General features: G+C 46.2%; 30 protein-coding genes, 10 long non-coding RNA genes and 2 pseudogenes across 118 annotated transcripts in view; 27 read left to right on the top strand and 15 right to left on the bottom strand.

Moving 5' to 3' along the window:
* The window catches only part of IL17RE (interleukin 17 receptor E), a 61,464-nt gene extending 61,086 nt beyond the window's left edge, over positions 1–378 (top strand). For all 5 annotated transcript variants that reach the window (XR_014154057.1, XM_081852697.1, XM_081852696.1 and 2 more), the window contains one exon: positions 1–378. This exon is cut by the window's left edge. The gene's annotated coding sequence lies outside the window, so the exon portion shown is untranslated.
* Positions 379–11,274: 10,896 nt separating this feature from the next.
* Positions 11,275–50,141, top strand: IL17RC (interleukin 17 receptor C). 2 transcript variants are annotated; one of them, XM_081852625.1, is made up of 19 exons: positions 11,275–11,679; positions 14,819–14,840; positions 15,650–15,808; positions 17,247–17,330; positions 18,286–18,398; positions 21,996–22,113; positions 22,215–22,259; positions 26,320–26,465; positions 29,695–29,754; positions 32,427–32,490; positions 32,986–33,173; positions 34,651–34,701; positions 35,737–35,782; positions 36,602–36,723; positions 36,847–36,906; positions 44,256–44,313; positions 45,714–45,809; positions 47,161–47,199; positions 47,881–50,141. In XM_081852625.1, exons 1-19 carry the CDS (start codon positions 11,557–11,559, stop codon positions 48,552–48,554), a joined length of 2,268 nt encoding a protein of 755 aa, XP_081708751.1. In that variant the 5' UTR covers positions 11,275–11,556; the 3' UTR covers positions 48,555–50,141. The 2 variants fall into 2 exon arrangements, with proteins under 2 accessions (XP_081708751.1, XP_081708750.1); XM_081852624.1 differs by having other exon boundaries at positions 36,593–36,723.
* Positions 50,142–51,492: 1,351 nt separating this feature from the next.
* Positions 51,493–66,950, top strand: CRELD1 (cysteine rich with EGF like domains 1). 4 transcript variants are annotated; one of them, XM_081853093.1, is made up of 11 exons: positions 51,493–52,009; positions 55,774–55,930; positions 56,288–56,370; positions 57,014–57,124; positions 57,505–57,596; positions 60,490–60,666; positions 62,378–62,473; positions 63,025–63,108; positions 63,411–63,506; positions 64,643–64,789; positions 65,535–66,950. In XM_081853093.1, exons 1-11 carry the CDS (start codon positions 51,504–51,506, stop codon positions 65,753–65,755), a joined length of 1,770 nt encoding a protein of 589 aa, XP_081709219.1. In that variant the 5' UTR covers positions 51,493–51,503; the 3' UTR covers positions 65,756–66,950. The 4 variants fall into 4 exon arrangements, with proteins under 4 accessions (XP_081709219.1, XP_081709222.1, XP_081709221.1 ...); XM_081853096.1 differs by having other exon boundaries at positions 51,872–52,005; positions 55,737–55,930; XM_081853095.1 differs by having other exon boundaries at positions 51,875–52,005.
* A 9,056-nt stretch (positions 66,951–76,006) lies between these two features.
* On the bottom strand, positions 76,007–93,582 carry PRRT3 (proline rich transmembrane protein 3). Of its 3 annotated transcripts, none has more exons than XM_081852394.1 (4): positions 92,911–93,582; positions 89,133–90,464; positions 86,516–86,656; positions 76,007–79,395 (listed from the first exon to the last, which is right to left on the bottom strand). In XM_081852394.1, exons 2-4 carry the CDS (start codon positions 90,370–90,372, stop codon positions 77,444–77,446), a joined length of 3,333 nt encoding a protein of 1,110 aa, XP_081708520.1. In that variant the 5' UTR covers positions 90,373–90,464; positions 92,911–93,582; the 3' UTR covers positions 76,007–77,443. The 3 variants fall into 3 exon arrangements, with proteins under 3 accessions (XP_081708520.1, XP_081708519.1, XP_081708521.1); XM_081852393.1 differs by having other exon boundaries at positions 89,133–90,428; XM_081852395.1 differs by lacking the exon at positions 92,911–93,582 and adding an exon at positions 92,538–92,859 and having other exon boundaries at positions 89,133–90,428.
* Positions 93,583–118,448: 24,866 nt separating this feature from the next.
* IHO1 (interactor of HORMAD1 1) lies at positions 118,449–164,704 on the bottom strand. Of its 14 annotated transcripts, none has more exons than XM_081853263.1 (10): positions 164,656–164,704; positions 161,415–161,468; positions 159,474–159,565; positions 157,913–157,981; positions 151,310–151,463; positions 148,270–148,427; positions 140,728–140,776; positions 140,422–140,497; positions 127,621–127,727; positions 118,449–120,196 (listed from the first exon to the last, which is right to left on the bottom strand). In XM_081853263.1, exons 4-10 carry the CDS (start codon positions 157,966–157,968, stop codon positions 119,195–119,197), a joined length of 1,602 nt encoding a protein of 533 aa, XP_081709389.1. In that variant the 5' UTR covers positions 157,969–157,981; positions 159,474–159,565; positions 161,415–161,468; positions 164,656–164,704; the 3' UTR covers positions 118,449–119,194. The 14 variants fall into 14 exon arrangements, with proteins under 14 accessions (XP_081709389.1, XP_081709392.1, XP_081709388.1 ...); XM_081853266.1 differs by lacking the exon at positions 164,656–164,704 and adding an exon at positions 162,825–162,841; XM_081853262.1 differs by lacking the exon at positions 164,656–164,704 and adding an exon at positions 162,318–162,691.
* On the top strand, positions 160,845–163,876 carry LOC309337413. Its single transcript, XR_014154272.1, has 3 exons — positions 160,845–161,277; positions 162,687–162,770; positions 163,590–163,876. It is a non-coding gene; the product is annotated as an uncharacterized lncRNA (long non-coding RNA).
* Positions 164,705–167,479: 2,775 nt separating the features above from the next.
* CIMIP7 (ciliary microtubule inner protein 7) lies at positions 167,480–187,954 on the top strand. Its single transcript, XM_081853961.1, has 4 exons — positions 167,480–167,639; positions 176,577–176,690; positions 185,113–185,190; positions 187,354–187,954. The coding sequence occupies exons 1-4, from the start codon at positions 167,613–167,615 to the stop codon at positions 187,840–187,842; spliced, it is 708 nt and encodes a 235-aa protein (XP_081710087.1). The 5' UTR covers positions 167,480–167,612; the 3' UTR covers positions 187,843–187,954.
* Positions 187,955–189,262: 1,308 nt separating this feature from the next.
* Positions 189,263–241,314, bottom strand: KLHDC8B (kelch domain containing 8B). 9 transcript variants are annotated; one of them, XM_081853755.1, is made up of 7 exons: positions 241,177–241,314; positions 221,802–221,887; positions 213,871–214,698; positions 196,158–196,322; positions 194,995–195,219; positions 193,887–193,988; positions 189,263–190,534 (listed from the first exon to the last, which is right to left on the bottom strand). In XM_081853755.1, the coding sequence occupies exons 3-7, from the start codon at positions 214,244–214,246 to the stop codon at positions 190,338–190,340; spliced, it is 1,065 nt and encodes a 354-aa protein (XP_081709881.1). In that variant the 5' UTR covers positions 214,247–214,698; positions 221,802–221,887; positions 241,177–241,314; the 3' UTR covers positions 189,263–190,337. The 9 variants fall into 9 exon arrangements, with proteins under 9 accessions (XP_081709881.1, XP_081709879.1, XP_081709877.1 ...); XM_081853753.1 differs by lacking the exon at positions 241,177–241,314 and adding an exon at positions 230,520–230,780 and having other exon boundaries at positions 213,871–214,707; XM_081853751.1 differs by lacking the exon at positions 241,177–241,314 and adding an exon at positions 230,520–230,780.
* On the top strand, positions 195,226–218,381 carry LOC309337500. 2 transcript variants are annotated; one of them, XR_014154364.1, is made up of 2 exons: positions 195,226–195,389; positions 218,035–218,381. It is a non-coding gene; the product is annotated as an uncharacterized lncRNA (long non-coding RNA). The 2 variants fall into 2 exon arrangements; XR_014154365.1 differs by lacking the exon at positions 195,226–195,389 and adding an exon at positions 217,871–217,947.
* A 266-nt stretch (positions 241,315–241,580) lies between the features above and the next one.
* Positions 241,581–257,624, bottom strand: LOC309336908 (uncharacterized protein). Its single transcript, XM_081853407.1, has 6 exons — positions 257,425–257,624; positions 253,909–254,461; positions 250,566–250,951; positions 247,104–247,264; positions 244,870–245,002; positions 241,581–242,181 (listed from the first exon to the last, which is right to left on the bottom strand). Exons 1-6 carry the CDS (start codon positions 257,482–257,484, stop codon positions 241,993–241,995), a joined length of 1,482 nt encoding a protein of 493 aa, XP_081709533.1. The 5' UTR covers positions 257,485–257,624; the 3' UTR covers positions 241,581–241,992.
* Positions 257,625–264,649: 7,025 nt separating this feature from the next.
* Positions 264,650–287,636, top strand: LOC309337115 (uncharacterized protein). 13 transcript variants are annotated; one of them, XM_081853814.1, is made up of 5 exons: positions 264,657–265,451; positions 276,163–276,312; positions 279,148–279,251; positions 284,274–284,469; positions 285,500–287,636. In XM_081853814.1, exons 3-5 carry the CDS (start codon positions 279,180–279,182, stop codon positions 286,087–286,089), a joined length of 858 nt encoding a protein of 285 aa, XP_081709940.1. In that variant the 5' UTR covers positions 264,657–265,451; positions 276,163–276,312; positions 279,148–279,179; the 3' UTR covers positions 286,090–287,636. The 13 variants fall into 13 exon arrangements, with proteins under 13 accessions (XP_081709931.1, XP_081709936.1, XP_081709940.1 ...); XM_081853815.1 differs by lacking the exons at positions 264,657–265,451; positions 276,163–276,312 and adding exons at positions 273,702–274,457; positions 278,606–278,708; XM_081853812.1 differs by lacking the exons at positions 264,657–265,451; positions 276,163–276,312 and adding exons at positions 273,702–274,606; positions 278,606–278,708.
* Positions 287,637–307,384: 19,748 nt separating this feature from the next.
* CCDC71 (coiled-coil domain containing 71) lies at positions 307,385–323,959 on the top strand. Of its 5 annotated transcripts, none has more exons than XM_081853685.1 (2): positions 307,385–307,436; positions 316,121–323,959. In XM_081853685.1, exon 2 carries the CDS (start codon positions 316,182–316,184, stop codon positions 317,376–317,378), a length of 1,197 nt encoding a protein of 398 aa, XP_081709811.1. In that variant the 5' UTR covers positions 307,385–307,436; positions 316,121–316,181; the 3' UTR covers positions 317,379–323,959. The 5 variants fall into 5 exon arrangements, with proteins under 5 accessions (XP_081709811.1, XP_081709809.1, XP_081709808.1 ...); XM_081853683.1 differs by having other exon boundaries at positions 307,385–307,472; XM_081853682.1 differs by having other exon boundaries at positions 307,385–307,496.
* An 8,820-nt stretch (positions 323,960–332,779) lies between these two features.
* LOC309337227 (uncharacterized protein) lies at positions 332,780–345,806 on the top strand. Of its 2 annotated transcripts, none has more exons than XM_081853979.1 (6): positions 332,780–333,333; positions 337,559–337,658; positions 337,822–337,988; positions 341,794–341,891; positions 343,474–343,571; positions 345,144–345,806. In XM_081853979.1, the coding sequence occupies exons 2-6, from the start codon at positions 337,614–337,616 to the stop codon at positions 345,372–345,374; spliced, it is 639 nt and encodes a 212-aa protein (XP_081710105.1). In that variant the 5' UTR covers positions 332,780–333,333; positions 337,559–337,613; the 3' UTR covers positions 345,375–345,806. The 2 variants fall into 2 exon arrangements, with proteins under 2 accessions (XP_081710105.1, XP_081710104.1); XM_081853978.1 differs by lacking the exon at positions 332,780–333,333 and adding an exon at positions 335,311–336,640.
* Positions 345,807–352,796: 6,990 nt separating this feature from the next.
* LOC309337313 (laminin subunit beta-1-like) lies at positions 352,797–423,018 on the top strand. Its single transcript, XM_081854093.1, has 35 exons — positions 352,797–352,948; positions 360,407–360,459; positions 367,484–367,662; positions 369,113–369,236; positions 371,325–371,398; positions 372,798–372,986; positions 373,569–373,632; positions 375,356–375,558; positions 378,011–378,131; positions 378,787–378,975; positions 380,177–380,356; positions 381,720–381,832; positions 382,309–382,388; positions 384,272–384,428; positions 385,184–385,336; positions 386,318–386,476; positions 388,526–388,647; positions 394,394–394,514; positions 394,801–394,993; positions 398,337–398,480; positions 400,439–400,670; positions 401,524–401,687; positions 403,328–403,552; positions 404,772–404,986; positions 405,096–405,192; positions 407,469–407,847; positions 410,562–410,746; positions 410,841–411,082; positions 412,060–412,263; positions 414,982–415,126; positions 416,095–416,302; positions 416,993–417,134; positions 417,711–417,887; positions 419,244–419,391; positions 421,267–423,018. Exons 1-35 carry the CDS (start codon positions 352,941–352,943, stop codon positions 421,398–421,400), a joined length of 5,523 nt encoding a protein of 1,840 aa, XP_081710219.1. The 5' UTR covers positions 352,797–352,940; the 3' UTR covers positions 421,401–423,018.
* Positions 406,018–710,007, bottom strand: LOC309337428. Its single transcript, XR_014154287.1, has 2 exons — positions 709,687–710,007; positions 406,018–406,049 (listed from the first exon to the last, which is right to left on the bottom strand). It is a non-coding gene; the product is annotated as an uncharacterized lncRNA (long non-coding RNA).
* Positions 430,515–495,269, top strand: LAMB2 (laminin subunit beta 2). Its single transcript, XM_081852278.1, has 33 exons — positions 430,515–430,902; positions 438,219–438,388; positions 439,936–440,071; positions 447,643–447,716; positions 451,992–452,180; positions 453,083–453,146; positions 455,862–456,064; positions 457,315–457,435; positions 458,297–458,485; positions 461,936–462,115; positions 464,138–464,250; positions 464,346–464,425; positions 465,826–465,961; positions 466,530–466,688; positions 467,697–467,824; positions 468,575–468,695; positions 468,797–468,989; positions 470,142–470,285; positions 471,544–471,775; positions 471,975–472,138; positions 472,390–472,614; positions 473,517–473,734; positions 476,129–476,225; positions 478,607–478,979; positions 480,307–480,491; positions 481,300–481,541; positions 483,161–483,364; positions 483,607–483,751; positions 484,391–484,598; positions 486,351–486,492; positions 489,161–489,337; positions 491,409–491,568; positions 494,677–495,269. The coding sequence occupies exons 1-33, from the start codon at positions 430,875–430,877 to the stop codon at positions 494,811–494,813; spliced, it is 5,337 nt and encodes a 1,778-aa protein (XP_081708404.1). The 5' UTR covers positions 430,515–430,874; the 3' UTR covers positions 494,814–495,269.
* Positions 474,800–475,613, top strand: LOC309337194 (ubiquitin-conjugating enzyme E2 Q2 pseudogene; annotated as a pseudogene). The gene has a single exon. The product of its transcript is annotated as a ubiquitin-conjugating enzyme E2 Q2 pseudogene (transcript).
* Positions 496,620–498,636, top strand: LOC309335261. The gene is made up of 3 exons (XR_014153431.1): positions 496,620–497,815; positions 497,973–498,237; positions 498,412–498,636. It is a non-coding gene; the product is annotated as an uncharacterized lncRNA (long non-coding RNA).
* Positions 501,555–544,444, top strand: USP19 (ubiquitin specific peptidase 19). Of its 10 annotated transcripts, none has more exons than XM_081852311.1 (27): positions 501,555–501,576; positions 507,106–507,382; positions 512,903–512,959; positions 514,409–514,537; positions 516,323–516,456; positions 518,094–518,462; positions 521,180–521,432; positions 522,393–522,549; positions 522,685–522,756; positions 523,518–523,651; positions 524,069–524,283; positions 525,633–525,831; positions 525,948–526,081; positions 527,148–527,306; positions 527,449–527,559; positions 527,925–528,035; positions 528,450–528,551; positions 530,283–530,423; positions 530,595–530,713; positions 530,845–530,982; positions 531,662–532,068; positions 532,641–532,751; positions 534,019–534,235; positions 534,847–534,999; positions 536,049–536,212; positions 537,754–537,938; positions 539,779–540,463. In XM_081852311.1, the coding sequence occupies exons 2-27, from the start codon at positions 507,241–507,243 to the stop codon at positions 539,995–539,997; spliced, it is 4,332 nt and encodes a 1,443-aa protein (XP_081708437.1). In that variant the 5' UTR covers positions 501,555–501,576; positions 507,106–507,240; the 3' UTR covers positions 539,998–540,463. The 10 variants fall into 10 exon arrangements, with proteins under 10 accessions (XP_081708437.1, XP_081708434.1, XP_081708440.1 ...); XM_081852308.1 differs by lacking the exons at positions 501,555–501,576; positions 539,779–540,463 and adding exons at positions 501,738–501,822; positions 543,355–544,444; XM_081852314.1 differs by lacking the exon at positions 501,555–501,576 and adding an exon at positions 501,738–501,822 and having other exon boundaries at positions 523,518–523,633; positions 524,075–524,283.
* Positions 543,467–545,962, bottom strand: LOC309337437. Its single transcript, XR_014154297.1, has 2 exons — positions 545,559–545,962; positions 543,467–544,518 (listed from the first exon to the last, which is right to left on the bottom strand). It is a non-coding gene; the product is annotated as an uncharacterized lncRNA (long non-coding RNA).
* On the top strand, positions 549,586–579,115 carry LOC309336700 (sodium- and chloride-dependent creatine transporter 1-like). 4 transcript variants are annotated; one of them, XM_081852888.1, is made up of 14 exons: positions 549,586–549,915; positions 554,417–554,665; positions 558,950–559,081; positions 562,344–562,608; positions 563,504–563,636; positions 567,130–567,264; positions 567,491–567,594; positions 569,692–569,816; positions 570,536–570,648; positions 571,396–571,533; positions 572,381–572,483; positions 572,694–572,794; positions 574,636–574,806; positions 577,273–579,115. In XM_081852888.1, the coding sequence occupies exons 1-14, from the start codon at positions 549,885–549,887 to the stop codon at positions 577,417–577,419; spliced, it is 1,947 nt and encodes a 648-aa protein (XP_081709014.1). In that variant the 5' UTR covers positions 549,586–549,884; the 3' UTR covers positions 577,420–579,115. The 4 variants fall into 4 exon arrangements, with proteins under 4 accessions (XP_081709014.1, XP_081709015.1, XP_081709016.1 ...); XM_081852889.1 differs by lacking the exon at positions 549,586–549,915 and adding an exon at positions 552,016–552,040; XM_081852890.1 differs by lacking the exon at positions 549,586–549,915 and adding an exon at positions 552,660–552,678.
* LOC309337001 (G-protein coupled receptor 22-like) lies at positions 590,110–632,027 on the top strand. 3 transcript variants are annotated; one of them, XR_014154090.1, is made up of 3 exons: positions 590,110–590,211; positions 627,650–629,627; positions 629,660–632,027. XR_014154090.1 is itself a non-coding variant. In XM_081853600.1 (2 exons), exon 2 carries the CDS (start codon positions 627,723–627,725, stop codon positions 629,013–629,015), a length of 1,293 nt encoding a protein of 430 aa, XP_081709726.1. In that variant the 5' UTR covers positions 590,238–590,560; positions 627,650–627,722; the 3' UTR covers positions 629,016–632,027. The 3 variants fall into 3 exon arrangements, 1 of the variants encoding a protein (XP_081709726.1); XR_014154091.1 differs by lacking the exon at positions 590,110–590,211 and adding an exon at positions 590,238–590,560; XM_081853600.1 differs by lacking the exon at positions 590,110–590,211 and adding an exon at positions 590,238–590,560 and having other exon boundaries at positions 627,650–632,027.
* LOC309337129 (serine/threonine-protein kinase pim-3-like) lies at positions 683,318–701,826 on the top strand. 2 transcript variants are annotated; one of them, XM_081853837.1, is made up of 6 exons: positions 683,318–683,518; positions 689,337–689,437; positions 693,163–693,213; positions 693,340–693,706; positions 696,054–696,230; positions 698,776–701,826. In XM_081853837.1, exons 1-6 carry the CDS (start codon positions 683,428–683,430, stop codon positions 698,931–698,933), a joined length of 945 nt encoding a protein of 314 aa, XP_081709963.1. In that variant the 5' UTR covers positions 683,318–683,427; the 3' UTR covers positions 698,934–701,826. The 2 variants fall into 2 exon arrangements, with proteins under 2 accessions (XP_081709963.1, XP_081709964.1); XM_081853838.1 differs by lacking the exon at positions 683,318–683,518 and adding an exon at positions 688,703–689,164.
* Positions 702,935–712,798, top strand: LOC309337057 (epidermal differentiation-specific protein pseudogene; annotated as a pseudogene). Of its 2 annotated transcripts, none has more exons than XR_014161654.1 (2): positions 702,935–703,201; positions 711,217–712,798. The product of XR_014161654.1 is annotated as an epidermal differentiation-specific protein pseudogene (transcript). The 2 variants fall into 2 exon arrangements; XR_014161655.1 differs by having other exon boundaries at positions 702,936–703,201; positions 711,214–712,798.
* An 11,601-nt stretch (positions 712,799–724,399) lies between these two features.
* Positions 724,400–754,635, top strand: QARS1 (glutaminyl-tRNA synthetase 1). Its single transcript, XM_081852591.1, has 24 exons — positions 724,400–724,556; positions 728,106–728,253; positions 730,283–730,392; positions 731,347–731,422; positions 732,243–732,307; positions 733,466–733,519; positions 734,381–734,441; positions 735,746–735,817; positions 737,305–737,390; positions 738,516–738,602; positions 739,645–739,744; positions 740,387–740,465; positions 740,566–740,674; positions 741,389–741,519; positions 742,354–742,446; positions 743,460–743,597; positions 744,686–744,773; positions 745,902–746,048; positions 746,175–746,279; positions 748,702–748,794; positions 750,143–750,270; positions 751,902–751,968; positions 753,302–753,427; positions 754,420–754,635. Exons 1-24 carry the CDS (start codon positions 724,434–724,436, stop codon positions 754,468–754,470), a joined length of 2,337 nt encoding a protein of 778 aa, XP_081708717.1. The 5' UTR covers positions 724,400–724,433; the 3' UTR covers positions 754,471–754,635.
* A 7,383-nt stretch (positions 754,636–762,018) lies between these two features.
* Positions 762,019–790,894, top strand: QRICH1 (glutamine rich 1). Of its 3 annotated transcripts, XM_081852597.1 has the most exons (11): positions 762,038–762,143; positions 764,451–764,513; positions 770,113–770,445; positions 777,297–778,319; positions 783,314–783,491; positions 784,282–784,436; positions 785,047–785,161; positions 786,255–786,363; positions 787,163–787,314; positions 788,919–789,009; positions 789,910–790,894. In XM_081852597.1, the coding sequence occupies exons 3-11, from the start codon at positions 770,134–770,136 to the stop codon at positions 790,100–790,102; spliced, it is 2,328 nt and encodes a 775-aa protein (XP_081708723.1). In that variant the 5' UTR covers positions 762,038–762,143; positions 764,451–764,513; positions 770,113–770,133; the 3' UTR covers positions 790,103–790,894. The 3 variants fall into 3 exon arrangements, with proteins under 3 accessions (XP_081708722.1, XP_081708724.1, XP_081708723.1); XM_081852596.1 differs by lacking the exon at positions 764,451–764,513 and having other exon boundaries at positions 762,019–762,143; XM_081852598.1 differs by lacking the exon at positions 764,451–764,513 and having other exon boundaries at positions 762,037–762,059.
* A 4,383-nt stretch (positions 790,895–795,277) lies between these two features.
* IMPDH2 (inosine monophosphate dehydrogenase 2) lies at positions 795,278–814,212 on the top strand. Of its 4 annotated transcripts, XM_081853177.1 has the most exons (16): positions 795,278–795,508; positions 796,663–796,716; positions 799,723–799,771; positions 800,025–800,126; positions 801,076–801,150; positions 801,814–802,020; positions 803,279–803,366; positions 804,001–804,200; positions 804,641–804,731; positions 805,487–805,582; positions 806,027–806,098; positions 810,223–810,366; positions 811,540–811,684; positions 812,043–812,186; positions 812,440–812,523; positions 813,895–814,212. In XM_081853177.1, the coding sequence occupies exons 1-16, from the start codon at positions 795,411–795,413 to the stop codon at positions 813,914–813,916; spliced, it is 1,671 nt and encodes a 556-aa protein (XP_081709303.1). In that variant the 5' UTR covers positions 795,278–795,410; the 3' UTR covers positions 813,917–814,212. The 4 variants fall into 4 exon arrangements, with proteins under 4 accessions (XP_081709303.1, XP_081709304.1, XP_081709305.1 ...); XM_081853178.1 differs by lacking the exon at positions 796,663–796,716; XM_081853179.1 differs by lacking the exon at positions 806,027–806,098.
* Positions 814,213–816,678: 2,466 nt separating this feature from the next.
* On the bottom strand, positions 816,679–825,086 carry NDUFAF3 (NADH:ubiquinone oxidoreductase complex assembly factor 3). The gene is made up of 5 exons (XM_081854092.1): positions 824,903–825,086; positions 822,795–822,987; positions 822,223–822,289; positions 820,688–820,788; positions 816,679–818,168 (listed from the first exon to the last, which is right to left on the bottom strand). Exons 1-5 carry the CDS (start codon positions 824,977–824,979, stop codon positions 818,076–818,078), a joined length of 531 nt encoding a protein of 176 aa, XP_081710218.1. The 5' UTR covers positions 824,980–825,086; the 3' UTR covers positions 816,679–818,075.
* Positions 825,087–836,387: 11,301 nt separating this feature from the next.
* LOC309337513 lies at positions 836,388–845,025 on the top strand. The gene is made up of 2 exons (XR_014154378.1): positions 836,388–836,623; positions 843,877–845,025. It is a non-coding gene; the product is annotated as an uncharacterized lncRNA (long non-coding RNA).
* A 1,922-nt stretch (positions 845,026–846,947) lies between these two features.
* LOC309337411 lies at positions 846,948–853,936 on the top strand. 2 transcript variants are annotated; one of them, XR_014154269.1, is made up of 3 exons: positions 846,948–847,814; positions 848,893–849,000; positions 853,487–853,936. It is a non-coding gene; the product is annotated as an uncharacterized lncRNA (long non-coding RNA). The 2 variants fall into 2 exon arrangements; XR_014154270.1 differs by lacking the exon at positions 853,487–853,936 and having other exon boundaries at positions 848,893–850,257.
* A 2,883-nt stretch (positions 853,937–856,819) lies between these two features.
* DALRD3 (DALR anticodon binding domain containing 3) lies at positions 856,820–869,922 on the top strand. The gene is made up of 14 exons (XM_081852928.1): positions 856,820–857,216; positions 858,190–858,488; positions 859,724–859,992; positions 861,323–861,381; positions 861,922–862,044; positions 862,338–862,408; positions 863,659–863,717; positions 864,290–864,372; positions 865,180–865,303; positions 866,299–866,357; positions 867,357–867,470; positions 867,593–867,661; positions 868,847–869,319; positions 869,796–869,922. The coding sequence occupies exons 1-13, from the start codon at positions 856,938–856,940 to the stop codon at positions 868,964–868,966; spliced, it is 1,728 nt and encodes a 575-aa protein (XP_081709054.1). The 5' UTR covers positions 856,820–856,937; the 3' UTR covers positions 868,967–869,319; positions 869,796–869,922.
* On the bottom strand, positions 869,923–871,557 carry LOC309337256 (uncharacterized protein). The gene is made up of 2 exons (XM_081854021.1): positions 871,453–871,557; positions 869,923–870,998 (listed from the first exon to the last, which is right to left on the bottom strand). Exons 1-2 carry the CDS (start codon positions 871,490–871,492, stop codon positions 870,508–870,510), a joined length of 531 nt encoding a protein of 176 aa, XP_081710147.1. The 5' UTR covers positions 871,493–871,557; the 3' UTR covers positions 869,923–870,507.
* WDR6 (WD repeat domain 6) lies at positions 869,923–885,697 on the bottom strand. 2 transcript variants are annotated; one of them, XM_081852392.1, is made up of 9 exons: positions 885,642–885,697; positions 884,212–884,338; positions 879,628–882,037; positions 878,565–878,660; positions 877,884–878,000; positions 877,644–877,762; positions 875,788–876,249; positions 873,028–873,794; positions 869,923–871,561 (listed from the first exon to the last, which is right to left on the bottom strand). In XM_081852392.1, exons 2-8 carry the CDS (start codon positions 884,336–884,338, stop codon positions 873,715–873,717), a joined length of 3,411 nt encoding a protein of 1,136 aa, XP_081708518.1. In that variant the 5' UTR covers positions 885,642–885,697; the 3' UTR covers positions 869,923–871,561; positions 873,028–873,714. The 2 variants fall into 2 exon arrangements, with proteins under 2 accessions (XP_081708518.1, XP_081708517.1); XM_081852391.1 differs by lacking the exon at positions 885,642–885,697 and having other exon boundaries at positions 884,212–885,629.
* Positions 885,698–888,596: 2,899 nt separating this feature from the next.
* Positions 888,597–890,334, bottom strand: LOC309337387. The gene is made up of 2 exons (XR_014154242.1): positions 890,057–890,334; positions 888,597–889,723 (listed from the first exon to the last, which is right to left on the bottom strand). It is a non-coding gene; the product is annotated as an uncharacterized lncRNA (long non-coding RNA).
* Positions 890,335–892,855: 2,521 nt separating this feature from the next.
* Positions 892,856–923,289, bottom strand: P4HTM (prolyl 4-hydroxylase, transmembrane). Its single transcript, XM_081853422.1, has 9 exons — positions 922,544–923,289; positions 920,590–920,671; positions 907,098–907,288; positions 906,439–906,535; positions 897,534–897,696; positions 895,884–896,069; positions 895,090–895,180; positions 893,692–893,815; positions 892,856–893,275 (listed from the first exon to the last, which is right to left on the bottom strand). Exons 1-9 carry the CDS (start codon positions 922,862–922,864, stop codon positions 893,058–893,060), a joined length of 1,473 nt encoding a protein of 490 aa, XP_081709548.1. The 5' UTR covers positions 922,865–923,289; the 3' UTR covers positions 892,856–893,057.
* LOC309337327 (secreted frizzled-related protein 5-like) lies at positions 911,669–918,757 on the top strand (the record flags this gene model as incomplete). The annotated part of the gene is made up of 4 exons (XM_081854104.1): positions 911,669–912,012; positions 915,298–915,467; positions 916,249–916,338; positions 918,158–918,757. 4 exons carry the CDS (start codon positions 911,669–911,671, stop codon positions 918,472–918,474), a joined length of 921 nt encoding a protein of 306 aa, XP_081710230.1. The 3' UTR covers positions 918,475–918,757.
* Positions 923,290–924,337: 1,048 nt separating the features above from the next.
* On the bottom strand, positions 924,338–956,558 carry ARIH2 (ariadne RBR E3 ubiquitin protein ligase 2). 3 transcript variants are annotated; one of them, XM_081853419.1, is made up of 15 exons: positions 956,468–956,558; positions 950,463–950,809; positions 943,528–943,595; positions 941,963–942,026; positions 939,564–939,711; positions 938,609–938,730; positions 937,490–937,599; positions 935,427–935,544; positions 934,233–934,283; positions 934,097–934,118; positions 933,741–933,892; positions 932,742–932,885; positions 931,395–931,463; positions 929,690–929,773; positions 924,338–928,536 (listed from the first exon to the last, which is right to left on the bottom strand). In XM_081853419.1, the coding sequence occupies exons 2-15, from the start codon at positions 950,709–950,711 to the stop codon at positions 928,465–928,467; spliced, it is 1,473 nt and encodes a 490-aa protein (XP_081709545.1). In that variant the 5' UTR covers positions 950,712–950,809; positions 956,468–956,558; the 3' UTR covers positions 924,338–928,464. The 3 variants fall into 3 exon arrangements, with proteins under 3 accessions (XP_081709545.1, XP_081709546.1, XP_081709547.1); XM_081853420.1 differs by lacking the exon at positions 956,468–956,558 and adding an exon at positions 956,314–956,457; XM_081853421.1 differs by lacking the exon at positions 956,468–956,558 and adding an exon at positions 951,465–951,487.
* A 10,562-nt stretch (positions 956,559–967,120) lies between these two features.
* SLC25A20 (solute carrier family 25 member 20) lies at positions 967,121–986,504 on the top strand. Its single transcript, XM_081853855.1, has 9 exons — positions 967,121–967,347; positions 973,380–973,472; positions 975,356–975,483; positions 978,620–978,710; positions 981,014–981,131; positions 981,750–981,822; positions 982,795–982,904; positions 984,413–984,537; positions 984,635–986,504. The coding sequence occupies exons 1-9, from the start codon at positions 967,231–967,233 to the stop codon at positions 984,695–984,697; spliced, it is 918 nt and encodes a 305-aa protein (XP_081709981.1). The 5' UTR covers positions 967,121–967,230; the 3' UTR covers positions 984,698–986,504.
* Positions 984,586–1,012,614, bottom strand: LOC309337341. 3 transcript variants are annotated; one of them, XR_014154174.1, is made up of 7 exons: positions 1,012,538–1,012,614; positions 1,009,943–1,010,055; positions 1,008,483–1,009,021; positions 1,007,028–1,007,066; positions 1,006,538–1,006,697; positions 1,003,655–1,003,771; positions 984,586–984,726 (listed from the first exon to the last, which is right to left on the bottom strand). It is a non-coding gene; the product is annotated as an uncharacterized lncRNA (long non-coding RNA). The 3 variants fall into 3 exon arrangements; XR_014154175.1 differs by lacking the exons at positions 984,586–984,726; positions 1,003,655–1,003,771; positions 1,006,538–1,006,697; positions 1,007,028–1,007,066 and adding exons at positions 1,007,465–1,007,726; positions 1,008,101–1,008,147 and having other exon boundaries at positions 1,008,864–1,009,021; XR_014154176.1 differs by lacking the exons at positions 984,586–984,726; positions 1,003,655–1,003,771; positions 1,006,538–1,006,697; positions 1,007,028–1,007,066 and adding exons at positions 1,007,465–1,007,701; positions 1,008,105–1,008,147 and having other exon boundaries at positions 1,008,864–1,009,021.
* Positions 1,012,615–1,012,650: 36 nt separating this feature from the next.
* On the top strand, positions 1,012,651–1,094,041 carry PRKAR2A (protein kinase cAMP-dependent type II regulatory subunit alpha). The gene is made up of 11 exons (XM_081853670.1): positions 1,012,651–1,013,474; positions 1,039,400–1,039,435; positions 1,065,904–1,065,956; positions 1,067,093–1,067,176; positions 1,074,794–1,074,900; positions 1,078,635–1,078,788; positions 1,081,549–1,081,650; positions 1,082,474–1,082,548; positions 1,084,030–1,084,095; positions 1,086,979–1,087,117; positions 1,089,848–1,094,041. Exons 1-11 carry the CDS (start codon positions 1,013,210–1,013,212, stop codon positions 1,089,979–1,089,981), a joined length of 1,215 nt encoding a protein of 404 aa, XP_081709796.1. The 5' UTR covers positions 1,012,651–1,013,209; the 3' UTR covers positions 1,089,982–1,094,041.
* A 1,493-nt stretch (positions 1,094,042–1,095,534) lies between these two features.
* On the bottom strand, positions 1,095,535–1,100,931 carry LOC309337467. Its single transcript, XR_014154330.1, has 4 exons — positions 1,100,906–1,100,931; positions 1,099,459–1,099,476; positions 1,097,165–1,097,230; positions 1,095,535–1,096,731 (listed from the first exon to the last, which is right to left on the bottom strand). It is a non-coding gene; the product is annotated as an uncharacterized lncRNA (long non-coding RNA).
* A 4,776-nt stretch (positions 1,100,932–1,105,707) lies between these two features.
* On the bottom strand, positions 1,105,708–1,122,906 carry LOC309337108 (monoacylglycerol lipase ABHD6-like). The gene is made up of 9 exons (XM_081853792.1): positions 1,122,488–1,122,906; positions 1,116,782–1,116,920; positions 1,113,841–1,113,997; positions 1,111,897–1,112,010; positions 1,111,382–1,111,514; positions 1,110,875–1,111,032; positions 1,109,273–1,109,327; positions 1,107,845–1,107,945; positions 1,105,708–1,106,707 (listed from the first exon to the last, which is right to left on the bottom strand). Exons 2-9 carry the CDS (start codon positions 1,116,889–1,116,891, stop codon positions 1,106,531–1,106,533), a joined length of 1,005 nt encoding a protein of 334 aa, XP_081709918.1. The 5' UTR covers positions 1,116,892–1,116,920; positions 1,122,488–1,122,906; the 3' UTR covers positions 1,105,708–1,106,530.
* Between the last annotated feature and the right edge of the window lie 16,287 nt (positions 1,122,907–1,139,193).

The raw sequence follows: 1,139,193 nt of genomic DNA, 5'->3' as shown, positions 1-1,139,193 counted from the left end.
GGGCTGCAGTCGCAGGATTAACCCACCCACCTCCACTCTCTGCATTTTCTGCTTTCATTTTAAAAGCGGGTTTCTCTAGCAATTTAACTTGTGAATATGAGGGGAAGTATGGAGGCAGCATTCTGCCCAATGGTAAGCTATTAAGGAATAAACCATTAAATAACTACAAATCTACCAAGCTACCTATTCTGGTCACCAGCCTGCCTCTTGTTCAAATAAATACAAAGCAAGCATGTCACTTAAGGATTACATTGAGGGAACGCTTTTTTGTTTTGTCATGTGTTTGTCGAATGCGTTGGGGGGGTGTCTTTTATATGAGTCCTTATGTTCTTGTTTTTTTCTGTTTGGAATACGATAATAAAAATTACTTTAAAAACGCGCACGCATCTTTGATATATAGATCACTTCTGTGCTTGGTGTGTACATACAGTACCATTCCACCTTGAAAAGGCAGGTCGAGACTTGCCCTGTTGCAATGCACACATAACTTATGTATTACAGAACTTGAGGTGCTTCTAAGACGTGAGCTTATTAAGCTTGCAGACGTGTCACCGAGGTATTGCAAACAAGTCTTCACAACGAACATTAAATTATAGCTTTTGATGGTGATACCAGCCACGGCCATGGGGTGGGGCAGGGTGTTAGCACCTGTTTTCAATTGATAGTAAAATGTATGTGCTTGCTTTCTGAATTATTGGCTTCTCCTCTAAGCCCTTGTAGATGTAGATTGCAGATGTAAACAGAATAAGATATATGGTTGCTATGTGACACACACTTGGCAGTGCTGCCCGTAGCTCAAAGGACCTTTGTTTGCCGCTGGTGACTGAGGGTGTGGTGGCACCAGGCGCCAGCCTGTCCTGATTGCCTCTCTTGGTTTTGGCCAAACAGAAGCACGCAGGTGGGAAAGAATAAACTTTTAAACCAAGCGCTCTCCCCTCTAGTACAGAGGTTGGGAAATGGGGGCCCTCCAGATGTTTGCTGAACTACAACTCCCATCAGCCTCGGGCAGAATGGGATGATGGGAGTTGTAGTCCATTGGCCTCTGGAGAGCCAGAAGTTTTCCATCCCTTCTGTAGTATAAATGTGAACCGTGAACCCAGGGTATCAGTGGGCCCCTTGATTTCTTCCTCAAGCCACATTCACCCCTCACTCTTTTGAAGTACAGTGGTACCTTGGTTTACAACCATAATCCGTTCCAGAGGTCCGGTTGTAAACCAAAACAGGTTGTAATCCAAGGCGTGCTTTCGCCAATGGGGCCTCCCTCCCAAAAATGGGTTGTAATAATAAAAAATGGGTTGTAATCCCAAAAAGGGACACACACTTCCGGGTTTGATGTGGTTTTAATCCAAAATGGTTGCAAACCAAGGTACCACTGTAAAATGGATCTCAAGTCATCTTGCCAAAAAGAAAACAATGTGAAATGTTGAACTTTCAAAATGATACTTGTCATTTCCTCATTATTCAGTAGATACTCCACTCCCATGCATCTAAAAATAACCCTTGTGTCTCTCTGCTGTTCTGTCACTTTACGCTTCCTTCTTTGGAGAGAACATTTTTGTGCAGGCAAAGTATGAAAATAAAAGTTTGTTTCTTTGTTTAGGAGTATTTATACTCCTATCCTGGTGAACCACCCAGTGATCTTTGGGTGAAGGGCAGTATAAAACAATTAATTAAGCAATAAATAAATTATACCCTGCCTACTGACCAAAGTCCTCAAGGCAGTTTAGAATATAGTACGCATCTTGCACACATTTAACTTGTGTGCATTCAGCTTTACGTTTGTGGCAAAAAAGAGAGATGGAAAACTACATTCCCACCCACGATAGATAGATAGATAGATAGATAGATAGATAGATAGATAGGAAGGATATGTGATTTTGGCTTTAGGCGCGATCCCTGGAACATAACCCCTGCATAAATTACAGGTGTGAAAAAAGGAAAAGGTAAAGGACCCCTAGACAGTTAAGTCCAGTCAAAGGCAACTATGGGGTGCAGCGCTCATCTTGCTCTTCAGGCCGAAGGAGCCGGTGTTTGTCCACAAACAGCTTTTCAGGTCATGTGGCCACTGGCAGAGGAAGAGGGGGGGTGTGGGGAGCGCACCACCCCAGCAGCGCGATCCCAGTGGGGTTCCATCACGGCTGCCGTCCCACTCATGCTGGGCGCCCTGCCCCTGCAGGCAGTGTGCCCTGCCCCTGCGGGCAGAGCGCCACGCCCCCAAGACGCACACCACCCCGGTGCTGGAGCATGAAGCTCTGCCACTGCATGCAGCCAGCATGACTAAACCACTTACGGTGCAATGGAACACTATGATGGAAGCCAGAGCACACGGAAACGCCGTTTACCTTCCCGTCACAGCAGTACCTATTTATCTATTTGCACTAGTGTGCTTTCTTTTTTTTTAAAAAAATGATATTTTATTAAATTTTTAACAAGAAGAAAGTTACAAAACGATAAACAAAAAACACATCAATCTGGTGTTCTAATATCTGAGGCTCTCAGGTCCCTTCTATGCCCCCTCTGCAGGTTTTCTTGTTCCTGTTTGTACTTGCACACATCCTTATCCCTTGTTGGGTTCTTATGTAGTTTCTTCCCTTTCTCCTTGGGGAGTGAGTCTCCGGGGAATTCCATACAGTAGTATTCTCCATTTTCTTTCATCAGGTTGTCCCATTCCCCGCTAATCCACTCCCCTATGTTTAATTTATAATCCAAAAGGTGTTTGTTCCAGAAATAATCATCAACTTGTTTCACAGTCCCACCAGAGCTAAGAACTTCCTTAACTCCAGAGTCTTGCAAATATTCTCCAAGTTCAATCTTCCAATGTTGCAACTTTTGGTCGTGTGGTGCACTGGTGTGCTTTCAAACTGCTAGGTTGGCAGGAGCTGGGGCAGAGCAACGGGAGCTCACCCCATCATGGGGATTAGAACCACTAACCTTCCGATCGGCAAGTCCAAGAGGCTCAGTGATTTAGACCGCAGTGCCACCCGCATCCCTTGTATTACAGGTGTACTGTACATATAAAATCCAATAAAGTAGATACAGAAGTCGCTACAGCAGGACAAAAGTATATATGAGAACCCCCTCTCCTTGTTCTCCAATGTTCCAACAAATGACATTCTCATGGATATTGAAGCAGCCACATGTTGGGCCCCCACAGACCAGGATGTCCTCCCTGGGTGGCTGCTGCTGGTTTCTCCCACAGCCGGTGTGGCAGATATTTGAAAAAACAACATCCATAACATAAAAAGACCTATCTACTGCCACATCCTGTTTCCAAGGGGGGCCAATCGCATGATCTAACAGGAAACTTAGTGGGACGCGGGTGATGCTGTGGTTTAAACCACAGAGCCTAGGACTTGCCGATCAGAAGGTCGGCGGTTTGAATCCCCACGATGGGGTGAGCTCCCGTTGCTCTGTCCCAGCTCCTGCCCACCTAGCAGTTCGAAAACACGTCAAAGTGCAAGTAGATAAATAGGCACCGCTCCAGCGGGAAGGTAAACGGCATTAAAGAAAGCGAGATGAGCACGCAACCCCAGAGTCATCTGCGACTGGACCTAACGGTCAGGGGTCCCTTTACCTTTTATGCTGTTAACAGCCCCAATGTTGCTGCTGCTACCTAGAAGCTGACAATCTGAGAACATGCCACTGGAGGTTGCAATAACATACCCCTCAGTAACTATATTCTGCAATGTAACTTTGTTGTAGCCTAGCATGTATTTGTTTATATTACAACCAGAGCATTTCATGTTTGAAAAGATTGGGGTTGGGGGAAAGATCCACAGCAAGTTCACACGTCCCAATACACAGTATATTTTCTTTCATCTACAATGTTCTTCGTGCTAAGGAGGCATTTATGCAGTATATTTATATATTATTATATTATATTATATTATATTATATTATATTATATTATATTAGTATATTTATACATATACTTTACAGAAATAGCTATAATGCAAGGCTTGCTTTGCAACATTCTCCCCCCACCCACCCCCCGTTTAAGCTGAAATCCTCATCCCAGTTACCTGGGATCAGTGCCACTGAATTCACCATGACTTGCTTGTGAGAAAACGTGGTTAGGATTGCACTTTTATGCATCTTCCTTCGTGGAAAAACCAATTGGTTTTGCATATGCCTTCATTCACATAGCAGGCAGGTGGAGCATGAATAATTCTAGATATAAAATTGTAGTCTCTTAAGAACCTGTGCTGTATTCGGCTCATATGTGTGTACGTTTCATATATGCATTTGTGGTTTGAAATGATATAGGATCCTGTTTTGTTAAAGAAATAAGGCTTTCAGAAGCTACAAGCCAGAATGGCTATGCTCCACCATTGGAAGGAAAATGCCTCTGTTTATCACCAGTGGGAATCACCAGGCAAAGAGCACAGTTGCACTTGGTGCCTTCGTGCAAGTTTCCTGTTAGGTAAAGGGACCCCTGACCATTAGGTCTAGTCGTGACTGACTCTGGGGTTGGGGCGCTCATCTCGCTTTATTGGCCGAGGGAGCCAGCGTACAGCTTCTGGGTCATGTGGCCAGCATGACTAAGCCGCTTCTGGCGAACCAGAGCAGCGCGCAGAAACGCCATTTACCTTCCCGCCAGAGTGGTACCTATTTATCAACTTGCACTTTGACATGCTTTTGAACTGCTAGGTGGGCGGCAGCTGGGACAGAGCAACAGGAGCTCACCCTGTCATGTGGATTTGAACCGCTGACCTTCCAATCGGCAAGCCCTAGGCTCTGTGGTTTAGACCACAGCGTCACTTGCGCCCCACTGTTAACAGCATAGAGACCCCTAAAACACGGGGTCCAGGCTGTCACACTGATTGGCAAACCCTTGAAAGATCTACTGGTGAGGTTGTGCTGGAGCCAGGATGGGGCCTATTTGAACTCCTGGGCCCTCAGCCAGTGCCCCACTTGGCCCACTGCTGGACCCAGCCCTGGAAACTGGTTTTAAATTAAACTCCTTAATGAGTGTGGCTTAATCAATAGTCTGATGTGGATGATGCCCAGAGTAGATGGCTCATAGGGCCATCATACAGGCCGACTCTTTCTTCCTCGTCCAGCATGTTGTGGTCACATCCAATGTTTGGATTTATGCTGTCTATTTATTGCTGCTGTTTAATTAGGGCGAATAGCACACTGCATGCTAAGAACAGCTTTATTGTTTGAAAAACGGACGAATGTTTATCTTGAACCTCCTAGTGACCTTGTGCGATAAGTCATAACGAATCCAATTTTACGAATGATTAACCCGGACTAAAATAAGCAAGCTAGCCAGCATTGCTGAGTGACTCTGTAGACTGCTGATATGAAGCCATATGTCTTGCAATCAAATCCACTCATAGCTATCAACGTTTCCCTTTTTTTTAAAGGGAAATTCCCTTATTCCGAATAGGATTCCTCGCAAGAAAAGGGAAAAGCTGACAGCTATGAGTCCACTGTCCACTGAACTAAACTAGTTCTTAGAGCCATTGGGATCAATGGTTCTGGACCGAGCAATACAAACTACAGGATGCTGTGAGGGGGCATGGCTGCCAATGATCCACAAGTGCAAAGTGCAGCCCAGGAGAGGCTGCATGGGGCTTAAGAATCCATAGCCCCGTGCAGCCTCTCCCTGCCGGAATGCAGAAGCCTGCATTCGCTCCATAGGACGCACACACATTTCCCCTCAATTTTTGGAGGGGAAAAACTGCGTCCAATAGAGCAAAAAATATGGTAACTGTTATGTACTGAAGTTCTCACCCTGGGCCAGCAGGGGGATACTGTAGATAGTTATGCAAATGAAGGATCAAAAGTGACGTTCAGTGATTGGATAGTTTGTATGCAAATGAAGGATCGAAAGTGACGTTCAGTGACTGGCTAGTTACAGAAAATGGTTACTGTTGCATTCTAGTGGAGCTCTATATAAGCAGGCTGACAGTTCTGTTCCAGCTTACAAATAAAGAGCTGCTTTGGAAGAATCGCTGTGTCGTCTGATATGTTCGCCCACAACTTAACAGTAACTAAAGTTCTGGATTGGAGCTGGAGCCAAGAAAAGGAACACTAACATCAAGATGGCCAAGAAAAGGAACAAGAGTTCCCTGGATCATCTTGTTATAAGAATCCTAAGGTCTCAAATATAAATTAAATTAAGGTTACCAGATTTTTTTCAATGAATCTGTGGACACTTTTCAACTTCGATTGATTTTGTATGGGGACTGATTTGTAAATCCGGGGACTGTACCCGGGAAAAGGGGACGTCTGGTAACCTTAAGTTAAATGTTCATAAATGTACAAGGCAAACACATACATAAGTACATAAACCACATGTATGAAATAGTACAGGAGAGCCATTTTGACTCTTCCGATGACCTCAGATATTCCTCTGCAGTAAGAGAGGCAAATGGGGAAAGCCTTCCTATTGTCTTTTTGCTTGCAAATCCTGCCTTAAGGCAATATTTGTGTATGAATAGGGTGACCTGGATTCAGGAACTAAAGTATGAACATCACGAATAGCCAGGCTGCCCAGGTAATGCAAACAGCGACCATCATCAGGTATCCTGGCAGGCAAGATTTCTGCTGAAGACCACCTCCTTCTGTGATGTATGACTTTTTAGGGGGTGGTCTTGGGCGGTGGTGGGCACTTTCAAAAGTCTATACAGTGGTACCTCGGGTTACATACGCTTCAGGTTACAGACTCTGCTAACCCAGAAATAGTGCTTCAGGTTAAGAACTTTGCTTCAGTATGAGAACAGAAATCGTGCTCCGGCGGCGCAGCAGCAGCAGGAGGCCCCATTAGCTAAAGTGGTGCTTCAGGTTAAGAACAGTTTCAGGTTAAGTACGGACCTTCGGAATGAATTAAGTACTTAACCCGAGGTACCACTGTATAAGGGCTTGCACATCATTGTTCTGGGTTCCTCTCCTCCCTCCCTGCGTGGGCGGAGTGGGGAACCCTGTTGCAACAGGTAATAAAGATCAGGCTTACTAGCCGCTTTGCTTCTCAATATTCTCTGGTTGGCCTCTGTCATTTTCTCCTACCGATAGGGAACCCGCTTAAGGACTCTATACGGGCTCTTGGATACCCCATAAGGGAAAAGGAGCAGATTTTTTTTTCTTATAACAATCTGTTGGTGTATGAGTATGAGTATGAGTGAAGTGAAACATGGGTTGTAGCTGAAGAGCGAAAGGATTTCAGTGCTTGTATACACACTGGAAGTGGACACCTATTCTGACAGGGAACATGTCAAGACATGTGTGTGTCTCCAAACCGTAAACAGGTCAAAGTGTGTTCATGTCTGTGTGTAAGTCTTGTTCTATCGTTGTTGCATTTTTTGGGAAACTTTAATGGGCTCATTAAGGCACCAACATCCAGCCTGATGCTGCTTGAAAGAGAGGAAATTGGGGTATGTTAGATATCTTTGTTTCCCTAGGAGTGAGTAAGTTTTGTACTTAAGGTTTAAAAATGTTAATAAAATGAATAAAACGTTTCTCCCCCGTGTTTAAATTGGTCTTAAAGGGAACATTTGGCGGCTGTGTATCCTAAATGTGTAGTTTAAATACAAGCTTGCTTCAAAATCTTTGTGTGAGGGAGACATGCTGGGCCTGATCCACCCAAAAACATGGCAGATATTGAGAAAAGCGGGAGAGGTGAGGTGAGGTGAGGTGTGCTGATGTTTGTTGTTTGAAAGAGGCTGTAATAAGGACAGTCTTTCTCCAAACAGTAACATGAAAATGTGTGTGTATACTTGCTCTTGTACCTTGGGAAAGAGAGTGGGCTCCCCTTTCTCTACAGTAAAAGGGGGCAGGGGGAGGGAAAAAGGAGATTTGCAACTTTGAAAATGTTTTGCTTGAAACTTGGAGTTTGTAAACTCCATCAAAAGGGAGACACTACTTAATCTCAGTCTCTTTTACTCTGAAGTTAGCCTCTTGGTATACTTAATTTTTCCTTCTGCAAATAGCCTAGTTTGAGCCCAAAATCCTCTTACAAGCCAAGATGCGGCGTCGGCTTTCATTTAGCCGAGCGCCTGGCATGCTCTGGTCCATGGGGTCACGAAGAGTCAGACATGCTTTGTCAACAACAACAATAGGTCTCCTCAGAGAGTAAAAGGTATTTTGAGGAATCCTAGTAAATATTATGACTGTATAACTATGGGGAAAATTAGTTTCCCTTCTAGAAAAGAAAAGAAAAATGTTAAAAGGTAGAGCTTCCATGTGCAGTAATTGTCTATCTGAGTTTGGGCTTTGATGTGGATTTGTTTGGCTAAATAGGTCATTGGAAGACTGATGTCTCCATGGGATGTCTCACAGGGAACCAGGCAGAGGGCCTTCTCGGTAGTGGCACCCGCCTTGTGGAACGCCCTCCCATCAGATGTCAAAGCGATAAATAACTACCTGACATTCAGAAGACATCTTAAGGCAGCCCTGTTCAGGGAAGTTTTTAATCTGTGATATTTTAGTGTATTTCTGGTTTTTATGGAAGCCGCCCAGAGTGGCTGGGGAAACCCAGCCAAATGGGCGGGGTACAAATAATAAATTATTATTATTATTATTATTATTATTAATCCAGACCCTCAGGCTTCTCTTTTAAAATGTGTTTGTTTGTTTTTTGTCTCTGGATTTTTCTTCCCCCCATCTTCTTACTTCTGTAACTCCCGAGTAAGCTTCCTTTAATGAGGAAACTGCAAGGTGGGAAGCCACTTTCCTGTGTGTTGTTATTTTAACTCCCATTCTTTATACTAGGCTTTCTCTTCCTATGTAAGTTCAGGAAATTGTTCACTTTTATCTTCCTTTTAAATCGCTTCTCTAGAAAACTTTCCCAACCTGGGTATTTTATGTGCTTTAGTTTCAGGAAGTAAATGATAACTGTAGTTGATTTCACTGGTTCATGCATTTATTTACAGTGGTGCCTCGCAAGACGAAAAGAATCCGTTCCGCGATTCTCTTCGTCTAGCGGTTTTTTCGTCTTGCGAAGCAAGCCCATTGACAGCTTAGCGGATTAGCGCTATTAGCGGTCTAGCGGCTTTTAGCGATCAGCTGTTAAGCGGCTTATCAGCGGAACAGCTGATAAGCGGCTTAGCGGCTTAGGAAAGGGGGGGGCGGAAAAAACCCGCGGGAACTCGCAAGATTTTTTCATCTTGCCAAGCAACCCCATAGAGAAATTCGTTTAGCGAAGCGCCTCCAAAACGGAAAACTCTTTCGTCTAGCGGGTTTTCCGTCTTGCGAGGCGTTCGTCTTGCGGGGCACCACTGTATTTTTCTAACTGGAGTTAATTTTCTAACCCAAACGGGAGGCTGAAATATGGATTAAAATGTCAGCAGCAGAAATCTTGGATTCCAGTATGGCAGCTACACATGTACTTCTTGGCAGATTGGCAACACAACTTTTGCGGCATGGGTTGACAACCAATTTCTGCTTGTGGCAATGAGTTTTTCCCCACCCTGCTACAAGCAGATCCCATCTTGCATGGTGGTGGGGTCTTGGGTCTTAAAAGGCCAAAGGCTGTTGACTTAAGTTGTTGGCATCCATCTGCCTCAACAGACAATGGAAGAAGAAGAAGAGTTTGGATTTGATATCCCGCTTTATCACTACCCTAAGGAGTCTCAAAGCGGCTAACATTCTCCTTTCCCTTCCTCCCCCACAACAAACACTCTGTGAGGTGAGTGAGGCTGAGAGACTTCAGAGAAGTGTGACTGGCCCAAGGTCACCCAGCAGCTGCATGTGGAGGAGCGGGGAATCGAACCTGGTTCACCAGATTACGAGTCTACCGCTCTTAACCACTACACCACACTGGCTCTGAAACCTGCAAAGACAGGTTGTAGCAGATTGAGCAGACAAGGCCAAGCCTGGTTCCAATGGTCAAGAAGGCAGATTCTGCACTTGCTGTAGAGGGACGTGAGGGGCAGATGGAGCTTGTCAACCTGAGAAGGTAGCCCATCTAAGAGAAGGAAAACTCTGGTCCTAAACCTCTGCTGCCTTGTGGGATATCTTTGGGTGAAGGAAAAGCTAAGGAGCCAAATGTATTGCTCTGCTTTCCTTTGGACCACATCAGCGAGGCCAAGAGTGGGGTCTTGTTGTCTGGGCAGCCCAGGAAAACACAGCCAAAACTTGCTCCCTAGAGAGGTCACTTCAGTGCTGATAATGTACTGTATTTTTTGCTCTGTAAGACGCACTTTTCCCCTCCCAAAAAGTAAGGGGAAATGTGTGTGCGTCTTATGGAGCGAATGCAGAGTGTGCAGCTTTCGCTGAAGCCAGGAGAGCAAGAGGGATCGCTGCGCAACAATCCCTCTTGCTCTCCTGGCTTCGCTTCGCTGGAGAGGTGCTGCACAGCTTTCCCTCTCTGCACAGCGCCCCTTCAGCTAAGTGGGAGGAGAAATGGAGCCCCTTCCATTTCCCTTCCCGCTTTGCTGGAGAGGCGCTGAGTAGAGAAGGAGAGGATATTTTTTTTCTTGTTCTCCTCCTCTAAAACTAGGTGTGTCTTATGGTCGGGTGCGTCTTATAGAGCGAAAAATACGGTAACAAAAAATATTCTGGAGGCAGCAGTTACAAGTTACTGGTCTCTACAGCCACAGCAGGTGCAGCGATTCTCCAGTGTTTGACTTCACCCCCGCAGGAGCTCTCCATTGGAGCCAGTGTGGTGTAGTGGTTCAGAGCGGTGGATTCGTAATCTGGTGAACCGGGTTCGCTTCCCCACTCTTCTTCTTCCTCTTCTTTGCATGCAGAGGAAGCCCCTAACTCACTGAGGGTTCGAGATCCATAGCATACATAGTACTCTGGCAAAATGCAAGCCAGCAAAATGACATGCCCTTCTAAAAAATAAAAAAAAAAATGAGGTATCTGAAGAAGTGCGCATGCACACGAAAGCTTACACCCAGAACAAACTTAGTTGGTCTCTAAGGTGCTACTGGACAATTTTTTAATTTTTAAAATTTATTCCGTCTGCGTCAGACCAACACGGATACCTACCTGATTCTAAAAATTAAGTTAGACCCAACAAGTTCCTTTGCCAGCTTTGATGGAAAACCTCTGCTAAAAAAAATAAACAAATCAGGTTTGCTGTGCTGCCATTCAGGAAATCTGACAGCTCTGAACTTGGCTGTGAATGCTTCTTCCTGCATTTAATCCTTGTACCCTTTGGGGCTTCTCTTAAACTAGGTTGCTGGCGCTGTGCCCAGGCTATCCTGTCCTTCGCCCTCAGTTTCTGCAACGCCCTCTCCACCTTTACTCCCCTTTGACGCAATTTCTCTAGCAGTAGCAAAAAGGGAGTGAGATTGACTAACCTGGGCCCTGTCAAACAAGTTGCGGAGTGTCGGTTCCTTGGATCCCCAAGTCTTCTTTCGGATAGGAAACGTTTCCCGATCTTTCAGCTTGGATCTTTTGCCCTGGCGTAGGACCTGTTTGCCAGCACCTGCACCAGCTCCTTAGACATAAAACGCTGGAAAGAAACCAGCTCCCAGGAGGTGGAAACGAGGAAATATTTATCAAGCTGCGTGCCAACTGTGCTATTCAGGCACGGTCTAATTTGTCCTGTGCAAAGGCAGATTCTGCGATGAAAGGAGCAGCGCCGTCGTCATCCCCACAATGACTTGTGGGGTACGACGGATGGCGGAGATGTGGCTTTGGGTCCTGCCACTCGTCCTAGTGTGCCTGCCTTCTGCCTGCCTTCAGCCTGCAAATATTCTGGAGTCTGTCCACTGCTCTCAGGTAGGTACAAGCCTTCTGAAGAATTGGGGTCGGGGAGGGTCAGCGAACGGAGTATCCAGAAGAAGGGCACGGCTGGCCGGCCAGCTCGCATCATTGACAGGGCCATGCCTCACACCACACGATGTGCTTGGAAGTTCAACTTACTCTAAATGAGCTATCGTGGTTGTTCAAATGGGGGAAGTGGTTTCGTTTGTGGCATAGGCTGTATTCCCAGAGAAGGCATGCGTGTCCAGACCTCTTCGAAGAAAGGGTCTTGAGTAAGACTACACTCACAGGCGGTTTACTTCCACCTCTCTCATACCGCTCAACCGTCCTGATCTAAGCGGGACATCCTGGAATTCTAGAAGCCATTCCCTGCTTCTGACTGGATCCTGGAACATCCCAATTTTTTTGGTCCCAGCGCTCTGGCTTTTGGCTCTCGTGCGCTGGCACAAATCAGCTGGTTCCCTCGAAAGCAAAATAACGAGAGTCCCAATTTGGAGTGTTTTTCATAGCTGTCAACTTCCCCCCTTTTTTAAGGGAAATTCCCTTATTCCGAATAGGATTCCTCACTAGAAAAGGGAAAAGTTGACAGCTATGGCATTTTTCCGCCTCAGGTCCCAAGCCAAGCTGCCATGATTCCCACCGCCACCATCCTCTATAGTTCTCTCAGCTGTAACAAAATCCCACAACCTTTTTTAAATGGGGGGGGGGGTTCTTAAAAAAAAACATGCCTGGTTTCAAATTTAAGTTGGGGTTGTGTACACACCATACATTTATAGCACACACCACAAGAATCCTGGGAACTGTAGTTTGTTAAGGATGCCTGGAATTCTGAGCAGTCAGCTACAGCTCCCAGGATTCTGTGTATGCAGTCCCTGTTAATATTGAGCTCTTTGCACCCTGAACATCCTGGGTGGGCCTTGGGGAGAGGGACAAGTCTCTCCATCTCCCCTGCACTGCCTTTGACCCTTTCAGCCCTGAGGCTTCCTCTCCCCTGCCCATCATGGCCTCTCTACCTAATTTTGGCGACTGCTATGTAGAAGGGAAGGAGCGCTGTGGTTGCTAGGAGAGACTGAGGAAGAACTACCTGCTCTACCTGGTACTGTGACAAGGCCTCTTAGGTTGCTGTTTACTCAGCAAATGCCACAGCCCAGCGGCTGAGGCTTCCTCAAGCTTGTGGCCATGGAGACAGCACAGCAGGAACAAAAGGTTTCGGCACCTGTGTACCGAGGCTATGGCACTGCAGTGCTTCCCCCTCCTTTCCTGGCTCTGCTTCTGTGCCCTTTAACAGCAAGCCTGGCATCGCAAGAACTAAGCAGGCCGCTCTTTTGTTGCCACCTGTACACCTGCCATGAGAAGAGTCACCTGGTCTGGTGAATGCAGTTGTCAAGGCTCAGGAAACAAGGCCGCAAGCCTTTGTACCAAGCCAAGATAGCGACGTCCCTCGCCAGGACATTGCAAAAGTTGAAAAGTCCACCACACAGATACTGCCACTTAGTAGTAGTAGTACTGCTGCTACTCTCCCTGAGTGATAGACAGGGGAAAGTGTTTGCAACCACTTTGGGTGCTTTCTGGCTGAGGTGGTTCGATCTGCCTTTTTTTGTCTGTGTTCTGCCACTGTGAGTCGAGCGGGGTTAATTGCACGTTCTTTTGTAATTCAAGAAAATCTTTAGTACTGTACTGTTATTTAGATGACTCAGGTGGGGGTTTGTTCCTTCCTTCTCCTTCCTCTGTTGCCATTGCCACTATCAAAAGTTAGATTGTATGTTTCATGGCGGCAGCAACCTGTTATGTTTTTTCCATTGGAATCATACATGTATATAGATATTGTTGGGTGCAGCCCATTTTCTTATTGATGAAGTTCTTTAGGGACACCTACCAGAGTTGTTTTTTTGGAATGAAGGTCAGTGGAGACTCTGGTGTCTTTACGAAACGTGGTTTTCTTTACACACATACACAACCTGAACATAGCGCGGAGAGGCTCGTAGCATTAACATTTCAGCAGACCTTGCCTCCTCATTAGGTTCCCAGGGAGATCTCCGAACCATAGCTTTGGGTTCAGCACAGAGCAAGACAGGTCTCCCTGCCTCCTGCTTCTAGCATCAGCCAAAACTCACACACCAAAACTAGGTGTGTGGTGATGTTGCAGGTAGCCTGGTGACGCTGGTAGGGAACGGCCTGTATCCTTTCCTGGAAGTAACTTCAGTTGTCACTATGGCAACGTATTTATTCTTAGCTAACCCTTTAAGATGCTGGTGAGTCTGGCCAAAGTCATTACCCTAACAAAGGAGCTGATTGGACCAGATTACCAGTTCTCCTTTTGTAGATTCTAACCTCACAGATACAGAATCACAGGTTTGGAAGAGATCCACAGATATCATCACCCAGATTGATTTCCCTGCAAACCTATAATAATATAGTCGTAAACCAGATGTGAAGGGACGAGGGTGGCGCTGTGGGTTAAACCACAAAGCCTAGGTCTTGCTGATCAGAAGGTTGGTGGTTCAAATCCCCACAAGAGGGTAAGCTCCCGTTGCTTGGTCCCTGCTCCTGCCCACCTAGCAGTTCGAAAGCACGTCAAAGTGCAAGTAGATAAATAGGTACCGCTCTGCCAGGAAGGTAAACGGTGTTTCCGTGCACTGCTCTGGTTCGTCAGAAGTGGCTTAGTCATGCTGGCCACATGACCAGGAAGCTGTACACCGGCTCCCTTGGCCAATAAAGCGAGATGAGTGCCGTAACCCCAGAGTCGGCCACGACTGGTCAGGGGTCCCTTTACCTTTAAACCAGATGTGCAGGTGGAAAGGAGGTTCCTGGTTGACTTCTCGGAGCAAAAGATATAGCAGAATACCCGGAGTAGCTTACAGTAAGGGAAAAGCAGAACAATGCTCTTTAAAACAGTCAGTACAAACAGGTGAGTTGTAGTCCAACAATTCCTGGAGGGCTACAGGTTCCCCACTTTATTAAGCCAATATGTCCTGCATTGGGAACAGCTTTCGTAGACCCAAGAAATTGGTCCTCACAATGAAATAACAGTTGGAAGGCATGTTGTTTTAGACTCAGCCTGGCAGGGTGTGTTGTAGGGTGGGAGAAAAGGAGCTCAACTTTCGATAGTCTCTTTACTAGCTCTTGAAACTGTCCCTTTTGTGTCCTTCTATAGGGTCTTGGCTGCCAGCTATTGGGTAAGTGTTTGTACCAAAAAAATTAATAATTCTCATCCCTGTTCTTTATCTTGATAAATCTATGGGCTTATCAACACCTACTTTTTGCCCAGACACAGATCCACATGTGAGGGCTCTGTGTCAGAGCAATTTTTTAATCTTTAGTGCTAAATCGTTTAGAGAACTTAGGTTTTCTGAGGATTGCCGTATGCTCCGATTGTGCTTTAAAGAGCGGGTTTTCGTGGGGAAATCTCCAGAGGGGAAAAAAAAGTGTGCTCAGACATGTAGCTTTAAAGCATGGATGATCTTGCCTGGAAAGAGTGGAGGAAAGGTAAGCATGACTAAATCCAAGTGTGAAGACTGCCATTGACTTGACTTGTCCTAAAGCCCGATGCATGGGATTCTTTTGTTACAGGGTTTGTTTGTTTAAAAGCATTCTTGTCATCATTTGGCCACAATTCACATTGCACGACCCAAAACGTGCCAAATATTTCTACTGCAGTGTTCCTGGGAAAGAGGGGAGAGTTTCGGGTGGGAATGGACGTCACCCAAGAAAACCAACTTTAGGCGGCCTTAGTCTTGTGGCCCCTGGATTCAACACAAGCTTCTTCTCATCCACAAAAGCTTCAGACTCTGTTCTAGGGATGGAAGGCTCTGTGAATTTTGGTTCAGGGCTCTTTTGACGGTAGTGAGTGTTCCTTCGAAATGCTGTGTTTGTGGGTGCTGGTACACATTCTGCTGAATGGCGACCTTCTTTCACAAGGTAATGCTTTCTTTCTTTCTTTCTTTCTTTCTTTCTTTCTTTCTTTCTTTCTTTCGCCTACTTTCAGAAAAAGGTGTGTTGTGCATCCCTGGGGATGCCCTGCCAGCCCCAGGGCAAGACCCAGTCCTGGTGCTGACCCAGATGGAGACGAAGAACGGACTTCGGTGTCGGAAGCAGCGAGACTGCATCCCCTGTGTGCAGGTGATCCTACGCCTTGGCCTGCTGGGTGAGAAAGGTGGCTCAGGGCTCTGTACCTGAACGTTGACCCTGGCCTGCTGCTGTTGCTGCAGTCAGCCTTGTACCTTGGCTTTCAGTCCTAGCTGGACCATGCCCCCCTCTGCCACTTCAGGGCAGGCTTGTTTGTCTAGGGCTAGCAGGACGTGATTCTCACGTTGGGTTTGAGAGGTTGTAGAGTTCAGTTCCTAGACATGCCCCACGAGGGACCAAACCATACAGAAGGGAGAAAGGCCAGAATTCAACAGGAGGACATGTACTCTGAAAGTCCCAGGCTCTGTCATAAGAACATAAAAAAGAGCCTGCTGGATCAGGCCCAAGGCCCATCTAGACCAGCGTCCTGTTCTCACAGTGGCCAGCCAGATGCCTGCTGGGAAAGCAGCAAGCAGGATTTGAACACGAGACCTCTCTCCTCTCCTGTGGCTTTTTTTTTTTTTTTAATTATTATTATTATTATTATTATTATTATTATTATTATTATTTGTACCCTGCCCATCTGGCTGGGTTTCCCTAGCCACTCTGGGTGGCTTCCAACAAAGATTTAAAATATATTAAAATGTCACACAACAAAGATTTAAAATATATTAAAATGTCACACATTAAAAGCTTCCCTAAACAGGGCTGCCTTCAGATGTCTTCTAAATGTCTGGTAGTTGTTTTTCTCTTTGACATCTGAAGGAAGGGTGTTCCACAGGGTGGGCGCCACTGCTGAGAAGGCCCTCTGCCTGGTTCCCTGTAACTTTGCTTCTCACAATGAGGGAACCACCAGAAGGCCCTCAGCGCTGGATCTCAGCGTCCAGGCAGAATGATGGGCGTGGAGACACTCCTTCAGGTATACTGGGCCGAGGCCGTTCAGCGCTTTAAAGGTCAACACCAACACTTTGAATTGTGCTCGGAAACATATTCAGAAGCGTTGTTGTCTCCATCTGTGGATGTAGATAGAGCCCAGCCATCAAATTTCCTCCGTGAATTTATCCAATCCTCTCATTAAAAAAAAAAAAAAGTTTTCAATTAAATATTTTTTCTTGTGTTACAAAACAGGCAAATAAGTGGAGAAAAGTACATTTGGTGGACAATTGCTGCACTGTGCTGAACTGCATTATTATTATTATTATTATTATTATTATTATTATTATTATTACAGATAGGTAGCCGTGTTGGTCTGCCATAGTCAAAACAAAATAAAAATATTCCTTCCAGTAGCACCTTAAAGACCAACTAAGTTAGTTCTAGGTATGAGCTTTCGTGTGCATGCACACTTCTTCAGATACACTGAAACAGAAGTCACCAGACCCTAGGGTTTGTTTTTATTATTATTGTTATTGTTGTTGTTGTTGTTGTTGTTGTTGTTGTTGTTGTTGTTGTTGTTGTTGTTGTTGTTGTTGTTATTGTTATTATTTGGGGTACACAGTCATTTTATTTCATTGTAGAATCACCTGCCTTGGGTTCAAAACAAGACGAGGGAGCTGACAGGACCAGCCCAGAGCGCAGAAGACATCATGGCAACACTGAAGGTGAGCCAGAAAGGAGACTTTGTCTACAGCAGTCTCTGTTGTTGTTGTTGTTGTTGTTGTTGTTGTTGTTGTTGTTGTTGTTTTGAAATATTGCGCAGTTATACAGAAGTCAAAGAGGAGGAACAGGAAAGTTGGTATCGATGTTAACAATAGCAATTGCTGCACAGAGAATAACCACCTTGGATAGTTCAGTTGGCTAGAGCGTGGTGCTGATAATGCCAAGGTCGCAGGTTCAAGCCCCATAAACAGTGCCTTTTTTCCCCTTAAAAAAATGTTTAGGGGTATTCGCCTTTTCCTACTCATATTGAAATACAGTGGTGCCTCGCAAGACGAAATTAATCCGTTCCGTGAGGCTCTTCGTCTAGCGGTTTTTTCGTCTTGCGAAGCAAGCCCATTGACAGCTTAGCGGATTAGCGCTATTAGCGGTTTAGCGGCTTTTAGCGGATCAGCTGATAAGCGGCTTAGCGGCTTAGGAAAAGGGGGGGAAACCCGCAGGAACTCGCAAGACATTTCGTCGTGCGAAGCAAGCCCATAGGGAAATTCGTTTTGCGAAGCGCCTCCAAAACGGAAAACCCTTTCGTCTAGCGGGTTTTCCGTCTTGCGAGGCGTTCGTCTTGTGGGGCACCACTGTACTGCCCCTCAGTGAGGCCAAGTTTAGATTCACAAAACGTTTAGGGGTCTGCGTACTCCTGCATCCCCCCAGAAAAAAGACGGCTGCATATTCCTGCATTGCAGGGGGTTGGGCTAGATGATCCCCAGGGTCCCTTCCAGCTTTTGTGAGTCTATGAGCCTAATTAATTCTCGATGGCATATTATAGGAATGTGAGGAATGACTCAAACAGCCTCGTGAAGTATATTGATGGCCGCACCAGTCCTCCAGTTCAAGAGTCCATATCTGCATTTATTTCCATTCCTCTTCTGACACCCTGCACTCCCTCCCTTCCTCTTTCCCCAGAATTCCTGCAGGCACATGTGCTGCTCTCAGCTGAGACATACGCTTCCTCCCACTGCGCCAATATGAAGGTTTCGCTCCCCCTTGGTGGTGACTGGCACAACAGAAGTGATTTGGTAAGTGATTTGGGCCCATTGAATGTCCATTGGTGAAATCCAAAATTTGTAAGCATGGAGAACAAGTGGGTGGATCCACACCGTATGTGTCAAAGCACTCAAAATCCTGGGAACTGTAGTTTGTGAAGGGTGTTGGGAGTTGTAGCTCTGTGAGGGGAAAACTACCATTACCAGTAAAAAATTTTTTTGGGGGGTGGGGAGGGAATCAAGCTCCTTAAAATGTGTGTTGGATGTGCTTTAAAAGTATGGTTTACATTGGAGTTTACTGTGTATGTGAATGGGCCTCCTTTTTTGAGGCGCTGTCCGTCTGACGGAGCCTTCAATCAGTGCCCATCTCATTTCTTTTTAGCAGTGAATTCAGATTTCCTGTATCCTGGGATAATCTGAAAATTAGAATTAACCCTACTCCAAACTGCTGTTAATCTGTTACTGGATCCATTGCTGCCGTTCTTTTCCTTGGGGGCATGTCTGAATGTTCTCTTCTCCCACTCAGTTTTGCATGCTCCCAGCATCCATTGTCGCTTCTCATTTCTTTTCTGGTACCCATACTTCTATGGGACGTGGGTGGCACTGTGGGTTAAACCACAGAGCCTAGGACTTGCCGATCAGAAGGTCGGCGGTTTCAATCCCCGCGATGGGGTGAGCTCCCGTTGTTCGGTCCCTGCTCCTGCCAACCTAGCAGTTCGAAAGCATGTCAAGTGCAAGTAGATAAATAGGTACCGCTCTGGTGGGAAGGTAAACGGCATTTCTGTGCGCTACTCTGGTTCGCCAGAAGAGGCTTAGTCATGCTGGCCACATGACCCGGAAGCTGTATGCTGGCTCCCTCGGCCAGTAAAGCGAGATGAGCGCTGCAACCCCAGAGTCGGCCATGAGTGGACGTAATGGTCAGGGGTCCCTTTACCTTTACCTTTACCTACCCATACTTCTGGCATGTGGTGAAAACATAAACACCGTTTGAAACTTTATTCTTGTACCCTCTGGTTTGCGCACACACAGAATTTCATACGACTGAGTTTCAAGCAAGTGTCTGGGAAGGTGACTTAAAAATAAATAAATCATAGGACTGTGGAGTTGGAAGGGACCCTGAAAGTCATCTAATCCGAACCCTGCAATGCAGGGATCCTTGCTAAACAATCTTACTCACCCTCCTTCATTTTTTAAGCCTCAGATGTGTGCAGTGAAGGTCAACTAAGCAAGCAAACGACATGAGATGTAGACTCAAGCTGACCTATAATCAGATCTCTGCTTCAGTGCTTATCTGAAGGAGGAAATTTAAAACAAGACCCATGCACATAAATAAATAGGTACCTGCACATACTCACTGGGGGGGTTGGTCAGTGAAACAGAAGAATCTTTTATTTTAAAAAAGGAAGAAAATGTGCCGGTAAACAGAAAGCTGTGTGTGTGCCCCTTTTGTACTGCCATGGTTCGGCGAGTGGAATGAACAAAACAAAATAAAAAAATTCCTTCCAGTAGCACCTTAAAGACCAACTGAGTTAGTTCTAGGTATGAGCTTTCGTGTGCATGCACACTTCTTCAGATACCTTTCGTGTGCATGCACACGAAAGCTCATACCTAGAACTAACTCAGTTGGTCTTTAAGGTGCTACTGGAAGGAATTTTTTTATTTTGTTTTGACCATGGCAGACCAACACGGCTACCTATCTGTAACTGGAATGAACAAGTTAGTGAGTGTGAAAAACAGACACAGGGTTAAAAAAAACACCTACTTGTATGCCAGGACAAGAAACAATGGATTGGGTCAAATCCAAATATGCACATGTGGAAACTACTGGGATTGCTTTCGAACCGCAGGAATCTGGATTAGCAGTGAGGTAGGGCTCCGTGATGAACCAGCCCATAAAGAAACTGGTGTTTGTCTAGTGAAATAGATGAGAAGGAGGGAGGGATTGAGGGAGGAATGCAGGCTCTGTTTTGCTCCCTGGCACTACACTTGCAGAGCCGGTTTTGGCTGCAGACAGGCAGAGAACCCTAATCTACCACTAAATCAGTCTGACCACAAGTTCAGTTCCTCCACTTTGCCCTACCCATATGCAGAGATGGGTATTCCATAAAGTGTATAAATGGAAATCCTTGCCCCTCCCCTCCACCTTTCATAATAGGTTCTGCATTATTACTGCATTTTCATCCCTCCTTTCCTTCAAGGAGGCCTATGTGGTTCTCTTCTTTTTATCCTAATACGAACCCCAGGAGAAAAAAGTGGAAAGAGTCTAACAGATCGAAGGTCAGCCTGTGAGCTTCATGGTGCCGTGGAAATTTGAACCCGGATCTCATTGGCCTTAGTTTGAAACCCTAACCATTATTCCATGCTAACTCCATCTGCTAGTTTTCAGTAGCTATGCAGAGCACTGGGGCAGCTCACGCATGGCAAACCTGCTGCGAATCATCCTCACACACCATACATTTAAAGAATGTGACAGCCCCCGGAGAATCCTGGGAAATATAGTTTGCTAAGGGTGCTGGGAATTGTGGTTCTGTGAAGGGCAAACTGCAATTCCTCTGTTTCTTTTTTTTTTTTCTTCAGGAGGGGGGATGCTCTTTCAATGTGGAATTGCCCACACTCCAGAAAGCAGCTTATCTTTGACGGCTAAACGCTTGCCTTTTGATAAAGGACAACTGGGTTCCTTGACAATGCTAAATTCTGCAGAGTGTGGTTGCAAAAATGGCAAGATATATTAAGCCCCACTGATATACAAACGTATTTTAGATGGCGTTTTAGCTGACCTTAATTGGTGGGCCATAGAGCTGCAATTTCTGCCAATAATAATAATAATAATAATAATAATAATAATAATAATAATAAATTAATTTATACCCCGCCCATCCAGCTGGGTTTCCCCAGCCACTCTGGGTGGCTCCCAACAGATTAAAAACAGAATAAAACATCAAACATTAAAAACTTCCCTAAACAGGGCTGCCTTCAGATGTCTTCTAAAAGTCAGATAGTTGTTTATTTCCTTGACATCTGACGGAAAGGCGTTCCACAGGACGGGCGCCACCACCGAGAAGGCCCTCTGCCTGGTTCCCTGTAACCTCACATCTCGCAGTGAGGGAACCTCCAGAAGCCCCTTGGAGCCTTCTGTGGCTAACTGGCAGCCTGCATGCCCACCAAACGATTTCAAGAGCCCCTCCACGTCAAAAGATCATTGCCAATATGGTGTCTGGAGCAGCAGCGTACACCAAACGTTTAATGATCCACAGCCACAGAGCTTCTCTCCCTCTGAGCTCTGCGCTAAGCTGCTCTATCCAGCCTCTCTTGCACTGTCAGGGCGCTAAGCAACCAGTGTTTGGGGAGACCATTGAAGCAGTAGCCCCAGATAAGCAGCAGGACTGCAGGCAGGTCCAACCTCCCACCCTAGTGGTGATGGTGGGAGGTAACACTTTGAGGAGGACGTGGTGGTTCCCAAAGACATCCCTCACCTTTCCCAATGGGAAAGGTGAAGTGCGACAGATGGCAGCCCCATTGGGTCCCTCTGTGTGTGTGTTCCTGTCTGTAGGCATGATAGCGTGTGAGAGAGAAAGAGAGGGGTGTGTGTGCTCCTTTCACCTTTGACACTCCTGCCCCCTTCCTTCCTAGGGCTCTCTCCAGTTCGACTGCTTCCCGGTGGCTCTCAGCGGGGAGTTGCATATCACGGCATTCACCCATCCCCACTATCAGTTTGCACAACCCTTGCGGAAGACCCACTCTGGGCCAGGTGAGTGCCTTTCAGGCCTGCTCCGGAAGCGAGCAGCTGAGGAAATGGAGCAGAGCAACCAACCAACCTCCAGGCCTTCCTTCTGTGTTTTCTTCCCACAGACTGCACCTGGCACAGAGCAAAAGATGCCATCCGCCTCTGCCAAGGTATGTAGCAATGCCACCGACTTCTTATCAGTGCCGCTACCCTGACGCAGGTACCAGCTAGAGCCAGCCAAACCCCCTGCGGCTCGTTTGATAGGGATCTGAGCTTCGTTGAAAACATTCCCACAGCGGCAACCTTTCCTAAGGCTAAAACTGCCTCTTTTCTGGGTCGAAACCAAAGGTCCAACAAGGACAGGGGTGAGGAACATTCCAGCCCCCAGGACAAATTTGGCCCAACCTGAGTCACAGTTAGGCCCGGAGTCCACTTCCTGCAAACAGTGCCAGTCTGCTCCAAATCTGACATCCTTTGTCACATCGGGAGCAGGTCGGCTACACAACCAGGTTCCCTGTGCAGTCGATCTCTGCATATAGCAGGTGTATACCTGAAGGAGCGTCTCCACCCTCATTGTTCAGCCCGGACACTGAAATCCAGCGCCGAGGGCCTTCTGGCGGTTCCCTCATTGCAAGAAGGGAGGTTACCTGGAACCAGGCAGAGGGCCTTCTCTGTAGTGGCACCCGCCCTATGGATGTGAAGGAAATAAGCAGCTATCTTATCTTTAAAAGACATCTGAAGGCAGCCCTGTTTAGGGAAGTTTTTAATATTTAATGCTGTATTGTTTTAATACTCGGTTGGGAGCCGCCCAGAGTGGCTGGGGAAACTCATAATAAATTATTGTTGTTGTTGTTGTTATTTTAAAGCCAGGTGAGTTCAAGCTTATCAACTGCGCAAATGAGTTTCCCGTGGGGAACTTGACCACACTTCCAATCCCTGTAAGAACCAGGTTTACCAGTCCAATGCTGGCAAAGCCCCTGGTTGGTTCCTAGGCAACCAACAACCAGCTTGGGAGGCACTTTGCCAGGGACGTTGGCAGGCGATTGGGATAACTCACCTGTCCATCGTCTGATGTCATAGGGGCATCAGGTGGTGGACAAGAGGGTTGTCCCAGCCACCTGTTGTATCCAAGTAAATTCTACTCGCAGTTGGCCCAAATGGAGCTAACCTAGTCACATCCATTAATTTCATTGCTTCTACTCTGAGTAAAAGTGGAACAACACCTTGGATGAGGTCCAAAGTTTGTGGAGTCCAACTTTCTGTTTTTCCGCATATTAAGGACTCATGTCCTAACCCTGATACGTTAACCTTCATACAGGCAAAGCAGTACCACGTAATTCAAATTTTATTAGGCAGGGGAAAGATGACTGTGCAAGAGTGGAATTTGGTGCGTATCCAGTGCGGGCTCTGGCATCCTGCTTTCTGAGAACCCCAGCTTTTTATTCTTAAATAGCACATTCATATTACTCACAATTGCAGACTCTGTGACATAAGAGTCCACACAGAGAGAAGTTTGAAAATGCCATGTCTGTGCTTGATGAATACTTGGAAACGAATGTCCGTTTTGTAAAATGTGTCCTGTTTGCGTAATTTGGGAGTAACCTGCATGGAGCAGGTGAACTCTGTGAACTGGGACAGAGGTGCTTACAGGCACAATTCCAGTGACTAAAGAAAGAAACTGATATCTGTAAAATTTGTAACAGGGGAAGGCGCTGATCCAGTTTGCGGCAGCTGTGAAAAAGGCAAATCATTCTTATTATTGTTTATTGAATTTATATACTGCCCTATACCTGGAGGTTTCAGGGTTGTTCACAGAATAAAATCAAAATATAAAACCACAAAATACATAATCAAAATAAAAACAACAACCCATTACCCCCCCAAAAAATACTCCCACCACATTTAAAAAGGGCCTAGAATGTCAATCAAATCAACTGCAGGCCTGGTTTAAAAGGAACATTTTTGCCTGGCGCCTAAAGGTGTATAATGAAGGCGCCAGGGAACTTCCCTGGGGAGAGCATTCCACAGACGGGGAGCCACTGCAGAGAAGGCCCTGTTCTCGTGTTGCCACCCTCCAGACCTTTTGAGGAGGAGGCACATGAAGAAGGGTCTCGGAAGATGATCTCAGGGTCCGGATAGGTTCATATAGAAAGAGGCGGTCCTTGAGGTACAGTGGTACCTCGGGTTACAAACACCTCAGGTTACAAACACTTCAGGTTACAGACTTCGCTAAGCCGGAAGTAGTACCTTGGGTTAAGAACTTTACCTCAGGATGAGAACAGAAATTTCACACCGGCGGCATGGTGGCAGCGGGAGGCCCCATTAGCTAAAGTGGCACCTCAGGTTAAGAACGGTTTCAGGTTAAGAGTGGACCTCTGGAAGGAATTAAGTTCGTAACCAGAGGTACCACTGTATTGTGGTCCTGAGGCGTTTGAGGCTTTATAGGTCAAAACCAGCACTTTGAATTGGGCCCAGAAACTAATTGGTAGCCAGTGCAGTTGGACCAGAATCGGTGTAATATGCTCAAACCGTCTTGCTCCTGGTGAGCAACTTGCCATTGAATTCTGCACTAGTTGAAGTTTCCGAACCATCTTCGGAGGCAGCCCTACGTATAACGCATTGCAGTTATCTAACGTTGGGGTTATCAGAGCATAGACAACGGTAGTTAGGCTATCCCTGTCATGAAGCTCCACCGCTGGGCGTAGCTGGGCCACCAGCCGAAGCGGATGGAAGGCACTCCATTGACACATTAAATAAAACAACCCAGAATAAAACATTACTGAATGAATTTAATATATATATATTCAAAGCAACATAATTAAACTAAAATATTATCTTAAAGATTTCAAAATAAAATGTTACGAAGGAGTTCAAGTAGAGAATGCACATTTAACACGGAAATGTTAATGAAAAGAAATCTTAAACATTTCCAAATAAAACATGACTAAAGGAAGTCAAGTATAACATGTGCATTTAAAACAGCGCAATTAACAAGAGAACAAGATATTATCACAAGCATATCAGCTGCCAGTCCTCGTTATTAAATACTGTATACCAAGAAAAAAGCACACCAAGAACTCAGGCCAATGTAAGTTTCAATAGTGGGAGTGGTCCCTACTCACAATTCAATAGTCAATAATAACAAAAACTAATCCATTCAAAAGTATGTATTCTAATGAAGATTACAAACTCAAATAGAGATTACAAACTCAAACTCAAAGAGATATGTATAACACAATAATTCGTTACAAAGATTTTCTCTTTTTCACTCGACAGTAATGTTGATCCTTATAATTTATCAGCTTACAGATGAAGACTCAGTTTCAATCATAGAGCAGAAGTCAAATTATGGATCGGAAACCAGGACAGGGCCCTGTTTCGATGTATTCACTTCATCAGCTACTGTAGATTCCGGCATATAAGGCGACTTTTTAACCCCGGAAAAGAGGTTAAAAAGTTGGGGGTCGTCTTATACGCTGGGTATGGGTGGCGCAGAGCAGAGCCCGCCCCCGGTAACTGGGCTTATAAAACAAACCCCCAAATTGCAGCTGCTAATTTGGGGGGGGGTGTCCAATACGCCCAGTCGCCTAATACGCCGGACTCTACGGTAATTTTGAAGTTTGAAATTTGTAAGTTTGAAGACTTTCGGATAAATATATGCACAGAAAAGCTCAAGATACACGTTGATCTACCCACACGTAGTTGTTATCCTTGAGAAACGTAGAAAATGGATAACAACTACGTGTAATCTCTGTTAGAGTTTGTAATCTCTATTTGATCTTGTAATCTTTATTAGAATACATACTTCTGAATGGATTACTTTTTGTTACTATTGACTATTGAATTGGCCTAAGTGCTTGGTGTGCTTTTTTCTTGGTTGCTGCCAATCCTGCCAATGGTGGTTTATGGCAGGTGGCAGCCGTGGACTCTCAGATTCGATCTCCTGGGTCCACACTAAGAGCCAACCAAGATGAAGGAGATGAAGCGACTCCTCTGGGGGGAAAGGTTACAGAATTTGGGACTTCTTAGTTTAGAGAAAACTAAACTTCACTGGATGTCCACAATTTCTAGTGTTCTGCGAGAGGGATTAAGAAACAAATAAACCTCTATCTGCTTTCTCCATGCCATGAATAATTTTATAAATTTGCATCATGTCGCCACTTAACTTGCTGTTTTCTCTAAAGTGTGAATTCATGTAGCGTATTCATGGCCGCCTCATCTCTCCTGCAGTGCCCAGACTGGAGGTCTCCATGAAGTTAGACAAGGCAGTGCTGCATATTTTGGACATCCCTGAGGGACAGCACTTTTCCATGTGGCTGTATCTGAATCAGACAAATGCATTCAAAGAGCTGGGCGAGGACGCACCTAAATTGCTGGTGAGCAGAAGAAGACTCCGCCGAGAAGCTGAGCTGAATGTTCTTCCTTCTCCTCCTCCTTCTCCTCCTTCTTCCTCCTCCTCAGGAGAATCCCCAGAAAAGCAGGAGAAGAGATAGGGGGTGGGATTCTGTCTGGGAAGCCTAAATACCTACCTTGAGGGAACAATTGCCTTGGCCTGATGTTGAATTCCTTCCCACTGTTTCAAACCCAAAAAGAAATTTGCGTGGTGATTCCCGCCCCCTCGCACAGATGGAATAAATAAAGACACAGGACACCAGAATTTAGGTTAATGGGCAAAAAATGGCCACAACTTTATTGATTACAGGTAAGAGCTTTAGGCATTGGCCCTATCAGACTAACCAGCATAGAACCGGGAAGGGTTAAGCACCAACAGGGGGAGCCCCCGAGATGCACATCCCTAGGCGCTCCCCGGGGGGTTACCGTTCGGGAACGCGCTTTAGGCCCTAGCCTCCATAGGTTTCGGACAAGGCGACGCCCCCCGGAGTCCTTTAACGAACTACCCTTCAAGATTTGGGGGAGGTGATGGCGTTCCTCCCCCCCATCTCATTTGCATAATAATACCCCTGCCAATGCCTAACCGCCAAAACCAAAGGTGTTGTGACGTTTTGCTACGAGGTAGGCAAAAAAACCAAGTGGCTTCCAAAATATAGCCAATTAGCCAAATGGAAAAACTCCTACCAGGCCCCTTGCGGCGACCAGCCAAAGCCCATAGCAAAGTCCAGATGAGAACCTAAAGGGCGGGAGGGTGGGAAACCGCAGCTGCTGAAAGAAAAGAAAGGGGCGAGCATGGGCTGCCCCGACCTTAAAAGTCCCTTACAAGTACCGCCCCCGCTGCCAGCCGATTGGCTGGCGCGGTGAATGATGAATCTTAATGACCCCGGGATTCCCCAAGTCCCGCAGGGCTGCAGCCAGCCCGCGAGGGTGTGAATGGGGCGTGAGCCCGCAACCCCCCCCCTCCGTATGTCGGGAGTGGCTTTGTAGTCAGCCATACATTTCACTAATTTTCTTATCCTAATGATAATAATAATAACAAGGCCAGTGGAAGTGATGGTATTCCAGCTGAACTATTTAAAATTTTAAAAGATGATGCTGTTAAGATGCTACACTCAATATGCCAGCAAATTTGGAAAACTCAGCAGTGGCCAGAGGATTGGAGAAGATCAGTCTACATCCCAATCCCAAAGAAGGGCAGTGCTAAAGAATGCTCCAACTACCGCACAATTGCACTCATTTCACACGCTAGCAAGGTTATGCTTAAAATTCTACAAGGCAGGCTTAAGCAGTATGTGGACCGAGAACTCCCAGAAGTGCAAGCTGGATTTCGAAGGGGCAGAGGAACCAGAGACCAAATTTCAAACATGCGCTGGATTATGGAGAAAGCTAGAGAGCTCCAGAAAGAAATCTACTTCTGCTTCATTGACTATGCAAAAGCATTTGACTGTGTTGACCACAGCAAACTATGGCAAGTTCTTAAAGAAATGGGAGTGCCTGATCACCTCATCTGTCTCCTGAGAAATCTCTATGTGGGACAAGAAGCTACAGTTAGAACTGGATATGGAACAACTGATTGGTTCAAAATTGGAAAAGGAGCACGGCAAGGCTGTATATTGTCTCCCTGCTTATTTAACTTATATGCAGAATTCATCATGCGAAAGGCTGGGCTGGATGAATCCCAAGCCGGAATTAAGATTGCTGGAAGAAATATCAACAACCTCAGATATGCAGATGACACAACCTTGATGGCAGAAAGTGAGGAGGAATTAAAGAACCTTTTAATGAGGGTGAAAGAGGTGAGCGCAAAATATGGTCTGAAGCTCAACATCAAAAAAACGAAGATCATGGCCACTGGGCCCATCACCTCCTGGCAAATAGAAGGGGAAGAAATGGAGGCAGTGAGAGATTTTACTTTCTTGGGCTCCATGATCACTGCAGATGGTGACAGCAGTCACGAAATTAAAAGACGCCTGCTCCTTGGGAGAAAGGCGATGGCAAACCTAGACAGCATCTTAAAAAGCAGAGACATCACCTTACCAACAAAGGTCTGTATAGTTAAAGCCATGGTTTTCCCAGTACTGATGTATGGAAGTGAGAGCTGGACCATAAAGAAGGCTGATCGCCGAAAAATTGATGCTTTTGAATTATGGTGCTGGAGGAGACTCTTGAGAGTCCCATGGACTGCAAGAAGATCAAACCGATCCATTCTCAAGGAAATCAGCCCTGAGAGCTCACTGGAAGGACAGATCGTGAAACTGAGGCTCCAATACTTTGGCCACCTCATGAGAAGAGAAGACTCCCTGGAAAAGACCCTGATGTTGGGAAAGATTGACGGCACAAGAAGAAGGGGACGACAGAGGACAAGATGGTTGGACAGCGTTCTCGAAGCTACAAACATGAGTCTGACCAAACTGCGGGAGGCAGTGGAAGACAGGAGTGCCTGGCGTGCTCTGGTCCAGGGGGTCACGAAGAGTCGGACACGACTAAACGACTAAACAACAACAAAAATAATGTTGTTATAAGAAAAAACTGCTCCTTTCCCCTTATGGGGTATCTTAGAGTCCTTAAGTGAGTTACTGGTAGGAGAAAATAACAGAGGCCAACCAGAGAAAATTGAGGCGCAAAGCAGTTAGTAAGCCTGTCTCCACTCACCACACGCAGGACAGAAGAGAGAACCCTGAACGATGGTGCACAAGCCCTTATATAGACTTTTGAAATTGCCCACCCTGTAGCCCAAGACCACCCCCGCAAAACATCATACATACATCACAGAAGGAGGCGGTCCGTTGCAGAAATCCTGTCTGCTGATTTCATTACTTGGGCAGTCTGGCCATTCTTTGTGATGGTTAATACTTTAATTCCTGAATCCAGGTCACAGGCTCACCCTATTCATACACAAACACGCCCTTAAGACAGGTAGCAAAAGGCAATGGAGAAGCTTTCCCGTTTCCTTCTTCCTTGCAGAGAAATATTTGAGGTCAAAATGGTTTGGGAGAGTCAAAATGGCTTCGGGATTGCTCTTCTGTACTATTTCAGACACGTGGTTTATATACCTATGTGTGTGTTTGCCTTGTACATTTATGAACGTTTATTTTATATTTGGGACCTTAGAATTCTTATAACAGTGTCTAGGGGCAGGAAGAATTTGAGACCAGGCAAGCTTTTTCTTGCTAAGCTGCTCTCACTCATGTCACTTCCCTGTTTTGTATTTAGACCGGAAACGAGAATGTGAGCTTGCCTATCGACCAGGTGTTACCTTGTCTCTGCGTGGAGGTAAGGATTTTTACACACACCACAAAATTTCCTCCCTCGCCATACACCTGATGCACGTTTAACTTTAAATAAGTGTATGCCTTCCCCCAGAAAATCCTGGGAACAGTAGTTTACCCTAGCAGAGCCACAACACCCAGCATTCCTAGCTTAACTACAGTTCCCAGGATTCTTTGCAGGAAGCCGGTCGCTTTCAGCATGCATTAAATGTGCGATGCAGTTGCGATGTTCTAAGCCATACCCATCCTCACATTATTACCATGGTGGGAAACTTGTGGTCCTCCAGGTATTGTTGAACTACAGCTCCCATCACCCCTGATCCTTGACCATGCTTTCTGGGGCTGATGGGAAAGCCACCAGCTTGTCACCTGCGACAAGTTTGATTTGACTATGGCCCAGCTGCTAATGTCCTAAAATAGTGGGTTAAGGTTTAAGTCTGACTAGAACCCTGATTTTTTAAACAGAATTTTAATCCCAGTTTTCATACATGAATCATTTCACATAGCAATTTATCGGAGTAAGTCCTGGGTCTTACTGGGTCCCCGGACGTTTGACGGTCTACTGATCCCTGTGCCACCACTGTGGTTGCTTCCCAACCCATTCCTCTCAGGCACACACAGAGTCCAGACAGTTGTTAACATTAAACCAAATAAACAAGTTTATTTTATAAGCATTAACAAGTTTATGGTTCCAGATAATTTTTCTTGTCAGTTTCTTTATCTTAGTTTCATTACCGGCCTATATCTTCCTAATTCCTAACAGATTTTTATTTTTTTTTAAGTTTGTGTGCATACGTAAATTTGTGTGTGTGACTTCTTTATTTTTTTTTAAAAAAAGAATATTTATTCGTATTTCAAAAATAGTACAAAAACAAAAAAGAACAAAAAAGTACAAAAATACAAAACTAAAAACAATTAAAAACAGATAAAATTTCAATTACTTATTTTCTTTTATCTTATTTCCCAGACCTCCTCACACCTCCCCTTTTTGTATTCCAATTCAAATTATTAGCTCAGCAAATCCTTATTATAACTTATTATAACTTATTATAACTTATTTCTCAACCTTTACATTACAGCTGGGAACCACTTAATTTCTGTCCAACATCATTCTAACATTCATTAATTTTATAATGTTTCTGAAGATAGTCTTTGAATTTGTTCCAGTCTTCTTCCGCTGACTCTTTTCCCTGGTCTCGGATTCTGCCGGTCATTTCTGCTAGTCCCATATAGTCTATCACCTTCATCTGCCATTCTTCCAGAGTGGGTAGATCTTGTGTCTTCCCCTAATTCCTAACAGATTATCCCATTTGTCTATCTGACTCCTCTTAACAGATTTTCTCACTCTCTCACATCAAACTATCCCAACCCACAGACTTATCCTCCCTCTCTCTTCTGTAACACCCGACTGACTCCTTAACAACACTAACTCTAACTCTAACTCTAACTCTAACTCTAACTCTAACTCTAACAACTCTAACTCTAACTCTAACTCTAACTCTAACTCTAACTCTAACTCTAACTCTAACTCTAACTCTAACTCTAACAACTCTAACTCTAACTCTAACTCTAACAACTCTAACTCTAACTCTAACTCTAACTCTAACTCTAACTCTAACAACTCTAACTCTAACACTAACTCTAACTAACTCTAACTCTAACTCTAACAACTCTAACTCTAACTCTAACAACTCTAACTCTAACTCTAACTCTAACTCTAACTACAGATAGGTAGCCGTGTTGGTCTGCCATGGTCAAAACAAAATAAAAAAATTCCTTCCAGTAGCACCTTAAAGACCAACTGAGTTAGTTCTAGGTATTAGCTTTCGTGTGCATGCACACTTCTTCAGATACACTGAAACAGAAGTCACCAGACCTTTCTATATAGTGAGAAGGTGGGGAGGGGTATTACTCAGAAGGGTGAGTAATAACTCTAACTCTAACTCTAACTCTAACTAACTCTAACTCCTCCCCTTGGGTTCCCACTTGCCAATCACTTGCCAATCACTTGGGTTCCCACTTGCCAATCACTTCACACTCACTTAACCCTTTCCTTATGACCCAGCATGATGTCACCTAGGAGGGCAAGCACCACAGTCCTTATACTTTTTTTTTTTTTGCAATTTCTTCATGAGTAAGAGCATTTTTGGAATACCTCAAACCTGGTGATGCAAGTCGCTAAATGGTGCTCTGGTTTGAGCCGTGGTTATTTCCAGGACTTAAGGGCTGGTTTACAAGTTACAATCTTACCTTGGTTGGCAAATGGAATCTGTTCCAGAAGTCCGTTTGACTTCCCAAAAACGTTCGAAAACCAAGGCGCGGCTTCCGATTGGCTGCAGGACCTTCCTGCACTCAATCGGAAGCTGCGGAAGTCGCGTCGAACGTTCGGCTTCCAAAAAAAGTTCTCAAACCGGAACACTCGCTTCCAGGTTTGCGGCATTCGGGAGCCAAAATGTTTGAGTCACAAGGCATTCAAAAACCAAGGTACGACTGTACTTTCACCCAGATGGCCTTGAGAATGGCCATACAAGTGTAATGGCTGAGGACACCATGTGGTAAGTTGCATGTGCACAGCCCATTCACCAAGTGATTTCTCTCTCCCCACCCCCATTACACACACGACTGCACATCTTCCTCGCATTTGGCCTCTTATTCTATTGGGTATTGTGTTCATAGGTCTGGCCCAACGTCGGAAGCCAAGAAGATTCGCCCCGAACTCACCTGTGCCCCTTTTCAAGCGGTATGCGTTTTTTTAAAAAAATCCAGTCCACATCGGACCCAGAATTTCAAAAAGCGAAAATGTTAGCATTAACTTGGGGTGTGTTCTTCTGGGCCAGTCATACCATTAGGCAGAAGGGAACATCTATCTCAGGTGGCAGGAAGCCACTGAAGTGCAGGGAGTCTCAAGGTGGTGTTGAAGGTCTCGTGTGTGTGTGTTTCTCAGGTAGACTTCTTTCTGTTGCCTGCCCTAGGCCAACCTGTTACTATCAGGTGTGGTGAGGGATGCTGGCCAGAGCAGGATTTAGCAGGCATCTTTTTGTATCAAGTGTGGGGAGAAGGGGGTGGGTTTGACATCTTGTTCTTCACCTCAGGCAGCAAACTGTCCTAGGCCAGCCCTGAACATGTTGACAGAGGAGGACTTGCCATGGTTATGTGTACTTTGGGAGGGAGAGCGGACGGTGTGTATGAAGGACATTCTCGCCTGTTATTACAAAGACTTGACTTCCTGTTCCAGATGCTGAGGCCTTGTCCAGGGCCTGGGAACAGAGCCATCTGAAAATTAAAGCCTTTGAGGGGACGCTGACCTGCTCTCTCTCTGCACCGTGCGACCTCCCAGGGGAGCTGGTTCCCTGCTGGAGGGGGGCACCCCATGCCTCTTGCCACCCACTGCACCCCCAGCTGCACCTGGCCCTCACCCCACAAGTGAGTAGAGCAAGGAGCAAGTGGGGCGGGGAAAGGAGATGTGGGCCAGATGGCAAGTGTGGATTGCGTGGAGTCCAGTAAGTCTCCAGACCCTCCAACATTCTTCCAATGAAAATAGGGACATCCTATTCAATAATAATAATAATAATAATAATAATAATAATAATAATAATACTCCACCAATCTGACTGCGTTGCCCCAGCCACTCTGGGCAGCTTCCAACATATGTAAAAACACAATAAAACATAAAACATTTCTTTAAAAAACTTCCCTATACAGGACTGCTTGCAGATGTATTCTAAAGGCTGGATAGTTACTTATCTGGCTGGCTCACAGGGGCCATACACTCCGATGGAAATTCAGTGGTACCTCGGGTTAAGAACTTAATTCGTTCTGGAGGTCCGTTCTTAACCTGAAACTGTTCTTAACCTGAGGTACCACTTTAAGCTAATGGGGCCTCCCGCTGCTGCTGTGCCGCCGCCGTGCTATTTCTGTTCTCATCCTGAAGCAAAGTTATTAACCCAAGGTACTATTTCTGGGTTAGCGGAGTCTGTAACCTGAAGCGTCTGTAACTTGAGGTACCACTGTAGGGACATCCAAGATGAGCGCCACAACCCCAGAGTCATCCATGACTGGACCTAACGGTCAGGGGTCCCTTTACCTTTACCCTTTTAACGCCTTTACCTTTACCTTTAAGGCAAAGCAGGACATTCTGGGATCAAATCAGAAACCGGGATGGCTTCTGTAAAACCCTGGAAAATAAGGGGACACTTGGAGGGTCTAAGGATTCAGGCTGCTTATGTGATGTAGACACAATCAGTTAAATATCCGGCAAATGGCCCCTTTCAGTGAAAAGGTGGTGGTGATCCAGGAGGCCAGTTTTTGGAGAATTAACTCAGAGGTATGGCCTGGATGGGAAGGTTGGAGTTACTCCTTTGTACAGGCTCCCGGGCCTCAGAAAGAAAGAAGAGTGTTTGATTGCCATTAACTTGGCTTGCAGTGAGCTCCTAGTGAGAAGTCTTGTCACTTGCAGAGGGCTTTCGAGGTCAGGCTGAGGACCACATCAGCTCCAGAGCAGCAGATCGCCCACCTGCATTCTGTGGAAATGGGGACATTATGGGACAGCGACGTGTTACAGCTGGGATGGGAGAGCCTGGCGCCCTCCAGTTGTCCTGGGACAACCCTCCCCCCCCCCGACTATTGGCCCTGTCGGTTGGGGCTGATGGGAGCTGGAGTCCAGCAATATTTATAGGGCCCCTGGTTCCTCATTCCTGTGTGTGTGCTGGGATAAGAAGCAGCCCTTCAAACCAAGAGCATCTGACAGCAGGCCTAAAGCGTGAGGGGTCTGAGGCATTTGCACCAAGAGTTCCCTTCCGATGGGTAGTGGCTGGGTTGGTGGTGAAGACATGGGCACGGATGGATGTGCGAGTGAGCTGTGAGTTTTGTGACTGTAACAAACTCTTCCCAAACCTCTTAGGTGCCGCAGGAGTTCCCAGGACTGACACCACACCCCAACCTCTGTGTGCAGGTAGGACCCACGTAATTAACAATCCACGTAATTACAATCCATTCAAGAACAATGGCTAAGCCTCTATTGTCCAGCTTCCTGTGGTCCTGCATAATGTTGGCCTGCTGTCTTAAGGCATTTTGAAAGTCAGAATTGGGCTCCTCTTTCACTGTTCTTATCTGGAGCTCATTCTTTTTAATGACCCGTAGAGAAAGAGACCAAAGAGAATTTCCTTACTAGAGTGATTCCTTCATGTGGCAAAGGTGTAGTGGTGGTTGGTCAGCCATGGGGACTGGTAGGGGACAGAAGGCAGGGAGGCCAATAGGAGGTGATGCCAAAGAGCCAATGACAGGCAGAGTCACCTGCTTCTAGTTTTGCCCCCAATCTCCTCCCTGCTTGGGTCTACAAGGACAGAACTGAACCGAGGTGGAGGAGGAGGAGGAGGAGAAGGAGGAGGAGGAAGCTGCCAGCCCCTGGACTATTTCTAAGCAGGCAGGTCTGCAGATCAGGAGGCTGACTGGGGCAGACTGAGTTTGATGGGGCAGTGTCCTGTTCATTCTGATTGCCAACCTCTGCTGTAAAGGTGGCCTGATCTCTCCACCTCCTGTCTTCAATTTCCTTATCACAAAATGTCCAGTCAGGGTATGGGAGGGGGGGCGGGAAGGGTTTGCAGCGCTGCTCCCCGACCTGGATGCACAGAACACACAGAACGCACCTTGTTTTAGAGGGGGAGAACAAGAAAAAAAAATTCTCCCCCTCTTTGCGCAGCGCCCCTTCAGCGAAGCGGCAGGAGAAATGGAAGGGGCTCCGTTTCTGCTGCCGCTTCGCTGAAGGGGCGCTGAGCAGAGAGGGGGAGAATTTTTTTTCTTGTTCTCCCCCTCTAAAACAAGGTGCGCCCTATGGTCCGGTGCGTCCTATAGAGCGAAAAATATGGTAAGCCGATGTGCCAATGTCTTTCAAATCTGCCTTAGCCTTCCATTTCTGGCTAGGTGCCTCCAGGAAAAACTCAAGGGCATGACAGGACTTTCTACTGACACATGCTTTCCCTTTGTGCAGGTCAGGAGCAACGGAAACACCTACCTCCAAAGCTGCCTGCAGGAAGGTGAGTGCCACAGTGGTCTCTGAGCGCCAGACTAGACTAGACTAGAGATATTTAACATACCTCTGAATGGCAGTGGCTGGAAATGGCAGCCTTCTTGTGCTCATCTCCAGTTTGCAGGCTTCTCACAAGCATCTAGTCGGCCACACAATACCGGACTAGATGGGCCTTGGGCCTGATCCAGCAGGTTCTTCTTATATTCTCTCTCTCTCCCCCCTCCCATAATTTTTATTGATTTTCATACAATTTAACAAAATTCAGTTCTATTTCAATACAATATTCCCTTAACGTTTTGACTTCGCGTCCTTACTTCCATGACGTTTCTGTTCAAATCCTTTATCAGCTGCCTTAAGTGTTCTACTTATTTCTGTAACCTATATCCTACATTAACATTCCTTTTATCATTCTCATTCCTCTGCTTATACAGTGGACACTCGGGTTGCGAACGTGATCCGTGCGGGAAGCACCTTCGCAACCTGCAGCGTTCGCAACCCGCAGCGCTGCATCTGCGCATGCGCGGGTTGCGATTCAGCGCTTCTGCGCATGCACAAAGCGCGATTTAGCGCTTCCGCGCATGCGCCGAAACCCAGAAGTAACCTGTTCCGGTACTTCCGGGTTCGGCGCAGTGCAGAACCCGAAATCGCACAATCTGAAGCGTCTGTATCCCAAGGTATGACTGTATTTCAAGTCCTGCCTGCAATTTCCATTTGACTATCAGAGCTCTTCTCATATATTCCCAAGAATGGAGATGAGATCCGTGGACTGATCCTGCAGCCAAGCTTTTCATTGAAGCTTTCTTTTCTCTTCCCCTAGATACCGCAGAAAGCCCTTGGCAAACCAAGCAACGTTTGCTGCTTCGAAAGACTGAGCATTCCCAAGGGAGCTCTTCTACACATGTCTTTGAGGAGGGTACCTGGGTACCCATCGCTCAAGCTGCCAGCACAGTAAGTCCTGGACTGCCACTCTTTTTCCCCTCCTGCTATGGTTCAGATGCTGTTCTATAGGGTGGAGGTGGGGGGTGTAGCTGTGCAGCACTCACTGCATTTTCTTTTCCCTGTTCTCCACAGGGAAATGGGAATCTGGAGGTTGCCCTGCAGAGGGACTTGCAGTCAGGAGAGTGCACGAAGGTGAGAGCGGGGACGAGTGTCAGGAAGAGGGAGGGCATGCCTTTAGGAATTGCCACATGTTGTATGGTGTTGAGCTCGTTAGAGAAGAAAATTGCAAAACTAATTACAAAGAGCCTCCAGAATCTCAGCATTCTGTGAGAGGGCTTCAAGCACACGCTGGGAAATTTCAGTTTGCACAATTAAATGTGGATTAAAGCACTCTGCCTCTCTTGTGCTGCAAATCCACTTAAAAAACAAACAGGTTTTCTGTGGTTTGAAAAGTGATGGGGAGATGCACTGAAAAGTGGGGGGTGAACGAATGACTTGTGGGAAGACGTGTCAATCCGAACGAATGCTCGCTGTCATAAGACCGCCCCAAGACAATTATGAACAAATGCTTAATCAAGACCAGACAGAGGATCCCTCCAGGCACCCTGATTATTATGCATTCATGGTGGTTTATGTGCAATCCTGCTTTCAACACTCTTTTTAGCCTGCAGAAGTTTCAGGGCAGGCATACGGTTTCCAATCAGTGCACATCCCGTAATTTTCTACTGTAACTTTTTATACCAGAAATGTCTGACACGGGCGTGTCCCATTTTTGTTACACTCTAGTTCAAGAGTTACACAGTGACACGGGTGGCACTGTGGTCTAAGCCACAGAGCCTAGGGCTTGCCGATCAGAAGGTCGGCGGTTCAAATCCCCGCGATGGGGTGAGCTCCCATTCGGTCCCAGCTCCTGCCCACATAGCAGTTTGAAAGCACGTCAAGTTGCAAGTAGATAAATAGGTACTGCTCCGGTGGGAAGGTAAATGGTGTTTCTGTGTGCTGCTCTGGTTCGCCAGAAGCGGCTTAGTCATGCTGGCCACATAACCTGGAAGCTGTCTGCGGACAAACGCCGGCTCCCTCGGCCTATAGAGCGAGATGAGCACCAAATCCCCAGAGTTGTCCGCGACTGGACTAATGGTCAGGGGTACTTTTACCTTTACCTAGTGCAAGAGCAACCCTCCTGGCGGCAGTACAGTGGTACCTCAGGTTAAGTACTGAATTCGTTCCGGAGGTCCGTACTTAACCTGAAACTGTTCTTAACCTGAAGCACCACTTTAGCTAATGGGGCCTCCTCTGCTGCCACGACGCCGGGGCACGATTTCTGTTCTCATCCTGAAGCAAAGTTCTTAACCTGAAGCACTATTTCTGGGTTAGGGGAGTCTGTAACCTGAAGCGTATGTAACCCGAGGTACCACTGTAATGTGATAACACTGGGAAAGAAGCACCAGCCAATGTGGAAGGTGCACTATAAATCCATCAATAATGCACTAGGATGGAGTCCATGACATGTTGCAGAACATACTCACAAAAAGAACCACTGGTCCAAAGGGTCATAGAATCATAGAACTGTACAGTTGGAAAGGAGCCCAAGGGTGATCTAGTCCAACCCCTGCCACACACGAATCTCAGCTAAAGCATCCAGGACAGTCTCTGTGCAAGCAAATCATGATGTGTGCTCATTCAATAGGTCTTCTGGAGGAGTCAGCTCTGTCAGGAGCTCGTCCTACACTTGAGTAGGACCCCGGCAGAGACACATGCCCAACTGGCATGTTCCCTCCCTCCTGGTCGATCGTTCGGGAGCTTCAAAAGCTCTCTTCAGCCCAAACATCACAGCGACCGATGCCAACAGACACTGGCACACTTAGGGATCCGCAGAGTCATAGAATCATAGAGTTGGAAGAGACCACAAGGGCCATCGGGTCCAACCCCCTTCGCAGCTTGCGTGACAGACCTCAGCAACTCAGCATTTTGGCTAATCTACTTTATTTACATATATACACACACGGAGCACTGCAACATGGCTCCCTCTCTCTCTAGCATCAGACAGCAAAGAGAAAAAAACCAAACGACAACAGTCCCACTTCACGGAACACAGTAACACAAACATCTTGTCTCCGTCACTTCCCACTCTGTGGAGTCAAAACATATACCGTCATGACAACAATCCCATGACTGCAATCATGGAGCAAGAATTCTAACAGGGCTAGCCTAACCTCTGCCTTCCAATGCTCTCCTTTCTCAGCAAGGCTGCACAGCTCTGGACAGCCCTTCTGCTTGGAAGCTCTTGAAGGTATGGATTGAGTTGACCGCCAGCCAGCTTGTTCCATGCCTTCAGAGTTCCCCTTTCTTAGCAAGAGGCTGCTCAAGGCAAGGCTGCCTCTCTGCTAAGAGCACACCTCTATGGTGGGGTGGTGGTTTTTGGAGCAGTGCAATTCCCCACTGTTGTACTGAACAAAGTGGGCATAGGATTCGGCGGCTACTGCACCAGTATAAAGCCAGGGAATCTCTGTCCCTGATGTAGATAAGATGGTAAACAGGTTTCTGCACACCTACAGCCATGTCCCAAGCTGTGTACACGTCCCAAAGCCTTCGTCATATGATCAACCATTAAACCATTAAACCAATGTGTGTTTAAGATAACCTCACAAACCAAACGTTTCTAAAGAGCGCCAAAGTATGCATTAAAATACCTAAAAGGAACAAGGTGTTTATATAAAGAATGATACAGCTGGAGCAATTAGCCAATAGCCAATGACTAACAAGAGTAGCAAAAGGATACCCTCAGCAGGAAGCAGCATAAGAGGGCTTCCTGTTCCAGATAAGCCTTCCTTGACCAACTGGATCTTCTGGCGTGTTCCTGTATCCCTTTAGTCCTGACTTCTGGCTTGCATCTTGATCCTGCTAGTCCTTCAGTTGTGACTTCCTTGCACAGCTCCTGGCTCACCTCAGATTGTGTCCCATGGCTGAGTCCCGTTACTTCAACCACCAGCCAGCAGCATGTGGTCAGTGGAGTAGGGGGACCAGGCTAGTCCCCTAAAGGCTCCGAGAGCCCTTCCACCACTTCCCCAAAGCTCTCCCATCTTTGGAAGGATGCAGCAGGGCTCCAGTATCCTGTGCCTCCATCCCAAAGTCCAGTGAGCTTCCGCCTGGCTTAGGGAGGGAAGTGTGACACTCACAATCACCCTTGCAAGCTGGTGCCTCTGGCCTCGTTCTGCTAAGAAAAATGTGACTGCGTGCGTGCCACTGCCACCAGCAGCCATGAATAGATAGCAAGAAATATTTCTGCTTCCTCTTTCTTCATGTGTATGTTTAGGAGATACAGCCTCCACAAGGGATGTATTGGAATAGATGATATACGGTAAGTTGGGACCAGGAGAAGAAACATTGTTCTGCTACTCTTGTTAGTCATTGGCTAATGGCTAATTGCTCCAGCTGTATCATTCTTTATAAAAACACCTTGTTCCTTCTAGGTATTTTAATGCATACTTTGGCACTCTTTAGAAATGCTTGGTTCGTGAGGTTATCTTAAACACACACTGGTTTAATGGTTGATCATATGACAAAGGCTTTGGGACGTGTACACAGCTTGGGACATGGCTGTAGGTGTGCAGAAACCTGTTTACCATCTTATCAGGGACAGAGATTCCCTGGCCTTAAACTGGTGCAGTAGTCACCGAATCCTATGCCCACTTTGTTCAGTACAACAGTGGGGAATTGCACTGCTCCAAAAACCACCACCCCACCATATTGTCCTTTGTTATTTTTCTCTTTGCTGTCTGATGCTAGAGAGAGAGGGAGCCATGTTGCAGTGCTCCGTGTGTGTTTATATGTAAATAAAGTAGATTAGCCAAAATGCTGAGGTCTGTCACGCAAGCAGCGAAGACTCTGCGGATACTTGAGTGTGCTGATGTCTGTTGGCAACCGTCACTGTGATGTTCGGGCTGAAGAAAGCTTTTGAAGCTCCCGAACAATTGACCAGGAGGGAGGGAACATGCCAGTCGGGCATGTGTCTCTACCAGGGTCCTACTTGAGTGTAGGACGAGCTCCTGACAAGCCCAGGCATAGGCAAACTCGGCCCTCCAGATGTTTTGGGACTACAACTCCCATGATCCCTAGCTAACAGGACCAGTCGTCAAGGATGATGGGAACTGTAGTCCCAAAACATCTGGAGAGCCGAGTTTGCCTATGCCTGGGCTAGCTCCTGCCAACCGACCCAGTTTGTGTCTTTAAAATCCTCAGTTGGGGAGGCTTTTACACTCTGGGCATCTTCCCAGCCCGAGAAGAGGGAGGTTTGAAGGCCACACACCCCACTCCCACAAGCCAAAGTTTATTTGCCGGTCCCAACTTACCGTATATCATCTATTCCAATACATCCCTTGTGGAGGCTGTATCTCCTAAACATACACATGAAGAAAGAGGAAGCAGAAATATTTCTTGCTATCTATTCATGGCTGCTGGTGGCAGTGGCACGCACGCAGTCACATTTTTCTTAGCAGAACGAGGCCAGAGGCACCAGCTTGCAAGGGTGATTGTGAGTGTCACACTTCCCTCCCTAAGCCAGGCGGAAGCTCACTGGACTTTGGGATGGAGGCACAGGATACTGGAGCCCTGCTGCATCCTTCCAAAGATGGGAGAGCTTTGGGGAAGTGGTGGAAGGGCTCTCGGAGCCTTTAGGGGACTAGCCTGGTCCCCCTACTCCACTGACCACATGCTGCTGGCTGGTGGTTGAAGTAACGGGACTCAGCCATGGGACACAATCTGAGGTGAGCCAGGAGCTGTGCAAGGAAGTCACAACTGAAGGACTAGCAGGATCAAGATGCAAGCCAGAAGTCAGGACTAAAGGGATACAGGAACACGCCAGAAGATCCAGTTGGTCAAGGAAGGCTTATCTGGAACAGGAAGCCCTCTTATGCTGCTTCCTGCTGAGGGTATCCAATCGTAATCCTGGGTGTGGTCAAGCCTGGGCTTGAGATAATAAGCTGCCCACTCAGAGGCTGTGATGTGTAGTTTGCTGGTTCATCATAATAATAATAATATATTTTTATTTATACCCCGCACTCCCCAGCCAAGGCCGGGCTCAGAGCGGCTTACAAGCAATAATAAAAACAAGTTGAATGATTACAACTTAAAAACAAAATTAAAATACAACATTAAAATATTTAAACATTAAAATATTAAAGTATAGCCTCATCGTAGGAGGAGAAGGAAAGGAAAAAAGAAAAAGAGGGAGGGAATCAAACTGGCTCCAAGCCAAAGGCCAGGCAGAACAACTCCGTCTTACAGGCCCTGCGGAAAAAAATCAGATCCTGCAGGGCCCTGGTCTCATGAGGCAGAGAGTTCCACCAGGCCAGAGCCAGAGTTGAAAAGGCCCTGGCTCTGGTTGAAGCCAATCTAACTTCCTTAGGGCCCAGGACCACTAGGGTGTTGCTATTTATGGACCTTGAGGCTCTCCGTGGGGCATACCAGGAGAGGCGGTCTCATAGGTACGAGGGTCCTAGGCCGTGAAGGGCTTTAAAGGTCAAAACCAGCACCTTAAATCTGACCCTGTACTCCACCGGGAGCCAGTGCAGCTTGAAAAGCACTGGGTGAATATGCTCCCATGGCAGAGACCCCGTGAGGAGCCTCGCTGCAGCATTCTGCACCCGCTGGAGTTTCTGGGACAGCTTCAAGGGCAGCCCCGCGTAGAGCGAATTACAGTAGTCAAGCCTGGAGGTGACCGTCGCATGGATCACTGTGGCCAGGTCGGGGCGGGAAAGGTAAGGGACCAACTGCTTGATGCGGCGAAGGTGGAAAAATGTCGCCTTGGCTGTTGCTGTAACTTGCGCCTCCATGGAAAGGGAGGCGTCAAGGATTACACCCAAACTCTTAACGGAAGGCAATGGCACTAATTGGGCCCCCGCAAGAGAAGGGAGTTGGTCCCTCATCCCCATGCCATCCCGTCCCAGCCATAGGACCTCTGTCTTTGAAGGATTTAGTTTCAATCGGCTCCCACGAAACCATCCAGCCACAGCTTCCAAGCATCTGGTCAGTGTGTTTGGGGCCGAGTCGGTGTGGCCATCCATCAGCAGGTAGAGCTGAGTGTCATCAGCATATTGGTGACAGCCCAGCCCAAAGCTCCGGATAATCTGGGCAAGGGGGCGCATAAAGATGTTAAAAAGCATCAGGGAGAGAATTGCGCCCTGCGGCACTCCACTCCACACATCAGCAGTCCTGACCCGCCTCGATCTAGTTGTCTACGGAGATCATCTGTTAGGGCAACCAGAGCCGTCTCCGTCCCAAAACCAGGACGGAAACCGGACTGAAATGGATCTAATGCCGATGTTTCCTCCAGAAACCTACCAAGCTGCTCAGCAACCGCTCTCTCAATTACCTTACCCAGATATGGAAGATTTGAAACTGGGTGGTAATTGGATAGGTCTAAGGGATCTAATGAAGATTTCTTTAAGAGTGGACACACTACTGCTTCCTTCAGTTCCCCTGGGAATGTCCCCATGTCAAGGGACAAATTGATACAGGTATCTTTGTACTCCAAAGCTCCCAGTTCAAGGGCATCCTAAGAATTATGATGAATGGCTGTCCTAGGCATCTTGGTGAATTGCATTTGATGTACAGTCGTACCTTGGAAGTCAAACGGAATCCATTCCGGAAGTCCATTCGACTTCCAAAATGTTCAGAAACCAAAGTGCGGCTTCTGATTGGCTGCAGGAAGCTTCTGCAGCCAATTGGATGCCACGGAAGCTCCATTGGACATTCGGCTTCCGGGTTTCGATTGTTCAGCAGCCAAGTTGTTTGAGACCCAAGGTATGGCTGTATTTAATTTATAACCAGTGCTGGAACAATCTCCTTAGAGATGTAACCTCCTCCTTTGAGCATTGTTCAGTAAAAGGTTGGGAGCTCCTGTAGTGTGGTAGCCAATAGATTTCCTCGCCTATTAACAGGCTCAGTAAGTGGCCTTGAGGTAGCCACAACTTGTTTGCAGCATGTTGCAATTATAATGCAGTGCCTTGCAGAGGTTGCTGTAAGCATTGCTGATGTGTGAAGTGCTATAATAATAATAATAATAATAATAATAATAATAATAATTTATTTATATCCCACCCTCCTCAGCCGAAGCCGGGCTCAGTGCGGCTAACAACAATAATGCTCCAGACCTGGGGTGGCTAACCTGTGGCCCTCCGGCTGGACTACAACTCCTATCAACCCCAGCCAACATGGTCCAGGATGATGGGAGTTGTAGTTCAGCAACATCTGGAAGGCCACGTGCATAACTTCCACACAAACCAATGAGGACACACTCTCAATAAACAGAGCTTGTTATATGTTACCTCCCCGCAAACAAGACAGAGCTTCCGCTCAATAAAGAGCGGATGTTGTATATTACCTCCAAGACTTTGTGCAAACAAATTGGGATGAATGCTTAATAAACATTCATTTCCAGAAGTGGAAGTGGCCTAAGATAGTTGCCAGGCGCTAGCTGTGTGACTCTGTGTTCCCAGGCAAACAAGACCATGAGCCAGCTGTTCTTTTATCATTATTTACAGGTATGGCGTTCAGAGGATGGTGAGAACCACGAGCTCTGGGCCTGTTCACTGGAGAAGTGTGAGTGCACCTGTGTCTGGGGCAACAGGGATGCCTCCTTGGAGGAGAGGTGGCCTTGAATTCCTCCAAGGGCAACTGGGGAATAGAGGTTGCACAGGGGTTTATTTATTTATTTAGACCATTTCTATACCACTTCGCATCTAAAAATCAGTTTTAGTGGGGTACAGAAAGCTAATGGTAGTAATAATAATAATAATAATAATAATAATAATAATAATAATAATAATAATAAATTTATTATTTATACCCCACCCATCTGGCTGAGTTTCCCCAGCCGCTCTGGGCGATTTACAGCATATCTAAAAACATAATAAAAACATCAAGCATTAAAAACCTCCCGATACAGGGCTGTCTTCAGATGTCTTCTAAAAGCTGTGTAATTCTTTATCTCCTTGACATCTGAAGGGAGTGCGTTCCGCGGGGAGGGTGCCAATACCTAGAAGGCCCTCCTCTGCTTCATTGCTAAAGCAACAGCTGTCACAAAAACACACGGCAAAACCATTAACACAAATTACTAACAGATGTAAACAGAGAGCAATCCCTTCTCCTTCTGACACACCTTCCTACTCAATTCCTTTCTGCTTTCTGGCTCTCGCCCAGAGCTCCACCTGGGCTGTTGCCCTGGGCTCAAACAAACTCCCCCCCCCCCCAATGTCACAACAAGAGGATTCCTGGAACCTGCTGGCAACATCCAGGCTCACTTTTACAGGCAGGCATGAATCAGGATGCACCATACAGAACCAGTTCCAGGCCATATTAGCTGTGGCTGGATGACTTTCCCAGGAGCTTCCAAAGGATGACAACTGGGACACCTCTCCACTCAGAGTTCTTTCTCTGCCCTCTGCCACCCCCCACCCTGCTCCTCTTCCAGCTGCTTGCATAGCCTGAAGAACACAAACCCCAGTTTGTGGGAGGTGGAGGAGGATGTAGCCATTGGAGATTCACTAAACAAACCACACGACTAAGGGCTCATCCACACTTGTACTGTGCCTTGAAAGCATGTGTCCAAATGGTTTCCGCTCCTTGAAAAAAAACCTGCTCTTTAGTGCTAAATTGGAGCAAACGTCCATCCAGAGAAAACCCGGATCGCTGTTTGCTCCGACTGAGCACTGAAGAGCAGCTTTCCCCAGGAGAAAGCAGCAGGGCAAGGAGAAGTGTGGATAAGCTCTCTCTCTCTTCAAGCCTGATAGGGTTGTTGACTTGGTCCCCAATTCCAGCGAGACAAGCACAGTACTTAAAGACTACATCTGGACTGGGAGGCTGCATTCTTCAGTCTTAAAACCATTGGTTGCGGGGGAAATTGCCAGCCACTGAGCAGAGGGTGAAAGGGCCACGCGTTGCAGGAATGGGAACCAAAGATCACCCAATGATTCCTTCTCCCCTCCATGCTTTTCATGCAGATTTCCGAAGACGCTGGGCCCTGGCCTGGATGATGGCTCTCCTAGGCAGCTGCTCTATCCTGCTTGTGCTGCTGCTCAAGAAAGAAGCGCTGAAAGGTATGAGGCAGACTTTCTGTGGCTCCCAATGTGCTACCCACAATGGTTGCTTATCCCTTTCGATCTATCTCCTGTCTTCCCCCCAGTCATCCCAGCTTCTGCTTCACCCGCTGTGATATTATGAGCCTGCCTTAGCTCTCCAACAGGGATGGATGAATCTTTTATCAGTTCCTCTCCAGCTCCTTGTTTTTCTAGTATTAATTCCCATGCACCATATTTCCACATCACAGAAATTCAACAGCATTTCCGTGTGCATTTCTCTTACTGCACACATATTTGTATGCAGTTTGGCCTAAAATATGTATGATTGCAAGCCCTACTTGCCAGTGTGGTGTAGTGGTTGAGAGTGGCAGACTCGTAATCTGGTGAACCGGGTTCGATTCCCCGCTCCTCCACATGCAGCTGCTGGGTGACCTTGGGCCAGTCACACTTCTCTGAAGTCTCTCAGCCCCACTCACCTCACAGAGTGTTTGTTGTGAGGGAGGAAGGGAAAGGAGAATGTTAGCCGCTTTCAGACTCCTTAAAGGTAAAGGGACCCCTGACCATTAGGTCAAGTCGTGGCCGACTCTGGGGTTGCGGCGCTCATCTTGCTTTACTGGCCAAGGGAGCCGGCGTACAGCTTCCAGGTCATGTGGCCAGCATGACTAAGCCGCTTCTGGCGAATCAGAGCAGCGCATGGAAATGCTGTTTACCTTCCCGCCAGAGCGGTACCTATTTATCTACTTGCACTTTGACGTGCTTTCAAACTGCTAGGTTGGCAGGAGCAGGGACCGAGCAATGGGAGCTCACCCCGTCACGGGGATTCGAACCGTCGACATTCTGATCAGCAAGCCCTAGGCTCTGTGGTTTAACCCACAGTGCCACCCACGCTGTGATAAAGGGTAGTGATAAAGCGGGATATCAAATCCAAACTCCTCTTCTTCTCTACTAGAATGCACCACAAAATTCAGAGAAGTGTGAGTATAGAAGGATAGTGATGTTTTGGTTCTCATGCGAATGGAGCCAAATTTCTCCCCCACCCCGATTTCTCCAACCTTCTAAGGCTGTGCTTTCTTCAGCACTTCCCTGCTGCCTTGCGATCAGCTGTGGGGAGAGCGCCCTCTTCTGACCCCTCCTGTAGCATAGCAGTGTCATTTATGGAAGAAAGCATTCAAAAGCTAAGACAACCTAAGGGTGGTTTTACGCATTCTTACAGATTAAAATGCTACCAGTTTATGTCGCCCCTTCGCTCTGTTCCTTTGTGTGGCATGTCATGACTCAGAGTTGCCTTCCAGCAGGGTGTTTTCTTTTCATGCCTGTCTGTCCTCTTGATTGAAGAGCTCTCTCTGACATCCCTCCCCCCCCCCCACAGGATGGCTCAGGATCCTGAAAGAAGATTACAGTTCTGGAGGTAAGACAACAAAGGGTTTCGTAGCATGTAAAGACTAGCAAATACAGTTCGGGGTCAGCTTTCATGGATTAGAGTCCACTTTGTCAGATGCACAAAGTGTTATTCTCAGCTGGTGTTATCACACATGGGTAGAGAAAGAAAGAAACAATAGTTCAAAGTTTTGTTGAACGGCAATTAAATGCGAAAGGTGCAGCCTGCAACAATTCACCTAGAGCTGTTATGTTTGCAGAGTCAGCCCAGTGACCCTTCACAAGAGCAGTGATAAGTGGTTGTGCAATTTACTAAGTACAGTGGTATCTCGGGTTAAGTACTTAATTCGTTCCCGAGGTCCGAATTTCTGGGTTAGCGGAGTCTGTAACCTGAAGCATATGTAACCTGAAGAGTATGTAACCCGATGCACCACTGTTAATTAATATTTGTAGTGGGAACACCCAATAGAATTCCAGGAAGGCTTATGGTAGGGCCAGAGAGAGGAGAGTCCCGAGGGCCATAGATAAGAGTTCTGGAGGGCCGCATTCTCCAATAGAAAAAGAGAGCGTTTGACGATTGCTTGAGAGTTAGGATGAGAAGTTTGGCCTTGGACATACTGAACTTTGGAATGGCAAGGTGCACGAGTGGCTGATCATTATCTACGGAACACCAAGCCATGGACAAACGCCCTCTCTCTTTCTTCTCTGCCAGGAGCGCTTCGGGGACAGCACATCCTCATTCTCTACTCTCCCGACCACGCTAGCTTTGAGCGCCTGGTGGGCACCCTGGCTGGCGCACTGGCCCGGCTGCAGCTGACTGTATCCCTGGAGCTGTGGAGCCGTGGGGAGCTGAGATCCCTGGGGCCCATGCAGTGGCTCCATGCTCAGCGGCACTGGGTCCTGCAAGAAGGCGGAGCCGTTGTGCTGCTTTTTTCCCGCGGCGCCAGAGCTGCTTGCTCGGAGTGGCTGGGTTGGGAGCATCAAGACAGGCTGCTGGCCGCTAAGCCTGACAGCACTTTCTTGGCCTCTCTGAACTGCATCCTGCCAGACTTCCTGGCTGGGAAATCCAGGGACCGGTATATGGTTGCCTGCTTTGAGGAGCTCTTCCCTGCAGACCAGATCCCCGTGCTTTTCCGTTCGGCGCCTGTCTACTCTCTGCCGTCGCAGCTCTTCAGCTTCCTGCTAGCGCTGGCTGGCCCCAGTGTGGGCCAGGAGAAGAGGAACAGCCTCAGGAGACACGCGGTGTGGATCAGCAAGAGTCTGGAGGGTGCGGTGCGGGACTGCCGGGAAAAGGAGCCAAGCTGGCGTTATCCACCACTGCTGCCTCCCCAGTCTGACGACACACAGCTGACGGGGGCCAGCATTCACCCTTCCGTAGAGTCCTGAGAGGAAAAGCTTTCAGAAGTTGGCTGCGTTGGGGGCCCTGTGTGGTTCCAGGAAGTTAAGCGGAATGCATGGACATGAAGGCTCCATGTTGATCCATCACTGGCCAGCCTGCTCCCAGTAGCCGTGATGGCACAGGATAGCTGGACCATGTGAACGGATGCATTTGGGCACAGCAGTGAAGTGGATAGGTGTATCCCTGTGGAGTGCAAGATGTGTGTGTATTAGCTTGTTTGGAAAGATCCTGACATTTTGCTACCAAGTGTGCAACTACTGAATATTTACCATGCTTGCAAGAACAGAGGAATCCCATTTACACGGGCAGGGAGCAGTATACCATCAAGTACCGTATACGAAGGGCAACCAACATGGGTGCCTGTTGCTTTCATGCTCTGGTTAGGAACCCATAGAGTAGGGGGAGCTGGGAGCCTCCAGGTGTTGTTAGCCTCCCATCTTCTCTGACCATTGGCCAATCTGGCTGGGGCTGATGGAAGTCAAAGTCTAACATTCCCCATTCTTGCTTGAGAGGCATCTGATTGGCTGGTTGCTTCTGGAAACAGAAGATTTTTATATTTATTACTTATTAGATTTGTGCCTCACCCTTCACCCCAGGGCGGTTCACAACAGAGAAATGCAAAATGAGAAAACAAAACACATATTTGGCCCCTAGCCCAATTCAGCATGACTTGTCCTTATGATTCCTAACTGGACTTAATGGTGAGATAGCTGCTGAGCTTCACTCAATACGATGAGAAGGATGATTTTTTTTAAAGTGGGAGGGTCTTTTTTAGGGAACAGCATCTAGAAAAACCCTAAGCTTTTCTCTAATCCCTACCAGTATGCGTTTTATCTGAGCCAAGGAGTGGAACGTAAACACGTTAAGGCAAGACTTTCCACTGTAGGTTCTCAGTTGTAGGATATCTATTTAAGCAATATTATCTTCTTTTTTGGGGGGGAAGTATATTTCATTCTCTAGGGTAGCTTTCCTCAACCTGCTACCCTCCACATGTTGGAATCCAACTCCCATAATCCCTGACCACTGGCCATGCTGGCTGGAGCTGATAGGAGTTGTAGTCCATATAAAATTACATTTGCAATTATTTTTGAAAGGCAATTGCATCAAAATACTGGACCACCTCTCTCCATATGAACCAATCCAGCCCCGGCGATTATAATCTGAGGCCCTTCTTTGGTCTGGAAGGTGGCAACACGAGAAGAGGCCTTTTCCGTGATGGCTCCTCGTTTGTGGAATGCTCTCCCCAGGAAGGTTCGCCTGGAGCCTTCACTACATATCTTTAGGCACCAGGCGAGAACATTTCTCCATAACCAGGCCTTGGGCTGATGAACAATCTATGACTTTTTAAATGTCTTGGTGAGAAGGTTTGCTTTTGTTTTAGTATGTATTTTGTGTTCTCATTTGTATTTTTCTGTTGTGATCTTTGGATGAAAGGTGGAATACAAATTCAAATTCAAATAATAATAGCCCCCAAATATATATCAGGCACCAAGCTGGGGCTTTGTCCTTCAAGAAACAGACCATGCTTGAACTGTGGGATTGTTTTGTGGTTGCTGTTTTTTGTTGTTGTTGTTGTTGTTGTTGTTGTTGTTGTTTTTAAAAAAAGCCACCTTGATCTTCTGAAAAATAGGTTGGATATCACTTTTTAACCTAAATAAATAAATGCCCTATAATCCGTGTCTTCTTCCTCTTCTGTTCCTCTATCTATTTCTTTTGAGCAGCTGCTGGCACAGTGAGCAAATTAATCACAAAGAAACATGCTATATGTTGTAGTCATAATTGCATGCAAATATCTTTTTGACCTGCTTCCAAACTAGAGTGGAAGTAGCAGGCAGCTTCCGGGCTCAGGTTACTGGAAGGGCTACAGCATGCAAACTGGATCTTGCCAGTTCTTTTGGGGGGTAGCCGGTGCTATGGGACTCTTCTGGGCTCCCCCACTTGTTGAGTCGATAAACTGGTGATTTAATAATGCAGCTTCAGAGTTCTATGTTCCCCAGAGCCCTGTCTAGCATCCCATCTGAACCTTGTCCAATTTGCATTGTTTCACACCCTGGTTAGGCCTTGCCTTGCTGCCCTGCAGAACACAACACCTGCTTGACAAGACAACAGGTCCACCTGGTTTAGTGTCCTCTTCCCCACAGCGGCTGACCGGGGGGTGCTTTCAGGTTGCATAATTATAGTTTACTGGGTGACACAACAAACTCACTTCCCTAAAATATCCATCACACTGTAACAAAGTGTTTTCCAGCACTGAAACTTATTCTGATTTCACAAGGAAACTCATCTCCCCTCCATCCTGACCTGACCTGTCTGTTTGCACAGTTGCAAGATTTGGCAATATCACAAAGCACTGTGAAATCCTTATTGGCTGTACAGTGGTACCTCGGGTTAAGTACTTAATTCTTTCCAGAGGTCCGTTCTTAACCTGAAACTGTTCTTAACCTGAAGCATCGCTTTAGCTAATGGGGCCTCCCGCTGCTGCCGGAGCGCGATTTCTGTTCTCAACCTGAAGCAAAGTTCTTAACCTGAAGCACTATTTCTGAGTTAGCGGAGTTTGTAACCTGAAGCATATGTAACCTGAAGTGTATGTAACCCGAGGTACCACTGTATATAAAATATTATAGAAACACCTGTCATTAAGCACAGCAAATGTCTATTAGAGAATGTGTTTAGGGGAATTCCCCAGTATTCTTTGGGGGTCAAAATACTAAGGCTGCATACACTGTGTGTGCGCCCCCCAAAACCCAGGAACCTTAGTATACCCCTCATGGTGCTACAATTCCCAGCACCTTTAAGCTACACTTCCCAGGATTCTCTGGGGTGGGGGAATATGCTTTCAATGTATGGCGTGCACGAAGTGACGGGTTTTGTCAGAAAACTCGTTTCCCCGCGTACAAACCCCGCCACGGAAATCCCGTCCGTTTGTCAGACATTTTATGCCTGAGGTTAGACGGAGGATGGGATCTGGTCTCATCCAGGATCTGCTTTGGAGAAACAACAACTGGGCCACGCTGCGCCGCAGCAGCACCTTCCCTTGCTTGTTGTTTGCTGCTGCCTCTATTCTGCTGCAGAGGCGCAGCGCTCAGCCGTTTGCAGCCCAGCCTCTCGCCTCTCCCCGGAGCCGCATCCTGGGGCCGAGCTGCGCCTTTACGCGCCCTGACAGGTGCTGCTCGGCGGGGCGACGGGGACGGAGCTCGCCGATTGGCAACTCGCGAGGAGATCGGGATGATGTAACCGCACATGTCCCGATGCCATTGGCGGAGAGGCGGTCCCGGCCAGCTGACCGAGGTCCATTGGGCCGGCGGAGGGGTACATCCCCGCTCCTAGCCTCGGTTGCTGCAAGCAGCCCCGTGCGCAAAAGTGGGCGCTGCTCCCCGCCGGCCTCGCCCCTGCCGGCCCGTGCAGGCTCCCCGGAAGGGCGAGCGGGGGCGAGGGAAGGTAGGTGCCCCGGACGCGGGTGGAAGAGATCGGAACAAACAGGTCCTTTCCCCCCTGCCGCGGGGAGTGGAAAATGGGTGGGCATCGCAAGCTTCCCCCACCCTCCGGTCCGTCTGCAGCCTCTCCTCTCCGCCATAGGGCGCACCGTCGCCTGCAGGAGAGGTCAGAGCCATCGTCTCTCTCTCCAGGGCCTTCGTGGGTGGGTCCGGCCCACAGGCCTAGTCAGGGTCCCATGCTGCTCCCTCCATAAATTGCGATCCCCGGTTAGGTGCGGCCGGTGCTTGTTTTTTGCAAATAAATCCCATTTATTGCGGACTTGCTCCCCAGCAAGCGCGTGACGGATTGCCCTGCATGCAGAAGTGCCGCACGCGATGAATGGCAGGATTTTGCCAAATTCAAACCAGGCGTTGGGCAGTCAGTCAGGATGGCGGAAATCGGGTGCCAACTTGGAAAAATAAATAAATTGTGGGGGGCCAAGTAAGCCCCGACCACCATAATCGATCACATGACACAGACAGACACCCACCCATCATTTGAATGGGAATGCCCACCAACTTTGTGGGGGCCCCGGCCCCTAGGAGTTGGCTCCTACGTCGGGTGAATGGCTGTTCTAACTCGCTTCAATAAACTGCGAAGCCTAGCGGGTTATGGTTTTCATTCTGCATAAATTAATCCCTAAGAATGGTTGTGCAGTGTGAGGATTAGCAGGCTGCGAGATGGAGTTCACTCTTAATAGGTTGCTCCACCCAGGATCTATGGGTCGCCAGACTGGGGCTGGTTTCTCCATCAAATGTGTTCTGGGCACTCCTGGGTTTTCCCTTCTGTTCTATAGCAATGTGATGCCCTCCAGTTGCGGCTAGACTACAGCTCCCATCATCCTTCACCATTAGCCATGCTGGCCTATTTGTTGTATACCCCAGGAGGTAGGTTAGGTTGAGAGTGAGTGACTGGCCCAAGGTCACCCAGTGAGCTTCATGGCCAAGTGGAGATTTGAATCCTGGTCTCCCAGGTCCTAGTCTTAACCACGACGCCTCTCTGACTCATGGGAACTGTAGTCCCAACAGCATCCAGAGGGCACCACGTTGATTACCCCTGCTCTATAGATAGGAAGTTGATGGGCAGAGGCTTGAAGGCTTCTGTGCGTGGGTGTGTTTTAAAATGCTATGTGAATTGGTTCTTTTATTTCAGGCTTCCTCAAACTCCGCCCTCCAGATGTTTTGAGACTACAATTCCCATCATCCCTGACCACTGGTCCTGCTAGGGATCATGAGAGTTGTAGGCCAAAAATATCTGGAGGGCTGAGTTTTGTATGCTAATAACTGTATAGTTATGCAGAACTACCTGCCCTGGACCTTAGGGTGGGTAATAATAGTAATAGTAATAGTAATAGTAATAGTAATAGTAATAGTAATATATTTCTGTTCCCTGAGGGCTTGAAATGATGCACATGTAGCAAGGGATAACAAAACTCCTGATCTAGCTCCCGCTGCAGGAATGCTCGGATTCCCAAAAAACAGGGTTGAAGCACAATCCACAGATTTGTTCCTTGTTATTCGCCTGGAATTAAAATGATGCTTGGGGAGATGCAGTTCACAGTGGTCTGTTGCCCAGGATTTATTTCATTTAGAAAATCTTTACCATTGATCATCACTTGAGGCACTTTTTCATGTGCCCCCCTCCTTGGGACGCCTGGAGAACGGGCCTTTTCAGTGGTGGCTCCCTGTTTGCAGAATGCTCTCCCCAGGGTGGCTCATCTGGCACCCTCATTACATAGTGCCAGCTGCCATGTAAAAAAATCATTTTTTGCCAGGCTCTTAATCTTATCTGTGGCCACCTTTGAGTTGGTGGAATGTTTTAATCCTGCCTTTTATAAAATAGGATTGTCTTTTTAATTTTTCTCCCATTTCCCCTTTTATGCCAGTTTCAATGTATGTAATTGTTTGATTGTTTATTGTGAGTCGCTTTGAGTTACCTTGGTTTTTAAAAAAGTGAGCAATAAATTTAATAAATAAAAATAAATGTAGAGCGGACCATTTGTTCCTCTAAGAGCATCAGGTTCTGTACCCTGAAACTCCCTGAGGTAAAAATGTTCAGGCCCCTGGCCAGAGTAAGGCTCTTGAAAGCAGGTAAAATGTCATTTCAAGATTTCAAGCCTACATATGTTTTGGATTCCAACTTCCATCAGTCCAGGCTGCATGGCCAGCTGTCAGGGTAGATGAGATTTGGAGTCCAAGCACACGTGGAGAGCATCATATTGGGAAAGGCCTAACCCTGATTCTTCTCTCCTGCCTAGAGCAATTTAACAATGAAGGACCATTGTCCTCCATACGTGCTGCACCCTGGGCCCACTATTTTGCATCTCGTTCCAATTCATAGAAATCATAGAATTGTAGAGTTGGGACCCTAAGCACCATCTAGTCCAACCCCTTGCAATGCAGGGAAATGCTGTCCTATTCAAACCTGCAACCTTGGCATTATTAGCACCACGCTTTAACCAACTGTTGACATCGTAAGGGCTGTAATGAATGAACCTAAGTTCGCTGTGCCCATTAACTTCAGTGGCTGTATTCCGAGTTGGCATAGCATTGAATCCCATAATTCCAGGGGGCAGAGAGTAGATCCCACAAGCCTGTAGCTTGCCATTTTTCGTATCCTGAGCTCTAGGCTGGGATCTACCAGTGCTGCAGGGGGGGAATAATCGCACCCTCCTCCTCCTGGCTTTATTTAGCAGTGAGAGCAGCTACGAGGATCCATTTCAGGCCTTTATTTTTAGGCAGAGATTCCTTCACTCGCATCCTGGAAACAGCTTCGGAAGCTGGCGTCAGTCCCTGGGATCTGAATTTGCAATATCCGGTGCTGGCTGGGGGCCTGCTCTCCTCTGCAACAACTAGCCTGAAGAGGCGCTTTTTCCTCACTACACAACATGCCTGCTCAGCTTGCGAGACGGCAAGATGGCTGCCACGTACAGTGGTCTTCCTGGTGCTTGACAGCCCCTCTCCTCCCCTCCCAGCCCCCAATTGTGAAGGCCTCTCAGACAGGTGGCAAAGACAGGTTTCTGCAACTAGCGGACTGCGCTGGCTGCTACAGAGAAAGGCCTAGCCAGGCAGCCCAGATGCATTGTGGGTCATTCGGCAAGGTTACTGAGTCGTAACGCAGTTTCTGGGTAGGCCTCAACCCATAAAATCCTAAGAGTTGGAGGGGATCTTGTTGCTTGCCTTGTCCTGGCCCCAATGAAGGGGATCCAAAGCTAGGGCACTCCAAAGTCTAGCTGAAGGCTTCCAGGAACCAAGAGCCAGCAAGCAACCCATCTAATGGCATGCACGCCATTCATTTAAAGCAGATGACTTCATGAGCGTAGCCAGGATTAATGGTGGGAGGGCAGGCTTTATGTTGGGCGAGGTAGAACCTCAGTTAGTTAAGTATTTGTATGCATGACTTTCCCCTTAGAGCCCTGGGAACTGTAGTTTACCCCCCTCATGGCACTATGGTTCCCAGCCCCCTTAAACTATTCCCAGGATTCTTGGGAGAGTTTAAATGTATGGTGCTTTTGCAGCCCGACTCCATTGCTGAAGAAAAAGCAATGAGTGTTCAGTGTTAGTAATTCACTGCAGCGGATAAATATTGAAAAAGAAATGAAAAATCAGAATAATCAGCTTCTATCACAGGAGGGTGTGTGTGTGGAGATTTCACATCCTAGCATTGCCAGTGAGATTTGCAAGCTTTTCCAACAGGACCACCCACTTGAAGGCTCCTCCTCCTTTCTTCCAGCCTGGTCCCTGCCCTCCTGAAGATGGCTTTGCCCTGGAAGAAGATGGCGTCTGCTTGGCTCCCGCTTCTCTTGCTGCTCCTCAGGGTTCGAAGCGGGAGCCCTTCTCAGCAAGAGCCCTGCCAGACGTGCCGCGACCTGGCCAGCAACTTCAATAAGGTGGGAGGCTTGAAAGAGCATTTCGGCTTGGGCTGAGGTGTGTGATGGCTCTTGCACAAAGTAGGGACTTGGCAAGCATTTTGAGATGGGATGCTACACGGTCTCTAGCCTAGCCCCTGAGCTCCTGTCTCCTAGGAGGGCTAGGACTGGAGCAAGAAAAAAGACAGACAGACAGAGATAGGGGGTGGGGGTTCAAGCAGAGGGACTTGGTGAGCCTCTGTTTTAAAAATCGAGGGTGTGTGGGTTGCTGCATGCAGGTCGTGGGGTGAAAGGGTTGCTGCGCTCAGGGTTGCTGGGGGAAGGGGAGACAAGAAAATTAGTTTTGGGATTGCTGTGAGCCTTCTCCTGCTTTCCCAGGGTCTGGAGCGGACACAGCGAGAGAACTTCGGGGGCGGGAACACAGCCTGGGAAGAAGAGAAGCTTGCAAAATATGCAAACAGGTGACCTGAGGTCTGGGCTGGGCCAGGCCGTTGGTGAGATGCTGCTGCCTTGATGGGAGGGGTGGGGTGGGGATGGCAAACCTACACTAATAATCCTGATCATGAAAGAGCTCAGAAAAATCAGCATGGCCAAGATGGCGCCATTAAATGTAGTCTGCGACCTCTGCTGCAGAATTAAGCGGAGTACGGAAAACTCCGGCTGAAACTGATGTTCTTGATTGTTAAAAGCAAGTTACTAGCCCTCAGGATTATACGGATTAGAGAAGGAAATGTTGTCAGCCCTGACAAACATCTTGCCTGTTTATTCCATGATAGCGCAGCTGTCGCCCACGAGCTCCCCAGGGTGGCTTGTCAGCCATATTGCCACCTCCTGACTTTACTCAGGGGGGCAAAAGGGAACTCCTTAGGGACTGGCTGCTTGAGCAGAGTAAACGCAAGCTCTCCTGGTGGAGTTTTGAGAAGAAGATAGGGCCAGCCAGACTTTGCTGGTCAAAAGAGGGACAGAGGTTTACAAATGGTTGATTGGGCAGTAGACTGGTTAGCAGGGGAAGCAGAGAGGGCAGACTTTGTAACGCTGGTGGAGGGACTGCTTTGCTTTTCCCAGCTGCCTTGATGTTCACCCGGCCTCTTTCCCTCCTTTCAGTGAGACCCGCCTGCTGGAAGTCTTGGAGGGTGTGTGCGCCACATCAGACTTTGCATGCCACCAGCTGTTGGAGCAGGGAGAAGACCATGTGGAGCATTGGTGGTTCCATGAGTGAGTGGGAAAGAGCAAGAGTTTCCATCATGGAATGTTTCCTTACGCATCCCAGGACCTGCTTCTGGTTCCGTGCTCAGTATGTTTGTAGCTATAGGCCAGGGATGGGGAATGTGTGCCCCCCCCCCAGGTGTGGTTGAACTACAGCTCCCATCATCCCTCCCTGTTGACTGGGCCTGATGGGAGTTGGAGTCCAGCAACAACAGGAAGGCCACAGGTGTCTCTATCCTTGCCTGATAGAACATCTCTTCCGAGGGGGTCTTTCCTGCCTATTTCTGGCTGCTCCATTCTCGAGCGCAGTGGAAGAACTGTGCGGGGCCTGTGGTATAAATAAGTCCCAGCATGGGACCAGGGCGTAACAGAGGCTCTCTTTTCCCCAGGCAGCGACAGCACCCTGACTTTTTCCAGTGGCTCTGCATGGATGCGCTGAAACTGTGCTGCCCTCCCGGCACTTACGGCCCTGACTGCCACAGTAAGTGGTGCTGTGTGGCTTCCTGTGTTGTTGCGATGATGAGTGATCAGTGCCATGTACCTCAAACTCACTTTGATACCACTTTTGCAGTCATTTGCAATCAGTCCTTTTACGCGGTTGGCGCTGTGGGTAAAACCTCAGCGCCTAGGACTTGCCGATCATATGGTCGGCGGTTCGAATCCCCGCGGCGGGGTGAGCTCCCGTCGTTTGGTCCCAGCTCCTGCCCACCTAGCAGTTCGAAAGCACCCCTAAGTGCAAGTAGATAAATAGGTACCGCTTTATAGCGGGAAGGTAAACGGCGTTTCTGTGTGCTGCGCTGGTGCAGGCTCGCCAGAGCAGCTTTGTCATGCTAGCCGGAAGTGTCTTCGGACAGCGCTAGCTCCCGGCCTCTTAAGCGAGATGGGTGCGCAACTCCAGAGTTGGTCATGACTGGCCTGTACGGGCAGGGGTACCTTTACCTTTACCTTACAATTAGTCTTTTTACAGCCCTGGGAACTGTAGTTTGGTCCAGGTGCTGATATCACAGAGCTACGACTCCCAGCACCCTTAACAAACTACAGTTCCCAGGATTCTCCATCAAGTGGTGCAATAGCACTTTCAATGTATGGAGTAGGTGTGACCTCTGAGTTTATATGCTGGATGCCTCAGTTCCCTATTGGGGGTCACTCAAAGACACTCGTTTGCGCTGTGGGATATTTCTTTGGCTGGTTTGCTGGGAGTGGCTTCTATCCAAATCAGCCCTCCATAGCCAAAGAGGACTTGTCCCGAGGTACTTAATTGTGAAAGACTGATGGATGGGAAAGTGGGGAGGGAGAGTCTTGTTTTTCCTAAAAAGCTAGGTCAGTGGTGGCGAACCTGTGTCACGCATGCCAGAGAAGGCACTCAGTGTTAGGAGCTCATCCTACACTCGAGTAGGACCCTGGTAGAGACACATGCCTGACAGGCATGTTCTCTCCCTCCTGGTCGTTCGTTAGGGAGTTTCAAAAGCTTTCTTCAGCCCAAACATCACAGCGACCGATGCCAACAGACATCAGCACACTTAGGGATCCGCAGAGTCTTCGCAGCTTGCGTGACAGACCTCAGCATTTTGGCTAATCTACTTTATTTACATATAAACACACACTGCAACATGGCTCCCCCTCTCTCTAGCATCAGACAGCAAATTGAAAAGAACAAAGGACAGCAGTCCCACTTCACGGAACACAGTAACACAAACATCCTGTCTTCATCACTTCCCACTTTGTGGAGTCAAAACATATACCGTAATGTGATAGACAACAATCCCATGACTGCAATCATGGAGCAGGAATTCTAACACTCAGAACCCTCTCTGTGGGCACATGCCGTCGCCCCAGCAGAGCCATAGCTTCTGTGCTGGGGGTGGGAGAGGAGGAGGAGGAAGGCTCACGCACACCCAAAGCCTGCAGCCCTGGTACCGTAGCGAGCAGGCAAGGGATGTCACTGCCTCCCCCCCCCCCCCAGCCTGCTCCACTTCTGAGAGATCCCCGCCTCCACTCCTGCTTGCAGGCAAGTAGGAGTAGGATCGGGTTGCTCAGCTGGGGAGGTGCAGGCTCCGTCACACTTTCCGTTGAGGGGTTCGTGGCTGCAGTCCCCTCAAGGGAGAAGTTTAAAGGGGCCCCCAGCTCTGCATCAGATCCCCTGCAAGCCCATGAAGGCAGCCAGGCTGAATAGTTGCTGGGGTTGGGGAAGGTGGAGGCAGCCCGGAAGCTGCATCTGAGAGCCCCTGCACCACCTGAAGGCAGCCAAGCGCTCCAGGGGCTCTCAGATGCACACAAGCAGGAGCGGGAGCGGGCAGCTCAGCTGAGTTATGCCATAAAATTATATATCAATGGAAATAGAATTTAATGAAGAATATAGTGCAGTAACTTTATGAAGAATTATTTATTACAACAGCAGTCATGAAGAAGAAACGTGAAACACACAGAAGAAATGAAATATACAGGTTAAATTGCCATGTTGGCACTCTGCGATAAATAAGTGGGTTTTGGGTTGCAGTTTGGGCACTCTGTCTCTAAAAGGTTCGCCATCACTGAACTAATAATAATAATAATAATAATTTTTAATTATACCCCGCCCTCCCCAGCCAAGGCCGGGCTCAGGGCGGCTAACAAGCAATAATAAAAATAAGTTGAATGAATACAACTTAAAAACAAAATTAAAATACAGCATTAAAATATTGAAACATTAAAATATTAAAATGTAGCCTCATCTCAGGAGGAGAAAGGAAAAGAAAAAAGAAAGAGGGGGAGGGAATCAAATTGGAAAAGCACTGGGTGAATATGCTCCCATGGCAGAGACCCCGTGAGGAGCCTCGCTGCAGCATTCTACACCCGCTGGAGTTTCTGGGACAGCTTCAAGGGCAGCCCCACGTAGAGCGAATTACAGTAGTCAAGCCTGGAGGTGACCGTCGCTTGGATCACTGTGGCCAGGTCGGGGTGGGAAAGGTGCATTTAGGATTATCAGCCCCCCAGAAAGTGTGGCTGGTTGATGGAATCCAGCGATTGTTAATCATGTTGTCCACTTCTTGGGACTGAGGGATAGCTCAGTTGGTAGAGCACGAGACTCTTAATCTCAGGGCTGTGGGTTCAAGTCCCCCATTGGGCAAAAGATTCCTTCACTGTAGGGGATTGTACTAGGTGACCCTCAAGGTCCCTTCCGACTACAGTCTATGATTCTAAGGGAAGCTGGCCAAATTGAAGTGGTGGAGTATGCGGGCAGCTGGGGCCCTTGAACAGAGACAGATACAGAATTGTTACCGTTCCAGAGTAAATGCGTATTGAATGGGGTCGTGTCCTGAATCGGGCGCTCTGCGTGTTGCCATTTAAGGTCAAGCGACTGCTGAACCCCAGCATTTACTCACATCTTTCCACAGCCTGCCCTGGGGGTGCCCAGAAGCCTTGCAGCGGGTATGGGCAGTGCGACGGTGATGGCACACGCAGGGGCACCGGCCTATGCATGTGCCAGACGGGTTACGGTGGCCCCTTCTGTTCCGAATGTGGAGATGGCTACTACGAAGCTTCTCGCAACGACAGCCACCTGGTATGTGCGGGTATGTAGAGTGCCCATGCTTTGCTAGACTGGGGGCAGGGTCTGGAGATGTAAGCTCTGCTGCCCGTGCTGGTTAGTGACTTCCCTTCCTGCCATCCCCTTCCTTTCTTGTTTCCCTTGAATACTCACAACCACACTGTTCGTGAGCTTCCCCCTGTCTGTGGTGCAATGGGGTTCCGGAAATCTCCACAATATTCCATCAAATGAAACGTATAAACCTCATTGTATCCATCTATCAGGGACGCGGGTGGCGCTGTGGGTTAAACTGCAGAGCCTAGGACTTGCCAATCAGAAGGTCGGCGGTTCAAATCCCCGTGACGGGGTGAGCTCCCGTTGCTCAGTCCCTGCTCCTGCTTACCTAGCAGTTCAAAAGCATGTCTAAGTGCAAGTAGATAAATAGGTACCGCTCCGGCGGGAAGGTAAACGCCGTTTCCGTGCGCTGCTCTGGTTCGCCAGAAGTGGCTTAGTCATGCTGGCCACATGACCTGGAAGCTGTACGCCGGTTCCCTCGGCCAATAAAGCGAGAGGAGCGCCGCAACCCCAGAGTCGGTCACTACTGGACCTAATGGTCAGGGGTCCCTTTACCATTTTTATCCATCTATCTCTTATATAAGCTGGTGTACACATTCCCCTGGCATCCCTAGGCATGCACACATACTCTAAATAAGGCAATCTAATAATATGTTGCACTATATTATTATTTATTAAATAAATATGTATGACACCCTACATCCGTAGATCTCAGGGCTGTTCACAGCATACAGTGTAATAATAGTTAATATTTATTGCTTAGCGTCACTGTTAGCACGTATTGCTAAAAGAATATTTAGGAACACAGGAGTCCGCTTCATTCCAGGTCAGACTGTCTGTTTATCTAGCCCAGGGATAGCCAACGTGGCATCCTCTAGATGTTGCTGAACTACAACTCCCATCAGCCTCAGCCAGCAACAGTAGTCAATAATGGTGGAAGTTGTAGTCCAACATCTGGAGTCCTGTCTAATCTGTCTGGCAGTGACTCCAGAGCTTGAGTCAGAGAGGGATCTTTCCCCCATTTGATCTTTTTAGGTGAATGAGCCAGATGTTAAACCTGAGCCCTTGAGGCTGGGGCTGAATCCTTGTTACCACCGTACCACCTGGCCTCCTTGAGCCCTGTTTCCTAAAACTGGTTTTAATTGGCTAAACACTGGCCTTGTCTGTAGGTACTGTCGCCACAGCTGATCACTCTTATATTTTCAACCTGGGCTGAATTAAGCGAAACACGTAGCGAGCTGCCTTTATACAAAGTCAGACCCATGGACCATGTACCTCAGTATTGTCTACACTGGCTGGCAGCAGCTCCCTGAGGTTGCAGGTAGAGAACCATGCCTGGGATGGAGCCTGGGGCCTTCTGCATCGCAGGCAGATGGTTTTACCACTGAGCTACTGCCCTTCCTCAAAAGCGGAAGTGTCACAGACATGATTTTACGTTCCTCACCACTGTATTGGGTTGAGTGGTGCCTGCGTTTCCTGTTTACCTCCTCCTCTTCCTCCTTCCCTTATCACCTTAGGCCTGAGGGTGTTAAAGTGCTATGTAGGCCCCTTCCTTACGTATCCCTCCCTCCCTTCCGTAGTTCGTATCAGTCCTTCGTGAGCTATTACTCTAGCCTGGGCTTGAGAAGATGGGGAGCTTTTTGCTCTTCCCCCCTACACACTAGGCTCTCTTCCCCTCTCAGAGTGCTACCGGGCCTGCGGACGCTGTTCAGGCCCCGAAGATTCAAGCTGCCTGCGCTGCAAGAGGGGCTGGATGCTTCATGACCGAAGGTGCATTGGTGAGTTTGTGGGACTAGGCCGGAAAGAATCCATGGTTGCTTAGCAACCAGTGAAAAAGGATTTGAGGTACTGTGTATTTTGGATATAGGTCCCTTGCAGGGACACGGGTGGCGCTGTGGGTTAAACCACAGTGCCTAGGACTCGCCGATCGGAAGGTTGGCGGTTCGAATCCCTGCGACAGGGTGAGCTCCCGTTGCTCAGTCCCTGCTCCTGCCCACCTAGCAGTTCGAAAGCACGTCAAAGTGCAAGTAGATAAATAGGTACCGCTCCGGCGGGAAGGTAAACGGCGTTTCTGTACGCTGCTCTGGTTCGCCACATGACCCAGAGGCTGTACGCCTGCTCCCTCGGCCAATAAAGCAAGATGAGCGCCGCAACCCCAGAATCGTCCGCAACTGGACCTAACGGTCAGGGGTCCCTTTACCTTTACCTTGCAGGGTGGTGCTGATTATTGGGGGGGGGGGGGCAAAGGAAGATGATTCCCACATGGGGAGAGAACAGGAACTGCTCTGCGTGAGCCCTGGGTTGACAGATCTCTCTTTGTCCCACACAGACATAGATGAATGTGGCACAGACATGGCGCACTGCCGGGCCAACCAGTTTTGCGTCAACACCGAGGGGTCCTATGAGTGCCGAGGTAAGAGCCCCCGAGCCTTAAAAGTGTGCTGCCCTTAGACAAGTGACTTGGCTCTGCAGAATAATTTATAGCACTGTACCCTGTTCCTCCACCACAACCCCCTTCCTGGACAAAATAAAAATATTTATTCCAGGTTGGACCGATCACTCTTTTGCTGGGGTGGAAGAGGAGGAGAAATATAAGCAGCAAGGGCTTGAGAACAAAGCCCATTTGGAAACCTTCACCAACAGAACTTTAGCGTTCCTTGTCCGCATCCAGTTTCCAGACCTGCCTCTTAATCCTGCCTTTCCCTTTCTGTTCAGATTGTGCCAAGGCCTGCATTGGCTGCATGGGTGCCGGCCCTTCCCGCTGCAAGAAATGCAACAAGGGTTATCGGCGCGATGGTGTCAAGTGCCTTGGTAAGCCCTCTCAAGCAGTTATCTCACAGCTAACCCTTCCCTGCGTGACAAAGCTAGTAGACAAAGCTCTGCCTTTTGTTTGGCCTATCAATGAAGCATCATTTAAGGCTGCTGTTCTATTCCTGCCAGTCATCTGACTGTCCGTTGTCGCTGTAACTTCTCTGTGCCTCCCCCCCCCCCAATTTTCTGTTTCCTTTCTGGAATCCTGGGTCCCTTTTATTGCTGTGCATCTTTCAGCAATCAGTTTCTTCGTACACTTAGGAACTCACTGGCTAGTGATGCCAGGCAGGCACCCACTTAAAACATTTCTGTTCAGGGAAGTGGATCTAGACACATGGATGTGAATGTGCTGTAATTTTATTATTTATTTATTTATTTATTTATTTATACTGTTATTAAATTTGTATACTCGTAGATGTCAGGGTGGTTCACCACATAAAATTACAATATAAAAAACACAAAATACAGTGGTACCTCAGGTTACATATGCTTCAAGTTACATACGCTTCAGGTTACAGACTCCGCTAACCCAGAAATAGTGCTTCAGGTTAAGAACTTTGCTTCAGGATGGGAACAGAAATCGTGCTCCGGCGGCATGGCAGCAGCAGGAGGCCCCATTAGCTAAAGTGGTGCTTCAGGTTAAGAACAGTTTCAGGTTAAGTACTGACCTCCGGAACGAATTAAGTACCACTGTACATAATAAAGGTACCACTGTACATAATAAAAATAAAAGCAAAGATGACCCAATAATCCCCCCCCTCCACATTTAAAAGGGCATTGAATGTCAGTCAGCGAAAAACCTGGTTGTTTTTGCCTGGTTGTCTAAATTAATGATGGCGCCAGCCGAATCTCCCTGGGGAGAGCATTCCACACATGGGGAGCCTGCAGAAAAGGCCCATTTACTCTTAATTTTCTTTTACTCCTTTAATTTTCATTATTTTCAATGTATTTATTTTTAATTGATGATTTTTATTGTTTCTTGGGAAATCACCGGAAGGTTTTACTACAGTCAAGCGATAGAATGCTCTCTGTCTGTATATAAGGTGGGAGGGTTGGGGCCTAGAAAGGTTATTCCACCCTCTGTGGGGAAATGGTTCCTAACCACCTAGTGTGACTCCCATGCCCCCTTCTGCCAGATGTGGATGAATGTGCTGGGGACATGGAAGAACCCGTATGCACAGGCGCCAACGAGGCCTGTGAGAACACGGACGGCAGCTACCGGTGTGTCTGCGCAGAGGGACATGTTCGCAAGGAGGGGATCTGTGTGGAAGACAAACCCCCAGGTAAACCTCTGCAGCAGCATCGCTCTTTACAGCACATGTTCTCTAGCTGGGGAATTGGAGGAGGCAATGGTGCCCTGTGGGGGTCAGTCTCTAGGGCTTGCCTTCTACCCCGGAAGCAGTTTCGTCGGCCATTTTGTAGGTTGCTGTGTAGGTTTGTTCAGAAGATGACTTTGGCCTAACAAACCAAGTCTCTCATAAGTGGTGTGGCTCCACAGAAAAGTTAACGCTACCTGTCAGACAAGGCTTCCTTCTTATGGAGACGGGCACTCAAGATACAGCATTACATGCAAATAAAAACACTTTAATACAAGTTTTCAGAACGATGGCGAGAGTTTGCTTCACAAGTGAGGAGGGCCAGCTGGTGCCATCAGCTCCTGAAGTTTGCCTGAGGATATTTTTGTCGCATTGCTTATTCTAATATTTTAAATCGCACGCTGTCTTTACAGAAAGGCGGCACATAATGAATGCAATTAGTAATAAATAAACCGCCTGTTGTAGCAAAACCATCGAAGAGGCCAGCACATTTATTATGCCATGAGTCATAGGGCTGTGGCCCCAAAGACTTGCGACATGATAAATTTGTCCGTCCTTTCAGTCTCTCTCGTTTCTATTTAATGCTAAGTGTGGAGGTAAAATGCAAAATCAGACCAAAGTTTTTATTAAAACTTGGTGCAGCCACTAGGAGGCTCTAGATGACAAAAGCTGTCAGTTTCCCTTTTCTTACGACTTGTTCCTTCTCCCACAGATGCTCCAGAGAAAGGATTCTTTGACGACATCACGGACGACGAGGTGGTTGTGCTGCAGCAGATGTTCTTCGGTGCCATTATCTGCGCGCTGGCCACCCTAGCTGCAAAAGGAGACATGGTCTTCACCGCCATTTTCATTGGTGCCGTGGCCGCTATGGCCGGCTACTGGCTGTCTGAGCGCAGTGACCGCGTTCTGGACGGCTTTATCAAAGGCAGATAGTGCACGGGCCAAGTGAACGTCCCCTTCTGCATCCTGCCTCAGAGAGCCAGCTGGTGGGCAGGAATCCCTTGACCTCACCCCTTTAAAAATCCAGATTCAAGAGGCAGAAAGACCAGGCCATATCCCACTCTGGGCTGTTGGTAGCCTTGGCCTAGCATGCTATGAAGGTAGAAAGGGGACGCAAGAGGAAATGAGCTCTGCAGTTTGGCTTGAGAGGAGGGCTGTTGGCGTGGCTTCACATGGAGGTGGAAGTACCCCTTAATGGTGCAAGAGGACTGATCTGGGTCACCATCAGTGGGGCCTGAAAAAACCAGGTCCCCGTTACTCTCTGACTGGCCTGGCCCTCACTGCATGTGGGATGATCTCAAGTGTGTTCCTACCTGTGAATTCCAGTCTCCCCCACACTGGTCAACTCAGATGGACCAGGAAAAGGGTTGTCTCACTGTGGAAAGAAACACAGGGTGGGTGAGCTTGGAATTGCTCCCTGCTGGCTCTTGGAGGGGCTGCCTCTATGGTTGGGAGCTGATCTACACGTTATGCTGGAGGAAATGGCAAAAACTGAGGCAGTACCATTCTGGATGGTTAGCACTTTGAATGCTTCTCCCACCTAAAAAAATATATCCCTGCATTCAGTGAGCCAGCACCATTGTTGAGAATCATAACTGTCAACTTTCCCCTTTTTAAAAGGGAAATTCCCTTATACCGAATAGGAAGACAAGGGGAAAGTTGACAGCTATGGTGAGAATGGTTTAAGGCATGGCTAGGGAACCTGAAGTCTCCTAGTTATTGGTGAACCCCCATCATTCCTGATCACACTGTACTGGCTGGGGTTGATGGGTGTCCCACAATATCTGGAGGACCACATGTTCCCTATCTCTGATTTAGGACATAACCTTCTCCCTGATAGGCTAGCTTACTTAATGCAGGGAGTTTTATTGGGAGGGAGCATTCAAAGGTAAGGTCCCACTCACCCCTGCCGTCTGAAGTGGTACAGTCCAGAATTCTGTTTTCCCCGCCAGTCTCTCCTTGCCTCCTTCTGCATAATGTGTGAAACAGCTCCGGTGCTGCCAAGGGGCAGTGCGTGAGGCAGAGGAAAGCTTGATTGGCACGCATGCCTATCCTTGCCCCTTTACATCTGCCCACTCAACCATTTGTCCGTCCATCTCTCAGGAAATTAAAGGTCTCTCTGTCCACATCCCACGTGGTTCTGGCTCTCTCTCTCCTGCGCTAATTTCCAATTCTAGTGCAGGGTGTGTGTCAAAGCTTGGGACGAGGCCTGCTATCTCAGCCACTCTTAGATTTAAGGCATTTGTTCTAAAAATAAACACTGAAAAATCTCGCTGGTTACTTCGCACACACGTGACACACAAACAACTGCATACTCTCGGAAGCGGCTCTCGGAATATCCTCTTCTTCCTCCCTTCGCTACCCTTCCCCCCGCAAACTCCTTGTGGGTGTTCTCTCATGTTGTGCAGATAAACTCCTGGCATTTCCAGCAGGGGCAAAACAGGGTGACAAGGGACTATTTCCCTCCGCAGGCCTTTGGAGAGCTCAACACTTACTGTGCTTGTCAGAGGAGGCCCTTCTCTGTGTTCCACATTTTGGAGAAGTACGTAGGGTTGCCATACTCCCAAAAGTGAAAATCCGTAAAAAGTTGTTTGATAGTGGGATTTTTTGGTCCATGTTGTTGTCCCTCCCAAAAATACGTTTTTTGACAATTTAACATCCATATTACTTACTTATTCATCCCTTCTAGATTTCCCCCCACCCCACCCCTAGTTTCCAATTTCTCCCCTTTATTACCTTACACATCTTTAGTTTCCTATTCAGTTGCAAGTCCGTTGATAATCCTAATTTACATGACTTCATAGATGCTATGTCAATCCTGCTAATGTTTTCAAGTCTTTACAGTAGAGCTTAAGATAGTGTATATATTTAGTCCAGTCTTGTATAAACTTTTTTTTCAACTTGGTCCTGGATTTTCACGGCCCTCTTTACCATTTCGGCATAGTCTGTCGTCTTAGTTATCCATTCCTCCTTCGTTGGTACTTCCTCTTCTTTCCATTTCTGGGCAAGTAGCATCCTTGCGGCTATATTAAAAGCATTTAAAAAATAAAATTACCCCTACTTGCCATACGTCCAGGTTTCCCCGGACATTTTGCCAATTCAGCAAAAATCTGCTCAGACGCCATTTTGCAGCCCAATTCCTGGACGTATGACAGCCCTATGTGCAAAAGAGAGGGACTTTGCTCTGGAGGTGTCATCCTGACTATGGAATGAACGCTCCCTGCTCCCTGTGGGAGATATGTCTGGCAACCACCAGTGCATTCATTTCGACACCAAGTTAAAGCCTTTTTATTTCACCAGGCGTCTTGCACCACAATTATTCTTTTTTTAGCTAGCTGGATTGTGTTATTTCTCTTTAAGTCTGCTTCATTGTTTGTCAGCCTAAAAAGCTGCCTTTAGACTGAGCCAGACTCTAGATCAGTATTTCCTACACGGAATGGCAGCAGCTCTTTGGGGCCTGGCGTTCGAACAGGACTCTCTTCCACTGCTACCTGGACACTGAATGTGAGGCCTACTGTGTGTGAGGTAGACTGCCATTCAGCTAGGACCCTTCCCATTCTTTATTTTTGCAATTTCAGATTTCTTTGTATGCTGGTGGGAAATCCCTTTGATGAAGGCGAACTTTCGCCCTTTTATAAAAACAAAACACAAGTAAGATAAGCATTTGGGAAATGGTCCCTGAAGTGAAGCCTCCTGCTCCCTCCCCCCACTTTACAATATCATTATTTATTAAATTTATATCCCACCCTTCCTCCCAAAGGAGTCCAGGGTGGCAAGGATGTAGTGTGCCTTCTGGAAGGGGAAGGGCGAGTAAATGAGATTTTCCTGCAGTTTAAGGGGTGGCAGATGATACCCAGCTGTTTTGAAGCAAGTAGATGACCGAACCTTCTCGGTTCCCACCCCACAAACCTTTGCTCCCTTATCCCTCTTTTCCCACAGTTATTCCAGTTGCTCAAAACAGCGCAGTCAGAGATTTAGCCCCCGACTTTCGACCAGATTAGTCTGGGTAGCTGCTGCCTCTCTCTCCCTTTATCAGTCCATTCATAGCTGTTGAGCTCTTCAGAGGTTCGGCCCTCCATCACACCTTTGGTGTCAGTTTCCAATAGCTCTGCAATGTTTCAAAGGACGCGTCACCCACCCATGGTTCCAAGGGAAGGCCGGTTGATCTCTGTAATCTTTGCTGCCCCGGGTTACAGCAGCCATTCCCAGAATTCATTGCTTCTGAGGCTAAGTGCCTGAAAGCATAAATAACATTTTTTGCCCCTAACTAATCAAGCCAATGAGCCTCTGAACAAGTTTGTGAGTTAAATGCCTTTGCACACGAGAGAGAACCTCTTGTAGCTTCTACTAAAGACATGAGAGGTTTTTTGTCACCCGCCCACCCAAATGTGAATATGATAATCTCCTGAACCACCCCCACGGTACTCTCTTAGTCAGATTTAGTTGTCTCACGGCATGCAGTCGCCAGTCTCAGTTATTAGAACCCTGCTTTCATCCATAAACAGTGAAATGGTATGAAAATTCATTCTGATCGTATTCCTGCAAGGCTGCGGGGGAGAATGACTAAGAAATGGAAGCACTTTTGTCAAGCTGAAAATGCTTTGCGTGACTGTAAACGCCTTCATAATAAATGGCTTCTCTTCATAATAACAGCTTGGTTTTCTGAAAAGGGTGACAGCAATATCTTCCAAAGGAACAAGGCAAGCTGGCAGGTGATGTAGCTTCATGCCTGATAAACTGGCCTTTGAATTGCAAATCGGGAGCAAGCCTGGCGGGTTGCTGGCAGGGAGTGCATAGCTCATCTCAAACTGCAGCTGCGCAGGTGCGCCACTGCAGCTGGAAGTTGGGCCTTGAGACGATACACCCCACATTTCTGCCTTTACTGTTAGCCTATGCAGTCAGTACAGTATGTATTGCCTTTCATGCAGGCCTCTGTGGTGCTCCGATCTTCAGAAATAAGCAAGGAAATAAAAGATTCTGCCCTGACAAGCTGGATTCTGTGGTCTTTAAATCGTACCAGTCTGCATTACAGTGGTACGATTACCTCAGGTTACAGACACTTCAGGTTACAGATGCTTCAGGTTACAGACTCCGCTAACCCAGAAACAGTACCTCAGGTTCAGAACTTTACTTCAGGATGAGAACAGAAATTGTGCGGCGGCAGCGGGAGGCCCCATTAGCTAAAGAGGTACCTCAGGTTAAGAACAGTTTCAGGTAAGAACGGATCTCCAGAACGAATTAAGTTCTTAACCTGAGGTACCACTGTATATGGCTTTCCTCTGCATACTTTTATTATTCTGCATTTTTGCTAGTCATAGTGGGGAGCTGCGCTGGACACCGAAATCTTACGCCGACCACCCCTCTCTCTTTCCAAAAAGTGTTACTGGGATCTTTTAAAGAAAAAGGGAAATTACGCCGGGTCTCACATGCAGACAGCCAGTCAATTCCAACAAAAGTTGTGTACACGTTACCAATTTAAATCGCAGCTAGGATTTTCTTTTTTCCTAATTCAGATCAAAAAAGGTTTTGAGGGGGAAACACATTTAAATGCAGAATTTTATAAGGAACGACAGGACAGATATGGATCAGGGCTAACATTGCTTCCCAAACACATGGTGTAAGCTCACTGCATGCAGATGATGATGATGATTAATTTGTACCCTGCTTTTCTCCCTGACGAGACTCAAGGCAGCTTTAAGATAAAAATAAAAGCTGCAATTCTGTATGTATACTCAAAAATGACCCCCCATGGAGTTCAATCAGACTTAATCAGATTGCAGTCTCAGTTGGTCTTAAAGGCCCATATATTTTAAAACCTGTCTTCATGAGGGTTAGAAACTTGCTTTAAAAAACAAACACATACACACAGGCTGATATTTCAATTTCCACTAGTCTAAAAGTCTACAGTTACACGCAAGTTGCAAGGCTTTCATGCCTGAATGATTGCAGGATGCCTTGTAAGGACACCCAGCTACCAAATTGTAGGGTGGTGGGGAGAGAGAAAGGTTAGCCATAGACCACATATGTTATATGCAGAAGATCCTGGGTTCATGGCGTAGCCAAGGTCTGCTCATTGCAAGAGGAGTAGAAAGTGGTTGGTTACTGTGTGCAGCTAGCTGAACGGGATAAAAAGGTTTAACAAGCTATATTCGTAACACTATACTGCTGCTTCATTTGTGAATTTAATATCTGCTGCTGGGGATCTCTCCCAGCAGGAGAGTATGCAAAGCTCCACATTTTGAATCCAGGTACCCAGCCATTTTCTTTTGTCGTTCACAGGGATTCATAATATTTCCCTCCCGGCAAGAGGCTGCAGATGTTGGCTCTTTGCTGAAATGCTGGGAGATGCTTCTACGATAGGGCTGCCACACGTCCTGGAATTGGGCTGGAAAATGGCGTCCGGGAGGATTTTCGGCAAAATGTCTAGGGAAAACTGGACATACAGCAAGTTGGGCTCAACAACTTCCAACACCCCCCCTCAACAAAACCCCAAACCTCTGCCTGGATTTTCACTTTTGGGAATATGGGAACCCTAGCTAAAGGCCTGTGTGGCTAAGTCTGCACCACAGCCAAAGTTGTCCTTCGTGTGAGGGTGCCGTTCCAGTTCAAAGAATTGTAACAGAGCAGCTCCTGTTCCCGCAAGCCTCCCAGGCCTCCCATAGCCTCTCATCCTGCCACTGCAATTCAATCAGCTGGGGAAGGGAAGGCAGGCAAACGTGTCTGCGGGAAGCTGGAGTGCTATTTTGGATTTCAGCTGGGAGCATAATTCATCACGTTTCAAAGATATTCGTTGCCACCGCTTTTTTATTTATTTTTGCTCATAACTGTAGCCGTAGGAACAGCTTAGGCCACATGTGCAGAGACACGCACGCCAATTTCTGCTTTTTGAAATCAAGGGGTTTTGTGCTATTGAATAGCTGGCATGTATAACCCGTGGTTACACAAGCCTGCTTATGTGCATTAACAGATGGAGGTGGCGAAGTTCTGAGGTGACAGAATGGACCGAAGGCAGGACGTCACATTTCTTAAATATTTTCTCACATGAAAATATTCCTCCCTGCGTGTAGTGAGCCAGCACGTTATGGATTATGGGCCATGCAAAAGCAGAAGCAGGCTTGAAAGAACATACTTGGTAACTCACTTGGTGTGATGGTCCTTCAAATACAAAGGCCATCTTCAAATATCTGAAAGGCTGTGTCACACAGATGATGGAGCAAACTGGTTTTGTGTTGCTCCACACAGACGGCAAGACCTAGAATCATAGAATCATAGAGTTGGAAGAGACCACAAGGGCCATTGAGTCCAACCCCCTGCCAAGCAGGAAACACCATCAGAGCACTCCTGACATATGGTCGTCAAGCCTTTGCTTAAAGACCTCCAAAGAAGGAGACTCCACCACACTCCTTGGCAGCAAATTCCACTGCCGAACAGCTCTTACTGTCAGGAAGTTCTTCCTAATGTTTAGGTGGAATCTTCTTTCTTGTCGTTTGGATCCATTGCTCCGTGTCCACTTCTCTGGAGCAGCAGAAAACAACCTTTCTCCCTCCTCTATGTGACATCCTTTTATATATTTGACCTGAGCCAACAGATTCGAACTCCAAGAAAGGAGATATCGACTAAACACTAGGAAGAATTTCCTGATGGCACAAGCAGCTTAACAGTAGAATAGAGAGTGTTGGAAAATGGTACATACAATCGTAGAGTTGGAAGACACCATGCCGATCTAGTCCACCCCGCTGCAATATCTCAGTGTTAGATGGAGGATTCTGGCCCCATCTGCACTATATCTTTAAAGCAGGCTGATACCACTTTAAACAGTCACGGCTTCCCCCCAAAGAATCCTGTGAACTGTAGTTTGTTAAGGGTGTTTAGAGTTGTTAGGAGGTCCATAGCCCTCTCAGAGTTACGTTTTCAGAGTGGCTCGACAGCCAGTCCCTCTTCCCAGAGAACTCTGGAAACTGAGGCTCTGTGAGGGGGATAGACATCTCCTAACAACTGTCAGCACCCTTCTGAAACTACAATTCCCAGGATTGGGGTGTGTGTGAACTATTTAAAGTGGTATGAGCCTGCTTTGAATGTATACTGCAGATGAGGCCTAAATGACCTTGTGCCCAACCACAACCAACAGAATTTTGCAGTGTATTTCAGTTTGCATAATTTTGACAGGCTGAAGCTGAATCCAGCTTCTCTTGGTTCAGAGTCTGGGCTGCTTTTGCAAGGAATTTAGATATTATTTCACACAGTCCTGACCACCACAGCCCTCCCTGCCCGCCCCCTTCCCAGCAGCTCTCTGTTGTTTCACAGACACTCACACAAACGCACCATCGCTAGACGGCAGTCCTTAGCAGGTGCCCATCTTGACCTCTGGTATTACTACTAGCCATGGCGCCATTTGCACTGTGTCTGCCCTCTTCCCGCATTGGCTGTTTGCAGTGGCATAACATTGTTTTATACTCTGTGTAAGCAGCAAGAGATGGCAGACATGCAGCAGCCCCCCCCCCCATCTCTCTCCAGTTCTGCCTTAAGTGGCTTGGCCTATTTATAGCTTGGGCTGTGCTAACCTTATCCACAAAGAAGAGAACCAATGCAGGAGCTACGACCAGGAGGGAGGCCAAATTGGGGCTGACTTCTGGATCTCATCTGGGGAGGAATGGGGTGGGGTTTCTTGAAGCCCAATCTTAAAAAGAAACAGGATTCGGAGCAGCTGGTCTGCAAGATCACATAAGTAACGGACATGAAATAAATCTTTTGTCAAGACCCTTAAAATCTTCCTCTTTCCCCCTGCCTCTTTCTTGTAGTTTTTCTCAGCTGGGAGTGGGGGTTCAAACACACACAGGTGTACATAAAACAAATAAAATCAAATTTAAAAAATCCTTCCAGTAGTACCTTAGAGACCAACTAAGTTAGTTATTGGTATGAGCTTTCATGTGCATGCACACTTCTTCAGATATCACACGAAAGTTCATACCAATAACTAGCTTACTTGGTCTCTAAGGTGCTACTGGAAGGATTTTCCAAATTTTATTTTATTTTGTTTCGACTACAGCAGACCAACACGGCTACCTACCTGTAACTAGGTGTATATAAGTATTTGAGCAGTGGTGTTGAGGAGTGGTTACGCGGGACCAGAAACTAGGGAGACCTGGGTTCAACTCCATGCCACTCAGCCATGAAGCTCACTGGATGACTTTGAGCCAGTCATTATTGCTCAGCATGACTTACCTCTCAGGGTTGTTCAGAGGCTCCAATGCATGCAGGGAGAGACATGACTGCTGCCCTCGGCTCCTTTGTGGCAAGGGATTAAATATATTTAAGGTAGATAGGTGGCTGTCAACTTAAAGTTTCACCCAAGAGTGCACTCACTGCAATCAATGAACTTAACCAAGTTAGGCGGGCTCTGAATAAAACTCAGTTGAATACCACCCTCCGTGTTTAATAAACGGACTGTGCACCAGGGATCTGATTTAGGGGACGATTGCCCTCATGTCCTGCATGGGGGGGACGCAGGTGGCACTGTGGTCTAAACCACTGAGCCTCTTGGGCTTGCTGATCAGAAGGTCGGCAGTTCGAATCCCCGCAACGGGGTGAGCTCCCATTGCTCGATCTCTGCTCCTGCCAACCTAGCAGTCCGGAAGCACGTCAAAGTGCAAGTAGATAAATAGGCGGGAAGGTAAATGGCATTTCCATGCGCTGCTCTGGTTCGCCAGAAGCGGCTTAGTCATGCTGGCCACATGATCCGGAAGCTGTACGCCGGCTCCCTCAGCCAATAAAGCGAGAGGAGCGCCGCAACCCCAGAGTCGGACACGACTGGACCTAATGGTTAGGGGTCCCTTTACCTTTACCTGCATGTGGGCTTCCTGAAGGCATCTGGATGAGGCCACTATGAGAACAGGATGTTGGTCTAGATGGGCCTTTGGCCTGATCCACCAGGGCTCTTCTAATATTCCCATGTGTGGCTTTCAAATTCAAAGACTATGATAGGGCTCTTATGGCTGGAGCCCATTGGGGTTGTTGGGGCAGAAGGTAGGAAGGCCCAACATTTGGTAGCACCAGAGATGTAATTCTGAGATACCTTAACTTGGAGGAAATATTGTTTTAACAGAAAGTGGAGTAGATAGACGTTCGCATCAACTGAAAGTTTTAAATACAGTGGTACCTCGGGTTACAGACACTTCAGGTTACAGACTCTGCTAACCCAGAAATAGTACCTCAGGTTAAGAACTTTGCTTCAGGATCAGAACGGAAATCGCACGATGGCGGTGCAGCGGCAACCGGTCAAGTGGTACCTCAGGTTAAGAATGGTTTCAGGTTAAGAATGGACTTCCAGAACGAATTAACCCGAGGTACCACTGTAAATATATATATATATATATATTTATGTAACCGCCAGATGTGAAAACGGAAGTTCATCCTCTGTAATTTTTGCTAATGTTTATTTTCTTATGCCTTCTTTATTTTTCTCTTTTTCTCTCACTTCTATCTCAGTTGTCCCTTTCTTTCCTTTTTCTTCTCTGTTTTGTATCTTTCGTAACTGCAGCTTTGTTGTTTTATGGAAAATATTAATTAAAAAACATTTTTTAAAAAAATAGGTGGCGCCAGAACCAATGGCGGGCTGAGTTCTACAACGGGAACACTGAGGCTAAGGAGGAAGACGCTGACAGACAACTCCACCTCATGAAGGAGACACACAGGTTGTTAAGGAGACACACTGGAGCGGTTCCTCGCCCTAGTGGACCAGCTTCCACTGTCTGCATGCGCTTTCCCTCAGAGCCTCACCCTCACAGCCCTTCTTCGCTCTTCCGTCACTAATGAAGTGTTTTGTAACCCCTCCGAGTCCCACAGAACTGAGCAAGAAACTATATCCGAAGCCAGGGTTAACATTCTCTGACAGCTTTATTTCATTTTTTTTCTTTTTGGCACAAACAGACCACATGGACATTCGAAAGTACCCCTGTCCAACCGCAGATCCGGACAGTTCCATCCTTTCATTCCCCTGTCGGGGGGAGAGGTAAGTTGCCAGGGAAGTTGCAAAATTGTGCTATTTGCTCCAATCTGACAAAGCAGCATTCCTGTGTGAATTTCAAGCTCGTCCTGCAACATCTTTCCACCCCCCACACAACTCCAGGCCAAGTTCTGAGTTTCAGTCAAACTCTGGCAAATTTTGATTATTATTATTTTTTATAAAAAAAAAGACACAAGGGATGGAGAGGACGGGCGCATGTAGACTACATCAGAGACGGGCAGAGGGTCATGGAGGAAGATGGGGGGGCTCAAAAAAGCTAAGAAATAAAAGCCCCCCCCCCCAGTCTAGCATATTGAAGCATAACCCAGCCATGTGCCTGGTGGGAGAGAGATGGGAGATGTTGTTCTCTGGTTTTGCTAACGGGAAAGAAACCAGCTGCACGGTTCTCCACCTTTTCCACAGCAGCCATGAGACCTAGAAACAAGTTTTGTTTCTTTCAGAAAAGCTAGTTTAAGGCTGCAATCCTATGCACACTTACCTGGGAGCAATTCTAACGAGACTCAGTAGGTGGGTGATTACTTCTGAGTAGACCTGCACAGGATTGCACTGTACGTTCCCAACATCTAAGAATCGGTCACTGTGGCTTGGGCTATGGATGTTGAGCCAGAAAAAATCAGCTCATGGAATGATTTATAGCATAAGCCGCTGCCGTGCAGATATACAGACTCAGAATATTGCTGTACTGAGCTCATTCGTATCTGCTACAACTGGCAGGCCCCCGGCAGAAATCCTTTCCCAGCTCTTTTTAGTGCAAGAGACCTAGCAACTGAATTTGGGACCATTTGCATGCAAAAGGTAGACCGAGCACCCCCAAGCTGTTTTGTGACTACAACTCCCATCATCCCTAGCTACCAGGACCAGTGGCCAGGGATGATGGGAATTGTAGTCCCCAAATAGCTGGAGGGCCGAGTTTGGGGGAGCCTGGGGTGGACTCTACCACTGAGCTCCGGTCTGCAGCACTGCCTTGCTCCGAGATTGCTGCAAATACTTGGGGGCCCATCACGACGGCGGCAGGCCCTCATCCTGTCGCTCCTCAGCCTCGCCTCCAAGGGTTATTTCTATGGCACAATGTGGGCACTGCCACAAACAGTAACGGCAAGCTGAGCCTTTTCGGATTGGGGGCTGGATTGGAGAGAGTGCCGTCTGTCAGGCTGTCAGTGCCCTCCCGCCCTGCTCTCTCCCCACACGGTATCCTTCTTGCAGCCGGAAGAGTTCCTGGTGCCCGCCTGCCTCCCATTCCCATATGCTACACGTGGAAAACAGAGGTGGCTACAGAAAATGGCGAGCGGGCGCTTGGGTGTTCCTGGCACTACAGAACATGGGAACGGATGACTGGCTTGTGCTACGTTTGTGGTTTTCACAGAGTGGATGGCTGGCTGGCGGTACTATTTATCATGTGGCTGACACTAGAGGAGCCCAGCTACGGATTGGGGGCCACTAAGTGAGTGGCACATACTAGGCCGAGTCGGGGCAAAAGGCGCCCCATGGCTTTTTTGAAAGGAAAATGGGAGTCTTCCTGGGGAGAGCCGCCTTCTCCCACCTCCTCCGCTAAGAACCAGGCTGGTGCGCCTCAGGCAGGGTGGGATCCCGAGCCGTTTTCACAGTTCAATGGTGTCGCTCGAGAGGCTGCGAGAATCCACCTGCTTGCTGAGGGCCAGGAAGCTCTTCCGGGCCTCACGCTCTGAGTTTGGGGCGCTGCTGGAAGGGGCGGGGGGCAGTTCGTCTGGCAGCAGCTGGGCCTGGTTGGGCAGCTCCTCAGGGGGCAGGCTTTCTGGCGAGGACAGGCCGTGGCGCCAGGGGTTCCAGCTGAACTTGAGGGAGGCCCGGGAGAAGGAGGTGCGGGAGAAGCTGTCGAAGGAGGTGTCTGTCGGGGGTTCGCTGGCCAGGCCGCGGCTCTGAGTGGTGAGCTCGCCCATGGAGCTGGCCCGGGCCAAGCTGTAGAGGCAGTCAGGATCGCTGCTGCGGCGTGGACGCGACAGCAGGGGCTGGGCGGTGTGGGAGAGCGTGGAGCAGTCGCCGCGCAGGGAAGAGCAGGAGTCCTGGCGGGCCAGGCGCGAAGGGAAGTGGAGGCTGGAGCGAAGGAAGATGGAGTCGCGCACCAGGTGCTCACGGAAAAGGGCCTCGTCGATGCTGCGGCTCAGGTTGATGGGCGACGGGGGCCGGAACTCCAGCTCCGCCAGGGAGAGGACCGAATCCCGCTCAAAGCAGATGCTGGTGTAGGAGCGGCCCATGATGGCCGCGGCGGCGTTGGGGCACTTGGGGCTGTAGACGGGGCGTGCAGGTGACGGACTGGAGCCCTGGACGCCCGCTGCCCGCAGCTCATTGCTGTCCTTGAGTGCCCAGAGGCGCCCGCTGCCACCCCCGGGAGGGTTCCGGATCAGGTTCTTGCTGATGTCGTTGTTGGGGACCTTTTCCAGGATGCCTCCGGCCCAGTCGTAGCAGTTGTTGGGGTACTCGGGCACCTCGGCCTTGCGGTAAGCGCAGAAGTAGCGTAGGAGCTTGGCCCAGCAGGAGTGCTCGGCCGAGCCGTAGCGCCAGCAGAGGGCCTGCCAGGCGAGCGCGACAAGGGTGAAGGAGAGCACCAGCTCCACGATCCGGAACCAGAACTGCACGAACCACCAGCCCCAGCTGAATAGGTCCACCTGGCCCAGGAGGCCCGAGAACCACAGCACCCCGTAGAACTGCAGCCCGCAGCACGGCAGGGCCAGCCCGCTGCTTGCCAGTAGCAGCCACGCCCCACTCCAGACGCCCGGCTCTGGGGTGCCCTCGGCCGTCTCGGCCACACTGCGCCGCAGCAGCCAGTAAACGAAGGCCGTGAAAGGCAGGAGGCAGATGCCAAGGGCGCAGGACAGGGTGTGCAGCCCCACCGGCACGGCCGGGTGCAACGGAGGAGAGAACAAGTCAGCGGCCAGCAGGGCGGCACTCTGCACGGACCCCAGCGCAGCCCAGAGCGGCAGGCTCTGCCACTTGGCCGGCAGGACTTCCAGGCGGGCCTGGCGGAAGAGGCGTAGGAGGAGCACGGCAAAGGTGGTGAGCAGCATGGGGAAGGGCGCTGTGTAGAGGACCCTCACCGCAGCGGCCGGGAGGCAGCCCCTCGCGCCATACGGGTCGGCCAGGAAGAAGGTGGTGCGCAGCAGCCCGAAGACCAGCAGCAAGGCGCTGGCAGATGCGACGTGCGGGAAGTGAGCCACCCGCAAGGCGAGGGAGCCCCCCAGGCAGGCCAGACTCAGCAGGCTCAGCAGCAGGAAGAGCACGCCGGAGCCGTAGACGTGCAGCGCCCAGGCAAAGCTCAGGGTGCGCTCGAGGTCCCCCCAGCGGATCAAGGTCTGGTTAGGCAGCAGCTGGCTGCAGGCGCTGCCAGGGCTAGGGCAAGGAGGGCTGGAGGCAGTGAGGACAGTGGGCAGGCTGGGCTGGGGGCGGGCCAGCTGGCGGTGCAGCACGACTCTCTGGGTGGTGACCCGGATCAGGCCACGGCGGGGGGTGTCCAGAAGGCGGGCAGACGTGGTAGTGGTGGTGCTGCTCCGCTTAGCGGGACGGGTCCCAGAAGCATCTGTAAATGATAATGAAGAAAAGCATGATGGGGTTCAGGGTCAGGAAGGAAGTCCCCGAAAGACCATTTTTGCAGTGGGAAACCTGCATTTTTGTTCTTTTGTAAAATCATGATTATGACACCCATACATCCGGCTCTGTGCAGAACCGACATTTTCATCAAGGAGAGAGAAGAAGGAGTAGCAAGTATGAGGTTCCCTCTTCCCAATACAGTTGAAAGCATGTGGGCAAAGGATGAATTGTTAAATCTAATAAGCTGAAGGGGAGGATCAAATAAGATTTCAAGTCTTGGAAAGGCTCTGATGCCGCGCATAGTTCCGCGCCTGTCTCTCTGCAGGACTAATAAAAGCAGATTATAGGATGTAAAAATAGCCAAAGATTGCAACTCTGCTTCATTTGCATGCTGTGCGCATAATGTGCGGAACGTGGCTGCTGATTTTGACGTAGTTCTTGGGTTTTTTTAAAGCACAGATTACACAGGAGCACATACTGAGTCGGACGTCTGGTCCATCTAGTTCAGTATTGTTTGCACTGACCGGCAGCAGCTCTCCAGGATTTCGGGCAGGAGTCTCTCCAAACCCTGCTGGAGATGCCAGGATTATTCACTACTCTTGCTACTCCAGACCCCTTCCCTACTCAATGACACACACACACCCCGCCGGTTGCAATGCTATTAAATCCCACTTTGTGCCCCAGGAGCATTTAATTGATTGGTTTACTGTAGCAAAATGAGCAGTTCTCTCAAACGACACACAGTTTTGGACTGACTGGCCTTGCTATCCCCACTGACTGCTCTCCCCCAGGTCTCAGTCCGAGAGAGATATCTTTCCCAAAATGCTTTAACTACTAGACATGCCAGGGATTGCAAGCTTTGCCCTTCGGCATGCCCGGCATGCGCTCTGCTACTGAGTCATCTATGCTGGAGGGGGAACAAGAGATGACTATTTATTCCTCTCCCGAACTGGAGGCGACAGCAGCCAAATTAAGGAGCAGCTTCCTCTGCCATCTGCTCCAGGGGGCCTTCCCGACAGCAGGTGGGCGGCCCCGGCCCATTCATTACCCTCCTCCCGCCGCCTCACCATCCTGCCACCTGGCAAGATTCAGCTGGGTGAGCGAGAGACGAGCAACACTGGCATGCAGGAAGCAGGGCAACCATAACTGGCAATCATTTATGCTCATGGCCGGCCGACACAGCTCTCCAAGCGCGGGTCCTTTTGTAGCCAAAATGACACACCGTCCACACACAATGGGGAGATGTCAAGCCTGACTGGGGGGACCCTGAGGTTTGCAAATGCGCACAAAAAGGTACAGTGGTACTCGGGTTACATACGCTTCAGGTTACATACGCTTCAGGTTACAGACTCCGCTAACCCATAAATAGTGCTTCAGGTTAAGAACTTTGCTTCAGGATAAGAACAGAAATCGGGCTCCAGCAGCATGGTAGCAGCAGGAGGCCCCATTAGCTAAAGTGGTGCTTCATGTTAAGAACAGTTTCAGGTTAAGAAGTGGTCTTCATGTTAAGAACAGTTTCAGGTTAAGAACGGACCTTCGGAACGAATTAAGTACTTAACCCGAGGTACCACTGTATTTAGGAGAAATAACCCTAAGCAGTGGTGATTGGTGGTAAACTCCAAAACCGGCCCAATGGGTACCGAACACACTCAGTGATTGAAAATGCTAACTGTTGGGAGTGAGGAACTGAAAACTGGAATGGAGTACAGTCATGCCTCAGGTTATGAACGCTGCAGGTTGCGCGTTTTCAGGTTGCGGACCACGCTGAACCCGGAAGTACCGGAATGGGTTAATTCCAGGTTTCGGTGCTCATGCATGCGCAGAAGGGCAAAATGACATCACACGCATGCGTAGAAGTGCCAAATCGCATCACATGCATGCGCAGACGCAGCACTTCAGCTGCGGGTTGCGCACATGCCTCCCGCATGGATCACGTTCGCAACCTGAGGTATGACTGTATCCTAGAAAATAGCTCGGCCGGGGCTGGCATACCACACACTGCAGCTCTCCCGATTGTAATAACTGGTAATTTTTCAGCCTGAAGATGAGCCCCGGGGAGGGGAGGGGAGGGGAGGGGAGGGGGTGATGAAAGAAGACTCAGTAGATTGTTCAGAACTGGTAAGGCAAGCTAAGAGGCCACCGCTGAGATAAGCCTGGAGGATATGCACTAGGGATCCAGGAATGACAGTGGAGGGACTTTGTTTTTCGAGCTACACAGGAGGAAAGTGAAGAAGCTTCAGGCCAGGCCACATGCAGAGAAGCCTATAGTTATAAACAACTGACAAGCTATATGGGCTAAGTGGAGAAAGGCTCAGCAGCAGAGCATTCTCTCATCTTGCCAAACACTCCCAGATTCAATCCCTGGCGTCCCCAGGAAGGGCTGAGAATATCCCCTGCCTGAAACCCAGTCGCCGTAGAAAATGCTGAGCTAGATGGAGCAAACGGTCTGTCTCAGTAGGCAGCTTCCTCCGTCCCTAAGGTGCATCTGTTTTACAGGGATTATGCTGAGCATGGTGGAAATTCTGAAGCGAGAAGCACTAAGGCCAACTTAGTATGGAGGGAACAAGCAAAGGATCCAGAAATTGCAAATGCAACACTTCCCCACTGATGATGATGACGATGATGATAATTTGTTATTTGTACCCCGCCCATCTGGCCACTCGGGGCGGCTTCCAACAAAGATGAAAAATACAGTAAAATATCACACATTAAAAACCTCCCTGAACAGGGCTGCCTTCAGATGTCTTCTAAATGTCAGGTAGTTGTTTATTTCCTTGACATCTGATGGAAGGACGTTCCACAGGGCGGGTGCCACTACCAAGAAGGCCCTCTGCATGGTTCCCTGTAGCTTTGCTTCTCGCAGTGAGGGAACTGCCAGAAGGATGACGTAGGTTTTTTTTAAAAAAATTTTATTTTATTTTTTTATTGCATTTATATGCCCACAGGTCTCAGTTCCACCCTATTTCTGAAGTCAATGAGTCTGAATGTGAACCACCTAATGGCAGATTTTTTCAAGGGGGTGGAATCTGCTGGGTTGCAATCTGGAGAACATCCATGCACCTTTAAATCTTCCACTGCAAATGAGAGACAAGGCAGCCAGAGCTTCTTCGCTGTCTTTTGCCTGCCATCCACTCCCCAATTTGCTGGAACTGATCCAGGCGTGAGTGGATCTGCAAAGCAGAGGAGAACTGGGGAGTGGGGGGGGGGTGAGATCAGGGGATAGGGAGGCAAAAACCATGCCAAAGACAGAAACTGCCCGGCGGGGGGGGGGAAGGGTGTCTGTGTGGGAAGGTGTCAAATCACCATTTGTCACAAAAAATGATGGAGGCAGTGGTGCTGGATCGCTTTGGCTTCAGGAGAAAAGTGTGGCCTACTATTGCACTCTTCTGCTGAGCCCAAGGCAAGAGAAGGAAGGAAAGTGGGTGAGCAAGGGGGAGGTGGGAACTTCCTGAGTCAGGCCCTTCTACATCAGTAAGGACACGGGTGGGACTGTGGTCTAAACCACTGAGCCTCTTGGGCTTGCCAATCGGAAGGTTGGCGATTCGAATCCCCGTGATGGGGTGAGCTCCCGTTGCTCTGTCCCAGCTCCTGCCAACCAGCATTTTGAAAGCACACCAGTGCAAGTAGATAAACAGGTACCACTGCGGCAGGAAGGTAAATGGCGTTTCTGTGCGCTCTGGCTCTCATCACGGTGTCCCGTTGCACCAGAAGCAGTTTAGTCCTGCTGGCCACATGACCCAGAAAGCTGTGGACAAACACCGGCTCCCTCGGCCTGAAAGCGAGATGAGCACCGCAACCCCATAATCGCCTTTCACTAGACTTAACCATCCAGGGATCCTTTACCTTTTTTTTTTCTTCCCTCTACATCAGTATTGTCTACACTGACTGGCAGTGGCTACCCAGAGTTTCTCCCAGCTTTGCTGGGGATCGAATCTGGGGCCAAGTTATGGTCCTGCCTTAGGGGAAAGCGGCAACTTTTAACTTGCACAATAAAGTGTTGTGGGCTCAGGGATCCAAGGCCTAGTGGAGGGAACGAAATAGCTCAGGGGCAAGAGGTCCTCTCTGGACCGGCACCCATCCTGCCTCGTCTTCGCAGAGATATGCCCTGGGAAGGAGCAGCTAGCGAGGAGGACAGACAAGCTTGCGTAGTTAGCGCTAATCGGGTCCGGAGATTATCCTGATTAGAAATGGCACCGTGCTCAGATATAACCAGCACCCCCCGCTGCCTATGGAACAATCCATTTAGGGCAGAACTAGGTCCCTCACACGGCAGCCTTGCTTCTTCCTGGTCCTCCCAAATCCTTCCTGGGCATCTGGGGAAGAATTCCAAATAGAGGCTCTAAACGGGTATCAGCCTTTGTCCCTGGGTATGGAGGGGATTCCAAGTATCTGCCCAGAACGGGGGAGGGGGGGGATGTGTGCCTTGCTACTCTGCCTGTATGTCTGGATAGGTTCCAGCATCCTGCACTCCTAAGCACCCTGTACTTTTCTGAGCATAGTTCAACGTGTTGATGCTGACCTTTAAAGCACTAAACGGCCTCGGTCCAGTATACCTGAAGGAGCGTCTCCACCTCCATCGTTCTGCCCGGACACTGAGGTCCAGCTCCGAGGTCCTTCTGGCGGTTCCCTCCCTGCGAGAAGCCAAGTTACAGGGAACCAGGCAGAGGGCCTTCTCGGTAGTGGCGCCCGCCCTGTGGAACGCCCTCCCACCAGATGTCAAAGAGAAAAATAACTACCAAATTTTTAGAAGACATCTAAAGGCAGCCCTGTTTAGGGAAGCTTTTAATGTTTAATAGGTTATTGTATTTTAGTGTTTTGTTGGAAGCCGCCCAGAGTGGCTGGGGATACCCAGCAAGATGGGCGGGGTATAAATATTAAATAATCATCATCATCATCATCATCATCATCATCATCATCATCATCTCTTCCAAGCACCTTCGTTCTGGAGGGACTGGTGACCATGAACACGAACCCACATCTGTCTAAGTATGGTGCTGAAAGGTCACGTGGGCCAATTTTACTGCCCAAAGCGAAGACCATTCCCATTCCACAGGGGAGAGACTGCTGGAAATAATTGAGATATATATAATAATTGTCTCGCGCTCCCCGCCTCCCCACCCAGGCTGGGACCCTTAATAAGGCGGAGCTGCTGGTTAAGTATTTGCTTCTGTCCTTACACGCCACTGCGTGCCATTATCGGAAGACAAATGCACTTACACACAAAAAGGAGTTTGCGAAGCAAATCGTCTGAGATGGCTCGAGCGAGCAAGCCAAGTTACACAGGGTAAGCAGGGTTGTGGGTTTGATTGTCACCGTTTTGCCGAGCTCGTGAAAGGCTGCGGAAGGGGGCACCGGCTGCAGAATCTCCCCCCTTTTTTAAAGTTTTTGGCTGCAAATATATTGCTAGGAGTGTGTTTGGGCAGTGCCAAGCGAGAGCTCAAATAAATGCCAGAGAATTTGCTGAATGGGCAGAAAGCAGAACATAGAATGGAGAAGGAATGCAGCTTCAGACATTCAAAGCTACCTTATACTGAGATAGGCCTACTTGGGCCAATACTGTCCACTTTGAGGATGAAGAACCTGTGGACCTCCAGGTTTTGCTGAACTACACATCTCTGACCATTAACTGTGCCAGCTGGGTTGTGTTTAGAGCTGGACAGCCACCTTAGCCTAAACCCAAAGCCTTGAGTCTTAAGGCTGCTCGGCCATCCAGACACTCGCTGAGTGCCCTGTATAACTCACTGTCCCTCCCCCCCCCCCCCCCCGCCCACAGTCTAGGAGAAGCAGAACGAATTATGCAACGCAATAATAAATTTAATGCTAGTCAATTCAGCATATTTGCAACAGTGGTGGATTTAAAATCTGAAACGAAAGCCCAGCAGTAAGGCAATCCACCTCCTTCAATAACACATCCAATCTATTACTGCAATGTATTATGTATGGAGCACCGGCAAGGTGCACAGCACTTTGCGGAGCGAGATAAGCAAAAATGAGAGGGCAGGGCAGGTCTTTACGCCAACAAGATTAAACTGAGACGGTGCAACCCTATGCATGTCTGCTTAAAGCAAATCTCACCGAGATCAACAGAGCATACTCCCAAGTAAGTTTGCAGCCTAAGTGTGGCATCCGAGCCATACTCAGATTGGACCTGTTGAAATCAGTTAACCAGAACTAACTTGTGGGTTCTGTTCCGAGTGTGACTTTGTCAGCTACGAACCCCAAAAGTGGAGGGAGATTATGGAGAGAGGGGGAGAAAGGAAGGGAAGAGCAAAAGGGCTAGGGGGACAAATAGGTGAGTAAATGAAGTTATATGTAAAGGTAAAGGTAAAGGGACCCCTGACCATTAGGTCCAGTCACGGATGACTCTGGGGTTGGTGTGCTCATCTCGCTTTATTGGCCGAGGGAGCCGGCGTACAGCTTCCGGGTCATGTGGCCAGCATGACTAAGCCGCTTCTGGCGAACCAGAGCAGCGCACGGAAACGCTGTTTACCTTCCTGCTGGAGCGGTACCTATTTATCTACTTGCATTTTGATGTGCTTTTGAACTGCTAGGTTGGCAGGAGCTGGGACCGAGCAACGGGAGCACACCCCGTCGCAGGGATTCGAACCGCCGACCTTCTGATCGGCAAGTCCTAGGCTCTGTGGTTTAACCCACAGCGCCCCCCGCGCCCCCCCAAAGTTATATGTACTTAGGGCCAAACTGTGTATTATGTTGTTCGTGCTTTTTTCTTTTTAAGAAAAGCAAATAGCAGCTGCAGGAGGGATATTCTGAAGGATTCCAGGGACACCCGGGCATCTCCATACCTGAATTCAGAGCCACGGGATATGCCGATCATGGAGGGATGATTTGTGGAGCCCTATTAGCAAACTCTATGTTCAGAAGCAGCGTAACTCAAAACCAGAAGCCTTGCCAGGGAATCATAGTGCCTTCAAGCCCTGTTTGTGGCTTCTTGTTGGACCATGTTGGCTGGGACTGATGAGAGTTGGAGTCCATATATGGAGTCTTGGCTATGCAGGCATAGCCCACTGGATCGCGGCCTAGATGGTCTGATCTAACAGGCCTCTTCTCACGTTCTTAGTAAACATCCTCGCTGTCCTGTTCTCACTCACCTGGGTGCTTGGTTTCCGGGCTGGTCCTCACCACAGAGGTGTCCTGTCCAGGAGTAGAGGACCCAACGTACGTGACAGGGACCTTGGGCATCACAGCTCCCCGGACTCGTTGGGGGTTAATATCAATCGCTCCCAAAATCCCTGGGGAGAAAAAGAGAGGAATAGGCTTTGGGTGGATCCAGCAACTACACAGGTAGCTCTAGCTCAGGCGAAAGGAAAGCCCCACCATGTCAAACTGCTGCCTTGTTTTCTCCCAGAAGCATTGCTTTTATTATTACTGTATACCTGAAGGAGCATCTCCACCCCCATCGTTCTGCCCAGACACTCGGGTCCAGCACCGAGGGCCTTCTGGCGGTTCCCTCATTGAGAGAAGCCCTGTTTCAGGGAACCAGACAGAGGGCCTTCTCGGTAGTGGCACCCGCCCTGTGGAATGCCCTCCCTTCAGATGTGAAGGAAATAAGCAGCTATCTTATCTTTAAAAGACATCTGAAGGCAGCCCTGTTTAGGGAAGTTTTTAATATTTAATGCTGTATTGTTTTAACACTCGATTGGGAGCCACCCAGAATGGCTGGGGAAACCCAGCCAGATGGGGTATAAATAAATTATTATTATTATTATTATCATCATCATCATCATCATTCATATCCTGCCATTCCTCTCAAAGGAGCTCAGGGCAGCAAACACAAAATAGTCAAAACCATTTGATTAAAAAAATGTTCAAAGTCTAAAAACAATCACAGGCCCTCATAGTGAATAATTTCAAGGTTGTCATCTAATGTCTGGGTAACCTTTAAAAATTAAATCCCTCCTCGATGTTAATAATGTTCCCTTTGTAGCTAAAGAGATTATGAGGTGAGGAAAGTTATCCAACCCGAAGAGGACTGATTCCAATAGGGGTTTCAGGTAGCAGAAGAACCAGGAGACGCCTTACTGAGTAGCTAAGGGTTCTTAGCCATACCCAAGAGTAGACCCACTGAAATTGATGGGCATGGCTAAGTTGGGTCCATTAATTCCAGTGGGTCTGCTCTGAGTACACCATTGCTGGCTACAACCATTTTGTTACTTTTCTGCTTGCGGTGAGCATCCGAAGTGGCTTACAATAACAATATTTTTTTTATTTATGTTACCTATTTAACAACAAAATGTATAGACCACTTAGTAAAGTACCGTATTTTTCACTCTATAAGACGCACCAGACCACAAGATGCACCTAGTTTTTGGAGTAGGAAAACAAGAAAAAAAATATTCTGAATCTCAGAAGCCAGAACAGCAAGAGGGATCGCTGCGCAATGAAAGCAGCAATCCCTCTTGCTGTTCTGGCTTCTGGGATAGCTGCGCAGCCTGCATTCGCTCCATAAGACACACACAAATTTCCCCTTACTTTTTAGGAGGGAAAAAGTAAGTCTTATAGAGCAAAAAATACGGTAAATAAACCTCTCAATGGTTCACATAACGATATATACCCAGTGCTCAAATAAAAATCATATTAAACTATGTTAGGTTACTTTCAGCCACTGTTGCTGCTTCACAAAACACCCTAGAGCGTTAAACCCCATCCCAACCGTAGCAAAGCTGCAATATCCCGGCCACCTCCTCCCTGTCGCTGCCAGCCTCTTTGCTACTTCATATATCCTCCCTCACAACTAAATGTCTTCCCCCATCGCTGCACTAATAAAACTCGATTCCACCCATAATATGCCAGCCACTGTACAGAGTCCAGCTGACTTCTGCCACATTACATCCCCGCCCCCACTGTAGTTATCATAGGCATAACCCTCCCCAGTATGATAATTCCTTTTCACTCTCATGGGGACACCCTAAAGCAAGTGGCAAACGATAGCAAGTTTCAGGAAAAACCCGGATGTATGGCAATGAATGGGAAAAGTTGTTGTTTTTTTGGTGGGGAAGGTTTCTCCCAAAAAGCTCAACAATTTGGATTTATTCCAAAAACAAAACAAAACAACAACAAAAACCCTCAACAACTTTGCATGTGTCAAGAAGTTAACTTTTTGAAATATGGCAACCCTACCTTTAAGCAGTCATCGCTTCCCCCAAAGACTTCTGGGAACTGTAGTCAGTTCAGGGTGCTGAGAGTTGTCAGGAGACACCCCGATGCCAAGGCCGCCTATTCTCCTCTCAGAGCTACAATTCCCAGCGTTCCCTGGGAAGAGGGACTGACTGCTAAACTGCTCTGCAATTGCAACTATAGGGTCCCCTAACAACTCTCAGCGCCCTGAATAGACTACAGGTCCCAGAATTCTTTGGGACTGTTTAAAGTGGTACCATACTGCTCTAAGCATATGTTGTGAATGTAGCCTTAAGAGAGAGCAAATGGGCCTATTTACCAACGGTTCCCAATTAGGTACAAACTAGGGAATTCCCGTTTTTCAAAAGCCAAGCCATGGACCCCCTACTTTTGAAAATTTTGATATCGCTATGTTAATCTTTGTTATGTGAATGGTGTGATGAACCCCCTGGCTGTGTTACACGGACCCCACTCCCCACAGACCACCAATTGAGAACCGCTTGGCTATTAGGTTGACCAGAATTGGGGGCAGGGAGGGGCGTTTATTGCTAGTAAGACCGTAACCCAAAGTAGAAACAACCTAAAACCTACCTGGGGTCGCTGACCCGCCAAGAGAATGAGTCTTTTCCGTTCCGGCCACTTCCCAAAGTCCTGGCTGCTGCGTTGTGTGGACAATCAGGCTCCAAAGGGTGCTTCCTTGGTGCGTAACTGGTCCCTGGGGGGTCCCTGCCATGTCCCCTGCCGGTGAAGAGGTGGAAGGGCTCGGGAAGACCTCTGAGGCTGGCTGAGGGGGGCTTGCGGAGGCCAGGGTCCCATCCAGTGGGATGGCTGTACCAGCCCCGGAGACAGAAGCAACAACCACAGTGTCCCTCCCTGGCCCAAGCGGCCTCTGGGTGTATCCAGCCGCCTGTCTGGGTCTAAAAGGAGTGGTGGAGAGCTCCTCCCGTCCCTGTGGGCCCCCATAAGTCTGTGTGCTCCTGTAGGAAGCCATATATTTGACGGTGGTCTGGTTTGGGCCCACCAGCTCCTGCTGCGGACCCCCGCTTCCCAGCTGCCCCATGGCACCATCGCCCCTTGGGCCGGTGTGTTCGGTCGCCATCCACTTTACGTGGGACCCGTCAGCAGGTAACATCAGCAAGGGGATGGTGGACACAGTAGGCTTGGGGCCTAGTGTGGTTGCCATGGAGATATCTTTGAGCACCGCCTGGTGGCGGCTGTGTGTGGTCTCATCCTGGGAGGCAGGTAAATCCGAGGCCTCGACTCCGGACGAGGTTGGCAGGGAGGCCATACCAGGAGTGGCCACGCTTGCAGCACCAGGGACTGAGAGAGAAGTCCCATTATTTCCCTGCTCTGGGCTTATTTCCACAGGTGCATGGCCAGTGGTCGCCTCAGGCTCTGTTTGAACGCTAGAAAGCCCCACTGTTGACAGAGTGAAGCCCCCCGTCTGAGGAAGACCCTGAACAGTGAGGTGGGGAGCCGAGCTTACTTCAGAAGCCCTGGAGGGTGTCCCCAAACCAGGATGGGTCACCAGAGGGAGGTCAATGGGCACCCGGGGTATTGGAGTCCCGGGATGGCTTGTGGGATTTGCCCCGTCCCAAATCTCACTGCCTGGCTCCCCATCGCCACTGGAGATCTCGGGGGCAAAGGGGTCTGAACGGGTTGGAGTTATGCTTGGGAGACGCTCTTGGGAGGGTCCATTCAGCGGAGGCAGCCGTGGGGCAGAGCTCAAGGGAGGGTCCCAGGTGGGGTTGTTTGGGGTGGGGAGGCGGGATGCCTGTTGCACGGCCGGCAGCAGCAGGCTCCAGGCCAGGAAGAGTCCCACAGAGGCCATTGCTGCGACGTGAGGGGGCCCGCATCCAGCGTCGTCACAGCTTCTCAGGCTTCACCCTGCGGGACAGGGACACGGGTAAGGAAGGCGGCTGGCTGTCGCAAGCGGCGAACGGGAGCAAAAAATGACAGCAAGGGAAGCAAGCGGGTGAGTTTGGTGACAAACGGCTGTGATGGGTAAAGCGGGGTTAAGCCAGGAGACTGCCTCCAGAAGAAACAAAAGCAGCAACATGAGCGGAACGCCAAGCTGGGTGGACGGAGAGCTGCAGGCGAGCATAAGTGAGCAGCTGTGCATGGCACATGGATGCAAACATGAAGCTGAAGTCACATGTATAGGCAACTTGTCTCTCCCTTCTCCAGAATACAGCTGCAGTGTGTATCGCTTTCTCCCCTCCCACTGCCAGTTTTGGAGGGACCTCAGATGGCAGCAGGCAACCCCCCCCCCGGGCTTTGCCACTGCATCTTGAGCCAGAGGAGGCATGGCAAGGCAGCTGCCCCATCTGAAAAGACATTGATGGTGGTATCATTCTGAAGCTGGTGGGGTTCTAAGGCGAGGGCCACACTGGGTGGCTCTTATGCCCTTATAGGATTACGGCCATCTTCTATCTCTCTTGTTGCCATTTGGGCACCATAGCAAAACCTTAGGGAGTAAGAGGGCTTATGTAAGCAGCTGCCTGGTCCATGCAACCCAATACTGCGCACCCCAGCGGGCAGCAGCTCCCCAGGGCTACCGAGGCCTTTCCTGCTCTCATTAAGATCCTTTAGCTGGAAATGTCAGGAACTGAACCTGGGACCATCTGCAAGGCATACCTCTCGGAAAATGCAGATGATCAGCTGGCCTACAAAAAGCAAACCACATCCCAGGAGCTGTGTGACTCAATACCTAAGCCCTGCAGAGCACCTACTCCCTGCAGCTCATGCAAGTTCACCTTGGGCGCCTGGCTCCCGGTCTATTGCAGCTTGAGGATGGGGATGCTCAGACCAAGCTAGCAGATCCCTGCACCCCTGATTGGAGCCAGGAATCCTGCAGCACTTTAACCCTTTCCAGGCCTGGCAGCAAAGAGCTGCATGATTTGGAATGCCTTGCATTCATGTCCCACCTGAGGCAAGCCAAACCACCATACCTTGGGTAAAAGGCACTTGACTATCCCCAAACAGTTTTTCACCACACTGCAGCACCCTATCTACTAGCTATCACAAGCCATTGATATATAACAGAGGCAGCATGGCCCAATGGGCAGAGAAAGGAACCTGACTTCCAAATTCCCACTTTTAAATCAAAGGCTCACTGCACATAACCTGAGCAAGTTTCTGCCTCTCTGCCTCAGTTACTCCGCGCTGTAAAATGGGAGCAATAAATGCCCACCGCATTGATTTGCTGCAAGGCAAGTGCTATAACCACGATGCTGATAAAACACCAGGCTGCACATCTCCAACAATTCACCTGCTTCCCTGTTATGTGCTTCATGCTGCCATCCCATTAACATCCTACCAAGCAGCGGAGGGATCCAGCCTCTCAGAATAGGCATTTCCCCCCTCCCCATGAGCTCAAGAACACAGGAATGCTGCACAAGGGAACACAAGACACACACTTCAGCCTGGGGTTCTTCATGCAAATCTGCCCCCAGTCTGGGTGCCAGTGGCGTAGCGTGGGATGTCAGCACCGGGGGCAAGGCAAGTAATTTGCACCCCCTAACCCGTGGATTTGCGCCCCCTAACCTGTGGATTTGCGCCCCCTAACCCTAACCCCCAGATGTTGCGCCCGGTGCGGCCGGCCCCCCCTGCACCCCCCACGCTACGCCACTGCTGGGTGCTGTTGGGGAAGGGCCCAGGCTCAGTGGTGGAGCATTTGCTTTGCATGCCAAAGTTTCCAGCTTTAATCCTCCAGGTAAAGGCTGCAAAGGGGTGCCTGCAAAGTGGCTGCCAGCCAGTGTGGACAATACTGAGCTAGATGCAACACCGGATCCAGAATTGGCCTCCACAGTCACTTACGGACTCATTGTTAAAACAATGTGTTTATGGAAGACAATCTTACTCGGCTACGAGTGATCGCCAAAGAAGAAGAAGAAGATGCAACGCCGGTCTGATTCAGTATAAGGCAGCTTCCCAGGTCCCATTGCTGAGATCCTCAATGGCCACCGATTCTTCTGGCAGGGCAGTCACACTTACCATAAGCCTGGAGGTGGGTGCGTGGTCTTTGCAAAAGGTCCGGGGGGGGGGGGGGCAAAGCACCGGGCAGTGGAAAGGCTTCTTGCTCACACAGCATCCAAGCCGGGGTGTTGCCAGGCTGTCTCGGCGTCCAAGGTCAGTAATGCGCAGGGTGTGCCAGGCGTCCAAACTTAATGATCCTCCATTAAACGCCTTGCCAGGTGCCAGGAAGAGTGCCCTCCCGGGTGTCTGTGGGTGTCTATTGAGGAGGACGCCTCTTTCCCTCCAACCCCCCCCCCCCGCCTTCCACCAAGCCTGGATGGAAATGCACAAAACACAACACGCAGAGAGAGAGACACGGACATTCGTGCACAAACGCGCGCAGGTTTCTCACCTCGGGCTCCTCCTGGCGCCGCTGCCCCGCGCTGCCCCGCATCGCTTGGGCAGGAGCCGAGGGTGGGGTGTCCTAGATGCGCCCAAAGCTCCTCCTCTTCCTCGTCTCTTCTCCTCTGCTCAGGTGGCCCCCGCGGCCAGCTCCGCTCTTGCCGGCATCGTCGCGGGGAGCAGCGAAACCACCCTGCAAAAAAAGCCCAGCAAGCAACGAGGCGCGCTCCAGCAGCGTCCCCGCGCGGGGGGCAGCAGAGCCTCTTTCCTCCCCTTACCCCGCAAGCCCCCAATAGCCACAGCATCGAGCTCGGCCAGCATGCATTAGGAAGGGGGCGCAGCAGGAGGAGGAGGAACCGCCGCTGCCCCGTCCTTCGCCCTCCCTCCCCGCTCCTTGTGGCAGGATTCGCACTCGGTGCACCCGGGATGGAGAAGGCCGGCGGGTTGGCTCGTGTCCCGAGCTGCTTGCCTGCTTCTTCCACTTTGCCCAGCCAAAGGTGCTGCAGGCGCTGAGCAGGGCGCCCCCCAAAAGGCCAAGGTGCTGCGGCGAACAGTCACGTGCAGCGGCAGCAGCAAACCCGGGACGCAGCCAGCGCAGCTTCTGCCGGCCCGGGCAAGCGTCGCTCAGCTAATGGGGGTCGAGGGTCGCGGAGCGGGAGCAGGGAGAGAGAGGCCCGCTCCGCCCCCCTCTCCCCCACCCTCCAAACTCTTCCCGCCCCACTGCGCCCTTGCCCCCCACCACGTGGTTGCGCCCTCCTTGCAGACCCCCGCCGTGATGATCCATATTGTTAGTTCCTAAAATGTGATAGGTTCCGAGGAAGATCACCTCCCTCTCTCCCTCCCTCCCAGGTGAGTCATTCTGCACTCTGCACATGCACTGGCACACTGCCCCGCGTTTCCTTTCCCGGAGGATCTGGCTCCAACGAAGCCCCGGAAAGTCTGCCGGCCAGAATAGGCTGACTGGGAGGTCTGTGCAAAGGAAACCAGTGGCAGAGGAGGAGAGAAGTTTTGCATATGGGACAAGAAGACTAATTTATTACAGTGGTACCTCGGGTTACAGACGCTTCAGGTTACAGACTCCACTAACCCAGAAATATTACCTCGGGTTAAGAACTTTGCTTCAGGATGAGAACAGAAAGCGTGCTCCGGCGGTGCAGCGGCGGCAGGAGGCCCCATCAGCTAAAGTGGTGCTTCAGATTAAGAACAGTTTCAGGTTAAGAACGGACCTCCAGAACGAATTATTAAGAACGAGTTCTTAACCTGAGGTTATAATAAAATTATAATAAAAACACTATAGATAAGCATTGCGCCTCAGGGAACTTTCCTGTTAAGGGTTCAACGAGTGTTTGTGTGTTGCAAACTGCCCTGTGATCCTCGGATGAAGGGTTGTATTATATAAATTTAATAAATAGAATAAGTAAGTAAATAAACAACAGAAAGGGCCTTTTTGGAAGCCTGGGTCCCGGTGGCTACATGGGCAAGGTCACTTTGAACATGTTCCGAAGTCCTCATCTCCACATTTTGACAATGCTTTGTCAGGTCAGGGCAGCCAAAGCCCCATCCATCAGCAGTGAGCCTGATGCCCTCTAGAAGCTCACATGCTCATTTCCTCCCCAAGTGGTGTGTTAATCAAGACACATCAACTCCTGCAGCCAAGCTGGTGCCAAACATATTGCTCTGCTTTCCTTTGGGCCACAACAGTGAGGCCAAGGGTGGGGTGGGTAGCCCAGGATGACCATACACACTGCCCAGGCTTGTGCCCCTGGGAAGTCACTTCGGTGCTGCTAATGTAGTTAAAACAGTGCAGGAGGCTGGATTCTCCAGTGGTTTGACCGCATTTAGTCAGGTATACGCTTTCTAAACATGGAAGTTCCATTTTGCCATCATGCCTAGTACCGTATTTTCTGCTCCATAAGACGCACTTTCCCCTCTTAAAAAGTAAGGGGAAATGTGTGTGCGTCTTACGGAGTGAATGCAGGCTGCGCCGCTATCGCTGAAGCCAGAAGAGCAAGAGGGATCACTGTGCACCGATCCCTCTTGCTCTCCTGGCTTCAGGGATAGCCAAGCAAAGCCTCGAGCGCAGCCTGCGTTGCTTTCTTGTTTTTTGTTTTCCTCCTCTAAAAACTAGGTGCGTCTTATGGTCGGGTGCATCTTATGGAGTGAAAAATACGGTAAGCCGTCGACAGTCCTGCACTCCACAAATCCAATAATTTGACTGTTTCTTTTAAGCCATCTAACTCCACAACTGGTTTCTGTATTTCTCATATATATACAGTGGTACCTCGGGTTACATACGCTTCAGGTTACATACGCTTCAGGTTACAGACTCTGCCAACCCAGAAATATTACCTCGGGTTAAGAACTTTGCTTCAGGACGAGAACAGAAATCGTGCAGCGGCATTGGGAGGCCCCATTAGCTAAAGTGGTACTTCAGGTTAAGAACAGTTTCAGGTTAAGAACAGACCTCCAGAACGAATTAAGTTGTTAACCTGAGGTACCACTGTGTGTGTGTGTGTGTGTGTGTGTGTGTGTGTGTGTGTATGTATGTATATGTGTGTGTGTGTGTGTATATATTAATATTATAGAAAACCTTTCAAAGCAGTTTACAAAAGAGAGAGCGAGAGTAGGAATATTCCCCACAATGGAAACCAGTACCTGCAATGACTGAAAGACCATGTAGGTGCAGTTTCAAGGTCAGCGGTGGGTATCCTGTGGGTGTGAAGAAGTAAAAGGTAGAGTGTCATCGTCCACACAAACTTCCTGGTTCAGTCCTGAGAGTGTGCAGGAAGGAATGGGGGGAGACATCTGCCTGAAACTCTGTAGAGCTGCTGCTGCTGCCAGCCAGTGTTGACAATACTGAGCTAGATGGACTTCCTGTGTTCCCAAGAGTGGCTTTGCCCTGATACTTAATAATTATATATTCCATATTCCAGGGCTGCCTGTTCTCTATAGAATAAACACATTCCCCTTTCCTCCCTGCTGCAACTCAGTTTTCATGTGCCCCCCCAATCAATATCACCCATTTATTTATTAAAAGTATTTATTTCAAAGCCAGCTTTCATCTCCACAGATACCCAGACCTGCACACAGAAAGCATGGCTTAGATCAGTAATGTTAAAAAAAAGAAGAAGGAGTGAACACTGACAATCAGACAAAAACAAAAAAACACAGACGCCATCATAAACAAATAGGAACACATTTTCTAGTTGCTACAACCTGCCTAAGGAGGCATTGCTCTCCCCAAAAAGATGCACCGGCAAAAGAGATTCTTATTTACACTTCACTCATTATTCATGTTCATCTTTTAGCTGGGTGGGGTAGGGTGTGTTCCTTTTACATTATTGCAAGATGAGCAATTCTAGTTAACCTATTTTTAAATCTTTGTATTCTTATTTAAAAATAATATGCTTTTTCTCTTTTTAAAAAAAACAGGAGGCAACTTTTGAGGCAATTTTTTAAAGCGACAAATAAGGATTGATAATAATAGCTAAGTTGACTAACTCCTGTAATTTCAACAACAGTGCACTGAACTGACTGCCTCCACTTTTAAAAATGTCACCCTTGAAGTAAACATGCCCATTGCCTGATATCCCTCTCACACTAACACTTACACTCTCTCTCTCTCTCTCTCTCTCTCTCTCTCTCTCTCACACACACACACACACACACACAGAGAGAGAGAGAGAGAGAGAGAGACATATGTGGCCTGCTATTTCCACTTGGAAAAGATTTGTATTAGTTTCACTGCGTCACATCCACACCGTCCCTAAAAAACACATTTTCCCCACATTAATAGTCATTGCTTCCCCCCCAAAGATTCCTGGGAACTGTGGTCCATGCCTCACAGAGCTAACCTTTAACTTACTGTTAAAAGTGCTTTCAAGGTAAAGGGACCCCTGACCATTAGGTCCCGTCGTGGCTGACTCTGGGGTTGCGGTGCTCATCTCGCTTTATTAGCCAAGGGAGCCGGCGTACAGCTTCCGGGTCATGTGGCTAGCATGGCTAAGCCACTTCTGGCGAACCAGAGCAGTGCATGGAAACACCGTTTATCTTCCCACTGGAGCGGTACCTGTTTATCTACCTGCACTACGTGTTTTCGAACTACTTGGTTGGCAGGAGCAGGGACCGAGCAACGGGAGCTCACCCCGTCACGGGGATTCAAACCACCAACCTTCTGATCGGCAAGCCCTAGGCTCTGTGGTTTAGACCACAGCGCCACCCGCTTTAGTATGTTTTAAATGTATGGGGGGTGTGTGTGTGTGGTTTGGCCAGCTAAAGGGAATAGTACAGAGGGCCGGTGTTTCAGCAAGAGAACCAGTGCAGTGTAGGAGTTATAGTGTCTGACTAGGACCTGGGAGACCAGGGTTCAAATCCCTACTCAGCTAGGGAAACACTGGTGGCTCCGTAGTCATCATTCTGGTGCAAAGTGGAGGAGAGCAGTAGGGGGCGATGCTTCTCCATAAACACAGCTTCCTCGTAAGTGGCTCTGCAAGCAGGAAGTGGTGTGCCCTGGATCGAAGCAGGACTGCTGTAGCCTCACTGAGACCTGGGCTAAGTCAGAATAGTGCCGGCCCTATCATTAGGCAACGTCGGGCAACCACCTTAGGCAGGTGCTGTGGGGGTGTATGGAGGGAGGGCAGCAGCACCATAGGACTGTTCTTTGCGAGCACATTCCCCTCCGTTGGACAACAGAGGAACGCATGCCCTGCACCCTTTGAACCAGCCTGCTACCCAAAGATGTGATGGAGGGTGTTGTTCTGCTGCCTCCAGCGTTGAAGTGAGTTTCAGCCAGAACGTAAAAAGCTGCCTAAAACCGAGGCAAGCCCCTCGATCCGTCTAGTGCAGCACTGCCTGCACTGAGGCCTCATCCAGGCTTGTGCTTGTCCTGTCCACGGGTCTGAGACGTTCCCCCCCCCCCGAAAGCCCATTCTTTAGCGCTAAATCGAAACAAGAGTCAATCCGGAGAAAATGTGATTGACATTTGCACCAATTCAGCGGTAAAGATCAGTTTTGTGGGATGTGATTCATGAGAAGCAGTCAAGTACAATATTCCCTGGAATGCTAGAGAAGACAAGTGAGGAAATGTTTGGTCTGGTCAGTCGAAACTTCCTGTTCTGCCTGGCTGGAGCATCCTTCCTTTTGCATCTGATAGAAGGTGGGCGTGACCTAACCTGTCCAGGTAATAAAAAGACGAGTCATACATCACCCTTTCCTTCTTTTTGATTTCCTTCTTCGTTTGACCAGCTTTTAGCTAGGCCTGCTCTGCTAGCTCTCAGCCAACAGAAGCACTGGGATTATTTCCCCATGTGGGGTAGCTCCACACGTACATATTAGAAACTAAGTCTGCCTTTAGGAATCCAACTGTGAACTGATGTGAGTAAACTTCTTTTATTGACTTTGAATAAGATTGTGGCGTATTTATTCTTTTAAGAGGGATTCAAGGGAACTTACCAGGAACGTACAATTCAGTCTGAGACAGATTGAATTTTATAATAGTGAGAGGCTCACACGAGCCTGCAACCAGCTATCTGCTGTGCATGTAAAAGAGGAATGTAACTCTGCTACATAAAGGAACTTGCTAGCTCAAGTTAGGAAGGATATTAATAAACAATCCTCTCCTGCCACCCCGAACATTCCCACAAGGTTTACTTGCAAGGGCAAGTTCGGATGAGCCGAGACTCTCTGCATTTGAGGCAGATGCTGTATGGCTAAGCTACAGCTCTCTCCCCAAGCGGCAGCTCATCCCATACATTGGCTTACGTGGGCTTTTACTTAAATTGGTCTGTAAGTAATGGAAAGGCGAAGCCTGCAGCAGGGTGAACGCTCGCTTGTCGGATTGCAGCTCTGCAGTCCGTCCTGGGCCTCGTTCACACAAACAGCCTGATAAAATTGCTCCTGGACCAGACACCCCCTCGGACTGCAGGTGGGGGAAATTGCATTACAGTGGTACCTTGGGTTACAGACGCTTCAGGTTACAGACACTTCAGGTTACAGACTCCGCTAACCCAGAAATAGTACCTCGGGTTAAGAACTTTGCTTCAGGATGAGAACAGAAATGGTGCTCTGGTGGTACGGCAGCAGCAGGAGGCCCCATTAGCTAAAGTGGTGCTTCAGGTTAAGAACAGTTTCAGGTTAAGAACGGACCTCCGGAATGAATTAAGTACTTAACCTGAGGTACCGCTGTACAGTGGTACCTTGGGTTACAGACGCTTCTGGTTACAGACTCCGCTAACCTAGAAATAGCACCTTGGGTTAAGAACTTTACCTCAGGATGAGAACAGAAATTGTGCGGTGGTGGCATGGCAGCAGTGGGAGGCCCCATTAGCTAAAAGTGGTACCTCAGGTTAAGAACCATTTCAGGTTAAGAACGGACCTCCAGAATGAATTAAGTTCTTAACCTGAGGTACCACTGTATTGTGAACACTCCTACATGTTTAAAGCACATAACAAAACTGCCGGATTTGGGAGAAGGCCGCTTAGCGGTGCCCGGGAACAGTTTCAGTAGGTCATCTATTATTTGTCACACGGTCTAAGCCCCAGAGGTGCTTGGTCAGGGGAAAAGCCAGCGATGCCGCCGAGACAGGACTTTGGGGCAGAAATCCGGGGCCACAAACAGCACAATGAACAGGAGAAAGGCCTCCATCAATGCAGCAGGGCTTTCTTTGACCACATATTGAAGCAAATGACATAATACACATCGCTATGTAAAAGCGGAGGGATGCCAGACCATTGAAATTAAGAGCCTAGAGTTACTGAAATGCACCCAAAAACCTACAGAAAAACCATTTGGCGTATTAAAGCCGCAATCTTGGGGAGGAGAAGGATTTGACCTCTTGTCCTCCGTAATCCATCTACTCCTGTTTCTGCTGTCTAGGACCACTGTTAAGAATTCTCTCAAAATGTCCGCCCAACCCTTTTGCAGGGGACGGGGGTCCGTTCTGCAACTAGATCTGAACAGGCACTGGATCCCAAATTCCCCATTCTGGAGTGCCTCCAGATAACTTGTTTGCTGAGCATTTGTCCTGATTTGTTTGAAGGGCAATTAGGTGAAAGGTTGGCTATTTAATAAGCATTCGTTCTGATTTGTTTGCAAGGACGGCATTGCATTGAAAGCAAGTGTTGTTGTCCCCCATGCTTTCTCCCATGGTCTGGTGTGGGCCTTATTGCTTGGACGGGAAGAGACAGGATCCTTCAAGGAACGTTAAGGCCCATTTTGCCAATGGATGCCTCTTGCTTCCATTGTTTCATGACACAGCAGTTTCCTCCAGCTCTTCCTGATCCTTTCCCCAGTGCGGCTTCTCCTCCTCCTCCTCCAATTTTATTCATGCGCCGCTGATTAAAACAGCAGCGGCTAAATATAACCCGTTCCCAGGCTATGGGTACTTAATCCAGGAGGATTAGAGGGGGAAGGGAGCTGGCTGCCAATAGGAGGTCAGGTTGTGTGTGAATGGGCTGAAGAAAATCAAAACAGCAGTTTGAAACTGGTGTGTGGGATGATGGAAGAGAAGCAGAAAAACTCCCAACGCAATCTCCTTGCAAACGCTGTGAACATATAATGATTAAAAAAAGTGGATTGCATTGCAAACATCGCTTGCTTGCTTGCAGGAGGTCTTTGGAAAGAAGGGAGGTCACATCATACTTCAGTAGCATACTTATATCTCTAAGAGCCATGGCTTCCCCCCAAAGAACCCTGGGAAATGGAGTTTGTTAAGGGATCTGAGAGTTGTTCGGAAACCCCCGTCACAGAGCTAGACCCTTAACAAACTACAGCTTAGGTACTTTGCACCTGGACTTGTGGTGGGTGGCAGGGGGTGAAGAGCATCATTTGTTGTGCCTCAGGCAGCAAAATGGAAGCAGACACCTAAAATGGTGGAAGCAACAAGCTCCATTTGTGGGGGGGGGTGGGGGGGTAGTAGAGAGGCAGCCGTCTCTGGCCACATCCTGAGGGCTGCCGTCCCTTTCATTTTGAAGCAGGCAGAAACTGGCAGCTGTAAAAGCTTTAAAGAAAGACATCCAGCCTGGTATAGTGGTTAGAGTGTCGGACTAGGACCTGGGAGGCAAGGGTGCAAATTTCCACTCAGCCTCACCAGTGGACCTGGGTTAGTCACTTCCTCTCAGCCTAACCTGGTTTGGAACCTTATTTCATCTTTATTTTACTGCCAACAGATGGGTGTAACTTCTGGAAACCCTGCGAATAAAATCTTCACTTATTTGCAAAGCTGTGATTTATTCTAGCCTAAGTAGTTTTGCTGGGTCACTGGGTGACCTCAGGCCAGTCACTGCCTTTCAGCCTAACCTACCTCACAGGGTTGTTGTGGGGATTAAATGAGAATGACGTAGGCTAGCTTGAGCCCCTTGGAATAAAAAGCTGGGGTATAAATGCAAAATAATAACATTAATCTTATTAGTCGCTTGTCACTTCACAGTTCTCCAAGTGACTTGCAATGAAGTGCATATACATAACATAGAAAAGAAAATCGTAGAAAACATTAAGAGACTTTCTCCAGTGGCACAATGGATCTGTGTGTCTGGCTGTTAACCAGAAGGTTGGTGGTTTGAGCCCTCCTAGAGACAGCTGTGGGCAGAATTCCTGCATTGCAGGGGGTTGGACTAGATGACCCTTGGGGTACCTTCCAACTGTACAATTCTATGATTCCATATAGAATTCCATATAGAACGCACCCTCTGCATATCAGCCATAACAGCATTAGCAGCGCAATGCATGTCTAAAACCCAAAGCCATCGTGATATAAACAGAGTACATTAAGGAACGTTATTTTTTAATGGAAAAACGACTGTGTTTATTACACTGGGCAAAGCTTTGCTTACTTCATTTCAAGCAGCCATCACAAACAGGAGTAGCTCTGCATGTTGCAAACTTATCATTAGAGGAGAGAAGGCTTTCTCAAGGTCACTGCCATGCATAATCTGAGCAAGAATTCTGGTAAACAAACTTCCCTGAAAGAGATGCATGAAATGGACAGCAGAAGCACACACACGGACCCTCCCTCTGCCGATAGATACATTTGCACCTGCGGGGTCAACTGCCAACTGGTATTTCCCTTTGCAGGCAAGCAGTTGGCATAACTCGGAAGCCAAGAATCCTCTACGCCTTTTTCTGAGCGCTGAATGTTGCAATACAAACAGAAATAATTCACATAGCAATATCCCACCTTTCTTCTGCCATGGGGCAAACATGCCTTCCAGCTCTGTTTGCGGCTGCTTGGAGGCATCTGGTAGCTAACATGGTGAACTCTCAAGTTTTGCTAACCTATAACTCCCACCATCCCTAACCACTGGCCATGCTGGCTGGGGTGGAGGGGAACTGGATCCCCAAACTTTGGGAGGGCGCCTTGTTGGCTGCCCTGGGGATCAGAGATGGTCAGAGGGGGGGCTATGCTAGCAAGGGAGCCTCCAGGCTGCTTTCCACTCAACCGCTGAAACTTAATAGTTCAAACAGCTCCTCTTTACTCGCAAAGCCAGCCTCAGTGACCCACGGGGGGCCAGTGTCGTGTTACAATTCCGATTTTCTAAAATGGTTTATTGGCAGGAGGGTTTCTAGTGTCAACAAACAGGGCGTGTGGTTGAGAGTGATGCTGTCAGCATCCATGCATGTCGATTTATCATTTCATACGCATGCCAAATGCGCATCAAAATTGTGATGTGAAATGTGTGTGTGTGTTTTCAAAAGTTTAATAATAATAATAATAATAATAATAATAATAATAATAATTTATTTATACCCTGCTCATCTGGCAGGGTTTCCCCAGCCACTCTGGGCAGCTTCCAACAAAATATTAAAATACAATAGCCCTTCAGATATTAAAAGCTTCCCTAAACAGGCTTTCAGATGTCTTCTAAAAGTCTGGTAGTTGTTTTTTCCTTTGACAACTGCTGGGAGGGCGTTCCACAGGGCGGGCGCCACTACCGAGAAGGCCCTCTGCTTGGTTCCCTATAATTTCACTTTTTGCAATGGGGGACCTGCCAGAAGGCTCTTGGAGCTGGACCTCAGTGTCCGGGCTGAATGATGGGGGTGGAGACGCACCTTCAAGTATGCTGGGCCGAGGCCGTTTAGGGCATTAAAGATCAGCACCAACACTTTGAATTGTGCTTGGAAACGTACTGGGAGAAGTGAGGACTGCTAGGGGTGTCTTGGTAGCAGAGGTGCAACTGAATGTAGACCAGGAAAGTTCACCTGAACGAGCTGCTTCTTTCACAACAGCACCCATGGCCCACTTCTGGTCCCTATTGAGCTTCAATCTGCATCCCTGTTTCTCTTGCGCAGACAGGATACGGCCTCTGTTGCCTAATGAAGAGATTGAGCCCATAGAGCCCCAGTAGATCTAATGTCTCATTGTTAGAGGGATCTGCACTGCAGTTCAATGGGTCTGGGGCAGCAGCCTTTAAACCCACAGAATTCGGGGAATGCAGGCAGGGCGATTTGGGCATGAAAGCACTGTCGGGTTTGCAGGGCGTAGGGTGGCTAATTGTGGATTTGTGCAGGGGAGGCTGGGAGGCCAGAGAGATATACACAGAGACACAGCTTCAGGTACAGATAAATCAGCAAAACAGCAAGATAAGAGAGTTTTATTCTCGGAGACCATACAGAGTGTGAAGACTGGTTTTTATTCCGTATAAGGCAGCTTTCTATACTCTTCCCCGCCCTTGACTACTGTCGTGACTCAGGAAATCAGAATTGGGACAAGCACCCTCTCTTTAAACTAGGGTTGCCCATGGACTAGGTAAACATCAACGACTTCCTGACCTGCTGTTGTGGAAATCAGAACAGAAATGAGCTGATCAAGTTTTCCAGTGCCTGGAGATGAGCACTATCACCTGCAAATGCCCGCAGATCAAGCTATTGCGAAAGGCACAGGAACATGGGCTGTCAAAGGTGTTTGTGACTCTATCCAGACTTTTGCCCTGCTGTCAACTTTGGCAGGGTCATTGAAAGTCTTTTGGGGTACATCCACACTTCTGCTTGTGCCATGCATAGAAAGCAGGGGTCCGAGCTGTTTCCCCTTTGCCCCATTCCTTTCTAAGGGGAAAACCCGCTCTTTAGTGATAGATCGGAACAAATGGCAATCCGGAGAAAACTCGAATTGCTGTTTGCTCCAATTGAGCACTGAAGAGCAGGGGGGCATGCAGCAGGAATAGAGTAAGGACTTATCCATACTTAACTTTTGCCTGCTCTTTCCAGGAATAGTCTGCAATTTAAAGCTCTTTGTCCAAGCACCCTATTTTTTTCTTTTTCATTTTTGCTCTGGAGCTTTCCCTGCGGAAACCCACTCCAACCAGAGCAAGCATCAATCTGTGGAAAAACCAAACTGACATTTGCTCCAATTCTGCTTTAAAGAGCAGGTTTTTGTGGGAAAAATTTGGGGCAAGAAAACCAAACAACCAGGCTCAGACACAGAGCAATAAAGCATAGACCTCTGCCTGGAAGGAGCAGGGCAAAAGGTAACAACAACAATAATTTCGTTATTTATACCCCACCCATCTGGCTGGGTTGTCCAGCCTACTCCGGGTGCTTTCCAACACATATAAAAACATAATAAAACACCAAGCGTTAAAATCTTCCCAATACAAGGCTGCCTTCAGATGTCTTCTAAAAGTTGCGTAGTTCTTTATCTCTTTGAGATCTGATGGGAAGGAGGGAGCCACTGCTAAGAAGGCTCTCTGCCTGTTAAGTGCAGATACACCTGAAGTGTGGCTAAGTCTTCTATAGAGGGGAAAGAATGGGGTCAAGGTAGAGCCTCTCTTAGCACTCGTTGGCCCTAGGCTGCTGCTGCTGCTGCTGCTGCTGGGGGCAGAAGTTTTTTCTTCCTGCCAGAATGTAGCCTTAAAAACTCAAGACAGTCAAAAGCACTGATTTCCTGAGTCACGACAGCAGTCAAAGGCAGGGAAGAGTATAGGAAGCTGCCTTATACAGAATAAAAACCACTCTTCCCTCTCTGTATGGTCTCCGAGAATAATAATAATAAGAAGAAGAGTTTGGATTTGATATCCCGCTTTATCAATACCCGAAGGAGTCTCAAAGCGGCTAACAATCTCCTTTCCCTTCCTCCCCCACAACAAACACTCTGTGAGGTGAGTGGGGCTGAGAGACTTCAGAGAAGTGTGATTAGCCCAAGGTCACCCAGTAGCTGCATGTGGAGGAGAGGGGAAGCGAACCCGGTTCACCAGAGTCCACCACTCTTAACCACTACATCACACTGGCTCTCATAAATAAAACTGTCTGTCACAAGCTGTCTGTTGCAGTGGCATAGCAGGGGTTGCCAGTGCCCAGGCTGCACCGAGGTGGGTGGGAGGGAAACAGACGGAATACGTATGCACGTTCAACTGCTTAACGGCGCCTGTGTGACATAGGACTTTGCAGCCACACGAGCACGAGCAGCGCCCATACTGACTGCGCGTGCCCTTGGCTGCTCTACAGCTGGGGGGAAGCAGGGGCCATCTTGTCACCCCTCCAGAGTGGCACCCGGGTTGACCCGCCCCCTCCACCCCCCACTTCGTACGCCCCTGCTTGGTGTCAGCAGATCTCTGGTCCTCCACCTTGGCTCAGCTCTGGATACACCGGCATAACTTGCTCAGCCAGGGTTGGTTTAAGTCCCCAGAATGGGGTGTTCCAGGGTGTGGTCAGGGTGGGACCAGACAAGGGGGTCTTAGACTGGATCCTAAGCCCATCCAGTTCTGTCACTTGAGCTGGCAACCTGACTCTAAATCATAGAATATTAGAGTTGGAAGGGGAATCTAATCCAACGTCTTGCAATGCAGGAATCCCAGCTAAAGTGCTGTTTTAAAGGCTTGTTTTCTCTCTGCCAGGCTTAGGCATAGTATATAAAGGAACCAAGAACTGACTTAGTTGGTCTTTAAGGTGCTACTGGAAGGAATTTGTTTTGTTTTATATAAAAGAAGTTAGGCCTCTCAAGTAGGAGAGCAGTAATTACCTGTCTGTTTCACAGTCTCTGTGCACCACCTAGAGGCAAAAGCCCTGCCAGGCAACTTCCTGAGCTAAATTTCCACTAATCAGTTCATTATCCACCTCAACTGTCAAGAAGGCGGTTTCTGTTGTAGAGGGAAATGAGGGGCAGATGGGGCTCGTCAACCTGGGACGGTAGCCCTTGAAGAAGGACCACTGGTCAGGAATGATGGGAGTTGTAGTCCAACCACAGTTTGAGATGCACCGAGTTACGTAATTTCACCACAGCAGGCAGTGAGACAAATGATGTAGTTTTTGGCACAAAACGAACTGCAGCGGAACGGAAAAGGAGCTGCACGGAAAGGCTGACACGGAAAGCGATGTCTCCTTCCATCCCTGTGGCCCCCAGCACCTGCCGCCTGAGGCAGTCACCTCGCCTTGCCTCTTGATAGGGCCGGTCCTCACACAGCAACTGATTCCCTCAGGCCTTCGCTCCTGAGTGGTTTATTTAGGGAATCCAAGCCAGCTGAGGGGAAACAGGGAAGAGAGTAGGTGGGACTACTGGCCAAGGGGAAGAGTTGTGGAGGAGACCGAGCAAGAGGGGGATGTGTTAAGTGCTATTTCCTGTTTCCTGCCCCTGTGTTTTTGAGTCTATGGGTGTCTGATGCTGCCCACAGTGACTCAACAAAGAGTGCTTTCCCCGTTTCTGCCTCACGTATGTCTGAAGCCTCTGGATGTTCTCTGTTTGGTTCACCTAGCTTCACCTTCCGATTCTCAGCTGAAATGTGCCATTTGGAATGTGACAGCTGCCCCCATTGCAGCCGGCATCACAACCATGTGCTCACTGCATACATTTTGCGCTGCGGGAAGGTGTTCAAAGGGGAGGGGGGCAAGGCAGATGGTTATTGGTGCATTCGCTGCACAACAGTCCGGTGAAGTGGAACTGGACAGAAATCGCTGCGAGCCACAGGAGCACGCTAAAAATATCCACTGCCCGCAAAGCACAGCACAGCCATCGTGGGCTGTAGCCTGTGTTTGAGAGCCAGTGTGGCGTAGTGGTTAAGAGCAGGGGACTCGTAATCTGGTGAAGCGGGTTCGCGTCTCCGCTCCTCCACATGCAGCTGCTGGGTGACCTTGGGCTAGTCACACTTCTTTGAAGTCTCTCAGCCCCACTCACCTCACAGAGTGTTTGTTGTGGGGGAGGAAGGGAAAGGAGAATGTTAGCCGCTTGGAGACTCCTTAAAGGGAGTGAAAGGCAGGATATCAAATCCAAACTCTTCTTCTTCTTGATGTCTTGGTACTATGTCTGCTCTGCGTCCATTGAGAGAATGGCTTGTGGAACAAGTGAAAACAGCCTGACTCTGGTAAATGATCTGGGGGTATTTTCTGGGGGTACTAAAGGATATGCAGTACCGGCACCTTAAACAAAAAAGTTAAAATTGTGGCACTTGCTGTAACAACCTTATAGTGAGTACCGGCACTTTTTTCCCCTAGAAAGAAAGAAAGAAAGAAAGAAAGAAAGAAAGAAAGAAAGAAAGAAAGAAAGAAAGAGCATGGGTAAATCCAAAAGCTTTTTCTAAGGAAAGGCCACCAACTTAGTTTTGGATGGGCAACATAAATCATTTGTACTTCCATATAGGAAGTAGCACACATTCCAAAACCCTTTTTGCCTTATTGTTGTTTAGTTGTTTTGTCGTGTCCGACTCTTCGTGACCACATGGACCAGAGCATGCCAGGCACTCCTGTCTTCCACTGCCTCCTGCAGTTTGGTCAAACTCATGCTGGTAGCTTTGAGAACACTGTCCAACCATCTCGTCCTCTGTCGTCCCCTTCTCCTTGTGCCCTCCATCTTTCCCAACATCAGGGTCTTTTCCAGGAAGTCTTCTCTTCTCATGAGGTGGCCAAAGTATTGGAGCCTTCATCTTCATGATCTGTCCTTCCAGTGAGCACTCAGGGCTGATTTCCTTGAGAATGGATAGGTTTGATCTTCTTGCATTCCATGGGACTCTCAAGAGCACCATGGGACTCTCCAGCACCATAATTCAAAAGCATCTATTATTTGGCGATCAGCCTTCTTTATGGTCCAGCTCTCACTTCCATACATCACTACTGGGAAAACCATAGCTTTAACTATACGGACCTTTGCTGGCAAGGTGATGTCTCTGCTTTGCCTTAAAATCACAGAATCACAGAGTTGGAAGAGTCTTTGAACACAATCCAGTCCCAAGCCCTGCAGGGAATCTTCCACTGCAGCATCCTTGATGGCTCACTATTCAGCCTTTGCCTTGAAAAATACATCTAATAAGGCTGAACCCACCATTTCCCAGAGGTCACATCCAAATCACACTTTTAAAGGACACAGCTTCTCTCCGCACCCCACACCCCGCCAAGGATCCTGGAAACTGCAGGTTGTTGTGAGTGCTCTGTGACAGGTGAACTGCAGTTCTTGCGATTCTTTGGGGAAGCCTTTTTGGCTGAAGAGTGGAGTAAATTTTTTTTTAAAAAAAAAAAACACCACCCCCTATCCATGCAACCAACTGGTTGTACTCAACTCATAGAGAGCTAAGAGTATTGGGTGGGAGATAGGAACCTGGTTGAGTGCCAGGTTGCTGTCTAGGATATAAGAACATCTGTGTGATGGATGGGTGCCAATTTGTTTTGATATTTTATATGATTCTCTCTGTGAATGGTTTCGTTGTCTCCTGGTAATTTTGAAGTGCATTTTTAGTAGAACCGTAGGAGTGATTGACAATAATGGTTTAGTAACTGAGTAGGAGATCACTTGAGTGATTGAATGGATGATGTGCCTATTGGATGAATTGTGGGTGCCGCATGATTCGTGTTGATGCAAGACAGAATTTGGGAATGGTGCATATGCGTTATTGGGGTGGACGTTGCAAAAGGTGAGTCAAGGTGCGTCTTGCTAAGAGGGAGGGTAAAAAGGGAGAGGACCATTGACTGGAGTATCAGGTCAGGTTTATGGTGCTGGTTTTGACCTTTAAAGCCCTTTGTGGCTTAGGGCCCTCATATTTACGGGACTGCCTCTCTTGATATGCCTAGCAGAGGACCTTAAGGTCCATGAATAATCATAGTTTAGAGGTCCCGGGCCCTAAGGAAGTCAGATTATCCTCCACCAGGGCCAGGGCCTTCTCAGTGATGGCTTCGACCTGGTGGAATGCTCTGTCCCATGAGATCAGGGCCCTGCAGGATTTAACTTTTCCGCAGGGCCTATAGGACAGAGCTATTCCAGCTGGCTTTCAATTTGAACTTAGCCTGATCTTTTATTCCCCTTCCTTCCCTTCCCTCCCCCTCCCCTTCTTATGAAGATTACCCGCTCTGGGATACCACAGCTAATTCTCCCCTGGTCTCCTCGCTGGCCCAAATAGGACTAATTTAGCCAGCTAGCCCTGGTGATCATCTAATGTTTATTGGATGGATTTCCCCCCTAAACTGATTTTTGAATTCTGAATTTATTGTTATTCACATTTTATACTGTATTTTATGCTGTTTTTTATTGCATCAATTAAGTGTTTTAAATTTGTTGTTAGCCACCCTGAACCTGGTCTTCTGAACCGGGAAGTACGGGGTATAAATAAATTATTATTATTATTATTAAAGGGGCTTCCAGGCTGTGGCTATTTTGGGGCGGGATTTAATCTCATGATGGCAAATTCAGGCCATGCAATTAAGAGTTGACTGGGAGGGTCTTGCCCAAGAAACCTGCTTCCCCAAATGATGGGGAAAGTGCACCAGAAAGTATGGGATAGCACTTGCTTTTCCACAGCGTCTAATCTCCCAGAAAACAATTCAGAAGGAACGCAAATTGAAACAGCCAGCTTCCTGTGTTGCTTTTTAGTTAAAATCTCTCTTTTTTGAAACAAAACCCATCAAGTGGCTATTAATGTTATCTCCAGTGTATTGTCTAGTTTGGTACTAGTACTCTATGAATAAGACACTTTGTAAGATTTATAAACCTTTGTCCTTTGGCTTGTACAATTAGGCACAGTCCATTAGATGGGTGAAATCCACATGCAGATCTTTTAGTCAGCGTGGCAGCTGTAAAGAGGAAGATTGGGGTAAATTATAGCCTTGGGTTCTTAAAATGAGAAAATTGATCATTGTCTCTGTAGCATCTGGTGGTTGGGAGACGGGAGAGCCAAAATGTTGTTTTCTCGCTAATTGAAATGTTCTTTGCTTGCTTCTCTTTCAACCACAAGACTAAATTAACATATCTTACATAAAGAAGGAACTGGAACATCGCACATCTGAATTCGAGAGAAACTTGAAAACTGTCTTTGTTGTAGAATTGTCAACAGCTCCCGCTTTCTTAAAGTAATAATAACAATTAAAATGGCTACTCCAATACATAAAAGAAAAGAAATTAGGCAAAAGAATTAAGTAAGAACAAGCTACACGGAACAGGTGAGCTGCCGTAGCAATATCATAATCACTATTTATCTGTTTATGCACCTGCCTGAGGTCACAAAGTAAAGTATAGTGGTACCTCGGGTTAAGTACTTAATTTGTTCTGGAGGTCTGTTCTTAACCTGAAACTGTTCTTAACCTGAAGCACCACTTTAGCTAATGGGGCCTCCTGCTGCTGCCGCCGTGCCACCGCTCCACGATTTCTGTTCTTATCCTGAAGCAAAGTTCTTAACCCGAGGTACTATTTCTGGGTTAGTGGAGTCTGTAATCTGGAGCATATGTAACCTGAAGCGTATGTAACCTGAGGTACCACTGTAAAGAAAATAAATGATGGAGCTTGGCTTAAGTTCCGAGGGTTGATTCTGAGGAACCCGCCATTGTGAGACTGCCATTTTAAATTCCACATGGCAACCAAGGGTTGTAGACAGTGCTAGTCCTACTAGTCTGTTCCAGCTGGACTATCATTAAATGGGGTGTTAATTCTAGTTTACTTCCCCGAAACCACACTCTCTCTCTAGTCTAGTTGAATCTTAGTTGAGCAGATACCTGCAAGATCCTCTAGGTGGCAGCATGGCACAGCTGCAGAGACAGTGAAGATTCTGCAATTGTCACACTTTGAAAGCTGCTACTGCTTTCTGGACACTTCCTGCAGACCTTCCAAGTGTCTCTATTTTCCACCGGCATCCCTGATTTAGAGAAGCTGTTCCGGTTTCTGATTTGATCCCGGAGTGTCCCACTTAGGTGTCCCTATTTTCATTGGAGAAATGTTGGAGGGCATGGAGTTATCAGCCCCTCAAGCTGTCTGAAGGCAATTCTGTATAGAAGAAGAGGAGTTTGGATTTGATATCCCGCTTTATCACTACCCGAAGGAGTCTCCAAGCGGCTCACATTCTCCTTTCCCTTCCTCCCCCACAACAAACACTCTGGGAGGTGAGTTGGGCTGAGAGACTTCAGAGAAGTGTGACTGGCCCAAGGTCACCCAGCAGCTGCATGGGGAGGAGCGGAGACGCGAACCCGGTTCCCCAGATTATGAGACTACCGCTCTTAACCACTACACCACACTGGCTCTCTGGGAAGTTTTTTTTTAATGTTTAATATTTTTAATGTTTTTATATGTGTTGGAAGCTGCCCTGAGTGGCTGGGGCAACTCAGTAAGATGTGTGGGGTATTTGTTGTTTAGTCGTTCAGTTGTGTCCGACTCTTCATGACCCCATAGACCAGAGCACGCCAGGCATTCCTGTCTTCCACTGCCTCCCGCAGTTTGGTCAAACTCATGCTGGTAACTTCGAGAACACTGTCCAACCATCTCGTCGTCTGTCGTCCCCTTCTCCTTGTGCCTTCAGTCTTTCCCAACATCAGGGTCTTTTCCAGGGAGTCTTCTCTTCTCATGAGGTGGCCAAAGTATTGGAGCCTCAGCTTCAGGATCTGTCCTTCCAGTGAGCACTCAGGGCTGATTTCCTTCAGAATGGATAGGTTTGATCTTCTTGCATTCCATGGGACTCTCAAGAGTCTCCTCCAGCACCATAATTCAAAAGCATCTATTATTTGGCGATCAGCCTTCTTTATGGTCCAGCTCTCACTTCCATACATCACTACTGGGAAACCCAAAGCTTTAACTATACGGACCTTTGTTGGCAAGGTGATGTCTCTGCTTTTTAAGATGCTGTGTGTGGGGTATTATTATTATTAATAATAATAATAATAATAATACCCTTCCCATCTAGCTGGTTTTCCCCAGCCACTCTGGGCAACTCACAGCACATATCAGAACATACTAAAACATCAAATGTGGAATGGGACGTCCCTGTTTTCATTGGAGAAATATTGGAAGGTATGTTCCTGTGCACCTCAGGAAAGGGTGCAGCAGGTCCAAGCTAGGTTGTCACACTGGCATGCAGTTCCGTGTCCCGAACTTCGCAGGATGTGCTTGACGGGAAGTGACCTGGCATGCTACGGAAGTTGCTTGTAAGGAAAGGGTTAAGTGCTACTATCATTGGTGAGTCACCAGAAGAGGAGAGGGAGAGACCAGAGGCAACCATACTTTACCTGCCGAAGGTTCCAAGGTCAAACCTTGGTGTCTCAAGGCAAAGGATCTATTAAACGGTGGTAGGAAAAGGCCCGAGATCCTGAGAGAGGCTGCCAGCCAAAGTTGACAACACTGGGGTAGACGGACAAAGAGTCTGAAATGGAAAAGACAGTTTCCTATGTTCCTATGGTAACAGAGATAGCCGTTTTAAATTTCAAGGGCTGATTAGATAGGCAGCTGCTTTATTCCAGCAATAGGGGTAGCCAAGCCCTGATTTCTTCCCCACTGGTGCGGGTAGAAGAGGAGGAAATGATCGCCAAGAGAGATCTCCAGTTGCCACCATCTGCTTCGATCAGTGGCAAGAAAATTCACATCGATTTCCAGAGATGTATTTACAGGAGGACAAACTAGGCAGTTTCCCAAGTTGACAAATCTGAGGCGGTGGAGACCAGCACTCTTGGCATTGCAGGGAATAGGAACTTCCATTTGGATGGTGCAAGAAGACTTTTTTGTGGGCACAGAAAAGGGAAGGAATCTGTAATAGGAAAAGGAAGTAGTTGTGGTGGTAAAGGGAATCCCTGCCCCATTTTGGCTGGCAGGAAGGACTTTTCTGGCCAATGAGCATGCAGCAGAGGCCCAGGACATTTATCTTCCTTTGCTTACAGGAAGGTTAGATGGCATGGCATTAAGCAGGCTTTATCCCACGTTTTCCAGTGGGATTTCCCCACCCCCTTCCTTATCTCAACAAGTGCAATATTTTGGGGAAGCGGGTCTGTTTCAAAAGACCGCCCAATCTATAATTTCACCACCTGTTTACGCCATGATGGCTGTGCCCTGTCTACACAATTGGAGGCAGCAACACATCCAAATATTAGTTGCTGGAAAGCAGATGAGAGTGCTGTGTTCGAATCCTGCTTGCAAGTTTCCCACAGGCTACTGTGGGGACAGGATGCTGGATTAGATGGGTCAGTAGGGGTCTTATGTTCTTAATCTGAATTTGCTGAGGTGTGATTGAATCCCACCTGAAGACTGCAACCGTCTGGTGAAAAACTTCTGGGAAAAGATATATAATGAATTGGAAAAAAATGTTGAAATATACATTTATTAAGAAACCAGAAGCCTTTCTACTTGGAATAATAGGAATGGAACTGCCCAAAAAAGCTGTTAGATTGTTTTTGCATGCCACAACTGAATCAAGAATTTTGTTAGCCAAAAATTGGAAACTACAAGAAATACCAACAGTGGAGGAATGGCAGATGAAGATGATGGACTTTTTGGAGTTGGCCAACCTGACTGGAAGAATCCGCGATCAGAAAGAGGAGGAACATCAAGAAGATTGGAGGAAATTTAAGGAATATTTAGCTAGATATTCTAAAATAACATAAGTAGAATGACTTGTAAGCACCAAACTGGCCTAGCAGTAAAATATGTGGAATTGTATAATATTATGGATTGAAAACATTATGAAAATATATTAAAATGGTAATTTGAATAAGTTAAATTTATTTGAAAGTGGATATTGGAAAACTGCTACAATGAGATCTATGGAAACTCAGTTTGGGGGGAATCTGAGGAAGTCACCTAAGAATGATAACTAAATTGGGACTTTAACAGTTAGGATACATGTTTGTTTGTCTTTTTAATAGTGTAATGTTTTCTTTTATGTTTGTAAAAAATTTGGAAAACCAATAAAAAAATTGGGGGGGGGGGGAGACTGCAACCGTCTGAAAGCACCCCTGATGGGCCACTGAGGGATGGAAGATCTTAGAAGCTTAGAACTGTAGAGTTGGGAGGGACCATGACAGTCATCTAAACCAGGCACCCTCCAGCTTGGCCCTCCAGCTGTTTCAGGACTACATCTCCCATCATCCCTAGCTAACAGGGCCAGTGGTCAGGGATGATGGGAACTGTAGTCCCGAAATAGCTGGAGGGCCGAGTTTGGGGGATGCCTGATCTAGACCAACCTCTTGCAATGCAGGAATCTTTTGCCCAACGTGGTTACTAAGCGAAACCTGTGGTCTGATCCAGGTGTGGGGCCCTGCCATGGCGAGTCCCAGCCTTGGTGCAAATCAAGGCAAGAAGGGGTGCGGGGAAGGAACTCCAGGGGAACACAGAACTCAGAGGTTACTCTAGCAAGAAACAAGCTGAAACGGAGCCCTTAGATAGGTGCAGCCTAGCCTTTAGCAGCACCTGCACTGCTAGATGCTGTTCTGCTATAATAATAATAATAATAATAATAATAATAATAATAATAATAATTTTATTTATATCCCTCCCTCCCCAGCCGAAGCCGGGCTCAGTGCGGCTAACAACAGTAAAATAATACAGCATTCTAAAATCAATTCAGTATACAATCAGTTCAAATCAAATTGATGGCAACCATTGGGCTAGAGTTCTGTGAAGAATTACCACAGTAGGGAGTCAGGCTGTGCCTTGGCCAAAGACCTGGTGGAACAGCTCTGTCTTGCAGGCCCTGTGGAAAGATGTCAAGTCCCGCAGGGCCCTAGTCTCTTGTGACAGAGCGTTCCAGCAGATCGGAGCCATAGCCGAAAAAGCCCTGGCTCTGGTTGAGGCCAACCTAACCTCTCTGTGGCCTGGGACCTCCAAGATGTTTTTGTTTGAAGACCGTAAGGTCCTCCGTGGTACATACCAGGAGAGGCGGTCCCGTAGATACGAGGGTCCTAGGCCGTATGGGGCTTTAAAGGTTAAAACCAGCACTTAAACCTGATCCTGTACTCCACCGGGAGCCAGTGCAGCTGGTACAGCACCGGGTGAATGTGATCCCATGGCGAGGACCCCGTAAGGAGCCTCGCCGCGGCATTCTGCACCCGCTGGAGTTTCTGGGTCAATCTCAAGGGCAGCCCTTGCGATGGAGCCTCATGTCTTCTGCAATGGAGTCTTCTGTGGTAGAGAATTGGCAGTGCTGCGTTTTTGGGCAGGGAGAGAGGAGAACGCTTCTGGAGCTAGCACCACATGCCCATCCCTTTAGCATCATGGCCCTTATTTCCGTGCTGTTGAGGGATCTGGACCCCAGGGTAATGAATGACACCAGCTCCCTTCTCAAGTTCTGTTTGAGTAATGATGGCATAAGGGAAGGCAGGCTGGCGGAGGGGCGAGTAGAGACACACACACACACACACACACACACGACGGCTATCGCACCAGCATTACCCATCGCTCTCAGGACCCTGCAGACTTCCTTAGTCATTTGTGTCGCTGTCACTTTCCAAGGAGCCGTTTGGCTTCCCCGGGGGAATGTTGACGCACTGATGGAAAATGTCAGCTTGTCATGTTTGCCCAACGAGGCATGAACATCGCAGAATTACAGAAAGGAAAGGCAATGATGGGATCCTGCGCCTATGAAAACCAGAGGCAGGACATGCAGTGATAATTTTTTCACAGCTTCGTCTTCCAGGGGATTGAGATAAATTAAGTTAAGCAGCAGCTGGAGCAGCATGCATGGATCATGTCTCACGCAGACAGGCCTGGCAACTATTCTACACCACGCAGGAAATGCGTAAGAAAAGAGCATTGTCTGCCCAATGTTGGGGATTTGAGATTGCAGGCCTTGTGACATGCCATAGAAAGAGGTGGCCCAATTCTGTACCAGTTAGGGTATCATTTTTGTAATTCTCTCTCATCGAAAAAAGTTCCTGCAAGTTAATAATATTAATAACACCTGCAAACAGGGATAGGGGGAACTGTCAAGTTCAGGTCTCTCATTTTCCCCATTTTGGCAGCAACTGATTTTTTTAAAAAGATCCTCATGAAAATTCACCAGCATTTTGGCATAAATTTACCCTAATAAACACAGTTTTGACTAACACACACATTTCTGCAACCGATTTTCCCGAACAGACTGCATTTTTGTTTTTTTCACTTTTTTTTTAATGCACACTTTTACCTAATATGTGCATTTTTGGGAAATCTGGCTTTCAGACTGTATTGCAAAATTGGGGTATGTGAGAATTTTGAAGGATGGCTGTTTTTCAGTCCTCACATTGTTTCAACAAGTGGGGATTTGAGGGGTTTATCTTTAAAAACAAAAAACAAATCCTTCCCCATCTCTACCCACAAACTGCCACAGGGAGAAAAGTGCTATTGCAGCCTGTTTTCCGCTATGTTCATTTCCTACCTAGGTTTCCCCTCTTCCCAGGGGATAATTCACGTATATCTCTCCACCCGCTCTCTAAAGTGGTGCAGTCCATTTTACCACCTCAGCAAGGCTCTACCACCTCATTTCCACCCTTCGCTACATATCTAAACTCCTGATTTCATACTCCTGATTAGAGTGTTACTGCTAATGCAGTCCTAGCACAAGCATTCTGCCCTCTCTTCCCACTTTCCCAAATTCCTCCTAGTTTTAAGGGCTGGTTTGGCTGGTATCATCAGTAAACGAGCCCTTAAAATGGTAAGAGGCCTGGGAAGACATGTGAAGAGTACTGCATGCCACACTGCCACAAATTTCCAGGGACCAACAAAAACCCAAAATATGCTTTGAATACTAGACAGCCTTCCTAACCCTCCTCCCCCAATCCCATGAAAAAATACAAATGGTTTTAAAAAATGGGCGCAGAAAGATACTGACACACTTGTGTCTTCCATTACTTCCTCTTAACAAATATTAATAAATAAAAAAAACCAAGCTGCTCAAACTGGCAACCAAACCATTCTCCTGGGAAACTCCAAATCATGTGTTTTGAGGTGTGGCTTTTGAGGGAACAGTTCTGAGCAGCCCTACTAGGCTTCATAGCAGGAGGAAGGCCGGACTACCACAAAGGGGCTTAAAAGCAGGCAGCCCTAGTGCTCAATTTCCACATATTTTTTCTGCCCAGAGACACACTGGAGGGACCCTTTTGCCTTAGCTATAATTTTGGGATTAGGATTGTCTTAGCACTACAGAGACCTGGTTGGCCAGAGAGCAGTAGACTGGCAGAAACATCTGCAGAGCTTCTCCGAGTTCAAATAGAAGTATAAAATGTGTGTGGGGCGAGAAAAGAATATGCAGCTTTGAGATTTCTTGGGAATTTTGCTTTCCATCACTTGACATTCTCCTTGGGAGGGCTGCGTCCCAGTAGCGCTTGTAGACCAGCCTCCACTGCATTTCCTTCTGCCCCCCCTTGCTTTTGTGCAGTCACAATTGCCTCTCTACAGGCCGTACTATCTAGGGCTATCCTTTTGTGATGCAAAGGGCATTCCTGGATATAATTTTGATATGCTGGATATCTGAAAATCCCAAACTGATCTCCAGGTTGCCTTCATCGCAGGCTGAAGCATCACATAAAATGGGACTCTCATACCCTTGAAAATATGGATTTCGGTTCATTACCAACATCCCTTTTCGTCTGAGATATCTACCGCTGGTTTGGGGACTTTGAGAGCTGCTTGGCAAGAGTAAAATTAACTAAACAATTAACCTCAGCTTGCCTTGATGATTTGCCTGTTTCTTTGAAGTATTTATTCTTGTATAGATTAATTGGGGGGGTCCTGTTTCTTCACTATCTGCATATTAATTGATTTTAGCTTCAATGGAAATTACTTCTGCACAGCTGGCGAGGGGGGGTGTCGTTAGAATTAGCTGATCCTAAATTAGCATACAACACTGAGCCCAAAATCGAGCGAGTGCTTCAAGCCCAAACTTCTCTTTTAGCATCTGCTTTGAAAAAAAGGCTTTTGCCCCTGTGGAGAGGGGCGGATCTGTCTCATCTTGGCGACCATGAAATGCTTTTTGCCTCTGATCTAAGTAAAAGTTTCCGTGCAGGATTGGCTTGCAACTAGCAACCCTGCAAAGTAAGGCGAATGTTTTGGGGAACATTTTTTTTAAATGCATGGTACAGTATTTCCCTTTTTGAAATGGCCTGCTTGTTCGGTCTTTCCTCCTTCTGGGTGGGTTACATCAAGAAAGATGCTTTTCCCCACTGAAGAGCGCTCGACTGGTGTAATACCTAAGTTCAAAATGTGCCTCAATTTGCAGGGAGCGAGAAGCCGCTGGAAGCATACCAGGAGGGTGAAAGCAATATGGAAAAGAAAGTGTTCTCCATCTCAACACACTCATGCATGCTTTCTCCAGCAAATACCACTCCACAAAGGACTCTTTATCACACATACACCAACAAACCACATGGTGCTGCTTTCCCACACGTCTGTGGGATGTGTGTTACGGCCGCAGGGCCAATTACATGAATGTTTCCAACTTTATTGGCACAACACCGGTAACGATCTACTGGACTTTTATTATGCACACTTAACTAAAACCTTTCAAACGGTCACATCAGAAATAAAAGCAATTACATCTTTTACTCTGTTCCCCTGCCCAAACCTACTGTACCAGCACTGCCCGAAGTAAACAATAACTGCTTTATTGGATACAACACACCTAACAGGTTTTTGTTGTTTTTAGATGACACACTTTTGGGGGAGAAGAAGGATATCAAAGGGTCTGTTGAGATGTCTCAGCCCTTTAAGTGTCTCAGGCACATGTACAATCTCCTCCCATCTCTTTGACATGGGAAGAAAATGAAGGCAGATCTATGCTGTATTTTGTTTAAACATAGTATATCTCCCAAATGACACTGCAGAGATCAGTTATTCTTTCTGGAGATGGATTCTGCGGGGGGAGGCAGGTTCAACGGAGTTCCTGCTTTTATTAGACTATGGTACAGCCTAAGATCAGATTGCAAAGGATGAGGAAGTCTGAGACTTACCCCAGGTTTTCTATCTGGTTAAGGAACTTCTTAATAGGCCCAATACATTTTTTTTTAAAAGGAAGCCAGGTATAGATAATTTTTCTCAAGGTTATAGTGATGCATTTGGGGAGTTTTGCAGAAAGGAGCATATTACTGCTTGAGATGCACAAAAGTTTTTCATAACAATCTATTACTAAGATGATTACATACAAGAAGCGTCTTTTAGAGAACACTCTTAATCAGAAAAATCACTGTCAAAAAATAACGGGCAATATGTTCTTGTCTTCTGCTGGGCTGGTTTACCACAAGCAGATGAGTAATCATCAGAGAGATTGAGCCATCTCACTTGGTTTTCGGAAAAAGAGCTTTCTGGAGAGGAGCCTGCCCAGAAACTATTGTTTTTTGAACAAGAAAGATCCACTTTCTTTTTAACTCCAGACATTACTGGCATATTTGGTATATTCTGTGAATTTTCATGGAATTGGAGCAGAAGGTGTGGAGACTTGATGGACTTAGAAAACCCTTGTCTGGCATTAGTAGTAACCTTTGAACGATTTCCTCCTTTCCTGGAGGAATAAACTATTTTCCTCTCGCTATATTTTGGGGGTTCTCTTTTCATCCTGCTTCCTCCACCTTTAATTTGTATCATGCTCTCTTTGGCCAGCTTCTCATTTTTGTGGCTGTCCTCACTGTTGATGTGAGTCCAGTTCAGCTGTGGCTGTTTTGGAGTGTTAAGTCCCTTTGCCCGACTGCCTTTCTTGATCACTTTCCTCAGTGGTGTGGATAGACTTGGTCCTTGAGTATAAAGCAAGCATTCCTCGTGGCTGCCTGTAGCAGTGTCTGCAATGGAGCAGCAGGTGCAATGAGGACGGTCAGCATCACGGCTCCCAGCCCCAGAACAGCTGCTCTGCTGAATGTCAGCATTTTCTTTGCCCTGTGAGGCTGTGGCAGTAGAAATGACCCGGCTGCCTGCAGGAGCATCACTTGAGTGGGAATTGTTAGGTACCTGTCTGGACATCATGTCTGGGGAAGTCTGGGAAACACTGTCCTTTATATGAATTGGTACTCTGGGTGCAGAAATGAATGTTTGCAAATCAGCCAGAAGACTAGGGAGCTGCAGGTGTTCCAACCGCTCACAGAGCTTCAAGTGTTGCTCTTTCTGCTGAGCTGTGAGTTGCTCCAAACTCTCCGTCAGCGATTTCAGGCTGGATTTCAGATCTGAGATCTCTGTATCTTTCTGTGGAAAGTGATGAGGGGAGTAGAATCATTAGACGGTATGAATTCACAATCTAGAACAGAAATGCTTTCAATTCTAAAAAAAAAAACCCCAAAACAAAAAAGTGAAGTGAACATGGATCAACCAATGTTCTAATTAGCCCAGCATCCTGTTCTCACAGTGGCCAACCAGATCCCTGTATAAAGCCCACAAGCAGGACCCAGGAACAAGAAAACCTTCCTCTCCTGTGGTTTCCAGCAACTGCTTTTCAGAAGCATTATTACTTCCAAGTATGGAGTCAGAACATAGCCATCATGATACCTCTCACTTTCATGAATGGGGACGAATGCTGATAATTTACTCAGCCAATAATTTATTGACCTGAATGACATTTCACATGCATATTTTACCTGTTGGAGTAGAAATTGGGGTAGAAATTTCAGTTATTAAAAGGAAGTAGATATTAGTCAAAATCATTCTCTGTGAGGAGAATCAGAACTTACAGGGTTAAACAGTTCTGTGTGACGTCTCACATTCTGAGGTGTGGTTATGTTCACATACAGGAATCTTTCTTTGTGTGTGAGTTTCCTTTCGTTTTTGGCTGAGAAACGAAAGGATGTCCGCTCTCTCGCCGGGCTGATTTATGATGTTTTTCTTCTCATTAAAGGCTGTTGGAGATTAGCAAGAAGCCTGCATTCAGTCTGATTTATTATCCACGCACAAGGCAACACTTTCTACCGCTGCAGAACTCTGCTAAGGACTCTGCTAAGAGAGCTCAAGTTTTTCTATCGGCACAGGCGTCCATCGGCGCAGTGGAAGTGTGCTGTGCGCCATCTTATCTCAGCAGGTTATGGAAGCTAGCCAAGCTTTGGAAGCTGTTGCCACGTCGTGCCTGTCTGTGGGGGAGAAGCCAGCTGGAGCTGCCTAACGTTTGAGGCAGTGAAGCTTGCTGGGGAGGATCTCATCTTCAGGACCGGGTGCTAAGAGGAGCTGCTGTTACGTGAGTAGGCTCAGCCCCGGGGGAGAAGATGGCAGATGGACAGGAGTCATTCTCAGTCCCCTTTGAAAAATTAAATGGGAGCAACTGGGAGGAGCGGTCAAGGAAGCTGAAGGCCTGGCTGGTAGCCAAGGGTCTGTGGGAGGCGATCCAAGGGCCCCCACAGCAAGCTGCAGCCGGAGATGCAGCAGCGGTTGCTGCAGCTGCCCAAGCCTCTCAGAGGAAAGACCAGAAAGCCCTAGGAGCTATAGTGCTCAGTTTGGAGGACTCACAGTTACCTTTGGTGGAGGGTCTTGAGACTGCTCATGAGGCCTACCGGGCACTAGAGAGAGTGCACCACAGGACCACAGCTGGGGCAAAGATCCACACCACCAGAAGCTTGTTTGAGCTGAAGCTGCGTCCTGGTGATAGCATCAGACAGCATGTGACTAAGATGCTCTCTGTTTTCAACAAGCTGAGACTGTTGCAAGTCAACTTTACTGAGGAACTGAAAGTTTATATTTTGCTCAGCTCTTTGGACAAAAGTTATGACAATTTGTGTCTAACTTTGGAATCGATGAATCCAGCGGATCTTACGCTGCAGTATGTGACTGGTCGTTTGTGTGACGAGGAGGAACGCTGTCTCAGAGAGGGCCGAGCTGGCTCAGGGTGCCCTACCGGTAGCAGAGGGTGGGCCAAGCCAGAAGGCACAGTTCAGGCTTTTCCCACTCATTGTTGTTTTGTCTGCAGGTCTGTTGACCACCTGCGTCGGTCCTGTCCGAGGAGAGCCAGAGAGGCCGGGCAGGATGTCTCCAAGGTCGCTTCCCATGGCAGTCAGCCAAGTCCTTGTGGCAGCCAGCCAGGTTTCCATGGCAGCCAGTCTAGGAGAGGAGGCCAGCGTGGGAATGCGAAGGGAGGACGTGACAGAGGAAGTGAGAAGGACGGTTCTTCTTATCACCTTGCTGCTGCCTCCATGGCAATGCTAAAGAACAACTCCAGTGAGGGTAGCATGCTGCGTTGGGTCATCGACTCAGGAGCCAGCCATCACCTGATGCCATCGCCATCTAGTGGTGAAATGTGGAACTGTAGGGCTGTTTCAACTGGGAAAACAGTCACTCTTGCTGATGGCTCACAGAGACAATTAACCACTGTTGGCAATGTGTTTGTTTCTTTTTTACAGGCAGAGCTGGAAGTCTACGTTGTGCCAGGAATGAAGTGTTGTCTTTTATCTGTATCTGCTCTTGTAAAGGAGGGTTATAAGGTTTGCTTTGAAAATGATGTCTGTTCTATTTCCAGGGGTGGGAAACAACTAGTTAGTGTTGCATGTCAGAACAACCTCTTTGTTCTGGAGACACCTCTGGAGGGTAAGGGGGACGCTGAGACAGCACAGGCGCAGTGTGCTAACATTCCCACACATGATTCATGTGCTCATTTGTGGCACAGGAGAATGTCGCATAGCTGTTGGAAATATATCCAGAAGTTGCCAGAATGCACTGAGGGTTGTAAGATGAAAGCATGTGACAAATTATTGGATTGTAGGGCATGCACAAGAGCAAAGATAAAAAGGTGCAGTTATCCCAGATCGGAGAGGGTAACCACAAGGCCTTTTGAGTTTGTGCATACAGACCTTTGTGGACCCATGCCAGTGCCGAGTCTGGGCGGGGCCAGGTATGCGCTCACGCTGACAGATGATTTTTCGAGGAACGGCTGGGTCTTCTCGCTGAAACGGAAAAGCGAGGCAGCGCAACTGATCAAAGACTGGGTTGCGGCGGTGGAACTACAGTTTTCCACCAAGATGCAGAGCTTTCAGAGTGACCGAGGTGGAGAGTTCACCGAGTCTGCTCTGCAGAGTTTCTTCCGCCAGAAGGGGATAAGTCACAGGTTGACGGTTGCTTTTTCTCCTCAGGAGAATGGCGTAGCGGAACGCAGGAACAGAACGCTAGCTGAGGCAGCTGACGCTCTACTGTTTGACTCTGGTTTGCCTCAGAGCTTTTGGGCCGAAGCTTGGAAAGCTGCCAGCTTCACTTTGAACAGGTCCTATCTCTGTTGTAGGAGACACACCCTATTTTCTGCTGCACTGGAAGAAGCCCAAGGCGCATTTCTTCCGTGTGTTTGGTTGTGAAACTTGGGTGCTTGTGCCAAAGGCTCAACGCAAGAAAGGTGACCCGAGGTCCCGGAAAATGATCTTTTGTGGGTACGAGCCTGCGACAAAAGGGTGGAGGTTTGCCTATCCAGAAGACGATCAGTCCAGGATTCTAGTCAGCAGAAGTGCTGAGTTCTGTGAGCAGAGTGGTTGGTCAAGGATCCATGCGAATTCTGACGTTCTCTCAGAGTGTCTGTCTGATTCTGCTGAGGAGGGAGAGTTAGAAGCTAAACCTGTTGATGAGGACCAGGTCTCTGACCAGGGTCAAGAACAGGGAGGGGCATCTCCACAGGTTGTTAAAAGAGAGCCCAAAAGTGAGCCTTCGTCTCCCGTTAGTCAAGTGCAGAAGGCCAGAAGACGCAGTAAGTCAGAGGGGGAGTCTTCTGATAACAAGGACACACTTGCTGGCCCCAGTGGGTCAGAGGGAGCACCAGAGACGGTGCTCAGACGTTCCACACGCACTACAAAGGGGGTACCACCTGAGAGGTTTGAGGTCACCAGCGTGTGGGTTGGTTTAGCACAGTGCGAACCTGAGAGTTTTGAGGAGTTCAACAGTTGCCTGAAGCGGAAGCCAGGAAGTGGCAAGAGGCAATGGGAAAGGAGTTGAAGTCAATGAGATCCTTAGGTGTGTTCTCCACCACGAAGCTGCCAGAGGGCAAGCAGGCCGTGAGCTGTCGTTGGGTTTACAGGACTAAGCCCACAGCGTCTAGAGAACCACAGTACAAGGCAAGGCTTGTAGCCAGAGGGTTCACGCAGAGAAGGGGGCTGCATTACACCGAAGTGTATGCTACTATTTCCCGGAGTGAGACTCTGCACGTGCTTTTAGCAGTAGCTGCTCAAAGAGGGCACCAAGTGCACCACTTTGATGTGGATGTGGCTTATTTGAACTTGGATCTGAAGGAGGATCTGTACATGTTACCTCCTCCAGGGTTTGAGGGCAATGAGCCAGGTGTTGTGTGGAAGCTGCACAAGTCAATTTATGGTTTGAAACAGCCAGAAATTGGAACATGTGCCTGAATGACGCTCTGGAAAGTTTGGGTTTCCAGAAGAGTCTTGCAGACAGTTGCCTGTACCTGAGGGGGTCAGGAGGGACACAGGAAGCGATTCTGGTGTTTGTAGATGATATTCTGTATGTGGCACAGACAGGTAGACAGGTGCAAGGTTTTGCCAAAGAGCTTGGTAAGAAGTTTAAGCTCAAAAACCTTGGTCCCGTTCAAGTTTATCTAGGCGTTAGGATAGACAGGTCTGAGAACGGGAGTTTCTTGCTCAGTCAGAAAGGCAAGATTGAGCAGTTGCTTGAGAAGTTCCGGATGTCTGACTGTGCAGGGGTCAGAACGCCCATGGAGACTAACTTCGTGAAGGACAGTCAGCTTGGGGAGCGTTCTGAGTTCCAAAACCCTGAGGTGTTTCAGTCAGCGCTAGGGAGTCTGTTGTATCTCTCTCAGTGGAGCAGACCAGACATAGTGTTTGCTGTGAATCTGCTCAGCAGGGAGGCTACAAAGCCCAGTGTGAATGCCTGGCAAGGCATCAAGAGAGTGTTGAGGTATTTGCAGGATACCAAAGAGTTTTGCCTCACGTTGTCAGCTGAAGGTGACGCACGGCTTATGTGCTGAAGTGACAGCGATTGGGCATCTCTTGGGGACAGGAAGTCTGTGTCTGGGCTGGTGGTAAAGTTTGGGGAATCCCTGGTTGGGTGGAAGTCCTGGAAGCAAAGTCTTATTGTACTTTCTTCCACTGAGGCTGAGTTCAGTGCGTTGTCGGATTTGTGCAGGGAGTTGGACTTCTATCGGTGCTTAATCCAAGAGATCTGTGGGGATTGTTACTTGCCCATAACTGTTTGGGGAGACAATCAACCTTGTCTTAGGTTGGCAGAATCTGGACAGTTCAAGTCCAGAACCAAGCATTTGGACATACGTTTCCAGAATGTATGTCAGAGTGTCCAGGCAGGTTGGATACGGCTCAAGTATTGTTCGAGCCGGGAGAACCTAGCTGATGGGTTTACCAAACCCTTGACCTTCCAGCGACATGGGGAGTTCTGTGAAGGGTTGTGTTTGGGGTGAGTTATACTCACAGTTTCCCTCAGGATGCGAGACAAGAGGGGGTGACGAGAGGCACAGGCGTCCATCGGCGCAGCGGAAGTGTGCCGGGTGCCATCTTATCTCAGCATTCTCTCCCCCTCCCCTTTTTTTGAATCCCTATTCTTCCTTGGTTTCTTTTAGATTCATTCTATTCCAGTCATGGCTTTTTCTCTTGATTGTTCATGAAACAGTGTTCCCAATTTACCTAATTTCATTTTATGACATTCCTAACTTCTCTTTTTTGACTGAAGAAGTTTCCTTATTTTCATAGGAGTTCCAGGTTCTGAAAGCTACATTTTCAATATATTTGATTCCTGCATAGTACAGTTTTGAAAGCTGACATCTTAAACAGAGACAGCTCTTTGTGACCCTGGTTGATTAATTCCATCCTTGAGACCCTTATTAACCCGTATCCCTTGTTAGGCTGACTTCAGAGGTGTTGCATTGGCATTCTAGGGCAAGATAATTTATTCTGCAAATCAAAGGCAAAAGGGTGATCGCACGAGTATAGCAGAACTGCTCTGAATGTGCCTGATGCCTCTTTTTCATACAGAGCAATTTTCCTCATAGGCTTGAAAGCACCCACTCACCTGCAACAGTTAATAATTACATGGGGGCCATCTTACCAAAGGCAGCTAATTATTTTTGGCCATGAGTACACTACAAACAACTAAAGGTACCTCCAGGGTTTCAGTATTTGCACAAGTAAAGTAGATTAAAGCACCCTGTCACCCTAGTGCAACAAATCCACTTTTTAAAAGACTTTTAGCAGTTGGGAAAGTGACAGGGAAAAGCATTGTAAAGTATGGAAAAACGCATGATTAATAGAAGGATGTTCCACTCCACAAGCAAATCAGGACACACGCCTATTGTCATATAGCCTCCTTGCAAAAAAATCAGAACAAATGTGCAATAAAGACCAAATTTAATCTAAATTCCATGTAAGCTTTGTGCAAGCAAATTAGGATGAATACTTAATAAATAGGTCATCTTGAGGAGCCCTAACATAGATGTGAGTGGACTGCTCTGGTAGCTTATGTTTTCTCAGCAAACATGCTTAGAAGAGAACTTGTATCTTTATTACTAAGGGGAAAACGATAATGAAGGTGATGAGTTTCTAGTTTCTTAATAAAACTGAATACCATTGTTTTTGTTAAATCCACTCAATCCCAAGAAAAATATGTCAATTCCAGACCCACCCTGTTTTCCAGGGACAGTCCCGGATTTACAGAAGCTGTCCCAGTTTCTGATTTGATCCCAAAATGTCCCGCTTTCCCCTATTTTCATAGAATAAATTTTGGATGGTATGAAACAGGACACCCCTATTTTCTCCAGAAAAAAATGTTACAAGGATACCCAGTTCCCCTGTGAAAAGTCCCCACCGCCTGAAAGAAGAGACTACACATACCGTACTTTTCGCTCTATAAGACGCACTTTTCCCCTCCTAAAAAGTAAGGGAAAATGTGTGTGCGTCTTATGGAGCGAATGCAGGCAGGAGACTCTCCTCAGCGCTCCCTTTAAAGAGCCCCGTGGAGTGTGTGTGCGGTTCTTGGGGGCTTTTCCCCAAGAGCTGCACACATGCTCCACGCGCTCTTTAAAGGGAGCGCGGTTCTTGGGGGAGCCTTCATCCCCCTGCCCGGGAGAGGCTGCATGCAGCTAAACCAGAAGCCAGGACATCAAGAGGGATCGCTGCGCAGCAATCCCTCTTGCTGTCCTGGCTTCTGGCTTAGCCATGCGCAGCCTCTCCCGGGCAGGGGAAGCCTTCATCCCGCTGCCTGGGAGAGGCTTTGCACGGCTATCCCAGAAGCCAGAACAGCAAGAGGCTATCCCAGAAGCCAGATTCCTCTTGCTGTTCTGGCTTCTGGGATTCAGAATATTTTTGTTCTGTTTTGTTTTCCTCCTCCAAAAACTAGGTGCGTCTTATGGTCTGGTGCATCTTATAGGGCGAAAAATATGGCAAGTGATACTTTGAAAAATATAATAATGGTGGAGGGACCAATTTATTCTGCCGGTTGTGAACCTGAGTGTTGGGAGGTTTTTTGGCATTTTGGAGTCTTGTTTGTGGCAAACTACAGTCCCTGACAACAATGCACTACAGCTAAAAAGCTGGTTATTATTTCGTTACAGGAAATGTACAGATGTGTCTCTGAAGGCACCATCCGATAATTAGTCTGCATTTTCTGAAGAGAGAAAAGAAGAAGTAGGGGCAGAGTTCAGCTAAATAAAGTAGAACAATCTCCACACTTACGTTTTCCAGCCTTTTCTTCTCCACTCCTAGTAATGCTTGTTCCATTTCATTTTTGTCTCTCAGAGCATTCAGCACCAATTCATAATAGGATTGAGACGTTTCTTGCACTAGACGCAGAAATCAATACAAACCACATTTATCCTGTCACATTTACTCTGTCAAAGATAAAATGCCACTCAGTGTTTCTCAGCGAGGTTGGAATGAAATTGTATACTGTGGGTTATGAAGTGGGCGCAACATTTCACAAAGAGAACTAGAAAATGTCCCCACCACCACCACAGTGTTATTTAAAACTGACACAATGGTGCTTCCAAGTGGGCATGTGCAAGGAAGGAAGATTCATTTTATAAATGTTATAAAGCCCACGTGCTGCTTCTTTTATACATACAGATCCCTAGCCCAATCTCTTCCATATAATTCCAAGTAATTCAAGGTATTTTCACAGCACATCCCAACCCAATACACGTCATCATGCCACAGTTCTACCAATGACTAAGATGAGACATCTGTGGAAGGTTCTTGGAAATGCCACTTGCTTTTTTAAAATAAGTGGCACTCAAAAGGCAAAACTTTTGTACAGTTTGTATAGCGCATGCTTGTTAATCAGAACAACAACCCCACACTATGAATAACAGAGCTGGAAAGAACTTTTGAGGCCCATCTGGTCCACCCCATACCACATTCCACCCCTCCCACAAAACCCAGAGCCCCGTTTGCTGCAAGCAGGAAGTAAGTGTACAGTGCCAATGATATATCCACAAAGGAATTAGCTACAAGAGAAGTCAGGGAAGGGGGAGGTGGGGTTATGGGTTGTTTTGTTTTTATTACGTATTTTGTGTTTTTATCTTGTATTTTTATGCTGCAAACCGCCCTGGGATCTACAGATGAAGGGCGATATACAAATATTATTATTATTATTATTATCACCATCATCATCATCATCAAGGTTATTATTTGCTTGATTTTTTGGTACATAACACATAGATCATGCATCAGCCAATGCAAGGTCTAGCTATCACTGAAAGCCCATGAAGAGCCTCTGCCAAGAACTTCAAATTGGCTACTGCTATTTGCAATAATTTCGATCGTAGTTAACAGGCCTCAGTATACATATTTTGGGTTCTGTGTATTCTGCATTTTTACTCAGGCATGGAAAAAGTGCCAAAAAAAGTGCCAAACTTTGTACAGTAGTTAATTTCCTGAGAATTTTTAGTATTGACTAATTATATAGTGCTATGTACTCTACGTATAGTAAGAAGAAGAAGAAGAGTTTGGATCTGATATCCCACTTTATCACTACCCTAAGGAGTCAGAAAGCGGCTAACAATAGAAGTGTGACTAGCCCAAGGTCACCCAGCAGCTGCATGTGGAGGAGCGGGGAAGCGAACCCTGTTCACCAGATTACGAGTCTGCCGCTCTTAACAACTACACCACACTCCCTGCCAAAGAAGCCTACAATCTAAAAGGCTACACAGGATAGTCAACACAGGACAGACAACAGAGGAAAAGGTGATGGAGCGGTAAATGAGGAAATCAATTTATCAATTTATTTCAGTCACACACACACACACACACACACACTTAGCATGGGAAATAAAAGATTGTGCCAACTATTGGAATTTTATGTTGCTGTGCTTGTTTTTGTTCTATGATGAAACCTTATGTAGACCACTTTTGTTGTGGTTTCAGGCCTAATTTGGGGATATGGGTGGCTTTGGCCACCCTGGTTAACACTGGAGAGGGGGACTCGTCAAAATGGGCTTCAGAAGGAGAGAAGGGATTCTAACAGAATGATCGCCTTAGTAGAACATTGAATTCCTCCTGATGTGTATAGCTAATAACCAATGCCAATGAGACAGGAAGTGCTACATCTATTCTGTTGGCCAAAGTATTGGGAAATATTAGAAAAAGATGGAGATAATTGGAAATTGCAGAGTCAGGAGAAAATGAAAGATAAAGTGCAAGATTGGTTACACTACGCTCAGATTAAGGAAGTTTTCAAACTTGACAAAAAGTTAGGATTCCAGGTGGAAAAATCGAAGCTGGAAACGGAATTGTTAGAGCCTAAGACTAAGGTACTTTCAAGAATGTATAACTTGCTGTTAAAATGGAACACACAAGATGAAACGGTAAAATCGGCTATGATAAAGTGGGCACAGGACATTGGGTATAATATCATGTTTGAGGACTGGGAAAGGTTGTGGACCACTGGGCTGAACTTCACTGCATGTAATGCTTTGAAAGAAAATGTTATGAAAATGATATATAGAGGGTACATGACCCCAGTCAAACTTGCAAAAATATACCATTTGTCCGATAACAAATGCTGGAAATGTAAAGTAAGCGAAGGAACGTTCTTTCACCTCTGGTGGACCTGCCCTAGAGTGAAGGCTTTCTGGGAAATGATATATAATGAGCTGAAAAAGGTATTTAAGTATACCTTCCCTAAGAAACCAGAGGCCTTCCTTCTGGGTATTGTCGGCCAGAGGGTGTTAAAGAAGGACCGAACATTTTTTATGTATGCAACAACGGCAGTAAGGATACTCGTCGCCAAGCACTGGAAAACCCAAGATTTACCCACACTGGAAGAATGGCAGATGCAACTGATAGACTATATGGAACTGGCCGAGATGACCGGCAGAATCCGAGACCTGGGAGAGGAGACCGTAGAAGAAGACTGGAAGAATTTTAAGATTTATTTGCAAAAATATTGTAAACTGTATGAAGGTTAAGAAGGATGCTAGATTATAAATAACTTGGCACCATTAAAATAGACGAAATGAATTATGAAGATAAGTTAAATTTAGGAAAAGACAAATTTTGGATAACTATTAGGCTAAGCTTAATTTTTTAAGGTATGAAATAAACGTATCTAAAATTTGAGATACAACATTGGAAAATTAGATAATAAGGATGGAAACAAGGTGATAAATTGCTGGTTTAAGTTTTATAATTTGGAACGCTGGAGCGGGAGATGTGAGGAAGTCCAAAGAAGATAAGAAAATATGTTATGATATGTACTATTGTGTTTATTTATTTGTATTGTAATCAAAAAACCTTTAATAAATATATATATAAAAAAGGAAGTGCTACATCTATTCTGACCTTTGTTTTCATATATGATACCCATTTTACATTTTTAATATATTCCACACTTTTCCTAAGCATTCACATTTTGTCAGGAAAGTTGATGCTTTTCAATATTTCACTGAAGTCAGTAAAGTCAATCTTGCAGTTTATCAAATTCAAGATTATCTCCTGTTTACACACTGCTTCTTCCATATAATCCATCTGGCAAACTAGTGGATCTCAGGGTATTTTACAATTCATCATTTCCTCAACTGAATCGAATTTACCACCGTTTTCAAAAAGGTCATCACTCTTGTACAGTATCAACACATATGATTAAATAAGAAACTCCTTTTGTGTTATTACAGTACCATCATTTCTCATTATTATTATTTTTTATAAATGTTCTATAGCTGTTTTCACGGCAGAAGCACATTTAGATCCATCACTGATGCCAAAGTCGCAGCCAAGCATATTACTTGACCCCAGTCAACCTTGCTCAAAAACTAGACAAAAAGCAAAAGCCTCATTAAAAGTCTGGCTGCTACATCTAAGACAGGTTTCCTGAAATAATAAAGGCTCTTTCCCTCTATGGCGGTTATCCTTATTAATGGCTAATACATTACCGCACAAGGCTATAGACTGAAAGCAGAATGCAGATGATGGGTTATCTTTCTTTTCCTTTTCAAAGAAAAAATAATACTGCTAAGTGACAGTTTCTCCACTAATAGCCAACACAATCGCTTTTGGGCTTATTAGTTTTAAGCAGCCCTATGAAGTCTTGGTGCCCTGGGCATGGCTTCTAAATTTATTTGCTCAAAAACCCATCCATTTCCGTAAATTACTGGATTTGAATGCCGAGCCTCATGTATTATTTGGGTTAGAGTCCTAATGGGAATCTTGAACTTTTACAGTAATTCTCAGCAATTCTCCTGGTGACACCATCCAGTGGAGACGGTGTCAGTTTCTCAAAGGGTGCTTTCAGATGACTTGAGAAAAGGCACAGCAGTCTGGAAGTCATCTTTAGAACTGTATAGTTCGGGAGAGCTGTTTAATCAAATCTCCACACAGGTGTTTCACTGATGGACAGCAACCCATCCAGCCACCTGCTGTTTGTTCTTTATGAAGTTGGACACCGGCAGTATAAGGGTTCCCTTTTAAAAATCTGTGAACACAGTGCAGCACCTAAGAAATTACAACCCTGTTTGATTTAGCAAGGATGTTCATCCAGTTTAGGACCAACAAGTGCCTATACAGTGGTTGTTGTTGTTTAGTCGTTTAGTCGTGTCCGACTCTTTGTGACCCCATGGACCAGAGCACGCCAGGCACTCCTGTCTTCCATTGCCTCCCGCAGTTTGGTCAGACTCATGTTTGTAGCTTCGAGAACACTGTCCAACCATCTCGTCCTCTGTCGTCCCCTTCTCCTTGTGCCCTCCATCTTTCCCAACATCAGGGTCTTTTCCAGGGAGTCTTCTCTTCTCATGAGGTGGCCAAAGTCTTGGAGCCTCAGCTTCACGATCTGTCCTTCCAGTGAGCACTCAGGGCTGATTTCCTTAAGAATGGATAGGTTTGATCTTCTTGCAGTCCATGGGACTCTCAAGAGTCTCCTCCAGTACCATAATTCAAAAGCATCAATTCTTTGGCGATCAGCCTTCTTTATGGTCCAGCTCACACTTCCATACATCACTACTGGGAAAACCAAAGCTTTAACTATACGGACCTTTGCTGGCAAGGTGATGTCTCTGCTTTTTAAGATGCTGTCTAGGTTTGCCATTGCTTTTCTCCCAAGAAGCAGGCGTCTTTTAATTTCGTGACTGCTGTCACCATCTGCAGTGGTCATGGAGCCCAAGAAGGTAAAATCTCTCACTGCCTCCATTTCTTCCCCTTCTATTTGCCAGGAGGTGATGGGCCCAGTGGCCATGATCTTCGTTTTTTTGATGCTGAGCTTCAGACCATATTTTGCGCTCACCCTCATTAAAAGGTTCTTTAATTCCTCCTCACTTTCTGTCATCAAGGGTGTGTCATCTGCACATCTGACGTTGTTGATACTTCTTCCGGCAATCTTAATTCCAGCTTGGGATTCATCCAGCCCAGCCTTTCGCATGATGAATTCTGCATATAAGTTAAATAAGCAGGGAGACAATATACAGCCTTGTCGTACTCCTTTCCCAATTTTGAACCAATCAGTTGTTCCATATCCAGTTCCAACTGTACTTCTTGTCCCACATAGAGATTTCTCAGGAGACAGATGAGGTGATCAGGCACTCCCATTTCTTTAAGAACTTGCCATAGTTTGCTGTGGTCGACACAGTCAAAGGCTTTTGCATAGACAATGAAGCAGAAGTCTCCACTATGTCAATGAAGTCTCCACATAGTCAGTGAAGCAGAACTCTCCACTATGACCTGTCCATCTTGGGTGGCCCTGCACGGCATAGCTCATAGCTTCTCTGAGTTATTCAAGCCCCTTCGCCACGGCAAGGCAGTGATCCATGAAGGGGTATACAGTGGTACCTCAGGTTAAGTACTTAATTTGTTCCGGAGGTCCGTTCTTAACCTGAAACTGTTTCTGGGTTAGCGGAGTCTGTAACCTGAAGCGTATGTAACCTGAAGCGTATGTAACCCGAGGTACCACTGTATTCAGAAATATGGTTCTTTGGCACCATGACACCAGTATATAGATATCAAAGCTGGTGTTTTCTCTTTAATGAAATGGCTACAGCTCATTTTTGCATGTGGAAGGTCCCAGGTTTAATCTCTGGCATCTGCATGTAGAACTAAGAAAGGAACTCTTGTTGTTAGAATCCAATACTAAAAATTTATCAAAAATGTATAACTTGCTGTTGAAATGGAATACGCAGGATGAAACAGTTAAATCAGCTATGATTAAGTGGGCGCAAGATATTGGTCATAACATTATGTTTGCTGACTGGGAAAGGTTGTGGACCACCAGCATGAAATTTACGGCGTGTAACGCCTTGAGAGAAAACATTATGAAAATGATCTATAGGTGGTACATGACCCCAGTCAAGCTTGCAAAAATTTACCACTTGTCAGATAACAAATGTTGGAAGTGTAAAGAAAATGAAGGCTCATTCTTTCACCTCTGGTGGACATGCCCAAGGATTAAGGCTTTCTGGGAAATGATATATAATGAAATGAAAAAGATGTTTAAATACACTTTCCTGAAGAAACCAGAGGCCTTTCTCCTGGGTATGGTAAGCCATGTAGTGTTAAAGAAGGACAGAACTTTGTTTTTGTATGCCACAACAGCAGCAAGGATCCTTACTGCAAAGTATTGGAAGACATCAGATCTACCCACTCTGGAAGAATGGCAGATGAAGATGACAGACTACATGGGACTCGCAGAGATGACGGGCAGAATCCGAGACCAGGAGAAAGAGACAGTGGAAGAAGATTGGAAGAAATTTAAGGACTATCTTAATAAATATTACAAGATTAAAGAATGTTAGATTGACATGGACTTAAAAATATTGGTTTTCAGAGACATTAGAGTAAGAAAAGGAATGGAATTAGTAAAAAACTTTTGGGAAATAAGGGAATGGAGTTGCTGATGGGATAATGAAACTAGAATACAAAACGGTGAGGTATGAGGAAGTCGGGGAAATAAGGTTGAGAAAATAAGTTTTGAAATTATACTTGTTGTTTTTTGTTTGTGTTTGTTTTCATTGTAGTTGTTTTGTATTTGTATGTTCTTATTGGAAAATTTAATAAATATTATTAAAAAAGAAAGAAAGAAAGGAACTCTTGTCTGAAAGCCTGAAGAACTACTGCCAGTCACCATAGCCCAGCAGCAGGCAGCATTCAGGCTTGTTGAATCTACCTTTGTTACTTACTAGAAAGGTTTCCTGTGTTTATGAATTACACCAAGGAATACCTCCATGTGCTCCTGTCTGCAGACCTGTTGCCCATTGCAATTATGTAGATGTTGCATTAGTTAATTCTAAATATTTTAATGGGTTACTCCGAGTTCTCACATCAGCTGCAGTAGTCACAATCACGGAGGAAGCGTTTCTTGCTAATGTAGCTTGTACATGCAACAATTTTTCAGACATGCTACATTAGCAAGGATAATGACACCTTCGATCGTATTGTTGTTGTTTGCCACAGCACCCCATTACTGTGATGGGTAGATAATCGAGAGACAAATAATGTCCAATCTCTGACTCCATTCATACACAATAATTTCAGTGACAATTATTTTGCTTTGTGCTCATTCAGATACTACATTATTCAGATATGTTGCTGAAGTCTGTAATTTCAGGCATGGATTTGAATTTGTCTAGTTTGTAATGTTCAGGTGCGCTGTTTAGAGTGCCATTTACCCCAAAAATAATTTCTTTTGCTTGGAATGCAAATATGAGAAATGTAGAATTAGCAGTCAGGCTGACCTGGCTGCTTTGTACATATATATGCAAAAGTTCTAGAAGGAAGCCCTTTACTTTCAATGAAGCTCTCATTGATGGCTGTTACGCTGTGTTAAATGCAAAGCTGACTACTTTGTAAGTGCATGCACAGATGTTCTTAACCGTTGGCCTCTTACTTTCAATCAGACTCTCAAAGATCGCCGCACAACCGTACTACTTTTTGTTTGGTAAATATATGCTCTAGATTTGGCTTAATTCTCTTGATTGTTTCTTGCAGACATGTTGTAGGTTAGCCATTCCCCCATCTACACTTGTTCTCAGGTGTATCCGTATTGGCAGAAGCATAGCTGTCAACTTACAGATTTGAAAATAAGGGACCAGCAGCCTCAAAAATAAGGGATCAGCAGCCAGAATAAGGGATTTTCAAAGCACAGGTATGTTCAACTTCTGAGCCCCTCCAAGCCACAGGCAGAAAGCCCAGCCAGCAGCCAAACGAAGCCTCAAGCGGTGGTTCCCACAGCGCTGCAACCCGGCAAAGGGGATGCAGCAAGGAAAACCACCGTCACCTCTCCGCTGGGAAGCGCTGAGCAAAGGCGAGTCCCCAGGCAACGCTCCGATTTGATCGGCACAAGGCATGCAAGCTCCACCCCCCAGTCGTTCTTAGACTCCTTATTGGGTGAGCAACGCCGCCAAGCAACACAGTTGGAGCCTCCCTCCTCCCAGGCTGGCAGGGAGGGAGGGAGAGGAGCTGCTTCCTTTGAAACCCAGGAAATTTAAGGGACATCATCAATAAGGGACAGCAGCGGGACACAGCGCTGGGATAAGAGACCTTCCCGCAAAATAAGGGACAGTTGACAGCTATGGGCAGAAGGGAGGAAGCAGACAGATTTCCAAGCTGCTCTGTGGCATGGTTGGGGCACAATTCTCTAGGGTGCATATGCACTTTGGCACTATCCATGCACACATGCCAGTGTTACAAGCTGGGAGAAAACAATTGGGGGAATATGCGAGTTTCTTTCTAATTGCTCGCTAAGAAAGCTAGTAAATAATAAACCAGTTCTAAATTGCACATCAGACGTTCTCCACATTGTGTTAGCTTACCATATATTTAGAAACTGCACACTCGAAACAAATCAGTATAACTCAAAATCTTCAGAGAATAAATTATTTGGTGGTAAACCCAGCAATCTGATGTTAAAGATGGTACCAATGCAGAGCCCATTCAGTAACAATGAGTGGGAATTCCAACCATCAGAAATATGGTCCTTCAACACCATGACACCAGTTTAGCTGTCCTAGATCTGTAGGCAATATTCTGTTCTCACAGCAGCCAAACAAATGCCTATGAGAAGCCTGCAAGCACAACCTGAAGGCAACAACCGCCTCCCCACTTTTGAGTCCCAGCAACTGGCATTCAGACGCATACTGCCTCCAAACAGTGGAGGCAGAAAGAGACTGAAAGGCTCTGGTAGCTTTTGCATTTTATGTTATACTGTATAAAACTAAAAGGGAAGGCAGACTCTGTTATGCAAAACAAATGTTTAGAATGTCAACGGTTTTAATGTTTTGTTTGTTTTACTGGTTAGAATAATTTGCACCATTTGTTCATAATACAAATGCGAAAAGCTGCCTTGAGTTTGGAAACATGAGATATGGATGTTTTAACTGTGCTCACTTGCCTAGGGGCTTCGGACAGCAACTCCCCCGACTCTTCATGGGAGCAATTTTTCCAACTCTTTTGAAACTGAGTGGGCGAGGGGGTTTAAGGAAAAACAGGGTGCACCAAACAAACATTAGCTCAATGAAATAAATTTGCTAGTAGTCTGTTTTAAGTGGACAGCTGACCTGAAGCCTGCAAGGAAATGTAAAACAGACAGCTTGGTTGGTGCTTGATTTGCTGTTATGTATGTCAAGTCAAAAGCATTGCGCAAAGGAGAATCTGGGCTTGCTCTGCTGAGTCCCTTTTGAAAGGTACATCTGACCTTTAGGTCAGCACTTCTGTGAAGCAGCAGATGGGAGATGGTTTCCTTTCATAGCAGAATTTCAGCATATATGCTTGAATTGCTCACTATTAGGGGATATTTGGAAGCAAAGGTGAATATGAATTTATATATATATATCCTAGGTCTTTTAATCTTAGTTTTATCTCTGGTCCATTATGCTACCTTTATCTGCTGTTTTAAAAATAATATTGTTGTTTCACAATGTATTTTACTTAGCCACTCATTGTTGTATTTGTAAGTTGCCCTGAAAATATGTGTTTTTCCCCTGCTGAAGGGCTACACATGAATTCTTAAATAAAGATGCAATGGTGGGGAGGGTGCTGCTGTGCAGCCAAGTATGGGGGCACCAACAAGCTATGCAAATAGAAGGTGATATTAAGTCTGCCCCGCTTCTCAGTATTGCAGGAGGGCACCTGGGACTTCCCAGTGACCTGGCTGTGGGAGGGATGCCACCCACGTCATAGGGACTCCTGGCCTCGTGACGCCCCCCCCCCCCGGCTGACCAATCAGGATAGCTAGGGGCATGGCCATTAGCAGTTTAAACAGCAGCATGGCCAGGGGGTGACCTCCTTTCACCTCCTCATGTTTATGTTGCTTGACAGCAGCCTTGCTATGGACTAAGGTCGGCTGCCATATTGTTGGGGCCAGGTAGGAATTTTTCCGCTTGGCAAATTGGCACCAGCCATTTGGTTTTCGCCTACCTTGTAGCAACTGTCACAACTTTGTAAGGTTAGGGATTGGGTAAGCCTTGTTTATGGGAAGGGAGGTGGTGGCCTCCACCTGTCCCTCCAAATTAAGGGTACCCGTTAAAGGGATCTGGGGGCATGGTTCCTGTCTGAAGCTTGGCTGTGGGCTAGGGCCATGGCACTGGGGCCATGTCCACTGGGACTGCCCCAATTTGATGTATATAATAGGGCTCCCCATACCTCTGGTTTACCCTTATGAGACTCCCTGCAGATGGGCAGGAGTCAGGATATAGTCTGGTTTTACCCAATGCCTAAGCCAAACCACTCACATCTGTAACCAATAAAGTTGTGGCCTATTTTATCCCATTAACCTAAACATTCGTGTCTGTGTGTTTGTTAGCTAAGGGAACTGCGGGGCCCAGGGCCTCGCTATGCAAGTTCCCATTGGGATGAGCCACTTAGCTGTGAAGTTCCCAAAGTTGACCTTAGGTGACATTCCCTTAGCTGAGTTTGTGTGCAGTTTTAATGCCTCATCTAGAACACCTAAAGCTGTCTGGGGCAATGGCCAGGAGGAACCACATGGCAGGACAATGGATGGTGATGGAATGAACTGCCCATGTGGAAGGTTTCGTTCTAACGTCTGCTAGTGAAAAAACTGCCAAGCAGCAGGAAAGCTGAGATTTCTCCTGAAGTCATTATTACATTAAACGTTTTTGGATCCCACTGTGCTAAATCAATGGCATACATGTCTATGAAAATTCCCCGCCCTCCCCAGGTGATGAACTGCACAGCCAGGCACAGAGGCAAAAAAGGAAAAGGAGTAACAGCTTAGTTATGAGCAGCACAACTCTAAATAATGAGCTTAAAATGAGCTAAGCCATTGCCTTCTTCACATGAGGCCACATTCTCAAAACAAATTCCCTATATTCACAGCAGTTAGAGACTAGGGCATTGCCCATTTGATACACTGGGAAGTCTAATACATCGACCCAATTCCTGCTGCTTTCCCTATCTACCAATAACATATAATATATACAATATTCTCCCAGAGGCACACACTGACAGCTGCAGTCTGCAAAATGCCTGTCACTTGGAGGAAAACTTTCTCATCTTTTTGCACCAGATGCAGGAGGTGAGAGATTTGGGTTTCAAAAGGAACACATTTAACTGATATCCTTCCAAGACTTCACTGCAGTTACTTAATGGTAGGAAGATAATTAACCATCACTGTGATCCCAATTGAACAGCAGTGTTTATTGGCAACCAGATATGTACAGATGAACCAGTGTAAATGGAAGAAGCAATATGCTGAACATGGCTGATGCAACATTCTGCTGAAATGTGGCTTGTTAATACGGCAGATGCCAAGTGTTCTGCTATATGAAAACTTACATTTCACAATGCCTTATAGGAACATAACTAAGTTTTCAAGCAATACTAACATATTTTGCTTTTAAATGATTGGCAGGTAGTTTTTTACACACACACACACACACACACACACACACACACAGGCACCTGTCCAAAGCAATTTTCCCAATATAGTAGCCAGTGTTTCAATTATACTTCAATATGAGTTTAATATTTAAATACCAGCCTGCCAATAGACTTCCTGGACTACCTTATGTAAATCCTTAGCTCATGGCTGCCCTTTTTCCTTCAGTAAAAAAGGAAATTAGTTCCATGTTATTCAAACCAAATTTTCTAGTCATTCCATACTAGAATTCATACTCCTATTCTGTGTCTGAATTTGCCACTGTTGGTGCCTCTAGGCTGTCACTATTTTGCAGGAGGGATTCAAGAGCATACCATATATTTAGGTTTGGGCAATTAAAGTGGACTAATAATAGTATTAGCCACCTCAGGCGCCACTCCCATAGTCACCTAAGTGAAAAGGGATTTGGGGTAGCATTTGTGTGGGAAAATGAGCAGGCTTCATAGGGAAAGAGCCTTCATTTTCAGAAGTGAGTGCTCTAACCATGGAAAGGATAGGTGCACAATTTCTGGGGAGACAGATGGGGGGAAAGTAATCTGACTGAAAATAACACAGCTAAGCAGAGGGGTAGATTTGCCAACATGCCTCAAGTGCAACAAACAATGCCCCACCCCCCTCCAAGACACTAACAAAACTATCCCCACAATGTGACCCCCAAACAGTCACGCTTTTATGGGGCAAAAGTCATTTACTAGAGACGTGGATAACTAGTGTGTCATTCACAACAAGTGGAGAGCCAGGATCACACCATGGTTAGAGCACCACAGGAGAGCCTGTGTTCAAATTCCTGCTCAGCCTTGAGGCTTACTGGGTGACCTTTGGCCAAGTCCCTATCTGATATGGTTCTTTTGAGGATAGAAGTGTGTTCCTTGGAGGAAGAATGGGATTAAGATGAAATTAATTGTCTCCGGACAGCGCTGGCCCCCGGCCTCTTGAGTGAGATGGGCGCACCAACCCCAGAGTCTGCCAAGACTGGCCCGTACGGGCAGGGGTACCTTTACAGTAAATCACTGCATTTCCTATGGTGATAGTGGCTGGTTCATGATCACCCAGGTGAAACCATAGCACCTGGAAAGGTCCCCCGTAGCTATGAACAGATGCAGATGCAATGATCAGTCTGACCCCCACACTCTGATGGGAATAGAAATATCCCAAGTACTTACTCGACTTAGAGAAGCTTCCGAAGCCATCCAAAATAGATTTCAGAGTTTCTTCAAACTTATCTAAGGAAAAGTGCAGCTGCAAAATAAATAGTTTTGTGAAAGACTTAATATTTATTCATTCCCCTTATGGTGTTTTCAGTATAGTCAGTGTTTCCAGCTGAATCGAAAAGCATTCAAACCAAAGGTTCAATTATATTTTATCATAGGGCATGACAAAAAGGCAAATGCTCTATTAATTAGAAAATAGGAGAAATGCATGAAACATTTCCCACCCCTGCTTCCAGCTTATAATTTGGATTCACTTACCCTTTGAAGACTCTCTTTAGTGTTCAAAATAAAGGTGTTTAAAAGCTCGCTGAATGGGAGATACACAAAAAAAACACAAAATTTGTATGCAAATTAGTCAAAGGCAAATACAGGGAAAAGCCAAGATTAATCTCACGAGACAGCATGCACCACATAGCAAAATGTAGATTTAACACATTTTAATTCCTCAGTTAAGTATTTATCTCCGTGGAACTTTCACCTCTATAGTCAAGTAAATTCCATTAGCAAGAATCCCCAGTGAACTTGTTTTTCTGAAATGCTGACAGATGGCAAGTGCTAAATCAGGGGTTCTAGGAATTGTAGGAGTAATTGTTTCAGCAAGTCAGTTTTACCTGCTAAGAGCTGATGATGGAAAAAAAGAAAATGGGGGGAAGGACAGGACATGGTAGGTTTGTGGAAGAGGAAACATTTGAAAACGGTGCCACCAACCCGAGAAAATGAAGGAATAACAAATGAAAAATGAACAGGAGAATGTGTCTGGGAGGTATTCTTTCTAGGAAGGTGACAAATGCAGAGGAAAAGATTGAGATTGTGGCTTGGGAGCCCTTACCTGGGTGAATGAAGGACACGCATACAGTGGTACCTCTGGTTATGTTCATAATTTGTTCCGGAGGTCCATTCTTAACCTGAAACTGTTCTTAACCTGAAGCACCACTTTAGCTAAGGAGGGGAACTGTGATACTGAACAGACAGGCAATGCCTTATTGGTATGGCATGAAAAGTGAAACTAGAGCCAAGACTAAAGGACTTACAAGGTACACGAAAGGTCTGCATTCATGAGTTTGTTAGGTCTGCTGTATAGTCACTTTTAGACAATAAAAGAGTTAGTGTTAATCCACCGCAGTCTCTGGCATTCATTAAACAAGGAGAGGGAGATCTTGCTAGTGGCAGCAATGCTGTCATACTTTTCATTGTCCTTTTTAAAATAAAGCTTAAAGGTATGTTCTCTTTCAAGAACTTTACAGAAGGAGAAGAGGCAGAAGCATAGGTGAGAATTAAAACATTTACAACACTTAGAATATGCATGAAATGGCATGAGCACTAGAATACAGTGGTACCTCTGGTTAAGAACTTAATTCGTTCTGGAGGTCCGTTCTTAACCTGAAACTGTTCTTAACCTGAGGTACCACTTTAGCTAATGAGGCCTCCCGCTGCCGCCATGCAATTTCTGTTCTCATCCCGAAGCAAAGTTCTTAACTTGAAGCACTATTTCTGGGTTAGCGGAGTCTGTAACCTGAAGCGTCTGTAGCCCGAGGTACCACTGTATATGAAATGAAGCTATGTTTGTCACAGAGAAAACATCACAAAGGAAAAACAGTGGCCTGTTTAGCATTGTGGTGAACCCAGTCTTAGAATGTCTCAAAACAAAGGAAATGTCTGATCACCTATGATTGCGTGGGCACACAGAAATTACAGAGGAGAAAGTCCTGCTTAATATTTCAACTGACAGGAATACAATGCAACAAAATTACTACTGTATATTGACCTTTTACAAGAAGGTTGCAATTATTACTATGGGAAATGAGCTTTCTCAATGCATTATATCCAACTCCTATTCACCTGTGGAAGTCTTCCATGTGGGGTGGGGTGGAGTGGGAAACAACATGTCATCAAGAGGTTCAACAAGAAGTCACGTTACTGACACCATGGATAGGTGTCATGTAAACATATCAATTTAGATTAGAGCTAACTTGGCAGGCTCTGCATTGTTTTGCCTTGCAGTTCTCTCTCTAGCAGAAAGTAACCTACACAAGGGAAGCAGAGTTGCAAAGCTGGCCTAATGGGCCTTCACTCTGAGGTCTCAGGGCAGGTTACAGTATTAAAGCACAATATTAAAAGCAATTTATAACCATAAAAATAAGGGGGCCTTAATAACATACACCTCAAATGTCAAAAGCCTGGGTAAAGAGGTGTATAATCAGCATCATCTGAAAGTCATATAATGAAGGTGCCCAGAGTATAGGAACCAACTCCTAGAAGAAGAAGAGTTTGGATTTGATATCCCGCTTTATCACTACCCGAAGGAGTCTCAAAGTGGCTAACGTTCTCCTTTCCCTTCCTCCCCTACAACAAACACTCTGGGAGGTGAGTGGGGCTGAGAGACTTCAAAGAAGTGTGACTGGCCCAAGGTCACCCAGCAGCTGCATGTGGAGGAGCGGAGACACGAACCCGGTTCCCCAGATTACAAGACTACCACTCTTAACCACTACACCACACTGGCTCACCACACTAGGGGCTTCGGGGGCTTCGGCTCTCCCAATAAAATGTTTGAGGGGACTGCTCCTTCCCCCAGTTTATGGACAGTGCCATTCAAAAGGTGTGCGTGCACCACATCATACCCCCAATATTTTATTCAAGAATATAGTTCTTAACCTGCGGTCTGAGGACCAGCAATGGTCCTTGATGTAGTTTCATACAGTCCTCAAGACTTCAGTGAAAATAACAGAGGAAGAAGGTTGGAGGTTTTTTAAAGTAAGTTCCAGATGCAGGAACTTACTTTGTAAACTATAAACTGAAAAGCTGCCTGCCTTTTCAGTACCTCAAAGTGCTGCAGTGGAAAATTTCTCCTCCAAGCCCACAGAAAGCTTTTTTGGACTGTGTTCCTAGAGGACAAGCACGCCAATTAATTTTAATTTAGAAGCACTTTTTGGCAACTTCCCATGAGTGGCCGTAAGGAACAAAGTTGTGGTGATTTGTGAAGAGCAAGCAAAACAGAACCATGATACTCAACACAACCAAGTTTCTTCCATTTTAACTGAACTCTAGATAAACTCATACCACATAGTGAACTTGTCAATAAACTAAGATGAAAATTAAATTTGGAAATTAGAAGGCAAAAGGTTTGAAAACCCAAGATAAAAACAATATTGTAAAGAAAATAATTCCATTTTACACAAAACCATCAAAACAAAGTTGCAGATCTATAATAATTTTATGCCGGATATTATTTTTGTGTAGGGGCTGTATCCATTCGAATAGAGAATTCTTGTAGAGGAGAGAGGTGTCCACAAACATTTTATAAACTTTATTATTTACAAGATGAGGAGCCTCTGTTATAGAAAGCCATAGCTTACCTGTTGCTTAATCATTCTGCTACCCAGAGGGGCCTTCCAGTCTCACATGATGCACTTAGGCACAACCCAGTTAAAGGGACAGTGTTCCCACAAGGGGAGTCCACTGGCTTTCAACTGGGGTGCTGGGACCCAGTACTTACTGGGTGTGGGTCACAACAGCAGCACTGCCACCACACAAATATATTATTAAAAAGAAAGGCCTGGGTTCCCAAATCCTTGTTTGGGTTAAAAGAGGGTCTTCGGTCAGGAAAGGTTGAAGACTACTGACTTAAATTAAATGTCCTCCTTTGTGTTGCTCAGTGCCAGAGCAGAAGGCCAGCATCTCTCTCTCTCTCTCTCTCTCTCTCTCTCTCTCTCATCCATCCAACCAACCAACCAAACAAACAAACAACCACCCTTCATCCAAAGAGCTCAGGCTGCTTCACAGCATAAAAACACAAAATGAAGAAAGACAAAATACATAACAAAAACAAGAACAAAGGGGGGGGACCTCCACAACCCCCCCTCCCACAAACACATTTAAAATGACATATAATCTTAATCAGCTTTTTCCTTTGGGGGGAGGGCAGGAGAGGAAGCATTTGGGGGATAAGGCTGCAGTGTGCATTAGAAGGTTAACCTTTTCCTCTCCAGCTCCATTTCCCCCCTCTACAAACTTCACCCCCATCTACACAGTTGTTAGGCTTGGGGGAGGAGAGAAGCTTTAATCGGGCGCAACTGGCATTGAGGCTGTGAGTAGGATCCAAAGACGCCACAGGCCACGTCTGGTCCATGGGCTGCCAGTTCCCTGTCCCTGATTAAGAAAGAACAACATCTTCAACAGGAGCAATTGAGAGGTGCCAAATACAGTTCCAGACTTGTATTTGTTACACCATGGCAAAGGGCTAGCACTCAAGTTAACCTTTGCAATGCTGCTCTGTGCGGCATGTGCCATAAAAGAGGCGTGGCTTCTGGTTGCTGACAAAGCAATAGAGAGGTATATAGGCACAAGCTCTGCAAGCAGCAAGATCAGTAGCTGAAGTGGGGGGAAACCTGAAAGGTAGGAGGTGGGGTGATAATGAACAAGACACGTAACTTCAGATAGCAGGAATGGTAGATGAGAATTGCCCGCGTGAAATCCAATCGAAAGTGGTCAAGCATATGTTAGAACTTGCCACATGTAGGGGGAAAATAATGGCTCTTGCATTATATGTGGGCTCAGAGAAACAAAAAGGGAACCCTACATTGAGAGGACAAAGCTCAAAGGCAACAATTCTCTGCAGATGTAGATGATAATGATAAGGGATGATGCTTTGGGTAAGGGGATTATGACAGAACAAGAAGAAATTGCGTAAGGTTGTTTTTTGAAACAATAAATCTGCATTTAGAATTTTCTCTAAATGTTTATAAAATCAGATGGTTGTGAATCTTGCTTTTAATTTGCTTGTGGATAATGTTTCCCAATAGATTTTCAATGGTTGTCTTATCAGAAGCTTTTCAATGTATTTTGTCAGAGGAGAGATAATCATTTGAGCAACTACAATTGCCTGAAGTCTTTCCATCAAAATACAGCTTTCCTACAAGAACACACAAACACTTTTTTCATATTTTTCTCGCATCTTTTTTTCTGAACATAATATGTACCAAATTGGAATTATTCATCACTCCACAGGGGGGGAAATCATTAAAATCCCTCACACTTGGTTCTGAAGTTATTACATAGCTTGCTGAAGGGAGGAAAAACTTCTGTGGTTTTTCTTGGGGTCCATCCTAATCCTCTCTTACTAACAAAGCATGTATTAAAGAATGCCATAGGGAGGCTGCAATATCAGTAGAACACACAGCTCTAAAATGCTTGTTTATATGATAAAGCTATACATTTTAAAAACACATTCATTCCCTCAAAACATACCAATCATTCTAATCATGGCCTACTTTTAATCAAAACGTAAAGACTAGTGTAGCAGTGCTTTTGTTCAGCCATAAGGCATTTCTCTGCATTTTTTTGTGAGAAAATTCCTCCCTGCCCCCGAAATTCACTCGAATGGAACTTGACAAGACAGACTCCTATCCTCCTGACAAAGAGCAGATGGAAAGTTAATGCCTATTAGGCTAAGGCAAACATTGTACACTCTCATTTTTCCCATGAGAGGATCTGCTATATAGCCAATTCCCTGTTCAGACTAATATACATTTGTGTTTGGGTGGTGCTGTGCAGGACATATTATCATTGAACTGTAGAGTTGAAAGGGACCACAAGGGTCATCTAGTCCAACTCCCTGCAATGCACAAATCTTTTGCCTAATGTGGGGCTCAAACCCATGACCCTGAGTTTAAGATCACTATACAGTCATACCTTGGAAGTGGAATGGAATCCGTTCCAGAAGTCTGCTTGACTTCCAAAATGTTTGAAAACCAAACCAAAGCTCCTGCAGCCAATCAGAAGCCATGGAAGCCGCGTCGGACCCTCGGGTTCCAAAAGAACATTTGCAAACCGGAACAATCATTTGTGGGTTTGCAGCATTCAGGAGCCAAAACGTCTAAGTTCCAGAGCGTTCAGGATCCAAGGTACGACTGTACTCTGGAAATGATAGTCCTTAGCACCCTTCCACCTCCAGTTTGAATGTGTTTCCCTCTGAATGCCAGTTGCTTAGAATCTTATGGGCTTCCCATAGACATCTGGTTGGCCACTGTGAGAACAAGATGCTAGACCAGATGGGTCACATGCCTGATCCAGGAGGCTCTTCTTCTTATGTTCTCATTGTTTTAGGGCATGTCCACAATATATATATTTTTCCAGAGGGACTGGATGTACTGAATGGCTCCATTTAATCCTCAAAAGTCACATGGCAACTTAAGGCAGATCCCTACTAGCCCATGTAGCAAATGCGGACACTAATGGCTATCAAAGTACACACACACACATTTATAGGGCTCATTGTAGCCAGGGGATCAAATCCTCCAGCAGCACAAACACAGAAAACAGTAGCCTACACAGCAAAATCTTTATGCTTTATGTACGGAGGGAAAGCCAAACCCATATTGAAAAAGGAGTGCTTTTCCACTGAGAATGCTTTCAGACAACCTGCTTATTCAGTACTCATCCTGATTTGGGTAGACTTGATGACACTGGTTATTTAGGAAGCATTCACCTTGATTTGTTTGTGGGGGAGGTTAGATGATGTTGTATTGAGCAAGTGATACCTCACAATTTCCAGTGCATTTTCCCATCACTTGCTGCAAAAAGTCCAATCTTTCAGGGAAGTGGGTTTGCTGAGCAAGACCTCTCAATCAAATGTAACTGTGCCACCTGAATTTGCCAGTATGTGATTGGATCCCATCCAAAAATAGTAGTAATTTGGAAGCACCAGTTCAGGCAACAGGAAAGAGAAGAGAGCTGCTATAGCCAGGGGTGACACCCTTTAAAGGCCTTCTGCTGGTCCTGCCCCTGGGCATCCACCAGATGCTGTGACTGGCTCTTGAGCCACATCAGTCCATAACCACTCCTGGCTTTCTGTCTGCACCATGCTGGGTGCACAATGTGATCTGCTGCAGAGAGGGTGGTGAAGTTGCATTAACAGTAGAACCTTTTAATGAGGGTGAAAGAGTAGAGCACAAAATATGGTTTGAAGCTCAACATCCAAAAAACGAAGACAGTGGCCACTGGTCCCATCACCTCCTGGCAAATAGAAGGGGAAGAAATGGAGGCAGTGAGAGATTTTACTTTCTTGGGCTCCATGATCACTGCAGATGGTCTCAGCAGTCACGAAATTAAAAGACGCCTGCTTCTTGGGAGAAAAGCAATGACAAACCTAGACAGCATCTTAAAAGCAGACATTACCTTGCCAACAAAGGTCCGTATACCGGTAGTTAAAGCTATGGTTTTCCCAGTACTGTTGTATGGAAGTGAGAGCTGGACCATAAAGAAGGGTGATTGCCGAAGAATAGATGCTTTTGAATTCTGGTGCTGGAGGAGACTCTTGAGAGTCCCATGGAATGCAAGAAGATCAAACCTATTCATTCTGAAGGAAATCAGCCCTGAGTGCTCACTGGAAGGACAGATCCTGAAGCTGAGACTCCAATACTTTGGCCACCTCATGAGAAGAGAAGACTCCCTGGAAAAGACCCTGATGTTGGGAAAGATGGAGGGCACAAGGAGAAGGGGACGGCAGAGGACGAGATGGTTGGATAGTGTTCTTGAAGCTACCAGCATGAGTTTGACCAAACTGCGGGAGGCAGCGGAAGACAGGAGTGCCTGGCATGCTCTGGCCCATGGGGTCACGAAGAGTCGGACACGACTAAACGACTAAACAACAACAGCTGTCAGTGTGGGAGTGAGACCTCTCTACTAAACAGTTTCTTAGCCAAGCTGCAATGATATTTATGGGGGGTGGAAATCTTGTAGGACTTATACACAATTGTATTCAACAGAAGGAAGAGTCAACTGATTTCACAGCTGTTTGCTTACTTATCGTGTTTTTCCTTGATCTTTTTCTTATTCTCTTCAAATTGCTCCAAGACACCTTTGAATCTTCCAGCTGGAAAATTAAATGGTCCTTTTTCCTTTCCATCCCCTGCAAAGAGCTGTGGTTTAGACTGGTATTTGGCAAAAATACTGGGCTCATTCTGTTTTTGAGAGAAAGAGAGACAGCATGTGCTAATATTTAACATGCATTAACAGAAAGACAGATAAAGCATCACCCAGGCTATAGCAACTACACTTTCACTAGGAAACAGAGCCTCTTTTTCAGAGAAGTATATTTGTTTCAAAAAGATTTACTCCACTGTTCAGTCAGAAAGATTTCATAGCAGCTAACACATGGTATGTTAAAATACAATTCAGTAAAAATGAAAAGGAAAGCAAGGGCTATAGCTTTGTGATGCAAAACATCTTCAACTCAATCCCTTGGAATCTCCAGGCAGAACTACTTTGAGTAAAGCATCTTTCTTTCTTTCTTTCCTTCCTTCCTTCCTTCCTTCCTTCCTTCCTTCCTTCCTTCCTTCCTTTTTCTAAACCACCAATTCATTTTTAAAAAGCATTTACATGAGAGGAGAGCGCTGTTGCTCTCAGCTTGTGGGCTTGCCATATGCATCCGGCTGGCCACTGTGAGAACGGGATAATGAACTAGATGAGCCATTGGGCTGATCTTGCAGGCTCTTCTTATGTTCTTATGAGTTGTTGGCATTTCAGGAAGAAAAGGCCTGCTTTTAATCCACCAAACCGCTGTAGAAGAAAATGGAAACCTCACTCCCTTGATCTTCAATTTAAGCAGAAAGCCTATCCTGCTGGATTACTCTCTTTCATCTTCAAAAATGTAGGAAAATCCATTTACAAAGTGCAGACGGGGCAAAAAGTATCAGGACAACAGAAAGGACCACATTGTACTTTTGAATCTCGAACATTAGGGGCTCGTCCATACTTCTGCTTATCTTGTACCTAGAAAGCACAGCTCTGAGCAGTTTTCCGCTTGCCCCACTGTTGTCCCAGAGAAAACGTGTTATTTAGCACTTAATTGGACCAAACGTCAGTCTGCAGAAACCTCACTGATGTTTACTCCAATTCAGCATTAAAGAGCAGCTTTTCCCCCAGGGAAAGAGTTGAGAAAGTTTGGATGAGCTCTAGATTTCTTTTCAGTGAAAAATGACGAATGAGTTGTAAATGGCACACTATTCAGAACAGCACAAAAATGGCTACACACACTTCCAACTAGTGGGTTTAGCTGGAGACGCCTGGCCTTCCTCCCAATGAAGCTCATATTTGCATGTGATTCCCCATCAACTTAAAGGTATGGTTACAGAAGTCTACTTCTTTGTGTAGAAGTAGCCTCTAGCCGTATCAGAGAAGCAACTATTTTGTAGCATTGCACACCACCCCAGTCTCTGAGCTGTGTGAATTTCCAGGGATTCCAGACACTCACCTAGGGTTTAGGAATGAGGCACAGCTGAGACTGTGGTGTCTTTATGATATATGGTTTATTTACACATATTTACAACCTGAGCATATGATGGAGGGGTTCACAGCATTACCACCCTAAAATTGTCTTGTTTCTCTCATAGCTATAGCCTTGGATTCAAACAGAAATCGAACATTGTTCTGCCTCTCTCCAGCTTGCTTCTTTTTCATCTAGTTCATATCACTGTAATAACTCTGCCTTTTCCTTCTAACTAACTACAAGTTGAGGGAGGAGCCCCACCCATTTGCTAACTCACACAGAGCCCTTTCCCTTTGTTCTCTTAATGGCCCATCACCCAGGTGATCACCTGCCTTATATTTCAACACTTTCTGGATCCAGGGATTAGAAGGGTCTCTACGTACAGCCTATTTCCCCAAGCTCTTAACTATCTGCACATACCCCACACCCCACAAGACATCTGTTCCAAGATATACAAGCAAACAGCAAAATACAAGTTCCCTGTGGAAAAGTAACAAACAAGTTAGCAAAGGCATTAGAAGACACATAATCAAAAACCGATAAAAAAACACAATTACGCTTTTAACCCAACACCAGTATAGTAACACCTTATTCCTTTCAAGCAAATTTCCAGTCCATCGGGATCTCTTCAGGCCTTCCTCTTTCTTCTTGGTCCGCACTCCCTAGCCACAGTTCTGCACCCCAAAGCAGCTTACTCAGTCTCCCACATTTGAAACCCCTCCTCTTGATTCGGTTATTCCATGTCTTTTTCTCCCTGCATGTGTCCCAGGTAATGAAGAAGGAAGTAGTGATTGTGATATTGGTATACAGTCATCCTTCTTCTTCTTCTTCTTTGGCGATCACTCGTAGCCGAGTAAGATTGTCTTCCATAAACACGGTTTTAACAATGAGTCCGTAAGTGACTGTGGAGGCCAATTCTGGATTCACATGTCCTTCCACAGTGGGGACATTGTTTACAAAGCAATTGTACTACCAACCTTACTATATGCTTGTGAAACACGGACCACTTATAAACGCCATCTCCAACTCCTCGAAAGATTCCATCAACGGTGTCTCCAAAAAATTTTACACATCACTTGGGAGGACAGGCGAACTAATATCAGTGTACTAGAAGAAGCAAAGATCACCAGTGTTGAAGCAATGATTCTTCAACATCAACTTCGTTGGACTGGTCATGTTGTGCGGATGCCTGATGATCGCCTTCCAAAGCAACTACTCTATTCTGAACTTAAAAATGCACCCTTTTTCTGGGATGGATGTATTGTGGGGTAAAGCAAAATCAATTTGCAATGAGCTTTTATTTTCAGAATGAAAATAGTTTCTCAAGAGATGTCTTTCAGGGGGTAAAAAATATGCAATGGATCTAGATTGCATGTGGACTACATAGATTCAGGCTCCATTGGTTCTTGAAATAAATTTTCATGGGTTACACAGCCACATTTGTTGTGAAGTTAATATGCCGCATACAGCTTCTGCAGGAAGCAATGTAATAACAAACTCGATATAATGTTCAATTTTTACTAATTCCCCAAAGGCAGAAAATTACCAGCATAGAAAATTACACATCAGACTCACATCCTGAGAATTTTGCTGTGAACTCTTTTCTTGTCTCAATTCAAGTGGGGTCAATGCTGACTGTGAATTCTCCGGGCAGAACTGGGAACCAAAAAGGAACTGAGAGTCACTCATACTGCTGTAATCACTGGTCCAGTTCAATGGTTTGTTAGGCCTGAAACAGGAAAACAGAGAAAGCAAGTGTAAAAAATAGTAATGACAATATATGAAAAACATACAGCACAGCCAAAATATATTTGGTTCTTTATCATGCCCAAAACTGCCTAAACTCCATAACAAAACAGTATTAAATGCTTGGCAATCCTGATGAATGTTCATTTGGAGGCAGAGGAACTTCCACTATTCATCAGAAAGAAATAAGCTACAAAACATGGAATCCTAGTATGACTGATTTAAGGCCTGTATCATTCTTCTCATGGCATTCAGAAATAACGTTTTTCTGATGCTAGTAATACAATTGATCATTCCCCTCTTCCAACAAATTTAAATGTCTGAGGTTTTGGTTGAAATTACATGAGGAGAATGAACAGAAGTGGAAAATATGTCAAGAGTTCTCAGCAGCAGCTGCAAATTTGATGTAACTGATTGTTTTGTTATTACTTATGCCTTGGGTCACTTGTATTTTACAATTCTATATAAGGACAGAACTTTGGAAACAGGCAGTGAATCCTGCATCATCCTGAAAATCTTATTTATTTTTTAAATGAGCTTACAGTTGTGTAGAAAGGTTATAGGTGAAATGTCAGAAAACTGGGGGATGCTGAAATCCCCAGAATTCCCTGGGAAGAGGCAATGACTGTCAAACCGCTCTGGGAATTGTGACTTACTGAGAATAGGGGTCTTCTAACAACTACTGGCACCCTTAACTAACTACAGTTTCCGATTCTTTGGGGGAAGATGTGACTGGTTAAAGTGATATGATATAGCTTTAAATGGATAGGGCAGATGGGGTCTATGCTGCTACTCTGTCAATCATCCTAGACAGGGCTAGTCCTAGTCCTGGACTGGGCTAACATCAGCAGCAGTATTATTCTTCCCCACCAGAGTAAGAATGAGTAAAGCTGTATCTCTGCATCCTCTGAACCCCAGTATCAGGTAGCTCATACAAAACTGTTTTCTCTCTGCAACTTCTTCAAAGTCATCAGAATTCTTTGAAGACCCATGGTATGAGCTTTTGGTGTGTTTAGAACCCTAACATACTGCATGTAACAAAGCCATTCATTTAAATCTACATGTTTAAAAAGTAAGTTTCTTCTTTTACTTCTGTGTCCTTAGCTATCCCCTAGTTTAGAGAACATTTTGAGGACTGATTTCCACTAGGCTTGCCAGATCATTCCCTTTTCATCCTTTCAGATCGTGCTTTTCTGTTGCAGCTCAAACACTGACATGCTTATTTGATGTCAGAGGCCCTATTCCAACAAAACAGCACTTTTGCTTTTAATCTTTGCTATTTATAGGATGCCAGCCATGTTGGAACAGGAGTACTGACACATCAGAAAAATGACTGGGAAGCATATGACTGCAGAAATGCAATAAATATGCAAATGTTGTTTTAAATATAATAACATCAGACTATGAACTCAGCTGTGTACCAGATGCAGACAAAGCTCTATGCTGTGCACAAATTACATCTAAAAAGGGATTGAATACCACCTACAACTGTGCACTTTTCCTCCACCCTACATTAGCAATGGAAATTGATATTTGATAAAAGTCACAATGGATTCACATAAAAATTCTTCCCAAGTCATTTAATCAGCGTGGTTTTAACATACAGTATGGGTCAGCCTTTTTCAATGCAGTACGCCAGAACTAAATATTCTCTTCCAACAAAGAGGCTATCACCTGCCTATGAGATTCTGGAGGCACCTGGTTGCTGTTAGTGACAGACTGCTAGAATAAACTGACACTTGGTTTTAAAGTAGCCTGACCTTTTACTTGCCGCTCCAGATTTCTTTTTCCTTAGGTCACCCTGAGGGCTAGTGAAGGAAGCAGGACAGTTTTTATATGCAAAGGTTGGAGGCTGTATGCTTCTGAATACCAGTTGCAGAAAACCACACGAGGGAGGAATGTGTTGTTGTGCTCAGGTCCTGATTGCAGGCTTCCCACAGGCATCTGGTTGGCCACTGTGAGAACAGAATGCTGGACTAGATGGGCTACTGGCCTGATCCAGCAAGCTCCTATGTACAGTGCTATCCCACTTCCATCCCTGATGAAGCAGCAACTCTTGTTGGTGAGGGATGTTCTACTGCGGCTTCAGGAATTGGGATTTGGTGAGAGAAAGAGCCTTTTGTTGTTGTTTAGTCATTTAGTCGTGTCCGACCCTTCGTGACCCCATGGACCAGAGCACCCAGGCACTCCTGTCTTCCACTGCCCCGCCCCCCCAGTTTGGTCAAACTCATGTTTATAGCTTCGAGAACACTGTCCAACCATCTCGTCCTCTGTCGCCCCCTGCTCCTTGTGCCCTCCATCTTTCCCAACATCAGGGTCTTTTCCAGGGAGTCTTCTCTTCTCATGAGGTGGCCAAAGTCTTGGAGCCTCAGCTTCACGATCTGTCCTTCCAGTGAGCACTCAGGGCTGATTTCCTTCAGAATGGATAGGTTTGATCTTCTTGCAGTCCATGGGACTCTCAAGAGTCTCCTCCAGCACCATAATTCAAAAGTATCAATTCTTCGGCAATCAGCCTTCTTTATGGTCCAGCTCTCACTTCCATACATCACTACTGGGAAAACCATGGCTTTAACTATACGGACCTTTGTTGGCAAGGTGATGTCTCTGCTTAGAGCCTTAGATTTGTACATTCAGTGCTATATTAGTGCAGTTAACTTTGCTAATTCTGCTGAGTGGAACCCTGGACAGTTGCCTCGAAGTCCTAAACTGACATCACCACTAGCCCCCCCCCCCCAAAAAAAACCCACGGGTTTTTAGGGCTATTATTATCCCATATGGAACACACCTATCTAAATTTATTTATTTCTTGTATATCACACTTCTTTCTCCAAAGAGCTCAAGGTGGCATACATTGCTCTCCCTGCCCTCTTTTAATCCCCACAACAACCCTTTGAGGTAGGTTAGACTGAGAGGCAGAGACTGGTGCAAGGTCACCCAGCAAGCTTCAAGTCTTAACCCAACTCTCCAACCACGACACCACACAGGGTCTCACTTTGTGAAAAGTATCTTCCTTTGTAGTAAGCACAAAAGTCTAGCAATAGGGGACAGTGGAGAAGGCAATCTATTTGCCTGGGGGAGATCTGGCCTCTTCTGATACCATCTGTGGTTCAGGCACTAGCATCCCTGCTAGCACTTTTCATGTTTCCATCCTCTGTCATTGAGACCCTTTTCTAGCCCTGGAATGGTGTTTCTGCAATCACTGCCTACATGATAAAAAAAAAAAAAACAGGCAGTGCTCTCACCAAGTTGTATCACAGGACTGGACCTGACCTGAAGTTTAACTCTCTGCCCTAATCACCACACATTACTCCACATCCATCCCGCATGTCACCCTCTGATTGACTCCCATGATGATCATAGTGTGAACAAGCTGCCTTATGTCATATGTGTTTGCCTGATTCAAATAACTATTTATTTTTAAAAGTGGTGAGGAAAGATAGGGAGGTAGCAGATTCTTCCTGAGGGCATCATATATTGCTTCTGGCTGTAGCAGAAGGTTTGAACATTTGGATTACAGTGGTACCTCGGGTTACAGATGCTTCAGGTTACAGACTCTGCTAACCGAGAAATAGTACCTCGGGTTGAGAACTTTGCTTCAGGATGAGAACAGAAATCGTGCCTTGGCAGTGGGAGGCCCCATTAGTTAAAGTGGTACCTCAGGTTAAGAACAGTTTCAGGTTAAGAACGGACCTCCAGAACAAATTAAGTTCTTAACCCAAGTTACCACTGTATTTAAAGCAGGGGTGAGGAACCTGTGGCCCTCCCGATATTGCTGGACTACGACTCCCATCATCCCTGACTACTGGCTATATTAGCTGTGGCTTATGGGAGTTGGAGTCCAGCAACATCTGGAGGGCCACAGGTTCTGATGCCCCTTTATGAGTCTTCCTATATAAATGTGCTATCCTTACACTGGGAGAAAACATTAAAATTGATTTAGATATGAATCTAGTAAACCTTGTTTAAAAAAAACAGACTTTGGAAACTACTAGATGGTAACACAATTAAGCAGCATGTGTTTAAATAAATGGTAAATCATGCCAGAGAAAATTAATCACACTGTTCTCCATGTTGGCTTTGTTGACTCCTTCTGCCTTACAAAATTCTGTTAACTAGCCTGCCTGACGTGAGTACATTTCCCTTAATTGGCAAATAAATTATTAATTTATTTTCTTGTTTTAATCCTCCTCCTCATCCGCCATCATAGCAAAGCACAACAGCAGAGGATTTAGTGTGTACACTGGTAAATTTTTGTGACAGTTTTAGAAGGTTAATTTAGAGAGCATATGCTCAGTGGGCCAAATTGGTCACGTGGCTGTGCTGGTGTTACACAGGGGATTAATCTGTTTGTGAAATGGGTCTACTTTGCTCCCCTCACTTTTATAAATTGCCCTGCCGCTGCTTTCTCTCAATGTCTACAACAGGAAAAACACTGGGTATTTTACTACATCCTAGGTGCAGAACCTATTCTTCTGTTACTTCTTAAATGAAAAACTTATAAGCAAGCTCATAAATGCAGTAGAATAAGCTCCACAGTTGTATAATGAGTAAATTGTATTCTGAGCATCATGATTCATTTCAGCACTGTCTTCATCATGACTAGAGAGGCCCTTTTCACATTATAAGCTTTGTACTGTAAACAGCACAAGGGAAATTACAGAGATAAAATGCTCGCAAAGCCTAGAATAATTTAATCTGGCGGTAAAACAGTATCTTCCGCACATTTTAATATTCCCCCTCAAGTAAAATTAAAATATATTACTATGTCTGTGTTCTTGTAGCATGATATAAGATCAGACATTTTCAGAAAAAGTAACAAATTATACATCACCTTCCATTTGATGGATGTATTTGCATGTCACCTTAAATACTACTCATATCAACCATATAAATGCAGTCTGCCCTACTTCTAGAGATGCCTTTTTTAAAAATCACAAGGCTTCAGATTGCATAATCATGCATTGCATTGTAAATTCTAATTTAGACTAATTAAATGCTTTTCGAGCCAATTCACAGAGGCAGCAATTCCTTATTTCTCTAAAAGCAAGGACACTGGGCTGTCCAGATCACTAAGAGCTAATCTGCACATTATGAAATAGCTCTGATACGCACAAATAAGTGCTCTGAGCAGTGTAATGTTCAAAAACCATACTTGAAGACCCAGCAGGAGCTCTTCTATGTGGAGATTTCTTTAACTCGTTTTCTCCTGCTCTAGAGAGTAGGACTCGACCCAATGGCTTCAAGTTACAAGAAAGGAGATTCTGACTAAACATCAGGAAGAATTCAGTCAGGCGGCATATAAATAATAAAATTATTATTAGCAGTAGTAGTATTACTATTATAGCTGTTCGAAAGTGGGACAGACTCCATTGGGAAGTTGTGGACTCTCATTCATTTGAAGGTTTTCAAGCAGACGTTAGATGGCCATCTGTCACAGATGCTTTAGTTGAGATTCCTGCATTGTAGAGGATTGGACTAGATGACTCTGGGGTCCCTTCCAACTCTATGATCCCCAGCATGCCATTGACTTCTTCTTCTTCTTCTTCTTCTTCTTATTATTATTATTATTATTACAGTGGTGCCCCGCAAGACGAACGCCTCGCAAGACGGAAAACCCGCTAGACGAAAGGGTTTTCCGTTTTGGAGGCGCTTCGCAAAACGAATTTCCCTATGGGCTTGCTTCGCAAGACAAAATGTCTTGCGAGTTCCTGCAGGTTTCCCCCCCCCTTTTCCCCCCCTTTTCCTAAGCCGCTAAGCCGCTTATCAGCGGATCCGTTAAAAGCCGCTAAACCGCTAATAGTGCTAATCCGCTGAGCTGTCAATGGGCTTGCTTCGCAAGACGAAAAAACCGCTATACGAAGAGCCTCACGGAACGGATTAATTTCGTCTTGCGAGGCACCACTGTATTACAATTTGTATATCGCCCTTCATCTGCAGATCTCAGGGCATAAAAATACAATATAAAAGCACAACATACCTGATAAAAACAACAATAACAAACCATAACAAACCAATACCCCCCAAAAACACTTTTAATAGGGGTATAACATGTTAATCAACCAAAGGCCTGGTTGATGAGGAAGGCACATAATGAAGGCGTCAGACTTCCCTGGGGAGAGCATTCCACAAATGAGGAGCCACTGCAAAAAGGCCTGTTCTTGTGTTGCCACCCTTCAGACCTCTCATGGGAGGAGACACATGAAGAAGGGGGCCTCAGATTATTATCTCAGGGTCCAGGTAGGTTCGTATGGAGAGAGGAGCTCCTTGGTGTGTTGCAGTCCTGAGCCGTTTAAGGCTTTATAGGCCCAAACTACAGTTAGGGTTAGTTATAGCGTCCAAACCAGAATCGGAACCCATGGTTGGAATTTATGCACTGTCAATGATAATGACACAAGAATACTACTATAACAATGCCAGCAATAACCTGCTTACCCCATCTTTATAGGAGTGCTAAACATCTCTTTGACATTCCAGAGATTTGGATTCATTTCCCAGGCTTGCCTGTTAAAACATAAAGAGAAATATATGAATGTTGCAGTGTGGTGCATTATTCTTCTCATACACTGTTTCAGCAAGACAACAATTTTAGCAGCTGTTTTCCCCACGACTGCCATGAAAGCTAGGCAGTGGAAGAAACTACCCTAAAACAAGACACAATCTCCAAGTAAATTGCTGACCATCTTGCTTCAAGAATGGACACTACCCAGGCAAATATATTGCTTTGGTTTTGTTGTTATTGTCAAGATTCTAGTGCCACTCAGCTTTAAAAATCAACAGGAGTGAAACACAGGGTGCTTCAAGATGAAGTCACCTTCATCAGAATGCCAGCCCATAGATGTTTGTTTACATGTAAACTAGATTTTTCACTTCCCACAGAAAATCCAATATGTAAAAATAGCCCATTATACATTGGCAATGGGGAAGGCCATTGTGGTTTTTCTTTTGGGTTTTTTTTTGGAGGGCAGTTTGTCACATGTACGGTGTGACATTTTGATGAGTGGTCTCTGTCACCATATCTGATCCTCTTTGTTCTTCAGCTGAGCACAACCTACAAGCCATTTTATTTCTGGAGGTCCCCAAAACCAAATGAAAGACATCTATTTCCACCGATTTCTACATGCTGAAGGCACCCTCAATTTGGAAGAGCAATTCTCTCATGATCACCACACAATAAATGTGTGGGGTTACCAAGGAAACTGTAATCACAATCCATATATCAGGATTTCTGCTGCTGTTGTTTTAAAAAATAATAAAAGAGCTCTTGTGGAAGGCCTCTTAATTACTCTTGCACAAGCCTTATGCAAGTCAAATACTATTCTTGTGAGACCTCAGTATCAACTTTTTCTAACAAATAGAAATTGATAGTGCTGTTACTCATTTCCTGGCTTCTTCTTTTTAAGATGTTGTTGTTGTTGTTGTTGTTGTTGTTGTTGTTGTTGTTGTTACATTTATACCCTGCCCATCTGGCTGAGTTTCCCCAGCCGCTCTGGGTGGCTTACAACGTATCTAAAACATAACAAAAACATTAATCCTTTAAAAACTTCCCTAAACATGGCTGCCTTCAGATGTCTTCTAAAGGTCAGATAGTTTTTTTATTTCCTTGACATCTGAAGGGAAGGCATTCCAGAGGGAGGGCGCCACTACCAAGAAGGGTATTGGAGGGTGGAAAACCTCTGGTTGCGAATGGGATCCGTTCCAGAGGCCCGTTTGCAACATGAATGGAACGCAACCCGCAGCGGCGCGTCTGTGCACGCACGGGTTGCGATTCGCTGCTTCTGCGCATGCGCGCAACATCATTTTGCACGTCTGTGCATGCGCATGCGCGAGCGGCGAAACCCGGAAGTAACCCTTTCCAGTACTTCCAGGTCGCTGTGGGACGCAACCTGAAAAAACATATCATGAAGCAAACATAACATGAGGCATGACTGTATACACGATACATATGAAATACTGTACTACAGTTTACCCCTCACAGAGCTACAGTTCCAAGCACCTTAAACTCCTGTTCCCAGGATTCTTGGGGGTGGGAATGTGCTTTAAATATATGGTGTGTCAAGTTCCTCCAACTGGGGTAGATGAAAAGCCCTGGAATAGAAACGTCTATTTGAAAAAGAAAAAAGAAATTTGGATTTGAAAAACATGCCTCTTGAAAAAATGTGTGGAAGCTAACATGCTTAGCATGCACACAGAAAAATCAGGGCTCAGTTATGACCCATGTTACTATTACAATAGCAAATTGTGTCCCTGGCAAAACAGTGCTGACAAAAGGAGAGGAAAGAGGGAGCTTGATAGCAGCATGCTTGGGGGGGAAGACAACATCAGAACATGGGCATAGCCGGGGGGGGGGGGCAGGGGGCAGTTGCCCCACCTAAATCAATACAAATCAATAAAATGACATAGCTAACTGAGGTTCTGCACCTCCCTTAACAAAAGGCCTGCCCTCCCAAACAAAAATCCTGGCTATGCCCATGTATCAGCATCTTTGGAAAATACCCCCACAAGGAAAAACTAAGGGGCAAAACACCCCTCGCAAAAAATAAAATAAAATGATACTATTAATTATTATTATTTATTATTTATACCCCGCCCATCTGGCTGGGCTTCCCCAGCCACTCTGGGCGGCTTCCAACAAAATATTAAAATACAGTAATGCATCGATGCTTAGATGGCCACAGGACGCTGCTGTCGGTTGGGCTGGTGGTCAGAAAACACCATTTTGTGGCAGGTCCCATTGGCGTCGCCTTGACGTTTTTATTTTTATTTTTGACGCCCTGAACGGTTCATACCCCACACACTCCGTCTACTGTTACAAAGTCACTCGTGCCTGGAAGGCGCTTAAGATATTGGAAAGAACCATTGCTGCCTCTGCATGATTTGCAACCTGCCGCATCCCTTCCGCCCCCAAGTGCCAATGTAAAACCAAGAGGGACTTGAGGCGAGACCAGTTCTCCCCTCTTGGGGTTGGGCTGCTGATGCAGCTCCTCCTCCCCTTTGAGAAATGTCCCTGGGTGTGCAGAGCTGACATGCAGGCATTTGTTTAAACTGTAAACCTTGCGTGCCTCCTGCTCCTTTCTTTCAGCAGACCTTTCTTTCTTCCGCCTTCCCTGGCTTAGTGGGCGCGAAGCGCGCGAGAGGCGCCTGACGCTCTTCCTCAGGCGAAGCGCCTCCAGAGGCTCCCTCACGGTTCTCCCTCACGCAGCGAGGGATCCTCGCTATATATATATATTTATAAAGTTTTAAGGGTGGTCCACGCGCAAAGCATGTCGCACAAGGCCCGCACAAGTCTCTTCGCCACCACCTCCCCCCCCCCCCGAGAGAGGCAGCGCCTCAAAAATAAGTATTTTAGTTCCTTGACCGAATTAACGTTATCGCTTCCCTCACAAGAAACGTCCTCATCTCGTTTCCACAGCCGGAACTCCCCATTTGGGAGCGGGCAATCTTGTTTTTCCTAATCTCACCCGTCTTTTCAGAGCCTCAGGAATATTGAAGCACCACAGACTTGGGTTATGTGTACCGACATTTCTTCTTCTTCATCATCATCATTATTATTATTACTTTGAACTGCTTTGTTTAAAAAATAAATAAATCAGATTCCTCCTCAAGAGAAATTCCACTCAGGAAGATCTTAACCCCTCACAACATTCAGTTGCTGTTTCAAGAGATCTCAGGACTCTTCATCCCCTGAAAAAGCAATCTGGAAACCCCATTACTCCGAATATTAAGACCTCAGCAATCCATTTTTTCTGTGTAAAGAAATGGTAGCCAAGTCATGAGCGAACCAAAATCACAATTGTTAAGTCAGTGCATATAAATGTGAATCAAAAGTTACATTTGCCCGTTGCCTAGCTCTGAACAGTCTCTTAAAAGTTCATGTGAAGAATAATAATGATGATAACGATAATAACAATAATAATGTCCGTGTGGTCAAAAGTACCTTTGAGTCCAATGGGGTATTTGAGTCTCAGGTTGGGGTATATAAGCTTACAGCCTGAAAGTCAGAGAGAAAGGGGTGAAACCTGTTAGGTTGCTTCAAAGCTGGTTTAGTACTCATTCTCTCTACTTACAATCCTTGGAACTGAGGGAGAGGCTAGGAAATTTCTAATAGGCTTTTCAACACTTCACCAAATTCCAAGATTTTATTTGGGGGGGGGGGGGAGCCATGTCAGTTAAACTGCTAGAACACAAATGAAAGTCTGTAGTTTAACTAAGCGGTCCACATAATTTTTATGCAAAGTCACCCCAAAAAGCTGACACTTGTGTGGTCATTAAAGAAATGAGGGCAGAGCAAAGTGCTCCTCTCAAAGGGCAGAAACATCTGATTCAGGAGACAAAAAGTGGCTAAACCAAAGAGATAGAGACATGATATTATTCAAACTGGGTGTGAGCAGATCTGACCCAAGCATAGGATCCTGATTCCTGCTCTTCCATCAACTTGCCCTTCATTCGCCCCATATCCCCCCTGGCACTGTCAGTCCCGCAGACAGAAGAGTTGTTGCAAAAAGTGTCCTTTTTGATTGCCAGTGTGAATGGGGATTTGGGAGCAATCCTACTTTACCCAGCAAGCATAAATTGGGGATAGGATGACATTGTTAGGTTCCTAATGAGCCATTCCATTAATCCTAGCCCCTGTGATTCAGGATTCCCATTCTTTTTTTCCTTTGTTACACAAAGCGCTTTGCAGTAAGCCCCGACAAAGGTCAGAACAAAGGTGTGCGAAATAAAGTGAGTTTTGGCAGGCAGCCCCTGATATTCCAAAAATTAAGACGTAGCTTTGAGCTTGCTTCTCACTGGGTGAAAGTGGGGGGAAGGTATGCTTGCAATCTCCCCATTTACTAACCTCTGCTTATCCCATAAAGAACAAAATCGAGGTAGGAAATCTCATTCCAACAGTTCAAATGATAGAAGTCTGAAACATTCCCTCAAAACAGGTTGTGCAAACTGGCTTCCTTTAAAAGATATAATGGCAGAAGAAGCTATAGCATATTTTTCCACGCCATATTGGAGAGGGGCAAAGTTCAGTCTAGTTAAATTGCCCCATGGACCTTCACTCAATCCATATCCAGCATTCTTGCGCTCCATTGATTTGCCTGTAGGCAAATGGCATTTTTGCTCCTAGTGAAGTGTAAAATACAAATTCCAAATCAATCTTGAAGTGATGCAGTGTGGTGTCTTAAGTTTTGATAAGTTTTTGTTCTTATACATACAGTCTGATCTGCGCTGGCCCAAGACCTTTTGGCGCTTGAGGCAAACCACAACATGATGCTCACATCCACTGGCCAGGGAAGAGGGGGTGAGTGAAGATCTACACCAGGAACAAGGTGGAGGGGAATCAAAGCAACCTTACCCAACAGCTGAAATGGGAATCAAAGGTCATTGAAGTGGGGGGGAGGGCAGTAGCAGCAGGCAATGCATATATTGGAGGTCAGATCTTCTGTCCCCATGGATCCGGCCACCTGAGGCAGTTGCCTCAGCTTGCCTCATGGGTGAGCCGGGCCCGAGTCTGATCTTGTTCAAGTTTTCCCTAGAACTCCGCTCCCACTGATTTCAGTAGCACTTAGTTACCTGTATTTTGGATTGCAGCCTGAAGAACTTTGGTCACTATCTCTACTGTATTGGGCACAAGAATTGTAGGATTCATACTGACTTTACAGAGAGTAAAGTGAAAGCTTTACCCATTGTAGGCTTGTAATTTATGCAATCAATGATTTACTTTAGCCTTGGGGTGGTAAGACTTTCCGGTTTTTTCCTGCTGTCAGAAGGGCATGCAAATATGCAAGCAAAACCAATGTTTGTAATATATAAACACCATGGGAATTTCACTTACTGAGGAAATTAGAGGGAGCTAAATTTTCCCATCACAACAACTGGGTAAATAATCCATGAGCTACATATTCTCCAAGGGAAAGTTTATCAGCTTTGGTTATGCAGATGTAATGACTTATTAACTATTCATTGTTTCAATATCCTGCTAAAGAGTTGAAAAGGGAGTAATAATATTTATCTGTTTTTTTTTCCCCTTTGTAATGATCCCACCCCCCTAAAAAATAAAAAGTTGGTGTTACTATTACTAGATACAGTAATTTATTTTCCTTTCCTTTTTTCAATACAGTTATTTCTTGAGTATGATGGTATATAGCCAGTACACCATAATGCCAACCTGTGCAAACTGAAGAGATGGTATGCTCTGTTTCAGCTTTTACATGTGAATGCCACTATTGTTAAAGTAGAAGGCTACAACATGAAAGAGAAAGTACATTCCCGCCACAGGGTTGTTTTTTTTAACATCCCAATTATATTTTGAGCTGAGCTGAGTTAAGACACTCAGGTGAAAAAAGATCAGTTTTATGTTCAACTCTGGGCTCTTCCTGCTGGCTGCTGCCCCCGGGTTTGGTAGGCTCAAAAGTATCTCTCAGAAGAGATACTAAATAATATAGGAAATTGATGCTACCATTGCTCACTTTAGACCACAGTTGCTATGCCGTGCATACTGATCCTGTGAGTCCATTTGACTGCCTTACCTTCAAGAATACATTTCCACCATATCCAGAAAAAAACTTACTTTAATATTTATCTACCATAAGGCTGAATATCGTTTTTAGTATGCCAAAGCTTCTTAAATCCACTTTAAAACACACACACACAATATATATTGGATTTTTGAAACTGAGAATTAATAAAAATTATTTAACAAAAACAAATGTGTGTGTGTGAAATATTCTGTTAATCATCTGTTAAATATATTTCAGGACAGGTGCAAATTATGTACATGCCAGCAAATAACACACATACTGAAAGAAACAGAGTTTGAGAGTATATTGAGACACAGGCTAACCAGTTGGAATAGGGCCTAAAAATCATGGTGAAAGATCCAAATCCATGCATAACACCAGCATGTCCCCTTACCAAGTATAATTGTCCTTGGAGAGCCCCCCCTCTGGCTTCTGACTTGCAAATAATTAAGCCTTCCTTTGCCACTGTGAAATATGAAAATGTATTTTTATAACTGCATTTTTAAAATGACTTCAAAAGTAGATTCTCAACAAGTCAAAATCTATGCCGGATAATGGATTTCATGCTTTTATCAGTGCATACCCTCCAAGGCACATTCCTCCATAGTCTCCCGATACAGACGGATGCCAGCCAACCAACCAGTGTAGGCACTAAATGCTGCATACCTGCTTCGTTGTTCTCTTGCCCTTTCTTTGTGGGATTCTTCCCTTTGGCCATCCGCGCAACAAAAAATTCTATTAAATTATTCTATTAAATTATTTTATCACCATCCCACAGACTATGACAAAAATCCATGCTATTCTTACAAGGCTTCATTGGCTCCTATTGAAGACATTTCCATACACGTTAAGAAATAATGAGTTGCTTTGGCACTGTACAATTTCAGTGAGATTTGGCACCAGTTTGTTGTGTTATTTTCTGCTATTACACAGAATGTTCCCTGCTTCAGAAGTGGCTGTGGAGATTCAGTTTTGTGCTGATTGCTGGCTGGATCTCTGGGGCTCAGAAAATGAGATTTGATATTTTCCGTGGGCTTCTGTGCAAAAAGGTAACATTTCATTAAAGAAGGACATTTTCCTTCATAGCCATCTATGACAGCTAACCTCGTTGTTACACTCTCTAGTTTCTCTCCTTCACAGCACAGAGCTTAGGGCTATTGTCAAGCACTGTCTTCAAGTCTATATCTGAAGGAAGTCTATATCTGAAGGAAGAAGCCTTTAATCTATTAACAAGCAATGAAGGTGCCTGAAAGCAACTGGTCTCCTATTTAGTGGATGTTCTTAAGCACCTTCCAGCACCTTTTTTACAAAAACTTCTACAAAAACACATAGTTTTTTCTGGGCACTTAGAGAGGTTGATGTTCAACCTGGCATAAAAGCCATAACTTTAATATTTAAAGTTAAGGTAAAGGTAAAGGGACCCCTGACCATTAGGTCCAGTCGTGACCGACTCTGGGGTTGTGGCGCTCATCTCGCTTTATTGGCCAAAGGAGCTGGCATACAGCTTCCGGGTCATGTGGCCAGCATGACTAAGCCGCTTCTGGCAAACCAGAGCAGCGCACGGAAATGCCAATATTTAAAGTTACTATTTCATAAATCCATTCATCTTCTCTCCTACAATGGCTATGGTGGGTAAGGATCTTGACCAGGCTTCCTCAACCTCGGCCCTCCAGATGTTCTGAGACTAGGATTCCCATCATCCCTGACCACTGGTCCTGCTAGCTAGGGATCATGGGTGTTGGTAGGCCAAAAACATCTGGAGGGCTGAGGTTGAGGAAGCCTGATCTTGACCATATCAAATGCTTATTTGGTCCTAAATTCACACTCTTAAGGTAGATCCAATGAGTATAGCTGTGTGACAAGATGCCGTTCTACGGCTACGGTTCTGCAGACATTCATGAGGATGTATTTTAGTGGCACACGTAACTGTATCGTAATCCTAGTCCATCTCAAAGAACATATGTTCCACTATGGCACACAGCAGTATGGAGAGAGAGAGATAGACAGACAGACAGACTGACAGATAGATAGATAAGATAGATCAGAACCTAGCAAATGTTTTATCCCTCATGATTATAGAAATAAGTTTGAAAACAAGTTGTCATACGACAATGTCTGCTGAAGATCAAATCTCAGTGCCAAGCCAAAGTGCCATTTTAAAGTTGTGACTATTTATTTAAGTGATTGGTTAACACACTTCACCTATTGGTATTTGATTTCTATTAAGTAAACCCCTTTCAAAGGTACTGGAATGTTGCGTTCTCAAAGTAAAGGAAGGATTGAACTCTGATTAATAAGAATACACACAGAGACCTGAACCAGCAAGACTCTGGGAAGGGTGCGTATAATCGTGTCTCTCTGTGCCTGTCCGTGTGCAGCCCCTGGCCCAGGTAGTTTTATTCACAAAATAACTTTTTTACAGAGTGTTCGTAAGAACCAATCAGATTTCTTCTGAGCATTTCCACAAACCCCCGTGGGGTAAAAGTTAAACTATAAACACTAGTTAGGCATACATACTCTGGAGTAAATGAATGAAAACAACAAAGGAGCGAATACAGCAACCCTGGAGGTCATAAACAAGCAATACATATGATAAGAAGGATGGCCAGGAGGACAGCGGATCATTATCACCTTCATGTGAGATCTGTTTCCTGGCCCTAAGATTAACATCCTAAGATTAATATATTGGAAGGCTACTTCAAAGAAGATTGCCCACTAACTTTATGGCCCAAGATGCCTGCCTGGCTAAGCAACTGGGCTGTGTATGTGACATGTGAAGAGGAGAGGAATGGAACAGGGATGCAGGGGTGTAGATTGATCAAGAATCATATCAAACGCAATGCTTTCATTGCTGACACAGATGGCTTACTCTATATTTGTTATAATTCCTCATAGCAATCCCATCTGATCACTACATCTCTGGATACAGTGGTGCCTCGCAAGACGAAAAGAATCCGTTCCGCGAGTCTCTTCATCTAGCGGTTTTTTCGTCTTGCGAAGCAAGCCCATTGACGGCTTAGCGGATTAGCGCTATTAGCGGTTTACCGGCTTTTAGCGGATAAGCGGATAAGCGGCTTAGCGGCTTAGAAAAAGGGGGGAGGGGAAAAAACCCACAGGAACTCGCAAGACGTTTTCGTCTTGCGAAGCAAGCCCATAAGAAATTCGTTTTGCGAAGCACCTCCAAAACGGAAAACTCTTTCGTCTAGCGAGTTTTCCGTCTTGCGAGGCATTTGTCTTGCGGGGCACCACCGTATTTGCACTCCTACACTGGAACAAGCCAGGCAAGGGTCTTTATTTATTTATTTTGTCTCGAGAGCAGTTGGCAACCCTATCTACCTGCCCTCCTGACTACCCCAAACACTGTCTGAGTACTAATCACCACATTTTAATAACACAGGTTCCCTCTCAAGAGCAGAGAATGGGCTGAAATGTCACACTGAGCATCAGGCAGACTTCTTGTCCCTGATCTAACAATCCATGCTTTCCGCATATAATAGTTGCTTGGCAACCATGTAAACATGGGTGGCAAGCCCTATGCCCAGGTACCAGCTAGCTTCAGGTGGCAGCTCAAATAACTGAGGGGACAGGCCACTTTTACGTGGCTCCCCTCAGATCCTGAGGGGATGCCTAGCCCGATCGTAGGGACATGGGTGAGTTCAATGTTTGTGATAAATGCTGTCCGTGGCTGTTTGCAAGGCTTCACAAGCACTTTATATTCTAGAAAAAGATGACTAGGTGTGTCTAGAAATGCTACCCTCTAATCTGGAAGTATTCCTGTCTAATCTATGGGATCTGGGATGCTTTGTATTCACTTGGGCTATATACACACTCTACCTCTGAAGCATATCTGATGCTCATTCTTTCCTGTAAAGAATCTTGGGCACTGTGGTAAAATTCTCAGCAACTTTTAACAAATCACAGTGCTCAGAATTAATTGAGGGAGATAATGGGCTTCGGAGGTATAGTCGATGCAAAGCTTTCCAAACTTTGTCTTATGACACATTATGTGTGTCGGCTGCAGTGTGTAGGTGTGTCGCACAAATGCTCTTATAAGGGGTTAGTTTAACCTCCAGCTTGCTAGTAAAACTGAATTACTGTGCTGCGAAATGATGCATGTCTAAAAAGTGTGTCACCGTCATGGAAAGTTTGGAAAGCTCTGGTATAGTGTGTACCGAGCCTTGGTGAAAAGATAAATGCACACTGTCCTGGCTCAAGTCTTCCCTCATTTTTGTCCTTACTTCACATGTTCCAGGCCTGAGCCTTGGCAAGCCTTGGTGCAACTTAAGCCATGCACATGAATTGAAGCTTATTAAATAAGGGGTTGAACCATAAAGAAGTCTATGGGATGAAATTAAGGGGGTTGGCTGAGGTCAGGTTAACCCTGCAAAAAATCAATTCCGATCTGTATGGGAGGGATGGTTTCTACTCAATGTCCCCATTTCCTCAGAAATGACACTCTAATGATGGGAAATTCTGTACAGCAGGATGGGTGCATGGTATGTTTAGACTCTATAATAGGACAGAAATGCTTGGCTCAGATCCTGCCAGTTGTTTCTGAAAAGGGCCAGCAGGAAGCAGTGAGGTACTCTGGATAACTCCAACTCCCTCCCTTCTCCTTACTTACTCCCCACTGGTCCACTACTTTTGCCACAAGAAAAGGGTTAGGGAGCAAGGCCTATGGTTGCCTGGCAACCATAGCATCCCAGGCAGGAAACAGGAGTGGCCTTAGGCATATTGTTGCTAGGCCAAATATAAAAATGGAAATTTCGCTCCTCCGTTAGATACATCCTGTAATCTTGAGTGTTGTCTTTTGAGCTGCAAAATTCTGCATGGATTTTTCCATTGTTTTAGCAGCAATGGCAGCTTTTCCCTTGCTGGGAACTTAGGCTGTGTATGCACTACACCTTTAAATCACAATCAAAGCACATCCCCCCCCCCAAGAATTCTGGGCATTGTAGTTTGTGTTAAAGGTTGATGGAAATTGTAACTCAGTGAGGGGTAAACTACTGTGAGGAGTATGCTCTACTCTCCATCAGCTTTTGGAGACAGTCTTTGGCCTCCTAGAGAGTCTTTATGTATGAGTGTCAAGCAGTTAAAAATTCACCCACAACTCCAATCTTTACCTCTTGCATCCTCACTTCTTACTCTTCCTTTTGCATCTGATCTCCTATTCTTCACTCTCTACCAGTCCGGAGCAGCAGAAATACACATACCAAATGCACACACCAAACGACAGGCATAGCCATCTGCTGCCAGTGTATTTTTTTCTAATGCTGATTTAAACTCACCTACTTAAACCCACATTTCATTGCCCTTTTCTTGATAGATAAGATGAACAAACATTCTCCCTTTTCGTTTAGCAGCATTCTAATGTATGAAAACCTTCCAAATGTTTCCTCCCCCAATTCTTTCTTTAACATTTAAGCGTTTTACATCAGTGATCTAAAGTACTTGACATTTTAAACAATGTACAACATTAGTATAATAATAATAATGGAAATGGTTAAAAATAAAACAGCGAGAGAGAGAAAAGAGGGGTAAGCCTGGGTAGTAAATCTCCCTTGATGCATTAATCTCATTAAGGTTCAGTAAATTTAATTTGATATATAGTCTCAAAGCACTCCCAGCAATGCATGTGGATTTATATTTTCCTGTACCTTATTTCCCCAATATACAATAAAAATGATAACATTGTCCACAAAAGGATCATAATCTTGTCTTTCCCCTCTCAGTCAGATCATATTAGTCCATTTAACCATGCAGGCTACAATTCATACTTTGTTTAGCCAAACATGCAATCAGGCATTCTTCCGATTATAGGGAATAAAAAAAAAAAGAATAGTGATCTGTCTGAGTGGCATCACATTCTTAAGCGAGTTAACATACCGTATTTTTCGCTCCATAAGACACACTTTTTTTCTCCTAAAAAGTAAGGGAAAATGTCTGTGCGTCTTATGGAGTGAATGTGTGGTCAGTCGCTGGCTCCCTTTCCGTCCCAGCCCCCTTGTCCAGGCCTCCATTGTTGAATGTTCTGCAGAAGGAGGCTGTTTGTTTCCCTAAAGACATGTGACTGGCTGATTAGCTTATCTGGTAGAAACTAAGGAAGCTGCAGAACTGTGAGTTGAGCCCCATAAAACAGGATTTTTTCCCCCTTTGCAAAGTAAGCTCAACAACTTTGAGCTGATCCTCAAAAAACAGGGCTTTTCCCCTCTGCAAAAGAAGCTGTACAACTGTTAGCTGATCCCCCCAAAAATAAGGCTTTCCCCCTTTGCAAAAGAAGCTGCACAACTTTGAGCTGATCCCCCCCCCCAAAAAATTAGGTTTTTCTCCTTTGCAAAAGAAGCTGCACAACTGTGAGCTGATCGCCCAAAAAACAGGGCTTTCCCCCTTTCCTCCTCTAAAAACTAGGTGCGTCTTATGGTCAGGTGTGTCTTATGGAGCGAAAAATATGGTAACTGCTTCATAATATTTTGTAAATGATGGAACAGCTAACCCTCTGTTTTTATTTCTCCTAGTAAAGTCTTTAAGGCTACCCTGAATCTTTTCTTTTCTGAATAAACTCCATAAATATATTTTGCCAAGTATCTACAATTTAGGGAAGTACTCTAATTGGAAAATTCAAAAACAAATATAAATTTTTGGGTAAAATTTTAGAAATGTTAATTCCCCTAAACAATATGTTTTCAACAGCAACCAGTTTTCAGTATACCTTTGACTTTAAACACCAGCTTTTCATGATTGTATTCAAATACTGTACATTATTTAGGTCTTATGATAGATGCCATAATATTTAACTGGAGAATCTTACCCAGCCACTCAGATTTAGTGCAGTTTATTTTATATGCTGAAACTTTGCTAAACTTGTCCTTTACATCAAGTAGCAGACTAATTATATTTTCCAGACCTTTAACATATAAGACCACATCACCTGCGTACTAGCTAATTTCAAAATCTTCCTAGGCAGCTTTAACACCTGTTATCATCTGGTTAGAGCTAATAATTTCTGCTAGAGGTTCAACAGATAATGCAAACAAAAGCACGGATAGAGGGCAACCCTGCCTTGCTTGTCTCTTTAAACAAAACCTTCAAAATGTTTTCTCCGCCCTGTTTTCTTTCTTTCATTCTGCAAGGTAATATATACCTTTCCTACAGTTTTTCCCATAGCAGCACTGTCTGTGGGTAGCACAGCTAGTAATCTATCGCATGAGCCACATTGCTGAGATATAGGCATCAAAGCCTACCAACCAAGGTGGATAAAAAGATGGAATTGTACTTTTATTTTATAGCGGTGAGAAACTGTGACCTCAAAAATACTGCAGAGGCCTGACAATGTGCACAGAAAAGTGGTCTTTATTTGTCTACTGCTGTTGCAACACAACACAACACAAATTTAGAACAGCTCCTCTACCTTTTGCCGTAACCAGGGCAGTTAGCTCTACAATCTCAGGCTACAACACAAAATATTGAGACTCTTAAAAAAATATTGTCAGTTTACAGGGTCACAAAGACAGGTTTGGATACGTGCAGGGAATTCCCGATGAAAACTCAATAGTGGGGCTAAACATTATTTCTCGCTGTCGGGGTCTGAAGCTTCCAGTGGTGCTGTCAGCGTAGGACTTTGGGTGGGGCAGATGTCCAGAGTCCCCATTTTATATCCTGAAACTTTGCTAAACTTGTCCTTTACATCAAGTAGCAGATTAATTATGTTTTCCTCAAAGGCCCTCAAATGCAGCTGGCTCACCACAGTTGGAAGTTAGTGAAGTAATTTAGGTAAATTAAGGTAAAGGACCCCTGGATGGTTAAGTCCAGTCAAAGGCTACTATGGGGTTGCGGCGCTCATCTCGCTTTCAGGCCGAGGGAGCCAGCGTTTGTCCACAGACAGCTTTCCGGGTCATGTGGCCAGCAGGACTAAATCGCTTCTGGCACAACGGGACACCGTGACGGAAACCGGAGCGCATGGAAATGCCATTTACCTTCCCGCCAGAGCAGTACATATATATCTACTTGCACTGGTGTGCTTTCAAACTGCTAGGTTGGCAGGAGCTGGGACAGAGCAATGGGAGCTCACCCCGTCGCAGGGATTCGAACCACCAACCTTCCGATTGGCAAGCCCAAGAGGCTCAGTGGTTTAGACCACAGCGCCACCCATGTCCCTAGTGAAGTAACATACATTATCTCTAAACAGGGAGAGATCCTGCGAGGTCCAGATGTCTGGAGACAACAGTTACCTAAAGATACCACTAGAAGCCTTAGTACGCTCTCACCTCTTCACCCTTCAACATACCTACAGATATTCTGATTGTCTCTCTTTATTAGGGAAAGCACCTTTTCCTGATCCCTCTCTCTGCTAAACCACCACCCTTATTTTTGTATTTGGGGGATGGCCTTGTTTGAATTTAAATATGGGATTTAAATATGGGGTTCAGCTCCCTCCATGGGCAAGTTAAAAGTTTTAAATGGGCAGATGCAACTTGCGTCCAAGGGACATAGACATGCATTTCACACCCTGTACATGCTGAGATTTACAGTACAGTCGTACCTTTGGTTACGTACTTAATTCATTCCGGAGGTCCGTTCTTAACCTGAAACTGTTCTTAACCTGAAGCACCGCTTTAGCTAATGGGGCCTCCCGCTGCCGCTGCGCCACCAGAGCACAATTTCTGTTCTCATCCTGAGGTAAAGTTCTTACCCTGAGGTACTATTTCTGGGTTAGTGGAGTCTGTAAGCTGAAGCGTCTGTAACCCGAGGTACCACTGTATTTTGAACAGTTGGTAAACAAATTTGTAGGACAATTATATTTTGCAGACGTCTCTTTAACCAGAAGAATCATTGCCCTCTTGGCTTTTAAATCATTGTGGGGCAGGCTAATGCAGAGTAAATTAATATAGTGCAGAGTAAATTAATATAGTGCATGGGCAATGAAAAGACTTTAATTATACGTAATACTCATTAAGTGATCCTTGGTTTGAAAATGGGAGTGTTCTGGTAAGAACACCATTATGACTGTCAGCGCTGGAAGCTACAGCGGTAAAGAAAAATAATAGGATAGAAGGGTGGACAACTTATAGAAGCTTATTAAAACAAGAGGGAGGAGAGTATAAATTTAAAGAATTTAAGGAATTATCAGGGAAATGAACTACATGATTAAAATATCATTTGAATGATATTTTAAGAAAGATAGGATACGAGGGTTTGGGGAACAAATGTCACAACTGGAGAGAGACCTGTTGGGATGTAATGTAAAAAAAGTGTTGTCTTGAGGAATGATGAGATAGAATCCATTTGCCCTCAGCAGCCCCTGCCCCGATGGTGATCAGAAAATGTCTGCCTGAGCGAATAGTGCAGAAATCAGCTCAGCAGTTAGAAAATAGAATCTACTTGCCTCAGCAGTCCAACACACAAAAGGTACCCTATGAGCAGAAAATGTCTCCAGAACTGTCCCCCCCCCAGAACCCCCACTTTCGAGTTTGCCACAAAATGCTGTGTAAACTGGCTGGTCAAGAAAGTCAGTCACAAGGAGATGAGCTAACTGTCTGTGTTATGTACTGAAGTTCTCACCCTGGGCCAGGAGGGGGATACTGTAGATAGTTTTCACTCAGGTCCACATATGCAAATAGGGGATTGAAAGTGACGTTCAGTGATTGGATAGTTACAGAAAGTGGTTACTGTTGCGTTGTAGTGGAGCTCTATATAAGCAGGCTGGCTGAACCTTCTGTTCTGGCCTGTGAATAAACAAGAGCTGTTTGAAGAATTGCTGTGTCGTCTGATATGTTCACCCACAACTTAACAGTCTGGTGTCTGTTTTTAAACTTGCGTAGGTCAGCTGAATATGGGCAAAAAACCAGCACAGACTGGCAGTTGCAGACAGGACTGGAGGGGAGTGGGGAAGAGGCTAGAAAAGTTCTGTTTTTGCCTGCTATTGTAATGTCTCCCAAAAATAGAAATTGTTGAGACAGACTCCCAGAAAGAGGAACTGCTTAGGAAAGGACTCTTGTGTGGCTTGTTTGCAAAATGATGTAATCTCGCTCTGCATATGCTCTTGTACCCGTGTCTGGAAGTTGTTTGTGACACACTATAAAAGTGAGCCCCAAATAGCAATCGGGGCTCAGCCTTTGAGAATGATCTCGCTGATGCCAGCTGCAGCTTAATAAACCAGACCTTCCTCGAAGAACCCGGTGCCTGTCGTTATGGATTAGGACAAATTCTGCAACAGTCTAAAATGTACAGTGGTACCTCAGGTTAAGTACTTAATTCGTTCCGGAGGTCCGTTCTTAATCTGAAACTGTTCTTAACCTGAAGCACCACTTTAGCTAATGGGGCCTCCTGCTGCCGCCGGGCCACTGGAGCACAATTTCTGTTCTCATCCTGAAGCAAAGTTCTTAGCCCGAGGTACTATTTCTGGGTTAGTGGAGTCTGTAACCTGAAGCGTATGTAACCTGAAGCGTATGTAACCCAAGGTACCACTGTATAAACTATTATTGGAATGGGAGACAAAGAATGAGCAAGTAAAATCCTCAGTGATACTCTGGGCAATAGATATCGGTCATAATATAGACATGGCAGCATGGGAACAATTGTGGAACGTGGGTATAAAATTTACAGTATGTTATGGTTTAAGAGAAAATTATATGAAAATGATGTATTGTTGGTATCTAACACCGAGTAAACTGGCAAAAATGTACAAATCTAAATCAAACAAGTGTTGGAAATGTAAAGAGAAATAAGGTTATTTTATCATATGTGGTGGTCTTGTAGTAATGATATATAATGAATTGAAAAGGTTGTTTAAAATAACTTTTGTAAAAAACAACAACCAGAAGCTTTTCTTTTGGGCATTATAGGGACAGAACTACCTAAATTGTATAGAAATTTATTTATGTATGCTACTACAGCGGCAAGAATGCTACTTGCCCAAAAATGGAAAGAAGCAGAAGTCCCAGCAAAGGAAGAATGGATACAAAAACTTATGGAATATGCACAAATGGCGAAACTTACCAGAAGAATAAGAAATCAAGATAACAAACTGGTTTTTTTAAATAAAGAATGGAAATGGTTCATTGAATATTTACAGAAAAATGGCAAACAGATAAAAACATTGGCAGGATTATTGTAATAACTTGCAGTTTCATAAGAGTATATATTTAAAGTAGATAATTAAATGAGCAAATCAAATGAATTTGGATCTGCAGAAGATATTAAAAAATAAATTTAAGGAACCGCAGAAAGAGGGGGAAGGAAGTCAAGCTTTGAAATGTTAAAATGATTGTAAAATTAATGAAATGTATTAACCTGGAAAGTTTAAATAAAATAATAAAATAAAATAAAATGGGAGTGTTATATCCCTCGTTTCGATGGTAAAATGTTGGCGGGTACATAGATAGCAGCAGTGGCGGCTAGTCCTAACTCCTCCAATATCTGCTATAGTGACTATGCTGGACAACAGACAACAATGGTTATAGATTCCAGCTTCTTGGCACAGAATGGTTACTTTAGTGCAGTGTTTTGATTGATTGGTTTTTAATGCAGAGTACAGTGGTACCTTGGTTCTCAAACGCCTTCGTACTCAAGCAACTTGGAACCCAAACACTGCAAACCCAGAAGTAAGCGTTCCAGTTTGCGAACTCTTTTCGGAAGCCGAACGTGCTCCGTTTTGAGTGCCACGCTTCTGTTTTGAGCGTTACACTGAGGTCTTTGCTATTTATTTTGCGTTTTTGTTTTTGCGGCTTTTTCGTTTTGTTCTTGTGACTATGTGGAACCCAGTTCAGCTACTGACTGATTGACTGTGTGACTGCAGTACATTGTTTATTGCTTTCATTTGATGGATCAACAGTCTCGTCAGATGGTAAAATTCATGTTAAGTTGGTGTTTCAGGGGTTGTTTTCAAAAGTCTGGAACGGATGAATCCATTTTGCATTACTTTTCATGGAAAAGCGCACCTTGGTTTTGGAACGCTTTGGTTTTGGAACGGACTTCCGGAATGGATTAAGTTTGAGAACCAAGGTACCACTGTATGCTCAGTGTCCCAGATAACTCTTTTGTTGTAAAGGCTGGTCTAGATTATAGCTTTCCAGTCCCACGTTAATGGCTGGATGATGTTGCACACAACCAAAAATACCTTTTCAGACAGAATGCTGTTTTGGTGAGGGCAAGAGGGCAGCCTGGAATCGGGGCACAGCTGGGCATTCTCTACCAGCCACATAGGCTGGCGCAGATCAGCTCAGACTGAAGCTCCCCTTATGTCTGGTCCGTGGCGATCAAGACTGTCGAAACATGACTCTCAGCCCTCGCAAACGAAGCTCTCTTGACAAGTCCTTGGCTGGCGTAACGTGACCAAGAGATCCCCCGTGGGAAGCTGGCCTGCATCATCGGAGACTCGCCTGTCTGCTTCTTGCCCTCGCCTGAAGAGCCTCTTTTCTTGTCGGTAATAAGAATAATGACAAACCCGTAAGAAATCCTTTCGTAGTTGTCAGAGGCAAAGTGTGACCTTCCACTGGCCCCTATCAAGCTCGCCAGCGAGTTTGGAGAGGCGACTGGATTATGTTGCTCAATTGCTAATTAGGGGCTCCTTGTTGCCTCTCTTGCTCCAGCACGCCAACGGTTTCTATGGCAACTACAGAAGCAGATGCAGGACCGACTTCACCCAGGAGTATCGCAAAGCAGCCCAGCCGCAACCTCCTGAACTCTTCCTGAAGAGAATGAAGGTGAGTGACGGGTCAGCTCCTTCGACAGGCTCCCACTGGGAAGAAGGCAAATGAAAGCCTTCATCCTTACCAGACCTCCTATCTGATTGTTAATATGGACAAATGGAATGAAATAGCCGTATGGGCGTGCTGTGACTAATCTCATTTTGCACAGAGGAAGGCGTGAAATGTACTGGAAGTAGGCCTCAGTGCATTGCCATGATTAAGAGAAAGTTCTCATCTCAAGTTCAGGTATTTAACTCTTTGACCACAGCCTTTTCATACCTGAGACCCACCTTCAACCTGTGGCTACCCCTTTAAAAATAATAATAAATAAAAACGTATTTATTTTCCAACTGTACACAGCATTCCAAATGTGGTCACGCCATGTAGCAGCATTACAATATTGGCAGTTTTATTTTCTCAACAGCCCATCTGGCTGTTAACCAGAAAGCTGGTGGTTCAAGCCCACCCAGGGATGGCTGTGGGCAGGATCCGTGCATTGCAGGGGGTTGGACTAAATGACCCCCAGGGTCCCTTCTGTTGTAAACAAAATCTGCCCTTTTTCCCTTATGGGGTATCCAAGAGCCCGTATAGAGTGCTTAAGTGGGTTTCCTATCGGTAGGAGAAAATAACAGACCAACCAGAGAATATTGAGAAGCAAAGCAGCTAGTAAGCCTGGTCTTTATTAAAGCTGTTGCAACAGGGTGCTCCCCTCACGCACAGGAGGACGGAGGAGGACCCAGAAAAAAGGGGTGCCTGCCCTTATATAGACATTTTAAATTCCCTGCCCTGGAGCTCAAGACCACCCCTCCAAACATCATACCTACATCACAGAAAAGGCGGTCTGCAGCAGAAATTTGAATGTTGTTGTTTTTCCTGTCTGTCAGGTTATCTGATAATGCCTTATCGGATTGCCTTTCCCGGTAGTCTGGCCATTCCTTTGAGATGGTGATTACCCAATTCCTGAGACAATGGGAAGGTTCCCTCCCCCCCCCCTTGCAGAGAAAACATTTGGTCAGTTTGGGAATCAAAATGGTTTCAGGGCGGTCTTCCTGTGCTGCTCCAGACATGTGGTCCACATATCTATGTACGTGCTTGGCTGGCACATTTATGAACATTCATTATATATATAAGACCTTAAATTTTTATTTACACTTCCAAATCTACGATTCTATGAGTTCCCTTCCTAGTGATCGCTGCCATGGAATGTGCCTTTTCCTCTACACACTGGGTCAAGATCTTCCTGCACCACAACCCCGAAGTCTCATTTCTGATCAGTCAACTCATGAGCGTATACTGTATAGGAACATGCTTCACTTTTACACTCGTTTACACTGGATTGCATTTGCCATTTTACCACCCAGTTTAGAAAGGAGCTTTTGCAGCGTGGCCCTGGGTCGTATCCAGAGTACTCAAGAGACATACTGTGATAGATATGGGATGGCAACTGATGGATCCCATCACGAAGGTTGGTGGTAGTGGTGATGGCTGTAGCTGACTCTTTCACTTGCATTTGTGAGGCCTGGGATTAAAATCCTAATTCAACCTGCATAAAATTGCTTGTCCCAAACTGCTGATTTTATGCCATTTGACCCTTTGCCGATGTGGAATTAATTTGAGCTAGAGCAGCAGGCAGGCTCCTGAATCCCTAGTGCTTGACTTTTCTGCATAGTGTTGCAAGAATATGTCTTCCTGTAAAGCATAATATGTCATGCTGTAAAGTAAAATGCTTTTCTGATCGGAAAAATCTATTTAGGAAGATGTGGTTATGTTTTTCTGCTTCTGTTACGACCAGTTATAGGAGGTTGTGAATATTGCACTGTTAGGACTTATACTAGATGCTGCTTAAAGCTTTAATAACTAAAATGTAGCTAATTGTTTGTTAATTATCTTCTTGCTGTTTTTAATAGCTGCCTTGAGCGCTTTTATAGTGAAAGATGGATATAAATTTCTCAAATGAAACAAAAATGAAAGGTAAAGCAAATTCCATGCACCCAAGGTTACATTAGTGGAAATGCTTCTCTATCCTCTGTTTACTGAGTAAAGGTAAAGGCAAAGGAACCCCTGACCATTAGGTCCAGTCGCGGACGACTTTGGGCTTGTGGCGCTCATCTTCCAGGCCATGTGGCCAGCATGACTAAGCTGCTTCTGGTGAACCAGAGCAGTGCACGGAAACGCCGTTTACCTTCCCGCTGGAGTGGTACCTATTTATCTACTTGCACTTTGATGTGCTTTCGAACTGCTAAGTTGGCAGGAGCTGGGACCAAACAATGGGAGCTCACCCCATCATGGGAATTCGAAGCACCGACCTTCTGATCAGCAAGCCCTAGGTTCTGTGGTTTAACCCACAGCGCCACCCACTGTGTACTCATCCTAATATGCTTGCGAGGAGGTTAAGATGGCATTGGCTCAAGCAACCTTCCAGTCCATTTCCAGTCCAATATTTTGGGGAAACAGGTTTGTAGCGCAAAACCTCCCAGTCAGCTAGAATTGTGGAACCTGAATTTGCAGGTATGTGATTGAATCCCACCTGAGAACAGCTGCAGTCTGGAAGATCGCTCTTGTCACCTGCTCATGAGAGGGATCCATTGTCGGTAGTTTCTTTCCTGCCAGGTTGTCCTTTGTTATTGTGGTATGGAAGTGCTAGCCCTCCTCTTTATTAAATCTATCTGCTGGGATTTCGGGTAGCAGCTAAGCTCTATTTAATTGCTTTGCAATATCTTGAGCGGCATGTTGTGGATTAGGCTCCTCCTGCCCCCACATCCTGGCACTGACAGTAGGAGACTTGGCATCTGTCCCCATTAAGCAATGAAGACAGCTGCTTCTTAATTCTCTTTCGGGAACCCACAGCAGTTTTGACAACAGGTAAAGCCACGGCTGCTTCTCATCCTCTGTGCCGCTGTGCCTGGAGCCCTGTCACCTCGCAGCACTGCAGAGGCAGGAAACGGAGCATCGTGTTGTGACAAGGGGCTTAGCTCATGTGACTCTGCATCTGTGCTGCTTGGATAATCTCTTTCTCTGATCCTTTCGGTTTGCAAGGGAGAACTCCCACTGCTGATTCCCAAGCCCAAGCGCTCGTCCTCAGCTTATTTCATGGAGGGGAGAAATGATATAGCTCAGTATTTTATCTGTGGGAGATCTAATCAGGGTGATCGGATGCAAAGGCAGGGGCTTGCGTTCGCTTAATAGTTCTGCCTGTTTGAGCAGGCACTTGTTTTCTGACCCTGCAGCATTTTGGGATTACAAACTGTACCTGTTGAAAATCCCTCACCGGCAATATTTTATTACAGTTACAAAATCCCTGACAGTTTGTGGGCTGGATATAACCCCCCAAAGCACTTTATCTGGTCTCTAGTTACCCCGTACTACATGTTAATTATGTTGTGGCAAAGTGTTTGCTAGCAGTTTCACTGGTACGGAAAATATTGTTTTCAAAAGCTGTAAGAAACCAGAGGCGGAGTCTCTCTCTCTCTCTCTGGGTTTCAAAGCCCATGCTGATCGAGAGGGTCAACTTTATTTATAAAGCCTCAGCAACAATGAAGACTTGGCAAAATGCCTCTCCTACCCAACCTTGAAATTACAGGGTGGCTTTAGAGAATATAGAAGCAAAGGGTCATAATTCAGTGGCACAGGTACATGCTTTGCATGCAGATAATCCCAGGCTCCATCTCCTCCAAATAAAAAGGTAGCAGGTTTAGAAACAACTTCTATACGAGGACCAAACTAGATGTGATATTTATCAAAGGGTTGCCCTGGTGCCCTTGATCTTTAAAAAAATAAATAAATCGCTGGTACAGCCCATCCCCGCAAGCCGGATCAGGACTATACTGTGTGTGGAGGGGGCCTTAAACCTTTTTCCTCTGCCTTGTTCCCAATGAGAATCCACACAACCCCATGAGCCCAGGGAGGGGAAGGGGGCAAGGCCAGGGAGAGTTTCACAGGAAAGGATGAGAAGTTGTTTGTGGATCCAGGGGAGAACAGAAAGATAGTATTGGGGGGATACAGGCAAGGGCATCACAATGTCAGAGCGACGAAAACAGGGATTCGTTTTAGCAGCGGTCCTGGGTAGATTGAGCTGGCAAAGGTGAGCTATCGGAAGGCCAGAGAAAATATTATTGCAGACTGCAATTGTTATGTACTGAAGTTCTCACCCTGGGCCAGCAGGGGGATACTGTAGATAGTTTTCACGCAGGTCCACATATGCAAATAAGGGATTGAAAGTGACGTTCAGTGATTGGATAGTTACAGAAAGTGGTTACTGTTGCGTTGTAGTGGAGCTCTATATAAGCAGGCTGGTTGAACCCTTAAGTTCAGTTCTGTTCTGGCCTGTGAATAAACAAGAGCTGTTTGAAGAATCACTGTGTTGTCTGATATGTTCACCCGCAACTTAACAGTAATCACTGGGGGAGATTAACAGGAGCACGTACCAGATGTTGCATCTTCAGTCGTGCAGAACAGGCCATGCTGGCCCAAAATATGATAGGGCCAACAAGTGTAATAGCCCTTGGGGTGTGGTTAGTATGGGTGTGAGTTCACCTGCTAGGTTTGCCATCTGCGCCTTGTCTCTGCTTTCTAGGCAGCAATATACAAGACACCCAGGTACTAGGATTAGTGATATCGCCCAAAACCGGTTTGAAGTCCATATCATGATATCTGTTCCATAGGTTTTTACCTGACAATATATTGCGAATCATGATGTGTATTAAAGCTGGGCAATATATTGTCCCAAACCAGTTTGAAGTTCATATCGTGATATTGGTTTCATAATTTTTGACCCGGCAATACATTGCAGATGATTACGTGTGTGTGTGCTGTGCAAAAAATCACAATGGGGGGGGGACCGTGAAGCCGGCCAATGCCTGTACACAGCTCCATCCTTATTTCAGACATTGTGATATATTGGTGTATCACGATGTTTAGCTGGTGATATATCGTGATGTTGAAAAACCAGATCCCGCCCAGCCCTACCAGGTACCTCACAAGAGGGTTATTTATTGCTGCCATTCATGAGAAGACATTTGCTTCTGAAGAGCCACATGGCGCAGCCTCCACTCCAAGGCATGCACTAGGAGAGAGACCCTTCCTCCAAAAAGAAACTAAAATTTGCAGCCTGTATAATGTACAGGCACCTATACACACTGTACTTCACAGTGAGGGGCTAGCTACTACCTTATACACTAGCTTTCAGCATGATTTGGATAGACATGGAAAATCAGTGAGGTATAGGCAGTGCATTACAAAACGCAGGAGAGCAATTCCGGCTTCAGCTTGTAAAATGGAGAAATTCCCTCTAGCCGGACTGACTGAGATTAGTTGTGAGGGAGAAGTTGCTCTAAAAGAGCCAGCACCTCACAAACACTTTTAGGCAGCCTATAAATGTCGGCTTATAACAATCAGAGACCTGTAGCAAAATATGTGTTTGGCTACTTCAATAGGATAAATACAACCTGTGCATCTTCAGCTCCTTGGCTTGACCGCCCTGTTGGCTCCTAGGGATGCGCAGGGATGCCAGCTAAGGCAACAGAATAAGCTCCTGGAGGATGCAGAACTGATCTCCAGCTGCCAGCTTGCAAGAGCTTTTCAGACATCAGTGAATGGCACAATTGACTCCCTTAGAATGATTCCTCCTGATGAAATTCATCTGCTAACCAAGCATCCCTTGAAGCTGACATCTGCACAGAGAACACAAGAGCATCTCCAATTTTGTCATATGCTGGGGAGCTCTGGATTCAAGAGAGGAAAGGGTTACTTAGCCCAGCGCTTTGCAGGATAAGGCCCCGCAGGTGTACACTCTGATAATGTGGGTGGGCAAGAGCACTCCTCATGAGACACAGAGCAGGTACAGAGTGACAAACACACCACAGCACCTGAAGCCCTGCCATCGGTCAGCAGGGGTGGAAAAAGGGAGCAATTTTGTTTATCCTCTTGCTGTGCCAGCCTGAGAGGCCCTTGGGTGCAGTGGCGTAGCGTGGGTTGTCAGCACCCGGGGCAAGGCAAGTAATTTGCGCCCCCTAACCCGTGGATTTGCGCCCCCTAACCCGTGGATTTGCCCTAACCTCAGATGTTGCGCCCGGTGCGGCCGGCCCCCCCTGCACCCCCCACGCTACGCCACTGCTTGGGTGGCCTGTTCAGCTCTGCTTCCCACAAAGACCAAGGGGTCTGGTACTCCCATCTCGAGATGCCCCAGTTACAGGTTTCCTGCTGCCTGCCACCAGAGAGAGGATCGCCAGTGATAGTTTACTCCTCACTTGAGTAAAGGTTGGACCTTCTGCGAGGGCCGCGAGCCTAAGACTAGGCCTCGTATGCCTAGGAATAGAACGGTGTATTTTCTTTTGTTTTGCATTACATTTTATTTTGAAATCACTAATTAAGAGAAAAGGGGGGAATCAAACTCACTAATTACCGTTTTTTTGTATATCAGCATGGGTGGGCTTATGAGATAGAGTGAAAACAAAAAGGCTGTGTAGAGACTCAGTGGTTATCACTGACAGTTGTGAGTATTTGGATAAGTTATGTATCTATGAGTCATTTCTTGTTTCTTGATGGAAGCTGTGGAACAGGCAACTGACGCTTTTATTCTTCATTCTCTACCAGTCCTGAGCAGCTGAAATATACATACCAAATGCAGCACACCAAGCAAAAGGCATAGCCATTAGCTGCTACTAGGGTGGAAGTTGTGGAACAATCAATTGACCCTTTTTAGATCCAACGGGCTTGGCCTTATAGAAATAATCCTAGAGGCTTCAACGTAGGATAGACTGAAACCCAAATTCCCGTTTCCTTGGCCAAGACATTGCTGTTTACCTGATTGCATACCAGAAAGTACTCTGTACAATAAAAAAACACACACCTGCAATATTTATTCTATTTTACCACCTTTGTATCAAACCCTTCCATAAAGGATTTCAGGGATTTTCTTTTGTGCAGGGATTTACCCAATTTTCTCCTCACAACAATTCTGTGAGGTACAAAATGGTAAGAAAGCGTGACTGGCTAAAGGTAGTTCAGCAAGCTTCATGAATTGTGACTGAGTGGGGATTTCATTCCAAGTCTTCCCCAGTCTGCCCAGTATGGTATATACTGGATAGGGATAGCTTGACCACACTTGCCCATGCATTAGTAACATCATGGTTGGATTACTGCAATGTGGGGCTACCCTTGAGGTTGGTCCAGAGGCTGCAGCTACTGCAGGTAAAGGATCCCTGAATGGTTAAGTCCAGTGACTAGGCTGCTTGTGGAGCAAACTACTGCCAGTATATAATACAGTGGTACATTGGGTTAAGAACTTAATTCATTCTGGAGGTCTGTTCTTAACCTGAAACTGTTCTTAACCTGAGGTACCACTTTAGCTAATGGGGCCTCCCGCTGCCGCTGCACCGCTACCATGTGATTTCTGTTCTCATCCTGAAGCAAAGTTCTTAACCTGAGGTACTATTTCTGGGTTAGCAGAGTCTGTAACCTGAAGCGTATGTAACCTGAAGCATCTGTAACCCGAGGTACCACTGTACGTTGTTTGTTGGATTTTCACCAGCTGCGAGTCTGCCACCTATAAGGCCCTATATTATCACAGGACCAGGTTATGGCGAAGCGAGGATGTTCAGGAGAGCCTTTCACACTCGCTTGCCCAACTGCAACTCAACAGCTCTGCAGGGTTGCCAGTTGAGTCTTAATCTAAGGTAGTTGCTGCCATTATCCTCCCACTTCCTTCTTGCAGCCAAGGTGCACCTGGGGCGCAACAAAATTTTGTTGTTTTTCTTAAGGCTTCAAGCCAGTACAGCTGCACTCATTGGCTCAACCTATACACAAACTTGCTGGGGAAAGCAAGGCTAGCTTCTAGCTGCCTTCGCCCACCCCAGTATCAAAGCAGCTTGCTCATTACCCTGGTAGTTCCCCTCCCTAACTTCCCAAAGCCCAGGAACTCTGAGATCAACTCACCCTGTGTTTCACAAGCAGTTCCCTTATATGTTACACAGTGTGGAAAGGCAGCCCACATTTCGCAAGTCTTTCCCAGATCTCAGAAAAAAATGGGTTGGTCTCTTACAACTCTGATCTAAACGGTAGCCTGGATTCCAGAATCCCGAGGCTTGCAATTGCAGAGTTTTATGGCCCAGTTGTCAAACTTTACTAGAAATAAAAGGTAGGGGGGAAGCAGGCAGAGGGTGAAAACAGAATACAAAGTAAACCAGAACACTGTGGCTCTAAAACTGGGCTAATCCTACCCTACCGACTACAGCAGCTTTTCTCAGCCTTGGGTCCCCAATCGTCTTGGACTACAGCACCCGAAATCCATAGCTTCCCAGTACGAATCCCTCTCCTTTGGGCCAAATTTGCCCTCACCTGGTGTTTGAAAGCAGATCCCATCTTTACCCCACTGGTACAACTGCAGGGTGTGGCGTTTGGCAGGGAGCCGGGGGCTAATCTTGCTTGTGCTCTTTTCCAGGAAACCCCTTCAAAGCACATATTCTCTAAGCACGACAACAGGCACGCCTTCCCAGGATCAGCTACATATTTTGAGAACGTGAGTGTGATTGGTTTCGGGGGTGCGGGAGCGTGGGGGCGGGGAAGGTTTTTTTGTCCTTTTCCTCTTATGCAGCAATAGAGGCGGTAGAGAAGTTAATCAGAGGAGTGCTTGATTAGAGACACCGGTTTCATTCCTAATGTGATTAGCTCTCCCTTGGCAGGCTCCAGGGCTCCCTCAGGAACTGATGACACCAACTGGCTGCCTCTGCAAAAGCACTAGTTAAGTGCACGAAGTAGCCTGAGGCTTTGCCTTACACGTCTAGTGGGTACCTGATACACTCGAGCATTCAGGGTCAGGTGCCATAGGGACAGGACAGAGCTGGGCAAGCTGGAGTGCTCCATACCACATCAGGTCCCTTACCTTTCCCGCCCCGACCTGGCCACAGTGATCCATGCGACGGTCACCTCCAGGCTTGACTACAGTAATTCGCTCTACGCAGGGCTGCCCTTGAAGCTGTCCCAGAAACTCCAGCGGGTGCAGAATGCTGCAGCGAGGCTCCTCACGGGGTCTCTGCCATGGGAGCAAATTCACCCAGTGCTTTTCCAGCTGCACTGACTCCCGGTGGAGTATAGGGTCAGATTTAAGGTGCTGGTTTTGACCTTTAAAGCCCTTCGCGGCCTAGGACCCTTGTACCTAAAGGACCATCTCTCCCGGTATGCCCCTCGGAGGACTTTAAGGTTCATAAATAGCAACACCCTAGAGGTCCCAGGTCCTCAGGAAGTTAGATTAGCCTCAACCAGAGCCAGGGCCTTCTCAACACTGGCTCCAGCCTGGCGGAACGCTCTGTCTCATGAGACCAGGGCCCTGCGGGATCTGATTTCTTTCCGCAGGGCCTGTAAGACATAGTTGTTCCACCTGGCCTTTGGCTTAGAATCAGTTTGATTCCCTCCCCCTCTTTTTCCTTTCTCCTCCTGTGAAGAGGCCGCATCCTAATGTTTTAATGTTGTATTTTAATCTTGTTTTTTTTAATTGTATTTTAATCAACTTGTTTTTATTGTTGGTTGTTAGCCGCCCTGAGCCCGGTCTTGGCTGGGGAGGGCGGGGTATAAATAAAATTTTTTATTATCATTATTATTATTACCATCCTTTGTTAAGGCAGGTGTGCTCCGTAAGATTCCTCCCTGGCGCTGGGAGGGAAAGTCACCTAAGCTTGAACTCAAAGGATAATCTAGCGAAACCACGCTTTCTGAAACAATATGAGAACCAAAGCACAGCCATTCTTTGAAATTTGCACCTCTGAATTTTGCAGCGCAGTTCTCCAGCCAAGTAATGTGTAGGGGGGAATTGCATATATTCGTGAGAATAGCATACAAAATGGGTTAGGATAAACTGGTTGCAAAAATGTGTATATTAGTAAAAGGAAAACCCTGCACGGAATGTGTTTATCAGGAGAAATATGCCAAATAATTGCAATTTGTGGCATACTGGCTAACTTGTGGGTTATTATATGCAGGATCAAGTACTGAGGGCAGGAGTTTCTGCTTGGTGTGAAGACAGATTGATTTTTTTAAAAGCAATCGCAGAGTTGTGAACCCTTCTACAAAACTTTTGTGAGAGACATCAAGCACTTGATCCGTTGCAAATTTTTTCCCTCGATTCCAAGGTAGTTCACCCGTCACTAAGGTACCCCTGCCCGTACAGGCCAGTCGTGTCCGACTCTAGGGTTGTGCGCCCATCTCACTTAAGAGGCCGGGGGCCAGCGCTGTCCGGAGACACTTCCGGGTCACGTGGCCAGCGTGACGAAGCTGCTCTGGCGAGCCGGCACCAGCGCAGCACACGGAAACGCCGTTTACCTTCCCGCTAGAAAGCGGTACCTATTTATCTACTTGCACTTAGGGGTGCTTTCGAACTGCTAGGTGGGCAGGAGCTGGGACCGAAAGACGGGAGCTCACCCTGCCGTGGGGATTCGAACCGCTGACCATGCGATCGGCAAGCCCTAGGCGCTGAGGTTTTACCCACAGCGCCACCCGCGTCCCACCATCACTAGTTCACCCGTCACTAGTTTTGATTAAATGTGGCAAGGGTTTCCTCCAGTGCCCTTCCCTGCTCTCAGAATATTGGTAACCTCCTGGCTTCTTCTTGTTCTGCATTTAAAATGGTGTGCTAGGTGGCTCCTTTCACAGTGCAGGTGTGAACAGTCTGGTCATTGTTTCCCGGCAGGGCTTAGGAAGGAGGAGAATAGAGGGAAGCCTTCCCAACACCAAGAACTTAATTGACTGGGTTCCCTTGAAGGAGGAGTTAAGACGTGAGAGACCCCTCATCTCAAGCTACCAGTATGACTTCCACTCCAGAGAAAAGGTCCCCCAGGTGTTAGTTCATCACTCCCAAAGCCAAGGGCAGCCCCTGCAACGCACACCCAGCACCACCTACCAGCACACTTACCGGAGCTACTCTTTGTATGAACCCATCCTCAGGACATTCAAGCGTGAGGTGGTGAAAGATGCTGAGCCCACCAAGCCTGTCTCCAGTGAGCCCACCGCCCCTGTCTCCAGTGAGCCCGCCACCGTTCCAGGCTCGTGTGAGCCCACCGCAACAGATACCAGCAAGACCCCAGAAGCCTTTGCTCCAGGACCCATTTATGTGCGCCCTGGCACCCACAGGCCAACCCGGTGGACTGTCTCAGACTGTTTGCACTGGCACAATTGCTGATCACACGTGGGAGTTTCTCCGTTATCTGCAAGAACAGTTAAATGCTCCTTTGTACAAGGTGAAATATGGGAAAAAATAAAATAAAATCTTGCTGGACTGTGACACAAACGGATGCTACGGGTTTTGCATGCCCTTTATTCCCCCTCTGCCAGGTAACCTTTTGCCACAAAACTCTTGATTTTGGCCACGGAGTTGTTTTGCCGGTCAGAAAAGTTGTGCGGAGGTATGCTTGTTTAATTCTACTGTTTTGTTTTCAAGACTAAGCACAAAGGGTTGTTTTGTAGGGACGAATAGGCACCAAACAGGGAAGCCCCGGAGGAGGAAGGCTCAGAACCCAGGATTGGTGGGGGGACACTGAAGAGAGATCAGAGGCAGAACGTGTGGGCGGGCGGGGAGAATGGTTGGATGCTGAAGAAGTAACAGGCTTTAGTGAGCAAGGAGAGCCTGTGACAGGGAGCAGCTTAGACTCAGAGGCTGAAGCAGAGGCGGGGAGGGCAAGAGGCTGCAGGAGAATCCCAGGAGTGTGACAAGCTCCCCTTCCTGCTTGTCTCCAAGGTCACACAGGGCAATGCACAGGGCTGAACAGAAATTGCAGGTGGGCCGCTACAGTTTGAGGCTGCTTGGACAATGTCCGGTTAGAGAAGGAGACTGGCTGGATGTCGAGAAGCGGCAGGAGGCACCAGCAGGTGAACCCCCTAGGGAAGCCTCAGAGGAGGAAGGTTCAGGGCACCGGGAATGGTGGTGGGACACTGAGGACAGGTCAGAAAATGAAGGAATGGTTGGCTGCTTTTTAAAAAAAGCAAGAGGCATGAGCGAGAGGGAAGAGCCAAGGACAGAAAGCAGTTCAGACTCAGCACATGAAGCTTCTCAGGAGCTTGCTAATTCGACTCTTCCCCCCCCCCTTTCTCCAAGAATATGCATGTGGCTGAACAATGAGCAAGAGTTTGCTCTTACCTTAGTGTACGCCAATGTGGGCAACCTCCGGAAGAGGAGGGGATCTTAGGGGGAAGTGGGAGACAGGAACTGTCAGTCCTGGCAACTCTGCTATGGAAGCTGGCCCTGCCTTGAGGCTTCTCTGCATTGTTTGCCGTTTTCTTGAATAAAGAATTAAACTTCCTGCTCCTCTCTGCGTTTGAGTGCTGAGCTGCATCTGACAGATTGTGAGGACTGGGGAGAAGTAAAGCTGCTGTTGGGCCTTAACAACTTTGTCCAATGTGAGCTTTAAATCTGCCTTTCGGCACTCTTTCTCCCTCTCACCTATGTCGATGCTTGACGACCTGCTAGCAATTGATCTTACAATGACTGCTTACCACCAGCAGCAACAGCAGCAGCAGCTAAGAGTTAAGTGCAGACAGCAGCTTAGGCAAATGGAGCACATCTCGGAACAAGACCCATTTTTAGGAGACAGAAAACCAGGAGAGAGAGAAAAAAATCCACTGGTTTTATTGGCATGAGGTGCTACACCACCTCCTAGGCACTGGGCTAGAGGGCACCTTATGTGCTACATGAGACACAGACCAAGTTAGGAACACACAAGAGGGTGTCGTGGCTGCACCCAGCCTTCCTGGAGTCAACTCAGCTGTGCAGCGTAAAAGACATCAGCGCAAGGATAGCAATGGCAACTCAAAAGCAGAAACACTGGAGTGCCTGCTCCGCTTAGTGCCTGCAACTTCCACCGCTCCTCCCCAGAGCCTGCTGAGGAAACCTTGCTGTCCTTCGGAGTTAAGGGCCAGACCCACGCAGCCCAATGAGCATGGCAAGAATGCAGGTGGAGCTGTGTCTTGGGCTGTATGGCGGCTTCACTGCTGCGTTCGTCTCCCAGGCTCAACTCTGCGTGTCATAGCTCGCCCTTTTACCGGCAGCCTTAATAGCGGTGCAGTAGAACGTGAGCTGTCAATATAGCACTACCGATATCCGTTATACATGGCGAGTTTACGGAGTAGCATAAGCAAAGAGGGAGGAAAGGGGAGGGGAGGCCTGTGCCCCAGAGAGCTTACAATCTAAAGTTCAACAGCGGGACAGACAATGAAAGGGGAGGGTGCTGAATGGAGCGTTCCGGTTGGCCATCGCTCCGCCGCTTCAACCTGAGCACGGCGCAGCCCATATTCTCTCCATGTTCCTTTGGAGTCGGAAGGCTACGCGCAATGAAGAAGCCATGGCTGGGAAGCAGGAGACCTTCTGCGCCTGCTGTGGCACTGAGAAAGTAGTAGATCTTGCTTCGGCTGGCTGGGTGCGCTGCTAAGGCGCTTCGCCTGTGCCCTGCTGACAGTGCAGGGCTGCCCCAGTCTCTGAGTCTCTATGCTTTGCAAAGATGAAATGAGCTACTTGGAGAACAGCAAAGGGAAAGGTCACTGCTGCAGGGCGCCGTGCCAGCAACGGAGCACATGCTCTCCTCCCTGCTCCCTTGTACGCACGTCCCGTCACTGTCGTCGTCAGGCACTTTAGTCCTCTCGGCTTGTATTGGCAGAAGAAATCTCTCTACCGGCAAGCATCGCTCAGACGCCTTCCTGAAGGCACAGGGCCTCCACGGCGCTGCTGGGACCCTGGGCCACCCCTCCAATCACAAAGAGCAGGTTGGCAGCCTCCAAGCTGGAACAGGAGCAGCGGCCGGTGGGCATGGGCGGCAAGGGCTCCCATTTCTTCCTCGCCAAGTTAAATCCTTCCACGGATCCAAGAGCACTTGACTGGTTCCCTGCAAAGGGGGTGGGGGGAGAGGCGGATCCATGAGCCAAGCGGTAGTTGGTGTCAGCAATTGCAAAAAATAAAAAATCTGGCATATCTACTGATTTCACTAGTACAAGACTACACTAAGGCTGAGCCAAGCTCCAAGGCAAACATCTCCCATGAACAACAATGGCACATCCTGCTGCAGCAGGAACGAAAGGTTTCGTTTACAGGCCTAGGGGATTTTTATGAAAGGCAGGGATTTGGAACTCAAACTGACGCCCGAAACAGTGCAAGTGGATCCTGGCATGCTTTCTCACAGCAGGCCTCTTTGCCAGCATCCCAGGACTGCCAGCTACACCGAGAGGGTGTGAATGAAAGCCAGAGACCCAATGCTGAAAGCATTCAGATGACACATTTTCAGGTAATTGCTCCCTCTAACTCTCATTCATTTCAAAGACAACCTTGTTGGAGTTTTGCAGTTTACCTTTAATGCCTTCTTTATTATTGTGTTTTGTGAGGACATCTAGGGTAGTCTTTAAGAAAGGCAAGAAAGTTGACAGAAAGAGGAGGTTTCTGCAGAAAACAGAGGTCGCTAAAGGCACTCTCTCCCCATGCTCAGTCTCAGTGACATGTAGCAAAGCATTTAGCCCAGAGATGGGGAATCTTTGGCCCTCCCAATGGTGTCCAACTTCATTGGCCCCAGCCAGCATGGCCCATTGTCAAGGGATGATGGGATTTGTAGTCCAACAACATCTGGAAGGCAATATTTCCCATCCTTGAAATGGACCCTAAGGCATCGTGCAGCATGTATTTCCACTGAGAAAATGGCATGCAAAACTTACCGTATTTTTCGCTCTATAACACGCACCTGACCATAACACGCACATAGTTTTTAGAGGAGGAAAACAAGAAAAAAATATTCTAAACGAAACAGTGGATATATGATTTTTGTGGTTCATGCTGTGGCCACAGACATGTGATCTGACGGTGAGTTTGGGGTAGCCCAATGCAAAAATCCTGAGGATCCATGTGGATCCATGCTTTGTAACCACGTTTTTGCGCCATTGCGACCCCATGAAACAGTGGGTGCGTGTGTTTTTTGGTGCAGGCTGTAGCCATGGATATGCTATGTGATCTGATGGTGAATTTGGGGTGACCTAGTGCAAAAATCCTGAGGATCCATGTGGATCCGTGCTTTGTAACCACGTTTTAAGTGGGGAGGGAAGGAAAAGAACTCAAGGGACAAGGAGCTCCCGTGGGGGGTGTGGAGAAGGATGCTGCTGATAATGCAGGAGAGGCTCCTCTCCGGCTTTGCTCCTTTAGAACAAGCAGGCTCTGCGTCTCTCCCTCCTCCCCGGCAAGGAAACCATGATAGTAACCACTCTGAGACAAATCAAGAAAAATTGCGACCAACACTCTCCCCCAACGCAGTGAGGTCAAAACACACACACGCAGAGAGGGAACTGGCCCTAAAGTCGCAGGGCGCTGGGGGAGTGAACGGGAAGCAAGAGAAGGAGAAGGAGCCCTCACACACAGAGAGACACACAGAGTGTCAATTCTAAAGTCGGAGGGACAGCGCAGGGAGAGTGACGGGAAGCAGGAGGAGGAGAAGGAGAAGGAGCCCTCTCTCTCACACACACAGACACAGAGTGTCAATTCTAAAGTCGGAGGGACAGCGCAGGGGCGCAGGGAGAGCGAAGGGGAAGCAGGAGGAGGAGAACGATAGCTCAAGCACACACACACACAGCCCCTACAGTGGCTAATCCAAAATCGGACAGCAAAAAACTGCAGGCAGGGACAGAGAGTACGGGGTTGTTTTAAAGCAGCCAACCCCGCTCTGCTTCTCTCCCTCCTCCCAGCTAGGCTGGCTGAAAAGCTTCGCTGCTACTTAGCAGATCAGTGGGGAGGAGAGAGGAACATAGAGGACGGGTTTTTTTTAAAGCAGCCAAGCCCGCTCTGCTTCTCTCCCTCCTCCCCAGCTCGGCTCGCTGACAGGAGCCGCTTACACCTGCTTTGCTGTTTCAAAGCAAGCCACAGACTGCTCACAACTGCAGCAGATTCCCCCGCCATCTGTAGGCATTCGCTCCATAACACGCACAGACATTTCCCCTTACTTTCTAGGAGGAAAAATCTGCGTGTTATGGAGCGAAATTTACGGTACCTGTATCTAAGAAGATGAGTGAATCAGTGGCTGCCCTGATAGTTTGTGCAAGAGGTGGAGGATGAGCAAACTGCAACAATGCAGAGGAAAGACCTACAAGATTCAGTGCAGAAGGAAGGGAAGGCTCAACCCCCTGTATTTTCTCCTGCTGTAATGCCTGTCCCACTCATTCATGTTAGGTAGCAACATGGCCCCCCAACACATCCTTCCAAAGGCGTTTGGTTCTAGATATGTGTTCCTGACACAAATTGCAAAAATGGAAAACTGCCACCTTCTCCCTCACTTTGATTCTATCTACCAAAAGGCAGTTATCCTGTGTTTAGGGACAACTCAATTCCTGTTCATGTAATGGGCTAGTTCGCACATCACAGTAAGCCAAACTGAACTGCTCACGTTGCTCCCATTTTGCCCTGCCCGGCCTGGAACAAAGAGCAACCAACCACAAGCCTTGGCTTAGTGTGACATGTGAACCAGCGCTCATGCGGTGTGCTCTATCACTTGTGCGCTGTTTGTGCCCGGTGAGCTCTTTGCTTATGGCTGACCATGGTATGTGAAATGGGTTGGGCCAACTGCTGCCAAAATGGTAGCTTGCAGGGGAGGGAATACCTGAAAACGCTGTGCACACTGATGTAGTTGTACGAGAACTGCATTAGCCTTCATGTTCAGAAACAGAGTCAATACCCTGGTTTCCACATGCAGGGGAAGCCATTTCTATAGCTTCCCTGGTTGGTGGAAGCAGTAAACCTCTGAATGCTATTTGATGGGAATTATAAGCCTTGCACTCAAGCCCTGCTTCTGAGTGACTGATTCCAAAATGCTTGGATTGGTCACTGTGAGAACAGGAAGTTGTATTAGATAGGACACTGGCCTGCTCCATCAGGCTGTTCTTATCTTCTCATAGTGCATAGAATAAGGGACTGTTGCAGGCTAATCCAGAACAGGAATGCAGAGAGCGCGAGCTGAACAACGAGGCAGAAAGGAGCAACTTCACAAATCAGATCCACGTCTCTCGGCAGGTAAGGGAAGATGACACACTTGAAAGAGATGGTGTAGGTCTACTTGTTTTAAGGAGTTGCATTCCATCCGACAAGCCCTCAAGCCCAGGGGCTTGATCTCACATGCAATCCAACATATCCCCAGCTTGGGACAAATTCTTGTGCATCTCCATCTTCCGCACACCTCAAGAGCACAGAAGTGGCCCATCTGCCACACTTACCAAGGCCCCCTGCTGCTACCACGCGGCCACCCAAGCGTCCAGCCACGAAGTCAGCCCTCTTGTCCCTCATGCGGATGGCGCGGCTCAGTCGATTCCAGGACCCTGGATGGGAGATGGTGGAGAGGAAGAACTCAGCTCACTGTGGAGGGAGAGGAACTAAGACTAAAGGGGAGGACAACTCAGTTGGCCAAGAACCTATGAATGCCAAGATAGATCTTGACTAAAGGGCTCTAATTTGGGTATTTACATCTCTTGACATGGACAAGAGACGACTCACAATCCTTATCCACCCATCTTAAAGTAAAGGTAAAGGGACCCCTGACCATTAGGTCCAGTCGTGGCCGACTCTGGGGTTGCGGCGCTCATCTCGCTTTATTGGCCGAGGGACCCGGCATACAGCTTCCGGGTCATGTGGCCAGCATGACTAAGCCGCTTCTGGCAAACCAGAGCAGTGCATGGAAATGCTGTTTACCTTCCCACCGGAGTGGTACCTATTTATCTACTTGCACTGTGACATGCTTTCAAACTGCTAGATTGGCAGGAGCAGGGACTGAGCAACAGAAGGGCACATCGTTGCGGGGATTCGAACCGCCGACCTTCTGATTGACAAGTCCTAGGCTCTGTGGTTTAACCCACAGCGCCACCTGTGTCCCATCCACCCATCTTAAGCAGGGGCAGTTAATCTCAGGGAGCTCAGTTCCCTGTCTTCACTCACTCTGTGGTGAAATGTGATGCTAGATGATAGCCAGGGAAGGCCTTATGTCAGAGCTCATCAGCCTTTGGTGCTCAGATGTTATTGACCTGCAGTTCCCATCATCTTCAGCCATCTTAGCCTTCATACAAAGGGAAGTCTATTGCAAAGATGTTTTCAGCCAGGGGTGATGGGAGCTGCAGACCAACAACATGGAGAGGACCAGAGTTCAAGAAGGCTGTCTTATATGGTATTGCCTGGGAAGTGAAAGTGTGACTAGGGCTGAAGCACAAGGAGTTGCTGAGTTGCTTAAGGCTTGTGTGCCATCACTTTCAGGCAAGAGTCGCTGTCAATCCACCGCAGTCTCTGCGTTAAACCCACTTTCCGTCAAACAGGCACAACATGACGCCAGCTCACCCTCCTCCAAGTCAAACATCTCCACAGTGTTGACAAAGTGGGGCCGGGAGTAGAAGTTGTGGGGTCCCGGCTGCTGCAGCCCTCCCAGGCTGAAAAAGCAGCTGTCCAACATGGCACAGCTGGCAAAGGCACGCCGGCTGGGCACACTCGGGTAGCGGGTCCAGCTCCTCACTTCCAGATCCAGGGCTTCAAAGGCCGTTACGGGCAGCTTGCCTTGCCTTCCTCCTGTGGGAAAAGGAAACGCCAAAATACTAGTTCGGCCACCCGTATTGGTTCCAAAGGGCAGTGGCTGAGGATTCTGGTGCAGAGAGAAAGGTCTGGGGACTAACAGAGCAACCCACAACACATCTACTCGGATGTCAGTTCTGTCGGATTCAAGAGGGGTTACTTTTCAGGTAAGCGGGGTGTTACTCAGCCTCTCCACCTAACAGCTGATGTGCTTTCCTGCTTTCCTGTGTATCCTCCAAACTCCTGCTGGCCTCAGAACTTCAATTCTAGTTGTGGATATTTTTGGATAGAGTATTTTTGGTATGGATTGAAGAGAGAGCAGCAGAGAGGGAGTTTAGAGGGTGCTCTCCACTTTACGCAACTCTGTTTATGTGTGCAGGGGCCTGGAACATTACCTTGTAAGTAGGAGAGTCACCTGTACAGTGGTACCTCGGGTTAAGTACTTAATTCGTTCCGGAGGTCCGTTCTTAACCTGAAACTGTTCTTAACCTGAGGCACCACTTTAATTAATGCGGCCTCCTGCTGCCGCCGCACTGCCGGAGCAGGATTTCTGTTCTCATCCTGAAGCAAAGTTCTTAACCCGAGGTACTATTTCTGGGTTAGCGGAGTCTGTAACCTGAAGCGTATGTAACCTGAAGCATATGTAACCCGAGGTACCACTGTATAACAACTTGAGCCTACATTGGTGGGGTTCACAGCCTCAATACCCCAAAAGGCTATTGCTTCTCCCATAGCCACAGCTCTGGATTTCAGTAAAGATCCAGTAGGTCTCTCTCTCTCTCTCTCTTTCTTTCTCTCTCTCTCTCTGCTTGCTGCATCCCTCCCACTCTCAACTCCAGCTTTTGTCCTTCTCAGGATCTGTGAGCCGATTATAATGGTTTTAGTTCGCCCATCTAGCCGATTAGTCAACTAAGCATTGCTTTCTTACTTCTTACCCATCACGTAGATCTTGCTCCCGTGCAAGAAAGTGGAGGCCCCATAGCAGGGGGTGGGCATAGAAGGCAGGGGCTGCCAGTGATCCTTTGCCAGGTCATACATTCGCACCAGAGCTTGTGGAGAGGTGTCTGCACCCATCCCACCTAGAGCATAGACGACGCCATCTGGAAATGAAGAGGGCAGAGGCAGGTGAAGAGTTTGGATTTGATATCCCGCTTTATCACTACCCGAAGGAGTCTCAAAGCGGCTCACATTCTCCTTTCCCTTCCTCCCCCACAACAAACACTCTGGGAGGTGAGTGGGGCTGAGAGACTTCAGAGAAGTGTGACTGGCCCAAGGTCACCCAGCAGCTGCAGGTGGAGGAGCGGAGACGCGAACCCGGTTCCCCAGATTACGAATCTACCGCTCTTAACCACTACACCACGCTGGCTCTGTGGTGACGGAGGCTGGCAGACGATGTTAAAAAAAAGCAGTGAGTGTACGTCAGGCACAGACAACATAACAAGGTCATAAAAATAGTCACTGCCGTGTGTAATCACTGTCTAGCTTCCGACAGTAACCAACCCAGAACACGAGAGTGAGAAGTGTAGAATAAATTACAAGGCACAGGAACAGTATCTTTGGCTCCCCAGGTATTGGCCGTGCTTGCTGGGGCTGATGGGCAGTGTCCCCACACCTGCACTAAAATAAGGACTCTGTGAAATTCAAAACGTGACTAGCAGAGGCTGAAGGATATCCGAATCTTAAAGCAAAGGTGTCACACAAGGTCCAGGGGGCCAGTCAGGTCTTTTGAGTGCTGTGTAAGACTGTCTTAAAGGTCAGGGACATGGATGCCTTTAACAGGCAGTAGGACAAATTCACCAAGGCTGCCGTTGCATGCCACAGCCATGCGCTATATATGTTTTACCATAATATATTTTAATTATAACCATGTTATGAATATTCAAGAACAGAGAATGCATCAGAACAAGCTGGAACTACTTCTACTTTTCCGAACGTTAGCATCTTAAGGGAGTTTTGAAGTAAAAAATTGTTGCAATATACAGCTACCTACTCACACTTGCGTGCATGAAAGGGCTAACCTGAGTATACTGTTTTATTTTATGTTGCACCTTGCTCTGGGATTTGTTCAAAAAGAGGGTTATAAATATATGCAAATATTTTAAATTCTGTGTGTGTTGGCAATGTTACGATATGGATGCAATGCAGCTGCAAAGTGCTAGCTTGAAAAGTAAACATGATGGGAATGTTGGGACTGCCCGTGGGAAACAGAGGGACAGTCAATTCACAGTGCGAAGCACCAGAATTAGCTCAGAGTGTAATATGAGCTCTTCCGTTTGTTCCTGTCCAGGAAGTGTTTGTCTCTAGACTGCTGGAGTTTGAAGAGAGCAGTCATGTTTTTTGTAACGCTGCAAAGACAGAAATAAAGGCATGTAAATACGTTTCTGTCTATCTCTTTCCCCTGCCAGGGGGCAGGAAAGAGGGGTGTGTTCTTCTCACGCTGAGAAGGATCGCCTATTGCGACCTAGCCTGGATCTTGCTGGGGAATGCAGCCAGGGAGGTCAACAGGGAATCATGCCGGGTGCCTGGGAAAGTTGCCAGTTTCTCCTGATAAAGGCTTGATTTCCGACAGACAACCCATGCCACAGGTCAAGAGTGGGGAACCTACACCCCTTCTCCAAAATCTCATTAGTCTAATAATAATAATAATATAATTTATTATTATACCCCGCCCAACTGGCTGGGTTTTCCCAGCCACTCTGGGCAGCTCCCAACATAATATTAAACAAAATAAAACATCAAACATTAAAAACTTCCCTAAACAGGTCTGCCTTCAGATGTCTTCTAAAAGTCAGATAGTTGTTTATTTCCTTGACATCTGATGGGAGGGCGTTCTACAGGGCAAGTGCCACTACCAAGAAGGCCCTCTGCCTGGTTGCCTGTAACTTCTCGCAGTGAGGGAACCGCCAGAAGGCCCTCAGAGCTGGACCTCAGGGTCCGGGCTGAACGAGGGGGGTGGAGATGCTCATGGCAGTGGTTGGGATGAGGGAGCTGTAGTTCAGCAGTATCTGGAGGGCCAATATGGGAGCAGCAAGAGGGGGCAGCTCGCCCCCCCCCCCGATCAAGTAGGGCAATACAAATACTTAATTAATTGACCAATCACTTTGGTTCTGTCCCCCCAACAAAAGTCCTGCCCCCCACAAAGTCCTGCCACCCCCCAACAAAAATCCAGGCTCCACTCATGGCCGCATCCCTGCTATAGGATAATAATAATAATAATAATAATAATAATAATAATAATAATAATAATAATTTATTATTTATACCCTGTCCATTGGGCTGGGTTTCCTCAGCTACTCTGGGCAGCTTCCAACGGAGTATTAAAATACAGTGGTCTGTTAAACATTAAAAGCTTCCCTAAGCAGGGCTGTCTTCAGATGTCTTCTAAAAGTCAGGTAGTTGTTCTTCTCTTTGACATCTGGTGGGAGGGCGTTCCACAGGGCGGGTGCCACTACCGAGAAGGCCCTCTGTCTGGTTCCCATCGTTCTCCCCCTCTAAGGCGATCAGATGGAATGGAGGAAGAAGACTGCTGCAGAAGCAGGAATTCTGACACACAGAACTTTTCTCCCACCTCTGCGCAATAAGCTGCAACTCTCCAATCCCATCTGATACAGAGCTGTCAAAGATAATGAAGTTCTGTCTCCGGCATCTGCCCTCTTCTTTTTCTCTTGCAAAACCAAGCGCTGTTGCATTCATGTCCTGCTTGCGGGTTTCTAATAGGCATCTAGTCAGTCACTGTGAGACGGGCCTGATCCAGCAGTATTCATATTATGTTAATATAGTGTTTTTTTCTTTGATTGCACTGTTAAGTCCTTCATTCCTGTCGAATCATCATCATACATCTATCCTTTTGGTGAAATAAACCAGCACCTTTTAATGGGCTCCCCTCACCGCACATTTAACACCTTTGACCTTTCAGCTAAGTTACTTTTTAAAAAGAAAAAAAGTATTTAATAGCCCAACCAGAGGATTTGGTGAGCTCCATAGCCCAGGTAAATCGGTAAACAAAAGTAGCGGCTTCTCCTCGTCACTTATTACAGGTCCCTGCTTCAAAATGATCCTGGAGTTTGTGGCAAACCTACCAGTTTACCCCGAGGTTTTGAGCAGATAAAGCAATAAAGCTGGGGGAACTCGACCCCCGTCTAATCTGGTGTAGTGAATCACATTCTGGAGTGTAACTGGATTGGGAACAAAGGGGAAGCTGGAAGCAGCCCTTAGGATTTGTCAGTAAAAGCTGACAATCGGGGGGGGGGGGGGAGATAGATGTGAGCCAAGGTTAGGAAAAAGGCCTACAAGATGAGAAGTTTCTGGGTGAAAATAATTAAAATAAGGGGTGTGGGAATAAGTTGACACTGCTGCACTCACTATCAAGCTTAGCTCGATATTTATTTTTCCTCCCTCCCTAAGCGCTCAGGTTGATTCTAATCCGTCTCCCATGGCATTCACCTTTTAAGGCTTCCACTGCCCATTCGGAAGGTGGGGAAGTACAGTGGTACCTCGGGTTAAGTACTTAATTCGTTCTGGAGGTCCGTACTTAACCTGAAACTGTTCTTAACCTGAAGCACCACTTTAGCTACTGGGGCCTCCTGCTGCCGCCACGCCTCCAGAGCACGATTTCTGTTCTCAACCTGAAGCAAAGTTCTTAACCTGAAGCACTATTTCTGGGTTAGCGGAGTATGTAACCTGAAGCGTATGTAACCTGAAGTGTATGTAACCTGAGGTACCACTGTATTCATGGGGAAATCAAGACACTAGCTTCCCAAGTGACCCCCTGGGGGAAGAGGCTCCCTAACCCTCTGACTCCATTCCCCACACTGAGCAAGAAGAGTCCTTTATCTCGTACTTCCATCGTCCCACCTCCACCAAGCATAGCTGTCAACTTTTCCCTTTTCTCGCGAGGAATCCTATTCGGAATAAGGGAATTTCCCTTTAAAAAAGGGGGAAAGTTGACAGCTATGCCACCAAGACACTGTCCTCTGGCAGGCCCCCCAGGACCTGCCCTTCCCCCAAACAAGGCCCCCACCTGCTTCCCAACGTGATCAGCAACGAACATCTCAGGGATACCAGGCAATCACATTGAATTATACTCGCCGCGTTGTATCCCTGGAGACGCCATGGCAACCCAGCCATGCTGCCAAGTTCTGCTTCCCGTGTAGCCTGCCCACCGCTCTGCAGACAGCAGACTCAGAGACACGCCCATCTCCAAATCTGAGATTGGGGGGGACTGCAGCAGAATCAGTTATGTAGGGACCGTCATATTTCTTGCAGATATGCACTCGTTCTCTTTCTCTTCCTGCGTTCCTCCCCAACCCCCAGTGCGCAGGGCTGGGGGGTGCAGCTGGGAGAGGTGATGGTGACCAAAAGGGAACAATCTTCTTGTCCCAGATCCCAGTAGAGGCCTGGGAACAGTAGGTTTCCGAGCACAATTCAAAGTGTTGGTGCTGACCTTTAAAGCCCTAAGTAAACAGCCTTGGCCCAGTACAGTGGGACCTCTGGTAACAAACTTAATTTGTTCCGGAGGTCCATTCTTAACCTGAAACTGTTCTTAACCTGAAGCACCACTTTAGCTAATGGGGCCTCCTGCTGCCGCCGCGCCGCCGGAGCATGATTTCTGTTCTCATTCTGAAGCAAAGTTCTTAACCCGAGGTACTATTTCTGGGTTAGCAGAGTCTGTAACCTGAAGCGTCTGTAACCTGAAGCATATGTAACCTGAAGTGTATGTAACCTGAGGTACTGCTGTATACCTGAAGGAGCGTCTCCACCCCCATTGTTCAGCCCAGACACTGAGGTCCAGCGCCAAGGGCCTTATGGCGGTTCCCTCACTGCGAAAAGTGAGGTTACAGGGAACCAGGCAGAGGGCCTTCTCAGTGGTGGCGCCCGCCCTGTGGAACACCCTCCCATCAGATGTCAAGGAAATAGCCAACTATCTGACTTTTAGAAGACATCTGAGGCAGTCCTGGTTAGGGAGGTTTTTAAACGTTTGGTGTTTTATCACATTTTTAATATTCAGCTGGGAGCTGCCCAGAGTGGCTGGTGAAACCCAGCCAGGTGGGTGGGGTATAAATAATAAATTATTATTGTTATTAGACTGGATGAGGAAACTTTAGGTCTGGGGTCTGGGTGCAATCCTCTAGGCCCTCTCCACAAACCTCACCTGCTCCCTAGGCTTCAGCACCTCTCATGTGTCCTTCCCTGCACCTTCCTCAAATGTCTTTGCCTGGCTGGAATATGTCATCAAATGGCAACGATGCTGCTTGCTTGCTTGCTTGAGAGTGTATGTGTGGAAAGAAACCTCTGGCTTTTGCGTGGCTGGAACATAGCTTACTGCTCAAAGGTAAAATCTGTGGAACTCCTTCAACACAGAGTTGCCCCCAGCAGCTTCAACTACGTATACAGTTTTCAGCCAATGCTAAAAACAACCTGCTTTAACCGGGCCTTTAACCCTTGATATGTTTCTAGGACCCATCTTGTTCCTTGGACTGTGATTCACTTTAACTGATTCAATATTGTTGTTATCCTCACAGTAATTTACTAATAAAGGTAAAGGGACCCCTGACCATTAGGTCCAGTCGTGACCGACTCTGGGGTTGCGGCACTCATCTGGCTTTATTGGCCAAGGCAGCCGGCGCACATCTTCTGGGTCATGTGGCCAGCATGACTAAGCCTCTTCTGGCAAACCAGAGCAGCGCACGGAAATGCTGTTTACCTTCCCGCTGGAGCGGTACCTATTTATCTACTTGCACTTTGACGTGCTTTCGAACTGCTAGGTTGGCAGGAGCTGGGACTGAGCAACGGGAGCTCACCCCATTGCGGGGATTCGAACCGCCGACCTTCTGATCAGCAAGTCCTAGGCTCTGTGGTTTAACCCACAGCGCCACCTGCGTCCCCACCAATTTACTAATAACTTGCTGCTATTAGTAAATTTATTGCCCACCCTTTCGCCAAGCAGGTCCCAGGGCGAGTTGCCAGAATTTAAAATTCAGGATTAAAAACAGTTAAAACAGATGGCAGTCACAGAATACTGAGTTTTAAATTGTTGTAACCTGTTCTGTGACCTGCTGGTCAAGGAAAATAGAACCCAAATATGAAAAAAAGATTAAAAGGCATGTCCAGAGCAATTAAATTCTAGACAATTAAGGATATAGCATTCAGGCCATTAGAGTTTTTGAATTGTTAACTCTGTGAAGTTGAGATCGATAGACATGTACTGTCTGGCTGTAATGTAAAAATTATTAAATGGACTGAATAAAATCAATGCGCCGACCCATGTTGGAGAGCCACAGATCAATGGAAGAGTACCTGCTTTGCATATATAAAGGTCCCAAGTTTAATAGTTCGCATCTCGACTTAAAATGTTGGTTGGGTTGGTGAATCGTTTGTCTGAGCACCTTAGGGCTGATATGACCAGTTGTATTCATGTTTTTTTAAAATTGGGTTTATGATTATTTCACCTTCGCATCGAAAGCTGTGGCTTTCTCATTTCTGCTGTTAAGAGTTGCGGTGACTTCTCCAGCTGCTAGGTGCCGTGTGCACATCAACAGCAGGGATGTGGCAAAGTGTGCAATGGCTGTTTTGCAACAGCAAACTACTGGATATAGTTGAATAAGCTTGCTTGGAGCAGTGTGCTAAAAATCAGTGCACCTTTGCTTTCGTTTTTCAAGGAGCCAGTATATTGCTTTTGAAAAAGACTTCGATAATATTACCTCTTTACATTTTACATTGCATTTTAATGTCACCTTCAATTTTTTTCCTTCCCCCCGTCTTTATTTGCACAACAACCCTGCGAGGTGGAGCTGGCTGACAGTGACTAGCTCAGGATCTCCCAGTGAGCTTCATGGCTCTAGCCTGAGACTCTAGACACTACCTCACACTGACTCTCTTTTGCCTATGTATATATTGGGGGGGCGGCAAAGTAATGGAGAAATCTTAAAAGCCAACAGGGAGGGGGCAGGCCAGAAGAAGATTTTTCCAGAGGTCAAAGACCAGGACTTTTGCGCCCTGCAAAGTTCCTTGCCTTCCCTTCTTGAGCAACAAAAGCAAATTTATGCTTCATAGGTAAAGGGACCCCTGACCATTAGGTCCAGTCGTGACTGACTCTGGGGTTGCAGCGCTCATCTCGCTTTATTGGCCGAGGGAGCCGGCGTACAGCTTCCAGGTCATGTGGCCAGCATGACTAAGCCGCTTCTGGCGAACCAGAGCAGTGCACGGAAACGCCGTTTACCTTCCCGCTGGAGCGGTGCCTATTTATCTACTTGCACTTTGACATGCTTTCAAACTGCTAGGTTGGCAGGAGCAGGGACCAAGCAATGGGAGCTCACCCCACTGCAGGGATTCGAACCGCCGACCTTCTGATTGGCAAGTCCTAGGCTCTGTGGTTTAACCCACAGCGCCACCCGCTGACCATAGCACCATGCTAAAACACATGCCCTGAATGCAGAATGGCGCAGCCTCAATCCCTGGCATCTCCAGTTTAAAGAATTTGGTAGTAGGTGACGGGAAAAGCTTGTGCCCAAGGCCCTGGAAAGCCACTGCCTGAGAAAGAGAGACAAAGTGCCTGAAATAATAATAATAATAATAATAATAATAATAATAATAATAATAATTTATTTATTTATTTATACCCCGCCCATCTGGCTGGGTTTCCCCAGCCACTTAAGGAAAATTCCTGGCAGATTAAGCAAATTTGCATGGTGGTTGCAGAATGCAGTTGTTTGTGATAAAAAGTGCACTGCACACAGCACAGAGTAGACCTCTCCCTTCCTCTCTGTCGCCTCCAGTATTACCCAGCACCCAGCCGTTCAGAATCCTCTTTAAGTGAATGTATGAATGAGTTCAGCTTTCTGCAGAATGTTATAAGAGTTCCTCAACCATTCAAAATCTGGGGAAACCCATCACCCATTTTTGTATATGGAGCCAATGGCCTACAGTATGTTTTCCTATGCAGTGAAGCTGAAACAGAGCAATGCTTGCTACCTTGGGAGCAAACGTAGCTCTTTGCAGAAATCAATGCTGGTTCAGAAAGCGGGGCTGGGGTGGGGTGCAGTTCAACCACCTTAGGGCCTAAGTAGCCTAAGTAGTATCTTTATCCTGTATTCTCTAAGACACACTAAAAACAAACAGAGGAAACTATGATGCTCTCTTAGAAAAGTTCTCAAATCGCAGTCTGGCAAATAGGGCACACCAACGAGTTGCAGAATAAAGCTTTTACTCGCCATTTTCCGACATGTATGTTTATTCTAATAAAAAGGTCCTGCCTCGCAGTGGATCTTGACATTTAGCCTGTGTTTTCATTTCCAGAAGACCCGCCACCGATTTAACCCTCTCAGGTGCTTTGTTATAAGATGAGCACATACATATACTTTTACTATTATTATTATTATTATTATTATTATTATTATTAATTGTTGTTGTTGTTGTTGTGGCTTTTTTGTTTGTTTTATTGGTTTTTTCTGACAGGGTTTGATTTGGGGTTTGTTTTATATTTTGAATTATTTTTTTCATATTGCGGCTTGTTAGCCACTTTGGATTTAGTGAAAAGTAGGCAGGATATTGTTTTAAATGTGTGTATGTATCTGTGGGAACTGCCGGAAAGTAGATTTTAGCTAAACATTAGGAGAAACTCCTAACCAGTAATAGCTGTTAAGTCAGTGAAACAGACTGCTTTGGGAGGTGTTGGGCCATTTAATGTGTAATGTTTCATTATGTTTTTATATATGTTGGAAAACGCCCAGAGTGGCTGGGGCAGCCCAGTCAGATGGGCGGAGTACAAATAATACAGTGGTACCTCGGGTTAACTGCAAGAAGATAAAAACTATCCCTTCTTAAGGAAATTAGCCCTGAGTGCTCACTGGAAGGACAGATCCTGAAGCTGAGGCTCCAATACTTTGGCCACCTCATGAGAAGAGAAGACTCCCTGGAAAAGACCCTGATGCTGGGAAAGATGGAGGGCACAAGGAGAAGGGGACGACAGAGGACGAGATGGTTGGACAGTGTTCTCAAAGCTACCAGCATAAGTTTGACCAAGCTGTGGAAGGCAGTGGAAGACAGGAGTGCCTGACGTGCTCTGGTCCAGGGGGTCACGAAGAGTCGGGCACAACTAAACAACTAAACAACACCAACAACAAACCTCGGGTTAAGAACTTAATTCATTCTGGAGGTCCGTTCTTAACCTGAAACTGTTCTTAACTTGAAGCACCACTTTAGCTAATGGGACCTCCTGCTGCCGCCGCGCTGCTGGAGCACGATTTCTGTTCTCATCCTGAAGCAAAGTTCTTAACCTGAAGCACTATTTCTGGGTTAGCGGAGTCTGTAACCTGAAGCGTCTGTAACCCGAGGTACCACTGTAAAATGATGGTGATGATGTCAAGGAGTGCATCACTGGTCCATCTACCTCAGTACAGTGGACGCTCGGGTTGCACACGTGATCCGTGCGGGATGCATGTTCGCAACCCGCAGCATTCGCAACCCACGCCTGCGCATGTTGCAATTCAGCTCTTCTGCACATGTGCAAAATGTGATTTTAGCACTTCTGCGCATGCGTGACTGCCGAAACCCGGAAGTAACCCATTCTGGTACTTCCGGGTTTCGGCGGTCTGTAACCTGAAAAAATGCAACTGGAAGCGTCCATAACTCGAGGTATGACTGTACTGTACTGTCTATGCTGAGTGGCAGCAGCTCTGTGGGATCTCCAGCCTTACCAGGAGACACCAGGGATTGAACTTGGGACCATCTGCATGCAAGGCAGATGCTTTTCCACTGAGCCATCATGACCCTTCCTGGCAATGACCTCCAGAGATGATCTCCAAGGTCCCTTTCAACTTCTTCGTAACGCTAGGGTTCTCTGAGCAGTGTCAGCAGTAGGAAGAAGCTCTCCTCCTCTCCTCCCGTACCAAGCAGCTCTGAGAAAGGGGTTGATCTTGCTCAGAGAGGGTTCTGCTAACCAAAAAAGTTTGTTTTACACTCGCCGCGAAGGAAAGTGACAAGTTTAGGAATCCCCCGCTCTTCAGAGTCTCAAAAATGTGGCTATTCAACTCATGCATTTGACGAAAGTGTTAGCCCTGACTTGGCTGGGGTACTTAGTATACTGTCTGCTTTTACTTTGACATTTGCATTTAAATGAAATATTGCCCTTTGTGTTTTAATGCTGCTCCTCGCTCTGTTCACACAACGAAGAGTGGGTTAGAAATGAACAAATTGGAAGGATTCAACCTAGCGCTAAGGGGGACCATTCCATCAGCTCAAACATTTCAACCTGCCAGAGGCAATGATGTGCCCTCTCCTCCCCCAGCGTGCTAATCTGGTGGGTTCCCCTGGACCCCCTTTTTCTCCAAGCCAATTTGGGGTGGGGTCGGTGGGGGAGAAAAGCCTTGTTGTGCTAGCAGAGGTCCTTGTACTGGCTTCCGCTAGCAGGGCTCATTAGTTGAATCTGGCCCATTGAGATTACAGGTATCCCCCCTCCCCAACTGATTTGTACCACTGTATTCCTCTTTAGAATCATAGAATCATAGAGTTGGAAGAAACCACAAGGGCCATCGAGTCCAACCCCCTGCCAAGCAGGAAACACCATCAGAGCACTCCTGACATATGGTTGTCAAGCCTCTGCTTAAAGACCTCCAAAGAAGGAGACTCCACCACACTCCTTGGCAGCAAATTCCACTGTCAAACAGCTCTTACTGTCAGGAAGTTCTTCCTAATCTTTAGGTGGAATCTTCTTTCTTGTAGTTTGGAACCATTGCTCCGTGTCCGCTTCTCTGGAGCAGCAGAAAACAACCTTTCTCCCTCCTCTATGTGACATCCTTTTCTATATTTGAACATGGCTATCATATCACCCCTTAACCTCCTCTTCTCCAGGCTAAACATGCCCAGCTCCCTTAGCCATTCCTCATAAGGCATCGTTTCCAGGCCTTTGACCATTTTGGTTGCCCTCCTCTTTAGCTATATGCTCTGCAAAGAAAAGCTTTTTTGAATATTTTAACAAGTGTTTGGACATGGTTTTAATTTCAAGGGTAGGAGTCAGTGTTGCACATGATATTGGCTTCCCAGCTGCAACTGTAATCAACTGAAAATCGCTACGGATTTAAAACAGCAGTGAAATCTATTTTAATGTTTTGCAATACGGTAGCGCGGGGAGGGGAGAAGAGTTCTTGAACATAACAACCACAAAAACCACCCAAATATGGGCAAGAATAGTTTTTAAGGCCATGGTGGTCATAAATTTCCCTGGACACACATTCTTCTCCTTCCTAGTTTATCCTCGCAACAACGCGGTGAGGTTGAGAAGCAACGATGGGCTCAGGATCACTCAGTGAGCTTAGCGGCTGACCAGATCCACTCCCTCCTTCCCTTCTGGATCACATCAGGTACCTGCATAATGGAAATGCAGCCCGGCTGAAGTTGCCCCAGATTCCGATTGACACTTAAGCTATTGGGTGCCTCTTTGAACTCCTGCGATACGCAATGAACAAAAGCCAGCGGACAGAGCTGCGTGTTTTGATCTCGCCTGGAAATTGCACCCAAACCAAGCAGTGATGAAAGGCATCAGCGCTTTATGCTTTTCTGTGCCGCTTGTGTAATACATTTCACCGAGCAAGAATTTTATCTTAAAGGGTATCAAGTTTGCGCTCACATTTTGAAGCAAGAGACAGCCCGGACAACATATTTACAAACTTCCTTTTTTAAAATGGGCCTTACAGCCCCAAATATTTGGCCACAGTAGCTCAGTGTGTGGAGCAGGTACAAAAGTTCCCACATTCCCAAACAGTGGTGGTGTCGTGGTTAAGAGTGTTGGACCAGGTCCTGGGTTCAAATCTTCACTTGGCCACTGTAGAGTCTGAAGGGGCTACGAGGATCATAGAGTCCAACTCCCTGCAGAGCAGGAATCTTTTGCCCAATGTGGGGCTCGAAGCCACAACCCTAAGATTGAGAGTCTCATGCTATACCAGTGAAGCTCTCAAGGTGACCTTGCGCCAGTCGCTAACTCTCAGCTTTACCTATGTCACAGGGTTGTGGTGGGGATTAAATGGGGAGCAGGGTGGGGGTACCATGTAAGAAACCTTGAGCTCCTTTAAGCACTTAGGGAGCTAATTGGCTGGCCTTTGTGGCAATCAATACCACATAACACTGGTTCTGAGAGATCTGCATTGGCTCCCAGTACGTTTCTGAGCACAATTCAAAGTGTTGGTGCTGACCTTTAAAGCCCTAAACGGCCTCGGTCCTGTATACCTGAAGGAGCGTCTCCACCCCCATCATTCAGCCCGGACACTGAGGTCCAGCGCTGAGGGCCTTTTGGTGGTTCCCTCATTGCGAGAAGTAAGGTTACAGGGAACCAGACAGAGGGCCTTCTCGGTAGTGGCGCCCGTCCTGTGGAACGCCCTCCCACCAGATGTCAAAGAGAAAAGCAACTACCAAACTTTTAGAAGACATCTGAAGGCAGCCCTGTTCAGGGAAGTTTTTAATATTTAACACTGTACTTTTTTTAACACTTGATTGGGAGCCGCCCAGAGTGGCTGGGGAGACTCAGCCAGATGGGCGGGGTATAAATAAATTAATAATAATAATAATAATAATAATAATAATAATAATAATTATGCCACTTCCCCTTCCTAGCTTGAAGCTATGTTTCGAGCAGAAAATAAATAAATCGGGAAGCTACCTCGTAAAGAGTCAAACTTCCAGTCCAACTATCTCTGCATTCGGTATGGTGAATGGCAGCAGCTCTCCTGGGTTTCAAGAAAGAGACATCTCTAGCCTTACCTCACCTAGAGACACTGGGGAATTTATTTATTCAATTTATTGCGTGTGGAGGGGGTGGAATACATAATGAATTATTATTATTGTTTAGGGAAGTTTTTAATGTCTGAGGCTGTATTGTTTTTAATATAAGGTTGGAAGCCGTCCAGAGTGGCTGGGGGAACCCAGCCAGATAGGCAGGGGATTAAATAATAAATTATTATTATTATAAATCACCCATGTGGTGGAAGCGATGCTTTGTCCAAACCTGGAGTAAAGGTTTGTCTCCCCCCCCCCCCCAAGAACAAACCTTGGTTACTGGCTCATGATTTCTTTGGAAGGGAGACAAACCATAAGCCCAGGTTGAGACAGAACGCTAAGACAAACCATGGCTTAGCTTCCTGGTATTGCAGCAGCAGAAAGGGCTAAAGCAGGCGCAGTTTATACTCCATGCATCAGCACACTGTGAATTCACCTTTAAACCACATTTAGGCTTGACTGTGGTTTAAAGCAAGGTCGGGCATAAATGAATTAACTGAGTTCAGGTTCTCGTGGAAAACAACTAAGTGCCAAATGTTTTTTAAAGAGAAAAACTTTCTGCGATTGCATGAAATATCAGCGGCTATGTTTGCTAGCGTCAGATGAGTTAAAAAAAACAAACAAAAAAAAAAAACAGCCCAGAAAAGTAACACGTACACTTAAAATTCTTAGTGATGAAACTATTGTCTTCATGCCTATCAGACAAGGCTTCTGAATCTATTCCTGATTGTATGAAACACTGAAGTTTTAGGGTGGTTTAAAAAGAAAGAAAGAAAAGAAAACAAGGAAAGGGAAGAGGAAAGAACTAAAAGGACTGCAACCAGCTCCAAAGACAACAGAGAGAAAATTGACACGCACACTAAAAAAGACTCCGAAAATGGAGAACAGATACCCTAAAAAATTCTAAGCGTGTCAAGCTTTTAATAAGCAATGTCTTCAGCTGCAGAAACTGCTAACTGCATATTACAAGGGAGGTTGTGAGTGCCAAGCTACACATTACGTGGGCAATTGATGAGCAGATCTTCTGTTTCAGGGTGGGGTGGGGGATTTAACTTTACAGCAGCTGTGGAAGGCTCCCAAATCTTATCAGAGCAGCAGTACTGGGTGAGGGAGTATTATACCCTTCTACACTTGTTCCATCTATTTTTCCGATCTAAATTACCTCTCCTGAAGCTGTTGTTAAGTCCTGTAGGAGAGGAGAAACAGCCCAAGCCCCCTGCAGGGCTAACAAGATCTTAAGGGCGTACAATTTTGGCGGAGGAAGTGCGGGGGGGGGGGGTGAGAGGTTTAGACACCCTCTTTCCCAGCACCCAGTCTCCAATCAAACTGGCAGGATCCTTCAGCAGCATTGCATCAAAACCAGCAATGTTCGTTTTATTTATTTAAAAGCATTCTTATCGCTCTCTTCAGCAGAAAAGACTCTTAAGAGCTGCTTACGGAGAAATAAGAAATAACAATAAAGCCCCTGTCCTCGGGCTTATGAGCTGAAAGACATGGCACAGAAAGAAAGGGTGATGGGGAGGGAAGAGGAAAGCAATGGAGGTCAGGCATCAATTCTCAAAGTTCTTGTCGTCATCAGCTGGGAATGGAAACAGTTCAGGGAGGTGGAGTTTGGAGTCAAAAGGAGCTAATCTCTCAGCAGAGCCAATGGAGCGGCCCTGCTTCTCATTTCTGCCTGTGTCACAGCCTAGTGGTACTGCAAATTTCACAAGATAATATCACAATATGATAAAAGCAGGGGTATATCTGTTGCCATCTGCATGTTTCCATCGGGAGGAGCATAGAAAGAGGACAATGTCCTTCAGTTTGTTAAACCTGCTTTAAGTCGTTTACACTCAACTCTTCTCTTGTATATTATTTACTACAAAGTTCAATGACTAAGCTCTTTAGCGACGAAATGTCTGAACGATCTGGTATATCACAAATGGAATCATTATTAACGTGTTGTTCAAGATAAAATCTATTTTGGAAAGAGAAGAAATGAGCGCAGAACCACTGATGTATCACATGCGAACTGTTTATTTACTGTGTTCGCAATTGTTTAAGATAAAACCTATTTGGGAAAGAATTACTTTTGCCATTTTTATGGATGTTTATTGTTTGTTTACAGGTAGTAGCCTTGGTGATAATTATCTTCTGTCAATCGCAGCATATCACCACTCTGTTCATTGTTTTATTGCAGCCTAATGTTAACAGCAGCTACAAGGTGATGGTTGAGAAAGAGGCTGAATAATGGGTGTCACGTGTAAATGTATAGTTTGGCCATAAGAAACAAAACAAACAAGAACGGTATTTGTAAGGCTTTCCTGTTGTAATAAAAAAAATTAAAGTCTTATATATATACTAAATGTTCATAAATGTACCAACCAAGCACATAGATATGTGGACCACATGTCTGGAGCAGCACAGGAAGACCGCCCTGAAACCATTTTGACTCCCAAACTGACCAAATGTTTTCTCTGCAAGGGAACCTTCCCATTGTCTCAGGAATTGGGTAATCACCATCTCAAAGGAATGGCCTGACTACAGGGAAAGGCAATCAGATAAGGCATTATCAGATAGCCTGGCAGACAGGAAAAACAACAACATTCAAATTTCTGTTGTAGACCGCCTTTTCTGTGATGTAGATACGATGTTTGTGAGGGGTGGTCTTGGGTTACACCCTTTCTGTGATGTATGTATGATGTATGGAGGGGTGGTCTTGAGCTCCAGGGCAGGGAGTTTAAAATGTCTATATAAGGGCAGGCACACCTGGGTCCTCCTCCGTCCTCCTGTGCGTGCGGGGAGCACCCTGTTGCAATAGCTTTAATATAGATCAGGCTTACTAGCTGCTTTGCTTCTCAATATTCTCTGGTTGGCCTCTGTTATTTTCTCCTACGGATCGGGAACCCACTTAAGGACTCTATATGGGCTCTTGGATACCCCATAAGGGAAGAAGGGCAGATTTTGTTTACACTGTCTGGAGAAAAATCCTTCTTGCCCAAGCTGACCAAATGTGAATCTTGGGCCTGATTTGAACGTGATGCTGGATCAGCAAGAAAAACTTACCTATGTGACACTGTATATGCCCAGCATCTTATTAAAATCGTGTTGCCTTCCCTACAGAAATGGGGGTCAGCACACATTTCAGGGATTCATAGCCCAAGAAGGCTCTAAGCTTATGCGCCAACACTGCACATAGATCAGCTAAGGACCCAGCATAGCTTGGATCCCCACCTTTTAGCAAAGGCATTTCCGAGGCAGGTTGCAAAGTGACAAAATTAAACATGGGAAAACATTGCAACGGAGAAGCCATCAGGCTTTCTTTTAAAAGCAGCGGAGTAAGCGGCTTTTGAAATGGAGCACCAGGTGTGTGCAATTGCACTTAAGTTATTCCTCCGAAACTCCATTCATCATGCAACGAGTGCTTAATTAAAGAAGCAGCTAATATACCAACAGCAACTCATTTGCCGAGTGCGGGTCCTTGTGCAGTCAAAAGGACACAATCTGTACATAAGAAACAGGCTTCGAGAAACCCTAAGGTTTGTAGAGGAACAAAAAAATGAGGGGGCTGAAATAGACCAATGAGAACTGAACAAGCTCCGTGGAACAGAACGCTGATGAGAGAATCAATAAAACTGGGGTATGGCAGAATGGAGCGTCCTGATGAGGGTGTGGCTGGTTGGTGGCCTGACCAGGAGAACCATGCTGCAAAAATTTGTTGCAGATCCCTAAGGCTCAGAACAAAAACACACTGTGAGATTCTTGTTCCACATCATGCTACCCTGCTTAGCTACATGAGAGTGAATCTGCACCTACCTTTCTCTTTTTTAAAGTATTTTTTACTGAAAATTTTCGTCATAAAATACAGTAAGAATCAAACCAGTCTACAGAACAATGTTATTTTAAAGAGGATATAAAAGCAAAAGAAAAGAGAGAGAGAGAAACGTATAAGGCCCTTTATCATATTTATATCTTATATAGTCATACCTTGGAAGTTGAACGCCTTGCGAGACTAACATTTTGGCTCCCGAACGTTGCAACCCAGAAGTGAATGTTCCGGTTTGCAAACGTTCTTTGGAACCCGAACGTCCATCACAGCTTCCGACTGGCTGCACGAGCTTCCTGCAGCCAATCGGAAGCAGTGCCTTGGTTCCCGAATGTTCCTGGAACAGATTCCGTTCAACTTCCGAGGTACGATTGTATATCCTGTCATTCATTCACATACAAAGAGACAGACCCTCCTGTCTCCCACCTTGTAGCTACTTCTTCCGGGACTCAACTATGCAGCTGCAAACAGAACGTTTTAAGTGTGTTCTAAGTGCATTATACAAATGTGATGCTAGATGGTGCTGGTATGCTAATGGAAAATGCCATATATGCTTTTTTAAAAAAGAATTAAAGCATTTTCACAGCATCTTTTAAAGCCCTAAATGGCCTTGGTCCAGTATACCTGAAGGAGCGTCTCCACCCACATCGTTCTGCCCAGACACTGAGCTCTAGCACCAAGGGCCTTTTGGTGGTTCCTTCACTGCAAAATGCCAAGTTACAGGGAACCAGGCAGAGGGCCTTCTCGGTAGTGGCACCCGCCCTGTGGAACGCCATGTCAAAGAGAAGAACTACCAGATTCTTTGACGCCATGTCAAAGAGAAGAACTACCAAAGAGAAGAACTACCAGATGTCAAAGAGAAGAACTACCAGATTTTTAGAAGACACCTGAAGGCAGCCCTGTTTAGGGAAGCTTTTAATGTTTAAGAGACTACTGTATTTTAATACTTTGTTGGAAGCCGCCCAGAGTGGCTGGGGAAATATAATAAATATAATAATAATAATAATAATAATAATAATAATAATAATAATAATAATAAATGTGTAGATTCAGCCCCAGTCTCTCGCTGCACCTACCTTTCTCGACCGCAGAGATGCCCATGGAAGCCTGGGCAAGGTCTGCCTTCTTCTCCCACCTGCCCTCATCCGTGTGGTAGACTTCGACCGAGGCCAGTGGGCTCTGCGTGGCGTCCACCCCTCCGATCACCAGCACGTCCTTGCCCAGCATCACCGCCGCAGCCCCTGCCCGCGGGGTGGCCATTGGAGGCAGCGCCGTCCACTTGCGCGAAACAATATCCAACATCTCCACCGTGTCCAGGGGCTGGCCCTGCTGGCTGCAGCCCCCCACCACAAACAGGTGCCCATCTTGGAAGGTTGGGCTGCAGTAGACCCGGCAAGTTGGCATGGGCGGGAAAGCCTCCCAGAAGAAGGATTTGGCACTGGCGGCTTCCATGTCGCCCAACAGCCTGGCATCTCAGGAGGCAGACATGGCGACGGACCCTGCGCTGGCTCGGTGTCTCCGTGGGGCAGCCCCCCAGAGACCTATAGGGATTGGCCTGAGGCGGTTGGTAGGCCTTCCTTCCTGCGCCGCTGAAACTCCGCATCCACAAGGCATTAGTAGACTGGGAGGCAAATATGGCCGCAAGGAGAGGCCAAGGACTCCTGAGGGAGAAGGCAAGGAACGCCGTGTTGCCCAAGGGATGCTGTCTCCGGTGGGGAGGGAACCATTCCTAACCGGAACTGCGAGGGTTTTTCTGCAAGAGATGCCTCACGTTCAGGCCTGAAATGCTGGAGGTAGCCACCAAATGTCTAAAATACACAAGCCAGTCTTTGGAAATACAGCTCTCTCGGCAAGTTGTCTTCTGGATCTGTTTGTCTTGTCAGGTCTTGTGCAGATCATGAGTCCTAATACGGCTTCCAAGGGGCAGAGAGGGAGAGAGAAAGAGAGCATTAAGGAAGGAGAGGTACAAGATTACCGGTGACTACCATGGGAGCCATTGTGAGGAATCTATCTACAGACAAAACAGGCCACGGTGAAATCTTCCAAAGGGTTGCCCGCAAGGCTTCAAGTTGCCTTTCACATCTGGGCAGAAATCCCAAATCTGGCAGCTGCTAAAATCTCCAGCTTCCCTGGGCCTTCGGATTACAGTAATTTACACATTCCCCAGAACCAGCTCAGCCCATCCCGTATAAACTGAGGAACAGTTTGCAAGCTCCATCTGCCATGTGAAGACCTTCTGGCCACACAGCCACCTCACTGCTGCGTTTTCACAAGAAGCAGGGCCGACCCAAAAAACCTGAGGCGGAGCAAGGCATGGCAAGGCCTCCCACCTCACAAATCAAAATAACCAGGGTACCCAAGGCCAGTGAAGTGATTTTGGAACCTGAGGCAAAACAAATCCCATTCAGTGTTTCCTCCTCCCCTCTGCCAATAAAAACTCAAAAATGAATAAAACAAAAAATGAAGGATTTATTGTTGTTTTTAGAACACGCACAGCTCTGAGACGGCTGCCTCACTCCACCAAAGGCTAAGGCTGATCCCTTTCTCCCCCATTTTGTACACACTACCAAAAGCAGTTAATGGGGGAATGATTCTCCCCATCCCTAAAAACACCTGAGGTGTGAGCATGCCAACCTACGTTTTATAAGGGCAGAATGAAGAGTTACTGTTTATTTGCTTATTTATTCCTTTACGAGTCGCTTCCTTTGAATCACCTAAAAGTGATTTCACAATACCAGAGAGAGAGAGAGAGAGAGAGAGAGAGAGAGAGAGAAGTTCCTTTTATATTTGTTAATGAGTTACATACTTTATGTGTAATTGTGTGATATATGCAATATTACGTGTGCCTCCTTTTTGCCTCTTCAGCCCCAGGATCACATAGGGCAGGCATGTCTGAAGTCTGTTTCAGGGGCCTAATTTGGCCCACCGTGGCAGTATATCTCCTGGGGTAAAATCCTAAAAGAAGCTCAACAACTTTAGGGTTAACTTCAATCCTAAAAAAGCTCAACAACTTTGGTAGGCCCTCAACGCATGTTCACTTCATCAAATCTGGCCCTCTTTGGGCAGCCCTGAATAGGGCAACAGAAACCGAAAAACAACATTTGCCGCTTACACAGCATACGTTTAAAGCACATGGCTTCCCCCCCAGAAAATGTGCTCTAACTGCATAGTGTATACACAGCCAAAGTTGGGCCTGGGATAGGGAAGCCCGCTTATTCCTATTCTGCAAAGTCCCCCTGCGACCGTAGCGACAGCGGCCGAATTAGTTCGGCCTACTGCCCTCCGAGAACAAGAGCAACTTTCGGTGCCCTGGGGTCAAGACCACCTGGCGTCAGGATGGCTGTGGTCAAACAAATCGCAGGCGCCCCACTAAGACGCAACAGGGGCCTGTCAGGTACATTCACACTCTGGTGCAAAGACAGCCCACACCAGAGAGAGGCAGACTTAAGTGAATGTGAAAGGTCCCTGCTGGGATGGAGACAGCTTCAAAACACATTTAACTACAAAAAAAGAAAGGAAAGGGGGGGAAACGACAACAGCGAGGAGGGTCACCAGAGGATAGGAGAAGCTGGGTGTGGCAAAGGCAACTGTGGGAGGTGGAAGGACCGTCCCGGCAACAGCCTCCATCCCCTTCCCAGAATCACATCCACTCCAGCTGCCATAGCCTGGGAAAGCGAAATACAGTGGTACCTCGGATTAAGAACTTAATTCGTTCTGGAGGTCCGTTCTTAACCTGAAACTGTTCTTAACCTGAGGTACCACTTTAGCTAATGGGGCCTCCCGCTGCCGCCGCTCCACCGCCGCATGATTTCTGTTCTCATCCTGATGAAAAGTTCTTAACCCGAGGTACTATTTCTGGGTTAGTGGAGTCTGAAACCTGAAGCGTCTGTAACCCAAGGTACCACGGTAACAGCAACCTGGTAATTAACAGTTTACTAATAAAGAGCTCCCTCTGTAGGTTACCACCGTGTACGACCACAGCTTCAGCCACAGTCCTCACCTGGAGCTCCTCCAGGCTGTTTGTTTTCGGGGGTTTTCGGTAAGTGTATCCTGCAACGTTATCATTGACGCTATAATAGTGGTGGATTTAATAGTGGTGGACCATCTGCTTTTCCGAGATGCTTCCCCAATGCTGCTGCCTTATTGTCAAGGCGCTGTGCGGCCATGGATGTCCAGGGCGAGGAATTACACTAGTGGCCCAAATTGTGGAAACCTTTTGGGGAAAGTGTATTTCGAGGTTTGATGGCTCATAACACCTCATAAACACTCATGTTCGTTGGCTACATTCAAATGAAGGAAAGCTACTGTCAACCTAAGCAAGTTGTGCTTCTTTTTTCTGGTTATTGGCCTATATCTTTTGATAGAATACAGATAATTGAACCAACATTGTCGCATTACATTCTTCATTAAATTATCATTCCACTGATCTATAATTTTATGGTATTACTCCAAAAGAAAGTGGTGTTACGAGCCATCAAACCTCAGAAATACACTTTTCCCAAAAAGGTTTCCACAACTTGGGCCACTATAGTGTAACTCGTTATTGTCCAAGGTCCTAACTTACAAGTTAGGAAAAAGCACCCATCAGCCCTACATATCTCAGCTTGTCCTAGGCGTGAGCCCCAGGAGGCAGCTGCCGCAACAGAGAGACCCCTCCCCTGACCTCAGCTTACGTATCTCCCCCCCACCCAAGCTGCACGCAAGCAGGCAAAGACTGTGTCCGTGTGCAGCCTGCTTCTGCTCCTCCCTCTTCGGTCCTCGCCTGGTCCTGGGAGACGGTGGAGCAGGAGAGGTGGGGGCAGGAGGAGGTGGTGTGGCAGCGCTTCACACCAGGCTGACCTCTCCCTCCCTCCCTCCCTCCCTCCCTCATCGCCATCTGCAGAGGCGCTCTTTTGCTGCATTACAACAAAAGCAGGGCAAGCACACCCACTGAGCATTTCTGGTATTAAAAAAAAATGCAGGATTTCAGTTACGGGACATGCACTGATTTGGAAAGGAAGCAGTGCAATGAGCACAAATCGTCATGGATGGACAAAGGAAAGGATGCCCAAAGGGCCTCCCCCCGAAAATCTACTTTATCTAGCCATCCCGACAACCAGAAAATGTGGCAGGTGCTTCTCAACAATCAGAGAGTAAAGGACCAATGGCCATAGGTAAGTGATGAAGGGCCCTTCCATTGTTCGTCCGCATTCCCTTTTAAACTCCGCCAGCTAAATTCCTTTCCTTTCCTTTCTTTATAGGTCTGGGGGGAAAGCCTTAATAGTCCCTGAAGAAGAAGAAGAGGCAGAGAGAATGAAAGAGAGGGGTGCTTTCCCAGGCTGCACAGTGGCAAGCAAATGTCCTGCATTGGAACCGGACTGGAAGGAGCGGAGGCAACGGATTTCCCCCACCCCACTAGGAGGGCAATTCTCGTAAACCTGAATATTCCTGCCCCGTGGACTGAAGTGAGAGGGACAACCCGCTGCTACAGGAAAATTAAGGAAACACAATAGGGCTGTCTCCTAGGAACAACAATAACATTCCCACAAGGTGCACCATTGCATCTCAATTAGCTCATGCATTCTGAATGAAGCTGTGCAGAATGAGAGGGAACGGGTTTATGGGATGCATTTTAGGCGCTGCAAGTGGCAGCTTAATAGTTACTACTCTCGCACCTGGTGGTGCAGAATGGGTGCACACAGGGACAAAAACCGAGCAAAGCCCATGCATAAAGTATTTCCCTATGTACCTGTCCACACTTTAAAATTTCCAGTGGGGAAGGGCTCCCTCCTGGTGTCCTGGTCAACCTAAGCCAGGTCAAGTGGCTACAGGAAAGAGGGCCTTCTTGGTGGAGGTGCCCCAGTTATGCTCTTCCCCACATGGTGTCTACGGTATTTTCCTTCCCAGAACTATGCAAAGACCTCTTTCTTGCCCCCCCCCACTTGTGCTTTTTAGGGACCATTTTAAACCTCCTAACTGCTTCATGCCACTTTTATGATTTTGTGGCTTTGCATATTGTACAGTGGTACCTCGGGTTAAGTACTTAATTCGTTCCGGAGGTCCGTACTTAACCCGAAACTGTTCTTAACCCAAAGCACCACTTTAGCTAATGGGGCCTCCTGCTGCCACCGCGCTGCCGGAGCACAATTTCTGTTCTCATCCTGAAGCAAAGTTCTTAACCTGAAGCACTATTTCTGGGTTAGCGGAGTCTGTAACCTGAAGCGTATGTAACCACTGTACCACTGTACACATTTTTTCATTTTTGCATGTTGATTTTGATCTATGCTTTTTTGCAAACCACCTGGGAATATAGCTGAAGGACAACATAAAAATGCATATATTAAATAGAAGTGTAGAATCTTAAAGAGTTGGAAGGGACCCAAGGGTCATCTAGTCCAACCCCCTGCAATGGCAGGAATCTCACCTAAAGCATCCAGGACAGATAAATAACAATACAACAAACAATAGGCTCTCTCTGTCCTGCTCTGTGGCCAGGTGGGGGAGAAAGAGGAAAGCAGGGCTTCTTCCTGCACACGGTTCCCATATTTTACAGGCAGCGGCTGCCCTTGCCCGTTCCGCAGCAGTTGGATCTGCAGACGTCAGCAAGTGATTCTGCGAAAGCTTCGCTTGCTTATTTCTGCAGATTGACGCACCGCTAAGGCCACAGGCCACAGGCCAGGTCAGCCAGCAATCTTATTTGCACAGCTGCGGGGGTCAACCAACTTGGGTGCCTCCTCTGTCATGAGCTCCTCAGCTGAAGCCATCAAGGAGACCCGAGCGAAGCTGGCTTTGAAGGCAATTTGTCAGATCATTGTGAGATGAAGAAAGAGAGCAGAGAGGTAGCAGCAGCTGCCTTTGAGACTCTGGGAATCTCAGGCCTGGTTCCCCATGCCACCACAGAGACCCCACCGCGCTCGGTGCCCCCACCTGGAGCTTTTAATTTGAGCGATAAATCTCCCCCTTTTAAATCTTGTCAACCACCAGGACTCTACAGCTCATTTATCTTCCTCCCCGCAAAAATTAGGAGCTCTAGTAGCTTAATAGCCAAGAGCTGCATAATTCAGCAACCCAGGCATGAAATATTGATAGCCAGTCCCCAGATCAGGAATAGCTTTTGCCTCTGGGGGGTCTTCCAGGGCTCTTAAGGAGACGGAAGGAAAGGCACTTATTTTGCCATCTTCAGCACCCAAGGGAACCGGGCACATGCCGGCTCTTGAGAACTGTTGAGAAAGGGGGGAGTTTAATCAGCAGGGCAACGCCATAATCGCATTGAACAAGAACTAGGTGCCCCCCAACATTGCCTGGCATTTGTTCCCAGGTGTACTGAAGCTGCAGCATCTCATTTGCGAGAAGCCACAGCTCAGCGGGCTAGAGAGTTATGCGGCAAAAGGGCCTGGAGTCAGATGTTAGAAAACTAGTTAAAGAAGCTTCTGCAAGCGCCCGTAAAAGATGAGGAAAGGAAAGCAATGCAGCAGCATATGTAACCACCCATAGAGCTAAACTGGGATTTAAACCTAGGATAGCAGGCTATTTCAATGGTGCATATTTATTTATAAAACTTTCTTATACCACCTCATATACTGCAGTTATGTTAAGGAGTGGTCATTAGGAGGTTTGGGGCTGGTAAGCGAGGGGTTAAATCCTGCTCAGTATGGCTCTACATGCTCTCCGGCTCGGAGCAAGCGCACATAGCCAAAGCTCAGTGCAAAAAAACGGTTTGAAAGCCCTTTTGCAAACAGCTCTGAGCTTCTCTTTAAAGCCCTTTTGGAAACAGCTCTTGCGCTGCTCTTGAAACCTTTGGGTTTCGGAGGTTCAAAGAACAGCGCAGGGCTATTTGAAAGCCCTTTTGCAAACAGTCCAATGATGCTTTCTAAGCCCCTGAAATCTGCAGGTTGAAATCGCAGCACCAAAGACTTGCAAAAAGGGCTTTCAAGCAGCCTGTGATGTGCTTTGTAGTGCGGACAGTATGGTGTCAGGTGATCGACAGATGGGCAGCCTCACCCGCTTGTCAAATTTGACCATCCGGGGGGTGGGACGATAAGGATCTGGGCCACTGGCCAGAAAAGGTTCCTTAATACTGCATAGTATGGGCCCAAAGTCTGACTTGGTGTAAGACTTTATCTATCAAGGGCTACCAGTCAAACACACCCTCCAAATTCAGAAGCAATGTACCTCTGAATCATAGCTGTCAACCGTCCCTTATTTGGCGGGAAAGTCCTTTATCCCAGCACTGTGTCCCGCTGCTGTCCCTTATTGATGATGTCCCTTAAATTTCCCGGGTTTCAAAGGAAGCAGCTCCTCTCCCTCCCTGCCTGCCGGCCAGGGAGGAGAGAGGCTCCAACTGTGTTGTTTGGCTGCGTTGCTCACCCAATAAGGAGTCGAAGAACGACTGGGGGGTGGAGCTTGCATGCCTTGTGCCGATCAAATTGGCCACGTTGCCTGGGGACTCGCCTTTGCTCAGCGCTTCCCAGCGGAGAGGTGACAGTGGTTTTCCTTGCTGCATCCCCTTTGCCGGGTTGCTGCGCTGTGGGAACCACCGCTTGAGGCTTTATTTGGCTGCTGGCTGGGCTTTCTGCCTTTGGCTCGGAGGGGCTCAGAAGTTGAACATACCTGTGCTCCGAAAATCCCTTATTTTGGCTGCTGATCCCTTATTTCCGAGGCTGCTGGTCCCTTATTTTCAAATCTGTAAGTTGACAGCTATGCTCTGAACTGCAGTCACTGGGGAACAAAATTATCTTACAAATAATTAAAACTACATTGCTGTCATGGGGGCTTTAGTTGCATTCCAGCATTGCAGAGGGCTGGACTAGATCAGTGTTTCCCAGCCTTGGGTCTCCTGCTGTTTTCGGACGACAATTCCCATCATCCCTGACCACTGGTCTTGCTAGCTAGGGATAATGGGAGTTGTGAACCAAAAACAGCTGGAGACTCAAAGTTGGGAAACACTGGACTAGATGACCCTCAGGGTCCCTTCCAACTCTACAATTATTTGTAGGTGGTGAGAAACTTCTAAAGGATAAGTACTTACCTGGACAACGAATCTACCCTGGCTGTAAATGGTGTATACTTTGGACATCCCTGAGAAAGGCTGCTGCATGTAGAAACTATGTTACCCTGTTAAGAAAAGAAATATATAGCATTATTAAAGGTAAAGGGACCCCTGACCATTAGGTCCAGTCGTGGCCGACTCTGGGGTTGCGGCGCTCATCTCGCTTTATTGGACAAGGGAGCTGGCGTACAGCTTCCGGGTCATGTGGCCAGCATGACTAAGCCGCTTCTGGTGAACCAGAGCAGTGCACGGAAACTCTGTTTACCTTCCTGCTGGAGTGGTACCTATTTATCTACTTGCACTTTGATGTGCTAGGTTGGCAGGAGCAGGGGCCAAGCACCGGGAGCTCACCCCGTTGCAGGGATTCGAACCGCCAACCTTCTGATCGGCAAGTCCTAGGCTCTGTGGTTTAACCCACAGTGCCACCCGCGTCCCTTAAACATCATTTGGAAATGGATGTGCGGAAAGGCAGCCCTTGGGGGAAAGGGGGAAGCGACAACCCCTGATTTGCACAGACAAGCTCCCATTTCATCCATCCATCCTTTAGGAAGGGAGCTGGCTCAGCTACTTCTGACGTGAACTGAGGCACTCCAATATTCTAGTGGGCACTGAGGCCACAATAAATCAATCAATGCGTGGCTGTTTCCTTACAGCAACGGTTCTCAAACTTTCTTTTCCCTGGGCCACACTTTCAGAATAAAAAATTGGCTCACGTCGCACCCAATGTTTTTATTAGTAAGAAATGCATCAGGAGAAAACGATTGCTAGCAGGGACTGGTTCTTAACACAGAACACGACAACTTTGTGAGACACCCAGAAAGTATAAAAAACAATGAGAACATGGATCCTTTCCAAAATTCTGCAAGTGAAAAAATTAATTTTGATACTACGCTACGCTGAAAGGTGTGCCCGTTCCTCTGGTTGCCCTTGAATTTATCCTGCCACACTTGCCACCCTCTCCCGCCACACCCCTTGAGAACCCCTGCGTTGCACGCTTGAATATTTATCATCATGTACGCAGGCACTCTCGCTTCAGATCTGAGACTGCCTACCTTGCTGAAACACAGGGCAATACCGGCTTTGAGCACCATACTTCAAGAGCAGTCTCCGATCCCACCATCCAGACCTTTAGCTCATGCTGCTCCCTTTGCTGGACAACAACAGCCCACTCGCACGGACCCTGCACACCCTACGCAGCTGTAGAGCAAGATTGCGGGGTTGGCGATGGAGCTGAACAGGGTGCAGCCGTCTGAAGAAGGTGTCCGGCCACACTTTGCCTTGCTCTGATGCAGAGGCTTTCGACTGCATTGTTAGCACTGCTGACTCAGCAATTCCCAGCTCTGGCTACCCCTGCAGTTCAGTGCAAGCAGCCAAGAGTTTGAAATCTGTATCTTTAAAAAAAAAAAAGGAAGGAAGCTAAACCCCAGTGGCGCTCTCTCTCTCTCTCTCTCTCTCACAAGACAGGACGTGCAGGCTAGCCGCGATAATTCTGCCGCTGGCACCTTAACCATCTCATCCCACAAAGGGAGACCAGAGGATTCAGCCTTAAGCCGGCAGAAAATTCCTTTTTTATTAACTTGAGCCAGATTAAGCCTCAGTTGATTTGAAGGATCAGGCTCACTACAGGTAAAGGAAGGTGAGGGAGCCAAGCGTCAACATAACGCGAAAGGGAGAAGGAGGCCTCTTTTCCCTATCCGCAGAAATTCCTACCCCCCTATGCAAACCAAGTCAGTGATAAGTGTATGATTTGCATATTAATGTCCGCTTCCGAGATATGGATTAGCGGATGATTTGGAATTGTAAAACAAGAGCTGGAAAAGCAAAAGTCGATAACAGAATATGAGGGGGAGCAGGAGAAGGGCACAGAGGAAGAGGTATAGGTGCAGATTAGCAGAACTGGGAGATAAAGGCATGGAATATTCACAGAGTTGTAGAGTTGGGAGGGACCTTGAGGGTCATCTGGTCCAACCCCCTGCAATGCAGGAATCCTGCCCAAAGTTGTCCGTGCGTGGGCTTGAACCACGAGTAGACCTAGAGGAACCAAAGAGAACGCCAAAGGGGACTGAAGCCCCTGACCGCTTTCAAAACCACTTTCTGCCTACCCCCCTTTGAGCCCATGCCAAATACTTATCCGAGTTACGTATCTCCCACAAACATGAGGACTAGATGCTTGAGAGCAAAGATGCTCAAGACGCCATGTTAAGCAAACAGGGGAGTCCGAGGGCACAGATTAACAGGGCACACATAATCCTAGCTGAGAGGGGAACAGACATTTCAGCACCAGATCCGACAAGAACACCGTTCTGCAACATTCCTCCATGCAGAGCCGCTGAGTTGCCAAGCAAGGCAAGTGCTGTGCAGCGGCTGGCCAGTTCAAAGGTTGAGGGCACAGCAGTGCATTGCTGTGGTTTTCTGACAACAGGACTTGGTCGCTGCTAGTGAGAGCGGCATCCACCCTGCTACTCAACTCAGTAGCCAGGGCAAGGAAGACGGTGTCTTTGTACCTCATAATGCTAAATGGATTTATAATAACCCACCCTTTTAACAGTATCCCATGGCATCTAAAGATGGCCTAGCTAGGGGACATGTACAGGCCAACTTTAAGGGCATCCGCCTCCCTTAAAACACAGAAAAGAGAGAGACACCTATGACGGAAAGAAGAGAAGCAGAAGCAGCAGCAAAACACCAGCTACATGCTCCCGACGAAACAGATCGAACTCACCCGAGCAAAGGCAGGCACTGTAGCAAAGGCACTGGATTTTTAAGCCAACGAAGAGTTAACAAAAGGGCACAGCCATCTGCCCTACAGTTCAAAAGAGGCCTCCCCCCTGGGCAGCTTGCATGATGGAGACTCTGGTGGCAAGGGAAAACTATGCCGTTCTCCCAGGCTTTTGGAGTAAATTTGCAAGCATCCTTTGGTTCCCTTGTTCCCCTGCTCTTGTCTTCTTGCTTGTTTGTATTAGCCGAGTCGTTTCTAACGTATGTAATATTGTACTTTGTGCATTGTTGGAAACCGCTCTGGGATTATGCTGGGAGAAGTAAACAAACAATAGAAGGAGGAAAATGCATTTGGGGGGGGGGGCGGGAACGGGAGAAGGGATTCACCATGATCAGGTATGTTAGGAACTAAGGATGCAAACAGGAACAGGAATTCATTCGAACCCATGAATTAAAAGGGGGCAGGAGAAGAGTATCTGGTTAATTAGTGAGGTTTGAGGGACAGGATCAAGGGAGGGGGAGGAGGAGGAGGAGGAGAGCCTCTTCCTGAACAGGAATGTGACCCCTCAGTGTGCACATGTGCAATGGTTTTAACCTTTAAAGCCCTATATGGCCTACGACTTACGGTCTTCAAATAAAAACATCTTGAAGGTCCCAGGCCACAGGGAGGTTAGACTGGCCTCAACCAGAGCCAGGGCTTTTCTGGCTGTGGCTCCAATCTGGTGGAAGGCTCTGTCACAAGAGACTAGGGCCCTGCGGGACTTGACATCTTTCCGCAGGGCCTACAAGACAGAGCTGTTCCACCAGGCCTTTGGCCAGGGCGCAGGCTGACTCCCTCCTTCGGCAATCTCCGCAGAGCTTTGGCCCAATGGTTGCCATTGGTTTGATTTGAATTAATTTTATAATGAATGATTTTAGAGTGTTGTGTTGTGTTGTACTGTTGTACTGTTTTATTGTTGTTAGCCGCCCTGAGCCCAGCTTCGGCTGGGGAGGGCGGGATATAAATAAAAATTATTATTATTATTATTATTATTATTATTATTATTATTATTAAGGTGGGACTTGGGAGCAGATGTCCAGAGCCCCCCTCAGCCAGGGATGAGCCAATCTGTCCATTTTGGATGCTCTCGGTTTCTTTCCCTCCTCCCCGATCTTGAGTTCATTTTGTCATTTCAAAAAATAACAACGATTCTTGTGAAAATTCACCTGCCTTTTACTGCAAATTCCTCATAATATTACAAAGGTTGGTATGCCATCTTGTCCAATACACACATATTTTTAAAATTTTTTTGCAAAGCAATCCCCCCCCCCACTCTGACTGATTTTTGCTTTCACTAATATTTGCACAGTTACGGACACCTTTCTTTCGTCTACAGATTTCACTGCGCACCCACTGATTGCAGAACAGTGTTGCGAAATTCAGAGAAGGCCCGCAAATTGTTTTGGAAAGGGTGGAAGGCAAATTTGGAATTTGGAAGGCAAATTTCGAAGGTCCGCAAATTGTTTTGGAAAGGGTGAAATTAGGTAGACAGAATCATTGAGTTGGAAGGGACCACGAGGGTCTAGTCCAATCTCCTGTGATGCGGGAATCTTTTGCCCAACACGGGGCTCGAACCCACAACCCTGAGATCAAGCGCCTCGTGCTCTACCAACTGAGCTATCCCAGCTTTGCGTTTTAAGGGTGGACTGAATCAAATCCCCTACAATAGCAGAATAAGCAGCAGGGCCCCCCGAATGCAGAAGAGCTGGCTTTCCTATGTTTTGAAGTAATGCACATTTGCCATCTAAGCAGAAAGGATATGACCATTCAGTCCAGACTCTAAAAGTACCTTGCTCTGCGCACTGTATCCATGTGGGGATGGCGCGGCCACATGCTTCCTAATCTCCAGCTCTGCTTACTGTTTTGCGGTTCAGAGGCTCATTCACGAAAAGCACAGCACTCTAATCTTAAACCCCTTCCCTGGGAAATACGTTCCACGGTGGAACATGTGGCAGTGAAATAACAGGTTTTGCTTAGAATCTGGGTATAGGAAGCCACTTTGAACAGGCGTGTTTCCAAAGAGCTGGGGATTGCTCTCTCCAATCACCACCCCCTCTTCCATTTTCGGGTAAGATGCCAACAGGCTTGCAATTAAGACCTCAGCCAACTTGACAGCGACTGCAGGCAGCCGATAGGTCAGCCATCTGATCGACCAGCACTTAATTTGTAACAAGAAGCGCTGGGTTTCAACCCCTGCGGGGAACACTGTATATATCCTTTCTCCTTGAAGCCTTTCCCTCAATCCTCAGATGCACGGCAGAGAGATATTGCGCACGTGATCAAAGCAGGCGCTCCTTTCCTTGCAATGCATGTTCCAAGGCGGGGATGGCTCAGTTGGTGAAAGAATGGTGCTGGTAACGCGAATGTTGCAGGTTCGATCCCCACACGGGAAAGCTGCATATCCCTGCATTGAAGAAGGTTGTATTTCTTCAGGGCGCTTTCCAGCTCTGCGATTCTAAGACTCTTAAGGCCAAACTCTGGCTCTGAAAACACACCCAAGGGCCAAACTAATCTCTGGGTCCAGGGCTGAGATGAAACCAGCCAGACCCGCCTTTGCTTCTTTCTATGTTCCCTTGTGGTGGTCCTTCTCCGAGAGCATTTCCAGGCCACCTGCTGTTTATTTATCTTGATTGGTTTCCAGGGAGGTTAGACGATGCTGTGTCAAAACAAGGAACATCCTGCACTTTCCTTGTGCTTTTGTTAACACACAAAAAAAGCCCGATCTTTTAGGGAAACACGTTTGTTCCACAAGATTCTCCCCATCAAACTGAAATTGCACAACCACAATTTGCCGGTATGTGATGGAATCCCGCTGGAAAATGGTGACAGTCTGTGAGTCAGCAAAAACAATACTAGAAAAAATCTTCTTCCGGCAACACGGCTGTGCCACACTGCTCCTTAATTCTCAACATATACTCTGTGACTCTCAAGCAGATAATAACACATGTCAGTGCTTGATGGTTTGTAATAGAGATGTCAGAAAATTCTGACGGAAACGGGAGTAGAAATTGCCAGTGTCTGCTTATTTGCCCTGTGTCCGGAACGGAAACCGATCCAGCAAACGCAGTTGCTATTTGACGTTGTTGATGTTTTCGGTCTGCCAACGATACCTAATTAATCATCCCCATTTCCGCTGCGCTTCTGTTGCTCCGAAATTAATGGAACTGGCCCTGTTACAGGAGCCACGTAATACTCGTTCCGCATTTGCAAGTAATCCATCATGGCATTACCTACACTTTGGAACTCCCCGCCTCTTGACCCCAGAAAGGCTTTGCTTAAAGCTTAAAACATTTCTGTTTAGGCAAGCATATCCAGACACACAGATGCTGCCAAATTTTAATCTCTTTTGCTGTTGATTTAAATTCTTTATTAATATTTTAAGCTGGGTTTTTTATTGATAATTTTAATATTTCTTGTAAACCACTTGGAGGTTTTGCTGCAATCAAGGGGTATATACATTGTGTTAAATAAACGTAATGATAACGTAAGTAATTACATAAAATTCTGCCGCAATGGACAGCAAGACGACTATCGTAATTTTTCTCGGAAGCCGAAATGCAGTGGAATGGAAGCAGCACAGCATGCAACAAATACAAGCTAGAATGGACATCCATGCCTTTTAAAATCCCTATTTTTCCCAAAGGGGTGGGCTTCAAACAGTGCAACGACTAGCTATTTATATACTGCCTGGAGCCCCACTTCTTGCCCCAAGGACCAGAGCTGAGGCTGTGTAAATTCCAAGACTTCATCGTCGTATGGATTCAGAAGGCTGAACTGATGCATGCTGTCCACACTGCTTCTGATCACACTTCCCCAACCAAGATCACTGAATGGCTTAATGCACTGTGCTGTGTGAGGCTGTAGGCTGAGGCCAATGAGAAGCTGCAACCATCTCGCCCAGCCTGATGCATTCATTAATAATAATAATAATAATAATAATAATGTTTATATGCCGGCCATCTGACTTGCTTGCCCCAGCCAGGGTGGGCACCTCACAAGAAAAAAAGAATAAAAACACAACCCAATTGAGTAACCCAATTAGGTTACTCACTTCCAGAGTGCTGCTATTTTGGGGGCAGGATTCAAACACACACCAGGAAATTCAGGTTGTACGACAACTACAGCTGATCAGGAGGTCTGGTTCAACAAACCCGCTTCTCCAGAAAGATAATACTTTTTTGTCATAGTGAAGGGGAAATGCATGGAAAAGTGTGAGATGACATCTGCTTCAATGGTGGAAACAAATCAAGACGAACGCTCACATCAACAGGTGTCTTGAGTGACCCTCGATGGGATCCACTCACTTCTTTCTCTTGCAGTCCTCATCGAGAAGAGTCTCCTCATCCATTCAAACAAAGCATTGCGGAAGAACTGGGCTCAGCCAACGACGCTTTAGGGCAGACATAAAGAAGTACTTGTCCACATGGCACACAGTTAAAGCTACAGAACATGTTGTCTCCAATTCTGTGACAGCCAGTCACTTAGACAGCTTTAGAGAGATCAGACGATATCATGGAGAAGAAAGTCACGATGGCAATATACGCTCTCTCCGGGATCAGAGTCCGTTTGTGTCTGGGTGCCCCTTGCTAGGGGGTGCACAAGGAAGGGAGGGGGCTTTGTACCGTGCTTGGTGGGCCAGTCGCCGAGGCGTCTGACTGGCGAGTGTAGGGATCCGGGTGCCAGACTGGGCAGCCGTTGCTCTGACGCAACAGGGCGCTTCGTAAGGGCGAGTGAGAGCAAGCTGTTAGGCTAATGGAAGAGAAGCTCTTCTCCCCGGGAGTTTGAGGGAAAACAAAAGTCTGAAGGGGATGCACTATAAAAGGGATGGGCATTAAAAATAAAGCATTGGAGGGGTTAAATAAGACAGAAGACTCCTAATATTTGGTGCACCACTATTAAGCCAGTGTAAGAAAAACACCAACCAGTCCAGTATCCTGGTTGGCCAGCCACCATGAGAAAAGGATGCTGGGCCATTGGCCTGATCCTGCAAGCTCTTTTTATGTGCTGTTTGCACTGCAGCCAGCCAGATGCCTGTGGGAAGCCAGCAAGCAAGACTTGAGGGCTGCTCACCTGCCATGTCCAGCAATTCAGAGGCAACCTGCAAGAGGGGAGGTAGAGCATGACCATCAGGACTAGTGGTCACAGAATTGCAGTCTGGGTTGGCAAAGAGTTTAGCAAGACGAAAGGGCTGCAGGTGGGCAACAACATTTTAGCTTGGTTAAGAAGGCAAACAGGAGTTTCCTCCTGAGCTTTCATTTATTGTTCATATCATTTCTCACCTTCCAATCTTTTCCCTTCCAATCCCGTCTTCCCAGTCCCCGGTGTATCAACCTACCTGGCTGCAGTAGATCTTCCTTCCTTGCCAAAATATAGAGGCTCAAGCTACCTAACAGCCCGGAAGAATTGGCGACAGAGCACTCTGCACGTGCTCAGGGACACGGCCGGCGCGGCGCTGAATACAGGCCTCCTAAGCCCATCTCAGTTCTCAGCGCTACCCACACATCTCCCCAGGGGGCAGGACAGAAGGAAAAGTAGACTAGGGGGCGCCACACCGGGGAAGAACTGCGCCGCGTCGGTTGTTGGCAGGCGGCGGCAGATCTCCGGCTCGCCTCGCAGCTTTACTCGACGGCGCGGAGACTTCGCAGCCCCGGACGGCTGAAGGAAGGGCTGGGCCGGCTCCAGGGCGTGCGCCGCCGCCGCCGCCAGCCTCCAGCTCGAGGGAGTCGCGGGGGCTCCCCCAAACACACCCAATGGCCGCGGAAGGAGGCGCGCCGCGCCCAGCTCCGGCTCCTGCGCCCCGTCGCCTCTCTCCGGGCGCGCTTGGGGACGCGCAGCCTTCCCGGGCTCCCTGCGGCCTCTCTCGGCTCGCCCCGGAAAAACTTTGCAGAGCGGCGAGGCTGAGGAGGAGAAGTCGTCCCCTTCCCCACTCACTCACTCACCCGGCCACCGCAGGGCTCCTGGACGCCACAGCCCGGCGATCGGAGTTCTCCACCCGACGGCCCCGAGCAGCGCCGCGCTCACCTCCCCGGACTGCGCGCTCCAAACTCTGCAGGCGCGCCGGGCTGGCTGGGGTGTTGTTGGAAGGGAGGGGATCGCGCCTTCCTCGCGCCGCCTTCTCCCCGCGCGCGGCTCCCCTGGTCCGATCCTGCTTCTCCTCTCTCGGCGAGCTCCTCTACACCGCGCAGGGGGAGGAAGGAAGGAAGGAAGGAAGGGGGAGAGGTGGGCGGCGGGCAGGAGGGTGGGACGCGGCCGCCGCCACCGCCACACACGCCGCGCGCTCTCTGCCTTAACTCTTCCTCCGCCGGGCGCAGCAGCGCGCTCGGGACAGGCGCTGGGCAGCGGAGCCCCGGGAAGGCGGAGAGCGCGCGGCGCCGAGCTGGCCGAAAGCCCCTCCGCCTCGAGATGCGACGGCCTCTCCTCTCCCGGATCCTCTCCTTCCTTCCTTCCTTCCCTCCTTCCTTCCTTCCTTCCCTACCCCGCACCCACCCATCATCCCGTTCTGTTTAGTGGGAATTTTAACATTTCCATTTTCTGAACGGTTAAAAAACATCCTATATGGAACAATTACATAAACGGAGCGGGGTGGTGTGTTTTGGTGTGGTGTGTTTTTTTCTGAGAAGCGGAGAAAACCTAAGGAAAGACGCTGCTGGAACAAAACAACAGCATCTCTTTCCTGAAGGCGGGTGCAATCCCTCACCCACCCCAAAGACCCAGAGATGGCGGAGCCCATGAAGAAACATACCTCTTCACCCCCCCCTTTTTTTTTTAAACATAGGAAGCTGGCTTTGTCCACCGAACTCCATACTGTCTGCACTGACCGGCAGCAGCTCTCCAGGGGTTCTGGCAGGGGGCATTCCCAGCCCTGCTGGAGATGCCAGGGGTTCAGCCTGCAACCTCCTGCCTGGAAAGCAGATGCTCTACTGCTGTGCTCACTCATCAGCCAGAACTGAAGGAACAGGAGGGCTGCTGGCCTTTGCTTTTTATAACCTCTGTTTCAGACCCTTGTGGCATAGCAGGGCTGGACTGGGACGTGGATGCAGGAACTGCACTGCAGGGCGTTGGACTTAGATGAAGCTCCGGATGCCTTCCAGCTCTACAGTTCTATGATCCTGCGCCGCTAGGTCCAGATCTTCATTCATAAAAGCTAAAAGCAGCAAATGCCATCTAAAGAGTCTGTGAGACTCTCCTTTCACACACAGTGGAGGGACGATGCCACATCTGCAACACAGGCAGCCTTGCATTTAGGCACTTGCCTGGTAGCTCAAGGTGTCAAGGCATGCTAGCGAGATGCTCCTTTCCTCCTCTGCCTTTTAGCATAGAAATCAAGCTGGCTACTAAAAGGAAAGCCGCCTGCTTTTCACCCAGCAGAGAAATGCTCACCACCGTCTGACAGCCCCTAGCAGGCTAGATCATTTTTAAAAATTCTTGCATGCAAGAGGCTGCTATAATGCTTGCATGCTTGTACAATGCAAACGTGGATCTTCCCCCACCCTGTTTTCTGTAACCTGTGTTTAATTTGTGCTGGCTCAATGTCCGGCATGTGAAGATCGCTTTGGCGAGAAATGCTCTTGCCCACCAACCCAGAGCTCTGGTCTCACACAACCCCCTTGTGCTCCTTTATTGCTCCTTCCTGGATCTCGGACGATTCGCCTCTTGCTTAGCTAGCACCCGTTTCCTTTCGCAGCGATCCACCATCCCCACCCAGCTCATGGGCTTCCCAGCTGTACAAACTCAGCAGCATTCCATGATGGAGCAAAGGCAGGCTAGGAAACTAATGAAAATATCCTAGGAAACTTTTGGACACCATTGGCCCCATTGGCTCGGTTTGGGCTAGTTGTAATCAGAGCCCAGTAACTTTCGAGAACCAGAGGTTTCTAACACAATTCTCCCCCCCCCCCAGCCTGCCAGCAGATGCCTGCGGTCGATCCTGGAACCATCTGCATACCAAGCATGGGGTCTGCCACACAACTGCAGCTCCTTCCCTTTAAGAACAAAACGAAACACAGTAATACTTCAAGGAGAAGCTGCTTTTCTGGACTGCTCCCTTTCCAGCCGGCCGCTGGCATGCAGTATGTTGTTGTTGTTGTTTAGTCGTTTAGTCGTGTCCGACTCTTCGTGACCCCATGGACCAGAGCACGCCAGGCACTTCTGTCTTCCACTGCCTCCCGAAGTTTGGTCAGACTCATGTTTGTAGCTTCGAAGACACTATCCAACCATCTTGTCCTCTGTCGTCCCCTTCTCCTTGTGCCCTCCATCTTTCCCAACATCAGGGTCTTTTCCAGGGAGTCTTCTCTTCTGGCATGCAGTATACTTCACCTTAAAAGGGTAGGCAGTGTCATGTACAGACAGTATTTGTTTGAGTGGTACAACATGGAGAAAGCTGCCCCCGGAGTGCAACCATCGTCATGGGATGGGCCAGGGGCCTGAGGCTGCTCTTTTATGCTGGGTCCCGACTCTCCTGGCTTTCCCTCCTTTTCTAAAACTGTTTTACTTTGCTTACAGGGTTTCTGCGCATCCAGGCCCCATCAGGGACACACACGCTGCCATCCATTTCCTGATTTCCTCAGATTTAAAGGCGCACATATGTATATTAGCATATAAAAGGTAAAGGGACCCCTGACCATTAGGTCCAGTCGTGGCCGACTCTGGGGTTGCGGCGCTCATCTCGCTTTATTGGCCGAGGGAGACGGCATACAGCTTCTGGGTCAAGTGGCAAACCAGAGCAGCACATGGAAATGCCGGTTCCCTTCCCGCTGGAGAGGAACCTATTTATCTACTTGCACTTTGACGTGCTTTTGAACTGCTAGGTTGGCAGAAGCAGGGACCAAGCAACGGGAGCTCACCCTGTCGCAAGGATGCGAACCGCCAATCTTCTGATCGGCAAGTCCTAGGCTCTGTGGTTTAACCCACAGCGCCACCCACATCCCTATATCAGCACATACCCCGAGTCTTTTAAGTACCTACATCACACATAACGTTCAGTGCAGCCTAGTGGTTAGTGTGTCAGGCTAGTACCCAGGAGAACAGGGTTCAGACCGCCACTCTGCCAGAAAATTCACAGGGTGACCTTGGGCCAGTCAATGCCTCTCAGCCTAACCTACCTCGCTGAGTCATTGTGGGGTTTAAATGGACAGGGAGAACCACGTTCCCTTGGAGAAGGTGGCATATAAATCCAATCCATCAAAGTTTACTTCCATGAAGAAATGTATATATGAAATATACATAAAATATATGAAACGTCCAGTTGGTTTCTGGCTTTCCAGTTCTCTGGCAGCTGCCTGCATCCATCTGTCATATGTTGACGGTTTGCCAGAGGTGAGCAACTGGCTCAGGACTGAGTGCCTCACTCGAAATGCATAATTAGTGAGAAGGCTGCAGCTAATTTGTTCATTTAGGGGACAGGCAATGAACCTACCTTGTGCACCGTTTGCATGAATGTGATGTACAATAAGCCAGAGATGTTGGACATATTGGATTTATTATGCAATATTAGTCTGGAATCATAAGCCACATTGTATGTAAGAACACAAGATTTTGTCCACCTGCTTCCAGCCAGCCTGGGACTTCACAAGCAGTGCATTAAGCTTGTATGCATCTCCTGTTGCTTGTTGTTGTTGTTTAGTCGTTTAGTCGTGTCCGACTCTTCATGACCCTATGGACCAGAGCACACCAGGCACTCCTGTCTTCCACTGCCTCCCGCAGTTTGGTCAGACTCCTGTTGCTAGTCCCTAGCATGTGGGTAATCACAGATATACTGCTCGTATACATGGAAGTGTTTTTGTTTTTTTTACTTGTCGTGGTTAGTAGCCTTGGTAGTCCTTTCCTCCATGAAGTTGTCTTAATTTTTTTTTTTTTTTAAGTCTTATAAACTGGTGGCCACCTTCACATCTTGGAGGAAAAGATTTCGTGCATGAATTAAAGTATAAAAAGCACCACTCGAGTCTTTAAAAAAACCCCAGAACTCCAAACCAATTAGAATTGACATTTTAATAACTTAATAGATCTGTGCTTTTAAAGCATTTGTGTATACTTTGTCACCATCTTTCAAACCTTATTTCCATAAACATGACAAGTAGATTTACACTTGATGAAGTAAGTTACAGCTTTCAAAAGTCACGGCAGCTTCCGTGGCAGTCATTAAACTGGTGCAAGATGCTTTCCTCTTGTGTTTGCAACAGATGAACAGTTGTAGAATGTTCTGACAAGGATAACACCGAAGATTAGATGTCATGTGCAAAAGGTAGTTCTGTTCAAACTGGACCCAACTTTTTTTTTTAAAGGCTCCTGGGCTTTCAAAATGCAAAAATATCACAGGTGAAACCTTTTGTCTCCATGCACAACTGCCTGCTAGGAAACTAATTTGGCAACACTATATATGAAAGGGTCAGAACTCCTATGTCTTGAGTGGCAACTCATATCCTACAGTCATCTTCAGAACGAAACAGGGCACCCTGGCCTTTAGCGAGATAATTGGAGGCTTTGGGGGTGGGGGAGAAAAGCAACTATTCCCACCATTGCAAGATCATGACTGGAAAATCTGTGCCTATTAAAACTCCCTCCTCTTGTATATACTATTTAAAGACACAGTAGTCCTGCAGAGAAGTTAGCAAGTCTTATGATTGTACACAGTATACTGCAAGGGAAGTTTGCAGAAAATTGACATAAACATTATTGATTTGCAAGGTTCATTTGGCTCCCCAACATATAATCTGCATGATTTCACCCTGAACACCAATTACCTTGTCCAAAATGAGTTTGGGCAGCAAGGGCAAATAGCTTTGGCAAGCAAATGAGATGCAATCTGTGCAACAGAAGCTGCTTATTGCACTGCGTGGAGGAGCGAAGTCCTGGACTGATGCTCAGACACAAAGGGCAAAAATGGAGGATTAACTCCCAAGATGAGAGATGGGTAAGGAGAAAGGGACAGGGCCCATACTTATTGGATCTAAAAGGGCATACAGAGATGGGGGTACACATACCAGCGTCACTTCCCCCCCCCCAGAAGATTGCCCCCGTTTTCTTTTTTGACAGAAACCTGACACAGCGAATGCCGCGAGGAACAAACTTCCAATGTAAACGTTTATAAAAGGGCCACTATAAATGCTTAAGCCAGGCATGGCCAAACTTGGCCCTCCAGATGTTTTGGGACTACAACTCCCATCATCCCTTGCTAACAGGACAGGTGGTCAGGGATGATGGGAACTGTAGCCCCAAAACATTTGGAGGGCCGAGTTTGGCCATGCCTGGTTAAGCTCAACATAAATATCTCAGATCAATAGAGTGCTTGAATAAGCCTGCCTTCAAAAACAAGGCTATGGCTCCTGCTGGCCTTCCTGGGAATCAGAGAACTGCAGAGTTGGAAGGGATGAAGAGGGTCATCTGGTCGAAGCCCCCCTGCAAATGCACGAATCTCTTGCCCAAAGTGGGGCTCAAACTCATAACCCTGAGAATAAGAGTCTTGTGCTCTACTGACTGAGTTATCCCAGATGTAAGAAAGTGCTACAATTTACAATGCCCCAGGGTTAATCCATGACACATTCATAATTCAAAAAAAATGGAATGATCCTGCCCTGCTCTGTACACGAAAAAAACCTTTAGATGCACGTTTATGCCTGGACAGGAGTGTGCACGTCCCTCTTCTTGTTTCATCCGGAGTAAATGGGATGATGCGAGGTGACATCTGGCATAACGACGGCACCCAAGTCTTCATTCAAAACTGATAGCGGTACAATCCTATCCGTGCCGACTCAAAAGTAAGTTCCGTTGAGCTGAGGGAGACTTACTCCCAGGGGTGTATTGGACTGCAGCCTAAAAGCATTTAGAATTCCCATTACCAAGGTAACATTGAAAGGAGGGGGGGGGGCAAATGGACTCTCGCTATGTGGGTTACGAATATAAAAGGGTGGGTTAAAAGCAAGAGCTCGGGTTTTGAGCAAGCATTCAAAAGGTGTTTTGTGCGTATTAAAAGAAAAGGGGATGCTGGAGAGAGAGATAAGGGGGTGGAAAATGTTTGTGAGACAGAGAAAAGGGGGTACAAGAGAGAGAAAAGGGGCACCCTCTTTGGGTTCTGTATGCTCTCACTGACAGCTTTGGTTTCACCCCCCAACAGTATTCAAACACCCAGCAACCCTGGGCATAGAAACAAATGGTCGCTAGCCCTGTCTTAAAAGTGCCTTGTGTGTGCAGCAGCTGAGATTGTGGAGCCAGGAGAGCGGTACTTGTTTGGGATTAATCGGCCTTGAAATAAAAGAAATATCCGATCTGGGCACGGGCGCTGCTAGGAGATGAGTGGGTCTGTTTGCCAAGGGGCCACTTCAGAAATGGCAGCCCAGCAGAATCGCGGCATTCTCCTCCTTGCCCGAGAGCCGCAGGGCTGCCAGCTCTGTACAGGTGCCTCCTTGCACGGCAGGCTGCGAAAGCGAAGCCTCCAGCTGCCTTAATCCCTCAGTCTCGATGGCAACTGAATTCATAATTGATGAGGAGAGGCTTTGGGGAGAGAGCTGTCAGTCACTTGTCAGGCAGAGAAACAGGTGGAGGGACAGGACCACATGCTTCCTGAAGGAGCAGCGCTCTGCTTGGAGGGGCTTTGCATCTGGCACACAAGCCCCTTCTTTCAAAGACAGCCCCCCAGCCAAAGGGGGGCAAGTGGAACTGCGCAGTTCCCCCCGCACTCCAGCACATCCCTTGTGCAATATTAAGCCACTGGATCTTCCCATTCAGACCGGTTTCGAAACAGATGATAAAGCAGCCAACGTAGCGAGCCGCTTCTGGGTATCTTTGGGGGCAAAAAGAGCGAGGCAAACACCTTGAATCAGTCACACCGAGAGGACAGTTTGCATAACACTTTTTAAAGGCGCAAACTGCCCTGCAAAAGCCTCAAGCATTTCCAGAATACTCCTGTGAGACAGGAGATTACTAATTTCCATTTGCAGCTGATGCCCTGCCCACAACAGCAGGAGCCTGCCTAGGTTTCAGCTGGTGGGGAGGCCCTTGCTGTGGGTCACCTCACGCCCAGCTGCCACTCACCGCGCTGCTGCAGAAGGGATCTGGAGGTGATGCAGCAAGCACTGGTCCACCTATAAGCTGGAAGAAGAATCAAAACACGCATTGCGCTTTGCATAGATCCACCAACCCATATTTCCAGCCTCGGTGTGGATGGGCCCAAATCGGACCGAGGTGGAAATCTGAGCTGTTTCTGCAGCTATCTTCCTAGGATCACGCTGGTTCTCCAAGCTTTCCAATCTACATAGACACCATTAGGAGGGAGCGTATTGGTTATGTCTGTTGCCTGCTTGACGAACCTCTTCTGCCAGCAAGACCTTGAATCCTATGCACTAAATAAGTCACCTCCTCCCCCCTGCTTCCTTGGCAACCCCTTGACTGCATTCTCCTCCAGGCATTATGAACAGGAATGACACCCAGAAAAGTACACTTGTTGGCTTCTTCCCAGGCTCTGGCCCACCCTTCTTCCAAAGGGCCAAGGAACAAGCTGGACCAAAGCGAGGATCCATCAAAACCAGCATCCCCTCCTGGCAGATACCGCTGAGATATGCACGAGCGAAGCATGGAAGCAACAGCACTTCTGCAGGGCCCGATATCCGGGGGTACATCATCTCTGAATATGGATGTTTTTTTACCTAATACAGTGGTACCTCAGGTTACAGGCGCTTCAGGTTACAGGCGCTTACAGACTCCGCTAACCCAGAAATAGTACCTCAGGTTAAGAACTTTGCTTCAGGATGAGAACAGAAAACGCACGGTGGCAGCAGGAGGCCCCATTCGCTAAAGTGGTACCTCAGGTTAAGAACAGTTTCAGGTTAAGAACGGACCTCCGGAACGAATCAAGTTCTTAACCCGAGGAACCACTGTATGGCTAATCATCATGGATAAGTGTATCCTCCTCAAATCCATCCAGTGAGTTTTTAAAGGTAAAACAAAACAGAACAGAACAACCACCTCCAAGAGGCAAATGCAAGAAAGCACTTAGTGCCCATGCAGTTTCTTTAGTTGCATATTTAACATATATTTTGAGATGCTTCTCTTTCTAAAAGTCTGTGGCAGTCAAAAAGGGATACACTAGATAGTAGCAGGACCTAATAAAAAGGAATGAGCTAGTTTGGTCTGTGAAAAATCCACGGGGTTTCTGTTCCAACTTTGAAACTGCCTGCTGGAAGCTCTTCTGTGGCATATGCAGGCGACAGGGAAGAAGAGATTCCGACTCAGCATCAGGAAGACCTTTCTGCTGGTAAGAGCTGTTTGACAGTGGAACAGACTCCCTGGGAAGGTTGTGGACTCCCCTTCCTTGGAGGTTTTTAAGCAGAGGCTGGGTGGCCATCTGCCACGGATGCTTCAGCTGAGATTCCTGCATTGCAGAGGGTTGGACTAGATGCCCCTTGGGGTCCCTTCCAACTCTAGAATAATTATTATTATTATTATTATTATTATTATTATTATTAATAATAATAATACCCTGCCCATCTGGTTTCCCCAGCCACTCTGGGCGGCTTCCAACAGAATATGAAAATACAATAGTATATTAAACATTAAAAGCTTCCCTAAACAGGGCTGCCTTCAGATGTCTTCTAAAAGTCTGGTAGTTATTTTTCCCTTTGACATCTGGTGGGAGGGTGTTCCACAGGGCGGGCGCCACTACCTAGAAGGCCCTCTGCCTGGTTCCCTGTAACTTCGCTTCTCGCAGGGAGGGAACCGCCAGAAGGCCCTCAGAGCTGGACCTCAGTGTCCGGGCAGAACGATGGGGGTGGAGACGCTCCTTCAGGTATACTGGACAGAGGCCGTTTAGAGCTTTAAAGGTCAGCACCAACACTTTGAACTGTGCTCGGAAACATACTGGGAGCCAGTGTAGGTCTTTCAAGATTCTACGATCTTGCCTTCAGGACAATCTTCAGCTGAGCAACATTCCTGCTTTCTCAAGGCTCTTTCGCACTTTATGTTACATTTGCTCAGCAGCTCAGCAAAGGGCGGGGGGGTTGAATACAACCTGAAAAGACTTGAAGCCAACTAGGAACAATAGCTTCCCCAAGCTGGTCCTCCGCCAGCTTTCTTGCCAATGCCTGGCAAAGGAGTTGGGCTCAGTGTCCTGCTGCTGGGGAGGTAAAGCTATTCTGTCAAACTCCTCTTTCAAGCAGCAAAGGCGGCAGCAGGAACAATAGGCACAGCCAGCCTCTATGCGGGGGGTGGGGGGCGGGAATCCTGCTAGCACAAGAGCTCGCCACAATGAGCTACAGCAGCCAGAAGGGTGCTCTCGCTGTTCTATAAAGATTTGGGTGCGGGTTATTTTTTGCTTGCTTGAATGTTAAGAAAAACCCTCCTCCCATACAACAGGAAGAGCAGGCAAGCAGAACTGAGGCAAAGATGGGAAAGATGTGGCCCTCCACTGCCCTTAGAGCACATCTATCACCCCGGCCATTGGCCAGGCTCACTGGGGCTGATGGGAAACCAGGAAGCTGCCTTATGAGGTAAGGTGAGAGAGGGAGAGAGAGAATCGCTGTTGGCCACCAGGCAATGGCTTTTTCCACCTGACCTGCCCCACTGTCCAGCTCTAGGAGCATTCGCAAGGGAACTACTTCCGGAGGAGAGAGACTCTGTTTGCCAACAAAGATGGCTGGTTTCACCTGGGCTGCCCCACCTCCAGCCCAAGGAGCTTTCAGAAGGGAGTTGCTGCCACAGGAGTCATGTGGATATGGGTTTTAATGAGCTGAACAGTGGTAGATATGAGTCATTGGGGTGTGCAGGGGGTGTGCATGAACTTAGTGCTTAGTTTGTGTTTTTGGCTGCTGTTTTATTCATGTTGTTAACAGGGCCGTCTTAAGTATATCCATGGTGCAAAGATCCCTCTGATGCCCCCCCTCTCCTTCCTTGCTGGCAGTTTTGCGGGGTTGGAGGAGGCGGGCAGCAGCTGGAGGGCGGCTCCTCTGGCAGGGAACAGGTGCAGGCTCTGGGTGCAGCACTGCTTCAGCGAGGTGGGCGAGGGCAGCAAGCTGATGCCAGGAGGCGGTGCGTCCAGCCTCCGCTTCTTCCCTGGCACCCTCCAGAACCTGGCGCCCCGGCGCCCCGCGCCACTTGCCTCTATCGGCAAGATGCTCCTCGTTGTTAATATTGTTTTATAGCTCATAAGGGCTGTATTGCTTGTTCATCACATGGTGCAACTTTTGCTTTAATTGTGATGTTTAGCTTATTTTTCAGTTGCTGCTCTGTTAGCGGTGTTGCCTCACTGGCGATCTGTTAATTATCCCGTATGTTTTATGCTGTATTTTTGATGGGCTATTACATTCTATCATGTTATTATTATATATATAATATTATATAATATTATTATTTATTTATTTATTTATTTATTTATTATTTTATTCTGTGAACCGCCCCAAGATCTCTTGATGAAGATCGGTTAAATAAATAAAATAATGAATGAATGAATATTGTGTGTAAACTGCTTTGGGATTCATTTGAATGAAAAGCGACGAAGAAACAAAACAAATCAAAAATGCCAAATCGGACTGTCCATCATCCAGCTCAGTCTACCCACACTGGTTGGCAGAAGCTCTCCAGGATTTCAGAAAGGGGTCTCTAGAGGCCTACCTGGAGATGTCGATGATTGAACCTGGGACCTTCTGAATGCAAAGCAGATTCTCTACCGCTGAGCCACGGAACCTTCCCTGGACCACAGGTTCCACATCCCTGACTTAGGACGTCCCCCCAGCATCACGAGGACCAGCTTCTTTCAAGCGAAGCCCTTGTTTCTGAAGGCAAAAGGCTCTGGAGTGTGGCTGCTGGATGATCTCGCAGCTGTCCTGTTCATGAACGGGGAAGAGATGAACAATTCTCTAAACGGGCGAAATTCACAAGCTGCCGAACCTCATTTAAGCTCACCTGTGCCAGGGGGAAAAAGCCTTAACCCGTGAACCTCTCCCACGGGAACCCACTTAGCACCAGGTTTTATGCGTTGGGGTTAGCCGCTGCCGCAGGCAAAAAACAAACAAAAGCAGCTGGAGTGGAGTTTAATGCTTAGAAAGATGGGCTGCGTTAACAGGCCAGCGGTTTCTCTCCACACCATGACTGAGACCAGCGAGGTAGGGCCCACGGGCCAGCTGCAAGCGCTTTGAGACAGAGGTTCGCCCAGGTCAGCCATCTCTCCATGAGCTCCTCCTCCTACGTCTGAATAAATATTAACAGGAAGAAAGCCTCTGTTCAGGTGATCAGGTTCAGACAGCACCAGAAAACCTGCTTTCTGGGCTTGCAGAATTTCCCCCGCAGGGCTCTGAGCCGGAAGCGAAAGTAAGGATAGCGACTCTGGTGGGAACTCCAACACCCAGAGAGAGGCGCCAAATAGAAGATTCTCCTCTTGCGAACTCCACACGGTATACGAGGGGAGACTCTCCCGCAGGTCAGCCCCACTTAGGTGCAACAATTCCCCCCAGCACTGGCCAGGTAGCTCTCATAGTTCTCCTCGCAGCGTTGGATGCAGCGGCAGAAATAGCTAGGGTCAGCAATGGCCTCCAGGAGGTCTGTTTGAACCAGGCAGATGTTGTACAGCTCGGAGGTAGGGGCCGTGCGGAGACAGCTGCTTCCTCGCCCTGTGAACACCTGCCGGGTAAAAGAAGAGAAAGCCAAAATTTTGAGGCCGTGGATGCGACAGAGGAGCCCATAGAAGGTGGCAACAGAAGAACAAGCTGCTAGCCAGCCCACCCCTCTCCTCTTTTACTCTGGGCGGCAACATGTCTCCTTGGGTGAGACAGAGAGGTGTTGGACCTCAAGGGTAGCCCAGAAGCCCCTTCTCTTCAGAAGCCAGACAGTCTGGATGCCACAAAATTGGAGACGGTCCAGCCCAAGGAACGGGAAACAGATTAAGCCTTTTAGAACACAAGTAGCAATGGCAGAGGATGCCACTGAGCGTGAGCAGAGTGGCACCCCCTCAATACAAAGAAGTAAGAGCCTACCTGCCTATGATCAGGGGTTCGGAGGAAGGAATTCCAGAACAGAGCCTGTGACTTCCAGAATGAGAAAGTGAGGCTGGCTAGGACAACAGCAGGGAAAGGGAACTTTCGGGCTCTCGGACACTATTTCCTGCAGCAAGCATTCAGTCAAGAGAGTGTCAAACATCCCCACAAATACATCACAAGCAGCTCAAGTCCCGGGGTCTCAAGAGTGGCCTTTGGGGACTGAATGCTGCAAGCTATGGCTCAAACTCGTATGGGAGGGCAGGGAGGGATGACGACTTTGTAGTAACTTGCTTTGGGTTCCTTCTCACTGGAAAGAGCAATACAAGCCACTCTTCCTGAAAGCACTCCTTGTGGAAGATGCAGAATGGTGAAGCCCTTCAAATGCATTGGCTCTCAGCTTGCGTGGCAGCAGTGTCCTCTCCTGCCCTGATCTGCATATAGACTACTCCTAAGGAAAGGACACAGGTGGCGCTGTGGGTTAAACCACAGAGCCTAGGATTTGCCGATCAGAAGGTCGGTGGTTCGAATCCCCGCAATGGGGTGAGCTCCAGTTGCTTGGTCCCTAGCCAACCTAGCAGTTCGAAAGCACGTCAAAGTGCAAGTGGATAAATAGGTACCGCTCCGGCAGGAAGAAAAACAGCGTTTCCGTGCGCTGTTCTGGTTCGCCAGAAGTGGCTTAGTCATGCTGGCCACATGACCCGGAAGCTGTACGCCAGCTCCCTCGGCCAGTAAAGCAAGATGAGCCCTACAACCCCAGTCGGTCATAACTGGACCTAATGGTCAGGGCTCCCTTTACCTTTACCTTTAAGGAAAACACAGAACGTTGTTCCCTGTATAATCTTCAATCTTGGTTCATGGCCTTACTGAACAGCACCTAAAGTGGCCCGATCTATAGGAGCTTCAGGTTGCGGAAGGGGAAATTGGACCGACATCCCCTCTCCTGCCGGAGCCCTTGACTGAAAACATGCACAGGCCCCCAGTCCTCCCTTCTGCACTGCTATGAAATGCGTCGCAGCCCTCTCTTGCCCTGAATCTAGCAGGCAACCTCCAGGAAGCAAAGAACAGACAAAAAAACTATAGCCAGAGGAGAGCAAGCTGGAGCACGTTGTGTTATTACAGTCATTATTATCAGCCGCATTTTTACACTAAGGTGTCTCAAAGCAACTTGCACAATAAAAACAGAAATAGCCCAGACGATAAAACCAGCGATAAAAATAGCAACGGCCAGAAATAAAGGAATGTGATCCATGCACTGAAGAGGAAAAAGCGGGATCGGGATTGAGGCTGACCTGCAACTGGCCTCTGAAGCCAACAGATTTGATCAGGAGTTTGCAGAAGCGCCAAAGGTCACCTCCACAGCGTTCTCTCTAAATATAATTTGGCCCAGGGTCATGCGGCCAGGGGTGGATGAGGAACTGCTGCCCTGCTCAGCAAAACAGGGGCTCAAACGTTCTGCAGATAGGGCAGAGGCGGTGCTGGGAGCTCCTCGCCTCTAGTGCAAAGAGCTCTTTGCGTTAACTGATCGGCTATTAAGTACTGAATGCAAAGGAAGGAAACTTCCTTTATTTCCAAAACGGAGGGGCAGATAGCATCCCTTCCCATGCGCAGCAGAGAACCCCAGGAGGCCATTGTCATGACTGGACTCCAGCAGGAACCAATTAACCTTTCCTGCCCAGCCATTCCTCATTCTGCCAGCCCAGCCGGTGCCAGTGCATTCCCTCCCATGCCCTCTCCTCCTCTTGGGAGGGCACACTCTCAGTCATGCACAAAGAGAGCTGCCACAATGGCCAGATCCTTCCCACTCCTCTCCCCAGAATCTCACTTCTGAGCATGCTCCTCTGGGGAAGCTGCCCTTTAAGCACCGAGGGCTGTGAATGAGCTTCAGACCGCTCAGAGGCAGGATGCTGGGCTACAGCAGGCAGTGGGGATGACTCACACCAGCAAGAGCAGGCAGCACGCACCTGCCGTTCTGTGCCAGCAAAGTCTCCTCTACTCACCTGTGGTTTAAACAGGCAGCTGGCTTATCCCTTCCACCCTGTTCTGCATCTCCTCTGGGGCTGCCCAAGGGTTTCCCCTGACCAAGCTAGGCGTTTGGAAGGCAGCTCTGCCATCTAAGGGCAGCACAGGGTTTCAGAGGTGGCTGTCAGACGAGCATGTCTTCGCTCTGTCTCAAAGCTCTGGCCACAATCCTTCACCGGCCCAGTCTAGCCCACCTCCCAGGGTTGTCGTGAGGATAAGAGAATTATAAAGAGGATATGATCTGATAAGCGGGGTGGTTTTTGTTTGTTTCTACACTGGAATATTTTAGAGCAACGATCCATGGCAACGATACCCGAGGGTGGATGATGGTGTCGGCATCGTTCAGGCGAATGTTGTCATCGATACAGATATGGTGGGTGCTTGTGTCGTGAGGGTCAATCCAAAGGGGCTTCCCTCCTCGGCTGGAGAACTGGTTCCTGGCCCACCTGGAACACACACACACACACACACACACAGAGAGAGAGAGAGAGAGAGAGAGAGAGAGAGAGAGAGGGGATCAGAACTTCTATGGGGATTTTTCCTAGGTTGCTGAAGCGAGAGTCTGTAATGAATCTTAGCAAAGACCCCACCAGCCCACCTTGTCCCCTCCAATGCAACGAATGGAAACGAGAAGGCAAGAAATGTATTGCATGCAGTGATCATAAGGGTCAAGCTGGCCTATTCTTTCTGCATACAAATGCCAACTCAATTAATACATCTATTCTTATCCTACACAATTTATTCTGCTTTCACGGTTCAGCATTTGAGAAGATTTAGATTACTTTTGACAAGGAATGAGATGATAAAAAAAGAAAAGGTTCAGGTCGATGGCGGACAGGGACTAAGAGCCAAAAAAGATGGATAGAAGTTGCGTTGGCTGTTCACGATCCAGCTCTTCACCACGGGAACCTCCCTCTCATTTCAGAGCTCTCTTGTGAGAATACAAAAACATTTCCAATCTCCTGTGCAAAATAAACCTGCTTCTTCAAAATCATATTTGAAAAGCTTCTTAGGCTACCACCACAGGACCCTGCATGGGAGGGGAAACTGCAAATAGGTATGCATAATTCTCAGTGCAGGACTTCCCATGCAATAGCAGCTGTTTGTGCTCCATGTACCACAGAACAGAACCCAGAAAAGGCTGCAGGAAGGGCTTAGGCAGGCAAGCCTTCCAGTACTCAAAACAAATAGATGCTCAAGTATTACAACTGGGTTGTGCTCAAGTATTACAACTGGGTTGTGGCTGGCTACATTTCCAGATGGCCCAAGAGTCCATCTTTTCTAGATCACAAAACTAACAGGTTTGCTCAAAGCTTCCGGTGGCTCAGGCTGCATGTCAAAACAAGAGTGTTACTCCCAATAGAACTACCTGGATTTAGCACAGTCCATTCCCTGCCTCTCCCTTTTTTATTTTTTTTACTGGTACAGGACAAGATGAGCCCTCAGTCCTAATCTCAGCAGCAGAACACAGCAGAGCCAGGTGGATCTTAAAGAACCAATGGCGACTTTGCATTTTAAACAATTGCTCTTGGGTATCTTGGCAGATGTGAGCTCAGTAAGGGAGAGGTGGCAAACCTATGGACCTCCAGACGTCGTTGGACTACAGTTTCCATCAGGCCCACTTAACATGGCCTTTGATCAGGGATCATGGGAGTTGGAGTCCAAAAGCATCAGATTCTCTATCCTGGCGGTAAAGGAAAGGAAGAGGCAAGCAAACATGTCTCAGCCCTGCAGGAATGTCAGGCTGGAGACAGGGGAAAAGGGAGGAATCACTTTCTTTCTTCTTCTTCTTCTTCTTCTTAATAATAATAATCCTATCATCATCATCATCATCATCATTATCATTATTATTAGGATTTATACCCACCATCTTTCTCCAAAGGAGCCCAGAGTGGCAAATGTATTGGGTAAAATTCAACTAAGCGCTAAGTGTGTGCATGCAACAAAAGTCTCCTTGTGCACTGAGACTTCCCCCCAACCCTACTTCTCTATGCTCCTTAAACCTGCTCTGGGTTTTCCTCCAACCTGCCAGAGCAGATTTAGGGGCACAGGTGGGGGGGGGGAGTCCCATTGCACAAGGGGACCTTGATCCATGCATGCAGCAACTTAGCTGAAACCCGCCCTACAATACTAATGCAATTAAAACTTCTAAAAACATTGGACGCTCAAACATACCCTAATTTATACCAGCAGTCCCCTACCTGATGCTCTACAACTGTTCCGGATGACAACCCCCACAGTCCCAGCCAGGATTATCAGAGATAATGGGAGTTATAGTTCAACAGCATTGGGAGACGGGGCGCCACATTGGGAAGGCTGTTTTAGACCACAGTCATTTGCCTGGCTCAGAAGCAACTGTCACATGAGGCCAGGACACAATAAATTTGTGTGCTGGTGTGGCAATTAAAAAAGTCTGGCCAATTAAAAAAGTCTGGCCAAGCTGGGGTTTTTTTGAAAGCCACTATAAACGAAGCACCGACATCACCCTAAGTAAAAGCACATCAGTCGCCACAGGCTAAGAAGCAAGCCGCCATTCTTATTCCTCACCAGTCAAAGTGATCCTGGAAGCCACAAAGGCCTTCCCTGGAGCTGAAGTAGAGGTACAGTTTCCTGTTGCCATCTTCACTGGAGAGCCGCCCTGCTCCCTGCGTCAACACCACTTTTCGATTGCTGCAACGTATCGTTCCAGGACTGACGTCCACCGGCAGCTGCCATAGCGTAGCGGGGAGGCAGAGGAGGGGTGAAAAAAGCAAATGAAACACAGATCACTCTCCTGTCAAGCTCTCAGCAGCAAACTTGAGGTCATCAAAGCAGAGCATTGTGTGCACTGAGAAGAGGAATCACCCTGAACTGGACCTGAGGATCAAGGGCGTTGCACTGGCGGAGGAAGGCGGGTGTGGGGGGTGCAGTGCGCACCGGGTGCCAGCCGTGAGGGCGGGTGACATTGCAGCACCACCCACCCCCGCTCGCTGTGCAGGCGGCGGGCTGCTAGGGACGACGCTGCTGAGGGCGGCTAATGGCACCGCCACCCCAACGCTTGCTGTGCAGGCGGCTAGCCCTAGCCCCGCCCCTGCCCCAGGTGCCAGGGCAGGTAGCTCCGCCCCTGGGGCATCGCCCCACCTGGATGCAGAAGGGGGCTGTCCCACCAAATGGATTAAAGCCTCCTTCAGCCTTCCCCAACCTAGTGCTCTGCCCCTGTTTTGGACTACAACTCCCATCAGCCCCCACCAATTTGCCCAAGAGTTTGGATTTGATATCCCACTTTATCACTACCCAAAGGAGTCTCAAAGCGGCAAACATTCTCCTTTCCCTTCCTCCCCCACAACAAACACTCTGGGAGGTGAGTGAGGCTGAGAGACTTCAGAGAAGTGTGACTGGCCCAAGGTCACCCAGCAGCTGCATGTGGAGGAGCAGGGAAGCGAACCCGGTTCACCAGATTACGAGACTACCACTCTTAACCACTACACCACACTGGCTCTCAGGATGCCACGAGTTGGCGTTCAACAACACTGGGCACTCGGCTGGGCTACTTCCATGTGACCAGCAGAAACTTTCTCGACTTGCGTATGAATGTTCTGCTCACATCAAGCAGTGTTGCATGTTAAACCTGGAGCTGAAATGGATGTAAGGGCCAAGCGGTCTTTAGAATTCCCTTTTCCATAGCCAGATGCCTCTGGGAAGTAGGGAATAAGAACAACAGCCTGTTGTGTGCTACCAATATCTGATCCTGACAGAAATACTGTTCCTGGGTATGGATCTCAACTGCAACAGCTGGAGAACCCACGCAGTATAATGGACAGCAAACTCTATTGCAGAGATCTGGGTGGAAATGTCCACTCAGTCATGAAATTTACACAGGGCAGCTTTGGGCCGGTCCCTCACCATTAGCCGAACCTACCTCACAAGTATGAAAATGGGATCGCCCCCTGAGCGCAATGGAGGAATGGTGAGATAGAAATGTAATACATTAAGTAATAAATACAATTGCATTACCATCAAACATCCCCTAACAGATCACAAAGGTTGCCATAGCTGAATTCTCTTGGCAGCTGGCAGTGCACCAGAACTGATGAATGTGGCAAAAGTTCAGTCCTTAACAACACTGAAATTTACTCACATTTAATTCCAATTATAAAGGAAGGCTTTAGCGGTGTCAAAATATTTATTTGGTCCTCTCAAATGCCACTAAGCATCAACGGATGGCAGAATTTGTCTCTTTTCATGCATCAAATGCCTTCTGTCTAAGCAGAGAGCCAGCACGGTCCAATCTTGTGGACAGTGTTTTGGACTTCAATCAAATGCCGCCTTAGTCACAATCTTGGCAAGCTCATTGTTGTTTGCTTCAGTTTCTCATCTGTAAAATGGGAACATTAAGTGCCCCAAGCAGCACAAGGAGTACAAGCTAAAGTCTGCAGTGCTCTACCCCTCATAATTCTTAACGGCCCCATGCTCACAAACCTAGCTAAATGAAATAGGGCCTAGGATTCAGAGAAATGTGGCAAATGGAGGATGCACAGGTGCTTAAGAATGGAAAGGTAGGTACAGGGGCCCATAGCAAGGGCACAGGAAGCTCTGCAATCTATAAACAGACCACCTCAAGATCATTTAAGTCATAACCAGGCTTTCCCCCATTCCTGAATATTTAGCCCATTATTCAGAAGCTTCACTTTGGAAGTACAGAGACCAAAAACCTGCTATTTTCAATGAAAGCTGAATTCCTCCAGGATTCCAGCAAAGCCACCAGGATTCTTCACTTTCAAACAAGATATTGCAATGTACAATGTTGGCAGCCTTGGTCCCCAAAGCGCAAAGGAGAGTCCCTATCAAATCCAAAGCTCCACACCTCCAGTATTATATTCATTTCTTATCAGGCAGCCTAATTAAATAATGCCGGATTTAATTTTGGCTGCCTACCCTTCAGAGAGAGGAAGCAATCAGCTGTGAGCTTGGCAGGATTTCCTAGAGGAGGGAAGAAGAAGAAGAAGAAGAAGAAGAAGAAGAAGAAGAAGAAGAAGAAGAAGAAGAGTAGTAGTAGTAGTAGTAGTAGTAGTAGTTTGGACTTGATATCCTGCCTTTCACTCCCCTTAAGGGGTGTAGAATCAGGTAGTCTCAACCTGCATCTCATAGGATGCCAACAGAGGCTGCATGGAAGGCTGGGACCTGGGAGACCAGGGTTCAAATCCCCACTCAGCCATGAAGCTCACTGGGTGGCCTTGGGCCACTCACTGCCTCTGAGGCTAACCTACCTCACAGGGTTGTTGTAGGGATAAAGGAGGATGGGGAGAACCAAGTATGCCACCTTGAGCTCCTTGGTGGGATACAAAGGCAATAAATAAAAAAGTGTCTTCAGCGGAAGGGCATCTAGAAAACTGAACAAACCAGAAAAGCAGAAGGCACTGGGATCAAAGAGCCTCAGCCAAGCTTGCTGGGCTTGTGGAAAAGGCAAGTTGTGACTAAAGCAGCAAAAGCAATGGAGGAACCCATAGAATCATAGAACTGTTGAGTTATAAAGGACCCCAAGCATCACCTAGTCCAACCCCCTGCAATGCAGAATCTAAAATGTCCATAAAGGACCCTTGACCATTAGGTCCAATCGTGGCTGACTCTGGGGTTGCGGTGCTCATCTCGCTTTATTGGCCGAGGGAGCCGGCAAACAGCTTCCGGGTCATGTGGTCAGCATGACTAAGCCGCTTCTGGTGAACCAGTGCAGCGCACGGAAACGCCGTTTACCTTCCCGCCGGAGTGGTACCTATTTATCTACTTGCACTTGACATGCTTTCGAACTGCTAGGTGGGCAGGAGCAGGGACCGAGCAACGGGAGCTCACCCCATCGCGGGGATTCGAACTGCCGACCTTCTGATCAGCAAGTCCTAGGCTCTGTGGTTTAACCCACAGCACCACCCGCGTCCCTAAAATGTCCATAGCAGATGCTTAAAAACCTCCAAGGAAGGAGCGTCCACAGCCTCCCAAGGGAGACTGTCCCAGGGCGCTCGTTTTCTGCCCACTCACCGAGACGTCCCGCAGCGCAGGGAAGTGGGGGTGCTCCCCCTCCAGGGCGCAGCGCACCGCCTTCAGGACACGAGCCAAGTCCGTGCCAAAGGTGCGGAAGACGACGGCAAAGTGCCTCCCTTCTCGGCGGAGGCTCTCCAAGAGGCGGAAGAAGGAAGGCAGCACCAAGTGGTAGCGCTTGCCCCGCTGGCCGGGGATGGAGAGCAGCGGGTGAGGCTGCCCCTGCCACTGCAGAAGCTGCAGGTGGCGCTTGTGGAGATCGCAGAACTTCCACCCGGGGGGCGTGTCCGTGAATCGGGTGTTGCGGCCGTACTGGGAGTAAAAACTCACGGCACCCGGGCAGGGAGGGAGCAACGAGGGGGACTCGCTCAGCCACTGCCACTTGCCTGGAAGGAAAGAGGAAGGAGGTGAGTTGAGGGCAGGGGTCAGCAAACTTTTTCAGCAGGGGGCCAGTCCACTGTCCCTCAGACCTTGTGGGGGGCCGGACTATATTTTGAAGAAAAAATGAACAAATTCCTATGCCCCACAAATAACCCAGAGATGCATTTTAAATAAAAGCATACATTCTACTCATGTAAAAACAAGCTGATTCCTGGGCCAGATTTAGAAGGCGATTGGGCTGGATCCGGCCCCCAGGCCTTAGTTTGCCTACCCATGGTTTAGGGTCTAAAGGAAGGAGGAACTATCTCTCTCTCTTCCATTGATGGGCTCACACTCTGTCCTGGGCCGTAAGTCCCAGCACAAGTTCACTTTCACCTTCAAAGCCAACTCGAAGCCTGGGAAGGGAACAGAGCTTGCCAACAAAACAACAAAACACCTGCTTTGAATGCAGAAGGCACCAGCATCTCACAGGAAATTAAGAGCCTACTGGATCAGGCCAATGGCCCCCTTGGTCCAGCATCCTGTTCTCACAGTGGCCAACCAGGTGCAGGATTCGAGTACAAGAGCACTCTCCCCTCCCGCAGAATCTCAGAGTTTGACTGGGAAAGACTCTCTGCACGAAAACCTGGAATGCCACTGCCAGTGTCTAGAATGCACAGAGCTCAGCGTGTAGAGTGCCCTAAATAAGGACCTCCTTTACAGCAACCTGTGCCAGCCTGGTGCCCTCCAGATGTTTTAGTCTACGATGCTCATCGACCCAAGCTAGCACATCCTACCTAATGGGAATTGGGAGTCCAAACATCTGGAGGGCACCAGGTTGACAAAGGCTGCTTCCATGGTTCCGCAACAGCCTTTTATTGAATACCTTTTTTTAAAAAAAGTGGGGGGCTGGTGGAAGGAAGAGAACAATGCGCAGTGAAGTAGAATACAAATCTCTCATGCAAGTGGCAACAGTTCAGACAGAGGGCACCTGAAGTCAAACAGCTTAGCCAAGTACATGTTAATTTTAACTTCTCGGTGCTCCCGCATGTGTGCGAGAGAGAGTTGGCAGGCGGCTTTAACCTAATTCTGAAGAGACCAACAATATGTAAATGTGCCTGGGAGAGATACAGGATGCAACAGCTCCTTTGATAAGGTTCCCTTTGCGCAGAACAAAAGAGCCTGATCTATAAGGAGATTTGGCTCGTGGGCGGCATAATAGCACACGGTGCTGTCTTGCAGCAGAGCACCAGGCTAGTAGTCTCTTGGTCCAGATCCAAAAAGCCGAGGATGTAGGCAAGTTAGCCTTGAGCCTGGGATGAGATACAATGGGCAGGACTGCCCTGTTTGCTTTCCAATGCTAATGCTGAGAGGGAGGGCAAGTGGAGGTGTCATGAGAGGGTGGGTGGCTACTTCCAGTCCATTTTTAACCCATCTTCCCACCTCCCTGTCCAACCCCTTTTTCCTCTGTGGTATGCAGAGTACAGGTTGGGAGCTTGCCAGAAAGAGGGCAGTACCAACTCAAGGTGGGGGGAAACCAAGGCAATCATAAAAAGAAGCCGAAGAAAACTTTTTTTATTTACAAAAACACTCAATTTTCTATTATTATGTATAATGCGTCTGGAAGGCTCTCTTAAAAGACAAAAGAAACCCAACAAGCGACACTACCTGCCTCTGACGAACAGGACATCATACTTGAAAATGCGTTAGGCAGAATAATAGAAAATTGGGAGTGCATTTGTAAATAAAATTAATACTATTTTCTTCAACAGCTGATGAGGGTTGTCATTTTTTGTTTTTGGTGGTTTGCTTGTGAACTTTTTGAATATCTAAAAAACAGGGTGTGTGTGTAAATTTTTATTCTGAAAGTATGGCCCAGAGAGAAAGTTTGAGAATCACTGCACTATAGTAATAATAATAATTTATTATTTGTACCCCGCCCATCTGCCTGGGTTTCCCCAGCCACTCTGGGCGGCTTCCAACAAAGATTAAAAATACATTAAAATGTCACACATTAAAAACTTCCCTGAACAGGGCTGCCTTCAGATGTCTAGATGTGCATTAGCACAACGGGGGCTTCCTCCTGCCCCACCTTCTCCCCACAGAACAGCACATGGGGGTAGGAGAGGGGAGACTGCTCCATCAGACAAGGAGAGATGCTTGTGCTAACAGAGCAATCTCCTTAGCCCTACATTAAATTATCCCCCAGGCTTCTGCCTCCTTCTCTACACACCCCTTGGCCCAGTGGCGTAGCATGGGGGGTGCAGGGGGGGCTGGCCGCACCGGGCGCAACATCTGGGGGGGGGGCGCGCTCGCCGCCTCCAGAGTCGCCGAAGAGCCTCGGGCGCAGGCTGTAGCAGAGCCCCATGTCTCGCAGAACCGACGAGCTGTGCGCACGTCCGGGCTGAAGGCGTCCGGCAGGCAGCGGCTCTCAGCGCTCGCCGCGGTCCCCGCGCGGCAGGCAGCCCCTCCTCACAGCCCCGCCGCTGCTGCTGCTGCAGCAGCTGGGCCATGTTGCATTTTCCTCGCCTCTCTGCCCTCCTCCTCCTCCGGGAAGTGGCGTTGTTTGGGCGGCAGCGCCAGCGGCAACTCGCCTCAGATCACCTGACACGGACCCGCCGCCGCCGCCGTGGCTACCTTACCGTAAATACCCCAGCCCAGGCAGCAGCAAGAAGAAGCTGGCAGCGACGGCAGATTAGGGGTTAGGGGCGCAAATTACTTGCCTTGCCCCGGGTTAGGGGGCGCAAATTACTTGCCTTGCCCCGGGTTAGGGGGCGCAAATTACTTGCCTTGCCCCGGGTGCTGACAACCCACGCTACGCCACTGCCTTGGCCATACTGTTTCTCTCTGCATCACCTATCCTGAAAATCAGAAATGATTAAAACAAAACCAAGCAATTATTATTTCTTGCAGTTTCATCCAGCCATTGAACTTAAGTTTTATGTCACAGGAACTGAGATTTCAGCTGCTCACATGGTCTTACCTGTTGGGTCGATTTTCCCCCAGGTGACAGTACTCAGGAAATAGTTGAGAGCAGCTCTGGGGTCCTGACCAGTGACAGCATCAGACACTACGATAGTGTTGTTTAAGTCTATGTGTAGAACCAGCTTCCGTTTCTTAGGGCTTAAGATCACCCCGGAAAGAGGGACTAAGCTGGTGGTAGTTCTTGGCTGCTGGCAGTCCATTTCTTCATCTTCTTCTCTTTGGGCAGACTGGCCACGTTGCCCTTCTGCACTGCTAAGATTGGCGACCTGGTCCTCCTCTCCAGAATTTCTCACACCATTCCCAAGACCATCAGTCTCAGAACAAGATTTTCTTTTCATCAAGCTGGAACTACTGGAGACGGACTGTGTGCCAACTATTCCAGGAGCCATCTCTGTACATATGGTCATCAGCTTGGGTTTCAAATCGCTCGGATCCGTGTTGGAAATATCATCTCCTGCAGTGCAGCTGCCAGAGAGATCTCTCTCCCTTGAAGCTGCTGGGTCACTCATGGGCTGGGATGAATTAGGAGGGAGATGCCGCCTCAGGCTCAACTGTATGGAGAAGAAGAGTAAATAGTCACTATTTCCCCCTATGTCATTCAATGTGAAGCAGAAGCTTATACAGTGGTACCTCGGGTTACATACACTTCAGGTTACATACGCTTCAGGGTACAGACTCCGCTAACCCAGAAATAGTACCTCGGGTTAAAAACTTTGCTTCAGGATGAGAACAGAAATCATGCAGTGGTGGCGTGGCGGCAGCAGGAGGCCCCATTAGCTAAAGTGGTGCTTCAGGTTAAGAACAGTTTCAGGTTAAGAACAGACCTCCAGAACGAATTAAGTTCTTAACCTGAGGTACCACTGTATAATTAGATGCAGGTTCACTCAGCTATAAAGCCCACCTACATGGACATTCTACTGCTCAGCATGGTGAATTGTTGAGACTAAGGCACTGTGGGAATAAAACAGTGTGCTCTTCATAATCTACTTCATAATCTGCACCCTCAATATCTTCTGAGCTAATTTGTGCCATTTCTTTTTATAGATGGGTGACTGAAACAGAAAAAAAGTTTACTTTCTCCAGACCACCCCAGCGAAAGCCAATCCACCAATTTAGCAAAGCTATCATAGTGTGGAGAAAGTGTATTGACTTCCTAAGGTTTGCATGAGTGAGAAGAAAACGGGAAGAAGGTGCATTGATAGATTTGCATTTATAGAAACCTGCCTCTAACTGATCAATAACTGAGCTGGTTCTGAACTCTAGTTTTAGGAAAGAACATAGGAAGCTGCCTTATACCCAAGTCAGACAATTTCTCCTTCTAGCTTGAGATGATCAACAATGACTGGTGGTGGCTTCCCAAGGTTTTCAGACAGAAGCAATTCCCAGCTCACCCTGGAGATGCTGGGGACTGAATCTGGAAACTTCTGCACTCAAAACACATGCTCTGCCATTGAGAAATGGCCGTCCTCTCACATGGTTTTTTAGATCACACATGCAACCTACTCCCTTATCTATTCACTAAAATAAATAGGGTTTCTCGTCTGTCAAGCTGAATCCAACGCTTTACCCACCAGATGCTGTCAATTCTGGAACTAGAACACCGCAGAGACTCCAGCACAGGCCTGACCAGGATACACCCAGCACCTTAGATTCACCTGATCTTTCTCCTACGGTTCTTTATGTCCCTCTTTCAAACTGCCCAACCACTAATTCCCACCATACCTTGCTCATCTGTTTCCTCTCCTACCTGATGTGTTGGTCTGTCCCACATAAGCAGACAACCATAAGCAACAGCTTGCAGACATTCCATAGCCACCTGCTCACAAACAAAAGGAAGAACTTTGCATAACTGAACTTAGACAAATCATTGTCACAAGATGTGTGGAAAACAATTAGCAGAGAGAGAGGTTCTTAAAAAAAGGGATTAGCTGCTGCCAAACATATGAAGGTAGAGTCTACCACTCAGAGTCTACTACTCGCCACAATTTAACATGGAACCTCAGCATTCAGGGCACATTTGTATGCAAGAATGTTCAGAGATCTTCTCTGTGTGTATTTCTGATCACCATGTGCAGGAGACAATGGGGAGTCTACTTCCCATTCTTCCTGCTTCTCAGTTTTCCAAAAGCAAAACAAGATAGCCAGTTGGAAAGGACTTGATCTTTGGTCTGATCCAAAAAAGGCAATGCAACTCTGTATTTCCACCTCTGGCAAATACATTTCATACAATATGTAAGGAGGACTGTTATTCCACATCAAAGGCAAAACAGAACCACCAAATATTTTCTTGCAAGAATCAGAAGCTAAATATTCTACTCTGTTCTTTACTCCTACACAAACCCGCCTTAGCTTAAAAACCAAGCAAATTAACCAGACTTGCGCAAGGCTGGCCAGCAGTTCCGCTGTGGTTAACGGCACTTGTTGCTTTCAAGCCAGCTCCTGAACCCTAAGGCTGCCTTCTTTCATGTACACACCCTAACGTGGGAATAAAGCTCACCGAACACAGCTGAGCGGATCTGGAGCAGGGTAAACCCGTACTGCAAGGCTGGCGATTACCAGTTTGGGGAGTCCCGCCGGTCAGCCCACACAAGTCACAGAATCATAGATTTGCAGAGCTGGAAGGGACCACAAGGGTCATCTAGCCCAACCACCTACAATGCAGGAACCTTGTTGTCCAACATGTGGCTCGAACCCCCAACCCTGAGATTAAGAATCTCATGCTCTTAATAACACTATACAAATTTATACAATACAGTGGTACCTCGGGTTAAGTACTTAATTCATTCCGGAGGTCCATTCTTAACCTGAAACTGTTCTTAACCTGAAGCACCACTTTAGCTAATGGGGCCTCCTGCTGCTGCCACGACGCCGGGGCATCCTGTTCTCATCCTGAAGCAAAGTTCTTAACCCGCGGTACTATTTCTGGGTTAGCGGAGTCTGTAACCTGAAGCGTATGTAACCCGAGGTACCACTGTAATGTATGGGAATATCGTATATTGCCATTTGTGTGTGCGCATATTTTCGCTTTTATATGTATCTTGTTGTTTTTCTCCCTCTCACTTTTCCTTCTTTTCTCCTGTATCACTTGATTTCTTTTAACTGAAATCACCTTAATTACATAGAGAGTGAGTGAGTGTGTCTCATGCCCTGCCAGCTGAGCTACCCCTCAGGCATGGCAGCAGTTTTCTTAAGCTTCTCATTTCCTCCAGCCTGACCTTAACTGCCTCTAACCCTCTCATGGCATCCCCCTCTTAGCCACCATCACAGGATCCCTCGCCCCAGGGACCCTCTCTCCACACCCAGCCCCGGACCCCCAAGTGGGTCCATGAGGCTCGTCCTCTCCCATGGGACCTCTGGTGAGAGGGCGAGGGGCGGGCGAGGGGCGCCCTTCCCCCTCCTCCTTCCCAGCCCTGATCCAGCCACGTGACCCAGTCCCGACAGGCACCGCCAACAACCGCCATCCCCACCAGCAGCGCTCCCCCTCCCCCACCCGCCCCTTCTTCTCCACCGTTACCAAGATACCGCCGCTGCCCGGCGTCCCACTTCCGCTCCGCCGCCTCCGGCATGTAACCATAGAGGTTTTTTTTCGCTCGGCGCCTAGAGACGCCTCTTCCTCCCCTTTTGCGTTTCCTCGTTGCGCTTACGGAGGCTGCGGCGCCCCCTGGCGACCGGACTCCGTTTTCCGCTCAAGTTTGCCGACTGCTGTTCATTGTGGCTGGTTGGTTTTTGCCATTCGAGTGGCTGCTGCGTTGGCTTTGGCACGGGCACGTTGCGAGTCTTGTAAGAAAGAAACGACGCTTGGTTTTACACGTGTGCAGCGGATTGAGGAAACCTAGCCAGATGGGCGGGGGTATAAATAATAAATTATTATTATTATTATTATTATTAATACCGCTCCACTTAAACGAAATAATAAAAAGACTTAAGAAAAAGGGGAAAGACACCGCTCCACTTTGGTAGGGAGATGTGCGTTTTTAATCACCACTCGCATATTTGTTTGTGAACCCCCTGCAAACAGAAAGCTAGCCCATCACGCACAAACATTTCTGGTTTTAAATTGCTTCTTGCTGTGGTGCTAGCTTTCTATTTGCAGGGAGGTGTTTGAACAAAAGGGAACGTTCAAAAACAGCATGCCTCACCACCAGAAGAGCCCCTATTCATCGGGAGCATCTGTGGGTTCCAAGATGTTGTTGGACTACAACTCCCATCATCCCTAAGCTCTGGCCTTGCTAGCTAGGGGTGATGGGAGTCGTAGTTCAACAACATCTGGGGACCTACCGGTTGAGAAAGGCTAGTTTAGACAAATATTTTTAAATGGATTGATCCAACAAACCAATTGTTAAACATGACAACACTACTAAATGCAAGATCTCCGGAAGGAAATCAGTTGGAATGAACTGACTTGAGGAGCTGGATCAGGCCAATGGCCCAACTATTGCAGCGTCCCGTTCTCCACGTGGCCACCCAGATCCCTGTCGGAAAGCCTTAAGCATGACCTGAAGGCATGAGCACTCCACCTGCCCCGCCCCCCACCATAGTTTCCAGCCATTGGTACTCAGAAGCATTACAGTACTGCCCCTTAGTGCGGAGGCAGAGAATAGTCATGATGGCTAATAGCCATGGATATTCGTCTCCATGAATTTGTGTACTCTCTTAAAGCCATTTAAGTGAGTGACCGTCGCTGCCTCCTATGGGAACGAGTTTAACTAATCTGATGAACTACAGTTGATTCCATCATTTCAGAACTTTCCTGCCTGAAATACAATTAGAAGCCAAGGACTCACAAGATAATGTCTCACAAGATAATACACAATCGCTTTGAGGTCCTCTCCCCTAGCATGGAAGACAAAGAGCAGACTCCATTTGAGGATCTCTCCCTCATTACAGTCGATCAGGTATATGAAGACGAGCAGCAAAGTCAGTCCTCAGGGAATGTGCAGGCAACCTTGGAACAGACAGCTCACGGAAGGACCAGACCTAAGAGGAGGCGTGTAGTGGTGATAGGGGATTCCCTACTGAGGGGAACAGAAACAGTGATCTGTGGGCCTGACAAGATGTCTCGGGAAGTGTGCTGTCTCCCCGGGGCTAAGATCCAAGATGTAACTGAACGACTGCAAGGAATCATAAAACCCACTAACAAATACCCCTTCCTCTTGGTTCATGTGGGAACCAATGACACTGCAAGCAATAGCCTCCAGAAGATCAAAAGAGACTACGAGGCTCTGGGCAGGAAATTGAAGCAATTAAATGCACAAATTGTCATCTCATCTGTCCTCCCAGTTGAACAACGTGGCCCAGAGAGAGAGGGAAAAATAGTGGAAGTGAACAGCTGGCTTCGCAAATGGTGTAAACAGGAACAGTTTGGATTCTTAGATCACGGACTGCAGTTTCTTGAAGATGGACTTCTGGCAAGTGATGGGCTGCACCTCACAACGGTTGGGAGGAATGTTTTTGCCAAAAATCTCAGAAACCTCATCAGGAGGGCTTTAAACTGACTAATGTGGGGGAGGGAGACAGTGCTCCTGAAGGTAGAAGTCTATCAATTGATGAAGATGATCATCCAAATGTCATAGACCAAATGGAGCAAACAGCACGCAGACCTAGTGGTGGGAGAAAAAAATCCTTAAATAAGAGACACGGGGGAATGATTAATGGACTTCAATGTCTGTACACTAATGTGCAAAGCATGGGAAATAAACAAGATGAGCTTGAGCTCTTGGTACAGCAAACTAAATATGACATAATAGGCATCACTGAAACCTGATGGGATAAGTCCCACGATTGGAATGTAATAATGGAGGGATACAATCTATTTCAGAGAAACAGACCAGACAAGAAAGGAGGAGGAGTGGCGTTATATGTTAGGGATGTGTATACCTGTGAAGAGATCCAAGATTTAGAACCTCAAAGCCAAAGTGAGAGCATTTGGGTTAAAATTAAGGGAGAGAAGAATAACAGGGACCTCATTGTGGGAGTTTACTATAGATCCCCAAGCCAAACGGAGGACATAGATGATGCCTTCCTGGAACAGATGGCCAAGCATGCAAAAGGAAGGGAGATAGTAGTAATGGGGGACTTCAATTACCCGGATATTTGCTGGATGTCAAACTCAGCCAAGAGCATAAGGTCAAACAGATTCCTCACTGGCCTTGCAGAAAACTTCGTTGTCCAGAAAGTGGGAGAAGCAACAAGAGGAACAGCCATTTTAGATCTGGTCCTAACCAATGTTGATGACCTGGTTAGTGGGGTAGAAGTGGAAGGATCATTAGGAGCGAGTGATCATGCTCTTCTGAAGTTTACTATACAGCGGAAAGGAGCAGCCAAGCATACTAGGACTCAATTTCTTGACTTTAAGAAAGCCGACTTCATAAAACTTAGGGAAGTGCTGGGTGAGATCCCATGGACAGTAATACTAAAAGGAAAGGGAGTTCATCATGGCTGGGAGTTTGTTAAGAGGGAGATAGTAAAAGCACAACTTCAGGCAATACCAATGAGACGGAAACATGGAAGGTGCCTAAAGAAGCCAGGGTGGCTATCTAAAGAACTTTTAACTGAGTTAAGATTAAAAAAGGATGTGTACAAAAAATGGAAAAGGGGGGAAACCACCAAAGAGGAATTCAAACAAATAGCCAGCACGTGTAGACACAAAGTCAGAAAAGCTAAAGCACAGAATGAACTCAGGCTTGCTAGAGAGGTTAAAAGCAACAAAAAAGGCTTTTATGGGTATGTTCGTAGCAAAAGGAAGAACAAAGAAACAGTGGCGTCACTCAGAGGAGAAGATGGTGAAATGCAAACAGGGGACACAGAAAGGGCTGAACTCCTCAATGCCTTCTTTGCCTCAGTCTTCTCCAATAAAGAAAACAATGCCCGACCTGAAGAATTTGGAGCAAATGATTCAGCAGAGGAAACACAGCCCAGAATAACTAAGGAGATAGTACAAGAATATTTGGCTAGTTTAGATGTATTCAAGTCTCCAGGGCCAGATGAACTGCATCCAAGAGTATTAAAAGAACTGGCAGATGTGATCTCAGAACCACTGGCAGTCATCTTTGAGAATTCCTGGAGAACAGGCGAAGTCCCGGCAGACTGGAGGAGGGCAAATGTTGTCCCTATTTTCAAAAAGGGGAAAAGAGAGGACCCAAATAACTACCGCCCAGTCAGTCTGACATCAATACCAGGGAAGATTCTGGAGCAGATCATTAAGCAAACAGTCTGTGAGCACCTAGAAAGGAATGCTGTGATCACCAATAGTCAGCATGGATTTCTGAAAAATAAGTCATGTCAGACTAACCTGATCTCGTTTTTTGACAGAATTATAAGCCTGGTAGATGAAGGGAACGCAGTGGATGTAGCCTACCTTGATTTCAGCAAGGCATTTGACAAGGTGTCCCATGATATTCTTGTAAAGAAGCTGGTAAAATGCGGTCTTGACTATGCTACCACTCAGTGGATTTGTAACTGGCTGACTGACCGAACCCAAAGGGTGCTCATCAATGGTTCCTCTTCATCCTGGAGAAGAGTGACTAGTGGGGTGCCACAGGGTTCTGTCTTGGGCCCGGTCTTATTCAACATCTTTATCAACGACTTGGATGATGGACTCAAGGGCATCCTGATCAAATTTGCAGATGAACCAAACTGGGAGGGGTGGCTAACACCCCAGAGGACAGGATCACACTTCAAAACGACCTTGACAGATTAGAGAACTGGGCCAAAACAAACAAGATGAATTTTAACAGGGAGAAATGTAAAGTATTCCACTTGGGCAAAAAAAATGAGAGGCACAAATACAAGATGGGTGACACCTGGCTTGAGAGCAGTACATGTGAAAAGGATCTAGGAGTCTTGGTTGACCACAAACTTGACATGAGCCAACAGTGTGACGTGGCAGCTAAAAAAGCCAATGCAATTCTGGGCTGCATCAATAGGAGTATATCATCTAGATCAAGGGAAGTAATAGTGCTACTGTATTCTGCTCTGGTCAGACCTCACCTGGAGTACTGTGTCCAGTTCTGGGCACCACAGTTCAAGAAGGACACTGACAAACTGGAACGTGTCCAGAGGAGGGCAACCAAAATGGTCAAAGGCCTGGAAACGATGCCTTATGAGGAGCGGCTAAGGGAGCTGGGCATGTTTAGCCTGGAGAAGAGGAGGTTAAGGGGTGATATGATAGCCATGTTCAAAGATATAAAAGGATGTCACATAGAGGAGGGAGAAAGGTTGTTTTCTGCTGCTTCAGAGAAGCGGACACAGAGCAATGGATCCAAATTACAAGAAAGAAGATTCCACCTAAACATTAGGAAGAACTTCCTGACAGTAAGAGCTGTTTGACAGTGGAATTTGCTGCCAAGGAGTGTGGTGGAGTCTCCTTCTTTGGAGGTCTTTAAGCAGAGGCTTGACAACCATATGTCAGGAGTGCTCTGATGGTGTTTCCTGCTTGGCAGGGGGTTGGACTCGATGGCCCTTGTGGTCTTTTCCAACTCTATGATTCTATGAGATAAACTCTCCCTATGCCCAATAGCAGGGATGGGGGTGGCGCTGTGGGTTAAACCACAGAGCCTAGGACTTGCCGATCAGAAAGTCAGAGGTTCGAATCCCCGCGATGGGGTGAGCTCCCGTTGCTCGGTCCCAGCTCCTGCCAAGCTAGCAGTTCAAAAGCACGTCAACGTGCAAGTAGATAAATAGGTACCACTCTGGCGGGAAGGTAAACAGTGTTTCTGTGTGCTGCTCTGGTTCGCCAGAAGTGGCTTAGTCGTGCTGGCCACATGACCCAGAAGCTGTACACCGGCTCCCTCAACCAATAAAGCGAGATGACCGTTGCAACCCCAACGACTGGACCTAATGGTCAGGGGTCCCTTTACCTTTACCTATGCCCAATAACAGGTGGGATGAAAACATCACAGGCAGAGTGTGAAGTTGCAGTTATCACAACCTCCCAATAACAACAACAAAAAGGGGAAAGAGGAAAGGAAAAAAAAATCTCTGCAATGTAGTTTGCATAACAGGCAAATCAAAGATAATCATGCAAATTAAGTGTGCTTTTGGAGCAGCATACTTCATTTGCCTAATTTCTGGAAAATACTTCATCCCTTCTCCTACCAACCAACAATCTGAAACAGTGACAAGAGAAGCAAAAAGTGTTTGCCTGTTTGCATTGTTCAGGAAGCAAGGTTTTCTCAGAGAGCATTTATTTTAAGTATATATGCTGCCCATCAATAAATATTAGTTTTGGGGTGGTCCTTCTGTCCACTGCTCCTCTTTGCTCATCCCTAGAGGATCCCTATTACAACTATGGATGTATTTACTTTAGCAATGTGCTGGGCATTTCATGGAACACAGGAATAAAACCATCCCTACAGAATATCAGCTTGCCCTTTGTTTTTGTTGGCATCCTTCTGTCTCGAGAGGCAATAGCATGCACCGCTGGGGGTGAAGTCAAATCACTGCAAGTACCAAATTGGCCTCCCTGGGGCGCAAGCCTGGGCAGTGTATAAGGAGGTCCTGGGATTCCCAGATTGTTAAATTGTGGGTGAACATATCAGACAACACAGCAATTCTTCAAACAGCTCTTGTTTATTCACAGGCCGGAACAGAACTGAGCTGAAGGGTTCAGCCAGCCTGCTTATATAGAGCTCCACTACAACACAACAGTAACCACTTTCTGTAACTATCCAATCACTGAACGTCACTTTCAATCCCTTATTTGCATATGTGGACCTGAGTGAAAACTATCTACAGTATCCCCCTGCTGGCCCAGGGTGAGAACTTCAGTACATAACACAGACGACAATACCAGCCTCACTTATGATGATGATGATGATGATGATGATGATGATGATAATATTTTATTTATATCCCGCCCTCCCCAGCCAAAGCCGGGCTCAGAGCGGCTAACAACAGTAAAAATAGCACAATTTACATAAAACCACAGTCAATTAATTGAAATACATTCTAAAATCAGTTCAGAATCAAATTAATGGCAACCATTGCACTAGAGTTCTATGAAGATTACAGAAGGAGAGAGGGGGGTCAGACTGTGCCTTGGCAGATCAGGGCCACGGCCGAAAAAGCCCTGGCTCTGGTTGAGGCCAGCCTAACCTCCCTGTCACCCAGGATCTCCAAGATGTTTTTATTTGAAGACCATAAGGTCCTCCATGGGACATACCAGGAGAGGCGGTCCCGTAGGTATGAGGGTCCTAGGCCGTATAGGGCTTTAAAGGTTAAAACCAGCACCTTAAACCTGTGGTCCAAAGGAAAGCAGAGCAATACCTTTGGCACCAGCTTGGAAGGAGGTGTACAAGGCGCCATCCAACAGTTTTAGGGAGTCCACCATGAATTGGGTTTACTCCTTAGCTTTTTCTTCTCCCAAAGATATCCTGAAAGGCCAGCAGCAGTTTAGGACCAGAGTTTTCCTTCTCATAGATGGGCTACCTTCTCAGGTTGACAAGCTTCATCTGCCCCTCACTTCCCTCTACAGCAAGTGCAGAATCTGCCTTCTTGACCATTGGACCCTGGCTTGGCCTCATCCACTCAATCTGCTACAGCTCGTCTTTGCGTTCAGGGGAAGTCCCTAACTCTCCGAGGGTTTGAGACCCATGCTTTAAACGTTATCTTGCATACGCACTCGCAGACTCCTCTCTGTCCTCCATGCAAACAAGCAAGTTCAAGGGCATGTTCTAGCGAGTAAAAACAATCAAGGTGGGTGCTATGTAGTCTGGGTGGGGATGAGTGTGGCTGATGTGTAGCTTGGGGAGGGGCTCAAGGGCCAGATACAGGCGCCAGTGGCCCTCAGCTCCCTCATCCCTGTGCTCAAGGCACAAAACCAGGCTACGCGTACAAAAAAGGCGGCTGCTCAGCTTGCAGAAGATGAGCCTGAGCTTCGACATGGATAATTCTGGATGGGATCCAAAGCAATTAAGTTTATTAATGGCTCAGGCTGTCTAGCTGCTTTTGATGGGCCTAGAGTGCATCCTTCACTCATGAAAGGCATATTGAGGTGGGAGAGACTCCCCGCTTGCCGCTGCCTTCAAGGCCCCCTAAGTTGTGAAATGTCAGAGTGCGCCTTTTATATGATATTTGAATTGACTTAAGCCGAGGTGGTAGTTCCACAGTGGCGTGAAGGAGCTTGCTGTTCCCAAGGTAACAAAGAATTTCTCCTGTCCCTGGGCGGTCTGGTAGCTAAGATACCTGCAACCGCTAGGCTCTCCCCTCCTTTTCATCCCTTCCACCCTAGGTTGGCTGAAGTGTTTGCGCAAGAGGGGAGGCCATTGCTTTCTAAAGGGAACGGGCCTGGGTGAAGGGCAAGGCAACACTTGTGCTGTTGACACAGCTTTTGGATGCTCCAATAAGGAAATAACTCTTATTTGCATGCCACCGAGAGTCCAAACAAACAGTACAAAGCTCTCCATCCATCCAGGACCAATCACAGGCAGGGTCGCCCATTTCCATGGGGAACGAAAAGAGGGACCACAAACTGCTGGCCACAGCTCCTTTGGTCTCCCAACACCTGAGTTCCAACAAACAGAGGAGGCTAAGGACAGGCTGGTAAGCAGAAAGACCGTCTCAGAGTTCCCTTTCTATTATATTTCAATTTCAGTTCAAGCAAAGGGGGCTGTTGGAGGTGGGACATGGGCATAGCCAGGATTTATTTTAGGCTTTATGTTGGGGGGGGGGGCAAAACCGAGTTAACTGCGATGCAGTTGGTCAGTTGGTTAAGTATTTTTATTTATTTACTTGATTTAGAGAGGCAGCTGCAACCCCCCCCCCCCGGCTACGTCCATAGCTGGGGAGAAGGATAAAAACCTTGAGGTTGTGATACAAAGGCGACATTCCTGTGCCATCCAGGAGTAGCAAAACTTTCCTTGCATTGCACCTCTGAAAGTGTGTTCAAGGACCATCGGAGGAGAAAACAGAGCACCAAGTGCTGTTTGATTGGCTATCCAAACAATTGGGTGGAACTTTTGAATGCTGTTAAGCTTTTAAAAAAAGAAATTGGGCTGCCTTTTAACTGGATCGAACACATTTCAGGATTTTTAAGGACTGGGTAAATCAGGGGTCAGCAAACTTTTTCAGCAGGGGGCCAGTCCACTGTCCCTCAGACCTTGTCGGGGGCCGGACTATATTTTGAAAATATAATAAAATGAACGAATTCCTATTCCCACAAATAACCCAGAGATGCATTTTAAATAAAAGCACACATTCTACTCATGTAGAAACACCAGGCAGGCCCCACAAATAACTGAGAGATGCATTTTAAATAAAAGCACACATTCTACTCATGTAAAAACACTCTGATTCCTGGACCGTCCACGGGCCAGATTTAGAAGGCGATTAAGCCGGATGCAGCCCCTGGGCCTTAATTTACCATGGGGTAAATTAATTGAGGATAAGGTTATCTGCGGCTGCTAGGCCTGATGGCTATGCTCTGCCTCCACACTGAGAGGCAGTAATAATGCTCCTGACAGGCGGAGAGGGTGCAATTGTGCTTAGGTCTTGCTAGAGGGGTTCCCACAAGCATCCGGATGGCCCCTGTGAGAACAGGGGGCTAGAGCGGCGGTGTAGCACCCTGCTTGTGGTTAACGCTTAGCTGGAATGAAATATTCAACGCAGCAATAGAGAAATTAAAATAGTAATTTATTTGTCAGACAAATAAATAAGAGGCTCAGTGGTACGTGGTTACCAAGCTCTGGCCTGCCTCCTGCCATTCTGGCCAGCACTTATATTCCCTTAATCCAGCCCCCTTTGCTCCTCCTGTGGCTGCCTCTGTCCAATCAGCCTGGTTGAAATTCCTATTGGCTGTTTGCTAGAACCAATCACAAAAGATACACCCACAAAAGATACACCCATTTCCTTGCCCTTATATGGGAGACAAAGAGCTATATATAAATGACAAATAAGTAATAATATATCTTACATGGAATCTTAATTACCAGCTCACCTCTTGCCCTTCTTGCCCTATTGCCTTCTAAAACAAATGGTTTAATCTTACATTTTATGTTCAACAGATGTCAAGGATCTTGAGTTTCACATCAACATTGAAAGATTTCCTTCATTTAATGTTTCTAAACAAATGCCTGACAACCATATATCAAGACTGCCCGGATGGCGTCTTCTGTCTGGCAAGGGGGGGGCTGGTGGCTGACTTAATTTCAGGATAAATACAACTCTTACAACCATATGAAATAAGAATCTAGCATTCCTTAAATCCTTTGCATAATTACATTTAAGCCAATATATTTAAGCTAATATATTTCATACATTTATCATAGGTAGCCTCTTAAAAGAATAAAGCTTTTCAAAGTAAAAAGGAAGGAACTCAATAAAACACAGCTTTTAAAAGAAGCCTCTTCAGTTTGCACCTCCCCCTTTCCCCCTCCTCTCCAGCCTCAAAATAAAATAGGAAGAAGCTGCTTCTTCTGCCAAGCCAGTTGCCTTTCCAACATTTAACACATTTTAACCTTTTAACTCTCTCAGTTTAAGAAACAGCTTTAGAAAAAGACTTCCCCCAAAAATGTTCTCTTTCCAGCTAAATGTTTCTCCTTCCATTTGCTCCTGGCCTTTCAACCTTAGAAAGAAGATCTGGCTCATTTTACTGGGAGGCACATTGGTATTATCTTCCCCATTCCTAATGGTGTTTTCTCAGCCTTGGGGCAGCATATGTAATTCTCCCTTTTTATGACTTTGAGAATTGTTTTTCTACTATAAATCAATGGGGCCCTTCTTGTCTTAGGAGGAAAAACATCTTGCCAAGGTTCTTTTAGGCAGCTGGTCTTTTGCCTGGCATGAAACATTTGAAAATCCTTTTTTTTAAGCTCATTTTTAAATACAAGCCTTGATTGAAATATATAGAAGCTTTGATAAAAATGCAGGCTTATGATTAGATGCCTCATTCCCCCCTTTCAAGCTCAAGGACCTTCATCCCAAGTGTCCTTGATAGCTTGACCTTCATCATATTCCTGAGGTAAAGCTCTGTATAGGGCCATGATATGAGGTAGAGTTTCATTTGAAACCATCTTGCTAATTGTACTTCTAAAACATGAAATGATACATGGCATCATACATAAAACCAATACTACTACTGTCAAGAAAAACAAGCAAGACAATAGTATCCCTTTGAGTCCTGTGACATTAGGTAACCAATTGGTGAGCCATCCCATATCCCATCCTTCCCATGTTTGTACTGGGACATGTGCTATATTCTCCATCTTTGTGGCCAACACACGGATTGCCTCACCATTATCAGAAATGTTAAAGCAACAGGCATTCCCTGTCAAGTTCAAGACTCCACATAGGCCTCCCTGCCTGGCAAGTACATAATCCATTCCCATTTTCAGCTGCAAAATGGCGGCTCTACTTTCATCCAACTGTTGTGCAATAAGTCTCAAACTCTGGGCCGTTGCATTGGTTACAAGTTCCACTACTGCTTGCAATCGAATTATTCTGTTTAGATTATAAATAGGATCCCGTGCCCCTTGTATGAGCTCACCAGGATTCCAGGAGGCAGGATCATAATAGGCTATAATGCGCTCTGGTGGCCAATCATCAGTACCGCTCCAACTTTGGGTACTTCCTCCTGCTATATGAGAAATATCAGCATTCCTTCGTGTTCGCCTGGCCGAACTAGTGGGCATAATCCACATTGGTGGTAATACCCAACCCAAGAAACAAGTCCCACTCCATTTGGAAGGGAGTTTCTTGTATGCCCATTCTCCACATATCCACCACAACCATCGGGTCTGAGGTTTTTGGTACGGGGAATACAGAAGGCGAAATACCAAAAGGGGTAGAGAGTTTACAGTGCAGTATGTTAGATTGCCTTTTTCTGTCACAGTTATGTTCCACACCACTTTCCATGCATGAATAAAAGGAGGTGCACAGGGCAAGGCATTCCGAGTTCGATAGGTAGTACCGTGTGCCCAGGTATGACTATTCTTCTTATAATCCCAAGTATAGTGACAATGAGAAGAGCCTATCATGGGAGAATCAGCTGCATCTGATGATTTATGTACACAGAATTCCCCTTGTACAGGTATAACTCGTAATGGTTTAGTTGAGTTCCATCCGGGGAAATTCTGTATTTCAGTTTGGTGTGGCATTTCGCTTACCATACCAATGGCATCTAATGGTATCGGTAATAAGGGCATACCTCCCTCTGAATCATCTGGCCCAAGAGAGCAAACAAGGCAATTGGTCCTATTTGCAACATTAGCTACCATTTCAGCTAAACCTACCCACATATTGTGGTCATGGCTGAATCCATATTTAGCCAATTTGGTCAGATTCAAGGACCCTTCCCCTTCCCAAGGGATCAGGATTAATAAAATCATGTTGATGTCTAGTATATGCATTCCTTCCACAAAAGATTACCTTATTGTGATAGCAAATAATTATTAGCCCCAATATAATTCCCCCAGTGACAGAAATGGGGAACCACCAAGACCAAAACATATATCCCGAGGATCCCCAATGAGTAATATCTCTGATAATTGTTCCACAAGGGGGGGGGCAGTCAATCAATTGTATTAGAGAATCTTTCCGTTCACAGTCGCTGGTTCAGACGCTCCTCAAGCTTCAGGCGTGCGCAGGTCAGCCAGCTTCCAGGTTGTGGCTGCAGCAGGCCGGTCGTCAAATGTTGCCCGTGACCTAGCCCGTTCCCGGTAGGGCTAGATACAGGGGTTTTTGGAGAGAGTTAGTTTTAAAGGATTAGAGGGGTCACCTTTGCACGTCCAACTGCCTTCAGACTTCTTCAAACGAGAGTGATGAATCCAGGGGGTCACCTCAGCTACCTTCACCGCTGTTGGAGTAGAGAGCAAGACGGTGTAAGGTCCACGCCACTTAGGTGCAAGTGGATCGCGTTTCCACTCTTTCACCCATACGCTATCGCCAGCCTGGAACTGATGAATCGGCTCGGCAATGCTGCACGGCGTGCGCTCGAGGGCCCACCTGTTAAGAGAAACAAAAACACGGGAGAGAGATTGCACTTGTTCCTGTGTCACATGGTCTCCTATTTGTTTAAGGTCAGCTGGAATATCCTGAACAAAGGAGGGCGGTCTCCCATACAGGAGCTCAAAAGGTGACAACTTAAGTCTTTTTGTGGGTGCACACCGAACACGAAACAGTGTTATGGGTAACACATCTACCCATCTGAGACTTTAGACATATTAGTGGGCTTCTGGCATGCCCTGCGGATACCTTGCACAAGTGTCTGGCGGTAGGTGGTAAGTCTGGCCAGGTGAATTGCATTGTTTGGATCCCAATTAGGATCTTCCAAGGGAAAGTTATCTTGGAGATGACGGTCAATATTATAAATATTTCCCGCTCTGGCCTGCTCACGCAAATATATCTGTGCCTTTTCAATTATGTCTCTCCTTTCCTCAGTGGTGAACAGAGTATTTAGGAGCTGGCGACAATCTGTCCAAGTAGGGCTATGAGTATTTACTATTGAAGTCACCAAGTCCATCATAGCCTGAGGTTTTTCTGCAAAAGATGGGGTGTGTGTTTTCCAATTCATCAGATCTGTAGTTGTGAATGGAATATATTGCAGGGTCGAAGTTCGAGGTGGCCGTGGTCCGGGTTGCCCATTAACCAGCGCAGGCTCCTCAAGTGCATCAAATACTCTTCTAAGAGGGGCTACTACGTGATCTTTCTCTTCACTTTGCTCTAGGGGCCTCAAATCATAGGGGATGGTATCTGTCGCAAGGCGTTCTTTTAGCAGCTTTATACGCCTGGCTGTATTGCTTGCTGACCGAGCAAGGTCTCCCTGTAACTTCTGTAACATTTCTCTGGGACTTGGATGTACAGGGGTTTGGGGTGGGCAATCAGTTGTTCCACTAAAGGAGACTGTAGATGGAGGTCTATTAGGAGTCACAGGTGGAATAACCACTTCTGCTTGGGCTTTATTATAGGACTCCAATGCCTCCTGAAGATATTTATCATAATCTATCAAGGAATCAAGCTCTGTGACTCCACTCCCATTATTCATTCCAGTTTCTTGCCTTGGGGTTACAACTGGTGGAGTGTTTGGATTAAGCTCCCTTCGATGTGGAGCATAGGGTGGAGGTGGAAGCACCTCTTCCTCTGGCCCCTCAAAAATGGGTTTGAGTTTATTTGGCAAGATTCCTTTCCTAGCTTCGGCTTTTACAGCCAATAATTTGCATCGTTTGACTTTGCATTCCCTTATCCATGGAGGATTTTTATTTAATGTGCTCAGCCAGGAATCTATATATGGAAATTGTTCTGGGCACCCTCCAGTTTCTTTGGCGATATCAGTCCAAAGTTTGCTTACTAAATTTATATCAAAGGTTCCCTGAGATGGCCATCCAGTAATTTGTTTTGGCCATTCTATTTCACATAACGTTCTCAAGCGCTCTGGCGTCATTTTGACTCCATATGCCCCTGAGAAGGCTTTCTTAAAATTATTTAACATACACTCAAGAGGTGTATTTTCCCCCTTTGAACCCCCAACTCCCATTGTATGGCCCTGTGAAGTATCCACTCAGTCACTCACAGACGCGCTTCGTGGGTTTCCTTGCCTAGTGAAGTCGCCTTACTAGGAACCGAAGTACTGCCCACTCCACACTCGGGTCAGCTACAGATTGCTCTGTACTTTCTCACACATACAATGCGCTGGATACTTCACCACACTCTACCTCCCAATTTTTCCCTTTCCCTACACCAGATCACCATCTGATGTACCCAACCACCTAGCGTACTCAGTTTCCCCTTACTGAGACGCAGAAGTTTGATCAAGACTTCTCTTCCTCCCAATTAATTGGAGGGCCAAAAATCCCTTTGTGCACTTACCCTTGGTTGGTTCCCTGTTTCCCCCGGTCCGTCGCCGCCAGTGAGCAGGGTATCAGACAGACGAGTCTTCTGCGTTCCCCCTGGAAAAAATTACCAGTGCGCGCTTTGGGTAAGCAGTTGTCCTCTCTCTTGTACCCTGCCCAGTAGGGCGAAGGGGCTGCGTTCCAGCAGACCACTTATCCGAGTCACAGGGCACCATAAAATGTAGCACCCTGCTTGTGGTTAACGCTTAGCTGGAATGAAATATTCAACGCAGCAATAGAGAAATTAAAATAGTAATTTATTTGTCAGACAAATAAATAAGAGGCTCAGTGGTACGTGGTTACCAAGCTCTGGCCTGCCTCCTGCCATTCTGGCCAGCACTTATATTCCCTTAATCCAGCCCCCTTTGCTCCTCCTGTGGCTGCCTCTGTCCAATCAGCCTGGTTGAAATTCCTATTGGCTGTTTGCTAGAACCAATCACAAAAGATACACCCACAAAAGATACACCCATTTCCTTGCCCTTATATGGGAGACAAAGAGCTATATATAAATGACAAATAAGTAATAATATATCTTACATGGAATCTTAATTACCAGCTCACCTCTTGCCCTTCTTGCCCTATTGCCTTCTAAAACAAATGGTTTAATCTTACATTTTATGTTCAACAGATGTCAAGGATCTTGAGTTTCACATCAACATTGAAAGATTTCCTTCATTTAATGTTTCTAAACAAATGCCTGACAACCATATATCAAGACTGCCCGGATGGCGTCTTCTGTCTGGCAAGGGGGGGGCTGGTGGCTGACTTAATTTCAGGATAAATACAACTCTTACAACCATATGAAATAAGAATCTAGCATTCCTTAAATCCTTTGCATAATTACATTTAAGCCAATATATTTAAGCTAATATATTTCATACATTTATCATAGGTAGCCTCTTAAAAGAATAAAGCTTTTCAAAGTAAAAAGGAAGGAACTCAATAAAACACAGCTTTTAAAAGAAGCCTCTTCAGTTTGCACCTCCCCCTTTCCCCCTCCTCTCCAGCCTCAAAATAAAATAGGAAGAAGCTGCTTCTTCTGCCAAGCCAGTTGCCTTTCCAACATTTAACACATTTTAACCTTTTAACTCTCTCAGTTTAAGAAACAGCTTTAGAAAAAGACTTCCCCCAAAAATGTTCTCTTTCCAGCTAAATGTTTCTCCTTCCATTTGCTCCTGGCCTTTCAACCTTAGAAAGAAGATCTGGCTCATTTTACTGGGAGGCACATTGGTATTATCTTCCCCATTCCTAATGGTGTTTTCTCAGCCTTGGGGCAGCATATGTAATTCTCCCTTTTTATGACTTTGAGAATTGTTTTTCTACTATAAATCAATGGGGCCCTTCTTGTCTTAGGAGGAAAAACATCTTGCCAAGGTTCTTTTAGGCAGCTGGTCTTTTGCCTGGCATGAAACATTTGAAAATCCTTTTTTTTAAGCTCATTTTTAAATACAAGCCTTGATTGAAATATATAGAAGCTTTGATAAAAATGCAGGCTTATGATTAGATGCCTCAGCGGGGCCCCTCCTAGGTTCTCAACCGTTGGGACGAAGCCTCGTGGAGATCTTGCATTTAGTAGGGCTGCAGTGTTGAATCATTGGTTGGTTAGATTAATCAGGTTTAAAGCATTTACTTGACTGTAAATATGCCCTTGATTAATCGGGGGGCGGGCTCATCTTACGTTCTTAGATTGCAAGTGAACAGGGGTGCCAACTTGAATAAAATATCACCACCACCCCTGCTTAATCAATTGCAAGACACGGAACACACAGATGATTTGAACAGCAATGCACATCAAGTTGGGGGGGGTGTCCTCGCTTACTCAAATATTTTATTGGGGAGGGTCAAAGGGACTTTGGCCCCTAGGAGTTGGCTCCTATGCAAGTGAAGTGGGCAGCAGATTTTAAATCTATCTATCTAGCTATTAGAATTTATAAAATCAGCAGTTGGCAAGCACCGCCTTAAAAGACACTTTCCGTTTTCTTTCTCTGTTTGTTGCACTGCTATGTTCTAGAATGTTCTATCAGGGTATCTCTTATGCCACCCACGAGTCTCACATTCTGCTAGTGTAGCAGAGTTTCTACCATATCCTATAGCCCAGGGGTGGGAAATCTCTCTCCCCCCCCCCCCAGCACTTGTGGACAGCCTTCTGGTGGGGGGCACATGTCAATAGTGGTGATTATTAGAGAGAGAGAAACTGGGTAGCCCAATTAATGTGGCCCAAACAAAGAATTGCTCTATAAAAGCCATATGACCAATATATTCATTTCTATTCATTATAAGCGCTTTTTTGGGGGGGGAACCCCAATGATTTATATATGTGCCTGTTTCACATAATCCTAGCTTATAGGTGCTTTGAGTCATTTTTTAATTTTTGCTTGCCCTTTGTATCTAGGATGCGCTTGGTTAGAAATTCACAGTCACTGCGATAAATACTGGTGCCATTCACGGAACAATGGCAACGGTGGCACCTGATCAGCACAGATATTCTTCAAAGCAGCACCCACCAGCTACACCAGCTTTGGGAATATTGTGGCTGCTTTGGAACGCTGGAAAAAGATAACGGGTGTCTCTGTTGTGAGAAGGAAACAAATTACTGTATGCTTATCGGTGGATGTCACCTGCTGGCAGGAACGAGATAGGCAGATCAAAAAAAAGAAAAGAAAAGAAAAAAGGAGAAGTTCACTGGGCTCTGAGATGGCAGGCAAGGTTGGCAGCTATCAGGAAAGTAAGAAAGTTTCAAGGTTCTGGGACACAGGTCCAATGTTCCTGGGTGTCACTGGTTTCCAGGCACCACTCACCTGTGGCTCCTAGAAGCTATCGGCATGTGGCAGCAGCCACACCTCAGGAATGGCTTTGACTGGCCCGCTAAACCAGGTGAGCGTAGCTGATGAGTCTCAAACCCTCGGTGAGTTTCGGACTTCCGCTGCATGTGGAGACAGGCTCTGGCAGATTGAGCAGACAAGACCAATAAGTGGATCCAATGGTCAAGAAGGCAGTTTCTGCACATGCTGTAGCATAGCTGCCAACTTTTCCCTTTTCTTCCGAGAAATCCTATTCAGAATAAGGGAATTTCCCTTTAAAAAAGGGAAAACGTTGACAGCTATGTGCTGTACAGGGAAGTGAGGGGCAGACAGGGCTCATCAACCTAGGAAGAAGGTAGCCCACCTAGGAGAAGGAAAACTCTGATCCTAAACCTCCGCTGCCTTGTGGGACATCTTCAGAAGAAGAAAAGGCTAAGGAGTAAGTCCCTAAGACATGGGGAGGCAAACTAAGGCCTGGGGGCTGGATCTGGCCCAATTGCCTTCTAAATCCAGCCCGTGGACAGTCCAGGAATCAGTGTTTTTACATGAGTAGAATGTGTGCTTTTATTTAAACTGCATCTCTGGGTTATTTGTGGGGCATAGGAATCCGTTCATTTCTCTCTCCCCCCCCCCCAAATATAGTCTGCCCCCCCAAGGTCTGAGGGACAGTGGATCGGCCCCCTGCTGAAAAAGTTTGCTGACCCCTGCCCTAAGATGTTTAGATGGCGCCTTGTGCTCTTCCTTCTGGAAACTACTGCAGCCAAGCTGGTGAAAAATGTATTGCTTTCCTTTCCTTTGGACCACATCAGTGAGGCCAAGAAGGGGGGCAGATCTTGTCATCTGAGCAGCCGAGGACCTGCATACACATTGCCTCCCAGGCTTGCACTCTGGGGAGATCACTTCAGTGCTGCTAATGCAGCTGTTTGACTTCACCCCCGGAGGCGCACTCTATTCTCTCTTGAGGCAGACGGGTGCCAACAATTTTGATGCACAGACTCCGCACCAACTCACCACAGTAGATGAGAGATTCAGAACAGCTTTAATAATAATAATAATAATAGTAATAATAATTTTTATTTATACCCCACCCTCCCCAGCCAAGGCCGGGCTCACGGCAGCTAACAAGCAATAATAAAAACAAATTGAATGAATACAACTTAAAAACAAGATTAAAATACATCATTAAAATATTGAAACATTAAAATATTAAAATGCAGCCTCATCTCAGGAGAAGGAAAAAGAAAGAGGGGGAGGGAATCAAACTGGCTCCAAGCCAAAGGCCAGGCAGAACAACTCTGTCTTTCAGGCCCTGCGGAAAGAAATCAGATCCTGCAGGGCCCTGGTCTCATGAGACAGAGCGTTCCACCAGGCCGGAGCCAGTATTGAAAAGGCCCTGGCTCTGGTTGAAGCCAATCTAACTTCCTTAGGGCCCGGGACCACTAGGGTGTTGCTATTTATGGACCTTGAGGCTCTCCGTGGGGCATACCGGGAGAGGCGGTCCCGTAGGTACGAGGGTCCTAGGCCGTGAAGGGCTTTAAAGGTCAAAAGCAGCACCTTCAATCTGACCCTGTACTCCACCGGGAGCCAGTGCAGCTGGAAAAGCACTGGGTGAATATGCTCCCATGGCAGAGACCCTGTGAAGAGCATCGCTGCAGCATTCTGCACCCGCTGGAGTTTCTGGGACAGCTTCAAGGGCAGCCCCACGTAGAGCGAATTACAGTAGTCAAGCCTGGAGGTGACCGTCGCATGGATCACTGTGGCCAGGTCAGGGTGGGAAAGGTAAGGGACCAACTGCTTGATGCGGCGAAGGTGGAAAGTTTTGCAGAACCGGCTCATTTTCAGGTTGAGAAAGAATCACTGCAGGCCTCAGGGATTCCAGCAAGCTCCATGCCCACTTGCTGCTTCTGCCCAGCCTCTGTGGAAAACTAAGACAGGGGGCGGTGGGTATGGAGGACTCCCTGGTCCTGAATGGGGTAACTGTGCCCCTGAAGGACCAGGTGTGCAGCCTGGGAGTCATTTTGGACTCACAGCTGTCCATGGAGGCACAGGTTACCGTATTTTTCGCCCTATAGGACGCACTTTCCCCCCTCCAAAAATGAAGGGGAAATGTGTGTGCGTCCTATGGGGCGAATGCAGGCTTTCGCTGAAGCCTGGAGAGCGAGAGGGGTCGGTGCGCACCGACCCCTCTTGCTCTCCAGGCTTCAGGAAGCTATCCCCCCAGCCCCGCAAGCTCCGGGAGCGATGGCGAAGCTGCGCGCAACTTCGTCATCGCTCTCAGACCCATTCTGGGGGCTGGGGTCGGGGGAAGCTCGGGCTTCCCCCGCCCCCAGCCCCGCAACCTCGGGGAGCGATGGCAAGGTTGCGCAACCTCGCCTTCGCTCCCGGACCCCCAGCCCCGAGGCTAAAAACGAAGCCAGGACAGCGAACAGGATCCATCCCGCTCGCTGTCATGGCTTCTTTGCTCTTTGGGGCTGCGGGGGGGGGGATAATTCCCCCCCTTTATTCCCCCCCCCAAATAAGTGTGTCTTATGGGCCGGTGCGCCCTATAGGGCAAAAAATACAATAATTCTGTGTCCAGGGCGGCTGTCTATCGGCTCCATCTGGTACGCAGGCTGAGACCCTACCTGCCCACGGACTGTCTTGCCAGTGGTGCATGCTCTAGTTATCTCCCGCTTGGACTACTGCAATGCGCTCTATGTGGGGCTACCTTTGAAGGTGACCCAGAAACTGCAATTAATCCAGAATGCGGCAGCTAAACTGGTGACTGGGAGTGGCCGCCAGGACCATATAACACCAGTCCGGAGAGATCTGCATTGGATCCCAGTACATTTCCGAGCACAATTCACAGTGTTGGTGCTGACCTTTAAAGCCCTAAACGGCCTCAGTCCTGTATACCTGAAGGAGAGTATCCACCCCCATTGTTCTGCCCGGACGCTGAGGTCCAGCTCTGAGGGCCTTCTAGCGGTTCCCTCGCTGCGAGAAGCCAAGTTACAGGGAACCAGGCAGAGGGCCTTCTCGGTAGTGGCGCCCGGCCTGTGGAATGCCCTCCCACCAGATGTCAAAGAGAAAAACAACTACCCGACTTTTAGAAGACATCTGAAGGCAGCCCTGTTTAGGGAAGTTTTTAATATTTAATGCTGCATTGTTTTTAATACTTGATTTGGAGCTGCCCAGAGTGGCTGGGGAAGCTCAGTCAGATGGGCGGGGTATAAATAATAAATTTATTATTATTCATTATTATTAAGGGTGGAATCCTGCACTGCAGATATGCCAACTGAGGGGCTATAGCAGGAATGTGGGACCCAGAATTGGCTGGGGCTGCTGGAAGTTGTAGTCTAAAACATTAGGAAGGGTCCAGGTTGATGCAGGCTAGCCTGTAGATTATGGTGGAAGAGCTGTTAATACTACTACTACTAATAATTTACTTACTCTGGGCAGCTTCCAACAGAATATTAAAAACACGATAAAATATCAAACATTAAAAACTTCCCTAAACAGGGCTGCCTTCTGATGTTTCCTAAAAGTCAGACAGTTGTTTATTTCTTTGACATCTGATGGGAGGGCGTTCCACAGGTTGGGCACCACTACCAAGAAGGCCCTCTGCTTGGTTCCCTGTAACCTCACTACTTGCAGTGAGGGAGCCGCCAGAAGGCTCTTGGTGCCGGACCTCATTGTTCGGGCTGAACAATGTGGGTGGAGATGCTCCTTCAGGTATTCTGGGCCGAGGCCAGCAGTGCTGTTTTAGAAGATTTACACCCCACTTTTCAGCTAGAATCCTTAAAGAAGCTAGCAAGATCAATAAAACACAACAGAGATTCCCCAAGAACCACATGTTCTCTTACATACAAACTAAAACAACCAGCCCTGCAGAACCAGCAGTGCCACAACAATTCTACAGCCCCACACTCTTTCCAGAAATACATATGCATATTTGCATAAGCAGCATTAATCTGCCTGATTTCTTTGAGTCGTGGGATCTGTGAAACAATTGAGAGTTCTTTGTTTTGGAAACTGGATATTTTTAGACCTTCCTTTTAATCTCTGTCTTCCCACACACTTGGTTTCCCTCCAGTTATCCGAGTGCACACACTCCTGGCCTTGAAAGGACGATGACTAACTGCACATCACTGCCTCCCCTTTTCTTTTCTGTGGATCCCTCTATAAAAATAAAAAAGGTAAACATAAATACTGGGGATTGCATCCGACATTAGACCCACTGAATATAATAGACACAATCAACTTAGGTTAATTAATTTCATCAGGTCTGCTTCAACGTCACGCTCATGCCATGCAGTTAAAGGGCTTTCATACCACTTTAAACAGTCTGGGAACTGTAGTTTGTTAGGGGTGTTGAGAATTGTTAGAAGCTTCCTGTTCCCCTTTCAGAGATCCAATTGTCAGAGCTGCCTGGGAAGAAGGATTGATTGGTTAAACCACTTCTGGGTGGGGAACAGGAGTCTCCTCTGAGCACCCTTAAACTACAACTCCCAGAATTCTTTGCAGGAAGCCACAACTGTTTAAAGCAGTATCATAGTTGTGAATGTGGACCATGAGTCCCCTTGGTACAGTTTCAGCTCAATGGCCGCCTTCCCTTTCTTTTCCTATAACATGTAGATTTGATGAAGCAGCTTCTGCGGTGACAGGAAATGGACACTGACAATTTAGCTGTAAGCCTCCAGCTCACCACCGAGCAAAAGAATCAGGAAGCACTGCCTGAGGTATGAGCAAAACCCACACATTTGCTTGCCAAACCCTTGTTTCATCAATGCTCCATGTGGACTGACTATTATTAATCACCACCTGCTTTTCAGAGGGCAAAGTGCCTGTTTCAAAACATCCTGAGGAAAAACTTGCGGAAGTGGTGTCTCTCATTTTGCAGATAAAGGAGCTGGAGTTTACACACAAGAGACCTAGAGCAGGAATTGGGCCTTGCATCTCTCAGTCACAAAAACCGAGGTCCACTCTTAGTTTGCACCTGCTGAGTGCAAAGAGGGATTTACACCACAGCTGGGGTCCCAAGCAAACAACTGCATTGGATGACATAGCACCCACTAACTTGGGCAAAATGACCCCTTATACTTGAAACCTGACGCAGGTGGCGCTGTGGGTTAGGACTTGCCGATCAGAAGGTCGGCGGTTCGAATCCCCGTGACGGGGTGAGCTCCCGTTGCTCCGTCCCTGCTCCTGCCCACCTAGCAGTTCGAAAGCATGTCAAGTGCAAGTAGATAAATAGGTACCACTCCGGCGGGAAGGTAAATGGTGTTTCCGTGCGCTGCACTGGTTCACCAGAAGCGGCTTAGTCATGCTGGCCACATGACCCGGAAGCTGTACGCCGGCTCCCTTGGCCAATAAAGCGAGATGAGCGCCGCAACCCCAGAGTCGGCCACAACTGGACCTAATAGTCAGCGGTCCCCTTTACCTTTTACTTGAAACCTTACATAAGCACTAGCTAGGTTAGCAAGGAAATTCATCCAGGTACGGAGTCTCAAAGTGTCTAAATGGGAAGGAGAAGCAGGCTAGGAGTGGAGTGCAGTAGTCTTGTTCGTGGTCTGTATTTTTTAAGCTCAGTGGCCAAGAGCCTATCTTAGAGAGCTTCTGCCATTCAGAGTTTGCCGTACTGGGTTGGTTGAACCAACGGTTTGACAGCGCAAGGCAGATTCATATGATATGAGCCAGTTGCACACAGACACACAACCCTCCAAGTGTACAAGGAGCAAGGGTGTTGTCTGTGGGCTGCAAAGGAGAGCTATATGCATGGGACGCTTTCTCCAGGTGTCAACTCTGACATCATTCCCAGCCAGGTAGGGGGTTTGCTGTTTGGTTTTATGAAGCGTTATCAAGCCATGTTGGAGTGGATTGTCTTACGGGGAAGGAAAATATACAGTAAATGTGAAAGCATATGTGGTTTTGTATTTTGTGTATATCAGCTGTACATTGTGCATTGCCTTGAGATTATTAACGGAAGGCGATGAATTAATCGCAATTAATTGTTATTATCGTCAATAATGCCGCATGTAAACGTTTGGTAAACCAAGCTGGAAGTGTGACTGGGTCCAGGCTGGTAAGCAAATTCTCTTGGCAGCCATTGTTAGTCCAAATGCACTCCAGAAGCAGGCCTGAGAAAGGAGATGCAGCTGAATAGGACAGGCTATCCAAATACAGTGGTACCTTGGGTTACATACGCTTCAGGTTACAGACTCCGCTAACCCAGAAATAGTACCTTGGGTTAAGAACTTTGCTTCAGGATGAGAACAGAAATCGTGCTCCGGCGGCAGCAGGAGGCCCCATTAGCTAAAGTGGTGCTTCAGGTTAAGAACAGTTTCAGGTTAAGAACGGACCGGAACAAATTAAGTACTTAACCTGAGGTACCACTGTAATAAAATTGCTCTTGACAAATAGGTGACGAGGTTGAATGATAGAATTATAGAATTAAAATAACTATATGTACACAATGAAGTGGAGAAGACAAACCAAAGCGACGGCTTTTTATAAAACCTGACACCAGTTCACCACAGTGCTGCTCCTGGGAATGACATATTGACTCAAATAATGTTTGCCACACAGGTTTCCTCCTAGCTAATGGAGCTATTGCTAAATAGCTGTATTTTCTTCCGGTTGCCTAATTATTATAATTACCACAGCGTTATAATTGTTCTGATTATGATCATTACAAGCGCGTGTCAGGGTTCAGGGTGTCCTATGATTCTTGTCTTGTGTTCTCTGATGCGCAGGACATTGTTGGGTGTTGGGTGTGTGCTACAGATGTTCAGCTGAGCTGTCAGGCTCACCGCAGGAAACAATTGTGTTGCAGAGGTAGCTTTTGCTTAGCATACACAAGCACACACACAATATATGCACACTATTTACAGTTGCTACAAGAAGTTCCTCTCTTTGAGCCTTTAGAGGATGCCAGCTTATGAAGTCCATGCTGAGACACAGTCGGCATAGCAAGTGCAAAATGCTAACAAAGTCCTGCAACTGCCAAGAGTTCTCTGAGTCCAAGAAGCCTTGCAAGTCGTCCATTTTCTCTCAGACAAGCTCTTCTCAAAGCCCTACACATTTTCACAGGTTATTTCCAAGAGTTTCCAGTCTCCCAACAGATTATCCTGTACTCCACAACAATGAATGCTGTAATTTGAGTCCTTATCTACCCAGTGCTATGTGCTATTTTTTCCAGCGACTCAGATAAGACAGTCACAAGATGCCTGCAGCTGTACTGTGGGAGGGGGGAAACACCATTTCTGCAGACTGGTGGAGAATTAACCATTTTTTCACTTTCCTTAACAGTCATGAGCATGTACAGTCATACCTCAGGTTGCGAATACTGCAGGTTGCATGTTTTCGGGTTGCGGACATGCCAGACCTGGAAGTACTAGAATGGGTTACTTCTGGGTTTCGGCGCTCGCGCATGCGCAGAAGCTGTAAATCAAGCTTTGCACATGCGCAGAAGCGCCGAATCGTGTCATGCACATGCACAGATGCAGCGCTGCGGGTTGCAAACGTGCCTCCTGCATGGATCACATTCTCAACCCAAGGTTCCACTTAATATCCCTTGTACAGGCCTCTTCTTCTTCTCCTCCTCCTCCTCCTCCTCTTCTTCTTCTTCTTCTTCTGTGATCACTCGTTGCCGAGTAAGATTGTCTTCCATAAACACGGTTTTAACAATGAGTCCGTAAGTGACTGTGGAGGCCAATTCTGGATCCACACGTCCTTGCACAGTGGGGACATTGGTTTCCGGGCGGGAGTTGATAATCCAGTCAGGGAAAAAGGGAGACAGACTATGTTTAGGGCACCTTTTCTAGTCCCTCCCCCTTTTCGGGGTGAGCTGAGTGGATCCTAAAAAGGGCTGCTCAGTCATGGATACAGCTGCTCAGCTGCTCAACTGCCTCGTTCCTTGAGTCAGAACGACTGAATCTGTATCCACCGCCCATGTGTCGGTCCATGACTAGGGTCTTCCAGATTTCACGATCCTGCCCCTGTTACCATTTGTCTATCGCCATGGGCCTTTTGGGGTTTGGGTTGGGTTTTTGGAAGACGCCTGTGCGTGAATTTGTTTTATGTGTGTAGATCAGTGAACGCTGACCAACGCACAGTCTTCGCAGTAGGGCTCTGTTCCGATGGCATGAAGTAGTCACGACAAACCGATAGATTCCTATCTGCTGCAGCCTTCATCTGCCTTCACAGCCATTGTAACATACTGCTTGTTATCATCCGCCCGTTCTGCCGTTGAGGACTTCTTGGATCATTCTTTGTCTAGCTCCTTCCCTTTGACCTTACCGCCTTGGGTGACCCTGCTGGGAGTACGAGATTCCCGATGGCTTCGCTCACAAGGGTCATAGGAACATGCAAGCCCACTCAACACGACAAGGTGATGATCCAGTGAGTGGGGGTATTCACTGTGTCACCCTTGTACTGGTGCCTTATGCTGGGAGTTGTGTTGCCCTGGCATAAGACAGGGTTGTCATACGTCTGGACATAGCTGGGATTCACCCGTCGAAAATGGCATCTGGGTGAAATTTTCAAAAATCAGTTAAAATGTCCGGGCAAAACCCAGGCAATATGGCAGCTCATATCGGAAGTGTTCGGATTTTCACTTCTTGAAATATGGCAGTCCTAGCGTAAGATACTTAAGTTGTGCATCTACAGTGGTACAATTATACGAGACCAAAAATGGTGTGACCAGATGACTTGACATCCTGCTCATCATTCCAGGATCGTGGCTATTCCTGAAACACAACAACAGCCATCTTGATGAGACCATAGGATCAGGATGCAAAGGTGCAATTGCACTCCTATTACAGTTGCACCTTGGATATCGAATGCCCTGGAATTCAGACATTTTGTCTCCCAAACGCCACAGACCCAGAAGTGACTGTTCCGGTTTGCAAACGCTCTTTTGGAACCCTAATCTTCGACGGGGCTTTTGCGGCTTCTGATTGGCTGCAGGAGCTTCCTGCAGGCAACCAGAAGCCGTGATTTGGTTTTCAAATGTTTTGGAAGTCGAACAAACTTCTGGAACTGATTCCATTCGACTTCCAAGGTACGGCTGTACATTGAAAGTCTCAGTGGAATCAGTAGATGAGTTTAGGTTTAGAGCAGAGAGTTGAATAGAGACAAATGTACACCATGATCAATAGCTCACACCCAGTACTGATTCAGGACTTTGAGCTAACAATCATTTCTTGTTCAGTGTTACTAATTCCCAGATACCCCTCTCCCCAAATGATTTCCCTTGTAAGCTACCTCCCATATTCCTCAGCCTTGTAGCAGATCCCCCCCCCCAAAAAAAATCATGGGAACTGTAGTTTCCCCCAAGAGCTACAATTCCCAGCACCCGAAACAAATTACAGCTCCCAAGATTCTTGGAGAAGTCAGGTGCTTTAAATGTGTGTTGGACGTGCTTTAAATGTATGGCATGGATTTGCCATTGGTTAATTGGAAAATTAGCTGTTTACAGTGGTACCTCAGGTTACATACGCTTCAGGTTACAGACTCCGTTAACCCAGAAATAGCGCTTCAGGTTAAGAACTTTGCTTCAGGATGAGAACAGAAATCGTGCTCCGGCATCGTGGCAGCAGCAGGAGGCCCCATTAGCTAAAGTGGTGCTTCAGGTTAAGAACAGTTTCAGGTTAAGAAGGGACCGGAACAAATTAAGTACTTAACCCGAGGTACCACTGTATTTGTTGGCTTTGAGAAGCTATGTTTCCCCTCCTCTTCCTGGCTTCTTATTTTGCCTTTAGTTGAACCCTGTACCTCATTCTGAAGGCACCTCAAAATACGATGAAGATTTTTTCTCTGGGCTAAGCCCAGAAGAGAAGGAATGTCTAGAGAACTTGCGGCAGACAATTGACTCCTTGGATGAGGACCTTTTAGATGATGATGATGAAGAAGAAGAAGAAGAAGAACGGAGTCATCAGGAACTGGCAGAACCACTAGGTGAGATGAAATCAAACCCGTTAACATAGATTTGTGGATGACTTCTAGAAATGTAGAACTACAACTCCCATCAACCCTAGCAAACATAGCCAATGGCCAGGAATTATGGGAGCTGTAGTTCAGCAACATCTGGAGGACCAAAGGCTCCCCAGCCCTGATCTACAGCATGTAGGCCAGCTGGCTGGTGTAGTGAGGTCCATTCTCATGTGGCTTCCTGCAGCTGTGACTTGGCTGGTGATTTTCATTTAACACATTAAAATCAACATCTTCTTACTTCTCTGCCCCCACATCCCATGCTCTCTGATGCCTACAGTCCTTTCTGTCGCTTGACTGTGTGAGGGGGTATATTTCTGCTCCTCTACTGCCTCCTAGGCCCCCAGTAGCACACTGCCTTCCAGTCAAACTAGTGGGAATGATGTTTTTGGCATTCCATGCCTAATCTTTAATCCTTAGCACTTAGAATGGTAACTGCCAATAGGCAACTGCCAACTTCAGCCCACATACACAGTAGATGGCTGCATCTCTGTCGCACACACATGGCCCCAAACATGGATCTTTCCCCATTAAATCAGTTTTCCCTAGCCTGCTGTCCTCCACATGTTTTGAACTACAACTCCCGTCATCCCCAGCAAGTCAAGTGGCAATGGGCAGTGATGATGGGAATTGTATTCCCAAACTTTTGGAGGGTACCAGTTTTGGGAATCCTGCTTTAGATCTGAAATCCAGTCATCATTGGCCCTCTGCTTTCTGCCTTCATGCTTGATGTGCTTACTGCGGGAACCATTGGTGTGGCATTCACATAGCTGCAGCAAATGCATTTGCCACAACCGTTTCGTTGAGGTGGACCATATCTGGCTGGGCTGGAAGGGAGAGAGTTCTTAAGGAAACCTCCAACCTCTTTCCTTAGAATCATAGAATTGTGGAGTTGGAAGGAATCCACAAGGTTGATCTAGCAGTGCAGGAATCTCAGCTGAAGCATTTGTGACTTTCTGCAGTCAACTTTCCTCACTCACGTTGGTTGTGTGTGCAGGTGCTGAGGACCAATGCAAGGACAGTGTTGACTCCAGGATGCTTCAAAGTACGTCTGTGGAGGCAGCCTCAGCCAAGTCCAGTTCTCCTCGCCCTGCCCTTTCCAAGATTAAAATGACCAAGTCCCTTTCGGAGGAATCAGCTGACATCACTCCGAGGAGGAGCAGGCCCAATCCTCCTTCTCCCAAATCCAGAGGGCCTCATAGATTGGCGGAATCTCACCCTGCTTACTTCAGGAAGTTTGACACAATAATGAGGTCAGGAGTCAATGTCCAAGAGCTTCGTTCTCGCTTCCTCCACCACCTTGACATCTCCGCTGCTGTCAGAGGGCCAACAGAGGATGCTGTGGGAACAGATAAACATCCGTTGCCATTGCCTGGAGGCCAGAGGTCCCCTAGGGATGAAGCCCTGCAGAAGTTGGGCCTCTTCCAGAGAATTTCTAGCGTTCCGAATATGAAAAGTCCTCTGGCGCCCATGGTGGGCCAGCAGGGCCAGGATTCACCGGCCAAAAGTCTGAACCACGATGGGATGGCAGGCTCCATCAACACCATGGAAAAGCCTGTGAAATATTGCACACACCCCAATCTCTGAGAGGTGAGAGACTCCAGGCGTTCCAGCCCTGACCCAGGTTTTGGTTTCCTTGGAATGAAGGCCAGTGGAGACTGATGTCTTTAGGATGTGTGGTTTTATTTGCACATATATACAGCCTAAGCATAGGATGGAGGGACTCACAGCATGAACAGTCCAACAGATCTTGCTTCCCCCTTAGGTTTCCAGAGAGGACCCAAAGTGACCGGTTTGGGCCCCACGCACAGAGCAAGACGTATCTCTGTCTCTCCAGCTTCCAGCCTCAGATAAAACTCACCCACCAGAACCAACTCCCCTGGCTTATCACTCCCCTTCCTAGGATGACATGGCAGCCAGCCAGGTGAGGTGGAAAATGGCCCACCCATTTGTATCTATGGCAGTCTCTTAGGACATGTAAATGACGGTGCTTCAGGGCCGGATTAGGACCTTTAGAGGCCCTGGACACTTAAAAGGTTTTGGTGCCCCCTTATATATCTAATTCAAAACATAAACAATGATAAAACCATAAAATTAAGTTTTATTTTTTGAAATGAAATGAAGCCTACAGTAATATGGAAAACAATGTTTATTTTTGTATACTTCCACTTTATTTATATTTGGAAAATTTTTCTCCTGTGTTTTCTAATGCAAAGTCTTTGATCAGATCTTCATTCAATAATCATTAATCTCTATTTTTACTATGTTGTTATTATTTTTTTATTATTGTATATACATAGATATGTATTTTTTTCAATTATTTTGGAGGCTTTTTTTGTGGAACCTGGTTCAGCTGACCATTTGGTCCATGGTAAATCCGGCAATGGGGAATTTCCATGGTGCCCCTTTTCCCTTGATGCCCTAAACACATGTGTATTTTGCTTAATGGTTAATCCAGCCCTGCGGGTGCTTAACAGTCCAGCCAAGGCCATTATGTTGTCAGACCACTTCAGCAGCCTCTTCTACTAGATTCTAAACCTCCCTAGTGACAGGATCGCTGGTTCAGAAGAGAATCTCGACCATCCCCAAGACCCCCTACAAACCTACAGCAATAACAATGGCTACTGTTCAAGTACAGGTACTTTCTTAGGTGTGGTTGGGCCAAAAGGGGGGTTGCAGAAAGAAAACGGACCTGCAGAGTCCCAAGAGTCTCTTTGCAAACCCCGTCCATTAGCTGAGAAAACAAGTGGCGTGGGCTCCTCTAGTGTCAAAGAGAAATTTCCAAGTTGCATCTGCATACCCTGAACTGCCTCCTTCTGCAAGAGAGCCTGTAATTAGTGCAGAGAGGCAACTCAGTAAGCAAGACACAATATATGATAACACATTTGATATTTTTAGCCTTTCTCATCCTTAAGGAGCTACTCCCTGATAGTCCGTCGAGGTGGGCTGTGTGAAAGTGTTGGATTTCATTGCTAGACTTCACGATGCCTGACATGTTTAGTGTTGATTTTTGTTCTGTTTTCATTTTGCATGTGCTCTTACCCATCTGCCGTTGGTTAGCCTTCCAGTGCAGAGATTTGTGTGCAACTTGGTTTCCTTCTTCTTGTGGAATAATAAAATCTGCAATCATTGTGGCCAAATATTTATCTTCTGATTTGTTCTTCTGTGGAGAATGTATTTGGCGCAAGGGATTCTATAGCATTAATTGGTACATGTGGGTGGCAGAAATCAGAAGTAAAGGAAAATGTCTTTAGTCCAGTTGTTTTATTTATAATTAAACACACAAGAGACAGATATTAACCTAATATGAAGAAGCTCAGGTTTTTCTTTACTTCTGCTTTTTGTCTTATGAGGACCCACATATTGTAATTAGTGCTAGAGATAAAGGTAAAGGGACCCCTGACCATTAGGTCCAGTTGTGGTCGACTCTGGGGTTGCGGCGCTCATCTCGCTTTACTGGCCGAGGTAGCCAGCGTACAGCTTCCGGGTCATGTGGCCAGCATGACTAAGCCGCTTCTGGTGAACCAGAGCAGCACACGGAAACGCTGTTTACCTTCCCACAGGAATGGTACCTATTTATCTACTTGCACTTTGACGTGCTTTCGAACTGCTAAGTTGGCAGGAGCAGGGACCGAGCAACGGGAGCTCACCCCGTCGCAGGGATTCAAACTGCCGACCTTCTGAGCGGCAAGTCCTAGGCTCTGTGGTTTAACCCACAGCGCCACCCGCGTCCCTAGTGCTAGAGATACATCCATGTAATTGATAATTTTACATGTTCAAAAGGAATTATGGAATCATAGAGTTGGAAGAGACCTTGAGGGTCACACAGTCCAACCACCTGCATTGCAGGAATCTCAGCTAAAGCATCCATGACAGATAGCCATCAAACCTCTGCTTAAAAACCTCCAAGAAAGAAGAGTCCAACATATTTCAGGGATATCCGTTCCACTGTCAAACACCTCTTACCACCAGAACGTTTTTTCTGATGTTTAGTTGGAATCTCCTTTTTTTGTAATTTGAATCCCTTGGTTTGGGTTCTACCTTCCAGAGCAGGAGACAAGAAGCTTGCTCCATCGTCCACGTGACAAACCTTTAGATAATTGAAGATGGAGAGCACAATATTTATATAATCAATACATTCCTACTCCAAGCAATCTTCGGTGCAATTTGATTATCTTTTTGCACCTAGCAAGTCTAACCCAATTAGCTTCCCAATTTGTTCGTTTCATTTATTTTATTTTTATTTATTTATTTATAATATTTTTTATGAAAGTTTTCTTGGTTTACAAAGGTATGCGCAATGTCTCATTTTTCAAGTTGCATTTTCCATAGGTCAGTTTCATTTGCCCTTCATTCAAAAAGCTCAGGGGTGGAATAAATTGTCCTCCCCGGCCCCCCCCGCCCCCCGTTTTACCCTCACAACAACTCTGTGAGATGAGATAAGCTGAATGATGTGCATGTTCACTTACTGCAGCCTTTGTCTGCGTGAAACCTTCGCCATTTTATCTTAATAGTGTAATCCTGTGCATGTTTGCTCAAAGGTAATTCCCACCGTGTTTAGGACTGCAGCCTGAGAGTACAAACAGCAGACACTTTTCCTCTCCTCCACACTTTTATTTAATGTGCAGCAGCAAAAGAACTCTGGTGAACCCAAACACTTTCTCACTTCAGTGGTCTAATTTTTGCATATCAGTGGTACCTTGGTTTGCAAACATTTTGAATTACAACCATGGCAAACATGGAAGTGTGTGTCCCTTTTTTGGATTTCAACTCTTTTTTTTTTTTTTTTTGGGATTACAACACATTTTTTTGTCGGGGGGAGGCCCCATTGGTGAAAATATGCCTTGGGTTACAACCTGTTTTGGTTTACAACCGGACCTCCGGAACGGATTGTGGTTGTAAACCAAGGTACCGCTGTAACTTAAAACCATAGTTCAAAATAAACTATAGGTACTTACTGACTTGTGGGATGTGGGTGGCGCTGTGGGTTAAACCACAGAACCTAGGATTTGCCGATCAGAAGGTTGGCGGTTCAAATCCCCACGACGGGGTGAGCTCCCGTTGCTCGGGCCCAGCTCCTGCCCACCTGTCAACGTTCACTCACTTTATACAGGGTAAGGAGTGGCAATTCTACAGTAAAGTCAGTAAGTAAAAAAGGTAAAGGGACCCCTGACCATTAGGTCCAGTCGCGGACGACTCTGGGGTTGTGGTGCTCATCTCGCTTTATTGACCAAGGGAGCTGGTGCACAGCTTCTGGGTCATGCGGCCAGCATGACTAAGCCGCTTCTGGCAAACCAGAGCAGCGCATGGAAACACCGTTTACCTTCCTGCCGGAGCGGTACCTATTTATCTACTTGCACTTCGTGCTTTCGAACTGCTAGGTTGGCAGGAACAGGGACCAAGCAACGGGAGCTCACCCTGTTGCGGGGATTCAAACCGCCGACCTTCTGATCGGCAAGCCCTAAGTTAAATTCCACTGCATTGTTGCATCTAACATGTTGCTTAGGCTGTACAACTGATGTGACTTCAAAGCTGGAAATTATCCCATGCAAACAAAAAGGGCAAACAGAACAAAAAGGTCTCATGTCACCGTAAAGGCCAGATTGTTTATAATGATGTAAGCTTTTGTGAACTAGAGTTCACATTATCAAATGCATGATGTCCTAAATTGCTCACATATATACATATTAGTGGAGGAATTGTAAATAGTGAAGTCAGGGAAATTATTTTTTTGCAGCAAAAGCAACAAAGATCCTTGTGGCAGCTTAGGTAAAGGTAAAGGGACCCCTGACCCTTAGGTCCAGTTGTGGAGTCTCTGGGGTTGCACGCTCATCTCGCTCTATAGACCGAGGGAGCCGGCGTACAGTTTCCGGGTCATGTGGCCAGCATGATGACTAAGCCGCTTCTGGCGAACCAGAGCAGCGCACAGTAATGCCGTTTACCTTCCCGCCGGGGTGGTACCTATTTATCTACTTGCATTTTTACATGCTTGTGAACTGCCTAAAGACTAACAAATATATTATGGCAAAATTCTGTAGGCTAGAGTTAGAAATTCATTAGCTGAATGAATTTTTATATTCTGGGCTATAAGTTCATATAGACATGGTTGTTGGGTGTGGGTGTGGATGTATGTGTATGTGTATGTGTGTGAAAAAAGGAAGTTCAGAGGGACTAAACTGAGAGATTATTAGCTCATGCCTGTGCCTTGTGAATCATCACTGTTAAGTACACTATTATCACTGTGCGTCGGTTTTGCGCATTTCATTTCCCTCCTGCTTCACCTTTAACAATCCCTCCCTTTCGCAAGCCACGCTCCTCTGAATTTTACAGTGCATTTCTCCAGCCAAGTAATGGGCACAACAAATATGCATACACCAGATAAAGTGTGCATAAAAACGCACATCTTCATAAAAAGTAATATTAAAAAATGTATTATATTAGGGAAAGTTGCTTTGCAAAAATGTGTTTATTAAGCAAGATTGCATAAGGTAAATGTGTGCATTAGGAAATATTTGCACTAAAATGGTGGTGAGTTTTCCTAAGGACTACACACAGAGAGAGATACAGAAATGTGGAGAGCTGAAAACTGGAAAAACGTGAAACAGATAATCCAAAGTTGACAGTTTTGCCCACCCCTAAGTGGCTGACCTTACTAGATCTTGAAATAGTATTACCTTAGTAGATATCGATACATGCTTTGCACACAGAAACATGCTTTCCATACAGATTATCTCAAAATTCAATCCCTGATATATTGGGTCAAAAATGGGAAGGACCTCTGTCTGTATCTCTGGAAAGCCACTGACAGAGAGTAGATTTTTGTGTGAAAGGGCTGTGATGTCTGTTCTGGTACTGTACCTTTAAGTGTTAACTGAATCTAATTTCTCCCCCACCGCTAGATAAAAGTGAGTCTAGTATCCTCTAATAATCTCATACATGTGGAAACTGCTGGATGAACAAAACTGACTCTTGTATTGAAATAAAAATTATCCAGTCCAAAAGTACGGTTCAAAAAGCTTTACTCACAGAACTTAATTTTAAACAATTTTAAACAAATAAAATTACATTCACTTAGTTGCTTATTCCTTACACAACTCACAGCACAAGGCATAAAAACATAGATTACAAATAACTTGCATTCTGAGCTAAAATCAGAGCTCCATCTATTATCCGTTGCAGTCTCTTTCAGCCTCAGGCTGTTTTGCTGGAGATAGAGAAAATCACATCCATTCTCTTCAGCAGCTTAGAACAAAGAGACACAGCACCCAACATGGATGCCTATGAGTTAGCATATGCATAGACCTGAAATACAATCCTTTTCATGTGACTGCAAGCTGATGACCCTGTGACTAAGCCACAGAGATACATCCCCACTAATGATTAACCAGGTAGGCTCTTCTCTAAATTCATGGAAATTTCCAACCATACTTCACAATATACTATACAGACGCATTATATATCTCCAATTTCAATGTGCATTAAACAGTCATACTTAACACTCTCATCTAGACAGAGGCTAGTTACTCAGGTTTGAACATGTAAAGTCACAGAACAGCCACTTGGCGCCCTCCAGATGTTTTAGACTACAACTCCCATGATGGCTGATGGGAGTTGTAGTTCAAAACATCTGGAAGGTGAAGGGAAGGAGGTTGGCAAAGGCTGACATACATGATATCTTGACATGTTCACAGGGAGCAAGAGGCAAGATTGTAGGTATGAAGTGTCATCTACCTGCCAGACAGAATAATTTCCTGGTTGTGGGTGGCATGAGGGATGCTCTGTATGTGAGATAGGAACAAGGACATGTACAGCTGAACCATTTAGACGGGCAAACTGGAATCATAAATGGAAAAGCTACTGAGCTATTTTTATCTCTTCCTGTATGATTCTTCAGATCATGTTTTTGCCATACTTGAAATAAATAGGTTCCAATTTCTCTGCAGCTGAAGTTGGGGGAGAGCATTAAGGGCTTAATTTGTTCTGATACTCAGCCTCACAATCTGTTTTCCATGCCAGAGCTGGACCCTATCACATCATGACCTCGGAAGAGTTGGAAGTGATCCTGAGCAGATGTGAAGTGCACTTTTCTCGCCACTGACTAAATTAGAGAGTTGCCACACAGCAGAGATTAGGGGGCAGAAGGCATCCAAATCAGAGAGGTGCTGCTTGCAGTCAGACATAAAACCCACCTTCCATTTTTCTAGAAATTAGGCACTGGATAGCTACCGTGCAAAGTGTGAGGAGCTTCTGAGATAACTGAGCAGATGTAGCCTTCCTAGACCATCAAGATCTTCTCCCTGCTCTGATTCCATTCAGTAGCCTGTGGAACATTCCAGAAAACAAGGCTGATATCAACACATCACATCTTTGTGCAGCTGCCAGGGACCCACCACTAGCAGGGTCCATTGCTGTTTAAATACCCAACCAGGGGCTGGGTGGCCAAGTCTGGTTGCTGCTCAATTTCCCAGAATGCCCCTGACTCCAGGGCACATCAGGGCATTGTGGTGGATTGAAGCTTAACACTCACTGCACTAGACGCTATTGCTAGGAAAGCCTGTCAGGCTGGTAGCAAGTTCCCTAGCCACAATCTGTGTACGAACAAACCTCAAGAATTGTAGGCCTGGCCCTTGGGAGAGCGGGAGAGCCGAGTAGTTTTTAATAATTTAGGGAGGCTTTCAGGAATCACATCCTTTTAAAAATAATATTTGTTTCATTGGTTTTCAAAAGTAGGTAGCAATCAGAGTACAATAATGTGTTAAACAACGATCACCCCTCATTCCTCAACCCTCCTTCACCCAGAATGCATGTAGGACCAGAACATTAACCGAATGTGTGTTCTCCTGCCACATCCTTCACTCTGTCTCCTCGAATGTTGTGTGGCCAACTCGCCAAGTAGTAATTATTTGACAGGCTTCCTTGCCTGAAAATTCCACCTAGGGCAGTTTAAAAATAATAAAATAAGACAAGCTGTGAATTCCCTGGTGCTGAATCACACTGAGTGGGATGTAAAATCTGTATTGACTAAGTAGCGCTTTCCGCCAGTTTCGTTTTAGAAGATGCCTTTAACCCACAGCTCCCAAAGCTTTGTCATCATCAAAAGTCTCCTGTAATATAAAACAAAATAATCTGAACTTCCCCAAGACAAAACAAAGGTGACTCAGATGGTGGGGTTAAAAGTTCTCGCAAGTCAAGAGCTAAAGGTGTAAATATAAAAGAGAAAGAGGATGATATATGCTAATGCCCCAGGATTGCCTGGTGCCCATTGGAACTGGTGGAGAAGAAGACATGGAGGCCAACCATGAGGGGAGCCAGAGCCAGTGACAGACAGCCAACAAGTCTATGCTTGTTCTTGTCCTCTTTTCTACAACACCACCTGATGTCCAGTTCCCGTCAGCCCCCACTATGGTCAGGGATGATGGGAGTTCATCAAAATCTGGAGGACATCATGTTGGTTGCCTCAGGGGATAGCTGTTGCCCTCAGACTCTTCTATGGGCTTTTGAGATTCATCTGACTGACCTCTTTTTGAAACAGGATGGTGGACTAGATTGATCTTTGGCCTGATCCAGCAGGGCTCTCTTTTTATCCTACTGAGGCGAAAGGAAAGGAGAAAAACTTGAGTCTGGATAGGGAGACAAACCACCCCTTTTGTAAGCTGCCACCCATGGGAATATGGCTGCAGGGAGCGATAAACGTACGATGAATAAATAAATGTGGGAAGTTCGACATGCTCGTCTTTCCACATTTGACCTTAGCTGTTCATATCCCACAGTTTTGTTCCTGCTGCTGTTTTTCTGGTGGGAGGGAGGAGCAAACATTGCCAGTTGACACGCTGGAAAGATCTTGGCAGTTAGGAGTTGCCTCAGGCAAGCAGACTGCCATTTTGAGGGTCTTGAAATATTCATTGCTTCACAATTATCCTGGCTTTCCTATTAGCAGTCGGCCTAACTGGAGAAGACAGGGAGAGATGAGTCATGTTCTAAGAAGAACTTAGCATTCCCTGGCAGCTCAAAATTAATTTAGGTGGAGGTTTCAGTGTCACACACCCTGCAACATTTCACAGCTGGAAACAAGGACACAGTTAATGCCTCTTTTCTCAATCCCAAGGCGGACCACCTGCCCCAAGACAAGCTCCCCGCAGCACTTCATCAATTACAAATTACTGCAGCCTCTTCTCTGATTTACGCCACGTGAGTGTGTTTGTTCCTTGGATTAATGGTATTATTTTGATTAAAGGACATCTGAATAGCTCAACAACATTATCAACCCCCCCAAATGTATGAACCATTTCAGTGTGTGCATTGGCAGGCTGCACAGTGCCTTATTGTTCATATGTGTCCAGGGATGCAGGTGTTCTAAACCACTTGTGCTTGCTGATCAGAAGGTCGGTGGTTCGAATCCTTGCGACAGTCCGAGTGCCTGATGCTTCGTCCCAGCTCCTGCCAACCCAGCAGTTTGAAAGCATGCCAGTGCAAGTAGATAAATAGGTACCGCTGTGGTGGAAAGGTAAACAGAGTTTCCGTGTGCTCTGGTTTCCGTCACGGTGTCCCGTTGTGCCAGAAGCCGTTTAGTCATGCTGGCCACATGACCCGGAAAGCTGTCTGTGGACAAATGCCAGCTCCCTTGGCTTGAAAGCGGAGATGAGCGCCGCATCCCATAATCACCTTCTACTGGACAGAGGTCCTTTACCTTTTACTATACGTGTCCACTCACTGACACCCATGCACATTAAGGTCGTTCAGTTCAACCTACAACCGCATATGGACTCAACCATGGGTTCAATAATAACACAAAGTTGTAATCTTATAATATACCTTGGCCAGAAGATTTCTAAGAAGATTTGACATATTGGCCAATAATTATGAGGGGAAGAATGGAGATTGGTTGGGAAGTCGCTCAGTGAATTGATTCCCTGGGTCCCCTGTCTGTCCAGTGGTATTAGTAAAGTTATTCCTGAGTCATTCTAGTCAGCCAAAGCTTTAATGAACTTCCTGAAATTACAGTCTGCCTTGTCCTCTATAAGAACACATCCTGCTCCCTATATGTTTATTCTTAACAGATCATTATTCATGCTTGTTATGTTCAAAGTACAGGTCCTCTCGTCCTGGGTTATAATTAAATCCATTTCCTCATTTGAGTGATCATAAATCAGTTTTCCTATTACCAGTAATTTGTAACTTTTCCATTTCTGTAAACTATCGTTTTGTTATCTTTTATTATAGGAACAACACACCATTCATCATAAGTGTGATCTTGTGACTTGGTAGTGTTTTCCCCCCTTCAAGTTATCTGTACAGTTTGAATGCTTCCAGAGGGAAGTTTATTGCGAAATTCGTGTCGCTCATGTCCACAAACGTTTTGCAGAATCCGCACGATGTTATGTGTCATCAAAATACCAACCTGTGCTTTAAAAATAAAGAAATTAATAAAAATTCTCCTTGCTGCAAAAAATCCAATAAGTAAAAATAGTACATTTTGGGGAGTGGGTGGTTTGTAATGTGAGGCAACGTTTCAAATTATCTCTCCACACCCAACTTCTGTTTGCTCATCACCTGAGAATAACCTTTGTTTTCACTGGCTTCCAACACCAAAGGAAAGAAACCCACTTCTACTGATTGACACATACCCAGTTCACAGGAGATATTATTTAAGATATCTGCACAGTAAAACTGGAGGACTACCTGGGCAGTGCCTAAAATTGATTTTTTAAAATAAATAAAAACGTGTGTTTTAAATACACTTTATCACATTTGCACTCTTGCACAAGACTTCAGTATCACATAAAAAAACAACAACCAAAAACCACACATATTGGAATAGCTATTGCGTCCCCCACAAAAAAAGCACAAGCTTCTATTTTGCCTCTTGTGAAAGAGCAACTGCCTAGATAAGGCTGGTAACGTTTGCTGCAATTTTATTTATTTTTTTACAAAAACAAAGGTTTGTGTACACAGAGATACAGAAATACCTGTACATATGCTCAGAATGGAAAATGATAGCCGAGACAGGGAAGGAGTGATTGGCGAAACTGAAAAACACAACTCGTATACATTCCGTCAAGCTTTGCCCATTGGTATGGTTGGCGCGTGACTAAAAAGCAATAAGTGGCCATCTGAAAAAACAAAAATGCGTGGAAACTGATTGGCCAAGCACTTACATGGAAAGATCAGATCTGAACGACCTGCTTTGTGATATAAGATCCCCATCAGGAAACACTGTCTGTTAAAAGTCTTAACGGTTCAGGGGCTTTGATTTTTGGTTACCGAAGTGCTGTGATAGCACACTAAACGGGACATCTTGTTTGAACGTGAAAGGTGGTGGACTGATTGAGAAGTCAAAATCAGGGGCCTGCCTTACATTTCTAAGCGATCACCACAAAACTCGAACTTTCAGGAAACGAATCTTTAGAGGAATTTTGGGGAGAGTGTTATTGTGGGAAGACCTATTGGCCTTGGTTGGCCAGATGTGTGAGGTATAAATTATTATTTTTATTATTAGTTGGAGGACATGGGGAATCTGAGAGAAGGGCAAAGAAAGCAGATGGGAGTGCTGCTGAGAGAAATAATTTATTGGAGTTCATGGAAGAAGCATGCCAGGAATATTGCGGATTTGGAGAAGGGGCCTCCCAAAGTGCTTGGACATAGGAGGGGGAAGGTGGAGAAGACTATGAACATTTTGAAATTAACTGGAAAGAAGAGGCCACTGTGGTGCCTCAATGAGATGGAAGCCAAATGGTTAGCCAGTAACAGATGGATGGAGGGGGAAGGAGTGATTAGCTGTGGACGCGGCTTCAGCGGGGTAGGCGGGGGTCTTTGGGTGGGCGTGGCCTCGGGGAGTGGGCGGAGTCACGGACGCGCCACGTGGGCGTGGCCGGGGAAAAAAAAGACTCGACCGTGGGCGTGGCCGCCAGTGGCGGGGGGGGGCGTTGCCCAGGTGATAAATCTGGAGGGTGGGCGGGGCCGTCCTCGGCGGGGGCCGGAAGCGGAAGTGGCCTCGTATTTCCGGCGCTCCGCGGGCGGCCATGTTGCAGGGGCTGGAACGGCGCAGCGGCTTTTGCTGGGTCCCGCGGCGGCCGGTAGGTTGCGGGGCCGGCGCCGCCGGGCAGCGGCGCTGCAGTCGGGATTCGAACTCGGGGCTCGGGTGGCTCCCTGCCCGGCTCCCAGTCCGCTTTCTCCCCCGCCCCCCCCGCGTGGCCCTTCTCCGTCCAGCCATGGGATGCCCCGCCCTTTGCTCCCTCCTTCCCCCGAGGGGGAGTCGCAGGACCGGCCCTCCGCCACTGGCTTTGCTGGTATCCTTCGCTGCAGCAGCCTCTCCCTTGCACCCCCCCCAGGGCCTTATCCTACCCCACCGAGCCCCGCCCGCCTTTTATTCCGGGGCTGCTTCTCTCCCCCCCCCAAAAAATCCCCCTGGGAGACCCTCGATGTTGTGGCTCCAGTGCCTGTCGGCCCCGATCCTGCCCCTGCAACAGCTGCAGGGATGGATCCCGCCGAGCCCCGCCCAATCTCTGCTGCCACCGAGTAGGGCCGGGCTTAGGGGACCCGTCCTCGCCTTAGGAGAGGCTGTAAATCCAGCTTTACTTTACTCCCCGCGCCGCGTTTCAAACCTGCGTTGTTGCCCGAGGTTCCGTTTGTTACAAAGGTGGGGTGGGGAGTATTTGCTGCAGAAGCGGAGGGAGCCAGCTCTTTAAATGCCTGCTACCCTTTGCTGGCTTCCCTTGGAGTGGCCTCGGTCATGCTGGTATATCAATCGTTTCCCCGCACAATTTGCACCAAATATGCACATTCATGATAAGCATCTCAACAGGTAGCCAGATGCTCGTTTGGGATCGGTTAGGAGCGCAGGTTTATGTCCCAGTTCCTGGAGACTTTGTTGCGCTCTTCTGCAGGTGGCGTTTGTGGCTTTTTAAATGAGGGAAAACTAGTCCTGTAGCAGCTACAGAAAAAGGATGCTCAGTGTGCACTCACAAACCAACAGTTGCAAACTTTTTTGCAGCTCTCGGTCACTACTGTGAGATGCTTAATTAAGATCTCTGTCTCAAGATGATTGGAAACATTTGTTTAGGGTTATTTGGGTGTTCTCTTCCCAGCTAAGGAGCATATCTGGCAAAGTCGAAGGGAGCTAAGAGGATATGCTTCTTTGTGGATACTTATTTTGTATATCGAAAAACAACTTTTAGCCTTCAAAGTTCTTGAAGAGGCTGACAAAATTAACAACTCGGTGTAGTTGTAGTCCCTAGCTTGTGTTCTAAAACAAAAGCTGGAAAAATAATACCAGAAGTAAGCATTACATTTATTACAGGTTACTATAATAAGTTAAAAGGCCATTAATGAGTAATGGTTACTCATTAAAGCCAGGAATGGCCCAACCAAGCACACTTTTCTCTGCCTGGTCACCTGTTCCCAACTTGTCATCTTAATGTAAATTCTGGGCTGTTCCTTCTTTTAAGGCCAGCCAATTTTCTTAAGATTTCTGATGCATGGTTTCTATTCCATTTAAATGAGGATCATAAACCTTTCCATGTTGCAAGTTTCCATTTCTGGTTTGTGGCCATTGACACCTGCTCATTTTTCTTAACATTGCAATCCTGTGCAGGTAAACTTTAAAGTAAATCCTCCTCTGCTTACTAATAATGCTCCTGAGAAGTGTGATTAGGATCGTAGCCTTAAGACTCCAGTTGCTGCTGGCTTTGCTTGCTTCTAGCATTCCTTTGTATGATAAGTTGCAACATTTTAAGTTTGAAAAATGCATTGGGTGCTCCAGAGTGAGTGATGTTTCGTGGTTCATTTTGCGTTGGGTTCTGTGTTTTAATTGGTTTCTCAGCCTATAAGTCTGAATGCAATTATTTTGGGAATGAGATTATTGATTTCTGTACCCCTTTTGTATAAAGGCCTTCATGCCCCACACGTTATTTTTGAAGCAACCATATGAAGCAATTTCCATTTTATAAATAAAGGACCTGAGGCTAGTAGCGACTTGTCCAAAGTTGCCTTGTCAATTCATTGAAGATTTGTGATGCATATTGATGTCCAGGCCAACCACTCTCCACTGGATCAGTCTGGTCTGCTTTTATTTAACTAGTACAGTGGTGCCTCGCAAGACGAAATTAATTCGTTCCGCAAGTTTTTTCTTCTTGCGAGTTTTTCGTCTTGCGAAGCACGGTTTCCCATAGGAATGCATTGAAAATCAATCAATGCATTCCTATGGAGACCGTCCGGGGACAGAGGGGAAGCGCTGCGCGCCTTCCCCTCTGTCCCCAGACCTGTTTAAAGCAAGGGGCGGCGGGAAGAAGATTGCTTCTCCCCGTTGCCTGCCCCGCAATCTCCAGGGACAGAGGGGAAGCGCCGCGCACCTTCCCCTCTGTCCCCGGACCTGTTTAAAGCAAGGGGCGGCGGGGAGAAGATCGCTTCTCCCCGTTGCCGCCCCTTGGTTCAAAAGAGGTCCCGGGGACAGAGGGGAAGGTGCGCTGCGCTTCCCCGCTGTCCCCGGAGCTTGCGGGGCAAGCTTCGTTTTGCGAAGCAAGCCCATAGGGAGATGCGTCTTGCGAAGCGGCTAAGAAAATGAAAAACTCCTTCGTCTAGCAAGTTTTTCGTCTTCCGAGGCGTTCGTCTTGCGGGGCACCACTGTACTGTGTTTAGGGGGGATATGCATGGATCTTGTGTATGACATTGGCTGAAACTAGACATAGTGCCTAATGTGTTTGCTTCTAAAACAGTAGCCCCATGTAATCCACTCTTTCCTTTATAGTGTGATTATATGTGATATGGAACATGTGACAGGACTGTATCATAGAGTTGCAAGAGCACCTCAAATGTCATTTAGTCCAATCCCCTGTCGGTGGCAGGGAATCTACAGTATGCATGAAAGCTGGCCATCCAACCTCTGCTTGGTTCTAACAAAGGAGAGTCAACTTTCTAAGGGAGTCTTAACATTTCACGTCATCAGGAAATTGTTTCTCTCGTAATTTAAACCATTTGGATTGGATCCTGCCTTCTGGAACAACAGAAAATAAATTTGGTCCATCATCTGCACAGCAGCCCTTTAAATCTTTGAGGATAGCCATTGTAGCACTTCTTAACCCTCTCTTCTCCAGGCAACCATGACAAACGCCTTAGGCCTTTCCTCATAGACTTCAATGCAACTTAGAATTTCATTGGTATTGTTTGTCACACGTAGAATCATAGAATCATAGAATCATAGAGTTGGAAGAGACCACAAGGGCCATCGAGTCCAACCCCCTGCCAAGCAGGAAACACCATCAGAGCACTCCTGACATATGGTTGTCAAGCCTCTGCTTAAAGACCTCCAATGAAGGAGACTCCACCACACTCCTTGGCAGCAAATTCCACTGTCGAACAGCTCTTACTGTCAGGAAGTTCTTCCTAATGTTTAGGTGGAATCTTCTTTCTTGTAGTTTGGATCCATTGCTTCGTGTCCGCTTCTCTGGAGCAGCAGAAAACAACCTTTCTCCCTCCTCTATGTGACATGCTTTTATATCTTTGAACATGGCTATCATATCACCCCTTAACCTCCTCTTCTCCAGGCTAAACATGCCCAGCTCCCTTAGCCGTTCCTCATAAGGCATCGTTTCCAGGCCTTTGGATGCAGTTCATCTGGCCCTGGATACTTGAATACATCTAAACTAGCCAAGTATTCTTGTACTATCTCCTTAGTTATTCTGGGCTGTGTTTCCTCTGCTGAATCATTTGCTCCAAATTCTTCAGGTCGGGCATTGTTTTCTTTATTGGAGAAGACTGAGGCAAAGAAGGCATTGAGGAGTTCAGCCCTTTCTGTGTCCCCTGTTTGCATTTCACCATCTTCTCCTCTGAGTGACCCCACTGTTTCTTTGTTCTTCCTTTTGCTACGAACATACCCATAAAAGCCTTTTTTGTTGCTTTTAACCTCTCTAGCAAGCCTGAGTTCATTCTGTGCTTTAGCTTTTCTGACTTTGTGTCTACACGTGCTGGCTATTTGTTTGAATTCCTCTTTGGTGGTTTCCCCCCTTTTCCATTTTTTGTACACATCCTTTTTAAATCTTAACTCAGTTAAAAGTTCTTTAGATAGCCACCCTGGCTTCTTTAGGCACCTTCCATGTTTCCGTCTCATTGGTATTGCCTGAAGTTGTGCTTTTACTATCTCCCTCTTAACAAACTCCCAGCCATCATGAACTCCCTTTCCTTTTAGTATTACTGTCCATGGGATCTCACCCAGCACTTCCCTAAGTTGCATTGCTGATTCATGTTTAGCTTTTGGTCTCGTTAAACCCCTACGTTCTTTTCACATGTACTGAAGTCAAGCCAGGTGTCTTCCCTACAGATTGAGTGTATATTAGGGGGAGCCCTCCAGATGTTGGGACCCACAACTTCCTTCCAGCATGGCTAAGTCTGGGATGATGGGAGTCTAGCAACACCTAGAGCGCTGCAGGTTCCCTATTTGTGGTGTATTTGCCTAACTGCAAAGTTTTTATATTCACTGCCGTTGAAATAGCTGTCTTTGGCCCAGTTCTCCATTCTGTCAAGATCATCTTAGATTTGGTTTCCACCTTCTAAGATATTAGCTATCCAGCCCAGTTTGTTGTCACCTGCAAATTTGATGAGCACCTCCTTCATCCATATTATTTATAAAGATGTCAAATGTTACGAGCCTGGGACAGAACCATGCGTCACTCCACCATGTCACTTCTTTTCAGGGTGGTGAGATGTTGATTAGTGGTCTTTTGGGACAGTTCATTAGGACTGCCATATCTTGAACAGCAAAAAAGAGGCCCGAGCAGAAGCAGGACCCCTGCTCCTACCTGATCTTTGCTGCAATGGCCTTGCTCTGCTGCAGCACTTCTGCTTCCAGGGCACAGTGCCCCCCCCAAAAAAACCCAACTCCCCCCCCAAAAATTTAAAAACCAAACCTGGACATGTCCTTTAAAATGTAAAAATCCACCTAGATGGGCATGTTGGCCCTCCAAAAGAGGGCATGTCCAGGTTTTCCCGGACGTATGGCAACTCTACAGTCCATCAACTAGCCACAGATCCACCTAACACAGTACCATCTAGACTGTATTTTACCAGCTTGCAAAAAATAATATGGCGGACCTTGGCAAAGCATTGCTGAAATAAATGTAGTTCCCTGTTGTACCTCCACTGTTGGAGGCAGCATGCCTCCGAATACCGGTTACTGGCAAGAGTGATGTGCTGAGGTCCTGCTTGCAGGCTTTCCATAGACATTATTGGGTTGGCCAGTGTGAGAATGGGATTGCTAGAAGGGTTGCTGGCCTGATCCAGCAGCGCTCTTCTTACTTATTTATTCAATTGTTGATTCACTTTAGCTTGCCCAGGGCAACCCAAAGCGAATTACAACCAAACAAATAGACAATACACCCCACAGAGGTAGATTAAAACCAAGAGGAAAGAGAAATACATTAAAAACATCCCACCCACTTCTAAAAGGCCACTTATAGTTAAAGACCAAAGGCTTGGTTATAGAGGAAACTGTTTGCCTGGCACCTAAAGATATCTAATGAAGGCGCCAGGCGAGCCACCCCGGGGAGAGCATTCTACAAGTGGGGAGCCACCGCAGAAAAGGCCTGTTCTCATGTTGCCACCCTCTAGACACACAAAGAAAGGTATCACATGATGAGCGCAGGGTCTGGGTCAGTTCATATGGGGAAAGGAAAAAGAGGTAGGAATTGGGGGGGGGGGAATAGGCCAATATGTGTAGACAGTCCCTGGATCAAGTAACTTTTCTTCTTTAAGTTCTCACTAATCTAGCTCAAGGTTTAAAAAAATTCCTTCCAGTAGCACCTTAGAGACCAACTAAGTTTGTTCTTGGTATGAGCTTTCATGTGCATGCACACTTCTCCAGATACACTGAAACAGAAGTCACCAGGCCCTGGGTGGGGGTGGGAATGGGTGATTGGCTGATAGGTGTGGTAAACCTGTTGACGCCTGTTAACAACTACAATTGGTCTTACAGGAAAAAAGCAAGGGGTGAGATGCCTAAAAATAGCTTTATCGTGTATAATGAGATAAGAATCCAATGTGTCTATTCAGACCGGGTCTCTCCATGGTTTTAAGTTTGGTAATAAGTTGCAACTCAGCAACTTCTCTTTCCAGTCTATTTCTGAAATTAGCTCAAGGTCAAGAACTAACTCAGTTGGTCTTTAAGGTGCTACTGGAAGGAATTTTTTTTTTTTTATTTTGTTTTAGCTCAAGGTTGTCGTTTGAACCAGCCAGATGGTTAACTGATAATCAATCTCAGTCAGTCCATCATTGGAGCCAAAAATGGCAACTGAACATTCCATTTTGGCAACTACAACAATGGTTTAAGCAGCCATTTGGTGCCTAGCTTATATATTGTGAGTTTCTAACACTGGCATTGTGTGCTAGTTACATATACAGTGGTACCTCTGGTTACGTACTTAATTCGTTCCGGAGGTCCGTTCTTAACCTGAAACTGTTCTTAACCTGAAGCACCACTTTAGCTAACGGGGCCTCCTGCTGCTGCCACACCGCCGGAGCAAGATTTCTGTTCTCATCCTGAAGCAAAGTTCTTAACCTGAAGCACTATTTCTGGGTTGGTGGAGTCTGTAACCTGAAGCCTATGTAACCTGAAGTGTATGTAACCAGAGGTATCACTGTAAATGTTAAGTGGTTGTTGTTTTACAGATAGGAATGTGAGCTAGATTTTCAACATACATGTTTAAAAACCATGGACTGGTTAAATCAGGCAGTCCATATGCCCTCTTATAAAATGCCATGTTCCAGCTGACATCTGGATTCTAGCCAGCCTGGAAGATCCAGTATAATATTGGTTCTCAAAATATTATTCAGGGGACCTATATTGACTAACAAAAGCCTGGTTTTTGGACCAACCCATCCACATAAAAAGTTTAGCCGCAGGCTAGTGTTGGGTGTGCTCTGAGGTGAATACTCAATTAATGTGGAGCAACGGTGAGGCCCAACTAGTTTGGCAAGCGTCATGTCTGAAGTAAGCACGTACCCAGAAGCTGAATGCTTTCCAGACCCCTTTGTAACACCCAGAGATTCCGTGCCAGACATGCAGGAATTTATTTGCGGGCAGCTCTCCCTAGGAAAAGTTCCCTGAAGCTAGGAAGTTCGAAAACGGCTGCAGTTTGGCATCGTGCAAGGATGGGCAGCCTCTATCACCTGAATCTAATTTTGGCCAAGACATGCTCACCTGCCCTGCATCTGACATAACCTATGAAGTCAGGTATGGGGCAGATAAAGACTTGGCTCAGCCAAAGGGAAGATTGGCAGGCACTGCCAATCAGCTGATCAGTGGTGTGTGCATTAAGTGGGCAAATAAATATAGGGGAAGCAAAATGTCACTTAGAGAAGGGTCTGGAATATTTTTCTTGAAGCTTGAATTCGTTTTATTCTGGATTGGGGTTTTTTTGGGGGGATGCTTTACTGCAGGCATGTCCAACCAGTAGATCATGATCTACCGGTAAATCCCCAGCTGATCCTGGTAGATCACTGGATTCTTATCTATCGCGGGCTTAAATAAAGTGTACAAAAAGTTGATTTTTTAAAAAGCTCAAAAACTCTGTGGAATCCTCCCCCCTCAACAAGTCTGGGCAATCCACCCACCCCATGCGTGCTTCTCCTCCCTCCAATGACAATGGATACATCACTGCCAGTTTTTTTATACAGTGGTGCCCCGCAAGACGAATGCCTCGCAAGACGAAAAACCCGCTAGACGTTTTGGAGGTGCTTCGCAAGACAAATTTCGCTATGGGCTTGCTTCGCAAGACGAAAGTTTTTCCGACTTTTCCCCCTTCCCCCCCTTTTTCTAAGCTGCTAAAAGCGCTAATCCGCTAATGGGCTTGCTTTGCAAGACGAAAAAAAGGCTAGACGAAGAGACTCGCGGAACGGATTCTTTTTGTCTTGCGAGGCACCACTGTACTGGGAGTAGATCACAGTCTCTTGGGAGTTGGACGTGCCTGCTTAGTGTGTTGCAAACTGCTTTGAGATTTTCTCTTGTTAGATATATGTTTTATTATTATTATTATTATTATTTATTACTTATACCTCACCCATCTGGCTGGGCCTCCCCAGCCACTCTGGGCAGCTCCCAACAGAATATTAAAAATGGTAAAACATCAAACATTAAATAACAATAATAATTTATTATTTCTACTCTGTCCATCTGGCTGGGTTTCCCTAGCCACTCTGGGCGACTTTCAGCAGAACATTAAAAACAGAATAAAGCTTCAAACATTAAAAAACTTCCCTAAACAGGCTGCCTTCTGAAGTCTTCTAAAAGTCAGATACTTGTTTATTTCCTTGACATCTGGTGGGAGGGTGTTCCAAAGGGCGGGCGCCACCACCAATAAGGCCCCTCTACCTGGTTCCCTGTAACTTCTCACAAGGAGGGAACTGCTAGAAGGCCCTCGGAGCTGGACCTCAGTGTCTGGGCTGAACGATGGGCGTGGAGACACTCCTTCAAGTATACTGGGCTGAGGCCATTTAGGGTTTTAAAGGTCAGCACCAACACTTTGAATATATGTTATGATATATGGTATATCATCTATATATGATGTATAGTGTTATGAATACATATATAGAAGTAGTTAAAATCAAAATTGCCGCCTATGCTTAAGAGTCAGAACTGCTTGTCAAAAGCAGTGTCCGTAAACAGCAAGAACCTTGCCTTAGCAATTATGTTCTTTAATAGGAGATTAATAGATGGCCAGATAAGAGGAGGAAAATTTATTGGAATGTAATGACAAGGAGTTCTCACAAACAAGGAGAATTGCCAAGGACAAGTTTGGGAGGGATAGGTAACAGAATGTGCAAGCCAAAACCTGCTGAAAAGGAATGATTGAGGACGACACCTTAATAAGGTAGTAGGAATTTCTGAGGAGAAGACAACTCAAAAAATGGTGTGTCCAATTGGAAGGCCAGGCAGAGTGTCCACAATCTGTTCACGCATTGCTTTAGCCAATAGTATTGCATAAATGACATGGGCATGAGGATTGCACATGTATTTACCTGATAGAAGAGGAGTATATAAGAAAAGCTGAAGGGCATGCATTGAGGTCAGACCATGCTTGTGGCAATAGCATTGTGGCTGACCATTTGGCACTGTCTTAATGATGAATAAATCTCCGTTGAGCCTACCTTGTGTACAGTGGTGCCTCGCAAGATGAAATTAATCCGTTCCGTTAGGCTCTTCGTATAGCGGTTTTTTCGTCTTGCGAAGCAAGCCCATTGACAGCTTAGCAGATTAGCGGTTTAGCGGCTTATCAGCGGAACAGCTGATAAGCGGCTTAGCGGCTTAGGAAAGGGGAAAAAACCCGCAGGGACTCGCAAGACGTTTTCGTCTTGCGAAGCAAGCCCATAGGGAAATTCATTTTGTGAAGCGCCTCCAAAACGGAAAACCCTTTCGTCTAGCGGGTTTTCCGTCTTGCGAGGCGTTCGTCTTGCGGGGCACCACTGTACCTGGCTCCTCTTTCCTCAGAAGGTTTTGGCTGTCTACTCCAAGGAAGGAACCCTAGGAATTTCCCTAACACTCTTTAAAATACAAAGCAGCATAGAAATGAATAATAATAGATCTCATTGAAAGAAAAAATGGCGCCTAGACATTCTGTTGCGGCAACCGTAGCCTAGGTTTAAGGTTCCATTTGGCGTTTGGCCTATATACCTGAGTTTCTAACACGGGGTCTGGAGACCAAAGCCCTAGAAGAAAAGAGCTGTTCGACAGTGGAATTTGCTGCCAAGGAGTGTGGTGGAGTCTCCTTCTTTGGAGGTCTTTAAGCAGAGGCTTGACAACCATATGTCAGAAGTGCTCTGATGGTGTTTCCTGCTTGGCAGGGGGTTGGACTCGATGGCCCTTGTGGTCTCTTCCAACTCTAGGATTCTATGATTCTATGAAAAGGTTGCGAAGGAGTTGGGTATAGCTAACATGGAGAAAAGGCAGTATGGTATAGCCACCTTCACATCAGGGCCATCACATACCGGTAGATAGTAAAAGCTAGATGATGGTACAGACTGTTTGGCAAGCAAGGAGACTTGTTTGAGAAATGGTGTGCTTTACTTTTTTAGAGGTTTTAAGCAGAGGCTGGATGGCCCCCCATCAGGAATGCTATAGCTTCAGCAGAATGTGAAACTATTTTTCTAAGACATAGCCTGCGTTCAGACATGGGGCTTATCGCAATAGTTTTCCTGGCTATAATGTTCTAGCACTTCTGTCCTGATCTCTAACGTTAGTTTCACACCGTAGTACCTGTCGTGTTATGGAACTATGGCTTTTTGAGTGTTGTGCTGCCATGTCACACGAAATTTTATACGGCAGAAAATAACTGTATGCCAGGATACTGCCTCAGATTTTATCATGTGGAGTTCTAGTGCAAACTGTGATTTCCAAGTTAATTGTGTTGCAAATGGTCCCGTCCCCCCCGGAAGCAACACAGAATTGAGTGCTTAACTTCCGCTGGATTCCACAAATGGCTTTTACGTTGTGTGAAAGATTACATCTATTTTTTTTTTAAATAATATTTATTAAAAGTTTCCAATTATAACAATATAAAAAAAAACATCCAAATTTAAGATCTTATTTTCCGTAACATCTTTCCAGGACTTCCCCTCCCCTCCCCCTCTTATATTCCAATTCTTACAAATAAATTCAGCAATTTATTATCCCAAATTTCAACCTTATTATCATTAACCCAATTTAAAAATATTTTCCTATCTCCTAAGATCGACCTATTCCCTTCCACGCGTTCCCCCCTTTAATATACATAGTAGATTAAAATATAATAAAATAAAATATGATTTTACACCCTTTGGATTCCAAATTTCCCTCCCCCTTTTCCTGGTTGCGTTCCCCATATTAATCAACATCTGATGTCTTCCTGGAGCTCCCACACTTATTTAAACCATAGTCCTTTACCAGTCTTCTTTAATTTTAAATGTCCAATCTTGGAAGGAGTCTATCTCAAAAAGGCCCATTTTTTCCATCCAGATTTTTATATACTTGGGAGTAAAAACTCCAATTTTATTTCTTAAACCTTTCAAATCTGGATGTCCCAAATGTTCCCACTTCCAACTTTGTCCAATTCTTATTATTCTTGTTGTTCTTGTTAATCTCTCTCTTTCTTTTCCTGTTTTCCTGCACAAATGTTCTAATTCCAAAAGCTTCTAAATTCCACTGCAGAGGCTCTGTTATTCAGGAACGAAACATGATGCCAAGTCCCTTCCATTCTTCAATAGATAAGTCTATTGTCTACTTTAGTGTGGAAACCTCTGTAGCCAAAATAGTGTTCCATTTCTGCAGTTTCCCAGGAGATAAAAAGTTCAGTCAAATTCGATGCCAACAACTTGTAATAACCCTCGGCTCCTCTAGGTGGATTGTAATAACTCAGTTCCCTTCCAGATCCCGTCCACCAGTCAAAGTAACTTAATATTCCTTGTTTTAAACATTTTGTATCCAATTTGTAACAAATATAACCGGCAAAGTCCTCGTAACAAAGTTCTCATTTTTGTTCTTCTGCTTTGACAGCTCTTTGACAGCTGTCAAAACCTCTCCTTGTCTTCTCCCGGAGCTCTAACTAAAGCGCTCCCAGGTTCCGGGGGGGGGGGTTTGCTTTTTGATTAAATTCCACTTTTCTCCTCCAGCTCAGTCTTATAATTTTCCCTCGCGAAATTTCATAACTTTATCAAAATAGGGTTGCGCTCAATCTTAGATGTTAAGTCCTTTACTTTAGCTGCTCTACAACGGGGGGGGGGGGCTGACTTCCTTTTTACGCCTCCCCCGCTCGTTCCGAATTCTTTAAAAATTTCTCGCCTTTTTTAATCCAAGTTCCGATTACTCACGGGTTATGCTTTTAAGTCCAAATTTCCAATAGAAGAAGTCAGCGCTCTCCGTCGAATGGCATGCGGCTTCGCTCGGCAGGGGAAGCGGAGGACTCAAAGCACCCCCCCCCCGTCACCCGTTCCGCAGCCTTTAAAAAGGCTCCTTCGCGGGTCGGGGGGGGCTCAAAAGGTGCCAGCCGAGTCACCATGTCCATGGGTTTCAGCGCCCATGGTTTTTAGGGGTCCCCGCGTCGCCGGCGCGGCAGGACCCAGCCCCTGCCGAGCAGGCTCCCTCCGGAGCTCGGAGGGAGTCCGCCATTCGGCGATGGCGCCAACCCGGAAGTGAAAGATTACATCTAATGCAGAAATTAATCAGGCAAGGAAGCACACGGAAAACAGGATAAAGTGCTTTTTTGAATGCAGCCACCATCTCTCAGACTAATCTGTCACATGAAGTGAGCTCCCCATTGATACTTACCTGAGCTCCTTGAAGGGAGAATCAGAGAGCTGGAAGGGACCATGAGGATATCTAGCCCAACCCCCTGCAGTGCAGGAGTCTTTTGCCCAACCTGGGGCTCAAACCTATGACCCTGAGATCAAGAGTCTCCTGCTCTACCGACTGAGCTACCTATGATGTTCATACAGGTGCTCTTGAAGAAACAGGGCTTTCTTGGTGGTGGCCTTGCAGCTGTCAAACTCCCTCCAGAGCCTCTATAATCTTTCAGAAGGCGTGTGGAAATATTTCTGTTTAGAAGTAGAATACGATTCTCTTCTGATTCTTACAAATGAGATTCTCTTATGGTTCCTTTTATGCCAGTTCTAAATGGCTTATGTCCCCTGCCGCCTTCCTTGTATTCTGAGCCAGCCTGGACTGCTCCTTTGAAAGAATGGGGCACTGTAAATTATAAGAGTGAGCTTTTTAAAAAAAATGCTACCTCATGCCCGCTAAATTCTCCCAGGCATTGCAGAAAACTCAGGCATGGACAGATATTTAGAGGCGGGAAGTTCTGTAGCTGCGAGATACTCGTGGATAATTCAGTGGCCTTTGCAGGAGATTAGATAGCGCTTTAAAAAAATAGCATTATAGGTAGTGAAACATTGGCCATGGTATCGTTGCCTCGGAGGGATACATGGCTTGTCACTCGAGAGAGGTTTGTGTATGTGAGGACAGCTAAAGATACTAACTAGTCTAGGGCCGGATGTGTGTGAATAGGGCTTCTGCAAGGTTTACCTCGCCTGGGCCGGTTCATTCCAGCAGAGATCCCTCCGTGGGCCGGATCGTGCCCGCGCATCTGCGATTTCCTGCGTCTGCGCAGACGCGATTTCCGGCGCAGCGGAAGTGCGTCCCTGCGGTGCGGCGGTTTAGCGCAGCGTGCGGGGACTTGCCGAGTGGGCAGCTCGGCTTGGGGGCCGGTTAAACGACCCCCATGGGCCGATTGTGGCCTGTGGGCCTTAGGTTGCCGCCCCCTGACTTAGGCTGTGTAAGCACCATACATTTGAAACACATGACTTCCCCCAAATAATCCTGGGAACTAATCATTCAAGGGTGTTGGGAGCTGTAGCAATGCAAGGGGGAAACGACAAGTCTCAGGATGGGGGAAGTCATGTGCTGTAAATGTACGGTGCCTAGTAAAGGTAAAGGGACCCCTGACCATTAGGTCCAGTCGTGGCTGACTCTGGGGTTGCAGCGCTCATCTCGCTTTATTGGCCGAGGGAGCCGGTGCACATGAGTCATGTGGCCAGCATGACTAAGCCACTTCTGGCGAACCAGAGCAGCGCATGGAAACGCCGTTTACCTTCCCGCCGGAGCGATCCCTATTTATCTACTTGCACTTTGACGTGCTTTCGAACTGCTAGGTTGGCAGGAGCTGGGACCGAGCAACGGGAGCTCACCCCATCACGGGGATTCAAACCGCCGACCTTCTGATCGGCAAGTCCTAGGCTCTGTGGTTTAACCCACAGCGCCACCCGCGTCCCTGTACGGTGCCTACACAGCCTTCAAAAGGGTCTGTGGGGTAGGGGAGCATTAGTACAGCAGATGGATTTTGCCTTGCTAGTTTCTGCCACTGGCTAAACTGAGGGGCCACAGCTTAGCAGTAGAGTGTGTGTTTTTGCATTCGGAAGGTCCCCAGCATCTCCAGGCAAGGCTGGGAATGGCCATTCTGAAACCAGCTACTGCCAGTCAGTATAGATGATGATACTACTACTACTACTACAGTGGTGCCTCGCAAGACGAAATTAATCCGTTCCGTGAGGCTCTTCGTATAGCGGTTTTTTCGTCTTGCGAAGCAAGCCCATTGACAGCTTAGCGGATTAGCGCTATTAGCGGTTTAGCGGATAAGCGGATAAGCGGCTTAGCGGATTAGGAAAAGGGGGGGGAGGGGGGAACCCGCAGGAACTCGCAAGACATTTTCGTCTTGCGAAGCAAGCCCATAGGGAAATTCGTTTTGCGAAGCGCCTCCAAAACGGAAAACCCTTTCGTCTAGCGGGTTTTCCGTCTTGCGAGGCGTCCGTCTTGCGGGGCACCACTGTACTACTACTACTACAGTGGTACCTCGGGTTACAGGCGCTTCAGGTTACAGACTCCACTAACCCAGAAATAGTACCTTGGGTTAAGAACTTTGCTTCAGGATGAGAACAGAAATTGTGCGGCGGCAGCGGGAGACCCCATTAGCTAAAGTGGTACCTCAGGTTAAGAACAGTTTCAGGTTAAGAACGGTCCTCCAGAACGAATTAAATTCTTAACCTGAGGTACCACTGTAGTACTACTACTACTACTAATTTTTACTATTTATATCCCGCCCATCTGGCTAGGTTCCCCAGCCACTCTGGGTGGCTTACAGCATATATAAAAACATAATAAAACGTAAAACATTCAAAACCAGAATATCTTATATAGACAATAAGTAAACCATTAAATCAGCAGAAACAACAACAATCAGTTAGAAGGACGAGTGGTTTGGCCTAGTATCATCTATTTGCATGCTGTCTTTCCACGATCAATATTGTCAAGGAGGCTCGCGGGATGAAAATTACATAATTCACAAGTTACAAAATATAAGAAAATTTGAGCAGCAAGTTAACGAAAGCATCCCATTAAGAAATATTTGATCAAATTAAACAATCACCTTACAGTTCATAATCGGATCTAACAGCAAAATACGAAAAACAGCCAAAATAATATACTGTACCCCCCCCCAAATGTAAGTATAAGCTAGCTTCCTAGATTCAGAGGTTGATAGCAGTGCTCCTTCACTGCAGTGGGCAAGCAAATGTCCATTATACAGATGTCTTCTTAGGTTTGGCCTCTGGGCTTGGAGTGGAGTTTCTTTCAAAGGCGCAGTCAGGGTTGCCTTCACAACCTTTGAATTTCCCATTTTTCAAGTGATCGCTCCAGCTGTTGTGGCAGCTCACATTGCTGAAAGTGTGCAGTGTTTATCTTTGTGGTTCAAATGCCCTTGAAACTGCAAGGACTCCCAAGCAGCAATATTGCCAGAAGGTTATATAAACATCAAGTAACCAACCAGGTACGGGGCTATGAAACCAGCATATTTGAATCTGTTTTATCCGGGTCCAAGAGTCACAGTTCAAAGAGTAAGGGCTCGTTCCCAAATATCTTGAGCGTATTGTATACCGATTAATTGCCTCGGATCCGAGGGCTTTTCTTGTTGTTCCGTGGCCGTGCTTTGTGGAAATCCAATCCTAACTGCTGAATGGAAGCTCAATTAAGCCAAACCTCTCTTTGGATTTTCTGCACATCAGATAAGATGCAATTTAGTCACCAAGGCCGGATTTTCACAAGGCACAGCTGTGTGGCAGCCATGTTAAAAAAAGAAGTCACAAACATGTACAAATGGTTGTTAACGGTACAATTCAGTTCACACTTAAGGAATCCAGCAACTCTGTCATTTTACCAGTGTATGAAGAACAGGCAACAAATCCAGCCAAACAGGAGAAAACATCAGTATGGTAGAAAGAAAATGATTATATATTCAACGTAGAGTAGCCCCATTGAAATTGATGAACCTAAGTTAGCAATGTTCATCAACTTCATTGGATCATCTACTCTTGAGGAGGACTAATATTGAATATGACCCTCCAGTCCTCAACAATGTCAAGCAGACATAAAGCATTTCCATATCAGTTTCTGCTTCTTCACATTTGTCACCATATTTATAATGGACTTACAAAACACTGAAAGCTTGCCTGGATTGAAACAAGTTTCTCCACCTCTCATAGTTGGACATTTTTCAGAAAAACAAAACAGAAAGGCTTGGAGAAAACCCGTCCTCTTTCCCGCCCTGAATTTTTCTCTTTCCCACAAGGCCTTCACATCTCTAAGTGTTTTATCTTAAATGGACTTTGTAAGTTGTGCGTCTGAACTAGTTCATGGTAGAATTGGAACATGAATTTGGAAGCTGGTTGCTACCTATATAGGACCAAACCAGTAAATTGATTAGAGTCAAATGCATCACTTAAGAACCGAAGGAAAGAAGTGGTCCTGACTTGGTTAGAATTGGGCACAGAGTCCTTAACCATCAGTATGTATTATGGGGGTGGGGGGGAGGTCTCATCCATGCTCGTAGTGCTCTCTTCACTTTTCAGACTTGTCATGCTGGAGTGTCCATGATTCTCAGGTGCGCAACAGGTGTTTCCACATCTTTGAAACTTAAACCTTTGTTCCAGGTGTTCCTGAACTCCGTTGGCTGGCTATCTTCTTCTTAAGACTGTTTGGATTTGGGGGGAGGCATCGTCGATGAAATTATTTTCCTGTACAGTGGTGCCTCGCAAGACGAAATTAATCCGTTCCGTGAGGCTCTTCGTCTTGCGAAGCAAGCCCATTGACAGCTTAGCGGATTAGCGCTATTAGCGGTTTAGCGGCTTTTAGCGATCAGCTGTTAAGCGGCTTATCAGCGGATCAGCTGATAAGCGGCTTAGCGCCTTAGGAAAGGGGGGGAGGGGAAACGACCCGCAGGAACTTGCAAGACATTTTCGTCTTGCAAAGCAAGCCCATAGGGAAATTCGTTTTGCGAAGCGCCTCCAAAACGGAAAACCCTTTCGTCTAGCGGGTTTTCCGTCTTGCGAGGTGTTCGTCTTGCGGGGCACCACTGTATTTGCACCGTGACTAGGACATGATATGTAATATGGCCTGGTTGCTGCTGGGCCCTAAACTTCAGTAGACTTATTAAGAATGCAATCAAATAGATAAGTGTTTTGAGTGGCATCCCAGCTGTTTCTGAGCGCGAGTATCTCCCCAAGCGTTCCCTCAGGCATTATGATGAGAAATTTGACTCATTGTGAGATTGGCAGAGCTATTCTTGATGCACAAGCCTATTTCTTTACCTGATTGAAATATAATCGCAGGATGGTGTGGCCTGCACAGGGGAAGCGTGATTTTCTGGATTTTACTGTTTTATCTTTTTGTAAAACCGCATTGAGGGGTTTTTGTTTGTTAACAAACAAGGGGTGTATAAATTTTATGAAATAAATCAGGGGTCACCAACCTATAGCCCTGGGGCCGGATAAGGCCCGAGGGACTCGTTTTTCCGGCCCGCGGCAACTGCCACCTGCTGCCACCCGCTCTTACCGGCGTGGCGCAGGGACCCACTTCCGGGTCGGAGGAGGCCCGTGCCATGCGCATAAGCTATTTCCAGTGCGCCTCCAACCTGAAAGTGCGCCGGAAATAGCTTGTGCGTATGGGCACGCGCTCCCCCACCCTCCGGCCCGCAGTGCAATTGTTGCTGGAGACACTGGCCCGAGGCAAGGAAAGCTTGGAGACCCCTGAAATAAATAATAAAGAAATGACAGAATATAAGTGCTCAAGAGAGCACATGCTCAAAAAATAAGTTACTTATGAACAAAATATGGGCCAGATGATGAAGGTGCCGTGTGTATTAATGAAAAAGTGTGTGTTTCGTTTGAGTCACCCTCACGCCAGCACCTTTTTACCTAGTCAGCTTGCACCTTGATCTCCTGGCAACCTATTGCCCTATCAACCTTTTTCTCTCTTTCCTCTGCTATCAGCAACGGGAATCAGAATGTCCCCCTGTACCTCCGTAGAATCAAAAGGAAGAACAAAGCCTTAATTGTGATTGGGGTGGGTGGGTGGTCAATAGAATCTTCGGAACAACTTCCTTGAAATAGTCTTTGCTTAAGATGATGATAAGGCAGGGTTGATTTGTTTGAACATAAGAAATTACTTAGACATTTGTTTTGGAACACCTATAGACCAAAATGGAAGATGCAGGCACTGCTTTATGACATGTTTTGAGACTTAGAGCAGGGGAAAGGTTTGCAATGATCTATTAAAGATGCTGTGCGAGCATCTCTTTAGGATTATGGCCTGCTGAATCATGAAAAAGTGTTAACATAAAAGAATGTGAGTCCAGTGATGGGACAGGAAGTTCTCTGCTCCGAGCTCGCCTTTTTGGGGTAGTTTTGGGCAGCTGTGGTAGCATTCTGAAATTTAGACTAGCTTCTTAAAATTACATCTGTGGCTGATACAATTCTTTGGGGAAGGGGGGAGACGCAACTTGCTAAATGGTATACAGTTCTGGTTTAGGTTTAAGTTTTTCTTAAATTCAGGCAGTTCTGTGTCCTCTGCAGCTTTGCTATAATGTGCTTATTCGGTCAATGGCGTTCTGGCAGAGTTGACTCCTTGTGATTGTAGGCCTTGTGCTCTTGAAAGGTAAGGCTAACTCACTGCAGAGGTATCTCGGGGCATTGAGAGCCTCCACACAAGAAAAAAAATACCCTGTATTTGTCTGTTTCTCGGGCTCTAAGTTAACTGCCTTTTTCCCCCTTTTCATTTGAGGTGACCTGCATTGGCTTCCACGTGGTTTGGACCCCTAAGAAGTTACCGCTAGCCTAATGCCATGAATGTTGAGGCGGACAATGCGGAAGAAAAAGCCGTCCATTCGTGGTCAAGGATCTCCTCCGCAGGACAGAAGGCCTTGGAAGAAGCTCTGCGAGTGTTCAACCCCATGTCCAGGGACCTGTCTGACACAGAGACCCAGCTGGTAGCTTTTCTCCAAGGCCTCAGGGAGGAAGGCTACCAGCCCACCATCCTCAGAAGCAAAGACGTTTATGGGTACATGTCATGTACTGCCCGTATGCCCGGCCAGGCAAAAGACAGCATTCCGGACACTTCAAAAGCAGCTGCCCCTATTTCGGAATCCGCAAAGGCTCCGGCCCGAAGCACCGCAGTCGTGGCAAAGGTACCTGGCCCCTTAGCAGGTGTTACTGTACGTTCTCCCAAAGACTCTGAAAAGCCATTGCCGAAGAGCAGTAATTCCACCAACCTCCTATTGAACTCTTTGAAACGGACACGCTCAGGCACATCGAATGCGTCTGCTGTGGGCTTCCCTGCTCACTTGTACCCTGGTGTCTACCCGGCCATGAGACTGTCTGTTGTGCTGGAAGCCTTGGTCCCTTTGAAAGCCACAGCCTCCTGCCTGGAGTCCAAATGTGAACAAGGGCGCCTTGGGATTTCGCCCTCGGACCTTAAGCTCCTCAAGGCAGCTGGGGCGTCCAGGCAGCCTCCAGCCATCAAAGCTACTAAAATGCCACCCGGTCAGTTGGACCCCAAAGGGTATAGGCATGCGGCGAAAAAAGGACCGGACTCTGGCGCTCTGGCGGTGAGCCTCGTGAAAGGACCCAAGGGTGGCGTTCTGCAGGAGAGCAACGCTTGCAAAGCCTCCGGGGTTCTGAACGGCCGGCTTTCCGGAAGCCCTTCCCAGAGCTGCAGTACTGGGACATCCAGGACGAAGGAGCCGCCCGCAGCCAAAACGGAACGGAGAAGTGGCGGCAGCCGCCAGGAGACGGCCGAGCAGAAGAGGAAAAGAGCGGAGGAGGGGAAGGAGTTGCCGCACAGGAAGAAAACGACTCCCGTCTCGCCTCCTGGCAAACCGGATATGGCGTCCGCGACCTTGAACCTGCTGAAGTTCCGGGCAATCAAGGTGAACAGCTCTTCCGATGACGAGTTGCGGAGGAGAGCACAGAAGATCCTCCGGGTGAATCTGTCCCCTGTCATCAGAATCCAGCCGTTGCCTCACTCCCGCAGCGTCCCTTGAGGGGCTCGGAGAAGTTGGAGCCGCAGGGCCACGACTGCAGGCGCCATCAAGCAGACTGCAGGCCTCTTGCGGGGGGAGTTGATGAGGATATCCACGTTTGCAGTCCTCAGGCCTGTCACTAGTGGCTGGGGCGAGTTCTGCAGAGTTGGGCAACTGTTGGATTATATATTATAAAAAAAAACTTTTAAAGAGGCCTCCGAGCCTTCATCCTGATAGATATAAGGCGCAGAGCATTAGCCTTCCTCTAGAACACTTTTCTACCATGCTTTTTTCGACATGGCAGAGCACACATCTGGGATGTGGTGGCACTGGGGACGATTGGTGTACTGTGATATTTTACTTTTCTTTTTTTTTAAAAGCAAACAAACCTGTAAACCTACTTGGTTTTGATTTGATCATATTTTATATACTTATTATTAAATATAAATATCTACGGACTCACATACATGCATTGCCCAAGGGCTGTCAGAATGTGATCCCTTCTTCATTGCCCCCCACCCCCCAAGTTGGTTTCAAAAGCTTTTCTCTCCAATTTGTTGCTAGATTGTTTAATGGAAGGCCTTTGCCTGTCTGCAGTGTTGCCTCCCTTGGCTGTAAATCTGAGTGGCTGGCTGCCCTTTACCACCCGCTGGCTCCTGCTTGCTGCCCACGCCACCACCTTATAGATCTGATTGGGGGGATAAAGATTGCACATCAGCCGGGAGAGTTTATAGAAAGGGAAGGAGAAAACGTTTGCTTTCTCCGGTGCCCTCGTCCCTTCGCTTGACCCGATTTTTTAATCCCAGCAGACCATGAGGCAGTGGCAGAGGAAAGGGGATATTTAGGGAGGAGGGTTGCCCCCAAATAGGGAGACTTTGCATATGAAAAAAGTAGCAAGGGAGGACAGACCAAGGCCCCTGGCACGCCCCAAGCAAGCAGAAAAGGGTGCCTCATAATTTAGTGCCAAGTTAGTGCCATAGTGGGCAGGAAGGGCGCCTCTCTGTGGAAGCCCCTTCTGAAGATCTAGAGTTCATGGGGGGCTCTGCTTGCCAGCCATTTTCCTGTGTCCTGTGTTTTATTCTCCAAAGGGCAACTTAGCAAACCATAGTGGAATTGACCCTCCCCTCTCTTTAGTTTTTTTGTTTTTTTTTTTAAAAAGAACCTGTGGCTGCTTATGATAAATATTTTCTAGTGCAATTGTTGGAACGTTTCTGCCACCAGACATTTTAGTATGTCTGACCTACAGCCATTGGGCATCTGAATGTACCCAGGTGTATCCTGCTGCAGTAAGGTAATGAGGTTTTCGGGCCTGATGTAGAAGTGACTGGACGTGATTCTTGTTGCAAAAAGAATCCTGGAATCCTAGCATTGCAGACTTGGAAGGGACCTAGTCATCTAGTCCAACCACAGCAGAGGCTTCTGGCCTGCGAGCCTTTAAAGCAGCCTTTGTCAACCTTGGGTCCCCGGATGCTTTTGGCCTACAATTCCCATCATCCCTGACCACTGGTACTGTGAGCGAGGGATCATGGGAGTTGTAGGCCAAAAACATCTGAGGACCCAAAGTTGAGAACCACTGTTTTAAATGTTCTTATCCTTGCCGGTACCTCCAGTATTTTAAGAAGAGTATGCTTCAAATTTGTGCCACGTTTGCAAACCTAAGCTTGTTTTAAACCTGTTGAACCACTGTGGTGGAGGGTGGGTGATCTTCTCCACGAGCCATTGGCAGATGCTCTGACTTTGCAGAGCTGCCAGGACCATCATTCTGGAAATCTGCCTTCTCACGTCTATGCTGGGACAATCTTTGCTTTTAGCACAGCGGCTCATCTAAGTTGCTGCTTGGCATCTTTCCATTGGGGTTGGGGGTCTCGAGGTTTGAGCGTCTCCTCTCAGTTAAGGCAAGGAGAAAATCTAGCCTCTTCCGACTACAGCTCCAGCATTTGGCCTGCCCCAGTTAAGCTGCTTTCAGAAAACATTCTCTCCAAAGGATAATATCTTTCCTTTCTGCAATCTCTTCTGAGTTAGGTATTTATCTTGCTGGTAGGGCAAAAGGAAAACGGGGGGACCTCCCCCCCCCTTCCACCAAGCTGCTGTAGATGCTTTAAGAGCTTTCTTCTCAATGAATTTGTAGGAAATCCTGTCTGTTCTGCTCTTCCAATAGGGAATGTGCTAGGGGCAAGTTTCTTGATGATGTCATTCGTGTGCGTGTGCACACTCACACCAAGTGCCTGGCAAAGTCGTGACTGGGTGGCAGTTGGGTGCATCAGTACACAAACAAATCTGCTTCTAGAGGAGACTGTTTTCCTCCCGGAACAGCTTTTGGTGAAGCCTTGGTTCTTGATTTGTGCACCTGTTGTACTCACAACTGCATAGGAGCATAGTCTGGCTTCAACTGTGTGACTTCCACCTGCTCAAGTGCCCTTGAGGGTTTGTCGTTTTCGTTGGAGGAGTTACGGCTTGCCAAGGGAATTCTTGGCCAACTCACAAAACTCTGCGTACCTGGATTGTGTTCTTAAGGAAGGAACAGTTATTACAGCATGGAGGGGGAAACTCTGACACACACACCCCAGATGTTGTTGGACTGCAACTCCCAACATTCTTGACCATTGGCCGTGCTGCTAGGGGCTGGTGGGAGTTGAAGTTTCCACAACATCTGGCTGAACAAATACCTTGGATCGATAAGAGGAACAGAGATAGCAACATAAATGGCAATTAAATGAGGCTCTATAACCTGTTTGCAGGCAGTAAAGGGAGATTAGCCCTCTTTGCCCTAAATACCAAATGTGAGATTGGCTGGATGTGTACATGTGTGTGTACCAAGTCCCTCTGTAAATGTCCTGGGCTGAGAGCTGTAAAAAGAAACAGAAAGCAAAAAAACACAAAAAACCCCAACAATAGACAAGGTCTCAGCCTGGTATAGAATAGGAACCCCAAGGATCATCTAGTCTGATCCCCTTCAACACAGGAATCACAACTAAAGGATTCCTGACAGATGGCCACCCAACCCCTGTTTAAAAATTTCCAATGCAGGATAATCTGCCACCTTCCAAGGTGCTTTGTTCCACCGTCGAGCAGCTCTTACTATCAGAGAGTTCTTTCTCACCTGAAAAGGAAAAGGATTTTTTTAAATGGAAATTCATCAGGCAGTTTGCTTATATGGATAAGCCATCAATTTTGAGTTTATTTGTTGTGGCTCAACCTCTCCTTTTGGTTTTGCAATGTTAAAATTAGCCTGGAAAGGTAGTGTAACGCATTAAGCAGTTTATGAATAGCGCAAGATGAAAGCTCTTTCATTTAGGCTCGGGGAACCCCCAGGGACGAGGTCAAGAAGGTCTTCTAGGAAGCAGGTTTTCAATCTGCTGCAGCCAAGCGTTCTGTTCCCAAAAGACACTAGCATCATGGCACTTAGCCCCGTAAAGATATAACTCTAAAGAAAACTTAAGCAGGAATCTAGATAGCTTTTTGTGCCTTTACAATGGTCACATCTACTTAGCCTGTAATGTTTCCTCTCCCTGGTTGATGCTTGAGAAGCCCACGTAGTTCACTGCAATAAGTTAGTGCGAGGAGATGAATGGTCTCTTGCATGGGAAGAATTCCCCGAGCCCCTTAATGCCCATCAGCTGAAGTGGGGGAGAACCTGTGATGACCCCCAGTTGCTCGCTGCTTCAGTAGCAAGCTTTCTCAACTAAAACGATCTTATTACTTAAAAGAATGCTAAGAGGGGAGGCCATGTCTTGTGGCGGATGCTTAAAAACGGGACTGGTGCCAAAAGTGCTTGTAGACCTCCGCCATCAAGAGTGCCACCTAATTTTGGGCACGGGGAAATGGGGCCAGCGCTCAGCTCATGCATGCAACCTCTGCTACTCAGTTTCCAGGTGTCTTTGGAGTAGCCACCCTCACGCGCTAAAGCTTCACAATAGATCTGCTTTCCTTAGATCTATCCTATATGTCTATCTGCCAAGTATTCTCTCTTCGGACTGGTGCTGGTTGTCCAGAGTCTCACTCAGGCAAGGGTCTTTTCCCAAGCCCTGTTTCCTTTTTAGCTGAAGATGCTGGGGTTGCATGGAAAGCAGATTCTCTACCACTGACCTGCGGGTGCTTTTTTACATGTGTCCATGTCCGCTAGGTCACAGGGCCAGCCCCAGCATCCCAGTTTCAAAAGAATCTTTGGGTACAGGGGAAGATTAATTTTAGGGAAAGTGACCTTAGAGAGTAATTATAATGCGTTGGATGCTAGGTATGAGACGACGTCACACGTTGACGTATGTGGTGATCTCCAACCTCCCATAGGGGAGCACGCCTGTGGCTATCTGGCAATGACTACTCAGAGCTTTCATCTTTGGGTCCCGGGCAGCTGTCTGCACTGTCCTGTTCCTCCACCCTGCGATTTCCTAAGCTGAATCAGCTTGAGATTTCCCAGGATGGCTCTTTTGCGTCGTCGACTGAGCCCTCGCATACTTGGATCTCTGGGCTTGAAAGGCTTTTGTTCACTTAGAGGTGATCGCTGGATTCACTTCTGCACGGTATTGAGTGCCTTTTGGGGGAGAGAGGCAATTGGAAGGGGCAGGTGAGGTTCTGTCCAGCGCTACTTGCAATTCCACAGCTCCAGTACCAGAAAGCATGCATCCGAATGGTCTCGGATTGAGCCGTGCTTCATGACGCTTGCATTTTATAAGGGATTACCAATTCTGTGCGCCCTGTGGTTGGGAGTTAGCAAGTGTATTTGTAAGCTGAGAACATGCTTCATGCCCTCTTGGCTTGCTGGGCATGTGGAGGCTCTGGATGCGATAAAAGTGAATAAATGCTGCGGCTGAGTGGGTACGGACACCTGGAAGAAGGAAGCGGGATTAGGAGTACTTACAAGATATTACACGCACTTAGCTGCTCAGTCTCCTATTCTTAGTCTCTTGTGACAGGCTAGTTCTGCTTTGTGGGGGGGGGGGGGACTGCAGCCCTGCTCACTCAAACTGCGCACGCATTCCAGTGTGAGTCATGGGCATAGCCAGGGGGGCAGCTGCCCCCCCCCCACATCAAGTAAAGAAATAAAAATAGTTAACTAAAAGTAGAAATTGTAGAAAGGTTTTGACAGCTTTTTTTCTGAGCGTGGGGTCCAAAGACAGCGATTTAAGACATCTGTTGGGACATTTCATTCTGAATCTGCTAGACTGAGCCAGGCAGGTGGGTGGCCTACCCCCAAAAAACATACATCCTGGCTACGCCCATAGTGTGCTTGGGGCCGCATTGACCAGCCCCACCATTTGCAAGAAGGGAGCTTTTGCATGTACCACTCTGTGCAGCCTCCCTACCTGCAGTCATGTGCGAGGATTCTAAGGGGCTCCTGTTGCTTTAAGAATCTTCCCCTGTTTTTGTGGGTGAACCCCATGCTTCTCATTGCGCAACCTTGTCTTTGGGAGTTGGGAGGCGATTGGGCATGGCCAACCTGCCTCCTTCCTGCTTCCCTTGGTATGCGTTTCCTACCAGAGTAGATTGGAGGTGGTGGATGAAGCCAAAGACCAGTCACCTTCCCCGCATGGTTTGCAGGACCCAGACCGATCCCCACCAGTCGTGCGAAACGCTTCGCTGTGGCTGTGCCAGCAGGGATCGGAAGTGCTAAAATGTCATGGGCAGGCCCTTGGGGAGCTCTCTCTGTGGAGAACGATGGTCTGGAAATATCCCTTCCCCCTGTTTTTCTTCCTATCGCTCAGACAGGGTATTGCTGCTACGCCAGTGCCTGGAACGGGGAGGGTCTGTGGAAACAGTTGTTAAAACACAAGGCATTGAAAAAGCACTGTGTCTCCCGGCTGTCTCTCTGCCTCTGCCGGTCTCCATATGCAAAGCACTTTGAATTGTACCCTTTTGCGCCCGAAGGACATGGGAGCCACAGAGGCGGCCTTCGTTTATGTAGCACACCACGACTCTCTCCTTGGTCCTTTGTGTTTCGGATGCTGTCTTTCCTGGTAGACGCCACCTGCAGAGTAGCTAGATTCTGCCAGCCAGACTACGGCAGGGCCAGCACAAGGTATTGTGTGTGTGTGGCGGCCCTTCTCAACGTTTCTACATTGCCAAGCACAAACCTGGTGTCCTTTCATGGAAGTGGATCTCATCTCCAGCCCTGAACTTGTGGCCACCCGCCATTTTTCCAACGTGTTGTAAACCTTGATATAACATTATATAGACATATATTTTTCTCTGGCCATTGGTTACTTCTCATCTATGACTCCCTGGCACTATGTGGGAGGAGAAGCAAACAGAACACTTTGGTATTATGGGTTTGAACCACCACCTGGCTGCCTCGCAAGAGCAGATTTCTCTCCCATTCAATTTCTTTGTGCAGGACACTTTCTGAAGTTCTCTGTTTTGATGTTACATATGCAGCCAGCCCACCGTTCCCGGTTTCAGTGTTTGTATATTTTTGGAACAGCCTCGCGTGACACGAGGTGACTTTTTGAGTATTATGTTTTCACCAAGGAGGGAAAGCGAACAAAAAAACCCGACCTGTCTTTTATTTTTTAAATGAAGTGAAAGTTTTCTTTCCTTGGTTTTGGAATTGTAGCAGATGACCCCCGCTCTGCCATTCTACATAAAATATGGTGCTTCAAAACCCAGCTTACTGTGTCTGTCTTGTCTTTTTAAAGTCCTTTTGTCCTTTGGAGATGTTGAAAACTGAGGCGAGATGGGGGTGAGAGTCTTGGGTTGCAGAGAAACTACCCAATTGTGTTCTTAATATCAGTCACATGCAGTGGAGGCAAATGTAGATAATTCATTGGTCCCCAGTTCACATATCTTGAGCCACAATTGATACACACATCTGTGGGGGAGAAGAAGCTCCTCAGTTCTAGTGCCTGTTTGAGGAAGAAACCACCCTAAGAAGCAGGAACACAACTGCAAATGGTCCATTACTCCAGAGGCAGGGGACCTGTGGCCCTTCAGCTGTTGATAGGCTATAGCTCCCACCATCCCTGACCATTGAGCATGCTGGCCGAGCTGATGGGAGCTGGTGTCCTGCAGGACCACAGGTTCCCCTCACATTAGCCTTCCTGTCTCCTCCTTGCAACAATGGATGGATGTAAAGGGATGGTTTGCTGAAACCCTTAATGCTTAGGATTTCTCAGATGAGTGATGCCCAATTCTACATTGATAGATGCAGACACATTTAATTGGGTGTTATTGAAAGGGACCCAATTCCGCACTGGTTTATTGATAAGCTTTGCTGTTCTGTAGTGTAGACGCGGGTGGCGCTGTGGGTTAAACCACAGAGCCTAGGACTTGCCGATCAGAAGGTCGGCGGTTCGAATCCCCGCAACGGGGTGAGCTACGGTTCCTCGGTCCCTGCTCCTGCCAACCTAGCAGTTCAAAAGCACATCCAAGTGCAAGTAGATAAATAGGTACCGCTCCGGCGGGAAGGTAAAAGGCGTTTCCGTGCGCTGCTCTGGTTCACCAGAAGCGGCTTAGTCATGCTGGCCACATGACCCGGAAGCTGTACACCGGCTCCTTCGGCCAATAAAGCGAGATGAGCGCCGCAACCCCAGAGTTGGCCACGACTGGACCTAATGGTCAGGGGTTCCTTTACCTTTACCTAGTGTAGAACAGGGATGGGCAACCAGATGGCTTGACGAGGAGGAGGAAGAAGGAAAGACCTCAGAAAGAAAAATGTAGGTGGTAGAAAGGACAAAGAGGACAGGCCTGTCCATTGGCACCAGTCCTTCCCACAGATGGTATGGAGCTTTCCCTGGTAGACTATACCCTTAAGGCAATGGTTTCCAACCAGTGTGCCGTGGCACCCTGGGGTGCCTCAAATTATAGTCGGGATACCACAGGCAACAATGACTTCTACCTCTCTTCCCTTCCCTTCCCTTCCCTTCCCTCCCTCCTCTGATGCCCTCTCACATCTCTGCCTCCCAAAGGCTTGTGTGGTTGTTTGTTGCAGGAGCCCTGGCTACAAACTCCCCAAGTGACTGGTGCCTCTGGGGCTGGCCAGCGGGTGCTGGTTGCCAGGAGCTGAGGCGGCCTCGGAATAAGCAAGCAGGTGGGTGGGGGAGCCCAGCTAGCCAGTCTGCCAACCTTTGCGGATGGGAATGGATGGACAAGTGGGAGGCTGGGCAGTCAGGCGCCATGCTGGCCTTTCTGGTGCTTGCTGTGTGCAAGGCCTGCCTGGGAGCTGAGTGCCTGGCACCGTAGGGCAGCCTTTCTGCCATGCTGGCCTGGCAGTGCCCGCTGCTGTCTCCCAAGATGGGTAAGGTGCTGTTCTCACATTCACCTTTGGCCAGTCTACGTCGGGCCACTAAGGCTGGAGGCGTCCTCTTCCTAGGCCTCTGTGGGGTGGCGTGAAGAGGCACCTCTCTTTGGGGTGCGTGTGTGGGGTGGGAAGTGGCTCAGAGACCAAGGGCAGTGGTGGCAGCTGCCCAGAGGACTCCCAAGGAGAGGAGAGGACAGGCGGCTGAGGGAACACTCCACAAGGGAGGGTATTCAAAAAAGGCTGAGGGGCTGCTGGCTCTGCAGGCAAAGGGTCATGTAACTGGAGGTGCAGAAAGAATATAGTTGATCAAGGGAGCCATGGACTTTCAGAATAGTGAAAAACCGCTTCCTTAAGGTAATGCAGCCCTTAACAGAAAAGAATGCCCCCCCCCCAGCTATAAAAAGTACACCCATTGCTCCTCAGGCATAAGGGGGCTCCCAAGTATTATTAGTAAGCATACTTTTATGTTTGCCTTCATTGGGCTTTCGTATGTAGGGATAGGCCAAATTGTACTGGCAAATAGGCTTCTATCACCATTCTAATTCAGATTCAGGCCTGAGTGTTGTGTCTTACGTAGGCCAAGGAGCAGCAGCCATGCACAGGGTGGGTGTGGGGCATCAGCATACTTGGGGTAACCCTTAAATTTGCAGAAATTCTTTAGGGGGAACGAAACTAAGGAGGGCTGCCTCCCCCCAAAAAAGCAGTCCAATGAGTACTGGGCATAATGGCCACAGAAACTGGCTTACTGATGAAGAGGGAAAGGGGGCTCCTGAGCACTCTGCACTGCAACATTTTGTTGCAGCTCCCACTCATTAGATTTGCTGCGGGAGAGCAGTTTTTTTTTTTTTTTTTTTTTAAAGGGGGTTGGCCAATTTATGGCAGATCAAGCCCTGTCTCAAAATTCCCTGATTTCCATTCCTAAGCTTCAAAGTCACTGACTTCATTTTTCTTAAATGAATTGGTTTTCCGGTGGCCTCCCCCAAGCAAAGTTTTTCTTTTTGAAGCGCAAGGCACACACATATTACTTATTTAAAAAAAGGTTTTCTACGACTCAAGCTGGTGAAAATTTATTCTCTTTACTAACTGAGAAAGATTTAGTTATGAAATGCAGAACGCAAAGCAGTATAACATAGCACATTGATTGCATCTGAATAGCAAGGTTCGCCATAATGATGGCTTCTAGAAAGAATCACCGTTCGTAAAATTATAACGGCTTACTAGATCTCCTACCATGTAAGCAGAGGATTTTCCATAAAGAAACCTCCAATTTGGTGTCATTAATTTGCCCAGTTTTGTCCTCTGGTAACAATATGGCACAGTATGTTTCCTAACTGTAATAGCCTCTTTAATGTCGTAGCTGCATTGCAGTTAATGCAATAATCACAATCATGTTGATGAAGCTTGCAATAAGAAAAGCCTGGATCAGGCCAGCAGCCCATTTGTTCCAGCATCCCTGTTCTCCCTGGGGCCACCCAGATGAAACCCGAGAACAGGACCTGAACCCAAGAGCTGTTTTCCCTTCTGCGCCTTCCAACAACTGGTATTTGGGAGGCTATGCTCTGCCTCTATGCATGGAGGGAGAGCATAGCCAATTATTTAGATTTTAAGTTTTTGATTTTTACACCTTTATTGCCAAAGCAAAAACAAATTTATGCTAAACGCATTTTAATCCAGAAAATTGAAATCGTTCTTCCTAATAAACTTGCTTGAAGTTGTCTATGTGTTAAGGCAGTTAGGCAGCTGAAGTGGATGGCATTTGGACAATGGCGTATATTGTACTCTGGAAGGTGAACAGGTGAATTAAATAATGGTTGATGTGGCTGAGTCAGCCACATCATAAATGGTTCGTTCACCTTCTCAACTACCAATGTAATAATAATAATAAATATATTATTTATACCCCACCCATCTGGCTGGGCTTCCCCAGCCACTCTGGGCGGCTTCCAACAAAATATTAAAATACAGTAATGCATCAAACATTAAAAGCTTCTCTGAATAGGGCTGCCTTCAGATGTCTTCTAAAAGTCTGGTAGTTGTTGTTCTCTTTGACATCTGGTGGGAGGGCGTTCCACAGGGCGGGTGCCACTACCGAGAAGGCCCTCTGCCTGGTTCCCTGTAACTTGGCTTCTCGCAGTGAGGGAACCGCTAGAAGGCTCTCGGAGCTGGACCTCAGTGTCCTGTAGAATGATGAGGGTGGAGACGCTCCTTCAGATATACTGGACCAAGGCCGTTTAGGGCTTTATTTATTTTTATTTTTTAAATAATATTTATTAAAAATTTTCAAATATAACAGAAAAGAAAAACATCCAAATTTAAGGCCTTATTTTCAATGTCATCTTTCCAGGACTTCCCCTCCCCTCCCCCTCTTGTATTCCAATTCTTTCAAATAGATTCAGCAAATTCTTACCCCAAGTTTTAAAATTATTATCATTAACCCAATTTAAAAAATATTTTCCCATCCCCTAAAATCGACCTGTTCCCTTCCACGAGTTCCCCTCTTTAGTATACAATACAGATTAACATAAAAAAATAGAAAAAAGAATAAAATGTAATTTAACACCCTTTGGATTCCAAATTTCCCTCCCCCCTTTCCCGGTTGCGTTCCCAATGTCCGTCAATGTCTACTGTCGTCCTGGAGCTCCCACATCTAAGCCATAGTCCTTCACCAGTCCGCTTTGCCGTCTTTTTAATAGTCTTTGCCGTCTTTTGGTCATCTTTGATTTCGAATGTCCAATCTTGGAAGGGGTCTATCTTCCAACTTTGTCCAGTTCTTGTTATTCTTGTTGTTCTTGTTGTTCTCTCTTCTCCTCTTTTTTTTTCCCCCCTGCTCTCCTGCACAAATGTTCTAATTCCAAGAAGCTTGTAATTCCTCTACAGAGGCTTTGTTATTCAGGAACAAAACATTACGTCAAGTCCCTTCCATTCTTCAATAGATAAATCTATTGTCTCCTTTAGTGTGTAGACCTCTGTAGACAAAATAGTGTTCCATTTCTGCAGTTTCCCAGGAGATAAAAAGTCCGATTCAAATTCCATGCCAGCAATACTTGTAATGACCCACAGCTCCTCTAGAGGGATTATAATAACTCAGTTTCCTTCCCGATCACACCCACCAGTCAAAGTAACTTATTATTCCTTGTTTTAAACAGTTTATATCCAATTTGTAACAAATGTAACCAGCAAAGTCCTCGTAACAAAGTTCTCTTTTTGTTCTTCAGTTTTGGCAGCTCCTTTGACAGCTGTCAAAACCTCTATTTCTCCTCTCCCGGCGCTCTCACGGATCGCTCCCGGGGTTTTTCGGGGGGGGGGGTTGTATTTTAATTCACATTCCACTTTTCTCCTCCAGCCCAGCTTATAATTTTCCATCGCGAAATTAATAACTTTATCAAAAAAAAAAGGTTGCACTCGATCTTAGTTGTCAGGTCCTTTGCTTTAGCTCCTCTACAACAGGGGGGAGGCTGACTTCCTTTTTGCACCTCCCCCGCTCGTTCCGAATTTAAGAAAAAATTTGTTCCCCTTTTTAATCCAAGTTCCAATTACTCACGGGTTATTCTTTTAAGTCCAGATTTTCAATGGAAGAAGTCAGCGCTCTCCGCCAAATGGCATGCGGCTTCACTCGGCAGGGGAAGCGGAGGACTCACAGCACCACCACCCCCCTGTCACCCGCTCCGTAGCCTTTAAAAAGGCTCCTTCGCGTGGTCGGGGGGGGCGCAAGCGGTGCCCGCCGAGTCACCATGCCCATGGGTTTCAGCGCCCATGGTTTTTGAGGGCCCCCGCGTCGCCGGCACGGTAGAACCCAGCCCCTGCCGAGCAGGCTCCCTCCGGAGCTCGGAGGGAGTCCGCCATTTGCCGATGGCGCCAACCCGGAAGTCCGTTTAGGGCTTTAAAAGTCAGCACCAAAACTTTGAATTGTGCTCAGAAACGTAATAGAAGCCATATGTCTCCACAGTGTTGCTCTACATTCTGTATAGGATAAATAGAATCAGTGGACTTCAGAAATGTGTTTTATTTTCCTCACTGCTTGCAATTTCCACTCCACACCCCCCCCATATTTGTATGTGTAGAGATTATATGATGCACATGCACACCTGCGACAACTTCACGCATCTGATAAAATGCACTCTCATCCACAGAAGTTTATGCTGTAATAATAATAATAAAATTATAGTGCCACAAGATGTAAATTTTCCTCCTGACATTGGTTCATTCAGGTTCCATCTCCCATTTTCCAGGCTGGTGCCTAGAAAATCTGGCTCCTGAGCTTAAAACCAATTGTTACAACCCTGCTGATAATGATTGCTCATTTTCTTAAAACCCCTTCAAAGAAACCTGGGGTCTGTTGACAGCCCCGGCTGTCGGGAGGCAATTTTCTGTTTCGTACAGTGAGGTTAATGTTTACTAATCACCTTCCACATATATATATGCCAAGGCGATGTCCAAAATATAATAAAAACAACCAAAAGCAGTTTAAAAACACTCACAAAAATAATAACACAAGAAGCTTTTTCAACTGGATGGGGTCTCGAAAGCAGATATATTTGACTTAAGGAAAAATGCAACTACAGGCTGGGATCCACAAAGCTCTAGTAGGAGCACACACCCCACTAAGATTTCGGACTACCTTTTGGTTCTTTTTAGCAGACTCCCATGTCACAAAACTGCTTTTGAAATGCCTCCTGGTTTGCCGGAGGGGGTGGAGGTTATGTGGTCAAGACCCTGGCTACAGTCTACTTTTCCTATTTGTGTGTTGCTGCTGCAAACAGGTGCATCTACTGGGCAAAACCCTGCTGATAACCATCTGGAAAAGAAACATGTACTGTAAAAAGGGATAGAAATGAGCAGAGGCCAAAGAAAATCAGAACACCTGTCCGTTTCGAGTTCATGGAATTTAAAGCTGTTGCGGCAGTAGATATCCTGATACGCTAATTGTGGCTCAAAGCCAGAATGTTTTCCAGGCTCGCGAGACAGATTCTGAGCCATGGTCTTTACACAGGAGTATGGCTATAGCCCTTTTTTATACAGCCTATTCAGGGATGCTACACCAAGGGGAGGAGGGAGCAAGTGGGGACCATGGCAGCAGGCCCTAGCTCCCTCAGAGTGCCTGGGAAACAATGGTGTGGAAACCGCCTCACACGTACCCCAGTTGCACAGGCCTAGACACCATTCTAACCTTTTTCCAAATTCATCTCGCAATATTTATATACAGTACTGATAAAATATCGAAGCAGTTTACAAAAAGAAAGAAAACCCCAACAAATTTCTTCGGGTAAAACACTGTTAAACTGTTTCAAACATTTAAAAAAATGAAATCATTGATAAGCTAAAAGCTAGATCAAAGCACGTCAATATTCTATACACTGTGTAAAGGTAAAGGTAAAGGGACCCCTGAGCATTAGGTCCAGTCGTGACCGACTCTGGGGTTGCGGCACTCATCTCGCTTTATTGGCCGAGGGAGCCGGCGTACAGCTTCCGGGTCACGTGGCCAGCATGACTAAGCCGCTTCTGGCGAACCAGAGCATCGCGCGGAAACACCGTTTACCTTCCCACCGGAGTGGTACCTATTTATCTACTTGCACTTTGACGTGCTTTCGAACTGCTAGGTTGGCAGGAGCAGGGACCAAGCAATGGGAGCTCACCCCATCGTGGGGATTTGAACCGCCGACCTTCTGATCGGCAAGTCCTAATCTCTGTGATACACTGTATAGACAAGAATGTTTTAAGCAGGCATCAAACAGAGTACAATGAAGCCTGGTGACAATAGGCAGGGAGTTCCAAAGTTTAGGTGCTGCCACACTAAAATACCAGATTTCTTTTTACAAGGGTAGATTTGAGTTTCATGCGGCACCTGTAGCAGTGCCGGATATGCAGATCGAAGCAGCCAAGTCTGCTCACGTGAGGTAAGGCAATCTTGCAGTTAAGCTGGTTCCAAGCTGTTAAGGGCTTTATATACCAATCGTAACACCTTGAACTTGGCCCAGATTGGCAACCAGTGCAGGTCTCTGATCAGAGGTGTCATATGCTGACAGGGTCACACTGCTGGCTGCCATCACGCCATATCATTCTGCGATAACGGAAGCTTCCAGACCAGGCTCAAAGGAACCCCCCACGTACAGCACATTGCAGAGATCCGGTCTCCGAGTCACCGATGCACAAAGAACCGTGGCCAACCTTTCCTGAGTTGTCGCTGTCATTCCCTTTGCAACTGGTCCAAGGCGCTTCTAATCTTCAAATGAATGAATGTAGCTCAGGCTCAGCCTGAGCAATCCCACTCCCTTCTCCCCACTCCTGCATGTGAAAACGCCACCTTTAACTTGATGTGGTGCCATCTTAAGGCCCCCCCCCCCATGTGCTTCATCTTGGCAGCTTAAATTTTTTTATTTAGTTATCAGCCCAAAGATCCAACATTTCTTTGAAGAAGTCTTGGGGAGCGAGCATTGAATGGAACAATACTGGCCGTCACAGGGTTCAGAGAAACTACTTCTTGCCGTCTTGCACCGTGTGGCTGCTAAAGAGGTTGGCTGGCCCCGCTCCCAGAATGAGCTTGAGGAAGAAATAAAAAGGTTGCCGGTGGGGAACCAAAACACAATGGCGACACTTCACCCACTTTTAATTGGATAGAAGGTTGACTTGCTACTGGGCTTAAGGATGGAAATGTATTTGAATTAAATATTGTGGCTCCAGTTCTTTCAGTGCACCTACTACATGGCCCAAAGGGCTTTAATTATTGCTACACCTCTCTCGGAGAATGATAGAGAATCATAGAATGGTAGAGTTGGAAGGGACCCTGAGGATCATCTAGTCCAACCCCCTGCATTGTAGGAATATGCAGCTGTCCCATAAGGCGATCGAACCTACAACCTTGGCATTATCAGCACCATGCTCCAACCAGCTCAGACACTGAGGTCCAGCGCTGAAGGCCTTCTGGCAGTTCCCTCACTGCAAGAAGTGAAATTACAGGGAAGCAGGCAGAGGGCCTTCTCAGTAGTGGCAACCGCCCTGTGGAATGCCATCCCATCAGATGTCAAGGAAATAAACAACTTTCTGCCTTTTAGAAGACATCTGAAGGCAGCCCTGTTTAGGGAAGTTTTTAATGTTTGATGTTTTATCGTGTTTTTGATATTCTGTTGGGAGCCGCCCATAGTGGCTGGGGAAACCCAGCCAGATGGGCGGGGTATATATAACAAATTATTATTATTATTATAACCAACTGAGTCTTGCAATACTGAGAAGCTTTTTGCATTTAAAAGTGTTCTCCCACACCAGTTCAGTTCTCGGGATATTCTAACTTCTTCATGCCAAACTATCTGCAATCTCCCTAAATTTCCCAAGATGCAGTCTAGCGGCAGAATCAACGGTGTGGTACCCAGAATTACAAATATGCCTGCAGAGGCCTTAAGAGGCTTCTGGTTCAGCCAATGGCCTGTCTACTCCACCATTTTGCTCTCACAGTGGCTGACCAAGATACCTGTGGGAAGCCTGCGAGGTGTGGACATGAGCACAACACCTGCAATTTCCAGCAACTCGTGTTCAGAGGTTGCAGTGCCTCAGAAAGTGCTCCTTTAACCTTTAAACAACGTTTTTGTTGTTTGATCTGCATTCCTTTCAAAAGCCAGCAGATGGCACAGGTCACATCGTAAATATTACTCCGTTCCATTTGGTCTGCATGCGCTTTGTCCTCAAGTTTTGCTTTTATCACCTAACATCACTTCAAACAGCATACTTTTAAGGGAGGGACAAGGCCCTGAGGTAAGAGATGCTGGCTGTTGTACAGACATGGGTAAATCAGCACTAGATCTTTGCTGAGTTAGGGTTGCCATATTTCTTAGAAGTAAAAGAGGGGACACAAAAGTTGTTAAGCTTTTTTTAACAACCCTGGTTTGGTCTGCTTTCCAGAATCCTGGCATCCTGGCATGAAGCATAATCATTGTCTCAGCCAGGCAAGATTTGGTCTGAATTTCTGTTGAATAAGTGTTAGTAATGAGAGGATCTGCTTTCTCTCAGGAGTCTATCTCATGGTTTCAGTTTGCAGCTGGCCAAGATATTTTATGCTGACACTGTCTTTTCTCTGAAAATTCAATAGAAATAAATGTTTAAAAAAACAAACAAATTGTTTTATATTTTTTATGGACAATATAGGGAACTTTTAGCAGTAAAACAGCAAAAGTGGGCTAGAAATATTTCCATCTTTAATATTTTGATATTTCCATCTTTAGTATTTCCATCTTTAATATTTTTCCATTATCTTTTGGTAAGGGTTTTTAACCTGTACTTGGTTTGAAATTTGCATACATTCGCAAGGACCGATGAGTGGTAGCTTTAAGAGATTTTCATCCTGGAATCCAAAAAGTCAAAATTCCACCACCCTACCTTTGGCACTGTGAGGTGATGGATATAATAATAATAATAATAATAATAATAATAATAATAATAATACCCTGCCCATCTGGCTGGGTTTCCCCATCCACTATGGGCGGCTCCCAGCAGAATATTAAAAACACGATAAAACATCAGACATTAAAAACTTCCCTAAACAAGGCTGGCTTCAGATGTCTTCTAAAAGTCAGGTAGTTGTTTATTTCCTTGACATCTGAGGGGAGGGCATTCCATAGGGCGGGCGCCACTACCAAGAATGCCACTATGGAGAGAGCATGGGGAACTGAGAATGCTGGGAATTGTTGGAAGACATTGTTGAGGGTGCAACTGAGGCTGTGCACACATAGAATCATAGAATCATAGAGTTGGAAGAGACCACAAGGGCCATCGAGTCCAACCCCCTGCCAAGCAGGAAACACCATCAGAGCACTCCTGACATATGGTTGCCAAGCGTCTGCTTAAAGACCTCCAAAGAAGGAGACTCCACCACACTTCTTGGCAGCAAATTCCACTGTCGAACAGCTCTTACTGTCAGGAAGTTCTTCCTAATCTTTAGGTGGAATCTTCTTTCTTGTAGTTTGGATCCATTGCTCCGTGTCCGCTTCTCTGGAGCAGCAGAAAACAACCTTTCTCCCTCCTCTATGTGACATCCTTTTATATATTTGAACATGGCTATCCTATCACCCCTTAACCTCCTCTTCTCCAGGCTAAACATGCCCAGCTCCCTTAGCCGTTCCTCATAAGGCATCGTTTCCAGGCCTTTGACCATTTTGGTTGCCCTCCTCTGGACACGTTCCAGTTTGTCAGTGTCCTTCTTGAACTGTGGTGCCCAGAACTGGACACAGTACTCCAGGTGAGGTCTGACCAGAGCAGAATACAGTGGCACTATTACTTCCCTTGATCTAGATGCTATACTCCTATTGATGCAGCCCAGAATTGCATTGGCTTTGATAAGGCATGATAAGGCACATCTCTCCCCTCCCCCAAGAATCATGGGAGCTATAGTTTAAGGGTGCTGGGACCTGTAGCTCTGTGAGGGGTAAGGAAGAACGCAGCCCCATTGCCCTTATTGCAGAAAAGATCCAGAAGCTGTTTCAGTCAGTTTTAGTAGAGGGGGCACCACCTTCTCTGCCTCAGGCAACGCAGTGTCTTGGCCTAGTTCAGGCATGGCCAAACTTGGCCCTCCAACTGTTTTGGGAGTAAAAATTCCCATCATCCCTGACCATTGGTCCTGTTAGCTAGGTGTTATGTACTGAGCTGAATAGGATCCAAAAGGCAGCACTCTGACTGGCCCAGAACAATAGGATTCAGAATGCAGCAGTCTGATTGGTCCTAGAACAAATAGGGTCCAGAATGCAGCAGTCTGATTGGTCCACAGGAGCCACCCAATCCAGCTCCAGGTGGAAGTGAATCCACAACCAGATTGGCCTACAGGTGAATCCCGGAATTAGCCAATCAGGTGGGGCCCATTGTGTAAATAATGTATATAAAGCAGACATTCAGGGGGAACTTCCATTCCTCCTCACCACTATGAGCTGAATAAAGAGCATGAAATCCACTCTCAACTCCGAGTATATTTCACTAGGGATGGTGGGATTTGTAGTCCCAGAACAGCTGGAGGGTCAAGTTTGGCCATGCCTGGCCTAGTTGGAAGAAGAAAGTGGAGGGGGTGTTAGAGTCAGGAAAGTAACTGCCCTTCTGGAACCCTCTGCCTGAGAAGTAGCTTCAAGATTAGGGTGGTCCAGCTCACCTCTGTGGGAGATGTGGATGTGATTTTGGCACCACGCTGTCCACGACAAGCAACAGCCCACACAGAATCGGGCTGGAAATCTTACATGGAGTTCCACAGCCGTCGCCCCTCCCCATCTTCCCTGGATTAAGTCCGAGTTGTTACCGGTGAAGGCTTCGTTCCTGTTGTGAATGGCCCGCTCTCTCCTTTCAGACCTCATTTAATCAGACAGCCCCATTCACCCTTGATCTCTCTTCTTTCTCTCTCTCTCCACCTCCTCTCGTTCTTGCCATTGAATGTGCCTTATTGTAAAGCTTTCCTCGCATGGAGTTCCTTCCCACTATGGGGGGGGGAGGCTTTCCCCTCCCCACACACAAACAAAAGTCTTCCAAACCCCCTATTCTAGCTGGGAATTATTAACAGTCGGGCCCCCACTAACCACCTGCCAGGACTTTGGCCAAGCAAAACACTTTGCTCTCCCTGCACCCCCCTCCCCCAAGCTCCGAAACGCTTCAGGCCTCGTGAAACGCAAAAGCCGAAGCTGAAGAAATGAGAATTCACATCCCCTCCTTTAATCTTAAAACTCCTTTGTAGCAGGAAGGGGTGGTTTTCATTTTCTTCTCAGAATCTGAAATGTACAGAGGGCAAATACTAGGGTGACAGCTGCAGAAGGTGTTATGAACAACAGATAAACTGTTGAAGTGTGTGGGTAGGGGAAAAAACCCTGAAAGGTTCTGAGAGAAGGAATAGGTAGGCTTCCGCAATGCAGAAGTTGCACAGGCATTAGGAAGCCCTTTTTTGGACACTATGTTAAATGTGCGCAAAATCTTCCCATAGCCATCTAGTTGGCCGCTGTGACTGGACAGGCTTTTCATCTGATGCAGCAGAACTTGTCTTGTGTACAGTGAACATGCACTTGTTTGCTTCTGCACATTCTGGGTGAGCCTTATGGTACAGAAAAAGCCTTTTCTGAGCCTTATGGCACAGAAAAAATACAGTGGTACCTTGGGTTAAGTACTTAATTCTTTCCGGAGGTCTGTCCTTAACTTGAAACTGTTCTTAACCTGAAGCACCACTTTAGTTAATGGGGCCTCCCGCTACCACTGCACCGCCAGAGCACGATTTCTATTCTCAACCTGAAGCAAAGTTCTTAAGCTGAAGCACTATTTCTGGGTTAGCAGAGTCTGTAACCTGAAGCGTATGTAACCCGAGGTACCACTGTATTACACCTTCGGTAAGTTAAAAATGGTTTACTTACGAACTCTCCACATGTCAGATTCATGTGCTTTTCCATACAGCATTCAGAAAAATTTGCAAAGGGAGTCAAACTTGGCTTAGTTACAATGGTGAAAATTCCTAAATTACTGATATAGGAACACAATAATGGCTTGTGAAAGCCATACGGCTGAGATGGAGCAACCAGCTTAGCCTCTTCATATGTGAGCTTCTTAAGTAGATTGGAGGGGAACAAAGCCTTGATTGCTATGCCTCCCAGGTTGCTTTGAGTAGAAAAATGTGCTTTAAATCTGTCTTAAATGTATGGTGTGTCTGCAGCCTCTGTTTGAGAAGCCATGGGATTCTTAATTTTCAACCCCATAGGCCAATACTTGGTTTCTCACTCATGTAAATCCAAAAATTCAACGTAACTTAATCCCAAATAATGGCACATTGTAACACATCCAAATTTTTATACACGCTTAAACTCTAAGGCAAGTCCCACTAGGATAAAATGTGACTTTCTTTTAGGTAAACATGCAAAGTATTGAAGAAGCCATGCAGCCAAATTTCACACATAGGATTGCAGCCTACGCTTTCCTCACTCCCTGTGTTGAAGTGGTTCCGTTCTGGTTTCTACCTTTTGTGAGGCAGGTGGAAGGCAAAGCACCATGGTGACAGCCCAAACAAGGAAGCCTAAAGAACTTGGATGCCACAGTGCTGCACACCAGGTCCTAAACTCAGAATCCAGCGGGTTAGTCCTAAGGCCAATAGGCAAATGAGGGGCTGTTCTTGTGTGAAGAAAGTGGGAAGGGGGACAGCTAGTGGAAGGGATAGAAGCCGGCCCTGGGAAGTTCAGGAAGGAAGGAATAAGTTCAGGTGCAATCTTTGCTTTTATCCCTGTGATGTTCTATCAGGTTATGATGGCATATCCAGGCCATGTCTGGCCCCGTTCTTCAGGACATGCCAAAGATTCTCACAGGTGGGCTGACTCCAATGGGTCTGGAAGATGGAACCTGCAAAGGATTCAGAAGAAGGAAGCTCTAAGCAGTCCCCTGCCAGACTATCAACAGTATCTCCACAGGTGAGCAGTGACCTATCACTTGGGTCAGGGGTTTGGGAGAGCCCTAAGCCCCACAGAACGGTCCTGTCAGAGACAGGAATTAGAGCAGAGTGCTGGTCTGATGGAGGGAACGTTCTTTCATATGTGGTGAATTTGTAAAAGAGTATTGGGAAATGATCCATAATGAATTGGGGGGGGGGAGTAAAAAGGTAAAGGTAAAGTCCAGTCACAGACGACTCTGGGGTTGCGGTGCTCATCTCGCTCTACTGGCCGAGGGAGCCGGCGTTTGTCCACAGACAGTTTTTCTGGGTCATGTGGCCAGCAGGACTAAGCTGCTTCTGGCGAAACCAGAGCAGCGCACAGAAACGCCGTTTACCTTCCCGCTGGAGTGGTACCTATTTATCTACTTGCACTTTGAACATGCTTTCGAACTGCTAGGTTGGCAGGAGCTGGGACCGAGCAAAGAGAGCTCGCCCCATCGCAGGTATTCAAACAATTGACCTTCCGATCGGCAAGCCGAAGGCTCAGTGGTTTACACCTCAGCGCCACCTGTGTCCTACTTTCCCCCCAAAACCAGAGGTGCTACTGGAAGGAATTTGTTTTGTTTTGCCCAAAACCAGAGTCCTTTCTGCTGGGGATAATTCAGACTGAAATTCCCAGGTATCAGAAAAGGTTTTTTATAGTATGTATGCCACTACTGTGGCCCGTGTTTTGTTAGCCCAAAAATGGAAAACGAGCGAGGTCCCAACTAAAGAAGAATGGCAACTTAAGTTGACAGAATATGCGCAGCTTGCAGACTTAACATAAAATAAGAGAACAAGAAGAACATATATTTAGAGAAGATTGGAAAACGTTTATTGAAAATATGGGAAATAATTGTGTACAGCTGAAAACGCTGGAGCAGTAAGATAAATTTAACAGTGTAAATAAATTTTGATGGATGCAATAATAGAATACTGAATGGTGCAGTTTTTGTAAAAAATGCAGGGATTTATGATATGCAAAATGAACCATGGAAAGAGAAAAAGGGAAGTCATTGATATCTTAAGAATTTTAAAATGAGTATTTTAAGTTGTAAAACAGAAAAATTAATAAAAATTATATGCAAAAAAGCAAAAAAAGAACAGAGCGCTTTCTGGTTTATCATGGTCAAAGGCCTGGCTAATAAACATGTCTTCACTTGCCTGTGGGAGGGCACTAGAGACAGAATTAGATAGGCCTCCCTTGGCAAGGCATTCCAGAACCTGGGAGCATTCCAGAACCTCGGAGGGAGAGCGGTCCTCTCCTGAGTTCCATCCAAACATGCTTCATACATTGGTGGGACAGACAGAAGGGCCTTTCAAGTTATGGATTATGGTTAGAGAGGACAATTTCCAGGCACGCTAGGCTTCCTACGTTGCACTTTGGAGAACATGTCATTGCTTTTAAGAAGGGATGGGGAACCTGTGGTGCTCAAGGTGTTGCTGCACTCCCAACTCCTCATGAGTAATACTACTACTACTAATTTATTATTTCTACCCCACCCATCTGGCTGGGTTTCCCCAGCCACTCTGGGCAGCTTTCAACAGAACATTAAATAAAGAATAAAACTTCAAACATTAAAAACTTCCCTAAACAGTGCTGAATTCTATGATAGAAGAAACTTTGGAGATACTGTATATAGATCTACTAAGAAAATAAATAGGTTTTTATTATCCCTGTTATCGATTATTTAAAATTTAAATGGGGTTTGTTATTTGGAATTGTTCTTCTTAGCCACCTCCAAGACCTGTTCTTAAGATGAAATGCAACCTCTAAAAAAGCCCCCAAAAGCCCCACCAACCTCACACACTTTCTCATGAGTTGTTCTACTGATATCAACTGGCTTAAGTGCACAGTTGTGGGTTGAGAAGAGGCTGGAAGGAAGCTCCTGCATTTTACGAATCAGCAATACTTCACAAAAAATAGGTGTACAATGAATTATAAAATGAGGTGCTTGCAGGTTGGGGAGTGAAGGGAAGCTCATTAATAAAAAACTGGAATGAATAATATATTGTATCTGCAAGGAAACGGACCTGTTTAAACCCAGTAAAGCGCCTTATGAAAATTTGCAACAAAGAGGGAAGCATGTTTGAGTAATATATAACAAATGCAAACAATAAAACATTTCAAGGGTAGAGTTTGCCCTTCTAAGAGCTACATTTTTATATTTCTCCTGCATTGTGCTCTTCCCTTCACTCCTTTTGAAAACAATTTATCTATTTTTAAAAAATGCATCACTAGCTTTAGCACTGCAATGCAACTTGTACAAAACTTTAAACGACAACAACAACTTTTAATATCAAATGCTGGAGATCATAATCAGGAGAGTGTTACTGCTATTGGACTTTGAAAGATCGGCATCTAGTTGGCCAATGTGGGAAACAGGAAGTTGGACTAGATGGTCTGATCCGGTCTGTATTTTCTTACACATCCCGGGGGGACAGAAAGGACCAATGGCCTGCTGGAAATAACCTTCCAAGAACCGTGATGAACAGGTTGAAATTGCCATCTCTCTGGTAACGTGGCTCAAACGTGGCCCTGTGGAATGCCTCCTATCAGATGTCAAAGAAATAAACAACTATCTGATGTTTAGAAGATATCTGAAGGCAGCCCTGTTTAGGGAAGTTTTTAATGACTGATGTTTTAATGTATTTTTAATCTCTTGCTGGAAGCCACCCAGAGTGGCTGGGGAAACCCACCCAGATGGGTGGGGTATAAGTAATAAATTATTATTATTATCATCATCATCATCGTCATCGTCATCGTCATCGTCATCGTCATCGTCATCGTCAAACCAGCATCTAGAGGATATATTGTTGTTGTTTAGTCGTTTAGTTGTGTCCGACTCTTCGTGACCCCATGGACCAGAGCACGGCAGGCACTCCTGTCTTCCACTACCTCCCGCAGTTTGGTCAAACTCACTGCCCAACCATCTCGTCCTCTGTCGTCCCCTTCTCCTTCTGCCCTCCATCTTTCCCAACATCAGGGTCTTTTCCAGGGAGTCTTCTCTTCTCATGAGGTGGCCAAAGTATTGGAGCCTCAGCTTCAGGATCTGTCCTTCCAGGGAGCACTCAGGGCTAATTTCCTTCAGAATGGAGAGGTTTGATCTTCTTGCAGTCCATGGGACTCTCAAGAGTCTCCTCCAGCACCATAATTCAAAAGCATCAATTCTTCGGTGATCAGCCTTCTTTATGGTCCAGCTCTCACTTCCATACATCACTACTGGGAAAACCATAGCTTTTACTATATGGACCTTTGTTGGCAAGGTGATGTCTTTGCTTTCTAAGATGCTGTCTAGGTTTGTCATTGCTTTTCTCCCAAGAAGCAGGCGTCCTTTAAACTACACCAATGTGGCAAGCATAGATGAGTGCCTAGGCCCCAGACTGGACATGATGAATCCTGATCTAAAATGTGGGGTTCTGATCATGGTTTGGATGCAGTGATGGCTAGTAGAGCAGAAGACAGGGAGACAGCAGGAGGTGGAGCTAGAGCCAATAACAGGCGGAAACAACTAATTTTGGCCGCCCCATCCTTCTCGCTGCTGAGATCTACATGGGGCAACACGGAGGAATCTGCCAGGCAGTGCCACCCATAAGACTGGTTATAATTAAGAAGGCAGGCAGGCAAGAGCTGGCTGAGAGCAGAGTGAGTTTGGTAGGGCAGTGCCCCAATTGCCCAGGTTCACCAGCCTTCAACACTTGGATGGGTTGTTGTTGGGAGGGAGCTAGTCTAATAAACTCAACCCGGGTGGTAGGTGTTTCCAGTAGGGAGGGACAACATGGCCTCTTGTTATCTTTCTCCTCAGGCTGCTGGGCTCAGAGAGAGCCTCCTACTTTCTGCGTCCACCTACCAAGGAGCAGCCAGTAAGCCCTCGGGTGAAGCGCCTGCTGGTGACTGGTTTAGGTGAGCGTACGCTGCTTCATAGGAGCTTTTTGGCTACTTTGCCTCTTCATCCCAGTCCGGTAGTATAGTGGCAAATTCAGAAGTAATACTCACAGACCTCCCCCCACCCACCCCACAGTCACTCTCCCTTCTAAGATTATGAAACAATATTATACAACAATAATAAGGATGGGATACAGCACAAAAAATCTATGCTGATCTCCACGTGTTGCCTTTCAGCTAGATCTATTTTCTGTGCTCATATATGGGCACATCGTCTGGAGGGCTCTGAATCTTTTGGAGCTACTTAAAGTTGTATTTTCCTTGAAGTTCCATTGCACTTCACCATTCCCTTGAAGCCCATCCTTTGGACCCTCTAGGAAACGCAACAAACCTGCTACACCTCAAATTGGGTGCGAGGAGTGCAGATGAATGGGACACAGCTGTGGGCAGCCTGAGGAAATACCATTCACCTTGGGCTTGCCCATAAAACACAAGTCCAGAGTGAGAGACTAGGGTGATGCCCGCTGTTTCCAGGCACTCTTCTCATTGCCCGACTTTTGCGGGTGGGCTGAGAATTTGTTTGAACCCTGAGTGAGAACCTAGAGGCTGAGTGGGAGGGTGTGTCAGAAGGAAAAATAAACCGATACTGATTTTTTATATGTTAGTAACTTGGTATTAATGTCACATTTTTCTGTGCAACCATGTCTTTTTGTAATACTTTGTTAAGTTGCCTGTTGTTGCTTCAGTTCTTTTGTACACTGCTTGGAGATCTTTTTAATGTATTGAGTAGTATACAAATTAAATAATCAGTCAAACTGAAGTACCTTGTGTTTTCAGTATCCCTAAATGCTTATCTTTGGAACATAGGAAGTAGCCACTTCTCTGTGTTCTTTTCTCATGTCTTCTCCAGAGTGACCCCAGGAGCCAATCCTCAGTGGTCGACTCTCCTCCTTTCACTGTGATGGTCTCCAATCAGCACAAAGGGTGAGAAGAATTCCCATTGGCTGAAAATCTCCCCTTTCGTGCTGATTGGACATCTCAAGGAAGCTGAGGATGTAGGAATTCTTGCTCCATGACTGCAGTCATGGGGTTGTTGTCTATCACATGACGGTATATGTTTTGACTCCACAGAGTGGGAAGTGAAGGAGACAGGATGTTTGTGTTACTGTGTTCCGTGAAGTGGGACTATTGTCCTTTGTTCTTTTTCTCTTTGCTGTCTGATGCTAGAGAGAGAGGGAGCCATGTTGCAGTGTTCCATGTGTGTTTATATGTAAATAAAGTAGATTAGCCAAAATGCTGAGTTAATATTGCACTTTGATATGCTTTCAAACTGCTAGGTTGGCAGGAGCAGGGACCGAACAACGGGAGCTCACCCTGTTGTGGGGATTTGAACCGCCAACCTTCTGATCAGCAAGTCCTAGCCTCTGTGGTTTAACCCACAGCGCCACCCGCGTCCCTGTCTCATGAAAAGTCTCCTTTAATTCCAATTATCTCTTGGGGGGGGGAGTGTTTTGTGTTTTGATTTGATTGCTTTTGATTTATGAGTTGCTTGTTGCCACATAAAAAGAGTCTCTAAGCAACATTCACACTTGCTCCACAGATATGGGCGCTGAGGAGGTCTGGATGGCCCTGCACGAGGAACCCAAACGCCAGCGTGAGGCTGCAGCAGCTAAGAAGGGCCGCTCACTCTCTCAGCAGGTGAGAGGGATGCTTGGGACCAGACCCTACAGAAAACCCAGATGTGTCTGAGAACTATTCTTTTACTGTCACATTGCTACCCCTCTCATATCTGTCTTAAAGACTTCTTCGATTACCTTTCTATTAACCTGTTAGGATCCAGAACACTGGTTCATTTTGCTCAGTAGTTTTTATTCTGATTGGCTCTTCAGGCTTCAAAAACAGTAGAATAACAGTGCTGGATCAGGCCAATGGCCCATCCAGTCCAGCATCCTGTTCTCACAGTGGCCAACCAGATGCCTGTGAGGAGAAATCCTGTGGGTTTCAGAGAAGGGAATTTCCAAGTTCTGCCCAGAGGTGGAGACACCGGGAATATTGAACCTAGCATCACAGGTGCTTTTTAAACTGCGATTTAACCTTTTATGCCACCCTCCAGTTGCTGTTCTGATGCCCGGAGCAGCTTACAGTAATTTAAGGAAACATAACAAAGCAATTGAAACCACAGAGCCTAGGACTTGCTGATCAGAAGGTGAGCTCCTGTTGCTCAGTCCCTGCTCCTGCCAACCTAGCAGTTTGAAAGCACGTCAAAGTGCAAGTAGATAAATAGGTACCGCTCTGGCGGGAAGGTAAACGGCGTTTCTGTGCACTGCTCTGGTTCGCCAGAAGTGGCTTAGTCATGCTGGCCACATGACCAGGAAGCTGTACGCCGGCTCCCTCGGCCAATAAAGCAAGATGAGTGCCGCAACCCCAGAGTCGGCCACAACTGGACCTAATGGTCAGGGGTCTCTTTACCTCTACCTTTAACAAAGCAATAACAAAAATATAAAGTTTATGTTTTGTCCTAACTTCTCTCAGCCGTAGTCTTGGTTTGCACCCCACTGTGAGTGAATGGCCTCTCTCTCTTAACTGGTTTGCTGTGCTGACTTTGCCATTCTGAGCAACTGAACAGGCTTTAAACACTGGGAATGAATGGGAATGAATGAAGGAACAGTGGGAATGAATACCCACATCTCTCCATCTTGTAGTCCTCCATCTGATGCAGTGAGCTTTAGCCCATAAGAGCTTATGCCAATGGGACGCAGGTGGCGCTGTGGTCTAAACCACTGAGCCTCTTGGGCTTGCTGATCAGAAGGTTGGCGGTTCAAATCCCCGCGATGGGGTGAGCTCCCGTTGCTCTGTCCCAGCGCCTGCCAACCTAGCAGTTCAAAAGCACACCAGTGCGAGTAGATAAATAGGGAAGGTAAATGGCTTTTCTATGTGCTCTGGTTTCCGTCACGGTGTTCCATTGCACCAGAAGCGGTTTAGTCCTGCTAGACACATGACCCGGAAAGCTGTCTGCGTCAAACGCCAGCTCCCTCGGCCTGAAAGCGAGATGAGCGCCACAACCCCATAGTTGCCTTTGACTGGACTTAACAGTCCAGAAGTCCTTTACCTTTTTTATAAGAGCTGTCAGTCTTCCAGGGTCTAGGTTGGATAGACTTTTCATTACGTTGATGAATAAATAAATACCTGGACTGTCAGCACCCTTGTCCCTTTTTGGAGGCCTGATCCCAGTCTGTGGCTACCACCTGAAGCTCTGCTGCCTCATTCAAGGTACCCTGGCTGGGCCGTCCTTCTACGACGCAGTGTCTGCAGCAAGTATCTCAACGGCGGCAACAGCTGCATGCTATGCTCTGTCTTGCGAAGCAGCACCAGCGAACAGCCAGCCACCTTCTGGCCACAAAGCACCTTGCTGATCTCGGTGACCCTTACGGAACAGAAGGACCAAGGCGCTACTTCCATTGCTCTTTGAACCACAAACGGGCGCAGGTGTGTTCGGCATAACTAATTCTGGAACTGGAGAGGGCCTACTATCAGCCCCAGAGAGCATGGCCTGCAGAGGCATGGCCCCTTCTCCGAGATCATTCCGACTTCTCCAAATGTTTAGAGGAGTCTCTAGCCCTTTCAGTTAGATAGAAATACAGGGAGTATTCTGCATTGACTTATCCCAGCGTTCCAATGAGGGCAAAAGCACAGTGATAAGTGTGCCTTTTTCCTTGTATTAGAATCATATCCTGTTCTTCAGCACAAAGGTTCCCAGCACCTTTAAATCAGCTGTATTTAACACTTTTAAAGCAGGTATCATCTCTCTCTCTCTCTCTGGGTATCTCGTATGCAGGGAGCAGGATTATTTCCTTGCTTGGAGTGTGTGCAGACTGTTTCCACCTGTTCTATATTTTGTATATTTGTAAATAAATAAAACATTACAAAAAGGCAGTAAGTCTCCTGTGAATCTCTCCTTCCAAAGGAAGCCAAACTCTACTAACTGTACTAACTACTGGGACATTTCTCATTGCTTATAGACATTGAGGGTGGGGCATGTAATACCACAGATATATTTAGGGCTTGGGACGCAAGAGTGCCTTCTCCAATACCAACCGCCTTGGACTTTACAATGGTCAGGTGAGGCCTTGTTGGTGCTGCTGCCACCACTAGAGGCTGCCCAGTTGGTGCTTAACTGTGACAGGGCCTTTTCAGTGATGGCGCCCCAGTTTTGGAATGTCCTTCCTGGTGAGGTGTGCCTGTCTCCATCATTATTAACTTTCAGGAGAAATTTGAAAACATTCCTCTTTACCCAAGCATTTGGGAACTGAAGAATACTGTTGCTGGAAATGTCATGATCATCAGATGGAATAATGTTTTTAACTGAATGTGTTTTAGAATGCTTTAAACCGAAAGTGCTTTCAGATAATTTTAATTGTAATAGAGTTTTTTTTAATGATGTTTTAACTGATTTAGAATGTTTTAGTTTTTAAATTGTGCACGTGTTTGCCATCCGGGACTCTTTCTGGAAAAAGGACAAGTTGTTGTTGTTGTTGTTGTTGTTGTTGTTGTTGTTGTTGTTGTTGTTATTATTAATAAATCCTAGTTTTACTAAATTTATTCATTAAGTCCCATGACTAAGAAAGTCCCAAAGCGACTTTCAGATATATGGAAATGAAATCTATGTTGGGATTGATTGTAGACAACAGTTCTGTATGCTGGATCCCAGACTCCTGGGGGATCTCTTTCACAGAAAACTTTAACAAAAATCCAGCTTTAACTTTTCCCGAAAGCAAATCTTTTGGTTAGCTGTGTATAATCTCATTTAATAGAACATTTCCTATTAGGAGTCTTTGACATCTTTTTGCCCAGTGGAGGAATCTCAGCCTTCTGGCGCAGAAGCCTTGAGTAGCAGGAGCTTTTCACATAGAACATTAATTAGCATACAAACAATGAAACCGTGTTTCCAAGATGTTGCCCACGAGTTCAAGGACTCTGGCTCTTACAGAGTTTCTCATTCTGCGGACAATGGCTCATTACAGCCTCAACATCTGCCTGGTACAACCTGCAGGGGCCGTGACAGTGGGAGCGACAAATGCAGTCGCTTAATCAGGACTCTGCGAAAGAAAACTGATAGGCAGGCGTCACAGAATGGAGTGCAAAAGAAAAGAATAGGAACCACAGCAGGCTTCTTATATGTAGAAGTCAGCAACTTCTTTCAAAGCTTCTAGGGCAGTCAAATGTTGAAGTAGGAGAGGCATTTCTGAACATTTTAAAGTGGTAGTTTTTTTGCAGCGACTTCTTCTCTCGCTCTTTTCCAGCACTGCAACACAACACACTCCACCTGCCAAAATACCTCCTCCTTCATAGCTGCAAAAAGGTTCGGGAGCCTTGGCCTTTTCCACATCTGTTTACGGTACTTTCTGTGTTTGGGAGTGCACAGAGAATTATCCAAGGGAAGGTCATTGTGTTTCTCATTGGTATTCCACATTCCGCAGACTGCAAGCCCATGCACCCGCAGTTTGTGGACTGGCAGGCAGCAGCACAGGAGGAAACAGATGACCTGTCTGGAGAAATACAGACACCAGTAGTTCTGAACACCACCTTCTGATCCTTGCCAGCTGGATATTGCAGGGTCTGGGGCAGAGCCACCAACAAGGCTGCCTGGTCAAGATTTTGAACAGGCTGTGGCTGCTTCCAGATGACCTGTTTACTGAGCATTTCCCCCTGGTTTGTTTGCAAAAGGTTTGCAGGATGCTTAAACTAAGGTTACCAGATTTTTTTCAATGAATCCAGGGACACTTTTCAACTTCAATGGATTTTGTATGGGGACTGATTTGTAAATCCGGGGACTGTCCCCGGGAAACGGGGGTGTATGGTAACCTTAGTTTAAACAATGTGGGCCATTCATTGAGCATTCGTTCTCACTTGTTTGTGGCCAAGGAGATGCAGCAAGCAATTTCCCAGTCGTTTTTTCCTCATTGCATATAAAGTCTGATTTGGGGGGTGAAGCAGGCTTAATGCATTCATTATTTATCCAGTTGCCTTTATACACCACCTTTCTGCCAAGAAACCCAATTGTGACATATTAGAACAAAAGCTGCAAAGTAATTCTCAGATCAGGTTCAGGAGCTGACAGCGCACGCTCCCTTCTCCAGACTTCTTCAATGCTGCCTTGCCTCAGGACAGGAAGGTGTCAAGTAGCCCCAGGGAAACGGGGGGGGGGGGGCTGCCCAAATGAATAGGAGCTGGGGACTTAGGATCACTATGGTTCGAAAGTCGATAAATAGAAGCCCAAGACTAAGGCTGAGCCAGGTATTGTTTACCTGGATTTCAGTTCTGATGAGAGGCTGTCAAAGGAAGACTTTGGTTGCAGCCACTGAGAGCCCTTGTCTTCTGGGAATTTGTCTAATTCCCAAAGCCATCCAAGCTGGCGATCACCACCGCATCTTCTGGGAGTAAGTTACATGGTTAAACTTTGAAATTAACTACTGGAACTGCGCCCTGAGTCTACAGGTTTGCTGCTCAAGCACAGTAAAGGTAAAGGGACCCCTGACCATTAAGTCTAGTCATGACCAACTCTGGGGTTGCGGTGCTCATCTCGCTTTATTGGCCGCTGGAGTGGTACCTATTTATCTACTTGCACTTTGACGTGCTTTCGAACTGCTAGGTTGGCAGGAGCAGGGACCGAGCAACAGGAGCTCAACCCGTCACGGGGATTTGAACCGCCAACCTTTTGATTGGCAAGTCCTAGGCTCTGTGGTTTAACCCACAGCGCCACCCGCATCCTTGCTTATATTATCACGAGAATCTCAGGGGTTTTTGTTTTTGTTTTAAAGCAGGCTTCCTCAAACGCAGCCCTCCAGATGTTTTTGGCCAACAACTCCCATAATCCCTAGCTAGCAGGACCAGTGGTCAGGGATGATGGGAATTGGAGTCTCAAAAGATCTGGAGGGCCAAGTTTGAGGAAGCCTGTTTTAAAGCATTGATTAGCTCTCATGGTTGCAGAGGAAAAATTGGAGATGTCACCAATCCATTTCCCGCTATACATTTTTCTCTCTTTCCCCTTTCCTTTACAAACAAAAAATGTAATTTGCAATCTGGGTCTTGAAGGATGAATAACATTTTCAAATTGCAGATTGAGGTTCCTCCGGAGCTGCTACAGTTAAAAGCCAATCATCTTCCAGTCTTTCTGATATGAGAATTTGTATTTTTCCAGCTGTGGAATTTTGATCAATTTTATTGATGAAATACAGAAAAGGGTGACCTTTGACATTGAAGTATGCTAGAAAGGCAGGTGCAGTTCCATGCCATTCCTCAAGGGGGCTCTCTGGAAGCTGAGCCACCTAACCTGCTTCACCAATACGTTTCCAACCTGTGAACATGTTTAGACTCTTGCTTGCTCACCTTTGCATGGAGAGAGTCGCGTGTTGTGCAAAAGTACATATGCACCAAGTTATACTTAAGGGACGCGGGTGGCGCTGTGGATTAAACCACAGAGTCTAGGCCTTGCCGATCGGAAGGTCGGCGGTTCGAATCCCCGCGACGGGGTGAGCTCCCGTTTCTCAATCCCTGCTCCTGCCAACCTAGCAGTTCGAAAGCACATCAAAGTACAAGTAGATAAATAGGTACCACTCCGGCGGGAAGGTAAACGGTGTTTCGGCGCGCTGCTCTGATTCGCCAGAAGCTGACCCGGAAGCTGTACGCCGGCTCCCTTGGCCAATAAAGCAAGATGAACGCCGCAACCCCAGAGTCGGTCACGACTGGACCTAATGGTCAGGGGTCCCTTTACCTTTACCTTTATACGTCTCACTACAATCCTTTTGCTGAGATACTGCTTATGGTGGCCCTCAAAAAGTAGCTGTCGTGCTCGACCTCCGAGGTAAACATGCTGTTTTTGAGCAAAGTCAACAAAGGAACTTGTGGCTGGCGCCTTAAGGACTACCAGTTTCATTGTGGCATAAGGTTTCATCAGATATAGGGGGAGTGGGCTGTAGTCCATGAAATCCTATGCCACAAATCTGTTAGTTGATAAGGTGGTATTTTTGCAGCAAGAGGCTTAACAGAGCTACCCCTTCTGCAAGATATTTTTTATCAGTAACTCTCAATTTCAGTATATATGGAAGATTATTTTTTTTAATGCTGCCTAAAATGAGTAGCTCAGAGCTGTAGCACATTCCTATGAAAGGAGATATGCACAGTCTGGGGCTGTGTAAAAACCACACATTTAAAGCACATTCCCTGAACTACCTTGGGAACTGTAGTTTAAGGGTGCTAGGAATTGTAGTTCTGTGTGAGGGGTAAACTACAGTTCCCAAGAGCCTTTGGAGGCTCTTTGCTTAAAAGATGCTTTGAATGTATTGCGTGTCTGCAGCCTGAGATGAGACCAAGTGGGGCGTGTGAGCATTTCACTGCAAATATTGCTACTCGAATTAATTATTATTGATTTGATTTATTATCTACCCTTTCCCTTTAGGTCTCAAGATGAGTCACAACAAGTTAAAACACAACAATTTCCAGAGTTCCTTGGGAAGATGAAATTGTTGTTGAACCGTTTTTGAGAATCGTCGGCCTCTGAGGGGAATGGGAGGGTTTCTCAGCACCCTTAACAAACTTCAGTTCCCAGGGAACTTTGAGGGACCCCATGCTTATTTAAAGCACAGTGGTACCTCGGGTTACATACACTTCAGGTTATATACGCTTCAGGTTACAGACTCCACTAACCCAGAAATATTACCTCGGGTTAAGAACTTTGCTTCAGGATGAGAACAGAAATCATGCTCCTGCGGTGCGGCAGCAGCGGGAGGCCCTATTAGCTAAAGTGGTGCTTCAGGTTAAGAACAGTTTCAGGTTAAGAACAGATCTCTGGAACAAATTAAGTACTTAACCTGAGGTACCACTGCATCATGATACTTCTTTGAATATATGTATAGGATAGATGGGCCCTGGTGGGGAGGCAGGTACCTTTCACACAAATTGTCACACAGGGAAGAGAAGTGGAAAACCACGTTGAGAAAGAAGGGGTTGGCAGAAGAGACAGAATAAGATGGTGGCCATTTTTTGTCTTTGGACCCAACCATTTGTGGCATGTGACCCCTCCCTCAAGATTTCCCACAAGGGAACGCATTGACCTTGACGTTAAAAGGAGTTGTGTCCCTGCAACTCTTAACGTGATTTTCTGGCCATAGCTGCACCGTTGCCTAGGTAACATATGAAAATATATCAGTGGGGAACCTGATTTAAATAGTTCATTTAATCTGATTTATTTAAACCAGCCTTTTCTCTTGCTGATTTAAATTGACTTGATTTGCGTAAGTCACTTCACACTGGCTCTGTGTGGCCTGTTCCTGTGACCACCAAGCTAACCCGCTGCCTTCGGAGTCGGTTGCCAGCCAAGCTGGTTTTGCACATGGAGTTGTGGGACGGGCACCATCTTGTCTCTCACCCCAGGCAACGAAATATCCTGGGCTGGACGTTCTTGGAGCTGTTACATGATGAATATGGCAGCCGCCGTTTGTCAACTTTAATCATTGTGAGTTATGTAAAGAAAGAAACTCTCCTGGCAGTAGCAAGAACGCCTTCCTCATAGAGGGGAGGGCAGTATCTCAGCGGCAGAGCAGATGCTTTGTATACAAGAAGGTCCAGAAAGCCACAGGTTCAATACATGCCCTCGCCCAGTGGAAATTGTTACAGGTTTCCCAATTGCTTTTGCAGGAGTTGCCTGTAACCGGATACAGTGGTACCTCGGGTTAAGAACTTAATTCGTTCTGAAAGTCTGTTCTTAACCTGAAACTGTTCTTAACCTGAAGCACCACTTTAGCTAATGGGGCCTCCGGCTGCCACTGCGCCACCAGAGCACGATTTCTGTTCTCATCCTGAAGCAAAGTTCTTAACCCAAGGTAGTATTTCTGGGTTAGCGGAGTCTGTAACCTGAAGCGTATGTAACCCGAGGTACCACTGTAATATAACTCCCATCATCCCTTACTGCTGGTCCAACTTGCTTGAGATGATGGGAGTTGTAGTCCGACAACATCTGAGGACCCAAGGTTGAAAACGGCTGGTCTATAATATGTTTGTGAGTAGACCAGGGATGCAGGTGGCGCTGTGTGTTAAACCACAGAGCCTAGGACTTGCTGATCCGAAGGTCGGCGGTTCAAATCCCCACGACGGGGTGAGCTCCCGTTCCTCGGTCCCTGCTCCTGCCCTCCTAGCAGTTCGAAAGCACGTCAAAGTGCAAGTAGATAAATAGGTACCGCTCCGGCGGGAAGGTAAACGGCGTTTCTGTGCGCTGCTCTGGTTCGCCAGAAGCGGCTTAGTCATGCTGGCCACATGACCCGGAAGCTGTATGCTGGCTCGCTCGGCCAATAAAGCGAGATGAGCTCCGCAACCCCAGAGTCGGCCACGACTGGACCTAGTGGTCAGGGGTCCCCTTTACCCCTTTACCTAGGTCAGAGTTTGCCAACTGTTTGGCCCATTTGCCAGCCAGAGAAACTGTCCTGAGCACCTGTTCAACCAGATGCCCGTGTGAAACTGGCAAAGCAGGGCACGAGCTCAACCTGTGAGCTCCTACCTGCTCTGCTCTTCATATCTGTTGTGTTGTTAAGCAAATCCGCTGCTTTAGGATGCTGGGCAAGCCCACCATGGATTCCAGTTCAGCTCAGACACCTGCACACCTGCATGCCAGCAGAGTTCTCTGCAGGGACTACAGCAGCCGGGCCTGGCCTCGCTAGCTTAGGTCACCTCATACTTCTGTGTGGCATGACGCCACTCCCTAGCTGGGAGGGGAGCGACTCCACCTGGCCCGTTGCCTTACCTTGGCTGAGCTGCAGAAAGCAGGGCTGAGCCCTCCCCTCTCTCCCTCCCATCGCCTGGCACCGCACGAAGGGAGGAGGAGCTGCCTGGGAGCTTTCTCCAGGGAAGCACAGCCCAGCTCTTGAGGTGTGTGTGTGTGTGTATGTGTGCGAGAGAGAGAGAGAACGAAACTGAGCACGGAGAGTTTGTGTGCGGGCTGCCAATGTGCCCAAATTGGCCAGGGGTGCAGCACTCCACTAGCTGCCTGCCCAAGGCCCAGAACCGCAGCAGGGACACATGAACAGGTAGGAGTCGGGCCCTTCTCTCTCCCAGTTCCCCAGGCCTGGCAAATTGACAAGCAAGAACTCCGGGCTTCCTTCTGCACTCCAAGCCCAACAGACAGCCATCTGCTGCCAGGCAAGGAGGGGTGGGTGCGAAGGGCGTCTAGTTATTTTATTTCTGATCTGAAGAAGTGTGCGTGCACACGAAAGCTCATGCCAATAACAAACTTAGTTGGTCTCTAAGGTGCTACTGGAAGGATTTTTTTTATTTTGTTTTGACACGGCTACCTACCTGTAACTAGTTATTTTATTTTATTTTGCAACGGGGTGGGTGGCTGGAAGGTGACTGAATGCAAAAAAGGGAGCTTATTTGCAAACTATCCGTTTCTTAGCATAGGCCGAAGGGTAAGAAGCAGCAGATCCTGAGATTTCTGCTCAGCTAAGCTGCTTGGAGGACCTCAAGAGCTGAGTTTGACACACACACACAAAACATCCCACTTGCTATAATTGGGATGGTTCTATTCTGGCATGTTTAATGGGAGAAGGTGGGTGTTGGCTGTTTGCCCCAAAAAGTGGGGAGGGAGAGAATATTAGTAGATGTGCTCTGTGGAAGAGACACGTGTGTGTGTGTGTGAGTTTTTCTAGCTAAACTTTGCCTTCAGAATTTATTAAGAGTAAGGATCCCAGTCAAGTACCAGGCTGCTTTTTTAGAACAATGCAGGGTTCCAGCGATAACTGGAAATTGGCACGCAATTCAAAAACCTTAACTCAGCTTTCAGTTTTTTTGTGTGTGTTTTTTTAGGCAGCAAGTTTCTAGCCCTCAAGGCAATGAAGTTAGACTTGCAAGTGTTTGGGCGGTGCCTGCTCAAATTGGAGATTTTCAGTTGTCAAAAGTTGGGGTGTGAGGAGTCTACATAGTTCTTTTCCATGCCCGCAGCTCAAAGAATAAATTATGCAAAATAAGCACATAGAGGCCAGTCTGTCTGTCTATCTTTTATTCTTTCAGACATTGGTCACAACAGAAAATAAGAAAGCAATCATTAACAATAATCACACACACCAAAAATGCGCTCTCTCTCTCTCTATATATATATATATATTGTTCATCACATTATAAAAGAGTAAAGGGGAAAAAAGACTTTTCGAAGCTGCCCAAGCAAATCTTGCCACTGCTAAAAGAGTCACTCTATCACAAGAAGACAGCAGAAAGTCAGTTCTTGCAACTCACACCAGTTGACTTTCCCCTTGAGGTGGATCTAACATTTTTAGTTGCAATCACAGAGAAGACAAGGCAAATAATAATAATAATAATAATAATAATAATGATGATGATGATGATGATGATGATGATGTGGCCTATTTTTCACCAAGCCACTGCTACAAGGACAAAGTCTCAGATCATAGTTTTAAAAATAAAATTAAAAAACCCTTCTAAAACTACAGTTTTCATTAGTTGCATTCTGAGCCAATTTAAAACAGTTCAAAGAGTAGGGCAATTATGTTTAATTTGTATAATTGATGGGAGTCACTGAATTTCATTTCTGTTGGTTCAGATTCTTTTTGTAGTGCAGAAACATGCGCAGCCCCCTACTTTGAGGTGGGCTTCTCGACTGGGACTACATGAAATCTCTGGCTCTACAGCCCAGATCTGACAATTTGGGCCATGGATTATAAAAGGAGCTGCCCCTCCGCCCTTCGGCTTTTGATGTATTTTGTCTATGAAGTCATTTGATTATTTTTTTACACCGGGTTGAGAGGATGAAGAGTTGAACTTAGGCACTCATCCATACTTGTCCTGAACTTTACTGCTGAATTGGAACAATCGTCCATTTGGTTTTCCTGCGGATGGATGTTTGTTCCAGTTCAGCGCCAAAGAGCAGGTTTTCCTGGGGAAAGTGGCAAGGGCAAATGGAAAACCTCTCAGACTCATGCTTTCTAGGCAGAAGTGTGGCCAAGTCCCTAGTCTAGCAGCCTGAGTGTCTCGTGCTACGTGTGTAATGAAATTTCAGTTGTCTTGTGGGGCCTGGAAATAGGTTAACCATATCCTCGGAGTCTCCTGTTTGTAGGATAGAACCAGACACCAGACTTCTCTGGTATAAGTTTCCCATTACAGTCATACCTCGGGTTACAGACGCTTCGGGTTACGCGTTTTCAGTTTATGGATGCGCCAAAACCCAGAAGTACTGGAACAGGTTACTTCCGGGTTTTGGCACTCGCACATGCGCAGAAGCGCTAAATCACGCTTTGCATGCTTAGACGCGGCGCTGCGGGTTGCAAACACTGTGGGTTTCAAACTTGCCTCTCGCATGGATCACGTTCGCAACCCGAGCGTCCACTGTATCTAGCTAGTGTAGGATCAACTTAACCCTTGGGGGATACACTCCGTTTTGGGGGAGAAATGTAAAAATGCAGTGTCTGCAGTACAGTAATCGGCATGTCTCAGCTATCGAGATACCTGGCTCAGTGTACCCTAATAATTTTGGTATGTCCATGATTGAGTTGATCAGGACATGTGCATTTTGTTGGAAGCTGCCCAGAGTGGCTGGGGAAACCCAGCCAGATGGGCGGGGTATAAATAATAAATGATGATGATGATGATGATGATGATGATGATGGAAGTCCAGCAGGGCAGGGAGTCTAGGCTGCTTGCATACCTTCACAGGTGAGCAGCAACAACTAATGAAAAGATATAAGAACCTGAGACCCCCTCTCTTAGGTGTGGCCACCACTTAATTGCTGGCAGAGTTTCTGTATCATTAACGGGGGTGGGGGATAATCCTGTTGCTACACATTAATAAAAGGGCCTGTCCATTTAATTTCTGCTGGTGGAGCACATGATGATGCTGAGTACATCAGCTGGCTACCTGATCCCCAGGCATGCCCTCACATGGTGGAAATGCATAGCCCACACGATGGCTTGGCCTGCTCTCAGTGTTCATTGCCAAACCCCTGTTTTTGTCTTCAGGGGAGGCTATGGTTCCTGGCTCCCTGGACTTTTGCCCCCATTCCAGGCTTTATACTCCCCATCCTCAGTGCAGAGCAGGAGGAATACCCCCTGGCAACCCAGTGCCAACAGAGAATTATATATTTAAAAAGCCCAGCTTCAGGAATAGCTCTGCTTTTCTGCCTGGAGAAGCCATTAGGGGGTGGGTGGGGGGTGGGAGCCACTGGCTGTTTCCCACCCTGCCCCCTCTGTGAAAGGGAAGCATCCCATCAAAGCTGAAGGGAGGCTGGGCAGGGAGAGTTGCTTAGAATGGGAGAGGATAAGCTATTCTTGGTGCTTTTATGAGAAAGCCTGGTGCAAGACACAACAAGTGCATTCCTGCTGCGCTGCTGCCAGGCTCCCTGGGAACGGACTGTGGCTGGGCAAGGCATGGGCTTGGCCACCTCTTTTGTCCCCACAGCTTCCAATTTCGGGCCAAGCCAGCACTGTGTGCTCAGCTTTCTTTTCTCGGCAGCGGCCGCTACAGGCTCCCTTGGCTACCAGGCCGTGAACTCTTGTCCCAGCCAGGGGACCGGCCGGCAATCTGGGGTGTTGATCTTGTTTAGCATGCCGTTCAAATTGCAGTGAGCTTCTCTATGAACTAGGGATGGGTAAATCTGTCAACCTTCGTTTCTCTCATTTCCTCATTTTTTCCAGCCTTAAGCTCAGTTCTGCAAAATGCTTTGCTGTTTTGCTTTCAAAGGCCCCCGGGAAAATTCATTGGCATTCGAGTGCGAATTTATCCTGATATACTTGCCTGTGAAATTGTGCCTATTATACACATTTTTGCAAAGCAATTTCCCCTAGTTTTGTATGTATGCATTTTTATGCACATGTTGCCCCAGTCCATGCATTCCCCCCCCCCCCCGTGTATTCCTTGGCTAGACAGCTGCAAAATTTGGAGACGTACAAATTTCAGAGGCGAAGGTTGTTTCAGTTTGCGAATTGTTTTGGAAACTGCAAATGAAGTAGGTTCTCCTTTAAATGCAAACCGAATCAAGTTTGACCCTCATTCTTACGCTGAGCAGACTGGAGCAGAAATGAGCAATGGACACAATTCTAGCCACTCCTGATATCTGCAAGTTTCCCTCAGCAGAGCTGTGGCAACTGGCAGGTGCAGTGAGAGACCAAACCCTCACCCAGAAAAAGTCAGATTTTAGACTAAAGTTACATATTGTTGTTGTTTAGTCGTTTAGTCGTGTCTGACTCTTTGTGACCCCATGGACCAGAGCACATCAGGCACTCCTGTCTTCCACTGCCTCCCACAGCTTGGTCAAACTTATGCTGGTAGCTTTGAGAACACTGTCCAACCATCTCGTCCTCTGTCGTCCCCTTCTCCTTGTGTCTTCCATCTTTCCCAACATCAGGGTCTTTTCCAGGGAGTCTTCTCTTCTCATGAGGTGGCCAGAGTACTGGAGCCTCAGCTTCAGGATCTGTCCTTTCAGTGAGCACTCCACCCAAGATGGACAGGTCATAGTGGAGAGTTTCGACCAAATGTGATCCACCTGGAGCAGGAACCGAGCCGCTCCAGTATCCCTGCCAAGAAAACTCCATGGACAAAGACAACAGGCATATAAAAGCTACATATACACCACACATTTAAAGCACACCCACCTACCCCAAGAACTGGGAATTGTAGTTCTCTGAAGGGTAAACTACAGTTCTCGTGATTCCTTTTTTCTTTGCGGGAGGGGGTTTATAGTGTGTGTGTATGCACCTCCTGTATCTAGCTTTCACCTCACAGACAACCATCTCCCCAAGGCAGGCGAGGCTGGACTGGGAGGGCCGCTGAGGCCTTGTATTTTGGTCTCCCCCCGAAGAAGAATCCTCCAGCCTTTTTCACCCCTTCCAGCGAGCCAGCCCTGGGCCTGTGCTTGCAGCAGGGCAGGCTGTGTGTGCCGCGGAGCAGAAAGAATAGGCTGTGACAATTCCCGTAGCTTAGAGACCGTTAGTCCCTTTCAGAGTCCCGGCTCCATTTGAATAAAAATCAGTCTCCAGCCCCGCTTGCCCACACTGAGAGAGGAGGGGTTGGGGGAGAGCCGGGTTATTTTTACCCACCGCCAGTTAAGTTCGCACGGCCGGAGTTCTCACGCGGCTTGGACAGCGGCAGACTTGGGACTCTTGGTCGACGGGGCAGGATTGGACTTTCTTGCAGGGCTGTGGGTGGGTCGGGGCGAGCAAGGAAGAGCGGAAGACATCAACCCAGCTTCTCGCTCTCCAAATCTCCCGTGCCCCTTATTTGAAGCAGCAACAGATGCATCAGTACCTGAAGAGGCCAGGGCAGCCCCGGCCCCGAGGTGAGTATTATAAGGGCATCTCTGAGGAGCAGCTCAAGGAAGCTGGCTTTGCCGGGAGGATGGGGGCCGCTGTGTCCGCTTGAACAATATCCCCCCCATCAAATCTGCCTCCAGGGCAGGAGGAACGAGGTTTCTGCTGTCGAGGGTGTCGCAGAGGTGATGGCTGTGTGCTTTCTACGTAACTCGAAAGGGTGTGTTTGTGTGTGTGGTGGAAATTTGGAACTGGCCGCTATGTAGAGTTTGGTGTCGGAGTGTTGTTGTTTTTTTCTTCACAAGCTGCAGGGAATTTTGGAGGTGGAAGTGGCGGGGTCTGTGTCTAGAGCAGCGGTTCCCAACCTTTTCTTTGGCCATGCCCCTCCTAAGCATCTCTAAAATCCTAGTGCCCCCCCCCGCCCCGTGACGTATAATTCTTATTATTCAAAGTGAACTCCTATTCACGTGGAGGAAGCCTAAAAGGCCATTCACTGTTAATAACTCATTCTCGAATTGCCCCCCCCCTAAAAATCAAATTGCCCCCCCCCCGTGGGGCATGTGCCCCATGTTGGGAACCATGGGTCTAGAGGGACAGCTTGCAGCTGCCCCCATCCCGCAAAAAGCCCTTTAAGTCCTCACAACTGTGTATACGTCATACATTCAAAGCACATGGCTTTCCCCTCCTGAGAATGGTGGTTTATCCCTCGCAGAGCTACGGTCCCCAGTGCCTCTAACAAACTGCAGTTCCCGGGATTCTTGGTGCTTTAAATGTATGCTGTGCATGCGGCCTTATTCTTCAGTTGCCTCCTCATGACCCAACCTTCTTCTCATGTGATTTCTCTTCCCTCAACACTTGGACACACAACCGCCTTTTCCTTTGACCACTTCTGCGTCTGCCCAGCCCTGCAAACTCTTCTTCTACCTCTCACACGTAAAATTCCTGCTGAATTTGTTCCCCTGAGGGCACAAACAAACAAGCTCACACGACACAATTTGCAGGTGTCTTTATGTAAATCTGTACAGATTTTAAAATCACGTGTGGACCAGCAGCGAATTAGTCTGAACTGGGGGAGGGGGGGTTTGAGGAAACAACCACCCAAAAATTTGGCGCCCGTCTGCACCACACATTTAAAGCACCACATTTAAAGTGGTCATGGCTTCCCCCAAAGAATCCTGGGAATTCTAAGGATGTTGAGGGTTTGTTAGGAGACCCCCCCCCCATAAAATAATAATAATAATAATAATAATAATAATAATAATAATAATAATAATAATTTATTTATACCCTGCCCGTCTGGCAGGGCTTCCCCAGCCACTCTGGGTGGCTTCCAACAAAATATTAAAATACAGTAACGCATCAAACATTAAAAGCTTCCCTAAACATTCCTTTCACATAAACAATAATTCCCTGGGAAGAGGGATTGACCGTTTAAACCACTCTGAGAATGGTCGCTTTGTGAGGGGAAGGGGGGGTCTCCCAATAACTCTCTACAGCGCCCTTAACAAACCACAGTTCCCAGAATTCTTTGTGGGGGAAGCCATGACTGTTTAAAGCGGTATGATGCTGCATTAGATTTACAGTGCAGATGGGGCCCAGATTGGCAGATTGCACCCCAACCCCCCCGGATCAGGCTTCAAGGCTTTCTAGAAGATATTTCTCTGGGCCACCCTTAGCCCAGTTGGTGCCCTCCATAAGTTTTGGACACTACAGCACCTATCTTCCCCAAACGCTGCCTGTACTGTGGATGATGTTGTTCCAAACATCTGGAGGGGTACCAGCTTACGGGAAGGACTGCTTCTGAGCTCTGTGCCTCATACCCTAACCCCACTCATCCTATACTCAGGCCCAAGGGTCAGCAACCTTTTTCAGCCGTGGGCCGGTCCACCATCCCTCAGACCATGTGGGGGGCTGGGCTATATTTTGAAAAAAAATATGAACGAATTCCTATGCCCCACAAATAACCCAGAGGTGCATTTTAAATAAAAGCACACATTCTACTCATGTAAAAACACGCTGATTCCCTGACCATCCATGGGCCGCATCTGGCCCCTGGGCCTTAGGTTGCCTACCCCTGCTCAAGCCATGTGTACACCTGATATTTCCCCCTCACGAATGAAGCTCTAGCCTTCCCACTAGTATGTAATATATCCACAATGTTTTTTGAGGGAGTCAGAAAGGGGACAACCCTGTTGAGCTACCTGTTTTCTTTTCTCTCTCTCTCTCTTCAGGTTGAAACTTCCCATGCTGCCCATGGCAATACTTCTCTACTTGCTTCTCTGGGGTAAGTGCTCAGACTTGGGACACATCCCTGTGGGGATGGACATTATCATCATCTTTATTATTATTATTATTATTATTATTATTATTATTATTATTATTATTACTATTCCCGGGCGTGTAACAGCTTGTCCACAGTTCTGCTTTGGCCCTTGCCTGGAAAGCATGGGTCTGAGTGGTTTTCCATTTGCCCCACCGCCTTTCGCCGGGAAAACCCTCTCTTTGCCACTGAATCAGAACAAACGTCATTCCACGGAAAACCAAATGGATATTTGTTGCGATTTGGCAGTAAAGATCAGCCTTTCCCGGAGGAGAGCAGCAGGACAAGCGGAAGTGTGGGCAAGCCCTCAGTCTCTTTACATGCGGTTGCCTGCTAATCTGAAGGTGATTTCAGTTCTATTGACTACATATTGAACAAGAGTACCACATTTCCAAATACAGTAGTACCTCTGGTTGCGAACGGGATCTGTTCCGGAGGCCTGTTCGCAACATGAAAAGAGTGCAACCTGCAGCGGCTCATCTGCGCACGCACGGGTTGCGATTCGCCGCTTCTGCGCATGTGCGTGATGTCATTTTGCCCTTCTGCGCATGTGCGAGCGGCAAAACCCGGAAGTAACCATTTTCTGGTACTTCCGGGTTGCCGCGGGACGTAACCTGAAAGGACGTAACATGAAGTGGACGTAACATGAGGTATGACTGTAAAGGGCTTTCCCATGCTCCTTATTTGCCTATAAAGAAGGTTTTGTTTTTGCTGGGGCAATTTCTCCTTCCGTTGCAGCGCTACAATCCTGAATTCTGCACACCTACAGGATCCTGGGGGACCCTAGTGTAGGCAGAGTAGTTAAGGGCATACCTGCGCCATGCATTTAAAGCACATCCAAGGCAGGTTTGTAACACAAAAGAATCTTAGGAACTGTAGATTGTTACGGGTGCTGGGAACTACAAGGAGGTCACAGTTCCTGATATTCTTTGGGGGAAGTTCTGTGTTCTAAACCTGTGATGGATGTGTTTTAAATGCATGGTGTGCTCTGAGCCAGCTGGGATAGCTCAGTCGGTAGAGCATGAAACTCAGGATTGTGGGTTTGAGCCCCATGTTGGGCAAAAGTTTCCTGCATTGCTGGGGGCTTTGACTAGATGACCATTGTGGTCCCTTCCAGTGCTGGAGTTCTAAGATTCCAGGATTCCACCTGTTTTGCATGTGGAAGGTCCTAGGTTCAAAGCTTGGCATCTCGTAAGTTAGACCAACTAGGTAGCAGGTGATGAGAAAGACGTTTACCTGAGACCCTAGAGGTGGCTCCTTAAACCTAGGTTATGGGCGCAACAGTGGAAAGGCTAGGTGTGCTTTTTAAATATACAGTCATACCTCATGTTACGTCCGCTTCATGTTACGTGCTTTCAGGTTACGTCCCACGGTGACCCGGAAGTACTGGAAAGGGTTACTTCCGGGTTTCGCCGCTTGCGCATGCGCAGAAGTGCAAAATGACGTCACGCGCATGCGTGGAAGCGACGAATCACAACCCACACATGCACAGACGCGCCGCTGCGGGTTGCGCTATTTTCATGTTGTGAAGGGCCTCCGGAACGGATCCCGTTTGCAACCAGAGGTACCACTGTATAACAAGAATACGAAGCTGAAAATGAATGAACTGCAGCTAAAACATTGTGTTCATTTTTCACGTGGTCTAGTCCTTCCTCTGCCCACCCCACTCCCTAATATTCTTAAGAGGGTCTCTTCTCCAGTCTTCAGAGAGTAGCTGGAAGTGGGGAGGCAGAAAAAGGTCCTCCTTACCTTCCCCTCTGCAGTTTTAATCTGAAATCTTAGGTGCGGTACCGCGCCCAGAGCTCAGAAACTGCTCGTGCTAATGAAATTCCCTGTTGCAAAATGTGCCTGGAACAATGGGAGTTTCGAACACTGTTTACGTGCCCTCCCCCCCCCCAAAATATTTTATTCAAGTTGGCACCCCTGCCAGGGTGTGTTTATTCCGTAGAGACACCAAGTTTTTCATGTGCCATATAGGCTTTCTTGACTGACTGTGACTGGCATGTGCATATTCTCTGCCAGTGCTTGGTGAGGGCCTGCGTGTGGCAGCATGCCTAGACGCGTGCTGTGCACAAGTCATGCCGGAAGGCCCATCCTGAACGAGACACATCAGGGACTGGTAGGAACAAGGCAAGGCCGGACCTGCACCAGCTTGGCAACAAAAGATACTTTCTACCTACTGCAGTCTCCGCTCCACACCTCCCTGTAGCGACCTGTGCCCAGAAATATTCCCAAAAGGCATGCACAAGTGATGGTGGTATAACTCCTATTGATCAGTGACTAATTTCCAAAAAAGCTTGGGTTCAAAGCTTCCTTAAAATGCTATCCATGATCCCAGATGCATGGTGTTAGATTGTGGTTAACATGTGGCAGAGGCACTCTGCATGTGTTGAGGCAAATTATTTTCAATTGCTTTCTGTGTTGCAGGGCTAAGTCCAGCTGGTAGTACCTGAACTCATGCCATTCTACAAGCTTCCTTGATCATCTAGCTATCAATCATCTAGCTATCAATCATCTAGCTATCTATCAGTGTGGTACCAGTGTGGTATAGTGGTTAAGAGCGGTAGACTCGTAATCTGCTGCTGGGTGACCTTGGGCCAGTCACACTTCTCTGAAGTCTCTCAGCCCCACTCACCTCACAGAGTGTTTGTTGTGGGGGAGGAAGGGAAAGGAGAACGTTAGCTGCTTTGAGACTCCTTAGGGCAGTGATAAAGCAGGATATCAAATCCAAACTCTTCTTCTTCTATCTATCTATCAATCAACCTACCTACCTATCTATCTATCTATCTATCTATCTATCTATCTATCTATCTCTATCTATCTATCTATCTATCTATCTATCTATCTATCTATCTATCTATTTTCATATCTATCTATCTATCATCTATCTATCCATCTATCTATCTATCTATCTATCTATCTATCTATCTATCTATCATCTATCTATCTATCTATCTATCTATCTATCTATCTATCTACAGTGGTACCTCGGGTTAAGTACTTAATTTGTTCCTGAGGTCCGTTCTTAACCTGAAACTGTTCTTAACCTGAAGCACCACTTTAGCCTATGGGGCGCCTGCTGCTGCCGCGCCACCGGAGCACGATTTCTGTTCTCATCCTGAAGCAAAGTTCTTAACCCAAAGCACTGTTTCTGGGTTAGCGGAGTCTGTAACCTGAAGCTTATGTAACCTGAAGCATATGTAACCCGAGGTACCACTCTATCATCTATCTATCTATCTATCTATCTATCTATCTATCTATCTATCTATCATCTATCTATCTATCTATCTATCTATCTATCTATCTATCTATCATCTATCTGTCCATCTATCATCTATCATCTATCATCTATATCTATCTATCATCTATCTATCTATCATCTATCTATCTATCATCTCCCACCTTATCTCACAATCCAATATCTCTCTAGTCTAGGAGCTTATGATGATGAGGTATTCTTCAGTAATATTCGTCCTAATAATGCAGTTTATCTATAACACTCAAGAGCAGCTCAGAAGAACAGGATACTCCGTTTAGTCCCAGGATTTGCTGTCATTAGCAGAGTTTATCTCTGGGATGTGTAAAGCAATAAACTGAGAAGGCAGTAATTGAACATGTGCAGAGTGCCTTTCCCCCCTTAGTCACAGCTAGCTCCATGGTGGCCAGCGTTTTTTACTAGGCTGTTCAGCACTGAAGTTCATGGGCAGAAACGAAATGGGGAACACGTTTCACATCAGCAGAAATCTTCCCCTGCTTAATATTTACACATATTTATGAACCAGCAGAAAGGCATTCGATGGCAGGAAGTGTGGCTTGTGGGCAGTCTTGAAACACACCCCGACAGACACACACATACACCTTGTGTCTTTTTAAAGAAATAAACTACACGGTGTGCCCAGGTGAGGCTGCTTTGGAATGCTTCCAGGACATGCCTTTGGCTGGACAGCCATATTTTGTGGTTAATCATTGGCAGGAGTTGTGGGTAGGAGAAGGGGCAGCGCTTGCTGGACTGAACCGGATATGCAGCATGCGGAGGGCAGCCGCACCCTGCTGGAACGTGTGCATGAGAATATAAACATAAGGAGAGGCCTGCAAGATCAGGCCAAAGGCCCACCTCGCCCGCCATCCTGATATCACAGCGGCAAACCAGATGTCTATGGCTAGTGGCCGTTTTGGCTAGTGGCCATGGGTGGTCTTACCCTCCATGTATGTTGACATGGGAATGGGCAAAGGCCTGTCCTCCAGAGCTCCTCTGGCTTGGGGGACTGCTTTAAACATGGCCAAGGCTGGCCCAAGACATTTTGGTGCCTGAAGGAAGGACATACAGTACACACACACACACACGCCAGACTGGTAGTTGAAGCTTCCTTCAACACTGGTAAAAGAACAACAGCTTCTCCCACACCTGAGGCAGCAGGCAGCAAAATTGGCACCGGGCAGGCTAGCTAGGGACGCAGGTGGCGCTGTGGGTTAAACCACAGAGCCTAGGACTTGCCGATCAGAAGGTCGGCAGTTCGAATCCCTGCAATGGGGTGAGCTCCTGTTGCTCGGTCCCTGCTCCTGCCAACCTAGCAGTTCAAAAGTACATCAAAGTGCAAGTAGATAAATAGGTACCGTTCCGGCGGGAAGGTAAACGGCGTTTCCGTGCACTACTCTGGTTCGCCAGAAGCAGCTTAGTCATGCTGGCCACATGACCCGGAAGCTGTACACCGGCTCCCTCGGCCAATAAAGCGAGATGAGCACTGCAACCCCAGAGTCGGTCACGACTGGACCTAATGGTCAAGGGTCCCTTTACCTAGGCTAGCTTAGGGGTCTCAAGGAAAATGTTGAAGGGGGAGTGTGCACTGCCGCAGCCCATCCCACATCCCTTCCTCTGCCTAATGGTAGGGCCGGCCCACTTTACAAAGTTCCTGAATGCAAGTGTGACCGTAGCATCCATTTATCCAGCTTCTTTGTGAACCTAGTTTTGTTCTTTGCTCCCAAGACCGTTCCCAGGAGACACCAGCAGTCGCTGTGAGAGCTGTAGCTCTTGGACCGGATTAGGGACTCATAGCCTGCTTCCGCTTTCTCCTTAACAGTATTCCTTTGACAAAGTCCTCCTGACGCGATCATCAGCGCTAGGATCCTGGCACATGCAGACCTTCTCTCCTCTCCCCCCCCCCACTTTCTGATCCGAAGACTGACAGGGTCGTAGGCAGGTCAGCCCCGTGTTCTGCCAGTACTAACAAGCACCCTTTGTGCTCTGGTATTAAAAGCTTCAGCATGTGACGGACGCTTTCTGCTGACGCTGAGGAGGAGAAGGTGTAGGAAAGAAGGGAAGGGTTCTTATTTCACCAGTCTCAAGCGCTGCTTCATGCGACTGGGTGAGCAACAAGATGGGGTACCATCAAAAGGTGGCAGGACCACTCGCGAGCTTCCATGACAAATTTAGGTCAGGTCCTCAGGGTGCAGTGTTACAGACAGTGTGTTTACACACCCCTCACAAGAGGATGGTATGAACAGGTGCCACATCTTTCTCGCAACTTGTTTCTGAAATGTAATATTTGGGATGAGAGCTAGGACACATCCACAACATACCATACCATACCATACCATACCATACCATACCATACCATACCATACCATACCATTATGCCACTATAACACCCATTGCTTCCCCTAAAGAACCCTGGAAGCTGTTGTATATTAAGGGTGCTGGGGAACTATACCTCAGCACCCTCAACTAAAATACAGAGCCCAGGATTTTTTTAGGGGGAAGCCATAAACGTTAAAGCAGTATAAAAAGGTAAAGGTAAAGGACCCCTTTTGCACCTAGGATCAATAATAGGGTGCCCATTATTTTCTCTACTTAATAATGATAAACAAACTTTATCATTATTATTTTTTAAATAGTAACATCCCATGCCAGCCTTAGTTTGGTTTGGTTTAGTTTTCATGTGTTTTTCTCATGAAGTTCTTTTTGATATTTAGGTTATACGGATCAAACTCAATAAAAAATACTTTAGAAAAAGAAAGAATACGATGCCCAGTAGTTAGAATCATAGAATCATAGAATCATAGAGTTGGAAGAGACCACAAGGGCCATCGAGTCCAACCCCCTGCCAAGCAGTAAACACCATCAGAGCACTCCTGACATAAGATCAGTTCTCCTGATCTTATTATAAACTTGCTCTGTGCTGCGAGCTCTTGAATAGTGTTCCTAATCTAAGGGCTTAGTTGCCTGCTCAGTTTTACTGAAATATACTGAAATATATTCATGGAGATCATCTGAGGTGTTTGAATATCAAATTAAAAACAGAGAAGAAAGCTTAGAGGCTCTCGACTGTTTAATCTCAAGATCCACGATCATGTCATTCTTCCATGTGCATTATCTTGAAGACAAAATGATGGGGGAGATTAGAATTTTCACATAATGCATGCCACAAACAGCCTTGGATTCTCCGAAGCGTATGAGTGGTTTGGAGATGAGAATTTGGGGGGACAATCAGTCCTTCCCAGAGTTGGTTCCCCCACTCCCCCTTTTCATATTGCAGACAGCAAGTATCATAGACTATTACTTTATAGACCATGTTCCAGATCTTTGCTTAGATGGGAAAAGTTAGGTGTATAGTGGTACCTCGGGTTAAGTACTTAATTCGTTCTGGAGGTCCGTTCTTAACCTGATACTGTTCTTAACCTGAAGCACCACTTTAGCCGCGCCGCCAGAGCCCGATTTCTGTTCTCATCCTGAAGCAAAGTTCTTAACCCAAGGTACTATTTCTGGGTTAGCGGAGTCTGTAACCTGAAGCGTATGTAACCTGAAGCGTATGTAACCCGAGGTACCACTGTATTGGCTTTTCTTTCCATAAGTAAAACAGGATAACATTTCTGTGGTGCCTTCTGTGCAGCTTTTACATGCAGCCCCGACACCTATTTTGGGAACTTTTGACAGTGGACAGATCATAAGATCCTAAAACAGCCTCGGGCTTTTTCTTCCTTTCCTGGCCAGTCCGGTTAGCCGATGCTCAGGGCACAGAATCTCCTGACCTGTTGTACCATGGATGCTCAGAGGGCAGCTGCTACCCAGCCACAGGGAATCTTCTCATTGGGAGGATGCAGAGGTTGAGCGCCACATCCACGTGTGGCCTGGAGGGGCCTCAGGAGTACTGCATCGTCAGCCATTTGCAGGTAATGCCACATGGGTGTTGGCCAAGGGTGAAAGAACGGGGAGGGAGAAGATAACGAAAAAGGAGCTGTCAACGTGCTGGCCAGAGGGTCAATTGCATTTTCGGGATGTTTGTGTACAGTACCTTCAGAATTGTTACAGGAAAGACGTGTTGGGCCTGCTGCAGCAATAGGAAAACCCTGTGATTTTTTTAACTGCAGGCGGCAGAAAGACTTTTGAGGCAATGTTCCAGTAGCCGTTCATAGCCCTTCCCTTCCTATGCAGGAAAGCCCAGTGTCTCTCCTTGCATGGACAGGCCCTGTCTAGAGCCTGAGAAGATGTTCAATAGCCCAAAGAGCAAAAGCTTTTCAGTTCTAGAAGACTTAGCAGCTCCTAACAATATAGCTCAGCGTTTAACCAACGGAACCTAGTCTCTTTTCAAAACCTGGTCGCATCAGGTTATACAGATCAAACTCAATAAAAAACATTTTAGAAAAAGAAAGAATACGATGCCCATTAGTTCTCCTGATCTTATTATAAACTTGCTCTGTGCTGTGAGCTCTTGAATAGGTCACACCTACGCCATACATTTAGAATACATTCAGGCTCTGTGAGGAGAAAACTACATTCCCCGAGATTGTTTGGCGGAAGGCATTGCTTTAAATGATTGTAGAATGTTTTTTTAAATGTACAGTTGCAGGTGTGTCCTCCATCTTTCTGACAGTGGGCTTATCCGCTCTACTTTTTCCAGGCATGGTCTGCACTTTAAAGCTCTGTGTTTGAGTGCCCCCTCCTTTTTTTTTTTTGCTCTGGAGCTTCCGCTGCAGAAGTCTGCTCTTTAAAGCTCAATTGGAGCAAATGACAATCTGCGCAAAACGCTAAAGAGCGGGTTTTCAAAGGAAAGCTTCGGAACAAAAACTAAAAACAAGAAATCACTCGGATACAGAGCTTTTAAGCACAAACCTGTGCCTGGAAACAGCTGGGCAAAAGAAAAGTGTGTCCACCAAGTGTGGTTTGTGTCTTCCTCTAATTACAGGTGATAATAACTCTATCAGTGAGGGAGGGGGGTATTCTCTGAGGATTCCCCGCCGCCCCCCCGACCAATGACATTTAGTGTTCTTTTAAAATTATTTATTTCATTTTCCTTCTCACTTAAGCTATCTTACAACCGATAACCAGATTACCCCCCCCCCCAAAAAAAAACACACACGGGAAGAAGCAAACAGAAGAGATAATAATACAAAACAAGAAGGATGTAACTAAAGTAGAATCCTACTGACCTATCACCCTTTAAAAACCAAGATTTCCAAATGTTGAGAACTGTCCAGACAAATAGGTTTAATGCAATCACTGAAAAATATATAGCTGGTGACCAAAGAGAATTTGTAAAAAAACAGAAACAAGCAAACATTGTCTCTGAGGATTTACATGGTGCTTTTGTTGATTTTCAATCCACTATGGCTCTCTTGACAGGACTCTGAGAAATGCTTCCTTTGTGACTCACGCTCCCTGTCCCTGCGCGAGAGCCACCACATTGAGAATGTCATCTACCTGAGTGGTCAGGATGGTGAGCAGACCTGGTGGCAGTCTGAGAATGGTAAGTGTCAATAATAAAAGATTCGGAGTCCTTTTCTTTGGACCTTACCAAATGCACCAGTGGAGACTGAGTTACTCTTCTGTTCTGGAAAAGTTGGACTTTCTGTGGCATGGTAAAAGACAAACCACACAGAAAATACAGGATGACAATGATTCGACAATGGTTTTGTGTGGGATGCCCTGAAAAAAAAAGTGGAGAAAGCATGGCAAGTCCACATTAAATATCTAGTGTGGAAATACTCAAATATGCTCTAATGTTCATAAGGCCAGAACGTGACCAGCCCCAATCACTGCAGGCAGGCGGGACGCGGATGGCACTGTGGTCTAAACCACTGAGCCTCTTGGGCTAGCCAATCGGAAGGTCGGCGGTTCGAATCCATGCGACGGGGTGAGTTCCCGTTGCTCTGTCCCAGCTCCTGCCAACCTAGCAGTTCAAAAGCACACCAGTGCAAGCAGATAAATAGGTACCACTGTGGCGGGAAGGTAAACGGCATTTTCGTGCTCTTTGGCACTCGTCACAGTATTCCATTGCGCCAGAAGCGGTTTAGTCATGCTGGCCACATGACCCAGAAAGCTGTCTGCGGACCAACGCCAATTCCCTTGGACTGAAAGCGAGATGGGTGCCATAGTTGCCTTTGACGGACTTGACCGTCCAGGAATCCTTTACCTTTACCATTGCAGGCCAGTACATTTCTGAGCACAATTCAAAGTTTTGGTGTTGAGTTTTCAAGCCCTACATGGCTTCAGCCCTGTATACCTGAAGGATCGTCTCCACCCCCATTGTTTAACCTGGACACTGAGGTGGGTGGGTGGGGTTTAACCAGGAAACAGGCTTGAGTGTAAAGGGTTAAGCTCCCGTGCCTCATTCCCAAACCAGAGATGCATTCATAAATCTCTATTATAACGTGCAGTTTTTATCAGGAGATTATGAGCCTAGGCGATGTTATTTCAGAGCCTTGAAGGTAGCATGGCAGAGCTGTTTTTGTCTGCAGGCACACATATCCTTTCTTTTTTTGGTCCTGCTATGGTCTCTTCCTAAACAGGTTTTTCAGGATTTGAAGCCTCAGGAAGTAGAACTCAGAAACCAAAGCAGAACGGGAAAAATGAGAGCAGAGAAGCAGGGGGAATAAGTACAAACAATAATAATACCTCTTTTATACCATTTCCAAGGTTGTGATCAAATGTAAGCCAAGCCTCACTCACTCAAGGCATAGGAGTGAGCAAACCTACAGGGGAAGGTGGGAACATAAGTTACAGTACCTTACTTGACCTGCCTAGTAGGCCAGTACCCATCATTGGCCAAATTGGGCAGGTGGGTGGGGCTGCCCACCTGTCAGTCGCCTGACATCGCAATGACATCAGTTGGGAATGATTGGGAGTTCAAAGCACCAGGCTGGGTTTGCAAAGAGCCTGTGCTGCCAAAGAGCTACTGATCACCACTTATCAGCTGATAGAAAGTAGCTTCAAGACTGCTTTCTGCAGGGATCAACTACGCAAGTGGTGGCCAAACTTGGCCTTCCAGCTGTTTTGGGACTACAATTCCCATCATCCCTGACCACTGGTCCTGTTAGCTAGGGATGATGGATGTTGCAGTCCAAAAACAGCTGGAGGGCCAAGTTTGGCCACCACTGAACTATGCGGTCAGTTTCTCACAGGGAGCTCAGTGATGCAGCTGACATAGGATGTCAGGTGTGGGGCAGGTAGGTGTGGTACAGTGGTACCTTGGGTTAAGAACTTAATTCGTTCTGGAGGTCTGTTCTTAACCTGAAACTGTTCTTAACCTGAGGTACCACTTTAGCTAATGGGGCCTCCCGCTGCCTCTGCGTGATTTCTGTTCTCATCCTGAGGTAAAGTTCTTAACCCGAGGTACTATTTCTGGGTTAGCAGAGTCTGTAACCTGAAGCATCTGTAACCTGAAGCGTCTGTAACCCGAGGTACCACTGTACTGTTGTTTAGGGAAAACAGCCTTGCAGGCCAAAATGGGACCTGTGTAAGTCTTGCATTGAGGAAAATTTCCTCTCCCACAACGTATTTAAATGAGGGGTGCTCCTAGTCTTACTGCTGTCCTTCTCTCTCACTACCACCACAGGTGTAGAACAGGTCAGCATCTCCTTGGACCTGGAAGCCGAGTTCCACTTTACTCACCTCATAATGAAATTTAAGGTACTGAGATCTCTACCAAAAGGGTGGAAACACTGCAATGAATACCGGATGCCTTTATGGGAACTAACAGGAGCACAGCTGACGAAATACCCAATAAGCACTGCTACCTCTAATACTAGGGACGAGGGTGGTGCTGTGGGTTAAACCACAGGGCCTAGGACTTGCCAATCAGAAGGTCGGCGGTTCAAATCCCCGCAACCGGGTGAGCTCCCGTTGCTTGGCCCCAGCTCCTGCCAATCTAGCAGTTTGAATGCACGTCAAAGTGCAAGTAGATAAATAGGTACCGCTCCGGCGGGAAGGTAAATGGCGTTTCCGTGCGCTGCTCTGGTTCGCCAGAAGCGGCTTAGTCATGCTGGCCACATGACCTGGAAGCTGTACGCCGGCTCCCTCGGACAATAAAGCGAGATGAGTGCCGCAACCCCAGAGTCGGCCACGACTGGACCTAATGGTCAGCGGTCCCTTTACCTTTACCTTACCTCTAATACTAAGACAGCGGTGGCATTCTTTATGTATTTCAGTAGGTACCCTGCCTTTCTGCAGGTGACACCGAAGGTAGATGGGTCTCTGTGCCTAACTAGGTGTGACATTAAAATAGTGCCAATGGAGGGATTGGCAGCTGATGCAAATAACAGACTAATGGAGTGATATTCTTTGGGATTACAGTGGGGGGAAAGGGTTAGGAATATAGGTGGCTGCTTTTTACTGAGTGAGACTACTGGGCCATCGAGCTCAGTACTGTTAACACACTAATGGGCAGCAGCTTCTCAGAATTTCAAACATGGTTGTCTGCCAGCCCACACCTAGAGATGCCAGGAATGGAACCTGGGACCTAGTATATATAAAACAGATTCTCTACCACTGAGTTACAGCCCTTCCTTAAATTCCTTCTTGCTCCCTGTGGCAATCCTGATAATTATCAGTGCCCTCCCCCTTTCACAGTGGCTGCTATTGGCATATTTTATGTGCTAAATGCAAAGTCACATTTCACGATATGTCTAGTGTGGTGGTAAACCAACAACAAACCTTGACTTCTGTTGATGGCTAGTTTGGAGCGAAACAAACACTACGAGCCAGGATCTGGATGACACGACAGGCCTGTCCCAGAATCCCAGAGGAATGCTGGAGGAGTTGAGATGCTAGAAGCAAAAATTCGCTCGCAATCAAATTAAAATGCGGTCATTCCTCCACTTGCCCGTGTGGAATCTGCAGAGCACCTGAAAACTCTCCGAACCTGCAATGAGAAAACCCAGTTTCTCCTCTTCACAAGCACCTGCCTTGCTTTGCTGAAATGTTTTAGGTTTTTATTTAGAGTTACTTTTTTGTGGTTGAGGGGGGCAGATTGGTTGGAGAAGGAACGCTGAAACTCAACTGTCCACTTTGCCCCCCTTTTCTCATGCAGACATTCCGCCCAGCGGCCATGTTGATTGAACGTTCGTCAGATTTCGGGCACAGCTGGAAGGTTTATCGCTACTTTGCCTTCAACTGCTCCAAGCTCTTCCCTGGCGTCCCCATGCAAGTCCCGACACACGTCAACCAGGCAATCTGTGACCAGCGATACTCCGAGATTGAACCCTCCAGCCATGGCGAGGTCAGTGCTACCCTGCTAAAGGATTAAGGAGCAGAGCCACCTTTACTCCCCCCAAAAAACCCACAAAAACAAAACAAAATGAGGTTTAGAATTTCATGGCCAGATACTGTACTAATCAAAATTTTGTCAAATTCAGATTTTTAATCTGGGGATGAATTTGGGAAATGCTCAATTCTGCAATATTCTAACATATAGAATAAGAGAACAAGAAGAACATACGTTTAAAGAAGATTGGAAAACATTTATTGACTATATGGGAAATAATTGTGTACGGCTGAAAACGCTGGCAGCATTAAGATAAATTCGGCAGTGTAAATAAGTTTTGCTGGGTGTGATAATGGAATAGTCTCTTTCAGTTTTGCTAGATGGATACACATGCGTTGGGGCCTAACTGGCCAAAATGCCAGAGATCCATGATCAGATCTTTTGTTTTTAAATTGGAGCAAATATCAGCTGTGGGAGAAGAGGAAGGGTTTAACCCTTTCCTCCCAAACCACTTTCCTGATGAAAATCCCCCACCCCCAGCTGCTATTTATTCCATTAAGGTAAAAATTGCATGTACATCTTAACTTTTCTCTGTAGGTGATTTTCAAAGTGCTGGATCCAGCGGTGAAAGTTGAGGACCCATACAGCCAGGAAATCCAAGGTACGAATGTAACAAGCAGCAGGGGATGGCATAGTGGGGGGAGAAGAACTTGCCTGACCTCCAGGCAGGTGAATTAATGTTGCTTACCATGAAGAGGAGGTGCAAACGTACTGGTTGGAATGCTGGATGTGGTGTGCCTGGACTAGATCAGTGAGTAAACAAACCAACCCCTGTGTTGCAAAATATGAGTCAGCAATATCAAAAGCAAAGGTACGTTTAGCAAACCCTCACCACAATCAACTCCCACCCGGAAACCTATGTCCCCACTGTGGAAGGACGTGTGGATCCAGAACTGGCCTCCACAGTCACTTATGGACTCACTTTTAAAACCGTGTTTATGGAAGACAATGTTACTCAACTACGAGTGATCGCAAAAGCAGAAAAACAGAATAATATCTGGGATAGGCAACTTGTAGTCATCTGCTTGTTGTTGGACTTCGACTCCCATCAGCCCCAGACAACATGGCCAATGCTCAGGGATGATGGGAGTTGAAGTCCAAGAACATATTGAGGTCCACAGGCTCTCTGTCTCTGGCATATAGCATTGGTATGTACTATTGCTGCAACCTGGTTCAAGGTATTTATTTGATCATGTTCTTGCTTACAAATGAATGAATTTGCTTAATTTGAATTAAGTTTTGCATTACCAAAAAGTCAGTGCAAATTTCAGTGGCTGAAGTGTGAGAGAATTTACCGTTTGACAAACGAAAAGATTGGAGAGGGAACAAGAATGTATATTTCACTTACTGATGATGATGCAAAAAATGTTAGTAGCTCAGTATGGGGAGAAACTAAAAGGGGGGGTACTAAAAGTAAGGCAGTGGGAAACAAAATGTTGGACTTCAGTTAAATATGCAAAAGTGATTTATTGGATAAAATACAGAGAAAAGGAAGGAAAAGGAGTTGGAACAAATTATTTCAAGAATATTACAGTAAAAACCCTGTTTGGTTTGTGATTAATTGGATTGAATTGCTGGAGAATCAGGGAGTAATAAGAGTATTTGAGATGCGTTAGAGAAGAAAGAACAGTTAATAATTGAGGAAGCAAAGAGACCTTGAATAATGTAAGATATGTATGGTGTTATTGTACTTCTGTACATTGTTATTTGTATGTATTTATAGAACTATGCGCAGAAAAACAAATGAAAGGCACCAATCATTGTTAGAAAGCAAGGCCGTCTTTATTTATTTATTTTCTGAATCCCTTTTGCAATAGCACACAATTGTATATACAATTGTGCCCTTAGCGCTCTTACCAGGGGGTGCCAACTTAGATAAAATGGGAGGGGCAGGTAAGCATAGATGCGGCACGCACATACCATTTAAATAGCAATGTCTATCAACTGGGGGTAGGTGCAGCCCCTCAAATATTTTATTGGGGGTGGGTGAAGGGACCTCAGCTTCTTGGATTTGGCTCCTATGCTCTCTACCAGTTTAACTGATGTAAGGCTAAAGCCCTAATATGTTGTTGTTGTTATCTGTCTGTCTTGGGAGACAACGGGAGAGTGTGCCTTCGAGGGTAAAGTTGAGCCATTATAGAGTTACAGTGCCTGCTGTGGCTGTAGAGGCCGATATGGGAGAGACATGTTTTATTGCAGGTGGGGCAGATGTATCTGTGTGGAATCCAGGGGAGCAGCCTGAGATTGGTGGGTGTGGGGTTGAGGCTACAGGAAGTCTAGGAGCTAAAGCTCTGCACCAAAACATCTCCTTCCCTCCTGTCCAGATCTGTTGCGCGTCACCAACCTGCGGGTGAACTTCACAAAGCTCCACACTCTGGGCGACAACCTACTTGACTTTCGGCATCAGGTGCTGCAGAAATACTACTACGCCGTGTACGAGATGGTGCTGCGTGGGAGCTGCTTCTGCTATGGGCACGCCTCGGAGTGTGCCCCCCTGGCTGGAGCGTCAAGCAGAGTGGAAGGCATGGTAAGGACCTTATCAGTGTTGGGGGAGACTGAGGCGGGGAGTTCAGGTTGCAGCCCTATAGCCAGGAAGACAGAACAAGGGGAGGTACACCTAGTGGTCAGAGCTCCCATGCTGGGCTTGGCTTTTTGATTAGGAGTATGTGGATGCGGGTGGCGCTGTGGGTTAAACCACAGAGGCTAGGACTTGCCGATCAGAAGGTTGGCGGTTCGAATCCCCCCAACAGGGTGAGCTACCGTTCCTCGGTCCCTGCTCCTGCCAACCTAGTAGTTTGAAAGCATGTCAAAGTGCAAGTAGATAAATAGGTACCACTCCGGCGGGAAGGTAAGCGGCGTTTCCGTGTGCTGCTCTGGTTTGCCAGAAGCAGCTTAGTCATGCTGGCCACATGACCCAGAAGTTGTATGCCGGCTCCCTCGGCCAATAAAGCGAGATGAGCGCCGCAACCCCAGAGTCGGCCATGACTGGAGCTAATGGTCAGGGGTCCCTTTACATTTATGTGGACCCCACTGTGTGGAGAGTTTGCGATACAGTTCTCCAACCAAGTAATTTATATAATAATGCAGTTCTGAGGGGAAAGTATGCCTTTAAAAATGAATACGTTAGTGAAAATAACATGTAAAAATAATAATAACATGCTTCATAGTGGGAGAAATCACTTGCAAAAATTTGCACATTGGGTGAAATGCACACTAAAAATGAATTTTCATGAGGGCTTCTTCCTGTAAAAAAACAACCCAATAACAACAAACGGGTGTGGAAATGTAGAGAACTGAATTGAAGATTAGAAAAAACTGAAATTGACAGATTCATCTATCCCTACCCGGCAGGTAGTAAAGAGGCTACAGCCTTGGTGGTTCTGCTTACTGTATCTATCGGGAGAATGTGACGCACAGACTCCCAATTGTGTGTAGAGAATGTGTGTTATTGTACCAAAAGCACAATTTCCGTCAACTGGAAGTGTAGATTCTCTTGTTGGAATCCATTTTGCAGTTTGAGAAAACCTCATTCTTAAGCTTGCAGAGCCGGTGTGGGTATGTTCTGGGATGGAAAGAGAAGGCATATACGGAGGGAAATTTCCAGCCCAGTGGACATTCCACCTAGACACATTTTTTTAATGGTTTAAGTTATTCTCAAACCTTATTCAGGGTTATTTGTTCTCCACAAACATCAGACCTAGAAACCTAGGGTTGAATTCAGTGAAGTCATGCTCTTAAGGCAAGGACTTCTGCCAGTGCAATGAGACTTCCTCTTCCATGCTTGCCCCCTGCACTCCTTCCCCATATGCTCTGGAGGGCTGGTGGGGGGTGGGAACTTAGAACAGATATGTTGGGGGCGGGGAGGCACGGGGGGGGGCACACAGAAAGAGGAGAGGGAGTGGAAGTCCCTTTGTGCAGGCAGAAGTCATTGTCCTAACAGGAGAAAGGGAATAAGAATAAGAATAAGACTTTATTATTTGTACCCCGCCCATCTGGCGGAGTTTCCCCAGCCACTCTGGGTGGCTTCCACGGGTAGCGCTGTGGGTTAAACCACAGAGCCTAGGACTTGCCGATCAGAAGGTCGCTGCTCCTGCCGACCTAGCAGTTCAAAAGCACATCAAAGTGCAAATGGATAAATAGGTACCTCTCCGGCAGGAAGGTAAATGATGTTTCCGTGCGCTGCTCTGGTTCGCCAGAAGAGGCTTTGTCATGCTGGCCACATGACCCGGAAGCTGTACGCCGGCTCCCTCGGCCAATAAAGCGAGATGAGCGCCGCAACCCCAGAGTTGGTCACGACTGGACCTAATGGTCAGGGGTCCCTTTACTTTTACCTTTACCCCACCCCCCATCTGGCTGAGTTTCCCCAGCCACTCTGGGCAGCTTCCAACAAAGCTTAAAAATACATTAAAATGTCACACATTAAAAACTTCCCTGAACAGGGCCTCATTCAGATGTCTTCTAAATGTCAGGTAGTTGTTTATCTCTTTGACATCTGATGGGAGGGTGTTCCACAGGGTGGGTGCCACTACCGAGAAAGCCCTCTGCCTGGTTCCCTGTAGCTTTGCTTCTCGCAGGGAACTGCCAGAAGGTCCTCGGCGCTGGACCTCAGTGTCTGGGCAGAACGATGGGGGTGGAGACACTCCTTCATGTATACTAGGCCAAGGTCTTTTAGGGCTTTAAAGGTCAACACCAACACTTGACTGCGTGCAACCCTCTCTCTTAAAACAAATCAAGCTGCTTGTATTCTTCAAGGGTTATTAGAACCTGTTGCAGGTTTGTGTTCACATAGCTTCTGACTATATGGCCATCAGCCACGCTTTGCCATCTTGGGCTCCAGGTCACTTGGGGCCTACTCAGCAGCACCCAGGCACAAGAGGTCCTTCTTATAAATATCTCCATGCTGAGTGGCACTCTGCTTTCATTTCCCTGGGCTGTGCCAAGGCTCTGGATGCCCCTCTCACCAGTCTCCTCTGCCCCAGATCCACGGACGATGCGTGTGCAAGCACCACACCAAGGGCCTCAACTGCGAGCTCTGCAAGGACTTCTTCCAGGAGTTGCCATGGAGACCAGCTGAGGCCCACAACCCACACGCCTGCAAAGGTGAGGGTGTTTATGCGCGTGCCAAAAGGTGTGGGGAATTGGGAGTGGGAGTCAGTGGAAAGAGATCTTTCCCTGGGGGAGGGGGGGCTGGCATGTTTGGGTATGGCTGCACCCCCTGACTTTGGGCAGATAGGTAGCAGAGGCTTGGAAAAGCTAATCAACTATGGGAGGGCTATGAAACATTCACGATTCCATTTATTTACAAGTGGAAGAAATTCTCAGAAGTGTATATGGAGGCCTGGACAGGCTACCAAACAAGAGTTTCTTGTCCTCTGTCTCCTGTTTCTAAGGCTTCTGTGTGCAGGCATTGGTGGTTCCTTAGCCTTGCCTAACATTTTTAAGAAACGATGTTGTGCAGGCTCTTACAGAAGAACTTAAGAAGAGTTCTGCTGGGTCAGTCCCATGGCCCGTGTAGTCCAGCATGCTGTTTTCACAGTGGCCAACCAGAAGCCTATGGGAAGCCTGCAGCAGCAGCAGCCACAAATAGCACACACATGGGGCAGGTGAGAGCCTCAGCAATAGCAGCAATGGTGGCCTAGCCCACGGGTTTATGACACTGTTACATGGATGCAATTCAGGTCACAGGAAAGGAGGAGCGAGCGGAAGAAGCAGGAGTTTGCGGCGCCCATTAACTTTGCCCCTGGCTTCTCCACAGAGTGCAACTGCAACGAGCACTCCCACAAGTGCCACTTCGACATGGCCGTGTACCTGGCCACGGGCAACACCAGCGGCGGGGTCTGTGACGAGTGCGAACACAACACCATGGGCCGGCACTGCCAGCTCTGCAAGCCCTTCTACTACCGCAACCCTCTGGCTGACATCCGTGCCAGCACGGCGTGTATCCGTGAGTGTCCTTCTATCGTCCCAGTCGCTGTCTTTTTTAGTATGAGGATGATGAATCGTGATGTGAATCGCCTCGAGCAGGGTTTACTGTGAGGAGACAGCATACAGATAAACGGTGGCTGTGATGCCCTGATCTATTTGCGGTATTGATTTTTATTGCTTCACGCCATTTTTTAGTGGTGTGAGATTCTGGGCATTCCAGGCGCTCACCCAGGGTTCGTGTTTCCTTTGCAAAGAGGCACATTGGAGACTGTGGTGTCTTTATGATATATGGCTCATTTACACATATACACAACCTGAGCCCGGCGACGGAGGGGTTGACCACATTAACGTTCCAAGGCGGTCTTGCTTCTCCCTTAGCCACAGCCTTGGATCCCAGCAGAAACCAGGCATGGCTCTGTGCCAGCTGTTTTGCCATAATAAAAATTGATCGAGAGGCTTGGCTCTATCTCTAGCTTGCTGCTCTACTTCTAGGTCACATCATTCAATTTTCCACTCTGGCCTTTTGCCTTTATAAGTAATAGACAGTTGAGAGAGGAAGGCCCATCCATTTGACCTCTGGCACAGAGCTACTTTTTTTGTTCCATTAACAAAGTGTTAATGGAACCAGTCTGGCCTGGCTATTCCAACAATTGAATCTGTGCTGGATCCAGGAATTAGAAGCGGGGCTCAGGCATACAGCCTAATCCCCCCCCCAAAACCCCCCACTTATAACAGTACGTAATTGAGAAGATTGGCAGACTTTTGCCTGTCAAATTTCAGCGGCACCCTCTCTCTCTTGAAGAAATATTTTCACAATGGAAGAAACCTATACATGAAACAAGTAACAAAAGGAACACATCATATTATGAAATACTTCACAACTAACAGACTGTGCTCAACCTCCTGGCATAAAAAAAGAATGAAAAAAGCAAAGGCAAAAGTTTTTAAAGTCATGTATTGGTTTAGTCATGCTGGCCACATGACCCGGAAAACTGTCTGTGGACAAACGCCGGCTCCCTCAGCCTGAAAGCGAGATGAGCAACCCCATAGTTGCCTTTGACTGGACTTAACTGTCCAGGGGTCTTTTACCTTTACCTTTACCTCTTCTTGTTTCTCCTTAATGAAACTTGTGTGATTGGAAGGGAACATAAAGGCAGAGTCCCTTTTAACGTAAGTTGTAAAGGGGACCCAAACAGTATCCAATTTCTTTTGTCCCACAGCATGTGACTGCGACCCAGTGGGCTCCTTGGACGGTGGCGTTTGTGACAGTCATACAGATGCGATGCTGGGCATGATCGCTGGGCAGTGCCGCTGCAAAGAGAACGTCAAAGGCGTGCGTTGCGACAGCTGCAAAGAGGCCTTTTACGGACTGAGCCGCAATGACCCTCTTGGGTGCCAGCGTTAGTATCGGTGACTTTCTGGAGTCACCAGACTTTGTGGGGGCAGGTGTGGAATCAAGTCATGCTAGCATGGATACATGGTGTGGGGGGGGGGGAGGTAGACAGCATTTCCATGTGCTCTGGTTTCCATCACGGTGTCCTGTTACGCCAGAAGTGGTTTAGTCATGACCCGGGAAGCTGTCTGTGGACAAACGCCGGCTCCCTCAGCCTGAAAGTGAAATGAGTGCTCTAACCCCATAGTTGCCTTTGACTAGATTTAACCATCCAGGGGTCCTTTACCTTTTACCTTTATTCATTTTGTTATCATTTTCTTTTAAATGCATTGGCTGTTTTAAAAATAATTTATTGCACATTGCCTTGAAATGATTGCATAGAGCACGATGGATAAATTATTATTCTTATGAGCAACAGTAGTAAAACTTCTACCACAATTTGAATTTTTTTCTGTTCGGCTTCAGGCACCAACATGTCTGGAATCTGAATGGTACTTCCATTTCATTGCTTCATAGAGTTTCCAGCCTTTCCCAAGCCCCCTACTTCTTGCTCTCCTATAACCAGTGTTTCACGAGTTCTAGGCATCTGTCCCGCAGCCAAGACAATGGGATTAAAAATTCTAAATTATTAAAAATTTGTTCCTTTTGGCTTAAAGCAATACAACCTGTGCAAACAGGAGACACACCTGATTTGATTTACCCTATTTTTCGCTCTATAGGACGCACCTTGTTTTAGACGGGGAGAACAAGAAAAAAAACCTCCCCCTTCAGCAAAGCGGCAGGAGAAACGGAGCCCCTTCCATTTCTTCTCCCGCTTGGCTGAAGGGGCGCTGTGCAGCTCTCCCTCTCTGCTGAAGCCAGGAGAGTCTTGCTCTCCCGGCTTCAGCAAAAGGAACCCGAAGCCTGCGGAACGGAGGGAACTCGCGCTGTGCTCCGAAGGCTTCAGGCGGCTATCCCCAAAGCCTGGAGAGCGAGAGGGGTCAGTGCGCACCGACCCCTCTTGCTCTCCAGGCTTCAGCAAAAGCAACTCGAAGCCTCCAGAGCACAGAAGGAGCGCTCCCTCTGCGCTTCGGAGACTTCGCGTTGCTATCGCTGAAGCCAAGAAGCCTGCATTCGCTCCATAGGACGCACACACATTTCCCTTAATTTTTGGAGGGTAAAAAGTGCGTCCTATAGAGCGAAAAATACGGTAATGTATTCTGCTTGCAGAATCTGGGTGTTTGTGGGGGGTGTGTGTGTGTGGAGCAATGGGTGGGGTAGTTGCCTCGAATTCTGGAGCCCTGCTGAGCTGAGCCAGGAGATGTCTTAGCCTTGTGCCTGGCATAGCTGGATGAAAACCCATGGAAAGTGCTAGTTATGTGTGTTCTCAGCCTGCAGGTGTGACCCTCGTGGGATTATCCCAGGTAGCCTTCCCTGCGACCACATCAGCGGCGACTGCTACTGCAAGCGATTTGTCGCTGGGCGATACTGCAACCAATGTTTGGTGAGTGGGTGCTACGGAACCGTTAAAAGGCGTGATGCAGATACTCCAGGCCTGAATATGCTTTAGAGAGCCAGTGTGATGTAGTGGTTAAGAGCGGTGGACTCATAATCTGGGGAACCGGGTTCGCTTCCCTGCTCCTCCACGTGCAGCTGCTGGGTGACCTTGGGCCAGTCACACTTCTCTGAAGTCTCTCAGCCCCACTCACCTCACAGAGTGTTTGTTGTGGGGGAGGAAGGGAAAAGGAGAATGTTAGCCGCTTTGAGACTCCTGAAGGGGAGTGATAAAGCGGGATATCAAATCCAAAACTACTACTCTTCTTCTCCTTCTCCTTCTCCTTCTCCTTCTCCTTCTCCTTCTCCTTCTCCTTCTCCTTCTCCTTCTCCTTCTCCTTCTCCTTCTCCTTCTCCTTCTCCTTCTCCTTCTCCTTCTCCTTCTTCTTCTTCTTTAGTTGAACTTGTGGTCTTTTTCCTCCACAGCCTGAATACTGGGGTTTGAGCAATGATATGGCTGGCTGCCGGAGCTGCGCTTGTGATTTTGGAGGTGCCTACAGCAACAGGTTGGAATGGAAGGGACATGGGGTGGGCTGGGGAGGGGAGGGGAGGGAGGGAATGGCGCTCCATGGCTGGCAAGGGAGGGAAGAGTGCAGGGGTGGCCAACTTCTATATTCTCAGGGGCCACTCAGGTGTCCAGGAGATGGAATTAGCACTCCAGTTGGAGAACAGCCTTTACCAAAGGCGTCATGGGCTTTGAAGACACTCGAACTCAGGACGCAAGGGAGAAACGTGCTAAGAGGAAGGCACGCTTGGCAAACCCACACCGTGGTCAACTCCCATCCGGAAACCAATGCCCCCACTGTGGAAGGATGTGTGGATCCAGAATTGGCCTCCACAGTCACTTACAGACTCATCGTTAAAACCATGTTTATAGAAGACAATCTTACTCGGCTACGAGTGATTTCCAAAAAAAAAAGAAGGAAGAGTGGTCAAGCTCTGTACTACATCTGAAGCCATCTCTCACTTCGCAGCACTGCACAGAAGCATGGAAAATAAGTAAAAAGGTTGCTTTTGCAGTGAAGGTCATGCAAGCATATTTTAAACTTCTTAGCTGCACGTTGTTTTAATTGTAAGTGATTCTGTGAGGCCCCATTTGAGCAGTACATTTAAAGCAGTATCATATCACTTTAAACACTCATGGCTTCCCCACAGCTAACAACTTGAAATATACTCATAGTCGAGAGTGGATTTCATGCTCTTTATTCAGCTCATAGTGGTGAGGAGGAATGGAAGTTTCCCCAAAGTATCTGCTTTATATACTTTATTTACACAATGGGCTGCACGAGATTGGCTAATTCCGGAATTCTCCTGTAGGCCAATCAGGTTGTGGATTCACTTTCATCTGGAGCTGGATTGGGTGGCTCCTGCAGACCAATCATACTGCTGCATTGTTCTAGGACCAATCAGACTGCTGTATTCTGAATCCTATTGTTCTAGGACCAATCAGACTGCTGCATTTTGGATCCTATTCAACTCAGTACATAACACAACTCTAGTTTGTTTCGATGATGATGATGATGCAAGATCTTAGGTGACCTGTATTCCCCTCAGAGAGCCACAATTCCCAGAGTTCCCTCCCTGGAAGAGGGATGAATTGTGAAACCACTCTGAGAATTGTAGCTCCGCGAGAGGAAAATAGGGGGTCTGAATTTGCTATACTTGCGCATTGCTGCACATGGTGGCTTTTTTTTTTTTTTTTGTCTAGGACAGTGGTAGGGAAACTCCATCCCGCAGGCCTAATTAGACCCACCTGGCCTCCCCATTTTGACTGCCATGTAGTTTGGCCCCAAACCATACCCAGCTCTCCATTACCTGAGGCCAAGCACTGGACAGGTAAACACATGGGCTCAAATGGATAAGGAATAATAATAATAATAATTTTTATTTATATCCTGCCCTCCCCAGCCGAAGCCAGGCTCAGGGCGGCTAACAACAATAAAACAGTACAAAAGTACAGCACAAACAACACTCTAAAATCCTTCATTATAAAATTAATTAATTCAAGCCACTGGCAACCATTGGGCCAGAGCTCTGCGAAGATTGCTGAGGGAGGGAGTCAGGCTGTGCCCTGGCCAAAGGCCTGGTGGAACAGCTCTGTCTTGCAGGCCCTGTGGAAAGATGTCAAGTCCCGCAGGGCCCTAGTCTCTTGTGACAGAGTGTTCCACCAGATCGGAAGAATTTGGAGCACACTCTTTAAGTGCCCTCCCAATTCTTTCTTTCCAGCTGTGAGTTAAAGCGAAACAAGAGACTGTTTACCTGAGTGTGCAACCTCCCTCTCTCTTTTGTACCTCTTTTGCCGAACCTACTCCAACAGCAGGGCTCAAATATTTTGCCATTGTTCTCATTCTCTGTCTGGATGTCTGTCTCTCTCTCTCTCTCTCTCCAGGTGTTCCATGGATGATGGGCAATGCCCCTGTCGGCCCCACCTCATCGGGCGCCAGTGTGATGAAGTGCAGCCAGGGTTTTTCTGCATGCCCCTGGACTATTATATGTATGAAGCAGAGCATGCCACAGGACTTGCACCAACCCATCAGGGCCTGCCAGTGAGTGCACTGGGACAGAGGAAGGGAAAGGGGAGCGTGAGAACCCAGGACATAGAGTGAGGGGGGCTGTGTCTGGAAAACTGCTAGTGAATGCGGGTTACTTGTCCATTTCCTGTCCATTTCTTGCATTTATTGTGGGTGTTGTCCAATAGACCTTGTAATCTCTGGGGCTCGCACACCTTCATGGGGACTGAAAAGTTCCCAGCCCAGCTTACTGGCCTAAATCAGAACCTTGCATACACTGACCGACTTGCATGCCACAAATTCATTCATGAATTCAGAATGTTTTGTATGAGCATGTAAGGCACATCACCACGGAGGTATCTGCAGGCAAGGAGAAAATTCATTAAAACTGTCCTGATGGCTCAATCAGTCAATCATGGGCTGGTAGGATGGAAGGCAAGGAGGGCCAATGATAGGTGGAACCAGAGCCAATGGCAGGCAGAGGCAACTAATTCTAGTTTCGTTCCCATTCTCCTCCCTTCTGACTTATAGAAGGACAACACTCTTAAGTAAAAAGCCAAGCAAGTGTGGACCGAATGAGACTGGTGGGGCAACTCCCCAGTTGCCCATATGGGGCAACCTCTATTGGCCAAACCATACAATATAGGGTAGTTCCATGAGCTCCCTCTTTGCCTTGGCAGCCTCAGTGAGCCTTTCAGAGCCCCTTGGTTGCTGAATGGCTGAGGATGGAAATGGTTAGAAGGAACAACCAATGGTGTTGGAAATAAAAAAAATTCCCTGCTTTGTTACAGGGTGCCTTGCGGCCCGAGGCCCCTGTGGACTGTGTGGAATATTACAACGGGGTCCAGAACGGGCGCAAAGTGAGGCTGCGACGACAGCACAGCACAGTCAGACTCCTGCAGCAGCGAGCGGCGCTCCGAAGAGCCAGGCAACTTCAGCAGAAGGTGACCGAAATAGGGTGGGAGAGAGAGGATGCTGGGGGAAACCAGGGAAGGAAGTCAAGGGTGGTTTGGACCAGAGCTCCAGGCCGCTCAGTAGAGGTGTTGTTGGTCCATAAAGCTGAACTGAGGAGCAGCCACTTGGGTCTTCTTAGTCAACTATGTTAATTCTTTGCCTTGCACTTAGCCAGAAGGTAAAAGAAACACTTGAATAGACACTATGCACTTTGTCATTGCAATCTGTTAAAGGCATCCTCCATGAGCTGTGCATGTCCATGATTTTACGCAAGTAGAATTCAGGTGCTTTGCTGTTGGTCAGGAATGTCGTGCTGCGACTTAAGTGGTGTCGTGTGGGAGAACTACAAAAACCAGGATGATTCTGCTCACAGCTCAGGTTCCCGAAAGCACCCAGCCTACCTCTAGGAGTGTCAGATGGAGTGTCAGTTCCACGCGGGGACTAACTGAGCAGGCGGAAAGGGCCAGGGGTCGGTTTAATGACCACCTCAGGCCATATCCGGCCTGTGGGCCGTAGTTTGCTGACTCCTGACCTAATGACTGCAGTTAGCAGTCCAGGAAGTTCGCAGGACGAAAAGAAGATGGAAAAGAGAGAGAGTGGCAGCATGACTTGACCTTTTACCAGGTCTGGAAAGGTCACGCCCACCCACTAGTCACATGCAAGGAAGGATGCTCCAGGCCAGGAGGAAGAGGAAGTTTCAACTGGCTGGACCAAACATTCCCTTGCATGTCCACTCTAGGAAAAGAAGGAATGTTGTATTTGACTGCTCCCAGTGGATTCCAACCCACAGGAGGTGGTACCAGGTTCAATCCCCAGCACCTCCTTGTAGGGCTGGGAGAGACCCCTGGCTGAAACCCTAGCGAGCCACTGTCAGTAGGCAATACACATCTAGATGGAGTAGTGGTCTGACTCAGTGCAATGCAGCGCCCTATGTCCCTGCAGCTTTGCTGATGTAATGTTTTCACCCGCAGCCTGATGTGGAAGTCATGCAACGTGAGCATACAGCTCACATGATTACATGGACCGGCCCCGGCTTTGCACGCGTGAGGGATGGGGCTGGTTTATCCTTCCATATCGACAACATTCCCTACCCCATGGAATATGACATCTTGTTGCGCTATGAGCCTGAGGTACGTGGAAGGAACTGGAAGGGGCGTGGTGGGTGCTTGTTGTTGGGGGGAGAAGTTCTGGCATTTTCCTGAATGCTTACATTATTGGATCATAAATTGATTTCGGGGGGGGGGGACTGTAGCTGGGAGAATGAGATTATTTCCATGAGGCTTATCATAATAATGCTTAATCTTCACATAATAACTAAGTTCTCAGAGCACATAAAATTAGCTTGATAACACTTACAACAACCTTGCAAGGTAGGCCATCCCCCATATTACAGACAGACAGATGAGACAGACAGATGTCCAGAGGAGGGCAACCCAAATGGTCAAAGGCCTGGAAACGATGCCTTATGAGGAACGGCTAAGGGAGCTGGGCATGTTTAGCCTGGAGAAGAGGAGGTTAAGGGGTGATATGATAGCCATGTTCAAATATATAAAAGGATGTCACATAGAGGAGGGAGAAAGGTTGTTTTCTGCTGCTCCAGAGAAGCGGACACGGAGCAATGGTTCCAAACTACAAGAAAGAAGATTCCACCTAAACATTAGGAAGAACTTCCTGACAGTAAGAGCTGTTTGACAGTGGAATTTGCTGCCAAGGAGTGTGGTGGAGTCTCCTTCTTTGGAGGTCTTTAAGCAGAGGCTTGACAACCATATGTCAGGAGTGCTCTGATGGTGTTTCCTGCTTGGCAGGGGGTTGGACTCGATGGCCCTTGTGGTCTCTTCTAACTCTATGATTCTATGATTCTATGATTCTATGATTCTATGATTCTATGACTATGGGATAGATTTGAAGCAGGGACTTACCAACGTATAACTCACACCCTTTCTGGAGCTGGAGAGTGGTTGAATAGCAGTGGAAAGGAGGATTTGCCCCACTTCTTTTAATCTATGCCCATCAACTGGAGATTCGATCCATGTTACACATTGTGGAAAGAGTGTGACCATTCAGATGCTGTTGGATTCCAATCCCCATCAGCCACAGTCAGTATAGCCATATCAGGAGTCCAGTTCCTGGCTTGATAACACAGTGAGCGTAGTTAATTAAAAAGGATGCTTTATTGTCAAAACAAACAGATAGTTCTTCATTTATATATTTTTTATATTTTTATTGGGGTTTTTTAACATATCATTTCCAACAATCATATAACATAACTTCTTATCTTATACAATGCTTTAGACTTCCATCAATACCTCTGATGATTTTTCGTTCTTTATCACTTATTCTGCATTTCTTAATTTCCCTATTACACTTAATTATCATTAGCTAATAATTTTCCTCATAGCCTTTCTTGCAATATTTCCAATAATCCTCCTTACAGAACTTCTTGCAGTCCTACTAGTGTAATCTGTTCATCACAATTACTTTTCAAATAGTTCGTATATTTACTCCAGTCTTCTAAGAATCTCTGGTCCCGCAGGTTTCGAACCCTTCCCGTTAGTTTATCTAATTCTGCATAGTCCATCAATTCCATCCGCCATTCTTCTTTCGTCGGTAATTCTTCTTGCTTCCATTTTTGTGCCAATAATATTCTTGCCGCCATCATTGCATATAAAAACAACTTATAATCCTGTCTATTAATATCATCTCCTACAATGCCAAGTAAAAATGCTTCTGGTTTCTTAATAAATGTATATTTCAACATCTTTTTCATCTCATTATATATCATTTCCCAGAAGTTTTTGACTTTTTTACATTCCCAACAAATTCTTCAGTTGGCAGTAACCCTTCCCTGGGAGATGACTGCAAACCTTCCCTGGGAGCTGGCTCATTCATGACAAGCCAGGAGTCAGGAACATCTGGGGGGTGGGGAAGTTCCCCACCTTTGGCACAGGGATGGAGGTGTCACTGGTAGGGCAAGGGATAAGAGCTGGTGGGTTTCCGGGGGGGAAATGCTCCTAAAGCAAGTGTTTCCTCTAGCCTTATAGCGAATGTCCACAGCTAGGTTTTTTTTGTCGTATTACGTTTTGCAGCAAGGCTATTTCTGAGGGTGTCCACCCGGTGGGCCTGATGGGGATTGTATTCTCTGGGACAGCTGCTTTAAACCTGCTGTGTCTCCTTCTCAGTCCACAGAGGATTGGGAAGCTGTCGTCAGCGTCAGCTCGCGGGCGTTACCCATGAGCCCTCGCTGCGGCAACGTGCTGCCCTCGGAGCAGATGTATCGGGAGAGCCTGCCCCATAGTTCCAGGTAAGAATGAGAGGAGGAGGGGGAGGAGAAGCAGCCCCACTGGGCACAGTGTGGGTAGGGAGCTTCCTTGACTCAAGAGAGACACACAGCATGTCAGTGAGAAGTTTTATTGGAAATCAAGTCCTCATGGATTATGTCCTCTTTTTTTTTTTTTTTTTAAATCAATTTCAAATTGTTTACCACACTGGAGTCTGCTATTGCTGGTTTTTATTACATGTCTCGAGTCACTAATAACCACTTCAGGTTCTTGGGTTATAAAAATAATGTGTGGCTGACAGCCTAAAATGGGGTTGGCCAATTACTGTATTCTCTGCAGTCATTTTGCTCCCAAAACAGGAGCCAGGAGCCAGAAGTGTATTTTGCTGCGCAGCTTGCTTGGCCTTTTCCCTGAAAATGTAACATGAGGGGCTAGATAAAATTGCATATGCAGGTGTGTGTGTGTGTATGTATCTATATATCTGTTAGCAGACTTATAAAGAGTTTTATCTGCAGGTGTTTGCTTTTCCTACAGGCCCGTGAACAGTGAAGATTTACTCTTCTGCACACACACAAAATGGGACGCGGGTGGTGCTGTGGGTTAAACCACAGAGCCTAGGACTTGCCGATCAGAAGGTCGGCGGTTCAAATCCCCGCGACAGGGTGAGCTCCCGTTGCTTGGTCCCTGCTCCTGCCAACCTAACAGTTCAAAAGCCCGTCAAAGTGCAAGTAGATAAATAGGTACCGCTCTGGCGGGAAGGTAAACGGCATTTCTGTGCGCTGCTCTGGTTTGCCAGAAGCGGCTTAGTCATGCTGACCACATGACCTGGAAACTGTACGCCCGCTCCCTTGGCCAATAAAGCGAGATGAGCGCCGCAACCCCAGAGTCAGTCACGACTGGACCTAATGGTCAGGGGTCCCTTTACAGACACAAAACACACACAAAAATTACAAAACACTTCCCAGCACCAGTGCAAGTATACTTGTACTTTCTACGTTACAGCTGTAAGAAATAAATCATGCTTATTGTTTCAACATCCTGATTGTTGCAAGCAGCGCTTTGGCACAACATGGTTTTTCTGTTATCTGAGTATTTGCTGATGGATTGACTGAGTCTTTACCATAATTAACCGGAGAGCTCATGGGTTTGTGGTTAGGAAATAGTTGGTATTTTGGTTTGGCTATGGGCCCTCTACACGTACTGGTGGCTTTTGGTACTACAAGATGCAACAGAAACAGCACAATTAACTATTCCCTTCTCTGATCTCATTCCAAGCTTCTTATGCTGGAGTTTCCTTTATGGAGCCTGCTATTGTCTGTCTATTTGTATTACATTATTATAACTAATAACCAGTTTCATTCCCGTAAGTGTAACAGCTAGTATTTGCAGGGATCTTACTAATCATCAGTTCCACTCATGCAAGTACATAGCATGTTGTATTTAGGGGTTCTGAGCGTTTTATGTAGAATTTCCTATCCTCTTGCTTTTCAGTGTTTTTTGTTTTGTTTATTTTTTTGTCATTTTATTATTTCTTTTAACTTTGCCGCTCTTTGTTTTGTATGATCTGTAGAGAAGTATACCCAGACTCACTTTTTCCCTCCTAAAAAGTAAGGGGAAATGTGTGTGCCTCTTATGGAGTGAATGCAGGCTGCGCAGCTATCCCAGAAGCCAGAACAGCAAGAGGGATTGCTGCTTTCACTGCACAGCGATTCCTCTTGCTGTTCTGGCTTCTGAGATGCAGAATATTTTTTTTCTTGTTTTCCTCCTCCAAAAACTAGGTGCGTCTTGTGGTCTGTTGCGTCTTATAGAGCGAAAAATACGATATATCCTTCTCTTGTCTCAGGCATTTGTGGAATGGGTTTTCAGGTGTGATGGGCTTGTGAGAGTATGGATTATGTGAGGTCATTGCACTGCAAAAAAACCAAACCCTACCCTATTGTTGTGTACTATATTCAAGTATATCTAAGTGTCCCAGTAAAGAGGGGACATTTTCTATAAAAATCAGCATTAGTTCTCAGCTGCTCAGTTGGAACACAATAAGTCCCATTGAACCTAGAGACTAACTAGTCGATTGACACTAGCAATTGTGTATCAGATTTATAATTAACAGACAATTCTATATTACAATTATTTGGGGGTAGACAGGAGATACTTTATGTATGCTCCGGAAATCATATCCTTTGCCCAGGAAGGGAGGGGCAAAATGCGCAGCTAGAAAATTATAAATGGCTGACACAATCTTTGAACAAACAACCTGTTAACTGCACGTTCGTTCTGATTTGTATAATAATAATAATAATAATAATAATAATAATTTTTATTTATACCCTGCCCTCCCCAGCCAAGGCTGGGCTCAGAGCGGAAGGTGATGCTGTGTCAGGCAAATATTATCCCACACTTTCCAAAGCATTTTCCCTATTACTTTTAATATCACAAAAGTCTGGGGTTGGGTTTTTTTTGGGGGGGGGGGAGCTAGTTTGTTGCACAAGAGCTCCAAGTTAACTTTAATTGTGAAACCTGAATTTGCCGGTATGTGATTGAATCCTACCTCAAAATAGCCACAGCCTGGAAGCACCTTTTTTTTGTGAGGGGGGGAGAGCAGATGGTTTCGCTTCATGATTCTTTGGTTGCAGGTAAGATGGAAACCTTCCCTTTGGGCTGGAGTCCATCTCTGGGTAAAAACTAGTTTTATGGAACCTGTTAAGTTGTGGGTGAACATATCAGACGACACAGCGATTCTTCAAACAGCTCTTGTTTACTCACAGGCCAGAACTGAACTGAACTGAAGGGTTCAGCCAGCCTGCTTATATAGAGCTCCACTACAACGCAACAGTAACCACTTTCTGTAACTATCCAATCACTGAACGTCACTTTCAACCCCTTATTTGCATATGTGGACCTGAGTGAAAACTACCTATAGTATCCTCCTGCTGTCCTAGGGTGAAAACTTCAGTACATAACAGAACCCATTCCACCTTTCCCTGATCCACACTTCTTGCGTAGCTCTTAGTGGAGTGCAGAAGGCATTTGTGCTGCCGTTCTCAACACATCCCCTTACGTGTAGCGATTAGAGCGCTAGACAAGGGTTAGGGCGACCCAGTTTCAAATCTCCACTCAGGCCACAATCTCACTGAGTGGCCTACCTCATAGGGTTGCTGTGATCATAACATGGAGGGCAGGACCAATGTACACGGCTCTGAGCTCTCTAGAGGAAGGCTGGGATAAGACGTTAACAAATAGGCGAACGAATTATGGCGAGAGACGAACTTCTTATCTGACAGGCCTGTGCAATTTCAGAACCTCAGAAGGGCTGCCGCATTTGTATTCTAGCAGCCTCATTGGGGGAGTGAGGGGGAAGCAAGAAAACAAAAAACCCTCAGCCCCAAAATCTGAAAAGCTACTCCTCACCCACCCCTTTTCAAGATCCCCTTTCATATTCTTTGAAATTTGTTCTCCCTCTTCGCTAATGGTTCAGAACATTTCCTGGGTTTTAAAAAGAAAAGGAAGGAAGGAAATGGGGCATATAAGTGTTTCCCCTGAAGCAGTTTGATGGTTTGAATCGTTGCCACCCTCTTTTATCTGGCAGGCAGGTTGGTGAAATGAAAGAAGCGGCTCTCATTGTTCCCTCGGAAAAAGATTATCTAAGGCAGCGGAACAAAGCAGACCCACTGCAATCTGCAGGCAAAGGGTCCCCCCCCCCAACAGCTATTAGAGGTTGGCTGGTTATTGTTATGCCCTGGCAGAGACAGTTATTCAGGTTCAGATAAAAAGATGAGGAAAAATTTATAATTTAGACTCGTGGCAGAGGCAGAGAGCACACAAAAAACCTCAAAAGCCTTGCCAATATTTTTTAAAGAATGGCACAAAGCAAGACTCTATAAACAAAATATTGGGAGTGGCGGGGGTGGCAGAGAAATCCCACATATTAGAGAATGGTATATGTGGGAAATGCCCACTTTGAGTAAAATGACCAAGATACTATGGGTTAAATATGGGGAAAAGAAGGTAAATTTGAATGAGGCTAGTGAAAGTTTAAGGAACTTCAGAGTAGTAAGCAGGGGGAAAGTAATTATAACCCTTTTACAATTTCATGGCTAAGTAGGGTTTCATTCAAAGTGGCCCTCCTAATCGGTAATCTTAACTATCAGAGGCTCGAATGTGCATTGCATGTTTTGTTGCTTTATTTAATTATTATTCAATTATTTTTATTGGGCTTGCCATAACTGTTAAGAAAGGGGCTTGCTTGGAAAAGAATTTGTTGTTAGGTTATTATTTTGTATTGTTGTTGTTGGGGGAGGCAGGCTTTTTTCGGAGGGCAGAACCTCAGATTTGAATTGATTTTTATTGATTGGGGGGGGGGTTCAGCTACCCCTCGCCCCTTCTTGGCTATGCCCATGAGTTGTTCTTTAATATATATTTTTAAGAATTGCACCAAATTGTCTCAGTAAGCAACCCACTCTGTAACTAAGTTCTAACTTCTAATATTATATATAGAGGACTTTTAATTAATATACATAGTGAGGCTATAAATAACAGCCACCAGCCCCTCTCTTCATCTTGTGTTTTGCTTCTCTTTCATCTACCTGCTCCGACTCTCCTCTCTCCTTCCTTGATCTGCCAGCTGCCTCTCTAGTCCCCTCTAATGGCGCAGGAATGCTGCTGTCAGTCTCTTCTGAAGGGCTAAGGCAGCCTGCACCAATCTAGTGCCTTCCAGATGTTTTGGACTACAGCGCCCATCATCCTCAGGCAGTATCCTTGTCATGGCTGGGGGGCGATGAGATTCTGTTATGCATGCAAGGCCAAGTGCAAGGCCCTAAACCGCCTCAGCCCAGTATGACTGAAGTTTCATGGTGGGGGGGAAGTGTGATGCAGATGTACTGTGTCTCGGCCAGTATACCAGAAGGAGCATCTCCACCCCCATCGTTCAGCCCGGACACTGAGGTCCAGCTCCGAGGGCCTTCTGGTGGTTCTCTCACTGCGAGAAGCGAAGTTACAGGGAACCAGGCAGAGGGCCTTCTTGGTAGTGGCGCCCTCCTTGTGGAATGCCCTCCCATCAGATGTCAAAAAAATAAACAACTACAGTGGAATCTCGGGTTGCAAACATGATCCATGTGGGAGGCACGTTCGCAACCTGCACTGTTCGCAACCTGCAGTGCCGCGTCTGCACATGCGCGGGTTGCAATTTGGCGCTTCTGAGCATGCGGAAAGCACAATTTAGTGCTTCTGCGCATGCGCAAGCACTGAAACCCAGAAGTAACCCATTCTGGTACTTACGGGTTTGGCGCGGTGCGCAACCCAAAATCACATAACCTGAAGCGTCTGTAACCTGAGGTACCACTGTATCTGACGTTTAGAAGACATCTGAAGGCAGCCATGTTTAGGGAAGTTTTTAATGACTGATGTTTTAATGTATTTTTAATCTCTGTTGGAAGCCACCCAGAGTGGCTGGGGAAACCCAGCCAGATGGGCGAGGTACAAATAATAAATGATGGTGGTGGTGGTGGTGGTGTGGATGTGGGTTTCACATGTGATCCAGGCACAATTTGCATGGCAGAGGCTGGTGGGTGTGCCAGGTCTGCAGCATCAAACTTTGAAAGTGAGCCACATTTTTCTCCTCAAGGCAGCTGAGAACGATCCCAGCAACCCTCTCCAAGTCTGCAAACACCTGCATTTTATGAGCTGGGTTCTTCAACCCTCCTGCGCCAAGTCTTACCCCTTGTGTGTTCTCCGCCTTTCCCCGTCTCTCACCTTTGTCTTCCCTCTCCCCAGGTATGTGCTCCTGCCACGGCCCTTCTGTTTCGAGCCCAGGAACCATTATGAGATCACCGTGCGATTCCAGCGGGCAGGGGTGGCACAGCGCCATCCTGCAGCCTTCATCCTCGTTGACTCGGTGAGAAAGAACCAGGTTTTAAATCTTCACACACACACACACACACACTCAAAAAACAGTGGCGTGCCAATGTCCAGCCCCACTCAAGTAAAAGAGATTCTGCAGAAGCTGCCAGAGTCTTTCTGGGAATGCGTCTCAGCATGTTCTGAGGTAGATTTCTGGGCCTGCTGCACCCATGCCCAGTTAGCAAGTCCCCTCTTGTGTGCTACATAAGCAGCTGGCCCAGCTTCAGTCCTTGTCCCAACCAGGCCAGACTTTTCCTGACATGTCTCTCTCCTTGCTACAGCTGGTCCTTCTGCCCCGTGTGACGGAGCTGCCCGGGCTCCATGGTAGCAGTCCTGCAGCGGTGGAGCGTCGGGAAGCGTTGGAGCGCTATACCTGCCTAGAGGTTTTCCGCATGGCCACCATGCCCGACCTGGCTGAGACCTGTGCCCGCCTGCTGTGCAGCATCTCTGCCCTGATGCATGATGGGGCTATGCGTGAGTGATTCTTTCTTACGCCTGAGAAAGAAAGCCACTTTGCATACTTTTCTCTAGTCTCTACCATTGTGTTTGTTCGTGTGTGTGTGTGCTGGTGGTTGCCATTTCCACCAACACACAAAGTCCTGGAATGATGCAAGGTCTTGGGTATGGGGGGGGGAGGAATGCAAAATGGCGGACAGGATGTTCATGTTGTTGTTGTTGCTGCTGCTGCTGCTACTTAAAGGAAAAGGTAAAGAGACACCTGACCGTTAGGTCCAGTTGCAGATGACTCTGGGGTTGCGGCACTCATCTTGCTTTATTGGCCAAGGGAGCCGGCGTACAGCTTCCAGGTCATGTGGCCAGCATGACTAAGCCGGTTCTGGCGAACCAGAGCAGCGCACAGAAATGCCGTTAACCTTCCCACCGGAGTGGTACCTATTTATCTACTTGCACTTTGACGTGCTTTCAAACTGCTAGGTTGGCAGGAGCAGGGACTGAGCAACGGGAGCTCACCCCATTGCGGGGATTCGAACCGCTGACCTTCTGATCGGCAAGCCCAAGAGGCTCTGTGGTTTAGACCACAGCGCAGTGCCCTTAAAGCAAATTAAGAAAAAAGGAAGCAGCTGTGGTGCTGCTAACGGTGAGCCCCACCTGCAATAAATTGTTGAATAATTCATCCTCCCTTTGGGGAAAAAATAATGATGATGAAATGGTCCCATTTCTCTGCCCCCAGATTTTGAGAGGCTGCTAGTGCATAGCTGCAGCCTTCTTGAACTAGGTGGTTCACTTTTGTGGCCAGGGCCTAGGACGATGGTTTGTAGAAGGGCTCAATGGCTGAGTGTCTGCTTTACACGCAGAAGATCCCAGATTCAATCTCCAGCATTTGCCACCCAGTGTAGACAGCACTGAGCTAGATGAACCAATGGTCTGACTCACTGTAAGGCAGCCTTCTATGTTCCTAAGCCAGAGCTGTGGAAATTAAAGGCCCAAATGTTGGTGAGGTGCTGCCTAGAATCAGCAAACCCAGCGTTGATATGGGAGAGGAGAGTTCCTCAAGTTTAACTCACCTTTATGCATAGGCGCCGACTCCATGGGGCCTGAGGGGGCCCGAGCCCCCTCAAAAATTCGTTTGGGGGGGCTCCGCCCCCCCAATAATTTAAGAAAATTATAACCATAAATTTTGCTCTATAACACGCAGATTTTTTCTCCTAAAAAGTAAGGGGAAATGTCTGTGCGTGTTATTGAGCGAATGTGTGGTCCCTGGAGCTGACTCGCCGGAGCGCAGGGGCAAGGCAAAAATCAGGCAAAAATAAGATCCGGCGGAAGCTGCTGCTTTCCTGCATTCTGCCTCAGGGTCTTACTGCCCACGTGCTTCTGTTGCTGCGTTTGCTCAAACTCAGCAAAGAGCAGGGAATCCCCTGCCCTCCTGGCAAGCAGAGGGTTAAGGAAAGGATCGAGTCCTTCCTTCTAATTCTTTCCTAGTCACACTGCGTGCAGGCTCCAGCCCACCACCTCCTCCTCTCCATGCTCTAGGACTCGCAGGTGGGAGAGAGAAAGAGAGGGCTGGCCTGGGGGGGGGACTTTTGCCTTCCTTTCCTCCCCCCCACCCCGTTAAACTCCTCCCCTGCATTCTTAGCCAGCTGCTTCTCCGCACACCCCTCTTGTGCTTCTTGCCCCTTCTGTGTTTTTCCTTCCCTCCCCATTTAAAACGTGGTGACAAAGCACGGATCCACATGGATCCTCAGGATTTTTGCATTGGGTCACTCCAAATTCACCATCAGATCACATTACATGTCCATGGCTACAGTCTGTACCAAAAAAATCACGCACCCACTGTTGCCTAGGGTCACAGTGGTGCAAAAACGTGGTTACAAAGCACGGATCCACATGGATCCTCAGGATTTTTGCATTGGGCTACTCCAAACTCAGTCAGATATTAAAAATCTTTATAAAAAATCTTTATTAAATACATACAGAATGTTAAATTTTCAGTTTCGAAATATTAGTACTAGTTTAGTACTGTATTTCTATATTACTATAGTACTGTATTAGTTATTTTCAAATACTTAAATATTTTTAGGGTGTAAGACCCAATTAAAGCCCGTTATTTACATACAGTATTACAGTATTTACATACAGTATTAGGCATACTGTATTAACTTTATTAACTGTATTAAAGCATTAACTTTGAGATATTATTTTTATTTAATGAACCCTCAGCCTTATTCAAAGTAAGCTTAAATTAGCTATTTCACTTATTAATCAAAGTGCTATTACTGTGCGACAGCAATATTTTATGTTTTATTCTTTTAATGATAGTTTAGGATTTATTTAAGTATCATTTCAGTCTTTTCAGAGCTATATATTCACTGCTCTGTAATAGTCTATAAGCATAATTGTTACTGTAAATTAAATTAGCTTTTTACGAAAATACCGTGCGTGTTTATGTTTTGTTTCTTTTTTCAAAGCCAAAAAGTGTTTCAGGCTTGTCGAGTTTCCCGGAGTGTGGAGTTATAGAGAGTCGAGTTTTCGGGGTTCTAATGTTGATCATATGACTCTAAAATACTTTTAAAAAACTTTAAAACTCACTAATTTTCATCTAAAATTTAGAAAACTTCCCGGGGCAGGACCCCGGTATGGGCCCCCCCAATATTTTTTATAAGTCGGCGCCCCTGCCTTTATGTAAAAAGACTCTGGGGAACCACGAGAAGAGGAATCTACTGTTTTAGCACTGTTGTGAAATATTTCCGGGTATCTCTGACTACAACCATGGGGCCTAGAAACATGCTAATTTTAAAGATAATGAAAGCTGAGGTTCTCAGGATTTGGGTAGCATCTGTCTGTCTGATGGATGTTCTAGACTGTAACCTGCACAATTTCACCACCTGTGGCCTCAACCTATGAACTTGTACAGTGGTACCTCGGGTTAGTACATAATTCATTCCGGAGGTCTGTTCTTAACCTGAAACTGTTCTGAACCTGAAGCACCACTTTAGCCTCCTGCTGCTGCCACGCCGCCGCTGCACAATTTCTGTTCTCATCCTGAAGCAAAGTTCTTAACCCGAGGTACTATTTCTGGGTTAGTGGAGTCTGTAGCCTGAAGCATCTGTAACCTGAAGCGTATGTAACCCGAGGTACCACTGTATATTGCATTTTACCACATTACTACAAGCAGGAATACTCCTCGCTTGCTCACGTGCATCCGCTTTAGAGTGATGTGCTTGCGTTCAGTGTGTTGGAGCGCATCTCCACTTGTCTCTCTCCCCAGTCTCCTTGGCACTGGGGTGGGGAGGCGAGTGCCTCTCGTCTTTCCCCCTGCCTAGCTTACTTCCCTAACCGTTGTGGTTTCTTCCGCCTTCAGCCTGCCAGTGTGATCCCCAGGGCTCCACCAGCAGTGTTTGCCACAAACTGGGAGGGCAATGCCAGTGTAAGCCCAATGTGATGGGTCGGCGCTGTGACCAGTGTGTCCCGGGCACCTACGGATTCGGACCCTACGGCTGCAGCCGTGAGTAATCAAGGCAGGGCCTGCATGTACTGCCTCCCTCATGGTCATCCTTGTCTTTTCCTCAACTGTTGATTACGCCTAGTTTTCACTGAGTGGAGGGGGAAAACTTGTGGCTGGGCTATATTACCATAGCTGTCAACTTTCAGATTTGAAAATAAGGGATCAGCAGCCTCACCTGTCCCGGGAACAGTCTACGGAATATCTAACAATCCGGGATAGCAGTGGGAAGCAGCCGGAAACGGCGCTGGAATAAGGGAATTTCCTGCCAAAAAAGGGGAGGTTGACAGCTATGTATATTACTGATCCTCAGAGTAGCAAATGGGATCCTGACACAGGGGGGAAGGAGATCCCGCTCTGACTAGACGCCACCCAGAGACAGCACCCCTGAACTAGAGGAATAAGCTCCCTTTACAAAAGCAGTCTCAGCTCCCCAGTCACCAAGTGCTAAGCTCCAGAACAGATTCTCTGTGGCTTGAGAGGCCCCATCCGGTCAAAGAGGCCCCAGTTAGAGCAACAGAACTGGACTGGAGCAGATTCTCTTCTTTGGGATTATCTTTATTATATATTTAGGTATTATTCAAGCTCCTACAACTCCAGGCAGTGGTTAAACCTGCCTAACTTAAGCCATATCCAAGCCATACATCTGTGATACCACTTTTAAGCAGTCACGACTTCCCCCAAAGAATTGTGGGAAATGTAGTTTTGTTAAGGCTGCCGAGAGTTGTGATGAGACCCTCCCTATTTCCCTCACAGAGCAGCAACAATTCCCAAGCTCCTTGATCGTTGAACCACTCTGGGAATTGTAGCTGCGTGAGGGGAATGGAGGTGGGACTCTCCTCACAACTCTCAGCACCCATAACAAACTACAGCTCCCAGGATTCTTTAACGGAAGGCAGGAATGTTTATCATAGTGCTTCAAAAGCATGGTGTGAATTTGAGTCACTCTCTAGCCTTAATGTATATTCCCTTCAAAAAAGGAGAACCTCTTCAGATTGGGATGAGGAGATGGGATTAAGTAACCATCTTCATATTGATTATTACAGTGGTGCCTCGCAAGACGAAAAGAATCCGTTCCGCGAGTCTCTTCGTCTAGCGGTTTTTTCGTCTTGCAATGCAAGCCCATTGACAGCTTAGCGGATTAGCGCTATTAGCGGTTTAGCGGCTTTTAGCGGCTTTTAGCGGCTTATCGGCTTAGTGGATAAGCAGCTTAGCGGCTTAGAAAAAGGGGGGGGGAGGAAAAAAACCCGCAGGAACTCGCAAGACATTTTCGTCTTGCGAAGCAAGCCCATAGGAAATTCGTTTTGCGAAGCACCTCCAAAACGGAAAACTCTTTCGTCTAGTGAGTTTTCCATCTTACGAGGCATTCGTCTTGTGGGGCACCACTGTATTATTATTATTATTGTCCCAACTTTTCTCCAAGGAGCTCAGGGCGGCCTGCATGGTTCTCCTTTCCTCTCCAATTTTACCCTAACAGCCACCCTGTGAGGTAAATATTTCCGAACGGGCAGCCTTGTCTTATTAGTCTCTTGCAGCAGAAACAATCAAAGGCCTTGTCCAGTACCTAGAAATTGTTAATCTTTAAGTTGCCACAATACTCTCTAGTGTCCCCCCCCCGCCCCCCCCGGTCTGTGTGAGGATTTGAACCCAGGGATTCTGGGTCCTAGGTCAACATGACCACTGCTAGACTCACTTAACGTTGCTGCCACCCCACCCCATTAACCTTTCACCCTGTCAGCCTGGGTGGTTACTACTAGAGGTTAAGGAGCTGTGTTTTGGAAGAGCTTCCTGACTTGTGGATTTGGCAATAGCTGCCACGTTGAACTCTCTGAAACTACCCTGCGCCAGGAAATTGGGTGCAATCTCCATATTAGGGACTTTCCAGAGAACTGTGCCATAATTTCTAATGGTTAATGCACCCTCACCTGTCATGCTGAAAGCATTGGCCCTTGTCCCCACAGCCTGCGCCTGTTCCCCCGAAGGCTCAGTCTCCAGGATCTGCGAACCAGTAAGCGGGCAATGCCGGTGCCAACATGGTGCCATTGGACGCCAGTGCGACCAGTGCCCACCAGGCCAGTGGGGCTTCCCGACTTGCCGGCCTTGCCACTGCAACGGGCACTCGGAGGAGTGCGACTTGCACACGGGGGCCTGCCACCGGTGCCGCGATTACACGGCTGGCCGCCATTGTGAGAGGTACGCATGTGGGATTTGTGGGGAAAATGTGACGGGATCCCAACTGCGATAAAATGTTGCAGTGTGGAGGGCTGAGTTCGTTATGACTGGGCAACTCTTGATTGGAAAATGGGATGGGAGTGGGTGGACAAGCATTGACTGACAGAGTCCCTTTCCTTAGGAAGATTGGTGCTGGTATTTGACAAGAAACACTAAATATTCCCCTTATTAAAGAGTTTCATTGCAGCAGGTTGGAGAAAAGACAACAGTCCTTTTTTGTCAGAGTTAAACAGCTCCTCTTCCCACATTTTTCCACCTCAAGTATGGATGTTCTGCCCAGACACACACACACACACACACAGAGAGAGAGAGAGAGAGAGAGAGAGAGAGAGAGAGAGGCGCAGAGGAGATACCTTTTTTTCTGAATCATGCAGCACAGCTTGGTCCCCTGATACCAGCCTTCAAGGAAGAGATTAGAGCAGGCACTGTTAGCTTGTTTTAGGAAGAAACAGGGAGATTCTACGGGAAGATTACTGGAGGAGAGAGACACTGTGAGAAGGATTGAAAGGAGTATATTGTGAAGAGACTAAACTGTGGGATGGAACATCAGATTATACTAATAAGGCTTATAATGGGGCAAAACCAGCTGTGATGAAGAGTGGCCAGGAAGAATGGGTGATAATTTGACATATGAGGTGCATATTTTTAGGACCCACCCTACTTTTGTGGTTGTAAGTAGTTTTGAATTGTTTTTAATATTGTGTTTTTAATTGCTGGACATTAGGATGAAGGGCATGTAATAAATTACCACTAACAACCACCACCACCACCACCTAAGGTTGCTCTTTCTTCTCCTTTTTTTACCCCATCACAGATGCTTGGATGGTTACTATGGAGACCCCGTCTTGGGCTCAGGGCAACAGTGCCGTCCCTGCCCTTGCCCTGGGTATCCAGGGTCTCGGCACTATCACGGCATCTCCTGCCATACCGACAGGGAAACCAATCAGATTGTTTGCCTTTGTGCTCCAGGCTATACAGGTAAGGTGTATCGAAAGGGCAAGGGATGCGGTTAAATAAGTTGCCATTTTGAGGATACAGCCTCTGCAAGACTGTCCTCTAGCACACCTCCACTGCCCTTTCAGACTGCCGCTGTGCTCCATGAAGTGTTGTGACTCAATTGCACAGCATCTTCTTTGCATGCAGAAGGTCCCGGGTTCGACCCCTGACATTTCCACGTAGGGCTGTGAAACACCCCTGCTTGAAACTCTGCAGAACTTCTGCCAGTCAGAGTAAACAGTACTGAGCTAGACGGACTAATGCGCTGAATCAGTCTTATGATCCTGCTATTATGACGTGTTCAACCGATGACTTACAGAAAAAAGAACGCCCACCACCCAAGTGTCATAATCTGCTAGATCAGCAGTTCTCAGCCTGTGGGTCCCCAGATGTTGTTGGACTGCAACTCCCATCATCTGTGAGCTCTGGCCTTGCTAGCTAGGGGTGATGGGAGTTGTAGTCCAACAACATCTGGGGACCCACAGGTTGAGAAAGGCTGTGCTAGATGATGGGCATTCCACATGTTAGGCTGGTGGCACAACCAGCGAATTTACCGAGTCCCTGATAGGCTTTCATATTTGTGACTAGTTGACTGCATTCAGCTTGGTGGGTTGTAAGTTGTGCAGGCCTGCCCTGATCTATCTCCCCTTCTCTTGATTCTCTCCACATGTAAACACATGAACCACTGAGCCCCTGGACCTAACTAGCAGTACAGTATTCCTTCTTGCCTTGAATTCTAGCATCTCCATGCCCCTGCCCTTCCTAGACCCACCTCTACCCTTTACCAGAAACACAATAGAATTGGTTGATTGTGAAGAGGTACACAAAAGGAGGTGAAGGAGCTCCCAGTTTTTCTGACCTGGCAACAACCTTTCTAGTTGCCGTGATAAATGTCGGCGAAAACAGTTCGACAGAGTTCCACTTCCCTTTGGGCCATAGTGAGAAAAGAGGAGAAATGGCCATCACTAAGTAATTATGTGTTCTGTAGGGATGGATTTAGGCACTAGGAGAGGATATATTGTTTAGTTACTGCCCTTCCTTGCTGATGTGAGTGAAATCAGTAAAGTGCCATTCGTTTGCTAAAACAAGGTTGATTTAACCTTCTAGAAATAATAATCCAGAACGCTTTAAGGAATATTGTTACCCCTTTTCTTCACCTTAAAAACAACAATCACACATTGTTTTGTGAAGAAATAAAAGTAGCATTTACTTACATAATCCAGTTCTTGAAGCCGCAGTTACAGAAGCAAAATGAAGGCAGGTTTATAACTATGATCTAAGTTACAAAAGTACAAAACGCAAGTAACAAATGTTACAAAAGTACAAAACGCAAGTTCAGAAATGGTGTCTGAACTGCAGAGCTCAGACACGTACGTTTGGTCAGCTTGGAAGCGTGGCGAGGAAAGAAAGGGCTGCCAAGGCAGGAAGGAAATTTGTAGGGCTACAGCTTCCTGCCAAGGTAAACAAAGGAAGTGATCTCATCGAGTTCTCTCTCACAAAAGCCTTGTGAGCCACAACCCCTTCGTGTGCCCATCTAGAAAAGCATGTTTTGTTGGTCTGACTGCAGTGATGGTCTACATGTCCTTCTCCCACCCCTCAATAATGTCCCATGTCTCTGGCAGGACCACGGTGTGACCACTGCTCGCCTGGCTATTTTGGAGCCCCTGAGCAGGAAGGTGGAGCCTGCCGCCCCTGCCAGTGCAACAACAACATTGACCCCAGCGACCCCGAAGCCTGTGATCCGCACAGCGGCCAATGCCTTCGCTGCCTTTACCACACTGGCGGGCCCCACTGTTCTGAGTGCCAGCCTGGCTACTACGGCAATGCCTTCCAGCGTAGCTGCCGACGTGAGTAGGGTGGCCGGGCCTGGATTGTGAGGATGGCTGGGAGGAACTTGTGATTTGAGAATGAGAAGTGGTGTTTGGCAGGCTTTGTTGTGGCGGGGGGGGGGGCATGCAGGCTAGAGGAAGGAGGGTGTGGCAGGCTTGAGTAGATCTGTAGTCCATGGAACAGGGCTGACCCTGTTCATTAGGTAGAGTGAGGTGGTCACTTTAGGCAGCAAATGTTGGGGGTGGTAGTGAAGACAGCAGCAGCAAGATGCTAGAGAACAGAGAACAAATAAGAGTTTGCTAGTGAAGATAAGCAGGGTTGATGGAAATTGAAAATGTTATTCTTTGAAGAACTACCTGATAACGATTTACAGGTGGTATTTAACACCGAGTAGGCTTGCTAAGAGGGACGTGGGTGGCGCTGTGGGTTAAACCACAGAGCCTAGGGCTTGCCGATCAGAAGGTTGGCGGTTCGAATCCCCACAATGGGGTGAGCTCCCGTTGCTTGGTCCCTGCTCCTGCCAACCTAGCAGTTCAAAAGCACGTCAAGGTGCAAGTAGATAAATAGGTACCACTCCGGTGGGAAGGTAAACGGCGTTTCTGTGCGCTGCTCTGGTTCGCCAGAAGCGGCTTAGTCATGCTGACCACATGATCCGGAAGCTGTACGCCAGCTCCCTCGGCCAATAAAGCGAGATGAGCGCCAGAACCCCAGAGTCAGCCATGACTGGACCTAATGGTCAGGGGTCCCTTTACCTTTACCTAGGCTTGCTAAGATGTATAAGACTGAATCAGATAAGTGCTGGAGATGCAAAGAGGTTGAGGGAATGTTCTTTCACATGTGGTAGGCTTGTAAAAGGGTAAAAGAGTACCAGGAAATGATCCATAATGAATTGAAAAAATGTTTAAAAGTACTTTCACCCAAAAAACCAGAGTTCTTTTTGTTGGGGATAATTCAGACTGAAATTCCCAGGTGTCAAAAAAGGTTATTTATGTATGCTACTACTGCAGCCTGTGTTTCGTTAGCCCAAAAATGGGAAACGAGCGAGGTCCCAACTAAAGAAGAATGGAAAATTAAGCTGACAGAATATGCGCAGCTTGCAGACTTAACATATAGAATTAAGAGAACAACAAGAACATACGTTTAGAGAAGACGGGGAAACATTGATGGAATATATGGGGGGAAATTGTGTACATTTGAAAACACTGCCAGCATTAAGATAAATTCTCTTTTCCCAAGGCTGTACCTGCAACGAGCAGGGGACACTGCCCTCGCACTGCTCCAAAGGCATCTGCCACTGCGATCGAACTACAGGCAATTGCCCCTGCCGCCCCAACGTGGTAGATAAGAACTGTGACAGGTGCACCCCCAACTTCTGGGGCTTCGGCAGTGACGTGGGGTGTCAGCCGTGCAACTGTGACCCTGCCCATTCGTTACGGTCGGACTGCAACATGGTAAAGTGGCCGAGTGCTCAAGAGCGTTAGCCTAAGAGGGGGAGGCACCTGGGCGGCTCGCGCACCAGTGTTCCAGCCCTACCACCACCTCACCTTTCCCTTTCTTCAGTTCACAGGGCAGTGCCATTGCCAGCCGGGCTTTGGAGGCCGCGTTTGCTCCCACTGTCAAGAAGATCACTGGGGAGACCCGGAACAGGAATGTCTAGGTGAGTACGAGTGCGCAGTGCAAGCAAGAATCTTCCGCTCCAAACATTGTGCGTGGTTGCTGCGTTGTGAGGTCAGGTGATTGACAGATGGCTAACCCCACCCACCAGTCAAATTTGGCCCATGAGGGCTAGGGGATCTGGATGAGTTTCCCCACCTCCTGGCATTGCAAGCTCAAGTTCTCTGACAATGCCTTACTTGAGCACCCTGTGCTTCTCTGCTAATGGTGGTAATTAATGCCCCAGTATTGTTGGCCCTAAAGAAATGCCTCCCCTGGTCTATTGACCGGTAGGCAACTGTGCAAGCTGATCCTTCTTTGCAAGTGGGATAACCGCTGCTTTTGCCAAGCCTTCCCACAAAAACACATATGGGCTGTGTATCTTTAGCATATTGAACTATTACGATTGCTGCGTTGTTTTAGAGTGATGGTTCTTTCGTGTGTGTGTTTTAAACATCTTTATCGAAAGTTCAAAACGTACATAATTATATGTGCACTAAACATGGTGAGATGTAAATAAAAGAGAGAGAAAGAAAAAGAGAAACAGAACCCGTGTAGAAGTGGAAATGAAGGGGGGGAGGGGAAAACCCCCCAAACTGTATACTTTACAAGCTTGTTATTGTACTTCACCAGATCTTAACCTATTACAGTATTTGTAAGAATGGATTCCAAATATCATTGAATTTGTCCATGGCAAGTCTGCATTTATATGCAAGTTGTTAATATGTTGCGAGTTTATAGAAGTCTTCAATCCAATTGTAGAATATAATAATAATAATAATAATAATAATAATAATAATAATAATAATAAATTTTTTTAAAAAATATATTTATGCACCGCCCTCCCCAGCCAGAGCCGGGCTCAGGGCGGCTAACACCAATAAAATCACAGCAGGGAGCCGCATTGTTATTTTTCCAGTTCATCAGTATCAGTCTTTTTGCTGTGGTAAGGGCACAGAGAGTCTGAGGCATCTAATCATAAGCCTGCATTTTTTATCAAAGCTTATATGTTTGATCAGGGCTTGTATTTTAAAATGAGCTTAAAGATTTTCAAATGTTTCATGCCAGGCAGAAGACCAGCTGCCTAAAAGAACCTTGGCAAGATGTTTTTCCTCCTAGACAAGGGGGCCCCCTGATTTATAGCAGAAAACAATTCTCAAAGTCGTAAAAAGGGAATTACAGGCTGAGAGCCAAGGTTACACTGACCCTACAAATTAAGGGTTGGTAAATAGTAAAATGAGCCATATCTTCTTCCTAAGGTTAAAAAGGCCAAGAGCAAATGGAAAAGAAAGCAACTGGCTGGAAGGGGAGTGTAAACAGAAGAAGAGGCTTTTTCCCCCCTCTTTTATTTTGAGGCTGTAAACTGTTCCTTTTCACTTTGAGAAGGTTTATTCTTTTAAAAGGCTACCTATGATAATGTATGAAATATATTAGCTTAAATGTAATTATGCAAAGGATCTAGAAAGAAAGAAATGTTAAATTCTTATTTCATAGAGTCATATTGCAATAGGAGACCAGAGGGGCAAATGAGCCCAGCCTCCTGCCAGACAGGAGACGCCATCGAGCACTCCAGATATATGGTTGTCAGGCCTTTTGTTTAGAGACCTCCAAATGAAGGAGATCTTTCAATGATGATGTGAACTCAAGATCCTTGAAGATAAAAAGTTAAGATTAACCATCTGTTTTGGAAGGCAATAGGGCAAGGAGGGCAAGAGGTGAGCTGGTAATTAAGATTCCTTGTTGAGACACATGTAAGATATATTACTACTTATTTGTCATTTATAGATATAAGAATATATAGCTCTTTGTGTCCCATAAAAGGGCGAAAGGAAATGGGTGTATCTTTTGTGATTGGTTCTAGCAAACAGCCAATAGGAATTTCAACCAGGCTGATTGGACAGAGGCAGCCACAGGAGGAGCAAGGGGGCTGGATTAAGGAAATATAAGTGCTGGCCAGAATGGCAGGAGGCCAGGCCAGAGCTTGGTAACCATATACCACTGTGCCTCTCATTTATTTGTCTGACAAATAAATTACTATTTTAATTTCTCTATTGCTGCGTTGAATATTTCATTCCAGCTAAGCGTTAACCACAAGCAGGGTGCTACAAGTCCACTCGTACTGGCTTTCTGTAATGTTTTATAAGGTGTGTTTTAATGGTGTGTGCTTATATTTCAATGCGGTGCAGCTGGCTCTTGTACCGGTTCAGAATGAAACGGTATGTAAACAAACTAAAGCCAAAGCTTGCTTGGGGAATGACCTCCGGTTTTTGCCCCCTGCAGCTTGTGAGTGTGACCCCACGGGGTCTGAGAGCCTGCAGTGTGATCGTCTCACGGGACACTGCACATGCCGAGGTGGCTTCACGGGGCCACACTGCGACCAGTGCCGGCGCGGCTTCCAGCAGAACTTCCCCCGTTGCTCCCCCTGCCACCCTTGCTTCGGCCAGTGGGATGCGGTTCTGGCACAGCTCTGGGAACAGCTGCAGAGGCTGCAGGGCACAGTGCAGGCCCTGAAGGAAGGGGGGCCCATCCCTGCGGCCAGCAGCAGCCGCATGCGCAACCTGGAGGACAGGCTGGGTGACGTCGAGCGGCTCCTTGGAGACGGCAGCAGTCCAAGCACTCCCCTGTTGCGGCAGCTCAGTGCCCTTCTGGAAGATACCAGGTAAGGAGACGTGAGGTAGAATTGGAGGGAAGCAGAAAAAGGGGAAATGGACTGTTGTTAGGGTTTTTAAAATTATTATTACAGTGGTACCTCTCGTTACGTACTTAATTCATTCCGGAGGTCCGTTCTTAACCTGAAACTGTTCTTAACCTGAAGCACCACTTTAGCTAATGGGGCCTCCTGCTGCTGCCGCGCTGCCGGAGCACGATTTCTGTTCTCATCCTGAAGTAAAGTTCTTAACCCGAGGTACTATTTCTGGGTTAGTGGAGTCTCTAACCTGAAGCGTATGTAACCTGAAGCGTATGTAACCCGAGGTACCACTGTAATGTCTCTCGTATTTTTTCCATGTAACATTTTTCCAAATCAGTTTCATTTGTTGAGACATTGGGGGGGAGGGATGGAGGGGGGAAGATGGGGGTGTCGGGTGGCGATGTTTCTATTTTGCTTAATGTATGTAGGGTTTGGTGTCAGCGTTGCTCGTGCTGTTCATTTGTGTTTCTTTGGTGGTGAGAGAGGTTGGGCTGTTGTTGTTTTAAGAAAATTATACAGCAAAACAAAGACGTCTGAGTTAACATTGCCTTTTACCAATAAGAAATAATAATAACTATTACGATAATGAAAATACTAAAAAATACATTTACTTCCCCTTTTGAACTTCTATTCTGGTTACAATATATTACTGTTCTATAAGAATCTATTATATCCTTTGCTGTCCCATATATTATTTTATTTCCCAAATTCAACCTAACGCTCCCCTCCTCCCCACTGCTTCCCTTCACCTGTGTGAGATCTTCCCAACATAATATTTTTTCTAGTTGCTTTCACAAAATAAAATAACATGAAAACTTATAAATTATAATTACTTCTTTTGTCCTTACACGCTTAAGTTGTTAAGCGTGAAATGGTCTGTTTTTTTTTTTATTCGGTTCGTGCATGCCAGAAATTGAAGGATTTGATAACCTTTGTGCTTCAAGTTTTTCCTCTCTGGGCACATCCAGATTGAAAAACTGATTAACAAGTATCCACTCCTGGACATCTTAATTTGGGGTGTGTGGATAAAGGAGCTAGAAGTTATAGAATCACGGAATCATGGAATTGTAGAGCTAGGAAGGACCCAAGTGTTATCTAGTCCTACGGTGCAGGAATCTCAACTAAAGCATCCCTGACAGATGGCCTTCCGGCCTCTGTTTAAAAAAACTTACCAGGAAGAAGAGTCTACCACCTCCTGAAGGAGTCCGTTCCTTTGCCGAACAGCTCTTACTGTCAGAAAGTTCTTCCTGGTGGTTAGTCGGAATCTGCTTTCTAGTAACTTGAAGCCATTGGTTCGGGTCCCAGCCTCCAGAGCAGAGCATAGAATCACAGAATCATAGAATCATAGAATCATAGAATCATAGAATCATAGAATCCTAGAGTTGGAAGAGATCACAAGGGCCATCGAGTCCAACCCCCTGCCAAGCAGGAAACACCATCAGAGCACTCCTGACATATGGTTGTCAAGCCTCTGCTTAAAGACCTCCAAAAAAGGAGACTCCACCACACTCCTTGGCAGCAAATTCCACTGTCAAACAGCTCTTACTGTCAGGAAGTTCTTCCTAATGTTTAGGTGGAATCTTCTTTCTTGTAGTTTGGATCCATTGCTCCGTGTCCGCTTCTCTGGAGCAGCAGAAAACAACCTTTCTCCCTCCTCTATGTGACATCCTTTTATATATTTGAACATGGCTATCATATTACCCCTTAACCTCCTCTTCTCCAGGCTAAACATGCCCAGCTCCCTTAGCCGTTCCTCATAAGGCATTGTTTCCAGGCCTTTGACCATTTTGGTTGCCCTCTCTGGACACATTCCAGTTTGTCAGTGTCCTTCTTGAACCTGGTGCCCAGAACTGGACACAGTACTCCAGGAGAGGTCTGACCAGAGCAGAAAACGTGCTTGCTCCATCTTCCATGTTTAGATAGTTGAACATGGCTATCATATCTCCTCTCAGTCTCCTCTTTTCCAAGCTAAACATACCCAGCTCCTTCAACTGTTCCTCATACATCGTGGTTTCCAAACCCTTGACCATCTTCGTCACCCTCCTCTGCGCACATTCCAGCTTAGAGAGTTATCAGCACTACAGTTCCCAAAACCATTAGACAAAAGGCGTGGTGGTGAAAGAGCTCTATAAACCAACAAAATTTGTATTCTCCCTTGCCACCCAGCTTGGGGGACGTGCAGCACTTGAATCATTTTGTGTGCCTTATTTCTATCCTGATTTTCCCACTCCCGACAACCCTGCGAGGTAATAATAATAATAATAATAAATTTTATTTATATCCTGCCCTCCCCAGCCGAAGCCGGGCTCAGGGCGGCTAACAACAATAAAATAATACAACATTCTAAAATCATTTCATTATAAAATTAGTTCAACTCAAATTGATGGCAACCATTGGGCTAAAGTTCTGTGAAGATTGCCAAAGGAGGGGGTCAGGCTGTGCCCTGGCCAAAGGCCTGGTGGAGCAGCTCTGTCTTGCAGGCCCTGCGGAAAGATGTCAAGTCCCTCAGGGCCCTAGTCTCTTGTGACAGAGCGTTCCACCAGAACGGAGCCACAGCCGAAAAAGCCCTGGCTCTAGCTGAGGCCAGCCTAACCTCTCTGTAGGTAGGCCTACGAGATAGCGCTTTGCCCAACAAGCGCCGCAGCTGAGTTGGATATACATGCTGTATTCCTTCCCACCGCTAGGGCAGACACAGATGAGCTCTGGCAACAGCTGCAGGCTACAGACTCACACCTGGACGGCACCGAGAAGGAAGCTGGCGGGCAAAAGAGGCGTCTGAATGCGCTGAGCCAAGAGCTAGGGGAGCTCAACCGCACCGTCAGCTACCTCAGCAGCCAGCTGCAGAGGATGACAAACGCCAGCTTCAACAGTAAGAAATGTGGGGGGCAGTATCCGGGCAGAAGAAGGATCTAGGCACGGGTCACGGGGCCACCCCTGAAATGTAACCTCTTTTGTGCCGGCAGAGTCTTTCCAAAGCATCCTGGGATTCTTCCAGGAGTCACAGCTGGCCCAGCAGCGAGCGAACAGCTCCGTCCACGGCTCTCAGAGCCCGGTGGGTCAGTCCAAGCTCACGCATCAGGCCACCGTTGAGCTCCTGAGACGCAGGGGGGATGCTTTCCGCAAGACGGCAGCTGCTCAGCGGAAGTCTTTGCGCGACCTCCAGAAAAAGGCCGGCAGCCTCAGTCTGAGCAGGATCAACCAGAAGGCGAGTTATTATTCAGGGCAAGGGTGCGGGGCAAGAGAACGGAGGGGAGCAGAGAGGTGTTTGTTAGAGAGGAGAGCTGTGGCCTGGGTGATAGGGATGGAGTGGAAATTCTGGATCGAAGGGCTAATTTGTGCTTTCTGAAATACGGGTTGGGGTGGTGGTGGGGGTGCTGGTAGCCATTGTTTGGAATTTGTCCATCTCATAATTTTGCAGTCCCATTCTCCAGCTAAGTCATGTGTACAAAGATGCATGTGCTAGGATAAAGTGTGCATGTTATTAGTGGGGGGAAAGATACAAAAACACATTATATTAGGGAGCGGCGCATTGTAAAGATGTGCATACGGTAAGCCCCCAACTTACACACATTTAACTAGTGTGCATTTTGCTTTACATCCATGGCAGGAAATCAAAATAAAATGGAAAGTGGGGCAGGGTTCCAGGAAAAATGATTTTGGCCATCCCGCCTGAGCTTGAACCCAATCGATTTTGACTTTATGCCACTTTGGTTTAGGCACGATCCCTGGAACATAACACTTGCATAATGTTATGTTTTTAATGTTTGAAGTTTTATCACTTTATTATTATTATTATTCTGTTGGGAGATGCCCAGAGTGGCGGGGGAAACCCAGCCAGATGGGTGGGGCAATAGTAATAATAATAATAATAATAATAATAATAATAATAATAATAATAAATTATAAGTTGCTCTGGGACTTACTGCATTGGGCGGGGGAACAGAATACAAAACGCTGTATATAAGGTTAAATTTGCATCAAAATTTGCTGGTGAATCTTTATGGGGGATTGTTTGAAAAATATTTGCAGGCTAACATGGAAATGGGGGGAGATGAGAACCTCACTTTCTCCTGCCCCCAGTTCTGGCCCTCCTTTCTCCTGTTCCATTTTTCTATGCAAGGGATGGGGGCTTTCACCAGACTCCTGTTTCCCTGCACTGATCTTGGACTCCTCTTGCTCTAGATCTGCGGAGCTTCTGGAGAAGAGGGCTGTGAGCAGACCCCGTGCGGAGGGGCTTCCTGCCGGGACAGCTTAGGTCAGCGGCACTGCGGAGGCCCCGGCTGCACTGGAGCACTGCCTGTGTCCATGAAGGCCCTCTCTACAGCTCAGAACATCTCCAGCCAGCTGGAGAGCAGCGCAAGGCACCTGGGCACCATTGCCAGCAAGGTACAGTGGCCAGGGGCGCCGACTTATAAAAAATATTGGGGGGGCCCATACCGGGGTCCTGCCCCGGGAAGTTTTCTAAATTTTAGATGAAAATTAGTGAGTTTTAAAGTTTTTTAAAAGTATTTTAGAGTCATATGATCAACATTAGAACCCCGAAAACTCGACTCTCTATAACTCCACACTCCGGGAAACTCGACAAGCCTGAAACACTTTTTGGCTTTGAAAAAAGAAACAAAACATAAACACGCACGGTATTTTCGTAAAAAGCTAATTTAATTTACAGTAACAATTATGCTTATAGACTATTACAGAGCAGTGAATATATAGCTCTGAAAAGACTGAAATGATACTTAAATAAATCCTAAACTATCATTAAAAGAATAAAACATAAAATATTGCTGTCGCACAGTAATAGCACTTTGATTAATAAGTGAAATAGCTAATTTAAGCTTACTTTGAATAAGGCTGAGGGTTCATTAAATAAAAATAATATCTCAAAGTTAATGCTTTAATACAGTTAATAAAGTTAATACAGTATGCCTAATACTGTATGTAAATACTGTAATACTGTATGTAAATAACGGGCTTTAATTGGGTCTTACACCCTAAAAATATTTAAGTATTTGAAAATAACTAATACAGTACTATAGTAATATAGAAATACAGTACTAAACTAGTACTAATATTTCGAAACTGAAAATTTAACATTCTGTATGTATTTAATAAAGATTTTTTATAAAGATTTTTAATATCTGACTGAGTTTGGAGTAGCCCAATGCAAAAATCCTGAGGATCCATGTGGATCCGTGCTTTGTAACCACGTTTTTGCACCACTGTGACCCTAGGCAACAGTGGGTGCGTGATTTTTTTGGTACAGACTGTAGCCATGGACATGTAATGTGATCTGATGGTGAATTTGGAGTGACCCAATGCAAAAATCCTGAGGATCCATGTGGATCCGTGCTTTGTCACCACGTTTTAAATGGGGAGGGAAGGAAAAACACAGAAGGGGCAAGAAGCACAAGAGGGGTGTGCGGAGAAGCAGCTGGCTAAGAATGCAGGGGAGGAGTTTAACGGGGTGGGGGGGAGGAAAGGAAGGCAAAAGTCCCCCCCCCAGGCCAGCCCTCTCTTTCTCTCTCCCACCTGCGAGTCCTAGAGCATGGAGAGGAGGAGGTGGTGGGCTGGAGCCTGCACGCAGTGTGACTAGGAAAGAATTAGAAGGAAGGACTCGATCCTTTCCTTAACCCTCTGCTTGCCAGGAGGGCAGGGGATTCCCTGCTCTTTGCTGAGTTTGAGCAAACGCAGCAACAGAAGCACGTGGGCAGTAAGACCCTGAGGCAGAATGCAGGAAAGCAGCAGCTTCCGCCGGATCTTATTTTTGCCTGATTTTTGCCTTGCCCCTGCGCTCCGGCGAGTCAGCTCCAGGGACCACACATTCGCTCAATAACACGCACAGACATTTCCCCTTACTTTTTAGGAGAAAAAATCTGCGTGTTATAGAGCAAAATTTATGGTTATAATTTTCTTAAATTATTGGGGGGGCGGAGCCCCCCCAAACGAATTTTTGAGGGGGCTCGGGCCCCCTCAGGCCCCATGGAGTCGGCGCCTATGACAGTGGCAGCAGAAGTGTATGTAAACAGGTTAAAAAGAAATGGCATTCACGTTGAGGCAAAGATTTCACTGCAGATTTATTCAAGGGTTGGTCTCCTGTCGGCTTGGGACAGAAACCTTGTGTTTCTCTTAAGGATGGAAAGTTTCAGAACGGTGAAAGAAAAAGCGAGGCCTTTTTTTTTCCTTTCCCACCCTCCTGGGATCTTCTCCCGCTCAGCTACATAGTACTTTAAAGGGTTTGGGGCTGACTCCCAGCTGCACACCTGAGCTGTCTAGCAGAATGGTGAAGTTTCCGAAGGGTGGGAGAAAGCAAAAGTGTTTTGCTTTCCCCCCCTTTCCCTCCCTGAAATCTGCCTATATAATGCAGGTAGGGGATTTTCTTTAACTTCATGGCACACAGGGGCGTCTTGCCAATAGAGGCAAGTGGCGCAGGGCGCCGGGGCGCCAAGTTCTGGAGGGTGCCAGGGAAGAGGCAGAGGCTGGACGCGGCGCCTCCTGGCATCAGCTCACTGCCCTCGCCCGCCTCACTGAAGCAGCACCATGCCCGGAGCCTCCGCCTCTTCCCCACCAGAGGAGTCGCCCTCCAGCCGCTGCCCGCCTCCTCCAGCCCCGCAAAGCTGCCGGCTGCGTCGTAAAAAGGTTGTTAACATTCAGAAATGTGGTGGGGGGCGCCGGAGGGTTCTCTGCACCACAGCACTGGATATACCGTATTTTTGGCTCTATGAGACTCACTTTTTCCCTCCTAAAAAGTAAGGGGAAATGTGTGTGCGTCTTATGGAGCGAATGCAGGCTGCGCAGCTATCCCAGAAGCCGGAAAAAGCAAGAGGGATCGCTGCTTTCACTGCACAGCGATTCCTCTTGCTGTTCTGGCTTCTGAGATTCACAATTTTTTTTTCTTGTTTTCCTCCTCCAAAAACTAAGTGCGTCTTGTGGTCTAGTGCATCTTATAGAGCGAAAAATACGGTACTTAAGACGGCCCTGATGGCATGCATCCTCTCCAAACCTCTTCCCTTCCCCCTTTTCCGCTCTACTCCACTCGCCACAGCTGACACAGCTCATTGCCTGGCTGTTTGCTTTGGGATACTAAGCTTCAGTGTTCATTCTTAGGTGCAAGAAATTCAGGACTTGGCGCAGAATGCCAGGAGCCATGCTCAGGACACTCTGGAGCGTGCACAGGGGGCCTGGAACCGTGTGGAGAAGTCGACGGCCAAGCTGCGGGAATTTATCCAGAGGATAAAGGACTTCCTAGCAGGTAGCAGAACATCAGGCTTGCTCTGAACACCAGTCCAATGTGACATGCAAAGGGATGGATGCGGTGATGTTGTTAATCACCTGCCCTTTGCCCTAAGGTCCCCAGGGCAGCTTACAACGATTAAAACACAATACAGTGGTACCTCAGGTTAAGTACTTAATTCGTTCCAGAGGTCCGTACTTAAACTGAAACTGTTCTTAACCTGAAGCACCACTTCAGCTAATGGGGTGTCCTGCTGCCGCCGGAGCACGATTTCTGTTCTCATCCTGAAGCAAAGTTCTTAACCTGAAGCACTATTTCTGGGTTAGCAGAGTCTGTAACATGAAGCGTATGTAACCCGAGGTACCACTGTATTGAAAACATTTTTAAAACAGCTTGCAAAGGGGCGGGCTGGGGTGGGGGAATATACAGGTTATATAGGCAAGTATATTTGCACTAAGTCATGCCGTGACAATGTTGGTATTTGGACATCTAGATTTAGGGCCGTGTGTGTGTGTCAAGGCAGGGCCGTCTTTAGCATATGCTCCTCTGGGGTGCAAAGATCCGCCCAGCACCCCCAAATTTAGTTTAGCTGCCCCCAAGGGGGGGAAGGCAAAGTTGTTGACCTGTTTTTAGAGGGATGTGAACTAAAAGTTGTTAAGCTTTTTTTGGGGGGAGCGGGGAAATCGCTCACCTGTAACAACGACGCAACAGAAAAAAATGCTTCTGTTTCCTGACTCGGGAGTATTTAACGCTACGAGTAACAGAGCAACAGAGGGGAGGGCGGGGACTTCCGCTCCATTGCTTTTCACTGCCACCGATCGAGAGGGACCGGTATACAGTAGGTATACATTTGGCACCCCCCAGAATCTGGCGCCCGGGTGTACAGCACCCCTTGCACCCCGGGTAAAGACGGCCCTGTGCCAAGACCTACATGGGTGGATGGGAAACAAGGATGGATAGTTCCAGGCCTGTTCTTGTCTCCATAGAGGAAGGTGCTGATCCTGAGAGCATTGAGCTTGTGGCTCAGCAGGTCCTCAACATCTCCCTACCCAGCAGCCCTGATCAGATCAGCAACCTGATTAAGGACATCCGGGATAGAATCAGTCAGCTGGACGGGGTGGACATTATCCTGAACGACACGGTGCACAGCCTGAACCGTACCAGGGAACTCCTGGCAAAAGCGGAACTAGCTAAGTGAGTCTCTATGTTGGTGGGGGGGACAGACCCCCAGATTTTATTTTTGCTAATTGAGCTTTTTTATGTTAATCAAATTGCATATTTCATAATGTCATAATTTGTTCAAGTCCTGATATCATAGCAATATGCACCAGCTTCTGGTCATTACTGGTAAAAACTGGCTGGGCAATGGGGCCAGTTTTTTTGCAGTGTTATAATTGTATCCTGGAAAAGCTAAAACAAGCCCCAAGAATTGTAGCCAGCTCCTCTGCAGTGCATGTGAATGTGATTTGGCCTGAGTTGTGAGCAATACCCAAAACAATAGGTGTCAGTGGTATCGTGTATTTATCTTTATGTTTTTAAAATATGTTGCAAATGGCTTGGAAAACTTTGTGTAATGAGTGACTAATGAATCTAATAAATAAATAGTGTTAATATTAATTGTTAGAGTGTGCCATTTTAGGAGGATGAAGCTTACTTTTTGCAAATTTATTCCATGAGGGGGTATTTAAACTACGGGGGGGGGGGTTGGGGGTGAGGAATTCCAATCTGCTATTTTTTTGTGATTGGACAACACTTAGCTTGGTAAGTCTACGTTTGACGAAGAAGCATATAAAATGCTTTTGTCCTTAAGCCACAAAAACGTGTGTTGCAGTAAGATTGCTAGTCTTTTCCGTGCTCCAACTCTCTGTTATGCTTTATGCCCAGAGGGCGAGCGGAGGGTGTGCAAGAAACCATCACAGAAACACGCGCGGCACTCAATGGAACAAAGGTCAAACTGGAGGCAGCAGAGCAAGCTATGAACAAAACCAAGGAAGCCATCCAGGCTGTGACTGGCCGCGTCAGACAGGTGAGATGAACTGAACCACCTGGCAGCCAGCCTGGTGGTCAGAAAAGCTTCTTTAAACATTTCCTTTACTCTTTCAGAGAGCAGCATAACAGCAGCAGCACACTGCTCATCCACGTTAAACCACGGTTTATTTCAACCAGTGTAATGCCACACTATGGCCACCATGGCAGAGACATGCCAGGCCAGTCAAAGAGCAGACACAAGGCCAAAACAAAAGTCGGTTTGCAACAAAACTGATGGTGCAAATGTGCCCTGAGATTGTCCCTTCCTTCATGATTCTACCCAGTGTGGGGCTGCCTTGCTCTCAGGTCTCCCCAAGGCAGCAGGGAACTGGTAATGATGCAGCAATCCGAGGCTCCAAACTGTGCCAAGCCCCCCCCCATCTTGCTCCTCCCCCTGTAACCGGCTGCAACACACAAGTGCTGGGAAAACAGGAGAGCAATGCAGCCCCACTTCCACAGTCCCATCGGCTGCCACTGCTGCTTCTTGAAGTGAAAAGTTCTGCCCAGGTGGGCTTTCCTCTTTTTCTCAGCAGTCAGCGTTTTGACTGCGCCTTGCGGTTTTTCTTTCTCTCAGGCCGGACGCAAGCTCGAGAAACTGGTCGACGCAGAGTCGAAACTGGAGAGCCGCCTCAAAGGTCTGGCGCAGAACGTGAGCGCATTGCAAAACAAGTCCCAGAACAATCAGAAACTCGCCCAGGAGGCCAAGGGAAAAGCGGAGCGTGCCACCACTGCTGCAGGGAGGCTGGAAAACGTGAGTGTCCCTCTTCCCTCTGATCACCACCACTGGCAACGGCTACTGTGTCAACTTGCCCACACGTCTCTTGCCATGGACATAGATGCCAACACTCTCCATGGCTCAGATTGGCATTTTTCCTGCCTGCCATCGGCATCAATTCCTTCCACCTTCTTCCATGACAACACTTCCCTCATAACCACTTTTTTAAAAGCAACTCCCCCCCCAAAAAAAATTAGAAACCCAAATTCAATTTAATAATAATAAAGTTTATTATGCTACCCATCTAACTGGGTTGCCGCAGCCACTCTGGACAGCTTCCAACAATTTATAAAACCACAGTACAACACCAGCTATAAAAAACTTCCCTATACAGTCATACCTTGGGTTGCGAACGCTGCGGGTTGCGCGTTTTCGGGTTACGGACCGTGCCAAACCCGGAAGTACCGGAACAGGTTACTTCTGGGTTTCAGCACTTGCCCATGCGCAGAAACACTAAATCATGCTATGCGCAGAAGCGCCGAACCACATCAGGTGTGTGCGCAGACGCGGCGCTGCGGGTTGCAAACGTACTTCCCGCATGGATCATGTTCGCAACCCAAGGTATGACTGTACAGGGCTGCCTTCAGATGTCTTCTAAAAGTCAAAAAGTTGTTTATTTCCTTAATGTCTGACAAGAGGGTGTTCCACAGAGTGGACACAAATACTGAGAAGGCCCTCTGCCTGGTTCCCTGTAACCTCACTTCTCACAATCAGGGAACTGCCAGAAGGGCCTCGGAGCTGGACCTCAGTTTTCAGGCTGAATGATGGGGGTATATAGGGCTGAAGCCCTTTAAGGCTTTAAAGGTCAGCACCAACATTTTGAATTGTGCTCAGAAATGTACTGGGAGCCAATAGAGATCTCAATAGAGATCTTTTATGTCTGGTGTTATATGGTCCTGGCAGCTGCTCCCAGTCACCAGTTTGGCAGCCGCATTATGGATTAGTTGCTGTTTCCAAGTCACCTTCAAAGGTAGCCCCATGTAGAACACATCACAGTAGTCCAAGCAGGAAATAACCCAAGCAAACATTGTTAAACCAAACATTGGCCTTCAACAGGTGGGTTGTGTCATGGCCTGATCTAAGGTGAGTCTTCAACTGCAGCTGTACTACTGTACAAATATATGGTAAAAAAAATATTAAGGAATGGATCCGCAAATGCATGCTTAAACTGAAAGTGGGTCCTGGGCTGGCATGGCTTACTGAACCAAACTGAAGTGAATCTCATGTGAACTAGAGGAATCCAGCCAAATAATTGGCTAGAGAGTTAGCACCTTGTTAGCGTCCCTCCAAGCCTTTGCTGTAGTGGTGAGCTTCAATCTCTTGTGTCCCCAGGAGGTGGAGAAAGTGATGAAGAGATACCAGAAGTTGCAGGAGGAAGTGGACAAGCAGCCTCAAGATGCAATGCTCAGGCTGAAAAACCTCAGGGATGAAGCCCAGAATCTCTTGGACAAGGCCACGGGCAGCAAGAGAAAGCTGGAAGGTAGGGACACCACGGGTGTGGTTGGGCAGGATCCCAACCTCAAAAAAAATATATATTTGGTGTTAGAAATGTTTACTCTAAAGGCAACCCCCCCCCTACTGACACCACTGTATGAACACAGCCTGTGTCCTATTTTGGTGTGCAAAATAAGGGAGAGAAGAAGCAGATCTCCAGTCGAGCCACAGGCATTCTGAGCTGGGAAAGGGATGGTGTGATGCTTCAACAGGTGGCGTGTATGTTTTTTGGGGTGTGGGGCCTATATAGCAGGGTGTCTGGAGGTTTTCAGGAAGTTACAACTGAGTGCATCGGGCACAGGTTTGGCATCAAAGGAAGACAAGACAGGCAACTCCCCATTTAGGTGGGGGTTACATTCTGAAGCACTGCGCCTTCAAGTGAAATCGCGTGTATTCGAAAAACCATTGGAAAAGCCTGCAAGCACCCTCTAACCCTCTGGAAACTCCTTTGAAAAACCAGCAGACACCAAACTCCACCACAGTTGCTCCCTCCAAACCTCCTTGCTCAAGCCCCAACACTCCTCAGGCCTCAACGGTCAGTGCAAGGGATCATGGGATTGCTAGGCACTTTCCCACCTTTTTCGCCCCCTTCTGAGCTGGTTAAGGGCCCTTTTGCCATTTTAAGAGTCACTTCTGGGTTCAGCGCGCATGCACATTCACACATTGGTTGTTGCCTATAACAGTAAGTTGGAATGTGTACAGTAGTTTGGAGTTTTCAGGGAGCCTCACACATCATTATTACCCCCCCCCCCGGTGTTTCGCGGATGTGGCTGAGACTGAGAGATGGTGATGTGTCAGGGCTGAGACTGAACCCAGTAAGTGGTACCTCGGGTTAAGTACTTAATTCGTTCCGGAGGTCCGTTCTTAATCTGAAACTGTTCTTAACCTGAAGCACCACTCTAGCTAATGGGGCCTCCCGCTGCCACCGGGACACCGGAGCACAATTTCTGTTCTCATCCTGAAGCAAAGTTCTTAACCCGAGGTACTATTTCTGGGTTAGCGGAGTCTGTAACCTGAAGCGTCTGTAACCTGAAGTGTCTGTAACCTGAAGCATATGTAACCCGAGGTATCAGTGTACATAGCTCAGCTTCATGGGTGCTTTCTCCTGTGGCACATCCTTTTCCACTCCCTCTCCATTAATAATGATAATAATAAATTTTATTTATACTCTGCCCTCCCCAGCCAAGACCGGGCTCAGGGCGGCTAACACCAGGTATAAAAACAATTGATTAAAATACAACTTAAAAACAAGATTAAAGCACAACATTAAAATGCAGCCTCGTTTCAGTAGAAATTCAAATCAAAAACTTTTTGGGGATGAAAACATCAAATTTTCACCAAGGCCAACTATCCAGACTGGTCCTACGTGGGCCAGAAAAAAACCAGGGAAGTCCCCAAATAGGAGTTCCAACACAGAAAGAGAAAGGAAGTAAGAAAGAGGGGGAGGGGATCGAGTTGATTCCAAGCCAAAGGCCAGGTGGAACAACTCTGTCTTACAGGCCCTGCGGAAAGAAATCAGATCCTGCAGGGCCCTGGTCTCATGAGGCAGAGCGTTCCACCAGTGTTGAAAAGGCCCTGGCTCTGGTTGAGGCTAATCTGACTTCCTTAGGGCCCGGGACCTCTAGGGTTTTGCTATTTATGGACCTTAAGTTCCTCTGTGGGACATACCAGGAGAGGCGGTCCCGTAGGTACGAGGGTCCTAGGCCGTGAAGGGCTTTAAAGGTCAAAACCAGCACCTTAAATCTGACCCTGTACTCCACCGGGGGCCAGTACAGCTGGAAAAGCACTGGGTGAATATGAAAAACTGTTGTCACCAGGGCCTTGATCCGTCTTAAAAAAAATGCCTGCCTCTTCTTTTCAGAGCTGGAAGGGCGCTTCGAGGCCAACGAGAAACAAATGAAGGAGAAAGCAAGCGTGCTGCAGAAGCTGGAGGGACAAGTGACCGAACTCCTGCAGTACATCCGGGACAAAGCCACGGCCTATGCTACATGCTAGGGGCCCTGATTCCTGCCAGCTCCGGACTCTGCCGCAATGGGGACCTCCCATACATGTCTCTGGCCGTCTCCTCTCTCTGAGACCCTAGCTGTAGATTTGGGGGCCTTCGTGTAACCCTGTTCTTTTTAATCTCCACCTGATTGTACCAGTTAGGCCCGCCTGGGACCAGGCATATCAGGGCAATTTCAATGCCAGCATCTCATAGACACGCAGTTACGTTGCGGTGGTACCGTTAGGTAAGTTAAGACTCCGGGGTTAATGGGGAAGGGCCGTAACCGTAGAACCTCTGCTTTTCATGCAGAAAGTCCCAGGTTCACAATCTCCAGCATTCTCCAGGTAGGGATGGGAAGACGCGTCTGAAATCCTGGCAAGCCACTGCCAGTCCATGTCGACATTATTGTGCCAGATGGGCCCGGCGGTCTCGCTCAGTATAAGGCAGCTTCCTATATTTTGTAATTGTCTTACAGGGCCGCTCTCTTTAGAGGGCAACGGGTGTTACCTGAATCGTAACGGTTACCATTTTGAGGTTCCTTCTAAATTTGTGATTCCACTTCAGATTCATTATGATAAGCCCATCTTTGTTATTCTCCCTAGATTTCTGTCCTTAAGTCTTGCCCTGACGGCATCTGTTTGGTCCACAGGCTGTCCCAGAACGGTGGCGGGGGGAATAGAAAGCCTTATTCCTGCAGATTATCTGCCCCAATATGTCCACACCAGCTCAATGAATGGATGAGTTCCCCTCTGGGCGACTTCTCTTTGCCCTTGGGCTCTTTTGCTGTTGCCGTGGAAACAAAGCACCCAGCTGCTTCGGCCTGCAGCCTCAGGCATAGACAAGGGATGCAGATTTCTACCTGTTTTATCAAGGGTAGCGGAAAATTGCCTGTGGCTTTCAGTTGCCTCCTGAGGTTTCTTTAACCTCAGCAAAGAAATATATTTAGTCCTGGACTTGACGCCCCACAGCTGCCCCCCTTTCTTGTGAAATGGATGATGTCACACAGAGTGCTTCCCCTCCCACCAAAAAATGGTTCTAGTCAAAAGCGGTATGATGTTCAGCACTTCCTCCGGGAGTTCCCTCCTATTCCACTCAAGATGGGGATGTTCCTTCTTCCCACTTCCTTTCCCCTATGTGAATTGCCTCAGGATACTAATGATTGCACAAATAGCTTTCAATAGTTGTTTGTTTGTTTTCTAAGATGACACAGATTCATAGAAGGTGTCTGTCAACTGCTATTAGTCAACTCTTTTGAGCAAGTGAAGGTGCGTCGCACCCAAGAAGCACCATTTTATTTGGGCAACTGAGAATTTAAAAAAAATAAAAATCCCACAAGCACATCTTTTCCCCCAGCCTGGCAGTAAAAATATAATAAATTAACAATTTGCCGTCTTTTCATTATACCTCAAATAAGTTGTGTGAGACTCTTCACAAGATGGTGGGGTTGACCTTGACTCTTTCTTCCTGACCTGCTCCTCCCATCTTATTGATCCAGAAGGTATATGGGGAAGTGTTGCGTATCAGGGGAAGACAGTGATGCCCAACCACAGACATTCCCTCCTTACCAGCATCTCTTAAGAGAGGTTTAGCTAATCCTTCATTTTAGTAATAAACCCCTTGACCCTCCTGGTTTTCTGGTGTGTTTGCATCTCTGTGACTGATGAAGGTGGTGGTATCATGTCCTCAGAACAGCAGTAACAAAAGACAACTATTGCTATACCCTTTGGCCCTAACAAAGGGCATTTGGGAGCCCCTGTTTCCACCTAGCCCAAAAAGGGGCTCCTATTCCTTCCATAGCAGCGTGTGTGGATTCTGTCCACAAACCGGTATGAGACTCAACATCAAACTTCTCCCAGCCACTGATCAGAGCCAGGCCAGGGATTTAAGGGTGGATGAATAGTGGAAGCCAGATGAGGTCCCTGGTGATGGCATGTGGTGATGGTGTAGGGAATTATTTCCTTGTGCCTGGCTGCTAGCAGAAAGAGGAAAACAATGTGTCACATACAGTATGTTCTCTTCTGACAGTTCCTTCCAAGCTCTAGAGCTGGGAAGTTAAGAAGAAATGGGCATGACAACCTCCACATTCCTTTGTCATTGACACAGCTGAGTTGTCAACTGTTGGCAAGGCCATGATGGGTAATGACACACTCAGGCGCCCATCTGTGCACAGCTTCCTAAATTTTATTAGGAACACGCTGTTTTTTGTCAAAGCACTGCTGCGTGAACCGGGCAAACATCCAGATATGCTCTCTATACCGTAAAGACACTGGGAAAACACTGCTTTTATCAACTTCTCCTCAACACTATTACTTTCCATAATATGCAATTTGATAAGATAGCAAAAAAACGAATTCCTGTTTTTGCAGATGAGGACCAGCTATCTTCCACATATAATTACACCCAAAGGGAGAAGCAGTTTGCCAATGTGATGCTTTTAACATCTTTCCCCTTGCACAAAGGCCAGCAAGGCATATGCAGAGTTACCCTGGCTGGGACTGACTCGTCCAACATCACATGTTGGCTGGTTTGCAAATGTGGGATTTGTGCCCGGGACCACACACACAAATGAATTTATCATGTCCTATGGCTCTGTGATGCCTGGGAATCGACCTCTTAAAATGGCAAGGCATCTTGTGACACTTTAAAGATTAGCACATTTATTGTGGCAAAAAATTTCCTAAGCCACAGTCCACACTTCAGCTTGATGTAATCCCATGGGATGCGGAACGGGGACATACAGTAGTGAATATACGTTTGCCAATTCAAGATTCACTTTGTGCATCTGATGGCTGTGGCCCCTGAAAGCTTATGCCATAATAAACCGTAAGGTGCCGCAAGACTCCTCGTCGGTTTTTTGCTACGACAACTGGTTGTTGTTTTTGCCCATCCTACCCATCTGGAAATGTTTAAAATGTAAGTCAGCACTTAAAAACAGGAGCATTTTTGGCCACCCTGGACTGCTTGGACATTTGATCCGCCGCAGTCCGCGTTCTATGAGTGCAGCCTTTTGAACTGGGTGGGGATCTCTGGCTTCCTGTAGCATCCGTGCAATTGGCATCTGAGCTGCTTGATCCTGTCTCCCTGTCCTGCAACTGAGAAGGGTTTTCCTCTGAACTTCCTCCCCCCCCCCCCGCCCCGCAGATGGTTTGCATGATGGTTTGATGGGATCTCTAGCAAGGAGCTGTGAATAAAGGAAGTTCTCGTGGTGAGTGGGGTAGCAGCACGGGATAATTCAGGTCAGTGTGCTGTGCGTTGGGCTCTCTCTGCATGGAAGAGAGAACAAGCCAGGAAAGGCACATTCCAGCCCAGCTACAGGACCAGCCCACACTGCACAGGAGAAAAGCTGGAGCATGCTCAGTCCTCGCAGGAATGGGAGCCTTCATTCACCCACCACAGTGAGAGAGAGGCACCGATGTGACGCTGGCATATCCAAACATCGAAAACAAGATGCTGCCCGTCCATCTCTCTCTCTCTCTCTGATTTTACTCTCCTTCCAATAACTTTGAAAGCGGTAGTGTGCCATGCAGCAGCAATGACTTAATGTTGGGCCTGGCGATCCCCGAGTCTTGGGAAATGTTGGAGATAAAACATTGCAAACATTGAATGCAAAAACACTGCCCATTTAGAATGATCAAGAAATATCCACACAGCTTCGAAGGAACGGCAGGGTTCTCTCTCAAGACAGACAGAATATGGCAGAAGGGCATGTTGAATTTTCAACTTTCAAATTCCCATAATGAGGGGTGCCAAAATGTTTTAACATAACCTGGGAATTCAGAAGATATTTTGGTCAAAGTGATATGATTTAGTTTTGGTAAGTAAAATGTGTGTAAAATTACATAGAAATCACCAATGATTGTCAAGTACTTACAGTATTATTATTATTATTATTATTATTATTATTATTATTAAGCATTACTTGACATTTTCAGTAGGTAAAATTAAAAACTTACTAGACTTACCAAGCTAAGTGTTGTCCGATCACAGCAATAATAGCAGATTTCCTCACACTCAAAAACATATTTTTAAGATCCCCCTCACTGAAGAAATTTGCAAAAAAAAATTAAGTTTCACCCTCCTAAAATGAAATGCCCTAATGTGGCAGTTCACATCTGGGTTTCAAAACCCTAAACACTGGGGGTAGGAGAAAGCTTTGCTCCAGTTGCTATAGAGTCCACAGCGACCGGAACAGACTTCTTCTCTGCCCCAAGCTTTCAGTCTTCTGAAAGTGGAACCCAGAAGCGGATTGCCACATTCTAGGCATATTGATTCACACAGCTTTAAAAATGTTCTAAAAACCCTTTTAATAAATAAAACATTTCAAATAAATAAACAGCATACTGTTTTTGTACAAGTAATGCAGAATGGGGTTGGGTTGTTGTTGTTTTTTGTGAAACCCTATTCCTGTAAGCATGCATCAGAAAAGAGGGAAGCTTCTTGGGTTTGCCAATCGAAAGGTTGGTGGTTCGAATCCACGCAACGGCCAACCTAGCAGTTCGAAAGCACAGCAGTGCAAATAGATAAATAGGTACCACTGTGGCAGGAAGGTAAACGGCGTTTCCGTGCGCTCTGGTTTCTTTCCCATTGTGGCAGAAGCGGTTTAGTCATGCTGGACACATGCCCTGGAAACCTGTCTGTGGACAAACGCCGGCTCCCTCAGCCTGAAAGCGAGATGAGCGCCACAACCGCATAGTTGCCTTTGACTGGACTTAACCATCCAGGGGTCCTTTACCTTTATCTATTACTGCATCAGAAAAGAGGTGAAGGGAATCCACCCTTTTAATCATCTTTGATTCTCAGTTGGTAAGTGATCGTGAATATGTCCAGAGTTTTGGAGGAGATATATATGGTTGTCAGCTCCTGACCTGAAGACGACTCCTGAGTTTTAAAGAGACGATGTACAACTCTACATTTATGGGAGGAGGAGGAGCTCCTATTAAAGGAAAGAGAAATAACCATCGAGGTCAGAAGGGGATGGGGAACTCAGTGATGACAGCACACATGCTTTGCATACTAATGACCTCTGTTTGGGTTATTTGCATATCAAGGTAACGTGGGAACCCTGGAGAACCACTGCCAATCACTATAGACAACATTGAGTTACATCAGTGGTAGGGGAACCTCAGGCCAAGGGGCCTAATGTGGCTCTCCAGACCTTTTTATCTGGCCCTCAGGACCATGACCCCTCTCCCTGTCCCTGCTCCATGTTCTCCTGGAGTGCTTTTGCCTGGCTGGAATGTGTTGTTAAAGGGAGATACTGCCTCTTGCTAGCCTGGATTGGAAGATGTCCGAAGTATCCAGCCGTGCTGTTGTTATATGATTCTGAGCATCCTTAGTGTGACAATAGATCTTTTGCAGTAGCACCCGAATATTAGCAGATCCAAGCAGATCAGGGCTGTTTCCAGATGGGTGGCTCATGCTAATAAGAAATCACCGTCCTTCTGCTATAAGGTTCAAGTACAATTGCAGTTGGCTTTCTATGCTGCTGGGAATATTGCACTTTTTCTGCACATTCATCCTGTTAAAAAACAAAAAGAGAGAAGAGGGGGAAAACCAATAATAATGATAAATACTAAAATACAAATAACGATAGACAACCAACAGATCACATCACTATGTGAATCTGAAATTAAGCATATAAATTAATATAAGCTCTCCAGATGTCCAAATTGATGCCCATGTAAAATACGTTTGAATGTCGCCAGAGTAGTGCCTTTGTGCAATATACAATACGTATTTGCCCTCCCAAGATCAAAGTGTCTTAGCCACCGTAAGAGCTTGCAAAATCCACTTGTGTTGTCCATCCTTTCATCTCCTTACTGCAGGAATATAGTCTAAAAGCACGCAAACATCTCCAAATATCAAGGATTTCGCCACTGCGAAATTGATGTGTCAGCTTCAGACCAAAAGGAACGTCTCACTGGACAAGCCCACACCATATGCCTCAGTTTGGCACTTCCAACATCTAATTGTATTAAGGCAATGCCTTCCTATACAAACGTTCCAAGCCAGAGGCCAACACCACATCTTACTGCAGTGAATTCTTTCTCTCACCTGTCCTCCATCTGCTACCAGTTTGCCTACAATGCCACCTCCCCTTACCTTATGAAGCTCTGGTTTCCCACCCCCCTCCTGTTTAATTAAATCTTCCTTTTTTATTATTCCTGCAGACTTTTGCCTGACAGGTTGATAATGTTTTTCCTGTATTTGCTGTTTGATATTACTGTTTTATTGTGATGCTTAGTTACAGATAGGTAGCCGTGTTGGTCTGCCATAGTCAAAACAAAACAAATTCCTTCCAGTAGCACCTTAAAGACCAACTAAGTCAGTTCTTGGTATGAGCTTTCGTGTGCATGCGAAACAGAGAACTGGTGGCCCTCCAGCTGTTCTCCAGAAGAAGTGTGCATGCACACGAACAGCACAATATTGTTCTCTGTTCTCTGTTCTCCAGCTGTTCTCCAGAAGAAGTGTGCATGCACACGAAAGCTCATACCAAGAACTGACTTAGTTGGTCTTTAAGGTGCTACTGGAAGGAATTTGTTTTATTGTGATGCTGTGAGTCTAACCATTGTTCACTAAACCTTGAATCTGCTCCTTTCCAAGCATTCCTCCCAGACTTTCCTAAATAGGAAACATACAATTTTGGATCGATTACCTGCATTCAAATGATGTGGCCTGTGATTGACAACACATGTAGAATTCCAGACACACCCTCCTTGAAAAAAAGGCAGAGCAATGAAAAAAATACACACAGCTATTCAAATTAGGGGTCCTGATTTTAAATCGAAAGACAGATTTAGGTAATTCTGAAATTAGGCCTAACCTGATTGTAAAAATCCCAGATGAGATCCTAAGAAGCAGTTTGGTGGGACTTACTTATTTGAGGTTAGGCTTCCTATGTGCTTAACAGCCATGTGATAGACAGAAAGTCAACAAGTAAAGCTTTCTATTCACTGTATCTTTATGCTGTGGAAAGCCGCAACTGAATAATTTCTGCATGTCATCATGCCAAAGTGATAAAATCTATTCCTATTTGAAAATACCTCCACAGGTGAAAGTCTATTTAATTCCTCCATGAACGTTGTTATTAATGTGTGCACTCACTCACACAAACCATATTGTTTACAGTGGAAATATTTCCCAAGAACAAATCTCAGTGCAGCTGCACTATCACTTTCTAGTGATCGTTCCTAAAGATAGCCTCACTTTTACGTTAAGTCTTAAAACAATGGCAAGTTAGACTCACACAAAGACCAACATCTCAAAACAAACAGGAATGCCATATTTTCCAGCTCTTGAAAGCCAGATGATGCTTGTAGCCTGATGTTGAGGCTATCATCATGTCTCTTGCTGACTATCTCCTGAGAGCAGGCAAATTTTTTCCTCATGACTGTTTTAAGAAATGATTCCCACTGTCATTGCAATTACTTCTCCTTCCCTGCAAGAAAATAACACTCTGTTCCGAAGACTTGTTGGCCTGAGACTAGGGAGCCAGACTCTATCCATCAGTCACAGAAGAACCAAGGTCTGCTCTGTTGTACGTGTTTATGTGCGCAGGTTTCCTCAGAGATTAAAAAGATGTAATAATATAATGATGGTGGTGATGACAAAAATAGAAAGAAAAACATCAAAAAGAGTGGACATAATTTAACTATTTTTTTATTTTACAAATGCTTTCCTAGTCTTTTCCTGTGGAAATGTACTAATTATTGTGGGCGAATCTAGCTTTCAGGCAATGTCACATTTGACCTTAAGTATGGCATTCTTGTCTCATAGCTGAGTGGAGATCATTCTTTACCTGCTTTATGAAAATTGTAACTTTTTAATATGAAAGAAGCTGTAGCTGTCTTTTTTTAAAAAAAGCATTTCACTAACTCACGTCTCTTATTTGCTTAAATATGCAGCTCCCAGTTGAGGGTTTGCGTCACATGTGCATAAAAGCATGCTGTGAAACATGCTAAATGCCAAAAAACTTAACCAGCGTCTAAATTTGAGGCCCCTTTTGAGCTTGAGACTCGGGCCAAATGTCTCCCCACTCCACTAATGGGCCCTAACATTAGAAAGGGTGAATCAGATGCCTCAGGCGGCAGCTGCTTGGGGTTGGGCAGTGGCAACTGGTGACAACTGAAGCTGCCTTCAGAATATTTTGATTGGAAGGTGGAGTATAAACCTTCAAAAAGAAAAACCAAAAGAATCAATGTGACAGAGCAGAGACTTTAGGATTCGGCTACAAATAGCCCAACTCTGTGCCATGTGCGTAGCCTTAAAGAAGAGAAGCTATTTTTGTGTGTCACTTTTTAAAAGGTTCATAATAGGCAGTTTTGTGTGAATAAAATAAGGCTATGGACTAGCCCATCCTGAATATCTGGGCTGAGGCAACAATTGTATAAACAGTTATGTAAATGAGAAATGCCACCATGACTGTGTATACACCATACAATGAAAGCACTCACACATAAATCCTAATAGTTCACCCCACACAGAGCTACAATTCCCAACGCCTTTAACAAACTACAGTTCCCAGGATTCCATGCGGGGACGTGCTTTAGATGTATGGTATCAGCAAAGACTGTTGTTATGCGGATAATAAAACAGTTTTGCCGGATCCCTTCTCAAAGCTCAGCAGATCTTCTGAAATATATTGTAAGCTGCCAATTGAAAAATACACTGAAATGGGACTAATCTACGGATATTTGGCTTTATAATATAGACATATATAATTATGTTGTGCAATATAAAGATAAAGCCAAATACCCGAAAGATTTGCCACATTTGAGAGCGTTTTCCAAGCAAAGTGAGGTTTGCTATAGAGAGAGGACAGGATTGTAAACAAATAAATCCATGCAAAGTGAGGTTTGCTATATAGAGAGGACAGGATTGTAAACAAATAAATCCATGCATGTTAAGGCTTTAGTTTTGTTTAATTTGCTTCAAGACCTGGCACTGAGCCTCAGCTAAAAATGCACACACACACCCTCACCTCCTAAATAAATATCGGTCACCTCATTTATTTTTATTTTTAAAAGAGAGAAGAGACCACCCTTTCTGGATGTGCGTATGTATCTGGCTGCTGGCTTTACGCAGCAGCAGCACCAGATCCCGGCGGAATCCGCCCCGCGCTTTCCCTCTGGCCTTGTCGCTGCTAACTTTTTCCAACTAAGTTTAGCTTTTGGATCAAGGCGAGGAGCGGCGCGAGGCGACTTCTTCTTTCTTTCCTTTTCTTTTTTCCCTAAGGGGAGGACGGGGGGCGAGGCGGGTTTTCTCGGGACGGAGGCGCCGGGGCTCGGGTTAGGAAAGGCGCAGAGGCATCCAGCGGGGAAGAGGCGGAGGCGGGAACGGCCTGCATTGGGAAAGGGGTCCTCCCCATCCGGAGCGACCCACAGGCCGCCCACGCCGCCGGGGTCCTCTTCGCCATCCCTTTGGCTTTGCCCCCAGGTCAGCAGAAGAAGAGCCGCCCGGTGCGCGGCATCCACGGAGCTGCCATGAGGCTGTGGGGTTTGCTGCTCGCAGGTGAGTCTCCGCCAAGGATCGGGGTCGCGGCACCTGCCTGTCAAAGTCCTGGCAGGATGGCCAGGAAGGAGGGAGGCAAAGAATGGGCAGCCTCATGCTGAAAGGAGGGAGAACTTCACTTTTGAAATTGGTTGTGTGTGTGTGTGTGTCTACTAGGATAGAGACTTTTAAAACTATTTTTTAAATCGAGGAGGGCTTGAGGGCTTCTTAAATCTTTTCTTGGGTCTGCATCTTGCCACCCTTGCCCTTCCCTCAGGACAGGGGGCTTCTTAACAGCCCAAACCAGAGAAATCTCCTTTTCGTCTCACACAAGCAACCTGATGGTTGTCCTCAGTGTGGCCGCTTCTCCTGGTGGGGCACTGCCAGGCTTCTCTTGGCCTGATGTGCCCTGTTTGAGGGCTGGGGGCACCTCTCTGAGATTCCCCAAAGGACAGGCTTCAAGATGGTATAAATAGCGTCTGGTGGTCTTCTTCGCAGGGTGTATATACTAAACTACTTTCTACTTGGGGCATATGGCGGTCTAGATTATTTTGGCTAAAGTGGGTGTGGGTGGGTGGGTGCTGATATTGGGGTCCTATCTGCCCCATTCTAGCATGCCTCACTGCTTGAGGGTTGCCAGCAACTGCCGCGTTCCCCCAGCAACAAGATGCTATGGTGGAGAAAGCTGCACCTGTTGGTTTGGCACTTAGCAGCCCTACCTCCGCTTCTCTCAGACAAGTAGCCCGATCCTATGCAAGTCTGCACAGAATAAACTTTCACGGATTGTGGAGGGACACCCTGTGAGCGGCAGCTGCATAGGATCGCACCTTAGATGTATCTCATACGGAGGCTAAGGATGTGGGTGATGCTTGGATGGTCCGTCTGCTGCCAGCGGACACCTGTTTTTGCCTCGTTCACAAGATCACACCAACGTACTCTTGTGTTAAGTAATCGGAAGTCAGTGCCTTCCGTCTGCACACTCGACAATCGCTTATGCAGGTTGAAACCTCCACTTTGCCGACAGATATGTAATGGGAAAGAACCCATCCCGGTTCTGGGTGTGCAACCACAAGCATTCATTTGAACGACGCCGAGGAGTTGCTAATCTGTGTCAAGTGTTCTTGAGTGCGTATCCTGAGAGCTGATGTAAGAAGTTAAACATTTGTAGAGCAAGGAGCCTAGGCTTTGGCTGAAACCAACCATATGGGGTCGTAGCAATAAGCAAAGACAAAATTAGAAGGAGAGTAAAAATGTGTGTGTGTGTGTGTGTGTGTGTGTGTGTGTGTGTGAATAATGTCTGTGTGTATGCATGGAAGAGAGATGCCTCTATATTTGGCTTTGGTGAAATGTTTCAGTCTCTGAGAAGTCGCTGCGTCTCCCTTCCCCTTGGTTCTTGAACTGGGGCTTATCAGCAGTGGGCTGATAATTTAATTCTGGGTTAAGTGGTTTGGGATAATTATTATTGCCCCCCAGGTCAGTTTTCACCTGCCTGGTGCTCTCTGGATGTTTTGGATGACAGTGCTGGCTGGGGAGGGGGTCATAGGGACGTCATCAAAAACATTTGGAGGGCACCGGGTTGGCGAAAGCTGCCCTCAATTCCTTCTTACCATCACTAACTCCCGTTTCACTTGGCAGTAGCTGTGTATTGAAAGAATAGCAGGGAGGGAAACCCACCTTTGGCTCCGAGATGTTGAGGGGCAACTGTAGGTGTCCATTCTCAAGGCTACTTTGATGCTTGGCACACTGCCGTCGCCTCACCATTTTAGCAACTAGGATGGCTAAAGACTATATATAAGTGATGGCTCTTCCTGCCCTTTCAGGGCATGCGTAATGAGTTGGGTTGGCATCCTAAACCGTGCATGCAAACACGAATCGGCCTGCTATTCCAGTTTGCTCAACTTAAAACAGTGCAATAGACAGTCTATATGTGGGGTGAGGAATTTTAAACATGCATCTTTGGTGGCAGCTTTGCATCCACCCCACCTGCTTCCTTTTGTCTCTCCGTGCCCCTTCCCTGCCTCCAGAGTAGGATGGGTGCCTGGTCTGCGTACTCCCACCCTCCATTCCCACCGAACCTTGGGTTGGGGGAAGCTGCACACCCAGCCCCACCAGCTGGAGTCTTTGTCCCTGGCTCCCTTTGAAGCTCTGGCTCCAGGGGATTTGAGGCTCAGAGAGCTGGCATGGAGCCTGGGAGCAGCCTTGCAATGTGAGAAGGTTGGGGGGGGGGGACGCTAACAGGAAGGACCCACACTTGCCCCACCTCAGCAGCTGTAGAAGGAGTACGAGTGCCGCAGTGTTGGGAATGTGCTGGCAAAGGAACGAATGGTCCTTGAAGTTTTCTTCAGCTGCAGGGCCATCATCTCCCCCCATCCCATGTTTCCCCTTGCCAGTTTGCAGTGAAGTGGAGGGGCAAGGTTTGTGTACAAAGACCGCTTGGCATCCAGCGGGACCCAAACTTATCCGAGCTGCGATCTCCGCTTGGTGCTGTGCCTCCGCCTCCCTCTTTTTAGCAGGCTCTCCGATGGACGTGAGCTCTTATAAAGCCATCGTTTCACGGCTTTCGGCCCCCAGCCCCCACGTTCCTTGGCGCGGGGCCAAGCTGGACGGACAACAGAGCCAATCCCTGCCACGGTTATTTCTGGCAGGGCTGCGGCTTCCGCTCCCAGGCCCCATGTAGTTGCTGAGGGCAGAGGAGGCGAGCAGAGGCATTTCACGCGCCCCTCCAGCCCCACCCTTGCAGGGTGAGCAGCAGAAACAGGTGGAAGCGTCTGGTGGCGGACGCCTAGCTGCATGCAAAAGGAGATGCCTAGGAACCTCCATCTCTAGCACTGCAGTTATCTATCTGCACTGGGCTGGGATTGTTGCACTGTCAAGTCCTGGCTGTGTGGCCAGATCAAAATGGCAAAAAGACCCATCATACTGGGGGTGGCCCTTTAATCTGAATAGGGTTGGGCAACCTTCATTGTCTCCCAGTACGTTTCCGAGCACAATTCAAAGTGTTGATGCTGACCTTTAAAGCCCTAAATGGCCTCGGTCCTGTATACCTGAAGGAGCGTCTCCACCCCCATCATCCAGCCCGGACATTGAGGTCCAGTGCCGAGGGCCTTCTGGCAGTTCCATCGCTGCGAGAAGCGAGGTTACAGGGAACCAGGCAGAGGGCCTTCTCGGTAGTGGCGCCTGCCCTGTGGAACGCCCTCCCACCAGATGTCAAGGCAATAAACAACTATTTTACTTTTAAAAGACAACTGAAGGCGGCCCTGTTTAGGGAAGTTTTTAATATCTGGTGCTGTATTGTTTTTAACATTCAGTTGGAAGCTGCCCAGAGTGGCTGGGGAAACCCAGCCAGATAGGCAGGGTATAAATAGTAAATTATTATTAATTATATTGGTACCTCAGGTTTCCATAGCTGCTAGGTTTTCCAAGCTTTCCAGGTCTGTGTTTGAGTAGTTTCTACTTTTTGCCCTGGGAAAGCTTGCATTTTACTTGCTGAATCGGAGTAAACAGCAACCGGGTTTTTTGCGGATATTGCCATTTGCTCTGATTCAAAAGTAAAATGTCATATTTTTTTTGCCAGGACAAAAAACAAAAAACAAAACTCACAGAAAAACAAAAAAACAAAAATCACAGACCTGTGCCTAGAGAGCATGGAGCAAGTGTTAAGTGTGGATGAGCCCTAAATTTGACCCGAGAGCTCTGCAAGTAGGAATAGCTTTCAAAAGATTTAATAGTAACCATCTGGACTGGGTGGCTTCCATTGGAATAATGGGAGTTGGTAGCGCCCATTCCCCCCCCCAGGGCAAAATAAAGAGGTACTGGTATGCTTATATGATTTTCACATCAAGAGTGGGCAGCAATGCAAAAAAAGTCGCTATGCAGTGGTACCTTGGTTCTCAAACTTAATCTGTTCCGGAAGTCCGTTCCAAAACCAAAGTGTTCCAAAACCAAGGCACGCTTTCCCATAGAAAGTAATGCAGAATGGATTGATCCGTTCCAGACTTTTAAAAACAACCCCTAAAACAGCGATTTAACATGAATTTTACTATCTAACGAGACCATTGATCCGTAAAATGATAGCAGCGGTCAATGTACTGCAATCACACAATCAGTCCATCAGTAGCTGAACTGGGTTCCACACAGTCACAAAACCAAAAGAGCCGCAAAAACAAAAAACACAAAATAAATAGCAAAAACAGACAGACCTCAGCGTAACACTCAAAACGGAAGCGTGGCACTCAAATTGGAAGCGTGGCACTCAAAACAGAGCACATTCGGCTTCCAAAAAAAGTTCACAAACCAGAACACTTACTTCTGGGTTTGCAGTGTTTGGGTATCTAGTTGTTTGAGTACCAAGGCGTTTGAGAACCAAAGTACCACTGTAATTCAGGATGCTTAAAGACTGCTGCTGTTTTCGGGTGGAATTCAGTCGTATATTGGCAATTTCAGGTTGCACCATTATGTTCTACTGGGAGGTCAAACCCAATTTCCTCAAAGGCTCAGATTTTTTGTGATCAGGAAAGTGGCTGGGGGATGCATTAGGAAGTGTGGGACGACACTTGCTTGACATTGTCTGACCTCCCCACGAACAAATGATTCTATGATTCTATGATTCTAAATCAGAACGACTGCTCAATAAGTAGCTGGTGTCTTTCTAATCTCCCTGCAAACAGATCAAGACGTCTGCCCAGTAAACAGGTCATCTGGAAGCAACCTTGGTGTGTTGACTCATAAACCAAAGAACAAAAATAGTATTTTGGTGCCAAAGAAACCCAGATTCTCTGTTCAAAACAAATGATGCTGAGAAGCAACAGTATAACAGAGTTGGTTAAATCTGAACGAATGCTCAAGCTTTGCAGCGGGCTAAAGAGTTCAAGTTGTCCCTTTCCCCTCTCTGAATGTAAAGGTTTGTTTTGGGGTGGAAAAGTAAATAGTGACGGTCGGGGTAAGTGGCGGTGTCTGTGAATGGGTGTGCATGAAGGGGCTTGACTGGAGGCCAAGTAAAATGAGCGAGAGCCCTGGAATGCGCAAGAGTTTGGTGTATTTGCCAATCACTCCTTTATATTGTCAAGAAAAAGAAAATAAGACGGTCAAAGCAGCAGATCAAATGGGAACACCCATAAACTGCTCTTAACAGGAAAACCTTTATTGTCAAAAAAATCACCTCAAATGGGGTAAATCGGATATAGTTTTGCATAAACTGTATCCTCAGGAATCTGGAGGGTGGGGGGAAAATCCAATTCTTAATCAGAGTGCCTTGATGACATCATTTCATTAAATCTGGGCATTATCCAGCCAAATTAAGTGCTTGGGAGCGCTCCTAATTTCAGTGGCAGTGCTGTGGGCTTATTTCTGAGGAGATATGCATAAGGTAAAGGGAAAAGGACCCCTGACCATTAGGTCCAGTCGTGGCCGACTCTGGGGTTGCAGCGCTCATCTCGCTTTATTGACCAAGGGAGCCAGCGTACAGCTTCCTGGTCATGTGGGCAGCATGACTAAGCCGCTTCTGGCGAACCAGAGCAGCACACAGAAACACCATTTACCTTCCTACCAGAGCGGTACCTATTTATCTACTTGCACTTTGACCTTCTTTCGAACTGCTAGGTTGGCAGGAGCAGGGACCAAGCAACGGGAGCTCACCCTGTCGCGGGGATTCGAACCGCCGACCTTCTGATCAGCAAGTCCTAGGCTCTGTGGTTTAACCCACAGCGCCACCCGCGTCCCTAGATATGCATAAGACTGGGCTGTAAATCTCTCTCCCTGAAATTAGTGGGACTTTAAAAGTGCTCACCAGTGAGTAGACTGTGTCTTTTGATTCCAATTCGTCTGCTCGCTTTCAAAGGTATCTCATGATAGCTGAAACCTTGGTTTTTAAAATGGGCGAAAGCAGAGATTGTTGATAATCCACATTATATGTCCTCTCCTTATTGGCGCCATCTTTCTCTCTGTTATGACCTCAGATGTTGAAGTTATATCTTTATAACATTTGGAAGTCCTATCATAATCCTCTGGACTGTGGAGTTCCCTTGTCTTGCCTATTTATGGATGTCAAATTTTCCACCACCCAACCTCTGACAGCAGTCTAGCTAGTGGGTCTGATTTGCACTTGAACTCCAGTTCCATCCCTCTACCATGCCAAGTTGAACAAACTCTTCCAGAGGACTTTTTTTTTATTCAGTATTCATCTGGATTTGCTTGCGCAAACTTCACACTTGGGTTGGACTATGCCTGGTCTTTATTGAGCATTCATTTTGATTTGTTTACAATGTGATTATATCACAAGCGGCATTCGTCCAGAGGTCGCCAATGTGGTGCTCTGCAGATGTTGCCGGACTCCAACTCCCATCAGCCCCAGCTATCATGATCTGTGGTCGGGGATCATGGGAGTTGTAGTCTAACAAACACCTGTATGTCACCCTGTTGGCTACCGCTGGCTTACGGGCTGTTTGCATGTCCTTCAGTTTAGTCACCCCACACTTTCTGAAACAGTTCCTCTCCACTTTACAAACCGCAAAAAGTCAGGTTTGTTTATTTCTTTAAAGGGCATAGCTGTCAACTTTTCCCTTCTCTTGTGAGGAATCCTATTCGGAATAAAGGAATTTCCCTTAAAAAAAGGGAAACGTTGACAGCTATGTTAAAGGGGTGGATTTGTTGAATAGTGGTACCTCGGGTTAAGAACTTAATTCGTTCTGGAGGTCCGTTCTTAACCTGAAACTGTTCTTAACCTGAGGTACCACTTTAGCTAATGGGGCAATTTCTGTTCTCATCCTGAAGTAAAGTTCTTAACCCGAGGTACTATTTCTCGGTTAGCAGAGTCTGTAAACTGAAGCGTCTGTAACCCGAGGTACCACTGTACTAGGATGTTGGAGCACTTAAACCTATTTAAAGTTTTGGTATGCGCTGGGATCCCCCCCCCCCCCGGCAGTCTGGAATCAGTCAAAAACTCCTCATATCTATTACATTTAACCATTTAAAAGCTTACAGTGGTACCTCGGGTTACAGACGCTTCAGGTTACATATGCTTCAGGTTACATACGCTTCAGGTTACAGACTCCACTAACCCAGAAATAGTACCTTGGGTTAATAACTTTGCTTCAGGATGAGAACAGAAATCATGCTCTGGCAGCGCAGCGGCATTAGGAGGCCCCATTAGCTTAAGTGGTGCTTCAGATTAAGAACAGTTTCAGGTTAAGAACGGACCTCCGGAACGAATTAAGTACTTAACCCGAGGTACCACTGTAATTGTATCCATCACCTGTAAGATGAGCTGAACCTCATGGACCCAGCCACAGCGTCCCTTGTTCTGTACTCTGTGCTCCTCTCTGCCTCCCCTGTCTCCACAGTGCTGGGGGGAGCTCTCTGCCAGGAGCCTGAGCCCCCCCATGGCTGTTCCCAAGGCAGCTGCTACCCAAACACAGGAGATCTGCTGGTAGGCCGGGCCGACCGCCTCTTCGCCACTTCCACCTGCGGCCTGCGGCGTCCCCAGCCCTACTGCATTGTCAGCCATTTGCAGGTGAGTGTTGCAGAGCGAAGGTCGGTGGGCAAATTATTTCTTTAAAGGACCTCTATTCTGAGCTGGAGAGACTCGATAAGGGGAAAGCAAACACTAGAAAACTGAGCACCGACCAAACTGGCAACCGGTGCTTACTTCAGCACTGCTAACAGGACAGCATACTCTGCTCTACCTGGAAGCAGCAGTCAAAATAAAATTGCCCAGTAGCACCTTAAGGGAAAGGTAAAGGCACCCCTGACCATTAGGTCCAGTTGTGGCCGACTCTGGGGTTACAGCGCTCATGTCGCTTTATTGGCCGAGGGAGCCAGTGTACAGCTTCCAGGTTATGTTGCCAGCATGACTAAGCTGCTTCTGGCGAACCAGAGCAGCGCACGGAAATGCCATTTACCTTCCTGCTGGAGCGGTACTTATTTATCTGCTTGCACTTGACGTGCTTTCGAACTGCTAGATTGGCAGGAGCAGGGACCGAGCAACGGGAGCTCACCCCGTTGCAGGGATTCGAACTGCCGACCTTCTCATTGGCAAGTCTTAGGCTCTGTGGTTTAACCCACAGCGCCACCTGCATCCTTAGAAACCAACCAAGTTTGTTCTGGGTATAAGCTTTAGTGTGCATGCTTAGGGAGCGCACACCAGGTTTGCTTCCTGCTACCCTTGGGAGAACTGCAAACACGAAGACCCCAATTCAACCTTGGGCTGGCTACACCTTCTCTCAGCCTAACTCCTTGCAGGAGGCAGGAATAAGGGAGAAACATGCATGCCACTCTGAGTTCCTCACAGAAATGGCTGGGTGTGTTTTTTAATAATAATAATAATAATAATAATAATAATAATAATAATAATAATAATAGTATTTTATTTATACCCCGCCCTTCCCGGTTCAGGGCTGCCAACAACAAATTTAAAACACTTTAAAACAATTATAAAGGCAGCATAAAATACGGTATAAAAACATGAATAACAATAAAAATCAAAAATCAAAACTCAATTAGGTAATCTCCAGGGCTAGCTGGCTGAACTGTAAAAGAAATAACTAAAAACAAATAACAAAGAGGGTAGGGCCCAACCCAATTGACTTAAATGACAAGAAAGGGAGTTTTAACTGCACATTAGGAAGAACTTGTTGACAGCGTGAACTGTTTGAGAGTGGAACAAGACTAACTTGGGAACTGCTGGACTCTCCTTTAAGAGGTTTTTGAGCAGAGTGTAGACGGCTCTTGAATCAGGTATGCTAAAACAGCAGATCTGGTGGCTGGACTAGATGACTTTGAAGGTCCCTTCCTGCTCTTTGATTCGATGGAAGTTGGCGTGCGCACACAAACACACAGATCATTGGCACCCTGTATCACTAGCTTCTGCGATTTCACCTAGCTCTGCTCACACATGCGCACAGCTTATCCTTGCAACCATAATTGCTCAAGGATAGAGAGAGAGCGCTATGGAAGCTTAGTTTCTTTGGGTGCTGTTTTCTGTACCAAACCCCTCCTTCGCCTGAGGACTGTGATCATATGGCGCATGTGTAGCTCAGCATATGGGTATCTCTCTTGCAGGACGAGAAAAAGTGCTTCGTGTGTGACTCACGCCGGCCCTATCAGGCCTTGTCCAATCCTAACAGCCACCGCATTGAGAACGTGATCACCGCCTTTGCTCTCAACCGCAAGAAGGCCTGGTGGCAGTCGGAAAATGGTAAGGAGTGGGGGTTTCATCTCTGTGAGGTTGCCACATGATTTGATTTTTGCACAGTGTGTGTTTACTTGTATACGTGTATATATTTTTTGCTTGCTTGTATAGCAGGTTCTTTCAGCTACTTTTAAAAACCTTTTTGACTTGATCCAAGAGGGCTAAAAACTTGGGCTTGGGTCCAAAGGTTCTCTTCCTCCTCCAGAAAGCATCTTCCTCTGTCAGAAGAAAGCCACCTCTGAATCCCACAATTTTTCGAAAATGAGACATTTGATTCTTGACTTCATGCACTGAACTCCACCATGTTAGAAACAGAAGTCCACAGTTTTGGCTGTGAGGATGTTTCCTCTCCCTCTTTCTACATTTGCCCGAGGTCCGGCACTGAGGGCCTTCTGGCGGTTCCCTCACTGTGAGAAGCATAGCTACAGGGAACCAGGCAGAGGGCCTTCCCGGTAGTGGCGCCCGCCCTGTGGAACGCCCTCCCCATCAGATGTCAAAGAGATAAACAACTACCTGACATTTAGAAGACATCTGAAGGCTGTCCTGTTCAGGGAAGTTTTTAATGGGTGACATTTTAATGTATCTTTAATCTTTGTTGGAAGCCGCCCAGAGTGGCTGGGGAAACCCAGCCAGATGGGCGGGGTACAAATAATAAATTATTATTATTATTATTATTATTATTATTATTATTATTATTATTTGCACCGTTTCTCATCAAGTCTGCACACCCCACCTTATATGGTACATGCCAGGGACATTAAATTCCATGTTACATCAGGCAATCCTTCTTTGGAGGGAAGTTTGTGTATGTGTGTGTGTCCTTTCCTGCTCTCGGGGTTGTGTGTTGCCCTGTGACAAGCCCTGTCGCCTCACAGCTGGGTGAACTCGCTGTGCCCCGGTTACGAGAGCCTGCAGAGAGTGCTCTTTGTCTGGGACATGGCACGGCTGAGAGAGTGTCCCCAGAGCCCTTTTCCTTTTCTTTCTCTCCTACGCAGAGGAAATGCTGAATCATACCCAACAGAGTCCCTTCTTTCCTGGACCTGGGCCAGGCGGGGGCGGGAGACAACAGAGGAGGGGCCTGCTACTTGCAGGAACACAGTGCTGCTGCCAGTTGTGGGAGCCTTGGCTCTATCTAGCAGCCCGACTGTTTCCGTCCTGGGTCATCAGCATGGCACTTACACTGCTATGGACCCCCTCCCCAAAATCCAGTACCACCTGCACAAGAGTTTTCTGCATTAATCTAGAACAGTCTTCAGCAACCTGGTGCTCTCCAGACGTTGTTTCGACTGCAACCACCACCAGCCCCAAACCAGCGATATATACTTTTTGGCGTGACGTTGTCATCCGTATCCGTTTTGCATTGGCAAAATCTTTGATATTTGCAGATATTAAGTATAGGCACTCATCCACACTTCCACTTGCCCCAGGTCTGGAAAGCATGAATCCAAGCAGATTTGCCTTTGTCCCTGCCGCTCTTTAGTGCTAAATTGGAACAAATGGCAATCCACAAAAAAACCTGATTGCTGTTTGTCCCAATTCAGCACTAAACTGTGGGTTTCCCCAGGGGGAATTGGCAGGCTGAATGGAGGTTTGCGTGAGCCAATCATCTTTTAGTGTAAGTCTCTGAGCTTGCAGTGGGCTTGCAAATTCTGTTGCCCTGCTGTGGATCTTCACGCTGCAGAAATATTATTTAAAAGTGCATTAACTGTATCACTGTTAGTACAAGGATTCACAGCAGGACAACAGAAGTGGATTTTGAGATCCCTTTGCGAGCAATCCATTCGTGCCTGGAAGGATAAATAACCACCATCTATTATGGGGCTGTGTGAGGACCTCACTGCCCTTGTTACATTTGAACACACTTCCATATAGACATCAATTTCTTATGGAAACCTATTTGGAGATTATATTATATCAATGTTTATGTTTAGCTTAAGATGGAACTATTGATGGTTATTTCACCCTCAGTGTGAGCTCATGGTAGTACTGTTATTATTAATTATTAATATTATTAATATTACCTTTTCTTTGTTTTATGTATCGTAAATATTTCCCCCCCCTTGTTAGATTTGCAAATCAATCAATCAATCAATCAATCAATCTTGAGTAGGCTGCAGAGTGGGCCTGGGAGAGGGGAGGTGGTCTGGGGAGAGGCCTGGAAGGCCACATTTTGACCCCCAGAAAAATAACCAGATTTATCCAGGATGTCTCTGCAACTCTTGAGTTGGAACATAAATGGCTGTAACAGCCCGGAAAAAAGGAGGAACATTTTTTATATATTAAAAAAGGAACAAATGGACATTATTTGCTTACAAGAAACACATGTGACTAGGCTCCACAGAAAAGTGTTAATAAACAAAAGACTTGGCCAGGAATTTATATCTTCAGACAGAGTCAAGAAGAGAGGTGTGGTGATATATGCAAAAGAGAGCCTGTCACCTAAATTTTTATTTAAAGATGAACATGGAAGAATTTTAGCAATTGAGATACAACATCAAGGAGAGAAGATTTTGATACTAGGAATCTATGCACCAAACGAGGGAAAATCGGAATTTTATAAGAAGTTGCATGAGATTATGCTGGACTATCTGGACTATAACAACATCATTATGATGGGAGATATGAACGGGGTCGTATCAACCAACATGGATAAGTCACAAAGCCAAAATGTTACAAAAGACGGCAGACTACCAAAGACTTTTTTTGAAATGACAGACAATATGGACTTGATTGACATTTGGAGAATGAAGAACCCCTTGGGAAGAGAAGGGACATTCTTCTCTGAAGCCCAGCTGACTTGGACAAGAATCAACCAAATATGGATAACTAGAGGTCTGGCACCCGAGGTCAGAAAGGTGGAAATCTGCCCAAAGACCTGCTCCGACCATAACGCACTGAAGATGGACATGACATTACTACCAACCGGTTCCTTTAGATGGAAGATGAATGATAATTTGTTTAGAGATCAGGAGATTGTTAAGAAGGCCCAAAAAGCTTTGAAGGATTACTTTGAGATAAATATGAACACTACGGTGGAAAAAAGAATTATCTGGGACGCAAGCAAAGCTGTGATGAGGGGGTTCTTGATACAACAGAATGCTGTAAAGAAAAGGATACAAAATGAGAGGAAAGATAAGATCTTGGAGAAAATTAAAGAATTAGAGAAGAAGTTAAGATCAAATCCGAAGTCACAGCCGATTTTGAGAGAAATTAAACTTCATCAAGCACAATATTCTAAACTGATAAATCAAGAAATAGAGTGGAAGATTAAATTAATGAAACAAAAAACTTTTGAATCGGCGAATAAATGTGGGAAACTGCTAGCTTGGCAGTTGAAGAGGAGACAAAAATTGAACACGGTTACAAATTTAGAAATTGAAGGAAGAAATATTCAGAACCCCTCGGAGATCAGAAAGTGCTTCCAGAGATATTTCAAAAAATTATATACCCAAGGGCCGCAAGACGAGGTTGAGATGAAACAATTTTTGGGAAAAAATGGACTAACGAAATTGTCACAAGAAAACAGATTAATCCTGAACAGCAAAATAACACGACAAGAGATTGAACAAGCCATTCAGAACATGAAACTGGGCAAATCTCCAGGGCCAGATGGGTTGACCTCCAAGTATTATAAGACATTAAAAGACTATTTGATACAACCACTGATGGAGGTCAGCAATGAAATTATGGAGAGGAGGAGGGCGCCAGAGACGTGGAAGGAAGCTTTCATCACATTGATACCAAAATCGGAAACTGAAAAGACACAACTCAAGAACTATCGTCCCATCTCCCTTTTAAATGTGGATTACAAAATATTTGCAGACATTTTGGCAAGTAGATTTTAAAAAGTTTTAAACGAAGTAATTCACAAGGACCAGGCAGGCTTTCTCCCAGGTAGACACATGTTTGCTAATACAAGGAACATTATTGACATTTTGGAACTTTTGCAAACAGATATAAACACAAGAGCAGTGTTAATCTTTATAGATGCGGAGAAGGCCTTTGACAATATCTCTTGGAAATTTATGAAGGGAAACTTAAAAGAAATGGGAGTGGGACGGGGTTTTGAGAATGGAATTGACGCAATATACTCAGAACAAAAGGCTAAATTGATAGTTAACAATGTGGTTACAGAAGAGTTCAAAATTGAAAAAGGAACACGACAAGGCTGCCCGATTTCCCCTCTGTTATTTATTTTGGTTCTGGAGGTGCTCTTGAACATGATCAGAGGGGACCGGTTGGTGGAAGGGATTCAGGTCGGAGCGAAACAATATAAACTTAAAGCTTTTGCAGATGACCTAGTTTTGACCCTGCAGGAGCCAGAATCTAGTACAAAAAGAGTATTACAATTGATTCAAGACTTTGGTCGGGTGGCGGGATTTAAATTAAATAAACAGAAAACCAAGGTGTTGGGAAAAAAATTGACAGATACAGAGTCAGAACGGTTTCAGAGAGAGACAGAACTAACTGTGGTTAAAAAAGTAAAGTACCTAGGGGTAAACATAACAGCAAAAAATCTGAGTCTATTTAAGGATAACTATGAAAAATGTTGGTCTGAAATTAAAAGAGACTTGGACAGTTGGACAAAATTAAAACTTTCTTTGTTAGGCCGAATTGCTGCTATTAAGATGAATGTATTGCCAAAGATGTTGTTTTTATTCCAAACATTACAGATTGTGGACAAGACGGAGTGCTTCCAGAAGTGGCAGAGAGATATTTCTAAATTTGTCTGGCAGGGCAAAAAGCCCAGAATTAAGTTTAAGATATTAACAGATGCGAAAGAAAGAGGGGGCTTTGCCCTGCCAGACTTAAAGTTGTACTATGAAGCCGCAGCTTTCTTCTGGCTAAAAGACTGGCTACTTCTCGAAGACACTGATGTACTGGATCTGGAAGGTTTTAACAATGCTTTTGGTTGGCATGCATACTTATGGTATGACAAGGTTAAGATCAATAAGGCCTTTAAGAACCATATTGTCAGGAAAGCAGTATTTAATGTCTGGACAAAATACAAAGACTTATTGGAAAACAAAACTCCAAGGTGGCTTTCACCTCTGGAAGCTAAGGCCCGAAAAAGACCCAATATGGAGGCCAAATGGCCAAAATATTGGGAAATATTAGAAAAAGATGGAAACAATTGGAAATTGCAGAGTTTGGAGAAAATGAAGGATAAAGTGCGAGACTGGTTACACTATGCTCAGATTAAAGAAGTTTTTAAAAATGATAAAAAGTTAGGATTCCAGGTGGAGAAATCGAAGTTGGAAACAGAACTGTTAGAACCTAAAACTAAGGTACTTTCAAGAATGTATAACTTGCTGTTAAAATGGAACACACAAGATGAAATGGTTAAATCGGCTATGATAAAGTGGGCACAGGACATTGGGCATAACATTATGTCTGAGTACTGGGAAAGGTTGTGGACCATTGGGCTGAACTTCACTGCATGTAATGCTTTGAAGGAAAATGTTATGAAAATGATATATAGATGGTACATGACCCCAGTTAAACTTGCCAAGATATACCATTTGTCTGATAATAAATGTTGGAAATGTAAAGAAAATGAAGGAACATTCTTTCACCTCTGGTGGACCTGCCCTAAGGTGAAGGCCTTCTGGGAAATGATATATAATGAACTGAAAAAGGTATTTAAGTATACCTTTACTAAGAAACCAGAGGCCTTCCTTCTGGGTATTGTCGGCCAGAAGGTGTTAAAGAAGGACAGAACATTTTTTTTGTATGCAACAACGGCAGCAAGGATACTCATCGCCAAGAACTGGAAAACTCAAGATCTACCCACCCTGGAAGAGTGGCAGATGCAACTGATGGACTATATGGAACTGGCCGAGATGACTGGCAGAATCCGAGACCTGGGAGAGGAGAGGGTTGAAGAAGACTGGAAAAAATTTAAGATTTATTTAAATAAACATTGTAATTTGGTTGAATGTTAAGAAAGGATGCTAGATCATAAATAATTATGCACCACTAAGTTAGATGGAACTAAGATGATAAGTAAGCTGAGGATAAATTATAAACCTATTGGAGAATTAATATATAGTTAAAGGAGTGTGATACAAGATTGTAAACAAGATGATAAATTGTGGGCAAGAATTGACAATGATGCAAATGGGAGCGGGAGATGTGAGGGAGTCCTATGAAGTTAAGAAAGTATGTTATGATAGATGTTACATTGTTCTTTATCTTTGAATCTATGTTTAAAAACCTTAATAAAATATATATTTTAAAAAAGGAAGGCCACATTTTGGCCCTGGGCCTGAGATTCCCTACCCCTGCTCTGTATCATTGTGGGCAATTAAAACAGAGGTTCCCAGAGCTGAGTCCTATTGGATTGGCGAGGCCTGAAGCTGCTACGTACTTACACTAGGCCTAACAGGGTGTTGGCTGGACTTGTTGGGTTTCCCCCGTTTTCCTACATGAGCCAAACGTGCTCCCCAGAAAGGCACCCAACACATTCTGTGTAGCAAGATCAGCAGCGGAGAGTTAACGGATCTTCCCGCTGAGAAACAAGCCCCTGAGAAGCGTCTGAGAAACTCCTGAGCACAGTTTGAAAACTGGTCCCTCGTGGAATAGAGTTTTGCTGGGGCCTCTCTAGCACCTACCCCTCTGTGTCTGTCTCTCCATTTTATTTTATTTTATTTTTACAAATTTTATTAATTTTTCCAATTATTTTTAACAATATCACATGTAATTAACTAAAAGAAAAAGAGAAAAAGACAGATACAAGATTCCCTTCTACCCTTAGACCTCCCTCCACCCTTCCATGGTTTCCATATTTAACATTTCTTGCAGCATATTTTATCTCATTATACATGATAAAGCTATTTTTAGCCATCTCACCCCTTGCTTTTTCCTGTAAGACCAATTGCAGTCGTTAACAGGTTTATCACACCTATCAGGCAATCACCCATTCCCACCACCCTTCTGAGTAATACCCCTCCTCACCCTCTCACTAGATTTAAGGGTCTGGTGACTTCTGTTTCAGTGTTTCTGAAGAAGTGTGCATGCACATAAAAGCTTATGCCAAGAACAAACTTAGTTGGTCTCTAAGGTGCTACTGGAAGGAATTTTTTTATTTTGCATATTTTATATCCTCCATTCCACTTAACGTCCATATCCTAAGTCTCTGTTATCTTAAAAAGGTAAAGGTAAAGGGACCCCTGACCATTAGATCCAGTCGTGGCCGACTCTGGGGTTGCGGCACTCATCTTGCTTTATTGGCCGAGGGAGCTGGCGTTCAGCTTCTGGTTCATGTGGCCAGCATGACTAAGCCACTTCTGGCAAACCAGAGCAGCGCACCGAAACACTGTATACCTTCCTGCCGGAGCAGTACCTATTTATCCACTTGCACTTTGACGTGCTTTTGAACTGCTAGGTTGGCAGGAGCAAGGACCGAGCAACGGGAGCTCACCCTGTCGTGGGGATTCGAACCGCCGACCTTCTGATCGGCAAGTCCTAAGCTCTGTGGTTTAACCCACAGCGCCACCCGCATCCCTATCTCTGTTATCTTACAAGTGTCATTTAAGTCCTCAGCTATTTACAGGGGTCTGTTTCTGTCTCTCCAGGTGTGGAGCAGGTGAGCATCCGCCTGGACCTGGAGGCCGAGTTCCACTTCACTCACCTCATCATGACTTTCAAGGTACGTCCCAGCTGGGAACAGGTGGGCTTCTTCTCCAGTGGAGGGATCCACGCTTACTCAAGGACATCAGAAGAACCTTGTTGGGTTGGACCAAAGGACCATCAAGTCCAGCATTGTGTTCTCGCGGGGATGCAGATGACAAGCCCGCAAGCGGGACATGAGAGCAGTAACGCCCTCTTGCCCATGATCCTCAGCAACCGTAATAGTGCTTCTGATCATGGAGGTAATGCAGCCATCGTAACGGGTCAGAATCCTGAACATTAGCCACCATCCCCCACGAAGCACGAGATCCTCGGGATGCACGAGTGACTGTCAGTTTGCGTGTCAAGACCCCGCAGCCACCCCCTCGTTGGGAAATAACACACAAAGAACACAGATATTGGGTTTATGTTATTGGGCAAATTTGGCCACAACTTTATTGAATTATAGGGACGCGGGTGGTGCTGTGGGTTAAACCACAGAGCCTAGGACTTGCCAATCAGAAGGTTGGCAGTTCGAAACCCCGTGACGGGGTGAGCTCCCGTTGCTCGGTCCCTGCTCCTGCCAACCTAGCAGTTCAAAAGCACGTCAAAGTGCAAGTAGATAAATAGGTACTGCTTCGTCGGGAAGGTAAATGGCGTTTCCATGTGGTGCTCTGGTTCGCCAGAAGCGGCTTAGTCATGCTGGCCACATGACCCGGAAGCTGTATGCCGGCTCCCTCGGCCAATAAAGCGAGATGAGCACCGCAACCCCAGAGTCGGTCACGACTGGATCTAATGGTCAGGGGTCCCTTTACCTTTACCTTACCTTATTGAATTACAGAATGTGAGCGGTATTGGCTTAGGCATTGATTGGACCTGACCATATCTGACTCCTGCCTGATGCGCAGGAAGTCTGGTAAGGGTAAACCACCAGATGGAGGAGCCCTGTCAATGCATACCAACTCGAGCTTCCCCTGGTGTTCCCGTTGGGGTCGTGTCATGGCCCTACCCCCCGACCCGGGCTTCGGACAAGATCAACACCCCTGGATTCCTTTAACGGAATACCCTTAAGCTTGGAGGGGCAGGTGATGGCCACACCTCACCTCCCGCATCACAAGGTCAAACAATTCCTAACCGCAACCCTAACAAAGTTGTGACGATTTCTACGGGGTAGGCAAAAACCAAATGGCCAGTGGCAATTTGCCAAGTGGAAAAATTCCTACCAGGCCCCTCAATGGCGACCAACTGCGGTCCGTAGCAAGGCCAGTGCCTAAAACCTGCAAAATAGAGAGGGAGGGCGGGTGATTGAGGAAGCGAGCCAAAGAGGAAGCCCTCCGGCTCGCGCCTCTGTTTAAAATGGACCCGGCCACGCCCCCTGGCCAGCGGATTGGCTGGCCGGGCTCTGACGTGGCCGGGATCCCCCGGGCAATGGGGGACAAAGTCCCCCGCCCCCGGTGGGGAGTGGGTAGCCACGTGGTCGACTGCAACTCCTCTCCACTGGGAAGTGGAGCGGATTTCTGGGAAGTGGAAGTGGATGACATCATAGGATTACTAACCCAATCTCTGTCTGGCTGAGTCTCTACAGCACATGGAGCTGGAGAGGGGGTTGCGTCGGTGCTAACGCCCTAGCAGGAGCACTGGATTGTGTTTGCACCGCACCAACCTTGCCACCGCCACATCCCTCCTGGTCTGCTGCAGCAACTTAGCCAGGCGGAGGTCAGGTGAGCGGCAAAGCCCCACCATGCTGCTGGGTTTGAAGGCAGAAGGTGTCATGTTCAAGTCCTGGCCCCTTCAGGCGAAAGGATCAGGTAGAAGGAGATGGAAAAGGTCCTCTGCCTGAGACCTGTAAGAGCTAGCGGTAGTCAGCGTGAGCATCATTGGGCTAGGTGGATCGCTGCTCTGACGCTATATATTTCAATGTTCACATCAGAGAACATCTGCTGCCCTTCTTAGGTCCAGGCCAGAGAGGACATTAGTCATGTGGTTTGTCCTTGCACGGGCAATTAAAAAGAAATGTATGCACATAGCCAACGTCAGGGTGTGTCTTGCTGGGTCCGTTTGCAGCTGTGGTGTGGGAAGAAGGGTCTTTAACCTTTCCCCCTTGCCACAGTCGCAGTTGGAATTCCAGCCCCACCAGCGCCACATGCCTGCTTGTTCGCAATGGAAAGAGAAGCTGCGGAGGAATGGGGGCGGATTTTTATGTTCGATTATTTCCTGATGCCCCCAAACGGAGGGAGAAAATCAGAGGACATTGTTGTGAAACTTTTTTTCCCCTGTGGAAATGAGCTGTGTTTAAATTAAACGAGGGGATGATTAAACCGGCATTTCAAGAATACGCTCGTAAACGCTTTGCTGCGCAACAAGTGATTTGCAGGGCGTCTCTCTCTTTTAATTTCGACTTTGCACGCAGCTGTGACTTGGTTTTGCGCACGATTATTGCTCTCATTTGTCCTCGCTTCCAAGATACAGGGTGGTAGCCAACCACTGCATCCTGTTGGCATGAGGATGACTGCTTGTGCAATGGGGTCCCAGCTCCTGCCTGCGCCCTCCCCAAATCTGCACCAGGTGGTTGGGGACCCTTATCTATGCTGTTGGAATCCACCCAATCCCATGGATGGATTCCTTGGATTTTTTTCAGCAGAGAGGGGATGGCCATCTGTCATGAGGGACCAACTCCCTTCTCTTGCGGGGGCCCAGTTAGTGCCATTGCCTTCCGTTAAGAGTTTGGGTGTAATCCTTGACGCCTCCCTTTCCATGGAGGCGCAGGTTACAGCAACAGCCAAGGCGACATTTTTCCACCTTCGCCGCATCAAGCAGTTGGTCCCTTACCTTTTCCGCCCCGACTTGGCCACAGTGATCCATGCGATGGTCATCTCCAGGCTTGACTACTGTAATTCGCTCTACGCGGGGCTGCCCTTGAAGCTGTCCCAGAAACTCCAGTGGGTGCAGAATGCTGCAGCGAGGCTCCTCACGGGGTCTCTGCCATGGGAGCATATTCACCCAGTGCTTTTCAAGCTGCACTGGCTCCCGGTGGAGTACAGGGTCAGATTTAAGGTGCTGCTTTTGACCTTTAAAGCCCTTCACGGCCTAGGACCCTCGTACCTACGGGACCGCCTCTCCCAGTATGCCCCACGGAGAGCCTCAAGGTCCATAAATAACAACACCCTAGTGGTCTCAGGCCCTAAGGAAGTTAGATTGGCTTCAACCAGAGCCAGGGCCTTTTCAACTCTGGCTCCGGCCAGGTGGAACATTGTGCAAGGGGTTGGACTAGAAGACCCTTGGTGTCCCTTCCAACTCTACAATTCTCTGATTTCATCTCTGAAGGGGGTTTCTGTATGTGTACAGCTGCATGTACACACGTTCTCGCATGGGAGCAAGAACCCTGATCAGATAGAGGAGCCAAACAGCTGTTTGCAAGAAGCCCTTTCAGTTCTTCTGCTGAATACAAGCAGATTGATAAGTCTGGGCGGGCTAGCAAGGCCAGCATGGTCGATCCTGGATAGCTCAGTTGGTTAGACCATGGTGCTGATAACGCCAAGGTTGCAGGTTCGATCCCTGTATGGACCAGCTGCATATTCCTGCATTGCAGGGGGTTGGACTAGATGATCCTCAGGGTCCCTTCCAACTCTACAGTGCTATGCTATGTGCTATGTGCCTCATGAGACCAGGGCCCTGCAGGATCTGATTTCTTTCCACAGGGCCTGTAAGACAGAGTTGTTCCGCCTGGCCTTTGGCTTGGAGCCAATTTGATTCCCTCCCTCCCTCTCTCTCTCTTTTTTTTTCTTTTTTCTTTTCCTTCTCCTCCTGCGATGAGGCTACATTTTAATATTCCATTATTTTAATGTTGTATTTTATTTTTGTTTTTAAGTTGTAATCATTCATCTTGTTTTTATTTTGCCACTCTGAGCCCCGCCTTGGCTGGGGAGGGCGGGGTATAAATAAAAAATTATTATTATTATTATTATTATTATTATTATTATTATTGATGCTTTAGCTGAGATCCCTGCATTGCATTGCAGGGGGTTGGACTAGATGACTCTGGGGTCCCTTACAACGATTCTATGAGCCCCAGCCAGCAAGGCCGTTGGTCAGAGATGATGGGAGATGTAGTCCAACCAACAGCATTTGGAGAGCCACAGAGTTCCCAGCCTTGGTCTAGGGCCCATATGCGCTCGTCCCTTGGCAACTGGTGCATCAAGTGATGACGTCCACGTATGAACAGCTTGCGTCATAGCTGTATCCTATTCCACCCCGACTTACTAGGTGATAGTTCTGGACGCATGCAAAGATTCCCATTTTCCTCTACCCCTTGCAGACCTTCCGGCCGGCAGCCATGTTGGTGGAGCGTTCGGCAGATTTTGGCCGCACCTGGCAGGTGTACCGCTACTTTGCCTACGACTGCGCCGCCTCCTTCCCGTCCGCCTCCCGGGGACCCTTGCGACGTGTGGACGATGTTGTCTGTGAGTCACGCTACTCGGACATTGAGCCCTCTACCGAGGGGGAGGTGAGTAAAAAAAGCAGGGTGTCCGGAGCAGTAGGATTACCTGTGGGGGTGTCAGGGATGGGCTAGATGATGAGGATTGGGGGGAAGTAGCAGTCCAGGAACCCCCAAGTTGAAGCACTAGAAGAGGAAGGCTCAGGGCCCAGGAATTGGTGGTGGGACACTGAGGAGAGGTTATTATTATTATTATTATTATTATTATTATTATTATTATTATTTATACCCCACCCATCTGGCTGGGTTTCCCCAGCCACCCTGGGCGGCTTCCAGCAAAATATTAAAATGCAATAGTCCATCAAACATTAAAAGCTTCCCTAAACAGAGAGGGATGGTTGGATGCTAAAGAAGCAACAGGCTTTAGTGAGCAATGAGAGCCTGTGACAGGGAGCAGCTCAGACACAGAGGCTGAAGCAGAGGAGGGAGGGCAAGTCGCTGGTGGAGAATTCCAGGAATCTGCATCTCCTACTGCAACTAGCTCCCCTCTCCTTGACTCCAAGGACACCCAGGGCAATACATAGGGCAGAACTGAGATTACAGGTGCCCTGTAGTTTGTGGCTGCTTGGGCAACATCCAGCAGAGAAGGAGACCGCCAGTCTTGGAAACTGCTCTATAGAGGCAAAACCTGTCGGGATGTGTTGCTGAGCAGTAGGCTGTTTTCTTGAATAAAAAGATAAACTACATTCCCAAACTTTGCGTCTTGTTTCTGACCTGCACCTGACCCAGCTCTGACAGGAGATGTTGGGTGGTTGGGGTAGAGAGATGGGTTCAGCACCAAACACACCATATACGTTCGGTCTCTGCAGACTGCTTCCTCCTTGTAGAGGCCCAGGCCAAGGGCTGCAGGATTATGCTCTCGTAAGCTGGCTGTTGCCCCTTGACCCTCTGCTTTTTCTTCCTTGCTCCAGGTAATCTACAGAGTGCTGGATCCAGCTATCCACATCCGTGACCCCTACAGCCCCAAAATCCAGAGTGAGTCTCCCTCTCTCCCTCTCTCCCCCCCTCTCTCTCTCTCTTGCTCTCTCTCTCTCTCTGGGAGAGGTGGTCCTGATTGAGTCTCTCTGTGGGAGGGAGCCAGAGGAGGGAGGAGCTGGCTTAGGGCAGGGAGAGGCTGGGTGTACTGTGTATTTGCCCCCCACCCTCCAAGAGGAGTTGGATTCCCAGTGGACAAACAAGATTCTGACCTCCGAATGAGAGTAGAATCTTGGAACTTTTCTGCTGCACCAAATATTTCCATCTTAATATAACTATAAATAAATGTGCGCGCACTCTCTCTCTCTCTATATATATATATATTACGTAGGCAAGACGCAGGCCCCAAAATTGCAGCAGTAATGTGTCACAACATTGCTTGTGCAAACCAAGCAAGAAACTTGCACACCCATGTTTATTAGGCCATGCGATCGACTGTCGTAAAAGTGGCACTACATGCGCACCCTGGGCTATTTGGCCCATTCCAGGAGCTGCATCCTTCCTCCCCTGCTGCGAACGTACCTTCTGGTTTGGAGGTCTTCCTACCACTTGAGATGTGGTGGGTGTAGGGCAGGTGCCGTGGAGAAGGCCTTTTCGGTTGTGGCCCCCGGGATTTGGAACTACTTCCTGGGCGAAGTATGCATGGCCCCATCACTGTTTCCAGACAAGCGACGGAAATGCTTTTGTCGAGATGGATATTTTCTCATTTCAGTGAGAACTTTTCTGCCTTTTTATGGAGTTGTGGTGCCGTTCTGTCGTTCTGCTCTTCTTTTGTACTGTGCAAAAGATTGCGAGCCACCTTACGCATCTTAGCAGACGGGTGAGGTAGAAATGAATGGATGAGTCTAGTGGGCTCGTTTGGGAAACGGCAGCTCATTAGTGAATTGTGGTTTTAAATACGAGCGATCACACAATAAGGAATTCTTCTTATACATTTATATCTCTCATGGTTCCCAGTGTGGCTCCCAGGCCGGGTCTCTAGTCCATGTAGAAACATAGGACGCTGCCTTATACTGATCCAGATGGCTGGTCCTTCTAGTTCAGTATTGTCTATGTATTCAGTGGTCTGTGTTTGCCTGAGCTTGAGTCTGGACTAAGGATTCTGAGCTCCTGTGTTCTGATTCGATACATGATTTCCAGTCACAGAACATTTCAGGATTTGGGCCTCTGCCATTGGCCCTCAAACTCTGAGTCATGATTCGCAGCTTGGAAGTTAGACAGCCAATCACATTGGGAGTGGGAGTGGCCCAGGCCTTCAGAAATGTATATAAGCAGTTGCTTTGTCCCTGTTGTTCAGTTCTGTAGTTCAGTAAAGGTTTTTGCTGTTATCACTGCGCCTTGCCTTGTGGGAACCCACCTACACTTCAGTCTACACTGATTGGCAGTGGCTCTTCAGGGTTTCATGCAGGAATCTTTCCCAACCTTACCTGGAGATGCTGAGGATTGAACCTGGGTGTGGCCCAGTGTGGTGTAGTGGTTAAGAGCAATAGACTCGTAATCTGGTGAACCGGGTTCGATTCCCTGCTCCTCCACATGCAGCTGCTGGGTGACCTTGGGCCAGTCACACTTCTCTGAAGTCTCTCAGCCTCACTCACCTCCCAGAGTGTTTGTTGTGGGGGAGGAAGGAAAAGGAGATTGTTAGCCGCTTTAAGACTCCTTAGGGTAGTGATAAAGCGGGATATCAAATCCAAACTCCTTCCCGTGTAGTGATAAGGCCCAGAGCTGCTTAAGTTTAGCAAGGCTGTGTCCCCCGGACCATTCATTGGGAATTAAGGAGAATGTTCCTCCTGAAAAAGGTATTTTGTTCTTTTCACCAGATCCAAATTGCTGAGTCAATCTATTCTCATCACAAACAATGGATCCTCGTCTTTGAGACTTTTTTTTGCCTGGGGCACATTAGGAGAGATAACAAACAATTATGGACATGGCAAGACATTGATTTCACAGAAGAAAAACCGGCAAAGCTCAGAATGTTTCCCTCCCCCCCCCAAACAAACTTGCAAAGCACCTACATCCCTCCTACACAATTGAAACGCAAATGCAGAAAAAGAAAAACTCTGACTTTATATATATATTATATATATATATGCTTTCGTAGATTTTCACGGGTACAGGACACCCTGTGACACCCTCAAACACCCCTTTAGTGTCCACCAACGCCCTCTCCCCCATATATATATATATATATATGGGGGAGAGGGCGTTGGTGGACACTAAAGGGGTGTTTGAGGGTGTCACAGAGATGCCACAATGGGGACCACAAATCCAGACAAACATACCCAACCAAGATTCCCAGTCCCTAAGAATGAGAAACATATACACAAATAGCTAGTTCCCTGGGATCCTAGAGTGGATGGCAGCTGGCCCTGCCTTTTAGTTCTATTTGGGGGCTGGTTAAATTTGGGCCTAGACAGATTTCTGCTTTGGCTGGTGCTAGATTTAGCTGTGGTCCCTCTCTGTCTGTCGCTCTTTCTCTTTTTCTCTCTCTCTCTGTGCGCGGCTGGGAATCTGTTCCCTCTCCCCTCGTCGTGGTGCTCATATTTCTGACTGGTCCTGGCGGATAGCTTGCGGGGGGGCCTGACAACTCTGATATTTATAGCCCATCAAGTAGCCCAACTTTCGAACCCACAGCCCCAGCCGGGAAAGCTGTTTCCCAGTGGGGATGCTTCTCTCCCTGTCTGCCTTCTCACCCACTCCAACCTCTCTGCCCGCCAGATCTCCTGAAGGTCACCAACTTGCGGGTGAACTTGACCAAACTCCACACCCTGGGAGACGACCTGCTGGATTCGCGGCGGGAGATCAAGGAGAAGTACTACTATGCCGTGTACGAGATGGTGCTGCGTGGGAACTGCTTCTGCTATGGACATGCCTCAGAGTGCGCCCCCCTCGCCCGTAGCCCTGCTGACATAGAGGGCATGGTAAGGCGCTAGGAACACTCATAGGCACTTGATTAGGCGTGCCGACTCCCCCCACAACTTATTTGTTTCATTTATTTGGTTTATATATCACCCTCCATCAAAAGATCTCAGGGCGGTTCACAAGATAAAAATACCAAGATACAGTGGTACCTCAGGTTAAGAACTTAATTTGTTCCGGAGGTCCGTTCTTAACCTGAAACTATTCTTAACCTGAGGTACCACTTTAGCTAATGGGGCCTCCCGCTGCCGCCGCACAATTTCTGTTCTCACCCTGAAGCAAAGTTCTTAACCTGAAGTACTATTTCTGGGTTAGCGGAGTCTGTAACCTGAAGCGCCTGTAACCTGAGGTACCACTGTAAAAGCACAAATAATTGAAACAGAATTAAACAAAACAATAATTCCCTTTCCACAAACGCATTTAAAAAGCTGTGGGATATTACTCGGCCAAAGGCCTGGTTGAAGAGGAATGTTTTCGCCTAAAGATATGTAACGAAGGCACCAAGCGAGTCTCCCTGGGGAGAACATTCCAGAAGCAAGGGAGCAACCACAGAAAAGGCCCACTCATCTCTTCAATTTTCTAAGGCTGCGAAGAGATGGTGCCAGGCTTATCTCAGTGGCAAGGGAGTTCTGCATTCTTGGGGCCGTCATTGACTAGGCCCTCTCATGAGCCGCTGCCACCCGAATTTCCGAGAGCGGCAAAGCCATTGTGAGGGCCTTCTCCGCTGATCTTAATTCCCAGGCTGGTGTGTAGAGAAGGGTGGTGCCGTGGTCTAAACCACTGAGCCTCTTGGGCTTGCCGATCCTGGATGATGGGACTTGGAGTCCAGCAAGGGTACCAGGTTAAGGAAGCCTGCTTTAGCATTTCTCTTTTTACTAGCTAAAGGCAGAGATGAGGAACTGTGCAGAGCTCTGGGGTTTTAGCCTCTGACCGCTGGAACATATTCATAATTTCCCCCAGCCATGTGAAAAAGCACATGCATTTTCAAGTCTATCTTAAGGACTAGAATCATGACCCAACTACTTACTGGGGCACCAACTTAGTTCAAAATATACATAGCCAACGTGGCCTTTGTCCCCTACATGGGGTGCAAGCATAACTTTTGTGGATGTGTACCTGGGAAGGGCGCGGCATGCCCATGATGTAGGGTAAGAAGGTCGTGTGGAGTCTGAACGCAGGAGAGCAGACAAAGACCTGCCCTCTTCCATTCACCGTGGGCGTGGCCTGGGTCTCCCCCTTTCTCCGCCCGCAGGTGCATGGCCGCTGCGTCTGCAAGCACAACACCAATGGGCTGAACTGTGAGCAGTGCGACAACTTCTACCACGAGCTGCCCTGGCGCCCGGCTGAGGGGCGGCGCACCAACGCATGCAAGAGTGAGTATCTGATTATATACCACCCACGATCCAAAGATCACAGGGCAGTTTACAATATGAAAACACAAAAATACATAACACAGTAACAAACAAAAAATACTGACCCCCAGTTTAAAAGACCATAGATTGTTTGAATTAGCCAAAGGCCTGGGAGAAGATGAATGTTTTTGCCTGGTGCCTAAAGATCTATGTAACAAAGGTGCCCTGAGTGCTCACTGGAAGGACAGATTGTGAAGCTGAGGCTCCAATACTTTGGCCACCTCATGAGAAGAGAAGACTCCCTGGAGAAGACCCTGATGTTGGGAAAGATGGAGGGCACAAGGAGAAGGGGGCGACAGAGGATGAGATGGTTGGATAGTGTTTTCGAGGTTACCAGCATGAGTTTGAACAAACTGTGGGAGGCAGTGGAGGACAGAGGTGCCTGGCGTTCTCTGGTCCATGGGGTCACGAAGAGTCGGACACGACTAAACGACTAAACAACAACAACAACAACAAAGGTGCCAGGCAAGCCTCCCTGGGGAGAGCATTCCACAGGCAGGGAGCCACCACAGAAAAGGCCTGCTCATCTCTTCAGTTTTGAAAGGCTGCAAAGAGATGGCGCTAGGCTTACATCCGTGGCAAGGAAGTTCTGCATTCTTGGGGCCATCACCGAGAAGGCCCTCTCATGAGCCACTGCCCCATGAATTTCCAACAGCGGTGAAGCCATGAGGAGGGTCTTCTCCGCTGATCTTAATTCCCAGGCCTGTCCGTAGGGAGGGAGATGCTGTTTCAGATACCTGGGGCTGAGGTTATTTAGGGATTCACATGGATTTGGGACTTGGTGAGGTCAGGGCTTTGGATGTGATTGCCGCCTCTTGACAGAGTGCAACTGCAACGAGCACTCCCACAAGTGCCACTTCGACATGGCCGTGTACCTGGCCACCGGCAACAGCAGCGGCGGGGTCTGCGATGACTGTCAGCACAACACCATGGGCCGCCACTGCCAGCTCTGCAAGCCCTTCTACTACAAGGACCCCACCAAAGACATCCGGGACCCCAGCGTGTGCCGCGGTGAGAGCCTGCCAACTGTATTGGGGCGGGTGGCTGGGTGGAAACGGGGCTGGGGTCTGCATGTTTGCAGGGACGAAGGACCTTTCTTGTGGAAAGGCTACCACTTTCAGCACTAGGAAAATAACTGTGTATGCTTCATAGGGTGCAGGTGCGTGGATCGGCTGATGGCTGTCCTGACTCCCCATTCCTGCAGAACAGGAACTTGAAGGAAGAGCCTTCCTGAGGGCTTTAAAATGTTTAGGTTGCTGCGATGGATAAAAAATTCAGTGTATTGTATATAGCCAAAGTCCTTCACAATGAATAACAGAGGGCCTAAGCATGGTATTCCTTTAAAACAGGGGAAGGCAACCTGAGGCCTGGGGGCCAATCGCCTTCTCAATCCGGCCCGCAGACGGTCCAGGAATCAGCATGTTTTTACATGAGTGGAATGTGTCCTTTTATTTAAAATGCATCTCTGGGTTCTTTGTGCAGCCTGCCCGGTGTTTTTACATGAGTAGAATGTGTCCTTTTATTTAAAATGCATCTCTCAGTTATTTGTGGGGCATAGGAATTCGTTCATTCCCCCACCCCAAATATAGTCCGGCCCACCACATGATCTGAGGGACGGTGGACCGACTCACAGCTGAAAAAGGTTGCTGACCCCTGCTCTAAAATCAGACAGCGTAAGGCTATAGAGATTACAGTATAAAAATTTTAAATTACAATGCTGGAGCGAAGCCGTCAGAATGAATTTGGCTGCCAGAGATGCAATTTGTAGGTATTTATCAGCTAAGAGTTCAGCTCTCACTTCCTCTGGGGGATATACAAATTGCTAGCTTAAGACGCAACAGGCAATATGCATAATCAATCTGAGGCAGGGGGTCTAACCCTCAAAGCTTTAGATATTGACCTGAGACCGACAACCCTTACTTTTTACCACATACAGTGGTACCTCGGGTTACATACTCTTCAGGTTACATATGCTTCAGGTTACAGACTCAGCTAACCCAGAAATAGTACCTCGGGTTAAGAACTTTGCTTCAGGATGAGAACAGAAATCGTGCGGTGGCAGCAGGAGACCCCATTAACTAAAGTGGTGCTTCAGGTTAAGAACAGTTTCACGTTAAGAACGGACCTCCGGAACGAATTAAGTACTTAACGCGAGGTACCACTGTATATAGGAATGGGGTGGGCTCAGCTTAGTGCAGGAAGCGTTTCTGCTCCTTAGCAAGCAATCTTGCTTGCTAGGTGGAATCGCTCAGTAGGTGGGATCACCTGTCCTCTCCTTCTTTGGCACCTCCTGAATCTTGATGATGGACGTATTCATGCCTCTTCTTGCTTTCCTTGGAAAGAGAGGCTTCTGCGTCGCAACCCCTGACTTCCGTGTGGCTGCACTGTAGCCTGCTGTCTTAAGGACAGGAGTCCCATCCTTTGCCCTGTGCATCACTTGCATGTGGCTCTTGGTAGGCTGCCCACTAAGGAATGTGGCTCTTGGGTTGATAAAGGTTCCTCACTCCCTGTGTTCATCTCCTTGCCTGGCGCATTTGAGCCAGACCCCTTAACTCAGGGGTCAGCAAACTTTCAGCAGGGGGCTGGTCCACTGTCCTTCGGACCATGTGGTGGGCCTGACTATACTTTTGGGGGGGGGGGAATGAACAAATTCCTATGCCCCACAAATAACCCAGAGATGCATTTTAAATAAAAGGACACATTCTACTCATGTAAAAACACCAGGCAGGCCCCACAAATAACCCAGAGATGCATTTTAAATAAAAGGACACATTCTACTCATGTAAAAACACCAGGCAGGCCCCACAAATAACCCAGAGATGCATTTTAAATAAAAGGACACATTCTACTCATGTAAAAACACGCTGATTCCCGGACCATCCACGGGCTGGATTTATAAGGCAATTGGGCCAGATCCGGGCCCCGGGCCTTAGTTTGCCAACCCATGCCTTGACTCTACATAACTGCTTAACTTTGCACTCTGCCTAGTTCCCACAGCTTGCAAAGAATATTGGCATGTGGGTTTTGCTAGCAGAGCCTTTTTTAAAAAGGCCTGTGCCTGGCCTTGGCACGTTCCCTCGAAAGCTCAAGGCCCCACTGTTTGGCATCGGTGCGGAGCGTGAGAATCTGCAAAGGTGGCAAGCCTGGAGTCCAGTTTCGGAAGCTAACGTGGAGTTGCCAAAGCCGAAATCTTCTATTTTGCATCACCAGGACCCCTTTCTTCCTGCACCTGCGGGTTGGGAGCTTCCAAACAAAGTGCTCTTTCTTTGCTGCCGAGTTAGCAGAGGCTGTCTTTGCACAGACACCGCTGTGTGGTTGCAGCAGAGCTTGCTGAGATTTAATTCGGGCAAGGTTTCTGGGCAGGCTTGAGGACTAGAACCCCTCTCTTTAAGAGCAGAAATGATTTCAAATAATAATAATAATAATAATAATAATAATAATAATAATAATAATAAAAATAAAATTTATTATTTATACCCCGCCCATCTGGCTGAGTTTCCCCAGCCACTCTGGGCGGCTCCCAATCAAGTGTTAAAAACAGTACAGCGTTAAATATTAAAAACTTCCCTGAACAGGGCTGCCTTCAGATGTCTTTTAAAGATAGGATAGCTGCTTATTTCCTTCACATCTGAAGGGAGAGCGTTCCACAGGGCGGGTGCCACTAGTGAGAAGGCCCTTTGTCTGGTTCCCTGTAACCTCACTTTTCGCAATGAGGGAACCTCCAGAAGGCCCTCGGTGCTGGATCTCAGTGTCCGGGCTGAACGATGGAGGTGGAGACGCTCCTTCAGGTATACAGGACCGAGGCCGTTTAGGGCTTCAAAGAGCAGCACCAACACTTTGAATTGTGCTTGGAAACGTACTGGGAGCCAATGCAGATCTCTCAGGACCGGTGTTATGTGGTCCCGGCGGCCACTCCCAGTCACCAGTCTAGCTGCCGCATTCTGGATTAATTGCAGTTTCCGGGTCACCTTCAAAGGTAGCCCCACGTAGAGCACGTTGCAGTAGTCCAAGTGGGAGATAACCAGAGCATGCACCACTCTGGCAAGACAGTCCGCAGGCAGATAGGGTCTCAGCCTGCGTACCAGATGGAGCTGATAAACAGCTGCCCTGGACACAGAGTTGACCTGCGCCTCCATGGTCAGCTGTGAGTCCAAAATGACTCCCAGGCTGCGCACCTGGTCCTTCAGGGGCACAGTTACCCCATTCAGGACCAGGGAATCCCCCACACCCAACTGCCCCCTGTCCCCCCAAAACAGTACTTCTGTCTTGTCAGGATTCAACCTCAATCTGTTTACGGTTTAAGAACCGCAGCTCGGCACAGCAGACCCGCTGTCGCAAGAAGGGAACAGATCTCTTTCAAGCAAGTGGAATGGTTTTCTTTTCTTACTAGTTTAGATAGGGATTAGCGGCTTCTCTTTGTGCCTTTAATTTTGGGGTTTGCTCTGCGCCCTCCCCGGACAGCCTGCGACTGCGACCCCGACGGCACCCTCGACGGCGGGGTCTGCGACACCCACGACGACCCGGCGCTGGGGCTGATTGCCGGGCAGTGCCGCTGCAAGGAGCACGTGCAGGGAGTCCGCTGCGACAAGTGCAAGACCGGCTTCTTTGGACTCAATGCAGAGAACCCCCAAGGTTGCCAACGTAGGTATCTCCAATGGGGTTTCCCTGGGCATATCCAGCTCCTTTTCTGAGCCATTTAGATGTGGTTCTGGGTGGGCTGCTTAGCCAGTGCAGCACACCACATAGACCAGTGGTTCTCAAAGGTTTGTGGTGCACCACACTGGTCAAAGAAACATTTCAGTGTAATGCAATACACTGTATTTTTCACTCTATAAGACGCACCAGACCACAAGACGCACCTAGTTTTTGGAGGAGGAAAACAAGAAAAAAAATATTCTGAATCTCAGAAGCCAGAACAGCAAGAGGGATCGCTGCACAGTGAAAGCAGCAATCCCTCTTGCTGTTCTGGCTTCTGGGATAGCTGCGAAGCCTGCATTTGCTCCATAAGACGCACACACATTTCCTCTTACTTTTTAGGAGGGGAAAAGTGAGTCTTATAGAGCAAAAAATACGATAGTATTTATTTATTTTTTTAAAAAAATAGTTTGCAGGGTATTTATTTATTTATTTATTTGATACAGCAAGAAAAGGAAAAAGGGAAAAAAAGAAAACACAAATATCCAAATTACACACAGGAATAACAATAGATGCAGAATTTTCTTAACAAACAATAAGACATAAATTGGTCTTAACACTAAAGACCCAACCTCCCATCTATTCCATATATCGAATTTATATAACTTATTGCCAATACACACTTTTTATTTTATTGAATTTATATACCACCCTATACCCGGGGGTCTCAGGGCGGTTCACAGGATAAAATCAAAATATAAAACCACAAAATACATAAATAAAAATTAAAAAACAGCCCAATAGCCCCTCCCCCAAATATATATAATTTTGATATCACCAATAATAGTTTGTTTGTCTTTCTGCTGGTCATCTTTAGGGTTAATTATAAGGGTAAAATATTTTCCATTTTTTTAAAATCAAACAGATATGACATTCCGGTATTTCTGAAAGAAACGTCCTCTATAATGTATTTCTTCAAAACCTTGTGATAATTCATTATTACCACAAGACAAAGCTATCTGCTGAATATCTTAACTGTTGAATATCTCAGTAGAGCAATCCTTGTGTTTTCACTGGTAATCAGTATAGAACAATGGTTATCTGGGGATTAAGCCATCAAATGTAAAATGTGGGCCTGCAAATCTTTTCAAAATAAGAACAAGAGCATCAAGTGATACTGAGGACGATCCCAGGACAATGCTAGGAGTTGTTTCTTTTCATTTTCCAATGTATTTCTTATCAATAAAAAATTTGGTGTGATGTGAGCAAGTTTTTATTCTGAAAGTGTGGCCCAGAGAACCACTGGCATAGAGTGCAAGACAGGCTAACCACAAACTGGTTAGACTTCAGTTCCCATCATCCTTGACTCTTGGAAAGGTTCGCTGGGGCTGATGGGTCCAAAAATCTGGAAGGCACCAGGTTGGGGAAAGCTGGAACAAGACTTTGGGGAGACCTGTGCTCAAATTCCTACACATTCCTGTAGCTCACTCTCAGGACAAAAGTTGATAAAAGTGTTAATGGCGTGATCTCATTTTATCTGTTGGTTGTGGGCAACCCCCTGAACTCCTGTTTGAAGGAGGCGTGGGATGAAACCAGTGCTATTTTTCCAGAAAAAGAGGTGCTCACGGAACTCACCATGATCTCTTGTTCTCTTATCATGGCAATGGCACCCACCTTAGAGGTGCCGGAACTGAGTTCCAGCGAGTTCCAGCTGGGGAAAAAAGCCTTGGGTGTAACAAATCTGAGTGAGTGCGTAATTAATTCTACAGATTGATGTTTGCTCCAGTTCAGCAGTAAACAGCAGAATTTCTCTGATCTGTGCCTAGAAATAATGGGACAAGTGTGGATGAGCTCAGAGTCAACTGGATCACCCGCCTCTCTCTCTCTCTCTCTCTCTCTGCTGGCTGGCAATTTCAACTCTTAATAGATTCATGAAAGAAGGCTTGGTCTTGCAGAAGCCATGCTGGGGCTGCTCCAGCAAGGCTTGTTCTTCTATGCACTCGGTTATTTTTGTCTTTAACCCACCAGGCTGCCAGTGCGACCCCCGGGGCACAGTGCAGGACGGGCCCCAATGTGACGCCATTGCAGGGGACTGCTTCTGCAAACGTTTGGTGACCGGGCGCAGCTGCAACCAATGCCTGGTGAGTAACAGGCTGCCCTGTTTCCCCCCCCTTTCCCTTTGCTTGGGTCCCCCCCCCCGACTGGCTGACACATAATTGTGTCTCTTTTTTTTCAGCCGGAGCACTGGGCTCTGAGCCCTGACATTCATGGCTGCCGGCCTTGCGACTGTGACGTAGGGGGTGCCCGCGACAACCAGTAAGGGGGCGCTGGAGAGAGCGTCCTGGGTGGGTGGGGGAGGCTGAGGAAGGTGGGACTGGGAGCACGATCCCAACAAGGGGCGCTTGAGGAGGGAGGGTGAGATAGAAACCCAATAATCAATGAGGTAAAGGGACCCCTGACCATCAGGTCCAGTCGTGACCGACTCTGGGGTTGCGGTGCTCATCTCGCTTTACTGGCCGAGGGAGCCAGCGTACAGCTTCCGGGTCATGTGGCCAGCATGACTAAGCCGCTTCTGGCGAACCAGAGCAGCGCACAGAAACGCCATTTACCTTCCCGCCGGAGCAGTACCTATTTATCTACTTGCACTTTGACGTGCTTTCAAACTGCTAGGTTGGCAGGAGCAGGGACCGAGCAACAGGAGCTCACCCCGTCATGGGGATTCGAACTGCCAACCTTCTGATCGGCAAGCCCTAGGCTCTGTGGTTTAACCCACAGCGCCACCCACGTCTCCCAATAAGCAATACCATAGACCAAAATGTGGGCTTTGCAAATCAGCTGAGGAGCAATCTCTTTGCATGAAAAGGACCTGCAGTGAGTTTTCCTGCAGTTGCTAGAAACTGCAGGAAGGGACAGGGCTCTTGCCCTTGGGTCCTGCTTTTGGGCTTCCCGCAGGGCATCTGGGGTGCTGGCCTGATCCAGCAAAGCTCTTCTGCTCCCCAACCCATATAGGAGGGTTTGTGAGAGCACGATCTGCTGTGCCAGAGATAGGACGGTCACTTTGGAAGGAGAGGTGAGGAAAGAGATGCAGCCCTCATCTCCTCTTTATTTGCTTATTTATTTATTGAATTTCTACCCCCGCCTCTCTTCTGGGGAACTCAAGGCAGCAAGCCTTGTTCATTGGCCAGGACTGAACTTGCTTAGCTTTATTCAGCAAGGGAGCAGCCTCCCAGCACCTTCCATGCAGGGCCCTTTTAGCTTGGTACTGGAGGAGATGGAGAGAGGAAAATGATTTGGGGCTGTATTTCGAGATGGACCTGGTTAATTCACACCTTCCAAAACAATAGTGGACTGAAACACAGGCACCTTTCAAAATTTGCGTTTCTCTAAACTCTGCAGTTCTCCGAGCAAGTAATGTGTGCAAAAACACGCGTGCCGGGGGAGAATTGTGCTTAACAAACGCATTCAGGGAGGGGGAAATTGCTTTGCAAAAACGTGTCTATTGGCCAAACTTGTACGTTGGGAGAAAATCATCAATGAATTTTCACGAGGACTTGAAGAAACTCGATTTGGAAATGTGGAGAGAGGGACGTAAGTGTAGAAAAATGAGAAACTGGAATAGACAGATTTGCCCATCTCTGTGCAGGAAGCGGGTGAGCGTGCTCTCATGGGCTAGAACTGCCTTCCCCGTTTGAGCCTCCCGCTTTGCCTTGCTGCAGGTGTGCCATGGAGACGGGGCAGTGCCGCTGCCGCAGCCACATGGTGGGCAGGCAATGCAGCCAAGTGCAGACCGGCTATTACCGCACCGCGTTGGACCATTATACGTATGAAGCGGAAGAGGCCCGGCTTCTCCAGGTGAGGACGTGGGCCTGCAGTTGCTTAAATGCAGGGGTGTAGGAAAGTGTTCTCTGCTGAGTACCGACAGTAGTGTCTACCCTGGCCGGCCAGGGTTTCGTAGAGTTGGAAGGGTACACTAGTCCAACCCCGTCTGGATGGCTGGGGCTGATGGGAGTTGTAGTCCAAGAGCACCAGGTTAAAGGTAAAGGGACCCCTGACCATTAGGTCCAGTCACGGACGACTCTGGGGTTGCGGCGCTCATCTCGCTTTATTGGCCGAGGGAGCCGGCGTACAGCTTCCGGGTCATGTAACCAGCATGACAAAGCTGCTTCTGGCGAACCAGAGCAGCGCACGGAAACACCATTTACCTTCCCGCCAGAGCGGTACCTATTTATCTACTTGCACTTTGACATGCTTTCAAACCGCTAGGTTGGCAGGAGCAGGGACCGAGCAACGGGAGCTCACCCCGTCGCGGGGATTCGAACCGCCGACCTTCTGATCGGCAAGTCCTAGGCTCTGTGGTTTAACCCACAGCACCACCCAACAACTAAGAGAAGCACAGTCTTACGGATCTTTCTCTTGGCAGGGAGCTGAAGTCATGGAGCGTGTGCACCTCACGGGCCACCCGGCTACGTGGACAGGGCTGGGTTTTGCCCGGGTGCTGGAGGGCGCTGTGGTGGAGTTCCAGGTCAACAATGTGCCCTTCTCCATGGAGTATGACATTCTGCTGCGCTATGAGCCTCAGGTGCCTCTGCTTTACCCTACAATACCTCTGCTCCATTCATAAAGAAACAGGGGGTGTGCAGTTTGGGCTTCTGATCTTCACATATATATCAAACTCTTTAGCGAAGCATTCAGAGCTTTACATGAAGTTCAGAGCAAGCATTTCTCGGGGGAATAAATAAAGTTTCGCCTCTGCCCCGCTGCTTTCCCCTGGAAAACCTGCTCCTTAGCACTAAATCGGAACGAATGGAAATCTGCTGAGAATCCGATTACCGTTTTTTCTAATTCAGTGCTAAACTGCGGGTTTTCCTGGGGGAAAGTGGCAGGAAAAAGGATGTGTGGATGAGGCCTTAGTCATATCCATCCATTTCAATGGGTCTATTCCGAGTAAAGCTTAGCTGAATATCACGAGTAAAGCTTAGCTGAATAGGTCAGCGACATACAATGCTTTAGCACGAAATACTATATTCCAATTAAATAAAAAAAATCCTTCCAGTAGCACCTTAGAGACCAACTAAGTTTGTTATTGGTATGAGCTTTCGTGTGCATGCACACTTCTTCAGATACCGAGTGTGCATGCACACGAAAACTCATACCGATAACAAACTTAGTTGGTCTCTAAGGTGCTACTAGAAGGAATTTTTTTATTTTGTTTCGACTACAGCAGACCAACACGGCTACCTCCCTATATATATTAGAATTAAGAAGTCTAATCCCAGAATTCAGCTTTTCAGAGTTCAGAATGTTCTGAGCTTCAGCTTGAAGAAATGTAAACTTTGAAATTGTTTGGAATTCAGTGTTGCCTTTGCCCCGAAGTTCCCAAATCTTCCAGGTCTGTTCTGGATTTCAGGGCAGCCTTCCCCACCCGGCCTGGAGATACCAGGAACTTGAGACCATTTGCAGTCAGCTATGGCTGTTCCCCCTAAACCAAAAAAACATCTTAAAGGCTGTTTCTGAGGGGGAGCCATCTTACCCTTGGCCTGCCTCCGCATCTCATGCAGCCACATTGTAAGTCCTCCTTTTTACTCAGCTTCCAGGAAAGTGGGAAGAGGTGAAAGTATCTGTGGTCCGGCCTGGGCCCATCCCCACCAGCAGCCCCTGTGGAAACACCATCCCTGCGGACGATGTCATGACGACGGCTCTGCCACCTTCATCCCGGTGAGTGATGAAAAACATACAATGCTCCCCTCTCCCCCCTTCTCTCTCCCCACCTCTCTTTTCCTCTCCCCCCCCTCAACCTTATGCCGTATACAGCATTCACGCCTTGCGTTGAATATAACTTATCTTTAGAAATGACTTTATAATCTGAAAAGAGAGACGATGTACAGTGGTACCCCGGTTCTCGAACGCAACCCATTCCGGAAGACCGTCTGAGTTCCGAAACGTTCAAAAACCAAGGTGCAAAGGATGGTCTGCAAATTTCATTGAGAAAACTGAGAAGCACGCAGAAGAAGCTGTTTGACTTCCGGGGCGCGTTCAAAAACAGAAGCATTTACTTCTGAGTTTTCGGCATTCGAGTTCCGAAACATTCGCCAACAGAAACGTTCGAGAATCGAGGTACCACTGTGTGTTCTTTTGTAAACCCAAGAAAATCTCTAATAAAAGCAATTTTAAAAACCAACCAGGAATTAGTGGTCTCACCCTGGGAGAACTTCTCTTCCCTGCCTCTTACACAGACTCCTTCCAGAGCTCTGCTGAACTCAGCAGCGCCTTCCCATCCGTTGCAGGGGACAAAGCAGGCTGCCTAGATGTGCCAGTCAGTGGGGAGCGAGCCAGTCAGTGGGGCAGGCGGATCCTTCCCATCCTTGGCATTCAGGAAGACACCGTAGGATCATCACACGCAGCAAAAATAAAATGCCAGGCCCTCCGCTACCCTTTGCTGTAAACGGGCCTTTTCTTGCTCTGTAGGTTTGTGGTGCTGCCCCAGCCAGTCTGTCTGGAGCAAGGGCTCAGCTACACCATTCGGGTAGAGTTCACCCGCTATGGAGGACGTGACCATTTGCAAGGGGCTTCGGTGCTGCTGGACTCTGTAAGTACTGAGACTCCGGTTGCATCTTCTGTAGGGGGAACCGTGGACTGCTGCAAATAACACCTCCTCTCTGCCTCCCTCTCGCTCCCCTCCCTACTCAGCTGGTCCTGATGCCACGCTATTCCTCCCTGGAGATGTTCATCGCTGGGGACGCCGCCTCCATTGCCCGCAAGGAGACCTTTGAGCGCTACCGCTGCGCCCAGCAGGCTCGGCCCGTGGTTAAGGCGCCGACGCCAGAGCCTTGCGTCACCTTGCTCACCAGCATGTCGGCCATCATCCACCAGGGGGCACTACGTGAGTGTTATAAACAAGCAACTACCACCAACTCACAGGGACGCGGGTGGCGCTGTGGGTTAAACCACAGAGCCTAGGAATTGCCGATCAGAAGGTCAGCGGTTTGAATCCCTGCGACGGGGTGAGCTCCCATTGCTCGGTCCCTGCTCCTGCCAACCTAGAAGTTTGAAAGCATGTCAAAGTGCAAGTAGATAAATAGGTACCACTCTGGTGGGAAGGTAAATGGTGTTTCCCTGCGCTGCTCTGGTTCGCCAGAAGCGGCTTTGTCATGCTAGCCACATGACCTGGAAGATGTACGCCGGCTCCCTTGGCCAATAAAGCGAGATGAGCGCCGCAACCCCAGAGTCGTCCGTGACTGGACCTAATGGTCAGGGGTCCCTTTACCTTTACCTTTTGCCACCAACTCACTATGCAATACATCCTTACTGCACAGGAATGGGTTACCTATGGCCCTCCAGACTCAAACTCCCATCAGCCCCAGCCAGTGTGGCCAGTGGCCTGGGGTAATGGGAGCTGTAGTCCACAGGTTGCAGTAGAGGCTTTCGCTCGCCTTAGCAAGCAATGGAAATGTTCCCAAGTGCTACAGGGGGTTCAGGGTGAGCTGAGAGAGGTGGTACCCAAAAGGCCCGCACTAAGAGGGAGCAATGCTGCGCCACATCCTTGCTAGGTTGCATGCATGGGTGGGGCTGCCCGTGCCACATAGATAATGCTTCTTGCCATCTTATACTGGAGTGGGCAAGCTGGGGGCGTGTCGGCAGCTGCCTTTGGCTGAGCCAGATGACTGGCCCAACTGCCTGCAACGCTGGAATCTTTTGCCTAGCATGGGGCTCGAACTCACGACCTTGAAATCAAGAGTCTTATACTCTACCACCTGAGCCATGTAGGCCTATACTGCCTTGCAGCAGCTCTCCAGGTTTTTGGGCAAGATACATTCGCAGCCCTGCCTGGAGATTCCAGGGATCGAACCAGCAACCTTCTGCACGCAAAGCAGAGGCTCTGCCACTGAGCTACGGCCATTGCAACCTCTCTCAGTGTCTTTCACAGGCCCTTTTATGTATATCAGAGGAAGAGAGGCTCCTGCTGGCTTGTAGCAGAAGGGCACTTCTTTCCTTTCGTTCTCCTGCCTCCTACTCACTCTCCCTTTGCCCCCAGCCTGCCTGTGCAGCCCCCAGGGATCGCTGAGCTCCGAGTGTCGTCCAGATGGGGGGCAGTGCCAGTGCAAGCCTCACGTCATGGGCCGCCGCTGTGAACGTTGCTCCCCTGGCACCTACGGCTTTGGGCCCGGTGGCTGCAAAGGTGAGTATAATTCAGGTTCCGCCCTTTCCTCCCCAAACTCTTTCGTCTTTCCTTTTGAAAGCATGGGCCAGTCCTCTCTGGGCTCCTGCATTTCAGTCAGTGCTGATGTAAACAGTCTGCTAGGACGGAACCACTGGGAACAGAGAGCTGTCCGGTCTCCTCTTGCTCCTGCCGTTGCACCAAAGTGCAAACCCACATTTGAAACTCCTCCTTGGGTTGCAGAAGAGGAGCTTCTTGCAGAGTTGGGGATGGAGGAGCAATATGGGGGGAGGAAATGATAACATGCCCCCTGCCTCCCTCCTGCTCCTCCACCCACTATTAATCCCTCCCAGTAGCAGCTGACAAGGCAGGGGTGCTTACCTGACCTCCTGTCACCTGAGTCACGACTCACCCAGAAGGGGGCAAGTAAGGCAGCGGTGAGGTCAGCGCAGTGCAAACGCACCAATGGAACCAATTCTGCACTTGCACCATGCTGACCACCCCACCACCCCACCTCTCCCTCTCAGTAAGTTGCAGTGATGCAGGTGGCAGGAGGTCAGGTAAGTGCTCCTGCCCTGCCAACAGCTACTAGGAGGGCAGGGGAACAAGAGGAGACTGGATGAGACAGACCACGAACCCAGGTTTGGTCAGCATGCTAAGCCAAACCATAGTTTAGCTCACAACAACCCAGCTGCAACAGGACCAGAGGAAAAGCAAAGTGACTCAGTCTCCTCACCTCATGTTTGCACCTTCACAGAATTCACAGTTTTTCTTAGTGTTACGTGCAAATGAGCTCACTCTGCTTTTTACTTTACTCAAGACAGCTCTTCTATTACAGATATCATAGCACTTTCCAGGCACTCAAACTACAGGGTTCGTTTGGTTTTTTTACAAAACTGGAGCAATTGTGCATTTCTGTAGATGCCCTCTTTATTTTTCTCTCTGTCCTTTGATGTACCTCTTCATCCTGCCATTAGCTGACAGACGCTGCAGAAATCTTAAATGATCGGGTTCAGGAAAAGATTGTGCGAGCGCATTAATTTTAATGCAAAGCAAGCACGTTTCCATTCTCTGATTTGCATAATTGGATCTTGAAACTTCTCAGAACAGACTGTGCAGCACCCTAGCAGACACGGGTGACGGGGGTTTGCATATGGTGGGGGACGGACTGCAGCACGTGATGAGCAGGGCAGGAGGCGTCCACGGATCGTTACCTTGTGTGTCAGGAGGAGCAGCAGCAGGGAGCATGTGCGTGACTTCTCCCCCTCTCCCCTTGCAGTGTGCCAGTGCAACAGCGAAGGCTCTCTGAGCAGTTTCTGCGACAACTTCAACGGGCAGTGCCCATGCCGGCCTGGTGCCTTTGGGCCACGCTGTGACCACTGCCAGCCCGGCCACTGGGGCTTCCCCAGCTGCCGCCCATGCCACTGCAATGGGCGCTCGGAGGAATGCGACCCGCGGACGGGCAGCTGTTTGCATTGCCGGGGCCACACAGAAGGAGATCGATGCCAAAGGTGAGCATCTTGGGACAGCCCCCGGTGGAAGTAGGGGGTGTATCCATGTGTATGAAGTACCAGAGGGAAAGGCCTCCTGGCGAGGCCTAACTTCCAAAGGACCAAACCACGATCTGCAAACAGCCCTGGGGATTAGCCCCCACACCAATGGCAACAAATATGTTCATCAAACCCTTTTTTTTGTTCCCCCAAATTGCAGTTGTGTGTCCGGATTCTATGGGAACCCATCACTGGCTTCAGGGGGCCATTGCCGGCCCTGTCCCTGCCCTGAGGCACCTGGCTCTGGACGCCATTTTGCTGCTTCTTGCCGCCAAGATGGCCGCTCTGGGACAGTAGTTTGTAGCTGCCTCCCAGGCTATACAGGCAAGTCCAACTTTCTAGCGCCCTGTAGCCCTAGGACTGGGAGCTTGAGAGGAGATGAGGAAGGGGTGTAACAGAGACAGAAGGCCACATTGTAACCTCCTTCTCAAGTCACGCTTCTCTGGGAACATGAGTACATTGATAGACCTGTGGTCGCGGTTTATGTGTGTATTGCAGTGGAGATGGGGACTGGGCTCCATTTTACCTCATAAATGACGCCTTTTATCTCACACAGCGCCTTTTACCTCACACAGGCCCGCGCTGTGACGAGTGCGCTCCTGGTTACTACGGCAACCCTTGGCAGGCCAGGGGGCAGTGCCAGCCCTGCGCGTGCAACAGCAACATTGATGTGGCAGATCCGGGATCTTGTGACCGGCGCACAGGCCGCTGCCTCCGCTGCCTCTACCACACTGAGGGCGACCAGTGCCAACACTGCCAGGGAGGCTATTACGGCGATGCCACACGACGCACCTGCCGCCGTGAGTGTCTCTTGTGGAGAGAGATGTGTTTTCCATCCGGCACATGTTGCTCCCATTGCTACCTGCCTGACCTTGACTCTTGGTGGTCCTTCAGTAAACGAAAGAGGATCGGGCCTCAGGCTTCCCGATTATTTTGTTAACAGCCGTCCTGTTAATTTTATGGGGGAAGGAGATCACCGCAAACACTCAGGGCTTATGGTCCCGGGGCCAGCTGCACCTTAAATCTTAACCACATATCATTTTATTATTCCCAAGTTTGGATCTCAACAAAATCGTTAAGTGCGAATTAAACCCCCTAAGGCACCTACGTTCCCTTCCTGTAAGTAAGGCCACTTATATTGAGACCCAAGAGGAAAGCTTGTCTTCAAAATGCTGTCAGGAACTTGGTGTTCTAATTCAGTATGTGTCATATTTCAGAGGACCAAGAATGTGAGCTTTTTGTTTCTTTTTTTAAAAAAATAGGAAAGGGGGGGGTGAAACAAAACACAAAAACCCGGTTTCTAATCCTCAGGGTTGCTAATAAATGGGACTAGTAATGTTGCTGGGGGTGGGGTGCAGTGATAAGAAGGAAGGCTTCTTTGCCTTCCACACAGAACATGGATGGCTGCTTTATCACACACAAAGGCTTGTTGGGAACAATTTAGGAGTCCGATTATCTGCCATGCCCCTTCCTGCCCCATATCCCCCCCCCCCCGCAGTACCTTGCTGAAGTGTGAAAGCTGCTAGGTTTCTTATGCCCAAAGGAGGCGTGGCTTCTTTTTAAATCTACATGATTGCATATTTAATTTTCGTGCCGATCCATTGCTTCACCCTCCAAGCGGAGCATCTTTCTTCGACCCGCCATTTTGAAAGCACCGGTGTTTCTCTTGTGTATGGTGTTTCTGTGCCTTCCCTCCCTGCAGGTTGCTCCTGTAACTTCCTGGGCACGGTTCGCAGCCAGTGCCCGTCGCAGGACCAGTGCCAGTGCGAGCGGTACAGCGGGCAATGCCAGTGCCTGCCCAACGTCCAGGGGCAGAACTGCGACCGCTGCGCTCCCAACTTCTGGAACCTGGCCAGCGGTCAAGGCTGCCAGCCCTGCGAATGCCACCCGCAGTACTCCCTGAGCTCGGCTTGCAATCAGGTTAGGATGGGAAGCTGTGTGGCGGGCGAGGCTGGGAGCCTCTAGGGCAGGAGGGGGAGAGAAGCATTTTCTTCTAGGGAACTTTCTGAGGGCCAGGGATCAGCAGAAACAAAGGGGGCTGAAACCGTGAAAGTAAATATGTACCTTTGCAGGCTGGTTTCTGTACTCCCATTGCTTCCATCCTCCATCCAGGCAGGGGGTGGGCCAGATGACTCTTTGGGACCCTTCCAATGCTACAATTCAAAGATACATTGTGGGGCAAATTAGGGCCAGTAACAGGAGTGGCTTGGGGAGGTAGAGAGGTCTGGAGGGCCTCTTTTTCACACCCCTGATCTGGTGCAAAGCTGTGTTAGAAACAAGGGGAGGGGAGAGCATAGGAACACAGGAAGCTGCCTTACCCTGAGCCAGCCCATTGGTCCATCCAACTCAGTAGCGTCTACACTGACTGGCAGCAGCACTGCAGGGCCTCAGACAGAGATGCTGCCAGCCCTTCCTGGAAATGCCAGTGGTTGAACCTGGGACTTTATGCATGCTAAGCAGTGGATGGTGAGCGGTGGCGGTGTTGGCGTTGCGAGGCTCCCAACTGCAACATCACAGAGTCTTATCCCTCTTCATCGCCAATATCGTTTGTGGAATCAGATGACCCCAACTTGACTTCAGTATTGAAGCGTTTAGATGATATTAAAAAGAGCAATACTCTACTTCTCCAACAATTGAAACGATTGATATGTGACCTCTGCAGACTATATAATCTTCCCCAGCATCCCGATTGTTATGTACTGAGTTGAATAGGATCCAAAATGCAGCAGTCTGATTGGTCCTAGAACAATGCAGCAGTATGATTGGTCTGCAGGAACCACCCAATCCTGCTCCAGATGGAAGTGAATCCACAACCTGATTGACCTACAGGAGAATTCCGGAATTAGCCAATCACGTGCAGCCCATTGTGTAAATAATGTATATAAAGCAGATACTTTGGGGGGGACATTCATTCCTCCTCACCACTATGAGCTGAATAAAGAGCATGAAATCCACTCTCAACTCTGAGTATATTTCACCGATGTTGAAATGTTAGATCAACCATTGCCGACCGGCCAGAATGGAACAATGGAAGAGGTTACATCAGAAGAAGTGGAGGAGGAAGATATGGGTGAAGATATTCACCCATGAATATGGGTGATATGAAGGAGGAAGAACCTGTCGATGGAAAGAAGACAGAGGTTGACGCCATTGAGAAAGTGAACCTGGCAATCTTAGAAAAAATTTGAAAGAGTCAAAGGCAAAACCATCTAAATGCTGCAGCCTCTGGGTCTGCCCAGGCTTCAGATCGACTTATGAAAGAACTCAGGGATATATATAGGTCGCAGAGTTACAAGTCAGGGATTTATTCGGTGGAACTTGTAAATGACAGCCTATATGACTGGCATGTAAAACTTCTAAGGGTTGGTCCTGACAGCCCATTGCATGGTGATCTTCAAGCCTTAAAAGAAAAAGAAGGTGTAGAATATATTTTGCTCAACTTCTCTTTTAAGGATAACTTTCCCTTTGATCCTCCATTTGTGAGAGTGGTGTCTCCCATGCATGTTCTCAATGGAGGTGCATTATGCATGGAGCTGCTTACTAAACAGGGTTGGAGTAGTGCCTATTCTACAGAATCTGTCATCATGCAGATCAGTGCCCACATTAGTCAAAGGAAAAGCCAGAGTACAGTTTGGAGCAAATAAGAACCAATATAACCTAGCAAGAGCACAGCAGTCCTATAAATCACTAGTACAGTTACATGAGAAAAATGGCTGGTTCACACCTCCTAAAGAAGATGGTTAACATTGTGGACATTTCATACACTTGGACCAATGTCAGTAAAAGATTTTCCTTCCAACACAGATTCAACAATGAATGCCCCTATAACAGCTATACTGAAGATTCTAGCTCATAGATAACTAGTGGACAATCTGTTGACTGACACATCCAGTATAAGCTACAGCTGTACGATTCTGCTCTTCTGTCAAGTATCTTCAACTGAACAGTTTTAAAACTTTATTGTCCCCATGAATTAAGCATACCAATCCCCACTCCATTAGAGTGTTAGAGTGTTAATCCTTCAAACTTTTAGAGTGTTAATCCTTCAAACTGGGCTCTTGGGGTTTACTAAAATACCAGTCATTAAGATCTCCCCCTTTTTATATGCACTTATTTGTCCTTCCTTAGACCCAGCTAGGGCTAGGGGCTGAGAGGTAGTGTGAAGCAGTGGTTAGGGTGCCCGGTGAGGATCCAGATCTTTGCTTTTGTACCCTGGCAGTGGCTTCCGTGTCTCACTTTTCCACGGGGCAGGGTACAAAGGGCTCGCTTTGGGGAGTTCTTGAAGTTGTCATGCAAACTGCACCTGCCTTGTAGTTTACAGGGCAATGCCAATGTCGGCCAGGTTTCGGGGGCCGCACCTGCTCGGAATGCCAGGAGAACCATTGGGGGGAGCCCAGCCAGCAGTGCAGAGGTGAGTGCTGCGTATTCTGAAACCCTGCCGTTGCTCTGGGCTGTGCAGGGATCCTGAAAATGGTTTTATTTCATTTAAGCGAGTTTCTGGTCTTGATGCCCATGAAGGTGATGGTTTGGATTCCGAGAACTATGAATTAAATTATGTATGCTCAGAGGGGTTTACCCCTATTTCACATTTCAGCCCCTTTCACCTCCCCCCCCCAAAAAAATGACACTTGCTAAGGGTCAAGAGATGCTCCAGAATTGGGTTCCTTCTGCTCGCACAGAAGGAACTCTTGAGTCTAAGCCGTTGCTTAAGAAAGGGGAACCTTCCTACTTCATTGAGAGTCTCCTGGTAAATTACAATGCACTGGAGACTTCCCGTGCCTTTTGTAATATTTATTTGATCATGTACTGGAAGCAAACTGGCTCCTGAAGCAGGCAGCACAACCTATTAATCCAGCATTAGATTCTCAAAGGCTGACATTTGGATCCCAGTTTCAGCAAACTCATCCAGCACTTCATCTGACTCTCACTTGACGTTTTTCTGCCTAGTCCACTCTCTGAAGGACACGGCTCACTAAAAGACTAGGTATCCAATCTCATACCAATATGCTTGAAAGTGCATATTAAACCACAGAGCCTAGGACTTGCAGATCAGAAGGTCAGCGGTTCGAATCCCAACGACGGGGTGAGCTCCAGTTGCTCGGTCCTACTTCCTGCCAACCTAGCAGTTTGAAACCATGTCAAAGTGCAAGTAGATAAATAGGTACCTCTCCGGCGGGAAGGTAAACAGCATTTCCGTGTGCTGCTCTGGTTCGCCAGAAGCGGCTTAGTCATGCTGGCCACATGACCCAGAAGCTGCACGCCAGCTCCCTTGGCCAGTAAAGTGAGATGAGCACTGCAACCCCAGAGTCGGCCACAACTGGACCTAATGGTCAGGGGTCCCCTTTACCTTTACCTAATATTTCAAGCAACGACGTTTGAGATCAACTCAGCTTCTTGATTCTGTTATGAAGCCATTTGGAGTGGGTGATTTAATGCTAGATCACACTCTACTAGCACACATGGTGAAATAATAGGAATGGCATTTAAATAGGCAGAGCTAGGAGAATGTGTTTTTTTACAAAGAGCAATTTGGAGACCCTGGGTTCAGACTATTAAGGGTTTTGTTTCTTCGGCCATGCTTTCTGGAAAGGTGTGAGGGTGTATCCCTAGTTGGCAAAGAAAGGGGTTGTTGGTTGGAGACACAGAGTACATTGTCGTAGGAGAACTCTGCTAGAGGAAGGAGGGATACCCAGTTGCTGTGCTGGTAGCCGACATAACGGCACAAATATTGCTGTAAAGTCATGTCAGTTTTCTCCAACTCGGCATTCCACTCGCAGGATGGTGGGTGGACGAAATGCACAGTTCCACTGCCAGCATCTGCATGAACTGGGCTGTGAACTGGGTACCTTTGTCAGAGACGATCCCCGGTGGTAGCCCATGCAGCTTGAAAATGTGGTCTATATTACCAAGCGTTAATATCGAGATGTGGAAAATATGGAAACAACAAGGAGAAGCAGGACTAAGATGTGGAGATATGCTCCAGAGATCCAGATTGCGGGGAGCCCCAAGAAATTAATAAATACAATTTGGACTATAATTTGATCTTTTTTATTTTATTTTTTTAATTGAAGTAATATGATTGGATATTAATTGTTGTTGTTGTTGTTGTTGTTGTTGTTGTTGTTTATACCCCACCCTCCCCAGCCAAGACTGGACTCAGGGGGCTAACACCTGATACAAAAACAAATTGACCGAAACACAACTTAAAAACAAGATTAAAATACAACATTAAAATATTAAAATACAGCCTCATTTCAATGGAAACTCAAATCAAATACTTTTTGGGGGATGAAAACGTCAAGTCTTCACCAAGGTTAACTTTCCAGACTGGTCCTACATGGGCCAGAAAAATGGGATGTTTTTTATTGGAAATTTTTTTAAAAAATGATTTATTTATTTTAAAAAGAAAATGTGGACTACAAAGAGTTGGGTGGTTTCCTTGGAGGCGGGGGAGCCCTTTATGTGGGATGAAGCACTTGGAAGACGCCACGTGCGAAGGAATAACTCTCTCTCTCTTTTACGGCGTTTTTGGAGAGCCAGTGTGGTGTAGTGGTTAAGAGCGGTAGTCTCGTAATCTGGGGAACCGGGTTCGCTTCCCCGCTCCTCCACATGCAGCTGCTGGGTGACCTTGGGCTACTCACACTTCTCTGAAGTCTCTCAGCCCCACTCACCTCACAGAGTGTTTGTTGTGGGGGAGGAAGGGAAAGGAGAATGTTATCCACTTTGAGACTCCTTCGGGTAGTGATAAAGCGGGATATCAAATCCAAACTCTTCTTCTCATGTTGCGTGCAGCCTGCGACTGTGACCCTCGTGGGATCGAGAAGCCGCAATGCCACCGCATCACTGGGCACTGCTCCTGCCTCCCGGGGGTCTCTGGTGTGCGCTGCGACCAGTGCTCCCGAGGTTTTGCCGGCGAGTTCCCCGCCTGCCAGCCATGCCACCAGTGCTTTGGGGACTGGGACCGCATTGTGCAGGATTTGGCTGCTCGAACCCGCAGCCTGGCACAGCGCGCACAGCAGCTTCAGCAGACGGGCCTCACCGGGGCGTTTGAGGGCACCTTCCGCCGACTCCAGGACAAGCTGAGTGCGGTCCAGGCCATCGTCAATGCCCGCAACGCCACCGCCAGTGCAATCACCCACCTCTTGCAGAATATGGATTCGCTGCGGTGAGTGACGGGTGGCCTTGGTACCTGTACATGTGCAGAGGAAATGGACCTGGCTGGAGCCTAGGAGCAGTGGGTAGGCAGGGTAGGAACTGAGCTGCTGCATTCAATTTTTGTCTTTTGTTTGGCTTCTCCCAAAGAATCCCAGGTACCATAGTTTGTTTTGGGAGCTGGGCTTCTCCCTCTCCCTCTCTCTCTTCTTACATTTTTTTACAGTGGTACCTTGGGTTACATACGCTTCAGGTTACATACGCTTCAGGTTACAGACTCCGCTAACCCAGAAATAGTACCTCGGGTTAAGAACTTTACCTCAGAATGAGAACAGAAATTGGGCGGCGGCAGCAGGATGCCCCATTAGCTAAAGTGGTGCTTCAGGTTAAGAACAGTTTCAGGTTAAGAACAGACCTCCGGAACGAATTAAGTACTTAACCCGAGGTACCACTGTATTTGCAAGTTTCTCAGATTAAAACTTTACCTTCACATATTGAACGTACAACATAGACACAAGATTCCCAAAGAATCTCTAGGACTTCCCTCCTCACCTTTGTGGGTCCTGTTGTTAATCATTTCCTCCTGCATCTTTTATAATAGCCCACATCTTTTACATCTCTGTTGTTTCCAAAACTCACCATTAAACTACAAGTGGTATTCCAATCCTACTAACGATTTTAACTGTTTATACAATGGTTTTTAAGATAGGTTATAAATTTCCCCCATTGATTATTAAAAATTTTTGGTCTTCCTGATTTCTGATTCTTCTGGGTCCTTAGCCATTTCGGCATAATCCATCAACTTAATCTGCCATTCTTCTCTGGTATGGGCTTTATCTTCTTTCTATCTGTGGGCCAATAACATCCGTGCAGCTGTGGCTGCATACATAAATAGTTTTTCTGCTCCCTTGGGATTTCGGCACCTAGAATTCCTAAAAGAAAGGCTTCAGGGTTGTTGTTTTTTAGAAAAGGTTATTAATTTCATTTCTCTGAAGAGGAGCAGTGGGTGGTTTAGTCCTGGGTGGCAATGCACCTCTTTCCCCACTGAGAGCCAGTGTGGTGTAGTGGCTAAGAGCAGTAGTCTCGTAATCTGGGGAACCGGGTTCGCCTCCCCGCTCCTCCACATGCAGCTGCTGGGTGACCTTGGGCCAGTCACACTTCTGTGAAGTCTCTCAGCCCCACTCACCTCACAGTGTGTTTGTTGTGTGGGAGGAAGAGAAAGGAGAATGTTAGCCGCTTTGAGACTCCTTCGGGTAGTGATAAAGCGGGATATCAAATCCAAACTCTTCTTCTCTTCTTCGTCTTGTCTCTCCTGCTTCTCACTTACGTCCTCACACCAGGCAGGAGATTGCCGATGTCACAGAAACGCTGACCAGCCTGGAAGGGTTGCTGACGGCCACCCAGGACAGGAACTTCAACGCCAACCATGCTCTAGGCACGCTGGAACGCGGCGCCCGGGCCCTGAACCTCAGCCTGGCAGACCTTGCGCGCCAGCTGGAGGCGCTCAAGAATGCCAATGTGCTGGGTAAGTGCGTGTCCAAAGTGACGTAAGAAACATACTCCCCCCACCCCCCATTTTTACCCAGCGCTTTCGTCAAACGTAGAATTGCAGTTCTCCCCCTGGCCCCACAACCTTTTGACTTGCAGCCTCTGCTCATGAGCCAGAGTGGAGGCTAGGCATGTACAGTGGTGCCTCGCAAGACGAAAAGAATCCGTTCCGCGAGTCTCTTCGTCTTGTGGTTTTTTCGTCTTGCGAAGCAAGCCCATTAGCGGATTAGCGCTATTAGCGGCTTAGCGGATCAGCTGATAAGCGGCTTAGCGGCTTAGAAAAAGGGGGGGAAAGGAAAAAAACCCCGCAGGAACTCGCAAGACATTTTCGTCTTGCGAAGCAAGCCCATAGGAAATTCGTTTTGCGAAGCACCTCCAAAACGGAAAACCCTTTCGTCTAGCAGGTTTTCCGTCTTGCGAGGCATTCGTCTTGCGGGGCACCACTGTATAGGGAAGTTTTTAATGTTTCATGCTGTTTTTTAATATTTCACTGGGAGTCGCCCAGAGTGGCTGGGCAACCTAGTCAGATGGACGACATATATATTATTATTATGGGGGTTTCCCATAGGTCTAGCACAGGCTTCCTCAACTTCGGCCCTCTAGATGTTTTGAGACTGCAATTCCCATCATCCCTGACCACTGGTCCTGCTAGCAAGGGATCATGGGAGTTGTAGGCCAAAAACATCTGGAGGGCCGAGATTGAGGAAGCCTGGTCTGGCAGAAGAGATGTCCAGCAAGGGCCTCATAGTCCTGTTCTTTAATCCCTCCCCCACTTCCCCCGGCAGGAGCCTATGACAGCGTCCGCCAGTCCTTTGTCCAATCGCGGGAAGCGGAACACCGGGCCAACGCTTCCACGGTGGGTTTCTCCAGCCCTGTCGGCCAATCGGCCGCATCCCGACGACGCACGGAGCACCTGATGGCAGCCCGGAGAGACGCTTTCAATCGGCAGAATGCAGCCAACCGGCGAGCCCTGACTGACCTGTCCACACGTGTTCGAGGGCTGAGCCTGCATCGGATCAATGAGAAGGTGGGTAGGGATTCTGGGAAGGAAACACCACAAAGTAAAGTGTGTGAGAGCCAGAGTGCCTTCCAAATACTGCCAGACTTCCAGTTCTCATCGACTCCGGCCAGGGGGACTAGTGACACGGTGGGTCACAGTCTCCCCGCATCCCTGAGGTAGCCAGTCAGGTCTTGGTTGAGAGGAAAGGCTAGCTCAAGAACTTTTCAGTTTCTGCTTAATGTTCTGTTGGTATTTTACTGCGAAATGTTACTCTGTGGTACTTCGACGTGCCCGTCTTTTCTGTGAACCACACGGAGCAAAGGCGAGGAACCTTTTCCCGCCTCTTGAGGGCCACATTCTGTTCTGAACAAGCGCCTGAAGGCCACATGCCAGTGGTTGGGCAGGGCCAGAGGCAAAAGTGGCTGGAGCGAGGAAGGAAACCTGTTGACAGCAGGCGAGTGTCAGGGACTGGTTGGATGCAGAGGAATGGTGAGGGGGAAACCGGCTGGGGAACCCCCAAGGGAAGACGACTCAGAGCCCAGGGACTGGTGGTGAGATGACAATGAGTGGTCAGAGGAAGAAGACTGGGAGGAGGATGTCAGAAGAGGTAACAGCGAGTGGAGGGAGTCTGTGGCAGAAAGAAGTCCAGAATCAGAGGTAGAAGTGGGGGCAGGACTGTGGCATGAGGGAGGCCAAGAGGCAGAGAGGAGTCTGGCTGGTGAAGAGGCCTTCCTGCTGTGACAAGCTCCCCTCCCTTCCTGGTCTCCCAGTACCAGGAGAGGCATGAAGAGGGCAGAGGAGAAATCAGCATCACATAAGCACAGCCTCAGATTGCTTAGGGGAAACCCTGGAGGACTTAGGCAGGGCCCTTCATCTCCTCAACTGCTCCATAGGGGCAAGACCTACTGAAGAAGAGCTGCTGCGCCCATTGGACCAGACTCTCCTGTGCCAATTCTGTATTTTAAAAAAAACAAAAACTTATTTCATGTGATTTACTGCTGGCAAGTTTCTTCATACTTCCTCCAACGCTCTTGTGCTGGTCCCAAGGGCTAACCGTGCGGCGAGGTCCGAATCCAGTCCGAGGTCGAGGGCGCGGTATGGAGGCTGTCCGTCAAAGCTTAAGCAGGGTCCAAGGCAGGGAGTCAGGTGAGGTCAGGAACTCTGGCAGAAGAGCAGGACAGGGTGCAGGCAGGGACAGGCTACCAACAATGTTGCTCCCGCAACCTGGGACTGGGGCTGGCTGGTTTTTATCTGCCCCAAGGCATAGGGCGGCCCCGGTCCACAGGTGACTCACCTCTCCTGGCCTGGAGGCGAGCACTCCTCCTGCGGGAACTTAGTTCCCTCCGCCTCTGTAGCTCAGGAGAGGCTGGAGGGTTACTGGACCCAGAGGCAACCTCAGCTTCCTCTGAGGGGGCTGAGAGTGGAGCACCTGCAGGCAATGGGTCCTCCATCACCTCAGGAGCCAGAGCAGACTCAGCTGGTGCCTGCACCTGAGGATCCAGCACAGGTGAGGACCCTTCAGGCTCAAGCCCCAGCCCCAGCCCCAGCTCAGCTGGTTCTGGAGGCAGGGACTCCTGTGCAGGCTGGGATTCATCAGGTTCAGCCTCCGAGTCCGAATCCCAGGCCATCACAGCTCTCTCCTCTAGGTGTGCGGTGCTCCGGGGGACGCCCCCTGCTCCAGCAGCCCCTGCGGAGGGGCTGGTTGCCGTGACGAAGACGGCCGGCGCCACTGCGGGGGCCTCAACTGCAACGGGGCCGTGGCCACAGCCGACAACGCGCTGGATCGAGCCCGCCACGCCGAAGGGGAGCTGCGCCGCGCTGTGGCTGACGTGGATGTCCTGCTGCGTCAGGTAAGCCATCAGAGGGGAGCCACAGAGCTCAGTGTTATAGGCAAGGTAACCCATGAGAGCTTTTCCGTTTGCACGTATTTCGTTTCATCGGAAAGACCAGCAGAACGAAGGCCTGGACGTTGTTCTCAAGGCAGTAAACAGAGTTAGCTCTGGCTCTGTTCCTGGAATGCAATGCTCCCTGCATCCCTAGGCCTCTGCTTCCCCCTGCTGGCTGACCAGGGGACCTGGTGTCTCCTTTGCAGGTGGCCGAGGCAAAGGCAAGGGCAGGTGAGGCGAAGCAGAGGGCACAGGCCGCGCTGGACAACGCCAATGCCACCAAAGCCCGGCTGGAGCGCTCCAACAAGGAACTACGGGACCTCATCCAGCAAATCAAGGGGTTCCTGAATCGTAAGTGCAGGATATCAGGGTGCCCCCCTACACCAGTCCCTTATTTTATTTTGTTCGATGCCTATCTCAAAAAGACAGCTCGTGTAACGTACGGTACATCACGTGCCGTAAAATGCCACTTTTGAACGGCTCCCCCCCCCAAAAAAAAGATTTATGGGAGCTATAGTGTGTTAAGGCTGCTGAGAGCTGCAAGGAGACCCCATTATTCACCCTCACAGATCAACAATTCCTAAAGTGGTTGGACAGTCGACCCCTCCTCACAAGGAGCTCTCACAAAGAATAAACATGCAAGTGCCAAAAAAAATTTCAGAACGCAATCTTAATGTTGAAAAAAATTAAATGAAAGCCAGTTACATTCATGTTCCTGCCAAAAAGGGAAAGGCAAAACTCCATACAAAAAAGTTAAGAATGACCTGCACCTCCTTATACAAGTCCCAGGCAAGGCAGGTGGACATATTTACCCCTTGATGGTTCCAGCAGTGTCTGTGTGTGTGTGTGTGTGTGTGTGTGTGTCGGGGGGTATTCAGACAGGGATGAAAGAAAGCAGGGCATAGGGGACATTTGCAGTGGGTCTTGCGAGAAGCAAGGGCCTGTCGTTCTACCCGTCTGTAGCGCTGACTGACCCCATTGCTCACACAGTTGACGGAGCCGACCCTGACAGCATTGCTCTGGTGGCCTCCCGCGTGCTGGAACTCTCCATCCCAGCGTCCCCCGCACAGATCCACCACCTCGCTGAGGAGATCAAGGAGCGCGTCAGCAGCCTGGCCAACGTGGACGCCATTTTGGACCAAACGGCGGGAGACGTGCGTGTGGCAGGACAGCTGCTGCAAGACGCACGCCGCGCCAAGTGAGTGTGCGAGGGCCGGAGAGGGCATGTGATGGAGGCTGCTCCTGTCGGACCCAGAGAGGAGGCCATAGGGACAGAACTGTGCTCCCCTTGGTCCTCCTCCCTTCATGAGCAGCAACTAGTTATTCAGCACAGGGAAAGGAAGTTGGGGCAGCGTAGGAGTTTGCTGTGTGGGACCAGCACCCTGTCAGGAGTCTCCACAGCTGCTGTTAAAACCTGAACTGATGGTGGGCTTATTATTAGGTTTGAACATGGGTTCAAATCCCCCCTCCTCCATGAAGCTCACCGTTGGGTCTTAGGCTGAGAGAAAATAACCTCCTTTGTTAGGTGTATTGCAAAGTTAAATGAGGAGAATTGTGAAGCACTGTGCATATCAGATACTGCTAGAAACATGGTGATGAGAGGCCCTTTCATGTGGCTGTGTTACAGGAGCTGAACAGAGTACAGTGGTACCTCAGGTTAAGTACTTAATTCGTTCCAGAGGTCCGTTCCTAACCTGAAACTGTTCTTAACCTGAAGCACTTTAGCTAATGGGGCCTCCTGCTGCCGCCACGCCTCCGGAGCACGATTTCTGTTCTCATCCTGAAGCAAAGTTCTTAACCTGAAGCACTATTTCTGGGTTAGCGGAGTCTGTAACCTGAAGCATATGTAACCTGAAGCGTATGTAACCCGAGGTACCATTGTACAAGGGTGGGGCGGTCACTGTTTGGGCTAGTTTGCCATCTAGGCTCAAATACAGGAGTGGTTTAGATGCAAGGAGGGCCAAACTCTCACTGATGTGGGGAAACATGGAGGCAGCTGTACAATTAGCCTTTCAAAAGCGGCGTAGTACAGTGGTACCTCGGGTTACATACGCTTCAGGTTACAGACGCTTCAGGTTACAGACTCTGCTAACCCAGAAACAGTACCTCGGGTTAAGAACTTTGCTTTAGGATGAGAACATAAATCGTGCAGCAGCGGCGCAGCAGCAGCAGCAGGAGGCCCCATTAGCTAAAGCGGTGCTTCAGGTTAAGAACAGTTTCAGGTTAAGAATGGACCTCCAGAACGAATTAAGTTCTTAACCCGAAGTACCACTGTACAAATCAAATTAAGTATGCAGAGCTAAAAACCGAACAGCAGGTCGAAATGGCAAAGCTGACCAGAAAGTTCAGGAACCAAGAAGACCAAAACTTTAATAAAGTACGGGAAATATTTACAATTTACTTGAGAGACCACTGTAAGCAGATGAAAACATTAGCAGGATTGTAATAACACTTGTAATGTAGACATTACTATGGACAAAATGGAGAGACACAAAACTTGGACGATGAAATAAAATGCATTTGAAAAAGTTGATAATAGGACCTGTGGAGGGGAAGGTGGGAAGTCTAGAGATACAGAGAAATCTCTAAATATGGATATGTATTTGGCAATGTTATAACTCTACACTTGTAAAATCAACAAAAAAATTATTTCAAAAATAAAAACCGAACAGTGGGGAACACAAATGGTCAGCACAAAAACGTTCAGGGAGAAGCTAAATCAACCAGCTTCTTTTTCAGGGCTCTCTTTCATCCAGAGAGAGGGCTTGGCACAGTTCTCGGAGGAGGGGAGGGAAGTAAACTACACCTGTACACAGAGATCCCACCTGGTGAATGGCTGCCCCTAGATCTATTACTCCCATGGATTTGTCATCCTGGCCATCGCAGCAGTGGGGACACTAGTGCACATAGCCCTGGGCTCACACTTGCTGCATGTTCTTCCCATCTCCAGCGCTCGAGCAGAGAGCGTAAAGACTGCAGCCGAAGCAGTGAAGAAGGCTCTGGACGACGCCAAACGGGCTCAAAGCGCTGCTGAGAAAGCCATCCGCAACGCAGCCAGCGACATCTACAACACCGAGAATGTCGTGAATAGGGTAAGCCCCGTCGCTGTGCGCAGCCCTCCCCTGAAACAGAATAAACCATAGAGAAGGACTTGGAACATAATTAGGTAAAGGTAAAGGACCCCTGACAGTTAAGTCCAGTCGTGGACGACTCTGGGGTTGCGGCGCTCATCTCACTTTACAGGCCAAGGGAGCTGGCGTTTGTCCGCAGGCAGTTTTTCCGGGTCATGACTAAAAACCAGCAAAACCAGAGCAGCTCACAGAAACGCCGTTTACCTTCCCGCCAGAGTGGTACCTATTTATCTACTTGCACTTGATGTGCTTTTGAACTGCTAGGTGGGCAGGAGCTGGCACTGAGCAACGGGAGCTCACCCCATCGCGGGGATTCGAACCGCCGACCTTCTGATCGGCAAGCCCTAGGCTCTGTGGTTTAGACCACAGCGCCACCCACGTCCCTTGGAACATACTTAGCTGCCCTTATACCCAGTCAGACCCTGGAAAATTCAGTATCAGACGCTGCCATCTCACTGCTCACCCCTCATTCTGGATTGTTTATGAGCCAAGTTGAAAAGCACAGGTCCCAATGACCTACTTCCTATTTCTCTCCGTTCGGAGAACTGCCCTTTCATTCTTACTCTTTGCTTCCTGCAACTTAACCAATTCCTGATCCACAAGAGGACCTTATTCCTTGACTGCCACGCTTACTCAGGAGTCTTTGTTAAGGTACTTTGCTGAAAGCTATTTGAAAAACCAAGTCCAAAGAAGCAAGGTGAGTAGCACCCTGGATAGCTCCAAGAAGGAACACGGCTCAGTGCTTGTCTGCAATTCCATTTGTCTAGAAAGCACGGGTCCGAGTGCTTTTTCCACTTGACCTACTTTTTCTAGGCATGGAACCAAGCAGTCCGGCCCCCCCCCCATTTTTTTTTATTAGTTTCCACACTTATCACATAAAAAAGAAAAACAAGAAAAAAGAAAAGCATTACAATACCAAAAAAACAAAGAAAAACACATAAAAATGAATTTTAACTTCCAAATCCTAGTTTCATTACATTGATAACTGACTTCTTCAAATCCCCTCTAACTGAATTTCATTATATCACCTATTTAGCAGTTCTCCAAATTCAGATTTCTAATAATATTAACTTCTTTCATTTACTAACTACTTCTCCTTTATTAATATTCTAATCCTTAATATTTATTAATAGCATATTCATATTCTACCCCTAAGCCTAATTATTACTTCCAATAAATTTCTCTTTATCTTATATTACAATATTTAGCCAAATATTCTTTAAAATTCTTCCAATCCTCTTGTGTCTCCTCTTCTTTCTGGTCGCGGATTCTTCCAGTCACATTGGCCAGCTCCAAAAAGTCCATCATCTTCATCTGCCATTCTTCTATTGTTGGTATCTCTTGCGATTTCCAATTTTTGGCTAATAAAAGTCTTGCTGCTGTAGTGGCATACAAAAACAGTCTAACATCGTTTTGGGGCAATTCCAATCCTATTATTCCAAGTAGAAAGGCTTCTGGTTTTTTAATAAATGTATTTTTCAACATTTTTTTCAACTCGTTATATATCTTTTCCCAGAAGTCTTTCACTTTAGGACACGTCCACCACATATGATAGAAAGTACTTTCTTTTTCTTTACATTTCCAACATAAATTATCATTTATATAATACATCTTTGCTAATTTCATCAGGGTTAAGTACCATCTATACATCATTTTCATATTATTATTTTTTACTACAGTACATGCAGTAAACGTAACCCCTTTCTTCCACAGCCTTTCCCAATCTTACAACATTATATTGTGTCCAACATCTCTTGCCCAATCAATCATCATGGAACCAAAGAGTTTTGCATTTGCCCCACTGCTCCCCCCCCCCAGAAAACCTGCTCTTTAGCGCTAAAGCTGAGCAAACAGCAGTCTGCAAAAAAAAAAAAAAAAAAAAAAACCCTACCAGTTGTCTGTTCCAATCCAGTGTTAACAATTGAGTTTCCCTGGGGGGAAGCAGTGGCGCAAATGGAGATGTGGGCGAACCCTCAGCCTTAATTAGGCCTACAGCATCCTTGGAGCAGTTAGCCCCACCCCCGAGGAGTGGAGCCTTTACTTTTAAAGGGGAGGTGTCAATTTAATGAGTTGTGGATTCAGTTGAAACAGGGGAGGCCACGGTTTTGTTATGGCCTCTGAGCTGGAGCCCTCTGTGCCTCAAAATGGTAATGCCATTGAGGCGTTGGCACTGAGGGCACCTCTGGCAGTAGAAGAGAAAAAGAGTTTAGATTTGATATCCCGCTTTATCACTACCGTACGGAGTCTCAAAGCAGCTAGCAATCTCCTTTCCCTTCCTCCCCCACAACAAACACTCTGTGAGGTGAGTGGGGCTGAGAGACTTCAGAGAAGTGTGACTAGCCCAAGGTCGCCCAGCAGCTGCATGTGGAGGAGCGGGGAATCGAACCCGGTTCACCAGGTTACGAGTCTACCGCTCTTAACCACTACACCACACTGGCTTGAACTTCCAAAGATGGAGGGGCACCAGAGGCTGGTTCAGGGGGCATCATGATGCCCTCTAAATCCCCTGAGTCATAACATCTCCTCAGTGAGGTCAGCGCTCTTGTGTAGGATGGCGGAGACCTTCCCACAATGGTGAGATGCAGCAGACCTTCTCCAGCTTCCCATCTTGCCTCCCTTCTCCCTTCAGATCCAGCAGCAGACCGCAAGCGCTGAAGGTCAGCTGGCTGAAGCCATGGAGCGCGTGGGTCACCTCGACAAGCAGGTGGATGCGCTCAAGATGAAGCGGGCCAACAACAGCCTGGCCGCCACGCGAGCTGAGGAGACAGCCAGCGCTGCCAGGGACCGAGCTGGCGAAGCCGAACAGGTACGTGAGGCTGGGCTTGAGAAGGTCTAGGAGTCTGGCAAAGACGGATAAATAGCTGTCTCTTGGGTTAGGACTGAGAGTACTGGTGAAGGAAGCAGCCCTGCTGCATTGTGTACACACAGGGTACGAATGGGTGGCTGCCCACGCAGCAGTGCAAGTTTGAGTTTCATTTTCTTTTGGAAGGTTTTCTACCATGTTTCGTCATACAAGCGCCAGGCAGCTTGCAGTGAATAATGCAAAACAAGTATTTCTTGTGCAAATTGGTACTTGGAAATGCTTCACGTTCTTTAGCTGGTACTTTGTGTATCCTCTTTGCCTTGTAATTTTGGTGACGCTGCTGCCCGCTCCATTTGCTTTTTCATTCGTTTGGCTCCAGGAATTCAGTCTTGCCAGTTTCATCCTAATGTCTTACAGGTCTTATAATAATAATAATGTCTTATTAGAAACTACCAAGTGCGCCAACAAACTCCTGTTGCTATAATAATGAGCTCCAGCACACAATTGAAATGTGTGCAGCACACAATCGAACGAGCCCAGCCTCACCCCCAGAATAACTTCTCCCCGCTTCACCTAACAGGGTTGTTAGGAGGATAGCTAAGGCTGAGAGATGGTGACTGGCTGTCAGTTTCTCTGGGTGTTTGTGATTCCTGCTAAATTACTCAGAGGGTGAAATTGACTGACTGTTTGGAGGCAATCAGACAAAAAACAAATGAAGATGGTGTCAGAGATGCTCCTTCACCCAAATGCTCTGCCAACCACCGTGGCCAAGAGGAAGCTGTGCCTTAAGAGGGATGTCCGCCTACTTTTTGAGACTGCAAGCATGTTACGTAAAACAGGTGGAAAATAATCCTTACCTGTCAGAAAAGCATCAGAGGAGATTTTGCTGATGTCTCTCCCGTCACTTCTATCTTTTGGTATATTGGCCATTTGTTTATTTTGATCGTTAACATATCAGTTAAAATGTGTGTTTTTAGAAAAAGAAGAAAAAATAAACAGTGGGATTCAGCTCACCAGTCCCACTAACAGCCCTACACAAGGCTTGTGCGACAGGGTTCCAACCCCCCATGCCCCTCTAATTGGCTTGTGGGGGCGGGGGCTTAGAGAACCCATGGAACAGCATGTGGGGCAGTGGGCGGCAGATCTTTCCACCTGACAAGCTGAAATGCTTGCCCTGATGGAACGATCACCTTAGTGCAACATTGATTGCCTCCCAAAGCTGTGTGGCTAGGTACCAACCTGCTGAAGCCTCTGGCAGATAGAGCCAGGCTGATAGCCTTCTGTCTTTCTTCAGCCCCTGGACCCTGTCAGTTTCACATCTCTGTGTGTTCCTTTGGAATCAGGAAGTTGGGAGGCACCTAAAAGGCCATCCCCAAACTCCAAGAACTAGGACTGACCATCCCTCAGTTCCTCTTTCGGATCCATCCATGCAGCCTAGCCCCATCAAGTGCCACAAGCGGAGGCGTGGGACCTGGAGAGAAAATAGCTGATGACTCCAGGAATTACAACAAAAAGATTTGGGAGGGGAGAGCATGGCACCCTGTTTCTTACGGTGGTCAACCAGACGCCACAAACAGGACCTGAGGGCACAACCCTCGGGAGGTAGCAAAAAGCAACAACTCCACCATCACTGGCCGCTCTCATCTATGAGGGCATTCCTTCCTGGCCTCATTTACAAGATTTTAGAATTCTTAGCTCCTCAAGACAGGGACTTGTCGCCTTGCACCCTGAAAAGTACTATACACATTGATGTTGCTGTTGAATGAATGAATGAAAATTGGGCTCAGCAAGATGATTGGCATGAACAAAAGTAATCCACTAAGTCAGGGATCAGCCTGTCCAGATATTGTTTGGACTCCAATACCCTATTAGTCCCAGTGAGCATGGCCACCGGTCAAGGGTGGTGGGGGTTGTAGCCTGACAACATCTGGAGGGCCACACAAGTTCCCCCAGAGGAGGCCCATTTCCTGCCTTTTCTTCCTGCCATCTTCCTTGCAACTCTCCAGAGATGGTGGGAAGCATAACACTGCAGTTCCTGCTCACCGCTTGCACCTTATTTCCCGCTGCATCTCAGTTGCTGGACGGGACGCTGGGTGACCAGTACCGCACCATGAAGGACCTAGTGGAACGCAAGGCCCAGCACGTGGTCCGGGCCCGGCAGAAAGCAGAGCGCCTACGGGACGAGGCCAAGGGCCTGCTGCGCGACGCGCATGACAAGCTGCAGCGGCTGAGCGGTAAGTGCCTGGGAGAAGGGGGGAAGTATATTCTCTGGGGTGGTGTGTGACGTTTCTGCCCCCCCCCCATAACCTGGGTTTCACACAATTCTGTGCCTTCTGGACAGTAAACTGTGCAAATTATTATTATTATTATTATTATTATTATTATTACAGTGGTGCCCCGCAAGACGAAAAACTCGCTAGATGAAAGGGTTTTCCGTTTTTCGAGGTGCTTCACAAGACGAATTTCCCTATGGGCTTGCTTGGCAAGACGAAAACGTCTTGCGGGTTTGCTTCCTTTTTCGTAAAACCGTTAATTCCCGGGGAATCCGCGCTCCGCAAGACGAAAAAATCGCAAGACGAAGCAACTCACGGAATGAATTATTTTCATCTTGCGAGGCAGCACTGTATTACAGTGGTACCTCAGGTTACATACGCTTCAGGTTACATATGCTTCAGGTTACAGACTCCGCTAACCCAGAAATAGTGCTTCAGGTTAAGAACTTTGCTTCAGGATGAGAACAGAAATCGTGCTCCGGAGGCGTGGCAGCAGCAGGAGGCCCCATTAGCTAAAGTGATGCTTCAGGTTAAGAACAGTTTCAGGTTAAGTACGGACCTCCGGAACGAATTAAGTACTTAACCTGAGGTACCACTGTATTATTATTATTACGACCCTGCCCATCTGGTAGGGTTTCCCCAGCCACTCTGGGCGGTTCCCAACAGAATAATAATAATAATAATAATGACGACAAAACATCAAAGATTAAAAGCTTCCCTAAACAGGGCTGCCTTCAGATGTTTTCTGAAAGTCAGACAGTTGTTTATTTCCTGTCATCTGATGGGGTGTCATTGCACAGGGAGGGCGCCACTACCAAGAAGGCCCTCTGTCTGGTTCCCTGCAACCTCACTTCTTGCAGTGAAGGAACTGCCAGAAGGCCCTCGGTGCTGGACCTAAGTGCCTGGGCAAAACAATGGGGGTGGAGACGCTTCTTCAGGTATACTGGGCCAAGGCCACATGAACTTGTTTCATTTGGTTTGTACGCCGCTTTCAAAATCCAGGTTTCCAAAGATTCTCTCCATCACCATCACACACAAATAGGTTGAGGTGATGGAACCAGGGAGAGGAAGTCCATAAATTTTGAGAGTAGGCAGGAGAAGGACAGGGAGCTACATGAGATGCCGAAACAGCTCTTTGATTGTGGGAAGCCCTGCCCAGCCCTGCCTTTTGGTGTCTCCAGTTTGCTTATTTACTTACTTTATGTCTGCATAAATTTCCATACTGCTAAACCAAGAAGGGGGCGGAGAGATCTTCTCAAAGCAGCGTGCATAAAATCAAAATTAAAAACCTGAAAAGACAAAGCTCGGGATAACATAAAACCGAGTCACGCGGCAGGGCAAGTTTATGTAAATAAAAATGTTCTAACTAAACACTGAAGCTGCCTGCCTAATATACAGTGGTGCCCCGCAAGACGAATGCCTCGCAAGATGGAAAACCCGCTAGACGAAAGGGTTTTCCGTTTTGGAGGAGCTTCGCAAAATGAATTTCCCTATGGGCTTGCTTCGCAAGACGAAATGTCTTGCGAGTTCCTGCGGGTTTTTTCCCCTCCCCCCCCTTTTCCTAAGCCGCTTATCAGCTGATCCGCTAAAAGCCGCTAAACCGCTAATATCGCTAATCCGCTAAGCTGTCAATGGGCTTGCTTCGCAAGACAAAAAACACGCTATACGAAGAGCCTCACGGAATGGATTAATTTCGTCTTGCAAGGCACCACTGTACAGAGAATTCCACAATACAAGTGGAATTTCATCAGGCTGCCCATGCGTTTCCATTTCCATCTCTCTTGTTGCGTTGTGGAGGATAGAACCGTAAAGAGCCATTTCCATTTAGAAAGCTGATAAATCCCCCAAAGATCCAATTTTGTGACACAGGACACGCTTGGATAGAAAACCTGCGAACAGGCAGAACAGGCAGCAAGCCCTGGATGTTGCAGGAGAGAGGAGATATGGGAAAGCAGAAAGCAGACGGAGACTGCTGAGGAAGAGTGGGAGTCTAGACTCTTGCGGGAAGCAGGGCCCTTCCCGTAGAAGTAAGATATTAGGAGGGGAAGGGCAGAGCTGTGGGCAATCTCCATGTCAGACTCAAGCAACTTGTGCAGGATTCAGCATCCTGGGAATCTCAGCACTGCGAGGGGACTTGGAATTGTTGCTTTTCTCTTCCTAAAACAGCAGGAGGTGCCCTGCCCTAGCTCATGCTACCTTCTTGGCAAATGCCATCCTCCGGCAAAGCCAGGCAGCTTGCCTGGAATTTATAGATCACAGCAGCCAAGTCTTTGGCCCAGCGCACACACACACTCCTTAATCCACCCTCTCCATGGCTCTCTGGGCACTTTGAGTTTCCAGTGGGGAGGCTGACACAAGCATTCTAGATGGAGGGTGGCGGGGAAACCTCTTCCCCAAAGGGGCACACGTCTTTACTGTGTCTGCATGCCTCTACTCATTAACGTCACCCTCTCTGTATAAAGGGTGAAATATACTCGGAGTTGAGAGTGGATTTCATGCCCTTTATTCAGCTCATAGTGGTGAGGAGGAATGGAAGTTCCCCCAGAATATCTGCCTTATATACATTCTTTATATAATGGGCCCCACGTGATTGGCTAATTCTGGGATTCTCCTGCAGGCCAATCAGGTTGTGGATTCCCTTCCACCTGAAGCTGGATTGGGTGGCTCCTGTGGACCAATCAGACTGCTGCATTCTGGATCCTATTGTTCTAGGACCAATCAGACTGCTGCATTCTGGATCCTATTGTTCTAGGACCAATCAGACTGCTGCATTCTGAATCCTATTCACTCAGTACATAACAAAGGGCTTCCACTTGCGCAACAGAACTTTCTCTACCCTGCCCTCCCAAATCTGTTCTCAGGGATCTGGAGTGGATTTGCTGTGGGGGAGGGAGCACACAAGCAGAGGCTGGCTGTGACCTCCTTGTCTGGAACTGCGACAGAGACACCAATGTGGAACTGTCCCTTCAGAGGCAGGTTTTAGGGAGGGGACGGTTTTAGCAGCCCATCTTTCCCTTAACTTTTCTCCGTTTTGTTGCTGCAATTCTCCTCCTCCCTGTCCCTATTCAGCGCTGGAAGAAACGTACGAAGAAAACGAGAGGCTGCTGCAGGAGAAAGCGGCCCAACTGGACGGGCTTGAGGCCAAGATGAGGGTCATCTTGGGAGACATCAATCAGCAGATCCAAATCTACAACACCTGCCAGTGATCCGCTGTGGGTTTTTTTTCTCTCCCTCTCCCTCTCTCTCCTTACCCACTCCCATTTTGTAAGTCCTATTCACTGCTCCCAGTCATGTGTTTGAATAAGTCTTGGCTACCCCTGCCTAGATCTAGCTTAGTGCCCGGAGCACCGCTTCCTATGGCTGTCCCTTGCCACCATTGCTTGACTCTCACCCCAGCCTTCGTGGAAGCACAGCACTGCATACATCGAAGCTTCCTTAGGAAAATCCCTTCCCTGCCAACATCCAGCCCGTAAGGAAGCACTTAAGCTCCCGTTCTGGTTTTCTGCTGGTCTCTCGCTCAGAGCAATAACAGGACAGGGGAAGGGTTGCCTAAAAGGAAGTTCAGGTGAGGCAGCTGCATTGCCATGCCTGTGTGTGATCTGCCCCAACCAAGGTGGCTTACACCTGTGTGTGATTAAAGGCCCAAAGGCTATTGCTCTCTGTGTTGTCTTATTCCTTCCTCTGCTCAAATTCTGGCTTGCCTTTCATAATTCACCCCAAAGTGTGTCTACACTTCTGTTTTGAACTGGAGCTGGGCCCTGGTGAAACTTCACTGTGAGTATGTATACCTGTGACAGCACACCGTGGGCCAACACCAGTGCTGCCCTACTAGAATAATCTTGTGCAAGGCTAATAGGGCAGGTCTGTCCTGTACTGCAATTTCGTGTTAAAATAGATTTGCTCTGTGGTGGCTGAAATGTCTTTGTTACCAAAGATGAATTGCCCTCTGTTACCTCTTCTGCCTTGCCGTTTGCAATGTAAGCCACCCAGAGTGGCTGGGGAAACAGCCAGATGGGCAGGGTATAAATAATAAAACTATGATGGTGATGATGTGTTAATCCATGACATTTGAGCCATTAGAATGGGTGAAGAATGCATTTTGGACTCCTAACTTGCAGCACTGACTATGGGTTGTAGTTCATTCACATCTGAAGGGCTATAGGTCACACATACACACTAGAACTTTGCTGCAGTTATCACCAACACTCAGTAAAAATGCTGTCTATAAAAAAACCCCCAAAACCCCACAGAATCATAGAGGGAACCTCAAAGGTAACCCAGTTCTTTTTTATTTATTTATTTATTAGTATTTTCCACACAACACCATGAAAAATATCGAAAAATAACAATCCACTAAACACAAAAATCAACATTCAGAAACCAAAAAACCCAAATCCATATCTTACAAGTTAATAATATAAACATTAAAAAGAAAAACAAACTTTGACCCAGTTCAATACCCTGCCGATGCACAAAATCCACTACAACACCCTCGGGATATGCGGCCGGCTAAAATGGTGTTTTGAGTGATGGTGTTCATAATACTTCAGCTGTAATTTCATAATAGATGGAGCCATTCCATGTGTTCATTTCATTGACCCTCACATTGAAGGGCATAGAGAAGCCTGCCTAAACAGGAGCTTCATGTGAACCTAGGGGCTTTGCAAAGAGCAACAACACCTCATTTGAAAAAAGGAAGTGGTACTGCAAGACTGCCAACCATTACCATCCCATGCTGGTATTATAGGCCCTAGTTCAGCTGTTTTCCCCTCTGCTACCGGCATAGTATGTGGAGCCGGTGTGGTGTAGTGGTTAAGAGTGGTGGACTCATAATCTGGTGAACCGGGTTCGTGTCTCCGCTCCTCCACATACAGCTGCTGGGTGACCCTGGGCTAGTCACACTTCTCTGAAGTCTCTCAGCCTCACTCACTTCACAGAGTGTTTGTTATGGGGAAGGAAGGGAAAGGAGAATGTTAGCCGCTTTGAGACTCCTTGTTGTTGGTGGTGTTTAGTCGTGTCCGACTCTTCGTGACCCCATGGACCAGAGCACACCAGGCACTCCTGTCTTCCACTGCCTCCCGCAGTTTGGTCAAACTCATGCTGGTAGCTTTGAGAACACTGTCCAACCATCTCGTCCTCTGTCGTCCCCTTCTCCTTGTGCCCTCCATCTTTCCCAACATTTCCCAACATGAGACTCCTTAGGGTAGTGATAAAGCGGGATATCAAATCCAAACTCTTCTTACGCAACAGTTCTGGTGCTCAGGTATTTAAATTTGAAGTTGTTGTTCATCACAGCTCTTCATCTCTCATGCTAAGGAGAAACTAGGAATCTTTTGAGCTGCTGACTTAACAGTCATGTCAGATGACACGGTACAGAAGAAAAAAAATATTGAACACCATACAGATTAGGAGCCACAGAACATCAGTTGTCTAGCCCAACAGAAAAAGCAGCAGAGCAGCCACAGAGAATGTGGCTGTCAATTCCTCTTTCCCTTTGTAGGCACTGGATCCATTCGGATGTGAACCAATTTGGTGGCAACATTGTGCCTCGCTCGAAGCAACACAATTTAACAATTTGAAAAGAATAGGAATGCTGTCAGTCACAGATAGGATATATAACTAGTATGCTGGCAGGCTGTCAGTAGTGTTGCTGTGGTGTTGGGCAAGGTTATCACCAGTTAATAATAAAATAGTGCTTATGAGGGTTGTAATTAGCTCCAGCCAGCATGGCTGATGGTCAGGGATGATGATGTATGATGTAGTTCAATACCATGTTGACTATCCCTGGGCCTCTAATATTCAAGGTAAAACAGTTTCCAAGTCTCCCATGGCATTTTTGGCAGTGTTTCAGTCTCAGTGTCACTTCTCAGGTTTCTTCATGGTTGACAGGGCATTGGTGCTAATGGTACAGTACCAGCTCATTTCAATCTCGTTGCCATAGTGCCAATGGCACATAATACCAGGACTGTCAGTGACTGGCATCTATTTGGTTGCCATGGGAGCACCGTGGTTGCTATGGTACCGATCTAGGTGTCAGCATCCTAGCTATTTTGCCACTGTCTTAAGAATGTAGAGACTCTTGTGATAGGAGCAGATGCAAGATCGCTAAACATGGGCTAGTTCTGTCTATAAACACACCAGCTAATCTGTTGATCCCACAATCATGGTGATTTATAAAAGTAGGGCTTTTTTTCACGCAAGTTATTAGGTAAACAGGAAAATGTGTACAGAAAGTGGTTTTCATTTTACTGAGTACTAATTTTTCTCAAGTTTATTTAGGTAGCCAGTTTATTTAGGTAGCCAGCAATTATCCTTAGACAAGACGTCTGAACATTTTCCTAAACTTTCTTCCATTTTTCTAACAGGATGCAGTGAGCACACAGACCTAGAATCAGTTTTTGCACCCAGCCAATTTAAAATGTACTAGAGACTATGCCTTGTTTGGAATCAAGAACGTTCACAATGCCTGGAAGAATTCCACATATAATGAAATAATTGGTGGAAGCAAAATGGGGCAGTGGGGGTAGAATTAACAGTGCAAAATGTGTGTATATGAGGGGAAACTTGTTTTTTCAAATATTGCTTAGATAAAAAACCATTTATGAAGCCCAAAACTTTAGTCCATCTGCTGTGTATTATATTCCAACATTTCCTTCCTCTTACCTGCTGTGAGGTACTTCATCATAATTGGCCATCTCTCTCTTTCGGTAATGTTTCTGACCACCACCGACAAACTGGCCTTTCAGCAATACTGTATGTGGCTACATGAAGATGTATGTACCCATTTAACTTCACACAAGGTAGATGAGGTGCAAATCCATGAGTATCTATAATAATTTTAACATGATGCAAACTACATAGGAAAACAATATTATTAGTGACAACTACAGGTGACTCTCAACTTATTCCCGGGTTACATTCCAGGGATAATGCATAAAGCCAAATCCATATATAGTCAAAACACACTAGGTTCAATTGCAGGTGGAATTGCCAGTCTATTTTCATGGACACCCATCCCCTTCACCACCTAGCAGCAGCAGCAGCAGCAGCAGCAGCAGCAGCAGCAGCAGCAGCAGCAGCAGTAGTAGTAGCAGCAGCGGCACCCGTCGCTGCCAAATGCATAAAGCTGAATGTGTGCAGGTTAAATGTGTGCAAGTTGCAAGTTACCAGTACAGTGGTACCTCAGGTTACAGACGCTTCAGGTTACAGACTACCAGGTTAAGGTACCTCAGAGAAAAATAGGCAAAAAGCTAGTAGAGTCTAAAACGGTACATATGCTCAATAGGCTTACAGGCTATGTTTGTTACCTCAGCGGAAGTTTGTTTTTATTTCCAGCAAATAGGAACAGGCTGAAATATAGGGGAAGTAATAATTATCCAAAGTGAGTACTACAGCTTCCTATCAATATGCAACTACACTACTGTATTGCTTAGTAACTGGGTGCAGCAGATAGTGCGACGAGGATGAATTCAGACAACTACCGGTACTTTCCAGATACAAACTTCCCTGACCCCTTATGAGTTGGGTCCACATGACACCCAAGTTCAGTGCTATCTTATAATGGGGTTCACACACACCCCCTTCACTGCTAACCAGCCCTCCATATTAGCCTCCCATGCACAACACATCCTGCCTTTTATCTAGGGAAGGAGTGGGAACTGGCATTTGCCAGAGACAAGAGAGGCTACGGCTTTATCCTCAAGTGGAAATAAAGCTGCTTATCACAGTTAACATGTAAAACCTTGTCACACAGGAACAGAGGTAAAGTACATGGTAGGCAGGTAAGCAGGCCCTAGCTCTATGCTCAGGTAGTGTTGCTGTTGTTTAGTCGTTTAGTCGTGTCCGACTCTTCGTGACCCCATGGACCAGAGCACGCCAGGCACTCCTGTCTTCCACTATGAAATATACTCAGAGTCGCAAAGTGATTTCATGCTCTTTATTCAGCTCATAGTGGTGAGGAGGAATGAATGAAAGTCCCCTCAAAGTATCTGCTTTATATACATTATTTACACAGTGGGCTGCACATGATTGGCTAATTCTGGAATTCTACTGTCAGCCAATCAGGTTGTGGATTCACTTATATCTGGAGCATGATTGGGTGGTTCCTGCCAACCAATCATACTGCTGCATTGTTCTAGGACCAATCAGACTGCTGCTTTCTGAATCCTATTGTTCCAGGACCATTGCTGCAGTATGGATCCTATTCAACTCAGTACATAACACACTGCCTCCTGCAGTTTGGTCAGACTCATGTTTGTAGCTTCGAGGACACTGTCCAACCATCTTGTCCTCTGTCGTCCCCTTCTCCTTGTGCCCTCCATCTTTCCCAACATCAGGGTCTTTTCCAGGGAGCCTTCTCTTCTCATGAGGTGGCCAAAGTATTGGAGCCTCAGCTTCACGATCTGCCCTTCCAGTGAGCAGGTAGTGTAGCCAAATCCAAAAGAGGGCAAAGCTCCTGCACCTTTAATGCAGAGGGAATTTCAGCAGGTGTATCATGCAAACTACATCCACTGAAATGCTTTCATCTGGGGGGAGAGGGGCTCTGTCCTCTCTTGCATCCGGCCACCCTGTCTCCAAGTAAGGTTGGGGAAAACTCCTGTCTGAATACTGGAGAGTCACTGTAGACAATGTAGTTGGTGGTCTGATTCAGTGTTAAAACAGTTGCCTGTATTTACGGTAAATAGCTTTTTCTCGTTTGATAGCTCCGAGACTTACAATAATATGATCCTCTTAATATTAAACATTGTCATACCATACAGATGCTACATTTTCATCCATTTTTTTCCTACCTAGCCTAATTTTGTTAGAAATTAAGCTTTCGCCGATAACATCAAAATATGATCTGCAAGTCTCTTGAGAATATTTTTGCACCGATTGCATTTGTTAATGCTGTTTGTAAGTAATGTTGTCACTCACATAAATAAATTTTGCTCATGATGAAAGCACACACAGACATTATCTGAAAATATATTATTGTGAATACACATGCATTTCCACACCGTCTTCTGTGCATAGAATAATACTGGGAAGCTTGTATCTGCAAGGAACCATATCAGTCCTAATAGGCAAAGCAGTGGGGTGGTGAGAAGCATTACTAGAGAGATCCGACTGATTATTATTCAGTGTCTGTTAGCAGGCAAAATATGCAAACGGTGTTTCAGTACATAGTGCAGCAAAGGGAACCTAACCCTAACCCAGTCAGTAGATGGGGCAAAACCTTGGGACCTGTTTTATTCACAAGCAATTTATTTTTTTTCATTTTGCACCCTTTGGGGACATACTAGCAAACCTGTAAATGTTATTTCCCCAGTCATAAAGACAAAAGGGGGGGGAGGGTTATAGCCCCAAATATCAACACTGGCAGGATGCAAAAAATCGGTTCCAGGTCTGTTCCTCCGGGCGAAAAAAACCGACCAAAACAATGGGTGGGTGGGTGTGCAGCGAAGCCTTTCTTTTATGTCAGCCTTGCTGTTTGCGAAGCCAACTGAGGAAAATTAAGGCAGGAAGAAAAACAAAACCCTTACACAAAGCGCTGAAATCAGAAAGCAAGGGGTGGAAGAATGAAATTTGACGTGAAACACGACTGGCAGCTTCGGAAACAACGGAGTTTGCCGCATATGCCCACGCTTCACCCCCGGACTAGCCACCTCAGAGCTCGCCCAGCAGCGCCTGACGGCCCCGCCGTTGCTACCCGCTCTACTTATAGCCGGGTTGCCATGGGCTCGTCCTGTGACGCCACGCGAACCGGGGCAGATTCCTCCGCGCCACCAGAGCGCGCGTGCGCGGAGAGAACGTTCCCCTCGCCACGTGACGCCGCCCACTTATTTATTTATTTATTTATCGGCTCTCTCTCTCTCTCTCTCTCTCTCTCTCTCCCCACGCCTCCCTCTTCACCCGAGCAGCCTCGTCGCGCCCCGCCTCCTCCTCGTCGCCGTCACGTGGCCCCCGAGCGACGCCGGCTTTCCGGAAGTACGTCACGTAGAGCTCGGGCCTGGCTCCTCCTGAGTTCTCCCCTTTCCCAACCCCCCCCACCCCCCACGCAGCTCGGAACTTCGGCTCGAAACAAAAACAAACCGCGGGGGTGGGGAGAGAGTCGCTGCCGCGGCCCTTCGTCTGTGTGCGCGCGCGCGTGCGGGCGGGGTGGGGGAGGGGTGCCGGCGAGTGACTGTTGGGGCGGAGGAGGCGAAGCCGCGGCGGCGGCGGCGGCGGGCGAAGGTGCGCAAGGGCGGGGCCCCGTCAGCGGGAGGGTGCGCGGCGGCGGCGACGGGGGGGGCGGAGTGGGGAGCCCTGAGGGAGGGGGAGGGGCCTCCGTCGAGGTGCGGAGGGGGGGGAGTCACTGAGGAGGGAGGGGGTGTATCCGTGTATTTGTGTGCGTGTGTGTTGAGGGACTGGGTCGTGTCGCGTCTCTTGGTCGCGGGGAGAGCTCCCCCCCCCCCACCTTGGCCTCCCTCAGGTGTGACCCTTTTCGGCTGGAGGGTGGGGTGGGATCCAGGAGCTGTCATTGTGCAGGTGGGCCCGCTTTTGCTCCTCATGGTCTTTCCCCTACAGCAGGGACCGAAGAAGTGGCTGCAAAAAGGGCCCGTGGTCTTGGGCCTGGCGGTGCTCCGGGCTGCAGCCTTGTTTCCGTGCGTTGTAGGTGCTGTGTGTGTGTGTGTGTGTGTGTGTGTGTAACCTCAGAGGCTGAGAGCTTGTGGCAGCCCCTGTTTCCTGTCGTGTAGGAAGCTGTCAGGTGCCAAAAAGCAGGTGGGCGGAGGCACCTGGGTTAGGCAGGGTCCCCCAAGTGCGCAAGTTGCACCCCCCCCAGGAGACTTTTTCAGACACGTGGGAATAAGGGTTGTATTGTGGGGCTGGAGGATATGGCTTTCTAGGCCATGGGCTGACTCTGTGAAAGAAGCTGGGGGGGGGGGGGAGTGTTGCGTGCTACAAAACCCGAGGAGTTGCCTTTGCTCTTCTTTCCAAATAAAGGCTCCTAGAAGCAGGCGGTGGAGATTATTGCGGCATGTGGTTGGTGCCAACTGGCGAGAAGTAAGGAGAGGTCTGAAAGTGTGGGAAAGAAAGTGGCTTGGTTAGGTCAGTGCAGTGAAAATAGCGTAGCTGCTTTGTTGCTGGTGTCATGAGATGAACAGCTCTTGCAGCCAATCAGGTGCCCAGAGGCAATGTTATAGCAACCAACTGTGCCACAACAACTTAGATGAGACCTCAACCTCAGCTGGTGAGCTTAGGGGCTCAAAAAAGATAGTTATTTTAGGAGTACATTAGCCCTTTCAGGGTTTTTTTGGGGGGGGTGTGCCATCATAAATACAAGGTTTATTGGTGCCAAAGTTAACCATGTAGTAGCAATTAACAGGTGTTTAGTGTATTTTCTGGGTGCTTAAAACACTTTACATCTACTAGATTGTGAGCCTGAGAGCAGGAGCCGTCTTCTCATTGATATTTGTAAAGTATTTTTGGCTGAAGACTAGAATAAAAATACAACAAATCTGTAAAGCAATCCAGCCTTCTATGGGTCAACATCTGAGCAAAATTGCAAACAAACATGAGAAATTTGAATCAAAATGCTGATGAATTTTCATAAAGATTTTATTAAATAAAAAAAGCAAATGGATATGGTAATGTGGATAAATGTATTTAAGGTTGGAAACATTAGGAATGGAAATAATACAAAATCAACATAGGCAGCACGGGATACATTTATGAAGGCTCTAAATTGTGTTCTGCTTTGGGGATGGCTCAGTTAAGAAGGCTTGTTCTTCTGCAGTTCCTTCTTTGCTGCTTTCCAAATTTGTTTCTGGTGTGTGTGTGTGTGTGTGTGTGTGTGAGTGAATAGTGCTGTTTGTTCCTAATAAAATTTGCTTTTGAAAGACTCAGTAGCTGAGCTTTGTTCACAGTCTAGGCACTGTGGTCTGGATCTATGGGGCAGTCCTTTGTGGCAGGCTCAACTGCAAAAGATTTTCATATTATGTAAACATGATTTTATGTGGAGAGGGAAATGGGTGTGGAAGAGTTTTTTTGAAGATGAAATGGGAGTTTATTGGTTATGTTCTAGTGTATTCCAGAAGCTGGATGTTTCTGAGAAGGAAGAATTATTCACTGGAACTTGCCACCACAAGATGTAGTGATGGCTGGCAATTTGGACTTTTAACAGTGGTCTGCCAGGAATCTCAGCAATTTTTAAAAAGTCTCTTTGGGTGGGCAAAGAGTTTGGGAACCACTGGTCTAAAGGCTATGTCCTCTGCAGGGTGGAAACCAGGATCCAGCTGCACTGACTTTGTAACAACAGGATCCCATGGGTGTAGCTTCTACAGGTTAGAATGTCCTGTGCTTGCTGATGACTGGCTCTCCCAGTAGAAGAGATAAATCCTGGATGAAACTCCAGGCCTTCTTCCCCCTCCACCCATTTCAAAGCAGTTGCTGTTCCTTACACGCAGAACAGATCAGCATTCACATTTAAGAGCCAGATGCTAGTTCTTGGTTCCTTTTGCAGTGATGCAGCCCTATGCAGTGTGTTTTCAGGAAGGCAGCGCAGTTTGGGATGTGCCCAGCTGTGGCATGTAGTGCCCTTTGTTGCTCAGACTTGGAGAGCTTTTCACACTTCTATTCTTCTTCATCATAGCTATTGCCTTAGAGGCTATTATTTTATCTCAGGCTTACACCTGAGTCATGGACTCCTGGCTGGGAGTGGTTTGGGTGTCTTTAATGGGAAAGGAGTCTGGCTTATGGAGTGTTCCGTCTTGTTCATACTTGGTTATTGGTAGGATTTAATTGGGCTTAGAGTTGATAGTTTAGAATTCTTAGTGAGGAAGAGCGCTTTGAAATTTTCAAGCATTTCTGAAAGGCTATGAGTCTATATTTTTATAAAAAGTTTATATAAGGTTAATCATGGGCAGTAGTATACTGTCTGGCAGAAAACACATGGAAAGGCAAACTCTTTGAGTATGGCGGGGTCTTTTGTAATTGGTAGAAAAGTTTTGGAGTAGTAGTTTCCCATCTAAGTTGTGTGCCAGTATTCACCTGGTGTCTTGGGCCATTTGCCAGGCGTACACTGATGTGTGGCCTGGACCCTCCTTTAAAAACAACACACACACACACACACACACCTGGGTCTAGAGACTATTTTAATTTCTCACACTGACCAGAATTGGGGATGTTATAGGAAATCAAAATGGTCTCTAGATCCAGCAACTCAGTTGTAGATCAAGCAGACCCATCCATGGAGGAGGAGTGCCACCAGAGGACCACTTTGCCCAGGGCCCCCTAAATCTGGAGGTGTCCATGTTCCTACCCATCTCTAAGGTCTGCCACTTGGGACTGTCACTGTTACTGCATACCTTAGTCCTGACTGCTATGTTTCCTAGTAATACTTCACATTCAGAGTGTAATCCAATTTGCTGAGGCCCATGAATGGTGGGGAGTACTAAGCTCACCAGGAGCAACAAAATATAGCACGATTATACTGGTGACAGAAGAGCAAAGTAGTGGCTCCGTGAGCTCATTGGAGATTCAGGGGACCTGGTGTTGCGTATAAAGGCTGCCAGTTGTGGACTATTTGTTGACCCTTTGTGCTCCAGGGTATTTGAAGTAATTGCCTGGTTACATCTTCAAAAATGTTGTTTCCTGGGTGGGAATTTGTGTGCTTCTTGTCTGGTCTATATCATATCTGATGCTCAGGTCATGCTTCTCTTGAGGTACATACATAATCTGGCCTTTGTGCAGGCAGTTATCCTTGAAAATTAACTTCTTGAACCTAGGTGGTATTTCCAAGTAAGAGTTCCTAGGTTTCACTTTCACTGTACTGTGCCCAGGAGGCAATACCGTATTTTTCGCACCATAGGGCGCACCGGACCATAGGGCGCACCCAGTTTTTTGGGGGGGAAATAAAGGGGGGGAAATTATTTCCCCCCCAGGCGCGGGGCTGGGGCGGGGGAAGCTCGAGCTTCCCCCGACCCCAGCCCCCAAACAGGCAGCTCTCTGCAAGCCGTGGGAGCGCTCCCGCTGCTTGCGGAGAGGTCCGCGAAGCCTGGGCGCGCTGAGCTCAGCGTGCGCAGGCTTCAACATGCAGGCAAGTCTCCGCAAGCAGCGGGAGCCCAGCGCTGGCCTCCCGCTGCTTGCGGAGGAAGCCTGGAGAGCGTGAGGGGTCGGTGCGCACCGACCCCTCTCACTCTCCAGGCTTCAGCGAAAGCCTGCATTCGCACCATAGGACGCACACACATTTCCCCTTCATTTTTGGAGGGGAAAAAGTGCGTCCTATGGTGCGAAAAATACGGTAAGTGGGGAAGACCATGTTAAGGCTCTCTATAACTGAATTGACAGGTGATGAATCTGAAAAAGTAAAGCATTCAGTTTTGGCTTCCTTCTGACAGCCTAAGCCAGGGGTAGGCAAACTAAGGCCCCGGGGGGCCAGATCCGGCCCAATCGCCTTCTAAATCCGGCCGACGGACGGTCCGGGAATCGGCTTGTTTTTACATGAGTAGAATGTGTCTTTTTATTTAAAATGCATCTCTGGGTTATTTGTGAGGCATAGGAATTCGTTCATTTTATTTTATTTTTTTCAAAATATAGTCCGGCCCCCCACAAGGACTAAGGGACAGTGGACTGGCCCCCTGCTGAAAAAGTTTGCTCATCCCTGGCTTAAGCTTTTCCTGTTTGTTCGTGGGAGGTGCTGGAGAGTGAAACTGGTATTTGACAGCTTAGGTCTCTGAGCTGGCTAACCTGATAGTGGTACGCAGGCTAGCAGGAAAGGGAATTGGCCAGTGGCTGCATGGAGTGCAGTGGGGAGCCTGTATTGCTCACCCTGGCTGGCAGTAACAAGCAGGGGAGTCTCTGATTACCTCTTCAGAGAGCTGCTTTTACTGTATTGCTGTAATGATGTAATGAATATTTAAGTTGTAACTGGCCTCTTAGATGCAAGGCACTCAAATGGACAAGCAAATGGAGGGGTGTTGGTAGATTTTGGAAAGCCCCAGGAATTCCGTAACTTAAAGGAAATTTTACTGGCTTTTGCGCCCATTCAGAGAATCATAATAGTTTCTGAAGCAGCAACAACCCGCATGGAAATCAACAGCTGTTTCTATTGTACCCAGTAATGGAAAGGGATCAGATAACAGCACTCTGGCTTTGACAGACTACTGAGCCACCCATTTGTTCTGGTAGAACTAGATCCTCACCAGGATGACTTTTTGTCTTACGGAAATATTGCCCGGTACATTTTGACTGTGGTCATGCAATGTAAAATAAAATCTTCATCTCAAAATGTGTGTAGATAAAACCGTGCCTTGAATGGCACTTGCTTGAATAGGCAGTGCTTCCCATTCCGATCAGTAGTACTGTATTCATTTTTCAAAGCAAAGACATTTGTGCTGCCTTTCCCTGTCTTACGTGTGTGTGTGTGTGTGTGTTTGTGTGTGTACACAGCACTTCAGAAAGGCTTCTGACAGCACAGGTATTTGCCGTTCCTCTGCTACCACCCTTACCCATTGTGTTCCTCCATGTGCCCCCCAGGCATTTGTTCCTTGCCAGAGAGATTGACCACAAAGAATCGCCAAGATAGCTGGCTCGGGAAGAAAACGTCGCACCCCTGACCCAGACTCTGTCACCGACCCCGGCGGGCCGTTTGTCTCATCCAAACGGCTGAAAATGTCCAACAGTGCCAGCATCCCTGGCCAGAGAAGAGCAGCACGGGGCGTGGAAGATGCAACCAGTAAGAAGAAGCAGAAGGACCGAGCCAATCAGGAGAATAAGGAAGGCGAGAGACCAGTTGGCAGTGACTCAAAGAAAGGTATGGTTTTGTGCTATAGGTACCTATTGCTCTACGTTTAAATCCAGTAAAAATACTATGTTAGTATAAGGATGCTGGATCAATTGAAAGGTTGAAAACTACGTGCATAAGGCTGATTACTGTAGAGCAAATGGAAGGAGTACCTTAAGTTAAGGCTCAAAAGGACTCGAGACATCTAGTGACCAGGGCTGGAAAAATACTTGTAAAGTTCCTCTGTATCACTGTTACATACTTTTTGTTCAGTGCACAAAGTGTGCGAAACTTTCCAGAAAGTGCTACACGGAACCCAGCTGTAACACTGTCTCCACGCAAAATTTTTACTGTCAAATTATGCTCACAAGACCATAACTTTACTCTCAATCAATTAATTAGGAGTAATTGCCATCTGCCAGTTGCCAAAGTCACGCCCACACCATACATTTAAAACACATGGCTTTCCCCAAATAATCATGGGAACTATTATTTATTAAGGGTAGTGGAAGGTATACAAATTTAATTAAGTTAGTAGTAGTAGGAGGAGGAGGAGTTATAGCTCCGTACGGGGTAAGTACAGTTCCCAGGATTCCTTGGGGGAAGAATGTGCTTTAAAGGTGTGTTGTGGATGTCATGGCCACGGTTGTAATAAATTTGAATCCCCACTCTACCTACAACTCACATTGAGGGAATTAAGTCACCCTTCAACCACTCGTAACAAGCATAATTTTAAGAGTTGCTGAAAGAAGTGAGAAGGACAAAGTGTTCCATGTTGTGTGATTTTTGAATATACAGCCCAAGTATAATAGGCTGCACTAAATATGGAAGCAGAGCAAACAGATGGCATGGAGGTGTGGTGTATGCGTGTTGATATTGTTCAAGAAAGACCTTCCTGAAAAGGTGAGAATGGAAGAGAGCTCTAGAAGGTGGGCTCAGTGGGTTTGGCAAATGCAGCAGGGAAAATTGCTCCAGGAATAGAAAGGATCACAGCACAAGAGACACGGGTGTAAATCAGGAGTAGGCAAACTGTTTGCTTCCAACAGCTACATTTGGGGCAACCCAGTCAGATGGGTAGGGTACAGACAAACAAATAATAATAATAATTCATTGGGGATGGGCAGTGAATGAGGGGGCATACACTTTCACATGCACATACACAAATGCACACAGAGCTCCAAAGGAGGCAAGCAAGAGGATCACAGTGATCCCATTGTGGTTCTCCCATTCCTTGTGTCCAGGAAAAGCTCTTTGGCTTTTACCAACAGCAATCAGGTGCTGGGGGTGGGGGAGGGACAGGCATGTTGTGGGCAGTGATTCCATTGGGTCACTCCTTACACCCCAGCTGACAGGGGCTGACAATCCGTTTGGTGGACTGAAGGGAGCACAGCTGCAATGAGGGAGAAGGCACGTCTAGAGAGCCATCCCAGTGCACCTTTCTCATGCAAATCGTGCTCTGTGCAGCCTGCCAAATTTGATTGGTGTGCTGAAATGAGTGAATCCAGCTTGTAAGGCGTCTAAGCAACTTGCAAGTTGCTCACAGCAATGTGAGGTGGACTTTTTTCCCGAAAGCAAAAATTGCCCATTGCTTGTTTTTTCTATGGGAAAGTATCCATTTCATAAGTTCATTACCAACAATGTATGGGTGCCAGTTTCAAAGGCAATATTAGCCAAGCTTGACAGTTTTTAAATTGTACTTTTATGTTTTTGGGACATTATCCCTAGCAAACTATGCAAGTCAGCATATCATGCTCAGTTTGGGTTGCTAGACTGTGTTGTGAGTCAACAGTTTTCAGTATCTTTGTTTTTTCTTAAATTTAAACAGCACAAGGAAAGTGGGCCTGCTAATGACTTTATTTTTTAAAGAAATAGTCCAATTTAAAAATCGGTGTTTTCTACACAATATACATGTAAAGCATGTTAAGTGCTTCAATTTCCACATCCAATTAATTTAGGTTGAATACTTTTTCATTGGGACAAAAAAATGGATATATTTTGTTTACTAAATACAAATAAACATGCTAGATTGAATCACTCTCTAGGGGATCAGAATAATTTCTGATGCAAAATCACCTTATGCAAATCTGAGGTTTCCTGTTCAAAATTTTATGGGAAATCCACATCTCTAGTTGCCCACTTGTGGTGTCAGTAGATGAAGGGAGCAAAGATTAAAGATGATGCGTAAAAGATGCGTATGTCTGGGAGACGAAGGAGAAGAAACGATGAAGAGCCTTATGCTATGGTCAGCTGCTATAAATTAAGCTAGAAAGAGGCAGGGAGCCAATGCAGAGAGAGAAAGTCAAGCTCTTAACAGTGTTGCTCAAGGCAGTTTCTTTTGAAGGATATAATATGACTCAGGCGTTGCCATGCGCTGTTCCAAAACCAGCTGCCTGCTTCTGTGCCCTGAGCTCAATGCAAAGTTGCAGCCTTAAGGGCTGTTTTTCTTGCTTAATGCTCTCTTGCATACCCAAATGTTTTGAAAATTGTGGAAGTCCTGGACACTGGCAGCTTGCAAAACCTTTCCGTTCACTATCTCCTCCACTCTCTCCAAATATTTATAAGAGAAAGGACTCTTCCCCCCCCCCCCGCTCCATCTTTGTTCCTATCCTTGTGATCATGGACAGGTGTCTCCGGTGAACATGTACACCAGGGGTCAGCAAACTTTTTCAGCAGGGAGCTGGTCCACTGTCCGTCAGACCTTGAGGGTGGCTGGACTATATTGGGGGGGGGGATGAACGAATTCCTATACCCCACAAATACCCCCAGAGATGCATTTTAAATAAAAAGACACATTCTACTCATTTAAAAACACGCTGATTCCCAGACTGTCTGCAGGTCGGATTTAGAATGCGATTGGGCTGAATCCGGCCCCCGGGCCTTAGTTTACCTACCCATGATGTACACAATTTCAGTAAATTTAGTTAGGGAATAATTGTCATCAGATGTACAACAGTTACATTTCAAGTGATACTTGGAGGTGCTGTTTTTGAGGAGGCTCTCCCTTAAAGGAGAGGCAGCTTGCCACTAATTGTGGTTGATTGTGTCTGACATTATTGTCTTATCTCTCATGGTGCAACATGCAGCGCACCAACTTATTACTGCTGCTAATTATTGTCCTTCTGTGGTGGAAAGAACAGGTCTTGAGGCTAACAGTTGCCTTTCTTTGGTCTAGATAAAAGCTACCTTACAGCACCACTGTTCTAATAATAAGTTCAGTTAGGGGAAGAGCAGATTAGAACTCATAGCAATGATTCATCAACTCCTCTTGCTGTAAATCTTCTTACTGGGTTATTACGGCAATTGGATGTTCAGCCAGCTTAGGCTGGTTTAGTGACTTCCATCTTAAATTATTAGTTCGGTTTGCATCACGGTTTATATGTAGCTCTCTCTTCCATAAAGAAACAAGCTAAAGTGTTCATTTTTCATGATAAGTGATTAAAAATTAAGTCGTTAGAATATAGATAATAGTACCAATGCTGGTTTTGGATGACTATGACAAATATATTTGGTGCAATGAAATCCTTCATTGAACCAACTTGTGTTGAAGCGTGCAGAACAGACTCTTAAGAGCCAGTGTGATGTAGTGGTTAAGAGCGGTAGTCTCGTAATCTGGGGAACTGGGTTTGTGTCTCCGCTCCTCCACATGCAGCTGCTGGGTGACCTTGGGCTAGTCACACTTCTCTGAAGTCTCTCAGCCCCACTCACCTCACAGAGTGTTTGTTGTGGGGGAGGAAGGGAAAGGAAAAGTTAGGCGCTTTGAGACTCCTTCGGGTAGTGATAAAGCGGGATATCAAATCCAAACTCTTCTTCTTCTTTATTTACACAGATTTTTTCACAAGGTAGAATATACAATTGCAAATTACCAAACGGAAGAATTGAGGAGCTTGAAAGCTGGCACATTTATTTCACCTGCAGTGGCTTTTTGCAGTGATATTTGTCCCTTATTCCCACTCTAACCTCCACCTGCAAATTATTTCTGTAGAAAGTGACATAGTTTAGAAAGCTTCCTATGATAAAACTTGCAAGGGTTTGTCTTTAGTGGCTGAGTTCAGACTTTTTGGCCTCTAAATACCTTTCCTCTCTGCACAGAATCCTCCCACACCTAATTCAGTGAATCAAGGCTGAACTTAAGGTGGAAGGCACAATGGCCAACTTGCTGTGAAGAAAGGCCTAAGAATTGCCTGTCTCTTTAAATATGACAATATATCAAGCACGTTCATCTATCTTCCCCTCTTACTTAGCAACCTCCCTCTCATGTTTCAAGCCTTCTCCAGCTATGCAGATTTGGTTGTCAGCCAGGAGTAAATAGGGAACCTTTCCCTGTTTTCGCCACTTCCACTTTCCTGGATTGCTGAAATTGCCAGGAAATTTCCACACACAGAGGCATGTCCCAAGTGTCTAAACTCTGCCTCTGTAGATATGTGCCCCTTCTCACAGGCTCATGCTTGACGGAAGGATCCACCTCCGGTCAGCCTCTCCCCTGGTTCTATAGGGTTAAAAATGAGGACTATTCCCTGTGTATTTATCATTTGCCGAATGTCATGGGCGTGTTGCACTTCACATTCACTTTCCAAAATTCCACACAACCTGAGCACTAAATTCTGCAAGGTCATGTCCTTGGAATAAAATCATTAGGCCAATGGAATCTAGGCCAACAACATTGTTTAGTCTCAAAAGAAGTCTCCACAGTGAGTCAGGCCGAGACCATAATAAGGCATTTTTTAAATTTGCAAATTATTAAAATAGTATATAAGGAAAGGGACTTGCAGGGAAGGAATGGGGGCCTTTATGAAGTTTCTGGTGGGAGAGTGGGTGCACCCAATCTGTGGAGTTCCAGAGGGGGTGGTCTGTGGTTGGTTGTTGTTTTTTGGTAGAAAATGCATTTACTTCTTTAAGCTTATACCTGCAGTTTTGAAGCCCAGAATATCCTTTTGAAAGTGAAAGCTGGGATTCTCAATAATCTAATGCAGCAATTGCCGGTGAGGGAAGCCTTGCTATTTGTCTGTAGAGAGCTGGGGTGGGGAACCTCTGATCCACAGAACTAATTGGGCCTGCCAAACCTCCCCATTTGGTCCACAGAGTCCACTTCAGTCAACCCACACCCACCTGCGCTACATCCGATTTCATACAGCGCGTCAGGTGTGGGGCAGGTGAAGACCTGACCTAAGCCAAAGGGGAGGGTTTCAGGGGATTCCAGCCTGCAAATCCCTGTGCAAATGTTACACAGACCTCTTTCCTGCATGCATTGACAAAGAGGCGACATGGCACCTGTTGCTGCAGGCCAGGCAACCACAACAATTGACAATTTCATAAGCCTTATTTGGCTTGTTACCGTCCTCTGCGTGTTGCTGCCATTGCCTTCCTCTTGGTTGTGTGCAAGTTCCTTATCCAGGCAGCAGGACTGTGGTGATTAAAAAACAAGAAGTAAGTTTAACCTGTGGAGGACCTATTCCAAAGTGAGGAGCAGCAGAGAGGTACATTGTGCAGATGCAGTGAGCAGCTGCTCATTGGCAAAGCAACACACCTCTTCTATGTTTCTTTGATCACTAGAGCCTTTCCCTGGCCTGGCGCTGGTAGAGCCCAATTGGCAGAGGGAGTCGGAGGAGGGTAAGTCGCAGGGGTGCATGACTTCAGGGTGCAAAAAGTACTGAGCCACCTTATTTATCCTCGATGCGCCTGTCTGCACTGTGTGGCTGCCCCACTCCTTTTCAGGGCTGAGGGTTGCTTCTTTAACAAGCGATCTTAACAAAGCTGTGTCAGTCTAACAGCCTAACAAGCTGCCAAGGTAGCGTGACAAAAGAAGGGGGACCTTGACTGCCGTAACGACCTTGACGCTGGCCCATTTGAGGCATGAGAAGCACATGGTAAGATCAGCCCTTCACCAGCAGAGGGCATGGCAGTTATGTCACAGGAGAGCATCAGCTACTGCTGCCTTAAGCATGTCTGTGTCTTTCTGTTCCCATGGAAGTGATGGGTGTTCAGCCGCATTCCTCTCCGCTTTTGAGTGGGGAGTGCAGGAGAGCTCAAGAATTGCCAGACAGGGTCATGCCAGTGAGCCTGCCAGCTCAGCACCCTGTCATCCTGAGAATCACCATGGACAATCGCAAGGGAAGAGGGCACCTGCATCTCACAACATGCCCCAAGTGAGGATTCTTCAAATTGAACAAACTCTCCTCTAAGGAGGGTGTTGTTCCTCAAGACACCCAGAACCAGCATGGATATTCAGGCCTAAGGGGAGGGAGTCTGGTCCTTAGTTCAAGGCCTATGTGTGGAAGCCCATCCCTGCTGAGACAGCTTTATTGAAACTCATTTATAAGCCACCTCTCCCTATGTGAACCACCTTGAGAACTTTTTGTTTAAAAGTTGTATAAATAAATAATAACTGACAGTTGCTATAGGGTAGGTTGCATTCAGGGCAGATTACAAATGGGTGACACTGCTGATAATCCATCTCATTAATTTCCAGCATCTCATACTCACGCACGTGAAATATATATAGCACTTTAGAGTGTTCAAAGTGATTCACATACATGTTTTCCATAACCCTCATAACTGTCCTGCACAGTGTTAGCCAGTATTGCTTTTCCTGTGCTGCAGACCTGAGGTTGAGAGATAATGGCTTACCTAGGACCACCTGGTCACTTCATGGCTGAGGTGAACTGTGAACAGCTTAATTGACTCACAGCTTGTGCTTAAGTTACTGTATTCCACCAGCTCCTAATACAATGCTGTAACACACTGTTTTTCCATACTGAGAATGTACCTTTGGCTGCAATGGCTTGTTGCAACTGTTGAATATCCTCCACATTTTCATGTGACCTGTTTAAGAAGAGTTTTGGTAGCCGTCTTCCTACCATCCTGCGTGGCAACGATTTCTACGTTGGTTATGATGCCGTAGGAGTGCTGCAAACTTACACTCTGTTACTAACTCTGCTTCAAGTCCTGGACTCTCACATTCATGAGCTAACAGGTCACTCTGGCACTTTGCACTTCTGGATCAGCAAGTGAGAGACTGACATCCTCTGTTTACTCTCCACCCACCCTTTTGTTTCCTAGACCTGCTGCTGGACTGGAAGCAGAATGCTCATGAAATCATTGTGAAGCTGAACTTGGGCGGCGGAGTCCTGAAGGGAGAGGAAGTGGATACATCTTTCACAGACACCAGTTGTGTTGTCAAGTTACCTGGTGTGTGGTGCAGACATTCATTCTTTTTCCTGTAGCTCTTAGTTGGCTGGGCATCTCTCTCTCTTTCTGTTTGCTCCTTTTCTTTTGCTCTTGGTGAACAGTAGCAGCAGTTGCCCTCCTTAAAGCAAAACTCCAAGCAGGGCCAAACTGGGAAGGGAAGAATCAATGAACAAGAATAGCAGCCTACTTGTCCTTAGTCTATACATGCAGGGACTTGAGGCTTCAACCCTACCAGGAGTCAGAAGACCATAGCCTCTGTTTATGGGTAAAAAGTGACTGAAAATTGGGCATTTGTATGCTCTGAGGAATCCTGAGGTTAACAAGCAAGCAATCTGTCAGGAGAACCATTTGAGCACCCCCAGGAAGGGACATTAGGTCCTTTTCTTGGGAGACATCTGGTTCATAGCTCGATGGTGAGTGAAGGTAACTGGTGCCTAGAATAATGTATCCTTCCTGCAGGGTAGTTCATGATGCAATGACTGAGGAAGGAGCCCTGCATGTTGCTAGAAGGACTGCTTCTTTGCAGGGTTGGGTCAATGGGAACAGTTTAGGGATTTTTTTTGTTTTTGTTTTGTAACGCTTTGGGCTTCATTTAGCATCTGCTTCAGCACTGAATGCCACAGTCTTTAAAACCCGTAGCCCCCAAGCTTGAGGGCTTCTTAGTGGAATAACTGTTTGTGATAGCAAATTAAGGGGAATGAGTCTTCTTCCCACAGAGGCCCAAGAAATGGCAGATAAAGATTCAAGAGGAAACTTACGTTGTTCTGATTGTGCAGTGGAGAGCAAAACGTGGCATTTATTGTTGGATCCAGCAGATTGTATAGGATCTTGAGAGACTTATGTTTTCATTTTAAAAAATCTTATGTCCCAGAGCTGCAGAAACAGCTCTGTCCCAGCTCTTATGTCCCAGAAACCATCTGGGACATAAGATTTTTAACAGAGAACATGTTGTTAAGTATTTTTTTTGTGTGTGTGTGTGTTTTGTAAATGCTCAACACACAGCAAGCAGTAAAAGTCTGGGTCAAGGGATGCCAGCTCTCAGGGAATAGATTTAACTTGGCATAGTTATTTGCTATTCTCTATGGCTCTCAGCTCGCTTCTTCAGGCTTGACCATGAGTCCCAGCCCTTCTTTTTCCATCCCTTGCAAAAAAAAAAAAGTACAACATAAGTCTTTTTAAAAAATGTTACTGTGTGAAACATTATTCACCCCAATGCAAAATGTTGTAGAACTGTAAATATTTAAAAAACAAAAACAAAAAACCCTTTTCTCATGAGACTAGTACAGCACTATCCTGGTTAAGTCAGCACAGGTGTGCTTCTGTTTTCATCCAGTTGTGGCTTGGCAAAAACATTGTGAACATACAAAGTTGCCTTACAATACATCAGACCATCTAGCCCAGGCATAGGCAAACTCTAGCCCTCCAGATGTTTTGGGACTGCAACTCCCATCATCCCTAGCTAACAGGACCACTGGTCAGGGATGATGGGAATTGTAGTCCCAAACATCTGGAGGGCCAGAGTTTGCCTATGCCTGATCTAGCCCAATACTATCTTGTGATGACTAGCAGTGGCTTCCCAAGGGTTTGGACAGAGGCTATTCCTGATCTCTTGAGGGGCATTCACTAGAGAAGTCAGAGGTTGCACCTAATACCTTCTGCCCTCAATGCACTATTCGCTGTTGCCGCTCTGTTGTCTTATTGGCGGGGGTGGGGGGGTGGGGAGTGAAATGCAGCCAAAAGACTGTTGTATGTGCCATATCGCATCCCCCCATCCCCCACCCTTAGATGGCCGTGAGTGGAGCTGCCAGTTATTTGCGGAGATTGAGAGCTCCTGCAGCAAAGTCCAGTACAAGAAGGGCAATATCCTACAGCTGGTGCTACAAAAGAAGATCCCGTTGCACACGTGGGCTTCACTTTTGGTAAGATTCCGCCTTATTCTGAACGTTCAGGTGGGGTTTTGTTCCGTAGCTCAGCCTTTTCTGAAACCAGCAAGGATAGGTAGAATGAGAGCCGGACTGCCTAGAATCTTAAGAGTTGGAAGGGACCCCGGAGGGTTGGCTCGGCAGTGATACACTCCAGGGAGCCGCAGCAGCTGCTGTGACTCTGGGCAAACAGTCCCCAACCTGTTACCCATGGCCAGCCTAAATCTTGTTTCCTGTAAGCAAAGGGGCCACATTTATTATTATTTTTATTACTTACTAAACACATTTATTACTGCTCGGTCCCTGCTCCTGCCCACCTAGCAGTTCGAAAGCACATCAAAGTGCAAGTAGATAAATAGGTACTGCTCCGGCGGGAAGGTAGACGGCGTTTCCGTGCGCTGCTCTGGTTCGCCAGAAGCGGCTTAGTCATGCTGGCCACGTGACCCGGAAGCTGTACGCCGGCTCCCTCGGCCAGTAAAGTGAGATGGGTGCTGCAACCCCAGAGTCGGCCACGACTGGATCTAATGGTCAGGGGTCCCTTTACCTTTACCTTTTACCTGCCCTTTACCAAAGGTTCTAGGTGGCTTACCTCATAATACAACAGTAAGATACATACACAAATAATGTATCACTAAAACAGTACAGCTGGTAAAATCCTTAACAGTAATCAAACGTTTCCAAAAGTGTGGCCAAAACCTTGTGCCTTGGTGTGTCTTCTTAATACCTGCAAAGCTGGGGCTAGGTGCGCATCCAGAGGCAGGGAGTTCCACAGGCACAAGTCAGTTCCCTTGGCACCAAGCAGGAGGGTCCCCATTGCCACCCCCTGGACATGCCTCAGTAGGTAGAAGTGGAACCACTGCAACACAGTGCCTCCAGCTCCTGACCCTTGGAGTCAGTCCTAAAGAATACCATGGTCAAAAGAGACCAAGCGGTAAAGAAAAATTAACAGTTGCACCTGCACCCTAAACACTTTTCTAACAACCAGGGTGACTAATGCTGTTTCAGTCCCAATCCCAGGCCTTAAACCAGACCGAAATGGCTCTAGGTAACCCATTTCTCCCAAGCATGCCTGCAGTTGAATCTCCCCACCCCTTTTGAGCAACTGGCCCCCAAAGGGGATATTTTCAACTGAGCAATAGCTATTCAATACTTAAGGAACTGGGGAGCTCCTCTTAAAGCGGCAGTGGTATACCTCCTCCTTAAGGGCAATGGACACATCCATGCATTCCTCCCTGGCTAGCTTTTATAAGCCATTACAGGGAAGGTGGAGAGAATAGCAGATCACTCAAACCCTTACAAGCACCCTGCCCCCATCATTGGGCTGCCGTAATTGAAATTGATCTGATACAATTGGACCAGGCAACGCTCAGGACACCACCTCAGGATTTTCTCTGTGGTGTCCTGTTCCGTTCAAATTTGAGTGATGTTATCCTCAGAGCGCCTTTCCAAAAATGTCACAGCAGGCTTCCAATAACTCAAACAACTACAAGCCCCCCATTAATGGAATTGATCCAGCATGCAAGAAGCAGCTCAAGTGTATGTCTGGCTGCATCCATTAAGCTCAGTCTGAAAGGAGCCTGCTCCTCTCCCTAACTCAATATAGTAATTTTTAGCCTTTAAAAAATTTGTTCCAGAAACGCTGCAAGGATGGCTCAAGGGAGCAGACGAAGAGGCCTGCGTGTAAGGAGAATGGCAAGGAAAAATCCCCTTCTGTGGTGGAGGTGCCTGAGGAGCCCCAGCCTGACAGCACAGCGGAGCCATCCAGGGGCAAACGGGAGCCCTCCAACCCAAAGCGAGGCTCTGGGAGGAACGAGGCTGCAGGAGGGAAGAGCCCAGCCAGTCCGGGACTGCCAGCTGGCCCTAGTGCCAAAAGGGCAGTGGGTGTCAAAGCTAGCCTGTCCGAGGAGGAAGGAAACAGCTTGGGGAGCACAGGACTCAGTGGGAAAGCCGGCAACTCGAGAAATGACAAGGGAGCCCAAGGCGATGCCCCGCCAGACCTAAAGGTGAGAAGCGGGGAGAGAGGGGTGTGCATGGCTCAAGGCTGGGAGCTGCTGCTTTTTTGTCATTGAGCCCTATAGCAAAGGGAACAGGCTGCCTCCTTCCTCCCATCAAATGACTGTCAGTCCAAGAAAGGGCAGACTTGGCTCTGTGGTCTGTCCCTGTGGAGAGGAGACTCTGGGGTGCTCATCAGAAATGCAGGTGTGCCATCCTTGCTTCCACTTGTAGACACATTACTGGAATTCTTCCTCGATTATTCCCAAAGGCCTTGTTCTGAAATCCACTGCATGGTCTAAACATAGATGAAGATACACATGTCTGGAGTTCAGAACAAAGAACTCCAGGATGCAAGGCTGGGCACACGCTAAGGCGTTTTGTCAACATGTGATACGTCCCCTTGGCTCTTCCTTTGTGGGCACTGTTTGTGTGGCCAATGCTGTGTCCCTGGAAAACAGGTCGGCGCGGCCTGCTCAACTGTCTGACCTAGGTTCAGACACGCCCCCTGGAGTAGGGAAGCACTAGCTGAAGGCAGAGTGGAGGCCGAATCAGATGGGCCATCCAATGGCATTGGGGTGGTGCTTCTTCCCAGCAAACCACTAGGGACCTCTTCCCAACCATGCAGCTGAATACTCTCAAGACTGCTTGGCCCCTCTACAGCGTCAGGCTCCAAACCCTTCTTCCTCCCCCTCAGACCAGTCCTGCCAAGATGTCGCCATGGAGCTCTTGACACTTGGCCCCAGTTTTGTGGCTTGCTATCCTCCTCACTTTTGAGAACAGGGATTTCACTTGAGCCTTCCAAGTTTTAACAGCTTTCCCACACAAGAGGCTCACTTGTCCTGTTCCTGAAGGGGCTTGAAATGACCAAGTTTGCCTATAGGTAAACTGAGCTGGTGCTTTCTCTTTCTCACCCTTTCTGATTGCTACAATTACTAGATTACAGTGGTGCCTCGCAAGACGAAAAGAATCCGTTCCGCGAGTCTCTTCGTCTTGCGGTTTTTTCGTCTTGCGAAGCAAGCCCATTAGCGCCTTAGCGGATTAGCTGATAAGCGGCTTAGCGGATCAGCTGTTAAGCGGCTTAGCGGATCAGCTGATAAGCGGCTTAGCGGCTTAGAAAAAGGGGGGGGAGGGAAAAAACCCCGCAGGAACTCGCAAGACATTTTCGTCTTGCGAAGCAAGCCCATAGGAAATTCGTTTTGCGAAGCACCTCCAAAACGGAAAACCCTTTCATCTAGTGGGTTTTCCGTCTTGCGAGGCATTCGTCTTGCGGGGCACCACTGTAATATGCTGTAGTGCAGCAATGGTTGCGAGTACTGAACTGCATCCTACTGTGCAGAAAGCTGTTTCCAGGTGTTTAATGAAGCACAAGGGCCGAAAATGAATAAATGCATTCATTCCTAGCATCATATTATTATTATTATTACTATTATTACCATATTTGCCCGAATATAAGCAGCACTTTTTTTCCAAATTCCGATCCAGAAAAGTTGAAAGTTCAGTTTATATTTGTGACCTTATGATATTGCTGCTGAAACAGCTGCCCAGGTGGGCCATTGGGAGTGTGGGACAGCGGCATGCCGCCCACTCATTACTCCCAAGCCTCCTGCAAGCTGTCAAAACAAAGGGGGAAGGCCGCTGGCAAAGCGGCGCGGCTCCCCCCCCTCCAGGAAGCAGCCTGGGAGCGTGGGGCAACGGCACGCAGCCTGCCTGCCACTCCCAAGCCTCCCCTGGCACTGGCTTGGTAAGGTAGTGCCGGGAGGCAGTAGTGTTGGAGGCAGGCGTGCAGCGCGCTCAGAACTGGGCTCTGCCCACCCCTTGTTCAGGGTGGTAGAGCCAGGAGGCGGGCCACACCCACAAATAAGCCTTGAATTTTAAAAGTGCGGTTTATTTGCGGGTGTGTCTTATATACAGGCCAATACGGTACTATTTTATACCCCTGATGGGATTCAAATGAGAGTTAAGGTATGGCTATGCTCTAGGAAGGGACGCTGGTGGCACTGTGGGTTAAACCACAGAGCCTAGGGCTTGCCGATCAGAAGGTCGGTGGTTTGAATCCCCGTGACGGGGTGAGTTCCCGTTGCTCGGTCCCTGCTCCTCCCAACCTAGCAGTTCGAAAGCACGTCAAAGTGCAAGTAGATAAATAGGTACCACTCCGGCGGGAAGGTAAACGGCGTTTCCGTGCGCTGCTCTGTTTTACCAGAAGCAGCTTAGTCATGCTGGCCACATGACCCGGAAGCTGTATGCCAGATCCCTCAGCCAATAAAGCGAGATGAGCGCCGCAACCCCAGAGTCGGTCATGACTGGACCTAATGGTCAGGGGTCTCTCTACCTTTACCTTTATGCCCTAGGAAGGGCAGTCTTCACTAAAGGCAGTGTCCATTTCCTTGAATTTGTTTAGTTCTGCTATGCTGCTTGCCTCATCGCTGCTTTTGGTGGTATTAAGAGTCTCCCAGTTCAACTGTATCTTGTGTTCCTTAGCATGTTGCAAAGGTGTCCTTGGCACCTCCCTTAAGCATTGCAGTCCACCCCTCAGGTGCATGTTGAACACTGGTAATATTCACCCATAAAGGTGCCATGGACTACAGCTGCAATCTTTGTTCTTTTCTATTAGTCATACGTCACATAATTTTATGGGAGAAGGTGGCTGTGGCATGCCTCGGGTTACATGTTTTGCAGTGGCTATCGCTGCATCTGATTGTGCCTTCTCTCCTCCCTACATTGCCAGGCTGACAACTTGGAGAGGGTGTCGGTGCCTGTGGAAACGCAGCTGCCTACAGCCTCTGCAGACTCACTGCCCTGCCAGCTTCGGCCCTGCCCAGAGAAGAGGGCTCCACAGCCAGCCAGTTCCTCTGAGACTCCACAGGGGCCAGAAGTTGCTTCTGCCTTCAGCGAAGGCCTCTCCTCCTCTCCGCCATCCAGGGACACTGAGAAAAGAGGCTGGTCCGAGGACAGCGATGCCCTTGAGGCTGTTGCTAATGGTGAGGGAGGGAATGGGGTTCCTGCATGCTCACCCATTTAAGAAATAATTTGAATTGGTCTATGAATTAGCAGCGGGACCTACCTTCTGTAGAGTAGCTGGGGAAACCTAGCCAGATGGGCAGGGTATAAATAATAAAATTGTTGTTGTTGTTACTAGGCAAGAACTGCTATATTTATTTATATATATGTATATAATACAAATATATTATATATATATGTAATTTTTATTGATTCTCCCCCCCCCCATATCAAATATGCAATGTCAGTAACATTTGACAAGGGCTATGTTTTGAGCTGTTCACAAGAAGTACCACATCAGAATTGGGTGAAGAATTCAGCATCCTGAAAAGCTCTGTTTTTATTTTTAAAACAAGGTGTTAGCCTAGGCTTGAAACTGTTCAGGCAGCAAGAAAGGCCATGGCTGGGAATGCCTCTGCCTGAAATTTACTGTTGGTCACAGTGGACAGTACCAGCCTAGATGGACTTGTAATCCAGCTTGCTGTATGATCTGTCCACCAGGCATTGTGTAGCCAATCTCAGAAATTGGTAGAGGAGTGGAACAGTGTAATTGTTCGCAATGGCAAGGGAGACGTGGGTCTTGTGCTCTGCATAGCTCTTTGCTGCTCTTTGTGATTGGCAGAAGCCTAAACAATGTATGCAAATTTGCATAAGGTATATAAGTCACGTAATTTAATTTTTGGACGCTGAATTTTAACGTTTCAAGTGCACGCTGCTCTGGTGCATTCTGCAGACTAATGTCTGGTTGATCTATTTCCAACTCCTCCTACCTGAACCCAAGAGACAAACCCTATTTGAGAATTTAGGTCACATGCTGGGCTCTCTCGCTCCCTTGTCACATTTCTCTGGCTTGCTGTTGCTGAGGATGGTGCAGAGGCGCTATTCAGAGCACCTCTATTACTGTCATTACTGTCATTGCCTTTGCTTTTCTCCCCTCCCAGAACCAGAGCCCACAGTGAATCTGGCGTTCGTGAAGAACGACTCGTATGAGAAAGGGAACGATTCTATGGTGGTGCACGTTTATGTGAAGGAGATTCACAAGGAGATGTCTAGGGTGCTCTTTCGGGAGCAAGACTTCACACTGTTGTTCCAGACGAGGTATGGTGACTCCTGTTGTAGAGGCCAAGTGCTTTTCCTTCTCAGAACTGGACTTTGCCAGTAAGTGGGATCGACAGCGGGGAAGCGATGGCTCCTGTCTGTCTCTTTTGCCTGAACTTCTTTCTCTCTTTGCAGTGATGTCAACTTCCTGCGACTGCATCCAGAGTGTGGCTCTCATACAGTATTCAGGTGGCAAGTGAAACTCAGGTATAAGACTTTCCTTCTCTACACTAATGGTATAGACAGTGTTTCTGTTGCTCTTCCCCACCTGCACATCCAGCACCAATCTGACACAGCTCTTCTCCCATCTGAATTAAGGTCTATGAATTAGTATATTAGAAATCAATGTATATTACTTTACACTGGGGGCCCAGGCCTGGGACACTGGATAGAAGAGGTGCTCAGGTATCTCTTCCCTTCATAGTGATGATATTGTAGATTTTTTTAAATGGGGTTCTTTGTCGCCGGTTACTATGGCTTTGTTTTGCTAATACACACCAGCAATCAGACATAACAAAGCCTAGCTGTCCCTGCATCATAATCTAAATAAGCCTCCTACCCACTTTTCTGTTCTGTGGCGCAAGAAGCAACCTTCGTATTGATCACACGCTGCCAGACAGCCCAGTCTAAAGCGTGTGAACTTGTGCAAGCTTGGGTAGCTACTTCCCGTTTTTACTTCTGCCCTGGAGAAGTGGGTCCACTCTCCTGTCCCCTCTTTCCTTACTGTGCCACGTGGACACAACAGTGCCAGTAGCCTGAGCCCAGTTTGCCAGAAATTGTAATAAAGGTGGGCAACCTTTATCGTGGGGTCCCTTTTGGAGAAGGTTTTCCCCCTCCTCCCACCTTCCTATGTAATGAGATGAGCACAGTACTTTGGGAGTTACGCTCTTCTGTGATGCCCAGACATCCTTAGGTTAGGTCTACGCCTCCTGTTCTCTGATCCCTGGTTGGGTTGCCTTGTTTTGCAGGAACCTCATAGAGCCAGACCAGTGTACGTACAACTTCACCCCCGCTCGCATCGACATCTGCTTGAAGAAGCGGCACAGCCAGCGCTGGGGGGGTCTCGAGGCTCCTGCCGCACGAGGTCTGCACCTTGACTTTTGTGAGCTCGCCTTGTTGGGATTCTTGAGGTTTGACAAGGATGCTGGGGCTTCAGCGTCAGATATTCTGATTAGTATTACTATTTGTGAACTGCCGTGTGATTGTTAACTCCCATCTATGATCCTCTGATGAAGGGAGTTATAGAAATGGTATGAAATGAATGCTGTTGTTGGCTGGGGATGTTGAGGTCAGAAATTACTTGGGGAGAGGACCAGATGGAGGGTGTGGAAGAGGGTTGATGTTGTGATGTCTGCTTGGAATCCAGAACAGGTTCCCCACCGTTTCTTTTTAAGCAAGGAAGGGCAGCCGGGCTCACTGCACAGGAACCGTCCTGGCGCTGGCGCAGTGAAGAGCACGCCTCTCACCTCTCAGTGCACATGTGCTGCTAACCACAAGCCCACTTTTCCCCCTTTTTAAGGTGCAGTGGGTGGTGCGAAGGTTGCCATGCCAACAGGCCCTACTCCCCTGGATAAAAGCCAACCTGGAAGTAACCAGCACCCGCTGTCCACTAAGGAGGAGGCACGAGTGGGAGAGAAGGAGAAGCCGCGAGCAGAGGAGAGCAGCCTGGATGGCGTAGCCGCTCGGACGGTGACGGAGCATGTGCCAGTGAAGCAGGAACCACTCGTCCCCTCGGTGAGAACTCCTGGCCTGCGCTGGGAGTTTCGAATCCCAGTCTCTAGGGCTCAGGCAGACACGCTATCAGGGGAGGTGGTGGGCTGAAGGCAGGAGCTACTTGGATTACAATGTGTTTGAACCTTGTGCAGATTATTACAATGACCAATGAGTTAGGAGTGAGCAGCTGCAACAAAATGTTGCTTGTGGGCGGAACAATGTGTTCCTGCTGTTTGGATGGAAATAGCTCTATGGCTGTTTTTTCTATTTGGTGCCTAAAGGTGGAGATCTGGCTGGCTGTTAGCCAGCTGAATCTGCACCTTTCAGACCTTCTCCTTCCCAGCATAAGGGGAGCCATTCAGGGAAGGACTGTTTCCTGCACTGCCTCTGAACCAGGGGGAGTGCGAGGAAATTTCCCGACCTTGCATCAAGTTGACTTGTCACCAGCAAAGGACGCTCTACTATTACTATTACTACTACTACTACACCACACACACACACACACACACACACACACACACACACACCTCTACCTACCTACCTACCTACCTCTTCCTCTTCCTAGCCAGGAGGGATATGGGAAAAGTCAAATTTCTGAAGATGGAGGCAGGGAGGCAGTGCTGAAACTAAGGCTGGTAATAACTTCCTTGGACATGTGAATGCACATGTGAGCAGTCATTGGGGGGGGGGTACAGGGGTGGAAGGAACGTTGCCATCAAGTTAAAAGCACTTTCTGCGCTTCTGCAACTCTCAGGTTCCCCTAAATGTCAGGGTGCCTTCATGCTTTGTATGGTTGTTGCTGTTTTGGATACATAAGGATTGGCATTCAGAGAATGCATTTGCTTTTAGCATATGGGAATTGCACTGGGTGACATTAGTTAAAGGAAAACCAAAAGTAATGCAGAATGTGCACTTAAGAATTGCTGGGCTGGGTCCAGCATTTTATCTCAGCAGTTGTGTTCTGACAGTGGGCAGGTAAATTCCATTGGGGAAGTTTCTACAGAAAAACAACAGAGGGCGGTACCTCCAGCAGCAGGTAATTGGGGGTATACAACTGATAAGGCTGAACCCTCCAAATATGGGTGTGATTCTTGCTGTCCATGCCAGTGAACAAAGAGCATATATGCGATCATCTAATTAGGGTGGATTAGCCATTTTGGGGGGAATTGCTCTGTGTGTGAATAATAAATGATTTTTTAAAAAGTTAAATGTGAGCAAGGCCTGGGTTTCTGTGCCGGAGAGAGGAAGGGGAAAGTGGGGTGGCGACCATAGAAATCCAGCATGCAAAGCCTAGAAACTCTGGGCAAGACAGAGAGCCTGGCAACCAATGGAAGCTGCCTCCTTGACTGTGTTAGCATCTTCCCCTCCAGCCCAAGCCAACTTGCATGGTCCCACCCATGACTCACAGCCCCGTCAGCAGCGAAAGCGTGGAGGAAGAGGAGGAGGAGGAGGACAAGAAGGTGTGCCTGCCCGGTTTCACGGGGCTGGTGAACCTGGGCAACACCTGCTTCATGAACAGTGTTATCCAGTCTCTCTCCAACACCCGGGAGTTGCGGGACTTCTTTCATGGTAAGCTGCATCTCAGAGTGGGACCAGGGCTGGACCTGTCTCTGTGCGTGGCATGGTTGGCCTTCACCTTCCACCTTCCATCACCTTTTGTCTCTCTTTCCCTTACACTCCTGTAGATCACTCCTTCGAGTCCGAAATCAACTACAACAATCCCCTGGGAACTGGGGGGCGCCTGGCTATCGGCTTTGCAGTGCTGCTGAGGGCGCTTTGGAAAGGCACACACCACGCCTTCCAGCCCTCCAAGCTGAAGGTGAGGTATCTCTGCGGAAGCATATATAGGCTGAGAGGATGAGCTACCCAAGTGGGCAGCAGGAGGCCGTGTGTGTGTGTGTGTGTGTGTGTGTGTGTGTGTGTCTCCCCGTGTCCACGCATGCCTATGTAGTTTTGTTGTGCAGAGGCAGGTTCCCAGTGCTTGTGACCAAGAAGCTGCTTAGGGCTGTGCAGGTTGGGCAGTTGGGCTGTGCAGTTTGTAGCAAGCTTGATTCTCAGGGAGCTGCTGGGGGTCGTTAGGGGGCAGGGAACAGCTTTAATCCCCTTCCAATAGTTTCCACTAGAGTGTCACTTGCTTTATTCCATGTGTATTTATAGTTAGTATATGGTCCGAGCAAATTGCTGTTCTGGGGAGCCCTGTTGGCAGTGAAAGCAAAATTTATCTGCTCTCCCTCAGGGGGGGATCCTTCATGGGTTACAGTGTATAAAAACTACACCCACCCACACCCCTGTGTGTTGGAATTAAGGGCATTTTATTACTTGGGAGCTTAATAATGATAAATTATGCAAGCACAAACCATTTTTGTGCCTTCTGGCTGGAAATGATTTCGGATCACCAGCAACCATTTAGATTCTCAAGCAGGAAGCCTCTGGGCTTTAGGAAACTTTAATCCGGACTGTGCACACTTCTGAAGCTACTTGTCCTGGTAGTTACTGTTTTTCCATATAGCTCTTGAGCCCATTCACCTCTCACTTGGCACTTGCCACTCTTTCCAGTCCTGAGAGGACAAGGGGAGCACCATTTCCTGAGAACTGCAAGTGGGGAGAGTGCCGCCGTCCTCAGGTTTTGCTTGTGGGCTTCCCTTGGGCACCTGGTTGGCACTGTGAGAAGATTGTATCTGATGCTAGTAGACCCATTGAAGTCAATAGACATGACTGATTGACTTAGGTTCATTAATTTTACTGGGTCTGTTCTGAGCAGAGCTTAGCTGGATACGACCCAGGATGCTGGACTAGATGGCCATTTGCTCTGATCTGGCAGAACGTTTGTTCTGATCATGCCGTACAGGCGTCTGGCTGTTCATGACGCTCCTTTCTTCCCGCAGGCGATCGTGGCCAGCAAGGCCAGCCAGTTTACAGGCTATGCTCAACACGATGCCCAGGAATTCATGGCTTTTCTGCTGGATGGGCTCCATGAGGACCTGAACCGCATTCACAGCAAGCCCTACACTGAAACGGTAGATTCAGATGGACGACCTGATGAGGCAAGTCTTTATATATACACATATATAATATATACAATGGCCCAGTGGAAGTTGGGAGGCCTTGTCTAGGCTGAGCCTGAAGGACCTTTGCTCACTCCTGCTTTTGTTCCCTCACTGCTGTTTACTTGTTTTTGACTGCTAGATTGTTGCTGAAGAGGCCTGGAAACGGCACAAGATGAGGAATGACTCCTTCATCGTGGACCTGTTCCAGGGCCAGTACAAGTCCAAGCTAGTGTGCCCTGTGTGTTCAAAGGTAGTGTGCCAACTCTTTGGGTTTCCTGGTTGCTTCGCAGCTCTGAGCCTGCTGCGGGGCAACATGGCCTGCATCTAAAGTTGCTTTTCCTCCACTAGCTTGGCGGGAGGTGGTATTTACTCATTTTACAGTGATTATTCACTAGCTTGGACCATATCCTCCACTCCACGGTCCATGTGTCCTGCCATCAAGGACTTTGGTGATCCTTTGGTACGGACACCTTTACCAGGCTGCCTCCTTCCTTTGGTTGCTGCCCTCTGACCCCAGACTCGCCATTTCTGTATCTCTGGGGTTTGCCAGTGCCTCCAGCACTAGGCATTATGTCCAGGGGGTGCTGACTGACTGCCAAATCCTATTGCTTGCAGGTGTCCATCACGTTTGATCCCTTCCTCTATTTGCCAGTCCCCCTACCCCAAAAGCAGAAAGTGCTGACGGTCTATTACTTTGCCAAGGAACCGCACAAGAAACCTGTTAAGGTAAGAGCAGCAGCATCCCAGCTGCCCAGGATGAATCTTTTATCTTATGCTTTAAATGCCTTCAGAATAGTGTCTATGTCACGAGCAGCCTTGAGCTTTAGAGATTTCTGAAACTCAGCGGGACATACCAGCGGAAATAACATCTGCTTTGAGAGGCAAAGCAATATGTGTCGGGGGCAGGTTCCACGTGCTTCAACTCAAAATATGTCTAAATTGCAATAGAGAGCATGTGAACGTAGGCACACCACGGGTAGAGCTTTGATTGGTTGGCTAATCCAATGAGGTAAGCCTGGTGCAGTTCAGGAATTACATTGTCGAAGTTGTAAATGTTAATGAGACCAGGGAGTGAGAGGGAAGACTGGAAGGGACACACACCCTGATATACCCACCCCAGCACATGCTCTCTTCCAACAGTTCCTGGTGAGCATCAGCAAGGAAAATTCCACTGCCATGGAGGTGCTAGACTCTGTGTCCCATAGCGTGCGAGTGACTCCTGATAACCTGCGCCTGGCTGAGGTAGGCATGGTCCGGCTGATTTCTTGTGTCTAAATGCTGCTAAAGTTGTGGTTCTAAGGATTCTTTGTAGCAGTGAGGCTTGTTCACTGAATGGAAGCTTCTTGGCATTCAGATCACCTCTGGAGCTTTTTCTTTCTGTGGATGCCGTGCCCTTTTCACAACACAAGGCTTGGCTGATCTCCCCTGGCTGTGGCTGCCCAGGTACCAGAGAGCCATTATGTGTACAGGAGACCTAGTGACCTGGCAGCCAAGGTTTTTGGCAGAAAATTTCCAATCAATATGCAACATTTGGCTCTGCTTCTTGCCTTTGCTCTTGCATCTGGCCACTTCATTGGGATCCCTTACCTGCAACCTCCAGAATTTCATTTGAGTGTCATCAACACAGAACCCTACCTCTCACTAGGCTGTGCATGATGTATTTATTATATGTGTGGGTGTGTGCACGCACACCCACACCCACACCCACACCCACATCTCAGTAGTTGTGGCATGCATTACACTGGGACTGTACATGCACACATATTTCTTGCTTAAAAATAAGAAGGCTGACCACAGAGCAAATGGTGCTGCACTCAAGACTTAATCTGTACTAGGCCCCACCAGGAATAAACTCTGGAGTGTCTACCAAGGAAAAGACCTGGACCAAAATCCTGTTTGTTGGATGGAGCAAGGGGGGGGGCGGGAATTGTCATGAGCATATGGAGACAGTGATGGTCTATCCACGCCCCGTTCCTCCCATATGCTTACAGTTAGGCAATTAGACTAAACTGGATCCTTGCAGCATATGTATCTACTGTTGCATGAACCTAGTTGGAAATACCTCCCGCTTCTTAAAAAAGTGCTGCAAATTCGTCTCCTTTTTCCTCCTCCCCTTCCTCCCACCAGCAAGTTCTCAATTCTCCCTACTCCCCAAATCTAAGACACTATTATTGTTCCAGGCTAAGTTAGGACTCTAAAGACTCAACCCAGAGAGTTCCTCCTATTCCATTCACACATAAAAGGATCTGGTTCCTCTCCCGCCACCTCCCTTTTTTGCAGCTCTATGTCTGTCTGTCTCCCCACCCCACTCCGTCCTCATCCTGACACAGTGCTGTTCTAATGAGTCTTTACTGCCACTAGCACAAACCTATATAGTAATAATGAACATTTTCCAGGTGGATCCCTGTGTAACCAGAATAGCACCGTGTGTATGTGTAGAAGCACGTGCATGGTATCGGCAGAGTTGGAGGAATTTTACTGAAATGGGGAGGGAAGGACTTTAGGGTGTGCACTCAGAACGGCTCTGAGGATTTGGCATTCCCGGTGGGCATGGCAAGGCTGTTCAGCTGTTGGAGGAAAAAGGGAAACTGGAGGAAGATGAGAAAATTGAGTATCCTGGAGTGGGGCCTGACTGGCCAGCTGGAAATTCAGAACAGGTGCACGATTCACCACAACATTTTGTTGCAGCAATTGCTGCATACCCTGCTTGTTCAGTATTTGATTTATTTGTTTATTGGATCCAGGCCAAGCTTATCGTTCCATCTTGGACAGTCCACATGTCACTGGGAAGCTCAGAAACAGAGCAAATTGCTTTTCCCCTGGTTAACGCTCTGCCCCACACCCCAACCCAAGCACCTGGTGGTCAGAAGTACATTGTACCAGAGCCTGAAGTTTGCCTTTATGTGTGAAACTAGAGGGAGGAAAGGGCATCTTTTGGGCTGGACTTCACCTCCCTTTTTTTCCTTTGGTTAGGTAATCAAGAACCGCTTCCACCGCATGTTCTTGCCTTCGCACTCATTGGACACGGTCTCCCCCACGGACCTCCTGCTGTGCTTCGAAGTGCTTTCTCCAGACCTGGCCAAGGAGCGTGTGGTGGAGCTGCAGGTCCAACAGGTAAGTGCCAGGAGCTGCCATTACACCCTCCATACAGGTGTACGAGAAGGAGATGGAAAGAAAGCTCTTAGGCTTTCAAGGTGAAACCTACACATTCTGTCCTGCCACCTTCCCAGTACAGGTGCCCACCGCTTCCGAATCACCCTAAGCGGGCAATTTCTCTCCCCTAAGCGTCCTCAGGTGCCCAGCGTTCCCATCACCAAATGTGCCGCCTGTCAGAAGAAGCAGCAGTCAGAAGAGGAGAAGCTGAAGCGCTGCACTCGGTGCTACCGTGTCGGCTATTGCAACGTGTAAGCCGCCCCTTCTTTTTTTCACCCTCTCCGTAGCCGAGAGCCAGCTCTTGCTCCCAGGCTGGGCTGGGGTGGCTGCGTCGAGCCCCTTCGGCCCTCTGCATGAGACTGTTTTTGTGTTTGTGTTTCAGAGTGTGCCAGAAAACACACTGGCCCGACCACAAAGCTTTGTGCCTCCCTGAGAACATTGGCTTCCCCTTCCTCATCAGCGTGCCGGAGTCACGCCTCACCTATGCACGGCTGGCCCAGCTTCTGGAAGGTTACGCGAGGTAAGGTAGCCGGAGTATTGGCAGCGCTCTTGGGCGCTTGGCCAGCCGCCGCTGTTTGGCTCGTTTTGTAGGCTTTGGCCGAGGCAGCAAGGAAGCTTCCATTTCCTTCCTCAGTGCCAGCAGCACATTCCCTCTTCAGACAGGCTGTGACCTCTTTGTTGTTGTTGTTGTTTAGTCGTGTCCGACTCTTCGTGACCCCCTGGACCAGAGCACGCCAGGCACTCCTGTCTTCCACTGCCTCCTGCAGTTTGGTCAGACTCGTGCTGGTAGCTTTGAGAACACTGTCCAACTATCCATCCTCTGTCGCCCCCTTCTCCTTGTGTCTTCCATCTTTCCCAACATCAGGGTCCTTTCCAGGGAGTCTTCTCTTTTCATGAGGTGGCCAAAGTATTGGAGCCTCAGCTTCAGGATCTGTCCTTCCAGTGAGCACTCAGAGCTGTTTTCCTTACGAATGGATCAGTTTGATCTTCTTGCAGTCCATGGGACTCTCAAGAGTCTCCTCCAGCACCAGAATTCAAAAGCATCAATTCTTCGGCAGTCAGCCTTCTTTATGGTCCAGCTCTCACTTCCATACATCACTACTGGGAAAACCATAGCTTTTACTATACAGACCTTTGTTGGCAAGGTGATGTCTCTACTTTTGTCTTCTTAGCGGACAGCTTTTCCTCTCCCTGCTCAGGTACTCGGTCAGCGTGTTCCAGCCACCATTCCAGGTGGGCAGGATGTCGCCAGAGCAAGGCTTGCAGCACCAGCCTCCCGAGAAGCCAGAGGCGCTGGCCCGGAGCAGCAGCGCCACAGTCGCGTCTGCCGCCGCCGCGGCTTCTGCCGCCGATGACTCCTCCACCGCCATGGAGTCGGGAGATGGGGCCAGGGCCCCACACCTGCTGCAGGAACCCCAGCCGTCTCTCTCGGCCCCTGAGCTGCAGCCGGAACTGGGGGACGCCAGCGCTGTGAGAAGCAAGGTCCCCGCAGGAAGAGGCTCGGGGCTGAGCTTGGATTCGGGCTTCTCCGAGCCCTCCCTGGACACACGGGCTGACAGCTTTGTGGAAAGAGAGGGGCCCTTTGAGAGGCTCCCCAAGCCGGAAGGTAGGCAAATCTGAATGGGCCTTCTTTAAAGCCCCCCACCCTACACCGGCTGCTACTTTGGGCGTCTGCCTCCCCAAGGGGTTTCTCACCACTTTTCGGTACGGCTGTTACGCCAGCGTTCCTTAGGGCTGCTTGTTGCACAAGGAGCTCTGTAGGCAGCAGGCAAATTTCCCAACAGCCTCTGCTCTCAGATACCAGAAGCCAAAGAAGAAGAAGGAGAATCAAAATAATAAAATCAAGCAACTTTATTAAATGCTTTTGTCCCCGTTGTTCCCCAAAAGCCAAAAGTGGGATTAGGAAAACAATTTATTCCAAATGCCTCATGCTGTGTAGGGTGGAGGCTTCTAAGCAGCAGAACGTAACACAGATGACAAGAAGCAAATATTAATATCCTGAAGCAGGGCCGTTTCCTGTGTTTTGTGCGGTTCCTGAAGACCCCAGCCATCTCCCTGGCTTTGTAGATGAAATGCTGTCCCAGCTGTGGAAAGGGGGATAGGGTGGCTGAGCAGAGGAAAGAAGGGGCTGCCGGCTGAGGTGCTGCCACTCACCATCCCTCCCTTGCTTGCCTACAGCTGCCATCCCAGGTTACCAGCATCCAGCTGAGGGGCTGAGTTCCCACGCTACCCAGTTCTACATCAACAAAATTGATGCCGCTAACAAAGAGCAGAAGCTGGAGGACAAAGGTGAGGGTTAAAATCTCAGGGTTCTGAAAGCAGTGCCATCTTGGAACATTTGGCTTGGTATTTTAAGAGGGCCCCATCCTTGCTTAGGGAGATCTTCTGTGGTGATAGAGGCTGATCTAATCTGTTTACCCAATGCAAGGTGCTGTTGAGCCCCTAAAGGAATACATGTATGCTACTGATCAGCTCTAGCTGAGGCTGTCTCTCCTGGGCTAAAATTATGCACACACTGCACAAAAGGTTGAAGTCTGCAATCTGTGTGAATCATACAGATCTGTATTTATTATTCCACATCTTTCTGGTAGCTATGGGGAAGGGATAAGAAGCTATGCAAGGCACCAAGAACCTGGCTGCTGGAAATCTTAGTTGGGTGTCTTGTCCCATAGATGACTTCTCTTAGAATTCAGCGGCCCTTGCCAGTCCCAGTTCTCAGGATGCTGATTTAAGGTTCCCACTACCACATTTGTGTGGGATACAAGCAACCCACCCGAAGGAGTGCCAAATGAGCACAAGTTCTGGGGAGGAAAGCACAGTCCTTGGAGCTGGAATTCCTGGCTTTTCCTCCTCCAGCATAATTGACGTTGACCTATGCTACACAGTTGCAGAAACAGAAAATGGGGCCTGCAGTTGTTCCTTTTCTGCTTTGTCTTGGGTATCTGTCCCCACACTCCTACACCCAGTCTTTCATTTTAAGCGGCCTTGGTGGCTTTCCCATCCGTTACTTGGAGGGCCAGCATGTGATCTAGTGGAATGTTTGGCTGCAAGCTCCGCTTGGGTGACTTGAGAGTGGAGTAATCTCCTTGGCCTGACCCCAGTTCCATCCATGTGAAATTTGGGCTTAGTAGCAACTTGCTTTGCAGGATCATGGTGAGCTATGAACAAGCTTGCAAATCTTCCTGCTCACAAAGAATTGAAACTAGCTTTGATAAGGAATTGCCTCCCTCTTCTCTCATGTTTCTTGCTCCGTACACCCTTTCTATGTTCTTAAACAGAAAGGTGGACTGCCCCTAGTTTGGTGGTGGCCAATATGACCACCCTTTAGAAGTTATGGCGTACAGCTCCCCTAATTCCAGGCCTTGCTGGGCCTTGCTCCCCTAATTCCAGGCCATTGACCTTGCTGGGCTGAAGCTGATTATGGTTTCAGTCCACAACTGCTGGAGGCCCCACTATATTGGCTACCCCTGCTCTGGTTCTTATTTCTTGGCTGTTTGTTTTTGGCTTGGTGTGTTTAGATGGGTGGCACCATCTGTAAACTTCCATATCCTTGCAGGAGATGTCCCTCTTGACCTGACAGATGATTGTTCTCTGGCCCTGGTTTGGAAGAACAACGAGAGGATGAAGGAGTTTGTTCTTGTAGAGTCCAAGGAGCTGGAGTGCGTAGAGGATCCTGGCTCTGCGAGTGAGGCAGCCAGGGCAGGACACTTCACCCTGGAGCAGTGCCTCAACCTCTTCACTAAGCCAGAGGTGTTAGCCCCAGAGGAGGCCTGGTAAGAAAGGGTTCTCTGTGGGCAGGGACAACCCCATACGCAGGATCCCAAAGTGTCTGTGAAACGTATACACTGTGCAGCTAGTTTTGGGGTTCAGATTTGCAGCTTTTGTAGGATGGGAAATGGTTACTGCTTCCAAACACTGAAGTAATAATAGGATCATAGATTCATGGAATTGGGAGGAGACGGCCAAGGGCCATCTGATCCAGCCCTCTGCAATGCAGGAATCTCAGCTAAAGCATCCAAGATAGATGGCTGTCAAGTACTGCACAGTAGGAACTGTTGGGAGTTTGTGAGGGGCTGAAGAGGACTGAGAGTTCTGTTGAATTCCTGGGCTCCTCAGGCATGCTTCAGCATGTCCCACATACAGTCACGTTCTTCTCTGAAACCACGTCAGGTGGAAGCCCCCTTCTTCCAATTAAAGAGCTCACATTCTCCCGTCAGCTGCATGCTGCATACTGCAGCTGTGATCAAAGCCTGTTCCTAAACCCTTTGATCTCAGAAACACAAACAGGATGCCTTGGTCTTCCGTAGTGCGGCAAAACGGGTTGGTAAAGAGCAGAACTGGCAGCAAAGGAAGCTAACAGACCCCCCCCCTTTTCCCCGCGCAGGTACTGCCCGAAATGTAAGCAGCACCGCGAGGCATCCAAGCAGCTCATGCTGTGGCGCCTGCCCAACGTCCTCATCATACAGCTCAAGCGCTTCTCCTTCCGCAGCTTTATCTGGAGAGACAAGATCAACGACATGGTGGATTTCCCAGTGCGGTGAGGAGACGCTGCTGCGCTTTGTGTTCCTTTGCTCCCACTTGGACTTTGCACAGGAAAGTCCACGGAAGGCATCTCCCTCCACTCCAAGCCTGGAGCAGATGTGGCTGCAGTGCCAGGCCCTGTCTTAGCACCAAGGGTGTTTAGCGGTTGGCACTGTGGGTTAAACCACAGCGCCTAGGACTCGCCAATCAGAAGGTCGGCGGTTCGAATCCCCGCGATGGGGTGAGCTCCCATTGTTCGGTCCCTGCTCCTGCCAACCTAGCAGTTCGAAAGCACGTCAAAGTGCAAGTAGATAAATAGGTACCGCTCCGGTGGGAAGGTAAATGGCGTTTCCGTGCACTGCTCTGGTTCGCCAGGAGCGGCTTAGTCATGCTGGTCACATGACCCGGAAGCTGAACGCTGGCTCCCTTGGCCAGTAAAGCGAGATGAGTGCCGCAACCCCAGAGTCGGCCACAACTAGACTTGATGGTCAGAGTTCCCTTTACCTTTACCTTTTATGCTCAGGCTATGCTTGTCAACCCTTTTGCCTGCATTTACGTCCCATGTGGCAAGGAGGCAGCCTAACTGGCCACCCGTTGTTTGGAAGGGAGGGCGGAACTGAAGTTGGGCTAAATCTTTCAGGATGGGCAGATAGCATAGGCTGGTGGTGCCTTCATGTTGAGGCTGCAGCACATTTCTCTTTCACAGAGCCTGCTTCATCGGATGCATGTGGTAGTCAAGTGTGCATTGTTAGGTCCTCAATTGTGGTGCATGTGTATCCACCATGTGTCTGATGAAAGTAGGCTCAAGCTTCATCTTCAAAGTGCCACAAATTTATCTTCCATATTGCTGCAACCAATTCCAGTGGCTGCTTTTCTGAAATCTGCCCGTTTTGAACAGAGCAAGCTAGGAACACCTCGCCCCCCAGTCTTTATAGTTTGTTGGGATAGGGAACTCAGCCCACTTCTCAAAGCAATCTGCAGACTTCTTGTATTGCCTGCCTTGAAACACATATAGATAGGACAAGTTAAGACAGCTGTGTACCTTATTCCTATCTCTGTCCCCAGGAGTTTGGACCTGAGCAAGTTCTGCATTGGCCAGAAGGATGAGCAGCAGCTGCCCATGTATGACCTGTATGCAGTTATCAACCACTACGGGGGCATGATTGGCGGACACTACACAGCCTATGCGCGGCTGCCCAGTGACAAGAACAGCCAACGCAGTGATGTGGGTGAGTTACCGGGGGGGGGGGTGAGCTTTGTGTGGTCTGGTAGCCATCGATTGTCTAGCCAAGTTCCAGCCATTGATGTAGAATCTTCTCAGAGACCTACACAAGGAGAAAGATCTTGGCTAGGGCACTCATTGCTGCTTTGATAAAGGCATCAATGAGGAAGTAGCAGGGTCTTCCTTCATAGTCAGTGCTGAATGTTTCAGGTGCAAGGGAGGAGAAGGCTTGCTTCACATTTTAAGTAGGATTTAGGGCAAGATTAGGCTTTCTGCTCAGCACAGCTTGGCCTCCACCATTCATTTGCAAAGAAAAATCACTGCCCTTCCTCCTTTGTGATGGGAGAGGTCTTGATGCAGTGGTGCACATGCACAGTCAAAAAGAGCTGGACCCCTCTGTACTAGTAAGTTCCAGGGAGATTGTTCTGAATACTTGTTATTGCTTCCTCAGCCTCTCAAGATTGAATTTAGAACCAGGTCCTCATACAGTAGGATTTTGGAAGACTGGGAAGCAGGTCTAATTTTGAGTGTTTTAAGGATATAAAGTGGTACCTCGGAAGTCACATGGAATCCGTTCCAGAAGCCCATTTGACTTCCAAAACATTCGGAAAGCAAGACGCAGCTTCCAATCGGAAGCCTTGTTGGATGTTCGGGTTCCAAAGAATGTTTGCAAACCAGAACACTCACTTCTGGGTTTGCGGCATTCGGGAGCCAAAACATTCAACTCGCAAGGCGTTTGGGATCCAAGGTACGACTGTATTGTTTATTTTATTTTGAGTAACATTATATAGAAGTGTTTTCTAAGCAGAATCTTTTTCTTCTTCTCTGTTCTGCATGTGAGCAATCTTGACCAGTCGGGTTGGTAGCTGGTTACTTTTTACTTCAAGAAATGAGATAACCGTTCTAGCATTCATGGCTTGTAGACATGTAGGCATTGTGGGCCAACGACCTTGTCATTCATGGGAATAGGGCTGCCATGCCCTGCACTCCCTTCTCCTTCCTAACTTCCAGTCAGTTTGTTCATCCCATTGCTTGGAATTTGCTGACAGTGGGATTTGGTGGAAGGGAATCTGATGAATCCCCAATACATACTGCCCTTGACAATTAATAACACCGAAGAATAAATAGTTGTTTTAGGACTTGTGAATATGACTGTAGTATTAGAGAGTGTCCATGTAGGTGGGGAAACATTTCATAGGTTCACATAGTGACAGGATCCCACTTGCCGGCTTCATCGCTCTCGGTTAATTCTGGGGTGTCCTGGCATCTTTGCAAAATCCCCCACAAGTCTGCTAACCTCTGCCAGGGAAGCAGCACCCATGAATGCACATTGGACAGCAAGGCAAGGCTGTGGGAGCTACCACGTTGGTAAGTTGTGGGCTGAATTTGGGTGAGTGCACAGGGTAGCTCTTTCCTGGTGTGTGGGAGACCTGGAGACTGTGCTTGTCTTCCTGCAAGAGTGAAGGACAGGTGAGGATCAGGCAGTGTTGCCTCATCAGTGGGTCACAGAGCTTGGTGTGCTTATCCCTTGCCTGTCCCCTTTCACAGGATGGCGGCTCTTTGATGACAGCACCGTCACCACAGTGGATGAAAGCCAGGTGGTGACACGATACGCCTACGTGCTCTTCTACCGCCGACGAAACTCTCCAGTGGAGAGACCCCCACGGGGGCCACCGCATCCCTCAGACCCTCGGGCCGACATGGCCCCATCTGCCGAGGCAGCAGCCAATCAGGTGAGGGCTTTGGGGGTGCGCTGCCTGTCTTCCCCGCCTTGACAGGCCTGCTAACAGGCTCGCTGCTGCCAATAGAGGAGCCAAGGGACTGCTGGCTCCCCCTCATGGCTCTGGCTGGGCTGTGGGCCTCCTTCCAACAGTTGTGTCCTGGAAAAATGACAAGCATTCAAGGCTGTCAGGGGAAGGTCTTGATAGAAACAGAGAGGCCCTTCTCAAGAACAGGAAGGCTACCCTGAGTCAAAGGCTCCTGCGGGTGGGTAGGGAATTGGCTGGGGGGGAAAGATCCCCTCAATATGGAGGGTGCCAGCTTCAGAGTTGTGGGTGACAGCAGCAAGTCCCGTTCAAAATAAAGCTGATGAGGGAATGGTGCCAAAGAAATGGCAGTGCCACGTTTCCTGAGCAGCCAAGGTGATTCCAGCACTGTGCACTTGGCGCTCCTTTTGCCTTGGAAGCCTCTCCTTTCTCTTTCCCCTTGACTCTTTTCCCAGCCATTAACATGGTAGGGACCGGGGAGGCGGAAGGCCAGCACTGCTTTCTGAGGCAATGCCAGCCACCTGGACAAGAGCCTCCAGTGTGCACTTGGGTTGGGGGCACTGGCGTCTCCTGGGGTTCTGCCATGTGGTGTGGTGGCATCTTGCCCAGGACAGCTTCCTGGGCAGGGGTTAAGCTCCGAGGCTGTGCTGCGGGGCAGGCCGCATTGTTCTTGCCCTTTCTTGCTGGAGCTGGGCGGTGTGTTTTGCCCCTGGCCACCTGCCCAGCAAGCCAAGGCTGATTGGAACCACATGGCCTACTCAGGAGGAGAGGATGCAGACAGATCCCTTCAGAGAAGCTGCCAGAGGGGCCTGTGTGCCTTAAGCCAAGATTCCCTTTGTGCCTGTGGACTCTGGCAGCTGACCCGTGCAGCGAAACTGGCGCCTCAAACCAGCTATAAAACATCACCCTCCCCAACCAGCTTTAGAATATGGGAGGTCTGGAAGCAGCAGGAACCCCCTGTGCACAGATCCCAAGGGATGGAGTGGGGAAGATAAGACAGATTCTGCCCGCCTTTAAACCTCTATCTAGGAAATCACAGTGATTGGCTGACTGGTCTGAATGATTTTTCTGTACGTGGAAGAGCTGGTCTGTGATTGGTTACTCTGCAACTAACTCCTGTGCAACTGTGTCGTTATTGTTGTGGTTTTTTTAAAAAAAGAAAAAGAAACAAGAGTGATTATGATTGGCTGCCATCTCTGAATGTTCCTCATGGTTTTTTCAATTGCCAAAGCTGAGCTGTTGATTAGCTGTCATCCTTCCGAAAGATCCTCATGTTCCCACCTGCAAGCGCTTGGATGTGACTGCCTGCCATCAGATCCTCATGTTGTCACCAGCAAAAGCTCAACTGCGATTGGCTGTTTATGAATGATCCTCGTGTTCTCACCCAGTGTGGCTGAATGGTCCAGTGCATTTGCGCATACAAGGAAGTCTGGGCTGTGATGACTTTGGTGACTGGGTCTTTTGAAAGGATTGAGCTGGTGCTGACGCTTGCAGACAGGGGGGGAAGAACTCTGACCCCAGCCAGCCAGCATGGATGCCTTACTCTGACAAGCTGGGGCTCGCTTGCCCCACATCCTTCTGTGGCTTGTGCTGCTCACTCTGTCCCTGGGAGGCCCCGTATCTGAACTACTGGAGCTGTATAGCGAGGGGGGGCAGAAAATCTGTGGGGCCGCGGCAGAGAGATCTGCCGTGGGAAAGGTGCGCTTGCAGGCAGGCTGTTCCGGGCAGGGGCAGGGCAACGTGTGGGTGACTGAGGGGTTTGCCGCTGTGTTCTCACCAAGTGCTGACGCAGGTTTCCACATCGCAGGCTTCTCTGCTCTGGCAGGAACTGGAGGCTGAAGAGGAAGCTGCCAGGAGGCTGATGAGGAGCCCTTGGAGGTCTTGCAGCCGAAGAACAAGGCACCTCACCCCAGACTGTCCCGATGAAGGCCGTGTCCGATACTTTGTCCTGGGCACCATGGCAGCCATTGTGGCACTCTTACTGAATGTTTTCTACCCACTCATCTATCAGACCCGCTGGAGGTAGTAGCAGCAGCAGCAGAAACGGCACCCAGAAGGAGGGTAGCTCACTCGCCTCAGCCTTGGCTCTCCTCCCATTACACCTTTGTGACGAAGGCCTTGGATGCTCCCTGCCAGGGTGGGTGCAAGAAGAAGCCCTAGTGCCAATGCCTCCCCATCAAGAAGCCCTCAAGTCTAGGACCTGCTCTCTCCTGCTTGGCCCGTGTCCCACATGGATTGGCAACTGGGAAAAGGCCCTTTAAAGCGCTGCGGCCTTGTAAGACTTTGGCCCGCGTCAATCACATCTGTGAACTCCAGCAGAGGCTACAGAGCTACAGACATTAGTCTCTCTAACTGGATCTGTTGGTCTTGGCCACTCCTTGCCTTGCGATTGCTCCTCTGTATTGGGTTGACAGCTGCCCCCTGCCCTATGTGCCTAGTAGTTGAAGGTCGTGACCTCTTACCCAGTTGGGCATCAGCGACGTGCTTCAAGGCGGGGTGGAAAAGAAGTCCCCGGGCATCTGTTCCCTCATTGTTTGAGGGAGTGAGAATGTATTGCTGACTCTTCCGAATATTGATGGATTAGGTTCCCTCACCAGGATAGTGTTGGCTTTCAGCCAACTGCATCATCATCTTTTTTGTTTTGTTTTATGGCATCTTACAAATCTTTCTACCAAGACGTGAGACCACAGTTCAGCTAAATGTTCTTTAGCACAGGGCCCCAGCTAAAGAGAAGACACTACTTCGACTTGCCTCACAGCTCCCGTACCTGTTTCTGAACGCTTAGGCAATGTCTGCGTGCACACGAGGAAACAGAAGTGTGTCTCTGGCGTCAAAGTCGTGTGGCCTCGTGTTCTTTTAATCTGGCCCTGCAGGCTGTGTGGCTTTTCCAGTGCAGTGCAGGATCCCTCTGGTGCCTCTTTGACTACAGGTTCAATCCTGAGTACCCCGATTTAGGCTCTTGGCTGTGGCCAGATAAGTCAGAGAGAGCTTGTGATTCTAGAGCCCAGGTCTTATTCTTCGCGACACCCCTTCCTTGGTTTGTGTGTCATTATTGTTTGTTGTTAATATTATACTCATAAACATTACGCAACTCTTAACATCATCTTGCACATTCTTCCCAGCACTTTTCAGAGAGGCTCCCCCACCCACCCACCTCCTTCCCTTTCGTTGCAGTAAGGGAAAGGGATATGGCCTTGTCTCCAGTGCCCAGTTTTCAGGCTGTCTAGTGCTGGTACTCCTGCTGTGCCCCAGGAAGTGGGCAGTCTCTAGCCGCACCAGTGCCAAAGAGCACAGCCTGATCCATGTGCAATTCTGGTGAGGATGTCCCAACCCTAAGGAGCTCATCCTCTGCCAGCTGGGTGGATAAAGGCATTGCATTGTGCTGTGGGAAAGCTTTCACTGTGTATTTATTTATTGTATTTAATAAACCCTAAGCTGTTCTAAAGAGATATGGATGGGCTCCTTTCTTTCCCCAGCTGCTCCTTTCTTTCAGCACCTGCTTTCTAAATTTAACGGGGGTTCTGCGCGTCCACACATATATCTTCCCGCTGGCTCCCAAGCCTGTCCAGTCTTAGCTGTTGTTTCTACTGGTTCACAAGGGGAACCAAGGAATTGGTTGGGCCGTTCGTTGAATTGTAGCGAAAATAGTCCTGGATAAATTCTTTTGGTGGTGATGACTCTATAGCTCTCTGTGTTCTGTAGTTTGGTGCAAAGCTCACTTTGCTGTTTGAGAGTTTCAGTGTTTGTGCAAAATAAGAAACAAGTTATTAGCATGGATATCTTCAAAGAAGAGTTTCAGAAGTGCATGGGCAATGTCTAGTGAAATAGAAGAGGAGCTCAGTGGGATTTCAAATCACTGGTTAGGGTAGCTTTTTTGCCCTTCCCCATTATTTGCAGAAGCAGGATGCATTAGCTACATGCCCTTTTGCAAACTATATGTTTATTATTGTTATTATATGTGGGTCATGGAGTGTAGGTTTCCTTGGCACACAATTCTTGGGGTGATGGGGCAGTTTTGTGTAAAGTAGACCTGGCTCTAGGCAGATAGCTGACACTTCAAGCCTGGAGCACGAGAGAATTATGTGTAAGGCTTTGTATGTATTACACTCAGAAATACTGATTTTTTCCCTAAAATTTCCGGAGATTTGACTGTTCAATAATATCAGTTCATATTTAGGTGCCTGTCTACCAGACACCATGTTTAATTGTGTCACTTAATTGAACAATATACTGATGAGACTAGCTGTAACTGCTCACCTGCTCACACTGAAGGGACTGATATGGCTTGCATTACTGAAACTTGGGTGAGTGAGCTGGATGGGTCCCTCTGGTTAATAGTACTGCACCAGGCTAGACTGGGGGCATCCAGGGTGGTAGTGGTTTTACTGTCCATAAAAGCACCATCTCCTTTGCCATAAAAATTATTGGTGTTGGGAAAGGCTTAGGGGGTTTGCCCCCAGTGTTGGGTTAGAGAGACAGATTGGGATGCTGCTGGTCTCTAGAATGCCCCCCCCCCCCCGATTCCCAGTAGTGTCCCTGATCAGGCTGGTTGAGGTGTTGAAATGACTACAATATCCATGTAGAGACTGCTGCTGAGCTGGCTCAAGACTTCATGACCTCTTGACAGCCATGGCTCTCTCACATGGTCATTGGCCCAACACATCAGGCAGGGCACATTCTTGATGTAGTCTTTGCTCCAAGTGATGATAAGAGGGATGGACCAAGGAGGTGGGCAATGATGCCTTCCCTTGTCATGGTCGGACCATTATCTGGTATATAAAGTGCTTAACAGCTTGACACCAGGTTACTTGTAAGATTGCCTTATCTCATGTGTCCACTTGACTGCTTTGATTTGCAGACCTGCCACTGTTAACAGGTGCCACATAATATTCGTTCCGCATTTGTAACAAATCAATCTTGTAGTGCGGCAGCAGCCACACTTGGGAACTCTCTGCCTATTGACATCAGCCAGTACTTCACTGTACTCTTTCTGGTGCCTGCTGAAAACATTTCTGTTTAGGCAAGCCTATCCAGACATGTGGAAATCTGGCATGCCTTTACCTTATTTTATATTTTGATTATTTTTGAATGCTTTAAATAGCTGTTTGGTAACCATTTTTTAAAAACTGATAATTGTAGCATTTAGCTTTTGTAAACTGCTCCGAGGTTTTTGTTGCAATCAAGCAGGATATAAAACTCGTGAACGAAGTCAATGAATAAGGTTTATATTTATATGAACTCTTTCCCCGAAATCTGTTTCCGGACCTTCAAACAATGTGTATCTAGAGATTTCATATTGGAAACAAGACAATAAGCTTCTTCCACGGCAGGGAGATGTTTGCACCCTTTGCGGCTGCTCTCTAACGCTTTGTTCTGTTTGCAGGGAATTAGCTCGCCACCCTTTGGAACCAACCTGGCCCCTGAAGTTGCTCCCGCACTGGCACCAGAGGGGGTCGCAGAGCACCCCGCTCCATCCTACAGCAACATGGAGGAAGTTGACTAAGTCGTTCTGCACTGGGGGTGGGTGGGGTGTACATAAGAAGGCTTTGTTTTGTGGCTTCCCGCCCTACCCCACCCTGGCGTCCCCCCTGCAGTGGGAAGGAGGAGGAGCTGCTGTGACCTTTTCTCAAGCACACAAGCACTTTCTGCTCCACCCCCTTCCTCCTCCCCTGCAAGCTGGAAAGGTTTCCCTTCGTGTCCCCCTACTAGAGGCTGCCCTGTGCCAGCGTGCCGAGGGAGACCCACTGAGTGCCCCCGGTGTGGCAGTTCCTCCTGCATCTCCTGCCCCAAAGGTTCTGGTTTGGTCGCCTTGCACAGAGGCAGGGGAGCTGTGGCGATTCCTGCACTCCTGGTCTTGCATACCCAGCCTGTTCTACTGGGGGTGGGGGTGGGGGGGTGTCATTGGTGTCTGCCCCTAAGGGGCCTCCTCCCGATTTGCCATACCATGGGTGCCTGCTTCACAATATTCCACAGCCCCCCCCCTATTTTTTTGCCTGCCCTTTCACTTTCCCATCTGCTCCTTGTTGGTATCCCAAGCTCAGGACACCGTGGCTGCAAAATGGGCCTTCATGACAGAAGTATGCATCTCCCAGTTTCCTTGATTTCCGCACCCACCCAACCCTTTCACCAGCATTGCTTAGTCTGGCAGTTTGGGTAAAGAATGCTGGAAGGCACCTGCTGCTATGCCTTCTCATCCTACGTGGAAGGCATGGAACTGCGGCTTGGCCTACTACTTGGCTGCCTGCCCCAGAGTTGTTTTGGATTTCTTGGCCCCTTGGGGTGAGAAACCACTGCCAGTACCATTTCCTATTTAAATGTTTGGCTCCCTGTTCCCTTTTATCCATGCTTGGAATTGCTGTAACCAAATGAGGCTGTCCTGGGCCCATTCCCAGGGAGGCTTCAGTCTTGCTCTGTCTTTGTATAAAGTTGGTGTTTGTCTTGGGTCCCGAGTCATTAAATTCTACTCAACGCCGCTTGTTCCTGTGTCTTGTGTGCTATTCTGTCTGCTGCCATGCCACCCTGGCATGGGCTCTCAGCCTGGGCAACACTGTAGAGATAAAAATTGCAACCTGAATTAGAACCTTCATTCTTTCTGTCTCCTTGGCAAATACGTTCTGGGAGCTGGGAAAGAAAGGAATGGTGGCACGATTTAAACTTCTGTATAAAATGACTGTTGGATGTATAGGAAAGGGCCTGTAGATCAGGAATTATTAGAAGTATGTTATGCTCCATCATCCTTACGTTCAGATACCAGGAATTTAGCTTTTCTTTTTCCCTGTGATTAGCAGAAGGAGACTTAAACAACGCAGAGTCCTTAACGTAACACAAATAATTATAACCAAATATATTCATCACAAGAGTGATAGACGTAGTGCTAAGTGTAACAGACGACTGATTTCTCATGTCTCTAATTGAAATGATAAGTCTGCACGTGATGATACAGCCTTCCGTATGAGAAACTCAGAAGTTGCCGTGTCAGATAAAATATTCTGCAAATGAGCATTTCTTCTGATGTGGTAATGAATAAGCTCTCATACAGAGAGGCTGTTGATAGGAAAAAGACTGCATTATCCTTACACGTGGGATGGGAAGGAGGCTAGATAGTGTGCAAGAATTTCCACTTGAAAAACAAGGTGACTAAAAAAGAGTTCAAAAGGGGAGATAGTGTTGCACTGTGTTTTTAAAAAAGAAAAGACAACACACAGAAGCTTCTAGAGCGGGGGGTGGCCTATCAGCCGCTGTTGGATTTCAACCCCCATCTGTCCAGCGATCGTGACCCCCCCCCCCAATGGCCAGAGATGCAATAGTAGCTGTGGTCTGGCAACAGGCGGGGACTGCAAGTTCCCTACTCCCTGAATATTTGTCAGAATAAAAACCCATTGGTTTCCTGACATGTTTTCACTTCCTGCACTGAAATTATGCCCCTCCTGCCAACTTGCCTCCTAGTGAACCCCACTTGATTCTAATGCACGTGAGCCACAGAAATGCTTTGCTTCAGAGTGAATGAAAGGGGTGATATATAGCCCAAAGGGAGAACATATTTAATATCGGGAGCACATAAGAATTCAAGAAAAGGGTGGGCAGGACCTGGAAAGTAGCAGAGATCCAGCTGTTAGTAACCACTGCCAGGTTAATGTAAAAAGAACTGGGAATACAAGAATGGACCAGTGGCATTCAAAGATGGCTGACAGGCTTCCACTGCCGGACACAGGAGTCTGCTATTGCCGATCATGCTTCTGATGGGGAACTGGAGGGGAGTTTACATGGAGCAGGAAGGAGGCCCAGCAGTCCTGAACCACCACCTTGTATGAGCTGAGGGCCAATTGAGATGAAATGGTCGGATCGGAAACTTGGCCCAAAAATGGGCATATGGCTGAGGAGAATCAAATCCCTTCTTCCCCCCACATAGCCTCAATCCACAAGTGCCCTTTGCCCTCAGGGAAGGGAGCCTGTCAGAAGAGCAACACCTTTGGGGGGGTGAACAGATGAGGGAAGTGGGGATGGGAGTCGTTTTGCTTTTAAAAACCACCTTCCCCCATCTGCTTCTATGCATAATTGGACAAATGGACTTGTCACCGCTGTGAATAGTTTATTCTGGATTGCCTGCACCAGAACTTTTCCCAGAATGGTCTGTGCAAGAAGAGGTTCCTCCGCAGGGAAGCCCGTTTTTTGTTTTTAAAAAAATGGTTCTCTGCAGCCAGAGGGTTTGGAAACTGCTGGACCACACTGTCTCCGCAATGGTGGGAAGCCCTTTGGCCTTGCCTTTGATTCTCACACTTTCCTATCTGGCCCAGGGAAGATACAATGTGCTTCCTATTGGGGAGGAGGCCCCAGAAATATCCTTGGCCTCTTTTCGCATCACAAAAGGGAGCAGCGGGCGGAGGCTGTGCCTCAGCCTATTTTTCTAAGGCATTAACCCTCACTCCTCGGCTTGAGAAAAGGGGCCTCCCGTGTATGTGTGTTTGCCCTGTGAGCCTGGTTGCTGCCTGCTATATAGGGAGACTTAGCCATGCCATGGAATTGTTTGCTCACTGGGCGCCATGGCAACCGGGCAAGCCGTCCATGGGAATGTGCTCCCAGTGCCGATTCTCATGGGCGGCTTGGGGGGGTGGGGTGGGAGGAAGTGTTAGCCGGGCTGGCGAGAAAAGGAGGGAAGGAATGGGCATTATCTCGTACGGGCAGGAAGCTATAATAATCTCCGTTCTGCACATAGCGCTTCCCTGCTTCAAATGGTCAAAACGCTCTGCGTCGCCGTTTCCTGAGTCATCTTCAGGGCTGCCTGAAGACATTTTTGCTGCTTGAGGCACAGCAGCAAATGGCATCTCACTCCCACCCAGCAAATAAACTATTATTGTCCTCTGAGGTGGTCTAAACGCCTTTCCCCTGTTCCTTGGCAGCGGGAAGGGGTTTGTTTCGTTTTGGTCTGAGCTATTTATTTTGTGTTTTTATCCTGTATTTTTATCTCGCAAACCGCCCTAAGATCTTCGGATTGAGGGTGGTATATAAATAAAGAAATGATAAATGCAGTAACGATAAACGACAGCTTCCGGCCTTCGCCTCACAGCAAAAATGGCCGCCTGAGGCGGCACCGGCTGCCTCACTCTCCCCAATGGCAGAGCCGGGCTTGCTTGGAGGGTAGGCCCATATTCTCTCAATGTAACAAGAGTGAAGGAGAGGCAAAGCTGAGCAACAATGGCTTCTCCAAGTCACACACCAGGCCTTCCAGAGGAGGCGTTTTGGTTCATTCTCATTTTCAAATTCTTCCTGCCCCAGCTTATACGTTCTTAGGAAGACCACCTTCCTTCCCCACCCCCAGGCCCAGTGGCGTAGCGTGGGGGGTGCAGGGGGGGCCGGCCGCACCGGGCGCAACATCTGGGGTTAGGGCAAATCCACGGGTTAGGGGGCGCAAATCCACGGGTTAGGGGGCGCAAATTACTTGCCTTGCCCCGGGTGCTGACAACCCACGCTACGCCACTGCCCAGGCCACATGTGTTTTGTACAACATGGAGCCATCTTTTGAAAAACGCAGCTTCCCGTTAACGAAACACAAGTTTCTCAACCTAAGGAAGAAGTTTGACACAGCCTGGTGCTATAAACAATGCACACGCCGCTTGGGCTAGTGGGTAGTACATTTAAAACTTTTGACTCCAGATGAAAACTTGTTTTGGTAATCTTAATATTTTAATCCATTTTTTTTGGGGGGGGGGGGGATATCCAGGCAGTATTGTATCTTCCTTATGAGATGTACATCCACAGCATTCTGCTTTAGAGGCATTAATTTTATCCTCAATGGAGCCATATAGCAACTTGCTATGGCTTTAACCTTTGTACAGTCAGCTAGTTCCTGAACACACACCTCCATAAACCCCTTCCAGATAAGCAAGAGATATAATAAAAGTTTAAGGACACATTCCAGCCATGTAAAAACATTCACGGAGGGTGTGACAGAAGGCCTGAGGAAGTGGTGTGCACCTTCATCAAAGTTTTTATATTCTTGTCAGATCAACTGTGTTGATATCCCTCTTATATCATTTTTTCTGTTTTCTCTTTGTTAATAATACTTCTAATCCACTTTCCATCCTTATAAATCCACTTTCCTTCCACATAATTCCTTCTCGATTTATTTTGAACCCAAAATTTCTCAACTGAAAATATTTGGAGTCTATTACCCCTTTCGTTCAATTAACTCTTGGTAGGCAGAGACATCATTACCTTGATTCAGTTGTTTTAATGTTGCCATTTCCTAACCATTCCCATTCTTTCCCCCTAATTAATCCACAATACTTCTGCACAAATCCCTGTTAAGGTATTTTCCTAAATCAAACCAATCGGACATTTTCTTAATTGTGTTCTGTTTGAAAGCCAGTGTGATAAAGCAGTCAGAATGTTGGACTAGGAGCTGGGAGACCTGGGTTCAAATCCCCATTTGGACATGAAACTCACTGGGTGGCCTTGGGCCGGTCAATGCCTCTCAGCCTAACCTTACAGCATTGTTGTGAGGTTTAAATGAGGAGCAAGGGAACCTCTACCTTGAGCTTATTGGAGAAAAGGCTATAAATGTAATCAATCAATAATATGGTATACTTAGTAATGCTATTCCCTTTATTATTTCACTAAGTTTGCTTTGCTACTCTCTGTCCATTAGAACATTTATATATACTTTCCCACTCCATCGATTGCTTTTCTGACATTTTGAAAGAATCACAGAATTGTAGACTTGGAGAGTCCATGAGGGTCATCTAGTCCAACCCCCTGCAATGCAGGAATCTTTTGCCCAACCTGGGGCCAAACCCACGACCCTGAGATTGACAGCCTCCTGCTCTACTGATTAGAGTTATCCCAGCTTCCTCAATATATACATCTACAGACCCAGGGGATATTTAAATAAGTCTTTCTGGGTTGCCCTTTACCAGTGGATTACAAATTATTTGGAATTCTATGTTCTCATCTACACGTTAACCATATTTCCAAATACCTCACTGTGCAGCGTCGGCTGCTTGGCAAGGTTTATCTGCCTTCCTGATGGCCTGTGGGCTTCTCTTACGCGGCCGCCTGAAACCTTAACACTGGCCGTTTCATTTTAAGCAACTGCGGATTTTAGCCACAGGAAAGTAGATTTAGGTAAACAAACTCGCGAAGCTAAGATGATACTTGCGAAAATGCCTGGGTGGGGTGGGAGGAGAGGAAGGACTTCCCCAGAAAGTTTAGGCAGAAATCTACCCGGAAGGAGCCTGTGTAGTTGCACAAACTATTCTGCCCCCCACAAAGAAAGGGTTGCAACAAATGGTTGAGTGAGCGAGCCTTGTTTTCGCTTCCTGCTCAGCAACTCGGATCCCCGGCTAGGAAGCGGCACCAAACCTCTGCGCCTGGCTTTGCGCGCCTTTCGCTCCTGCGCTTGCAGAATCCAGGCCCTGCTCTCTCTCTCTCTGGCTCCACCCTGCCCACTGGTGCACCTGCTCGCCTCCATCATCTCCCTGCATTTCCATGGTACCCAAGCGCCACCCCGGACTCCATCTCCCGACATGCAAGCGGCAGGCCTGATGCCAGCAGCGGCGGGCCAATGAGGCGCGAGCGGGGCGGGGGCCAAAGCGGAGTCGCGGCGGCTGCTGCCTTTCTCTGCTGCGCCTCTGCTGCGAAGAGCCAGAAGCCTCGCTGCCGGAGCTGAGCGATGGAGCGTCGTCTCAGCGCTGCCCGCGCCGCCTGGTCCTGAGCTCCAGGCCCTGCCCAGACCCTCGCCCGCCCCAGCCCGTTTCCCTGGTGTAAATCCCCATCAATGAGGTTCTTCCGTCTCACCTTCAAGTGCTTTGTGGATTGCTTCTGAGACCGCGCCGAGATCCCCTCCCAAGACCCGGAGCCAGCTTTCCCGACACCCGACACCCGTCTCAGCCTCCTGCCCGCTAGCCCAGTGTGCCAATGGCTCCAGTGCCCACCGAGACCTGCTCAGGTAAGCGCCGGCTTGGCATCGGGAGTAGGGCCGGGTTGCATTCCGGGGTGGGGGGTTTCAGGGAGTCCTCGTTTCTCCCACCTTGCTTCCTGCTGTGGGTGGGCTCAGGTAAGTAGCAGCCCGGCGGCACGCCACCTGCGAAGCATCACTGGCGACCCAGGTGAGCAGAGCAGTGCCCCGTCTCGACTCCGGACTGAGACTTAGTACAATAGACTCTGCTTTCAAATGCTGCCATCACCGAGCCTCCTCAGATGGATGGGTTCAAGCAGCTGGGCTGTATCCGCCTTTTGCCCCGCCGCCTTGTGCCAGAAGTACGTCCTGTCTCTGCCAAGGTGTTCCTGCTCATTGCCTCTCTCTGCCAGGATGCCCTGTGCTTTGCGGCTTTCCATGCTGTGCCCGGGGCACACACTTTATGTACTTTATGGCTCTCTCCCTTTCTCCATTATTTCCCCCTCTCCTTTGGAAGGCAGGAGTGGCGGCAGGGGGTTTAATCAGAGTTAGGGATTCTTTTGAATACAGAACCGGGAGGGTGAGTATTCCAGGGGAACTCATGTGGAGTCAATGGGCTATGGACTCAGGGCCTGTAGTCTAAAGCAGCAGCAGCAGCAGCCTCCAGCTTTTTCAGACCCCTTTAACCGGAACGTGCATTTGGAGACCGATTTCTTATTGTTAAATTTATCTTTATACCACATATTTCTGTGGTGGTGGAGCTGCTGTCCTGTGACCCACCTTTAACCAGCAGTGCACTACAGTTGCCATTTGGCACTGAATGCCCACATCTCCGAAGCAGTTATCCCGCTTGCGGGTTCCCCATAAGGGGAGTCTGGTTGGCCCCTGGGAAAACAGTGTGCTGGACTAGATGCGCCACTGGCCCTGATCCAGCAGGATTCTTCTTAGGTTCGTGTAGGCTGGTTTTCCAAGACGAGGGCAGCTGGCAAAAAGAAGAACTGGGAGGTTTCTCTGCATCAGCCCCTTATAAGGCAACAACTCAGCTGGAGCAGAAGGTGTGTGTGTGTACATTTGTGTGAGAGAAAACAAGATTGTTTTGTGTGCAACCATCAACCTCCAATCACCTCCTCCCTGCCCACATTCATTTTTATTGAGAAAGCATGTGCTCTTCGTAGCATTGCCCAAGAGAATGCCGGTGAGTGGTGCCAACTAAGTGGCTAATCTGTACCCAGGCGAGGGAGGGGGGTAGGCAAAGGGTGTCCGGCAGCCTCAGCCCCACAAGTGGGGAGGATTAGCTCCGTCACATGCCAGGGCCTTGGATGCACATTGGCTGTGGGGGGAGGGAAGCCAGACAACGAGGAAAAGGGGCTTTGTGTCTGGGCTGTTGTTTGCTGCTTTGCTCTGCTCAAAACTCTTGTCTCTTCCCGGGGGCTTTTTGTTGTTGTTGCTGTGGAAAACGGGTCACCCCCACCCTCCACGCTGGTTTTGCGGAGGCTGCTCAGCACAAAAGGAGATTTTCAGGGCTTTCCCCAGGGCGAGGTTGTTTTCTTTGAGGAATTTGGGTTGTCCGTTGAGCAGGGCTGGCGACAGCGAGAGTTACGATGGTGCTGGGAAACACCCTTTCCAGTGCGGACCCCCACGTTTCTCCTATGAGCTTTGTCTCTGGCATGGCACTTCTTTGCTGGCTAGAAGGAAAGGGAGAGGAGCCGGTGAACTCTCTCTTTGGCTGCGTACACACCACACAATCAAAGCGCAGTCCCCCAAAATCCTGGGAACTGCAGTGGGCCCTGGGAATTATATGCCCAAGAGGTAAAGTGCGGTTCCCACAATTATTTGGGGTGAAATAGTGTGCTTTAAATGTGCTTTGTGTATATGGAGCGTACGCAGCCTTTATTTCAGTGGCTTCAGAAAGAAAGAAGGAAAAAGGGATCCCACCCATCCCACAGCTCATTGGGGGTGGGGGAAATGGAAACCACCATGTGCAACAGCATGGTGTGCACTTCAGTGTGTGTGTGTGTGTGCATGTGCAAACCCATTGTGAGCGTGATTCCTGATGTGCGGGTTCCTGTGACTCCTTCTGCATGTGTATGAATGTGTGGATTCAGCACCGCTGCCTAGTGGGTGACTCACCACCCTGCATTGTGACGTCGAAACTAGGACTCCAGAATGAGAGAGGGTGGGTTTTTGTGTGTGTTTTCTCTCTCTCCCCCCTGCTTTAAAGGGTTTTGCTCATTATATAAAAGGTAGGCCTGGAAAATTCCTGCCTTCGTTAAGCTGCCCAAGTGTATCTGAAGTACTTGGCGCTCGAAGAAACGAGAAAGCAGAGATGGGCCTCAAAGAGCAGGCAGTGATGCCAAGCTAGCTCCTTGGCACAGGCTGAGGCATTGATTTTCGACCTGGGAAACGAGGGCCACTCCTGCCCTGGCCAGGCCTGGGAAGCAAGAGGCTCCAGAGCAAAGCCATAGCATTAGGGGGAGTCATTTTCCCCACTGCTGGAACCCTCAGGAGAAGGTGCTCTTGTGCTCTTGGTCCTGCTTGCAGGTTTCCCACAGGCTTCTGGTTGGCCACTGTGACAACTATTAACTGTGGCATCTATTAACAGTGATTAGAATCCTTACATCACCTGTAACTCTATATGAAAAGGATTGGGGCAGGGTTTAGGGTGGTGCACTACCCAGGTGATGCTGCAGCACCCAGATGTTCTAAGGCAGCAGCTAGAGGCACCAAAATGTCACAAGCTGTAGACTTAGTTCAGCTCTCTCTGCACCACGCGGGACCTGCAATACCTGGATGCAACCACTGCGTCCCTAACAGGTGGGTGTCCAGCCTCTGCTTCATTGCCTCCATCGGAGGAGAGCCCACCCACCTCCCAAGGTGGACTGTTCCATTGTTGAACAGCTTTCGCCAGTTCGTTGCTCCTAACTCTTTTAGCTGAATTCTGCTTCCTGGCAATTAACACTGGTTGGTTCTGGTCCTGCCCTCCGGAGCGACAGAGAGCAAATTCCTTCCAACTTCTGTGGGGCAGCCTTTTAGATATTCGAAGATGGCCATCATGTCTATTGGAGTCTTCTCTTCTCCAGGTTATAAACTTACCCAACTTTTTTCAGCCGTTCTTCTTTGTTTCCAGGACCCCTTGTGTTTTTCTTGGTCACCCTTTCCACTGACCAATGTCTGTCTTACAATGTGGCACCCAGAACTCTATTTTAGGCACAGTCAGACCAGTGCAGACTAAGAGTAGAACTATTGCTCCTCGTGATCTCTTAATGCAGCCTATGTGAATGCATTCGCTTTTTACGCCGCTGTATCTCACCGCTGGCTCATGCTTAGCTCACAATAAGATGCTTACCGTATTTTTTTGCTCTATAAGACTCACTTTTTCCCTCCTAAAAAGTAAGGGGAAATGTGTGTGCATCTTATGGAGCGAATGCAGGCTGCACAGCTATCCCAGAAGCCAGAACAGCAAGAGGGATCACTGCTTTCGCTGTGCAGCGATCCCTCTTGCTGTTCTGGCTTCTGGGATTCAGAATATTTTTTTTCTTGTTTTCCTCCTCCAAAAACTAGGTGTGTCTTGTGGTCTGGTGCATCTTATAGAGTGAAAAATACAGTAAATCCTTTCCAGCTGCGTTGATACAAAGCTAGGTCTCTTTTCTCAAACCCACCAACCTCACCCAGCCCCAATCCTGTATTTTTGCTTATTGATTCTTAGTACCTATTTCTATTGAATTTCTATTGCATTTCATCTTGTTGGATTTGGCCCGGCGTTCCAGCCTGTTGAGGTCTCTGACTTTTAGGGCATTAGCTTCTTTGTGCCATACGCTGATTTGATAAGCTACTCTTTCGCCCAAGCTGTTTATAAAGATGTTTAGCAGCACAGGACCTTAAGCTGTGTGGCACTCCAGACCTTGCTCTAGGCTGATGCAGTTATCCATGAGCAACTTGCTGGGTACGGCTGAAGGTTGCTAAGGTATAACTAACCCATAGTAAGTGATCTTGCAAATGACACTCAGGAAAGGGTGAGCTTCCGTGGATCATTAGGTTTCCTCCCTGAAGTCTCTCTCCCAGGGTAAAAGCAAGCGCTGCTGTCCATTTGTATAATGAATAAAAACTAGGCCATTTACAGCCTGCGAAGAAAATAACTACTAAACAAGGACAAGCCACAAAAATGTTACTTTCTTCGATACTAAATTGCTCATGTCTTTTTGTTTCTTTGTCGTGCGTTACGTACTGTTTTACTGGTATTTGTATGCCAAAAACGGAACAATACATTTCTGGAAAAGGAAAAGTGGAGAAGTACATTCTTTCAGATGGCTCCTGAACCTTCCAGGTTCTGTTTCTTGCTGAAATTTTAAGTTTCTAGTCCTGTTGGTGGCAGAGATAAATGTGAAAGTTGGGTGGCAAAAAGTAGGAAACTGGAATTAAGGAGACGTGCTCAAAAGGAGGAAGCTCAGGTTAATTTTCCTTTTCAGCCATAGATTGAGATTGTTCCAAAACTGGCTTGATGCCCTGCACCTATTGACTGATTTGACTAAACCTTTGTTCTTTGCCTCGACAGAGGGCAGTGGGTGCTCAGAGCTGGCTGAGGCAGAGGGTGCCGAGGCGACTGGTGGCACAGCAGAGTCCAGCCATGAAGCGAGAGCCATCACTGCCCCTCTGGTGGTACCCATGGGCCCCGGGAAGCTGCCCGTTCCTGAGCGGGAGACCTGGACCCGGCAGATGGATTTCATCATGTCCTGTGTTGGCTTTGCTGTGGGGCTGGGCAACGTCTGGCGCTTCCCATACCTCTGCTACAAGAATGGAGGAGGTGAGGAGGTGGCTGCGCACGGGGAGGGGGGGGACACCAGGTTTGGTGGGTGAGAGCGGGTGTCTAAACTGAGCGCGAGAAGACTGCTCTCTGAAAATGGACACTCTTTTTTGGAGGAAGAATTTGAACTTGGAGCTGATCTGGAATGTGGCTGGAATGTGGTTTGTTTGGTTGTTGTTGTTGTTTTGCTTTTGTTGTTTTTAAGGGATGGCATCCAATTTCGTTGCACTTGTGCAATGTTGCACTTGTGTAATGACAATAAAGAATCTATCTATCTATCTATCTATCTGGGAAGAGGCAGCTTCTACTGACTTGCAAGGAGCAAAATCATCCTGGTGCCCTGTAGTACCTAACCCATTTTTTGCTGCTCCTATGGCCATAACATCAGCTTCCCTATTCTGTGTCCTGTCGCATTTTGTGGGTAGCTTCTTCTGTTCACTTCTGGTTAGCCTGGGTCAATGCAGATGAGAAATTTTTTTCATCCCTAAGTGGCAGAAGACCACCGCAAGTATACAAATATGTGTGAGGTCTGTCAGTAGCAAGTGGTGTGTGGGATTTTTAATTTTTTTTTATTAATTATTACTTTTATTAGTATTCTCCAACACACACACACACAAAAACAATGAAAAATAACAAAACACAAAAACAAGCATACAAAAAAACCCCACAAATCCAAATCTTACAAATTAATAATATAAACACTAAAAAGAAAAATAAACGTTGACTTCCACCAATCCCATAGCACCTCCTTTACCTCTCATTGTGTCTTCCTGTTTTCCTTATCATCTCTATCCTAGCATCTAGATATAAATCCCTCTTTCTTATCCTTTCACTTCACAAGGTTATTCCAGACTCAGCCAGATTTCTCTCCTCGAATCTTGGCTTTTAAGGTATTCATTTAGGCACTCCCATTCCTTTTTCATTTTACCATGTGCATTTTATCATGTGCTTGAACTTGACACAGAAGCTGCATAGAATCATAGAACTGTAGAGTTGGAAGGGACCCCAAGGGCTATCTAGTCCAACCCCCTGCAATGCAGGAATCTCAGCTAAAGCATCCATGACAAATGACCATCCAACCTCTGCTTAGTAAGGAGAGCCCACAACTTCCCGAGGGAGACGGCGAGGAGCATGACAACATTCTCTCTTCTGCCTGTGAATATGCTCACAGCCTAACTAGTTCCATGCACCGTTAGCAGTGTGCTAAGCTACCACTTGGTAAATAATCATGGGGCTATATCCAGCCAAGTTCTGTTCAGAGTAGACCTGTTGAAATTAATGAACCGAAGTTAGTCACATCTATTAACTTCAGTGGATCTACTCTGAGTAGGACGAGCATCGGCTGCAGCCCCACCTGCCCAGTCAACGTATACCCTCGGATTGTGACTTTTGCAGCTGCAAAATTTTGCACCATCCCTGAAATGTGCCTAATCCCTAACCATGCATTATTTCTAATTGGGACCTGGTTAAGTAAGTAAGGCTGGAGACAAACAGTCATTTTTAAGAGGTAAGAAAGTGACTCGATTGACTTTATCCCACTGTCAGATCTGGAAACTTTTTTTATAAAAAAAACCCCACTCTACAAAATCCTTTTATCAGAGAAGAAAAAAGTGAGACACATGCATATACTTTTGAGCAAAACTCTTTCTTTCAAATTGCTTCTAACTCTCCAAGAATTGCCAGGCTCTGGCCCAGAGATGGGAAACCTCTGCTTCTCCAGTTGTTACAGGAACTCAAGCAGCCCTGACCAGCATGACCAGTCAAAGCTGATGGGAGCAGTAGTGGTTCCTCTAGCCTGACATCCCTCTTTTTCCTGAGAACCTTACTTTTCATTCCATGTGGAAATGGAAAACTGGGATAACTCTGCACATGCTCAGAGGCATCATTCTGTATTGTTGCTCTGCTTCTCTTAGACCCAGTGCTGAAATCAGATTCCTTAGCTGAGCCTTCTGATTCAGTCCTGGATTCTGAATTGCGGTGCTCCGGCTCCTTTCTGCTCTTATTCCTCCATGTGGGACCTTAATGGCTTCCCTTCCATCCTGTACTCACTCTCGTGGCCACTGGGAAAAGCATAACCCACATACCCAGCTGAGGAAGTGTGTGTGCTGCATCACATGATGTTGGGAAGGAGGGGAGAGCGAAGGAGCTGCTGTGGTCACTCATTGGCTCATTGGCTTCTCAAACCTTAGCCGGGTGGGAAGATTAGTCTCGGTTCAATGAGACCAGATGAGCGAACCGGAATCCTCTGACCGGCATCGGCAGATTTTGCAAGCAGATTCTGTGCTGCCGAGCCGAACGGTCTGGGATGCTTTTCTTTCAGAGGGTTTTGTAACACAAGAAAGGGGGGGGGGACACAGCAGTGTCTGAAAGTATAGCAGGCATCCCTACCCACAGATGCAAAACTGCTATGGAAATCTTCAGATGAATCATTCTGTGCCCCCGCTGATTTATTCGATCCACGTAGTGAGCAACGCAATTCAAACTGGGTTTATGTATAACCTGCATCGAAAATAGCCAATGGGGGGAATAACATAGAGGAGATAAAATCAAGGCCATGTGACTACAGAACTAGCAGAGTGAATCAAACCACCTTTAAAGGCCGCTGGGTCCGTGGATGTTAGCCATGGGGAATTCACTTGAAAACGGAGCAGTATAAATACTGGGTCCCAGGCCTTGTCCACTGGTTTGTGTCCATAGGATTCAGTTTCTAGGACACAGAAGCAGATGCTCAAGAAAGGATTGCTTGCAGTGGATGCCAGGGAATGCCTTCAGTGCTAGAAGCTCACATGCAAACAGGGCTCCTCCTGTCAACCTGTTTGTTGAGCATTCATCCCGATTTTGCTTGCAGAAAGCTTACCTGGAGGTGGTTAAATGATGTCTGGTCCTTAGAAAGCCAGTGTGGTGTAGTGGTTAGGAGCGGTAGACTCGTAATCTGGTGAACCGGGTTCGCATCTCTGCTTCTCCACATGCAGCTGCTGGGTGACCTTGGGCTAGTCACACTTCTCTGAAGTCTCTCAGCCCCACTCACCTCCCAGAGTGTTTGTTGTGGGGGAGGAAGGGAAAGGAGAATGTTAGCCGCTTTGAGACTCCTTCAGGTAGTGATAAAGCGGGATATCAAATCCAAACTCTTCTTCTTCTTCTTCTTACTGAGACTCTGTTCTCGCAGGTTGATTGATTTGAAGTATTTGTAACATGCTCTCCGTTGAATATTTTCAATCCCAGAGCAGGGAAGAAGCAAAAACCAACAAGTAAGGATATACACTGGGGAAATAACAATATACAAAATTACATATACATTTTTAAGAATTCTGGACATTGTTTTTAGAATGGGTAAAGCAGGTTTTACTGTTTTTAGAGTTTCTTTGTTTTCAGAACCTGCGTTTGTGTGTCTTGTATACTGCTTCTGATGGCTTCGTGCTGTAAAACTCAGCCTTACTTAGCTTGAGGGCAGGGAATCTGCTTTGCCTGCAGAAGGTCTCAGATTCAATATTTTGTGCATCCTCGTAAGACATTTTCCTTTGTCTGGAATGCTGGAGAACTGCTGCAAATTAGTGTTGACAGTGCTGGGCTAGAGAGGTTAGATAGATGCTCCTAAATGTACAAGAACCCATTACAGAAGTAAATAGGAGCTAGGGATCAACATCTCCACTCCACCCTGAATAGCAAGTTGGTGAACAACAAGGGAGAGAAAGCCGTGATTCCTGCACTACAGGGGTTGGACTAGATGACCCTTGGGTACCTCCCAACCCTATAATTCTATGGAAATGGGGAAGACTCTCAGGATCTGACTCCTTTGGGTCCACATTTCTCCTAGCATCCGTATGAAACTGCTGAGCCAGACCAGCTACATTTTATTTAATTTATTCATTTAATTGGGTTGTTTCCCTTCACTGTTCTGTACAATTTATACTCAAACCAGCTCACCAAAAATAAACCCTCTAAAAATATCTTAACAATGAGATGATTTAAAAGCGGGGGTGGGGGTGGGGGAATGGCACAGTTTATGTGCAATTAAGATGACAGCAGCACAGAGCGAAAGATTCAAAACAGAGCAGAAGACTAACCATGGCTACTCGGAAGGAGGCTTACTCCTAGATAAGTGGGGATAGGAGTATAGTCCTCTAAGCAGGCATCAAACACACACAAAAAGAGAGTGAGGATGACAGAACTGTCCTGGGAGGGGTTTCCAGAGTTTTAAGGGGTCACCACCAAAAAGGCCCCATCTCTCATACCCCTCCGCAGTGCTTCTAACAGCGACAGGGCTGACTCCCGATTTCTGCACAGGTGTGTTCCTGATTCCGTATCTACTAATCGTCTTTGTCGGGGGGATCCCCGTCTTCTTCCTGGAGGTGGCCCTTGGGCAGTTTATGAAGCAAGGTGGGATCTCTGCCTGGAACATCGCCCCACTCTTCAAAGGTAAAAAGTCTTGGAATGTGAACCGCATAACAAGCAGGCTATGCTTAGGAGCCACTTAGGAGTTGCTGCCAGGGAAAAGGCATATTCTCAGGGCCGGCTTCAGGCTTTTGAGTGCACTAGGCCCAAGAGATACCTGCAGTGTGCCTACCTCCTTGCTTCTGGGCCCAGTCCATACAGCCCTGCAGAGGGAGAGAGCGCATGGGGAGCAGTGGGGCCCCTTAAAGTGGTGTGGCCTCTGCAGGGGCCCAACACTGGCCTTAGGTAGCTCAAGAGAGTCTCCTAGCGGAGCACAGGTTTTTCCATTTGTGCTCTGTGGGTCCCCAACGTGACATAGAGGCGTATTAGGGGTTCAGTAACAATAGACATGTTTGCTTGAAATAATGTCGTCCTTCCTGACCAAGTTACCCTCTCCCCCAAAAAACATTCAGATTTAGGAAAACGTCAAGGGCTCTAAGAATGTGCTCTCATGTAACCTGGGGCATGGCTTGAGTTATATAGGGACTGGGTGGAAGGCTGCCCCCTTTTGTGGCTGCCCACCCCTCAGCCAGGCCCATGCAGACTGTGGGGCGCAATTGGGAACACTTGCCTCGGGCCTTAGAGGGCTAAGCTGGTCGGGGGACTCCAGCAGGGACCATCTGCTTTTTTGAGTTTATAACAAGACTCCCAGACAAGCTCCTGTCTTTCAAAGGTTATGAGGCAGTTACAGTTTGCAGGGGGAGTCTGTGAAGTGTGGATTTCAGCAAGCCTTCCTGTGCATCATTTGAGCCCTGCTGAGCAGCTCAAACAAGGCTTGGCCTTCAGGGAAGAAGACCCCAAATTGACTTGTCTGCATGGGGATTCCATGGTGGATGCCTGGCTGGGGGTGGGGGCTCGTTGGTTCAATGTGGAAACTCCTCCCTAGGAAGGCCTGGCAACCATTTTGACAGGCCAAGGATGAGGAAACATCAGTGGCGCTCCAAATGTTGCACTGCACCTCCCTCCAACTCTGAACATGGGCCGGTGGCTGGCTGGGGCCGATGGGGGCTGGAGTGCAACCAGACTACCTCCGTCCTTGCTGTGGAAGAACTAGCACAGCCCTGAAAAGGAGCAGCAGAGAGGGCTCCCTGAGGGCCTTTACTAAGCAGTTGCTTGGAGGATGGACCTCTCCCTTTGAGTTAATGGAGAGCGTGGGGTGGGGGCTGCGTATGTAGACGCAGGACTGAGTCTGCCTGTCAGTGGAGAATCCCCTTTTGCTACCACCAATTTTGTCAATTCTCAATAATAGCCACCAGCGATTCCCCACCCCTCCAATGTTGCATCGTGCATTATTATTATTAAATTTTATTTATACCCTGCCCTCCCCAGCCAAGACCGGGCTCAGGGCGGCTAACACCAAATATAAAAACAATTCATTGAAATACAGCTTAAAAAACAAGATTAAAATGCAACATTAAAATGCAGCCTCATTTCAGTGGAAACTCAATCAAAAACTTTTTGGGGGGATGAAAACGTCAAGTCTTCACCAAGGCTAACTATCCAGACTGGGCCTACAGAGCTGGGCCTACACCAGCAAGCGAGGCAGCTTCCCAGGCATACAGATAAGGCTACACTAGCACACCGGGTTTTTTGAGAGGGGGGCAGGAGACGGACATGGCAGATGAGGCGAAAGGGCTGGCAGCAACGGCTGTGCAATCGGTAAATGCGTTTTGACGTATGGCCTGAAATGCCTCATATCCAGCCCTCTACGTACATTAGCAGTCAGGGTAACGTGGGGCTACCGCAAGGCTGTGAGGATTCTGCCAACACATTGAATAATGTATTGGATGAAGAATTCAGAGCAAGTTTTAAAGCCCTTAAGGTTATTTCAGGACGTGGTGCCGGGAAGCTTGAAAGCGTGTGGGCCATGTCTCTTGTGATAGCTCAGAATTTGGACTGGGGGCTGAATGAGGAGCCGGGGCTTTGACAGAGTCTTGGCCTCCCCCTTGCCTTGCAGAATAAAGTATGCAGAAAAGGTAAATGCATGCTTCATTTGTATATGAAGACACACCTCTTTGTCCTGGCTTTTGACACATGAGATTGTTGGCTATTTGCAGATTAGTTGCACTGCAGAAAGCTTGCTGGGGAGGCCACATATTCAAGAAACGCAAAATAACTTTAGCTTGGTTTTAATAACAAAAACAAAAATTCCTTTTACATTAATTGTATCAATAAGCATGACCCATTCCCCAACCCAACCACCAGGGTACTGAGAAAGCTAGGTGCTGCTCTTTAAATACTATACCCAACAGCTTAATTAACATAATTTAACAGCACCTTCTATACTGCTTCACAGCTGTAAAACCGGGTCACGTTATTTGCTCTGGCCCTTAAAGAAATACACATCTTGTGGAACAATAATGAACCTTCAAATTTAAAGAGACCATTCAACAGAGATAATTTATTTTCGGGACCCACCTTATTTCTGTGAGTGACAGAAAGTTGCTTTAAACTGTTTTTAAAAGTTGTGTTTTAATTGTAGTAACACCCTGGGACCTTAGCGCGAAGGGCAGACAATGAATAACAGCAGCAACAACATGTAGGCTATACAGCTGAGTTTCCCTTGGTGCAGAATCTAGATTTCCCTGGCACAGATCTCTGCTCCTTCAGTAGAGTCTATGCCGCCTTCGCTATCAGCTATGCAGCTCAGACAGAAAGTTGTCATGGAAGAAGAAGGTGGAGTTGGGCAGGGCTTAGGCCTAGTCTTCGCAGTGAGGTTGTGGGTGTTGGAAGTGCCAGAACGGACTGTAGCTCAGTGGCACCCAAAAGGTGCCAGGTTTAACCCCTGACGTATCCAAGTCTGATACCTGGGGATGTGGCCTGCCTGAAATTCGGGAGAGCAGCTGCCAGTCAGTGTGGACAGTACTGAGGCAGATGCACCAACGATCTGAATTTGGTGCAAGGCAGCTCTCAATGGATCTCAGGCTGTCAGTGAGGGGCCACCCCACTTCCTTATTTTTTTTAAAAAAACAAAAAACCAGGAGATGGAAAACAGTGCTTATTTTCTATTTGCAGGGAGGTCTTCCCTTTCCTTTCACGTAAGGGAGCATTCAAGATATGATCTCTCACCTGGAAGGTAAAGTGGTACATTCTGCTCTACCAGGCTGGGACTCTACCACTTCATTCTCACTGCATGCCCAAGCCAGGCCTTGGTGGGAATTGAACATGCTGCCCTTCCCTCAGGAAGAACCGCATGCCTCCTCCGCTTTCCCCTGAGCCAGCCTCTGACCATCTCGTTTCTCCCTAGGCCTGGGCCTGGCCTCTATGGTCATTGTCTTCTTCTGCAACTCTTACTACATCATGATCCTCGTCTGGGGCCTTTTCTACCTGGTGCACTCGCTGACGGAAACCCTGCCCTGGGCCACCTGCGGCCACTCCTGGAACACACCCCAGTGCACGGAGCTCTTTGGCCTGGGCGGCTGTGACAACAACAGCACCACCAACAACAACAGCACTGCCAGAAACTGCAGCAACCTGGCTGACCAGCGTTCACCCATCATAGAGTTCTGGGAGTGAGTGGGTGCTAGTTCCCTAAAGGGATACCTGGATGTCAGTCTCTTGGGGGGGGCGGAGCGGTGTGGGGCCTGCAGGAAAGGTTCCTGAATTTACAGGGTCAGGTGGGGAGGAATGAGGGGAGACCGGAAAGAGAGGGAGAGGAATGGTTCAGACAAGAAGGGGGTCCTACACATTTTGGCGCCTGAGGCGGAAAATTCAAAGAGTGCTTTCCAGGGTGATAAAAAAAAAGACAGTATATGATTTATATACATTGATTATTTACTAATATTGTTTATTCATCACCTTCCGCACACATTTCAAGGTGATGTACAAAATATAATTAAAAAAAGCTTTAAAAATAGCCCAGAAAATAACAGCGGATAAATTTAAAAACAACACAAAGAAGACACCCATTGCGGGGGCCCTTTTTTAAATATTATATCAATTATATTTACAAAATTTATTGACTATTTGCTGCCTTTTAATGGTACCCGAAATCTGTCATCTGAAGTGAGGTGCTTCATTTAGTTAGTTAGTTAGTTGTTTAAATTGTTTATAACTCACTTAATATTTTGAATAGTCGTTTAGTTGTGTCTGGCTCTTCGTGACCCCATGGACCAGAGCACGCCAGGCACTTCTGTCTTCCACTGCCTCCCGCAGTTTGTTCAGACTTGTGTTGGTAGCTTCGAGAACACTGTCCAACCATCTTGTCCTCTGCCCCCCCTTCTCCTTGCGCCCTCCATCTTTCCCAATATCAGGGTCTTTTCTAGGGAGTCTTCTCATGAGGTGGCCAAAGTATTAAGCAATGCCTAATGGTCAGCACTAGATAAGGACAGGTGCAAATGGTTTTTCTTCTCGTCCTCATACTCAAGCTGTGGCCCCTGCTAATTTCCCTCTCCACTTCCTCACAAGGAACAAGGTGCTGCGGATTTCGGGGGATCTGGCTGAACCAGGAGAGCTCAGCTGGCAGCTGATCCTCTGCCTGCTCACGACTTGGGTCATTGTCTATTTCTGCATCTGGAAGGGGGTCAAGTCAACTGGGAAGGTAATGGATCTTTCTTTAAAAGTGTATGTCCATGTTACTGTGGGGGACGCTTATGAGGACGTATAACAAAGTTGGTTATGGCATCAGGGTAGGACTTTAGGGCAGATGCTCAGGACTATGCTCATCAGGACAGCCCCCCAAATGTAGCAGGGCTGCCATAACACATTTTGAAGTAAACAATACACAATACCACCTAAAGCAGCCTCAGGTGGGGAGCCTCAGGCACCTGGGGGGGGGCTGAATGTGCCCATCCAGGCATCTCAATCTGACCATCAAGACTCACCAGCCATGCAGTCTGCCCTCTGTGAGTGCTTTTGGCCGCCTGGATTATGCCCTTGAATAGTGCTAATGCCTGCTTGGGGTTTTTTAAAAATAAGATTTCATTACAGTTTTTTCATTCTACAATAAGTTAAAAGAAAATAATGTAAATAAAAACAAAAACAGAGAAAGAGAAAATAAAACACCAAAGGAAAACCAAAAAAATAAAAGGGAGAAAAAGAGAGAAAGACTTCCAATTTTCCACCTGTCAGTTACATAAAAGAAATTATTCAAAATACTTTTTGGAGCTGGCCGACCTGGCTGGAAGAATCCGCGAACAGAAAGAGGAGGAGTACCAAGAAGAATGGAAGAAATTTAAGGAGTATTTAGCTAAATATTCTAAGATAACATAAGTAGAACTGAGTTAAATATGTTAAATTGCATAACACTATGGATAGAAGTGAAAATGAAAAGAAAGAATGATATTAATTGACTAAGTTAATTTTATTTGAAAATAGTATTGGAAAACTGCTACAATGAGTTACATGGAAATTCAGCTAGGGGGATTTGAGGAAGTCATCTAACAATGAAATCAAAAGTGGGATCATAATAGCTAGGATAAATGTTTGTTTGTTTGTCTTTTTTACATTGTAATGTGTTTCTTTTATGTTTGCTATAAATTTGGAAAACCAATAAAAAAAAATTGGGGGGAAAAAGAAATTATTCAAAATATCCACTCTAGAATGACATCCGGCAATTCTACTTTCTGTTAGACAATATTTTCCCAATCTTCCCAGCCAAATGTCTCAGACTAATCCATTTTCCTTTTACACAAAAAAGTCCAAAAGCGCTTCTCTAACTATTTATGAATTTGAGCAATAGCTTTTCTCTAACCAAAACCTATCAACTTTGTCTCCAATAATTCCAAGTACCATTCCTCCATATTAAGCAATAATATGACGAAAACGCCTCTTGTTTGATGGATGGAGAGATGGGTGTGTCTGACTTTTGTGGGGCTGCCATGTAGCCCGGCATGTATGCAGCTGTTGCCCCGCCCACTATTCCCTCTGGCTCCACCCACCACTGGCATGTGGCCCCCTAAAGGTTCCCCATGAGGCCATGCGGACCTCAAGCTGAAAAGGGTTCCCCCACCTCTTAAATAGCACCCTTTCTCTCCCTAACCCATAATAAGTCTAAAGCCTAAAATTACATAACTGCTGCACTGATAACAAGTGTATATTAGCAGTAACAACACACAGGGAGCGCATTACGGTCACTGATGACGGATCCATCGGCATCTTAATGCTGAAATTTGTTATTTGTAGTTCAGAAACTGTACAAAAAAAACTCCCGGCGAAGAGAGAATCTGAGAACACGCTGTCACTTCCTCCTTCCGATGTAGCACTCGGACTTGTAATAATTTTCAGGCGGTGGTTGCACCACTGGTGTTTGCTAGAAGGCCAACCCCCACCCAGCCACACACAACGTTAGCTAGTAACTGTCATTATACAATTGCTGTGGTGAATGGAAAAAACGTTGCGTAAGCCGTGGTAAGAAAATACCATAAACACCGTTAAATACAAGCAAATGCAACTGGCGTCCTATCACATCTGGCGTTAATTCTTTATGTGGATGGGAGTGAGAGGTTATTCGGCTAGTGCTTTTGTATCAGGTGACACCAGAGGTGCCCTAATTTCTCCTTTGAGTGTGTGTGTGCATGTGTGTTGCCTTTTGGGATGGGCGTTCTGAACATCACAAGTGTTTCTTCTGTGAAATGCGCATCTTTGTGGTGCCCAACAAATAATTTCCTAGTGTGTCTCTGAGCCAAAAAGAGACATTTTAAAAAATAAGTAAAGTACTTATACTTTTCAAATATATACATTTCACTGATTTTACATTCATTTTGACATTTTAAAACTTGACTTCCTTCCCCCTCTTTCTGCGGTTCCTTAAGTTAATATGGATATGCAGAAGATAATAAATTAAACTTGCTCATTTAGTTATCTTCTTTATTTATATACTCTTACATAGCTGCAGGTTATTACAATAATCCTGCCCGTGTTTTTATCTGTTTACAACTTATTTGTAAATATTCAATAAACCATTTCCATTCTTTTATTTAAAAAAAGAGTTTTGTTCTCTTGATTTCTTATTCTTCCGGTAAGTTTACCATTTCTGCATATCCCATAAGTTTTTGTATCCATTCTTCCTTTGCTGGGACTTCTTCTTCTTTCCATTTTGGGGCAAGTAACATTCTTGCCGCTGTAGCCGAGCACATAAATAAATTTCTATACAATTTAGGTAGTTCTAGCAGTTCGAAAGCACGTCAAAGTGCAAGTAGATAAGTAGGTACCGCTCCAGTGGGAAGGTAAACGGCGTTTTCGTGCGCTGCTCTGGTTCGCCAGAAGTGGCTTAGTCATGCTGGCCACATGACCCGGAAGCTGTACGCCGGCTCCCTCAGCCAATAAAGCGAGATGAGCGCCACAATCCCAGTCGGCCACGACTGGACCTAATGGTCAGGGGTCCCTTTACCTTTTATCCCTATAATTCGCAGAATAAAGGCTTTTGGGTCCCGTCCCCCCAACGTTATTTTAAACATCCTTTTCATTTCATTATATATCATTTCCCAGTAAAAAAGACACATTTTTTAACATGAGCCCCATCCCTTCCTCCTACAGACCAGGCATCCACACCTTGCAACCCGCCAATCTGAATGCAGCCACTCAGCACCCATGGGTGCTGGTGATGTCCTAAAAATATCCTTGCTTGAGGAAATTTAAGGACTATTTGAATAAATATTGTAATATAAAAAAATAGAAATGACTTGAAAGAAACAAATAGGCCTAGGATTAAACTAAGTTATAATTAAATAAATGGGATTTAGAATATTAAGAAAAGAGAATAAGATGGATTATAATTGGAAATTGTTTTAGTTTAATAAAGATATTGGAAAGCTGTTACTTTCAACTACAAGGAAACTCAGAAGGGAGGGACTAGAGGAAGTCAACCAAGATGTTTAAACGGTTGGATTTGTAAAGAATTAAGTTTGTTGTTTTGTTTATCTGTTTATTGTTCCTTTTTTCTTTTTTTCGTTCACTGGTGTATTTTTCTTTCTGTTTTTGTGTTTCATTCTGTTTTGTGGTTTTTGTTATAATTGTGGAAAATCTAATAATTTTTTAATAATAATAATAATAATAATAATAATAATAATAATAATAATATCCTTGCTTGGCAGGTGGTCTATTTCACTGCACTCTTCCCCTACGTGGTTCTCATCTTGCTGCTCTTGCATGGCGTGACGTTGCCCGGTGCGCTAGATGGCATCATCTACTACCTGAAACCGGACTGGACCAAGCTTGCTGTCGCTCAGGTAAGAACTGGGGTGGCACATTCACCGAGAGAAGGGGATGTGGAAGGTTTCAAACAGGGAAGCAGCTGGGAAAACGGAGGCCGTAGCCAATATCTGTGTGCAGGGAGGCAGGCCTTTGCATCTAACTGCGCCTTTGCCCTCTGGCCAGGCCAGGCCTGGTCATGGAAGCAAGAGTTCTGCCCCCCACTTGGTGGGGTTTATACCACGGCTGTTCCCCTCACCCCAGGTATGGATTGATGCTGGTACCCAGATCTTCTTCTCATATGCTATCGGGCTGGGAGCCCTGACCGCACTTGGCAGCTACAACCGCTTCCACAACAACTGCTACAGGTGAGGCCCCACACCGCATACGGGTAGTCTTCAAAAGAGATCTGCATGGCTTTCAGTCCCCAAGTGTAGAATCTGCTGGCTTTGTCTGAATCCCGACGGAGACACTGCTTTTATTTAAACAAGAGTTTGTTTCTAGCCCCTGTGGTCTTGAATAAAAGCCTTGAAAATGCTACTAGGACTTCTTCAAATAGTGGCATCTATACCCCGCACCCACTAGGTCCTCACCTCTCTCCTTGTCCCCAGCCACACCCCATTCCGCAACCTGCATGTCATCTTCCAGCACATTTATTGCTTCCCCTTTTCTGTATTTTGCTATTCTGCACAAGTACAGAATTTGGTGCTGTACAGAGAATTCAGCAGCCTGACCATATCCATATCCTCTCTCCCTCCTCTTTAAAAGCAAGTTTACAGCTAAGGCGACAAATACAGGGCTGAAATTGTGTGGGCAATGCTTGGTGAAACATCAGAAACCACGTGTGTGTGTGTGTGTGCTCGCAGTGTGTACTGAGTTGAGGGGAATACAGTATCATTTTTATGACTGGCAGAAGATGAATGAATTACGCAAGACGAAAATGTCTGCAAATGTGCTTGATCTGATCATTTAAGTTGGTCACAGAATTCAGCTTTTCTTGGTGCAGATTTTAGGTCGCGTTTAGCATAGAAGTCTGGGTTGCTGTTTGTTTGTTCTTTAAGTGCAGAATATGCACAGATATGCATATTTCCTTCCATGAAACTTCTCTGTTTTCTCTATGTTGGGCGAACCCATGGGATAGACGCCACCCTCACCCTTGTCATCAGTATTATTAATTTATATACTACTTATATGCCAAAATGTCTTCTAAGCAGCTTACAACTTTAATACATAGTGAAAATACTCAAAAACCGATTCCATTAAAATCGCTAGTTCAGCTCAGGGGAGAGTTCGCCTGAACAGGTGTGCCTTCAGTAGCCGGCAGAATACCAATGCTGATAGGGCCCCTCACATTTCAGCAAGGAGGGCATTCTGCAGCACTGATGCCACAAGTGAAAAAGCCCCCCTCCCTCTGCGTTACTACAAGCTGATAATCATCAGGCCACGATAAAACTGGTCATGTTCCATTTGCAGATCATAGTACTAGGCGCCAGAGGGCAATATGGTTTTTCATGTCATGTGTGGTCTGCTATATACCTCCATGGTTGCCACCAATTAATTTGCTGCTGATGTAGGTGAAAGCTGCACACACACACACTAAACCCTGGCAATGTCAGCTGGCAGGAAGCAGGAAACGGCAGGAAACAAACCATCGAGCCGCTGTTTGCATGTGTCCCTCAAGTTCAAACAGGTTACCAATTCCTGCTCTATGACATCTTCTGCACTCATACAAATTCTGAAATCTGGATCAAATAAGGAAATTAATAAATTTAAATGGAGACACAATTTGTCTCGAATGCAACATTCAAGGAAGCGTATGGAGTTGGGGAGGTTAATATGGGAGTGTGGCAAAAGCTTCTACCCCACATACCTAGAAGCCTTTGTTGCACCACCACTGTCCTAAGATGCCCTTTTTGCAGGGGGTTGGACTAGATGACCCTCAGGGGTCCCTTAGAGCTCTACAATTCTATTATTCTAACTTCATGGTGACAGCAGCCAGAGTTTAGCACAGTGCAGCTGAGCTTCAGGAGGGAGTTTCCTTCCAGCAGAAGTTGGATAGTGCCTATATTGTGCACTGTTTAATGCAGCTGCTTGCTGCCATCTGCGATGCAAAAATCTTACCCATGCTGGGTCCCCCCCCCCCAAAAAAGCATCTAATGCTAGCCAACTCTGGTTTAATTTGAGCCCCTCAACCTATACTTAGTGGTGAGATTCAGTCCCAGAACATGTGACAAGAGTACATTTGAACATGTGCAGAGTGTATTTCTGTCCTCGCAGGGGGCAACTGGGTTCATTAGAGGGAAGGCAGGGTGATTTCCAGACAGGCTGGTGCCCTGGACACCTCTAACATGGTACAAGCATTGTAACCTCTTGTAAGGGAGGTGAGCTGAGAAGGCACTGGGCTCCCACTGGGTCCGAGTGGAGGGTGGGCTTGTGGCTATTGACTTGCCTGATCCTCCCTACAGGGACGCCTACGTCTTGGCTGTGATCAACAGCTCAACCAGCTTCTTTGCTGGCTTTGTGGTGTTTTCCGTCCTGGGCTTCATGGCATCGGAGCAGGGCGTGGACATCTCCCAGGTGGCAGAGTCAGGTGAGCGCCAGCTGTGGGGATTTCCTCCGATTCCCACCTCGAGGTGGCAGAGTCAGGTGAGCGCCAGCTGTGGGGATTTCCTCCAATTCCCACCTCATCAGCCCATTTCCCCCTTTCCCTATGAAAAGGTGTGGCACATCGGTGCAAAATAGCTGGGAGGCAGAGCACAAAGCCGACCTGGTTCCTCCAGGTAGCACCAGGAAATAGCTCTTGCCTGAAGCCCTGGAGAGCCTCTGCCAGCCAGCGTAGACAGCACTGAACTAGATGGAGCTTTGGTCTGATTTAGAAGAAGGCAGCTCCCCTGTGTCCCTCAAGGCTCAATGCCATCTCCATTTAAAAGAACCTCAAGCAGCAGCGCAGAACTTTGACTAGACCACGGAGAACTGCAGACAATCAGAGTAGGAAGAACAGGACCGGCCGGGCCAATGGTCTGTTCTTGCATGCTAAGCTTAGGTAACTTCTTAGAATTTTAGGAGAATGTAAGAAGAGCCTGTTAGATGTGGCCAATGGCCCACCTTCATGCAGCGTCCTATAGGACATGAGCGCAGCATCACCCTGCTCACCTGTGCTCCCAGTATTCAGAGGCATAATGCTTGTGGCAGTGGAGGTAGAAGAGAGCCACAGGTGCGGCTAGTAGACATGAGTAGCCCATTCAATCCCCAAGCTGGTGGCGATCGCTGCAGCCGACACCCCTCTTAACTCACTTTTGTCTCTTGCAGGTCCAGGGCTGGCCTTCATTGCCTACCCCAAAGCTGTGACACTCATGCCACTCTCCCCTCTCTGGGCGACACTTTTTTTCTTCATGCTTCTGGTCCTGGGGCTGGACAGCCAGGTAAGCCACTCATGGGGAGCGTGTTTTTTACTGAGCAGAGCACATTACGGAGGCACGATGCAGAAATGTCGTAGAGCAGTGGTTCTCAACCTGTGGGTCCCCAGATGTTGTTGGACTACAACTCCCATCATCCCTGAGCTCTGGCCTTGCTAGCTAGGGGTGATGGGGGTTGTAGTCCAACGGCACCTGGGGACCCACAGGTTGAGAAAGGCTGGCGTAGACGGAAAGCGGCTTCTTTTACTTGCAGAAATCAGTGGGCGGCGTTTGTGCTACGGGTTTGCTAACACGGCCGCAGACGGGAAGGTGGTGCTGTTGGAAGCATGGGAGGAGGAGGTGTTTAAGAAGTTGGCAGCCGGGAGGGAGGGGGGAAGGAAGGGAGGGAGGGAGGGCATACCATCCGAAGCAAGGATGATAGGCAGCAGGTTACAATGGCATGATGGAAATGGGAGCGTAATGCTGTGCCCACAGGGCAAGTAAAAGAGGAACCCAAGAGACTGAACCAGCACTCGCCAGTTCACCTGAATGCAAATGGGGCTCATGTGTTTGCACTGCTGAGGGGGCACAGGGCGTGTGCAGAGTGCAAAGCAGGGCCAGAGAGAGTCCCGGGGGCCAGGTTGAGAGGCCTGGAGGGCCACATCTGGACCTCAGTCCTGAGGTTCCACACCTCTGTGTTAAGCAGAGCGTAGACCCGCACCTCGTGCCAAGTTTACCTCTCTCTCCCTCTCGTATGTTATTTCATCCTGCCAGTTTGTGGGAGTGGAGGGTTTCATCACTGGCATCCTAGACCTGTTTCCGCAGCCAGCAGCAGGCTCACCGCGCAGAGAGATCACCGCTGCGATTTGCTGCCTTGTCTGCTGTATCATTGACCTCTCCATGGTGACTCAGGTGAGGCCGATGTGTGGGAGAAACCCTTTCTATACGAAATGTGAGTGCTACATGGGCTTCCCTGGGAGGGGCTGGCTCGTTTTCTGGGTGGGCCACCAGAAGCTCCTGGGCACAGTCCAAACTCCTGGGTAATAAGAATTACTCGGAAGGTGTAGTCAATTAAAAATGCCTCTGCGCACCACCAGCACCCCCCATGGCTTCATGAGCCATAGCCTCCCTATGTCTTCCCAAAGAGAAAAGCCATCACGCTGCATGCAAGAGATGCTCTGGCTAGGACTCCAGCCAACCTTCAGGCCACAGTGTTTCTCAAACATGGGTCTCCCATTGTTGTTGGACTACGACTCCCATCATCCCTGACCACTGGTTCTGCTAGGTAGGGATGATGGGAGTTGTAGTCCAACAACAATGGGAGACCCATGTTTGAGAATCACTGTTCCAGGGGAGGGGAATTCCATTGACATGGGGTAACTACCGCATTGTCACCTTCCCCATGTCCCCATGATCAACCTGTCGAAAGAAGTATCCGTGATTCAGGTTCCAGCCATTAATGGTTAGGACCATTTCAGTTCCTTGGCAAGTCCCATCCTGAATGGCCGGAGCTAGAAGCTCAAGGCTTGCCCATTTGGCTGTGCTTGGGACATGCTGTTTGCAGAGAGGGGCCCGTGTCTCTCTCTGTGTGCGTGATGTGTCTCTGTGTGATACACTGTCTACACAAGTCCCCGTGGCCCTGTCTCCATAGCCCCACTCCTCATCATGGCTGGAATTTCTCTACTTGGAATAATAATAAGCAGCAAGGATAATGCGCGTATTCGGTAATTGGTTCTTTTCCTGTGCCATGTGACCCTAGGGCGGCATGTACGTCTTTCAGCTGTTTGACAATTATTCGGCCAGCGGGATCACCCTTCTGTGGCAGGCCTTCTGGGAGTGTGTGGTGATTGCCTGGGTCTATGGTAAGTGGCAAGGGAGACACAGGGGCAAGGAGATTTCAGGAAAAGCAAACACTTTCCCTCCCTGCACAGTCCTCTGCTTGACTCTTGCTTTGGCTCCCCCCCACCCAAGGCTGCCGGAGATCTGGGCGCTGTGAATGGGGCCCTTTTCAGGTTGGTGCGGGAGGGGACGGCCTGGCTCGAGGCCCAAAACTGATTCGCTCTTCTGCGCAGGAGCTGACCGCTTCATGGACGATGTTGCCCATATGATTGGCTACCGACCGCTGCCCTACATGAAGTGGTGCTGGTCTCTCATCACCCCAGTGGTGTGTGTGGTGAGTTGAAAGCAGTGGGGCAGAAGGTCCTGTATACCTGAAGGAGCGTCTCGACCCCCATCGTTCTGCCCGGACACTGAGGTCCAGTGCCCAGGGCCTTCTGACAGTTCCCTCATTGCGATAAGTAAGGTTACAGGGAACCAGGCAGAGGGCCTTCTCGGTAGTGGCGCCCGTCCTGTGGAACACCCTCCCACCAGATGTCAAAGAGAAAAGCAACTACCAAACTTTTAGAAGACATCTGAAGGCAGCCCTGTTTAGGGAAGCTTTTAATGTTTAATAGGTTATTGTATTTTAGCATTATGTTGGAAGCTGCCCAGGGTGGCTGGAGAAACCCAGCCAGATGGGCAGGGTATAATAAATTATTATTATTATTATTATTATTATTATTATTATTATATTGGAGAAGGGCCCTGTTGCAAACATGGGCTAAATCAGCCTGGCTTTTCACACATTTGTTTTGACTTGCTGCCAAAATATTTGACTGCTGAGACTATATTTGAGCGGTCCCGTACTGGTGTGTGCGTGGTGTCGATGGTGTTTTTAGATTACCACATTCCCAGCCGAAAGAAACTTGTAGTTTGCCTGCATTTAAATAGTACAGCACATACTAAGGAACACTGGTTGTTATTGTCTCTCCCCTGCACTGTGCAAAATACCTGTCCGACTTTACTCAAATGTGATTGCACTTCTTCTTCATGCTGGATTTGTCTAACCTGTTTCAGGGGCAGGACTGCAGGGTTATCCCATTCTCCGTAGTTAGAATCATACAAGGGTCATTTAGCAATGCAGGAATTTCAACTAAAGCATCTTTGTTTTGTTTTTTTAAATAATATTTATTCAAAATTTTAAAGGTTACAAAAAGAAAAAAACAGAAAAAAACAGAAAAAGACAGAAAAAAATACAATCATTTAAAAAAGAAAAAGAATAAATCGAACCTTTACATAGCTTTCTTCCTTTACTTATTTCCTTGACCTCCTCACACCTCCCATTTTTGTATTCTAATTCAAATTGTTATTTCAGCAAATCCTTCCAACCTTGTTTTTATCTTAATAATTTGTTTTAATATACTGTAATTTTACATTCTCTCTTTCATCAATTCATTTTTACTTAATCCTTTATATCATTTCTGCCAAAACCACATCAACTAAAGCATCTTTGACAGATCTCCTAGGAGATCTCCTCAGTCTTGTAGCCAGGTGTACTGATATTTGAGAAGGTGTGAATTAATTTTATTATTACGGTCACTGACCAGTTCCGGCTCACTTACAATATCAGGAAAATCATAAAACAGAACAGGAATACATTGAATTGCAATTGGGTATAACAGGGACAGTTCAGATATAGCGGCAGTTAAAAATATATATTAAATCTTGACCACTAAAATATAACCTAAAATTTTCATTTAAAACCTTAATCATTTTGGTAGTACAGCTTGTTCCCTAAGTTTTATGGCAGTCACACATAATTTGGCCACCCTTAGCGTGATCTCTAGAGCCTTGTCCTCTACCAGGAGTTTTAGACATTGAAGTTCGGACCCATTTGGAGATTTTTGTATAACAGGAGTGATAAATACCGAGTGTATATTCCTGTAGAAATGGCAGTGTAACAAGACATGAGAGACAGTTTCTAGCTCCATCAAGCCGCAGGAGCAGACTCGTTCCACGTAGGGTTTACCCTCGAATCTGCCCTGCAATAAGGCAGATGGCAGCACGTTTTGAGAAGGTCTTTTGTTTAGCACAAGAGAACTAGGACTGGGTTTTGGCTGCCACCTCTATTCCCCCTACCCAAGGCTAAAAATAATAATTATCATTTCTGGTATCTCCTCCCTCCTTCACCACTAGGGCATCTTCCTCTTCCATGTGGTGAACTACCAACCACTGACTTACAACAAGACCTACATCTACCCATGGTGGGGTGAGGCTATTGGCTGGGCTCTGGCCCTTTCCTCCATGCTCTGCATCCCCTGCACGGTCGCTTACAAGCTTCTGCGAAGCAAGGGCTCCTTCCAGCAGGTGAGTAATCAGTCTCTCGCCTCTGGCCAGTCCCAGCCCGTTAGGATGGAGTTGCCAGGCACCTTGCTCTGCTGGCAAGCTGAGCCTGCCAAGGGTCCCATTTGGTCTTCCTGGCGACGGTGCAGTTTGCTGTAGACCCGTCTAGGTGTTGCTATGAGGCTGCAGTGGTGTCCTCACATCCACACGGCGTACATTTACAGCACTGTGACAGTCATGGCTTTCCCCAAAAAGAATAATGGGAGCTGTAGTTTAAGGATGCCAACAGCTGTTGATCTGTGATAAACTACGGTTCCCAGGATTCTTTGGCGGGGAGTCATGCGGTTTAGGAGTGCTTTAAGTGTACGGTGTGGGTGCTTATTCCAGCATAGTTATCTTTCCCTTGTTGCAGCTTGCAATCATTCAGTGTGACCTTAAGGTAAAGGGACCCCTGACCATTAGGTCCAGTCGTGGCCGACTCTGGGGTTGCGGCGCTCATCTTGCTTTATGGGCTGAGGGAGCCGGCATACAGCTTCCGGGTCATGTGGCCAGCATGGCTAAGCCGCTTCTGGCGAACCAGAGCAGCGCACGGAAACTCCGTTTACCTTCCCGCCGGAGTGGTAACTATTTATCTACTTGCACTTTGACATGCTTTCGAACTGCTAGGTTGGCAGGAGCAACGGGAGCTCACCCCGTCGCAGGGATTCAAACTGTCGACCTTCTGTTCGGCAAGTCTTAGGATCTGTGGTTTAACCCACAGCGCCACCCGCGTCCCAGGCAGTGTGACCTTAGAAATGCTCTAAGGAATTTGCACAGCACAGACTTGACTCCAAGCTGGATGCCTCTGCTGATGAAGGTGGCTGTGAGAGGGGCCGGCCCTCTTGTTTTACAAATGAGACATGCAAGCCTCCTCTGCACACTGTGCAGCCAGCTATCAGGCACAGCCATAACTGCTACGCTGAATTGCAGGCTGCTAGCCAGCCATGCTGCTAGACCTGGGGAGGAGAATGGCTTTTTGGAGCTGCCTAGCATCCGTATGATGTAATCTCCAGTCACCCAAATAAAAAGCTCAGAAGCAGGTTCTGCGGTTGCTAAAGCAGCTGTTATTTATACAGTACTTCCCTCTTTCCGGCCAAGCAGCTTGCGGTGGTGCTAAGACTTTAAAAGCACAGAGAAGATGCAAGCATAGATTTGGGGAGGCAGGTGCCAAATGGGCTTCTGTGCTTATTAGAGATCCTGTTCCAAGGTTCTCAAGGATCTGGGGTTTTCCATGCCTTGGCTTCAGTGCCATTCTCCACTTTAGAATCACAGCGTAAGATTTGGGGGAGGCTTTTCTGCCATTGAAGCAGGAGGAACTTCCACTTCTCTCAACACTCTCACGCCACCTGCAAAGCTGTTCACACTTCCAAGCAGACTGAATCTGTGGCCTGGTGGGAAGGAGGCCTCAGTAACAGGCTTTTAAATTTTGTGGCTCCCCATGTTTGGAACCCTCTCCCCACGGATGCCCGCTTGGCTCACTCTCTGCCACTTTTTAGGAAAGGTGTACACACCTTCCCATTTACAGGTGGTGCTGTGGTCTAAACCACAGAGCCTAGGGCATGCCGATCAGAAGGTCAGCGGTTCTAATCCCCGCAACGGGGTGAGCTCCTGTTGTTTGGTCCCTGCTCCTGCCAACCCAGCAGTTCAAAAGCACACCAAAGTGCAAGTAGGTAAATAGGTACTGCCATGGCGGGAAGGTAAACGGCGTTTCCATGCGCTGCTCTGGTTCGCCAGAAGTGGCTTAGTCATGCTGGCTGGCCACATGACCTGGAAGCTGTCTGCGGACAAACAGCAGCTCCCTCAGCCAGTAAAGTGAGACGAGCACCACAACCCCAGGGTCGTCTGCGACTAGACCTAACGGTCAGGGGTACCTTTACCTTTGAGTCCTCAGAAGGGCTGAAAATGCCTAGACAGATTGTTTATTAAAAAAAAATAAGTCTTCACATGCCATCAGATTGATGTTGGTTGGTTGGTTTTGGTGTACCATTCATTTGGCCTTGGTTGCTGGTTTTAATGTACGCTAGGGCAGGGCCGCAGCTAGGGAGTGGCAAGGTGGGCCCCTGGCAGGGGATGGGACGCATGCACAAAATATGTCCATAAATATTGTTTATTGTTTCATAATAAATGGTTTTAAATAGAGGGTGAATTGAATGGGTGGAGGGAGGCGGGTTGGAGAAGAGGCAGAAAGAAGAGCTAATTTGTCTGCGGCTGGGGGGGCGCGCAATCTGGATGGTTCTCACCCAGCTACGGTTCTGCGCTAGGATAACATTTTAGGCTTTTCCTTTAAAGTCCCTCCGTTGTACTGATGGCTAACGGATGTAAGGACCCCGACTGTGCTAGTTTTTAAGCAAGGTGGAAAAAATGCTCTATGTAAATAAACAAATAGTGAACAAACGGACGTGCTTGTGCCTTGAGTTGCTTGCTGACTCCCCTGCCTCGTTTCTCCCCCAGCGCTGGCAATTGCTGACCACCCCCGTCTGGGGCCACCACCACCTGGAATACATGACACCCGAAGCGGAGACAAAACTGCTGCCACCGCCAGACAGTCTCACTGCAGCCCCCCTGGAGAAGGCCACGCTTTTTGAGACTGTGATTTGATTTTCTTGTACCCTCTTCCTCTAGCAATAACACCGGGCACCAAGGTCAGCTGTTTGGGGGTAGCAGGGAAAGTTGGCAGTATTGGAGACTCAGCCCTTCGCATAGTCAGGAGGCTCCCGGTGCGAGAAGTCAATAAAGACCCCTGATGGCTGGTGGCAGTGGCTGCCGCGAGCTTTTCGCCGCTTTGTCGGCGGCCTCACTTGCCACCTTCCACCAGGGCCCTAGACGTGACTCTGCTGCAGTGGGGCTTGGGGGCAGGGGCTAATCCTGGCTCCCATGTGTGGTGGCCGACCGCAGATCTGTGAAGTCAATGAATGCCACAGGTCTTTGGGATGGGGCATTGCATTCTAGGTCAAATGGCATGCGGCCACACCAGATGGGAGCCAAGCTTGGCTCTCATTCGAAAGCACTCCTATCCCCCACCCCCTTAAAATGCATCTGGGGGGCCATTGGGCAAGCGGTGCATGGCGGTGTGGCAGGGCTGGTGTGGGTCCTTCAGCCAATGCCTGACTCGGCCAACTGCTGGCACCATACCTGCCTGCTTGCAATTTGGCTGTGTACCTTAGGTACCTTCATACCATTAATGGGAAAGCTGTGAAATCAGGTTGGCTTGGTCTGACATCGGTAGGACGGAGGTGCTGCTAGCAGCAGGTGACAAGGGCTCCATGCACACATATACCCATCCCAGCACATGCAAACTTCCACATTTCCTCCACATGGCGCAAAGGCTAACCTCCTCTCCTCCAAGATCACCTCATCCAATAGTTTCAGTATTAGCATTCAAACCTCAGGCGAGGAGGGCATTCACTTCCTCGTACCAGATAGGCTGGGCCACCCCATTCCCAGCCATCAGAGCAACTGGGACCGGCTCCATCCCAGCTTTCATTACTATCCCCAGTACAGCTCCACTAGGTCTCTTCCCCCAAACCCACCCAGCACTGCTGGACTCTAAACCTTCTGTGGGGTGCTTTTAATCCTCGGGGGCAAGTGCTGTTTGCCCACTCTTTCCACCCATCATATATCCCAATCCTCCGACTGATCTTACCTGGTTAAGGTCTACTAATGGCATCCTGTCTCTCAGGTTCTAATCCTTCCCCGACTCTGCAAGAGAAAGCAGAAAAAGACCGTCACATTTCCAGTACTCTGTGTGGCCTAGTCTCTTTTGTACCTTATTCCCCAATCCACCTGCCACAAATCATGTCCCTTCCCACAATTTTGGTTGCACTTATGCGATCTTGATCATGTAGCAGTTGCCTTTTAATTTCTTGCCCCTACCATTATAAATGTACCTTATGCACTCTGCTGCCTTCCCCACGCATTCCTCCCCCTGGAGAAAGATGTCTGTCATCAACTTTTTGGCTCTTACCAATGGCTTTTGGGTAGGCTGTGACTGAGGCCACTCCAGCTGGAATTGGAGGACAGAACTCCCGAAACTTTCTCTCACTGTAGAGGGAAAAGGAACCTCCCCAAATTAATAAGAGAGAGGGGAACGGGAGTGCCAGAGAAATGGAGTGTGTGGGTGTTGTCTTGAACAAGCAGATCACCAGCTGTCCTGTTCCCCCTTCACAAACAAACATGGAAAAAACTCTTATGGAACAGCACATCACTCTCACACACAGAGAGACACACACACACCTTAATAGAGTTGGCAGTTTTATTTCTGTAGCTTTAACATCTGCCTGACAAGCATAAATTCAAAAGATGCAACCTGGAGGTGTCACAATGGAACACCACAACTTTTAGGGCATTTCCGCATGACCCGGGCATTCGTCTTGATTTGTTTGCAGGGAGCTAAGAGCAAGTGTTATCCCTCTACATTTCCTATTGCATTTCCCCCGTCACTTTCCTTCCTGCAAAAAGTCCCATCTTTGGGAGAAGTGAATTCAGTGTGCAAGACCTCATTTGCCGGTATGTCATTGAATCCCTCTTGAAAACAGAGGCAGTCTGGAAGCGTCCATAGTTGTTCATGATGAGAAAGGCTACACCGGCTGAATTTATCCCTGTCATACAGCTGCTGCAGCAGCAATCCTACTGCTGCTTCTTGCCCAGGTGAGCTCAGCCCCTTCTCCACCTCCACATTGTAGTGCCCAGCCATGCTGCTGCACCTCCCCATTGTATGTATTTGTAATATATGAGTGTTTGTGCCAAATCGGGCTGAGCCCATTTTCCTCTGCACACCAAGCTGTAATCACTACCACCACCCCATGCTATCCTAATTCTCAGCTCCCTGTTTTTTTTGGTTTGGTTTTTTCCCCTCTCTCTTGTTTTTGCACCTACCCAATTGCGGTACAGATCCAACCTCTGACAATAAATATGGGAGAGATTCTGCCTGTGTCAATTGCATCTTTGTCAAAGCTGCTTCGCCTCCAGTCAGTCCATTTGGGCAAGTGGGGCACTGCCCCCCACCAACCACAATCTGACACCCCTTGCCTGCCACCAGTCCAGGGGGTGGCGCTGTCCGCTTCCTTCCCCCTCCTCAGTCTCCATGTTGCCCTTGTACATCTCAGCAGGGAGGATGGGGTAAAAATTAGCATTAGTCTGCTCTCTCCACCATTGGCTCTGGATCCACCTGTTCTTGGGGGGTCCCTGCCTTCTGCCCCTCAAGTCCCAATGGGGCACCAGCCACCACTGCTTCTGGTATGGCTGGCTGATAATGGCGACAACGGGGTCTATCACTAACAGGACAGTGATCGCTATCTAATCTTATGGCAATTGCATACATGTGAAAAAGCGGGGGGTAAAGGGATTGGGGGGCGGAGAAGCACATTAAAAATGGGAGGCCACACAGCAGGGTTGCCAGCTAGTACACGATTTGCATTCTGGGCCAGGTGTTGGAAAGCCAGGCAAAATCAGGCCAGAAGAAAATCGACCAAGGTGAAAGAATTACCGTACTTTTTGCTCTATAAGACTCACTTTTTCTCTCCTAAAAAGTAAGGGAAATGTGTGTGCATCTTATGGAGCAAATGCAGGCTGCGCAGCTATCCCAGAAGCCAGGAACTGCGCAGTGATCCCTCTTGCTGTTCTGGCTTCTGGGATTCAGAATATTTTTTTCTTATTTTCCTCCTCCAAAAACTAGGTGCGTCTTATGGTCTGGTGCATCTTATAGAGCGAAAATATGGTAAAAAAGGAAGAAAATGATCTGAGTTGGGAAATTGAGACAGGAGTGAGGGATGACAGCCCAGAGTTATTGATATGAGTCAGAGTGCTGTGGTGACCTACTTAGGAAGGAAATCTCCCCACCACCACCTGCATCTTTGGATTCTGGTGGCAGAAGTCTCATCCCTTCTGTCAAATAGAGGGAACGTGCCTCTGGACATTTTTTTTAAAAAAACAAAATTATGATGATTCGTGCTCATGATGGCATCAGAGCAGTTATACGCAATCCTGCTTCCGGTACTATTTGTTTATGCAAAGGTTTTCGGGGCAGACATAGGATCACGGAATCGCCATGTTGGGAGGGACCTTGAGGGTCAACTAGTCCAATCCACTGCAATGCAGAGGAATCTTTCACCCAACATGGGACTTGCACCCACGAACCTGAGATTAAGGGTCTCACGCTCCACCAATTGAGCTATCTCAATGCTCAACACCTATTGTTTTGTTTCCTATCAAGGCATGTCCTGCAACTTCTGGTGGAAACCATGTAACTTTTCACACCACAAATGCTCTAGGTGGGGTTAGGTTGGGTTTGCTTGGGGTTTTTTGGGGGTCCCACATCTGTTGCTCTATAGTGCAAAAGTCCCTCTCCGGATGGCAATGATTGAATCACACTGAGGGAAGCATTGCAGAACAGCTGATGAAGCAGAATGATATGTTGGTGGTCCAGTATAATTCCACCACTAGTACAACTATTATCACGTCAATGGCATTTTTGCGGAACTCACACACACATCAAATAATAGCAGGCAGTGCTATGCACTGCGTAGCCTTCAAAACATTGCTCTCACAGAGCACGAGCACAAGGTGGCAGCAGAAACGCTGCATTCAAGCCTGTAAAATATTATTACAATCCCTTCCTCGCCAGGCAAAGGCATTGCTAGCTGAATTCTCCCAGCGGCGTATCTTGGCACACTGTATTGCCATGAATAGGAGAAGCAGCTGTAGCTCTTCTCTCTCTTTCTCAATCCCCTCTGTCTCTCTGAGCACCATAACCATCTTTATGAAAGGATGGCAACACTGGAAGCCGCCTTACACTGTGTCAGCCCACTGGCCCATCTAGTTCAGTATTGCCTACACTGACTGGCAGCAGCACTCCAGGGTTACAGACAGGGGTCCCTCCCAGGCCTACCTGGAGATGAACTTGGGACCTTCTGTATACAAAGCAGCTGCTCTGCCACTGAGCTACAGCTCATAGGAAGCTGCCTACCACTGGCCCCTCTGGCTTAGTATTGTCTACACTGACTGGCAGCAGCTCTCCAGGGTTTCAAGTGGGGACATTCCCAATTTCCAACGTTTTTAGTATCCTGTGGTGCATTCTCTCCCCAAGCCTAGACTGCAATGACTCGATGCCTACAAAGAATTGTAGAGTTGGGAGGGACCTTGAGGGACATCTAGTCCAACCCCCTGCAATGCAGGAATCAGCTGTGAGCAAACCTATTTCCTGATTGGCTGAACCAGGTTCCCCGAGTCAGATTAACTACACACACACCACCATTGTCCAACCCGCTTCTCGTTTTGAGATTATTTTATTTATTTATTTTAAATCATTTTTGTTATTAAGGGTTGTGTCCAGTTAAGTCACGCTCAGACTAACCCGCTGAAATGGACATGACTAATCAGGTACAACCCTAAGCCATGAACACTACCTAGAAATGGACATCAAACAAAAACAAGAGAGGTGTTAAGTTATTCTTCAGAGTGCTGTGCACGATGTACTCATCTTGCTTACTAAATTTATATCCCACCGTCATCTCCAAGCAGCTTAAGGTGGTCTCATGGTTGAGTGGTGAGTTGCCGCCCTGCTCCCAGTGGAAATAAAGACACATGACACAATTATTAAGGTTAATGGGCTAAATAAGGCCACAACATTATTGGTTACAGGTGATGAGCGGTATTGGCTTAGGCATTGGTCCTAACCGACTATATCCAGCTTCAGCCCGTCCGCTTGAAGTCCGGGAAGGGTAAACCACCAGTAGGGGGAGTCCTGCTGATGCACATCAACTAGGAACTCCCCCGGGGTCACCGATAGGGGGCGTGCCTTAGGCCCTCACCTCCATAGGCTTCGGACAGGGCCGCGGCCCCCGGAATCCTTTATCGGACTACCCTTCCATATGCGGGGCAGGTGATGGCGCTTCCTCCCCTCTTCCAACTACAAAACAATACCAATACCAAGAAAGTTGTGATGATTTGCTACGAGGTAGGCGAAAACCAAGTGGCTGGTGCCAATTTCCCAAGTGGAAAAATTCCTACCAGGCCCCTCAATGGCGACCAACCAAGGTCCATAGCAAGGTGAAGGAACGAAAACCTTAAAGGGCGGGAGGCTGGGAAACAGGAACAGCTGGTAGGCTGGAAAAGAGGGAGATCCCCGGCATGTCTGTGTTAAATAGGGCAGGCCACGCCCCCAAGAGCCAACCAATTGTCTGGCCAGGGCGTGACTTGGCCGGGGATTCCCCCAATTGCAAGGGGGGGTGACGCCCGCAATCCCACCTCCTCTGCAGGGCGGAAGTGGCTTTCTCCCCCGCCCCCCCCATTTAATCTCCCCAACAACCCTGTGAGGTAGTCTAGGCTGAGAGGCAGTGACTGGCCCTACCCAGTGAGCCTCACTGCCGAGTAGGGATTTGAACCCCTCATCTCCCCAGGTCCTTGACCAACGCTCTAGCCACTAAACCACACCAGCTCTCCACATCTTGAATCAGTCTCAAGTTCTGCATGGATATTTATTTTCCTTCCTCATCCTGAGTTTGCCAGGGGTGTGTGTGTGTGCTAACCTCTGCAATGTTCATGCCAGCAATGCACAGCTGGGCCATTACTCTTAAAGACTGGTAGCTGAGGCTATCCATAATAGTCCAGTCTTTTTTTCCCGCAGCCGGACAAAGGGTTGAGAAAGGAGTCCTCCTTTTATAAAGTCATGCCGTACAGCGCCAAAATGACCCACGCCTCAGCAGAGCTCTTGCTCCATTAATAACCATAATAATAACCAAGAGAGCTGCAACCGGCAACATCTCCATCTGCTGAGCAGTTCAACTGAGCAGGCAAAGCACCTTACTTGCTGCCATCTTCAGCTTCACACAGGTCCACCAAGGCTTGACAGTGATGCATTACTTAGATCTGGGAGAGATCTAAGTAATGACCCCTTCATAAGCATAGTAGTGAAAAGGAGCGTGAATGCAGTTCTGTTAACCTCTGTGCATATCCCTCTCCGTATTTTTATTTTTGTTAATGAGTACTCCTTAAAAGGGACACGGGTGGCGCTGTGGTCTAAACCACAGAGCCTACGCCTTGCCGATCAGAACATCGGCGGTTCGAATCCCCGCGACAGGGTGAGCTCCCACTGCTCGGTCCCAGCTCCTGCCCACCTAGCAGTTCAAAAGCACGTCAAAGTGCAAGTAGATGAATAGGTACTGCTCCGGCGGGAAGGTAAACGGCATTTCCATGTGCTGCTCTGGTTCACCAGAAGCGGCTTAGTCATGCTGGCCACATGACCCGGAAGCTGTACGCCGGCTCCCTTGTCCAATAAAGCAAGGTGAGTGCCGCAACCCCAGAGTCGGCTACGACTGGATCTAATGGTCAGGGGTCCCTTTACCTTTATTCCTTAAAAATGCAAATAGGAGCCAAGGGAGCAGGCGTACAGCTTCCGGGTCATTATTATTATTTATCAAATTTATATACAGTGGTACCTTGGGTTAAGAACTAAATTCGTTCCGGAGGTCCGTTCTTAACCTGAAACTGTTCTTAACCTGAGGTACCACTTTAGCTAATGGGGCCTCCCGCTGCCACCGTGCGATTTCTGTTCTCATCCTGAGGTAAAGTTCTTAACCTGAGGTACTATTTCTGGGTTAGCAGAGTCTGTAACCTGAAGCGCCTGTAACCCAATGTACCGCTGTATTGCCCTATACCTAGCGGTCTCAGGGCGTTTCACAGAATAAAATCAAGATATAAAACCACAAAATACCTAATAACTTTAGAGTTAATAAAATCAAGATATAAAACCACAAAATACCTAATAAAATTAGAGTTAATCAGGCAAAAATTAGCAATCCAAAGGGATGGGAGATTAAACAAGACTGCTGGCCAAGAATTCAATCACTTTCACTGTGACTTTTTAGCTGTTTCTAATTATTAAAAAGAGGGTTTTGCTTTACCGTTGGACTGCTTTGTTTTCATGGACTGAGATGGCTACCTGCAATTGCTTGCTACGGTGTGATTATCCCAGAGGCTTGCTGGGAATGCAGTAAGGATTATTCATGACATTTAATCTCATTCTTCCTCCAAAGACCCCAGAACCTGGTTCTTCCCCACTTTATCATAGCAATCCTGTAACGTAGGTTAAGCTGAGAGATCATGACTAGCTGAAGGTCATTAGTGAGCTTTGGCTTTGTGTTATACTGGGGTACACACGGGGACACAGGGACACTTACAGGGGAAGGGAGAAAGATCAGTCGTAGAGCATCTGCTTGACGGTTCAATCCCCAGGATCTCCAGGTAGAATTGGGACCATAAACTTCCTGAAACCATGGGGAGCTGCTGCCAGCCAGTGTAGACAATACTGGGCTAGACAGACTAGGAATTTGACTCAGCCTACATACGTGCCTACATATACTGGGATAAGTGGTAATACAGTGGTACCTCGGGTTACATATGCTTCAGGTTACAGACTCCGCTAACCCAGAAATAGTACCTCGGGTTGAGAACTTTGCTTCAGGATGAGAAGAGAAATCGCGCAGCAGCGGTGTGGCAGCAGCAGGAGGCCCCATTAGCTAAAGTGGTACTTCAGGTTAAGAACAGTTTCAGGTTAAGAACAGACCTCCGGAACGAATTAAATACTTAACCCGAGGTACCACTGTATATAGATCAGGGGTAGGCAAACTATGGCCCAGGGGCTGGATGCGGCCCAATCGCCTTCTCAATATGGCCCATGGATGGTCCAGGAATCAGCGTGTTTTTACATGAGTAGAAGGTGCCCTTTTATTTAAAATGCATCTCTGGGTTATCTGTGGGGCCTGCCTGGTGTTTTTACATGAAAAGAATGTGTGCTTTTATTTAAAATGCATCTCTGGGTTATTTGTGGGGCATAGGAATTCGTTCATTTGCCCCCAAAAAATATAGTCCGGCCCACCACATAGTCTGAGGAACGGTGGACCGGCCCCCTGCTGAAAAAGTTTACTGACCCTGATACAGATGCTAGGATTTTTTGTTACTTATATCTCCTCCTGCCTTTCCTCCAATGAACTCAAGGTGGCAGATATGTTTTCCCGCGTCCCCCAATTTTATCCTCGCAACAACCTTCGGAGGTAGGCTAGGCCGTGGCTGGCCCGACAAGCAAGCTTTGTGACTGAGCGGAGATTCAAACCCTAGTTTCCCTGGCCTCAGTCCAACACTCGAACCACCGCAACACACTAGCACAGTTTAAAGGTTTGTTTGTCGAAAATTAATAAAAATTATTAAAAAAAAATAATAAAATAAAGGTAAAGAGACCCCTGACCATTAGGTCCAGTCGTGGCCGACTCTGGGGTTGCAGCGCTCATCTCGCTTTACTGGCCGAGGGAGCTGGCATACAGCTTCTGGGTCATGTGGCCAGCATGACTAAGCATCTTCTGGCGAACCAGAGCAGCACACGGAAACGCCGTTTACCTTCCCGCAGGAGCGGTACCTATTTAGCTACTTGCACTTTGACGTGCTTTCGAACTGCTAGGTTGGCAGGAGCAGGGACCGAGCAATGGGAGCCCACCCCGTCGTGGGGATTCGAACCGCCGACCTTCTGATTGGCAGAGATGGCGTACCATCCGCAACCTTACGAAAGCACTGGATCTTTAGCCCTCTGGACCCTGTGGTCTCCCAGTGTGCACCCCTGATCTGTGGTGCTCCTAAACCTGCACCGCAATTCCTGAATTCCATCTCCAACATAAGGTTGATTCACAGGCCCCAGAAGGCACTGACGGTGCCTAATAAGCGTATCCTTCCAGTAAAGATTGCTTACATTTTAAGTGCCGTAACATGACACAGGCGAATGGAAATTTATATTCAAATACATATTTACCCATTACATTGTAATAAATATTGCACTGCATATTTATTAATCGGAAGCGGCGTTTGTATAAGGGTTTTCAAGTGTTCAAAGCCCTTCAAGTGCATTATCTTGTAATCTTTATGACAGCTGTGTCAGGTGAGTATTATTCTTTCCCCGTTTTCACAGACGGGGGCTGCCCCCCCCCCCAGGCAACCCTGTCATCCTAAAGCCACCAACCGAATTCATCATGGCAGAGATTAAAACCCAAGACAAAAACTTCCAGCAGATGTATTTTTAAACCAGTTTGGGGGCTTTTATAAGCCTAAACTCCTTCCGCTCCTCTGAACCGTGAGAAATTCGGGAGCAGCGCTGTTTGGGTTTGAGGAGAGAACACTGGAGATCACTCACGGTGTTCTTTCAATATTTGCTCTATTTAAAAATATACACAAGCAGAGCATGAAGCAAGGGGGGAGGAGGTAAGGTACATGGGAAGGGCTGCAGCTCAGCTGGCAGGGCTCATGCATTGCATGCAGAAGGTCCCAGGTTCAATCCCTGGCATCTCCAGTTAATAATAATAATAATAATAATAATTATTATTATTATTATTTATTTATACCCCACCCATCTGACTGGGTTTCTCCAGCCACTCTGGGCGGCTTCCAACGGAATAATAAAATACAATAACCTATTAAACATTAAAAGCTTCCCTAAACAGGGCTGCCTTCAGATGTCTTCTAAAAGTCGGGTAGTTGTTTTTCTCTTTGACATCTGGTGGGAGGGCGTTCCACAGGGCGGGTGCCACTACCGAGAAGGCCCTCTGCCTGGTTCCCTGTAACCTCACTTCTCGCAGCGGGGGAACCGTCAGAAGGCACTCAGCGCTGGACCTCAGTGTCCTGGCAGAACGATGGGGGTGGAGACGCTCCTTCAGGTATACTAGACCGAAGCCGTTTAGGGCTTTAAATGTCAGCACCAACACTTTGAATTGTGCTCGGAAACATACTGGGAGCCAGCGTAGGTCTTTCAAGACCAGTGTTATATGGTCTCGGCAGCCGCTCCCAGTTACCAATCTAGCTGCCGCATTCTGGGTTAGTTGTAGTTTCTGGGTCACCTTCAAAGGTAGCCCCACGTAGAGCGCATTGAAGTAGTCCAACCGAGAGATAACTAGAGCATGCACCACTCTGGTGAGACAGTCTGCGGGCAAGTAGGGTCTCAGCCTGCGTACCAGGTGGAGTTGGTAGACAGCTGCCCTGGATACAGAATTAACCTGTGCCTCCATGGACAGCTGTGAGTCCAAAATGACTCCCAGGCTGTGCACCTGGTCCTTCAGGGGCACAGTTGCCCCATTCAGGACCCCATTCTGGGGCAGGGGAGACGGCTGCCTGAAACCCTGGAGAGCTGCTGCCAGTCAGTGTTGAAAACACTGAGTCAGATGGGCCAACGGTCTGACCTGGTATAAGGCAGCTTCATATGACCCTCTGTGCATGCTTTCCTGGCAGCAGATCCACTGTCTTACATGAGGTCTGCAGACACCCCAGCTCACAGATCTTCCAGGGTTGGCAGATCCAGCCTCCAAGGAACCAGCTGCCCGAGGCAGTAGCCTCACCATGCCTCAAGGGTGGGCCGGCCTTGTCTCCCACTCACTGGCCCTGTTTCTTTGTCTCCGAAACAGTGGTTTCATCACACACCAAAGCTTTGATCAGCACCCTTCCCACTCTGGTGGTAGGGAAGAAGGAAGCTGCAATACCTTTCAAATTGTGATGCAGAAGGTGGGGAGCTGTTCTGCAAACTGAGGGTCACCTTCCCTCTTGGGCAACTGTGCCAGTGGTGGGGAGACTCTTGGGGAGCTAAGTCTGTGTCCGCTGGACCTGGAGTTCCTGCTCTGGTGGGTTTTACTTCCCTAACATTCCAAGCATGCAATTCTCCCATGAACGTAATAAGGTGCCAGAAGCCATTCTGGGCCATGAACGAGGTTGTTCACTCACCGCAGCATTGCAAAGCATCGAGTTGTTGGCATCTGTCTATCTCAGGGGACAATGGAGGAGTGCGCCTTTGCAGGTGAAGTCAAACTGTTCGAAGGTTGCGGTGGCTGCTGTGGCTGTAGAGGCCGATACGGGAGAGACATGTTTTGTTGCAGCTGGGACAGATGAAGGCGCCCGGTTCTGCACCATTGTGTTTCTTCTCTCTGTGCTTCTCCCCAGGAATCCTTCCTCCTCTGGTCACTGCTTGACCTGTGGTCATCTGCAAGGGATCCCCACAGGGTGGGGTAGAGGTTGCCAGCCTTCATGCCATGTTTGCTGATGTCTTTGTAACACAGAGTTGGACTGCCAATGGGCCTGGTGCCTGAAGCCAGCTCCCACAGAGCAAGTCCTTGGGGATCCTGCCATCTTCCATTCTGTGGACAAGCCTGTGTAGATGTCGCTAAGGCAGGAGAGCAAACATGCTGGGAAGGTGGGCTTGGAAAAGCGCATCTTTGTTTGAAACTGCCCATGCGATGCCCAAAACCTTCCTGACGTAGCACATGTGGAAGGCATTGAGGCGTCACTCCTGGCGGCTGTAAGTTGCCCTCGACTCACTTCCATAAAGCAGCATGCTCAAAACTCAGGCTAGGTAGACCTTCGTCTTGGTATTGGACGTTGGCATCACATTCTCCCATACCCTTTTGGGGAGGCGAGCTATTGCCATAGCTGCTGGCTCTCCCAAATCAGTACAGTGGTACCTCGGGTTAAGTACTTATTTCGTTCCAGAGGTCCGTTCTTAACCTGAAACTGTTCTTAACCTGAAGCACCACCACTTTAGCTAATGGGGCCTCCCGCTGCCACCGCGCCACCGGAGCACGATTTCTGTTCTCATCCTGAAGCAAAGTTCTTAACCAGAGGTAGTATTTCTGGGTTAGCGGAGTCTGTAACCTGAAGCGTATCTAACCTGAAGCGTATGTAACCCGAGGTACCACTGTATTCCGAATCGGGTTGTAGCTTTAGCAAGCTGGTGGTGATCTCCGCAAAGCCACACAAATTCGCACCCAGGCCTAGCAATTTTATATAGGCAAGTATTGCATGTACAGCCCGCCACTTCTCCACCGAGTTCCAGACCAGGTCCTCAACCACCCTGTGAGGTAGACAAGTTAATCGGCCCAGGGTTCCCCGGGGAGGAGCTTCTGGGCTCTCCACTCCTTCGAGGGTGCAGCGCGGAATTGCTTCGGCGGAAGAAGAAGAGCGGGGGCTTTTCTGCTGAGTTGCTCGGGGGGTGGGTCACACTTCCTCCCGCTCCCTACCGGAAGAGAAGGCCTTAGAGGGCCGCCCGCGGGTCTGCGACCAAGCGCCCCACGAAGCAGCATTAAGAATGGCTACCTCTACCTGTCCAGGGGGAAAGAACGGGCCCAGTTTCCTATATCCGCGAGCGCACCCTGCAGGTGGAGAGGGCGGCGGGGCAGCGCCCTTGGGCCCTCCCTCGCCCTGTGGCTGCGCGGAGAGGGCAGGAGCTCGAGAGGAGCAGCAGCAGCAGCAGCAGCCCCACGTGCCAAGCCCCTCCTTCCCTCGCGCCGCTGCGCGCCATCCAGCCCGGACCGTGGGAGCTGCCGGCTGTTGGCAAGAGAGGCGCGAGGCTCTCTGCGGCGACGGCGCGCCCAGGTTCGTCCTGCTGCGAAGCGCGAAGGAGGTTTTTGCGCGCGCGCGCGCGCTTGCTTTTTAATGTTTTGCGCTCTCTCTCGCGCAGCTCTCCAGATGTGCAGGCAGGCAGCGGCGCGCGGCGCGGCCACGAGCCCGTCGCCGGCTGCACAGGCTGGGCCAGGAGGGAGAGAAAGCAGCGGAGCCCGCCGAGCTGGAGGGTGGCGCTGGGAGGAGGAGGAGGAGGCGGCGGCGAAGCGGCAGTGCTGCTGACGGGGAGGATGGCGAGCAGCAGCTCCTGGGCAGCCGCACGGAGATGCCGCAGCCGGGCTTGCGCCTCCGCCTCCGCTGAGATACGAGCCGTCGGCCCCAGGTGAGCGCCCCCGCTGCTCCGGGGACGGGCGAGGGAGGCAGCAGGGATGTCCGCGGCCGCAAAGGCGGGCCAGGCCGGGGCTGCAAATCCCCAAGAGTTCCAGACGGGATAACGAGCCCGGTTGGAGGGGGGGGGACGGCCGGGAGAAAAGGAGGGACGCTCCCCACCCCCCGGGCTGGCTTAGGAGAAAGGCAGGGGGTCAGCGCGCAAGGAACGTCCCTCGTCAGGAGGCTGCTTTCTTCGGGGGGGGGGGGAACATGCCTAGGCGGGAGGAGGACGGTGCCCGCTGGAGAGAGAGAGACGCTTTCTGCACATGCTCCGAGGCACCATGGCCTCGGGGCGAGCCTCGTGTTTGGAAACAGGTGCCCGAGCTCAGGCGAAGTCTTGCCCTTGCGCAAAGAGCGGGGGGCGGGCGGGGGCAGACGCCGCTGGCACCTCTGCCCGCCACCCACCTGCTGCCCCCCTTTTGGCGCCTCGTCGTCGGGGCTTCCCAGCAGAGCTCTGGCTTTCCTCCGTCGCGGAGGGTCGAGGGAGTAGCCCGGGAAGGCGAGGAGCTGCGGGCCGGCTGGCAGCAGTCCTGGCCGGGAAGCAGCTCTGGGCTTCTTCCCCGCTGACCTTGGGAAGCGACCTGCGGCTGCGGCTTTCTGCGCGAGCGGGGAGGGCAGCCGGGCAGGTTGGGCAGCAGGAGCGGGGGCGGCGGCCCGTTGCCCTCTAAGGTGGACGTGGCTCCGTCCGGGCTGGGCCGGCGACGGGCACTCGGGAGGGAGGAGGGAGGAGAGGGGGGAGTCCGCCCGCGCTTTTTGCTTGTTTGTTTGCCTGGAAGGAGGAAGGGGCGGGTTAAAAAGCCGGGACCGAGGAGAGAGGGGAGGCGGTGGGGGTGTCGTGACTTCGGGGCAGTCGAGGGGGCGGAGGGGCAGCGGAGCTTGGGATTCCTGGGCCTCCTGTGGAAGGGATGGGAGAAGGTAGGTTTGGAGCGAGCCGGGTCTCCTTCGAAGGAAGTAGCAGCCTGAATACTTGGGGAGATGCTGTGGGCCCTCCCCTATAAAATTGATGGGCATTGCCCTAAAGTTGATGGGCATTGCCATTCACACGGTGTGGATGCACCCCATCATGTGGTCGATTACGCAGGGCGGGGTTTACCTGCCCCCTCCCCAATATTATTTATCCAAGTTGGCACCCCTGGCTGTGGGGCAATCTCGGAAGCCTTTAATTTTTGAGGTGGAGAGATTTCCACTCTGTGAGGGAGGAGGGAAATGGGGGTCAACGAGACTCCCTCATCCTCTGAAGGGAGCAGATGAGGATTGGCTTGGAGGTGCCAAGCTAGCTGGAAACCCTTTGGCAAACCTCTGCTGGCCTGCCACCTTATGGGTGCCAGCTGCCCCATAGTCCTTGCCATTTCCCCCTCCATGCAGGGGCCAAGATTCTGACCAGGGGTTGTGCCACGTGGAACAGGGAAGGGTGGGCAAATGAACCAGGGACAGACGCCAGCTATGCTTCCACTCCGCCATTGCAAGCTAGGTCACAGAATCATAGGGTTGGGAGGGGACCGTGAGGGTCATCTAGTCCAACCCCCTGCAATGCAGGAATATTTTGCCCAAGGTGGGGTTCAAACCCATGATCCTGGCATTAAAAGTCTCATGCTCTGCCAACTGAGCTATCCCAGTTCCGCTTCAGCCATTACATATTTATGCTTCTCATCAAAGGTGCTTTTCTGGGTCCCAAAAGGCCCACCATCCCAGGGTGGGTGGGAGGTAACCAGAGGGGGAAATAGCACCTTTTTGGTTGTGGCTCCCAGTCTGTATAATTCCTACTTGACTGGAGCCAGTCCAGGACCAAGCAAAGATTCCCCACCACCACCACCACCAAGTTGCCTGAACATTTCAGCATGTTCTGTATTTTTGTTCTATGGTATAGTTCTGCTGGATTGTATTGGGTTTCTGGCTGCTTATCTCTGTACTTTAATCTTCGTCATTTCTTTGTTTTGTAATCTTAATAGGTTGTGTGGCACCGAGGGAGTTTTATATACCGAAGCCTCCTTTAGCATCTTATGATTTAGGTGCATGGTGTACGCTCTGAGCGGCTTAAAAGTCTACACCTAAATTGCAAGATGTGGATGCAATAGACATGTTTGCAAACAGCCATATGCTAGTCAAGGGTATGGGGTTGGCTGCATCTGCCTGTTGAGCGTGCGTTCACTGAGCAATGTGTGAAACGTACCTCGGGGCACCAGGCATGGCTGTGCTTGTGTTTGACTCGGAGAGACACTAGAACACAATGTGCCTGTGTCTAGGATCCTTCCTTGGTTGGCTGTAAGAAGAGATTATCTATAGGCAATTGAGAGGTGATCTACATACAGTATAGCTTTTTCCTGTGTGGGAAGTGTTTCTCTGCCCTGAGAAGTGCAATGTGTGAAACAACCCCCTTGGATCTCTGAAACAGAAATCGGCCTTAGTGTGCACATTTCAATATATGCATAGGGCACCTGTAATTTCCCGAAAGTGGGTTTTAAGGCATAGTTGGTGCGAGGACAGGAAATAGGATTTGTAACCCGTTTGTCCCTTTTTGTCTTAGTATTTGACTTAGGAAATGTCTCTGGGTGAGGAAAGGGGAATATGTAGGGAGGAGTTAGTCTTCCGTGGGTGAAAAGTGTGTTCTGTCGAGTGTATGTGTGTTTTTTGGGGGGAGGGAGTTGGCTGTCTTTGATTTATTATTGCTTGCAACTCTAGAGCAGACTCATTTTTCCAACGTGGCCAAGTCAATCTCACTCTGTGCCTCACTTATAAAATGAAGATAATGATGTTTCTTTGCCAAGCTGCAGGGCTTGGGAGGATAACTGATTGGTTGGGAGGTGCCCTGATACTGTATTAGCATTGATGTTGTGGTTCTGTGGCTGCCAGGCTCCTGGTCTTCCTTTGTAGCCCACTGCCGCGCATGTTAATGGAGAGGGGAGAAGGGGGAGATGTTTATTTTTGGAGTCAGTCCAGCCTTGAGCATAAGGATAGCTTTTACCGTTTTGCCGTTGCCTCCCTGAATTATTCTACAGGTTTCGTTGGTCAAGATTCTGAATAATGCGCTTTAATCCTCCCTACCATTCTCACAGTTAAGGTGTTACATGGCTGGCATTTCTCCCCAACCTTTCAATGTGGTCTTATGGACTAGGAAATGGGGATTCTAGTCCACATTATTTTATTTATTTACTTATATATTACAAATATTTCTATACCACTATCTATTAAAAAATAATAATTAGAGTGGTTTACAAACAATTACATATAAATAAAGCCATACGATTGAAAGGTTAAAAAACAGAAATCAGCTAAGTATTGAGGAAAGATTGTATACTTAATTGCCTGCAAAAGCCTGACAATCACTTTAGAGATTGCACCAGAAGCGGTTTAGTCATGCTGGCCACATGACCCGGAAAGCTGTCTGTGGACAAACGCCGGCTCCCCGGCCTGAAAGTGAGATGAGCGCCGCAACCCCATAGTCGCCTTCGATTGGATGTAACCGTCCAGGATCCTTTACCTTTTACCTTTTTTTTACCTATAGAAATTAGGTTTGGGTAGGTGATCCAGGCAACTGCCTGAGTAGGGTGGCCCAGACTTGAAGGCTGGTGTGCGTATATCCCTGTCTCATGCTATCAATCCAGTACAGTACCAACATCAGGCATTGCATCCTGGGAGAATTCAAGATGGCAGCAGCTTGCCACAAAACAGGGCTAATTGGCAGCTCATTGGCAATAAAACAAGTGTTGCTGGGTTAACACATATGTGAGTAATTGCTGAGTGAGTGACTGGCAGCCAGCAGCCATACTGCATGGGGACTTTGATGGGAAGGGCACTGTCAACAGCACTGGGCAGGGAGCCATAACTGGGGAATCTTTTAAAGTCTGGCCCTGGCAATCAGGGTTCTCGGTTGTGCCAGAAGCCTACACACAAGCTATCTCAGTGTTTCTCAAACTTGGGCCTCCAGCTGTTTTTGTACTACAGTTCCCATCATCCTTGCCCACGGGTCCTGCTAGCTAGGGATGATGGGAGTTCTGGTCCAAAAGCAGGTGCAGACCCAAATCTGGGAAACACTGCACTAGCCTCTCTGATTCAGACCTTCTCCAACATGTAGCTGCTGACGAGAGACACAATGGCAGGAGGAAGGCCAGTGAGCGTACCTTGCGCTCTTCCCCTTGCACGATGCTCATTGCACAAAGGGGGTCTGGCTGAATTGAGCTATACTGACTGACCCAAGGAGTTTTGTGGCTGGGATTTGAACACAGGTCTTCTCCCAGCAAAAGTCTGATGCTGTTCTCAATACATGCAGCTGTCTCTCTCTGTCCCTCCCTCTCTCTCTCAGTTTTTTTCTTCACCTCTTCCAGGGTTAAGCCCTGGGATTTAAGCTAGGGAGACACCCTGTCTTAATGGGTGTACAGTGGTACCTCTGGATACGAACTTAATTCGTTCCGGAGGTCTGTTCTTCACCCGAAACCGTTCTTAACCTGAGGTACCACTTTAGCTAATGGGGCCTGCCGTGTCTCCGGGGCGCAATTTCTGTTCTCATCCTGAGGTAAAGTTCTTAACCTGAGGTACTACTTCCAGGTTAGTGGAGTCTGTAACCCGAAGTATTTGTAACCCGAGGTGTTTGTAAGCTGAGGTACCACTGTATAGGGTTATGTAGCAGTTACAGTCCTGCTGTCCAAACTCTACAGGGATTCATATGTATTTTGCAACTGGATTAGGAACTGGGAAGGTGGGACCGTGAGGTAATAATAATAATAATAATAATAATAATAATAATACCTTTATTGTCAATGTACAACCTGTGTACAATGAAATTAACCAAGCCTCCCCCACCAAACACTCAATCTCATTGCACTCTGTGTGCTTGTCGCACAACACACCAACCCCGAAAGTCAGTTGCACTGGATGCTGTTACGGTTCCCCCCCCCCCCCGCCCCCCCAAAAGAAGGCAGAGGTATGTACTTGGACAGCTCAAGTGGTGGTGGTCTAACTAGACAGATTTCATCATCTTCACAGCAGATCATCTTCTCTTGTGGTTCGGTCTTTGAGACTCCGCGGGCAGCATGGGGGTTAATGGGCCGTGCAGAGCGGTGCTTGGCATCCTTATTTCATAAGTCTGTGTCTATGCCCAGGGGTCATTCGGCACATTAGCCTAGTGCCCATAAAGCGCACACACACACAATGCAGCTCGCGCACGGACCCTAAATGGTACATATTGGTTTCATAGTTCATTCCAAGTAACAGAGAGATTTGGGGGCGGGGGGGGGGTTGGATGGCTTGACAGATCTCTCTCCTTTTCCTGGAGTGTAGGGCTGGGGCAGAGGGCAGTAGATTTTGAGGGTCCACAACAGGGAAATCTTGCATGTTTCTGATAAGAACCAGGCATTGTGTGGGATGCATTGCAGATGATGCCGCTTACCAATATAACACAGCAAGTCTTCGCTCCCGTCTTTCTCCCGCTCTGTCTCATCTCTGTCACTTCAACACCCGTTAATAGTTGGTCTCCTTCCACTTGCTGGGGGCGAAGAATGGAATTTTCAGATACTGAGTGATTGACAGCTTGGTGCATTGCATCCCCTGGAGCCTACTTCGCGGCCCCTCCCCCCTCCAATTTACATAGGATGCTCTCAGTCAAACTTCATTCGCTTTTCTGCATAAGAGTCCCATAACCTTAGACCATGGGTAGGCAAACTAAGGCCCAGGGGCCGGATGCGGCCCCGTCACCTTCTAAATCCGGCCCGCTGACGATCTGGGAATCAATGTGTTTTTACATGAGTAGAATGTGTCCTTTTATTTAAAATGCATCTCTGGGTTATTTGTGGGGCATAGGAATCCATTCATTCCCCCCCAAAAAAATATAGTCCCGCCCACCACATGGTCTGAGGGACAGTGGACCCAGCCCCCTGCTGAAAAAGTTTGCTGACCCCGTCTTAGACGATGGTCTATACAGTGTGCAGTTTCATACTAACCCAGCTGGAAGCCCTTTCCTTTCCACTGTGTTAATTGCACGCTGGGTCTAAGGGGGTGTGCTCAAGAGCGTCATCCACCAAATGGTTTCCACTGTAAAGAGACAGTGTGGTATACTGGCTAGAGTGTCAGACCAGGAGCTGGGAGAGACCAGGGTTCAAGGCTCTGGCGCTCGCTGGGTGACCTTGACCCATACACGGCCTCTCAGCCCGTCCTACTTCGCAGGGTTGTTGTGAACATTAAATGAGGAGGATTGGGGGGTTGGGAATTATGCACGTTTCTTTGAGCTCCTTGGAGGAAAAGGTGAAGTATAAATGCAATCGGTGAATGTTTGCTGCAGAAGCCCAGCTGTGTCCCAGAGCTTTCCCATAACAAAATTCTGCAACAGAAACCTGTGAAAAGTGGGTTGTGGGGTTCTTGGTTTTGGTGCAGCTGGCATATGAATACTTTCTAGAAACCCCTTCCAGCACCACCACGCCAATCCTGGCCCATCATCAAGCCCTGGAAGACTGTGCAACACATTTGCACCCTGAATAGGGAGATGGGAAGCTGCCTTGCAATGAATCAGATGAGAGCCGGTGTGGTGTAGTGGTTAAGAGCGGTAGACTCGTAATCTGGGGAACTGGGTTCGCTTCCCCGCTCCTCCACATGCAGCTGCTGGGTGACCTTGGGCTAGTCACCCTTCTCTGAAGTCTCTCAGCCCCACTCACCTCACAGAGTGTTTGTTGTGGGGGAGGAAGGGAAAGGAGAATGTTAGCCGCTTGGAGACTCCTTCAGGTAGTGATAAAGCGGGATATCAAATCAAAACTCTTCTTATTCTTCAGTCCACCCAGGTCAGTGGTGTCTGAACTGACTGGCAGCAACCCTCCAGAGCTTCATGCCCCCAGCCTTGCCTGAGGAAGATGCCATGTCTTGAACCTGGAACCTTCTGCATGCAAAGCAGGTGCTGTCCCCCTGAGCTATGTCCATTTTGGCACTCGCTGCCCAACAGCTTGGCTGTTTCTCATTGAGGGCAGCCAGTTCCCTACCCGGGTCCTGAATTAGGTCAAGAAAGCCGGTCCACTCGTCACAAGCCATACTGTGCCTTTCAGTCACCTGCAGGCTGGTCTTTTTTTCTGGAACGGAAAGGTATTGAACGGTGACCTTGGCTGCGCGAGAACAAGAGTGCAACACTTTTGTGCAGAAACGTTGGCCCCCCCCCTCCATCTCTCACAAAGTGCTGCCTTGTTCGAAGGATTAAAGAAGAATAAAAGTCATTACTGATGAAATCTCTGCGCATGTAATTGTTTTGGTTAATTTAAAACTCTGCTTATTCCTTCCCTCCCCAGCCCCCCCCCCCCGCCAGCCTGTGCACACCTTGCTGCCTTTGCCTTGTGCTGTTTCTGTCATGCTCAGTTGTGCAACGTGAAAGGCAAGGGATCGGCTGGTGTCCTAAATGGGGAAAAGGCAGGCACTCAAGTGCAGCCATCCTTGTTAAAACCCTTCTTTAGCAACCTGGATGTTCTTTTCGACAAGAGAGCAGCCCAGGCCAGTCTCAAAAAAAAAAACAAAAAAAAAAAAGTTGGGCTCCAAGCCAGATCATTTCATGGCCCGTGCAAAGGATTATATACTGTTTTCATTTTGGATTAGCCTGGAATATTAACTGCAGTATCCCTGTTCCATGCTTGCAGCGCTGCAACCGTCATTGAGCCAGTGCAGAGAGTAGCAAGACAGATTATTGTTTGGCTTGGTGTGGAAAGGCTTCTCCCCAAAGCCATGGTGGGAGAACTGGAGTGCTCAGTATTTTTTAATTTATTTAATCGTTTTTTTCAATACAAACAACAACCACAAAAAACACGTACAACAAAAACCGCAAGAACACAATTTAACATTTCAGATTTGAGTACTGATATACAGTGGTACCTTGGGTTACATACGCTTCAGGTTATATACGCTTCAGGTTACAGACTCCCCTAACCCAGAAATAATGCTTCAGGTTAAGAACGTTGCTTCAGGATGAGAACAGAAATCGTGCTCTTGTGGCGCGGCGGCAGCAGGAGGTCCTATTAGCTAAAGTAGTGCTTCAGGTTTAGAACAGTTTCAGGTTAAGAACAGACTTCCGGAACGAATTAAGTACTTAACCCAAGGTACCACTGTACCTATGACTACACCTTTTCAACAATATTTCCCCACCTCTCATCCCCCTACTTCCCACCACCGTCGGCCTTATCGCTTAAATATTCCTTCCAGATTTCTTCATATTTATCCATTCTTAATTTGCGTCGACCTGCAATTCGTTCATATGTGGCTAGTCCTTATTGTCAGTCCATGTGCTCAATGGAATCTTTTTGCGGCTCTTCCAATTCATCGGAACAAGTTTTTTTGCTTCTAATATGGCACGGTGCATCCATTTTTTTTTTACGAACTGGAGTGCTTGGTACGAAATGAGACGATTGGAATAGTGGGCATATCGGGAACCTGGCAGAACACAGAATAAGTTTAGTACAGGATTATCCAAAGGAGAAAGTGGTTTAATAATGGGCGATAGCAACTATCTTGCCACATGGAACACAAATTTTTGAGATAGCAACTAACTCTGTCACATTTCTTGGATAAATATACACAGCTTTTCCAGATAGTTTAAATGACTGCTACTGTGGACCATCTGGCTAAGGAAATTATTAGATAACCTAAGGAGAGCTTTGCCCACACAGCAGTCTGCTCCCACGGTGGCCAACTTGATGCCTCTGGGAGGCCTACCCCCCCAAAAAAAAAGAAATTGGGGGGGGTGGCATTCTACCTCTCCAAATTCCCAGAAACTGATATTCAACGAAGTATACAGCCTCTGACCCTGGGTGCAGTACAGTGGCACCTTGGTTCTAAAATTTAATCTGTTCCGGAAGACTTGTTCCAAAACCAAGGCACACTTTCCCATAGAAAGTAATGCAAAATGGATTAATCCGTTCCAGACTTTTAAAAACAACCCCTAAAACAGCAATTTAACATGAATTTCACTATCTAACGAGACCATTGATCCATAAAATGAAACCAATAATCAATGTACTATACTATAAATAAAACAGTATTGTAGATTATAAAAATTAATATTTTTTTTCTTACCTGCACTGATGATAGTCATTGTTTGGATGGGGGGCTTTTATCCATTTCCACAGTCCATCAATCAATCAGTAGCTGAACTGTGATCCACGCAATCACAAAAACAAATTAACTGAAAAAGCCTCAAAACAAAAAAATGCAAAATAAATAGCAAAAACAAAAGCACCAAATATAAACTCCAAATATCACCTCAGAACACTGCAATCAGAAACGGAAAGCTTGAATTACAATGGGGGGGAGGGGACTCAAATTAGCAGCACAACAGGAAACACGGGGGGGGGGGGACTCAAAATGGAGCACATTCGGCTTCTGAAAAAAAGTTCGATAACCAGAGCACCTACTTCCGGTTTTGCAGCGTTCAGGTTCCAAGTTGTTCTTGGACTAAGCTGTTCGAAACACAGGGGGACTCAAAATGGAGCACATTCGGCTTCTGAAAAAAAGTTCGATAACCGGAACACCTACTTCCGGTTTTGCAGCGTTCAGGTTCCAAGTTGTTCTTGGACTAAGCTGTTCGAAAACCGAGGTGTCACCGTATTGATATTATGAGCTGTCTTTCAAGGGCTGTCCCATGGAAGATGGAGCAAGCTTGTTTTCTCCAGCTCTGGAGGGTAGGACTCGAACCAGTGGCTTCACGTTACAAGAAAGGAGATTCTGACTAAACATCAGGAAGAACTTTCTGGCAGTAAGAGCTGTTTGACAGTGAAATGGACTCCCTCGGGAGGTTGTGGACTCTCTTTCACTGGAGGTTTTAAAGCAGAGGTTTACCAGCTGTAATGTAGAGGTTGAGTAATAAGTTACAATAAGTTACAACAAGTTAAAATAAGGATTTGCTGAATTAAGAACTTGAACTGGAATACAAAAGGGGGAGGTGAGAGGAGGTCTGGGAAATAAGTTAATGGAAATGAGTAATGGAAACTACATTTGTTTTAACTGTTATTTTTTGTTTTTGTATTTTTGTATTTTTATTATTTCTTTTTTTGTGTATGTTTAATTTTTTTTGGTACTAATTGGAAACTTTAATAAATATTATTAAAAAAATAAAATAAAGCAGAGGTTGGATGGCCACCTATTGGAGATGCTTTAGCTGATATTCCTAGACCACAGGGGGTTGGACTAGATGACCCTGGGAGGTCCCTTCCGACTACGATTCTGTAAAATGTTTAATACAGTACAGACACTCAATTTGTTCAGCACCTTTTACAGTGCTTTGCTTTCAGAATTCATTGTACACGGCAAGGCTTCTTTACCGATTCATGAGATGTAAATCACTACTAAGGGGGGGGGAACTCCCTCAGGTAATTAGTAGGCCTGTCACTAAAGAAAACTTAGTTGATTAATCTTATAAATGGCAGCTGATTAACTGATTAATCAAAATATTTCTGAATTTGCATATGGGGGGAACCAAAACTAATGAAACAAAGCATACTTCTTTTGCTTCCAAATGATGTGTGTGTGTGTGTGCGTGCGTGCATCACGAAGACATCTGAAGGCAACCCTGTTTAGGGAAGTTTTAAATGTTTGACGTTTTACCGGGTTTTTAATATTCTGTTGGGAGCCGCCCAGAGAGGCTAGGGAAACCCAGCCAGATGAGCAGGGTATAAGTAATAAATTATTATTATTATTATTATTATTATTATTATTATTATTATTTCTTCGTAGAAGCAGCACCTCCACCCCTTTCTCGTACAATACAAATAAAACGCCTCCGATAAGAATTGCCTTTCAACTCATGCCTTGCCATTTTCTCTCTTAAATACCTGCCAGCTAAGATTCCACTTCATGGATCTGACAAAGGGATCTTGAATCCCTGAAAGCTTATGCCATGATGAATTTCTTAGCTTTTAAGGTGCCACCAGATCCTTTGTACTTGTTGCTGCAAGAGACTTAACGCTAACAAAGATGCTTGTTTGAGACTAACGAGAGACTAATTTCCTCTCTGGAAATGCTAATAAGACAGGGTTTGTTTGCCATCTTCAGTTTTTGTACGCACTTGTATTTAAAAATAAATCAAAATCCCCTGCTGATTATTTGGTCTTTTCTAGTCAATGAAATCGCAGCTGATTAATTGAATATTGCACTCTTAATAGTTCAGCTCAGTCTGTGGAAACGCTGCCTCCTGCACAGTTCCCAGCTCTTTCTAACTTTCCCCCTTGCTGCTTCTGTTGTTGCATTTCTTCATCTTAAAAGGCCCAAGTAGCAAATATTCATCTCTCTGGGGAAAGCTGGCATTTGACTCACTGGAGATGTGCTGGTGTCCACCATCTCTTACCAGCATCTAAGTGCTGTTTTGTAAAATAATAATAATAATAACAACAATAATAATATCTCACATCCTTCCATGTATTAATCCCCATCTTTTCAATATTTTAAGATGAAATGGATTTCCCTTTTCTTGCAGGGGCCTCTGTCAGGGTTCCTCCGCATTGTGAGCTTTGCAATGCAGCATATGATTTCCCTCTCTAAATTCCATGGGATATAAAACTCCCTTTCCCCAGGGAAATGAAGAGTAGACAATCATCCCTCTCTTTCCTTGGGTCCAGGCGGGCTTTATTTGCCCAGCCCTCCAGGCATGTGTGTCACAGTACTGTACACTGTCTTGCCTCATGAGCGGCTGCTGAGCTCGTTATCCTTGAAGCAGACACAGTTGACATTGCTTCATTAGCCTCATTAGCAGGTTGCTGTGGTGCCAGGCTTTGAAGGCTTTGTATTAATTTACATGCAAACACATATTGGGGAGGGTGAGTTGACACTGCGTCCTGGAATGGGGGAAAGAAGCTGGGGGTATGCTTCATTTAACCTTAAAAGCAGAGGCCCTTGCAGCTCTGTGCTAAGGCATTCAGAAATTCTGCAATCGCAAAGCCCCTAATCGCACCATGGTAAGGAGCGAATGTTACTGTATGCATAATACAGTTCATTCTTTTTTAAAAAATGGCATTCAGATTTTATTTTATTTTACGGTGGTACCTCGGGTTACAGACGTGAACTTCAGGTTACAGACTCCGCTAACCCAGAAATAGTACCTCGGGTTAAGAACTTTGCTTCAGGATGAGAACAGAAATCGCACGGCGGCAGTGGGAGGCCCCATTAGCTAAAGTGGTACCTCAGGTTAAGAACAGTTTCAGGTTAAGAACGGACCTCCAGAACGAATTGAGTTCTTAACCCGAGGTATCACTGTATTTTTGTAAATGGCTGGAGCAGGGAGTGCTGGGACTTAACAGAAAATCATGATGTGGATGAGTGTACAAGAAGAGGAGAGGAACTCAGAGCATTGATAAAGTGCAGTACAGTTGCACCTCGGAAGTCAAACAGAATCCATTTCGGAAGTCCGTTCAACTTCTGAAACGCTCGGAAACAAAAGCACGGCTTCTGATAGGATGCTCCTGCAGCCAGCTGGAAGCTGCAGAAGCCCTGTCAGATGTTCGGCTTCCAAAAGAACGTTTTAAAACTGGAACACTCACTTCCAGATTTCGATTGTTCGGGAGCCAGAACATTCGACTCCCAAGGTGTTCTGGTGCCGAGGTACGACTGTACTCCCTGGCTGTGGGAAATCCCATTCTAAAGTCTCAGTGGTTTTCCAGGGCTGCAATCCTATGCATACTTTTTTATAAAGCCCTACATGGCTTGCGTCCAAGCTATTTAAAATACTATATTTCCCTCATACAAACTTGCCTGAGATCTTTGGGGAGGCCCTTCCCTTGGTCCCACCACCCTTACAGGGTGGGGATGCAGGACAGGGCCTTCTCAGTGGCTGCTCCCAGACTGCAGTACTCCTTCCCTAGTGAAGCTAGACTGGTTCCCTTCATGTTGTTCTTCCACCGACAAGTCAAGATTATTTTTGTTCCAACAGGATTTTGGGAACTGACTGCTTTTAATTAAAGGGCTGATGCCAGGCTGTTTTTATAGAAATTATTTGTTATGTTATAAATATATGATGATGGTGATGATAATTGGGAGTAAACCCTACTAAATATGAACAAGGTTGCAGCCTTTTTTCTTTTCTTTTCTTTTTAAAGTAATAGACAAGTTTGTTTGGTCTTATCTCCTCAGCCATTACCTACCACTTATTTGGTTTTTTGCATCCTTTAAATATGCAAATTATTTCACAATCCTTTTCTCATCTGGGGGTTTTCAACTGGCCAGTGTGCAGTTAACAGTTGCTTGGTGTGCAGACACACTGTGAAAAATGATGCCTGCTGGTTTCTGCACCTCGTTGTTGCTGTTAAAAGAAAGCAGGAGAAGAGGTTAGAACATGTTATCCTAAAACAACAGCCCTGCAAGATAGATCACATGTGTTTATTTAAAGAGACATGCATGCAGCTATGTCTCCTATGCCCATGGAGCAAATTTCAGCTTTAGAGAGATAATTTAAGCGAGGAGAATAAAGATAAAGGTACCCCTGACCATTAGGTCCAGTCGTGGCCGACTCTGGGGTTGCGGCGCTCGTCTCGCTTTATTGGCCGAGGGAGCCAGTGTACAGCTTCCGGGTCATGTGGCCAGCATGACTAAGCCACTTCCGGCAAACCAGAGCAGCGCACGGAAACGCCGTTTACCTTCCCGCCGGAGCGGTACCATACTGAAGAGCAAAAAGGTTTCTCCGGAACTTCAGGTGCATTCTGGTTCCCTTCTCCCTTGGGCCGCTATAATTTATTTATTTTCAAAAATGAGATTCTGGTCCGTCACATCTAGCAGCTTGTGCCCTTCTGCATTGTTCAGGCAGGAAGTGCAAGCTGCAAGAGTCTTTTCTTCCTCAAGGCCATCTTGTAAATTCATGGCTGAGCAAGGATTTGAGTCCATTTCGATCTCCCAACTTACTGGACCATAAGGAAGAGACTGCCTCTTCGTCTCTGGATTCTTCACACTCTGCTTGAGAGAGGTCCCCACGTTCCATGCTTATTCTCGGGTTTTGCTGTCCCAAACAATTTTTGGTGGCTCTGTGCCCCCCTGGTCTAGAAGGAACCCCACGCAGTGGCTCTGTGCAGGCTGGTCCATTAGGCCTCTGCGCTCCAACCTCTGTCTGCCCTCAGCCAGCCGCTACCTGCCAGGCTGTAGGCCTCCTTCATTAATCTCAGCTTCGCCCATGGTTAGGGCAGAGCCCTACTCATGCCAAGGGGCCAGCCCCTGTCACTGTTTCTTTTGTGACCTTATGTAATTTCCTCTCATCAATTCCAGAAGGTTTCTCACCTTTCCTTGCTCTTGAGATGCTTAAGAAAGCGCTGCTCCCCCTGACTCATTCTTTTCCCCCCGATTAAAAAAAAAAAATCCTGATAAAATATTAGCTGCACAATAGCTCCTTTCTGGGTTTGGAGGAGTGAGACTCATCCCTTGTCCCTGACACTCCCAGCATCTTACAGCACCTCTATAATGAGTCACGCGAGCGAGACACACACAAACACCCCACCTTCCACGCTGCCACTGTTGACGGATGGGTCTGTTAGCGGCTGTGGCCCACGTCCCCTCCTGCCAGCTCCGTGGAGATTTATGCCTTTAATATCCCCAGCCGTACAAGGGTTCTCACAGCAGTGAAGCAGCCCCCAGGACAAGTCAGCGTGCGGAAGGGACTTCTTGCACCAAGAGTCTTAGTTAACAGCCTGAAACGCAGTAGACAGTGGCTGGGAGACGGGGGGGGGGGGGGGGAGAGAGAGAAGGGAATGAGGCTTGCTTCACAGTCAACCTTTTTCCTGTGTGGATATTCTTTGGGTAGTAAGAGGAAAGTGTCTTATGCCCTTATGTGTAATGAGCGCATGCATGTGCAGCGAAACATGCACACAGGTATGTGTGTTAAGGGGGGAAGACTATAGCTCAGTCTGGGGTTCAGTCTCTGCCACCTCTAGTTGTTGGTGTGTTTTTTCTTTGAGGATTAGCTAGCAGGTCATGGGAAAGACCTCCCGTGTTTTGTAAGATCCCGCACACCTGCCGCCATCCAGAATAGGCAGCGCTAAGCTACGTAGACAGATAACCTGATGATACAAGTAAAAAAACGGCTCCTTTTTCCTTATGGGGTACCCAAGAGCCCATACAGAGTCCTTTTGTAGGTTCTCTATCGGTAGGAGAAAATAACAGTGACCAACCAGAGAATATTGAGAAGCAAAGCAGTTAGTAAGCCTGATCTTTATTAACTGTTGCAACAGGGTGCTCCGCGACATATAGACATTTTAAATTGCCCGCCCTGGAGTCCAAGACCACCCCAGAAACATCATACATACATCACAGAAGGGGTGTAGCCCAAGACCACCTCCCAGATACATCATACCTACATCACAGAAAAGGTGGTCTACAACAGAAATCTGAGTGTGTTGTTTATCTCCTGTCTGGCAAGTTACCTGATTGCATTATCTGGATTTTGGCCACTCTTTTGTTATTATAACTACTTAATTCCTGAATCTTTTTTTTAAAAATATTTATTAAAGTTGTCAGAATTAATACATAATAACAGAAAAAAGAACAAAAAAAATACAAAAATACAGAAAATTAAAAACAATTTAAAAACAAGAAAAAACAAAAAGAACATGTATAAATTCCATTTACATATTTTCTTTTACCTTACTTTCCAGACCTCCTCATACCACCCTTTCTTATATTCCAGTTCAAAATTGTTTGTTCAGCAAGTCCTCACCATTAGATCTTTTGCTTATTTCAAATCCTTATTTTCTATCTCTTAAGCATTACAGCTGAAAACTACTTAGTTACTATCCAACATCCCTCTAGCATTCCTTAATTTTACAGTGTTTCTGCAAATAATCTTTAAACTTCTTCCAGTCTTCTTCCACCAACTCTTTTCCCTGGTCTCGGATTCTGCTGGTCATTTCTGCCAGTCCCATGTAGTCAATCATCTTCATCTGCCATTCTTCCAGAGTGGGTACCGTAGATCTTGTGTCTTCCAATATTTTGCGATGAGTATTCTTGCTGCTGTTGTCGCATACAAAAAGAAAGTTCTATCCTTCTTTGGCACCAATTGGCCGACCATGCCCAGGAGAAAGGCCTCTGGTTTCTTCAAGAAGGTATACTTAAATACCTTTTTCATTTCATTATAGATCATTTCCCAAAAAGCCTTAATCCTTGGGCTTTTTGGGTGCTGAGACAGGGTGCTTCGAGGGGTTTAGGGGCAGGATTCATATTGGGTTTTCCCAAACTTGGGTCTCCCGCTGTTTTCGGACTACAACTCCTATCATCTCTAGCTATCAGAACCAGTAGTCAGGATTAATGGGAATTATAGTCCAAAACACCTTGGGACCCATGGTTGTAAACCCTGATCTATATGAAGCTGCGTGGGAAGGTGGCGCTGTGGGTTAAACCACAGAGCCTAGGACTTGCCGATCAGAAGGCCGGCGGTTCGAATCCCTGCGATGGGGTGAGCTCCCGTTGCTTGGTCCCTGTGCCTGCTAACCTAGCAGTTCGAAAGCATGTCAAAGTGCAAGTAGATAAATAGGTACCACTCCAGCGGGAAGGTAAACGGCATTTCTGTGCGCTGCTCTGGTTCTCCAGAAGCAGCTTAGTCATGCTGGCCACATGACCCGGAAGCTGTACGCCTGCTTCCTCGGCCAATAAAGCAAGATGAGCGCCGCAACCCCAGAGTCGGTCACGACTGGACCTAATGGTCGGGGTCCCTTTATCTTTACCTTTACATGAAGCTGCATGAGTTGAAGCAGGGTCCCCTGAAGTGCCTTGGTGGTTCAGTGGTGGTGGTAGTGAGCTTTGCAGAAACCAAAAGTTATTTCTCTAGCTTAAGGAAAATGCCAGACTGAGGCAAGGGGGGATGGAATGTGCTCCTTTGCACTTGACAGGTATAGCTTGTAACCAGGTGTATTTATTTCGCAAGTGCTCTCCAATCCCAATGCTTTGGGGAAAGGAGCATCTTTGCAAGAGCAGAACTTGCATCTCTAAGTCATCGGCATGGGTGGAGAGCTCCTTCACAACTGACAGACCTAGCTCATGATCAGAGTGAATGGTTTTACCCAGGAAGCAAATCCCTTTTAGTTCTTCCCACCCCAAAATCAATGGTAAAGGCACTTAGCACAAAGTCCCTGGGGCTATTTGACTGCAGTTTGGCAGATTTCTTATCCAGAGCGGCACTTCTCACTAATGCCTGTAAATTTCATTTTAATTCTGCACAAAACATGTGGGAAGTTTAAGTGAGTTCTTTTTCACCCTAAAACTGTAAAAGCTGCCCTTGCAGGAAAATCACTGTACCCATCTATCTGAAATTTGGCAGTATCTGCTCTCAAAAGTGGCAACCTTGCCTGCAAAGGTTATGTAATTGAAATACTTTATTGTCACTTGTACAACTTGTATACAGTGAGATTACACGAGCACCCCTCCACTCAGCTCTCTTAGTCTTAATTCCCCCCGTTTACTGACGCACACGCACCAAACCCGAAAGTCAGTTGCCCTGTTGTTATCTTTTCATTCAGCAGCCTAACAGCCCACGGATAGAAGCTGTTCTTTACCCTGTTGGTGTGACTAATCACGCTTCTATATCTTCTGCCCGAGGGCAGGAGATCAAGAAAGTACCGGCCAGGGTGTGAATCATCCCTGAGAATTTTCCTCACTCTCCTGAGGCAACGTTCTTCCGCAATGTCATCCAGTGGATTCACGGGACAGCCCATAATATCTTGTGTTGTATTCACCACCCTCTGTAGGCACTTCCTATCAGTTGATGTCAAACTAGCGTACCACACCGTGATGCAGTATGAAAGGACACTTTCTATTGTGGACCAATAGAAGGAGATGACCAAATGTTGATTGACATCATTCTTTCACAATACTCTGAGGAGATGGAGTCTCTGTTGGGCTTTCTTAACCACCTAGGTTGTATTGCTTTTCCAAGTAAGGTATTCACTGAGATAAACTCCTAGGAATTTAAAGGAAGAGACTCTCTCCACACAGCCCATACATACATACATACATACATACATAAATTCTGCCCATAAATAAATATTGAAGTGTTGTTTTCCCCCCTTAGTGTTTTATTTTCTTCCAAAAGGTGTTTTGCACAATAGCCCCTGCGCCTATTTGTCTGAAATTTGGCAAGCTTTATCCACTTTGGAGGCACTAGTGTACCTACAAATTTTATCCACTTCTGCTGAAAGGGGAGGGAGTTAAAGCCTTTTTAAAAAAAAAAAAAAATCCAAATAGTGAATTAAGGGTGGATTGGGGGAGAGAAACTAACAGGATTTGAACAGACTCAGAACAAAATCAGACAGCCTACAAAGCAAGGTGAGCTGTTTCCCCAAGGCACTAAATCATGGTCCGAACTGAATCTAGTGGATGGTTCACACTCCTACTATTTTAGTCTGGTGCTGCCTATTCTGCATGGTAACCTGACAACTGCGTTTTGTGGTAACCAAAGTTTCTGAGAAGTCTTCAAAGGCAGCTCTGCATACAGTAGTAGATTGTTAGTAGTTCACTCTAGAGATGACCATGGTGTAGATAGCTGTGGCCAGGCTACTGCTATCTTATGCAAGCAGCCAGTCCAAGGCTGCAGTAATGGGAACTTTGCTAAATAGCAGCAAAAGTCAAAATGAAAACATCAAGAGGGAAATTATGCAAATTGTGAGTGTAGGTGTGGATTCATTAGATGGCCCCGCCACCCGGTTAATTAGGTGGCCCATAGCTGTCAATTAAATCAAGGATTATGCCCATGTGTATCTATCAAAGTAGCCTCTGAATGCTTATGCTGCAGTACATTTGTTAGCTTCTAAGGTGCCACAGGGTTTCTTGTTTTTGCCCTCTAGCTCTCAGGCCATTAATCCCACTGTGGAATAAGGTTCTTTGTATAGACCAGGGTGCAGCCCTTCTTCCTTCCTCACTTCTGCCCCATCCTAAAAAGCCTGCCACTGACTCCTGCACATCTGAGAGTGCTGGGCATGCAGAGCCTTTTTTGCTTGGTTATTGTGGTAACTACCTTCTGATGCATATGGGACGCGGGTGGCGCTGTGGTCTAAACCACAGAGCCTAGGCGGTTCAAATCCCCGCGACAGGGTGAGCTCCCATTGCTCGGTCCCTGCTCCTGCTAGCCTAGCAGTTTGAAAGCACGTCAAAGTGCAAGTAGATAAATAGGTACCTCTCAGGCGGGAAGGTAAACGGTGTTTCCGTGTGCTGCTCTGGTTTGCCAGAAGCGGCTTAGTCATGCTGGCCACATGACCCGGAAGCTGTACGCCGGCTCCCTCGGCCAGTAAAGTGAGATGAGCGCTGCAACCCCAGAGTTGTCCGCGACTGGACCTAACGATCAGGGGTCCCTTTACCTTTTACCTTCTGATTCAGTACATGCCACCTGGGCTCAGTCCAGCAGGTCACCCAAGCCCAGTGTTCCACCAGTAGGTGCCTTCCTCACTATCCCCTGTCCCTTGGTGCAGAAGTGCCCTTTAATGGCAAGTTTTGCACAGGGACAAGAGCTTGTGCTAAGGTGCTAGCACCGCCCCCGATGATGCCCAGAGATGGGACCCAGCTGTGGCTTGAGGGCTCCAGTTGTGCCTTCTGTTGGCATCAGCAGTTCCCTTCATTTCCAGCTACATAATACCACCGCACAGAACTGGAGGCTGTTGGTGGATTTGATCCCAGCCCCCACTAGAGATTTAGGAAAAACCAATCCACGTTTCGTTAGCTTTGTGTTCAGTCAGGGGAAGGGGATTTCTGTCTGCCTCTTTGGGATTTTATAATGCCGGGAGGTAAGCGCTGCTTGCAGCCCTTATTGGAGTTGGCCTGGCATAGCTTGCAGCCCTTGCCCCAGGCTTTCTTGGGAGCCTTCTGCAGAATTATACCTGGATCAAAATTATGCCTTGCGCAGCCATTTTATGAGCCAAATCTGCTTTGATCCTCTTGAGTTTGGTTTCCAGTTTCCAGCAGTGCACCCTTCTCCCCTGACGACGCTGGATAAACACCTTCCTCAACTGCACGATTTCAGAGTGTGGCAATTTCATTCTCATTCGTTCCGAGTGTGCCGTGCTCTGCCTGCAGCCCCTTCGCCCTTGTCTAGCAGTGCACTTTACACAGATTGCAAAATCGGGATGCCTTGCATCTTGGTTTCTCCTGCAGCTTTTATCTTTTGAATAGGATCTTAATCTTCCTGCCACTCCAAGGTTCGCAGCAGTGCCATTATTATTATTATTTTGCCTCTCCATTGTCTGCTGAGCATCTGTGATGTTGTTCCACTTTCAAATCCAGCTTTCTAACAATTTCTCTCTGCATCAGTTCATATGTTCCATATGCTTTCACACTGCCACAGTTCTTTCCCGTTATTGAAAGGTGAAATAAAATGTTATTGAAGCGTGCAGGAGAAAGGCTGTAGCTCGTTGGATAGAGCATCCGCCTTGCATGTAAACGCTTCCAGGCTCAGTCCCCAGCGTCTCCAGGTAGGGACTGGGAGACCAACCTGCCTGAAGTCCTGGAGAGCTGCTGCCAGTCAGTGTAGACAGTACTGAGCTAGATGGAGCATTGGTCTGACTTGGTATACAGCACAACAGCTTCCTATGTTCTTGTCTGCAGGCAGTACTGCTGGGCATCATGCTAATTACACTGATTACCTGGGGCCTGCTGGGAAATGGACCATAATCCACCCTTCATGCAGGACAACTTTTCTTCCAGTTGGTTGGAGGGCAAGAGACTCTAGTCCAGGGCTGCACACTAAGCCTGTGCCAAAGCTGTGAATTAAAAAACCACAAATAACTACTCTATCAGAATGAGCAGGGATTCTTCCAGTGGAAATCTGGGACCTTATTGCCCACTGGCTGCCATTGAATCAATTGCTATGTATTGTGGGGAACTGGTTGAGTTTTCGCACATCAGGCAGACAGCATCAAGGCCAAAACGGAACAGATAGCCTTTGAATGAAGCAAAGAGCCCAGCCTGAAGAAGGTTAGTCAAACAGAGTGGCCCTGCCTTTTGGGACATGATGATGAGCAGAATGCTTCTGAGTCAGGCTACATAAGGCTCCCAGTTCATCAGGGCCTGGACAGTGCCACAAATTGGCAGAGGAAGGATGAAAAGAAGGTGTGTAGTATAAAAGAAAAACAGCAAATTATTCAGTTATGGTGTGATCTGCCCAACTTTTTCCTGGCATCACAGCTGAAACAGAAGCATGAATACCTTCTAAGCAAGTGCTGGTTCAGCCATCAGCCTGGCCTCTTTACCTTCATTCCATGACAAATGAATGTCGTCATCCCCCCCAATTCATTATTTGCCTTATTAATGGAAAGGAAAGCCTTTTTCCTAATGTGTAAAACTGCTGGGGGTATGGAATGGGGGAGTGACGAGGCTTCATCATGGGGAGCAGTTACTCAGCATACATAGCCATATCCTGCTTTAAATATGCAGAATTGTCCCTTGAGTTCAGCACTGGAGAGGTAAAGGTGTACTTCAGTTTAAGGCAACGAGGGCTTATCCGTACTTTACCTTTCCTCCACTTTTCCCAGGCACGGTCCACACTTAAAAGCTGAGTGAGCGTTTTTCTGTTGCTCCAGAACTTTCCCCACAAAAAACCACTCTTTAAAGCTCAATCGGAGCAAACAGCAATCCACAGAAAACCCAAATTGACATTTGTTCCAATTGAGCACTAAAGAGCGGATTTTTGCAGGGAGAGCTCCAGGGTTTAACAACAACAACGAGCGCTCAGACACTCAGGTTTTAAGTGCAGGCCTGTGCCTAGGAAGAGTGGGGGGAAAGGTAGGTATGTGTAAATAAGCTCTCAGCGTGCTTCCCACGGACGCCCACTGCTTTAAAAACACTGCACATCTTCTAACACACCGGTTTGACTCCACCCCAGAGACGCACTCAGTTGTCTCTCAAGACAGATGGATGCCAACGACCTTGCTTTAAATTGCCTTCTGTGTCCAATAACCAGTGGTGTGGTGGAAAAGGAAGACTAGGGGAGAGCAGCGCTCTAGGAAGTTTTTCTGAGCAGGAGTGGTGATGCCATCTGCCAGAGCACTGGGGGTAACCACGGGATCCTCCTTGTTCTGGCAAGTGAATAAGGCAATAACAAGACTTTCCAATTGGGTTGTGGTTCAGATCAGCATAGAGGAAATCAGAGTGTGGAGAAAAATATGCAGAAGCTACCCCTTATGGTGGGATTCCTTTGCATCCTTTGCTGTGGGCTTAAGGGGCTGCAAGTTCCATGGGGGCATTGCTCCACTGCAGAAGGCACCTGCATGGGCTGTATTCTGTTGCTACGGCCGTGCTTGGAGTTGTGCTCTGGGATGGATGTGGGATGTTCCTTTGCCCTGCAATGCTTTGCAACGCAGCTCCCTTTTTCTTTGGTATTTCCTTTCCCCACCGCTACTCCCATCTCGATGTGCATATATTTCATATTGCAGCCAGATGCTCAAGAGCAGCTGTCAGCAGCCCTAGGCAAAGCAGCTGTGCAGGGGACAGTGCCTTCTGCTTTGGGGTCATTAGGTTGTTTTCCTTTGGCCTGTTCCAGCAGGTCCCTTTTCCCCCTAATGCAATTTAAATAAAATGCTGATAGGCTTACTTTCTCCAATCATCTACTTCCAGGATTCAGGTCTTCAGGCAGTAGAAAGTGATGGATTGATTGCAAAGAACAAGTAGACGTTACATGTGCTTTAACCAGCTTTTATAGCTTTATTGCTGGTTTTAATTAGTTTTTGAGCAATTTTTAAATAACTGTATTACATTGATAAATTTAATGGGGATTTTTTTTTGTTCATCACTTTGAAGTTTTATTAAAATCAAGCATTATATACACGTTGTTAAATAAAACAAAAACAGATGAAGAAGGGAATGACAAATGGCAAGAAGACTCAGATTAGAAAGGAGATACAGTATTGATTAGCGGGGCTGTTCAGAGCAGCCTCTTCAGGGTTAATTCTTTTGCCATAGGAGGGGGAGGGGGGGAACCAAGGTCCATTTTACAAATTGGCAGGCTGGGAAGAAATAGGAAAAGGAACAGCTGAGGCAGAATTCTTCCAGGACTGAATCAAGCCAAGCTCTTGAGTACAATTCATGAGCCTACTAGACTGTTTTTGCCAAGTTTAGGATTGCACTGTTAATCAGTTTGAAGTGTTTCCATTAATCAGCATGTTCTACTCTGTATATCTGAGGAGTTCATTCCTACACACTGTAGAGAGAAGTTCTGCATGCACACACACTATACATTTAAAAGCACATTCAAAGCACATTTACCCCTCAAAGAATTATGGGCATTGTAGTTCGTTAAGGGTTACTGGGAATTTTAAATTGGTGAGTGGTAAACTCCAGTGCCCAGAAATATTTGGGTGAAAGAATGTGCTTCAAATGTGATTTAAATGTACACAGCTACCTCTGGGCCTGTAATTCCGTAAGCTTTGAGTGGGTAACGTGGTCCTCTGAATGTCATTGGACTCTTAACTCCTGGCTTCCCAGTCAGCATGACCAGCAGTCAGGAAAGATGGAAGTTGCAGTCCAATGACATCTGGAATGCCACAGGCTCCCCACAACGGAATAAAAAGCACCAGAAGTTCTTCAAGGCCCTGAAACCCCCTATCTAAAACTTTCTTAAAAATAACAAAACTATGCAGAGATTCTGATGAACTTTGCTCAAGTACATTGACAATAATCTGACTTTGAGTAGGAAACTCATATGGTATGATATGCACCATTCTCAAAATCTGCTCTTTAACAAATCCTGTGGCTGGAGAATGTTTGTTGTGGTAATGAGCTGGTGGAGAGGCAGAGAGGCTTTGAGTCCCGTCCCCCCCCCCCCACATCTGTGCAGGAGGGAGGAAAAACCATGGGGCAAATAATAATAACAATAATATTTGTACCCCACCCATCTGGCTGGGTTATCCCAGCTACTCTGGGTGGCTTCCAACAGATATAAAAACATAATAAAATATCAAACATTAACAACTTCCCCATATGGGGCTGCCTTCGGATGTCTTCTAAAAGTCAGATACAGTGGTACCTCGGGTTACATACGCTTCAGGTTACAGACTCCGCTAACCCAGAAATATTACCTCAGGTTAAGAGCTTTGCTTTAGGATGAGAACAGAAATCGTGCTCCGGCGGTGCGGCAGCAGCAGGAGGCCCCATTAGCTTAAGTGGTACTTTTTTTTTTTTAAAGTAATTTTTATTAATTTTACAACATAAACAAAAAACAAACAAACATAACACGACTTCCCCAAACCTCCCCTTCACTGCATCCTTATTTTAAAATTTTTTTAGCAATCCTTCATCCCTTTTTATATTTAATTCTCTTTAAAGCTTTTTTTTTTCTAAATTTCAATTTTTACAGCTGTAATTCTTTATATCCAATCCCTTGACATCTTAACATTCCGAAATTTTGCAACAATTTTTAAGATAGATTTTGAATTTTTTCCAGTCTTCTTCCACTGTCTCTCTCTTCTGGTCACGGATTCTGCCGGTCATCTCTGCCAGTCCCATGAATTCAGTCACCTTGGTCTGCCATTCTTCCAGAGTAGGTACTTCTTTAGTCTTCCAATACTTCGCCAAAAGAATTCTTGCTGCTGTTGTTGCGTACATAAAGAATGTTCTATCTTTCTTTGGAACCGTTTGGCCCACCATGCCCAAGAGAAAAGCCTCTGGTTTCTTTATAAATGTCCACTTAAGGATTTTCTTAATTTCATTATAGATCATTTCCCAGTAGGCCTTAATCTTCGGGCAGTTCCACCAAAGATGATAAAAAGTTCCTTCGCATTCATTACACTTCCAGCAATTGTTATTGGGCAAATGATATATCTTTGCAAGCTTGACTGGGGTCATGTACCACCTATAGATCATTTTCATTATATTCTCTTTCAAGGCACTACATGCCGTAAATTTAATACCTGTGGTCCATAACTGCTCCCAGTCAGCAAACATAATATCATGACCAACATCTTGTGCCAGCTTAAGTGGTACTTCAGGTTAAGAACAGTTTCAGGTTAAGAACGGACCTCCGGAATGAATTAAGTACTTAACCCGAGGTACCACTGTAGTTGTTTATTTCCTTGACATCTGATGGGAGGGTGTTCCACAGGGTGGGCACCACCACCGAGAAGGCCCTCTGCCTGGTTCCCTGTAATTTCACTTCTTGCAATGAGGGAACCTCCAGAAGGCCCTCAGAGTTGGACCTCAGTGCCCGGGCTGAATGATGGGGGTGGAGATGCCCCCTAAGGTTATACTGGCCCGAGGCCGTTTAGGGCTTTAATTGTCAGCACCAAGACTTTGAGTCGTGCTCCGAAATGTACTGGGAGCCGATGTAGATCCTTAAGGACTGGTGTTATATGGTCCCAGTGGTTGTACAAGTGGCATTTCCAAATGTTAGCACGCTGGGGTGTATTTGTGCTTTGCTGTGCGTGCTTAGTCACCGTTCTCCTGTTCTACATGACAAGGAAATCATATTCCCCCTCTGGGTCAATGTCAAAGGCATTTTATTGGCAGGAGAAAGAAGACAAGTGTTCCCGGAATTTAAGGGGTAAATTCTTTTTTTGCTCTGGAATATGTCAACACGATGCCTGGAAGACAGCCATCCCCAGGGACCTGACCTGATGGGTGGTTTGTTTTTGTGTTTTTTTTTTAAGTTTTAAAGGTTCCTTTTCCATCTCTGACTCAGTAACAGGCACCTGCTGTTGGATAATGCTATATCCATTGCCTGCTTCTTTCTCCCAGGATTGCGCATTAAAAATAATTATTCTCCCAATCCATCGTGCTTTGGGCGAATTGTTGCAGGGAGGGAGGGTGTGAGATACCTGGCTCAGTCAGGACCAAACTAATGGTGAGGTCTGGAGATGTCAGGTCTGCTGAATTATTATTACAGTGGTACCTCGTGTTACATACGCTTCAGGTTACAGACTCTGCTAACCCAGAAATAGTACCTCAGGTTAAGAAATTTGCTTCAGGATGAGAACAGAAATCGTACTCCGGCGGTGTGGCAGCAGCAAGAGGCCCCATTAGCTAAAGTGGTGCTTCAGGTTAAGAACAGTTTCAGGTTAAGAACAGACCTCCAGAACGAATTAAGTACTTAACCCGAGGTACCACTGTATTATACTTTTGTTTAAGGCTGGGCTGTTTGTGCCAATATGTGTTGTGGAGAGAGGTGGGGTTAACCCTTTCCCCTCTCACTGTTTCTTCCATTTAATAACACCCCAGTCCTGAATTTTGTTTCTATCCTGCAAATGAAGGGGCAGTGGGGAATTCTGGTAACTTCATGCAATCAGACAGCATAATCAGAGATTCGAGGACATGATTTGTGCCTGGCGTTCTCTCTCCTTCCCACTCTCCCGCATTTATACATGCTCAGTTATTACTAGGTGTGAGCTTGCCTTAAGTTCCACATATTTCACTATAGCAGAGCCGTTTTCTACCGTAGCAGTTCTGTGCCGTTTTATTGCAGCACATAAAACTGACAGTAGCTTTGATTCGTTCTCCCCCCCCCCCCCGATAATTCAGAAGTTGTCATTTTAATTGGCAGCCTCGTGATTTGAGCGTTTTCGAGATTTGATTGCTGGCTTGTTTTGCTTCTTGAGTCACTGGGAGTTGCTTGGCGCCCAGTGGGGATTAAATGTATATATGAGTGGATTGTGTTTTGATTAGCACTAGCACTATCTGCCTGCAGACTGTCTCGCCAGAGTGGTACATGCTCTGGTTATCTCCCGCTTGGACTACTGCAATGCGCTCTACGTGGGGCTACCTTTGAAGGTGACCCGGAAACTACAACTAATCCAGAATGCAGCAGCTAGACTGGTGACTGGGAGCGGCCGCCGAGACCATATAACACCGGTCTTGAAAGACCTACATTGGCTCCCAGTACGTTTCCGAGCACAATTCAAAGTGTTGGTGCTGACCTTTAAAGCCCTAAATGGCCTCGGTCCAGTATATCCGAAGGAGCGTCTCCTCCCCCATCGTTCTGCCCGGACACTGAGGTCCAGCTCCGAGGGCCTTCTGGCGGTTCCCTCACTGCGAGAGGCTAAGTTACAGGGAACCAGGCAGAGGGCCTTCTCGGTAGTGGCGCCCGCCCTGTGGAATGCCCTCCCATCAGATGTCAAAGCGATAAACAACTACCTGACATTCAGAAGACATCTGAAGGCAGCCCTGTTCAGGGAAGTTTTTAATATGTGACATTTTAGTGTATTTTCATCTCTGTTGGAAGCCGCCCAGAGTGGCTGGGGAAACCCAGCCAGATGGGCGGGGTACAAATAATAAATTATTATAATTATTATTATTATTATTATTATTATTATTATTATTATTATTTTGCTTTTAATTATCTTGTGCATGGCGGGTGGGGGGGACAGGACACACACACGCCAGGAATCTTGAAGGCTTCAGTTTAAGAGAACGTTACAGTTGGAAAGTGTCCCCCCCCCTTGTTTTTTTATTAGATGTCTCACCTGCCCTTCATCACAAGGTCTCTGGGCAAGATACAGCAATGGAATATAAAATTATAAAAACAAATAAAACCATTGCAGCTATAAAGACACGCAAAACAGCATAATATTTAGTATATGCTGTGTCCGACATCTTCCTTCCCACTGCAGCAAATCAGGTTGCCACCAGCTACATTTGGGTCTCAAAGCTGGTACAAGTGAGCGCAGTTCACACTTGGCCATCGTGTCAACTCTCGTGATACCTGTGCCATGTTGAACCTTCATCGGATTTCTGCAGGGATCATGAGACACACCGACCCCTTTCATTTCCCCCATGATATGGAACTTGATGCTGAGCCTCTGTAAAACCTCCCAGCCTTATTCCTCCCTTAAGGCAAGGCAGCCTCAGTCCCGGGAGCCAAATGCAAGCCTCTCTGGCCCTTGAAGCTCTCCCCAGACCGCACAGCCCTCACTGGACTTGCTTCCTAAGAATGTTAAGAACAGCCTGCTGGATCAGACCATTGGCGCCTCTAGCTCAGCATCTTCTCAAAGTGGCCAACCAGAGACCTATGGCTTATTGTTGAGCTCCAATTTTACATTTGTTGTTCTGCTTTTGCTTCTGGCCCCATCCTCCACTGCCATGTGGCCCTTGGAAGGTTGCCCAGAAAAGAATGCGGCCCTCAGACTGGGGGAGGTTCCATATCCACATGGCTTTAAAGAGCTGGAGCAATCCAGTCTGCTAGTAGAACTGAGCTGAGTGAGCATGCAGCCCGCTGGGTCGAAGGTCATTCTGAATATACAAGCACAAACCTTCTTTGAGGACCCTAAATTGTGAGGAGAGAGTTCGTACCGCTGCCTGTTGGAAGATTAGGTTACATGAAGCTGTAATTTCTTCAGTGTCTTTCCACACACACACAAACTAGCGCTCAGAGCATCTTACAATATAGGTAGCGGGTGGCGCTGTGGTCTAAACCACTGAGCCTCTTGGGCTTGCTGATTGGAAGGTTGGTGGTTTGAATCCCTGCGATGGGGTGAGCTCCCGTTGCTCTGTCCCAGCTCCTGCCAACCTAGCAGTTTGAAAGCACACCAGTGCAAATAGATAAATAGGTACCCCTGAGATGGGAAGGTAAACAGCATTTCCGTGCGCTCTGGCACTCGTCACGGTGTCCCATTGTGCCAGAAGCAGTTTAGTTATGCAGGCCACATGACCTGGAAAGCTGTCTGTAGACAAACACCGGCTCCCTCAGCCTGAAAAGTAAGATGAGCGCCGCACCCCATAGTCAAGTTTGACTGGACTTAACCATCTAGGGGTCCTTTACCTTACAATATACAAAATAGAAACAATAAGAATAATACATAAAAGCCCAGAAAGGCTGGGGAAACACTGGCCCCAGGATCATTCAGTTGGTAGAGCATGAGACTCTTTAATCTTAGGGTTGTGGGTTTGAGCCCCAGGTTGGGCAAAAGATTCCTGCATTGCAAGGGGTTGGACTAGCTGATCCTTGTGGTCCCTTCCAGCTTTACAATTCCACAATCTTCTACAAACACCTGTGCCTGAAACCCTGGAGAGCTGCTGCCAATACTGAGCTGGATGGTCTGACTCAGCCGTAGGGATTTAATCTTGTTTTAAATGTATTTGGGTATTTTGCCTGTGTTGTTCTTTTTTTTAACTGTTTTGAATTATCTCATGTGTAAATTGCCTTAAGGTTGTGGTTTATAAATCCCGCTACAACTAAATCTGGCCATTGGCCATGCTTGCTGGGGCTCATGGGAGTTGTAGTTCAGCAACATTTGGAGCAGCAAAGGTTTCCCACACCTGCTTCAAATCATGCTCACTTGGTGAATACCAGAGAGAAGCCTTTTCCGCAGCAGCAACTCTCTCAGAGAGCCAGTGTGGTGTAGTGGTTAAGAGCAGTAGTCTTGTAATCTGGTGAACCGGGTTTGCATCTCCGCTCCTCCACATGCAGCTGCTGGGTGACCTTGGGCCAGTCACACTTCTCTGAAGTCTCTCAGCCCCACTCACCTCACAGACTGTTTGTTTTGGGGGAGGAAGGGAAAGGAGAATGTTAGCCGCTTTGAGACTCCTTAAAGAGAGTGAAAGGCGGGATATCAAATCCAAACTCTTCTTCTTCTCAGGAATTTCCTCCTCAGGGGGAATTTCTCTGCGCTTTTAAGCGCTGCTTGAAAACATTTTGATTTATGATTAGTTTTAAAGCTGTGTATGCTGACTTGCTTTTCACAGATTTTCTTAGATTGGCTAGTGTAGGTGTTTGTGTTTGTGTATGTGTATGTAGGATATAAATCGATCCATATCATCCATTCCTGAAAAACAAAAGCCTTACCACCATTCAGAGGCAGAGTTTCAAAATGACTTTTCGGGGCCATCTGCCGAGAATCTGATATCAAGATGCCCAGAAAGACCTTTTTATTGGATTCTACAACTTTTTTGCCTTCCTTGGGGACTGCCAGCCAGCCAGTGTGTGCTAATGAGCAGAGTTGGACTGGAATTTGAGGTCCCTTCCCTGCCACAGGCATATTTGTTACCTTTGGGAAACCACTTCCCGTCCCAGTTCCCCCTGTGTAAATTGGGAACAAAGAATGATAATACACATATAGCGAACCACTTTACAAATCGAGGCGGCAAAATGCTGTATATAAGTGATAAATGATGGTACCAGGAACACTTCCATGGGCTGTTAAAAGAAGGAATCGCAACATAAAATGGAAGAGGATGTTTAAATTGGCTTATTCTGTTTATATATAGAAGGCAATGAACAATTGAACCATAAAAACAATTACTAAAACAGAATGCCTGAACTGGAGCAAACGACAGCAGGAGAATAGTAACCGCCTTAGATATTAAGAGGTTGCACAAATAGATTGGCTTTTATCTAAATGTAGCTAGAGAGTGAGGGCTCAGTGGAAAACTTTTATGGAAGCTGTTCCAAAGCTGCAGTATCTCAAGTTACAAGGCCCTAACACAGATACCGCAGTGGAAGCTCAAAGAAAGATAGCACCCAGAACAACTTTATCATGTGAGGATTGGCAAGCAGTTTGTGTTAGGATTGTCCTACTCTCGTGTAGGACCCTGGCAGAGACACATGCCCGACTGGCATGTTCTCTCCCTCCTGTTCGGTCGGTTGGGAGCTTCAAAAGCTTTCTTCAGCCTGAACTTCACAGCGACTGATACCAAGAAGCATCAGCACACTTAGGGAGCCTGTAGAGTATTTGCAATTTGCTTAACAGAACTCAGTAGCACAGCATTTTGGCTAATCTACATTTCTTTACATATACAGTCATACCTCAGGTTACGAACACTGTGGGTTGTGCGTTTTCGGGTTGTGGACTGTGCCGAACCCGGAAGTACTGGAACGGGTTACTTCTGGGTTTCGGCACATGCGCAGAAGCACAAAATGACATCATGCACAGAAGTGCCGAATCGCGTCACGCACGTGCGCAGACACGGCACTTCAGACTGCGAATGCTGCGGGTTGCGAACGTGCCTCCCGCACAGATCACATTCACAACCAGAGGTATGACTGTAATACACTCGGAGCATTCTGCTTTAGCTCCTTCCTCTTTCTCATCAGACTCCAAAGAGATAAAGAACAAAGGACAATAGTCCCACTTCACGGAACACAGTAACACAAACATCCTGTCTCTGTCACTTCCCACACTATGGAATGAAAACATACACCATGACTGCAAACACGGAGGAAGAATCCTAACAGTTTGATCATCAAGTTCCGGGTGGGTCACATTAACAATGAGGAAAATACCGCAGCTTTCTTGCCCCCATTTTTGACATACAGGGAATGCTGATTGCTGAACTTCTGACAGCAGCCTAATCTGTGGGGATTTTGTTTCAGCTAACCTGGTCGCTTGGCATGTTTGTTCTTCAGATTCCACTCCCCTGAAGTATAAGGATTTGGATAAGCTCCAGCATTAATTTTAGAGGGGGTTAGTGGTGGTGGTGGTGCCTAATTAGTAGCTTCTTCAATGTGTAGAACATTGAGAGCTTTCTCCTCTGATGCACTGATGGCTCCTCTGAAGTTTCCCAACCCATTTATAATTAGTCCCAGGTATATATAACTGAACATTTTCAGACTCTCATTCTCTCTGTAGGGAAGGTAACATACAGCTTGTTCTTTGTGACTTGCAGTCTCCTGGTGTTCTTAACATTCTATTATGTAGAAAAGATGACGTTTTCTTTTCCTAGCTGAAAGAAATTTAGAATGAAAAGACAGATGTAACGTTCTTTAAAAAGTCACTGTGGTTTTATTCACTGTGGCTTCAGTTTCCTTATAGTGTACATAATATTTGCAAGACATATGCTGGGTCAGCTCCCAGCATCACCCTTCATGTTTCAGAAAGAAAGGTCTGTTTCATCTTTTAAAAATAGTTAACAAACAAACAAACATTCACATCTCACTTTACCAAAACAAAGCATCCCCTCACAAATATTTCAAAATCAGCTGCATAAATGCTGTAAGAATGATTTCTGGGGGAATAGGTTGATGATGTTGCAGGCACTAGCCAGTTAAACCCACCATGAATAAGTTTCCCTGGAAATGCCAGAAACTTACAAAATCAGTTTGTTTTTCTGAACGCATTCTACGATGCTAAAACGAAGGTGTGTTCTCAGGGTACCGTATTTTTCGCTCTATAAGACGCACCAGACCATAAGACGCACCTAGTTTTTGGAGGAGGAAAAAAAGAAAAAAAATATTCTGAATCCCAGAAGCCAGAACAGCAAGAGGGATTGCTACGGAGTGAAAGCAGCGATCCCTCTTGTTGTTCTGGCTTCTGGGATAGCTGCACAGCCTGCTCCATAAGACGCACACACATTTCCCCTTACTTTTTAGGAGGGAAAAAGTGAGTCTTATAGAGCAAAAAATACGGTATTTAACCAATCACCATCATAATTCCAATGTTGTGTCCATCTTTACTCTGAAAACTCATCAAAACTGGAATAGTTTAACCTGTTTTTATGTTGGTGTGGCAATTTAAAGGGGGTGGGGTTTGCCACTAGTTCCCCTTCCATCCGTTCACTGACAGCGTATTATAAAAACCAGATTGGCAGATTGGTTTGGGAATCACGAACCATGACTAGACTGGGATTCAGATTTCACCTTGTACAGTATATGACATTAGCCTGAAGGCCTTTTCTCAACCATAGAGCAGCCTTCTGAAGGGGCACTTTGTAAGACGGAAGGAGAGTGCGTAACCCGTTTATCTCTGAATCTGTCCACCCACCCACCTGCTTTTTCCCTAATGGGGTCCCATAACTGTTGGGAGTAAAACAGTCGGAGGCGAGTTGCAAAGGAAGAGTACTTTCCAGTGGAAAATGGGCTCTTACGGTATATAACTGATAGCTGCAATTCAGCTCTGACATGAGGCTACTGACTCCCCTTTCACCTTAAGGATCTGTTCCAGACTCACAAGTCCTCCCTTCTTTAAAAGGCTTTTTGTTTAGGACCCGTAGGGCGCTAGTATTACAGAACATGGAAGTTTCGCTGTAGTTCATCTTAGGAGGATGATGGTGTAACTATGCCATGAAACATAATATGAGGCATTTTCCTGGAGCCGTTTGTGAGGAAAGGCCTGCAGGCCAATGATGTACAAGCTGGAAAGCACTGGGTGCAAGTTACATCAGCCTCCTTTTTAATCATGTATATATGATTTAATATGCAAATCTTTTTGCAATATTTATCCGATCTATTCGTATTATTATTATTTAGATGATTTATAAACCACCCTTTGTAAAAGCCACAGGGTGGTTTACATAAAATCGATAAAATAACACAATCCTTCAAAAACACGTAATAAGCTTAAGACAGTTCTCTCTTTTTTTTATGTTGATGAGCAGAAGACCTTCGAATTAAGGCATAATTCCACACACACACACACACAGCAACTGTTATAAATACAGAAATACTTTTTTTTTTAATGTTGATGAACAGAAGACCTTCAAATTAAGGCATAATTACACACACACACACACATCCAGCAACTGTTATAAATACTGATATCCTGCCTCTGAAATTCCTATCACAGCACATGAGGGCTTCAAAAGGGCCACCACAGCAAATAGCCATGGATAGGCACATCCTCAATTAGTATGGCCTTATCACTTTTTAAAGCCGTCTTAAGTCTAACCTAGTGGCTGCCACATCTTGTGGAGTGAATTCCCTGAATTGATTATGTGCTGTGAGAAGACGCACTCCATTTTGTCTGCCCTTAATCCCCTGCCTATCAGTTGGGTTTTTTGTGATCCTGAGTCCGAGCATTGTCAAGAGAGAGGGACAACTTTCCCAGCATGACGTTCAAAAGCAGGCAGCGCTGCATTTCTCCTTTCGAGGGTAAGAGGACTTCGGTTTGTTTATTGACCAAACCAGAGGACTTAATTTTGGGAAAGAGGCTCATTCCTCTAACGTTTTAAAACCTTAGTCCAAAAAGTTTCCCCAAAGGCTTAAAATTGGTGAAGCAAGCAGTCGTGTGTGTTTTTTTGTACACATTTTGTTGGTAAGCAACTATACCATACGGATGCAATCGGTTACATTCTTTACAGGCGAGAAATACCGTGCGTTTAGCTGTTGTGAATTAAAATGTGATTAACAGATTCCAGAGTAGACTTTGAGGAGGGGGAGTTGCTGCTGCTGCTGCTGCTGCTACCATTGCAGCAAATCTGTGCAATGCCAAGGTTTCCTCAGGTGAAGTCTTCTCTGTTCTTGGATAACCAGTCTGTTCCAGCCGAGATTCATCCAAGGAAACCATGCTTCAGCTCAGACATGGGATCACAGGGCTGCTGGTATTTATTATTTACAATATTTCAAGGCCTCCCTTTGCACACAAATCAATTGCAGGGTGGTTCACCACCTATTATGCAACCATTATACGCAGCCTAAAATGCAAGTGCGTTCATTATATGCTTTCACAGGCGTATTTCTACTCACTTTGCACACCCCCCCCACCTGTCTGCATTTCAAACAGTAGGTTATATTAAGGTTAGATTAAGCAACATAAAAACAATTATAAAAAAAACCACCACAGGAATATTCCACAATCCACAAAGATTATCAAGGGCCTAAAATAAGTGCCACAAGTGCAATAGAAATAGTAAAATAATCCCTGAAGGGGTACTTGGAAGCAGGCATGAAGCAGCTCAGGACCGCAATACCTCAAGGATCGCCTCTTTCAATATGAACTTAGCCGGACCCTGAGAGGTCCAGAGGGTGGCAAGACGAGAACGGGGCCTTCTCTGCAGTGGCTCCCTGTCTGTGGAATGCTCTCCCCAGGGAAGTTCGCCTGGCGCCTTCATTATACACCTTTAGGCGCCAAGCAAAAACATTCCTTTTTAACCAGGCCTTTGGTTGATCTGATTTACATCCTATGCCCTTTTAAAATGTGGTTTTGGCAGGGGCGGGGCGCTATTGGATTGTTGTTTCTATTTTTATTATGTATTTTGTGGTTTTATATCTTGATTTTATTCCGTGAACTGCCCTGAGACCCCCAAGTATAGGGCGGTGTATAAATTTAATTAATTAATAATATCACAAAATAAAAAATGACAGTTGGTAGAGTAGACCCACTGAAATTAATGAAGTTAGGCCCATTAATTTCCAAGTACAACTTACCTGAGTAAGTGCCATTCAACTCCACGAACTTTTTGCGATCAAAATGTCATATCTAGTTGATTTTAGAGATGCCTGACTGAGGCATATCAAACAAAGAAATGGTACGCTCTTACATACAAACTTCTCTAGCCTGTTACGACTTCTTGGAGAAATCTTATATGTATTTGTTTATCCTCTGCATGTATTTCTTCACCCTACCTTTTTGTCCAAAACCTACATGGAGGCTCACATGGCATTAAAACCCCGCAGTCTTCTTTCTCAATTGCTGAATTTTGATTGGGATAATTTGGCTCTGGCTCATTCTAAACTGCCAGAAGGAGCTGGTGTTGGTTGGCATCTCCCTCAGTTTGTGCTAATTTTTGCCTTGTGTTGTGCTTTTCGTTTTCCTCCCCCTTCTGGAACGGCACCGGTCGATAGTCACACAATATGTTACAATAAAATATGAATCCGTTTGTGTCCAGATTTTGTGTATTTCATTCTGGAAGTGGATCTCCCCCCCCCCCCCGAGTAACATCGTATAGGTAGTTTATCCAGCAGTTTCTCTTTCTTTTATTTTTCCTTGTGTTTTCTAGGGGCTAAGCTCACAGTAGCGGCAAACGTACGTATATTAACCCTTCTAGGAAAAAGCAGCTTCAGAGGGAGGTGGTTTTCAGCAAATAAGTGGCAGGCAGAGGGTGCTTAACCCTTCTCTCACCAATTTTTCTGCTGTGAGCAGCTTTTCTCCATCATAAGATATTCTTGACTTCTGTTTGCAGAGGCAAACACATCTGGCTTCCAGAGTTGGAGCAAGTGAAGGGGGGCGGTTTACAGGGGGAAATGATCAGGTGGGGAAGGGTTAAATACAGCCTTCCTCCTTCACTTTACCACTGAAAATTGCCCATTCCTCTGCCTTGGAAGGAACAGCAGTTGGGGATTACATACCTAAAAATGTGTAGTTTGGCCAGGAGGCAGATTAGTTATTTAGCTCTTGGGGAAAGCAGAGTCTGGAGTCTTCTCCACCTGTGCTAATGCTTTCCTTATTTGTGGGGGCTTGGAAGGGAGGGGGCTTGGAGAATGCCCATGTTAAGTTCAGTCACTGCTAGAATCCCATAGCGGACAGTTTCCTCCCTGCACAATTCAATGTCTCTGAATCCACAAATCCACTCGTTTTCCTGCAGGCGACTGTCTTTTCTGTCTTTCATGCCTGCTTCCAAGTACCCCTTCGGGGTTTATTATGGTGGGTAGGTGCGTACAGAATTTCAATTCCTGGAAATCTTTGCTCTCATGATCACGGAGGACGTGTTAGAATAATGTAGAGATAAGCACTTTTGAAAACTTCAGCTGCTCAGGGGTGAGGGGAATACACAATGGCTCTGCATCTCTTATCAATGCTCTCTTAACTGTTCCTTACTTGGATAGTGAGCTTGAGTGACAGGGAAACCTCATCCATTAAAGGGGGGGGGATGCCAGCGATTACTGCATGGCAGAGGAAAGGCATGAAATTTTCAGTGAAGTTAATGCACAGATTGCATATCTGTTTCACTCCATGGTGGTGGTGCAGAGATCTTTCACCTTGTGGTAAGATCCACTAAGTCAGTTCTTGGTATGAGCTTTCGCGTGCATGCACACTTCTTCAGATAAGATAACACACTTCTTCAGATAAGGTGCTACTGGAAGGAATTTGTTTTGTTTTGACTATGGCAGACCAACACGGCTACCTATCTGTAACTTGTGGTAAGATGTCCCTGTCGTTGCTTTGGGGGGGGGGGAGCAAAACAAAACCCATTCTGCCTATTGGGGTTAAGCTAGGGTGCCTATTTCATTCCACCTTCCCATCACCTAGGCCAGCCTTCCGAAACTGGGTGCCCTCCAGATATTATTGGGACTACAATTCTCATCCTCCTCAGTGAACCGCAGCCTTCCCCAGCCCACTAGGCTGTGGGAAGGCTGGCCTAGGTGATGGATGGGATGCCAATGAGGAAGACTCCTCAGGGTTCTAGTTAGCCCCAGGTGTAAACACTGTCCCAGGCTGCTGCTGTCAATGCAAAGGTTCATCTTGTTGCTTTGATGATACTTGATGGTACCTCTCTCTCCCCACAGGTGAGAGAGCTGCCTGCAACCCCAAGCCCATTCATTCCACAGACTATGCCCACACCTCCATGCCCTCTCAGCCATGGAGACTCCCATGTTCGACACTATCCTGGAGACGACGGACGGGGTGACCCCTGACCCCAGCTGGACGCTGCCCTACCCGCTGGGCTTCCAGGTCTCACTGACGGGCTTCCTCATGTTGGAAATTGTACTGGGAGTCAGCAGCAACTTGACCGTCTTGGTGCTGTATTGCCTGCAGGCTGGCCTGGTGGACTCTGTCAGCAACATGGTGACCATGAACTTGCACGTGCTGGACGTGCTCATATGCGTGGTGTGCGCCCCACTTACCATGGTGGTGGTCCTGGTGCCCCCCGACCGGGCCGCCACACTGCTTTGCTGCTTCCACGAGGCGTGCATCACCTTCAGCAGCATTGCCACGGCCACCAACGTGCTGGTGATCAGCCTGGACCGCTACGACATCTCGGTGCGGCCGGCGCAGCGTGTGCTGACCCCTGGCCGCGCCATCCTTCTCCTGACTGGTGTCTGGGTGCTGTCCCTGGCTGTCTTCTTCATACCCTTCCTCGAGGGCGAGCTGGGCCACGCCAGCACGTGGCAGAACCGCACCGTGCTCTGCGTCGGGCCCGAGGAGTTCCACGCCGAACTTGGCACCTCCTACCACCTGGCGATCCAGATCCCCACGTTCTTCGCCGCCGTGGCCGTCATGCTGGTGACCTACGCCAAGATCCTGCAGGCCCTCAACATCAGCATCGGCAGCACCTTCAAGCGCAGCCAGCGCCACAAGACCAAGAAGAGGAAGCGGCGGAAATCGGCAGAGCCAAGCGGTAGTGTGGCGGCCGGCGGAGCGGAAGCCAAGCGGCTCTCTCAGCCCGTGCCGGCGCTGCCGACGCCACCGCCCATGGGGGTGCAAGCCTCGGTCTCTGTGATCATCGCCCTGCGGCGAGCGGTGAAGCGCCACCGTGACCGGAGGAAGCGCCAGCGGCGGGTTTTCCGCATGTCCCTGCTCATCATCTCCACCTTCCTGTTGTGCTGGGCGCCGCTGTCTGTTGCCAACCTGCTGATCCTGTGCCTGGGACCCAGCCCCCTGATGGGCAAGCTGCGCGTCTGCTTCCTGGCCATGGCCTACGGCACTACCATCTTCCACCCGCTCCTCTACGCCTTCACCCGCCAGAAGCTGCGGAACGTGCTGCGCAGCAAGCTGAAGAAGCGAGTGGTGTCGGCTCTGCAGGTGGACCCCGCGCCCGGCGGCACCGTCATCCACAACTCCTGGGTGGAGCCGCCCCGCAAAAGCTGCAAGGGTCGGCTGCGGAGTAGTGACGGAGCCGAGCGCTGCCTGACTGAGGCCGCTAAGGAGTGAGGCGTAGGGGGCCGAGCCCTCAAAATGGAGGTTCAGCAGAGTTTGGGGGTGGGCGTACGAATCTTCCGCCTCGCCCAAGCTGGTGAGCGGCGAGTGCCAAACACTGAAAGGGGAGGGAGGCACAGAGGCCGCCAGAAACTACAACACCGGTGCTAACCCCTCTGCCCAAAGCCACCAAATGAGAGAAGTGGGGGTGAGCCAATGTCTTAACGAAGCAGCGAGGGTCAGCCATCGGCGCCTTGCCGAAACCCCAAGGGTTTCTGGGTAGGGTGCGATACTGATCCCTCACAAAAGGCCCTGCGCCCAGAGTGCAAGGCCTTCCCGTTGCCAGCCCTGAAACCAACCGACTTTCTGAGGTAAAAGACGAAGGCTCGAGCCTTCCCACTCACAGCACCGGCCGATTCACCACACTGAGACCCAATATGATGATCACTACTACTACTCCTATTTAATGTTTATATCGGTGCCAAGAGTTGTGCTAAAGACATCCACTCGGGTGAGGTCCCCTGCATATAGGGTCGTTGAGCCCACATGGCAGTGAGCAAGTGAGCTTCCCCATGGGCCTAATCAGCTAACACATATTTCTCTTTATTGCTGGCTAAGTCCGGGAAGGCTAGAACAAGTTCTCTGCCCGCTGATGGAAGTGGAGGAAGAGGTCTAAGAAAGCATTTTGTGGCTGCGGGGGAAATGCAGGTTTGGGGAAGGGGTGAGCCTCGCATAGCTCTCGGCCCCACTGTTTTGCTGTGCTTTCCTCTCCAGAACCCCTTAGATTAGGCAAGTGACACGCTGTTCTGTTGCATCATCCCAGGCTCCTGCCGTCTCCAGAGCATGATATGGTTTGGGGGTGGGTTTATGTGCAGTTGTAGATCTCTCAGTACAATGGCTGGAGCCTGGCAAACATACCTTTCTGCAAAGGTTTATGTTAGGCTCTGCACCCACACACCACTTCCATATTGGGACCAGTTTCCCAACAACCTACTTGGTTTTTTTTTTTAAGGCTTCAGTACTGCAGACGCTGATTTCCTTGCCTCTGCCATCGCTGGTGGCCACTGACTCTCAGCATCAGATGCTAAGTGCAGCTGCAGTTCTGGATTTGAAGGTTCACTACTGTACCAAACAGCAACAGCTTTTGGGGGGGAAAGGGGAGGGGGAAATGGACCGCTCCAATCAGAGGAACAGGGACTGTAGGTGTAGACATGCCCCAAGCAACCCCGGATGTCTCATTTAAAAAGAGGCCAGACATCAATAGCTGCCTTATACCAAGCCCACACCATTGGGTTCCATCTAGCTCAGTATTGTCTGACTGGCAGTCCAGGGTCTCAGGCAGGGGATATTCCCAGCCATACTGGGAGATACATCAGGATTAGAACTGGGCATTTTCTGCGTGCAGAGCAGGTGCTCTGGTACCGAGCTCTGGCCCCGCCCTCCTTGCAGCCTGTATCCCCTAAGTAACATGGTCTGGAAAGAGGACCTAGGCATACATCAACAGCAGAGTTGGACCCAGCCCTTTCATACTGTGCCTCTGGGGGAACAGAGGGGAGTGGGGGAGACGGTATGCCAAATGGAAGGTGCCAAGGCTTGGGATTGGCCTTTATGGAGCAGGCAGTGAAAGAGCTGTCCAAGGGTGCTATTTGTGTACTAGGGGAGCTGAGCTGGGTGCAAGTCCCACTGGACCTGGTAGAGCTTACTTCTGTTAGGCACTAACGAAAGTTGCAGCACTGCCCAAGATACAGGCATACACCTGCCCAGCCACTCGCAAGAGATCATTTCCTTGCCGCTGTTACGTTGAAGGTTGTCAGAAGGGAAGGAGAAGAAAGCCCCCAGGCTACCAGCTACAATTCCGCTCCTTGCTGCTTCCCAGAAATGCATGAGGAGCATATGGTCAGCCACTAGGCAGTCAGTTCTCTCCCACACTCTCCCTTAGAATAGGCCCAGAATCCTCTGGCTCATCAGCACCCAATGGCGGGAGGAGCAGAGAAGTGCCCCTCAAAAGTGTGTGGGCGCGTGGCAAATGCTGAATAGATCACGAAGCTGGCGAGAGCCTCTAGAAGGACTTTTTTTTTCCTTAACGGGTCAACGGCAGCTCATTATAGTTCCTTATTTCCGAGCTTCTTAAAAACTTGGCATTAGACTGGTCCTTTACCTAGACTTACTGCAATACAAGAATATACACCATAAGACTGTTGGTCTATTGCAGACGAGGATTGGCACCTATTGGCAGCAGCACCTCAAAGCTTCAGACCAGGGTTTTCCCTAGCCCTAACCAGAGACTAAACCTGGGATATTCTGCATGCAAAGCCACAGCCCTTCCCTGGTATCCACAGAGCCAGGCAGACAGTCACACAAACTGGCCCTGTTGCATCCTTCCTCCATGCCAACCGCCAGCACAGTTATCGACAAAAGACTTGCTACGTCTTCTTCATTCATCCCACGTGGCAAAAGAAAAAGGAAGGGGGGGACCTGTTGGAAGTAACATTTGGGTGCCCAGCTTCTTCCTGCCAGGAGTCTGAAGGCGGATTTCACACGACTGTCTCGTCTCTTGTGTATCGGTGTAATCTAGCCATAGGTGTCATATTCTGGAAGCTGTAACATGGCCACAGTTGAAGGCAATAAAAGAGCTGGTGAGTTGTGTGTGAAATGTGTCAGAAATCGCGGGGGGGTTCCCAGAGGATAGAACCAGTTGGCATCACATGAACAACCCACTGCCCCTTTTAGATAAAGCTAGAAGTCGCAGATTCATCCCGGCAGAATGGGATCATCTCAGTGGTAATAGATTGTGCTCGTATTTTCCCAGAGGTAGTCTCACTGGAAGGGAGAGCAGAAACAATTACCAAACGCCTCACATCCATATTTTCCTGTGATGTCCTACTGATACACCGAAGCCTTTCTGAGTGTGGTTCTTCCTCTGGACTGTGCTATCTGCCAAAGGCGTGTAAGTAGGGAATTCATGGTGGCTTTCCCCCATTATAGAAGAACTTTGCCTTGGAGAATAGTAAACCTCTTGAGTCTAAACCTCTTTCAGGCTGCTTTATTTCATCTGGGTTAAAAGACTTGGCTTGACGTTTTGCCACTTTGCGTCTGTCTCATTCACTTGCTCTGATCTTTAGCCTCAAGCTGCCCTGATGCAATCCAAAATACAAATGAGTAACCTTTTTTCCTGCTGTGGGTTGAGGCAGGAGCAGGGAACCTTTGGTCCTCTGAATGTTTCTGAACTACAACTTGCACCATTCCTGGCCATTGGCCCTGCTTGCTAGGGTTGATTAGAGTTGTAGTTCTGCAACATCAGAGCCAAGACTGGGCAATGTCACCCTCTTTTGTCCTCTCTCCTTGCCACTCTTTTCTACCTCTTTATAGCGCCCCTTTCCCTCCTTCTGCCCAGTGGGCTGCCGAACAGCTCTTGCCAGAGGTCAGAACTAATCCCTTACAGAAAGCTTTTTGAAATTGGGCTGGGGTCCGCATAAAATGGGCCCCACTCCAACAAAGGAATCATGAGATGTAAAGAGCAGCCACAGTCTGTGACCACATACCGGCTGTGGTTCATATAAATAAATAAATAAATGGGGAGGGGTGACTGATCTTTGCAATAGTATTGTTGCTTTCTTACGTGACATCAAACCTGAGTTGTACAAATGTCAGAACGTTAGGTTGATGTATGGTGAGAACAGTTGTTTGCTTTAAAAATGTACAGTGGGAGAAGATCCCTATTTGGCACTTCGTAATTATAGAGTCACTCCTTTAGAGTGTGGGAAGGCACCTGCCAGCTCCTTTAGAACAGGTGCATAAATACAAAAACTAAATCTAGATATAGGACTACAGCAAAATAATGTGGAGGGGAAAGGGGGGTTGGGAAGAATGGAAAAGCACAACACATAGGCAGTGTTTTCCCCCACTAAGGACCGGGTGTTTATTTTCTGTGCTGGACACTGCCCTGTCACAAGCAAGCCGCATTCAAGGAGGAGTTGACTTGCTCATTATAGTCAATGGTGGCAATCAGTTTTTTGAGGAAAAATTGGAAGAGTCTGCTGTCAAAATGCCAACAGTCTCCCGCTAAGGCAACTGCTGTGGCAGCACAGTGGGGCTCTTCGACATCATTTTCACATGGGGAGAGTGTTTTCTGAATGTGCTTCCACCTAGTGAGATCTCAGTTTTGCTTTTCAATGGATTGCCGAAGGGCAGTAAATCTCAGGTCTCACCCAGAAGGGGGAAATACCTTGAACATCAAGCCAAGTACAATTTTTCATTGCTGTTATCAACTACTGGTAATTGCTGCTTCTTAACAACACATCCTACCCTTCCAGAGCAAAACCTAGTCACTGCAAAAGCTGAAATATCTTTTAGAATTGAGCATTGTTATTTCTCTCTTCTGGTGGCAGGGCAGGTATCAAAATGAGCAGTAGTATTAAATAGGAGGTTCCCCTCTGCCCAATAACACCCTTCATTTATGCAATGTTCCACCAAACAATAAACTATGATTTATTAGGATCGGGCAGTCTTAATCCCAGTAAGTCTTTAACCATGGTTTACCATTACATGCAAACAAAGCCAATGGTTTTTTATATGTGATATAATAATTATATGCGGGTCTGCTTACATGAAATCAGATCACTGATCCAAGTATACAAGCATTGGCCACCATGACTGACAACATTTCGAGGTCTTGGGGCCTTTCCAAACTTTAGTTGCCTGCAATTCTGTAACTGGAGAGTTGGCAAATTTAAGTTGGGGCCCTGGACATGCAAATCACATGGTAGACTACTGAGTTGGTGCTATTCTTAGGAGCAGATATTTGGTCGATTACATTCCTATTCCATTCTTTAGAAAGCTTTGGGCAGTTACCAAAGCCCATTCACTACAGACATATATTTCTAACTATGGCCCACCCCTTTACATGCTGTCTTAAGGGTTGCAGCTTTTCATAACCAGAACTCTGTAGTTGTGCAGACGCAGATCTGAAGAATAATTCTACACTGGCAGCTCTGCTGTGTGCATCTGGAAACCAGTGTGAGAGGGCAAACCTTATGAGGAATGGTTGAGAGAATATGGTATGTTTAGTCTGGTAAAGAGAAGACTCGGAAGAGATATGGTAGACATCTTCAAATTAAAGAGCTGTCGCCTGGAAGATGGAACAAGCTTGTTTTCTCCTGCTCCAGATGCTAGGACCCAAACCAATGGATTCAATTACAAGAAGGGAGATTCTGACAAAGTCACAAAGAACTTTCTGACTGTAAGAGCTGTTTGACAGTGGAACAGGCTCCCATGAGAGGTGGTGGACTCTCCCTTCCTTGGGTTTTTAAAAGCAGAGGTTGAATCGCCATCTGTCATGTGAGATCTAGTTGAGATTCCTGCACAGCAGGGGGTTGGACTAGATGACCCTCCTCGGGGTTCCTCCCAACTCTACAGTTCTATGATCTGATCCATCTTCCCTGCAGCAAGCCCTAGGCTCTGCACTGCAGGCCAGTATGGCTGCTCTGTGGCGCCATGCAGGTTATCTAGAACAATGTTGGCACTAGTTTGCCCTGTGCCATTCTGCATTCGATTTAAGATGCATGAGATTTACCTTGACGTTTCCTGCCATATCAGAGCTGTGGCTGCAAATTATGCAGACGTGCGGTCTAGTTGTCCTTGATGTGGCTGCAAGCTTTTAACAAACATATTTGCAATTACTGCTTCACAATGTCAGCCGAAGTTAATTTACGTAGCCAAAGCCAGGGACAGAAGACAGAGGGGCTTAATACATTTTCGGAGGAGGAAAAGCCTCACTTCCTAGCTGCGTGACACTGGTTAGCTTCCCTGTACTGTGATGATTCTTCACCTAGTCAATTTTTCATGAGCCTTGAGAGGGCGATAAGAGATCAAGGGTATGCGTCTCAAAGTCGGTTTTTTTAAAATTCCAACTGCGTTTGATCCTTAAAGAATTGCTTGTGGCTGATTTCATTTCGGATTCTCAGCAAGGACACATTGCTCACCAAAAACGCACCCAGCTTTTTCCCTGCAGAATATTCCTGCCTTGTACATTCTGCCTAGATTGTAAATGCTAGAGTGGGTGCTCAGTGCTGATCAGTATGGGCATTCCTCAGCTAGAAAGCAATCTATTCAGGGAAATTCAACCTTTTCAGTTGGCCCCACCACAACTACAATGTTTTGAAATTTGCTGCTGATGTCAAACACCATCTCTCCCTCTCACTGAATGCACTTCACGTTTGTTGCAATGTGCTACCTGTACCAAGTGCTGCTGCAGTAAGGTCACATTGTAATTTACGGTCTCCCATGACACCTCTCTCTAAATTCCCCACAAGCCCTCCTGTACAGCTCTCCACACAGTTCCCTGGTGCCTGGTCTCCATACAATGCCTTCCATGGAGCCCAGATTCCACAAATGCATGCAATTTCACAAATGCTTCCCCCCAAAGCTTGCAATTCCACAAATGCTTCTCCCACATACACTATGCTGCCCTTGGAAACTTGTAAGCATTGTTGGGATAAGGAGTCTGTGTTATACCATTCAAAAGCACTCCACTCTCCTTCTCTTCAATTCTAATATCCTCTGCACAGGAAAATAACCCTTCTGCCTTTGTGCTTTAACGCCTAGCTGTAAGTGAAATAGTTATTACCCTGCTCCTGCAGCGAGGGGAACCTATTTCCTGTGCTCAGACTCAGCCCTGGAAGGATGGAAAGGAAGAAAGGGAACGACATGCTTCTCTGAGGTTGTGCAGAAAGCTTTCCTCATGCCACTGCGTAGCTGTAGCCTGCCTTCTTGCTTGTGAGAGGAAGGGACCAGTGCTTCGAGGTTAAAAAGCAGGTCAGACACATTTAGGCCCCATCTGTGTCGTACATATAGAGCTGTATCATATGAATTTAATCTGTCTCCCAGATAACCCTGTAGTTTCTTTAAGGGAGCTGTGTGTTGCTAGAAGACCCCCCTGTTCCCCTCACAAAGCTACAATTCCCGGCTCCCTGGGGATAGGGCAGAACTGTTAAACCCCTCTGAGAGTTGTTGCTCTGAGGGGACGGGGGACGGCTGCCATATGTCCAGAATTTCGCAGACGTAGCCGGGATTTGTCCGTCGAAAATGGCGTACGGCCGCTCGTGGCGCTGTGGGTTAAACCACGGAGCCTAGGACTTGCTGATCAGAAGGTCGGCTGTTCAACTCCCCGCAGTGGGGTGAGCTCCCGTTGCTCGGTCCCTGCTCCTGCCAACCTAGCAGTTCGAAAGCATGTCAAAGTGCAAATAGATACTGCTCCGGCGGGAAGGTAAATGGCGTTTCCGTGCGATGCTGTGGTTCGCCAGAAGCGACTTAGTCATGCTGGCCACATGACCCAGAAGCTGTCTGCTAGCTCCCTCGGCCAATAAAGCAAGATGAGCACCACAACCCCAGAGTCGGCCACGACTGGACCAAGTGGTCAGGGGTCCCTTTACCTTTACTGTTGGAGTCTCAGCCCCTCTGCCCTACCAGTGAGCACCAGCAGGGGGGTTTTCCCCACTGAGGGAGCAACACCCCACTCCACTTCCAGGCTTCTTCCTCCTCAAGGTCACAAAATTTGGGGGGGGGGGATAAATTGCTAAGATAAGGAGACATAATTGTAGATGAAACACACCAAGAGGCTGAACGTCTATGGTCCAGAAGTCAAATACGAAGGAATGTCCTGTGACTTGCGCCAGCTATCCTGTGGGGATCGTATGGGTTTGGGATTCCTGAGAGGATTTTGCAATGACGTTGCATTGAGACATTGATCTGCAGGGCCTGACGCTATCCTTAAATCCATATTATGCCCCACCTGCTTCCCCCCACCTTGGCAGTGGCAATGTGATCTCAGTCAGGCCGGTAACAGAATCCCTTGGTGTGTAGAGGGAATGGCTGTACTCTGGATGGAAAACAGTAAAAGGGCTTTTCCAGCTACATGGATCAAGTGACATTTCCTGTAAATATCTTCTTCCCGCTCAAACACCCAGAATCTCCTTCAATGACAAATAATTTCAAAAAGGTTGTCCAATTCTGTGGTTTTATTTCAGCTGGGGTGTGTGCGTCTTGCTGCATCATGCAGGAAATGCCACAATATTTTTGTAATGAAATGACCAGACACACACAAAAAATTACAAAGCATCCTCCATGCATTATTGATAGGCTTTTATGACGACTGCTGCTATTGCAGTACTGTATTGGCTCTTGATTCTTAGAAAACACAGCAGTACTTTGGCCAGGATGAAGCGCTGGTGCCATCTAGCGAGTCCTGGAAGAACCTGCTTCCAAACTGCTTTGATTATTGCGAGCATTCACAAGCGACACAAATCCATTCTTGCACTTCTTTCAAACCAATGAAAAACCTGCGTTCATTTAATACCTTTGACTTTTGAAACAATTTTCTTCTGCCTGGTATAAAGTTAGGGTGTGAGCATTGGTAACTTTCCAATAATCTCTTTATTGCAGGCAGACATACATGCAGTAAACTGAGCATACTTTCCTGTCCATAGGATTAGGCAAAGAATAATTATCTTCAGAAGGTAAATGCAGGTGCAGAACCATACCAGGAGTAAAAGGAACAGGGGTGGGAGTAAAAGGTGGCCAGCAGGTGAAGGGTTAAGTGCTTCCCCCCAAAACACACACAAAACACCTTTCTGCTGCAAAACATCTCTAACCAAGGAAAGGAGAAGAGCTGTCTAACATTTCACACAGCTTTATAGCAATGTAGCTTTGGTACTCACTGTAATGCCTGTCCTTTGTCCACCTGTGATGTCATTGGCCACTGTGATTATTACTACTTTAACGTAAAGGTAAAGGGACCCCTGACCATTAGGTCCAGTCATGGCCGACTCTGGGGTTGTGGCGTTCATCTCACTTTATTGGCTGAGGGAGCCGGTGTGCAGCCAGCATGACTAAGCCGCTTCTGGCGAACCAGAGCAGCACACGGAAATGCCGTTTTCCTTCCCACCGGAGTGGTACCTATTTATCCACTTTGACGTGCTTTCGAACTGCTAGGTTTGCAGGAGCAGGGACCGAGCAATGGGAGCTCACCCCGTCGCGAGGATTTGAACCGCCGACCTTCTAATCAGCAAGTCCTAGGCTCTGTGGTTTAACCCACAGTGCCACCCGCGTCCCCTATTACTTTATTATTTATTAAATCTGTTGACCGCTTTATTTTGCCCAGAGCAACTTACAAACAACTAAATGATGTATGTGGAGTTCCATTTACTCAGCAATTCTCCCCTGTGTGAATGAAGAGAGATGTGATTCTGGTTTGATTCTGATGTGATTCTGGTTTGCAAACCTAGAAACTGACTGACTAGTGTATTAATGTGCCAAGATAACCCCATCCACCACCTCTCCCTCATATTGCACTGTGGAAGCAGGCCTCACTTTAAAGAGCACACTCCACTCTACCAGGCTTCTTCCATAATATGAAGTTCTGTTTATAGCTGCATGGCAGGAAGTTCCACCACTACAGTTTACGCCCCAGCAAGCACTGTTTGGACTGCAGCCAAAACCCCAAAACATTCCTATCAAAGAGCTTCCAGAAGAGAGATTCCTTAGAGGTGGCGATACACACTGCCCCCTGCTGATTAAGCTAATAACACCCCACCAAACTGAGGACAATTTGGATGTGGTATTTGGGGCATTGTTCCTCTTCATCATGGGTAGGCAGACTAAGGCCCGGGGGCCGGATCCGGCCCAATCGCCTTCTCAATCTGGCCCACAGATGATCCGGGAATCAGCGTATTTTTACATGAGTGTAGAATGTGCCCTTTTATTTAAAATGCATCTCTGGGTTGTTTGTGGGGCCTGCCTGGTGTTTTTACATGAGTAGAAGGTGCCCTTTTATTTAAAATGCATCTCTGGGTGATTTGTGAGGCATAGGAATTCGTTCATTTCCCCCAAAAAAAACAAATATAGTCCGGCCCCCAACAAGGTCTGAGGGACAGTGGACCGACCCCCTGCTGAAAAAGCTTGCTGACCCCTTCACACTCAGTTTTCTGTATCCCTTAATTAGGTATGTCGAAATGTCTTTGCTCCTTACATCTCTAGCTCAGCACCAAGAACTTCGGCCAGAACCTCTGCTGTGTTCTCCACCCTTTTCCTAGTCCAGGCTCCTTCCTAGTCAGGGCAGCAAGGAGGGCTTAAAAAGGAGGTGGGGAAAAGAAATGGCGAAGGTTGCTAAGATAAGGAGGTATAGAATTGGAGATGAAACACATTGAGAGGCCGAAGAATACAAAGGAGGACCTTGTCCACATGAGGAGGTTTGGTCCACCACACCACCCTTCCAATAACTGTTCCCATGAAAGAGGGAGACCAGGAATGAGCCTCTGCTAAGATGTGCTGCTTGATTGTCTCCCCACCTTTCATCATGCCCACTTCTGCCCACAGAGTTAGGAGCTGTAGCACACCAAAGTACTGTACTGTAGTCACATGGAAAGATCTAACATGGAACTGGTGAAGAAGCTGCAAGCAGGAATAGCTAAGCTGGAATGTCAAACCTGGTGAAACTGACCTTAAGTAGCTTTCTCCTTCAAACTTTGGCAGTCTGCTTTTGCAATTGCTGTTTTGATTATCACTGGGAGCCTGAGAAATTAGTTAATTCACCTCACAAACACGCAGCCCGGTTCTGTTTATAGCTGCATGGCAGTAAGTTCCACTGAGTTCACTGCAGCTTGCTTCCAAGCAAGTGTGTGCTTGGACTGCAGCCAAAATCCTAAAATCTTCACATCAAAGAACTGCTGAAGGGAGGAAGGACTTAGAGGGTGAAGAGGAGCAATGACCCAGATTATCACCTCAAAATTATCCTCTGTGGATGGTTTGGTGGGGTGTTTACTAGCTCAGCCAGCAGGGGGAGTTATGTGTTGCCACCCCCTAAGGAATTTCCCTTCTGGCAGTGTGATTTGGTCTCCTTTCGCAAAAGGCATTTCCTCCAAGTGTTCCTTGAAACAAAAGAGAAATAGCAACAGGAAGCCCATAACCCAAAGGCTCGCCAGGGAGGGCGTCCACTGCTGACACCCTTGACCTCTTGGCGGTGGCAGTGCAAGCAGAAGGAAACAAAACAACTCAAATATCTGAAGCATGTGAAGCAACAAAGCTAAAAATAACTGTCCGTGCACATCAAAACAAACACCGCAGGTCGCCATGTTGGACCGTTGTAGTAGGGGCAGGGAATCCATAAACCACAATAAGGTTATATCTTTAAAGGGAATAATCAAAATGTCACAAAGCCACGAGCAAGGTTTTGAATAGTTCGGATTAAATGTTAAGCAAAATCAAACAAGTGGGGAGCGGAAGAGGGAGAGAGAGATGAACACGATGTTAAAGGAGCAAAGTACAAATGGTTTTTAACCCTTTTGCTTATTTTTAATAATAATAATAATAATAATAATAATAATAATAATAATAATAATTTATTTGTACCCCGCCCATCTGGCTGGGTTGCCCCAGCCACTCTGGGCGCCTTCCATAAAAACCAAAAATACACTAAAATATCACAGATTAAAAACTTCCCGGAACAGTGCTGCCTTAAGATGTCTTCTGAATGTCAGGTAGTTATTTATCGCTTTGACATCTGATGGGAGGGTGTTCCACAGGGCGGGCGCCACTACCGAGAAGACCCTCTGCCTGGTTCCCTGTAGCTTTGCTTCTCGCAATGAGGGAACCGCCAGAAGGCCCTCGGCGCTGGACCTCAGCGTCCGGGCAGAACGATGGGGGTGGAGACGCTCCTTCAGGTATACTGGCCCGAGGCTGTTTAGGGCTTTAAAGGTCAACACCAGCACTTTGAATTGTGCTCGGAAACGTACTGGGAGCCAATGTAGGTCTTTCAAGACCAGTGTTATGTGGTCTCGGCGGCCGCCCCCAGTCACCAGTCTAGCTGCCGCATTCTGGATTAGTTGTAGTTTCCGAGTCACCTTCAAAGGTAGCCCCACGTAGAGTGCATTGCAGTAGTCCAAGCGGGAGATAACTAGAGCATGCACCACTCTGGCGAGACAGTCCGCGGGCAGGTAGGGTCTCAGCCTGCGTACCAGGTGGAGTTGGTAGACAGCTGCCCTGGATACAGAATTGACCTGCGCCTCCATGGACAGCTGTGAGTCCAAAATGACTCCCAGGCTGCGCACCTGGTCCTTCAGGGGCACAGTTACCCTATTCAGGACCAGGGAGTCCTCCACACCAGCCCGCCCCCTGTCCCCCAAAAACAGTACTTCTGTCTTGTCAGGATTCAACCTCAATCCATTAGCCGCCATCCATCCTCCAACCGCCTCCAGGCACTCACACAGGACCTTCACCGCCTTCACTGGTTCTGATTTGAAAGAGAGGTAGAGCTGGGTATCATCTGCATATTGATGGACACCCAGTCCAAACCCCCTGATGATCTCTCCCAGCGGCTTCATATAGATGTTAAAAAGCATGGGGGAGTGGACGGAACCCTGAGGCACCCCACAAGTGAGGGCCCAGGGGTCTGAACACTCATCCCCCACCACCACTTTCTGAACACGGCCCAGGAGGAAGGAGCGAAACCACTGTATAACAGTGGCCCCAGCTCCCAGCCCCTCTAGACGGTCCAGAAGGATGTTATGGTCGATTGTATCAAAGGCCACTGAGAGATCCAGCAGAACTAGGAAACAACTCTCACCTTTGTCCCTAGCTCGCCGGAGATCATCAGCCAGCATGATCTTATTTATCACATTATATATCCACCTTTCCTCCAAGGAGCTCAAGGTGGCAAGCATGGTTCTCTGCCATCCCATTTTTTCCTTAAAAACAAAACAAAACCCTGCAAGGTAGCGACTGACTGGCCCAAGGTCACCCATTGAGTTTCATGGCTGAGTGAGGATTCGAACTCTGCTCTCCCTGGAACTAGTCTAGCACTCTAGCAACTACATTTGTCATACGAGAAAGCAGCTAAAAGTCAGACCCATGCCATATGTTTATAAAGCACACCCAACACACATTTAAAGCACATGACCTACCCCCCCAAATAATCCCAGTAGATTAAGGTACTGGGAACTGTAACTCTGTGAAGGGGAATCCACAGTTCCCACAGTCCTTCCCACAAGGGAAAACAGAAAAGAGGATAAATTCTCCACCTTCCATTTGCTTGGGTGAATGATAACAGGGTTAGGCTACCTTTTCTCCTTCTCGGGGTACTTCTGCCCCCCACAGGGAATCTATGGCCACTTAACAGTGTAAGAAGCACAGCTAATTCTAGGGCAGGGGGTTCCAAAACTGGTCCGTGGACCACCAGTGGTGAGCAAGATTCATTCAGGTGGTCTGTGGCATGTCTGTGGATAGAAGGCTGTCCTATTAAATCCTCATATTGTTTTTTAATTGTATGACACAGCATCTAGCATAGTGCATTACAATTGCTACAGCAGGTAGAAAAATCATTTTAAGTGCTCCACCAAGATGCTTGGCAATTTTCAAGTGGTTGGGTGTGTGTGTGGATTTTTGGATATCTACACAAGACTGCACATGATCCTTCCGAGGGAAAACCAGTATTGCATACCGGAGCCAGCCCTAACGTTAGAGATGGTTATATACAGCTTGTCTCAGGCAAGGTATTTTAGGTAATCACAATATCAATTATTCAGCATATACAGTATATATATCTCCAAGAGGGTGGCACTATTTGGATTCCCTGGTACCAAACATCTAGGAGGAGTCTTTAAGTGGGTTTCAGCATTGAAGAAGCAAAACAGATTAGGCTGGGGGGGGGGGGAAGCCCCACATAAAACCACCCCAGAGCTGTTTGCTTCTGTTCCTAGGAGTGCAGCTTTGGTGTATCTAAGAGCTATCCATACACCCCATTCCTTTAAGTTCTCCATTAAGACAACTCAAATGTAGCTCACTTAAGCTACGCACAAATAAATAAAAACGTTGGCGATTTTGTGTGGTGCTTCTGTTTGTGAGTTTCGTTCCTTGCGTGGCGGTTGAACAAAACCGTTTGTGAAAGTTTTCCCCCCTTATGTGACGGTGTTATTTATAGAGTGTAGATCAGCCTTGGCCCGCCACCTGATGCCCTCAAGGTGTTTTGGATCACAGCTACCACCAGCCCATGCAGGCTCTGGATGGTGGGAGTTGTAACCCAATCACCTGGAAGGCACCAGGTGAGCGAAGGCTGGTGCAGGTTGTACCTTTTCGAGAGGGCTTTGTGTGGTCGTGTCGGCAAGTTCCGTTTCCTAAGAGCACATCTACCACTTTACACACACACACACACACACCCCAACCTCTTTCAAGTGTTGCAAAACAATGTGGTTGAACTGCAGGAGCCCATCATTTATGTAACCGGGAAAGCCCTCCTAAGCCGCTGTTGACATCGACAGGAATTAAGTGTCTTACAACAGTGTGTGGCATGCACTGGCCCCTCCCCAAAAAGGGCAGGGTTGAGACCTGGGCCACCCCTGGTGTGCTACATCGCCACCAGAGGGCAATCTTGCCCTTACTGAGAGCTGAGAGCGAAAGGGCACTGCCAGGCAGACGTGCCAGGCAGACGTGCCATCCCAGGGCATATTCTGTGGACCCTGCTCTCACCACCATCTGACCAGCAACACAAGATTTATTCTGGGGTCTTTTTCACTGTGGGCTGCTATGTACCTTAGGGCGGCATAGCCATCTATCACCAGGATTAGAGAAACCTGGCGTAGGTGCTTGCAAGATTTCAGGTCAGGCAAAGATCTTCATCAGCAACAATGGGCAGGCGGCTAAGGTGGGAACAGAACACTGCCTTGGCAACCTAGCCCATATATACAGGGAAAGGCTAATGTGGGCTGTGGGTGTGTTCATAGGGAATGGATACTTCATGCTTCCCTCGCTCCCCACATTTCCCCACAACCCATACCTTCAAGCTGTGCCCCAGCACCAGCAACCAGGCCCATTGGCAGCCTTGGCACCCAGATTGGCGGAAGGTGGAGAACAGTTGGAAACCTGGTGCAAGAGAAGAGTTCATCACCCCATTTCCTGCTCACTGGAGCTCCCCTGCCAGTACCTCTTTTGCCTTCGCGTTAGATTGAGAGTTGTCCCTACCATTAGGCAGAGTGAGACATCTGCCCCTGAGACAGTGGTTCTGGGCGTCACAGAGGGCGCCAAATCATTGTCCTTTAATGCATCTTACAATATTGCCCACCCCAGGGACCCAGAGAACTTGACCAGCATGAGATACTATGTCCCTTGACTTGGGTGGGAAGGCAGCACTTTGCTATCAGGCCAGCCCAAGCATTAGTGCCCCCCCCCCCGCAGCAGTCACAGGGTTGGAAACCCCATCCTTGCAGCATAATGTGTAGTTCTAATTTAATTCTCCGTTACGTAACATAGGTCACCAATTCAGATCATTTGACTATTACCACTTCTCAATATGTTGAATGCGTCTGAAGTGTGTTTTGGTGGGGAGGGTGACACGTTGGGACCAAATCGCAATCCAAATGGGGCATCTTGTGTCCCTCAGGCCTAATTTTATGCGGCCCTTAGCCCAATTTCAAAAGCTCTCTGCAAAGAATCAGTTCAGGCTTCTGGCCACAGAGTGATCTTTCTCTCCACTGACTTGCTGGGGAGGAAGAGAGAGGGACTGAATGGGAGTATCAGAGAAGTAAGGAGTGGCCCCACACACTTGTGGCTGGCCCTAGTTGCCCCTGCCTCTGGCTGCACAGCTGGCATGTAACAACTGGAAGATTACCCTCGCAAAAGAAGGTGGCTCTCAGCAGGAAAAAGGTTGCCCCCTCATGCTGTAAATCAAGAATTGGGGAACCTCTGCCCCCCCCCCAAAAAACACTGAGTGATGTCAGCTGATGAGTGGCATTCCCATCAATGTTGAATGCACCCACCTGTCAGCCAGCTTCCCAGAGGGAAGTGGTGTGCACTGCCAAAGCAGCAGGATTTAACCACTCATCAGCTGCTCAGGCCCTTGCACAGAGCAGGACTGAACACTCTGCTCATCAGCTGATGAGTGGCAGGCTAGCCAGCACATTCCCTATGGGGAATGTGTTGGCAAAGCAGACCTCCCTCCCTCTATGGGTCAAATCTGACAGGTGGGCGAGTCCATCCACCTATCAGTCGCCTGGTGCCTTTGTGATATGAGTTGATTGACACGTGGGTGGCTCTGCCCACCTGTCACAGTTGGCCGGTGCGGTGGGAGGAGATAAAAGATCTGGCCTTCTGGGCCAAAAAGGTTCGAAATGGACCAAGAAATATTTGCAAGCTTTCGTACCCCACATCATTTCCTCTGCAGACACGACTGAGGCTTAACTTCCATTCCATGCTGCCCGTGTATCTATCTCAAGAGCTTAGACACTCTTTAAACTGATAGCCTTTATTGTCAGAGTAATTTGTAACGAATCATGGAGCTCAGCCAAGAGAAGGGCACCGTGTTGAGAGAAACGCAGCCAAATGACCAAATAAGAGATTGGGAAGCTGGGGCCTCTCTGGCACTCTGTAGCAGTGGAAGTAAGACAACCCAGAGCTCAGAAGGGCAAAATGAGGGGCTGTCTCATCCCTGCAATATGGAAAAAGTGCCCTGGCTAAGTCTGTCTATGAGAATAAGATGCAATTCAGTACCTAAAGTGTGACACCTGGCTTGAGAGCAGTACATGTGAAAAGGATCTAGAAGTCTTGGTTGACCACAAGCTTGACATGAGCCAACAGTGTGACGCGGCAGCTAAAAAAGCCAATGCAATTCTGGGTTGCATCAATAGGAGTATAGCATCTAGATCAAGGGAAGTAATAGTGCCACTGTATTCTGCTCTGGTCAGACCTCACCTGGAGTACTGTGTCCAGTTCTGGGCACCACAGTTCAAGAAGGACACTGACAAACTGGAACGTGTCCAGAGGAGGGCAACCAAAATGGTCAAAGGCCTGGAAACGATGCCTTATGAGGAACGGCTAAGGGAGCTGGGCATGTTTAGCCTGGAGAAGAGGAGGTTAAGGGGTGATAGGATAGCCATGTTCAAATACATAAAAGGATGTCACATAGAGGAGGGAGAAAGGTTGTTTTCTGCTGCTCCAGAGAAGCGGACACGGAGCAATGGATCCAAACTACAAGAAAGAAGATTCCACCTAAACATTAGGAAGAACTTCCTGACAGTAAGAGCTGTTCGACAGTGGAATTTGCTGCCAAGGAGTGTGGTGGAGTCTCCTTCTTTGGAGGTCTTTAAGCAGAGGCTTGACAACCATATGTCAGGAGTGCTCTGATGGTGTTTCCTGCTTGGGGTTGGACTCGATGGCCCTTGTGGTCTCTTCCAACTCTATGATTCTATGTGTCTGTATCTATGTGACTCACTGAAAAATATGATGCCACATTTCCTACACTCTGGAAGAAGAGATGTTGGTGAGTTCACAGTGGAGTCTCGCTTGCTCATGGATCTTTGCCTTGAACACAGCTCCAGCTGCAAGCTACTAGCAGCACATCAGATCACGGGCCTTGAATTGCTAATAAAACTGTTACTATAATTCAGTCTTATCTTCCTATATACATAACAATCTAAGGCTGTCGTCACGCTCTTCAATTCGCATGGCTGCCACTAGGTGGCCATGCCAACCCCAGCAGGAAAGTGAGGAAGCAGCGCTGGTGGCAGGCGTTAAAAGAAGTGGGGAGAGGTTATTCAAAGAAACACACATCCCTCTGTTATTATTGCTGTGTTTTTACGGCCAGGGAGGGGCAGGTGAACCAGCGGAAATCTTTGCCTCAGTTGCCAGGATATCTCAAGAGCCTCAGGTACTACTGTGTACTTGACTTGGGCTGAAGGGTACCACCTCAGGCGGCTACTCTTGCACAAAGCAGGGCTCTTTAACGCAGATTTTATTAGCACACAGTTGTATTGCTGGTGAAACAGCGCCTATCGTGCTGCAATTATAACGACACAGGAACTCTGCCAGGAAATAATAATATAATGACAGCCCTGTTTTCCAGCTGTGTTTTGGAGTACCATTAATCTGGGTGTGTTTTTCACTCCTCTCCTTCTTCTTCCCACCTTGACTCTCGTTTTGCCTCTCCGACCATGGCTGTGGGGCAGAGGGGGGGACAAAAGGACATGTTTTCCTTCTGTGTCCTCTCCTCCCACTTGTCAAACACAAGCCCTTTGATCCTGTTGACAGAGTAAACGGGAGTCCCGGACAAACAGTCCCACTGCCTTGACACGTGAGTGCCCGACTCGTGAGGGCTTGCTGACCTCCATCACTCCAGGCCCAAAGAAGCTTATTCACTGCCAGTCCCAGGGCCTCCTGAAGGCAGAAGCATTCAGGCCTAACTGGGGTGCCTGGCGAAAGACACTCCGGTGAGGACAAGGGAGGCTTCTGTAAGGCCAGGCAGAGAAATGAAGAGCTTCCCTTTAGAGCGTTGGGCCTCCAAATAATGATGGCGATGAACAGCAGTCTTCCCTTTGAAGCATTGGGCCTCAACATAATAATGTTGAAGTTTAAATACTAATACTACTTCTAATAATCTCTCCCAGGGGTTGGGCCTCAAAATAACGATGGCAATGGTTAAAGAGCAATGCAGTGGAACCCCGGTTGTTGAAAGTAATCCAGTCTGGAAGACCCTTCGACTTCCGAAATGTTCAACAACTGAGGCACAATTGTCAGTCGGCAAATTCCTTTTTTAAAAATGGAGAAATGTGCCTAGGAAGCCGTTCAACTTCCGACGCGAGTTTGAAAACAGAAGCATTCATTTTCAGGTTCCAAATTGTTCAGCTTCTGAAGCAATCGACCACCAAGGTTCAACTTTACTAAAAATAATCTTCCCGTTAAAGTGTTGAGCCTCAAAACAAAACAACAGCAGCAAACTTTTACACAGAGGAAGCCTGCACTCCAATTACGCTTGGGTAAACTGCATGCCCCTAGTGCTTTTTTCTGTGGGTACTCAAGAGTACGCTAATCCCAAGCTCTAACCACTACACCACACTGTTTCTGCATACGCACATATATACGCCATACATATAAGACAATCTGCTTCCTTAGCCAGGGGTCGGTGGCCTCATTCCAGCAGGGTGCGTATGTTTTCATCTTAGAACTTACAATAAAACAAAACCGAAAGCTCGGGAGTAGCTGGTTCCCAGAAGGGGGCCTCTGCCCAGAAAGATTCGTGATCAAAGGTCTGTTTGGATCAGCATTCCTTTTCCAACAGTGTTTCTGGGAAGCCAACAGGCAGGGTATGAAAGAAGAGTCTTCCCCTGATTGTTTTCTCCAGCGTCGACAGCCACTGGCAAACCTATCCTCCCAAGAATTTGCCAACTTTCCTTTTCAAGCCATCTAACCACCAATCTTTGTGAGCTACTAGGAGTTTTTTCAGCTAAAGATCAGAGTGAAGTTCTTTAAATAAATAGATACACCTGCATACATGCAGCTGTGATGATCAGGCACACACCTCACCTGTCTCTTTGCCAGGGGTAGGCAACCTAAGGCCCGTGGGCCGGATGCAGCCCAATCGCCTTCCCAATCCGGCCCACAGACGGTCCAGGAATCAGCGTGTTTTTACATGAGTAGAATGTGCCCTTTTATTTAAAATGCATCTCTGGTTTATTTGTGGGGCCCGCCTGGTGTTTTTACATGAGCAGAACGTGTGCTTTTATTGAAAATGCATCTCTGGGTTATTTGTGGGGCATAGGAATTGGTTCATATTTTTTTTCAAAATATAGTCCGGCCCACCACATGGTCTGAGGGACGGTGGACCGGCCCACGGCTGAAAAAGGTTGCTGACCCCTGCTCTTTGCCAAAGAACCAGCTTGGAAGTGTGTCCTGTTCATTGTTACCTGCCAACAAACCCGATTATTCCCTCTGCTGGGCCTACTGCAGAGCTAAACAAATTCTAAAGAGGGGTGAGGGGACACTTGTCATGTCTGCTAGCCACTACCAGTCCAGGCCCTGACTTGTTATTCCTTAAAAGCATTATAACACATCACAGTGCAGTGAGGTGCTAGCGGGTGGGTCAGTATCTGTGTTACACAACACACCAAGCGCTCCCAGCAGCTTCACTTAAAGGATGTTTATTAAGCGTTAAGACTGAAGGGCATACAGAAATGAGACTCAGCTCTTAAAAGAAACATGCAGTTGGCTGTCTGCTAGGACTTACATAACAGAAATCCTGGGTTTCTGTTGGTGGAAGAGCACAGGCAGAGTTTATGTGGACCATCAAAGAAAAAACTATTTCCAAAACCATGTTAGTTTCAGAACAGGCAAGAGTACTTCATAAAAGATTTTGTGGAACCCATGAAAGGTGATGATGGCTTTACAAACGAACTGGACAATTAGCTATATAGGAATGTCTCTGACCTTCTACAGAAGGGTGCAGGGATGTCAAGCCTGCACTCTGGTCAGTGACCAAAATAAATTGATTTTTTAAGCCTTTCACTGTCCAGTGTTGTGGTCAGGAGAACAACTTCTTGGCCAACTTGTGTGTACCAAAGCATCTACTTGTTTGCAGTTGGGAATTTGTTGTTGGACTCCTGGCACCTTTGATCTAGCTGTTGGTTCAAAGAAAAAATAGGTATAAAAAGGAGTCCTGGATGCCAAGATCCAAATTTGGGGCAAGTACTCTTTGGTGAGAGAATCCCAGCAGAGATTTAAAATCACAAAAGATGCAGCAACGTAAAGAGTCGAAATAGAGGCTGCTAGACCTTGTGAGCTGCAAAGTTTCCTTCTCCCCCCAGCATAGGAAAAAGCCCACACGTTTGGTAAGTTAAAAAAATGATTTACTTACAAACTCTCCAAAGGTCAGGTTCATGTGCTTCAGAAAAGGTTGCTTGGCTTAGTTACAAAATGGTGAGATATTGGTATAGAAACTCAAGAGTGGCTTCTGAGAGCCATGTGGTCTGAGCTGGAGCAACCAACTCAAACCTCTTTACACATTGAGCTTCTCAACCGGACTGGAGGTTGACCAATAGGCTTGATTACTCATTTCCTTTGAGGTAAAGGGAAGTAATCTCTCTAAGCCTGGCAGGACAGCTTACTCTATGGTGTTAACCCCTTCATGCATTAACTAGATTTAAGCATGTTGGTTATGAGGCTGGTTATCCCTTATCAGCAAGGCCAGTCTTAGCGTTTTGGGGGAGGGGGGCAAACAGCACATTACATTAACTATATAGCTGTACCTTTAAGCCTTCCTGATATTATTGAACTCCAATTCCCCACCCAGCATGATTATAAGAGTTGAAGGCCAGCACCATCCAGAAACAATCACAGATTTCCCCACCCTTGCTTGAAGTGCAGGGTTGCTTACATGCCTGTTTACACCAGGGATGAGAAAGCTTCGGTCCTCCAGTTGTTACTGAACTATAACTCCCATCACCCCTAGCCATTGGCCTTGCTTGCTGGGGCTGATGGGAGTTGTAGTTTGGCAGCATCTGGAGGAACAAAGGTTCCCCATCCCTGGTTTACACAAAATAAACCACTTGGGACTCGGATCTGGATTGGGACCCTAGCATAGGGAAGTAGAGGGCTTCAGCCCTTTATCCCCCTACTATGATCCTGGTTTGGATCACCGCCCATCACTTGCAATTGCCATATGAAAAAATTGCTTTCATGGAAGCAAATGGGAGTTAGCACCCATTCCCACCCCAGGTTTGCTGGCCATGTGCCCTACATTACAGAGAACGGCTCTCCCTTTGAAGGCATTCTCTATTTGAACATGTGTCTAGTCCAGTTTAAAAATAAAGAACCATAGAAGAGAGAAAGCAGGAGCCTACCTGAGAGAGGTTCACAGACATGCTTCCCCACTGTGTCATCTACTGTACTTAAATTAAAGCAATTGTTTCTACATTTGCATATGCATGTGTAAATTAGCACGTGCACATTTATTCAAATCCATCTCCTCTTTTGTCCTTTCTCCTGGGCAGCCCCAGACAGAGGGGGGCCCATAAGGGCCACTTGGCCCGGGCCTCCGATTCCAAAGGGGGCCTCGGTCAGCATATTCACAATTGCTGATCAAATACTAAACTTGAATTTGGAAAACGTTTTTCCAAATCTTCTAACTGCATTACGCATTTTCTTATCATTACCAGCTACAGTGGACTCCAATGAGAGAAGTTTCAATATATTAAAACGAATTACTGGATAGTCTTTCTTTCAATCAATCAACTATGGCTCAAGAACACCTAAATGGTTTAGCAATGATAAACATAAACCACGATAAGGCAAAGTTGCTTGATTTTTCCTGCGTAATTCAAAAATTCACAGAAAAGAAATTTGTAAGACTTCAGTTATCTCCGGGGTAAAAAAAGTGAGGGGCACATTATCTGCCTGACCCAGGCCTCTGCCTGGCTCTGCAAGCCCCTGCTTCTGGGGCTGCATAAATTGTCATCTAACCACCCGCCCCACCTGCAAATTGTACACACAAGGAGCCCAATCCAGATTAGGCAAAAGCCCCCCCCCCAGTAAAAAACCTGCCTCCCCCTCTAGGGTCCCAAGCTTAAACTAGAGGTCCCAGGCCCTGCCCTGGCAATGTGTGTAAAATAACCCCAGCCCTGCCGTTAACGTGTAGCTTGACCCTCAGTTCCTTGCATTTCATGCTCTGGCAGAGGCTTGGCTGCTCCAGGGCCCCACCCGTCCTGGAAGCAGGTGCCTTGGTCAGCTGTCAGCTGTATAAGCAAAAGCCCAGGCACACCGCAGGCAGCTCAAGACAGGCTGCAGAGAGCAGCCCCCTCCCGCTGCCCCGCACCGGCAATGCTTGGCCCAAGCTGCAGCTGTCAGTTCCTATCTTTAGTAGGCCGGGTGTCCCCTTACAACCCCACACATATGTGCTTCTCCTGCATGCTGGCCACCTGCCTGCTGGCAAGCTCTGCCCCATCCTCTCTCCCTCCTCCTTCCCCAAGCCTCAAGGGAAACAACAACATCAGCATTGGGCGCCCTGGCCTCAAAGCACCTACCATGCACCTGCCTCTGTCAGGGGTAGTGTACTGAACCCTGCATGGAGTGGCTGGACTCAGTCCCCGCCCTTCCCGTGCCTTGCTTTTTGGCCCACACTGATTGGGTGTCCCTGGTTAAAGAGATTTCTATGGCCCTTGAAAAGCAATGACAGCATCTTAAATGCAGAGACATTACCTTGCCAGCAAAGGTCCGTATAGTTAAAGCTCTGGTTTTCCCCGTAGTGATGTATGGAAGTGAGAGCTGGACCATAAAGAAGGCTGATCACCGAAGAACTGATGCTTTTGAATTATGGTGCTGGAGGAGACTCTTGAGAGTCCCATGGACTGCAAGAAGATCAAACCTCTCCATTCTTAAGGAAATCAGCCCTGAGTGCTCCCTGGAAGGACAGATCCTGAAGCTGAGGCTCCAATACTTTGGCCACCTCATGAGAAGAGAAGACTCCCTGGAAAAGACCCTGATGTTGGGAAAGATGGAGGGCACAAGGAGAAGGGGATGACAGAGGACGAGATGGTTGGACAGTGTTCTCGAAGCTACCAGCATGAGTTTGACCAAGCTGTGGGAACAGTGGAAGACAGGAGTGCCTGGCGTGCTCTGGTCTATGGGGTCACGAAGAGTCGGACACGACTAAACGACTAAACAAATGGCCCTTGAAGGACTGGCAGGTTCACCATCCAGCCCTCCAGGGTTGCACTGGCACCATAGGTAGTACAACTGCACACCGCCAGGAGAAAAGCTAGGCTGGGTTTAAAATCCAGGCAACACCAACATATGTTCTGTTCCAAAGTAGAAAATGCCCTGTCGTCACCAGGCCTCTATTTGAGAGTATGTGGCTGACAAAAAAAATCCCACCATTTACACTGGCACACGCCATGATGCAAGTTAAATGAGCTATGGAATCCTGACGCCCATTTTTAGGCCGTTTGCAGGAGGATCAGTGGGTTTATTTTTAATCAGTGACAGATAATGGTTAGGAGATGGGTCTCCTGAAAGCTGGGAACCTCCCTGTGTTTCTGAACGAGATAGGCGTCAAGGCTTGGAAAAGTTGATACACCTCTAGCTGAGGGAGCAGGTGTATGTATGGGTGAGAAATAACTGGCTGTTTTGGAAGAGGCAAATGTTGATTGATTGATTGATTGATTGATTGATTGACTACTTGGAGTCTGCTGAAATTGGGCATGCACTCTGGAAGGAGTTGACCAGGCTGCTCTCTGGAGAACCCTGGAGTGTCGCCCACTGGCCTCCCCTTAAGCTCTGCTTGTATATTTGTAAATAAGGGAAAATATAACTAAGACACCTTAGCAGTGCAATCCTATGCATCTCTGCTCAAAGATTGGCTGCATTGAGTCCCACCATGTAAACTTGAAAAACAGAAACACAAAACGCAACTGTCAGGGGCTCAGAAGCAGAAGCACAGGGAAGGGAGGAAAGGGAGAGCGAAGGGGAAGAATCGGAGGGCAGCGTAGGAGAAGATGACAGTGGCCTGAGAGATTCCATGAGCCTCTCCAGCGAATCGGAAGATTCACAGAAGGGGGCGCCGGTGGCCAGGGCAAGGGGGGTCCCAAGGGGGACACTCCAGAAGCAAGGGGCCAGCAGGGACTCCCAGAGCAGCAGTTGGAGATCAGGACCAGCTTCCCCACCAGAGCATAGTGGGGGGGAAGAGTGCCAGATATCGGGTCCAGCATATCCCCCACCAGGGAGAGAAGATGAGTCAGGGCTGACCACGCCTCCATCGGAGAGTCAGGCAACGGAGGGGAGGTCAGGTCCAGCCAGCATCCCGGAAGAGGGAAGCAGTGATAGAAGCAGTGTAACGGTCAGGAGGAAGGTCACTGGGTTGGCGCGAGAGCCAAGTTTAAATGTGCAGGCGTGCGGGACAGTAGAGAACGAGGACTGGGAACCAGGTCCTAAAGCCCGCCAGAGGCAGGGGGAGGAGTCAGGTGACTCAGCGTCAGAAGAGTCCAGAAAGGGGAATGCCTCAGCGGGCAGGAGGACCCAGCGGAGGAGAGAGCAGAGGAAGAGGTGGAGCAGGGCTAGAATCTTAAACTGGTGTCAGGGGGGAGGAGATTCAGACGGAACTTCGACGGTCTAGGGTTTAAGACGTAGAGCTGCGCGCTGCGGCTTTGAAATGGAAACTAAACTTCAATAAAGACTTTTGTACATAACGACGACCTGGCGTTGGTCCTCTGTGAGCTGGGACCTTGGGGCAGCTCTGACAGCAACATAACGGAAGCAACCTTGAAGATATCCCTGGAGAAACAGCTGGACCACATCCAGCCTTGTGCAGACCCTAACAGAAGACCACCACCTCCATGCCCGCCTGCCCTTTTCAGATTAAGTCCACTTTCTGTACCCCCACAGTCTGAAGACTAGGCTCTACCCCAGTAACTTCTGCTTGGCATTTCAATGACATCAGGTGCCTCCCTTGCTTCTCGCTATTTGATCCAGTAATGGATGGGAGGAGGAGGGGGGAGCCTGTTAGAAAAAGAGAGGTCAGAGCTGGCAAGGCTGGGTGGTGCTGCATTGCCTGTGAATGTATGTGCTGAGTGAACAGGGCTGGGGGGGCGGGAATGGAGGGGGGCAGTGCCTCCCGCTGCTGCCTCCCTCCACCCCACCACCAGTGCTGTTCTATTCTTAGCTTCCGAGCTGTGTGAGCCTCACCTAGTGCTTGTTCTCTCCATTTTCAGATATGATCCAGCACGATTCCCTGCTATGCATCCTTCCTGAGAAGCTGATGACATCACAGAAGCCGGGGCTGGAATGCTGGGCCTGTCCCATCCATCTAGCCTCCAATTCTAGGGAGCTCTTCTGGGGAATTGGGGGTGGGAAAGGGAGATGGGGTTTCTCCCTGCTGGGCTTTTTAATCCAGTCCCTGCAAAGAGGAATAGAGCTCCTGAATCATTTAGAAAAATGAGTAGCCTTCAGGCAGAAGTACGGAGAGCTCTGTTGCAGGTTTGGGGGGGGGGTTCTGTTGTAAAGGGAATGGGGAAAGTCAACTGGGGGGGGGGCTTATCCCAGAGTGAGTCCCAAATGTAAATTTGAGTTACAGCCTGAGGAATGGAGGGAGGGGGGAGAGACATTAATAGTACAACCCCAGCCATGTCTACTCAGAAGCAATGCCTATTAATTTCATGGGTCTTACTCTCAGGTAAATGGGATTAGGATTACAATCTAATTTGTCATATATTATTCCAAGTAATTTCCAAGGCATGGGCAGAACAAAACACAGGGATCCTGCAATACAGTGGTACCTCAGGTTACATATGCTTCAGCTTACAGACTCCGCTAAACCAGAAATAGTACCTCGGGTTAAGAACTTTGCTTCAGGATAAGAACAGAAATCGTGCTCCAGCTGCACAGCAGCAACAGGAGGCCCCATTAGCTAAAGTGGTGCTTCAGGTTAATAACAGTTTCAGGTTAAGAACGGACCTACGGAACGAATTAAGTACTTAACCTGAGGTACCACTGTACTTCAATGTCAACAGTTCTTCATTATTTTAAAAAATCCAAAAAATCTGGCACAACGTAAACACAATATTTTCTCTGAAATCGTGAGGAATAAATGTGTACACTATTGTTTTTGTGGTTGTACATTGCAGCAACACCCTTTTGCCCTAGGTTGGAATAATTGCCATCTTCTACAAGTTTCCTACTCACAACTGCTGTTTTCAAATCTCAGCTCTTTTCACCAACGTGAATTGAACCACTCACCACTTTTTAATTGAGCTGTTTGTGAGCCTGAACAGTTTCCATAGTTAAAAGTATCTTAAAGGTTTCCACACCTCCTTGCTTTCTCCACAAACAAGGTAAGGGAGGGGGATAGGAACATAACATTGCTCAAAGTTCACATCCTGCTTATGTCAATGGTGAAATTCCTATTGATTTTATCGGCTTTCAGTTGCATCTTTGACTTGTTTTGCTAGATCACGGAAGATCCTTTCAGATACCCTTTTGACCTTGCCCAGCACCGATGCAAAACATTACATCCCACTTTACTGGTACTATGACTAAGCAAACTGCTTGAAAACAAATTTCTAGTGTTCAGGCAATGTTGTACCATTTCCCAGACATGCCAGCGACTATGGGAGAGGCGAGTTCACGTCAGTGAGCTCCGTCTCTACATGCCCCCTTGACTAAAAAACCCTAAAATGACGTAGCCTTTTATTGTAAGAGAGTTGTTCCAGCCCCATGAATAAAGGAACAAAGGGACATAAAAGAATACAGTGGTACCTCGGGTTACAGACGCTTCAGGTTACAGATGCTTCAGGTTACAGACACCTCTAACCCAGAAATAGTACGTTGGGTTAAGAACTTTGCTTCAGGATGAGAACAGAAATCGCTCGGCGGCAGTGGGAGGCCCCATTAGCTAAAGTGGTACCTCAGGTTAAGAACAGTTTCAGGTTAAGAACGGACTTCCAGAACGAAATAAGTTCTTAACCCGAGGTACCCTGTACAAGCTGTAACAGCTGGATTACAATTCATGAAGCAGTTCAATACCATTGCTTGTGGGTTCAAGAGAGATTTTAAAAAAATAAAAATCGTGCTACATGTGTTCATTTGTTTAACAATGCCAGGATATCTGCGCTATCTATGACTGGTTTTTTTAATGGTTCTCTAGAGGAATAATAATAATAATAATAATAATAATAATAATAATAATAATAATTCATTTTAATGTATTTTAATCTTTGTTGGAAGCTGCCCAGAGAGGCTGAGGAAACCCAGCCAGATGGGTGGGGTACAAATAATAAATTAATATTATTATTGTCATCATCATCATTATCATCAATGCTGAGTAAATTATCAGCAGTCTGCTGCTGTAAAAGTTATGTCTGTTTAATATACATTTGAGCTCTATCACTGACTGTAATTTTTGCATCTCATTGCCATTCATCTCCCACATTACAATTTTCTCTGTTGTATACCTGCCGGCTAAGATTTCACATCTGACAAACTGGGCTCGGGTCCATTAAAAGCTTAGGCTGCGATTAATTTGTTGGTCTTCAGGATGCCATCAGACTGAGGTTTCTGCCGCTGCAAAAGACTAACATAGCTACCCCTTAATATTATCCGTTTGCCCTTTTCTGAACTTTTCCTAGCAATATCCTATCTGAACTTTTCCCCTAGCTCTAGGATATGCTTTTCTGAGGTGCAACAACCAGAACTGTAAACAGTATTCCAAGTGCATCTGTATCGTAGCAGAGACTGCAGAAGATGTTGTTGGTTTTGGTTTGTTACTATGGTACGTATTGTTGAGTTTTTATACTGTAAACTGCCCTGTGAGGCCCGGGTGCAGGGCAGTATGGAAAACAAACAAACAAACAAATAAGGGCAGGCAGTGCCAGATTTACGTATAAGCTAAACAAGCTATGCCTTAGGGCCCCTCTGTCTTGGTGCCCCCCCCCCAAAAAAAAAATTAAAGGAAAACAGAACTGGATGTATATTCGCAAAATATAAGATTAAAAAAAACAAATAAACTAAAGCCTACATACAGCAACAGTGTTTTATGTTGTGTAGGCTCCTAGGATGTAAGTCATGGGCCCCGCCTGCTAGCTTGCTCCCTAAAATATCACTGGTTTGCTCATTTCTTTATATAGGGTGCCTACATTCTGCATGAACTGGTTGCATGGCAACATGTGCAAACGGCTTTAGATACCTATTAGGTCCATAAGTTATCATATAGCACATATTCAACACAAAAAAACAGCAATTTGTTGTTGACAAAGGACAGCTGAAAATATAAAGGGCCCCATTACCTTCAGTAGCTTAGGGCCTCATCAAATCTAAATCCGGCCCTGAGGGCAGGACCCAGAGACAGCCTACCCACTGCAAGAGGTGGCACTCTGCACACCCATTTACACCACCAAGAGGGGGGCATTTTGGGGTCCAGCGTTGCCACTCATTCCTCTTCCCTGGGCAGAGGAGCTGAGCGGCAGCGCTTTGAGGAGCACCCTGGCTCCTGCCGAGTTCAGTGAGAGCTGGGGCGCCGTGGTGGACAGGAGGTGGCAATTCCCGTTTCGCCTCAGGTGGCGAAATGGGATGGGCCACCTCAGGCAGAGCCACCCAGTGCCTGAACTAACTGTCTCAGGCAAGGGAACTGAGACAAACAGTTGTGACAAGAGACAAAGTTCTAGGCCTTATTGACAAATGATAACAAAACAAATTGCTGGGTTCAGATGTTATCCACCTGAGAGTTCTTAAAACAGCTCAAATGTGAAAATTGCCTCTTTAAGATTAGCCTCCACAGCTGAGGATTGGAAAGTGGCTATTGTAATAATTTTTTGTAAAAAGGGAATATTTTTTCTGGGAGAAATAGCCTATCTTTTTCGAATCTGGATACACAAGCTTGGAAAGATGTGTGCTAGAGACCTGGGCAGGGATGCGGGTGTTGGCCTCTGGGGTCTGAACTGATTTTGTCTTGGGATTAGTCTAGTCTTGCTTGCCCTGTTGTTTTCCACGCTTTACCTGCACACATCTGCAAATGTTTACAATGAAGGCTGGTCCGTTAGAGCAGGAGTGGGCAGAAGCAAGATTGAGATCTCTGGGCACTTTGCAGTAGATCACCAAGGGTTTCCAACTCCCAATTGTTTAACAACAACAACAACAATTCTTCCTAAATTAGGCTGCTAAGATGAGTGGTGGTGGTGGAGATGGGGATTTTTGCATAACAGGATTGTGAGCTGAGTTCTGTTTGTGAAAACTAAGTCCTGGGCTGAAAGTGTGTTCCTTGATTCTATTTTTTTTTTTAAATAATATTTATTCAAATTATTCAAATTTTAAAGATTACAAAGAGAAAAAAATAAAAAATAAAAAATAAAAATAAAAAACAGAAAAAATACAAACAATTATATATATATAAAAAACAGATCAAACATCACTTGCTTTCATTCACTTACTTCCTTAACCTCCTCACACCTCCCATTTTTGTATTCTAATTCAGTTAGATATTTCAGCAAATCCTTTCCAGCTTTGTTTTTATCTTAATAATTTATCTTAATATGTTGTGATTTTGCATTCTCTTCTTTCACCAATTCATTTTTGCTTAATCCTTTATATCTTTTCTGCTAAAACCACATAATTCTATTCCAACATCTTTCTAACATTCCTTAATTTTACAATATTTCTGAAGATAAACTTTAATTTTTTTCCAATCTTCTTCCACCGACTCTTCTCCTTGGTCTCGGATTCTGCCAGTCATCTCAACCAGTTCCATGTAGTCCATCACCTTCATCTGCCATTCTTCCCGGGTGGGTAGATCTTGTGTTTTCCAATACTTTGCGATAAGTATTCTTGCTGCTGCTGTTGTGGCGTACATAAAGAAAGTTCTATCCTCCTTTAGCACCAATTGGCCGACCATGCCCAAGAGAAAGGCCTCTGGTTTCTTCTGGAAGGTATATTTAAATACCTTTTTCATTTCATTATAGATCATCTCCCAAAAGGTCTTAATCTTTGGGCACGTCCACCAAAGGTGAAAGAATGTACCTTCAATCCTTAATTCTAGGCGCCTCTCTGCCCTAAGCCATCTCAGAAGTCTCATTAAAAAATAACAAAGTAGCCCTGCAAATAATGTAGTGCCCTACCCTGCCAGGCTCAAGCTGGTAGGCTTTGGCCCTAGAATGTATGGCATAGTAGAAAGTGTCTCTGAACATGTGCAGAGTTCCTTTACTATGGAGTACTGGCAAGCATGGCCCCGCCTCCCCACATCCAGGAATAAGGGGCAAGTTTCCAGGTTAGTGTGTGGTTGGTTTTCAGACAGGCTTGTCCCCTATACCTACCTACTCACAGGTAAAGGTAAAGAACCCCTGAATGGTTAAGTTCAGTCAAAGGCAACTATGGGGTTGTGGCGCTCATCTCACTTTCCGGCGTTTGTCCACAGGCAGATTTCCAGGTCATGTGGCCAGCATGACTAAACTGCTTCTGGTGCAATGAAACACCGTGACAGAAGCCAGAGCGCACGGAAACACCCTTTACACACTGATCAGATGCTTGGAGGCTGTGGCTGGATGGTTTCGTGGGAGCCGGTTGAAGTTAAATCCTTCGAAGACAGAGGTCCTCTGGCTGGGACGGGACGACTTGGGACTGAGGGGGCAACTCCCATCTCTTGCGGGGGTGCAATTAGTGCCAGCATCGTCCGTTAAGAGTTTGGGTGTAATCTTCGATACCTCCCTCTCTATGGAGGCGCAGATTGCAGCTATAACAAAGGCGGCATTTTTTCATCTCCGCCAAGCTAAGCAGTTGGCTCCTTACCTCTCTCGCCCTGACCTAGCCACTGTGATCCACGCGACGGTCACCTCCAGACTGGATTATTGTAACTCGCTCTACGTGGGGCTGCCCTTGAGACTGACCCAGAAACTCCAACGGGTGCAGAATGCCGCAGCGAGACTCCTTACGGGGTCTTCGCTTAGAGATCACATTCATCCGGTGCTATACAAGCTGCACTGGCTCCCGGTGGAGTACAGGATCAGGTTTAAGGTGCTGGTTTTAACCTTCAAAGCCCTATACGGCCTAGGGCCCTCGTACCTACGGGACCGCCTCTCCTGGTATGCCCCACAGAGGAACTTACGGTCTTCAAATAAAAACACCTTGAAGGTCCCAAGCCACAGAGAGGTTAGGCTGGCCTCAACCAGAGCCAGGGCTTTTTCGGCTGCGGCTCCAACCTGGTGGAACGCTCTGTCACAAGAGACAAGGGCCCTGCAGGACTTGACATCTTTCCGCAGGGCCTGCAAGACAGAGCTGTTCCACCTGGCCTTTTGTTAGGGCGCAGCCTGACTCCCTCCTTTGGCAATCTTTTCAAGACTTTAGCTTATGGTTGCCATTAATTTTGTTTTTAACTCATTTTTATAATGTTTTATAATGTTGTATTGTTTTAGTGTTGTTAGCCGCCCTGAGCCCGGCTTCGGCTGGGGAGGGCGGGATATAAATAAAATTTATTATTATTATTATTATTATTACTTTCCCGCCGCAGTGATACCTACCGTATTTTTCGCTCCATTAGACGCACCAGACCATAAGACACACCTAGTTTTTAGGGGAGGAAAACAATAAATAAGAAAGAAACGCAAAGCCTCCTGAACGAAGAGGGAGTACTCCTCCATCTTCGCTCAGGAGGCTTTGCAGCTATCCCTGAAGCCAGGAGAGCAAGCAGGATCGGTGCGCACCGATCCCTCTTGCCCTCCTGGCTTCAGTGAAAGCAAGCCTCCTGGCTTTCCCCTCACCTCCCGCAAGAGCCGCACGCTCTTTAAAGGGAGCGCGGCTCTTGGGGGCTTTTCTGGGAGGTGGGGGAAGGGACAAAGCCGTGTGCTCTGTCCCTTCCCCCACCTCCCGCAAAAGCCAGGGATAGCCGTGCAAAGCCTCCGCAGGGCAGCGGGATGAAGGCAGAAGCTAGAACAGGGAGAGGGAACGCTGAGCAGCCTGCATTCGCTCCATAAGACGCACACACATTTTCCCTTACATTTTAGGAGGGGGAAAGTGTGTCTTATAGAGCAAAAAAATACAGTATTTATCTACCCGAACTGGTATGCTTTTGAACTGCTAGGTTGGCAGGAGCTAGGGCAGAGCAATGGGAGCTCACCCCGTCACATGGATTTGAACCGCCGACTTTCCAATCAGCAAGCCCAAGAAGCTCACTGGTTTAGACCACAGCGCCACCCGCATTTCCATGTGCTCTGGTTTCCGTCTCAGTGTCCTGTTGCACCAGAAGCGGTTTAGTCATGCTAGCCATATGACCCAGAAAGCTGTCTGCAGACAAACTCCAGCTCCCTCGGCTTGAAAGTGAGATCAGCGCCGCAACTCCATAGTCAAGTTTGACTGGACTTAACTATCAAGGAATCCTTTACCGTTACCTTTTTTACGTACTCACAAACGCACATCCAAAAGATAGGAAGAGGAGAACAAGCTTTCTCCTTTCCCATTCAATAGCCAGGGAATTAAGCCCAAGATGGCCACACCATCTCTGACAGGTCCAAAAAACCCCCCACCCCTCTGCTCTAAGCAGATGGGATGCTCCTGGCAAGGTTAGGAGGACAAGCGACAGTACAGTCCCTTGGGAGTGAGCCAAAGGGACACGTTGGAGTCGGGTGGGGACGCATAAGCTCCTGACCCAAGGGACTTATTACGTGCTGTACCTCGCTGTGGCCTAGCCAGGAAAACACCGCCCGTAATTTAAGAGATGAAGGAAGCTGCCTGTTGCAACCCCTTCTCAGCATGAGCGTGACTTGTGTCCACCCCTGGGTGTCCTTCCCGCTCGAGAGGCACGGGACTTTTGCCGGCCAGCCAGCTCTGTCCTCGGGCACCGCAGGAAGGTTTCGAGAGATGGCTTCGTTTTCTCCCCAGGCTGGCCGAAAACACGAGGCTGGCCGAGGAGAACCTAAAAGCGGCGACTTCCTCTTGCGAGGGGAATGAGGCCCTGAATTCCCCCAGCAAATGCCATTGTTTATCTTAGACTCCGATAAGGTCCCTGCCGTGTTGTTGTTCTGGGTGAGTGAGTCACACACTGCGTTAAGTAAGCCCCGTGCCAGGCTGGAGCCCCCTCTCTATAAATAGTTGACCTTTCCTCCTCTCAAACCCTTCACTGGGCCAAAATCCAGGAAGGAGCGTGCTTCGCAGCAAAGACGCCACTCGGTTGCCCGTCCTCTCATTAGTGAGGAGCTTAATTTGAACCAGAGTTCGCCAGGCCCGGCCCCCAACCTTTGTTTTCGGTGCCAGGCAGGGCACAGCTCTTGCCAAATAATATAAAGCAGCGGCAATGCATACCCTCACAACTTTTCTCCGATAAAAATAGGGACGTCGGATTCCACCATCATCACAATAATTTTATTATTTATACGCCACACATCTCACTGGGTTGCCCCAGCCACTCTGGGCAGCTTCCAACATATCGAAAAATGTAATAAAACATTAAACATTTTTTTTTAAAGCCCTATACAGGGTTGCCTTTCAAAGGTTGTACAGTGATACCTCGGTTTGCAGACACTTCAGGTGGCATTTTTTTGGGTTACAGACCGCTGAAACCCAGAAGTACTGGAACGGGTTACTTCCGGGTTTTGGCGGTCGCATATGGGCAGAAGTGCTAAATCGCGCTTTGCACATGCGCTGAAGTGCCGAATCGCAACCTCCACGTGGGCAGACACGCCGCTGCGGGTTGTGAACGCTGCGGGTTGCGAACGTGCATCCCGCATGGATCACGTTCGCAACCCGAGTGTCCACTGTATAGTTACTTATCTCCTTGGCTTGGCAGGGTCGCATTACTCTATACCCTTCAACGTTTCTCCGATGAAAACGGGGATATCCTTAGGAAAAGCGGGACATTCTGGGATCAAATCAGAAATTGGGATGGCTTCTGTAAATCTAGGACTGTTCCTGGAAAATAGGGTCTGGTGATGGTGGCGAATATTTCTGACAACCGTGCCACACACCATATCCTCGATATTAAAAAAAACATGTCTTGCTCCATTCTGGAGTTCAGGGCTGTCCTGGAAACTGAATAGAGAAGCAAGATCTGCTGAGGTGTTAATGCTGTGAGCCCCGCCATTCTGCTCCGGTTGTATGCATGTGTAAATAAAACCATTTATCCTAAAGATACAATGGTCTCTGCTGACCTTTATTCCAAGGAAACTGAACCCTGGGCAAGGGCTTGGAACTCCTGGAGACTCTCATCACTCTAAGGTTAGGATGATGTATAATAGCAGAGGAACAGTTTGGGGAAATGGTTTACAGGTCTAGGGTAGAGACGAGCTGAGAGTAAGAGCTGTGAAACAGTCTCCCTTGGGAGGTGGTGGACTCTCCTTCCTTGGAGGTTTATAAGCAGAGCTTGGATGCCCATCTGTCATGGACTCTTTAGCTGAGATTTTGGCATTGCAGAGGGTGGAACTAGATGACCCTCGGGGTCCCTTCTGACTTTGCGATTCTATGAATGATTTTATGGTTCTAACCCATTTGTGGCACAAAAAAATCAAATTTCCTCTGTCTTGAATTGTTCATGCTCATCCTCAACATGCTGCTTGCAACCTAAACTGGTTCCAGATCTTACCATCCACAAAGGTCATCTTGCCATCCCTAGAGGTCCTGGGCCCTAAGGAAGTTAGATTAGCCTCAGCCAGAGCCAGGGCCTTCTCAACACTAGCTCCGGCCTGGTGGAACGCTCTGCCTCATGAGACCAGGGCCCTGCAGGATCTGATTTCTTTCCGCAGGGCCTATAAGACAGAGTTGTTCCGCCTGGCCTTTGGCTTGGAATCAACTTGATCCCCTTCCCCTCTTTCCTTTTTCCTTTCTTTCTGTGATGGAACTCCTATTTGGGGACTTCCCTGGCTTTTTTCTGGCCCACGTAGGACCAGCCTGGATAGTTGGCCTTGGTGAAGATTTGACATTTTCATCCCCAAAAAGTTTTTGATTTGAGTTTTTACTGAAATGAGGCTGCATTTTAATGTTTTGATGTTGTATTTTAGTCTTCTTTTTAAGCAGTATTTCAATCAATTGTTTTTATATTTTGTGTTAGCCGCCCTGAACATGGTCTTGGCTGGGGAGGGCAGGGTATACCGTAAATAAAATTTATTATTATTATTATTATTATTATTATTATTATTATTATTATTATTGAAGGTGGTTGTGGTTATTTTATACACATTTGAAAACCCACCCCTTGGTTATATTATCCACACTTTTTCTTCCCTACATTCTTCCTCACCTGTCATTGGTCAGGTGTGTATACATTGCTGGGACTGCGTATATCTCAACATGCTGTGGGATGATGTAGAATTAATATGCAGTAAAGTTTTCATTTTGGAATGAAACCAGTCTTTTGAGAAGCGCTTTTTCAAAAGAAAAATTGCAGGAGGCCTAGATTGTGTGTGCACTATGTAGGAAAAAAACCAAGTACTCAAGTCTCCATTGAGTCTAGAATAAAATGTCATGTGTACACAGCCATACTCTGTGTTCCCTGACTTTATTGCACACCTGCCTCTTCTGCTGTGCTGCTTCTGCTGGTCACGGCCTTTGCTAAAATGTTTGCTGAGCAAAAAACCACCAGCATATGTTTCAATGGTGCAAACTAGATAATTGTGCACATAATAAGCATGATGCATTTTTTGTGGTTTTGGCACAGCATTCTCAACCTGGAGAGGGCATTTTGTGAGCAAAATGTGGAGTCCTTTCTGCACCCCTGTCCATGTCCCCACCCGAATCCAGCAGCCCAAGCCAGCCCCCCTCCCCCCGAGAAAGAGCTGGTGGCCCTGCAGCAAAATCATCATCAGTTTTTGGCAAAGGCCGGGCAGCCCCTAAGCATAAGTTTGGCCCGCTAGCCACGCAGCCATGCAGAGGCTGGAATGTCTCCAGGCAGATTCTTTCCAATCTGGAGTGCAGAAAAGCAGCTGTCAGCACAGCAGTGTCTGCTCAAGCTGTCGTGTAAACACTGGCAGACTCATCTTTTCCATCAAGTGGCCGACTACCTGTGCACAGCTGCACAGAGGCTAATTTTAGCCTGCTCTTTCCAGCAGCGAGGAATGAGATGAAAGCATCACCAGGACAATCCACACCACCGCCGGCCCTCCCTATTAAACAACGGCCTCCACTCCAGTGAATCCCGGGGCTTGTAAGTGGATCATAGCTGTCAATTTACAGATTTGAAAATAAGGGACCAGCAGCCTCGAAAATAAGGGATCAGCAGCCAAAATAAGGGATTTTGCTTAGTTTATACAGAAATCCGGCACTGATGGAGCCATGCTGCTTTTGCTGCGACTGACTGTGTTTTGCAGGGGGTTGGACTAGATGATCCTAAGGGTCTACAACTCCGACCAAAGAAGAGTGCCAGACAAAACGGATGAACGATGTCGAGATGGCAAAGCTTACAGGCAGAATTAGAAACCAGGAAGAGGACCTCTTTAATAAAGAATGGGGAAAGTTTATAATTTAGCTGAAAAGCTATTGCAAAGAGTTACATACATTGGTAGGATTGACAGAAAACTTGTAGTAAAAATTTGAACTATGGATGGACAAATGATTTATAAAAATAGAGTTATGAAAGGGATGCAGAGGGAGAAATCACTACATTAAGATGCTGCACTGGTTGGAGCGTATGCTAAGCAGCACGTCGGGGCTGCCGTCGTCCTGGCGCAAGGAGTTCCATCGGCCCTTCCCCGCCCGGGAGGGAGGGAGAGAGACTCTCGCCCACACCGCCCGCAAGCCTGGCATGAGGCAGTTGTGGCACCGTGGCGGCCACTGAAGTGCCGCCCTTCTGCGTCCCTCCCCATCCCCTCCTCTTCCTCCACCCTCAGGCCGCCTCCTCAGCCGCCTCCTCAGCCGCCTCCGCCACTGCCACCTCCGGCTTCCCCTGGCAGCGCGGCAGAAGTCTTGCAAGAGAGGGGCTGCCTGCCCACCCACCGCCACCCGTCTCTTCACAACGCGCCCCTGAGGGGGAAAAGGGAGAGACAGAGACGCGGCAGCTCGTGTGCACGCTCTCTCTCGCGGCGGAGGACCCCAAGCCGCTGCTTCCCACCCAAGCCAGGCAAGCATGAAACCAGGGAAATTTAAAGGACATCATCAATTAGGGACAGCAGCGGGACACCGCACTGGGATAAGGGAGTTTCCCGCCAAATAAGGGATGGTTGACAGCTATGAAGTGGATGGCCTTCGCCAAGCTGGTGCCCTCCAGCTTATTTTGGACTACAACTTCCATAAACCCAAGCCCTCAAAGGTTGAGGTGGGGCTGATGGGAGTTGTAGGTCAAAACCTCTGCAGGACACCAGGTTAGCAAAGGCTGCTCCAGGGGGCTTGGAACTTAATGGCACTGGCCTACCCTCCAACACTTTGAAGCCCAAATCCAGGATGCCATCTTCCTGCATGCCAAGATCTTCATGTTTTTTATCGCGGCCATTTTTTTAAAAAAATATTTATTTTTATTAAAGATTTTCTTGATTTACAAAAGTGTTTGCAATGTCTCTCTCTCGTATTCCCCCCCCCCATGTAACATTTTTACAAATCAGTTTCATTTTTGAGACATTAGGAAGAAAAGGGGGAAAGAGGTGGAGGGGGGGAAGATGGGTGGGGGTGGGGTCGGGTGGCGATGTTTCTATTTTACTTACTATATGTAGGGCTTGGTGTCAGCGTTGCTTGTGCAGGTTCTTTGCTGTTCACTTGTGTTCCTTTGGTGGTGAGAGAGGTTGGGGTTGGCCTAGGGTGTGGGTATTCATTTGTGGTTGGCTGTGGTGAACTTTGTTTTCATGTGTGAGTTGGGTGGGTGGGTTTTTTGGATCAGGTTAGCCATATTGATTTGTATGCTGTTGGTGGATTCTTGTCATTGTCTTGTTGGGCTGTGTATGTGATAAAGGGGAGCCATACCGGGGTGAAGGTGTCTTCTTCTATTTGTCCCCGTATCAGTTTCAGTTTATTGGTTAATTTTTCTAGTAGGGCTGTTTCCCATACTATTTGGTACCATTGGTCCATGCTTACTCCTGATATTGCGGCCATTTTTGTTGCCGTGATCTTGCGCAATTTCGTGCCGTTTCCCCTGCAAAAAATGGCCTGTCGCTTGGAAGAGGAAATAAGCTTGTTTTTCTCCTGCACCGGAGGGCAGGACTCAAACAATGGCTTCAAGTTACAAGGAAGGAGATTCTAACTAAAAGTCACAAGGAACTTTCTGACAGGAAGAGCTGTTTGGCAGTGGAACGGTCTCCCTCAGGAGGTTGTGGGCTCTCCTTCCTTGGAGGTTTACGAGCAGAGGCTGGGTGGCTATTTGTCTTGGGTGCTTTAGCTGAGCTGCCTGCATTTCAGGGGGTTGGACTAGATGACCCTTGGGTCCCTTCCAAGGCTACAGTTCTATGATTCTAAATTGAAAGCTTCCTCCCTGCAGCCACGTGAAAAGTTGCAGACAATAATCACCATCCACACACCTGTCTTCCAAGAGCATGCCAAATGCCAGGGCTGAATATTCCCACGCAATACATTTCCTACCAACTGGGGGAATAAGCACATTATTTGCACCAAGCGTTGCTGAATACAGTGGTACCTCGGGTTACAGACGCTTCAGGTTACAGACGCTTCAGGTTACAGACTCCGCTAACCCAGAAATAGTACCTCGGGTTAAGAACTTTACCTCAGGATGAGAACAGAAATCGTGCTGCAGCGGTGTGGCAGCAGCAGGAGACCCCATTAGCTGAAGTGGTACCTCAGGTTAAGAACAGTTTCAGGTTAAGAACAGACCTCCGGAATGAATTAAGTTCTTAACCCGAGGTACCACTGAATAGCATTGGACCTGAATTTGCAGAAGGAAATGTTTCAGCGCTGCTCAAATGGCCTTTGGACTTGAGCGTCTTATAAGGCATTTTAATGAGCCATGGCCTGGCTCCAGGATGGCAAAAGAGAAGCAAAGCCGGGATAGCAGAGGCATCCCAAAGGCTCCTCATCATCTGAATGGGTGGCAACATGTCAGCTCCAGAGATTAAAGCCAGGACACCTTTCTCTCCCAACAGCCAACTCTGGTAATCTTCCTTTCTTCCTAAGAAACATTCTTTCCGACGCGACTTATTTCTCCACAGAAGCTTGCCTGATGGCACATTTTATGTGGCCGTTATTGAATTTGCCCTATTTGTGCCTGTCCAAGCACACTGTGACATCAGCCTGTTGAGCTGTTAGAAATCTAACCGCTCTCCATATGCAGGACTTGAGTCAGAGATAAAACGCAGACCCACAGAATGGGGTGGGGTGTTTTCTTTTGCCCCACTGCCTCATGAGGCAAGAGGGGACTAGAACAGGATTTTTGTTGCTTTTGCCAGTCTTCTTGCTCCAAAGCATGACTCTATGTCTAGAAGAACTAGAGGTCAGCAAATAATAATAATAAACAACTTTTATTTGTATCCCACCCTCTCCGGCTGAAATCGAACTCAGGGCGGCTAACATCAAATATATAACACTAGTATAAAATCAAACAATAATTGAATTACCTCCTAAAAACAAGTCAGGATCAAATTAAAACCTAATTAGATGGCTTTCCGCAGGGTTTTGACACATGCCATGTGGCTTTCTAAGACCAGAACCAGGTGGGTTTGCTGGAATCCTCCAAACCTTAGCTTTACAAAGAGAAAGATGCACTATTCTAGTCCTCATGATCTGAGGTTATTTACTAAAAAATTTTCAAAGCAATGCATACAGACAAACATAACTAAAACCTGCCATTCGATGTAAAGAATAACTATGCCTGTGTTGTATTCTGGCACAGTGAATTAACTGTGCACTGTCCCCTTAAGTATAATCTAACCCAGGAGCAGACTTTGGTAATATGGCACCCTGAGCAAGGACGAAGGGTTTTTTTGGGGAGGGAACCCCAAATATTTCTTATTTTCACAATAATTCCTTTTGGTACAGTTGGTTTTAAAATACAGTGGTACCTTGGTTTGCGTACGTCTTGGTTTGCATACGTTTTGGATTACAAACACGTCAAACCCGGAAGTGCGTGTCCTGGTTTGCAACTTTTTTTGGATTACGAACAAATTTTTTGGGGAGGCCGCACTGGCGAAAGCACGCCTTGGGCTACAACCTGTTTTGGTTTACAAACGGACCTCCGGAACGGATTATGTTTGTAAACCAAGGTACCACAGTAGATCTTTGCAATATCTTTATCATTTTGTGTCCCTTTTGCTCACCACCCTGTGGGTTTACTACCCTAAATCCAGTGCTGCCTAACTTGGCCTATAGAACACTGTTAATAAATCCAAATTCAGCTATAAAGATGTAGTCAACTTGGTCCAAAGTGCTCGCAACACTTCCCCCAAAGGCTAAAGCTTTGACGTGACTCCTCAAGAGAGTTCTGTTGCTGCTGAGCTCTGTTCCTCCTTTATATCCGCAGGTGGGCCGATGCACCTGACCTTGGTAGTGAATAAACTGAAGCTGAATCTAGACAAGACTGAGGCACTGTTAGTGGGTAGTTCCCCTGGCTGGGTGGGGGGTGGCCTGATCAGGATGGGATCACAGTCCCTCTGAAGGAGCAGGTGCATTTCTGGATCCACTTCTGCCTCTAGAGCAGGCATAGGCAAACTCGGCCCTCCAGGTGTTTTTGAACTACAATTCCCATCATCCCTGACCACTGGTCCTGTTAGCTAGGGATGATGGGAGTTGTAGTCCCAAAACATCTGGAGGGCCGAGTTTGCCTATGCCTGCTCTAGAGGCAGAAGTGGATCCAGAAATGCACCTGCTCCTTCAGAGGGACTCAGGTAATTTCAGTGGTGGGAAATGCCTTCCATCAACTTCAGCTGGTGGATCAGTCAAGCCTCTTTCTGGATAGAGACAGCCTTACTTCCTTTGCTCTAGTAACCTCTAGGTTAGATTGCCGCAAAGTGTTATACGTGGTGCTGCCTTTAAAGATGGTTCAGAAACTGCAGCCACTGCAGAATTCAGCAGCAAAAGTAAGACAGTCTGAACATATAACACCAATTCAAAGTGTGTGTGTGTATGTTTGTGTGTGTGTGTGTGTGTGTGTGTGTGTGTGTTATCAAAGCCTTATGTGACTCAGGATCCCAACATTTTCAAGGACCACTTCTCACAACGGTAACTGGACTATATGTTCCTCATCTGAAGCCTTTCTCTGTGTGTCCCATCTGAGGGAGGTATAGAAGTTGGTGACATAAGAAAGGGCCTTCTCGGTGGTGGCGCCCTGATTGCTGAAATTATTACACATATCTGACACCTTCACTATCTGTTTTTAGGCACCAGGTAAAAACATTATTGAGGGACGCGGGTGGTGCTGTGGGTTAAACCACAGAGCCTAGGACTTGCTGATCAGAAGGTTGGCGGTTCGAATCCCCACGAGGGGGTGAGCTCCCGTTGATCGGTCCCTGCTCCTGCCAACCTAGCAGTTTGATAGCACATCAAAGTGCAAGTAGATAAATAGGTACCGCTCCAGCAGGAAGGTAAACAGTGTTTCCGTGCGCTGCTCTGGTTTGCCAGAAGCAGCTTAGTCATGCTGGCCACATGTACGTCAGCTCCCTCGGCCAATAAAGCGAGATGAGCGCCACAACCCCAGACTTGGCCATGACTGGACCTAATGGTCAGGGGTCCCATTACCTTTAGAAACATTCTTATTCACCCAGATCTTTGCAGTTTCATTCTCTGCGATCAAAGCTTGAGCTTGGTTTGCTCTTTTATGCATATTATTGTGAGTGTTTCAGGTTGTTTTTATTCTTGCTTTATATCTATTTTAAATAACGTTGGGGATGTTCTTTAAATAAAAGAAGTGACGGATTGATTGATTGATTGATTGATTGATAGAACAATGTGTCCCATCCCCCCACCCAAAAATGTTTCATTCTGTACCCTTGGTAGCCAAACTGAACTCACAAGCTGCATAACCAAGAGGGCATTTCTTAACAGATATGGACAAATCAGGATGGAGGTGATCTCTAGCTATGCAGATAGATAAATTAGTTGCAAGGAAGCAGCCAGAGGTTCTCATTAATCTTCTGTCAATGGAAGGAGGCTGACTAAATATAGGGAGAATAGACACAAATAAAATAGCAGATAAATTAAACTGCAAAAAAAATACTACGTCTTGCATAAAGTAACTGGCAAGTATTTCAGATACAAATGCTCACCCCATAAGTATCACCCTCTCCATCTGCCTTTCTTAACCGGTTATCATTATCTACATCTGGGGTGCTTTTTTCCAGACAGGGGCCTTCGATCTCAGACAGGTTGTTCATACCCTATGTGTGCGTTTAGTCTGCTAGCGCCGCACATTCCTGCTTGGTACATTAGCGCAAGGCATTCCTGTCTTTTCCGTCATAGATATTCATTACTATTTCATCACTTGCTGTCCACACCAGTGGGTGGAGCTTGATGGTATGTATCCAGGGATGTTTATGGGTGCTTGCTGCTGCTGTGGCCCTTCTGTTCGGTCACTCTTCCCCCAGCCCTCCATGATATCCATTTGTTTGTTTTTTTTGGTTTTCAAAAAATTAATACAGAGGTCTCGTGCAAGAGTAATAAAGAGGCTTTCCAAGAGATGTCTGCAGGATGATTATGATGATGATGACAGTGATTTTAAGTGAGGTGTATGTGCTGTGATTGCAGTCCTCAGGGCAATCTCCCACACATACTTTGCGGAGATCCTAAAAATGCAGCTGCCCCTAACAGGTTTTCTGAAATTCAAACATGCCTTCAGTATACAGTGGTACCTCGGGTTACATACACTTCATGTTACATATGCTTCAGGTTACAGAGTCCGCTAACCCAGAAATAGTCCTTCAGGTTAAGAACTTTGCTTCAGGATGAGAACAGAAATCAGGCTCCAGCGGCGCGGCAGCAGCAGGAGGCCCCATTAGCTAAAGTGGTGCTTCAGGTTAAGAACAGTTTCAGGTTAAGTACAGACCTCCGGAACGAATTAAGTACTTAACCTGAGGTACCACTGTACCTCGGGTTAAGAACTTTGCTTCAGGATGAGAACAGAAATCGTGCTCTGGCGGCACGGCAGCAGCAGGAGGCCTCATTAGCTAAAGTGGTGCTTCAGGTTAAGAACAGTTTCAGGTTAAGAACGGACCTCCGGAACAAATTAAGTACTTAACCTGAGGTACCATTGTACAGTGGTACCTTGGTTCGCAAACAGCTTAGCTGTCGAACAAATCGGCTCCCAAACGCCGCAAACCCAGAAGTGAGTGTTCCGGTTTCCGAACGTTTTTCGGAAGCTGAACGTCTGACGCGGCTTCCGCTTGAGTGCAGGAAGCTCCTGCAGCCAATCAGAAGCTGCGCCTTGGTTTTCGAATGGTTTTGGAATTGGAACGGACAGTCAGAACGGATTAAGTTTGAGAACCAAGGGACCACCGTACAGCAATTTGTGTACTGTTTAGGCCACTCAAAACAAAATGGCTAGGTTGTGCTTAGATGAGAAGCAAATGGAAATAGGACTGTGGCGACAGAGACGACCCACAGAAACGTCCCCAAAAGAGATGGAAGGATATTTTTGGTTAAAAATATGAATGATGAGAGTAAAAATAAATTACAAGATATGTCTGTATTAAAGATCGAAGGGAAGGTTAAGTATTTAGGTGTATGGTTAACAGCAAATAATATAAATCTGTATAAGGATAATTATTTTAAAACTTGGGAAGATATTAAAAGAAATTTGCAGATTTGGAACAGAATGAATCTTTCACTGTTCGGCAGGGTGTCAACTATAAAAATGAATGTATTACCAAGAATGTTATTTTTGTTTCAATTGATTTCGGTGATCGGCAAAGCAGATTGTTTAAACGTACGGCAAAAATATATTTATAAGAGTCCACACAATGTTGTTGGCATCAAAATATAAGCCTGGATTTCCCCCCAATTAAAATCCGGATTTACTCTCTACTGGGGAAAAATCAGGCGAGTTTTATTAAAACTCTTACCGGTGACCCATTTGTGATATGTGAATGGCCTGTTTGCCACATTAAATCCCTGTCTGGAGGAAGTTTACTTGTGACCTGGCTATTTGCAGGCTAGGATCACTGCAGAGATATGTTTTATCTCCCTGCAGATCTTTTTACATGTAGCGCATACCTGTTGATCACAAACATGGCTTACCTCACCCATGGGTCAAGAGATCCACTGCTCAGTCTTAAACAAAGTGTGAACACAGCTGCTCAAGGCCGGGTGACATTTAATCCTTCGCTGCTCCTGTGGTGCGAAGATGCAAGAGGGAACTATGAAGGTTTCTTGGCCCTAAGAAAAAGGCCAGACTTCAAAGTTCAGAAGAGGGTGATACAAATTTAATGGGAGAGCACAAAAAGATGGTTATTTGGGGGCAGCCACAAGCGTTTAAAGTGGTATGATACAGCTGTATAGTTCTGTTGGGACTGCCAATGTATGCGATAACTCTGCATCATGGGAGCATCAATATGTTTGGAAAATAATATAAACAGAAGACATTGCCTTGTGGAAATATCATCTAGCCCACCTCTCCTTCTGTTTTCCAGAGTTGCCCAGCAAATATTTGTCCTCAGAATCTGGTGTTCAGGGGTATCTCCTTTTACAACAGTTTCTCAAAGAGAATATACTAAAACAAGTCAGCATTCCTCTGAAGAGCTACTATAACTTTAAGTGCACCTGTCAGGGCACATTGGACAGTTTCGCATTGTACTGAGTTGAATAGGATCCAAAATGCAGCAGTCTGATTGGTCCTAGAACAATAGGATCCAAAATGCAGCAGTCTGATTGGTCCTAGAACAATAGGATTTAGAATGCAGCAGTCTGATTGGTCCGCAGGAGCCACCCAATCCAGCTCCAGGTGGAAGTGAATCCGCAGCCTGATTGGCCTACAGGAGAATCCCGGAATTAGCCAATCTCGTGCGGCCCATTGTGTAAATAATGTATATAAAGCAGATATTTGGGGGGAACTTTCATTCCTCCTCACTACTATGAGCTGAATAAAGAGCATGAAATCCACACTCGACTCTGGGTATATTTCAAGGAGTAAGCTTCAATGGGCTTGATGAGGCTTATTCCCAGGTTACCGGACATAGCTGAGCTGAGGAACCTGGAGGTCCACCAGATGTCCTTGTCTTCAATCGCCCATCAACCTCAGCCAACATGGCCAATAGAGCAACATCTGGAGGACCTCAGTTTCCCCAGGCATTGCTGCCACCACGGCAGCAGCACTGGCTGATGTACTCCTTGGAGGCCAGATCTGTGGATCTTTCCACTCAAGGCAGTTGCCTCACATTGCCTCATAGGTGGGCCAGCCCTGCTCAGGAAAGGCTCAGCTACAACATCAATCAAGCTTGAAGTCACAGAAAGTGTTGAGAACTGGTTTCTAGTTCTGCATTCCAATTCTCTTTTTAAGGAATAGAGGTTAAAACAGGGGTAGGGAACCTATAGCCCTACCCCCCCCAATTCTGCTGGAGTGCTGCTCCCATCATCTCTGACCATTGGTGATGCTGGCTGAGGCTGATGGGCACTGGAATCCAGAAACATCTGGTTCTCCACCTTTGAAGAATGCAGTGGTTGTATACAGACCTGACACCCCACTTGCGTAACTGAAGGGGGCTGGGAGTGAGTGGATTGACATGCTCAGTGAGTTAGGTCAGATATAAAGGTTTTACTGTGCTTACGGTTAAGCTGCATATATTGCTGTTCTGCTGTGAGGGGCAGTAGACTGAAATCCATCCTGGATTCCCAAACATGGGTCTCTAGCTTCTTCTCTTTTTTGGACTGCAGTTCCCATCATCCCTGACCACTGGTCCTTTTAGCTAGGGATGATGGGAGTTGTAGTCCAAAAACAGCAGGAGACCCAAGTTTGGGAAGCCCTTTTCTAAAGGGTTTGAACACATTTCCCTCCTTAGCGTAGGTTTTCCAGATCACTAGATGTCATTCCCTGACCTGAAAGGCAGGAGGACAGTTCTATTTCTGGCATTGCTAGCGATATGCTGAGGGATCTTGGAAAGGTCACCTTTAAAATGATCAGAGGGAAAATCATGTGTGAGAGAGACTTTTTTGGCATGAGTAAAAAAAAAAGTGATAAAAGGGCAAATAGGGATGAGGGTTCTAGTATAAAAGGATGAGGGCTTTAGCATAAAGGGCGTACAGCTTTGTAGGTTTCTTTTTAGGTTGTGTATTCAAGCTAAGACCAAGAAGAACAAAAATTTCATAAAAAGAAGACCAAGAAGAACAAAAATTTGGAGACCAAGAAGAACAAAAATTTCATAAAAATTGGAGTAAATATTGGAAGTACATTGATAATAAATTGTAGAGGGCACTGGCGGTATTGGAATAACTCTAACAGAGAATGTTTAATATTTAAGACAAAATACGTGATGGTACGATTTATTCGATACTTACCAATAGGGTGGAGGGGAGTCCAAGATTCAATAAGAGCTTAAATATCAAGAGGTGTTTTTTTGTTTTGTTTTGTTTGTTTGTTTGTTTTTTCTTTCCCCCCCTATAAATAGGGGAAATTATAATTTATCTATATGTATATTGTTATGTTTAGTGATATGATAAATTGTACAGTGTACATTTATACGGGTTTGTATATTTGTAAAGTTTGAATAAAAAGTATTGGCAAAAAAAATTAGAGGCTCTCTTGGAAGATGCAGACTGGCATAAATGTTCCGGTGGACATGAAAAGAGCTCAAAAACAGCTTGCCTTGTACAAAAGCCTTGTGCTTACAATGACTTGCACAAATGGGAGCTTTTTTTTTTGGTGTGGATTTGGGATAGCTTTCCGCACACAATGTTTGTCTGCTAAGCTGGAAGCAGCCTTTCTATGAGTGAGAGAGGGGTGCGTTTGGATCCAAGCCAGTGTCATTAAAGGCACCTAATTGGTATTAAATTATCTTGAGTATGCACGGGGCTTAATCTGAGCCGTTCCTGTTCCTTGGAAACCAATTAATCGCCTTGCCAATGTTTAGGTCTGGGAGCATATGGAGTAATGAGAAAATAATGTCTCTGAGGTTAACTAATACCCACATAGCTGGGATTAGAGGCAAGGTGTTCAGTTAGTAGTGCACAGCATCTGCCTTTTAGAAAGCAAAAAGTGAGTACTCTGATATGAATCCTGTCTGCATCCTTTCTAGGGCTCGTCTACAGGATGAAAGTTGGGAGTTTTGCTATAATTTTTGCTCATCTATTAACACAGGGAGATGTTTTTCTCCCCCTCCCACCAGAACTAGGGGTAGGGGTGGGGGTTATCCAATGCATGGTGGGAGATTCACAGCAAGCTAAAGGAAGGACGTCTTTGCTCTGCGCCTGGAGAGGCAGTGTCGTGTAGTGGTTAGGGCTACAAATCCCCACTCAGCCAGGAAGCTCACTGGCCTTGGGGCCAGTCACATTCTCTCAGCTCTCGCCTACCTCACAGGGTTGTTGCAAGGATAATATGTAGGTGGTGGGTGCAGAGCCATATACGTCCCCTTGAGCTCCTTAGAAGAAACGTAGGATAGCACACGTCCCTCTCAACTGAGGGGGCGGGGCCCAGTGTGTGTGTGTGTGTGTGTGTGTGTGACGTCACATAGTTGGAGGAGGCCAGGCAAGGTCTGTCGCAGATGTGGGAAGGCCTAGCAGGGCCCACCATGGCTCCAGGAGGCCATGCTGCAGGCTGTGGGATATTGAGAGGTCCTGGCATCCTCCTTGAATTTTTTTTTAGGGGCTCAGCCCCCTGCCCCCCCAGATGAAACCCCTGTAGGATAGATAGATGATAGATAGATAGATAGATAGATAGATAGATAGATAGATAGATAGATGATAGATAGTGAAATATACTCGGAGTCCTGTAGAGATTTCATGCTCTTTATTGCAGCTTGTAAAACAGTGATTGATTTGTCCCCCAAACCTCAGGCTTTTATATACATTATTTACACAATGAGTCCCATCTGATTGGCTGATTCTTCTTCCCTCCTGGAGCCTGATTGGTCTTTTCCTGCAGGCCAATCAGTTGTTGTGTTCCAGGATCCTACTTGCCTATTGTTATAGGATGCAAGCTTAGTGCATAACAGACAGATAGATAGATAAGGGTTGCCATGTTTGTTTGGGTTTTTTTGCCAAAATTGTTGAGCTTTTTCGGCAGAATTGGGGGGGAAAATGAGCTGTTTTAAAGGAAAATCAGCAAAAAACTGACACTGCTGACATGGATTGCCATACGTCCGAATTTTCCCGGGCATTTCCCCCAATTTCCGTCCGGACACTGCTTCCAACTGCTGTATTCAGGGAAATTCCAGATGCATGGCAGCCCTAACAGTTAACCAGTTGACTCCAAGCACTGAATGGTCAGCCCCCCTGAACGGAAACTATCTTAGTTAGCCACCGTTTCCCCAGGGTCAAAGGGCAAGTGTGCCATGAAGGACACATCCCAGCAGAGTCCAGCGTGGTCGCCAGGTTCCCCCCAGAAATATTTAGGAATTGTTGACTCTGCCGTGTCAGCGAACTCAGTTGACTAAGTTAATGTCACAACAAACTGTCACCGGGCCCTTTGGAAAGGGACAGAGATCAACATGGTTGATAGTGGAACTAGAAAACAGAGAGGCTTTGAGAGTGTTCTCTTGTAACCTCCAGTTTGGATTACTTGAAGGAGTTATTCGTGGGGCTGCCCTTGGAAGACGAATCGGAAGCTTCAGTGAGTTGTCACAATGCCATCTGGACCAGCCAGGGCAGATCATATTACACCAATCCTTAAAGAATTGCATTGGCTACCTGTCTGCTTCTGAGCCCAATTTAAGGTGCTTACCTTTCAAACCTAAATGACTTAGGACCTGAATATTTGGAACAATACCTCTTCCAAGTCAGTCTGCTTCTTCTTTAACATCGGTCGGGGGTGGGGAGCAGGAGTGCCAACTTGAATAAAATTATGTGGGGGCCCAGGTAAGTTCGGCCCTGCACCATCGATCACATGACGCAGTGTTTACACCCCATTTGAATGGGAATGCCCCTCAAATATGTTATTGTTGGGGCCGAAGCCTCCACGGTCCCAAGATGGGGAGCCAACATTTCTTTCCCAGCATTAGAAAAGGCTTGTTTGGTGGCGGCGCAGGATTTAGAGATGGGATAGACATTCAATTCAGTTTGCAATTACAGTGCTACCTCGGGTTACAGATGCTTCAGGTTACAGACGCTTCATGGGAACGGACTCCGCTAACCCAGAAATAGTATCTCGGGTTAAGAACTTTACCTCAGAATGAGAACAGAAATCGTGCAGCAGGAGCAGGAGGCCCCATTAGCTAAAGTGGTACCTCAGGTTAAGAACAGTTTCAGGTTAAGAACAGACCTCCAGAACGAATTAAGTTCTTAACCCGAGGTACCACTGTAAAGCCGAACCCTCGCTCATTTGCAAGTCCCAAAACCATACGAGAACTGAAACAGGGCTGCCTTTCAAAATTTGCAATGAAATTCTCTGGGGGTGTAAATGTGTACAGCGCAGCATTCCATAGCAAAGTACACAAGAAAATGCATTTGCTAGTGACAAAAATGTAGTATATATGGGGAAACTCTTTTCTACAAATGTGTATATATTAATCAAAATAGCATACAAATGTGAACAGCATTGTATTAAAATGCACGGCGGCTTTTTAATAAATATATAAATCACAAAGTGAGGTGGAAATGTGGGGAACTTAACATAAGGTTAGAAAAATGAGGAACTGAGAGAAAACACAATTGAGAGATTCACCTCTCCCAAGACAGGATAAGTCCTTCCCCATGACAATTTCCCTTCTAGGGAAGGTTCCAGCACTGCTGCTGATTGCTTTCACTAGCTGACCTTCCAACTGAGTAGGATGGTGAATGCCACACACACACACACACCCGCAACCCCATCTAAGGATGCTGGTACAGTGGTACCTCGGGTTAAGTACTTAATTCGTTCCGGAGGTCCGTTCTTAACCTGAAACTGTTCTTAACCTGAAGCACCACTTTAGCTAATGGGCCTCCTGCTGCCGCTGCGCCACCGGAGCACAATTTCTGTTCTCATCATGAAACATAGTTCTTAACCTGAAGCACTATTTCTGGGTTAGCGGAGTCTGTAACCTGAAGTGTATGTAACCTGAAGCGTATGTAACCTGAGGTACCACTGTATCTAGGTGTCTGTATCTGAAAAGAAACTGCCATTTTTGAGACTCAGAAAGACCCAATGAGCTGAATTTGGACTGGCCTCTCCAGACTCGGTTTTGTTTTTCTGCAGATGTATTCTGCAGCAGGTGATTGATGCAGTATTATTGATGCAATAACAGTGGTGGAATTATGCTGGGTGGTCCACATACTGCTATTACTTGCTCTGTGGTGTTTCCCTCTTACTGCCATCTGGAGAGACACTCTTGCACTAGAGTAGGGTTGCCATACATCTGGAATTTCTTGGATATAGCCCCTGTAAACAGCATGCAGGGTAAATTGCAAAAATGTAAGGGAAAGTGTTGATTTCATTAAAAATAGCTTTAAAAACTCGCTTTTTGTGATATATATTTTTTTAACTTCAACAACTATATTGCCCGGATTTTCACTTTTTGAAATATGGCAAGTCTAACTATTGAACAAAATAGCAGGACACACACACACATAAATACTCAGAACATTTCACAGAATCATAAAATTATAGAGATGGAAGGGACCTTGAGGATCATCTAGTCCAGCCCCCTGCAGTACAGGAATATGCAGCCATTCCATAAAGGGATCAAACCTGCGACCTCAATGTTTGTGATACAAAAAGTTACAGGACTTCAGTAGAAAGGTGTGGGACATGCACAGTGCTTGGAATGAGCTAGTTTGCCTGAATGAAGTTCACTGAACTAGTCAAAAAATCTGTAAACTACACCTGAAAGTGGTAATCATAATTGTCAAGTGAGCAAATGATTAATTAAATTCATACTGGTGTAGAAGTTTGAATGATTTCTAGTTCATTTTCATGCTCATGCTCTCCCCCCCCCCCCCCAGTTGGGGCTGGACTCTTAGCTTTCGAAAGCAAACCAATTGGACAGCTATAAAGAAAGTTATAAAGCAAACTGTGGAGGCGATGTTTGTAAGGCTTATAAGACAGACATGGAGGTCCTGCTGTTGTTAAGGACTCATAGCCAGTTGCTAAGCAATATAAACTGTGCCTCCATCTATGCTCAACCCGTATCTCTGTAAATTAATGCAAATATAGCAAAATGCCAGTAAGCCTCCTGCGACCTCCTTCTGTAGGAAACCAAGCCCAGGTAAGTGCTGCGAACCTGGAACTTCTCATCACTTAGAGAAGAGGGGTAGGCGTAATCATACGGATATTACAGCCTTCTCTGTAACTACAGTTAGTGCAGTAGGCAAGATCCCGGAAAAAGCAAATTCTTGTGGAAAATAATGCAATTTGCTTTATCCAAAGTCAATTGCTGGCCCAGGGGCAGCTGAGTTCTAGTTAAAGAACATCACATGCTGCCATAAGGAAAGAGAATGGACAGTTTGCTCCGGCCCAGCAGCTTGGACACACTGAGAGCCCTTCACGGTTGCCATGTGATAGTGAGTAGCTCTGGTTATAGCTCAGTAAACAGGGCCTTAGCTGCTGCTTCAGCTCTGCTAGCATGACATCAGGGAGCTGCTTCATAATGCGTAATGATTAACCATATTGTATTAACCGTCTATTATGAGGGCTTGTGGGGTACCTGTACAATTTATAATTTGGTCCTGTGTGTGCGTGTGTGTTTGATTTGTAGTCCAGTCCACTTTGGAAGCTCATGTTGGGAAAGCTAATTATATAAACTATAATTTCCCTCTAATAATATAATATACCGAACTTTATATATGTAATTGTTGTTGTTTTGATTGTTTTATATCTACTCATTGTTGCTTTTAAATAAATAATATAAATAATAACATTATTATTATTATTATTTAATAAAAACAGAACATAGAATAATGTTAGATATGCAATTGTTTTCACTGTTTTTATATAGGCAGCTGTTTTACATATGCTTCTGTCATACTGTAAATTGCTTTGAGGTGCCTCATGGGAAGCAATTAATAAATGTTGTTGTAATCAATATAAAAAATGCCTAATGCACAATGAACAGTTTATTCCTACTCATCAGAGTCCAGTTATGATAGAAAAGATTTACAATGTCTCTAGTTAGTACAGTGAGGAGGGAAAGTATTTGATCCCCTGCTAAATTTGCCTGTTTGTCTGTTGTTATTCTGTCTCTCGGGACGCGGGTGGCGCTGTGGGTAAAACCTCAGTGACTAGGACTTGCCGATCGTATGGTCGGCAGTTCGAATCCCCGTGGCGGGGTGAGCTCCCGTCTTTCGGTCCCAGCTCCTGCCCACCTAGCAGTTCGAAAGCACCCCTAAGTGCAAGTAGATAAATAGGTACCGCTTTATAGCGGGAAGATAAACGGCGTTTCCATGTGCTGCGTTGGTGCTGGCTCGCCAGAGCAGCTTCATCACGCTGGCCACGTGACCTGGAAGTGTCTTCGGACAGCGTTGGCTCCCGGCCTCTTAAGTGAGATGAGCGCACAACCCTAGAGTCGGACATGACTGGCCCATACGGGCAGGGGTACCTTTACCTTTATTCTGTCTCTCACAGCTACAATAAACCTACCATTAAAATTATGGACTGGTCATTTCTTCGTCAGAGGGCAAACGGGCAAATTTAGCAGGGGATCAAATACTTTCCCCCCTCACTGTAGATGATCAGGCTTTAACTGTGGGGCCGCCACCAATAAGTTCTGTCTGCTGGGTAGCCATGGGCAAGCCATCATGTCACTCCCTTTCCTACTTCACAAACCTGCTGTGATGGCAAGCAGCCCAATAAGGTGAACAAAGTGCTTTGCATTCTGATTCAGTGCTATTAGCATTTTTAGCTCACTCTTTAGCGCCCCCCCCGCAAGGTCAGTGATAATACAAAAGGAAAAGGGATTGGGAGTGAGGAGGAAAAAGAAGGCAGTGCTTCTCGGTTATAGGTTTCTTGTAATGACCAGCTGGAACAGAAGCATACTTATAATTTTCCTAAGGATGGCACAGCTAATTGGCAATACTGAGTCCTAGTACCAGTTAAATATTGTCATGCACCACCCCAATTCCCAAGTGGTGCAAAATTCCAGGGGTCCAGGGGCGAACCCAGGGTTTGTGTTTCCTTTGGAAATACGGCACAATGGAGACAGTGGTGTCTTTATGATATATGGTTTATTTGCACATATATACAGTATATACAACCCGAGTCTCTGATGGAGGGGCTTATAGTATTACACTCCAAGAGGTTCTTGCTTCTCCCATAGCCAGTCCTGGATGCCAGCAGAAACCAGCCATGGTTTCTTATTTTCACAGTATTTTTAATTTTTAATGAGGTGGTTAAGCTGAGAGAGCAAGACTGGCCCAAGTCCACCCAACAATCTTTGCCTCAAAAAAGAGATTCAAACCCTGGTCTCCCAGGTCCTAGCCTGACACTCTAACCCAGGGTAGGCAACCTAAGGCCCGGGGGCCGGATGCGGCCCAATCACCTTCTCAATCCAGCCCGAGGACGGTCCTGGAATCAGCGTAGAAGGCGTCCTTTTATTTAAAATGCATCTCTGGGTTATTTGTGGGGCATAGGAATCATTTTTTTCCCTTCAAAATATAGTCCGGCCCACCACATGGACGGTGGACCTGCCCCCTGCTGAAAAAGTTTGCTGACCCCTGCTCTAACCACTACACCACGCTGCCTCTCAGGAGTCATTAGCCCAGGATTTTATTTCACGCAACTGATGAAGGCTACCGGGGTCGGCTTAACCCATCATAAAATTAAGTTTCTTAAATGCCACAAGGGTCTTATTTTAAACTCGTGTTCGGCGAACTCTGGCAGGCGAGATATTCTTTTGCTCCGTTTCCACGTGCGATTAAGGCTGCTGCTACTTTTGGAAGAATCCGCTTCCACCAGCGCAGAAGCGCCTGACAGTGCATGGAAGCGAAGCGCGCAGCCTGCCCGTCTCACGTTGCTGGCAGCCAGAGCGACCAATAGCCTGGCCAAGCCCGCCCAGCAGGGCGGAGCTCGGGAGTGGGAGGAGAAAGGGGCGGGGCTGAATCAGAGGGGCGTGGCTCTCCGCCCGTCTCCAACTCCGAGAGGTTTCCCCGGGGATTCAGGTTGCGGCTCCGGTGTCGTCGGAGCTGCGCTTCTGCTGCAACTTCTTCGCAACTTTCCCCTGGCTTGGCCCGAGTCGCGGCCGCAATGTCCTCGGTGCAGGTGCTTTACCCTCCCAACGTGCACCGCTGCAGCATGCTCAGCTCGGCGGCGTTCCCCAAAGACGAGCCGGCGCAGGGTGAGTTGCTCCGCGGCCGCGGCGGAGGCGCAGTTCGGGGGGAGACTGGGGCGGGAGCTGCGAGAGGGCGCCTCCGAGGTCTGCAAGGACCCACCGCGGCTTGATAAGAGTCGGGGTCAGAGCGGATCCCTTGCAATGGGATCTCACTCTTCTTTGCCCTCTAGGGATCCTCACGCTGCCCATCGGGGGGGCAACGGGCTTCCTGCTGCCCGGTGTCAAAACTTCTGAGAGCCCACCAAAATAAAAAAAGGGGCTGCCTCTTAGCTGCACCACAAGCTTATTATATTGGCTTTGCATTATCGGTTTAATTCTCGCAGCCTCGTGCAAACTTAATTTGCTGAGAGTTTTCTCCGAGAGGTTCCCTAACTCCTTGCGCTCCTCCGAATGAGCGACAGGGAGATCGAATGAATAGCCGTCCCGCGGAAGGTGACATCCCCTCTCTGATCGGAGGCTGCAGCGCGTTGACACGAGTCTGCGATCAGATTGCTTTTAGTCAGCGCTGGGGATCCGTAGAGCGACGACGCGTCCCTCTGCCAAATGCTTTAAAGCCGCTCGCAGGGCCGTGAAACTCCGCTTCTCCTCCGCTCCTTTCCTTTGATCCGCTTGCTAAGAATGCGAATTAACGATGGAAACCCAATCTTGGGCTAAAAGATCCCCGCATTGCAGGGGGTTGGGATGGATGACCCCGGTGGCCCCTTCCAGCTCCACGTTTTCTATGATTCCGTCAGTGTGTCGTACATTTGCAGAAGTTGGAGCGGTTATTTCCTCGGCCTGTGGGAGGGGGCGCGCGGCTCTTGAGAAACTGCTCCGGGAGATTTCCATTCGGTTGCCTGTTGCCAAGTGCGACGAGGGGAGCAGCCGAGTAGCCGCTCAGTGCTGACCTCTGCAGGCTGGTTTTCTGCGTTCCTTTGCTACTGCGTTTAAATATTCATTTTTTCCCCACCAACCTGTTGCTCACCGTTGGACTCGCAACTCCCACCGTCCACAAAACGCTTGGCTATACTGGTTAGGACTGGCAGTAGTTGAACAGCATCCAAAAGGCAACAGGTTCCCCACCCCGGCAAACCAGTTCGGCGTGACACTCACTGGGTGACTGTGGACCAGTCACCGTTGCTCTGCCTAACCTACTTTTTACGGGACTGGTGTTGCTAAGAGGGCAAGATGGGAGCGAAGGAGAAAGCCATGCAAGGTGGCCTTTGAGCTTCTCTGCAGGAAATGTGGGAGATAAACGTGTACGCAAATTAAACACCCATTGGTCTCCACTGAGTTGAATGGGGAAGGGAAGAGAGAAGAAACTTGGCTTGTTTTCTGCACATGGCCTTGAAACCATCCCAGAGTGGACTCCTTTGTGTCACAACAGCTGTCGAAAAAAAGAATAAGCAGTCTCCTGGCTGGGTTGGCAGACTTGGCTGACCAGAAAGAGTGTCACCCTTGAAAATAATTGACCTCTTCTCCTTTGCCGCTCTTTCAACGTATTTCACATACAGTAATGGCCTCCTTTATTGTTACAACGACCCTGTAAGATAGGCCAGTAGTGTGAGTGAGTTCGTAGCAGAGGCAAGGTTTAAAGGAGGCCTTTCTCAGCTCTCTGCCTTTTCCGTCACTCAGCTGCACATGCAATAACAGGGCCGGCCCAAGACACTTTGCTGTCTGAGGCAAGGGACACGGCACACCTCCACACACACACACACAGGCTGGTCAAACTCGGCACCTGTCCCAGGACAAGACCATCCACCTTCCCTGAGGCTTGCTTAGGGGGACACTCCCCCCACAAGGCTTTCTGCTGCCTGAGAGAGTTATCTCACTCTGCCTAATGGTAGGGCCAGGCCTGTGTAACACCCCCAGCACCTGTACCTATAGTAAATGGGGTTCTCCTTTGTTTTATTGACACAGGGAGATGACTGAAAATCTGGGCTACCTTTATCTTAACTGGGGGTGGGGTGGGGTGGGGGAAAATATGTTGTCATGATCCTTTCCTCCTCTGCTCAATGACTGCTTGCCCATGAGGAAGAAACACACTAGTGTGTCATCATATTTTGCATCCCTCTGGGCCATTCCCAGTGATTTATTTTTGGATTGATGCTTTAGGACTTTGGCCTCGCAGCTTTATCCCACGTGGCTGTGCTTGTGTTGTCTCCCACAAAGGTACACAAACAACAAAGGTGCCTGTTTTCTCTGTCCAGCAGATGGGAAACGGCATGTTTCCTGGGAATCTGGTGAGGCAAACTCCTGTCCCGTCAAGGCGCCCCCACCCATCACCAAACCCACAGGTTAGCCCTCTCTCGGGGCTGAGCAAACATCGCCTCTGCCTGCTGCCTTGCTGCTGTGCTCTGTGACGTGGGCAGTCCCGTATCAAAGCATTGGTGGCTATTCCTCCCTGTCTCCAGGGACATTTCTGGGATTCCAAAGGAGCTTAGATAGATATGACAAGGCTTGGCTTATCGTTTGGAAGCTTATCATTTTGAAGCTCGTCTTTGCGGGAAAGTGAAACTTGCTCTGCTGCAATGGAAAAGGTGATGTGGTCATCTGGTGTGTCGCTGAATGATTTACACTGATTTGGGGGTGTCTGCTCGGCTGCAACGTACTCCTCCTCGCTTTATTGAGTCAATGGGGTTGTTGTTGTTAGTCACTTCCGTAGCTGGCTCACGCCCTGCTTTAAAGAGGAAAGGATTTATGGCTGAGAATACGCAACATGTGCTCGGATTGATCAGTCCCAAGTCCGTGCACTGGTGGCAGATATGCACTAAGGCTGATCCTATAATATTATTAAATGCAGCCTTTGAAAGGAAGATGTGGCGAACCCCTGCTATGCAGTGATATAAAGGTAAAGGTAAAGGTACCCCTGCCCGTACGGGCCAGTCTTGACAGACTCTGGGGTTGTGCGCCCATCTCACTTAAGAGGCCGGGGGCCAGCGCTGTCCGGAGACACTTCCAGGTCACGTGGCCAGCGTGACATCGCTGCTCTGGCGAGCCAGAGCTGCACACGGAAACGCCGTTTACCTTCCCGCTGGTAAGCGGTCCCTATTTATCTACTTGCACCCGGAGGTGCTTTCGAACTGCTAGGTTGGCAGGCGCTGGGACCGAGCAGCGGGAGCGCACCCCGCCGCAGGGATTCGAACCGCCGACCTTTCGATCGGCAAGTCCTAGGCGCTGAGGCTTTAACCCACAGCGCCACCTGCGTCCCAATGCAGTGATATATGCTATGCTAAATACAAACCCTGGGATTCTTTATTATAGCATTGGAGGCTGACCGCTGGTGATATGGTTTGGCTAACTTTTGACCTAGGCAGCCAAGAGTGTGTTACACACCAGGGCATTTTCACTTCCATTTCCAGAATGCAAAAAGTGGTGTCATAGAAGGGGGTGCATTGGCTAGTGCCGCGGGTTTGCAAAACAGCAGTTTTTGTCTTTGTTGACATATGTTCTGAATGGCTGAGCAGCTGGTCTGACTTTGTGGCAGGAAATACTTTTGGTCAGCTAAGGTAGTTGGGTCCAGACCTTGAGAGAGCGCTGCTGTGCTCCTTATTAGGGAGAGCTGTGCAGAACAGGAAAGGTCCCATGAACTGCAACAAGACTGCAATACCCCTAGGGCCGCCTTTCCCAGTCCTTGAGGTGTGAACTGATCCCATGCTTATCATTTGAGGCTCTTCTTCATGCACCCCCTTTATGAGAGGCCTGGAGGGAGGCAACACGAGACTGGGCCTTTTCTGTGGTGGCTCCCCACTTATAGAATGCTCTCCCCTGGGAGGCTCACTGGATGCCTTCATTACAGGCAAAAACATTTCTCTATAACCAGGCCTGGGGCTATCAATCCATTGTCTTTTAAACTGTGTGGGTGGGTGGGTTATTGATTTTGTTTACCATCTATGGTATTTATAGGGACAAGGGTGGCGCTGTGATCTAAACCACTGAGCCTAGGGCTTGCCGATCAGAAGGTCAGCGGTTCAAATCCTTGCGACAGGGTGAGCTCCCGTTGCTCGGTCCCAGCTCCTACCAACCTAGCGGTTTGAAAGCATGTCAAAGTGCAAGTAGATAAATAGGTAACACTCCAGTGGGAAGGTAAACGGCATTTCTGTGCGCTGCTCTGGTTTATCCAGAAGTGGCTTAGTCATGCTGGCCACATGACCCGGAAGCAGGGACGCGGACTTATAAAAAATATTGGGGGGGCCCGGGAAAGCTCATGAATAATAAATAAGCTCATGAATATGCAAATAAAGTGGCGCCGCCTCCTCGTGAGCGAATAGGGGAGAGCGTGCTGCGCCTATTAATCAGCTCCAAAGGAAATTGGGTGGAGCTTTTGCTCGGGAGGGAGGGCTGGGGTGCATTTTGGGCTGGGGGAGGGGCGGCGATGGAGCTCTGCTGGAGGGGCGCCGGAGATTATTGGGGGGGCGGAGCCCCCCCAAACGAATTTTTGAGGGGGCTCGGGCCCCCTCAAGCCCCATGGAGTCGGCGCCTATGCCCGGAAGCTGTACGCCGGCTCCCTTGGCCAGTAAAGCGAGATGAGTGCCGCAACCCCAGAGTGGTTCGCGACTGGACCTAATGGTCAGGGGTCCCTTTACCCTTATGGTATTTATATTTGTGTTTTTATCTTGTAAACTGTCTTGTGATCCTCAAATGAACAGCAGTATAGCAATATAATAAACAAACTTGTACCACCATGGCAAGGAAGGGGGCGCCGGGAGAAACTCTGTGCTTTCTGTTGGACACTCAGGGTCTCTGGTCAAGCAGATCTAGGGGGGGGGGAAGCAAATCTGGATTTTAAGACTGCAGGTATTTTTTTAAGTGGGTGGGTGGGACGCTGGAAGCAATAGGGGCACTTGCTATTTAATTAAAGAGGCGGAAGGCGAGCAGAGTGGCCCTCTCGCCCCGTGAATCAGTGGAGGCGGAGGGCGAGAAAAGGTTTCCCCACCTCTTTCTCCTACTTCACAGCCGTTGCTGGTTGCAACTCAGCCCACACTTCGGAAAGACGAAAGAGGGCTGATTGAGCGATGGCTTTTGATGTCCAGGGCAGGAGATCTCCCGAAGCTACCAAGAGCTGGGCTCAGGCAGCAAAAATGCGGGGTGGGGTCCGGGGAGGGCGTCGATGCGGAGCATTTGCTAGCGGACTTTGCAAGCGCCAACTTTAAAATAGTACAACGCACGTGGGTCAACAAGCGGCGGTGGCGAGGAGAAGCGGCTCTCCTCGATTGGCTGCCGTTGCCTTTCCCATTCGTTTAAAGGACTCCTGCCTGCTGCGCACCCCGCCCCGTTTTGATTGCCGTGCGCGCTTCTCCCTCGACGGTTTCAAAGCCTCGCCCTGTCGGCGGCCGAATGGAACTCCTCCTTTTACCCCCCCACCCCACACACGCCTCTTCTGATTGGCTCGGCTTTTTCGCGGCTTCCTCCAGCTCGCCCCGCCATTGGCTAAGGTCGGCGTGGAGTTGGAACGTTCGTAAAAGCGAAGGAATTCCGAGGCGCACGCGGTGGGGGAGGCAGGAGCGGCCACACACACACACACACACAAACAAGCAAGCACACGCGAGGCAATCTTGGCCGGAGAGTGACCGACTGACCAGGCCATGCTCTTGGCTCAAGGCCCCATTTGCCACCAGGGTCCCGAAGGGCCGCCGGCCGCCGATGCAGCCGAAGAGGAGCCTCGCTCCGCGGGTAACAACAAGGAGCACGTGGGGCGGTTTTTGTGAATGGAGCGAGCGGGGTGGTTTTCGTTGTTGTTGTTTGCCAGCAAACCGCAGCCGGCGTGGGTGTCTGGCTGGCTGGGCGGGTCCCGGCACAACTCGCCACGCTGATGCGCTGCTTTCCTTTTCTCCATCCCCCGCAGGGAAGGCGACCTTGGAGACGCGCTACCGCTTGGGAGCGTTGATTGGGAGCGGCGGTTTCGGCACCGTCTACGCGGGGACCCGGCTCAGCGATTCTCTCCCGGTGAGTGACCGATCGGCGTCTTTTCTCTATCAGTCGCGCGTGCACGTGTAGATACACTTCTTATGTACATTATAGAGACACAAACACACGCGTAAATGTACATAATATCTACACATGCACGCGCAACTCAAATGGCCAAATGCAGTACAAGAAGTCAACCAGCGGCTTTTAGGAGAGATGGAAATAAATGGTATACAGTGGTACCTCGGGTTAAGTACTTAATTCGTTCTGGAGGTCAGTTCTTAACCTGAAACTGTTCTTAACCTGAAGCACCACTTTAGCTAATGGGGCCGCTGCGCTGCCACTGCGCAATTTCTGTTCTCATCCTGAAGCAAAGTTCTTAACCCAAGGTACTATTTCTGGGTTAGCGGAGTCTGTAACCTGAAGTGTCTGTAACCTGAAGCGTCTGTAACCCAAGGTACCACTGTATTGGGTAGTGGGGGACACACAAATCAATCAACTGGTCACTTCTTTTACTTAAAGAACATCCCCAATGTTATTTAAAATAGATATAAAGCAAGAATAAAAACAACCTGAAACACTCACAATAATATGCATAAAAGAGCATTAAAAGTTCTTAACCTGAGGTACTATTTCTGGGTTAGCGGAGTCCGAAACCTGAAGCGTCTGTAACCCGAGGTACCACTGTATTAGGGCTGTGCAATTCTGGGGGCTGGAGTGGAATTAAGGATCCATGCAAGAGAGAAGAAAGAGAAGCCAGCAGCGAACCAAAGGGGAGGGGGAGGCGTGACTCTTGCTCCAATTCGGGGCTGCACCATGCACGCTGGCTTTGAATCCCAGGTTATCGGCTGGGTTTCCCTTTCTCCAACCTGTTCTGTCTCTCAGAGGGTGTGTTACTGTCCTGGATGAGTGATGCGCCTGGACTCCTTGCTATGCTCTGTGCTGCTCGCTAAGCCTTTGGCTCCACTTCAGGCGCTTGGAGCACACAGTGGCTCATCAGTCCGGTTTCCTGGTAATAATTATTAAGGAGGGAGAGAGAGAGAGCGCAAGCAACACTCATCCCATGAGGAGGAAGGCATCACTGCTGTTTAATATATGTGCAGTAGCCATGCAGGCCTATGCTGAATTCCAAACTTAGAAATTAATGCAGCGGTAGTAGTTTAATAATATACAGCTGCAGCAAATAATGATGCACACCTGTTTATCTGTTATTGGCTCTGCTTGAGTTACAAAATATATGCATGTTGCATTGGTTGTGTGTGACTTGCAGGTGTGTTAAGTCACTGTTGTCGGTGGGCAAAATCCTGGGTGTACTGAAGGGAGTGGTTGGGAAGGTGTGGAAATTCCCTGGTTCTGTATTTTTTCAAGAACTTCTGGGCGGGGGGTGCAGAGTCAAAAGCATTAGGACTGGATACTGAGGCAAGGGGAAGTATGCTATTTTGAAGCCTGAATAAAATAAGCCCTGAGAAGAGAAATTGTGGTGATTTTCTCTTTGGAAGGGAGTGTAGCTCCATTGTGAGGGGTTTTAAAGGTATTCTTATTCCCAAAGGGACAGAATGGCTACTACACCAGTGTTTCCCAAATTTGGGTGTCCAGCTGTTTTTGGACTACAATTCCCATCAACCCTGACTATTGGCACTGTTAGCTAGGGATGATGGAAGTTGTAGTCCGAAAGTAGCTGGACACACAAATCTGGGAAACATGGATCTACAATTTTAAGAGCTCTCAAACAAGTAAATTCAGGTGTTGTTAAGAAAAAATAATTACAAAAACACCAACCCCCCCGCCCCCCGCTGTACATTTGCAGCCATAAATAGAAAATCCACTATTTCCAACAAATAGTTCTCTCTATTCCTAAGGGGTGGGGGTAGGGAGGGGCAGTATACTTTTCCAGCAAGGAGACATTAAGACCTTCTTTCTAACAGAGAGCATTGAAACAAGTAATGTGGTACACTCTTTCCTTCAGAATCTTACATTATAAGGGGCATTTCTGTTAGAGCAATCTCAAGCCTAAGATGACATGTGCTGAAATTGAAGCTGAAATTGAAATTAATGTAATCAGTGCTCTCTCTGTAGAGCCTTTGGTAAGAAATGCAACAACTCCATGAGAAAATACCACATTGTTCAATTTAGACATTTCAGTTTGTTGAAATTCTGGTTTGCATGCCGTTAAAATATTTGTGAGAAACTCTGCATTAGACAGGTACCAAGTAGGCCTTATTGATAAACTTGCTTATATATAATCTTGAAGCTTCAGCAACCTGCCATGGGTTGGAATCCTTTCATAGCTTGCGGAAGATGACTTTCCTTTGTGCAAAGAGTCCACTAGACGGTTGCTGGATCTGGTCTCACTCCTGGGTTGCAGCAGGGCTGGCTTTAAGTTTGAATTGGGGTCCTGAGTGAAGCGCCCCCTGGTGGCAGCATGGCCGGCAGCTGGGTCTGGCCGCCATATAAATCATTCCTCTCTGGGGTATCGTGGGGAAATGGCAGCTGGGCTTGGCTGCCTAGTGCTGCTTGGAGGACCGAATTGGAAATAAAGAAATACAGTGGTACCTCAGGTTACATACGCTTCAGGTTACAGACTCCGCTAACCCAGAAATAGTGCTTCAGGTTAACTTTGCTTCAGGATAAGAACAGAAAGAGCAGCACAGCGGCAGCAGAAGGCCCCTTTAGCTAAAGTGGTGCTTCAGGTTAAGAACAGTTTCAGGTTAAGAACGGACCTCTGGAACAAATTAAGTACTTAACCCGAGGTACCACTGTAAACTAATCAGAATGGAGCCCAAGGCAGGTGTTGGTGGCGAACCCCTGGCAGTTGCCCAAGAATGCCAAATAATAATAATAATAATAATAATTTATTTATACCCTGCCCTTCCCGGTTCAGAAAAACGGGCTCAGGGCAGCTAATAACAAATTTAAAACACTTAATTGATGCAACAAAAGCAGCATAAAATACAGTATAAAACGTGAATAACAATAAATTCAGAATTCAAACATCAATTTAGGGGGGAAATCTTGGCACTTCCTCTATGCTTGCAGCCTGACCCGAGACAGGTCACAACAGCCATGCTTATCTCTGTGCATTGTGACATGGGGTTCGTGCTAAAGGTGGATGCAAAATAGTGCTGGGAATTCTCTACAGTGGTGCCTCGCAAGACAAAATTAATTCGTTCCGCGAGTTTTTTCGTCTTGCGATTTTTTCGTCTTGCGAAGCACGGACTTTGGAAAAGCTTCAAAAAGCACCAAAGTCTTCAAAAACCTCAAAAAAGGCTACCACACCGCATGCTATGAGTTGCTCCTCGAAGTGAATGCACGGTTTTAAGAAAAAGGAAACAAACTTGCAAGACGTTTTCGTCTTGCAAAGCAAGCCCATAGGGAAATCCGTCTTGCGAAGCAACTCAAAAAACGAAAAACTCTTTCGTCTTGCGAGTTTTTCGTCTTACGAAAGCTACAGGGAACCAGGCAGAGGGCCTTCTCGGTAGTGGCACCCGCCCTGTGGAACGCCCTCCCATCAGATGTCAAAGCGATAAATAACTACCTGACATTCAGAAGACATCTTAAGGCAGCCCTGTTCAGGGAAGTTTTTAATCTGTGATATTTTAGTGTATTTCTGGTTTTTATGGAAGCCGCCCAGAGTGGCTGGGGAAACCCAGCCAGATGGGCGGGGTACAAATAATAAATTATTATTATTATTATTATTCGTCTTGCGAGGTACCACTGTAGTAGGCTTTGCTTCCTAACAGCATTCTCCTTCCCTCCTTTTGCAGGTGGCCATCAAGTATGTTGCCAAAGACAGAGTCTTGCAATTCCAACACATGGTGAGTTGCTGCTCTTCTGCGCCGTTTCTCTTCCCGTTGAGGCCACCTGACTCGTTGAGCGATGGTGCCAGAGGTTGCTCTCATGCCTGTCTCCCTTTCTCTCTCTTTCCTTCCTTCCTTCTCCAGAACGGCACCCTGGTCCCGCTGGAAGTCGTGCTGCTGAAGAAGGTGTCTTCCTCGGGCTGCCGAGGCATCATCCGCCTCCTGGATTGGTTTGAGCAGCCTGACGCGTACTTCATTGTGATGGAGCGCCCCCTCGTCTCCCAGGACCTGTTTGACGTCATCACTGACAGGGGCCCACTCCCTGAAAGCCTGGCCGCCGGCTACTTCCGGCAAGTGGTGGAGGCCGTGCGCCACTGCCACCTCTGCGGTGTTTTGCACCGAGACATCAAGGACGAGAACATTCTGGTCGACCTCCTGCAAGGAGACCTAAAGCTCATAGACTTTGGCTCGGGGGCTTTGCTTCGGGATGCTCCCTATACAGATTTTGATGGTGAGTGTGTGTGTGTGTGTGTGTGAGAGAGAGAGAGAGAGAGAGAGAGAGGGAATGCCAGAGACCACCACTCGGCAACAGGGCACACACGCTTTGCTTGCAAAACGGTCCTGGGTTCAAGTTCCGACATCTCCAGGGAGGGCCGAAAGATTTGACAACAGCTACACTGTTGTCGGTGTAAGCAAGCCGTTGCCAACCTTTGGGCTTGTGGTTCTTTTATTTTTATTTTTATTCCCCCCCCCCAAAAAATGCTTTTTATTGAGATTTAAGAACACCAACCAACAAAAACATCAAATCTTATTACATATTACATATATCCTACTTTATGCCCCATAGAGCCGTTGACTTCCGTCCTTCCCTTCCGCAAGTTTTCTTATTCCAATCTATAATTCACAGTTTCATTGGTTAAAAATTACACCGTGACATAAGATTTAATTCAATCCTGCCAACGGTTTCATATTTCTACAGTTCTCACTTATATAAACCATAAATTTACTCCATTCTTTTTGGTACTTCGTCTCCTCCTGATTGTGAATTCTGTGTGTCAATTTTGTCATTTCAGCATATTCAACCAGCTTTATCTGTCATTCCCTTACAGTCGGAATCTCCTGTAACTTCCACTTTGGGGCTTGTGATTCAAAACATCTGGTGGGCACCAGGTTGACAGCTGCATGGGACTCAGTGGTCCCGATGCCAAAGGTGGCAGGTTTTTGGTTTTGCAGAGAAGCACCCAGGAAGGGAACAAGCTAGGAACACAAATCAATGTTGGTGGGCAGGGAGGTCAACCTCAGCCAATTTTTTTTGCAGACTTTGGCCTAAATCTGAACCATAGTTCAGACCTCTGGCAACAGCTGTTTGCCTTTTCCTCCTAGCAGCCTTCTAGGAAGGAGAATGAGGTGAGGGGATGTTAGAAAGAGAGAAGGGAGAGAGAAAAGGGGTGGCAGGAAGCGAAGGAAGAGCAGAAGCGGATAGCCCTACACACTGCTGGCTTCGTCTGTCTCACAGACAAGAGTGCGGCCCTGAGGAATATGGCCGTTGGTGGGATCAAATATTTCCTCCCCACCCCAGTGTCAGAGGAACTGTCTGAAAATGGGCTGCAGTCTCCCTACGAGAAGTACAGGAAGTTGTTATGTGGAGGTTTGAGCAATTCAGTGTCTCCCCGCGTCCGGTTTCCACATAGCAAAGCACATTATAGGCCATTGCCCATGTAAAATCAGAGGCTTTGGGCTGTGCCTTTTGTATTTGGCCAAACTGGGTATATAGATCTGGGAGTTGTCTTCTGAGCATTTGTAAAGTACGCTAAAGGCCTAAACAGTCTGCTCTGTTCATAGGTTGACCAGCCTTTTTCTTGCTCTCTGGTGCCATTGTTGCATCTTTTGGATAAACACAGGTTGCAAAATAAAGTCTTGCGGCAGCTTAATTTTGGGCCTGAAGGTGTACACTCTTATTCTCTTATTGCTTTCACATTGGATGAATTAGTCCTTAATTCAGTGTAGCCATCCTGGTTTACACTCTTCTCTCCCCCCCCCCCCCCCCGTGTTTACACGGAGAAGAAATTCCAGTTGGTCAGTGGTAATTGTTAGCTGGTCTGTTTGTATGTGCAGTTGCTCCAGATTGCCTCATCTGTATTGGTGTTCTCTTGTGTGTGCGCACCCTAAGGTCATTGGCCTAGATGCCACTGGCCTGTAAACCTGATTTCACGTTGCAATACCTCAAAATGCAGGTAAAGGTTCGTACGATGGAATGCTGTTCCACACAAAGCAATTCTCTCTCGGGGCATTTGTTTATTTATAGAGGATCATTTATAATCTGGAGGGTGTTTCCAACTCAGAGTGGATCTGCTGAAATAAATGAGTCCCTGTCTGTTAATTTCAGTGGGTTTTTATTCTGAGACACGACCCGCACTTATCCCCTCGAAAAGCCCTCTCTTCCCATATCAAATTCTGCTTGTGTCTTGCATTTTACATTGCAAACATTTCTTCTTATTAGTGCTTTGTAAGCATAAAAAATGCTTTTAAGTAAATAAAACTGCAGATAAAACACCCGATTTTACAGATGGGGGGGGGACTGAGGTTGGAGCAGCAGTATGCCAGTGCCAATTCATCGTGGAAGTCTCATATATGGGGGAACCTGCTGCCCTAGGCTTCTTTGGGAAGAAATTGTGGGATATATATTTAATAAATAACACAAACATTTCATATCTGGTTCTTTGGATTTAGGCAATGGTGGTGGTCCTAATCAACATGGATGAGGAAGGGGCAACCTGGGGGGGATTTTGTAACTCTGTTTCTGGTTCCTTTGGCGCCTCTCCGGGTATGTTTTCACTGGCTCCTTTCCATTCTTACAGGCACCCGGGTATACAGCCCTCCTGAGTGGATAAAATACCACCGGTACCATGGCGTGTCTGCCACTGTGTGGTCCTTGGGCGTGCTGCTCTATGACATGGTGTGTGGGGACATCCCTTTCGAGCGCGACGAAGATATCCTCCTTGGGAAACTCCACTACCACTGCAGAGTATCCTCAGGTACAGACACTACCCTAGACCCAGGCCAGTGGATATTTGCAAGGGTGCAAGAAGAGGCTGTATCTCAGTTTACCTTGAGATAGATATTAGTCAACAGAATGCCAAAGTTAATTAGCCGATCTTTAGCAGGGGTCAGCAAACTGCGGCCCACCGGGCTCGTAAATACGGCCCGTGGACCCTGCTGCCCACTCGGTCAGTCCCCGTGCTGCGGCTGACTTCCGTGACACTAGCACGGCTTTGGATTGGCTGTAGGAAGCTCCTGCAGCCAATCCAAAGCCGTGGATGCCTCTGGGCGACGCCCCTTCCTTCCCACTGAGACGGCCGTCTGTGGCCAAGAGCTGAGCGGGAGGAAGCAGTGACACCGGGGAGGCTGCTTCCACCACCCAGGCCAGCGGCCTGGGCTCTGCACCTCTGGACCCCTGGCTGAGGCAGAGGATGATGACGCTGCCAAACATGTGGGGGAGGTCCTTTCAGGAGAGGGTGGGTCCAGCCCCCCACAAGGTCTGAGGGACAGTGGACCAGCCCCCTCCTGCAAAAGTTTGCTGACCCCTGATCTTTAGGACAAGTTTTCTTTTTCTTTATTTTTTTTTTCCAGTCAATATACTTATTTTTGGTAGACCAGCGATTTCACCCCTGGGTTGCTTAAGAATTCTTAATGTATGCTTCTTGAATTTGGCAACTCCTTTGTACTTAATTTGTCACTGAGCCCTGGAGTGCCACAGTGGTTTGGACTATGGAGCGTTGGTAGGCTCATGTGACAGGATACTGCCCTTGGGGGTGGATTGGCCTACCTCGTAAAAGCTGATTGAAGTCGTGCTCCATCTGCATAGCACTTCCTGCTTCGTTCAGTTGAAATGAGCGTTGTTGAATTGAATAGACTGTGCTCTACTGTAAATAATATCCTGAATACCCTTGGGGAAAGTAATAATCTTCCGACTCCTATTCTTATCTCTTAAAATAGGACTAATTGTCAGGCATTTTGGGATAAGTTCTTAATGAGGTGCAAGGCACGAAGTGCTTTGCAAGACAGGGATAACATAACTCAAGTCAGCAGATCATGAGGCTGTTAATCTCAGAGTCATGGGTTTGAGCCCCACTACAACTCCCATCATCCCTAGCTAGCACAACCCGATGGTCAGGGATGATAGGAATTGTAGTCCAAAACTGCTGGAGACCCAAGTATGGGGAACACTGGACTTAGATGATCCTCGTGGGCCATTCCAACCCTGCAATTCTTTTAGTTTTTAGGGGTTTTTGAATGTTTTATGTAGTTTTAATGTAGTTTTAATGTAGTTTTATGTAGGTTTTATGTAGTTTTCAATTTCATTGTTCTGCATGGGACAATGACAATAAAGATATCGGATATCGTATATTCAATGATATGAGGAAGGGCTATAGCTCACTGGCAGAAGGCCCCAGGTTAAATCTCTCCAGGTAGGGTTTTGTGGGAAAGGATCCTTCCTGAAGTTCTGGAAAGCTGCTTGCAGCCAGAGTTAGGCCACGGGCAGTGTTAGAAACTCAGGTATCTAAGCTTAGGCACCAAATGGCTCCTTAGACCAAGGGTAACAGTCACCAAAGCAGAATGTCTGGCTGCCATTTTTGGGCATGATGGCTCTAAAGTCTTATATTTCAAAGGATGGGAGTAACTGTGATTGATTATCACTTAAACATCTAGCTAGTTCAGATGACAACATTGAGCTATAGGTTAAGAACTTTGAGAACTTTAAACAAGTAACTTGATCCAGGAACAGTCCACATACATATTGGCCTATTCCTACCTCTTTTTCTTAATGGTGACACGGACCATTCATAACATAAGAACATTCTTCACAGCTGTGTGAGGAGGGCAGTGGGATGGGTTAATTGAAGATGAGCTACAGCAATCAGCTATAACGTTGTTCGCTGCCCCTGCACAGGGAAAGCATTTTGGTTCCTGAAATTCATTCCAATTGTGCTGATATAAAATAACGGACAGAATTCTACAGGATGTGTTATTAATGTGTGGAAACAGTCGAGATCCAAGGATCCCCTGGCTTGCACCTCCAGATGGTGGAGATGTCAGGCACCGTCCTGAGGCCAAGGCACCTTTACTTGGTCGCAAATGGTTGGTAGCCAGGTGCAAAATGCGCCTGGCTAATTTCGAACACTGGCCCATGGGTTCAAAAACTGGTCCATGAGCTTCATTCAGGTGATTTGCAGCGCGACCACATTCAATGTTCATATTTTCTCGAAGTATGTATTGCTGCTTTTGTTTCTTACATTGTGTTTGATGCTGTTCCAATACGGTACTACAATACCTAAGAAACAAAAAAAGGAATAAAAACGCAAAGCACATCACAACTACTACAGCAGGCAGAAAAACCATCAAATGGTGTGCCCAGACCCTCAGCTGTTTCCAAGTGGTCCCTGGTGGTGGTGGAAACAGGTTAGGAACCCCTGGTGTAGGAAGAGTTGAGTTTTCCAGGGCAACGCCTTGACTCCGTGCAACTTCCTGTGTGTTCCTATTGGGCGGTGTAATAACCATGGTTCTTTCCTGCTTTGACAGACTGCCGTCACCTGATTGAGTGGTGCCTCTCGCTGGCCCCAGAGAACCGGCCTTCCCTGGAGCAGATATTGGCCCATCCATGGCTCCTTGCCTTCTTGGAGCAAGGCGGACGCAAAGCCCAGCAGCCCACAGTCCCCAAAGCCGGCACGAGCCTGTGACTCTGGTGGCCTCTGGACAGCACTACTGGGGCTGGCCATCGCAGAAAGGATGGACGTATCTCGGTTTCTCCTGTGACGACAGGCTGACATACTCGTTATTCCTGCTGATAGCTGAGTTCCTGCCCCTGGGTGGACGACCTATGAAATCCCAGGCCTGTGGCAGGGACGCTGCCCACCCCAACTAGACAGGGGGTCTGGCGTGCAGCCCCTGACCCCCAAGACAAAAGAGACCAATGAGCTCTGCTCTGTTTACACAAGGACTGTCCCCGTTCACCAGTGAGGGCTGCAGAAGACTGACAGCGAGTGAACAGTGTTTGAAGCCATCTGTGCTGGCTTCCTCTTGTTACGCCTTTCAGTATTGGGAGTTTAGTGGACCTCTGGACCGACCTTCATGCGCCAGGACTGGATTGGCGTTTTGATGTCACGCCGGGTACGGGGGGGCAGTGTTTCTTCTGGTGGCCAGCTGCTTATTTATTTGGCGTGACGTTCCTTTGGTGGGGAGCCCCGGGTTCTTCCTCCTCCTCCTCCTCCTGTTGTTTTTTTGCTAAGCCATCATCTACCTGCTGTGGTTTTTTGGGCGTAGAAACATTTTCTCCGGCCCAGCCGGGAAGTGACGTGGTTATTGTGAACAGCCCCCTGCTTCCATTCCTGTCCAGCCATTCCAAGTCTGAATCCAGTTTCCTCAAGTGCCTTGACTTGATGGGTGTGTGTGTGTGTGTTTTACCCCCTCTTCCTTTCACTTGGGGGAAGTTGAAGGGGTGGCGGGGGGAAAGCGGGCCCCACTTAACCTCATCAATAAGTGAAAACGAGAGGAAAAAATAAATCCATGAGTTGCTGGGTTTCTTTGTCGGAGCTGATCGAAACCCCTGGTGTCAGGACTGTCCCGTACAAATGAGGACCTGTAGTTGTGTTTGCCGCTTCGAAATTGAAAGGCAAGATTTTGGAACTTCGGAAAGCACTGGCGCTAGGTATTTTGGCCCTGCCAGCCAATCAACCACTGATTGAAGAACTTGCTGTTTCTGTCTCGGCAACTTGACGCTCACAGTGGAAGAGGGGTTAGCCAACTTGGTGCCCACCAGATTTGGAAGTTGCTGTTGAGGCTCCCAACTCCCATGAGCCCCAACTTGCATGACTGATGGTCGGGGGATAACGGTGGGAACTGCTAGTCTGGTGGGTACCAAGTTGGCTATTCCTGCTGTCTAATTTTCTCACCAGTTCCCATCTGTCAGCTCCTCCTTCTGGGAGATCTTGAAGTTTGGTCTTCTGCTTGTGGCTGCGGCAGAGTGTTGTTTTCTCCGCCCCCCAGTGGCTCTGATCCCAGTCCACCCAAGTGGTAGCCTGTAAACGTGAGGTCTTTATTAGCAGAGAAGCAGGCCCGATGGCGCCACAGATATTTTTCTGAAGCTGAACAAATCCTCATTCAGCCACAGGTTGAGTGTCTCCCCACCTTCGTTTGTGTGTGTGCGTGCTTTGGAATCTGAGAGAACAACAGGAGCCTATAGCATTGACTCTGAATCTTGGAGGTATGTTTCCCTTGGGGGCACCTGAAATAATTAGGCCAATGCCTTCTTGTCTTTGTAATGGGAGGTTGTTCTTTGAAAGAGTGCTGGCAGGGGCTTGGTCAGCTCCTTGCATTGGCCCCAGAGAGGATCTGGGATATGTATTTTTAAGGATAGCTAGTTGGGCCCAACCTCTGGCAATTCAAGCCTGAGTGGCGGATCAACGCTCTTCTCTTAGCCGAAGTCTCCTCCGATCACTGTAGAATTTATTTATGCCAAATCACATGAGGAGAGGAAAATATTAGCGCCAGGGGCCACTAAATCTGACAATGGCGAATTGACTTAGGCCAAATTCACACTGTGCATTTCAAGCACCGTGATATACTTTTAAACATTCATGGCTTTTTCCAGAGAATCCTGTGAGCTGCAGTTTAAGGGTGCTGAGAGTTGTTAGGAGAACACCCCCCATTCCCCTACAGTTCCCAGAGTTTCCTATGAAGAGGGATTTAATCGCTGTGAAGGGACTAGTGGTTTCTTAACAACTCTCGGCACCCCTTAAACTGCTGCTCCCATAATTCTTTCAGGGGGAAGCCATGGTTGTATCATAGTGCTTTAAACACACGGTGCGAAGTGGCCCTGGATGCTCATCCAGTTATGTCCTCGTTAGCCAGGTATCCACAAATCACGGCCAGCCTTAAGAAGCAAACCTATTGCGTGCTGGTCACAAACCTGCCCCTCCGCAGTATGAAAGGGACAAGGGTCTTGTATGATGCCATGCCGTGTTCACGATCCAGGGGTAGCTTCCTTTTCCCAGTTCTTACATTGGAAAGGAGAGCAAGAGCTCAACCCACTATCCTGAAGACCTTTGGGAAGCAGTGAAGAAACTTTTTGCAGGTGTTTCCAGGGCTCAGTGTGGCAACGAGACTATTCCCCCCCTCACACACACACTAAGGACGATGCTTCCCTTGCCATGCTCAAGCATACATCCCTCAGGGGCGAGCCAGCAGGTGCCTGTGTAGATCTCTGCAGCCACACCAGCGCGAGACCCCTGGTGAGTTGAGCCAGCCTTGCAACGGTTTCTAATACTGCCTCCCTTAAGGCATACTGACACAAGCAGAGTGCTAGCCAAGGGAGATGGGAGCTGACAGATTCCAGCCTGGGAAAATGCCAGCATCGCTTTCTGAGCCTGCTACCTCTGAGCAATGTTGCTGAAGAATTATTTATATGCCAGTTCAGGATTTGATTTCCGTATCTGTGGATTTTTGTGTGTGTGTGAATTTTGTTACTGCCTCCCGTGCACATTTGTGCAACCACATAACACAGTGCCTCGCCCATCATGGGCTCCATCATCTACCAAGCCCCTTTCCGGGATTAAATAAACTTTTTATAAGAAAAAAGAAGCAAATCTTGTCTTTCGTTCTTTTGTGCAGTTGATCAATCGCGGCGCTTTGCATTTCTGGCAGGGCCGGATTTAGGTTTGATAAGGCCCTAAACTACTGAAGGTGTTAATGGGGCCCTTTATATGTCCAGCTGTCCTTTGTCAACAACAAATTGTCGCTGATTTTTGTGTTGAACATATGCTATATGGTCATTTATGGACCTAGTAAGTATCTAAACCCATTTGCACATGCAGAATGTAGGCACACTATATATAGAAATGAGCAAACCAGTGATATTTTAGGGAGCAGGCTAGCATTACTTACATTATAGGAGCCTACACAACACAAAACACTGTTGCTGTGTGTAGGTTTCATTTTGTTTGTTATATTTTGGAAATGTACACTCAGCTTTTTTTTGCTTTAATTTTTTGGGGGGGCCCTTAAGAGAGTGGGGTCCTAAGCTATAGCTTGTTTAACTTCTACGTAAATCCAGCACTCAATTTTCTGGTGCTGCATGTGTACCTACCGCCACCATATCAAGGCTGTGGGTGCATGAGTTTAAGGGTTGCTTTGCAGCTGAGGAACACCCTTGCATTGAGTTCGAATGAGACCAAGAAATGGAGGTTGGGTTGAAGCTTGGTGGTTGGGTCAAGGTCACCTGGTGAACTTTGTGCCCGAGTAAGGATTGGAACCCAGGTCTCCCAGTCCCTTGCCTGACACACTAAGCGCCATGTCACACTGTAATTCATAGCACGGGAAGGCTTGATCTGCTCTGACCAAACTCTGGGCTAGCAAGTTTGGTCTCTTGCATCCTGGAAGTCTGCGTGAAGCCTTTCCTGCTTCCTTCAAAGTTGCAGTGGTAAACCTTCCCAAGGGTGTGAAGGGAATTAACTGGCGGTGTTGCAAGAACACCTGGAAACAGCTGCAGTGATTGACTTGGAGTTGCACAAGCTTCTGAGACTGATTCAACCTGTTCTTAATCATCTGTGGTTGCACACAGGTTGATGAAGCACAGGGAGTTGTCCCTAGAGCCTTCGCTGGGGTAGCGTCCGGTGGGAGGGGTGGAAAAGTTGGCCGAGGTCACAAGCCAAGCCTACCGCAATCTGTGGTAGTCGCCCTGCTAAGGAAGTGGCCAAGAGTTTGTGTGACACGATTGTTGCACGCCCAGGGTGAGGGAGAATCTGGCTCCCCGAGATGTGTGGGATGTGTCTGCTGTTGGCGTGAGGCAGATAAAACCTGTAGTTTTGCTCTTCAGGTCCTGACAAGATCAAAGCCCAGCCTTCAACGCCCAATTTAAAAGGGGTGTGTTTGTAACACGGGGATATAAACACTTCTTGTGCTGGGACGGTTGTTTTTTAAGACACAAAGCTGTCGATGCCAGTCGTCTCGGGTAAGCCATGCCACCTACCTAAAATGGGGTTTAAGGGTGGGGAGAGGGTGTCCTGCGAACTTTGTGGTGGGTTGCTAAAGGTAAAGGGACCCCTGACCGTTAGGTCCAGTCGTGACCCACTCTGGGGTTGCAGCGCTCATCTCGCTTTATTGGCCGAGGGAGCCGGCGTACAGCTTCCGGGTCATGTGGCCAGCATGACTAAACCGCTTCTGGCGAACCAGAGCAGCGCACGGAAATGCCGTTTACCTTCCCGCCAGAGTGGTAGCTATTTATCTACTTGCACTTTGATGTGCTTTCAAACTGCTAGGTTGGCAGGAGCAGGGACCGAGCACTGGGAGTTCACCCTGTTGCGGGGATTTGAACCGCTGACCTTCTGATCAGCAAGTCCTAGGCTCTGTGGTTTAACCCACAGCACCACCCGCGTCCCACAGGTGGGTTGCTAACAGTCTGGCTAATTCAGCCTGGTGATTTTCACGCAGGATTGCTTACCCCGCAGCAAAGGAACCGAAGAGTCCATCCAAATTTACCCAGCCGTTTGCATTTTGTTATTTTTTCTCTGATTCATGGAGTACAATATTAGAGTAATCTTGATTCAGTCTTTGAGCCATAGCTGTCAACTTTCAGATTTGAAATTAAGGGATCAGCAGCCTCATCTGTCCCGGGGATAGTCTATGGGATATCTAACAATCCGAAATAGCAGCGGGAAGCAGTGGGAAATGCCGCTGGAATAAGGGGATTTCCTGCAAAAAAAGGGAAGGTTGACAGCTATGCTTTGAGCGCAGGGTGAAAGAACTGAGATGCCAATTTCTGCATGCCCCCTCCCACATTAAGATTGTTGCTGAGATTTGGACCAGCGGCTTCTAGTTCGTAGGTGATGGGCTGAATCGCTGTTCTGTGTCAACTTGCACACTTTTAACATGTGCGGAAATGTTCTCCTTGATGTAGATCTGGTTTTCAGCTTTCACAGCATTCTGAACGCTTGGGCAACGTATACCGCAGAAGAAAGGGAGAACAGCACAGAGATATAAGTCCTAAAAACAGGACATACGAGTGGGATCTGCAACAAAATGTTGCAGGGTAGCCTCACCTAACAGGAATGCTCTGTTTGGGGTTCCGCCAGCCAGCTATGCTGTTCTCTAGGGTGGAATGTTTCACACCCCCCACCCCCATTTTCTGTTTTTGTTATCTATAGCTTATTAGGGTTTTCAGCATTGTTTACAATTTACAAGCACAGTGTGCAAACAGACATTTTACTTTATTTTTTTTTATAATAATTTTTATTAAATTTTCCATTATAAAATTTCACCATATCAAATTTTTTTCACAAATTTCAACTTTTTAGACTTCCATCAGATTCTCTGCAAATCATACATATTTTTACATACTTTACGCATTCTTGAATTTAATATTGGCTTTTAATATACCCTTACTATCCTATTCCTTTTTAACAATACTCCTCTAACTTTCACAAAACTTCTTTAAATCCCACTAGCGTTGTTTGTTCATCACATATACTTTTCAGATATTCTGTAAATTTTCCCCAGTCCTCGATGAACTTGTGATCCCGCAAACAGACATTTTACTTTAACCATGACTCCTGAGCAAGCTTGGTCCTCACCCGTCCCAATTTAAAATAATAATAATAATAATAATAATGATGATGAAGATGATGATGCAAACTTCGGGTTCCTCTGAGCATCCTTATACCACCCTTCTGCTTCTTGGTGGTGCTATTTTAGTTACAGTTTTGTCGGCACCCACCCTGAGTTTGATAATAGAGGGAGTGATTATGTTTGTGTATCATTTTAGCGAAAGAAGTTGAGGAAACCAGTATCTTGAGCCTTTGTTAAATGCAGGAAGTATTTTTTAAAACTTTTTTTAAATAAAAAAAATCTTGCTCTTTGCCTTTTGCCCGGTCCTGCAGAGAAATTAACCGAACCAGCTATAGTTCACTGCCACCTCATTGAGAAGCTCTCTGCAATGTTCTGTAGGTACCTGAAAGTCAAAGGAAGAGGGAGAGAGTGGGAAAAGAATTGGTCCACACACACCCCACACACAACTATAATTTCAGATAGTATATTGGAAGTAGGGATGGAGGAGAAACTCAACTCAGTTCATATTCAAAGGTGAATCTATCAAATCTGCATTTGAGGTTTGAACTGAAACTTAATCATCCTTTTGAAATTTGCATGTATCTGAATTTTGCAATGCACTCATCCAACCAATGTTTACCTTCCCCCCCCCCAAAAAAAAAATTAGGGGAAGTCCTGCATGAAAATGAATATGTTCATGAAAATCGCTTGCCAGAATGTGTTACATTAGTCAAAGCTACCCCTAAATGTGTGTACTGGGAGAAATTCAATCTAAAACACTGATGGATTTTAAAGAGGGTTATTTTTCTTAATTGCAAACTTGCTGCTGGAATGTGGAAAACTGAATTTGATATTGGAAAAATGGAAAACCGAGAGAACCAGTGTTGCTATTGTTGTTATTACAACAATTAAAACACAACAATAGAGTGTTCGATCCCTGATGGGAGAGGAAGAATTAGTTGCCTGGTGGTGGGAGCACTTACCTAGTAACTTCAGTTTGGTCTTCCTTTCAGCTGTTTTACAAACTCATTGCCTGCCTCATGCTTTGACTCTGAGCCTGTGGGACAGGGAACCAAGTGGGAGTTTGGGGCATACTAATCCTGCAGTCATTAGGTTTATTACTTGATGACCTGTTTGAAACTACCATAAGTTGCCTCACCAGGCTTTCTTGGCGCCCTTGGGTGAGAACCAGCCAAGGTGGGTAGTGCCAAGAAGATGGCTTGGTTTACTCACACGCCCAAATTGGCATGTTGGAAACTCAAGCAGGGTGAGGAATCTGCTGCTCATCCAGGGAAGGAGTCAGGAGTCAGGACATTGCTCATGAACTTATCCGGCTCGAAAACCTAACACACATTTGCCAAGTCAGTGGAAAGCAGCCAAGAGCATCGGTGCAGTAAATATTGTTTTGGGGCATGTGCTCAGCATGAGGTTGAGTTGGGTTTACCTGTGCAGCCACGTAACCTGCATTTTCTGCGGTTGTGTGAATGAGTCCTAGGAATATTTTGCATCACTTATATTGTTTACACTGGTACCTCAGGTTAAGTACTTAATTCGTTCCAGAGGTCCGTTCGTAACCTGAAACTGTTCTTAACCTGAAGCACCACTTTAGCTAATGGGGCTTCCTGCTGCCGCTGCGCCGCTGGAGCCTGATTTCTGTTCTTATTCTGAAGCAAAGTTCTTAACCTGAAGCGCTATTTCTGGGTTAGCGGAGTCTGTAACCTGAAGCATATGTAACCTGAAGCGTATGTAACCCGAGGTACCACTGTACTTCAAAAAGGCTCTGTTCCATGCACAAAAAATGCCACAACAAATTTGTTAAAAGGCTATGGATAAATATGATACATTTTTTGGTGTGTAGTGGCTTGTGGGGGGGGGGAGTATAGTCGTACCTTAGAAGTCGAACAGAATCCATTCCGGAAGTCCGTTCCACTTCCAAAACGTTTGGAAACCAAAGCACGGTTTCTGATTGGCTGCAGGAAGGTCCTGCAGCCCCAATCAGAAGCTGCAGAAGCCCTGTCGGATGTTCGGCTTCCAAAAATAGTTCGCAAACTGGAACAGTCACTTCCGGGTTCGCAGCGTTCAGAAGCCAAAACGTTGAAGAAGTAAGCTGTTTGAAAACCAAAGGTACGACTGTAGTTCTGTTATAGTCCTCTGAATCAAGGGAGACATGGTTGTCTGAACGCTTCACTACCGTGATCATATCCCAATTTCTGCTTCCTGTGACATACCCATGTTCTCCCACACCCGGTGCTTACATTTTCCAAAACTTATAAGGGGTGAAATAAATTGGATTCTGCATTTGCATCTGTTGGCCCAAAGCAAGAGGTGGGAATGGCATTTGGCCTCACTTCTTTCCACCTAGAAATTAACTGGAGTCCTGAGTTCAGGGGTGCTACGCAGTCAACATGGGTAATGTAATAGGTGAAACTGGCTCTGATACATTGAGCCTTCAATATCTGCGAAGGAGTAGGTTGGTTTCTTCCTTGGAGCCCTAAGCTCATTGGGTTGTAAATCTACATGGCTTTGCAAACAGCAGCGCCGGCCCCAAAGAATCATGGGAATTATAGTTTGCTAAGGGACGCAGGTGGCGCTGTGGGTTAAACCACAGAGCCTAGGACTTGCCGATCAGAAGGTCAGCGGTTCAAATCCCCGCAACAGGGTGAACTCCCAGTGCTCGGTCCCTGCTCCTGCCAACCTAGCAGTTCGAAAGCACATCAAAGTGCAAGTAGATAAATAGGTACCACTCTGGCGGGAAGGTAAACGGTGTTTCCGTGCACTGCTCTGGTTCACCAGAAGCGGCTTAGTCATGCTGGCCACATGACCTGGAAGCTGTACGCCGGTTCCCTTGGCCAATAAAGCGAGATGAGCGCCGCAACCCCAGAGTTGGCCACGACTGGACCTAATGGTCAGATGTCCCTATACCTTTACCTTTAAGGGTGCTGGGAACTGTAGTTCTGCACCAAGAGTAAGCTACAGTTCCCATTATTCCTTTCTGGGAGGGGAGAGATTTAAAGGTGCTTCAGAAGTGTGCTATGTGCTGCAGCCAAAGTGGCAACGCAGAAGATATCCAGACTGTTTCATTCCAAGCATTGCAATACAGGGGGAACGGGTTCACATCTGTCACAAGGCTCAGATCACCTTCCTCTCTGGTGAAATGTATTCAGCTACATCATTGCTACAGGGTTATAGCGGACAGGATCCTTTTAGAAAATGGGAAGAACAGCCAAGAGTGTGTACCGAGCGCAGCCTTTTGGTCTCCACAAAATGGCCAACCAGATGTTCCAGGAAACTCTCAAGAAGGTGATAGTGAGCCATTTGCAACAGCTAGTATGCCTTTACCTCCTTCCTGACTCCTATGCAATCCCCTCAAGAGGCAATTTTGAACGATTTGCTAGTCATTACTTGACTACCCTTTCCCACCCATGCTCAGTAGTCTTAATCATGGAGCTGCCAGACGTCTGGACTGTCCCAGACATAACTGGGATTTCAAAGGCGGGACTGACGTCCGGATCTCAGGCAGGTCAATCAAAAAATCTTCTCTTTTTTTGGCTCAACAATTTTTGTGGTTTCTTTTAGGGGGGAAAAACAACAACTTTCAGGGTGTTCTGGTCTTTACTTTTTAAAACAGAGCAACCCTACCTGATCATTAGATATAGCACAAAAGTTTTTCCTTGCCTGCACCACAAACTGCTGCTTGCTTGACAGCTCAGTAATTCAGATTTTTTAAAAAGCAGCATAGCATAAGAACAGAATACAGTGGTACCTCGTGTTAAGAACTTAATTCATTCTAGAGGTCTGTTCTTAACCCGAAACTGTTCTTAACATGAAGCACCACTTCAGCTAATGGGGCCTCCCGCTGCCGCCACGCTGCCGGAGCACGATTTCTGTTCTTATCCTGAAGCAAAGTTGTTAACCCGAGGTAATATTTCTGGGTTAGCGGAGTCTGTAACCTGAAGTGTATGTAACCTGAAGCATATGTAACCCGAGGTACCACTGTATTAAAATACAATAACCTATTAAACATTAAAAGCTTCCCTAAACAGGGCTGTGAAGCAGAAGCTTATACAGTATATAAGCTCGGTACCTCGGGTTACATATGCTTCAGGTTACAGACTCCGCTAACCCAGAAATAGTACCTCAGGTTAAGAACTTTGCTTCAGGATAAGAACACAAATTGTGCTCCGGTGGCGTGGCAGCAGCGGGAGGCCCCATTAGCTAAAGTGGTGCTTCAGGTTAAGAACAGTTTCGGGTTAAGAACGGACCTCCGGAACGAATTAAGTATGTAACCAGAGGTACCACTGGCCTGTCAAGCCCACCTTCCTGTTCTCACCCTTGTCCACAAGAAGCTTGTAAGCAGATCCTGAGTGCGACAGCACTATTCCTGCAGGCAAGATTGCTGGTTTTCAAAGGTGTGTTGCTTCCAGATGTGGATGGAAAACAGAGCCATTGCGGGAGTGAGTACAGAGGTCTGGCCAGCTCTGCTAAAGGGAAGGCCCCACTGCTCTTAGCTGTGAAACCAGCATTTCTTTAGCATCCACATTTAAAAAAATAATTACTTTATTATTTCTGTGCGTTGAGCCATCCGATCAGTATTTGTGGGCTAGGAATGGGTGAAACTGACCATTTCAGTTTCTCTAAGTTTCCTGGAGTTTGTGATTTATTTATTTATATATTTATTCTTAAGCCAACATGGACATTCGCCAGCATATTAGAATAATTTTCTCATAATATACATATTTTTGCAATGTTAACAACAACAAAATTTATTTATACCCCACCTTCCCCGGCCAGACAACAACAACAACAACAACAACAACAACAACAACAACAACAATAATGAATTTTATTTATACCCTGCCCTCCTCAGCCAGAGCCGGGCTCAGGGTGGCTAACACCAGTAAAATTACAGTAAAAACATAATAGGAAAAAACCCCAATTTAAAATACAGGTTAAAATGCAATTTAAAATGCAGCCTCATTTTAAAAGTAGCCCATAGATCAAAACCATAAGGGGAGGGAAACATAAGGGTCAGACTGAGTCCAAACCAAAGGCCAGGCGGAACAACTCTGTCTTACAGGCCCTGCGGAAAGATGTCAAGTCCCGCAGGGCCCTAGTTTCTTGTGACAGAGCATTCCACCAAGTTGGGGCCAGTACTGAAAAGGCCCTGGCCCTAGTTGAGACCAATCTAACCACCTTGCGACCTGGGACCTCCAAAATGTTCCCTAATACAATGCATTTTTGTATGTTATTTCACTAATATATGCATTTCAATGCACACTTTAGCATTCAGAGAAGTGTGAATTTTCAGAGGATGTGTGTGTTTTGATTTGTGCATTAGGTAGATTTGCCTTTGTATGAGAACTTAATCAAATTTCTCTCCCATCAATACTTTTAGCCTCACTTCAATGGTATGTTAATTTGTGTGTCATCTTGGCTGGTCTCTTTTTTTAAGTCCATGGAAACTGTTTGGATTTGGTATGTTGACAGAAGAAAGTTTGATGCATGTACTGAATGGAGAGGACAGTTTGAAATGTAATCTCAGTTTATGGTACAATGTGGCCTTGATGCTGCTGCACCGTAAAATATCTTAATCCTGTCTGTCTACTGACAACGGAAAAAGACAATGACAGTTGGGTGGGAATGGTGGCAAAGGTAACAACAGATGAGGGCTTTTGCACTTTTGTACATTTCAGTTACAAATGGGTGTACAGTGGTACCTCGGGTTACATACCTTCAGGTTACATACGCTTCAGGTTACAGACTCCGCTAACCCAGAAATATTACCTCAGGTTAAGAACTTTGCTTCAGGATGAGAACAGAAATCATGCAGCAGCAGCGGGAGGCCCCATTAGCTAAAGTGGTGCTTCAGGTTAAGAACAGTTTCAGGTTAAGAACGGACCTCCGGAACGAATTAAGTACTTAACCCAAGGTACCACTGTATTTTAGTTAGGGGTGAGGACCAAGGCCACATTCATGCCATACATTGAAAGCATTATGATACTACTTTAAACACTTGTGGCTTCCCCCAAAGCATTCTGGAAGTTGTAGTTTGTTAAAGGTACTGAGAGTTGTTAGGAGATCCCTATTCCCTTCACAGAGTAGTTTAGCAGTCCTCTTCTTTTCACAAGGAACTCTGGGAATTGTGAGGGGAATAGGGATCTCCTAACAACTTTAACAAACCACAGCTCCCAGAATTCTTTGGGGGAAGCTACCAGTGTTTAAAGTAGTATCATAATGCTTTCAATGTATGGCGTAAATGTGGCTCTATTTTCACCAAAAACATAAGATTATTATTTTCAGAAGGATTTGGAGGAAGAGGGAGAAAAGTTGCCCCATGCAGATGCATGCAAAGGTCTTTGTTTCCATGTGCAATTGGTACAATCGAACCAAGAAAGTAAATCTTTCCACTTTCCCTTCTAGCAGTGGAGACTTGGGCAACACCGTTTCTGACTCCCATTTGCCATGGGAGACGCTCCTGCAGAGGTTGCGATGTCTGCCAGACAGCCCAGTGTGAACAAGATAATTGTGTATGACAAGGCCAATTTTCAGGGGCTCAGCAAAGAGTTCACCTGTGACATCCCTGACCTTCACGACCTGGATTTTGGCGATTGCATCTCCTCACTGAAGGTGATAGGACAGCCTTGGGTCGCCTACAAAGCCTCCAAGTTTGAGGGGGACGGCTTTGCTTTCGAGGAAGGGGATTATGAAGAGATCGACAAGAGCAACAAAATCTCCTCCCTCCGGCTGGTCCACTACGATCTCTCCAACCCCCAGATCACCCTCTACGAACTCCCCAACTATGAGGGACAGAAGAAAGTGGTGAAGGAAGAAACCAACCTCACCTATGGCTACTTCAACGACCGGGTCTCTTCCCACGTGGTGCAGAGCGGCGCCTGGCTCCTGTATAAGCACCCGAACCGGGGCGGGTGGTACCACATCGCCTGGCCCGGGGAGCGTGTCCACGACTACAAAACGGAGCTTGACTTTGACGACAGCTTGTCCCACTTGCGCCCCCTGCAGGCTGGCCGGCCCATCGTCACCGCCAAACTCCTGTGGGACCAGAAGAAAGTGGAGGACGAGAAGGACATTCTGATCGATGAGATTGTGGGAACCAATTGCACTGAGTACGAACAAGCGTTCACCGCCAACACTTGCCGGGAGTACAATGCCACCGTCATCCAGAGCTTCCACTTCAGCAACACCACATCCCTCAAGCTTGGCTTCTCCTTCCAGATCACCGTGGGAGGTGCCAACGTCTTGGTGGTGGAGAAAGGGAAGCACGAGTCGACCACCACCAGTGAGAAGGTGGAGGTTATGTTGCCTGCCAAGATCCCTCCTTGCACCCAGCTCACGATCCACGTGGTCAAGAAGGAGACCACCACCTCGGTGCCGGTGGAGCTGACCATCTGCCAGAATGGGAAGGAAAGGAAAGAGCATGCGGAGTACCGGTGTGTGTCTGGACGCACCATCAGCACCAGGTACACCATGAAGCCTACCTCAACAGCGCAGGGTGCTGCCTTCACCCAACCTTCTCGTGTGGAAACAAGGGAGCATTTCCAGGCTCAGCCTGAACCAGGAACATCTGGGGAGAGATCCTAAACCCCTGCCTGAATGAGCTTTTTTGGTGTTGTCTGAGGACCTCAGTGGGGTGGCCACTCCCATATCATACTCTGTGGGTGAAGGGGAAAGTCTTATTTCAAGGGTGTGGGACCTGTGGCCTCCAGGTGTGGCTAGACTCCCAACCTTCATCCTCCTCAGCTGGCATAACCCAGCGGTCAGGGGATGATGGGAGTTGTAGACCTGCAACGTCTGGGTGGCCACAGGTTCTGCGTCTCTGCTAGGCTGTTATCGTTGGGCACGGTGATGGTTTCTGGGTTGTAGGGTTGGTTTAGAGAAGGGTTGAAGATAGCATTGCATGGGAATGAGCTACTATGGTAGTTCACAGGGCAACTTCCACGTTGAAAAACACATGAGGTTGACTAACAAAATGTAAATAAACGAATAACGACTCAAGTCTTCTCTCAAGGATGTTCCAGCAGACAATAACAAAGCCAAGAATGAGTCTACTGAACTGCCTCTCCACAAACATCTCCCAGTATATTTATGCTTATCTGGCAGGAGATGGTCAGGGAATGGTCCACCTTGGAGGAAGATTAGTTGAGGCATCTCTTTAATCCTGGGCTTTCCAGTACCAGTCCTAGAATAGCAGCAGTAGAATAGCAGCAAGGCTATCTAGGTCAAAGGTGGCAGGACCAAGAAGAAGGGCCATAACTCAGGAGACAGAGCCCGTGCTTTGGATGCAGACGGTCCCAGGTTCAATTCCTGGCATTTCCAGACAACAGGGCTGGGCAAGGATTTTGGCTGAAGCTCTGGAGGGCTATTGCCAGTCATTGTAGGGGTAATACTGGGCTAGATGCAGTAATGACTCAGGATAAAACAATTTCCAATGACTTTACCTACCCAAAGAAATGGACTACAGTGGTGCCTTGGTTCTCAAACTTCATCTGTTCCAGAAGTCCGTTCCAAAACCAAAGCGTTCCAAAACCAAGGCGCGCCTTCCCATAGAAAGTAATGCAAAATGGATTAATCCATTCCAGACTTTGAAAAACAACCCCTAAAACACCAACTTAACATGAATTTTACTATCTGACAAGACCGTTGATCCATAAAATGAAAGCAATAAACAATGTACTGCAGTCATACAATCAATCAATCTGTAGCTGAACTGGGTTCCACACAGTCACAAGAACAAAACAAAAAAGAGCTGCAAAACAAAAACGCAAAATAAATAGCAAAAACAGACAGACCTCAGTGTAGCACTCAAAACGGAAGCGTAACACTCAAAATGCAAATTCTGTTTCTAAATGCAGCATAAGGAGTCTCTAAAGTATATTGCATTTTAAAATGGGGTTTCAGAATTTTTAGGGGTTTTTGAATGTCTTATGTAGATTTTTCAGTTTCATTGTTCTGTATGGGACAATGACAATAAAGATATCGTATTGTAAAACGGAGCACATTTGGCTTCTGAAAAAAGTTTGCAAGCTGGAACACTTCCTTCCGGATTTACAGTGTTTGGATTCCAAGTTGTTTGAGGACCAAGGCATTTGAGAACCAAGGTACCACTGTATATCGTCCAGGTTGTCTGGCTGCACCAGAGGAGAAGAGCAGGAGCACTTAAGGTGCACCACATCAGCACTGAAAGCAATAGAACGAAATCCTAATGGTTCGAGCAAGTGAGCACAGGTTACAGAAGACTCTTCATGGTCACCTGTCAATTCTAGGATTCTCTGGTTTGTTTGTTTTTTAATGTCCTGACTGCCTTTCTTTGACCACACATCTGCTTGGGACAGACAACTTCACTGTCATGCTGGGTAGCAACGGGTCTGAAACAGGATTGAGCAACTTCTGGCCCACCCAATGGTGTTGGACTACAACTCCCATGATCCCACGCCATTGGTTATGCTGGTCTGGGGCTGATGGGAGCTGTAGCTGGAAGACCACAGGTTTGCCACCCCTGGTCAAAAAGAACTGAGATTTTTCTCTGCTATCTGCTTTCCAGGAAGATAGGGGGAGAGGAGCACAAGGAGTCTTGTTTTAAAATAAAATAAAAGTGCTTTGTGCATCTGCATCTAATCTTGCCCCTTTCTAAAATTTATTTATTGGCATGTGTATGTCTTTTGCTTTTTGTAAAACTACCAAACAATAAAATAAGATTGGGATTAAGGGGTCTTCTTTTTTTCCTTTTTATTTTCAAATTTTTTAATTAATATTTCAGATTTATAATAGACACAAAAGAAAAACATAAACAAACAAACATATATCCTAACTGTTAAAATCCTAATTTAAATATCATTGTTAAATGACTTCCTCGAATCCCCCCTAACTGTGTTTCCATAGAACTCATTTTAGTAGTTTTCCAATGTCCACTTTCAAATAAAATTAACTTATTCCATTAACATCTTTCTTTCTTTTCATAATGTTCTCAATCCATAAAGTTATACAATTCAACCTATTTTATTCCTAGGCCAATTTAGTACTTAGAAGAAGAAGAAGAAGAAGAGTTTGGATTTGATATCCCGCCTTTCACTCCCCTTCAGGAGTCTCAAAGCGGCTCACATTCTCCTTTCCCTTCCTCCCCCACAACAAACACTCTGGGAGGTGAGTGGGGCTGAGAGACTTCAGAGAAGTGTGACTAGCCCAAGGTCACCCAGCAGCTGCATGTGGAGGAGCGGAGACTCGAACCCGGTTCCCCAGATTACAAGACTACCGCTCTTAACCACTACACCGCACTGGCTAGAACAAGTCGTTCTAATTATATTATGTTAGAATATCTAGCCAAATAGTCCTTAAATTTCTTCCATTCTTCGTGGTACTCCTCCTCTTTCTGTTCGCGGATTCTTCCAGTCAGGTCGGCCAGCTCCAAAAAGTCCATCATCTTCATCTGCCATTCCTCCACTGTTGGTATTTCTTGTGACTTCCAGTTTTTGGCTAACAAGATTCTTGCTGCAGTTGTGGCATACAAAAATAATCTGACATCTTTTTGGGGTAGCTCCAAACCTATTATTCCAAGTAGAAAGGCTTCTGGTTTCTTAATAAATGTATATTTCAACACTTTTTTTCAATTCATTATATATCGTTTCCCAGAAGTCTTGGGATTAAGGGGTTTTCTCAGGACAATGGAAAGCGTTGTGCTGTGTCCCATGTGGTGGTGGCACTCACCTTTTTCGGTGGGGGAGGCGACAAAATGGGGGGAAGGCTAGTGAGAAATGCCCCTATTTTCATCTCAGGAATATTGGAGTGCATAGGATTCTTTGTTCCTGGCAATATAAAAGTGCTCACTTGGGCCCATCTCTCCGTGCTGAGCTTCCTGCTCTCCCCACTGTGCTAATTCTCACCCCAATTTTGCTCTCACCTGGTTGTGCAAACGTCAAACGGGACAAAAGGCAGATGACTCAAAATTCTGATCCCACACAGGCTTAAGTAATTGGGCGGCTGGCACAAGAATTGGGAAACGAACAGGATATTGTATGGGGTTTCTGAGAAGGATTGCTAAAACGAGAAGTGTCCCCGTTTGTTGAGTTTGTCAGAAAGAGTTTCCAGCCCACGGGATTGCACAGAGGACCTTAAGATGCACGGTGAATCATGAGTGCACCTAGATCCAAGAACAGGAAATTGCAGTAGGATTAAATGGATAGTTCTCACCATGGAGGGGTCCCGCCTGGGATTAAAAGCCGGTTGAGAAAGAGAGGGACTACAAACGGGAAAGCTAAATCAACCCTGAACTTTCTGACAGTCAAATCTGTGTGCAGTGGCAGAGCGTTCCCCATTGGTACCCGGGGTGGACAGGTGCACCGTGGAGGCAGAGGGCACCGCCGGAGCGACCCCCGCCTACTGGACCTAAACAGGGCCATGCTGTGTCACCTGCCCAGTGGGGAGTCTGGCCGGCTGACATGACCCTGCTTTGAGGGACGTCCTTGCGGGGTCCTGAGAGCCCAGCGCTGCTTTGCGAGACTTGCCAAAACTGTGTAGGGCTCATAGGGCACTGTGAGCTGTTGTGTCCTTCTGATGCTGCCAGTGTGGTGTAGTGGTTAAGAGTGGTGGACTCGTAATCTGGTGAACCGGGTTCGCTTCCCCGCTCCTCCACATGCAGCTGCTGGGTGACCATGGGCCAGTCACACTTCTCTGAAGTCTCTCAGCCCTCACAGAGTGTTTGTTGTGGGGGAGGAAGGGAAAGGAGAATGTTAGCCGCTTGGAGACTCCTTAGGGTAGTGATAAAGCGGGATATCAAATCCAAACTCCTCTTCTTCTTCTTCATTGTGCCCTCCAGCTGGAGGGCGACGTGAGAAGGACGCAACAGCTTGTGACGCGTCAGGGCATTGTGAAGAATGTGACATCCTCAGACTGTGCCCTGGGTGATGGCTCTCCCAGCCTTGCCCACGCTGCAGCACAGGCTGTGTGGCCGTGGACAGACTACCTTGGAAGGTGGTGGACCTTCATTGAAGGTTTATCAACAGAGGCTAGGTGGCCATCTGTCAGGGATCCTTTTAGCTGCGATTCCTGCATTGCTGGGAATCAAGACTAGTTGAGCCTTGGGGTTCCTTCCAGCTCTACAGATCATCTTCAGGACATTGTCAAGAACAGCATCGAGAAAATACAAGTCACTTCACTGCTCTGACTCCCGGTTGTCCCTGCTGTTTCTTCTTGCTCACGCTGTTGACCCTTGGCTTGCACCATGCTAGTATTAAACTATGACCCCTCTGGGGTTGTCATGCGATTGCATCATGTGAGTTTCAGGTGCACGGCAGAATAACACATAAGAGTTGCCAGAGAGGGGGAAAGGTCTCTGCTGTTCATTCAGGTGTTAAGGAGAGCAACTCTGCACTTGAGCCCAACTCCCTCTGTGGGCCTTGGTCCACCTATTGAGCTTGCGAAGGGGGAGGGAGGCAGTTAATGGGGTCTCTTGATGTTGCCGCTGGAACTGAAAGTTAGCCCCTTTCTGCTCTTCGGAAGGGTCAGGTCACCACTACTTGGTGATTCAGTGCTGTCAATCATTGATCCGGCGGAGACCTGGCCGTGTCGTAACCTTTGGCCTAGTTAAATGTTCTGCAAGGAGAGGGGAGAATCCTGGCTGATGAAATTAAACAGCCCTTTGGTCTCAGCAAGGCATGACATTGATGACTCTGTGGAAAAGACACAGACATTTGGCCCAAATAAAAAAAAAATGTTTACAGCCTTGGGAGCCCAATCCCTCTCTTGCAGGGACTGCTGAATCAAATTCAGTGAAAGGACTGGATTTGCACATGCAAAGGAATGAGTCCACCTCCTGATATTATTCTGGAAGGCCTCATGTACAATAATATGAGGAGTGCTCCCTCTAGGATATCCCCGTTGTCCCCTACCCATTAGTTAACGGTTGTCGCGTCCATATAAGATGTGTAAGAACGAGAATCAGCATTATTCATTTTTGAATGTGACGGAAAAGCTGCCTTAGTTTTCCCAGGTCTTGAAAGGGAAAGGTTCCAAGCTCAGTTTCTGGAGCCTCAAGACCAAAGTGCTGGAAAATAACTCTGCTGTAGACTCCAGAGAGCTCAGGGGTAGACATTGTCCTTAAAGCTGACCCAGAAACTCCAGCGGGTGCAGAATGCCGCAGCAAGGCTCCTTGTGAGGTCCTTGCCACGGGATCACATTCATCCAGTGCTTTACCAACTGCACTGGCTCCCGGTGGAGTACAGGGTCAGGTTTAAGGTGCTGGTTTTGACCTTTAAAGCCCTATGCAGCCTAGGACCCACGTACCTATGGGACCGCCTCTCCTGGTATGCCCCACAGAGGACCTTAAGGTCCACAAGTGACAACATTTTGGAGGTCCCAGGTCGCAAGGTGGTTAGATTGGTCTCCACTAGGGCCAGGGCCTTTTCAGTACTGGCCCTGACTTGGTGGAATGCTCTGTCACAAGAGACTAAGGCCCTGCGGGACTTGACATTTTTCCGCAGAGCCTGCAAGTCAGAGCTGTTCTGCCTGGCCTTTGGTTTGGATTGGACTCAGTCTGACCCTTATGGTTTTGATCTATGGGCTATTATTAAAATGAGGCCGCATTTTAATTGTATTTTTACCTGTATTTTAAATTGTCCCCCCCCTACTATGTTTTTATTATAATTTTACTGGTATTAGCCACCCTGAGCCCAGCTCTGGCTGGGGAGGGCGGGGTATAAATAAAAATTTATTATTATTATTATATTACCAATGCCATGCCTAAGCCGAGACGTATAGAGGGGTTTAAAATATTGTAGAGAAAGTGGCTTGGGAGAGGTTTATCTCCCTTTTCTCCTTCTCTCTTATAATGCTAAGGTCACAAGAACAACAGCCTACTGGATCAGGCCAGTGGCCCTTCTAAAGCAGCATCCTGTTTGCACTGTGGCTGACCGGATGTGTGCGGCGAGCCTACAAGCAAGACCTGAGTGCCACCGCCACTCTCCCCACCAGGGTTTCCCAGGTACACAGAGGCATCATGCCTCTGGTGGTGCTGGTCAAGCAGATCCTCCATGAATTTGTCCTAGTCCTCTTTGAAAGCCATCCAGTCATCTAATGAAGCTGAATGGCAGACAAAATGAGGTCTCCAAACACCATAGAATCATAGAATCATAGAGTTGGAAGAGACCACAAGGGCCTTCGAGTCCAACCCCCTGCCAAGCAGGAAACACCATCAGAGCACTCCTGACATATGGTCGTCAAGCCTCTGCTGAAAGACCTCCAAAGAAGGAGACTCCACCACACTCCTTGGCAGCAAATTCCACTGTCGAACAGCCCTTACTGTCAGGAAGTTCTTCCTAATGTTTAGGTGGAATCTTCTTTCTTGTAGTTTGGAACCATTGCTCCGTGTCCGCTTCTCTGGAGCAGCAGAAAACAACCTTTCTCCCTCCTCTATGTGACATCCTTTTATATATTTGAACATGGCTATCATATCACCCCTTAACCTCCTCTTCTCCAGGCTAAACATGCTCAGCTCCCTTAGCCGTTCCTCATAAGGCATCGTTTCCAGGCCTTTGACCATTTTGGTTGCCCTCCTCTGGACACGTTCCAGTTTGTCAGTGTCCTTCTTGAACTGTGGTGCCCAGAACTGGACACAGTACTCCAGGTGAGGTCTGACCAGAGCAGAATACAGTGGCACTATTACTTCCCTTGATCTAGATGCTATACTCCTATTGATGCAGCTCAGAATTGCATTGGCTTTTTTAGCTGCTGCGTCACACTGTTGGCTCATGTCACACAGTTAAACTAATTTGCTCCCGTGTAATGTGATGACGGCCACCAACGTGGATGGCTTTAGAAGAGGGTTGGGCCCATTTGTGGAGTATAAGGCTTCTAGCTACGATGGCTATTGAAGAGTCTGGATTTGATATCCCGCTTTATCACTACCCGAAGAAGTCTCAAAGCGGCTAACATTCTCCTTTCCCTTCCTCCCCCACAACAAACACTCTCTGAGGTTATGATCTATGTACATCTAATGGTGGTAGCAGTATGCCTCTATAGCAGTGCTTCCCCCCCAAAAAAAAATGTTTAGGGGTACTCTCATTTTGACACAAGAAAATTACAATTTTTATAGTTCAGAAATAAATACAGGAAAGGGATAAAAGTAAAAAAAATCATAAAATGTTTAGGGGTATGCGTACCCCTGCATCCCCCCAGAAAAAAGCACTGCTCTATAGTAATAATCATAATAATTTGATTGTTTATACCCAGTCCATCTGGCTGCGTTTTCCCAGACACTCTGCACGGTTTACAGCATATATGAAAACATAGCAAAAAGTCAAACATTAAAAACTTCCCAATATAGGGCTGCCAGGTGCAGGATATCACAGTTGGGGGTAGCCAACATTTGGAGCCAGTGTGGTGTAGTGGTTAAGAGAGGTGGACTCGTAATCTGGGGAACCGGGTTCGTGCCCCCGTTCCTCCACATGCAGCTGCTGGGTGACCTTGGGCCAGTCACACTTCTCTGAAGTCTCTCAGCCCCACTCACCTCACAGAGTGTTTGTTGTGGGGAAGGAAGGGAAAGGTGATTGTTAGCCGCTTGGAGACTCCTTAGGGTAGTGATAAAGCGGGATATCAAATCCAAACTCTTCTTCTTGGCTCCTGCTTGTGGGCTTCCTAGAGGCACCTGGCTGGCCGCTGTGAGAATAGGATGCTGGACTAGATGGGCCTGATCCGGCAGGGCTCTCCTTACACTCTAATTGCACCTATGGAGGAGGCACATGGCTCCGTGTGACTAGACTGTGCCTCTGCCCCTCTTGTCTCCAGCTCCGCACCTGCCTCCTGCTTGGCCTCCTCCCATTGACTGGTCTAAGTTCTCTCCCATCCCAAAAGAGCCTCTGTGCTCTCAGGAGGGGCAATGGAGAGTGCTGGTGGATCTGCTCCTCTTTTTCCAACATTTGGAGTCACAAGGGGAGGACCTCTATTCCTGGAGAAGGACCTTCAAGCTGCCCTGCCCTGCTTCTTCTCCTTCCTCCTCTTCCTCTTCCATCCGCAGCCATCAAACCATGCCAGATCCTGATGGAACAGAGGGCTCGTGGCAACTTCTCCCTTTCTATTTTTCAGCCATTTTGTACTTTTGGGGCTGAGCCTGACTTGTCCTATGATCTGCATGGTGCCTCAGCAAACTATTTCAAGTATAATAATTTGTGTGATTATTAAAGCAGGGTGGTGCTGTTATTTCAAAACCCTTCCCATCAGTTCAAAGTACTTTCAAAGTGGTTTGTGATCAACAAAAATTTAAGTGTATGTAAAGGTAAAGGTAAAGGACCCCTGGACGGTTAAGTCCAGTCAAAGGCGACTATGGGGTTGCAGTGCTCATCTCGCTTTCAGGCCGAGGGAGCCGGCGTTTGTCATCAGACAGCTTTCCGGGTCATGTGGCCAGCATGACTAAGTCGCTTCTGGTGCAATGGGACACCGTAACGGAAGCTAGAGTGCATAGAAATGCTGTTTACCTTCCCGTCGCAGTACCTATTTATTCACTTGCACTGGCGTGCTTTCGAACTGCTAGGTTGGCAAGAGCTGGGGCAGAGCAATGGGAGCTCACTCCATCGCTGGATTCAAACTGCCAACCTTGTGATCGGCAATCTCAAGAGGTTCAGTGGTTTAGACCACAGCGCCACCCGCATTCCCCCTTAAGTGTATGTATGACACAGCAAGGACAATAACTAAACCAGGGCAACAGAACTGGAAGAAAACAGAAGCCTCAGTGCTTTTAAAAGGAATCTGTCCTAGCCAGACAACAATCAAAAGTGGTTTCACCAGATGCCTTATTTTCTTTCACGTGGTGTTGATCTTTATCTTCTAACCTGCCCTGGGACCTTGTGGTGAAGGGAGGGCAAGGAATCAAAGTAAATAAGTAAGTTCAGTCCTAAATCAAATAGACCCTGCATTTCTGTAGCAGCAGTCTGCTTTAGGCCTGCTATTCTGTTGTGAGATACAGAAATGTTATACTGTTAAAATGGACTATAAATTAAATTAGCTTCCATTTTTTGTCGTCCCCCCCCCAGAGCTGCTTGCCCCAAAGTCAAATAGTGAGTTAAGCCTTGGATTTTTTTCTGTGGAGCAGCAATCAGGGTCAGATCTTCCATGAAACAAGGAGTGAAGGTGCTTAGTCTAGCCTGTTACTGTGTGTTACCCTCCTAGTAGGCAAAAGTTGCTTCACATCTTAGCACAGGCACTCTCTCCCTCTCCCTCTCTCCCAGACATAAACAAGTCCTAGACTGACAATCCTTCTGTCTGGAGATGGGACTTCCTGATGACTTTTGACACCATTTCTCTTCTCCTTTGAAGGTTGCAAGTGACAGCTTGCTCCCAGGGCTCTATGATAGCTATGATTTTGCAATAGCACATGGTCTTATTGTGTTGTGAGAAAGCCATTTCTGTTGGTTTGTAAAACATTTCCACAGTCTTCCATCAGCCTCTAGCAAAGGGAGAGATGAGACAGCAGGGCCTCTCCGTCAAGCTCTGATGAGAGATCAACAACTTTTGGCTCCTTTTCCAAATGGTTCTGTTCCAACTGGTCATTTACAAGAACGAGTTGCCAAGCTTGCTCCCCCCCCCCCGCCCTCTCAATCACTTTTCCTTTTGTGTCATGTCTTTTAGATTCTAAACCTCAGGGTAGGTGCTGTTTTATCACTGATATTTGTAAGCTGTCCTGGAAGTCTTTTCTGACTGAAGAGCAGGATAAAAACGCTATAAATGAATGAATATATTTTTAAGCCCTGCAAATGCTTCCTGACTGAGTAGTCGATTAAAATCATTCTTATTGAATATAGGGTGGGAAAGATTCAACAGTATTATTTCTATATTGTGGGTAGTGCAGAGTTATTTGTATTGTGGATAGTTCATAATTACTGTATCTGTATTTCCAGACATGGAGAGGGGATTCGTGATAAGAGATGATGCTATGTAGTCCAGAATTATTATTCCCTACTGCAATACTACAAAGAACATCCTTACTGAGACAGAAAATTAGGGATGTTATCAGAATTTAAACTGCTGCCTTCACTAATGTCCGAAAAAACTACTGCAAAGGATTCCTCCGGTTGCTGCTAAAACCCAATGCCAGCTCTCAAAAAGCAGGTAGCTATCCCATGCCCCATTTACTTGCACAACGCTCAAGACTTCCCATAATAAACACCTTTATCATAAAAGGTTTTAAAGTGACCATGTAGTGCAATGCTAAGGTTGCAGGTTCGACCCCTGTATAGGACAGTTGCATAGTGCTCAGGGTCCCTTCCAACTCTACAATCCTATGATTACATGAGTCAAAAAAATTGGCCCATTTAGCTCAGTATTGCCTACACTGACCGGCAGCAGTCCTCCGGGATTTTGGACAAACCTGCGTGGAGAGGAGGGGAAGAAATGGAGGCAGTGAGAGATTTTATTTTCTTGGGCTCCATGATCACTGCAGATGGTGACAGTAATCACAAAATTAAAAGACGCCTGCTTCTTGGGAGGAAAGCAAAGACAAACCTAGACAGCATCTTAAAAAGCAGAGACATCACCTTGCCAACAAAGGTCCGTATAGTAAAAGCTATGGTTTTCCCAGTAGTGATGTATGGAAGTGAGAGCTGGACCATAAAGAAGGCTGATCGCCGAAGAATTGATGCTTTTGAATTATGGTGCTGGAGGAGACTCTTGAGAGTCCCATGGACTGCAAGAAGATCAAACCTCTCCATTCTGAAGGAAATCAGCCCTGAGTGCTCACTGGAAGGACAGATCCTGAAGCTGAGGCTCCAATACTTTGGCCATCTCATGAGAAGAGAAGACTCCCTGGAAAAGACCCCGATGTTGGGAAAGATGGAGGGCACAAGGAGAAGGGGACGACAGAGGACGAGATGGTTGGACAGTGTTCTCGAAGCTACCAGCATGAGTTTGACCAAACTGTGGGGGGCAGTGGAAGATAGGAGTGCCTGGCGTGCTCTGGTCCATGGGGTCACGAAGAGTCGGACACGACTAAACGACTAAACAACAACAACAACAACCTGGAGAGGACAGGGATTGAACTCAGGACCTTCTGCTGCCTTTCTCTCTACTCTCATTCTTTCTTTCTTTTTTGATAACAATTTATTAATTTTCCAGAAATAACAATATAAAAAAAACAACCAGGGAAAAAATCATAACCAAATTAAATCATAAATTTTGGTCGACTTCCCTCCACTCTCCGTCTTGGTTACATTATAATATACTTGTTTATGCACGTCCATAAAACCTTATAAACAATCCAATTTTAAAACCTCCTTCATCTTATTACATATGACTTTTAATGTAAAAATCTGTACACAAAGCTCCCTCTAACCTCTTTCTATCTCTATGGCCACCTGATCCCTCGCTCTGCAAAAAAACGTCACCTTCGAGTGATGATGCAACGAGAAGCAACCCGCCGCCCCGCCCAGCGCCACATTCGCCTGTCTCGGATTTGCCGCGGGGCCATGGGGAGGCGGGCGTTCCTGGCGGCGCTTCCTTATTGGTCGTAAAGACCGACGGCAGCCTCGGGTTGGCTTTTCCCCGCTCCTTGCCCCGCCCCCTACCCACTCTGCGCATGGTTGGTTGGGCTAGGAAGCCGGCGCGCCCTACGTCGGGCGGAAGTAGAGGCGGCTGCGAGGAGCAGCATGGCGGCCGAGGAGCCGGGCGCGCTGGAGCTTTTCGTTAGCATCGGTCTGAGCGAAAGCAAGGCTCGCGAGACCCTTCGGAACCAGGCGCTCAGCGCGCTGCTCCGCGAGGCCGTCGTGCAGGTATCGTCGCTTTGCCCCTAAGGGACTCCGTTGGTTTCAGTTCCCAGGCTGCCAACTCTCCCCCTCTAGTCTCTCTCCCCTTTACCGGTAGTGCTCCTGTATCTTTGAGAGCAACCTGACAGACTGAAATCCAACAGGTGTAGCTCACCCCCACCACTGCATTTCCAGGCCAGAAAATGCTACAGAGGGGTTGAAGTTTTGCTTGTCATATAGCTGCTCGAAGAAGGAGGGGGGGACCCTACCCCTAAAAAAATCCTAAAACCAAAAAACCCTCCACTCTCCTCCATTCCTCTACAGTGGTACCTCGGGTTACAGACGCTTCAGGTTACAGATGCTTCAGGTTACAGACTCCGCTAACCCAGAAATAGTGCTTCAGGTTAAGAACTTTGCTTCAGGATGAGAACAGAAATCGTGCAGCGGCGGTGAAGCGGCAGCAGGAGGCCCCATTAGCTAAAGTGGTGCTTCAGGTTAAGAACAGTTTCAGGTTAAGAACGGACCTCTGGAACGAATTAAGTACTTAACCCGAGGTACCACTGTATACAAGTGGTACCTCTGGATACAAACGGGATCTGTTCTGGAGCTCCGTTCACTTCCTGAAGTAAACGTAAGACGCAATTGTGCGGGTCACGTTTCACTGCTTCCGTGGAAGCACGTGACATCATTTTGAGTGCATGTGTGAGCTGCAGAACCCGGACGTAATGCGCTCCATTACTTCCGGGTCGCCGCAGAGTGCAGTCCGAAAATACTTAACTTGAAGCTACTTCAACCCAAGGTATGACTGTTTATGGCACAGTTCTGAATGATCTCTCATTTTTATCATGCTTCAGTGAGTCTTCACAGAGATAACGCAGTTTGGCGAACCCTCTAAAATTAGGAGTTCTGCAAGTCTTCATCAAAGATAGGGCAGAGGATAGATAGACTGGGTGTGACTGTAAGAAAGGATGGCTTCCGAATTCAGTGTTCTGTCCTGTGATCTCCTGCAAAGGGCGAGAAGATATTTTTTATTTTAAAGGTTTATTTCAAATCTGAACTTGCTGCACCATCATGCCTCAGGAGCTGTCACTAGCTATTTTAGCAATGCAATCTTAAACGCACTTCCTGGGCAGCTGGACCTCTTGAGCTAAATGGCAGTCACTTCTGAATAAGCCTGCATGTAGTCCTGTCCTACTCAAGATGTGACTACTGGTGAATTCAGTGGGGCTTCCAGGTCAGTGGGCTTAGGCTATGGTTTGGGGAGACCTATCTGTGAGTGAGGCCAGTTGAATACAGTAAGACCTATTTCTAAATAAGCATGCTTAGGATTATTCTGTAAGACTGGATTCTGTCCCGGTAAATTCTGTATGGGGTCACTCTGGAATCTGTTCCCTGCCACTATGTTTTTACTGCCTGTTTTCATCTGAGACTCAAATTGAAAATTGGTTGATGCCTGAGGTCAACTATACCTCTGCAATTTGAAACTCCCAAGAATGAAAAGGAAAAACAGAATAATAATAATATAAAATGTTTAATAAGTATTATCTGTTGGGTTAGGAACTGGGTTTTGGAACTGAACTTATTAGGGCCTCATGTGAGTCCCTAATGGGGGTGATTCATAGCACAGATAACTTCTCAGGAGCCTCTTAGTTACTCTGACTTAGTTACTGTTGTAGGCTGGACTCAAGTTCTAGCTGTGGTTCTGTCCCATTTCATGAACTGTCTTGTTTTTATTGGCCTTACATAATCCACTTTGGATGAGGAAAGAGGTAGAAATGTTTCAAATAGACAAATTTCAGTTGTTGTTTCAGTTTATCAAGTTACTATGAGTTTTTTCCTGCTGCTACATAGGGACGCGGGTGGCACTGTGGGTTAAACCACAGAGCCTAGGACTTGCCGATCAGAAGGTCGGCGGTTCAAATCCCCACAACAGGGTGAGCTCCCGTTGCTCGGTCCCTGCTCCTGCCAACCTAGCAGTTCGAAAGCATGTCAAAGTGCAAGTAGATAAACAGGTACCACTCCAGTGGGAAGATAAACGCCGTTTCCATGCGCTGCTCTGGTTTGCCAGAAGCGGCTTAGTCATGCTGGCCACATGACCCGGAAGCTGTACGCTGGCTCCCTCGGCCAATAAAGCGAGAGGAGCGCCGCAACCCCAGAGTCGGCCACGACTGGACCTAATAGTCAGGGGTCCCTTTACCTTTGCCTACATGAAGGATACATTTCACTTGCTTGTAGCATGGCTTGCAATTTGTGGTGACATGGGATGGAGAGAGAAAGGTAGCTATATGTATTTGGGCTTAATTCAGTTTTAGGATGAGGACTAAAAAGCAGGTGTGCGTTCAGATATACTTTCAAGGTCAGCGTATGTTTCCGTGTTTATGTGATAAAAATAAGGTTGGTGGAAACGTTTCCGACATATTCTAGCTTACCACGTTGCAAGCAGTGACTTTTCAGACAGCATCAGCCCTGTTCTGCAGCGGAACTGCCTTCTGGAAATGTTTCCAAGAATCTAAAAGTGAAAGTTCTGCTGGTGCTGAGAGGGAGCTCCTTGAGAATAACCAAGAGAGCAAGAAGTCAGCTGATTTTTGCGCTTGTTTCCTGTTTTTCTTGACCAGGATGAAATCATTGGGGTGGGGTGCGATTGGCCGGTGTCTGCTTACAAAGCAGGGTGTACCCATTCATTCTGTCATTGGAGAGTAGACTGTTTAAATTATAGTTCCCAAAATGCACACGATTCACCTACATTGCTGCAGAGAGATGCAAGAGTTTCTTCACAGGGTTTAAAAAACCACAGCCGTATCCGTTTGGGGCTGTCGTAATGCAACAGCATGCTGGGAATTGCTTGTTGCATAGTTATCCCTTGTGCATAGGTGCAGCAACCCAACAAAATGACATGGGCGTTACATAAAAATCCCTCTGCTGGTTGCTGGGACTTTCCCCTCTGCAACCAGGGCAGTTCTGTAATGCTGGCTCTTAAGTTGGAAAGGGGCAGGGTGGAGATGGTGTCCTCCTGATGCACAAGAAGTTAACTGGAAAGAGAATGATCATAGCTTAGTGGTAGAGCATCTACCCAAATTCAATCCCTTGAAGGTAGGATGGGGAACATTTTCTGCCTGAAACCATGGAGATCTCCTGCCAGTCAGTGTAGACAATACTGAGCTAGATAGACCTCAGTGGTCTGACTCAGTATATGGCAGCTTCCTATGAGCTTCTCTTTCTCATTCTGCAGAAACCTCTCCTGTCACCTCTTCTTAACATCTTTAGACAGACACCAGCCATTACAGTGAACGGGATCTGTTCTGGAGCCTGATTCACATTTGGAAGCAAACGTAACAAGTGACGGCACGTCTGCGCACGCATGCGTCGCTTTTCGCCGCTTCTGAGCATGCGCGCGACGTCATTCTGAGCGTCTGCACATGCGCAAGTGGCGAAACCTAGAAGTAACACTCTCTGTTACTTCCGGGTTGCTGCGGAGCGCAACTCAAACTCGCTCATCCCGAAGCACATTCGACCCGAGGTATGACTGTACACCAAACCAGCTTTTAACTCTCCTGTTGACCCCTCTCTCTCTTCTAGGCTCAAGAAATCCTTGGCTCAGCTGCTGACAAGACAGTTGGCACCCTGTTATACAATGTGGCCTCCAGGCTTAAGGACCCAAAGCATCTTGGCTTCCTTGTGGAGTATATCGCTACCAAGAAGATAGTTACAGACCTGCAGCTCAATGGTACACATTTAGGGTTTATGCCAGCTTTGGCAAAGATGCTCCCTTCATGAATTTCACCCTTTTAATTGCACAGCTCTGCCTTAAGTCACCAAGCCTCGCGCTGAATATGCAACCAGGCGTTAGGGGAAAGGTCGCTCATGTGGTGCCTTCCATGTGTTGTGGACTACAACTCCCATCATTCCTGATCATTGGCAATGCTGAATGGGAGTTGTAGTCCGAAACATTGAGAAGGCACCTTGTTGGCTATCCGTATATTAGGGTTGTGTCTCTCTTGAGTTTCTGGAACAACAAAGTTCTCTGGCAATGTAATTCACAGTCCATCAGTACTTTTCTTCTCCTGCAGCTTAATCCCAGTGTAGTCAAAATGGTGCCCTCTGGATGCTTCAGACTACAGTTCTTATCAGCCCCACTCAATGGGGCCAATTGTCAGGGATGGTGGGAGTGTTCGCCCAAATATCTGGAGGCCAGCACATTGGCTATGCTAGCAGCCTCCTGAACCTAGGGTGTTCCATGCAGAAAGCAGGGTTTGGCCTGGTTCTCCCATGCTGGAGGCTTCTGAAAGTTGCTTAGTAAAACAGTCCAGGTGGCTCACACAGACTGTCACAGGGAAACCTGGCACAAGAACCTGGCACAGCTGATGGCTAGTTCTGCCTGTGGACAAATCCTTCCTTGAGCCCAAGCTGTGAAACTTACCAGAAGAATAAGAAATCAAGATAACCAACTTTTTATAAAAGAATGGAAACGGCTTGTTGAATATTTGCAGATAAATTGTAAACAGATGAAAACGTTAGCAGGATTATTGTAATAACCTGCAGTTTTATAAGAGTATATATTTACAATAGATAATTAAATGAGCAGGTTAAACGCATTTGAATATGCAGAAGATATTAAAAAATAAATTTATGCAACCACAGAAAAAGGGGGGAGGAAGTCAAATTTTGAAATGTTAAATTGGTCTTAAAACTAATGAAATAAATAAATGTGAAAAGTATAAATAAAAAACTTTTTTAACAAGGAACTGAATCCTGAGCATAATGCAAAATGCCGCCTCCTGCCTTGCCTTGAGAAGGCTTGTCTTGCAGGGCCAGGCTGCTTGTTCCTCCCAATGACTTTCCTTTCCTTTGATTTGTTAATGTGTTGATTTATTGGGGGTAGCTCAGTGGGTAGAGCATGAGACTCTTAATCATAGGGACGCTGATACAAGTCCCACATTGGGCAAAATATCCCTCTGTTTCCAGGTGACCCTCGTGGTCCCTTCCAACTCTTCTACAATCCTATGGTTTAATTGTAGTCTCTCCCTCCAAGGAGTTGGGGGTGATGAAGATTGACGATTCCTCTCTCCCCACCCCAATGGTTACCATCATAACAACCTTGTGAGGTTGGTTAGGCTGAGAGACGCTTAACTGGCAGAGAACACCAGATGAGCTTTATGTTAGGATATAGGATATAGTTCCGTTCCACCTTAAAAGGGAACAGGCATGACTGTTGTGTGTCTTTACTTTCAGCACAGTCAGCTGGGAACTTCCATTTGTATGTTGCTTTTGCTATCTTGCTGTTTTGCTGGAGACGAAGGGAAGCAGAAATGTTTTTTCCTTTGTCCCTGAACTATGCTGATTAAATGCTGTAAATAATGCTTACACATGTCTCTTTCTTTTTTTAAAAAATAATATTTATTAAAATTTTAAAGGTTACAGAAAGAAAAAGTAAAAATACTACATTAAACAAAATACATGTTTCTGTCCGCCACTTCTGTTGTGAGGATTTATTCACTCTGCTGATAAGAGCGTGCACAGCTTCTGAACGTATCTGAGCCTCGTGTCGCTGATGGATGCTGTACCGGGAACCGGAGTGTCGCCCAGTGGCTAGAGCCAGCTGGGGACCTGCCAAATGCCCCCGTCTCCCCGGCAGCATCCCAACACTTTGTAGCTAAATGGGAATTTGAACCCAGGTCTCTCTCCATTCCACTTTATCCACTCTTAACACACAGGTGTTCCTTCTCGTAATACACCTGCGTTCTTTGTTCCTGCAGCGGCTCTGGAGTACGTCAAAAGCCACCCTGTGGAGCCCATTGATGCAGCAGACTTTGCCAGAGAATGTGGCGTTGGCGTGATCGTGACGCCAGAGCAGATCGAAGAGGCGGTGAGTGTCAGCCCTTGGTAGGAGCAGCAAGTGGTGCCATGCCCCATCACGGGCCCATCTTCCACGCTTGGAGCCAGCAAAGGGTGTCTACCCAGGCCTCTGTGTGTCTTTGTTTTTTTGCCAAGAGAGACGTGTGCAAGGCAAGGTCTGTGTTGTTGCTTAAGCCTGAATCACAGAGAATCCTGCCAAGCACATCCACTTGGGTAGTTGCCTGGCCAAAAGAGGATCAGGGCTTTTAGGAAGACTCAGATATCCAGGGAGCACCTTTGCCCAAAGGTGGGAAGTTGTCCTAATGGCTCAGTAAGTTCCCTCCAGTGTCGGGGAGGGTTTGGGGAGCTCTGTCTGGCAGGGAAGAGGCTCTGTTGTTCGGCAAAAAAGGAAGAAAAGTCTGATGATGATGATGATGATGATGATGATGATAATAATAATAATAATAATAATAATAATAATAATAATAATAATAATTTATTTATACCCCACCCATCTGGCTTGGCTTCCCCAGCCACTCTGGGCGGCTTACAACAAAATATTAAAATACCATCATGCATCAAACATTAAAAGCTTCCCTAAACAGGGCAGCCTTCAGATGTGTTCTAAAAGTCTGGTAGTTGTTGTTCTCTTTGACATCTGGTGGGAGGGCGTTCCACAGGGCCGGTGCCACTACCGAGAAGGCCCTCTGCCTGGTTCCCTGTAACTTGGCTTCTTGCAGTGAGGGAGCCTCCAGAAGGCCCACGGTGCTGGACCTCAGTGTCCGGGCAGAACGATGGGGGTGGAGACGCTCCTTCAGATATACTGGACCAAGGCCGTTTAGGGGTTTAAAGGTCAGCACTAACTCTTAGACCTTCCCCACCCCATTTTATTGCCTTGTATTTAGCCTCGTCTGGAAGCCACTTGAACTGGCTCTAGTTTCTCTCTCTCTCATTTTATAATCAGATTTTCTCTTTTCCTTCCTAGGTGGAAGCTTCCATCAGCAAACACAGAGCCCAGCTCCTTTTGGAGCGTTACCGCTTTAACATGGGGCTTTTGATGGGTGAGTGGCAGGCCGGGCAGGGGAGTCTGCAAGTACGTTCCCATTGTGAGACACCCGCTTACTGCTGGTGCGTCACTGTGCTCATTCTGCAACCTGGCCTTGTGCGCTTTTCCAGACTCTGCTCGTTTCTTCTAAAACCCGCCCACTCCCTTTGCAAACTCAGCCAGCGCACTCCGCAATAGGACTAACCATGAACACAGGTAGTAGCTCAGTAGTAGAAAATCCCCCTTTCATGCAGAAGGTCTCTGGTTAAATCCGTCCCAGGTAGGGCTGAAGATGCTTCCCTGCCTTGAAATCCTGGAGAGCCGCTGCCAATCAGTCCAGACCAGGGTTTCCCAAACTGGGGTCTCCAGCTGTTTTTGGACTACAACTCCCATCATCCCTAGCTAGCGGGAGCAGTGGTCAGGGATGATGGGAACTGTAGTCCAAAAACAGCTGGAAACCCCAGTTTGGGAAACCCTGCTTTAGACCAAGATGGACCAAGACAGCTTCCTGTGTTCCTAATGTACGAAGAGCCCTGCTGGGCCAGACCAAAGGCCCCTCTAGTTGGGCATCCTGGTCCGGCAGTGGCCAGCTAGATGCCTCTTGAAACGCCACAAGCAAGGCATGAGGGCAGCAGCCATCTTCCACCCATGTTTCTCAGCAGATTAGGGCATCCTTCCAGCGTCCTGCTCTCACAATGGCCAGCCAGGCATCTCTGGGGAGCCTGCAAGCAGGGCCTGGGGAGGTGTGTGGCTCCATTGGGCCCTGGACTCGTGCTTCTGAGTCCTGTTCAGCGGATTGTCAACGACTGCTCTGATTTCCTTTCTCTTTTTTGCAGGGGAGGCGCGGAGCAAGTTGAAGTGGGCTGATGGGAAAATCATTAAGAACGAGGTGGACCTTCAGGTACATCAAGGGGGGGGGGCTGCAGATCTAGACAAGGGATTTTGGAGAAGGCAGGTGGGGATTGGCTGGGTCATGGCAACAGAATCAGCAGGTCCTCCCCCTTAAAGAGCCAGGGTGATGCAGAGGCTGCCAAGGGTCAGCCCTGGGGAGACCTAGGTTAAAATCCCCCGTCGGCTGTGAAGCCCAATAGGCCAGTTGATCTCTCTTAGCTTAACCTACATCGCAGGATGGTTGTGCAGGTAATATGAGGTGTGGAGAGAGCCTTGTGCGCCACTAAGCTCCCTGGAAGAAGGGTAGGGTTAAAAACGTGCTTTAAACAAAAAATAGGTTCCATAACCAAGACTCGGCGCTGCAAATTTCTCCTGCAGTGCTGCCCTGTGACCTGTATATATTATGTAACTACATTTGCACGCCCCTGTTTTGCATATCCGTTTCTCAGATTTTTGGGAGGGTGCTAAAGGTCTGCACTTTGCACACTGGGACTCCTGCTAAGTCTACAGTGATGGGCAAACGTGGCCCTCCAGCTGTTTTGGGACTACAACTCCCATCATCCCTAGCTACCAGGACCAGTGGTCAGGTATGATGGGAAATGTAGTCCCAAAACAGCTGGAGGGCCAAGTTTGGCCATCACTGTGCTAAGACAACTGCCTTGGGTTTCTGAGATCTTTATCAGCATCACCCACATCCCTTCAGGTCTATTTTTGTAACTGGAAACTTAAAACAAAAAATAAAAATCCTGGCATTCTCAGGATGCTATTTTTTCTACCGAATATTTCCTTACCCAGTAGAAACGCTGCATTCAGAGTGAAACCGCAACTGCATCCTCCTATGCGGGCTTGAATCGGGAAAGGAGGCTGTAGCATCAGACTAAATTTTGTGCTCCTACAGAGGCACGCTGACATTTACGCCAGATCAGTGGGTTTTGCTTTCTTGCTTTGGCCTGGTGTGTTTTTTGTAAGGCAGTGTTGGGCCAGCTGTCGCTGAACTCCATTGGCCAGGCTGAGTGGGGCTGGTGGCCAGCAGTATCTGGTTCCCCGTCTGTGACATAAGAAGAGTTCTGCCCTGGGGAAGGGAGGTCGAGAGAATTAACTTAGAGGGCCAGATCAAACCCAAGGCAACCAATCAATTCCTTCCTTCTGTGCTTTTCCTCTCCTGTAGGTGCTCCACTTGCTGGGCCCAAAGACAGAAGCTGATCTGGAAAAGAAATCAAAGGTAAGTGTTTATCTTCCCCTTCCTTCCTTCCTTCCTTCCTTCCTTCCTTCCTTCCTTCCTTCTTGTGGTGTGTTAGTGGTTTCCACTTCAGGTGTGCAATAGAGTGCAGAGGGTTCATCTAAAACCCCCAATCCCGCAACCCTCCCAGATGCTGACTGCATCTCCCATCATCCCTTACTCTTGGCCATGCTGCCTGAGGCTGATGGGAGCTGGAGCTCAGCAACATCTGGAGGGCCCACAGGTTCTCTCCATCCTTGTCTAATACGAGCAGAAGCCATTAATGGTGGGGATGTGTGAGCCTTTCTTTGAAACCTCCGCTACCTCGGGGTGCGTAGGTAGTGGCACCTGTGCTCAGGACAGGAAGTGGTGTCTGGGGGGCCAATGAAGCATCCGTCCCACCACACCCTCCAGTCTTTTAAAGCATGCATTATGGATTCTTCCCATTTATTTTGGCCTGCGTGTCTCTGAATCTGGGAATAAGGCAGTGTTGCAAACTTGTGATTTCCCTTGTATGCAGTAAGCCGGGGAGAGCAAAGAATTGTCGCTTGACATAGGGATTTGGTTTTTTAGGGCAAAGGTAGAGAGTCTAGGGCAAAGTTCTTTTTAGGAAAACACTGGCCTCCTCATCTTTAATTCCCCACTCTTCCTTTTACTGCCATTTCTCCCCAACCTTTCCATGTCCTTAAAAAAAAGAAGATAAGAGCAGCAGGTAAAGCTTCTTCCATGGCTTGTCTCTGCAACAGGAGGAGTTTTGCCTGCTAGATTTCCGTGTGCCTTTAAAACCTTGGCTCCTCTTCACCATGGAGGCCCTCAAGGCCAGGTCCAGTTAAACTCAGTAGCTCTCTCTTGTTGCTTTGTCAGGCCCCAAAGGCTCGTGCCACCGAGCCAGACAAGAAGGGAAAGGCAGCAGTGGTGGAAAACGGTAAGTCCTTGGCTGAACCTGCTCTCCCTTGTGTTTGTTTTGGAGGCCTTATAGCTGCTCTTGATGTTTGCCTGTTCCTGGCAAGCACACAGCTCTGCCGGACCCAAGCGCCCTTCTCTCTCTTAGGAAAGGGCACACAGAGGACTGGGAGGGTGGAATGCTGTCAGCAGTATCTTCCCATTGTGTTTGCTGTGTCGCTTTTAAAACTACAATCACGTAGCGCACTATGGAACCCGCTCCCCCAGGAAATCGCAGGAGGGTAGCGTGCTCTTGTTGCTCCTGCTCTGGTCGCTGGTTTCCCCACAGGCATCTGGTGAGAACTAGATGCTGGGCTGATCCAGCAGGTGGTTCTTATGTTCTTAATAATAACTTGCTGCCGTGGAAAATTCCACTCACCTGCTGAAACCTTCATGTGATGAGCTTTGGCAGAGATCTAGTGCGCCCACTAGTGTTCTCGAGAAGTAATGCATCGTGACAACAGCCTTACAAAGGCTTTCTGTATCTGTGGGTGACAAAACTTGGTTCTTCTTCTCCTCTGCCTTACTCCTGTTGTGAGAAGCTGAAGATCATACGTATAGGTTTCCCAAGGAAGGGCAGTAACTTAGCGGTAGAGCATATACTATGCATGCAGAAGGTTCCAAGTTCAGTAGGGCTTGGAAAGGGAGATGCTCTGTCAGCCAGTATAGTCAGTACTGAACTAGATGGACCAATGGCCTTTGTCCAAGGCAGCTTCCTACATTCCTGTGTAGGGAGATCGATGTCGGCACGAAGCAGACCCAGACCTGCATTAGGAAGGTTGCTGCACCACGTGACCTCTGACCATAGCCAGGGCTGTGAGTCCTTCAGGCTGTAGCATGTAACACAGCTGGAAACAAGGGCTATGGGACGCCGGACAAATGCTTTCCTTTTACTTCTGGCTGTCTCTCCCTCCACTATGAATGCTGGCTCTCTGTTCTACAGTATTAGTGTTAGTTAAGGGTTAGTGTTGGTTAAGGGTTAGAGTGACGAGCAACAAGAGAGAAGCCCTGCCTGGAGGAGTTTCCAACGGGAGGAGAGGAAAGACATAGGAAGCTGCCTTATACTGAACCAGACCATTGGTCCAACTCAGACCAGACTGGCAGCAGCTCTCAGAATTTCAGGCAGGAGACTGCTAACTGTATGTGGAGATGCCGGAGACTGAACCTGATGCTAAAAGATTGCAAGGGAAGGAAGTTAGCCCAGTTGCTGCTGCAAAAGGCGGTCTGTTTCTTGAGTCTCTGGCTTCTGCCGTGGTAGAATCCTGACCTCAGCTGCTTTCCCTCCAGGTGATGCGTGCCAAGAGACGAAATCCCTTATGGAGCAGCTGAGGGGCGAGGCGCTTAAATTCCATAAGCCAGGTAAGCTGCCCTGGAGGTCGTGTCTCTCCAGCCAGGTTTTCACCTTCACCGATGAGCTCCCTGATATGCCAGGGCCTGTGGAAACCACAGATATTGCCTGATGTCAAGGAAAGGAGTGATTGGTGTCAGGAGGGTCCAGTTGTGCTGTGCTCATGCATGTGGTTGTGGGAAATGACGCACCAGGAGCCTGCCTGTGGGTTTAGGAGACGTTTTATTTATATACTGGGATATATTTGCACCCTGCATTTCCATGACAAGGCAGAACTCAAAGCAGCTTACCGTACAAATCCTTGAATGTTATCATTGTAGGCTGTGGTGGGCCTATAAAGACAGATGAAAACAAAACCGTACAACGTTGGTCAGTATCGGGTTACAGTTTTTTCTTTGATAATAATAATAATAATAATAATAATAATAATAATAATAATAAAACAACAACAACAACAACAACAATAATAATAATAATATAATATTATTTATACTCCACCCATCTGGTTGGGTTTCCCTAGCCACTCTGGGCGGCTTCCAACAAAACACTAAAATACAATAACCTATTAAACATTAAAAGCTTTCCTAAACAGGGCTGCCTTCTGATGTCTTCTAAAAGTTTGGTAGTTATTTTTCTCTTTGACATCTGGTGGGAGGGCATTCCACAGGGTGGGCGCCACTACCGAGAAGGCCCTCTGCCTGGTTCCCTGTAACTTGGCTTCTCGTAGCGAGGGAACCGCCAGAAGGCCCTCGGCACTGGACCTCAGTGTCCGGGCAGAACGATGGAGGTGGAGACGCTCCTTCAGGTATACTGGACCGAGGCCATTTAGGGCTTTAAAGGTCAGCACCAACACTTTGAATTGTGCTCGGAAATGTACTGGGAGCCAGTGTAGGTCTTTCAAGACCTGTAATGGAAGCGTCCGTCCCCCCCCCAATAAAAACTTTAATACATGCCTACAGGCGCACGGATATGCATATATAGAAGCTAAATCGCCGCAGAATTTAAAACAAAACAGTAGCAAAACAGCATCATAGCACAATCTGATTTGGGGCAAAATTGCTGTGGCCTTGCTTGTGCTTTTGAGTGTGGACCTGGACCCCTGCTCTGATGGTGGCACTGCTTATATTTAGGCTTTTGGTGGCTTATCTCTTGTAAGGTGGAGTTGGCCCCACTTGCCACCAGGCGGCACCCAACAGCACCTGACTCTGCCAAAAAACAAGTGCGTTTGGGGGTGGTAGGTAGGGGAGATCACTTATGAAGCCACAACCCCACATTACTAAGCCCCACAAAGCTGGCCAAATGATCAACTAAAGAATGGCAAAGAAGAAACTTGAATGCAAAATTATCCCAGTTCTGTGACTTGTGTGTTTTTTGTTTTTGTTTTGTTCCTTCTGGGCACAGAGATTTGATTTTAATGCAGAAGACTATTCAGCCGCCACTGCCTGCAGTTTGCTGATTTGCATACCATGTGCTGATCATGTCCCTTGTACCTTTCCAGGTGAGAACTACAAAACGGAAGGCTACGTTGTCACACCCAACACCATGAACTTACTGAAGCAGCATCTGGAGATCACAGACGGACAGGTGCTCTGGGTGGGGTGGGGGTAGAGATCTTCTGTCCTTCTTCCTTCGGGAGGCTGGGTTCACGGAGCAGCTGGCCCCCGTAACTTGCATCTCTCAGTCCCTGTGAAACCTTGTGCCCCCCAAGCTGCTGTTATGGCAAAACCCAGATTTGGGGAATCCGTGAGGTGCCACAGATGCATAGCTCTAGCAGGCATTGGACAAGGGTGTCTGTGCATGGGAGAAAACCCTGGCATTTTCCAGGTGCCAGATTTACTCTCTCCTGCCCAGCAACAGTTTCCACTGGAAGAATAAATCTGATGCCAGTCATGTGCAGGTGAACAAGGGTTCGCCTTTGCAAAGGTTTTTGAGAAACAGCAGAGACCTCTGTTTTCCCTAGTCCTCACTTCCTCGGCCGTGAAGCTGCTGTTTTCCATGTCCTAAATCCCTATGGATGTACTGTGCTTAATGGGAGGGACCAGAAGCCCTGCAATTGAGGCCTCGTAGACAGCCAAATTCTCCCCCGCCCTGCCTTTAGCGTGTATGCGATGTCAAGTTGTAAGAAAAGAGGACACAGCCATGGTTGCTTAGTGAGCTGGATGTTGCTGCAGACTCCTGCAGGGTCTGCTGTGGTCGAAACCACCGAGCCTCTTGGGCTTGTTGGTCGTAAGGTCAGCAGTTCAAATCCCCACGACGGGGTGAGCTCCCGTTGCTTATTCCCAGCTCCTGCCAACTTAGCAGTTTGAAAGCACGCCAGTGCAAGTAGATAAATAGGTACTGCTGCGGTGGGAAGGTAAACAGCATTTCCGTACACTCTGGCACTCGCCACGGTTCTCCGTGCACCAGTAGTGGTTTAGTCCTGCTGGCCACATGACCCGGAAAGCTGTCTGTGGACAAACGCCGGCTCCCTCAGCCTGACAGCAAGATGAGTGCTGCAACTCCATAGTCGCCTTTGACTGGACTTAACCATCCAGGGGTCCTTTACCTTTACCTTTTTACCTACATTTTTGTCATAGCTTATGATCCAGAGGGGGGGCCCTGCCCTGGCATTTGGGTAAGGTTGGGTGTGGTGTGTCTTTGAGGTTTTGAGGGGGAGACTGCGTCCAAGGAGATCTCGGTTAACTGCATTGAAAATGTTTTCTGCCACAGGTGCGCACTCGATTCCCTCCTGAGCCCAATGGCATCCTGCACATTGGCCACGCCAAGGCTATCAATTTTAACTTCGGCTTTGCCAAGGTGAGAGACCGGTCACTTTTCCACACTCTGCCCTGCTGCAAACTCAGCTTTTTGCTGAACTGGAGTTGGGGTGGAAGGCGATAGTGAGTAGGGAGAGACAGTCTCATCTTCATCTGGCGATGTGTGTGTCATTTTTTCAAAAAGATAGGCCCCAAAGTGGCTCATAGCATATAAGAACATATGATAGATGAATAGGCCAGAAGACATAACAGTTGGATTATAGGTACCTTGTTTGAAAGCAGGCATTTATTAATTTGCTTCAGCGTTTTATACATTGTTAGTGTGCACTGTACTCCCTACACGTTAAATTGAAGTTTCAAATTGGAACATGTCAATTCTATTTATTTATTTTTTGAGGTAACTTCATTTTTCTCCATTTTCATCTTTAAACTGTTTTAACACATTTGCGCTGAGCTATATCTTTGTTCACATTAAAGCATATGACGTGCAACTATTCCATAAAATTAAAACTAAAAATTAAATGACAGTGAACACTCAGATAAACATTTCTGAATATATCGACCAAGTTGCGTCAAAGTGTATATATCTCAGCATTATTGCAGATATGAAATTATGTATAGCAACGTGCATTGCTTAAATTGGTGGCCATAAGGGAAAGGTATCTTGTATCAGTAATGATTAGAATTTAAAGGGATTTGTAGGAAGAGGGGAGGGAGGGAGGGGAATGACAAAATGGAATTACCGTATTTTTCGCTCTATAAGACGCACCGGACCACAAGACACACCTAGTTTTTGGAGGAGGAAAACAAGAAAAAAAAAATTCTGAATCTCAGAAGCCAGAACAGCAAAAGGGATCGCTACGCAGTGAAAGCAGCAATCCCTCTTGCTGTTCTGGCTTCTGGGATAGCTGCGCAGCCTGCATTCGCTCCATAAGACGCACACACATTTCCCCGTACTTTTTAGGAGGGAAAAAGTGAGTCTTATAGAGCAAAAAATACGGTACTTTTAGGTACCAAGCTGACGTCTTGCTGAACTCGTGGGTGGCTTAATTGTACTGCTTAATTTCTCTCCCCACAACCAGGCAAATGGCGGGATTTGCTTTTTGCGCTATGACGACACAAATCCTGAGAAGGAGGAGGAGAAGTACTTCACAGCTATCAGGGACATAGTGGAATGGTTAGGTATGTGCGTCTTGTGCTACAAAATGTCGCCTGGGCGAAAGAGAGCTCTGTCTCTGGATGGGCCACGGGGGTGGGAGGAAGACTGTTGGCTTTGTGGACCCCATGCTAGGTTAACACCAGTGCTTTCCTTCTAGAAAAACAGGTGCCAGTACTCACCAGGAAGTTGTTACAATAAGTGCCACACTTTTAACCAGTGGCTTCTCTCCTCTTTTGTTGGAAGCTGCCCAGAGTGGCTTGGGAAACCCAGCCAGATGGGTGGGGTATAAATAATTTATTATTATTATTATTATCATCATCATCATCATCGAAAAAACGGCGTTGGTACCCGCAGAAAAAACAACCACCGGTTAGCCGAATTTGCACCATGGTGTGTAGCTCGAGTACAACAATGAGGCCCTTACAGATGGCTTGTTTACATGAAGTTTTTAAGAGTAGCAACAGCTTGTTTACACCAGAGGAGCCTGCCTGATCAGGCAGCCAAGGGCCCCATCTAGTCCAGCATCCTGTCCTCACAGATGTCTGTGGGTGGGTTTCGGGGAGTTGTTGCCCTAAGACGTGGGCTTGAGGGGAGGGGTGGGGAATGGGCCAAGTATGGCATGAAGGGGGGCACACTTTCTTATGACCTGGCCTTATTTTCCCCAGGATACACCCCGTATGCGGTGACGCACGCCTCCGATTACTTTGACCAGCTGTACACCTGGGCGGTGGATCTCATCCGGAGGTGAGGAGGGTGGATGCTGAAAAAGGGGAAAGGGTTAACACCTGACCACAGGTGCATTCTTCCTTCCCTTGTGACTGGTTGTCTCCTTTCCCTCCCTCAGGGGCCATGCTTACGTTTGCCACCAGAAGGTGGAAGAAATCAAGGGACATAATCCGCCTCCTTCTCCGTGGCGAGACCGGCCGGTCGAGGAATCGCTCTTGCTTTTTGAGGTACTCCTATTTCATGTGGGCAGTCTAGGGTGGCTTCCCCTGCTAGAGAATTCAGCATTCTCGGCCTTGTCTGTTTGGGTTTTTTTTTTTTTGAAAACCACCACCACAACAAGTTTCTAGCCCTCATGGTTATGCCTGTAGTAATTGATGATGGCTCAGAAAATTATACAGGTGTGCTTCCAGCAATCAGAGTCCTTATTTTGTACACCTCTCTCCCTGCCCTCCTTAGATGGCTATCGTCCTTTGTTCTAATCTGGGGGTAGCCAACATGGTGCTACAACTCCCATCAGCTTTAGCCAGTGTGGCCCATGGTCAGGCATGATGGGAGTTGTACTCCAACAGATATCTGGAGGGTCGCATGTTGACTATTTTTATCTGGGCCCTTCCACTTAGTTTATTTCCTTTCATTACTGGTCAAAAACTCATTGAAATAACCGAATCTTGGAAGCTGGATTAATTTTGTAAAATAAGTAAAACAACAACAACACGTTGCTCTGATTGCATTCCTTGGGCTTCATTGGCATGAATTTGGCATTTTGGGGAGCAGCCTTTGTTGCACAGCATATACATTTGTCTGCCTGTAGAGCAGAACAACTGGAAAGCTGCCCCTGTCAGGGCAAAACCTGAGGCGGCAGAAGCTGCTGTTATTTAACCTCATGGCGAGCTTTCATGTCTGACTGGCTCAAAGCTCCAGTGTGGGTTCCTCCTCTGCAGGACATGCGCAAGGGGAAGTTTGCGGAGGGCGAGGCCACCCTGCGCATGAAGCTGGTGATGGAAGACGGGAAGATGGACCCCGTCGCCTACCGCATCAAATACACACCACATCACCGCACCGGGGACAAGTGGTACGCAAGACGGGTTGTGTGTGTGTCTGGTGTGGGTACTGGAGTGTTGGGTGGGAACCCTGTGGAACATCTCGCTTGGGGTTGCTGGTTCAGAGATGGGTTAGGTCTTTCTGGCCCACATTTTCTGTTGGGATGGATGGCTGTGCCATAGGGCTTAATGTGTGTGCAGCAGCCCCTCCCTCCCATCCCCGGGGCTGCTTAAGAAAGCCCTGTATGCCCTGAAGAGAAACGGAAGTGAGGGAGACTAGGACCACCAGGCCCTGACAGAACCATCCATGGCCTGAGGAGAACCCTTGCGGCGAGAACCTTCCCCTAAAGACCCGCGTGCTCTGAGGGAAGGTGGAAGCGAGGGAGGCCAGGCCGAGGATGCCCCCATACCATCGGCTCCCAGTTGGCCCCCATGGGACTCTTGTCTCTTTACGTTTCATATCGCGTGTCTGTTTTGCTGTTTAAAACTTACAAACCACCTCAGAGGCCTTGGCAAAATGGCGGCTCACAAATCCAGTAAACATTTTTGGCAACTGTGGCTCGGAAGCTTGTGCTGGGGATTTTGGATTTGGGGACGGGGGGAAAGAGAGAGTGCTTCTGAATTTGAGCAGGATACCATCCCCTTGGCCACGGTCGACCCTTGCTCTCCTCAGGTGGGAAGGCTGGCCTTTCCCCCAAGCAGATTAAAAGCAAGGGCACACACCATGGTAGGACAGTGGATCTGCAAGAGCATTTTGAGGGATGGGGTTGATGGCTGGGTAGGCTGTGAGTGGGAAAAGAGTTGAGCTACATAGAGGTGGGCTGGTTCTGGAGCTCTTGACCTTACAGCTGTACCCTGGGTTCCAGGTGCATCTATCCCACCTACGACTACACACACTGCCTCTGCGACTCCATAGAGAACATCACTCACTCGCTCTGTACCAAAGAGTTCCAGGCCAGGTAAGAGGCACAGAGTTCCTTGCTTGACTGGGAAGTGGCTGAGACGCTCTCCTGTTGTGGGGAGCAACCACAGGCCTGTAGCGGAATCCCTTATCCTATGAGGAGAAATAGAACCCCAGATTTAGGAGGCTTGGGTTTCTATGGATGTAGACTCCTCATCTGTACAGGGCCAGAATCTGCCACTTGGATATCCTATCCTGAGGATTCTGGTTTTACCTCTAGTGGAAGGCAAGCTTCTAGCCCTCATGGCAAAGGTGAAAACTAGATCTAATGGCCTTAAGTTAGAGAAGGGAAGATTTGAATTGGATGCTAGGGGAAACTTCTTGAGGATGAGTTCAGCAGTGGAACTAATGACCACTCCTTCAGTGGAGACCTTTGAACAGAGGTCAGATAGTCAGCTGTCTGTCAGGGGCGCTCTGCCTCTGGATTTTCTGCCTTGAGCATGCAGCAGGATTTTAGTAGGTCCCCTGTGACTGGGTCTCTGTCCTGCTCTCATCCTGACCGCGCATAATTATTTTTGCTCAAAAACAGGAGTCCCGAAAGCCAAACAAATTCTGCAAAGCTAGATAGTCACAAGCACGTAGCCGACGTCAGCCTCTTGACAGGAATCGACCTGCTTTTCCCTGTTATAGATGACCTGTCACAGGGGTGTGGAGTCTTAGGCCCAGGAACCAATGTGACCGCCTCAAAACTTTTTTTTTTTTTTTGTCCAGCCCTCAGGACTCATCTCTGGCAACACCCCTCACTACCCGAGCTTTGTAATTTCCTTGACTTTTTTGGGGGGGCCTTGTTGAACCTCTTGGCTGCATGTAAGGAGGATAGGGAAAGCTGTGTGACAGTGCAGAAAGCAGACTGAAGGCAAAATGCTCCACTTGCTCCTGTGACTGGTTTTGCCTCTGGCTCTGTCCGCCACGTGGCCCTCGGGAGGTTGCCCAGCACGGAATGTGGCCCCCAGACTGGAGAAAGTTCCCCACTGCTGCTCTGACAGCTGCTGCTCTTCTCTCTCTTGGCAGACGCTCCTCCTATTTCTGGCTGTGCAACGCTCTGGATGTCTACTGCCCCGTGCAGTGGGAGTACGGGCGCCTCAATCTCCTCTACACGGTGGTCTCCAAACGGAAGATCATTCGTCTGGTAGATTCAGGGGCTGTCAGGTGAGGAACAGGGTTTGATTTTTAAAATTATTATTATTATTTGAAGTACAGTGGTACCTCGGGTTACGGACGCTTCAGGTTACGGACGCTTCAGGTTACAGACTCCGCTAACCCAGAAAGAGTACCTCAGGTTAAGAACTTTGCTTCAGGATGAGAACAGAAATTGGGCGGTGGCAGTGGGAGGCCCTGTTAGCTAAAGTGGTACCTCAGGTTAAGAACAGTTTCAGGTTAAGAATGGACCTCCAGAACGAATTAAGTTCGTAACCCGAGGTACCACTGTACTTGTATGCCACCTTTCAGGGCAAAGCACCACTGCCAAGGTAGTTCACGAAATATAATCGGCTTCAGACCCCTAACAGGAACTTGAGGCTCCCAAGTAATTTTATGGAACAATCCACTTGCAATATACCCTGAGTGAGCTTCTTTTTACTCATCTCTGGGCAAAATCTGTGATCCATCCCCAGAGTTGTTCCCAGCCCTTAATGCTGCCCCTCCCCACAGCCCTGGGTTCACGTCCCTCCTTGGATGGCCCAGTGCCTCAGTCTGTGAAGTCTCATTAGAACAGCGGAAAGGGCTCTTGTAATACCCTTCCTGGTATGGTGCGGAACCAGGTCCCCGCAGACATCGTTGGACTACAGCTCCCATCATCCCTTGCCATTTAGCCGTGTTGGCTGAGGCTGGTGGGAATAGCAGTCCAAGAACACCTGGAGGGCTTTCTGAACGCCAAAGCCCTTCCCATCTGCCTAAGAAGGCAGTAAGTCAGCTGGATGGAGGGGTCCTTTGCTGCTGCGTCCTCTCCCTCTGGCGGCCTCAGACATTTTAGAAGATCTGTAATCCCACCTTTTGATGTAAGGATCCTCAAGGTGGCTTATGGGAGAATCTAGCACATGCATACTTCAAACCCACCCATCCAAGCAGCCCTTGGTTGCTGAACAAGGCCCTATTTCACTTCAGCGCTGTAGTCCCAGGTTTGGGGGGCGGGAAGAGGGGATGCATGTATGGCATGCTGGGAAGGAACTAGGCCGGTATGTTTTGGAGCAAGGCTTCTTTCTGCCTCTTGTCACTCACTGCTGCCGTTGCCATTCCAGGGACTGGGATGACCCACGACTCTTCACGCTGACAGCTCTGCGGCGCCGGGGCTTCCCGGCAGAGGCAATCAACAACTTCTGCGCCAGGGTAAAGACATGTCCTTTGGGGTTCGGTGCAGCTCGGCCAAGGGGAAAGCGTGGGTGCCTAAATGCCATGGGGTCTTGGGTACAGAGTTCAGGCCCTGTTCCGGGTTTTGCTTGCGTGTCATGGAGCTTACGCGCCACTTTTTCCTTTCGGGCATGGCGTGAGCAGCAGGGCGCACCCCCAGCAACTTTGTTGTGGAGATGCTCCTCAGTTACATGGCTTCAACGTGGACCTGACTAAGGAACCTCTTGGATTCCTGCTAAGCAACCACAGGGTACATCCTTGGTCTCCATGCCTCCAGAGGCAGCAGGGAAAAGTGCCATCTCCCTGAAGCCATATGGGCAATGGAGAGATTGGGATTGTGGCTCCTGAACACGGCCTAGGTGTTGGCATAGGAGCCTGCCTTAAACTGAGTCAGGTCATTGGTCCATCTAGCTCAGTATTGTCTGCCCTGATTGGTGGCGTCTCTCCAGGGTTTCCCAGCACTGCCAGGGATTGAAGCTGGGTCCTTCTGAATGCATAGCAGATGCTCTGCCACTGTGCTACAGGGCGGCCATCTTCCCCTTAGAGCCGGGATGAAGAACCCCTGCTCCATGGGCCTAATCCGTCTGGTCAGACTTCTTAATTGAGACTGCCCCGCACCCCCTCCAAGCCGTGCCTCCTTCCCCCTGCCGTTCCTCTGCTCAGTGAGCTGATCATTCAAGAAGTGATTTATTCCCATGTCATCAGATCCCTTTCTTTTCAGTTTCCTGTCTCTGTGCGGAAGCCGAGCAGAGGAAAGTTTGTGAGCGAGTGGGGTGTGCGTCTTTTGGCACCTCCCACCACAAGTGTGTAGCCCCCCCCCCCCAATTCCCCTGGGGACCACTTTCCCCAAAGGGAGTTCAGCCCTTGGAGCAGTGGTTCTCAACAACTTCCCAGAAGTTGTTGGACTACAACTCCCATCATCCCTGAGCTCCGTCCTTGCTAGCTAGGGGTGATGGGAGTTGTAGTTCAGCAGCATCTGGGGACCCACAGCTTGAGAAAGGCTGCCTTGGAGAAAGAGAGAGAGAGGACATGTTCCCCACCTCTTGCTTGGAGCTGGTGGGTTGGCCTTTCCCTGTTGCTTGGCTCACTCCAACCTCTTCTTGACAGGTGGGCGTGACGGTCGCCCAGTGCACAATGGAGCCTCATATGCTGGAAGCCTGTGTGCGGGAGGTGCTGAACGAACAGGCGCCCAGGGTCATGGCCGTGCTGGAACCACTGTGCGTGACCATCGTCAATTTTCCCGCACCGCAGAAAGTAAGCCTGCGGCCTTTGCAATGTGGGGGCTGGGTGGCTTGCCACCTTGCCCACCTCCCTGTAAAATCTAGGCCTCTCTTAGCACCCCCATCGAGCGTGCATCAATCCTTCCTTTCTTCCTTACAGACCTTAGAAATCGATGTACCCAATTTCCCCGCTGATGAGACCAAAGGTTTCCACAAAGTCCCCTTCCAGCCAACGGTCTATATTGAGCAGAGTGACTTCCGGGAGGTGAGCCTGTGGACGGGAGGGAGGGAGGGAGAGGCAATGCATTGAGGAAGAGAAGAAAGCTGATATCTGTGATGCTGGGGGCACAGAATGGGGTGCTGCAAAAATTGTGGGCGCCTCAACCGGATGCCAGCTGGGCATACTTCATCCTGCTGTAGGACTCCGGAGCAGATGAGGCATCATCTCTTCCTTGCTAGAAAGCGGGGTATGTAAAATGCGTCAGCACAAAGGCTCTCTCTTATTTTAAAGGGACTTTGCTATCTCCACCGATCCCTCCTGTATGGGAGGGTGTTTTAGGGTATGTATCTCCAAGTTGCCCATAGTTCCTGGTGGTCTTGGCAGTCACCACTGTCATTTGCGGTTCCACCTTTTCTTTTTTTCCAGCAATTTTGTGTAGCTTTTGCATTCTCTGGATGGAAGCCATGCCTGCACTGCAGATTAATTCACTTCTCTTGGTAGCACCGGCTCCTCTGACTCGGAGAGTGTATTTTGAATCTGTCATTGGCTGTTTGTATTAGAAGTCCACCTTGTGGCCACTTCTACTGGCCTGGACCATCTCTGCACGATCTTTTAAAAATACGGATTTTAAAAATTAGAACATGTCTCGTGGCACCCAAAGGGGCCCTGTTCATGTAGGTTGGCTTTCCTGCCAAAACTAGGCCTGGTGGTAGATAAGCTGAACCCCAGATCCATGTCCTTTGCTCTGTGCTTGGACAGATTGGCAGCTTGTAATCGGCACCTGTCTTACTTGGGAAGATGCTCCTCGTCCAGTAATACAGTGGTACCTCAGGTTAAGTAATTAATTCATTCCGGAGGTCCGTTCTTAACCTGAAACTATTCTTAACCTGTAGCACCACTTTAGCTAATGGGGCTTCCTGCTGCTGCCACGCCGCCCAAGCACAATTTCTGTTCTCATCCTGAAGCAAAGTTCTTAACCCGAGGTACTATTTCTGGGTTAGCAGAGTCTGTAACCTAAAGCGTATGTAACCCGAGGTACATGACATAAAAAATATAAAAAATCACTGCACTGCCCAATATAAATGTTATACATTTATATGTTCCTGAATGTTTGTATACACACACATGGTTATATTATTAAAAAGTATGTTTTGTTGTTCAAACACATTATAATGAGGCTTATTCCCACCCCCCACCCCCAATCTTCTAAGGGCACACCTTTCCCTTTTCTCTTGTTTTCTGTCTGAGCTTCATTTGATAGTCTCTTAAACTGGAACCAAATTGTTTGCCTTTTCCGTCTGGCATATCCATGCCCACTTGTACTAAGGGCTGTTCTCTGACCGCCCACACCAGGCTACATTCTGCAGGCACATTAACCAGGTCATCATCTTGGCCAGATTTCACCAGGAGCCCTAACTCTGCCCCCTTCCTGCGATTGGTGACTCCTGAGCTATGACAGGATCTGCCCATACAGAGCGTTGGAGCTGTGGGCAAAGAGTTCAGATGCCCAGCTGATTGCTAGCTGTGCTGTTCTTGCCGAGGCCGCCATGCCCTGTGGAGAGATGCTTCTGAAGAAGCATCTCCACCACCATCATTCAGCCCGGGCACCGAGGTCCAGCTCTGAGGCCTTCTGGCAGTTCCCTCCCTGCAAGTGAGGTTACAGGGAACCTGGCAGAGGGCCTTCTTGGTAGTGGCTCCTGCCCTGTGAAACGCCCTCTCGTCAGATGTCAAGGAAATAAACAAGTATTTGGCTTTTAGAAGACATCTGAAGGCAGCCCTGCTTAGGACAGTTTTTAATGTTTGATGTTCTATCTTGCTTTTAATATTCTTTCTGCAGGGCTTGTAAGACTGAGTTGTTCCACCTGGCCTTTGGCTTGGAATCAACTTCTCCTTCCCCTCATTCCTTTTTCCTTTCTCCTTCTGTGATGGAACTCCTATTTGGGGACTTCCCTGGCTTTTTTCTGGCCCACGTGGGACCAGTCTGCATAGCTGGCCTTGGTGGAGATTTGACGTTTTCATCCCCAAAAAGTTTTTGAGTTTCTACTGAAATGAAGCTGCATTTTAATGTTGTATTTTAATCTTGTTTTTAAGTTGTATTTTAATCAATTGTTTTTATACCTGGTGTTAGCTGCCCTGAGCCTGGGGAGGGCGGGATATAAATAAAATTTATTATTATTATTATTATTATTATTATTATTATTCTGTTGGGAGCTGCCCAGAGTGTCTGGGGAAACCCAGCCAGATGGGCAGGATATAAATAATAAATTATTATTATTGTTATTATGGGGATCTCCTGAGAATAACTACGGGAAGCCACGTTGCAGATCCTTGCTATGAGGGAGGTGCCTGGCCCCATAAGAACTGACAATTTAGTACAGAACGTTTTTACATCCATCTGCCAGTGGACTGAAGTGATTTGATTCACCTTCTTTGGTCTCCACTGACGTTGGCATCTCTTCCCTGGCAGGTGCCAGAGAAAGGTTACAAGCGCCTGGCGCCCGGCCAGCCAGTGGGTTTGAGGCACACGGGCTACGTCATTGCTGTCCAGAGCATAATTAAGGTGAGTCTGCCATAGCATCTCCTTACAGCCCTCTTACCGCAGCTCTGCAGCTATCCCTGTAGATCGGGGCCTAAGAGCTTCCCATAAAAGAAAACGTCAGCTGTGGCACTCGGCTTAGATCAGCCTCATGGACCATTCCAGCAGCTATGCTTACAGCTCTGTAAGATTCCTTGAGCCAGCTGCGGCTCTGCTAGGTCTTTCTCCCAATTTGCTGCCTGCTTAGTGGTTTTTGTCTGTCTGCACAAGCAAGCGGTGAAATCTAGTTCTTTTTTTTAAAAAAAAAAAACATAGATCTCACACCTGTCTTTTGATCAAATAAGCCTTGAGGTTGCTTGCAGTAGTAGAAAACGAAATAACACACACACACACACACATACACCAGTTCCTTGGCTCTCCTCCAGTGATTTCTGAAGCTTAAGTTTAACTCTCTTGCTAAGGTTAGAACTACCCAGAGTTGCTGCAGGCACTGTGTGATTAAGCCCATCTGCCCCAACATCCTGTTCCTATGTTACATTCTCCAGTTGGATATTTCGTCCCCAAGACTGGAGTAAAAGAGGGGGAAATCCATTTTGCTGCTGCCTATGCAGTTGCATAAACCAGTACTATTGCTATGGGGAGTTATCTGCAAGAGCACAGCGGGGCCTTCTCTGTGGTGACCCTATAATTTTTTCTAAATGAAATTCTGCTGAGCCCAAGTCTGTTTATTGGAGTTTCCCGCCCCCACTCCATGCTTTTAAAAGAAAGTGTTGTATGTCCAAACATTTTCTGGCGTTTGGTATATTTTTGTGGCCTGATAATTTTGCTTTTGGTTCCTGTCGGATTGTGATTTTGATTAATAGCGTCTTGAAGCATTTCATATTTGTAAGTTCCTAGTTTCTTTTGTGTCCTGTTGAAATAGCCTATATGTGTGGCAGATCAGCTCTGGATCAACTTTTTTTTTGGGGGGGGGGTCGTCATCCTGCAGTTGTTGAGCAGCCATAGAATCCTTTTTCTTTCTCTCTGATATGAAGAAACAACCAAAATGTCTTTTGATTATGAGGCAGAGTGTGGAAAATAATTTTTTGACTTCTCTGCAGCTGGCCAGATAAGCTAGCACCAGTCAGTTAAAGGGAACTGCAATGAACTTTTAGGGAGATAAAGACATGGATTTGAGGTCTGGACTCATGCAAGAGCAAGTGAGCTGGCCGTCGCAAATTCATTCCCTTCTTCTGCACTGAGCAGAAGAGATGAGGAAGGCAATCTGCTCCACATTGCAAGGGAGTGTTTTTGGAGAGGAGCTAGATACCTGAAGCATGATCGCAAAGTGGCTGGGTGGCCACATGGAACTGACCTTCATCTCCTTGCCTAGGACACCAATGGACGTGTGAAAGAGCTAGAGGTGACCTGTACAAAGTCGGAGGCAGCAGAGAAGCCCAAAGCCTTTATCCACTGGGTGTCAAATCCTCTCGTGTGTGAGGTTCGACAGTATGAGCGACTGTGAGTATTAGGATCGCTTCATCTTTGCAAATCTGTTGTTTGAGAAGGCTCCCCATGTGTCTCTTGACCTTGGATCTTATTATTCCTGGGAGGAAGACTAGGCAACAGGGGTCAAAACCACTTCCTTTTGGTGTCTCTCTCCTCCCCTGGGTTAAGCTCACAGATGCTATATATTCAAGCATTGCATAGTGGTGTTATGTATTCAAAGGCAGGTTGACAGAGCTAGGTACCAACACTTTTTGAGTTTATCTTGAAACACAATCTGTTTTAATCAAACTTATAACTATATCCGAAAAGGGGGGGGGCTGGTTCTGGGGAAATTGATTATACCGTTCCAATTTATTTACTTGTTTCCTTAGGGAATTTGTACGCTGCTCTTAGGACTATTCTTTCGAAGCAGCTCAAATAACTAAAATAGTTCTAAAACTCATAAAAACAGAGACAGCAGAGCTGCCAGCCATGTTTGGAGCTTCAGGAACCTGTACACGGCTGGTTTGCTTCTCCATTTGCAGGGGTAGCAAAATAAGCCAAGAAGTCATAGCTAACAGTTTCCTGTTACGTTCAAACTGGGAAACCATGGTTCTGAACAAGCCAGGAACCACAGGGCAATTTTAAACCATGGCTTCAGATTCCAGCTTGCTTGGAAGACATTAGTTACCATTTCCCAGTTTTGACTAGTTAGCTATGGATTCCTGGTTGTTTGCTCAGTTGCGTGATGGGAGCAGCGAAGCAACTACGCATAGACATAGCCTTATTAAACCAAGATTCACTAATCTGTACTTGGCCATAGTAAAAGTCAGGTTTAAACCATGCAGAATTCCTGTGGAATTCTGGGTAGTCTGGGCAAAAAGAAAGCCATCTGGCACCAGAAAGACTTCAGCTCAGTGCCTCAGAAGTCTCCAGGGGAAGGGGGGAAGGTGTTCCAGATGCTACGGCTGAAAGAAGCCTAATACTGGAAAACACACCCACACACCCTATGTAGGGCCTCTGAAGATGGTCGTCATATTTTATCCTTGATATTCAGACAGATTCATAGGGAAGTAGGGCAGTCTTGGAGGTCGCTGGGCCCAAAGATATGCAGGGCTTTAAAAATTAAAACAAACACCTGGAAATGAATTGGAAACCAGTGCAGATCTTCAAAGATTGGCAAAATAAGACTTCCGGCACTAATCTTGGCAGAGAAAACCCAAACCGGCAAGGCTAACTGCCTCCCGACCTAAAGCAAAGTGTCTCCGCTCCATCGGCTTAGTAGCTAATGGGGGAGTTTACATCAAGTTTGTCAGCTGCCCCATTACAAAAGAGGAGTTTCTCCCTGAGATAACAGTTTTGCTGTTGCTTCCTGCCAAGTCAGGGTTGAGATGAGCTCATTGAACATGGGCTGGACCATCTGTGAGGCTGGCCGTCTGCATTGCCCAGCTTTCTCCATTCAGTGAGTAGACTTGACACCGAGTAACATCGAGCCCAAGAAGGACTTGGCTTGTTCCCCAGGGCCTACAGAGAGCATCTGGAAGAGCCATGCTTGGGATACGAGAGTGCGATTGGCCGGCCTGTGCAGCAGAACCCTCTTGTCTTCTGTTCCGGCAGCCGAATCTCATCCTCAGTGTGACTATAAACCTTTTTTTGGCTTGCAGGTTCCTGCACAAGAACCCCGAAGACCCTGTGGAGGTGCCACAGGGTTTCCTGAGTGATGTCAATCCTGTGAGTGCTGAGCCCAGAAGAGTGTTTTATTATTATTAATGCCTTGGACTAGGGAGGACAGAAGGAGGGAGGAGGAAGAGGTGGAGCTATGTTGGGAGAAAGAAATGGTGTGGCTTGAGAAGCGGGGGGTACTCAATTTTTATTTTTTTTAATGGAAAAGTAGAAAATTGCAAGAACAAGAAGGCATCACATTCCATTATATAATACGACAAGATTAAAGGAGAGGAACAAGAGGGCATAAAATATTAGAAATTGACGTTTTTATTATTATTAAAAGGTGAGGTTAACAATGCACAAAGAAACTGCCAGGGAAACATCTCATTGTACTAACAATGTACACCTTGCTATGGAGTTTTGTAAGGTGGTTCCTGCTAGGCCAACACCTTCTGTGTGTGGGCGTGCAATTTGGTAGGAGGTATAAGTGAATTACGGGACGCGGGTGGCGCTGTGGGTTAAACCACAGAGCCTAGGACTTGCCGATCAGAAGGTCGGCGGTTCGAATCCCTGCAACGGGGTGAGCTCCCGTTGCTTGGTCCCTGCTCCTGCCAACCTAGCAGTTCGAAAGCACATCAAAGTGCAAGTAGATAAATAGGTACCACTCCGGCGGGAAGGTAAACAGCGTTTCTGTGCACTGCTCTGGTTTGCTAGAAGCGGCTTAGTCATGCTGGCCACATGACCTGGAAGCTATATGCCGGCTCCCTCAGCCAATAAAGCGAGATGAGCGCCGCAACCCCAGAGTCGGTCACGACTGGACCTAATGGTCAGGGGTCCCTTTACCTTTACCTATATAAGTAAATTGGAGCGTGCGGATCAGTGTGCACCTGCCAAACTGGGCATCTCCTCCCAAGCAAGCCATGTAAAAATTGGTGAAGGCAGGTAACCACAAGAGCTCATGCGCTGCACCCGTAAGTAGCAGGGCCGGCCCAATTCTGGGCCAGGAAAGAAGGAATGAGTGAAGATCTACATCAGGAACAAGGGCAGGAGGAAGAGACTGCTGTAGAGGCAGCGTGGTGGGGGCTTCCAAGGTGGCGGTAGTTAGGGTCTCAAAGGAGCATGCCACACCCGTCCCTGCCACCATGGCAGCAGCAGGTAGCGCATTCCTTGGAGGCCGGATCTGTTGTCTCTGTGGATCCCGTTTCCTGAGGTAATCACCTCACTTTGCTTTCTGGGTGGGGCGTCCCTGGTGAGTAGAGAAAAGTACTGTTGCATATTTTAATCAGCGGGGCTAAAGACTCTTTGGTCTGCCCACCTGTGAGAAGTTCTGTTGCCTTGTTTTAGTCTTTCCTGCCGGCTCTTTTCCATCTTTCTCTGTCTCTTCTCTCTCCCATTCCAGAACTCACTCTCTGTGATTGAGGAGGCTCTGGTGGACAGGTCTGTGTCGGGGGCCAAGCCTTTTACCAAATTCCAGTTTGAACGGCTTGGCTATTTCTCAGTCGATCCTGACAGCATGGGTGCAAAGGTCAGTTCCCGAAAGGTGCAAAAACCTGGAAGGGTTCCCCTCCGCCCCCGTTCAAATGGCAAGGAAAGGAAAATTCTGCTGCACATGAGAGATAACTTCTGGACAGGACGAGCGGTTGGGCGGTGAAACAAACAGACTGCTTTGGAAGATGTCAGACTCTCTCCTTTGATAGAGGTTTTCATCCAGAGGTCGGATGGGGCCTCCTGCCAGGGGTGATATACCAGTAGAGACCCTGTGTTGACAGGGAACCTTTGACTTTCCAGGTGTTGCTGAACTACAACTCCCATTGCCCCAGGCGTGTTGCCACTCTTGCTGCAGCTGATGGGAGTCGTTCAGCAACGTCTGGAGGGCCAAATGTTCCCCGGAACTTTGAGCTTCTTTCTGTCTCTTAACGGTTCCTGTAAAGGCCTCAAGGTCAGATTAATAATAATAATAATAATAATAATAATAATTTTTAAAAAAATAGAATTTTATTTACAGTATATCCCGCCCTCCCCAGCCGAAGCCAGGCTCAGAGCGGCTAACAACAATAAAATGATACACATTCTAAAATCATTTCATTATAAAATTAATCCAAATCAGATTAATGGCAACCATTGGGCTAGAGTTCTGTGAGGATTGCCAAAGGAGGGAGTCAGACTGTGCCCTGGCCAAAGGCCTGGTGGTACAGCTCTGTCTTGCAGGCCCTGCGGAAAGATGTCAAATCCCACAGGGCCCTAGTCTCTTGTGACAGAGCATTCCACCAAGTCGGGGCCAGTACTGAAAAAGCCCTGGCTCTGGTTGAGGCCAGCCTAACCTCTCTGTGGCCTGGGACCTTCAAGATGTTTTTGTTTGAAGACCGTAAGGTCCTCTGTGGGACATATCAGAAGAGGCGGTCCCGTAGGTACGAGGGTCCTAGAGAGAAAAGCCGCTCTCTAAAATGGGAGGTGATGGAGAGGAAGAACTTGTCTGGCAAAGGACTCTTGCTAATGTCGCTTGCTTTCCCCCCGCAGCTTGTGTTCAACCGGACGGTGACTCTGAAGGAGGATCCTGGGAAAGTGTGATGATGCTTCTGCATGCGGTTTCTCACCTTGCCCCAAGTTGCTCAGGAGTCACTTTCTTCCCCTGCATGGCAGGAGGGGGTGATGGTCGCATGCAGCACCAGCACAGTTGCCTTAACATGCATCCTGGTTTCAGATCCATCACATCAATAAAAGGGAGCCTCTTTATGTTTTCCCGTGTTATTGGCTATTGCATGCAAGGGTGTGTGTGTGTGTGTGTGTGTGTGTGTACACTGATTTGAATCTGCAGGTTCAAACAATATTTATTGCCTTTCTGAACTGGGGCTGCAAACTAGAATTATGATTCCCCCCCTTCAGTTTCTTGGTGCTCGCCCTGCACCTGACAGGTGTGTTTGGAGAGGAGGGCATGTCGTGGAGAGAGTCCTGATGGGCAGATAAACCACATCCGATTCTGGGCCTCTCCACACCTCCTCAACCCACAGTTCCCCACAGAAGTAAGATGGGTGGGTTGTATGTCTAGGTGGGTTGTATGTCTAGGACTAAGGATGAGGCTACCACCCACACTTAGATGGGGCTAAAGGTATGAATGATTTTTTAAGAGTTGTCCTCATCTCCTTCAGAGATTATTTCCAGCTCCCATCCCTCCTTGCGGTCTTTCCTTCTGGAGAAGCCAAGTTACAGGGAACCAGGCAGAGGGCCTTCTTGGTAGTGGCACCCACCCTGTGGAACGCCCTCCCACCAGATGTCAAAGAGAACAACAACTACCAGACTTTTAGAAGACATCTGAAGGCAGCCCTGTTTAGGGAAGCTTTTAATGTTTGAGGAAGCTTTTAATGTTTAATTACTGTATTTTAATATTTTGTTGAAAGCTGCCCAGAGTGGCTGGGGAAGCCCAGCCAGATGGGCGGGGTATAAATAATAAATTATTATTATGATGTCCGCATTTTAGCTCCAACTGAGAGTTGCCTTGCACTTCAATAACAATGGATCAGAAATGGGCAATGGGGGAGAGAGCCTTTCTCATCGGTATTTTAAATCAGAGCACTCTTTCAACCAGTGTTGCTTTCAATAGTGTTTGTAAAAGAAGGCAGCCAAGGTCTGACCTCATAGCTCTGCTTTTACAAGGGAGGACATTTGTTGGCCATATGTCCTCTTTTTCCAGGAGACATCCTCTTTTTTTCATGGATATGTAAAATGAGAGTTGTGTCGCAGCAATCCATAATTAAAAGCAGAAGTTGGCAAACGTGTCCTCTTTTTTACTCTTCAAAATATGGCAACCCTATAAGGAGTGCCCCTGCAACTCCCCATTTTCTCTTTAGAACCTTGAGTTTTGGCACAGTGTTGATTTTGTTAAACAAAATCAACACTGAGGACGTAAGACAAGCCTGCTCCATCCATCCAGGGTCGCACCTAGTCACAATCCTGTTCTCACAGTGGCCAACCAGAGGCCTTTGAGCAGCTTGAAAGCAGGACCTGAACGCAACAGAATTCGACCCACTTGTGATTCCCAGCATCTGGCATTCAGGGGCATACTGCCCCCAACTGTGGAGGTACAGCCTCGTCCTCCGTGATTTAGATCTAGATACCCGAAATTCTTTGTAAAAATTATGTGGGCTAGAAAACGGAAATGTCAACAAATCCCCACGGACTCAGAGCAACTATTAAAATATTCATAACAGGCAGAAATGGATAAATTAACTGATAGAAGATAAGGAAGATTGCAGAATACCAACTTTATTGGGAGGTGGACTTGATTTGCCAGTTACTGGAATTTAAGGCTGATGGCAACAAAAGTAAACCATAGCAGTGAGCAGCTGAACAGATATTTCAGCGACCTAGAGTATGGGGGGGAGGTAGCAGAAGCAATCTTGGGGGACAGAGGGGAGGAAGTGGGTCCCAGCCCTGCACTCAGCTCTCACCTGTGGCTCCTAAAAGCTGTCAGCATGTGGAGAAGAGTTGGTGGAAGAAGATTGGAAGAAGTTTAAAGTTTATCTACAAAATTATTGTAAAATCTATGAGTGCTAAGGGCAGTGTAAATGAAATGATGGGGTTCTAGCGATTAAGATAAGTAAGAGTACAAAGGGAAAGATAAAGGATGAAAATGAATATGAATGAGCTTGCTGAAAAAACTTTTAAAGTGGAATACAAGAAGGGAAGGTGGGAGGAAGTAAGGAAAATAAGGTTTTGAAGACTATTAAAATGAACCAGAGTTTTCTTTTTAATTTTTTATTACTAGGTTGAATCTTTTTTATGTTTTCTTTTTTTCTCTCTATGATTTTTGATGTTGTTTGTATTTTTGATGTTTGTTGTTTGTTGTCTTTTTACCTTTTGTAAAACTTAATAAATATCATTTAAAAAAAAAAAAAGCTGTCAGCATGTGACACAACAGGCAAACAGCTTTGCTGGCTAAACCAGATGGGAAGTGAGGGGCAGATGGGGGCCTGTCAACCTGGGAAGATAGCCCATCTAGGAGAAGGCAGACTCTGATCCTAAACCTCTGCCTTGCCGGACATATTCTGGAGAGGTGGTGGTGGGGGGAACCCTATGGAATAAACCCTACACAAATCCCTAAGGTTGGCAATTCCTGCAGCCAAGCTGGTGCGTTCCTCTGCCTTCCTTTGGACCGCATCGGCGAGTCTTGTCGCCTGGGCAGCCCAGGACCTCCATACATGCTGCCCACCCAGACTTGCACCCTTGCAAAGGTCACTTTGGTGCTGCTAACGCAGCGCTTTGGCTTCAGCCCCGGAGGTGCACGCCATTGTCTCTCTAGATCAACGGATGCCAGCAATTCCTGGTGTCCGTAAGGGCCGCCCCCCCCCTTCCCCCGCAAGCCCTTTTATCAATGACAAAGGCAGGAACGCTCCTTCCGGCTCTGCAAAAGGCAACCGTTTCAAGCGCTTGATTTGCAACCCAACCCAGCCGCGCGGTGCCCTTTCGGCTGCACCATTCCGGCTTTCTCCCTCTCCTCCTCGCCAAGCCCCAAATCGAGCCCGCCCTCCGCTGTCAAGGCCTGTCTGGCTCGCAGTACCCATTGCGGCGCTTGCTTCTGGGAAATGCGGATCGTTTCTCGGCTCTCCGCCCTCGCCTTGCCCGCTTGGAACGGAGCAAAGCACACGACGCCGGCTGCACCATCGCGGGGTCCGCGCGCGTAAGAGCCGCCGTTGCGCACGAAGCTAGGGATCCTTCTCTCTCTCCCTCCCTCGGTTCACCTTTGGCCCTGATCGGAGAGGCCTGATCCCGGGCCATTGCTCGCTCCCTCTTGCACGGGTGACTCGCCCGCCGCCGCCGCCGCCACCTCCTCCTCCTCTCCTCCCATTAAGAAAGGCTGGATGCGGGAGGGTCGCTGCACCTTTAAAGTCCTGCACATTTTCTGCAGTGTGTACAAACACCGAGGTCTAGCCGCAAAGTTAGCAAGCCTAGGCCCTTGTTAAGGTGGGCTGGAGGAGGGTTGGCTCGGAAAGCCGCGCGGGTCGCTCTGTGCGCGCCCCCCCAACCAAGCAACCCGCGCGCAACGGGTGCTGGATGAGCAAGGTCGCTGCTGCCAAAAAATAGAGTACGAAATGCAAAACCCGCGCGCCAGGGGAAGCTTGGCCGGAGGAAGCCGAGCAGGAGTGGCGTCTCGCTCTGCTGGAGTGATGGCAGCCGAAGTTGTGTCACCTGCTGCTGCTGGCCCGTGCCACCTTAAGGGCCGGTTGTTGGTGCTGTGGAGTGGGAGGTTGTCAGCAAGCACATGGGGATATTAAAGCAGCCTGTGCTTTTCCTTTGCAGGCTTGGCACAGCCCGGCCTGGTCCCTGGGGTGCGGGCCGTAAGAGATGGAGGCAGGCTGGGCCCTCTCCCTCCTGGGTGAAGCACCTGCCGGAAGCCTCGTGGCAATCGTCCCCCCGGGCACACGCAACAGACACCGGGGCCAACGGAGCGTGGTGGGTTAGGATGGCACAAACCTCTCTGAGCCACCTCTGACCCACATAATGGGCTATTGCCAGCTTGTATTTTAGGGAGCTGGTTTCTTGTTTTCAGCCTTGCAGCAGCAGTACCCAACTGCAAACACTTAACGTGATCTCACAACAATCCTATGTGGTAGGCCATGGTTATTCCCATTGTAGAAGAGAGGGGAAACGGAGAGATATAATGCCAGCAGTAGTATAAATATGTCCCCATACATGGACCATACAGGTTTTCCTCCATAATGGAGAGAAGGTATATTTGATACTTTTCTAGCAAACTATGCACATACCTTACATTTAAAGCACATGAACTCCCCAAAGGATCCTGGGAATGGTAGTTTTTAAAAGAGTGCTGAGAATTGTACCTTTATGAGGGGTAAACTACACTTCCCAGCATTCACTGGGGGATGCCATGTGCTTCAGATGTAAGGTGTGAATGCAGCCTGTGACAAAGGGGAGGAAGCTAACCTTCATGTAATTTTTTTAAAAGTACCAGGAAGGAGGCACCAACTAGTTCCACAAATATGGCTTAGATGCCTTGAATGCTCTGCTGCAACAAGCTGGGGAAAAGTAGTTAATAGTGCCAGCCAAGCAGTGTAGTGTTATTTCATCCAGATGCTAAATCATTTCCCATTTAAGCAAAAACCCAAACTTGGACATGTTTATTAATTTCTCTGTACTGACTTCTGGTCTCTGTGTGGCATGTGAGCTGGCTAGGTTTGGTTTGTCAATAATGTGATACTCTTCAAGAGAGAATAGCTTTACTGTAGGTTTGGGAGAGAATGGTTGCTTTCATGTGATTGACTGCTAGAGTCTTCTCTCCAGCCATAACTGGTGTGATGTTTCTGCATAATATCGGTGAAACTAAAATATTCAGCCTTTGGTTGAACTGGCTTCAAGTTCAGGTGGACTCAGATTGGTCTGCTGAGCCCACAGCTGCTTCTGTTGTCACTTCAGATAATAGAGACAGTTTTAGTAGCCACTGGCAGCAAAGAGCAGCATAATTTAACAGCAGGAACTGCTTAAACAGTCAATTAGCCCATCTGAGTGATATTGCTAGGTGAGTTACCTTTGTTTTCTAGGGGAACTACTCTGCAAGAAAGGAGAGGAAATGTGCTTGTGATAAAAGAATGTGCTTTCTACTTTCCATTTTGTGCTGTGGGATTTTGTTGGAAATCAATTCTTATTTATTAGCTTGCCGGTCTCCCCACTGCTGAATCCCTTTTCACTTGAATAAGGCTATTGGGTACAAATAGAAATAAAATTGATGTTGCAATCCTGTATCCACTTATCTGTCCCACTGAATTCAATGAGAATTCGGAACAGATTTTACATTATTTCATACAAATTATGTTTTTGCATCTGAATTTCACATATTTGCACAAATCTCGAATGAGCAAGCTGCATTACTGCTATTAAGATTCCTTGTAAACTATTTCTATTGCTAACATGCATGGGGAAGGGCGGAGTTCTGTGTGAACCAACTTGGGGCTATTTCTCTGAATTTCTTAAGAGAAACTTTGCTGAAGCCTAGGGAAAGGTTTTGGATGGTGAGGATTGCTTGAGATGCAGCTCCATGTTTCATAACTGTGGGCTTGCTGGGGAGATGCGGAACACTGTGTTGATCAGTCTCTGAATTCTTTATTCCTGGAACAGACTCTGTGTCTGCAAAAGTGTTTCCTTTGTTCAGCACTGCTGCACAGAGCAGGTGTTAACCTCCTTTATTATATGATCTGATCTCTCAATAGCTGTAAAAGATTTGTGCCATTCTGAAAACTCTTCTACTGAATCGTGCCCTAGAGAGCTCTTCAGCTGCTCCATCATGAGAACTCTTCTAAGATTTATCTATAACTTTGTATTAGCTGAAAATTAGGGACTTTTTCTTCCTTAAAGGCATGTTTCTGTAGCTTCAAACTGTGAGCTTTCAAACTGTGGCTATGCCGCTTTAAATTTGTGATAGCAGGATTTTCCCTCTTTGAACTGAACTCCTGTGGGTAAAAAAAATCTTTTCATTGCTGCCACAAGCCTTTACCAGTAGCTATAAAGTTTCAAAGGGGGTGCAACTCTATGCAAGCTGCTGATTGGATATTACAGCATTTTACCAAAGCTGCAGATAGAGGCCTATAACTGCTTGGCTTTTCCTTCACTCCAAACTAGAGTCCATTTCAACTGAAAAAGTATACCAATCTGCTCTAGAGAACAGCATTTCAAATATCAAAGTGCATATTGCCTGCTACTCATGAAAACTGTGCAACAGTTTGGGATTTTCTCTGAACCAGCGTGTTATGGAAATCTAGATATTTTATAGAGGGTTATTTTATAATACAATACATAAAGATGAGCGATTAATTGAGATTGGGAATTTCCCATAAGGTTTTTTCGCGCCATTCTTCTCGAATAAAAACATTGTATATTTTATGAAACAACTCTTCCTGGCCTAGGTAGTGTTTCTTTCTTTTAGGAATGATTCCTGTAATACTTTCAAAGCTTCCTAGACTCTCTGTCAGGCTTGCCCAGAAGCAAGGGACTTGCACTGGAAACTATGGCCTGCTTACAAAAATATACTGCGGAAATATGTCGGGTTACAACGGAGGGGGTGTGCAGGGAGAATGCTGTGTAACAAAAAAGGTGATTTCATGGTTTTGTAATGGCTTATACAGTTGCAGAAGGGACTGCTTATTCTTGCTAGAATATCTACTAGAGAAAAATCTTATTAGTCTGCAAGGTTGTGCATGATTCCTCATTTGTTGTGGGACACCAACTCCCATTAATCTGCGACTATTAGCCATATGTCTCTGGCTGTTGGGAGGTTGACCCAGCCACATCTGCCCTAGGAGTAAGTGTCCAGATTAACACTGGGGGGTTTGTCCTTAAATTCCTTGGTGCCACAAGCTTTTCTGAGCCGGCACAAAGGATCAGAAAGGGATGCCCTATGTAGGGGTTAAGCAGAGTTTAACCTTCTTTCAGGGGAGGGGGGCACAGTATGCCAGGGAAGGGGAACCTGTGGCTCCCCAAATGATGCTGGATTGCAAGACCTATCCCTAACCACTGATCCTGCTGGCTGCAGCTGATGGGAACTGGCATCTAACAACCTCTGGAGGGTCCCAGGTTGGGGGGGGGGAAACAGCTGTAGGATTGGAGTGGGGCCTTGAACTATAGATGGGCAAGAGCATGCGAGCTGGACAAGCTGCCCCTCAGCCCTAAGCTACTGATGGCAATGGGGCCCTTTATATGTCCAGCTGTCCTTTGTCAACAACAAATTGCCACTGTTTTTTGTGTTGAATATATGCTATATGGCAATTTATGGACCTAATAGGTATCTAAAGCCATTTGCACATAACAAAATATGTATTTTATCAAAGTAACTGTTGAACTGAAATACAATGAAGAAGTATATTAATAGTGAAATACAATTAAGAAGAAGTATATTTTGGGGGGCCTCCAAGAGAGTGGAGCCCTAAGCTATAGCTTTTTTATCTTATGCTTAAATCCGGCACTGGGGCCCCTGGCACCCTCATCCCTCATCCCCCCTTTCTGGTCCCTCCCCCGCCTCCTACCCCTCCCGTCCCCTCCGTCGTCCGCTTTAAGGCGAGGGGCGTCTACTCGGCGCGCAGCTCTCGCGCGGCTTGGAGGCGGAGCTGTCGCGAGCTCGAGCCCGGGCGCCGATTGGTTGCGGCGGGTTGAATGTAAGATGGCGCCCAGGGACCTGTGAGGGGAAAAAAGACGCGGGGCCTGAGGTGGCGACGGCGCGAGGCGGCAGAGGGGCCGGGGTGAGGCGGCGCTGGGCGGGGACGCTGACAGCCGAGCGGCGGGCGTGGGGCGGACGGGAGGGCTGGAGTGGGGCGGGGGTTGGTGAAGAAGAAGAGGAGCTGCCTCAGACCGGGCGGGGTGGAGGAGGAGGAGGAGAAGAAGAAAAAGAATAGCGGCGGCGGGGGGGGGAGGGGGAGGGGTAGCGGGGCCGAAGCGCGCTCCCGCGAGCCTGGCTGTTGTGTGTGTGGCGCTGGGGAGCGCGTGCGCGCGCGTTCCGCGGTGGTGGGGGGCGGGCGCTGTGGGGTGGGGGGGGCAAAGAGAGAGGACCTCTTTGCGTGCGTGTTGGAATTGGAGACTCGTAGGGCGGGATCGGGCCGCGGCGCGCAGACTTCGAGGCCTTGCGTCGTTCGTTCCACGGTGCCCGCGGCCCCGCCTTGCGCTCCCGACTCTTCCCCTCACCAGCCCCCAGCTCCCCCTCCCTGGTTCCAGAGGCGGCAGTAGGCGCGCGCGCGTTCCCGGTGTTTCGCGCGCTGGGAAGTCCACCACCAGGGCCCTCTGTGGGGCCGGGCGCGCGCCTTGGGTTTGTTGCTGCTGCTGCGGGCGCGCTCGCGCCGCTTCTCCTTCAAAGGCGCCGACTCGGGTGCAGCAGCAGCAGTCGCAGGCGAAGTTCCAGGATGAGGCCGGCGGGCCCTAGTGCTGCAGAGACCCTGGGGAGGCGGGGTGAGCTGCCACGGCTGTGGCCAATTTTCCTCACTCTTCCCAAACCCCTTCGGCCTCCGCCGTTGCTTCTCCTCCTCCTCCTCCTCCTCTTCACCTAGCCATTCGCACGCCAGTTTCGTGCGACCAAGGATGCTCATCCCCACCCTTGGCCAGAAGGCTACAATAAATGGAGGCGAGGCAGATCAAGGCGGGGCCTTTTCGGTGTGCGGGCCTTGTCTAGGAGCCTGCAATATTTACAAATACTGTATCTAAAGTGATTCATGCTGTGCATTACAGTGGACCGTTTAGTGTAGCCTTGTACAATACCTCTGACAGGACAGTTAGGCTTACTTGAGTGATTCTCTCTCTCTTCCCCCACCCCATACCCAAGCTGAGTAACTTTCCCTATTCAGCTGATTGCAGCTGTATGATTATCTGTCTCTGGATTTAGTTTTCCTTAAAACCGATAGATACCTTTTAGCACTGCTATTTCACTGCAACCAGTGACTGGGGGATTATTTGCCCTATTTATCATTACTAATGATAAAGAGATGGGTGGAGGAATCTACTGTGGGCCCTTTCCTGGCTTTCAGTTCCTGTGGGTCTGTTATGTGAACTATTCCTTTAGCATTCCACAGAGAGTTTTGTAGTACTTTAAAACCTAGGTTTTTGTGGATAAGACCACCTTTTGTTCCTGTGCGTTTTCTTAGGGCTCTTCTAGGCTTTCAGACCCTTGGCTGGAGCATTTGTAAATGTAAAGCACAATATGCTACCATTACTATGGAAATGTACTAATCGACTTTTATGCTAGCATGTGCCTAATGTTACAAACATGTCTTGATCAGTAGGGTGGGCAAAAGATTTGCCCAGATGGAACTGAGACTTTTGCTGCTTACTTGAATAGTAGCACTAGTAATAAACAACTAGTGGGTGGGTGCACATATACAAGAGGTTGCAGGTTTAGCCCCCACAATATGCAGATAGGGCTGGAAGTTACATTATTCTGAAACACTGCGGTCCTGCAGATGTTGCTTGACTACAACTTGCTTCATCCCAAACCATTGGCTGTGTTGCTTGGGGATGATGGAAATTTCATCAGTATCTGCAGGGCCAGAAGTTTCCCACACCTGATGTAGACGATACAGATGTTCAATGCTTCCTGCAGCCATGCCTGTGTTCTTTCAGTTGCTACCTCATTCAAGGTTTCTGAAACGTTATCCATCTTCAAGCTTTTATGCTAACATATTTTTACTGAGTTAGCTTATATTCTGCTATTCCTCCATCACAGAACTCAAGGCAGCTCATAGAAGTAAAGGGAGCATGTGACACACACATCACATAATTCAGCATTGAATACTGAGTAGTTCTTGTTTCAGAAAGTTTGCGTTTTAGTTTTATTTTCTTAAAAGGCACTGGAATTAGAAAAGCTCTAGAATTGCCTTTTAAAAACAATGAAGTAGCTAGAAATGTGAAAAAAATGGGGAAAGGTGGGGGATTGGACTTTGGGGGGGGGGAGCATCACATCTCTGCCAACTTTGTCATATAACATTGTCTTCTCCCTTTATATTTCTTAAATAAATACAATTAAAGTGGGGATGGAAAGGGTTTCTTTGTTCTGTCTTCTCCAGAATGTCACGAGTCTAAAAGAGTTCAGGACACGAATATCAGAAATACATACAGCATGGTGCCTGGTGAGTTTAGATTGTCTGCATACTATAAATGTGTGTGCTTTCAATAATGTTTAAGTTCTGAGAACTAACTGCTTGCTAATCAGTTGGCTTGGCCTGACTTTCCAGATTTAATATTTACATGAAAATGCAGATAAAGGAATACTTGTTTCCTTAGGCAGAAGTTGTTGTTTTACATATCATTTATTTCAGTTTTTCCTGAAAGTTGATGGAATGCACATTATACCAAGGTCATGTAAGGATGAAAGCTCAGTAAACAAACAACTGATCTTTGATTCATATATGATTTCTGCAGCAATGGTATCATTAACATAAATGCATTTCTGTATTTATGGATGTTGGTTAAAGCATTAACGCACTTGATGTGCATTACTTTTTTCTGGATGGTATCTTGGCACAGTGACACTAGGCTGAAGAATATCTCCTGCAATTCACTGGTGCTTGTAACTTATATAACAGAAGGTGATTGCTTCAAGACTGGAAGATTCCAAGGAGGTAAAATAGCTTGTGATGGTTCAACTTGGGGTGAGCAAATTTCCATTGTAGAATTCTTGTCAACTTTTGTCCTATACCACTCTAAGCTTCCCCCAGAATTCATCTTGCTGCTTCTAAAATATTTGGTAAATGAAAGGTTCAAATGTTTAACTACTAATCTGCCTCAGTTTTATGAAACAGTTGTAGTGACAGTAGCACCTGTGAAAAGAAAAGTTGTTTCCTACCAGTAAGGTTGTAGGTTACAAAGGTGTGGACAAGGTAGGAAAATACTGTAACTGTGAATTTCAACTGTTCGCCAGTATTTAATTGCAAAAAGGATCTTAGAAGCAGTGGTAAAGTATTTCATGAGTTGGTCAAATCTTCTGAGGTAGAGAGTTATCAACCCTTACTGTATAATGTGTCTGGATGTGTCAAGATTTACAGGAAAGGAAAAATATATTTCTGGGTAACTTCTGTGGTTTTTTTTTAATAGAATATTTATTAAAGTTTTCAAAAGTGATACAATATAGAACAAAAGGAAAAAACAACAAAAATAAAAACAACTAAAAACACATAGAATTTCCATTTACTTACTTTCTTTTAACTTATTTTCCAGACCTCCTCATACCTCCCTTTCTTATATTCCAATTCAAATTGTTAGTTCAGCAAATCCTCACCATTAGTTTTTACTTATTTCTAAACCTTATTTTTCATATCTCTTAAGCATTACAGCTGGAAACCACTTAATTTCTGTCCAACATCATTCTAACATTCATTTTCTGTCAAACAATTTAGACTTGCTGTTGCTTCTTTTTGAAGCGGTGGCAGAAAAAGGCAACAGTTATAATGTTAGGCCAGATTTTTATCTTGATTTCAATCATTAGTTCTCAAAAGTATGAGATGTGTGATCCATCCTTTAATAACTTCATAGAAATAGAAATTAATCTTAGGTCCTAATCATATTTAAAGGTACAGTGGTACCTCAGTTTACAAACTTAATCCGTTCTGGAAGTCTGTTCTTAAACCAAAACCGTTCTTAAACCGAGGCACGCTTTCCCTAATGAGGCCTCCCACTGCTGGTGCCCTTCCACCGTTTGGATTCTGTTCTTAGACCGAGGTAAAGTTCTCAAACCAAACCAAGACACTATTTCTGGTTTTGCGGAGTTTGTAAACCAAATTGTTATTAAACTGGACTGTTCTTAAACTGAGGTACCACTGTACTTTGAAAGGCAGGCTCTTGAATATTGTATGACATTCTCTAGCTAGTATATTTGTGGAAATCGTATCAGCTCTATAAAATGGGGCCCATGAATATTTCCCAACGTTATAATAATACTTTATTAAGTAATAATACTTTATTAAGTAACTCAGAATCTTACCCGTTTACATAAGATTGAGGCAAACTAAAAGGGTCTGCATTTCAAAAGCCACTGATTTGAAAACAATGATGACTCCTTCAGTGTCTTGATAGCCATAATGTTCCAGAATCCATATTGCCTTCCATTGGGCCAACCCAAATGCCCACAAAATAGTGTTTATGAGGCTATTTGACTGGGGAAGCTACTTTGTCTGCATCTGGTCAGAGTCCTAAATGGAATGTGGGAGGTAGTAGACATTTAAATGAACCTCTCTTAGATATTATACAGGTTTCAGTTTTCACCTAGGACTTATGGGAAGAAGGAATGGTTAATTCCTCAAATCCAGCCATATGTCTCCATTGTTAGCTACTCCTAAAATTTGCAAAATTAAGGCGGTGGGCAGGGGAGACACACAGACTGTTCTTGTAACTTTTCCAGAATCTGACTATCCTTAGCAGCTTGATTAAATGTAAATTCCCTTGAGTAAGTGGGGCTTAGCAGTATGTTTGGAATTGGAGTATAATTTTATTCCAGTGTGAGGTCCAGTATTAAACCTGATAATTATTACCCCATTCTGTGACAGCAATGCATTTGAAAAGGCTACTTCTTTGGCTAGAATCAGCTGATTCTAGCCAATGCCACCAAATGCTTTTCTGTTGGAAAAAGCGGTGTGTCAAAATGTTAGATTTAATCTCCTTTGCTGTTGGGGAATTGTGTTTACTGGGTCAGCAGCAAAGGGAATAGCATCATTAGTTCTGCCTTGCACAGCCAGAACATTTTTGCCACCTGGAACCTTGATTGGAAAAGTGGGGATCTTTTTTATTAAGCATCTTAATTTGAATACTTAAGTGGCTAAAATATGGGAGCAATATATTTAACTTACAACTTTCTAGAAGAAGTAGATCAGATTTACTAGTTAAATATAAAGACTTCTCTAGGCAATGTGTATATTCTGCCCATCTAAACTTTAACTATTAAATAGGCCTGATTTGAAAAACATTCTGTGACAGTGGCAGTCAATTTATGTGTCTTATTTTAAAAACATAATTACATTTTTGGCTTGGGTCTCTTACTTTTTGGATCCATCTGCATCTGATGATGTATCTGGCATGGCAAGTTTGCAACTATTCTTGTAGCAATTGGGCCTCATGTACGTTAAATGTAATTGATTCCTTTAGGTTTGCTTGGTGTGATATTGATGCCCATGATCTGTGGGAAAGTTTCTAGTGCTTTACTTTTCTGCAGAAAATTTTCCATAAATTCAGTAGCAACAATGAATGGGTGCCAATTACAGATACAATATTGTGCAAGTGTGGCAGTTTCAAAGTTTTTAGCTTTGCTTTCTAAATACAGGTAAAGAGTATTATTTTATATATAATAAAATATATAAATTAGATCACTCTCGTAATTTGCATAGGATCCCACCTGAAAATCTACATAATTGTTGGGGCCTCATTTATACATGGAGTACTGCATTTGCTGCCTTCCTGATGGTTGCTGCCACATGACGATTGCTAATAACTGCAATTTCCATCCTCACAGAGTGAATCATGTAGTTATACCATGATGCCAATTTGACCCAGTTTGGTTATTCATTGCTGGCATGGTATGTTCCATCCTAATAGTGTAGATGGAAGTTGCAGATGATACCAAGAGTAGTGCAGGGAGCCCACCATGGGGCAGCAGCACTCATGGTGCTCCAAATAATATGTAGCCAGGGCCAGAGACGTCTGCTTGACTTTTCAAAAACAAGAAATTCGATAGAGGGCCCAGACATCATCCTTTGGTCTCAATGGTAGCTGAAATCTAAAACTTTTGTTTGAGTCCTACAGTAGTCCACTGTAGGTGATTATTGTTAATATATGTCTTGTGAGCAGCTCTAGAGGTGATACGACTGCATGCAGGGCTACCTTTGTACAATAAATGTATTAATGTGAACAAATAAATGCCTAGATGCTGGGTGGCTTCACTTCAGTGATTATTGAAGTGATGACTTTTCTCTCACCTCAGGCTTTCTCACTGTGTAGTAACTGTGGCGGTGTCTCTCTTGAGCTTTCATTTCTCTTTAACTGCAGAATTTCTTTGGTAGTGGAGACTACAGTATAATGCTTTATGAGTGAGAAACTGGTGTGTATGTTGCTACGCCTTGTCACTCAGTACTGTTAAGCGTTCAGAATTATTAGCAACACTTATGTTGCTTAAAAAACAAATCCTGCTTCTCAGGGTTTATGCGTATTGACCAGGGATGTGTGTGTTCTGTATACATTTTTTACCCCATTTCATATTTTTCATAAGGAAACACAAATTCCATACTTATACCGTCGTACCTTGGAAGTCGAATGGAATCCATTCCGAAAGTCCGTTTGACTTCCAAAACGTTTGGAAACCAACATGCAGCTTCCAGTTGGCTGCAGGAAACTCCTGCAGCCAGTCGGAAGCCGCAGAACCTGTGTTGGACGTTTGGGTTCCAAAGAACGTTCACAAACTGGAACACTCAATTCCAAATTTGAATCGTTTGGGAGCCAAAATGTTTGACTCTCAAGGCATTCGACTTTAAAGGTATGACTGTAATATGAAAAATATTAGGCAACCTAATGTATATATATATTTACTTTGAATTTATTTTCCAAAATCTTTGGACTTTTTGAATGGCCTATGTTGTTCAACTGTAAGTCAATAGATTTGGCAAAGCCTTTGCCAAAACAGTTAATTTTGCTTAATGAAAACTTTATCACTGTGGCCTGCCCACCAATTGAAGGAGGCCTTGCAGCCTGCAGATTTAGTGAATCTTATGCAAGACTCAGTGGGTATACAGTAAAAAAAATACTCTAGCCTGTATGAGCTATGCAGATTGATTACCTTGCTTTGCATAATTATTTTAGTCATTAGGATACATACTAGGCTAAACAATAAGGTCCTACTAGTCCCTCCCAGTTCCTGAAATTTCGCTGGGTGCTGACCCTTCCACACTTTAAATAGAAACTTGGTGTGCATGTTTAATGGAAGCTGAGATCATTTAGGCATTAAATTGTACACTTGTGCAAAATTTCCAGGCCCTGATGAATCATTTCTACTTAGTGTGTGGTTGATACTGAAGCCATGAAACAACGTGTTAGAGCATCCACAAAAAGGAAGGTCTCTTTACTTGGAGCAATGATCCACTTATTCTCTGAATCAGAATTACCTGTGCAGAGCCTGAATGTTTCCCTTTTGGAAATTGGGAACCTTCTGGAGGGATTCCCTCATCTTCCCTCTCCCCCCACCGCACTTCCTTTTAGATTTTCCTGTCCTTGCACCATTGTGACTTAGTTTTGGGTGCTGAGCAGTGTTATGCTACGTTGCTAGGAATGGTTACCTTTTTTGAATGCACAGGGAGACAAACATTTCAGGGGAATCAGTAGCCTGTTGGAGTTGTGGAACCTTTTTTAAAAACAACAACAACAACAAAAACTTTTATTCCATGCCTAGTGGGAACTCCCCAGTTTTTACAGAGGGTACCATATATCAGTGGAGACTTTAATCCTCTGATTTGGATTGGGCTTGACTCTGCCTTGAGTTGAGGTTCTCATTGAAAGACAATGGGTTTGTAGATTAGTGGATCTTAATAGAAAGCTGCATGTGTCTGTTATGCATGACTTTTTAATAAATTAACCTGTGGTGAGTAGTCAGAATGACCTGAATAATATTTCTACCTTATTGATAAAGACATCAGAAATGTAGAGAGAGTGGCTTAGAGTGTAATTGTAATGGCTTGCTTTGTTTCTTTTAAGGAATCCTGAGTACCTTGCAATATGAATAATTCTTTGGATAACACCATTTCCTTTGAAGAATACATCCGTGTCAAAGCACGAACGATCCCACAGCATAGGATGAAGGAATTCCTGGACTCCCTTGCCTCCAAGGGTCCTGAAGCCTTACAGGAGTTTCAGCAGACGGCTGCTACCACCACCATGGTATACCAGCAAGGTGGCAACTGCATCTACACAGATAGCACAGAAGTGGCTGGATCTTTGCTTGAACTTGCTTGCCCAGTTACAACAAGCGTCCAGCAGCAAACACAGCAAGAGCAGCAAATACAAGTGCAGCAACCCCAGCAAGTTCAGGTAATCTTAAAAGGATGCACGTCTCTTACTCTTTGCTGCTTTCATACATAAAAGCAGGCAGGAATTTGTGCTCTGGGCAGCTTTCATAGACAACTGTAGAGACCTACTCCTTGCATTTTCTCTCCTCCAAAACAACTTAATTGAAAAAGAATGCAGTTGTTAGGTACAAATGTTTTTGCTCATCGCTCAGATAGGTTAAAGATTTTATTTAGTTTTCTATATATCTGTTACATGGACCAATCTAATTCAAATCAGAAACTTAATTTAAATTTCTCCACCCTGCTAATTTTGCTTTTTCTTTTCATAGTGCACAAAGTACCTGTGTTAAGTACTTGGGTTATATTCAGCTGTCCAAATGTTGGCCATGCGTGGGGCTGCAGAGGAGAGGAAGGGGAAAGTCCTCTCAGTGTTGGATATCTGTGAATGTTCTTTAAAAGCAAACATGACCATAAGATAAATTATTAAGAGTACTATATAATCCAAAGAGCACAGGAATAAGGCAAATCAATTTTAACTTTACTTCCCAAATGCCACTCTTTCAAACAGTGTATCCATATTTCTAGAGGCCTGGTGTATCTTGAATTTTCAGACATATTCTTCTGCAGAAGTGACTTTTAAAGCACATTTGCGCAAAACCTCCTGACTGCGTCTAGTGTTTCATTTAAACCAATAATACCCATCATTCTGGTGAATACCTAATGGAAAACAAATGGCTTACTGTAACTTATATGATTCAGTGTTCGTAACTGAGTCATGCGTTCCTTAGGAACTTTGCATTTGCCTGCTGGTGAAAGGAAAGCAGAGAGGGGGCCAACTTCGTCTCCCATGGAAGAGAGTTTACAATCTGGGAGCAGCCACTCAGAAGGCCCTCTCTTGTACCTTCACTAAATTTACCTGTGATGGTGGTGGAACCGAGAGCAGGGCTTCCCCTGAAGATAACAAAGCCCGGGCAAGCTCATACAAGGAGGTACAGCCCTTCTGGTAGCCTGGATCCAAGCCATTTAGGGCTTGTCTAGCAGTCAGGTCCATAACTTCTCTGTCTTCTTCCTTTCCCTTTCAACCCTTAACTGAATTTAGTCAACATAAACCTGATCACAAAAGTTCTGAGTCTGCCATCATTGAGCTTTACATTTTGAATAGTGACTGTGGAGAGATTCTTTCAAGGCTCTGCATCACAACTGGCAGTAGGACTCATGGGGTCAATTGGCTGTCACCCAAGGCCAAATTCTACTTGTGGCCTTACGGTTGGCAGTTCCTACTGTATATGGAATTATAATTGCATACATACATGAATCTGAGTAACAGGGACGATTAACCTTAGATATGGAATCATAATTGCATACATGAATCGTGAGTAACAGGGATGATTAACCTTAGATTTGTAATACTGACTCCTAATATTTGATTCTGCCAGTCCCCAGTAATAGGAAACACAGTGAGCAGTTTAGTTCACCCTTGATTTAGGAATTACTAATTTTCCCCATGGAGGAATTTAGACCTTACTTTATTATACTACTTGAAGCAAACACATGTTTTGTGGCCATATTGTGTTTAACTTGAAGTACAGACAATAACAAACTAGCAGAAAATGTAGTCATGCTTCAGAGCTTAGTAGACTAAGCCTATATTTCTCTGTATTATGAAACCTAATGTGCATCAAAAGTGCATGGCTCTTTGCTACTGTGTAAACAGTTACAGGCTAGTGCTTTCATTTGGATTTCTTCAAAGAGTTTTATTTACATTAGAAAAACAGGACTTGTTCAGCAAACCTAGGTGCCCCTGACATTTAATTAAATGCAGCAATACCTAGGCATAACACTCAGCTGTAGGTATCCATTGGAAATTTGAGTTCTAACTATGTTGCCTTGCCTGGATGCTATTTGCACTTTCAACCATCTGTCTATAATAGTGAACTTAGCATATGATATTCCTGGCACTGATATATAGATAGAATCAGTGTAAGAATCAGTTGTGGTATACTGAATGCTTAAATTTAGGATTAGGCCAGTCTTTTTTTTTATTAAAAAAACCCTATTGATGCACAGAATATAGAAATATCTAATAGATGAAATAATGAGGGTGTTGAACAACACTCTAATTATTCAAACCTTTTCCATCGGACCTTGTATAGCTTGAAGGTATCCCAAATATTGCTGCTCTAAACCTCTTCAGACCATTAAAAATAAATTTTAACAAAAGAATACAATCTAGTTAAAAAACAGCAGCACTGAAGAATAATGCAATACAAAATAGAAAGCACTGGGGATTTCATTCATTGTGAGCATAAGCAATGTATTGACTACATAGCTATTTTGCATTAGCTAGTTGCATATTACATTTCTTTGTAAACACGAGATATAAAACTATAATCACTTGTAAGTATTGAACTTAATTTAAGTATTGAACTACAATGTTCTTACTCTGCCCTCAAATATGAAATAAAAATTGATTCAACTTTGTGTGGCAAGAGGGCTCTATGGACAGATAGTTACCATCACCATGATGTGAGAGGATGATATAGGAATGTGCATTTGGGGAAATTAGCACACCCACCCAATTCCAGACACAAAAAGATTGTCAGAGCTGTTTTGTTCAGAGTTGGGTTGCCTTTGCATGACTAAAAAAATGGGACTGCTTTTTGAAAGATAAATAGCTCTGAATTTGTGATCTGTGGCATTTTTGCCATTATATCTTCTGGGCCAAGCTAAATGTGACTAAGAAAATGCTCTGTGAGTGTCCAACTGCATATCTGGTTTGGCACTTAAACTTGTCTCTTGATAAAATACATTTTATTTTTCAAATATGAAAGCTGTTGCAACTCATAAAAGCACCTGAGGACTGCTGAAGAAAATTTTTTTTGGGGGGGGGCACTTGCATATTAGCAGTAAAGCATAACAGAATTGAGGAATACCAGTGTGAAATGATTTTATAAGTTGATAGCAAATTTAATCAAAAGTACTGTCAGAGTCACCCGTGGTCCCAGCTCACAAGAGACCAAAGTCCAGCCCGGCTTATGTACAAACGTTTTTATCGAAGAACATTCTTAGCTTCACAGCCTAGCTCCGTGACTCTACGTCTGTTACGCTTAGACCGCTGAAGTCCCCTCTGAGTCAGTCCCGCCTCTACACCAGTTTAAGAGGCTTGTACTGGTCCACCTCTTCCTCTCTTTCCTTTTCCGCAGGGTCTTTCTGCCCCCCTGTGTTCTCTCCCTTCGGGACTCCCCAGAGGCTGAATCCTCTGGCGCCTCCTCCCCCCTCCTTCGGGCTTTGGGACCAGGCTCCTCCCCAGGACTCTCTTCATTTCCGCGCGCCTCCCATTTTGAACTTGGCGCGCGTACGTTGCTCCTGACCTTCCCTTCGACAGTTACACTGCCCTCGATACTACTTTCCTCCCCTTCCGGCAGGACGTTTTGCCCTGATCTCCTTCCCCTCTCTGCTTCCTGTTCTGCTCCTTCTGACACACTGGTCACTCCACCCCCCTCACTCCGTTCCAGCGGAGCAGCCGGTCCCGATCTCCAACTCCCACTGGGGGTTCCCCCTTCGTTTCCCTGCTCCTGACTGCTTCCCCCTCTAGCTCCCCTTGGCTTGACCAGAGGGGCTCCCTTTTGGGAGTCCTCCGATTCACTGGACGGACTCATGGACAATCTTGGGTCATTGTCGTCCTCTTCCTCGTCACTCTGGAATCCTTCCCCCTCACTCTCTGTCTCCTCCCTCATCTGCGCCTCTCTCCCTGAACCCCTGACAAGTACGAATATAGAGAATTAAAGCAAACTAGTTTTCCTTTTTAGTTCATATGATTCTATACTTGTTCTCCATGTGCATTCCTAGTTAGGTACCTGAAAGAAACTTTTCACAGATGAGCACGAAAGCTGCTGAATGACATCTATACAGCCGTACCTTGGAAGTCGAACGGAATCCGCTCCAGAAGTCCATTCGACTTCCATAAAGTTTGGAAACCAAACCACGGCTTCTGATTGGCTGCAGGAAGCTCCTGCAGTCAATCAGAAGCTGTGGAAGCCCCATCGGACGTTCGGGTTCCAAAGAACGTTTGCAAACCAGAACACTCGCTTCCGGGTTTGTGGCGTTTGGGAGCCAAAATGTCTGAGTACCAAGGTGTTCAGGATCCAAGGTATATGCAGTCAAGGTGTCTCCCACCCCGCAGTCTGCCCTGAAGCACAGCATTAAAAACAAACAAGCCTGCAGTGTGATATTTGCTGGTAGTCCTTCCTAAGCTTCAGAAGAAACCAGTTTCACTACCTGCCTGAGATACACTTATATGTAAGATTCAAGGAGCTGCCAGCAATTTATCAGGAAGCCTATGCCCAAGCACCATGGAGCTTAAACAATACAAAGCTTTGTCTTGAGGAGGAGTAAGAAGGTGCCTCGTTAAATATTTATTAAACTAACAGGAAGCTGTCTAATTTTAAGAACAAGATAAGCAGTTAGCACCTATGAAAATAAAGCTCAGGAAGTTTTAACTTGTTTGCTTTGATAGGCTCCCCCAAACAGTTTGACTACACAGTATTCCTCCTCCTTGCATATACGTAGCTTGGTTTCTCATTGCTTAATTACTCAGATTTGTTGGTTTTCAGCTGAATTTCTATTACTTACTAAAAACATTGTTTGAGTTAGCACAAAAGTCAGTCTGTTTGATCTTTGATGCTGCAGCCATGAGTGATAAGCATGCATTTGTGAACTATTCTTAGATTGTTCTTCTGTCACTCCAGCCCCTTTGCCTTACACTTTGAGAGTATCTTTGCAATAATAGGAGACCTTTTTTGTCATGTTCGTTCACCACCACCACTTTGGTTCTATGTTCCATGTATAGCTGGAAACTAACAGCAAATGCTTCTGTATTGATTATATCAGTGGACATGAGAGAAGTCTGTCTGCTTTGCTGATTATGCTTTGGTTTGACCAGCAGGATTATTACAGACACATTCCTTTCTACTGCCTGTGTAGTGTTTGGGTGGGATTAGTTCATATTCTACATAGAGATTGCTTTAATCTTCATAGGAAACTATTTGGAGCCTTTTTGTGAGTGAGGGGAACTTCACAAATCTTGTGTGTGATAGGAATGTAAGTATGTGCTTGGTAGCTTCTTTTAAAATTGTCAGTGAAGTTTAAATTAGACAACACATGCTGGACAGAAAAAGGTAAACCTTTTGATACATGTGTCACTGAGAGAGGTTACTGCTTATAAAAAGGAGCTCCTGAATTCTGCAGCTTTAATCCCAAAATCCTAATTTGGGATAAACCTAGATTTTAAGCATGCTCAGTTAACTGAGCATATAGTTCAACACTTGTGTCTTATTATGGAATTTGGAAACTGCTGGGATTAAGTCAGAATTTGTTGCTGCTTCTCGTCAGTTTTATAACTGACTTAGAGCACTTTTTATCATATCTAGAAATGTGGTTTTGCTTTGGCTTATTTCTACATTAACTTAGCTGGTCTTTGGATAATCAGCTATCCTTTCTGTTTTCTGCTTTTAACTGTTTCTCTTTTCTGCATTTCAAGATTAGCATAAGAGTTTTGAGTGATAGCATGTCCTCATTACTATATTAATTTTTTATATCTAGTATTTCCACCCATAGTTATTTTTGTGGGTGGTATCTGCAGAATATTTGTGGGACTCAATACATTTGCAGAAAAATTAGTAGTTTGTAAATTAAAGACCTGTAAATGTTAAAATCTTCTAAGAAACATCTCCGTTTAATTTGGGGAGCAATTTGTTCACAGGTTTTCCACATAAAGTTACCATCTTAGATTTGTGACTTAAGACAAAAGTGCACCATTATATTTCCCATAGTAGTATGCAGTGCCAGAAACACATGTAAGAATTTGCCCCTAGTTTGGTGTTAACAAGAGGACAATAATGTGAAGTTTGGAAAGTATTACTGCCTCTGTTGCAGGCTTTTAAGTATTATATGTGTTACTATTACTAAAAAAAGTAAGAATTTCTTAAGTTTTATTGAGTGCTTCAGCTATCACTTCTTACTACAATTTTATTGCATTATACTCATTCAAAAACACTTTCTTCCAGTATAGCAAGATGCCTCTGTAGGAAATCCATTCCTTCCATTTTCTTATAGTTGTACTATTAAGCTTATGCCTTTTTGAGAAGTTCTAACTACATACACACATTTATAAGAAAATGTTGTCTGAATAATAAGTTTATGGTATCCTGGGAAGGTGCTATTCAGATCTCAAGCCATCCTAGAATAGAAGATTCATAGTGCTTTTCAGGACTCCTGGGGATGGTGGCTGGTTGGGGGAAAGTCTCCTTTTATCATCATTCTGAAAGCATCCCTTGCTCTTCTGGACATCACTAGAAATTTACTGCCTGCTTCAAACCAGAGTGCTTTTTTTGGATAGTGGGAAATTGAAAAAGTGTCTATTCTCTTCCCACACCTCCACATATAGTGTAGGGAAGATGAGTTATTTAGCCTCAGATGCACATTCTCTGATCCCAATTTCTGCTGCCACCAGCCCTTTTCCAGGATGCTGCATGTGAGCTGTTTACAAGCTTGAGTACACTAAATTCTTTCATAGTCAAAAACTGATGTACAGCTGCCTTCAACATTCTGTGGCTGTTGAAGGCCACTAAGAGTGCTCATTCTTCACTGGGATATTGTCAGTTTTTCTCTCTTGCCTTAATTTACAAATTAATTTGAAATATCGGGTGGTCCCCAAGTGCACAGAAATGACTACTTTTTATGTATGGCCACATTCTGATACCCAACTGACAGTTCATTTATATTATACTTTCTCCTTGGCCTAATCACAAGAGAGTCAGTAGTTCAGAGGTGTAGGAGTTAATGAATGCTAACTTTTGAATCCTTGTTTTACAGGTGCAAGTTCAGGTTCAGCAGTCCCCTCAGCAAGTCTCCACTCAGCAGCTTTCTCCCCAGCTCACTGTTCATCAAGCCTCAGATCAGCCCATACAGGTCCAAGTGCAGATTCAAGGTCAGGCGCAACAGCCGGCACCTCAGACGATACAGGGTCAAGCACTTCAGAGTCCTAGCCCTTCTCAGTTGCAGGCAGCTCAGATCCAGGTGCAGCATGTGCAGACTGCTCAGCAAATCCAGGGTGCCGAAATACAGGAGGAACATATGCAGCACCAGCAAATCCAGGCACAGCTTGTGGCAGGACAGGCTATTGCTGGGGGCCAGCAGATCCAGATCCAGACAGTTGGGGCGCTTTCCCCTCCTCCATCTCAACAGGGCTCGCCACGCGAAGGCGAGCGAAGGATCAGCACCGCCAGTGTCCTCCAGCCAGTAAAGAAGCGCAAAGTGGATATGCCTATTACTGTGTCATATGCTATTTCAGGGCAGCCGGTTGCCACAGTCCTGGCCATCCCCCAAGGCCAGCAGCAGAGTTATGTATCGTTAAGGCCGGACTTGTTAACGGTGGATAGCGCCCACCTGTACAGTGCCACTGGGACCATAACCAGCCCTACTGGAGAGACTTGGACCATCCCTGTTTACTCTGCGCAACCACGTGGTGACCTGCAGCAGCAAAACATAACCCACATTGCCATCCCCCAGGAGGCCTACAATGCCGTCCATGTCAGTGGCTCCCCGACGGCCCTAGCCACTGTGAAGCTGGAAGATGACAAGGATAAGATGGTGGGAGGTGCATCAGTAGTGAAAAACTCTCATGAGGAAGTGGTGCAAACCCTTGCCAACTCCCTTTTCCCAGCACAGTTTATGAATGGCAATATCCACATTCCAGTGGCAGTGCAAGCAGTGGCAGGGACATATCAGAATACAGCCCAGACGGTCCATATATGGGACCCACAGCAGCAGCAGTCCACACCGCAAGAGCAGGGGCAGCAGCAGCAGCAACACCAGCAGCTGCAAGTTACTTGCTCTGTAAGTAAACTACTTTAATGAACAACCTGTCTGCACTGTGGAGTGTTCCAAATGTAGAGAGCAGTGGCTTAGCCCAAGGGCAGAACTGTCTGCAGTGTGTCAAAGACAGCAAAACTTTACTCAGAGTAATATGTACCTTGTTTTTATGTAAAGTTACTCAGCTTGCGTGCACCCGGATGTTCTTCCAGAATTTTGTATGGAGAGGTGGGCGTACAATGAGGATTTTGAGCGTTAGGGGTTCAGGTAGCAGCATGGGGCACAGATATTCTGAGAGCCAGTGTGGTGTAGTGGATAAGAGCGGTAGTCTTGTAATCTGGGGAACCGGGTTTGCGTCTCCGCTCCTCCACATGCAGCTGCTGGGTGACCTTGGGCCAGTCACACTTGTGTGAAGTCTCTCAGCCCCACTCACCTCACAGAGTGTTTGTTGTGGGGGAGGAAGGGAAAGGAGAATGTTAGCCGCTTTGAGACTCCTGAAGGGGAGTGAAAGGCGGGATATCAAATCCAAACTCTTCTTCTTCTTCTTCTTCTTCTTTCCTGCTGTAAAGAACTGTGCAGAAACTTGTCTGCACATTTTGAAATGTAATGTCTATATGCTCCTCTTCCCCCTTTTGAGGACTATGTCATATACTTGTGTTTCTGCAAAAAGCAACAACCCGAGGGTGTTTTTTAAAAAAGCAATCAAGATTGTTGGACCAAGCCCTGTAAATTGCAAAAGGTAAATGGTCCTTCCTTAGGGTGCTAACTATCAGAAATGCTGAATTAGTATAAATTTCACTGATTCCAAAATTTGAAACTCTGGACTGGGACTGGACAGCTATTACTTTTCAGGGTGAATGAAACATTTTTTGTTCTTATCTTGGGATGGCAGAATGTGGTAGGGGTTAATATTACACTAGGATGCAGAAGGACAGTGTTGTACTTCTTCCTACCCTACATTTAAGTATTTCATAATTCTAAGGTGTACATAAAGCAAGCATTCTCACCTTCCCAATCTCAATATTTATGCTAAATCTTCTGTTGGGCTAATCATTAAGCTTTATTAGCTGCCATTATAATGGGTTGTGTTGAGACTAAATCACATCAGTGATTTGCAAAACACTAACTCTAGAGTCAGGTGCTGTTACTGAGAGAGTCCTTCTTGTCTGAAATCTGTCATGGATTGTAAAGGTAAAGGGACCCCTGACCATTAGGTCCAGTCCCGGACGACTCTGGAGTTGCGGCACTCATCTTGCTTTATTGGCCAAGGGAGCTGGTGTACAGCTTCCAGGTCATGTGGCCAGCATGACCAAGCTGCTTCTGGCGAACCAGAGCAGTGCACGGAAACACCGTTTACCTTCCCGCCAAAGTGGTACCTATTTATCTACTTCCACTTAGATGTGCTTTCGAACTGCTAGGTTGGCAGGAGCTGGGACTGAGCAATGGGAGCTCACCCCGTCGCAGGGATTTGAACTGCCAATCTTCTGATCGGCAAACCCTAGGCTCTGTGGTTTAACCCACAATGCCACCTGCGTCCCGCGTCATTAATTGTACCTGGGGCTATATACAAAGCATACCCCTGTTAGAACTGCAATCCCTCCTTTGTAGGTGTTAGTGAAGTTCATATATGTGAATTTGCAGGTTTGTGGTGTTTTGGTTGAAGTAAGAACAGGTTCTTTAGTAAATAGATGGTGACGTGGCCTTTGAAAATATGCCTCATCCCATATATGGAATGGCATATGATAGAGCATGCTGTACTCGTGCTAAACTCACTTCATAATTCAGTTGTCCATACAGCAATATGGGGTATGGATAAAAAAATGGGTGTGGCCACAATTGCCATTATAACGGAATACACTTTGACAGAAATATTCCACTATGAGTTAATGTTAGGAGTGATTACCACTGGTTCAAAATTTTCAAATGCAGTTATGAAATTACATGTAGAATTTTTTTGTTCTAAGCTCTTAAGTACTTCCAGTGAAATATAAACTTAATTGGATTTCTCTATTCTCTGTTTATTGAGCCAAATTTTTGCTAGAAAGCAAAATTTAACATGTTTGTGGTTCTCTAACATACCTTGCAGCCTGACCTGCGAGAGTGTTGGGCTCCCACAGCTACTCTGATATTAGTCCATGGGATTTTAGGAGGGTTTTGATGTTGTCTTAGAGCATGTAGAAGATTGCAAGTTTTTTGTTTTAGACTTACTGAGGCCAATCTTTGTTGGGTCCAGTAGCATCGCCAAATTTTCTCAACTCCCATGTTGTTTCTTGCATTTCTTTTGTCTTCAGCAAGACTACTTTCTGTTTGCCATCTACACCACTGGAACAATTTTCACATTAGAGAATTGATCTTACACAACAGTAACTTTTATTAAGCCTCAACATTGTTTGGTAAAGTACCAGCTATATATTCAGTAAATTGGGAGGTAAAACAGAATGGCTCTTGAGACTAACAAAAGGATAAGCAAGAAGAATAATGAGGCATGGTGAAGAAAGGCAATAGAAATTTTAAAAAATATTATTGTTTTAGAGGTGCAAGTGTCTCTTTCTAGGGAGATTATTCTGTTCACAGCTTTTAGAGTTGGGTCTTTGAGATATTAAAAACTCAGAAGATTCCTTGGCTGCTGTTGCTTTTAACCTGAGAAGTTTAAAATAGAGCAGGAGTTAAAACTTACTACCCTCAGTGCTTACTTGAGAGGGCAGAAAATTACTGAGACTCATCAGTCACAAAATGACTGTAAGGGTAGAGGAAGGCACAGAATCGAGGCAGAGTTTGGCATAATCATGTGGCAGTTTCTGCCCTTATCTTCTATTGATAGCCAGTCCTTTTTTCAAAATTGCTAATAGTTCAGCCTGCTCAAATTAAGCACAGAGATTGGCTGTGGAGCTATTGTGACTCAGCATTCTTCTTGTAGGCAGAATTTGCTGATCCAGACGCTCAATGTGGAATGGGCTTCTTATTTTGTTTTTTTAATCTGCTGGGGTATTCTTACTATAAGATCTCATATATTGATCACAATTTAGAGCTAACCTGTGTCCCAGCTGAGATAACAATTCTCACTGCCCCCAGCCATTGTGACTGATGGTCAGGAATGATGGAAGTATTCTCAGTAATATCTGGTGGGCCACTGGTTAGCCACACCTGTTTTAGAGGTTTTTATCATAATGTCAAAATACTAGCTCAATTCCTCTTGAACTGAAAATGCACCATTTAAAATGAATGAATTGTAAAACATAGGATATGAAAAGAGGGGAAGGAAAAAGTAGGAGAGAAGGATTATAGGAAATTGGGAGCAGGGCACTGCTATCAGTCTTGTATAGGTTTCAGTTAAGCTATTCAAACTTCTAAATGTTTATGCTTTCTCACCCTCTCACTGCTAGGCATGTCAAATATGGAAGGGGGTCATGTATTAAAACATGGGTCAGCAAAGTAAGGTCCGCGGGTTGGATCAGGCCCAATTGCCTTCTGGATCCCGCCCGCGGACGATCCAGGAATCGCCACATGGATCGCCAGTGCTTGCGCTCTTTCACTCTCCCTCACACGGCAGCACCGGCGCCTTCTCCCTCCCCCCTCCTGGCTTCTCCCCGCCCTGCCTAGAGGAGGAAGGGGGCTGGGCTTTGTTGGTGCCAGCAGCAGCAGTGCTCAAGCGGCCACCATTTTAAGCAGCCCCTCTCCAGAGCCCTTTTGCACGCCGCTCATCGTCCCTTCACCGCTGCCACCAGTCCCTGCCACTCGCAAGAGATGGGTAAGCAGCTACCAGGGCTTGTGGTGCTCTTGCATCATCCCCCCCCAAAAAAAAATTTATAGTCCAGTCCCCCACAAGGTCTGAGGGACAGTGGACTGGCCGCCTGATGAAAATGTTTGCTGATCCCTGTATTAAAACTTACAGGCTTAAGCTATTAGCCTTATTCCCTGTTGTTTTGGTTAGGTAAGACTAGGTAAGTGTGTATAATCAATGATTGAAGCATTCTCATGTTTTGCTATCCTTTTGTTTTGTTCTGATCATAGTCTACATCCAGGTAGGTAGGTAGGTAGCCTTATTTTTGGTTTTATTACTATTGTCTTGTTTTGTCAAAAGGATTGTAACTGAAAACTTGAATAATTGCCTGGCCTGCACTAAGATACAAAATCACAGTTTGGCAGGGCACCTTTATAGTATGCTACTCTTAGGCACATGGCCGCCTTGTACAAAAATATATTCTAATGGAAATATTGCACTTAGAACTGTGGGCAAACTGATGATGCAGTGACCTTCAGATTCTGTGTTTGCTAGCAGATGTATTTTCCAAAACGATTAGCATTCAGCTTTCCCCCAGCAGAGGGCAATCTGTTCACTCTGTTTTATCTCTTTTATTCACGGTTTGTTGACATCTTCTTCTTGTACCCAGCTGCAAAGACGGTTTCATAAATCAGTTTACAGTAATGTCTGAACTAGGAAACTGGTTTGACAGCAACCCACAAACCAGAATTGAAGTAACTTTATGGAAAACTGGTTTTAAGAAATTAGCAGTCTGCTTTGCAGTTGGCCTCATTAGAAGAGGAAGGAGGAAGAGGAAGGAGCTTATCTTCTCTAGACCTCTGTAGTTGCAACAAACTAACAAAGGCAGTAGCCACTATGTTACACAGGGTTTTGATTCTGCATTTTGACTTTGTAAGACGGGTTCACAGTGGTCATGAGGTAGCAAGATAAATACATGGAATTGAGAGTGATCAGTATTTGTAGTGAAATACCAGGGGCTTCTGAGCATTAGAATTAAATGAAGAGCAAACAGCCTGAACCCACCTCCTATGAAGATTATCATTTTTATTATATTTACTTCTCTTTATTGAAATATTTTATAAGCCGCCTGGAGGACCATTCAATTAAAACTGCCAGGGTGTAAATCAAATATAGTACAGTTCTTCTAATGAACTGAAGTCAGGTGAGTAGCTCTGCAGGCTGGCGGAAGATGCTACAGTAGTGGTAAGCAAAAGCTTTTCATACATATGTGATCAGAATTGACTTTTTTCCACAGGCTCAAACTGTTCAGGTTGCTGAAGTTGAGCAGCAACCACAGCCTCAGCCTTCACCTGAACTTCTCCTTCCACACTCTCTCAAGCCAGAAGAGGGACTAGAAGTGTGGAAGAGCTGGGCACAGACTAAAAATGCAGAGCTGGAGAAGGAGGCTCAGAACAGGCTTGCACCTATTGGCAGTAAGTGTTGTGAGCAGGGAAGTACTGCTCCATCTTTCAAACAATAGGAATCTTTTGCTTAGTAAAGATTAGTTAGTGTTATAGGCTGCTGAATTACAAGGGCTTTGAGTGGGTTATCATATACAGTGAGTGTGTGTCGGCTACTATAATCAACAGTTTCTAGAGTTCTTGCTAATGATCAGGGCTTAACTTTTCCCTTCAGGCAGCTAAGCTCATTCTCTAATAACTTTTCTGCTAAGTGATGGAGTCTCTGCTCTTCTTGCTGATTTCATTCTTAGCTGCATTCTTGAATCTGTTTTGGTGTGTTTACAAAGCAAGGCAAACTTTCATTATGTATGTTAGGTTTTCAGTTTAAAATAAAAATGCAAAAGCCTTGTTAACTTTAAAAACAGTTAAGTTTATATGCAATGTTTGTGGCACCCACGATTTTTTTCATTGACACAGCAATACAGATTTAAAAGGATACTAATGTCAGTCATGCTTTGAATTGTCTCTTGGTACTCTGACCTCAGACTCCTTCCCATTGTTATTGAGGAATATTCAACCATTTGTGAATTGTCAATTTCTGAGTGGCAAGTCGTGTGTTTGAAATCCATTCAGTTTCCTTTTCAAGCAAATTTTGGGGTACCTTTGTATATGCTGGGGACAAGGAGAAATATTTGCAAGTGACAGTATAGGCTTATTGGGAAGGTTGCAGTGGGAAAGCATGACTGAGTCTACAAAAAGACATCTCTGTTGAGAAATGCCAATTAGTAACCTTGGTTTACTAACCTTGTGCCATGGTTTGCAGGACGCCAGCTGTTGAGATTCCAGGAAGATCTCATATCCTCTGCTGTAGCAGAGTTGAATTATGGGCTGTGCTTAATGACTCGTGAAGCTCGCAACAGTGAAGGTGAACCCTATGATCCAGAGGTTCTGTACTATATCTTCCTGTGTATTCAAAAGGTATGGTATTTTGGAAGCCCTTGCTGCAAACAATGTTAAAAGTGGTATGCTGGGCATATGTGGTCACTAGGAGGATTCTTGTGCCAGACTAAAGTGAGAGAGGCAGACATTGGCTTCCACTCCTGAGATCCTTGGTTTTCTCTTTCACTTGAGAACTCTTGACTGGATGCTGTTCTGATCTTTAGAGTGGCACATAACTAAACATACTCTAATAATCATTATGCATAGAAACAAACTATTAGTAGCTGCAAATTCTGGAAATTAGCCCAGTATCACTCTAATGGGATTTCTATTTACAAAGCATTAATATGAGTTTCAGGTGCTTCGTGGCCTAGCCTTTCAGGCTCTTTGAATAAATGTGTTTGTTGTGCACTATGGGATTTACATAGGAAGGCATGATAAGTAAAACTGTAGCTAGAGAGTTAATGTTGAGTTTGTTAGGTGATTCCTAATCTCTATTGTCAGCAGGGGGTGTGTGTGAAGAATTTCTAATCCTCATGTTTCACATGTGCACTTCAAACACACAGTCTAACTAACTGATTGTTTTTTTATTAAAAAAAATTATATGAGGAGCAGGTTTGCCTGACCTCTGTGTAACTGTTTCTTGCAGTATCTATTTGAAAACGGGCGAGTCGATGACATTTTTTCTGATCTATATTACATACGGTTCACTGAGTGGTTACATGAAGTGCTCAAGGAGGTGCAGCCTCGGGTCACTCCTCTTGGTAAGAGACTCTTCAGTCCACAGATAGGCTTGGTAACCACTGTCTAGACATAGCGGTCCTCAGAGAACATTTGAAGAATGCTCCCTTAATTGACCTAGGAAGAATCTGCAATAAATTCAAATAATGGCTTTTTGTACTAGACTTCTAGGCCCCAAATTGTCCTTGCTTTTCTGCAGAGAAGTACGGGTATCGCCGTATAGCTGGACCCATATTGTCACTTTCCAATATACTGTCTATAGTACAAAATGCAAGCTTGCATTATTCAATATGGATGGAACCACATCTGGGCACACATTGTGCAGCCTTCGCTGTAGTTTTTGCCGGGCTCATCCCAGCTATCTGGTTCTCTTCTTACATCTGCCCAAACTCTCTACTGATCTGATTCCATATGCTGGAATTTTATAATAGAGCTTGAAACAATGAAAATGTATGGTAAGGCTAACATTCAGAAGCAGAACAGAATAGTCCTCATCTGTTTCCAGAATGTCATGAGAGAGCAGGAGCACAAATGAATAACCCTTGGAAGTGTCCCAAAGCTTTGGGGTGCTAATTGAGAAAGGTCTTCTGCTCGTAAAGCCTGTTCTGGTGAGATGGAATTTGAAGTTGTTGATTTTTTGAGGAGATGGCATTCCCTGTGAGAACTGGTTCTAGAATGTTTAGGGCATCATAAGTTAGGCAAGCCAATGTCTCTGCCTTTTTCTTTGTGGAATGGTATGCTTGCATAGTAGTTGCAACAAGATAGCATGAAGTATTTTTTAGTGTATAACAATACAGAGCTACATAAGGTCAAACATTCTATTCAGACACACTAAAAGTAATTAACATGGTTAACTTAGGTCCATCAGTGTCATTGGGACTATTCTGAGTTGTATCCAAATAAGCTGTACTTACAAACTATTTGTTAGAAATCTCAAACCAGCTAGTTAGACTTGATGTCATTGTAAACTGAAATGTATGCTATATGTAGGAGCTGCTGTCGCTAGTCAAACCTTTGTAAATTAGTTTTCTCTCTTAATAGAAACTTTGGGATAATTGATTGGAGATGCTCCTTGGTTTCCATACATCTGTTGAAATTATCTTCTGATCTTCACAGGCTATGTTCTTCCTAACCATGTGACAGAAGAGATGCTGTGGGAGTGTAAGCAGCTTGGAGCGCACTCTCCTGCCACCTTGCTGACAACCCTCATGTTTTTTAACACAAAGTAAGTACTAATAAAGATGCCTTCTTCGTGGAAGCCTATTCTTTAGTGAACTGTGAATTAATGTGCACATTTGAGCACAAACTACCAATGAAGAATTACTTAGATGCATTTTGGTATGAGCTATCAGAGCTAGTTTGGCATAGTTAACTACTAGATGAACCAGTGAACCAGCAGGTCTCCAGTCTTCCTTCTTCAGTGAACTTACTAGGCGGCCATCGGAAAATTCAGTCTTCCCCAGTGTGCAATATGGTCATAGTTCTGACTTCTTTACATGGTTGTTCTAAGTTTCTCTATCACTCTCTCGCGCACGCACACGCGTACATGTGGGTATGTGTGTAAGTATAATCAATCTTTGAATGCATGACAGCAATCAGTCTAACATTCTGTTTCTAGAGTGACCAGCCCAGTGTTTCTGGGAGTTCACAGAAGTATGATGTTGGTGCTCTGTCCTGCGGCCGCTTCCTGTTATTTGGGTTATACTGTCCCAAAATACAGAGATCCTATTTAGCTATTGAGATTAATAGCCATTGTTAGCTGTATCCTTCATGGATTTGTATGACCACCTTCTCAGTTCACACCACCCATTTGATGCTAACTATTGCTTATAAAACATGCCAGATGAGCTGTCTATTGAACTGTATATGTCTGTTGAAATAAATGCATGTTTTAAAAACCTTACACGCCCTCAAATGTTGGCTTTTAAGAGCCTTGTTTTGTTTCTGCCAGTGTTGGAAAAGTTAAGGTTTATTGTGCATCTTTAACTGATCTGTGCCCTCCACCTTTTCCACTTGATGTTCAGATACTTCCTGTTGAAAACAGTAGACCAGCATATGAAGTTGGCCTTTTCAAAGGTTTTGAGGCAGACCAAGAAGAACCCTTCCAATCCCAAGGATAAGAGTACGAGCATCCGGTACCTGAAGGCACTTGGCATACACCAGGCAGGCCAGAAAGGTAGAACTTAACATGGAAAAAAAAGCTGTGCTTTAAGTAGCTGATCATATTTGTTTTGCAGTTCTCTCTCTCTCGAGGGAGAGAGAACCACAGGATTAAGGGAAGACAAAAAAATTGGATTCATAATTAAATTTGCAGCCCGGTAAGCCTGGGTGGTGAGTATGGCTAGACAATTTCTGGTGCTGATGGTGATTGATTACAAAGCCACCTTCTGGGACTGGGACTTACTATATCATGGAACTTTATTATGAGATATCACAGGTATTTGATCTGCAGATGCAAGTCCTGTTGCAGATGCCATCAACCCTGAAGAGCAACTGTAGCACACAGTGGGGATTTTTTTCTTTTGGTAATGATGCTTTTCTCTTACTTTCTGCAAACAAAAATATTTCTTTGCATTCATACATTTTATTGATGGTCCTTTGCTGTCTTACCTTGGCATTTACTGAAATGAGTGCATGTGTGTAGCTTACTGTTGTTAATAGGGTTTTATCAAAGCTAGTTGTGCGTGGTTGGAAAATGGAATATTAATTAAATGTATATGTATATAAAAAAAGGTAAAGGACCTCTGACAGTTAAGTCCAGCCGCGAACGACTCTGGGGTTGTGGCACTCATCTCGCTTTACTGGCCAAGGGAGCTGACGTTTGTCTGCAGACAGTTTTTCCGGATCATGTGGCCAGCATGACTAAGCCGCTTCTGGCAAACTAGAGCAGCGCACGGAAACACCGTTTACCTTTCTGCCAGAGCGGTACCTATTTATCTACTTGCACTTTGACATGCTTTCAAACTGCTAGGTTGGCGGGAGCTGGGACTGAGCAACGGGAGCTCACCCTGTCGCGGGGATTTGAACCGCCGACCTTCCGATTGGCAAGCCCAAGAGGCTCAGTGGTTTAGACCACAGCGCCACCCGCATCCCAAATGTATCAAAACAGCATCTAAAAGCTTTAGGTATGCCAAACTTCTGAGATGACACTGTAGTGGTACTTGCTTCCTTGCTTTATATGCCCCTGAGCTTATGTTGGACTGCTCTTGGGGGCACAGTTCTGTTACTGTGCATTTATATCTATTCAGAGATTCTCTATGGAGCCCCAGTTGCTTTTCCGTCTTATTTATTTATTACCTTTTTACACTTGTCTCAAGGCAGTTTAGAAACATACCATAAAACAGCTATAAATAGTTTTAAAACAGTACATAAAACAGCTAAAGATAGGTTTAAACTGAAGACCGGGACCTTTTAGTCCAGCTGGAAAACCTTTTCATTAATGATACTGCCATGGATCCTACTGCAAAGAAGGTGAAACTTTGACCACCAAACTGTTCCTGGAATGTTTTTTTGATAAGTGGGACTCCTACCTCCTTGCTAAAAACTAGACAACACACTGAGATATTTATGTTTGAATGTAAACAGAACTACAAAAAAGCACAGGTAGCAATGGATGTGTTCTTCGTTTAATGGTCACAGAATAGTTGTCCATCTGCAGCAAGAAAGCCATTGGTGTTGCTGTGTCCTATCTTTTCAAATTGTGGGTTTACTTAGGTTTTACTGACATCAACTTCATCTACAAGGTTTCTGATGTTCTGTATTGTTGGGATTGACTTGCAGTTACTGATGACATGTATGCAGAGCAGACAGAGAACCCAGAGAATCCCTTGAGGTGTCCTATAAAGCTCTATGACTTCTACCTCTTCAAATGGTAAGTGTTCCTGACATCCAGAGCCACAGAAGGATAACTATCTGGATGTTCAGGGTTTGTGTGCACTTTCTACTGTTTTAATCAAACTTAACTATTTATTTTTTGGAGTGATGACCTTGTATAAAGACTACCTTATGCTTCCTACTTGAATTGTCAAAAATGCAAACTTAATGGCATGCAAATTGAGAGGCTTGTAGTGTAGCTTATTTTATTTTATTTTTAAAGCCTGGCATTGCATAATTCTTGACACTGTGTTTTACTGGAAAGAGTTTGGGTATATAACATAGTATGTTTGAAGTGGGCAAACACTTTGTATTGAGTAAACTGGAACTTCGTGTCCCTGGCAGAGGTCTATAAAATAGATGGAGGTATATTGGTGTGGTACTGTGGGAAAAGGTGCCCAACATGTTGATTAGTGACTGGCAGTTTCTAGTCTTTAAAAACTTTTTTGGACTTGCTCTTCATTTCCAAAGCCCAGTGAAACCCCCAAGTTAGTGTGAGAAGTCTGTGGTGTAGAATGTAAAGAATGCTCTGTACAAATTGGGCGTTTCAGATACGACCTGAATTCCTGTGCACTCACAATTCACCCTTTTTCGAATACTTTGAAATGTATTACTAAAGGCTAGGGTTGCAGATGTAATGCAGGGGGGTTCTGCTAGAGCAGAAAACCTCATGGGAAGGCCCGTCCTAACTCTCCAGTTTTAGTCTTCAATGCCACAGTCAGCTTAAACTGTTATAAAATGGAGGTTGAAATGATCAGGACGTCACTTTTTGTATTGTGTTACATGTGGATCCTTTGGAGGTTCAGAAAAAATGTAGATGTTTGTAAGATAGTGTTCATAGCTGTTTCAAGTGTATGCTGTCAAAGTAATTGCTTAACGATATTCTCTGTCTTCTCAGCCCCCAGAGTGTGAAAGGCCGGAACGATACATTCTATTTGACTCCTGAACCAGTGGTGGCTCCCAACAGCCCTATCTGGTATTCCATCCAGCCAATCAGTCGAGAGCAGATGGAGCAGATGCTCACCCGGATTCTGGTGATACGAGAGATTCAGGCAGCTATTGCTGTGGCGAATGCCAGCACCATGCACTAAGGCATCCCTCCCAACTCAGAAAAAGGGTGAGGGTAGGACAGGGTGGGAGGGAAGGCCAGGCCATAAGGCCAGGATCAATTGTACAGCCTTTTACACTAAAGGAGATGCCTAAGGTTTTTTTTCCGGTTTTTTTTTTAAATTGGTGTAGTTATGAAGCCCTTTTAGGCTTCTTCTGTTTAAAGGAGACCCTCCCCATTGTGTATCTGACCCAACTGCATCAGCCTTCTGGACGCATTGGGGGCTGCGTTCTTTCTCTGGGAGCTGTGAGGTGCCGTAGATTGACTTTGGGATTTTTTATGATGTGAAGAAAATGAAACAAATCTAATTGAGGGACTTGGCCTAGCTGGGCCATTGCTTTGGAGCTCATGCACTTGGAAAGAGCGGGAAATGGTGGATATCGGCCAAGAGAGGCAGTTTGCAGTTTCCTTGTGCTCAGAAACTGACATGTTCTGGAGGGGAGAGGAGAGTGACCTGCAATTATGATTTATAAGGAAAAAGAAAAACAATTTCTATTAAGAACTTAAAAGTGACATTTTTAGATGTTAAGTACAAACTACCACACTTCTCTCTCTCTCTCTCTCTCTCTCTCTCTCTCTCTCTCTCTCTCTCTCTCTTTCTCTTTCTTTCTTTCTTTCTTGGCCTGATGTTGAGGCCTTAAAACCTTGAGGCTCCTGTGCCTGATGGAATTCTTGTAACATACACTTGTGTATCATATAAAGATACCACCCTGTTTCTCTTAATGTATTCTTATGCTAGTTGTTTATTAAGAATGACGAGCACGTCTTTTCAACATGCCATTGAACAATGTGTGTTTATTTGGGGGGAACAAATGTAAAGGTGTCCACAGAACATTAGTACAGTGGTACCTCGGGTTATGAACTTAATTCATTCCGGAGGTCCGTTCTCAACCCGAAACCATTCTTAACCTGAGGCATGCTTTCGCTAATGGTGCCTTCTGCTGCCGCCGCACCACTGGCGCGCGATTTCCATTCTCGCCCTGGGGCAAAGTTCTCAACCCGAGGTACTACTCCTGGGTTTAGTAACTCAAAGTGTTTGTAACCTGAAGAGTCCTGCTGGATCAGAGTGGAGGCCCAGCATCACCCAGCATCCTGCTCCCACAGTTGGCCAAACAGATGCCTTCTGGAAGTCTGCCGCTGAACATAAGTACTTTCCCCACTCATGTTGCTCCAGCAGTTGGTGTTCAAAGATTTGCTGCCCCTGAGACTGGAGGTAGTAGTACACAGTGATCATGATGAGTAGCTGTTGATAGCCTCACCCTCCATGAATTTCTCTAAACCTCTTTTAAAGCCATCCAGATTGGTGGCCACACTACATTTTGTGGGAGTGATGTCCATAGTTGAACTCTGTGATGTGTGACATTCTTTCCTGAGTCTTCCAGCGTTCAGCTTCATTGGATATCCCCAACTTCTAGTATCATGAGAGAGGTAGAAATACTCCTTTCTATCCACTTTCTCTGCACCATGCATAATGTTACATGCTTCTATTACGTCTCCTCCTCAATTTTCTCTAAACTAAAATGTGATCTTTCCTCATAGGGGAATTGCCATAGCCCCTGAAGCATTTTGATTACCCCTTTCTTAAACTTTTCCAGCTCTATGGTATACTTTCTGATGTAAGGTGACCTGTACACAGTATTCCAAGCAGTTTCACCACAGATTTGTATAATGTCATGATATAAGCAGTTTTATTTTCCGTTTAATTTCCAAATGATAACTGGTATGGAATCCAGCCTTTTCAACCGCTGCAGCATAATGAGTCAACATCTTCATTCATTTTTTAAAAATTATTAAATTGTTCAGACCCATGAGTGTATGTGAAATTAAGACACACACACACGCGCACACACACACCTGGTGTGCATTACATCACGCTTTGTTTGCATTGAATTGCTTTTGCTATTTTGCTAAAATGCTTCTATGGCCCATTCCCATTGCACCCCTTTCTGTCTGAATTTGGCATTATGTATAACCATTGCAAATCATATTTTGATCCAGGGTTGGATTAACTGCATTTAGGAGCTCCACTTTGTTGTCTTCCTTGACAACCGTTGCATGTAATGCTGAACTTGGAAAGCTGGGAGCATGCAATCCTGTGACCCACTGCCTAGTTCTATTTTATGTTTGTATGTGGGTTCACTTTCAGTAGCTCCTATGTATTTTTCAGATAACCATAGATTCCTGTATTAACTACCAAAATCAAATTTTGTGCTGGGGATAAAGCTTGGCACATAGGATAAATATCATTGGGCACAACTCAGATCTCGTTTATCCAAATTGGTGTTAAGCCTTGGCAGAGAAGGTGGCAAAGTGTAATATAAAGATTGGGCTTGGGGTTAAGGCAGGTCTGGGGAAATTTAGGTCCACTGCTGTTGAACTACAGCTATTATCCCTGACAATTTCAAGAGTGCTAGAGGTTTCCCACCCCTGAGTTGAAGTCTCTAATCCTCTACTATAATCCCCACATTTTCTGAACAGTGTGTAAATTAAAGGCTGCAGTTGCAGGTAGATTGCAGCAGAGGGCAGCTTTACTGTCTGTTAAAGGTTTTCTTGGCCCCTCCTTCCTTTAATGCAGAATTTGGAATGGGGGTGGGGGGTGGGACTTTTTAGACCTGGAAAAAATAGCCAGTACATGAAGCCTGAAGAATAACAGATAGCCCTGCATGGAGGGTCAAGAGCCCAAATCCCAGAAAAGGGTTTTTCTCTCAGCTCTCAAACACACCTGACCCTCAGATGTGTTTTCCTGGGTCAATGTAATTCTCAGGGGGTTGTCTTTGATCAAAACAGATGTCTAGCATCCTCATGCATATGTATGAAATAAAAGGTAAAGGACACCTGGACGGTTAAGTCCAGTCAAAGGTGCTTATGGGCTGCAGTGCTCCTCTCGCTTATCAGGCCAAGGGAGCTGACGTTTGTCTGCAGACAGCTTTCTGGGTCATGTGGCCAGCATGACTAAACCACCTCAGGCATAATGGGACACCATGATGAGTGCCAGAGCGCACGGAAACGCCATTTACCTTCCCATCGCAGCAATACCTATCTACTTACACTGATGTGTTTTCAAACTACACACTTTTTATCATGCATGCTATTTCCACAGCACCTCTAGCCCCTGAATTTAGAAAACGGGTAAGTAATTTCTAAGTGGTTGCCTAATTTCATTCCCTGAACTTTTGAGCAACGTAATTTATGTAGGCAAGCTTGGATATAAACAAATTCCACAATTCGATTGGGCTATAAAATATAGTACATTATGTAAATGCAAGCAAATGAAGGCAGTTGGGGGAGATTTTAATGCAGCACGGATATCTAGATCCGAGAACTCTGAAGACCTGTTTCATACTTACACAGGTGTATCTAGCTGGGGTGGAGTGGGGGAAAGCTATGAAGCCCATGATCTTTCAGCTCACCTCCAAGTGGTTAATGATGAAAGGAAATGTGATTCCTTACAGCTTCAATATGGTAAGTTTTGATGCTGAGGTTCTTTTCTGGACTAGAGTGTGTGTGTTTTTTTTGGAGGGGGGGGATGAGTGAGTTGTGGCATTTTAAATGACATAACGAATTTACAAGGGTATAAGCTTTTGTGAGCTGCTTGCTTTTTCAAGAATGCTAAGGTGAGCCAAAATAATTATGTAACTTTGGACATGCTGTGTTCCTTAATTCTGAGCACATCTCAGGCCACGAATTTGGTTTTCAGTACCAGAACTGTGAGACAGGCTGGAGGAGTGGTTTGCCTGTTCCAGGAAGAACTGTAAGACGGGGTTTTCACATCACCCAGCTCCCTGGGTAACCTTGCACCACTCACTCTTAGCCTAGCCTACTTTAAGGACAGTTGCAAGGGCAAAACGGGAAGAGAGCTATGTGGAAAGGGGGCTATTGCACTCAAGCAACAGCAACAAAACACTCGTGGTGGTTCCTTTCCTCTCCCTCCCAGCAGCCTTTTTTGCGGGGGGGGGGGGAGACAGTCGATGTTGTTTAAAGAAAGTGTGGAGTACCTCGATAAACGGCTGCAAATAGGTTTGCCACTAAATCTCTCCCCCCCACCCCCGGCCATCCATCAAAACATCCCGTCAAAGCTGTTCACAGTATTGGATTACTGCAAGACTTCTCGAGGTTGCCTCTGGACCAAAGTCGGGGTGGGGTAGTGGCGAAGCGAAGTGGATACCCTCTCTCTCCCCAGTTTGAAGGGAAGGAGGAAGCTAGTGGCTGAGTACTGGCGCCTGCGCTCTGCTGCCAAGGCAGGTTGGCACAGCTTGCTTGACGAGTTGGCACCCCATGGCAGTTTTTTTTTGGAGAATCTCGCGCCTTGGGTTTGTTTTTTTTAAAATAAGGAATTTAACCTTCATTCCTCAGAAGCCGGTGCCCCACCACCAAACGCACACCAGGGCTGGATTTAGTTTCCATGAGGCCCTAAGCTACTGAAGGTAATAGGGCCCTTTATATGTCCAGCTGTCCTTTGTCACAACAAATTGTCGCTTTTTTGTGTTGAATATATGTTATATGGTAATTTATGGACCTGATAGGTATCTAACTAGTGATATTTTAGGGAGCCGGCTAGCATCATAGGCGCCTACACAACACAAAACACTGTTGCTGTATGTAGGCTTTATTTTATTATCTTATCTTTTGGAAATGTACATCCATATTTTTTCCCTTTAATTTTTTGGGGGGCCCTAAGCTATAGCTTGTTTCGCTTATAAGTAAATCTGGCACTGCCATATCCACACCGTGTTGGGGTCCCCGGCCCACTTCTCTGCACACAGCGCAGCTAAAAAGAGTGGCTCTTTAAAAAAAAAAGACAAAAGGGACTACTAAATAATATTGTTGTTCTGCCCAAATGACCTCATAGAAAATGAGTGGGAAAAGGAACGTCTTCCGTTTTCCCGCTCTTAACTCGTTACTTCGGGACAAGAAGCGAGGGGAGGGGGAGGGGTAAGAGGAAGGAGGGAGGCGAAGCCCGTCCAGCCTGCCGCGCATGAGCCCGCGCGGCCGCCGTAGCCCGCTTTCCCCCCTCCCCGCCCCACCCACAAGGCAGAGTGGGGGCGGGGAGGAAGAGAAACCTGCGCTGACGCCTCGCGGACGGACCGGCGTGACGCAAGGACGCGTCGTCGTCTGGGGGGCGGGGTTTCCTCCAGCTCCGCTCTCTTGTACCCGGCGGCGCCGACGCTTGACTCTCTTGTCGGCGAGGGCGCGTGGCAGAAGAGGCAGAGCCTCGCGCGCGCTTTCTGCAACTGAGGCCGCGAGGGAAGAAGCACACGCGGTCCGCGCGCACGCGTGCGTCCTATCCGCCCATGGCCGATTACCTGATCAGCGGCGGCACCGGCTACGTGCCCGACGACGGGCTCACGGCGCAGCAGATGCTCAACTGCGGAGATGGGCTCACCTACAAGTGAGGAGGCGCCTGGGGAGGCCGTGGGGCGGGGGTGGCAAGGGGGTGGGGGGGTCGGCGCTACGTCTCCACCCGCCTCGAGGAATTGCCACAGGTTCTTCTTTTTTTCTTTTAATGCCCCTTGGGACCCCGCACGCGGAATTTGGGGTGTGTGTTTGTGTATTGCACCCGCGACATGCTATTCCAACCCGAGGAAAGTGAAGGTTATAATGATGGCTTTGGCACGGGGTGAAGGAAAGTGGGGCTGGGGGTGCTCTAATAATAATAATAATAATAATAATAATAATAATAATAATAAGTTATTATTTATACCCCGCCCATCTGGCTGGGCTTCCCCAGCCAATCTGGGCGGCTTCCAGAAAAAAGTATTAAAATACATCAAACAGTAAGAGCTTCCCTAAACATGAATGCTCGAATTAACCTTTCACCCCAGGGGGTTCCTCTGGGTCTTTGAAAAAGGATTTGCCGAGCCCCTAGGATCCCCCCCCAATCTCCCTACCCTCGCACTTTTGTCTATTTTGAAGCCGAGGGTGGGCTAGTTCCAGTAGTAGGGGCAAATGTCCTTCTGCCCATTGCTCCCTATGGAGAAGCAGAGACTCTCGGCCTGCAACTTCAGAGAGAGAGAAACCTGAGAGGCAAAACCCTCGGCCTGAACATGCAGACCTTGTTTCTCCCCCGCTCTAGAACTTCCAGAAAGATCTCGTGGGGTAGATTCCTTTTTGCGTGGTAGTGCAGATAGCACAGTCGGTAACCATGAGATTCTCAATCCCAGGGTTGTGGGTTCAAGCCCCATGTTGGATGAAGGATTCCTGCATTGCAGGGGGTTGGGCTAGATGATCCTCAAGGTCCCTTCCGACTCCACAGTTCTTTGATTCTATATGAGATCACCTTTCTCAGTTCTTCATTGGGTGAGTGGAATGTGTCTGTTGGCTAGTACTGTATAAGTAGAACTGTTGCCTCTTCCTGTGCAAGATATTCCCTGAAAGCTCATGTTTGAGGAATCCTTTCTGCTTAGCGGATCTCTCCTCTCCCTCCCCTCCTTGGCCCTTGCTTTTTTAACACTTCACCTTTGACATAATTCCGCAGAATAGTCAGTCCTCCTCAGGGTCTGTTGAATCCTGCACCCAGCAAGACCTTTTGTGTTTTTTATCTAGTAACTGCGCAGATCATCCCAGCCCTTGCGAGAGACCATGGAGCCAGAATATCATGTAACAGTTTCTCTGATTACACTTGTGTATCGGTGTGTGTTCCTAAACCACCTGCTGGTCCTTATGACAAGTCTGAGCACATTTAGTCATAATCCTTCTGTAAGAAGAAAGCCGTGAGCAGCATAGAATGTACCCCTGATCCAACCTCTTAAGAACATGAGTCGGCAGTATAAAGTTGCTATCTTGTTAGAGTTGTAGACTGTGAGTTTTTGGCGAGAGGAGGTTTTTATTCCCATTTTTCTGTCTCTTCCACCGCTTAGTCTCTTCCTATCCATGTGGAGACTCACGTGATGCCAGATGATCTGTGGTTGCACACAGCCTTCACGAGTTCCTCCCTAACTAGACGTGCAATATGAACCCTCTGAGAAACTTGCTTGGAAATAATTCCTGCACGAGAAAGCTGACCCTCTTTTTAGCAGCCACAACCCCTCAGCCCTCCCCTTTTAGAGAACAGCAATCTATAAATAAATCATTTCTGTTTGGAAACAAACTTTGTAGTTGAAGAAGCAGCTTTTTTTTTTTTTAAAGGAAGAACATGAGCAGTCACCTTCTACCCAGTGAAGTATGCCATAAAGGATGAGGGTAAACAAACTCAATCTGAATTTTGGCAAGACGGAGGTGCTGCAAGTGGGTGGTTCTGCCTTGTACTATCTGGGCCATATTGCCAACACTATCAGCGGCTCTCCCTGGTTTCAGTTAGGAGTCTTTCCCTAACTTGGGAGACACTAGGGATTGAATCTGGGACATTTGGCATGCAAGGCGGACGCTCTACCACTGTGCCTACAGCCCTTCACCAAAGCTAGGGATCATAAGGAAGCTGCCTGATACCAAATCAGACCACTGGTCCTTCTAGCTCAGTATATACTGACTAGCAGCAGTTCTCCAGCATTTCAAACTAGGGTCTCTCTCCCAGCCCTTGATAGGGATTGAACCAGAGTCCTTCTGCGTGCAAATCAGATGCTCTGCTACTGAGCTTATGGCTCTTCCCATTTCCTGAAAGTCAGTTGCTTCCTGGAAAAATAAAATAGTACAAGCTAATGCACACACATGGGACGCGGGGGGCACTGTGGGTTAAACCACAGAGCCTAGGACTTGCCGATCAGAAGGTTGGCAGTTCGAATCCCCGCGGCGGGGTGAGCTCCCGTTGCTCGGTTCCTGCTCCTGCCAACCTAGCAGTTCGAAAGCACATCAAAGTGCAAGTAGATAAATAGGTACCGCTCTGGCGGGAAGGTAAACGGCGCTTCCATGCGCTGCTCTGGTTCTCTAGAAGCAGCTTAGTCATACTGGCCACATGACCCGGAAGCTGTACAACAGCCCCCTCGGCCAGTAAAGCGAGATGAGCGCCGCAACCCCAGAGTCGGTCATGACTGGACCTAATGGTCAGGGGTCCCTTTACATTTACCTAATGCACATATTTACCAATGCCTTTAAACTGTGTCTCGGGTCCACCAACATCGGGACATAAGGATCATGTTTCAGGATCAGACCAAGAGTCCCATCTCATCCAGCATTCTGTTTCCAACAGCAGTAAGCTTTTGGGGGGCTTACAACAAGGCATGAGAGCAACAGCATTATCTATTTCAGTTGCTTCTGGCAACTGGTGCCAGCAGCACTTCCGTATGATATCCCTGGTATGTGGAAATTCCATTTAGATTTCCATGACTTAATAGCTGCTGGTAGAGAGGTAGTCAATGCAATAGGAAGGTCTTCACAGGTCTCCTGGAAGGTTTCCAAGTTGGGGACATGGCATCTGTTAAACATCAGCTAACTTTTTCCTGTAGAACATTTTGCTCGGGAGTTTCACAACTTTGTTTTCTTGGAGACTTTCGGGGGGTGGGGTGGGGGCTAAATACAGCTGGGCATGCATGTGGTGGGGGTTGTTCTAACTTCTAAAACTCAGGAGATGCCAAAGATTCAAACCTCCGTGGAAGATTCCTGCTTTGATTTGGGAATCTTTGCATGTGCGAAAGTATCTTACATTGTCAGACTTCTGGTCTGTCTGGTTCAGTCTTGTTTACTCTCTGTGTTAGTAGCTCTCCCAGGGTCTCTAGCAAAACATTTTGCCCATCACGGCAACCCAATATTCTGTTAACGAGGCGGTTCCTGGCAGTGAATGAGAAACATTTTGCTGAGCTACAGGACCCGAGGTTATAGGCTTGGTTGGGAGAAGCAGTAAGTTCAAGCAGAAGGCAATTGGTGCAATCAAACCACTTTACCTCTGCCCACTCATAGCCATCCCAGAGGTGTGTATTATGTGAAGTTGAATGACTAGAACTTTCCACTTCATTTCCCTCTGAAAAATGAAGCCAGTGAGGTTGGGGTACAGGAGCAAGGGCAGTCTGATGTTTCCCCTCTGCACCAAAGCCCTGATTCAAATCCCTTAACCTGTTAGATGTGGAAGGGAAACCATATGAACACTAAAATTGTGACTGTATATTTTCTCCTACAAATTTAAAAGTAGCTTGGGAGAGATTTGAAGAATTGCCTTGGGGGTAAAGGACCTTTGGCTCGCCAGATCAGTTGCTGAACTACAACTCCCATCAGCCCTGGCAAGCATTGTCAATGTTCTTGGGTGATGGGAGATGTAGTTCATCAACATTGGGAGGCCTAAATGTTTCCTACATTTTTTAAACCCTTTCTCTTACCTGAGCCATGTTCCTGATCCAAATCTTCCCCTTGTAGGCACTGTTTCTTAAAGGAGGAAATTTTGTTGGGGGTTCCAATCACAGAACTTCAGGAGGTTCCCCAGGTGGTATTCAACTAAACTTTTCTTAGTAGTAGAGCTGCTGAAACTAATGAGCATGACTAAGTTAGTTCCATTAATTTCAGTGGGTTTGCTCCAAATAGAACTTAGTTGAAAACCCCACACACAGGTACAGTCATTATTTGTCTCAGCAACGTGCTGCGGCGAACCACAAATTACATTATAAAGCCTTTTACTTGTTAAAAGTTCTGTATTAGGCTTCCAAAAATAACATTTTTTTTCTTCTTTCCTTTGTTATTCAGTGATTTCCTTATACTCCCTGGCTACATAGACTTTACTGCAGACCAAGTGGTGAGTATGAGACTAAAGTTTGTATAATATATAAAACCAGTGTCAAGAAGCAAGTGCTTTCTGCACTGTAGGAGATTCCTTTCTGTCTGTCTCTTTTTATAGTACTAACTGAGCGTTTTGGAATCTGCAGTGTTAGTTCTGCAGTTTTAGTTCTGGTGGGTCACTAAGTGTGTGAAGGTACGATGACAATGGTGCTAGAAAAGATCGCAAATAAAGCCGCCTGCTGTTTCATCCAAATTCTCTTTCTTTTAAGGACCTGACTTCTGCTCTGACCAAGAAGATAACCCTGAAGACTCCCTTGGTATCCTCCCCTATGGACACAGTAACAGAGGCCTGCATGGCCATTGCAATGGCGGTAAGAAACCAGGGCAGAAGGGAGAGAGCTTACCTTAGTTTAGAGTGTGGGATGTGTGTGTGTGAAAAATACTTATTGGTATCTTGGTAAATCCCTATGGGATATCAAGAACATTTTTCCTCAGATCATTTCATCTGCAGTCCTAAACACACATGCTTAGGAGTGAGGCCTGTTCAACACAGTAAGGCTTACTTCTTATTAAACATACATGGCATTGTACTGTTAAAAACATATGGCCATGTCTGTAATCATTTTTTTAATATTGGCCAGAGAAGTAGTAGTCCCTTCCAATTCTGCTTTTATGCTTTTTCCCTACAGTATTTAAAATTCTTAGTATATCACTTCTTAGCTGGGGGTTTTGTATTAGTTTTAAATGCAGAGCCTTATTCTGCACAACAACAACAGTTTGGCTTCTGAGCCATGCCTGCTAACCTTCTCTCTGCCCTTGGTCAAAGGCAGCAAAGAAGTACAGTGGTACCTTTGTTTACGAACTTAATCCGTTCCGGAAGTCCGTTCTTAAACCAAGGCCTGCTTTCCCATAGCAGCGGGGGACTCAATTTACAAATGGAACACACTCAACAGGAAGCGGAATATGTTCTGCTTCCAAGGCAAAGTTCCCAAACCAAAACACCTACTTCCTGGTTTGCAGCGTTCTTAATCCAAGTTGTTCATAAACTAAGCTGTTCTTAAACCAAGGTACAGTGGTACCTCAGGTTACATACGCTTCAGGTTACAGACTCCGCTAACCCATAAATATTACCTTGGGTTAAGAACTTTGATTCAGTATGAGAACAGAAATCGTGCGGCGGCAGTGAGAGGCCCCATTAGCTAAAGTGGTACCTCAGGTTAAGAACAGACCTCCAGAACGAATTAAGTTCTTAACCCGAGGCACTACTGTACCACTGTATTATTTCTGTTCCAACTTAAACTTCTTTCTATATATTCTCAGCTCACAGGTGGAATTGGATTCATTCATCATAATTGTACCCCAGAATTCCAGGCCAACGAAGTACGGAAAGTTAAGGTAAAACCATCTTCTGTGTATACAAATGTCCCTGGGGAGAAGGGTGTGATAACAGGTTTGGGTATTGCCCAGCACTGCTTTGTGAGGTGGTATTCTGCTGTAGACATAGTTTACTCGCCTGTGCCTTTACCACAAACGTATAGCATAATTAGAACCTCCCTTGGTTCTAATTATGTTAATAGCTGCATTTGCGCCGACGTTCATTGTGATTGATGTGGAACAGAGTTCACTTTGCAGCCATGCTTTGAAATGCGTGCTGTTTGTTCACTAAGAATCTTGGCTGCTGGACTCTTAAAAGATGGTCCTGTTGCATTTAAGGTATACAGAAAGTTCTGACTGGTGTTTCGGCATTAACCCATAGTAGCTGTTGACGCCCTCAGTACATTCAGGCAAGATGCTTTGGTCTCCTGGATCCCTGTAATTCGGGTGAACTGGGCATAGCAGGCTACCTGTCTTATTCTTTATTTCTGTACTTGCAGCTGTCTGGATGAGCCCCTAATCATGTTTGAAAGCCACACTCTACAATGCTGCAGTTACTGATGGCCATTCCCCAGGAGAGTCCTGTCTGGCTCCGCAGACATCTGCTTCCCCCACTTCATATCTTTATGTAACTATTCTGTATGCGGCTCAAAATTCTCCTTCTGAATTTGTGTGTTGCTCCAGAAATACGAACAAGGATTTATCACGGACCCAGTGGTGCTGAGCCCCAAAGATCGCGTGCGAGATGTTTTCGAAGCGAAAGCCCGCCATGGGTTCTGCGGCATCCCTATAACAGATAATGGGAAGATGGGCAGCCGACTCGTGGGGATTATTTCATCCCGAGACATCGACTTTTTGAAGGAAGAAGAGCATGACCTGCCTCTCAGCGAGGTCAGTGGGGTTATTTCTTCTGGGATCAGTAAGCAGGGCTAGAACTTGTGCTGGGGCATTGTGTGGACTTCTAGCATTATTGTTTTTGCATTGGCCAAAGGAATTATGTTTAATGTCTTGGAGCACTAGAGCATAGCACAGGTTGGGGTTTTTTGCAACTTTTTCTGTTCGCCTTAGTGTAACCACTGTATAGCTGGGCATCGGATTTCAGCAGTGCAACGTTCCGCAGTGCCTTGGAGCCCGTTCTGCACTCCTGCGCTATCTTTAGGCTGTGCTGACACAACCAGCAGGATGCACGCTGCCCAAGAGCGGCCTTAAATCATCTCTGATTACCCTCAAGTGGGAGTTGCGAGTGACATGCTTTGAAAAGAGCTCTGGAGAGATGTGAACTTCAGGGAGGGGGAGAGATGCTGAGCAAGGCTGGAAGCTTTTGTTTTCTGTTGCTCCTGTCTGGGTGAGACACTTTAAGGCCACTCTTCTCAGATTTCTTACTCTGGAAGAATCATGTGTGGAAGTTGATAGGAAGTCGTTTGAGGACTGGACTTGACTTGGGATCACGAATACAATTAAGCCTAGAAAATAATTGTTGAGTCTTAATGGCAGATAGCTCAACCGCTCATACTTTAAACGTAGGGTACGGTACATGAGCCACTGAGGTTGCAAATGTTTGTGGGTTGTAGTGTTTTCAGACTACAGTTGGAGGATTGTGTGATTTACTTTATTTAAATATTTATAAACCACACTTTCGTGGAAAATACAACAAGGCAGGGCACAGCATAAAAACACACTGCCACTATAATACCAGAGCAAGCTTTAATAACATAGCAGTAAAACTGGTTGGTAAAAAAACAACAACACATTTTTATTTGCTGCCACTGACATTACGTTGCTTTTAGGTGGTTGGTTGTTACCGTATTTAAATGCTTTCTTGTTGTGAGCTGCCCAGAGAACACTGTTACTGCATGGCATACAAATGATTTAAACAATAATAAATAATATTTCTGACCTGCACTATGATGTTCTCAAGTACCACTGCCCTTCTCCCTCTAGCAATTTTTGCCTAGTGTGATCAAAATGCTGTCAACCCTCCTTTAACTGTGAACAAAATAAAAATTCTGCTGCTGTTTGAGACTCTCCTGCAGCTCTCTTCGTTCCTTGAGACCCCATCTGAACATTTGTTCTTCTGCTACTCAGAACGGCTCAGTTTGGCCCAGGCGCAGAGGACAGCGTCTTTACTTTGCTCTTTGGTTTTCCCTAGATCATGACCAACCGGGAAGACCTCGTTGTAGCACCTGCAGGAGTTACGTTAAAAGAAGCTAATGAAATCTTGCAGAGGAGTAAAAAAGGTCAGTGGGAATAGATGTGTGGTATTCCGTGCATACTATGCTAAATCAGTGAACATGTGGCTCATCCCATGTTTTAACCTCATAATTTGATGTGCCAATGGTAATGGCACAATTACTTTCCACTCCTAGGGCATGAATTTTACCAGCGTCTTGAGCAAAGGCTTATAATGTGAACCAGAGGTGTCTCCAAGTACCTGGAGCTAAGCTCAGTTTGCTTTGAGTGGAGAAGATCAAAGGTTCAAAGAATTGTCATGCCTCTTGTGGGGGGAAATCAAAACATCAGTGTAGTTAGTTGTACAGAGCTGCAGCTTCCAGGCTTTATTCCACAGTGGACTTGTTCAAGTGCCTTGTTTAAGTCATGACCTCTTCCGGCTTGGATTCTCAATAAGGGGCAGCATCTTCCCTTTTCTTTCTCTGTATTTGGTCAATTTGAATATTTTGTGAATAGGTGCCTGACAACGCAGACTGATTAATGGGCTTGTGGACTTCAGGTTTTGTATTTATCTATTGCTCCCGTTTACTTTGATCGTTATTTTTGCCGCTGAAAAATCAAATAGAATGAAAAACAAAAGCAGATGAAAAACCTTCGGGGAGAGTTAAAATTGCAACTCAGAGATAACTTTTGGCATTCCAGGAAAACTGCCCATCGTTAACGAGAAGGGGGAGTTGGTGGCCATAATTGCACGCACAGACCTGAAGAAGAATCGGGACTACCCGCTTGCGTCAAAAGATGCCAAGAAGCAGCTGCTCTGTGGGGCTGCCATTGGGACCCATGAAGATGACAAATACCGTCTTGACTTACTAGTGCAAGCTGGTGTGGACGTTGTTGTTCTGGTGAGTCCTAGGGGTGGTAAGCGAGTTTTAGTAGTATGCAGTAGGGGTGATTCCTTTTCTAGTGCAATCTGGACTTTTCTATGTGGAGCTGATTTCGTTGATTGTGTGCAGAGGGGTCTTGTCTGGAGCTCCTGCCCACCTAGCAGTTCAAAAGCACCCCTAAGTGCAAGTAGATAAATAGGTACCACTCTGGCAGGAAGGTAAACGGTGTTTCCATGTGCTGCGTTGGTGCTGGCTCACCAGAGCAGCTTCGTCACACTGGCCACGTGACCCGGAAGTGTCTCCGGACAGCGCTGGCCCCTGGCCTCTTAAGTGAGATGGGCGCACAACCCTAGAGTCAGACACGACTGGCCCGTACGGGCAGGGGTACCTTTACCTTTACCTTTTACTCTGATGAAAAGCAAGCTTCTAGACCTCATTCCTCTTCTTTTTAATGCCAGGATTCTTCTCAGGGGAATTCCATCTTCCAAATCAACATGATCAAATACATCAAGGAGAAATACCCTGAGCTGCAGGTCATTGGAGGCAACGGTAACAAGATGTTTGCTAATATAAACTTTAAAATGTGGTCGTGTTCTTTGGGTTGTAAAACGGACTTGTAAATAAATCTACAGAAGTTTCTAGCTTTTTGGCTCCCCTCCCCCCCCCCCCAAAACCCCCACTAGCTGGTTGGAAGCTGGCAGAGGAGAGATGATGGGCTTTCTCCAACAGCCCACGGGCTGGCAGTGATAGAAAGACAGAAAAAAGGGGATTCCCCATTCACTTTTGGCTCTGGGGCGACTCTCTGCTGCCATGCAGCCCCTGAGGAAATGCAGCCCTCGACAAAAGAATAGGCTCCAAGCCCTTTTTTTAAAGTCATGAGTGCAACCATTGGCACCTCCAAATCCTAAGTTTGCTAGAATGCCACAAATAAAAACATGGAATTCAGCAAGTCACACTTTTCACACCAGACAAAATCTCTGGTGTAACCAGAGGTCAAACATCTGGCATTCCCTAACCTCCTTCTCTGAATTAACAATCGAAGGCACTTTGGTTGTTCAGGTTGTTCCCTTCTCTTGTTAACGCCATCACATTGGTGAGATGGCCGAAGGACGGCCAGCCAGCAAGAACTGGAATCCGAGTCTGCCCTTTTCAGCTGAGATTGCAGTGGCTTCCTCTGTGCAAAGCCGGTCCTATCTCTTTGGAAGGGAAAACGTCACTGTCGCAAGCGCAGGGTGACGGAGACCGGTTTCCTATCTCTTCCCCCTCCCTTCCCCCATTTTGTAATATTTCCCTCCTTTTCCTAGTGGTGACGGCGGCTCAGGCGAAGAACTTGATTGACGCCGGGGCCGATGCCCTGAGGGTCGGCATGGGCAGCGGTTCCATCTGCATCACGCAAGAAGGTATTCAGTTCCCGCTGCAGATCATTAACACATTCTCTTCCCCAGTGCCTTGTTTAAAGAACCTAATCGTAGCCCTCCAAAAGCACTAGCCCAGTGCCTGGAAAGGAGGGGAATTGTATCTGGTCCATTGAGTCCTTCCGATACTGAGGTGGGCTTCTGCCCTTTTGCCATGCCAGTAGTACAGAGGCTGTCCCTGTGAGCAACCAGGACAGAGGAGTTGTGACTCTGAGCATGCAGCAGATTAATTGTGTATAAAGTCAGCAATGGAACAGAGAGGAGAGATGTGCTGGGCTGCCTGGCCAGGGCCAATTCTGTACTAATGGAGCGCAGCCCGACTGCACAGTGCCAGCATGCTGGCGTTGTGTCAGCTCTTCAGGGCGTCCCCCTGGTTCCTGAGCTGCTTTCCTCTTACCTCTAAACTGTATGTGTTTTTGTCTTGTTCAGCTGCTCCAAAGATCCCTCCAGACCTAAAGTCCCACAGCCCCAAATGCCCTTCCACAGTCACTGGCACCTATAGTAAGTCATTGCCCCCTTCCTCTCACCCCTTAATTTTGTGCCTTGGAGCAAGGCTTTGATTGGCTGCCCATTGCCCCGCCCGCCCTGCTTGTTTTGAGAATAATCTAGTTGTAGACGCACTTGGGGTTTTGTGGCTTTGGATACTGGTTGTTAAAGCTGAAACATTCTCTTGATTCTGAGCCTTTCCTAAAGCAGGGTTTCAAAGTTGCCCTTAATGGTACTAGCTGGAGTTCTTTCTCTCTCCTTAAATCCAGGACTGTATGGATTTTTTTAAAAAATTACCTTGACTGCTTCCTTTCTCTTGGTGGGCAAAGGTGCCATAATTAACGTCATGTGCGGCAGCAGCAGCAGCTGTGATTCTACAAGTTAAATTAACTAAATTCCAACCACATATACAAAATAGGTAAATTGTAATTTTCAGGGGGTTAATTAGATTGACTGCTGTTACCAGTACGGTTGGCGGGGATTGTTTACATGATTATTGTTAGCCGCCCTGAGCCCGGCTTCGGCTGGGGAGGGCGGGATATAAATAAATTTTATTATTATTATTATTACTAGGAAGATCCCAGTTTCATGCAGGGTAGCCTTAGCTTGCCTGAGTATTTTCCTTTATAATGATGGAAGGATTTTGTCTTGCACTGATGACCATATCCATATTGCAGCATTGATAATGGATAGGAAACCTTTTTAACGATGCTCAATTTCAGCCTATTTTAGGTAATTCTAAGCCTTTATTGTGAGTAAATTAGGTGATCATTTCTAGGCAGATTCTTAAGTATTTGAAAACCACAGTCCCTGTCCTGTATGTTTCCCATCCTTAGTCCATGGTAGTTGTTTTTACCTACCTACGGGCTTGTCTACGCAGCTTTAAAGTGCCCCCAAAGTAGCCACGTGGAAAAGGGCTTTAGCTACCATTCTACACAGATGAATGAGAGCTTCCTTTTTGGGCATGGAGATTCTCCGTGGGAAGTAGGAATAGCCTTCCCCCCAGAATACCGGCTGCTCTCCTGTTTGCTTGCCACAGGGAATACCAGTAGCCATTTGCTAGGCGTTCCATAGGGAAGATATGCTCATTTTTCCTTGTAATTGGTTGCCATGAGAGGACTTAGGTCCTTCTCTTGTCCCATACAGAACTAGCTCATTCTCTTTTAGAGAGCTATATCTGTTATGAAGTCAAAGTTGCTGTTTTAAAAAGTAAAAACAGTCATTTCAGGTATTGGCCTGATTTGGGGGGAAAAGCATTTGGTGCCAGATTTCTGTAACAGCCCAAGAACTATAATCTCTGCTCACCTGACAGACAGCAAGCACAGCTTCCCACGTGCATTTTCAGGTTTCTTTTCCATGTGCATGTGTACTTTTTTTGGATCCCAGCTGTGGTAGTCAACACAGTTATGGACTTTATATCCCTGACATGTCTCTTTGAGGTTTTTGACACAGTTGCAATCAGGGCTCTGGGCAGGTTAGTCCAGTAAAAATTCAGCATTGTCCACTCTGGACCTCTTATCTCTTTAAGGTCAATATGGCAACAAATGTCTGATACATGCATGGTGTAATATTAACCTGCTTCCAAGTTGGATACTTTGACAAACGTGAAGGCGGCAGAGAGACTTGTAGCGCCATAAAGCCACCATTTTTTTTGTTACGGTTTAAACGTTTGTCTCCACTTCACATGCCCAGAAAGTGACAATTGGTTAATTTTATTTATTTATTGAATTTGTTTACCACCCTTCCATCCGAAGATAACAGGGCAGTTCACAACATAAAAATACAAAATGAGAACACAAAGTACATAATGAAACAGAAACAGACCAATAACACACATACACACACCCTCCCACAAACACATTTACAAGGTCATAGAATGTTAATTGGCCAATGGCCTGGTTGAAGAGAAACATTTTCACCTGGTGCCCAAGGATGTATGGAAGGCTCCAGACAAGCAACCCCCACCCCGGGAGAGCATTCCTCAAATCCGCAATTGCTTTTGCATTATTATAACTGTCAGAGTTCAGGATACGGAGCAATAGCTATACAATGAAGTTGCTAGTTGCAGTAGCAGAACCTTCATATTGTAGGTTCCAGTTGCAATCTTTATATCTCTGTATTAAAGGATCTTGAGAAGCTGAGCTAGGAAGAACCTTTTCCTGAGACTCTGGAAAACTGCTACCGGTCAGTGTAGATCAGTGAGACCTCTGGGCATAGGACGGTATATAAATTCTAATAATAATAGACAACCAACGGGCTAGGAAAGGTGCAGCCTTAAGATAATATAACCAGCTATCTAACAGGGTTACCAGCTGGTTTGTGATGACCCAAGAACCCAACAATCTCATTTTAATCTGTTATGGCTCTTAAATTCAGTAAGAGTTTGTGAGCATATATTCCCAGGCAACTCTCTTAAGCAAGGTGGCAGGCTTCAAAGGGAGAGCGAGAAAAGGGGTGTTTGCATCTGCTTTAGGCCTGGTTGCAACCAGTATGTGGTCCTGGAACTCCTCATCCCAGGGATTATGGCCCTCGACTTCAAAAACGTTGCCCACCCCTGCTTTACGACAATGATGAGTTTGTCTAATAAAAGACCAGGCTTGCCCGTCTTTTGATTTATCTCTTATTCTGTGGAACTCTGAATGGCAGCGACGTTACTGTACCAAATTATTATGGCAAATTTCAAACCCTGCTTTGGAAGTCAACACCTGTGCAAGGCACTAGGTTGTAGGACTGTGTCTTGCTCCCTGGTGCCAACATGTTAATTCATAAAGGGTTGGTCTCAGTGTACAGTTCTGTACACCATTGTTGCAAAGGTCGGTTACGCACATGACCTGGTTCCTACGACCAGAGTATAGGGTGGGTGTTTATGTATGTATGGAACAAACTGCTTCATTGGCTTGTCGGTCATAACATGGAAACGCTGCTCTCAACATTAGGCAGCCTCAGCAAAAGCGAGACCACCTCTTTAGCACTAACACTGTTTCATCTTTTTGGCAGCCCATTTCATGATTGATTTGAGTTCCAGTTCAATGCAGTTGATTTCAGTGAATTTGAAACTCGCATTTCCTAGAATGGACAAGATTCCCTTTCCGGGCTGCCTGTACTGAGCCCTAGAAAGTGAAGCGGAATGAATGAAACGACAGATGAGCTGGTGCAAAAAGTGGCTTGTGTCTGGCTCGGTTTCTTGGTGAAGCACTGAGTTAGCTCTGGCGGTGCAGATAGCAACCCTGAAACCCTGCATTCAACGGGAAGTTTGCACTCTTTGACTAATCTTGCATGGTCACAATCTCATCTGGTACACTATTCTAATCGTGGCAGAGAAAATCCTCCCAGTTATTTGTGAAGTGTGAGGGAAAGGAAGCCCTCTTTGGAAGAAAGGGTGGTACACTTCTGGCAAGAGTTTTTGCATGTCCTTGGCTGTGCGGTATGCATCGCTTCCAGAATGCACATCCCAAGTGGCACATGAGTGGAAGCAGCTAGCAAATCCGGGACAAATTGATGAAACTGAGCACAGAAGAGCTCCTATTGACACATGGGGTGTGTTCTGCAGGAATCCTTCATTTGAGGAATGTTCACTTCCTGTACCATCTTGTGCTTTAGATGGAAACAGTGAGGCCTATACACAGCCGTCCTGTGTGCCAGGAGATAGCTGGCTTGGTAATAACTCCCATGTGAGCCCTCATGTCCCCTCCACCAAGCATAAACAGGGCTTTTGTTATATTCCAAATATTTCTAGTATTCCGGTTGGATGCCACATGCAAGCAAGGTCAGTGGGACTCAAGACTGCATGGATTTTTATCTGCTCTATGGGCTATCAGCCTGCGGGCTGTTCCAGAAGCCTTCCCTGGCCATTGGAGCAGCACACACGTGCTCCATATGTTAGCTACATCAGGGTTCCCCCCCACTCTATGCCTTCACATCTCAATTTTAGTTGCATTCTGGGATGAAGATCTGGAGGGTGCTTTCCCTGCAGGCCGACTTGCTTTACTCTGCCTCATACTTAAAGGCAGTAGCTGAAAGAAGCCATGTGCCTTTCTAAAACTTTGCGTGCTGAAGACGGGGATTCCGTCAAAGGGCCTGCCTCAGACCAGACTCTGATTGTTCTTCTGCTTCTTCTTTTTCTGTCTCTCTGGATTTAGTCCTGGCATGCGGGAGGCCTCAGGCCACAGCAGTCTACAAAGTGTCTGAGTACGCGCGGAGGTTTGGCGTGCCGGTGATTGCGGATGGCGGCATCCAGACTGTTGGGCACATCGCCAAGGCTCTGGCGCTTGGCGCTTCCACAGGTGAGGTGGCAAGGGCGGTCAACTTGGATTTCACGGAGAGCTTGCAACGCTTGGTTGTGCACCAGGGAACTCTGCCACTACCTCCAGATGTGCTGTACCAGACACATCTGTCCTGCATGGGGCAAGTGGTTACTAGGTAGAGCAGGTGAAACAGCTATGAGTTGCGTTGCATTAATGCACTGCTGTGGGGAATACTGGTGTTAAACCTGTGTGTACCTCTGGGAAACCAGATTGGGCAAGATTTCCCGGTGCTTGGAGGTGTGTGAATGCCCGTATAAGATCTGCCTGGGATGATAGAGCGAAGGGCAGGTGATAAATGAATTTTTTAAAAAAACATTTCCACTGTGAGAGAGGCTTGTGCGACACTTAAAAGTTTCCTCCAGTGATTGTAATGACTTACGGCAGTGTTTCTCATCCTTGGGTCCCCAGATGTTGTTGGACTACAAGTCCCATCATCCCTGAGCTCTGGCCTTGCTAGCTAGGGGTGATGGGAGTTGTAGTTCAACAGCATCTGGAGACCCAAGGTTGAGAAAGGCTGCCTTAAGGAATGTGTTGCCCTCCAGATGCTGCAGGATTATAGCTGCTGTCATCCCTGACCATTGGCCAAGCCGGATGGGCTGGGATTAGGCTGCCAGAAATATCTGGAGGGCCACAGGTTCCCAGCCCTGCCTGATAAAGCTGTAGAAAGGTTTCAAAAATTGCAATAGAGCAGGCGTCGGCAGCCACACAAGCAGTTTCAGTTTAGAGCTGTAATACTCTAAATAGCACAGGTAGCTGCCATGCAGATGTGCCCTAGGCAGCAGCAGTGTTTCAACATTGCTCAGAGTGGGCTTTCCTCGGTGAAGGAAGCCCCATTCCAGACTGGTGGCACACAAACCCTTGGGAGCTAGTGGGAGGCTGGATCGGGGCCAGGTCGGCTTGTGGTGAATGTAGCATCTCCTTAAGTACATAAAGGATATGGAGGTTGCTCTGTTGGATCCCAGCTCTGCCCAAAACCACACACACACACACACACACACACGGGCTAGATCACATGAATGTTTTACCTAGCCAGCATCAAAGTTTACACCCCAACCCCTCTAGAGCAGACTGGAAGTGCAAGCCCAGTTCCCCATTGCTTTGCTTTCCCTAGAATGTCACCCTACTTGCTTTTGCTCTCTTCGTTGGCTTTAGTGATGATGGGCTCGCTCCTGGCCGCCACAACCGAAGCCCCGGGGGAGTATTTCTTTTCCGATGGGATCAGGCTGAAGAAGTACCGGGGCATGGGGTCACTTGACGCCATGGACAAGAACCTGGGCAGCCAGAATAGATACTTCAGGTAGGAGATGTGTATCCTTAACAGAGGGACTGCTTGAATGGTGCCAGGCTGGGTTGCATAAGCAAAATAATGCATGCAGATTGCGGAAGATAATAAAACCGACATTCGCCGCTGCTGCTTCACCTCCATGGAATTTTCTCCCACTGGAGGCTTTTCAGACTCTTGCTTCGATGGCGTTTCAGAAGCAAGCCCAGATTTTTCTATCTGGGGCAGGCATCTGGTGACTTAGGCGGAGGACTTGCAGTGCACCCTTCCTTGTTTTCACCATAAACATTTATTTCCTGCCATCTCTGGAAAAAGCTTGCAAGCCCAGTTCTGCGTTTCTCACAAGCCTTTTCTTGTTCTTTGTCATTCTCAGCGAGACAGATAAAATTAAAGTGGCACAGGGGGTCTCTGGCGCTGTGCAAGACAAGGGCTCCATTCACAAGTTCATGCCGTACCTGATTGCTGGCATCCAGCACTCCTGCCAGGATATCGGAGCCAAGAGTCTAACGCAAGTGAGGTGAGAGCTTTTTGCGCCGCCGCCACCATCCCAGCAAATCTTGTATACTTTGGGATCATGTATGCTGAAGGCATGTGAGCAAGCTACATACAATCTATCAGGCAGACCATGCCTGCCCCTCACTTCCAGGATTGGCCCATGTGGGTTGGTCAGCCCCACACCATGGTTCCCATCCTGTATTGTTGCAAGAATGCGGCTCTTAGTAGGGAAACAGGAACACTCTGTCACCCTTCTCTTGACTTTTTATCGCCAGGGCCATGATGTATTCTGGAGAGCTGAAATTTGAAAAGAGGACAGCATCTGCCCAAGTAGAAGGAGGGATTCATGGCCTCCATTCGTAAGTTTTTCTGTGCAACTGATCCATCTTGAGTAAGCAGAGCACTTAGCAAACAGGGAAATTCGAAAAGAAAAGAAAAGTGTGTCTCTGGCTGCCAGGCTGAAAGCAGCCTGTGGCCAGAACCAATTAGGATCCCAAAGGATCCTGAGTGCAGGGAAGTGTCTGAGGTGCTTTAGACACTTCCAAGAAGGAACTAACCCAGAAATTACTTTCAATTCTGCTGCTTCTTAATACCTTCTGAAGCAGGACTAGCACATGGCTATGTTTGCATCTATGGGCAAATATCAAAGCAGAAAAGATCAAGGGCTGCGTTTGTTAGAAAACACCCTGAACTGATCAGAGAGGGCCAAATAGTCCCTTTCCTGTTCAGGCTAGGCCCTTGTTATATTTGGATATTTTAGAATTGTGGAGTATAGTGGTACCTTAGTTCTTGAACGGCTTAGTTGTCGAACAAATCGGCTCCTGGACACTGCAAACCCGGAAGTAAGTGTTCCGGTTCGCAAACACTTTTCGGAAGCTGAACGTCTGACGTGGCTTTCGCTTGAGCGCAGGAAGCTCCTGCAGCCAATCAGAAGCCGTGCCTTGGTTTTCGAACGGTTTTGGGAGTCGGAAGAGACTCCCAGAATGGGTTAAGTTTGAGAACCAAGGTACCGCTGTACTTCTTAACGGCACTATACAGTGGTACCTTGGTTTACAACCATAATACGTTCCGGAGGTCCGGTTGTAAACCAAAACAGGTTGCAACCCAAGGTGCACTTTCGCCAATGGGGCCTCCAAAAGGGGGGAGGGGGGGTTGTAATAAAAAAGGGAAAAAAAGAAAGGGTGTAGTCCAAAAAAAGGGACACGCACTTCTGGGTTTGATGTGGTTGTAATCCAAAACGGTTGCAAACCAAGTACCACTGTAAGTGGTTTACAGGTCTTGAGGGTGTTCTTCTTACACCCAATACTAGTATGTAATTGGAGGTGGAGACCGTGTGAAGATACAGTCAAGGTTCATTGCACTGAAGCAAGCCTACGGTTATGCTGCAACCATGCAAATGTATAGTACTTAAAACAGTAGGGTTCTTTCTTTTGCAGCAGGGTCTAAATCCGGAGCATGCTTCTGCTCTGGATTGGAGCCCATGGCAGGAATTAGTTCCGAGCAGAAAATGAATTTTAAAATCATTGGGTTTGAGCTGACATTGTGAATGGAGAGTCGAGGACAAGGGCCAAGACTGCCGCCCGCGTCTTCCTTTACTTTAAAACGGCTCCTGAGGGAGTGGAATTAAGCAGGAGACCCCTATCTAATTCCATTTGGTAAAAGAGAGCAATAATTTGCTACTTCCGGTGAACAGCGCGCAACTTCAGCTTTCTTTTCCTTCTCTTGCCTAGGTATGAAAAACGCCTTTTCTGATGAAAGTCCCTTGTGCTTTTCCTGAGCCTCATTTTTGCCCTGTGGTGCCTGACCTTTGCTGCCATGATCATGAACTGCTCCCTTCACAGAAGTGCCATTTTGCCGGAGGGGTGGAGCTGGCTGCTGCTCCCCCTTCGCATTATCAGCCGCTTTGACCAAGGGGCTGAAGGTAAAACGCATCAGCCTATTCCAGAAGTGTCAGCTGAACGAGGCTCTGGAGAGGGGTCCTGTGTCTCTGTCTCTGTATTTCTTTTTTTACAATAAAACAAAGAGGCAAGAAGGCCTCTTCCAACTTCTTCCTTGTGCAATTACAGCTATTTGGCAGGGTTCAGTGTCTTTTCTTTTGGCAGTCGTGGATTAGAGTATGTAGCCTTCCAACTGTGTGCTGCTGGGCCTCTACATAGGTACATCCAGACATAACTTTTTATTTTTAGAAGCCCACCCCAGCCTGTGCTGTGCCGCCCATTATTTCTCTGCTAAAGTCACATTCCACTTGCTGCTTCTACCCAGATGTACAGGTCAGAAGACAATGCCTTTAATACATTCCTCAAACTATAGTTTCAGAATTATGGCTTTAAGGGTCTCCATTCCTGCCCCAAACATAGCTGGTAATTAAAACAGGTGTGGCTAACCTTTGCCCATTCTCTAACTGTTCTTATACTCCTGCCCAGCAGGGCAATAATCAGAGATGATGGGATACTCAGCAATAACTGTTGATTGGATGCGGGTGGCGCTGTGGTCTAAACCAGAGAGCCTAGGGCTTGCCGATCAGAAGGTTGACAGTTCAAATCCCCGCGACGGGGTGAGCTCCTGTTGCTCGGTCCCTGCTCCAACCAACCTAGCAATTCAAAAGCACGTCAAGTGCAAGTAGATAAACAGGTACCGCTCCGGCGGGAATGTAAATGGCGTTTCCATGCACTGCTCTGGTTCGCCGGAAGCTGCTTAGTCATGCTGGTCACATGACCCGGAAGCTGTATGCCGGCTCCCTCGGCCAATAAAGCGAGACGAGCGCCGCAACCCCAGAGTCGTTCGCGACTGGACCTGATGGTCAGGGGTCCCTTTACCTTACTGCTGAATGACCACCCCCACTGTAAAGGGGGCAAGTAAAGTTGGAACTCATGTGCTTTTGCCAAGCCTTTGAGCATGCAGTCTGACCTTTTAGGAGAACGGGGCTGCTCTTGCCAGAACTTGTGGAAAGATCTGCAGCTTGTTAAAAGGGGCCACCTGTTCAGAGGCAATGATGCTTAGATGTCAAGCCTTTTAGGGAAGCACAGGCACTCAGATCTTTCCAGAAAGGCCCCTTCCAGAGAAGCAAATATCCAGTTCAAGGAGGTTAAACCTCTTTCCCCTCTGTTCATAATACTTAGTAGCGAGGATCTGCAGTTTCTGGTGAATAAACCAAAACAAGCAAAGGGTCCTCATATTCAGAGAATGCATCATTGAGAAAAGGAATTTCTGCTCCTCTTGCCTGCTGCTACTGTAACATGCCAAGTGGGTTTGCATGTTTCATCTGGGGGAGAGAACTGCAACATGCAAGGGAGCTGCTGGAACTAAGACATGACATATCAAGAGCGCCAGCCCTGCAGAGAACAACTCACATACAGTGGTGCCTCGCAAGACAAAAATAATCCGTTCCACGAGTCTCTTTGTCTAGCGGTTTTTTCCGTCTTGCGAAGCATCCCTATTAGCGGCTAAGCGGCTATTAGCGGCTTAGAAAAAAGGGGGGGGAGGAAAAAACCTCGCAAGACGTTTTCGTCTTGCGAAGCAAGCCCATAGGGAAATTCGTCTTGCGAAGCACCTCGAAAAACAGAAAACCCTTTCGTCTAGCGGGTTTTTTGTCTTGCGAGGCATTTGTCTTGCGGGCACCACTGTAAGTGTTTCCTTTCCCCTTTGTGACATATTCGAACTTCGAGGGTGTGTGTGTGTGTGGCACGTGCCTGAAATGGCCCCATGGAAATGGTCTAATGGATGCACCACTTCCCTCCCTTCCCCTGGCTTCCACACTCATTTCTTTCTCTCTCTCTCTCTCTCTCTCTCACTCACTCACACACACACACACACACACACACACAAAATGGACATGTTCGGGGGGGGGGGTATTGGAGAAAACCCAGGTTCAAATAATCTATCTGCCCCACCTCATAAGGTAGTTGTGAGAATAGTTTTTTAAAAGCACGCCTGCCAGTTCTGTGGCATCTTGGAAGGTGGGCTACAGAAATGCAATTCGCTGCTGGTTCCACACAAAATGCTCCTTAAAGCACACAATGTGAGGAGAGGCTGGATGGCTGGCCCAAAGCCTACACACCAGGGCTTGAAGATCCCCACTACTTCTTCCCTTTGCGCAGAAATTTCCAACCCATAAAAGACAGTAGAAGGAGCTTCTTAAAAGAGCCACATAACAGGTGGGTCCTTAATCCCTTTATACAGACTGGGAAACACACACACACACACATAGTTCCATGTTACAGTGGTGCCCCGCAAGACGAACGCCTCGCAAGACGGAAAACCCGCTAGACGAAAGGGTTTTCCGTTTTGGAGGCGCTTCGCAAAACGAATTTCCCTATGGGCTTGCTTCGCAAGACGAAAATGTCTTGCGAGTTCCTGCAGGTTTTTCCCCCTTTTTCTAAGCCGCTTATCAGCTTATCCGCTAAAAGCCGCTAATAGCGCTAATCCGCTAAGCCGTCAATGGGCTTGCTTTGCAAGACGAAAAATCCGCTAGACGAAGAGACTCGCGGAACAGATTAATTTCGTCTTGCGAGGCACCACTGTATTCTGTTTCAAGTATATTCTGGATCTTTGCCACTCTGGGCTAGTCCACGCTCAAATGCAAAGATTACACACTTCGCTCAAGGATGCCATCCATATCGCCAAAGCTCTGTCATTGGCTTGTCCTGTGTTCGTTCTTAATTTATTTTTATTGCAAGATTATTGGGGGGGGGAGGGGACAAAAAGGAGGAGGAACACCTGTCAGCTTGCATCAATTACATCTGCTGTGATTTATATAGAGAGATTGGATATCCACTTGGACGGCTGGGTAGCATATATCAAATGAAATTGATGTTTCTGGAAAGTACAGCAAGGGATTTAAGGTCTTTAGACAACTCTGTAATAGGTGGCGAATATTTACCCTTGAAGCATAAATCTCTAAAGGCTTGCAGAATCAATTTTTGTTGTCTTGCCATTAATCCCATACAAGTGGAACATAATTTAAAAGTACACGAACATCCATGAATATAAAGGATTTTGCTACTGCAAAGTTGTTACATACAACAACTTCAGAAAGTCCAGTTGCATTGGACAATTCCGCATAATATGCCTTAAGCAGGTAGTTCCAGCATTACACTTCAAATGTTCATCCGAGTTTGACAGCACCTTGTAGAGTAGTTGTGGAGTCCAGTATATCCAAAACGCCAATTTTTGCTGAATCAATCTCAAATCTAAGTATTCTGTTTATATTCCAATGTATTTTCTATTGCTTAGGTTGTACAATACATTCTAACTCCCTATTTCCATTCTTTCCTCAGTTCCTGAACTTCTACTTTTCAATAATTACAGGGTTGTTGTTTTTTTGTGAATATCCAATTATTCCTTCCAACTATTTGGGGGTGGTCTGCAGCCCTCAAAGCAGGCAGACCATAAACAGACACTGAGGAGTGCTATAACTGAAAATATTGCTATATCCAGCACTCATTGGTACTATAGTATCTAGACCGCAATATGGGAAACTCACAATCTCCATCAATCAGCTGATCTAATGTGCAAACTCCACAGTGCTAGATTTCTTTCCACAAGACAGACTGCCTCTCTATCCTCAAATCCAGGTTGCCGCATGAAGTTAATTAATTTAGCACGTGGATCAAACTGAAGGCGGTTCTTTCTTTTTTACATTTCTAGACCCCAGGACCTCATCCCAAAAGTGGGTGTTAAGTAAGCTGTCTCTAGAATTAGCCATGCTGGGGTACTTGTATTTCTTTTTAAAAGACTTGTCACTCATTCGTACATGTTGACAGATACGCCTCGGGGCACAAAGGCATGTGTTGCTTTCAAACAGGAGGGTCCCTCAAACGCAGCAACGAAGAACATGGCAGGCGTGACAACAGCGTCTCTCTCTTCGCCCTGCCAAAGACTCTTCCTTCCCCTGGGTCTTTCCCTCAGAGATTCAGCCCCGTGCTACACCGGGAGGTGGGATAAGGCCGGCAGCAGTCATACGCCGCTCACTTGTCAAGAAGTTGAACGTTGCACAGGCATTGGGCTGCGAAAGCAATGAGACCAAAAAAATAAATTAGAATTGTAGAGCTGGAAAGGGGACCGTGGGGGTCATCCAATCTGCTGCAAGCCAGGAATCTTCTGTCCAGTGTGGGGCTCAAACCCACCATCCTGCAATTAGTCTCATGCTCTACTGACTGAGCTAGGAGAAGTTTGGGTTGGGGAAGGCATGGATCAAGACAAATTGCAAATCTAACGATAAGAGTGCATCTCAGCAAAAACACAGTATGAACAGAGAGTGTATCTCACTGCAGCAAACTGCTTATGTTACCAGTGTAGTGATCAATACCTAGAAGTTCCTACTCTTAAGAGGTAAAAAATACACCAATATAGTGGTACCTCTGGTTACATACACTTCAGGTTACATACGGTTCAGGTTACAGACTCCGCTAAGCCAGAAATAGTGCAGGTTAAGAACTTTGCTTCAGGATGAGAACAGAAATCAGGCTCCAGCGGCGCGGCAGCAGCGGGAGGCCCCATTAGCTAAAGTGGTGCTTCAGGTTAAGAACAGTTTCAGGTTAAGTACGGCCCTCCGGAACAAATTAAGTACTTAACCCGAGGTACCACTGTATACCAGAGGCCTAGCACCTAGAAACCCGGTGTTGGAAAGAACAAATAGCCAAGGAGCTCTGGAGATAAGATTTGCCCCAAATAAAGTACATCTCCATAAAATTTCAGTGTGGTGTAGTGGTTAAGAGCAGTAGACTCGTAGTCTGGTGAACCGGGTTCGCGTCTCCGCTCCTCCACATGCAGCTGCTGGGTGACCTTGGGCTAGTCACACTTCTCTGAAGTCTCTCAGCCCCACTCACCTCCCAGAGTGTTTGTTGTGGGGGAGGAAGGGAAAGGAGATGGTTAGCCGCTTTGAGACTCCTTCAGGTAGTGATAAAGCGGGATATCAAATCCAAACTCCAGGGAAGTTTGGATTTGATATCCCGCTTTATACCAGGGAAGATTCTGGAGCAGATCATTAAGCAAACAGTCTGTGAGCACCTAGAAAGGAATACTGTGATCACCAATAGTCAGCATGGATTTCTGAAAAATAAGTCATGTCACGACTAACCTGATCTCGTTTTTTTGACAGAATTACAACCCTGGTAGATGAAGGGAACGCAGTGGATGTAGCCTACCTTGATTTCAGCAAGGCATTTGACAAGGTGCCCCATGATATTCTTGTAAAGAAGCTGGTAAAATGCAGACTTGACTATGCTACCACTCAGTGGATTTGTAACTGGCTGACTGACCGAAACCAAAGGGTGTTCATCAATGGTTCCTCTTCATCCTGGAGAAGAGTGACTAGTGGGGTGCCACAGGGTTCTGTCTTGGGCCCGGTCTTATTCAACATCTTTATCAACGACTTGGATGATGGACTCAAGGGCATCCTGATCAACTTTGCAGATGACACCAAACTGGGAGGGGTGGCTAACACCCCAGAGGACAGGATCACACTTCAAAACGACCTTGACAGATTAAAGAACTGGGCCAAAACAAACAAGATGAATTTTAACAGGGAGAAATGTAAAGTATTGCACTTGGGCAAAAAAAAATGAGAGGCACAAATACAAGATGGGTGACACCTGGCTTGAGAGCAGTACATGTGAAAAGGATCTAGGAGTCTTGGTTGACCACAAACTTGACATGAGCCAACAGTGTGACGCGGCAGCTAAAAAAGCCAATGCAATTCTGGGCTGCATCAATAGGAGTATAGCATCTAGATCAAGGGAAGTAATAGTGCCACTGTATTCTGCTCTGGTCAGACCTCACCTGGAGTACTGTGTCCAGTTCTGGGCACCACAGTTCAAGAAGGACACTGACAAACTGGAACGTGTCCAGAGGAGGGCAACCAAAATGGTCAAAGGCCTGGAAACGATGCCTTATGAGGAACGGCTAAGGGAGCTGGGCATGTTTAGCCTGGAGAAGAGGAGGTTAAGGGGTGATAGGATAGCCATGTTCAAATATATAAAAGGATGTCACATAGAGGAGGGAGAAAGGTTGTTTTCTGCTGCTCCAGAGAAGCGGACACGGAGCAATGGTTCCAAACTACAAGAAAAAAGATTCCACCTAAACATTAGGAAGAACTTCCTGACAGTAAGAGCTGTTCAACAGTGGAATTTGCTGCCAAGGAGTGTGGTGGAGTCTCCTCCTTTGGAGGTCTTTAAGCAGAGGCTTGACAACCATATGTCAGGAGTGCTCTGATGGTGTTTCCTGCTCGGGGTTGGACTCGATGGCCCTTGTGGTCTCTTCCAACTCTATGATTCTATGATTCTATGAACTCTTCTTCCTTAAGTTGTTGGCAGATATTGCCAACATTTCTTTGCCAGCAGGACTGGGAGCATTAGGCCCAAATTTGATTCCTAAGCCTACGATACCATGCCGCTACCATGTCCCGTCCAGCTCCAGTTTCTAAATGCAGAGGCTTCAAATACAGAGGTGAGAGATGAAGCAAGCACTAGAACTGAGGGAGAAGATTGTCTCCTTTGCTTCTCGTCCCCATTTTGGGCCTCTTACCGTATCTTGTACCTCCACAGCAATCCCACACTGACGCATTAACTTCAGGACAGTGGGATCCAGCTGCTCCACCTTGCTTCCCGTCCCCAGGACCAGGATTTCTAGGACAGCCAACAGATGAAACCACAGAAAGCGATTAGAAGGGACACCAGTTCAACCTTCCTCCTGAGCATTCAATGGTATGGGCTGCGAGAGGCAAAGATGATCAGTTTGTGACTGGCATGCCAGCCGCTTCATTTGGCTCCGATCAGCTGCTAGGAATCCTATTTGCAGCCTCTATTCCATTTCCCCCTTTTTTAAAAAACATTTCCCTGAAATAATTTAATGCAGTCCCCCCCCCCAGTAATAAAAGCCAACACAAAAACGCTTTAAAAAATAATAATTATACAAGTCAAAGCAACAAGATGCTCTCAGTTTCTTAGAGAGGGATGGGAAATTCCGTTTGCCACGTTTAATTTTATCATTTAATAAAAACACAATGGGGTCCCCCCCCAGTGAAGTTGTCCTATTATCACAGCAAAGGAAGAATGGATACAAAAACTTACGGAATATGCAGAAATGGCGAAACTTACTGGAAGAATAAGAAATCAAGATAACAAACTTCTTTTTATAAAAGAATGAAAATGGTTTGTTGAATATTTACAGATAAACTGTAAACAGATAAAACACTGGCAGGATTATTGTTATATAAAGGTAAAGGGACCCCTGACCATTAGGTCCAGTCGTGACCGACCCTGGGGTTGCGGCGCTCATCTCGCTTTATTGGCCAAGGGAGCTGGTGTACAGCTTCCGGGTCATGTGGCCAGCAGAGCAGCGCACGGAAACGTGTGTGTGTGTGTGTGTGTGTGTGTGTGTGTGTGTGTGTGTGTAATATATATGATAAATAAATGAGCAAGTTAAGTTAATTTGGATTTGCAGAAGGTAATAAAAATAAATTTAAGGAACCACAGGAAGAGGGGGAAGGAAGTCAAGTTTTAAAATGTCAAAATGAATATAAAATCAGTGAAATGAATGTATCTGAAAAGTATAAATGAAATTTAAAAAAGAAGTCCCATTAGTGCAAGGACTTCCAGCTGTACGATGAAACTTCATTTTCTTGCACAATGGAACTTCCTCTCCCTGCAGGAGTTCCACCATCTCCCCTGGGGCTTCCCAGGGGCCTACTGCTCAAGGCAAGTCAGGCGGACTGTGTACATTGCCTGGAACCCAAGGCAAGCTGCTCTTCAGAGGAAGAGCAGGCGGCAAGCTTGAAGCACGTTTTGGGGCAATATCCAGGTGTAAAACTGGATGATTACAACCAGGTTGCTCATGAAACCGCCTTCCCAGCGATTTGCTTTCTTCCCATCCCTACAAGAGCACAGTAAGTGTGGGTTGGATGACCTACGGCCGTCTAGATATTGCTGGACCAGAAGAACTCCCCACCAGCTCCAGCCAGCATAGCTAAAAGTCGGGGATGATCGGATATAAAATCCAAAAACATCTGGCAAGCCAGAGGTTCCCCATGCCAGGGGTAAGGGAAATTAGAGCACTTGTACCTATTCGAGGCTCCAGCAGGCGGAACAGGACGAGGCTCTCAGCAGTGATGTCCTTATGCGTGCCGACCTGAAAAGGACAGGAGAAAAAGGAAGTCTTGTAATTACTTTATAAGAGAAGAAATAGCTACACAGCTCAGGATATGGTTGTGAGATCAAGGATCTAACAAAGGATCTCAGGACTTGGAAGAAGAAGGAGTTTGGATTTGATATCCCGCTTTATCACTACCCGAAGGAGTCTCAAAGTGGCTAACAATCTCCTTTCCCTTCCTCCCCCACAACAAACACTCTGTGAGGTGAGTGGGACTGAGAGACTTCAGAGAAGTGTGACTGGCCCAAGGTCACCCAGCAGCTGCATGTGGAGGAGCGGAGACACGAACCCAGTTCACCAGATTACGAGTCCACCGCTCTTAACCTCTACACCACACTGGCTCTCTGGCAAGATGTCTTCCAGGGTTGACAGTCCTGTCTGCAGATAAGGGAATCTCCTTCCTAGCACCACGGTCCGCATTTCCAAGCATCGGGGTGGATGTTGACTTGAGGAGTGGAAAGGCCCTGCCCTGCCCCAAACTCACGTTCCACTGCAGGATGGCTCGTGGCAAGACTGCGCAAGGCCCCACCACCTTGTTCCCGCTGATGCTGAAGCCTCGTTCACTGTAGCCTTCTATGTACATGATGTCTTGGGATTCCTTCTCCAGGTGCTGGATTGTGGTCTTCTGGTAGAGCTCGTCATCTGAAGGTGTCAGACGGTGGCCTCGCTGGGGTGGCCTGGCAGTGGCGATATGGAGAAGACGACACTTGAGACTCTATCTAAATCACAGTGCGCTCAGGATCACTGCTGGGAGGCGAGAGCTCAGAGGGTCCACCTTCTTCTGTGTGATATAAGGGTTAAAGTCTACCCCTGATAGAGCGCTCTCTCTCTCTCTCTCTCTCTCTCTCTCTCTCTCTCTTATCCCACTTTCTCGTTTTCTTTCTTTTTTGTTTCTTCTTTTCCTCTTTATTTTTATTCAGATTAGTTTGGTTTTCATAACATGCTGGAAGGTTTCAATAAAATTATGTTTCCAAGCACAATTCAAAGTGTTGGCGTTGACTTTTAAAGCCTTAAACAGCCTCAGCCCTGTTTAAGTGCATCTCCACCCCCATCGCTCAGCCTGGACACTGAGGTCCAGATCCGAGGGTCTTCTAGCAGTTCCCTCACTGCGAGAAGTGAGGTTACAGGGAACCAGGCAGAGGGCCTTCTTGGCAATGGCACCTTCTATGTGGAACGCTCTCCCGTCAGATGTCAAGGAGATAAAGAATGACACAACTTTTAGAAGACACCTGAAGGCAGCCCTGTATCAGGAAAATTTAAATGTTTGACGTTTTATTATGTTTTTATTTATATTGGAAGCCACCCAGAGTGGCTGGGGCTAACCAGTCAGATGGGTGGGGTACAAATAAATTAATAATAACAATAACAATAATAATAATAAATCACTCCTCCTAATAGTAAAGTCAGCTGCTAAATGTTCTGGGTTTTTATTTACTTGAAAAGCATATACCCCACCTTTTCCCACCAAGGGAACTCAAGAAGGCTTACAAAACACAAGATCATAACAATAGAGAAGTCATCCCATTTCAAAAGCTTGGTTAAAAGCAGCAGCTTTGCAGAAATATTCCTATTCTTGCTCTTAGCTTCCAAGCATAGCACTCTGAATTTCATGGGTTGCTTGAGCTGGCCGCAGCAACTCAGTGGTTTCAGCAATTAATTGTGCAGAATAAAAATATACTCTGCATGTACTTAAGAGTACTTCTTTATTATTATTATTGCTGTTGTTGTTAAACATAACCTAAAGCAAGCTCAGGCAGCCTGGTGCCTTCCTAATGTCCAGCATCCTACGCCTATTTGCTGTGCTGGCGGAGGCTGATGGGAGTTGTAGTCCAAAACATCTGGAAGGGGTAGGAGGAATATAAAATGGAAGAATGGTTCGAAGAGGTGTGGGATATAGCTATTAATGATAAATCAATGTGTGCTATCAGGGTAAGATGGGGAATGGAGAGGAGAAATTATTTTGAGGAGATATGGAAGGTACTTATAGTATTTGTACTGTTAAAAAGGAAAGGGGTCAAACCATCACAAGAGGTGTTGAAATTTTGGGAGGTTGGATGGAGTGGTCTGGGGGGTGGGGTGCACAGTTTTATTTATTATTATTATTTGATTAATATATATATATATATATAATTAAAACAAAACATCTGGAAGGCGCGGGGGGGGGGTGAAAGCTAACGTCGCGCAGGACGGGCAAGTAGCGACTCCAAGTCCCATCAGCCCAGCCTGCACTGTCAATGGTCAGAGACGGTGACGGCTGTGTCCCAATGGCACCTGGAGGGCAAAAAAGTTAGACACCCCGCTTCAAGGCTCACTGACATAAAACACTAAGAAGCAGGGCTTGCTTCCTTGCTCCGTTTTTTCTTACTGGCAGGAAAGAGGTGCAGTTAAAAGCTTCACGCCAGCCGGAAATTCAGCAGCGTTAGTTCCTCCCCGCCCCGCACCCGAAGATGCTGTGAAGGGGTAGGCTTGACCAGTTGGATTTCTGCCTGGCCCGAAACCCAAGTCACGGGAATCCTTGACGGCGTGGGCGGCGGGCGGCCCCGAGCCATAGGGCCCTGTCCGTTTCCTCCGCGGGGTGTAGATCCCGCTTACCTGCTGAGATAAACGGGCCTTGCTGCAGCAGCGAGCCTCCAGCCCAGGGCTGGCCCGAGCAGCCTGAGCGGAGCCATCCGTGGAGGAGGAGGAGGAGGAGGAAGCGGCGCAAAACGCGGCGCCCTTTGCAAAGCAAGAAAACGCGCGCCTGACCCGGAGCGGCGCCAGCGGAACTCTTGCAGGCGGAGCCAGAAGAGGAGGAGCCGGAGGTCGCCTGGTGGCCGGAGAGAGCGCGCGCGCGCAGCCGGTGATATAAAACTGCACCGAGAAAAATCGCCACTAGATGGTGACAAGTGTATAACAGGCTCACATTTTTTTTTCCTTTCCACATGGGAGGCTCAATGAACAGGAGGCATCATGCAACCCCTGTTGGGCAAAAGATTCATAGATTGCAGCGGGTTGGACTAGATGACCCTGGGGACCCCTTCCAACTCTACGATCCTATGATGCCGCAGTCTTTGAGAGCGAGTTAATAGTCACTTTGTTAGACGCAAAGCACACTCCTCTGCAGATGTAAGGCCCATGGGGTTTAGTCTGAGTAAGGGGTTTCGGCTTTTCCATACATAAAATGTGTCTTATTTTTGTGTGTTTTTTTAGTTGAGATGCTTTAGTTGAGATTCCTGCATTGCAGGGGGCTGGGCTGGATGACCCTTGTGGCATAGCTGTCAACTTTTCCCTTTTCTTGCAAGGAATCCTATTCGGAATAAGGGAATTTACCTTCTAAAAAGGGAAAAGTTGACAGCTATGCCTTGTGGTCCCTTCCATCTCCATGATTTTTTTAAAACATAATTTTTATTGAATTTTTCCATATTTCATTTAATTCAGTATACATATTCACAACTTATATTATTTGCTCAAAGTGAGCTTTGACTTCCTTCTATCTCTCTTTCTGACATCCCTGTAGTCTATAACATATCTTTCGCATTCCCACAATCACTTCTTTATCCTATAATCACCTTAAAAGATCACATTCTTATTTATAAATCAGCACCTTAATTTCACATTACAAAACATTTCACGTTAGTGCTACAAACGTTTTTAAATGAGTACAATTTTCTTTCAGGTAATGAATAAATTTGCTCCAGTCCTTTTGATATTTTTCTTCGGGCCAATTCCTAATTCTCCCCTCAGCTTCGCCAACTCCATAAATTCTAGCATTTTTATTCTCCAGCCTTCCAATGTAGGGAGTTCTTGCTTCTTCCACCTTTGAGCCAGGAGGATTCAATTTCACTGCCGTTGTGGCATACATTAATAGATTTACATCTTTTTTATAAATTTCTTCATCAATTAGCCCTAATAGGAATGCCTCTGGGTTTTTTTGCTGAAATTATATTTTAGTATCTTTTAAAATTCATTGTAGATAATGTCTCAGAAAGCCTTAACCTTAGCACAGGACCACCACATATGTAGGAAGTTCCCTTCCTTCCATCTCCTTGATTCTATTATTTAGTCTTTGAGGGTTCAAGTCTGTGTTACAAGCCAAAGCATGACGCATCTAAGAAAAACCAGCTTTCTGTTTCATCCCTATAAAATAGAGGAGGAGACCCAGGGACATTCTACTGCTGGGCTCCAACGCCTGTCACTCATGACCATGCTGACAGGCAGCTGTTTTTATTTTGCACTATTTAAAACCAATTGTTTTGCCGCTTTCCGTTCCAAATAACGCCCGAGGCGCTTTACAAAGCAATAAAGCAACATGAAATACTACAAGAGAAACAGTCTGCAAAGCCCCCCCCCCCCCGCCAAACAGCTGGTTTGCCAGGAACCTTCAAGGCGCTGCAGGAACCAGTGCTAAGCAGAATCATTTCCCCTTCACATATGAAGGGAGAGGAAACGCTTTCGGGAGCTCTGGTGGTGCACCCAAACTCAGCACTAAAAAGGAAGCGGTTAAGTCTCTCTCCTTCCCTTTTAAGCCCCGTCTTGCTGCGATCTTAGAGATGGAGACTCCTCAAGGCTGTGGTGAGTTTCCCCGCTTTAAGATTGCAGCAAGTTACAGCATAACGAGGGAGGTGGGGATTTTAAACCCAGTCTTCCTGTGGTCTTTAAAGACTTCCAAATGCATATTTTGGAATAATATATATGAAGAACTTTAAAAATTATTCAAATTTACATTCTAAAAAAGGCCAGAAATATTTCTATTAAGTATATTGCCAAAAGAAATAGGGAAATCGAAAAGAACATTGTTCATGTATGGGATAACAGCGGCCAGAATCTAAGTAGCAAGAAATTGGAAAAATACAGCAATACCTAACACGGCGGATTGGCAAATCCTAATGGTACAATACTTGCAGCCAGCAAAGACGACAGGAAGGATAAGAGGCCAAACAAAATAAATAGTCTATAAGGATTGGAGAATTTTTAAAGAATACTTGAAAAATTATGGTATAAAAGGAAACTTCTTGGGAGAATTAGACTGAACCTTGCATTGTATAAATATAAGTTTGTAGGGAACAAGAAGAAGGGGACGACAGAGGACGAGATGGTTGGACAGTGTTCTCGAAGCTACCAGCATGAGTCTGACCAAACTGCGGGAGACAATGGAAGACAGGAGTGCCTGGCGTGCTCTGGTCCATGGGGTCACGAAGAGTCAGACATGACTAAACGACTAAACAACAACAAAGTTTGTAGGGAAGTTAACAGAAACTATATAAAAAATATGTAACTGTGCGGTCTAAGATAATCAACAGATGAAGTACAGCGAGACTAATTGGAAGTCATTTTAATTTCTTGTTTTATAGGTTTTACAATTGTTCACATCATTGGGAGTACAAATGATGTTAGTTATAAGAATTGTGTTGTTTCATATATTGCTATTGTCTGTTTGTCAATTTATAGTTTATTTGATTGTATGTCTGTTTATTGGTTTGTTTGCTTTCCTGGCATAAATGTATCTATTTTGAAACAATAAAGGTATATCTATCACTTAAAAAAAAAAAAGACTTCCAAATGCTCACCAAAGTCTTTGGGAGTCTCTCCCCACCCCCACTTTAGAATTACCGTGGGACTGGCTTAAAAAGGGATGGGGAGACTTCCTCCCCTCTTCCCTTATAAGCCTGATTTCCCTCCGATGAGAGCGAAAGGGATGTTGGCCACCTGTCACATTTGGTCTGTGGTGGAGATCCTGATAAGGAAGGGGTCCTTAGAGTCAGAAAGGTTCCTCTTGCCTGTTCTATGTAAACCCACCTAGTCAGCCTAGCTAAGGAGAGGCAGCCTGGATGGGCATGTTTCTTATGCATCTGAGAGGACGCCGGAAGGAGTTTCTCCTGCTCATGCTTCAAGAAAAAGTGGGGGCTAGTCAGTGCCAGATTTACGTATAAGCTGCAGCTTAGGGCCCCATTCTCTTGGGGGGGGGCCAACAAATTTAAAGGGTAAAAAAAACCACAGGATGTACACTTCCAAAATATAATATAAAAAACAAAATAAATCCTACACACAGCAACAGTGTTTGGTGTTGTGTAGGTTCCTATAATGTAAGTCATGGGCCCTGCCTGCTAGCCTGCTCCCTAAAATATCACTGGTTTGCTCATTTCTGTATATAGGGTGCCTGCATTCTGCATGAGCAAATGGCTTCAGATACCTATTACAGTGTTTTTCACACCTGGTGTGCCGTGGGAAAAATTGAAAAATTCGAAATATTTTTTTTTAAAAAATGTCAATTTTTCGCCCACTAGGCGGGGTGGGGTGGGGTCAAAAACCGATTAGCGCTCCTCAGGGGACCACCCTCCACTTTTCTGATGTCCGGGCTGTGATTGGTCTAGACTCCAGCCTGGACCGATCACAGTAGGACATCATCTTCCGACTTCCTTCCCGCCCGAGCACAGTGTGCGCAGCAGCGGAGAGAAGAAGACGTCGCAACTCGAGTCACCAGGAGGACCGGAGCAGGAGGAGACGGACGGAGACCAGGAACTATCTGAACTGAGACAAAATCGTGGTTTCAAGCTAAGATTTGCTGATCTACCTTTGGACAGTTTTTGGTTAGATAGTGCCAAGGAGTTTCCCCTTCTGGCAAACAAAGCTATTTTGACATTGCTCCCATTTTCCGCTACATATCTGTGTGAGATGAGCTTTTCAAGCATGATTGCTATAAAAACTAAATACAGAGAGAGACTGAGAGCTGTTGACGAAGAGCTACGTGTGTGTCTTTCTTCGATTCCAGCCAGAATATCAGCTTTGTGTTCAGCCAAAGAGGCCCAGGTTGGGCACTGAATAAAGTATTTTATAATTTTTCATATTTCTGTTTACTTACTATTTCATAATAAAGTAATCATAAAATACTTTATTTGTGTTTATTTGATTCCTATTCAAGAGAATTACTTTATATATAGTTGTCAGAGCTGCCCGAGGTCCCAGCTCACAAAGGACCAACGCCAGTTCTTGTTATATACAAAAGTCTTTATTGAAGTTCAGTTTCGATTTCAAAGCCGCGGCGCGCAGCTCTACGTCTTGAACTCTAGACCGCTGAAGCTCCGTCTGAATCTCCTCCCCCCAGACACCAGTTTAAGACTCTAGCCCTGCTCCACCTCTTCCTCTGCTCTTTCCTCCTCTGGGTCCGCCTGTTCGCTGGGTCCTTGCCCTTTCTGGACTCTTCTGACGCTGAGTCCCCTGAGTCTTCCCCCTGCCTCCGGCTGGCTTTAGGACCTGGTTCCCAATCCGGGTTTTCTGCTGTCCCGCGCGCCTGTACATTCGAACTTGGCGCCCACGCCCAGCCGGCAACCTTCCTCCTGACCATTACACTGCTCCTGTCACTGCTTCCCCCTTCGGGGGGGGGGGCTAGCTGGGCCTGACCTCCCCTCCGTTCCCTCACTCTCCAACAGAGGCGTGGTCAGCCCTGACTCATCTTCTCTCCCTGCTGGAGGAGACGCTGGCCCTGATACATGGGACTCTTCCCCCCCACTACGCTCTGGTGGGGGAGCTGGCCCTGATCTCCCGCTGCTGCTTTGGGAGTCCCCGCTGGCCCCTTGCTTCTGGTGCGTCCCCCCTGGGACCCCCCTTGCCCTGGCCATCGGCGCCCCCTTCTGTGAATCTTCTGATTCGCTGGAGAGGCTCATGGAATCTCTCGGGCCACTGTCATACTCCCCTACGCTGCCCTCCGATTCTTCCCCTTCGCTCTCCATTTCCTCTCTCCCCTGTGCCTCTGCTCCTGAGCCCCTGACAATAGTCAATATAGGCACAGAGTTAATTTTTTTAACATTTTCTAATGTGGTGTGCCTCGCGATTTTTTTCATGAAACAAGTGTGCCTTTGCCCAAAAAAGGTTGAAAAACACTGACCTATTAGGTCCATAAATTACCATATAGTTTGTATTCAACACAAAAAAAGTGACAATTTGTTGTTGACAAAGGACAGCTGGACATGTAAAGGGCCCCATTACCTTCAGTAGCTTAGGGCCTCATCAAACCTAAATCCGGCTCTGGGCCTAGTGGAGAAATACAAATTCTACACTTTTCTAAAGCATACCAAAGTAGAAGTCTACTGAGTAGCCGAAGGAAGGTACCTGCCAAATATATTAAGACATATATTATGTTTCTGTTAAAAGCAATAGCAAATAGCTTAGTCTGACTTGCCTTTCAGATTGTGAACTTCTGGGGAGCAGGGACCCGTCTCTTTTGTGAAACTTTCTAACATCCCCTACATTGATGGTATAATAGGCGTAATAATTATGAAACTCTCAGGAAGAATCAGAACCGTAGAGTTGGAAGGGACACCAAGAGTCATCTAGTCCAACCCCCGGCAACGAAGGCATCTCAGTTAAAGCATCCATGAACACATGGCCACCCACCCTCTGCTTATTATTCATGTTTTTATACTGTATTTTATGTTGCTTTTACAATTAAGTGTTTTCAATTTGTTGTTAGCCTCCCTGAGCCTGGTTTTTGAACCGGGAAGGATGGGGTATAAATAAAAAAATATTATTGTTGTTGTTGTTGTTATTACAATCCTAAAAAGAGGTTCAAGTGATGTACATGACAACACATTTGTCCTATCTAAGCTGCACATTATGGAGTTACGTTGGTCACAATAAATGTTGCATGTTAAACACATTTTGGGTAGCGTCCAACCACATTTTCTTAATGCTAAGAAACTCAAAGAAGAGAATAAAGTTAAACTATATAGGATTTTTCTTATCATTTATTTGGGTGGATTATGTGTTTTGTGACCAATGTAACATGCACAACTGATCTTGCTCCTAGCATAAAATTGTCAGTTCAGCAAATGAGAAAGCAGAACTATCAATACAATAAAGGGTCATTAACCTATTGTCTGTTTTCTTGGAAATGTCTTTATCTGAATTTGGGGGGGGGGGTGGAATAGAGATGTTCTGAGTTATCTTGCATGTGATGCTTCTGGTTGTTTTACTCACATGTAAAATGCCATTTTGAAAAACATCACGAAACTTTGGGAAATTATCTTTAAAATTATATTAAATTTAACAAGCTATTCGACATTGGAACAGACTACCTCCAAAGATGGTGGACTCTCTTTCACAGAAGGTCTTTAAACAAAGGTTAAATGGCCATTCTGCCAGAGATCATTTAGCTGTGATTTTTGGGATCCCTAAAAACGCTACAATTCTATGATTCTATATATAACCTGTTAACTATATGTGAAGATGAAAAATGGCTCTCTAAGTTTGATGTTTTCGTGGAATCACCTGCCACACAAGCAAACAAAACTCTGGCTATTAATTTGACAGCTTTTGGGTTATATTTGGCGGGGTGCCTTTGACTAATGGCAAGATGCACGTAGCCATACACTCACACAGAGTCTGTTCTTAGCCCTAGGGTGGCAAAAGGATGCCATTCACTTGTGGTTTGGCAAATATGATCCTGCCCATCTGCCACTGGGCAGGATGGGGAAATCTGCCAGTATCTCACCTTGTCTCTAATTAACATGCAGGTGCTTGTGGAAATACCCCAATGTCCCCAAAGACCGGTGTTTTCCAGCCATTCTGGCTCAAGTTTGAAGGAGGGGAGGGAAAACAGGTGCCAAAGGGTGTGTTTTGGGGGGCAGGGGAGGTGCCAGGTGTCAGCAAAGGGAGGGGTGGGCGAGAAATTCAAACCCGTTAACTTGTATGTGTCCTGGAGACAAGAACAGAGCCCCTCACCAGAGCCAATTCCTCCTAAAGCCTTCCTCCTCCCACCTGAATCTAGGTCCGTTCTGACTCTGAAACCCACCTCTGTGTGATCTCCTGTTTGTGGGGAAGTTCCTAGCATCAGAAGTATCAAAACAGGGAGGAAACTGAAGGTTCGAGGGCCAACTGCAATCTCTCCTTGACCCCAGGGGTGCTTCCTGCTTGCCCTTTGCGTGCACACACATACACACACACACACACACAAACACACACACACACACACAGGCAGCTGCCACAAGGATTTGTCAGAAATGCTGGATTTTTATTTTTTTTGGTAACGCTAAAACACAAACAGCTGTAAGATCCAAGTACAATTTGAAGTTCTGGTTAAATCCGTGTGCAGTAGCTCTTCAGAAGTTGCTGGACTATCAACTCCCATCATCCCTGACCAGGGGTCATGCTGACTGGTGCTGATGGGAGCTGGAGTCCAACAATATCTAGAGCAGGTATAGGCAAACTCAGCTCTCCAGATGTTTTGGGACTACAGTTCCCATCATCCCTGACCACTGGTCCTGTCAGCTAGGGATCATGGGAGTTGTAGTCCCAAAACATCTGGAGGGCCACAGGTCATTCCTTCTACCCACCAGTCGCTGCCCTATGCAGTCTGAGACAGGAGAGTAATGGTAAAGGCACCTACACCTATGGAGATCACTCTACTTTTCTGTGCTTTTAAAAAACGACAGTCCAAGAAAAGACAGAAGAATCACAGGAGAGATACAGGATGACCTGAAGTTGCTGATGTGCAGATGCCCTCAGTGGCGTAGTGTGGGGGTGCAGGGGGAGCCGGCTGCACCGGGCGCAACATCTGGGGGGGCGCGCTCGCTGCCTCCGGAGTCGCCGAAGAGCCTCGGGCGCAGGCTGTAGCAGAGCCCCATGGCAGCAGCCCAGGCAGCAGCAAGAAGAAGCTGGCAGCGGCGGCAAGTTAGGGGTTAGGGGCGCAAATTACTTGCCTTGCCCCAGGTTAGGGAGCGCAAATTACTTGCCTTGTCCTGGGTGCTGACAACCCACGCTACGCCGCTGGATGCCCTGTAAAAAAAATGAGTAAATGAAGCATAGCAGGTTCCACACTGAATGCCTAACGTAGAAAAAACCTTTCATCTGTTTCAGATTTGAACATGGCTCCTGCTATCTTTATACCCTGCACAGTTGGTTTGTAGTCATTATTTTTGTAATTTTTGTGTTGCTGTTTTGAAATTGTTATCTGTGCTGTTAGACCCCCTAGAACAGATATATCCAATGTGGTCCCCTCCAGGTGCTGTTGGACTCCAGTTCCCATCAGTCCCAGCATGATCCATGGTCTGAAATCATGGGAGTTGTAGTCTAACCGCATCAGAAAGAAGCCACCCTGTCGGCTAGAAGTTTTGCTTTAAACTGAAGGGCATGGTTATTAGGATACAGTGGTACCTTGGGTTACATACATTTCAGGTTACATACGCTTCAGGTTACAGACTCCGGTAACCCAGAAATAGTACCTCGGCTTAAGAGCTTTGCTTCAGGATGAGAACAGAAATTGTGCTCCGTCAGCGCGGCAGCAGCGGGAGGCCCCATTAGCTAAAGTGGTGCTTCAGGTTAAGAACAGTTTCAGGTTAAGTACGGACCTCCAGAACGAATTAAGTACTTAACCCGAGGTACCACTGTACTTAGAAATAAATAATGAAATAAGGGCCTCAAAAGGGAGCAGTGCCCAGTTAAAAAAAAGGAAGGCACAACATGAAACACTAATTTGGCAACATACAGTTTTAGTACCCCCACACAGTCACAATTGTAGTATCAGCTGAAGCAACCTTGTGAACTGCCCTCAAACCCTATCATTATTATGTTGTTGTTGTTTGTTTTGTTTTGTTTTAAGACATCTATATGCCTCATGAGAAGAGAAGACTCCCTGGAAAAGACCCTGATGTTGGGAAAGATTGAGGGCAGAAGGAGAAGGAGATGGTTGGACAGTGTTCTTGAAGCTACCAGCATGAGTTTGACCAAACTGCGGGAGGCAGTGGAAGACAGGAGTGCCTGGCGTGCTCTGGTCCTTGGGGTCACAAAGAGTCAGACACGACTAAACGACTAAACAACAATATGCCACTTAATAATTTGCCTCTCTAAGCGGTGTACATAAAAGTGGGCATTCAGGGTGTTCAGGCATCAAGACCTGAAAGGCAATCAGCTGGGAAGAACACAAGCAAGAATAATCTTTCCCAGTGGGATTTTTTGCGCAGGGAGAACGGCTCAAGTGATAACATGGTATCACTTGATGTTGATGATGAGGGCACACATCTCCCAGGTTTGCTGTTTAATCCCTCTTGTAGGCTTAAAAAAAAAAAAAACCAACAACAAATCTCTGATCGGGTGGGGAAGCAGCCTGCACACCTGCATGTTGAGTCAGAGCCACAGGTGAAACCCAATCCCAATAAGCTGCTTGGAGAGGGTCTTGGGTTCCCTCCTTCTCTACATTAATAGGGTGGGAAGGACGCATAGGCCTTCTGTGCCCCACTTGGCATCGTTTGAAGCCATCTGGGCTCATCTGGACGCTGAAGTCACTTTGGCGCCTCTCGTCTCCGCCTCTTCTCTCCCCCCCCCCCACACATACAGGCTTTGTTGCCGAACCGCCCCACCTACAACCAGGAGCTGCAATTAAGCAGAGCCCCCACCCCACCCCTCCGCTAATTTATTTGGGGTCTGCTGTATTGTATTCAGGATGGAGGTGTGTTTGTGAGAGCGGCGAGCTCTGTTTTGTTGTGGCTGCTCTGATTCCCTGCAGCTGTGATGTCTGAAACCCAGGGATGTGGAGTAAGGAAGCCGTTGTGTGGAATCAGGATCCTATGGCAACCCAAAAAGGAAAGGGATAATAAACTGGGCGGCAGTGGGAGGGGGGGACACACCACTAGGAGCTTGGTCACAAACTGAGGCAAGCACAGCCCAATAAGCTAACACCAGCTTGATTAAAGCAGCCGAGCCTGATATCCAGGCCAGACCAGCCCTTGAACTTGAATTTGCCATTTGACTTTACACACTGAGTAATCAGTCACAGACTGCCATGCATTTAAAGCACATGGCTTTCGGCATAAAACCTGGGAAATGTAGTTTGCTAAGGGTGCTGGGAACCATAGCTCTGTAAGGGGTGAACTACCATTCCCAGGAACAGACACTGCTCAGTGGGACGTACTTCCTGGTGTGTGGATAGGACTATGTCTTAAATAAGGCCTTTAAATACAGTGGTACCTCGGGTTACATACGCTTCAGGTTACAGATGCTTCAGGTTACAGACTCCGCTAACCCAGAGATAGTACCTCAGGTTAAGAACTTTGCTTCAGGATGAGAACAGAAATCATGCAGCAGCAGCGGGAGGCCCCATTAGCTAAAGTGGTGCTTCAGGTTAAGAACAGTTTCAGGTTAAGAACGGACCTCTGGAATGAATTAAGTTCTTAACCCGAGGTACCACTGTACATTTATTACCATTTTCTCTGGCTCCAGCTTACTCCCACTGAATGGCAAGGTGACTAACACTGCGGTGATCCTGTGTATGCCTCCAGAGAAGTCCTGCTGAGTTCAGTAGGGCTTACTCCCATCCAGGGGGAAATAACATTGCAAACCGACAGACTGAGGCATAATCCTCTGGCACCAACTGTCTGGGGTTTGCACCAAAGCACGACAGGCCTTACCATTACTATTTTCAATTCTTATTACAATTTATACCGTGCCTTTCATTATTCTCCTGCTCTATTTTATATTCACAACAACCCTGTGTGGTAGGTTAGGTTGAGAAACAGACCCAACCTAGCCCCACCCATTGACCTTCCTGGCGGAGTGTGGACTTGAAACCAGGCCCTAGTCTTGGCAACCACCACACAACCACAAGCAGCTGGTTTGGGGCCTGTTGAGAAGCTAGCAAATGGTTTGCGATTCCAGTTATGATTTCGGGGGAGGGGGCGCGGCGCGGTGCTTCTTAGATTGCTTTGTATCGGAAGAACTTGGGCACAAGACACTTTGGACACAGGTAGGTCTGCAGGAAGTGCCAGACGTCTTGGGGACGGAGTGTGTTTGCGCTCGCGCGTCTGAGTGTCTGTCCTACTCTGGAGTAGGGTGAGCACTGGAAATGGGTGAGAGAAACCAGTAGCACTTGAGGCGGAGCAAGCAGCAGGCCCGGCCCGGGAGAGATTTAGCAATAGCAAGACCAAAAGCGAAAGTGACTCGACGGTTGCGAGAGCAAAGGAGAAGTTCGTTGGGAGGAGGCGAGTGTGTCTTTGTATGTGTGTACGCGCGCGGGGGGGGGGGTGTGGATTCCAGGCTTTCCCGAGCCCTGATTGGCTGCGGCGGCCTTCCCAGGAGAGGAAGGAAGGGGGCAATTCGCTGGTCCTCTCTGCATAAAGTAGCCTCCGCGAGGAGCAGCGCAGAAAGGGCCGGGGCGCACAGGCTGGCACGCTTCTCAGAGCTGTGCCCACGCAGCCTGGCCGGGCCGTGCCTCGACTTGCCCATTAGGCGGGCGGGCGGGCAGGCAGGTTCCCTCGCGACGTGCCTGGCTCTTGTGCCGTGGTCTGGATCCGCGGCACGCAAAGCTGAGCGAGGGCACTTGGGCGCCCCGCTTCCACAGACTGGCAGGTGAGAGGTGGGTGATGCGCGCCTGGGTAGGAGAGAGGGGGCACCAGGAGGGCTGGCACCTCACACCTGTTTCTGCACAGGTATAGGGGAGAGAGAGAGAGGTTAAACTCCACTGGAGTGTCTCCACACATTATTCTTACCCGGAGCAACTCAAAAGACTTGCACATTCATCACAACATTTTAATGGTCAGGCCAGAAATACACAGGTAACAGGATGGTGTGGTTGATCAGGGGAAGGGGGGTGCGAGTGGAGGAAAGTAATGGCCTTGAACCCCACAGACAGGGTGTGGCCTGTGCTAAGGAAGCATTGCACACAGTGAGGCCAAAGAACTAGGAAGAGAGCAGGATCCAAGCGAAAGCAGGGGCGAAACTAGGCTTTATTTCATCCGGGCCAAAGACCCAGTTTGCTGCCACCACCCTTCCACCCCCCCCCATACTGTGCTTTTAAGAGATGCAACAGGCAGAAATGCAGCAGGTAGATCCTTTACCTTGTCATTGCCTCTGGTTTCATCAAGCCAGGTGTCCTCAACTGGTGGCATTGGCAAATTGGCAAAAGGAATTGGGTGTGGTGGCTAGGAAGCAAGGGCCAGTTTCCTCCCAAGAACCTTGCATTTCTCAATGCCGCAAAATACTCCCCTCCCTAACCCAAACTGGTGCCAAGAGTGGGAGAGCAGGGATCCGCATCTCTGCTTGGAACAGAGAGATCCCAGTTTTGACAGAAGATTGCTGGGTGGTCTCAGGCAGGCCACAACCTTCCCCCCCAACTATCCATTTATAAAAACTGGGGATAGTGGCAGTGGGTTTGAGGAAAATATGACTGGAAGAAGGAAATGTTACTACAACTCCTAAGGTGTGTTTTATTCCCCCCGTGGCACAAGATGTTCCAAGGTATCAAAATTAACAGGAAATATTCTGGGCCAAGTCTGGGTTTCTGCAAGAACTGAAGGTACAACCCCCCCCCCAAAAAGTCCTCTTTGTTCCATACTTTTCAGGGTTGAGGGCCAAACAATATGTTGAGAGACGGATGATCAGGTTTTCTATATTTCTTTCTCGGCATTCTTTGAGGGGTGGTGAGGATCTGAACCAGGACTGTGGGGAAAAGGAGGTTTGCCCTTTCATAAGGATCATAATTTTAGGGGTGGGAAGGGGTGCTCCCTGGAGAAGATTAAGCCCAACCGCCTGCGCAGCACAGGAATCTTGAAATTACACCGAAGCATAGAATAAAAGAATAACTAAGGGCCCCCCTTTCATACCTCAGGCTTAATGTGGATTGTGAACCTCTTGTGCCTCCTTTAGTTTCCCCCTTTAGTTCCATGTGGCCTTCTCCTCCAAGTATTGCTGTTCCCACTCTTTCTCCTCCCGGATAAACAAATCCAGATCTTCTCTGTGATGTCGATGCAGCTCTCCTTTTAGAATTTTCAGAGCATAGGGAATCTCTGGAGGAGAAAGAGTGGGACAGCAGTATCTGAAGGAAAACGCCTGGATTGGCCCTAAAAATCCCCCTCTCTGCTGTTTTCAGGTGGAGGTTTCTTCCCCTCGAAGCTGCTGTTTGCACCCCATTTAGGTAAGCCTACCAGTCCTTTTTTTTTTTTAGTGCATTGAGGTCCTGCAGCTTTTCAACACCTGCATAGCAGGCAGAAATCAACAGGTGAACCTTCCCCCGCCCTGGAGTTTCTATGCCAAGAAAAGCTGTTACTGCTTCTTTGTTGTTTTTAAGAGCTTCGTTGTCTGAAGTTGTTGCTTATTTACTTACTTCCCGCCTTTCTTCCACTGTGGAACCCAAGGCAGCATTGCATGTGGTTCCCACATGCTCTCTCATTCAGTCACTGACCTGACTTGGACCTGCCTCTTGTACCTTTGGACCATACCATGGGCATGCAGTGGCTAATGGAGCAGATCCTTTCAGCCATGACTGATGCATTAGGGTGGGATTCAGCTATTGTTTCATTCAGAGTAGACCTACCAAAACTAAGGAGCATGACTAAGTTAGCTCTGTTAATTTCAACGCGTCTGCTCAGAGTTGAAGACCACCCTTCGTTGCCTAGTCGTTTGGACTGCTTTGCTTCCTGGGAAAGCCCCTATTGGATGAGCTGGGACCCCCACACAGAGAGATGGTTCCTCTCCCCAATTATTTTCAGCAACCCGCTTGCTAAAGAGGCTGGATTTCAAATATTGGTGAGCTGCTCCTTTTCCAATCAAGAATTCGTGGGTTCCCCCTGTTTTAATTGGATCAGTTCTGGTGCCTTCAGTGGCAGGCTGACACACAGGAATTTAGGAGGGGAAACGTGTCCAGCAGAGAGAGAGAGAGAGAGAGAGGAAGAAGGGGAAATTCCACCTGTTAAACAATGCTTCAGTATCTGGTGGCCGTTCAGCTTACCAGAGTCCTGTAGCAAAAGGCGGCAAACCTACAGAGGAGTCAGTCCATTGTGACCCTTGTATTTGGATCACATGCTTGGTTCTCTGAATCGGAATTCAGAGGCACAACCGAGACTTCCGATCGAGGTGGTTTATGTTTTCAGAAGTGCGGCCAACGGTTTCGATCTGTAACAACAAAATGAGGTGACCTTGTGGGTTTTGAGGACAATGGCGGCAACAAGTTGGTTGTGTTTCCACAGGTTCAAAAAGCAGTTTAGAGATCTGCTATGGTTTTATTTTTTTATTTAAAAAAAGAGGAAATGGGGGGATGGGGAATCGGCGTTTGCTGTTCTGCTGACATGTGTATTTTTGTGTCTCTGGAGGTTTTTTTTTGTGTGCGTGCACACTTGAACACACAGCCAAAATTGACTTTTGACCTTGGGGGAGTTAAAGAGCTGTTTGGGCACTGTTTTGAGATGGCTTTGGGTGCAAGTGGATGGTTCTGCAGGTGGAGCGGTGAATGGAAAGATGAGGATTGGGTTCCTTTCTGTCCCTTATCAGTCCTTTGACCCACCCACTACTTAGAGCCTAATCCTCTGCGCATTTACAGTACTTCAGGGGAGAGGGCTGAGGTGCTCAGTGGGACTCACTCCCAAATAACCCTGCACAGGATTGCAGCACCCTTTGTGTTCTTCGAGTTAGGCTGCCTCTGTGCCCAACGGAAACCACCGCTCCAGCGCAGTAGGAAGCAGAAGGGAGGCTTGCGGTGTGCGTTGTCGTAGCACTTGAATTAGGAAGGGCGTAGTTGTGAGGCAGCCCCAAATGATAGCGTCTCCCCTGAAAGCATGCAAGCACCAGCACAGCAACAGATCGTGCACCAGTGCAGATCTGATGTGAGTGGGGGAGGCCAGGGTTCAAATCCCTTCACTCAGCCATGAAGTTCACTGGGCGAACCTTGGGGCCACCGACCACTTGCCTCTCAGCCTAACCTACCTCACAGGGTTGTTGTGGGGATTTGACAATGAGGGAGAGAACCGTTCATGATACCTTGAGCTCCCTGGAGGAAAAAAGGTGGTTTATCAATGTAAAAAAATATAAATCAGCAGGGTGTGAGACCTGGTGTACGAAAGTGATAGTTGACTTACTCCAGAGACTGCCACCAGGAGATACTGTATGTAGAGCACAAAACAAGCTGACTTCCTAGGGACTATGGAGGAAGGGATGGCTATCGTTCTAGTCCAAAATGGAAGTGAGAATAGGAGGTGCAGTGAAGTTACTGTGGCCAAACTTTCCCTGAAGGAGTCTGGCCAGTTTTTATTGAGGAACCACAAGTTGGACCTTTGGCTGGAAGAGACTTGCCTTTCTGAGGTGGTGGAAGAGTCCACCAACTATTCGCTGTAAGAAGCATGTGGCTGACGTGTTCGGTACTTTACCAGTGGTCACATGAGGATGGGATAAACGGTGCAGGTACATTTGCCCTGACTTAAAAGACCACGTGGCTCTACTGCCTTTACACAGAAAAAACCGTGTGTGTTTATTTTCAATGGCCACCCCATCAGCATCAATGGCCACCAGGCACCACTGCCAAGGTCAGTTGTGGTATCTGCTAAAGCCAGTTGTACGCAAGGGTTGTAGCTCAGTGACAGAGCTTCTGCCTTGCGTGCACAAGGTCCCAGGTTCAATCCCTGGTGTTCCTCAGGTAGGACTGGGGTGGTTCCTTGCCTGAAACCCTGGAGAGCCACTCATACAGTCAGGCTTAGCCATACTTTCCTTTCATCTTCACTTTCCAGGCGTGGTCCGTGCTTTAAGCCATGTGTCTGAGTGCCACCCCACCCCCCATTTTTCGCTAGCTTTCCCTGCAAAAACTTACTCTTTAAAGTTGAATCAGAGCAAACGTCAGAAAACCCAAATTGCTGTTGGCTCCATTTCAGCTTTAAAGAGCAGGTTTTCACGGGGAAAGCTCCACAGCTCCTGGACGAAACGGGGCAAAAGCTAAGTGCTGAGAAGCCCTCAGTGTAGACAATAATAAGCTAAATGGATGAGGCAGATTCCATTTCCCTTTCTATATTATTGCCAATCCATTATCTTGCTTGCAGAATAAAGATGCTGGATTGTTTGCAGAATGGGAAAGTTGTCGTTTTGTCTGGGATTAACATCTCTTCCAGTACCTAGAGACAGGAGTGTCTTTGTGGCACAGCCTGAGTGAGGTCTTGGAAGAAGCCCTAAGGGGTAGGGAAGCCTAGGGCAAGCTGGAACAGAGATGGGGGAATCTATGTGACCCTGTGGATATTGTTGTACTACACTTTCCACGTGGCGCTGTGGTCTAAACCACCTGCCTATTTATTTAGCTAGCTAGTTCCATCCATGTGCACCATGCCTTTACAGAGGCATGACAAGAAGAGAGGTCTCTGCCCCAAGCAGCTTACATTCTAAGATTCAGCACAGAGGAGGCAGCAGAGGGAACAGAGCAGGGGAAGAACGCGTTCCTTTAGCCTTAGCTGGCAGCGCCAACTTTGGTCTGCCCATTTACTATTTCCCCGCTGGTTCATCTGGGCTTATTGACCTAGATCTAGAAAAAGATGGGGATTGTGGGTGATGTGGGTCTCAATTGGAAATGTGCATCTGAATTGCTGTTCACAAGCAACCATTTTCTTCTTCTTCTGTTGGGCAAGGAATACCTGCAGGGGACATTCAGCAGCAGGGAGGGCCTTCTACCCACCAACCTCTTCTCCTTCCTCTCCAGCTGGGCATGAGACTTGCAAAAAAGGCCCCAGGGAGGTGAATGAGAGAAAAGTTGCTGGACAGAATCACCTGAAGGGGTGGGGGGCAGCCTCCCTCCCTCCTGCACTGCTAACTGGGTCCAGTCTAACCAGTGTGCAGTATAGATGCTGGGTTTGTTGTGTGGCGCCCTGTAGGAATTCTAAAATAAAATGGGAGAGAAGGCCGTTCGTTCTGCGGATTATTTTAATGGTTGGCCTTCGTGTTTTCAGCATGAACAACAGGTTTTGTCTGCCCACCCCTCCTATGCACTGCTTTTACCCTTTGGGGGGGGGGTCAGGGCGGGTTGCAAAATCCACCCGACTAATGTAAGATGGTCCTTTCCTTCCACTCCTTTTCCTATGATGGTCTTTCTCCCCGCCACCCCCCCACCTTGATTCTCTCCTTCTCTAATTTTCTGCTTAGCACAATGCATGCATCTGCTCTGCAGAGGAAAGGGTTACAAGGAAGTGGAATAACAATAAAAGATTTGAAATTTGACCCTGGCAAATCTACCTCCTCTTGTTTGAGCTTTAAGCCTGGCTGCATCCCAGGGGCATAATAACAGCGGGGAGTTGTGTGGCACAACAGCCAGAAGGAAGATCAAGGGGTGGGGGTGGGAATACCACCTTTCCTTGTGGAGTGTGTGTGCCAGCAAGGGACTAGGAAGTGGGTGGAGAAATAGACACCTGCCAAGGTGGGGCATGGTAATAGGGAAAGTATTTAATGTATGCCAGGCAGAATTACCAGCGAAGCTGTTTGCACAAGTGATGTTGAAATTGGTTGGGGTTTTGTTTGTGATTTGCATTTTCCTCCCCTTGCAGAGTCCATTCACAACCGACTCCCTTCCACCTTCCTGCATTGCTTAGCAGCACTCACAAGCAACTGGTGCATTGTAGGCTGGCAGGTGTTCTCATTTCTCTCCCCCCCCCTTGCTAGTCTCACCTGGGCTAGGCTGATTCCTGAAAGAAAGTGCTTCTTCACACAACACATTAATTACTTTAAAGAAATTGCAGAGAGCAGATGTGGCAGCAACTGATTGGCATAGGATGGGGGGCTTTCAAATGATTTTTCTTTCTTTCCAGAAATCTGTGGTCTACCCATGGCCATGAGCCATGTTTTCTAAATAGAGCCCCCAGGTGTTGCGGGGACAAACAGCAGCGGAGGGCTATTGCACTCAGGTACTGGTTGCGGGCTTCTTAGAGGCAGCTGGTTCACCTCTGTAGAAACGGGAGATTTGGAATAGATGGAACTTTAATCTGATCCTGCAGTGCTCTCCTTATATTATAAATGCAAATCTAGTAGTAGTAGTAGTGTCAGCAGCAGTAATAATAGCAATAACAATAATAAAAGTAAAAATAGTAGTAATAATAATAATAATAATAATATATTGTTTATTTTATATACCAAGATCTGTTTACTGCTTAATCCAATAATAATAATAATTCTAACCCGTCTGCATATTCTTAGTCCAAACAGAGTTGCAGGATCAGTGCAGATGACACAGGAGAAACAGCACAAAGGACAGCAAGCATTGTGCAAAACCTTCGAGCTGTTTGGCCCAATTTGTTAAACCGGAATCTCCTTAAGCAGTCTCTTCAATGAACCTAAACCCTTTTATCTTATTTGATACTTTTGTCCTCCAAGGAGCTCAAGGCGGCATCCCTCTCTCGTTTATCCTCACAACAACCCTGCGAAGTAGATTAGGCTGAGAGGTGGAGTGGTCCAAGGCCACGCAGGGAGCTTTGTAGAATCGAGGTCTCCAAAGTCCAGCATTCTTAAGCAGGGCATCATTATTTGATTGCATGAGCTTAAGTTCCACTTGCAATTAAATTAGCTTCTGTGTAAAAAGGTCAGGGTGCCCATGATTTTCCTTTGTAGACAAATACAGGAGAAAGTATAAGGACATAAGACTAACCTTAGTATAAGAACATAAGACTAACCTTACTGGATCAGGAGGTAGTAAAGTCAGGCAAATAAAGTCTGGTAAATAAGTACAATCAGGCAGGTAGCATTTGATACCAAGTCAGGACACAATAGCAACTTGCACTAAAGAGGGGCTTCTGGAAAAACGTGCACCGTGTTGCTGAGGAATCTGCCGAAGGACTTATTGACCCTGGCTGGGCTTTCTCTTCTTACAGGACCTGTAGCAGCTCCTCTGCGCAGAAGCCATAGCTGCTCTTGGAACTGTCTTCGCGCTCCTTGCATAAATCTCAGCTCTTGGGGGCTGACAGTGTGGGACCTTCTTCCCTTCAGCGATGGAGCCTGCCTCTTTGCCCAGGCCTCAGTACCACCTTGCCTTCCTTCTGCGGCCAGCAAGCTTCTTCAGTGATGATGACCACAGCGTGTTAGCGGGCAACGGAATCCCAAAAGCAGCTGTTTTTCTCTTAGCATTCCAGCTGCGCTTGGATTTCGTTCCCTGCTCTCCTGCTCTGCTCTTCTGGAGTTGGTTTGGTCTCCTCCTTAACTTGAGACACGGGAAAAGAGGCTGCGGCTTCTGGTGGTGGGGCTATAGGAAAGGAACAAGGGGTTTTGCACACAGAGCAAAGATTCTGCTCTCCCTAATACAGTGCTACCTCGGGTTAAGTACTTAATTTGTTCCGGAGGTCCATTCTTAACCTGAAACTGTTCTTAACCTGAAGCACCATTTTAGCTAATGGGGCCTCCTGCTGCTGCTGTGCTGCCGGAGAACAATTTCTGTTCTCATCCTGAAGCAAAGTTCTTAACCTGAGGTACTATTTCTGGGTTAGCGGAGTCTGTAACCTGAAGCGTATGTAACCCGAGGTACCACTGTAATGAGAGCTAGAAATCCAAATCACAGCAAAGTTCCTCAGGGTCTTGCAGATGTCATCCGTTGTCATTTGGCTCAGCTAGCTTTCCATTTGAACTATATAGAAGAGGAAAACGGGATGCTGATTCCATTCGCAGCCGACTCCCTAGGTGGCAACTGACGCGATTGCTGTGCAAAATTATTGTGACTGGGGGGGGGGGGGGCGGGTTCCTTAACTGGTTAATTGTTGAGGCAACTGTGAAACTTTAATAGCCAGGTAGCAAATGAAAAACCTAAAGCAACGGGGCGGGGGGAGAAACCTGGGTTGTTTAGAAAAAATAGCCAGGTGCCATTCTGAGGAGTAGCTTAAAAAAAAAAAGTGCCGTGTTGTTTTTTGTTTGTGCCTTTCTTCATGTGCTGCATAATCAGCTTATGGAATTATTGACAAAGGGGTGTTGTAATGACAGCTGCTATGTATGGTTTTTGTTTTAAAAAACATATTAAACCAATGGATGGCAAATAGGTCTATCAACGGCTATTTGCTAGAACAGCTGAGAATAGAACTTCCACATATAGGAAGTCTCTAATTGCCAGAATAAACAAGAGGGGCTGGATATGCTCTGCCATGTGGGTTTCCAAAGAGCATCTAACTAGGCCACTTTGGGTTGCTGCATTATCTGGATCTTGGTGTCTCCAATAGGGGCCTTTTCCAAACAGCCGGTTCATTGAGAGCCAGTGTGGTGTAGTGGTTAAGAGTGGTAGATTCGTAATCTGGGGAACCGGGTTCGTGTCCCCGCTCCTCCACATGCAGCTGCTGGGTGACCTTGGGCCAGTCACCCTTCTCTGAAGTCTCTCAGCCCCACTCACCTCACAGAGTGAGTGTTGTGGGAGAGGAAGGGAAAGGAGATTGTTAGCCACTTGGAGACTCCTTAGGGTAGTGATAAAACGGGATATCAAATCCAAATTCTTCTTCTTCTTCTTCTTCTTCTTCTTCTTCTTCTTCTTCTTCTTCTTCTTCTTCAGCATTCATCCTGAATCACTTTTGGGGGGGAAATAGACAGCACTGGCTGTTTCATGAGCCTTCACGAAAGCAAGGGTTACCCAGCATTTTCCACGGCATTTCCCAAATTGCTTCCCTTCTCACAAGCCCCCTATTTTGGGAGGAAGCGGGTTTGTTAAGCAGGGGCACTAAATCAGCTTCACCTGCAGAATCCCATGTGAAAACTACGACGGTCTGGGGGGACGGGGAAGCATGTGGTTGGACTACAATTCCCATCATCCCTGACCATTGGCCATACTGGCTCGAGGCTGATGGGAGTTGGGAGTCCAACACTATCTCGAGGAGTCCAGTCTGGAAAGACAATTTTCAAGTTACTGATGTATGTACCTGTAAAAATGGAGCTTTCTCACAGCATGGGAGAGGATATATTTTGACCACCAGAGGCGGCTAGGGTTTGAGATAGAAGTCCTTAAGGGAGCAGGCTTAAGGAGGGACTGCTGGAATGGTGTGCTGTTTTGTCAGCACCGTGGAGGTGAGTTGGGTATGCTCTGGGTTTCTTCACGTCTCTGTCCTCTAAAGATAGTGGTTTGTTTCCTGGGGAGAAAACCACCAGATCTGGATCTGTCAATGTGCTACAGTCAGCAAGTACTTCCAGCCACGAAGTGGATAAGGCCATCTGCGATCTGGGGCAGGAAGGGCCCAATCACGCGATGTGGGCACGAACTTCCTGTTCTGGGTACAGCACAGGCAGAGTTGGGATTGAGAGGCCCAGGGTTCAGCAGATCTAGAAGCTGGGAGGGTGGTTCATAGTAGGGGCAGTGGTGACTGGTAAAGTGGGAGCCCAGTAATGGGTGGAGCCACAGTTCATGGCAGTCAGAGCCAACCAGTTCAGTTCTAGTTTTGTCCCAGTCTTCTCCCTCCACACAGCGGAGTTCTGCAAGGGCAGCCTTGGCACTGAGGAGGGGGAAACTGGCATGCATTGCCACCCCCACCCCCCAGGCTGTATGCAAGAAGGCCGGCAGGCGGGGGCTGGCTGAAGGCAGACAGAGATTGGGGAGGCAATGCCCCAATGGCTCTGAAGTACCAGCCTCCGTTGAATATAGGCCCTTTGGACAAGGGTGGGCAACTTTTCTTCTGTCAAGGACCGCATTCCCTCAGGGGTCATTGGTCACGAACCGAAACAGGGCTGGAACCAAAGTGGGCAGGCCTACTCCTTCTCTCTCCCTCTCTCTCTCTCTCTCTCTCACACACACACATACACACACACACACACTTCCATAAATGACATAAGGAGAGCCTGCTGGATCAGGCCAGTGCTGCATCTAGTCCAGCATCCTATTCTCACAGTGGCCAACCAGATTCCAGTGGGAAACCAGCAAGCAGGATTCGAGCACAAGAGCTGTCTCCTCTCCTGTGGCTTCAGAACATTGCTGCCTCAGTTGTGGAGCCAGAGTAGAGCCGCCGTGGCTAATAGCCATCAATAGCCCTCTCTTCTAATTCTCTTTTAAAGCCATCTAGGTTGGGTGCCATTACTGCCTCCTGTGGGATTGAGCTCCATAGCTTGGTGGTGTGAAGAAGTAGCTTCTTTTATCTGTCTGGCATTCAGCTTCAGTGTATGGCCACGAGTTCTAGTCTTGTGAGAGAGAGGGAGAAAAACACTTCTCTTATTCACTTAACACACAAGCTTTTAAACTTCTATCATGTCACCACTTAGTCGCCTTTTCTCTGAACCAAAACAGTCCCAAACGCTGCAACCTCTCTTGTAGGGGAGTTCCTCCATTGCCTTGATTATGTATCGGTTGCTGAACCGTTTCCAACTCTACAATATCCTTTTCGAGGTTCTCTCTCTCCCCCACCCACCTTCTCTTAAATTTCTGTAGTAGGCCACATTCCAGCCACACAAGCCAGGGGTTTCTCCGATCCATACGTAGGAGAGAGCAAGATACGTTCTCAACGGTTGAGGGAAACTTTCCAGCCAAGCAGAACCACTTGAGGAGGATGCAGAACAGGCCTGGTGAAGAATTGTCCCTTGAGGAGATTTCCACAGGCCAGGCAGAGAAGCCTGGAGGACTGGAGTTGTCCCCTGTGCATGAGATTCCCCTCACCCCCAATGGCTTAGGGGTCGCTTCTCATCCTACATTTTATTTATTTATACCCAGCCCTTCCTCCCCATGGCACAGCAAACAGACCTGATCTAAAAACGGAAACCAAGCAAAAACAACAACATTCTAAAACGGATTGAAAGCAGGTTATGCGTTTACCACAACAAAATGGGGGAGGAAACCAGCGCACCCAATAGCCACATAAAAGTATGACGTGGCTCTTAATGCTAAAAATGCACAGGTGCTGCTGTTGTCTCTTGTGGTGTAAAGGGAGGAGGGAGGGATATATCCCTAAGACTGTGAGGGTTTTCAGCATGGTTGGAGGGAAGGGAAGCTGGTACAGTGGTACCTCAGGTTAAGTACTTAATTCGTTCCGGAGGTCGGTTCTTAACCTGAAACTTCTTAACCTGAAGCACCACTTTAGCTAGTGGGGCCTCCTGCTGCCGCCACGCCGCCGGAGCACAATTTATGTTCTCATCCTGAAGCAAAGTTCTTAACCCAAGGTACTATTTCTGGGTTAACGGAGTGTGTAACCTGAAACGTATGTCACTTGAAGCGTATGTAACCTGAGGTACCGCTGTACATTGAAAGATCATTGACTACTGAGGCTAAAGATTGATATACCTTCTCAAGAGAGAAGGGTGAGGGATTCATTTTTCTGTCATATCAGTCTTCAGCTCACATCAGAGACAGTTATTGGTAGCTCCTCGTATCCTAACATTTTAAACGGTCACGGCTTCAGTGTCGTGCTACTTTGAGCTGCCATGCCCTCCTTAAAGAATCATAGAGACACCCACGCAACACAGAGCTAAAATTATCATAGTGATTTAACAGTCAATCCCTCTCCTCCCGGAGCTTTGAGAGTTGTAGCTCTGGAGGTCATTTATGAACTGTAGGACACCCCTGCTTCTAAGAGCAAACTTATATGGTGAAGTGCTGACAATACAGCAGCTAAAAGGGGAGCCACTGAGAGAAAAGTGTGAAGTATCAACCTGTTTGGGGGAACCCTGGAGTTGGTAGCAGTACAAAAATATTTTTGAAAAAACACTTAAACGGGTAGCCCCACCCCCACTTAAAGAACAACAGCAGCTTAATGAGAACTGAGCATGCTCAGCTGCCTTGCTGTCTGGAACCCTGAACAGGAGCACTCCTGTTAGGATGTGTGGGTATGCACTGCAACGTTTTGCTGCAGTCTCCCTGATCGGAACATAACTGTTATAAATAACTATCTTCAGTTTTCACCGTATACTAACCAGTGACCTAAACCGTTTCTTGATTCTGCCAGAAATAATTTACAGCTGGGCACATACTGAAGTGACGCACTGAAGATTTGAAAGCCTTAGGAGTGACACATCTTCCCAATCGGTTGCTCTTTTGACCAGAGAAATTACAGGTAGTAAACTCTTCTTCTCCAGTGCGTTTATCCAAGGAGGAGTTGCCTTATAGTGCAATGGCTACTAGCCGTCAATGGCTGTTATCCACAATGGCTGTGCAGGAACGTTTTTGAATACCAGTTGCTGGAAACCACAGGAAGGGAGAATGGTCTTGTGCTTAGATCCTTGCATGTTTGTGTCGGGAATCTGGTCAGCCACTGTGAGAACAGGATGCTGGACTAGATGGGCCTTTGGGCAGATCCAAATGGCTCTTACCGTGTTCCTATGGAAGCTCACCCAGCTCAAAACTATGAACAAGACCCTAGGGCCAGGGGGAGGATCTCAAGCAGGGGACTTTCCAAGCCCTACCCTGTGAATGTTTTAACACTGCTGCTGCCCGGGAATGTTCCTAGGACCCACCACCCTTAACCTGCAAATCTCTCCTCCTCAAGCTGGTGACTGGCTGGACTTGGTCATGTCAAATTGCAGAAGGCACCCACTGGAACAGCCCAGGTTGGCTTCAAGACGATGTTCCTGTATTCAGCCAGTTTCTCTAAGAGACATTTCTCTTCCCTGCAAGATGTTCCAAGAACAAAACAAAACAATTTTTTGGTGCCCAGGCATGAAGAGACCAGTGTGTGTGGATGCACCTAGAGTGGATCAGATATCTTAAGCCTCACATGCACAGGGAGGTTCAGGAGAAGAAATTGCTTTGGAATGACACGATCACTCCCGCTGAGCGAGCAGACACAACGGCCACGGGGATGTCGTGTCTGTCCAAAGCTCTTTCAAGGATCCCAACTGGGCCCATGAAAAAAATACAGCAGGGTGAACAAGTGAGCAGCTTTTCCAGTCCCAAAGAAGACATTTCATGCAATGTCATGCATCTTGTCTATAGCACAGATTCTCTGATTCATTTCATAGCATGTCCTGCTAGCACAAATAGCTGCTTCTGGTTCATCAAGGATGGGCGCTTCTAGTTTCTCAAGGGTATATTTCCTACAGCTGCATAATCATGCACAGGAAGTAAAAGGAGAAGTGAATGCATGAGGTTTCTACCGCATTGGATCTGGCCCATGCAAGTTGACAGTCCTTTCATATAAATTATTGTGTGTGGTACAAGTATACATGTGAGATGTCATGTGAGTCATGCTGCGTGTAAGGAGGAAAGGAACTCACAAATTAGATGCTCGTTCTTTTATTTGCCTGCCAAGCCAAAAGGACGTTAAGCTAAGGAGCCAAATAGATAACATAATAAACCAACTCCCCAAACAACAGCTCTGCATCCAAGATTCCTTCCTTATTCCGGTTGCCATACAGGCCCAAATGGGAATGTTGATATAATTGTTTCCTAATCAAAGCACATGTTGTAAAATAAAAGATTTTTTAAAAAATGTTATTGGGAACTAGGGGAAAAGAATCAAGCACTTTTCAAATGGTTGAACATGTAAATAAGCAATATAGGTCCTCTGTGTCAACCTGCAAATGGTAAGTAAACACACAAAAATGCTTAGTACTGAATATACACAATTGCTACAGTTCCTGTTATTATCCACTCTAGCCAACTTGGTGCCTCCAAATGTTGAACTCCAACTCCCATCAGCCTCAGCCAGCAAATTCAGTGATCAAGGATGCTGGGAGTTGTGGCCCACAAACATCGGGAGGAAGTTGAGGAAGGCTATTGGCAAGGTCCCTCCAGAATGATCTTCAGAATGATTTCCCTTTAAGACTGGAGAAGTCAGCGACTTTGTACGTGCAAAACATGTGCTTTATTTACTACTGAGCTATAGCCTCTCAAAGGGACGCGGGTGGCGCTGTGGGTTAAACCACAGAGCCTAGGACTTGCCGATCAGAAGGTCGGCGGTTTGAATCCCCGTGACGGGGTGAGCTCCCGTTGCTCGGTCCCAGCTCCTGCCAACCTAGCAGTTCGAAAGCATGTCAAAGTGCAAGTAGATAAATAGGTACCGCTCCGGCGGGAAGGTAAACGGTGTTTCCGTGCGCTGCTCTGGTTCGCCAGAAGCAGCTTAGTCATGCTGGCCACATGACCCAGAAGCTGTACGCCGGCTCCCTTGGCCAGTAAAGCGAGATGAGCGCCGCAACCCCAGAGTCGGTCACGACTGGACCTAATGGTCAGGGGTCCCTTTACCTTTACCTTTATAGCCTCTCAATATTGGCATATTAACTCTGAGATCTTCCACTGGATTAAAAAAGGCTCAAAACTGAAACGCTGCCACGGAAGTGCATTTTTCCTTAGCTGGAAGCTTCCAGCGCAGCCTTGCTTGGGGCATGTCAACAGAGCCCAAGAACATTGTCTCGGCTTGCCGCTATGAGCCATGCCAAAAGCGATTTAGCAGTCTAGTCCAGTGACTAAGGTTCTGTCAGGTCTCCAGTTGCATCTGGAAGGACTATATGGCTCTAGTTTGGAGATGAACTGCATAATCCCTTGTGTGTTTATTCGGAGGTAAGCAATGGGTGAGCATACATAGGACTGAAGATTAACAGGCCTGGAATCTCGAACTGACAAGGACATATTTTAGTGCCCAAGTTATAGAATACCAACAGCCTTGTCGCTTACAATAGGGTTTCCAGCAGAAGCATCAGTGCAAGGGGCTAGGCCTGCTGCTACTGCTGTTGCACCCTTGATAATAGTATTCCCAGCTATCCATTTCCCCCCAGGCTGGATGCAAAGCAGCTAATTTGTGTGGGCATGCAGTGGAGTGCCAATGCATTCAATGGAGTGCCAAGGCAACCGTAGCGGGGCTGGGGGGGGGAATCTTCTGCCACGGCTGACAGTCAGTAGTTGGTCTGGCGTGAGAAGGAATTCTCAGATCATCTCTTGGCTGTGAGTGGTGCAGAGAGTACGGCCCCCCTTTTTAGATTCTTCAACCTCAACAAAGAGAAGTGGGTGCACCAGGGTGTCGGATGAGAACGGGTAATGAGATGCCGATGTAAGGTCTGTTGTGCACTCTGCTGAGAAATAAAACATGCAACTGCACCAAAAAAAGGAAAGATTGAATTCTGACTTGTTGATTACTCGGATCCAATCAAAACTAAACATGTGCCCTTTGTTTGAATAATGAACACTTACAACAGAGGGTAGGGGATCTCAGGCCAGGGAATGGTTGGATGTGACGCTCCAGGCCCCCTAGACCCTCCCCAGGCCACACTCCTTTGCTGTCTCTGCTTCAAGGTCTCCTTGAGGGCTCGCACGGACAAGAGGATGGAGAAATTAAGGCACAGAAGCCTCTTAAGGTTTGCATAGCTAGGAATGTAGCCTACTGCACAAATGAAAGAGTCGTATCCATTGTCCTGCCCACTTTCACCTCTGGTGCTGCCCACCACTCGCCTGCAGCTGCCAGAAGGCTGCCCACAAAGGGATGCAGCCCTTGGGCCAGAGAAGGTGCTCCTTCCCTGCTTTAATGTGTATCACTGCAGTCTCAAGAGCTGAAAATGACATTCAAAGAAAGAAGGAGGAGCAAGCAAACTCAGGTTACTGTATGATGTGGTTGTAATGTGCTTATGTAGGGGTCAGCAAACATTTTCAGCAGGGGGCCGGTCCACTGTCCCTCAGACCTTGTGGGGGGCCGGATAATATTTTTTTGGCGGGGGGGGGAATGATGCAAGAGCCCCATGAGCCCCAGTGGCTGCTTACCTGTGTCTTGCGAGTGGCAGGGGCTGGTGGCGGCGGCAGGGGAACGATGGGCAATGTGCAAAAGGGCTCTGGAGAGGGGCTGCTTAAAATGGCGACCGCTTGAGCGCTGCTGCTGCTGGCACCAACAAAGCCCAGCCCCCTTCCTCCTCTAGGCAGGGCGGGGAGAAGTCAGGAGGGAGGGGGAGGCGCCACCGGTGCCATGAGAGGAAGAGGGAAAGAATATACGTGCTGGTGATCCACGCGGCAATTCCCGGACCGTCTGTGGGCCAGATCCAGAAGGCAGTTGGGCCTGATCTGGCCTGTGGACCTTAGTTTGCCTTAGGTGAAAGCGGGCTGAGGAATTATCTTTATCCTTTTTCAAATAAACATAGGTTTCATAGACTCATAGGGCCGAGGGCTCCTTGGAGGTCTTCAAGTCCAACCCTCTCTGCTCAGTGGAGAAAGCAGCTTCAGTATCAGCTGGTATTCAGCCTCTGCTTAAAGCTGCCCAGCAAAGGAGAGCCTACCACCTCCCAAGGCACTTTGTTCTTCTGTCCAACAGCTCTGGCTGTTAGGAAGTTTTGCCTAATGTTGGGGTGAAATCGGTTTCCCTCTGATTTCTACCCAGCTCGTGGTATTCAGCTAAGTGGACCCACTGGCCCCAACTTAGTCGCTAAGTGTGAAAATTCATTTTGTATACATAGTTAAGTTTTTAAAGAGGAACCCCATGTAGCCAGAACAGTGCAAGGGGGGAAAAAACAGAGAGAAAGATGTCTGTTTAGATCAAAGAGCCTTCTCTGGCATAATCTAATCTTCTTTCCTGTGTGGCTGATAATGAGGAAGGTTTAACTCAACTCTGCATCTCTCATTCACAGATGTGAAAACAAAGTTGGAAGATACAGTATATGGAGAATCAGGGTCCAAATGTTCTCTCTGATGTTTTCACCTTGCATCCTGCTAAAGTCCAACATATACACCCCCAATAAATATGTGTGTCCCAGTCACATGTTATATTCTGCATAGTACACCCACAAGCCTGAATCCACAGCAATATTCCACACACACCCCGCCCATGTAACGGATAGTAAAACCTAATGTTACCTAATTTAAATTTATACAATATTATAAGCTAATATAAATAAATATTCCTGTACTGAGCAGGGGGCTGAAATGGGTGACCTCTAGTCCTTTCCAACACAAAATGGCCTTGGCAAGTCTGTTGAGTTGCTGACTTGCACTTTGAAACAATGGACTTTGTTTAGTCTATTCTGATATTTGTTTGTATTTTATTATATTTACTATATTTTGATTTTATAACTTTTGTAAACTACTTAGAGATTTTTTGGGGGTTTTTTGCCAAAAACATGAAGCAGTATTTTCATTCATTCTCTGACGCTTGCTTCCTCCCAAAGGAGCCTAGTGCTCCTATAGACATCTTCTTTATTCTTTATTAAATATTATACACTCCTCTTCATCTGAGGAGTGAAAGAGTGGTTGACAGTACAAAAACACCACCTTCTAACTAAATAAAGGGTTCATTCATACTTTTGTTGCATGTGGGCAGCATCCTGCCCTTCCATCTATTTTCATTGTATGATGTCCTCCAAATCGCTGTCTTCCTGCACTTTCCTCTCCTTCAATCCAGATTTTCTGAATCCAAAAGGGAGAGGATGTGAGAAAATCTGGAGGAGAAAGTGCAGGAAGGCAGTGGAGAACATCATATGGACAACAGAGAATTAACACAGGTACAAGCAGCTTACTGTCCACAATAAACAACAGTATGAACGAACTACCAGGCTGTAGTCTATGCTGTTGGATTATGGCTTAAATTCAGAAAGCATAAATATCAATGCCCTGGAACTTCAGTCCTTCCCGGAATAATACCTAATCTTGTTGGCATAACTGGTTAGAAACCACAAATGTGCTGTTTTCTAGGGAAACCTTTAATGTTTTTAAAAAGTGCAAAATAGCCATGAGCAGCAGAGGTTGCTGTCCACTGAGACTGAGAGAGCAGAAGGCAAGGAGCCCAGACAGCAGTACACTTAATAATTAGTGGAGCCACTCATCTTAAGCTTTGTTCCCGTTCTCTTTGCTATGTTTTATGAGGGCAACAATGAGACTATGGATGAGGAAGATGACAGGCAGTTACACCACACTGGACTCATTGGAAGATGGGCTGGTGGGGGCTGGCTGAGAGCAGACGAAGGTTGGTGGGGCAGTGCTTCATTTGCCCATATGGACTAGCCTCCACTGGCCATTAGAAATATTGCATTCATTTGCATTTCTGTTGGCCTGGACAGGGGGAGTTGCTTGGGGATGTTTCACTTCTGCTTCTGGTTTATTTCAAACAGTTTCCATTGTTCGTAGTGCCACCCAGGCTATAAATAAAAATGCAAACAGCCTATAGCTTTTGACACAGTCTCTGAAAGAGAGATTCTCATACCAGGCACACTTATTATTTATAAGCGATGTGCTCCTTACCAGAGCTATGACAAGTGCCAACGCCTGCTGGACAGATCACTGATCAATGCGTTCTACGTTGGCTATCAAGATACCTCAACATAGGCTTCAAGGAAGGAAACCAAGGCACAAAATGAACACTCAAGCCCTTTAAGCTCCTATTAAGTGGATTGCTTCCAAATTACTCTTAAGGACCACCAGTGTTGAAGCAATGATTCTTCAACCTCAACTTTGTTGGACCGGTCATGTTGTGCCGATGCCTGATTATCATCTTCCAAAGCAACTACTCTATTCCCAACTCAAGAATAGAAAGCGAAATAGTGGTGGACAACAAAAGAGGTTTAAAGACTCTCCCAAGGCAAATCTTAAAAAATGTAGGATAAACACGGACAATTGTGAAACATTGGCCTGTGAGCGCTCCAATTGGAGAACAGCCTTTGGAGATCAGTCATGGGCTTTGAAGACGCTCAAACTCAGGACGAATGGGAAACATGTTAAGAGGAAGGCACATTTGGCAAACGCTCACCGTGATCAATTCCCGTCCGGAAACCTATGTCCCCACTGTGGAAGGACGTGTGGATCCAGAATTGGCCTCCACAGTCACTTACGGACTCACTGTTAAGAGTGTGTTCATGAAAAACAATCTTACTCGGCTACAACTGATCACTGAAGAAGAAGAAGAAGAAGAAGAAGAAGAAGAAGAAGATTTATATTCCATCTTTTCCCCTGACAAGGGACTCCAGTCCAAGCGGCTTAGAGATAAAACAGGACCAGCTAAAACATAGGGATGAAGAAAAAAACAAAAAACTACAACAATTAAGCATTGATAGATTTAAAACTATACTGTATTTATAGTTCCCAAAAATGTTGTATGTTACATCACAAAAGACTCCTGAGTAAGCTTGGCACCCATGGAAGAAGGGGAGACATACTCTTGTAGGTTAGGAACTGGTTAAGTAGCAAAAACCAGAAAGCAGGAATAAACGTAGAAATGTAGAAGGTGGAGTTTCCCCAAGTAACTGTATTGGGACCTGTGCTTTTAACATTTTCATATATCATTAGAGTGAGGTAAGCAGCCAAGTTTGCTGATGACACTCATTTGTCCAGGTCCATTATAACAAAGAGAGATTGCGAAGAGCTCCAAAGAACCTTTTCAAATAGGCAGTAAAGCAACAAATGCAATTCAACATGCCCACCTGTGCGTACAGACAACATAGCTAGTAACTGCCATTTTAGACTACGTAATCGTGCAAAGTCATGCAGAATTGCAAACCGCTATGTACAAAAAATGCTATGACTCATGTGTGTCTTCAAAGGCTACATATGTATATACAGCCTAGGGCTACAATCCTAGGGGGTTATTGGGTTGCTGTTTTTATTTTGATTATATATTTTGATTTTGTTCTGTGAACCGCCCTGAGACCTCTGGGCATAGGGCAGTATATAAATTCGAATAATAATAATACCCATTTGCCAGGGAGTAAACTACATTGAGTTCAATAGGACTTCTGAGGAATTCTCAGTAGACATGGCTATGACAATGTGTTGTAAGAAACTAATTATGGCGCAAGCCTCGGTGGACCTGATGAAAAGATTATGCCTTTTTTAAAAAAAAAAATCTGTCTTTTATTTTTATTTTTATTAAATAAAATTGTTATTAGATTTTCCACAATGATAACACAAACCACAAAGCAAAATGATACACGGAAAAAGAAAAGAAAAAAAAAGGGGGGGGGAATCTGTCTTTTAAAGTGCCCAAAGACGACAACACCAAGGGTGGCAGAATCCCACTCCTACGATGCCCATGCCGGCTTTGGCTCCACCCGGAAGTCAGTCTATACGATAGTTCTATGTTTATTTTCCATCATGACATCACATCCTGGCAAACCGGGCGGACTTCCCCCCTCCCCCGCCCACCAGGAAAGAATTCCGGAGTCGCCGGCGCCTGCGGTCGCCATGGAGACGCTCGAGAGCCGCCTGTCTGTCTCCGAGACCCTGGAGGCCTTGAACGCAGCTCTCCGAGGAAAGGCCGGGGTCGGTGCTCGCGGCCCGGTCTGGTTCAAGGAGAGCAGCGCCCGGAACTTACGTAGCAGGGATTTCCTGGCTCCGCAGGCTGCCCTGATGGCCATGTTCGCGGACGGGCAGGTAAGGGGGCGTGTCCTTCGCGAAAAGGGGGCGGGGCGATGGGCGGGGCTGCCTTGTCTGTATTCATTTATTGGTATGCAAATGGTTAGTTCTGCTGTGAGGTACTACCTCCAGCTGTCAGGTGGTGCTTTGTGATTTACTATTATTATTATTCTTCCTGTATTACAGGGGGTTGGACTAGATGACCCTAGGGGGTTCGTACAACTTACAACTCTATGGTTGTAGTAGTAGTAATAATAATAATAATAATAATAATAATAATAATAATAATAATAATAATAATAATAATATATTACTTATACCCTGCCCATCTGGCCGAGCCCCCTCCCCACTCTGGGCTGCTTCTAACAGAATATTAAAAACACAATAAAACAACAGACATTAAAAACTTCCCTAAACAGGGCTGCCTTCAGATGTCTTCTAAAAGCCAGATAGTTGTTTCTTTCCTTGACATCTGATGGGAGGGCGTTCCACAGGGAAGGCGCCACTACCGAGAAGGCCCTCTGCCGGGTTCTCTGTAACCTCACTTCTCCCAGTGAGGGAGCCGCCAGAAGGCCCTCGGTGCTGGACCTCGGTGTCCGGGCAGAATGATGGGGGTGGAGATGCTCCTTCAGGTATACTGGACTGAGGCTGTTTAGGGGTTTAAAGGTCAGCACCAACACTTATCACTCCATATTTTATTTATACTCCTCTTTCCAGGTATCTTAGAGAACACTTGACTGGAGAAGTCACCTACTAATTCTTTCCCTGCAGCAGATTATTTTAGTGATCTAGAGACCAGGTTTTAATATGTCACCCACAGCATTTTAGCTTAGAAAGCCCAACTGTGATCTATTTGTGCTTAAAACTTGGGATGTCTTTTTTTTTTTTATCTAACTACACGGTGAACTGCTTTGTTTCTGCTCCTGAACAGCCCAAATCAGGAGGAAGCCAATGCTTCTTGACTCCTCTGCCTTTTCTTGTATCACAACAGGTTCCCGATGGCGTTGCTGAGAGTGTGTCTTCACTTAAACGCCCTGGGATGCCACCCATCCGGAGTTGCCAAAAAAACCCAGCTGGACTGACTGTGCAGTTAGAGAGGCCTGCTGTCTTTGAGCAGATCCTGAAAGCCATTCCTGTGTATGCGGAGCCCCCTCAAACAGCCCATGGGCACAGTATCCTCCTGAACTGTGTGCCCCTGCACGGCTGCAAGGGCCTGAGCTCGCTGAGTCTGGGGCACCTGAGAGCCATCCTGGTCACTGACCACCTCGCAGGCACACTCCGAGCTCAAGGGTTAGTAGATGCAACTAGATGGACCTATTCTAATTGTCAATCACAGATCCAGGAACATGTGTGGCTTTCTTATTTGTTTATTACAACTTTATGCACAATGAGAAATAGATGCAACAATGTTCAGTGGGGGTGACTTCTAAGTAGGCATGCAGACGACTGCAGCATTAATTTGTCCTCCCCACAGTTCAAAGCTGCTTCTATAGCTGTGAATGTGCTGTGTTTTGGAGAGAACAGTACAGTGGTACCTCAGGTCATCGGCGTAGCGTGGGTTGTCAAGGCAAGGGGCAAGGCAAGTAATTTGCGCCCCTAACCCCTAAGCTGCCGCCACTGCCAGCTTCTTCTTGCTGCTGCCTGGGCTGGGGTATTTACGGTAAGGTAGCCACAGCGGCGGCGGCAGGTCCGTGTCAGGTGATCTGAGGCAAGTTGCCGCTGGCGCTGCCGCCCAAACGACGCTGCTTGCCCGGAGGAGGAGGAGGGCAGAGAGGCAAGGAAAATGCAACATGGCCCAGCAGCAGCGGCGGCGGCGGCGGGGCTGTGATTAGGGGCTGCCTGGCGCGCCTTGATGCGCAGGGACCGCGGCGAGCGCTGAGAGCCGCTGCCTGCCGGACGCCTTCAGCCCGGACGTGCGCACAGCTCGTCGGTTCCGCGAGACATGGGGCTCTGTTACAGCCTGCGCCCGAGGCTCTTCGGCGACTCCAAAGGGAGAGAGCGCCCCCCCCAGATGTTGTGCCCGGTGTGGCCGGCCCCCCCTGCACCCCCCACGCTACGTCACTGCCTCAGGTTAAGTACTTAATTCATTCCGGAGGTCCGTTCTTAACCTGAAACTGTTCTTAACCCGAAGCACCACTTTAGCTAATGGGGCCTCCTGCCGCCAGAGCACGATTTTTGTTCTCATCCTGAAGCAAAGTTCTTAACCTGAGGTACTATTTCTGGGTTAGCGGAGTGTGTAACCTGAAGCTTATGTAACCTGAGGTACCACTGTATTGTCCTTTCTAGGACTTCGGCAACATTCTGAGAATCTTACCTGTTTTTAAGAGAGCTCTTGGTTCTAGCCTTCATTTCTGTGGAGGGGAAGTTCAGATTTGGAAAGAAGTGCTCTACCGTCAAGCCTTTAAATACAGCACTCAGTCCATACTGGACCTTTAGCTGTTCTTTGTGTAGAATATGGAGAGTTTTTCTTCTGCTCACTTTGGTAGTTGTATGGCCAATGTTATGTGTAGTTCTTTGCCTTTCAGGATGGATGTACACCTGGTCCCATCTTCGGTTGATGAGGAAATCCATAGATTCCTGCAACGGCTACGAGTTGAGTGGCCTTCAGCTCTGGAAGCCTCCCAAAGCCCTGAGGATATTCAAGCCATGAAGGAAAACCTTCGCCAATGTTCTTATGCCACTTTTGACCAGACGGAGCAGAACGCTGTTGTGTGCAAAGTGCACTTGAAAGGGTTCCTTGAGGAGGAGCAGGAAGACTTGGAGGGCTATGACCCTAATGTGGACGTCTTTCTTGGTAGGCACTTTATTTTATCATTTTTAAACAGATGCTTGCCTTATCCCTATGACAGGTAACTGTCTCTTTGTATCTATCTTCACAACAATGTAGGTTGAGGATTGAGAAGTTGACTTGCCAAGCTAATATGGGAGCCACTGTGGTGTAACACTTAAGAGTGTTGGACTAGGATCTGGGAGAAAAGGGTTTGAATTTTTGCTGGTCAGCCTTGGGCCAGTCACTCTCTCTTAGCCAAACTATATAAAACGATTGGAAACCAGGTCCAATGCTGTTATACCAAGCCTGTTGACCTGACGGGTGTTTTATCAAGGAAATAGCTGTGGCTGGATCATGGTTGAATTAGTTCCACTTGGTTGCACTTCTTCTTCTTCTTCTTCTTTGGCGATCACTTGTAGCCGAGTAAGATTGTCTTCCATAAACACACTTCTAACACTGAGTCCATAGGTGACTGTGGAGGCCAATTCTGGATCCACAAGTCTGGATCCCACACAGTGGGAACATTGGTTTCCGGGCGGGAGTTGATCACGGTGTGGATTTCCCAAGCGTGCCATCCTCTTAGCACATTTCTCCCTTGTGTCCTGAGTTTGAGTGTCTTCAGAGTCCATGACACCTTTGGTAAAGGCTGTTCTCCAATTGGAGTGCTCACAGGCCAGTGTTTCCCAGTTGTCAGTGTTTATACTACATTTTTTTAGATTTGCCTTGGTTGCACTAAGCCCTAGGAAACAAGAGCTCTAGAGCTGCAGAAGCAGACAGAGCAGAAACTGAACCTCCATCACACAATATTTCCTGAGAGCCATTGTGGCATTGTGATTGGAGTGCTGGACTGGGACCTGGACCAGGGTTCAAGTGCTAACTCAGACATGAAGATCACTGGGTAACCTTGGGCCAGTTACTGGCCCTCAGCCCAACCAACCTCACAAGGTTGTTGTGAGAATATAATGGGTTGGGGGGGACTCATGGGGACAACCATGTATCCCACCTTGAGTTGTCTGTAGGAAAGGTGGGGCTGGGGCATTAGTTGTGGGGGGCGTTGTTTCTGTTGGTTTTTTTTTTCGTATATTCATTTCAGATTTTGTTGTGATTAGGGTTGAAATTTTTCAGCTTGGTTTTGTATTTTTTAAATTTATCGGATTATGACTACTTTTCTTACATTGTAGTTATGTATCTTTTTATATGTTGTAAGCCACCATGAGCGTGGTTTGAACTGTGGAAAGGCAGCGTGCAAATAAAACTATGTATGTGTGTATACATGTAGTAGTAGTAATAATAATAATAATAATAATAATAATAATAATAATAATAATAATAATAATAATTCATTCCTTTTCAGTCACAGAGGAAAAGCTGCGCCAGGTGGCTGAGCTGCAGCGTGTGGCCCTGCAGGGCACGGTGAGTAGACTTCAGCCAGGGGTGAACGGAGCAACCCTCTTGTGTGGTCTCTGCATCTCATGTGAGCTGCCGCTCTTCTGCAGGTTACACAAAACAATGAAATACCGTGAAAATCCCTGAAACAAGAAGTAATCGACTAGAAATAATATCTTATAGAAATAAATTAAATAATAAAAATCAAAAAGTTTAAGGAAAAAATTAGAAAAACCTAGAATTGTACAAAGCCTTAACGGGATGCCGGCTACAAACCTTGTTTCACTGAACTATTCAGTTTCCTCAGAAGGAAATAGAAAAATCATAAACCTTAAATGACCAAAATTCAAAAATGGGGTTAAAACTCCCCAGAATTCTGAAGTATTGTAACATTCTAGGTTTTTCTAATTTTTTCCTGCAACTTTTTGTTTTTTATTATTTAGTTTATTTCTATAAGATAATATTTCTAGTCGATTACTTCTCGTTTCAGGGATTTTCACGGTATTTCATTGTTTTGTGTAATTTCTTGGTTCCGTGACTGTCTTTTTTCTACTTGCTCTTCTGCAGGTGGCTGCACCAGAAAAACACTGCTGCATTGTGCATGTGGTGAGCAGCGAGGAGGCCTTCCAGCAGCAGAAGGTGGACTTGCTATTGAGGCTGTTAGCCCCACAAGTGCTCGCAGTTTCACAGGTGAGGAGTACCCTTTCTTTCCAGGATGGCATACGGTACAAGCTGTGTGTAAAGCTCTTCCTACTATGTTGGGTTGCTGTGGGGTCAGATTGGGACCGTAGCCCAGGGGAAGGGACTTTTACCTTTGACCTCACTGCAGCCCCATTTGGAATTTCCTGCTCCGTTTTTTTTTCTTTTTTAAGAAGGGACGAAAGCTCCCATTTATGTCAATTGGGGAGCTTTCTTTCTGTTGCAAAAAGCAAGCACATGGTGGTTGCGAGCTACTAATGCCTTGTTACCTATTTATTCCCTAGAAACACCTTGTCTGTGGGCCTGTCAAAGTCACTCGCTGTGCCTCTCCCATGGGTGCTCTTCAGTATTTCCAGTAAGTTGCTTTTCTCTGCCACTGTTACTAATAACAGTGAAGCGGTTATTTCTCCGCAAGGGCAAGCTGGTGATGAAAGCACGCTCTTGCTTGCGCTTACCTTCTGGGTATTCTGCACTTACCTTTCGGTTGCTCATGGAAATTGCTGCATTACAATCCGAGACCAGGGAGAAGAGTCGGTGGAAGAAGATTGGAAAAAATTTAAAGTTTATCTACAGAAACATTGTAAAATTAAGGAATGTTAGAAGGATGTTGGAATGAAGCTATGTGGTTTTAGCAGAAATGTTATAAAGGATTAAGTAAAAATGAATTGGTAATTAGTGAAAGAGGAGAATGTAAAATTATAGTATATCAAGATAAATTTTTAGGATAAAAACAAAGATGGAAAGGATTTGCTGAAATATCTAATTGAACTAGAATACAAAAAAGGGAGGAAATAAGCAAAGGAAAGAAAGTTATGTAAAGGTTGGATTTGTGTGTTTTTTTGTTTGTTTTTGTGCTTTGTTTGTTTAACTTTTTCTACTTTTCTTTCTGTAACCTTCAAAACTTTAATAAAATCTATTATAAAAAAAAAGAAATTGCTGCATTACAGCCGCTTGATAAGCAGCTGGTTTGTGATGCTGTCTTAAGCCCTCATTCTTGACTTTGGACAAACAGCTTTGTTTCCAGAGTCCCTAGTGTGGTGGGGCTCCTGGCATTGTGGTCCAGAAGAATGCATTGAGAAACTTTGCTGGTACAGTCATACCTCTTGTTACGTTCGGTTCAGGTTACGTCTTTTCAGGTTGCGTCCTGCGGCGACCCGGAAGTACCGGAAAGGGTTACTTCTGGGTTTCGCCGCTCATGCATGCGCAGACGCTCAAAATGATGTCACGCGCATGTGCAGAAGCAGCAAATCGCGACCCGCGCAGACACAGGTTGCACTCTGCTCATATTGTGAACGGGGCTCCGGAACAGATCCCATTCGCAACCAGAGGTACCACTGTACTGAGTCCCTACCTTTTCCCACCAGCACTAGTATTATTCAGCATTTGGTTTTGCACCCGTGGCACTGTAGGTACCGTATGACATGTTCTCTTTTCTGAGGGGCTGCATCATCTGCATCATCTCTTTTCTGAGGGGCTGCAGAGGCTTGACAACCATATGTCAGGAATGCTCTGATGGTGTTTCCTGCTTGGCAGGGGGTTGGACTCGATGGCCCTTGTGGTCTCTTCCAACTCTATGATTCTATGATTCTATCTCCTTGCTTACAGGCTGCGGAACTCCCAGATGTATGAGGCTTCAGTGCTGAAATATGGGGACCTCTCTCAAGGTAAAGGTTTGTCTCTTCATTTGTTGCGTGCTGTTCTGTCGCCTTGTTTCTGCTTCTGGGAGGTTTAGATGTGTCCTACAGCTGGCACGTTGGGGGTTGTTCTTCCTATCATTCTGGGTTTCTTGCCCACTTCAGTTGGATGTCTTGCCCAACTGCTTGAAAAGGCTTTATTATGAGTCTACCAGACTTTCCTTTCACCCTGTCGGACAGGGGAACCATAAACATTTCCTCCTGGATGCACCCCAGCTCCCAAGTGGTCTCTTCCACTGAACACTCCAGTTCCACTAAGCTCCTTTTTAATTTATTTATAAATTACTTATCTAACAAATTTATAGCCGTGCTTTCCCCCGCCACAAAGGAGTTGGTCAGAGGAGCTTACAAAAATGAAAGCAAACATTAAAACAATGGTTAACCCAATCATTGAAACACAAATTATCAAACTAAGAAACATCAACAAAAGACAAGAGCCGTTAAGTGGCAATAGAATCAAAAGCTTCTTTAAAAAAAGGAATGCTTTCAATTGTCAATGGTTTTGTAACTGGTGGTCTGTTTTTCTGGCTTCCTTCCTCTAGACGACACCTGGACGGAAACAGTCGGTGTTTTGACATCAGCTGCCATCCGATTTGAGATGCTGAGCACAACCCATCGGAACCAGGTAAGCGGAGGAGTCCCTTTCAGGTGTGGTGCGTTCGCAGTCAAGAGGCAATTGGGTTGCTCATGGGTGGAAGTGGTATAATTTCAGCTGCGTGGAACTGCTTTCTTTGGGACTACAACTCCCATCATCCCTAGTTAACAGGACCAGTGGTCAGGGATGATGGGAGTTGTAGTCCCAAAACATCTGGAGGGCCAAGCTTGCCTATGCCTGGTTTAAAACATGACTCATGCTTCATGTTGTAGCAATTACCACTCCCTCAGTTTACAGTCCCAAGTTACAGCAGCTGGGAATGTCTCACTCCAAAACAAAACCCCATAACCCTTTCTTAACAGAGTAATTAGGTGCACAGGTATGGGGACAGTGGACAGAGGCATTGCAACACTGGGGAGTGTAGATGAATTTGGGGACTTATGAAGATAGCAAACTGGCTTTGAGTAAATCGGAAGAATGCAACAGGCAACTTTGGGCCAAGGGAAGAGGGGGGTTTATCATCACCTTGACAGATGTGGATGTGATGGGCCATGAATAAAGGACAGTTGCAAATGAGCAGACACAATTAGCCTTATGCAGGCGGATTTGTCAGAATCCCTCTCTTCCAGGAGGAGGGAGTCTGGGTTGGCCTGGGCAAGGCCACCCTTTCTGGAAAGTGGAGATAGATGGTAGCTGGTGCTCCTTTCACTTTCATTCTTCGGAGAGGAGCACCTTGGTAGCTTGCAGGGGAGGCCAGGACCTTCTTGGGAATAGGGCTAGACCTGACATTCTGCGTCAGCTCCCCCCGCCCAGCATTGATTTTTGCATCATCCTCAGGTTCTCCTGGATGTGGAGGAGACCAGCATCTCCACCAAAGGGACCAAGAGCGGAGCCTTTGTGATGTACAACTGTGCTCGGCTGGCCACACTCTTTGAAACGTACCAGCGGGCCGTAGAGCAAGGTGAGAGCCCTCCCCTCTTCACGCAGGCTGTGCCACATCGGCCATGATTCTGTGAATTGGTTGACAATTGGCCGGGACCTGGATCTTCCCTGAGAAGCTGGGGCAGTGCTTAAGTCGCCTGATTCAGGATTCGAGGAAACAACTTGATTGTGGAGCTGTCGTGCTTTGTGCTTGTGGGGCCCCGTCGGTCCTGGGACTAGGAGCAGCCAACCTGCCATGGCTGTTATCATAATGAATTGTCCGGAGGAGGGAGGGTCCCTTGCACTGGCCAGTGATTTGTAGCAGGTGGCCAGAAACTATGGATCCTTGGCTTGGTTAAAAGCATTCAGAAAGGTACCTGATATTAAAACGTTCACCATGTGTGGAATTGTGGCACTTTCCCCTTACACACACACACACACACACACACACACACACACACCCCTCCTGACTACAAAGGCAGACTTTGAAACTTGCACGCAGTGACTCCCAGACTTAGAACCCAGAAGGGCAAAGTGGTGGCTCTAGCGGTTGAGGGATGGTGGCCCACACACTGCCTTCAGCTCATTTCTACTCAGCGTAGACCTGCTGGACTTAGTGAACCTAGGTTAGTCAAGTCTATTATAAACTTTAGTGGGTCTACTCTAGAGCAGAGCTCGCATTGCCTATAACCCTTTATGTCTTTCTCCACGGCCCAAGCTCCTTTTCCCTTTTACGCATCCTGGTTTATTGCTGCTCTCCAAAATGCCACGCAGCCCTTTATTTTGCCCTTTAGAACTCCTAAATATTGCAGCTTCCCCACCCACTTTTTAGTTGCAGTTGGGATTAATTACAAAAAAAACAAACCTGAGCAAACTTAGGAATGTTGGTTTAATCTGCATAGCTGTCTGTAACTGGCAGGTTTGGAGTTTTGCTGCAGGAAATGTGAATCCCCCGGTATGGCTATCATTGCATCCCCCGAAAGGCTTTTGCCTAAGATGCTCCTATGGTAACAAATTTCTCCCATCCAATTCCAGGTCTGTACCCAGCCTTTCCTCAACCTTCGGAGCTGAACTACGCATCTCTCAGGGAAGAGGTAAACAAAAGAATACAGTCAGTGACCATTTTAGGCACATCCAATTGATGCGTGGTTTTCCTTTTGGACCTGGATCCTGATGCATGGATCCTTTTGGACCTGGAAGAAGGCAGAACGGGGGCAGGGGGCATGTATAAATGCTCCGCTGACAAGCACAGGGGCCAGAAATGGAACCCCTGTGTGAAATGGTCACCACCTGCACAACGATCCAGGCCTGCAGGGCTGCTCCTATAGGATCAGCTGGATTTGTTGGGAACACAAACATCATTTGGCAAGTTGAGCCAAGTTAGGGCAACCGCTAGAAAGCATGGAGGAGGGTCTAAAATATGCAGAGCCGGCCCACCCATGAAGCAGGGTGAAGCAACCGCTTCAGGCAGCGGAAAGGCAAGAAGCAGTTCCCCTACAGATGCTCTGTGCTGCCCCCTGCAGGAGCAACCCAGGTAAGGGAGGCTTCGGCCGCAGCAGAGCAGCCGAGTATTCCATTACGCATCTTTGCTGCCCCTAGCGAATCTAACCTCCCCAGCCCCCCAGCCTGGTAGGGTGGCAAGGCTTTGCAAGGGCTTTTCCTTGAAGGGAAGCCCTTGCAGAGCCTCACGCCCTCCCAACATTGTGGGTGCAGCAGGAAGGTGTTTTGCCTCGGGTGCCAAGATGTCTCGGGGCGCCCCTGAAAACGTTTACCTTGTCCAAACTTTCTGCTACAAAACAGGCCTCAAGACACCTGCCTTGCACAAATCAGCTCACGGAATCCAGATCGCCGTGTGCTTCTATACCAGTCAGGTGCTTGTGCTTTTTGTGTTCGAAATCTCATTGCTTGGTTCCCTTCTTGCCAATTGACAAACTGGGGGATGAGTATAGGTCTAATGATGATTTGGACTACAACCCCCATCAGCCCCAGCAATCACGGCCAGTGGTCAAGGATGATGGGAGTCGTAGTCCACAACATCTGGTTGGGGAAGGCTGGCCTACTGAGACTCCCACACGTTTCTTCTCTTTCTGCAGGGCGAATGGCTTTTGTTGTTCAACAGCATCCTGCCTTTCCAGGAGATTCTGAGCCAAGTGATGCCGGTGCCCATCTCCAGCGCTGGGCTCAGAGTCACAGCCAGCACGGAGGCGGTGAGCTGAGTTTTCAGATATTGTGAGGCAGGGCTGTTGGGCTGCCTTCCCCCCTCCCCTTTATCAGCTTGGCTTCCTCTTAGCCATAGGTGAATCTGGCATCACTCTGCTTTGTGTTACAGATTTGCAAGTTCCTGATCCAGCTGAGCATGGACTTCAGTTCCTACTACAACCGGGTGCATATCCTAGGGGTAAGTGGTCTGGGAGGAGAGTCGCTGGGGTATACTTTGAGTTGCAAGTCCACATTGCATCGGCTCAGGCTCTTTCCACATAATGAACATCTGGCCCAAAAGGTGCATTTGCTACAAGTCAGGTAAACTTGTAATAGGCTCGTTTTGAAACATACTGATCTTGAATCCTCAAATCTGGATTCAAGGCTCGGCTTTGTAGAGTTGCAAAGCCTAGGGAGTGGCCAGCTTCAGGTTTGTTGGTCCCTGACTTCGTATGCCAGAAAAGGTCTTGAGTTCTGTCCACCTGCAGACTGCTCCTTGGCAGCTATTTCACTCCTCCTTTAAGCCAGGAAACTGAAATTAATGGTGGTTTCCTGTTGTGTCTGAACTTGGAACTACAGTTAATGATTTCCAAATAAGCCACAATCTGTAACCCATCTTTGAGCAGCTTCATATCTTTGCTTGCTTAGAAACCATCAATCATGGTTTCCTGGTTCGGACAGAACAGGAAACTATGGTGAACTTTGGCTTCCTTGTTTGTTTAACCATTTTCATAAAGGGAAGAGTGAGGTGCAGCTTGGGCATAACTTGGCATATTTTATTTATTTCTGAGTCAGGAGGCTGTGTTGGCATCTTCAGTCATCCATGCTAAGGCTGTACTATACGTAGTGGAAAAAAGAAACCCCCCTCTATTTTATATGCTCTGCATTTTATTTTTTTTTGCAAGAATCGTGGTGAAGAGGAAGATAGTTTTAGAGAAGGCGGCTCCAAAGACTTCTCTTCCCACCATGTGAAGCTCATTTCTGAAGCTTTGCAAACTAGAAGCTTCCATTCAGGATGTACTAATATTTTCAAAACGTTAACTAAGGTGAAGATCAGCTTTCTGAGCCTAAAGCCACAAGTGTAATTTGCCTTCGAGTGAGAATGACAGGCATCAATTTAATAACTGAGAGTCAGCTGATGCCGTCACTGACACCGCTGTCATAACATAGAACGCTGTCAATAACATAATTTCCATCACATTAGCCTTCGTTCCCACAAAATTCAGGTCTATACGGTGCCCTCTGCACGATGAAGGGGGCCCTGTCCATGGGCACTAATGGAGAAATGCACCCATTAAGGGAAGGCACAACCCGCCACTCAGCCCTCAGAGCACCGGAGAGTTGCATCAGGCCCCTGTGACGATCCTGTTTTTGCTCCCAACAGGAACCACGTCCCCACTTATTCGGTCAGATGTTTGCCCGGTTGCAGCTGATGAGAGCAGTGAGAGAAGTGTTCTGCAGTGCCCTGGCCACCCTCCACTTGCCTCCTCTGAGCCAGATCTGAGCAAGCCTGCAGGGGTGACTACAGGCAACCTGCCCCGGCCCTCCCATTGGCCAGCTCTGTTGCGAGGAGCGATGGACAGCGCAGTCACATGATCAAGAATAAGGAGTGTGCATGCGGTACTGTTGCTGTTGGACAATCACCCATCACAGCTCAGCCTGGCCCAGGCTACACGCAATGTTTTGGACTTGAACCAAAGCGACCTGATCGCAGTGCTGGAGAGGAGAGAGGGCACAGACTTCACCTATATTCCGGATGGTGGGGCCCTGCTGAAATTCTTTGTGGAGCCAAAGTTGCGACATTCCAGTTAGGAACATATAGGCTAAAAACGCAAGCACACCCTGGGAGAGGAAGCCGTGGAAGAGGACTGGAAGAAATTCAAGGACTATTTACAAAAACATTGTAAACTATATGAGTGCTAAGAAGGATGAGAGATTTGAAAATAACAGGGCCCATAAAGTTAGTTGATAAGATTATGAGAATGAGTGAACTTTATGAGAAAAATAAATTTTGAATAAACATTGTGTTAAAATTAGGTATTTAAGACTTAGATAAAAATATTCAAAGTTAGGGACAAAACATTGGAAATGTGTATAATAAGAATTGAAACAAGGCGATAAGTTGCTGGCTAAAGTTTTATAAATTTGGAACGCAAGAGCGGGAGATGTGAGGAAGTCCAAAAGATGAAGAAAAGATGGGTACTATAAGATGTTAAATTTTATGTTTGTTCTTTTTTCTGTCTATTATCTGTTTATTCTGTCTTTTCTCTACTGTATTAATAAAATTCTTAATAAATAAAATAAAATAAAATAAAATAAAATAAAAACGCAAGCACACAAGTTAAACACTGTAGTGCTTGCATTGCTTTTATCCCTCCCATTTTGCTCACAGCGGACCGAAGGCACAACAAAAGCTGGCATATGAGCAATCCAAAAGAAAGCACAGAGGATGGATGCAAATGGTGGTTCACTGGTTGTTTTTATTCTGTTCTGAGCTGACTGACACCCCAGCTACGCCATGTCCCTACCCACATACAGAAAATCTTTGGCACCCGTATCAGAAAAGAAAGCTTGTAAACGAAGTTGCATAGCCTCACACAAACACAGATGTCTGCCTGCCGTTTGGGCAGAAGGCAAAGTTGTTGCTTAGAGCGTGGGGCGTTTGTTGTCCATGGCTGTTGCAAAGACTTGCTCTGTGCCTACTAGGGTGGGCAGAGGCTCGTGTCTGCAGCATCAGCTTGCAGCTTAGGACAAGGATAAGGGAGGGAAAGAGGACTCAGATGTTGCCAGCGTTGACAAAATGTCCGGCGTCTCCTGTCAGCAGCTTCATTGTGGAGCAGAGAGGCAAGCTAATTGAATGGGGGCTGTGCGTATCTTATTTCTGTGGGCCCCACTATAACCAGGAGGACGCTTACTCCAAGGCTTGAGGCTGAATTTAGCATATCTTCCCGTGAGAGGTGGTGCAAGTTGCCCATTCCACCCATTGCACCTGGCGGCCGTCCCTCTTGTTTCGCACCCAGCGCCCCAGAGGTAGGCTGGGGCTCGCTACTGCAGCTGCTTCATCAGGAGACGGATGAGCTGCTGGCGCTGCAGCCAGTACTGGGGGCCCTGATGCGGAGGCAGCTCAAAGAAGGAGAAGGTGAAATTGCGGCTGAAGTTGAGGTTGGTGATGCTGGGCACGGGCGGCAGCTTCACCCCCTGCCACTTGCTCCGGAAGTGCCTGGGCGAGCCTCTGCTCCGGCTTGCCTTCTGCTTCGCCTTGCCTTGGAGCAGCAGGGTCCTCGGCCGCTGCTCCCCTTCGGCAGCTGGCGCCTTCTCTCCCAGGTGGTCTTGGAAGAAGCTGCAGGAGCTGGGAGTTCCTGCTGCCGAGAAAGGGACACTGTGCAAGAAGGACACCACAGGCTTGAAAAGGGCATGGAAGGAGGTCTCGGACTGAGAGGGCCCAGTCCAGGGCGCCATGTCAGGAGTGCCCAAAGGGGCTGCTTTGGTGTGGGAGAAGTGGGCAGGGAGGCCTGGCAGCTTCTGGCCTGGTTTCTCTGAGGCAAGAGAAATGGGAGCAGAGCAAGTGTTAGTGAGGAACGAGGCAGGAGACTCAAGCCCTGGGCTCAAGTGTGGCACTGGGCTGGGTGCACAGGGGATTCCTGAGGCAGGGCGATGTGGGAAAGGATGTGGTTGATACAAGGCTCCCTGGGGAATGTCAGCACCAGCCTGCGCCCCTTTCCTCTGAGGAACACCGGTGCCCCCTGCTCCCTCTGTTCTGGCTTGCATTCCCCGCAAAGCCCCTTGCCCCTGCATATGATCTCTGTGCCCTCCACAGAGGCCAGGGACCCAAGGGAAGCCCCAACATTAAGCAGCCCTAGAACCTGCTGCGTTCTCCCCACAGCAGCCCAGCCTATTTCCAACTACCAGCAAGAGAGCATTAGCCCAGCGCCAGGCTCTCTGCAATCCTGCCAGTGGCAGGTGGGGCAGTGTCCGACACCAGAGCCTCACCAAAGACCTTGCCTCCTTTGGGAATCTGGGGAAGAGCCATCCTGCTTTGCCTTGGGGTTAAGGGAGTCTTGGGAGCAGTTTTATTCTGGTGCTTGTTTGCAGCTCCTACCTGGACGTGGGAGGAAAAGAGATATAGGAGGTTAAGTTTTGTAGCTCAATAAAGCAAACAGCAATCTGTGAGAGACAGGTTGTGACTCTTGGGGTATAACACCTGCACGTACTAGAAGAGGAGTTTGGGTTTGATATCCCGCTTTCTCACTACCCGAAGGAGTCTCAAAGCGGCTAACATTCTCCTTTCCCTTCCTCCCCCACAACAAACACTCTGTGAGGTGAGTGGGACTGAGAGACTTCAGAGAAGTGTGACTGGCCTAAGGTCACCCAGCAGTTGCATGTAGAGAAGCGGAGACGCGAACCCGGTTCACCAGATTACGAGTCTACCGCTCTTAACCACTACACCACACTGGCTCTCTATTCAGTTTCAGTCCCAATATGCAGCTATTGTGAATCTTGGGCAGGTGTAAACGGGACTATGTGGACCTCAAACTCTCTCTTATTGGTGGGCAACTGTTTTGATGTACAGCAGTGGAGTTTTGTACTACTGGTCAAAGGTCTTAGGAGAACACCACGAGCAGAAAGCATGCATTGCCCAGCTGCAGGAAGGAATAAGCCATAATCCTGATCATTCTATCTATTCCAACAACTCTGTAATGGGACTTCAGTAAAGCTGGAGCATCTCCTACAGTCCTGCAAGTACATCCCAGCCTCAGCTAACACACCCCTTGTTCAGCCTTGTCGATGGCTGGTCTTTTCCTCTGCTCTGAAACCAATAAACCAGCATGGAGGGATGCCGAAATGCCACCAGGCAGCTTCCTTCTCCAGCACGGGCCCTGTACCAGGGCTAGCCCCATGACTGTGTGAATTTCAAAGCCCTAAGGGTATCCCTCGTGTATCCTAATTGCCTAATGACAAGCGTAGCCAAAGTTGCTGGACTGCAACGCCCATCACCTCTGACCATTAAGTCTGGCTGCCTGGGAGTTGCAAGGCCAACAACACCTGGAAGGCACTGTCTTACTATAGAGGAGGAGTGGACATTTGGCAAGCAGTGGCCTGGAGCCAGGTATCCACGCTGCACGAACCAGCAAACACAGCTGTGCTGTGAAGGCAGGAATATTGATGGATGCTGGTCCTTTGCATCAATGCCATCCTGAATTCTGACCTGCCTGAGTTTAATTCCCCACCACTGCTGAAGAGTTACATACCATTTTTTTTGCTCTATAAGACTCACTTTTTCCCTCCTAAAAAGTAAGGGGAAATGTGTGTGCGTCTTATGGAGCGAATGCAGGCTGCGCAGCTATCCCAGAAGCCAGAACAGCAAGAGGGATTGCTGCTTTCACTGCGCAGCGATCCCTCTTGCTGTTCTGGCTTCTGAGATTCAGAATATTTTTTTTCTTGTTTTCCTCCAAAAACTAGGTGCGTCTTGTGGTCTGGTGCGTCTTATAGAGCGAAAAATACGGTATATATCCCTGGCAATGCACCAATATCTCCACTCTGCCCCACCAATAGGGCTTTCCCTACCTTCTCAAGCCAGCCTGTGCGCTTCCCTCTGGCAGGATTTTCTCTGGTCCTTGCATGGCCCTGGCACCCCCTGAAGCCGGGGGTCACACTCATCCTCATGGCACAGCCGGGGTGGGTGGTGACACTCGCTGTGGGCAGGGCTGAACCTCGCTGAGCCACCGAAGGGAGCAGGCCTGTTGCTTCCAGGGGTGCCATCTGCTGTGGCTGCTCTGAGCCAGCCTCTCTCTGCCTGCCTTGGGGGACAAAGGGCGGCTGGAATGGCATTTTTGAGTGGACCGAACTGTAGCATCCCAGGTTTGTTGGTGGCAATGACAAGGAAGCAAGGTGGTCCACACAGCGCCTGGAGAGGTCTGGAACAGCCTTCAGAGCTTGCTACTTGGCGTCCTTCTGGTACCTACACCACTGGGTGAATCCCACGATCAGTGCAGCTCTGGACGGCATCGCCCCGTTTTGCAGCAAGCTCAGCTGTTCATCCAGGAGCCAAATAGATGGAAGGCCATTGGGAATCGGCAGTGCGTGACAGCAGCACCCACGTGCTGAACTTGCAAACAAAGGGGCCTTGGTGTGACCTCCCCGTTGCTGCAATCTGGACCATGAAATATGCATGGCACTGCTGGGGGGCCAGAAACCCCAGCCACTCCAGGGCTCAACTGCTGAATTATTGAGTGCAGGACAGGAGCAACATACTCAACCAAGCAAATCCCTCTGAACAGGTGCCACAAGCTGCAGCAGCCGAAAAGTGAAAAGTTCTGACTCGGAAGAGGAATCTTGATTGGCGGAAACAGAAATCGTGTTGGGGGGGGGGGTCAGAGAAAACTCAAGAGCATTTCCTTTTGTAATTGGGGGGACGGACGGACAGAAAGCTAACCATTTCCCTGCAAGTCTGTACCTCCAGGACATTCTCACTGCATCCCAATTCCTGCACCAAACATGGATCATATGATTGAACTTCTCACCCCAATTCTACTCCATGTGTTTTGCGTTTTTATCTTGCGTTTTTATGCTGTGAACCACCCTGAGATCTACAGAGGAAGGGCAGTACGTATACAACTCTATTTTATTTTTTAAAGAAACACCATTCTCCCACCCGGGTAGACATTCTCTGAACATCCCCACTCTGCAGTCCTCTTCTATCAATGCTACAGTCTAAATGGATGTCATATACCTGACACGATAAACAACTACCTGACATTCAGAAGACATCTTAAGGGAAGTTTTTAACGTGTGATATTTTACTGTATTTTTGGTTTCTATGGAAGCCACCCAGAGTGGCTGGGGAGGCCCAGCCAGATGGGCGAGGTATAAATCATAAATTATTATTATTATATATTATTATTCAGCAGATGCACACAGGAATGTCGCTGCCCATTGAACCGACTAGCACCTGACACTCCAGTGAGTTTGTGGCAATTTTGAGCCTGTAGGCAGTGCAACAAGAAACCCTCCTCCGCAATGGGAGGATGGGTCTTTTAAGTTCTGTGAGCCCAGGGCACTGCAGGCGCCAGGTGATCAGCTCTTTCCCCAAATCCATGTGAATGGGATTCATTTGGCCATCCTGCAGGCTGGGATTAGGTCTCCTTAAGGAGTAGGATCACAGCTCAGAGGCAGAGAACGCTATTTGCACAGAGAAGGTTCGATCCCCGGTATCGCCAGTTAAAATGATCAAATAGGCGGCACGGGGGAAAGACTTGCCTGAGACCCTGGAGAAACCCTGGGGCAGTTGGACAAAGAAGTCTGTCCTGGTATAAAGTAGCTTCCTACGTTTCTCCGCAGTTATCAGAAGAGGAGGCTGAAATCCAGGACATATATTTGCAAGGAAAAGGCATTTTAAGCCATTTAACCAGCGGAGGCAGAGGGACTGGCATCGGGTGGGCTTGATTTATTACTGCATTTCTCATCATAGGCCCTCTGTCAAAATAGGTTGGCGAAGCTCCGGTATGACTGCCCACAAGCCACAAGGCAAAGAAAAGCAGGCAAGCGATATCGTATCAGGGACAGTATCTGCATGGTTATGGCGGAAGCAGTTTCTCCCTGAAGAGAGGGGCAAAGTACTTTTATTTATTTATTGTTATTCCCGTTTTATACTGTATTTTATGCTGTTTTTTGTTGCATTGATTAAGTGTTTTAAATTTCTTGTTAGCTGCCCTGAGCCTGGTTTTCTGAACCGGGAAGGGTGGGGTATAAGTAAAAATATATTATGATTATTATTTATTCTATTTCTTACGGTCCTTGCTGCTTTCGCATGACAGCCCTCTGTGCCCTGGTTGGTGTTGGTGCTGACCTTTAAAGCCCTAAACGGCCTCTGTCCTGTATACCTGAAGGAGCGTCTCCATCCCCTTAGTTCAGCCCAGACACTGAGATCCAGCGCCAAGGGCCTTCTGGCGGTTCCCTCGCTGCGAGAAGTGAGGTTACAGGGAACCAGACAGAGGGCCTTCTTGGTAGTGGCGCCCGCCCTGTGGAACGCCCTCCCTTCAGATGTGAAGGAAATAAGCAGCTATCCTATCTTTAAAAGACATCTGAAGGCAGCCCTGTTCAGGGAAGTTTTTAATATTTAATGCTGCACTGTTTTTAACACTTGATTGGGAGCCGCCCAGAGTGGCTGGGAAAACTCAGCCAGATGGGCAGGGTATAAATAATAAATTATTATTATTATTATTATTATTATTATTATTATTGGTCGCTCAAACTCCTCTGCACCCCAGCAGAATAAGGCGGCTGCACAGCCCACACTCCTTCATACACCATTTTCTGTTTCTGCACCTGGCAAATCTAGGCTGCAGCGGAGGATCTCCAGCCCCTGCCCGCAGATCACGCAGTGGCAGTCACGGGCCCCAGCCTCCCAACACTCCAGGCCAGCCACGTCGGCCACGTGGCAGAATTTGCTGCTGACGAAAGACAGGCTGTCCTCGCGACGGTGCCAGAGCGTCAGCCGCTGGTCCACCGAAACGGAGAGGAGGAAGTCCGGCTGCAGGAGCCTCACCCCCGTCACGTGAGCTGCATGGGCGCAGAGCCTCGAGGAGTTTCTGAGAAGGCGGATGCCGGTCCTGGCGATGGCTTCCTGGTCGGCGTCGCTTCCAGCATCCACCTCAACAGCGCTGAGAGAGATGGAGCCGTCATCGCTGCCACTGGCCACCAGGAAATGTCCGTCAGCTGCTTGCTGGACGTGGAGGCTGTTCACTCCACAGCTGTGAGCCTGGATGGTCAGGACTGGGGTACCCAGGTCTGGAAAACACATACAGGCAAAGGAAGTGTACAAGGCTGGGAGGAAGCACAAAGGGAGGTATACACTTGAAAAAGAAGGTATACCTAGGAGGGTCACAAACAGGGTGGGCAAGCACGGAGGACTCCCTGGTTCTGAACTGTGCCCCTGAAGGACCAGGTGAGAAGCCTGGGAGTCATTTTGGACTCATGACTGTGCATGGAGGTGCACGTCAACTCTGTGTCTTGGGCGGCTGTCTAGCTGCTCCATCTGTTACGTCAGCTGAGACCCTATCTGCCTGCAGACTGTCTCACCAGAGTGGTGCATGCTCTGGTTATCTCCCGCTTGAATTACTGTAATATGCTCTACGTGGGGCTACCTTTGAAGGTGACCCAGAAACGACAAATAATCCAGAATGAGGGTGCTGGGACCATATAACACCGGTCCTAAAAGATCTAAATTGGATCTCAGTACACATTTCCGAGCACAATTCAAAGTGTTGGTGCTGACCTTTAAAGCCCTAAACGGCCTCAGCCCACTATACCCGAAGGAGCGTCTCCATCGCCATAGTTCAGCCCGGACACTGAGGTCCAGCGCCAAGGGCCTTCTGGAGGTTCCCTCCTTGCATAAAGTGGAATGCTCTCCCGGCAGATGTCAAAGAGTTAAGCAAATATATAAATTTAGACATCTGAAGGCAGCCCTGGTTCGGGAAGGTTTTAAGATTTGAATTGTATTTATTTTTGCTTTATTCATTCTTTCACTGGGAGCTGCATCCTCATAGTGGTTGGGGCAACCCAGTCACATGGGCTGAGTATAAGAAATAGAATCATGGTATCACAGAGCTGGAAGGGACCACAAGGATCATCTAGATAGGCAGTGTGGTGTAGTGGTTAAGAGCAGTAGACTCGTAATCTGGTAAACCGGGTTCAATTCCCCGCTCCTCCACATGCAGCTGCTGGGTGACCTTGGGCTAGTCACACTTCTTTGAAGTCTCTCAGCCCTCACAGAGTGTTTGTTGTGGGGGAGGAAGGGAAAGGAGAATGTTAGCCGCTTTGAGACTCCTTCGGGTAGTGATAAAGCGGGATATCAAATCCAAACTCTTCCTCTTCTAGTCCTACCCCCTGCAATGCAGAAATCTTCGGCCCAACATGGGGCTCGAACCCACAACCCTGAGATTGAGTCTCATGCTCTGCCCCTGGCTTTATCAAACTCAGCCCTCCAGATGTTTTTGGCCTAAAACTCCCATGATCCCTAGCTAGCAGGACCAGTGGTCAGGGATGATGGGAATTGTAGTCTCAAAACATCTGGAGGACCGAGGTTGAGGAAGCCTGATCTACCCACTGAGCTGTCCCGGTTATACAATAAACAACAACAACTTTAAGGGTGCACGAACAGGGCAGTCAACACAACCACCTACCCAGAAGCTTCATTTCTGTGCCTTCCGCCTTCAAGGCCTCTGCAGCACGCTTAAGGGTAGGGGCGAGATCCCAGAATGCAATGCTCCCGTCGGTGGCAGCGCTGCTCAACAAGTGCCTTCTATAAAAGAAAGAAGAATGGGTAAAATTAGCTTCCTAGGGCCTGATGGGTCGGCAGTAGTAAACTCAGAGGAGGTGCATCTCAAGCACACTGGGGGGGGGGGTAGCCACTCCATTCTCACCTTCCTCCACCTGCTGTCTTACATGCAAACGCCTGGACCTTCAGGACGCAGTGCTGATGGTGAAAGGATTCTGCCACAAGCTGCAGCTTCTGGGCATGCTCAAGCAGCAGGAAGAGGCTATGCAGACATGAGAGCAGTGAAGTCAGTCCAAGGAAAAGAGTCTCCGACTTTAAAGAGGGGGAAAGGGCCACAACCTTTGTACCAAGCGCTACAGTTTTCTTTCTGTTCATGTTCCCTTCTCTAGTTTGGGGAAAGTGCTGCTCTGGGAAACGTAAAAAGGTAAAGGTAAAGGGACCCCTGGCCATTAGGTCCAGTTGTGACCGACTCGGGTTGCGGCACTCATCTCACTTTATTGGCCAAGGGAGCCGGCGTACAGCTTCCGGGTCACGTGGCCAGCATGACTAAGCTGCTTCTGGCGAACCAGAGCAGCGCACGGAAACGCCGTTTAACTTCCCGCCAGAGTGGTACCTATTTATCTACTTGCACTTTGACGTGCTTTCGAACTGCTAGGTTGGCAGGAGTAGGGACTGAGCAACGGGAGCTCACCCCGTCATGGGGATTCAAACCGCCGACCTTCTGATCGGCAAGTCCTAGGCTCTGTGGTTTAACCCACAGCGCCACCCGTGTCCCTACCCCAGCTATACAGACCCCTAAAAGGGAGAGCGCAACCATCTTCCTTACCGGACAGAGCCATCACTGCAAGCAGCGGCTAGGAAGAGCAAGGGACCGGGAAGCTCTGGGTACTCCACACCAGCCAGGACTTCAACAGACATATACCTGGAACACAGAAGTTATCAGTTACCTTCTCTGGGACACACTATCCAAACCCAGAGCAGTGAAAAAGTTACAAACACACACACAAAAGCTGGAAAGTGTCACGTGTTGCCTACTATGGACTCGGCGCCCAAAGTCCTCCCTATTCTCTCTGTACTAATGTATTCTTAAGCACGAGTACAGCAGAACGGGGGGGGGGGGGGGATTCTGAGACTGGAAAATTAAGCAAACAGACCTTCATATTTTTTTGCTGCTGTTATTCACATTGTTTTATCCTGCTGGTTTTGTCTTTAATCTCCTGCTGCTACAATATCATTAGACCCGGTTGTGTATTTTAGATTATTTGTTTGATTTCTCACCCGCCTGTCATCATCAGATTTTGTGCTTTTTAATACTGTGAACTGCCCTGAGATCTGTGGATGAAGGGCAGTATACAAATTTGATAAATAAAATAAAATAAACAAGATCTCAGGGTGGGTTACAGCCATTAAAAAATACGTTAAAATAAGTTTAAAACAAATTACAGCCAAAATAATAGGGTCTGGTCTGGTCTGGTCTGGTCTGGTCTGGTCTGGTCTGGTCTAGTCTAGTCTAGTCTAGTCTAGTCTAGTCTAGTCTAGTCTAGTCAGTCAGTCAGTCAGTCAGTCAGTCAGTCAGTCTGTCTGTCTGTCTGTCTGTCTGTCTGTCTGTCTGTCTATCTATCTATCTATCTATCTATCTATCTAGAGTCTTCCAGGCTGGATGTGAATATTGTGCCCACTTGTTGTGTGACAATAGGAAAAGCCTGTGTGTGTATGTGTGATTGTGAGGGGGGTGGGTGTTTGTTGGTAAAGGGGTTAGAAAGAAAGGGTGCAGATTTTACATTCGCTATATGAGCATCAATAACATCCCCTGTGTGGGTTGTCTGCTCTTTGAGAACCCATGACCCTGTCTAAGAATACAAACTCCTGGGAAAGGCCACGGCTACTACCTGGTCTCTGGATCCATTTTGACGAGCTTGTGCCTGTTCTTCCTGCGGTCCCATTGCTCATCCAGGCGGTGAGAAGCCACGTGGACCAGCTGATGGACCACACCGCCGCTAGAGCCATGGCTGGGGCTAAACAGCATCCGGTAACACTCAATCTGGGCCCGTCCTCCAGCTGAGAAGAGGACAGCAGAGATACTTCCTTCCTTGGGTTGAGTGTCCTTGGCCACAGCCAGAGCTCTCACGCTCGAGATGTGGTCTCCCAGAGCCACAAGCTGGGTCACCGTACGAGACTGCACCCTGTAGCTCAGAATATTGACCGTGCCGTCCTCGCCGCCGGTGGCAAGGGTGCTCAGCGGCTCCTGCCCGGGTGTCTGCAAAACCCCGATGTGGCAAACGCATGTCAGTTCCCGCCCGTGCAGGGACTCCTTGAGGATGCGCTGCCCGCCATGCGCGTCTCGACTTTGGCTCACCACCACATCCCCGGATTTGACGTAAGCAAAGGTTCCCGCCTGGCGGCGGTGGGCGTAGCTCCAGGAGCGGTGGCCGCCACCACAGGGGACAGACAGCAGCATCTCATTGCTGCTGGCACTAAAGAGAATAAAGCGGTCAGCGTGGAAGCCAAGGACCCACATGCTCCCATCGGGGCCGAAGCGCAGCTCCTCCAGCCACTCCAGGCCCTTGCATGGCCTGTGCTTCCTCAGCACGCGCAGCTGGCGGCCTTGTACCTGCAGCTGGCGGTAGCAGCTGTCCCGGCCAGTGCTGTAGATGAAGTCCTGGTGGCAGGTGATGGAGGTGACGCCTAGCTTTCCATGTAGGCCGAAGAGCAGAGAGACGGGGCCGTCAGCAAGCGGCTCTTCCCCTGTGAGAGGAAAGGCCGGGCCGGGCAAACCAGAGACCCCCTCTGGGTCCGAGGAGCTGACTCCTGCTCCTCTGCTCAAGGCCTGAGCTGGCTTGCACTCAAACAGCATGAGGGAGCCCCTGCGGTCGCCACAGAGCAGCAGCTCTCCCTGGGGCATGAAGGTGGCACACGTGTGCCATCGCTGCTTGCAGAGCGGCAGGCGGAAGCATCGCTTCACCACCACAGCGACTCCCTCAGGTGGGCCAAGAGAGACCTCCAGCCACAGCAGGGAACCGGCTGCTCCGGAAACAAAGAGGCTGCAAGCGCCGGGATCCTGCCCTGCGTAGGAGGCCCAACTCAGGCTGTGCACTTTCCCCTCGTACAGCTTCAGCTCCTTGCTTTCTGCGGGGCTGCAGAGAGGGAAGACTTTAACCTGTCCCAACAGGTTGCCCATGGCACACAGCGCGATGCCACTGATGAGCACGGAGACTTCTAGGAGGCTGTAGGACTGATACGCAGCATCCTCGAGGACCAACGCCCAGGCTTTGGAGGTCAAGTCATAGGCGTAGACGGCCCCAGCATCTGTCATCACAAGAAGGTGGTTTACACCCACCAGCTTCACCGCTCTGGGAGATCCTTTTCGACGAGGTGAGGGGAAGTCCAGCCGCACAAGGCTGTTCCCGCCGTCACCCTGTCCTTTAAGGAGCCACTGCCTGATGCCAGAATCGGCCCCGCCTGTGAACACCAAGCCCCGCCTCTCGTGGGCGGCGACTGCCCGGAGGCCGCGCCCCTTGTGCCCTTTGAAACGGTGAACGATCTCGCCCTGGTAGTTCCACACGAGGCAAGCGGCGTCTTCTCCAATGCTGAGGACGTAACTGCTCAGCAGGCGCACCGACCAGACCCGAGACTGGTGCCCGTAGCACACCAGCAAGCATGGGACAGGGTCAGGGGGCGACCTGAGGTCGCCAACGCCCCACAGCCGCACGCTCCTGTCATCTGAGGCCGAGGCCAAGATGCTTTTGCTCTCTGAGAAGCAGATGCTGAAGATGACGCCCTTGTGCCCGTTGATCCTGCTTCGGGGCTTCACCCTGCCTGTGTCGTCCGGCGGGTTGGCTGCGCACCAGACCACCAGCTGGTTAAAGACTGTTCCAGCCACCAGCACCAGAGTGTCCCAGCTGCTCCCAACCAGGTGGGCCGAGTAGAGGATGCACTTCTCCTGGCAGTGCACTTCTCGAAGGGTCCTCTGGCCAGCGTAGTCGTACAGGACCAAGGAGTTGTGGCCCAGGGCCAAAGCCACGCAGCCGGGTGCCTCCAACCACTGCAGGTCCCAGATCCAGTCGTGCAGCTCGCAGAAAGGAAAGAGTTCGGCTAGTTTTGCCGTGCCGCCCTGGAAGCTGAGCTCCAAAACGATGAGGCCTTTGCCTCCAAAGACAGCTAGGGCGGATGGTCCTGGGGCCGCATCCTGCTGCTCCTTGATACCGTGGACATTATGGTTTCGAAGGACCTTCTTATGGCATCTTGCTGGCTGGCTGGCATCAGGCTCCAGGGAGTAGATTGCAAGGTAGGGTCCTTCACCTGGAGGAAAAGAGGCTAGAATCACCTCAAATAACAATAATAATAATAATAATAATAATAATAATAATAATAATAATAATTTATTTATATCCCGCCCTCCCCAGCCAAAGCCGGGTTCAGGGTAGCTAACAACAATAAAATAAGACAACATTTTAAAATCATTTCATTAAAAAATTACTTCAAATAAAATTGATGGCAACCATTGGGCAGAGTTCTTTGAGATTATATATATATTAGTACTCTTTCCAGTAGCACCCATCCTCACAAACATGATCCACACACAACCTCCATACCAGCCCAGGTACACCTTGAGCAGTGCCTGGCATAGCTGTCTATGTTTCCCTTTTTTTAAAGGGAAATTCCCTTATTCTGAATAGGATTCCTCGCAAGAAGAACAAACAAGATGAATTTTAATAGGGAGAAATGTAAAGTATTGCACTTGGGCAAAAAAAATGAGAGGCACAAATACAAGATGGGTGACACCTGGCTTGAGAGCAGTACATGTGAAAAGGATCTAGGAGTCTTGGTTGACCACAAACTTGACATGAGCCAACAGTTTGACGCGGCAGCTAAAAAAGCCAATGCAATTCTGGGCTGCATCAATAGGAGTATAGCATCTAGATCAGGGGAAGTAATAGTGCCACTGTATTCTGCTCTGGTCAGACCTCACCTGGAGTACTGTGTCCAGTTCTGGGCACCACAGTTCAAGAAGGGCACTGACAAACTGGAACGTGTCCAGAGGAGGGCAACCAAAATGGTCAAAGGCCTGGAAACGATGCCTTATGAGGAACGGCTAAGGGAGCTGGGCATGTTTAGCCTGGAGAAGAGGAGGTTAAGGGGTGATAGGATAGCCATGTTCAAATATATAAAAGGATGTCACATAGAGGAGGGAGAAAGGTTGTTTTCTGCTGCTCCAGAGAAGCGGACACGGAGCAATGGTTCCAAACTACAAGAAAAAAGATTCCACCTAAACATTAAGAGGAACTTCCTGACAGTGAGAGCTGTTCGACAGTGGAATTTGCTGCCAAGGAGTGTGGTGGAGTCTCCTTCTTTGGAGGTCTTTAAGCAGAGGCTTGACAACCATATGTCAGGAGTGCTCTGATGGTGTTTCCTGCTTGGCAGGGGGTTGGACTCGATGGCCCTTGTGGTCTCTTCCAACTCTATGATTCTATGATTCTATGATTCTAAGAAAAGGGAAACGTTGACAGCTATGGCGCCTGATCCCAATTTGAAAGACACACCAAGGCCGAATCTGGTATTGCTTCTGATGCAGCTTTCGCACGGCCTCTTGTCAAACTGTCCCTGTGGAATCACGTTACCCACAACTTTTGCCTTGCTTAAAATGGGAACAGGTTTCTGATAGGTCCCCCACTTCCCATCATCTCTAGGAGCATCATTTCCCCAGCAACAGGACTTATGAAATCCAAGAAACCAGCTTGCAGGAGCTCTGGGCTCCTCCCCTGACTGTCCCTGTGGAATCACGTTACCCACAACTTTTGCCTTGCTTAAAATGGGAACAGGTTTCTGATAGGTCCCCCACTTCCCATCATCTCTAGGAGCATCATTTCCCCAGCAACAGGACTTATGAAATCCAAGAAACCAGCTTGCAGGAGCTCTGGGCTCCTCCCCTGACTTGGTGCCTGCCTGTCCCACTGTAATGCACTATCTTGCCTTGATTCCTGCTTTGCTTGGCTATTCAGCTGGGTAGAATCTGGCTTTGAAACAAGCACTCCATTACAGTGGTACCTCGGGTTGCATACGCTTCAGGTTACATACGCTTCAGGTTGCAGACTCCGCTAACCCAGAAATAGTACCTCGGCTTAAGAACTTTGCTTCAGGACGAGAACAGAAATCGTGCTCCGGTGGCACGGCGGCAGCGGGAGGCCCCATTAGCTAAAGTGGTGCTTCAGGTTAAGAACAGTTTCAGGTTAAGAACGGACTTCCGGAACGAATTAAGTACTTAACCCGAGGTACCACTGTATCATGCTTCGTTTCACCAAGTGTTCAGTGCCATGGCTTGGTATCTGACACATTTGACATAATGTTACCTGTTGCTCTGCTCACCAGATGTTGCAACTCACACCACCCCTGACCACAGCTGTTGGGACTCCAGCAACATGGGAGGCTACTTTGTGGGCTGCCATTGCCCCGGGATATTCTGGCCTACTGCATACCTGCAACAAGGTGATCATCCACAATCTCCAGAGCTGTGATAGGAGCCAGCAGCAGTTCAGTTACCATTGCTGAACAAGGATCAGAAGTGAGGGCTCCTGTTGATTCGCTTCTTCTTACATAAGACATCTGAGGAAGAAGGGGGTGGGAAGAGTAATAAAAATGCTGCAGATATTCCATAGCTTGATGTGATGGATATAGAAGTAAGCTGCCTTTTGGCTTGGAAGGTAGAAATCGTTTGGAGCTGGATTAGAGCTACTCCAGATAAAAGTCAGCATGGTCTAGCTAGCAGGTAACTCACATCACTGAGCACTAGGGATGGGAAACCTCATTCCCTGGCCTAATTTCATGCAGATAGGAAGGAAGGAAAAATGGAAGGAAAAGGGGAAGCCAAGAAGAAGGAAGTGAGCTGGGAGACAGAGAAGGGAGTGCTTTGTCCTCTTTTTGTTCCAATCCTACCCAAAACCACCAGCCACGTGCCCCCCCCCAACTACCCCTGAGGGAATGCAGCCCTCGACAGTAAAAAAAAGGTCTCCACCCCTGGCATGCAGGGATGAGATGCCACTTGCTAGAGGGAGAGCAAATGTAAATGCTGTTCTCGGTTTAGACCGGAGAGGACTCTGTTCAAATCCCACCTCAGCCAAAGTCTCTGAGGAAAGATGCTTTGTTGGTTCTAACCATAATCTGTACAATGAGAACAAGCCGGCTTTGCTCAGTTCTTATGACAATGAAATGATTTAACCTCCCAAGCACTTGGTAAACGACGGGACTTTTTATTTGATAATAAAAGTGGTCTGAACAGGAGTGTACTTGCCCGTTCTGAGAAGCCCCTGGATGCCACTGCACAAGGCTATTTTTGTGTGTGGTGAACTTTTGGTCAGCTTCTTATATTGGCAGATAGGAAACAAAACCAGGGAGGGCCATTGAATATATAAACGGGAGAACGACTGGATAAAAGAGCCCGCTCCCCGTGGAGGAACAGCAGGCACAGAACGAATGGGATGCTTAAGCTGGAGAAACTAAGGGTTTGTTGGGACACATTACTGGAAAGGGCAACACACTTCTGGTGGCACAAGTTTCCACAGACCAGGGCTTGCAGGAGGGAAAGTGGGCAGGCATGCGGCAGTGCGGAGGGAGGCTACCTATAGTCGGCAGCTGCATGAGGTTCAAGTCAGGGATGGGGGGAGTCTTGACCCAGCAACACCTGGGCGGCCACAAGGACCCCGTCCTGGTTTAAGCCACAGAATGCTTCTAGCCTAATGCTGAGCGAAGCGGGGGCGCTGCAGCCAGAGCTTCGTGCACAGCCTGGGGAAGAGACAGGGAAGGCGCGCGCACACGCTCGCCGAGGGAGAGGCAAGACCCGCGTGGCAGCGCCGGGAGGGAGAGAAGCAAAGCAGGGGCCACCATATCGCGAGAAACCAGGTCGCCCTACCTCGCTCTCTCTCGCGCGCGGGCGCAGACCCCATGAACCAATTGGGAGGCTTCTTCCGAGCTTCCAAGACACGGAGGGATGCTATTGGCCAGCGGAAGTTCTCTCCCAGGCCGCCGAGACTGATTGGTAGTTAAAGGCCGGCAAAGGCAGGAAGATAATTTCTTAAAGGCACAGCTCTATCTAAATACATATAGACATAGCTATACTGTATTAAAAGGTAAATAGAAAGGTATATGTTTATAGCTATATACACTGTACACATAATATGTATATATTTACACACACACACACAATGTGCATATATGTGCCAAAACAAGAAGAAAATAAAATTTAAAATAAAATAAAAGTAAGGTTACCAGCTGACATTAATAGTGATAATTTCCCATCAGTTAGGGGGGGGGGAATTTAAGTTACTTGAAAGAACACTGTAAGCAATTGAAAACATTGGCAGGTTTTTGAAAACACTTGCAATGAAGCGAGAATTATGCTAAAAATTGAGATTTAGGAAAATATGATACGATGCGATTATTTGAAAATAATATCTGGGGAAACCACAGAGGGGTGGAGGGAAGTTTGGGGATTCTGAGAATCCTATTTGTAAAATTATTATGATTTGTGTATGATGTGAAAATGATTTTTTTTAAAAATTCCCATCAGTTAGGGTTGCCAAAAACCCACAACTTGCCAAAGTCCAGAACAAGCTGCTGCCTTCCTGAAATTCCCCTTGCATGTCTCTTCCGCCCTTAAAATCCTGGTAATGTATGGATGTATGGCAGCCCTACCATCCATCCCAATTTAAACATATAGGTAGGCAATCCATGTGTCCAAATAGCTATCTAAAAGAGATTGACAATGGCAAGCCGTGCATTCAAATGTATAAAGGGTGCTGAGATATTCAGACCACTAAGTAGATGATGGTAGAGGTTTGTTTGTTTGTTTGTTTGTTTTGTCCTTCCAGCATTCTGGTATATCTCAGCCACCACTGCAGGGTTCCATCCCCCCAAAAGCTCCCAAAGTTCTTATTCAGGCAATGCCTTTATTAGGCCAACCAAAAGGTCCACAAGATAGCAAGTTTTTGAGTTCTCCCGAACTCCACAACTCCCAGAGAGATCATCCAGCTCAACCACCAGCCTATGCAAGAAAATCAACAGCTCTAGCATGCCTCAAAAGTGGGCAGCTATTCTCTGTTTAAAAACCTCTTAAGGACGCAGTGTTCCCTTCCAAGACATTCTCGTCCACTGTTGAACAGCTCATACCATCCTATTCAGAGTGTAGAACCATTGAAATTTATCGACACACCTAATTTAGGTCCATTCATTTCAACGGGTTTTCCTCTGAGTGGAACTTAGGCTATCTGGGAACCAGGTGCAGCAGGGTTGTTGCTGGGCCATCACATCACATGCCACATCTCCAATACCTTGAGTTCATTAACTCCCTCCACATGTGAGTGGCGTGTTGATGTTGCTTCCAGTAGTCCCTGATCGGTCTGTACCGTACTAAAGGAGTTTCCAGGGACAAGTGGGGTTGATTTTAGTTTTCTTAGCTGTATGTGTTTTCCTCTCCTGTTGTGGGTGGAATACACACTGGATATAGTGCAGAGGCAGTATCTTTCTAATACTGGCATAATTTAAATACAGGATTTATCTGGCCGTAACTTATCAAAAAGGTGACCCAGTTGACTGTGTAAAAAGCCATGAAAACATTCCCCATGCAGTTTTCATATCAAGACATGCATTTGCAGAATATAACCAAGATTGTGACCAGATTGGAGCTGATAAAAGCGGGACCAAGGTTGAAAAACTGCCAACCTGTCATTTCCACCATATAATCAAAGGCTATTTTTTTAATTTACAGCCTGCTTTAACTTCGTGTTTGAAGCACTAGGACATGGCTCACAATAAAGGTCTACAAATGGAGCATTTGCTCCTAAAACTGGATCATGGTGTAAGAGACATACAAGAGATTTTATCCTTCATGAGAAAAATAATAATAATACTTTTATTGTCAATGTACAACCTGTGAACAATGAAATTAACCGAGCCTCCCTCCTCCACCACAAACACTCAATCTCATTGCACTCTGTGTGCTTGTCGCATAAAACACCAACCCCGAAAGTCAGTTGCACTATATTATTTTCCGTTCAACAGCCTAACAGCCCATGGATAGAAACTGTTTTTTAGCCTGTTTGTACCACTGATTATACTTCTATATCTCCTGCCCGAGGGTAGGAGATTAAAGAGGTGCTAGCCGGGGTGTGAATCATCCCTGAAAATTTTTCTTGCTCTCCTAAGGCAATGATCCCTTGCGATGTCATCTAGCGGGCTCAGGGGACAGCCCATGATATAATGTGCTGTGTTCACCACCCTCTGTAAAGACTTTCTGCCGTGGCTGTCAAATCATGTACCACACTGTGATACTATTGTGGATTGGTAGAAGGAGGTCATCAATTGTTGTTTAACATTGTTCTTTCGCAATACCCTGAGAAAATGGAGTCTCTGTTGGGCCTTCCTAACCACCTGAGTTATATTGTTTTTCCAAGTGAGGTCTTCACTAAGGTAAACTCCCAGAAAAAGCTGCATCAGGCTTTATCTTACTTTTGCAATTTAAATGCTTTAGGAATAACACCACTGGATATAAAGGAAAACGGGCAAGAACATCATCACTTTTTTAAAAAAATCTCTTATGCTTCTAGAAAAAGCATTTTAATCACTTACAGTTAGAGAGAGAGAGAAGAAAATAAATAGATGAGTGGGGTGGGGGGATTGCTTGCAGTTTAACGCCAAGCCTGGAAATTCTAGGCACCGAGAGACTAATGAACAGAGACTCGCTTTGGGCCCCACTACAAAATTAGATGGTGCCCCAGTTCTTAAGAGTAGAAAATAGTAATCTGTGGAATGCATAACTTCATACCCCAATGAGGAATGGGAGGCGCAAAGAAAATGTACAGGTAACAGCTAGGTTTCAAACTTTTATTTGCAGGATAGACAAGCTACCTGACATCTGTGTGTGGAAAACAATAAATAAAATAAATATTAAATAATAAGGGGGAAAAAACAACTTTTTGCAAAACACACAAGTGTAGGGAACACACAGAAATACAAAATCCAACGCTGACCAGTTACCTATCAATGCAACCGGCAACATCAAGTCACTTAAATTAGCTAAGGTTAGCAAAGGGTTCAGCTGTGGGCTTGGATACGCATGTCATGCCTTTGGGGCAATTAAGGACATGATTCACAAAGCAAACCTCTCTGCTAACACCACCCTCCCCCCACTCCAGTACAGGTAGCGGAGCCCAGGCAAACATCCATGTGGTCCTGGGTGGGGGATACTGCACAATCCACAGGCCATGCAACTGCTTGCAGCGCTTCCCCATTCGTGGCCCAGGGGTTTTTGGTTTTGCAGATTGCAAACTGGAAAAAGGTGGCATCACATCCTCATCCAATTCATGGCTTCTTAAACCTGAATCAAAGCCCTACATTCTTCTACACTTCAAGTCTCTGCTAGTAAAATATAAATATCTCATGTTAGAGGTGAACAGCCTCTCTAGCACACACACGAACACATTCAAAACAAGATTGCAAAGTCCTAGTTTGGAATGAACAGCAAAATAGGAGGTCTATTTCATGTCCAGCCTTTTGGCATTTCATAAGTACTAAACGAGACAGGACCTTTGAGCTGAGTCTAGATTCTTCTTATTAAACAGTTCCTGAAGGGGACCTCTAAGAACTTTAAATTGGCTTGTAAACTATCTGCTAAGCGGTTAAATTTCCAAAGTCATACCAGGGAAAGCAAGACCCTTCAAGGGATACTGAATCCTCGTTGTATCCTATCAGAAGAACACCTACTTCACTCTCCTCACCCCACAAAACCTTGCAGCGGGACTGCAGTAAAGTCACAACCTTAGGCCTATTTCATTAAAATAACCTGCACCAAAATCAATGAAACTTACAAGGATATTGTGGAGGACTGGGGTGACATTTTTTCATCTGGCAGGGCCATGTAGTGGTCACAAGCCTTAACCTTTCTGCGTTATAAAGCACACTACTAAGGCTGATCTACACAACTCGTGACCCACCAAGCTGACAAGAAGAAGAAGAAGAAGAAGAAGAAGAAGAAGAAGAAGAAGAAGAAGAAGAAGAAGAAGAAGAAGAAGAGTAGTAGTAGTAGTAGTAGTAGTAGTAGTAGTTTGGATCTGATACCCCGCCTTTCACTCCCCTTCAGGAGTCTCAAAGTGGCTAAAATTCTCCTTTCCCTTCCTCCCCCACAACAAACACTCTGTGAGGTGAGTGGGGCTGAGAGACTTCAAAGAAGTGTGACTGGCCCAAGGTCACCCAGCAGCCGCATGTGGAGAAGTGGAGACGCAAACCCAGTTCCCCAGACTACGAGACTACCTCTCTTAACCACTACACCACACTGGCTATAAGCCACCGGGACCTGCGTGGGACTACAAAACTAAGGTGGCAGAGTGGAGAGGTTTTTAAGCATCTGCCAGGTTGGTGGGTTGTGTTTGGCTTGGAAGGTCACAGGTCGCACAGGTCTCTAACTAAGGCAATCGACAAGGACCCCAGTAAAAAGGGATGCATGGGATGCACTCATTCCTTGGAATGGGAATTCACTTGCTGCCGACATAAACTGATTCAATATATACAACAATCAACATTCCACAATAACATCAGTTTCTGTCTTCAGGGAGACCAAGGAAAATGCCATACAACTTAGCATCCTTTGGAGAGCAATGGAGGCACCCGGCTAGATAACTAGCTGCAAGACGGCCACCTTAAAGGCAGCTTTAGGGCATCTCAAGGCATCAGGAGGAAACATGTCAAAATAAAAGTATTTGTGCGGGCAGGGGGATGAGACAATTATATATTTGCTCATCAGGATTGAGCAGCCAGTCTAGGATTTCCAACACCAGCACTGAGAGCTACATGGCAGATAGATCCATATATTTTGGGTTAAATGTGGATAGCTTTCCTAAAGGATACAACTTATTACAAACTATGAGCTGCAAGGCCCAAAGCAAAAAAATCTCATTTCTCTACAGTGATGGCTACAGCCAAACCCTGCATTTTGCCCTATGTCAAGATGTCAAACAGTGAGGGATTTTGTAACTGGAAATCATCTTTCAATTATATATTAAAAACACCACGCAATTAATCCCAGCTTTCCTAACAGCGATGAAAGTGTTTATCTACAGTCGCAAGCTTCCTGTGGTCACATTGAATGCTACAGGAATCTTCTCTGTATCTTACTGAAGTTCCACTTTATCTTTCTACTTCATCTCCATTTTCCAACATCACTTCCTTTTTATTACTGACACCTATTAGAAAGAAATATATCCTCAGGCCAACACAAAAGGGAAAAGGGCCAACTCTGGCTCATGCTTCAAGTTCAATTACAGGGGGAAAGCCTCTCTGATTAGCTTCATCTCAAAAAAGATATTGTAGAGCTGGAACAGGTGCAGAAAAGGACTGTTGCTTGGGGTTCTTTTTTTAGTTTGGGGAGCAGGGAATTGAGTAAGGGGAAACATGAAAGAGGTTTGTAAAATTATGCATGGTGCAGAAGAGATTCTGGACAAACTGAAGGGAAGTACTTCTGGACACAATGAATAATACATTTATGGCATTCAAGATGATGGCCACTGGTTTAGATAGTTTTATAAGGGGATGGCTATATGAAAGCTAAGGGAGGAATTCAACATTGCACTTAGGTGATTACTCCATCAAGGCAAGAATTTTGGGTTGCCTCGTGGAATAATCCCCCCTTTTCTCCCTCCGTATGCTGTTCCAGGGGTTCTCCCAATTCCCCCAGAACTAATTTCAGAGGGTGCAAAGCGGCAGTCCTTGCACAGGGCTTCCCTTGATGGGACTCATTAGCTGAATCCCGCTCTCCATGTTCAGATGCCATGTGTCTCCTGAGCAAAAAGGTAAAGGTGAAAGACCCCTGGATAGTTAAGTCCAGTCAAAGGCAACTATGGGGTTGCGGCACTCATCTCGCTTTCTGGCGTTTGTCCACAGACAGCTTTCTGGGTCATGTGGCCAGCAGGACTAAGCTGCTTCTGGCACATAGGAACACTGTGACGGAAACCAGAGCGCACGGAAACGCCGTTTACCCTCCCGCCGCAGTGGTACCTATTTATCTACTTGCACTGGTGTGCTTTCGAACTGCTAGGTTGGCAGGAGCTGGGACAGAGCAACGAGAGCTCACCCTGTTGCGGGGATTCAATCCGCTGACCTTCTGATTGGCATGCCCAAGAGGCTCAGTGGTTGTTGGCAATCCACTTGGTTCCTTCAGTGACCAAGCAGCCTCCCTACTGTCTCTTGAGCAGCAACAATGGAAAAGGACTATCAGTTTCATGTCCTGATCAGTTTCATGTCCTGCTTTTCAGAGGAATCTGATTAGCCACTGTGGAAAGCAGGCTGCTGGTATACAGGGGCCTTTAGTATGATCCAACAGGAATCTTCTTACATTCATGATTGTATATATCCATCTGCAAGAAGGAACATGATGTGAGTATGCTGTTGGGCCAAACCAGACACTAAACGGAGTGGAACATGTCTGGGGGTGGGAGAGAACTCCTTCCAAACAGACTCACAGAGGGGGAAAACCCAACCGAGCACACAAATCAAGTTACTGAAATGAAAATCTCAACAAATACAGCACACCAGCTGCTATTGCACACTTGAACACTTCCCTTCCCCCCCCCCCACGATAATCAACACAAGAAATATTTCAGAACCATGTCCTTATTCAGAACCAAGTCTGACCCTGAGAAAAATTCTCCATGATGAGCATTAGAAATCATCCGGAATGACTCCAGCACCTTCAATCCTGAAACTTCCTTAACCTACAGCTGCTCAAGAGCCCTTGCATAAAGTTTACCTATTATTATGCACTTATGATGACCTGTGCCTGTGAGTGCTAGGAGCGACAGCTTTGCCCCCTAGAGAACCACCTAGGATGAGAAGAGACACTTTCTGAGATCAGTTTTGCTCCTTTACGAGGAGATCTTGTGACAGCAGGTGGGAAGGTGCCAGGAACTGCATTCCAGCGGGGGGGAAATGGCTCAGGATGAAGAAGAGCAACAAGCCTGGAGGCTAACTGACTGCACATGCCATGGGGAAGGCTCGCTCAGAGACCTAGAACCAAAGCCAGACATTAAAAAAAAAGATGCAGGTGAGAACTGCATCCTAACAACCCAGCCACGGTCATTTCTCCTGCCTCACCAGTTCTCTTTCACAGTGCATTCCAGACCATACCTCCCTATCCAGTCTCTTGTTTTCTCCAGTCTAGGCTGGAGCGCAGCTAGCAATCTCTGCTGAGATATGCGGGGATGGGGGGAAAGTGGGAGATTAGAGGGCTGAAAATGGCTAGTGCAAAAAAGTTCCGTCCAGGAAAAGGCATCTCCAAGCACTACAGCTCCACATGTACGTTGCTGTAGGATTTGTCCACAGTCCACTCGCTTTGGTCCTCGTCCGCACTGTTTGTATATCGAGCCATCTCCTCTTGGAACTGGAGCTGTCGCCTCTTGTTGGGATCCACGTTGATCCAGTTGTTGGCAATCCATTTGGTTCCTTCAGTGACCAAGCAGCCTCCATGCAAAGAATATTCATCTAGGTCGCCAACCCAGCCTGCAAAGAAATAAGAACCTATGAATGAGAGAAGCCAGGTTTTACACGACAACGGCTCATCCCCGGGATTCCTCCAATTATTGACCCTTGGCTGGCAAATTGGCATGAAATAGAAGAAGAAGAAGAGAAGAGTTAGGATTTGATATCCCGCTTTATCACTACCCTGAGGAGTCTCAAAGTGGCCAACATTCTCCTTTCCCTTCCTCCACCACAACAAACACTCTCTGAGGTGAGTGAGGCTGGGAGACTTCAGAGAAGTGTGACTAGCCCAAGTTTACCCAGTAGCTACATGTGGAGGAGCGGAGACGCGAACCCGGTTCACCAGATTATGAGTCTACCGCTTTTAACCACTACACCACACTGGGCAATGCAGCTCAGACATCCTGGCAGACGATTGCCACGAGAAGACAGATTACCTTCTCCATCTGACAGGTAATTGTACCAGAAAACAGCAGTGCCTTGCAGGGGTTTTACACGTAGGTTTCCCTTATCACAGTGTTTACGAGTGTCGCGTAGGTCAATATCATTCTGGATGAGAGACTGGAAGGGAAAAAGGGAAATAATGCTTATTGTGCTGCATGCCAGGAAATCAACAAATCACATTCAAAATCTGTAGCATAAAACAGCCAGTACATTCATGCAACCATATGCCATATAATAAGCTGCAATTGTTCTAGAAACAAAATGCTGTTAACTGAATGTTGAGAGGAAGTGATTTCCTTGTAACAGGGGTGTTATCTTGAATAAAACCATGTGGATCCCTACCCACCTACAACATATTAGTACAGCACAATTATTGTGCCATGAACTGACACAACCTGGAGGCATCCTTGGACTTCCCTTATCAGACTAAACACTTCCAATAATCTTGAATTAACTAAAAAGGTACCTTATATCTATAGCAGAGCTTTCCAAACTGTTCATGTTGGTGACACACTTTTCAGACATGCATCATTTCACAACACAATAATTCAGTTTTACATCATTTTGCGACATAGTAATTCAGTTTTAATAGCAAACCGGAAGTTAAACTAACCCCTTTCCAGCCCGGGAATGAGCGTGGGGAGCGTTCACGTGACATGCCTACACATTGCAGCCGACACACTAATGTGTCACGACACACAGTTTGGAAAGCTCTGATCTATATCTATGAGCAATGCTACAAATATACCATAAAACCATTAAAACAGCAGCAAAAGTGCAACAAGCATTGTAGTATCAGAAAGACAGGATCCAATTTAACGATCAGGGGAAACCAGGACTGGGGAAACATCTTTAAAAGATGTCTGAAGCAGGTAACTGCTGGTGTTTCCTATATGGTATCAGGGAGAGCATTGCAAAAAACAGGGGCAACAGCAGAAGATGCCCCTGTAACACATTCACTGACAAAAGGTCTGCAGATTACCATACTTTTCCATGTATAAGACTAGGCTTTTTTCTTTAGAAATGATGCTAAAAAGTGGGGGTCGTCTTATACATGGGTAGTGCATAGGGTGGATGTTTGATTGGTTGCTGCTGCGGCTGTCAGCGACTATTAGGCGTGTTATTGGTTGCTGTGTCAAGGGCTGGTGTTGATTGGCTGATGCTGCGGCAACTGGGCAATCCTCCCCCAAAAAGCTCAACAACGCTGAGCCATCTCCCCCCATTTTCTTAAATTTGAGTCCCAGAAAATAGGGGGCGTTTTTTACATGGGGGCGTCTTATACATGGAAAAGTATAGTTTCTCAGCCATCTACCAGGTGTTCATGTTTAACACAAGTACTCAAAGAAAACAGAGAAAAACAGAAAAACAGGCCAAAAAGGACAGAACCTTACCAGCTCTTCATAGGTCCTATTGTCAGCTATCGGAAAAGTGGTCTCTCCTCCTCCGGTCACGTTATTTAGGTAGAACAGAACTGTCACATAGCTGTGAAAGGCAGGGGCCATTAGCACAGGTTAGGCTTCAAAGTTATTGAAATTGCTTAGCCTTCCCCTTCAGGTTTGCAATGCAACAGTAAAATACTATGCACCATCTACTTGGAAGTTACGATTTCGTGCCCATCTACTCACAAGTTAATCCCCCATTTTTGTGACCTAGCCTGCAATCCTATATGAATTCAGTGGGACTGACATCCCATAATTCCTACATCAGTTTCTCGGGTCAGAAAGTAAAAACATGCTCTGTTCTGTGCCCCCACCCTGAGCAAATGTATACAACAAACAGCAAAGCAACTGAGGTTACAGAAAAACAAACCTCAGGTTTAGAGCAGAACCATGGTTATAGCTATAGACTCAAATAATACTGTCACAGGCAGAGTAGGACTCAGAGAAATTTTGCCCCTGCCTATCGCCAACAGTCTTCAGGTGCATAAAAAGCCTCCACATAGAGAAGCATGATGTTCTGGAGGAATAGCTGACTGAGCATTCCTCTTCATTAACTTATAACTGGAAAGCACACATGCATGCTGTGTTCTTTGACCTCTCCATGGTTAAGGGAGGCCAGCTGATTTGCATTTGAATGTTTATGTCCCTAAAAACATGATGGAGTCTCTGTTTCAGAACAAAACATGGAGTAACAGGGAAAGCACAGATTACAGACGGTTAGTTTCCTCTTCAGGCTCTAGACTAACCGGCACGAGGTCTCGAATGGAGCCGTTTCATTGGCAATCAGTTTGGTGTGACTGCAGGCAGTCTCAGGGAACACCGGTCCACTGTCCATGTGGGCATGGTAGTGCCCGCCTTGGTCGTATCGCACTACCTGCAGGGGTTCACTGTGCTCCACAATCTCAGAGGGCAGACGGGTTAAGTGAATCACCCTAAAGGAAGAGAAGCAGAGACATGCCCATTGAACTATTAAACTATACTTGCTACTGAACCAATGTCCCCACATGCCACTGTCATCCCCTTTGCCCTGGGATAGGGTACCTGTTCACACATTACACTGAACGTAGGTATAAGCTGTCTCCACACATGTAAGTGTAAGAGTGTGCGTTTGTGGGTTTGTACAGCTGTCACTGTGCACTTAAGTACACAGACTGTATACGTGTTGAATGTTACTAACGGTACAAATGCACAGCTCAACACAGATCATACACTTGTTGAATGTAACATGTGAACACCTCTAGGGAAAGAAAGGTTTTAATCGACAAGTTCAAGATGGTAAGCAACTGACATTCACAGCAGCTATCTTAGTCAATGATATAGAATATAATTATGCTTTTTATTATGTTTTTATTATTGTGCTCCAAAAAATGTGTTCTTAACGTTGTACACTGCCCTGGGATCTTTTGATAAAGGGCAGTATATACATTAATCATCATCATCATATTTACATTTACTCCTCCTGTGGTGCGTGTGTGTGTGTAAACACACACACACAGATCTTTTCAATGTTTATTTACAAAACATAATTGGGATTCTTTTTTGTAAGAACTGCCAGTTGACAATGGATTTGATCACTTGTATGATCAAATGGAAGAGGAGCATCTTTCTGTTCTCTGTCACTTTTGAATGCAGAACACCCTGCCTCACAAATAAAGCAGCATGGAAGTTAACCTCAGGAAGGACAGTCACTTTCACTATCATCTAAGCATTTTTTTGCAAAAAAAAGCCAACAACAACCCAAAAAACAAAAGGAGCAGGTGCTTTCAGGTTGCCATCCTAAGCAGGCTTTCTAGGCAGTCTCAGTGAAGTCAGTGGGACTTACTTTAGCATAAGCATGCTTAGTTCTGTAGGAAGAGGGTTCTACTGGTGTTAGTGCCAATTTTCCTCTCATGGCAAATGCCTACTGGGCGGGGGTGGGGGTAGATTTTCACAGGAACTGCAGCACAGGAGTAAAGGGTTAAAACCTTTCCTGTGCACCAACGTCCTCCTACATTGGTTTATCTTAAAGTAAAGACAAGACCTGTTGAATGCACATACACATTTAACATACTGTCTAGCAGACTGGCGCTGAGCTGCCTCACTGCCTCACTTTGGCTTCATCACTGTGTGGTTACGAAGTCAGGGAATGAGATTTTTTAAAAAGCCTTTTCGAAGTGTAACTGAGCATTTTCAAGTTACTATGCCCTTATCAGTAATCACATTCTTTTAGCACCTTTAAAGGAGCCCATGTGTGTTTAAATTTTAAATGATAACTAAAAAACAGGCAATTTATAATACAGAAACACTTTTTAATCAGTTGAGAACTCTCTAATATAATAAAACCGAGCGGGATCCTACTATGGCTGCAAGGAGTGGCGAACCTCTTTCTGTTTTAAATATCTGTGAGTCCCTCTTACCTTTGCTGTATGGAGCGCATGACGTGGTGGGCTCCCTCGCCTTGATACAGCCACGTGTGCTGGCTGTTCCGCACCAGGTCACTCATCTTCACTTTTTGGCTGCCCATATACTTGTGGAAATCCCGAATGTTCAGCTGCTTAAACTCCTCCAAACTCAGCACACCTAACGGAAGAATGAGAAGAAAGCACAGGCTTAGATTAGCCTCAACCAGAGCCAGGGCCTTCTCAACACTGGCTCCGGCCTGGTGGAACGCTCTGTCTCATGAGACCAGGGCCCTGCGGGATGTGATTTCTTTCCGCAAGGCCTGTAAGACAGAGTTGTTCCGCCTGGCCTTTGGCTTAGAATCAGGTTGATTCCCTCCCCCTCTTTCTTTTTCCTTTCTCCTGTGAAGAGGCTGCATCTTAATGTTTTAATGTTGTATTTTAATCTTGTTCTTTAAATTGTATTTTAATCAACTTGTTTTTATTATTGGTTGTTAGCCACCCTTGGCTGGGGAGGGCGGGGTATAAATAAAATTTCTTCTTCTTCTTCTCCTTCTTCTCCTTCTTCTCCTTCTTCTTCTTCTTCTTCTTCTTCTTCTGTTGCAGAGCATTCAGGTATTTGTCAACATGCTGCAACGGTTGACGCCAAATCAGAGCCAACCTTCTAGCAACCACTACCATAATCTGCTTTGCCTTTAGCAGGAGGAAAGTATACCAGTTTGGATATGTGTCACACATATGACACCTTTTAAATGATAGCTGATGCACCACAGAAGCCACGGGGAAGCTCTCATGAGGGGGCAATAACTATTTCTGACTGGGGGGGGGGGGAACAGGTGCCTTAGCAAAGACGTTATGACACCAGAAGAAAAAAGAAGCCAAGTGAAAAACTAAAGCCAACAACTTGAGGGGGGAAATAAGACAAAACCCCACCAAAGAAAAAGATTCCTGCTGCTGCTGTCACAGCAGTCGGCAGATAACTGAGTGGAAGGGCTTTTCCCCTTCCCCTTGGAAAGTGACAACACAACCATGACTTTTTAGCTGAGGGGAGCCAGAGTGCCTATTTCCCAGCTAGAGGTCTAGAAGGTTCTGAATGGCAGTTTAGTTAGGCATTGCTTGACTGCAGAAAGACCACTGAAGGGGAAGACTGCCCTTCCAAATGAAGAGGCTGGCACCTAGTTCACAGCTTCCAGGTTACAAATACTATGGGTGAGCACTGAGGGACCAAAAACACAACTGAAGATCAGCAGTGCATGCCCAGGAATCATTTGCATTATGACTGCTCCCAAAATCACGACGACACCAAGACGTACACATAAGGCACTGAACCATGCTGGCTCTCCATTGCGTATTGCAAGGTAATGGAACTAAGCCATGCTTCTGACATGAAAAATATATGAAGGACAGAAAAGGTTTGCCTGTTCCAATGTTCGCTTGTGGTACCTCTGAAAATATATTTTAAAACTGGCAAAACACTCATTTGGGAAAACTGTATGCCAATACTTGAATTTAAAATGGCACGTGGTCCAAAGGAATTTTCTTTCTTTCTTTCTTTCTTTCTTTCTTTCTTTCTTTCTTTCTTTCTGTCTTTCTGTCTTTCTGTCTTTCTGTCTTTCTGTCTTTCTGTCTTTCTGTCTTTCTGTCTGATAGTCCTTGTGATTTTTTTTTTAAGATAATTTTTATTAGTTTCCAAAACATAAGACAGAAAACAAGAAAAGAAAAGAGAAACACAGAAAAATAAATAAAATGTGACTTCCCCATACCTCCCCTTCACTGCATCCTTGTTTTGCAATTTTTTAGCAACCCTTCAGTCAATTTTTTCATTTAACTTTTTTGGATTTTCTCAACTTAAACGATTACAGCTGTAATTCTCTGTTTCTTACCCCTTGACATCTTAACAATTCAAAATTTTACAACAGTTCTTAAGATATACTTTAAATTTTTCCCAATCCTCCTCCACTGCCTCCTTCCTCTGGTCTCGGATTCTGCCGGTCATCTCTGCCAGTCCCATAAATTCGGTCACCTTCATCTGCCATTCTTCCAGAGTGGGTAGTTCTTGCATCTTCCAATACTTTGCCAAAAGAATTCTTGCTGCTGTAGTTGCATACATAAAGAATATTCTATCCTTCTTTGGTACCAATTGGCCGACCATGCCCAAGAGGAAAGCCTCCGGTTTCTTTACAAATGTCCACTTAAGGACTTTCTTAATTTCATTATAGATCATTTCCCAGTAGGCCTTGATCTTTGGGCAGGTCCACCAAAGGTGATAGAAGGTTCCTTCAGACTCATTACATTTCCAACAATTGTTATTGGGCAAATGGTAGATCTTTGCAAGCTTGACTGGGGTCATGTACCACCTATAGATCATTTTCATTATGTTTTCTTTCAAGGCACTACATGCCGTAAATTTAATGGTCCATAACTGTTCCCAGTCAGCAAACATAATATCATGACCAATATCTTGTGCCCATTTAATCATAGCTGATTTCACCGTTTCATCCTGAGTGTTCCATTTCAGCAACAAGTTATACATTCTAGACAAATGCGTAGTATTGGGTTCTAACAGTTCTGTTTCTAACTTCGACCTCTCCTTCTGGAATCCTACCTTCCTGTCTAGCTTAAATACTTCATTTATCTGATGGTAATGTAACCAATCTCGAACTTTATGCTTCAGCTTATCATAACTCTTAAGTTTGAACTTTTCACCATCTTGTTCTAAAATTTCACAATATTTTGGCCAGTTGGTGTCCATATTAAGCCTTTTCACTGCCTTGGCTTCCATTGGTGACAACCACCTGGGGGTTTTACTTTCCAACAAATCTTTATATCGAATCCAAACATTATACAATGCCTTCCTGACAATATGATTTTTGAAGCCCTTATGAACCTTTACCTTGTCATACCATAAATACGCATGCCAACCAAAGTTATTATCATACCCTTCCAGATCCAAAATGTCTGTGTCCTCAAGAAGTAGCCATTGCTTCAGCCAGCAAAAAGCTGCTGCTTCATAATAGAGTTTTAAGTCTGGCAGGGCAAACCCCCCTCTATCTTTTGCATCTGTTAAAATCTTAAACTTTATTCTGGGCTTTTTGCCCTGCCAGACAAATTTGGAGATATCTTTCTGCCACCTCTTGAAACACTCCATCCTGTCCATAATCTGTAATGTCTGAAATAAAAACAACATCCTCGGCAATACGTTCATCTTGATAACAGCAATTCGGCCTAACAAGGAAAATCTCAGCCTAGACCATATATCTAGGTCTTTCTTCACTTCTGTCCAACATTTTTCATAGTTATCTTTAAATAGGTTAACATTCTTAGATGTTAGATTCACCCCCAGGTATTTCACTTTTTTCGTTATTTCCAAACCAGTTTCACTCTGAAATCTATCTTTTTCTTTCATTGTTAAGTTTTTTTCCAGCACTTTTGTTTTTTGTTTATTCAATTTAAATCCTGCCACTTGACCAAATATCTCAATTAACTCTAACACTCTTTTGGTGCTAGCCTCTGGCTGTTGCAATGTTAACACTAAGTCATCTGCAAATGCCCTTAATTTGTAATGTTTTGCTCCGACCTGTATTCCTTTAACCAGCTGGTCCCTTCTAATCATATTTAACAAAACCTCCAGGACTGATATAAAGAGTAGAGGGGATATTGGGCATCCCTGTCGTGTACCTTTTTCTATGGGGATTTCATCCATCACAACACTGTTTACAATTAATTTAGCTTTCTGTTCAGAGTATATCGCACTTATACCATTTTCAAAACCTTGGCCTACCCCCATCCCTTGGAGATTCTTCTTCATAAAACTCCAACAGATATTGTCAAAGGCTTTCTCCGCATCCACAAAGATCAGTACTGCTTTCCTATTAATGTCCACCTCCAATAATTCCAAAATATCTATAATGTTCCTCACATTACTTGACATGTGTCTCCCTGGGAGAAAGCCTGTTTGGTCCTTATGAATCTCCTCTGATAACACTCTCTTAAATCTTTTTGCTAAAATGTCTGCAAAAATTTTGTAATCCACATTCAATAATGATATAGGGCGGTAGTTCTTAACCTGGTTTTTCCCAGTCTCTGTCTTTGGTATAAGTGAGATGAATGCCTCTTTCCACGATTCGGGAGCTTTTTTCCCCTCTAAAATTTGGTTGCAGACTTCCTTCAGTGGTTGTATTAACCATTCCTTCAGTTCTTTATAGTATCTTGCAGTCAAACCATCTGGTCCTGGTGATTTCCCCAATTGCATATTCTGAATGGCACCCTCTATTTCTTGTTCTGTAATTTTCTCATTTAAGATCATTCTGTTCTGTTCAGAAATCTTTGGTAGTCCGTATTTTCCAACAAATTCTTTTATTTCTTGTTCGTTTACTGGCCCTTGTGCATATAGTTTCTTGAAGAAGCTTTGAAAACAGTTGCTTATTTCATTCGGTCTAGTAATAATTCTCCCATCTACTTCAAGAGATGTTACAGTGTTCAGTTTTTGTCTTTTTTTCAGTTGCCATGATAGCAGTTTCCCACATTTATCTGCCGAATCAAATGTCTTTTGTCTCATTTGCTTTATTTTCCATTCTATTTCTTGATTCATCAGTTCCATATATTGCGTCTGATAATACTTTATTTCTCTCAATATCTCTTGAGACTTTGGTTTAGATCTCAATTTCTTCTCTCCTTCCTTCATTTTTTCCAAATTTTTTTCTTCCCTCTGCTTTTGTCTTTTCCTCTTTATAGAATTCTGCTGAATTAGGAAACCGCGCATCACGGCCTTGCTTGCGTCCCATATTATTCTTTTCTCAACTTCTGTTCTTATGTTGATTTCAAAATAGTCTTTTAGTGCTTTTTGGGCCTTCTTATAAATTTCTTTATCTCTTAAGAGGGTGTCATTCATTCTCCACCTGAAGGTTCCAGCTGTTGTTAGTTTCATCTCCATCTTTACAGCATTATGGTCGGAGCAGGTTTTTGGGCAGATTTCTGTTTTTTTAACTCTTGGTGCCAAATTGCTAGAAATCCAAATTTGGTCAATTCTAGTCCATGTCATTTTTGCTTCGGAGAAAAAGGTTCCCTCTCTTTCTAAAGGGTTCCTTGTTCTCCAAATGTCTATAAGGTCCATGGTGTCAGTCATTTCAAAGAAGGTCTTTGGTAGTCTCCCATCCTTGGATATTACAAGTCTTTGTGCTTTATCCATATTTGTGGAGACAACTCCATTCATATCTCCCATCGATAGTCCTTGTGAGACTAGTGATCTTAAAAGTTTCCAATATTATCGCTCAGCTGATTGCTTCTGTCAGCCAAACAAGGAGAGAAGCAATTCTCAATCGTTCCCCCTTTCTGGTCAGCAGCCTCTCATACACTCCCCCAAATGTGCTCCTGGGGGACAGGGGACCCTTCAGAATGGATTGGGGAGGCAGGGGCTCACCACTGCTTGTTGTCCACTCAAGCAAAAGCTGCCAGTGTGCATAGAGACATGTGCTCTCCTGCTGGAGTGCAGGGCCTTGACGGTTTGCCTCTTTGCTGGTTTTCTCACTGTCTGTGACACACCAGGAGAAGGTGACTAGGTGAGAGAGCCAGCTAGCACAGGCTAGCATCATAGGTGGCTTCCTCAGTCACTCTGGTAGAGCTGCCCCTTTCCCTTCCCAGCGCACTGTGACTGAACACGTCCTGGATTAAGTAACTGTAATGAGCCATTGCATCCAAACCAGGAACTATGGTTATAGGGCTCAAAACAAACTGGGATCATAAATCCAGTTACAGATAGGTAGCCGTGTTGGTCTGCCATAGTCAAAACAAAATAAAAAAATTCCTTCCAGTAGCACCTTAAAGACCAACTAAGTTAGTTCTTGGTATGAGCTTTCATGTGCATGCACACTTCTTCAGATACACTGAAACAGAAGTCACCAGACCCTTCTATATAGTGAGAAGGTGGGGAGGGGTATTACTCAGAAGGGTGGTGGGAATGGGTGATTGGCAGATAGCTGTGATGAGCCTGTTGATGACTCTTAACGACTGCAATAGGTCTTACAGGAAAAAGCAATGGGTAAGAAGGTGAAAAATGGCTTTGTCATGTATAATGAGATAAGAATCCAATGTCTTTGTTCAGACCAGGTCTCTTCTCACTATATAGAAGGTTAAGAACAGTTTTTCACCTTCTCACCCCTTGCTTTTTCCTGTAAGACCTATTGCAGTCGTTAAGAGTCATCAACAGGCTCATCACAGCTATCTGCCAATCACCCATTCCCACCACCCTTCTGAGTAATACCCCTCCCCACCTTCTCACTATATAGAAGGGTCTGGTGACTTCTGTTTCAGTGTATCTGAAGAAGTGTGCATGCACACGAAAGCTCATACCAAGAACTAACTTAGTTGGTCTTTAAGGTGCTACTGGAAGGAATTTTTTTATTTTGTTCAGGATCATAAACCAACCAGGCTACTAGCCACAATGGCTGTTTTAGTTGGAGGCAGCATCCCTCTGAATGTCAGCTGCTGGGAATCACAAGTGGGCAGGCAGAGTGCTGCTGCACTCAGGTCCTGTTTTCAGATTTCTCACAGACATGTGGTTGGCCACTGTGCAAACAGGATGGAGGACGCAGATGGGGCATTGACCTCATCCAGAAGGCTCTTCTGATGTTCTTAAGTTTCTGGTTATTCTGAACCTGGTAACCATCGTTTCCTGGTTCAGATATAATAGGAAAATATGGCTAATCAATCTGTGTGTGTGTGTGTGTGTGTGTGTTTTCAACCACAGCACATGAAGAAGGGAGGCGAGAGAAGGGACTCTGCAAGGACTCTGTCACAAGACTTGTGCGTATCTTGGCATAATAAGCTAGATATCTGAATTGGTCCTATACTTCAGTACTGCAAGTTTGGCATTGGTGGTCCAAATGCTGTGCACACATGAGTAACTAAAATAGGAAACTGGCAAGTCTAACAATGAATGAGAAATACTGAAAGCTTCAAGTCTGGCTAACTAACTAACTACCATTGTATGTGCATAATAAATTGGAGGATCATATACAGGGAGCACCCAAATGCTTTCTCTGTGTACTGGGCAAACAAATATGCCTCTCTATGGAGTACTGGGGGCACAATAGATATTTCGGAGAAAAAGGGACATGATTAGAGGCTTAGATTACGGGACAGCAATGTAGGTTATAGCAGCCCTGCCCTTGAGCGCTGGAGTCCTACAGACACTTCCATGTTTCTGTTCTAGCCTCCTCCCCACCAGAAAGGCTAAAGGTTTTAAAAACAAGCATAAACCCCAATTTTGTTCTAGACACTAAACTCTAAGCAAATTGCCATGTACACACAAACACCAACAGAACAACAGTCCTAGTCTACACTTAATTCCCTTAAGCGAAGGGAATAGATTTGGGAGGAGAGGTCAGCTTAGGACAGCCGTGATCATCCTTTATTTCCAGTGCACGCACACATTTTCTACCCACTATTCCATCATCAGCTTCAGCCTTCCATGATCTATCACCACATCCAGGTTATGACCCTTGGCTTTCTTGCTGCCACGTTGCTTACAATGGAAACAGCAGCCCTCAGAAAGTGAGGACACCCTAGACGGGGCACCGAGACCTTAATTGAAGCTCTTTAGTTCAGTGGTGTTTACAGTGCTGAAAAAACCAAACAGTGCATCCTCCCTGGTCTCTGCCAAAGACGTCACAAGCCCAGAGGGCACCAGGGCAAGGGCTTACACACCGGATTTGGAGCCCCGTCCTCCATTCACCAAAGTGCTCTTTCCCACTCCAAAGCAACCTCTCCAGGACCGTGCAGATCATCAGGCAACCTGGCAGTGAGCGGGTGCACTCTGCCCGCTGACTTAATTTGATTAGGAAACGGAGAGGCGTTCAACTTGAAGGCACTCTAATTAGAGCAGGAGAGATCGCAGCGCACATCCGGGCAGCAGGAGGTCTGAAGAGGCCAGCGGGATGCTTGGAAGGCTCCTGGAACCACCGAACCACTAGCCTAAAGCCGAGGGGCTGGAGGGAAATCTGATGGAGAAAATTGACCTCTGCTTCCAACTGCCCAGCAAAAAGCAGACAAAAAGGCACTGTCTCAAAAGAGGGGACCTTCAGTGCTGGTGGAGTGCATGTTGAGAAGCATACTACATCTCCAGGCAACTCTTTTACTATTGAAACAAAACAAATATATGATTTTGTAGACAGACTGTACACATTACCGTTGCATTTATACCTTGCCCAGCCTGCCTCAGGCAATGCCTTCTCCCTCCATATGAAGCTTCTTTCTATTTGGGTGTGTTATGGGGCAGGGTGGCGCTGTGGGTTAAACCACAGAGCCTAGGACTTGCCGATCAGAAGGTCAGCGGTTCGAATCCCCACAACAGGGTGAGCTCCCGTTGCTTGGTCCCTGCTCCTGCCAACTTAGCAGTTCGAAAGCACATCCAAGTGCAAGTAGATAAATAGGTACCGCTCCAGCGGGAAGGTAAACGGCATTTCCGTGCGCTGCTCTGGTTTGCCAGAAGCGGCTTAGTCATGCTGGCCACATGACCTGGAAGCTGTACACCGGCTCCCTCAGCCAATAAAGTGAGATGAGCGCCGCAACCCCAGAGTCGGCCACGACTGGAGCTAATGGTCAGGGGTCCCTTGACCTTTACCTTTATGGGGCAGGGTGGAAAGATGCAGCCTTCTTGGTCGCAATTCCAATGACCCGGAATCCCTCTTCATGCAGAAACCAAAGCCCCGATCTGCATATGCCTATAATCATTTATTAATTTATATACTGCTTAGATGCCCAAACAGCTTCTAAGCGGCCTACAACTATACAATCAACACATCATTAAAATACACAGCAACACATCCATTGGGGCATTTAAGAATCCTTAATATACACAACAAAACAAACAAACAATTAGGACAGCTACAATGCACAGTCTATCAGAAGGCAGCATTAATCTCACCATTGCCATCTGGGTCTGCTTTCACGGCAGAGTACATCTCCCGGATACTCTCAGGCGTCATCCACCTGCCGTTTCCTAGACGGGTGTGTGTCAGTACCTGAAATTGCAAAGAGTTTGATTTCTTGGCAACTATGGATGAGAATGTAAAACTGAATCCAGTGTACACACACAAATACTGTACTTGGGAGAACTTGTTCTGTGTTGCAGGGTAGGTGGTTGAATGTCCAGGGGAAGCCCATGCTTGTTCCCATAGCACTTATACTATGGTCTAGCACTACATCTGGCCATATGTGGTGGGACAATAAAGTACTGGAGAATGGTAACGGCGCAGATAATTATTTTTTTCAGCATCATTTGGCAATCGATCCAGCTGTGTTCAATTAAATGTTGTTAAATGTTTAAGATGTATAAGTTTTATACATTCTAACAACTGTCCAGCTTTAATATTCAAAAACTTGGGAAAGTAACTGAAAACCAAGAAAGCTGGCAAAAAAATGACGGGAGCAAGAAGTTAACAGCGCATCTAAGAAACCTAAACAAACAAGAACAGATGCTGAAAAGCTGGGATTCAATGATATGACAGGTAAGAGTTTGCCAATAAGGAGAATAAATGTTAGGCGTTATGAATCAAGAATATCAACCCATCCTCTTCTCAATACCTCCTTGAGCTGCAGCTGTCCATCCTGGTTGTGGTCCAGTAGATTAAATATATCCATCTGGCTGATATCTATCATTTCGATTGCTTCCTCATAGTCGTCTGTGGGCAGAATCTGACTTTTCTGCAGCCCTTTCAGCTGAGCCAAGTGGATAATTAACTTGCATTCATCCTCACTCAGGAAGTCTGGAATTTCTACCAGGAGAGAAAAGTGAATTTGTTTATCAAAAGGTGAACACCAAAAAAGACAAGCGGCTTTCTTAACATTTTCGCATTGCAAGGGAAGAATATTAAAAAGAAACTAATACACATAATGGGACGCGGGTGGCGCTGTGGGTAAAAGCCTCAGCGCCTAGGGCTTGCCGATCGAAAGGTCGGCGGTTCGAATCCCCGCGGCGGGGTGCGCTCCCGCTGCTCGGTCCCAGCGCCTGCCAACCTAGCAGTTCGAAAGCACCCCCGGGTGCAAGTAGATAAATAGGGACCGCTTACCAGCGGGAAGGTAAACGGCGTTCCGTGTGCTGCGCTGGCTTGCCAGATGCAGCTTTGTCACGCTGGCCACGTGACCCGGAAGTGTCTCCGGACAGCGCTGGCCCCCGGCCTCTTGAGTGAGATGGGCGCACGAACCCCAGAGTCTGTCAAGACTGGCCCACATGGGCAGGGGTACCTTTACCTTTACCTTAATACACATATAATCACCATCTTTGATAGAATCGATGAAAAATTTAAAAACAGACACAGGGAACTAAACCATATGCTTGCCAAACCAAAAATGTTTTCAATTCATAGTGAGGATGCCTGCCTAAAGATTATTTCCCTGATTTGAACCTAGGAACTCTGCACATGAAATATAAGCTGTTCCAACTGGCTAGAGCCCCTCCTGGTATCTATGCTTTGGGCTGGAGAATATGACTGCTCCATGATGTGTCCAACTGCTTGCTGCTTGAGGAGATAGGGAAGAAAAGTGCTCTGTGGTGATTATACTGTCTGTGGGTTTGGAGTCTCAACCTCTCTTGCCCCTAACACAATTGCTTTTGACCGAACATGTGAGTGGAGCTACATTTGCTTCTCCTGGTGGGGCTCAAACTTCCTTCTCCTGCTTCTTGCCCTACTGAGCGAGCCCCTGGAGGTGACTGCTGTCAATGTCTCCACTTGCTACGTGTGCTGCTCCTTCAGTTCATTGGCAAAAGTCTATTGTCCTTGTCCCAAGAGGGTTGCGTTCCCTCTCTGCAAGCCTCCTGCCCAGGGTGCTCTGTGGGCGGGTCTCAACACAAGGATGTCATAAAACCCAGAGATGTTATAAAACATTCTAATGGTCCGTTGACTGCAAATAAATGTCGATTGATAATGCAGGGATGGGGATCCTCAGGTCCAGGGTGGCCCACCAGGTCTGCCTGTCTAGCCCATGGGATTCCCCCAGGCCACACGCCCCTCTTCTCATTGCACACATCCCCAGCTGTGCTCAGCACCCTCCTCCAGGGCTCCGGCATGGCTGGATTGTGTCCTTGAACTCGGATGCCTTTTGCTTGCCTGGATGAAGGAAGGAGAGATAAGAGTGTGCACAGAACCTTCTAACTACAGTGGTACCTTGGGTTACAGACGCTTCAGGTTACAGACGCTTCGGGTTACAGACTCCGCTAACCAGAAATAGTACCTCAGGTTAAGAACTTTGCTTCAGGATGAGAACAGAAATTGGGCGGCAGCGGTGCAGCGGCAGCAGGAGGCCCCATTAGCTAAAGTGGTACCTCAGGTTAAGAACAGTTTCAGGTTAAGGACAGACCTCCAGAACGAATTAAGTTCTTAAACCGAGGTACAGTGGTGCCTCGCAAGACGAAAAGAATCCGTTCCACGAGTCTCTTCGTCTAGCGGTTTTTTCGTCTTGCGAAGCAAGCCCATTGACGGCTTAGCGGCTTAGCGCTTTTAGCGGCTTTTAGCGGATAAGCGGCTTAGCGGCTTAGAAAAAGGGGGGGGGGAGGAAAAAAAACCCGCAGGAACTCGCAAGACATTTTCGTCTTGCGAAGCAAGCCCATAGGAAATTCGTTTTGCGAAGCACCTCCAAAACGGAAAACTCTTTCGTCTAGCGAGTTTTCCGTCTTGCAAGGCATTCGTCTTGCAGGGCACCACTGTACCACTGTACTGTATGGCTGGAAGAATGCAACTTGCTGTACAGAGAACAGCCACATCCAGTGGTCTGCCCAGTGTTTTGCCTATGGCCATGTGCGTCATTGGCAAGCTGCTCCCACCCCACACATGAAGGAATGCAGCACCACGCTGGAAAAGGTTCGTCATCCCAGCCTTGCCTTATGCCCCCAAGCTGTTGTTGTAAGCAGCACGAGAGGACTCAGACTCCTCTCTAGAAGTGATGCCTGGGACTGGCAGTGGAAAGGGCTGCTGCTGCTGCCTGAGTCACGGGGCTGGTGGATGATGGGTGCTGCACTGTGGGTGGTATTCAGCTATGTTTTACTCAGAGAGAACCACTGAAATTAATGAACATGCATTAATTAGGTGCATTAATTTCAAAAGGTCTGGGGGAAACGTCCACTGAATTCCACTCCGTAATGCAGGAGTATGTGCAGGGGTTCTCTGGCTCTCCCCCTGTGTAGGCAGCATGTGGGCATCATCTCTAGCTCACTGATGAACAGTGTTTCCAAGAACACTGGGGGCTGGCTTGGAATTTTAAAGCCATTTTTGGATATCCTATGTTTTGTATTTTCCCCTCTCACACTGAGCAAGACACACCGCATGCTCCAAGAGGGGGGAGGTGGCATTTCTCTCCCCAACCCCCACCCCATGGTTGGCATATACAGAATTCCTCTGCCTGGTATTAAGATTTAAACAAGAGGCACTATTAAAATTTGGCACTTTTTATTGCTTTGCTGTTTTTATTTTGCCCATCCTCAAGACTATCACATGAAATGCATCTTAACCAAGGGTAGGCAACCTGTGGCCCACGGGGATCATTTAACCAGCCCACGAGCCACCCTTGATCTGAGCTGCCCGCTCAGCAAGTCCCCGCATGTTGCACTAAACCGGCGCCCCATGGTGCAGGGACTCACTTCTATGATGCCAGAAATTGCATCTGTTGAGACGCAGACGCCTGAAATTGCGGGCATGCTCACACGCGCGCACAATCCAGCCCACAGAGGGATCTCTGCTGGTGTGAACCGGCCCAGGCGAGGTAAACCTTGCTGACCCCTGATCTTAACTACAGTGGTACCTCGGGATGTGAACAGGATCCGTTCCGGAGCCCCATTCACATCCTGAACATAGCGTAAGACACGGCAGCGGGTCTGCGTGTGCGCGGGTCGCGTCTCACGACTTCCGCGCATGCGTGTGACGTCATTTTGACCGTCTGCACATGCGCGAGCGCCGAAACCCAGAAGTAACACACTCCATTACTTCCGGGTCACTGCGGAGCGCAACCCAAACACGCTCAACCTGAAGCGTATTTATCCCGAGGTGTGACTGTATTCCCACTTGGTGAGTGGGGCTTGCGGGTGGCAACTTCTGCAATTCCTTGATGGATGCAGAAATTGAACTCAGATCTAAACCAAGCATATTATCTCCTAATCTACATTCGAAGAAGTGAGATGCACAAGGATGAATTTTAACTAAGTTTGACTTGGGACAGAGCTAGGAAAGTTGAAAGACTGCTACCTACCTCATGGGAAACAGAAAAGCAGAGCGTGCAACTGGCTATGGCCACGTTAACCCTTAACAGAGAATGCTTTCTGTTACAAGGAGCGTGTAATCCTCTCCTCAGTTACCCCCAGCTATTAGTCAGAGTGGCATAAAACAAATTAACAATGAGCCAACACAACAAGCAATGCCCCCTAAGGCTCTAGGAGACCTACATTAAACTCCAATGAGATGACAATAAACGTTTTCGACAATTACCCAGGAATAGAGCTATCCACTCGTGTTTCACAGCAGCTCACTTCATGCCAAAATAAGAAGTACACCACCATCCACAATTAATTTCCTGTGGCATGGTTAGAAGATAAAAAAGTTTGCCAATTACATCCTGTGTGTAAACAATGACCCCCAATGTTAAAACTACCCACACTGGGGGGAAATGCCTCCAAAACAGCTAACAACCAGAATCCATGGGGCTAGCACTCCCCACCCCCTTGCCTCTTTAAACAATGGCTGGAGCTCAACAAATGTCTCTTAATTAACTTTGTGATTGCTTTGCCACAAAACACAATAGAGAGGGAAACAAGCGGTGTTTAGAAAATAATGACTAATCCCTGGGTAGGGGCAAGGGGGTGGGCCTGAGGGAGTCTCAAACAATGATTCAATCAGAACTCCAAGATATTGGTAGGGGGGAACCATTCAAGCTGATTTGACTGCCCTCATTTCAACACCTGCTAGCCTAAGCCAAAACCTCGGGAAAAAGGCAAACAATCGGGGGCCACTGGCAAAGAGAAGAAAAAAACACACCCAGTGACACGGGAGCTTAATGAGAATGCACGAATACAGGGGTGGCCTCTCTGCTATAATAAACCACAACCCGACCAGGAAACCCCTCAGTCTAGATTCCCCTTTGGGAAGGCAGAATTTTGCTGGGGAGGGGCAATGTTCGGAGAGATGAGGAAAACAGCACAGCACCACCATCCCATGATGCCGGGCACACAACAGCCGCTTCTTGTCCTTTTGGGTTATCTGCTAATCTGGGACTTCCCGGGGGGTTTTGGAAACTACAGAAGAAGCTCTTCCAGATGCACATTGATTCCAAGAAGCATGGCTTTGTGTTATGACATTGGGTACACCGAGATGAGACTCCCCAACCTGCTGGACCATGAGACTATGGCTGAAGCAATCCAGCAATCCACCAGCTGGCTGCCCTTGTTAGCCAGAGAGTGCCATCCGGATGCCAGGATCTTCCTCTGCTCCCTCTTTGCCCCAATCTGCCTGGACAGGTAAGGGCATTTCAGAGCTTACTGTGAAGTATAGTTTCATTTGCTCTTGTTCTATCTTGTCCCTCCACCCCAACCAGCTTCTGACCTTGAGATAGGAGCATGGACATCCCATCTCCCACAGCCCCAGTCCTGGATCTCCGTTTTGCCCTTTGCTTTATATGCTCTGGCTATTTTCACATATGCTGACTTAAATCAGTTTTGGCTTCAAGCAATCTGCAATGAGACTGTAAATGCAGTATTACCTACATTTGATACCTCTTCCACATTTGCAGTATTTGGCATAATAAGACATGGATAATGATAAGCGCATTTAAGCCTTGTGTAAAAATGCTTGTGTGTAATTTATATGTGGGACGGGAGTGGCGCTGTGGGTTAAACCACAGAGCCTAGGACTTGCCAATCAGAAGGTCAGCGGTTCGAATCCCCACGACGGGGTGAGCTCCAGTTGCTCGGTCCCTGCTCCTGCCAACCCAGCAGTTCGAAAGCACATCAAAGTGCAAGTAGATCAATAGGTACCGCTCCAGCGGGAAGGTAAACAGCATTTCCGTGTGCTGCTTTGGTTTGCCAGAAGTGGCTTAGTCATGCTGGCCACAGCCAATAAAGCGAGATGAGCGCCGCAACCCCAGAGTCGGTCACAACTGGACCTAATGGTCAGGGGTCCCTTTACCTTTAATTTATATGTAAACACTTCAGCCACTCTGTGAATACAGCCAGCAACTGTCTTGCTGATGACTCAGCTCCTCTCAAAATTACAGTGTGATTTGCAATCTGCTAACTCATTAAATCTAAGACAAGCACAAGACATTGCTGTCTGCTCTACAATAGCATACTACTTGAAGAATGCCCAAAGTGCAATTTGCACCAACATTTTTATTGTTTTGGCACCAAGACAAGACCGATCAGTTTGCCCAGGATTCGATCATTTAATTGATCAATCAATCAATCAAATCTGGAATGGTGTTAGATGAGCAAGCTTTTCTCACAAGAGAAAAATGTGTTTTGAAAAAAAACAGATTCCAAAGATCCATGCACACACAGCTGGAAATTCTGAAACCCTTCCAGTCATTGCAGACAACACTGAGCTAGATTTGTTTGTTAAGTAAGTAAGTAAGTAAGTAAGTAAGTAAGTAAGTAAGTAAGTAAAGGACTTAAAAGCCACCACTAAGGACACATTGCTCTCACAAGGTGGTGTACAAGAGATCCAAAACAAAACAACTTTATATAAAACCAGGATGGGGGGCATTTTTAGAAAGCGGTTTGCTCCTTTTAAAATGAGGAAAAGCAAGGATTTAAAACATAGTAAAAAAAAAAAATCTTAAGAGTTCTCTCAAAGGTAAACAAAGATGGGGATGTACCTATTTCCTGAGAGAGAGAATTCCATAAACGTGACGCCACCAGCAACTTTATGCATCTTACCAACAGGCCAAAGAGCAGGGCCTCAGGTGCTGATCCTTCAATTCAGAAATGCTTATACAGTTGTAGACGGACTGCCAGGCAGTGCACAGTGCTGAGCTATATGGATCAATGGTATGACTGGACATAAGGGTCAAGCACTATAGCAGCAAAACCAAGCTAAAACTCTGTAATACTTAATTGCTCTGTTTCTCTGCCTGCACGAGGATGATAGTCACAAAAGCTAGAACAATGTGCTCCTCTTTGGAAGAAAATGAAAATTTATCAACTCAGTAACAATACTGCATTGGAATAACATAACATAACATAACATAACATAACATAACATAACATAACATAACATAACATAACATAACATAACATAACATAACATAATGCATAATGCCAGAAGATAGGGGAAAGTATTATCTCCACCTACTATAGAATTTGGCTTCATCCTTCAATACACTAAGCAAGATGCTTGCTCCTTAAATTTCTAAGCTTGAGGGCATCTGATATGTCCCAAGTGTTTCCATTCAGTGCAATTTGGTACAAGGGTAATCACAATGGGGATCATGGGGATGGTCTACAAAACATATGGGGAACCTGAGTAACCCTTAACTCAAATCTCAGCATAGCTGATTGCTGTTAGTAAACAACAGAATGTTGCTATCAGAATGAACAACAATGATACCACATTGCAGTGGGTCAAGCAATCAATGCTAATTTTAGAAAATACAGGCAGGTAGCTGTGTCGGTCTGACGCAGTAAAAAAAAATATTAAAAATTGTCCAGTAGCACCTTAGAGACCAACTAAGTAGTTCTGGATATAAGCAAACAAAACTATTCAAGTCTTCAAATGATTTTGGAATCATGGAGTAAGATGGGGCCTGCTCCAATCTCTGCTCCATTATGCAGAACATCCAGAGCTAGAGCATCACCAAGAGGTGGCTGTCCAGCCTCTGCTTGAGAGCCTCCAGCAAGGGAGAACCCCTCCCCACCTGCTGTAGGTAACTGGATCCAGTGTTGGCCTACTGTTAATCATGAAGAAACTTATCCTAATGTTCAAACCTGTTTTATTAAAATGATGCTTTGCTCTCCGAAACAAACCCACCAAGGGTGACACTGAAATACCCTCTAACTAATGCAAACAATTTTGTTCTTGTTTTACTATAAACACAGGGAGGGTTGTGTTACCAACCTAGCTTCCCAAAGTCACACGTCACAGCTGGTAACTGAGAGGGAGAAGGGAAGGCAGTGGAGAGTTCAGTATGAGCGCAGTGGAAGAAGCATCAGACTGTCTCCACTGCTGCACTCACACTGCACTCTCTGTTGCTTCTCTGTCTCTAGTAAGTGGCAGCGACACAAGTGTCAGGAAGCCAGGTCAGCAACTCAGCCCTGCCTACGTTACTGCGGAAGTAGTGATGGTAAACAGAGACTAAGGCAGGATGGGGAACCTCTGGCTTGCCCTTAGCTGCTAGTGGTTGCTCTGGGGTAGTAGTAGTAGTAGTAGTAGTAGTAATAATAATAATAATAATAATAATAATAATAATAATAATAATAATTTATTTATTTATTTATTTATTTATTTATACCCCACCCATATGGCTGGGTTTTCCCAGCCACTCTGGGCGGCTTCCAACAAAATATTAAAATAAAATAGTCCTTCAGATATTAAAAGCTTCCCTAAACAGGGCTGCCTTCAGATGTCTTCTAAAAGTCTGGTACGTAGTTGTTTTTTTCCTTTGACATCTGGTGGGAGGGAGTTCCACAGGGCGGGTAGCTTAACAGGCACTGGGAATCATAGAATTGTAGACCTGGATGGCACCCCGAGGGTCTTCTCGTCCAACTTTGCTCACAAAGTTTTGAAATGAGTTCATTTTCTCTCTTTAGGCTCATCTACCCTTGCCAAAGTTTGTGCAAAGCTGTCAGGAATAGCTGTGCTCCAGTCATGGCTTGCTACGGCTACCCTTGGCCTGAAATCCTGAACTGTAACAAATTCCCTGAAGATCATGAGCTGTGCATCTCCTCAATCACTGATGAAAGTGCTCCAAGCAGGAGAAGTAAGGCTCTTTGCTGTTTGTACTTGTCATGGAACACATATACCCTGTCACAACCGCACAATCTGGACAGAAAACCACAAAGCTGGGAAGGTGGGAGGGTGTTTGAATTCTATGTGTTAAAGCTTAAGTTTGGCTTTTTCTCAATTCAGAGGAAGCCGTAAGAGCCAAAAAGCTTATGAAGTACCAACATCTTTTAATCAGGAAGCTGAGAAAAAAACCATTCAAAATCGTACTGAGGTTCTGAACATAGATTTTACAGTTAGAGCTGTAAAAGTAACCTCTGAAGTTAGTTCTTCGTAGCCTCCCCTATTACAAAGGCTCTTGACAGATACCTGAGGGAGGTTAATAATTACATCTATTTATTTTTTTAAAATATTGTGCCTATTTAAAGTTGAGAGATGAAGACTTACCCAAAGTCACACTAATTATTTCACATCAGAGTTGAACACGGTGTATGAAGCCACCAAGATAGCAAGCTACTGACCTATTTTCTAGAACAGGCAAAGGCAAACTCAGCCCTCCAGATGTTTTGAGACAACAATTCCCATCATCCCTGACCACTGGTCCTGTTAGCTAGGGATGATGGGAGCTGCAGTCCCAAAACATCTGAAGAACCGAGTTTGCCTATGTCTGTTCTAGAATCATAGAATGGCAAAGATGGAAGGGACCACAAGGGTCATCTAGTCCAACCCCTCAAAATCTGCAACCCTGAGTAGAGAACCCAAAATTCTCTGGGTTACATTAGGCTCAAACAAATTCTGTAACTTACTATGTGTTCCAGCAGTGCCCCAGGCCAGCTGCAGGGACTGTGAACTTGAAGAACCCAACTCTCCCAAGGAGATCCTGGAAAACCTTTGCACCAATGATTTTGGTGAGTAAACCACTGCTCTCTGCCTCTTAACCACTCGGTCTGAGAAAATAGTCCTCTAGTCTCAGAATACAAGTCCATTGGATCACCACATTTTCAGCTATAGAAGAAAGGGCAAAACTGGATGAGAGAACAAAGATCCATGACTGGTTCTCCTCTCTCGATAAATTTTGGCAAATACCAGTTGCTAGGGGAGAGGGGATTACAACAGTGGCAGCAGATGAGGGGGAGAATTAAGTCTCTGGCCTCATGTCACTTTCCTAATGCAAATGTGAACTCCTCACAAGCTAAAATTTTCTCCATTAGGGAGAAGCTATGGGAACAGGCAAGGGACGCGGGTGGTGCTGTGGGTTAAACCACAGAGCCTAGGACTTGCCGATTAGAAGGTTGGCGGTTCAAATCCCCGCAATGGGGTGAGCTCCCATTGCTCGGTCCCTGCTCCTGCCAACCTAGCAGTTCGAAAGCACGTCAAAGTGCAAGTAGATAAATAGGTACCACTCCGGCGGGAAGGTAAACGGTGTTTCCGTGCGCTGCTCTGGTTCGCCAGAAGCGGCTTAGTCATGCTGGCTACATGACCTGGAAGCTGTACGCCGGCTCCCTCGGCCAATAAAGAGAGATGAGCGCTGCAACTCCAGAGTCGGTCACGACTGGACCTAACGGTCAGGGGTCCCTTTACCTTTATGGGAACAGGCTGTGTACACACATATTTTATCTAATAGAAGAAATAGCAGCTGAAGGGGGAATTTCAATGGGAGCATGAGGTGGGGAGAGTTAGATCTCACATTATCACAATCTGAGCATGGATCACTCCCCCGATTCCTGACTTCTACTTGCTAAAATTTGAAGAAGTGGGGAGTATGATCTTGGATCTCTAGCGTGTTGTCTAGCACGGCTCTGAAATTTGCAGGAACTGTTTGGAAGTATGAGTTTCTTCATACTTGCTCAGACCTGTTCTCCACCTGCCCTCTGTCATTTGCACACACTATTCTCTTAAAGCAGAGTAGCCTGGTGGACTACAGCTTCCATCAGCTCAAGCCAACATAGTCAAGGATGATGGGAGCTGGAGTTTGGTAACATATTAAGGGCAACACACTGGCTACCCCTACCTTAAAGCTGTGGAGAAATGGCAAGCTGGTCAGAGGGAGTTACCTTTCTCCTTTATGCAGACTAAAGCAAAGGACAACCAGAAAACCATCACAAAATTAGCAGGCTCCTTAAATTTCAGCAGAACATCCACCTGCTTCCTATTAAAACATGAATATGAAAAGTTAAAGGTTGAAGTTAAAAGTGTGTTGTGGTAGTGTCTAGCACTATTTTAATACACAGAAAACATGGGGCGATCTTACATAGTGCTTTAAAAAAGCAAGCAAATTATCAAAGTATGTGTGTGAGAGAGACAGAGAGAGAGAAAGAGAAAGAGAGATGATGCTTGGACATCTTTGTTATCAGTGATCATCAGCTAAACTAATCTTCCTAAAATGAACTTGTTTTTGTAACAGAAACTGGGTAATAAATTCTGGAGATATGAGAATTTCACTGGACTAGAACCGTTGTCTAAGCTTGCTACACGAAGTGCGGAACAAAGGTGTACATCACCAGGAGTGGGGAACCTTTGGCTCTCCAGCGGTTGCTGAACTACAATTCCCATTATCCCTGGTCATTAGCCATGCTTGCTGGTGGGTCAAAAGTTTTCCACCCCTAGTGGAGGTTGCAAGACAGTAGATAGCATCCATTCTTTGCATCACAAAAACAGTGAGGAAGCAGCTAGTTACCTATTTTATTGGCAGTTTGATGTCTCTAGTCTAATGTGCATTTGTTCCAGCTGTGAAAATAAGGATTTCCAGGAAGAACAAGACCTCCACCATTGCTGACTTTGACCTTGACTCCAGGCTGGAAGTTCTGAAGCATGGCCCCCTTCTGAAGACTGAAACCCACTCCAAACTCCAGCAGTGGCTGAACTTAGATGCTACCTGTGTACACAACATTATGAGAGGCACAAACACAGGCGTCTATCTGATCTGTGGTGAGGTGCAGAATGACAAAGTTGTGGTGGTGAACAAGGCCTATGCATGGCACAAGAGGAACCGAAATCTACAGGCTGCTGTGCGGCGATGGAAACATTACAAGTGCCGGGCCTGAACTGCTTATAGCTCTGGTATGAAATGATAGAAAGATGCTCTCTTGTTTGTATCTGAAAGGTCTTCTTCAGCATACATGGAGCAGAGTTTAAAAAGTAATAGATATAGTCTACATAGTAAAAATCATACACCAATGCACCAAGAAAGTAGTTTTCAAACTGCTCTGAGGAGCCCTGGAGTTTCCTACAAGCCTAATTGGGGTTTCTCAATGAGAAAGTCAGTAATGGCTCACAAGCTTCTTTGAAAGACAGTTTGTCCACCATTGCAGATATTCTGCAGTGCTGGATTCTTTGCTGCATGGGAAGCACAGCAATGAGGAAACAAATCACAAGTATTTATAGTAATAGGCTGGTTTGTTCACTTCATCTCCTGCAAACCCACGTTCCTGGCCACTTCTTTCATCCATACCATGCAGGAATGGCTCACCTGGTGGAACCAGAGCTTCAACAATAACCTTGCGGCAGCAGTATTGCAATGGCTTCCTGCGAGAGCTGAAGTGGCAGCTAGGCTGGGGCTGAATGGGCATACGATTGGCTTTAGCAGTCTGCCTGCACAGCCCTGACCTTGCTGCTACCTCACCTCCTCCCACTACAGTGGTACCTCAGGTTAAGTACTTAATTCATTCTGGAGCTCCCTTCTTAACCTGAAACTGTTCTTAACCTGAAGCACCACTTTAGCTAATGGGGCCTCCTGCTGCTGCCGCACCGCCGGAGCCCGATTTCTGTTCTCATCCTGAAGCAAAGTTCTTAACCTGAAGCACTATTTCTGGGTTAGCGGAGTCTGTAACCTGAAGCATATGTAACCTGAAGTGTATGTAACCCGAGGTACCACTGTACTGCTAAGTGGCAAAGACTAGGCTGAGCTGCCATAGGCTACGCTACTGTGGCAGCTCCACCTGACCTGTCAAGCCGCTCCTGATTCCCCTTCATCTTCTACCCATCAGGCTTTTGCTGTCACCCATCCTTCCCTCACTCCAGGACATTTTATTTTGCAGTTTTACACAAAATATGTAAAAAAAACAAAAAACCCACACACTGCCTGAGGGACACCCTTGCGATCTGCAAGCTATGAATACTATGTATTTAGAAACTAATGACAGCAGTGTGTGTTCCTTAAAAATGCTGGTTGCATTAAAAGGATTTAACAAGAAAGTTGTTTAGTTTGTCATTAAGACTTTCCTTTGAAAAAACACAATTAACAACACGGGAATCTTTTACACAGATTTTTTAAAAACAAAAACCAAAGCAAAACCTGTGGCATATAACTGTGCTTGCTAGGAGCTCCTGCTTCAAGTTAAACGTGTGTTTCTGGAGTGCCTGTCATATTGCTGCTGGTTGTTTCTGAGCCTCAGGCAATGCTGAGGTTCAGAAACTACAAATTCCTCAGAAAATGCTGACAACAGCTGACAACAGCAAAGCTTCCAAGAGGAGGATGAAAAATGTATGTGTGTGTGTATTTTCTTGCTGGCTACAGAAATGATTGTTGACTATCAAGCTCAACTGCAATTTGTAATTAATACTATTCCCTGATGTAACCAGTTCAATCCAGTAAAGACTGATCTACAACTGGTGGAAATGGATTAGTCAGGCACCAATGTAAGAGGAGTCAAGCATGTGTCACACCACCGTTTTTTATCTTTGTACCCACCCCCACCCACCCACCCACTTTCTCTTAAGGAGCAAAGAAGGGAGGGGCAATGAGAACTGTGGAGTTTTTATGAAATTTCAGCTGTTGACACTGCATGAGAAAGAGGCAAAAATCTGCTCTTCTACACAGCGGTTAAAGGCAAAGGAATCTTGTCTTCTTTTGCACCTGGTTACTTTAGAGAGGGTAGGTGAAAGACCATAGTACATAGTAAAAAAAAATCAGTATCAGTTAGGGTTAAGAAATAGATCCTGGGTCTGAAAAATTAACAGACTACTGCTGTAAAGGATGTTCACATGTGCTCGGGAGCCACAGTAATAATTACTGTCATGAATGGGACAGAGTTTCTGTGCCCAAAGGCAACTAAAGATGAGGCAATAAGAAACCGCCAAACTTAGATATATGGTATATCTCATTCCCTCTTCTACCAATAGGTCATCTGGATATATCTCCAGTAGCCTCTTTTTCTTACCAAAAAGGAGTGGTTTCAAGCTGAGAGTTTTCATGACATGGATTTTGTTAGGAATCAGCTCCACCTTCTGTTTATGGCCCACCTTGAAAAGAAAGTAAAATAAATTATTTTTAACTGCTATACACCAAATATAGTTAGCTCCAGTATATTGTATCATTGGAGGCCTGTGGACAGTATCTTTACATACACAATGGCCTGCTAAATCATGACATGGCAAATTCTGAAATACAAAACATCACAAAGCTCATCTACATGGTTCAAAACTATATGAGATCAGCTACTAGCAAATACAGGATATAGTTCTAGGCTCAGTGTGGAAGCAGCACTCATGACAGAAGGTTTAGGGTTCTTCTGCATTATCACTTTTCTGCACAATAAATGCACAATTTACTCATCTGCAGTCACAGTGTGTGCACAAGAGAATAACACATCTTGCTAGCACTCAAAATTCATTAACTGCCACTCTGTTCCCTGGCATCTAACTGAAAATTTCACAAGGGGCTGCAAGAGAATGGTTACTGCTGACCCACCTGCATAGTTTTGACTACCATTTCTAAAAGTATTTTTTTAACTTTTACTTTTTAAATTACTGAAATTCTTTTGCTGTGCAAATTGAATATAGGAGCTTTATTTCTTTAAAGAGTGGATATTGGCAGCAAAATTAACCTCCATTGCAACAGCATAGGGAACGTGTCTATCTGTCAGTATTGTGTTAATTCTAGCTGCTGCTGATGCGTTTTGTTTTAAAAGGCAGGCAATTCCAATCTGGACCAAGGAACAGACAAAGTTGCAGCCTAATGAATTTACAATAAAGTCATATTGATGATGCTCATATTAGATCCTACTATACCACTCTAGAATTTAGTATACTGTGCTAAATTTTATTAGGCCAACCCAACATCAATACAGACCACATCAATCAGGCCAGTCTATAGTACATCACATTATGTACCAAGATGTCCCAATGTAGATCAATCCTAGCCATCACAAATAGACAAACTCAACCCACCGTTTAAGTACTTCTCTCAATAATGCACGACTGCTCAAATTATGTAAAGGCAAAGGCAATAAAAAGTTTTTAAAAATAAAATAACTACATTATAAAATAAAATACACTATGCCCATTATCCCTAAATGACTTGTGTGATGATGTCCCTTGAGACAGGAGGGGAGGGTAAGTAACAGGGATGGGGCGGGGGACAGAGGCAAAAACTTTCCTTCCCCTGAAGGAGTTTAACAGCCGCATAAAAATCAGAAACTCAGCAAGCGCAAAAAGTTTTCATATCACTGCATCAGCCTGCTGGGGAAAGCATCACCATGGAGGGGCTAGATGGCACTTAGCCCATTATGCTTCTTTTAAAGATCCACTTATATAGCAGCTGCCGATGAAGGAGGTGCCGGCCCCTGTCGGGGCTGCAGCAGCAGTGGACAGGGATATTATATAAAATAATGTATATTTCCAGACCCCCCCTCCCTTTGTAGGGTAACGTTTTCTACAGGAACAGGGTTGACTTAACACCCCTCGGCCGATTTCCTGAAAAAATCCCCCTGCAGCCCCATTACAAACAGAAACACAACAACACCCGTAACTCCCTAAGGGGCAACACTAGAAAAAAGCCAAGGAGGCAAAAAGATTGTAATAACCACCATGAGACGACGATGTTGCTGCGCACCTCCAAATACGGATATATGGCAGCTGGAAGCAGGGAGGGCAAGAAATAATTTGGGGGTAAGCGCCCCCGAAACTGCTGTTTTTTGCACCGAAGCCTTGGGAGGAGGGAAGTTTTTTTCTTTTCTTTTGAAGGGTCGAGGAAAGGGGGAAACTCGCCCCGACCCTTGAAACTTTACAAACAGCCGCCAAACGGAGACCTGCCCTCTTGAATGACCCCCAGAGAACAGCAGTGCTTGTTTCCATCCTCCCTCGCGCAAAAGGGGATTTCGGGACGCCACTTGCCTTGATGCCCTCGAGGCGAGGCAGGCTGTGAGGGCGAGAGCCTCCTCCCGGGGAGGAGAAGGGCGGCGCGGGCGGGTCCTGTGCGGGGCCCGGGGGTCCCTCCTTGCCGGGCTCCGTCTCCCCGTCGTCGGAGCTGATGTGCACGAAGAGCAGCAAGCCCAGCACGTTGAGCACGTAGAGGTGCGCGAACACCATCAGCACCACGAAGTAGGGTCGGGAGCACACGGCCCTCCGCCCAAAGGAAGGCCCCGGCAGCGGGCGGGGGTCTTCGTCCGGCGTCGCCGTCGCCGCCGCCACAGCTGCCCCCGCCGCCGCAGCCATGGCTAGGCCCGGCCCGCTCCGGCCTGGGAGCTGGGCACCGTTACCACGGCAACCACCCCGCGAACAGCAACGGCTACTCCGGGCGGGATCCCCTTACGTCATCACGCACGGCGAAAGAGCGCGCGGCCGGGTCCGTTAGTTTGGCCTGGAGGAGTGGGGGGAGGAGTGCGGAGGGAAGGCGACCGGACGGCGCTGGCCGGGACGAAGTCCGAGAGGGTGCTGGCCCCTAGAAGGGATTTTTTAAAAAGTGTTTTGGCTTCAGCATCTCTGCCGGCCATTTTAGGTCCTGGCAACTTTGCCTCTCCTCCTCTAGCAGTGTGATGGGAAACCATTTTGAGGAAGGGCACCGGCTTTTCCCCCCCCTTGCGGATGAATATGAAACTGCAGCCATTTTTGATGAGGGCAGAACGTCCACCGCTGTCCTGACGTAGTCGTTTTGTTGACAGAGCAGTGGCTGGTTTGAAGGCTTATTTTAAGCGAAGTGAATTAGCTAGTTCTACTAATACTTTTTTTATTAAAAAAACACACACGACATTTTAGCCTGAGCTTTCCCCCCCTTTTTTTGGAACTCGAGTAAAGTGCTCCTAGACATGTACAGAGTGCCTTTTTCAGTCGTAATGAATCATCGTAGGTCTAGGGTGTTTTGCTAAAGAAGCTGGTAGGCTAAGGCCACCACCTGGTTCTTGAGACACTTCTAAAGGTTTAAAAGCTCCTGCCTTTCAATTTTATGTATAAAATAGAATATAGAACAGCTGCTCTCAATTTCAGTAATGAAAGGCAGTTGAACAGCATGTAAAGCCCGTGTAGAGTATGTAAAACCAACATTTGATAACATCCCCACACCTTATGCAACCAGTGCCTGGGAGCTACTGGGAGCTTTTGCATAATTCTCTACCTGTGAAATTTATTTATTAACTTCAGGATTATGAAGTAGATCCAACAGTACAAATTCAGGTTTTGTTTTAAAGAGGAAGGGCAACACCTTTGCCCAGATTATTTCCTCAAAAACTTGTACATCTTGAAGGAGATCCAACTTCACAGACTTTTTTCTTTTAATGAGAGAATATGGCAGCTGGTAAAGAACTTCCCTCTCCATCCCCTTTTCCTTTTGTACCAGTGTCTTTTTTACAGAGCACATTCCCTGCCTTCAGGCTTGCTATTTTGACATGTAAGCCACTCTACAAACCTTTTAAAGTTAGTGAGCAGGCTATAAATGCTTTGAATAAATAAACGAGGAAGTTGAACACAAAACCATGTTTTGGAGAGAACAAAAAAACTGGATTGGGGACTGGCTTGCTTGCATGTGAAAGGCTGAACCTATTTTAATAGGTTGCTGGAAATCGGTGGTACTGTTCAAGCAGCTCCCAGTTTGTACTAAAACTCTAAACATTTCTCTTCCTCACCCCCTTTCTCACTGTATAATGGGAAATGCTGCATCAGTAAAGGAGGGAGGAAAAAAAGACACTACGCACATTTAAAATTAGAAATTCACAATTTATTTCAAATAAACAATTTCAGGAGAGGGAAACTGCAAGGGCTCTTTCCTTTGCCCCTTCCCCTCCTAATGCCGGAAAAGTGTTGGCAGTTTCTTGAGGTTGCTTCCCCCCCCCCCATAATACCTCAGTGAGGGACAGAACAAAGGCAGCCATGATAATGTAGCACTCTGCATAATAATAAAAAGCTCCCATAGCAGAAGCTACTACCTGAAAACTTGGAACAGTCCAGACTTGAGTGAGCACACATAAGAACTTTCCTAGAAAAAACTATTGAGAAATGAAATCTGGTTTTTGAAACAAAAACAAGTTTTGAATGAATTGAGACAGTGCAAAAATAAGAGAACTCTCCAGTTCTTCCTGCAGAAGTCACATGGCACACAGCTGACATAAATTTAGGTTGTCAACAGAAAACTGGTCGCTGCTGCAGAGGAAGGAGTGCTATAGAGAGAGCAAGTATAAAACTTGATTAGAACAGGGATAGGGAACTTTTGGCCATCCAGAGGCTATTGGACTCCCAACTCCCATCAGTCTCAGCCAGCACAGCCTATGGTCAGGGATGGTGTGAGCAGCAACATCTGCAAGGCCAAAGTTTTCCCATCTCTGGATTAGAGGATCTCTCTCCTATTGAACAGCCTCTTTTGGTGTATGTATGCAAGCTTTTGAGTTACAGAGACTTCTGTTTGCCAGCAGATGTGGTGTAACTTGAGAGCTCGGTTTGTTCAGTATCAGAAGTTGTGCAAAGACAGTTTTGTATCTCTTTTATATAGAAAACTGTGGCAGGTAATACTAAATGTAAGCGAAAACCAAAACAAAGCCAGCATTGAAGGTGAATCAAGCCAAGTTTTAAAAAGTAAGAGTGATAGGATGACAACAGCTGCCAGGCTGGCTGAGAGTCAAGCCTTACAGAAAGAGACAGAGCTCCCAGTTTAGGATGTTCACCTGGTATGAGGGAAATGCACCTATACTCCGAGCTCAGATGCCGCTAATTCTTCATTGCTGTCTTGCTATTGCTACCAGCTTGTTGCAGAATGGCAAGGATTTTCTGAGCCAACAAACTGTGTTGAGTTCTGCTTTAGAACCATTAGCTTCTTTTTCCAGAGTGAAGAGGATACTTTCCTATAGCACAGCCTATTCTTATCAATGGCAAAACCTCTCTGGCAAAATGATGGAATTCTAATTCAAGGAAGCCTGTATCAGGGGAAGAATAAAAATGCTGATCTGTCAACTGTCTGGGACTTAAAAGTGTTAGTTTATACATATATGAATGCTACCTGCTCTAAACTGGGAGGCAGCTATTAATACGTGGTGCAATACTGGCTTAATATAGCACATCTAAAAGCACTGTACGGGGTTGGTGCCAGCCATGTGGAGGCTACAAGTTTAGAAAACATGACTTTTTAACATTGAAAGTTGTCAATGTGCTACCATCAAGTTGACCAGCTACAACTGGATGTCAGATGTAAGTGCAAGCCGCACACATCACTCCCTTTCGCACTGGACAGTTCTGAGCTACAGAAAACATGTGTGACTTAACTTCTCTGATTCAATGAGACCGACCGCTCAGTCTGAATGCAAAGTTTAAAGATAAAAAGATCCTCATGTCCTTCAAAGGCTGAACACTGTGTTAAGCTAGCAAGGAAGATCAGGTCAGCATTTCACAGGAGTAAGTCGTAAGCCATACCTTCCCACAGCTCTTCTGGCCACAAGGCTTATCTTTATCCAACTGCAGCTGGGTTAATGAAATAATCCTGTGCTAGCACTTTACGCACCACATCTCATCAAAACAATAACAAAATGAATGCTAACATACTGTGCAATTAAAATCACACACGCGCCAAACTTTTTGCACTTTCCTAAAAGGTTTTCGTCTGTTTCTATATATCAAGGCCCAGATTGGACTTCATGCAGAGAAATGGAAAACATCTACAGCCAAGAGAACACAATCACATGATCTCCGCTTACAGCAGGTAAGACATGGGTTAAAAAGAGCAAGCCTGATGAAGTCATCGTGCCGCATCAGCTACAAGAGACCTATAAAAGGTGAACAGAGCAGGAAATGGGGGGGGGGGTGCGCGGGGAGAGAAGAGTTTCTCTTCCCGGTACTTTTTCTTAGCCTAGTACACCCCCCCCTTTTCGAGGTCCTGCTTGCGTAATCTGTGGTTAACTGGCAATGGGGTAGGAAGAGAGTAATATTAAAAAGGTCCTGGGGTCATTTACTAAGGAAGCAAGCAGGTAGTGGGTATAATCATTTTCCTTGGAGTGCTTGAGGTAGTATTAGCAGCACGTGAAGGGCGAAAGGGTGGCATGGCAGATTGCCCCCCCAAGAGCTAGGTCAACATCCAGAAATGCTAATTAAATAGCTCCCGCTGAAAGGCCAGAAAGGTAGGTGCATAAAGCACAGAATAATGATCCTAGCTTGCCAGTCCTCCCTTGTCCAAACCAAAAAGATCATCAATCAATGTACAAACAAAAGTTCAGTGCAACATTATTATTATTTTTTGTAAACAGGTAGCAAGGTGTTCTTATTTCAAATCAAATCAGAGTAACTTCAGGAGAGGGCCAGCTGTTCCGTCTTCTTTTCTAGGTGGATAATCAACTTAAGTAGGCACGTTGACCATGCACTGTACATACCCTACACTGCAGTATTTTTACTGTTTCGAAGCTGGCCTCCCACATGAATGGAGGAAAAAATTGACCTTTTACACATTCAGGTGTTCAGAGTCCCCTACTAATAATAAGCCACCCGTGAACATAGGTTTGTATCTGACCAAGTCCTACTGAAATTAATGGGACTAAATCAGGCCCATCAATTTGAATGGTCAACTTCAAGCAGGACTAGTGGTGGATACAACTCCTTAATATTCATTAAGCTTCACTCTCACCAATTCTGCTAGCTGTTTTTCAGCCAGCCGTAGTTTCTAGGACAGTGGTGTAAGTTTACCATTGGCACATGTTTCTCAGGACTTGTCTTAGGCTGCCAAGTTTTTGTTAACCCCCTCCACCCCACCCCCCTTACCAAGCATCATGTTAAGTGTTAACAGCTTTCCCTCGGTACACAGTGAGGAAGTCTGGTCTTGTCAGGGCAAGACGGGGCCAGACTTGACGTATCACCTTACAGCCATGTCAAGGATCGGGTTGTGTATGACTGGACTGCAGAGATACGCAAGGCTTGGATGGAATGTGGCTTGTCCTTCTGCCTCCAAGCAAAGCCAGTGCCTGCTACAATGCTGTCGAGAGGCAAGGTTGTGTGTTCCCATAACCCCTCAAATGATTTTAGTTTTGGCAGATGAGATCAGTCCAGAGAAACAAAGCGACTAATCCACGCAGGAGACAACCTAAAGCTGATGGGACAGCAGGAGCACGACTGTTTTCCATGCTGGCCTGAACTTTGTCCCACTGCCCCTGCATAGCCAGGGAAGAATAGGAGAGCTACTCGACCGTACGCTGACCTCTGGCCGCTGCTGTTGTCTCCTGGCTAGCACAGTTCACCTCATGTAGTCACAGGGCAAGCAGCAGAGCGCACATAAGAGGTGCCAAACAGACAGCTGAACTATTTCATAGCTTTCAGCGCAAGAGAGGATTTGGAGGGAAAAGAAGAAAAGCAGCCATTTAGTTTACAAGCAGCTTATTAAAAAGGAAACACTCCAATTCCAATTTATTTTTTTAAAAAGGGTTGTGTGTTATTCTAGGGTTTGTTTTGTATAATTGTACAACCGTTTGAAAATTACATATGCTTGTAATGATCTAACACTATTAACAGCCATTCGGGGGGGAAGGAAGAAGAAGAAGAAGAAAAATAAAATAAAAGAACTCCTTCCCAGAACAATCCAAGAGCCGGGGAGGAAAACGTCCCAGGAAAAAAAGGTGCCAATCTGAACTCCAGCCTCTAGCCTGGCAAAAACGAAAAGCAGAAAGAGAAGAGAAAACAGAAGACTAAGCTGTGGTGCTAGCTCGTGTCTGGCTTGCAAGGGGAGGCAGCAGTGTTGTCCTCAGCCCTTCTCTGTGGTGGGGGCGGGGGCCAGCTTCTCGTGTTGCTTCTGTTGCTGCTCTCACCGCCACCTCGCTCTTTGCGCTCACCCCTGCGCCCTGACATCTCCTGCTACTTTATGTGTCGTGGAAGTCTTTCAGCAGGGTCCTTCTCCTCTGCTCGGCTATGTGCATCTGATTTTCCAAGTCCTGGGTGGGGAGAGAAAGAGGGCGTAAAATCAGGTTTGTTTCTAGTTTGTGGTGGCAGGGAAATGGACCCACAGACTTGAATGATCAGCAGAAAGGAGGGAAGGAACACCAGACATCCCTTTTGGTCCCAGTCTCCTCACAGAAACGAGCCCTCTTCAGGTATTCAAGTCTAGATCAGGAATAGTGTGGTAGTTTGATAAGCAAAAGTCAGGAGACAAGAGGGCATATCCAGGATGAACACCTGAATAGGGCTAAGGTTGTTAGAAAAATGTGTGTGGTTTAGAATAGGAACTCAAAACTTCCTGGTCCCAGTGCCTCGCTCCATTAATTACATCAAGTAGTTAAGAAAATAACACCTAACTGGTGGTCCTTATAGAAGCCAAAAATTAATATCCATTAAAAAATTCACATGCACCAGATTGAATCTAGAATTCCAACAACTGGAACTCCGCCAAGAAGATGCTCCTACAGAAGGAGTTTGCCCACTGAAAAGCTGGTCTAGATAGTTGGGGGACCCCCCAGTGCACTTGGGGAGGTTGTGTAGGGGGGGAACTGGTGAAAACTGTCTCCCCTCTTTTTTGTCAGAACGGAAGTTGCACTGGATCTCAGTCTCTGAACAGAAAGTGGCCTCCCATTCATGGAAGGAACACTCTAGGTCATGGGTAGGCAAACTAAGCCCTGGGAGCCAGAGCCGGCCCAATCGCCTTCTAAATCCAGCCTGCGAACGGCCCGGGAATCAGCGTGTTTTTACATGAGTAGAATGTGTCCTTTGATTTAAAATGCATCTCTGGGTTATTTGTGGGGCATAGGAACTTGTTCATTCCCCCCCCCAAATATAGTCCAGCCCCCCACAAGGTCTGAGGGACAGTGGACTGGCCCCCTGCTGAAAAAGTTTGCTGACCCCTGCTCTAGGTTGTGCCTATCTCAGTTGCCGAGATCAATCCAAAAGTATGTGGGCATTTTCCGCTAACTGTACAGAACATCCAGGTGGCAAGAAAAATGATGTCAAGGGATCTGGAGTGCCATCTTCTCCTGTCCAATGCAAATTCCTCTGCTTCCTCATAGGATTTGTTTAAGCCCTTCTGTGCAGGTAATGAGCTCCTGGGATGAGAAGATGAGGCGGCAGGAGGTTGAACAAGGCTTGTTTACTCACCCCTCTGTCATAACTATCTGCTCTCTCCACCTTCCATGAGAGGTTTTCTATTTCCGCTTCCAGCTGAGCCTGTTGGTATTCAAACTGAAAACATGAAACAGATGGTTGAGGGAAAGAGATACAGGAACAGCAGCTTCTCATAAACCTCATTCTACCCTACATCTGCTGTTACCATTCACGCCAGAAGGCGCTTCTGAAAAGAATGAAATACAAGAAGCAAAAACCGAAGCTCGGTTTTCAGTAGATGCAAAGTTACAACAACACAGTATTTCGCCCTTTTTGATGTGCAACAGTACAAGAGCACCAGAAAGCTTATGGATTCAAAGCTGGGCAAGTTCCCAGTTCAGAGCTCCCTATGTATAATCTGAGGGATATTAATCAATGGTTACGTAGATGACAGAATCCAGGAACAACAACAACAACAATTTAGTTATACCCCACCCATTTGGCTGGGTTTCCCCAGCCACTCTGTACAGCTTCCAACAAAAGATTAAAAATACATTAAAACATCAGTCATTAAAAACTTCCCTAAACAGGGCTGCCTTCACATGTCTTCTAAACATCAGATAGTTGTTTATTTCTTTGACACCTGATGGGAAGGCGTTCCACAGGGTGGGTGCCACTACCGAGAAGGCCCTCTGCCTGGTTCCCTGCAACCTCACATCTCGCAGTGAGTGAACTGCCAGAAGGCCCTCAGAGCTGGACTTCATTGTCCGGGCAGAACGATGGGGGTGGAGATAAATAAAATTGGTAAAATTGGGAAGATTAACAAACGACGCTTAAATAGCACACTGACTCATCTTTTACTTGTCGAATGCAGTTTGTTTTGCATCCCCCTCCTTACAAAACAAAAGCAAAGCAGCTGAAAGAAGCAGCTATGCAACTCTGAAGAAGAGGAGAATACAAAACTAGGAAGCTTAAACAGATACTAGGAAGAGTCTGAATTAGCGAGTCATCTCCCTGTAAATAAAAATAACCATGGAAAGCAGGTTTGATCTATATAGTTTTTAAAATGTGTATTCCACCACTGCTGTCAAAAGCATATGGTAGCTAACAACTTACTAAGTAATTAAGCATACACTACTTAATCTATTGGGACCCGGGTGGTGCTGTGGGTTAAACCACAGAGCCTAGGACTTGCCGATCAGAAGGTCCTCAGTTCTAATCCCCGCAACGGGGTGAGCTCCTGTTGCTTGGTACCTGCTCCTGCCAACTTAGCAGTTCGAAAGCACCTCAAAGTGCAAGTAGATAAATAGGTACCACTCCGGCGGGAAGGTAAACGGCGTTTCCATATGCTGCTCTGGTTTGCCAGAAGCGGCTTAGTCATGCTGGCCACATGACCCGGAAGCTGTACGCCGGCTCCCTCAGCCAATAAAGCGAGATGAGCGCCACAACTCCAGAGTCGGTCATGACTGGACCTAATGGTCAGGGGTCCCTTTACCTTTACCTTTACCTTACTTAATATATTAATATATATTACATTCTATACTGTTCTTCCTCTGCAGAACTCAACAGTGGTTTACATGTGGTACCCAGGTGGTCTTACTTGCCAACCCTGCAGTCAGAACCCGCTGAGCTACTGCAGTTGCAGTTCCCATAACGTGACTCTGAGCTGTTTCCAGCTATCGGCAGGAGGCCTGACATTTCCCAGCTTGGTCCTGCAAGAAATTTAGGTGACCATTCAACACAGAGCCACAGGTCTTACCAGTTTCTTTCTGGGGCCAGACTCCATGTAGTAGGCATATGGATATGTGTACTGCAGCGTGTAACGACACTACAATGAAAAGAGAATGAAAGGAAGACAGCTGTTTTTTAATGTTGTGTGCCTGCACAAAAGTTCTCCGCGTGTCTTCCAAATGTCGGAGATGCCCGTTTGTCAGTTCTGTGGAGACTGTGCCCACCTTCAGCAGCTAAACCTGCCCAATGTGCGATATACAATGCCATCATGCAACACGGCAAGCAGACAGTAATAATAATAATAATAATAATAATAATAATAATAATAATAATAATAATAATAATTTATTTATACCCTGCCCATCTGGCTGGGTTTCCCCAGCCACTCTGGCCGGCTTCCAACAGAATATTAAAATACAATACAGTGGTACCTCGGGTTAAGAACTTAATTCGTTCCGGAGGTCCATTCTTAACCTGAAACTGTTCTTATCCTGAAGCACCACCTTAGCTAATGGGGACTCCTGCAGCCGCCGCGCTGTCAGAGCACAATTTCTGTTCTTATCCTGAAGCAAAGTTCTTAACCTGAGGTACTATTGCTGGGTTAGCAGAGTCTGTAACCTGAAGCGTATGTAACCTGAAGCATATTTAACCCGAGGTACCACTGTAGTCTATTAAACATTAAAAGCTTCCCTAAACAGGGCTGCTTTCAGATGTCTTCTAAAAGTCTGGTAGTTGTTTTTCTCTTTGACATCTGGTGGGAGGGCGTTCCACAGGGCGGGTGCCACTACTGAGAAGGCCCTCTGCCTGGTTCCCTGTAGCTTTGCTTCTTGCAGAGAGGGAACCGCCTGAAGGCCCTCAGGGCTGGACCTCAGTGTCCAGGCAGAACGATGGGGGTGGGGACGCTCCTTCAGGTATACTGGACCAAGGCCGTTTAGGGCTTTAAAGATCAGCACCAACACTTTGAAATAAAATACACTCTATACACAAAATGAACGGCATGCCAGAGTGGAGCTTCCCAAGGGATGCAGTAGCCACAGAGCTTCAGCAGGCTGTGTGAAAAAAGGGAAAGGTCCACAATACGCTCCCCTACCCTAACCTCCCCACCAAGCAGCTCCAAGTGGTGTTAGCAGGGTAAAAACAACCCACCACCTGATCAGCAAAGATCAACCCAGAGTGCTAAGACAATCTGGCACCTTCCTTGGCAATAGCTTGCAGTTGATGCCAGGCACCTGATTACTATTTAAACCCTCACAATCAACACAGTTTGAGACTGGCAGGTCCCATTGCCCACCCTCCCCAGCACCCCAAATCTCACTCCATCCTCTTTCTGCACACAGTAGGAAGCATCTTACAATGAACAGCTAGGCACACCCACCTTAGCTAGCAGCTTTGCTGCATTCTGTAGATACTGCCAGTCTATCCACGTTCCCAAGTTGTTCATCACCCTTTCTTGTATCTTCTCTTGAATTCGCTGGTATGTCTGTGCCTCCAGCTGTAAGCTCTTGTTGTGGTTTTCCCACTGTGAAAATGGTGTAAGGTGTAAGACGACGATGGGAGAAGAAAGGGGAGGAAAAGACAGGCTGGGAAACGGCAGGCCACAGCACCGCATTGGAAAAGACTGCACAGAAGCACCTTAGAATGCAAAGCCCCTCCTTCGGAAAAGGCAAGATGTACCAGAAAGCAAACATATCCTTGCAGCTTTCTAAAAAATATTACCACATTATCTTTCGGTAAGTGACTCCAAAAGAGCTAAGACAATTCCATTCACATTAGCATTCCCACTTCAAATCTGCAGCGATATCAAACTGGAGCAAGGTTTTGCCATGTTTTAAATAGGAAAGCTTCCTGAAGCATTGTCTGAAGAAAGCAAGGCTTTTCATATATGCTCTTTTTTAATAAGTTATGTGGAACACACACATATATGCAAAAATCTTATTTCCATAATGTATTTTGGAGGGGACAATCTAGGTGTTTACACAATGCAGATACTTTATTATATAGAGATTAAGAATTACAAGCCAAGAGGCAGCTTTAAGCAGTTTTGGTGCAGAGTTATGCAGATTTACAGAAGGCAAACTGTACACTTGTAGGAAGATTCCACTGCAGAGCACCGTTCGGCACCAGAAAATTTAAAGCAACCTATTGCTGTTGGCTTCAAGGAAAGTGCACTCTCATTACAGGACTGGCAGAGATTATCACTGAAAAGGAGCTTGCTTCTGGAAGAATAACTTTGAGGAATGATCTTGATCTGTGGCTACAGAATGTTTTGTTCAATGAGGGCTTTCTCACAATCATCATTAGCATTGCCCTTTGCGTAAGGTGGGGGCTCATGAAAAAGGCTACGGTTAGCTCCAGCCAAGGAGATGTCTCCTACCCTTTCAAAATAGAACAAGTACTTCTTAAGGGCCTCCCTGGCCTGTGCTTGCTGACTCTGGTTTACAATATCAGGATTCTCTTTGTACCGACTGCATTCATAGTACTCGCTGCCGTGAGTCTTCCAATCCCCTAGACACATCCAGCAGAAGTCTGCAGAGGACAGGAGAGGAAATGTTATTGCACAAGGCAATGAATAAAGCAATGCTTCTTTGAGGAACAAGATCGACACCTCTCCCTCTAAGGGGCAAAGACGCTACCAAAGAGCTTGCACATTAACTAGAAGATAGTATCCAAATCAGAAGGATAAACATTTTCCCCAACTTTAATACAAAAAACCTGGTGCTGTCTACTTACCATGTTTGCATTTGGAGCATTGCTGGAGGAGAGAGAGAGGTGGGGAGGGGAGAGAAGGCATTAATAAGAAGCAGGCAAAGATTTCGCCTAAAATTAAGCAGTATAGGATTTCTGATCTTGTCCACAATCTACTCACCATGTGATTGCAGCCTCCATTCTTTTCAATACAGATATTGCACTTGGGACACTGGATGGAGAGAGGAAAAGAGAGAACACATCTTAGATTGTCCTATGTGTTTCAACAATCAGGAGTCTGGTCTTTGACAACTCTTCATATTCCTCTCTTGTGCAAGAATTCTCAGGCCTGCCTATGTCGTCAATCCCTTTCCCCTCTCTTTGCTTGGACGCTATTATATTTCAGTCTTGTTCTTCTTGGGAACATAGGAAGCTGCCTTACACCAAGCTTTGTATGTAGGTATTAGGTTTTGAGCCTTGGAATCTCCAGTTAAAGAAGCCACAGATCCACGCTAGGGAAAACTTCCGCCTGAGACTTTGGAGACCTACTGACAGTTATGTTATATGCTACATGGCTAGATGGACCAATGGATAGACTATAAAACATCTCTTTACTTTGCAGCTCTTCACTGCTATCCCATGCTGCCCAATATTTCTTCTTTAGTTTCTCCTTACATTCAATTCACTTCGCACATTCTTCACCAGTACTACAATTAAAATGCCTTCAGGTTCCTTTTACCTTCTGCTCACACTTCCTTTCTTCTAGAGTTCAGGGTTTCTCAAACCTGGGTCTCCAGCTGTTGTTGGACTACAACTCCCATCATCCCTAGCTAGCAGGACCAGTGATCTGGGATGATGGGAATTGTAGTCCAAAAATAGGTGGCGACCCAAGTTTGGAAAAACCCTGTTCTAACTTGTCTAACTCCTCTCTGGTATGATCTGAAAAACGTAAATAAGATCTGGTTCTCCTTTCTGGGAGATCGAAGTGATAGGCATCAGGTATGCCAACAGGAAGTTTAGACCAATACTTTCCACCCACCCCTTTCACCTTCTTTCCATTTTGTGTAACTGTGCCTTTAGTCTGCTTGGTGGACACTGGTGAGTCATGTATTAGGAGGAGATGGAGATGAGAATGAAAGAAGGGACAGCACTAGATAGGGGGCGAAATGTTCTATACTCAACGTTCTCTATTTAGAACACAGCACACATTAGCTATAGAAACTGGTTTGAAAACAGTTTGAGAGAAAACTATAAACAAACATCTAGCATGTAAGAGCAGCTTGCTGCAACCCCCCACCGAAAAAACCTCAAAAGGAGCAAAGTTATAAACGGAAAGGTCACTCCCACACACACACACACACACACACACACTTACATCTTTAGTGTGAGCACTGATATAGTTGGCTGTTTCAGAGTCATCTGCACACTTGGTGAGCCATTTTCGAATGGTGGCACAATCTGTGGGAGCATGGTACATCTGCCGACACTTGAAACTTAAAACAAAGAGAAAGGCATGTCCACTTTCCAGAAATCATATTGCATGCAACCGGAAAAAAAAAAAAGAGCAAAGAAGGGACTCATACACAGTGTTATGTTTTCTATGTAATGCTGCACAAGCACTGTTCAGACTCTTGGTAGAGTGCATGCACACACACACATCCCATGAAAGACCTGTATTTGGTACTGCAACAAAAGTTAGTATCTTGCAAATCTCAATTTTAAAAAATGAAATAATCCAAACTCAAAATACATTTTTAGCTCTTGTTTATGCCAAGGTAAGCTTGGGGCAGGTTATGTGAGCAGTATCATGTAAGCTCTGGGGAAGGGCTGAGTGAATTTCCAGGAGCCAGACAACAGGGCTACAATGACCCTCTTCACTCCACGCACACACTCCACCCTGACCAATCAGAAAAAAACAGTGGGAGGAATTCATTGCAGTGCTATGGCAATCATATAGTCTGTGCAAGCGTTTCAGCTTGCCACATGGAACAATTCCACCTTGCTTCACTCTGAGCACTGTTCAAGGGGTTCACCTGCTGCCCCCATCAATGAATTTTTTTGGGAGGGGGAGGGAAACCCTGTTGCACTAGCAGAAGTCCTTTCACCCCTACTCCATCCTCTGATGGCAGTGTTCTGGGTTTTTTCTGTAGTGTATTCACAGCCTTACCTATTTGTCACTATGTACAATCGTACCTTGGAAGTCCAACGGAATCTGTTCCGGACATCCGTTCAACTTCCAAAACGTTTGGAAACCAAAGCGCTGCTTCTGATTGGCTGCAGGAAGCTCCTGCAGCCATCAGAAGCCATGGAAAACCCGTCGGACATTCGGGTTCCAAATAACGTTCTCAAACCGGAACACTCACTTCCGGGTTTGCGGCGCTTGGGAGCCAAAACATCCAAGCAACAAGGCATTCGGGATCCAAGGTACGACTGTATTGTAGTAAAGTACTGCTGTCTTCCTCAGAGTCCTTATAAGCACTTCTTTTCCCTACTCTTATTCCATCCCTCTGGTGACAGTTCACTCAGGATAGGTTATCATGGGGGCTTGATTGTGAATAGCCATCATGCACTCCTGGCAAATTATTTCTACTGTAGCAGATGGATGGGGAACCTCAGACCTGGAGATCCAAACACAGCCCTACCTGGTCCTCAAGACTTTCCCAGGTTACACCCCTCAGCAGCCCAGCTCCATGGCTTCTCTGAGTGCTTTTGCCTGCTTACAATGTGTTACTGTGCTGCAATAATGCCTCCCACTTGTCTGGATGGAGGCTGACAAGATGTGTGGACTTTGGGGGGCTGGAATGTAGTCGACGTGGTACAAAAGACAGGAGACACACCCACTTTTGCTCCTGGCCCTGCCCAGGAGGTTTACCATGAGGGAATGTGGCCCTCGAGCGGAGAAAAGGTCCATACCCCTGTTGTAGCATCTCCTTTGGGTGTTCATTCAACGCTCACAACTTTAATGGGGATTGTCTGTAGCTCAGTGGCAGAGCACATACTTGGCACGAAAAAGGATCCAGGTTTGATCCACGGATCTCCAGGGAGGGCTGAGGAGGACTCCATTCTGGAGAGCCGCTGCCGGTCAGTGTCAACAATAACAGAGTTAGAAGGACCACTGGTCCAACTTGGTGTAAGGCAGTTTCCTGTATCCCTAATACATCAATTTGGCCAGCCATTGACAATTCTGCCTTAGAGGGAGCTGTGTATAGCTGTGTCTGCAAGCTTCTTCAGCCATGAGGGACACTTCCAAAGCTCGACTGGAGAAGCAATTTGGCATGGGTAATTTGATCTCACCAAGTTTTATTTTCATATACTTTGCACTGGATGGCCTAAGCAGCTTTTTTCAAGTCTCCCTCTCTGGACTATTCGGGTCACTTGACTAAGGAAAACTCATGCCTTGCTGTCTTCTGCTCACAACTCAAAGTTTAATTTTCTTACCAGAAAACTTCATTGCATCGATTGCACTGCACTCTGCGAGCTTTGGGCTCCTGTACCTGTATGACCATAGGGCAGTCTGCGCCGGGACAGAGCTGCAGCTGGAAATGGCTCTGCAAAGAAACCCACCACAAGCCTGTGTTAGAAACTGGCCCAGCTGAGAGGCAAGGAAGCATTACTTTTCATTTATCACGTGTAAAAAGGTCCATCATATCATATTGGAAATCTAACCTATGGAAGACCCAATATAGGTCCTTGGTATCCTTGTGAAAAAAATGGAGGGGAAATTCTCCTCCAGACTTCCAAGAAAGATAAAAAGCTTTTTAATGTGCCCTGGCAGCTAGTCTGATCCATACATTATATTTACACTGTTTTCTTCTAACTGCTTTATGAAACTGATATTATCCCCTTATTTCTTGCTACAGTTGTTTGTATAGCATCCCTTCAGGTCAGTTGTAAATTCATTCAAGAAATTAAACTGATTTAAACAACTGCAATTCTTCTCTTTATCAAGTGGAAGAAATAATCAAGAAATGGTATTTAAATCTCTTGTGGGGGTATAGATCCATTGTATTTGCTTTTTCCATGTACACCAGTGGTTTGCTTTTTTTAAGGAAAAAAACCAAGGATTTTTAAAAAAAATATAAGGAAGCCTTGATAAAATAAAAAGATTGGATAACTTTGTATCTTATTGTATATTTATTTAACTTTATATAGTGATTGAGTAAAACTGGAGCATTTGGCAGCTAAGTGAATCTGTCAGGATAGAGGACAATGAGTTTTAATGAAATGATGCTAATTCACAGAAATGTATTACAGTGATACCTCGGGTTACAGATGCTTCAGGTTACAGATGCTTCAGGTTACAGACTCTGCTAACCCAGAAATAGTACCCCGGGGTAAGAACTTTGCTTTGGGATGAGAACAGAAATCGTGCGGCGGCGGTGCAGCAGCAGTGGGAGGCCCCTTTAGCTAAAGTGGTACTTCAGGTTAAGAACGGTTTCAGGTTAAGAATGGACCTCCAGAACGAATTAAGTTCTTAACGCAAGGCACCACTGTATGTGCATTTCCATGGCACTGAAGAACACGCAGAACACCCTGATGGTAAACAGCAAACAATACCTCAATGTAATCCCTGAAGAGGTAGCGTCTGTATTTGTCTTTCAGCTCCTCGCTAGGTAGCAATGGAAACACAAAATCTTCTGGAGTCCGGAGCAGGCAGTCCTGAGCCATGCAGGAGACACCTGTTTAAAAAGCCAGAGGAGCTATTGCATGTGACGACCTCATTACTGTGTCACCAGCGACAAAGAAGATGATGATGCAAGAACAGTTTGGATTTGATATCCCGCTTTATCACTAGCCAAAGGAGTCTCAAAGCGGCTAACATTCTCCTTTCCCTTCCTCCCCCACAACAAACACTCTGTGAGGTGAGTGAGGGTGAGGGACTTCAAAGAAGTGTGTCTGGCCCAAGGTCACCCAGCAGCTGTATGTGGAGGAGCGGAGACGCGAACCCGGTTCACCAGATTACAAGTCACCACTCTTAACCACTACACCACACTGGCTCCCGGTTGCTGATTTGATACTGGAATGTCCCTCTTTTCCTTAGGACGTCCCTATTTCATCAGAGAAACACTGGAAATTATGGTAGGCTGTCCGCCAACCCGATTCACCAGATTACGAGAGTACTGCTCTTAACCACTACGCTGCACTGGCTTATGTTTATATTCTCTCTCTCTATCTCTCTCTCTCTGTCACCAGAAGTAGTGAACCAATAGAACAGAGAAGACTGAGACAGTTGACTGCATGACTGAATCAGTAGGTGGAGACCAGAAAGTTACAGAAAAGGCTGTGTGGGACTTACCGATGTCCCACAACAAGTTCTGCAACTGCTGGGGTGAAAAACATAAATGCAACTTAAGGCATTGGATCAGCCACGCTCCATGTATCGGGGGTTGGAGGGTTGCAGGCTCCCCACCTCTGCTCACGTAAGATTATGAAAAGATTTTAAAGTTGAAAGAAGATAGGAGGGAAGAAACATGTGAAGGGGTACAGAAGGGGCACATTGCTCTGAACTCACCAACTCCGACTCCATCCTTGACGAGAACTGTACAGTGCTGCTCCCAACAGCTGCGGCAGAACTGGTGCTGACAAGCCAGAGACAACAAGTTTTCCTTTCGGACAAACTGCATACACACCGCGCAGTGCTGGGAGGAATGTACCATGGCCTGGGATTCGAAAAGGGAGGGAGAGAAAGCTAAAATTACTGACAAGGGCCCAAACTGCAGTTTGCAGCAAACCGTCTGGATGAGTTGCGATGTCAGTTTCTCTCGTTTCATCCTACGTGGGAACTGGTAGCAAGAATGGAACGAAATGCAACACACTGTAGTTTCTTGAGATGCATTCACACTTCGCTGGCTCGTAGATTACTGCACCCATTTAATTTATGCTGTTCATATGTCACTCTGAGCTTCTGACAACTGCTTCTCACTGTTCTTTTCAGAATCGATTTAACGGCTATCCCCCTAGGGCTTGGTCAAATGGGAGGATGAATAAAAAAAAAAAAGGGAGGAGGACAAACTAGGTTTCACTCTGTGGCCAGATCAAAGAGGGAGCCATTTCTTTACGTTGCTCATATTACAGAATAAATCAGCAGCAAGAATGATTAGAAGGGGGTATTCCTTTATTAGCTAATCCTCAAACTCAGACTTGATCATCAAAGAGTGAATACTGCAGCAGTGATAACTGGATCAGATAAAAACAGTGGAGAAACAGTTGTAAACAAGCATATCAACAGAGCCACCAACTCATTCATTTGACAACTCATTCATTAAAGTTTTGTGGCCTATATTAAATGCATGTTTATTAGCCACACATCTCCAGCTCACGTTTGAGACACTTTGTGCCCAGTTATATCTTGTTGATCTACCAAACAATGTTAACAAGTTTCCAGCATTGGATAATACAGTGGTGCCTCGCAAGACAAAAAGAATCCGTTCCGCGATTCTCTTCGTCTAGCGGTTTTTTCGTCTTGCGAAGGAAGCCCATTGACAGCTTAGCGGATTAGCGCTATTAGCGGTCTAGCGGCTTTTAACGATCAGCTGAGAAGCGGCTTATCAGCAGAACAGCTGATAAGTGGCTTAGCGCTTAGGGGAAGGGCGGAAAAAAGCGGAAAAAACCCCGCAGGAACTCGCAAGATTTTTTCGTCTTGTGAAGCAACCCCATAGGGAAATTCGTTTAGCGAAGCGCCTCCAAAATGGAAAACCCTTTCGTCTAGCGGGTCACCACTGTACACATGGGCTTCTACATATTGATACACTTTTATTGATAGCAATGTACAGTATGTTAAGTGAGCTTAAGTACATGGAATCTAATTGTGATCCGTGGAGACACTTGTACCAGTTAGGCCCACTTATCTGCCAATGGCAAAAGAAGCGGTTCCTCTCAGAGGTCTCTGGATTTGCAGTTTCCAGCAGTTACCTTAATTAAATCAATATGCAGGGTAGCAAGTGGACAATAGATCAGCTATTGCAACAACTATATACCACCCTGTTCTAAAAAAATATATTGCTCTACATCAGGGTTGGGGAACCTGTGGCCCTCCCTGATTTTGGACTCCAGCTCCCATCGACTCCAGCCAGCACAGACAATGTTCAGGGATGATGGGCGTAGTCCAGCAACCTATGCAGGTTCACAGGTCCCATCATCTCTAGAGGGTAAGACATGTTGACAGCAACCAAGTATATTTCAAGTAAAAGGGGGGAAGCAATACAAGGCCTGATCTTTCGGATAGCGAAGAGCTGAGCAAGCTGCTCAGCACAGTATTGGGTGCTTTCTGTGAGACAGTAGGGCAGCGAGGCTGGTTTTGATCTCGGGGCAATTACGTACATGACCAACAAACTCATTTATGGTTTGGAATGTAGCTCAAAAGAACCCTCCAACTTGCACATCCTGTTTAGAGCACAAGAGAGCTACCTTTCTGCTCACAGAGATCCCCAAGATGTGCAAATGTCCCAACCGCACTTGTAAAAAAGGTTAAATCTATGAACCAGAAGCTTCTCTAATCCATTTTCCAAGTCAACTAGGTCAGGTTTTTCCTAATCACACAGAGCTTTCTGGATACACAAGACCTTTCTGCTTGAAAGTGAAAAAGCAACCTCTTTCCAGAGCTGGTAGCTTGGTTAGCCATACTCTTAAAACAACACAGTTCAGGGTAAGTTTCAAGAATTGATGAAGATACCAGAGAACTAATCCCTTACTATGCAGATTAAACCCTACAGATCCTGGTTACAACCGGCAGCTGAAGTGCATTTGACTACTTTCTGCGGATCATAGCTTTACGCCAGAATTTTATTACTGAACCCACAAGAGCAGCACTGCATAAGCCAGCAGAGAGCAGGCAAGGAGGCAAGAGCTAGTCTCTGGGGAACTATACAAGGAGTTTTAGCATCAAGCATGCCGGAACAGTCCATAACTCACGTGTTTGGATGAGGCAGGCTGAACTCGTGCGTCCACTAGCAACTGGACAGAATTGGACTTGTGCCTGGAGGAAGAGTTAAAACTTCAAATCAGCACAGAACCATAGCTGCAGAGCTGATGAAAACAAGAGCTACAGATTTCAGCAGGAAACGCCTACATTCATAATTGTATTCGGCATCACAGCCACCAAGGAAGGCAGGTTGCAGGGGGAGAGTCCTGTCCCAAACCAAGGCCATGCACGAAAAGGGTGATTTGAAAATTTCAAAACAAAAAATTCCTTCCAGTAGCACCTTAAAGACCAACTAAGTTAGTTCTAGGTATGAGCTTCCATGTGCATGCACACTTCTTCAGATGGTATCTGAAGAAATGTGCATGCACATGAAAGTCCCATGGACTGCAAGAAGATCAAACCTCTCCATACTGAAGGAAATCAACCCTGAGTACTCACTGGAAGGACAGATTGTGAAGCTGAGGCTCCAGTACTTTGGCCACCTCATGAGAAGAGAAGACTCCCTGGAGAAGACCCTGATGTTGGGAAAGATGGAGGGCACAAGAAGAAGGGGACGGCAGAGGACGAGATGGTTGGATAGCGTTTTCGAGGTTACCAGCATGAGTTTGACCAAACTGCGGGAGGCAGTGGAGGACAGAGGTGCCTGGCGTTCTCTGGTCCATGGGGTCACGAAGAGTCGGACACGACTAAACGACTAAACAACAACCAAGGTGCTACTGGAAGGAATTTTTTGTTTTGACTATGGCAGACCAACACAGCTACCTATCTGTAATTGAAAATTTCAATTTATGTGAATAGTAGTGTATTCAGCATCAAATGCTAATGAGCAAAAGCAGACAGAGTTGCAACCAATTAAATTTGTGTAGAAGTATAACTGAGATACAATAGGATTTGGCATTAAGATCAGGGAACCAGGGAAGTCCACCCCCCACCCCCCCAGTGAGGCTTGTATGATCCTAAGATTGGTAAGCAACAATTATTTATGTGCTTTATTAGCTTAAGTGATTATATTATGACTGTAGTAGCTTTTGGAGTATTTTTTCTAAAACTTTTATTGTATTAATGAAATTTATTATTTATATCAGCAGGGCCTTATGGTTTTAAAATGTTTATAGGCGGTATATTGAACACATGTTAATTGTTTTTTGTGTTTGGCCTTACAGCAAAATGTATATACACTGATGAAGGGTTTATTTGGAAACGGGTGTTTTATGCTAGCTACTACTATTCACATAAATTGAATTTTCAAATCAGCGTTTTTGTGCATGTTTTTGATTTTTTTGCTTTAGCCTACACGTGTACCCCTTGTTTTTTGTCCAAACCAAGGCCGGCCAATGAACCATATTCTTCATCAGCCATGGATCATTATCCCTTTTTTCAATTTTCAAAGTAGCCAACATCTGCTTACTTGAAAATTAAACGCCAGTGTGCAATACCAAGTGTTCATAGGATTGCAACTCTGGAAACGGCTCAAAGAAAAAGAAAATATGATACTCCAAGGGCAGTGAAAAGAAAACCACAGTAGTAATGCTCCACAGCTTGAAGACATGCTTACCTTTCCAAAATTTCTGAGATTTGCCAGTGGAAGCTAACTAATACAAGCTTAGCAACTGCATGGGACACCTAAAGAAGGAAGGGGAGAAACCAGATTAAATTAACGTGTCAAACATACCTGCTGAAAGGACATATCTACCTCCCATATCTACAAAACAAGGCCAATTTGTATTTTCACAATGCTACCAACATTCTCCAGGAAAAGCAAATATTTACCCCTCTCAAATGTTCTTCCCCTTAGCCACCATGTTACTTAGTTTTCCACTTATGTCTCAAGACCAAGAACAAAAGCATGGGCAGGATTCAACTAATGGGTCCCACTAGCGCAAGGTTTCCCAAACTTGGGTCTCCAGCTGATTGTGGACTACAGTTCCCATCATCCCTGACAACCGATCCTGCTAGCTAGGGATGATGGGAGTTGTAGTCCAAAAACAACTGGAAACTCAAGTTTGGGAAATCCTGCACTAGCAAAAGCCCCTTACTCCAGATTTGATAACTGAAATATTGGAAGAATTATGCAAGCAGAAGAATGCATTTCATAAGGTTGACTGTGCCAAGCAAATTTAATAGCTCTGCCCAAGACTCCATTGATTTAAGTGACATTCAAGGGAGAATAAAGTACTCTGCAATGGGTGGTTTAAAAAGGCTTCATATCAAAGTGTACCTGCAGGGTTGTATCTGCACAGATTTGGGAACCAGCTCCTCTTATAGGAGGTAGGTGCCTGCAAAATTGATTAGCAGGAATTAATAGGCAATGGAAGAAGTTTTTGCTTCTTCAGGTTCTTCCTCATGCACTGAAACAGGAACAGGGCCCTGAGAAACGTCACTGTGGCTTCTTTTAGTTCCTCAGTCTCCTTACAGAAAAGCACCCCACAACTTGCACCTCAATTTCACTCTCAAAGCCATTCCTCCCTGTTTCTCCGGATGTTGCGACATTCAGAAGAATGAGTAACTAAAAATTACTCCATTTAATACAACCCATTGGTATGATTTTTTTAAAAAAATGTAACCACTATCAGCAGCAATTCACAATTCAAAACTAGAGATTAACTTGCAAACTGTTGACCATATGGGAAAAGGGCAGCAATAAAGATGAGCAGCAGCTGAGCGACTGGACGTGCGTTGGTTTTTAAAAAATTATTATTACTATTATTATTATTACTACTACTATCGGCATTTGTCAGTTGCTTTATACAAAATAAAGGCTCAAAGCAACTTAAGATAAAATGCAAATAGATAAAATCAGTTAAAAGCTGGAAAATTTTAAACACAATGTCCAATAACAAAACTCCTAAAATGTTCATGCAACAACACGATAAGTAGGACACGTTCTACCCCACCCTAGAGGCTACCTTAACTACCAAATGTCTGGGTAAATAGAAATGTCTTAGTCTGGTGGTTTGGGTGCTGTTGTACAGAGACAGGTTCCATAGGGCAGGATTCAGCAGTTGCACTTTTTGCATGGCTTCCGTGGTATTTGTGCATGATATTTTTGCTGAGGTTGTCTTGGGTTTCTTGCAGTTGATAGCAGGTGGCTTTGTTTTCTTGTTAGAGGATAAAATCAACAAAATGTATGCAAATACTATTTATATGTGAAGGGCAAAATTTTGTTAGCTTGTTTTTAGATCCATTCTGAATTGTTAAAAAAGATGGAAACATTTGTATTATGTATTTTATTATGCAGGGTTACTTATTTACCTGCTTTTAAATATTTGTATTTCTTGCATGTTTTTAGTTGTGCCTGATTTTAAACTAATGTATGCTGTGAGCTGCCTTGCTTCTGCCTTGGAAGAAAGGTGGGATATTAAATAAATAAATAAATAAAATGCAATTTTATAATTTTAACTTATGAAAGTATTTACATCACCCTCTCACAAAACATCACAACAGTATAAAAAAAAAATTTAAAGGCAGTACAGCCTATTTCTATGGGTTGTAAACCATATTTGAGTATAGTACTATAGTAAAAATGCAAAAAATGAAGTGATCACTTGGTCTCAACAAACAGGGATGGAGATGCTTTTACTCCAGCTGCTGCTTACACTCTTTCTGAGCCCAAGTCCATACGTCATGGAACAAATTAATTGTCAGCATGACAACCATTTCTGCAGTTTGACCACTTGTGCACAAATGCTCATCAGCCTATTAATTCAGAGTAGAGATGGGTTCTCGTTTCAGTTTCATCGGCATTCAATCATAGGTCCATTCTGTCCTGTTTTGCTTCATGCACAAAAGGTCTGCTGCCTTTGAAGTGTCTGTATTTAATGTAATTGTACACCCTAACTTGACACACAGCAGGAAAAATATGTGTTTGTTTCAGAATGCTTTAGTTTTTCAATTGGGGATCTTTTTACTGCCCTGGGCTTCTTCGGGAAGAAGGGCAGAATATAAATTTAATAAATAAAATAAAAATGACATGAAATATGTCAACTGCCGACAATGCCCCTCTGCATTCTACGTAGGGCAACCAGGCCACTTTATGTAAAAGCATGAATGGGCACGAAACTTTAAACAGAAATGGATTTTAAAAGAACAAAAAAACAGCAGTGGAACATTTCCCTGGATGCTATAATGTCACAAACTTTAAGGTGACCAGCCTTGAACAAAGGAACTTCAAAAGGAAACTGCAATGTGAAACAACTGAATTCAACACATCAAGAGGTTCAACCCGATCACTTGTGGACTGAAACCACACTGCATGTGTTAATTGGCTTACCCAATGCCAAGATGCCTGTTGTTAAACGCTGCTTTCTGTGAATGGCGGCTATTAATAACATAATTAAAACAGTCTGTCATTTTCTGCATTCCACTACAAAAACCCCCAGCCATGTGTGTGTAAGAAAGCTTGTGCCATAACGAAAGCTAGGGCAATACAGTCTAAAACTGTGGAATTCTGCTTGTGCATAGAGGACTTCCCCTTCCTTTTCATCCTGCAGCCCCCCAAACATGCTCTGTAGAGATGCTCAGAGCCAGTTGTGGAAGCTACAGGGGGAGGAGGAAGAACTGCATCCACAGCCTTCTGATCTCACCCCTAGACTTTAAAGGTGCCATAAGACTGCTATGGTAGTGCTGCAAGAGACAAAAATAGCTACCCCGCTGGAAACTGTGTTACACAGTGATCAATACTCCATTACCTAGTCTAGCCATAAAATCAAGTTAAACTTCCAGGTTTGTCAAAAAATATGTTCCTGTGCTTCCCCCGCTCTCCACATGCTGCACAGATCCAACTGCTGTGAGATGAGATTTTTACTTCTTGCAAATCCACAAGAGTAGTAGCCTTAGGGATCCATGAATCAAAAGAGAAGTAGGATGGATGTTGAACTGCCTCTGTACACTTGTGGCTCATTTCCCCAGTCAAACAAGGAGGAAGTGAAAAGTATCAAAGTAGCTTTTGTGCAAATATAGCTATGCAAGATTGCCCGGTAGGTGGTGACCCCAGGGAAGAGGCTCAGGTCTTCCCGATAGGACTATATTCAGACTGCCAAGGAAACAGGCCAGGACATCCTGATACTTTCACTTACGAGACATTACATTTTTCTTTATGCAGAGTGACCACAGCATACCAAAACAAGGGCTAAGATAATGGAAAAAAGAAAGAACAGATCTCTTTTAAATGTTAGAACAAGGATATTTGTTGACCTTAGGGGAGGCCAACTCGACAAGGACCCTTAAGCAAGTTTATCTAACTTGATTTCTGCCTAAAAAGTATAGTGAAATACAGTGTCTCCAGCTCCAATGTGTGCTCACTGCTTGTGAGGGAAGCCTGGCTCTCGTGTGCAGGGCCTGGGCAACCATCGACCTTCTCCCCTGCTGCCTTGCCTGGGCTCTGCATTCTGTGCTTTAAAAGTTCCAGGTTAAAAAGTCTTCCTAGTTGCCAAGCAAACATTCTTGTGGTCACCTATCCCAGAACACCTTGCTATGAAGGAAAACTTATTTGGCCTTTTCTCAGAGTCCAGGTTATGAGGAAGAGGCAGAAAAAGCCACCAGCACGGTTACCACTATTGCAGTGACAAATCACGTTGCTTTAAGTAAGGGGGGGTGGGAGCAAAAGGAATTGGGATGCAGTGTTGGGGGGAATAATAAGCTGGCTCTGTCGCTGCAAAGAGAAAGATAGGGAGGGGCATTGAGCAACAGCAGCAGCAGCAAAGCATTGGTGGTAGCCGTTGACCAGACCTGCCAAGATGCTGATCCAGACCCTGTTTCCAACGTGACAAATAAAGCAGCCAACCAAGGCAGGTCTCTGAAGGACCGATTTGGCAGCACAACACACTAGAAGCAGTCACAAAAGGATTAGCTCAGGATTATCAAAGCTGTTTAGGTGGCCATAATCACAGCACAGGTTTAAGCACTGCTAAGAATAATTGCTCAAGGTATCTAAGGTGACATAGCGGTAATTGCAAAGCATGACACGTTTGTAATTAGAAGGCTTCCGGGGTTCAATGGAGGCTGCTCATATAATGATATCCAGAAAATCATTTAACCAAAACGGGAAGTGAGCCTGGCTAAAAAGCACCAACTCCAATTAATAGAGGCTTTGCCTTCACCTCTTTTTGGCAGGCTGGAGAAAAGCAAGGCAGCACACTAAAACCATTCCCAGAGTTACAACTGCTTGATTTCTTCGCCGTGAATTGCCTCAAACTTGGCTTAGCCGAGAAATATATCCTCTTTCCTGCCGAAGGGAATGCAGCTTGACAATGCATTTGAAGAGCACAATGCCAATTAAGAATCTAGGTTATTTCCGCTGTCAAATCTAGATGGCAGTTCAAAAGTTGAGGAAGGAGACCCCTGGAAAAAACAGCTTCTAAAGAGCAAGTAAGATTCCACAATGAACCGAGGAACTTTAAGTGTGGAAGTGGGCCATGCATCTATTAGCACACTTTCAGAGAATTCAGAGCTCCACCGTCCTTTCCAGGAACATCAGGCACTTAATGTGCGCATACAGGACAAGACTGCTGTTCTCAATTATGTCTTGATGGCTCCCTCGGCCTATAGAGCAAGATGAGCGCTGCAACCCCAGAGTCGTCCGCGACCAGACCTAACGGTCAGGGGTCCCTTTACCTTTAAGCTTCACAGAATTTATTGTGTCCAGAGTTTCATTTGGTTCATAACTCTTAGCCTGGTGAATATTAGGTGAGGTTTCAAGTGTCTATAGTGCTGTTAAAAGATGCGCAACAGAAACCTATTCTGTGCATTACTTTGTGTTCAGAGTTGTTAGTGGCTTTAAGTTCACGGCAGTCCATTACGACGTGTCACGATTATGCCAGGTGGCTTGTGCCAAGTGTCAAATGCTGGCTTCTGCTCAGAAACTGAACTCGTCTCTGAGCATCTGCAAAAGGGCTTGAATTCTTCTAGATTAAGGCTACTGCCCAAGCATTATTAACCAAATACTTACAGATTATTGTTCTCTTCCCTTCAACACGCACAGAAATTGCCCCCCCCCCCCCCCGCCGAGGAGCAATTAGTCACTGGTACAGCAGCAGGCAACAGTGCCTACCTCTAACAATCCACTTGTCATAGTAATTATAGGATTTCAGGAGACCCAGTCTGCTCCTCCTGAAGTCTATGATTATTTCTCCTTAAGATGCACAACACATTATCAAATTGCTGAACTGGAACTTTTAATGTGTCTTTTCTCCATGTACTCACTTGGAATCTATTTTAGCTCCTCAGTTATTTGCATATCATCTTGGGCTTCCTCTTTTGCAATAACTTCTGGGGCCAAATGTGCACTACAGAAGTAAGACCCAATTATGATGCAACAAAGAATTACAAATAAAAGTGCTTTCCAGTTGCACTGAGAACTCTTAAGCAACCCAAAATGAAGCTCAGATCAAGAGCTACCATTTTGCTTAATGCAAGCTAGCACAGCAAAACACTTTGCCTTATTTATTCTAGATTTTATCCCGGGGGAGCAGCATGGGCATCACTGACACACAGATCCAGAACTGGCCTCCACAGTCACTTACAGACTCACTGTTAAAACCGTGTTTATGGAAGACAATCTCACTCGGCTACGAGTGCTCGCCAAAGAAGAAGAAGAAAACAGCCAGAAACTTCAGGCTCACAAGCTACACATCATCCTTCCATTTTCCTAATGCCCCTATAAATGATTTCTCATTCTGGTTTGGCCCCAGCTTCCCTATGCAAGATGGCGAATGTGGGAGCTTGGTTTGACAGATCTCTTAGGACAGGTGCAATTGACTTTCTTTCTCCTTTGGGATGCTTTGCAAAAGAAAAGGGTCTATGAAAGAGATAATTAAGTCAGCAGTTCACCAGAGTTTATTCCAACTGCAATACTACATTTTACAGCAGTCATTTTAGAAAGGACTGAAATGGCAGTGGCAAGTGAAGAGGAGATGGATTTGCAAAGATGTTACTACAGATAAGGAGATTAGCATTGAAAGACCATGGGAAGAAACGAGAGCCACAATATGAACAGTGACTAAAAGGGAGAGAAATCCTACCCCAAATCCCATTTGACCTTAAGCCTGGAACAGACACCACCGCAAAATTATACAGCACTGAGCACTAGAAACTTTTTAAAACAAGAAGTGCATAGGCAAACTCAGCCCTCCAGATGTTTGGGGACTACAACTCCCATCATCCTCAGCTAACAGGACCAGTGGTCAGGGATGATGGGAATTGTAGTCCCAAAACACCTGGAGGGCCGAGTTTGCCTATGCCTGTGTTAAGTACTAGGAAGTCAGTAAAGGAGAGTTCAGCCATATTTGGTGCCTACGAGTATTAAAGCACTTGTGCTCTGTGAAAAGGGGCACACACACAAAGCGAAACCGGAAACACAGCCACCCCAGATCCACAGCAGTTTTGGTCATTTTTCACTTACAGCTCTGATGGCAGACCAAGCGGTTCAAGTTTTCCTTGTCCGTTTTGCAGCCTTAAAGGTGCACCTTCATCGCATGCCACAGTGCTGCTCACCTTTAATGCAGAGGCCAAGCTGACCATGTGCTCATTCAGGGTACTCTCCGATTCCTTGTAAGTCAGGCAGGTAAACTGATATTCCTCAGGGTCAAAGGCATCTGCTCCCTGTTGCTCCACGTCATTTGCCACCCCCTCATAGTAATCCTCAATGTCCCCAGGCTCTTCATCCTCTTCCTCCTCGTCACAGTTTGGATCATAGTCCTCTTCGTTGCTGTCAGAGCCCTGGCTGTTCATGTCCACAGACATCTTAGTGCTCAGCCAAACTGCGGAGCAGGAGAGTAACGTCCGTTTTCTTTTTCAACAACTCTTATCGCTCTTTTGACTTCATTTGACTTCTCTGCCTCCTAAATTTGGGGCAGGGGAAGGGGGGGGAAAGAAAAATATATGAGTAAATTTAATGCCAACAAAATGCCTGCAAATAGCCAGACAAGAACAACAGAATTCATATGGGGGGGGGGGCAGGGTGGGAATTCAAGAAAGTTAAAATAGTAAGTAGCAGTGTTCATACGCAATGAAGGCAGACCACTTTTTTTTTGTAAGACACTGAATGATTATTATTCCTATGCCCAGGTCGCTTCAGGAGTCATGTTCAGATTCCTGCTCCATGCCTCACTCCCCCTATTCAGTCTACCTCACAGGGCTCCAGTTGCTGTAAATCTGAGTGGGAAAAGAACTGCAACAGACTTTGTACTCTGAAAAGTGCCACAGAAATATATCCATCTTCTGTTTTAATTGTGCTAATTTGTACAGTGGTACCTCGCAAGACGAAATTAATTCGTTCTGCGAGCTTTTTTGTCTTGCGAGTTTTTCATCTTACGAGGCATTCGTCTTACGAGGTACCACTGCATTTGTTTCAGTCTGTACCTTGTTTTCTAACAGAGAGAGAAAATCAGCTTACGAAAACTAAAAACTGTACACTACACCATACAGATGCAAATAGCCCAATTTAAAATAATCAAAACATAACAAATCTTAACAGCAGACATTCAAATTGCCCACCTAGAAGTGTTATGGGTTTCCAGTATTTCAGCTCTCATTAAATTATTTCACAAAGGACAAAAAGTCCTTCTAAAGGTCTTCTAAACCTAACTCCACTTCTGATCCATCTAAAGGAGTGGAGAGGGCTGCCCAGAGGCACAGTGGGGGCCATGCATCTGACGGTAGCAGCACCCTCAGCTGTCTCTCATCGAAAGATCTGCAAAAATGGGGCGAGAACACAAAGGAGAAAGCATTCCTTCAGGCCATGTACGCATAAATTTATGGATCAAAATTAACACTTTGAGTAAAGGTAAAGGTAAAGGGACCCCTGACCATTAGGCCCAGTCGTGAACGACTCTGGGGTTGCGGCACTCATCTCGCTTTATTGGCTGAGGGAGCCGGCGTACAGCTTTGGGTCATGTGGCCAGCATGACTAAGCCGCTTCTGGCGAACCAGAGCAGCGCACGGAAATGCCGTTTACCTTCCCGCCAGAGCGGTACCTATTTATCTACTTGCGCTTTGACGTGCTTTCGAACTGCTAGGTTGGTAGGAGCAGGGACCGAGCAACAGGAGCTCACCCTGTCGTGGGGATTCGAACCGCCAACCTTCTGATCGGCAAGTCCTAGGCTCTGTGGTTTAACCCACAGCGCCACCCGCGTCCCTTTACACTTTGAGTAGTGCTTCAAAAATAAGTGGTGCAGCTCACTGACGATCAGTGCAATATGGCACGTTTAGCCCAATCTCGTTAACAAACTAGCCACTGCATGCTGGAGCAACCGAAGTTCCTCAACAGCCTTCAAAGACAGCCCTGTGTCAAGTGCATTACAGTGAGTCAGACTGGCTCTTCCTAGGGGGCAGAGCTGGTGTAGCTGAATAAGGAGCTTCTGAAGACAGCTGCCAAGTGTGCATCAAGTAGAAACGCAGGCTCCAAGGAGCTCCTCCAAGTTGAAAACCTGTTGATGCCTACTTGAGAGGAGATAAGGCAACCTGTCAAAGATGGCTTGTACTTTAGGAGGAAGGCAACTCTACCCAGGACAGGTTGTCTACATGCTTCCAAGTCGACTGGTTACACCCCTCTCCCTATGGCCTGAACTTCATGCAGCATTGGGAAACTGGATCTGACCGGAGGGCTGGATCCAGGATTTATTTTTCATTTTTTAAATTTCACTTTTAACTTGTATACCACCTTTCTATATTGCTATACGCAAGGGTTCCAGTATCTCACAATTGTTCAAATAAAATTCATTTTACTTTCTTTGCATCTCCTCTCCATGGTGTTCTGTACACATATGACTGTTCTCTACCTCCTGCTTCCAAAAGTCACTTTTCTGCAAAGTACCACCCTTTTCGCACTGCCCACTACCAGTTTACCATCCCCAAACTTTCGCATATGCCATTTACTTGCCTCATCCGGATGATAACCTTTCTTGGCAAAAATTGCACCTCTGTATAACTAATGGTGCTAAATTCTATGCAGAAGCAGTGACAGTGCATAACTCAGGTTCCCATGACCTTTTAAAGTGTCACCATCCCCTTGCTTCACAGCTGAAAAGCAAGCTGGCTGAATTAATAGCTGAATGGTGAAATGGAGAGATATGCCTGCCTATTGCCCAAGGACTGAAAGATAAGCACACCAAAAGTTATCACATTAACACATCAAATATTCCAAGCTCAGAAGACAGGAAATTATTAGCAAAGCAACTAATGCAGACCCAGGCTTAGCCCCTAATATTATCTATTTAAAAGCACACTAATCCATAGGAGATATCAGAATAGCTAAAGGCAGAATTCTATCTACACCGATATTTACTTACTTACTTACTTACTTACTTACTTGCCTATTTACATTTGACTACAGCTAGCAACCATGACTAGAAGCATTCTCTAAAGAGCTCATCAGCAAAATGAGAAAATCACAGCTTTAGCAAGCTGCAACTTACATCTTCTGATCAACACAATAAATAAATCAGAATTAAATACTACACTTCTCTCAGACTGGTCTAGTGGAGTATACACTCAGCTCCAGTCTCTGAGTTGGTTTACATCCATAAAAAAAAAAAAGTTTCGATTTTTCTGTGCCTTCGCTTCCATTGGTGACAACCATCTTGGGGTTTTATTTTCTAACAAATCCTTATATCTTATCCAAACATTGAACAGTGCTTTTCTAACAATGTGGTTTTTAAACGCTTTATGTGCTTTTACCTTATCATACCACAAATATGCATGCCAACCGAATACATTGTTGAAACCTTCTAAGTCTAGCACATCAGTGTTTTCAAGAAGCTGCCATTCTCTCAGCCAGCAAAAAGCAGCTGATTCATAGGAAAGTTTAAGGTGTGACCACTGGCACATGGGTTGTTTAGGACCCAGAAGAGGGCAGAAGAGGCTTATGTGCACTCCCCTGATGCACACAGGGGCCAGGAACACAACCCCCACACAAACCAGGAGTTGCCTGTACTAGCATTCTCCAACCTAATGTAATGCTAAACATCTGGAGGGCACCAGGTTGGAGAAGGATGCCCAATACATTCTGTACACCTGTTTGTTTTCATTACTGTCAACAGTAGCCACTAGGAACTGACTAACTCTGTACTAGATTCAGTTGTCTTAGGCAAACTGTAGTGTGACATGAATTGGACCAAGGAATTCTATTATCCACATGGGTAACAATAGTTCAATATCTGTTCCCAAACCTAGGTATGCCAAATTGGGACATTAAGACTATAGTATTGCAGTTATTTTACTACAACAAATTGACTCGCATAGTGAAACAACTATAGAGAAACTTCATTTTTTGAAAGGTGACTGATCCTTTGAATGTTTGGACACAGCTCTGACATGCAAGATCAGCTCAATGTATCATGAAGAATGTATGAAAGTTGTGTTGAGCACTTATCTACTGTATGAAATACCCAGTTTTAAAAGCAGATTATATAATGCATTCAGAACTACCCATGAATGCTATATATATTCAGAAGTAATTTGCTACAATTACGAGCCTTAGCCCAAAACTACGTTAAGTAATACACACACAAGGGTAAATTTCAACCAGAAGCAAATAATTACATGACTCTTGAGCAGAAACAGCAAACCTGTGACTCTCCAAATGTTGTTGGACTTCAGCTCCCATCATTTCCAGCCAGCATGGCCAATGGCCAGGGATTATGGGAATGGCAGACCATTAACACCTGGAAACCCACAGATTCTCCCTGCCGCCCCCCCCCCCCCCGCTCTGTAATATAACTCCTCACTAAATCAAGAGTATTACTTTCAGAACAGGGGCCACCTAACATAACGAAAGCAAAGCAGCCTGCTCGGTAGCAACCTATCCCTTAGCTACCCAAGTCCCAGCAAATTATGCAAATGTGGCTGGGACCACAGACTTAGAGAAGGTGACAAAGATGTCTGTATGGCAGTTAACTAAGCTCAAGAAGAGAAGCTCCCACATTCAAACCTGCCTAGGCAAAAGCTTCCACTTAGAAGTGCCTTCTGTGCCACATTGAAAATGCTACCTATACACACAAAATGCAAAAGTTAAATACATTTCCGCACAGACCCCCATCCGCTGCTAAATACTCTGTGGTGATACCCTTCCCCATCTTATGGATAGTTAAATGTAGACTGTATATCTTCTGCAATACACACATTTTGCTTCCTTCCAAAAGATATTACAGTGGTACTTCGGGTTACATACGTTTCAGGTTACATACGCTTCAGGTTACAGACTCCGCTAACCCAGAAATATTACCTTGGGTTAAGAACTTTGCTTCAGGATGAGAACAGAAATCATGCGGCGGCGGCGCGGCAGCAGCGGGAGTCCCCATTAGCTAAAGTGGTGCTTCAGGTTAAGAACACTTTCAGGTTAAGAATGGATCTCCGGAACGAATTAAGTACTTAACCCAAGGTACCACTGTACATTTCCGCACAGACCCCCATCTGCTGCTAAATACTCTGTGGTGATACCCTTCCCCATCTTATGAACAGTTAAGTGTAGACTGTATGTCTTTTGAAATACAGACATTTTGCTTCCTTCCAAGAGATATTATTTGCACAACCTGTACGCGGACTCACACGCAGGTGGCACTACTTAAGCTTCAGCCTGGTGCCATCCCAGATGTTTTGGACACACGTGGGGGACGAGGTAGGTTGAGGGAGGCCAACTTAAAACGTTTAGCACCCACTTGCAGAAATACCTAACGCTAGAGCAGATACTCTGATACTGAGGCAGGTGCGGGGGGGTGGGGTGTAAATCATTTCGCATGCGAGTGCGAAGGTGGGAAGGAACACGGTGCGTGGACAAAGAGGCAGCTCCGGCACCCATAACCTACAACGGACCTCTCCCACCCCCCCTCCCCATTTTCCCTTTCTCTAGGGAGGCTCAGGAAGCGCCCGAGCGCATAGCCAACATTCTTTGGATAATAATAATAATAATAATAATTTTTATTTATACCCCGCCCCCCCCCTAGCCAAGGCCGGGCTCAGGGCGGCTAACAAGCAATAATAAAACCAAGTTGAATGAATACAACGTAAAAACAAGATTAAAATACAACATTGAAATATGATGAAGCTGGCAGGGCCAAGTGGGCTGGTCCCAAAAGCGGGGGTGGGAGAAGGTTTCGCCCACAACATTGCCCCCCACCCACCCGCCTGCCTGCCTGTGGCAGTGGGGAGAGCGCCGGGACCCCCTCGCAGGTTCCCACCCCTTGTGGGTCTAACGGGAAAGGACCCCTCCCCAAAAACCCCGCACCCCAAGCCCTGAAACTCACCCTCAGCCCCCCCCGCCCAAAGGAAGGCGGAACCTCCCTCCCCTTCCATGTAAACAAGGCCCGGCTCACCCCCCCCCCCGCTCCTCCTCCTCCTCTGCGCTCACCCAGAGTGAGGGGAGGGCGGCGTAGAGGCCGCGGACTCGGGGGAAAGCAGCTCCCGCAGCGGCAGCGAGCGAGGCGGGGGGGGGCCGCCGGAAGAGAGCCGGGGAGGGAGAGGGAAATGGGGAGGAGAAGCAGAAGCAGAAGAAGGAAAATCACCTCCCCGCGGGCTTCTCCATTGGTAGCCGGGCCACTGTGGCCTGCGCACCGGAAGCCCCGGCCTCCGGCCTGGCGTCACTTCCGCCGCCGGGGAAGAAGGGGGCGGGGGCGGAGCCGAGCGTCCGTGACGTAGGAGCGCCCCTCAGGGGATTTAAAAAAACTAAAGGCGGGAACGAGCCATTGTGCGAAGTCAGGAGCGGGGGGGGGGGGTTGTCCGCGGGCTGAACCATTAGAGTGGGTGGCTGAGGGGGAGGGCGCTTTCTCCACTCTCGCCCAGTTTGTCCTCGTTTAGATAAATTGGTCTCATCCTCCACGAATTGCGAGCATGGGAGAGTCACCAGTTCTGCAATTCCCACCGCTGCCATTTTCCCTTTTAGTGATTTGTAAGCTGCTCTGGGGAGACTCTTGGCTGAAGAACAGGATTTTAATAATAATAATAATAATAATAATAATAATAATATCCTAAATCCCTGAAATTTATGCATCTTTATTTGACTGGCGTGGGAGGGGAATGGGGATGGCCAGCTCAATGACTAGGGATCAATGACTAGGGTGGCGGCAGAGAGGCTGCTGTGACTCTGCAGCGCTAAGCCAATGCAAATTACAGTGGTACCTCGGCTTACATACGCTTCAGGTTACATACGCTTCAGGTTACAGACTCCGCTAACCCAAAAAAGGTTACAGACTTCCGCTAACCCAGAAATAGCACCTCGGGTTAAGAACTTTGCTTCAGGATGAGAACAGAAATCGTGCTCCGGCGGCGCAGCAGCAGGAGGCCCCATTAGCTAAAGTGGTGCTTCAGGTTAAGAACAGTTTCAGGTTAAGAACAGACCTCCAGAATGAATTACATTCTTAACCCAAGGTACCACTGTACTTGTGAGGCATCTAATCATAAGCCTGCATTTTTTATCAAAGCTTATATGTTTGATCAAGGCTTGTATTTTAAAATGAGCTTAAAGATTTTCAAATGTTTCATACCAGGCAGAAGACTAAAAAACCTTGGCAAGATGTTTTTCCTCCTAGACAAGGGGCCCCCCTGATTTATAGCAGAAAACAATTCTCAAAGTCGTAAAAAGGGAATTACAGGCTGAGAGCCAAGGTTACACTGACCCTACAAATTAAGGGTTGGTAAATAGTAAAATGAGCCATATCTTCTTCCTAAGGTTAAAAAGGCCAAGAGCAAATGGAAAAAGGCAACTGGCTTGGCTGGAGAAGAAGAGGCTTCTTTCTATTTTTATTTTGAGGCTGGAAACTGTTCCTTCCTTTTTTACTTTGAGAAGATTTCTTTTCCTTTTAAAAGGTTATTTATGTATTAAATATATTGGCTTAAATGTAATTATGCAAATGATTTAAGAAATGCTAGATTCTTATTTCATATAGTTGTAAGAGTTGTAACTATCCTGAAATTAAGTCAGCCACCAGCCCAGCCCCCCTGCCAAGCAGGAAACATCATTAGATATATGGTTGTCAGGCCTTTTGTTTAGAGACCTCCAAATGAAGGAGATCTTTCAATGTTGATGTGAACTCAAGATCCTTGACATATGTTTAAGATAAAAATTTAAGATTAACCATCTGTTTTGGAAGGCAATAGGGCAAGGAGGGCAAGAGGTGAGCTGGTAATTAAGATTCCTTGTTGAGACACATGTAAGATATATTACTACTTATTTGTCATTTATAGATATAAGAATATATAGCTCTTTGTGTCCCATAAAAGGGCGAAAGGAAATAGGTGTATCTTTTGTGATTGGTTCTAGCAAACAGCCAATAGGAATTTCAACCAGGCTGATTGGACAGAGGCAGCCACAGGAGGAGCAAGGGGGCTGGATTAAGGAAATATAAGTGCTGGCCAGAATGGCAGGAGGCCAGGCCAGAGCTTGGTAACCATATACCACTGTGCCTCTCATTTATTTGTCTGACAAATAAATTACTATTTTAATTTCTCTATTGCTGCGTTGAATATTTCATTCCAGCTAAGCGTTAACCACAAGCAGGGTGCTACACTTGGACAAGTATTAGGTCCTACTGGTAGCCCAACACTTCTCCTTCAGCCACCCATGATTTGACTATTTGTCCTTTTCTTTTCTTTTTCTTTTAAATTGATTTTAACATCACCAGTCAACAGTATAACAAAACAAATAAAATACATGAAAGAAAACATTTCTATACATAAAATATTCCTTCCACCTATAATGACTTCCGCTCTCCCCATCCTGGGTTCCAAGTTTTCTTTATCAACTGCATATTATTTATTATCTACCTTATGTTTATCCACAATATCCATAATTTATATAACTTTGCAGGAGTCATTCCAAACCTGCCAAAGATTTCATATGATTACAATGTTCTTTTAGATATAATCTGTATTTATTCCATTCTTTTGAACCTTTGAGCGGATTGATTCCTGATTCTCCCTGTCATTTTTTGCCAATTCTACATCATCCAATAATTTCGCCTGCCATTCCAATTTCGTTGGTATATTCACTAATAGCCAAAGGGTGGAAAGGCGAGAATATGCCATTTGCCCTTTTCAAGCATTCTGCAGAACAGTTCAGCTCTCCAGCCTTCTCCCCTGTTTGCGAAAAGAAAGGGAATCCTTCTCCCTGACGGCATATATTGACCGCTGCTCTCCTGAGGCCACTTGTGTTTGGGGAAAACCAGGATCTAGCAGTTACTGAGGGTAACTAGCTGGCAAGAAAGTACAGCCCAGGCAACCTTCTGTTCATTAACTTATTCCAACAATTAGCAGTAAAACATAGGGCCAGATTCAACTAACTGGTCCCACTAGAGGAAGTCTGTGCAAGGACTTTGGCTAGCGCCATGGGGCTTCCACTTCCTTCTGCTCTGCCCCACAACCATTTGGTGGGGGAGTCTAGAGACACCTGTAATAAACAAAATCTGCCCTTATTCCCTTATGGGGGAGACAAGAGCCCTTATAGAGTCCTTTGTAGGTTCTCCATCGGTCGGAGAAAATAACAGAGGCCAACCAGAGAAGCAAAGCAGCTAGTAAGCCTGATCTTTATTGAACTGTTGCGACAGGGAGCTCCCCTCACATGCAGGAAAGGAGGAGGACCCAGAACAAAGGTGTGCCTGCCCTTATACAGACATTTTCAATTCCCTGCCCTGGAGCTCAAGACCACCCCCCACAAACATCATATCTACATCACAGAAAAGGCGGTCTACAACAGAAATTTGAACGTTGTTGTTTTTCCTGTCTGCCAGGTTATCTGATAATGCCTTATTTGATTGCCTTTCCTGGTAGTCTGGCGATGGTGATTACCTAATTCCTGAGACAATGGGAAGGTTCCCTCACCCCCTCCCTCCTTGCAGAGAAAACATTTAGTCAGTTTGGGAGTCAAAATGGTTTCAGGGCGGTCTTCCTGTGCTGTTCCAGACATGTGGTCCACATATCTATGCATGTGCTTGGCTGGCACATTTATGAATATATATATAACCTTAAATTTTTTATTACACCCCCACCCCGCAGAAGAGCATACAGAGGAAGGAGAGAGGCAATCACTCCATTAAGTAAGCGGCAATGCTCGCTCTGATGGAAGGATCTCCATAGCACTATGTTTATTTCCTCCCCATAAAGTGTGATTCTATCCAACACGCCTGGAAGAAGCGGACCATTTGGATCCCTTCCAGTCGGGATTCAGGCCTCATCATGGGACTGAAACTGCCTTGGTCGCACTGGTTGATGATCTCCGGCGGGCTAGGGACAAAGGTGAGAGCTGTTTCCTAGTTCTGCTGGATCTCTCAGCGGCGTTTGATACCATCGACCATGACATCCTTCTGGACCGTCTTGAGGGGCTGGGAGCTGGGGGCACTGTCATACAGTGGTTCCGCTCCTTCCTCCTGGGCCGTGTTCAGAAAGTGGTGGCGGGGGATGAGTGTTCAGACCCCTGGCCGCTCACTTGTGGGGTGCCTCAGGGTTCTGTCCTCTCCCCCATGCTTTTCAACATCTACATGCAGCCGCTGGGAGCGATCATCAGGAGGTTTGGGCTGGGTGTTCATCAGTATGCAGATGATACCCAGCTCTACCTCTCTTTTAAATCAGAACCAGTAAAGGCAGTAAAGGTCCTGTGTGAGTGTCTGGAGGCGGTTGGAGGATGGATGGCGGCTAACAGATTGAGGTTGAATCCTGACAAGACAGAAGTACTGTTTTTGGGGGACAGGAGGCGGGCAGGTGTGGAGGATTCCCTGGTCCTGAATGCGGTAACTGTGCCCCTGAAGGACCAGGTGCGCAGCCTGGGAGTCATTTTGGACTCACAGCTGTCCATGGAGGCACAGGTCAAATCTGTATCCAGGGCAGCTGTTTACCAGCTCCATCTGGTACGTAGGCTGAGACCCTATCTGCCTGCGGACTGTCTCGCCAGAGTGGTACATGCTCTGGTTATCTCCCGCTTGGACTACTGCAATGCGCTCTACGTGGGGCTACCTTTGAAGGTGACCCGGAAACTACAACTAATACAGAATGCGGCAGCTAGACTGGTGACTGGGAGCGGCCGCCGAGACCATATAACACCGGTCTTGAAAGACCTACATTGGCTCCCAGTACGTTTCCGAGCACAATTCAAAGTGTTGGTGCTGACCTTTAAAGCCCTAAATGGCCTCGGTCCAGTATATCTGAAGGAGCGTCTCCTCCCCCATCGTTCTGCCCGGACACTGAGGTCCAGCTCCGAGGGCCTTCTGGCGGTTCCCTCACTGCGAGAGGCCAAGTTGCAGGGAACCAGGCAGAGGGCCTTCTCGGTGGTGGCGCCCGCCCTGTGGAATGCCCTCCCATCGGATGTCAAGGCGATGGACAACTACCTGACATTCAGAAGACATCTGAAGGCAGCCCTGTTCAGGGAAGTTTTTAATATGTGATATTTTAGTGTATTTTTTATCTCTGTTGGAAGCCGCCCAGAGTGGCTGGGGAAACCCAGCCAGATGGGCGGGGTACAAATAATAAATTATTATTATTATTATTATTATGAGGGCAGTCGCTGGGCTGGGTTCAGATACCACATTTTCTCTGCACTCTCTGCTTCTGCCACATGGTGGAGTGTATTCATTTTTTTAATACAGCTTTAGATAAAAAGAGCCCTGCTGGCTCAGGCTGGTGTCTAGTTAATATCCTGTTTTCACAGTGCTCAACCAGATGCCCAAGGGAAGTCTGTCAGCTGGACCTGAGCGCAACAGCTACTCTCTCCCAACAGGGTTGGGAGTTTGTGTGTGTGTGGTAATTATACAGTGGTACCTCGGGTTACAGACGCTTCAGGTTACAGACGCTTCAGGTTACAGACTCCGCTATCCCCGGAAACAGTGCTTCAGGTTAAGAACTTTGCTTCAGGATGAGAACAGAAATCGTGCAGTGGCAGCGGGAGGCCCCATTAGCTAAAGTGGTACCTCAGGTTATGAACAGTTTCAGGTTAAGAATGGACCTCCAGAACGAATTAAGTTCTTAACCCGAGGTACCACTGTACTTTAAAGCAGTGTTTCCCAACCTTGGCCTCCAGCTGTTTTTGGACTACAACTCCCATCATCCCTAGCTAGCAAGACCAGTGGTCAGGGATGATGGGAATTGTAGTTCAAAAACAGCTGGAGGCCCAAGGTTGGGAAACACTTCTTTAAAGAGTTGTGCAGAAGTTGCCCCCTTTTAATAGTTCCTTTTCCCCCTAGAAAAACCACACAACACTTGCTTGTAAAGTTTAATAATAACCTATGACTTTCATGGGCTGTACTTGCTCTTGTCAGATTGAATGTACAAGAGAGGTATGTAATACTTATGTTACTGAAGCATATTTACATGAATTTGTATCCGGCTAATATTTACAGACTGGCTCTGAGGCAGGCAGCAGCACAACATCGCACACTTGCTGCTCCAACGGTTAAAACTCACTCACAGTTGAAAACTCAAATAAGGGGGGGGGGATTGCCTAGTATATGACATGATTCTATGCTACAGCATTAACTGTTTGCATAGTACAGTGGTACCTCGGGTTAAGAACTTAATTCATTCCAGTGGTCCGTTCTTAAGTTGAAACTGTTCTTAACCTGAAGCACCACTTTAACTAATGGTGCCTCCCGCTGCCACTGCACCGCCACTGCACAATTTCTGTTCTTATCCTGAAGCAAAATTCTTAACCCGAGGTAATATTTCTGGGTTAGCGGAGTCTGTAACCTGAAGCGTATGTAACCCGAGGTACCACTGTATTTTGGATACACCATTCCCACACTTTTGACTCATGAAACTGAATTCCTCAACCATCTTGTAGCTGTTACCGATTTACCTCATTGCCCTCGTGCAACAAACCTACCTTAAAAAAGAGAAAAAGACTTTGCGGTTAGGAAAATGACAATTTTGTGGTAAAGTTGTGGAAAAACTGCCAGGGAGACTGCCATTATTGCCACCTTCCTAATGGTAGGACCGGCCTTGAAAGGCTAACGAGACTCTTGCACCTTTTAATGGGTACAGGAAGAAGGAATCTCAGCAGGAAAAAAAACCAACAACAACCAACCCTCAACTATATAAGATTTTTAAAAAATATATTTACTTTTTTTTTTAAAAAAAAGACACGCTTTTAAGAAACAAACTATTAAAGATTCCAGAGTTTCTATCCTCTTTCGTGTCTAATCAATCTGTTCAAAGCGTGGTGTTTTGAAAATATTTCTCGGTTGCCTTTTGGTTGCAGCAGTTTACTAAACAGTAAAAGCCACCATTAGTAAGAGGCTCAACTTGGTACTTGGAAAGGAGCTTTTTTCCCTGACTTGTAGGCTGTGAGTTGCAACAGCATCAGCTGCTTGGAAGAGCATTTCCTGGAAATCCACCCAAAGTGGAGAAAGCAGAAGGGGCCTTGCCCACACGTAGATCCCTCCTGCTGCTACCAACTCCCAATGTGACTGGGACGAGATAAATTTTAGAACAGTTAATTTAGAGCCCTACAGCTGCTAATCTTGTTTTTGGATGCAAGGCTTAAAGAGTATTGTGTCTCTTCCTGCGTTTTTCAACAGGGCAGGGGGGATAAAATAAATAATTTCTAAGCACGTACAAAGTGCTTTTCCCTTACCGTTGAACAACACATCTCTCTGTGTGATTTATTGAGGCACAGAACCTCCAGGTCTAAGTTTGTGGCTTTCAGCTTGAGGCCTGGCATTGCTCTTGTTATAAAGTGATAAATGTCCATGAGAACAATCTTAGAAATTAAGTGCGTTTCTCTGTGCAGATGTTCCATGGCCGAGCATGTTTTGTAAGTTCTGGGGTCATGCTGAAACGAAGCCCTGACACCTTTGAAAAAGTTAAAACAGAGAACATTGAGTGCTGCTTTCTGCCAACCAGGTCCCACTATCTGTCTGTCTAGGCCTCCAGATATTTTGGACGACAATGTCCATCAATCCCAGTCAGTTGGAGCTGCAGGGAATTGCCGTCCAAAACATCTAGACGGCCCCAAGTTGGTTAAGGCTGATCTAGGCAGTGGTGTCTGTCTGTTTATTATTATTTATATCCCACCCTTAATCAGAAGATCACAGACAAGGGAACAACACTGTCATTAAAATAGGGCAGTAATAAAAAAAAATCACAATTAAAAAACATAAAACCTACAGCATATCATACATATCTCCACTGAACACCAGCAACATATTCAATATCCGTAAAACTGTGTAAAGAAAACACACACGCCATGTTTGGGTCTGGCATCGAAATGACAACATTGCAGAGTAGGGCTGGGAGGTCCAAAGCAGGGGGCCACCACAGAAAAGGCCCATTCTATGCATATGATTCCTGATGGTGCAATGTAGAGAAAGGCCTCCCAGGGCTTTACTCCCAGAGTAGCAGTGGTTCTCTAGGGACAGAGAAGCCTCTCCTACCATCAGCTCCTGATCCTTTTAGCTGGAGATGCATTGAACCAGGACATTCACTGCTCTGCTAGCATCCAGCAAAAAGTTTTGGGCTGGCCTTGGTTCCCACTCTATAATTTATTCCCCTACAGGTGCCAACTACAATGTTCCTTATCTGCCAGTAAGCTTCAGCATAAATACCCACATATCTTTCCTATGTACCTCTTCTAGCCAAAAATACATAGTTCATAGACTTGCCACATCCTCCTAGCATGGCTATAGCTATGATCCCAGAGAATCATTCTAGCTACAACATTTATGGACAGTATTTCTGCACAACTGGCAATTTACATCAGAAGTTAAAGCAGAGCATTGCCAGAACATAAAACTGAAATGAATATTAGATGCACGATAATCCAACAAAAATGGACTGTGTCCTCTTATTTTGCATTTACATTGATCTAAATTACAATTGCCTTTTATCAGCCTTCCACAGCAGTGCTTTCCAGCTGTTGTTGGACTACAACTCCCATCATCCCTGACTGCTAGCCATGTAGCAGGGGCTGATGGGAATTGGAGTCCAGAACATCTGGAGGGCACCTGGAGGGAATGGTAGCCTAGCTAGTATCTCTGTTGTTGTTTAGTCGTGTCCGACTCTTCGTGACCCCATGGACCAGAGCACACCAGGCACTCCTGTCTTCCATTGCCTCCCGCAGTTTGGTCAAACTCATGCTGGTAGCTTCGAGAACACTGTCCAACATCTCGTCCTTTGTCGTCCCCTTCTCCTTGTGCCCTCCATCTTTCCCAACATCAGGGTCTTTTCCAGGGAGTCTTCTCTTCTCATGAGGTGGCCAAAGTATTGGAGCCTCAGCTTCAGGATCTGTCCTTCCAGTGAGCACTCAGGACAGATTTCCTTCAGAATGGATAGGTTTGATCTTCTTGCAGTCCATGGGACTCTCAAGAGTCTCCTCCAGCACCATAATTCAAAAGCATCCATTCTTCGGAGATCAGCCTTCTTTATGGTCCAGCTCTCACTTCCTGTGATGTACTGAGTTGAATAGGATCCAAAATGCAGCAGTCTGATTGGTCCTAGAACAATGCAGCAGTATGATTGGTCTGCAGGAGCCACCCAATCCAGCTCCAGATGGAAGTGAATCCACAACCTGATTGGCCTACAGGAGAATTCCAGAATTACCCAATTACGTGCAGCCCATTGTGTAAATAATGTAAATAAAGCAGACACTTTGGGGGAAATTCCATTCCTCCTCACCACTATGAGCTGAATAAAGAGCATGAAATCCACTCTTGACTCTGAGTATATTTCACTTCCATACATCACTACTGGGAAAACCATAGCTTTAACTATACAGACCTTTGTCGGCAAGGTGATGTCTCTGCTTTTTAAGATGCTGTCTAGTATCTCTAATCTACCCCATTTTTGAAGGAACAGATTTTTTGTCGTCCTAGACTCCTTTGTGGAACGGCAGATACCAACACAATAAATACAACAGGCAAATGATATGCATGTGTTCTGTTAAGCCGTGCAAATTAAAGTTGCATAAAATATAGGAATATTTTGTGATGCAGGGACAGCTGGCACCCATGGAAATGAGGAAGGAAAAGACTCCCTGGAGGAGATAAAATATGCAGTCAGCTTTACAAACCAGAACCTTGCTGTGCAGCCTGAAAAATTCCTGTTTTCTGCCAACTGTTTAAAAGTTTTCCGTTCCAGCAAACATTTGCCCTTGCAGAGCTTCATTTCTGGAGCCTCCATTTTTATGCTGTTTGGTTTATTTTATGGGATTACTTTGTTTTTAGTTATGGTAAGCTGTTCTGAGTAACTCTGATGCCCTGGAAGGGTTGGGGAGGGTATATGCTTTCCAAATAAAATAAAACAAATATTGGAAGTATAAGGAAAACAGTTCCCAATTTTCCAGAGACTACAACACATTGTTGGGCACTTGCCAAAGCCTTAAGGACGACCTCTTGAGCCCCTTCAACTTGCTATGCCCACTTGCCACTGCTGCCTGTTCATTGCCCTGTCCAAGTGAAGAAGCCATGGCAGGAGCAGAGAAGAGAAGGAGCAGTCTTCTCTTGAATCAGACCTGGTACCTTCCTGCATGCAAAAGCATGTGCTCTGCAACTGAGGGCTTATCCACATTCACCTTTTGCCCCATACTTTCCAGGAACTGATCTGCTTCATGTCCTATTGCTTTCTTCTTCTTCTTCTTCTACTTGCACTCTGATGTGCTTTCGAACTGGGACCGAGCAACGGGAGCTCACCCCGTCACGGGGATTCGAACCGCCGACCTTCTGATTGGCAAGCCCTGGGCTCTGTGGTAGTAGTAGTACAGTGGTACCTCGGGTTAAGTACTTAATTCGTTCCAGAGGTCTGTTCTTAACCTGAAACTGTTCTTGACCTGAAGCACCACTTTAGCTAATGGGGCCTCCTGCTGCCGCCGCGCCGCCAGATCACGATTTCTGTTCTCATCCTGAAGCAAAGTTCTTAACCCAAGGCAATATTTCTGAGATTGCGGAGTCTGTAACCTGAAGCGTATGTAACCTGAAGCGTATGTAACCTGAAGCGTATGTAACCCGAGTTACCACTGTAGTAGTAATCCTACTGAATTCTATGGCAATTCTACAAAATACAGAATCGGAACTGCCACAGGGATAAATGGGCGTTCAAAACAACGCCATTAAGTGGGGTGGAGGGAAGTGCGCCTACTCTACATTTGCTATCTCTACTTTCAACTGCTGCTGCTGCTGTTGGCGACGGAAGCCGGAACAGTTACGGCCTCTCTAGGCGCGCCGGAGGCTTCTCTCTGTGCTCTGAGTCCGGACGGGCTGCGGGAGGGAAAAGGAGGGTAAAGGTCGCTCGGAGTAGTTAAGCAAGAGGCAGGGCAGGACGGGGCAGGACAGGCGACCTCGCCTCCGGAGCAGCCATGGCGGAGAAGAAGGGGCCCTCCCAGGCGCCCATCAGCCCCCTGAAGAACTTCTTCGCAGGCGGCTTCGGGGGCGTCTGCTTGGTCTTCGTGGGACACCCACTGGACACCATCAAGGTGAGGAGCGGGGCGAAGGAGAGGGACCGGGGACTACAAGCCCCAGGGCGCACCGCGCGGCTCGCGAGGGGGGAGAGACTCCCGCTGCCCTTGAACTACAACTCCCATCATCCCTTGCCGCTGGCCGTCCTGGATGGGAATGATGGGAGTTGTAGTCCATAAAAAAAATCATCTAGGGATGCAAGTTTGAGAAAGGCTCGGATAGACTGGTCCATGGACTACCACCCCCGGTATTGCACCCCCACCCCAAGGATGAATGGCATTTCGAATGGCGCGGGCTCAAAAGAACTCCAGCCCCCGTCATGCATCGCGCGAAGCAATAGGGGGGGGAGACTTGGAAGCAACTCCCAGCATGCACCGCGGAGAAGTTTCGAACTTCGCTATTTCGCTCAGAGCGCCCTGCACTGATGCTACAGGGAGTTCTTAGGGGAGTGTCGGAAGTTGCAATGTGGTGGCTTTCGGGCTCGCCTCCTCTAAATGCAAAAAATATTTTTTTAATGTATGACAACTTTTTGTACCATCAATCAATTCCTCTAAGCGGCTTACAAAACTCGTGCATTTAGTAACTAAAATGCAAAAGTACCTAAATAAAAAGTTATCATTGCTGGTGTTGGGAACTGAAGTGGAAATGTTTGTGTTGCTGTACCCTTTGCAAGGGGGAGGGAAGATGCGTCTTGGCCTCTGCTAGGAGTGCCAACATAATTGCACGCAGGTAGGGCCTTGTCTACATGCCAGTTGTAATTTTGCAAGCTGGTTATTTGTTATAGGGCGGGTGGCAACGTTGTGAAAGCCTGAGTCATAAAAAGCGATAAAAATGGCAACCAGTCAGTGGTAAGATCTCTGGTCCATATTCATAGTTAATTTTCTTCCTCCCTCATTTAGGTTGCAGTTCCCCTCCCCCCCAATGACCTGGGAGTAAGTTCCAATGAATTCATGGGCCGTTACTTCCCAGCAGATACAGCATGAGTTTTTATTGTGTGTTTTGTATTCTCATTTTGTATTTTTATGTTGTAATATTTGGATAAAGAGCGGTATACAGATTCAATAGATAATAATAATAATAATAATAATAATAATAATAATAATACTGCTGAACACTGCCACTCTGAACTGGCAACAGCAACACCAGAAGTTATGTAGTTGGGTTATACAGACTGATCTTGAAAACTTTGCTATTTATACACACACACACACACACACACACACACACACACACTGAATCTGCTTCGTGTGTGGTTCTGTTTCTGTTCACATGGTTATGTGTTAGTGTGTACATAACTTTATGGTTGATCAATACAAATTAGTAAAAAATATCCTATCAATAAAAATTAGTAAAAAATATCCAATGGCTCAACATAGCATTGCACTAGAGGTCTCTTAACCATGTAGCCTGGGTGCATGGGGCATATGGTGAAATTGCTTTGGGTCACAGAATCTTTCAGCTTGGTTCTCCTACTTATTTTCCAAACCATGGAAGTAGAACAAGATATACCTGTTCTCTGAAATGTGGTTATGGGTTATACTGTGGCCTGCCTTGGGAGGAGAAGCATTAGGGAGGCCAATCTTGATAAAGATATTTTTTGCCAGTCATTTTGCAAGCCCTTGGGATTTCTACACTAGAGGAGAATTTGGTATAGGGTACTGAATGCAGCATCTTCTAAGAATTTTAGTTCGCTTTTCTTTTCTTTTTTAAAGCAACGTTCTAACCCTTACAGCTGTGAAAATAGGTTTTGAAAGTATATGGGTAATGCTTGGTAAGATCACAGAAACTGGGAGAGGGCAGCTGAAGACTAATATAATGGGTGTGCAGGATTAAACCTGGAAATAAAGGTAAAGGGACCCCTGACCATTAGGTCCAGTCGTGGCCGACTCTGGGGTTGCGGCGCTCATCTCACTTTATTGGCCGAGGGAGCCGGCGTACAGCTTCCGGGTCATGTGGCGAGCATGACTAAGCCGCTCTGGCAAACCAGAGCAGTGCACGGAAACACGGTTTACCTTCCCGCCGGAGTGGTACCTATTTATCTACTTGCACTTTGACGTGCTTTCGAACTGTTAGGTTGGCAGGAGCAGGGACCGAGCAACGGGAGCTCACCCCGTCTCGGGGATTCGAACCGCCAACCTTCTGATCGGCAAGTCCTAGGCTCTGTGGTTTAACCCACAGCGCCACCTGCATCCCACAAACCTGGAGATACCCAGGTTTAAATCCCCATTCAGCCATACAACCTTGCCTAATTGTTGTGAAGATACATGGATGGGGCAGGGAAGAGCTGCACATACAGCCTTGAGGTCTCTAGAGGAGATAAATGTATGAGTGGTTAATAAGTAGGATTTTCAGGCTTTGCTCTCCATAGCTTCCCGGCGTCCTTCCCCATGACCTGTGTGTACAAAGCAAATGTGTGCAAATGGGTTTTTCCAGCCTTTTTTTTAGTCCAGATTTGTGCTAACAGCAGAATATTTCTGCTTGCATTGTCACTCTGGCTTCTCATCTACCAGTTTATAATGTTCTGTCTCTCCTCCTCGCAGGTTTGTAACCTAGATGAAACCTATTTAATCCTGTTTTTTATAGTACCGTTTCCAATGTATCTTATGTCTTAATTGGATGAGTTGGAAGTTCTTGAAACCAAGGACAATGGACTTTGCCTTTGTATGCGTCCTCCTGCTAATCATTAGACCATGAGATTCTAGCATACTGTTTTAAACAGGGCAGATATCAAAAGGAGTGTGGAGGACTTGCCCTTTGTATGCTGGCTTGGTCACACACAGAATTGAGACGAATGTGATCAGTGGAGGTGTTCTTGTACCCCAGAACTTCCACAAACTGAATTGATACATTTCCCTAGCCCAGGCAAAATCAATAGTTTTAATACAAAGGAAGCTTCATTATACTGAATCAGACCATTGGTAGTAGGTTTCCAGGGTTTCTGGCACGAGTTTTTCTCTTTTTTTTCAAATAAATAAATATTTTTTTGTACATATAAAACGATTTTAAACATTAAAATACCGAGTTCTTTCGAACCCTTTGACCACCTTCCCTCTGGCACTTTTCTGGCACAAGTTAATCTCCAGCCCTACCCAGAGATGCCGAGGATTAAACGTGGGGCCTTTTGCAATCAAAGCATTGAGCTGCAAGTCCTATTGCTGAGAGCAGTGATCAGTAGTAGCACTGGAATATGCCCGATATAACCTCGTCAGGTGGGTGGCGGATGAGTCTCAGGAACCCCTGTGCGGTTGGCCAGTGAAAGTGTAAAACCTCAGCTCTTGTTTTCTCAAGCAGTTTTTCTCTGGGGGGTTTCATTAATAATAATAATAATAATAATAATAATAATAATAATAATAATAATAATTTATTTGTACCCCGCCCATCTGGCTGGGTTTCCCCAGCCACTCTGGGTGGCTTCCACAGAGACCACAAATACACTAAAATGTCACACATTAAAAACTTCCCTGAACAGGGCTGCCTTAAGATGTCTTCTGGATGTCAGGTAGTTGTTTATCGCTTTGACATCTGATGGGAGGGTGTTCCACAGGGCGGGTGCCACTACCGAGAAGGCCCTCTGCCTGGTTCCCTGTAGCTTTGCTTCTCGCAATGAGGGATCCGCCAGAAGGCCCTCGGCGCTGGACCTCAGTGTCCGGGCAGAACGATGGGGGTGGAGACGCTCCTTCAACAGACTGGTCAAATATTGTCAAAAGTACAGTCACCCCTCAAGTTACGGCCGCTTCAGGTTACGTGTTTTCGGGTTGCAGACCACGGGAAACCCGGAAGTACTAGAACGGGTTACTTCTGGGTTTTGCCGTATGCGCAGAAGCACCAAATTGTGCCTGTGCAGACGTGGCACTTGAAGATGCGAACGTTGTGGGTTGTGGACGTGGCTCCGCCCAAGGTTCCACTGTAGTCGGGCATTTTAATGAGCTAATTTCTTACAGTGGTTGCAAGGAACAGAAAGCATTGTGGGGATTCCAAAAACCAAGTTAAGGCAGCCTGGACAAGGATGTCAAGCTTGCCCATGACAACCTGAGGAAACTCAGCCAGATGGGCAGCGTATAAATAATAAAATTATTATTATCAGTGCTTTTTTTTCTTAAAAAATGTTTAGGGGTACTCTCATTTTCCTACTCATATTGAAATACTGCCCCTCAATGAGACCAAACTTAGATTCACAAAATGTTTAGGGGTATGCGTAGCCCCAGAAAAAAGCACTGATGATAATGATGAAGATGATTAACTTTGCTAGGGTCCTCAGCACTAACCCGCATCAGGTCAGGCTGGGAGACTCGGAACCTGTAGTGATAGTTGGTACAGTGGTACCTCGGGTTACATACGCTTCAGGTTACATACGCTTCAGGTAACAGACTCCGCTAACCCAGAAATAGTACCTCAGGTTAAGAACTTTGCTTCAGGACGCGAACAGAAATCGTGCTCCAGCGGCGCGGCGGCAGCAGGAGGCCCCATTAGCTAAAGTGGTCTTCAAGTTAAGAACAGTTTCAGGTTAAGAACAGACCTCTGGAACGAATTAAGTACTTAACCCGAGGTACCACTGTACATCAGTGGAAATCCTAATTTGCCCTGATTACCCAGTGTCAGGGGTTCAGGAGCAGAGACACAGGGGAGAGAGGAAACGGAGAGCGAAGGGGAGGAATCTGAGGGCAGCGTAGGGGAGTATGACAGTGGCCCGAGAGATTCCATGAGCTTCTCCAGCGATTCAGAAGATTCCCAGAGGGGGGCGCCGATGGCCAGGGCAAGGGGGGTCCCAGGGGGGACACACCAGAAGCAAGGGGCCAGCGGGGACTCCCAAAGCAGCAGCGGGAGATCAGGACCAGTTCCCCCACCAGAGCGGAGTGGGGGGGAAGAGTCCCATGTGTCAGGGCCAGCGTCTCCTCCAGTAGAGAGAGAGGATGAGTTAGGGCTGGCCATGCCTCTATCACAGAGTGAGGGAACGGAGGGGAAGTCAAGTCCAGCTAGCACTCCCGAAGGCGGAAGTAGTGACAGGAGCAGTGTAACGGTCAGGAGAAAGGTTGCCGGCTGGGCGCGTGCGCCAAGTTCAAATGTACAGGCGCGCGGGACAGCAGAAAGCCCGGATTGGGAACCAGGTCCTAAAGCCCGGCGGAGGCAGGGGGAAGAATCAGGGGACTCAGCGTCAGAAGAGTCCAGAAAGGGCAAGACCCCAGCGGACAAGCTGACCCAGAGGAGGAAAGAGCAGAGGAAGAGGTGGAGCAAGGCTAGAGTCTTGAACTGGTGTCTGGGGGGAGGAGATTCAGACGGAGCTTCAGCGGTCTAGAGTTCAAGACGTAGAGCTGCGCGCCGCGGCTTTAAAATGGAAACTGAACTTCAATAAAGACTTTTGTATATAACAAGAACTGGTGTTGGTCCTTTGTGAGCTGGGACCTCGGGCAGCTCTGACACCCAGCATCAGGCATTCAAAGATGGCGCTCATCTTGACAGGAAACTGAGCGAGACAGATGGGAGTCCTAGAGAGGACTAGGTTCTCACTGAACATTGAGCCTGATTTGGTAGTGAACTGACTGCCCAAGTGAGCACAGCTGAGAGAGATCATCTCCTCCCAGCTCACCTCCGTAGGTCTCAGTAATACAGAGCATGTTAGCCGCCTCATCCAGAAATAAATCTACATGAATCCTTAATCTCCCAGGTCTGAGTTTCAGGAGATCCTGCCCTTAGGCTCTGGCCCAACCTTGACAGAGGAAGGCTGACTCTTTGGCTTATTTTGTACATTATCTCTGCAGCTCTTATTCAGCCGTATAATTAGCTGAATGCCTGTCAGTCCCAATTTATTAGGCCTGCCACCCCTCAATCCCATTACACAGCACTCTGTTTCATCAGGTAAGGGGTAGATTTGAAGACGGAAAACATGAGGGGCATGTGATGGGTTAGGAAAAAGGTGCCTGAGGGAATCAGAGCTTTGGGTGGCTGGCTAGCCGTCTCTATTAGAAACCAATTTCCTAATAAAAAGGGCCCAGTAATAAGAGAGAATGTTTGCATTCATTGCATTCCCTCCCCCTTTCAACTTGTTTTGCAGGTCAGGCTACAGACTCAACCGAAACCTTTGCCTGGACAGCCTGCACTCTACTCTGGGACCTTTGACTGCTTCAGAAAGACTCTCGTCGCCGAGGTATTGTGTCAGTTCAGTTGTGATGCCTGTCAGAAACATCACTTGCTTCTCCAAATCAAATTGTGTCAGAATGATGTCTTGCTGAAGATGGAGAGCTTCTTGGGTTATCAGACCAAATGACTCATGCTCAAGTGACTCAGTGGGAAATTATTTTTGACAGGAGAACTAGTTAGCTATACTGTAAAGGTAAAAGGTAATTGTCCAACTCCTAAGCACATATAATTGTGAAGATGTGATACCTGACATTTTGGGGCTGGTTTGTATTTCATGATAAGGTTTATTGTGTTGTGCCCAACCCATAGTGACCCTTAGGCTCCTCCCTGCTCCCCTTGTCTTCTGTGACTGGAACAAGGATTTTGCTTTTGGTAAAACACAACTTCCCTTTTTTGTCCAAACGGGGGATCATGGATTATGCTAACTCTGGTTTGATTAAACCAACCAGCTTCATAACCTATGGATTTGGCTTGTTTTGAAACTGTAGTGTCCATCTACAATCCCAGGTTCGGCTGGAATGGGAAGTAATAGCTTACTAAAAGTGAAATTAAATGCTCCTGAATGCTTCTTTCCAGCAACACAGAAGGTGGAAGGAGGAGTGCAGAAATCTAAAGCTCACTGCAGCTGGTGCACATCATGATAAACTATGGTTTATTTGATGTGTGAATATGGTTGCTACATTCAACACATGTACAATCTGTGTACACATAATGGTTTTTCTGTAGCCATGCATGGTTTTTTATGTGTAATTTATACAAGTGCTTTTAGGGGCTTTCTGAATGATACCCCATTCCTTTACCTTGAAGAAAGCAGGGAATTACATTACTGCGTTGTTATTAATTATAGTTCTGAAATCTATGAACGTGTCCAGAGGAGGGCAACCAAAATGGTCAAAGGCCTGGAAACGATGCCTTATGAGGAACGACTAAGGGAGCTGGGCATGTTTAGCCTGGAGAAGAGGAGGTTAAGGGGTGATATGATAGCCATGTTCAAATATATAAAAGGATGTCACATAGAGGAGGGAGAAAGGTTGTTTTCTGCTGCTCCAGAGAAGCGGACACAGAGCAATGGTTCCAAACTACAAGAAAGAAGATTCCACCTAAACATTAGGAAGAACTTCCTGACACTAAGAGCTGTTCGACAGTGGAATTTGCTGCCAAGGAGTGTGGTGGAGTCTCCTTCTTTGGAGGTCTTTAAGCAGAGGCTTGACAACCATATGTCATTAGTGCTCTGATGGTGTTTCCTGCTTGGCAGGGGGTTGGACTCGATGGCCCTTGTGGTCTCTTCCAACTCTGATTCTATGATTCTATGATTCTATAGCTCCATGCTCTACTTCCTCCTCTCCCCTCTTCCAGTTTCTGCAGCAAATTTCCCCTTCTTTTCCCCTGTCCTCTTTAACAGTGGTTGAATGTTACATCTGCACCACCTCTAGCCGTGGTTAATGCCAACTAGATTCCCTCTTAATCTGCTTCAAATCCTTGTTAAGATGGGAATGCCAAGTTCTGGTTAAGACTGGGAATGGGAGAAGTTGTTTCTGCCAAACCTTGTTCTTAGGTCATCATTGTGATTTGTTTGAGTGAAAGGAACCACCACCCCTGGCTCAGATATAGTGCGGTTTGTTCAGCCCAGGACAAAGCGGATGCAATCGGCTCATGCATGATAAACCATGGTTTATGTCTTACCATGATGTGTGGACAGAACCTCTGACACATTTCTTAAGAAAGTACGGCTGCAGATGAATTTGGCTTCTCTTCTTCCTCACAATAACCCAGCAGCTACTTGTGCTATCTTGAATAGGGTCTGCCGCTGATATCCAATGGTGAAATAGCATCCCCTGTGAAGCGCTGCAGAAAAGCTAAAGTAATCCACTGCCTTGCTGTGTCTTGCAGGGAGTCCGTGGTTTGTACAAAGGGATGGCAGCACCGATTGTTGGTGTGACCCCCATGTTTGCTGTGTGTTTCTTTGGATTTGGCTTGGGGAAAAAACTCCAGCAGAGGACACCCGATGACGTTCTGACGTGAGTGACTTCCGATAATCTAGCAGCAGGCTGTCAAGGCATTCCAGGCTACTGTGACGTATAAAATTGCACATTCCAGCAATGCAGCCAACAACCGTGTTATTTTTCCCTCCCCGTTATAAATATACATAGGGGCTTTTTTTTTTTTTTTGCGAAATGAATAAATCTGGCAAGCTTTAAGGCTCCTGGAAGCGTGGGATTGATTGCACCGGCTGAAAACAGACACTGTGTGGGCTGTTGCTGCATAGTTTCCTTCCCAGGCAAAACTTGCATCTATTTAGGAAGGATTATATTTTAGAATAGTGTGGTGTGTGTTACATAATGGCAGGCTCGTAACACCTCCTCGTAATAGTGGGCCTGAGCACATAAACCCTATTTATATGCCGAGACGACTGTTTCACTGAGCCTACACTTGGTGATGTACATATCCCGACCTTCCCACGACGTACACATCTTTCTGGTACGCCCTCAGTTCTCCAAATAGCTAAGTGCATCCGGATCATGCTGGATTCCCAGAATTTGTCTCATACCTCAGCTCTTTGCAGACTTACGTAAGAACAGCCCTGCTAAAGGCCCACCTGGTCCAGCACCTGTTTCCCACAGTGGTCTGTCAGATGACCATGGGAAACCCACAAGCAGGATGTGAGGGCAGTTGCCCTCCTCTGTAGTTGTTACCCAACGATTGGTCTTCTGACACAGGATTGTTTGACCCTGGAGGTAACATCATGGCTTGTAGCCATTGGTAAATATTCTCCATGAGTTTGTCCATTCCAGGGGTGGGGAAACTTTTGGGCCTGGTGGGCCAGATCTTTTATCTCTCCCTGCTTCCCATGGGGCAGTTTTGACAGCTGGGTGCAGCTGCCCATCTGTTAATCCTCTGGTGTCGTGATGATATCAGGTGATGGATAGGCAGGAGGTTCTAGCCTTCTGGGGAGCCAGTGTGGTGTAGTGGTTAAGAGCGGTGGACTCATAATCTGGTGAACTGGGTTCGCTTTCCTGCTCCTCCGCATGCAGCTACTGGGTGACCTTGGGCTAGTCACACTTTGAAGTCTCTCATCCTCACTCACTTCACAGAGCGTTTGTTGTGGGCGAGGGAGGAAAAGGAGATTGTTAGCCACTTGGAGACTCCTTAGGGTAGTGATAAAGCGGGATATCAAGTCCAAACTCCTCTTCTTCTTCATAGTGGATTCACAGGGGTGGGGGAAAGAGGTCTCCTTCACAAGCACATTCCCTGCAGGACTGAACCTGCATGAGTTTGACCAAACTGTGGGAGGCAGTGGAAGACAGGAGTGCCTGGCGTGCTCTGGTCCATGGGGTCACGAAGAGTCGGACACGGCTAAACGACTAAACAATAACAACAACAATAATTTATTTATTTATACCCTGCCCATCTGGCTGGGTTTCCCCAGCCACTCTGGGCTGCTCCCAACAGAATATTATTATTATTATTATTATTATTATTATTATTATTATTAAAGTGATAAAACATCAAACATTAAAAACATCCCTAAACAGGGCTGCCTTCAGATGCCTTCTAAAAGTAAGATAGTTGCTAATTTCCTTGACATCTGATGGGAGGGCATTCCACAGGGCGGGCGCCACTACTGAGAAGGCCCTCTGCTGGTATTCAGCTTATGAACAGTGGAGGGGGGGTCTTCCCCACTCTGTCTAATCTTTTCCTGAAACCACCTACATTGGCTTTTCTGACATTAGATGACCAAGTTTGCTGATGATACTAAATTCTTCAGAGACGTTAAAACAAAAAGAGATTCTGAAGAGCTCTACTTTGGTGTGCTTCATTTTGGCTGTTTTGAGGTTGGTTAAGGCAGTCCCCCCCCCCCCATCACGCCAGTAAGCAGGAGTGGGGAACCTCAGATAGACCAAGGTCACATTGCATCCTGGTTAACATGGTGCATGAGGCCAGGGGCAAAGGTGGGTGGATCAACAGGTGTAAATTTTATTTCATTTTAAAGTTGTATTATTGGAGTTCAAGGGCACATTCCAGCAAGGTAAAAAACCTCAAGGAGGGTTTGAGGAAAAGAGAGCGAGGTACAGTGGTCCCTCGGGTTACAGTCGCTTCAGGTTACAGTCGCTTCAGGTTACAGACTGCACTAATCCAGAAATAGTACCTCAGGTTAAGAACTTTGCTTTGGGATGAGAACAGAAATTGCATGGCAGTAGCGGGAAGCCCCATTAGCTAAAGTGGTACCTCAGGTTAAGAACAGTTTCAGGTTAAGAACGGCCCTCCAGATTGAATTAAGTTCTTAACCCGAGGTACCACTGTATGTGATCTTGAGAGAGATGTGACCATGATAGAGTCCCAAGGGCTGGACTGAGGCCTGCGGCTCCCCCACCCCTGCGGTAAAGTTGGGGAATATGCAAATATTGCTCCAAATTTGTAGCTATCTATCTGAATCTGCTGCTACTATGGTTCTGTAATGACTGTTCATGCTGCCTTTATATTTTTAATTGGCTTTTGTTATTTTTAAAAATTGTTGTTAGCTGCTCTGAGGTTCTTTCTGAAGCACCTGGTGAGATGTAAATTGGGGGGGAAATAAAGATGACAAAATTATCATTTAATTGCATGATTACATTTTGCGCAGAACGTTGGTTTTCTTGGCACATAATTGGAATTTTTAACAGTGACAGGGAACAGCCCTGATAATATGCACAGGTATTTTCAATAGTTGGCTGGCATTTTTAGTTCTTTTGTTCTGGAAATGGAAGGGGCTTTGAAAGAACAGAGTCTAAAATGCCGCGTTGCTGAGCAGTTGTTGATTTAATACGGTGGCATGGCAAGGCCTAGTAAGGACTCAAGAACCCTACGGGTGGCTGACCAGTGGCCAAGCAGATGTCTCTGGGACTCACACAAGCAGGAGATGAGCACGATAGCCCTCTCCCACTTCTGACCCTCAGCAACTAATATTCAGAGGCATACTGACGCTGATCCTGGAGGTTAGATATAGCCATCATAACCAGTAGCCTGATAAATGAATTTATTAGCCTTTACCCCCAGGAACTGGTCTAATTCACTTTAAAAAACCATCCACGTTGGGAGTCATCACTACATCTCTCCCTGACTCTGTATTTAGGAAAATGCAAATCCCGTGATTAATGTCCTTTCATCCCTATGCAGATATCCCCAGCTTTTTGCTGCAGGCATGCTTTCTGGGGTGTTCACCACCGTAATCATGGCTCCGGGAGAGAGAATCAAGTGCCTTTTACAGGTAAGAGGGGCTTCAGGAAGCCACAGAACCTTTCCAGGAAGCTTGTCTGGGCATTGCGCCCTAGCAAAAGCTTTGCATCCTTATATTTCCTTCTTATCACTGGGTGTCCTCCTCTAGCCTGCAGTCTGAGATTAGCAGGACACCATGCAACTATAAAGTTTTCTAAATGTTTTGGATGTCCCCCAGTCCACTTGGCTAATCATATGAGAGTGTGTGTGTGTGTGTGTGTGTGTGTGTGTGTGTGTGTAAAAAGACATATGTGCAGAAGTGTGTATAGATCATAGCTGTCAACTTACAGATTTGAAAATAAGGGACCAGCAGCCTTGAAAATAAGGGACCAGCAGCCAAAATAAGGGACCTAGAGCCTCACCTGTTCCAGGCACTCCAGTCTTCCTGTCCTCCTGCAGTCTGGTCAAACTCATGCTGGGTAGCTTCAAGAACACTGTCCAACCAACTTTGTAACCAGAGGTTCAACTGAATAGAATCTGAATCACATGCACCACAAGGCCTATGCAGCCTCAACTTAAGATGGCTCCCCGGCCTGGCTTTGCACTGCAAAGTTTGCAGCAGCACGTGCAACAAAATGGCATCCAGCATTCAAAACCCCCCTCAGCTTGCATTAACTAGCCACACACAAGGCATGCAAGCCTCACCCCCCAGTCGTTCTTAGATTTCTTATTGGGTGAGCAACACAGTTGGAGCCTCCCTCCTCCCTGGCCGGCAGGGAGGGAGGGAGAGGAGCTGCTTCCTTTGAAATTTAAGGAACATCATTTAAGGGACATTTAAGGGACATCCATCAATAAGGGACAGCAGCGGGACATGGCGCTGGACTAAGGGACTGTCCCTTCAAATAAGGCACACTTGACAGCTATGGTATAGATATGAATGAGAGAGGATGCTAAAATTGCCAGGAAACTATGCTCTGCCTCTAACTACTAACCGTTGGCACATCAGAGTCCCACCAGCAATGTTTTCTTAATTATACAAGTGGGGTGCAGTGACGAGTGCAAGAGCAGGAGGAGAGCAATGGGTGGAACAGAGGTCCAGTCATCTGGCCAGAGGCTTCTGCATCCTGCAGTAGCTTGCAGGAGGTTCCTAGCATGTTTACGCTGAACTGGTTAGGACAGTGTTCTCCCAATAGGGTTGACGGGCCCGCTATAATATTTGCAAGGGTCCTATACCTACTGCTGTCCTATTTGACACTGATACGTAATTCTCTCCTTGGTCCTCAGGCTTCAGCTTTGACCTGTGGTCTTTCTTAAAGACGCAACCTGCCTCTGTGTCAATGACAGTGCTTTTTCAACCTTATTACAGCCCCCTTCCCCCCTGCTGCAGTTCCTCGCAGTGAAATGATCTTACATCTGAACGCTCTTCTCAGAGAGGCAACAGTCAGGGTCCTGTGGTACACCCTGACACTTTCCTGGCTGTCAAGTAACTCTCTCCAGAGGACTTCTGATGGGCCCTATCTTGTAAACCAGAATAGTCTCTTCCCCTTTGCCCAAGATCAGTTTCCCTGGATGAGGGAGGGAAATGGGGGTAGCTCACACCAGGCATATCTGCTCTTGGCTTCCCAAGAGCCTTGGACCTCCAGACCTTATTGCAAGCTCCCCATAGTAACACGCCTGTTATCCAACCCGTGGTTATCTGAACATATTGAATGTGCAGGTTCATTTCTCATTCCCCATATAAACAGCCTGCCTGTTTATTTCCAAGTATACATCCGTTTACAGCTTGACTACCCCCCAAGGCGAAGTCACTAAATGTTGCATTTGATTACTGTTATGAATGATACACTTCACGGAAGTTTTTGCAGGCTCTTTTTGGACTAGGTAAGGAAATTAGATGTTAAAGAGCTGGAAGGGGAAGAAGGATACAGGCAGAGCAGCTGATAGTTTGTTCAATTTCAATTTGAGTGTGAATTTTTGAACAGAATGTTCACACCAGGCTTGCAGAAGTGACTCATTAATTTGAGCAAGCTAAAATTAAGAGCGACCACAAGAAGTTTTGAAGTTGATTTTCATTCTGACTTTGTCTTATCCTTCCCGTTTGTGTATTTTTATGCAATTGTGATGGCCTATGGAACAAATATATGCAATAAATATTTACCGTATTTCAAGTGGATTTCAATTTCCGCCACTTTGGTGTGCAATCATCACTTGACATCCTGCGGCTCACATCTCACAGTCGACTTCTGAGGAAGGAATCAAATTTGCAGAGCTGCCTTTCAGGAGTTCTAGATTTAGGGGCATTTGTACAACCGTGTAGTTATAGCTGATGAGAAAACTGTTCTTTAATTCCCTTAGATCCAGGCAGCCTCTGGTGAAATTAAATATGGAGGCCCTTTGGACTGTGCCAAACAGCTTTATCGTGAGGCTGGCATTCGAGGTGTTTACAAAGGAACGGTGCTCACCCTCATGAGAGGTAATTGCTGGTCAAGTGCCCCTAAAGCCCTGTTTGTGGAATGTTGTAAATGTTATTTTTTTCTTAAAGTTTTGTTAAAATAACAATAAAAGTAGCTGGATTGTTAAAGGGGGAGAGGGGAGGTTGGCACCGAATGGCTCCTTTTGTAAATAATAATAATAATAATAATAATAATAATAATAATAATAATAGATTATTTATACCCGCCCATCTGGCTGAGTTTCCCCAGCCACTCTGGGCAGCTTCCAGTCAAGTGTTAAAAACAATGCAGCATTAAATATTAAAAACTTCCCTGAAGTTTTCAGTTGTCTTTTAAAAATAAGATGGCTGCTTATTTCCTTGACATCTAATAGGAGGGCGTTCCACAGGGCAGGTGCCACTATCGAGAAGGCCCTCTGTCTGGTTTATAATCTGATTTATAATCACAGATGATATTGTCTTTCCATCCTCTCCCCACCCCTTCTCCCCAGCTCTGCCCCTGTCTCAGTCAAGGAGCCAAGCCCACTTTGTTCTGCTTTGGGGCCTGGTGGAATGTTCTGTGCCATTTCCTTCCTTGCAAGTCAGGCCCCGGTTGCGCCTCTGGTTTCTCTAAGTCTGAATTTGCGTTTGTTTTACCAGATGTTCCAGCCAGTGGGATGTACTTCATGACCTATGAGTGGCTTAAACATATTTTGACACCTGAAGGGCAAAGGTGAGTAAAACCCTACTTTTCCCACCAGTACATCTAAGAAATTCTTCCTGCTGCTGAGTAAGGATAATCTTCTTTGCTTAATTATCAAAAACACCAGTGACAAGTGTTTCCAGGGAAATAATCAAAATACTTGGTTATGTGTTCTTTAGTTTTGTTGCATTTGTTTACAGGAAAGCCATTTTTAAAAAAATGCACTACTACTAATAAGAAGATTACATTTCTATAAAGGATTTGAAGTGATCAAAGCCCTTAACATGTTCTGTTACAGTAAACTTTAAAGTAAGCCTAAGTGGCTTTGTCGTCGTATGTGCCTTGTAGCATGACACAGGGGCAGAGTGCAGGAATCCACATAATAATTATGACAGAACGTCTTTCTCTGACCTGAGTTGTAGCAGGAAAGTTCCCCTTTTTTCAGCGCACTGCAGGAACTCAACAACAAAAGCAGCTTGCTGGGTGGAGCACATCTGTGATACTACAGGGGGTGAGGTAGTGGGAAGCCTGGTGTGATACAGGTGCACCAACGGAGAAGTCCAAATTGGCCCTACTGGTGCCCTTGCACTGTGCCAACCTCCCCGCCGCCTGTCCCCTCTGCCTTGGTGTCTGTTGCATTTCTGGTCCCAAGAAGTTGTGATCTTCATAAATAGGAACTGAAAAGAAAAGTAAGGCTTGTGGCACCCAGAAGTCTACGGTTTGCACTTTCATGGGTTACAGATATGTGAAATGTTGCCCTCGGAATGCAAAAATATAGAACAACCACCACCCTGTAAACAATAGTGTCAAATAATGATAAAATGCAAAAAAAAGAAAAGAAAAGAAAAAAAGCATGGTCTGTGCCAATGCAGATAAAGCTTAAATTTATGCAGGATGAGCAGCTTGTGACCATTCACAACAGAAGTACTGTAACTGGTGATGGAGGACACTGAAGAATCTCTCTCTCTCTTTCTCCCTCCCTCTTTTTAATCTTCTCTGCAGTGTCCGTGACCTCAGTGTACCCAGGATTCTGTTTGCAGGTGGCATGGCAGGGATTTTTAACTGGGCTGTTGCGATCCCTCCAGATGTGTTGAAGTCTCGTTTCCAGACGGGTGAGTCAGCTTGGTCTCTATCCTGAAGGTGGGCTCTTGGGAGATTGCTGTGTTTGTCTTCCGTTACCTTTTGAAATGCATGATTCAAAGACATCTAGCCCTTCCCCCTGTCAGAATTGTTTTTGGCAGGTGGCTGCCTGAGAATGAAGCAGGGAAACCAAATTGGAACAATGAGCGCTCAGTAAAATTGTGTGCATCTTGAGTGACTCATTACTAATTTCACCTTAGAGTAATTAGAGAAAACATGGAGGTGTGACTAACACTATCCATGGCTCTCCCCACCCTGAGTTCCACAATATTCTTAGGATAAGAATGCATATTGAAGGATTAGCTCTTTCAGGTTTCATTTGCACATTGTCTTCTTCAGTGAGTTCCTCTGAGCATCATTTCTGGGCAACAGCCCGTGCCACACTCTCTGGTTTAATCCGGAGCTTGATGAGACATTTGCATCTTTCTTCGCTGTGCAATGACTGCCCTTTCCCATTGTGGCCATTGAGTTGCTAGTGCGGCACAAATTCTCACTTTTCTCCCCTCCTAATTGTTGGCTTTGTAGCTGCAACTCTATTCACTATGGGAATTGGAACCAAAATGGAGTATGGTCCCATTTTGCAGCCTCCTTGAGGCTTTCTATTAAGTTTTTTCCAGAGGAAACTTGGTGCTGGCTTTCTGGTGAGGCAAATAGCTGCTTGCCTGGCCAGCTGTGGTGAATATAACTGCCTGCAAAAAAAGAGCAGGGATCCAAAGAGAGGGGAACCTGTGGCACTTTGGGGACTACAGCTCCCATCAGCCCCAGCCAGTGTGGTTTCTGGGGGTTGTAGTGCTGCGTCATGCAAGTTTCCCCATCCATGTCTGATAAAGGAAGTTGGTATTTTCAGGCCATTGGTATGCCTCTAATGATTTCTCATTAGATTGGGTTAGTCAGTGGGACAGGTGGGAAGTGGGCCAGAATGTTCCTGGACTCCTTTGTAAAGCTGGTTCAGCATCTTCACCACAGCCATGCCTTGCCTTCTCAACAAGCCATTCAGATAAGTTCTGAAAGTTTTGCCTGCCTGAGCATCTCTGTCACAGCGTGGCTTGTACAGTGGATCTGGCAAGTTACTCACACTTGAGTGGCAAGTGGTTAATTTCAAGGCTGATTTCAAGGAACATCTCCCTTTCCCCACCCCACAAGGCAGGGACATTGTCGCTCGCATCACGGTCTCTAACTAGAGATGGGAACCTGTAGATGTTGAGATGTTGCTGGATTACAGTTTTCATTATTTCTGGCCGTGCTGGAGGAGCCAGGTTCCCTAACCCTCAACTCCGTGCAGTACTTATCACTGCAGAAAATGTGCTCCGACAGCAGTAGTTATCATTTGAGGGTGTGCAGAAAGGAGGGAGAGTGATTGCTGGGCAAACAGGGAGGAAGGTGGAGCACAAGGCTGCATTAGCAGGCCAGGGCTTCTCAGTGACTGGGGCTCATGAGATGACTTAAACCATAACTTGCATGCTTTTACCTTTCTCAACAGCTCCTCCGGGCAAGTATCCCAATGGCTTCAGAGACGTTTTGCGGGAGCTGATTCGAGAGGAAGGAGTGGCGTCACTGTACAAGGGATTCACCGCTGTGATGATCAGGGCTTTCCCAGCCAACGCAGTAAGTGAACAGTGGGCTCATCAACAGATGGTAGATTTTTTTTAAAGCCCTGTTTCCATTTGGATCATTTCATTCTTTTCTGTGTGTTTTCCTCCAGGCCTGCTTCCTTGGTTTTGAAGTCGCCATGAAGTTCCTTAACTGGCTCGCCCCAAGTCTGTGAAGACCGGAAGGACATGTTCCTAAGGGAACCTGAGGACAAGAGGAAGGAGGCAATTGCATTAGAGAAGCAAAATGGAAGCAAAATAAGCTGTATAAATGACTTATTTTTTTAATAACCGGTTTTTGCCTTACTAGCTACCTCTGGAGGAGGCTGTTGTTGCCATTCGGAATCTCGAGCCAGTTCTCATCCCCGTTGGGAGTTTGAGATGCATACCTGCCTTGTGAACCCAAAGTTATCATAGGGGTAAAGCTGCTCGTAGAAAACCTTACTGCTATTAATAGGTGTCAAATTTCTTCTTCTTTGCCTCTTTTGGAAATAAAGAAGGAATATTTTAATTTCCCATTTTTTAATCTTAGTAAAGAACTGCATGGATGGTGGCGATAGTACCAGGTGGAGGGTGGGGTTGGAGATCTAGCCACTGTGCATTTAATTCTCAGGATAAACTTCACACTTAAGTGCATGCAGTCATGTAAGAAGATTGTTTAGCTTTGGTTTACAGACACTACACAGACTGCCACTAAAGTTCCTGTGCAAGCAGCATGGAAATGAATGAGACTTGCACATGAACACAGATGTTACTTCAGCAGTCCCAGAAACTTCAGTGGGGCTTGTGCATTACTCAGTCATGGCAGGTACTGGTTTTAAGTCTCTTGTTTGTTACCTTGAGGTGTATGACCCACACTGTGGCACGGCATGCTGGTTTGAACTAGTTCACACACCGAAAGCTCAAGAACTGGACGCAACAGATATAAAATTAACAGAGCTTCAGAATCTTGTATTAATGTCTAATAAACTCAAACTGATAAATTACAGGTGTAAGGGAGTAATCTCCAGGTTTCTTCAGAGATCCTGTCACAGTTGGTTAGAAAGTGCAGTCAGCACAGAAACACAGGTGTTTCAAGCCCCCTTTCCCCCTAAAATACTCTTTCAATAGGTGCTTTCTGGTAACCGGTGATACCAGCTTCACAAGTGCCAACCTCATGGTTAGATCTGAGGTGCCAAATGATGAATTCTGGTACATATGGTACCTGTGCTTGTATTGTGGTGGTTTCAAAGTCAAGAGAGGTTTTAAAACTGGAAGTTGAAAGAGCCTGAAATAGGACAACTTCGGAGTGACTGTTTCCACTGCCGTTTTTCCTCAAGAGGACTTTATTGCATGCCTGGTGTGTTTTAGCTGAAGCATATCCCATGCTCGGGCAGTAAAGGCAAGACTATTGATCTGTAAAGTGTTTCAGTGGGATAAAATTATCCTGTTCAGGAGTCTCAGCCAGAATTTGGTCTTGGTGTTCTTGTTTACTTTCCGTTTTGGAGTTACTACACCATCGGCAGAGACTTGTCTTCCTTTTCATAGACATCAGCCAGGCTATTTTAAAAATAGCCTCTGCCATCATGAGAGCCAGAGTCTTGTTCTAAGGGCTGAGATTCTTTTGGAATGCAAATCCTATACTAGCTTCTCCAGAGAACCCCAAAAGGCTGGTCGTGTTCTCTTGATGTATAGTTTTGTATTTGTTGCTGTCTGTGAGAATCTGTTGTTAAACACACAAATTGAACTTTAACTCTTCTGGGACTGAAGGTCTCCCTCAGGACAGTTGAGATCCTGCTTTAACAAAAAATTGGCTGTCTGGCTGTCAGTCGTTCTGCTCATTTCTCGCTGTGTCTTGTATATTTGAGGCATTCCAAAGAGAAATCCTCTCTCTGGAATATACTCCTCTACCAAAGTAAGATAATTAAGCCTGCACAAGCTGCCTGTGAGCTTTTGAAAAAGTAACTGCTCCCTTAAAAAAATAAAGATCATGTGTATAGTTTCCTGATGGTGGTTTCATCTCTTGTAAAACATTAATAAATTACTTCATGATGCCCATCATTAACACATTAAGCTGGTCGTTTCCGTCCTATCTAAGACAAAGGATTGCTTTCCTTTGCAGTATATTGCATCATTCAGTGCTTAGGTCATTTGGTTAAATATTAGTAATTCATTGTCCCCGGAACAGTACTTTTTGGGGAGTGGGGGCTTTAAGGGGCTAGTTTTCTCAGAACATTTGCAAAACGCAACCCCTCTTCAGGGTTGCTAGTCCTTGAACCAGCCTTACTAATTAAAACAATACATGGCTATCTGTTGTGAATGGTTTAGCTGAGATTCCTGCCTTGCAAGGGGGTTGGACTGGATAAACCTTGGGTCCCTTCCAACTCTACCATTCTATGATTTTGTGCCCTGCTGCATGAAACCAAAGCTCCAACTAAAGCAGGCTTCAGGTTTGAGGAAGCCCTGTTCAAAATGCTCCCTGGCAGGCCTTAATGCACTTACCGGTAACCTTGCAGCAGCAGGAAACAACTGCGGACATCAAGAGTTGAGCTGCCATTTGAATTTTCTATAGTGCTGTTGCTCTGGAATATAGCATTGAAGGGATTAAAATGGCTGCTTGGAGCACCAGGAGGATTTTCTTTTTAATGTGGGATTAGAGCAGGCATTGGTTGTGGGCCTTGATGGCGAGCCATGGCCCTGGCACACCTGCCCAAGGATGCTAGGTGTTGACACCAGCCTTGCTATTGACAGCAAGCACTCAGTCACAGTTTCCTGCAAGCTCCCAAGCAGAACATGAAGGCAACATTGTTTGTCCTGAATCTGCTGCCACTCAACCACATTGAGTGACCCTGAGTTTCTAGGATTACAAGTGATGGTAGTGGGAAGGATTCTCTCACTCTACTCCATTCATAATCTTTATTAGGTCTCTTGCCCACCCCCACCCCCCAAAAAACTGGAAAGCCCCAAATGTTTATAGTGAAGCTTTTCATTTCCATTGATAATTTTAGTTGGTTTTTTCCAGCTCTGTGCTCGTTTTCAAGTTGGGTGACCAGTATCGTATACCAAAAGTGCCTAACCTGTCGCCCTCCATATGTTGCTGAACCAGAACTCCCAATATGCCTGGACTCTCATCTTGGCTGGGGCTGATAAGAATTGGGAGTTTAATGACATCTGTAAAGGCACCCCTTGCTGTATAAGGTGCTTCAAATGTAGCCATGCTATAGATTTATTATACGGTGGCATAATAGTGCTTGCTGTTTTATTTTCTCTCTCTCCTGGCATTTAATATGCTCCCCACCCTTATGGTTTTAAAGAACTGTCCACTGTGACAACAGCTCATTCTGATCCCATCATTTTGTATGTAGTATTAGTCTAATAGCCATTTCTAGAATTCTGGAAAAGGAAGTGGGAAGTACATCAACCAGAAAGGCATGTAAATTAACTAACTGTGCATAATTAGCTCCCAATAACAGGTTGTCTAGTGCTAACCTCCAGCCCTCTCTCTAAATAGTCTGCTGTTGTCGCCTCACTCAGTTTATGGCAGAGCTGTTGCTGTCGCACTCTGGGTGAATGAATGAATATAAAACTTCTGTTTTGATGAAATTAACCCATTAAGGCTTCATTCATTACATTTACATCCATTTCTTACATGCCATTTTAGTAACTCAGTACTAGTTCACCACTGCAGGCGGGTGGAGAAATAAACAGTTTGCAGTACAGGCATACTGTTAACTGGTTTGCACCTGTTAATAAAGGTTTTGTGCCTGTTAGTACAGTCTCTTAAGACGTGCTCGAAATCATTTGCAAGCTTGGACAGCAGGACCTGTCTCCAAATGTCTAATAGAGATTACAGTTTCTTGGTTCAGTCTTCTTATTCTGCTGAAATTATAGTCTTTCCTTAATGCTGCAATTGAAAAAAGAATTGTAAAGGATATGAACAAATGCATTGGAATTGACATTACAGTTTAATTTTCATATCCACCAGTCAAATTATGTCCGTCCGTCCGTCCCCTCCCCCCCCCCCGCCTTAAGTGCCACTTTAAAAGAATTCACTTTCAGAAGATGTGGTGATGGCCACCAACTTGGATTGCTTTAAATGGGGTTTTGACAAATTCATGGAGAATAATGCTGCCAATGGCTACTAGCCACAAGGTTATTGTACTCTTTCCAGGATGGCTACTAGCCACAAGGTTATTGTACTCTTTCCAGATTACAGGCAGTATGTTCTTGTATAGCAGTTGCCAGGGAAAAACAGTAGGAGAGAACTATTGCACTCCTGTCCTGCCTGGGGTTTTTCCAGAAGCATATAGCTGGTCACTGTAGGAACAGTATTTTGGACAAGATAGGACTTCAGCCAGATTCAGCAGGCTTCTTCCTATAGTCATACATTCATTGTGATTTGAGGACCCGCCCCCCACATGGGAATAATAAAGACACGTGGACACAGTATATTAGGTTAATGGGCAAGAAAAGGCCACAACTTTTTTATTACATCATGTGAGAGGTATTGGCTTAGGCATTGGACAACAGCAAATTTTGACTCCACCCACTCGGAGAGGGGTGAGTCTAGACGAGGGTTAACCACCAGTAGGGGGAGCCTGTTGATGCAAATACAACTATAAGCTCTCCCCTGATGTCACCGGGGGTCATGCCATGGCGCCCAGCCACGCAGGGCATTGGACGGGATCCACGACCACCGGATTACTTTAACGGAATACCCATAAGTGAAGGGGTAGGCGATGGCCACACCCTGCCCTTCCATACACCAACAACACATTCCAGTGCCTAACCACCAAATACCGAGAAAGTTGTGACGATTGCTACGAGGTAGGCAAAAAAACCCAAGAGGCCGGTGCCAATTTGCCAATTGGAAAAAACTCCTACCAGGCCCCCTGGGCAACCAAGGCGACCAACCATAGGTCCATAGCAAGGTCAAGTGAGAAGCTACGCACTAAAGGGAGTGGTTGGTGGGTGGGTGAATCGAAGAAATCAGCAGCGCAATGGAGGGGAGAGCTGGCCGGCTGCATTTGAGCGGCTAAAGCACGCCCCCGAGCGGCTAAACCACGCCTCCAGGGGGGGGTGGCACGCCAGTGACGATGGCAGGGCAGGAGCCGGAATGCCCCCTGCGCAGCGCGGGAATCGGTTCTCAATCACAATCCCTCCCCTCTGGGAGGAGGAGAGGCTTACTAAAATCGGAGATGGATGAAAGTGATTTTCAATGAGGAAAGGACAAAATGAAAGTACAAATCACATAGAGATTCCTTTCCTTTTTAAAAAACCTTTCCTCTGGTGAAGAAGTTGTGAGACGCAACGGAGAAACAAAGATGAAGGTAAGCTTTACCTGGCTGGTTTCTGCCTGCGGCTGTGCCAGGAAACATGGTGCCGCTCCTATTTTTGCATGTGGGAGGAGCAAATGCCTTCTGCGAACAAGGTCCTGTTTCCACGCTGTAAACATTTTGTTCCTTCAGACTGCCAGGCAGAGTTAAAACAAGGTACTGTCTGCAGTCTTGCCGGCTCAGCGATGTGATGTGCAGAGCCTGAGGAACATGTGTTCTGGGTTTCGGCTGCTCTGTTCAACGGATGCCCAAGGACCCCAAGCGCCATTTATGATGCATCATCTGCCCGTAAGCATTAGGATGCCCACATAGCAGGCTCACAAAAGTCCATAATAAGATTGTGGCCCTGATGGCTGAAGTCCCAGCACCATTAGCGAGCACTGTGCTGTGCGGCAGACAGCTGCCGCAAAGGAAAGACGCTGTTAGAGCAGCTCTAGATGATAAAACAAGGAAAGACCAGGGCAGTCGCTTAGCCCACATTTCTGTAGCATGGATGTGAATAATTAAATGCACTTCACACCATCTGGTTCCCTCCAATCAGGTGTGATTGCGCATTCATTACATCTAGTTTATTTCCTCCCAGGTCACTGAGAACTCGGCTGAGCCCAAGTAGGTCAGTGATACAGATGGAATGGTTTGCAAAGGCCTGCTCTTTCCACTCAGACGTGTATTACATCATCCATAGCCTCTGGGAAATTTGCTCTCCAGTGCAGTTGTTCATTCCAGACCTTGAGAAAGATTCCGGTAGCTCAAAAGATTTGCAGAGTTTTCTTTCCACCAAATGCTGCTTCCACATGCAATTTCAAAGTGGGGAGGGGAGAGTGAAGTTGCTCACAGACATCCTTGACTTGGGAAGCAAAGTACCTGCTATCATCTTGTGCTGGAAATCCCATCCACCTTTGCTCGCTTCTAGAACCCCCCTGAAGAACAGAATTAGCCCATAACAAAAAAAATTCCTTCCAGTAGCACCTTAAAGACCAACTAAGTCAGTTCTTGGTATGAGCTTTCGTGTGCATGCACACTTCTTCAGATACAGTGTGCATGCACACGAAAGCTCATACCAAGAACTGACTTAGTTGGTCTTTAAGGTGCTACTGGAAGGAATTTAAGGAATTTAAGGTTGGTCTTTAAGGTGCTACTGGAAGGAATTTTTTTTGTTTTGACTATGGCAGACCAACACGGCTACCTATCTGTAACTAGAATTAGCCCATGTTCACTCTTAGGGAAGAAAGAGACAATTTTGTGTGCCACGACTATTCGGCTGGTTGTCACCAAGGTAACAACAACCAAAAAAACCAAACCCATCCACAGGGAAGCCGACACAAGTTGCATGGCAACACGATGTACTTGACTGTTTGCTGCTTCAGTCAACTGAATAAGTGTCTGCTGGGATCTTTCGGTTCTATACTGGAATGTGGGGTGGAGAAAATGAGAGGTAGCGCCTGTCTGGAATGTGTTGAGGACTTGTGTTCATAGGACTTTAATGACAAGGAGGTGACCCAGAGTTCAGAACGATCCAATTGGCTGTTCAGATTTCAGCTTTCTTGTTATTAACCTATCTCCACTAAACATCTGTGGATCAGCTGCAATTTTAATTCAAAAATCTAGTGTGAAGCATTTTGTTATAAATACTAACAAAGTTCTGTTGTGATCCACTTTGCGCATATTCATATGGCAAAGTACCCCCTAAATCAAAATAAGAAATGAACTATGGTGTGCCTCATGTAGTCTGTTCTCTCCCATGCCATTAAGATCAATCAGGTTTCCAGGTAACAAGGAAAGGGCCTTTTCAGTGGTGGCCCCACACCCTGTGAAATTGATGGAAGCAGACCTGCGAAGCAACATACCTGAAACAAAACTGTACTTCAAGGAGACCAGAAGTGAGTCAGTGCTTTTTTTTACTGCTTAGATGTGGTCCCATGTAAGATATGGAGCAGCCATCTTTTGATGTGCCTATTTTCAGAACACTTATATTAGTTCCTATCCCATTATATTTTGTAGTAGCTGGAGCTCTTGTCTCAGCACTCTTCCCCCACCTCATAAAATAGATATTGTGGCATTTGTTTCTGCTTAGGAATCTGGCAGTAATAGCTAATCAGCCTTCAGTTAATCATAAAAGGAACAACTCACAGCTAAGGCAACAGAATTAATGGATTTTTTCATTGTTTCCACCAATATACACATTTTTTTCTGTGCACTTTCTCGTAATATACACTTTTGTGCAGGCGGTCTTTTTGGTTGCATTGCAAAATTATAAAAAGTACAAATTTCAAAGTACAGCTGCATTTTGGTTCAGGAAGAGTGCATTAGGTAGGTAAAATGACTTATCTCTAATCTGAGAGGGGAATCCTGAGACCAGAATTCCTAACCTCTTTTCTTCTTCTTCAACAAAAGAATGCAGATGCAGGAATTGCTGGGTTGGGTTGGGACTACGGTACAGGGCCCTTTCACTGTCAACAGCCAACATTTAAACTATATGCTGTATTTGGAAGTTTCCTTGCAGAAAAGCATATATGAAGGGAAAAAAAATGTGTAGGGAAATGCCTGTATTAGGAGAAAGGTGCCTGCAAACATGTACAGATTTGAACTGATGTGAAGATGTGGAAAACTGAACTTAAGCTTAGAAAAATGAGAGAGAAATTTGTCCATCCCTAGTGTATCTAGTTTAGCTTTAATCTTAAATAAATCAGGAAAAGCTTGCTAAAGGAAAGACTGGGGCAGGACAGATTGAAGGTGTTGCAAAATTCTTCTCCAAACAACCAAGCCTACGTCAGAGGACACTGTAGTTAGACCGGTATATATTCTGTGTGGCAGAAAGGAAAACAACCCGTCTAATGCACAAAGTAGATTGGGACATGTTTAGGTTCTGCCATTATGCAATCCATTAACAGGCATGTCCAACTCCCAAGAGACTGTGATCTACTCCCAGTATAAGAAAACTGGCAGTGATCTACCCATTGTCATTGGAGGGAGGAGGAGAGTGTGCATGGGGTGGGTGGATTGCCCAGAGTTGTTGAGCTTTATTGGGAGAGGATTGCATAGAACTTTTTAGCTTTCCCCCCGTAACTTTTTTTTTTTTAAATAATATTTATTGAAATTTCCAAATATAACAGAAAAAAGAAAAAGAAAGAAAAAGAACATTTACTTAGGCCTTATTTTCGTTAACATCTTTCCCGGACTTCCCCACCTCACCCCCTCTTATATTCCAATTCTCTTAAATTAGTTCAGCAAGTTCTTACCCCAAATTTTGAACTTATTATCATTGACCCAATATTAAAAATATTTTCCCCCCCTAAAATCGACCCCTGTTCCCTTCCATGAGTTCCCCTCTTTAATATGCAGAACAGAATGAAATAAGAAATAAAGAACAAAATATAATTTTACACTCTTTGGATTCCAAATTTCCCACCCCCCTTTCCCGGTTATGATCCCCAATGTCCATCAATGTCTGCTGTCTGCCTGGAGACCCCACATCTATGTCCAAATCTCTCTCCGCTCCACTTTGCCGTCTTTTTAATAGTCTTTGCCATCTTTTTGGTAGTCTTTAGTTTCGAACACCCAATCTTGGAAGGACTCTATCTCAAGAAGGTCCATTCTTTTTTCCATCCAGATCTCTATATTTAAGAGTAAAACTCAAATTTTTTATTTCTTAGACCTTTTAAATCTGGATGTCTCAAATGTTCCCACTTCCAGCTTTGTCCAATTCTTGTTGTTCTCTTTCCTCATTTTCCTCTGGTTTCTTTCCCTGCTCCACTGCAAAAACGTTCTAATTCCAAAAGCTTCTAGTTCCTCTACAGAGGCTTTATTTGTTCAGGAACAAAAACTTGCGTCAAGTCCCTTCCATTCTTCAATAGATAAATCTACTGTCTCCTTTAGTGTAGAGACCTCTGTAGACAAAATAATGTTTCATTTCTGCAGTTTTCCCAGGAGATAAAAAGTCCTGTCCAATTCCATGCGTATTTTTCCACTTACAACAATTCTTGTAGTGTCCCAAAGCCCCCTCTAGAGGGATTATGGTAACTCAGTTTCCTTCCAAATCACACCCAAAAGTCAGAGTAACTTGTTATCCCTTGTTTTCAACAATTTATATACAAATTGTAACAAATATAACCGGCAAAGTCATCGTAACAAAGTTCTCTTTTTATTCTTCCACTTTGACAGCTACTTTGACAGCTGTCAAAGCCTCTATATCTCCTCACCAGGCGCTCTCACGGATCGCTCCGGTTCCCGGGGGGGGGGGTGTTACATTTTAGCTCACACATTCCACTTTTCTCCTCCAGCGCAGTCTTGTAATTTTCCATCGTGGAATTGATAACTTTATCAATAAAAAGTAGACCCTTCTCTCGATCTTAGTCGTCAAATCTTGCTTTAAATCCTCTACAACAGGGGGGAGACGGACTTCCTTTTTGCACCTCCCCCGCTCGTTCCAAATTTAATTTTTTTTTCCTTTTAAATCCGATTTCCCAATTACTCACGGGTTATTCTTTTTAGTCCAAATTTTCAATAGAAGAAGTCAGCGCTCTCCGTCAAATGGCATGCGGCTTCACTCGGCAGGGGAAGCGGAAGACTCATAGCACCACACCACCCCCCGTCCCCCGCTCCGGAGCCTTTAAAAAGGCTCCTTCGCGGGTCGGGGGGGCGCTATCGGTGCCCGCCGAGTCACCATGTCCATGGGTTTTAGCGCCCATGGTTTTTGAGGGTCCCCGCGTCGCCGGCGCGGACAGGACCCAACCCCTGCCGAGCAGGCTCCCTCCGGAGCTCGGAGGGAGTCCGCCATTCGGCGATGGTGCCAACCCGGAAGTCCACCCCCCCCCCCGTAACTTTTTGTATCTACCAGAAGTTGTTGAGCTTTATTGGGAGAGGACTGCACAGAATTTTTTAGCTTTCCCCGTAACTTTTTGTGATCTACCAGGATCAGCTGGGGAACTACTGGTAGATCGCAATCTACTGGTTGGACATCCCTGCATTAGTACATGGGTAAGGAACCTGCTGCCCACAGGCCAATTTTGGCAACCAGAGGTTCCAATTTGGCCCATTAGGCCATTTTCCCCAACACTAGGCCCACCTGCCAATCAGCTGATAATACTCCAATGGGCAGGTGACGTCAACTAATGGGCAAGACAGGAATAATTTTTGTGTTGACTGTATGCAGCAGTTCCTCACAGGGAACTGATCCATGCTGTCATTGCGGCAAAATTTAACTGGCACTCATCTGCTGATGAGCAGGGAGTTTGATCCTGCTCAGCTTGATTTAATTCAGTGCATGAATTCAGTTCATGGTCAAGCCAAGGGGTTTGCACTGAAACTCCTGCTAAAACGAAGCCTTCTCCCCTTCATTTTAGCAGTGCCTTGCTGTCTATGAGGGGTTTTGAAGTCCTGAATTTAGAACTCCAGAGTACCAGTTCACCTGACATTTCTATTACTCCTATTACATTACTCCTATGTTAGCAGATTATAATTTTCAGCAAACTGTATAAGAAGGGTTATACTGATAACCCCTTGTTATACTGTTGCTGACAAAAGTGGTGACAGAGAAGAAAAGCTGTTGACTAAGATTTTCAAAAGTAAATATTACAACCAAGCCAAATGCAATGGAATGCCTTTGGGTGACATGCCTCAATGAAGCTCTTTCAGCACAGGGCACTAGATGTCAACAGAGAGACAAACTGAAACTGCAGCACTAAAGGTTGCGCACAGCACCATTAAGAAGAGAAGAAGAAGAAACAGGGATTTATTTGTATTTGTTTCTGTGGCAGCAGAACGTACTTGGCCAATAAGCCTGGAGACTGGAGTTCCTTATTAAATCTAAGAAGAGGCGCCACCCAGACATCATCAAGGTAACAAAAGCTTTCTGTTCCGAGGGGGACATTCATATGTCACGATTTTGGTTTATTTGTTAATGCTTAAAAAGCAGTAAACACTGGGCAGCCAGTAGCTGGAAAGGCTGAACTCATTTGCTTAGCTCACATCTGGTGAATGTGGCGAAGCAGACACACCACACAACAGCATCACTGCCCCATGTTTTCCACTTTTATTTCCACTGATGTTTCACTTTATAGCTCCAGTTACTCACCCAGTTCTCTGGAAGCCTGGCTCTCAGGAAAGAACATGCAAGAACGGGGGGGAAACCTTGGTATGCTCTAGTGCAAGGAGGCACTATCCTGAACCTCCCGTTGGACTACAACCCATCATTTCTGACCATTGGCTATGCTAGCAAGGGTTGATGAGAGTTGATTTTCCAGGCTGTACCTACACTCTATTGTTGTTGTTGTTGTTTAGTCGTTTAGTCGTGTCCGACTCTTCGTGACCCCATGGACCAGAGCACGCGAGACACTCCTGTCTTCCACTGCCTCCCACAGTTTAGTCAAACTCAGGCTGGTAGCTTCGAGAACACTATCCAACCATCTCGTCCTCTGTCGTCCCCTTCTCCTTGTGCCCTCCCATCTTTCCCAGCATCAGGGTCTTTTCCAGGGAATATTCTCTTCTCATGAGGTGGCCAATGTATTGGAGTCTCAGCTTCACAATCTGTCCTTCCAGTGAGCACTCAGGGCTGATTTCCTTAAGAATGGATAGGGTTGATCTTCTTGCAGTCCATGGGACTCTCAAGAGTCTCCTCCAACACCATAATTCAAAAGCATCAATTCTTCGGCGATCAGCCTTCTTTATGGTTCAGCTCTCACTTCCATAAATCACTACTGGGAAAACCATAGCTTTTACTATACGGACCTTTGTCGGCAAGGTGATGTCTATGCTTTTTAAGATGCTGTCTAGGTTTGTCATTGCTTTTCTCCGAAGAAGCGTCTTTTAATTTCGTGGCTGCTGTCACCATCTGCAGTGATCATGGAGCCCAAGAAAGTAAAATCTCTCACTGCCTCCATTTCTTCCCCTTCTATTTGCCAGGAGGTGATGGGACCAGTGGCCATGATCTTCGTTTTTTTGATGTTGAGCTTCAAACCATATTTTGTGCTCTCCTCTTTCACCCTACACTCTACCTGAAATGTTTGGGGACATGCTCTACGCTTACTTAACAGCCACAAGAAACCTTATCCTGTGAACCTTGAGCCAATGGATCACCTGTTGAAGACAACAAGAACACCAGGCTTTGCGTGGTACTTGCAAACCCCAATACCAGCTTATCCAATGGACAAACTGGTCCTACTGTGCTCTGTGTGAACATCATTTTCTTTTGACTGATGCTTCCAACACTAGGACAGTCCCTGAGTATCACTTCTACTGTCTGTCTAATTCAGTATTCTGCATCTTAATAATGGCAAGCCTGTTCAGAACACAAGGAAGGATATAAATGAGTTCATTCATCTCCCTGTTCTTTTCTCCTGGCTTTTCATGGCTTTGGAGATGCTCTGAGCCTGTGTTTCTGCTTCTAGACTATTGTGGCCAATCAGCAGTAGTTACTGATATTTTACCTCCTTCATTAGGTAACTTAATTAGATTCTAAACACATTTCTTTGAATAATAGATGGATGGAAATTATGTTTGTTAGCTAGGGACCTGAGCTGCATTCAAAGGAGTAGAAGCTCCATGCTCCATTATAAAACCTCTGAGCCATTCATTTACCTACAGATACTCCTAATTTATTATGTATGCTAAAAACTCAGCAGGTGGTGGCTATTGGAAGCAAAGCTCCAGGGAACACTTGCTAATATTCTCGGGGTAGGGTGGGGACAGCTATAATGATAGAAAAGTGCTTCCTAAATTATCATTAAATTGAACAGCATGCTGCGCCACAAACGTAATTAAAGTAAGTACTAACAGGTATACTGGAATTGATGCTTGGAATTGGACATGTGCCCCTCCAAAATCAAAGGAGAAGTGCACGAAATTCAATGGCTGAAGTTGCTTTAAGCAAACAAACACCCATTTTATCGATGTTTGTTTTAAAGTATAGCAAAACAACATTAAGAAATGTAGCTGAAGCATGGAGAAGAAAAGCAGGTACTTAAATCACTTAACTGGCTAGAAAATTCTGAAAAACAACATAAGAAATAGAGGGGGGACTAGCTGAAGAATTTTAAGAAATATTAAGCCTAGTTGAAAATCCAGCTGATGACTGAGGATAAAAGAAGCCACTTTTGCCTGCATTAAAAAAAAACAAATTACCGTTGCACCCACAGGAGTGACATACCGTAATTGGAATTAACCTCACTCTCTCACTGAAGGCAGAGTCAAAATAAGTGGGAGGTTCCCTCCCCTTCAGGCTCAACAACAATTCCAGCTTGTTCTTGTTTGACCTTACCTTCCAAACCAGAGGAGTCGTCAAACCTTTAAGAAGCCACATGATCATGGGTAAACTGCCTCCCATTCAATATGCAATGGTAGGTCCTTTCTCTGTCCCATCAATTTCCCCCTCAACTGGCCCTATAACTTCTTCCAAATTTTGGAATATTCCCACAGTCAGACTTTCAACTTTCCTGAATACCTGAAGCTTTCCCTTACATCACTGGTTCCCAAACTCCACCCCTACCAATGGACCAGTTGAAATTTTTTGAGAGTCTTGGAGGACCACCTAAGGATCTTTCTGCCTCTTGTAGCAATGGTAATTACTGTTCCACATGTATGATTTTTTAAAATTGTATTTTAAAATATCACCCACATGAATCATATAATCATAGAATTGTAGAGTTGGAAGGGGCCCTGAGGATCATCTAGCCCAACCCTTTTGGGAACCCTGCCTGACATCATGTGTGTGAGTATTATGGGGATCTAGATGCTGCTTGTAACTCTTCTGGGCTAGTTAGGATTTAAGATTTTATGTTTATTGTTTTATTTTTATTTTTATGTAATTGCTGCATGTCATATGCTCTAATGTAAACAAAGATATATATCAATGCAACTGTGTTAAACAGTTTAAAGATGAATAAAAATGTTACAAACAACAACAAATAACAAAAGGAATTTAAGCCTTTATGCTGTTTTATTTTTGCTTATTACCTGTTTAAACTGGATGCAACTCCTCTTTTCTGATCCTAAATCAATCTTCCTTAATTGGGGTGGACTTTGCATAGGGGAACTGTCCACTCATGTGCTAGGCTGCCTCTTTCACATGCTGCATGCATAGGCTGTGAGCAGCTAAAGAAGGGAGGACTTGTTTTGTGTCTCAGAAAAGAGAGAATTGCTGCTGGCAGATGCTTCCGCCCTCATCTGTCTTACCCTGGTACTCTCTGTGGGATTTCCTGCTTTGCTTCCCAGGGGGCTATGGCTCAAAGGAAATAGTGGGGACAGAACTACTGACAAATCAGTTACTCCTCACATGCCAGCATGGTGTAGTCGTTAAGAATGGTGGACTCGTAATCTGGTGAAGCGGGTTCGTGTCTCCGCTCCTCCACATGCAGCTGCTGGGTGACCTTGGGCCAGTCACACTTCTCTGAAGTCTCTCATCCCCACTCACTTCACAGAGTGTTTGTTGTGGGGGAGGAAGGGAAAGGAGATTGTGAGCTGCTTTGAGACTCCTTAGCAGGGGTGCCCAAACTTTTTTCAAAGAGGGCCGGATTTGATTAAGTGAACATGCGTGAGGGCAGACCAAAATTGTTGATCTTTTTTTTTAGGATTGAACTTGAACTTTATCCCAGGAGATAGATTAGACCGACAGGTGGGCCGGACATGTGGGATATCAAGTCCAAACTCCTCCTCATCCTCCTCCTCTTCTTCTTCTTCTTCCTCCTCCTCCTCCTCCTCATCCGGCACAATCTCCACACAACATCCAGAAAGCGCTTTATACTGAGTCTGCTTCATGTTCGCCAATTTTCAATTGGCTATTGAGAGGTTATTAATGTTTTCCTCATAGAAATGAGTCAGTGTTTCCCGCTTCATGATTAGAGCATGGGAAAGAAAAGGCAGAGTAGATGGGAAATTTGTTGTTTGTCAGGGAACTGCCATCGGAGAGTCAGGTGGTGGAAGGGCTCAAGGAGGCTAGGAGACCCTCGAATGCTGAGGAAGGAACCAGCAGGGGGAGAGGGAGAGTTCCTGCAGAGACTCAGTCGGAGGAATGGCTCCAAGATACTTCCAGTGAGCACAGCGGGGAGGTCTCAGGACCTCCGCTGGGGACGCCTACTCCACGCAGGAAACTGTCACGCAGAGAATCCAGAAGGAGAGTTTCCATTAAGGAACTCTTATGTTGGCGTAAATTCCGGAAGCGCCCACTGACGGATTCTGCCAGCGATTGAGGTAGCCATGCACCCATGGCTCCGCGGATTGGGAGAGTTTAGAAACTGATTGCAGAGCCTTGAGGGTTCTATCGCTTACTCACGAGTAGCCCCCTTAATCCCATAACATTGTTGTTTAGTCGTTTAGTCGTGTCCGACTCTTCGTGACCCCATGGACCAGAGCACGCCAGGCACTCCTGTCTTCCACTGCCTCCTGCAGTATGGACCTGGAAATAATTTTAAATATATCTACCTAATGCACTCTTCCTGATCCAAAATTCAGCTATCCTTTGAAATTTGTACTTTTTGAAATTTTGCAATGCATAATCTCCAACTGAAAACCCTCCACTGCACTAAAGGATATAGGCAATAATTTAGTGAGGCATACAGAACTGCAATTTTGAATGTTGATCAGGTGGTGGGGAAGGACCTCAGCTCAGTGGTAGAGCATTTGCCTTACAAGCAGAAGGTCCCAGGTTCAATCCCTGGTATTTCCAAGTAGGCCTGGGAATGCATCCTGTCTGAAACCCTGGAGAGCTACTAGCAATTAGAACAGACAGTACTGGACAATATGGTTTGACTCAGTATGCATAGTATCATAAAACAGCAGAGTTGGAAGGGACCTAAAGAGCCATCTAGTCCAACATCTTGCAATGCAGGAATCACAGTTAATTCCTATCCATATATTCATATTGACATACATACATGCATGTGTGAAAGTCTGCTTCTGTGGGCAGAATTCCTTTGCTGTGTTGGGGTGTCTGTTTATAACCCTTCACATAGTTAGGCAAGTGAAATTCCAGGGGACTCAAGGGGATTTTAGCAGGCTAACTTTGTCCAAGATTACTGTCATTGCCGGTTGATGTGCTACAGATTAGAAATGGAAGAGGGAGTTCAAGGCTGCTCTTGCAAACTGATGAAGTGCAAGCAGAAAGTAGTAAATAGCAAAGTGCTTACGGGCAACACGGGAGAAATAAAGTCTGAATGAGACCAGACCTTGCATAACATAAATCAACCAACAAAATAATAGAGCACATGTGTTAAATTGTCGGTGAACATATCAAACGACACAGTGATTCTTCAAACAGCTCTTGTTTATTCACAGGCCAGAACAGAACTGAACTGAAGGGTTCAGCCAGCCTGCTTATATAGAGCTCCAGTACAACGCAACTGTAACAACTTTCTGTAACTATCCAATCACTGAACGTCACTTTCAATCCCTTATTTGCATATGTGGACCTGAGTGAAAACTATCTACAGTATCCCCCTGCTGGCCCAGGGCGAGAACTTCAGTACATAACAACATGGGTGGAAATGGAGGCTAGTCATAGGCAGATCATGGAGGAGGAGCACTCAGAAGAGGGTACAACATGTTTGCCAGCCATCCCTTATGGTTGGGAGAGGAAGACAGGATACTTGACTTTTTCCACTCTTGCATGTGCATCTCCATTCTTGTTCCCCATTCTCACATTTGCCTGGGCTACAGTGGTTGGTTCATTTAGCATTTGACTGTACAACAACTCTTTCTATCTGGGTCCTCCCACTAGTGGATCCCTTCCAATTAGACTGTTGTCTCTGCTCTTTCCTCAGCTGATACAACAGGAACATTTATATACACTCCCTCTCCCTCTCCCTCTCTCTCTCTCTCTGTGTGTGTGTGTGTGAGAGAGAGAGAGAGAGAGAGAGAGAGGGAGTCCTCTTAATAGACTCCACATAGCCCTGAGAGAAGTATGCCTCCGTCTTTGACCTTGTGTAGAACTGACTGCATAGCATCGTAGTGCCTTGTCACTCAGCTGAGATAATAAGCCTGTTCACAAAGGTTCAAGGTCAACATTCTAACCACACGCTAAGGGGATTGAATCAAGGCCTCCAGCAGATTGTCTCCAGCACTTCAACTCTTCCACTCCCACAATTCTGGACTTTCAGACAAGGTCTTGAGGGGAACAGTGCCCTCAAGGCTGCAGTCGGATAATCAGCTTTCTAACCCATTTGAGACACAACAGGCACTATAAAGCCCTTGCAGCCAAGCCAGCTTACCAGCTTGACCAATTTGTCTTGAGTATGAAGGTTTTTGCCCAGTCTCTTCAGCCTGCTCTTGCTGCCTTGGAGCTTAACCTGTATGACTCTGACTACATTGCTCCTGGCCCTTTGCTCTTTGTCCGCCTGATCTGAAGCTCATCTATGACCATCTCTGTTGCTTCTGGCCCTTGGCTCTTTGCCTGCCAGATCAGTTACCTGATCTTGATTTTGACAATGCTTACTGCTCTTCAGATCATCACCTGCTTGCACTCAAATAGGAGTGCAGAAGCAGCCTGTCCTGAAGCTAAAACCAAAGCCTGACTGGAGATTTAAGAATTACATTTCCAGGAATCCATACACAGGGATTCATTACCCCATAATGGCTTTTGCTACTGTTATAAAATCAGTGTTTTAAAAAACGTATATTCCCCCCCCCAAAAAAATAGAATACATAGGTGAGGATGCTTGGTTGCATATGTGACTTGAGTATGAAATAAAGTGACAGTTACTCTGGCAAGCAAAGGTGTAATTTTTGTGCATGTGGCATAACAGTACACCCATTTCTGTTGCTGAAGCTAAGTCTCATAAATTGCCAGGATGGGAGATTTGCCTGGGGTTAAGCTGCTTTGACTGCTGCTGGGCAACAAACTGAAACTATCATGGGGACAAACAAAAGAGGACACCTTCACCCATGTTTCCCTTCATTATATATATAAAATGAACAACAACAACAAGAACCCACCAACAGCATATGAATTGATATGTCTAATTTAGACCCTCCAATTGTCCCTATTTTCCAGGGACATCCCTGATTTAGAGAAGCTGTCCTGGTTTCTGATTTGATCCCAGAATGTCCCACTTTTCATTGGGATGTTCCTATTTGCATTGGAGAAATGTTGGAGGGTATGGAGTTATCCAACCCGAGCCGTCTGAAGGCAATCCTGTTTAGGGAAGATTTTTTTAAAAAATGTTAATGTTTTATTCTGTTTTTATATATGTTGGAAGCTGCCCAGAGTGCTGGGGCAACCGAATAAGATGTGTGGGGTATAAATAGTAAAATTAGCATTATGGAATGGGACATCCCTATTTTCATCAGAGAAAAGTTGGAGGGTATAGCTAACTTGACATAACAACCACTCCGCCTCACACAGGCAAACAAAACTCATTGCAGCCAACTGAAGTCAACCAGCCATGCTCTGGGGTCCCCAACCTCTCTCACCACCAAGGAAAACTAATAAATGAAAAGAAATAGAACCTACGCTGACTCAAAAACCTGACACTACTACACTATGTAAAAGAATGAAAGTTTGCTATCTCCCCTTCTCTCTCCCCACCTCTCTTCTTCCCCAACCTTATATTGTCTATTGTCTACATTAGTGACTCACATCCAATATAACTGATCCGTTGAATGGACTTTACGATCTGAAAATAGAGACGCTGTATGTACTTTTGTAACCCAAGAAAATATTTAATAAAAATATTTTTTAAAAAGTTCTTCTCCTTCCCTCTTCCCACATCTCTCTCTCTCTCTCTCTCTCTCTCTCTCTCTCTCTTTGTGCGTGTCTATCAATAAAAGAAATCACATCCCAAAATTACTAAAGTGGAGAGAACTTTGATCAAAATCTCATCTCATGCGTACCTTACTTCTGGGGAGGCTGAAAGGTGTTTGCAAGCGTCCTTTCTTGTATTTTGCAAATCATCTCACCAGTGGTCTACACTCTAGAGCCTTCCAGGGGGCTTGTGCTTCAATTAATGCCTGGGTGAATATATCATAAGATAGTTCCTCACGTGGAACTTTTTCAAACCAGGAAGCATGGGCAGTCAAGGAAGCCACAAGGATTTTTATTATTATTTTTTTACTGCAAAGAAAAAAAAAAACCCACAACCATTACACAAGGATAAGCTAAGCTCAAACTTCTGCACTCAGTAAAATTCTGAAGACATTCTAAAGTGCTCTGAGAATGTGGCAGGAAAAAAATAGTATTTTATTCCCTGGGGGGAAAACTTACGAGAAACTGGAGGACAGATTTCAGCACATCACTAGCACCCTTGCAGTAATGCTTGTTAACAAGGGGACCAAAGGAGTGGAATAAAATGTGGGCTTGACTTTGTGTTTAAATGACCTTCAAGGACACAACAAAAAAAGTGATGTTTATGCTCTAGCCTTTTGCTTTAGCGTACCTCATTGTTCTCCATGTATGGACATATACACAGAAAGAGCACACTGCACAGTTCTTCAGAGCCTTACTCATATTTACTGGCAACATGTCTATTTCCCTGTATAAATAACCAGATTTATATACAAAATACAAATAGACAAACATGCAAAACTGGACCAAGTGCCAAACACTAGAGTTGGCCAAGTGTCTGGCTGCTGTGTAAGAGACTTGGATGGAGAAAGCAATTTGCTCTCTTTAGAATGAAAACCTCTGCTTTTTCCCTGAGGCTGCAGACTGAAATGCTTCCAGCAAGCTCAGGTTGAAAACTCCAGGGTACTTCCCCGAAGGCTTCTGAGCAAGCAGTATTATTATTATTATTATTATTATTATTATTATTATTATTTTGCAAGGAGTATTTTTGTTGAATTTCCACAAGATATCAAATATTACAGATAAGTGCCTGATGATGCTGTTACATGAAACAAGCAGTATTAAGATGTTCAGGGTTAAAATGTCAGCAGCAAACTAGTTAGAAACAGGAGCATTGCTGTGGACTTAGGGTACAGGACCTATGGTTCCCCAAAAAAGTTTCACCATCATCACTCTCTCACCCACCCCTGCAAATTAAGATGGACAGTAGTTTGGTCACTGGCATTGTGGTTGACAGCCAGATGCCCGGTAAGGAAAATGTATTTATTCTTTGATTAAAAAGAGGGAAGGGGCAGCAGGGTTAGGGCCCAGAGCAAAAGACCCAGGTTGGGGACTGTTAAGAGTTGTCCAGCGGAATCCCTGATCAAGACCTTGTGTGGGAATGAATTCCCTCCACCACAAGAATGTGCCTCAAAGCTTTCCTGCAGAACAGCTTTAAATACTAGTTACAATAAGGTAAATGTTACAAGTAATACATTGCAAGCAAGCAAGCCATGGGGTTCAGTTCTTTGTTCAGTAAACTCTCCTCTCTCTGGTCCCAGAGGGAGAACCTAAGCTTGTTCATCATTGTAGAACTTCTCTGCTGCTGCTTTTAGCCATCCCCAACCAAGCAACTCCCATCAGCCCTAGCCAGCATGGCCAGTGGTCAGGGATGATAGGAGTTGAAGTCCAAATGTAGATGCAAGGCAGCATGTCAGCTGCCTTAGCAACACCCCTGGTCACAAACATAATACAGTGATACCTCGGGTTACATACGCTTCAGGTTACATACGCTTCAAGTTACAGACTCCGCTAACCCAGAAATAGTGCTTCAGGTTAAGAACTTTGCGTCAGGATAAGAACAGAAATTGTGCTCCAGTGGTGTGGCAGCAGCAGGAGGCCCCATTAGCTAAAGTGGTGCTTCAGGTTAAGAACAGTTTCAGGTTAAGAATAGACCTCCGGAAGGAATTAAGTACTTAACCTGAGGTACCACTGTGTATGAATTCAAAGAAGATGCCAAGAGAACAGAGCTTATACCCTGACCTCCCCCACCTTTCTAAATTGTTTTCTTTGGCTCTGATGCTTTGTTTTGTGTGTGTTCATCAGACTTCTCAGAGAGTGTTTTATCATCATCAGGGGATTAGTAAGGTGACAGCACAGGCTTCAGAGGTGTAGCAATGCTTACAAAACACTCCTCCCAAAATGTGTGCACTTTCTGTCTTTTATTTAAACCTCCTTACCTTCAAACTGAGGACAACATGAGTGGGCTGGCTCTGTATCACACATTGACCCCTTCAGCCGTGAAGTTCTGTGTTTGATATGAGCTTACCTGCACAGCGGAAAAACATGGCTACAGTGAGGTGGGTGGGGGCATGTAAAGAACCTGCCTTTTCTGTATACTATGTGCAAGCTCTGTGCTTATCTGCCAGGCATTTAGGGGGCACAGGGTCTTAGGGGGACTTAGGGGATCTCATTATGGGAGAGCTGGGAAATCCTTGCCTTAGACCCACAGATAATCAACCTCATCCCCAACACTACTGCAACATGGCTGGATAAACACAAGTGCTTTCAAATCCTTATGTCAACTGATTCTCTCTCTCTCTTGAGAAACAGGGCAGAGAAACTCACTGAAGCTTAAAGTGGCTGGGTCTGGTCTGGCTGTTCCTTTTCTCCTTGCAACCGCTTGGGTAGAATCACATATTCCCTTTCTATAGCCAACAATGGACATATATAAGAGAAGTCCCCCACATCCCATGGAGAGCTTCTGCCAGTCAGTGCACACAACATTGAGCTAGATGGGCCAATGGTCTAACTCTGTGTAAGGTAGGGACAGGGGGAGACCAGTGGCCAAGTGGAGTGATGGGAGACCTCCCTCTTGCTGAAAGTTGGTTAGAAGGTGGTGTTCCAGAGACCAGCAGAACACTGTGCTGCTCTGTGACCACTGTCTCCCTTACCTGGGTTGCTTCTCCGCTGGTGGCAGAAGTGGTGGGGTGGGTTTCATCTGCCTAAGGTGGCTTCTTCACTGCTGGCTTCACCCCACAACATGAGTGGGCTGGCTCTGTATCACACATTGACCCCTTCAGCCGTGAAATTCTGTGTTTGATATGAGCTTACCTGCACAGCGGAAAAACATGGCTACAGTGAGGTGGGTGGGGGCATGTAAAGAACCTGCCTTTTCTTCAGTTTCTTAAATTGTCTCCCCACATCTTCCATTTTCAGTGGAATAGTAAAACATTCAGAATGGTACAAAGGCAAAACAATTCCCTCTGCTTTATAAATTGCATCCTCCATGGTACTTACTATATTTTCTAAAAGTTTATTTTTATCTTGTGTTTATGCTTCTTTTAATCAACGATGTACAGTAGCCAAATATATGGCTGATTATATCCAATCAAAACATAAATATTTCATGTGGCTTTCTGGCCTCTTGGCCCCATGACTCACATTTCTATTGGCTCTCCAAGCTCCCTTGATTGTTGACCTCTTCACCAACAGTATAAAAATAAACCATATGAGCTTGGTCCCATATAAATAGTTTCCTTCAGTGATTCATGACATACCCAGACTGCAGTTTCACTGTCTGGTGGTATTATATTGATCCATCTCTCTCAATTGCTACAGTGTTTGTAAACATTCCATGACATAACAACAACTAAGCCAATGGGTTTTGAGGATGTGTATGCTGCCAGTAGAAGTCAATTTTAAGCCTCCAAAGTACACCAACAGAAAATGTACTGCACATAGACCTCTGAAAGTAACACTGCTAGTGAACATAATGCCAAGAGATAGTGGTGCTATTGCAGATATTAATAGTGTGCAGTTTGAAGTGACTGGATGCATGAAAACTGAGTCTGTTTGGAATGAAGCATTGTTCAGACCCATTAGATATTATTCAAAACTTTACTTGCAGAACTTTCTTCATAACAGAGTGAAAACATCAAATGAGTCATCTAAACAGCTCCACAAGACATATGCCTGTCCAAGGCATAGGCTCAGCACCTTACAAAATATGAAATAACCCAAACAGATCTATAAGCAAAGGTCTTTCTCCTATAGCATCCATTTTGCTTGGAGCTGTTTTCCAGGAGAGCTTCATTTACGTCCTTATTCCATGGAGCCTGGGAGCAAAAGAAACAAAAGCAACTCCCTTCAAAATGATGATTAGCAATTCAATACTCATGTGTTAGCCAGCAGGAAACAACAATAGTTAATTATCAACTCATCAAAGAGTTCAGAGAGCACTTCTTGGCTTTAATATAGTTCCTTGGAAAACCCCCATGTTAAAGCTTACATTAATACACATAGCCATTCCCTTTTCATTTTCAATAAAACCAAGAAAACGTTTAGTCAGCCCCTCTTGCAGCAGAAACATACAATCTCAACAAATATTATTAATGAGGGAACTTATTGTTCTCAATCAATATGCATAAAAGAGTTAAGTATTTATTTTAGGGAAATGACTGGGAAATGGGAGTGGAGAAGCAGTTGAAAACTTCATTAAGCAAGGAATAAAAAACATGCTGTATCTGACAAGCTCAGCCCAAGCCATAATAGTGAGTAGAACCTGCAATTCAAATAAATATTGATTTCTTCCTCTTTCTATTGTTGAAACCAGAGTAACAGCACATAAACATTTACACTGGCAACACAGAGTGACGTCACCAAACCCACAGCCTGTACGTCACCTGGTGATTTAACGTCTTATAGGAAGGCTGGTGCCAAGTGCTTGTTTGCTTGCTAGACTTTTGTATTCATATTTAGAAATATTAGATATTAATTTCTAATGCTGTGCACAGGAATAAGATCTTGCACTAAAAAAAAGACTTAAGGACACAAGCCACAGATTGTGCAAATGCACATTCACTCCCATTTACCCATGAGCTGTAAATACTTAAATACCTGCCTCTCTGCTTGCCTGTATAGAAAATATTAACTCCTAGGGAAATAAATCTACATATGTTACATACTGCATTTTAAAGTTATCTAATTAGGGGGGAAACATCACTATAATAATACACAATATGCTACTAGGTTTCTTAAGTAATGTCAAGTATGAGTATAAAAAGGAGAAAAAAAATATAGTTGGCACTATGTGTCATCACAAGTCCTGTTATTGTGACATCACCAAGTCCTACCTATTGAATCTCAGGTTTTAGGGTACTTATGATGTGGTAGCCAGAGTTGTCTCCAGGCAACCAAACTGAGATTCTGCTAACTGGGATACAATTGTATCACTCAACTGTATCACAAATGAATGAAATAGGTGTATGAATAACTGACCTTGTAAAACATAAGTGGTCTAATATGCTTCATAATTCTATTTACAAGGCTATGAAATGTTGCTTTAATGCAGGGATAAGGAAAGCTGTGGGTCTCCAGGGGTTGTTGGCTTCCAACTCTTTTCGGCCTCAGCTAGCATGTCAAGGATGATGGGTTTTCTGTGGGAAAAAATAGGAGGGAGGACCTATATAGGCTGCCCCCAGCATTTTGGAGGAAAAGTGGGGTGAAGGTTAAAATAATAATTCTAATTTCTCTAAGTATTATTCCATGTGCAATAATGAGTTGTTGGTTACTAAGTAGTGATAGAAATGTCCATCTTCTCTTATTAGGACAATACAAACTGACTTTAGCATTTATCTACACACACCAGTATGACATTACAAGATGATTTTTTAAAATGTCCACAATTATAACTTTAATTTTAATTAGAAAGGTAATTTCCACTTTCAAGGCTATGGAAGAAAGCCTCATTAAATTGTTTTTATTTAAAATTAAAAAATGGAATTATTATCTGTTGCTTTATAGAAATGTCTGATAAATCATGACTCATTGTGTCCATCCAGTGCATTTGAACTCTGAAGAGAGGAGGTGGCTGACATTGGTTTCAAATAAGTGCATACTTGTCGATCCTGGATATATTCAAAAAAGTCAAACCAAATTGTATACAGTAATTGGTGTTTTTGTTTTTTATGTCCAAGACACTTCTCCAAGACAGTCAGGAACCACACCTTCTCATGTTACGATTACAATGCCTCTATAGGGATGCCCTCCAGTGCCTAGGGATTTATAGCCTTGCAGACATTACTCCCTCCCCCCCCGCCCCCAAAATATGACTGACGTTCTACTTTTTCTATCATTGTTCTGGTTGTCCCAGATACTTAGCAGTGCCAATGATGACATTAGTAATAATTCCTGTGCTGAATTAATTTTACTGAACACAGATTCCCAAAAGGAAGCTACCTTAGGACAACAAATGGGGTGGAAATACATTCCTTTGCCCTGCCCCAGAAAACACTGGAAGTTTCACGCAACCGTAGTAACAGGTAATTAAAGCAACAACAACAGACAGACTCACTTACAATTGTTGAACTGTTGTCTTGGTAATTTTGAAGAGGGTATACTCATGAACGTAGAGACAAGCTTGGAAAACAAGCCTTATGAGGAACAGTTGAAGGAGCTGAGTATGTTTAGCCTGGAAAAGAGAAGATTGAGAGGAGATATGATAGACATCTTCAAGTATCTCAAGGGCCACCATTTGGAACAGGGGACAGCAACCTTTTTCAGTCATGGGCTGGTCCACGGTCCCTCAGACCATGTGGTGGGCCAAGACTATATTTTGAAGGGGGGGAAAATGAACAAATTCCTATGCCCCACAAATAACCCAGAGATGCATTTTAAATACAAGCACACATTCTACTCATGTAAAAACACCAGGCAGGCCCCACAGATAACCCAGAGATGCATTTTAAATAAAAGGACACATTCTACTTATATAAAAACACGATGATTCCTGGACCGTCTGTGGGCCGGATTGAGAAGGCGATTGGGCCCACGGGTCTTAGGTTGCCTACCCCTGAATTGTGGAAGATGAAGCAAGCTTGTTTTCTCCTGCTCTGGAGGGTAGGACTCGAACCAATGGCTTCAAGTTACAAGAAAAGAGATTCCGACTAAACATCAGGAAAAACTTCCTGACGGTAAGAGCTGTTCAGCAGGGGAACAATCTCCTTTGGGAGGCGGTGGACTCTCTTTTCTTGGAGGTTTTAAGCAGAGGTTGGCCACCTGTCATGGAAACCTTAGCTGGGATTCCTGCATTGCAGGGGGTTGGACTAGATGGCCTTTGGGGACCCTTCCAACTATACGATTCTATGATTCCAACTATGCAGTTGGATCAGGCCAAAGGCCCATCTATATGAGCTGCCAACCAGGTACCTGGCCCAAATATCTGGAAGGCTGTCTCTTTCCCCACAGACCCTCTTGGGTGCTGAGATTGGCAGAGGGGATTCCCCTTGGTAGCTCCTCTGCCCTCAGAGGCTATGGGGATAGTAGCCTGGAAGAGGGCCTTCCACATGGAGGGCCCCCTAAGCTGTGGGATACAGAGGTGGCCTGACGCCTTCATTACACAGAATGCTGAAGATGCACCTTTTTGCCCCGGCTTTTGACGCTTGAGGTGCCTATTTTCAGTACCCACTATGCTTGTTTTAAATACTGTGTTTTTAGTGGTGCAATAATCTGTGTTGAAGGACATGAGCCTAACAGCCTTCTCCACACCGGTGTTGTAGGTAGGGTGTGTGTGTGTGACAAAATGGCAAAAAATATGTTTTGTTTAAAAAAAAAAAGGGCTCACAACACTTTTTTTTATTTAAAAATATTATTTATTATTATTAAATATTATTATTTAAAATGAGTTTAATAACTTCGTCTGACAATTAACCTCGTCAACATAATACGTATCAAAACCTTTTAGTTCAGTCAACAAACACAACGCAATGTGGCTGCTATGAGTCAAGCTCAGCTCTCTGGTAAGAGAGAATATAATGAAAATGGTATGCAGGTGGTACATGATACCAGTCAAGCTTGCAAAAAATTATCATTTGCCCGATAATAAATGCTGGAAATGTAAAGAGACTGAAGGTACATTCTTTCACCTTTGATGGACATGCCCAAGGATTAAGACTTTCTGGGAGATGATCTATAATGAAATGGAAAAGGTATTTAAATATACCTTCCTGAAGAAACCAGAGGCCTTTCTCCTGGGCATGGTCGGCCAATTGGTGCCAAAGAAGGATAGAACATTTTTTATGTATGCTACAACAGCAGCAAGAATACTTATTGCAAAGTACTGGAAGACACAAGATCTACCCACTCTGGAAGAATGGCAGATGAAGATGACAGACTACATGGAACTGGCGGAAATGACTGGCAGAATCCAAGACCAGGGAGAAGAGTCGGTGGAAGATGATTGGAAGAAATTTAAAGTTTATTTACAGAAACACTGTAAAATTAAGGAATGTTAGAAGGATGTTGGAATGAAATTATGTGGTTTTAGCAGAAATGATATAAAGGACCAAGTACAAATGGATTATTAATTGGTGAAAGAAGAGAATGTATATTAAGATAAATTATTAGGATAAAAACAAAGATGGAAAGGATTTGCTGAAATATTTAACTGAACTAGAATACAAAAAAGGGAGGTGTGAGGAGGTCAAGGAAACAAGTAAATGAAAGATAAGTAATGGGAAGGTTTGATTTGTTTTTTTAATTGTTTGTATTTTTCTGTTTTTTCTGTTTGTTTGTTTTTAGTTATTGTGATGTTGTTTTCTTTTTTGCTTAATTTGGTGTTTTTTTCCTTTGTTTGTTTGTAACCTTTTAAACTATAATAAATATTATTTTTTTAAAAAGAAAAAAGCTCGGCTCTCTGGCTTAGCCATCTTGTCAACTCAAAACAAAATAGTGAAATGAATTGATTTTGACGATGTCATTTCAAAATTTGCAGAGAACAACGTTTTCCTCACGAAACCCAGATGGGAGGGAAACTTTCAGTGTTATTATATTTCTCTCAGTCAAAAAGGAAAAAAAAGTCAATGTGAGGGAATGGCGGATTCGCGCCCATTTCGCCCCCCCCGCCCCCAAAGCCTTCATGCCAAACATGGAGAGGGGAGAGCGCGAGGACGAACCTTAGTCCCCGCCCCCTTCTATGCACGCGCCCCCTTCGTTTTTCTCCCACCCCGCCCACCTCGGACGGAGGTGTGAGTGGGTGCGGATAGCTTTCTATCTATCCACCATCCCTCGAGCGCCTCTTGTCCGTTATTGTGACGCATGAAGCGTGTTCCCGCCCACTCCCCGCCTTCCCTTGCTTCTCTCTCTCTGTCTCTCTCTCTCTCTGTGGCGCTCTCCGCCGCTTCCTGCTGGGCATGCGCAGCTGGCCTCGCGCTTCCGTTCCGGCCCCTCCTTCCCCCGACTACCCCGCCGCTCCGATCATTTCTCTTTCTCGCGTGTCAGAGAGCGGCGGCGGCGGCGGCGGCGCGGTTCCCTCAGGGCTGACGGAGGGCTCGAGGAGGAGGAGGAGGAGGAGGAGGCAGGACGTGGAGGCGGAGAGAGCGGCGGCGGCGGCGGCGGCGGCGGCCACCCCCCACCTCCGGCTCCAGGCCCGCGTAGAAAGCTGAGGTGGAGAGATAGATAGAGGTGGGCGGCGGCGGCGGCGGCGGCGGCGGCGGCGGCTACGATCACGACCACCGCCACAGTAGTAGTTGTAGCGGCGGCGGCGCCGAGCAGGGACTCCCGCTCTCTCTCTCTCTCTCTGTCTCCCGGGCCCTTCCGTTGAGTCTCCCGCGCGCCTCGGCGGCAAAATGAGCATCGAGATCCCGCCGGGTCTGACGGAGCTGCTGCAGGGCTACACGGTGGAGGTGCTGCGGCACCGGCCGCCGGACCTGCTGGCCTTCGCCGCCGAATATTTCGGCCGCCTGAGGGAAACCCGCGACCAGCAGCAGAGGGAGCTTCAGGCTGGCGTGGGGGCCAGGGGCAAAGGGGTCAACTTCGGCGCGGAGCCCATGCAGACAGAGTCCAACGGCGAGGAAGAGCGCAGGGACGAAGACTCCGACTCGGACTTCGAGCGTGAGTGAGGGGCGGGGCGGGGTCAGGGGGCGGCCCGGGGGTGGGGGTGGGGTGGCCCTCCACCCCGTCCTCTGCCTGGCCTGCAAGTGGGGGTGGGTTGGGGGGGGTTGTGCTTTAAAGGCTCTAAAGATTATTATTATTATTATTATTATTACTGCCCCCAGACCCCAGGAACTGTAGGAAACAATAGGGGCAGCCCTGTTCAGGGAAGTTTTTAACGTGTGATACCTTAGTGTATTTTTGGTCTTTGTGGAAGCTGCCCAGAGTGGCTGGGGAAACCCAGCCAGATGGGCGGGGTACAAATAAATAATAATTATTTATAATAAATAATAATTATTTATAATAATAAATGTTGTTATTATTATTATTATTATTATTGCCCTTCCATGCGCCTGCGGCTTCAGCAAAAGGGTCGCTTAACGCGGGACTGGTTGCGCTTTTCAGCTCGCATTACAGCCCTTGTTCGTCTGATCAGCAAAAGATGGGCTTAATCCTCTCTCTCCCTCGCTGCTTTACACGGCTTGTTTCTGCGCCAAGGGGGTGGGTGGGTGGGTGGGTGATCCTCACCGCAGGTTTCTTGAGTTCTACGACGGGAGAAAGGCGAGACATAAAAACGTGCCCGACAGATAAACATGCCAGAAAGGATCTGCAGATAACAGCGAGTGCACAAGGGTGTGCGTGGCTCTCTCGTACACGGAGTAGGTGTGACCTTGCGTGTGTAGTGAAAGAAGGTGCAGTGTATAAGATACAGAGCCTTTCTGTCTTTATTCTTTTCCGCCTGCCAAAGTGGGTTATTAATTATTATGGGTTTGTTGACAGTGCGGTTGCAATAGCAGCTTAATCTTGTCCCCAGCCATTGCATTGTCTGCCCTAGTACCAGGGTACTTGCACACAACTGGAACTGAAGTTAATTGTTCAGAAGACGTGCCAGTTGCTTTAGAATGTCTGCAGTTGAATCTTAGCCCCCTGGCAAAGAGATAAGGCGTGTGAAAGCAAAGCTTGTGGAGTCCTGATGATGATACTATGCCATGCCTTCTATTTAAGTTTGCAGTATATAAATATTTTTATAAAAGCATTTTGCATGGGTGGGAGTAATTTGCCTTGCTTGAGTCAGTCTTAAATGAATGAGAGCCTTCTTGTGAGCAGGGGGAGGGAGGGAGTTATGGCTGGAAAGGAAGAAAGCTTTCAAGGAAATCTCAGGAGGGTGGAGGGAGTGGCTTGAAGGAGTCTCCTCTCCATTCTGGGATGCGAGGTGGAGTGGAGAGGATTTACAGCACCCATTTTTGTGTTTGTGGTAGTGTGATCCTAGCCTTTCAGCTATGTTTCTGGAAGGATGAGAAGAGCATGAAGCGAATCCATCATTCTTGGAGCAGAGCTGTTTGTGCAAGTAGTAGGTTCTTTCGTGATGTATGAGAAGGCAGAACCCCCTGGAGATGACCTCAACTTTTGGAGTGAGGTAACAGGCTTTCTCTTTGTGTAGATGTAGGTAACGTTTTGGAGATTCCCACAATAACATTTAGACTGGACACACTCTGGATATGTTGGAGAAGAATTTGCCATTCTTGAGAGGAGGGAAAAGTAAGGAAGGTTTCTTCCCTCCCTAGTCTCCTTTTTTTTTAAAAAAAAAACATTCATAGAAGGTACTGTAACTTCCTGAATTGTGATACACTTTTGCTGGGAGTGAGAGTCTGGGCTGTATAAGGCTTGTGTTTGTTAAGATTATGTACGAGTCTGGGTCAGGACTGTCATGCTGTCATGAGAGCTCCCTCATCCCTTTACAATGATATCTAGCTGCATCAAAAGCAGTCAGTGATTACAGATTTTAAAATCGGTATTTATTTTTTTAATAGAAAATTCCGAGAGGATATTTGGGTTCATTTGTTGCAGCAAATACAGCAAAGAGCTTGTGCCACCTTAAAAGCTAACAAATTACTATGGCTTTCCAGGACTAAATTTGTTAAGACTGTGTGTGATTACTCTTAAATACCAAGTGTCTCCTAATAAAAAATAAAGCATTTGCAGAAGCGCCAAATCGCAACCTGAGCGTCCACTGTACTTGAATATTCTACCTTGATCTAAGCAGTTAATCCCTCAACCATTAATTCTACCAGTTGCATAGTTGAAGGTGGCTTTCCTATGTAAGTGAATACCCAATTTGATCATTTCTCATATACTTTACCTACCACATACACACACTTCATTTCCTGCAATAATTATGAATGCTGCTATGAGTGCAGCCTTGGAGTGCCTTATTCCCATGACAGATACTTCACCTTCTTTGTATGTGAGTTGCTCTGTTCTTAATTTCAGAATACTGTATGATAAAAGGCAGGAAAGGGAAATCTTGCAGGGAATTGGCATTCTGAAGTTTAGGGTAGGGATCATGAAATGGTGAGTTTAAATATAGATTCAGTTTCTGGATTAAGAAGCAAGGGAGTGTTGTGAACAAAGAAGGGTTGTATTGCATTATGGGGATGAACGAGGGAATATGCATAAGGTAGCTGTAAGAGAAAATAGGGTTGAATGGAATGCTGGGGTTGTGGGAAAATTGTTTTCTGTTGAGTTTTAGATCAATTGATTAGGTGTTACAGAAACCAGTAGTAAAGCATAACCAGTTTTCATGGTGAAGACTTGAAATGATGTAGGATTTATTTCTTAGTGTGACATATGCTGTTGAAATTTTAAAAATGCAAGTGAGTTTAAGTTAAGTATCTCTTAAATTAATTCCTTTAACTTCCTGAGCTAAATATCTCTTCAAATAAATTTCATTCCCTTTCCCCCAGAAGATGCAGTGCAAGCTGTGGAGGTAAGAAGGGATTCTCAAGTGATCCATTTGCCTTGCCAGGTTGCACTTTCACCTCTAGCATTGTCTTAGAAACTGGGATAGGAAAGAGAGGAGCCATGTCCAGGTGCCTTTTTTCCCCCTGCCATGGTACCAGACAAGATGATTCACCTGGCAGCATTTTTTTTAAAAGATGCATCTTTTGCTGCTGCGTTGCTGGGCAAATCAGATGTTTTGCAGGGCAGCACACAGTGCCTGACCAACTGACTGCAACCAAGCAGGTGGAGATGCTAAGCGCAAAAAGTTGGCGCCCAGATATCGCCATCCAGTCATAAAAGGCTGGTTGTCAGTTGCAAAATGTGACTGGCGCCCAGCTAATTTTGAACATTGCGTAAGATTATTTAAATTTTATATATAATTTACCTGTCTTTCATCATAGTTAGATGTTTCTAGTCAGCCCAAGATCTTCTGTCCTTGTATCTAATACTCCTTAACACTAAATTGTGAATTTTGAGTTAATACGCAGTAACTTAGTTCCTAACTTTCCTTCTATGAATGGACCAGATTTAACATTAATGGGAAAGGGATTTCTAGCTACCCCCTTCCCTTTGCTGTCCCTTGTAAATCTGTTCCAGGGGATTGGTGGACCTTTGGAAATGACGTACAGTGTGGTGCAAGGGCATGTAGGGTTTTCGGCTAAACCCCCCCCCCTACTTTAATGGCAAAATAATTTAGGTTCCAAGCTAATGTGTTTTGTCTCCCAGGTTCCTATTTGAGCCAACTGTCTGCTTAAGTCTGAGAGTTTAATGGCTACAGTTCTGGACCAGAAAGATTCCATTTCAAATCCTGACTGAGCCACGAAGCTTATTTGGTGACCTTGTCAGTCACAATCTCAAGATCTGTGGGGATAAAATGGATAATCCATATGTGTAGTGGTCAGAGCTCCTTCAGGGAAGGGTGAAATACAACTGTAATAAAATAAGCAGTTAGATTTGTTTATGTAGTAAGTATAGATTTATTATAAATAATTTTCTGCTAATCTGTTTTCTCTTTGTATTGAGGTCACTGTGGTGGTCTTTGGTTTGTATAGCAGTTAATATTGTAACTGCAATCAATTTTCTCCATCTTCAGAGCAGTTGTGACCAAACTGTGAGCTAATATATTTGAGACTATGTGGGACCAACTTTGAAGACACTTTGGAAATCACAAATGGTTTACAATATTGCCATCAAGGTTTTACCTGAGGCTGGTTACTCAGAATATATTACTGAGTATTATTCAGTCAGTCTCCTGGTTTGTTTCAGAACCCAGTTTGTTACCTTTTAGAACTCTTAATAGTTTGTACTTTGGTTTTCTCCGAGAGACTTACTGTAGCCTGTTCTATTGAGATGAGGGGTGTTCTTTGTTTCACTACTGTCTTGGTGATCTAGTGGGACAGGGTGGGGCTTATTTTGGTGGTGGTACCTAGGTTGTGGGAGATGTATTTGGCTCCTTGGGTTTTTCATTTTCTCATGAATACTGTATTTTCCAATGATGGGGTTTGATTGATTCTCCACACCACCTTTTCTAAGGCTAGTTTCTGTGTTGTTATTCCATGTATAATATAGTGATTACTGTTTTTTCATCAGTGGTTTAATTAGTGGGGGCCTTTTAGCTGAAAGGAGATATAGTCATGTTGACACAACATATTTTATCCTCCAATTGAAGATAAGTCTGGCTCAGCCCAAAATGAATTGTCAATACAATTTTATTTTGTGGGTGAAACATCTTATTTTACCACTTTTTTTAGTTCATAAGTTTATTGTACTAGCCAGAGGCCGTGGAAAGTCTATAAAATCAGAAATAGTTTAAATTACAGAGTGAGCAACTACAATACACAACAAAATCCTAAAGTACAAGAGAATAGGTAACAAAGATACCACCATATCCGGACAGACGAAATAATCAATTTTGACCTCCTAGTCCCCCATATAGGTATTTCTTAATCTTTTAAATCTTTTTTGTGGCCATATGACTTCATCACCCACCTTAAAGTCACTACATATATGGAAATGTGGAATAGGTTAGTCTTATAACTAAATATGCAGTGTGAAATAAGTTTTCAGGGAGTTTTCTGGTGCACCTGAACCCAAGCAGCCTTGCTCTCCCTTCCTTCACTGAGAACTCTCTCATGCACTCTTGAGTTCCTGCTTTGTGCAGTGCTTCAAAGGCTCATGACAACCAGCTGGTTGTCAAGTGCTTTGGGAACTACAGAAAATAGGCTTTTGACAAGCCCTGTCCTTACCTGCATGGCGTTAGTTGTATTGAGGGAAGTGCCTTTCCCAAAAAGGCCTTGCAGGCCAAATGGGGAATCATGGCAGGGCCAAGACTATGGGCCCAAGGTTCTGTATCCCCAATCATGGTTCAAAATTAGCAGAGTGCCAGGCACATTTTGCATCTAAAGATTCTCCATTTGTGAGCACCTCAAAAACTCTGGGTGCTATTTTTGTGCCTGGCTGATACTTGAGAATTACTTAAATGTATATGCTTCGAAGCCTTAAAGTGTATGTTAAGGATAGACAATATTTTAAGGAGTTTAACAATAAAGAGTAGGGTATTTTGAAAACTTGAAGTATGGTACAATTTTTTATTGCATCCAATTAAACATGTATTAACAGTTTCTGCTAAAAAAATGTGATATTAACAGTGTGTCACTTGCATGAATTGCGTATGAATTCATGCGTTTCAAAATAATAAATAAAAAGTGTTGCCGACCCCCCCCCCAGTGGCGACTAGACATTCTGTATTGGTGCCTACAACCCAGGTCCCAGAAGCCATTTGGCACCTATCTTTTTTTTTATAACCCAGCGGTTACAGGGAGCTTCTCTGAAAGTGTGTTCTCATTGCTAATTAACTGATTAAAGATACACTTTTAGCACCAAAGGTGATTACTATATCCGTCAATGTCAGCTGTTACAGCAACTTCCTTTGAACTTTGACAGATGTCAATCATCTGATGCCATTATGATGCCATAGAATGTCCCATTTACATGTCAAAGTTTATCTGTGTGGGCATCACGCTCTAGGGTTTGCCAGTTACTCAGTATGCATTATTTCCCTTCCCCCTAAATATTAATTTGGTGATAACTTGCGATACACACTTTTTCTCTTTAAAGGCTTATTTGCCTTGTATACAATTGTATTTACAATTGATTGGTGTATTCATTTTTTTTCTAGAAAAAGAGGTGCTGGAATTTGTTGACCTTTTTTTAGAGGGGAGCACCCAGCCAAAGTTGTTGAGCGCAGCCTCTGGTAATTGGCAGTGTCAAATGATGTAGCTTTGGTTCGATATCACACAAATCTAAACTTCAGAATCTATCCATGAGCCCAAACTCGATATAGGGAGAAAAGGCAAACAGTATGAAGGATACCATTTTTTATGCATTCACCTGGGAGTAAGCTCTTTTGAGCCCAGTGTGGCTCACTTCTGAGCAAACTAGCACAGGTATGTACTTTTATAGACTTATTTAAGCATGTGTACTGCTGAAATATTGTTCAGTCATCTTCTGCTGTTCAAGTCATGCTTTTAAGTTGGCAAGTTGTGACCAGGCTTCATAGCCAATAATTAACTCCATTATACGCTAAGTAGTAAAATTTTCTCTGAGCGCATGCAGAATTTTTTTCCCTTTCAACAGTGCAAGTAGAAAACTGTCCCACCTTTCCCACACAGAATTTATGAGAATGACCTATAGAAGAGAAGACATGAGTCCCTGCATGTGTCTTCAAAAGTAGAAAACATTGTCCCTATGTCCCTGGCAAGTATTTCATCATACATCAGGGATGGGCAGACTTCAGGCTTGTGTGATCTACCTATGGTTCAAGGAGAACCATAATTCAATTCATACAGTGCATAGTGTCTATTCAACTCAGAACTGAAAAACCTGCCCACACCTCTAAGTTACCCAACATCATCATCCCTCCTAAGTATTTCCTTTTTCAGATTAATTTAAAGAATTTGTCAAAATTTATAGTCTACTATTAAATGTTGATGACAGTTGTGATAGTGTTTTCTTAAAAGCTTGTGGGTGGCGGGAATTAACATGGTAAACAATGCTGAAAGTGGCTCATCACATCAGAAAACTGCACGTAATAAAACATAGCAACATTTCAAGATAATTCACTGACAATGGCAAAGTGTAACATAAATTAAATAATCATTTAAATGTATTGCATATTTATAAAAGGTGAAGCCTGAGGAATCTGTCAAAACCTAAGGGAGAATAATTATAAAATAATGTGTAATTGATATTTGAATCCAGACTGACTGCTTAGAACAATAGCTCTCAATGCTGGTGGTACACTCAAAATATGATTATTTTTTACTTCTACCACATATGATGAACCTTCCCTGAAATTAAATTATACAAAATCACTAGATCCTTTTGTGATGATAGGTTATTTGAAAACATTAATCTAGAATTAATCCAAATAAGGGGATTCTAGCATCAAATCACACTACGCAACATGACTGGCAGAGCTCAACAAAGGCTCAAAGGCAGTCAATTAAAATTTTGTATTTTATAGGTGAGGATCATGGAGACTGAGAGATACCCAAGGCCAGCCATGGCTGCATTTGCACATAATGGTAAACCATGGTTTAGCATTCTTAGTTAGATGATACTTAACTCTTGGCACTTGCTCCCAGAACATGATTGTTGACACTGATTTATGCATCATAGAGCCTGGTCCTCCTGATGTTCCAGCAGTTCCATTCATGTTTCTATAGCCATGGTTTTGTGAATCTGACAACCACCACTGATTATATCATTCATAAATAGATTTACAGGAAAGGCAAATCAGGATCTCACTTTCCTAAATTTTGTGATTTTTCACTTCCACTTCAGGGGGAAAAGGAAAGTGTTTGAAGCCTTTTGATGCTATGGCTCTGAGCCAAAGCTTTAAGCATGAAGTGTGTCAGTGCAAGGACAGAAATAATTCTGTCTTTACCATGGAATGCCAAATGGAGATTCTGCAAATACTGAGTTAACGTCAGATCCTGTGTTTATTCTTTACCCTCTAGCTGATAATGACTTTTCCTTTAAAAAAATAAAGGTACTGCTAGGCTTCAGCAGTTCAACAAATTTATTTAAGGCTTTGCTGACTGATCTGTATGTCCCAACACAGTAGAAAGAAACATAACTAGGTTTGTCTTCTGGAGCCACCTCTTAAGTGAACTGGGGATGAGTGCTCCCAGTCATATGGATAAAACTGACATTTTCCAGCACTGTTTTCCTACTTTATATATCCACAAATGAGATCTTCATGGTGGATGATGCAACCAACATGGGAAAAATCTGGAAACTGGACCACTTTTCAGGAGTACATTAAGACATCTTGGGTCATGACTTTGCCAGCACTCCATGTATCAGCTTTGGTGACCACACGCTGGAGGTGGTAGACAATTTTGCCTGTGTGGGCTCTACCATAACCAGCAACCTTTCCATTGATGCTGAGCTAGGCAAATGTACTGGTAAGGCAGCTATGGCAATGGCTCACCTCTCCAAAAGGGTCTGGGAGAATGTGATGCTAGCAACCAATACCAAGACGAGGGTTTGTCAGACTTGCATGTTGAGCATACTGCTTTATGTAAGTGAGTCATGGGCAACTTACACCCACCAGGAGCGATGCCACAAGACCTTCCATGTGCACTGCATCAGGAAGATTTTGGGCACCACAGGGCAGAACAGAGTCTCAAGCAAAGATATGCTCTCCCAAGCCTATATTGGTCTCTAGAGCCACTGTAACTCCCAACTGTTTGACTTTACCCTTGATGGTGCACTCTTCCATTGTCTCTCTTCAGACATATGGATGCCAACTATAGCAATAAGAACTTTCCTTTCTTTCTACTGTTACAGGTCTTCCACGTGCTGCAATACTCTGAAGTTTATCCTGTAGTACATTGTCATTGTCAGTGCTTTTCATGAGCATTATTTGCTTCACTTCTGTGGCTTGTTTCCTGGTTGCTAGAGAATTCTTCAGATAATTATGCATAATGTCAGCAAGATTAGCACTGATTTGGAAGATTCGTCTCTGTAGCGTGGTACCGTATTGGAATTTGCAGTGTTTGAATCTAAAATCACAACATTTTTGCAGTATTTTGTTGACAATTTTTCAATCAGAATTTGTTTAGCATGAGTGATGTTCCATGTAATAGCAACACAGGCTTTAGTCTTTGAGTCATCTTCTTTAGTGACTGCTGAAAGTAGTGTGTTTGACTGCTTTAATGTAGTTTAATTTATTTTTCCTTAATTCTGGTATTCTGATTAAATATTCTTTGTGATTCTTTCCTAACAGTGTTTCAAATAGTTTCCTTTGTTGTGAGTGATGCATTACAGATAAGACACTGGTATTTGCATCTTAACAGTGAATGCAAGTTCTTCTTCCCATTTTGGCAGAGGTGCCCAAACTTTTTTCAAGGAGGGCCAGATTTGATGAAGTTGACCTTTTTTTAGGATTGAAGTTGTTTAGCTTTTTTTTTTGGATTTTACCCCAAGATCCACAGGAGCCGGATTAAACCGACCGGTGGGCCAGATTAGGCCCCTGAAACAGACGTTGGACATGCCTGGCCTAAAGCTTCACTTTGATTCATACTTTCTTTTCTTATGACTTGCTCTCATTCTTTTATCGGCACTTCCCATTAATTCAGTGCCCTGTGAAAAACCTTTAGCGTGGCAGTTTAAGTACTACTACTTTCTCCTGTGTGCTCCCCTTTCCTTTCAATTACCTGCAGGCCAAACAGCTGCAGGGAGCAGGGATTGTTAAGCAGGTCAAAAATTTTGGGGAGGATACCCTAACCTTGTATTCCCAGATGTTGTTTGACTATCATACTGGCTGGTGGTAATGATATTTTTGTCCAACAGCATATGGGGTCTTAAGGTTGGGAAAGGCTGGTTTAAAGTTCAAATGTTTTTAAAAAGCCAGGTAAGAGAAGTGCACAAAGCAAAGGCTTGCTGAGACTTTCTCCTGTGGTTCTAAACTAACAGAGTCATGCACAAAATGGGCACTTGCTTCTATGTTTGCATGGAACTACTCTCTCAATTTTATCAGTGTTCCCTGCGGCATATGAAACTGGTATAGGTATTTATTTAAAAAATAAATTGTATAATGAAAATATGAATGTCCAAGTTAGGTTTTTTGTGTGACTATAAACAAAAAGGAGACTTAAAAAAATAATTGGATAAATACGGTCTCAGATCATACATGAAAGATAGTTTTCTTTCCTTCTGAATAATAATTATTTATATCAGTATTTTTAGTTTGAAGACAACAGGTCATTTTCATCAACATTTACTCTAACATCTACAGCTTCTGCTTTTGTGAATGTTTCACAGATATGCCTAGAATGTTATTTACATACATTGGCATTTGTATGTATTTTTTCTACACAATTATGTGTGTTTGCTAACTACAACATATTTCTGATAGCCTGATGCAGTGAGGGTATACAGATTGTGAAGGATTAAAGTGTACTTTGCCAGAAGTGTGACAAAGTTGCTTCTGACCCAAGAAAGCTTATGTCAAAATAAATTTGTTGGTCTTTAGGGCATCACAAGGCTCTTTGTAATGTTCTTTTTGAAGGCAATATATCTTTGCATTATGCCAAACGGCCTGTGATAAGGGCACCACTTGTCTTTTTCTTTGACTATTTAGATACCTTTCTCCTGGTTCTTAAATATTTTCTATAATACTGATCTGGGGAAGTATTCAAAATTGTGGGATTTTTGTTTTGTTTTATTTCTTTTGGAATATACAAGCTTCCTGAAGTACACGAGATACCCAGCTGTTTTTGCATGGCAGTATTCTGTCCTAATCTCTCATCTCATTAGAAGAGCTCTGTAGTTTATGCGAGATAGGTGCTGTCTTCCTAGAATACAAAGCTGCTTAATTACCAAGAAATAATAGCTGTTGTTAGCTGAAGAGGGATTTTTTTTGGCTTGCTGGTTAAATATACATGACTAGTCAGTTCTTGGATACCAACCAGTTTTATAAAATTCTGTCTACACAAGAATAAAGACACTGTTAACCAGAGCTGAAAAGGAGAGGGGAGAGGAATAACATCTTAAATCCATACACATATATGTGTGATCTAGTATTTTGACTCCTAAAGTGCAGTGTTTAGAAAAGTAAGTGTACTATGTTTTTGTGATGGAAAGTTGGGAGATCAGTGTTTCTTTTCTTCCCTTCAGAATCAAGTTCTGTTTGGTTTTTTACTGCTTGTTTCAAAGCACCCAAAGTTTCATAGAACTTATAGGAAATCTGGGACTAAATGTTCTGTTAAAGCTGGGTTGTTGCTGGGAGAACTTGGTGACTCACGAGCAAAATGTTGAAACTTCGATTAAAACCATCTTGCTTTCCAACTGCAGGTATGATTGAATATAAATAATCAGTTTAGATCCCCCTGATCTGTACCACATTTACTGTCACCTTTTATTTTGGAGTACTAGGTGAAGATTTTCTTAACTTTTGATTTTGAAATATAAAAGACAAATATTGTTACATCAATATTCTGGGTTCTTTTATAGCAAAGTGGCTTTGAATGTGTGCTTGCTGCACCAACAATATATGTGATACTTATTATGCATGCTGCTCCCTATTACTGAAGCAGCTGGCAATCGTCCAGTTTCTAAAGGTTTTAAAATCCTCCTTGGCCTTGCTTATTCTTCTGTCTTAATGCCAGAATTGACGGGCTTTGGTTTTCCCTGCCTGCATTTGTTCACTGATGTTTTTAGCCCTATGAATTATACTTGCAAGTTTGTGTTATACCAACTTTGCATTTAGCCCAATGCTTCTTTAAATGTTTTGAACCTGGATGCCTCCACCTCCAGCTTACTCCCTGACCCACCCCCCAATGCATCACCAGTCATGTGTTCCACAGCTGAAAGTGCAGAGAACCTTGCATGTAGTTGTGTACAGACAGCCTGGTGCTGCATGTAATGAGGTTGCAGCTGCCCGCCCCCCAACCTTGTTTAGAGAAACACAAGAAGAAATCATCTTTGGTTTTTTATTCTTTTCAAATCACTTTGCAGGGGAATGACAGGATCTTCTGTTATGGGGCAGAGAAACCACTTCAGGATTTTGCCCTTCCCTTTAGCTTCCGTCTCCAAGAGCTCTAAGCGCCCCAACACAACCTTCCCTACAATTTATCAGTCGGGGTTTGTCATGTGAGTAGGGCAAGTAGCAATTCCTTCTCAGTAAGTAGTTTAGGCCAGTTATTCAAACTATCCTGTCAGTTAAATTTGTGTGGGCAGACAGCTTGGCAGGCCTTTTGTGTGGTGATAGCGGAGTTAGGATTTGGAGGGGACGACTGAAGAGTTAAAATCATAAACCCATTGCATTGAAAACCTAAATACAGTGGTACCTCAGGTTACGTACTTAATTTGTTCCGGAGGTCTGTTCTTAACCTGAAACTGTTCTTAACCTGAAGCACCACTTTGGCTAATAAGGCCTCCTGCTGCTGCCGCTCCACTGCTGTGCGATTTCTGTTCTCATCCTGAAGCAAAGTTCTTAAACTGAGGTACTATTTCTGGGTTAGCGGAGTCTGTAACCTGAAGCGTATGTAACCCGAGGTACCACTGTACTTGTAATGGAGTATGTAATTTTTAAAATACTACCAAGTCCACATTTCCTTTTTGTTCAGAATATTAGAAGGTAGGAGTAGGTTTCCTACATACTATGCACTTGGGTAGTACACTGCTTATTTGTGTTTCATTCTCTATAAAGTCAAAATGGCAAGAAATTTTATTTTTCAAAAATAAAATGGAGCATTCAGAATCAGGCATGAGAATGCATCTCCACCATTGCTATGAAACTGGAAAGCAGGAAACCCAGCAGCCCACAAATTCTCTTCTCCAGAACAGATTTTGAACAAGTAAGAACCAGAAGTCCTGTCCAGTAGAAACTGCCACTGTTTCTTACTTTCTCCATATCCCACACAAAAGGAAGAAAACCCCATCCAACCCCCAAGCCCTTTGTGCATCCCAGAGGGTGCTGGGAATGAGCTTGGTGGTGACTACATACATCTCACTAGAAAGCTGTTCTAGCATTTGTGCCGTGAATAAGTGCTTCGTATGACAGCAGTTGTTGCTTGAGATTTATCTTGTACTATTGTGTGGTGTAGACAAGCTAAAGAGATTTTAAAACTTGTTTAAACTGTTCCCTAGTGTTTTGAGTTTGTTGTCTTTTTCTGTCTATGCCACTTCATCAGGCCACATGGTATGCTAGTTATACATGAGGTGGTTTCTTTTGTTTTCTTCCCAAGAGATCCTGAGGAAATGTGTTCAGGGTCAGACTAAAGATCCATCTAGGCCAGCATTCTGTCTCTAGCAATGACCATCATAATGTATTATTTATAAACTGTCTAATATGCATTTGTGCTGTATATAATTGATCCCATGTGATTCGTCCTCAGCATCTGGTCGTTGGGCTATAGTTTTTTGAAGAAAGAGTTTATATATACACACCCTTTTGTGGTTATTATCCATTGGTTGATCATTTCTTAATAAATTTGTCTAATCCTCTTGGTAAGGCCATCTAAAGAAGTTGCTATTCCATCTTGTTGTAGTGGAATTCCCTGTAAATTATGAATTTCAAGTGAAAATAAAAGAAGTATTTTGTTCTAATACCTATCAATTTATTGCAGGTCAGTAATGTCGTGTTCAGACAAAAAAACATTTTCCTGCTCTTCACTGTTTCATACTCAGAGCATTTCTATCAAGTTCTCCCATATTCACAAGCCCCAAACACACTTTCCCTCATATGTGAGTTCTTTGCAAATGGAAACCTTTTCCTTTCCTTTTACTCCTTATTTTGGAATTTGTACCATTTTCATACCACATTAGGCCAAACCATGGCTTAGCATGATTTATGTGAGTTTGCAGCCTGCTGGAGAGACATTTGTGACTGCTTTTTCCTCGGTCATTTTGGTACTGCACCGAACTGAGTGAATCATGTCAGCTAGCAAAGCAACATTCACCAGAATTTTCTGATTGGTTATTTGATCACATATCAATTACACTATCGTATTCAATTTTGGAAAAGGAAGTGTAGTCAGCTTCTGTTTGATAGCAAGCAGAGTCTGTTCTCTTTTCTCTTTTCTCCCCGCCCCCCATGCATTCCACTTGAACATGATTGTTGCTTAGGGAAACCATCAGGCCCTTGTTAGCAAGCAGTCTGTTTCTCCCAGTCTCCTCTGTTTATGACTTTGAAAGTCTAACTAAATTTTAAATTAAATGCAGAAATTAATAACATTGTTTTCTTCATTAAAGTATTTTTTTTGCTCTTGATCAAAACACTGGCTTGTGGGAAATCTCCACACTGCTGGTCAAAAATCCTTTGTTTTTAATACGGTTTGCTGGTACCAACATTTGTAGCTATCAAACACCTGTGTACTCTAGATGTGTTTTACTTGCAGGCAGCGACTCTTCTGAATAGGAGGGAGATGAGCTGCTACCTGGATCTGATCCATGGTCAGAGACTCATTGGCACTGGGGATACCAGATGAGAACCCCTGATGATGGGCCCTTTCAAGCTCTCAAGCTTTTGGCAGCTGCTTAACCATACTGACCTCTGCAACAGGTTGTCTTTATTGAGCCATGGCCATTTGCCATCATCAGTGTTCCCCATTGCAATTTATGTGATCAAAAGCTACCTGGATCTTTGAATGTAAAACAAGATGGCTTATTTCACACATTGTAATTTTCCTTGTGTTTTGTATTGATGACTTAGTTCAGACTGTCCAACTTCCAAGAGACTGTCATCTATTACCGCTATATAAAAACTTCAGTGATCTACCCATTGGATTGACCACCATAGTTGTTGAGCTTTTTTTAGGGAGCCAGAGATGTTGACCTTTTTTGGGGGGGGGGATGGGGGGAGTATTTAACTGAGGGTCCCAGGATCGACCACGGACATCCCACGATTGACCAGTAGGCCTTACTTAATGGATGAATAGGCTGGCACCAACTTTTTCATAGAATGATAGCAGGTAATGTGTGGGTATAGTTAGATGTTTCCTGGCAGTTATTTATAAAAATATTTCTATATCGTATCATAAAATGTCTATGTAGTGTTTCACAATAAAACGTGAAACACCCAAAGAAACAATACCGAGAATCGCTAAACCGACTGACCACTCAACAGCTGCAAAGGCCTGTCAGCATAAAGAGATCTTCAAGAGATTTCAGAAAGTCAGAATCTAGAACCTCTGCTGGGAGCATTTTCCACCACATGGCACCAGCAACATGCGATTTCTAACTTGTAGTAGACAAGCAAGAGGGAGCAAGCTTGTTTTCTCTTACTCTGGAGGGTAGGACTTGAACCTCAAGTTACAAGAAAGGAGATTCTGACTAAACATTCGGAAAAACTTTCTGACAGTAAAAGCAGTTTGGCAGTGGAACAGACTCCCATGAGAGGTGTTGGACTCTTTCCTTGGAGGTTTTAAAGCAGAGGTTGGATGGTCATCTGTCATGGATGCTTTAGCTGAGATTTAAAACAGCTGGTCTGCCTTGAGGCATAGGGATTAATTGGAAAGAGTCTTTTTATTGCTGCTTGGATATTTATTTACTTATTTCACTTTTATCTCACCCTTCCTCCCACTCTCTCAGGGCGCCATACCTAGTTTATCCCCTGCTGTATCTTCGCAGCAATCCTGTGAGGTGAATTAAGCTAAGACGTAGTGACTTACCAAAGGTCACCCAGTAGGCTTAATGTTCTTCATGGCCTCTGTTTGGTGTCATTTATAGGTTCTGCACCTATGCAGAGCAAAGTTCAGAATCTTCGAGGGGCCTCTCTCATGCCTATCACTTATGTGAGTGGGGCAAGTTCCTCATTCACATTGCAACCAAACCTTGCACCAAACTCCTGCGCTGTGCTGCAGAAAAACTGCCTGGCACTTGTTTAGCCATTGTTGTAAGGAAAACAATGGAAAGAATTGAGTTAAGAAGCAAAGTATTATAGTCACCTAAATAGTTTTCTTTTAACGTATCAATATCCTCCACGGTACAAAAGCTGTTGAAACTGGCTTTAATTTTCCTTGTGTGTTTTGACAGTGCAGATGTCATTTTCATGCCCACCAACATTAGTCAGTCGCTTCGCATGATAGGGCAGTATATGGATACTTTAATAAATACCGTATTTTTTGCCCTATAGGACACACTTTTTCGTCTCCAAAAATGAAGAGGAAATGTGTATGCGTCCTATGGGGCGAATGCAGGCTTTCGCTGAAGCCTGGAGATCGTGAGGGGTCGGTGCGTACCGACCCCTCTTGCTCTCCAGGCTTCAGGAAGCTCTGCGCAGCCCTCGGGAGCCCGGTGCAAAGTCGCGCCGGGCTCCCTACGGCTTCGCGGAGCTGCCTGCAGCCCCAGGCTTCACACAGCTCCGCGCAGCCATCCAGAGCCCGGCACGAAGTCGCGATGGGCTCCTGACTGCTGCGCGGGGGTTTCCTGCAGCCCTGGGCTTTGCCCAGCTCTGCACAGCCCTCCGGAGCCCGGCGTGAAGTCGCGCTGGGCTCCTGACGGCTGTGCGGAGCTGCCTGCATTCCGAAGCCTGGGACGCGCTGAAGAGCGCGCCTGGGCTTCGCGCACCTCTCCGCAAGCCTGGGGAGCCCGGCGCAACTTCGCGCTGGGCTCCCTAGGCTTGCGGATAGCAGGCTGTTCTGCGGGCTGGGGTCGGGGGAAGCTCGGGCTTACCCCGCGCCTATGGTGCGTCCTATGGGGCGGTGCGTCCTATGGGGCGAAAAATACGGTACATAAATGGTCATTGTGTCTGCAGTATGTAGCTCTATTAAGATTTTAAAAATATAGTTGGGTTTTGCTATAGTGCAGCTCCACTCTTCTGATAGCTGAACCTGTTTCCTTAAATATTTATTTTTATTTGTCTATGTGAAATATTAATATACTGTCTTTCATTGGAATCACAGGGTGTTCATATAAAAATTACAATAGGTATTAATTGTCCATGTAAATATGGAGGCTAGGTACTGATTCATTGCATCATCCTGCTTGCTTTGGAAATACAGTAAAAAATTGACTACTTGTAGCCACTGAGCACTGGCAGACAGCATGTTAGAAGCAGATGGGATCAAAACTGCTCCAGGATATTAAAAGTTTAATTTTCTGCCTGTCCTCTGGATCCTCACATTATATTATTTAAATAGATGATCAATTTTTCAGCTGGACATTTATTATAAAGCCTCTTGAGCAAATGCCAACAGCTAGTGTCTAGTATTCACACTCACACTGTTGTGTGGTGATGGCTATGGCATCATTCCAAAGGTACATTGCAGACTTCTGAATACTGATGCACACAACATTCAAACTGTGGATTCCTTTAACCTTAGGACCACAATTAATCTGAAAGAATTTTAATTGATTAATCATGAGAGTTTCAGTTGATCATGTGTGATTGAAACAAAGCATATATTAGACATGTGTGTCTTAGCAGGCATGATCAGGAGAGATTTCCCTCTGTTTTAAGAGAAGGAAGAATGCCTTTTCTTTTCTTCTCCCCCTAATGCCTCAACAAATGAAACGGATTTGTAAAAATGTTACATGGGGAAAAAAACAAAAAAACCGAGGCATTACACTTCTGTAAAACAAGAAAATCCTAAATAATTTTTTTTTAAAAAAAGTGTTTTTTAATTGATTTAATGAGTTAAATGTTACAACCCTGCCATAAACATAGGATGCTCAGCAGTGTTAACTCAGTGTTTGTGGTGGGTTAGGAAAATGTTACGTTCAGCATTGAACTAGAGTCCAAACAGTCATTTTTGCCCTGTTGTGTAAATAAGAAATGTAAACCTTGCATATAATTGCATATAATTGTGTACAATAATTTTCCTTTATATATGTACATTTTGTTTCATGACATGCTGTAAAAGTGAGTTGGGCACTTGTAAAATGGATGCTACACTCACTAAATAAACATAGCTTATGAAAGATTTAAAGCGTGCAGGAGAATGTCTTTGCTATTTGTAATAGTTGGTAATTAAAAAGTTGACAGTGTGACACTTCCAGAATCTTTGAATGTTCAGTGAAAGCAATTTTCTTAACGTGTGCAGGAGTGGCAAGCATACAAAGCATGCTGGAAGCTGCATACTGTTTCACATTTGAAAAATGGCTTGAAGCAAACTACAAGAAACTACAGTACAAGAAACTCTAAACCATGGTTTAGTGCTATGTGCAAATGCAGAAAAGAAGCTCGCATGCATTCCCTTCTCTTCCTTTGTGGTCAGAGGAAAGATTTTGACACAAGCCCAAAAATGTGGCTTGTCTAACCATAGATGTGGTTTAAAATGAACTCTGACGACGACGACGACCAACAACGACAACAACAACAACAACAACAACAATTTATTACAGATAGGTAGCCGTGTTGGTCTGCCATAGTCAAAACAAAAAAAATTCCTTCCAGTAGCACCTTAAAGACCAACTAAGTCAGTTCTTGGTATGAGCTTTCGTGTGCATGCACACTTCTTCAGATATCTGAAGGTATCTGAAGAAGTGTGCATGCACACGAAAGCTCATACCAAGAACTGACTTAGTTGGTCTTTAAGGTGCTACTGGAAGGAACAATTTATTACTTATAACAACAACAACAATTTATTACTTATACCCCGCCCATCTAGCTGGGTTTCTCCAGCCACTGTGGGCGGCTTCCAACAGGAGATTTAAAATACATTAAAACAGCAGTCGTTTAAAAAACAACAAAAACTTTCCCATACAGGGCTGCCTTCAGATGTCTTTCAAGCGTCAGATAATTGTTTATTCCTTTGACATCTGATGGGAGGGCATTCCACAGGGTGGGAGCCACTATTGAGAAGGCCCCCTGCCTGGTTCCCTGTAACTTTGCTTCTCATAGTGAGGGAACTGCAAGAAGGCCCTCGGCGCTGGACCTCAGTGTCTAGGCCGAACAATGTGGGTGGAGACGCTCCTTCAGGTATACTGGGCCAAGGCTGTTTAGGGCTTTAAAGGTCAGCACCAACACTTTGAATTGTGCTCCGAAACGTACTGGGATTAATTTAACAAACCAACTTCATAACCCGTGGTTGACTTTTGCTTATATAGAAACTAACCAGAGTTTGTTTTATGTAACAACTAGTGGGGCTTCATGAAAAGTGAAACTAAAGCATGCCAATTATCATTCTGGTCATGTGGGAGGAGGAAAGGGAAGGGAACATGCAAACGAAAGGCTCACGGCAGCTCCTTCCTGCTTCTTAATAAACTCTAACTATATTTAAAACATTGATAACGAAACAGTAAAGTCAGACAAAAATGATCTAAGCTTGATCTCCAAACTGCAGAAATTCAGCAACTTTGTAGCAGTGCAGTATACAAATAAATGTACAGTGGTGCCTCGCAAGACGAAAAGAATCCGTTCCGCGATTCTCTTCGTCTAGCGGTTTTTTCGTCTTGCGAAGCAAGCCCATTGACGGCTTAGCGGCTTAGCGCTATTAGCGGTTTAGCGGCTTTTATCGGCTTAGCGGATAAGCGGCTTAGCGGCTTAGAAAAAGGGGGGGAAAAGGGGAAAAAACCCGCAGGAACTCGCAAGACATTTTCGTCTTGCGAAGCAAGCCCATAGGAAATTTGTTTTGCGAAGCACCTCCAAAACGGAAAACTTTCGTCTAGCGAGTTTTCCGTCTTGCGAGGCATTCGTCTTGCGGGGCACCACTGTATGTACTTCTTGTGGATTCTGAGAAGAATGTTAAGGAGGTATTTCTGAAGGATGCACAAGACAGGATATGACATTGAACTGAATAGCACTGCTTGAATTTGGTTGTCTTGATACTTTCACCCTGAGTACTGTGTGCAACCTTAGTTTGGTATTGAAACATTTGTTATTACTGCAGCAAAGGTTGAACTGAACTGCAGGCTGCTAATTTGAATGGTCTTTTTCTGTCTATATTGTGGGCTGTTCTTAAAACTGAACGTGGATTGTTTATACATTGCACTTGATTGGAAGAGCTCTTCAGCAAGATTTCATTGCTGCTCTTGGCAGAGCTGTGTGTTCTGAAAGGAAATAGTGTGAACTGGCTGGACTGTTCATTTGGTATCTGGGAGCTGCTTAACTTCTCTGTCAGATTTTCTCACCCTCTTCAGTGTGTGCAGTTGGACGTTTATCATCCTGTTGGAATGTGGAAATCACTTGACAGTCATAGTTCACTCTCACTTTCTTATCACTTATTGATGCATCATTCAGTATGGCAGTTCCCTCAATTATCAAAAGAAATTTGGCTCATGGTTTGTCTCCCCCAAATAAACCATGAATGGTAAACCAAGAAGAAACATTAGTTAGTTTGTGGTTTGTTAGTTTTTAACGTAAGTCAAACCATGGCGTAGTTCTGGTTAGTGTGTTTGCATAGCTGTAGGAAAGAGGGGATACAATGATACAATTTTGCAGAGTGTTGATTGATTTCCACACTAAGAGAAATGTGACACACTTTGGGATATGTAATAACTTCACAATAAAGCACTAGAGCTAATAACAAAAACAACTGTGGGCAACATAGCCTTGTTCAAGAAATGAATGAAGTCAGAAAGAAATTGCAGCACAGTTTGTTGAAAATATATTCAAATTCCTGATTATACCTGCAGTCCTTGACCATTCTCCACAGCTACAGAATAGCATATATGAAGCTTCATATATGAAGCAGTCTTTTTGTACTGTGGCACTGAGCTTTGAGAGGGCATTTCTCAAGTGAGAGGATTACTGACAAAGCCTGTTCTGCATGTCATGCCTTTCTTGCCTGAATTAGCTAAAGTGAAGTATATAAGACATCAGAAGATGGTGAAATCAAGTGGTGACAGCCACTGAAGTCTTTTTATTCCCTGCTAAATAATTCTCCCCTGTCCAGCTTAGAGTGGCATTTTATTCCTTAATCACTGATAGGATTTTCAGACTAATGTCTAATTCTTAAGAAATTTCCTTTCCAGTTTTACTTGTGAACCAAAAGCAAAGAAATAAACACACACAACGACCCAAGATAGTAATAGAAAGGTTAAATGAATATGACTGCTTTAAAGTTGGCACTGTTAGATATCATAAAAAGTAGGTATTGAAATAAATTTGCAGTTTAATTTTTTTTGCTTCACAGTTTAGCATGTTTTCATGTAAAAGTGCACTTAAGGAAATTTGACAGTATGGTAAAGTGGAGATGTTTTGTCTTTCTTATTTGACAGTACCAGCTGATTTGCAAATGTGTTGTTATTCATGTACTTCATTCAACCATAATTTAGTATTCTCCTCACACTGTTCCTCCTTTGGTATTGTTCTTGAGCAACGTTTTTGAAGGAAACAAACAGCAGCATGCATAGAATGGTTGCTGCTTTTCAGAAATATCACTTCAATTTACATGTCTAAAATGAAAATTAGGAAAATTATTAAATTTTCCTTATTTTATTAAATATTAAATAAAAGGTGGCTTGAATGATAATAGGAATAGCCATTGTATTTATTGAGAGACTTCTAGTTTATTTAATGATTAGTTTAGTACAACTGAACCTGAATTCTTGATTTATTGCAATGTCAAACAATGATCTGGTGCTGTGAGAAAGAGCCTTATGCTCATCCCTTCCCTCTTCACTTTGGGTACTCCAGTTCAATTATTTTGATTGAACTTTAATTTGCTGGCATATTAGAGGCAGCCAAATGTGTACTTACCCTCTAAATTCTGGTTGGTTCATAGACATCACGAAAACAGGTATGCTGTAGTGCAGGCATAGGCAAACTTGGCCCTCCAGATGTTTTGGGACTACAACTCCCATCATCCCTAGCTAACAGGACCATTGGTCAGGGATGATGGGAGTTGTAGTCCCAAAACATCTGGAGGGCCGAGTTTGCCTATGCCTGCTGTGGTGGGAAACCATGTTTATATCCCTGTGCAGGCATGAAAATCTCTGAGTATCCTTCATGTTGAGGTGGTATACCTCTGTTCCTGCCTTTCTTGCCCTGCTTGTTGGTATTTTGGAGGCATTTAGCTGGTCAGTATGGGAAGCATGATGCTGGACTAGATTTATCTTCTCTCTGATCCACTGGGACTATACAGTCATACCTCATGATGCGTCAGCTTCAGGTTACTTGTTTTCGTGTTGCGTCCCGCGGCAACCTGGAAGTGCCAGAACGGGTTACTTCTGAGTTTCACCGCTCGCGCATGCTCAGAAGTGCTAAATCGCGCCATGCACATGCGCAGACATGGCACTTCAGCTTGCGTCAGTTCTATGTTATGGACGGGTCTCCAGAACGGATCCTGTCCATAACATGAGGTTCCACTGTATTACATTTTAAAATTTGTAGCATTGCCATTTCACTTGGGTCCATTCACCCTCTATCACAAGCACACTGAGGGCATTTGATTTGACAGAGATGCTGTCAAGTTTTGTGCTCTGTGCTACCCTATGTCATTTGGAAAAATCCTGATTGTATAGATTAGGAAAAAAATCCTGATTGCATAGATTAGAAGTATTTGCATGAGGAATTAAGAATGTAAGCCTCAAATATATATCAGTGCATTCATATTCCATTTGTTTCTGATTCCTATTCTTATAATATTCAGTTTTAAAAATAGAATATAATTTCTTAAGGAATACTGTAAGTTGCTTGCCCTCCCCCCTTTTTTGAAAGCAGACGTAGCTCACTTTGCTGAGTAAAATTTTCTCGGAACGGCCTTAGTGTGGTTATAGCTGTTCATTAACTTGTTTGTTGTTCTGAGCTGTCAGTCATAATGGCAGTTTTGCACTCCAGTTCTTTGACGTGGGACTGCTTCTGCAAGTCAGTCATACCTCTAAATATGTCTGGTGGAAAAGGTTATTACATTCATTTACTACCACTTGGGAAGAGAGTGGTGGCTGCTTCTGAGCTATTGCACACCCCCCCCCCCCCCGGAAAGCTGGCAGTTCTTGATCTGTCGATAGTTATTCTTTTTCTTCCTGAGATGAGATCCATGCATTTCTCCTCATTACTATCTTCTGTAGTGGCTTTGTGTTGTTAAACATGCAAGATTTAGAACAGTATCGCTAACATTTGCTTTGGCAGCTTCAGTCAGATTGTAGTTTGCCTCTCTGAATTGTCCTCTGACTGTGCTACAGTAAAAGCAAGGACAAAAACATCTTACCATATGTGAATAATAATGCTGAATGTGATTTTGGGCAAGGAAAATTGGTTATAGATCTACAGCACTTAAATTATTTTCGTGTGTTGTTATGGTTTATATAAATCTAACTCTGCCGTGCAGCAAGGAGAAGTGACTTGCTTATGACAGCACCGGCAGGAGAGAAGTACAAGACCGAGGGTGCTTTGTGTTGTCACTCACACTTCCAGAGCTGTGTCTTGTAAAAGTTACTGAAATGTTGTTTTTAGTTAAGTGCTTCATTGGGGCACAAGACACTTCACAAGCATAACACATTCATGCCAGTAACACCCAATGAACAACGGTATGTTCTTTCCTACAACACACATTATACTGTACTGTATTTATCCAGGCAGCTAAACTTGGATCCAGTTCACCATTTCAAGTACATTGATCTTATCTTCAACTTTATTGCTAATGCAGCTTGAATAGCAAACAGCTAGCAAATGCAAAAGATCAAATACGTAGCTGTAGGAGGAGGATTAAAGGAAGGTTGAATCTAAGGTAAAGAGATTGTATGGTTGAGGTGAAGCAAAAATGAATGAATGAATGAATGAATGAATGTATGTATGTATGTCAGGCCTTCCAGGCTGCAATTCAGAATGTCAGGCAACAAGCACAGAGGAGAGACTTCCTTTTCTGAGGGAAATGAGTTTAAGCAGGAGTCTACATAAGAACAACCTATAAATGCATAATAACAGACAACAAAGCCTGATCATTCTAAATGCAGAGACTAAGGGGCAGTGTAACAAATAACACAATGCCCAGTTGGGACAAAATAGGGTGTGGACCCCACAATAAGCTTTGAGCCACCCAAGATAATTCCCAAACTTCCAGTTGTGTCTACCCCATATCATCCCCATGTGAATACTCAATATATGTAGAAATGAATAAAGAACTGGGGAAGTGTGCTCCATTATAAGCTTTGGATCACTCTAAATTGTGCATCCATTCATCCACTATATATTGGTTGGAGGGTTTGTGAGTATTTAAGGTTGTGCTTGATGGTAGTAGCTTTAGTGCAGTTGCACTAAGAAGTGCGAGCTGTTGCACACGTCTTCTTGAAAATACGGGTTTGTTTGCCACTGATATATTATGTAAATTCTGAAGCTATGGAAGCAAGGCATTAAGTTCTGAGAATGCTGAGGAAGGATCAAATGCTTGCTTGGATGCCTAATTTGAAGAATAACATGTAATAACAAAATAAAAAAATTCCTTCCAGTAGCACCTTAAAGACCAACTGAGTTAGTTCTAGATATGAGCTTTCGTGTGCATGCACACTTCTTCAGATACACAGTTACAGATAGGTAGCCGTGTTGGTCTGCCATGGTCAAAACAAAATAAAAAAATTCCTTCCAGTAGCACCTTAAAGACCAACTGAGTTAGTTCTAGATATGAGCTTTCGTGTGTATCTGAAGAAGTGTGCATGCACATGAAAGCTCATATCTAGAACTAACTCAGTTGGTCTTTAAGGTGCTACTGGAAGGAATTTTTTTATTTTGTTTTGACCATGGCAGACCAACACGGCTACCTATCTGTAAATGTAATAACAGATACGTTCAGTTACTTCACTAAGAGCCCATTTTTAACAACTGAAATCTATAATTAGAATTTCTATAAATACCATTAATATGTGCTTGTATGGGATATGATTGGGATGTTTAGAACACGGACATCAAAATTTACAAAGAACATCCCATTAGTGTGTTAATTAACAGAAGGGATAAATATGCCTTCAATCCTAGTTACTAACAGGTTCTCATATTTCTGTTGCAGAGTCGGGTGTGCACATCTGATTACCTTTTAACAAAAAATAACTTCTAGCACTTTGCAAAGCATTTAAGTTCCATTATGCATACGGAAATCTTGACAAAAGGAAAACAAATGATCAAGGGGGTATGGATTAAATAATGATTATGCTCAAGAGTCCCTTAGGCACTTTTTTTCCCTTTTGGGGATCTAAGCATGTTGTTGGCATCTGTCTGTCTCTGGATACAATAGAGGAATGTGCCATTGCGAGTGAAGTCAAACTGTTGGAGAATTTCAGTGCTGGCTATGGCTGTAGTAGATACTGATACAGGAGAGACATGTTTTGTTGCAGCTGGTGCAGATGAAGGCGTCCAGTTGTGCTGCTGCACCATGGCATTTTTCTCTGAGCTGCTCATGTATTTGTGAGGGAAACGAAAGCTTTGAATCCCGCATGAGAAAAAGCAGTCATATGTGATGTTCAGTTTTGAGCAGAAAGTGGTGAACAGGGAAAGGATTGTGCACCCTTCCCTTTTCCTGTTCTCAGAGCATGGTATTTTCAGAGCATGGCAGAGGTTTTCAACCTTTTTGAGTCAACATTCTTTCTGCAGCACCCCTGTGGGGCTCATTCAGGAGCCCAATTATGTCACCCCTTGCCTGCAGAGCTGGCAGCCTCTCACCCTTTTTCAAACACCCTCCCTTGTGGGGTGTTCCCTCAGCCTCCTCTCCTTGGGAGTCCTCTGGGCAGCTGCTGCTATCACCCCATGTCACTGAGCTGCCATTCCCCTCACCCCAGCCCCAAAGAGAGGTACATCCTAGGCACCATTTGCCTGTGGAGCTTATAGCCAGGGTGCTGCAATAAACAGCAGTGCAAGCCTTTGGGAGGCAGAGACGCAAGAGGGCATCAGAGGAGGGAGGGAAAAGAAGAGGGACAGAAACCAATGTTGATCACGGCACCCCTGGCCACTATTTAAGGCAGGCTTCCTCAAACTCTGCTTTCCAGATGTTTTTGGCCTACAACTCCCATGAACCCTAGCTAGCAGGACCTGTGGTCAGGGGTGATGGGAAGTGTAGTCTCACAACATCTGGAAGGCCGAATTTGAGGAAGCCTGATTTAAGGTACCCTAGGGTGTCACTGCACACTGGTTGAAAACCACTGGAGTATGGTATTGTGGTCTTAGTAGTTTCAGCAACCAAGTTTTTCCTAGCTTATTGGACTTTTTCCCTCTCTTTTTGCAGCTCCTGTTATCAACAGATTCAACAGAAGAGTATCAGGTAAGATTTTCCATATTTTAACGCAACTCAAAACAATTGTCAAATAATTGTTTTAAAAAAATAGCTCAGTGTGCATATATGTTTATATTGTGTTGGCAAATTCTGTGGGCATGTTTTGAGAGCAGTGATCCTAAAAAGGTAATATTTTTAATAGCTTGGTCTTAATGTCTTACAATCTTACTGCAGCAATCATATGTGTAGTGCTGTATTGTTGCTCTCTATTTTTATACCCTACCAATATTGTATTTTACATTATTTATCCAAGTAATTAAGGGTTTTTATACTAAATGTTTCTCATTCAAACCAAGCAAAATTTATGAGAGTGCTGTCCAAGACAGTTTTTTTTTAACTGAAAGAATTAAACAGCACCTTTTAGAATACACAACATGTTCTCCATCACTAAGCTGTACCCTCTTCCCTCTTTAATAGGCAGCTTTAACTATTGTAAAAATTAGGAAAAAAAGTTGCCAGCTTAAGGGCAGCATATGCATGTACCATGGTTCTATAAAAACTCAAACTCTCTGTTCTGGATGCTCAGCTTACAGTTTTAATAGGAATTGCTATCATGTGGCATGGAGGGAGAATAAGGAAAAGGACCAACTAGAATATGAGCTCCTTGTAAAAACGTTAAATGTTCTGTGAGTGCAGATAGCAGGGCAGATGAACTCTGGAGTGCTTGCGACTTGGAGGTTTTGATCAGGGAGTTTGTTAGTTGGCTTTTATACTTTGTTTTTTTTAATTAAAAAAATCAATTCAAAATAGAATTAAAAGTAGCATATTTTTTGCAATATGTCACTGAGCTCTTGGAGGGGGATAGTTAATGTTATGAAGCAGCGGAGTGTCCTTGAGAGGGCTGAGTTGAATGGCTGTATGGACTAGCAGACATGGAAACTAGCATCTTACAATGCCGCTGAGAAATTGCTTGCTGCCTAGCTTCCTTCAGTATAGCTCAGTGAGGGCTGTTGAAACCATGATGGAATGCCAGCAAAATAGGCTTGTATCTACCTAATTATCTAAAAAAAAAAGTTGTTCTGTTTTTCTGGGCAGAATGCTACTGAAGCACTTTACATACATAAATGAAATGTAAAAACAAAAAAAGGCCAAATCCAATAGATCTGAACTGTTCAAAAGGCAGTCTAAAATTACCGTATTTTTTGCTCTATGACTCACTTTTTCCCTCCTAAAAAGTAAGGGGAAATGTGTGTGCGTCTTATGGAGCGAATGCATGCTGCACAGCTATCCCAGAAGCCAGAACAGCAAGAGGGATCGCTGCTTTCACTGCACAGCAATCCCTCTTGCTGTTCTGGCTTCTGGGATTCAGAAGATTTTTTTTCTTGTTTTCCTCCTCCAAAAACTAGGCGCGTCTTATGGTCTGGTGCGTCTTATAGAGCGAAAAATACGGTATGTCATGGAGCAACGCTCATATAACACTCATATAACACCAATTCAGTTGGTTTTTGGTCATTTACTCTGAATGTCTTATATGTGCTCTAGAAAAGTGTTTGGAAGCCATATCATGGTGTATAGTAGGGATGTCCAACTCCCAAGAGAGTAGGTACTATATGGACTTCCTTCGCTGTAGAAATGTGCTTGTCTCCCCTAGCTAGTGGCTTTTCAATACCTATTGCTTATCTTTGGGTTTGGGGGAGTTAAATATTTATCTGGAGTGCTGCCTGCACTAATGTTCACCATCATGTGAAGCAAAGAACAGGTGATGTTTGCTGTTATAGTGTCCTTCTGCCTTCATGTCTTTGCTGGCTCTATCCCCACCCCCAAAGTGGCCATGCCTTTACGGGGAGGGGGACTGTTTACAGTGATGTGTGCAATCAGGGTTCTAAACTATATCGGAAGAGTACTTGTGTAGAGCAAGCTCCCTGTTTCAGACCTTCCGTCCCAAAGCATGGAAGATACAGTCAGCAGGGGACATGCAGTAAGGCAGCTCTGCTGTTCCCAATATGGTGTATGTGTGTGTGTACAGGGATTTAGTGCAGTTAATAGCATGTAGTTAACATTTAACATGCAGAATGGAAACGCTTATTTGTATAAGCATCCTGGATTGGCTTTTCACAAGCCTGTCTCTTAGGATCTAAGCTGCAGTGAGTGGATGGTCTTGGTTTCATGGGATTACTATGTTCATGTTCCAAAATAAACCATACTCTGCAGCCTTGAATTTCTTTTACTACAGCTGTTGTTTGTATTGCTATAAGTGATAAAACTTTTACACCAAGTTTTATGGGCAAAACCTGTCCTCTAAACTATTTTAATCTCTTATCTGTGATAGTGTATGTGAGTGTTTGGAATGTTTTTAACTGTTAGATTCACAGTGGCCTAGCGAAACATAAATTTGCTTAGAATACTCAGTTATATTGAACATTTAAAATCTAGGAATCTTCAGAAATGCAGTTGATGAATATTATTTGAATAGAAAGATTTGAACACATAAGTTAAACAGAATGGTTGACTCTGAGCCTGTTCCCAGACATGCTTCCCCTCCCCCAAGCAAGGAGTTCTGATGTAGGAACATTCAATATACAGTGCTTCAGATACCATCTATGTCACAGATTCTTTAGAAGGTGCAGGAAACCTCTATTTTACTCACATTTCCAGAGGCAGTGGATTGTAGTTATTGGCCTCATTATGTTTCTCACAAGAGAGAAAGTAAGTAAATGTTCATTTTTGACTGCCGTAAACAATTTTGAAAAAGTATTTGGAAAATTGACAAATAAATTGAGACCTGCACACAGACAAATTAAAAAAGACAGATTCACTGCAGAATGAGTTGACTTTATAGATTTTATGAGTATAGCTGAACAATGTAATCTTCTGTCACCAACCCTTTGTATTGTATGGTTGACATAACTTTGCTAACCCTCTCTTCTTTGGTGAACTAGGCTCACCTGTGGAAAAAATAACACCTCTTATACCACTAGGTGATGCTATAGATATATAAATATTCCAAAGTTAAAGCTTAATTATATTTATTACTTCAGTCAATCTCAAAGCATTATTTAAGATTTTACAGTATCTTCTGATTTTGTTTAACTTTTTATGTATATCGTGATTTCACCTTATATTAGTTGTAGTTGGATTAGTTTGCCATATTTCTTTATGATTTTGTATGTTACATTGTTAAAGCGCTGGAGAATCACAGCACCTGTTATGGCTACTGAGACCAGTAACTCTTAACTGTTGTTTCCCATGTTGCTATTGCTGCATTAGCAGCACTAAAGTGACCTCTCTGGGGCACAAGCCTGGGCAGTGTGTATGGAGGTCCTGGGCTGCCCAGATGACAAGATCCGCCCCCTCTTGGCCTTACTACTGTGTTCCAGAGGAAAGCAGAGCAATACATTTGGCACCAGCTTGGCTGCAGGAGTTGCCAGAAGGTGGTGTATAAGATCCCACCCACCCATCCTAGGGACTCCACTTCAGAATTTTTAAGGGTTCGCTCCTTAGCCTTTCCCCCCACTGAAGATGTCCTGCATGGCAGTGGGTATGGATTTTTCCTCAGAGTTTACTTGCCCAAACTTTCTTGCGAATGAGTATAGCCACAAGGCAGTGGAGGCTTAAGTTTTCCTTCTCCCAGAAGAGCTACCTTCCCAGGTTGACAAACCCTGTCTGCCCCTCATTTCCCTCTACAGCATGTGCAGCAACTGCCTTCTTGACCGTTGGACCCACTATTCGTCTTATCCACTCAATCTGCCAGAGTCTGTCTTCGCATCCAGGGGAAGTCCCTAACTCACTGAGGGTTTGAGACCCATTGTCTACCCTCACCTGGTTTAGCCAGCCATCAAAGCCATTTCATGAGGTGTGGCTGCTATCTTATGCTGGCAGCTTTTAGGAGCCACAGGTGAGAGTGGAGTGCAGGGTGGGGACCAAAGATGGGCAAACAACCCCAGAAGGAGCACAATATGTCCCCCACCAGAGGTACTGCCCTTCCTTTAACACACCATACACCTGTGTAGTATTAGTAACACTTAGCATTTGCATAAGACTTTTGCGAGTTCAAAGCACTTCATGTACACTTTAGAATAACCCTGTAAAGTAGTTCAATATTAACATGCAGAAATCACAGTCAGCATTATTCTTCACACATGGCAAGCTCTTATTGAGGCATGGTGCTAGGATAATTCAGAGAGAACAATTTGACTGAAGCTGCCAAAGTTCAATATTTTGTCCCCATATTGTAATTGTAAGGGCTGGCAGTGATTTGCCTAATAAGGCCACTGTCACTTAATGGCTATATATGCTGTTAAGTTTGTGAGAAACAGTTTTTGCTATCAAGCCTGCTTGGACATACCCCTAAACCATTTTTCCCCAACCTGGTGCCTGCTACCAGACACCAGAAGACTGCTATAAACAATTACAAGCTGCTGGGAACAAGTGCTTGAAAAGGGCATTCTGTTTTCCCCAGGCAAATTCTGGGTTCCTCTTTCTAAAGGGCATGAAGCCCTTTTTAGAAAAGTATGTAAACAACATTGGCAGATATTTTAATAAAATCTGGGTTCAGAATCGGGCTTTTAGCCTGAAGTAACTCCAGCTAAGTACTGCATTCCAGTTGAGCAGTAGGAGAAAGCTAATGCTCTTTCTCTTTAAAACAACACTTCTCCTACATTTTATAACAGGATCAATTATGCCTCTAGGTCAGTAAGTGCCAGCAAACAACAGGGAACTGTAGCATGCATCAGAAATGGGTAATTACATTTCTGCCTATTAACAAATGAAGGCATATTCTACATATGTAGCTGAAAGAGTTGAAAAAATTCTGAGTTGTAAGAATGGGCTTGTATCATGCCAGATGGGGAAAGGTCACTTTTTACTTATGTAAAAACAACAACAAAAAAAATAGTAACAACATAGAAGGTAATGGTTAGGCTAGCATCCCTCTTCCAAATATGCTAGGTTTTTATTTGCAGGGACTGTTCTACATGGGAAAGCATTCAGCACTGTCATTCTCCCATCTGCCATCTGAATTGGTACTATTCTGGGTCAACTTACTCTGCTGCATGTGTAGATGAGGCCTTATTAACATTTAAGCTGAGAAAAGTATGACGTTTCAGTAGACAGTCTGCAAAATGGCACCAAGTGTGGGGGAGGGGGCAGAACAGGTTTCAGATACAGGATATTAAGCATACACATACTTCAGATTGAACTGGTTGCTTGCTTTGCAAGTTTTCATTTCCCAAATGGAACTGGAACATTTTATTAAAGTGTCAAGTAGCTATGTCAAAGCTAGGTCAGGGTCATCACATGACCAATACTGGTACTATCCTGGTTGAGTTGGCTTCTCTTTTCAGCCTTGAAAGTTCATTTTGTGACACCATCAAGACAAGTTGCAGCAGCATAATAATAATAATAATAATAATAATAATAATAATAATAATATAATTTTTATTTATACCCCACCCTCCCCAGCCAAGACTGGGCTCAGGGCGGCTAACACTCGATATAAAAACAATTGATTAAAATACAACTTAAAAACAAGATTAAAATACAGCCTCATTTCAATGGAAACTCAAATCAAAAACTTTTGGGGGGATGAAAATGTCAAGTCTTCACCAAGACTAACTATCCAGACTGGTCCTACATGGGCCAGAAAAAAGCCGGGGAAGTCCCCAAATAGGAGTTCCATCACAGAAGGAGAAAGGAAAAAAGAAAGAGGGGGAGGGAATCAAATATTGTTTTTATATATCTATTCAGCACGACAGTGGTTTAAACGGAACTAGTGTAGCATTATAATGAGTTTGGCACCAGAATGTGATCTCTTTTTATGTTGTATGCTTTCATAAGGTAAACGCTCTCCATCCTTGTCTTGTATATAGCATAATTATCAGACAATCTTTTAGGTTGGGTAGGCTGCCAGCAGTCACAAAGGCACAGCGCCTTTTCTTCTTCTTGCAATGCTTAGAAATTTTCAGAAACCTCCCTCAGTTTTTTGTGCGTGTCTCCCTGCTGTGTAAGAAGACCTCAGCTGTCAAGTTAATTGCTTTCTGGGATTTGAACGCCTAATTTGGCTGCCTTTCGTCAATAGTGTTTAGGATTAGGATCGTTTCACTTTCTTACAATGATGCTTGCCTTTTGTTAAACATGCAGTAAAAAATCATGTTATCTTTTAATCTGTGTCTTCTAAAAACATGAATTCCCCACCACCACCACCACCACCACCACCACAGTAAAGGTAGAATAAGGCACAACCCAAGGAAGATAAATTGATTTAATGTATTCCTCTTTGGTACTTAAATTGACTTCTTCTTTTAAAAGAGATTTCCATCTTTGCAGTCTGTTTCAGGTAAACTTTGCAGTTCTGTGTTTGCAAAGATGCAATAATACTATACAGCAATAGCAATACCTGTGGCTACATACCCCCACAATTTGTATTTCCTTATTTAAGCTAACAATAAATAGAAGTATTAGAATGAAGGGTAATTTATTGTATTTGAGAAAATCTGCAGGGTTGTCTTGGACAGGGTGGGAGGAATCAACATAGCACTAAGACTCTAGTTCCATCAGTGCAAGGATTTGCTCTTGTACAATGAAACATGCTCCCCATCTCCTCTCCTTCTTCTCCCCCCTGTGTGTCCCAAAAACTGTCCTAAGGGTTCCCCCAACTCTTTAGAGAAGATTAGGGGAGAGTGCACATACACCCATTTCTCAAGGAAAATCCTTGCATTGACGAGATGCAGTAGTTGAATACTACTTGCTATGTCTGTATCAGCTAATTTTCATATGATTTTTTACATAATTTTTTTTTTAAATTCTCTTCAGCCAAAAAAGACTTTAAGAGCAGCATGAAAGTCACAAAAAATACAATCTAGAAAGATAGGACACAAATGGAAAATTGAAAAGTCCACACAACAAGACTTTTCATCATACGGGAGTAGCTGCAGCCTTCTTATAGTTTTCATTGAATTTTTCTGAAGAATTTCCAGCTGTACAATATATTTTTTAGATGTGGGGCAGAAATGTCACAGTATTCTAAGTGTGGTCACACTGTATTTGCATAAATCTGGTGGAGATGAGACATTGCACTACTAGTTCTTGTGAATATCTATATAGCTTTTATTTTTCCCATTTTCCTGCTAAAAATTGATGTTAACTACTTCATTGCCCCAAACTATCACACTTACTTATGGTGAAGTCTATTTTCAGATGCACACTATTTTAAAAATAGTTCAAGGGAACAGAGTGTTTTCAAACCTGATTGTATGCATTGCTGGAACAAAGATTAATTCAGAAACACTAAATTGGGACATAATTGAATTAAACAAGGTGTGCTGGTGTCCTAAAAGCAAGGGAGTTAAGTTGAGCCAGAATTTCCGCCTAGACTAAATCTATATTTTAGGCTAACTGAAGAATCCTGCCATTGTTTGCGTTCAGTACTCAAGTCAGAATGAATGTTAAGCATATGAAACCAGTACTTTGGGGGAGTCAGTACATTGTGGATTTCTTCAGTCTTCTATGCTGTCTTTAGTCTAAGATAATCTTTAAAGCTGTTACAATTGCTATTGAGACCATTTTTGTTCTAACCTTTGATCCAAGGGACAACTTACCGTAAATGTTTTTGCTCAACAGTGAATTTCCTTGCATATGCCGGCAGCGTCACAGAGAGGAACGTGGGGCCTGGGGCAAGATGTGGTCTCTGCGGCTCTCCTGTTGCACATGCCCCAAATGCTGTTAGTAGTAACATAGCATATTTAAGTACATGTAGTACTGACATATTAAGTGCATTATATAGTTCAATATGTTTTACTTATTGATAAAAAATGATTCTATTTTTCATCTGTTTAGTGATATTAATACATTTATCTAACCCACTTTACTAGAATGTGAAACAAAATTTTTATAATCTCTGGAAATTACAAATCTATCTATAAGCATTATTTGAAATTACTAAAATCATGATAAAAGTATGAAATTCACATAATTAAAACAAAACATCCTTTATAATAAGTAATGAATCATCTACTTCCTTGAATAACCTTTCCCTCATTTTCATTTTGGCAAAACTATTTAAATTTCCAAAGATTTTCCAAGTAAGCTTACTTTCTCCTCAGAGCGCGAAATGTCCTGTGGTAGATCTTGAAATCATTTACCACTGAGAGGGGAGAACCTTTGGTCTGTGGGTGGGTCCATAGCAGAATTTCACCTGGCTAACCAATGTTTAGTGCATATACCAGTCTTGTCCACGTAGTCTTCCTAACAAAAAACACTGCATGGGACGGTAGTGCTGGGAGCTGCCTGAAAGCACCTAACAGCACATGCTCCCCTTGATCTAGCCCAGGGGTCAGCAAACTTTTTCAGCAGGGGGCCGGTCCACTGTCCCTCAGACCTTGTGGGAGGCCGGACTGTATTTTGAAAAAAAATAATGAACGAATTCCTATGCCCCACAAATCACCCAGAGGTGCATTTTAAATAAAAGGACACATTCTACTCATGTAGAAACACACTGATTCCCGGACTGTCCACGGGCTGGATTTAGAAGGCATTTGGGCTGGATCCAGCCCCTGGGCCTTAGTTTGCCTACCCATGGTCTAGCCCAGTGTTCCCCAACCTTGGGCCTCCAGCTGTTTTTGGACTACAATTCCCATCATCCTTGACCACTGGTCTTGCTAGTGAGGGATGATGGGAGTTGTAGTCCAAAAACAGCTGGAGGCCCAAGGTTGGGGAACACTGGCTAGCCTTTCCCTTGGGACTTGATTGACTTTCCACTGTAGCCAGTGGCCCTTCGTAGCAAAGAGCCAACCCATCCATGCTTAACCAGTTTGAGTTTTCTAAAGGTACACCCACCCAATGCAGTCAATATAAGAGTGCAACTGAGCCTTCTTAAGGTAATTGCTGTTTGTAGAAATAGTTTTTCTAGATCTTTCAGCAAATATTTTGTTGAAGGCGATCAGGGTGCAGCTTTTACCACAAATGTTGAATAATCCCCCGTTCTTGAAATTTTAACAAAAAGCTGAGGGTCTTTACACATTGCTCCGTAGTCCAGATCTGTTGCATATGTTGTAATGGGCACAGGTCTCAAAGAGTTCTTTCTTCATCTGCATTACACAGCTGAAGCAACAGGTTTTGAGCCCACTGCTTTGTATTGTTGAGTAGTTCCCCACCTACTCTCCTGCACACAGAGGTTGCATGTGTTTTGTTTAGGCCTGCTGGTCTCAAGGCAGTGCAGAGACTGCCCATGCTGTGCAGCAGCTCCCCACCGTTTCAAACTTACGTATTTCATCTTTCCACTGACTTGTAAAGAAAAAAGGAAGCAGCTATAATTATCGAAAAGGGTTATATTCTCTGCCCCTCACACCAAAGGATGCAAGGCTCTTCACAGTTCTCCATATGCTACTTTTGTATCCTTACCATGATATTGTTAGTCAGTTGGAGTAGTAGTAGCATAAAGGGAAAATAGCTCCTGTTTTTGTATAGAAATAATAGACTTGTCAGTATCTTAGACAACTGTGCTAGAATGCATAGTACATACAGTCTTGTAAGAGAACAGATTTTAGGCTTAGGATCCAATAAACATAGTTTTATTATAGTAAGCTTGCAAAAATCAGCCTAGTGGGTTAGTAGACTAAAAACTGTCAAATGGTACTTGGGTATTTTCTTCATGAAGAAAGGATTGAAGCAATTAATAATTGCCCTGCAAAATTTCTTAGTTACATAGCTACATGATGAAGAGAACTTGCTTCCGGCATTTCTTGAACAAAAGGTTAATTGTGCATTTTAAATGAAGTGGACTGAGACGTGACATTTCCCCTGTGTTTGCTCAGGTATGATGGCCTTATTGTTCAACTTGAACTTCTAGAGAGCACATGTGGTCTTTCTTTATAGCATTAGGATACTTCATCAAGTGCTAATGTCTTTTGAAGTGAAGCATTAACTACATAGATCAAAAAGTTGGTATTAGTAGAGTGGGCAGCTTTGAACAACACTTGATGTTGAATATTATGGCTGTATTTTGCTGAACACTCAGGACTCTGTCAACATCTGCATTCCGGCCTGGCCAGTGGGATGCTTAAGCAAAAGATGGCTTGATGAAAGTCTTGTCTAGAAGAAAACATAATTATGCCAGCCTTGATTGGCCAACTCTAGCAGTATATTTTTTGGCAAAGTGTGACGATCAAGGAACATTGTATAATTGCATATAGTATTGTGTTTTACTACCTTTGTAACCTGGCTTAAATAATGCAAGGAACTTCAGGGGCTTCTTAAAGTTAGTTTCAAAATGTAGATGACCTTCAACAAGGCCCCCCCCCAACAACGTCCTGTCATCTTGGATTTGGGTTTAAGCTACAGGAGAATACTCATGTACATAGCCTCCTCCCTCACCCCCCTCCTTTCATACTATCCTCCTTATATAGGACCTACTGGAATAAAGCTGCTTCATTGGGTCATCTGAGGGGAAGCAGAGAAGATGCACAGGCAAATTCAGGTTAGGATGGCACCAGTAGGAGCTCAGACCTCAGGTGGTGGAAATGCAAGAAGTGGTGCTCCACGGGTGTCCCACCCACCCCACCACTTCTGTGGCCTAGAGGTGGAGAGAGACCAGTGCCAAAGCTCTGAAGAATGCCTCACTCTCACCAACTGTTGGCAAGAGGAAGGTGTTCCAGAAGCTTCACAAGGGTTTTCCTTGAGGGGAAGCCTTTGCAGAGCCTCATGCCCCTGGCAAGCTGCAGGGGCGGCAGCGGGACATTTTGCCTCTGGATCAAAACGTCTCTGGTCACCCTGGCCCAAACCAAACCATGGCTTAGCTTGCAGCAGGAGAGCTAGGGGAAGAGCACAGCAGCTGCAATCTCTTCACTTGGAGTCATTATGTATGTATGCTAAGTCATGGTTTAGCTTAGTATTATACACAGATCAGCTCACAGTATGCACAGGTACTCCACTCACCATAAGAGTAGTTCCTGAATTATGGGGAGACCTGGATGTTTCTCCATCTACCTCTTCTTAATACTGTTCTTTGTCTTTACTTAAGTGGATGGCTTTCCTCCTTCATTGCTGTTCGGTGATGCTGCTTTGTCATTGGTTGTTTTGTAGTTATTTCTGATTTATTGTACTACTTTTATAATCTGCCCTTGGACCCATTTGGTGTAGGGTGGGGTAGAAGTAGAAATAATATACAATAGTATATATTGTAGTTTCTTCAGACAGTCAGTGGTGTCCTGTATATAAGTTGGAGTGCTGATGATATTTTGTCTGAGTAATGTGTCCAGGGTTGCCTAGTGTGTTTATTTTGGGGAGCAGATAGAATGTGCCTAGTTAGGGCTCCAGAGGTATGTCTATAGATTTGGACCTGTACACCTGTAGGAAGATCCTTCATCAAGTGTAAGAATGGTTTGTTTTGCATGTCAAATTCAAGTTTAGCTGTTCACAAATCAGAATACAGTGGTACCTCGACTTAAGTACTTAATTCGTTCCGGAGGTCCGTACTTAACCTGAAACTGTTCTTAACCTGAAGCACCACTTTAGCTAATGGGGCCTCCTGCTGCCGCCGCGCTGCTGGAGCACGATTTCTGTTCTCAACCTGAAGCAAAGTTCTTAACCTGAAGCACTATTTCTGGGTTAGTGGAGTATGTAACCTGAAGCGTATGTAACCTGAAGCATATGTAACCCGAGGTACCACTGTAATTTCTGCTTCACATATTGGTATACTGACATTCTTTTCCATGGTTAAGGCCAAGGTTCTGTAAATGTGGATACACTCACTATACTGCAGGCAATCCTGTTGCAGCGATAAGATGACCTTTCATTCCAGAAAGGCATGCGATGAGTCAGTTGGTTTTCACATACATAAGACTGAAACAAATTTATATCTCGACTAGCAGTTGGTATGCATTCAAAGAATAAAAGCAGTGTATTATTGTACCTGTCACTGGCTTGCCAGGGCTGCTCTAAATGTCATGGTAACCTAAGCAAAGATTTATGACAGTTACAGAGGAACAAACAAAAGCATTTCAGTTTTTAGTATGTAGATCATGTATATAACCATACAGAGGCTAATAATAATTAAAGAGAGCTCTTCCTGCTACCCAATCACCCCAGTTGATCCGTGTTGTCCTATGCACCCATTTGGGGGGGGTGGTTCTCCTTTTCACAATTACTTCTGTGGAGTTTAGCAGAAATGGGCTGGATCAGATGGTACACGGTGACCTGCTCCAGTTCGAAAGACAAATGGATGTTTAGCTGAGCTATAGCAAGCGCTTGTTTTCAGGCTGTAATAGATTAACAGCTTGGGAAGCTTCACAAAGGAACAACTCTTCCTCTGACAGTTTTAAAGCTGCATCTTGTTCGAATACCTACTTGGAAAAGTAACTGCAAATTGGGAGTGGGTAACTCTTTCAGTTGTGAGGGCCCCCATTGACAGGTTCATGAACTAAAGAGCAGCTTGGAACTTGCATATTTGCCTGCATGTAATTATGTTTTGCACAGCATTTCAGTGAGCTTGGTGGGGGCCAAACGACAGCTAGTGTATACATCATACTTACTTGTTACCCTCAAATGTGGAACTTGAGTCAGCTCTTAAAAATATTATCTTTTAAAATAATAACAATAGCTTTTAAAGTTTTTGTGTTTATTTTCTTCCCCGTCTCATCTCCTGTTACTTTTAACCCCTTTGCCATTACAGTGGTGCCTCGCAAGACGAAATTAATCCGTTCCGTGAGGCTCTTCGTATAGCGGTTTTTTCATCTTGCGAAGCAAGCCCATTGACAGCTTAGCGGATTAGTGCTATTAGCGGTTTAGCGGCTTTTAGCGATCAGCTGTTAAGCGGCTTATCAGCGGATCAGCTGATAAGCGGCTTAACGGCTTAGGAAAAGGGGAAAAAACCCGCAGGAACTCGCAAGACATTTTCGTCTTGCGAAGCAAGCCCATAGGGAAATTCGTTTTGCGAAGCGCCTCCAAAACGGAAAACCCTTTCGTCTAGCGGGTTTTCCGTCTTGCGAGGCATTCGTCTTGCGGGGCACCACTGTACCACAGGATTTTTGTATGGCACTTTCATTTATGATATTGTTTTTGTGGTTTTATTTGCATACACTACTTGGAATTTTTTAAAATATTAAGCAACCATGGCAATCATGTGCTGCATCATTGTGGGGTAAAGCAGGATTCTCCCCCACAACCCCCTCCCACAAAATCTGAAATACATTTACTGTATTTATTTAAACCTAGAAGTAAAGAACAAATATTTTAAGCTGGCCGAACAGTACCAAATAGTAAAATACAAGTTTCTATTGGCAAGTTGTTTCTATATTGCTTGATGATGTTGGAATAGCAGTTAGGATCTAAGACTTCAAGAAATGTTTGCTTTAAGCCAATGTGAAGGGTTTCAAAATGGAGTTGGTTCTTGGAGCTCCAGTTAAATGCAACATCTGGCCCTCTAAAAGTGACTGATGAGATGGAGAATTGAACTTGGGAGACATCTCTCTGGAGAAACCACCACTGTTGGCAACGGGTATTGATGAATAGTTGACAGAGGTAGTGAAAAGAATGGCTCATTTAAAACACATCAGAAAAGGATAAAGTATGAATGAGGTTATGCCTAATAAAAATATTCCTTCCAGTAGCACCTTAAAGACCAACTAAGTTAGTTCTAGGTATGAGCTTTCGTGTGCATGCACACTTCTTCAGATACATCTGAAGAACACTTCAGATACATCAGATACACTTCAGATATATCAGATACACACTTCTTCAGATATATCTGAAGAAGTGTGCATGCACACGAAAGCTCATACCTAGAACTAACTTAGTTGGTCTTTAAGGTGCTACTGGAAGGAATTTTTTTATTTTGTTTTGACTATGGCAGACCAACACGGCTACCTATCTGTAACTGAGGTTATGCCTATAAGGGATTTTTTCTAATATGTCAGTTTTTGGGTTGGAGGATTTTAAGATGGTAATACAGATTGTCAGAATATACATTTCTTGACAAGTTCTGACAAGGTGCAACTGCTGCATGTTCACTGTGGTATACAAAGCACATAAGGTAATAAACCATATACACATCAGTAAACAGGCTGTTGGAGAAGAGGATGGATGAGGCTTTAAAAAAACAAAATGGCTTGACCTGCTTAACCTGACCAGCTCATTTTTTTTTCTAAAATCCAGTATAGATAATTTTTGCCTGAGTGTTTTATGACCCATATGTTACACAGTGTAATGGTTCTAGGGGTTGCTTGTGCGTAAGTTGCCACCACTCTTGGCTTGGTTGTCTGGTTGAACCCTTTCTGTCTGGACAGCCCTTCACTTCATGGCTGTCTCAGTTGCTGGCAGAATCCGTCAGTGGGCGTTTTTTGAATCTCTTCCAGCAAAGAAGTTCTTTGACACCAAGTCTCCTCCTACTCTCCCCGCGCGGAAGTCTTCTGCGCAGGGAGGGAGTGGGCAGCGGAGTACCCGTGCTCTCCCCGCTGGTTTCTGGCGAAGAGTCTTGGAGCCTCCTCTCCAAATCCTCTCTCTGCCCCCCTTCTCCACTGGTGTTACGCTGATTTCCTTCCCCAGCAGATGGGCTGCCTCTCTCCCTACTGGGACCCTCTCCGGCATCCCTCTGGAGCCTTCCCTCCGCCTCCAGCTCTGATGGCAGTTCCCTGACACACAGCTTCAGCTTGTGTCTAATTTTTATTCTGAATTTCAAGGACCATTAACAATGAACATTGCTGCAACAAAAATAGACTTTGTTCTAGCTACCTATACAGAACAAGCTGTGTCTAAACTGCTAATGGTTTGTTTCATAAACCACTAACCAACAAATCTTCTATTAATCACTTGCTCACAGCAAACCAACCCAAACGTTGAATGGGGACTGAATATATTCAGTAATTCATCAAGTTGATTTATGTGTGACCAGGCTTCCTGTCTCCTTCCATAGTGTGGCTGGGGGAAGTCTCAATATTTTTAGTAGCATCCCTTACAGGCCAGAGGGCAAATGCAGAACTGTAATTTTTGTTTGCAAGTGACTATATTCATTGCAGATTTCATTAATGGTGGGTTCTGATTGCAGATTGGTTTGTGTTCCCAGTACGTACAGTCGTACCTTGGTTGATGAACGCCTTAGCAGTCGAATGTTTTGGCTCCCAAACGCTGCAAACCTGGAAGTAAGTGTTCCGGTTTGTGAACGTTCTTCGGAAGCTGCCCCTTAGAACATTTTGGAAATCGAACAGACTTCCAGAACGGATTCTGTTCGGCTTCCAAGATACGACTATATTACTTTTTGCTCCTTCATAGAATGAAATACGTATAATCTTTATAAGACTACAAGTTTGTAGAGCACGTGAACTATGCCTTCCAGGGCAGCCTCCTAAAATATAGCTTGCTTGTGTGATCATAATTCTTTCATGGCAGAAATAATAATTTTGTGTGATGTTAATAACTATGAATTAGCATGGTGATAGCCATTTGGATCCTGATTTCCTCCAGTCCCATACACTCTACCAGGTGGGGGATGCAAAGCACCAGTACTTATATGACAGATACCTCTCCATAGGCTGTTGGAACAACCTCTCATTTTCTACTGGGTGGGGAAATCTGTTGGGTAATAGGTGCACAAAAGTATGCTTTTGGCTGGTCATCACAGAACAAGGAGTATGGTTTTCTTTCTGCTCCATTCATAACTGAAATAAACCACTCAGTGAATTCTTTTTTAAATGAAACAGGAACAGCTTAATTTGAAACTGTATTTCAAACAAGATTCCCTATTTGTAGAATATAATTCTCTCCCTGTGTGTGTCTTATTTTCAAGAGTATTTTCCTGCCAAGTACTTGCGTTTAACAACCTTTGTAAAAACTGCATACTGATTGTGGCAATACAGCCTGAGTCATTTGTTAGAACTTGCTGGGAGTCCTGAAGCATTGTACCAAAAAAGGCTTAAAGTAAAATTCGTATATCCTTTTTCTCTCCACCCCTGCTCTTAGCATGACAAACATTACTGCTTATTTTTGAGACAGTGACATAATTTGGTGCTCAGTGCCTTGCTAAATTTGCCTTAGTTACACAGATCTGATATTTTAAAACTATTATGTAAGTAAACAATGTGAAAACATTTGATATTCCTAAAAGTGGGGTCCTTGTCTTGAATTGTAAAGTAGTGGTTGTGAATGACTCATATTTTCCAGTGGATCTTTTTTAGGGCAGGTATCTTATCCAAAAACCTCTTCAGAAATTCTCCTTCTGTGCAGTGACTTGGCATAGACTCAACTAACATGTTTACCTTCCACTGTTTTTTCCTTGTTATATTTTGAGGAACATGAAGTTCAAACAACTAGTTCAAACTGTCACGTCTCTGTGTTAAAGGTGTTAACAGAAAGCAGCTTAAATACATGTGAAGTAAAATGTTCAAAATGGAATTTGGGGATTTGATATGGGAACTTGTTCCAAGGGGAAAGTGGGAGAAAATAGTGCAATGCTTTTGTGGAATTTTCCATTGGAAACAATCTAGTGTTAAATCTTAGAGACTGCTTCATGAGTGCATGTCTGAAAATATAAAGGACAATCTGAGAGTTTGGATAAAATAGCAATTGTAAGAAAAGGAAACTGTCAAAATACCTAACAGGCAAACAGACTCTCATGAGGCGGTGGACTCTCCTTTCTTGGAGGTTTTTATGCTGAGGTTGAATGGCCATCTGTCATGGATGCTTTAGCTGAGATTCCTGAATTGCAGGGGGTTGGACTTGATAACCCTTGGGTCTGTTTGAACTCTAAAATTCTATGACCAAAGACTATGTGTTCTTTATAGTCAATGCAACAGCTATTGTGTGTTCTATATTTGTATCAGCTTTTTTTTTTTTTTGTCAGGTGCATGGCTCTGACATATCTAGACATGCCCGAGATTAAGGATTTGCCTGTAACATGCCACACAGTACCAAAGGCAAGCATTTTTTAAGGTGAAATGAATGAATGAATGAATGAATGAATGTTTGTGCTTCAGCTGTTCTAATTGATTTGAGGATACTGGTGCTGATAGAACATTCCTGTTAGGAGATTTGTAGCTCTGAACATGGGGACCTTGCAGAGCCATGATTGTATTTTAGAATAAGGGCATTTCTCGCTGGTAAAAATAAAGCTGCCTTTTATTCTAAAAAATATGCTAAACTGCAGGGGGTTGGACCCGATGGCCCTTGTGGTCTCTTCCAACTCTATGATTCTATGATTCTATGATTCTATGATCTGATACCCTGGCTCCACAAAATAATAGGTTATCTGTCTTGTTGAAATAGGGACAATCAGTAAAGATAAAGACCCCTGACCGTTAAGTCCAGTCGTGAACGACTCTGGGGTTACAGTGCTCATCTTGCTTTACTGGCCGAGGGAGCTGGCGTACAGCTTCCAGGTCATGTGGCCAGCATGACTAAGCCACTTCTGGCAAACCAGAGTAGCGCACGGAAACGCCGTTTACCTTCCCGCCGGAGCGGTACCTATTTATCTACTTGCACTGCTTGCTTTTGAACTGCTAGGTTGGCAGGAGCAGGGACCAAGCAACGGGAGCTCACCCCGTCATGGGGATTCGAACCGCCAACCTTCTGATCGGCAAGCCCTAGGCTCTGTGGTTTAACCCACAGCGCCACCCGGGTCCCAGGAACAATCAGTATCTGCTTTAAAAGAATAGTGGTGAACCTGTGGTTCTCTAGATACTACAGTTCTCAACTCTGACCATTGGCCATGCTGCTGGGGCTGCTGGGAATTGTAGTATAGTAACAGGCCGCAGGTTCCCCATTCTTGCTTTTAAAAAAAATCTTGTATTTTTTATTTAATTTTGACAAGAGTGTACTAATATTTAAATACAGAGGGGGAAAGGAGCTGATGTGTTCTCCTATACTGGGGTTAAAAAGGGCAGAGTTCAAAACTAAAACACCTCAAGGCTCATGAAATCTCTACAGCAGTAACCTTTTTATGTAAAAGTGCTAGGTAGGTTCTTCTTTGTGGGAATCTTCTTAACCTAAAACTTGAAGATCCAAAGTGTTGTGGGCATGAGGCATTGCCGCAAGCGATGTAACAGAAGTTGTGCAATAAGGTCAATGCATAGATTCTACTTGGAGTTGTATCCAACTAAATCATTGTGTGCATGGAAAAACTTTCATGAACAGAACAGAATTTCCTTCCACCTGTGCACTACCTGCACCATACCCAAATCTTTGGAGAATTGGGGGAATGCCCAGAGCAGATTTGGGAGGTGTGCAGGGGGGGGGAAGTGGGGGGGGTAATTATGTAGCTCTTGTGGAAGTCACTCTGTTCACACATGTTTTAATTGGATAAAACCAAATATTTTCAGTAGCAGTGGGTGCATTAGAGAGAGACGAGATTGCACGTGTTTCCCTTTGAGAAAATAAAGCTGAGTGCTGAGGAGAATATGACAGGTCTGGAAGAGAAGCATTTCATTGAGGAAAGATGTCCTGATGCTGCACATTTATTTTATTTAGTAGACAAACTGTTGTCTGGAAAGAGTCTTAAGGCTGCAGTATAGATGTAGGGGTTTCATTGCACATTTCCCCCCTTAAAAATAGCGCTTAAATTCTGCAGTAAAAGTACACCACCTAAGAATGGGTGGTTAAGTAAATATCCAAGCATGGGCGTAGCCAGGATTAATGTTGGGGGGGGGCAGTTTTCAGGTTGCGGGGCGTGGGGTGGGCAGAACCTCAGTTAAGTATTTTTATTGATTTACTTGATTTATCCAAGCCATAAGGGTAGCTGTCAGGGTGCTTTATCTGACTGCAAGCGTGACAGGTTAGTGGGAGGAACAGGGCTTGCCTTTTCCAGCTTTCATTCTGTCTAGAAACAAAGGGGGGCAATGACTTTGCTTTCAGCCTCAGCTGAATGTGCTGTGCTATACTGAGTGTTTTCTCTCTCTGTGTTCCCATGGAGAGCCAAGCAAGACAGGCAACTATGTGCTATACTACTATTTCCTTAATGTAGTATTCAACACTCTGCTTTTTCTGCAGCAACATATATATTCTTAAAAAAAAATAATGAGAGATTCTAAGTGTAGACTCAGAATGCTTTGCTTGGAAACATATTGTTGAAATATGCGATCTGCAACCTGTTTGATCCTGCAGTTTGCAAGGTCACATTTTAACACCAGCTTTTTATTCCAGTTGTTATCAGCATCTCATGCTCTGTTCTCTGAATCACCAGACTCTGGTGGTGCTTTTTAATTTGGAAGTTTTTGAAATACTTCCCTGGGAGTGGGGGAAGCTGTTGAAAGCAGAACCCAATGAAAATATAATGGAAATTTAAAATATTGACCAGAATGATTTAAAACCTTCATTTCATTGCTCATAAAATTATATTTATGTTGACTGTTAAGATACTTAGGAGTGTGTTTCCAATTATGGTGGAAAATAACTATTGCAGAGCTTGGGGAAAAACATTTAGTCTTGGAGGCTACACAAGGGAATTAAAAGATTAAATGCAGTGAAAAGGGTTGGAATTTGAGGCTGTGCAGCTTTAATCATGCTACTGCTGTAGTGTCTTAGTTATCTCATGTCTCATAGACTGGTCACACAATCATGGTCTTCATAAAGAGCACCCCCTCTGTTAATTTCCATTAGAGACTTAACTAGATGATTTTAGACACCAAGGGAATTAAGTTGAGACACCATTTTGGTGGGCAATTCCAGAGAAGGTCTCATTACTCTGTCTGGAAGTCTGATTCCCACGGTTGACCAAACAGAAATCCCATATGCTCAATAACACGTAAGTCTTGCTCTGGGTCATACAGCCCACCAGATGCTTGGGCTTCTATTGACCATGACATGTCAGCAGTAGGACAAATGGGGAACGAGTGCACTTTTGAGTAGCATACTGCTTGTTGACATTACACCATACTTTGTTTCAAACTGTGGTTTATTGTGATTTGTGAACTTGCCCAGTGTATTCAGCAGGTCAGTGTACAATAACCAATTCCTTACTATTCTGCTGTACTGGTGAGGTAGAATTACAAAAATGTGGCTGTCGAACATGTCACTTTGAATGCAAAGCAGTTTGTAGGCATATGTTCTGGAACCCAGATTTCTTGTTGTTTGATCATGTGAACTGACTTCAAACCTGATATCAATGGTTGGTAACAATATTGGTTGATAACAATAACCATAGCTGTAATACTGATAATGTAACCTTGCATGAGTCACCAATGCAAGCAACAGAGAAAGAATAGGCCTCCAAGCTTTATTTTCATGTAACCAACTAGAGACATGACAAATAACTTACAGGAACTCGAAACTGAAGCTCAAGAATATTAATCTCCATATCAGTAAAGGTAAAGGTAAAGGTAAAGGTAAAGGTACTCCTGACCGTTAGGTCCAGTTGCAGACAACTCTGGGGTTGCGGAGCTCATCTCGCTTTACTGGCTGAGGGAGCCGACGTTTGTCCGCAGACAGCTTCCAGGTCATGTGGCCAGCATGACTAAGCCGCTTCTGGCAAACCAGAGGAGCGCATGGAAACGCCATTTACCTTCCCGCCAGAGCGGTACCTATTTATCTACTTGCACTTTGACATGCTTTCGAACTGCTAGGTTGGCAGGAGCTGGGACTGAACAACGGGAGCTCACCCCATCGCGGGGATTCGAACCGCCGACCTTCTGATTGGCAAGCCCTAGGCTCTGTGGTTTAGACCACAGCGCCACCCGCGTCTCTTCCCCCATATCATTAATTCCCCTCAGTTATTGAACTCATTTACCACAGCTGTCATGTGAGCAATAATGTAAAGTACTGGCAAGGACCGATCAATGTGCGTCAGAATGATGCGTGATTGAGTGCACAGTGCTGAACCTAGAAGTGACATGAAAGCATCATTAAACATGTCACTAAAAGAGTGTAACGGGGTGTGGTGTGCTCATATGTGCTCCACCGATGCAGGCGGGGGGCCGGGAATAGAAACCCTCCCCCCCCCCACGAAACGGTCATTGTAGTTCAGTTCAGACCTTGTTGTATCATCTAGGAAGACTATAAAGAAAGCAAAATACAGTAGTAACTCATTTCTGAGTGGGGGGTACTCTTTTGTTTCATTTATTGTGTTACCACGGTTAAGGAGATTTTAAACCCTTGTTCCTCTTTTTGATGAGTTTCTCTCTGGATGAGGATAATGCTGCTTCTGTCTAGCATTCTGTGTCATTCCTTCACTCAAATGCAAAGTAAAACATGGAATGTATTTCTACAAGAGAAGATGCTGTGACTTTTTGTCTAAGAGCACTTTTATCTCGAATCCTGCCTGACACTATATATAAAACAGCACATTTCCATCTACAGTGGTGCCTCGCAAGACGAAATTAATCCGTTCCGTGAGGCTCTTCGTATAGCGGTTTTTTCGTCTTGCGAAGCAAGCCCATTGGCAACTTAGCGGATTAGCGCTATTAGCGGTTTAGCGGCTTTTAGCGATCAGCTGTTAAGCGGCGTAGCGGCTTAGGAAAAGGGGGGGAAAGGGGAAAAAAACCTGCAGGAACTCGCAAGACATTTTCGTCTTGCGAAGCAAGCCCATAGGGAAATTCGTTTTGCGAAGCGCCTCCAAAACAGAAAACCCTTTCGTCTAGCGGGTTTTCCGTCTTGCGAGGCGTTCGTCTTGCAGGGCACCACTGTATTTGATTTTTGCTTAATTGTGGGAGGAAATAGAAAAAAACCCATGATATTTGTAGTGCTGTTCATCTCAGCTTTATGTTTGTTAATGTTAGAATGTGTTGTGTTAATTCCTGAATGAATGCTTAACTAGCAGAGTGACAATGCTTTACTTACACAGTACTTTTTCTCTGTAGGAGAGTACAAATAAGTATCTCAACTAATGCTGCATTTATGCATAATGTGGCTACGAAACTGCATAAACCTTTGATCTCCAGTGACTAGCAGGCTTCTGAGGTTCCTTTCAGATTTTATAAAAGGCTTGCTTTTCTCTCTCTGCTCAGGTTTATTCACTTCAATAAGCTGGGCAACGTTCCAAGAGTTTTGTACTGTCAGACTAGTGAATAGAGTACAAATGAGCGCCTCTGTAAAATTCTTAATGGTGTAGACTCCAGCAAAACATAAACAGAAGAGGAACAAAGTAAGGTTAAAACAATTCTGACTCTTAATCTTTTGCTGTTCTTAGGCATCTTTACTTTCACTGTGTAAGCGGACTCCAAAAAAAGGCAAGAAATTTCTGGTTTGAAAGCAACCATACTTACAAAAGAGAAGGGGGGGGAAAAGACCAGAAACATCTGGATAATTGAGTGTATATTTTGCTGTGCTGCTTTTAATTGTATACTGACCTGAGTGTTGCTATAGAAAGGTGAGAAGGGAACAGATTATAAATAAAGTTGAGGGCACTTTCCAGGTCAGACCAACAATACCTGCCTTTCTGGATCCAGCCAATGAGCCATCTAGGCCATCCACTATCTCTTGGAGTAGCTAGCTGTGTGCTCCTGGGAAACACACAGCATGGTATAGTGATAAGCATCCTGTGCCAATTTGTCTTCAGCAACTGGTAATTGGAGGTATACCGCCTTCAAATATGGAACAGCACCTTTAGCTGTCATGTTTAAATATCTATTCAGGCAAATCCACAGAGGGCATATCTTTTTAAAAAGCTGTCTAAGCTAGTGATTACGACTGCACCTTTCAGCAGTGCATTCCACGTAATGTGTTGAATGAATGAATTGTTTGGGCAAGAACCTTCTTCTGATCAATTTCACTGAATGACTTGAGCACGCCACAATATATTCACTTGAAAGAGTATTTGCTGTCAATACTGGTCATAATTTCTTTTTATAAATTTTTTATTGTTCTTGCTTAGGGCTGCATGGAGCCTTTCACTGTCTCCAGGGCTTTTTTCAATTCTGTGAATGGTTTCAGGCGGAGTAGTAGGGTGGGGGAGGGGCAGTTAAACTTCACTCAACGCATATCAGCTCATTCAAAATGACCTTACAACTGGTTCTTGCATAGGAGAATCCCCCGCCCTTCAGACCTGTTCTCTTTAGTCTTGCAATCAAAGCAAAGTAGAAGTTATAGATTCATCTTTTAATGGAGCCTTAATTAAAGTTCAGATCTGAACAAGGAACTAATGGGATTGGCTTGGCTCCAAACACATAGATTCCAGCTAGAAAGGAAGAAGTAGCAGGTGAATCTCTTACAGAGATAAGCGGCTTATCAGCGGATCAGCTGATAAGCGGCTTAGGGCTTAGGAAAAGGGGGGGGGAGGGAAAAACCCCCGCAGGAACTCGCTAGACATTTTCGTCTTGCGAAGCAAGCCCATAGGGAAATTCGTTTTGCGAAGCGCCTCCAAAACGGAAAACCCTTTCGTCTAGCGGGTTTTCCGTCTTGCGAGGCGTCCGTCTTGCGGGGCACCACTGTACATAAAAATTTTAGAATAAGCAAGGAGAGATAAAATTAGATAGAAAAAGACAACTGTTTTGTTTGAAGCTGTAACAGCTTCTTCCAGTCTGTGCAAACATTCCTGATTCCTAGGTGAAATGACCCCCCCTGTGGTTTTGGGGGGCTCACAGCGGGAGTAGAGTGGGGGGCGGGAGCCCTGTTGCGCAAGCGGAAGTTCTTGCACAGGTCTTCTACAGACAGGGCTGGTTGGGTGCATTGAGCACAAAGTCAGGTTCATTAAGTTGACTACAGTATATCTATTCTGAGTAGGACTGGCATTGGATGAAACCCTAGGTGGCATTTAATGCTACTCAGAGTAGACCCATTGAAGTTAATGCTGGCATCCGTCTGTTTCGTGAAACAATGGAAGAGTGCGCCTAAGGGGATAAAGTCAAACCGTTGGAGAGTTACAATACTTGGCTTTGTTTGTAGAGAATGGTATGGGATTTAGTTGACTACAGCCCAATGTTTGCAGACAGCCACACCAATTTTTAAAATGCTAAACTCTCAAATTTATATTCAGAATAGTTGGGAACAACATTTAATTGCTCTGAATACAAATTTGAGTTGCTTTTCTGTTTCAGTATAATGGTATAGTAGAATAAAATGACTCTTCAAAATTGGAAATGACTGTTCTAAGTCTTTGGAAGGCTTTAGGGCAGTGGTGTCCAAACTTTTTTCAAAGATTTGATGAAGTGAAGGGCCGTGGGGGGCCGACCAAAGTTGTTTACTTTTTTTTTAGGATTGAAGTTGTTGAGCTTCTTTTAGGGTTGAAGCTGTTGAGTTCTTTTAGGATTTTAGCCCAGGAAATAAACTGCCACAGCGGCCGGATTAAGCCATCCAGCGGGCTGCATTAGGTCCCCGAAACGGACTTTGGACATGCCTGCTTTAGGGGATGTGTGTTCAGAGTTCCCTAGGGGCTTTATGCTGCACCAGAAAATGAGGTATCATTGACTTAATGTATCCTGTTCAAGTAATCTTTCTGTATATGACTCAACTTCAGTTATAAAATTTATTTGCTTCTTTTAATACAGATTGGGTTGATAAAATCTCCCATGCTTCAGTTTAAATATTTAGTTTCACAGTATACGGAACCCTTATTCTTTCTGGATAGCAAATACAGATCCACAATATCATTTTGTTAGTATTGGTGGTTATATTGATACAGAGTGTACCCATCCATGTTCAGTGAGAATGAAGTTTTTTTTCTCTCTCTCTCGTAAAGCAGGATTTTTGTATCCAGTGTAATCTCTAGTTCTTTTCCGCTTTAAGCAGGGCTAGTTAAGGCCCCCAGGCAATCCTGCTAACCAAAGATTTAATCATGATACGTAGCTCTAAGCCCAATTGTCATATGGGGACAGTATAGGACAGTGCAAGTGTAACCCTGAGCAATAGTATCTGCTTCCACCCAAAGGAATGTTGTGACCTCTTCATCCACGGACATATATATATGTCCCATTTTCCATGTAGCCTCTGCTTCCTGCGCTCCTTTCCTATTCTCCAAACAGCACCAGGAGTCTGGACCCTTTCCCTTTATTTTTTTGGATTTTAACTATTGTACCATTCAGTTCCACAACATTTTAAATCTCTTCATAGATCTCCAGCATCTATATCACTTAATGAAACAATTCTATATAGACCAAATCCCAATTTTCTGTAATTGCAGTAATCTGTGTTCGCACACTTGCTGTGTTTGTAACTTCTGGCTGTGTAGGTCCTATGGGACTTAGGTAGCATAAAGCTTGTGAATAGTTAAAGCGTGTGTGTGGGGGGGGGGGAATTCTTTAGATGCAGCCATATTTATGCAATACAGCAGATGCTTAAAAAGAGTTTAATGCAGAAATGGGAGGCATTTATTGTATATGTACAAAAATATTGTAAACAAGTAGAAAAATTGGCAGGGTTTGACCCAAACACTTGCAAGTAGTTAAAATAAGATAAAGTTTATGGAAGGAAATTTGAACTGAAACAATAAAAACTGATGGTATGTAATTAGAATAACATAATATGGATATGAAAAAAGAGGTTTAAGTATAATTATGCAGAAAATATATATATTCAATGAACCAGTAAAGGAAATGGAGGGAAGTCAGGACGTTAAAGAGAACCCCCCAAAAGATGTTATTAATTTTTTTATTTTAGTTCTTCGTGTTGGATATTTTGTATTTCTCATTCTTTTTCCCCCTTTTTTGGGGGGGGGTCAAAAACAATTTTTGAAGTTGAAATTGTAAAATCAGTTCAGTAAAAATTTATTTACAAAAACGGAGTTTAATGCATAGGTAATTCGTTTTTAACATGTGAACAACACAATAGTCTAAGAGAATATTAGACATTTCTGGTTTGCAAACTGTAGCGTCAGCCAGTCCAAATTTTCCTCTAATGTGCCAAGGTGCTGGATATTGCAAAGTTGCTTCTTTGCAAACAGCTTTAGTTCCAAAGCAACAAGACAACTACAGTAAATGACACTTTTATAATTTATAGCTTGAAGGGCATTGCCCTGCAGTCACCATACAAATATAACAGTGACAGATATACAAGAACTAATTCCTCATCCTCCTGTTAATTCCCATGCATATATATAATTTGAATTTACCCTATGGAAGGTGATAAGGTCACAGAAATATTATTCAGCTCCCCAACAGAAAAAGCTTTCAATTCCCCCTTCTAGCTATCTTCTGAGTGACTTTGACTTAATGTGCTAAACCAAGCCAGCCATTGGGGATTATGCAATTGAGGAAGAAGCCTTTGCTTTACTTAGACCAGGGGTGCCCAAACTTTTTTCAAAGAGGGCCTGATTTGATGAAGTGAACTGATCAAGGATTGAAGTTGCTGAACTTTTTTTAGGATTTTACCCCAGGACATATACTGCCATGGTGGGCGGATTAAATTGACTGGCAGGCCAGATTAGGGCCCAGAAACGGACTTTGGACATGCCTTAGACAATTGCAATAGCGTGTTTTCTACTGAACAGTTAGCCAAAACTGGGAGCAATAACAATTGAAGATATCAGTACATCTTCCTCATACACAATAAATAGGTTGCAATGCAGCATGGCAAGCTTACATGCGCGCACGCGCGCACACACACACACACACAGTTCATTGTTCTCTATGCATTTTTATAATTTTTAAAATTCTCTTTTCTTCTCTTTCAAGTCTGTGCAGAAGCATTCAACCCAGATGAAGAAGAGGAAGACACAGAACCAAGGGTAAGGAAGAATGAACAAATCGTATCTGATTTTTGCACAGATTCATGGGACAGATACTGTTGGTTCTACAATAAGCAGTTCTGTGTGTGCTACCTGGCTTCATTATAACATGGATCTGTGGGTTTACAAAGTGAAGTCATAAGTGATGCAGCAACACTTTGTTCTGTAGGACATTGCAGCTGTGTTACAGATTGAACAGCAAAGGGTTTTCACAATTATACTTGAAGGCCTTTTATCTGTGAGACTTTGATCATACTACTTGTGGTGGCATGTAAAAATTAGTAAAATTGATACCCAGATTTCCTCACTTAATGCCTCTCTGTAGAAGTGGGATGCATTACTTTTTCAAGAATTTGACTAATAGTAGGAGATACCTATCATCCCCTCTAAAAACTCCCAGCATTATTCCACATGCTGTAAAAAACAGAAACATTTGTTTTATACAATTTTTAAAAGTATGGATAGGCTTGTTTGGGATTTCAGATGCAGTTGTTTTTAGAGAATGCTCAATATTACTTAACAAACTGTTCATACTCTCAACGTTCGTATCTTTCATGGGATAAGTCCATATTTTCAAATAGGGAAAACATCTCTAGAGCGAATATAGTTACACTTGTAAACTAGCATTCTCTTTCTCTCATTTTCTCAAGTTATTTAAAGTTTTTAAAAATGAATAACAAACTAGATAGCAATGGGAAAACTTGCTCCTTAGCACAGGTATTTTCAGAGTACTCTCCAACAAACATAGAGCATGAAATTTACTGAGGTGCACTTAATGGTATCCATTTACCGTAATCATTGGATACCAAACAGAGATGTTTTGTGTGAACAGAAATACAGTCCCACTTGTGCAAGGGAACCCTGCCAAATTCTCCCATTTTACTCATTCCAGAAGGTCCTTTGGCACTTGGATGAGTTTGGGTTTTTTTTGGCAGGGGTGGTGGTCCACATGTTTGTACTGGGAAGCCCTGTTCCACCAGTGGAATTTCCACACACCCATCTATCGATCAAATTTGGGTACCTATTTCTGTACACATGTTTGAATTTTCACTGTTCAGATTTAAAGTAAGATGGTATATTCTAAATTTAAGCTGGCTTATTCTCCTATAATTCTTTCCCTTTGTTATGTTTTGCAGGTAGTAAATCCCAAAACAGATGAGCAGAGATGCAGACTGCAAGAAGCATGCAAAGATATCCTCCTCTTCAAAAATCTAGATCAGGTAGCATTGCTTTTGTTGTGTTTACTACTTTTATTTGATGGCTTATCTTGTTAGTTCTTTGCAACATAATCATTGTTGACTCAGAGGTTCACCTTGTTCTTCCTCCTCAAGAGCAGCATATTCACAAGAATTCTTGCGCCTTTCTCGTTAGGTGAATGACCTTGGCAATAGCAATAGCCTAGTGCTTCACGTTGGTACCACTTGGGGAAGTACCTGCCTCAGCCACCTCAGTGCCTCTTTTTCTCTTGCTGTATTAAGGATTTGTGCATTCTGTTGCCTTGTCTATTGTCAGTATTTGAAAGGAGGAGTGCGTAGCTGGTGTTCTGGGAAGCTGGACCTTTCTACAGTAACTCTAAATGCCTCTGCTCACTTACTTTGGTATGAGTTGCTACCCATGGGCCCAACTTGGACTCTCACTGAAGGTCAGTATCAGTCCTTCCTTGGCAAATGAGATTGGGAAGAGGAAAAATCACTTTTCAGGCATTGTTCATTCTATTGTTGCTGCTAGAAATTTGTACTTTCATCTGGTATAAGTAGGTGTACTATAAAATTGGTTTATTACTTATTCCACAAAACGTGGCACAGTGGAGCCATTTCAGCACATCTATCAGCAGCGTTGCCAATGGTCTTTTTTGCTGTAATTTCAAGCTACAGTGGTACCTCTGGTTATGAGCTTAATTTGTTCCGGAGGTCCGTTCTTAACCTGAAACTATTCTTAATTTGAGGTACCATTTTAGCTAATGGGGCGCGGCACTGCGCTGCCGCCGCGTGATTTCTGTTCTCATCCTGGGGCAAGGTTCTTAACCTGAGGTACTACTTCCGGGTTAGTGGAGTCTGTAACCCAAAGTGTTTGTAACCCGAGGTACCACTGCACTGCCAGCTGCCCTAAAAATTCAACTTAGGTTTAGCAAACTGCTCAAAAGCTGTTAAAGACCAAAACTCTGTTATTCTTTTTGACATTTTTAAATAGTTGGTCTGCTAGCAGGAAGTAACCACTCTGGTGCTGCAGTCTTAAGAGGTATTCTCCACGAATCTGTAAGAAAAATTTTGAAAACGATTCTCTGGCTTTAACCTCACAATACAGAGAATCAGCCTGAAATCAACTAATGTTAACTACTCTTTTCTTACCCATCAAACGCAGTAATTTTTTTTTTAAGTCTTCAGTTAGCATATGACTGTTCATGCTTTTCCACATAGAGCAGAAGTGGGAAACTTTGGCCCTTTAGATATTTGCTGAACTACAACTCCCATCAGTCCTTGCAGGCATGGTCAATGGTCAGGAATAATGGGCATTACAGGTCAGCAACATCTGGAGAATGAAAGATCCCCCACATCTGCTATAGATTAGTTAGAAAGAAAGAAAAAATAGAATGCCACAGCCCAGTCCCTGTGCCTGTTTACTCAGAAGTAAGCCCCTTGAGTCCAGTAGACTTAATCACTAGTAAATTGTACATAGAACTTCAGCCTTAGACCAAGTATATGAGTACATGACCCTTGTGGTCCCTTCCAACTCTACAACTCTATAATTTTATGCCAGATCAGACCAAAGGTCTATTTAGTCCATCTTACTCTTGCCCACTGTGGGCTTGTAGGTGCCATGGTGCCTCACGGCATAGTGGTTCCATGACTAATAGCAGTTGGTTCAGTCTTTGGGGACATTTTGTGAAAGTGAATTTCTTCAATTATGCACTGTCTTACGAAGTCCTTTGTTTTATGTCTTGAGTCTACTGCTAATTGATTTCACTGAAAGTTCTAGTTTATGGCAGAGGGAGAAATATTCTATCTTTCTACTTTCTGAACACTGTCATCTAAGGCAATTTACAAATATTGAATATAAATTAACTAAGGAACTCCCAGAGTTTTTAATGGATAGGATAATGGGACACAAATCGAAAAGAATAAAAAAGCAAATTGATCCTTAGGTTAAAGCACTCCAATCAAATGACCAAATTACTATGCAAACCAGCTAATTTCTGCTAGTCAATTACTGATGCATTATTCTGTCACAAAACATTTTTTCGGTTGGCTTTTTGGAGAAAATATTTGCTACTCTGCACACACCAGGCAACCAAAGAAGGATATTTATGCCTAGGATAAACAGTGAACAAAGCTGAAGCTCTTGCAGAAGCGTTGTTGCTCATCCAGCGCATCTACTAACAAATAACCTTATAAGGCATCAGGAAAGTGATATTTATGGTAGTATTTAAGTTGTCATTTGTACTGGTGTCTTAAGTGACATAAATAAGAAAAGGAAAGAGCTGTTTTAAAAGTTTTTTAAAAATTTATGATCTGTTCTTCCCTAGTATTCTCTTCCTGCTTTCTCTGCCTGGAAGAGGGATTTTGACATATCCCTCTTTCTTTAGCCTGTGAATGATAGAGAGATGAAGAGATTCTCCCCCTGTGCTCTCAGTGATGCACCACAGGCTACAAAAAAAGGCTGTTCTATAACACTAGTGATTTTCCATCAGTGCCATAACACTCAAATATATATATAAAACCCAACGTCTGCTTTGCTCTGTTACATGGGGACCCACTTTGGGCACTTCAGATTTTCCGCAACATCCTGACAGTCCTTGAAGAGAGTGCAAGGAAGCTATGAGTGCAGTCAGTATAAAACCTGATACTTGGGCAGGTTATGAAAGGTTGGCCTGTGCTACTTATAGAGGCAGTCCAGGATCAGCAAGTGTCAGTGAGCAGTGAAAGGTTAGAATTCAATAAGGTAGCAAACCCGCCTGTAGGTATTCTTTGGAATGGTGCAGTGATAAAAGGCGAAAACATAGTTAGCATGCCATGACAGCTTTTTTTCTTTTTCACCATTCTAAAATGAAGAATCCAGGCGGCATCTGTTTATCTCTCCGTCATTTTGTGCAAACACAGAGTTCAATCCGCTCTTAATTGCCATTTATGTTTGGATAATATATTGCCCTGGCATTACTGTTCATACAGCAATTCAGTCTTGGTCTATAATGTTCTTCACCATTTCTTGCCACTCTGTTCTGTGATGCACCCAAGAAGAATGATTGTCATTCTAGCTTCAACTTTGTGAAACAGCTTTTTAACCTAATTGGAACAAGCTGTCTTTGATTTCAGTAGCCTTAATTGTGCTGAACGTCTTATAAGCGTAGCCATAATTTCAAGGTTATTCATAAATTACATGTGGCTGCTCTTTATTCATTAAATTCTAACAAGGGGAATTCATAGTCAGGTGTTTGCAGAAGTGAGGCTGAGCGAAGGGAGACAAGTTAGCTCTCACCAGAGGCTGTATTTATGGTGCTGTCAGATTTCTTCTCCCTTCCTGAGCAGCAGAATGCCTGAGTGGTAGTTTTGCTGGGAGAAGGAACAAGAAATAGTACTGCCTGGGGCACACTCCTTCACCTGTTGAAAATGTTCGGGCTGATGTGTCTTTGCAAGTCTTAATCATGGAAGTCAGAAACCAAACCAAGTGTACTGGTGGTTGGAACAAACCTGGTAGCACCTACCCAAGCTGTTCCATAATTTAGGAGTGCCATATTACTGAGCTTTTTTTGCAAAACCGCTAAGAAATTGAATGTTTTAGAGCTATTTTTGAGGAATATTGGAAAAAACGACACTGCTGACAGCGATTGCCATATGTCCAGACATTTAGCCGATTTCCTCCCAGACACTGCTTTTGACTGCAGTATTCCGGGTATGTCCAGGAAATTCCAGACGTATGTCAACCCTACATAATTGAGCAGTTCCACTAGTTAGCTGAGAGTATGGGTGTGTCTTCTGGAGAATCCCACAAAAGCTGTGGCTAGATTGAGATTTGGTCAATAGGTAGCATTGCAAGCTTATAAAAATAAAGAGTTCAAACAGGAAGTTGCTGTCTTAGCTCCTCCCCACAACTTCCTCCTTTGGTTTTTTACTTTGAGTCGCAGAAAACGGTTGTTTCTTCCTGAAACTTCTTTCAGACTGGCTGTTTCCTTGTTTCTTCTACCTCTTGTTGAATTTCTCTGTTTAGCCTCATTGTTGGTTCTTCTCAGCGCTCCATCCAGCGCTCTGGTGTTTTCCCACTCATTTTTTAAGGCCAATTCAGTTGTTGGTTTCCTTATCTACAATCTCTTCAGACTCTCTATTGCATTTTTGCTGCTTTTAGTTAGCCTCCTTCCTTCTTCCAGCCTTTTGCTCAGTACAGCTAAGGCTTTTCAAACCACTAGACCTTAGCTCAGTGGGGGGGCTAGCCAGTTTCTTTGCATTTTTTGCTAACTTCCTGCGAGGAACAAGTTGCTGCAGCAAAATTACAGCCCGTAAAGGAACTAGACATGATTACAGCTAGCTGCTTCTACTCAAGTTTTAGCTCTAGCTGCCACCCAGTAGCAGTATTTACCACTTTCAGCTCAGTTACGGTAGATCTTCCTGGTTTACCAGCCTCTCCTTCTCCCTCTTAAGGGGGTGGGGAGAGAGATCAGGTCCTTCTGCAATTATTAGAGGGATGACTGTACCTCTGCTTTGGTTTAGGAGCACTCACAAGGCAAAGAGACGAGGGCAACACAATCTATTCCTGGTGAAGGAGAGCATGCAGTTCACAAGTTCGATCACTTAACAGGGAGGCTCTTCCTCAGCTGAACTTAGAGGAATTTCCTCATTCCCTGGAAACCTCTCTGAGTCAAGGTGTTCATGCAGTTTGGCCTAACATGAATCAAATGTTTCAGCATCATTACATAACAATCAAGCAGCAGTCTCTGCTTCAGAATACAGCATTATTAATTCCCGAATTTCATCCAGATCTACTACACCACCTTAAGGAGGCTCTACTAGTAGATCTAGCAACAGAAGTAGTTTTGCCCTCAATGCCCTCTCAGTCTCCAAATCTTCTTCATCAACAATCTTTTATCTGCTGCCCCTGCTCATCCCTCCAGCTCCAACAGGCAGCCTAGGGCAGGGGTCAGCGACCTTTTTCAGCAATGGGCCGGTCCACTGTCCCTCAGACCAAGTGGTGGGCCAGACTATATTTTTTGGGGGGGAGGGGAATGAATTCCTATGCCCCACAAATAACCCAGAGATGCATTTTAAATAAAAGCATACATTCTACTCCTGTAAAAACACGTGGATTCCCAGACCGTCCGCAGGCTGGATTGAGAAAGCGATTGGGCCTCATCTGGCCCCCGGGCCTTAGGTTGCCTACCCCTGGCCTAAAGCGTGACCTTCACACAGGGCTCCTCACTCCCAACCCAGGGTTTCTGCTGCCCCTGGACTTCAGGATAGGGGAACACAGTGCCTACCCAGACACTTTGTTTCCCCTGAAGACCTTGACTCTGATCATCTGCCAGAGGATGGTGGTGGTGGTGATGAATGGGGTGGTGAATCAGAAGTAGAGGAGTTTATTCTCTTGTGCAGACCTATGGAAGCCCTTGAGATATTCAATCCATCCTGTGACCCAGCTTGATTTGCCCCATCTGTTTGCCTGCTATTAGAAAGTATGATTATAGAGGCGTTGTAAAACCTTTTGAAACCTTTATTTCTCTAGGTTTTCTTTGCTTTGTTAATAGGTTGCTTAGCTACTATCTGCATCCTTTTAATGATGATTCAGAAACGCTGCATGCACCAGGAATCCTGGTATGATGAAAGCCCTAGAACGTCCTTTGATAGGATTTGAACAGGGAGGAACAACCTTTTGTCTGAATGTCAGCTCCCCAAACTGCTGTAGTTTGAAACCTTTTCAAATCCCACCCCCTCTTTGCACTGAAGGTGGTCCAGAGTTTGTTTTGCGGTTCTTCGGCAGCTCTGAGATAATCTCTTGTGCTTTCAAAATGTTTACTGTAGCACTTTCAGCTTTAATCATTCAAAAAGCAGTAATACTGCAAACAAGCTACAACTGAGAACTGAGTTCATATGTGTCAGTATCAAACAAAATTTTAGTAACTGATAGTATAGACTCGGGTGTATGTGTAAGAGTGAACTGCTTGCACGGCCTTCAGGCTGAAAAGTGGTTCTTAGTCACTAAACAGCACTTGCTAGGAGAAAGGAAAACATGTGTTGTTAAGTAGGCTGGTCAACACTAAGATAATAAAGGATGTATTTGCAGGCTCACTGCCTAGCAAGCATCATTCAAAGTTGAAAGGTTGCATTAGGACATAAACAGATTTGCCTTCTGCATGTTAATGATAAGAAATATTTGTGTCCTATTTGAGGAATAAGATGACAGCTTTGAGAACATAAAATTTAATATAAAATTGGTCTCAGTGTCATCACAGTATTTTAATTCTGTACAGTCAAACACTTTTGCAAGTTGCAAATGGATGATTATGTTTCTCACGTGAATTAAATAAAATTATGGGTTGAAAATATAGTTTCTTACAACTATTTCGTGTCTGTGATAGAAATAATAATTGCATTGATTTTAATTGATTTTTCATAGAGATGCTTTATTTTTACTTAACGATTTTTGTAATTGTTTGGCAATTACATTTTGTAATTGCCAAGCAGTTTGTGCCATTTCATTTTGTAATTCACAGTATTGTGAAGTACTTCCAGATAATAGCTACTAAATGAAAGTTATATTACTCTGGAGCCTTTTTCCAGTTAAGGGAATCCCTTCCTCTGAATCAAAAATCCTTTCAGTAATGTCCTCAATCCCACTTCTTTCTTGCTACTCAGAGCTGATTAAAATGTGTAGAAATTATTTATTTCAATTTATGAATTGCTTCCTATCTTAAAGTGATTCAACTGTAAAAACACTGTAAAAACACCAATAATTAAAACAATATATAAAAACAATGGATTCTAGCCAACTAAATGTCTACCATGAGTGCACTGGAATTTCTCCTTCCTCTGCTCCCTGTGCCATCTGCAAATTGGCTTCAGGAGCTCCCAAAGCAGTTCTTTTTTTGGGGGGGGGGGAGTTTCATTGCACTCACAAAAGTAGTCCTGCATGTACAATGATTTAGTTGGAAACAACCCAGTTAAAACAATTTCAGAATCGATACAGATACAAGCTGTGATAAAAAAGTACTCTGTGTTAATGAAGCCCACCATCTAGACACTCATTCTTTTCTGTGTGCTATTTACACTATAATGTTTGAAGCAGGTTTTTGTAACAAAGCATTTTCTGGCTTTGTCTGCTAAGACTTACTCCCATTTAATAATAAAGTATTTAGTGTGCAGGTGCTTTGATTACTTCACTTCTTATCCTCACGTGTGTGTTGCAAAGTGAATGTAAATGCAGGCAGCAACAGGATCTGTTCCTGGCCCTCACACATGTCAGCAGAGCACACATAAGCCTGTTCTGCCCCCTCTGCCCCTATGCTGCCCTCTTGTGGGTCCAAAGGGACCTGTGGCCATATGCAAAATGTACTTCTATATAAGAACTGCATTAGTACAAGTGCCTCGAGTTGGTTGCTTGCTTGATCCCCCACAGCAAATGTTTAAAATAAGTGTCTGCTTTTAGAGTTAAATAGTTGGATTGCTTCATGAGATAGATTTTCCCTTCATGAAGATAGTTGCCATGTTGGAAAATGCAAATAATCTTGAATTTTTCCAAGTAGCCGTTATTTACAATGGCTACTTGACTTTTCTCCTCACGTGGAACATGGGACTGTAGGCACAAACAGGGCGATTTGGGGCATAAAAATAACCCAAGCGTTATTGTCCTTTCAGGAGCAACTATCACAGGTTCTTGATGCCATGTTTGAAATGAAAGTTCAACCTCAGGATCATGTAATCGACCAAGGAGATGATGGAGACAACTTTTATGTAATTGAACGGTAAGATGCGAAAGCATTGCTTTATCATGGGTTTAGGACTTGGTTTTTTATCTGAGTAGAAAATGGTATTCTGAAATGTAATTTAGTACTTAGGAGTGCCTTGCTAGGAAATGGAATTTTCTAAGCAGGGTGCATACTGGAGAAGAGGGTTCTACAAACATGATATGGTTGAAAGCACACATGATACCTGGATAATACTTCAGCCTTCATTTTATGGCTCATTCATTAATTGTCAATGGCAGATGCAGTCAAAAGATCCCTTTGAGTGTAGGTGTACAAAATGCGCATTACATTAGCTAACCATCAACAATACTCATAGGATTTATAATGCTTCTGCTGTAAAACACCAGCAACTTTAATTGTGCATAGCCTGATTCTTCATTGAAGCTTTGGGGCAGTTGTCTTGTCAGAGCTATAGTAACTCTTAAGTTGATTTTGTACATTATCCCTTTTAACTATGTTGACATTATCTCCAAGTAAGAAGAATGGTCTTTTTGTGAAGCTTGTGCGTTAGTCATGAAATATGTTTATATCATTTTTGAAGTGTCTAAAACTGTCATGTAATGTTCCCTCTTAAATATTATTATCCTGACAGTTTTACTGATGAACACCTACTTAATTCTTCTACAGATAATAGTGAAATATGAACATTTATGGTTTCCTGTGGAACGAGGATGATAATAAGACTGATGAACCAATGGATAAATGGCTGTGGGAATAAAGTCTCTTAAGAGCTCAGCTCAGCTACAGTCTTAAGATGGCACAAGATTTTTAACAAGGACTTGTATATGCATTATCTATTTATTCATTTCTACAGGAATATATATATAACTCTTCAAATGAATCTCCAAGTGTATTACAGCACAAATCAAAGATACAATAAAATGTTTAAAAGCTAAAAGTTTAAAGTTTAAAATGTTAAAAGGGAGGATCTGAAATCTAAAAAGAGCACATAATAATCTCACATAGATAGAACAACTATTTAATAAGATATTTGAAAGATGAATAAGATATTTGAAACAACTTTGAAGATGTACCTCTTTGGAGTTTTGCAGATAAAAATGTACCATATTTTCCCCTGTATAAGATGCCCCTATGTATAAGATGACCCCTATTTTTTTGAACCCCAAATTAAGAAATTATACCATCAGTGTATAAAATGATCCCCAATTTTTGACAAAAAATTATTTTTAGCAAAAAACATTGTCATACATGGAAAAATATGGTAGTTTTGAAAAAATGGGTTATAGTACAGTGGTACCTCTTGATGCGAATGGGATCCATTCTGGAGCCCTGTTTGCATCCTGAAGAGAACGCAACCCGCGCCTGCGCGGGTCTCGATTCACCACTTCTGCGCATGCACGTGACATCATTTTGAGTGTCTGTGCTTGCGTGAGCGGCGAAACCTGGAAGTAACGCTTTCCGTTACTTCCGGGTCGCTGTGGAGCGCAACCCGAAAACGCTCAACCTGAAGCAACTTTAACCCGAGGTATGACGGTAACTGGGTTGAATAAACTGGAATGATATTAACTTGTACTTTAGTATGTCCCATCAATCTCAAATACTGCTTGGCTAGTTCACATGCCACTGGGTTTTAGAATTTGTTCCACATAGAGATTCACTTTTTGTATCATAAGTACACAGTGTCTATGCATGCCACACTAAACCATAGTTCAGTGCAACATGCACAAGTGGAAAGAAGTCACAGTGAGCCTTGGGTTTCTTCCAGAAGGAGGAGCTCAGAAGCTTTTGCTTCGATGCTTGATTAGTCACAGCTTGCAAGTCATCTGGAACTGAAACTGTGGCTAACCTTAATTAACTATGGTTAGTTTTAATTAAATAAGCTGTTGCTTGAGGCTCAGGTGGCCTCAAAGGCTTGGAGCACCTTCCATCAACTTCAGATGGTGGCCCAGCTGCACTCCTAACTGGACAGGCATAGCCTAACTACTGTTGTCTCTGCTCTGGTAACCTCTAGGTTTGCATGTCTTGCTAAATTATGGTTGAGCATGATGTACAAATGTAATCAGTGATATATTTAAGACATTTTTGTCAAGTGCCAATTTATGTATTGTTCTCCAACTTTCACATGTTTCCTTTTCTTGCATTTTGCTGAAAATGTGTGACAATTTAACTTTGTTATGAAGGGAAAACGTTGCATACTCATACTCTCATGGAATAAAAAGTGGGTGCAAAATGTAACCAGTTGGTACTGTTTACCTTGTCACTTATGCGATAGGGTGAGTGCCTTTTAAAGTAGAGCTCTCCCAAAATGTTAATGTCTTTAGCATTAAAGCTTCAGCAATTAGCATAAGGCAATATTGTAGTATCAAGGTTGTATCCAACATTAGTCGTGCACAGACATTAATTTCAGTGTGTCTACTCCAAGTTGAACTTAGTTGGATAGCATGCTTTCTTCCCTCTATTCTATAGTTCAATACATAGAAATCAACAATCCTAACTTGGAGTTGTGAGAGTTGCACGCTAAGATCTGTATTATCCAGTAGCAGCCGCACTGAACTAGACCAGCTATAAAACTGTTCTAGGTGTCTTGGAAGTTGCAACATGGCTTCAACTCAAGTTTAGAACACTGCTGTTCTAAAATAAAGTTTTAGTTAATAAATAAACTCTGACAACTTCATGCTCATTTAAGCCCCAAACCCTTTGAAGACACAAAATCCTCTAGGGGCTCAGCAGTAACATTGCTCTTTTTGTAGCGATACATCATAATCCTTTCTGTGCTAGTGTATTTTATTAGGATAGCATGGTACCTTGGGGAACAGGTCAGATTTAAGGTGGTCAGATTACAAAATGTTCTTCAGTATATCTCAAGGCATTGTAACAGTGTGTGTGTGTGTGTGTGTGTGTGTGTGTAAGCCTGGCAGTTGGAGTGATAGTGGGATATAAATAATTGGCTCCCAGTGCAGGTTTTTTCAAATGGTACATACAGAGGTTAACTAGACTGGCACTTGAGATAAAGAGAACACCTTATCATAATTAGTAGTATTTTGAATGATTAAGTAACTAGAAAATTAAACCATTAGGGGTCAAAATTGAGTCTCATGGACGACTGCAGTCATTTGAGTACAGGGTAATTTGCTTAGGGTAGTTTTCAGTTTGCATCAGAAATTTCTCTAGTAGCATAGATTGTGATCTAATTTTGCATATCTCTTTTATTTCAAAAAACTAAAAGCTTTGAAACTGCCATTTGCAGTTGGCATTCATACTTAGAGTTTATGAAACAGAAGTGTTTTCATGAAAAAATAAAGTCTCTACATCACTGATAGACACTGCGATATGTTAACATATTCCTTCTAAGGCATATATCACTATCCCATCTCAACTGTTCACTTAGTGTGTGCCTTCTGAGCAAGTAATTTTTTTATTTGCTTAAATTTCCTCATCTGTAAAACAGAAATAATAATGACCTACTTCAAAATATTATTCTGAGAGCAGTAAATAAAAAATATACAATATTTTGCAAATTATAAATATATACAGCACTTGCAAGAGAAAAGGAATTCCAAATAAAAACCTAACACAGTGAAAAGGAAATAGCCAAGTTATTTTGAGGACAGATCAGGATACATGTTGGCAGGGTATATTCTCTCCAAACCACAGAGGAGAGATTCGGAAACCATCTTATTTTATTCCTTGTGTTCTTGCCAAAGTTGAGTTTTTTTAGCAGTGTTATATTTGGTCTAATGCCCATGGTGTTTGTTTTCCCATCATTCTAGGGGATTGTATGATATTTTTGTAACACGAGATGGCCAAACTCGCTGTGTTGGCCGCTACGATAATCATGGCAGTTTTGGGGAACTGGCGTTGATGTACAACACTCCTAGAGCTGCGACAATTGTTGCCACAACAGAAGGATCCCTTTGGGGATTGGTAAGTTTATTTGGGGCGGGGTGGGAAAATACTCACATTTTGTTTGTTGTACTATTATAGGCATTATGTTTATCAGATGTTGTCCCCCTCCAATGGTTATATGCTATTCCTGGTTTTGGCAGGGCTTGCTATTATTTTCAAAATTGTGTATATTAGATCTATTGTAGCCTTTGCCATTTAGCAGTTAAGCTGTCGCATCACAGAATTCATTAATGAGAACTTGCTTTCTGTACGAAAGGCTCACTGTACCAGATAGTCACTTCCTTGTAAGAGCTTTTACGTTATTGGTGGACTGTTTTCTAAACACCAGTCCTTTTCTTTACCACATAAAGTGGACTGGGAACTGACAGTACTGACTGCTGGCTAATTCATTTAATTTCATCTCACTGAGCTCATTTGCCTTTCCAACGAAAATTACCTAAGGCAGCATGTAAAAAACAAGATGGCTGATATTGCTTAAGGCAGTATTTGGTAGTCTTGGTTCCATGCCTAGTGGAGAATGTTTTTATTTTTATTTTTTCTGCTCCCACTTACCCATGTCATATTGCAAACGGCTTTTGAAAGCCTCATTTCCCAAAGTTATTTGCCATGCAGCACCAGGGACTGCTGTTCAAGAAACGAAAACCAGAGTCCCCTTGGCATGTCAAACTAGAAATGCAATTATTTAGATCCCTGCTCGTATTAAATATACCAGTTATTTGGTTCCAGTGAACAACTGCCTCTCTTGTACATCGGCTTTGGTATACCTACATATGGAGTTGGAAAATGCCTTTATAGATTCTCTTCTCCCCAAGAGGGGAGTGCAAAGAGCTCCTGAAGTGCGATTCCCAAAGCAGACTGAGAGCATTGCTGCTTTTTCTGGGATACACTTACAAAATGAGGAACTTCTCTTCTAGCACTAATCTGCAGCTGCTAATCTGGGATCACTTCATAGTTGCTTGCAATAATTTGCCCTGGTTGCTCTGACGTCATAGAACCCTTTGAAGTGTCATGGATTATGTGTATGTACGCTGTATCTACCAAGCTTCATGGCAACTAGTATTAAGTCTGTCTGATAGGGATGGCTTTGATCAAACTCTGTACACCACTAAGCAGGTGTGTCCTCCATTGTGGGCTTGGTCATTTGCCAACACTTTCCCTGCTGTTAGTTGGAAATGACCATCTAAGTAATTGATACCAAATATGTGAGTTTATTGATTAGAGGAGGGCAAAACAAAAAGTAGCATTTTATTCTAGATACCTTATCAGATGCATGATGTTACTCGTGAATCCATTTTAAAAACGAGTGTCCAAAATGTTGAAGAGAAATGAAAACAGCTTCACTGTCCGTGCCCTCAACATGTTTCTTTCTTGGACATAGACTAGGTTTCTCCTTGATTATTTGCATTGCTTTCCGCTTCCCAGAGATTCTCTTTCCCATGTCTTTTTTCTTTCTCGAAATGCTGCCATCATGTTGGAGCAGCTTTCTCAATTACCTTACTTTGTCTCACAGCTGCTTATTAGGCCCTGGGGGCATTCTTGAATGACAGGCTCTCCCCACCACTGCCATACACTAGAGAAATTAAACATGAGCGGCATTGCAAGCCTGTGCTGACAAAAATGGGAAACTGAATTATTGTTTTCTGTAGTTATTGCACAGCCATTACAGATTCTGTCTTCTATTGCCCCAGTGTACAGTTTACTGTTTCTGGAAAGATAACATAGCTATATATCCAGCTGCAAACGAATTCTTCCTTTCCAAACATATTAAGACACTCTTTCTTTATCCAAGCAATTGTTTTTGTTTCAGAGACTGGCTGTTTTCAGAATAATTTCCCTTTATGTTTTTAAGCAATTTCTAGGGCTACAGTTCCATGATATTGTGCATTTTCTTAATGTAATTATCAGTATCTAGGAAAGCAAGTTTGAGCTGGTCTTCTCAGAAGTTTATATATTTCAGGGTTTTATATATTGCTTAATATTGAGAATTTCAAAGTGGTGTACATAAAACATTTTAAAATGTTAAAAGAATAACAGTATGGCGTTAAGGCAGAGATGATAAACATGTGTTGCAGGTTTCTCATTTGTTTGATTTTTATGCTTAATATACATTTAGCCCGCCCGCCCCAAATTGTCTCCATCATCCATCCCACCTAGCTGCATCTGAGATGGTGATGCTCCCTCCATTATTGTGGCTGAGATAACTTGCCATTTGGCTTTTCTCCTCCCAGCATACTCCTGTGCAGTGGACATTGGGCCTGAATTAAATTTCCTCTTCCTTTTCTATTCCTTTTCCTTAATGTATTGCTTTTATCAAATGACAAGCTGCCATCTTAAACTGTGAACTGCCTTATGTGGATTGCAGAAAGGTTGGCAAATTTCATGTGGACATTTTAATTCCATATTTGGTATGCAATTAATGGGTCCTTGTGAGCTGAGCTAAATAAATGTTTGCTCATTTTCAACAAGAAGTTTTTGAATGTATCCTCTCTGCATCAGTCAAAGTGCATGTAGAGAAACCAGGTTAGGAAAGAGCTGTTTCCCCCTCTCTTCTCTCTTCCTGTTTCCTCTCCAGTATTAACATTACTGTGTGGACATTTCAAAAGCTAGTACCAGAGCCCTGACTAGCAAAAAAATGTGATACTTCTTGCAAAGAATTGAAACGTAATTATAACTTTACAGGAATGAGTTCCTTGTTTCAATTGACGTGGTCCTTGTTTGACTAATTCAGATAGAAGTTGTCAGGGTAAATAACCTATACTTTAATGATGCTTCTTAAAGGATCGAGTGACGTTCAGAAGAATTATCGTGAAAAACAATGCAAGGAAAAGGAAGACGTATGAACTATTCATTGAGTCAGTGCCCATCCTTAAGTCACTGGAGGTAAAGTATTTTGTTGGAGGTGACCCATAAAGAATGATTAAAATTGATTTAGGGGCACAGCTATACTTAACTTTTCAGCGCTGAAAATATTTGGTGGGTCGCTGAGCCTGCCAGGCTTGGATAGGACTTGTAACAGCAACTCCTTTAGAACTGTACTGTATTTCTACATTAACTATTTCAGCCAGCCTTGCTACTTGTCTGGCAAATTCTCCCAAGGTGAGGAAAGGACAAATTATGCAGGACAAACTATGCCGAGCTATCAAGGCTTTGTGTGGCTCTCTTCCCAATATTAAAGGGTTTCTAATGGGAAAATGCTAATGGAACCTTCAGAATGATGGCTTGAGCTAACTTACGAAATGCTGTCACCAAGAGCTGCATGCGTGGTTCTCCCTATTGCCTTTCTAGTTACTAATTTAAAATGAAGGCAAAAGAACTCTACGTGGCGCTTTTGTGGTTGTCACTGCTGTTTCCTCTTTGGCTTCCAGGTATACTAGAAGCAACAACAGGCATCAATTGCTGTGGCCAGTTTCAAGATGTGGGGAGGGATGGAGAAGCAGCCTTCCTTTGAGCTGTCAGAACTAAGGGAAGCAGTGGAAGGAGTAGGGTTGAGGGCAAGCATGGGTGACAAAAACAGTGAATGGGTGAACAGCCTATTGGCCATAAACTGCAATGCTGTTTTGGACAAAGTTATGCAAATAATACTGTGGGAAGGGTTTAACATATCCACATATGGGCACTTCGGCCACCTTGTTACAGCATTTGGTTAGGTTATGCCAGAGGAAGGATTATGGGAGGTAGAATTCATTTTCTCTTTCTGTTCCAGCCTTCAGAGCGAATGAAAATTGTTGATGTAATAGGGGAGAAAACGTTTCAAGATGGGGAACGTATCATTGCTCAGGTACGTGAACACCGTTCTTCCACAACACACTCGTCTCACAATGTCAGGTTTAGCTTGACTTCATTATCAGCATGAACTGTTCTTCCCTGTTTTAGCTGATCATACCTACTTAATGTTACCCAAACCAGCATACAGAAAGTAAAACAAATATAAGCCTTTAGGGTGACTGATGTTCGGGTTTTAAGCAATGTAGCCATTTATGTGCACCTTTCTTCTTTCCTTGACCAAAGTGCTGTGGTATTGCTGTGGCACTTCATGGTTCTGCTGATGTACTTATTTGTCATTCAACCTGGATCTTTTATTTTCCCTCTATGCTGTTGTTTGCATTTTATAAGAACTACTCCGGAACTTAGGGACGCGGGTGGCGCTGTGGGTGTGGGAAAATGATTGCTTGTACATGAGAGCATGAGCAAAGTTCTTATTGTTACAGGGTGATTTCATAGCTAGAAGCATCCTTGGAGCATGAACAGCGCGTGAACAGCTCGTGCTGTCCTATATGATTGGCTAACGTGGCATGGCCTGATGCTCGCATGGTCTAGTGCGAAGGTCCTTATCTGCTTGCTAGAACAAATTGCTTGGCTTGTACTTTGTATCTTTCTGATTTCACACAATAAAAGCTGTGCTGCATGAGCCCTAGGAGCAGCTATATTTCGGAACCTATTATGGTGTGAGACTGATTTTTCCTTGGATGCCGAGCTGCAACTCGACAATGTGGGTTAAACCGATCAGATTTGCCGATCAGAAGGTCGGCGGTTCAAATCCCCACAACAGGGTGAGCTCCGTTGCTCAGTCCCTGCTCCTGCCAACCTAGCAGTTCGAAAGCACGTCAAAGTGCAAGTAGATAAATAGGTACCGCTCCGGCGGGAAGGTAAACAGCATTTCCGTGTGCTGCTCTGGTTCGCCAGAAGTGGCTTAGTCATGCTGGTCACATGACCCGGAAGCTGTACGCCGGCTCCCTTGGCCAATAAAGCGAGATGAGCACCGCAACCCTAGAGTCGTCCGCGACTGGACCTAATGGTCAGGGGTACCTTTACCTTTACCTTACTCTGGAACTTAGCACAATTGTGGTTTGATGCCAGTATTTGTATCAGCGATAGTTTGAATTGGAATTCCCTCCCTCCATGCAACTTAGGGAAATTTATATCAGAAAATGCCACAGAGAGAGATAATTTAGTATGTTTATGTGTATTTAGTAAACAAAGAGTGGCTGGGGAAACCCAGCCAGATGGGCACAGTATAAATAATAAATTATTATTATTATAGCTAACAATAATAATAAATTATTATTATTATAGCTAACCGTTAAGCTTGTCTAATATTTGATTAGCACATGGCATCCACTTGTTGTTACTAATGAACTTATGAAACAGAAATTTTTCTGTGAAACAATAAAGCAGTGCAACACCACCACCCAAGTCAGTGGGCTGAACAGGGTTTCAGAAAACGAAAACAAATCTGAAAACAACTTCTTGTCTTCACAGGGTGATAAGGCAGACAGCTTTTACATTGTAGAATCTGGTGAAGTAAAGATCTTGATTAAAAGCAAGGTGAGTCCAAATACGCTGTGGTGCTGATTGGTTAAAATTTAGTAAACACAAATATCAAGAAAAATGACCAGTAAAAAGCAATCATTTTCAAGAATCTTGCTATAAGAACTGCTACTTATTTTACTCTAAAGTTACCATTGGGGTGGGAGGATGGAGCAGGGAAGCAATTGTGTGAAGGTATTAACAGTTTCTTAGGACAGCAATAGTTCATGTCGGCTGTGAGCAAGACCATTGCAAAGCCTTAAAGCTGTGAATTGCCATAGTTAGAAACATACATTGGTAAGAAAATCTAAGTTATCCTGTTGTGAAAAGGAATCCCTCTGACATTATATATGTATCTTTAAAGAAAGTACAGACTAGGTTGTTGTTGTTGTTGTTGTTGTTTTAAAAAACAAACAATTAAGCCTAAAAATCTCTTTCTATGGGAAGAAGAGATTTGCTCTCCCTCTTCTGCATTCAGTTTTACTTTGCTTACGGTCTGTATTAGTTTGGTTATAATTTCCAGTTGTGGAATTGCCTTTGCTAGTGAATTCTCAAGACTTAATATTATAGGGGGAAATGTACTGAGAGATTGCTGTTGCTTCCATGTTACCTTGCACGCAGATGGATTTGTGAAAATGAGTTTAAAATAAAGCAGCTAATATGCATTTGAATGGGAAAAGGTTAATGTACAGTACCAGGGAGAGAGTTCAGGGCTAATCTACAGAGGATGTCATTTTTGTGCTGCAATATTCTCTGTGTAGGAATGAGACATATACACTTATGTGTGAACAATCCATGCATGTGTCTCTTGCACACAAAAATATTCTAGACATACATTTTTATATGCACATTTTCTACACATAGCTTTCTTAATTAGTTTCACCTTACAGAAATACTTTTAGTATAAGAAGGAAAGTTATGTTTGAAAGGGTATTAAAAATAACATAGGAATTGTCCTATGTGAATTGGTCATAACATACCATAAGTGAGAGAAAACCATGGGGCTGGTTCACATACAGCTACCCTTCTGAAATTTGGCAGTATTTATCCCCCAGAAGGGGCTACCAAGCCTGCAAATGTAATCTCATTTAGTAAAAAAAATAAAAAATGGTGTGTGTGTGTGTTTAGCTTATATATGCCCAGCACAAAAACTCCTGGATCAATTTGTGTGGAAATTAGCATAATAATAATACCTTTATTGTCAATGTACAACCTGTGTACAATGAAATTAACCGATATTTTATCTTGGCAGGCGCAGCTAATATACCTGCAACTTTTATCTGTTTAAAAAAGTAGTTTATCACATTTTTAATTTCTCAAAATAGTGATTAGCTTTGATTTTCCTGAATCTGGTTTGAAATTCAGATCTGAATCACACAGATGCTAAATAGGTCTTGAGTTAAATTGGGCTGTTTTCTGAAGCACTGAAACAGGGTCCAGACCAAAGCTTATGGCTTGTGCACACCTCTTGTTAAAAGCTCAGTGTTCCTAGCATTGATGCATTGTAATCTACAGACAAGAGAAAGGAGGAAGTGTGTGTACAGCAGAGAGGAGGAGAAAGGGTGTGCATGAACCCATCTCCCACTCCTACTGTTAAATCTGCTTTGGGCCACCATGCCAAAAGTTTTTCATATAAATTATACCGTATGCTGACAGTCACAATGTACCCTGGCTATCAACAAAAAATATTATGTTTCTTAGTGGAGCAGTATTAGAATGCAGTCAACAAAAATGCAATTTTCAATACCTTAGTGCTTTGCCTTCTCAGCAGTGCACTTACTGCTTTTGAGTGAAATCCATGTTCACATTATGCAGCTGCAGAGATCTTTTGAGGGGTCAAAGCCTCTTGTTAAGTCAGCCTTGATTTAAGTAGGTAGGTGTGATAGCTGAGAGAACTACGGTGCAAATACCGTATTTTTTGCCCTATAGGACGCACTTTTTCCCCTCCAAAAATGAAGGGGAAATGTGTGTGCGTCCTATGGGGCGAATGCAGGCTTTCGCTGAAGCCTGGAGAGTGAGAGGGGTCGGTTCGCAGGAAGCTGTCCGCAAGCCTGGGGAGCCCGCGGGAGTTCCCGCCGGGCTCCCATGGCTTGCGGAGAGCTGCCTGCACCCTGAAGCCTGGGCACGCTGAGCAGTTGCGCCCGGGCTTTGGGTAGCTCTCCGCAAGCCGCGGGAGCCCTCCCACGGCTTGCGCAGAGCTGCCTCTATCCCGAAGCCTGGGCGCGCTGAGCAGTCGCGCCTGGGCTTTTGGTAGCTGTCCGCAAGCCGTGGGAGGGCTCCCACGGCTTGCGGAGAGCAGTCTGTTCTGGGGGCTGGAGTCGGGGGAAGCTCGGGCTTCCCCCGCCCCAGCCCTGCGCCTGGAGGGGAAAATAATTTTTTCCCTTTATTTCCCCCCCAAAAAACTAGGTGCGCCCTATGGGCCGGTGCACCCTATGGGCCGAAAAATACGGTAGTATGCTAGAACACCCAGAACTTGCCTCTTACAGTGGCACTTTCCCTTAGAGAACCTGTTGTACTTTAATTCCTCCAAACATAACTGTACAGAATCCTCTAGGTAACAGTGAAATCAATCAATAGTTTCAATATCAATTTAATAATATTTTTAAGAAAACGGTTGTCATTGTATGGGTCCTAGCTGGACCGACCTCATTCCTCAGAGTCCTGTTGAAATAAATACTGTGTGTGCCAACTTTAAAAAGTATGTAGACAATGCTGCCTTCCAGCCTTCTTTGAGAGCAGAGTTTTACAATGAGGGCATCACCACAGAAAAGCCTCTGTAGCTTGTGATACTTCACTCTGATAGCTATGGAACTGACAGCAGGGCACTCAAGTAGTGTCGTTGCATAGAAGGGTTTGAAGGGGAACAAGAATCACTTCTAAGTGTTAATGTTTCTAATGCAGACTGTCACAGGCAAGGACGCAAACCAAGAGGTGGAGATTGCTCGATGTGAAAAAGGACAGTATTTTGGAGAACTTGCACTTGTTACCAACAAACCCAGAGCAGCCTCTGCCTATGCAGTTGGGGAGGTCAAATGTTTAGGTAAGAACTCTTTCTCTCTCCTTGTATGTGTTCCTCCTGATCAAGTACCACCAGCGGCTCCCTTTCCTCCACACTTCTGTTTGGATCCATAATCTTTTTGTTTGGTTACCTCATTATTATTATTATTATTATTATTATTACTACTACTACTACTACTACTACTTACTATTTATTAAATTTATATACCGCTCTTCATCAAATGATTCCAGGGCGGTTCAAAGAATAAAATATCTTAGCACCACCAGTGAGAAAATCAGTTCCATTGAGTTTCTAGCTCTTTTCCCTGTGAAGAAAATCTTGAAAATACGACAGCATCTTTCTTAAAGGGTCTGATATGTTATAATTGTGATGTTTGAGTTGACCCCCAGCTGGTTAGAAGATTGCTAGCAAAAGGAGATGTGCTATGCAAAGGTTTGTTTCCAAGGACTTGTTTTCTTTCCTTGGCAAGTACCTGTGTTTGGGCCTGTTTACATAATTTGAATCCGAAGTGAACTTGAGGCCTTGATTTCTTCATCCAAGACGGTAACTTGGAAAGTTCAGTCAGTGGTGCCTAGTAAAATTACAGTTTCCTGAGTCTTCACTCTTATCTTGGGTGAATGACTACATTCGTTTCCATAATAGGAGGCAGTGAATGGACTTCAGTTTTATGGACAAATATGCTGATTTGTGTGTGAACCAAGTCAGTCGAGAATGAACACTCTGTAATTCCTTTCTAGCATTATATTATTTATTATTTTAAACCAGCCATCAACTTAAAATACCAGGGCAGTTTATAGTAAATCAGTTAAAACAATAAAATTCAGGTTTACAACCATAAAAAGCAAAGAGTTAAGTAAACATTGATGAACAGCAATGCAGCTTTGTTAAAATAACAATACAAACTGCAGTGGTCTTTATAATAACCCTGACCTGAGCAATTCTTTTCAAAAGCTGAGGTGAAAAGATAGTCTTTACTTGACACCCAAGGCCCCATAGTGAAGGGGTCATGTTAACCAACAGAGTTATCTAAGGATATCAGTATTTAGAAAGTTCCCTTGAAACTTTATTATCTGCTCAAGAGGAAGTGAGCTGTCATTTAAAATCAAGAATTGTAACTGCAAAGCAAATCCAGAGATTGTGGTTTATCACAAACTGATTATTTAAACATGACAGTTTCATAACCCACAGTTTAGAGTGTGCTAGTTTTGAAACTGACTAGAGTTTGTGATATACCACACCATTGTTTCACATGGCATGGCAAGTAGTCTGTGAAACTGAAACTAAATGCTTGTGAAATCCCTCTGCCTGTGCAGAGGAAAGTGTGTGAGCCTGAAACTTCACTTGGGCTTCCAGCTCATGCACATTACAGTAAACCTTGGTCTAGAATTATGTTTGAACACAGCCACTCCACATCACAACTGTTGAGTCTCACTAGTGTCATATTCAGATAAAGGTGTACCCCCGGCTAGAACATAACCAGCGTTCCTCTGTGGCTTCATGTTGTGCAGGAAGATCAGTAGTGGCAGGCAAGCCAACATTCAGAGTCCTTGATATTCTTGAATCTCTTAAAATGCTTCCAATGAACTCTGGTGTTCTTCAGAACACATTTATTAAATCCTCTGACTTTGCAGAATGGAGAGAAGGCAAAACCAATGGGCGCTTGGTGGCTTTGTAACAAAGTGGTTTCCAAATTTATTGATGCATTTTACGTTTTGGGAATAAAGCAACATAGAATTATATACTTAAATCACGGGATATCCTAGTTGAAATCAGTTCCTTCCAGTTTGCTTCAAAATCTGACAGGGCATTCAGTTTCATTTTTGTTTTGTAAATTTATATCCTACTCAGCTGTGTTAAAAAAAGAATTCCGGGCTTGTTTGCAATACAGTGATAAAATTATAAAACAGTTGAAATCTAAAAGAGCAATATTAACACAGTTTCCATAAAAGATTAAAAAGCCTGGTGTCCAGAAGACAGTAAGGGAGCCACCAAGAAGGTTGACCCTTCCCATCAGTAAGTTTCAGTCAAATACACAAGCGACAAAGGCCTCTCGCTCACGCTTCCTACCAATGATACTGGAGGCATACTGTTTTCAGAAAAGTTGCTCTCCAGTTTGGCTCTGTGTTTGCTTGGGTAGTTATGTTGGTGAGAAGTTTGGAAACCAGCTAGTTAATAGATCTGACTTGTTCTCATTGGCTTTGTTTTCTGTTCATTCTGCTGGATGCGGCCTACCGTCTAGAATTAGATGTATTTCTGGAATAGCCTTGGGATCCACAGTAAATAGCAATACCAGGCAAAAGTTTGCTGTCTGTGAAAAGTGGTTTTCCCTTGAGATGATCTGATTTGGAAAGGATCCATCCTTCAGATCAACTGTGCCACTTTCCTTCTGTCCCTGCGACTTACCATGCTGCTGATGCAGCAGTCCAAACCATTAACAACAACAACAACAACAACAACAACAACAACAACTTTATTATTTATATCCCACCCATCTGACTGGGTTTCCCCAGCTACTCTGGGCGGCTCCCAACAGAAATTAAAAACACGATAAAACATCAAACATTGAAAACTTCCCTAAAACAGGTGGCTGCTCTTGGAGCAACCATAAAAACCTCAAGGAACAATATCTCCCTGTTTTCCTGGTTAACTTGTTCTGCTTCCAGTTTCTTTGGAGGTGCAGGTGGGGGCGGGGATTTCCCTTGAAGTCTATTTTGATGCATTCTTTCCATGTCTCCCTGTGTTTCTGTGCAGTTATGGATGTGCAAGCATTCGAAAGGTTACTTGGGCCCTGCATGGACATAATGAAGAGGAATATAACCCATTACGAAGAGCAGCTGGTAGCGTTGTTTGGTTCTAGCTTGGACCTGACCCATCCAGGCAATTAGGCACAGAGTACCTTAGTGCCTTCTCAGTTCAAGACACAGAAAAGTCTCCTATTAGCAACAGCGCAGCACCACACAAATGAAAGAAGGACACTATGGGACAGTGGCTGTTGGTGTCTTCTTGGGCATTTTTTTAGAAACCTACATAGGTCTCAGCACAGCTGGACAGGTCAAGGTTTGCTCCAGGCCTCTGCTTTGCTGCTGCTGAAATTTCTTTATTAGACCTAGCTTACTGCTGAGTCTCTTAATCCTCCTTTCACTTTGCTTGATTCAGAATGGCATGTCTCTCCAACAATTCAAGTGCCTGATACGAAAGATGTGGAGCCCTCTTATTTGTTCTTGTTTAAACAAAAATCATTGCGAGAGAAAACTTTGTAATTGTGATTTGGAATAGCAGGTGGCTCTTCCTTCTTTCAGGGACAGCTACCTCCTTACAGTATCTTCCTTTTGACGTTTCCTCCCCCCAACAGAGTATCAATCTGCTTTTATTACAGATGTTGTACTTGGATTTGAAATAGTTGATAATGTCAAGGGCATGGGAAGATTTTGGAGCTAGCGAGTTCTGAGGTTTCCCTGCCATCTGCTGCCATTAGCAGGTACTGCAGCTTCTAAAGCTTCTGGGTCCAAGGGTGGACCTACTCCGTCGATGAATAATGAAGCAAAATACTGAATTCTGAGCAGTATCTAGCAGAAAACGGAATTAGGTTTTTTTTATATTTTTAGGCTACAGTGAATTTGAATATTAGGTCAAGGGATCCAGTGGCCAGAAGTGTTGCAACAATATTGTCCTCCAAAAGTTGACCTGTTTTCTTGATTAAGACTTAATCTGTGGTCTGATGGGAAACAGAAGTGCGTAACCCAAGTTTCCTGTTTGTGGGGATTCTTTATACACTTCAATTTTGCATGGCACTGCCCTGCGCAGAATCAGTTTTAATGCTCTTTTTTTAAGGAGGGTTGGTTTTTTGGTTTTTTTTTGTGACTTAATATTTATGTACTTAAGGGGCTCCCTTCTACTGTAATATTTTACAGCATTCTTTAACAAAATTAGGTATACACTTTCCAGTTGCCAAGTCTGTTTGCTAAACCATTTTTGGAAACTTAGTTCAAACGAGAATGATTTCTTTTTTTTAAAAAAAAGAAAGAAACCTAAAATGAAAAAAATCTCACTCCCTGGACAATTGATGTTGTGGCTGGAGGGATCTTTTGAGCTCAGATTCAGTTAACTACATTTCTCCAAAACACTTGCTAAGTCAGCAGCATTTTTTTTAAAAAGTATCTTCTTTCTATCTTACTGCTTACTTAAAATAATTAGCAACATCCAGTGATGTTCACCACCTGTGCAATGAAAATCTGCTTGCACAATAGAACTTGGGATTTTCTCTTCTCCCTCTTTTTATCCCTTGTGCACTCCCCCCAAAAATCTGCTCTGGCAATTCCCCCAACCCTCTGGGGGAAAAAAGTTTTGGAACCTGTAAGTAGTCATTTTGCTTTGACTATTTCATTATCAGTGTTTCTCAGTGTGTTATAAACATGACTATTTTGGAGAAAGATTTTCACTAATTATGGATTTGCAATGATAGATTAAAACCTTTCACTCATTGTGGCCCAGCCAATTAAACCTGAAATAATTCCACCATTCATAATTCCTCCTTCTTGGCAATGCCACAGATCTAAACCACAAATTAGCTCATAGTAGCCATTTCCCAGTTTGTCTCATTTTTATGTTTTTACATTAGCAATTTAAGACATAATTTTTAATATGTTGTTGAATCAGGGAACGATACTGTACTAGCTTGAAGGCAAAAGGACTTTTTTTAATGTAATGAAAGCCAATGGAAAAGACATCCAAGCTCTGGTGATTGTATCCTGCGTTTCTTCCCCCAACACCTCCATTTCAGCTGTGCATTCTCTGCTTGTAGGAGACAGGTTTGCTACAGTTGCAAAAGCCCAGAAGAAAAATATCCTTCATTCATCTTAAGATTTTACACCAAAGATATTGTTTTTCATTGTAGGATTTTCAGTGTGTAAACTTCTTTTAGGTTGTGGATCTAATTAAGGGGATTGGTTGAAAGAGGTCACTGTGGAGCCTTTGTAAGCTGAGTTGAGCAGGTATGCATTCAAGCCATTCTCAAGTTTTCCTTAAGATTTCGTCAAATTTCAGGTGAGCCAAATTCCTTCTAGACCCCCAGTTTCCAGCCAGTAGAGGCCTTCCCTTCTTATGCTGAGCACTTATTCACTGGAACCCTGCAGGCATTTGTCTTTGTCCTATATAACATTGCTTTATAGTTCTTTACAGGTTACTCAAAATGGCACCTTCTCAACCTGGCCAAGCTGAAGTTCTGGGGTTCTGTTTTGTTGGAGTTTTGTAGAGGATTCTGCTGCATTAGAAAGAAACGACAGGGAAGGGAAATGGCTTTACAGGAAGTAGAGTGGGTGAGGGCCAGACTAGCTATACTGATCTATAGACTACCTGCTGAAAATAATTTTCTATACTTTTCTGAAAGCAGGCAAGTTGAAGGGCTCAAATGCGCAATCCCAAAATTGGACATTCCTTTTTGTGCAAAACTGATTTATCGCCGTGTGTTTATGGATGATGGACTGGTCATATGACTCACTATCAAGAGCCACAATTTTCTGGTGTTCCTGTGATAAGTTGTGTGGGAATTCCAGCTGAACATTCAAGGAGGACAGTCTTCTTTCTTTGGCTGAATTTAAATGCAAGTCCAGTTTGTAGCCGTGTGGATTGCTCCTCGCACTGAAGACATCAACATTACTTTTAAAATGAGCCATTTTTTATATGTCTGAGTGGTAATGATTTGGCTATTTGTAAAATGATGTATTGTGAAATACTTAGAGTGAAAGATACTTGGACGAATCATGTTGACATCTACTATTTCCCCTTCATGCCTCCGTCTCCAATCTCCCTGGAGTCTAGCAATATTGACCGAGAGTGGTTCAGCTCCCATTTTTAGATCACTGCTTTACCATTGCTGCATTAACTCCTTATGACATTTGAACGTATTTTAAGCATTTTGTTTCTGCTTCTGGTATTGCTCTTTATCAAGGGGGGAAAGAAATCTGCGAATAGTTTGCGTATGATCACTGGTGATGTCTATTTTAATAAGAGAACTCAGCAGCAGAGTGACTAATGAGAGTGATATCTCTTCATATGGTCATTTTTTAAAACAACAACACCAACAACACAGCTTTCTGCTTGTCATTTTTGAGGCTGGTAGGAAGAGCTTACAGTGTCCCTGTGTTATACTTCTGTTAATGTCACAGCACAAATTTCACTAAATGTATGTAAGAAATGAAATGTTGATATATGAAGTGCAGGTTTGCAGAGGAGAAAAGGTAACCCCTTTAAATGCCATTTTCTTTTCCGTTGTTATTGACATGTATTTGTATACTAGTCTTGCCAAAAATACAACTTTTCTGGGTCCGGCCCCCCCGTTATATTTTGTTGTGAGTACTGCTGGTGAAGTCAGTGTGTTCCAGTTGCTCAGCCACATGATTCATTTGAAGAGGCCTTCTCTCTATGTGGTTTCTCCCTGTACAGGCTGTAGGGCTATGTTGCGCCTTGATCACCCAGGAAGCAGAAAACGCTCCCTAATCTCTTAGGCACGTGGCACAAATTTTCTGAGCCTATCTAAATCTTAAACCATGTGCTATGAATGCTTTTCTCCGGTCACAAAGGTAATTTCAATTTTGCTTAAAAATGCTACCTCAAGGCTCCAAGTGCTGTAAATGTGTCTTGCCTGTGAGAATTCCACAAACTGGTTATGATAAGTTCTGTTGCATTAAGTATGTGGGATGTTCTCTTGGGTTTTTTAAATCTGTTGGGGAGGGGCCTGTTTTAACTCATTTTTACAGCTAATATTTGATGATTATTTTTTTTGTCCTTGTTTTGTTTTCAAAAAGTGTGGGCCGATTTGCATAGGGATCAGTTCTTGCACTATAGTATTGCCCAAGGTGGGGGAGAGTACACCCGCCATATGAGATGCTGGTGTCAATCTGATCTGGGGTTTGACTACACTTCCGACTAATAAAACCTGACATGCCATGTCCAGCCTTCCTGATTACCTTCTTGTGTGTCTTAGTCTGCTTTTCAAACTTCAGCGAACGTGATCCTTACCCACGCTTACAAATTAAAAGAGACAATTCAGTTTGAGCCATGTGCAGTACTGAAAACAGGCAATACTGAAAGGTCATGGCTGCTTGGTGCAATAACTCTTGAGGGGAGAGGAAGGACCGTTGCATAGTGGAAGAAGGCATGCTTTGCATGCAGAGAAGGTCCCTAGTCAAATTCTTGGCATCTCCAGGTTTAAAGGCCCCGGTGGCAGGTGCTAGGAAAGACCTTTCAGTCTGATATACACTGGGCAGTCATTGCTAGAGAGAATGCATACTTCTGGGTTGGATGGACCAATAGTCTGACCCGGTACAGCCCTCCTGAGATCACTTGGATTGCAGGTCAGAAACAGGTGCTCAAATGCTCTTGCATGTCAGACTCCTTGCTAGCATGCCAGACAGGAAAAGCTGCATGGGTGGGGAATAAACAAAATAATAATTATTATTATTATTATTTCTAGCCCCCACAGTCATAGAGACGCTTTCAAAAGTCAGTCTTGCACTATTCCCAACTTAGGTTGAACACTTGGCTTACTAACTCAATTGTTCTTCCCAAGCACACAGACCCATATTTTTACGTATTACTTTCTCTCTCCAGAATTTGCATTTGGGTTTTTTATGCCAGAGGAATCATTAAAGTGTGCAGGTGGGATAACTCGTTCAGTGTCTGGCTACTAAATGAAGGTTGCAGAACAGCAGGTTTTTATTTTAGTTACAAATTTATTTGTAGAGCGAACTGTAGCTATTATAGAAGTTTGATTTATGAATCATAAGGTAATGTCTTACACCACAATAAAAAAGGCATAAACCTCAGTGCATTAGAATCCACCAGCTGCATGAAATAATATCCTAAGTTGTGTGGGTGTTTCTGGTTGGCTGGCTGGCTGGCTGGCATCTGTCTGTCTCAAGAGAATGAAGAAGAAAAGTAAGCAGTAACATCAGAGAAGAAAGAAATGCAAATAATAAAGGTGGTAATAATTACGCTAAAGTTTGATTTTGTCAAAAATGATTATTCACAATTCACAAAGCCACATTAACACAAACTTCCTAGCATTGGTAAGCTAATTAACACCTTTTGAGTATTAAAGACCGTTATCTCAGGCCTCTGGGGTGATAGAATTGAAATCTTGATAAATTGTAACTCACTGGATTCACCCTACATAATCTTTCTCTGAAGTTCCTTTATTCAAGCATGACCACCTTAAGGTAAGTAACAGTATTCTGTGAGGTTGAACCATTGTATGAATTTCGCCACAGATTGGACAATTGATTCTAGAGTCCTTGCCTTGAAAAGTTCAAATATTTACAAACCAGTGGAAGATACCATTGTTCTTATTTGTTTAAAAATTTTCAGTCCCACCTTCCCACTACAATAAGTCCGGAAGGCAGTTGGTGACTGAGGAAAGCAGAATGTCAGAGAAGGCTTGAATTTGTTTTATTCTGGATTGTTTTATTTGATATTTTATGTAAACCGGTTTGAGATTTGTTCTTTAAAATGCAAAGCAGCATAGAAATGAAATGAACAACAACAACAATCATCCTACAGGGGCAGGGAATGGTACCTAGACATTGCATTATGACGACCGTAACATAGGTTTAAGAGGCCATTAGATTATATACAGTGGTACCTCAGGATGTGAACGGGATCCATTCTGGAGCCCCGTTCGCATCCTGAATGGAACGTAAGACGCGACGGTGTGTCTGCGCGGGTCACGTTTTGCCACTTACGCGCATGCACGTTGCGTCATTTTGAGCGTCTGCGCATGCGCGAGTGGCAAAACCCAGAAGTAACGCGCTCTGTTACTTCCGGGTTGCCGCGGAGCGCAACCTGAAAGTGCTCAACCTGAAGCACATTCAACTCGAGGTGTGACTGTACAGTGGTACCTCGGGTTAAGTTCTTAATTCGTTCTGGAGGTCCATTCTTAACCTGAAACTGTTCTTAACCTGAAGCACCACTTTAGCTAATGGGGCCTCCTGCTGCTGCCGCGCTGCCGGAGCACGATTTCTGATCTTATCCTGAAGCAAAGTTCTTAACCTGAGGTACTATTTCTGGCTTAGCAGAGTCTGTAACCTGAAGCATATGTAACCCAAGGTACCACTGTATCTGATATTCTAACACTTTCTCCATATTTCCACACGGCATTGTTACAACATGAGGTATTCCCGACTTTAGCAAAAAGGCTCGTTATTATACAATCTCTGATCTGGCAAGAAATTGGTGCTCATTCTTCCCATGTCAAGTTGTAGCATGCAGATGGATGTTCTCAGCACCTGTCCTATAGTTGTGGGAAGCCTGTCCCAAAGAGGTTGTTGTGGGGCTTTCTTGTGGTGCTACACTGGTATGGACTGATATGCAGGAGTTAAGCCTATGGTTTTACAGAGCTGTTCTTCTTTTTCACCCCAAGTCTTTTGGATGCAGTTGGGTTAGCCTAGTTCTGCTACAACCATCCTTAATCAATTCTGGGAGCAATTGTCAGTATGCCGCAGCCAATCAAATTTCCCGTTGAGCAAAATACCGAGGATTTTTTTTTCATTTTTCATTTTTCTATAACCGAAGGTGCAAAATGTTCCAGGCAGCAGGTAATTGGGAATCAGCTTTTCCATTCTCATGACTTCCTTTCCAGGCTGATAAGAGACAAGAAACATTTATTGGCTCTGTAACGTACCCTTAAACAAAACCAACCACCATAAAATCAAAGAACAGATGGTTTTGATGGAATTAAGCTACTTTTAGCTCAAGAAAAACAGAAAAGCAAAGTATTAGGCTGGACTGGCATACACGACTTCCTTCCCTGTTTATAAAGCAGCATCAGGTGGATTCCAGTCCTATTTTGGGCATTTTCCTAAAAATGCTTCTGTTTCACGTCTTTCCAGGCCTCCATTGATGCCTCTGTATCAGAGCTGTCTGCATATGAATCTTACACACGCCACCACCTCTCCTATGCTTGCATTAGATGCTGGAAAGCCAGGAGGAATCAAGTAGCGTTACATAACATGATGTGTTGTTATGCTGTGTGGCAAGAGAAACAGCACAGAAGGGCTGGGGAAAGATACCAACCTATTAACTTCCTCTTGAATATCTGCCTTTGATCCTTGTCCAACATAAGTGCTTTGTGTTGGCGGCCTAAACGATTCATTTGTCGTAGTAAGGAAGAGATATAGTGGAGGTTAGCTTGATAAACAGGAACCCTGATGTATATTAGATGAATTTCAACTCATGTGTGATCCTTACTAATAGCAGAGGGCAGCGAGCTCAAAGTCCTTATGGTCCTGTAGATGGCAGCCAAATTGTGGAAGTGTGTCTATCCTGTAATACTCCCACTCCTTTCTTTCCCCCACCCATGTCTGTCTGTCTTTCTTTCTTTCTTTCTTTCTTTCTTTCTTTCTTTCTTTCTTTCTTTCTTTCTTTCTTTCTTGTAGAGCATAAGCGCAGGGATTCAGTCACAGAATTATCAAAAATATGTTATGGTACTTCCCCATTAGGTGGGGTCTACAAGAATTGGAGCATAAGCATAGCTGTCAAGTGTCCCTTATTTGGCGGGACAGTCCCTTATCCCAGCGCCATGTCCCACTGCTGTCCCTTATTGATGATGTCCCTTAAATAAGCTACTGAAGGTAATGGGGCCCTTTCTATGTCCAGTTGTCCTTTGTCAACAACAAATTGTTGCTGGTTTTTTGTGTGTCGAATATATGCTATATGGTAATTTATGGACCTAATAGGTATCTAAAGCCATTTGCACGCAACAAAATATGTATTTTATTAAAGTAATTGTTGATCCCTTATTTTGGCTGCTGATCCCTTATTTTCGAGGCTGCTGGTCCCTTATTTTCAAATCTGTAAGTTGACAGCTATGAGCATAAGTCAAAATGAAAGGGTGTAGGGATATGGTTATATTTTGTAACTGACCATATTGGAGAGGGCAAACACTGCCATCCATGCAAACTGCTTGTGCACTAAAGCCAGTATTTAACTAAGTGCTACTCAGAAGACCCACTGAAATGAATGAGCAGGTCTCGCATTGAATACCACCCATATATTCTAGTGCTTGTGGAAATGTTCAGGGTGGCAGGAGAGGATATATTGTTTGTTAATACCCTTCCTAACTTGCGCTAGCAAGTTCCTTTACTTAGCAGAATTTACATTCCCCTTCTCACGCACAGCAAAAAACTAGTTGCAAACTCGTGTGACTTTCTTAAGACAATACACAATTCAATCTGGCCTGTCTAGATTGAAATGTGTTCTAATACTTTCCTGGTAAGACCCCTTGAATCCCTCCTAAAAGAATAAAGACCCCACAGTCTTATTCATAAGCAATAAAAATAAAGTTTACTCTCAATCAGTCAGAGCGCAGTGTGATCTCTGAAGGCAGACTTTAGGCTTAAAGTTACAAATGTATAAAAATGTGTTTACCCCATAAGGGAGATGACCCGAGGGACTGCTTGGCTGGCAGCCAGCAGTTCATTCCAGGAAGTTCGAAGGACGAAAAGAAGATGGAAAAGGGAGAGAGTGGCAGCATGCCTTGACCTTTTACCAGGTCTGGAAAGGTCACGCCCACCCACTAGTCACATGCAAGGAAGGATGCTCCAGGCCAGGAGGAAGAGGAAGTTTCAACTTGCTGGACCAAACATTCCCTTGCATGTCCACTCTGGGAAAAGAAGGAATGTTGTACTTGACTGCTTGCAGTGGATTACATCCCACAGTGCTGTGGGAGAAATTCAGCATGCTGCCAGTTAGAACAGTCCCATGGGCATAGTCAAGGCAGCAGCTGCCCCCCAAAAAACCAAGTCAATAAATAAAAAAACAACAACTGACCAATCACATCACAGATAGCTTGGTTCTGCCGCCCCCAACATAAAGCCCCCCCCCATAAAGCCTGGCTATGCCCATTAACAGCCCACCCTTTCCTTCCTCTTCATGCCAATAGTGGGGGCATGGGAGGTAAGGGGGAAAGCCCCATTATACTGAGCCTAAGAGTGACTTCCCGGGGGCTAGATCTGTGAGCTCCTAGGGGAAGCAATATTTGAACTGAGGACATCTGGGTTTGTAGTTCATAACTTAGCTACTATGTTGTGAAGCTGTGACACCAGCATTACCCATTATTGCTTGCTATTCACTTTGAATAATTTTCTTTTGATAACCATTTTAAAGGCCACATTTTAATTTAGTATTGGCAGTGTGTCTCTTTGGGCACAATGAAGCAACTAACAAATTTAATAATAATAATTTTAAGCAAATTATAACCATCCTGTGGCTTTGCATTCCTATTAGCACGATTAAGGACAATTTACGTTGTGTGTGTGTGTGGTGTTGTTGTTGTTGTTGTTGTTGTTGTTGTTTGCAACACGACTTACCTGCCTTCACTTTCTGCCCTGAACCAAAAGAAAAACAACATTTTAATGAGTGCTTGCTTCTGTTGGCGGCATATTGCATTAAATGAGTTCATCAGTCATATTTAAACACTAGTTCAAAAGCCTTTGCACCAGATATGAATGTTCAAGAGGCATTTTGCAGAAAGCTGCAGTGATTGGTTATCTAATTGGTTAGATTGCTTTCTTGATTAAAAGGCTTTTACTGGATTAAATGTGTCATTGATCAAAAGAGTAGATGAAAGAGAAATGATTTGTTTATAATTATAGTACTTGGCACTAAATGGGAGTGTCATTCTAAGCAGGGTTCTTAAGCTCATTTAATTGTGAAAGCATGACACCTGACATTTTAGAGTTGTTTGCACAGTGACCTTGTTTGCATATCATGATAAGGTTTATTGTGATGTGTCCAACCCTAGTAACCCTTGGGCTCCTCCCTGCTCCTCTTTCTTCTGTGACTGAAACAAGGACTGTAGATACTTTCACAACTTCCCATTTTGTCCAAACTGGGGATCATGAGTTAATGCTAACTCTGGTTGGTTTAAACAAACCAACTTCATGACCCATGGTTTGGAGTTGGCTTGTTTTGAAATCGATCAAAGTAGCATTGATCTACAATTCCAGATTCAGCTGGAACAGGAAGTCGTGGTTTACTCAAAGTGAAACTAAAAGCTCCTGCGTGCTTCTTCCCAGACACAAAGGGAGGTGGAAGGAGGAGTGCAGGAATCTAAAGTTCAATGCTTCTGGTGGAAATCACGATAAACCATGGTTAATTTGATGTGTGAACATGGCTGTGTACACATGGTTGTTTTTCTGTAGTCCTGTGTGATTGTTCATTTGTAATTTATTCATGTGTTTTTAAGGGCTTTCTGGGTGATATCGCAGGATCCTGTTGCCATTCCTTCACCTTGAAGAAATTTGGGCAGAATGCTATAACCCTTACATTACGGCATTTTTATTAACTATGGTTAAGAAATACTTTGCTCCGTGCTGTCCCTCCTCCTCTTCCATTTTCTGGAGCAAATTTTCCCTTCTTTCCTTCTGCCCTCTTTAACAGTGGTTTAATGTTACATCTTCACCAACTAATGCCAACCAGATTCCCTCTTAACCAGAGTTGATCTCTTTCAAATCCTTGTTAAGATGAGAATGCCAAATTCTGATTAAGACTGGGAAAGGAAGAAGTTGTAGCCATCTGTCATGGATGCTTTCTTGAGATTCCTGCATTGCAGGGAGTTGTATCAGATAACCCTCAGGCTACCTTTCATCTCTACAGATTCTATGATTCTACAGTCCTTGATTTGATAAATGCATTCTTAGAACTTTATTTTTCTTACATTAACGGACAGATTTGTATTGATTGAATTAAGTCTCAATTAACTCTCACTCATCGTTTTACAATTGGGTAAGAATTTTCACTACTTTTATATCTTACCTCTCTTCACATTCTGGTGGCCCTGGAAAATAAATGTTATGCAGTGTGAATGGAGGTGATTGTAGAAACCCAAAACACAGCCTGGTTTTACTTAAAGATTCTGCATCCTAGCCGTTCCGCTTGTTTAGCTACTCTAGGACCCAAATTCACAACTAGAGATGGGGCATAATTTGCTTGAAATTGCTGCTTTTCTCCTTGATTTCTGTCATCGTCAGTATTTGTCTTTAACTTGGCTAAAACTCAACTCTTCGGCTCCCATGTTGATTCTGCAAGCTTCATTTGACCACACCTCTCCCATACACCCTAAGACTCAACTAGAATCCAGTTTTAGAAATAGGGAGCTTTGCATGCAAATTCGATACACAGTCCTGGAATCTTACTTTGTTTGACAAAAAGAGATGTAGTGTCTTTCAGTTACAGAATAAGATGGGCAGGACTGTCACTGATGGCTAGCCTGCACCTCTCCTACACTACCTAGTACAGTGGTACCTTGGTTTACGAACTTAATCCGTTCCAGAAGTCCGTTCTTAAACCAAAGCGTTCTTAAACCAAGGCGGGCTTTCCCATAGCAGCGGGGGACTCAATTTACAAATGGAACACTCTCAACAGGAAGCGGAACATGTTCTTATTCCAAGGCAAAGTTCACAAACCAAAACACCTACTTCCGGGTTTGCAGCGTTCTTAATCCAAGTTGTTCATAAACTAAGCTGTTCTTAAACCAAGGTACCACTGTAGTGTGTAATAAAACAAAAAGTGTGCAAGAGTGTTCATTTTCCTTGCTTCATTTCTCTCTTACTGATAATGTTGCCGCTTGGAAGTGCAGGAATTTGGATTGAACACAATTTGCTCCACCTGCATAAGGCAAATGAGCATTGTGTTGTTGAATGTGCACTCCTCAGTGTTAACTTACCGTGACAAGCTTTAAAAGAAAAGGAAAAAAAATGAAGCGGCGTACCCCCACACTAGATCAAGCAAAGTGGATCAGGGCAGCTCATTAGATTACCTTGGCTCCCACAGTTAAGGCGAAACACGACCAATTAATTGTCTAATTCCCCGCTTCCACCCAAAGTCCAAGGATTGATTCATCACACCCTTAAGCGTGATGAGAAGTGCTGCCCATACCAAGTGGTTTTTGTGCAACTCTCCCCTGCTTTCTTGATAAACCACTACTCTCCTCAGTAGCCCTTAGCAAAAATTATTCACCAAGGTTGTGGTAAGGTAAAGGGACCCCTGACCATTAAGTCCAGTCGTGAACAACTCTGGGGTTGTGGCACTCATCTCGCTTTACTGGCCAAGGGAGCTGGTGTTTGTCCACAAACAGCTTCCGGCTCATGTGGCCAGCATGACAAAGCCACTTCTGGCGAACCAGAGCAGCACATGGAAACGCCGTTTACCTTCCCGCTGGAGTGGTACCTATTTATCTGCTTGCACTTTGAGTGCTTTCGAACTACTAGGTTGGCAGGAGCGGGGACCGAGCAACGGGAGCTCACCCCGTCGCGGGGATTCGAACCGCCGACCACCTGATCGGCAAGCCCTAGGCTCTGTGGTTTAGACCACAGTGCCACCTGCGTCCATGGTTGTGGTACCATACATCATTTCTTGGCTGCTCTGTTGCAAACCCTTTAAGCTCTTGCTGCCATGCCGCACCAACTCACCTGGGTCACTGGAAGCCCCACAACCCATGGCTGTCTTGAGTGCTCCACTTCCAACCTGACTCTTGGTCCAATTCCTGCTGGCACTGCTGTTTTTATAGTGCTATTTTTTGAGCTGTTTATGATATCTGAAGCTGAGCTTATGAAGGCTTTAAGGATTATTGTTACAGAGAATAGATCTTACCACCAGGAAGGATGATCCGTATAGTTCTCATTAAATTAATGCAAGTTTTATCTTAATTTGTTTGAGTTCTTGTTTGAGTTCTTGAGTTGCGTTTGCAGTTCACTTTAAAACATTTCAGTACAAAGCAAATTTTAGGACCTAGGAGCACCAATGATTCAGTTATATAGTGGCAAAAAGTAGCAAGCTTTGTTCCATAGATTTCTAGGAACATGTAAGAGAAAGGGCACTGAAAGTAATGTAACCTACAGTATTTTAATCTGTCTGAGCAGGGCTGAGTGTTCTGTTGCTTGCCAGTAGAAAGCTGGAATAGAGTAGAGCTTGCTGTTAGAGTATGTTATATTTGGGTCTCTGTGTGTACTGACTTTTTGGAGGGGGGTAGTTCTACAGCAAATTCACCCAGAAATGAACCCATTTCTGAGACTTGTATAAATTATGCAAACTAAGCAAATTAGTATGTTCTCATTTTGCAGAATTGTGGTTGAGGCATGTCCTTGCCAACAGGAAATCTTTAGCTTCCACTCATATACCGTATTTTTCGCTCTATAAGACGTACCAGACCACAAAATGCACCTAGTTTTTGGGGGAGGAAAACAAGAAAAAAATATTCTGAATCTCAGAAGCCAGAACAGCAAGAGGGATCGCTGCGCAGTGAAAGCAGCAATCCCTCTTGCTGTTCTGGCTTCTGGGATAGCTGTGCAGCCTGCATTCGCTCCATAAGATGCACATAAGATGAGTCTTATAGAGCAAAAAATACGGTAATTCTAGGAACTTCTTTAAAATGAAAACTCAGATCCTTTGGAAATGGAGCTCTTTACTCATCGAATTGCAGCAGATGTACAGCACTGGTTATAATAGTTTATAAAGCCAGTGTCTCTATTTGAGCCTGTTTTTGACGCCTCAGTCAGAAAAAATGCCCTTCTTGTACTACGTATGCTTTTTCCTAACAGTGCTCAGCTTTAAAACATGACATGAGGGGTAATAAACCATCCCTTGGTTATCCTAATAGGTCCATAGATTTAGTTATCATACCTTACAGTTACTGATAAGCTCCATGAATTTGTATGATAATTTTAAAAAGCCACCTGTTAGTAGCCATATCTTGTGGCAGTGAGTTCCATCAGTTGTTTTATGTGAAGTTTACAGCTGTCCTGAGCCTAATGCCAATCAAACATTTCAAAAGCCAAAGCTTCAAAATTTATAAGGATGGGAGAAAAGTGTGTGTACCTATCTTATCTGCAAAGTGTTTGTAAGCCTCTGTCATGCCTCCATGTTTCTGTTTTTTCTATTCATTTTTAAACATTGGGATTGTTTCATGTTGGAGTGTTCGGTACAGTTGGAGAATAGCTTTAATGCTATTGTCAACTTCAGCTTTGGGAAGTAAAGGTAAGCTCTCGAGTTGAAGGACTGTGTGCACATTTTCCTGGGGAAGCATTCCTTAATAATGCCAGCTAGTCATGCTCAGTTTGGTTTATTAATGTTGAACCATAATCAACAGAATAATCAGCATTATGTTTGTACAAGAAAGCTCTGCTTTGCCAAGTTCCTTGAAGCCCTGTGGAAGTATACCATGGAAGAATAACCTTGCCGCTTGCATGTTCCTAAATGGCATGACAGAAACACATGCTATGTCCTTCAGAGGTGGCGAAGACTGTCCCTTTCACAACTTTTTTAATGAGGATTTTCTTTTGATGATGTCCTGCTTTCTAGACTATTCCTTCTGCTAAGTCTAAAGAGTGTGGAGGGCACAGATCTCTTGCCCATTAACCAACTTTCCCAAATAACAGGAGGAAAACATGATTTGGACAATTAGAAGAAGAAGAGTTTGGATTTGATATCCCGTTTTATCACTACCCGAAGGAGTCTCAAAGCGGCTAACATTCTCCTTTCCCTTCCTCCCCCACAACAAACACTCTGTGAGGTGAGTGGGGCTGAGAGACTTCAGAGAAGTGTGACTGGCCCAAAGTCACCCAGCAGCTGCATGTGGAGGAGCGGAGACGCAAACCCGGTTCACCAGATTACGAGTCTACCGCTCTTAACCACTACACCACACTGGCTCAAGTCCTAATGCTTGTCTCTCTTTGCTGGTGCTACCCACGGATCAACAATCACCTTCATCACATTCTAGTGAGAGAAGCAATTCTGAGTCATGTCACGAGTCTATAGCCCATCTTTCTCTATGTGACATCCTCATGTACAATTCCCACTGTCTAGTAGTGCATAGGCTGGTTGAGGCTGATAGAAGTTGTAGTCCAAAACTTCTGAGGGGCACAGGATTGCTGGAAACTGTGTTACATGATGCTTTACAAAGAGGAATAAGGAAAGGAAAAAATCCAGGTCCCTACCCCAGTGAGCTTACAATATAAATGTCAACACTGGAGGAATGATGAAAAGACAAGGGCACCTAGGGATATGAACAAACATGGTTAAATGGGCAAGTTTTAATCCTTTAAAGACTAATTTTGGACTAAGCACCATTGGAAACAGCTGGACTTTCTTTTGATTGGCATTCATTGGTCTGTTCTGCAGAGCTTCATTTTTCCCTTGGAGATGTGGACTTAAGAGGCTAAGCAATATGCTGTATGGAAAAATGTGCACTTTGGGGGAAGGAATTGAAGGAAAAGAAGTAGAGAACTATGCAGGTGATCCAAGGGGAGTATCCCAGAAATGGCACCAAAACCGAGCAGATCCATTGCAGTTTCTGAGCAACTTGATGGTGGTGGAAATGCCAGCGAATATTGGAAGCAGAGAGATAATGGTGAATATAAGGCAGAGAGGAGTGAGCCCAGTTTGTGAAGCTTGGATTGCTTTTAACAGGAAAGACCAGGCAGTTGTGCTGGATGTGGAAGGGCACGGGACTTTGTAAAATTTGAGGAGGGGCATCACAGACTTCCCAGTATGGAGAGATGAATTCTCAATGGATGCTCAGTTTGGTTAAGAGGTGAAAAGACTGAGATCGGACAAGGGAGGAGGTGTGGCCAGAGCTTTATTGAAGGGATGGAGAAAAATGGCAGCGTTTCTGTTTTTGCAACGTATTGTGAGAAGTGTCTGAATAAGGATTTGGTGGCAGATGGAATATTGACTGTGTAAAAAGGGACCTGTCTTTATGGCACCACCATCTTGGAAGCAGCCTAAAGTTTGTCTTTAAAATGTATATGCTGTCTGTTGAGACAGCAAGGTGCATTTGACAGATCTGTCCGTTTCTGAAGTGCATCCTATTTTTGAAATAAGGCAGAGGGGAAGTGACAGGCATCAAGTAAAAATTACACAATATGATTCCATAAAGGCTCGCAGTTTGGTTTTATAATTGAAGGCTGTGGCACTAGCATGGGGAACGTGGGCCCTCCCTAGATGATACTGGGCCCCAGCTCCTCCACCCCTGACCATTGGCAATGACTCGGGCTGGTGGGATTTGGAGTCCAACAACAACAAACACCCCAGGTTCCCCACCTCTGCTGTACCGTTCCCCACTCTGCTGTACCGGAGTGAACCCCAGTGAACTCAATGAGACTAACATCTAAATAGACGTGCATAGGACTGTGCTGCAAATCGTGCAATTTAATTCCGGGTTCCAATATGTCGAAGGAAAGAAGTCAACTTGAACATTCCAGAATCCTTAAGGTCAGTCCAGGCCTGAAAGGTGGGACAGAACCAACTTTAGAAATAAATAAATAACCGTCTTGTAACAAATGGGGGAAGCCAGCACAAACACCCACAACGTTATGCCCCGTGTTTTTTCTTTCCAGAGTAGGAAGTCCCTTTAAATACTCCAGCTGCTGGACTCAGTGAGGTTTATGCCACCTTCTTCGTCTCTGCTTTGTCACAAACTGAATTGTAGAATTCTAGGATGAGCTTTGCAGATTTCTTGGGTCTCTCGAATGCTATGAAGTGTCCACATTTATCCAGCATATGCACTTGGGAGATGGGAATTCCTGTTGCCAAAACTTCTGCGCCGGACGAATCGAAGACCTGAACAACAAAGAATGAATATATATTTCTCCCCCGGTGTCTGCATGGCACTGGGAGGAAATCTCTCACCTGTGACTATTGATAGCATCCCTAACCTTTGGTGAGTTGTGGTATAAATCTATATTGACTATTACCATCATCACCATCATCATCAGTAGTCAGTCACAACTGAATCCAACAAATCTCCCCTCCCTCTCATCCTCTCATCCTCCTGTGGACCCCTGCCCCCAAATTTGCTCTAAAAGGGTTGGGGGAACAACCAAGATCAAATTAGTGGGGTGGTGGACATCGGAGGGAGAGAGGAAGTCCTGCTCCATTCAGAGAGGTTTCGCCTTGCACAGTAACTTTGCAACTGCTAAGTGGTACTTAGTGACAAGCTGAATCCCAATTCTGCTTGTAGAGTCGCTCTACTGACCAACTGATTAAGCTTATTTGCACAAGCATCTCAGATTGACTTTCATATAATAGTAAAATTCACAATGCAACAAAGAAAATACAGAATCATTAAAAAATGCTCATTGCACAGTTATTGTAATATTATTCACCTTACTCTGAGAACTTCATCCCATTTTGTATTCACTTTCCTAAATTTGAACTCCAGTGTGATTTAGTATGTCATCCCTTCAGTGGGAATTTATGTTCCCCAGCGCATACATATTACCTGTTTTCTTAGGACAGGGCAGGTGTTGGAATTGTGGTGCCTTAAATCTCAGATTATAAACAAATATTGATTGGACTGACATGGTAGTTTGTTGGTTGGCATGTGCCTATTTGTATCTGTTTTAACGATTGCTGCACTTGTTTTTCCTGCCTTAGATGTCCAGCTTAATAAAGGCCATGAACCAAGTTCTTTGTTTTGAGCTAACCTAGGCCATGGTCTGAGAGCATGTGATGCAGCCACCTTGCTAAAGCAAATCCAGGTCTGGGTCTGGTCAGTGTCTGGAGGAGAGACTGTCTAGGAAGCCCATGCATGCTGCTATGATTTCCATTATGAAAGGTGGGAACATAAATGTGCCAAATTTAAATAAACGAACCATTCAGAACAGCAACAACCTCGGGAAATGAAAAGCCACTGAAACAGCTCACTTTTTTTTGCCTCGCTCCCTAGGAACACAAGCATGCGCACGCACAACTTACCTTGTCACTCCGTCCCCAAATGATCTGTGTAGGTGCCTTAATCTTGCTCATATTGTCGTGAAGGCTGTATCTGGACTTAGAACTGGAGACGTCTAAGAAACCTTTACCAACAAAGAAGCAGAGTTAGGGCTGTTTCTGTCATGCGCAGAGGGGGAACTAGATATGCCGAGGGGATCCCTAATCACAGTCTTCTGCAGCTTTTAAAAATAACTGTTACCTGCTTGTGTTAATTTGATCAGGGGCTGTGTCACAGAGGAAGGACCTTTAGCTGACTTCCCAGCTGTTTTCCTAATCTCCCCCATCCCCACCTGCAGTTTGCTTTTTTGGGGAAAACATGCAGCTGCAATTTACTGTATTGTCCTGAATATAAGCCGCACCCCGAATATAAGTCATCTTTAAAATCAAGGGGGGGGGGAGGAAATGACAATATCTGAGGAGGAGCGGGGGCCAAGAGGGGCCAAGGAGGCAGCGCCTTCACTCCGGTGGCAGTGGGCAGCAGCACTTCCAGAGGGTCAGCACCACCATGCCCCCCCCACAGGACAGGCGGGGAGAGGCGGCAGCTGGCGGGACTCACGTGCCCCTTGGGTTAAAGCCAGGCAGCACCTCGGGCTAGCACCAGTCCCAGCACACCGGCTGCATCTCCTGTTCCTCCTCCTAGTAGACCTTCTCTCTCTTTCTCATCTGTGCTCCTCCCTTCCTTCCTCCTCCTTGCCACCTTCTGTCTCCCTCTCAGGGACTCCCGCACTGTACCACCATCTTGGGAGCGGGCCCAGCTGAAATCAGGCCACATCCAGGCACAAGCCCACTCCAAGCCAATTTTTGTAAGGTTGCAAATATAAGCCGCACTTTTAACTTTTCACGGTCAGAATTTGGAAAAAAAGAGGTGTGGCTTATATTTGGGGCAGTACGGTAAAAACAAATATTTGTTCAACTTCTATCCCACCCTTTCGAAGGCGTGCAAAGGGTGAATAATAGCAACCCTTCTGCAACCAGGGACGTCTCACTCATTTATCTACTTGGGCCCTCACTGCAAAACTTGAGATATGTCTCATAACAGATATCATAGCTAGTAGCCATTGATGGCCATATCTAGGTAGTGCTGGTAGAGTCCCCAGTCTGAAACCTTGGAGAGCCACTGCCAGTCAGTATAACTAAGTGGACCCAATGGTCTGACGCAATATGACATCTTTCTATGCTCCAGTGATAGCTTGAATCCATAACTTCCCCTTTCTCTGATGCATGAGCACCTCTCAAGAATATTTAGCAAGCCACTTTCTGCTTCTTCAGAAAACTGGAATGTGTGAATGCAACAGACTTATGCAGGTATGTTTGTCCGCTGCCGAGTGCGCTCCTGATTCTCAGCTGGCTTAACTCCATGTAATGTGTGAAGCAACATAGAATGACTCCACAACTGGTTTCTCTACTTACATGTTATGAAAAACATCTTATGTGGTCTCCGATCATCGAGATAACCCTTCAGCAGCTAAGCATGGAAAACAAGAAGGTCTGAGTCAAAGATGACAACATCAGAAGGCTGTGAGGTTTGAGTCAGGGAACGATATGTTCCTTTCTTAAGGCAGCTGGTGGTGGTGATACATTGGTTTCTCTGGCTATGTATTTCATAGACCGGATGGAAACTTGGTATATCAACATTTAAAAAGAATTATAAGGCATATCAATATGCGAAGCACAATCTGTTGCCTTTTTTTTTTTACAGCGTGTGAAGAAATTAATAAAGCATTGCTATGAAAATGAGGCTAACGAAAGTAAATTCACCTCAGAACTGTTCCACTTTTATGAGTTTATAGGAATTATCAGCTGTGAATTGGCAAAATGGCTGTTAGAGTAGAGAAGCTGTGGTGGTAGTTGCTCATTCCGGTATTTACACATTCATTCTTGGCCTGCTGCTGCCAGACCATAATGATGAGGATGATAACAATTATTTATTTATACCCCACCCATCTGGCTGGGTTTCCCCAGCCACTCTGGGTGGCTTCCAACAAAAGATTAAAAATACATTAAAGTATCACTCATTAAAAACTTCCCTAAAAAGGGCTGCCTTCAGATGTCTTCTAAACGTCAGATAGTTGTTTATTTCTTTGACATCTGATGGGAGGGTGTTCCACAGGGTGGGCGCCACTATCAAGAAGGCCCTCTGCCTGGTTTTCTGTAACCTCACTTCTCGCAGTGAGGGAGCCGCCAGTGTTACGAAAAAGGAGCAATGCAGCAGCGAGAAGGCCCTCGGAGCTGGACCTCAGTGTCCAGGCTGAACAGTGGGGGTGGAGATGCTCCTTCAGGTATACTGGGCCAAGGCCGTTTAGGGCTTTAAGGGTCAGCACCAACACTTTGAATTGTACTCGGAAATGTACTGGGAGCCAATGTAGGTCTTTCAAGACCGGTGTTATGTGGTCTAGGTAGCCGCTCCCAGTCACCAGTCTAGCTGCCGCATTCATTAATCAATGGTGTAGTTATGTATTTTTGGGCTCTGGTTATCACGGTCTAATGGATTGGTGGTGTTTAGATGCTAACATGCATTACCTCACTTCAAAATAGGGATGAGGCAGCCTCGCTGGCTTTGGGGGCCCAGCTCCTATCATATTTACCAGTTGCAGGTGAAAGGCAGCCTGGTATTACCTACAGGGAACTTGCACTCTCTTGCCAAAGACCCATCCGGACCAGCATCCCCTACTCACAGTGGCCACCCAGTTATCTTTTGAGAAGCCCACAAGCCAGGACCTCAGTGCAACAGCGCTCTCCCCTTCTGTGGTTTCCAGCAACTGGCATCCACAGGCCATTGTGACTGGTAGCTGTGGATATCCTCTTCCAGAAATTCATCCAGTCCTTTTTAGAAGCCATCCAAGTTGGGAGCCATATCTACCTATACTGTGGGAGCTAATTCCATAGTTTTCAGATTTCAGCCTGTGCCTTTCCTGCTTAAGCAGTTTTGAGGAGTGGGGATAGGATGTTGGCATAGGTAGGAGACATCACTGCAGAGGATTGGGCATTCTTTGGGAGTACAGCTTCCCTCACCTGTGTGTTTATAATGTTGGGGCGATGCAAGCAGATTTTGAACAAGTGTTTGCCCTGCTTGTCAGTCACTGGAATGAGAGTAGTATCCTCAGGGTTCTTGGCCTGAATCAGCTCTTTTAAGCGCATGAAGAATTCGTTTTCTGTTGGATACTTCAGACCTAGGAGTTGGGAGACAATGCAGAATGTCCAGACAAACCAAAGCAATTCGTGACACAACTCCAGTTTCAACAGATAAGATGGCAGCGGAATTTAAAGGATCAACAAGTCAAAGCAACTTCAAAAGCACCAGCTGGGGAGAATGTTCCATAAGAAGGTCGCCATTACCATGGGCTCCAGCTCCACATTGGCCAAAAGATTCATGCATTGCAGAAGGTTGGACTAGATGACCCCTGGAATCACCTCCAACCCTGCGATGCTATGACTTAGTTCTGAGTTTCCAGGAATAATCACCCGTGTCATTTTGGAAGGGCGACTGGAGAAGGAGATCTGAAGAATTTTGGTACTCACCTGCCGGGCTAAGGAGGGACAAGGAGAAAATCTCAGATGGGTACTGAGCAGCATAAACGCCGGCAACCATTCCTCCCATAGACATGCCGACCAGGTGAAATGGCTTTTTGCTCAGGCCAATGGCCTCAACAAACTGAAATAATAAAAATATTATTATTAAATTATTACTTCTTATTTTTATGCCGTGCAGGTAAAGAGAAATCGTGTTACATATATTTAGGCAGTTTTATGACCCCATTGTAGCAACTAAGCCAGGCAGGGTGTTTTCCAGAGAATACGGTGATCTATTTTAGCCAGGCCTCTCCTAGAGTGATGGGCCACAACCTGCAAGCCAGGGTTCAACTCCCAACTTGGTTTCTTCTAAGCAGCCCATTGGCCCCAGTTGAAGTGATCACACAGTCAGCCATGATGACGATTCCCACATTCCACCAATCAGTAAAGGTCTTCTCTGGGAACCACTCGCCTGCCAGCTTTCAAGATAGAATGGGTCTCTGTTGGGTAAATGGAGGCCTTACCTGGTGTATCCGTTTAGTCTGAGCTGCAGCTGTGTAGCTTTCCCCCAGCAGGCGAGTGGTTTCTCCATGACCGGGCATGTCAAGGCAGATCAAGTGGAGGTTACGAGGAAAGAGCTGTGGAAAGACGACGTTCTTCATACAAAACCAAGGAATCAAAACAAGCATAGAATCATAAAGGTAAAGGTAAAGGGACCCCTGACCATTAGGTCCAGTCGTGACCAACTCTGAGGTTGCGGCGCTCATCTCGCTTTATTGGCCGAGGGAGCCGACGTGCAGCTTCCGGGTCATGTGGCCAGCATGACTAAGCCGCTTCTGGAGAACCAGAGCAGCGCACGGAAACGCCGTTTACCTTCCCGCTGGAGAGGTACCTATTTATCTACTTGCACTGTGATGTGCTTTCGAACTGCTAGGTTGGCAGGAGCAGGGACCGAGCAACAGGAGCTCACCCTGTTGCGGGGATTCAAACCGCCGACCTTCTGATCGGCAAGTCCTAGGCTCTGTGGTTTAACCCACAACAGCACCACCTGCATCCCTCATAGAATCATAGAGGATCATAAAATTGTAGCTGGAAGGGCCCACAAGGGCTATCTAGTCCAGCACTCTGCAATGCAGGAATCTTTTGCCGAGTGTGTAAGTGTTTCATGCTCTACCAACTGCATAACTGGACCTCTTCATTGCTGAAGGGTGGTGTGGTTAAGGTGGCATATTTTTTTAGCAGGCTGGTCTCATGTGTACAGACTGGGAGCATATGAACCATCAGCTCTTGCTGGAACCATCAACAGCCCAAGAGAGCTGTTAGGATAGCCGCTTTCCCCACCTTGCCTGTGGTTGCTTAAGAAAGACCTGTGTGACCTGAGGGAAGGCAGAAGTGAGGGAGGCCCAGGCTTCGGAGCTTATGCCATCAGCTTCTGGAGACACCATCAGTCAGCCTGAGAAGTCTCTGTTGCTCTATATTTTATTTCTTTTGTTTGTTTTGGTATTTTAAGATTTTAAGCAACCTTGGGCGCCTGGGCAGAAAGGCAGTAAAAAAAAAAGAAGGTAAAGGACCCCTGACAGTTAAGTCCAGTCGCAGACAACTCTGGGGTTGCGGTGCTCATCTCGCTTTACAGGCTAAGGGAGCCGGCGTTTGTCCACAGACAGTTTTTCTGGGTCATGGGGCCAGCATGACTAAGCTGCTTCTGGCGAAACCAGAGCAGTGCACAGAACCACCATTTACCTTCCCGCTGGACCGGTACCTATTTATCTACTTGTAGAGAGGTTTAACAAAGGCCTCAGCTGCACGATACATTGAAAGTATAATACCACTTTAAACTGTCATGGCTTCCCCCAGAGAATCCTGGGAGCTGTAGTTTGTTAAGTCTGTTAGGGGAGCCTTAACTACATTTCCCAGGATTCATTGGGGGAAGCCATGACTGTTAACATGGTATGGGAGTTCTTTGCATGTAGGTTGTGGATGGAGCTGCTTTGTTCCTTTATTTAACAGAATTTGTATACTGCTTAATTGTGAAAAAGCCTCTAACGGTTTTCATAATATATATATATATAAATTGTTGCCAATCAAAGCCAGAGTTAAAAACAAGCTAACCTTAAAAAGCACCATAATCAAAATAAGCAACAGTTTAAACTATATATGGTCAAGTAAAATTACATATTAAAATACAGCTTTACATATCTGAGTAGACTTGCCTAAACAAAATATGATTTGCATACAAAACAATATAGCAAGGGAAGGAAGGAAGGAAAGGTGAGATACAAATTTAATAAATAAATATAGTCAAGGGACAGAGAGTTCCAGAGTGTTATTGTCGCCACGCTAAATGATTGATTCCTTACAAGTGCAGAATGAGCATTTTTGTGGCACTTACAAAGGTGCCAGTTGTCCAGTCTGAAGCAGCTCCCTGGGCAAATATCGGGCATTGTACAAATAACAAAATGGGAACCTACTTGGATTGTATTTAACCATATGTTTTTGTCGAGAGAGAACCCATGTAGCATCAGCATGGATGGCCGAGGTCCAGGCTGCCCCCGCGTGAAGTAACTGAATCGGTAGCCATCACAATCCACGTGCTCCACTTTCACACCCCTTCTATGACGTTTGAACCTAAAATTATAGAGAAAAGCAAGATGAGGCAAGAGTGATTTTGCACTTCCAGTTGACATCAGGGTGGCAGAGTTTCTGCTGCTCACCAGCTTTGCTTTGGCCTGCTGTCTAACCCATATTGTGGCCAACCCTCTCTGTTTCCAGGGCTCTGAAGGCTCTTCAGCCATCAGGATTGATTACAATGGTACCTTGGGTTACAAACACCTCGGGTTACAGACTCCGCTAACCCAGAAGTAGTACCGTGGGTTAAGAACTTTACCTCAGGATGAGAACAGAAATCATGCGCCGGTGGCGCTGTGGCAGCAGGAGGCCCCATTAGCTAAAGTGGTACCTCAAGTTAAGAAGAGTTTCAGGTTAAGAACAGACCTCCAGAACAAATTAAGTTCGTAACCAGAGGTACCACTGCATATTAAGATCTATTTGGTTTATTAGAAATAATCAGCTATTATTACATAACAGCTGAGTGTCCAAGGCCCCATTTGCACTATACATTTAAAGCAGGATGATACCACTTTCAAGCAGCTATAAAGGTAAAGGTAAAGGGACCCCTGACCATTAGGTCTAGCCGTGGCCGACTCTAGGGTTGCTGCGCTCTTTTCGCTTTATTGGTCAAGGGAGCCGGCATTCAGCTTCCGGGTCATGTGGCCAGCATGACTAAGCCGCTTCCGGCGAACCAGGGCAGTGCACGGAAACGCCATTTACCTTCCCGCTGGAGCGGTACCTATTTATCTACTTGCACTTTGACGTGCTTTCGAACTGCTAGGTTGGCAGGAGCAGGGACCGAGCAATGGGAGCTCACCCCGTCACGGGGATTTGAACCGCTGACCTTCTGATTGGCAAGTACTAGGTTCTGTGGTTTAACCCACAGCGCCACCCGTGTCCCTTCAGGCAGCTATGGCTTTCCCCAAAGAATCCTGGGAGCTGTAATCTGTTATGGGTGCTGAGAGTTGTCAAGAGGCTCCTATGACCCTCACAGAGTCCCTCTTCCTAGGGAATTCTGGGAATTGTAGCTGAGAGATGAACAGAGGTCTCCCAACAGTCCTTGGCACCCTTAACAAACTAAAGTTTCCAGGATTATTAATTTTTTTGGGTGGGATGTATGCTGTACTCTAAAGCTCTACCATCTCCCGTCAGGGCTGCTGGTCTACCAGCTAAATGGACCAAATGATCCAAGTCAGCAGGCTCTCTGTGTTCCTTTCTGAAGCCATTGGGAGCGGTCCTTTGAAGTTTCAGTGTATTGAGCCATCATAACTACCAGAGAAAACAACCTGTACGATCCTGAGGAACAGCTGCCAGTTACCCTCCCACAGCAGAGAGTTGCAATCCTGAGGTTACTGATGGTTTGATAGCCTAGGGAAAGACACAGTTCCTAGCCTGACTTCTCTGTGTGTCCAAATTTGACTCTCTTTGCCCTTTTTTGGTACACCTGCTTCCCGTTCAAAAAAACATACATTGGATTTAGGTTGTGAGCACACTGTTCCTTTAAAGCATACTCAAAACATACCTCCGCTCAAAGAATTCTGGGTGCTGTAGTTTACCTGCCACACAGTTGCCATTGCCAGCAACCTTTAAGAAACTACAGTACCCAGAATTCTTTGAAGGAAAGACTGTGCTTCGGATGTGCTTTAAAAGTATAGCCTTAGACTCCTTAAAGGGGTCATTTATTGCCATCCTGTTTGTTTATGGCTCTTCTGTGCTAGTGTTGTTTGGCAAGCTGTTGCTTCCTTGTTTTTGTTTCTTTTTTTATCTTCTCCTCTCATAGATTCATGTACAGTGGTTCCTTGGTTCTCGAACTTAATCCATCCCGGAAGTCCGTTCAACTCCTGAAACCGTTTGAAAACCAAGGCGTGGCCTCCGATTGGCTGCAGGTGCTTCCTGCACTCAAGCAGAAGTCGCATTTGATGTTTGGCTGCCAAAAAACGTTCGCAAACCAGAACACTTACTCCCAGGTTTGCAGCGTTTGGGAGCCAATTTGTTTGGCAACTAAGCCAGCCCTCCATCAGGATCAGATTTAGGGACTCTCTTCCTGCCTCTGATGCTTGTTTGGGTTGATGGGAGTTGTAGTTTAACAACAGCTGGAAAGCCAAAACTTACCCACACCTGCTCTAAATACAGTGGTGCCTCGCAAGACGAAATTAATCCGTTCCGCGAGTCTCTTCGTCTAGTGGTTTTTTCGTCTTGCGAAGCATGGCTATTAGCGGCTTAGCGGCTTAGTGGCTATTAGCGGCTTAGCGGCTTTAAGAAAAAGGAAAAAAACTCGCAAGAACATGCAAGACGTTTTGTCTTGCGAAGCAAGCCCATAGGGAAATTCGTCTTGCGGAACGACTCAAAAAACGGAAAACTCTTTCGTCTAGTGAGTTTTTCGTCTTGCGGGGCACCACTGTACTAGAGTCAGACCTAGTACAGGGTGTTGTAAACAGGTGACCCTCTGGATGTTGTTGGACTATAATTCCCATCATCCCTGACCATTGCTCATGAAGGCTGGAACTGATGGGAGCTGAAGTCTGAGAACAGCGGAGGACCACAGATTCTCCCTCGCTGTCCTATTGCAGCTGTTAGCTTCCTGGCTTCTGAACTTGCACCAAACAGATACTGCTTCCTGGTTAGGACACTGCATAGTTGACCACGGATGGAAGTCACTTCATGTATCAGATGTTGGTGGACTCCCAACACTCATCACACTTGAACATTCCTGCTGAGACTGATGGGAGCTGGGGTCCAACAACATCTGGAGGGCCACAGATTCCCCACCACTGCTGTATATAACCTGAGCTATGCACTCACCACATCATGATCCTGAATATTAGTGAAGGCAACGCATGGTACCGCACAAAAAGGGTTGATAGGATAGTCATAGGGATGCGAAAAATCGTCTTAATCACGGTGAGATCCATGTCTGCTAGTTAAGGTGGTTCTTTGCGGTCTGCGCATAATAAACCAATCAGACAATCAAAGAAAAGAATAAAGACAGTTAATAGGATGTCAATCCTAATGCCTGCAGTTCTGCTAGAATTTCATTTCCCAGAAGAGCAGATAAAGAAATCTTAGGATTTGTTGAGAGACCTGTTTCTTTTGACATTTGGGGATATATTTTGAAGTAGGGTAATAATTTTTCTTTGTGCATTTATTGGAAAGAAAATTGTTTTCAGGTTATGACCAGATGCTATATTATTCCAAAGGTACATTTGAGGTTAGTTTTTAGGAATGTCAGAAGAGAAGAGGAAATAATCTTCACATGTGATGGACATGCGGTGTGGTTAATGCATCCATAAAGAAAACAACCAGTATAACATTAGTGTTAGACGTGGACCACTATAATACCAGAAGCTGGTTTCTTATATAGAGGCTGCTTCATTTGGTCAAATGTGACACTGCCCCATCAACCTCAACCAGCCCCCACCTGCTTGACTAAGATCTTACAACCAGTCCAGAGGAGAGCACTGGCTGCCAGCTTCCTCTGCCATAATATCAGGGCTGCCCCTTGTGGAACTCAGCAGGGAGGGTGATGGGGACAAATCTCTCATGTTGTTGGCATCTGTCTGTCTTGGGAGTTGTTCCACCAACAAGCCTGGTGCCTGAAGCCAGCTCCCTGTAGAGCAGGTCCTTGGGGATCCTGACATCTTCCATTCTGTGGACATGACCAAGCCAGCCTAGATTTTGCTGAGACAGATGTGTGAACATGCTGGGAATGTGGGCTAGGGGGAGCACATCTTTGTTTGAGATGCTGTCCTGCCATGTGATGCTCCAGATCCTCCTGACACAGTGTATGTGGAAGCTGTTGAGGCATTGCTCCTGGTGGTTGTAAGTTGCCCACCTCTCACTTCCATAAAGCAGCGTGCTCAACACACAAGCCTGGGAGGACTTCGTCTTGGTGTGTTTCATCAACAAGGCAATTGGAAGAAAATATACTTAAAGTTAATACAAATGGAGCTGGGTAGCCTAGCTGTGTGATCCATGCTCTACTTAGATAGACTACCATGTACTCTTAAGTGGGGCTTACCCTTGAAGACGGTCCAGAAGCTCCAGCTAGGGCAGAATGTGATGAGGCAAGGAGGGACTGTATAACACTTGTCCTGAGAGAGCTGAATTGGCTGCCTATTTGCTACTGGGCCCAGTTCAAGGTGTTAATACCCAAATACTTGAAGAAGTGTCTCTCCCCATATCTGCCAACCCAAGCCGTACATTCTGCAATGAAGAACTGATGAGTTGTCCCATCAAAAAGTGTGGCTTATTGTATGGTGCCTCAGGAGAGAGGCTTTTCTATGGCAGCTACATTCCCTCATGGGCAGCCTCTTGGAGGGGTCAGATACCATGGGTGGGCAGGATCAGAGGCAAATAGTAGGCAGAGCAACAGGTGTGTAATTCATTGTGCAGTAGGCTACATTCCAGCTATACAAAAACCAAAAGTTTCTACACTTGCCCCACACTCCATCAAGGCAAGACAGAGATATTATTGAATACAAATACACATTCCATGCATGGAAAACACTCAGGGAAGGTCAATGAGGGCCACTGGGCCCATCACCTCCTGGCAAATAGAAGGGGAAGAAATGGAGGCAGTGAGAGATTTTACTTTCTTGCGCTCCATGATCACTGCAGATGGTAACAGCAGTCACGAAATTAAAAGACGCCTGCTTCTTGGGAGAAAAGCAATGACAAACCTAGACAGCATCTGAAAAAGCAGAGACATCACCTTGCCGACAAAGGTCCGTAAATTACAGAGTTTCACCACAATGGGCAGCGCGATAATCATGTACATGTTGGTGGAAGATGAACTGCAGCAGAACAGGAACAGGGTTGCATGTGACAGACACAGAGTGGGAATGGAAAAACCATGTCTTCTTTCATTGCTACCTACCTGTGCTCTATTCTCATCAACCCTCTTCTGCCCGGATTCAGCTTGTCCTCCTTGTGATTCACCCCAAAAGCCTGATTAGGACTAAGACAAGGGCGTCTGGAGGTGTTGGTGAATTGCAACCCAATTGTGTGTTATGAGTGTGATGTTGATGCACCTGGCTCCAAACCTCTGGAGAGCTCGCCACAAGATCTTGAAACAGATCTTGAAAGATGCAGTAGTGCTCTGAGTGAAACTGTTCTGGGCAGCTCCTGAACCAAGGGAAATAATTTCTCTCATCATCACCTCCCAGGCAGAAGTAAACCCATTTGAACCTCCGGCAGATTAGAAGCAACTCTTCCCATGATTATTCTGGCGGCTTATCCTGGGGACTACAAACCCCAGTGCAGACTGTGTGGGGTGCAGCAGGTGTGTGTGTGGGGGGGGTAAAACCTAGATGTCCTTGAACTACAATTCCCACCATTTCTGACCGCTGGTGGTTGTTGTTGTTGTTTTTTAAAAAATGTTTCTTTTTAACCAGGCCTTTGATTGATTTGATTGACATCCTATGCCCTTTAAAAATGTGGGGTTTTTTTGAGGGGGGAGTTATTGGGTTGTTGTTTTTATTTTGATTATGTATTTTGTGGTTTTATATTCTGATTTTATTCTGTGAACCACCCTGAAACTTGCAGGTATAGTGCGGTATATAAATTCAATAAATAAATGAATGAATAAAAATAGGTTTATAGGTACTAGAATTTAATTAAGACTTGAGGTGTTGAAAGCTAGTCTCTCCTCACACCCGGTGTGAGGTGATAGCTAGACCTATGTGTGTATTTGACCTGCATATTAGACATGTCTAAACCCCCTGAGATTAGCACATGTTACAGGCTGAATAAGCCAAGCGGGTGCTAATTTACTCTTGACTAAGTTCCACGGAGGTGGTAGCCTGTGGGGTAATGAGCCATTTAGCCCAACAGTGCATCAAAGGAACTCGCCACAGAGAGCAAAGAGGTGGGGCCCTTTTGACTCCAGAGATAAAGCCATGAGTTTTGGGCTTGCGGGGAGAAGTTAAGCAACAAAGCTGGGAAGCAGCATGCTGGAGAGAGAGCGAGAGAGAGATGAAGAGCAACGTTTGAGAACAATGGTAGCTATGGAAGAAGCCACAACCTCTTGGGGTATGAATGCTGTGGAACATTCCTACGTAGGCTCAGGTTGTATATATGTGTAAATAAACCATAGATCATAAAGACACCACAGTCTCTGCTGTGCTTCATTTCAAAAAAAGAAAACAAAGGCCTTAGGTAAGTGCCTGTCATGGACCGGTTGGATGCAGAGGAATGGTGAGAGGAACCAGATGGGGAAACACCAAGGAAAGAAGGATCAGAACCCGGGGAGTGGTGGTGGGACAGCGATGAGGGAGAAGAGGGAGCAGACTGGGAGAAGGATGTGTCGGAAGCTGAAGAGGTAACGGGGCTTAGTGAGCTGGGAGGGTCTTTGGCAGAGAGAAAACCAGAAGCAGAAGCAGGAGAGGAAGAAGGCCAAGAGGCAAAGATGAGTCGGGTTGGTGAAAAGGCATGGGTGTCTCCCCTTTTTGCTGCAACAAACTCCCCTCCCCATTGTCTCCCAGAACCAGAAGAGGGCTAAAACAGGTGGAGCACTGACACTCTCCACACAGGCACAGTCTCCGATTGCTTGGAAGCCCTGGAGAGGAGGGGGCTTAAACGGCTACGAGGAAGCAGGGACTTTCCATCTCAGCAACTGATCCATTGGGCGAGTCCTACTGGGATGAACTGCTGTGCTCATTACGCCACCAAGCTTGTGCAGATCGTGTTATTGCTAATAAAGAGTTAACTCCAGCTTGCACAGTCCGATTTACTGCCTGCTCAGTCCAGGCAGCGCCTGGAACTCCTTGCTGTGGAGATTGGAAGTGGCGTGTAACAATATGTATGCAGTTGGACTCTTCTGAAGGTTTATCCATAAGGAAATAGTTGACTTTATAAGGCAAAGGTCCTGCCCATTTGCTCAGCTGAATAGATTCCCCCTCCCCCCAAATGTTTAATCAGAATCTGCTTTTTGTAACTTGAAGTCATTGGTTCAAGTCCTACTCTCCAGAGCAGAAGAAATCAAGCATGCTCCCTCCTCCATGTGACAGCCCTTAAGATATTTGAAGTTGGCTATCATATCTCCTCTCAGTCTCCTCTTTTCCAGGCTAAACATACCCAGCTCCTTCAACCATTCCTCATAAGGCTTGGTTTCCAGACCCTTGATCATCTTGGTTGCCCTCCTCTGCACATGTTCCAGCTTGTCAACATCCTTCTTAAATTGTGGTGCCCAGAATTGGACACAGCATTCTAGGTGTGGTCTGACCAAGGCAGAATAGAGCAAGACTATGGCTTCCCTTGATCTGGACACTAGACTTCTGTTGATGTAGCCTAGAATAGCATTAGCTTTTTTTGCTGCTGCATCACACTGTTGACTCATGTTAAGCTTGAGATCTAATTTTAATTTGCACAGTTATTTATTTATTATTGTTTTAACCCCCCCCTTTCCTCCAAGATGCTCAAGGCAGCATACACGGTTTGCCTTCTCCCCTTTTTATCCTCACAAAAACCCTCTGAGGTAGGCTGGGCTGAGAGGCAGTGACTGGTCCATGGCCACCCGGTGAACTTCATGGCTGAGTGGAGACTAGACCCTTGCTCTCCTAGGTCCAGTGCTCTAACCCTACACTACACTGGCTCTTCATCATACATTTTTCGTTGATTCAGTTACCTTGCAACTCTGCAGTTCTGTGATTTCAGCACTGAGCACCTGATCACTCAGGCTTCTAAGGTGTTTATTATAACGATTTAATTTGATCTTCACAAGTGACTTTTAGCCCTCTTTGTTCTTTATTCTGTTCTCTTTCGTTGCCTTTGCTGATGCTTTTAGAATTGCTTTTTTGTTTTGTTTTGCTGATGGGTTAATAATAATAATAATAATAATAATAATAATTCATTTTGAATCCCTGCCCTGGTATTGGTACCAATGAAGAGTTGGCTATCAATCTTTTAAGTATTAGTAAAGAATTTTTTAAAAAAACTTTTAAATTTTTTATACTGCCTGTCATCTGTAGATCTCAGCATGGTTCAAAACACAAAATTACAACATTAATATAATATAATATAATATAATATAATATAATATAATATAATATAATATAATATAATATAAATCTGATTATAATATATATGATATAATATAAAACTCCCATCAAAGGGAAAATGATGGTATCACTGACTGGCAAACATGACAAAGAATAACAAGTTCTTCTTATGTATGCTAGCATTCCTCCTTCTGTATACCGCTCTGTGTTTAGCAGAATGCCAAAAGGGTAAGAGGAATGTGTGGCATACATCAAAGCACTGTGTGCAATAGATTGTTTAGATCAGGCATAGGCAAACTCCGGCCCCCCAGATGTTTGGGACTACAATTCCCATCATCTGACGACTGGCCCTGTTAGCTAGGGATGATGGGAATTGTAGGGAATTTGCCCATACCTGGTTTAGACGTTGCTCAGCCTGCCATTCTCCATGCACACATTTGAGTTTCCTGCGCACATATACACAGCAATTTGCAAACTTGTCAAATTCCCTGTTTCTTCCATGGAGCCTTACCTGGGACGGGGAGTTGTGCACAGGTGTCCACTCTCGCTTTTCACTGCTGCCTCATTTGTTGGTATCTGCATCTTCCAGCTGGGTGGAGGAGTCTTTTAAGGACGTCCTTCCTCCCACATCTAAAGCCTCCTGGACACCGAAGGAGCATTCTGCAGCTGGGTTCATCACAATTCCCCACCCAACACACATACACACAAACACACTGCCGCCTTGAAATCACCAGAGGTTCTGTGATGAAACACTTCAGGGCCCATGACTGCTACTTCTCTGGAACCTTTGGGCTTGTTCCTCTCTAACTTGGCAGCCTCCTGCTGTAATTAGGTGCCCAGCCTCATTGCATGAAGATGGTTAAAGGTGGCTGGCTGCTCTGGAGGCAAAGGAGACTCAGGTGAATGAAGGTTGTGGCTCTCCCCCCTTGCCAATCAGGGAATCCCTAGAGAAAAGAGCAATAGCAAGGAGGAACCTGGAGGCCAAGTCCTAGAAGGAAGGGCTGAAGGTGCCCGGAGAAACAACAATTAAGAGGCAACGAGATAGCCATCTTCAACTATTTGAAGGGCTGTCCCATATACAGTGGAGCTAATGTGTGCTTCTGTTGTTCCAGGTCAGGGGTGAACTGGAAGTAGGCTGCATCGGTAATATGTTACACAAGAAACTGCCTTCTGCTGAATGGGATCATGGGTCCATCGAGTTCAGTATCGTCAACACTCAGCCAGAAGTCTCTTCCATCCATACCCGGAGATAGTGAGGAACGAACCTGGTGCTTGGACCTGGTTGGTAGATCTTGGGCTTCTAGGTAGGCCAATCAGTGTTGGCCGGTGCCCTTTGGGGCTGGTGGGGTGGAAGGCAGGGGACCCAACAGTATGTGCCTGAGCCTGAGTCAATGGCAAGCAGAGCCAACTCATTCTGGTTCCTTCCCCATCATCGAAGTAGAAGTCAGGAGGAGGACAACACTGAGACTAAGGACAGGGCAGCTGATGGGCACTGCCACACCTTGGTCTAGGTGCAAGTAAGCAGGCATTTTCTGGAACAATATGTGAATTAGAACACAGAGAGGGTTGTAGCCAATATTTGCCCTACTCTTGAGTAGACTCATTCGAGGCAATGGACATTTATTAGTGTTGTTGTTACCGTATTTTTTGCTCTATAAGACACACCAGACCACAAGACACACCTAATTTTGGGAGGAGGAAAACAAGAAAAAAAATATTCTGAATCCCAGAACAGCAAGAGGGATCTGGCTTCTGGCATAGTTGCATGCAGCCTCTCCCAGGCAGCGGGATGAAGGCTCCCCCAAGAGCTGCGCTCCCTTTAAAGAGCACGCGGAGCGTGTGTTAGGGGCTTCTCCCCAAGGAGGGAGAAGAGCAGAGCCTCTCGCCTGCATTTGCTCCATAAGACGCACACACATTTCCCCTTACTTTTTAGAAGGGGAAAAATGCGTCTTATAGAGCAAAAAATACGGTGTTTAAATTTGTATACCGCCCTTCATCCAAAGATCATGGGGCAGTTCACAACATAAAAATGCAAAATCAAAAACACAAAATGCATAATACAGTGGTACCTTGGGTTAAGAACTTAATTCGTGCTGGAGGTCCGTTCTTAACCTGAAACTGTTCTTAACCCGAGGTACCACTTTAGCTAATCGGGCCTCTCACTGCCGCTGCTGCGTGATTTCTGTTCTCACCCTGAAGCAAAGTTCTTAACCCGAGGTACCATTTCTGGGTTAGCGGAGTCTGTAACCTGAAGCATCTGTAACCTGAGGTACCACTGTAAAACAAAAGCCAAACAAATGAATAGCAGCCCCCTCCCCCAACTACATTTAAAAGGGAATAGAATGTTAATCAGCCAAATGGTCAAAGAGAAATGTTTTTGCCCGGTGCCTAATGTAATGAAATGTAAATGTAATGAAGGAGCCAGATGAGACTCCCTGGGGAAATCCTTCCGGGACCAATTCAGGTTCAATATTTTAATGGGTCTACCCTGACCCAGGCAATCCTTCAAAATTTTGCTTCTATGAATTTGCAGTGCCATTCTCCAGCCAGGTAATGTGAGAACAAATGCATGCGCAGAAAGGTGGGTATATTAGTGAAAACAGCATGTGGAAATTGCATTATATTAGGGGAAATTGTTTTGCCAAATGCCTATATTCAGCAGCTTTATATACAAAACAAGGAGACATTTGCACTAAAATGCTGAGTAATTTTCATGACAATTCTTTAAATGCACATATTTATTTATTTATTTATTTAATAAAATGTATATACCACTTGATTGTAAGGTGGGTTGAGAAACCCTCAAAGCAGCTTTGCACAGATATAGAAATGTGAAGAACTGGACAAGAAACAGAGAGAAATGGAAATAAACCAAGGCACCCATCCCTCCTGGCAGACACTTTTTTAAGAACATGCATATTTACTTACTAAAACTACAAGTAGCTTGCCCTAAATCCGGGAGGAGTAGTGAGATAACTCTATTAAATAAACTCCTGTCCTGTTGAAACCAAGCTTCTATATATGCCTTAAGCCATTTTGGTTGGCAAACTTTTCTGTGAGCAAACCAGCAAGACTTGGTTCCAGGTAAGCCAAGCATACCATCTCGTTGGCACAGATAAACATTTAATATGTTATCTAGTGCAAATTAAATGCTGCAGCAATCAAGCTTCTCGTAGGGAGATAAGTTTGTTTGCGTTCCCAGCTTGCCAAAGGAAAAAGGCAGGCATAACATAATACAATGTCGAACATGAACTCTCTGTAGACCGCAGCTTTCATCCTGATTTTCTTACACTAAGTTTAGTCCAGTCTGGTTTTTATGGAGCCTTTGGGTTTGTTTATGGGCAGTAATTAGACAACTAGCATTCATCCTGCACTTGTCCTGATTTATATGTCTGTACATTTCGCAGTCACTTTCCAAACTGCAAAACCTTGAATGAGTGAATGAATGAATTTACAGTATTAGGGCAACAGAGTCTTAATGGCGAGAGCCAGTGTGGTGTAGTGGTTAAGAGCGATAGACTCGTAATCTGGTGAACCGGGTTCGCCTCCCCGCTCCTCCACATGCAGCTGCTGGGTGACCTTGGGCCAGTCACGCTTCTCTGAAGTCTCTCTGCCCCACTCACCTCACAGAGTGTTTGTTGTGGGGGAGGAAGGGAAAGGAGAATGTTAGCCGCTTTGAGACTCCTTAGGGTAGTGATAAAGCGGGATATCAAGTACAAACTCTTCTTCTTCTTAACCCACAGAGCCTTAATCCACTTCAACTGTGCAAACCTGAAGTTCTATTATATACAATTGTACCTTGGTTTTCGAACAGCTTAGTTCCCAAACGTTTTGGCTCCCAAACGTCGCCAACCTAGAAGTGACGGTTCCGGTTTGCGAACTATTTTTTGGGAAGACAAACATCCGATGGGGCTTCTGCGGCTTCTGATTGGCTGCAGAAGCTTCCTGCAGCCAATCGGAAGCCGCGCTTTAGTTTTTGAATGTTTTGGAAGTCGAACGGCCTTCCGGAATGGATTCCATTCGACTTCCAAGGTGCGGCTGTATTTGAATCTCTCTTGCAAAATACAGATCATCTGGAGGCACCCGTACACAATCCTTGATCGTCTTTTGTGGTTGCCTGGAGAGTTGTCTTCTGCTTACACCTTTCTCGAACTTTGAAATTGGAGACACTCTGCCCCCCAATTCTGAAGCTGCATTACTTTCTCATCTGCCCAAGACCAGCAGAAGAAGAACTCGGGGAGATATTTGCACAATATCGTGAGGCTGCACTCTGGTGCGTAGTGTGTGGGCCAGTAGCGCTTCCACCTAGGGCAAGGAACCTTTCCCAAAACATTGAACGGGTGGTGATTGTGACACAGAGCCTCATCTGCTGAGGGCAGGGGTGGAGTGCTGAGTCCTCTCCCTCTCATAAACCTCATCTCCTGCCTCATCACACCAGGGCTTCCTTGCCCGTTCTCTGAAGGCAGTCATTGCTGCCAAATCTTGGTCAGGGACCAGATGGAGAGGCTCCAAATATCCTACTCCTCCTCAGAAGGTCATTTTCCCTTCCAGGTGTTCTGTGCCTCTCTTTTGAGAACCAATAACTTATGCCACCTGCCATTGCCAGCACCAGTTCTGTATTGTAGCACTTTCTAAAAACCAACCAAAAGTTAAGAGGATAGCACCCCTCCACCCTTCTCTCTCTCTCTCTCCTTCAAATTCTGTGCTCTGTGGAAGCAGCAATGGCCAGTAGCAACGGGAGAAAATCAATTCAGTCTCCATGTAAAGGTGAACCTACCTAATTCAGACTTCGCGAAACAATACACAAACCGAAGCAGAGCCATCCTTTGACATTTGTTCTTCTCTGGATTTGGCAGTCTGAGTTCTCCAGCCCAAGGAAGGTGTACAAAAAGAAAAATGCATATGTCATGGGAGAGTGTGCATAAAAATCGGTGAAAGTTACACATCAAAATGCATCACGTTAGGAACAATTGCTTGGCAAAGTTGTGTATATTGGGCAGAATTGCAGGCAGAAATGTGTATATTGGGGGAATTTTGCACCGAAATGCTGATGGATTATCCTGAGGGCTTTTGAAAAAATATATACATATTTCACAAACTGACATGGAAATGTGGAGGACCGAACTGAAGACTGGAAAAACAAGAAACTGACATTGACGGACTGGCTCATCCTTTGTGGCAGAAACCAATGTCCTCACTGCGGAAGGACTTGTGGATCCAGAACTGGCCTCCACAATCACTTACAGACTCATTGTTAAAACCGTGTTTATGGAAGACAATCTTACTCTGCTACAAGTGATTGAAGAAGAAGAAGAAGAAGAAGAAGAAGCAGCAGCTGGGGCAGAGCTGTCCTCCTCATAAAGACATCCTTGCTGCTTGACGTCATGGGGCTGTGGCAGGACAGGGTGGCAAAGAGGTCCAGGCAAACAGGAGCAATGCTAGTGTCATGCTCTCCAACATTTCTCCGATGAAAATGGGACATCCTAAATAATAATAGTAACAGTAACAACAACAACAACAACAACAACAACAACAACAACAACAACAACACCCCGCTCATCCGACTGGGTTGCCCCTGGGCAGCTTCCAACGTATATAGAATAATAATAAAACATTAAACATTTAAAAAACCTTCCCTTTACAGGGCTACCATCCAATGTCTTCTAAAGGTTGTCTAGTTACTTATCTCCTTGGCTTGGATGTCACATAACTCCAGACCTTCCAATGAAAACAGGGACGTTCTAAGGAAAAGCGGGATGTTAGAAGGCATCTAAAGGCAGCCCTGTTTAGGGAAGCTTTTAATGTTTAATAGGTTATTGTATTTTAGTGTTTTGTCGGAAGCTGCCCAGAGTGGCTGGGGGGACCCAGCCAGATGGGCGGGGTATAAATAAATTATTATTATTATTATTATTATTATTATTATTATTATTATTATTATGTTCCAGAATTGAATCAGAAACCGGGATGGCTTCTGTAAATCTGGGATTGTCCCTGGAAAATGGAACACTTGGAGGGTTTGCAGTGCATAGGGTGGCTCACCCAGACTGCGGGGTTTCCAGGGTTTCCTGTGACAAAGGCTTGGTTGTGAAGCCACTTTGAGAACTGAAGCTCACTGTGAGGGAATCAGGGTCTTCTAACAACTCTCAGCACCCTTCACAAATCCCGTGGTTCTTTCTGGGGAAGCACTGGCTGACTGACAAGTGGGACAATACAGCTTTAAATGCTCAGTGCAGATGGGGAGACAGAGAGACAATGTCTGCTTGTTTATTGGCCACCAAGGGCTCCAAACTCCTTCGCCTCAACTTGCCCTCAGAGCATCTCTCAAATGGCTGCTGCTTCGCTGGCACGGTGTGGGAGAGCAAGACCAGGTTGGCCAACCGGGGCTGAACACTTGCACCTGCTCTGCGTTAGCCAGAAAAGAGGCCTCAATTACAGGTGAGGAGGCTCTGGCTGGCAGTAATATACTACTTATTTCATTCTTAAGTGGGTGTTGCAGATAAAAATACAACCAATTAATTAATAGTAATGGCCATGAGTCTACGAAAGGGCAAGTCAACCCAGGCCTCAAGCACTTTTTCGCTGTGTGACACACCGGTGTCAGGTATCACCCGATGCACTCGCAATGTCCGTCCCAGAAAAGCTCTTCTGTTTTGTAGCTCTGCAGCCACTTTTCCTCGTTCCATCTTGGAAGAACAATCCTAAGGTGATGGTCGTGGGATTCTGTGGAGAAGAAGAAGAAGAGGAGGAGGAGGAGGAGTTTGGATTTGATATCCTGCTTTATCACTACTCCTTTCCCTTCCTCCCCCACAACAAACACTCTGTGAGGTGAGTGGGGTTGAGAGACTTCAGAGAAGTGTGACTAGCCCAGGGTCACCCAGCAGCTGCATGTGGAGGAGTGGAGACGCGAACCTGGTTCACCAGATTACGAGTCTACCGCTCTTAACCACTACACCACACTGGAAGCTGCCTTTCTGAGCCCAAGCTGTAGAGGTCCGGGGTTGAACCGGGGCCTTCTACATGCTCAGCAGATGGTCTACGACTGTGCTACAGACTTTTGTATACACACACACACACACACACACACACACACACACACACCATGCCTCTGGGGCTGGCCAGGGGCTGCTTCCCAGGCCCCTGTGGGGCAGTGTGAGGAGGCACCTCTCTTTGGGGCAAGGAGAGCAGCTCAGGGACAAGGGGCGGCAGCAGTGGCTGTCCAGAGGACTCCCAAGGAGAGCGGAGAGGAGAGGAAGCTGAGGGAACACTCCACAGGGGAGGGTGTTCAAAATGCGGTGAGGGGTTGTTGGCTCTGCAGGCAAAGGGGGGACATAATGGGGATCCTGAATGAGCCCCACAGGGGTGCCGCAGAAAGAATGTCGTTGGTAAAGGGAGCCCTGGACCCAAAAAAGGTTGTTAACCTCTGCCCTAGAGAATGTAAATAAGTGTTGGAATAAATGCTTGTGTGAAAGATCCTGGTTCTCTCCCCTTAACTGAGAAAGTGGCTGGGAGGAGGAGAAAGGGTTAAGCACTCCCTCCCCCACGACACTCTCCACTACATATTTGCAGATCCTTCCTCCCTGCTGCTGGATCTCTGTTGAGGAGACACTCTATCATTTCTAGTCTGCCCCTGTTGTAAGTGTCAGGAGTTCAGCCCACACTCGAGTAGGACCCTGGCAGAGACACTTGCCCGACTGGCATGTTCTCTCCCTCCTGGTCTTTCGTTCAGGAGCTTCATCAGCCAGAACATCACAGCGACCGATGCCAACAGACACCATCACACTTAGGGATCCGCAGAGTTTGCGCATCTTGTGTGACAGACCTCAGCAACTCAGCATTTTGGCTAATCTACTTTATTTACATATAAACACACACGGAGCACTGCAACATGGCTCCCTCTCTCTCTAGCATCAGACAGCAAAGAGAAAAAAAGAACAAACGACAACAGTCCCACTTCACGGAACACAGTAACACAAACATCCAGTCTCCGTCACTTCCCACTCTGTGGAGTCAAAACATATACCGTCATGTGATAGACAACAATCCCATGACTGCAATCATAGATCAGGAATTCTAACAGTAAGTTCATATAGATATAGTTTATATAGATGTGAATTCACCTGGTGCATCATTAAACTGTGGAACTCCTCCCTCCCGCAGGAGGCTGTGGTGACCAACTTGAATATCTTTTTTTATTATTTAAAGGATCAGATGAATTCATGGAAGACGTGCCTTCTCCATGGCTATGCCCTGCCTCCACAGTCAGAGGCAGTTTACTTCTGAATACCCGTTGCTGGAAACTGCAGAAGGCGAGAGAGTTCTTGTGCTCAGGTCCTTCTCGCAGAATTCTAACAGGCATCTGTCATGGGTGCTTTTGTTGCAGGGGGTTGGACTAGATGACCTTGGGGGTCCCTTCCCTTCCAACCCTACAATTCTATGATTCTACGATCTGGTTGGTCAGCGTGAGAACAGGCTGCTGGGCTAGAGGGGCCGTTGGTCTGGTCCAGCAGGCTCGTCTTATGTTCTTATAGGTTATAAATTATAAAAAGTATAATGCCCTCTCAGGGTGGCTCACAAAAATGAATGGAACAATTAAAACAATATGTCTTATAATAATAGACAAGGATTATGTGGCTTTATGGACGTATTTAATAATAGTACAAAGGTAGTAATTTAATCTTATGTTATTAATCACTCTGCCTATATAACTTTACGATTATAGAACCTTATAATCTTTTCTTCCTGTGAGAATGGTTGCTAGTTGAAAATGTTCCTTGTTTTTGAAACTCCCAAGATCCTGACGGCTTTTCACACTGTGTTTCACATGCACGCAAACCGTTTACAGTGGTACCTCGGGTTACATATGCTTCAGGTTACAGACTCCGCTAACTCAGAAATAGTGCTTCAGGTTAAGAACTTTGCTTCAGGATGAGAACAGAAATCGGGCTCTGGTGCGCGGCAGCAGCAGGAGGCCCCATTAGCTAAAGTGGTGCTTCAGGTTAAGAACAGTTTCAGGTTAAGAACAGACCTCTGGAACAAATTAAGTACTTAACCCAAGGTACCACTGTACTCACTTTAAAGTTTATTGTGGGATACAACCAGGCACACATACAGTTAAAAAGAGAGCTCAATTGCCCTTTCAACTGGTTCAGGGAGTACAGCCTGCAGGCACTCAATAAAACTTTAGTATGTGAATCGGTCTCAATAAGAAACCCACAAAAGGAAAGAACATCAAAGAATTAGGCCCAAATGTTTGAAATGTACTGAAGGCTACGGGTTCAATTCTCACAGCGACCGTGCCTTTGCATGGCTGCTTATAGTCTGCCTGGTTCCCTGTGGACATCTGGTTAAGTTGGATATGCAATAAAGCCATGCTTGCCATTTCATGAAGGATATTTTAGGTTTAGGCTGCGGGAGAAGCAGCCTCTGACACTTTCCTCCAGAAAACCCACACATCCCCTTTTCTTTGTTTATCCTTTAATAGTACAGCACCAGCTTCCAGGGGGCACACCCAAGTAACGTGTAGTCATGTCCAAAATATCTGTGCTTGCCTCAATTTGCTTGCCTTGGCTGCTTGGCTAACTCGTGCAAAGAGGACCACTGTCACAAAGCTGAGAGAAAAGGTTGGCTCCAGGGAACCCCAAACTCGTCATCTGGGGAGAGCAACCATCTCCTATTTTTTATATTTATTTTGCAGCATCTACTGTATTTTTCGCTCCATAAGACGCACCTAGTTTTTGGAGGAGGGAAACAAGAAAAAAAATATTCTGAATCCCAGAAGTCAGAACAGCAAGAGGGATTGCTGCGCAGCGAAAGCAGCGATCCCTCTTGCTGTTCTGGCTTCTGGGATAGCTGCACAGCCTGCATTTGCTCCATAAGACGCACACACATTTCCCCTTACTTTTTAGGAGGGAAAAAGTGAGTCTTACAGAGCAAAAAATACGGTATATCCCAGCTTTCTTCCAAGGAGCTCAAAGAGGCTCCATGCATAGTTCTCCCTCACTCTCTTTTTCTGTGCAGAGTTAAACTGTGGAACTCACTGCCACAGGGGCAGTGATGACCACCAACGTGGACAAATTCATAGAGGGTAAGGCTAGCGGTGTCTACTCGCCATTAATGACTGTCTTCTGCCTCCTTGGTTGGAAGCAGTACTGCTTTCGAATGCCAGTTGCTGGAAAACACAAGAGGGGAGGGTACTCTTGTGCTTGGGTCCTGCTTGCCGGCACACGCGCTAAACCCTGTCTGTGGTGCCTACCCCTTTCCCCCAGAGAATGAGACAAGAGACCAGAGTATGGGTTCAAATTGGCCACAACTTTATTGAGCTTCAGAAGTGGGAACCTTGGCACAGACCTTGGCAGGTAACCCTCTCAGCCCGCCTGGCTGAGGATATGCAGGCAGATGAGGTCCAGTGAGAGGGGACTGCAAAGCACAAACTTACACAGCATGCCCTTCCACCGACCTTGTCCCAGGAGTTTGACCTACATGCCGCCGCTCTAGGGCCAGGGACTCCTGGTTTGTGCCCTTTAATGGGCCCTGCAAGCACCGCCACATGGGGAGGGAGCATGGATGCATTCTCCTCCGACTTGATGTTAGATACCTTGCCAAGGCCTAAAACCACAAAAGTTGTGACGAAATGCTACGGGGAAGGCGAAACTTGCCAATGCAGAGGAAATTCCTTCCCAGTTCTGAATACAGTGGTACCTCAGGTTAAGTACTTAATTTGTTCTGGAGGTCTGTTTTTAACCTGAAACTGTTCTTAACCTGAAGCACCAGTTTAGCTAATGGGGCCTGCTGTCGCTGCGCTGCTGCGGCACAATTTCTGTTCTCATCCTGATGCAAAGTTCTTAATCTGAGGTAATATTTCTGGGTTAGTGGAGTCTGTAACCTGAAGCGTATGTAACCCGAGGTATCACTGTACAGCAACCATCTTACGACCGCAGCAGCGCCCGCTGACATGGAACGCAAAATAAGGAAAAGAATCATTAACTTGAAGACCGCTGACCTACGATGAAATTATGGAGGCAAGAAATTATTAATTTGAGGGAAGGTGGGTGGGTGATCCTGGAAGGAAGAACAGCGAAAGAGGCTTGGACAACGGAGTTATTATACTCTTTTGTTTTGGCCTTAGGCCCACCCCTGAACGGCGTCCATTGTCCTCCCTGGCCGAGGGCGGGTCAAAGGCTGGCCCAAGCAGGTGGGTGGCACCCTCACGGGTGAGCCCCGCTCAGTGCCACAAACCCTGGCCACCTGTGGGGAAGGGAGGGTGTAAACTGTCGGCTTCCCACAGGCATCTGGGTGGCCGTTGTGAGAACAGGATTCTGGACTCGATGGGCCATTGGCTTGATCTTCTTATGCTCTTATGCAGCTGCTGCCCATTTTAAGCACACCAATTTCCTATGCGCTTGTGTAGGCTGAGGCAGAGTGACTTGCCAAAGGCAAGTTACCGGTACATGTGGAGGTCTGATTCCTTCTGTCACGATTACTCATCTAGGGAGGGGAGTAGATAAGATCATGGGCCCAGATACACATCTTGGTAATTTGTAGATGATAAAGCTCCGCTGACTGACACATGCATAGCAAACATGCATCCAAGACATTACTCTTGTTGTGTTTATGGCATTCTTAATCTCGCCCTTCCTTCAGAGAGCTAGTTCTTACTGCCCCAGTTTTATCTTCACAATATCCCTGTCAGTCGGCCGCCTCAGTTGGCAGACATTTTGAGAGAGGGCAGCAGCAACTGGTTCCCTAAACCAGCTAGCCCTCTGCCCCCTAAGTTAGCCAGCTGCATTCAAGTATCATGGAGGATGCAGTTCTGTGGCCAGTGGTTTAAGGCAGCTTCCTACGTACTGATTTGTTTTAATTGTCTTCTTGTTTTAACAATTTGTTTTCCCGTTGTGGGAAACCGTGACAGGACATTTGGGCAAACTGTTGTGGAGGTGTCGAGAACCAAACTCAAGATGGGAAAACGAGAAACATAAATTGACATATTAGCCCAGTCCTGCTCTGAGGGCAGACAATTCTCCTGTCTAAGACATTTCGCTGCCTGAAGCTGATCAGTAACTGGAACCATCACTCCTAAAGTGAAGGCATTCACTAGCATCCAAGGCCAGTCGAGCTATTTTGGCACCTGACACAGATAATCTTCAAACCCCCCTCTCCTCCTCTGCCAGCAGCAAAAAATGCACCAGTGACAATTAATAAACAACCAACAATTTTCTGTCAGGTTAGTTGCCTGCTGCTGCAGCAGCAATTAAATTATTCAGTATTCTGTCTGCGTTTGAATGAACTCTGCCTGGTGGGATATAATTGAAATGCCTTCTGAGAGCCCATTCTAAGGGCATTTTCTCTGTCTGCTTCTCAATATACCTGATTTTTTTTAATATGGATTTTATATTACTGTTGTGGCTGTAAGTTGTTTTTACTTGTTTTTAATATTGTGTTTTAATGCTGTAACCTGCCCTGGGGCAAGGGCAGGTGGCAGACAGACAGAATTCCATTCTTGATACTCTCTTCAGTGATGTCATACAGTGGTACCTCAGAAGTTGAGCGGAATCCGTTCCAGAAGTCCGTTCAACTTCCAAAACGTTCAGAAACCAAGGCGCAGCTTCTGATTGGCTGCAGGAAGTTCCTGCAGCCAGTCAGAAGCCACAGAATCCGCGTTGGACGTTCGGGTTCCAAAGAACGTTTGCAAACCAGAACACTCACTTCCGGGTTTGCTGCATTCAGGAGCCAAAACGTTCGACTTGCAAGGCGTTCGGGATCCAAGGTACCACTGTATTTGTTTTCCTCATTCTGTTCTTTCTGCTGTCCATTGGCTGTCCTCCTGGTGTCTCCTTTACCATTCTTCAACCTCTGCCTTTAAAAAAAAATTAAATCTCTCCACTATTATGCATCCTTTTGGCATCAATTGCCCTCTGTGATTGCCCAATATTCATCACAGACTTCTGATGCCAGTATCCTGCTGAGCTGTGGCTGTTTCCAGTAACAAGGCTGTTTCCAAAGCAGCAAGGGTATGGAACAACAGAACAGTCATCTATGAAGGGGGATGTCTGTGAAGGAAAAACTTCACCCCAAGCCAGATTACTATCCGCAAGGGAAGTTTTTAATGTTTGATGTTTTATCGCTTTATTAGTATTATTTTCATTAATATTTTCTTGGAAGCTGCCCAGAGTGGCTGGGGAAACCCAGTCAGATGGGTGGGGTATAAATAATAAATTGTTGTTGTTGTTGTTGTTGTTAGTCCATGAGTTCTAGCTTTACCTGTTTGCTTTTTTCCATAACTTCTATCACGTCTCCTCTTAGTTGCCTTTTCTCTAAAATAAAAAGCCCCAAAGGCTGCAATTTTTCCTCACAGGGGAGTTGTTCCAGCCCCTTGAACATTATGGTTGCCCTTTTCTGAACCTTTTTTCCAACTCCTTTTTGAGGTGAGGTGACCAGAACAATTGTTCCAGGATTTTTGCAGCTTTGTCGGGGTGGTGTGTGTGGGGGGGGGGGGTTGAGGAACAACTCAGGTCTCAGGATTCTTTGATTTTGATGTGTGGTGCACAGCGATGGACTTCGGGCTCTCAAATTTCAGCGGCTCCCTGTGCGATTGTAAAATTCAGCTCCCCCCACCTCTCATGCTCCAAATTGTTGTGGCGCCCCCTGCAGCACAGCACTCAGTGCAGCCAAACCCATTGCGCTACCCTGAAACCACTTCTGTGGTGTGGATGTGACCTCAGCTCTAGGAACAGAAGGTTTTTCATTAGCCTGCAGTCCAGTGCTTCACCGCATAAGAGAGCTCCACATTTGAGATGCTGGCAGGTTCTGCATATGGCATTCTGCAGCCTTGAGACATCTTGATTTTTTTGTCTGCACCCAGACACCGACAGACTCCATGATCCTTGTGATAGGAATTTTGAGGTCTTAGGTAAAGGTAAAGGGACCCCTGACCATTAGGTCCAGTCGTGACCGACTCTGGGGTTGCGGCGCTCATCTCGCTTTATTGGCCGAGGGAGCCGGTGTACAGCTTCCGGGTCATGTGGCCAACCAGAGCAGCGCACGGAAACGCCGTTTACCTTCCCGCCGGAGTGGTACCTATTTATCTACTTGCACTTTGACATGCTTTCGAACTGCTAGGTTGGCAGGAGCTGGGACCGAGCAACGGGAGCTCACCCCGTCGCGGGGATTCGAACCGCCGACCTTCTGATCGGCAAGTCCTAGGCTCTGTGGTTTAACCCACAGCGCCACCCGCGTCCCTTTTGAGGTCTTAGATATAGGGTAATGTTCATAAGTGTACCAACCAAGCACGTACATAGATCAGCACAGGAAGACCGACCTGGAACCATTTTGATTCCCAAACTGACCAAATGTTTTCCCTGCAAGGAGGGGGGGGGGGTCAGGGAATTGAGTAATCAGCATTTTAATGGGTGACAGACTATCAGGAAAGGCAATCAGATAACCTGGCAAACAGGTAAAACAACATTCAAATTTCTGTTTTAGGCTGCCTTTTCTGTGATGTAGGTATGATCTGGGGGGTGGTCTTAGGTTACACCCCTTCTGTGATGTATGTATGATGTTTCTGGGGGTGGTCTTGATCTACAAGGTGGCAATTTCAAAAGTCCATATAAGGCCTTGCGCACCATTGTTCTGGGTTCCTCCTCCTTTCCTGCATGTGAGGGAAGCACCCTATTGCAACAGATCAATAAAGATCAGGCTTACTAGCTGCTTTGCTTCTCAATATTCTCTGGTTGGCCTCTGCTGTTTTCCCCTACCAATAGGGAACCTATGTAAGGACTCTAAATGGGCTCTTGGATACCCCATAAGGGAAAGAGGGCAGATTTTGTTTACAACACCATGAATGTGCGAACTATGGAGTTCTACCCAAATCCAACCCTCCCAGCCCTTGCAAACCTCTGATATAAGAGTTTCTAATTATATTGCACCGTTGATTTCTTAGCCCTGAGGGGTAGATCAGTTGGTACGGCATGAGATTCTTAATCTGAGGGCTATGGGTTCAAGCTACGTTGGGTGGAAGATTCCTGCGTTGCAGGGGGTTGGACAAGAGGACCCTCACAGCCCCTTCTGATTCTATGATTCTTTCTCATGCTTTGATATTGCTAAACGCAGAAACACGCTTGTCTGCCACCACATCTCTATAAACAATGAGTTCCCAACCCAGGCTTCACCAACCTTGTGTCCTCGAGGTGTTTTAAACTACAACTCCCAGCACCTCCAGCCAGCACCAGGTTGGTTAAGGCTGACCTAACCTATTTTGTGGACGATCATGTTTTGCTTGTCTTAAGTTTTACGGGCACAAAAATATGGTGTGGAAGAAACTAATGCCTGTAACCCAAATGCCAAACAGAAGGTCCAGCAAATCGAGATAAGAATCACGTTAATGTAATGAGAACTCTAAGGACCATTGTGTCAGTGGTAGGAGTAATCAATTTGCGGCAGTATTTCCTCCACCACCCCTTTTATTGTTCGGCAGTCTTCTTCTTTCTTCTAATAATCCTTAAATCCTAAATAATCCAGGTCTCAAAAGGCTAAATTTGCAGACGCACATCCAAGAAGAACAATATTGGTGGAGACGTCACAGATAGGGCCTAGGCAGCTATGCCAACAAGCTTTGACATAAGCCTGTGAATGGATTTGAGATGATCAGGAGTGTGAATGGTCGCTGGGTATTGTGAAGGGAAGGACACAATTGCTTATCCAGGGAAGGCCTCAGCTGTTGTAGACATTTAAAGCACTAGGATACAACAAGCCATCATGGCTTCTCCTCAAAGAATCCTGGGAACTGTGATTTGTTAAAGGTGCTGTGAGTTGTTAGGAGACCCCCCTATTCCAGGCTTCCTCAACCTCGGCCCTCCAGATGTTTTTGGCCTACAACTCCCATGATCCCTAGCTAGCAGGACCAGTGGTCAGGGATGATGGGAATTGTAGTCTCAAAACATCTGGAGGGCTGAAGTTGAGGAAGCCTGCCCTATTCCCTTCTGAGAGCTGTAGTTCCCAGGGTCGTCTAACAATCAACCCCTCACCCCAGGGAATGCTGGGAATTGTAGTTCTGCGAGCGGGAAGAGGGAGTCTCCTCGCAGCACCCTTAACAAACCAGAGCTCCCACTTTGGAGCTGGCACTTTGAAGCTCCTGCGATCAGCACAGGGTGAAAGCAGCTCCTCTGAGACCCCCGTGACATGGGATTCACAGGAGGAGAGCCCCACTCACCTGTCAAGCTTGGCTTGTCCATCAGATCCTTATGTTAAGAGCCTAGAGGCAGGAGTGGTTAACCTGTAGCCTTCTAGGTGACTGCAACCCTCATGATTTCTGGCTGGAGGGCCACATGTGTGGGACAGAATGCAAAAGAAATTATTTGGAGTTTAGGAAGAAGTTGCCTTAGGGGAGATAGGAGAGAAACCCAGACACGTTGAGGGGGGGAGGTTATTGGTTTGTTTTGCTTTTGCTCTTTTTTATCATTACGTATTTTGTGTTTTTTCTCTTGTATTTTTATGTTGTGAACGGCCCTGCACAGTCATGGATACAGCTGCCAAGCTACTCAACTGCCTCATTTCTTGAGTCAGAACAACTGCATCTGTATCCACCACCCATGGGCTGATTCATGACTAGGGGTCTTCCAGATTTCACGTTACCATTTGCTGATTGCAAAGGACTTTTTGTGTTTGGGATGGGTTTGTGGAAGACGCTTGTGCATGGATTTTGTTGTGTATTGAGTCAAAGGATTTTATATCTGTATTATTATTGTCTGTATTGCATTAGGGTAAAGTAACTGCCTTTTGGTTCCAGAGGGTACAGCTACTATTGGTTCATTTAAGCTGCTGTATTTGGATCCTCTGTCTTATTGGTTGCCTCCAAAAGGCAGGACTGTGATTGCCTGATATTGTTCCCTCCAAAATGTATCCTTTCTAGCTAGTTCCCTGTCCCTATAAATGTAGCTCTCCCCTCCTCAAGTCTCAGTCTTGTTTGCTTAATAAAGAAGTGTTACTAGAGAACTGTCTCCAGCATATTATGTCAAGAGAGCTGAAATCACAAACCCCACGTCACAACAGATTTTGTGTGTGTGTGTGTAGATCAGTGTACACTGACCAATGCACAGTCTTCACAGTAAGGCTCTATTCCGATGGCACAAGTATCACAACGACCGGTAGATTCTTATATGCTGCAGCCTTCATCCACCTTCACAGCCGTTGTAACATACCGCTTGTTATCATCCGCCTGTTCTG

This window comes from Podarcis erhardii (genome assembly GCF_964252035.2).
Source record: "Podarcis erhardii genome assembly, chromosome: 2".
NCBI classification, from domain to species: domain Eukaryota; kingdom Metazoa; phylum Chordata; class Lepidosauria; order Squamata; family Lacertidae; genus Podarcis; species Podarcis erhardii.
The sequence above is the reverse complement of the archived record's forward strand: the minus strand, read 5'-3'. Positions and strand labels throughout refer to the sequence as shown.

Bases quoted from the DNA above. Each gene is read 5' to 3' on its own strand.
- LOC309337115 (XM_081853805.1), top strand. From the start codon at position 265,354: ATGGGGAACGAAAAGAGGGACCACAAACTGCTGGCCACAGCTCCTTTG. The intron at 278,709-284,273 runs GTAAACATAAAT...TTTTGCCTTTAG, and splicing joins CCTCTATAAAAATAAAAAAG to TTGAACCCTGTACCTCATTC. The intron at 284,470-285,499 runs GTGAGATGAAAT...TTGTGTGTGCAG, and splicing joins GGAACTGGCAGAACCACTAG to GTGCTGAGGACCAATGCAAG.
- PRRT3 (XM_081852394.1), bottom strand. From the start codon at position 90,372: ATGGCCTCTGTGGGACTCTTCCTGGCCTGGAGCCTGCTGCTGCCGGCC. The intron at 86,657-89,132 runs GTAGGTTTTAGG...TTTTCTCCCCAG, and splicing joins TGGCGGGTCAGCGACCCCAG to GGATTTTGGGAGCGATTGAT. The intron at 79,396-86,515 runs GTGAGTGAGAAC...TATCATTTACAG, and splicing joins CCCGGAAACCAAGCACCCAG to ATGCTTCTGGGACCCGTCCC.
- DALRD3 (XM_081852928.1), top strand. From the start codon at position 856,938: ATGACATCACATCCTGGCAAACCGGGCGGACTTCCCCCCTCCCCCGCC. The intron at 863,718-864,289 runs GTAAAGGTTTGT...TCCTTCCTCTAG, and splicing joins ATATGGGGACCTCTCTCAAG to ACGACACCTGGACGGAAACA. The intron at 867,662-868,846 runs GTAAGTGGTCTG...TGCTCCCAACAG, and splicing joins ACCGGGTGCATATCCTAGGG to GAACCACGTCCCCACTTATT.
- USP19 (XM_081852311.1), top strand. From the start codon at position 507,241: ATGTCCAACAGTGCCAGCATCCCTGGCCAGAGAAGAGCAGCACGGGGC. The intron at 514,538-516,322 runs GTGTGTGGTGCA...CCCCACCCTTAG, and splicing joins TTGTGTTGTCAAGTTACCTG to ATGGCCGTGAGTGGAGCTGC. The intron at 532,752-534,018 runs GTGAGGGTTAAA...ATATCCTTGCAG, and splicing joins GCAGAAGCTGGAGGACAAAG to GAGATGTCCCTCTTGACCTG.
- CIMIP7 (XM_081853961.1), top strand. From the start codon at position 167,613: ATGCCTAGCCCGATCGTAGGGACATGG. The intron at 167,640-176,576 runs GTGAGTTCAATG...CTCTTGCTCCAG, and splicing joins GCCCGATCGTAGGGACATGG to CACGCCAACGGTTTCTATGG. The intron at 185,191-187,353 runs GTGAGTGTGATT...GTTTCCCGGCAG, and splicing joins CAGCTACATATTTTGAGAAC to GGCTTAGGAAGGAGGAGAAT.
- PRKAR2A (XM_081853670.1), top strand. From the start codon at position 1,013,210: ATGAGCATCGAGATCCCGCCGGGTCTGACGGAGCTGCTGCAGGGCTAC. The intron at 1,074,901-1,078,634 runs GTAAGATGCGAA...CCATCATTCTAG, and splicing joins AACTTTTATGTAATTGAACG to GGGATTGTATGATATTTTTG. The intron at 1,078,789-1,081,548 runs GTAAGTTTATTT...TGCTTCTTAAAG, and splicing joins AAGGATCCCTTTGGGGATTG to GATCGAGTGACGTTCAGAAG.
- KLHDC8B (XM_081853755.1), bottom strand. From the start codon at position 214,246: ATGGAAGCCGCCAGTGCCAAATCCTTCTTCTGGGAGGCTTTCCCGCCC. The intron at 195,220-196,157 runs GTAAGAAGTAAG...CTTTTCCCACAG, and splicing joins GAGCAAGATCTACGTGATGG to GAGGAAGGCAAGGCAAGCTG. The intron at 193,989-194,994 runs GTGAGCTGGCGT...TCTCCCATCCAG, and splicing joins GATGTTTGACTTGGAGGAGG to GGTCCTGGAATCGACTGAGC.
- LOC309337256 (XM_081854021.1), bottom strand. From the start codon at position 871,492: ATGGCTCTTCCCCAGATTCCCAAAGGAGGCAAGGTCTTTG. The intron at 870,999-871,452 runs GTGAGGCTCTGG...CTCTTGCCTCAG, and splicing joins CAAAGGAGGCAAGGTCTTTG to AGAAACCAGGCCAGAAGCTG.
- LOC309337227 (XM_081853979.1), top strand. From the start codon at position 337,614: ATGCCACAGTGCTGCACACCAGGTCCTAAACTCAGAATCCAGCGG. The intron at 337,659-337,821 runs GTTAGTCCTAAG...ATGTTCTATCAG, and splicing joins CTAAACTCAGAATCCAGCGG to GTTATGATGGCATATCCAGG. The intron at 337,989-341,793 runs GTGAGCAGTGAC...CTTTCTCCTCAG, and splicing joins TATCAACAGTATCTCCACAG to GCTGCTGGGCTCAGAGAGAG.
- QARS1 (XM_081852591.1), top strand. From the start codon at position 724,434: ATGGCGGCCGAGGAGCCGGGCGCGCTGGAGCTTTTCGTTAGCATCGGT. The intron at 734,442-735,745 runs GTAAGTCCTTGG...CTTTCCCTCCAG, and splicing joins GGCAGCAGTGGTGGAAAACG to GTGATGCGTGCCAAGAGACG. The intron at 743,598-744,685 runs GTGAGGAACAGG...TTGCCATTCCAG, and splicing joins GTAGATTCAGGGGCTGTCAG to GGACTGGGATGACCCACGAC.
- CRELD1 (XM_081853093.1), top strand. From the start codon at position 51,504: ATGCCTGAGGTTAGACGGAGGATGGGATCTGGTCTCATCCAGGATCTG. The intron at 60,667-62,377 runs GTATGTAGAGTG...TTCCCCTCTCAG, and splicing joins CAGCCACCTGGTATGTGCGG to AGTGCTACCGGGCCTGCGGA. The intron at 63,507-64,642 runs GTAAGCCCTCTC...CCCTTCTGCCAG, and splicing joins CGATGGTGTCAAGTGCCTTG to ATGTGGATGAATGTGCTGGG.
- LOC309337001 (XM_081853600.1), top strand. From the start codon at position 627,723: ATGGAGACTCCCATGTTCGACACTATCCTGGAGACGACGGACGGGGTG.
- LOC309337129 (XM_081853837.1), top strand. From the start codon at position 683,428: ATGTCCTCGGTGCAGGTGCTTTACCCTCCCAACGTGCACCGCTGCAGC. The intron at 693,214-693,339 runs GTGAGTTGCTGC...TTCCTTCTCCAG, and splicing joins TCTTGCAATTCCAACACATG to AACGGCACCCTGGTCCCGCT. The intron at 693,707-696,053 runs GTGAGTGTGTGT...CCATTCTTACAG, and splicing joins TCCCTATACAGATTTTGATG to GCACCCGGGTATACAGCCCT.
- LAMB2 (XM_081852278.1), top strand. From the start codon at position 430,875: ATGAGGCTGTGGGGTTTGCTGCTCGCAG. The intron at 453,147-455,861 runs GTGAGTCTCCCT...TCTGCCCGCCAG, and splicing joins CTACAGCCCCAAAATCCAGA to ATCTCCTGAAGGTCACCAAC. The intron at 457,436-458,296 runs GTGAGTATCTGA...GCCTCTTGACAG, and splicing joins GCGCACCAACGCATGCAAGA to AGTGCAACTGCAACGAGCAC.
- WDR6 (XM_081852391.1), bottom strand. From the start codon at position 884,389: ATGGAATATCTGCAGCATTTTTATTACTCTTCCCACCCCCTTCTTCCT. The intron at 877,763-877,883 runs GTGAGAATGGAG...TTTCTTTTATAG, and splicing joins AAGACAGCAGGTGGAGGAAG to AAGGCACTTGTTGAGCAGCG. The intron at 873,795-875,787 runs GTGCAGAAACAG...CCGCCAATCAAG, and splicing joins CTGCAGCCTAGATTTGCCAG to ATTCCTCTTCCGAGTCAGAA.
- IL17RC (XM_081852624.1), top strand. From the start codon at position 11,557: ATGACTTGTGGGGTACGACGGATGGCGGAGATGTGGCTTTGGGTCCTG. The intron at 15,809-17,246 runs GTGAGAAAGGTG...ATTTCATTGTAG, and splicing joins CCTACGCCTTGGCCTGCTGG to AATCACCTGCCTTGGGTTCA. The intron at 22,114-22,214 runs GTGAGTGCCTTT...TTCTTCCCACAG, and splicing joins GAAGACCCACTCTGGGCCAG to ACTGCACCTGGCACAGAGCA.
- IMPDH2 (XM_081853177.1), top strand. From the start codon at position 795,411: ATGGCCGATTACCTGATCAGCGGCGGCACCGGCTACGTGCCCGACGAC. The intron at 801,151-801,813 runs GTAAAACCATCT...GTGTTGCTCCAG, and splicing joins ACGAAGTACGGAAAGTTAAG to AAATACGAACAAGGATTTAT. The intron at 812,524-813,894 runs GTAAGTTTTTCT...TCTCTTGCCTAG, and splicing joins GGGATTCATGGCCTCCATTC to GTATGAAAAACGCCTTTTCT.
- IHO1 (XM_081853263.1), bottom strand. From the start codon at position 157,968: ATGAATCCAAATCTCTGGAATGTCAAAGAGATGTTTAGCACTCCTATA. The intron at 151,464-157,912 runs GTAAGCAGGTTA...TTCCTGTTTCAG, and splicing joins AGCACTCCTATAAAGATGGG to GCCTAACAAACCATTGAACT. The intron at 120,197-127,620 runs GTAAGTGTGGAG...CACTTTCCACAG, and splicing joins AGAAGAAAAGGCTGGAAAAC to AAAGATACAGAGATCTCAGA.
- SLC25A20 (XM_081853855.1), top strand. From the start codon at position 967,231: ATGGCGGAGAAGAAGGGGCCCTCCCAGGCGCCCATCAGCCCCCTGAAG. The intron at 981,132-981,749 runs GTAATTGCTGGT...TTGTTTTACCAG, and splicing joins GGTGCTCACCCTCATGAGAG to ATGTTCCAGCCAGTGGGATG. The intron at 981,823-982,794 runs GTGAGTAAAACC...TCTTCTCTGCAG, and splicing joins TTGACACCTGAAGGGCAAAG to TGTCCGTGACCTCAGTGTAC.
- P4HTM (XM_081853422.1), bottom strand. From the start codon at position 922,864: ATGGCTGCGGCGGCGGGGGCAGCTGTGGCGGCGGCGACGGCGACGCCG. The intron at 906,536-907,097 runs GTATTGAGAAGA...TTGCAATTTCAG, and splicing joins GACAGCTGCAGCTCAAGGAG to GTACTGACACACACCCGTCT. The intron at 893,816-895,089 runs GTAAGGTTCTGT...TTTCCCTTCCAG, and splicing joins ATAGGACCTATGAAGAGCTG to TCTCTCATCCAGAATGATAT.
- LOC309336700 (XM_081852887.1), top strand. From the start codon at position 552,908: ATGGCCATCATGTCTATTGGAGTCTTCTCTTCTCCAG. The intron at 554,666-558,949 runs GTGAGGAGGTGG...ATTTCTGCACAG, and splicing joins CTGCTACAAGAATGGAGGAG to GTGTGTTCCTGATTCCGTAT. The intron at 572,795-574,635 runs GTGAGTTGAAAG...CTTCACCACTAG, and splicing joins TCACCCCAGTGGTGTGTGTG to GGCATCTTCCTCTTCCATGT.
- CCDC71 (XM_081853685.1), top strand. From the start codon at position 316,182: ATGAATGTTGAGGCGGACAATGCGGAAGAAAAAGCCGTCCATTCGTGG.
- LOC309337313 (XM_081854093.1), top strand. The intron at 382,389-384,271 runs GTTGGAATGGAA...CTCTCTCTCCAG, and splicing joins GGAGGTGCCTACAGCAACAG to GTGTTCCATGGATGATGGGC. The intron at 384,429-385,183 runs GTGAGTGCACTG...GCTTTGTTACAG, and splicing joins CAACCCATCAGGGCCTGCCA to GGTGCCTTGCGGCCCGAGGC.
- LOC309337108 (XM_081853792.1), bottom strand. From the start codon at position 1,116,891: ATGGATCTCACCGTGATTAAGACGATTTTTCGCATCCCTATGACTATC. The intron at 1,113,998-1,116,781 runs GTGAGTGCATAG...CTATAATTTTAG, and splicing joins ATATTCAGGATCATGATGTG to GTTCAAACGTCATAGAAGGG. The intron at 1,111,515-1,111,896 runs GTAAGGCCTCCA...TTATTATTTCAG, and splicing joins AGACTAAACGGATACACCAG to TTTGTTGAGGCCATTGGCCT.
- ARIH2 (XM_081853419.1), bottom strand. From the start codon at position 950,711: ATGTCTGTGGACATGAACAGCCAGGGCTCTGACAGCAACGAAGAGGAC. The intron at 937,600-938,608 runs GTATTGTTTGCT...GTTTCTTTGCAG, and splicing joins TCTTCAGGGATTACATTGAG to AGCCATTTCCAGCTGCAGCT. The intron at 935,545-937,489 runs GTAAGAAAATTA...CTTTGTTTTAAG, and splicing joins CGATGCAATGAAGTTTTCTG to TTTCAAGTGTCGGCAGATGT.
- LOC309336908 (XM_081853407.1), bottom strand. From the start codon at position 257,484: ATGGTTACATGCCGGAGGCGGCGGAGCGGAAGTGGGACGCCGGGCAGC. The intron at 250,952-253,908 runs GTAAGACCATGT...CTTTCCTTCCAG, and splicing joins GGGGAAAATCGACCCAACAG to GCAAGTGGCAGTGGCTGAGC. The intron at 245,003-247,103 runs GTGAGGAATAAG...TGTGTGTTCCAG, and splicing joins TTCCAGGATCACTTTGACTG to GTGGGCCAGGAACCAGTTCT.
- QRICH1 (XM_081852596.1), top strand. From the start codon at position 770,134: ATGAATAATTCTTTGGATAACACCATTTCCTTTGAAGAATACATCCGT. The intron at 785,162-786,254 runs GTAAGAGACTCT...TGATCTTCACAG, and splicing joins GCCTCGGGTCACTCCTCTTG to GCTATGTTCTTCCTAACCAT. The intron at 787,315-788,918 runs GTAGAACTTAAC...ATTGACTTGCAG, and splicing joins ACACCAGGCAGGCCAGAAAG to TTACTGATGACATGTATGCA.
- NDUFAF3 (XM_081854092.1), bottom strand. From the start codon at position 824,979: ATGGCTCCGCTCAGGCTGCTCGGGCCAGCCCTGGGCTGGAGGCTCGCT. The intron at 822,290-822,794 runs GTGAGTTTGGGG...TGTCCTTTTCAG, and splicing joins GAGCCATCCTGCAGTGGAAC to GTCGGCACGCATAAGGACAT. The intron at 818,169-820,687 runs GTAAGAGGCCCA...TTGCTTTCGCAG, and splicing joins CTGTGGAGGTACAAGATACG to CCCAATGCCTGTGCAACGTT.